Source organism: Cheilinus undulatus, linkage group 22, assembly GCF_018320785.1.
Source record: "Cheilinus undulatus linkage group 22, ASM1832078v1, whole genome shotgun sequence".
NCBI classification, from domain to species: Eukaryota; Metazoa; Chordata; class Actinopteri; order Labriformes; family Labridae; genus Cheilinus; species Cheilinus undulatus.
This window is the reverse complement of record NC_054886.1, coordinates 21,843,071-22,915,940: the sequence shown is the minus strand read 5'-3', so window position 1 is coordinate 22,915,940 and position 1,072,870 is coordinate 21,843,071. Positions and strand designations below refer to the sequence as shown.

Sequence of the window (1,072,870 nt, the reverse complement as noted above, 5' to 3'; positions counted from 1 at the left end):
GAGATTGGAATTACACTATCTATACCCTGAACAAACCATTAGAGGGCAACTTAACTACAACAGGAAGACATTTAAATGACTTTTTATTAAAAAAAAAATTAACAAAGCTAACTATAAGTGCAGAAAAAACTTAACCAAGAGCATTTATGACAATAAAAACTAAACTGAAAAAAGTAAACTGACATTTGAAAACTAAAAGCCTCAAAGGTGAAGGACATTCACTTGATTCTCCTTACTCAAACACTTTTCCTCTGATTTTTTGGTCCTTACCAATAAACAAGAGTCAGTTAGTGCCAGTCTGTCTCCAGCTATCCCCTTCTTGATTGTGTGATATAAAAGTGAGAGACAAGGTGCATTGAAACTCAACAACATAATAGTATGTAGAGTACTTATCCATGTGTTACTTATGGAGGCTGGGTTGAAGTGGTTTATGTTGACAGTGGGGCAGGGGTAGAAAGTAACTCATTACATTTACTTAAATTACTGTAAGTGAGTAGCTTTTTTGTGTACTTTTACTTTTTGTCTAGTTTTTAAAATATTGAGTGAAGTGTTTTCTTAATTACATTTTAAAAAGCATCAAGTACTGAGTGAGAAAATAAACACTAAAAGCCCAAAAGAGGTGCAAGCTTTCAGTCAACACATTATGGTCAGTACATGCACATAGCGAGAGAATGATTTCATATTTCTTCCCTAAACAGCTGCTGCATTGAACTTTTGGTTAGGTCAAACATTAAATCAAATAACCTGGTTGGAGGTCCATATTTTCTTATTATTGCACATTAAGGACAGGGCATATTTCACTGTGAAAGCTCCTTGGGCATCAAAAGTAGCTACTCAGTACTTTGAGTAAATCTTAAATGATTGACTTTTTACTGTTACTGGAATAGATTTATAGACCAGTACTTTTACTTCCACTTAAGTAAAGTTTAACCAGAGTGACTGTACTTTTACTTGGGTACAATAGTGTGGTACTTGTACAGTGTGATATCACACTGCTGCTCTGTATGGCTTCATGAGGCCGTTCAGCCAGTTGCTCTCTTGTTTTGCCCTGGGTGCCATCATCATTTCTGCTGTGAGGCCTCTCGCTATCCACCACATCTGGATCATCTTCAATCTAAGTAACAGATTGGTATTGTTAATCATGCTAATTAATCAGTGCAACAACACTATCAGTAAACATTAATAGGTTAGTTTAATATCAGTATGTACACGAGATGAGGTAAGAATATAACACTTTACTGAGCCTGGCACATACACACCAAAGCAGGACAAATCATTTATTTTATTTATCTTTTTTTGATATTTGTTCATCATCCAAATATTAACTCGCCAAGAAAGCCTGAACCAAGATAAATTAGAAAGTTAATTAAAACGTGGTAACAAATCATATCTTGTTATGCCTTAATGACTTAAATTTTAATTGAACAGGGTTACCGCATATTGTAGTTTTTCTTCATTTCAAACAGGCCTAATACACAGTGGTGAATTTCAAAGAGACAGTAACATTATCTATTGGCACATTGACAAATACAGGAAACACTGAATAGTACTAATTTTGGACTCTGTTAAAGCTAATATTAGGTTAGCCATCACTGCCTCATTAAGGTCATTAAAAAGCAGGGGTAGGAATCACTAGTGGCCCCACGATACCATATTACCACGATACTTGAGTCACAATTCAATACGATTTTAAACATTTTGCAATACAGTGAGTATTGCAATACCATATATTGCGATGTTTACCATTTTTTCAACAGTTTAGCTGATTTAGCATTAGACTTGCCCTCATGTTTGTCGTATTTCTGCATTATTTTATTTTCATGTAGCACTTCTTGCAAACCTCATGTTTTATGTCCATCTCATTCGTGCCCTGCTTGCAATCCTAATGTCTCTTACCTGGTGCTGCCAAATTGGTTGTACTAATTGCTAATTTTGGTTAACTGATTTTTCTTTGATGTAATGTGAACTGCTTATATTGTGTGTTTCTAATGACATCACTCATATTCTCGTACTGTATCATTGTTGTTATGACTACTGGCTCATGTGTTGATTTCACAATCATCATTTTAATTCTCTGTAATTACTTTCTATGTAAAGCACTTTGTGACTGCTGTCTGTGAAAAGTGCTATACAAATAAACTTTACTTACTTATTGGCGGTCCCAGACAACTTTAAGATGAGTACCGCCACCTACTGTACAAGAGTGTGCAACATCATGTCGCTTACCTCAGGTTACATTACAGGTGCATCTCAAAATATTACAATATCATGAAGCCCAATTCATCACTGACTGTGGAAACTTCTCACTGGACTTCAAGCAATGTGGGTTCTTTGCCTCTCCACTCCTCCTCCAGAATCTGGGACCTTGAAAAGTGGAGAGGCACAAAGTCCACGTTGCTCGAAATCCAGTATGAAATTTCCACAGTCAGTGATGATTTAAGCTGCCATGGCATCTGCTGGTGTTGGTCCACTGTGATTTCTGGACATTTTAGAGCATGTTGTTTGAATGAATGTTTTAGAGTTGTTGCTCAATCAGTGCACACCACACCTTGGTCTGGCCGGACCTCCTCCACCCACTGCAACAATGACTGCCACCAACTCTGGAATAAATACACCAATACCCACGCATTCTTGTCAATTTTAGAGCCATCAGTGAATATTTTAGATAACTGTAATATTGTTGTCTTTAGCCCTTTCCATCACTTTTTTCTGCCTGTTTTTGCCACTTTAAACATTTCTTTCCACTCTTGCCTATCACTGCCGCTGTTGCACCATTGTTGCTGATTGGCTCCCCCAAATCCTGAAAAAGTCTGTTTGCCTCATCAGCCATTAACAAGCATTTAGGTGTATTCAATCACTAAGTGTGTATTAACTTACATTGCATTGGTCTTACTAACTTAAATATCCTCAAGGCAAGAAATATGAAAGTGGCCCCACCAGTTTTAAATATTGTTGTATGTGACCGTCAGTGGAAAAAACTTTGGATACCCCAGTAGAAAAGGAAGCATTAGTAACTAGAAAAACAGACCTCCGCCATTAGCCCTATCTCCCAATAGGGAAGAATCCTTTAAAAAATTCCTGGATCCAGACGATGATCCGGATCACTCCCAAGATCTAATCAGTTCTTCCTTATGCCATTTCTGACATGTCTTGAAAATTTCATAAAAATCTGTCCATAACTTTTTAAGTTATGTCGCTAACCTTCAAACCCTGCCGATCACACAATCTCCTTGGCAGATGTAATAAATCTATGATAACAAATTTTCCCTTCCTTTGCTTGGAATTAAAAATAGCATAATAATGAATCAATGTCTGTTTTTTGTGTAACTATTTTAATGTGATAAAAAACACACCAAAACAGAATGGGAATATATGATACTACTAAGAAATGACAAATATTAAATGGTAATCCATTTTTAACATGTTGATAAAATATAAATCTTTAACTATGTGCTTGAAAGAAAACTGACCCTGCTAAAAAATCAGGTTATCTTCAAACAACTAGTACAGTATTTAACTGATCTGAAGCAGTCCACTCAAACAAAACGCCCTCAAAGACTTCATAAAGAACAGACAGCAGAATAACTCGCCATTAGAGAACTCACAATACTTTAATGTTACATGTAGTTAACACGATAGTTCTGAAATTCAAGCATTTGTTTCACGATTCTAAATAAAAGTCATACATTCGTGTAAAAATACATACAAATGCAAATTCTCAAAGCACATGCACAGTTTCTGTTTCTCTCCAACTTGTCAGCACATAGCTGTGTACCAGCCAAAGGTGAACATTCATTGCGTCCCAAATTATCATGCAAATTGGATTTGAGTGTCATAAACATTCATCTTTTTGTTTTTCAAAAAACTCATGGATGGGATTGTATCTCAGGGCTCTGTGACCAACAAAATATTTTTTATACTTTTTCCACAGGTGTTACAGGAGTAAAGATTATCCCATGTGTGAGTTGTCATGTGGACTGTCAATGAACTTCCATGTCTAAAACATCCGTTGCACGCTGTGCAGGTAAATGGTGTTTTACTTGTATGGATATTTATGTGCCTATCCAAACTACATTTCTTTGTGAATATTTCCCACAGGTACCACAGGTGCAGAGGTGTCAAGTAACAAAGTACAAATACTTTGTTACCTTACTTAAAGAGAAATTTAGGGTATCTGTACTTTTAGTACTGGAGTACTTATTTTTCAGCTGACTTTTTACTTCTACTCCTTACATTTTAAAAATAGCCTTGTTACTCCTACTTTATTTCAGCTTGTTTTCATTCCAGTTTGTCATTGCTAAAAAAAACACACACACACACAAAAAAAGCCAAAAACCTATCCAGATAAATCATGCCATCTGGATAGAGTGAATTTAGTTGTGGTTGGATGAGTAGTATAAACATAATACCATTCTGACACCCTATTGGTTTGTACACAATCCATCGCACCTGAGCACGTCACAAATCAGGTCACACTCCAGCAAGGAAATAGCAGACGAATGTAGCCTAGTACAAAGATGTCCATGGCAGAGACTCAAGAGAACTCGAGGGAAATGTCCCAGCCAAGCACCAGCGAGGAGGTTGGTAGCCAGGACGACCAATACTTATAGGCAACTAGTCATCATATCTTCCGCTCCATGAAACACAAGGTAATGCTCAGTAGTACACATATATGGTTCTTTAATGTATTTGCATTGTACTAAAATGCGTTCATTTTCAATGGGCATTAATGTGGCTGAAACAGGTGCATCCCAAATTTTTCAACATTAACATTTTAATATGACATTATAGTCATTATGGCCTTTAGAAAGGCCCTTGTGGCGCAGCCTAAGCTTTAGTCCATAATGGCATTTTTCCCCTCACATGACTTTTACTTTTATACTTTTAGTAGTTTTGAAATCAGTACACTTTTACTTGAGTAAAAAGCTTGAGTTGATACTTCAACTTTTACAGAAGTCTTTTTAAACACTAGTATCTATACTTCTACCTGAGTAATGAATGTGAATACTGTTGACACCTCTGCACAGGTATACGGCTTTGTACCTGTGTGAATAAGAATGTGCTGATTCAAATTCTCACCTGTGTGTTTTCTTTCGGTCTGTTGTCTTGGTTTGGATTTTAAAGTCATCTCGGAGTCTTTCTGCTTGTTCTCTTTGGGATCTTGATTCTCAGCAACATGAGAGTTGTGAGAAAGGAGTTCGTGTTCATTTTGTCCATCTGCTTCACTCTGCTCACCTTCCTCCTGAGTAGGAGTCAACATCAACGTGTCAGTCTCCTCCTGTTTGAGCTGCTCTACCTCCTGCTCCTCTTTAATCTGTGGAGGCTCTGGATCCTCCTGGTCCAGACTGGACTTCCTCTCCTGGTGGCAGAGCTGCTGCTCAGGTTCAACCTCCTCCTCCTTACACACATGTTGCTGCAGAACATCTGGAGAGACAAAAACAAGACAATGACCAATCAAAGTGAAGGTACAGGAAAAACACAGTGCCAGTATGTATTGTAAAACTGATTGTTGGACCCTAAGGGTCTTAAAGTCTCCCAGACTGTGTGTAAAAGTATGTGTAGTTTTTGTCACCGACTACAATATTTGTGCTGGACTCTTAAATGGACTTGACCTTTTATATCACCTTTATAGTCATCTGACTGCTCAAAACACTTTAAGAGGGCATTCAAGCTACATCAGAGTTTTTTCTGTATATTTTAAAGTTAAAAAAATCTTAAATCAGACATTAATATGAGTGTTTATGGTATTATTCATTTTGCATTATGGATAATGAAAATAGTTAGAAGAAAATAACTGTTTTTTTTTAAGTAAATACTAAAATGTAAAGACTTCTTAATGACCAAGACTGAACTAAAATGTTTGTGGGCTTTCATAGCTAAAAATATAAGGAATTAAAATGACTATGAAGTGACTACAACAAAAAGACTTTGTTCGACTAAGACTAAGATCTTGATTCTCACTAACATGAGAGTTGTGAGAAAGGAGCTGGTGTTCATTTTGTCCATCTGCTTCACTCTGCTCACCTTCCTCCTTAGTAGGAGTCACCATCAACGTGTCAGTCTCCTCCTGTTTGAGCTGCTCTTCCTCCTGCTCCTCTTTAATCTGTGGAGGCTCTGGATCCTCCTGGTCCTGAGTGGACTTCCTCTCTTGGTGGCAGAGCTGCTGCTCAGGTTCAACCTCCTCCTTCTTCCACACATGTTGCTGCGGGACGTCTGGAGAGACAAAAACAAAACAAAGTCAGGGGGAGGAAACATGTCATTAGTGTCAGTATAGAAATGTTTGTTCAACCAAAATCTTTTAGACCGAGGCAAATCATCTGCCTCAAGGCTTCACTTAAATCAGTCCTGTATCCATATACGACCATGCTGTGGCCTGGACATCGCTTCTCTGATTGACCCGACAGTTTTACAGAACACCATCAGGCTTCACGATTCAAGTCCTGTTTTGGTGCTTTGCCCCCTCTCTCTCTCCCTTGCTATTTTCCGCATGCACGCCTTATACATTGAGTTATAAATTATTTAAAATAAAGCGCACTGACGTCTTGATTGCAGCTTATTTTTCAAAATGTTTAGCATCCCGAATGATTTGATAAGACTTACATTGATAATGAATTGACACCAATTAAATAGAAACACCTTATTGCCACAGACAGTGACAGAGACTAAGTAGGTTAAAGTTCATCATCATACAGTCAGGATTCAACAGGTCATAGAAGCAGCTTTATCCCTTAAAATGTGTTCTCCATGTCAGTTGATTGTCTTAAAAGGTCATATTTTTTATTTTATGGTGGATGAACTCACTAAAAATGTGCAAAAATTGAAAGTGAACACCCTTTGAAAAAGAGACCATATTCCTGTAATCTGAAGGTTCACCTTTCAGACATCATCAGACCACTCTGTGAATGATAAAACTTTATTCTTGCTATAATGTGAAATATTATATTCATGCATAAGACAGAGGATGTTAAAATGATTAAGTGTACCTTTACTTTAATGACAACTTAGAGATTAGAAATAAACTACAATGAAAGAAATAAAGTGTTAGCACCAAACAATTTCTGGTAAAGGATCCCTAAAACCCCAAATATGGCATAATCTAATGTCATTATTTAACTTCCTTTCCTTGTAACTTTAAGAAATGTGAACTGTCAGCAGAACTTCATGGCACTTTGTAAAATATATTTTCTTTAGAGAACCTGTTAATACAAATTTTTAACATAGAAATGGTTCATTTAAGGGACCCAGCTTCTTTTCTCATTTGTCTTCTCTTGAAAAAAGCAAAAGTGACTGATAAAAAAAATGCAATATTTCTCATTAGAGTACTTGATTAATCATCAGAAGAATCGATAGAATAGTCGACTGCAAAAAGAATCTATTACTGCAGCCCTAGACCTATGTGATACCACATGATATAAACAGCATATTCTTTGTTATTTTTAAGACTGATCATCATGATCATACACTTCCAAGAGCATGACAGTCTTCCCACTTTCAGGTTGAACAGATGTCCAATGATCCCACTCAGCTGGTCTGAGCAGGACCTGAAGAGCCTGGAACTGAGGCTGTCTGGTCCTGCAGCACTCCCGGTCTACCTGGAGAGGTGTGAGGGACAGGCTGGAGGAGGGGGGCTGTGTGTCTTGTTGGGGTTCTGTGTAAGTGGATGTGAGGTTTCAAATGATATCCAGCTTTCTGCGCTGACGGTCGATTTCTGCCTCGTCCTCGACGTCAGTTTTTGTAAAATCGTCACATATTTCCTCAGCTGCAGCAGTTAGCTGCTCGTTGACAACATCTCTAAACTTATCGAGTGAAAACATTCTTGTTCTTTCTTCACCAGTAAAGTTCATCAGTGTCTCCAGCTCCTTCTTTTGAATTCCCTACGGACAAGACACAACCAATGCTCTCCACCACGATAGTCTTCTTCCTCTTTCACAATTTCCCCCAGTTCAGACGCATCTTGGCGTTTTACTGACACCCACAGGTGAACGATACTATATCAGTCTATATTAGAAACTTCCTCATATTCATGACTATATTCCCGTGGCACGCAAAAATTGAATAAGTGCTTTTGTAATCAGTTGGTGCTTCTCACATTGGCCAAGCAAAACTTTACCTGAGTGACGTTATACTTTTATGTACTTCAACATTTGGTTAAAACTGTGTCTAAAACACTGCAGTCAGACATGAACCATAGAGAATAAAGAATGATATAAAAGAGGGAAGATCAAACTTCTACTCATGATTAAGTCTGGGTCGACTCTTTACTGTGTCACTGCTTAAGTGTGAGCTGACTGTAGACTGGAGAGGTTAAAATCAGATTGAAAACATTAACTTTTTTATTCTTTAAAATATTGGCTATTATGAAAGTCTGACAGGACTTGATTTTTAATTAACCTTCCTACTCCCCTAGCGCAATTTTTAATGTTTAGAGGCTTTTTTAAATTGTGGATAATTTTGGTTATGTTGATGCAATTGGCATAAAACCTTCCCAATATGTATGTTTTCGGCTGAAAATTAAGATTTAATGATTAAAAAAAAACTTTCATTCAATACACAAAACTAAATTGTCACACCAGGTCTCTTTAGTCACATTTTTGTGCCATCCGCTTCCATATCAAACATATTTTTTCTTTGCACTGTATTTGCAGCATGATTTTGTTTTATTTTTCAGGTTTTTCATGGATCCATGTTAGAAAGGGACTGGAATTTTAGTTTTTATTGTTTTCCACTAGGTGGCGCTATTTTTCCATATATGGTAGGTGGCTCTTAAACATGAGCCAGAAAACCATGCATGGTTGTTTATATTTTCGCGTCTGCAAGGCCAGTTCAATAAATATTCAGAAGGAAAACTATTTGGGTTATTTTAGGGATATCATAGTGTGATTTGCATATACGTGCTGAGAAATATGTGTGTGTGTTTGTGTTTTGGGGCCCATCCAAAATGCTGTCCTTAGCGAGAAACGCATGTCAGTGCAGCATAGAAAGTGTGTGGGTGTTTGTGTGTCTGTGCTGATGGGGGTGGGGGTGTAGGGCTGGTGTCGGTTGGTGCGTGCACATGTGTGTATGCGAGCGTGCATGAGTACAAAGCTCTTCCTGATACTTCGGATGAAACACGTTTGTTTGTGCCGGGTTTGTGCGTATGTGTTGGGTGCTAGGATGCCACAAACATACTGTTGCCTAAAGTTAATTTCATAAGAACTGATTGATGTTCAAGAAGTTAAGAGCTCCTACATCGATCAAAGCGAGTATCTTGCAAAATCTCGAAGATTTAGCAACAGTTGTTCTAAAACAAAAGACGCACGTCTGGCTTAGTTAACACAGGTGTTAGGCAGGCTCTTCAGGGCAACCACGTGCGTAAAGCCGCATGATCTGGTTCAATGACCGGCAGACCGGGCAAGCTAGCCCCCTTCCAGGACATTTAGGGCTGGTGGGTGTGCCGACTCCCTCCAGCATTCAACCCCGGGAGAGCATGTATCAACCTGGTCGCATTTCGGGAGCGCTGTGGCTTCAAACACCCCTGCAAGAGCAACCAAAGACAGGGTGAAGCTGTGGGCTCCGTGAGAGGTCTCCACGGCATGGGGTGTGCAGCACTTCCTGGGTAAGCCGGCCAGAGAAGCAGCAGAGGGGTGTGCTGGAGCTGACGGAGTGCCATATACAGTGCTTAACAAATTTATTAGACCACCCTAACCCTAACCAAAGTAAGGTTTATGCCACAGCTGCCCTAAATTAACAGCATTGGTAATTACAAAATCATTTTTTATGTTTCTGCAATGGTTAATACACCAATATGTAGAAGCTCTTTAACCCAAATGATATTTTCAATGCTAAAATAGAATTATTATTGTTATCCATGAATTTTCAAGTTTACTGATTTACACACATCAAAAAAAAAAAAAAAAAAAACGAAAAAATAGTAAAATATTTCTTGATTAATATGTCAAATTATAGGTATTCACTTGCATTCTTGAAGAGAAAAAATAGTTTTAGTACTTGAATGTTATGCTTGATTAATTTCTGACTTCTCAGAGAAGCCCAGTGAGCCGGCTCAAATTTGGATGAATTCAGTTTGAAATTCCTCATTCTTGTTCAAAATGGTAAAACGTGGAGAGCTCACTGAAAATGAAAGACTCTGCATTAAAGCACTTCATGATGCGGGATGGTCTTTGAGACAAATATGACAGGTGGTCTAATAAATTTGTTAAGCACTGTATTTGTTTTGTTTTTTTTGAACAATAGTTATTGTTGTTTGTATAATGTGTGAGGTTACATGAGGCTGTAGTAAACCACACAGCTCCTCTAATTAAAAAGCAAAAGAAATACAAAAGTGAATTGAATTGTTTTCCAAACAAATTTATTTGAACTACTACTTAAAAATAAATATCAGTATTATCCAAAAAACAACAACTGAGTGTAAGTTATAAATCCCTTAATGCTCTTTAATAAACCCCCCGACACTAGAGACTGCTGTAGCTTCAGTTATTGGCCGCAGCCTTCCTCTCTGACCCTTCACAGGATGTAAACAATGAGAAGGACAGGGGTGGCTAACGGCTACCCTGGTAGCATCTTGTAGGAAGACCGCGGTGTGACAGTTTTCCAAAGTAGTAAATGGAAATAAAGTGGTATGTGGGCTGTCGAGGGTTAAGCTCACATATGACTACTCACCCGAAGTAAAAAGAGGCCAAATATCAAAGCACCATATTAATCTGGAAAGAGGAACAAAGGCAGGCGGCGCTAGCTTTCAATGCTAGCGCAGCTCGTTATCAGGCTAACGTAACTCCCACTCTTCTTTGTGTACTCTCATCTTTAGACTAGTTTTGACCCTTCTAAATATAGATTTACGTTTAATCGATTAGGTAATTACACCGCTAAGAACATCCTAACTAATACTAGCTCAGTTACACACAGAGTGTCTCCTGTTAGACTGACGTGCGTTCATGGTCTACCGCAAACTGTAGGATGGATTTGGTTCGGCGCCTTCAGTCAGGTATCCGATCTATTCATTACGTCCATATCGGACCTGATACCAACACTGGATCAGATCGGTCCCATCCCTACTGGCTATTGTTGCCTACTTAAAAAATCCATGCAGCCCACCCTCATTTTAACAGGTTTTACCTTACAAGAAAAAAAAAGAATAAAAACATTCCACTTTTTAAGAACTCAACTGTTTTGAATCAGATCAGCACACCTGAGAAAAGGTCTTATGATAAAAACCAGTGTACAGCATGTTTATGGAATAGAGGTGGTTATTGTGCAATAAATCATCAAATTTGGGTATGAACGGACAAAAAAATTGTTTGTCTGATACCATGTGACATTCATAAATATCTAAGGGCATTTGGGGGTAATCTAAAGAGTTTATTTGACTTTCACCCCCCAAAAAAGTTTAATGAATGAAGACATCTAAAGAAACGCTCGAGTGTCCACACAGGGGAGAAACCATTTAATTGTTCCATTTGTGGTAAAAGATTTTCTGAATGAGAAAGACTTGAGTGACATTCGAGAGTGCAGATAGGGGAGAAACTATTTAGCTGTTCAGTCTGTGGTAAAAGATTTTTTTGAACAAGGACATCTAAAGAAACACTCAAGATTCCACATAGGGGAGAAACCATTCAGCTGTTAAGTTTGAAGAAAAAGATTTTCACAGCAAGAAAGTCTAAAGAGACACTAGAGTCCACGAAAGGGAGAAACCATTTAGCTGTTCAGTCTGTGGTAAAAGATTTTTTTTTTTGAACAAGGATATCTAAAGAAACACTCATAGGTCCACACAGGGGAGAAACCATTCAGCTGTTCAGTCCGTGGTAAAACATTTTCACAACAAGAAAGTCAAAAGAGACAATTGAGTGTCCACACATGGGAGAAACCATTTAGCTGTTCAGTTTATTGTAAAAGATTTTCTGAATGAGAAAGACTTAAGTGACATTCGAGAGTGCAGACAGGGGAGAAAGTATTTAGCTGTTCAGTCTTTGGTAAAAGTTTTTTTTGAACAAGGATATCTAAAGAAACACTCAGAGGTCCACACAGGGGAGAAACCATTCAGCTGTTCAGCCCGTGGTAAAACAATTTCACAACAAGAATGTCTAAAGAGACACTAGAGAATCCACATAGGGGAGAAACCATTTAGTTGTTCAGTCTGTGGTAAAAGATTTTCTAAATGAGAAAGACTAAAGAGACACTCCAGAGTGCAGACAGGGGGGAAACCATTTAGCTGTTCAGTCTTTGGTAAAAGATTTTTTTTTTTAATTTAACAACGATATCTAAAGAAACACTCAAGAGTCCACGCAAGGAGGAAACCATTTAGCTGTTCAGTTTGTGGTAAAAGATTTTCTGAATAAGAAAGACTAAAGAGACACTCTTGAGCGCAGACAGGGGAGAAACCATTTAGCCTTTCAGTTTATGGTAAAAGATTTTCTGAATGAGAAAGACTTAAGAGACACTTGAGAGTCCACGCAGGAGAGAAACCGTTTAGCTGTTCAGTCTGTGGTAAAACATTTTCACAACAAGAAAGTCTAAAGAGACACTCTTGAGTGCAGATGGGAGAAACCATTTAGCTGTTCAGTTTGTGGTACAAAAAAATGTTTTTGAACAAGGATATCTAAAGAAACACTGGAGTGTCCACACAGAGGAGAAACCATTTAGCTGTTCAGTTTGTGGTAAAAGATTTTTACAACAAGAAAGTCTAAGGGCGCACTCACACTTGGCCATCCCTACCGTGCTGTAGTCTAACCGTGCTGAAGCCTATTTCACCCTCTCCCCTGTCCCCCTTTTGGCCTGCACTCACACTGTTCAACGAATCCAGGCCTGGGCACCGATACGTCACGCACCGACGTCATCACACGAAGCGTCCACTGCTGATGAATGTATATGTGTTGATGACTCAAGATATATAAGTGTTGTTTTTTAGGCTGTAAAATAGCAACAGATTTATACAACATCTGATCTAAAAAAGGAGTTATTTCAGCTGACCTAGGATAGACATAGGAGAGAGAGAGAGAGCGAGAAAGCGGTTCATAGCAGAGAGTTATCACTCACAGCATATAATCTGGAGGCACTTCTGATGAATGAAACCCGGACTGTTTAACTCGTATGAGCCCCTAGAGCTACTCTTCTGCGTGTAAATATACTATCTGAATCCCCATTGAATTCTTTTACGTGCCATGAACTGAGCCTTTTCTCTGTGTTTGGATCAGTTTTTCAGTGCTGCACCAAACAAGCTCTCATGTCACAAGACAGCATGTGTCCAGAGCAGGATTACATGGTCAGATAAAAGATTTTTTTAATGGTGACGAGAGCAATTTTAATCATCTGATGAGAGCTGGAGGTGAATGCGCCTCAGGATTAATAAATGACGTTGTCGGAGCTATTTCACCAGGTTATTGGTGAATGATGAATTTGTTTGTTTGTTTTTCTTTTTGTTAAACACCAGGAGGCAATAGGCACTGTGCCAGGCAGTGATTTGACAGGATTCCCATATAGGTAGAGGGTGTGTCATTGGGGTTCATGTACCTGGAAGGGGATACAGGTTTTTTTTACCAGGTCAATGAGACGTGGCATGAAATGTTCCTAACGGAATCACTTCACTTGGCCAGAGCAGCTGGTCAGTCCTCAGTTCTCTTACTGCTGGATCTGTCTGCTGCCTTTGACACAGTAAACCACCAAATCCTCCTCTCCACACTCTCTTCACTTGGTATCTCAGGATCTGCCCTACAGTGGTTTAAGTCCTACCTCACAGGGAGATCTTTTAGAGTATCATGGAAGGGAGGAGTGTCTAAACTGCATGGCTTATCAACAGGGGTGCCTCAAGGGTCTGTGCTTGGTCCCCTACTTTTCTCAATATACACCACCTCACTTGGTGCAATCATCCGCTCCCATGGCTTTTCTTATCACTGCTATGCAGACGACACACAGCTATTCCTGTCCTTTCCACCAGATGACACAACTGTCTCAGCTCGGATCTCATCCTGCCTTGCTGATATTTCTAAATGGATGAGGGAACGTCACCTTCAGCTCAACCTGCCCAAAACTGAGCTCATTATCATCCCAGCCAGTCCCACTATGGAACCGCAGATCAGTATCCAGCTTGGATCAAATAATCTCTTGCCCACTAAGTCAGCCCGGAATCTGGGTGTCATGATTGATGACCAGCTAACCTTCAAGCTCCATGTGGCCTCGATTGCTCGGTCCTGCCGTTTCGCCCTCTACAACATCAAGAGGATCAGACCCTACTTGACAGAGCATGCTACACAACTCCTGGTACAGGCTCTTATAATATCACGTATTGACTACTGTAACTCATTACTGGCAGGCCTACCTGCATGCACAGTTATACCTCTGCAGTTGATCCAGAACGCAGCAGCACGTCTGGTCTTCAACCAACCCAAGAGAGCTCATGTCACGCCTCTTTTAATCTCTCTACACTGGCTTCCAGTTGCAGCTCGCATTAAATTCAAAACTCTAATCATTGCTTACAAAGCAGTAACTAAAACTGCTCCTGTTTACCTGGAGTCCCTCATCCAGGTCTACACCCCTTCTCGCCCACTACGCTCAGCCAGCGAAAGGCGCCTGGTACTTCCAGCACATCATGCTCCTAAGTCACTAGCTCGACTCTTCTCCTCTGTTGTCCCTAAATGGTGGAATGAATTACCCAACTCCATTCGATCTACAGACTCCCTGTCTACTTTCAAGAGAAGGCTAAAGACCCAGCTCTTCAGAGAACACTTTGCACTTAGCTAGGCAATTCTCTACTGTTGTCCCCAGTAGTAGATTGAGTCTCAGCCAGACTATTCTCCACTGCTGCCCCCAGTGGTTGAATGAGTTTCCCAACTATAGTTAGCTCGCACTGTCCTGCTCTACTTCTGGGATTTCTTTGCCAAGCTCTTTGGGAATGATCCAGCACTTGGTACTTGGTAAATAGTTGTTGTGAAGCCTAATGAATGGCAATTAGTGATCCCACATTTTCCTTGATTCATTGTTGCTGTCTAAAAACAAAAAACAAAAAAAAAAAAAAACATAAAAACAAAAAAACAAACAAAACAAAAAAAAAAAAAAAAAAAAAAAAAAGAAAAAAAAAAAACAACGTATATTTTAGGTACTCTGCCTTAAACTCTACACGGCAGCACTTGCGTCCAATTGAACCTGAAGCACTTGATGGCACTTACTGATGTTGTTTCTTCTTGTCTAGATCATTGCTTGTGTTGTTCTTGCTCTCAAATGTACGTCGCTTTGGAGAAAAGCGTCTGCTAAATGACATTGTAACATTGTAACATTGTAACCTTTGTTTGATCTGAGTAAATGACAAAACGAGTCGAATCCTGAGTGGAAATTGAACTTTCTTATTGCCTGCGTACAACCCAACTGGACAGGTGCATGGTGGCCGTTTGCTAAAGTTAGTCTCTTTAGTTGAAACCTTTTATGATGATAAATAGCCACCACAGATGTTCTGCCCAAACGTCAGCGATCAAGCACCCAATTTCACTTCTTGGTGACATGAAATAGAATTAGAGGTAAGTTATTTCAGTGGATGGTAGTTTGGCATTATAGTTTTATAGTCAGAGAGGTTAAATCAGCCGTGTAGTAAACTACAGCACACACTTGTCGCCAAAGCACGGAACGATTGCACTCACTCTGGCCAAACATACCAGACTTTAGGCTGAAACAGGCCCAGGCACGGTGCGGATGGCCTCGTGTGAGTGCACTCTAAAGAGACACTTGAGAGCCCATACGGGGGAGAAACCATTTAGCTGTTCAGTTTTTGGTAAAATTTTCTGAATGAGGAAATCCAAAGAAACACTTAAGTGTCCACACAGGGGAGGAATAATTCAGTGGTTCCTTTTAGTTAAAATGTTTGTATTCAAAGTGTCATAAATCTAGTGCATCCCAAAAATCACAAGTGTGTTACCATGAGCAGTGGAAATCCAGAATAAGATGTTTGTCATTTCATCTTTCTAGCTAAGAAGAAGCATCTCAGTGATTGAAATTCTGCTTTTATTCCTGTATGTAATTTTTGTTTCCACCTTGGCTCTCGGTGCAGGAGAGGAGCCTACTACTACAATACAGTGAAGGAGGGGTCCAGCCAGACCCCATGGACGTTTTCCCTGCCATTCACCTGAGCCCTCAGTTTAATGACTGTGATGGACCCCTCCTGAGAGGGAGAACAGCAGAAAAACTGACCCTGCACAGCAAGGATAAAAAGGCCCTTTACATGAACATCATAAAAACAATCCACAAAACAAAACTGAACAACAGAGCTGCATGTGTGTGGACCAACAGACTCTGAGGACAGACCCCACAGTGGAGGACCCTGTATGAGCCTCCTTTAAAAAAAACAAACTGGTGACCTTCAGTGGAGAATTTTACATGGTGCTATTACCACAAATGCTTTTATATTTGTTATAAATCCCACTGTTTTAAATAAGTGTCCTTTCTGTGGTCTGTGTGAGAATGTTTTTCACGTTTTTACCGAGTGCAACAGACTAACCAATTTTTTTTAGATTTTTAACAGGGGTTTTTAATCTTTTTAGTCTTGTTTTTACCAGTTCTGTCTTTATCTGTGGGGTATGGTACAACAGAAGGAACAAATTTAAGTCCCAACTTTTAAACTTTTTAATTGGAGAGGCCAAAATGTCAATCTCAGTGTTTCCCACAGGACCAGAATCTATTTGGGCTTATTTAAAGAAAGAAATAAAAATACATAACTAAGAAATTAGGTTGAATAAATAAAGTAGGTAACTCAAATCAAAAGGAGTAACAATTTTGTTAAATTTTGTTCCTGCAGAGTTTGCACCCTTTCTCAAGGCATTTTATTTTATTGGGCTTCCTAAAAAAATATGGCCCGACTGATAGGCCCGATTGATATCCCAACATATTTTTGCTATATCCTGATACACAATATATATCGCGATATTTTGAAATGGCCTATCAGCAGTTGTATTCATTTCGGCCCCAAATGACACTAGTTTGGTGATTAAAATAGACTGTTCTATTGGATTTTTAATAAAATTGTATGCAGAAAGTAAAAATCAATATAAAGTCAAATTTAGCAGTTTTATTTTGAAAAGGACTTCATTCAATCTTTTACTAATAAATCAAAAATACATAAATCATGAAATACTCTGTCTTTTACAGTGTATGGAAAGTCCTGAAATGTTTTCTGTGTTATGTTTACTATTTCTGGTTATAAAATGATTTTTTTCCCTCATTAAGGGTGAAGCAAACCTACACAGAACTCACCAGTCCTGCATGCAGCCAGAGGCCAAAATCCTGCAGTCTAGTCCTCCACACAGGCACAGCTGTGATTAGTCCGTTATCAGTGCTGATGGACGCTGGACCAGTTTCTGACAAGTTCATTAAATGAGAGTGTCTTTAGACCTTATTCAATAAACTCTCCTGTGTGATCATAGAGGGAAAAGCTTGTCTGAAGGCGGGAACAATTTTACTACTTGTTGTCAGTGTTTTTAACTGTTAGACTGAGTCTCCGTTGTTGTGGAGAAGTAGATCACATTTGTCTGCTGCAGCTGTCTTCTCTCTGAAGTGTACGACTCTGGCTGGGAGTTCTCAGCAAAATGTTCATAAACTACCAAAGTACCTTTCAATGTGAATAATTTCCCACAGGTACCACAGGTGTACGGCTTTGTACCTGTGTGAGTACGAATGTGTTGATTCAGATGAGTAGAATGACAGAATCTTTTTCCACAGGTGTTACAGGAGAAAGGCTTCTCACCTGTGTGAGTTCTCATGTGGACTGTCAATGAACTTTTTTGTGTAAAACAACTGTTGTGCGCTGTGCAGGTAAATGGTTTTTCACCTGAATGGATTTTTAAGTGCATGTCAAAACTACCTTTATGTGTGAATAATTTCCCACAGGTACCACAGGTGTATGGATTTATACCTGCGTGGGTTCTCATGTGGACTGTCAAACTACCTTTTCGCCTGAAAGATTTGTTGCATGCTGTGCAGGTATGTGGTTTTTCACCTGTATGGCTATGTGCCTATCCAAATGATATTTCCTTGTGAATGATTTCCCACAAGTACCACAGGTGTACGGCTTTGTACCTGTGTGAGTGAGAATGTGCTCATTCAAATGAATATGATGACGGAATCTTTTTCCACAGGTTTCACAGGAGAAAGGTTTCTCACCTGTGTGAGTTCTCATGTGGACTGTCAGTGCACCTCTTTGTCTAAAACATTTGTTGCATGTTGTGCACATAAATGGTTTTTCACCTGTATGGATTTTTAAGTGATCGCCCAAAGTACCTTTCCGTAAGAATGATTTCCCACAGGTACCACAGGTGTACTGCTTTTTACCTGTGTGAGTAAGAATGTGCTTATTCAGATCTGACCTCTGAGAGAATATTTTTCCACAGGTACTGCAGGAAAAAGGCTTCTCACCTGTGTGAACCATAATGTGGTTTTTCAACTGAGATCTATAAAAGAATCCTTTTTCACAGGTTTCACAAGAGTGACGCTTCTCACCTGTGTGTTTTACCATGTGTTGTTTCAACATATAACTATATTTGAAGCTTTTTCCACATACTTCACATGAGTACACTCTTTCAGCTGTGTGTATTATCATGTGTTGTTTTAAGGTACGACTATATTTGAAGCTTTTTCCACATACTTCACATGAGTACACCCTTTCAGCTGTGTGCATTAGCATGTGTTGTTTTAAGGTATGACTATATTTTAAGCTTTTCCCACATACTTCACATGAGTACACCCTCTCACCTGTGTGTTTTCTTTCTGTCTCTTGTCTTGGTTTGGATTTTACAGTTATCTTTGAGTCTTTCTGCTTGTTCTCTTTGGGATCTTGATTCTCAGCAACATGAGAGTTGTGAGAAAGGAGCTGGTGTTCATTTTGTCCATCTGCTTCACTCTGCTCACTTTCCTCCTGAGTAGGAGTCAACATCAACGTGTCAGTCTCCTCCTGTTTGAGCTGCTCTTCCTCCTGCTCCTCTTTAATCTGTGGAGGCTCTGGATCCTCCTGGTCCAGACTGGACTTCCTCTCCTGGTGGCAGAGCTGCTGCTCAGGTTCAACCTCCTCCTCCTTATACACATGTTGCTGCCCGATGTCTGGAGAGACAAAAACAAAACAATGACAAAACAAAGTGAAAGTACAGGACCAATGGGGCTCTTTCACTACGGCTTTTGGCCGTGCCGAGTCAAACCAAGCCATAATGATTTGCATTTCCATCACCAGTTTGGCCGCGCTGGGCTCAAATGACTCTGCTCATGAGTAGGGCCAAAGCAGGCCAGCCCCACCTTCAAGTGCGCCATGCTGATGTTGAAGCGTTTAGTGGGGTATGATTTGCCAGGGGGATTTACCCCCTCTGCTACTGATAACCCCTCCATGATAACTTTTCTCCCCACGGGGGAGTTTCTTTTTAACCCTGCCTCTGCTCCAGCTGTCCATAACTCTGTTACAGCGGTGTCAGCATTCACTGTATGACTTAAATATTTATGGCACAAGACCAAAACTTGAGATTTTTGTGCATACTACAGTCTGACAGCTTCTCACATTTATGAGTGAAATCAGGAAAGACCAGGAATACACAATTTCTGCACCTACTTATAACCAAAGTTTGACCCTTTCCCCTTCTTATAGACGATACTATACTTCAAAAATCAAATGCTGGAGATGTTCATAACATTTTGCCCATGACAGAGTCCATCTTTATTTCATTAACTGGCGCTAGTAAAGCATGTCGTTCTCACTGCCCAATCCAAAAATATGATTGCGTGCATTTTCTTCTCTTTAGAGACCCACAAATCAATAATAGTGATACTGTTCTTTAACTTACATGCAGGAAAATCCTCACATTTTGATGGTAAGTGTGAATTATTGTTTGTTTACTGACCGCGAGAGATGGGGAGAGAGAGAAAGTAAAAAGAGCAGCTTGCACCGCTGTCGGTCTACAGTTTGATTTTTCCTTTAAAAAGACGTAAAGTCGTTCAGATCAGCGAGTGTAGAGAGATTGAAGAGGGCTCAAAGCACTTTGTCATCAGCTCTAGACACACCCTCAAATGGGTAGCTCAGTTGTGGTGGAAAAGCAAACCCCCTGCTGCGCTGGGCTGCTGTGCCGAGTCAAACCAAGTTGAGCCAAGTCGCACCATCTAATGGAAAAGTCCAAGACCACTGTGCCAGTATGTATTGTAAAACTGATTGCTGGAGTCTAAGGGTCTTAAAATCTCCCAGACTGTGTGTAAAAGTACGTGTAGTTTTTGTCACATACACTAAAATGTTTGTGCTGGACTCTTAAATGGATTTGACCTTTTATATCACCTTTATAGTCATCTAACTGCTCGAAACACTTTAAGAGGGCATTCAAGCTACATCAGAGTTTTCTTCAGTATATTTTAAAGTAATAAAATCTTAAATAGGGTATCAATATGAGTGTTTATGTAATTCATTTTACAATATGGATAATGAAAATAGTTAAAAGAAATTAACTCATGCCATTTTCATGACTAAAACTACACTGCTTTCCACATTATTAAGCAAATGACATTTTTCCTCTTATTTTCCAAAATATTATTGCAAATGACAAGAGTATTTTCAAGTCATCAGCCATTAGAGCATTATTCAAATGTTTTGGAACAAACTTCATAATGATAACCATTATTTAAAAAAAAACAAAAACAAAAAAAAAAAAAAAAAATGCACTTTTCCACTTTATTCTTTTTTTTTTTTTTTTTTTTTTTCTGTTTTTTATTTCTTTGAAATGGGTGGCACAGTGGCGCAGGGGTTAACGCTGTTGCCTCACAGCAAGAAGGTTGCTGGTTCCTATCCCGATCAGGGCCAGGGTCTTTCTGTGCAGAGTTTGCATATTCTCCCCTGAACGGAATAAGCGGTATAGAAAATGGATGTATGGAGTTTTAAAACACTGGTTGTAAAGAACTGAAAATGGTTATTTGTTGGATTTGCAGCATTAGGAGGTCATATTAACTGAAATCAAAAGCTATTTCAATCAAAAACATCTTAACAGGTCAAGTTCCATGTTAACATAGGAGCCCTTCTTTGATATCACCTTCACAATTCCTCCATCCATTGAACTTGTGAGTTTTTGGAGTTTCTGCATGAATTTCTTTGCAGGATGTCAGAATATCCTCCCAGAGCTTCTGTTTTGATGTGAACTGCATCCCACCCTCATAGATCTTTAGCTTGAGGATGCTCCAAAGGTTCTCAGTAGGGTTGAGGTCGGGGAGGATGGAGCTACACCATGAGTTTCTCTCCTTTAATGCCCGTAGCAGCCAATGACACAGAGGTATTCTTTGCAGCATGAGATGGTGCATTGTCATGCATGAAGAAAATTTTGCTACAGAGTGCACAGCACTCATCAGTCAACAAGACTGTTTGAAAATGAGTCTTCATGTATTTCTGGGCCCACTTCAACAGTTTCTGCTTGTGAGCATTGGATAGGGCGGCTGAATAGTAGGTTTATACACGACTGCAAACCTCTGGAGGATCCTACACCTTGAGGTTGGTGAGACTCCAGACGCACCAGCAGCTTCAAATACCTGTTTGCTACTTTTTATGGTATTTTAGCATCTGCTCTCTTAATCTGATGAATGTGTCTGGCAGAAACCTTCCTCATTATGCCTTTATCTGCACGAACCCATCTGTGCTCTGAATCAGCCACACAGTATCACAGTAAGCTGATCAGGATTAATTTTTCACGAAATATCTAATGTATTCATTCCTTGTCCAAGGCATTACACTATTTGACACTTTTCGGCAGCAGAGAGATCCTTTTTCTTTCCCGTATTGCTGAAACCTGTGGCCTGCTTAATAATGTGGAAAAATGCATTTTGAGGTTTTTATTTTTTTTTAAATAATGGTTATCATTATGATGATTGTTCAAAAACATTTGAATTATGCTGTGATGGCTGATGACTTGAAAAACACTCTGGTGCCATTTGCATTAATATTTTGGAAAAAAAGAGAAAAATGTCATTTGCTTAATAATGTGGAAAGCGGTGTATAAGGAATTAAAATGACTCAAACAAAAAGACCTTTTCCATCTAAGATTTAGGTCTTGATTCTCAGCAACCTGAGAGTTGTGAGAAAGGAGCTGGTGTTCATTTTGTCCATCTGCTTCACTCTGCTCACCTTCCTCCTGAGTAGGAGTCAACATCAACGTGTCAGTCTCCTGTTTGAGCTGCTCTTCCTCCTGCTCCTCTTTAATCTGTGGAGGCTCTGGATCCTCCTGGTCCAGACTGGACTTCCTCTCCTGGTGGCAGAGCTGCTGCTCAGGTTCAACCTCCTCCTCCTTACACACATGTTGCTGCAGGACATCTGGAGAGACAAAAACAAAACAAAGTCAGGGGAGGAAACAAGTCATTTGTGCCAATATATAACTGTTTGTTCAGCCAAAATCTTTTAGACCTATGCGATACCACATGATATAAAAAGCATATTCTTTGTTATTTTTAAGACTGATCATCATGATCATACACTTCCAGAGGCATAGCAGTCTTCCCAGTTTCAGGCTCAGGTTGAACAGAATGACCAATGGCCTCACTCAGCTGGCCTGAACCTGAAGACCTGAGGCCGCCTGGTCCTGCAGCACTCCTGGGGCCTCATGTACAAAGACTTCCGTGGATTTCTGACTGAAATCCAGAAAACATTGTATGCATAAAAATATACAGATGTATGAATCTGTGCGCAGGCATGAACCCAAGCACATTTCCTTTATACAACCCAATCAACTAAGAATTTAGCGCACATGTTGGAGTACCCGACTCCCCCCTGTCCACACCCCCATTTAAATACACACATCATAATCAAATCATATTTAAATGAGCCCTGCGCCTGACGGAAAAAAAAGAACTTCAAAGAAAGCGAATGGGCTCTCTATGTATGAACTGCTTCCGCATTTGGCATTAGACGGCTCCCACACTTCCAGTCGGAAGAAGAGAAAGGCGTTTGATGGCAAATTTGTTGCGGTTTACCCGCTGTTTGCATGAGTTACCTGAGCTGACTGTCAATGACGAGTTAAATTTAGCTGAAGATGTACATTGCAGCACACAGCAACGATGTCCAGAAGTGCTTTTAACCTGTTTTTGAAACATCATTTTAGCATGTTTGGACGCCAAGCGATGATGATAGAGTAAACAAAAATAACAAACAAAACAAAAAAAAAAACAATGAAAGGGACAAATTAGGGCAGTATAGGAGCATTTAGATTCCTAAATGCTCCGAGCCTAGCACGTATAGTTAGGCGGAAGTTGTGAAGCGGCCTTATTTTCCACCGGAAAAACGCCCCCCCCTGCCCTGCATAAAGCCTATTGGAGATGCTTGTAACTGAAGTGGGAGTGCGCAAAAATGTCCTCTTTAGCACGCTGTCGGCATGAACTGTAAACGCAACAGAAGTGAGTGGGAGAGTGTGTGTGAGGCTGTCAGTGCTGTGGGGTCAGAAAAGCGCACACATGCTTAATTGAAGAAGTAGTCTGACATCAAGGTAGATGTGAAGCGCCAAAGTTTGGCCAAAACAGGCAGGGGGCTAGGAGAAGAGGGGCTCACCCCGTTTGAACATAGAGTCGCCGCAAAGCAGACAAAGTAAACTGGATTTACAGATTCCAACTATTAATTGTATACACTACTTACATGGATCACACACTATTGTTGCAAATTAATGCAGAAGTGCGCCAGAGGAAAGGTGAGGCTGATTAAGACATTTCACACTTTTCACACGGATTTCATACTTTACGCACGGATTTCACACTTAATGCACGGGGTTATTAACATGAGTATTTTGCACACAGAGACAATCAGGGGCTTGTTGAAAAGATCTTAAGCTGTAATTTAACCAGTAAAAAAACAAACAAAAAAAAACAAAAAAACGCGCTTTTATAGCAATGTGTGTGCAGTCGATAGCTCCGATTACAGTAGCAAAACCTGCTTTCACTGCAAATTGTGCTTTAATGTTGACCTGTTCAGCTGCATTGTATGGGAATTTGATGTACCTGGCGGACGTGTGGATAATTCCACCCCACAATGATGGCATGGCTCGGCTCAGGGTTGACTGGCACAGTCCCTATCGGTCGGCCAGCGCCCTCTGGAACGCCTCAGTTGCTAAGAACTCCAGTGTGGTCAGCACCTGGATGGATACAGCAGCGTATCGCTGTATCGCGATCCCGGCCGCAGCTCTGCGCACAGTTCCAGGATTGCCCTTGGGAACCTAAAGCGGCCGATGAGCCAGTTGTCATCACTAGAGCTGCATCTAATGATTTCTTATGTCGACTAAGCTATCAATAAATTTCATGTAGTCGATCAATCACGATTATTTTGCATGCTATTTTGGATCACCATTTTACGTGAATGGTAGCAGTTTAAATAGAAGCAATTCACCTGCCTTGCAGGTTACAAATAACTAAAGGATGGCTGTCTTTAAAGTGACTGGTATGTCCATAAAAATAAATAAAGCAAATTGCCCATCCAAAGTCCAAAAGTACAAATAAAGCTTAATGTAAACAAATCAAACTTCCAGCCAAAGTGACTGAACAATAGATTACAATTTCTTTAAATTGCAGTGCAAGGACATGTCAACATGATCTGGTGTGAGGCTGGCTGCAAGTACAGATGAGTTTTTACTGGCCGGTATTTGATTTTACCAATACCAAAAACAATAATACGATTAGTTGACACTTGAATGTCCTTGTAGACTTAATTTTTATAGTCGACATAGTCGATTATGCCAACCAATCGTTGCAGCCCTAGTCATCATGCGCCAGTAAATCCTGTTTCTAAACACACGCTCTCTTCATATTGCACCATTTTTACAATGTCTTCTATTACTGCTAAAGCAGCCATTGTTGTTAACGGTAAGTATTTTCACCACTTAGTGCATGCTTTTATATCCAGACATGTAATTGCAGTGATGTGTGTGTGTGTGTGTGTGTGTGTGTGTGTTAATTGTTCATCAGTGTTAATTGCTCATGTGTCTCTGATGTGCAGATCAAACGCTGTCCCTGAGACGTCCCTGAGGCACCACACATTTCCACGGTCATTTCACTCTTGATACATCTGAACTTAGCCGTGAAAAAAAACGTACGCCACGTTGTGTATCCTACGCCTGTTTCCATTTATAAATCACAATCAACACTAAAGTTATCGCACGTGAGGAAACGCTTTGCCCCGCCCATATGGTGCCTATAAAAGGTTAGGTGAACGCCCATGATGAATATTCAATGATACCCATTTGACAATGGAACAAGAGGGAAAACAAGCGAAATAAAGAAATTCCACTCAATGTGAGGTCGCGATATTAATAGGAGAGGTGAACACACGCAGGGTCTTATTTGGTGGGCACAGTTTGGGCATCACTAACGCCAGAAAGGCAAAAGAGTGAAAGCATGTGGCTGATGTTGTAAATAACGTTGCCTCAGAGGGTCGGACTGTGGCTGAAGTAAAAAGAAATGGTCCGACATAAAAGTGGAGGCGAAAAGGCGCATCGCTCTCCATAGGAAGAGTGTCTGTGTGACAGGTAGGGGAAAGGGCACATCGGAGCTCATCCCCACAGACGACAAGCTGGCGGGGATCGTTGGGGAGTCCCTCCTGAGCGGTGTGGTGACGGAGGCGGAGGGGGACACGGATGCACCAAATGCGCCAGAAGCGATCATGTCATTGATCATGTCATTTTAATTACAATGATTATAAATGTAAATCTGTATTTGTATGGCACATTTTGGGAGCACGGTTACTGTCCGCCTTACTGTTTATGTGAATGGATATCATAATAACATGTAGGGTTTGTTTCACAATGACAGAACATGATTGATTCAATAATAAAGGCTATGTGTGTGGGCACGCGCACGTGCGTGCGTTCACGCACTCCCTCGGGCATCAATGTAAATTTGTCTTCTTTTTTTTCCGTTTTTGCAAATATATCCTTCATATATGTGTAATGTTTGATTATTCCACACAAATGTATCAATTTCACATTAGTCTTTAATTTCATCCTTCTACTGTTGAGGTCAGTTTCCCGTTTATCCAGATTTTGTGCGTATGGCAGGGTCAGAGATGCCGTGGAGGTGCGCACATTTTCCCGTCAAGTTTTTTTTTTTTTTTTTTAAATCCCAAACGTTACTTACTAGTGATGTACGCTTTCTTTTGTGGGTACCAGAGTTTATAAACGAGGCCCCTGGGGGGTACGGTGTTCACCACACAAATGTTTATATAATTAAAAGATGCTGTCAATGCCGTCAATGTTCAAGCAAGAAGCACTGCAACCTTACATTAGGTAAAGAGTTTGGTATAAGAACTTGGGTTTTTTAGTGGGTCAAATATCCTGAGTGTAATATCCTGTGTGTCGCTGCCTTCATTGGCTGAGCGTGTCTGTTGACAGCTGCACAAACTTGAACTAAAAACCTTTATGAAGGTAAACACTGTCATCAGTAAAGATTCATGGAAGTTCACACCAATAAATCTGTTACCCATATAAAGAAGACGGGCTTTAAATTCCAAATTTTAAACGTTTATTATTTTAAAACCGTATTTTATTACCGTCGGATGCACTCGATGGAGGAGTGTGTGTCAGAGAAGAAAGCAGAGGAAGTCCGCCGGTGCTGCGTCTCTACAGTTTGCTCATTCATTGAGGTGTGCTGTCTTGTTTATTCTGAAGCTTCCCATTTCCTCATTTTAACTTTTTCTCCAGCCACTTCCTGCCGATGCTCTCTCACACCCAGATCTTCTGACAATTGTGCCAATGTGCGTCATCAATGAGCGTTACACATGGATCACACATGGAGATAACGTCATATCTAGAGAAATTTGTCCAAACGTGGGTGTTTTATTTGATCTTTAATGCACTAATGATCATAAATACTGTCAAAAGAGCGGAAATATAAAACCAAAGCTCCAAAATGAGGCAGGGTGAAACGTTGTGTCTGGAGAGCTGCAGGTGAGAGGCAGGGCTGGTTTTAGTCATCTGAAGGTGCAGGGCAAAGACTGGTAGTGGCACTGCTGACTGAGCTGCTTTGTGAATAACTGAAGTAAGGGACTTTTTCCAACTATCTACAGAACCCTCACTGTCAACTTCACATATCAAATATAGAGTCGTTTCCTGGAACTCATCCCACCTTGCCTTGGAGAAGTTGTACCTGTTAGGTCTCTCCTCTGCTTCTATTCTCATTTCTTAGTGACTCTTGAACTAATGTGTCCACAATCTCTTTACCATTCAACCCCTCATGTGCTGGTACCCAACAGAACTGTACATCCACACCACCCCTGTGAAGTCTTAGCAGGCTATGTTGTAGCTCTACGAGAGAGTCTTCTCTGCTTGATTTTGCTGATTGAATGCTTTCTAGAGTTGCTGCTGAATCAGTGCACACCAACACCCACTGCAAACCAACGATGACTGCCACCAACTCTGGAATAAATACACCAATACCCACGCATTCTTATTCATTTTTAGAGCTATCTGTGAATATTTTTAGATAACCGTAGTCTTGTTGTCTTAAGCCCTTTCCATCACTGTTTTTCTGCCTGTTTTTGCCACTTTAAACTATTTCTTTCCACCCTTGCCTATCACTGCCTCTGCCCTCTGTTAAACCATTGTTGCTGATTGGCTCCCCCAAATCCTGAAAAAGTCTATTTGCCTCATCAGCCATTAACAAGCCATTTAGGTGTATTCAATCACTAAGTGTGTATTAACTTACATTGCATTTGTCTTACTAAATTAAATATCCTCAAAGTGAGAAATATGAAAGTGGCCCCACCAGTCTGAAATATTTCTGTATGTGTCCCTCAGTGGAAAAAAATTTGGACACTCCTGTAGTAAAGGAAGCATTGGTAATAAATCTATGATGACAAACTTTCACTTCCTTTGCTTGTTATTAAAAATAGTATAATAATGAATCATTGTCTGTTTTTTGTTTGACTATTTTAATGTGATAAAAAACACACCAAAACAGAATAGGAATATGTGATACTAAACAAGAGATGACAAATATTGAGTGGTATTCCATTTTCAACATGTGAATAATATAAACATCTTTAACTATGTGATTCAAAGAAAACTGGCCCTCCTACAAAATCAGGTTATCTTCAAATAACCAGTACAGTATTTAACTGATCTGAAGCAGACCACTCGATCAAAACACCCTCAAAGACTTCATAAAGAACAGACAGCAGAATACCTCGCCTCAAGTGAAGCCATTAGAAAACTCACAGTACTGTAATGTTACATGTAGTTAACACGTTAGTTCTGAAATTCAAGCATTCGTTAAACTATTCTAAATAAAATACATTTGTGTAAAAACACGTTTCTCATTTTCATTGCCATCAAAAATGCAAATCCTCAAAGCTCATGCAGTTTCTGTTTCTCTCTTCAACTTGTCAGCACATAGCTGTGTACCAGCCAAAGGTGAACATTCACTGTGTTCCAAATTATACAAATTGGATTTGAGTGTCATTAATATTCACCTTTTTGTTTTTCAAATAAACTCATGGATGGGATTGTATCTCAGGGCTCTTTGGATCACTGAAATCAATCTGTGACCAACAAAATAATCTTTTTCCACAGGTGTTACAGGAGAAAGGATTCTCACCTGCGTGTGTTCTCATGTGTACTGTCGAATCACATTTTAGTCCAAAAAAATTGTTGTAATTATGCAGGTATATGATTTTTCACCTGTATGGATATTTCTGTGTAATGATTTCCCACAGGTGTACAGCTTTGTACCTTTGTGAGTAAGAATGTGCTGATTCAAATGTGTAGACTGACAGAATCTTTATGCACAGCTGTTAATGGGAAAATGTTTCTCATCTGTGTGAGTTCTCATGTGGACTGTCAAATGACTTTTGTGCCTGAAAGATTTGCTGCACACCGTGCAGGTAAATGGTTTTTCACCTGTTTGGATTTTTAAGTGCTGGTCTAAATTAACTTTATGTGTGAATGATTTCCTACAGGTACCACAGGTGTATGGATTTATACCTGTGTGTATCCTCATGTGGACCGTCAAATGACTTTTGTGCCTAAAAGATTTGCTGCATGCTGTGCAGGTAAATGGTTTTTCACCTGTATGGATTTTTAAGTGATCTTCCAAAGTACCTTTCTGTGTGAATGATTTCCCACAGGTACCACATTCATATGGCTTCTCACCTGTGTGAGTATGAATGTGAAGATCCAAATGTGTTCTCTGACTGAATGTTTTTCCACAGGTTGTACAGAAGAAAGGCTTCTCACCTGTGTGAATTCTCATGTGGACTGTCAATGAACTTTTAAGTCTAAAATATTTGTTGCACACTATGCAGGTATATGGTTTTTCACCTGTATGAATTTTTAAGTGGTTGTCCAAACTACCTTTCTGTGTGAATGATTTTCCACAGGTACCACAGGTGTACGGCTTTTTAACTGCATGCACAAGAATGTGCCGATTGAAATAACTTCTATGACGGAATTTTTGCCCACAGGTGCTGCAGGAGAAAGGCTTCTCACCTGTGTGTATTCTCAAGTGTTCTGTCAGATTAACTTTTTGTCTGAAAGACTTGTTGCATGTTGTGCAGGTAAATGGTTTTTCACCTGTATGGATTTTTAAGTGCTGGTCTAAATTATATTTCTGTGTGAATGATTTCCCACAGGCATCACAGGTATGCTGCTTTGTACTTGTGTGAATACGAACATGCTTCTTTAAACATGTGTTCATACGGAATCTTTTTCCACAGATGTCACAGGAGAAAGGATACTGACCTGTGTGTGTGCAGGGATATAGTTTTTCAGAAAGGAGCTGGTGTTCATTTTGTCCATCTGCTTCACTCTGTTCACCTTCCTCCTGAGTAGGAGTCAACATCAACATGTCAGTCTCCTCCTGTTTGAGCTGCTCTTCCTCCTGCCCCTCTTTCATCTGTGGAGGCTCTGGATCCTCCTGGTCCAGACTGAACTTCCTCTCCTGGTGGCAGAGCTGCTGCTCAGGTTCAACCTCCTCCTCCTTACACACATGTTGCTGCGGGACGTCTGGAGATACAAAAACAAAACAATGACCAAACAAAGTGAAGGTACAGGACAAACACAGCACCAGTATGTATTGTAAAACTGACTGTTGGAGCCTAAGGGTCTTAAAATCTCCCAGACTGTGTGTAAAAGTATGTGCAGTTTTTGTCACATACACTACAATGTCACATACCTGTTAAGTGACTTGTCATGTCCGGTGGCACGTGAGACATGGTGGAATGCGGAGGATGCCAAAACTCCAAGATACTAGGGTTAAATCTCAAGTTTGGTGAGGCGTATTTCTCTTGAAATTCCTGAATCCTAATATAATCGTGGACTTTATTACATCCGAACTGAAGCAGAGTGGTCTTGAAGTCTAATGACCAGAAGAAAACAGGGAGAAAAGCAGGCGCCAATCTCAGCTCCACCTGGCAGTGATTCACCTGACTTAGCTGCAGCACAGATACCAGTAAAAGAGATGGATAAAAAGGAACTGTCTGAATTAATCTGCTTGATTATATGAGAGGAGCTGAAAGTACATATGGATGATCTGCAGCCGCAGCTTAATTCTATAAAACTTGATGTGAAGTCATGTGCTGAAAAGGTGACTGGAATAGAGATGCTGCTGTCTAGTCAGTCGGATCAAATAAACAAAATGGAGAGAGAATGTGGTGCGTTTCGTAAAGCATGCAGTACACTTCATCAAGAAAACAAAAAGCTGAGTGAAAAAATTGACAGAATGGAGGGTTACAGTTGGAGATTTAATTTAAGAGTCTTTGGCCTGGACAGAGGTGTTGAAGGTGATAATGCTACTGAATACATGTCTATGCTCCTGAAAGAAGTTTTTCAGGGACAAAAGAAGCTCCCAGGCCCTCCCGACATAGAGATTGCGCACAGAATTGCCAGCAAAGGCCCTGGTCCAAGGCCTATGATTGTAAGAATGCAACGACTCGAGACGAAGGAAGCTATTTTGAAAATAGCAAAACAAGAAAAAGTGCTGGAGTACAAAAACGTGAAACTGAAAACATTCCCTGATCTGACCACAGAAACTGCAAAGAGGAGAGCGCTGTTTAACAATGTCAGGGGAAAGCTGCTTCAGGCTGGCATTCAATGTGGTCTGATTTATCCGGCCACTCTTCTTCTAACTTTCAACAGAGAAAAAAAGATCTTCCAGAAAGATCTCGGCGGAGAAATTCTTTGAAGAAAAGATTAAACCGTCGCTGCATTTGTCAGTAAACATCGAGGCGGACTAAAGCTGAAGGAGCTACTTAATTGCTGTGCGTAATTGGAGATGGAAGCAATGGACCTTTGGACAGTGACTGGAACTTGACCCACGCTTCGGATTTTGGATTAGGTCTACAGAATGACATTTGAACTCAGAAATAATCTTAAGAAGATGCGCAAGCTGTGAGGAGGTGAGGGAGTGAGGTGAACAGCGAGAGCGCGGACTGCTCATGTGGTGACGGATCAAACATAATTTACCCTGACAGGGAAAGTTAGAGGACTTATGGTAAACCTGTGTGGTAAGCATACTGAATACAGACTGAATGTATGGAAGATTAATTGTTTACATCTAAATTTGACTTAACTATGAGTGAGTATTAAAGAAAAAGCATTTCATGTTGTAATCTAATGTTATCATGTAATCTGATTTAATGGTGATAATGTAACCGTTAGCTCAATCTAGGTTTCAGGAGGATTAAATAGAATTGACATTAGTTACATGCCAATATGGGAGGTTGGCTGATTCTCATGGATAGACGAGTGGCACAATGTCTGCAACAATGCAAAGTGTTAAAATATTACTATTATTATTTTATATGTTTTTGGGTTATATAATGTTAAGTGTATTTTTTGTTGCTCTGAACTGGAATTAATCCAAATAAGACCAGATAGAATGTACACTCTATTTGATGTCACATAAATTACCAAAGTAAAGCCTAAGAATGGCCCATATTAATATATGTAGCATTAGGAATAAATTAAATGAAGTGGAGAGTATAATCTTGTCAAATAAATTTCATATTCTAGCAGTATCTGAAACACATTTAGATTCTACGTTTGAGGACACATCATTGATGATTGAGGGGTTTAATATCTATAGGAAAGATAGAAATGCCTATGAAGGTGGGATTTGCATTTATGTGCAGCTCAACCTACCTGTAACAATAAGGCAGGATTTAATGCAATCGAATATTGAAGCTCTCTGGTTGCAAGTACATTTAAAGTATCTCAAGCCTATACTTATAGGATGTGGCTACAGACCCCCAGTGCTAATTATGAATATCTAGATAAAATATGTGAAATGCTGGACTCTGCTTGTAGTAGCAATTTTGAACGATATTTTATGGCAGATATGAATGTAGACTGGAAGTCTTTCTCCTGTCCAATGAGGAGGAAGTTATCAGATATATGTGCAGCTTCAGGATTAACTCAAGCAATAGATAAATATACAAGAATCAGCTTTAATAATGATGGCAGGAGGGTAGCAACTTGTATTGATCATCTCTATTTAAACACACCTGAGATCTGCTCCAAAACTGTATTATGCCTATAGGTTGTAGCGATCATAACTTGATTGCAATAGTTAGGAAAACAAAGGTGCCAAAGGAGGGTTTTAGAATAATTAAAAGAAGATCACTCAAAACATTTGATGCAAGAAAATATGTGAGAGATGTTTAAAATGCTAAGCTATCAAATATTTTGTTGCTGGACGATCCTGAAGATGCCTTTAAGGTTTTCAATGACACATTAATAAGTGTCATAGATAAGCACGCACCTGTGAGAAAATCCACAGTGAAAACTATAAATTCACCATGGTTGGACAGAGAAATAAAAGAATACATGATAGAAAGAGATCAGGCAAAACAAAACGCCTTATCATCTGGTATTAAATCTGACTGGCAAGTTTATTGTAAATTGAGGAATTTTGTTACGAAATTAAATAGGAGAAAGATAAAAGAATATTATGGCAACATAGTTCAGGATATCAAACAAGACAGTAAAAGATTACGGAGCACATTAAATCTTTTAGTGAAGGGCCACACAGTCTTCACCATCTTACTTAAAAACTGGAGGTGTGTTTTTAACGAAACCTAAGGACATTGCAAATCATTTTAATAATTATTTCATAAATAAAATTGATAAGCTAAAAAGTACTGTACAGCATAACAACACTGATCTCGCAGTAAGATCAATCAACCAAATCATGAAGAGCAGAGAATGTAATTTTGAGTTCAAGAATGTTTCAGTCTCAAAAGTTGAAGTAATGCTAATGACTTGTTAGAATACGTCACCTGGGTTGATTTTCTTGATGGATGGTTATTGAAACCTATTGTTGCTGTTGTGGCCCCAGTGATTACACATATAATTAATTTATGTTTGACCAAAAATATATGGCTGCAGGATGGAAAATTGCAAAAATTATACCAATACTAAAAAACAAAAAGATGCAGTTTTCTGAAGAAAACAGTTGACCTATAAGTTTATTGCCAGTTCTGAGCAAAATAATGGAAAGAATTGAGTATGAGCAAATTCAATTATATTTTTTCCAATAATAACCTTTTCACTGATTTTCAACATGCTAATAGGGATAAATATTCCACAGCAACAGCTATGACCCAAATGCTAGACGATTGGTGTAATGATATTGAGCAAAAGAAACTGATTGGAGCTGTTTTTCTTGATTTTTCTGCAGCATTTGATATTCTTGATCATGAATTATTATTAGCAAAATTAAAATGTTATGGGTTTTCATCCTCTGCTCTGTTTACAATCAAAATGGCAAATGGTTTATTTTAATGGAAGTGAGTCAGATCTAAAACAGGTTAAACATGGGGTGCCTCAAGGAAGTTGTCTTGGACCTCTTTTGTATTCTATTTTCACCAATGATTTCCCTTTGGCATTAAAGACGGCTAATATGATGATGTATGCAGATGATACAACAGTCTATTTTGCCGGAAGAACTAAAGCCATGTAGAAACAGAAAGCTTCATAAATAGCAGAAGTTTGGGGAACAACTTTATTACACAGACACATTTTAGCTTGTTGTCTTCATCTGGTTCATCAAGAAACAGATTTCAAACATATTCTACTGATGTGGACGTAAAGGTATATATGGCTCTGTATTTATTACTTTCCCTTCTATTTTGACTGATAACCACTCGTGGTGCAAGGAAAAACATAGAAGAGACCACAGATCTTAAAATTCTCTGTGCTTTAGATGTGCAGCCTCTCTGAGATACAGCCCCAACACTGCTGGGCAGTCTGAGACATCGGTCACTGAATAGGAACGGCGAGGAGTGCTCCGGCTAAGTGACGCCACAGTGCCAGTGTGGACCAAAACATGGCAGCCTCCTGGTGAGTTTATAAACTCAAAGTACTCAATATGCAGTCATCCAGTGAGTTTATAGTTCCATATACACTACTGCTAAGTTTGGGATCACTTGGAAATTTTGTTTTCCATTGAAGCGCTTATGAAATTAGTCTGGATAAGAAATATAGCAAATGAACTAGGTACGCTGACATTGTCAGACTTGGAAATACTGATTTTTATGGAAATGATGAATGTGTTCTTCAAATTTTGCCTTCACCAACAACTAAAGACATCTTTTACATCAATTACATCCTGACAGACCTTAGGCATTAAACCTCTCAGTTTCTGATGAGACTTCACCCCATACTTCCTGGAGCATTTCCTACACAATGGATTGTCTTTATGGAGTCTTCCTCCATACCATACAGTTAAGCTGCTCCCACAACAGCTCAATAGGGTTCAGATCTGGAGACTGTGCTGGCCACTCCATTACAGCCAGAATTCTGGCTGACTCCTTAATCTTTAAATATTGCTCAAACATTTTGGGGGTGTGTTTTGGGTCATTGTTCTGTTGTACCATGAATTTGGCCCCAGTCAAGTGCTGTCTATAGGATAAATGGCATGGCATTGCAAAATCTTAGCTGTCCTTCCTCACAGTCCCTTCCACTCTTTAAAAACCTTACATTTTATCCCCTCCAAAGCACCCCAGACCATCATGCTTGACTGACGCTTTTAAGCACTGTTCTTGCATCTTTTCATTTGTTCTGCGTCTTGTAAATGTTTATCTGTTTGATCTGAAGACCTTAAACCCTGGGCTCATCTGTCCCAAAACCCTTCTTCTGGCCTTCCAGTGTCAAATGTCTGTGCTCTTTGCCAATCTCAGTCTTTTCTTTTTATTGGCTGGTCTGAGATATGGCTTTTTCTTGGCAGTTCTGCTATGAAGTCCAGCATCTTGAAGTTGCCTCTTCACTGTTGATGCTGACACTGGTGTTGGGTAGATATTATTTAGTGCAGCTGCCTCTGAGGACCTGTGAGGGGACTTAGTCTTAACTTCACACTCTCAGATATTTATCTTCTTGCACAATTGTGCATAAGGCCTGCCACTCCTTTCTCTGCCCTTGTTAGAGCCAGTTTGAGCTGCTCTCTGAAGGGACTAGTTAACATCACACTAAGAGATTCAAAGTTTCTGCATAATTTCTCGCAATGAATAGTCTTCCTTTCTAAGCAGTCTGACAGGCCTCTAAAGACATTTTTTCTAGCTGTTTTGAGTCTGTAAACAAACAAAACACTGTGGATGCTGCAGATACTACACCAACTCACTTTCCTCCTGAGTAGGAGTCAACATCAACATCTCAGTCTCCTCCTGTTTGAGCTGCTCTTCCTTTATCTGTGGAGGCTCTGGATCCTCCTGGTCCAGACTGGACTTCCTGTCCCTGTGGCAGAGCTGCTGCTCAGGTTCAACCTCCTCCTCCTCCTTACACACATGCTGCTGTGTGACATCTGAAGATGAAAAAAAAAGAAAAAAAACAAAGTCAGGGGGAGGAAACATGTCATCAGTGCCAGTATAGAACTGTTTGTTCAGCCACAATCTTTTAGACCTATGAGACACCACATGATATAAACAGCACATTCTTTGTTATTTTTAAGACTGATCATACACTTCCAGAGGTGTAGCAGTCCTCCCAGGTTCAGGTTGAACAGATGTCCAATGATCCCACTCAGCTGCTCTGAGCAGGACCTGAGGAGCCTGGAACTGAGGCCGTCTGGTCCTGCAGCACTCCTGGTCTTCGTCCTCCTGAGCTGATTCCTCACCTGGAAAGGTGTGAGGGACAGGTTGGAGGAGGGGAGCTGTGTGTCTTGTTGGGGTGTTGATGGGGGCTGGGGCAGAATGTTGGGAGATCAGAGGAGGGGGCTGCTGCAGGACTTGGGGAGGGGGCAGATAGCTCGCTCATCTGCCCACTTTTGATCCCCAGCTGCCTGGAAGTTTGGCTCCTGGAGGCCTGAGATGGTTTTCAGGCCTCTCCAAACTCCCCTGTTGTTGTTCTCCTGTAGTGGTTCCTCCATCTTCTTCTCTTATCAGTCCACCACCTCCCTGATTTTTCTCCTCAGCTTCCTGAACAGTCTTCTGCCCCTTATTGTTTCCTGACTTAAAGGCCCCCTTCTTCTCCTTTAAAAGAGCCTTAATGCCAGGACTAGTCCAGGGTTGGTTGTTTATCAAAAATTGTACAGTCCTGGGAGGTACGGTGTTCTCCACACAAAAGTCTATATAATTGATAGATGCTGTCTATTACACTGTCAATGTTCTATCAAGAAGCACTGCAACCTTACATTAGGTAAAGATTTTGGTATAAGAACTTGGGTTTTTCATTGGCTCAAATATCCTGAATGTTTAAACAAAAGCTTGAAATGGATTTATTCTTCTGAGAGTTACAATGGATCTCCTGCCATCATTGACTTAAACTCGTCATCAGCTGCGACTCCCCATCTTCCAGATGGCGGTCGCATGGCGCATCCTCCCCAATGAAAGCCAGCAGTCCGGGCGGCATCTACGTTTTGATGTCTATAACGACGTCTATTTCAAATTCAGTTATTTCGTGACACTTACCGTAATGTCTTTCTACACGTGCAACACGATAAGTTGTGGTGACTAGCTTGACCACAGTTTGAAAAACCTGGCGGTTGATTCCATTCTCTTTCGACAGAATATTAGCTAACCATAGCCCATTACGACTCAGTCTAGACCAGCGTTGCCAACTTTGGGTTCCTGGCTGGAGTGAGATTTTGTTCATTATACATGTGCGGACTCAATGATGGCGACTTATTCAGACTCATTTCACCATTAGGGTTTAAAAAGTATGTGTCTTACACAGGCCCTAACACACACACACACACACATAATAGCAACAACTACTGAAGGATATGAGTGTGATAAACAATAATTTACTGTGCTTTGTTATTTGCCAGCAGACCTTGAATAAAATAGATATGGACCACAGAGGCCATGCTCACAATGCCATAAATTTAATTGGGGATAAAAACTTGTTAGGTCGGCCACTTATGAAATCTTAGATGGTATTGTGAGCTTAGTTCACCTGCAATGGTCTCATTTCTGAAGACTGTACCTGAGTCTCATCATCTTTATTTCCCTCTCTTCTGACGATGTCCCATTCCTGCTGCCTCTGTCTGCTAGCGCCAGTCCCTTGTCTCTCTCCCTCTCTCTCACCTTCTTAAAGTATTTCAGCATGCTCATCTGCAGTCACACAGTTGGTAAGTCTTTCTTCAAAACATACATGGTGGCTACTTTATCAATTGCACAGAAAAACTTCCCACTACCGTAGCAAAAGAGGATGTTTGGTCACATTAACGTAAGCTAGCTAATGCTAACTGTTAGCCCGTTCAGCTATTATCCTTTGTACCTTACAGAGCATTTATTCCAGCAGTACTCAACCTTCATCTACCCAGGAGCCACACTGTCTTAAAAATACTATTGCAAGAGCCACAACCCAAAACCAGGCCTTTGATCAATCTATCCATAGTTGAAATAAAACAGTGAACTGGTGGATTACTGTGTTGTTCAATGGGATGAAATACAGAAAAATGTCTGTACAGAAGAAAAGATATTTCACTGATAATAAGCAGATGTTTGTATTTATATAAGCTCCACCTGGACTAAAGTCTTTAAAATATCAGAATGTGCTGACTCAGAGCTATAAGGAGCTTTTCAAAGAGCTGATGAATCATGGGAGTCTGTTTGGGTATTTATTTCCATATTGTGACATTTACTGTAGTTCTGTGACTCTGTTAACTTAAAGTTATGCTTTCTATTTTTTCTCCTCTCATTATTATTGCTATTAGCTAAAGGGGGAGGGTCCCCATAGTGGTCTTTGCCCTGGGCCTCCAAATGGCCTAAACCGGCCCTGCCTCACACCTGCAGCCCCCCTCACAGATCCTTCTGTCAGTTTGTTGCTTTCATTTTTCTGTTTCTGCCCTTTTGACAGTATTCATCATTAGTACGTTTAAGATCAAATAAAACACCCACGTTTGGAAAAGTTTTACTCAGTTTTACATTGTTTTAAGATGTGATCCGTGTGTGTTTGGCTCGTTGGTGATGATGCGCATCGCAAAAGTCATCATCAAATACGAGTATGAGAGAGCATTGGCAGGAAGTGACTGAAGAAATGTGTTAAACCGAGGCATTAGAAGCTTCACCCTGAACACAACACAGGACAGCACACCTCTATTAACCGACGGAAGAGACGCGCCACCAGCGGACTTCCTCTGCGCTCTTTTACGCACGGTCCTCCGTCCTGGGCGCACCAGACATAAAACACAAGTTTTCATTTGAATTTGTAAGTTAAAGTCTGTCTTCTGTCTGTGGACTTAGATTTATTGATATGACTTATTGCAATGAGTCTTTACTGCTGACAGTTTTCATATTTAAAGAGGATTTTAGGAGGATTTTCTTAAAGGAAGCCTTAAAAAGCTGCAACTGGTCACTAAAGAGCCATATGCGGCTCGAGAGCCGCGGGTTGAGTATCACTGATTTATTCAAAACAATTATTATATAGTTTGTTAAGCCCTGGGTTCTGTTGTATAATTAAACCATGACATGAGACGCTGACTAATTGTTTACCTTGGTATAATTGCTGCTGCGATCTGCCGTTGCTCTGAAGCGGCTGGACGTCAACTCCCGCCCCACTGTGCTGTGATTGGCTAGTTATTCACAGGCCTAGGGCCGTTACCTTGAGCAGCCATCCAATCAACACGGGGATAAACACAGCACACCAATCGGAGAGTAATGTGAGAGCGCCAAAGCGTTTGATTCTAGTGTGAGAATAGTTTGAGTGGCGTGTGAGCGTGAGACAGGAGGAGAAAGCGTGAGTCACACGCCAGAAGCGTGAGAGTTGGCAACCTTGGTCTAGACATGTCACTTATTGTTTGGTTATTTAACATATGAGCCCCATACTTAGTCTGTATAACAACATCTCTGACCACAAATATAAGCACAGTTTATTTCCTCACCTATTCTGTGTAAGCGGATGTGAGGTTTCCAAATGATGTCCTGTATTCTGCGGTGACGGTTGATTTCTGCCTCATCCTCGACGACAGTTCTTGTAAAATCGTCAAATATTTCCTCAGCTGCAGCAGTTACCTGCTCGTTGACAACATCTCTAAACCTCTCGAGTGAAAACATTCTTGTTCTTTCTTCAGCAGTGAAGTTCCTCAGTGTTTCCAGCTTCTTCTTTTGAATCTCCGACGGACTAGACTCAACCAATGCTATTCGCCCGTAATCGCCAGGGTAGTCTTCTTCTTCGTATCCCACAATTTCCGGCAGTTCAGACACATCTCGGCGTTTTAATGACACCCACAGGTGAGCAATACTATATCAGCCTATGGGTCCGTTTGAAAAGTCAAAAAAATTACCTCCTAAGTCCTTTCCTATTCACTTTTCCTTAACGTCACGAAAAACGTCACAGTGACAAGGAAAGGTGGGAGTAAGAGGATAGGAAAGGAGAACTGTGGTGATTAAGGAATCCGACTGCACTTTTTTTTTATCAATTAAAATTAAATGACATTACATAACATAAAGGCAGACATATATTGACAGACTATAATAATAACTTAAAATAAACCAGAGTAAACAGAGGTACAACAGAGACATATAATACATACACATAACACATAATAATACCTTGAGGCTTACCAAACCAAAAGAAAAAATAAGAATCAAAAACTCATTTATGAAGGACCAAAGAATTTGTTATATATTTTTAAGGTTTTTGCACATTTTCTGTTCCACCCAGTTGAAGATCCAATGTAATTGTTGAGTTCAATTTAAAAAACTTTGAAGAGCGGGCGACTATTTTCAGTAAATTTCATTTTGTGGATGTGGTATTTTCCCAGTATGATAAATAGATTTATGATAAATTCGAGTTGTTTGCTTTTATTATTAAAAATAATTACAATACTTTGATAATTGAGACTGATTCCTTTAGAGGTTAAATAATAAAATAAATTGATTCAGTAGTTTCCAGAAGTTGTAACATGGGCTGCACTCATAAAACAGATGTTCTAATTTTTCTACGTTACTTTGGCAGAAGGTACAATTTGGAGATTTATCTATCATTCTGGAAATTTGTAAGTTGGTAGGATAGATGTTATGTAAAATTTTCCATTGCATTTTTCGAACTTTACTGTCTATACAGTATTTAGAGGTTAGAAGCCAGGCTTTATCCCAGTCTATGTCGGAAAATTGAACGGACCAGTAGGCCTTGCTAGCAGGGTAAGATTGTTCTGGAGTTTTAAGGGTCATCCTGATATGTTTATTGGTGCACTTTTTTATCTTTAATATCAATTCCATTCTGACTGTACTTTCCCTAGGCGGATATTACGGACGTGACGTGCGTTATTTGTATAAGAACTACAATTTAACGTTGATGGACTACAAAATTCGCATCTACCACTCGGTGCGTTCTCGGTGTTGTTATGTGCTGACAATGAAACGCTAAAACGTCAAAGATAAATCTGAGCTCATTAAGATTTTTATATCCTAAAGTCTCTTCAGGAAGAGGAACTGTGACTGTAAACGTCCAGAACAGCAGAAGCGTTTCTCTTAATCTGAACTTTCTGCTAAATCAACACAACTAGATGGATAATGTTCAAGTCCTTTTGTTTCACAACGATATTAGATTGTTTTGCTTTATTCCCTACATATCCATTTTTCCTTTAATTTTCTCGTCTGTGCTGGTTTACTCCGGTTCTGTCTTCCTTTCAGCTCGTTATGTGAAAAGCTCTATAATTCCCTGCGTAATTATGATGATAGATATAATATTCACAATATGTCAACATGCCGCCTTTATCGCTTTAATTGGCTGTGATTTACAAACTTTACTTTAATATTTCAAAATAGCAAAACAAATACAGTTTACTGACTGATCGGTTTACTATTTGGAGAAAATGGAAATGAGAAGAAATAATATCGTTACTAGTTGAATGATAAAGTTATCATGTCTGTAATATTTCTCTGTTCATCCCTACTGCCTCCCGTTTATCACATTTATTATACATTTGACTGAATTTTACGGTTTAAATCGGGACTAGTAAAGTTATAGTCAAGTTATTCACTTGTTCTGATGAGCGGTCAACAGGTGTGTCACTTTAAATGATGTTAACGCATGTTAACATCATTAACATCATGAAAACATGACCCACAACGATGTAACGTTGTGGGTCATGTTTTCATCTCTCCTTTGGGTTTCCTAGGCTAAAGGAGATAATAAAGGAAATAAAGAAGCTCCTTTCCTTTTCAGTTGGAGAATTCCAGCGGCCTTTATCATGGCCGACACTAAAATACTTCCGGGTCGTTTCACTCAGTTAGGAACCTTCCAAAGCAAAATGGACTTTTCGACGGAACCTATATTAGACACTTCCTCATATTCTTAGTAATATCCTGTGGCGTGAAAAATTAAAAAAGTGCTTTTGGAATCAGTTGGATCTTCTCACACTGACCAAGCAAAACTTTCACTGATAAGCGACAAATTCCTATTTCTAAACATTTTTTAAACAACATATTTCTCTCTTTTGTGTAGTTCCTGCACTGAATTAAGGTGTGATGACTGTTTCGGGGCTCCCACAAGCACATAGCCCGCTGGGATGTTTCCCAGTTGTGTGTTATTTAACCCAGTGTCCCAGCCTCAACCTGGTTAACTTTACAACATCAATTCGGTTTCCAGAAACACAACAATTTCCTAACTGAATATCAAAACAATGTTTCCCTGCTTTTTCCTTTTCCCAAGTTTCTTTCCACTCAAGGTCGTCTTTGACTTTACTTCTGTATTCTGTTTTCCCATACAAAACCTTAATGGTTTTAGAAGTTTGCTTTAATCCTAATTTTGCAGTGCTATCAGCTGGACCTGGAACCCACTGTAGTATAACTTCATACTTTATCTTCTCAATTCTAAAGGACAATAAAATTTCTTTAGAAAAAAATCCACCGACATATCGTCTTTTTCTTCACTAGTAAGAGCTTCTACAAGGCTTTCTTTTAAAACAGGAACATTGATCTTTTTATACACCCCTGACATTGTGTGAATAGTTGACCACACACATTTAATTAGGGTCTCAGGACAAAACATCTCTCAAAAATTCCTCAAATGATTTTTCTTTGCTATTGCTCTAAATTTCTTATTTGGTTATTTTGGTATTTGGTACATAGCACAGCATTGGACACTTTCTCAACTTCCTATATGCTTTATTTCTATTTCTTACAGCAACATCACACTCTTTGTTCCAGCAGGGAACAAGTATTGGAGGTTTGGGGTTTTTCTTTAGTGGCACTGTTGACTGAGCTGCTTTGTGAATAACTGAAGTAAGTGACTTATTCCAACTACCTACAGAACCCTCACTGTCAACTTCACATATCAAATATAGTCTTTTCCTGGAACTCATCCCACCTTGCCTTGGAGAAGTTGTACCTGTTAGGTCTCTCCTCTGCTTCTATTCTCATTTCTTAGTGACTCTTGAGCTAATGTGTCCACAATCTCTTTACCATTCAACCCCTCATGTGCTGGTACCCAACAGAACTGTACATCCACACCACCCCTGTGAAGTCTTAGCAGGCTATGTTGTAGCTCTATGAGAGAGCCTCCTCTGCTTGATTGTGTTGATTGAATGCTTTCTAGAGTTGCTGCTAAATCAGTGCACACCACCACCAGGGCTGGCCGGACCTCCTCCACCCACTGCAAACTAACGATGACTGCCACCAACCCTGGAATAAATACACCAATACCCACGCATTCTTGTTTGTTTTTAGAGCCATCTGTGAATATTTTTAGATAACTGTAACATTTTTGTCTTAAGCCCTTTCCATCACTTTTTCTGCCTGTTTTGCCACTTTAAACATTTCTTTCCACCCTTGCCTATCACTGCCTCTGTTAAACCATTGTTGCTGATTGGCTCCCCCAAATCCTGAAAACGTCTATTTGCCTCATCAGCCATTAACAAGCCATTTAGGTGTATTCAATCACTAAACGTGTATTAACTTACATTGCATCAGTCTTACTAACTTAAATATCCTCAAGGCAAGAAATATGAAGGTGGCCCCACCAGTCTGAAATATTTATGTTTGTGACCCTCAGTGGAAAAAACTTTGGACACTCCTGTAGTAAAAGAAGCATTAGTAATAAATCTATGATGACAAATTTTCACTTCCTTTGCTTGTTATTAAAAATAGTATAATAATGAGTCTATGTCTGTTTAGTCTTTGTACCGATGCTTCAAAGAAAACTGACCCTCCTACAAAATCAGGTTATCTTCAAATAACAAGTACAGTATTTAACTGATCTGAAGCAGACCACTCGATTAAAATGCCCTCAAAGACTTCATAAAGAACAGACGGAAGAATAACTCGCCTCAAGTGAAACCATTAGAGAACTCACAATACTTTATTGTTACATGTAGTTAACACAGCAGTTCTGAAATTCAAGCATTTGTTTAACTATTTTCAATAAAAGTAATACAATAGTGTAAAAAGACATGTTTTCCATTTTCATTAAAAATGCAAATCCTCTAAGCGTGTGCAGTTTCTGATTCTCTCCAACTTGTCAGCACAGCCAAAGGGAAACATACAGCTGTGTCAACGTGATCGTGCGGCCAGCTTATTTAACTAGTGAGATTTCAGACTTAACATTTACAGTGTAAACATGTTAATGTTCAATTCTAAACAAAAAGGACAAAAAAAACATCAATATGAAACAAAAATTAAAAAGCTCATGTTTTTTTGCTTTCATTACAGTAATTTAATACTGTATACCTCTCATCCAAGTTTTTTTGTCATATTATTGAAATGAAGAACTTTAAAGGTTATTATTGTCATTAAACTGCAGAGAATGAAGCTGTACATGAAGCTGCATGAGGATGCACAGTGTAGCAAGTCACAAAAACATTGAAATCTTCAGCAATGCAAGAGCACATTAACTCCCAGATCAAACCAAAGATGCAGAACCAGACAAGGTGAAACTGACAACACCGTCACCGGGTCTGACTGGAGCTGTTCTGTCTGGTTGTGTCACAAATCTTTGGTCTCAACTGGGCTCCATGTGTTACTTTTCTCAGTGTGTAATGCAGGAATGTTTTTAATGGCACTAATTTGGGAACATAACAAGTCACTTTAACAGTAACAAGACCTAACACTAGTCATGAAAGTAGAGAAGTCAAAGCATCTTTTCTAGCAGAGCTCAGATATCAAAGCTACAGCTTCTCAGCAGAGTCAGTTCTTCTCTCATGAACCATACAATTCTGAGAGACCTGCCACATGTTTACAAGGTTTACACATTATTGTCTGTATGAATCTTTGCGTGCTTCTCCAAAGATCTTTTCTGTGTGAATGATCTCCCACAGGTACCACAGGTGTATGGCTTTGAATCTGAGTGAGTAAGAAGGTGTGGTGTCATATGTGACCTACAAAAGAATCTTTTTCCACAGGTGCTGCAGGAGAAAGGCATCTGTCCCGTGTGTCTTCTCATGTGGATTGTCAAATGACCTTTCTGTCTAAAAGATTGACTGCACTTTGTACAGGCATATGGTCTTTCACCTGTATGGATTTTTAAGTGCTTGTCCAAATACGCTTTTTGTGAGAATGATGTCCCACAGGTGCCACAGTTATATGGTTTTTTACCTGTGTGAGTACTAATGTGTTCGTCATACTGTGAACTCCAGGAGAATCTTTTTCCACAGGTGCTGCAGGAGAAAGGCTTCTCACCAGTGTGTACTCTCATGTGGACTGTCAAATTACATTTTAGTCGGAAAGATTTGTTGCACTCTGTGCAGGTATGTGGTTTTTCACCTGTATGGATAGTTATGTGCCTATCCAAATCAAATTTCGTTGTGAATGATTTCCCACAGGTATCACAGTTATATGGCTTTATACCTGTGTGGGTACGCATGTGCTGTTTCAAATGTGACCTCTTAAAGAATCCTTTTCCACAGGTTTCACAGGAGTGACGACCCTTACCTGTGTGTTTAATCATGTGTTGTTTCAATGAACTGCTATATTTGAAGCTTTTTTCACATACTTCACATGAGTATGCCCTCTCACCTGTGTGTTTTCTTTCTGTCTGTTGTCTCGGTTTTGATTTTACAGTCATCTCTGAGTCTTTCTGCTTGTTCTCTTTGGGATCTTGATTCTCGGCAACATGAGAGTTGTGAGAAAGGAGCTGGTGTTCATTTGGTCCATCTGCTTCACTCTGCTCACCTTCCTCCTCAGTAGGAGTCAACATCAACGTGTCAGTCTCCTCCTGTTTGAGCTGCTCTTCCTCCTGCTCTTCTTTAATCTGTGGAGGCTCTGGATCCTCCAGGTCCAGACTGGACTTCCTCTCCTGGTGGCAGAGCTGCTGCTCAGGTTCAACCTCCTCCTCCTTACACACATGTTGCCGCGGAGCATCTGTAGAGACAAAAACAAAGTCTAAGTCAGGGGGAGGAAACATGTCATCACTGCCAGTAGTGCCACACCTCTGGAAGACACGGGACATCCTCCAAAGGCAGTCTTCCCACGGCTCAGGTTGAACAGATGTCCAATGATCCCACTCAGCTGGTCTGAGCAGGACCTGGGGAGCCTGGAACCGAGCCTGTCTGGTCCTGCAGCACTCCTGGTGTTTTCTCCATCTATTTCCCCACCCTGATTATTTCTCCTCACCCCACTTTGGACAGTCTTCAACTCCTCTTTGTTCCTGACTTAAAGGCCCTCTTCTTTTCATTTAAAAGAGCCTTAATGTCAGGATTTATCCAGGGTTGGCTGTTTGTGAAAAATCATACAGGCCCTTGAGAAGCCTGGAATCAAAAGGGTTTTTTTCATTTGTTTTTATATTTTTCTAAAAAATTATTGTCATTATCAAACCAAATCCTCTAACTGAATTGGTCAATAGACATAAAATTGAATCAAATACAGTAAAATACATTTCTGAGGGCCCCCTGCTCCTCCCCTCAGAAAAGTCAAAATGGTATAGTCCACTCCTCGCGCTGCAGGGTAGAACGAGCCAGGACGAAAGGAGAAGGGTGACTGTAACCTAGAGGAACTTGGATGTAATATAGGCGATGTTACTGGTGCGTCGGTAATGTTGTGTCAGTATAGAGAATGGTGGAGATGGTGGAGTACGGAGAAAAAAAAAGACTAAAGAACTTTTAGTAGCATCACACAAGTAAAGGAAGAAGGAAATGAGGCAAAGGGATCATCAGTCATGGGCTGCTTGTGCCAAAAGAACAGTTAAGCTCACATTTTATTGTTATTCTCAGCTGTACTGTCAAGTATTATTAATTAATTAGAAGACTGCTGAGTTTAATGGTGAAAAAACAAATTAGAGTGAGCCTACTACATTTATGGGTAGATGCATTGTTGTTAACAGTTTCTGGTTTCTAAATATTTGGGCTGAATGAGTGTAGATGCGGAGCTGTCCTTGGTGCTGAAGACTGAGACTGACAGTGTAGGGTTATTTCATATATCTCATATATGTACTCACATATTAATTTACTGCATCTAACTATTCAACTATTAAACTTTGCTTCTGCTGCTTTGTGGCCTGTTCTCAGAAGATGCTGTTCTCAGAAGAGGCTGAACACATCCTTTACATGATGGATTGGCTCTCAGGTCAGGTAAACAATTGAGAAGGGTCTACAGATGTTTCAGTCTGGTAAGAAGGTTGAGAAACTAGTGAGGAGTTGATTCTCATGACCAAAAAGGATGATTTGGAAAGATCTGATATCACGAGGTTAGGTAAGAGTTGGCTGGGACTAAGGGTACGTGTGAGAAGCAACGTCAAGAGAACAAAAACATGTTTTGGTGGTCCTTCTAGAAGTGTGTATGTGTGTGCTTAACCAAAAAGGATGATTTGGAAAGATCTGATACCACGAGATTAGGTAAGAGTTGGCTGGGACTAAGGGTACGTGTGAGAAGCAACGTCAAGAGAACAAAAACATGTTTTGGTGGTCCTTCTAGAAGTGTGTATGTGTGTGCTTGATTCATGGCTAGGTGCACATCTAGATTAGATGCTATAAAAGGGTCTGTCACTAGCTTTCGGGGCTCTCTCGATCAACTGCTCTGTAACTCTGTATCTTGTACCATGTAATAAATATCGGCTAGGCCTAAACTTATCTTACTGTCTCTAGACTCTTGTTTTCGTGATATGTTTGACGCATTGCAGAGTTTATGTGACTCAACAACAGCTATCAGAGAGAGAGAGAGGCAGGGAGAGGCTCACTGCCTTGCACTGCTGATTCTGCACTTTTCTACTGTGTATTTTGGCTGATTAATGAGTTGGAAATATATTTCTATGGACAGCTTTTGAAAGGTTTTCGGTGGATAACACATTAAAAAAAAGAAAATATGGAGTTTCATTTCTATGTGTAATTTTCAGTGTTGGGAAAGTTACTGAAAAATAGTAACTAGTTACAGTTACTAGTTACTGCTAGCAACAAATAACTGAGTTACTGCTTTGTAAAAGTAACTAGGTTACTTACTTTAAAAAGAAACTCAGGCGTTACTTTTTTGCTTCGATCCTCATTATTGTACACATCACATTCATGTGTGTTGTTGTGGCAGTGTGGGAGGAAAAAACCTCTAAAGTCATTTAACATTGTAGCCATTATCAATATGTTGGAAAGTAGTGAAGCAATAGAACACAGTAGAAATGTCCCTTAACTTTTGATCGTGTTAAAGCATTTTACACTGTTTAAGAAGTCTTAAACAGCTCTATAATGTCTTTCTACATGGCAGTCCTATCTCTCATCTTGAAGGCAGCGGACTCTACAGCTTATATCAGACACATGTCTTCAACAACTTTTGCTATCAGTCTGTTTAGTGCTTCCTTACTGACACTCTGCAGCTGGCGGGGAATTAAATCCAGCCATGGTCGTTTGGTCTGCCCAGCCAACGTGAGCTGTACCTGGGTTAGTGGTGTTTTTAGCATCTGGCTCCCTGGAAACTAGTTTAGCTGAAGCTTAACTTGGTACTTCGTGAAGTTAAAATTACTGTTCTTGGAGGCGGAAAGGTTTAATTCCCTGTTCTTTGTCGCCCTTTATCCTGAGGAGAGAAAAGTAATGCTCTTATTTCAAAGAGAGAGAGCTCACGCTGGATTGCTCAGCCATGATGTGTGTGTGTGTGTGCGCTTCAGTGCCTGTTTGTTTGTGTGTCCGCAGAGGCTCTATCCTCTCACCAGATGCAGATGTGCTTTCGGTTCTGTCACGTCGTCCGCCAAACCGGATGTTTACTAACCTTCATCAAGGAGTTGTTGGCTGTAAATGAATGAAGTAAGGTGTGGTTTAAATTCCAAGTAACTGTAACGGCGTTATTTTTTTAAATGTGTTACCACTAGTTACTATAAAAAGTAATGGAATTACTGTAATGCATTACTTAGTAACGCGTTATTCCCAGCACTGGTAATTTTGCCCTGCTGTAATGCACCGTAGAGATAACATTGTATGTTTATTTGTTCGGTGTTTCTCATTTATCAACCAACTCAGTCTCCAAGATTCCAGGTCAAATCATTGACTTACATTCATCATCAGCTGCGACTCCCCCTCTTGCATATGGCGGTCACGTGGCGCATCCTCCCCCACGAAAGCCAGCAGTCCATGCGATATCTACGTATTGATACCTGTGACGAGGTTTATTTTGATTTCAGTTGTCTCACGACCTTTACTGTAATGTCCTTCCACACGTGCACCACAATAAATAGTGGAGACTACCCTGAAACCACAGTTTTGATAAACAGGCGGTTGGTTCCAGTCCTTTTCAACAGAATATATAAGCTAACCGTAGCACATTACGACTCAGTCTTGACACATCACTTATTTTTGGGGTTATTTAACACACGAGCCCTATACTTAGTTTAAATAACAACATCTCTGGGCACAAGTATAAAGCAAAAAAACGTATTTCCTCACCTATTCTGTGTAAGTGGACGTGAGGTTTCAAAACGATATCCAGCATTCTGCGCTGACGGTCGATCTCCGCCTCGTGCTCGACGACAGCTCTTGCAAAAGTGTCAGATATTTCCTCAGCAGCAGCTGTTAGCCGCTCGTTGACAACATCTCTAAACCTCTGGATCGAAATCATTCTTGTTTTTTGTTCAGTTGTGAGGTTCTTGAGTGTTTTTCAGCTTTTCCTTTCAAACTTCCGGCATACTATCGCCCTATCAGTGACCTGGATCTTCTTCTTCTTTCGTTTTATGGCGGATCGCAAACAACGTTCAGGTGCATACCGCCACCTACTGTACAAGAGTGTGTAGCATCCTCTGAAGCCTCTCTCTCTCTCTGAAGCATACTTTACACAGTGTATATATACATATAAAGACACTGGGAAACAAAAATTTAAATAAACGTATCTAGTGATTCATAAATGTCCAGTTTTCTTTGCTCTTTTGAATTTCATTCATGTAGTGAGCTCACATAGTATTCTATTTCCATTTTAAGTCTTTGTGTCTTTGGTACCTTTTGGCTCCATTCACACTTATGGATATAATATTTCCTAAGCAGTATAAGTAAATTAGAAATATAAATTTTTTTGATGGTTTCCATTTCCATCCACCTAACTTTAGAGCCGGTATGTACATTGCAGAGTTACTCTACATCAAACTAAAATAAGCGACACGAGCTGGAGCAATTCAAACGCGACGAAGCTTGACCTTTCACGCTTTCCGTAGCAGGTTGAGTTTTCCAACATGGCTGCCATCAGGAGAGGGGTGACTCCGTGTTGCCTGGCAAGATGTTTTCTTAAACAGACAGAAAAACCAAGAAGAGGCAGCCAGTCCTTTTCTGGCATTCTGAATCACGTAAGTCTCCTGATGCGCTACCTCTGCTGCTGAAACGGGGACACGAATAGCTTCTTTCCAAAGCTAAGCATGCTAGTCGGCTAGCATCTTCGCTACGCAGATTGGAGTGCGTGTCTTCTATGTGACTTTGACAGAAACAAACGCACCATCAAAGAGAGTCATTCAGTATTTAACACACCTGTCATATCGTCAGTTTTATTAAAGTCTGGATAGTTTACCTGCAGGTATTGAGATACGTGTAATTGTACGCAGCATTTTTACCATTAAAGCTCCTGTGTGTTCAGGCTAGCAGGGTCAGCTAGCTGTCAACAGCTACACTTTATCCTGAAATAAGGTGATGGCTTCTCTGTCTTCACTTACGTGCCATGAGAGAGACAGAGTACGAACTACCTGTACTTATTAACATATTTATTATAGTTTTTCAGGATTTTTTTTTTTAATGAAAATTGTATTAATTCTTGTTGTAAAATGATAAGATGGAATTCTACTTTTATAATCACTGTATGAATGTTTGTTTACATCACTTAGGGATACAATGTCAGCTGTAATTCAGTGTTGTGTGTTTGTGCTTTCTGATAACCATCACCCTCAAACTACATTTCATCTGTGATGTATACTCTGGGATGGATAGACAGTTACCTTGTAAAATACAGTTAAGATGATCACAGTTTTATGTAACACAGCAGCAGCCTCTATGTGGTTATTATATGAAAATGTGCTTTTCTCTGACTCTGTGTTCTCCTGGTTTACAAACAGCGGCTGCTCCAGAAGTCCAATCTGCACACAGTGTTTGACTCTCACAGTCATGACGCCAGGACTCTGCTTGGCCGTAGACAGCACGGGAAGTTCCTCTGGCTGAGCGCCGTGGCGGTCAGACACAACAGCTCGCAGGTAAACTGACACACAGAAGTTTAACTTTAACACTTGTTGAAGCATTTATTTTTCATTAATAATTATAGATTAGAGCAGTGCATGAGAAGAGATGAGTGCCTAATTCTCGTACTAGTACAAACATATGATAAAGACACAGATTTTGGTGGGTTTTTTAGTACCTTTCCACCCTGACACAGTCCCCCGCCATTCAAAAGTGAAGATCCAAAATACATTAAGTAATACAAGTGTAGTCATTTTATTTGTGAATATTTAGTTTGTGATTAAAGTTGAAAGTCTACACTTCAGTTACATATTGATAAGGGATGCACAACATCAGATTTTTGCAGATATCCGATATGCCGATATTTATTGATTAATTTTAGCCGATTGCGATATCGCTACCGATATTTAAAATATGTTTTACATAACTAAAAATTCTGTCCTTTTAACACAATTTTAGGTTTGAGGATGAAAAAAGAAATAAACTTTTCTTTTTAAAAACACACTCTAACCCATTAAAGCCTGAAAACACAAATTATAGCCACAAAAATCCTAATTTGATATGTTGTTATATTTTTTTTGTATCTCATTTGATACATTAGGTGTTTTTGGTTACTGATAATCCGCTTGAGGGCATTTTTATCATTTAACAAATTGAATTCAGAAGTTTTTTTTGTAATTTATGATCATATTTATTAGATAGAGGTATCATAAAAGTATGTATCAAATATGATACAACCGGCTTTAAGGGGTTAAAGTTTAAAGAATGAGAATAAATAAAGAAAAGGATCTCAACTTCCATAGGTCTGTTGGTTCAGCCTAAAACTCCCCTAGATTATTAGAATATATGGCCAGATTTTACAGTTGATATTTGATATGCACAGCCAAAATATCTGCTGTAAATATTGGCAAAAAAATTGATGTCTGCCGTTACCGATATTTGACTTTTTTTCTAATATCTGCCTTCACCGATATCTGGCCGATAATATTGTGCATCCATCATATTGATGGTTTTATATCAGATCCATCGTGGTGGTGAATAAAAGCAGATCAATATAAATGCTGTCACTGTCTAAATTTTAATAGACTCCATGGATAATTAGATTATTTCATCTACTTAATCTTTATTAGAATATTAAAGCAGAATTGATCAGCTAAATCAGTCTCATAGTTTAATCATTCTGATTCTGATATTTGTTTTGATTTTTCCAGATCCCACCTGGAGAAGGAAGCATCACAGCTTCTGTCTTTCTGCCTGCTGACCCCACCCCTATCATCGTACAGCCAATCACAGAGCAGGTGGCTAAGACTTAAATAAACTACTTAAAATCCTGTCTTACGTTTAACTTAATGAAACTTTCATTGTTATTTTTTAGGTTCCAGCTGAAACCCTATCACTACCAGTAGTGGACGTCTCTCCTCCTCCCCCAGTCCTAGCATCCCCCCCTGAGCTGGTGTCTGCAGACCCCTCTCCTGTTTTATCACAGGTGTCCGACGTCGCGCCGACTGCAGTGGAAGTCCTGCAGGCTGCAAGTACAGAGGCCAGTTTAGCAGAGCTTGGACTAGCAGGCCACACACCAGTGGGTCTGATCCAGAACCTTTTAGAGTTCATACATGTGGATCTCGGTTTGCCCTGGTGGGGGGCAATCGTCATAGGTAAGAAAAGATTTAAAATACAAGCAGGCACATTTGTATCTGAGGGTGATATTGTCTTTTGAGATTCACTTAAAGCTGTTCAGGTGACCATGTATTCTTGTCTTCTTTCCTGTTTTTAATCTTGCGCTCTCATAGGAACGGTGTTGGCTCGTCTGGCTGTGTTTCCAGTCATAGTGAAGGGCCAGAGGGAGGCAGCCAAGCTCAACAACGTTCTACCTGAGATGACAAAACTCACAACCAGGATGAACGAGGCCAAGCAGAGTGGAAACAAATTTGATTGTAAATTTCTGTTCACTTTTAAACTTCAGTTTTTCATATCTTTGTATGTATGTTGTTAAGAATCCAGCCTCACAAACTGCCATTTCTCGTTACAGTCGCTAAAGCCTACTCTGACCTGAACTTGTTCCAGAAGAAGCATGATGTCAACCCTCTCCGTGGTTTTCTAGTGCCTATGGTGCAGGTCAGTCAGCCTACTTAGACAGTTCTTTTGATTATACTGTAACATCATTAAATTATCATTTTACTTGAAGTTCATAGTCTCATTTACATGTCTGTTTGTTTACACTGCCTTTGTGTAAAGACTAAGTTTAATGAAATCAGATGAACCAAAAATGTTTAAATGCCTTCAAGGGGCTTTAATCACTGAAGTAATTTAAATCATGTTTTCTCCCATTCTGATATTCTGTGTGAACTTTAGCACATTGTCTTGACCATGTCTGCATACAGTAGCTGACTGATTTTTGTTAATGAGCAGTTAAATTGGTGTACCTAATAAAATGGTCTGTGAGTACATAAACAAAACCTTAGCATAGTCTGGCTGTGGCAAGAAAGATTCTTCAGAATAGATACAACTGTGTGAACCTGGATTTTAACCCTTAAGAGTTCTTCTAATATCCAAACACATTTGTCCTTAATGACAGAAAAACTAAAATAATTTCCATAAAATACATTTCAGATATTATCATTATCATTATTATCCGGGCCTGAGATGGATAAAAGATTGGTAGCAACATTAATTTGGATGCATCATTATTTTTTCTACAGTGACAGATTAAAAAAAAAAAAAAACTCACACTTGAAGTCCTAATGAATAAAAAAGTCTGCTTCCCACAAACTGCTGTAAAAATGTTATATACTAATATTTTTTTACACTTTAAACGAGTCAGTCTTTAAAAACTACTGTAGCTTAAAATAAACATATCAAATATAAATTCTATTTTTGGGATTTTAACTGAATCAAATATAAATTGTGTTTTTTAGAATAAAGAATCCATAAGATACACTTCAAGGAGTATTTATAATAATAATAATTGTTATTATTAGGTCTTGAGATGGGTCAATAATTGGCAGCAAGATTGATTTTGATGCTTTTTTTTTTGGTCTGTTTTTTTGCAGTGTCGAGTTTAAAACAAAACGTACACCTGTGGTCCTAAGGACAAAAACTATCAGCTCCCTGAGATCAGCTGTGAAAATATTATATTTTAATATTTTTTCCCACTTTAAACAAGTCAGTCTTTTAAAACTACTGTAGCCTGAAATATACATATCAAATTTAAATTATTAGATTGGGATTTAAACCCTTTAAAGGCCAGTATGTTTACACAAATACACAGTTTTTAATAGAACAAAATCACAAAAAGTCGAATAAAATACACACACCCTCACACACATTTTTTACACACACTTTTATCCAACATCAATAGACACACACCTATCATGTCATAGGCACTGTTAAAAGTTTGAAATTTTGCAGCATGCTTTGAATAGGGAAAGTAGCGCCATCTGGTGGACAAAAGTGGTAATTGAAAGTTGGCAGTGTAAAATGAAATCGTAACATAATGGAATGCATTTGATTATGTTATGATAAATGTGGGATCAAAAATGGCAGTTTCAATAGTTTCTAATGACCTTAGGAACAAATGTGTCAGGTTTTTGTGTAGCTTAGCCATTTCAGGCTAATTTAAGGAACTGAGTCAGCAATTCTAAAAACAATATCCCAAGGATCTCTTAAGGGTTAAGTCTGTAAAACATCTAAAATATCAAACTTCATCAAGTACCCCCTAAAACAATAAAGTCTCAGATACCAATACCTCTCTCTTTCCTCACAGGCGCCTGTGTTCGTCTCCTTCTTCATCGCTCTGAGGAAGATGGCCTATCTACCAGTGCCCAGCTTGCAGACAGGAGGCATGCTCTGGTTTACAGACCTGACAGCTGCAGATCCTTTTTACATTCTGCCTCTGGCCGTCACTGGAACCATGTTCTTCATCCTGGAGGTAAGGCAGCTCTCACCCAACATTTGACACATTAATAGGGCTGACACCCTCCAGTGGGTCAATGAGGGAGAGCGAGCACTTCAGTTACAAACAGCAGTGATACAGAAGGAAAAAGATGGAATTTTTCAAATGAATTGTTTTTTTCTTATGTTGACTGCAGCCCTAGACATAATAGCATCCATGCTAATGTAGAGTTAAGTCATTTATTTAACTTGGTTAAATGCCACTTTTTCATTTTTGTAGTTGGGTGCAGAGTCTGGAATCGACAACCCAAACCTGCGAGCCATGAAGACCGTGTTCAGAGTCATGCCCTTCGTCATCCTCCCCCTCACTATCAACTTCCCTACGGTCAGTCTGCTGTTCACTCATATCAGTGTTACTCTAGGACCAGGACAATCATCGACATTTGTCTTTTTTATAACCAAACTTGTTCTTGTCAAACTCACCTCAGGCGGTCTTCACCTACTGGCTGACCTCTAACTGCTTCTCCCTCGGTCAAGTGGCTCTGCTCAAACACCCGCTGGTCAGACAGAAGCTGAGGATCCCAGAGAGGATTCAACACCCAGCCTCGGCCATGCCTCAAAATGAGGGCTTCATCGAGAGTATGAAGAAGGGTATGTGTCTAAACTTTAATTCATTTCAGTGACATTAATGCATCAATACTCCAGGCATCAGGAAACAGACACTGATTTACTCGCTGGCTTGTTCTTTAGGCTGGAAAAACGCTCAGCTGGCACAGCAGATGGAAGAGAGAGACAGAAGAATCAAAAATCACCTGGACCTCGCTGCTAAAGGTCAGTCTCACCACAACTTCATGACTTTAATAAAGACACACTTCTTATTTCTGTGTGACACAGAGAATAAGTTAGCTTACATTAAACATGTTTATTTTAAAATGTTATGATTGGGAAAATCTGAGTTTATAAAATTGACTCAGGAAATTAACATTTATCGAGACATTACATACCCTGAGTGCTTTCCCAATTATCCAGTTTTAAAACGAAACTGTTAAAACAATCATTCAATTCCAGCTTGTAGTCAAAAGTATTTAATAAATGTATGCTTTCAGAAGAATAAAATCACCAGAATAAGATAATGATTACGACATCAACGGATTCCTTAATCACCACAGTTCTCCTTTCCTATCCTCTTACTCCCACCTTTCCTTGACCTGTGTTTTTCGTCAGGGTTAAGAAAAAGTGAATAGGAAAGGACTTAAAAGGTAATTTTTTGGACTTTTCAAACAGACCCCCCTCTAAGGTGTTTTGTAGAAATAAAAACAATGCCCCCTTGTGGTCAGAGCCAATTGCTGCACAAATGAAACATGGAAGAAAAGGAATTTCAAAAGTATTGTCAACATTTTCTTAGCTGTCTACTCAGAATTAAACTATAGAGTAAGAAAATAAGCACAAAACCTGCATGTTTAACCTGTTGTCGATGCAAGAATCATGAAATCAGACCAGTTGTTTCTTGTGGATATTTGTTGTGTTCTTGGTTTGGTCAGTTTATTTAAAGGATTTATTTTTCTTTTTACCTTTAATAACAGTAACCCCATGAGTTTTATGCTGCTTATTTGCCAAAATAAACACTTACAGCATTCCTGTTTCCTGTTTTTTTTTTTTTTTTTTTTTTTTTTTTTTTGGAGGCAAAACCAATCGCCAGCAATTCAGGAATATGGTTTATTTAACCTAGGGGATCCGGTGTCCAACATTTTTTTACCTGGGGGCCTCATACACAAAAAGATATAAAGATGATTGTGCCACTTTGATTCACCTCACTTTGAAAAATAAAAGTTTGTAAAACCAATCAAATATAGGTCAAGATATTTTTAGTAAGTTAAAATGCTTATCATATTAAAACGGACATTACAGCTTTACTGTCTGACAACACAAATTGCCAATCAGTGTTAGGGTAGCTAACCAGATTTTAGGGGCCACATCTACCACTAAATGGTCAGGGTGGGAGTGACACTTAGGAGAGGAGACGTTTACAGCTAATCTCCTCATTCAGACACAAAACAAGAGCAACAGCATGAATCTGCAAAACTTAAGAGGTGTGTTGGTACTTGAAGATGATTCGCTTGGTATGCCTTGAACAGAAAAGATGGGAAAGGAAAATAGCATGAGCCGTGCTGCTATTTGCTATTATAATCCTTTTGTTGTTGAAATGTCATTTCATTTTTCTTCTGCAGGTCCACTGAGACAGACTTTTACCCACAATCCTCTCCAGCAAACTGCAGCAGCAGCAAAAAGCAAGCCAGCGGCTGGGAAGGCTCGTCCGTGGAAGGACACGATTGGATAGATCAGACCAGCTGATTGCTCCACATTGAAATAAAAATAATGTAAATATTTATGGATGGATGAGATGACATGGTGGAAGCAGGTTGTTATTATGTATTCTAATTAAAATCTGCTTCTAAACAACCACTTTGCAGTCTATGTCTTCATTTTATTCACACCATACATTACCCAGTGATGTATTTTCTGCTGAATCAAAACAATAAGATGTTAATGTTTCATCAAAGTGATTTTATTATAAATACATATCTTTAGCTTTAAGGTCTCAAACTCTTTTACATTCAACAGCTTGTGTTTGAGCCTGACACTGCAGAAAAAGGGTTAATTTGCATAAAAATAGCCCTTCAATAGACTTCACAATAGAGCAGTATAAAAGTTCATGTATTACCCTCTCTTTAAACTATTTTACTGTTAAATTTTCTGTGTATATATTAATAAAAACTGGGCTGTTCCTACAATCGGCAGTGCTTTTCTGTCCTTGAGAACGATTTAACCACAATAATCATAACTCACCACCTTCCAGGGAAATCATAAAACATATTTCATGTATGTCATTTTATCATTGTATATATTAATTGAATAATTCTACTAACACTTTCAGTTCTTGTATAAAAACTGGTGTCTTTCTTCAGGAAGGAGATTTTACATTCTCTCCAAATTCCCAGTTAGAGGAAAATCTTTGTCAACAAGCACCCAGGCGCCGCCGTCATCCTCACATCCTAACATCATTGGGTGATGACTGACGGGTCGGAGAGCAGGGGTCCAGCTCAGACTCCTTTCATTCATTGGTGATGGTGGCGGCCATCCACGATGAGTTCAGGTCTCTACGTTTGTGCGTCATCAGTCTCTTGCCGGGTGTAAAAATGAATCCTCTACTCTTCCTTGTCGTCCATTTCAGTCAAAACGGAGTAGCAAACCTTCTGTATCAGCACACCGGATTTAGCTGAAAGAGGAGACAGGAGGAAAGTTAGAGGAACATGTTCATGTATGAGAACCAAACCAACAGCTAACTTTGAAACTGATTTGATCTTTACTCAATATGAAGATCACATCAGTCCCTCCGACCATTTGACCTAAACCCAGTGAGGATGCTTTACTCGAACCCAAAGTCTGTCAGTATTTGTTCCAAATTTTGCTCTATTAATAATTATACCATGGTCTAGGTGAATACTCGATTCTGATTGGCTGTGGAAATCCCATTTGTGTCTGCTAACTTCTAATATATGGACAATGTTCGAACTTCACAAGTAGTTCCGGTCAAACAATCTTTACGATATTCCAAATTACTGCGCCACAGCCGTTAGATGACATGAGTAACCATAGCAACCTGAGGCAGTCAAATTTTCGGAGTAGGGAGTAGAGCGTCACCAGCCTCAACCGTCACTTAACTGACATAAAAATAAAGACAAACTCCAGGTCTAAGACCAAGACAGACTTATCTCCTATAGCCGACGTACGACTTATTTCCAGGTGAGTGTTGCAAAAAAAAAACACTTCCCTCCTGTTCTAACTGAAATGCTTCTGATAAACCGGCATGATATCTGATAAACATTGACGTGCCTCTAACAGAGAATCAGCTCCTGCAGGACTTGGACAGCCCCCTCTCAACTCTGTGACCTTGTAGGGCAGACAGGGGTGTTATTCTGTTATTAAAGCTTTTTTATCAGATGACCGTCCATGTTAACTTACAGGGTTATATTCACATTATGGATGACTCTCCGTCTCCCTCGTCTTCATGCCTTTTCATTGATAAATCCATTAAGAAAGTGCACTGACTAGTTTTTTTGTTCCGTTGCGATTTCGTATCTATGGCCTGTCCTATTTACTGGGGTACTGAACTACGTTTTCATCCCCTAAGACGTCTCGTCATGTATCAGAATGACTATTCCAGTCATTAGAATGCTTCCAGTGCTAAAATGAACACACTATAGAAATACTAAAAACAAAATTGTGTTTCTTACACGCTGATATTAAAACCGTATTGAGGCCAGTTGAAATGGATGACAGCAGGCCTTGGACAGACCTATCCCAATAGTCCATCATGTTTCACTAGGATCATTAAACTGGGATCTATTCTGTTATGCCTTCACATCTGCACCAGCCAGGGCCGGTGGCATTGTTTTTCAAGGTTGTCTGCTTGTCTGTCCCTCGGTCCTTATGCTCCTCCGTTTCTTGTGAAAGAGTGATCTCAGTATTGTTTTGAGGGTTTTTTGTCTTTTCACTTTTAAAAAATGTGCACTTTGACTTAAAGATGACTGATAAGATTTGGGAGGAAAGATCAGGGTCACTAAGCCCCATATTCGTCCCTTGCTTGTGCAAAATATCTGAAGAATGCTTGAATGATCTGCCTTCAAACTTGACCCAAACTTTATCTTTTCTGACCAAAAGATTAACTGATTACATGTTGGAGTAGCAAGTTCAGGGTCACTTTGACCTCAAATCCTTCAAAAACAATATTAAAGAATGCAGAGAGGACTTTTTGTTAAATTTGGCATAAACCTGAACTAGGACTTGGGTGTTATCTGATTAGAGTTTGGAGGATAAAGGTCCTCATATTATATTACTGTTATTGTAAATAGTACTGTACCTTCTTGCAAGCATTGTCTTTTGAAGTGCTATATATTTGTCATTTACCTATATGGATTTATATATAAATTTTATTCTCCATACACAAACTAGCTCTGCACCCAAAACATGCATTTTCAACATTAAGTAAGAGGTCTACCAGTCACACTACCACAAAAACCAACCTCGCCCTTCTTCCTGCCTACATCCGTTCACTGTTTACCTTGCAGAGGTTGTAGTTCTTGTTTTCAGTTGGCAATTAACAGCTGCACATGTCTGCAATAATTTAAAATTCCTTGCTTTCATTCATTATTTAAAAAAAACAGCCCACAAAGGACCAAGGCAGGCATCCACAGGTAAATAAAGTTCAACACCTTGTTTTATAAACCTGTAAAGAAAGAATTTATGTTAAAAATGTTGTCAGAGCTCTTACCAATTGCTCTCCGTAGCCACAGCGGCCTCTTCGTGGCTGGAGTGTAGCAACACAGGAAGTAGACTGGCACGCCCGACAGGGCGATGGCGATGCCGATCAGAGAGTTGATGGTGTCGCTGTAGAGCGGCACCACCACCAGGAAGACGGTGAGGAAGCAGAAAATGATGGGGTAGAAGAGGCTGAGCTGTAGGAGGAAGAGAAGAAAACAGGATGAGGTCTAATGTGTAAGAGTGCACCTTATTTCCAACTAAATTATACATTTTTTTAAAGCACATAAGTTTTGAACTAAAACCATGACAGTCTTGAAAGCATTCTGTTATCTGTATTTTTTAATTTTCACACCTTTGAAGTGCTGATGCAAGAACTACACTTACAAACATTGCTCACAACCTTTCATAGCTTTGCAGGCAGTTGTACATGTACTGTATGCTCAATTGCCTCTAATGATGTAACTTGAGTCATTTTAAGCAAAAATATCTGACAATTTGACACTGGAATCAAAACTTTCACTGACTCTAAATCCCACTACTCATCTGTTTTAGCCTAACAGGAAACACTAGCTGCTATTAGCATGGTTGCCTATCTAAATCTCAACTAAACTAGTAAGACTCAAGCTGCATTGTAGGTATTTTGAAATAGAAGAAACTGACTTGAGTTGCAAAGAACGGGTGATATAGCACAGTAAAAGTAAGTTACCTTGAGTGGTCTCTTTCGGTCTGGCTGCTTCCAGCGCAGATACAGTTGCCCCAAAATGGACAGACCAACAAAGAACCAGTAGCTGAAGCTGTAGTAGTTGATGAGCCTGAAGACGTCTTCCACGCACAGATATATCAGAGCCATGATGCCCTGCCAAGAAAGACAACACTTTAAGATCAACCATGAAAATTAAGAGATTCCCTAAAGATGTGTTAAAAACAGATGTAATTTGAGTTTGAGTGTAATAAAAGGAAGAGGGTTGACTAACGTTGAAGAGCAGAGCAGGGACAGGAGTGTAGCGGCTGACATGGATCATGCACAGGTAGTCAGGCAGGTGGCCCTCTCTGGAGCCAACGAAAAACAGCCTTCAAGACAAAAATGCATAAGAGAGACGTGATGAATGTTGACAAAGGATGATGGGATGGCTAAAATATTCCATTCAGATACAATCCCTCACCTAGAGGAGGCAAGGATGGAGGCGTTGAGTCCTCCGAAGCAGGAGAGTGCCACGGCGAGGGGAATAGTCCAGTTCATTACACCAAACACCTGGTCTGCAAAAGTCTAGAGGAAGAAGATAAAATAATGATGCTAAATATGCAGAAAGTTAGATAGATACTGGACAGGATCTGGTACAGGATGTCAGCCTGGTACGGTAATCCCTCTGTTCAGTTAAAATCTTAGCTGGCTTGTCTGGTGCAGACCGCCCTGAACGTTGGAGGGAGGACTGGGAACTTTTCCCTGCAGTCTGTGTATGAACAGTCCATTCTCAGGCAAGCACAATGACCTTTATCTGATCCGTCTCAAACCCTCTACTGAAAGTATGAACTTTTACCATCCGGTAGGTGACACAGAGAACCAGATGTAAACTGAACTGGTTTTGAAAAGTTTGAAAGGTGTTCTTTGAAGCTGAAGGGTTCGTGCAATAACTAAATGGTGACTATATCTTCTACTTTACTTTTTTAATATTAATATCTCTCTCTCTCTCTCTCTATATATATATATATATATATATTTTAAATTGGTTTTATCTTTCCTCATTGTGAGTTTACAGCACTGCTTTTAAAAAATATATTTCTGTCCTGTCTTTTTCCATATGGGTCTGTGCAACTTGTGGATTTTGTGTATAGATGGATTGTTGTGCTTATTTTTCTAATTTATTATAATTATTACTGTGATGGCTGCTGAATGTTCGCAGCATTTGGAGTCCAAGACAAATTTTCCCAAGAAAAGTGTATTGTAAAGAGTATTCATTGTACAAAAAAATCTATAATATTTTGTGGCCTGTTTGGATCGTAGATGGAGAAAAATAATTGAACAATACCAGGAAAAAATACATATTTTTAACAGCAAATCATTGTATATGCCCTGAAATGGCATGCATGCATACATTTAAGTTCACTCTGTTTCCTGCGATAGCATGTACATTTTTTTTAAGAGATCTAAAAAAAATTATGTCTTTATGTAAAAAAACAACTTTGTTGTCTAGTAAAACAAGATAAATACATTGAAATCCTGAGGAACCCCCCAAAAAAGTATAAGTATTTGTCTACTTCAGGCTTCCATATATCATAGACTTTTTCTTTTTTTTTTCCAAGCATACATTTGTGATCCACTAAAAACAGCTCCAGTCCTGAACCTCCAGTTGAGAGCTACTGGTAAGACGACCCAGTGGGTGCATTATCATTACTTTTCTTAATATGTGCAAATCTAGTTTTGACCTCAAAGCAGAAAGAGCTTCAGACTCCTGCTAGATCTCTGGTGAAACATGTTTCTCTGGTATAATGAAGTTTACATGCACTTACCACAGCCACAGCATCACTGTCTAAGATAGCATTCATGGGGAGGATGGTGTAGTAGGCCACATTGGTCAGAATGTAGATCACTGTCACTATGGGCATGGAGATGGCAATGGCCAGTGGTAGATTCCTGCAGTTCACACAAACAACCAGCAGAGGAAAGCAAAGAGATCAGATACAGAGGCTGAAACTATTTCTTCACAGGAGTCTGTGGTCAAGAGCAGATCGACCTCGTGTGAGAGGGAGGATGGGGGTTGTGATAAGGTGTGAGTGTGTGGGGGGGTGGATGTTTGTCACTTAATCTGCCTGGGAACTCTGAGAGAGGCTTGTGATTCAGTCACATGTGAAGTCTTCAAAACAGGAATGTAACTAAGTACATTTAATCAAGTACTCGACTGGAGGATGAGTTGGGAGTTTTTCCTTTTCCTCTTCTAAAAGGAAAAAGTTGGGACTATCATGTCTGCTGGATTTATCTCTTAGTGTTAGATACCTCTGCATAAAGCTGTCAGAATTTCCTGACCTGTGAAGTCCATAAATCTCCAAATATGGTCCTTTTTTGGCAAAGTAATGGACCATAATCATGATGTGTTTAATTAGTTGATTAGCAGTAGCTTGCTGCCAGTTCAGCCTTTAAGAGACTCACAAGCAGTGGTGCTAAAAAAAAAGGACAAATTTTATAAAATAAGATTCACTAGTGTAGATCAAACATCAATTCATTGTACAAATAAGTTAAATTAAAATCAATATTTGCTGTAAAATCAAACATATTCTTTCAGAGTTTGGTAATAATCACCCAGAATTACCATACAAAGAAGAACAAGAGATAATTTTTGTGAACACCTTTGATAGTTAAAATTGATCTAGCATCCATTAAGTATTCTCTGACACTTTTGCTACTTTTAAAGGAAATTAAAAACTTCTTCCACAACATGTGAATAGGGGTAAACAACACAATCAATGTGGCATCCTACAAAATACTGATACTAACAAACTGATTCAGGTCTTTCTTCTGCTCCTTAGTCAGTCAAACTGAGCTGTTTACTTCTTATCACATTGTTTTTTTTACACTGACTGTCAGAAGGTTGATGCTGCAAGAGTTTACCAGAAAACATCAGAGGTGGAAATCCTATATCAGCTGAGATTTCTACCGCTCTTCTCCACAGCACTGAGTCATCCCTTTAACCCTGCCTCCAGACTCATTGATTTTAGATTAAACTCTTATTTGTGATATATCTGAAGCTAAATAAGGAGTTAGTGCAGTCAGGCCAACATTGCCAATCATTTTGTCCTGGTTTTAACAGGACATGTCTTTTCATGATGGCTGACATAACAACACACATTTTTAGCATTGCACTTTCAGCATACACTGATTAAGCAACTTCAGAGACTCCCTGTAGCCACCACTGCTGCTCCCTAATGTCTCATCACAGTTTAAAAAATCTACAGACAGTTCAGCGGACAAAGTAAAAGTCATCTGTACCTTATCATCAAACATTTACCTTTGTATTTTCTATTATTTTCTTTTCAATCCATAGCAAGTTCCTTTTTCAGTTAAGTTCATGTACAAAATTCAAAATTGTAAAAAAAAAAAAAAAAAAAAAAAAAAAAAATTGTATTTGTCCCCGAGGGGGAATTCATAATCTTCGATCTACCCAAAGTTCCTTATTTCTTTCAAAATAAAGTAGGTCTGTATCCATACAGGAAGTCAATTACCCTAAGTTTAGGAAATCAAAATAATCCAAATGTAATAAAAAATAGTTTTAAATGCAAAAAAGTGGAATTTTAAAGTGTGACAAAAAGGTTGATTTATCTTGATTAACTACAGAAATTCTGATATTAACCACAATTAAAACTTTCATCATTACATCAAACTCTCATCATGATGAGGGAGAAAAGCTGACAAAAATGGCCCTATGGCCCAATGCTTTGCAGTATGAACTACAAAGGCCATTTTAAACAGCTGAAATACATCCATGTAACAAAATGGCAGTTTGCTGTTTAGTTAATACACCTTGAAGGGTGCAGTTTTATTCTAAGAGTCCTCAGTTCAAGAGAAAAAATGAAATAAGGTGGTTAGATGCACAATATTGGATTTTTGCAGATATCCAATACGCCAATATTTACAAATTAATTTTAGTTGATACTGTTGGGATATTTAAATGTGATTCAGACCTAAAACTCTGATTTAATACCATTCACAAATAACTTGGAACAGCCTCACTGTATGAAAGTCGTCAGCACCAGTAACAAAGTAGAAATTAGAGGAAATCTTCAGTTTTGTACTATTGGTCTCTTCGGAAATTTGTCAGATGTTAGGCTAAAGTGATTATGTTTAAGGCGTTGTACTGCTGTTGGGATGAAAAAGATAAACAAATCTTTGCATCAATATCTCTTGAATATCTTTTCTTTGCCACAATTTTTCATCTAAACCAGGGGGCTGTTTTTAAAGATATGGGTGCTTCATTATTCTTTTATTATCATATCAGCGGCTATATTTGTGAAAATGAGAAATAAACAATAATTTATCTGTGTGCTGTGAAAAAGAATAGACCATATGGATTCTCTCACCTCTCTGGGTTCTTGATCTCCTCAGTGACAAAGTTGAGGGTGTCCCATCCAGAGTAGGAGAACAGAGCTGAGTACAGAGCCAGAGCAATGTCTCCTGGGTCCTGAGAGGAGCCCTCGAAGAGGCCTTCGAAGTTCTGTGTGTAGCCTGCAAACATCAACACAGTTATTCAAGTAATTTGAAATCACCTTGTCTCTTTATATTATATTAAGACCAAGGAGAGGAGTCTGCACCCTGTCCGATCTTCACCAGGCCCGTGATGATGACTGCGATGAGAGCTATGACTTTGGCGTAGGTGAAGAAGTCTTGGACCCTGGTGCCCCACTTCACATAGGCACAGTTCACAAAGGTAAGCAAACCTGGATAGAAGAGGCAAAAAAACATAAATTTTCATATATCATACACATTAAAGAATTAAACAGTGTCAGCGTGTAACGTTATATCTGGGTGTGGCAGCATGTTTCTGTGTCAGAGTATGACGGCTTGAAGGAAGCGCTGCTGCTGACTTAAGCACACTGGCCTGTTGTTTTTCAGACGAGGAAACAGCTGAGAGCAGCATGTACAACTTCACTACACATGCACACTAACACACTAACAGGAACAATCTCAGCAGCTGGGCACTATTTCAAAAGGCTATGAAATATCCAAAAACCCAGTTTATTTTCCCTCCATGTTGCTAGTTTCAGTTTCCATTGCTACTTATGAAAACATGCCCTGCACAGAGGAAGAAGTGGCTTCTTTTGCTTTTTGCCTTCCTTAATTTGAAGCAGCATTGGTGTTCCTGGCACCATGTTTTTGTGCTTTGTTCTGTGACTTATCTCTCCTTGGCTTCTTGTCAGCGTTTGATCCTTAAGCTCATAAAAGTAGCTCATAATAAAACAAAGGACATCTGCTCATTGAACAATTCAGTTGCCAAGACGTGCTATCTTTCTGAAAGTTGTTGTTGCTAATCTTAGTTGTATCTCTGATTAGCTTTTAGTACCGGCATAAAAGTCTCTAGTATCTGCTGTTAAATTTGCTGCTTTCTTTCTTATCACTTTTTGTGTCTCTTCAGTTATGCAGAACCATCAGTCCAGTCAGTTTGGACCATTTGTCCACCAATCAGTCTGGTTCTGCATGGGGTTTCTGCTAGTTAAAGGCAGTTAAAGCTTGCTTATGATTGGATTAAAGTTGGTTTTCTTTATGATAAAACAAAGAGTATGTTCACTTAATACAACATGACATGAAGCAACAATTGCATTGATTTAGTACTATATAGAACAAACACTGACTCACTTGCTGTTATAAAACATCATTATCACAAAGCAGCAACCTTTTGAATTGAAAAAATATGCCAATGCAAAAAACTGCACTTCCTAAAGTGTCCACTAGAGGCTGGATCCAAAAGTTGAGGAATACACATTTGCTCCATATTATAGTTCTCATTTGACAGCAAATTTAAATGATTTTACATCTGGTTGGAAAAAAGGAATTTAGCCTGAATAGGTCATGTATTTATTGAACCTCACAATACTGGGGTCTGATTTTTCTAGAACATGTGTTTTGTTATGAAGGACACTATGAAGAGTTAGGATGTGTTTTTCTTGGTTAATTGTGTTTTTGAGAACACTTACGGTGGTGAGGTTAGCCAAAAATGCACAGACACATATGTCTGGGGTTTTCACAATGCTGGTCATTAATTTACACATTTTCACAAAGGTTGTACAGCCACTATTTTATCATACATGCGCAAAACAGTAGCCCATGAACTCTTACATTACTGCAAGTTATGAGGCAAAAAGGAAAACAAGAGCTCATTTACGGGACTGAATCCATAGCCAGAGTGCCGTGGTGTTGCTCCCTCTAACTTATCAAAACTGTTTGACTTGAAGGTACATTAACGGTAACATTCGTTACTAAGGTTCTTAAACTTTTGATACTTTTTCAGTATCATGCTTTAAACAATACAGCAACCGTTATTTTAATATTAGTTTAGAAGAAGAAACAGATATACATTAGTTTTTCAACCCAAAGATGCTGTGAGTGGAGAAAACGAAACCATAAAGGGATGGGCAATCAAATGAGAGTGAGAGATCAACGGCTGTGCTGATGTACCCTTCTCTGTTCCACTCTCGTCACAGCCTCATTCCTTGCCTACTGTTTAATTCACCAGTTGGCAAATACGTTTCATTGAGTCTCATCACCGTCTCGTGAAGATGAACGTGTTAACTTTAGTGTCTTTTACAACCAGATAGAGAGCAGAGGAGAGAGACAGAAATGTCTCCTGGCCCCTGAAAGGTTTTGTTTACATCCTGACCCGCAGATAGACGACAGCTTCACAGCCTTGCACAAACACTGACAAGTATGAAATTACCTGAATATGAAAATATTTGAATTAACAGGTGCAGAGCAGAACATGGCATAAAATTTGTCTAGTTATTATTGATAATTCAGAGGAATTAGCTAATTTTGGTACACCTTTTTTTTTATTGTAAAATGAAATTTGTATCTATTTTGCATTTTATTGCCTTTTATTACTATTGAGTGTTTGTCAAACTTTTCTAATGTGCATGCTGGGAAAAGAATTAAACTAAATTAAGAAGTTCTGGGTGTCTAGAAGATCATTTATGGTGCCATGATGTAGAAACAGGTATCAATATCATTTGATTTTATCCGTATCACTGGCTGCCAGTGCTAGATACCCCTTTCCACTAATTCCCTGAGGTAATATGTGTAGTGCACATTTTAAACACCGAAAGTTTAGGAAGCTTGAAATGTGTGCAAATGATTTTAAAAAGTAGGAAACAAAACATTCTCAATAGCTAGATCTCATTTGTAAAAGATGCACTGAAATGGCTAATGCTAATGCTAGCAAATATCAGCATTTAGTCTTTAAACATGGCTCTGGTTACTGGGAGATTATTTTAATGAAACACTCAGTCTTGGTCTGAGTCTTAGTCCGTGTTTCATACAGACTACAGTCCCATCTGAATTTTGAAATAAACTTCATGGGATAAAAGCTTGTTTTTCTGTGTTAAAATCCTCCTGAATCAACAAATATTCAGATTAAAATACTTCTAAAAAATCCCCTGAGTGCACATAGTGTATTTAGTAAAGATTAAGTCCAACAGTTCATGACTAACCTCCACATCCCCTGGACATTTAAGAATGACTCAAAAACAAGGATTACATCACTGCCCTCTCCTCCATGTGGAGGAGACGTTTATCAGTAAGGAGACGAATCATAACACTATCATCTTCCACCTCATTGACAGGTAATGGATCATAACAAGTCTGATCCCAACAGGAGCTTCGGTCAAACACAACAAAAACAAAACACCCCGGGATGGAGGCAACCAGCGCAGAGTGACGAAGAAGACTCCGCCACACAAGAAGCGAAGGCGTGGTGTGTTGACAGTGAAAGGTTAGAAGGGTGGGAGGTGTGAGATCGGGTTCAGGAGGCCAGCCGACTGGAAGTGGAGGTCAAATATGGTTCGAATGTGAAGTGAAATGGAGATCTTCAATAACTCATTCAGGTGCTAACTGGCTGTGAACTCACGTGTGGATGGGAAGTTCGATGCAAGGACTTTGTTTTCTTCTTCTTTGGTTTTTTTCTTCTCTGTTTTTGTTTTTTACAGTGTAACGTAAAGGTGCGTTCTGCATAATTAAGTCACATTTTTATGCTCATAGAGTTCATCTTTTTTTTGTCATATGACTCAGAAACTTTAGCATATGACTCCAGATAGCGGGGCGCCACTTTAGCTCAGTTGGCGGAGGCAAAGTCCTCATTACATCCGACCCTTGGCCATTTGTCTCATGTTATCCTTTTCTCTTTTCCCCTGTGCTTCTGTCTTTCACTCATATCTATAAATGCAAAGGTCAAAAAAATAATCGTAGAAAAGACTGTTCCCTGTTGACAAGGAGGAAACCTCTGATAGCTATTTTTAGTCCTTCAGTAGTCTGAGTCGTGTTCACCACCTTTAATTACACGCAAGAAAAACGTCAACGTTAACTGATAAAAAGAGGCATAAAGATGGTTGGTGTGCCTCCTAGAAACCAGTGAGCTTAGGTTACATCCCAACCACAATCAGCTGAATTGTTATTTCAAACATCGATTTTGGCCTCATTTTCACAATTTTTGCATCTAAAGTATTTGATATTGTTATAAAACACTTAGCTTATGTCTGTCACAAGTGTAAATGTCAGACTCTGAAGTCAAAACTTGAGAATATAAGTGAGAAAAAGTTAACCTTGACATGCCAGATAAACTGTTTCACATATCCAGTGCATGAATATATTTCACATTCATCTGGGAAAGCTCCCATAAAAAGCGCTTGAGAAAGGCAGGACTTTACAAAAAATTCTCAAAAGGTGATTGGACACACTTTCTGGCCAATCAGAGCAACAAGACAATATGAGGTTGTATGCAGGCACTTCTCCTAAACTGACAGGCTACCACTGCCGTTGTTTTTGAACGGCAGAGCTTCTCAGCAAATAAAATTTATGCCGAGACCAGTCGGGAGATGTGCAAAACACCTCTGCCGAGACAAGCTTTCGGTGCTGCCCTCTGCTCTTGTTTCAAAAAAGAAATGGTGTCCAGTTCTGATCAAACTGCCGCTTTCCTGCAGCTACATCCTAGCTAATAACCTACCCTTAACGATCACAAACCCATGCCAAAGCAGGCCAGGAGAAGAGTGTAAACATCTTTTCTGTCATGAAAAGTTTTCAGTGTGGCTTTTTTACCCTTGTTTTAATAAAGAAATGTTGTCCAGCTCTGGCAAAATTGTTGCTGTGGCTAAGTCCGAGCTAAGCAGACATTATACATAACAAACAACGTATGTTTTTTCTGTAGCGTGACTGATGTGGCACTGGAGGGCTTCATTATTTATGCATTAGATGACTTTACCTGCACTGCACTCACAAATTATTCTACTTCTGTATATTTGCTTAAAGTGTGTATCCTATTTCCAACAAATATTTTAGTCTTGTTTTCATCTCCTTGATGAAAACTAAACTTAATTTTCATTAGATACATTTTTAGCTAGTGTTATCTTCCTTATGTAGAAAGTTATTGACAAAATTAATACTGCTGAGACGTGTATCTAAGATTTTTAGCTTGATGCTAACACACAGTAATTTCAGTCATTTTAGTACAGAAACAATCTATCGGCCTTAATAAGAAATAACAAACAAAAAAATATTCAATTTATTGATTAGTTTACTTAGCTAAGATTAGCGTAGATAGTTTATTAACCCCTCCGTTATATCACCGGACAAATGATGGTTAGCCAACAGCTTTAAGATGTGCAACAGTCATTGTCTGGCACTGGTACCACATTACAACCAGGCAATATGTGGAAAATAGAGTTTTGATATGAGATAAATCCATTTCCACTAGTATTTTTGACTGATTATTTTAAAAGGATTGCCCATCCCTTCATTAACATGTTTTTTTCTTGGCAAAAGATGGCTTCCATAGAAGTGGACCAACTTCTTTCAAGTCAAAGCATTTTCATGAGAGGGTCTCATGTAGAAAAATTTAGAAATAAACTTTTGTCATTTACAGCAACACTTTATACAATTATCGTCTAATTTCAACAGTAAATTGGACACAAATGTTCTAAAAATCTGGTCTATAATCATAAATCAGAGCAGTGGAGGTGCAGTTGCCCAGTGTGGGCCTCCTAAAGAGGGAAAGTTTTCACACTGGCAGGATGTGTATTTAGTTTAGTCTTAAGCCTCCTCCTGTGCTGAGCTGTCAGTGGCCTTTTAGCCTCTCAGGGTCAGAGTCTCCCTGCAGGACTTTACCTCGCAGCTATCAGCTTTTGTGCTCTGAACGCTGCTTATCGGTGCATGCCACAAATGTGCATGAACATGGGTTTGAGTGTTCGGTCACACATGCATGCCTTTAAAGTGGTCGTTGTAATATTTATTGCAAAATAGGCAGAACTGATGCGTTGTTTTCTCCTGAACAGTGAAGCATGTCTTTGCCCTTGGCTGCTTGTTTCTTTAACTGGTTGCCTTAGAGTTGGTATTTCTGTTGCCTCGGAGGGCAGTTTTGTGAATTTCATGCTGCGATCTTGTTGGTTTGATTAAATCAGTTTGTCAGCTTTGCTCTTTAGGTGCCTTTACCTTTGTGTTTCAGTTGCCCTGGCAAAATTAGGTGCCTCCTTACCCTGATGTTACCCCTGAATTTATGATTTGCTTCCTGCTTTTCCCACAGATAAAAAAGCCATGACTCAAGTGGGTTCAAAGCATGATGGGATTTCTAGATTGAGCAAATATGTCTTTCTGCTACACTTTTTACTGCTGCACAAATTTTAAAGGTTGCTCAGTTCCTGTTTCACTGGATTGTCTGAGATTTTCTGCCTCAGAACTGCTGACTGAAGCAGTGGTGTCACCAGCTTTCACTTCTCTAGTCTACGACACTCACATGCTTTCCTTCGGGTATGGACAAGTCTGTAGTGACTAAAGACATCACAGTTGTCTCACTCATAAATGACTCGCTCACATGAGCATTGACTCATTCTCCTTATGTATACTTACATATACAAGCAGCTGCAAGAAGCCTGTTGGCCAGGTAGGGGGCTATACAGGTGGGAAAGATGGGCTGCACCATGTAGTTGGAGAACGTGATGGCGATGATGGCCTGGCTAGTCGGCTCAATGATGAGTAGTGACGTCCACAAACGGATGAAGGCAAGGAAGCCCCCGAAGGCCTCCAGGATGTAGGCGTAAGAAGCCCCTGATTTGGTGATAGTGGTCCCCAGCTCAGCGTAGCACAGCGCCCCAAACACGGAAAAAATACCTCCAATTGTCCACACCACCAGGGAGAGGCCGTAGGAGGCGCTGTGGATGAGGACGCCCTTTGGCGAGACGAAGATCCCCGAGCCGATCATGTTTCCCACAATGAGGCAGACACCGTTCAAGAGGGAGATCTCCTTCTTTAACTTCATGGATTCCTCTGAACCTTCCGACTTTGGAGACGATGCACTGCCATTGGTCACCTCTTGCGTTGGGGCGGGGCTGTAGGAAGCCATTGTTTGTGTTGTGGATGGTTAATTTAGTTTTTTTAAAGTTTGAAATGGCTTCTTTAGAGTCACAAATGTGGAGCTTTCCACTTGATGTTCAACAGAAAACTTAAACTTTCCTCTGATCCTGTCCTGCCATCTGTGGAGGGAGCATAGGTCATATCAGTGATGCTGTTACCATAGAAACAGATGTGTCAGAAAATAACCATGTTGCTTCAATAATGTAGTTAAATACGTTTATTTTTACTAAGGACAAACATGCAGCGAAAAAGTCACATAATACCACAGTAAAGTACAAGTCGTTGTGTTTAAGAGCTGTTTCATAGATTGCAGAGCCATTAGTCTGCACTGTTAATGGCCTTTTAAGGTTGAGTGTATTGACAGAGAGGGCGAGCAGCAAACATGCCTGAAAACACCGGCTCTTCATTAGAAACCAAACGTGTAGCCGTGACTGAGACACAGACACACACTTTGACTCTTAGCAGCCAAGAAATCTAACTACACACTCAGTGAGAGTCAGCAGTGGCTCATCACATGTTTTCCAAAGTCCATCATCCTCAGCATGAATGAATGTGATGATTAGACGGACACATTCAGAGGCATGTAATTCACCTTCCTTTTTGTTTCTGCCTTATTGTCACTCTGCTGATTTACATGTCAATTTTAATTAGCCTGACAATTGACATAAAATCAGCCTAACACATAAAAGATGTAATGTTTTCAATTTTGTCAAATAAGTAGCAATTCTCTCTTCTCTCTCGTTATGGTTGGCTTCAACCAGTCAGTATGTTGGCACTCAGTTAAGCTGAGCTATGGTTGTTTAACTGGACTTCTGCCAGAGTTACAAACTGCCCAGTATTTCAAGCTCATTTTGTTTGTCTTAAGCAGGATGCCCCTTGTCATGAATATTGATGTTACTTCTATGTAATCATAAGACAACACTTTACCATTCCTAGATCAGATCCTTTGAACACAGCCTATAGCTCTTCATGCACTGATCGCATCCATCCAGTGACACCTGCTATCCATTTTCACCCCCCCACATATCAACTATACCTACAGCATCAAATCACAAATCCTGTTGAGATACAACCCTGATTCCAAAAAAGTTGAGGCACTGTGCAAAATGTAAATAAAAACAGAATGCAATGATGTGCACATCTCATTAACCCCTATTGTATTCATGATAGAACAAACATATCAGATGTTGAAATGGAGATATTTTACTATTTCAAGAAAATGGCTCATTTTGAATTTGTTGGCAGCAACACTTCCCAAAAAAGTAAGGACAAGACCACATTTACCACTGGCAACATCCCCTTTTCTTAGGAGGGAGAAGTCAGTCGTGCTAATGGAAAAGCAGATTTTGCAACTAATTAGAAACAGTTTGGTAACATGACTGGGTATAAAAGGAGCAAATTCAAGAGGCAGAGTCTCTCAGAAGTAAAGATGGCAGAGGTTCACAAATCTGCAAAGACTGCATATAAAAATTTTGGAAAAGTTGCAGAGAAAATGTCCTCAACATAAAATTGTAAAGAATTTTAATACCCAACTGTCTACAGTCCATAATATCATCAAAAGATTCAGAGAATTTGGAGACATCTCTGTGTACAAGGGACAAGGCTGAAGGTTAATTTGGATGCTCATGATCTTGGGGCTCTCGCACAGCACTGCATTAAAAACAGGCATGATTCTATACTCAACACAGTTTGCCATGCCATCCACATATGTAAATTAAAGCTGTAGCATGCAAGGAAGAAACCATATGCGAACACGATCCCGTTTTCTCTAGGCCAAAGCTAATTTAAAATAGACTCAGGCAAAATGGAAAACTGTTCTGTGATCAGATGAATCAAAAATTGAAATTCTCTGGAAACCACGGATGCTGTGCCCTGTGGACTAAAGAGGAGAGGGATCACCCAGCTTGTCATCAATGCACAGTTAAAAAGCCCACATGTCTGATGGTATGGGGTTGCATTAGTGCCTAAACATATCTGGAAAGGCACTGTCATGCAGAAAAATAGATATGTGCTTTAGAGCGACATATGCTCCCGTGCAGACGTCTCTTCCAGGCCTTGAATGCATCAGCAAGACAATGCTAAACCAAACACTGCAATCATCACAACAGCATGGCTTCACAGTAAAAGGGTTCTGAACTGGCCCATCTGCAGTCTAGACCTTTTATAGAAAACATTTGATGCATCATGAAAACAAAAAAAAATCCAGCAAAGAAAAGCCAGGACTATTGCATAGCTAGAATTGTACATCAGACAAGAATGGGAAAACATTCCTCCCCTAAAGCTCCAGCAATTGATATCTTCACTTTCCATACATTTACATACGGTTGTTAAAAGAAGAGGGGGTGCTACACAATGGCCCTGTCCATACTTTTCTGTAGATGTTACGCTGCCATCAAATTCAGAATGAATAATATACTGGTTTATATTTGCAAATCACTGCATTCTGTTTTTATTTACATTTTACACAGCACCCAAACTTTGTTGGAGTTGGGTTTGGAAGTTTCATTTGTGATTTTCTTCTGTGGTGTAGCAGTGTGGATCAAAAAAATGAATCAGCCTACAAAAACAACCTGGTGAACACGGCATGCAACACTGTTCGAATAAAATTTCTTGCTAATTCACTAAAGTCAAATTCCTTATCTACACCGTTGGCACTGAGCTTAAAACAACGAAAACCGTGTCCCTTATTTGACACAGAAAAAGTGGGCAACCCTAACTACTGCACTTGTCCCAGTATACATACACACCTTCTTCATCTTGACCTTGCTAACGAGTAAACTAGCAGTAAACTGGTTGAATGTCAAACAGTGAAAGCTGCTCTGTACATTTCCTACATACTCTACGCTTCACTTTGCACATATAAAATACATGCTATCCCTGAAGCTGATGGTGAAAACTGAAGCTAGATGACAATGCGACTCCTGCTATGCTGTTTAGCATTTGTGCTCATTGACCTCAGGGTCAAAGCATGGTGTAGAAACTTTGGAACATGCATATGATTTATCCTGCTGCCTTTTGAAAATATGCATTTGTATGATTTCAGTGGGACCGCATGTTTACATGTAAGTGCAAACGATGTTAAGTGTTGGCAGGTGGAACACCGAGTTTTGGATGAGCGAGAGAACGCAACTAAAAGGACAAGATTTCAGTAATAATATGATAAGAATTCGGATTTTTGAACAAAACACATGAATTTAATGCGGGATGATTAAAGAGCAAAATAATCTTTAGCTGAGAAATTATTTGCTTTTAAATGGAGATTTTACATTACCTGTTGCTTCAAGGTTATTTCAAAGACTTTCTGAAAGTTTCCCTGCCAATATACTCATGTTTTAACACACGTGACTTTTCACCCTCAAATCCCTAAACATGCTGTTTCAGGATTTTTTGACTAAACCAAGAATGCTGACTGAGGTTAGAAACACAGACCAAATATTTTAGGTAGAGAGAACAGTAGGAAGTATGGATGTACTCATTGATCTTAAGATAATTAAGACAAAAGAAGTGATTCAGCACAGGAGTCAGACAGAGGGACGATCATTACAGCGTCCAGAACGAGGATCAGAGATTAGAGCAGCATAGGAGGTTAGACAGACTGAAATGCACGGATACCTTCAGGCAGCAGCAGATAAGCAGCATGTGGGTTCACCAAGGAGGGACTCCAAAGAAAGAGGGACAGTAGATTGAATGTTCCTGTGGTTGATCAAACGCCTGCCGGAGACACAGAGAGGCGAGGCTGTGACACAAAGAGAGAGAGAGCAAGGTCCAAAAAGTGCTGATAAGTGGTCCTTCATGTGTTAGGGTTCTCAAGGTTACATCCTGATGATCTGATGATTCACAAAGCATTTATCACTCAACTTTTTTTTTTCTTATCTTGAAGATTATTACTAAGCTTTAAATAAAAGCCCACTACAATTTTAGACCCAGTCCCTTTTATGAGCCTGGTGTTTTGACAGTTGAGCAGGTCTTGAGAGGCCCCCATGATTGTTATGTTGAATAAAAACATAAGGTGACACATCGCTAAAGGGCAGCACAGCACTTGCTAGTAATTATGAAGGCAATCCTTCCCTCTCCCCCTAGATGTGGCAGGTTGGCATAGAAGACTGTCTTACAAAGTAAGATCAATTTTGTTATCGTAAATAGTTTATTCATTAATATGTTAATTTTGTACATAGATATTCTTTCCTGAATTGGTTCAATTTATAGTCATTCCTGTCTTTGCTGTGCATGACTATAGTCCAAAAACAGGCCGATCAAAAGACCATCTTGTACAGTCGCCAATCCAAATAAAGCAGGTTTATTTTGTATAATGAGGTTAATGAAAGCCCAGGCTAATAATTTAGATGTTACAGCAGGGCTACATGTTTATCTAAAGCAGTGGTTCTCAGTGGTTCTTCCTTTTATTTCTAACAAACTTTCCACCACTTAAATTCTAAATGCAGTTTGAAGCTTAGATGAAACAAATGTGACAGAAAAAAAAATGATGTTTCAAAGCACTCAATTACAGAAGCCCTGAAAGGACATACATATAAGCTTACTGAATTTTCTTGTTCTAATGTGTACATTTGATGAATGCCCAGAAATCGTGAGGAGTTACCATGTTTCTAGAGGAAAACAGTTTTTTTATATTGAAGAGAAAGTAGATATATACCTGAGAGAACAACCAAAATGTGCTGAAATATTTGGATGTATGCCCACATTGGGCTTCCATACATCAGACTTTTTTGACACATTTGCACCCAACTGAAAAACAGCTTCACTACCCATTCTGGGACCCTGACCCACCAGTTGAGAAACACTGATTAAAGCGTTATATTGAGGTATCAGGTGAGTAAACGTTTGGTTAAAGGAGACTAGACCCCTATCCTTGTAATAGCAGATTACTATTATACAGTCAGTGCCTTTCTGAAAATACAACCAGCTTTAAGGAAACAGAAGTCACTGCTAGCCTGATAACGCTTGGTTTGATTTGTGTTAAATACAATAACGCACATGTGGACGGATACGGGTTAATAATTGATAGTTAGCGCTGTAAATGTCACTGTTATGGTCTTGTACGAGGAAATCAACCGCGTGAACGTACAGGAAACGCCTTTAAAGTAGACGCAGTTGTTTGAAGGAAAACTCACCTTCTCTTGTCGCCCTTCAGCTTCGTTGGTGTGCACACATGGACCGTTAGACCTACGTGCTTTATGATGTTCACCTTTCCTCCTCAGCTCTCGCTCCGTCTCACCACAGCCAATAAGGAGTGCGCTCGTGCGTCCTCTTCGTCCTCCGTGTGTTTCCGCTTGTTGTTGCTGTCTGTGTCTCTTCAGCCCGTGAACCTGTTGCATTTATGCACTGCTGGTTTCTGACGCTTTACTACTGAGGAAACGAGTCAGAGGAGGGAGGAGGCTTCATTACCTTACACACTCTATTGTGTCTCTGGGGGGAGTTTCGATGTGAAATCAATTAAAGGCGCGTGCTATCATCAAAGGAAGAAACGATTACTTAATCTATGTCGTGTCACTTTGTTATCGTAAAGTTATCAACAAACCAATGACTTAAGGGTTAAAATATCGTGTATTGAATAATGATTTTAAAAATCAATACAAATACAAATAACACATTATTTCTGGAGTATATGGGTCCCTCTGCTTTCATGCATGTTTCTTTAAATCAATTATATTTTGGAATATAAAAACCTATCTCATTTACTGTTGAACCTATTATTTATGTCAAGACAACATTTATAAAGATTGTTAGATTTTAATAGCAGCCATTAAAGTCAGTAGAACATCAACACAGGTAAATAAGACCAGTTAATGTTTTCAACAAAATGATTCAGAGACAACGCTGCGTTTTTCCAACTTTGGTAACTTTGGCACTATGGCATTTTATTAACATAACTGTTATTGTTTAAAATAAAAAAAGAATACACTCTTTTTTATACAATAGCAGAAAATCCTAAATTAGAAAAAACAAATACATTTCACAATTGAAAAAAATTCACTGAACAAGACACAATATTAGGAATAATTAAAGTACACTAAAAATGAAGTTCCTCTGCAAAATCCCAGCCTTTCCATGTGTATGATGAAAGACTATAGCTCCCTCTTGTGGCACTTAAATGAACATCACGTTACGAGATGAAAGTGTGCTTCAATAGTGGACTTCATTCTGACTTGCAGGCCTGCCCACAGAGATGACAGGGCCCCTGAAAAAAACAACAACAACAAAAAAAACAAAACAAAACAGGTAATAGGCCCTCCACAGTTTTGATTTACTGCTTATGTATAGGATCAGTAGCATTGGTGCTAGTGTCCTGCCTAACAATTACTTCATTTTGGAGCTGGAAAGAGTGTCAAGATATTATTAGGTTCTGATGTTAAAACTATAATTTTCTTTTTTTATAATTTAACTTTTTAGCCCCTTTTCATCACATTCTTGCCAAATTTGGCATTATTTTTTTTCACTCTTGACCTTTGTTGCATCTTAACCAATTTTGCCACTTTTTAACCAATTTTCAACATTTCGCCACCAATTTTTGCCCATTCTTTTGCCTTTCTTTAACAATTTTTGCCACTTTTACCCCATTGTGAACTCTTATAACCCATTTTTGCCACTTAATTTCCTTATCTTTCCCTTAAAGTTATTTCAGTTCATTCTACTTGATTCTTGAGCACCCTGACTTTTGTGCAGATCATGTCTTACCAATGAAGTCTGACATAGTTCCCAAATGGTTATTCAGTGTACCCATCCACATTATAATCATTATAAAAACAGTAATTCTGTTTTTGGAAAAGGGATTTTACATTTTGGAAAAAGTCTATATTGTACTACAACATAAATGAATAATAATAACAATAATCTATCAAAGTTTTGAATACAGGGCTGTCATATATTGTTTATAAATGCTACTTTTAAAGTACATCATTTGAGACTTCTTCCCAACACTAAAGTGAAATGTCTGTTAAGCTAAATAGACTAGCTAAACATTATCTCACTAGAAACAATCTATCATCCTTTAAGGTTTTTTTTTTTTTTTGCAAATTACTAGATCCAAAACTGATTCAACTGTTTCTTAAAGTGCTTTACAAGAGAGTGGAAAGAGTGACTGGCCAAAAACAAGATACTAAAAAGGATTTGGAGACTAATGCATGCCAATATCAATTCATGAAAAACAGTGAAACAAAAGCTGAATGATTGGGAAAATAAGAGAAAAAATATTAAAAGCAAAGCAATACAATTATGCAGGGAAATATCCTTCAGAATCTGTCTACCGTTTGTGGCAAGAATTAGTGATCCCATTCAATATCATTACATTCGTGCAGCTTGGAGCTTTCCTTAAAAATATTAAATTTGAGCTACTGTTTAACAAGACAGTAGCAAGTGTAGAAAGTGAGCCCAGCCAGAAAGACTAATCTCTTTAGCTTGTGTTCAAGTATCTATTATATATACAGCAAAAAAAATGGAGTGTTTGATCTCCGTGTTAAACATTTCAGAGTTGATTTTAACTCCCAAAGTGTCATTTTAACACCATTCTGAGTTACATGTCTCTCAGTGTTGGAGGTATTAGACAGTGCTAACCATCAGTGTTAGTCTAAATCTTTAAAGAGAATAGATCTGAAGTCTGCCATTTCAAACCTGGGTGCTGAGTTTTCCCATTATGCTCTTGGGCAGACTGTTTGGATGTGTGTAAGGTGTGTTCAGATGTTGCCTGTTGTACAGTGACCCCTGCTGGGATTACACTGCACTCCTTTCTAATGGTTTATTGATGTTTATAGATATTAGACACTTCTGCACCATGGGTGAAGTTATCCATTGAGTTAGCCAGTTCCCACCTGTGGTAAGGGGTGGTCTGCAGTACAGGGTGGCGCATTGATTTTCAGACACCTGACTTTGCCATCAGTGTTCAGATGAAGGTGGAGATCTTAAAGTATGAAAAGAGCATTTCATTGTGTCAACAATTCAAGTCACAAATACTTAGAATTTGCACCCAATGTGTAAGAAGATGGCACCCTGTAATTAAAAAACAAACCTATTAGTGTTAAAAATGAACACTGCAACACTTTCCAAGGTGTAGATTTTACCCAGAACCCCTGATAATTATATAAACACAGAAAAGTGTTGAATTTAACGCTATAGGAGTTGAATTGAATCTGATGATTTTGCTGTGTATGCTGTAATGTTTAACACCAGCACATTTTCATCGGCTGATGCTCCACTGAATACTTGAGCTTCTTACTACTCCCTGTCCTGACTGTGAACCTTTTGGTTCAATTGTTTAAAGTAAATGCTCAAAATAAAAGTAAGACATATTTACAGTCTGTCAAATTTCTCATGTTATAATTATTTTAGGGGCACTGGGAAGAACACTGGGAATACTTGACCCCCCTAAATAGGGTCGAAAATCACCTATGAACTGCAGTATAAAACAATCAGAATAGGTAGCGCAGGCAAACTTCATCATTTTCATATTAATTTGCTCTTTGAATGAAATTGTGATGAATTTAATTGAGTGTAAAATGATGACATGGGCCCATGCAGGCCAGATCACTGGCACTGGTAGGCCGGACCTCGCCCACAGGCCACTGTTTGGAGATTAGTGCATAAAGTGATGCCTGCAGGAGGCGTTAAAGTTGCTAACATAAAAAACACACACTGATACCTGCTACCTATTGGCTTTGATGTGTGATAATAATATGTACATACTCTCTTACTACATAAGTATATTTGCTTTGGAATGATTTACAAAATGTTTAACTAAAAAAATAAAATTTGAAGTGATCAAACTTCTGTTGATTGTGAGATATAATTACCAAAATCAGCTTACTTTAAGGCCAATAAAAACTTTCTTTGTCTTCCAAATGGCTCTTGATCTTCTTTTATTGTCGGCTTAATGTGCTTATCACATGACGTTTCACACCTCAGAAAGCTTTGAACCATTTAATGAAGATGATTGAGGTCTATAGTGAGTTGATCAATGCTTATTGATTCAGATTAATGTGTTAGATGTGATTAAAGCCTGCAACTGTCACTACAATCCGTGGACTTTTGTATTTATCCCCAAATTCAAATTCTTATTTAAATTAAAAGCTACCACAATGACTTCTTCCTCTTTTCTCTTCTTTATTTCTATTTTTTCTTTTTTGATTGAGACACGTCCCTTGTCGCCTACGAACGCATGTGGACAAACTTCTCACACATGGCTCCTTTCACTCCTTTTGTCCTCCACTCTGCCCTGAGCATTCTCTTCCTTGGTTACCGGTTGTCATGGTTTCGGGAGCCCCATGTAGGCTAAAAAACTGGAGGGATTAAAGGCAGCCATTTTGGGGACAGCTGGGCCAGGTTGGTCCCTGTTGCCCCCTGTCCCGCTCCCAGTCACTTTGGGGGGAAGAGGGGTGGCATTGTGTGAGGATTAGAGCTTCCTGTGTGTCAGCTCATTACATGGGGTGGGGGGGGTGGGTGTACAGGGGTGAGGGGGGGTGAGCAGAAAGAGTGAGGGAGAGAAATGAAAGAGAAAATGAAAGAGCGTATGACACAGAGAGGGGAGGGAGGGAGGGAGGTGGCGGCCTCTACAGCTGCACCCTCAATCACACTCATACAGGCTGTGATTATCCTTTTCACTCATGCACCACACACACATACACAGTAGTGAGAAACTGAAACATATTAAAGACACTGAGGGCAAAAAAGGCAGAATTAGGAGACAGCAAGCCCCAGACAAAGAGAACCCCGATCCAGACACACAGAGAGCTGGAACGAACAGGCCAAAACTGACCAACATGCTCACAGAATACGTAAACAGATAAACGGATTCACAGAGACATCATCAGCCTTTAAAAGAAAAACAAAGGTCTTCAATTCACATTGCTGTTGTTTTATTTATCTTTCAGGAAGCATGGGAACATCGCTACAAAAAAAGGGTTTACAAAGAGTGAAGCAAAGCATACAAATACTAAACTGGGCAGAGCAGGAATGCAGCGAGCGTAGACAATTTCTGCAGGAGCAGAAAACTCTCAAGTGCTTTGAGAGAGGAGGAGAGCTGGGGGAGGAGGGGGAGAGGGGAGCATAAATGAGGGGGGAGTTATAACGGACAGGGTTCATACTTGATGTAGACTTCAACAACAAGGAAGACTGCTTACAATCATCGGTAATTTGCTGCGAGAAAAGTGTACAACTATAAGAACAGGAATGTTTAAAAAATAAATGACAGTCTTACAAACCCCTGCCAAATTATTGTAAAAATGATCAGGGTTATTACCATATTCACACAGTGGCAATTTTTCTCTGATGTCATACACAGGGTGTAAGGCTAAAAATGCTATTAAAGTGTTAATTAGGAGTTTTAATTCGTCACTAGCATAAATGTTGGCTATATGAATCCCTTGTGTTCTTACAGACTTAACTAGCTAATGGTACAAATAGCTACTGAGCTAACAGTAATAACACCAGTTTGAGGGGAAAATTGTGAGCTGTTGTCTTACATGGTTAAGGGCAGGAGGGTCCAAACTGGACCAAATTAGAACATGAAACTTATGCTTGACTGTATATTTTATCTGTGCTGTCTTACTGACAGAGGAGTATAGTTTTTTGTTAGCTTGGGGGCTCATCCGGAAAGGTTACACAAAACTACACTCGTCTGTTGATAACAGAGAAAATAAAAATCGTTAAGATGGTATGAATTTATTTGGATTTGTGTATTTTAGTTTCAGTACCAGGCAGTGTTACTGTGCTAATTCTGTAAAAAAAAAACATTTTGACGGTGCATCTTATTGATATACTTTTTCATGACTTAAAGGTGCAGTGTGTAAAACTGAATATCAACATCTAGAAGTGGGTTCTAGATTGCATTTCTCCGCTGGAAACTGTGGCAACCAGTTTAATTTAATGTGTATCTGTAATGGGAATACAATACAATATAACACAATAACTTTATTTATCCCTTTTTCCTCTATGTTACCATGGAAACATGTAAAACTCCAAGATGGCGGCATCCATGGAGGGGACCCTCCCTCCCTAAAGGTTTATTCTGAGTTGTTTTTTTTTTCAAAATAGCTATTTTTGAATTTAGATGACTGAACACTTATTTAGATAGACCGTCTTAGAAATGTTTTGCTTTATTTTACCAAGTTTGTTCAGCTAAATGCTACTAGGCTAAATATTACACACTGCACACTGAGACAAAACTGTAAATTCTCTGGTACATGGAGCGTCATTCTCATTCTGACCAGGGTGAAGCCAGGGCTGACCAGGGCTGACCAGGGCTACTCTGAAACCTGACAGGCCTCCTTAAAACCCTTGAAATGACTATTTTACTTGTCAGCTATTAATTAGTTATTTCAGCATATCCAATCACTAAACACATCTTTACCTAAACAAGACTGGATTTACTGACTTCAGTATCGTAAAGGTGAGGTGAAAGTGATTCCACAGTCCTTAAAATTTTCTGTATGTGAAAAAGTTTGGACACCCCTGGTCTATGGCTTGTTAAATGTGTTTTAGCTTGACATGTGAGGGAACTAGATGGTTCCAGCATCACTTGCAGTTAAGAGAGTAATTTTACTCAACTTCTTTTGGCTCATGGCCTTCAGATTAGACAGCTTGTGACTTTTACCAGGATCATCCAAAGGCCACAACCTGAAAAGCATCAGAAAGCTATCTTTAAACTCTAAATGTTGCTAGAAGTTTCTATTTTCTTCAAGACTTTTTATCCTCAATGCACCTTGAGTTGGTCAAGTTGGGCCAGAGAAACCAACTTTGGCAGCTTGAAATTTGGCTAATTATTCCTTCATATTTTCACTTTTGCAGAGCAATCCAAATGCGGCCTAGTTTAGGTATTTAACAGCCTGGAAGCAGGTAGTATGATAGTATAACAGCATTTGAGCTTTCCACCTTGAGTTTGATATCAGAGGAAAATGGCGAATATCGCCACTTTCTAACATTTTTCTATAAGTTGATGTCTCGGCAGCACAGGACACAGTGCAACTCACAGTGCAACTCAGTGCATCAGAAATATGCTTTCAGCAGCATGACATTAAAAAAGAAAGAAGAAAGTTACAATTAAAGGCATAAAATGTAATGCAGATTGTATTTACAAATGTTGGCCGTAACTAATTTGGCCTGTTTTGGTATGGAGTTCAACTTGTATAATTCTGGACCATCCTCTTATTCAACTCAGCTTATACTTGTACATGGTATGAGCTGAAAAAGCGCAATAAAATCAATTCTCATTGTGACAATGCTATGAAGTGTGTAAGATAAGGCCTCACAGTGGTTTTTAAAATACAAAAATACATCTCTAAATACTACATTCACATATCTCTTGTAAATTTACTACAGTAGAAACTAGATCTATCTGTCTAATAAAAAAGGTAAACATGAATTACAATTAATGACTCTGAAAAACAAATTTTCTATTAAAAATACATTCCCTTGTCAGGACCCTTTAAATTGCTAACTTTTCTACACAGTAGTGTCCATGGGCTCGTCCGCCACACTGGAAGCAACACTGACTGGTGGAGGATCTGTGCTGTCAACTTTCTGAGGGGATTTAACCAAACCTGGCTCCTCTTCCTGCTGTTCCTGGTTGTTACTGACTGGAAGTGAACTGTGATCCTCCACAATGTTATTGTCATTGGTCTGAGCCTTGGAGGGGGTACTGGTCAGCACTCCAGGGTGAGTTTTCATATGGCCCTGTTGATGACAGACACAACACAATGGGTTTTTTACATTCAAGTGCCAAATTAGGAAGTCATCCCACCAAATAACCAGCCATACGAACAGTCAAAATCAGTAGTATCTATAATTATTACCTTAAGTCCGCTACGGCTTGCGTATGCCTTGCCACACTCAGAGCAGCCATAGGGTTTGTCAGGGCGAGGAAGCTGGGTGTCTATTGCTTGTGCTGTGGCAGAGGACTCTGGGTCCTCTAAGGGCTTTTCTGGCACACTGCTACCCTCCTCCATTTGAATGTCCCTCTCTGGCTCTGGATCCAAAACTGATTTTCTTCGCATTTCAGTCTCAGTCTTGCTTTTGCTTTGGGTAGTCTCAGTCTCTTGTGCGTCCAGAGGTTCACTCCCACAGGCCTCCTCCGCTTCAGAGACAGCTTTAGGGCTGGCAGGTGGGGTGAGTGCAGGTAAGACGCTGGCAGCAGGGGGTTTCGAATCAAGGCTTGTTGTGGGTTTGTTTGTTGAGCAAGCTTCCTCATTATTTACGCCCCTGAGCTGCTTATCATTTTCTACTCCAGGTTTTGAAACACAGAGAGAAAGAGGTGTGTCATCTGCCTCTGCATCTCCATTCACAGCTGAACTAGCTATGGGTGCTTTGAAAGGGCTGGTGTTACCCAGGTCAGCGTGGGTCTCCTCCTCAGAGTACATGGAGCCATTCACAGGACTATCATCAGCTAGGGTGTTGTCTCCCACATGCAAGGGGTCCTCAGCTCCTGCTGAGGGGGGATTATGGGTCAGAGGTGGGCTGACACTGGGTGTTGAGCCCTCTGATTCCTCTGTCTTCACAGAAGTAGCATTAGCAGCCGTGGATTGCTTAGAAGTCGACCCTGAGTTGGGAGTATCTAATGGGGACTTGGAGCTTGTTGTTAAGGCTAGTGGAAGGAGTTGTGATGCTGAACCGTTTGAGTCATTCTCGCCATTGTTAAAGATGGCATTCTGCATTTCTGGGCCATCCTCAGGAAGCATGTCTTCATCAGGAGGTAACTGCCCTCCTAGATGCAGGCGGATATGATGCTGAAGAACAAGGGCGTTCGTGAACTTGCGTGGGCACAAAGGGCAGGAGTTCAAGGCACGGGAATTTGCTGGTCTAGCACGGTGAGTGGCCAGGTGCGCCCTGAGACTACCCTTTGTGGAGAATGAACGGCCACACAGCTTGCAAGGGAATGGACGTTCTCCCAGATGCGTGGCCTGGTGCAGTTGCAGAGCTCTTGGGCAACTGAGGACACGCAGACATACTCCACACTGGTTAGCAGCCTGGGCTTTAGGCAGAGATGGGGTAGTGGTTGTTGTTGTGGTGCCAGAACCTGACACTCCCTGGCTTGTCACCAGTCCAGCAGCATTGGCACTCGGGCTCAGGCCAAGAGCAGCCAACATTTCCCTGCGATAGGCACTAGAGGTGGTGCTCAAGTCATGGCCATGTGTATCGCCATTGGCTTCAGCAGAGGTCGTTGACGAGGTGGAGGAAGAGGAGGCTCCTTCCTGTGGCTGCTTTTCAAGTTTCTGCACCAGACGCTGCAATTTGGAGGTGTCAGATGTTTGGCTAGATGTGGTGGGAGAGGATGAGGAAGGGGAGGAAGTCGATGGTTTTGGGAAGGGGGGAAAGGGAAAAGGTAGCTGATGAGAAGGGAGGTGGGAGGTGGAAGGGTGGCCTGGGGGTCGGAGAAGTGCAAGGTGGTGAGGGGAGGTACCTCCAGGGAAGAGAATCTTGGGTAAGTGGGCCAGTTGGGAGTATGGAGAAGTTGTATGGAGAGTGGAGTGAGGAGGTGTGTTTTCATCAAATCGCTGCTGCTTCGCTCCTTTAAACTGGCTGCCCATGGAGGAGGAGGAGGAGGAAGATGAAGCGGAAGAAGAGGAAGGTAATACAGTGCTTGAAGCGCTGGCAGCAGATGCAGCTGAGGCCCTGTTCAGCTGTAACAGTGAATGGGCAGTAGACAGCAATGCCATGTCCACTGAGGGGGGCAGAGGTAGAGAGGAAGGCGAAGGCCGGGTGGATGCACCAGACAAGAACCCTAAAGCCATGTTATCTGTCACTCCAGGAATACTTCCTTTAACTCCATTGAATGACTCATCATCATCAGCCCGCCGTTTTCTCCTTCTCTGGATGGCACCACCAGAAGAACCACTCTGTGTCTGCTCTGACAGTGCTGGGGGCAGAAGAGAGAGGGACAGCTCGGGGTTCTGCTCTCTATGACGCAGAAAATGAGCTTTGAGGTTCCCTCTGGTTGTAAAACGGCTCAAGCAGACTGGACATTGGTAGGGCCTTTCACCTGTATGAGACCGCAGATGGATCTGGAGTGACGAATCACTGCTTAACACCTTCCCACAAAAACGGCACACATGTTGAGGGCGTCCTGAGGAGGAGGCAGAGCCGAGAGAAGAGCTGGGCTGGTGATCCTGGGAGTGGCTGGTGGTAGGAAGGGGAGGAGTTGGGAAGCTAATACCATTGCTATGACCAAATGAGGAGTTGTTTGATGACTTCTCGTGGAGGTAGCGTGGTGGTAAGCCCAGTGACAAGGAAAGGGGGTGCAGGGAGGCGACAGAGGAGCTGATAGAAGGTGCAAGAGATGAGGAAGATAATGAGGAAGAGGTAGAGGAGGAGGGGGCTCTGCTGCCATTACCATGTGAAGCACCTGATTTGGGAACTGATGACTGAGGAAAGAGGGACGATGGGAGGCTGCTCAGAAGCGATGCTGCTGTGGTTACTGGTGTGGCAGTGGAGGGGTGTGTTGGGGATGATGATGCTGCTCCTGTCGACTTCTGGTTGGTGTCTGCACCACTTGTTGATGTGTTATTATCCTGGCCAAAGACAGCTCCTCCAAGTCTGAGAACATGCCTGCAGATCTCCTCTGTAATTTGCATCTGGTGGATTTGCCTTTGCTGTAAAACCCTCAGCTCTTCAAGAAGTACAGCCAAGGTTGGCGGCACCTGCATCGGTCCTTGCTCTCCATTAGAGCTGGAGTTCTGCTGCTGGCCTGGACTTGAGCTGTCACGGTGAGGTGGCACACACTGAGAAGACGAGGAGGAAGAAGAGGAGGAGGAGGTAGTGGTTGTGGCTGAGCTGCCCATCGGAGGAGAGGTCATGGTGGAGTGAGAGTTTCCTTGGTGGGGCAAGGTGTGGGAACTTGAAGTTTGACCCAGGGGAGGGGGGGAGTGAGTCTGGGATGACAGCGACGGGTGAGGAAAGTCTGGTGAGAGGGAAGAGTGGGTGTTTGGGAGGGAGGTGGTGAAGGGGGCAATGTGGCTGGGCCAGTGGGGAGGAGGCGAGCTCTCGCTGGGCAAGGAGGGCGCGTGGAGCCCACCAGGGGATGGGCGAGGGGCCAGGGGCGGCTGGCAGTCTTGGAGAGAGGTGGGGGAGGAGGAGGAAGATCCTGATGAAGTCACTTCGGAGCCAAGAGACGTGGAAGGTGACTTCATGCCAAGGTGTTCTTCTGAGGATGACAAAGAAAAGTAAAAAGAATTAGACTTAAACTCAAGCCAAGATATCCAGGTAAATTCCTTAAAACTTTTACCTTGTGTCTGATCTATTTCATTGCTTCCAGATTAAGTTTGCAAATTAGTGTGCAAACTAAAGGTTGACTTCAAATCAAAGTCTTAGAAGAAACCCCTTTGAACAAAAAAGATGAGGATCCTCTGCAGTCTATGAGTCTTTGTAATGTCTTGTCTCAATCTGTGCTCTCCGGAGCAAAACTCCTCAAACATCTTGCACACACAAAAAAGCTTACAGACCACCTTGCTGCTATGGTAACACATTTTAGAGGACAATGGGCATCACCAAGACAACCCATAACCCCTCTTAACCCACCCCCTCCTTACTGCAGTTACGTCTTTCATCTCCCTATTCACCCTTCCCCCCTTACGTCACAGTGGAGGTCAAGGGTCAGGCCACGCTAAGGGTTCTGGGCACTGTCCAGACACTCTGATTGGTCAACTAATCTGACCTCTGCAGCTCAGGGGGCAAATTCTTTCAGAATCTTGAGCACAGAGTGAGAAAGAGTAAAAAGAAAAAGAAGGGGGGAGGGTAACAACAATGGAGAGACAAACTAACTATTCCCTCCTGGAGAGATATAGTGATGGAATGAAAGACTGTACCCCTATGAAATTCTCTCTTGTGACTTATAAATAGACCTGAACCTGCAGGAAACTAAAAAGCTGGAGTAAACTTTCATGTGTGCAACTTTACCTGCAAGGGAGATGTTGGTGCATGAGTTTGAAGATAAATCACTTTGCAGAACAAGTGTGAGAGCATTCTCTCTTTCTCCTCTGAATCCTTTTTTCTCATCCATCTGAGCCCCCCTAAAGTGTGTAGGGGTATACAGTCAATAGGACTGGGGGGCGAGAACGAAGAGAAAAAAGGGGGAGGGAAGCAGTGAGAATGTGGAAAATGGGGGAAGAGGGGTGCATAAGAGAGAAAGGCATGGACTAAGAGTAAAAGACGAAGAGAATAGAAGGGTGGAAGATTAATCTTTACCAAAAACACTGCCTTCCCTTCCCCCCACCCATGCACCTTATTGTTAACAAATAAGAGAGTGCTCTATATGAATCAAAGACCTCCAGCAGTCAGCGCTGAGCAGCCTGTTGGTATCCTGAAGGACGAACAGCTCATGAAAATGGCCACAGATGTATGTTGGTTAATCCTACTCTATTCACTTCACAGGGACAAGTTTATTGGCCCCAACCAAAGTGCCTAAGGCCTCCATTTAGTGGGTCCCATTACTGTGAATGACAAAGCAGGAGGGGTTTCTTTGGTTGAAAAACTTTTTGGTCAGATCAGTTAAGTCAGGTGAGTTTGTTGGAATGTCTCCATTTTTTAATAATAAAAAACGTCAGAAATCAACAGGACATGAGTAGCCTATCCCCAAACTTTTGGCTTTTTTTTAAGCCATGTAAAAGATTTTAAAAGTTTAAGAGAATTTACCATGCAGTGATGAGCATCAGTTGGATGCAGGCTGAGTACTCTTTCGATAAAATCAAAACAAAAACGCATGCACACTGATAAAGATGTTTACTCACCGTGAGATAGCAGCCGTGGGCCCCCTGGATCCGCGTTAACGAGATGCTGGGGTCTCTTCTGCTTCCGGCGTGACATGATTCACGGCGAGTCAGACAGAGAGGGGGGCATCCGTCGGTTGAATGGCACTCGGCACGTTTTTTGCGCACTTGGAAGTCGCTCCTAAAACCATCCACGCATCCAAATCTCTCAAGTTTGCAACCTTTTGGATCAGGAGGCAGATACAAACTGATTTTAAATGTAGGAAATTCCCAAAATTGAAAACAAAAGCGTGTTTGGAAATCCGCAGGTCTGTCGCAGCGTGTCATATGAAGCCACAGTGAGTGCGTGTGTGGCTGCTCTAAAGTCTCCTCTCCCCCAAAAAACTTGTCCAAATTTGCGCCCCTCCTCTCCCACTGCTGCCCCGCTGCATGCACATACAGAGAGCACACACACATACAAACACACACCATACACACACAGAACCACTCCTTGTTCTTCAATGATATTTGCATTTCAATGGCGTGTAACACACAGCCTCCCTGGTTCACTCTTTTCTCTTTCTCCCCAGCTTTATTTTTCCTTTACACACTCTCTCAGCAGCTATAAACTTTCAATATGACAATTAAGTGCCAGATCACGGATCATAATAACACGTTTGAGTTGATGATAGAACCAGTCAAGATGAGTTATTCCTAGTGACAGTATAATAAAATATGTCTAAGAAGTCTAACAGGTGACTTCCTATCAATCACGTGAACTTTACGTGAACAACACCTGCTTTCCGAGTCTTAACAAGGTGGGCAATGATGACATCACATCTGAAATAATCGACTGGCAGGTGATTTGCCAAAGGAAAGGTCAAAAATACAATGCTGTTGTAACGGATGAGTTGTGATCCGGCTATTTCCTACCCTTTGATTTGCATAGGGCCAATTATAAACAGAACTGCAGTGAGTGGCTGCTGTGTGCAAGTGGGGCCGCACAACCATTCCCCATGCATGCATGTATTTGGTGTGTTATCACCAAGCGCATAATACCCCCCCCCCACCACCACCCCCGTCAAAAAAGCATCTTACACTGGAGCTCTATTTAAAAAGCAGAGAATAGATGGGAATCTTTGACAATGGCGTGCTGGACACAGTTGAGTGAGCATCTCCCCTCTCTCACTATGAACCCCCGGATCCACTGCTGCACAGCACAATGCCCCTCTTTCACCCCCCGCCTTTACTCCTGTACCACGTGGAGAAATGGATAAAAGAGAGAAAGAGAGAGAGAAAAGTGGGAGGTGGAGGAGAAGGGGGGACATATTTAAGTAGGTGTCTCACATTATACATATAACCACTCAACGGCCGCGCAAGGAAATAGGGCGTTATTTGTTTTGAAGGAGAAATAACTGTCATGTTTATCTTGAGTTACACGTTAAAGTTTATGTCATTACTCAGGCTCATTTATCAAAATACCTTATTTCATAAAGGCCTACTTGATAGGTTGCTAGAATTGCTTCAGAGAAAAATACTACTATGTTATAAGTTGCCTTCTGCGTGTCTATGTTGTAGGATACTTTTTTAACACGTTAGGAAAATAAATGACGCATAACCGTTGACGCAATCAGCATATTAACTAAGCATCACCTGCTGCCACCTGCTGAATAAATGAGTAAACTGGCGCTTTTACCTACCGAAATTCACGAAAAAAATAACAGCACAAAGGCGTTACCACCACCTGAAGGTGAAGTTATCCACGTAAGCTTGGCAAAAATATAATTTTCAGAGTCAAAGTTATTCCTTTATATCGTCGTTTCACTGGAAAAGTGGATAACAGAACAGTTAAGCTAACTGTAACTCCAACGGCTGTTGATAGCATTAAGCTAGCTAGTTAAGTCAGGCTAGCAAATTCCTATGACAAATTTGAGCCTTTTTAATGCCTTTTTAAGATATAAGCAGAGGTGAAAAGTTACTTATTACATTTACTCAAATTATTGAGTAGTTTCTTTACATTTTGAAATCAGTACTTTTACTTCTACTGAACTGGGTTTTACTTGAGTAATTGTACGTTTACTTGAGTACAATACTTTTGTACTTTTTCCACCTCTGTTGACTCCCAAAACAGCGGTACTTAGCAGAAAGTGGAGTATTAAATTTCAGGGTTAAACAGTTCTGAGTTGGTATCAACTCCAAAAGTGTATTTTTAACTTCATTCTGATTGACATGGTCTTTAGATTTGGAGTTATTTGACAACATCAAATACAATTTATCTTAATACTCTGCAGGGTGTTTAGATATGTCTCATATGTTTTTGTTTGGATGTTACCTGTTCTACAGTGATCTTTTTAATGTCTTAAAAACTCAAAAAATATATATTTTCATTGAGGAATGCTCAGTCAATGGCTTACCTGAACTGGTATATTTTTCAGTCAGACATGTCAGTCTGTGATGATACACTCCTGTGCAACTTCCCAAAGTGCCGGACCAAGCTGAGCGGCTTCGCCTGGGTCACAGCCTGCTCACATGCTTTCTGCGATCAGCATGGGTCTGGTGAGTTCAGCCGCTCTCCAGCCATCTGTCCGGCCTGCTCTTCTGCTCTGTCTGGGAAGCTGGACATCATTAGGACTGAACTGTCACCTTCTGAGGAGTACAAAGCCATGGTGCTGGCAGGAATGCGACCAGACATAGTCTTGGACATCAGTGCCCGTGCTCTGGCTTTCTGGAGCTATCAGGTTAAAAGTCATTCTTTCTGTATACTTCACACCTGTTTGCCCTCAAATATATACCATGCCACTGTTCATCATAAGATATCCTGTTTAAGTTTTTTATGTTATAAACAGGTTCATCAGGAGCGTATATATCAGGAGTACAGTTTATCAAGGGCAGAGGCACAGATGAAGCAGTTGGAGAAGGTGTTGAGCCAGCAGAACCAGAGCAGAGAGCTGGAACTCACGGCAATGAAGGGGGAAATTGCCTCCCTGAAGAAGGTAAACAGCAGATTCACATTTGAACCAAGCTTCCAGAACAGTTCTCAAGCAGTGAGGTTTAGAACAAACTAGTTGGCTTTCCTAATCCTGCCAAGTAAAGCCATGGCTAGCTTATGCAATGCGCTTTAGCTGTAGATCAGTGGTCTTCAGACTTTTATTTTCCAAAGCATACCTGAGATCAAGCCAGAATCTCAAGGCGCACCACAGTTATATGTACACGAAATTACTTTTTAACCGTTGTTACTGCCCCAGCAGGGCAGTGCCATGTTCTTTGTCTAGCTGTAGTAACATCATATTGTGGTGCAAATTCCCGCAGCGCACCAAGACTTTCCTCACACCACTTAGGAACTACTGATGTTGATGACAGAGGTATATGTCTGTGGTCATTTTGTTTCCCTTTGCTTCACCGGAGGTTATAGAAAAACATGGGTACCTGCATTAAGTTGTTGAAAACATTCAGAATCCAACCATAAGTTAAATTCTGCCAATTTTCTGTTAAAAAACACTGTTTCATATTTAGACAACACCAAGGGAGTGCCAGTCTGACTTAAATTTTAACTCACAGGTACACCTGTTGATTAATGCAAGAACAGAAATAATTGTATAACATGCTCCTTCTTTCAGGTGATGGAGGAGTATAAAAGGAAATACAGTGAGGTGTCCGAGAGGTTAATGGAGAGGAACCGACAGTACCAGAAACTACAGGGGCTGTATGACTCTCTGAGGCTGCGCAACATGGTTGTGGGTGTTGGAGAGGGAGACACACAGACACAACCAGGACATCAAGACTACAGCACTAGTAAGACATTCTCAGAATAATTAATTTAGAAGTTTAAAGGAACACTCTTTTAAATATCAGAAACCTTTGTGATGGTTTTAGTGTCAGAAATCAATTGTCTTTCAAAGCGGGGAAAGTACATGCAGAATGTTTTTAAAATTTCATTTTTTATTATGACATTTTAGGAAAAGAAGAACAAAACATTAATTTTGTGCCATAACCTCTTATCTCCATTTTTCTTTGTTTTTCATAAATCGGTGCTATATGTCATCCTTTACATCTGTCAGTGGATTTTACACACTTTAAATAAATAAAAAGTGTCAAAAGGAGTCTGTGCCAAAACCCTGTTACTCCACCAGGTACCAAAGCTGTTGACAACACATCTTAGCTCCACCCCCTTTCCACAATGACGCTAATAGTAAAAAAACAGAGGATAGTCATCAGACTTGGCCTGAGCTAAATAACTCATAAAGATTATATTGGCTTTGACTGGTTGTAAACTCGGCCCAGTAGACTAAAGTACTAAGCCAGGTGCTCCCTCGTCTGTAGAACATACCATAAATAATAAGCAGGTCTTTGGACATAGTCTCTCAGTTTTGCACATGCTAAGTTAATGGTGAATACATTGTTCAACTAAGTCCCCTTTTTTCTTTGCACAAAAAACAGACTATAAAGGCTACAGTTTATGGGGAATTACAGTCAGGAGTGGATAAAAGTACAGAGAAATCACAGGAGGTTGAGTCACTTTTAAGTTGTGTAGTTGTAAACTATAGTTTGTTAAATGCTCTGACTATAGTGACAAATCTTTCTAACAACATTTATGACTAGTGATTAACTGGAAACACTGAGGGCACATATGACTAAAAACTAATGATAATGTGTTATAGGGCACATATTGACTGGATTTGGCCATTATAATCAGTAATACCAAAAGCTCATATGTCCTATTTTACTGATCCAAAACCTTGTAACTCAATTTTAGCTAGACTTTGGTGAAATATAAAAAATTTAATCACACATACTGGTAACTGCATATACACACAAGCATAATGCTGGCTATGACAATGCAGTGCTAAATTATTTTTAAAAATACAACAATCTTGATTTCCTGAAAAGAAGTGATTTTGGAGATCAGAGATTATGGCTCATAGGCTGCAAAAGGTGAAAGTAGAATACACAAAAAGTAAAATTACATGCATACAATTTTGTAATCTGACCAAAAGTCAATCAGTTCCCAATATTTTTTTAATAATGCCTTATCATTAAGGAAGGAGATATTTTTAAAAACTGCATCTTGTATATCATTTTATTTCTAATTTCTGTTAAATCATTAAGTATCAGTCATGCAGTGCCACCTTGAGCTCTGCAAAACTGCAATCACAGTGTTTACCACACTAAGAGTATAGAGTAGTATATTTACAGCCACCCAAGTATATTTAGAGAGCATTTTTCTTTTTCAAAGCTTTGTAAACATGTTACAATCCGAAATGTAATTCACTCAATCTTTGTCATGCAGGGGATGAGGGTTTTAACCCTTTTTTTTTTTTAAGATTTATTTGAATTTGGGATTCGAACCCGGGCCGCCTGCATACATGGGGAGCGCCTTTAACCACTAGGCCATCTGCTCCCCAGGTTTTAACCCTTTAACTGCCAGAAGATTTTATTTGGCCTCAATGATCAGTTTCTTTGCAGCTGTGCCAGTCTTTCAGTGTCATCTTGTTTTTGCCATATGGAGTTTTCATATCAAGTCAGCTCTCAGCCTGCAGTAATTGTTGTGAGACAGACTCACAGTCCACTGTTCACTTTACCCTTCTCTGCCTGTCACTTGTTTTCCTTACTGAGGAGTGTTTCAAGTCCACTGAACACCACACGGTTTTTTTACTTAGTGGTATACTCAACATTTTCTTTTAATGCATGTTTATGATCTAATGTTGGAGAAAAGCTGTTAAAAAGTGTATCACACTCAGCAAGGCTTTCACACATTCTGTTCACCTGCTATGATTATGGAGCACTGGCTGAAATATATCATAAGGTGAGTAATGTTATTTGACCATGATTATACCACATACTGCTGATGAACACTGTTGAACGGAAACAAAAACAGGACAGAAACTAAAACTAAAATAATCAAACCTATAGAATGAGACAAGTCAGATGGCTATGCCTGCTGCCCAAGTAAAGTGTTATTCTATAGGGAACACTGAATCAGATTTTTTGCACAATCTTCTGACAGGTTTGATACATTTCTTGACTTATTACTGTAACCACAAGTTACTTCCATGCTAAAAAAGTTTGTTCCAGCCAATAATAAGTCATCCAGAGTAATCAGGAGTAAGCCTTCTATTGAAAACATTCATGCTGACAATATCACTTTAATTCATTGCAAAGAAGACTGACTATTCAGTGTTTCTCTGTTCTGCTTAAGAGTGTAAGGCTTTTGTTGAATCAGTTGTCAAGCTGTGCCCACACTGATTAATGAGAACAGGAAGGGAACACGGAGAGAATAATGTTAAAAAGCTCTAAGGAAAACAAAGCTGTAGGTGTCTGTAAAAGAGAAGTGGTAATTTGGAGGGAACAGTAGGAGTAATGAGCTGATTGTCTATGTAAGGGAATTTATCTGGTATAACAATGAGACACATCTGTCAACCCCCTGTGTGTCACCCAGGGGTGGCTAGGCAGTCAACTCCTCAGAGAAGCCCTCAGTTCCTCTCAGCCGGCCTGGATGGAGATAGCAGATTTTTTTCCTGTTTGGAGGTTGATGGAGGCAAGACCTTCTTCCAGTTCAGCTCCCCAGCCCGGGACCGAGGCTGCCCACTCATCAAGAAGCACTGAGACAGCAACAGGTTTCAAGCCGACTCCAGTACATCCACCTCCTACATTTATCTATTCATTTATTTCATAGTGTTCTGTGGTTGTTGACTCATTAGTCTCGTTCAGCCTGAGTGCTTTTTTTTTCAGCATTTATGGTAACACAAACTCTTTGTTTACACCAAGCACTGCCTTTAAGTCCTCTTGGATAATCTACATATACTGGATCAGATTTGATTTTAAGCTCCTGCCAGGAACTTTCATCTTATGTTGATATTGGAACCCTCTTTGAACAAAGCTCATCAATTTGTCCCTTTTCTATCTGCAAACAGTTTCCAGTATTTACCTTTAAGATTTTGTACATGTCCCAAAATATTTCTGTCTGAAGTTTAATCAATTTGAAAATGGATAAAAGGTGATTAAAGTTGCATGGTAATGTGCGGTATCTGTCATACTTGCCCCTTCATTAGGAAACAGTTCTGACAAACTCGCTTTAGACAGTGAACCCTATTTGAGATTTTATGTTGTATAAGCTCAAGTTCAGCACTAAAGAGGCTTGTGTGGGTTCTTTCAAATAGCCCTCTGCCAACTCTCATCAGTAAATGTTACACCTCGCTCTTGCTCCCAGACCTCTTTTGTCTTAGTTTAAGAAACCCTGTCAATTAACATTAGATGACGGTAGACGTTTGAGATCAGTGACTTCTGTATTGGGTTTGGCTCCAGAAGATCTTCCCAAGATTGTTTAAGAGATGAAGTAGTTAGGACAAAGGAACCTGAACTCTGTTGAGCCTGAAAATACCAAAACTGATGAGTTGATGACAGAGTCCGTATAGCTGTAGAAGACACCATCTCTTTAGATATATCTTTGAAATTGTAACATTAAGTAGAAAAATATTAATATTTACTTTAAGATAGTCTGGATTAAACCTTAAAGATTTGGTATGGCTGTTGACTGTAGGCTGTAGATGAAGAGAGCTGCAGACTTGAATTTTGTGCACAATAGTTTTTCACCAAATAACAAAAGCTGCAGTCAACTTATACAATGTCAACCACAAGTATTAGTGCCTTTTATACAGCCAGTACAGCAATGACTGACCCATAAAGACAGTAAACTATTGCCCAACAGAAGATTTGGAATTGGCACTGAAGGAAAAGCATTGGTGTAAAATACTGAACTTCTGCAACTTTAATTTTAGGGTCCTGGCATTGCAGAACTGGAACCAAGCAAATGCTATAATGTACAAGACTGTAATAATAATAATCACACCACTTTTTAGATAAGTAAAATACCTGCTGTGAGGAATTTAGCCAATTTTCAAAAACCACGCTCACAATGTTTCTGGAAAAAAAAAAAAGATTTTAAGGTAAACTGAAGTCAGAACTGTGACATCATTTTCTTGCAGGTTTGTGTATTTTCCAAGGAACTTCATGTTGTTTGCACAAAGGAATACAAAAACAAAAATTTATAAATATACACATAGTGTTTCTCTACAGGCAAAGTAACAGGGTAAACTCTATTTACATAACAGCAAATAAAACAGGCACAAACTTTGGAAACTTGACACCTCAATTATTCTCCAGACTTATCAAAATTAAAATTTTGGTCCTCTTGCTTGTCGTTGGGTTTATTCACTCTGTGGTTTGTAGCTGACGGAAGCTGCAATCTGACTGTGGACATTCTGCTTCTTGCCGTTGACGATGAGGAGCAGAGGAGAGTCCACTCGTATACTTCTGAAGTCAAATGACTGCCAGGACGAAATAAGAACGTCAGACCATTTAAAAGACACTGCTTTAAATACTTGAACAGATCATTGGAAACACTGACCTCATCTTTATGCGCTATGCTGTGACGTTTGACTTGAGGTTCAGGAATGGCTACGGTATCTCCAATCAGGACGCCCCAGCTGTCTGCTGTGTTGTACACCATCACTACTATACATGTCTCCTCGCTGTCCACCATACCAAACGTGCTGCCAAAAAAAAAAAGTGCCCAATGCCGCAACAGTGCGCCTTAAGTCTAGATATGTTACTCTTACTCGCACAATAACACCAGCAGGTAAAGAATACAAAGTTGTACTCACAAGGCCATGCGACCCTCAGAGGCCAGGCTGAATACCACTTTGCCAAGAGCAGCCACCCCAGGGTGGTGCCCGTGTGTGAGAGAGGAGAGCGTTCGGGGCTCAAGGCTGCCGATGCGGCCTGTTGGGGAACGGAACTGAGGGGAGGAGCAGGGACCTAGCGCGGATGTGTCAAGGGTGGAGAGCATACCCCTTAATCGACGTGCTTTCACCTTCCCCTGGTGGGACAGAGACTGAAGGTTAGAGCTGAACAGGAGTGAGTGCTGCCATCTAGTGGTAAGAAAACAGATCTGTTTTTAGGATTGTATTTTTCAAATGATTCCAAAAAAACTGGAGTTGATAGAAAGTACAAAGAGAAGTTTTTACTCTTCATGTCTCTAAAAAAAAAAAGTTGTACATCCTGAATTTTTGATGTTATCACTCCCTCCAGTTTCTTTTATTTTCCACTTCCTTTTTACAGTATTGCATTTTACTCTATTATGTAGTTTATTTTTCTTGTAGATGTTTGTTTAGAAAAAATCATTTATTTGAAAGAAGTGCTGAGAATTTACCTCCTTATTTATGATTGAAACAGTTAAATAAGTCTTATCTTAGGACACTTTACACAACATATTTTTTAAAACCTTTTAACAGTCTGCACAAAACTAGTTTTGTATCGTGTTTTGCAGTGCGAGTCTTGCTGTAGTAATATTCTTATGGTTATACACAAAAAAAGTGGAATATCATTGCAGTCAATGTGTGGATAAGATCCACCATCTCTCACCTTGTTCTGTATGAGCTCTGTCATTTTCCTTAGATACTCCAGAAGCTGCTTCTCTCTCTCTGGAGGCTCATTCCAGCCCGGGTCGAGTGCAGCGGCTCGGCTGTAGCCACTTAGCGCCGAGCCGAACATCTCTTCATACTGAAACAGAGTGGATCTGTTAAAATGCAGCTCTGGGTAGCAGGAGGCCGCTCTGTCCACTTTCTCCTACAAAACAAGAAGGAAGTATAATATTAGTGCAATGGTGATATTAGTGCTGATGGACTTTCATAAACATGTTTAATGTTGAATACTCACAGACTGTGCATAGGCACTTAAAGCTTGTTGGGACAACTGTGGATTTTGTCCGCAGGAGAAGAATAGGGAGACGTAGGCATTTCCCAGAATGTCTAAAACAAATCAAAAACAACTTCAGGTACACTAATTGTAATAGACTTCAAAGAGCAATAGCATTCACATCACTACTAAAACCACTGTTTCCACTGAAGTTAATGCTGTCCATAATGTTGGTGGTTTTAACAATAGTAGTATTTGTTTACTTTTCAACTGCTCAGTATAATGGATCACATCACAGTAACCCAACCGGCCTACATGTGAAAGAGCTGGATTTCTAAAGTCAGCGTTCAACTCAGGGGTGGGTCTACTTTTTTACTATTTAGAAAGTAAACTTCGGTTTCTATTTCCATAATATTTGTAGTACACCAGGGGGCCCACTGCCATCGGTGTATGTCATGTTATGATGGGATGACTGTTAACAGGATGGCCTTCAGTGGATACCGATGTTAGACAGATGCATTGGTGCATCAGTAGAAGAACCAAACTAGAACGCTTGGTGAAAACACCAGTTTTCTCTGCTTGGCTCCCATACGCTTTACTCACACCAGGACGTCCCGTCCGTGACATCGAGTTGCACTGCCTGTCTAGCCATGTCCACGCTCTCCATCACCTGCCTTCCATGTGCCTCTCTGTACTCTGCTGGCAGCTGTCTCAGCACCATAGACAGGTTACGCAGGGACACTTTGTTCTTACTCTGCAGAGTTGAGCAGTAAAGGCAACAGACAGACATATGATTTAGATATGACATAGTATTTCACAAGTTTTAAGTGCATGTTCAGGTTCTATATCTTTCAGAAACATTCAGTATTTTTAAAACCAAGTCTATAACTCTGTCTTGTCGTTTTTACCTGTTGCAAGGCACCAGTAAAGCAGTTCTTGGCGCCAATCAGATCTCCTTTTTTCCAGTACTGCTCTCCTAATGTGTTCCAGCCGTCCACCAGGCCCGGCTCCAGCTTCACGGCCCGAGAGAGGCACTCCTCTGCTACAGTGCTGAAGTCAGGAGCTACATTCAGACACCTGCCCTTCTGCAACAGGAACTCTGCTTTGTGTTTTAAATCATCTATAAACATAGAGATGGTAGGTATCAATGACATCCTTCAAATTAAAAGCATAGAGTGCTTTTTTCTGAGTGCTGCACTCACCTTCTTTCTCTTCTAGCTTCCTCAGTGTCTTTTCCATCTCCTGTGCGACATCGCTTTGTTTCCTCCCAGCCTCCTCCACACTGTGAGTCTCAAAATAGCAGTCTCTGAAGTTATACAGGTCATCTACCAGCTCCTGCAATGGAAAAGGAGGTTTGATATTTAAAGTATAGATGTTTTTCTCATAGCAAAGTCCACCTTGATTGCAATACTGAATTGGTTTAAAACTGGGACATCAGTCATCAAAATGAGCATTGGCTGCCCTTGGTCTAAAGAAGCCAAGCAATTACAGTCAGATTTGTAGTGACCATTTAACAAGTGCAACAAGTTATTAGTAGATCAAGCCTGCATGTTAGGGGAAAAGCCTTGCAATTGACTGGCGCTCAACGCAGAGTGTACCCTGCCTCTCACCCAGTAGCGTCTGGGATAGGCTTCAGTCCCCCCGTAACCCCAAATGGGAATAGTGGTGTAGAAAAAATTGATGGATGTTAGGAGAAAACTACAAATACCATCTGGTGGTAAGGGGCGTGTGTGAGGTCTACAATGCCGGACGGTGTGAGTACAATGGTGGGTTAAGAGGAAAGACCTTGATCTTTTAACCCCCCATTGTACTTTAAACATCATATTCATAAGCAGGAAATCAGAATGAGGCCCAATGACCTTGACCTTTCACCTACAACCTCCAAAATCTAATCAGATCACCCTTGAGTCAAAGTGGACATTGGTGCAGAATCCTTTAATGTCTCTCAACAAAATTGTTCAGCGATTACTACACAAAGTGGAAAAATTGAGTCAATGAAAATTAAAGACCACCTATAAACTGAACTTTACTGCTTTTTGCCATCTTTTTACATAATCCTAGTTGTGTTTGTAACCAATTTCTGGTTATTTAATATAATTCAAAAGGCCTTTTTAAGCACTGAAATCACCAATTGATATAAGGGTTGCAGAAAGCTTGCTTGAGCTTCATCTGACTGCATTGAAAGATGTAAAAATCAGAACCATAGTATCAAGGCATTCATCTATTGAGTAAAATGCACATATGCTGAGTGATAAAAGCATTGCTTGTCAACATAAAATAAACATTTTTCTTTGGACTATTGCAGTGACTTTAACGCAAATACTTGCCATAATGATGAAATTGCGATTAACTGCACAACCCTTGCTAAATACTTATTCATAACAGAGAATAATGGTGTAAAAGGGTGTATCCCAGCCATGTGAAGAGACTAGCTAACTACTGTGCCCTTTGATTTGTTCCATTAATAAGTAACATTGTTTATGGTTATCAGTAGGGCTGCGATAAGGTGTAAACACAGTCAGATTTCAGAGAAGATGTAAGTGCGTCCATGGTGCCCAGGCTTTATGTATGAAATGTCTAAATTGACAATCTGATGACTCAGCAAGGAGTAGGATGGATAAAACCACAGCATGCTCATGTACAGTCAGTTTACAAGGAGATAAATGTCGTAAAATAAAGAAAATGACGTAGTTTTAACGCAACAGAACAAAAGGGGCTCACAATAATATAAGATAAGACAGAATACCTAGCAGGTGTTAGCGTGACAGTTGTAGCCTGTTGTTATAGTAACACGTTTAAGGACATGCAAAGCAAGAAAACAATGAAAAACACAGCTGTAATCCCGAGGCAGGTCAGTAAAACACGCAGGCTTAAGCATTTTGTATATTACTTCCAGGAGTAAAATAATAAAAGATGACTACCTTTAAAGTTTGAAGTTCGTTTTTGTCTTTCCCAGCCTCACCACTCTTCTCGTCTTCCGCCATCTTTACGTTTACTCACTAAAACAGCCAAAGCCTGATAGAGGAGAGAATCAGCAGCTGTAGAGAAAATAAATACACAAAGCTTGGAAACTAGGGTTAAAACTACGGTTTAGATTTAATGTGGTAGTAGAAAGTATTCATTTCTTTTCTAAAATAGTGCGTTTAACTGCATTATCGCTGACAGGAAACAGGCTTTTAATTTAAGTTACGTCGGAAATTGAAGAAGTCCGTTTCCTAAAGTAGTCCGAGGAAGAACCGCCTCAGTAAACAAATGAGAAACAAATATTCTCTCACTTTTCTTTTCGAAGTAAAGCTTTTATTGCGTGTTATTTCATTTCTAAAGATACATTTATTCATTTGATAAAAAGCGCAAAGTTAATTCGTTTAAACCCGAAAAGAGGCGGAACCGTTCTTTTTTCGATTCGGATGGCTACCCGGGATTTCTTTAGACTGGAACCATACATTTTCGTTCCAAAATAGGCGGACAGAGCACAACTTTTGTCTGAAGGTTTTGCATAGGCACCAGTGTTGGTGTTTTCTTTCCTTTTGAGTTCAGTTCGTCATGTCGGACACATGGAGCAACATCCAGGCGCACAAGAAGCAGCTGGACTCACTGCGGGAGAGGCTGCAGCGGCGGCGGAAAGATCCCGCACAACTGACCGCGGGTACGTCCAGACCACCGAGCACTTACAACCGGTTTGACTCAGAAATCAGTATTGTGAAATTGCCCCAATCACTTAGTTTATTAATCAGTCCATACAAGAAGAATTGACCACTTTGTTCCTGATGCCAGCGAATATGACGACTGGTCGGACCTTGGTTCTCAAGTAGATCAAGTTTATAATGTAAATACTGAACACTGAGTTCCTGGGAAAGTCAGATGATTTCTCGCTGTCCAATAATGAATAAAACTGAGGTTTTTGTATAAAGAAATGTGATCTTAGTTTATGATAGGTAAGGAATGCCTCTTTTTCTTTACCTTAAAGATAATATCTACAGAAAGTTTGGTTATAGTCCAAACCCCAATCAAAGAAGTAGACTTTGAAACCGATGTTTTTCAGTCAATTGACTCATCAGTTGATAGCATCTGTCCCTGATATGATGCTTTGTTACTCTGTAATTTTAAGTGTTTTAAAAAGAGCATTGAAGGTTTGGAACCTATAATTCTTTACATTTGACGAATCTGAAAAAACAAACGGTAAAAAAAAAAAAAAAAAAACAATAGTCTTTTACTTTGATTTTGTTTTTAAGGAGTGCCGGACAATGTTCTGCTTTTTACATTTTGCGAGTGATTTTCATTCATTTAACCTCTTACAATTTGTTGCAAGTTTTGAACTTGTTGAAAACATGATCAAAAACAACAAGAGCGATGTACTTATTTATGTTTTGTACTTGATCATATTGTATGTAGTGTTTTGTGTGTTAAGTATACAGAATTCTACAAACAATGATGATTGAAGGGTCCAGTAAAATCTTTAAATGACAGCGTTGTTGTCTCCTCTTGTTCAGACATCGGAGGAAGCAGCACAGACAGCTCCACAGCCCGGAGTGACAGTCCGGCTCCCTCTGCACCTTTAACCCCTCAGGAAGAGGCGGAAAAACCGCCAGACCCTGAGTTAGAGAAGAAGCTGCTGGGATATCTGTCAGATCTGAGTCTCCCTTTACCAACAGACTCCCTTGCTATAACAAATGATCTTAGTGTGAGTGTTTTTCTTCATAACAGAAATGTTTGTGGTTAAAAGTACACTGTTGTAATGTTGTTATCATAATCTTTCTCCTCTTATAGTCTGAAGCAGCTGTAAGTCACAGCTGCATCCAGAGTCTGCTGCTGAAGTTTTCTGCTCAGGAGCTCATCGAGGTCAGACAGCCCAACTCTTCCTCCTCTTCTTCCTCCACCTCTTCCTCTGTGGTGATATCAGTGGACCACACAAAGCTATGGGCCATGATCGGCACTGGAGCTGGAGCCCAGCGAGCCGGAGTCAAAAGAAAAGCAGAAGACCAAACCCAGAACAAAAGAGCACCCTCACTGAAGAGCCCTGCTTCTCCACCACACTCCTCCTTCTCCTCTCTGACACCGGCCGTATCTTCACAGCTCGCAGGGACTTCAGCATCAGGGAGCGGGGCTGAGAAGAAGGGCAGGAGTAGTAAGAGCCAGTCTTCACATGTGGACATGGAGATAGAAAGTCTCCTGAACCAACAGTCCACCAAAGAGCAGCAGAGCAAAAAGGTATGGAAGTAGGACTGGGTGATGTCTCTGATTTGATTATCATTTATTTTGGAAAGTAGGTAATAAATTCTGGCTCCTGTAAATTTTAAGGCTAATAAACAAATCAGATGAGAAAAATAACTCTATCACACAATCAATCTAATTCTGATTTTTCCCAGGAAGAAATTAGAGGATCAACACCAGCATGGTTCTTTCTTAATTACATAAAAGTGAAGCATGTGAGTTGAATGTGTGATAAAATGAATGTTTTAAACCCAGGTGAGCAGAGAGATCCTGGAGCTGCTCAACGCCAGCACAGCGAAGGAGCAGTCCATCGTGGAGAAGTTCAGATCTCGTGGCCGAGCTCAGGTCCAGGAGTTCTGTGACCACGGGACCAAAGAGGAATGTGTGCGTTCTGGGGACACACCTCAGCCGTGCACCAAACTGCACTTCCGGTCAGCATATACTGAATCTTACAACAATTTTTTGTCTGTATTTCTGTCATTTGTCAAATTATTTTTCAATCACATCTGCTGTTTTTGCCTTTTTTAATAAATCAGATAAATTATACATCTAGGTTGTGATTTAGTGGTTCTGCATGTCTCTCCCCACATTTCTTTTCTCAATCTTTTTACAACCTTCTAGCCAAAGCATCAAATATTAGGTTATGGAACCTAATGTTCTTTCTTTGACCAGAAGAGGTCGCTGTTATAAAGGGCAGGGCTTTCCACAGATTTATGAGGTAGTGTGCCTGTGGAAGAACGTAGCCATCTAAGAGGTCTAAAAGCTTGTCTCCCCAGTTTATTAAGCCTAAATCCTATACCACAAACCTTACATAACAGCTAAACACAGCACATTTAATGAAGGGATTTTACCTCAATAAGGCTGTTGGTTTTTACATTACAAAGAAACATTTTAAAACTAAACTTGACTAAAATTACTCAAGGATGATACACTGTCTAAGTAAATGATAATATCAAGGGTATAACCAGGGGTGTGTAAGAGTATTGAAATGCAGCTTGTTTAATTTTCGTTCTCATTTCCTCCTTCAGTCGAATTATCAACAAGCACACAGATGAAAGCCTCGGTGACTGCTCTTTCCTCAACACCTGTTTCCACATGGACACCTGTAAATACGTCCATTACGAGATCGACAGCCCACCAGAGGCCGAGGGGAGCCTGCTGGGACCCCAAGCGGGTGCCACAGAGCTCGGCCTGTGTGCGGGAGATGCAGACAGCAACGTGGGAAAACTGTTCCCCTCACAGGTGAGGCAAACAACAGAAGATGTTGGATGATTAGATATATTTTAGGTTTATAAAATACTTTTTTGTCCTGCAGTGGATTTGCTGTGATATCCGCTACCTGGATGTGTCCATCCTGGGAAAGTTTGCTGTGGTGATGGCCGATCCTCCTTGGGACATCCACATGGAGCTTCCCTATGGCACACTGACTGACGATGAGATGAGAAAACTCAACATCCCCATCCTGCAGGATGATGGGTTCCTCTTTCTCTGGGTCACTGGCAGGTACGTAAAACAGTCTGGACCAGGGGTCTTCGACTACATTTGTGCCAGCTTTATTCTTAACAGACACTTTCAAATCAACAGAAATGAAATATGTATATTATTTAATTAGTATGTTATTGTGTAAATATTTATATATTCTATTGTTTCCGTGAGAAATAATAAAACAAAATGTCATAAGAGAACCACCAATTTTGACTCATTCTTAGATGTAGACACGATAAAGCACAAAAACTTCACTCTAGAAGAGATTGATTTGTTTCACTTGCAGTTCTTGGCTACAGCTGTTTATTGCTCAACCAGCTAAACAAGCACAGCTTTTTGAGAGTGTTGTCTCCTATTCCCAGTTGAAAGATTGCTGCTAATGGCTGACAGGTAGATTTCTGTAAAACTCCTCAAATATTAAATAAATCCTGATTAAACAGTTTCAGTATTAATTGGTTTAGGGGCTGCTGTAATAACCGTAGGGATCTACAGAAACTATATGCCCTAATACCACAACATATTTTTTCCTTCTCACATTTTCTGAATTAAACAATCTTCCGAGGGCTGGATGGGAAGCTGTAAGGAGCCTGATCTTGCCCTCAGGCCTCCAGTTGATGATCACTTGACCTAAACTGTCTCACAGAGTTCCTATGAAGTATTAAAACTATCAAACAGTTGTATCACACTTTCTCTGCAAAAAAAAAAAATTCAACTTGTTTTTTTTTCTTTATGTGTAAAATATGACCCACACACTTGGTTGATAATATGACTGTAGATAGGTCATTTTCTACTGTTGTGAGCAGCAGGTATTAAAAAAGGAAGCATGTCTAGTTGTCTGCATTGAAGGAGCTGAAACTCCACATCTCCTAAGTATTTTTGTCTGAAGTCTGTCTTAATATCCCCTAATATATGTAACTGTAAACCATAAAAGTATACATGGTTAGTCAAAGTGTCAGGGGTCCTGATTTAAAACTATTATCTGCTTATGTCAAAAATAGTCTCCCCTGGCTCCTCATGCTGAAATTTTTCATCAGAAGCCTTTAACTTTAATGTTTTATTCTGCTGCAGCTTTAAGATTGAACAACTATTTCAAGGAAATGACCAACCAATCAAAGATGTGTATTTGATTGTACAGTGATAAGCTAAGCAGGAAATCTGTGGTCTGTTCTCCCTTCTCCTCCTTAAAAATCCTAGCCTAACCTTGTTAGATAATGTTGTAACTATGTTAGTAATCTTATGCAATGATATTTAGTCAACAACCAATTTATTCAACCTGAACCTGCACTGTAAACATTTCCTAGCAGTAGATATCTTCTCTCACTCTGCTTGTTTCTCTTCCTGCAGGGCTATGGAGCTAGGCAGAGAGTGTCTCAGTCTTTGGGGGTAAGTTTTTCCAGCGCATGGACTTTTATCAATGCATCATTTACTCTGGATACTGATAGTTTCATTAATTTTTTAATGAATGCTACTTTTTTGCTGCATTTTCCTGCCTCAGCTATGAACGTGTCGATGAAATCATTTGGGTGAAAACAAACCAGCTTCAGAGGATCATCCGCACTGGACGGACGGGGCATTGGCTGAACCACGGGAAGGAGCACTGCCTGGTGTGTTCTCCTTCACTCTCATAAATTTGAAACAGTCTGCTGTAAACTGCAACAGTGATTGCACTTCATTGAGGAATCTTGCCTTTAGGACTTTAGCACGCTGGGGCGTGAGAGGCACCGCCCTAAAGCATGAGCATGTTGAGGAGCAAGCTGCTACAGATTCATTGTTAGTAAACATGCACACTAAAGAGTCTACAAAAGAAATGAGCATGCTACATGATTTATTCCTCTTCAGGTGGGTGTGAAGGGAAACCCTCAGGGCTTCAACAGAGGGTTGGACTGTGATGTCATTGTAGCAGAGGTAAATAGTTATGGCTTCTTTACTTGTATTCACCCTGATATGATTCCTGTAAGCCTAAATGTTGCTTTATTTTAAACACTCCCAGGTCCGCTCCACCAGCCATAAACCAGACGAGATCTACGGCATGATTGAGAGACTCTCACCCGGCACCAGGAAGATTGAGCTTTTCGGACGTCCACATAACGTCCAGCCAAACTGGTAACGCACCATAAACCCACCATTATGGTTTAATCTAAAACAACTGTTTTATACGTTAAATTTTTACCATTTCTCTTCTAGGATAACTCTTGGAAACCAGCTTGATGGCATCCATCTTCTGGATCCTGAAGTCGTGGCTCGATTTAAGAAGCGTTATCCAGATGGTGTCATTTCCAAACCCAAAAACATGCAGTGATGGTTTTGTTTGTGGTCACAGGGTTTGAGAAGTTTGTCTATAGACTGTGTTTATTTTTGATATCAGCTGACCCAATTTTCTTAAATAAATGTTTACAAGGTACATCCTCTCTCCTGTCTTGTTTCAATTTAAATTAATACAGATAAGGTAGATGGCTTTATTTAGGGGATTTTCTACTACGTACAGCAGCCCTAAGAGTACTTATATCCAATTTTTATCTTGTTGCATTGATTATAATTAAATTTGGTTGTTTTCTGAAGATTTTGACTTATTCATCTAAATATCTTAGGAATTTGTAAGTCATCTCTTGGAACAACCTAACTTTGCACGTTTTCAACACAAAACAGAGTAAAATAAAGTGAAAACATGCATTCCCTGTAAATATGTGCTTTTTAAAATCACATTTACTTTGCCCTGACTCTTTATTCAGTCATTGTTCCTTCTAAATCGTAAGGTTTTTATTGAACGAATTAGAGTTATTGAGACTTCTATGGGATCCGGTTCATGGTTTCTCACTAAAGGAGGTAACGGTGGGTCCTGAGGACAGAGCAGTTGAGAACCACTGCTCGAAATCTTGAATTTCAGGACACAAATAAATAAAAACACATGAGATTTTTTTTTTAAATCTTTGTTATTTTGTTAGCAGAGAATAAAAGTACTGTAAAACTGAAAAGGTCAATAATTTTGCTTTTAAGTACAAACACTGAAGTTTCAATTTCAGCAGGCTTTCACAGTCATTTAGGATCAGCATTTACATTCATATTAATTCATCACAGGCAAACACAGAACCCTTTTCATCCTAAAAAGCTGCTGTTTGGGTCACTTTATCAAAATGAGTAAATGTATTTTGATATCACAAAATCTGGATTTTGTTTTATTATAAAAATGTACAAATATCAGAATTAGTCAGCATGAGCCAAACACAGCTAAAGAAAATACACAAAAAGAAGTCTTGCTGTGCGGCTGGGTTTCATTCATACTTTTTAAAAAGCTGAATGAAATGGAGGCAAAAAAGACAGCATCCTTAAATTTTGACTCTCAGTTTATCACATCATCTCAAGTAAACTCATATGCGCCTTTTAAATTAGGGTTAATTCTTCTGTTTTCTAGTGTTTCACTGTGAGTGGTGCGTGTTTTGTCAAAGCAGGATTAGACCGTAAACCAAGAAGAAATGTCAGCATCAGGTTTAGGGACATGATTCAATCTAAGTGGTAATGATGAGGATTAGATGGAGATATGCTTGATTATACCTTTGAAGGCTTTATGAAAACACCTACCATTTCCACACTGGAAAATCTGCTTTTTCACACAGGTAGCCAAAAAAGAAGTAGAAAATTAAAAAAAGCTCCCAATAATGCACTTTTTGGCTGTGAATGCTGTAAACAAGTCTCTTTCTTGTTTCTCTCCTGCTACAAAGACATCATATCAAGAACCAAGTCCTCTTCCATCAGTTTTCCTCCGTCCGTCATTGAATTGAAACAATCATTTAGAGCTGTTTTTGATGGCAGCAAGCGATGAAAGGTTGAAACTACTGTTGGTGTTAAGATGCTCAGCTATGAGGTGTCCAGGTCCCGGCATAAACAGGCAACAGGAAACTTTGATGCTAGAGTCCATTTGTCTCCTCCTCAGTAGGTGGCGTCCACCGCGTTGATGTTGCTGTCCAGCTGGTGTCGAAATGACATCCTGGCTTTGGTGGAGAAGTAGATTTGGGAGCCGTGATTCAGGCTTCCTGCTCCGTCGCTGTCGCTGCCCCAGGATGTGGTGGAAGAGAGGCGGGGCTTCATCTCATCGATGGTGACTGATGGGCAGAAGATGGAGAAAATCAGCTTTGAGAAGAAAGTGGCAGGGTGTTTTTGGTCTGTGTATAGGAAGTGGGTGTAACCATCGTGACATCACCTACTGGTTTGAAAAACAGTTTTGAAGCCTCTATTTTGGAATTTCACAAGACCATTTTGATTCTTAGGAACCAGAAGTGGTGACTTTTGTAAAGACGTTAGATATGGATTGCTTTAGACAGACTGGGTGGATACTGTGATGGGGCCTTTATTTAACCACACCCATTTTTCATAATTTGATCTTAAAAGTGTAAAAACACTTAAAACTACTGGTTGAGACCATAAAGTTATCTAAGAAAAATACTTAGGAGGTTAAAAAAAACAGAGAGAGAAGTTTAGGCTCTTTTCTAACAGACTAATATACAATCAAGAGGAGTCTCCCCCTGCTGGCCATGAGTGAGAAAAGCAGGTTAAAGGCCCTGCTCTAGGGCTTGTGCTGCAACATGAAAAGCCAATTTTTACATCCTTTCTGTGGCTACATTCATTGCATTTTCTCTTTTTTTGTACATTGTTAGTAAAGAGTAATCCAAAAACTACTCTTGCAAACTATTCCTGCCTGTCATCTGCCGTATTTGTTTATTCTGACAAAAGATGTTTCTAAGATGTCTAACTTGTACAGTCAAGATTCTGGTTGTTTTTGAATGGAATCTGCTAGTGTGTGTTGAGCTGTTTTGACCATAATGTTCATCTAAATCTATAGGAACCAAAAACATAAATCTATCATTATTTGTCATCATGTCTCTCACATTTTCCCTGCCCGTTTATATCTGAAAAATCTTCAACCCGCCTTCTAGTTTGTGTTGTTGCTCCTCACCTGCTGCTGGGGGGCACTGCCTGCTCTTGCAGCGCTCTTTACAGCGTCTGTAAAAAGGAAAACACTGCAGCATCTTTACTCCCATATCAAAGACGTCTGTGGAGAGAAACATACAAAAATAGGTGAGAGAACGGCTACAAAAATGCAGACTTGATCAGACATGAAAGTCAGATAGGGTGTTGATGACCTAGCAGTTAGCTGCATAGTCCTAAAGCTCAGTCAAATCAAACATGCAACCTATTTCTTGCATGGCAATCCCCAACACTTTCTCCTTGATTTCCTCCTCTATCTACTGTCGTATTTAAGCCTCAGCCCTCCTTTAAAATAAATAAATAAATAAAAACACTTTCCCCCTTAAGGCCCGTTTAGGTCACTGGATATATTTTGAAATATTAAACATGAAAAAAAAAATCTTTTCAGTCATTAACTCGAGTCCTCATCGTGTAAGGCAAATGTGAATTCATTTTCATAATTTTAACCCTCTAAATGCCTGTTTATTTACATAATACCATAAATGCAAAGCAGATTTTTCTGTTTTGGGAAAATCAGTCTGGGATATGTCATTGATTAGCAACAACACTGATTTTGATATACTACTGCTTTTTGTCTTATTACCAAAAATATATATTTTAAAAAATTACACTTTCCCCCCTGCAGCCCTAAAAGGGATTCCATAAATAAACAGCCTTAATAAAAAATAAAAACATGATCTAAGAATATTACGTTCCAATAAGTTGACAAACTTTTTGAGCTCTGAAATTATATTCATTTCAAACATGTAGATATTTTTTTTGTTTAGAGGCAGGTCGAAATGTACAATTCTGTCTATGGCTAAAATTGTATTAGCATAAACAAATGTCCCCTGGCTGCATTATTTACATTCTGCTCTGCAGGGGTTGGCTGCTTCTTGGTTCCCAAACTTTTTTTTATGATGCAGACACATTTGCAAAGGTCAAGAAATACAAAGACACCATTTTCAAACGAATAAGCTTGGCTTATAACCCTCTAAATCTCTATAACCTGGAAAGTAGCATTTTGCACCATACAGTGTAACCTTTTTGAAATACAATGTAATGTCTCTGCAAATCAATCATATAAAAAAATGAGTGAATCAGAAGAAAAACACCAAAAACTACAACTTTGAGGGCATAAGTCCCGGATGCATTCTCAACATAATCAAATTCATGTGTTTCTTTTTGTTGTTGTATTTCCTTAAGATTTATTTAGGGCATTTTTCTGCCTTTATTTGATAGAGGAGGACAGTGGATATAGTCGGAAACAGGGATGAGAGCGAGGGAGAGACATGCAGTAAAGGGCTTCAGGCCAGATTTGAACCAGGGCTGTCCGGGTACGTCGGGCGCGCCTTGAACCACTAGGCCCCCTGCGCCCCATTTTTAAAAAAAAATACAATGGCAATGAGATACAAAAATACAGTTTTTCTAGGTTTAATCAATACATTTTTTTAACACAGATTTCAGTACGAATTCTGGTGACACCTACACACTCACCCCCAGACATACTAATGCCCCTGAATGACAGGGTTACAGAGAAATTAACAGGATTTTAATATTTCTTTCTGTATTGCAATGTCAGAATGAAAATAAAGGGTTTCAATGAAAGTCAGTAGGGCCAAAAAGGACTCCAGGGGCATGACTGTCAGGTTTTTGTCAACACAGTGGAAAATTTTGTCAACACAGTGGAAAATTTTGTCAACACAGTGTAGAAAATACAATCGAAAAGCCCATAGAGGGTTATAGGAGGGCCGAGGGTTAAATAAAGGCAACTCTATGGAGTCATTATTGTTGCAAAAGAAAAAAATCTAAGCACAAGGGGCAGTTTCAGCACAAAAACAGGTTTTAATGGAAAATTTGAAGAAAATCTGAGCTCAAAATCATTGCCATGCTCTCAAAACATTTTAAAACACTTTTGAGTTTTGCAACAATAATGCCTCCATACAGAACTCATGAACTCAATCTTAAAAAAAAAAAAAAAGTAAGTCACATCCCTTTTTAACACACTTGGATGCAAAAAGAACGCCACTTAATCTGCAGCTTTGTCTCTTAAAGGAAACCATGTCAAAAAACCAACAACAGACGCGGCCTTGTCCCACTGACAGCATATCCGAGTGCCAGGGCGTCCTGACAACTCCTTGCGTCTTCACCAGGTCACACTATAATGGAATTATGATCCCGCTCCTCAGCGACTTCGTGGTCTAATTTAAGCTGCCGATTTCACTGAATGGCACCGTCTCAGTACCCAGCTAATCAGCCAGTATTTACTGCGCCACTATCACCGTCCTCCATGCTCACTAATCCCAGAAAAGGACGTCAACTGGCTTGAGGAATCATTAAGCCCCTCTCCTGACAATCACTCACAGATTACATAGAGGTCATTTTATGACTAACAAGCAGAGAGGTGCATAGAACAGGCCAGAGCTACCTTAAATTCACAATATTAGAGAGCCATGTTAAGGACTAGCCAAAAATACTACAAAAGGTACTGTAGATTAGATTAATAAAGCTACAAGCCAGATAATTTCCCTGTGGATCCTGCTTCTATCTGTTGTACCTCCACATGATAAGATAAAGCCGGAGCAACGCCAGGACTGAGCTCTATTTACTTAGACAGAAAAAAGGTATTTATTTTAGTCTAATCAGGTTAAGAAATGGGTCAGGTGAAATAGAACAGAGAGGCAGCTGATGGATTGCCTCTGTTTCCATCATAATGAGATTTTTGGGTAATCAAGCACTGTTAAGCTTGAATGTTTCTCCTGCAAACATTTGTATTAACTCCTACAGTGACACAACAAGTCATTTAAAAGTGAAAGAGCTCTGTTACTGAGTGAACAAAGGGATGACACATTATGTAAACCAATCCAAGTCTTTCCATTCAGACACAAATGCCTTTTTTGTCACTCTGTGACAGAAGGTTGTCAAATGACAGGATAAGTGATTTCAGGAAGTCTTTACCTCTGAGGTGAAGGCTAGCGTTAAAAACGACCCTGTTTGTACAAAAATGAGACCTTAAACGAAAAAGTGAAAAATATGCATACAATGGGTGAGCCAAAGGGTTCAGTGGGGCCGCAAAGACACAAAAACAACCAAAAACAGGCTAAACCTGAAAAGAAAATTCACAAAGGACTTAACAATGCAAAAAACAACAGCAGAGACAAGTGGAGAACAATGAGATTCAAACGGCTTTCAAGCAGATGTTAAACTACAGCAGACAAATGCAAAATGACTGCAACAAGACAAAAATAATACATATCATTTAAAAGGACGACATAAGGAGAAAAGTTCAAAAAGGTGCAATAACACTACAACAAGACAAAGAAAAAATTGCAAAAAAAAGGCAAAGAGATGCATACACAGACAAAATATGGCCACAAAGAGACTCAAAGACTTTAAAGAAATAAGAGACTACTACAGGAGAATCCATTCAACTAAAAAGAGTCACGTACTATAGAGGTCAGGGATGGCAACTGTCTTTACGAACACGTTCATTCATGTTCAAAGGGCAAACTTCTCACAGATTGTTGGATATTCTCAATTTAGACCCTGTGATTACTAATAACTCAATGAAAGGATAAATATACTGCTCTTATGATCATTTATTGCACCAGTAATAAGCTTTTTGAACTCAAGTGCACATAAAGATAGTTAATTCAATGAGTAACAGAATTAAATCAACTTCAATATGTTTTTTGATGTAGTGAATGTGATAGTTACTTATTCTGACAAGTGCATTTAGTTATAATAAAATGGAAAAATAGATTAAAAATAGTTTAAAAAAATAGAAGCAAATAATAAGATCAAAAATGAAATTTAAATAAAATAAAATAAAAGTAAAAAATGAAATAAAATACAAAATAAGTGGAATAAATTAAGAAGTTAGAAATTAATTTCTACTTTTTTCAACAAAAAAAACTCAATAATAAAAAAAACAAAAAAATAAATAAAAATTAATTGAAAACATGGCAGATGTTGTCCTTTTTTTCCTTGGGGTTTATCATTTTAAGTATCTGAAATTGACTTGGGGGGCCAAAATGAGTGAGGTGGAGGGCAGAGTGTGGCCCTGGGCCGTCAGTTGCCCACCCCTGATAGAGATCCAAAACAACTGCAAAGATGTTTGAAAAGAAAAAAGAAACTACAAAGAGAAATAAAAGTCGAGAATGAGTTACAAAATGACCACAAAGGATCCCAGAACAGAGAGAAGATACTAGGCATGTAACGGTACGGAAAAATTTCGGTTTGGTACATACCTCGGTTTTGAAGTCACGTTTTTTCAGTACAGTAATTAAAATGAATAGATAACCTTTTTTGGGTATCAAATTATATTAAAATAAATAGGCTGAATAAATTACCTTTAAATTATAAATAATGCTGCAACCTCCCTCCAAAAGGTCTTCAATGAATGAAAATATCAATAAATATATATTTTTTAATTACTAGGTTATTTTAATTGATATAGACATATTTACACCCATTCTTTAAACGCTAAAATTTCCCAGCCAACTTGAACACATCATCACACAACAGTAACTTAGCTGGTTAAGTATGCTAATTAGCGTCTATCCTGCCGATTTCAGCATGGACTTCAGCACCGGATTACTTTTTATCTTGGCGGATAAAGAGGTTAGAGCCGTGGGAAATCTGAGGATAACTTTTCCTATGACGCAGCTGCAGACATGATGGAGTCCCCTCTCCCCCTCCTCTAGGCTGTCAGTTGAAGGTAGAATTAATTAGATTCACGAAACCAGAGCACTGTTGTTATAATAAAAAGATCTTAAATCATGGGAAATTCCTAACCGGCTGGTGAGACTTTGTTGTTCCTCCTTGTTTATCCTCACAGTGACGTTCTTGTTTGAGTGGTGCATTTCCAAATGCTTTGATTAATCCGCTGGACGACTTGCTGTCAGCGACACACTTGCTGAATAATGTCAGTGCTACTGTTGTCGTCTTTGTCCACTGTGGTATTTACTGGGAAACAAAGTGTTCCTAAACAGGACACTTTTATCAGGGAATATTCAGGCTGTCATTTGCTGTGGTTGTGTGGTTGCCAGGACAGTGTGACAGTGAGTTGCACTCTGGTTTTCTGTCTGTGTATGAGCTTCGTTCAACATGTATCCATTTGGTAAACATCTGTACCGTACTGACAGACCCGTACCTAATCAGTACGGTACGAATACGCGTACCTTCACACCCTTAGAAGATACTACAGTGGTTTGCAAAACTATTGAACCTGATCAGACAGAAACTGCAGGGCTGAATAGCAGTAGATTAGAAAACAGCAGTAGCACTGCAATTAATGGTTTAAATACACACATGAGGGATATGATGTCTGTTTATGACATCTCCAGTCTCATGATGGGTTTGCATGCCCAGTTTGACAGAGTGAGTCTGATCAGATACTCTCATACTCTTATAGTTTTGTAGAATTTACAATGCTTCGATACCAAACCTTGCTCAGAAAAGTCCAAACATATTCAATTCACTGACCATTGGATTTGGCATCTAAAAACATTTTCTTTTCGATTTTAAGCTTTTATTTCACTTAAGACTTAATCTTTCCCATTTTCCACCATTTATTTAGTGGAATGTTTTCATACAGAAAGGGGAAAGTCTGCATCATTAGGGCAGAGTACCCAAATGGATTTTTCTTATCAACAGGAACATATTATCAAGCCTTTAAGCCCGATGTTGTCTGAGAAGATGAGCCACGTCATTCAAAGTTAAATAATTTTTGAACCATAAATCAAAGCCACTTGCTTTTTTTCCTCTGTCAGCCCTCCATTTTGCCTTTTTAATGACACTTTCCACGCCTAGCATAGCTCTTACAGAACATTTTATAGTCTGGAACTTGGATGATTTTCCAGGGTCTTTAAAGATTTAATCCACACAAGTAACTTCAATATTGAATGTCTTTTATCCATTTTTTAATCCATTTTTCAATTGTCCCTGCCACTAGCAGCTAATGCAATGGCAGGCTGTTCCATCGTCACATCATGAGCAGCGCATGTGAACACACTTAGAAACTGGAGAAGAGAGCCTGAATGACTCATGATGGGGAGAAAGTGACACAGAGAGGCCGTGTCACTGCGCACAGGAACTGCTTTGAATAATTGCTCAAATTCCTAAAAGTGCATGGACTTTTTTAAGTGAATATTTTTGAGTAGTTTTTTTCACAAAATGATTTTTTTTTCACTTTTTGGTTTTCAAGAGATAAAGGAACAAATTTGTGCAAAAAAAGTATTTTAATTTCCAAGTTTTAATTTCCATTTAGTTTTTTTCTCTTGTCATTATAGTCCCATACTGTTTTTAAAAATTCAAGTGAAATTGCTGCACACAGAGAAAAAGATGTTAAGAGCTTGACTGTTCACCTTAGGGTTGATATTTTACAAGCTTTTAAGATAAAAATCCAGGCGAGACACAATGGTTCAAAAAATTGCTGAGAGCTCAGAGGGTTAACTACACCTTAAAAACACTGTCGGTGTTAACTGCAAAACTTAACCTTGTATTAGATAGTGTGACATAGTATCGAGCTCAATTTATTTCTTAATTACAGAAAATCAAAGATATTATTATATTTGAGGGCAAAAGGAAAATTGTGATTACAACATACAGGAGGTCAGTGTTTGGCTTACATCTTCTCCTTTTTTCCCGAACTGTTTACTGTCGAGACTTGTGCAGCCTGACTCAGAGAGGGGATTTCATGGAGACGTGACAGCTCACACATGCACACCAAGTCCAAGAGCTGCTCTTACACTCTACAGGCAAACTAAAGTGGAAGAAACTCTGAATCTCTGATTTCACAGACTCTTTTCGAACAAATCTGCACAAAAATAAGGTTCTTTGTCCTTTTTTCTTAACCATCCATGGCACCTCCCTTCTAACTTTCACTTTGGTATGGTTGTGAAATCCTATCCCATTTACAGACAGTGAATCCATTATGTTAAGTTCAATTCAGTCTGTTAAATGAGAACTTGCAGTATAGAACACATTAGAAGGAAAGGGAACCAGGACAGCACCGACTGTTTATTCCCACCTTGTGTCATTGTGCTCTCATAGCGATTTTAAATGCTTTGTGCATTAATGAATTAACTTCTTTTCTATTGAAAACATGTGCAAGATCCACACAAAAACACAATATACTAAGGCCTTGGTCAGTGGTGAGGAATTTGGGCTCAGATCATGATTGGCTGTGGGGGTCTGGCAGCACACAGCAGCCTGCGAGCCTGAAGGAGAAAAACAACCTCCGATGGCAAACACACTCATGCACAAACCTACCCTGGAGCAAAAACAGAGCCTGCAATGACCAGATCATAAGAGGGAAAGAAAAATAAAAGTAAAACAGGAAGAAGAGACAGATGGGAGGGATGGGACATGATAGGAAAAGGAAAAAAGGAGGCACTGTGGTTGATAAAACAAAGCCAAAGATAAGGCAAGAAAAGAGGAAATCTGGTCAGAATTTGTGCATGGACTGCTTTTCCATTGACTATACGCTCCAGTCTGCCAGCGGCTGTACATAGAGCACCTAAATAATGCTGCTCTACTTGTTCAATCACTGGAAGCTCACAGAAAAGTTGCCTAATCCCTACAGAGAAACATCAGGGACTTTTGGCTTTCTCATAATCTGCCATGCATGTCTGTGCATGTGTGTTTACAGGAAAAATCATCAGAGCTACTTAAACGTGTTTGTGCACATTTATCCCTGCATGTTCTCCATTTCTAAGCATAAAGTGGGACTTTTCTCTGTCCGAACGCCCCTCACCACCCTACACTCAGCTGCTTATCTGCTGTGTAAACAATGTTAAAGCAAGCAGCAGGGCACATACGCTTACAGTATCATGATAACAATCTCCCCACTGCTCCACATTTCCTCTGAACTCCCTTTTTCCACCCGGTCTCTAAGGATTTATATAAAATAAAAGTGCAGTCCTGTGTTGCAGCCTCCTGCACAAAGCCTCACACAAGCCTGCCAGGCTGCATGACGCACAACATGCACGTCTCGCACAAGTAGGTATAAGTGTCCATTAATAGCAACATACAATAGGCTTATATTCATATTCATCATAGCTAAAGAGATAGACCACTTCTTTAGGAGTTTCTATTGTGTCTGAATGCAAACACATAATAATGTTTAATATCAGTGAGAGACAGTCAGTAGGTTAATTAATCAATCAATCTGCTGAAATACACCTTTAAAAACATACTTAGTAGTTCCCTTACTCTTCCTAATACTTTTATTTTTTTACTTTCAGAGACACATTCTGTACTTTCACCTCTGGTTCATGTGTTTGAAGGGCCAATTTCTTAAACTAAACCTCCTTTATTATTTTAAAAGCATCTTGCATTCCATATTCATGCATTTGAAAAAATTAAAAACCAACACAATATTTAGACCTGTTAAGTAAGCATTCTGTAAAAGTAGTGCCATGTACTACTGGCTGACTTTTAGGGGCTGTGTAAAAATTATTTGCCTGGTTTAGGAGGCTGAACATAATGTTTCACTTTCAGAAATACAGAGCCCTTTCAATGTTCCTTACCACTAAAGACCTTTTATACAAAAAAAAGGAAAAAACTTCACTAAAAATTTGAAATTTGAAATTTTGTGTCAAAGTGGAACAGCTAGCTTTGTCTTGTTGCTAATTCCTTAATATCTTAATGCACTCTCAAGCAAATCTAGAACTCATGTCTTTTTGTGTAAGAATTGGGCCAAAAAAATCACCCTAGTTTAAAAGTAAAATTGAAACAATCTGGCAAAAACAGCATGGTGCATTAATATGTGTTTACAGTGTAAGACAGGAGGCATCCAGGAATCACAATCTGTACATAAAGCACAACTCCAAACGCATGGCTAGCATTTACATCATTTCCAAAAATGTACCTTTAATTTTGAGTATCATTTATTGCAGAATACAGCTTGAATGGGACAAATTTAGACAAATATAAATAAAGAAAACCCCACCCCATTTTCTTTAAGAGCCAACCTACTATTTATCATGCCTAAAAAAAAAAATATTCCCACTTTCCCTGTTTTTCTTTCTCCGTCAAGTAATTTTTTTATAGTTCCTTACCCATAAACACTAGTTATGCATTTCTGTATCCACTTCAAATCTATCAAGGACACTGACTCTGCGGTTTTAATTAAACTTGTTACTAAATCCAAATTAAATATCTTTATGGAACTTGTACAACATGTTCCTTGTGTGTGCATCAATTAAAGCCTGAAACAGAGAAAGAACTGATGCCTTCTTTATGTAAGCATAGGCACATTTATGATAAATGGTGCAAAATAGCTTGTTTCTAACGCTAGAATAGATATTTAACAACAATATACAAGGGTGGAACCCATTTAATTGAAAACAACAACAACAAAATCTGTATGGAAAAAAATGACATGATGCTAGGTTGTATTTTGAAGTATAAAACATAAAATCATACGCCTTACTGTAGCCAACCCCTAACTTTAACATTTATGAAACTTGAAAAAAATGTTTGTGTAACTTTAACTTTTGAATTGCATGTATTGTAAAACAGCTTTTACAGAATTATCAAAAAGAATGAGCCACTATTTTTGTCCTACAAAGCCAGACGGATAGGCCCCTCCCCTTTTTTGGCTCTTTCTCTGCCCCTCCCTCAAATAATTTTCATACAGTCCCTAACCTAATGGCTGGTAGTAAAACACTGCAGCAGTTACACTAAACGTAATTAAAGACCATTCCTCCCCAAATTATGCAGTCTTCAATGGCATGATAGTTCACCTGTAATTTTATTGCGCGTGCAGACGTTGGTAGCCTCTCTGAGCGCGTGCAGGTGAAAAGGTTGAATGAATCGCTGTGGCAGACGGGATAATCTGAGCTTTCATTAGGATCACTACTCGCCCTCATCTCCTCTGTGTCTCCGTGAATAACCCATTAAAGACGTGCTTGTTTACATAATGACAGCAGGAGAAGAGGAAACACTCGTTGTGTTTATTTAACCGAAAAGCAAAAAGACAGTTACTCTAAATTTTCGACTCAAACCGCCAAAATGGGCCGTTAAAACAACAAATGACGCATTCAAGCGTACAAAATAACGTTTGACAAGTGGCTTTGGCTAAAACTAAGCTAGCTAAAAAGATCCCAGCATACCAAACATGCTTATTTGTGAGCACGAGCCCTCCTGCTGACACACCTCCAACTTAAAAACACCCAAAACAATCTTCAAGTTATAAATTACTCTACTCTCATATCCTTCAAATCCAAAATAACAATCACATAAAAAAACTGCAGTTTAAAATTTGCATTTAAGGTGTTGCGCTTAATTTGGTCACCCACCTGGCGGAATTAACCTGCAGGCTTCAAGTCAGGCACTTGAAGGTGGATCTTCTTGTTGAGCTTCAGGTTGTAAAAACTCTTTCTCATTTAATGCGCGTCTTTCCCTCATTAAAAAGTGGTTCAGCAGACTATCTTGCCAGCTTCTGTGCGTCCTCATGCGTCCTTATTGGCAGCGTGGACGAATCTGTGACTGAACTTTAAATAGCTAAATCCCTGGTGGGGGAGCCTAGAGAGTGGTCACGCCTTCTTTCTCTCACCCTCCCTCCTTGCTTTCCTCCCCACTCCTCCTTTTCCTCATTCGCTGCTTGTCACCCATCCCATCCCACACAAACACAGATCACGTACACATCGCCTCATGCGTGCTTTGCTCTGTTTTGCCTCCACTTCGTTGAAGCTTTTGTTGTCATAGATAACAAAAAGTTGAATCAGAAATAGCCTCAAGTGTATAAATAGCTTCTCCTCTGTGGAGACAGGAGGGATGAAGTAATATGAGCATGAAGAAAGGTCATAAATGCTCTGTGAGATCATGCATAAAACATTTAAATAGTCAAAAAGGTGTAATTATATCTTAAAATAGACTCAGTTTTCTCTATTTCTCATTCAACTACCCGTAAAGACATTTTTATTTTTCTTGGCTTTTGAGGATCAGTCACAATTGCTGGTGTTACCCTTACTGGTGGCATGATTTCTCCTACTTATTTACCTTTTTCTTATCTAAATGCTAACTTTTAAATGCAGTTTCATTCCAACCAACCTCCAACATTGAGCAATGAAGTCGGAGCATAAGGGCAAAAGGCTGCAGTTCTCCAAGTGTCCTCTTGGGGCTGGCTCCAGAAGCCCCAAATGTCACATATACACCAATTCAAAAATTGTTGTTTTAACAGCAGAAATAATCATCTTTACAACCTGGCTAAAAAAAAACAATTTGATCTCAAAAGCTCATTTCTTCATGAGCACACTACAGGAGTTTAATTTTCATCATAGCTCACCTATTTTAATGATATTTAGTCAGATTATATTGTGATTAAAGGCACTGCTGGCATGACTTCCTCTATTTATTTACCTTATTGTTATCTAATTGTTTACTTTTGAATGCATTTTTTAAATTGTGTTTTTTGAGTTTTAAGAAATGTAACAGAGTAAAGTAAACACACAAACAAATAATAATTTTACAAGACAGGATGATCCACGTAATAAAAAGTGTTGTGACATAGATATGAAAATTAAATAAGACACTGTGCTTACAAAGCTCAAATGCATTTTTATATTTTGACCAAGCCACAACTTCCAATGTTAAGCAATGAAGTCAGAGAAGAAGGGCAAACACCTGCAGTTCCGCAAGTGTCCACTCGGGGCTGGCTCCAGAAGTCTCAAATGTCACATAAACACCCATTTAAGAATACCTGTTTTCCCAGCAGAAATAAACATGTGTTTAGCCTGGATTTAGAAAATGTGCACAAGGGCTCATTTCTTCATGGACACACTCTATGGGAGTTGAATTCTTTTTGTTTATAACTCCCCCATTTTAGGCCTCTTTCTTTCTTTGCCTTGATGACCTAAATTAGGTCAAGACATTATTTCCAATGGGTGGCACAGCAGCACAGGGGTTAGCAGTGTTGCCTCCCAGCAAGAAGGTCACTGGTTCGCTTCCCAGTCAGGGCCAGGGCCTTTCTGTGTGGTGTTTGCATGTTCTCCCCATGCATGCATGGGTTCTCTCCAGGTACTCCGGCTTCACCAATTAATGGTGACTCTAAATTGCCCGTAGGTGTGAGTGTGAACATGCCTGGTTGTATGTCTCTATATGTCAACCATGCGATTGACTGGTGACCGGTCCAGGGTGTACCCCGCCTCTCGCCCAATGACAGCGGGGATATGCTCCAGCCGGGACGGAAGCCGGGACGGAAGAAGCGGTATAGAAAATGGATGGATGGCATTATTTCCAACATGGTGACAACCAGTGGCAAACTTCAACAGTCCCAGTCAGTAATCAGTGATCAGTGAGACTTAGTCCACATTTTTACGTAGTCTATAATCAAAACCAAACCTCCCTGTTATGTGAAGCTCTTTCAGTAGAGTAGAGTAGTTAAAACAATTTTTAAAAGTGGGTAATACAAAACAGTTTATGTAGTTTTAAATAATCAAATAAAAGTGTAAAAATAAATGGGTTATATAACCATGAACAGATGTAAAGTTCAGACATTTGTACACAAAAAACCCTTTCTTCAATAAAAATGGTACAGCAAGAGGGGCAAAATCTATCAGGGCCCTTGAAAGATGCGGATTTAAATACCATTTAAATACCTTTATAACCGTTAAACCGTTTTTTCTCACTGACCATGGAACAAATAATACTAACAATCCCAAATATGCTAACAGAAAAAATACCAAGGGTTTCTGCCTTTCTGAAAGCTGAGATAAGACAGTATTCTTGACCAGTGAAGGAAAGGGATTCCCAGCTCAGAGGGAAATCCCATTAGAGTGAGAGGGGTTTTACTCTGAAGGGGGATCACATCTACTGAGAAGATTTAATTTGAGGCCCCTCCAGACCAACCTTTAGTTTGCTTTGAAGAAATGTCCAGTCCATGCTATGGTGCAACCCCTAATTTGCATGTACGATATTCAGCATGTTGGTTTCAGCAGATAATAGCTTACAAAGTTCATTATCCATACCAGCATATACAAACGTTTCTACCTAATTTACAGCTGATATACCAGCCTTACGTATTGCCAGTAAAAGATGTACAACAAAAATTACAAGATTCCAAGAGACGGACCAGGATGTACATCTTCTTTTGCTATTTAATGACTGCTATCAGACAGCTTTTAGATGAACTACAGCCCTACATTGAAATCAGGCACCAATAAAATAACAACCTAACATAAAGAAGTACTCCATATAGTTAAATTGAGATAGTTGCATGAAATCTTAGATCTTTGATTTCTTTTATGAATGTTCTAATATTCAAACATCACTACCCAACCCTTGCTTCCCCTTATGAGTATTAACTTTGTAAAGATATTTAACGCATCAGGTATCAGTGACAACCCAGTATCGTGCATCCCTGTTAGTTGATAGATTAATAAATCGAAACTGCCTTGTTCTTATTTGCTTCTTGATTCATGTCCACAGAATTTTATACGTTCTTTACTTTTGAGATGTCTGACCCAGAACCATGAAAAGTAAAAACAGAGGGAAACTGATGCTGTCTATGAACATAGGTGTGGTGTGTGTGCACCAGTCTGGTACCAATGAGTCATGCAGAGCTGGTTGCAAGCTGCTGGCTGAGGTTGATTTACCCTCATGTGTGCCAGAATAAATACTCATAAACTGTCTCCACTGAACACTTCAACCTATTTTAGAGTCACATTCAAAACTTGGTTGAATACAGCTGATTTCCATCCACCAGAAAAACTTGACTGGAAACATTCACAACTGTGCATTGCTTTGGTGAGGAGATAAAAGTTGGCATATCAATAAAAAGAAAATGTAGTGAATAAATGATAGTGTTTCCGGATTAACCAGTTCAGCAAGCTCCCAGGACTGTTACTAAAGCTCCTTCAAGAGCTCAGTTTGGAAAGAAGTTGTCCAAAATTCAAAGAAAGGATCCTCCTTATTTTGTTCATGTCAGCACTTACCTTCCAAGATATACTCTAATGACAATTCATGCAATACACTGTTAAATCCTTGCCTTTTCTCTCTTCTTATAATGTTCCTGCAGGCTCTTGAGTCCTCTTTTTCTGCACTGTTTTTATTTTTCATGGGCACCGACCTCTCAACTTCTTGACTTAATCCTTGCATTGTGGATGGAAACATGCATGAATTTGCATTTTCCTTTGCTGAATTGCTAAAACAAATCCTTGAAATTTCTCAATACATTGGATAGAAATCCCACATTTGTTTGTGAACTTGACCATGAAATTAAGCAAGAAACACCAAGCACAATTATCACCATAAAGATAGAGACAATGGCAGGAGACCTCAGCTGTTCCTGGCCTGTTACACGGTTTACTGCAGCTAATTAGCGCTCAGGTCGGGGTTTATGGCTTGCAGAGGCCATTTTCACTGGTCGGAGGGATTTGTACGAGTGGAAATTTACCCTGATGAGTTCTCAGACTGAGTCTGCGCCTGCTGCTCAGAAATCACCCAGGAAACAGTCTGTGTCACAGCAGGCACATTCTCCAGAGCTTATTCTGCAGCAGGGACTAACTCTGGAGTTCATCAGCCATTATTATGTTCAGTTTACATAGAAGTTGTCAGATTGTAATCAGGTCAGGCTGGGATGGTAATAAAATGTGTTATCTCTGACTGCTGCATGTTTTTATAGCAGCTTTAAATCGTCTGTGTAGCGGTCCAGAATAACCCACATTGGTGTGCACGTGCTCTAATTCAGCAGTACACGTGCACCCTCACGTATGCAAATTGACATCTATAGATATGGGTGAAGGACAGTCATATTTCAGTAGGACACTGTCTTCAATTCAACCATGTGTGGATGATTAACAGAAGAGCAGCAGGCTAGAAGTAAAGAGGCTGTGGAAAGTTTAGATTTTAATCTAACCTGTGGAAAATGAAGTGTAATGCAATAAAGAGGATAAAGATCTCTAATCACGACTAATTAAGGTTCCTAATCAGTGCATTAATATGTTTAATTTCGATTAATCACGTGCCTTATTGTTCCTTTCGACACACTTTGGTTTGGCAGGTGTTTCCCTGCAGCCACAATGATGTAAAATAAGTCCACCACTGTTCCTTTACATGTCTCATTTCACTTAAAAAAAACTTACAGACAGCTAAGTGAACAAGTCAGAAGTCATGTGCACCTTTTTAATGTTCTTTCCTTTCATTTTCAGTCCATAGCAAGTTCCTTATTCTGTGTTTAAGTCTATGTTTGACCTAAAAAGTAGGTCTGTACCCACAAGAAGTCAACTACCCTTACTTTAAGACAGTAGAAAAATCCCAAGTATGAAGAAATTGCAATACGGCGAGTGTCCACTTGAGGCTGGCTGCAGGAACACCGCAAATCCGGTACACAACACGTGTTTTTTTACACTAGAAATAAACTGGTTTACAGCCTGGTTCAAAAAACAAAATGTGTCTCATTAACTAATGTCTTCATGTCCTCTCACTGTACAGGGGTTGAATTTTTTGTATCACAATGTTTAGATTATATTTAGGAAAAACTTCACTGCACACTGATTGGCACGTCTCATTTGATTGACAGATAGCCTGACAGGCAGAAGCTACCTGCAGAAGGCCGGCTTTAGTGCTAGCTTAGCTGAAAGGAAGTCGAGCTCAGTGGGCGGGCTCTTGTCTGCTGTTAGGTTGATCCAACGTTCAGTTGAGACAGCAATTTCAATACGGAGGCCGACACGGATTGGCTTCTAAAGCTGTTTGAGTCTGCCTTTTGTAATCAAACAGCTGACGTCACACAGGCTTTGTCCAATTCTTTCTACAGTCTATGATTTGTCCCAGAAAGAATCTTGCTGGATGACTGGACAAACACTCTGTTCTTCACATTCATTACAGGCCATACAGAGCATCCAAAGTGGCGTACGCCACCCCAGGGAGTAAACTTATTATATCAGCTTGTGGGCAGCCGTTATCTCATCTACTACCAGTGGATCCAGTTGAAATGTTAAACTTTTACCAAAGTCAGTACAGAGAAGAGCAAAAACATCTTTTTCACCAAGAAAAGCTTTAATTGCATCTTTGGCTCTTATTTTAATAAAGACATTTTGTCCAGTTCTTAAAACTGCTGCTACCACTGTTGTTTACAAGCTTGCAGTACAACTAAACCCTGCCCACAGTGACTGCCTTATTTCCCTTAAATGATGCTGATTGGTTGGGTCATTCTCTTCATTTCCATGGATAAAATCCTCATTATTTCATTTATCGTCGCACTAGCTTCTAAGATATATTCTTATGACCCTATAATGACTGGGAACAAGGGTTTTAACTTGCAGTGTTGCAAGATGGATACGTCTGATGACAGTCAGGGAGTCTGGCCAATCAAGAAGCTTTGCAAGGTTAGGAATCTGTAAATCTGCCTTCGCTTCCGAAAGCACCTTTCACAAACTTTCATTAAATCTTTAAATCGGTTAGAGGATTTAAGATTATTCTTCCTGAATACAACTTTCTCAAATATGTCACAGTTTTTAATATAACCTGCTTTAAACCCCAATCCAGCTTATTTTGGCATTTTTAGAATAGTTCTTGTTCCTCAGTACATTGTTGGCAGGATTATACAAGATTATGAATGCATAATATCTTTAGTTTTGTGATCAAACTTACAAAAAAGAAACTGCTGCTTAAAAGAAGCAAAGCCTCTAAGTTGAAAATCATATTTCAACTTCAAAGTTCATGCAGGTACTGTGTCATGACCTGAATTTACTTTGAGATCTATAGGTCCAAGTTCATGAACACCACTGGAGTGTTTCTAGGAGCCAAGCTTTTCTGATAACTGTTTCAAATGCAGTTTCATGACATCACCAGACTGTGGTCACAATGGATCACATGCTCTGCATGTTTGGATGTTGAGAATCCAAAATTATAATGTCTTTTTTTTTTAAATACAGAAGTTAGTGCATTTACATGCAGTTGGAAAAAAGGTTGTTTTTTTGTGGTAGTTCAACTCAAACTGGACTTCTAAAATACATGTAAACAGGCTTGCCTGACTGACATATGCTAAGTCAGATAAACACAGGTAATGGCGTTGGTTTACTCTTGCATGCATTTGCGACAATCTGACCCAAACTAGACATGGTTTTCTGAGCATGCCCCACAATTCATACGCCAGGCTTTAACCTGGAAGTTGAGCGGTATAAATGCAAAGAATTAAGCTGGAAAGAAAACAAGCCATAGGTGCATGGTGAGTGGCTTAAAAATAGAAAGTAAGTTGGTTAGCCCTATTGCTTTTTTCAGGTATCGCTTTGATTTTGCATTGCAGTTCAGCCACACTTCTTTCAGGCAACACTCATTTCCACCTTTAAAACTGTTTTGTATCATTTTGAAATTAATAGCCCACTAAATGTATCTCTTTTCAGCATTTTCAGAACTTCTTTAAACTTCCTGTTTCAGTGGTAGCTCATGTCATAATCTTTAAACTGGGAATTATGAAAGCGATTAAACAACAGCCTTCTCTATGTCTGTACACCAGACTGTCAACCTGCACTCATAATACTGTCATGCCTGCCCAGGGAACTCAAGTAGTCCCTGTGCAGTGTCACCCGCTTGCGTTCCCTCACTCGTTCCTCTCCTTGTAAGGTGACAAGTGGACCTGCCAGTCTACCAATGGCCTGATTTCGATCACAGTAGCTTCCCGTGAGCCCACGTAGAGGCTTGGTTATATCAGGAACTGAACCACTCCCACTGTCCCATTGGCCTGAAGTGCCACCTTGATATCAGACACTTGTAGTCAGGGGACCAGCAGGGTTGTGAGTGGAAAGTGACTTTGTCACAATGCTGACATCATCCCCTGTGAATTTCTGCTCCGCTGGTAATTGAATCCCTCAGTAGCTCTGCTCCACTGGCCGAGAGACGGGAATAGAAACACCGTGAACGTGCAAAGAGGACAAAGACAGGGACAGACAGAACACGAGGCAAAGACCGGTCAAAAGTAGACCAACCAGGATACAAACCCAATTCCAAAAAAGTTGGGACGCTGTGTAAGATGTGAATAAAAACTAAATACAATGCATTGCACATCAGTTTCATACTATATTAATTTGAATACAACATAAAAGTGAGATGTTTAATGTTGAAACTCTTAAACTTTGTTTTTTAAAGAAATATACACAAATTCTGAATCTGATGCTGTAGCATGTCTCCAAAAAAGTTGGGATAGGAGCATGTTTACCACTCTCTTCTTCTAACGACACTCTGGGAACACTAATTGTTGAAGTTCTGAAAGTTAAATTCTTTCCTTTTCCTGCTTGATGTACATCTGAAGTTTTTTAACAGTGCAAGGTTCCCATTTTCATAATTGCCTTATATTGCACCATTCAATCTGAGTGGAAGACAGGTCCAGACAGCATGCAGGCCAGTTTAGTATCCACAGCCTTTAATAACAGGGCTGCCCCTGAAAAATATGTTTTTGTTGCTTCAAGACCTTTATGTACTATACCTCTCAGTAATAATAGTGCTTTCACGGATGTGCAAGTTACCCTTCACATAGGCACTAATACACCCCTACACCAGATCAAAGCTTTTGAACTGCCTTCATATCAGTCTTAATGGTTAGAGACTTTACATTCACAAGCAAAGAATAAACAGATGGCCCAATGAATTTGAACCTTGGCTATGACCTCGTAAATGTATTCAGGTCATCCTTGAGGCAATGTGAACATTTGTGCAAAGTTTACAAGAGTTTATGGTTTTCAGAAGCTCAAATTTGTTTGTAGTTACACTGATTTAATGACATCTAATCCATGCTAATTTAAGTTTAATTGCTTCCACCGTCTTAAGAGAATATACATAAAATTTCTTGACTTTTAAGTGATTTCAAAACCTCTTTGAAACCTTTGCTGTGAATTTAGAAGTCAGATATCTCCAGTCACCCGTATAGAAAAAAGCATCTGAATGGCAGACAGTATGAATAATTAAAACCAGGTCAGTCTAGTTCACTGTGTGAATGTTTACTGGTCCTCACTGTTTATTACTCCCCGTTTCTTGCCCATCCCTTCTCCCACCATCCTGCAGACATTCCCACACCCAGAATCTGTTGATTTTCTGTTGATGTTGGCGTGTCCCTGTGGAACCGGGACCTGAACTGACCGAAGCTGGCTGAGGTCACGCAAGGCCAAACTCAGCACCCCCTTTATTCTCCCCATTTATCTCATGCTTTGTGTTTTTGATGTCATCAAGAGATATCCTGGCACATGTGCATACTGCACTCTGTGATAACATTCATCCTGAATTGCACACAGGAAGAAGTCTAAACATAGTTGAGGCCTAAATTCAATGTAAATTACCTGATAATGCTGCATGCTGGCTTGTAAAAAGACAACCAGAGGGCAAAGAGCAGGTTGGCTATACTCCTGGTTCGCTACAAAAGCAAATAAAATTACGACCAAAAAAGGTTGTAGCGCCCTCCCATGTTCATATCACTTTTAGAATAGACTAAGTTGTATTTATTTTTTAACAAAAAACACAAAAGCAGCTTAAATGTTATCTAATAATGTGGATAGTACATATTTGTTTTCTTTTTGAATGTCAAAAAACATACATCTCGTTTGGCTAGGTTCCTGTAGGTTTAGGCTATCTCCATAGTTGATATTTGTCAATAAAATCAAAATCAATTTGATACAATAAGTCATAAATTTAATATCAATCAGTTCCACTGAGTAATTTTTGAGTATACAGTTCATGGCACTCGTCAGTAGAATTGAAATGAGTCAAGAGATAACTTCTAGTTATTGATATTTCAGACTGCTCACTGTTAGCTAGCTACCTGGCACAGGGATGAAAGAGTTTTTTCTTCACCTTGTCTGGCACCCCATAAGTTTCCTGTTTCAGTTCAGTACGCTCCTGGAATTGATTTTTGGATCTACAGAAAATTCCAGTAGTTTAAGCTTCAGCTAAGGCTGGCAAGAATTATCGCACATGCTAGCTAGCCACTCACATTGGTAGGTTTCTGCTTGTGCTAGTGAGTTGGCCTTCTGTCTGTAGCACATTAAAACCTTTGCAAAAATTTTGCCTTTGTATAACTGCTTTTTTTCTTTTATTGAATTTGATTGTGCTTATTCAACCTAACCAGCATTACCTCTCAACTTCACATAAAGCAAAGTTAGCAGTTTAGCTAACATGTTTCAGCTAGCATTGAAAGCAACGCTCAAAATAATATAAGTTCTCTCATTTGTCAGTAAAAATCAAAATCAATACAATAAATCTAATTGAGTCATAAATTTACAAGTCAGTACATTTTTAAAAAGTATTTTTTAAGTTTTTCAGTGACACTTGTTAAGAGATAACTTCTTCTTGTTAAGATTTCAGACAGCCAACGTTTTGCAGGTTACTTTTACCTAGCCAGGACTGTGATGCTGTCTCATGTAGCTTTAAGAAATAATTTCTGAATTATCAAGATAGTACCCACCTGGAATTCATTTTTAAATCTAGCTAGTAGAAAATTCAGTAGTTTTAGCCTCAGCTAAGGCTGGCAGAAATGATTAGTTTGTCTCAAATTGCACACTTCTGTTAATATATTGTAATACAGTACATTCAAATGCAGTACCTAGTACATAATCACGGTAGGTCAGTATTCTATCCATTTGTGCGCTGCTGTTTTGGTCTAACAGGAAGTGACAATGGTTTAATTGCCTCTGTTTTCTTCTATAACTTCTTTTTCAACATCAAGTTATAAGTAGACTTTAGGTGATTATAATTTAAATTTGATGACAGTTTTCACTATTAGATTGATGTCATTTGTATTTAATGTTGACAATATTTTCATAAAGAAAACAAGCTTATTTTGCTTTCGATGCCTTTTCCTCGATTGAAATATGCTGCCGTTGCTAGTAACACATTAGCTAGCAAGCGTGCTAACATGCTAACAGTACAACATCCAAACATCACCAGTATGGCAGTGCCGGTAGCAAGCTATACTGCATTTGAGTAACCAATACTATATATGAGTGTGCTTTGGGACCCAGCCAGTGTTGCTAACTTAGCGACTTTGTTGCTATATTTAGCTCCCTCTAGCGACTCTTTCAAAAAAGCAACTAGCGACAAATCTAGCTACTTTCTCTGGTGTTACTAGAGACTTTTGCAGACTCCGACGTTAAAGCATGTTGTTGCTCCTCTCCGTCGGCCCCTCCCCATCCCAAAGCACTCACAGGCAGCACAGTCCTCGCAGCAGTCTGTCTCAGCTGCAGTAGGAGCAGGAGATGCTCACGCCCCCATGTCAGACTGCAAATTAACCGCTTTGTGAAGGTGCCTTAACAGTTTTTTCTGTTGTCTCTTTTTGGTCGATTTAAAGTTGTTAATGAAGACTTTATACAAAAAAATATTTATAAATGTTATGGTTAAAAATGTTAATGTTTCACTGGAATTTGATGTTGGCTTGTAAGTGGACCATAAGGCTTAAAACTAAACCAAAAGTAAGAAAGCTAAACTTCTAAGAAAAATAGAATGATTAATAGAATAATAAACTAAAAATTAAAATTGAAATTACTCTGCCAGAGTATCTCTCAAGTCATTTTTTTGCCAGTCCCAAGCCCAGATAAAGGAGGAAGGTTGGAATTGTGATGTTATAAAAACAAGAATTGACAGGAGCACATTCATTTGTAGTTCTATACGTCTTAAAGATCTTTTACTCACTTTTTGTCTCTCTCGTAACGTTTTCCCTCTCTCCTACAGTGTCCATTACAATTAAATGCATACCCATGATTATGCAAATTAGGTGATGACATCATTTAGCGACTTCTGTCGACTTTGAGGACAGCCAATAGCTACTTTCCATACTGAGGAGTTGTACCGGTTGGCAACCAGCATGTTAGGGTTCCTGCCTAAGCTAGCAAGTTGGCACTCTGCAGTAAATATAATAACCTTAGCTATGTTTTGGCTTCAGATAATTGCTTTTTCATGTTTCCTTATTTTATGCTGATTATATTTATCCTAACCACCATTACCTCTCAGCTTCATACAGAGTTAGCTAGCAGGTTAGCAAACTTAGTGTTGAAGCTAGCAGTGAACAACAATGCTAACAGTGCCTGAAAGAAATGCCCCATCTTGTCGGTATTTTTTATAGATATTTAGAGATATTATTATTTATTCAAACACATTTAACACAACAAAAACAAGATATTTTCATTGGCAGGAGTAAAAGTGAATATTTGAAAAGTTAAGTGAAAAAAAGAACTGCACTTTAAAAAGGAATACATTTTGGACTTGCTGACAGTGTTGTAAATAAACTGCTGAGTGTTTCTGACAGTCCTCTTTGTGGCTACACTCTGGTCATTCATAGTGTGGCTGACATAATCATTGGGTGGTGGACACTGCTGAGCTAACACTTACGTGTGTCTGAATTTGTGCCACCGGTGACAGCATGACTGCTGCTTTAACTTGGGCTGCGGTTTTTCAGTCTACTAAAGGGATTTCAGTTAAAGTACAGATGAGAAATCTAAACAATCAGCACAGCCACAATGTTGTAAAAAAAAAAAAACATCATTAAATGTTTATAATCTTGTACAGGATGTTCTGTACCAGTGGTCTGCTCTGTTAAAATCCTGTTTTCACTGGTCTGGTCCATAGTCCAGTTCTGCTTCATTTCACCCAGTTTTCCGTCTGCTTTCCCCCCTCCACTGAAAAGGTCAAGCAGAGTAGGGAGGTGCAATTTCGGGAAGGGGGAGGCCTACATTGCCAAATAATAGCCCTCACACCAGGATCCAAACAAGTGCACAAGGTGAATTTTGTGCTCCAATGACCGTCTTTTTGACCTATTGTTGCATTCGGTCTGTTTCTTGGTGGACCTCATTCTGTCTTCAAGTCTCCTTTGATGAATGTGAGCACTTACATCATTGTTTATTCACCACACCATTAAAAAGTACTTTCTTTGCCTCTCTGGATTCTTTCAGAGGGGCTTCAATTTGCATGAGAAGTGACCGCGAAGGGCCCCTTTCCCACCATTCTTTTATTCCAAATTCTTCTCGCTTATGCTCTTTCCTCGCTTTGTGCTGTGCGTTATATAAGAGAGCTGCAAAACACCGGCCAAACAGTTTAATGTGGTCACTGCGTAGGACACAGAGTTTATTTATGCAATTGCATAGTTTCCCCCTCTGTGCCCATGAGGCTCGAATAAGGCTGCTCCAGAAATATATAAAGAGTCATTATTAATGAGGCCACTGAAGGTGCGTCCACATGTATTTATCTGTACAGTCAGAGACTTTGGCTTCAGCTTTGATCCACAGCTTTGTGTTGTTTGGCCTCCCTCAAGACACTGAGTCTATATTTACCTGACTGCCGCCCTGCACCAGGCTTTTAACTTGAAAGTTAGGTAACAATTACCAAGAAGAGGCTCCTTGGCAACAAAAGATTATGAGCTTAACCTGCACCTATGCTAATGGGTGCTGCGGATCCAGATTGTGTACTGTTTTTGCAGCTGCAGTGTTGCCAGTTTCCGCAGGGGGCGATCTGACCTTTGACGTTGTCTCCAGTGCACAGTAATCCTGTTAGATCTGGCTGTCTGGACTTTCAAGCACGGCACGAGATGAATAAGTGACAGTGATTCTGCAGAGGCTCGTCAACTGGAAAATCAGTTTGTGTTTCCATGAATACAAACCCCAGTGCCAAAAAAGTTGTGCAAAATGCGAAAAGAAAACCCGGAACATTCCACAGGTAAGAAGACGATTTGCTAACAAGTGAAAGTACCAAGTGTGGGTACAAAGGAGCACTCCTGAAAGGGTCAGCTGTTCACAAACAACCGTGGTCAGGGTTCTCCACTTTTCAAAAGACTTTAGGGGCAAAAGAGAAAAAGTAACATCCAGACTTTAATCAACACTTAGTTCAAAAATGTATGTGGGTGTATTAGTGCCTATGACATGGTCACTTGCACATCTGTGAAGGCACCATTAACACTGAGAGGTATAGGTTTTGGAGAAACTTGTACTTCAAACCAGGTGTCCTTTTCAGGGACCAGGGCTGCCCACAGAATTGGCTGGGCTCCTGACAAACCCAGAGAATTGGCCCTCCCCATTTGTGATTCACTGATATCAATGCACCCTGTTAGCATCCTGGCTAACAGTTGTATCAAACAATTATTGGATTCTATTGTCAGAATAATCAATTTGTGCAACTTTTTAACCAATTTTCACCGTGATTTTTTCTACTTATTTTTGCCACTTTTAACCCATTTGTGCTGTTTGTTGCTCTTCAGTGCCACCTTTAACCCTTTTTACCAGTTTCCTCCCCTTTTTGCTGCATTATGCTACTTTTCACTGACATGGCATGTCAGTGAAAACCACTTATACACAGAGTTTGGGAAAGGGCAGAGCCTTTAAAAAAACTTGGAGTGTGATTGGATGAACGTTGTCTGTCACATCTTTACGGGCCAATCAGAGCAACAAAGCTGATGGCGTAGCTGCTTTTGAGCTGCACCCCTACTGAGGACTAAATTCCTAGGTAACTGCATAACGCGGACCATGGCGTCTGTAGACATGTCAGTACACGACTTTGGTCGTTTCTGAAAAGATAACAACTCATTGCTGTTCTTTGTTCTTCTTTTAACGAAGAAATGTCGTCAATTTCTGATGAAACTGGTGCTTTAGCAGCATCAACACTAATGTAGTCCGCCATAATTGCACCAGTCTCTTGTTACTGCTTGCACATGTAACAACTCTGGCACGCCAGAAAGTACCGCCCCTCGTCACTGATTGGTCTTGTCACTTTCTAACCAGGCCCAAACTGTTCAGACGGGAGCTTTGTAAGATGGATTTGCCAGTGAGAAACACGGAAACGGGCGTATCCATCTGCTTTGCAAGGTTAACTTTTCACTCTTTTTTGCTATCACTTTGCCAAATTGACAAATTTTGTGCAGCTTTTGTCTGTTTTTGCTACTTGTGCTGCTTGCCCCCCATTTTGCCATTTTCCACCCATGTTTGCCACCTGCAAGTTTAAACCCATTTGTGCCACATGTTGGCCATTTTTCTGGTTTTAACCAATTTTTTTTCTTTTTAACCCATTTTTGCCACCTAGCCAATTTTAACACTTTTTTCTACCCATGTGGTTGTTTGATACTCATTAATGCATATTGTTTTGCAAAATTTCACCTTTTTGCTTCATTTGGCCCATTTTTGCCACATTATGTCACTTTAATTACAATTTTGCACCATTTTGCCACTTTAACAAATTTTGGTTGCTTTTGGTCCATTTGTACTACTTGTGCTGCTTTCTCCCATTCTGCCACTTTCCACCCATTTTTGCCTCTTCTTTATGAGTTTTACCCCATTTTTGCCATTTTTAACCAATTTTTCTCAGTTTTAACCAATTTTACCACTTTTTGCCCACATTTGCCTTTTTTTTTCCAGTTTCACCCATCTTTGCCTCTGTTCTCCTAACTTTTTGCTCCTTTTCACAACTATGTAATTATAGTCCATGAAAGTAGCCTCCGTTTTTTTATGCTTTATTTTCTTGCATCCTGATGTTTGTGCACATCATGGTTTTGCTATGAAGTCTGATATTACTTTACTAAACACAAACAAAATAATTGACTTTGTGCTGTATTTAAAAATAGGTTCAAAGGATTTGTAAATCACGGTGTTCTGTTATTATTCGTATTTTACACAACATCCTAAAGCAGGGGAAGCAAAGAAGAAGAAACTGATGTCATATCTCAAATATACTTTGCAAAGCACAAGAAAATAGTCACAAAACACAGGTGAATATCAAAATATGTTTGTGAGTATAGTTTTATTTCTTCATATTTTCTTGTGCTGTCAAATTCCAGTTAAACAAAATGCTAACCTTAGGATATACACTTTAAGAAAACATATTTTATTTACATTAATGCTGTAAAACATAATTCACATGTAGAGTTTGTGAATGAAAATGGCACCAGTGTGACATTTGTGATGTGGAATTTATTTTAGGGAATAAATAAAACAGTCGCATTCCTTGGTGAATAATTTCACACCCAATTAAATGTATATTATTATAGCATTTAGATGACTGGTCTAAAGTCAGGAAAACCCAAAACGGTTGAAAATTCATCACTATTTATTCAACACATTAAAGCAGCACTGGGTAAACATCATGAAGTTAGTTTGCAGAATGCAACAAAAGTTAGCAGTGTTACCAACACCAGCCTTACAGGTTAACTAATTATTGTGCTGAATGTTGTCACTCATTGACAGTCTGTTTTATCTTTATTGGCATTTCCTGGATAAGAATAATGCTGAACTGTCCCAACAGGATGCTAACAGTGTTATCATAGACTGCATTAAGACTTGAATGAAGCCTAAGTTGTTTGGTTACTGAAGGTGGCTTCTGAGTTCACCAGCCACCATGTTAAAAATGCTCTCAACTCCTTAAATCCAAAGAGGTGGAAGTGAGGTGGGTCCTAAGCCTCCTGACATGTAGCTGCGCTGTAACAGTCTGAAGTTTTATCAGCCATGTTGAAATTGGTGTTTTAACATGGGTGTGAATGTGACTTCAAGTACTTCTGAGCAAGCCTCCATTGGACATCAGAGGAAATGCAGGTTAATTGTTCCATTTAAAAAGAGTATACATCGGATTAAAGAGCATTGTGGCAGCGTTGGAGTAGCCAGTACCACAGTTACAGTTGCTAGTCTTGGCGGACAGCTGCTTTACAGTATAGACCGAGTGTTGTACTGGGATTGTGAGCCTGGTCTTATAGAAAATATTAAGAATTAGGTTAATCAACTGCTGAGGGAGCGACTAACTGTTTAGCCTGCTCATCGTGTGCATCCCTTATAATAGCCAACAGCTTGGACAAAAATCATACTGTAATAAGGTAAAACATTTTATTTAAAAAAAATCTAATTAATGAACTTGGAGTCAAAAAAGCATCAAGATTTAGTTTCACAAAGTCATAGCCCTGATTTTAAACAATTTTGAAGCAAATGAAACGCAGAGAAGCTTCCTGGTCCTTTTGAAGGCGATCATCACTTTCACAATCCACTGTCATCCTGCAACAGGACAGAAATCACACATTTACTTTAGAGTTGGAGAGTAACCTGCAAAAAGTGACTGACATGGCTGTAAATGAATGTGAGATTTGTGTTAATGTGTGGAGGGATATGATGCACCTGTACATGTGTCCGTATTTCCTCAGAAATATATAAATTTATATTTTAAAAGGTTGTAGAAACATTCTTAAGCTTCTTCAGTGTTTGTGAATCCTGTATGAAACTATATTCTCCCTATGCCTCATTAGTGTACATATACATAGTGGTTTAAATTAAGTGCAAGCTGGCATGTCAGTTTCTGCATTCATCACTATACGTTCAACCAAGTGCTAAACCTGAGTTTAATGTTCAAGCTGTGGAGATATTTTTGTCCAAAATGGTACATTCTGGCCTTTTCCAGTTCACCTATGGAGTTCAGTCAGTCCCCATATTGAGACAAATGTTCAGTCCTTTTTTCAGTCAAAAAGGAAAATTGAAAGACAGTAGATTATTTGAGGATAGAATTGGTAAATTACATCTTTTGCTTTTAATTCAGTAAAAAAGTATAACTTTTTAATAGTACTTAAATCTATTATTGTTGGGGTTTCAGTGATAAATTTGGGTTTGACACCTCTGTAACAATTCTGGTCTGTAAAGCCCTACTCATACTTGCACAAAACTCCTGAATTTAACTCTAAAAAATTCCAGGATATTTAAAGTTTGCGTATGTAAAGGGAGCTTTAGTATCAGTTTTTCAGAAATGTACTTATTAGATAGCCAGCTGTGAGGTAAAATTATGCTAGCAGCTTAGCTAAAGAAAGGCTGATAGCTTGACTTAATAAGGGATCGTAGAATAATCAAAGTCCTTTGAAGAGAAATGTTCAGTGTTTCATAAACTATAGCCTTTCATGACAGCGAAAGCTGGATATGTTTTCATTAAATTTAAGCTAACTAGCAGCTACTTAGCTCAGAGCAAAGACTGGGCGAATGGTGAGACCTGCTTTGTGATTTCAGAGGCTAACACTTTGAATAGAAGTTAGAATTTCACATTTAAATAGTTTCATTTCCCATGTTGCCAAGGGTTGTATGTTAGCTTCAGCTACAGCATGCAGCTAGCTAGCTTGGATTTACATGTGAGTAAAATGAGAAGAAAGTTGTTGACTTTAATATTCCTTTCTACTTTCTGTTAAATTTGAACTTCACTGGCAACTGGTTAGCACATCTCAAAAATAGTGAAGTGCTAGGCTAACAATATTTAGCTTAGAATTTCATATTCTGTTAGTACTTTGGCATCAAACTCCTCTGTTTGTTGTCTTTCACCAAATTTTAAGCTATAACCAGAGGCGACTTTACGTTGTTTTTCCTCATTTTAAAAAAGATACCCTGCATAATTCACAGAGCTTCTCTAAAGTTCACCAAGTTGTTGATATTTTTTTTAAATCGCTCATTAGGCCCATTTTCCTGTCTGGCTGTGAAAGCTCTGCTAAATCTCTGCTAATCTAACCACTTCCTTTCACACACATGAACATGAGGTCAAAACTACCACGTTTTCCCTTTCCTGTTTTCCAACCGTGGTGGGCCTGATAGAAACTCAGAATTTCAGAAGAGAGCTAAAACAACACTGTTGAAACAAGCTATAAGGCTTCGTTGATCACTATGAGGAACCCAAATAGTGTTGCTTGGTTCAGTTAAATAAAACAGTTAAAATGTGATTACTTCCTTTTTCATATCTGCTCTGGATCCTTCTCAACATTTGAAGTAATTTCAGAGATTTCAGGAGTTGTGACCTACATCTTTGCTGTCCCGACAGTCCCCACAGATGCATCCCATGCAGCCATTGATGACCTGGATGCCACAGAGCACCAGCTGCAGCACCCCCATTGAGAGCAGAATGGAGAACAGAACGACATGCCACATCACTGCGTTCTTTGGAAATGTGCATATTGTCCACAGAGTCTGGTTAACGAGGTAGCTGCCATTACCACTGCACAAAAGAATGATAACAACATTAAACAGTGCTCATGACACACAAAGCAACCTTTATGAAAAAATGTGAAGCAGGCCAAGCATTGGGGATGCAGGAGAAAGTATGATGACTGAGTTTGGAAAAATGTGTCAGTGAGAAGGTGAGTGGAACAAGTGAGGAGTGGACGGAAAAAAGAGAAATGTTTTTTTAAACAAATATTAAGATTTTACAAGACAGTCTGGCTGCAGATCACAGCTCTCAGACAGCCCATCTTGCAAACCACTACTGTGAGATGCTGCCTGTAAGAAACAAAATACATGATAAAACTTTCAAAATAAGCTAGATTAAACTTCTGATTAAGGTTAGGGTAAGGGTTAAGGCTAGGGTGAGCATGCTAAAAGTTAAAAGTCAAAAACCGGACCTACAAACCTGAGTACAAAACAATTAATAAAGTTGATCAGTCTGTTTGGAGGAAAAAGGCTTGTCGTCCTTGAACACACTCTAATGGAGCTAATGTAGCTAAGGCTAAAGCTGACTAAGCTATGTTAGTTACTTAGCAAATGTAGCTCAAGCTTAAGCTAACAAAGCTATGTTAGTTACATTAGCTTATGCTATGTCTGCTAATGTAACTATTTCAGATTCATAGCTACACTGGCTTTAGCTATGTTAGCTACATAGCAAACAGAGCTCAAACCTAAGCTAACAAAGCTATGTTAGTTATGTTAGCTTAAACTATGCCTGCTAATGTAGCTTTGTTAGATTGATAGCTACATTAGCTTTAGCTATGTTAGCTACATAGCAAGCATAGCTCAAGCTTAAGCTAATAAAGCTATGTTAGTTACGTTAGCTTAAGCTATGCCTGCTAATGTAGCTTTTTTAGATTCATAACTACATTAGCTTTAGCTATGTTAGCTACAAAGCAAACATAGCTCAAGCTTGAGCTAACAAAGCTATGTTAGTTACGTTAGCGTATGCTATGTTTGCTAATGTAGCTTTTTTAGATTCATAGCTACATTAGCTTTAGCTATATTAGTTTTGTAGCTACATGGCTAGGAGCTTGATTTTTAAATACCTGTGGCAAAAGGTCTGATTAAAAGAAATGAATCCAATAATTAACAGGTGCGAGCAAATCCTATTATTCATAAGAGTGTGTCAGAAAGATTCTATACCACTGAAAACTAGCTTCCTACCTCCTTTAACATGAAAAGAAATACCTCTTTATGTCTTATTTTTGGTCTTTTATGCCTTTATTGAAGATAGGATGATGGATTGGGTCTGGTACTGGGGTTAGATAGAAAGAATGGGAAAGATCCCACTGGCTGGACTTGAACCAAGGCTGCCAGCATCAGAGACAACAGCCTCCATACATGGGGTGCACAGAAATGTTTCCTCTCTCAAAGTGAAATAGTCTCTTAAAAGGAGGCTGATAAACTATCCCTGCTCTGGAACAAGGCAAACAGAATAAAAAGAGGAAATTGAGGTTTGCAGGAGGAAGAACAACATAAGGTTTACCATTGTTATTCCACACTGGTTCCTTTAATCTGTGGGATCAACATCACAACATTAACAACAGGCTCTTATTCATCAACCTTGTCCCAATCAGCTGATGGGCCTCCATCAGGTGATTCAGTTTTTCCTGCCTAAGCTTAAAAAATGCTTCAGTGGTGCCAATCCTGTTATCCTTTGGGCTCTATCATTCATGTTGTTTAGAGGCCAAGAAGGAGACAGAGAATAATAGAGCAATTGTTCTTTAACTTCAAAAGCCAAGACGGCTAATCTGTAGCTTAGCAAGACCTACGAACGAGCTAATAAAAGAATTTCCCAGGCATCTTTAAAGCTCAAGAGAAGCTGCAAACAGACAGGCAACGGAGCAGCTGGTCCAGTCTGCCACCTAGTGGACTTTAAAAGTAATGCATCAGTAACATAGTGTTTAAAGTACTTTAAAAAGGAGAAAATAAGTAAATGTGGGTGACAGAGAAGTGCAGACATGCCTGAAAGATGAAAAAACCCTGCTGAACTTCATTATAAGGAGAAAAAAGGCAGTTGACCACGCGTAAGTAATAACAGATAAACACTCACGTGCCATAGTGCTCAAAAGGGTATTCCCATTCGCCATCCGCCACCTTACACTGGGGTCCAATGGCCAGACCGGCTGAGGACACACTGATGCAGTAGATCGCGCCAACCACGCCGAAAGCAGAGCAGAACACAGAGTTCAGCATCTGGAAGAGAGACACGAATAAAGTAGAGTCTTATCACAGAGATATTTTGACTTTAAGAAGAAATACAATTCTTCTGTGGCTGTGTTCTGTCTAAAATGTGTCTTTTTTGCTCTTTTAGCCTTTTGATTTCACCTTTTTGCTGTTTATTTCCTTCTGTACTACAAACTCCACCACCAAAAAGGTGGGACATTGTTTATAATGTGATGTGTGTAATTTGCAACTCCCTCTCAAACTATATTCAATTAAACAGTCAAAATACGACTTATGTTGTTTGAACTGGAAAACTTTATTTATGTACTCGTTCATGTATTAGAAATAAACACACATTCTTAATTTTGTGCCCTGCAACATGTTCCAAAAAAGTTGGGAAAGATTAGGATCAGTCATAATCGATAACAGTGGGAAGTTTTCATCTTGTGAAAGACCACCCTGGCACACAGATGGGCAGCTTATGTACAAAAGCAAGATAAGAGATTTTACCATCTACAGTCCATAATATCATCAAAAGACCTTCAATTCTCATGGTGGCACTGCATTAAAAACCAGCATCATTCTATGATGGATATTACAGCCTGGGCTTAGGAGCACTTCAGAAAACGCCTGTCAGTTAACCTGGTGTGTCACTGCATCTGCAAATGTAAGTTAAGACTCTACCATGTAAAGCGAAAGCAATACATCAACAACATCCAGAAGTGCTGCTGCCTTCTCTGAGTTCAAGTGAGATGGACTGACCTAAAATGTCAAAGTCAGTTGGTCTGACTGTCCACATTTTGTGTTGTCAGCCTCAAAACCAGCAGACAACACATATCATTAATACTGAGAGGTGCCTACAAGTTATGGTGCAATTTATACTTCAAACTAGACAATGTTTTTTCAGGGACGCCCCTGCTTATTTCAGCTAGACAGTACAAAACTACATTCTGGTTGAGTTACAACAGCATGGCTTCACAGTAAGTGAGTGAGAGTGCCGGCACTAGAGTGGCCAGACCTGTCTCCCATTAAAAAATGTATGGTGCACTGTGGAGTGCAAAATGTCTAATTGAAACCCTGCACTGTTTGCCAACTAAAAATGTACTTAAAGCAAGAACGGGAAAGATTTTTTTTATATAATCGCCCATTCTTGTGGACTTTATAATTCAATAACACTTCAACAGACTTTCATCAAACTTTGCAAAAACGTTAACTCTGGCCTCAGCATGAACTGGTTTATCTTGGAAGTCATATGTCAAAGGTCAAGGTCACTGGACCTCCTTTTCATCCCCTACTTTCCAAGTCATTCTTTGACAATAATATCTTTATAACTCTCTAAGGGATTTCCTTCAAACTTAGCACAAATCTTCATCTTGACTCAAGTATGAACCAATAGGATTTCAGAGGTCAAAGGTGGAAGGTTAGGGTCATGGGGCTTGTGCATTTCTTGCTTGTGAACTTCTCAAGGATGCATTTAGGATCAGAAAAAAGGAAGGCAGATTAACATATGAGGTAGAGGAGCATTTAAGAAAGACTTATTCAGATCCAGAGAAGAATAGCGAATCAGGCCTTCCACCCGATATGCCAAATTTGGAGAGAAAGAATTTAGTATGGATGTAGGACTACCAAGGTGGAAGGAAGAGCAGGCTGTAGTAATGTGTGCAAAGGCTTCTTCGGTCACAGGGCCAAATGGAGTTCCCTACTGGGTCTATGAAAGCGTGACTGATGTCCCCAGATTTCTTTGGCTATTACTGAGGTTAGTATGGGGAAAACATCTGATCCTAAGAGCCTGGTGTAGCGCAGTGAGAATACTGATTCCCAAGGAGAAGGAGTCAACTGATCTAAACCAGTTTAGAACCATTTCACTCTTATACGTGGAGGAAAAGATTTTCCTTAGTATCGCGGTACATAGGCTAGCTAGTTACTTAGAAATTAATAGTTTAATGGACACAAAAGTGTTGAAAGCAGGGAGTGTTATAAAGATATTATGTTCAAATGTCCACAAAGACTTGAGGATAAACTGACCAGATTTTGGAGGTTAAAGGCAAAGTTAAAGATGATTATGTTTTGTTATAACATTTTTGCCACAGAAAATGTCCCACCCCTTTTCTTTGACCATCCACAGTGCTTTTATTGTCCAGCAGAAAAACATCATGGCAGCACATAACCACCTATCTCAGTTTAAATATTTAATAGTATTGTAAAGCATAATAAATGGGAAATAAAAACTAAAAAGCATGTTTGTAGAGTTCACATGAGGTTTTTCAAATAAAGATGATTCATGTTTGTTCTTTGGTCTTTGGCGTGAATCACGTTGCTTTTACCTTTTACCACCTATCATTATCGGTCCTCTTAAATGACTTTACTCACCCGGCATCTGTTTCCACAGCAACCTGCTCCACAGCAACCCTTGCCCCCGGCCCTGATTGCCGAACAGCTTGGACATAGCATCTGCAAAGTTAGAAATATTCATTTTTATCTTAAATATCAAGAGGATCATAGGGTAAATCTTTACATATGTCAGCTGAATATAGAGTTTCCCTTCAGCATTTTTAAAACGAGCCCACTGGATCAAACATAATGTGTCCATGCGCTTTTGTCCGTTATCTCTTTAACCAAATATTTGTGGATTCTTATTTGAGTTTCACTCTCTTCTTCTCCCAGCAGTCAGTGACGCCAAATATCAGCAAAGTTTGGAGGAGGAGTTTAAAAAACCTGGTTGCTGTTCCAAACGGTAATAAAACAGCGATAACGGCATATGCTGAAAGATTCAAAGGTCCCTGCAGTCGACTAATAAGATAAGTTTTTATGAATTATTTACTGCAGTTGTAAAGCTGTAAAGTTTTAAGATTAAACAACTAGACACTCACAGGCAGATACATAGGGTGTGTGCACCCTTGGTGAGGAATTTTAGGAGCTCAAACAGCTTGAACACACTAATCACATCCAAGATTTATTATATTTCATTTTCTTAAAAAGATATACATTACACATATGGCTGATCTGATGTAATAATGAGGATAATATAGAGCTTCTTTTCTAAAGTACAGTAACAGAACAACTGTGTAAAGGCGTTCCTTTAACTTCTATTATATGGTATATACCCTTTAAAGGAAAAATCAAAATTTTTTCAGACTTATCACAAGTAAAAGCACTAAATGTAGAAAAAGATGTTCAAAAAGGATTATCACTTTAAATGTGTGTATTATTTTTATTTAGAAGCACTCTTCAAGTGTTTGCCAGTTAAATTTTTAACCCTTTAATTTGACTGAATGCATGTCGGATGTTCTTTTTAACACCATAGATTGGACATTTGACATGATATCAAGTAATTTATGTGAAAGAATGATTAGTTTGTGCCAAATTTGCCTTATTTAAGCTTTAGTTTTCAATTTCCTCCTTAGACTTTAATGCACATTTAGTTTTAGTTTTAAATCCAGGCTAGAATTAAAAAAAGAAAGTCTCTTTGCGTTTTGTTTTCCAGCTTAATATTCATTTAAATGTAAACCCTATCTTAGTTAAGGAACCATCTATTGAAAGAAACCAAGTTTTTAGCCATTTTCCTCCAGACAATGTGAAAAGTAAAGATAAACTCTTCTTTCATACGGACATAAAAAAATACTCATGTTGACACACAAACTCAAACAAATAATCTCTCTAAAACAACAAGACAGAGCAAAATCCCACAAATGAGAATGCACAATTTTGTAAAAGGCTGAGATAATGACTCATAAATCCTACTGAAGCACAAATTAAGAATCAAAGATGCACAATTTAATACTCACAAAGAGGCCTCCCCCGATGAGGCCCCCCATGAGCCACACTTGAAAGGAGATCTGACCATTACCCAGCTGCTCCCCATCAGGGAAGAACAGCAGCAGGTTGGAGATCATGCAGACGAACGCAGACGGCAGCAGGATCAAGCCCACCAGGCGGGCACATTTCCCTGTACAGCACATGTTACTTTAATTTTTCTTAATTTCAGTCTCTCCGTGTTTCTTCTCTCGCTACGAGTGTGGACGAAGTCAGTGCAAAAAAGGATGTGTATGAGAAAGGCACCCCCCTCTAATACTGGAGTCAAATAGAAGCAGTCAGAGCAGGACAGAGAGAGAGAGAGAGAGAGAGAGAGAGCAAAGGCTAAGAGGTGGTGTGACTGCACTGTTATCAGACAGAGCTGTTCATCTTTTAGGGTCGCTAATTGAAGGGAAGTCCTGGACTTATCTCTTTTTCTGTTCAAAACTAAAAATGCGTACGTTAAACCTGTCAACTTAAAGAACAGAGAAAAGGGAAGTTATCGTTTGTTTATTAGTGTTTAGGGGCTCTATCATGCAGTCCAGTGCCCTTTGGTTACTGTTCATATCAGTCTGTTTGCTCTATTTATGGCCTTTGAAAACACAGTGAGGGCTTGTCTGACGGTACAGCTTTATAGGAGGAAACATGCATCTACTCATGCTATGGGGTAGAAATTAGAGGGACAGTAAAGCTGGTTTTATTTGGAGTCGTGACTCAGAAAGGTTGGAAACTGGACTACACTACTACACTTTGTAATTGAATTTCAGAAAACAGATATGACAAACTGAAAATGACTGGTTATTTGATTTTTGTTTGGAAACAGAAAAATGTATGATGATTTTCTTTACATGGTAAAAAACAGATGTGTGACAAAACAAAAGAAAAAAGGCTTAGCAATTCAAATAACAAAATGTTCTTATATTAGAAGCCTTTTTCAAACATCAAGATTTGTTTGACACAGGACAATTTCAAAGCAATATTAATCATTAAAAAATGTACATTAGCCCAGTATTCATTAATCAAATATCACATGTGCTTTAGTAATTCACACAAAGCCTTTTAAATTTCACACTTTAAAAAAAAAATAAAATAAAATAATTTAACTGCTCTTTTTTCTTTATAATTTGTGTTTTTGTTTTGGCCTATTTGCCTTACTCTGTGTGTGTGTTCGGGAAATTTGATCTCACCTTTTTGCATTTTAAATCCAGTGGTGTTTAACTTTTGCTCATCTTTAAGCCTTTTAATCCCAACTTTTTTGGAATTGGGGTTATAAATCTATCTATTTTCTTCACATCTTTCAGGTATTTTTTTTGGACTTGAAACTTCTCAGCTTTAAAAACGTGTTACAAAAGAGATCAGAGAGTGTTCTGGTAACTTTTTTAGGGTAAGTAAGGCAGAGTTTCTTTCTTGCTTGTGTTTATCTCAGCATTTTATTGTAGCATAAAGCTGTGTGTATGTATCAAACAACTAGCATAATACAGCTGTGGTTGTTGTTATCGTGCAGGGTTGATTTGGGCTGTAATGCTGGGCATGAGGAGCTTTTCTTTTATAAGGCCCACTGATCCTTGCGACACCCCTGCATCAGGCCATCAATAAATACAAAACTATAGACATAAGACTAAAGAAAAAGTCCAGAGGATAGTCATACAACAATTTGAAAAACTAGTCAGAAAACAAGCAAATGGCAGAAGGGACAGTTAAGATGAAAATTCTTTAAATACACACATTAAAAACACACATAACCTCTTTGTGAAAGTTCGGTTCACCCTCACAAGAAATATTTTGAACCCAGCAAAACATACCTTTTCACAAACAGTTTTACTTTCACTTTCTTTGTTTAGTTTGAAATGTATAAAAGTTATATAACAACATAACAGGCTGGTCCTGTTCAGGAGTCACCTGGTTTTCAAAACATCACCTGGTAGAAATCTCCAACTGTTCCTGTAAATGTTTCAGACTTTAGGTTTGTCTCCAGAGAAATCAGGGAGAAGGAGTTTCAGCTGCAATGGAAGGCAAGTGTTTTCTTTAGCAGATTCTGCACTCACAGATGGTCTGGAATGTGGACATTTGTGGTTTGATGGGAGTATCCTGATTGCTTTATTATCTGTTTGATTGACTTCTTGTTTAGCTGCATCTGTCGGACATTATGGAGAAAGAGTGGGGAATTATCCACAGGCCAGACCTGAAATAGAAATACACAGCCTGCTTGAAGGACTATAGCCTCGCTCCATGGGGCCTCTTCGACATCAGGATATTTGCAACCTAATACTCAGTTATTGCATTATTAGTCCCAGCAGATTGGTCTTGAGATTCTATTTGTGGTGCATCTATAAAAATAAGAAGTAATCGAACCCTGTCAAATAGATAGATAATTCCAGTTTACATGTTTGAACTTTAGACCAAACTACAAGCCGCCCAGTGTTAATAGCTGTTACTACCTTATGGAGACTCCAGGTGAAACCCCCGCCCAGACCCCCACCCAGATCTATGCCCAAACTTTAGCAAAGACCCCCAAAGCTGTCAGGTGAGTATAAAACAGAAAACATTAATGTTTTTTTCAGAGACATGCAGAAAAAAGTGTCTAATAAAGTTAATTTGCAACTAATTTAAACTTTGCCGGACTGACCCTATACCATCAGAGATGCATGCTTTTGATTTATGCACTAATAAACAGCTGGAACGTCCCTTTCCTCTTTGCTTCCTCTGCACGACATGGCATCCATGGTTTCTGAAAAACATCTCAAATTTTTGTTATCCATTTTCGCCTCAGTCCAGTTAGTTGAATTAGCTTTGACTCAGTAAAATGGTGGCAAAAATAACTTCTTTTCTGGATGTGTTTCTGAGGTCATGCAGTGATTTTCCATACAAAATGATGCCTGCTCTTAATACAGTGCCACCTGAGGGCCTTAAGATCACCAGCATCCAATATTGACCTTTGGCCTTGTACCTTGCACACAAAGATTTCTCCAGATTCTTTGAATCTTTTGATTATCTATGGACTAGATGCTTGGATTCTTCCACAATTTCTAGACCCAGTCATGTTACTGGCCTGTTGCCAGTTAACCTAACTAGTTGCAAAATGCTCATCAAACTTGTTTTCATTAGTTCAATTTACTTTTCCAGCCTTTTGTTGCCCCGTCTCTACTTTTTACCTCTGCCAAGGAGGTTATGTGACTGGCAGGGTTTGTTAGTTCATTAGCAACATAACTCAAAAAGTTATGGACAGATTTTGATGAAATTTTCAGGAAATGTCAGAAATGGCATAAGGAAGAACTGATTAGATTTTGGGAGGGATCCGGATCATTGTCTTATAGAATTCTTTACTATTGGGAGATAGGGATAATGGTGGAGGTCTGCGCTCTCTGAGTGCTTTTCTAGTTTGAGATGTGTTGCTGCCATCAAATTCAAAATGAGTACACAGTTCTTATGAAATGGTAAAATGTGTCAGTTTCAACATCTTATATGTTGTTTGTTTTGTTTTTGTGAATGAAATATGGGTTTGTGAAATTTGCAAATAATTGCATTTTGTTTTTTTACATTTTACACAGCATTCCTACTTTTTTGGAATTGGGGTTGTACAATAAGATGTTGCTCTGATGTAAAATGCCTTCCAAGATAGGCTTTTTAACTTATAGTCAGGAGTGTAATGGATGGCTTAAAAAGAGCAATGTTGGTCTTAGTCTCTTTTTGTTTACTTTGATAATATTAGCCACAAACCGATAGATATCGGCATTTCATAAACATTTATCTTTGGGGCCTTTATTGTAGGTAGGACAGTGGGTAGAGTGGGGAAGTGCAAGTAAAAGCATTTCAATTTTGGCATTTTTTTACACTAAAACTTCTTACATTAAAAGATAATAACACCTTTTATTTACATCACTAATTTCAAGTTTGATTTTCTTAAATCTGACCCCTCTAGTTGCAGCCACAGTGTTTTGGACTGTAGTAACTCTGGCACACATCATCATTGGTCAGTATATGTATTTCTGTCAACATTACATTTTCTCTATACAGTCCACAGCTATCTTTTTATTGATTATATGTTTATTGTCAATATCTACATCCACAGGTGTTGCATATTTTGAAGAGTGCCCTCAGCAGCCTTACATCCCTAAATACCTGTTAGGACTGGCTCACTTTCTGGATTGCAGTGTGTGAGACGTTTAAGCTCTTGGTCTTTCTCTGTAAGAGCTTGGTTTGTTGCTTAATCATGTGTCTTACACCACCAAACACAGAACTTTATGATAATGTATGAAGCATGATGGTTAAAGGTTTGAGATTTTCTGTATTTCTGCATCTTGAGGATAAAAGTTTGGGTTTTCATGTTTGTGAAAGTGGGGCATTTTTCCTGTGGCTACAGCTGGCAGTTGGCCTTGTTTACCCACTGTTCTTAAGAGGAAATTTGTGGTTTTTCATTTACTAAAGACATCTAAGATCACTCCAGAGTCCTCCTTAACTTATTTAGGATCTGTTATGAGATGATAAAATAAAGAAATCTGCAATTATCACTAGTCTTATAATGTATTCATTTTAATCAGATTTTACTTCATGTTTACCCATTAAGCACCATGATGTTATTTAATAATGTGCTCAAACACATGACTTAAATATAGTCAATTTTTAATTCAACTATGCTACTTTTGATTTTACCTGCACAATGTAAAAGCTAAATATGGGCATCATATGTGTGCCTCAGTTCATTTTAAATGAGCTTTGGTCCAGAGTAAGACAGCGTTCCTGGATCATGTTCACGTATGGCTTATTTTTTCATGGTACAGCTTTAATTTTCATTCGTCTATGGCATGGTGAACTGTGTTTACAGTGATGTCTAGAAGTTTTTCTGAGCCCATGCAGTGATTTCCAGTACAGAATCATGCCTGATTTTGCCTGAATTTTGATTCATGTGACCACAGAACAGTTTTCCATTTTGCCTCAGTCCATTTAAAGTGAGCTTTGCATGACACAGTTTTAACTTACATTTGTGGATGGCATAGCAAACTGTGTTTACAGACGATGATTTCTCCAGATTCTCTGAAACTTTTTATGATGCTATGTGCTTTACACGGTTGGATAGTCAAAGTTTTTGAACTTATACTTTAAGCAATACTTTCCTAAAATTGTTTCACCATTTTTATACAGTCTTTCCCAGACTGGTGACCCTCTGCTTTACTTCTTAGAGACTCTGCCTCTCTTAAATGCTCCTTTTAGACCCATTCATGTTACTGACCTGTTGCCATTTAACCTAATGAGTTGTAAAATGCTCCTTCAGCTGTTGTGCATAAGTACCACTGAATTTCAAGCCTTGTGTTGCCCTGTCCCAACTTTTTTGAGATACACTGCTTCCATCGAATTCAAAATGAGCTAGTATTTCTTATGAAATTGTAAAATGTCTCAGTTTTAACATCTGATATGTTGTTTATGTTATTTTACTAATAAAATATGAGGGATCTGTAAATCATTGCACTTTGTTTTATTTACTCAGAATCTCAACTTTTTTGGAATTGGGGTTGTAAATCTCTCAATTTCTTTCCACATCTTTCAGGTATTTTTTGGACTCAGCTTTAATAACAAGTTAGAAAAGAGAGCAGAGAGTGTTCTGGTAACTTTTCAGGATTAGTTAGGCAGAGTTTCTTTCTTGCTTGTGTTTATCTCAACATTTTATTGTAGCATTAAGCTGTATGTATGTATAAAACAACTAGCATAATACAGCTGTGGTTACTGTTATCGTGAAGGGTTGATTTGGGCTGTGATGCCTGAAGAGATCTTTCACAGGGCCCATTTATCTTTGCGGCACCCCTGCATCGGGCCATCAATAAATACAAAATTATAGACATAAGAATAGAGAAATGGTACAAAGGATAGTCATACAACAATTTGAAGAACTAGTCAGGAAACAAGCAAATGGCAGTAGGGACAATCAAGATGAAAACAATTCTTTAAATACACACATTAAAACACACTTAACCTCCAGCTAAGTTTTAGCTTCGTCTAGAAAAAAGTGAGCCCCCAGAGGGTGGTAAAAAACAAAAATCACCCAACTGGTGAGCTTGTAAAAGCAGCAAAACATACCCTTACACAAATAGTTTTACTTTCACTTTGTTTGTTTAGTTTGAAATGAATGAACGTTACGTGGCGACACAACAGGCCGGTCCTGTTCAGGATTCACCTGATCTTCAAACATCACCTGGTAGAAATCCCCAGCTGTCCCTGTAAATGTTTCAGACTTTAGTTTTGCCCTCAGATAAAGAACAATCAGGGAGAGGAAGCTTCAGCTGCAATGGCAGGCAAGTATGATGTTCTTTTACTTGCATAAAATCTTATCCAGTCAGAGTAGATTTTATCTGTGCAGCCTGTCTGCTCTTACGGTACCCTTGATCTGAAATACTGCCGTTTGTGGTTGAAAGGAAAAGTTTATGTAATGGTCTGATGGGCTTACTTGAGGTCTTAGGAGATTAATTCATCTGTTTGATAAACTTTAAGCACCAAAAGTTTTCATATATTTATAGGGAAATAGTCAGAAATGCTGGCGCAAGCTGATGCTCGAGGTCAGCATGATAGTAGAATTTCCTAATGTGAGTCTGGTACAGTCTTTATGCTTGAAATGTAACTGTTTCCTTCAAGTTCCTTGCGCTTTTCCACTCATTTGCTGATACTGTGAACACAACGGGCATTGATACAAGGGCAAAAATCTGTTAGACTCTTGCACTATCTTGGTTTTCCAGAGCGTCTTTCTCACAGCATTTTTTTTGCCTTTTGAGACCCCTTATCCATGTGAAAATAAGAGTGGCAGATTACAGGAGGGCCACCCTGATTGCAAGAAATTTTCCTCGGTGCATGTGTGAAAACAGCTCCAGTCATGTAACATTTCATCTTTAAAAGTGAAACCAAACCCAACAAGCTCTGGTGTTATTTTATGGATTTCTTCTTTTCCACTGTGTACTCATTTTTGTGTTGTTTGTCTTTATTGTTAAAATTCTCAACTCTTAATTGACTTTCAGTGGCCATTAATTTAGGCCTTTGGTGTGTCTATGAGTCAAAAATCAGGATGCAAAACGCAACTTCATCATTCCAGTGTACATGTTTGCTCTTTAGCCCCTTCTACAGGCCGTCCCGTGACAGTAACTGTGGCTACTGTATGGAGATTCCAGCTGGACCCCCCAGCCAGACCCCCAAAGTTGTCCTGTAAGTATACTATACGCGTTTAGAAGGATTTCAAAGATGTTTGAAAATCATTTGAAACCCCAAATAAAAACATCTTACAGGAATTAAAATGGGTTGTTTTTGTAAAGTTTTTTTTTTTCTCAACCTTCCAGCTGCAGAAACATTAGGATGGATTGTGTTAACTTTGGCAGAAGCCGTCTTCGGTCGGTATAACATCTTTTTCCAACATATAAACCGCCTGGAGGTTTTTATATTGACTCCCAATCATTATCTACACCCACAGGTGTTGCATATTTTAAAGAGTGCCCTCAGCAGCCTTACATCCCCAACTACCTGTTAGGATTAGCTTTGACTCAGCTGCTGTTGATCCCATTCTTGACTTTCTCATGTGAGAGCGATGCAGCTCATCCACAGGAGCAGCCCAGGGGTGCCAAAGCCTGCCTGCAGTCTTTAGTAGTCTTCTTTCGAATCACATGGGTCCTGGCAGGTGAGAGCTAACAGGTCAAGAATGCTATTTTTTTTAAAATCTCATATAAAAAAAAATACCAATAAAGTCCTTGTTTTTTTCTCTCTGTGCACTTCTTACCTTCCAGGTGACGTGTGGATCCTCTCAGTCTATCAGCCTGACTACAATCCTGCAGCTGCTGATGGTTTGTACTGTAACAAGAGTCTTTACACATTCGCTTTCTGGATTGCACTGTGGGAGACATTTTTGATCTGGGTCATCCTCGCCAAAATCTGCAAAGGTCTGCTGTGTAGTGTGATGATGAATCCTGCACCAACAAACAGAAACTTTTACAATAATGTATGAAGCATGGGAGGAAGTGTTTGTTTGTTGTATGTGCAAAGAAAGGCTTATGGCTTCTTATATGATGTAATGATGACACCACATGTAAGAAAATAAGACAAATTGACATAATTGCACATCTTGTACTGAAACACTACCACTGCATTTGCACAATATGCTAGTTTTAATATCTAAGAACTAGAAATTGTCCAAAATTGTTTTCTGAGGAGCTCCATTTTTATTGCAATGATAATAAATCAGATGTTATTATTTTAACTAGAATCATACTGAAGTTAACATTCTGGTATCATGCCGACTTTAGTGGCACAGGCTACCATATTATAATTCTATTTTGTCATGTTATATTATTTTTAAAGTAAATTTTGTTTCAGATAGAATCACAAAAAGGCCACCTTAGTATATTTCTGGTCAATAAATAGTACAATAATAAGATTTTCATTCAGTAGAGGAGGATTAACTGAAATTGTGCTTATTATATCACTATATGCACTTATTTTCTCTTATATTGACACTACTGACTGCTATTTGGTGAATATTTATGTTTTAAATATGTTTTAAATAATTTCATCCTACCCCCTTTTAAACATGTACTGTAGCCTTACTTAGTCTAGGTATATATACATTTTTTATTGTATCATTCTTTTCTTCCTTGTTAGTTTTTTTTTAAATGAAATGTCTGAAGGAAAAATAATCTGATCTAATATTTAAGTTTTCGAGGTTTTGTCAGAAATATGGCGTCATCAGTGTGCCGTTAGCCACCGTAACCGTTAATTTAAGGCCTTCTTCCTCCTCGTGAGTGACTGAATAAATTAGGCTAAACCTTCATCTTCTCACCATTGATAGTCCAGTCTGAGACTGGTCTATGACGCTCCGTCAACCAGCCAATAACGTAAAGGTAAACAGAGCTGACCCCACTGTCCTCGCGCATGGGATGGTCTTGTGTGACAGAGTCCAAAAGGTGACCACTGAACGCGGCGACCCTCTCCCTCTACGATGGCAGGCAAGTCCTCCACTCTAACCTGTCTGTAAAAGTTTCATGTCTGTAAACATTTTACTTTTAAGCATTAACCTAAATGTTAGCTAATGTTGTTTTTGTTTCTGTCATTTAAAGATAAAGTTCAACAGCTCGTGTCTAAATGCCTACAGGCCCGGGACATGGCATACTGTCCCTACAGCAGGTTCCCGGTCGGTGCCGCCATTTTGACAGCAGATGGCGCCATAATTACAGGTAACAACACAGCAGCTGACATCTACGTCAACCTACGTAACTCTCCACTTGAATTTAATACGACTTAACGTCGAAATATTACAGCTTTGTCTGGAAGCCCATTTCCGTCATTTAAAAAAGAAACACTCTGTAAATTATATGAAAATTATTATTATTGTCATATATTTATATTGTTGTTGGTGTTGTTATTATTATTTTGACAAAGAAGAATCTAAAGTCTAAATTATTACGTAAGAACTCTTCATGAGATAAAAAGTCGTAATGATTAAATATGAAATCTTATTTATGAGCAAGTACTAATATTTATAAGATGAACAGTAATAATTATTGTACAATAAGTCAAAACTATGAGAAAGTAAGGCATATCTATGAAACAAAATGTTGTATTTATGATATAGGGAGTCAATTATGAGAAACAAAGAAATCATAATGAGGTAAAAGGATAAATTAGGAAATAGTAAGTCATAATTATTAGACAAAAATTTATGATTATGGTATAAACAGTCAACATGATAAGTTAGTCATAATGATGAAATAAGTCACAAGTGTATATTTTTTATCTTATAATTTGGACTTATCTCAAAATTATGACCTAATATCTTGTAATTTTGTATTTTTTCTCATAATTGTAACTTTTTAATCTCATTATTATGACATTTATCTTATAATTTGAATTTAAGATTAACTTTGTTTTCTTAAAAAAGAATTACCAAATATTTGTATTGTTTTTTTCTTTTTTAAGTGGCCTTAATGGGCTTCCATACTTTTGACTTAAGCGCATTTGGCCTGTTTTTTATAATTATCATTATAATTAAAGATGTCAACAGTTATCATACAGATACAATTTTTTTAAACTGCCAAAATGTTTTATCCAGAAAAAAACTCCCATTTTGTTTCATAAAGGTGTTTTACAGTAAGACCTAAACACCAGTAAAATATGTCATTCTTAACTCACAGGCCCTTCTCCAAAATAGTTATCATTACATATTAAAGTGTTTTGCTCTCAAAAAAACTCCTTAAACGTTATTTTGTGCAATAGTTGATTAAAGATTAATTGAATTCTGGATTTGGGGTTTTTTTCTGCAGTAAATTCTTTCAGACTACACTGACCTGTCGTTCATAAGCATGAGTTTCAGGTGTGAAATAGTAACTGTACTGCTTATACTGCACTCTACAGAGACACGAGACATGAGAGTTTAAAATAGCAACTCTCTCATAACTTTTTAACAATTCACGTTATAGTAATTATGTAACGTGTGTGTATAAAGCCTGCTATAGTTTATTGTGGGTTTTTATGCTTCATTTTGCTAAAGGTCAGCTCCCACGGTGTTTGTCATTCTTCATTTTACAGTTTCATATACATATAATGTCTTTTCTTTTCATTCTGCCTCTTATCTCATCTTATCTTATCTAATGGTCCGTGGCAAATCACGTTGTATCATAATACAGACACATAAAATAAAGAAAGTGCATAAAATAGAGCCAGCCCTCTACAGCTGTAAAAATGCTATGTACACATTACTCAAACACATCAGCAAAATATGTTTTTATAACACTGTGGTGAATCAGGAAGCTTTAAAACTTAAGGCAACAGTAATAAACTTTATGAAATAAGAGCCATGAAGTTTTTCATGAATGCATAGCTAAAGATGAAGATGCACTGTACATGATGTCAAAGGCTTTAACAGTCCTTTCTCAACAGTTTTAAGTACCGCATAGTCTTTGTATTTGTGTGTTTTCAGGCTGTAATGTGGAAAACGCCTCCTACGGCCTGACGGTGTGTGCTGAGCGTACAGCCATCCAGAGAGCCGTGGTAGAAGGACACAGACAGTTCACCGCCATCGCTGTAACATGGTGAGACTGTCAGAATAACACAGTTAAGGAGAAACAAAGTACATACTGATATGTATCAGTATCTTCTGTTTATATTTGTAGTGACATCAAAGACCGCTTTGTTGGGCCGTGTGGAGCATGTCGGCAGGTTCTTATGGAGGTGAGACATCGCTTTTACGACCAACATGCACTCATTATCCCGTGATTGGCAAGTGATACAGGATGTTCCTGCGTGTTAAGTATTTTCTGTCTATGACTGTACCATAAAGGGTGCTGCAGAAGCAACAACATTGAAAAAATAACATGGCAACTTCACTGATGCAGTTTTTATACAGCAGGAACACTGATTCATCCCTGTCAGACAAATCTGTTTCACTGCATTAGAGGAGTAGGTATTTGTACATCAGGACATGCTGTATTTTACAGCCATGTTAAACACTGATGTTAAAATGAAGCATAGTAAAATGTTGCAACTTCCCCTCAAAGTAGCGCAACTCTGACCCATAAATGCGATAGTAATTTTGGTGCAGTATTTCACAAAGGAAGGGGAGTTTTGGTCCATTTTCTTTATCATGATTAACATATAATGTGGTCAACAAGATGTCATAGCAAATATGATTGTTTTTAACTTGTGTTTTCTGTGTTTGTGTGTTGTAAGTGTCAGGATTAATCCACGGCTTTGTCTTTAGAGCTTATACCACACTATCTTGTTGGATTAAACATAGTAAAAACCCTCACATTGCTTGTAGAACCAGACAATCAACCACTTTTTTCTCTGTTTTTTTAGCAACATAATTTGAGTTATTTTGCTCAACATTATCCTATTTAAAACATTCATAGTTATTCCAAATTCAATATATTTTTTTCAATTTAACATTAACAGATAAAAGCTCAATTGTTCCTTCTTGAGAACTGCTTTCCTAAAAAAAAAAAAAAAAGTGTTGCTTTGTACTCTCTGCAATACTCATCTGTTAGGTGGAGTCAGGGGTAGCTTTCAATACTACTTCACTTAATCTCTTGCAATATTGCTGAATTAGTCCTTGAAAAGTAAACTTTAGATAGGCCTATTAATATTAAATAGGAAAAGTAAAGGCAGGGTACTTACCTGAATGGTTGCATGTAATCTCATTGTTAATACCAATCATGTCTATGAAGCTTTTTATACATTGCATGGTGTATTCTTCTCTTTTTCCCCAGTTTGGGTCAGATTGGATTGTTTACTTGACAAAGCCAGATGGGTCTTACAAAGAAACTAGCCTCAGAGAACTACTGCCTCTAGCCTTTTCACCAGAGCACCTCGCAACAAACTGATGAAGCTGCAACATGAAGAGAACACCTTTTTTCAATTTAATCATTTCATTTACAGAATGTCTTTAATTGTGTTGCATGAACATCAAAATGTCTAAAGAAAAAATAATAAAATTAAAATACATAAAGGCAAAGGGTCCTGGTAGTTCTTCTAATAATATGGGATCATCCATATATTTTTTTTTTTTTACCCTTAAACTTGAGAGATTTCAAAGAAAAAGTGCTCTCTGATGAAAACCGTTTGTTGTTATCGTGGTTGTTATGCAACGGCGCATCTAGTGAGTTCTAAAGATGACGTCAACGTCATGTGATGAAAGTGGGATGGTCAGGAATACGTTTCCGGAAACATGGAGGCTGTGGTGAGCGATGTGGTAGCTCCTGAAGACCTTTTAGTAAGTTTTATAATCAATCAACCTTTTTCTTTCCGTAAACATTCATGTTTGGTAAATTACTAAGACTCTTACCTCTCATTTAAACTTAAAATTTACTGAAGTAAAGACAAAACAGACCGTGTCAGAGAGTATTAGTAGCGTGACGAAGCTAACTGATGCTAACGATGATGTTTATGATCAAAAACGGGTCACGGTGTCAAAGGAATCATACATTTTAGAGTTAAATAACTCATGACGATGTTAGTTTGAGAGAACAAGGTACTTTACTGGCCCCAAAGGTTCAAAAGTTTAAGCTGGGAGTATTTCATACGTGTGTAATTAAGAAAAACAACGCAGCTTGTTGCTACACCTGCTAGAACTGATGTAAAGGGATGTTATGCTGAGAATCGCCTGATCAAGATTACAACATTTTAAACTTGGAGACGTTACTGGGGAAACATTAAATAATAGTAGTACTTTAACGGTAAAAACGGTGACAAAAGTTGATCCCAAGTCAACCGATGTGGCGAAGTTATTGTTTTAAATTCAAAAATTGCTCACAAACATTAGCGCGCTGTTTAAAGACAATTTATGTTGATTCATTCCTCTCCAAAGCATCACTTTCGGAGCTTTCCCATCTTTAAAAAGGCAGATATATTAGCTGTTAAAAACGCATAGTATTAAGAGGTATCAAGGTCTCGAAACTGTTGACAACCTTAGGCAGCAAAGTCAGGTGATAACAAGTCACCACTTTCATTTTAAACAGTTTTTAATCAGCTTTCAGGCGATCAAAAATGTTAATCTGGATTTATTACAGGCTTTGTAATTAAAAGACCTTAATTAATCACGTCACTAAAGTGAGTGGGTTTGAATTACAAATACATCTTTTTCATAAATCTGTTTTTGGATGTTTTTTTCTTTTATTCAGCATTCAAATTCCCTCTATTCTTATATTTAAGAGAAGTTCTTCAAAGAATTCTTGGAATTTTTAATCACTTAATACTCTATCCTGGATTAATTAGCGATGCTCAATGTGGTCATTTAGACTTAATCTGATATGCTCATACTTAAAAATTTATCTAAGCTGAATCCAATATCGATACCAATATTTTGATTTAGTTTAGACCTAAATCTTCAGTCCTTAAAATAAACAATTTATGTTTAAAGCATAGCAAAAAATCAGTCCTAAAAAAACAGACTTTGAAGTGTGAGGAATAGTGATGGATAAAGGAAAAGACTTAAGCTGATGTAGGTCTGTTCAGCCGTAAACTCCACTAACTTATTTTTTTGTACAGTCAATATTTATAGCTAATATAGGCAGATTTTACAGCCAAAATATCAGCTGAAATTTTCTTAACTGCAGTGCCGATAATATCATGCATCTACAGTGTTGATGGCCCTTTTAGACGGATGAAATAGGCTACCACTGAAATAAAAGAGGATTTTTTTTGCAAGTGTTATCACCACAAAAATATTGCCACTTTATGAAAACAATATCTTGTTTTAACAGAAATTTGAGAAGAAATACAACAACGAGCTGGTGAAAGGAGCTGTCTCCAAAGACACAAAGTTTGAATATGCCTGGTGTCTGATCAGAAGTAAATACACAGAGGATATCAAAAAGGGAATTGTTCTCTTGGAAGGTAAGATGGTGAAGATTATTATCAGTGATTATCTAACTAAAGTATAAAAACACCTTATGTATGTCACAGTGTTTTCAAAATGTATTTATTTGATGTTGTCTGTCATTTTTCCGATTAAATTGTTTATCAGTTATTTAAAATTATGTAATATACAAATTTTCTGCTTGATTATGAGAAAATATCAGACTAGGATTGTAGGTTTTCAGTTAATAGCTGATAATATCTGAAACAAATGTTTCAAAAGTCAACACATTTTTCTGCTGATATTTCTGCCATTAGAACTCGTTCAGAAATCCACAAAGGACGACTCCCGGGACTTCTTGTTCTACCTTGGAGTGGCAAACTACAGACTCAAAGTTAGTGTCAATCCTAATGTCCTGGACATATTGATTTTAAAATGAAAGCATTTGATCACACTTGATAATGCAGCTTCTCCCATTAGAGTTAATGCATCATTTGAAATGTGCCATTATCTGAGAGCACTTCCTTTTCCCTCCTCCAGGAATATGAGAAAGCGCTGAAGTACATCCGGACTCTTCTACGGAACGAGCCGGGAAACAAGCAGGCTCTGGATCTGGAGAAACTCATCGACAAGGCTTTAAAGAAAGGTAACAACAAATCTTTAACTTGTCTGTCTCAGGTGTTGGTTGGATTCAAGAGGAAAATGCTAACACCTACGTGTTGCCCTCTAGATGGCCTGGTTGGCATGGCGATTGTCGGGGGGCTCGGCATCGGCGTGGTCGGTTTGGCGGGGCTCATTGGCTTGGCTGTGTCGAAGGGAGCTAAATCCTAACCCGGATAAAAGACGACACGTCTTCATTTTGCTGGACTGACACACTGACCCTTTCCCCACATAAAAGAATTAAAACTGTGGCAAAAGCTTGAAGAATTCTCAAAGGATTTTGGTTTGAGGTTGAGTATCAATAATATAACATAAAGGGTTTGAATAATTGCCTGTTTTCATACTTAAGAGTGTTTTGATTTATACTACATCAAGTACTTAGCTGTCTATTCAAATATAGCATTGCACTTTTATTTGTGTAAATAAATTAGAGTAGTAAAGGTGCTGCTCAACTTTAGATTATTTATAGCTGATGTACACCTCAGCCTAAACTGCCTATGTTGGCATGAACATTTTTGAAAATACATCCATAAAGAGTGCAGTTATGTTTATTTCATGGTGTAATCGTGCTGATGAGGAAAGTGTTAGGGGTGCATAAGGAAGTGTAGCCTGTTATGCCAAAAACCACAGTTTGCTTTATTTCCTGTTGAGGTGGCAGCAACTGCTGAGCCACTGAAATGAAGGTAATGAGGAGATGTTTGCATTTATGTGGGACCTGAGGTTTTCCTTTCATTCGTTCTGAATACTTATTTGAATTAAGGGAGGCTATGCACTTTGAAGAAGCTAACACCTTTTGTTACATAAATTGCATCCTAACATTTGCCTGTGTTGCATCAAATGGGTTGTGTTTTCCATCTTGTTAAATAAAATGATTTTGAGCAAAAATAAGATTCATGTTGTCGGGATATTGTTGTAAAGCAAATATTTGCATCTCTTAGCAAGAGAATGACAGGAACAGCAGCAATTAAAGGAGAAAAAATAAAAATGTCTCCCCAGTGCTACTGCACTAAAAGCATCAGAAACATCCTTGTTTGTTTTGTCTCACAAAAACCTTGAATAAACAACAGTAGAAATAAATTGAGAGAAAACATCACATTTTATCTTAACAAATGCCAAATGTTTTCTTTCATATATATAATAAAAGCTGCGTAAACTATGTTATTGGGAAAAAAACACATATACTAACTATCACTATATGTCTGACACTATATGGTCCATGAAAAAATAATTTGTCCCTAAGAAATATAGGTCCTACATCTTGGTTTAAGTAATGTTCAGTGCTTGGTCTACACCACTGGTTCTCAAGTGGTGGATCGTAGGGGTGCGACAGTTTTTTGTATTTGCCCTGAACTGTCACGGTCAGAGGATCATGGTTGGGTGATCACATGAAAAATAAGTCAGAATTACTTTTAAAAATGTGAAAAATGAAAACAAATGTGCCAAGTTTTTACCTGCCAGTAATTGCGGCAGTAATGTTGTAAGTGCTTATTAATCGCTAGTTAACAGCAAACAAAGAAGAGGACGAAGCCGACGGAACAAAACACATGAAGAAGAAAGGTTTAGTTTATCAGAAGCAGACAGGTGAGGCTTGCCAGTCATTTCTCCCCCTCCTCATCTCTGTGCTGTTTTTAAAGAAGCCTGTGGACGTAAAAGCAGGGGATATTACTGCTGCTAATACATCTTAAAGACTAAACAGGCCAGTAGAAGTGAAAACTAAGCATGTTTTAAGTGCTCTGCTTAGACTCCAATGTAAAGTCCCGTCCTGTGTTTACGTGAGTTACTCTGTGGTCCTTTGCTAAAAAACAGTCAGGATTTGCGCGAGCAACCACTGCACCTGCTTTTTACAAGCATTGGTATTACAGCACACTTCATAAATCATAGGCTATACATTTCTCTTAAATGCATGTATTTAATTTGCATTTTACATTTATTTTTATCATTTCAGATCAGGAGATATTAGACTGTTAATTTCTGTTGATGCTTTTTATTTTGCTTATGTTTTTTTCTATTTTTTAGTCTGATGTTTGAAATACACTATATTGCCAAAAGGATTTGCTCACCTGCCTTGACTCGCACATGATCTTTAGTGACATCCCATTCCTAATCCATAGGGTTTAATATGACGTCGGTCCACTCTTTGCAGCTATAACAGCTTCAACTCTTCTGGGAAGGCTCTCCACAAGGTTTAGGAGTGTGTTTATGGGAATTTTTGACCGTTCTTCCAGAAGTGCATTTGTGAGGTCACACACTGATGTTGGACGAGAAGGCCTGACTCTCAGTCTCCGCTCTAATTCCTCCCAAAGGTGTTCTATCGGGTTGAGGTCAAGACTCTGTGCAGGCCAGTCAAGTTCACAACACCAAACTCTCTCATTCATGTCTTTATGGACCTTGCTTTGTGCACTGGTGCACAGTCATGTTGGAACAGGAAGGGGCCATCCCCAAACTGTTCCCACAAAGTTGGAAGCATGGAATTGTCCAAACTCTCTTGGTATGCTGAAGCATTCAGAGTTCCTTTCACAGGAACTAAGGGGCCAAGCCCAGCTCCTGAAAAACAACCCCACACCATAATCCCCCCTCCACCAAACTTTACATTTGGCACAATGCAGTCAGACAAGCATCGTTCTCCTGGCAACCGCCAAACCCTGACTTGTCCGTCAGATTGCCAGATGTAGAAGCGTGATTGGTCACTCCAGAGAACGCGTCTCCACTGCTCTAGAGTCCAGTAGCGGCGTGCTTTACACCACACACACTTGATAATGCAGCTTCCGATGCTTTGCTTTGCACTTGGTGATGTATGGCTTGGATGCAGCTGCTCGGCCATGGAAACCCAATCTATGAAGCTCTCTATGCACTTTTCTTGAGCTAATCTGAAGGCCACATGAAGTTTGGAGGTCTGCGATTGACTCTGCAGAAAGTTGGCGACCTCTACGCACTATGTGCCTCAGCATCCGCTGACCCCCCTCTGTCATTTTACGTGAGATGCTGTCGTTCCCAATCTCTTCCACTTTGTTATAAAACCACTGACAGGTGACTGTGGAATATTTATGAGCGAGGAAATTTCACGACTGGACTTGTTGCACAGGTGGCATCCTATCACAGTACTACGCTGGAATTCACTGAACTCCTGAGAGTGACCCATTCTTTCACAGATGTTTGTAGAAACACTCTGCATGTCGAGGTGCTTGATGTTATACACCTGTGGCCATGGAAGTCACTGGAACACCTGATTCCAATTATTTTGATGGGTGATTGAATACTTTTGGCAATACAGTGTATAACAGGCTGTACCAACTTTATTACTGATAGTTCTTATTAACACTAGATCAAACAAAGTCTAAGCTGCTCTAATGTTAGATAAAAGAATAGTAATAAAGAGCGATTGATGAGTCAAATCTGTTCTGAACCGTGACCTAAAAATTGAGGTACAAATCAAACCGTACCCTTTATAAACGGTTGAGCCCCTCGTGGGTCGGGAGCAAAAAGGCTGTCATTAAGCTCTTTCTGGTGAGCTGTGAATAAGTGCTAGTAAAATTACTTGTGCCAAAAGTCTATGATGTCTGCATACCCTTAGCAGATGCACATTAATACCTTTAAGTTAAGTTCATTTTGATTGGTTTCTCTCGATTTCAACATATTCACCTACTTTTCTCAGGATAACAAAGCTGGTTTTCCAAGTTAACAAGGCAGTTCCTCGAGAAAGTTTCAATTCCCATGCTATCTCAGCAAACTGAAGTAAAAGTATGTATGCCGTACTGAAACTTTCAAAACATATTTGTGCTGTTCTTTTTTGTCAGATCATGCTTTCCCATCCAACATTTTTCAGTAAATATTTTTAAAGGGGTTACAATTTTTAAAAGAAATTTCTCATAAGGAGGGTGTTGTGGGTCCTGATGCTTAACCTTACATTTGTTATTTATAGTTTTCTGAAAACACGTGAGAATACTTGACTGACACTACAGCTTAATAGAACATAATATCTAAAAAGTAAGGCTGCTCAATTAGGGGAAAATTATATTTATAATCGTTTTGACTTATACTGAGTCCTATATCAATATACGTGCATCTCCTGAACTACTTAATAAAAGGAAGTTAACTTTTAGTTATAGTGGTTAAGTGTTATCACCAGGAACTATTTTCTTGAACACACAACTTGCTTTTGCATCATTAAAATTAACTGCAACTTTATCAAAAGCAGCCTAGAATCTAAACCCATTGGTAGTTAAAAGAGAAGACATTTGTATAAAGTGGTATCATCTGCATACATGCATATTTTGAGCATTTCATGTTTTAAACTGTTAGGAAAGAGCAGGAAACTGGGGTTATTAATCGAATTTTCTTCCGTTCCTTCAAGTCTTTTGTTGATGGAGCAAAGTGCGCTGTTTCATTCTATCCTTATCAATGTAATTTATTGACATTTTTAAATTTACAACTTGGTTTTCTGCACGCCCTGTAAGAGAGCAGAGCAGATTCAGTGAGTCTGCAGTGCTGAGATAAGGCCGTCCATGTCTGAACTGAAACGTGCCTGCCCTATTTCACTGGCAGCCGATCGCGTTCACATCTTGACCTGCGGGAGGATTCATGTCGCCCTTTTACAACAGGAAGGCTCATTGAGGCTATCAGTTGTATGCGCTGTTATCAGCCTCGTGGGGTGCTATTCATTAACTAACCTGACGGGACCGAAACTGCACAGAGGAAGATCAGTGAGAACAATAATCCTCTCTGGCGTGAAAGAATTGATCAAGTGGGTGAAGACAAACAGATAAGTCAGTGGGTATAAATCCCCCCAAAATGTATCAAATACCAAGCAAAATCAGAAAACTGACTTAATAATTAACCAAACATGTCTTCAGAATCATCTCATGTGCAGTTTTAGCAATGTTTACATCAATGATTCCTCGAAGCTGGGGTAAATGAGTTCTGCTTCAGTGAGATTCAGTTACAAAGGCCAATGTTCATTGAGTACCCGCTGATTTAAACACATATGAGAGATATTAATGTGTAACACCATGTAGAAAGGAAGCACTTGAGAGAGCACAGTGTTGGTCAGGTTACACCCTGTTTTCATGTCATCACACTAATTTGAAGTTACTGTATAATCCAGAAGAGCTGTGGTTTATTGTCTGACTTTTGAGTGAGCAAGGCTGTAAATTTTGTCCCAATGTGATGTGTTTGTGTGATTTATCTCCTCAAGGCTTTTATTATTTTCCAGCATCTTTTATCAGCCAAGTGTGTGCTTAGATTTTATTTGCAGGGCACGGGTCCCTGACAAGATGCATAGGAAAAGTCGTATCTACATCTAAGAACTAGATAACAGACATTATCTGTAGATCTTATCTGTGATAGTCACGTTTCAGTAGTTTGTGAGTTTATGGATTTTGTTTTGGATGCAGCAACCTCGGGGAAACAAAGTGTGAAGACTGCATTGTTGAACACAGAGAGGGCAAAACCAATTTTTAATGGTTCAAATGCTTTACAGGATGCAAATTCCTTCAAATATGTGTTTTTCTTAAGTCATGCCTGTCCCCTTTTTTCTATATATGTTCTCTTTCAGTCTGAATCTACAACTTTAAGATGTCTTAGCTATTGTAAAGATTGGAGGAAAACCCTAGAAGCATTTGTGGTTCACATGGTATGAGCCCCATGAGAGCAATCTTCAGTATTATGCTTCCGGAGTCTGCCTTAGCAATTCATGGGTAATATCCATGTTTTTAATGGCCTATGGCTCCAACTGAGTAATCTGTTTGGCCATGAGGCATTCTCTCAATCAGTCAATTTTTATTTGTAATGTGCCAACTCATGACAAATGCTACCTCAAAACAATTCTATATTTACAGAGACCCAACATTAACCCACCATGAGCAAACACTAGGGTACATGAGTGCTGATATCAACTAAATCACTGCAACATTTCCCGATGAGTGTCACTCCCCCTCTGCCACTTATTTATAACACAATTAGTCATCATTAAAGCAGACATTGTTAGGTTTCGTTAATGAATCTGACAGCTTAGAATCCCTCAGGAGTTACTTGGGACAGTCTAGCTTCAGCTAAATTGTGGAAAAAGCTTAGTTGATGAAGCAAAAATAAATTTGTTGTTGATAAAAGTTTTTAAGTGTATTTACCTTTGTAGAATAGTGCTAAACATCAACGCTTCTGGGGTTAAATTCAGCTCTCAGTCTGTCTATGACCCAGTTACAACAGGATAGATCCAAACAGGAAGTGAATTACCCTTGGTTTAAGGCTGAACAAACAAAAAGTTTAAATGCAAAATAGTTTAATTTTATTATGCAACACAAAGGAGATTAACTGCTATTAAATACAGAAATTCTGAGTATTATTTTGAGACAGTCTGGCTGCAGACCCCAGATCTAAGATGCTCCCTCTTATGGACCACAAAGGTGAGACACTACCTATATCAGAACATAAATAAATGCCAGAAGTTTCAAAATAAATCTGTTAACTTCCTGTCAGGGTTTGGGTAAAAATTAAGGTAAGGCTTACGATATCAGAAGTTAAAAGTCAAAAACCTGATTAAAAAAAACAACTGACAAAGAGAAAAGACTTGTCCTCCATAACATATCTAATGTAGCTGAAGCTAACGTAGCTACATAGCTGTAAGCTTTATGAGCTTAAAAGTCAGTTTTAGTTTTAGTGAGGTTACCTACATAGCTACAACACAAACGTAGCTACTTGCACTTTAGCTACATTTGTTAAAGCTCACGCTGCTAAAATTAAACCTTATTAGCTACATTGGCTTAAGTAGTAACGTTAACTCTGCTAGTGTAGCTACATTAGCTTTAGTTAAAGCTAACAAAGCTAATGTCTAAAACAGGTCTTTACATATTTTTTTCCCAGATTAGACCTCTGACCTTTTGCTTGCCGTCATTTATCAAATATTGTTTGGTTTGTAATGTTTGGAGTGTGGTCATTTCATTTCATTTTAATTTTTATTTAGCAAATGTTAGCAAGCTAACAGGCTAAACCTTTGCTGGTGCTTCAGACATGTAGCTGGGGCAGTGTTAAGATGTAGCTGTGCAAATACATTATTAATATAATAACACAGTGCTCTGCCTCTCAGCTTTGCCTGAATAAATATTTGACACTTGTTTCTTATTTGAAACTATGATGCATCCTGGCTATTTCCACCGTTATGCTCGGCTTTTAAGACAAAAACAAGCTCAAACAGCCTAAACTCTGTGGGTGTGGCTTCAGTTTACCATGAAATGCAGAGGGCAACCCACCATCTGAGATGTTGTTTTGATTTTCAATAATGCTACATCCTCATTAGTACACACAAGTATGAGACTCCACCTTTTTTCAATTAAGTCCTGCCCAACTTGGGAACAGTTAGATAAGAAACACAAATACAGGATTCCTGCATGTGAAATAAGCAAAACTGATTTCTTATTGTCAGAAAATTGTGTTTGTCACAGTTGCCCAATATATTTGCAACAATATCACTTTAGCAGTTTTAATTATTTTTAACTTTTTAAGGACAGTTTTCTGATTTAAAAAAAAGAACATATATGACTTGGTCATAAAATAGTAATATTGTATGTGTGTGAATTTTCCAGTCAGTGCCACATTTTAAACTATTGCTTTGGTTGTAACATTTTAATAACAACACATCTACCACAGAGAACTGAGACTGAAGCACAAGACTCTTCTAAATAATCTCTTAATGCATTGTGATCATTTTAACATTTGGGGTCTAATTTCTGTCATATATAGGACAACGCATAAAGCCCCCTTTCAAAATCAGTCTAGCTATTCAGGTCAGCTGTCCTTTTTATGAGTCGCCCACCTCTTTAATGAGTTATTCCAAGAAAGTGAATAAAAAAGTTATAGGCCTTTAAGCTCTTCATTATATCACATAAAGGTTTGTTTTCACTGAGCCTCTGTGATTTTCACATCTAATAACACTAACTCATTAACAGCCCTCACTGAGGCGAAGTGAGCTGTAAAAGTGGGCTTCGCAAACACCTCCATCATAAAATGAGACATTTATGGGAGGCGGGATCCAGATCAGAGCCGCTCAGGTGGAGGTGAAATAGACTGATGGGTTCAGATTCACCTGTTTGTTTGTTTGGTGTGAATTTTAGTGTTAAATAAATAAAGATACTCGTGCGAGGTGCAGAAAATTACCAAAAAGTACAATTTCTAAATTTCTATGACAATGGAAGCTTCTTTTTCTTTATTTGTTTCAAACATTGAGTCGTTCTTTTACTAGAGGGAAGCCTTATAATCATGTTTTAACCGTGTCAGCGTAATTGCAGCTTCAACCTCTTTGACTCGGATCTGAGGTCACTGACAGATGATTGCTTCTTAAAGATCTCTGAGTTAAATATTCTTTAAGAAGAGCAGAGACATATTTCAGCTTAAGGTTATTTGGTGATCTATAAACATGTAGCAGAGCAATATAATCTGTGTTCTTAAGGTAGCATAAAATGTAAAGATCATTCTTATTAGAACTCAAAAAACCTAGAACAATTGAGTGGTGGTTATGTGCCTCTACAAGAAAAACAATTTGCAGACAGTGAAGGTGGGTCAAAAAGAAGAGCTGGGGTGGCTTCTGCTGTAGTGTAATTGGTAGAAATCATATTTCAGGTTCATGTTAAAGTTGTATTACACAGTGTACTGGGACACATTGGTGCAAAATGACCTATGACCTCTGAAATCTAATCAGTTCACCCTCAAGTTCAAGTGTAGGTATGTGCCAAACTTGACAAAAATACCTAAATGTATGATTGAACTGTTAATCTGAGGTCAGAGCGACCTTGACCTATGACATGACACATAAAATGCGATTAGTTTTTCCTTGAGTCAGAGTGGACAGTTGTGTAAAGTTTGAAGAAAACCCCTCCATATAAATGTTTTTGAGAAACTGGATTCACAGCCAAGGTCTGACCATGAGGCTAGCGATCTTCACCTTATATGGAGCTATTATTGTTGCAAAACTATTTGCAAATGCGTACATAAATCTGCAATTGCGTAGATAGAGTTGCCAATGAGTGTACAGATCTGCAAATGCTTGTATGGACTCGTGTGTGCATTTGCAAATACTTTTGCGACAATAATAGCTCCATAACCTTTGACCTCTAAAACTGAATTAGCTAATACTTGAGTCAGAGGGGATGTTTATGCAAAGTTTAAAGAAAATTTCATACAGCATTGTTGAAATATTCCGTACATGAGTGTGACCTGGATGCAAAGGAAGAGCATGAAGATCAACAATGTTGACCAATGACTCTTTGCATTTAAAATCTATTAATCTAATCTGTGAGTCAGAGTGGATAATTTTGCAAAAATTCAAGAAAATCCCGCCAAGCATTCTTGAGCTACTGCATATACAAGGGATGAATATAAGACTGGTGACCTTGATCTTGGACTTACAATCTTCAAAATCTAATGATCTCATACATGCGTCAGAGTGGATGTTAGTGCCAAGTTTGAAGAAAATCCCTTAAAGTGTTCTTAAGATATTGCATTTACTGAAATAGCCGGACGTGCAGATGGACAATCCAAAAATTTGATTCCCTCTAGCAGCTGGCCCAGACACAATAATAACAGTTAAACTAAATAACAATATTACATTAAAATGGATGTTTCACCATTTCAGCATAGGAAAGTGCATGCAGCAGCCAATGTTTGCTCAGAGCTCACTATGACCTCATGCTAAAATATTCAAAGGGGGCAGGTAAGAAAAGATCAAAGTCTTGGCAAAAATGAAGATGTTCACACATGCAGCGCAACCCTAAAACATCAGGACATTGTTAGGATTTTTATGCATATGATGAAAAATCTTAATTGGCTTTGATTTGTTTTTCTTTGTTGTCAAATACAGTACAATGAGCTTCTAAGATCATAAAACTGGATGAACTTTTTTCATCCAGCTGTTTACTTGTTTAAGGAATTCAAAAAATCTTGCAACCCTCCTCCACCCCAGCTCCTCCTTCATTATGCTTCTGACTTAATCAGTGTCATTCTGTTGTCATTGATGCCTGCCCTGTTCTGGGTTTTTTTGCTGCTTCTCTCCCTGCCTTAGGCTTTCTTTATTGGCATAGGAAAAGCAGGAGTATGGGCTGCTCCTGCTTAATGCTTTCCATGTAAGCACGTGGAAGGGCAGGGGGATCCCAGCAGCCACACCGCCAAGCATAAATAATAGCAATAAGTGCTAATTAATAATAATAATGAATATTTATAGCTGAAAATCATGTGTGTTTCTTGACAAAGTGGTCCCGACTGAAATAAGACTGTAGACTATAAGGCGTTTATAAAATAGTACAAAAGGTAAAACAGAGTATCATCTGTATAATAGTAAACATTCATGTTTATCCTGTTTTCACAGCTGTTTAAGATAAAGCCTTCATTCATTTTCTTCTCAGATATCGGCACAACCTTAACTAACAGATTCTACATAAAAGGTGAGAAGATCCTGTAGAATAAAGAAAGAAAGTCTCTGGATTCTCTTTCTCATTTGTAGTGCCCCACAAAAGATCATCATCCTGCAGGCGTTAGAGAAAATTCAAAAAGTTTGAATAATTCCCAAGAATGTAGAAAGAAACAAAAACAAATAATCAGTATTATTCACTATATCTCTAGGAGCTTAACTGAATTTTTAAGATTTTGTTACACTTAATATTAATTTAGTGTTCTGAAAGTGGGGATTTGGCTCATCTTTTGAGTAAAATATCCAAAAGATCAGTTGCACTTTTGAAATGTTATAATAAAAGGAACCGGTAATTTTTCATTCATTTTTCTTTTTAAACATTCACCACATCAAATCTGATGATAGTCCATTAAAATACCTTGAAGAAGAGAAAAAAGACGAACAGTAGAAAAGGTCCTGGTCTGTCTTGGGAACATTGATGCGTTGTATAATCCTTGTGGCTTGAAGAGATATCACTGAGAGTTGTTGTTGTTGTTTTTTATCAGTTGTACAAACTGAACATACTGTGCTTTTATCAGTTTGGAGAAATACTAGAAGATTGTGATGTTGCCCTCCACTGAGAGTGGCAGACATCATCACTAACAAAGTGAGGGAAATTAGAGGAGATTATGTTGGAATAGGTCCCAGAGGCTATCTATTTCAGTAGTGGTTAATTTTGTTTTCCAACAACATCAACTATACAAACATAAGTTTGAGTGTACTGAAAGACGTGAAATAACACGATTCAGGAAAGGCAGAACTTGTTGCTCCGTCCCCACTTTTTTGAGATGTGTTGCTTCCATCAAATTCAAAATGAACTAACATTTGTTATTAATAACATGTCTCATTTCATCATCTGATATGTTGTTTGTGTTCTATTGTGAGTAAAATGATTTTAAGTATTTGTATGTCATAGAATTTAGCTTTTATTTACATTTTACACAGCGCTCTAAGTATTTTTGGAACTGTGGTTTCAGAACAGTTCCCGTCAGACTCAAATGTTGTCACATGTTGTTAAAAGTCCATTTATTGTTGGACAAACACAACAATAAAACTTTTCTAACTGGGCGTAATTGCAACAGCTGTTAGCAAACATGGTAACATGCTAGCAAAGCAGAGAACCAGCAGTTCAGCACCTGCCATGGAAGACACAGGAGACTTGGCATCAACAGGATAAATCTATAAACATGGTCTGGAAAGTTCCACTTCATGCTTCTGCTGAATAAAGGGTCATTATATATTACAACATGTTTCAACCATTTTAGTTATCTTAGCAAAATACTGTAATCTGTGATAGATTAGTTTCATTAGAGATAAGTGCAGTGGTTATCTTATTAGCGTGTGCCCTATTAACACAAGAATATTTCCGGAAACTCTTGTAATCTGTACAAACAGAATGTTATGTTTATATTTCATTCTATGAGGAAGAACATTCTTGAGTTAGTGCTTTAAAACTTTTTTAGGTTTGAAGTTCATTTTATCGTCTCTGTGTTAGTGCAGATGGTTTACAGTTCATTGTTTTGGCTTTTTCTAACATTTCACCTCTCACTTCCCTTTTGAAAACCACCTTGGATGACAGGTGAACAGGAGCGTTTCTATTGTTGCCCCCTCATTCTTGACCTTTAAACAAATGAGTCTGCCCTCTTACAAATCTTCTCGTCTTTAAACCTGACAGCTTTGTCTGAAATGCGGGTTAAGATTATCTAAATATTATCAGCGGGGTGAACTCAGTGTGCCCTGGATTTGGCAACGCTGACCCAGCAGCTATCAGGAGGATAATTAATGAGGACACACAAACACAGACACTACATAACAAACCAGGCAGCTACATATAAAGACCTTTTGTCTTTGCTTTTACCTGTGGCCTTAAAGCAGACAAATTATATGCTGGAAATTCTCCAAAAGATGACAAAAGTCCGGGTGTGACGCTTGCTGCTTCTGACCATGTCCTTGAAATTTTGTAAATAAAACAATAAAACTTACAAGGTGTGTTTGGCTTTGTACAAAAAGTACTTTCACCTGAGCATGAGTCATAGGTAAAGAGATACAAACATACAGAGAGGGGTCTGGCCAATGTAGCTAAATAAGCATCATCCAACATCGTAACACAGCTCATGTAGCTTACCTAGCTCTGTTAGCTGTTTAAGTTTCACATAATAGAGCTACATAGCTAGCATAGCTAAAGATTACAAAGCCCAACATATCTAAACTAATAAAGTTACAGAGATATTGTAGCTATCATTAGCTACGTTGGTTACATAGCTAATGTTAGCTTATACAGCTACCTTAGCTTTAGTTAGGTTAGCTAAAAGCATTCTGACATTGCAAAAGTTGCTTCTCCTATTAGCTGTGTAAGCTATGTAGATAATCTAACTATGTAGTTAACATGGCAATAGTAGCAAAAGCTAAAGCTCACAAAGCTCATGGATATCTGTACTAACGAGGCTAATTGTAGCTATGTAGGTGACATAAACTATGTACCTATGTTATCCATGTAGTTTACACAGCAACACTAGCTTTAGCTATGTTTGCTAAAGCTAATTAAGCTACACTGCCTTACATAGTAATGTTAATTACAGGCATTTGTCTCAAATTGTTTTCACTGATTTGGAAGTTCATTTCGAATGTAAATAAGGACCAAAGAGTTTGCATTTGATATCATGAAACTGGATGTTTATCTGGATTTTTAAGGTGAAAGTGGCTTATTATACTAAGTGTATTGAGATATTTTTGAACAGAAATTATCCAAATATTCTTTTAAGATTTGAGTTTTTGTAGTATTTGAAGAAAAAACACAATCCAATATGTCTAATAAACATTCACACGGCGGTGTCATTAGGAGCGAGTGTGACCATTGGACCCTGAGAGAGAGAGAGCCGATAAACACCTGTTCAGTTTCAGGGGTGTAAAATGCGAAAAGAAAAAAAAGGAGAGAGTTTGTGTGTGAGGGGAGGAGAGAAAGGCAGTCATATAAATCATACATATCTGTGGAGCTTGGCACAGCTCACAGTGGCAGAGGAGACACAACACAAACACTTCCTTCAAAATAAGAGCCTCTGATTTTTTTTAACATTCTAATTATTTGAAATTAAACTAGATCTGGGATTATTTTTTTCTGACTGCCGTGCCGAGGAGGGATCATGGATCCGATTGTGGAAGTAGTGGCTTTTGTTTTAGGGTTCATCGGCTGGGTGATGGTCGGGGTCGCCCTGCCAAACCGTTACTGGAGGACCTCCACCGTGGATGGAAATGTCATCACCACCTCCACCATCTATGAGAACTTGTGGATGTCATGTGCGACGGATTCAACTGGGGTCCATAACTGCAGGGAGTTCCCTTCTCTGCTGGCTTTAAGTGGTATGTAGACTAAAAAATCAGAAAATTTCAATCAAAAAAGAAAATTAAGCCAATTCTTTGCTATGGAAATGGTTATGCAAGAAGAATATTCCTGTTTTATAAGACTTTATGACTCACTGGACACCCTGACCTTTTTTATTGAACTCTCAGAAAATGGCCGGCATCAACCTCACAAAGTTGTTATGATCATATGATAGTTTTTAAGGCAGCTGGCGAGGAATATTATGTGAATTTTTGCCACTTTTGCTGAGTTTGATGCATTTTTCAGGGTACATCCAGGCATCTCGTGCCCTTATGATCACAGCCATAGTCATGGGCACCTTTGGTCTAGTAGCGGCCCTGATAGGAATGCAGTGCTCAAAGGCTGCAGAAGACAACGTTGTGCTCAAAGGGAGGATTGCTGGCACTGCTGGAGTCCTTTTCATTATGCAAGGTAATAAAAAGAGGCCAAACCAATGAGATCAAGGAAATCTTAAAGGTTTCCTATTAAAAATAAAGAAGGTTTTCTAAATTCAAACGATTACCCTCCATGTTTTATTGCACAATCAAATTATCAATCCATAAATTTCCACCTGCTTTTAATGGGCAAGACTTTGGACTGTTGTGTATCTTTCTGGAAGCTGCCAACTTCCATGTATTGATGGCAAAATTGTTTTTCTAACCTTAAGGTTTGTGCACAATGATCTCAGTGTCCTGGTACGCCTTCAACATCACTCAAGACTTCTTTGACCCGTTCTATCCTGGGATAAGGTGAGAAAAGAGTCAAGATTTTAATGCTGAAATACAGTTGGTTTTGCATGACTTGACCCTTTTATTGTGTTTCTCAGGTATGAAATAGGTGAAGGACTTTACATCGGCTGGTGCTCGGCTGTGCTCGCCATTGCCGGAGGAGCCTGTCTCACCTGCTCCTGCAAAATAGGCCAAGAGGAAAAATAGTGAGTCCAAATCTTATAATTGTTTATAAAAAACAACAAATTCATCACAGTAGAATAATCAAACAATTAGAAAGACAAGATAAGAAGCATTGTAGTCTAATCTGTCATATGAAAAAGATGTAAACAGGATCAGATCGCTCTGTTCCCCGACGTGCAGAAAAACAAAATAACAAAGCTAAAACACACGGACAAGGTGGTAAAAAAAGAAGACAATGCTGGTTCTACATTTTTTAAGCTTTTGCCAAATCTTTTTTTCAATGTGATGCACATAAACATGATTCATGCAATGACTAGCTGTCTTTTGAGGACTAAAGCAGCCTGTAAATCTCTGGATGCCTTGTCTTAGATGGACAGTGGAAATACACCTGTGGGATTTAACAGAAGATCTGGTTGGGTTTGCTCATTTGTGTCCAATTGAAGTTCTGGAATTTGTCTGTTATATTTCATCCACATGTGGCTCTATTAAACAGATAGCCAAGGGTTCAAACACAAAAGAAACACCCAGTGGTGGTTTTGTTTTGAGAGGAAGTTGGAGAAAAGGCCACTGTGGGAAGTCACTTGGATTTAGTGCCATCTAGTGGAAGGATTAGAAAAATGCAGCTGTAATTTTTTGATGAGGAAGGTCAAAACAACAAACTGAGGTTCCCATACTTTTCAGTCTATAAACCCCCCAAAATACCAGATCAAGAGAGTGGGGGCCCTGTTCCTAGAGCTGGTTTAAACATGTAATGTTGCACACAGCTGTGCACACTGGCATAAAAACAACACAAACAACCACAATAGCCTAAAAACATGATACTAGTTACACACTAAAACACTAAACACTAAAGTAAAACACTAAAATGATCAAAATATAATCAAATCAAACATTTGGTCATTAAGGTAAGGCTTAGAATACCACAAGTTAAAAGTTAAAAACCTGCAAAGCCTGTTAACAAAACTTTAATACAGCTAAGGAAAAGTCAGCTCACAGGAAAAAGCTTTTCCTCCATGAAAACATTTGAACATAGCAAACATAGCTACATAAACTACATCCATAATGTAGCTACAAAGCTAATGTAGCAAAGATAGCGAAAGTTAAAGGACACAAAGCTAATGAATGTCCATATTAACAAAGCTATGAAGCTAACATTAGCTACGTAGCTACATCAAACATGTAGCTACATAGCTTACACTCCCTTTAGCTATGTTTGAAAAGCCTAAATTTATTGAGGCTTACTTAGCAACACTGGCTAATACAGTAATGTTAACTACGTAGCTAGTGCAGTTATGTTAGCAAAACTTAATGACAAAATGTTTAAAAATGCTGACTGAACGGTCTGCTTTCAGGAAAAAAATCATGTCCTCCATGAAAACACTCTAATGTAGCAAAAGCTATAGATTATGATGTTAAGTTTGTTAAATCAGTTGCACAGATAACCAAGCCTATAGTGTTAAAGCTAAATCTAACAGCTAATGTTAGCTCTGTTGGTTTCATAGCTACATCAGCTTTAGTGTTAGCTATGTTACCTTAACCCTACCCTAATATTTAGATATATCTGCTAAAGCTCACATTGCAAAAGTCAATGTAGCTACATTGGCTTATTTATTAATGCAATGTGGTTATTTCATGAATATAACTGCCAGACTTCTTTAAAAAGGTTGAATTTAAAAAAATAATAAAAATGGAAATACGTTGTGCTGGCAAATTTCTGCACTTTCATTCTGACAGGTGGCGTCTCACAGTAACAGCCTGTGAAGGGGGCGTCTGAGATCTACAGTCTGCAGCCAGACTGTTTGTTTGGATATAGACCTTTCATTTTGAAAGAAAATAAGGAACAGCGATCATGACATGAACTTCACTAAGGAAAAAGGGATTTTTCCATTGAGCTGCTTGTGACTTTTTAACATAAAATGAGACATTAAGGGACAACAGTGTGGCTGCAGGTAGATGTTACAGTGGCCTGACCAATGTGTGCTAAAAGGGACAATAAGGTATGCAATGAATTTTAAGAGTTTACCTTTTTTATGGATGCACTAATTATAGACCTTGATCACATTGTAATAAATTGATCATCTGACAGCCCTAATGAGGTCCTGCATGATTTGGCACATAGAAACAATATCCCAGGTCATCGTCAAATTCGAAAATCGAGGTACTGTGCCCAATAGCACTAGATATTCCTCACCTGGAGCAGTGCCTCTGTCTGTCCAGTCATCTGTTTTTGTGTTGTTTCTTTGAATCATACATTTACGGATAACTTTAATACAAATGTTCCTACTTTGACAAATCAAATGTACACAACTCATGTGGTCAGAAATTGATTTCTATGTCTAATCTGTGTGTTTCACTTCGTTTTGCAGCCCTTTGCCTTATCAGGCCAGAGGAACTGTATATTCTGGACCAGCACAGAGCAGAAGCGTGGCTGCAAGTACTTATGGCCGGAACGCTTACGTTTGAAATTCCAGGCTGGAACTTTTTTATCATCCATTTGTTGATAGGCTGAAGTTTTTTTTTTACATCTCATACTGAGCTTCTTTCCAAGACTTTGGAAGCTTCGTGTCTGTTAAATGTTCAGTGATAGGAGCAACACTTCTGAGCTGTATTTAGTGAAAATATTTAGTATGTATTTTGTAAAATCACAGCATGTAATGATAGTATTAAGGAGCTTGTAAAGTGCAAAGGAACCACAGACAGACAGTACACTTACATTGATTCTATTTATGTTTGCCTCTTACATTTGCATACACTCTTTTCTGAAGGTTTTTAATCACTTTAAAATCTACCTGCACACTTTAAAGACTGTTGTAAACATTTCCATTAACTGTTATAATCCATCTTTTATGTTTGTGTATTTTGTACAGTTTTATAGTTAGTGACAGTGAAAGAGAGAAGTTTTCTTTATTGTTTCTTTTTGTTTTTTATACGATTGTACACAATAAAATGTTTTATGCTAAACGCCTTGTATTGACTCTATATTCCTACATCTTTTTTTTAGTAATTGATTTCAGAATTAATATAGATTAGGCATCTAAACTGCAGCTCATGGACCAACTGCAAACTATAGAGCTTTTTTAATTGGCTGGCAGCAAATTCTAAAAATAAACAAAATATGGCTCACCTTGTGCTTGATTGATTGAAGTTTGTATTTTCTATGCTGGGCAAAGCTACTCTATTAATTATGTAAACAAACATTTTGACAAGCAGAATTCAATGGCATGATTAAATAGGGTGAAGAAATTAATTTAAAACATCTCAAAATACATCCAAAATAGTAACCAGTTTGGCAGCTTTGTGCAATATCTCTTATTTTGTGTCTGGATGAGCAAAAAGCATCTGCCCAGAGCGCCATTCTCATCCTGATCGGTGGCAGATCTAGTGCACCCAAGCCCCCCTTAAAATCTGATTGGACCTCCCAAAACCCTTAATAGTCACTGAGTATTTGCTTTGTCAGCGATTCATGGAAAACTGTGATGTAGATTTCTTTTCCCATTAACAGTATTCAATCAAAAAGCATGTCTTAGTGTACATTGGTTTGCTACAAACTTAAATACACCAAAGGTGAGGTAAATCAAAGTGGCCAGTGCAACATTATATTTGTTATACTTTATGTAAATCTTATCAGTCCGGTCAACAATGCAATATTATTTTCAAATGGGGAATAAAAAGTTATGAAGGAACCATCTAATTGCCTGAAATGTCCCAAAGTGCCGAACAGCATAAAACCTTAACCAAAGCTAATCCCAATTTAAAGTACTTACTGCCAACAGGTGGTTATGGTGCAGCTGATAGGACTGAGATCTGAAACAGAAAGCAGGAGCATAATTTTCATATAGCCAATAGGACTGGATTTAAACAGCCAGTAGGAGTGCAGCTTTTATATAGCCAATAGGAATGCTGCATTCATGTAACCAATAGGGGCACAGATTTTAAGCAGCCAATAGGAGCTGGACTTTTAAACAGATAAAATGACTGTTGCTTTTCAACAGCTAATTGAAACGTGACTTTCCAATAGGAGCATTATTTTTCATATAGCCAATAGAGGCATGGTTGCAAACAGCCAATAGGAGTGCAGCATTTATTAAGCAAAGAGGACTGCATAATTTAAACAGCCAATAGGAGTGTGGCTTTTAAATAGCCAATAAGAGCCTGATTTGAAGAGAGAATATCCATGCATCCATCCACTTATCCTGATAGGTGTTTGGGGTGGATGAAGCCTATCCCATCTGTCATTGAATGAACACCAACAGGCGTGCATTTCATACAGCCAATGGTAGCAATGCTGTTGAACAGCCGATAGGAGTTCTGCATTCATACAGCCAGTAAGAAGGCTGCATTTGTACAGCTAATAGGAGGGTTTCATTAACACTACCATGGTTTTCATATAGCCATACAATACTGACAAGTTGTGGGCTCAGCGTCTCCTGTCCCTTTAAGCACATGTAATGCCCCTGCTTTCAACAAATATTCAATATCAACACAGCACAATGGTTTTTTTGTAGTAGTCATGCACTAATCCGTGCAAATTTGAAAGATATAGTTGGATGGATACGGTTTTCTACAGCACAACACTATACAAAAAAATATGGGGGGAAAATCATTCAACATCATTCAAATCTTAAATGATTGTGGTCCAGGGTTTCCGGGTGTCTTGTAATAATATGATATCCTAATTTGGCGTTTTAACCTCAAAAGGATCAGAATAGGTCATTTTTTTCTCTTTAACACCCAGCCACTGATTAAACATGTCTTAAAGGGGCTATTTTCTTAGGAGGATCTAAATACTTTCACCTTTACTCCTATAAAATCTGATAAACACATTTAAATGTCTGATTAACACATGCCGCCCGTTTTTGTGTACAATTATTTACATGATGAGTGACATGCGCAGTGGAGACAGACATACGTCCTGTCTAACCCATGCAGGGACATGGAGGGGGTTATCTGTGCTGGTTAAAATAGTCTCTCCAATGAGAGCAGCCCACGTTCAGAGAACAACACGGATATATGCTGCGTGGACCAACCACGGAAATGTAGGGCAGAAGGGGAGGGGACGACGGGACCGGGGGGCAGAAAGGCTTCGTGTACGAAGTTTACAAACTGTCAGCTGCTGAACTTTTTATCAGCACGTTACGTGAGGACGGTTTAAGTTCAAGTGAAGATCTTCGATGTGACACCAAGGTGGGAAAAGTGCTGTTGACCCGCTACTGCTTCAGGGGGAACCTTTGAGCTGAGCGGCTTATTTCCACCCGGAGCACTGCTACACCGGGACCGTAAATAGAGACACCGTCGTAGCTGCCTCTGTCGTCCGACCGGTGCAGGGAAACGATGAGGGTTTAAGTAGAAAAACCACCGTTTCAATGACACACTTCGGCGTGTTGACTCTATTGGAAAGCAGAACCGTTAAGCTCTTAGGTTCCGGTGTAAAAAGGTGAATAATTTCCGGGATGGATTCGTGTCGGCAGACAGGACTCAGCGGGGTTCTGTGTTCACTGTCACTGCTGTGTGTCATCCTGGACATCCAGCTGGACGGTAAGGCTGTCTTTACATTCACTAAATAAGCTTTTAAATACCCTTCAAACGAAAGCATTAACCCGTGAAACTTCTAGATCCGTGTATCAGTGAAAAGTTTTATCAAGTGCCGAGGTCTCTCTGTTTACCTTGGTGACGCCCCTCTGAAATAAAAGCCTCTCTGTGGCTGTAATAAAATCCTTATAATCAAAAAGTGTTAAAGGTTAGTATAAGTGTTTCTTGTCTTTTGTAAACTGTGTGTCTTCTAAAGGGCATTTTGTATATTATTTATCTGTTGTAGAGGACAGTGCACAATAATGAACATGGAGATGCAAATGTGCTAGATTGCAGGCATAGGCTAAACATCAAGCCTGTATATAATGAAACATGAAAAATATACATAAAATCAGACAACATGCAGGGACCAAACAATATAAAAATATTATACAAAGACCTTTATAAAACAATACAGAAGGAGGCTTTATGACTTTGCTTAAAACTGACCTGGATTAATGTAATCATTGCAGTTAAAGTGCATAAGGCAGATGGTAGAGTGCTGATGCACATGATTATAAATGTGCTTGTGGAGATTGCACATTAGCCCCTGGCCTGTTTATTTACAGTGCTGATAAGATTGCACATAGCCCCATTGCACGGAATGTGCATCTATCAATATTAACTACTAAGTTTCCCTTTATTATTTATTAGGGTTGTCATTTTAATCACAGTTAATCTCGAGATTTCTGTGGTTAAATGTGATTAATTGCACCCTGTTTGTAGCATGTAAACATTCCACTATTTTACATTTAAAACTGGTTTGTGTCATTTTAGATTGTTGTACTGTCTTAAATTAAGAATAAGAGACTTCCAGTTTGGATTAGGGCTGAACGATTTAGGAAAATAATCTAATTGCGATTTTTTTTTTACCCAATATTGCAATTGTGATTTAATATGCGATTATTTAAGTTTCTCATCTTATGTATTTTACATCAAAAACAAGCAATAATGAATTCCATACCATAACCAACACAATATTAGATTAAACCAGGGCTGGACCATTTTGGAAAAAAAATCTAATTGTGATGATTTTGACTCATTTTGCAAATTGGATATGAGCTGTTGTATTAAAGGGAGTGGTAATTTAAATTACAAATCTCATATTCAACAAAAAAAAAAAAAAAAAGAGGAAAAGGGGATTTTTTTATACACTATTCTAAAAAAATATGCTACTAAAATGATTGCATGATACAGAATGCATAATGTCTTTGCTGCAAAAAAAACCTTTTAATCTGGTATCTTGACACAAATTTAAGGTTAAGGAAATATTGCACTTTTTGCGATTTGAAAATTGCAGCAGGCCATATTGCCATTTAATCTCATTTGCAATTAATTAATTGCCCAGCCCTAGTTTGGATACAGACCTGCTCCTGTAGATAGATTGAAGATTTTAACATTAATTTTACCACAGAAGAAACAACTTGTTAAGGACTAAAAAGGGAAATGAAGGGACAGTAAAAATGTAAATGTTTGACTACAAATGGTTCAGACAACTTTTGACTTGTCCACTGAGCTGTCAGTGAGTTTTTGTAAGTGAAATGAGACAATAAGTAGCATGGACTTCGTTTGCATCACTTCTGCTGCAGGAAGACTCTGACCTGGCTTAACCAAAGATTTTAGAAAGCAGCAATAAAGCATGTATTAATTACGATTTTAAAATAAAAAATTGTGCACTTATTGTGGATCATAGTTATTCACGGTTATTGGATTAATCTGGACAGCCCTATTATTTATATAAACCATTTTCCTCATACATATGACAAATCAATGTATTGAATAAGGCAGAATTATATCCGTCATGTTAGAAATAGGCTGCATTACCCTATTCATAGAAGGTACCATTATTTGTTCAGTTGGCTTTATTCTGAAATTTATTTTAGTGTTTGCTTTCAAACAACTTTAACCTACTCTGCAAGCTGGGCTGGTGCACAAATTATTCATATGGACCACAAAACAAAGTGTTTGATTTTATAACCAGAAAGCCTTTGTGTTTTTGTCACTAGCACGTAACCAGTAGCCAAAGCTTGCATTGCAAAATAGTGACAAAAACACAGAGGCTTTCTGGGTTAAGAAATAAAGTGCTTCAAAAGTTTTAAATAGTGGTTATGTTTGAGCCAACATTGTTTTGTGGCCTTTTTTTTACCAAAATCTCACTCAATTCAGTGGAGAAACTGTACCCATAACTGTAAACATATACAAAGATATTGCACAAAAATTCATCAACCTCGTCCACTCTAATATTTTTTATTGCCTTAAAGAATTGTGGATCAAACCGATAAAATGAATTTCCAGCATGGTCTTATGTTATATTTTTGTCGCCCTCTCTTTGTCAGTGATGTATTTTCCGTCTGATTTAAGCAGCGTCTTGTGTTTCAGGCGTCTTAGGGGCAACTCATGTGGAGATCGAGCACCACTTGGAGATGGGCCGCAAACTTTTGGCTGCTGGGCAGCTGGCTGAGGCCTTATCCCACTACCACTCCGCTGTGGGTAAGGTTACAAGCACACTGACATACATTTATGCTCTGACTGCTGGCGGATATTTTCAGTATATGCTCCATCATGTCTGTCCTTCTCCATGTACTGGTATTTGGTGAAAATAACATGAACGCTTTTTTTTTTAACAGAGGGAGACTCCAAGAATTACCTGACCTACTACAAACGAGCTGCAGTGTTTCTGGCAATGGGGAAATCCAAATCTGCCCTGCCAGACTTGACCAGAGCTATCCAGCTTAAACCTGACTTCCTGGCTGTAAGTTCAATCATATTCAGAAAGACTGTGCTCTTAATATTAATTTCTACCTCCTTGTCATCTCATCTCCTCTTTATATTCCTGCTCCTTCAGGCCCGGTTACAGAGAGGGAATATCTTATTAAAGCAGGGCAACACACAGGAGGCCGTGGACGACTTTGAAGCTGTGGTGAGTTCAAGTGTTTCTCCTTTGTAGTGTTTTAGAGGAAGTTTGAAACAATGCAAGTTTAAAAAATGTACATGCTACATGTTCCTAGCTGCTGCGCTCTCCAGACCACGAGGAAGCTCAGGAGCAGGAGATGAAAGCCAGCGAGCTGGTGGAGCTCCGGGAGGAAGCCCATGCTGCGTACCACCAAGGAGACTACAGCACGACCATCAACGTGCTGGAGAGAGTCATCGAGGTAGGTCATGATGATGAAACTACCATTTAAAGCCATTTTCCTGCACTGCAATACTTGAGAGTCTAAAAAACTCCCTGTAAAAATGCACGACAAGCTGTTAAATTTTGTATAATAATAACATTAAGAGGTAATTGTACATATGATCCTGTTTCAAAGACCAACATTTTGCCCATTTGTTTAAGAAGTTTAACAGGATTCAAGCCCTTTATAAGGAGTATTTTATGCTTACCTTAATTAGTAAATGACTCATTAAATAGTGCTGTTTTTCTCCAGATCTCTCCCTGGGATCCAGAGATGCGGGAGCTTCGTGCAGAATGTTACATCCGAATGGGAGACCCACAGAAAGCCATCCAGGATCTGACGCCGACCACAAGGCTTCGCAACGACAACCGCGCCGCCTTCCTGAAGCTCAGCATGCTGCACTACAGCCTCGGAGAACACCACGAGTCCCTTAAGTGAGCTTCACTTCAATCAAAAGACGCTTCATCAGTCCACAAGATGATTTTCATCTCATTCTGAATCCTAAACTCTTCTTTTTTTCTCTCTCTGTTTCCATGCAGTCACATCAGAGAGTGTCTGAAGCTGGACCAGGACGACAAAGAGTGTTTCAGCCACTACAAGCAGGTGAAGAAGCTCAGCAAGCAGCTGGATGCTGCAGAGGAGCTCATACAAATGGAGAGGTTAGTGCACTTTTCCCTCCAAAATCATGAACCTCCCATTTATTTTTATTTACAAGATGCCTATTTATTAAAGTCTTTTCTTGTCTTAAACACACGTCAAACACTTCTTCCTCGTCTTCTTTAGATAAAATTAGCAGATGCATGTTTTTCTTTTGCAATTTAACAAAGCAGAAACTCGGGCAACTAACCTTATTGAGTGAACAGGGCTGTCGGTGGTAATATTTTAATTGTAATGACTTTCAGGTCTGAAATGAATGCATTGAAATTTACTGTGCTAAAGGGCAGTAGTTTGACATTACTTACCACAGTGTTCTTCTGCTCATATTAGGATGTAAAAAAAGAAAATCACTGTTTCAATTAATATCTAGTTTTACTTAAAAAAAAATACCCGTTCAGGCAGCTAAGTGAACAAGTAAAAAGAAATCTGCACCTTGTGAAATTAAACATTTTACATTAGCTATTTGCATTTACCTTTTGATCTGTCACAGGTGGTCTTTACATAAAAAGCCAGTGCTGTTACCTACTAAAACCTCCTAATGCACTTCAGAATAAAAGCTGTTTTATCAAAACAGGAAAAAAGTAGAAGTAAAAGCATTAAAGAACAATTCTTGAGGAAATATCATAGCTCAGTAGTTCACTGTAACAGACTTACTTATGCAGAGAAAGCAGCTAAACTCCTGAAAAGTGCAGGCTGTCATTTTGTACATGCACTCCTGTAAATATACAGGCGTGTTTAGGGCCAAAAACGGCCGCCCTCCCCTCATCTACAGCCAGGGGTTGTGGGACATCAGGCCTGTGATGAGTCCTTAGCGCCTTACATGCCTTATGCACATGACTGTATATCTTCATGTATTACAGTGTTAAAAATTTATTTGACAGAAGTAGTAGTTTAGCTGTCTTCTACCACCAAGTAATGGTTTCAGATCACACTAGTGTAGCAGTACAGCTCTCATTTAAAAAATAAAGCTAAAAATCAATATTATACATTCTATTTATTTGCACTCAGTTGATTTACAAATCAAGACACATTGTCAGTATGGACTTCAAAGGCTTGTGTTAAAACGCAATTTACTCAAATTGTAAATTTGTGAATTATCATGATTAACTATCAAAATTTCAGGGACTAATTGCAATGAAGATTTTAATGGTAGAACAGCCTTTCAGCATTTTCTCTCACATTCAATTAGGTACGAAGAAGCCATAGAAAAATATGAATCTGTGATGAAGACGGAGCCGAATGTCGCCTTCTACACCAACCTGGCCAAAGAGAGGGTCTGTTTCTGCTATTTGAAGGTGAGACAAAGAAAAATAGCAGTCATGGTTTATTCCCCTCTGATAATGATGGTTAAGTTGGTTTGATGTCTCATTTCACAGCATTATTCAAAGTATTTTTTTTATTTTATCTTTGGTGTTTACTTTTTTTTTTGTTTATTTCTGACACGGCCTTGGTTGAAACCACTTAAATATATGTATTCATTCTGTGATTATCCTCAATGATATTAACTTATGCAGGCATTAATGTATTTGTCATGATGATTTTAGCTCAAGCTGGCTCACGAGGCGATAGACGTGTGTTCAGAGGCTCACCAAAGAGACCCACGCAACGCCAACATCCTCAGAGACCGAGCTGAAGCCTACATCCTCAACCAGGACTATGAGAAAGGTAGCTACCAGAAATGACAAGTTATCCATACTTTTAAGAGCTACAAACCTTTTATTTACACATTGTTACAAAGAAATATATATTTAGGTTCAACCATTTAAAAACACAGATTCAGAGCATTGATTGTAAGATTCTAGCTACTTTCAATAAGCCTTCACAATAAAATCTCCTACAACATTAATATTATTTGTATTGTGGGTTTTTTTCTGCAGCTGTGGAGGATTACCAGGAGGCACAAGAGTTCGACAGCGACAGCCACGAAATCAGAGAAGGGCTGGAGCGAGCTCAGAAACTTCTAAAAATCTCTCGTAAACGAGACTACTACAAGATCCTGGGGGTCGGCAGGTAACCACATCGACTAATTCACGCTCTGAGTTTATTTCTTCTGAATGACTTCAGACACTGAAGAAGAATTTATAAAGCAGATCAATGTCACACGCTTTGTTTTCCTCAGGAGTGCAAACAAGCAGGAGATCATAAAGGCGTACAGGAAGCTGGCACAGCAGTGGCACCCCGACAACTTCCAGTCGGAGACGGAGAAGAAAGAAGCAGAAAAGAGGTTTATCGACATCGCAGCAGCTAAGGAAGTCCTCACAGACCCAGGTCAGGAATCCACATTGCTGTCAACATCTTTTTCCATGTTTTAGCAGACCTGTTAAAATCTCTAAACATTCTAGTAGTAGACTTCTACAGCTGAAGGGAGCACAAGTAAAGTATTTTACATAATATAACCGTTGAGATGTAGATGCCACACAGAAAAGGAGGTCTGGCCTGGAAGTCTGTTAAACACTAACCACGATCTAAAATTTGACAACCATTTATTAAACATGTTTTAGCTTCAAATTTGTCCTAAGTTTTATATTTTTTCCCCATTATTCAACAAACACTGGCATATGACAGCCAGACCTCATGCATCACATTAAATCTCAGTATAGCTTCTATTGTTTTAATTTGTCTTTCTCATCTTGACAGAAATGAGGCAGAAGTTTGACGCTGGTGAGGATCCTCTGGACCCAGAGAACCAGCAGGGTGGCGGAGGTGGAGGGAGAGGAGGTTGGCCGTTCCCCTTTGACCCATTTCAGTCCGGCGGCAGCTTCCACTTCAGGTTCCACCATAACTAGAGATGCTACGGGACTACAGGAACTCGAGCCGAGTAGGTTTATGGAGACGTCTTCCTTGGAACTTTTGCTTTGGCTTGGACATGTTTGTTACTTGAACTCTTGATTTTTAAAGCAGAGGACGTAAAAAAAAATTGGACTTCTTTTCAATGAGGACCCTACTGTGGTGACTGCTGAAGGAAGAATATGAAGTCAACACTTAAGAGCTTTTGAACGGACAGGTTGGTGGTTTTAAACACTCGATGGGGGACATTTGGGGTGTCTGCTCTTATTTTTTCTTTCTTTGTGCCATTTTCTGTAGAAACTTTTTTAATGCAGTTGCTCATACTTTGACATCACACAGGACTGTCAGCAGGCCACAGTATTCTTTAAAAGGAATTATTACACATTTACTGATCTCAGTCTTTGATTTTGACCTCTCTGCATTTAAAGAGTTGAGGTTTTTCTACAAGACGACGGCATTGTTGAGCTTCTGCAGTGACAGTAAGTAAAGTAGGGGGGACTTAAGCTCTATTTAAGGAATCTTGTAGGTGTTAAAGTTTGAAATCCTATGGATCTTACATCAGCGCCGCTCTGTGATTGTTTTAATGTTATTCTGAAGTTTGTTTTCTACAGCTGTCTAAAAGGAATTATGTGTGAATTCTGTGTCTTAAACAGGCTATTTATGCAGCTCCAATCTTCACAGATAATTTAACACATAGTTTGAACTGAAAAAGTATTTTTCAGGTTAAAGGTGTAGCAGCAGCAGATGACGCTACACGAGATGTTAAAATTCTCTTTTTGCTCCTTTCAAAGTGTGTCTTTGAAAACTTGCACTTTTACCCTTTTTTTCTTTGCAGAACCACTCCAAGCACTCTCCACTCCTGAAATGTTACTGCAGGCTTTTAGAAGCCTTTTAAAGACTTCACAAACCAACTGTGTCTTCAGTGGTTATGAGAGCTTCAATAGAAAGAAGTTTTCACAGGAAAGTGGAGTGGTGCATCAGTTACTGATCTAAGTAACTTCTGAAACTTACTGTAAGGAACACAGGACTCATAATGGCTTGATTTGAAACCATTAAGTTGCAGAAAGAAGTGCAACTATGTAAATGAGGACAGGTTAGGCACACAGTTGTTTAACCATAAAACTGATTTCACATCGGGAGCACAAACTAAGTTATAATGTTGATAACATGATACTGCTCTACTGTGTGAGGATAAAATGTGACGGGCTCTTTGTATTTAAACGGTTTGAGTTGAACTTTTTTGTTTTCTGGGTTTTTTTGGAAGTTTTTCTGTTTGTGGCTTCAATTTTACTGTTGCCAAACTGAATCAGCAGATGTGCTAAAGCATATTAAAATACTGAAGCAAGCCAAGTTTGATCTGTTTTCTTGATGTTAGTCATAAAGCTACAAACAGGACAGATGTGTATAAGATGTGACCTCGAGAGTTTTTAGGGATTTTTTTCCCATAAAGCTTCACATTACATTGTGTCAGACATCAGAGGTGGAAAAAAATACACAACTATTCACTCAAGTAAAAGTACAGTTACTCTGGTTAAAACTTACTGGTCTATACTGGTCTACTCAAGCAAAAGTAAAATGTATTTAAAGTTTACTTAAAGTACTGAGTAGCTACTGAGGTGTTGTACAGTAGAATATGGGCTTTCCTTATTGGCAAGAACAAGAGAATAAATCTCGAACCAGGTTTTTCATGTAGCTAATTCCACACTTCTATAATGAAGAAGAAAACACAAGAAACTTAACAGTGGTAATAAAACTCAGAGTTAAATTTAACACTTTAAAAGAGTCTGCACTGGTCTACACAACATAGTTAAACTACACTTTTGGAAGTCTTACATACCTTACAGTAAGGTAGAGCTGCATCAACTGTTGAAAATCTGTGGCAAGAACGAGTCAACCTCATAAAAAGACAATGCATACTGATGAAGAATATGCTCAATGCATCCTTTAGGACAGGGGTGTAAAACTCAAGGCCCGGGGGCCAATCAGGCCTGTACTACTGTCAAACCTGGCCTGCAAGATCAATTCAAATTTTTGTTATAACTGGCCCACCAATGGGAGGTCTGCAGATTTCCTCCAGTATACAAATTAACCTTGATAACTTAAAATATCCTTGTTAAGTCATAAAATGTGAAAAAGCGAAGAGTAAAAATAATTAGATAAAAAGTCAGTAATGTGGGGGTAATAAATTAACTTGTGTTTTCATTTCACATTTTCAATTATGCATCTCACAAATATGACTTAAACCAGTGATTTTGTTTTTTTTTCAGATTTTGACCTTTTCAATTAATAATTTTAACTTTTTATCTCATGTTTCTTACCTTTAGATTCAAAATTTTTATTTTTAAGTCGGAATTTTACCATTAAACTCACAATTTTGAATTTGTATCTTGTGTTTTGCCGTTGTGAACTCCTAACTTTGACTTTTAATCTCATATTAAGTATTTTTAGACTCACAATTTAAAGTTTAAACCCATATTTTGGACTTAAAAACACGTGATTTTGACTTTTACCTCATATTTTGACCTTTAAACTTATGATTTAGAATTTAATCTCAAATGTTGATCCAAACTAAAGATTTTGACTTTTTATCTTATGTATTTGCCTTTTTAGAAAATTTATTTTGACTTTCAAGTTTGAGTTTTGACCTTTTGAATTAACAAGTTGGGACTTTTTTCTCAAAGTTTAAAGCCTATACACTTCCCATTTTTATTTTTTATAAATCTCAAAGTCATTTTTCAGCAGTGTTACATTTCTTTTCTTGTTTTTTTAATAATTCATTACCAGTGAAAAATGAGGTTGACAGTGTATGGCTCAATGTTGACCTTGGTAGGCTCTCAGGTTGGACCTAAATTCAGAATATGGCTGGTGCTGTCGGAGCACGTCTGTTTTGAGCCTCCGTATAATTCCACAGATTTAACAGCTCATTCTTTATGTTGCAGGACAGGATTTTTTTTCCCTCAAAGATGATTTTTTGTTTTTTTTTGCATTTACTTGACAGGACAGCTATAGTGAGACAGGAAATATGGGGAGAGAGAGCTGAAACACCAGTGTGTTGGAGCCTGTGTACATGGGCACCTGCTCTTCTCACTGTGCTAAACTTGAACCCATCAACTGCGCAATAGTAAAGTGATTGAGTCCCCAAGGGAGAAACACTATGAGTACAGAAAACCCTTCAAACTTACTTTAAAGCAGTGATCATCAACTGGTGGCTTTGGGGGGCCATATCTGTCAAATGTCAGACATTTTTAGGAAGCAGAAGTGGAAATTATTGAACTTTGACGTGTTAACTTATTTACAAGTGATAATTACACTTTTAGCGCAATTAGATTGAGAATAAATTATTAACTGCATCACTTTTGCCCAAATGATGCAGATTCTAAAATTGTGTTTCAAATTGTGTTAAAATAGTGCATACAACTGCCCAATAAGCAAAAATGTAAAAAATTCTGGGGGAGCAACCCCCTGGACCGTCCTTTGTTTGGGCTTGGCCCCAGATATCCAAGTCGACTGGCCCTGCCCCTGGCCTTGAATATTATTATGCATTATTTCACAATGCTGTCAATTACAACATACATCCAGTGGCAGCTACAAATGATAAATTCGCAACCCTGATGTGGACTTACAAAAACTGTAATTTACCATTGAAAAGTCCACACCAGTGTCTTCTCTGACTGAATGATTTCACTCTGGGACATTGAGCACAAATACTTCCTAGGAACACACCTCAAAGTCTGTGAGTCCATGGGTGTGGACTTTGGGATTGAGCCCCTTAGTCCTAACACCAACATCACTCACCTTTGGATAAGACGACAGGTAAGAGATTCAGGTTTGTATCAATTTATTTTTGCAGAAAAAAATGTTGTCATACAATATGACATTTCCAAATTATGTTTCTGTTCTTTATTAGTCATGTTTCTAATGTGACCGGTGTTGTATTCTGTTAGTTTTCTTTACTTTTTTTCTTAAATAACAAACACAATTTCTCAGACACAGCATTTTCTGTACATCACACTGAAACGCTTACCCACACATCCACGTAGCTGCTGTTTGAACACACCTTTTCAATCACGCGTACGGCACACCCACGCAGTTTGCACTCATCCCACAGACGTCACTACAGTCATTTCCTCTTCAGCGTAGACGGAGAGGATAAATCCAGAGTACTGACACAAGAGTTCAGGATTTTGTTTGGGACAAAATCCCACAGTGAACATGTCCTCTCTCCTTTAAACTCCGCCTCAGCTGCATTACTGGGAACAGTCCTGCTGTGGTCCAGGTCTTCTTCAACAAGTAGCTCCAAATCCTTGCGTGTCCTCCAGGCTGTCTGCCTCCACCTCGATGGATACTACATGGTGACCGGGGATCATGGCCAGGCCCAGGACTCTTGGTTCGCCTTGGGAGAATGTGTCTGTGGACACATTTAAAATATATATTCTCTATTTAACTATAAAGAAGGTTTTTGCTGTGCACTAAGATAAGAAAAAATGTGTAGATTACAGTCATCTTTTACTAGGAAATAACTCGGAGTGAGGAAATGAGGTCAGTTTTTTTTTTTAACAAGCTATATTGTTTTTAATCCATCAAACAGCAAGTATACTAGGTTTCCACAGTGATAAATTCAAGTTTGGAATTTGGAATAGCCTTACAACACAATTAAAATGCTTAAAGTAAATCATATAGATGTAACTATATAACATGCTAAATGTGACATTCAGAAATTGTGATGTTGCCAGGGGGATTTCTGTATTTATAGTTCAAGAGCATTACACCTAAATTTAGTTTATGAAATCACTGATTTTCCCTGTGGTAAAATAAAGCATGTTTTAGAGCCGCAAAACAATTTTGAAATCGGTTGTTTCTGGCATGGTGAAACAAATTTGTTACTGTTTTAATCCTTTCTTGACCCACCTGTGGATTTGAGGAACTCCTGAGCAGATCCCAGGATGACATTGCAGTCCCGGTCTGTGCAGAGAAAAAGCCCCACCAGGGTCCGTCCGTCTGTCATGCGGATCCTCATGTTCTTGTTCAAGAGAGCCTCGAGTTTCTGCCGAGCCTCAGACGATGAGGACCCTTCAGACTGCTCCTGAGTGGGGACAGAAGGGTAACACAAGCGTTTATCAGTAAAAATAAACGCTAAAAAAATACTTACTCAACTCAAAGGCTTTAGAAATAAAATATGTAGTTATATTGTCACTACCTAGACTCTTAATCCACATTTATCTCTTCCAATCCCTAAAAAAATCCTCTAACATACAACTGTTAGGCTTGGATTGAGCTTAGCCTTTTTGCTGTGATAACATAAGACTGCGAGCCCAGTTATGAAGCAAAAATGCCTTTTCATCCACAAAGATTACTATATGTACTGCTAAAGTTAATATCTTAAAGATAAATGTCATATGATGAGCTTTTAGTTTGTAACTCTTAGGAAACCACTTGGTTTACCATTTAGCTTATCAGTTAGCCACTAGCTAATGCCAAGCTACAACTGAAAAAGTGAACATTATAGAACGCGTTCTGGAAAAAAAACCGTTAACATACGTTATGACTGTTCAAAACAAGCGAACGTTCACGCAGGGTGTTGAAATTATATAGGTATATAAATACATACATGAGTCGACGGACCGTTTTCCTCAATCATTGTTGCCATTGCTAGTTGTCCTATGGTTGTTCTCCACCTACGTTTGACTACGGAGCAATTTCTCTGACGGACCACCTGAACCGGACAGTTTTCTTTTTAAAGGGGAAGTCACCAAAGACGTTCCAAATTATTTTTTATGTGTAGTTTGGGATGGTAAAATTAAGTGAAATGCTTATTTCCAATAATCTGTCATTGGGTCAGACTGTCTCATTTCTTTTTAAAGAATTTGAAACGATGGAGCATGAATTTATGTTTTAACATCTTAAAAAAAAATAGGGTTGGGAGATGGGTTTTGCAATGTTCCTATAATGTTTTACATTGACATTTATAGTCATATTGCCTCTATTCAGGAATGACATCAAAAGTAAAGATTCCAAGCAGCAATTTCACCCCTGTTTATTTTATGTAGCTACACAAATGTGGGCCCATCTTTAATCATCCACATCTCTAAAATCTAAATCACTGGCTTATAAAAGATCTGTCTATTTGAGGAAGAGTCTTATTGACCAAAGCAGAAGGCATTTCCAAACTAGTTTAGTCTTATGTTTCCCCTCAAATAATTAAATTCAGCAGTCTTTAACTTCATTTGGAAAAACAAGTCCCGCTAGCTAAAAATAGTATTAGAAGCTATGACCTTGGTGGCCTGGAAAGTGAGTCTATGAATGGTATCTTCAAACTGAACTGGATAAATAAAAATACTTACCAAAGCCTGGCTCTTTATATTTATGGTTTTATATTCTAAGGTGCTTCTTCCAGAATGTAGGAGGGTCACAATTCTTTATGAGCTGTGACTTCTAGATCTCTAAACTGCCTATTAAGCTATCAAACTCCCACAAACAAATATTACATTATTGGAAAAACTATATTTATTCACAATTTCATGCCACAAAATGCCACCTTGTGGGATATTAGGACCATTACAACCAATAGGAAAACGTTTAAACAAGGATGATACCAGAAAAGGTTTGTTGCTGATTTTATAAATGAAATAATGTTAAATTAATTTATTGAAATGTATAATCTTGATTGCTGCTATAAGGAATGCCATTATGTTTATAAAGCCAATCCAATTCCTTTAATACACCCGAGCTTTATTTGCTTTTCTCTGATGGGATGTAGTTTTCTTTTATGTGTATTATTCAAAAAATGACTAAAGAAGCCCAGATATGCTTATCTTCCTGCTGACATTGTAATAAGAGAAAAACATATCGTCCCTGGGTGGGCTCGAACCACCAACCTTTCGGTTAACAGCCGAACGCGCTAACCGATTGCGCCACAGAGACGATGATGACGCCTAGTGATGTGGATCACAAATAAAAGACGCCATCTGGTGGCGTTTCACGTCCTTTATTTCATTTTCTTGTAGTCTGTCGAAACAGTCTTCCAGAACCTTTGAATCATGGCTCTAGTATCAGCCCCAAGAGTCAGCTGTCATTTGGTGATCTGTGAGGGTGCAGACAGTCTCTTCAGTTTTAGCTTTATTCCAGAGCCAGGTGGAAAGCAGCAAAAAGGCTACAGATCACAACTTCATGGTAAAATAAATATTAACGTGAATATGGGCACTCAAAATCCTTCATAAAACTGCTGTCTGAATCTCTATGGGTGATCCCAATTCTCTCTAGAGTCTAAAACTAAAGCACTTTAATAGACATGAATGAGGTGAATTGCTGCTTTGTGATGGGGGTTTCTTTTTTTTTAAGGTCGACGTTTGCGTGTCTGTTTCAACTTTACAGAAATAACCTCCCTGTCTCAGACTTACAGCCGGACGTTTCTCTCTGCTGTGGTTTAATCTTGATAACTAACCATAGCACACAGTTTACCACCACACTATTCAAACATTAAACCCACCGTTCCTGGGTGGATTCGAACCACCAACCTCCATTACCCGAACAAGCTAACCGATTGAATTTGATCAACTCTGAATGGAACTTCACGATTGGCTGCGTCCATTGTCATCACGAGACCTGATTGGCCAACGTCCATTCTCACGTTGGACAATGTCGATCATGATTGGATTACGTCCAATCTGATATTGGACGCTGATGGCCGTGATTGGACGATGATACTGAAGCTTAGACCTTCTCTCAGAGAAAGAAAAAATGGTAGAGGGATCTTTGATCGGTAATAAATGGACGGAAATTGCGTTATTTCATTTTATTGAAAACATTTATGTTTGGGTCATTATGACATGCATATTTGGAGTCCGAATCCAGTATTTCCTTTTGAAAAAAAATCAGTTCATGGCAGTTTATTCTATGAACCATATTTGTCCAAATACATTTTCAGTAAACTGTAATGATATAATTACTTTCATTTTTTGGCATCTCAAACCCTAAAATGTCAGGTGGCGTGACTTTCCAAGTAAATTAACAAATAACTGACACTATTAAAAATGGCATTTTTATTGTGAGAAATTAAAATTAGAATACTTTGGCATTATTTAATGTTTGAAATCTTTGGGGGAAAAACACTTTTTTAAAATGATCATTTTAAAGTTAGAAGAATCAATAAAAAAAAAACTTTTGTCCTTGAATTTGGAAGTTTTCAAATGTCAGGGTGGCGCAACAGTTGTCATCATGGGACTTTTGTAGTAAAATGAAGCGTTGAAAACAGATTGGGCATTTTTTAAAAGTGGCAAGTCCATCTGTACCTCTGAATGTGCAAGAATATTTACTATCATCTAGGGAGAGGTATAACTTTAGATATTCTGTCTTATCTGTAAGAACACTGAAGCTTGTATTTATACTTGATTGTGTTAAACTTTCATCTGTCAGGTCGATTACAAACTCATCTTTGTCACACCACTTTTCTCTCAATCAGGGGTTTTCTTGTTAGTTGTAATTGTTCTGTTCTTCCACAAGGTGGAGCAGTAGGGGGTAAAATAATGGGAAATATCATTTACCAATAGTACAATACTTGTCTGGGATTCTGACAACTTTAGAGGAAGTTTTGTGATTTCAAAATCACACTTTTACAGAAAGTCCAACCCTCCTACCTTCATATAAATATTTCTAGGATTACGCAACCATATTGATTCAAACTTTGACAGAAAGGCCTTAATACAATTTAATGATATGAGAGAGTGACAGAGGTAGGCCAGCTTTAAATTCCTCAGCTTTGGACAGTAAGTTCCTACCAATAATTGAAAGATCTCTCATCAACCAATGATTTAAAGATTTTTCATGATCTCTTTTAGCTGAGATATTACAATTTCCCTTCTTATCACAGATCTTGCAGCTGAGCCGACTGTCAGCGTCTGCTGAGAGCGTCTGCTCTCCTACACCACCACTACCACATGTGTGCTGTTTGATATTCATCTCACAGAAAGGAACTGTCTTATGTAACAGCTATTATTTCCTTCTTAGAGAAAAGACTGCTGGTTGGAGGAAATGAGGGGAGGCTGAGAGGAGAGAAGTGGGTACAAAAGGAAAGAATAAAAATGTTGTAACAGCTCAGTGACAGGGAGATTAATGCAGACCAGAATAGAGGGCAGCAAAGCAAAGATCATTACAACATGCCTATAATAGAAAAGGCTTATTTTGCAGTTTGCTGTGTATCAGTTAGATGTGTTGATGATGATCATATGTTTCTGTTTCTTTCTGTTTTAGCTGTATTTCCATGGTACAAACGTGCTGATGTGAGGAAGTAATTAGTGTTTCCTTTGTCCATATGGGCTCTCCATTCATGCAAACAAAGAGTGAGAGAGTGAGGCCTTCCTCACCAAACAGTCTGTCCTTTGTGTGTGAGAGAAAACCAGGCCATGCATTGTCATCTGGAGAGAAAGAATGGCACAAAAAAGATATCACATACTTAAAGACAAAACACTAATGGGATAGCAGAGGTAGAAAAGTTTTAACATGTATCACTTCTGCTACCACTAAAACTGGTTTAATGGATGCCTACAATCGTGTTCTTAGTGAAAGGGATTATAAAACAATGAAATTACACAATAAGACAAAGTCCTTTAAGAGTACTACCATAATTACTTAACGAGTCCTCTGGCAACTTTCTCTCTGTTAATGATTCTCTAGATATCAGTGCAAACTAATCAGCGGATTAGAGCTTTTATTCTAACCTCTGTGCACTTTCTACTGCAGTTCCAGGAAAATGCTGTATATGTTGTATTGACTACCGTTTTCAGGAAAAATGATTCAAAAGTGAGCAGAGGAACAACTAAAAATAACTTTTTAGACTAAATGAAAGCTGTGTTTTCCTGAACTCCACACAATGAGATAAAAGCACAAGCACTCAGTCAAACTGGTCTGAACTGGCCCAGGTCTGCTCCGCTCTGCTGTTTTCCTTTTTTCAAAGCTCACGCTGTCTGGCAAAATAAACTCTCCGCAGAGGGATCAGACAAGGATTTATAGGGAGGCTCTGTGTGTGTAACTCCAGCCTTGCATACTTTTAATACAAAACAATGGGGACTCACTGGAGGGGAGCTCTTTGAGGATTTCAGAGGAGGTTATTAGAGATTTCTTAAATAAGATCTACAGAGCTCAAACCTGAAATATTACATTTAGTTCTGCTTTAAAAGTCTAGTCTAGAGACTGCATACAAAAATGGATGGCACGGCTGCTACCTAAAATTAAAACCAAAATAATTGGCACTCACTCCCCTTACGGCGTCCTCCATGTTAACAGATGGGACATGGGTCAAACTAGAAAACAAAAATACATGTCAAACAAAGGTTCTCAAACATGGTCATTCATTATCATGATGATTTATGCCCACTCCTTTTTTCAATGACTGACCTGATGGGATCTTCTCTCTTTGATCAGTAAGTTATATGTGGGCTCATATATATGGGGAAAAGTAGCACCATTCCCCTGACAATTGACACTGAAACACTGTGCTGTAATTTGAAGCCATATGAGCAAGCACAGCTGGTTAGTGAAGCTGCAGAGCTGACACCATGCCCTGTAAGGTAATATAAGCGTACCAAAAAGAATGTCAAATGTCCTCCAGGTCTGTACTAGAAATGGGATTTCACATTCATTACTCGAGTCAGTACTCAAGTCCTTACACAACTTTATGATAGAGCACCCTGGTGCAGACTTTCTCCACATGTTGAACATTGGAACACAACTCTGCACTCTTTCCTCATACCTGTGTTCAACTCCATGGTTGGAAATGAACTTCTTCATATACCTGCCACTTTGGCTGGTGGATTAAAAAATCTACCTGCCACTGACACTTCTTACCTGCCACTTGATCTTTTTTATCTTTACTTTTTCAGGGCTTTTTTGGCTTTATTAGAGAGATAGGAGTGGGGAATAACATGAGGTGAAAGAGCCATAGGTAACCTGGGTATAGTTTAAAAAACAAGAATTCTAGTATTCAAGTTAGGCTAGTTAAAAAAGGGAAGTAATCCAGCTATTTAAGAAAATACTGGCATGTGCTCCGCCTTGTTCATATAATTTTGAGACTGGTTTGAGTCTCCATTGCAGGTATGTCATAAAAACTCAGATTTAACTGCAATTAAGCCTCAACTAAGAGGCGACATAATCAGCTTGTTGTTATAAGGTCACATTGGGAGCGTTTTCACAATCATTGAGGTTATGCCGGGAAGTGTTGGCTCTCATTTTAAACCATGTTTTCGACCAGTTTGTCCTGTACTCAACCATGCAGATGTTTATGTTGTGACATAAAGGGGCTCTGGCAACTCATGCAGCATTTTTCTTCATTCTGAGTGTCAGACTTGCCATATTTTGTGCACAATTCCTGCAATCTCATGCCATGAAATAAAGGCTTTTTATCAACAGTGCCTCAGATCTCCTCAAAACTATAAGGTGGATCTCCACACTGTAGAGCACCAGAGAGACACTACATTTTTTCAAGCATTTTAAACTTCTCTAAACCCATGCAGCACTCAATGCAACTGTTTTCTGAGTGAGTAAAACATTATTTAAAAGATCTTTATCAGGTAGACTGGCTGCAGCACTACTTATATGATACTGAGTCAAATCATTCCAGCACAGTCGACTGCAAACATTTGACAGCAGCTCTTACAAGGGAACAAGGAGGCGGGGTTCATAGGTCCGCTTGGTTCTGATCATAATGCCTGATCATTACCCTAACAAATCCATCTGTTATGTAACTTTTATTTACTTGCCCTGGTGACTGGTAAGTTGAGCAAATTCACCAGACACTGCCCAAAAATACCCTTATTAAGCTGGCCGTGGGTGCCAATTTCCCTCCCTGTTCTGCTCTAGTAGCTGTTGTCAGCCAGAATGGTGGCTTTTACTCCACCTCGACGAATGCCATCAGCTCGCTGAAGCCTTCTCCTTCCACAGAGCTTCATGTGAGGGGTCCTCCAGGAACAGTTCTTACAAGTCTTGTTGCAAAGGGTCAGTGTGATAATTCAGTTTTCATTTTCAATAAATTTGCAAAAAATTCTAAAATTCTGTTTCCACTTTGTCAAGATGGGGTATTGAGTATAGATTAATGAGAATTAAAAATGTTTTTTTTAATAGTAGCATCAAGCTGCAACATAACAAAATTGAAAAACGTGACGGAGGTCTGAATACTTTCCAAACGCACTGTAAATAAATCGGCATGAGAACTATGACAGCAGAACCCAGGTTGGACAGGAAAAGTATCTGAAGTGCATTTTAACCCGTTTCTTGTCTGTTACCATGGGGGAGGTTTATATGTCACAAATACAATTTTTTTTTTCAGCAGATGGGGATGGAAATGTGTCATCCATGATTATACAGAGCTAATGGTTTAATCTTTTTCTGAGGGTAGTGAGAAAAAGACCACTTCCTGTGTCCTGCTTCTTATTTCCTGAGATACAACTCTTATGGCTTGTCTGTACATTCACTCACTTGATGGCAATTAATGGTTCCAGAGTTCATGCATATGACCATCTGTCAGGGTCATTTTTGCTAACATGATGTCTCAAAAATGCTTTGATGCATATTCATAAAAATTTGCACAAATGCCTGACATAAGGATTAACTGATAAGCTTTTTTGGGGTCAAAGGTAAATGGTCAAGGTCACCTGACTCCATGTTCATCCCTTGCTTCCACAATGTCTTTAGAAAGCTTTGAAGGATTTCTGAACTTTGCACAAATGTCCATCCAGATTCAAGGATAACCTCGTTAGATTTTGGAGGTCAACACATAAACCCCCATCTTTCTTCTTGGCACACCGCTGTAGTTCATTGTCCAACAATTTCAAACTAAGCGAAGGTAAATACCTGCCATGCAGTCATTCTAGTTATTAATAGCACAGTTTTATGTTGATTTATGTACTCATGGTAAAGGTCTTTGTCTTGCTGAAACTGCAGCGCTGAACAACAAGCATCACGTGGAGGCTCCACCTCTCCTCTGAGAGAAAACAGTCATCAACTTTGCCCTCCTTTCCTCTCTCAAACTTTCTTTCTCATATCATAATTTGCATAAGTTTGTTTGAAGACAAGCAGAGGATTTTAGCACTATTGTTCCCAAATCTTCAACCAAACACAAGAAAGTGATAATCATCTGTGCAAAAGGAAATCAAGTCTTTGAATAAAATGTTTCATCATTATGTTACATAAACTTTTTGGCTTGTCTGTCATAGTGGCCAAATATAAGAAATGATATTCTGTTGCATAAATTTGTTATTCCAGTTCTTGTAAGAGGAGATGTGGGTACAGGACTGGACTCATGTGGGACAGCATGTGGGAACAGTCTAGAGGAGATACGGTCTTGCCATACCTCAGCACCGTGTTTACATTAAAAGCTAAGGCCATGTTCCACTCCAAATGTTGCCAGCCCTCAACTCATAAACATGTTTACACCCTCCCGTCTCTCCCTTCCTCCTTTTCTGCAGGCTCCTCCTTTCTGAGCCACCCCCCTTACTGTACTCCACTTTCCTAAATGAGCAATTCCCCTGTGTCTCCTTGTTTTTTTTTTCTTCTGCATCTCCTCTTATCTAACATCAGTGTCTCGCCAGACAAGACTGTCCATGTTATTAAAAAAAGCTGGAAATGAATGGAGATGCTTTCCTCGTGGTACAACTTCCTAGCTCTACAGCACAGTGTGTTCAGATCAGCCAGCAGTCAACAGCTCTGTTACAATCTGACCCTGCCAACACCCCCATGCTCAGCAAGGCACGATAAAAACAGAAACAGATGGTGTGTGTTTGAGTTTGTCCAGGAGGATGATAGACTGCATATTCAGGAGAGTCAATGTACCTTTGTGGAGTTTGTTTTAAAGAGACCTCTAAAATACAGCTTCAAAATCTGTGTTTGTACTTACATTTAAAGAGGAAGTTTTATAGTATTTCAGAAGCAGAAACAGCCTCTTCATGTTATGCTTTTACAAACTTGGCCCAATTATGTAGGTTAGATAACAGGGTTTAAACGGGTTGTAATGTCCCTGATCTACAAATAGACACACAGTAGCCCACTAAATAAGTTGTTGACTCAGGCCCAGATATATAGAAAGATGTTACTGTGAATGACTTAATACTTAGTGGTCACTTTGAGGAGGAAGAGTGGATCCTAGGTGGAAAAACTTGCTTTCTCAGCATGAATATTCCAGTGAATTTCCTTAAATAAGAGACAGAACATAGATGCACAAAACAAGCACATGCATGTAAACACTAGAAGTGGGAGAGCGGGTTCCTGAAGTTAACCGTCTGTTTATGAGGATGTTCACCTTTTCCAACATAGTAGGTGTCACAGACACAGGCAGGTCAAAAAAAGAGGCTGCAGATACTGGGATGGGGGTGGGAGTCAGGTTTAGATAGGGAGAAACAAAACAGCAATTTTATCAGTCACAAGATTGAGCAATTATCCAGTCATCAGCATTAATCATCCACAGTTTGATTTCATTCACAGCCAGCCAGGCTATCCAATTGAAAATCGTGTGGACATGCAGGAAAACAAACAAAGACTCCTCTCAGTATCTGCAGAGGATAGACTGCATACAGTGCCTACAGAAAGCGTTCACCCCCTTGGATGTTTTACACTTGAATTGATTAAGCACTCTATCTTTACAAGCCTTCCAGGGCTGGCTGCCAAGAAGCATCCCCACAGAATGATGCTGCCATGGTGATGCCCAGCATTTGGTGTCTCATGGCGTCTTGTCTGATGGTCAGAAAGCTCCATTTTGGACTCATCAGACCAAAGAAATTTCTTCAACTTGACCATGAAGTCTCCCACATGCCTTTTGGTGAACTCTAGTCGAGATTTAATGTGTTTTCTTCAACAGCGGCTTTTTTGCCATTCTCACATAAAGCTTTGGTGAAGAACTGGGCAACAGTTGTTGTATTCAGAGTCTCTCCCATCTCAGCTGCTGAAGCTTGGAACTCCTTCAGAGTAGTTATAGGTGTCTTGCTGGTCTCTCTCACTAGTCTCCTTCTTGCACGGTCACTCAGTCTGTGAGGACGACCTGATCTAGGCAGATGTACACATGTGCCATACTCCTTCATTTAACTGAACTCCGGGGGATGTTCAGTGCCTTGGAATCTTTTTTCTATCCATCCCCTGACTTATACTTTTTATCAACTTTTTCCCTGAGTTGCTCAGAGTGTTCTTTTGCCTTCAAGGTGTAATGGTAGCCAGCAATACTGATTAACTAGTGACTGGACTTTCCAGACACAGGTGTCTTTATACTATAATCACTTGAGACACATTCATTGTTTTCAGGTGATCCCCGTTTCAATAGTTGTTAGACTACTAGCACCAGTTGGCTGGACCTCTGTAGAATTAGGCCAGTCTCGTTAAAGGGGATAAATATCTATGCAGTCACGTAATTTACCTTACATATTTGTATTTAACTGACAATACTTTGTAAAAATCTGTTTTCACTTTGGCATTAAAGAGGGATTTTTGCAATTTTTTTGGTCAGAAAAGTCAAATTATATTGAATATAGTGAATACTTATTGTTGGCACTGTATAATAGCTGCAATAGTAGATCTAAACATATCCTGATTATTACTCAGATAAACAACTACAAAATCCTGATCCTCCTAGTCTGCCTGTAATAATTACATAAGATATATCCTATTGTGCAAACTGTAACATATTGATGTGTACTGAAACATATGACTGTACTTTATATACATGTGACAGAGATTTTATGGGTGCACTTCCTAGAAGCCCTGTAACTCTATAAAGGTCAACAGCAGCTGAGGAAGGCTGCGGAGCACAACACTCAGACAGGAAGACGTGAGATCTTTGGGCAGGCTAATCGCAAATGTTTTTCAGATCATATCACACACTGTGACACTATTACATAATACAATTTATCACCAACGACAACATACTGGGCGCCCAGGACCCCAGGCTGTGGAGGGGTTGGCCGGGGAGACATCAGGAGGGATGGGGCATGAGTCTAGCCCATGCTTGGACAATCACTATCAGGAGGCCAGAGCAGTACAGGGCCAAGGTTGACACAGCAAAGTGCTGAACCATTCTGACTTGAAGGTGTCTCTTCTCACTACTTTTCTTTCCAGAGTCTTTAAAATCTTTCTCTTCCTACCACTGCCAGACTTGTTCTGTACTGTGTGGTTCTCTCTGAATTTTTTGATGATACTTTTCACTCCTTTTGTTAGTACTTGTTAGTGAGTTTTAACCAAAGAAACTGTACTTTTACCTGAGTACAATACTGTTGTTCTTTTGAAAATATAGAATAAAGCCAAAGAATGAAACAGCTATTGTTTTCCATTATGCCCTTGGGCATGTCGTTAAGATGTGTTTTATGTGTTTAGTTGTTTCTGGATGTTGCCTGTTGCTCAGTGATCCCTGCGGAGGTTCATTTGCACGTTTCTGGTGGATTCACGCTGTTTTGTTTTTTTTATGTGAGACACACATTTGCGCCATGAGTGAACTTATCCACTAAGACTTTAAGTGGTCCTAAAGGAAACACATTGCATATTCTTCATCAGTTACTGCAGCTCTGTCAAATTGTAAAATAATTAACACTTTAGTGTGAACCGATAGAGACAATTTTAAAGTTTTAAATTTAACTCATATGAGTTCAAATAACACTGTCAATTTTCTCTGTATTTTACTGTAGCATAGAGCTGAACAACCTGGTTTGAGATCTATTCTTTTGTTTTTTGCCAAGAAGAAAAATCATACAACTTCTCAGTATCTACTTAGTACTTAAAGTAAACTTTAAATTAATGTATTTTACTTGAGTACATTTTCAAACCAGAACTTTTACCTTCACTTCAGCCATTATTAAATAGAGTAACTGTAATTTTACTTAAGCACAATAGTTCACAGTTTTTCTACCTCTGCCACTTGTTTAGTAGAGGAACCCAATAATGCAAATAAAGACTGTGTGATTAATCACACAGAAAGTTTACAGGATGTAAGGGTTAACTAGATCAATAAGAACAGAGCGGCCATCTCAGTTAATCAGAAGATTAGATGGCCTGACCAGGAGTCTACATAGATAGGCAATCCATTCATCAGTCAGTCAGCTTATGCAACTGATTGTATTATCTTAGGGTACTGGTTGCAAAACTAACAGAATTCATAAATAATATACATGACTTTACACGATAGATCTAAATAGCCTATGTTTCTGGAAATATGTCTGTAAGACGTGTTCTTCAGCCCCCATAGTTCAGTCAAAAATAAAAACACTAGCACCTTGAGGAAAACAGCTCTGAAATCCTGTATTTCTTGTTTCCTGCACAAAACTAGGGCAAGGAACAGAACTGTCTACAGCCAGACACAGTCATTAAAAGCTGGACTGTACATGACGAACCAAGCTGTGATTGATTTTTACACTAATGAGCAGTTTTATAAACCACATTTTTTTCAAAGTAGGTCAAATGATCTAATAATAACCTGAATCTGTGGTATTTAAAATCGTTGATTTGGAACATGGGTCTAATGTTGGCCTTGTTTCTTAGAAGGCAGGGGGTAGAGGGGGACCACAGAGAGAGGGGGATGAGAAAGGGAGATTAATGGGCAGTCCCAGAGTAGGCGGGGAAACCAGGGTAACTACAAATACACATCAGCCTCAGTGTAACTAGATTAGCAGACACCAAGGGATAAACCGCTGACAAAGACCAGCACGGACGGACTTTACGTTACATTTGACAGGTAATTTTGGACTTAATTCATCCAGTTTGTAGTTAAAAGGGATATTATACGCTGTTAAAACAAGTCAAACTTCTTAATAGAGTTATGAATGGAAAGTACAGTGTCGCTTACCGCCTCGTGTAGAGGATGACGTAGTATTGAAGGTTGATTTCATCATCTTTATGGAAGAAAGATTAAAAAAAACTATCAATCAGAATTTTAGGCTGCTGATAACTTGTAGTTAATATTAAACTCGGGTTGCCGTTTGAGACAAGTTTGGCGGGTATCTCTTTAGTTAACGGATATTGACATTTTAAACCAGAATAAACCGTTAAGACAACAGACTTCCGGTTTTAATACAGCATCACGCTTGTTCACGTGAAAGCTCGGAAAATGAGTAACGGAAATTTTTACATTTCAGTGGCAAACTCGGCTATATTTCTGTAATAAAATTAGCCCAATAGTTTTACTTCATGACCTATAACTAGCTCGACTCTCACGGAAAATGCTATGTGGCAAAAAGGGGAAACAATGAGCCTAAAATAGCTAGCTCCCCACTACACTCCTTCAAAATAAAACCGTCTTTGGCTTTCTTTGACCTCTTGATGAAACTGACAGATGCTATTTCATCAGACAACTGCTATAGGTATACACAACTTGAAGCAAACATTTTTAGTACTTACTGCCCATGTAAATAGTTTTTTTTAAGGGCAGGAAATGCTACGAATATAAATTTCAACACGTGGCTACTGTTACTTTTAAGGGGCAAACGTGTTTTCGAGCCTCTTCACTTACTTGTCCAAAAAGGTGTCCTGGCTAAAGCTGTTGGCTAGGAAAACTGGTTCAACAACGTTTTATTCGTGCCTTTGTAATTACTAAGCTTTGAGGAGTCTGGCTTTTGTTTCATGTTCTTAAATTGAAGGACTCTGTGCAACAGGTGTTAGTGAACAATGTAAGTGACTGAATGTCACCCTTACCTTTGTGAGTATTTGGCCCTATTTCCTCTTATTGTTTATGTGATTGGTGACTTTTTGTTGCATAGCTTTAGAGTTCAAAGCCCCCACATTTTCTCGAATGAGCCTAACTGGTCCATCTTTTATTCCCCTGTTCCATCATCTCTTCAGAACACAGATTCAACCATGAGTAAGGACACGGAGATAGACATGAAGGAAGTGGAGCTTAATGAGCTGGACCCAGAGAAGCAGCCCATGACAGGCGATGGCCAGGCCGCAGCCGGAGAGAAAAACGGCAGTGTCAAACTAAAGGTTCCCGAGGATGAGGTTACATTCACTGGCCTGTCCAAAGATGAGCTGATGAGGGTCGCTGGCACTCCAGGGTAAGATCTACATGCTGGACAATGTTTGACGGCATCAAAATTCCTCATTCATGGATTCTTTGTAACCCTCTCTTCTGTTTTGTTTAGATGGGTGCGAACCCGCTGGGTGCTTCTTGTCCTGTTTTGGCTCGGCTGGGTTGGCATGTTGGCCGGAGCCATCGTGATCATCGTCCAGGCCCCTCGCTGTAAACCCATCCCTGAGATGAACTGGTGGAACAATGGACCTCTGTACCAGATCTCTGATGTTGAAGCTTTCTCTGAGGGACTTGCAGGTAGGGAGTAAAGCGTATTTTTTAAAAATGGACCACATTTTTTCTTCTTCACACAAAGGGTGATCCCCTTTCTCCTTGCTAATTACCTCCTATTTTTTGCTAATGCTGTTACTCCCCAAAATAGGGATTTAAGATTATCCCTGCTAAGTCTTGATTTTGTAACTCACCCTTATTTCTAAAAGCTAAGTCATGTGATAAGGCCTTGGATTTCCTCAGTTCTGTGTGGCCTATTTCAGCTGCCCAGAGACCGAACTGCTGACTAGACTGACAGCGTGTGACTCAAGGTCTAAGGGCCATAAAAAGCCTCTGACTCATGTCTTTCATATCTGTTCTGTACAGATCTAAGTCAAAGGTTAGGTAACTCGTACATGTTCCTTCAATGTGCTGAAATGTAATTTTTTAAACTCAGATCACAGATGTGACTTTATGAGGCTTTTTCCCCAACACCACCCAACAAGAATAGCATCCTATTTGAATTTATGATTTTTTTTTTTTTCTTAAGAGGTTTAAGAAGTCAGAAAAAAGTAAACAAAGTGCGGCTGTTTTCAAGGGGGTAACCAGGGAGAACTCGGGTTTCAGACAGGCCTTTGGCAGAATTCCAACAACCACACGTGACATGGGGGTGTTTTCACATAAGACTTCTTTGTGCTTAGACTCCACATGGCCAACAGAGGGTGTAGAGGGGGTCATTCACATGCTCCTGCTTTGAGTCTATACCAGGCTAAAAGAGCACTTTTTCCCCTCTTCAGCTGACTCTCTAACTCCTTTACCCTGTGCCCCTGCTACCTTTCACACATCAACTCTCTGTTGTCTCTTCCCTCCATGTGAAACTTGCACCAACATGACATGTAACCTTCCATCTCCTTCCATGTATTTTTCCCCAGGCATTGAAGCAAAGTTGGACGAAATAAACCAGTTGAAGGTTAAAGGCCTTGTTCTCGGACCTTTCCACACTGTCCAGGAAAACCAGCCAGACACCTTGAATCTTGAAGAGATTGAGCCACAACACGGAGGAGAGGCTGACCTGAAAGCTGTGTTGGAGAAAGCCCACAAGAAGGGTGAGTTTTTAATAAAAATCTGCCGTCTTGGTGTACCCATTCACTCTTGTAGGACTGATCAAAGTTTAATATTTCACTCTTTAATCATTTTCTCTCTTAGGTATTTCTGTGGTGCTTGATCTGACTCCTAATTACAAGGGAGCTGCTTCCTGGTTCAGCACTACTAATGCTGAGACTGAAGTGATTGAGAAAGTCAAGGTAGGACTCCTAAACCTAGAGATTCTTTTTTCTGCCTGTCAGATCGATAAAGGTTTCATTCATTGGACTGTTCCTGGACCTAAAGTGTTCATGTTGTCTTCCAGGCTGCTGCAGAGTACTGGCTTGGTCTGGGCGTTGATGGCATCAAGATGTCTGACCTAGCTGTGGCAACAAAGTCTGCTGATTGGAATATGCTCCAGGCTGCCATCCAGGGCAACCGCACTGATGACACCAAGAAAAAGTAATCATAGCCTCCCTTTACTGGCCTATTTTCCTGTGAAATGAAGCTTTGATCAACAGTGAAACAAATTAGATATATGCTTCATTATTTTGCAATTAGGAGTGCACTTTACAAAACCTTGATCAAAAATTCTCATCCCCTTTCTATAGCAAGAGTCTTAAATTTTAAGATTGCAGGGCATATGCCTGAGAATGCTTTTGTGAAGTCTAAGCAGGCAGAGAGGTTAGGATAAAAGCATTCCAGTGCAGCAGGGGACTGTGGGTAGGTGGGAGATGGATCAACAAAGCAGCTCTCACTCACTTGTGCCAAAGCGACACCTTGTGGACAGTTTAGGCAAAGCTATAAAATTTCACACTAAGCAGGTGCACTTAAAGTTGCTGAACTGTCCAGCCAGAACCCTTTACTTTTCTCCCAACAGTTAAGACTCTTACTTTACATATACCTTGTATTGACTATGATTTTACCATATTCTCTTTCTCTCAGGGCTCTCATGGGTGTGGTTAAAGATCTTACGGCTGCAGAGGTGTCTGTGCTTGTCAACACCACTGGTGTAGATCTTGTCCTGACCGACCTGCTGAGCAAAAACGGAGGTAGGGGGTCCTGCAGATCCTTGAAAAGTCTTATTTTTCACAGTGAGAGTTCTTATACTTTAGAAGGTACATTGACTTGTCTTTATCCAATCTTTGTTTTCTAGCCATTATATGGTTCTGATCATTCTTTTTTGCATATGTACTTGTTTTAAGTAACAATTAACTTCATTTACTGCAAGGCAGCCTTTGCATAAAGATAGAATGGAGCTATGAAATGTGCAAGAAATGGTCAAATATAGGCAATTTTGGAAAAAAAACTCTTTACCCTACACCATTTGAAATTTTATGAATCAGCCCTGGTCTAGTGTACCGAGAAATCCCATGTCTCTCATTTTTGACCGTTTGCTGTGCAAAATATTCAGGTTATTGAAGTGTCTTAAATTTGATTTTGAAAAATTGCAGGAACCCTGTGCATATATATAGAGTGTTAATCTTCTGACTGAGGCAGCTTGATATGTTCCAGAGCAAAAATATTTTATCTTACTAGACAAAAGACATCCATTCAAACCATCACTCATTCATAATTTTTTAGAGTTTCCCCTCTCGAGTATATTTTTCCAAATCTCCCATGCTGCTTTTCGCTCTGACACAAATGGTCATTGTTGTGTTTTTAAAAACTGTGCAAAGTTTGTGAACTGCTGGTATTAATTTGCAGGTAAGGAGCGCATCCAGGCCATGGACACCCTCAACTCTCAGCAGAGAAGCGTGGGCTGGGGTCTCGGTGCTGCCCAAAAGGATCAGATCTCAAAAGCTACAGGTCTGATCCATCTTTACCAGCTCTTGTTGTTCACCATGCCTGGAACTCCAGTGTTTACCTACGGCGATGAGATCGGCCTGTCTGCAGCGGTGAGCTTGAATACAGTGTAGATGATTCTGTTTTTCTGTGAACATCAGCGGTGTTTCAGGATGTAAGCATATGTGTTTTCTCCTATCAGGGTGCAGAGTCTCCTAAGATGGTTTGGGGCCTAGAGAAGAAACCCGCTGAAGGTGCTGCTGTTAATGAGACTGCTGAGGTAAGAGAGTGTTCATCGAAAATGTTAAAGAATTTCTAGGATTATTAATTCCTTTATCTCTTAAGGCCCTGCATGCACATTTGAGGATATTGGCATGGCGATAATTCCTGCTATTGGAACTTTTGAGATCAGAATGTCCATTGATGTTTAAGTACTTTGCTTGAAATGTTTTCTGTTCATATATTCAGGGGAATGTGCTAGGAAATTATCACATATTTTCATAAAAATTTAGGGGATTTGCTTTTATATTTTGAGAGTTTAATTAGAAGATAAGATTAAGGGAAAGTTGCTTTGGATTTTTGCTTTTTGCATCTTGATTGGAATTTGGGAAATTAGAATTTTATGGGATTTTTTTTTTTAATTTTTTGGGCATTTTTCAAAGCAAATCTATTTATTTGTAAATTTTGGGGAATTGGATCGAGAATTGGGGGTGGGATTTTCCTATTAAGTTTCAGGAATTGACATGAAAACTCTCAGGGATTTTTTTAAATATGTTCCTGTCCTTTTCACAGAATTTTGAGGAATGCTTTCACCATTTTTGGAGAGTCTGCTTAGAAATTTTAGGGGCAGATTTTCTTTTTGGGGAATTTGCACAAAATTTCCCAAATTTTACATGGCATTTTTGGAGTACTTTTTGTTCTAAATTTTAGGCTTAATATTAAAGTTTCACTGAAAGATATGAGGACTATTTAAAGAAATTTTGGGGTACTTTTTTTTGGGATACTTTAAAATACATCAGAATTTTCACAGAAAATTTTCAGTCATTTCTCTTAAATTTTAAGGATTTGTTTGCCTTTTTAGAAAGTAAAATTCCCCAGAAATTCCTGTTGAAAGACAAGGCTGATATTTTAACTTATCAGGTCCTACTTATCCCAAATAACAGGGAGAAACTAAAAATTCGCTCCAAACAAAAGCTCAGGTTGAGGAGGTTAATAATGTCCTGTTTTCTCACATCAACAGGCTGAGCGTGAGAAGCGACTCGCCATAAAGAAATGGTTCAAATCTCTTAGCGAGCTACGAGGCAAAGAGCGCTCTCTCCTCCATGGTGACTACTACAGTCTCTACTCCTCCAATTCCTCCATTGCTTTCCTGCGTCTGTGGGACCAGAGCGAAAGATACATAACAGGTGCTAACTGGGGAGCGACACCTGAGAAGCTCACACTCACACCTCAAGGTAAGCTCATCTTTGAAAGAAATGTTGTGTAGCGGGAGTTTACGGTTCTTTTCATCTAACGGCGTGATCTTGGTTCTCGCAGAAGGAGTGGAGTTACCAGAAACAGCCGAGGTGAAGATGTCAACTGATGAAAACTTTAAGGCGGACTCCAGTGTGAGCCTAAACGACATCACTCTACAGCCTGGACAAGCCATCCTGCTGAAGTTTCCTTATTCAGGCTAAAGATGGCGCCAAAATATAGACGAGCCACCTAGACATAAGAGTCACTGATAGGTAGCTCCTTAGAAATGTGTAAGCTGTTTTAGTGGAGGAGGTAGGACTTAGTGAGTTTATTTGGTCAGAACTGAATTAGGTCAATGAAAATTTGCCATCAAGAAAAATGGTCAGTAAAAACTAAGTTTTCACTAAGTTAACATTTTTTAATTGGTTGTTTTTTTGTGTGTGCAAATATGCAGTCACAGAGACATGCACTCATCAGTTGAGCCTTTTTTTAATCTTAAATTCTGACTGTCAAATTATTAGACATTCCACTCATTGTTCTGGGCATTCCTTTAGCAGTGTAGGATTTATTTAATTGCATTTTAAGATTTGTTTTTCTTTTTTTTGCCACAAAAGAAATGAACTTTGAATGTATGTGGAGACTTGTTTTTTTAAGAATGCTACATGACAAAATGGTTTTGAATGGCTGTTGAGAAAACTGAGAAGAATAAACAGAGTTCTGTCCTGACTCCTACACATTTGTTCTGTTTTTATTCTTCTTAAAGCGTGAGCAAACTTTTATGTCTAAGATGATATCAGACGAGACGTTCACTATTTTCAGAGAGTACAGGTGTGGGTTAAGTGTGTCACAGATGTTCAGAGAGGAAGCAGCTCTCGTCATCATCAGATAGACTTTGTCAGTGCATCCTCGCTTCTTAATTTACACTGCACGTACCTACAAGTGTCACTTAATGGCTCAGAGATCTACTGATTTAAAGGAGCTACTGTCATCATTTCCAGGGATATGTATTTAAAGTGGCAGAACATTTTTCAACTTCTAAGCAAAAATAATTAAAAATACCTTGAAACACAAATGTATTTCATGCACATAGCACCTTTCAGACACATTCAATTGCAGCTCAAAGTGCTGCACAAGAGAGCAGAAAAAGTGATTTAGCACCCACCACCAGGAGAATGCAGGCATTTGTGAGCAGTGTCGGGTGAATTTGCTCAGCTTACTAGAGCATAAAGTAGACCCCTTTTTTTCTGCTTGTTCCTACTGAATTTATGAAGCCGAGCAGACCTACCCCCTCCTCTCTGTGTCAGAGTTGCAGGCAGCTGTGTGCTGGGATGGTTTGACTCCGTATTACGCAGAGAAGTTCTTCATTGTAACAAGTACATCTGCATAAGGAAGCAATATCTTGCATGTCCCAATTCCAATAAAATATTAAAAAGCCTGAATTTTGCCTGAGACTGCAGAGAATTTGCAAAAAATCTTAAATCCTACTGAGTCTAAAACTTACCATGCAGAAAAAAGCTATCAATATTACAGCGCCTCTGTAGGAAGCACAGCAAACGTTTGCACGGTCAAGTACAGGTAGAAAAATGAGCAACAGTTAGGATATTTCTGCAACAGCTCCCTCTTATTGAATACTATAAGCCTTGATTTTTATATAATACTTAATGGAATGATTTTGCAAAATATTTTTCCAGTAACAGTTAACCCCTTAAAGCCTGAAAACACAAAAAATAGCAAGAAAATTCTCAGTTTTTGGGAGTGAAATGTTTATTTAACGTTCTACTGTAATACAAAAAAGAAAGCATTACATAAAAGTTAATATATCTATTCTTTAAATCACATTTGATACATTAGGCATTTTTGATAACTGATAATCCACTTGAGTGCATTTTTTAAATCATTTATCAGATTGTACTCTAAAGATTTTTAAGTACTTCATTGATCATATTGATTAGATAGAGGTGTCACAAAGGTATGTATCAAATTTGCTACAATATGCTTTAAAGGGTTAAAAAGCACGCATATCCCAAAGAGTTAAGTATCGGGTGCTGGATGAAAAGTCTCAGGCAAGGCAGGAATGAAATTCAGAAATCAGACCTCTGTCTGATGAAGGGCTCGGCCCGAAATGTCACATATGTGTTGATAATCTTAATTAAACATGCTTCAGAGCAGTCCCTGGTGTACAGACTTGATTTTTCTGGGTTGATTTCTTGATTTGATACAATTATAAAAGATGAATGGTTAAAATAATGTGAAACTCAAAGGTAAAGCAAAAAATTATGAATTGATGAAAACAATAAACATTGAAATGTTAAAATATAATGAAACAATGTTTTAAAAAAGTGTGCATCTAGAAATATAAATGAATTAAAGTACTGAATTAATGAAGGTGTTTCGGTGAAATTGTATTGAAGAGATTAAAACCCTAATATTATTTCTTAAAGTTTTTTTTCTTTTGTCCTTTATACAGTGTACCCACAGTGCTAAATTGACAAATATTATTATACATTATATTGATTAAATAGAGGCATCAACTGTGCTACATATCACCAAATTTGGGCAACTATAACCAAAAAAATGTCTTTGTCCTATAACATTGGACATTTCATCAACAGTGCACCAACGGTACTGAAAAGCCTTTCATGCCCTTCATCTTTTACATTTTGCTGCAAAAATTGGTTTTACTTTATCCCAATTTAGGTCTTAAAAGGGACTAAAAGTGTTCATTTTGACAGCTATTTTTAATTTTAATCTCAGTCTTCAGATTACATGCATTTTAGTTTAGTCACATTTTAGTCATTTCTACCCTTTATGGTTTTAATCTATGAAAACTCAAAAACATTTTAGTCTAGTTTTAGTCTTTGCTTTCAGTCCAAGCATTTGTTCTCTTACCTGAATCTGGTACCAAGTCATGGTAGTGTGTTCTCTGCACCCTGCCAACCTGGGGTCCCTGCTTTCTACAGCTGAGAGGCAGAATAGATACAGATGCTTGTATTTGGACAGACGTACCCCCAGAGAAGAAATATCATGGACTGAGAATGTCCAACCAAAACTAAATTACATTTTAGTCTAGTTTCAGTCATCTTATCGAAAACTAAACTTACTTTTAGTCAGTTTTAGTCAGCGGAGATCTCTACAGTCTTAGTCTAGTCTTTCTCATGGGAAAAAGGCAGTCAATGCACATTTTAAATAATAGTTTTAGTCGACAAAATTAACACTGTGAAATAATCTTAAATTAGATTTTCAAGTGTGTATGAAATAGAGGTAAGATGTGCTTTTACACACAGGGACAAAATTGTTGGTACTCTTCCATTAAAGAAAGAGAAATGCGTGTCCATAATGTTCTTTCTAATCTCCTGGGACAACTGTCTCCTTAGCTTTCTGTGGTCCAGTGTGGTAAACACCATGATACCAAACAGCACAGTGACTACTCTCCACCCTTCAAACAGGCAGACTGATTACAAGTTTGAAGACACCTGTAATGCTAATTAGAGGACACAGACACACTTTAGTTCAACATGTCCCTATGGTCAAATTATTTTTTTGATTTACCATCAATTTTGATCATCTGTCTCAAGGCCAGTTTCATTTGTTTAAAAAAAAAAAAAAAAAAAAAAAAAAATATATATATATATATATATATATATATATATATATTCTGTTGAACCACAGTTCAAAAGCAAAGTCTGATTTTCATTACTTAATTTTCTTTTTTTTTTTAATTCTTACTTGTGTCAGTTTCAAGTTATTTTAATAACCATTGTTGGTTTTTCTTTAACGGAAGGGAGCCAACATTTCTATCCACATGTGTAAGTACTATGCTCCTAACACTAGAAATTTGCTTTAAAATTTTGAAGATAGCCCCAAAAATACCACTGAGACAATTTCAAGTTTTAATCTCTAATTTGGTAAACCTAAATGTTTTTGCTTTTAGCTGTTTTTTTCTGTGTCATCAGGGGTTTTATCTCTTGTCCTATCTATTCTGGTTTTGCTGTTTTACCTGTTACATAAATCAATCAGTTAATTGATCTTTATTTATAAGATAATACTTTTTTGATGCCCAGAGGGGGAATTCGGCCATTGCAGCATCACAACAAAGGAGAAAGGTTGTAAAACACAGTAGAAATGAATATGAATAAGCAGCATAAATAAAAACTAACTAAATAAAAGGGACAGTAGGTATAAACAGTTGACATCTTGTGCAGTCAATAGAAAGTCAAGTGACACGCTTTTGTGCAAAGTGACATGGTACACAGACAAGCAGAATTATTACAGAGCAGCAGTATGATGACAAATTGTCCAATAAGATCAGTATGTTATATGTGCAATATGAAGGAGCAAGATCAATACAAAGTTGTACAGATAATAGGGTATCATCCTAGCCTTAATATATGAATATTATTATCATGTATGGATATTAAAGAAATAGAAAAAGCATGTGTGAGTAAAAAGTTAAGGTGTAAAATATAACATCATAACATAATATATGCAGTATTTATGGCATAATGAGTGAGTATATTTTGAGTATAGAATAAATAGATTAAATAAGTACCTATACTTAAAGATCATTGAAGGGGCATCACTCATTTACAATGATGACGAGTCAATTACAAAAAATATTCAAAGACTATAAAATATTTATAAACAGAAGAGAGACTGATGAGAAGAAATTAACCTAAACATAGCAAGAGCAAAAGGTCTGAATGATTAAGATGGATCAAAATACAGTTAGAAAGTAAAAGCAAAAATGGATTAAATGGTTTAAAAGTGCAAAGATCAAAATAGTTTAAAAGAATGTAAAACAGTGCACTGAAATAAAACAACTTCTAATAAAAGGTTACAAATGTTTTCTTTTTTATCTTCAGTCTTGAGAATGGGAGTTCTGTGTTTTCAGAGGATTTGAATAAAATAAATGAAGATAATGATGAGAAGAGGACTGTAACTATAGGAAACTACTGTAACTGTCGTGTTTTCAATGTTTCAGTGACAGGATCTGTTTGCTTTTAAAATGGGAAATTCCTTTTCTGACAGGTTCAGCTGAAAAAGCAGCGAGGGCAGGAGAGAGGCTGCAGTAATCTTCAGCCATCAGTTTTTAATATCTGTTTTGTGATTGTGCTCCATATATAAACCACATTCTTTTTTATTTGTTTCATTATCAGCTTGTTTGTCAGAGAAAATACATAGACACTGTCGGATTTAATTACTGTGCACATTCTTACCTTTTCCTTTAGAAAAACTCAAGGTTATTCAACTCTTTTTAATCCCAAATGAACCAAAACGCAGCCTGAGCTGCTAACCATGTCACCCCTGTTACCGGCTTGACATGAAACAGTTTTCACTTTCATGCAGTGATTTGGAACGTAATGTTCAAATATACAGTATTGTAGTAATCATACACTGATTTAGTGATACATTTGTGCTCTCAGAGAGTCCTGTATCATCTGTCAGCTGGTTTAAATCATAGTTTTACCGCCATCCTTAACAACTACTGTACTGAAATGTACATCAGAACCATTTTTTCCTTTCTTTTTTGTAATTTCATGACCTTTTAGATAGTTTTTTTTATCATTTAAAAGAGTCTGACCATAATGGTTGGGAGCCACAACACAAAACTTCTGTAAGAATGGACATATAAAGAAATTAGCACTAAAATAAAATGCTGCTAACCCACATAGGCATTAAAAATGCAGTCGCTACAGTGATATGCTCTTGTCAAAGAGGACTGCCTGCATTATGAGCCTTTTAGATGGTCTGTCTTTGGACTAGATATGCAACATTTGGGTTTTGTGAAAATTATAAGATCATTCTAACCACAATCCAAGAAGTTTGGGACAGTATTGATAAAAGGCTGGAAAGCTTGTGAAAGAAAACACCTGGTGTAAAGTGGCTATTAATGAGATTAACAGGCAACAGGTTAGAAAAAGACAGAGAGTAAAAATAGCATCCCAGATAATCCTGGCTCGGCTCGTCCTTCGGTTTAAATGGAGAAAGAGCTCAGCGCTAAAAGCGCAGAGTGTCTCAACATTATTGGAAAAAGGGTTGGAAATGATTTCTTCTGATTTTAAAATGTTGTTTCTATCTTTTGAAAGTACAATGCTTGGTTATTAATCGAGTAATTACTGTGTATTTACATCTAAAACAGGGATTATCACTACTCTCCTGCTTCTAACAGGTGTCACTGAATTAAATTCTTCCTCATTTGAAATTTCACATAAAACCACCCTTTTGACAAAAATGTCACTCAGTCACAGATGAAACTAAACTCTCAGTGGAGTTTCAGGGTCTCGTCACAATACCGGGCCGCCGTGTCTCTGTGGTATCACAGGGGAGGTTTGAAGTCGATCATACCGGGAATCAGAGCCCGTCACAGCACATCTCTGCTCACCCCACACCGCTCTGAAACCCGACCACGGTCTCACCCACCGTCATGTAAACTCATGACTGACTCTCAGTCTGACTCTGACTCTGACACACACCTTTTACACCAGTCTGACATGAAAATACATGACCTTTCATTCACTTTCAAGGAGCACTGTAGAGAATGACATGATCTTTTACACTAAATACAGCACTGTTAGCCACGCTCACCTGTCAGCTCAGCATCTGAAGCACTTGAAGTTTACAGCTCAGGCTGAAAAGCTTCTGTCAAAAACAAATAAAGGAGAACAACACTCAATATACAAACTCTGAAGATATAATGTTATATTAAATAAGACTAAATGTATTTTTCTCTGTTAAGAGGAACAAAAATCCCACCAGCACTAAATTTAGAGTGGTTAGATGAAAGCCTCTCCTCAGTGCAAAACTGAGTATAAAGACACCTGTGTCTGGAAGGTCCAGCCACTGGTTAATCAGTATTCCTGGCTACCATTACACCATGAAGGCAAAGGAACACTCCAAAAGGTTATTGAAAAGTAGAAGTCAGGGGATGGGTACAATATTTTTTCCAAGCCACTGTACATCCCCTGGAGTTCAGTTAAATCCATCATCAAGAGGGAGAGACTACTCTGAAGAAGTAACAAGCTTCAGCAGCTGAGATTGGAGAGACTCTGCATACAACAAATGTCGCCTGGGTTCTTCACCAGTCAAAGCTTTATGGGAGAGTAGCAAAAGAAAGCCACTGTTGAAGAAAACTCTGATTAAATCTTTTTTAAAAAGTTGGTCAAAAGTCATGTTGGAGACTCCACAGTCAAGTAGAAGAAAGTTCTCTGGTCTGATGAGAGAAAAATGGTCGGACAAGTCGCTAACCACTGCACATCAACACAAACACACCATCCCCACTGTGAAGCACGACGGTGGCAGCATCATGCCGTGGGGATGCTTTTTAGCAGCCGGCCCTGTAAGGCTTGTAAAGGTAGAAGATAAAATGAATGCAGCAAAATATAGGAAAATCCTGGAGGACAACCTTATTCAGTCTGCAAGAAAACTACCTCTTGGGAAAGGATTTCTTTTCCAGCAAGACAATGACCCAGAGCATACAGCAAAAGCTACACAGAAATGGTTTAAAGACAAGGTGAATGTTCTTGAGTGTTGAGTCAAAGCCCAGACCTCAATCCAATATTGTTTACACCCGATCCCCATGTAACCTGACAGAGCTTCAGCAGTTTTGCAAAGATAAATTTAGTAAAATTACAGTGTCCAGATGTGCAAGCCTGACTGAGACCTATCCACACAGACTCAGCGCTGTGATTGCAGCCAAAGGTGACTCTACTAAACACTGATTTGAAGGGGGTGGAGATTTATTAAGTCACTTATTTTACATTAAATATTTTTATCTAATTGACCTAAATTTACCTTGTAGAAATCTGTTTTCACCTTGACATTACAGATGTTTTTATATATATTTTTAAAGCCAAATTACATTGATCATTGATTCATAAAATCAGTGAAAGGGTAAAACATGCAAGGGAGTGAAAACTTTTTATAGGCACTGTACTTGCCAACAGGAAGGACAGAAACAGTGCAGACGCTTCATGGAGTTTCCTTTTTCTTTCTTTCTTTTTTGTTACAACAGAAGAGAAAGAAAATAATTATGGATTACTATAATGAAAAAGGTAACTAACCATGGATTGATCGAATTGTAAAACTAATGTGTTATGTTACACGTTACAAACAAAAAGAAATCTGAGTACCCCAACATTGGTTTCAACCTTGTCAGCCATTATTAAGCAAGCTATATTAGCATAGTTTGAAATCAGCTAGGGAAAATGATGGGGAAAAATGACTTTCTTGCCTTAAAATAATGTTTTATCTCAATCAAATTCATAAATGCCTGTTTCCAGCCCTGAAAAGCACCATGTGGGATCAGTGAGGAAGTGGGTAAACACTTAAATTATCATATAACTTACCGGATGGGTGGAAGTGATGGCGTTACAGCTCTCTTTGTGTTACAACCATACAGTGCAAGTTAGCTGTGTAGTCCAGCTTAGTCTTTGGCTAAGCTAACATAAAGTCATGACTGCTGTCATACATTTACCAAACAGAAGTGATCGTTCCTACACTCCTAAATCCTTTGCCTTATTTTTCAGGTAGTCTTGATTTTTGCACATTTTTCACACTTAAATGTCTCACATTATCAAACAAATTTTAGTATTAGACAAAGAGTATCTGAATAATTTTTTTTTTAAAAGCAGTCTTTAAGTGATGATTTCAGAACACAGATGGCCTAATGGTTAGGTTGCGTCCCATGCATGTGGTCAGTCCAGGTTCAAGTCTGACCTGTGGCCCTTTTCCTCATATGTCATTCACCACTCTCTTATCCCTGTTTCTTGCTCTATCCACTGTTCTATCTCTCAAATAAAGGCAAAAAATCCCCCAAAATAAAACTCTAAATAATGATATTATTAATTAAGGAAAAAACCAGAGCCTGTCTGGCCCTATGTGAAAAGGTAGTTACCCCCTAAACCCTAATAACTGGTTGTTCCATCCTTGGCAATGACAACTGCGAGCATGCGTTCGCGATAAATGTCAGTAAGTCTATCAATTTGCTGTGGAGGAATTTCAGCCAACTCTTCTTTGCAGAGTTGTTTTAATTCAGCCATAATAGACTTTTGTTTTTGTTTTGTTTTTTTTTAGCATGAACGGCTTGTTTGAGGTCATGCCACAGCATCTCAATCAGATTTAAGTGTGGACTCTGACTAGACCACTCCAGAACCTTCATTTTGTGTTTTAAAGCCATTCTGAGGTGGATTTGCTGCTTTGTTTTGGATTATTACCCTGAGCTTAAGGTCACAAACTGATGGCTGGCTCTCCCTCAGGAGTTTCTGGTAGACAGCAGAATTCATGGCTCCATCAATTACAGCAAGTCAAAGTGGCCCCAGACCATCACACTACCATCACCGTATTTGACTGTTGGTGTGATATTGTTTAAAGTTTTTTTCCATTTGTGGATAATGGCTCTGACACTGACCTTAAGTGAGTCAAGTGAGGCCTACGTGTCTTTAGGTGTTCTCCTAGGTTCTTTTGTGACCTCCTGGATGAATCAATAATGCACTCATAGAGTAATTTTGGTCTGCCGGTCACTCCTGGGAAGGTTCGCCACCATTCAAACTTTTCTCCATTTGTGGATTATGACTCTCACATTGATCTTAAGTGAGTCAAGTGAGGCCTGCAGGTTTTTAGATGTCCTGGGTTACTTCGTTACCTCCTGGATGTGTTGTTGATGCGCTCATGGAGTCATTTTTTGTAGGTCAGCCACTCCTGGGAAGGTCTGCCACCATTCAAAGTTTTCTCCATTTGTAGAAAATGGCTCTCACAATAGAGAGTCATTAGGGAGTCCCAAAGCTGTCCAGACTGATAGATGTCAGCGACTTTGTTTCTCATCTGTTCTAGAGTTTCTTTGATGGCAGGATGATGTGTTGGGCAATTAATCTCACATAGTAAATGTTTTAACTCAGGTTATCTTTGTCCAGGAGGGGGCAAGTACTTTTTCACAGCCCTGTAGGATGATGGGGGGGGGGGGCAGCCACTCAGACTGAAAGCGTGTCTATGTGCATGTATTTGTGCATGAGATTGAAGCCACACATCAAGGTGATTTCTTGTTTCCAGCGTTACTATGACACAGCTTGTAACACACAGAGTCATAATGAAAAGGTGGATGAAAGGCTTCAAGATCAAGACCGAGAGCGGCCGATCATCTTTGACGAAACTACATCTCTCTCTTTCCGTGTCTCTCTCCTCCCCCTTTCGCACATGCACGTCTACCCACCAGCACACCATTGACACATGTGTCTCACTGACACTGGTACATCTGTAATGACAATTCAACAGGTAGGAACATTTTATTTTTATTCTATTCTCCATTCTATCACACAGTGGGGGTTAAGAAGCATCAGTGGCATACTCAGATTAGGACAGAAATCCTCCCCTATTTTGTTACCTTTCTATGGCATCATTGAGCAGCTACTTTCTCTTTTTCATTACAGCCTTTTCTAACCACTCTCAGCATGTAAAATGTTTGATTATAATGTTCACATTTTTGCTGAAAATCAATTATTCTTATTACGAATACGATTTTTTTGCAAGCAGAGAAGAGGCGGTAAAATCAGGAATTTGTTCTGTTCAGGTCAAAAAGGAGCAGATTCATTTGGTTAGTGGTGAGTTTAAGGTGTGCAAAAAATATGAGCTTTAAAGTGCTAAGATATAGTAAATGATGCATTTATGACACTTGGGAAAATGGAGTGAAAGTGTAAAAGAAGTTCAGCTGAAAGACAAGAACACAACAGCGTGAGGATCAGCTTTACTTGTAGCATTTCATTGTTGTTATCAGCAATATGGCACTGTTTACAACCTGTATGAGAAGAGGCCTAAACCTGCAAGCTTAACTGTGCATGCATCATAGAGATACCATCATAAACCTGAATTTCCCCTGACCCTGATGAAACTACAGATATGGAGGTTGTTTTTTTTGCAAAGATCTGTCAAGATGTTTGCCAACATAATTAGCGGTTACAGAAGGAAGACGTTTATTTGCTTGTTGGTACAATTGTTGATGTTTACTCTGCTCAGTTTGAAGAAGAAGGATTAGTTTTTTGGTGCTACTTTTGACCCCTTTTTTTTTGTTTTGTGACCTCCTTTGACATCTGGAGACAGAACGGGGGCAACAACTGTTTTTATGTTGTAAGGAAAATTACAGCCAGCACCACCAAGGCTGAGTTTAAAGGCATTCACAGCGAGATTATTTTGGCAGGTAAGTGTGATCATAAGAGGTTGAGGAGCGAAGAGCAGCATTACAGTAATGTTATTCATAAGCTTCTACAGTCTGTGTGGAAGAAGGGATGAAATAAGGAAACAGAAGAAGATGGTTTTAGGAAATCTAAAGAGGACAATATTTCCAGTTACTGGGCCGCTGTTGTGCGAGGCCTTATAGAAATCATTATGCCCTGGCTGACTGAAACTAAATGAGTGCATAAGAATTCACCCCTTGCTAAAAAGCTGAAGTTGTATCAGTTTGACGCTTTGTCCTATATGTCACACTCTCTCCCTGCTCTCTTTTTGTGGAAGTGCAGGCTGAGAACTATTGCACCTGTGCAAGACGAGCAGTTTAGAGTGATTCCATGTAATCTGGATACTGAAATCCTAACTTTGATTTAAGAGATGCATAATTTTTGTCATTTTTCCTCTCATGGTTATTTCATGATTTACCAGCATTGCAGCTTGAAGCAGTTTCACAACAACTGCCAAAGAAACAGTCTGAAAAACCATGATGGTAAAGCGCTCAGATAAAACAAACTAGTCTTTTTACCTTCCATGTAAGAGGCCATATGATGTGATTTCAATTGTGCTTTTCTGCCACTGATGAAACATCCAGAAAAAAGCTGCTGTATGCACAGAGTCTCTTTTCTCATCCATCCAGCCCTCGTTGTGCCTACATGCCAGCGCTAAGTTTCTGTGGACAGATTATTCAAGGTGTGCTCATGTTTTAATAATCTCCCCCTGTTGTTAAAGTGACTGTAGATTAGTGTGCAATGAGCTTTCATCAGTATGCTGCAGTTCCTGCAAAGTAGGGCAGTGTATATAACCAACACACATGACAGTCCCTGGCTGATGATGGCCTTTCACTGGATGGGTTATGCATTATTTCATTAAAGAGCAGAGGGTGAAAATCTACAGTTTTGTTGCATTTGGTTGTACTTATCTGATCCATTTGTATTGATGATGTGTTTTCTTTTTAAATATTTTTTATGTCTTTATTAAAAGAGGAGGACAGCAGATAAAATTGGAAGCAGAGATGACAGAATGACTTGAACCCAGGCCGCCTGCCTACGTGGGGTGCGCCTTAAAGGCGAGGCTGTCTTCACCCTGATCATATTAATTTCTTTAAATTTGACATTTACGTATTATTTAGCTGTATGAAAATTCTTAGATACATTATGATTAACACAATTCCAAATAAAAAGTTAAAAACTGTCACAATTTGTAATTTTCTGTGTTCCTGCAGACATTAAAGTCATAGTAAATTTTTTAACAGCAACATTAGGGAATATGAGAGTTCACTCTTCATCAATGCAGAGAGAGGTCAGAGGTCCATCGATGAAGCATCATCCATCAGAACTAAAAAAATCTTAACACCAAAATTGCCATCAGTTAAAATTTACCCATGACTGTTCTTCAGCTGTGTGTAATTCCTTTTTGATAAAAAAATTTAATTGTAGCTAAAAAATATTTGTTGTTGTGAGGCATTAGTGAATTTTCTCAATGCTTGGAGTGAAGAATCGGATACTGGGGAAGTTTCAGGAACAAGCAATCAGTCTTAAAGGATTTTGGATGTGCCAGATCATCATTTGACAGTTATCTAGTTCTCTTTCGCTGGTTAATGAGTTGTTTATGTCTGTGGTTAACTTAATTGCTCTTGATCAGTGCTAATAATGACAATCAATGCACTCTAATAATGATGGGTGCTGGGTGTTTTAGGCAAGTAGCTTTCCCTGGCAGTTCCAGTGTTAATGGCAGTCTTGGCAGTCTTTAGTGAAATGTAAATTCACTGATACTACACCCTAATTACTCTACTCCTGAAAAGCTTCTTTTTCAGTGCAAATTTCCAAAGCACTGGATAAACCATGAGGTGGTGTCTTAAACACATTTTTATTTAATTTATCTTTAAGTAGAATGAAGGAGGGGTTTTTTTTGTACTATTTTCAGTTAAAATTTTCAGTTAAATCTGCAGGTTATTCTTGGAAAATGTCATTCAGCACAAAACATAATCAAAATAGTGGTTTAAATGCAAAAAAAAAAAAAAAAGAGATCAGTGCTTCCCACTTTGTGGGCCAGGGCCCACTGGTGGGCCTCAGGGTCTCTGTAGGTGGGCTGCCAGAGGTCATTTTCAATAACTAATAAGAAATAATCTAAAATGGTCATGAAATACTAAATTAGTTTTTAAAGTCTGAAAAGTAATTGTTTTAATTGTCTGATGTATTTCATCAGTGTCATGGTTTACCTGGTGTTGGATTAACTAGTGGCGCGCTGTTAAACATTCTAATATGCCGCAGTTTGCCAATTTCACTAAAACTTGGAAGGAGTCATTGAGACTCAAAGTCCATTAACAAAGAAACAAAATAATTGTTCATAATTAATAGTTGCTCCTTGATTGTACTTAGCGACCTCACAAACACTTTCCGATTATTGTTAATGCATCTGCAAGCAAATAATTCACACTGAAATAATAATCTGATATATAAAAGGGAAATATTTGAGTCATTTCATGGTTGCATACGGGTTTTGGTGGAAGATTTTCAGGTCTCAAATTCCAGTTTTTGCTACCCGTAAAGTTTCCATGGCCACGATCAATAAGCTATGACAGGTTAATGACAACAAAAGGGTGATGATTTTTGTCATCTCCAAACTGTCAACAGTGTTTTTATCATCAGCACAATTAATCGTCACTAATATTTGTAAAAATGCAATTATTGCCCTTTCACTCACCAGAGTGATAGTTTTTATCATTTATCTCACAGGACTTCTGTGGTTGGCTCTTCATTTAAAAATGTTTTAAAAGATTTTTTAGAACCGCAAAATTTTCAGTACTTTTAGCCCGTGGTTCTCAACTGGTCTAGGCTCCTTTATGAGAAATTATGACCAACATTTCTGGAAATGTGAACCACTCAAATTCATTTAATGAAATGTTCCAATTTAACTTTAGATGAAAAAACACAACAACAAATTTTTGAACAAAGAGAGTCAATATCAGATATATATCTGCTCTCAGCAGTTTTTTGTCCTCTGAGGGCCTCCATACATCTTAGACTCTCTGACACATTTTTTTTTTCCAGGCATGCAATTGCAACCCAACAAAACCAGCTCAGTGTGATCCATTTTTGGGTCCCAACCCATCTCTTGAGAACCACTGTTTTATGCAGCCTTGTGGTTCCGTCGCTCCAAGTGCAGACTCTGAGTCGTCGAAGCAGGCGGCTTGTGTTCAGGCCTGTGGCTCTTTTCCTTTATGGCTGGGTTTTAGGATAATTTGCAGCATCCTGACTGTTGAAAAACACACGCAGGACGAAGGTCTTTTGTTTTGATTCTCAGAAAGGGAAAACTTCACTCTCCAAGGGCCTGATGTGGAAAGTTGAAAAGTGCAGATTTATCAGGACTGGACTGATGCGTATCTGTTGATCATGTCTCATATTTAGTAATAATTGTGGACTGGTGGATTTCTGTAAGTACCAGTTCACATGTGAAGTAATTCCTGATAAAACCTTTTCAGTGTTGATTGCTTTGGGGGTTGATTTTATAGCTGTTTGGATTTAAAGACAAAAGATATCCAAAAACACACATTTTTTCCTTATATTCTTTAAATTTAGTCATCTCTCAGTGGGCGGATGGGGAGCTTTAGGGGCCTGATCTGGCCCCCAGACCTCTAGTTGATGGTTTTTGACGTTTTATGACATTCCAATCTCCAGTTTCTAGTCTGCTGCCCAATCTACAATAAATGTCTAAAATTACCTAAAATTGTCTTGAAAAAATCAGTTTGCATCACACCACAATGAAATCTTTGATTAAACTGATTGCCTTGATTATTTACCATTAAAAAAAGGAATTAATTGATTATTATTTAAATATTCTCCAAATTAGAACATGACACTTCACTTCTTAAATTTCCCTCATATGTTGACCCCTGGGACCTCTTTTTGAAAGTTTAAATGCCACAGAGTTAGGTAGTTTTTAATCATATACAACATCAATTGTTGGCCTCTTTCAAACAATTTGATAAAAATCAACAATAAAAATTGTATCAGCAGTATCACACTCATCACTGGAGTCATGTTTCATGGCTTTGTGTGTGATTGTAAATCACTTGCTATTAATTCTATGAAATCCACACATAGTAGAAGGCTTCAAAATTTAACTGAAAGGTGATTTAACACACCTGCCACTTTTATTTTGAAATCCGTAGACATGCACACCAGACATCTGGCATATTTGTATTATTCATATTGATGATCGTATGTCGTTCATTCACTTTCACACTAACCTGGTATCACAATGTCCCTTGAGATCTACAATCGAAACATCTAAAGAAACACCAAGTGAAGGGTTGCAGCATCACAAGCATTATTGATGTGATTTTTTGTGGTGCAGACTGAAAAAGAAAATAATCATCCAGCATGTGTGCAAAAAGGAGTCTGTAAATTTTCATTCTTGTTTCGGAACAAGAGCGCTGGTCAAGCTTGTTTTTCTTTCGTGAGTAAAAATCAGTGTTAATATCGTTGACTAAAACTATGACTAAAAACGTTCATCGACAGCCTTATTTTCCATGACAAAAACTAGACTAAAACTAACAAAAATAGATCTAATAGAAAAAGTAAGTTTAATTTTCATCAAGATGACTGAAACTAGACTAAAATGTAATTTAGTTTTCATCGGATATTCAAATCCATGGTATTTTTCCACTGTGGGTGAATCTATCAGAAAACAATGCATCTGTATCTATTCTGCCTCTCAGCTGTAGAAAGCAGGGACCCCAGGTTTGGCAGGGTGCATAGAACACACTACAATGATTTGGTACCAGATTTAAGCCAGAAAATAAAAGCTTGGACTAAAACTAAAGACTAAATTGTGAGGACTTTTTATGGACTAAAACTAGACTAAAATATTTTTGAGTTTTTGAGCTAAAATGGGACTAAAATTAAAATGCATTTCATCTAAAGACTAAGGCTAACATTAAAAATAGCTACCAAAATTAACACTAATAAGAATAAAAATAAATCTAAATTAAAAAATGCCTTTTCAACCTTTAAAACACAGCTGATAGACTATCTAAACAACCACTTTTTCTGCAACACTATGTCCATTTAAACGAAGATTAAAGAGAAACCTTTCAAACTCAAACTGCTTCTTACGTGATGCAGAGCTTCTACTGTTGGGTGAAGTGTAAACTGGACCTCTTAGGGTGTTGTTGAGTGGACTGTATTTCTGGTCATGTGACCACAGCACCAGCAGGGTATCACCCGCTAATTTACTTCATGTTTGCATGTGTTTGGCAGAGATTTCTGGGAAATTTCTTTTGCATACTTGTTTTTCAGTCCCTGAGTTGTATGTTGTAGTCACCCAATCAAACCTTATGTCACCTTAGTAACCATACTGTTAGCTAAAACAGTGGTTCCCAAAGTGGGGGTCAGGACCTCCAGGGGGGTCTTGAGACAGTGAAAGGGGGTCGCGGGATGCTTTCCATAAAACAAAGAGAAATTTTATATAATTTAAATTCATAAATTGCATATATTTTTTTAAAAATGTTGTTAAAAAGAGTTCAAATTCAAAACAAAACATAGTTATAAAGTAATATTTGTGCTTAAATGCAAGTAAAAGTTACAAAAATGACATAAAATGAAAGTTTTGTACATGATGCTTTTTGCGATATTGTGCGCTTTATCCCTCTTTAGGGAAGATGGGGGTCCCTGATCTCTGATGCAGTTTTTTGGGGGTCACGGGCTGAAAAGTTTGGGAACCTCTGAGCTTAAATATAGCACTGATCTGAAATATGTAACTGCTTCATAGCCAGTGATACACAGGCTAAATAAAAACGCCTTATTTGTAATACTGTCAAAACTTCATTGATGTTGGAATAAGTGAATTAAAAAAAAATTAACAGCATTAAAATTAAATCTTTATAACTTACTCTTATTTCGTACAAACTGATGAAACAATATTGTTCTAAAATGATTATTATAAATAATATATAGAATATTAATCATGCATAATATGCAAAAGACCACATATTAAGATGATAATAATAATAATAAGAAGAAGAAGATGCACATACTTATTTTATCAGTTAAAAGGTCATATCTGTTTGTTTTGATCTTTCCATGCTAGGTGAATGATATGTAAATATACATCTATCACAGATCCACAAACATTATCTACTTAAACTACATCTATGAGATGTTACAACCAAGCCCATTACAGTTAGCCCAGTCTAAGGAGTTAGTTCTAATATTTCACTTCACTCACTTTCAGCGCCATTTTCCAAAAAGGTGGTTTAACATAAAAACAAAATTCCCAAGTTCATTTGTGGCAGAAATGCGTATGTTCGCATTATAGCAATATGACTAATGTAACTCAAATTCTTTTAACTATTGTGACAAATCCAAAAAAGTGTTAGGTTGTGGCCCGCTTCCCTACTATTTAAGGTGATGTTATGTTCTCTAGTGCCGTCAGTGAAAAACAAGCTTTTCCCTTTGTGACCATGAAAATATTGCTTTGACGACTTCAATGATTCATGTTAATTTGGTGGTCACATTCAATCTCTCCCTCAATCAGCGTCTCCGTTCCCGCCACTCACGGAGAGGCGGCTCGGAGTCGAAAAAGTCGAGAGAAAAAGTCCAGACTCGTATCTCTAGTTCCCCCTCCTCTGCTCCCGCTCCTTTTTCAGGTGAATTTGAGAGAAAACTAGAGAAGCGTCTCCCCCGTACGCACTCCTCCGTACTCTACTTCCATCCTCTCACAAACTTTCATTCACACTTTTTTTTTCTTTTTATTCTACGGTTTTCTGCTTACACACTGGAGGCACAAACCGGAAAATCCTGTCAGAACTGCTGGTGTGAAGAAGAAGCAACTTAAGATCTGCTTTTGAAAGCCAAAGTGAAAGCCTTTGTCAGAAACAAATCCAAGCTCTGCAGTGACAGTGAACTAATTCTCATCCTCACCAAAACTCTTAAAATATTTCAGTTCTTCTGTGGTGAAATTGTGAGGAAAAGTAGCTCCCATTTTGAACTACAAAGGTGATTTCGTACACCACATAACTACAACCCCATGGCCTATTAAAAAAAAGAGCCACAAATTTAAGCTGTCCTCATTTCCCCTCCAGTGTCATACTAATGAAAAATGCTGATGTGGCATGTTGTTCGAAGGTAAATGTAAAGATACTTCATATGAAATATGTTGTCTAATACCAATTTATAATTGTGTGGGTAAAAATGGATTATGGGAGCTGAAAACCTGTGTTGGCTGTAAATCCTTAGATCCACATTCTTGAATGAAATGTGAAGTAAAACCAGTGAGCCAAAGCCGTTTTCATAGACCCAAACTAATATTATTTGCGGATATGATGTTATCAAGGTCATCAAACATGCTAATATTGAGGTTAATGTGTCTGACAGGTTGAGTGGTTACCATTTTAATATTTATAGTTCATGTTAATGCTGAGGTTTCCAGCTTTGAGAAATAGTCACTGTATAGGTGACCTCAGCATTAACATGATCACCTACACTTGCTTCAGCACACTTTAGCTCTATTCCTCAATGCCCACTCTTCAGAGCATGATGAAGTCATTTGGAACAACTTCAGGAGGAGTTTTGATGATGATCTGTACTAAGTTGATCAGTTGCACACAGACCTGTTTTTTTATGAAAGTAACCTTTGATCACTGCTTGCATGCATTAGATTTCACAACCAATCACAAACTGCACAGACATTAGTGAGTCCAGCTGGCTCTAACTCACTAATGCATTTGTGTTTTAAGTGTGCTTGTACTGTGTGAACTTTTCCAAAGGAAAATGTTGCAAATCGCTGTGTGCAAATTAAAAGAAATGCACACCGCAACAAAGTTTAACAACTCAAAAGGGAACATTTGCAGGATAGATCATTGCATATTGCAAGTGTTGCAAGTGGTTGTTTGTTGTTGTTATTGTTGTTGTTTTAATCCTAAAAAACAGGGACATGCTTTGCAAATTTAGCGTAGCTAAAAACATCAGAATTTTATGGAAGAAAAATGACACCACAAACTAAAAAAAAAAACCATAGAGGGTTAGGGTTAGGCACTAAGACACTACAGGTTAAGGTTAGATGGTCACAGAGACGCAAGGTTGATCTTAACTAGTAGAGGTTTACGTCCAAACTAACCAAAATATTGCAGCAGATATGACGTATTCTCTTACTTTAACCGATCACTGAAAAGCATTTTTTTAACCTGTTTGCTTCAGATGCTAACGGCTAAAAATAATGTTTGCTAACTGCTGTTAATCAAACATCAACAGCATCCAGCGTGGATGAAAAATATTAAGGCATTTTGCTTATGTGAGTATTGTGAAGCCTACAGCCTAAAGCTGAAGCCTGTATAAAATAATAACACTGACATGGAGTGGTGAAATCCCTAATAACACGAGAAAATTTAACAGTGGATGGCGGAAATGATCTCTGCTCATGGAAAACAACAGTGTTACTGATCATGGAGAATGCAGTGCTGACTCCAAATTTCCGGTAAAATCCTCAACTCCTCATCACCCTCCAGGTTATCATGTCTTTTCAAACTATCACTATGACAGCCGTGTTCTACGGAAGACTTTACACCTAGTAGGGGTTAGGTGTAAGATGTAAGTTAAACTTAAGCCTACGTTGAAACTATTTCAGCTGGTGCAACACCTTAAATGTTAGGAGACTGTAAACTCTGTTGTTAGTAAGAACTTATGTTCAAACTAGGCTACATTTGAACTTACGCACAGCTGGTGCAACCCATAGCTGAACTCTAAAGTTAGACTTAGGGTAAGGGAGATTAAATTTAAAATAACACACCACAAACTAAGGAAAACCCCAAAGTGGGGCCAGGGTTAAGCACCTGAACCCTTAAGGTTAGGCTTAAGTAAAGGGGACAGAATCAAAAATACCATACCACAAAGTAAGGAAAAACCCAACAAGGGTTAGAACGCCTCTTTCTGCCCCACGATCAAGGTCACCATTGTGCAGGTCTGCAACTGATGAGCCCAAAACGCCCACCATAGAGATCTGCAGCCAGATATCTCTCACATTAATTGCCTTTATTTGGAAAGCTAAAGAGTGACAGGAAATATGGGGATCGAGAGTGGGGGAAGACATGCACCCAACAGGCTGATTCATTCAATCTCATGACCACCAAGGACTACGGCCTCTGCAGAGTGCAGGATGCTGTTTTTGATACAATGAGTATATATTGGAAGACCTTCTTTTGAAACGTTGTAGTTGAATTTCTGTAGGTCGGCTTTAAACATTTTCAGTAAACTTTTTTTATCAAGTAGTCCTTACCCTTTATATCAGTTGAGTCTTTTATTCTAAAGTTCAGCTTTTCATTAGTGTCCGATTTCCTCACTTTGTTCATATTCTGCAGATTCTGGAGGTTTTTTTTTACAAGTGATGTTTTCAATTAGAGTTTATAAATCCCTTCACCCACATAGTGTTTTTTAACAACTTTTATTTAGCACTGCGCATTTTTTCAGACGGCGTGTTCTCTGTCTTTTCTGCTCTTGTCTGTACAGGTGTGTATGTTTGTGTCACAGGTTATATAAGTGGTTAACAGGCTTGTTGACCTGCCAGTGGTCGCGTTTGTGGTTGAATGAAAATGTGTGAGTAACTCTAAGGGTTATTATGTGGCATAACAAAGGCAAAAACCAGACCGTTATGAGCTACTAGGTTCAAACTTTACAGAACTGGGGGGTTGCATGTATGATGGGTGAGTGGGTGGGGGAGTAGGTGGGGTGGCTGGGTGTTTGGAGGGTTCCCTGAACCTCAACGTTTGTCACCATCCTGCCTCTGGTTTCTTTCTCTCTCACTTCCTGTCAGCTGACTCAGCCAGAGAATCTTGATCTGGTAAACATGTGCACCATCTGCGTACAAACTCTCTCTCTCTCTCTCTCTCTCTCTCTCTCTCACTAATGGCACTTAAGAGTGACACAACCATATTTGAGCTTCAAGTATATACATTTTAAAACATTAACTGCTTTTCACCATTTTTACCACCCATTGCTGCTTTATCCCTTTTTTAATGCCTCTTTAACCTAATTTTCCCACTTTTAACCAATTTTTCCCACTCTCTCACCTCCCTTGACTACCATTTTCTGCAAATATTTGCAACTTACAACCCGTTTGCCACTTTTTAACTGCTTTTCACTATTTTTACCACCCTTTATTGTCACTTTCAGCCAATTTCCTGCAGTTTTAGGTTGCATTTTTTGCCACTTTTGCTAATTTTTGCTACTCTTTAACCACTTTTCATCACTTATTTCTGCCAGTTTTTTGCCACTTTAACCCACTTTTGCCTTTATTTTGCTCATCATGGTTTGGCTATAAAGTTTCATTACTTTACAAATGGTTCAGTCAATGTGTGTCAGTTATTCTGGTTAAATGTAAAATGTGGTTACCACAGCTTAAGTTTATAATCGACCATGATTTTAAATGAGCTTCTAAAACTATAAATTTCATTCCTTATTTTTGTAGGTGTCAGCACCAGAAAAATACCATTTTGTTCACATCTTTGAAGGGTTTCAAAAATGATACATTTTTTGGCTTAAATTTGGCGACAGGACTGCAGGTCATTACTTTTTGGTCAAATTTTGAGTCGTTTAAAAATTGACTCACAGTTGGCAACAGTTCAACTCATGACTTTCTGTTCAAATTTTACGCAATTCCAAAAATGATAGATTGATCACCATTTTTTCAACAGGTCTGAGGTCAAATTTGGGTAGATTAAAAATTTTTGCGTCAGGTCCTCGGTCATGACGTTTTTTTAATTAAGATTAATTTTTGTTCTTTTTAGTGCCTGTATTTGACAGAGGAGGACAGGGGATAGAGTTGGAAATAGGACAAGAGTGGGGAGAGACATGCGGCAAAGGGCCACAGGCCTGATTCGAACTTGGGCTGCCCGTGTAAATGGGCTTCGCCTTAGACCGCTAGGCCATCTGCACACCCACAAACTAAATTCTTAATGATATTCCAAGTCAGGATGTAGATGAAATCCCTACCCTTCTTTGATAAATGTAAAAAAAAAGAGATTAATAAAGCAAGATAGGACTCATTGGCAATTATACTTAGTAGTAGTAGTAGCCTTCACAATGAGGTGACACGGTGTTAGGAGTGGAAGTCCTGCTTCAAAACGTCATGGTGTTATTTTGAAACAATTTTAGCATTATGTCAAAGTTTGGATTATACTTTGCGGCTGATTGAAGGATGTTCTGGACTAAAAAAAGAGAAGAGCTTTTAAAAGAGATGGGGGATGCCAGAAGAAAACATTTACCATCAGTAACCAGTACCCAACAGACTGATGAAAAGCAAGCAAAAAAAAAGAAGAAAGGCAAAGCAGAATAGAAAGAAAGAATACAGAAAACAAAGTAGGGTGCATGGTGAGACAGAGAGAGCGAGAGATAGGGACGGGCAAAGAGACGGAAAGACAGATGGGGGGGGGGGGGCAGAGAGATAAAGATAGCTGAAAGGAGGGAGATCCGTCAGCGTTTGTTTCCTCAGGATGTGGTTATCACGACGACAAAAAGGCAGAGACGACATCACAACCCGCTGGTCTTTCTGACACCTGCGAGTGTGTGTTTGAGTGTGTGAAAGTCGGAGTGTGTACATGTGTTTCAGTTAGTGACTGAGTGAGTCTGGGACTTTGAGTATCGGTCTCTCTGTGCATGTAAAAGACTATGTAGGCCTATGTGGTTTGTATCATAGTAATATGTGTGTCCACTTTGCTTTAAGTAGCCAGAGTGTGTGACGGTGTGAGTTAGTGTGTGTGTGTGTGCTGCTGAGAGAGAGAGAGAGAGAGAGAGAGAGAGAGAGGGTGAGAAAGAGGCTGAAAATCTTAACAGGGAAATTTTCAGATGAACACGCACGACAGTGAAGGGTGAGAGAGAATAAAATAGAGAGATCATCATGAAGAAAACAAGAAGAACAACCGGGACTTGAAAACATGAAGAACGGAGGACGAACATATGTGAAAAGGAAATTAAGCGCCAAAGACTGGTAACAAAAAACCCTCAAAACAACTACAGCATAATTGTCTCTTCATATCATCTCCGTTCTTTCTTTCTCTTTCTGACTCACTCATTGTCCTATGTAGAGCACCATGTGGTTTCAAGAAGAAGAAAGAACAACCAACCAAGACAAGGCAGCACAATGAATATGTCTATGTAAAATACTTTTCAAAAAAGATGCCTGGAAACTTTGTGGTAGAAAAAAGTTGTGGCTCAGACTCATGTAATTGCAGCCGTAATGCGTGCCATCAAAATTAGCTTCTTGTCAACACCTTTTTGCTTGTAGTGTTACTTTGGCACAAGTGTCAAGTTACTTTTCTTCGAACCCTTAAGGGCACTGAACATGAATGGCATCACTACTGTGTAACGGTGTTAACATAAATGCTACGCAGGGGTTTGGAACATAACTCCAAATGTTTAGTATAAACGTATTTTTCTTCAAACGTCATTGCTGAGTTCAACAAATACAGCTGATATTCTTTAACCTGTTTTAAAAGGCATTCAACATGACTGGTCCCACTAGAATGTGATGGTGTTAGCATAAATGCTACGCAGAAGTCTGAATATCAAAACTGCAACCGGTAACATATTCTCAACAGGATGCCACAAAAATGAGCTTCACATTAGCTTCTTTTTTCTTGTAGCGTCTCTTCACAAGTGTGAACTTGGGATGTGCATTGAACATGAATGGCACCACTACAAGGTAATGGCGTTAGCAAAAATGCTGCACAGGAGTCGTAATGTTGAAACTGCAACCTGGAACGTAATTTTAAATTTTAATATGTTTCCTTAAAATAACCTTCTCATTAGCTTCTTTTTTTCCCTTAAGTATCTCTTTGGCACAAGTGGGGATTTATTTTTATTCTTACCTAATTGTTAAATTGAAAATAGCTGTTATTCTGGCACCTGTTTTAAAGGGTATTTGAAATAAATGGCACCACTACAGTGTAAGTGGCATTAGCACAAAGGAGTTTGAGTATTCAAACTCCAACCTAGAAAATATTTTTACATTTTGAAGATTGTGTAGTGAAAACATAGCTTTTTTAGCTCAATTTTTCCCTGTAGTGTTCCTTAAGCACAAGTTCAAACTTATTTTTCCTCTTACTTATTTGCTAATTTCTGAAATTACAGCTGATGTTCTGTCACCTGTTTATAAGGGAATTTGAAATAAACTGTACCACTACAATGTAAACGGTGTTAGCATGAATGCTACACTGGAATTTGTCTAAACTGAAACATTGAAAAGAATTTTTAATTCGAAAAAAAGTTGCCATCAAATTTTGCTTCTCAATAATTTCTTTCCTTCTGTAGTATCTCTTTAGCACTAGAGTGGACTTTTTTCTTTTCTTACCTTATTCCTTAATGCAACAATCACAGCAGATTTTCAGCCACCTGTTTTTACGGCCATTCAACACAAGTGGCACCAATACCAGGTAATGGTGTTAGCATAAATGCTACACAGGAGTCTTAATGTTAAAACTGCAACCTGGAACGTAATTTCAAATTTTAAAGTCTCCATAAAAATTAACAACACATTTCCTTCCTTCCTGCATTGTCACTTCAGCACAAGCGGGAATTTAATTTTCTTCTTACTTATTTGCTAAGCTTGGAAGTTACAGATGCTATTCTAGCACCTGTTTTTAAGAGGATTGGAAATAAATGGCACCACAAAAAAGTGGCTTGGCATGAATGCTAGACAGGAGTTTGATTGCTAAAACTTTAACCTGGAACATAATTTCAAATATTTTGTAATTTGTCAAAAATAGGCTTCTTATTAGCTTCATTTTTCCTGTTGTGTTACTTTAGCACAAGTGTGAACTTATTTTTCTTCTAACCTCACTGTTAAGTTCGAAAAATTACAGCTGATATTCTGGCACCTGTTTCTAAGGGCATTTGAAATAAGTAGCACCACTAAAATGAAAGTGGCATTAGCATAAATGCTACAAAAGAATCTTAATATTAAAACTGCAACCTGGAAGATAAGTTAAAATTTTTCAGAAAGTTGTCACAAAACTTAGCTTTGCATTAGTTTTACTTGTAGTATCCCTTCGGCACAAGTGTTAGCTTATTTTTTCTTCCTATGTCATTGCTTACTTCAACAATTACAGCTGATGTTCTGTTACCTGTTCTTAAAGGCATTCCACATGATTGACCAAACTACAATGTAATGGCGTTAGCATAAATGCTACACAGAGTTTGATTGTTAAAACTGCAACATGCTTTCAAATATTTTTTTAAAAGTTGCCACAAAATGAGCTTTGCATTAACCTTCTTTTTCCCTTTGTCACAAGTGTGAGCTAATTTCTCTTTAAACGCTATTGTTGAGGATTAAAGAAAGCATAACTGAATCATAATTCCAAATTTTAAAAAGATGCTATTAAGAAATAGCTTCTTGTTACCTTTTTTTCCCAGTAGTGTCTGCCTGGTACAAATGTGGACTTGTTTTCTTGTAACCTAATTACTGGGTTTAACGTTACTGCTGAAATTTCTCACTTGTTTTAAGGGCACTTGACTTGCCCGACTACAATGTAAGTGGTGTTAGCATAAATGCTACACAGGAGTCTTTATATTAAAACTACCTGGGACATTTTCAAATTAAAAAGGCGCCATAAAACATAGCTTGAGTGAATGACTCACGCATTAGCTTAGATGGCAGCATAAATATGAATAAAGAAATTCAACCATATTACCACTGGAAACATTTGATTTTTAAAAAGAATATTAACAGCATTTTTTAAAAGGGTGGGACACGGTGTAAAATGTGAGTAAAAGAATAGAGCGACTTTCAAATCTATTTCAGATAATATTTAATTGAATACAGCAAAAGACAAGATCTATGTTGATTTTTCTAAATTAGCTGTCACGTGTGCTAAATGCCAACATTAAATGAACATGGCATAACTGATGAAATATGCGACTGACAAGCCCACGTTATTTGGTGATGGGCCATTATCAGCCGACGCGTATGTGCATCCCTACTTAACCCTTTAAAGCCCGAAAACACAAATTATAGCCAGAAAATTCTAATTTTTGGAACTGAAATGTTTATTTCACTTTATAATGAAATTTTTAAAAAAATCTAAATTTCCGTAAAATTTAATATATACAGTACTTAACAAATTTATTTGTTAAAATGTATTTATTTACACCCTAACCCTAACCAAAGTAAGGTTTATGCCACAGCTGCCCTAAATTAACAGCATTGGTAATTACCAAAATCATTTTTTATGTTTCTGCAATGGTTAATACACCAGTAGGTAGAAGGTCTTTAACCCAAATATTTTTAATGCTAAAATATAATTATTATTGTTATCCATGAATTTTCAAATTTACTGATTTACCAAAAAACTGAAAAAATAGTAAAGCGCATTATTATCTGTTGATTAATATGGCAAATTATAGTTATTTACTTGCATTCCTGAACAAAAAAAAAGAGTTTTAGTGGTTGAATGTTATGCTTTATTAATTTCTTACTTCTCAGAGAAGCACAGTGAGCTGGCTTAAATTTGGGTGAATTCAGTTTGAAATCCCCCATTCCCGTACAAAATGGTAAAATGTGGGGAGCTCACTGAAAATGACAGAGCCCGCATTAAAGCACTTCATGATGCTGGATGGTCTTAGAGACAATTTGTTAAGCTTTGTTAAGCTAAGTTGTTAAGCACTGTATATATCCGTAACTAAAATTGTTTTGTAATTAATGGCCATTGAGTCCTCTGGGCTAAAGAGGAAAAGGACCATCCAGATTGTTATCAGCAGAAGTTCAAAAGCCACAGTGTGATGATATGGGGTGTATTAGTGCTCATGACATGGGCTACTTGCACTTCTGTGTTGGCATCATTAATACTGAGAGGTATATTGACAACTCAACCAAAAAAAACTTATGTTTGTTCAAAAAATATGGAGTAACTTACTGCTAATGATAAATTTTGTATAGTCATACTCAGAATGTTTTTCTCTATCCCCTGTAGGCATTCTAGCTTCACCTAGCCAGCCATCATGGACAACCACTCCTCCACCCAGTCCTTCCACAACCATCACCACCACCAGTTACCATCCTTCCACTTGGCCTTGCCAAATATCCAGAGTCCTGAAGTAGGATATTCTTCCTCTCAACATGTCCTGGATCATCTGGAGCATGACAGGAGTTTATTAAATGCAAGCAGTGGCAGCTTGGATGGACATGCTGACTTGGGAGGCCACTTTGATGGAGAAAGTGTGCGAGGTGGCCATTTTGGTGACACTTTGTTTGGCATTAGCAAGAAAGAGGAGGTTTGGGAGGATGGGGAAAGTTGTGAGACTGCTTCAAACTATTTTTATGGGAAAGGAAGCCACACCAGTGATAGCTTCTACACTTTGAACTGTGGCAGTGAAGAAAAAGTTAACTATAATAGTTATGTTGATGAAAGTAAACATGAACCACTTCAAAGTAGAGATGCTAGTAATAGCCACTTTATGAAACAAACAGTTCCCTACATTAAAAGTGAAACAGGGAGCTTTAGTGATGGACATGCAAATTATTGTAGGACTGATTCAAGTGTTAGTGATGGATATTTGAAAAGAGAAGAGGATTATGGGTCCGGTGAGGATCAGCAACAGCCTGCAGAGTCTGAGGGACCCTGGCCAAGTGTCTCCCCCTTGAGGCAAAGTGAAGAGGAGCGATGGAGAGGAGCAGTAGACTCTTCTTCAAGGGGCCCATCCCACAGGTCACCTATTGGCATCAGCAGTGGGGTGCACACTCAGAAGCTGGACTCTTTCTCTGAAGCTTTTCTCTCTCAACGAAAGATAAGGTTTCCCATGATTCCCAGCGGGGAATCCACTCAACAGACCTGGGATTTTGGAGAAAGAAGAGGCGAAAGACACAGCTGTGCTTTTGACTCAGACCCCTGCCTTCCTCCCTCCTCTTCTTCGTCACCCACTTGCCCGTCTCTTCCATCTTTCCCCTCTCCTCCTACATCTTCTCACCTCATGTCTTCTGTTCTTAGCCCACCTCCAACACCTCTACCTCCTCCTTCCCATTCCCCATCAAAAATTGACTCTCCCATTGCATTCGGGGGCTATGGACATTCAGGGTCACAAGGGGGAGAACCGGTCAGTGCGCTTCAGTTCTTTACCCCTCGTCTTCAGTGTCTCCCAGCTGTCCATACGTCAGGGAAGATGTGGAAGCTTCCACTTCTTTCAAACTGCTTTTCAAAGTCACCAGGAAACCCCAGCAACATGGAGGGTACCCTGAGATCTCATGGCAGAGACATCAGCCACATCACAGGTGAGCTATCATGTCTTCATTTATGATAGAATCATGGAGAGAATATAATAAATTTGGCGAAAGACAATGAAAGACTTTCTCTTGAACACTTAAATGAACTTTACTCCTTCCTGTGCAGAACCCGTTGTTCAATTACCACAGGTAAACTTATGGGACATGTGGGTTTTTGTAGGCGAGCTTTTGAAATTTGCATTTACCACATGCAAATGACATTTTCACTTTAGTTTCTTTTTTCACAATTTTTCACAATTTTACCTCATGGAAAACTTAGTTACGCACATGAGAACAGCCAGTACTCATGGCATAGGCTGTGCATCAAGGTTTTCACAAGAACTGATCTTATATCTGCAATGTGTGGTGCAACACTTTCCTGTTTGCAAAGATAAGCTATGTTTCAAGTTTATTTTTCTGTGTTTTGTCTGATTATCTACCACACTTTAAAGATTAGACGGCAGTTTTTCATTGATGACATGGCATAACTGACTTCCTGACAATGACTTCCATGACCCTCCTCTGTTTTGCACTTTTTTTGTAGTTCTACCAGCGTCGCACAACATTGTTCAGTCTCTGGAATCATCATTTCACACTGCGTCTGCTGAGAAGTCATCTTTTCACTCTATCGGAGCCCTCTGTCCCGTGAATACTGCATCTCTACCTACTTCCTTACATCTTGCCTCTCATACGTCTCAACTTTCCAATCAACATACCGAGGCCAAAGAAAAGAGAACCCTCCACGTGGTGACGCAGAAAATAAAAAATGGACCAGCCAGTCTGAGCCAATCACAGGTACACTCTTGGGAACAATTGGAGCTGCCATTTTTCCTTTTCCTGCTTTTATAGCTTAAATAATTAACATTTAGTTGCCAGGTTGTAAACCTAAATGCATGAAGTAGTTGTAGTTTTAAAGTTAACATACAAATAATGGGTCAAAGGTAGTTGACATAATAGGTCGGCCTTTAAAGCCACAGTTAGCATTATCAATCCAAGCATATGAACATTAACATATAAGCATAATTATGCTTCAAGTGCAGCCTTACAGAACTGATAGCACATTTTCCCATAAATAATTGGAGCCTTTTCCAAAAAGCTTTTAGGTTAGCGTGACCATACATGCCAATTTGGCCTGGACTGTCCTGTTTTAAAACTCCCTGTCCTGTGTACCAACAGATTTCTATAAAACACCAAGATGTACCAGTTTTTAACAGCCCCTGTCCTGGTGTTAACCAATTGGAGCTCCAAAACAATGCACCATGGATGCCTGAAACATTTTTCTGTATATCAGTTAATGCCATTACCAAGGCTGTTTCAATTCGGAAAAAAAGTCAAACCCTAATTTGCTAATGTGAGTGAAAGTTCAATTGTGTGTCAGTCAGTCTCAGCTTGTGGTTGTTGCCCTCTTACTTCAGCTTCAACATTCATTCTGTTGTCTTTAAACCCTTTCTGTGTAGCTTTCGCTGTATGCTACAGGTCATTGCCTTGCTGGAAGATAAATCTTCTCCCATGTCGTAGTTCTTTTTCTGACTGAATAAGATTGTCCTCTAGCATATTCCTAAATTTTGACGCATTCATTTTACCCTCTACCTTTACAAGCCTTCCAGGGCTGCCTGCCGAGAAGCATCCCCACAGCATGATGCTGCAACCACTGTGTTTCACAGTGGTGACGGTGATGTTTGTGGTGATTTCTTCCACTTGACCGTGGAGTTTCCCACATGCCTTTTGGCAAACTCTTGATGATATTTAATATGAGTTTTGTTTAGTAGTGGCTTTCTCTTTGCTACTCTCCCACAAAGCTTTGACCGGTGAAGAACCTGGGCAACAGTTGTTGTATGCAGTCTCTCTGACCCCGGGTGTTGAAGCTTGTAACTCCTTCAGAGTAGTCATAGGTGTCTTGTCTTGGCCTCTCTTATTGGTCTCCTTCTTACACGGTCAGGATGGCCATATTCCTTCCATTTCTTGGTGATGGGTATAACTGAGCTCCAGGGGATGTTCAGTACCTAGGACTTTTTTTTCTATCCATCCCCTGACTGATACTTTTCAATAACATTTTCTCTGAGATACTTGTAGTGTTCTTTTCTCTTTATGGTGTGACAGCGAGGAATACTGGGGTCCATACTATTCATAGTTGAAACATTTAAGTGAAAATTATCCAATCCAAGTCGAGGCTAAATGATGTTAGCAAAATAAAAAATGTAATAACTTTGAGAGCAAGGCACACTTCTACAGAGGCGTTACAGTGTTTGGACGTTGGCGTCACTTTTCCATCAACAAAACCCAGGAGACTTGAGAGTAAGGAGGCAACACTTGTCACAGCAGGAGATGTGCAGAGGCAGTGGGCGGACACTTACATGGTTGTTTGTCATGAAATGATGTTGGCTCTGACTACATTCCTTCTGAAACCACAGTCTATGTTTGGGTTTTTATTTTTAGACGATGTGAACAGTGGAGATATTGAAACGTGTTTTTCCCCCTCAATAGGCCTAGGCCAATATGTCACTGAACTATATCTGTATTTATGTTAAGAAGTACCGAAAAAAGCAAATGAACTATTTATATTCCTTTGTATATGCTTGCAAACTATCAAAAAAAAGATAGCTTCATATTGTGTTTTCTGGCTTGGTTTTTACTTCTGTTAATCCTTAATTAATAACACAAGACTTAAGAGGCTTTCTTGTGTTCTTACAGCACCAAGCCTCCCAGACCTACACTGGAACTCCATTTCCCAGTATCCTTCAGTCCGCAAGGGGTCAGAAGAAGAGCTGCTACACTCCTCAACCCCTACTAAATCCTGTTCGCAGGGGGAAGGGTCTGTACTCTTGTATCACATCTTTCCATCACAGAGAGGAGGAAGCAGCAGCGGAAGAGGGGAATGAAAGTAATGTGTTACCGTGAGTACAACACTGAAGAAAACAACAGCTTAGGTCTCATTTTAAAAGGACCCAACATGGTTAATTGTAAAACCATGTGCAGTAAAAAAGGCAGCAGGCACTGTACCCCATGGCAGCCTTTTAATGCATTAACAATGACTGTTGTGGAGCAGTCTAATTGTTGCTGATTGTCCTATTTGGCTTTATAGGTCATAAAGAGGCATCAACATTAGTTTTAGACATTTACAAACTGCTCACAGGAGCTTTAAGAGTTTGGAGGTTTCACTTTCCCTCTTATTTGCAGGTTTGTCAACGTGGGTCATGATTTCCAGGCAAAACTTCCCCCATGCTTTGGGGGTGGTGAGAAGTCAGAGGTGTGCTCACCTGGGGAGGAATCATCGAGGGAACAGCTGCTCTGGAAACCATGGGGTGAGCTGCAGCAGAGTTCTCACACACAAGACCAAGGTACATTTTAGTCTTTGCTTTTATACTTAACAGCTTTTTGGAGATCTGCTTGTGAAAATAATTGCACAGAAATGCCATTTATAAAATACTATAGCCTTTATAAAATATTTGTACATGAGACTAAACTGCTCATGTTTTGTGTCTTTGTATGTGCTGTATTTGCATGCACAGTGGAGAAGCTGTTATCCATGTGCAGTTCCAGCTGCTTACCAGGAGGGGGCAGTAATACAGAGCTGGCTCTGCACTGTCTGCACCTCTGCAAGGGGGATGTAAAGGTATACTTGTTATCAGGTCTTTTTTTCATGCACACATTTCATTCACCATTCATCCATCCACCAGGACTTACTTCCATGCACCATGACTCAGCAGTTCTTTCTTTCTTTCCCACTCAATCATTCCTGTCCAGTTTATGGTCTTCAGTACCTTTACATGCCTCATCTGCCTGTTTTCTGCCTCCACCATCCCTCTCTTCTGTGCAGGCCACCCTTGAGATGATGCTCTTCTCTCAACCATTACCAACAGGAGACTACCACTACTCTGGTAAGCTTTTATTTTATGCCTGAATGTGTGTCAGCATATGAGTCAGCAGAGGAGTAAGCATTCCCTCTGCATGCACAATAGAAGCCTTTGTTGAAACATAAACCTCCAGCCACTTTCATCACGTGCTCTTACAACTCCAGTCTAATTTTTCTTCCTGTTTGGCTTTGTGCAAAGTTAAATCCACACAAGACTGTGTAAAGTACAGAGCTGACAACATTGTTTCCACTAAAGTGGATGTATTTATGGCTAATGTCATACTGTTCTTAAGTCTTTGTCCCTGGCATGTACTGGAAACATGTCCTGATCCTCATACCACCTGCCATTGAGTTGCTGCATGACTTTACACATTACATGAAAGTGTTGCATGACTTGGCATTGCAGTAAGTCATGCAGTGCAGGACTCCTGGTGTTGGTTTTCACTGTTTCCCCCATTGTCCTCTTCTTTGTCTCTGTAGGTAGTGATTTGTGGTCAGACAGTGAGAAGAATCACTTCATTGCAGCTCTGGAAACCTATGGCAAGGACTTTGCACTCATACAGAAACTGGTATGACAATTATGCATGTATTGTTTGCAATTTGTGCTGCATTCTTTAGTGAGTAGCCTCTCTGTGTTGTCTTTTTCCCAGCCATTTAGTTTCATCAAATCTATGTACTGGAAATGCATGAATTAAAGCAAGTCACCATATGAACAGCATTGACAACTGTGCCAAATGTCTTAGTTAAAAAAAAAAAGAAAAGTATGTTTGATTTGGATGCCACATTGACTAGAAAATAAAAATCAAGCACTCACATTCAGTTTGTCCACAAGTACACCACTTAATTGTTGTCTGTCTAGTCCTCACGATCAGGTTTATTACCCACCCAGATGAAATTGGCAGGGGGTTATGTAAAGGATTCCGTATCTTTGTTTGTTTGTATGTGCACCAAACTTTCAGGGAATATTGGGATAGTGACAGGGAAGAATGTGATAATCGGCACACCCGTTCAGTTTTTCTTGGACTTCAAATTTTGAACACCATAGTAATCAATGGGAGCGCAAGTTCCTCGGTGGTGCTGCGTAGGCGTGGGTCTGCTGCCTCAGACGGCCATTCTAGTTTATTGATATTTTTCTGTTGGCTGAGAAATCATTCTGTGAAAGCTCAATGACACATCTGACCACAGAAATAAGTGCTATTTCCTCTTGTAAATTTACAGTTTACCACCTGCTATCAACCACTTTAGCTTGCATGAATGTTAGCACTTCACTGAACAGGTTCAATCAAGGCTAGAAAAACCCTCCACTGCCAGGTTGTAGCAGTTTTTGACAGTTGAGAGAGGCTGGTCTTTCTCCACAAGAAGGCGTGGTTCTGGTACATTAGACAACAGGCCCTCAGCATCTCACAGCAGAGAGTGCTACTTGACTTGTTGTGGTTTTTGAAACTTAAAGGCATAGTTCAAGATTTTTGAAGTGGGTTTGTATGAGGTTAATTTCAATCTTAAGTAGCCCATTTAGGGAGAGACTGACCAGAGTGCCAGCAGAAAAGCAAGGCTCTTCGACTACGCAGCACTGGAGCAGTATGTTTGCTCCAGGTAATTTAGCTTTGTTAGACAAAAAATGGTCCTAAAACACTGTAAGTTTAAATAAGTGCATGCTATATTGAGATAATTCTCAGCACCTTACTTTCTAGTCAGCAACCCACTCAGGCACTTGATGGGGTTGAGATCAGGGCCAGTAAAAGTCCTTCCTCATCAAACCAAGTCTTTATAGTCCCTGGGGCACAGTCATGGTGGACTAGGAAAGGGCCCTCTCTAAACTGTTGCCACACAGTTGGAAGCATAGTATTATAAAACAGGTCATGGTATGCTGGAGAATTAAGACTGTCCTACACTGGAGATAAGGGGCCTACCCCAAGGCCTTAAAAAAGCCCCTTACCATTTTCCTTTTTGTACCAAACTCCTCAGTTGGCACAAGAGTCAGGAAGATAACGTTCTCTCTGCATTTGCCAAACCCAGACTCACCCATCTGATGGCTAAATAGAGAAGCATCATTGCACAGAACATGTTTCCACTGTGCCACAGTCCGGTGTGGATGTGGTTTTACACCACCATTCAGCACTTGGCACTGGATTTGGTGGTGTGATAGTAAATTTCCTATGTTGTGATACATTTTGTTTCTAAGTATGATTTTTAAAAACATATATACATCTAGTCTTGACAATGTCTGAGCTACCCCCCTGAGATTTTTGGCTGACCCTAGGTTATGAACCACTGCATTAGAACATACCAGAGCCTATCATTTTGGTATTTGGACAACCATTTCTTATTGCTTTACAGAAAATATATACCAATGTAGTGTATCACCATTCTGCTAACAGATATAGAGATATGTATTTGGTCCTTACTGAGCCTCACCTAAAAGTGACTTTTACTGTAATTAAAAAGAGGAAAACGTTTATTTTAATGAGTAAAAAGTGGAGACAGCCAAGTATTAAAGTGAAAGGAAAAGATCTGACTGGAAAAAAATTGATGTCATCATATTTTTGCCAACTTTTCTCACTGATTCAGCATCTAGGTAATGTGTTCACTATGAATAAGCACCACAAAAATACTACGTTAAAAATACCAAACCATCCCTTTTCCCTGGTGGTAAATAACACCATTGATTGTTCTGTGGAAATCTTAAAAAATGATTTGTTTTGACTTTACACAGACTTTAATTTGAATTGCTAAACTCTACCACATCCCATCGCCACTTTAATCAGAGTTTATGACCAAATAAATATTTCAAACATCAATTAACTGAGGGTGAACAGAGCTAAATATTGGAAAAATACTGGATGATGTATTTGGAATCAAGCTGAAGCAGGCAAAAGTTGCTTTTGATTACTTGGTATTTACAACAGCATGTGTTTGCGTGTTTGTGCATGTGCAGGTGAGGACTAAAACCACATCCCAGTGTGTTGAATTTTACTACCTGAGCAAGAAGCTCTTGGACAAGCAGAAGAAACAGAAGGAGGAGGAGGAGAGCAGAGATGGAGAAATGGGGCAGCGGAAAAGTGTAAGAAACAACTGAAAAAGGAGCTTTTTCACTCTTGTAAAGCTGGCCAAGCTGGAAGTCTGATAACCTGATGATGTTTATTTAAGTTTGCTTTTTACTATCAGACTGTTCTTTTAGTGCTCACCCCCCCCTTTATCGCTCTCTTTCTTCCTGTTGTTGTCATGCTTCAGCAGAGAGTTGTCTTTTCTCATGATGCCCTGTGTGCTCCATTAGATAATAGAAATAAAAATATAATGGAAAAGTTTGCTTTGCTTAGAGGACAACAGAGCACTTGTAGTATTTGTGTCTGTAATCAGTTAAATGTATTAAATGGTTATCTGGTGTGGAATGCAGCTTAACAAGTCAGTCACAGCAAAGAAGCTTACAATTGGTCCTGTTTTCATAGATAACACCCATCTGTCAGCCAGTGGATGGACAGTTTGGACTGGAGGGGGCGGTTCCTCTGTCCTCATTGGCCAGTTTCTTCCCCTGTAAGCTGTGTGGAAAGTGAGTGCAACCAGTCACACAAGAGGAAGCTCCAAAACAAATTGTGTTTGACTTCAGGGCAAACCAACAGATGGTTTAGATTTTCAAGTCCTTTTTACTCACACTAGCCTCTCTCCTTCCTGTTTCCTTGCTCCAGAATGTTCTATAAAATCAAGTCCCGCAATGCTCACATGAAGATCCACCGCCAGCCTCAGGAGGATTGGAGCGACAGGCGGCTGCAGCAACAGATCCTTACCCAGCGGCTGTCTCTCGGTCGCCCAAACAACCTCATTGCCACCCAGGGGAGTGATCTGTTCCACCCTCAGGCTCCAGGTCTGACATTTTCCTCCCAGAGCATTCCTGGAACTTCAAACAGCAACAACAATGCAGACAGTGTCCTCAACTCTGTAACCAATAGCAATGCCATCACTCCCAGCACTGCCGTTGCCCTAGATCCCAGCACTGTAGTGACATATAGCAACATTGCTGCTTCAAACTCACATGTAATCACTAATACTCATGGCAGGGAATCCAACCAAGGAGAGCCCAGCTCAGTCTCACCTTTCCACCAATTATGGGCCTCGTTCGGACCTGGCTCTAACCCTGCGACTTTTTACTACAATGCAGAAGGAAAAGACAATGTGGTAGCCAGTACAGTGGAAGGAAAAGAGCCAATTAACTGGCAGTAGTGTTTAAGTCTGCCATGAGCATTACTAGCACTGAAGTCAAAGGCTTATCAGAACTCTGTGCTATAATTCAAACTAAATTTCAGCTCAAACTCAAGTCCATTTTACAAGCTTATTTTTGAATGTTTCGTTTTGTAATTCTGATGCTGTATATTTTGTTGTAAATGCCAAACAGTACCCCAATGCATATTTAATTGTTTTTTTATACATTTGACTTTTAAAATAAAAGAACTTGTTTTTCATGTTCCTGGCTTCAGTATCATGAACGCTTGAGGAGCGAAGCAGGTAACAGCCAGGCTAGTTGTGTCACACAAGACATCAAAACACGTCAACAGGAGGAGAAACACAGAAAAACAGAGCTTTTAAAAATGTTAAAACAAGAATTTAGTGCTGGCACCTTGGTGTAAGAAGAATCCTGGTTCTCCTGACTCCCAGTCGGACTGGGTTTTATGTGAAGCTTGTACGCTCTCTCCACCTCCCCCCACAGTCCAAAAACCTGCTCATCAGGCTGATTGGTGACTCTTGACTGTCCATTGGTGCGAATGTGAGCATGCATATTTCTCTGTTTCTACATGTCAGCCCTGTGACAGCCAGTGTGTACCCTGCCTCTCACCCACATTTGCCCTACCTCCTTGTGACCTCAACTGGAAGAGAGCAAAACAGTATAGCTGATGCGCTTTTTGACCATCAGACAAGACGCCAAAAAAGTAGCACACATCACCATAAAAACACCATCCCCACTGTGAAGCACACTAGTGGCAGCATCATGCTGTGGAGATACTTCTCAGGAGCCGGCCCTGGAGAGGTAGAGGGTAAAATGAATGCAGCAAAATACAGGAAAATCCTGGAGGACAATCCTAATCTGTCTGCATGAAAACTACAGCTTGGGAGAAGACTTATTTTCCAGAAAGACAATGCCCCGATGCATACAAAGAAAAAATGAGTTGAATTTCAGTTTCCAGATGTGCAAGCCTGATTGAGACCTATCCACACTGTGCTGTGATTGCAGAAGATGTATCTACTAAATACTGACTTGAGTGGGTGAATATTTATGCAGTCACTTATTTTACATATTTGAATTTAATTGACATAACTTTGTAGAAATCTGTTTTCACTTTGACATTACAGACCAAATTATATTGATCATGATTGATTTTAAAAATCAGTGAAAGGATATCCATGCGGTGAATACTTTTTATAGGCACTGTGTGATACTAAAACTAAAAATGTTTTAAACAGGAATTTAATAATATTATTATTTAAAAGGCTTATTATAGGGATTATTATGATACATAGGGTATTGAAACAGAATGCTGCCTTCTGTTGGTTCCCAGCTTTAGCTACATATTCAAAAGATGGACAGAATAGTGATTTTCATTATCTCATATGGGTCAGAATAGGACAAAATGTGTTCTGAAATAAAAGTGGTTCTAAAGAATTGACAGACAAAAACACACGCATACTATTTCCTCAGAAGCAGTTTGTTGGAGGGTTTTGATGTGACAGCATAATGGGCTAATATTGACCTTTGTAGACCAACTCCTCACCTACAGCTGTCTTGGTTTTGTGTGCTGAGTACTGTCCTGTTGATGGTTAACTACAGTGACTGTCTCTGTGCGTGTGCTTGTGACCAGTCTTAAATTTAGTCCAAAAATCAGTCATCATGAATGTGCATGTAAGCTGTGTGAAAAACAATACCCATTAAATGATTGAATGTGCATCACACAAGCAAAAAAGCAACACTTTATACTAAGGTTGCCTATCAGCATTGATAAGTCTCTTTAAGTGTTATTTAAAGCATAAATAATACATTATTTATCGCCTATAAGTAACTTATGGGGACTTATCAGAGACTTGTTAACAGTTAATCTGCATCTCAACATGAATAGGATGTTTATTAATGTTATTTAGACTTTATAAGACTAATTTTAAAAGATTAACACAAAATGTATTCATTGTAAGGCAATAATCTCATAGAAAATGTTGAACATTTATAGATAGCTTATAAAATAAGGTTGATGCAGACATGTGAAAACACAGGAATTTTGGATTTAAACCATTAGAAAGTTTATCACCTCTTTCCTGGCTTGGTTTAATTTGGCCCAGTGAAGTCATGGTCCCCATAAGGCTACGACGATTTAAAATAATCTGTTGTTAGCTGATGTTCCTGTTGAAAGCTAGCTACATACTGTTTTTGTTCATCTACGGTGGCCTACAGGTCATTAAAAATATCATAACAGAGAGATTTGTGCCAGAAAACAGTAAATTAAATTCTGGCACAGAGCAAGGCAGCTGCGCTCTGATCCGAATTCACCATAAGTCAGGGTTCCCCAATTAGTTTTTCCTGGGAGCCAAAATTTTTCAAGGACAGAAAGCCAAGGGCCAGACATGATTTCTTAAATGTTCACATATATATATACACACAGAGTATGGCTTAATTAGCTACACTTTAGACAGAGGATTTATTTGCAAGTAATCTAAACAGGTCAGTCATAAATATACTGTCCTTGTATCAGGTGGGAAGTGTTACACATTTTTCAACGTTTTTAAGACCCACTGGAATATGGAAGACTGGAATATTCATTATAAACATTTATTCAGCATGACTGTTTATGGCTTTAAAATGGCAACCTGTTGTCTGCAATATCTGATCAGACCCTGAGATTATTTCACCCGACCTTGGATCAGTGCAGAGTCCAGAAAGAGTGTAAGTAACCAAATTTAGTGTAAATGTTGAGCCTTGAGCGCCGAATCCCATTTCTCCCCTTAACCCTCAATCTTAACCCTCAGTCTCAAAATGCGCGATCCCGTGAAGTGCGAGGGCTGTCCCAATACTCCCGAGAGTTGAGCTTAAGGGGTGAGATTGAGGGCGTTATCTTGCTCAATTTTGAGCTGTTCCTGGACCTCACTTGGTTTTAAGGGTTATCACTCAAAGAAAGATGGTGGCGAATGTGGGGAAGAAATCAAGCTATAAATGTAAATTTCTGTGTTAATAGAGATCTAAATATTACAAAAACCACTGCAATATCTTAGTTTAATGATATTTTATGGATTATTTGCCTTTTTGCAGCGTAACATTTACTTTTATTTTTACAACCGTAAGCCGGTAACCGTGCTGTCACGGACCTATGAGTGTTCAGAATTTCCGCTCGCTCTCCCTGTACTTGCTGCACAGAAAGTTTCATCGCGTCTTTCCAGTAAATTCACCCGTTATTCTGCGACCTCTCCTGTCTTCTTCTATCATTGTTTAGTCAAACTTCCTCATGCAGATCAGCTGTTTTAAAAATCAGATCGCAGGTGAAAATAAATAAAGACAATGTATATTTAAAGGTTATTTAACAAAAGATGATTACACTGAAGCAGAGGGAGGAGGGGAAAGAAGCTGCTGTGTGTGAGGGAAGGGGAGATGTGCAGGGGTGTGTGTGAGGGGGGTGTAAGGGGGGCAAGATCATCTGGTTTATATTTTTTATTTTGAGGAGAAGACCCCAATAGAGAGCTATTGGGATTAATGTTATGATGAAAATAATTAACACATAGTGACCACTTTTTTAGACAGATGGAAATGATAAATATCCTTATTATTGCAACAAGGAATATGATCATTAAAATCAATGATCGTAAACAAAGAGAGCTACGGTAGAAAGTGAAAACCTAGCACCTCCTGTGCAGGCATTAAGCTCTTATGGTGAATTTTTATGCTTTTGGGACTTCTGCAACTACATTATGTTGACTTTGTCAAGTTAAAATAAACCACGAAAACCATCAGTATGAGAGTCAACCGTCATTCACTCAGGAGGGAGGGATGCTACAAAGAGAGTGAGAGTAGGATCCTGCTGAGATGTTTCTCTGACTGCTGCTCTATTACTGCTCAAGCAGCTATAAACCCTCACCTACTGAGTGAAAATTTGACTTATATGGCTGAGCCACAACAGTCGTTCTTCTGCATGCCCGTTCTCTCTGAGTCCCCCTGACATCTCTGCACGCGTCATGAACTAGCACATCTCCGTGCGTAAATGTTGTGAGCTCTGCACCAAGACCAAAAATGCCAATCTCTCATGTCATAGAACAGCCTGTGTCCAGGTTAGGAATACATCTTCAGGTATAAACAATTTGTTTTATCGTTATGAGTGTAATTTTTACCATTTTTTTGACAAGACCTGGAATTAAATGCACGTAGGATTTATAAACTATGTCCTGTTTAAATGTAAGTGATCAAGACCATAATTGCACGTCTTGTGGACATAAAATTGAATTGTATGTAAATAAATGTTGTTGATATTAGTTTGGCATTACAGATTCTTTGTGAGGGATTAAATCAGGCTGGCATTAAATTTAATCACCAAAGTGAGATACTCTGCGTTTGTGGCTGACGGACTGTTACGCAGGGAAAGTGTTTGCTATCCTGAGAGCAGCTGTTTTAATTCCCCACAGGGATAGAAGTTTAGTTTTACAAGGCAAAAAACGTCGGTAGGCCTGAGATAAAGAAAACTAGTCAGAGGTGCGAGAAGGGCTGGACTCAATGAGAGTCTGTGCAGCTGCGCACGGTGGTTAAATTCTTCATCTTCAACAAAATAATCAATATTAAATTTGACAATAAATCTTTCTCTTATAGTCTTAAAAATCATACAGTCTACATCAGCCCCTTTTTGGGCAGCAGGTTTGCAGAGTTGAGGTGATGAAGTTGCGCTGCTGCCACTCTGCTGTGCGTCTTTTTACAATTCTCCTCCCTGCTCTAAAGAGAGTCCAAGGTACCATATCTAACTCATTTATTGCATGGTATTACCACTTTTCCTTGTTATAATTATAGAAAGATCATGATAAATGAGTGAAAAAAAATATATTTTTAACACCAAAGAGAATAAACATTAAAAATCTATATATTTTTTTAAATTTCCATTTTTCCCCCAAATGTCTCACGGGCCAGATGACACCTGCTGGTGGGCCAGAAGTGGTCCGCGGGCTGCCATTTGGGGATGGCTGCCATAAGGTCAGGGGCAGGCTAATTGCTGAAATACTTGTCTATTTTTCACTTGAACCAGATGCAGCAGGAACAAACACCTGTCTGCTGAAGGAGTGTTTTATTTCACTTGACTTTAGTTCTGAACAAGGTTATATCATTTGTTTTGACTTTTTTTTTATTTCATTTTCACTTTCTGTGTTTAATTTCAGTTTAGTTTGTATTTGTTTTTACTGCTGGTTTGTTAGTTTAGTTTTTGTTTTGTGAAAATGCTTCATTTTAGTTCAGTTTTTATTAGTTTTAGTGTTAGTTTTAGTATTGTTTTTGATAGATGTCAGGGCTGAGTGAACATCATACATTTTCAAACAGACTACTCTTAACTTATCATTTTATTTACTTAAATTTTTATGTTTGAATACAACTCCAGACATAAAACTACCACTGTGTGAAGTCTTAATCAATCAATTCAGGTCATTTTACACTTCCCAGACTTGGGTTTAGGTGCCAGTCAGTATAGTTCAGACTAAAGCTAAGGATATTTGTCTCTTTTTTTTTTTTTTAATTTCATTTTAGTTAGTTTTGTAAGCACTCTACAGTTGTTGTTAGTTTTCATTTTTTTGGTAAAGCTTAGTTTATATTAAGTTTCAGTTGTCTAAAATTAGTTTTGAATTTTAGTTTTAGTTATTTAGTTTTAGTTAACTATAATAACCTTCCTCATGAATCATTAAAAGAAGCGGGCTGTGGCGGTCTCTCTACAAGCAGCCACAGTTCAATCCCTCATGTCTGCGGTGCTTAGATTAGTAAAGTATCAATGACAGACATGTTCTATTCCTGCCAAGTCTATGACAAATAAGGTCTCTATTGCTAATCATCATTGAAGAATTTTATTTTGAAGAACAACACCAGGAAACAATACTACACAGGAAATAATTTAATAAAACTTCTGTCATTATATGAAATGTATGCTGCTACATGTTATTATTGCTTTATAAAAATAATCTCACATGTGGGAAAATATTTCTTCTTCAGGGAAATTACTTATTTAACACTTAACATCCCACAACATCTTATGGAGCTGAGCACCACTGAAGGTCTGCTGCATGCGCATCTGCTGACATACAGTATTTAAGTCCAGTGTGCACAACTTTAATACGTAGAATTTGAATTAATTACACTTTGGCTGCCAAAGACGTAACATTCCCATTTTTACCTTAACTAGAAATGAGTTAATTTTCATTCTGATTTCAGGGAATACCTCAAGTGACCAGATTAATATTTACACACTCTATCTGTCTGGGCTTCAACAGTCGGTGTGCATTCTTTGGTCCCATATCTTCATGAGTGTTATTGCCACCATAATAATGATAACAGTGTTTGTATAGGCTAGTAAATGGTTTATATGTCTCCACATGTTTTTACACTGGATAAATTACCCTTTGAGGTGTCTGTTAAACAGAAAAGCAGGTCAGTGGGCTCCTGTCCATAAATGAGTTTAATGGCATTATTATATGTATCTGTGTAAATGGCATGCATATGAATGCCATGAATGTGGGACCCTGATAAAAGTTTACTATGGCTTTAAATTGGTTCCTCCCTGGGACAAAAGTCCATCCTGTCTAGCACAGATTGTCTGTCCTATTTTCTCACTCTGACAACTGTTTTTCTTCACTTCACTCTTATGTAATATTGAGCACAAGCTGTGTCTAATGGATGAATGTGCTGTAGTGTCAGATATGTCCTCATTATTACTTTTGGGGACATGAGCTATGATGAGCTTCAAAACCATTTACCACCAGCCTTAAATGGTGTCAAATTAGTTATTTCAGCTTTTAGAGAGTTGTAATTTGGCTGCAGGGCAACAGGTAGGTAGTTCTGAACATGGCTGAAGGGTTTGTTGTCTGTCCTGTTGCACTGATCAGGAAGAAATCAGAGCAGCAGGCCTGAAAAGTTCTCCTGTTGCAGAGGGAAAGAGCACAAGCATGTAGAAAATTGGGGACTGGGAGAGTTACTGAGCAGTGGCTATTCACCTATTCATGTGGGGCAGCTCTTTTACAGTTGACTGAGCTCATGTGCCCAACACACCACAAACCCACTTTGACTTGTTTGCCAGGGTGGAAGCAGTATACAAAACCAACAATTTCAGTCATGTGATTGGTTAATGGTGCGTGTAGAATAGAAATAACAATAGCAGCCCAAAGATAAATTTAGAAATACCAAATGATACCATACCATACTGACAGAGGTGTCAGAGTGTTAGCAGCAATTAAAAGTAACAGCTGCAGTCATGTCATGTATTAAAGTAAGATAGGATGTGATGCAGTGTGGTATGCTGCGATGCAATACAACATGACATAACATAAATTGACACAATGTAGTTTGGTAATATATAACACTATGTTAGAATGTAATATGATATGATACAACGCATTATGATCGGGGCCTCCCAGAGACGGCTGATATAGACAACAACATGAAGCCCTTTACAACAATGCAACAACAACATGTCTGGAATCCCCCTAACGGGGCACTCTACCAATGACTAGCCAGTAAGAAAGCTGCCAAATGTGTGCATTTGTGATAGACAGCAATAACTGATGACCGCCATGAAGTGATTCCATCCTTGAGGCCATGCCAAAAGAAAGAAAAAGCAAGACAATGAATAATAAAAAAAAAAAAACGAGAAAGTGTTACATTATAAACCCTCTGAAAACAGTGTTGTGATATACGTGGTATCCAAGGTGCCTGCTGCCTCCAGACTGTCTCGAAACATCCTGATGATGCCATATATTGGGATATGATACGAAGTAATATGAAATGATAGGATAAGACAGAACCTTGATACAGTATTTAATAGGATACAATACAATACAATACAAGACATTAAGTTAAGATACGGTACAGCCTACTATAGCTCATCTCCACTTTGATTTGTTAGCCAGAGTGGTTGCAGTAATCAATATTACATTACTGAAGAGTTAAGTCTGCTTTAAGGGACTCAGGACTTATCAGGCTGATTGAAAAATCACATTCTGAGAGTTGAGAATGAAAATGTAAACAAAACTTCAATGATTATGTTATTTGCTTTTCATAAAGATTATGACTCTAAAATCATCAAAATTCAATAATAAAAACAAAAGTTATTGTGTCAGACTTCCATGAATGGCACTTATGATACTGGACTGGTAGCTAGCAAAAACGTACTACCTTTTCTTATCAGTATATATGTTTTTATTTACCTTATGTTCCATGAAAGCACAAGGCTCGTACTTCCCCACCGGCATCCATGGCTGTCTGAAGTTAGATGTTCAATATTAAACATGACTTGTGCAAAAAAACTATTAAAAAGTATTCAATCTAAATCAAGTTTTCTATTAGTATTCGTTGATTGCATTAATTATTATTTCTTCTGTGAGAGAATATTGAAACAACTAGAAGAAACGATGCAAAGTGGAAGTTGAAAGACAACTTTAGTGGGTTGAGCTGGCAGGGCTACTTCAAATTATATAATAGCAATCTTTTCATTTACAGATTATCTTCATGTTCTCCTGTGGACATATGTTTTTCACATTTTTGTCTTCTCTGATGAGTGCTCATTTGAATTTAGTAGAAGACCGGACAGGATTACCCATGTCAGCAGAAATGACCTTTAGTGCGCTAGCTGAACATCTGCAATTGGACTCATCATGCCAAGAAAACCACATGAACGAGAAAAAAAAAATGAATGAGAGGCTGGTTCCAATAAACCTACACTAGACTGACTTTTGGCCTTTTTGAAGAGGAAGCTGTTAATGCAGCATCAAAACACAAATGATCTCACTTCCTCCAGAAATGTCAAACTAAAGTAATATAAGCCTGAGTGTACAACAGCAGATTTTTTTCCTACTTTATTGTCTACAGATATAACATTATGCAAGGTGTGCTCAAAGTGCAAAAAAATGCTGACTTTATGAAAATGGAAGAGAAAGTAATTCAATGTGATTTCAACAGGTGACTCAATGATTCAATCCCTTTTTGCTTTTATAGAATAGGGCCAGTAGAGCATCTCCTATTTTGTCTACAGAAGAGGAAAGTTACGTTGTTAGAACTTGTTTTGCATGTCTCTAGAGCAGATGATAAAATCTCTGCTTTTATGACTCATGAGATACTGTAAATGGGGGTAGTCTCCTGACTCTGTCACAGTTAGAGGGTGGAATCTGTTATGTAATACCTAGCACAGCCTTTACATTATTATGGTTGAACTGGAGATTGTATTTATTACCTCTCTCCTGCTTAATCTAATCTAAAAGAAATGTAAAATAAGGCTTAATATAAGGTGATCCATTGAAATAAGTAGCTTGTTAAACCTACAGAAGCCCCTGTAGTGATAACATCTACATTCCAAGTAATGCACCGATTGTATCACTGTGGTTTACTCTTTAGAAGTTACTTACACAGAGAGAATGCAAGGTCTTTGCTAAAAAACAGCATCATGAAAGCTCACTGTTACTGCTCTCTGAGAAGGCAAAAGGTCACTTTAAATGATAAATATTGAACCCTGCTAAACACAATGTAATATTTGTGCACCCTTTAGTGAACACAAACTGTCAACAGAACTACAGAGAGTCTATATCACTGAGAAAGAGCCTCATAAAAATTCTTTCAGCTAGTTCCATTTTGGCATAGCTACTCAGCAATGGTGATGTAACACTTTGGCACGCTGTCATTGGCCCACTTGGCATTTCTGAGCAGACTCTCTGTGCTTCAAAGGAAGTGTGAGAACCTATGAGAGTACAGTGTTAATCACAACCTTTTAAAGGCCGCCTGAGGACTAACAGAGGGAGAGACAATAAGTTTAAGACAGATAGAGAGAAAGACAGCATGTTTAAATAAACTAAAATGGAGTGTAACACAACATTAGGTCAAAGTAAGGTAAAATTATTGTGTGCTTTTTAGACTGAATCCTAACCGAGAATAAATAGATATTTTCTAAGTGTCTGATTCCCTTTTAATATCATGATCAATTTTGCTACTGCCTAAAAGTTAGTTGACTTTGACTGCATACTACAGTAAGGCCATTGACACAGACTATGTAATCTTAAACTGATAAGAGTATACACAAGAATTGAAAATCAACCATGAGCCTATCAGTGCCCAGTCCCTGTACATGATTGTGTCTAAGTGAGATACCGAACTACAGTCGTGCTTTGCTGCATGTAGTTTTTTACTTATGGCACAGGGAAGATGGTTGTCCACATTTCCTCTTATCCTAAATGTTGATTTTTATTTAACTATAATAACAACATTGGGTTTCAGCCTGTATTTCCATGTAGATCTGGGTCAGTTCATTAATAAAGATGCAGAATGCGTGTGAATCGCATGGGTTTCAGATAAAAGCACAGTAGTCCATTGTCCACCTTACAAAGCAAGACTACAAAGCACCATTTTAAGAACCTGTAATCAAATCCCTTTGCTTTTCAGCTATTTCCAGCACCAGAGCTTTTTCTTTCCCTCTGCACCACAACTTTCTCCCTTATTTTTTGCCTCATGCTCCACTTCCCAAGTTTTTCAGCTACCTAGAATTTATTGTGGCATTAATTTCCAGGAGGGAAAAACGTACCAGTCATTCTAATATTGATATAGAACATTGGAATAGAACAACACAAGGTGTACAGGTGGTATGTTCTACAATTTTAAAGGTAAAGTTATATTTTTTTACAATATAAAGCAATAATAACTGAATTAAAATCAGAAAAAAAAGAGAATTAAAAAGAAATGGGCCCATCACCATAGCATAATCATTGTCAAATGTGCAATTAATAATAGGAATGAAAAAGGCATAACTTTTTATGACTTTCTCAAATGTATTTTTTTTTATCCTAAATGTTAAACATGTTTAATTTGTCTTGAGCTGTGTGCTTTTTTCCTATGACCATCTCCAGTTGTTTCTACTTACACAGCCTAATTTGTTTGTACAGACCAAAGGACAAACTGTTATTTGAGCATGTGCTAAGCTTTCATTGAAAGTAAATACAAATAAGCAAACTGAACATTTAATACCTTTTGTACTATTAGTAACTTATATTGAAAGAGACATTCTGACTTGTCAGTGGCTAAGAGGACAAAAACAGAGACCTGGAACTGCAATAAAAAGTTACAAAGTCTGAAACCTTTTTACAAAGCTTGAAACAAATTTACATTAACTAAAACTTTTTACATTTCATAAAACTAATTTACATTAGCAAAACGCTTTTACAAATGAAAAAAACAAATTTACATTTTACAAAACAAATGTAGAGAAAGCTGGATAAAAAAAATATTAAGTGTTAAACACTTTCAACAAACTTGAAACAAATTAATAAAGTCAGATAGAAAACTACAGGGCTGGAACACTTTTACAAAACGTGAAACACCTTACAAATTCCAATACAAAATAACAAAACCTGACAAATTTACAAAGTTCAATGCAAAATAAAAAAAAAAAAAACACTTGAAACTAATTTACAAAGTTCAATGCAAAATAAAGTCAGAAACACTTTTACAAAACTTTAAACACATTTACAAAGTTCGATACAAAACAACAAAGTCTGAAAGACTTTCTAAAAGTTTAATACAAAATAAGAAAGTCTTTAACACTTTTACAAAAAAATGAAACTTGGGTCACTTCCAGCATTTGGTATATGTCCTTTCTTGAGAATCTGCTGTTTGCAGATTTGCATCAGAAGTTGTAAAAGTGTCTTACTAGTAAATTTGTCTCAGCTTATATAAAAGTATGTTGTAATTGTTTTTAAATGTAAATTTTAAATGTAGTTTTTATTATTTTTTTATGAAATGTAAAAAAGTTTCTGTTAAAAGCGTTTCAGACTGTTGTTTTCTTTCAAACTTTGTAATTTTTTTCAAAAAATTTTAAAAAGTGTTTCAGACCTTGCAATATTGTATACGACTTTGTCAATTTGTTTCAGGTTTTGTCAAAGTGTTTCACATTTCGTAATTTTGTATTGGACTTTCGAAAATTTGTTTTGTAAAATATACATTTGTTTCATCATTTGTAAAAGCCTTTACATTAGAATAGCAACGTTTTTTTGCTATTGCAAATGTATTTATGAAATCTTGAAATGTTTTGGTTAATGTAAGCTTGTTTCAAGCTTTGCAAAAGTGCTGCAGACTTTGTTATTTAGTTTGACACGTCCAGGCCACTGTAGGACAACCCCAGGTGTTACTAATATAATTAACAAGGGCTTGGCTTATTACTCCGTTATTGACAGAGTTTTATGCCTTTTGGAAGAAGAGGGAAGAAGGAATTACGTTACAAATTCTTGTTGTGTCTTCAGGCAAGTTCAATATTTACCTTTCTCTCAGCTCCATTTTGGCCTCTCTTTTCACCCCCTAGGGATTTATATGGCTCTTTAGCTGCTAAATGTGCTGACTAGCTTAAATCTTTCGTCTGTTTGATGCTATAGAGTTAGCACCTACCTTCATTCTCAATTAAAATACTGGTTGTAGAAGCTTTTATTCACTGATGTCAACTATATTCATGCTAAATGGTGAATGTGGAAATCTTTTTTTTTGAATGGAAAGCCATTGTGTCTGTAATTTACAACATAATTAAAAGTGTTGTGGCAAACCGTTGACGCATGACGCAGTAAAAAAAATAAGCTAGGCTACTGCAGGCCATGTCACTGTCATTTATAACATCTGCGCTCTCCGCTCAAGCATGTCAGTATTTCTGTTGTGAAAATTATCGGATTTTAACTAAAAATATTACATAACTCTTCATGGGACTGTTAACCTTTGCATCAGGGTGATAATTCCCCTGTATTGCTTCACATTGCCCCATTCATATTATGTTAAGTTACACATAACTCGCCATTTGTCTCGAGCTCTTTAAATCCTGCCGCGCGCTGACTTGCCCTCTTCTGTGATTGGCGTACAGCTGAGGAGGCGTGTGTGGTTGCGTCATGTCAAAGAGAGGGATGAAAGCTTACGGAGAGAGAGGGGCGACTGAGAGAGAGAGAGGGAGAGAGAGATTAACAGGGAGTAAGAAGCAGGCGCAGTAGCAGACTCCTATATCCGCCAGACGGAGACGGACGGTGCCAGCTGCTAGCTAAGTTAGCACTAGTAGACAGTTAGCAACTAGCTTCAGAGTCCTAGCGCCTTTGTCACATATGAGGGACTGAGCAAGTGTGTGCTTGTGTATGCGTGCGTCTATGACAGTGTGCGTAACGACGCTTTGAACGCGCCCGCTCGGCCGTCCCGAAGTCACTCCGTGTGTTTGTGTCTATCCTACCTGAGTTTGTGTACATATAAACCCCCTGTCTCCTCTTCCGAGCTGCAGCGTGTCTGTATTTGTTTGTGTGTTAGCGACTAAAGGAGCATAAATACACACTCTGATAGTCGACAGAGTTACACTCGGTGTCCGGTTACTTGACAGCGGATTCACAGCAGTTACTGTCACCGTTACAGCACCAGCATGTGAGTACTGATGGGCACCCCGTGTGCGTATGAATGGTCTGGGTCCTGCGTGGGTGCATGTGGCTGTCATTGAGTGCATTTGACCTATAGCAAACCATTTCCCCGTCCTTCCTGAGATTCTTATTAGCTACGCTTACTTGCATCACGCGTTCTTCAACGTAGCAAGAGCAGATGTCTGGAGTTCATTGAGTCCAGCTGTCAGAGCCTCACAGTTGCTCTAGGAGGAACCAAACTCCTTCCAAAACTTGTTCGGGAAGTAAATACCAACTAAAGCTAGCCACTGAAATGTGCACATGGGAACCTTTCCTGTAGTTGTCATAGTGGTGTCAGGAAGTTGGAGTCTGCAAAGCTCCCTTGTAAAATAGGAAAACCTGGGATTTAAGAGTTTGTGGCAACAAAGTGGGAACGTTTCCCAATGTGCCTGTACATATAGGGGTAAATGCCAGTTTACATGTTGGAACTTGAAGATTGCATAACATGCTTGTTTTACGTGAATAGCACATCAAAGGTGCTCTCAGCACTGTGTGTCATTGCCAAAGTTTTCGTCACTGATTGTCTGTGTTGCAGACATTTGGTCTCTGCACTTCAACCTTTGATCATGCATGTGCGTGGGCAGTGCCAGATTCATTTGAGGGTACAGTTTGTTCATCTTCAGACCAACCTTTACTCAGCTCTGGAGAGTGCCACAGACAGAGCAGCTGTCCTGTCCCAGCATTGGAGGGCTCAGTGGAAGTTGTGGAGTGAGTCTTCATTAGCAGAATTTGCAGTAACTCTGAAAGTAAAAATGTCATCAGAAATACTCTGCACAAGCAGATGGTTGTCTACATTTCGTCTTGACTCACAGCAGTGGTCTTATGTGCTTGAGGGACGCATGCCTTCTCTCATTCAAGTTCATGTTATTACAGCATTAGTGCAGAGATCATATAAAATATTTCAGGTAATGTCTGTTATAGTTTAATGACATGCAACATGTACCTCCCCTCTTATAATCTGCTAACAAGTGTACCTGAATACTAATTTTGTTTATAGAGAAACCATTTCATTGCTTTGTCCTGATGTTGTAATAGTCAGACATGACTTTAGTTTGTTGTTATTGCAACAGAGCAGTAAGATCAAGAGTAGGCAGACAACAAAGTCATATAATCCAGGCTGGATTATGACATACAACTCAGACATTAAGACATGATTGTTTAGATCAGCCTTTCCCAAACTTCAGTATGCTGCAGACCAATCTGAAACCTTCTCTTGGGCCTACCAAACTCTCATACATCCAAAACATGAGCATCATCAAACATCTATTTTCACTGCTGCTTCCTAACTATGATTTACCAGTACTTTCAGTGACATTAACTTTATTAAGAAGGATCTGCAGAGTGACAAAGTAAGATTAATAAGCCACCATTGTTTGCATTTTTGATCAGATATCTGAACAGTCAGCTCTGTTTTGTTTTCTAAAATTCATGTCTTCAGTTGTACTTTGTTGCTCAGTTAAACCTTGACACTGATTGTGTAACAAAAGGTGACATGTGAATTCAATCTTCTGACTCAAATTCTTCTTAGTTCTGTTTTTTTAAACAATTGATGATGTAACAGTAGGACTGGCCCACACTTTGAGAAGCCTTGGGTTAGATGGTTATACTGTATAGCCACTATAAGTAGTGTGTGTTCATGTGTGTCACACATTTTAAAAGCATACCTGTTGGAATGCAGGCCATACATGGAGGATCAAGTTATTTTTCTCGCACAATTAAGGTTAAAATTATATATATATATATATATATATATATATATATATATATATATATTTACATTTTTTTTTTTTTTTAAGCAAGTGAAGTTTTTTTTGCCTTTAGGTTTCAAACCTAGTCTTCAGTTTGAATTTAATTATGAGTCTGAGTCATTAGGCTGTTAGGAAAGAGTGCAAGAAAATAATAATGCACTCCAGTATTTGACCTGGTTTACCTTAGGGTTGCACTTTTGCATAATGCATGCACCATTCACACAGTATACTTCATACAGAAATAGTGGTTTATGAGGAAAGCAGGAAAAAATGATTATGCAGTCTCTTTCAGGGCGACTGTGGCAGAGTAGGTAGAGTTGGTCATCCTGCAATCAGGAGGTTGTGGGTTCAATCCTGCAGTCACATGCCAGTATTTGGGCAAGGTTGATGTTAACACCCAATTTGCTCCCACTGTTGGTGGCATGTGAATGGGGATACCACCAGTGTGTGAATGGAGTAAAAGAGTATGAATGGTAAGGTGTGACCTGTGGTGACTAGAAGAGCACTAGACAAGCCCAAGTCTATTTTCCATTGAGTCCATTTTTTCATTTTGCCAAAAACCCACCAGAGGTTAATTAGCTGAAGTAACTCATAGTGACTATTACTTACAATGACTTGCATACTTTTATAGCTGGTTTCTGACCTTTATTTTGCAGTTTAAATAGTGTCCCAGGTGCTGTTTAAAGGGTCCAAAGGGGTAAAAAAGTTTAAATTATTGTATCTGTTTTTAGACAGGTAATGCAAACATGTCGCCTAGGTTTAGATATAAAATCCTCTGTGAAGCCTCTGAAAGCTATGAATAGGTTTAAAGGTTCTGATTATTAATGCTAAATTACACATGTAAACAATGCAGCAGGTTTAATCCTCCCATCATTACACGATTAATTTCCATCCTTCACAGCTCATAAAGTTGTTTCCTTAATCCTTTACCCGAAAGATCCCTCTGTGGTTTAAATTTTAACAGAGAATACCATGTTAATTTTTAGGGATACAAAAATGTATTGATTTAGCATCTGTAACAGCTAGCATGGGCCCTGTTAAGAAACATGGCCAACCATTCCCAATGTTTATTTGTTGTTTTTTAAGTCGGCAGAAGAAGTCACCTTTTAGAAAAACTGATCTTTTTTTAAAATTTGTTAAATGTATGAAAATGTTGGCACAGTGGGAATCTTACACCAAAAGAAGCATGAACTGAATTAAAAGTTTGAGATTAAGAGTTTGTAAATTTTTTAATTTGGTGCATCTCTATTAATTTTTTGTCTCCTATCACTGAGACTGGTGGAGATAATGGTTCATATAGGTGCACAGGAGAATCATCAAATCCTGCATGAATCTTTAGTGTCTGCATGCTTCTTTGAGTCCCCCCCTCAGGATTGAGTGAGGTCAGAGAGGGTCTAGCAAAGGATGTGTCAGTTCTGGAGGCTTTATGCCTGGCCCTTCACCTATAAGAGGAATAAACTTCACATGTTCAAGTTACACATGGCCTTATATATCAACCTCTGCATGAAATAGCCCAGAGCTTTACAAAAAAAAAACAACAAAAAAAACAACAACATTATTTCGGGTGAAACGTAGGCACAGACACTTTTTGTATGAAGGACCTGCTAAGGAAGTGACTAGCTATGGGATGCACCAGCAAAATACTGTTAATTTACCTCTAGTTATTTACGATTTTACCTCTCTCCTGATGTCACTGTTAAATTTCACTGGCTCAAGTTTTAGGAATCAGGTTTATCTCTTAATTGCAGCTTGACTGATATTGATTTTGACATAGTTTACATCCATTTCTGTCGCTGTTTGTCAATAACATCAGTTAACAGATGTGTTATTATGAAATCTGCTGAGTCAATCTGGCACAAGAGACCACACTGTAACAAACACTATTAATAAAGGCTTTCACAGACAGTCAGATGAAGTAATAACCTCATATTTGCACAAAATATGGTCAGTTTGGATGTGATATGTCTCTGTAATGCGCCCCACCTATGACTCTTAAATTACAACTTCACTCTCAGTAGAGGGTTTATGTGGACTTTGCACCACAACTTACACTTAGCTGATGCAGCAGGCTACAGGGGCTCCTTTCTTTTATAAAACAAAGCAAGGGTTAGTACAAAGTAACCTGCAGGACTTTTTGGTGACTTTAACCTCAGCCTCACAACAGTTTACTGTGTGACTTAAGTCCCTCATAGTTGCTCCTGTTAGTAGCAGATAAAATGAGCAAACTTTCTGCAGGAAGCGAAATTCTTTCTTTTATTAAATGAAGACTCTGAAATGAAAAGCAGAGGAAATGTACATCCTGGTCATGGCTGGCATTAAACACCAAAAGTATCAGGTTGAACCACCTCCTGGCCTTTTTTGAGACAATTTAGTAACATTGGAAAAGAGCCTAGGACATTAAGAAGAGCTCCCAGAATTACTTTAGAATTATGTAATAGATCTTGTTCAGTGCAGCCTGTAGCAGCGGGAAGTGTGAACATGCTGTTGATACAGCTGGGAAAGAAAGTGAGGAACAGGGAAAGTTGAGAGTGAAATGCCACAGTGACATTTTGCTGAAACAATGTCATTTAACACAGGTTAACTTTATTTTATACCATTACAGCTAGTTTTACCTGTTTACTTGTTCAGTGTCCTTTTTGCCAGTGCTAATCAATAAACTGAATTTGAATTTCAGTTCTAGTTTTGGCTTCCTATAATCATGAAAAAGATTAGCATAATGCTGTGTTGCACCTGTGTATAATTTCTATATATTATTTTTAGTGCTACACAATTAATCTATTCACAGTTACAATATTAGGCTAGAACTGCATAAGAGGCTGCAATTATTGCATTAAGTAGTATTTGAAAGCATTGTAAAAATGCCTGCAGAAAGGCCTTTAAGCTAACAACAGCACTACTGTTGCCCTTTGTAGAGGTCAAGGTTATAATAGTTTTGGATTTTTCTTTTTTTAAAATTTCGTTTTCACTTTCTGTGTTCAGTTTCAGTTTAGTTTTATTAGTTTTGACTGCTGGTTTGTTAGTTTAGTTTTTATTAATTTTACTGTTAGTTTCAGTCTTTTTCGGATGTAGGGCTGAGTGAACATCATACATTTTTGGAAAACATATTCAAACAGGCTACTCTTCTCTTATCATTTTATTTATTTAAAGATATTTAAATACAACTCCAGACGTAAAACTACCACTGTGTGAAGTCTTAACCAATCAAATTGGGCCATTTTACTCCTCAGACTTGGGTGTCGGTGCCACTCAGTACGGTTGTGTCAAAGAGTAAAACTACGGATATTTTGTCTCTTTTTAAAATCTTTTTTAGTTAGTTTTCGTTTTCTTGGTAAAGCTTAGTTTTTATTTAGTTTCAGTTAACTAAAATGATTTTCATATTTTAGTTTTAGTAATTTAGTTAGTTTTAGTTAACTGTAATAGCCTTGGTAGAGGTAGGGTAAGTGTACCCATTAGGCCCACCAAAATCTAAGTTCATGTATTTTTCATAGTTAGTTAGATGGTTTATAAACATGATCATTTGTTAAAATAAAGGATTAATTTCTTATTCGAAAATATATTTATTTAATTTTGCATATTTTAAAGAACAAATTAAAGAAATTTTATGAATAAAGTCAAAAGTCTGGCATTGGCTTAATTGGTACCGAGGTACCATTTAAGCCCATCTGTTTTCCAAATAAGCCCACAACCACATTCATTGACAGAAATTTACAAAAGGTATTATATTTTTCAGGTAGTAAACACATATTCATTTAGTAACTTGTTATACATGTTAAACACAATTTATTTTTTGAACTTGGATGTAATGTTTGGCTTGTAACAATGGACCACCACAAACATGACTAAGTAGGCCTAAAACTAATTTTCATTGGTTTGAGTATTTAACATTTCACTGAACATTTTATTTAATATTGACAAAACTTGATTCAATATTGACAAAATAAAAAATGGATTTGTTTTTAAAATATTAAATGACATTACAGTGCATCAACAATATCTTATTGATCTGAGATTTAATGTTTGGCTTATAACAATGATGATTTTAGGACAGTTGCTGTAATTCTTCCTTTCTGTCGGCATTTTTCTCACTGTAAACAAATTATTATGCAAAATTAACTGACATAGCAATTCTTCTGGGCAGTGTGTGATCTGTGATGTACTCATGTTAATGAAGTTAGTGAGGTATAACAGCATCCAACACAGGATTACAGTGAAAAGCTATCAAACCACAAAATTTCATTATTTCTTACTGAAACACATAAGATGGGCTTAAATGGTTTTACAGTGACCAGGGAAATAAAGATAATATGTTCTCACCAAAATGAAACAAATGTATAAAGAAATGCCTGTAGCCTAAATATGCTGTAGAACTTTCCATCACAGTTATCCCTCTTTAGCCAAACTTTCTGAAATATCAAGGAGTTCTTGTTCAAAGTTAGCTTACACTAGCTGTTTTTTGGGTCACCATACCATTTAAGCCCACCTTGAAAAAAAGATATTTTTTGAAAATATTTCACCCACCCAAACCCTTTTTTGTGCCTTAATTTTAAGATTTATGTATGATTGATTCAGAAAACAGTTTGTGTCCTTATCATTTTTAATCCTTCAGCAGTGTATCTATCAGTAGGGCTACATGTATTGACTAGTGAATTGCTTGCTACGCTTCCTAACATGACTCATCTTTTCACATAAAACTAAATAGTAAGAAATGACAAAAAAACTTGTTTATACACAAAAAACAAACCAATAATCTCTCAAATTACATAATATTAATATACTTAACAAGTCAGTGGTTGAAAATAGTTGAAAAGATTTCCTTTCTGAGGGGTTCCAAACCACCAAAGTTTTGAGGCGACTTTATCTGAGCCTCCTTGAGACTGCACGAATGTAGGCAAGCCTTATTCAATATCGACAAATGTAATTGGTGCCAAACAAAAACTGACATATAATTAAGAAATTGTGTGATTGGACAAAATAATGTATAACATCAGACAGGCCCCCCTTTTTTTTTTTTTTAAATTGACTTAAAAGTTGCAAATGGGCTTAAATGGTGCCTGGGTTTCATGGGTATGCTTACCCTACCTCTATTTTCAAAAAAGGAAAAACTTTAAATTTTTTATGGGAAAATACTAAGTTCTTTTGAAAGCAGTATGATAAAAGATTTTTTTAAAAAACAATTCTTAGAATTTTTGGGGGTCTTTTTTGCCTTTATTTGTATGTGACTGCGCAACTGTGAGTGCGCCCTAAACAGTGCCAAGACCGACAATCCCATGACCACGCCCCGATTTTAGTATTTTTGTCTGCTACTTTATATCTGTGTGTTTTGAGTTGAGAAATACAAACTTTAAAAACTAACATTATTCTCTGCTTTTTCCTTAATAAACAAACACGGACACTTATACCATTAAAGTATCATATCCCAATCGCAAATTTTTTCTAGTACAGTCACAATCGCACACCAAATTTTGCTTTAATTGATATTTATAGATCTTGTGGTGGAAAGTAACTAATAACATTTACTCAAATTCTTGTAATTGAATAGTTTTTTTGGGGGTACTTGTACTTTTTAAATACATTTTTAAATTAGTACTTTTACTTCTGCTTAAGTTAGTTTTAACTGTACTTTTACTTAAAACGGTAAAAAACTGGATTGTTGTTTTTAATGCAATACACATTTGCTCCATGGGTGAAGCTGTCCACCAAGTTAGAGCCCCTGCTTGATTAGATGCTCCTAAAAGTCATATGGCTGTCTTTCATTGGTATGCATTGCCTTGCTATGAGGTTGACGCTTTGCTTTGTTCTTGCAAGAGGAGACCCAGCTTACCAAAGACTTGCAAGAGTCACTGCAGCTCTGTCATGCTGTAAAATATATAAGACACTATAGTTTAACAATATTTAGTGTAGGGCTGAACAATTTGACAAAATAGTCTAATTGAGATTTTTTTTACCCAACATTGTGATTATGATTTAATCTTAAGTTCCTTATCTCATGTATTTTCCAACAAAAACAATCAATAATTCATTCTAAACTATAACCAACACAATATTAGATTAAATTAGGGCTGAACAATTTTTAAAAAATATCTAATTGTAATGATTTCGACTCATTTTGCAAACTGGATATGAACTGTTGTATTAAAGGGAATAATAATTGTATGTAATTCTCATATTTAACAAGAAAAACATAAAAAAATGAAGAAAATAGGATTTTTTGTACACTATGTTCAGTAAACTAACCTTTATACTGTCTGAGTGTCTGATTGAGACCCTTTAAGAACTCATCCTTTATGTTTTTGTACTAATCTGACCTAACGTATTCTATCTGAACCAAAACACCCTGCTTTAATCCATGACAGGAATATGATGTAAACAGAGAGAGTTAGACAGCATGGTCTCAGAGAACATGTGCCTTAGCATTGAACTTTTAGAGTTATGTTGGGACACAGCCTGTTTATCTCGTTCTAATTTTATTGGAACCATTGCGAAAACACTCTAAACTTTTGGTGTTTAAACAGCCCTGGTTTGTATCCTCTGGGCTTACCCACACACAGCCATCCACTCTATTACAAGGTTCAGGGCAGGTAGGACAGAGGAGGAGACTGATGATGTGGAAGGAGGGAGTGCGGATGAATGGACAACCACAACAGTAGTTTCCATTCTTTGTTGTCTACTCTCAATATGCGCTGGAGAAAACTATCCAGCAAATCACATCACCAGCAAATGCTAGGTGTCTAAAAGATTTCACTTTATCTGTATTTGAACATAAACTCTTTTGTAACCAGTGTACTTAGCTTATGTGTGTCAGTGTGAGGCAATCTGCTGTTTAAACATGTTGAGGCTAGACCTCCGTGCCTATGGGAGCCTCTTCTGCTTAACCCTGTCTGACCCACTGGTTGGCTCATATTACCCATGCTGCACTGCACTGATAGCCTCTGAAAGTGCAAAATATATCGGAATCGACCAATTGGGAATAAATACGAAGCTCTAAACTGAAAGATGAGAGGCAAGAATCGTTCTTTTATTGAATTAATGTATATTTAATTCTCAAAAGCATTAATATTGAGCACTTGAGTATCCTAGACATCTCTTAAAAGCAGCAAAGAGAAAAAGAATAGTTTCTAGCTATTATTTCTTTAGTTTTACTTCTGTTATTCTTTCTTTTCCAGCCTGAGTTTAATATTTATCTTTATTAAGGAAAGTCAAATTTTTCAAAGAACTACTGTATAGGTATGACTTTTTGTAGGTGTTGTATAGGCATTGTTTTTACTCCAACGGTACGCTTTTAGTTCATGAAATATGGTGCTGCATTGTTCAACACCTGTCACTCTCTCTACTTCACCTGGCTCTCCCTCCCCATCGTATACTGCTGTCTGTCAGTTCATTTCATTTGGGACAACTACGTTAAATGCAGATGCATATTGGCTTGATAACCAAATGACAGCACTCTCAACAAAGAGAAAAATGCATTATTTTACAAATAAATCTTTATTGATTAGAAGTTAGTGCAGAGGCTGACCACTCTGTCATTTCACTGCCTGTAACCTATGAGGGGTTGTACGTAATAATCAACTGGGCAGTCGAGCAAGATTTAGAGAAAGGGGAATTGTGCTGACTGATACTCATCCTTTAAGGCCTTAAAGTCCCTGTGACGTTATCTAAAAATCTGTATTTTGAACTTGTTGTATGACAGGTCACTGTGTTATGAACCACCAGGACAAATTTTAGTCATGAAAAACATCTCCAAGTTTATAAAATTAAGCTTCAGAAATCATGGAAATTAGGCAGTGAAATCGGCTCCTGGATGGTGTGGGCGTGTCTGTTAAATGAGCTGGAGCCACGCCCACTTATGAGAAATACCAAATTTAGTAAATGCGTCTGATCAGAGCAGCTGCCTGGCTCTGTGCCAGAGCAGAGAAGCAGAAGTGAAGGATTAAATTCACTGTTTTCTGGCACACATCTCTTTGTTATGCTGTTTTAATGACCCATAGGCCACCATGGCTGATAGATTTAGGAAATTTACCTTAAAATGAGCAACAACACAGCAGGTAGCTGGCTGTTAACTTTTAATGAAGGCAGGGACATCAGCTAACAACAGACTGTACTGAGATGACCTGTTTTGTGATTTTATATCATTGTAGTGTTAGGGGGCAGGGCTATTCCCCATAGAGACTAGTGATGTCATGGGCTCCTATGTTTGCCCTGCTCAATTGAAACCAAGCCAGGCAGGAGGTGAACAACTTTTTAACGGCCTAAATAAAAAAATTCAGCCACATAGATCTCAGTGTTTTCACATGTTTTTACGTAATTCTGAAAGATTTGCAGTAAAGGTGGATTTTCTGTCATTGCCCAAGCTTGAAAGATATGCAGTAAAGGTAGATTTTCTGTCATTGCCCAAGCTTGAAAGATTTGCAGTAAAGGCAGATTTTCTGTCATTGCCCAAGCTTGGACAGATAGCTACGCATGTACCTCATACTCAGCCAATTAGGGTAAAGTTAATGCTGGTTTTGTGTGTTTGTGTGTCACACTATCTCTGCCTGTGTGCGTCAAAACAAAAAAGACCTTTGATCTCTGTGAAGTTAATGTATGAACCTGAAATCAGCTCTTGTTCTTTTAAGCGGCCAAACACACAGATTATCGTCGGAAGCCTTTGACCCTCCACAGGGAGTGACTGATGTTTGTCATGATTTGACTGATACACACTGGCTGAGGACGTTTGGGTTATTGATAAACTTTAGGTAGGACACTTGTGCTTGTGCTTGTTTGTGCCACTGTGAGGTAGGAATCCTTTTAACAACCGGACAATGGAGAGAGAGAGAGAAAGTGCATTTAGCATAGAAGCTCTTCCTGGACTGGTTCACAGTGCTCTGCCTGTAAGGAAAAACTATAAGCATAGTTCAGTGTTTATGTAGAAATATTCATCCTTGTGATGGATTTGTGAATGATTAAATAATACTCTATAATAAGGTATGAGTAGAGCTCTATAAACGGCTATAACTGGGCACTGAGCTGATCATGAACATTGATCAGGATGCCTATCTCTGCATGAATAATTACTTTCTCTGTGTGAAGCATGGGGAGACCTGCAGTTCTAACACTCTTACTCAGTGGCATGCTTTTAACATGTGTCTGGTGACAGTTTTTAACAGTTCAAACATTTTATGCATTGTAACAGGGGGATCACACTGAGTAATCTGTCTTCTGACCTGTTGTGACTTAGCTTACAGGCCCACTAATCAAAACTGATCCCGCTGTAAGCCTTGTAATCCATCAGGAAGGGAAAGTTGTTTAGCTGACTTGGAATTTTGTCACTGTGGATAAATAGTTTTCCCCTTTTTTCCCCTCTAAAAACAATAATAATAGACACCTTTATAATTTAGCATGGTCAGTTCTGGGAAAAACACCTCCTGTGTTTCAACCATCTTTCCCCCTATCTCAAAATATCAAAATATTGAGAAAAAAATCAAATTTGTAAAGGTTTCCTGAGCCTTCATTCTCTCACTCTAGTTCAGTTCACACAACCACAATCATGGGGAAGACTGCTGACTTGCAAGATGTCCAGAAGTCAATCATTGGAACCCTCCACAAGGAGGGTAAGCCACAGGTCATTGCTCAAAGGATAGACCGTTCTCAGAGGCTGTATCAAAGTATGTTCATGGAAATTTGACTGGAAGGGAAAAGTGTGGTGAGAGAAGGTGCACAAGCAACAGGGATGAGCTCAGCCTTCAGAGGGATGTCAGACAAAGCAGATTCAAGAACTCAGGGGAGCTTCACAAGGAGTGGACTGAGGCTGGAGTCAGGGGATCAAGAGCCACCACACACAGATGGGTGCAGGAAATGGGCTACAAGTGTTGTGTTCTTTGTGTTGAGCCACTCCTTAACCATAGCCGAAGTTATCAGGGCTAAGGAGAAAAAGAACTGGACCATTGCTCGGTGGTCCAAAGTCCTGTTTTCAGATTAAAGTAAATTTTGATTTGGAAATCAGCATCTCAGATTCTGGAGGAAGACCAGAGAGGCACAGAATTCAAAGTCCTGGAAGTCTAGTGTTTTCAGTTTCCATGGGTGCCATGTCATCTGCTGCTGTTGGTCCACTGTGCTTTATCAAGTCCAGAGTCAACCCTACAAAGCAATTTTAGAGCACTTTATGCTTCCATCTGCTGAGAAGCTTTATGGAGATACTGATTTCCTTTTCCAGCAGGACTTGGCCCCCTGCCCACAGTGGAGCCAAAACTACCAGAAACTGGTTTGCTGACCCTGGTATTACTGTGTTTGATTGGCTAGCCAACTGGCCAGACCTGAACCCCGCGGAGAATCTCTGGGAAAATGTGAAGAGGAAGATGAGAGACACCAGACTCAACAATACAGTCGAGCTGAAGGCTGCTATTGGAGCAACCTGGGCTTCATAAGACCACAGCAGTGCCATGGACTGATTGGCTCCATGCCATGTCACTTAGATGCAGTAATTATACCACTTAAGTGAACAGACTCAGAATCTAATATTATCTCCACATTGAAATGCTGAAGTTTTACTGACCATAAATCTGCCAATTGTATTTAATATAAGCTGCAGTATGTCATTTTTGCCTTTTCTGGTGTAGCTTCATTTAACATTCTGCAAATAACAATACAGCTTTTTCTTGATCCAAATACCAGTCAGAGTATGGTGAGAGAAACACTTCTAGCTAGTGAATTAAAGCAAAAAGATAAGATGCCAAAAGCATTACTCAAGTTTCACAAACACTGGATAAAAACATTTTCCTTTATTTCACAGGCCTGATCAACAACAGATTTTCCTCTAAAGAATTCACCAGAGAGAAAAGTAGAAATGCAGTGTGACATTGAGGCCAGAAACCAAAATTGTCCTCAATGACAAGTGTCCCCACCATTTGACATTCCTTTCATACCACCATGTATCCCTGATTGCCTCATTCTGGCAATGCAAGTCAAAGCTCTAGCTAACAGAGGGATAAGAAGACCATATTGAGCAACACTGAGAAGAGGGCTTTAGATGGTGTACGCCTTTACAGAATACAGTGACTCTCACAGTAAATGGCCTGGGTTTAAGTCCCGCCTGTCTCTCCTTTCCCTCTTTCACACCCCTATTCCTACTCTTTCCTCTGTCCAATTGAAACATAGTCACAAATCTCACCATGGCCTTATGTGCCTTTTAATGATGAAAATAGCATTGGTAATATTTCCTTTGATGAAATATTACTGTCAGCCGATATTATTGGCTGATTCAGAAAATAGCTTTTTAAACATCGGTATAAGCATTGGCTCTGTTTTTAAAGTCAGTGCAACTCTAGTTTTTATACCTGTATGTAAATAAAGGACCAGTTCTGAATGTAAATAATATAATTGTCTGTTCAGCCCCACCCCCTAAACCTGTATAACAGACATCCCTGATACAACCGACAGCCAAGCTAGTTGAAGAGTGATTAATGTGAGGAGACATATCCTGAAAAGAATAAATCTAAATTCTTAAAAAACAAAACAAAACAAAACAAAAAACTCTGGTGTTAAGTTTGGATAACTTTTATTTCAGACTCATTCTGGTTCTGACCTGATGTTTTCTGTTTTACAAGCCTGGAAGAATCCACCTCACCATCACACAGGCTTTCTTTTCATGCCTGACCTCTTAGTCAAGCATCAATACCTGTGACTTAAACTCTTTTGCCATCCTGGGCTGGTAGAGCCTTGTTGTGTTTCATTTTGGTGCAGAGTGTCAGTGTTATAGGGGGGCCCCACAGATAAATGTCACGATAGCAAAGAAATTTGAAAACTCATCTGGCGACCCCACAAAAATCTCCCATGACCCATCTATGGGTCCCGACCCAGACTTTGGGAATGAGGCTCTACAGAATGAATGGGCACAAATTCCCACAGAAACGCTCCTTGTGGTTTGCAGAACAATTTCCAAGGAGACTTTCTCTTGAATTTTATTCTATTTTAGTTTTTTAAGCACAGAATTTAGTTTGTTAGTTTTTGTGTCTTTTTTAAAGCTTAGTTTTTATTTAGTTTCAGTTAACTAAAATAATTTTGATATTCTAGTTTTAGTTGTACAGTTAGTTTTAGTCAACTACAATAACCCTGATCGGACATTACTGGATCTGAATGCAGTTAGTTTCTATAGGCCTGAATATGGCAATCCACATTTGAATCTTACAATGATAATTTAAGTGTTTTAGATTGAGTCTATTTATTAGGCTGCAGAATATGAATTATTACATTCACCCAGCATTCAAACATGAAGCCTATCACATGTAGCCCTTACTTCATGAGTCATGCATTCAAATCACTTGTTAAATGATCATGCAGACCCATAATAAAGCTAAAAATAGGACAGATTGTATCACACTTCCAGTACTTGTGCTGAAGACCTTACGTTTTCATCCCACCATGGGAGCTGCATTTGTCCTGCTCCCCTTTTTTGAGCTACTTGAGTTTTGATATAATTAAAAATTTATATAATTACAATTTATTTTATTGTTAAATCTTAGAAAAACAGTCAAATTCCTACCACACTGGAGCAGATTATCCACCACATAAGAGGGAAATGTATTGATAGGGTATTACAGGACGCAGATAAAATTTGGCCATTTATTCTTGTCTGTCTACTTCATTTATCCTGTTTCTCTCGGTCCTGTTGTTTTCTCGGTTGTCTTTGGAAACTGTATCTGTTTCATAGTGGGGCTCTTTTGTGTAGCAACAGTGTACTGTTTCAGCCTGAGCCAACTCTGCAGACAGTCTTCAGTCTCAACACATTCATTGATGGTCTAACTGCATGTCTTTCATATAGGTTCTTCATGTAACTGGTTTTTATGCATTAACTCACTTCCAAGACAATAGGAAACAGTTTCTCAATGTTAAGAGCTTTATAGTGAAAGAATTACATGGCATGTTCTCTGAATGTTTCTCTTTTCTTACTGCATGGGCCTGACTTTTTTGCCTGTGACTCAAATTTCCATTGTTTGCAGTTTATTCTTAATATCGCTGATTATATAAGGTGTCCTCAATGTTTCTGGCTCTAACTGGATGCCAGTTATGCATCTTTAAAGTTAGGCAACAATAAAAAGCATTTATAAAGCATGTAAAGCTAGAATTTAGCTTGTTTTCTTTGTATGCCATCAAGCATGACAACTGTTAGGTAGAGACTTTCTGAACTGAAAAGTAATCTGTAGGTTATTATCTATTTTTATAGAGCATAGTGTTACTCTTGCTTCATCTTACACCAGGGGTGTCCAAACTATGGCCTATGGGCCAAATGTGGCCAATTTATTTGGCCCGCAGCAAATTCTAGAACTAAATGAAATGTGGCCCACATTTGAACATGAAGCTTGTGCCTGACTGTGTTGCACAAGACGGTGCTACCATGCTAGTTCTGTAAATGAACATCTCAACAAGAAGAATTTATTGATATTTTTTTTGATATTTTTTGCAACTAAACTTAGACAACACTGTAGATGGTAGAAATATTGGCAATCAAAATGAAAATATGTTGTTTTCTAACTCCCTGATGAGTTTCAGCAGCAAACAGAAGTACCAGTAATATTCCTGGGCCTGAGCCAGTGGCAGCTAGGGCCAAACATGGCCCCCTGAAATCTGATTAGCATCCCCAAAAGCCAGGAAATGATTGACTATTTCCTTTGTCAGCCATTAGTAGACCAGATCACTTGAAATAATGCAGGCCCTCATCAGCTAACAGCGAGCTGATTTGCTCAAGGCCCGTTATTGGCCAGTCGTTCTAATGCTACCTTACTTAAACTGGTCTAGCCTGGCCACGCTCTGCTGCTCCCTCTGCAAGCTGCTGTTCCAACCCTCCTCCACCCCATCTCCTCCTTTATTATGCTGCTAACTTAATCAGTGTCATTCAGTTGTCATTGCTGCCTGCCCTGCTCTGGAGTTTTTGCTGCTTCTCTCTGTCTCAGGCTTTACCTATTGGCATAGGAAGAGCAGGAATGTGTGCCGCTCGTGCTTGATGTTTTCCATGTAGCCTCATGGAAGGGCAGGGGGATCCCAGAACTCCCACACTGCCAAACATAAATAACAGCGATAAGTGCTAATTAATAACTGCTAATAGGGAAATATTTATAGCTGCATTTAGGCATACTCAGTCACTATAAGCATATATTAATCTACATTATATCGGTTATACAAACCTCATATATCTCACCTTGTGGATGTTAAAGTGGCCCCACCATCCTTATATATTTCTATATGTGGCCCTCAGTGGAAAAAAAGTTTGGACACCCCTGTCTTACACTATGATATTTTTTTTGGAATGAGAAAAAACCCTAACTCCTCCAGTTTTTAATTGTAGTTATCCCAAATCTGTAAATATACATTAACATATGCAGTTGTTTTGCTTCAGTTAATTCTAAGAAAATATTGTGACTTCCAACAAGTTGCACTTTGCAGTCAGGTGATGTTCTCCACTGAGTGCAATGACATTGTTTGACCACAGTGTGGCAGTGAAGGACTGTGACAGAGTTGTAAGCTTGCAGTCAGGCCAGAAGAAGACGTTCTCACCTCTGAGGTTCATGGGCATCTTTACTAATGAGTCCTCTACTGTCTAGTTTAGGTGGTTGCTCTTGATTATTTGTCCCTTTGTGAATTAATTTATTTGTTTACTTGTGTGCTTGTGCCATTAACATTAGATTCTGGGTAAGTTTGTCTGGCTTCATTTGTTTGCTTCTGTTTGCATGTGGTTGTTGAGCTTGAGTGTATTTCCTGAGCCATGCAAGGCACAGAGGAAATGATATTTCAGTGGTTGCCATGTCTGTGGGCTGACTTGGTTTGTAGGAGAAACATGAAAATACCGGCAGATTTTTTTTCTCTTTCACGTCAATTAAACCTATAAATAGTTTTCATGTGGGCAGTTTAAAGGTTTTTTTAAAGGTTTGTACCTGAGAAGTTTCTAGGACAGGGACGTGATGGATGCCTACTTTTAATTGTGATTAAAAACACCACAAACAAACCCAGCAGAAACTCACTGTGATTAATTAGGCACACCTGCGGCTGATTGCTTATAGGAAGAGAGGCAGCTGATTGGCTTTCAAACCGACAGCTTCCTTCTTGAACATTTAATATTGTTAAAAGTTTGCAGGATGGTTCTTTAGTTCACTTAGTCTTTAATTTCTGTGTCTCCTATGTGATAAGAGAACATGCTAAAAAGAGTGATCCAGATGTCAGAGCTTTATAAGCTACCTGGCATGTTTTCATCTGTAGCCTAAGTGTTGCCAGATTTTTAGTCTTTGGCATTAATTTCTAAATTAAATGGCCACAAGTATCAGATTATTCAGACAAATACAGCTGTTAAAATGATCCCAAATCCTTTTTTTAATTTAGGAACAACATCAATACATGATTTCAGAGAAAATCTCATGTTTAAAATGCAGACATAACCCTTGGCAACAATTTAATAAGCCCTGCTGCTGGAGTAAGTATTATCAATTTAAAAAGGGTTCTCATCTCTTGTTTAATAATTTTAAATCATTATCATCCTCTGATCATTTTTTTCTCAAAGTATCTCCTTGATCAGTGAAATTGAGCCTAGCAAGTGCTTACCACAGTGACTATGGAGAAGTTTAAGTGCTTCATTTGGATGGCTCTTTGTGTTGTTAAAGCTAGATGCAACAGAGAAATGATTCACATGCTGGACTAATTTGTGGTTTTGCTTGTTACAAGTGTTATTTCCTAAGGAGAGAGGATATGTGGGATATCATGTCATGAAAATATATGAAATCTTGATATGTAAACTGTTATATGTAAACTGTTGAAAATTATTGTGCACACTGTTTTTGTTCATTTTTTCTTAAATAGTCTGTATTATAGGATTTTTCATTCCTCAATGGTTATATTGTAATCTGGATTTAATTCGACACAATTACCAACGATGACAAAGGCACTACTTTTGCAAAACAACTTAAAATGCAGCATTCCAAATTATCATGCATAAAAGAGTTTCAATACACTCTGTAGTTAATAAAGGATTGATTTGAGAAATCTAATTTTTCTTTAATCAAAGCTTTTTCTGTCAAAATCAAAAATTATAAGTCCATATATAGTTTCTTTTAAAAAGTGAATTATCAGTATCAGCATATATAAGGATTTCTACAAATTTCCAACCAATATTTTAGCTTTAAAAATCTGGTTATATTGGCTGTAAATATTGGCCATATGAGAAAATAAGTTGGTGGAGTTTTACGCTGCTGTCAGCTGATATCTTTTTCTTTATTCCCCATCATTCCTTACACCTTAAGTGTGTCTTTAAAAACTGAAATTTTTTAGTTGGTTTGTCCTCAAACTTCAAACTGTGTTTTAAGGACTGGAATTTAAGGTGAAAACAACATTTAAATATCAATATCTGTATCAGATAAAATTATTTTGTAAATATCAGCATATTGGATTTCGGCAGAAAGTTTCTGCCTGTATCTCCTTTGAGGATTTCAGAATTGCCTCCCAGAGCTGCTGTTCTGAGGTAAACTGCTGTCCACCCTCATAGAGCTTCCTTTTAAGGATGCTCCACAGGTTCTCAATAGGGTTGAGTTCAGGGGATGATGGTTGCCACACAATGATTTTTTTCTCTCTTTATACCCATAGCAGCCAAGGCCTCAGTGGGATGTTTTGCAGCATGAGATGGTGCATTGTCTTGCATGAAAATGATTTTTCTCTGGAAGGCACGGTTCTTCTTTTATACCATGGCAGGAAATGGGCCATTGGGAGCTCCACATATTTTGCTGAGGTCATTTTGACACCTTCAGGCACCTTGAAGGGGCCTACCAACTCATTTCCTATGATTCCAGCCCAAAACGTCACCCCACCATCTCCTTGCTGATGTTGCTGCCTTGTTGGGACATGGTGGTCATCCACCAACCATCCAGAACTCCATCCAGTGCAGCCCAACATTCATCAGTGAATAAAACTGTTTGAAAATGAGTCTTCATGTATTTCTGAGCCACCTGCTATTATTTCTCCTTGTGGGCATTGATTAAGGGTGGCTGCACTCTTTCATGCTTTGCATCTGCAGAGAGACTTTTTTCCCATAATGCATGAAACCTGTGGCTTGATTAATAATGTGAAACAACCTTCTTAAGTAGTTTCCCTTTAATTAGGCTGAAACTTAAAGGGGAAGCAGCACCATGTTTAAATGGTTGATAAGAATCGTGTCTGCATAATAATTGGGTACACGGTGTATAAATATACAGGAACCTGCCAAAAATCACCCATTAACTCAGTGAGTGCCAGCCCTTTTATAAAATGGGAAGTGACTTGTGCCAGTGTTTTTGGCCATTTTGAGTCATCTTTCAAGGCCCACAGAATATTTTGTACTATGATTCTGAAAACACCAAATAGGTCAAATGAAAGAAGAAACTCTCTATTTCATCATGGAAAAACCGTTTGTTTGTAGCTTGTTCCGTTCTTGATTTATCTTAAGTTGAATAGAGGCTAGTTTCACCAAAAAGACCACTTTTTTCTAGAAAGCTGAGAAAAATGCATTTTTGTGAAAGAGAGTCTGTTAAGCAGAACAGTGATTTGAATGTTATAATTTTGCCTTCAATGACATAAAAGACATCTCAAAATTGTATTACAAATGTTATTTTATTGTAAAATAAATAACAAAGCTTCCAGTCACTGCTATGCCATTCACACTCTGGAACTGGACGGCCTCCACGGGACCTCCCTATACGCCCACATCTTCTCCTGCTTGTCGCTTTATGCATCCAGCTGGGGGGAAACCTTGTGCATTCTTTAGCCTCTTTGCAGATCAATAAAAGCGCCGATCCCTGGATTCGCTGTCGTTAAGTTCAGTGTCCGTTTCAGTGAGTAAGTGATTTCTCAGGCTAAAGTTTCTTCCAGCGTCTAAGTTAGAGCTTTTAGCTTAGATTACCTCCGTTACGGTTGCTCTGCTCTTTGACCCCAGGGTGTCCACCTCTGACGTTTGATCTACCGTCACTTCTGACCATAGTATTCTGACTACGTATCCCAGAAGCCCCAAAATTACTCACAGGGAACGTGAGAGCGCCCACTTGTGCCAGCTGCTGAAAAAGCACTTTGACGTATATATACGTCAATGGCACTCAAGCGTTGGTTTTTAAATGATGTATATATACGTCAATGGCACTCAATGAGTTAAGCAATCCATATCTTTGCATCTCTTGCTTGTATTTTTACCTCTTCCTGTAATAAACTGTTTTAAGTTTGTAGAGATGCTGTATGTTGAACTTGTTCCTTCTTTTCCTCTAAGGATGTTGAGGTACGCTGTCGTTCGGGGAGGGCTCGGCCTGTTGGCCCTTAGGAGGACTTGTGTCGTCTCCCGGTTTGCCCACACTTCCCCTCAAAACGAGTATCGACCAATCAAGAAAGTCATGGTGGCCAACAGAGGTAAGCTCAATTCTAGTAATACTATGTCACCACAGAATAAAGGAAAAGAGGGCATCATTAAATCAAATACAGTTTAATGCTGTTTCATTTATATGTAAGAAAAAAAGTTATGACACTTATACTCTCCCTCAGGCAAAGAAGAGACTGTGAATATTTAATGGCCAACATTTAGTTTTCCTAGCTGCACATTTAGATTTAAGCACACATTGCATGTGGGTGATTATACACGCTAGTTTTGTTTACTTTTATCCGAAAGTATAGAAACAGAGTTGGAATGGTGGCTATAGTCCATCCTGTTGAGTAGGAATTGAATGGTAGGAGCATGAAGCAGTAGCCTAGCACAGTGGTTTTCAATCTCAGCACACTATATTCATATAGATACAAAAAACTCTTTATAAAATGTTACAGCCAAGGCTACCTGTGTGTGTGGGGGGGGGGGGGGCTTTCTTGAGTCCAGCCAACTGGGGGATCATGGAGGTCAGAAAACCATGGTCCATTGTTAAGTTAAGCTGGGATAACCAATATATTTAACCTGAATAATAAACACTTTTATTAAAAAAACAATAAATTAGTTTTATTAAGTCATGCTTTGGTATGATATAGCCTTCCTAGAAATGTTATCCCCTTTAAACAGAATTGCCTTTTTAATTGGTAATGTTGAATGGCACACTGAAGTAATTGGTTAGGAAAGTAATGTCAACTTCATAGCTAGGCCATAATGTGCTCAAACATCAGGATGCCAGGAAATGAAGTAGAAGAAATTGAGACAGCTTCAATTGAGAAGACCTGAATAGTGGTGAAAGCGACAACAAATGGGTGAATTTGGGTTGATGTGGCAAAATAGGGCTAAGAGTGGAAAAATAGGTTAAAAAAAATTAACAAATGTGGCAAAATTGGGCAAGAAGTGGCTAAAATTGGTTAAAATGACTTAAAAATGTAGCAAGTTAGGCAAAAAGTGCCTAAAGAATTGCAAAAATGGATGAAAAGTTGCAAAAATGGGTTAAAAGTGAAAAAAATGTTCAAAATGGGAAAAAAGGGGCAAAAAATAGGTTCAAAGTGATGAAAAAAATGTGGCAAAACATGGAAAAAGTGGCAAAAATGTATCAAATATGGATTAAAAGTGATTGAAATGTGTGACTAAATTTGGCAAAAATGGCAATAAAAAGGCAACAATTGGCAAAGGGTGGAAAAATGAGTTAAAAGTGATTTTTAAAATTTAAGTGGCAGAAAGCAGCAAATTGGGCAAGAAGTGGCAAAATTGGGTTTAAAAAAAACACGAAAAATGTGTTAAAACTGGCAAGGAGAAGAGGCAAAAATGGGCCACAATTGGCAAACAAGTGGTAAAAAGGGACAAAAGTGAAAAAATGGGTTCAAAGTAACAAAAAGAGGCATAAATAGCAAAAAGCTGCAAACATGGGGGGTTAGATGTGTCAGAAAAATTGGTGAATTTGGTAGAAAAGTTTAATTGGTTAAAAATTGTGTGAGTTAATAATTTCAACATCAGAACCCAGTAATAGCTCCACTCTTTTCAGCTCCAAAATGAGGTAACTGTTAGCCAGGATGCTAACACCAATGCTTTTGATCCAACACACGTGCACTGATTTATCATCAATAAATCACAACTAGGGCCCATTCTGTTTGTTTTTTGTCAGTGGCCTAGCCAAATCTGTGGGCAGACCTGGTCACAGTACTTGTCATAAAGTTGCAGTAATAACATTAAGGTTGTACAAATTCCCGAAGCACACCTAGACTTGCCTCAAGGCATGCAATTGTTCAGAAGATTTCATAAAAAAACAAAAACTGCCAATTTTTCCGTTTCAAGCTCCTATAAATGACCACAAGTTAGTTTTACGTAGTTGAGATAGAGCTTTGAATGGATATGTAATTACAGAGAAGCTTATTTTCCTAAAGCACCAGTATCCACTTAGATGTTTACTGCAGGATAAACATCCCTGAAATGCCCTGGTAGTACTTTTAATCACTGGACCCCCCCTGTTAGTGCTAATGCTGTCCAGAGAGGCAGTCATTGTGCAATTAGAACGACTCTGTCAGGTGACGCACTGGATTTGAGTGACAAATAAATGTGTTCATGAATATTACCCTAATTGCTTTTAGAGGCTCCTATTATTTTATTCCTGCAGACACATTCAAAGTGCCTCATTTTGATTTAGTGTTTCACGATTTCAGATTGATTGGTGTGTGGGTTTAAAATGCAATCTAATGCTGGACCCATACACGCCCCCCCGGCCCCCGCTGCACATAAAGAGCCTGCACATATGCATGCATACATTCATGGCTAGCCTCGCATAAAGTCTCAATTTAACCACCCTAATCCATCAAATTGATTGAAATAGATTGTGTTTCTCAGCCTCACAATCGCACACAAACACAGCGGGGCTCCGTCAATCTCTTTCCTTCACATTGGCGTGACGTGATCTCAACACCACATTAGACCACATTCATCACACAGGAGCGCACTGGACCATGCTCGGCTGCAGAGTGTGTATGTGATGAAGAAGGAGACTAGACCATCATATCATATCAGCCCAGATTCCACTTCACCAAGCACATCTCCTCTTTGCCAATGCTTTTCTGCTCTATCACTAATATTCGCCTTTCCCTTTCTTTTCTTTCGGCTCTCCTCCACCCCTTCCTACCTTTTCTCCTTCTCTCCTCCCTCGCTCTGTCTTTTCCAGCACTTGTCAGATGTGATTTTCCTCTGAGCCACTTGCTGTCTTCCTTTTTGCCTCACGTGATTGCTCCTTTTTCCCACTCTACTTCCTCTTTCTTGTTTTCCCCCTCCACTGATTTTCATGTCTCTTCCCTCTATTTGTCATGTCGTTAAACCTGCCAAACTACATTTCTTGTGGTACCTCAATTCTGAAATGTCTCTAAAAGTCATCTGTCACATGTATTTTTCTTTTTATTGCTTCGCTCTACCAGACTATTTCCTGATCTGTTATGCTTCAGATTTCTTGCCTTAAATCCATAACATTTAATTTTAACCTCTCTCCTCTGTTCTGCCTTATATTTTTACTTCTTACTTCCCAGCTCTCAGGAATTCAGTGCCATCTTTGCTTGCTATCTCTTTCCTCAAATGTTGAAACACTGTCCTCCCCTTCAAGCACAAACAGCACATCTTGGTAGTTTTAAGTGAAAGTACTTCTTCTCCCCACAAAAAGTGTGTTGCTTGAAAAACAAGTATTTGGCTCCAGTGACAGAAAGATTAAAGCCAGCCAGTTTTGTAGTTGTCTCGATTTTACGCTGTGTTCCCAAACTTGGGAGAAAACAGCAGACTTGTTGCAGCGTCTGCGGATGTTATTCACCAGTCTGATGGTGTAAACCTAATAAATTAATCTTGTTTTCATCTCTGTGTGGCATAAAAAATTAAAGTTTATTTTATTCTCTCAGTGGAGGCATTCGCTGCTAAATTGGGCCAATGCTACAGGATGTTGATAAAGTCATATTAAATGTGTGCTTATGAAAAATAGAACACTACAACCTCCTACCACATGAAATCTGCTCAACCAAGGATACAAAAAACCCCAAATGTAAATAATAGAGTGACTTAAAGTGAGAGAAGAGAAACCGTTCATGAGGATGTGAAATAAAGAAACCTGGCATACAGAATAATACAGAAAAATAAAACTGCTGAGAAGAGTGGAATAACTACCCTTTTTTCCTTACATGTGTTTCCAGGTGAGATCGCCATCCGTGTATTCAGAGCCTGCACAGAGCTGGGGATTCGAACTGTGGCAGTGTACTCTGAGCAAGACACTGGACAAATGCACAGGTATTAATCTCTGCCATGTTAGAGCTCAATAGATCCGTGCATTTTTAAATAACACCCCAATGTCTCAGTAAAGTACCGGGCTGCCACTGGACCATGAAATGCTAACAGCTGATTGCAGCCAACAGCAATTAAAGAAAGCTTGGGAGCTCTTAGCTCTTCAAGACAGCTCTTTGTTTTGCTGTTGGTATTAAGTCAGGACGTAAATGTATTTGTATTGACAGAAAGGAATGCCAATACAATGCAGGTAATCACACTGCCTCTTAATCTGCTTTACTGTGAGTTTTTTTCTTTTCTGCCGCTTACTAGGAGGTAAATCTTGTGCTGCTTCCTGTTTCTGGCCTGAGTGTTAACTTGAGTTGTAAAAATTAGACTTATTTGAGTTAATACTGGCACCAACTCCCTTTAGAGTGAGGCTTTACTGCCACAGTAACATGTACATTGCTTGTGCACGTTTGAGCAGATGCCTGAAGACTGTCCGTCATCTTGACGGAGCGAGGATGACCCTGCATGCCAGCATGTTCAGACAGACGCAAAGACCTTTACTATTCTGTACACAGTCTATCGTGTAGGTTATTAAATGTATTTAAAAGAGATAGCCTGTGGGCTTTATCACTGACTTCTGCACTGTGGTGTTGCTGACTGCATGTGGAGAGACTGCTGGAGGTGTCTGAGTGCGTCAGAAAGAGAGATACAGCAGCCGTTGTCGCCATGCTTTAGACTTTGTGCAGGGTTTTAAACTGTGATTACATTGCACAAACCATCTCATTACTGGTGGTTTTTATTTAGATAGAAGAAATTGTTAAGATTAATTATTTTGCGTGTATCTGTGTGGACACCACAGAGAATGATGGGCACATATTACGCAGCTATTTCTGGAAAATAATGTTCCCTCTGTATTCAATATACCTTATTATGAAGAGAGTGATTGCCTCATGCAGAGAAATATGATGAGATGAGAGGAGGTAGTTGTCAGTGGTCTGGCTCGGTAAATGTTTCTAAGTTAGCCTAAATAAAGTCACTTTTTCATCACTTTTGATTAACTTAAACAAAGTCTGTTATATTACTTTATCATCTCTGTTATTGTCATAGGAGTTAAAAAGGTATAGGTTGTCAGCTGACATGTTTGCAGACGTAGTGTTACGCATTTCTTGTTTCAGTATCATAGTTCAATAAATTAAATACAGTGTTTGTAAGTCTAAATGATAGACTAGAATGGACTAAAGTTGAGCCGGTGGGGACGTCAGACATGTGCTGCTAAAGCACACGATGATAATAATCAGAAATCCTGTAGGGCTCCACAGTGCAAACTTTTTTTTCACTTTTTATTTATAGTTTTTTACATACAATAATTTTGCAAGTACAGTAAAAATAAAAAGAAAGAGAGAGAGAAATAAAAACAAAATTAAGTTTCAAAAGACAAATGGTCATGAGGTCTTGGATTGGACTAAGCTTGAGGGCAACACTAACCTCACAAAGCAGATGGATACACCCATTTCCTTGTTTCTCACTGGCGTATCCATCTTGCAAAGCTCCCGTCTGAATTGTGTGGGCCCGGTTAGAAAGTGACAGGACGACGAGGGGCAGTACTTCCGAGTGCGGCGGAGTCGTGACGTGCAGCATGCAGCAACAAGAGGCCGGTGGAGTAATGGCAAAGTGGATGCTGCTAAAGCGCCAGTTTTATCAGAACTTGACAATTTTTCTTTGTTAAAAGAAGAACAAAGAACAGCAGTGAGTTGTTTTCTTTTCGGAAATGACAAAAGCTGTGCACTGACATGTCTACAGTCACCATGGCTCGCGTTATGCAATTCTGTCTCTATGGAGTTTTCTCCTTAGGTAGGGGCGCAGCTCGGTAGCAGCTACATCACCTGTTTTGTTGCTCTGTTTGGCCCATAAAGATGTGACAGACAGAACTTTCATCCGGTCACCTGTGAGTTTTCTTTTCAAAGCCTCTGCCCTTTCCCAGACGCTGTATATGACAGGTTTTCCAGATGGATGTGTGAATCAAATCCATCTGGCGTGTCAGGTTAGGGCAACACAGTTTCCTCATTCAAATGGGCCGTTACACAAAAGTGTATATTTATCATACATTCATAAACATGCATATGTATGCACATACACCCCTTTACATACACGCTCCTACATACACTCTTATGTAACTGTCATTAAAACATAAATATAGCCTCACACTCTCTGGACCATCTGAAATTAAAATGGGACGAGAACTTTGGTGAGAGGATTTAGGATGAAACCTGGAGAATGGCTGTGGAGGGAGTTCACTCAGCCTCCATATGTGTTAGACATAATGTTATTCAGTTCAAAATACTCCACGGGATCCATATGTCAAGGTCTAGACTTGCAAAACTCTTTCCCAAATTTTATCAAACCTGTCAACGGTGTAGTCAGCCCCCAGCGACTGTTTTCCACTCTTTCTGGGCATGCCCAAGGATAAGACAATTTTGGAGCAGGATCTTTGAGACACTTTCGTACATGTGTGACGATACCATTAAACTGGGGCCACAGTTGGCAATATTTGGTGTGGCTCAGAAAGATCTGGGTCTTTCATGAGCTCAGTCCTGCGCTTTGGCATTCTCATCCCTACTTGCAAGACATCTCATCTTGTTTAACTTGAAGTCTAACCTGCCACCTCTGTGTAGTCGCTGGGTCAATGATGTCATGACTCTTGATGTTTTAAAAACGATAAAAACAACTGAATAATTAAAGCATAGATATAATTTTATTGGCTGAATAAATATTTGATTTTTTCCACCGTTTCTTTCCTAGATCTTTTTAGAGTCGTGTAGAGTTTCTGTTCCAAAAGATACAACTGTTTAACAATGCAAACACAGAGGCCGGTTGGGCAGCTTCTCTGTAACCAGAACTTTGTAATGGCTTTCATGCCAGCTGCTAGCAAGATTTTTAGGAGGCAATTATCAATACTATTGAGACCATCAGGGATATAAGATACAGGGATGTAAATGCTGTACTCATAGTGAAACCCAAGATTTTTGAAATAATAGCTGCCACCTCCTTCCAGAAAGGCTGAATGATGGGACACATGAGCATGGCCAACTACAGTTTCTCCAAAGCACACAGTGCAAATTTTTAAAAACTTGTGAATTGGCAATCCTCAAACTTCAACATCTTGATATTGAAAATATTATCAAAACAGTGAATGAAATCTTAAAGGGCACTGCTCATGTTTGCCGGCTTGAAACTTAAACACTGCTGTTAATGTTTTCTCTCCATACCATTAAAAATGAATAACCTCAAAGATTCTTTGTATAAAACATTTGAAGGGAAAAAGGTTCTTTATTAATTGAATACTTCTAATAAAGTCAGTTTATGCATATTATACATTATATGACATTAAAATTAATAGAGAATGAATTAAAATGATGGATTCAACGGAAATTTTATGGCCCAGCTTCTGTGTTTGTCTCTTTTATTTTATCGTGTTATTTGATTGATCCTTTTGTTTCGTCCCAACAGGCAGAAGGCTGATGAGGCCTACCTGATTGGAAAAGGTCTTCCACCTGTCGCAGCGTACCTGCACATTCCTGACATCATCAAAGTAGCCAAGGTAAAGAGTGTTTCTTACAGTAGGAGTCTCAGTGATACCTCTGAACCACTGAAGATCAGGGATTTTACTCCTCAGGTTTAGTATACTCTTCATGGTTAATCCTACAGTACTCAGTCTGTGAAGTAGTAGTTTTAATGCTTAATGGCGTGTGCTGCACTGAGGAGCTTTCTTAAGTCCCTGGTGATGTCATTAGGGTTTTTTCCCTGTATGGGCTTGATGGCAAATATCTGTGGGACAGCCACTGCTGCAAACTGAGGATGTAGAATTTAAAGCCTGGAGAATAAGAAAGGAAACTGCAAGCCTTGCTCTGTCTAGAGGGGTTAAACACCTACCAACAACTCTGTTTGCTTCAGCTGGTACTTTTATGTCATGCTTTATATAGTTATTAATGTTAGGAGCTTGGACGCTGTCTCTGATTGTTGCTTTTTGACTGCTAAACTAAACGGCTTTCATTAGCATATGATTAGGCTGAAAAGTGATGGACAGATCAACCTTGTATTTTCAATTTTTTCCACCTTAGTCTACATTTAGTGTGATTATAGGGAAGAAAAAGAAAACAGCTTTTCCCCTTCTATCAAACACCTAACCTCCCCACCCTTTTTAGACTGTGCTGTTCTTCTCCCATTGTTCCTTGTGTCTCCCTTTTCCTCCTTTTCCCTCCTTTCTTTTGCTCTTTTTCCCTCCTTCCCTTCCCTCTTCCACCTATCACTGTGTTAGATCAGACCTGTTCCTTGTCACCTCCTTCCCCTTCCTTCCCCTCCACCCATTCAGGATTCACTGCCAGTTGTTCATTATCATTTTTCTGATCAGTCTCTCACGGTTTATAATTTTCTGCGTGGGCCTGTGGTCAGCCGGCCAAGTCTGGGAGCATCCGCCATCCAACTCATTTCTCAAAATCCGTCTGCCTATCTGGGAGTCCAGCCACTCCACGCTAGCAGGGAAATGTGTGTTTTTTTGTGTGTGCTCTCGTTCTTGCACACTTTCAAACCTCTTCTTCACACCGTGTGTCACTCTGTTACTTTGCAACTAGAATAACCAGCCGTCTCCATCCCGGTACCTTCTGTGTGTCTTTCATGCTACTTTTTGTGTGAAAATGTGTGCGAGCTTACAACTGTGAAAGCACGAGTGTGTGATCTGGCTTGTCTGAATCTTATACATCTTCTGATGTCCATGCCTTTTTGTATACATCTACCTGTGTTCACATTCTTGCTACACTTTGTGTGTGTGGCTCGACGCCACCCATGGCCTGCCAGTAACAGCTCCCCGAACAACGGGACAGCCCATAATTATAGTCCGCCTCGTATCCAAGAGCAGATGGCACATACTGATCCAGAGATGGCTCTATCTGTCAAGCTCGGCAGCTACTGTATCTGTCTGCTACCCCGCGTGCAGCTTTGTGCATGTGTGTGCGTGTTGTCAGCACACCCCCTGACCCTCAAATTATGCGTGCCTGTCTGCTCATTCAGCCTCCTACTGGTGTCCATCTCATAGATGATGATTAAAGTGATAGTAACTAAGATGGAATGAGAATAAAATATGCCATCAGCTCACTGTCCCTTTGCTGAAAGTGATATTCATGACACTCCTCTGCTAGCAGATTGTGTGTGTGGTTAAGCATGCAGGTTAGAGTGTGTGAGGGCTCTTTATGTCCCTCACCAATAGTCAGCCAAGTGTTAACTAGAGCCCAGCGGCCGATCCCTATTTAATAGAACTCCTGCTGCTTAGCTGGGCTTCGTTTCCTTTCTCTGGGTTTTACTGGCAGAAACCAAAAAATAAAATGTGAATAAATGGGTCATGTTAAGCAGTAATGGTCATTCAACTGGTTCACAGCACAGAAATCTAATGAATTTAAACAACCCTTGTCCATCTTTCTCTCTCTCTGTTCTCAGGACAATAATGTAGACGCTATCCACCCAGGCTACGGTTTCCTCTCAGAGCGCTCAGACTTTGCACAGGCCTGCGCTGATGCAGATGTAATGTTTATAGGACCAACCCCAGAAACTGTCCGCAAGATGGGAGACAAGGTGGAGGCTCGTTCTTTGGCCATCAGTGCAGGTATGGAATTGGATGAAACACAAGACTGGCAACACACTAGACAATTTTAACCTGGAACATTTTAAAAACTTGAGAGACCACAGACATAAGGACAGTTTCAAACGCTTATTCATCTTAAGCTCCAAACCACTGGAGACCACACACCTGCCGACCTGCATGTGAAGATTTCCCACACACAGGATTTCACAGAATCTCTCATGATCAAACGTGACTTGAGAATATAAATAGACATGGATGACTATCGGTACCCCGGTATGTGTTGCTTTTACAGAAAAAAATTATTAAACAAGGAGAGTATGGATGAAATCCTGCCTGAAATTAAATTACAGTTGTGTTTGTCTTTGAGATTGGTTAAAGGATGCAATGCCTCGCTGGAGATGCTACTCGGTCTGTTCGCTCTCATTTGTTGTTGTTGGTATTCCATCAGAGGCATTACGACCTACAATTGTTTGGTTAAAGTCCTTTATCAAAACTAGAAAAGCACTTGGAGAGCGCAGACCTCCATCATTAGCCCTATCTCCAAATTCTAAAAGAATCTTTTAAAAAATTCCTGGATCCAGACTCCCCGAATCTAATCAGTTCTTCATTATGCCATTTCTGACATTTCCTGAAAATGTCATCAAAATCCGTCCACAACTTTTAGAGTTATGTCGCTAACAAACTAACTAACAAACCCTGCCGATCACATAATCTCGTTGGGGGTCGAGACTGAGACAAGCCAAGACCATAAAATCAATTTTAAAAACCCATGATGAGGTTTAACAGTTAGAGCATTCTGTCTTTCATTTTAGTTTTCTTTTTAATACATTTGACAGATAAAAAGTTTTCTACAACTCTTTTAAAGAATATGCAGAATCTCAAATCTTGACAAATTGGTTCAACTAACTTCTTGTAAAAATAAATCCTTGTGTGTATTTAAAAGCCACTGACAAATCTGGTATTATTTTAAATATCTAAAAATGAGATGTTTGTCTAGATTTGTCAGGTAAATGAGGCCTAAAGTAAGTGTTCAGGGGTATTTCTGACTTGAAATAAGATGGACTCATGTCTGAGTTTTTGCAGGTGTAGCAAAAACTCAAAACTGTTTTAGCAAGTGCTGCTCCTTATTATCACATTAATGAAGTCAAAGAATAGCCACTCAGTGCTGGTCTCTAGGGCTGTAGTAAACCAAAGAAAAACTTGGCTGACCAAACTCGCACCGAGGCACCAATTAATCGATTGGTCGTTCAGGTAAAAAAAAGTCATTCATTCAAAAAAATTAACTCATTGGGGACTAATTCAATCCATCCAGGCTCCTCTCTACACCTGCTTGCTACTCTGAATGATCCTAAAATTAACCTAACAAGCCTTTGGAAGCATTAATATATCTTTTCGGCTCATCACGTCCTACTGTATAATTAATTGAGAGACGATCAGCGTGCACCTGCCTTTGATCCCCATGATCCCGGCGCAGTAACTCTTTAAACTCATACAGCCTACAAAATAACCTCAGATCATCGTTTTTCATTCATTTGTAATGGTAACTAATAACAGGTTCACTTGACCCAGCCCGTGCCATGTCATTTACGAGCATAAAGCAGACAACATGCAGCATTTGTTTACGGAGGTGAGAAGGAAAAAGTCCACTTGTTGGGACTTCATGACCAGCAGACATCGCCTTTTATCATCTCTCCTTTCTGTGTGACTGTAAGGGAAGCTAACGCTAACGTGAACTCTTCAAAGGAGATTATAAAAGGAGATGATACTACGCAGCCTATTTGCCGACAGGTGAATTAAACTGACCGTGGGAGTTGATGCAGTGAGGAGGGCAGAGCAGAGACACTCAGCAGCGCCGCTTCAATACAAACAGCCTGCAACTTTGTGACGAGTTGATGTGTTGTTTCTGAGCGTTAGTGCTGTAAAATATCAGAAAATATCCCACTCTGGTAGCTTTGTGTGCTACTCTACATGTAATTCCTAGAGCTGCATTGCTCCTGTTCCCAGCAGCACGTCTCTCTCTATCAGTCAGGTCAGCTGCTCACATGCTTTTGTCCCCAGACCAGCGTCTTGGGGAAGTGGGGGGGGGGGGGGGTTCGCCGACCAGGGTGATCTTGGTCGAACTAAAGCTTCTTGATCAGTTAATCGACCAATCGATTTGAAGCTGTCAGCCCTACTGGTCTGGACCGGTCTTGATGGAAAATCCAGACTCCGGCCAGTACAAGACTGAGTAAAAATGCTGGAGTCCGAGACAAGACCATGACATTCCAAATGTGGTCCCACTTCCAAAAGTGCTCTCGTGTTTTTACTCATATTCCTAATTTCCTCTGCAACTATAAGGCATGCTCTGTCAGACAGATAAGGAAACTGATCTTCCTGCTTGTTTGTTTTTCTTCTAAAGTCAGGTGTTAGCCCACAAGCCTCCAAGATCTTGTGTGTGTGGAGTGTCCTCTGTGAAATTCTTACCTCACAAGGCCAGTGTGGGGTCTCGTGTGCTGTCTAAATCATGTAGCGTGTGCATTCAGAGAATCATAATGTGAAAAAAATCAGTTGAATTTACCTTTATGTTTGTGGTCTCACATGTTTTTAAACCAGTTAAGACTTGAAAATTGTCTGGTGTGCTGCCAGCATTTCGAGTCGGACCACCTGCCTCAGCTTTTGCAGAATGGATGGTTCTTGACCTTGTGAATCTTAAATGCTGTGCATAGAAGTAGCTGTTTTCTATCTGGGCTGTTTTTAAAATAACATGATATGTAGCTAAATTCAGCATTTACAATCTCCTAAAATGAAACATTTCTTACTTACACTCCCTGTCCAGGTGTCCCTGTGGTCCCAGGAACAGATGCCCCAATCTCCAGCCTGCAGGAGGCACAGTCGTTTGCACAGACATATGGCTTCCCCATCATCTTCAAAGCAGCCTATGGAGGAGGTGGTCGTGGCATGAGGGTGGTCAGAGAGTACGAGGTGAGCACGTCAGCAGTGGCTGTACATGATCACTTTTGTGAGAGATGTAATTTAACAGTGTAGTCTAACAACATAAATCTTGTTCTGACGTTTTTTTTACTAGCAAAGAAAAAACAAACTCAATATGATGGCTGACCAGGCTCATGACAAGTTTCTGTTTTCATATTCATTAATTTTCTGTTTGTGTTGAATCGAGGTGAAATTTCTTGGAAATTGCAGCCTGGTCATTTATCTCCCCAGCTGTCAATCATCCTGTGTGTGTTTTGGTGTGTGTGCTCTGAAATTGCCTCTGTCACCCAGCAAAGCGTGACTGATTACAGTGTGTTGGAGGCCTGCTCTCCTGCATCAGCAAAGGACATTAAGAAAATAATGACTTTCAATATTGTAGCTGTCCCAGACCAAATTTTCAAACAAGCATCTCAATATAAATATGATCATGAAATCCAAACAATTCATGTGTGTCATAACCCCCTTTGGAGTGAATCTTAAATAATACAACACGAAACATACAAAGTACATGACTAAATAATGATAATGTAATCTGGAGGTCGAGGGTAGCACTTTGTTCCCTAATGTATTTGGATGGTTGGGCCTGAACCCTGCCATTAATTGCATGTCCCTCACCATGATTAATTTTCCATCTACTCCTCTTCGCCATGTAAGGGTGCTATCAGCCAGACAGCAGTAGGGAACTGCCAGACTGAACAGTGGAGCATTTCTGGAGTCGATTTAAGTTTGTAGTTCTACTTTAGCAGGTCTTTAAAGCTACAAAACAATTGTGTTTTACTGTTCAATTCACTTCTGTGAAATAGAATCCTGTCCGGTCAATATACTCAGCCTCTTAAAGTTTTCCTTTTTTCATGTTCAAATGTTTTGTTAGTTTTAGTTTGTAAATGTGGGTGTTTGTCCTGATTAGTAAGTGTCTGATTTCTGATGAGTCTTTCTTTTAGAGATATCTATTTTTAAAGCATTTTTAACCTGCAATCTTTAGAGCACTGGCTCACAACGTGGGGCAGGGACCCCATTGGGGGTGCATCAGAGTTTTTAGGGGGGATGTGAGGTTTAGTCTGCTTTGAAATTGTCATAATAAGATTTAGTCATACCCAGTAGAATGATGGTAAAACACTTGAGTAATAGTTAGGAGCTGTCAAGATTAATTGCATAAATCCCAATTAACTACGATCCACAGTTAGTGCACTAAAACGTTTTTTTTAAAATTGTGATTAATTGCATACCTTATCAACCCCTCAACACACTTTGGTGAAGCTGCTGCAATATCTCTCTGCAGCCTCGGTGATGCTTCTTAATGTCTCATTTCCCCTTGTTCCCCTTCTTCCCTTTTTACAATCCTCTTATTTCCTTTTCAATCTGTTACAAGCTCTTTTTCTCTGTAGTTAAGTTTATGTCATAATCATTCTACCAACAAAAACAGACCAGTATTGCACTTTAAAATGCAATATATAAAGTGTGATTAATTGCAATGCAGAAATCTGCAGAGATCCTGAGCTTAATCGTGATTTAAAAATCGTTATCTTTTGACAGTCCTCGTAATGGTTCATTGAAATGTTGTAAGACAGTTGTGACGGACTATTTTGTTTGGATCAGTGTTAATTTTGGCAGTTGTTTTAGATTTAGTCTTAGTCCTTAGACTAAAATGTTTGGTAGTTTTAGTCACGGTTTAGACATTTTCCAACCTTTATAGCTTGGGACTAGTTTTAGTTGACAAAAGAAACCAAAATATTTTAGTCCAGTTTTAAACATTAAAAAGTCCTTACATTTTAGTTCTTTAGTCAAAACATTCCTATAACTTAATATATTATGCCAAACTTTAAGTTTATTCAGATAAAAAACACTCATTTCAATGCTTTAATGATTAAAAATACACTGATGAAAATTTTGACATACCCTTTGTGAGCACAGAAGAGAAATATCATGGATTTTGAACGTCCATCAGTCCAGTCTTGTTTTTGAAAAATCAAACATTAGTTCAGGCGGGCCACAGAGTTGAGTGCTGCCATATAATTTAGATCAGCTGATCTCACACAAGCTCTCATCAGCTGATAGCAAGCTGATCGGCTGAAAACCTTTATTGGCTTATTGCACTCATTCTGCCATATTCAAAATGCTCTGTCCTGGCTATGTTTTGCTGCTTCTTCTTCAAGCTTTTTGCAGCCCTCCTCCACCCCAGCTCCTCCTTTATGCTATATCTGATTTAATCATTGCCATTCTTTTGTCACTGATGCCTGTTCTGCTCTGGGCTAATTTTTGCTTCTTTCTCTGTCTCAAGCTGTCCCTGTAGGCACAGGAAGATCACTAAAGATCTTTTTTTAGTTACTATTACTCCTGCTTTTGGAAAAAAGGTAGATGCTGGACCTTTTTATTTGTAGTTTTGGTCAACAAAAATAACACTGGCTTGAATTTAATTCACATTTTTCACATGGGGGCCATCAGCTCCTCTGAGATACAAGTAGGGGGCCTCAAAGGTAAAACGTTGGGAACTTCTGCTTTAGAGTAAAGGTTTGCTCTGTTTTTCACACAGTAAAACCAAACTATAAGAGCATACTTACAACTTAGAGCAACTTACTTACTTATGTTTACTGGAATTCATACAGTGCATTTACTATTACTTTATAAAATTGAGAAACAAAGAGGCTACTTAACTGTGTTCCTAACTTTTTACTCATGTAATTAGTGTGATGATAATTGGAAATTACTTTTTTTAATAATAAGACAAAGCATGGCCAAACATGCTCCTTATAGACAGTAGAAAAAGTAGAATCATATCGTCTTACTGTTCATAAACTGGACGGGTATGTTGGGAGATGCTAAGGTTAAAAATTCTACAACCACTCTGAATTTTCCACAAGAACAACATCTCTCTCCTCAGCTGATTATTATTGGAGACTTGGCCAAGTGGGACCAGTAATACCATTTCCTTTGTAACGGTTCAGTGGTAGGGCAATAATAACGTTCTTTGTTTATGTTTAAAATTGATGTACATCATTAATAGTAAAGTAAAACCAATAAAATCTAATTAAAGTTTTCTAAGGACACAAATGCACTACAAGGTTTTTTGTTATATAGTAAATAGTTGTATCCAAAACATGTGTCTCAAAGAGGAAGAAAGACCTGTAGGCATCTGAATGGCAAGTTGTCGTTCCTGTTTATTTCAGAAGAGGCCTGGTGGCAGCTTTGTCTTGTGTAGCAGGGCACTGTGTGTGTTTGTGCGTATTTTAGCTTCCCCCATAAACATGCACAGCTCTTCGCTGGTTCTGCCTTTCAAATTTGACCATGTCAAAGTTTTTCAGCAGGCAGCTGGTTGTTGTCCAGTCAGATAGAAGAGGGCAGAGATCAGTGGTGAATCAGAGTTGCAGAGAGAACAAAGAATATATTCTAAATCAAAATAAAAGTACCTCCTTATCCTTTACGGCTGGGGGCATTCACTGTTCTTTATTTGGCTTTGGCTTGGAAAAAAATATTTTAAGTCACAACAAATAAGAGCATATCCATCATTCTTGTAAGTCTCTCCAGCTCTGAACGCTGTATTTGATGAGAAGAGTTTATACATGGGTTAACTTTTGGTTAGTAACCCTACTGTCTACAGCCCTCAGTGACCCTCTGATCCAAATAATGACATGACTTTAAAAGGAAACTGTCTGGGTCAGCTGCAGTCTCAATATAGTGCTCCACTGTAGATAAGTAGTCTTACAAGTCTGTACTCCAGTGAAAATATTGACCTTCTCTGGCTTCTATCGCTGTCTAATTAATTAGTTGTTGACCTTTCTAGTGATGCGGTTGAGTCACAAGAGCTTCAGCATCTCCAGTTGATATGATGTGAGGGAATTATAAAGAGGTTTCCCTTTTCCTCTGGGACCTTGAGCAACAATATGTAGGTTGGCTTCTTACAGCTCCAGGGTCATTTATATGCCCAAGTGAGGCTGGATATTCTCAACATATTGTTGGATAAGATGCATATGTTTACTGATAAGCACAGCAGAATTAAAGAGGCACATTTTGGTCCAGACTTGACGTGATGTGCTTTCCTGAAGAGTAAGAGAAAAGCAGAGGAGCACGTATCAATGCTCCAGTGGCCACGGCTGACAGACGGACTGAACTGATGTGGAAGGAGTACAAATGGAACTCGGCTAACTTCGAGTCTTTCAAACGTCTTTCCTGTCATTTGTAAAAACAGACGCTTGTCAGTGTGGCTGTAGGTGTGCAACTTTAAATTACTTTCAACTTTTTTTCAGAAAAATCCAGAAGTTATTCTTTGTAGCCGTTCCCCTTGTTATTACAGATGACTGTTCTATATGTGTTCTTATATGATGGACTTACTTATCTGGGAGCAGTGAATATTTATTACCCTAAAATTATAATTATTGGCACATTTTTCAGAAATACTGAAATCAAAACTGCAAAGTCATGATTTTTTGATAGCTATAAATATTTTCCTGTAGTGTGAGTTGTGCAGAGAGAGTCTCTCTCCATCCTCTATCTGCTCAGAGCATCATGGGCTGCACTGATTTTAAATTCTGAATAAACAGTGATAGAAAAACAAACTATTATGTCTGTGGTCCACACTATGTAGAGTTAAACTACACTTTTGAAGTATATTTTAGAATATGACAGAGCTGTAGTATCTCTTGAATATCAATGGCAAGGTGGATCTTCTTGGCAAGAACAAAGCAGAGAGTCAACCTCATAGCAAGACGATGCAAACTGATGAAGGATACTGTGTCCTTTAGCAAAACTTAAAGTCAAATTCTAACTCGGTGGATAACTTCACTCATGGTGCAAATGTGTCTCACATCAAAAACAACAACAATCCACCAGAAACATGAGCAAAAGAACCCCAGCAGGGATCACTATACATGTAGATGTATATATATATGTCTGAACGCTCTGCCTCGAACTTCCCTCAGGATTGATAAAGTATCTATCGAACTATCTGATGGGAACTCACACATACCCCAGATTTGAAATTGCTGTGGGCAGAGCTTAGATCAGTCTATTCTCTACAGAGTTGAATTAACAAAGGTGGATCAAATACACTGAAGACCCTTCAACTCACTTTTACACTTTTGGACTTAAAATTCACCTTGTTTGACCCTGAGATATCAACACTCCAGATTGTGCTGTTTACAGTAGCTGTTTTGGGATAAGATGTGGAGTCATTCTCTAGCTATTTGCTACCGTGGAGTTTGAATCATAATTCGGCCATGAATATCTGCAAAATGCACGATTTCACCATCAGTAGTTTGCTTACGGCGCCACACACTCAAGGAAGCCCACTGTGGGTCCTGAATATTTTAAATTTATCATGAGGCATAAAACCACTCCAAACATGTCTAATTCCCAGCTCTCCTCTCAGCTTCACTTGACTCAGCCCGCCTTTGCACCAGACAAAAACCTGTGTATACACTATATTGGTATCAGTTCAGTATTGGAAAAAATGAAATATTGCCATATTGGATATATTGACAGAAATCCAATATCATGCATCCCTAGCTTTTGGCAGTTTTAATGCCTTCAGCATATGAATTTTAAACCTCGAAGATAGTCTCCTGCTTAGTATCATTAATCTCGTCTCAACAGATGCAGGATTTTTTTTCTGATAAGCAGCTTTTGCTCAAAACAATCTATGCTTTTGGATGCCTGCTACCGCTCTTAGCAGCTTGTTGTTTTGGAATCGAGACCATTTTTTCTGGAAGCTGCAAGATGACAGTTGAGTAGCTGGAGTATCCTCTCCTGAGGCAAAGTGAAGAGGGCACAGTCTTTCCCCGGTGGAGGACACTGGATAGGCTGGCAGAATGTGACAAACTGACAAACACAGATTGAACCGAGACCTTAAGTGTGCCGGGTCGTGACCATTTTCAGGCTGGCCTCAGATGTGAACAATCTTGCTCCCTGTGGGCATGTAAGCGCTCTGTATCAAAAACGGGGAGACTTGAAGAACTCTGCAAAATGTTATATATTTATAATGGGAAATGGAGAAAAGGAACATAACTTGAAATAAAAATACTTGACCACATCTTTGACATAAAGTCTTTAGACCACCAAAACTTTATAAAAACCAAACCATTTCTATGCTGTGCTTCTCTTGCTTCATGAATAATAGCTCTGAGTCAGACTTATGGATTTTTCTCATCTGTTTGACAGGAACTTGAGGAGAATTACCAGCGAGCCTACTCTGAAGCCCTGACAGCTTTTGGGAACGGAGCCTTGTTTGTTGAGAAGTTTATTGAAAAGCCGAGACACATTGAAGTACAGATTCTCGGTAAGTGCACTGTACGACCTCCTCTTTGTCGGCCTCTAACTGTGTGTCGGATTTTGTTTATGTGCATTGATCAAAGTTAATTTAAGAAGCATTCAAGTCCTTGGAAGTGATGGAGCAACAGACAGTGAGTGGATGGGATTCATTGGCCAGCAGAGAATTCTCCATCCATTATTTCTTATCACTTTGAATGAAACTTTACCACCACTCAAAGTTATGGAGGGGAAATTCAACACTAACACAGGGAAGTCTTTTGACTCTGACTGCAGCACAGCGAATGTGAACGTGTGCACATGTTAGAGTATTTTATAAGTGCTTTGGCTATGTGACACCATTCTACTGAGTCTGGTTTTGCATGAATGCATTTAATGTCCACATTTGTGTATGTTTATCATTCCCTACTGCATTGTTCAGTGTGATTAATTAGTATCTTTAGGGCTTGTTTTGTGAAAGTTTTGAATTGCCTTCTAAAAGCTATGGAACAACAGGAACCAGGGCCTAAATTTAATTCAGTCAGGACAATTTTGTCAAGAAACAGATGATCTGCAGTTATAATTTTTTCTCTTTATAAGCAGTTATTTTCCCTTATTGCTGTTATTTATATCTGACAGTTAGGCTGTTCTGAGATCCCTCTGCCCTTCCACAAACCTATGTGGAAAGCATCAAGCAGGAACAGCACGCGTTTCTGCTCTACTTCTGCCGACAAGGAAAGCCTGAGGCAGGGAAAGAAGCAGCAAAACCACAGAGCAGAGCAGGCATCACTGACAACAGAATGGCATTGTTTAAGTCAGATATATCATAAAGGAGGAGCTGGGCTGGAGGAGGGTTGCAGAAAGCAGCTTGCAGAGGGAGCAGCAAAGCATGGCCAGGCTAGAGCATTAGCAGCATGAGTGCAACTATCCAGTAGTCTGCTAAGAGTGAATAGGTTGGCCGTTAGCTGTTGAGGACTTGCGTGAGGTCAGCTGATCTCAAATATGTGGCAGTGCTGAACTCTGTGGCCTGCCTGAACTGACACAATACGCTTGATTTCTGGCATTATTCTTCTAACCCTTGAAAAGTCCCTAATCAAGAAGGAACTACATTGTTCTTTGTTTCAATGAAGCTAAAGCTTAATTGTTATTTTTTTGCTAATCACTGCTGTTATTTAAGTGCTGTACAACTACTTGTACACAAGTAATCAACAAGCACTCTTGCTCTTTACAGCTGATCTGCTAAATTGGTTGCTTTTTAATTTTTTTATGAAGAAACTGTTACCACATACTCAGCATTATTATCCAAGCTAATTTGCAATTCCTGTCCTTGGTTGTGCCTTAAAAATACATGAAACTCATCAGTCTATACCCCTCAAGATAGTACTGAAAAAGCTCAGCAATAAAAGGATAAAACACAGTCCACTATACATAATATTACTCAAAAAAATTGTATGATATTTGCCACAATATTGTCTTACACAGACAAATCCGCTCTGTGTTTTCATAATGAATGACGAGACGGTTACTGTTCCCAGTGTTGCTTACTGCAGCTTTCAGTGAGAGCAGTGTGTTTCAAGTATTGGGAGTCCTGCAAATAGGAATCCTACCTAAAAGTGTAGATGCTGCCTCTCTGCTGCCTCCATCTGTCATGTGACAATAGCCTTGCAGGCTGCAGCAGTCCCTGGCGACTCTGCCATCTGTGTATGGGCACCAACAATGTCTGTGTTGACCAGTGCATTATGGGTCATTTCATCCTGTATGCTGATCTGCTGAAAAAAAGAGGGTTGAGAAAGAAGTCAGAATATTGTCCTCAAATTAAAATGCTGATGTTGGCTGATTTTAAGCAGAAAATAAGCGAATAATAGAGTTTTTGAGGATTGAGAAATATGTTTTCTCTTCTTTTGGGTATATTCAACCACTTCTTTTCTTTATATCCCCGATTATCTTTTAATTTTCTTTGTTCCTCTGTCATTATCTCACATAATTCTCGTTCCCTCTTCCCCAGGTGATAAATATGGTAATGTCATCCACCTCTACGAGAGAGACTGCTCCATTCAGCGCAGACACCAAAAGGTGAAGTCCTCTTTTTAAATTAATCTAATCCAACTTCATGTTTGACTTTGTTCTAGATTATCTTCATTGAACCCATGCTGTACAATGTAGATTAGCATGAAGAGAGCGGAAAAGGAAAGGACTGCAGACAAAAGATAACAGTGTTTTTCCTTTTCATTCAAGCAAATAGGCTATTTAAGCAACATATTAACAAATATGGTGTAACAATCCTGATTATTGCAATGATTATCATGGTACTAATGGCCCTGGGTATCAGAAATGCCCTCTGGCTGCAGGAGTAAGAGGATTATCTACCAATAAAATTAGCCATTGCTGATTCAACGTGAAAGGACGTCTTGGCAGCAACTGCAGCAGCATATTCTGCTGTAGATCAATTTGAATTAAAAAAAATGACTGCTTTAAGGGTATGTAGCTTTCAATTGGTACTCATTCATTAGCCAAGGTTAATTTTCTCACATTGTTTAGGCTGGTACTGGAAAGAAAAGGGGTATTTCAGAGCCACCTTAATGTCAGAATAACAAAAATGATTAAACGCTACAGAAATCACATAATATAAATTGTCATGTAATGGTCACAATACAATAATTACAATGCATTCATCAAAAAAGACTTATTAACAAATGTAATATTTCATTATTGTCACCTCAGCGCAGATTCAATCATGTGTTTTTATCACTTTCTTCCTCTCGCTTTAATCAAATTAGAAATTATAATCATATTAGCTGCTCTGTTCATGCCAGAGCTGCTGTTCTTTGATTCAGTGAGACTTAATCTGCCTTCGCCCTTAATCTCAGATCTTTTTGATTCTTAGAAACAAGAATATTTGCTCGCTGGAATAGATTTGGGATGGTGGAGTGCAGACAGGGTATTTTTAGCTCTCTGTGTCTTGGAAATGCTGTTCATATTTGGAGAGCTTTTTTTTCTGTGTGTGTGGGGGGGTAGATAGATTCTTAAAATGAAAATGAGCTCTTGTGGCTTTTATTTCAATCAGACATGCTTCATGTAGTTTTTAACCTGATTTAATTACCTCTTTTGGATTGGTCTACCTGTTTGACACGATGTCTGAGACAGATCAGCGTCCAGCATGGCAAAACCCTACCACACAACAGCTGCTGCAAGACCAAATCAAAGGCTGAATAAAACTCCAAATGATTCTCTCCATCTGCTTTGCTGGAGCTTAAGTGACACTTTTTAAATCAAAGTGGTGGCTACTGAAGGAAAATGAAACACATGTCTGAAGTTACTATGTTCGCAGTGTAGGTCACTAGAACTGGGGTTTCTGGTGTTTTTCCATCGCATAGGTTCTAAATGAAGACTGCTGTAAGGTTAAATGCCTTAAGTGTTTTTAGATACTTTTAACCCTTTCACACACAGTGGTCACTATAGTGGACAGCTCTTCAAAAGCTGTTTTCTTTTAAATGCATGGGTTTTGATGGAATTTTTCAAATCAGTCATTTTAGTGAACTGTAATAAGTCACTCCATACTCTGCCCTGGATTAGCCAGAAAAGTGTGCCAAATTTCCACAAATCATGTGACTTCATTTGCGCCCCCCCCCCCGACCCACAACAATTGAAGTAATCGATTATTGTCAAAAATTGACATCAATTTTAATGTTTCATAGACAAAACCCAAAGAAAATAGGTTTCTATATGTTAATCACACCAAAAGACATTTGTATAAAACTATTTAAGTGAAGTTTTGCCATCATCTTAGTTAATTTATGCCAGTCTACCTTGACAACATTAGAGCAGACAAAGCCTCACCCCCAAAAACAAAAAAACCAGAGGATCAACACTATCAAATAACTCCAATACTGAAGGACATTTCACCCAGAATGGGGCCCAAATTTCTCTTTAGGAATAGCAATCAACTAAGAAAGGCTTAACCCTGAGGTCTTAAAACTTGATTTTTTGCTCTGTACAACAGCTGCTTTGGGATGTGATGTGAAATCACTCCCTCTCTGTGTGCTACTGTGTAAAAACACAGGTGTAAAATTACATGAGAATGGTGCTCAAGTAGAAGTAAAATTACTGATTTAAAAATGTACTCAAAAAAGTCAAAGTACCCCCCAAAAACGACTCAGTTCCAGTAATTTGAGTTAATGTAATTTATTGCATTTCCATAATATTTCCTCCCCACTTTAATGTCTGCTGTTGTGCTGATCTGTCGGCCTCCAAAACAACAAAAACTGTGAGGGTAGTTCCTGTAGATCTCTTAAAGTGTTTTTTTTCCTGTGTAAAGCAGGTTAAAGCTCATACAAGTTAAAAAAATCATAACTTACATCAAGAACTAAAATATGATTTTGTTAACCCCAGTGGGCATGTGAAATCTAAAAATGTGTTTGTCAGAAGATAAGAACACCAGTCAATTTGTTTTTATGCATTAAATAAAAGTAATTCTTATGTTGTAATGTTGTATGTTGCAGTGGACACTTCTGTTACTTACACCAAATAATGAATACCAAAAATAAAAAATAACATCACTTTGCACGTCCGAAGAAGTAAAAAATAACATGAAACAAATCCAGCTCCATATAATGATTTATAACTCTGGGTCCAGTGACTACGCTTAATGTGAGAGGAGTATCTTGTAGTGTTTATCCATAGACATTCATCATACAGCTATGCTGAATTCCCCAGGCTCCCCAAGGTAATTTGCTGTCTTTTGGCCTTTTGTTTTGGTTTTATAGCCCACATCTTGACTGGTATTCTCTTTGTCACTACTTTCATAAACATAGTTTGACCAAAATAAGCTCTGCAAAACCAGCTGTACACTACCTGCCCATCAAACAGAGACATAGACAGACTCAGGAGCATTGTTAGCAATGCAGAAGACATTGCATTAATACGGCGTTTAGTTGCTGATCTTAAATAGCCCTGAAATAATGTCAAATCCATTAATAATGTGTTGCACAATTATAAATACAGTATGTTTCTACAGTGTATATGAATTTTAAATTATGGGTTATATTGATTGTTAATTTTAAAATGCAGAATTTAAAGGTGTAGATAATTGAGTAAAAACTGTTCTGATTGTTGTTTCCTGGCATTAACAGCTTGCTACATTTCTCATCTTGCATTGCTCTTGACACTGTGGCATTATCAATAAAATCCTGTTGTTTTGAAGGTTGTGGAGATTGCACCGGCTTTCCAACTGGACCCTCATCTGAGAGACCGGCTTCATGCTGACGCCGTCAGCCTTGCCAAACAGGTATGTTTCTGCTGAAGCCGTTACCGATCAGCCTCTAAGCTCTTCTGATTTCTCCTGCTCCTATGAGCTATGAACTCGGAGGTTTTTTAACATGAGGAAAATGCCTCTGAATGAACGGAAAGAAAGACAAGTTGAAAAGAGGGCGATTTGCAGGTTGAAGTCACCAGAGAACTAACTTCTGGGCACATTTGCTTTCACTTCTGCATTAAAAACAGACAACCAGATATGACATAACTAAAGGGAGTCCTGCTGATTTTATCTACATTTGAAATTAAAAAACTTGATCTAATCCGTGAGAAGAAAACATTTATTCATATGCATACAGCGGTCCATAGGTATTAATTATGAACCAGCTAGGCATCAAAGAGACCAGAAACAGATTGAAATCAGGAGAAATAACAGCATCAGATGTGAAACTGACCTCTAGTGTGATGCAAACCAGGGGAGAATACTGTCATGGTGAGTGATCTTGTATGGCAAGTGGTATCTGTGTTTATAAAAGTGTTTTATTACATATGAAAGAATTAACAAATAATTAATAGTATTGAGCAAGGCCAAGGGTGTGAGTCCTAAAGAGACTTTACATCAGTCTCACACTGACATCTGACATCAGTCTTTACACCTGAATGTAAAGAAAATTGATCATTTTATAATCCAAACCTAAAGAAATATAACATCATATACAAGTTATAAATCATGGACGTATGAATTAAACATTCTAATATCAGCTGGAGTCGGATTGTCAGCTACAATGCTATTAACTGCACACACATTGTTTCTGATTCCCTTTAATGCCACTTTTCAGGCTGACCTGAATTGAGACCATAAGGAGAGCAGGTTTCTTTGACATATGTTCCTCCATGTTGTAACCCTCGGGGTGAGGCCAGCTGAACCGTGGATATACAGAGGTGTGTTGTTAAAATGGAGATTGTTTTCAGCTACAGTTTGCAATGGCTAGTCAGTTATACACCGTCATTGGCCAGATATGCACATTTCAGGCTGACCTGGAAATTGAGACCACATTAAAGGGAGCAGGTTTCCTTGCTTTGTTACGGTCCTCCATGTCGTGAACTCTGGGGGTGAGGCCAGCTGAACCGTGAATATATAGAGGCGTGATGTTTAAAAAAAAGCTGATTGTTTTCAGCCCCATTTTTCAATGTCTTATCAGTCACACTGTGATTGGCACGATACGCATATTTCATTAAGCTTCCTTATTTTAAGACAATTGCTACACCTAAATCTGTGCTGGTTTCTACACTAGTTTGATAAAGGAGGGCCAGTAACCCCCTTGGACATGCCTACGCTGTGGTGCTAATGTGTGCTTTAAAGATATCTTTAAAGTGGATGCACTTCAATTTCCCTTTGTCATGTCCTTACAGCTTCTTAATTTTTCTGTGTGAACTAAATTGCTGTTTGGAGTAACTCTGAGACTGTTGAGTGGTCTTCAGAGTAACAGAGCTTCGGAGGCTACTGGTGGTGGACAGTTGCTTAACAGTTTAGACAGAGTATTTTACTGGGATTTTGGGTCTTAGAAGGTTATTGAGTAAATGCAGAATTAGGTTGTCTGACTAGTAATTCTGGTGCTGACAGCCAAGGTCCTAGACGGATGGTGTTGCAAAATGACACCTAATTTTGATGGGTGGTGGGTACTAATTTCCAGCCCTGTTAGTGAGATTCACAAATGTTGTCCAGTGTCTGAACTAAACACACAGAGGTACAGAGCTAGCTCTGTTTCTTTTCCTGTTAAACAGTGGACTCTTGAGCTCTTGTTAAGCTTTAATTTGTGCAAAAAACTAATGTTAATATTGAGCCATAACCGGTAAAATGAAGTGTAACACCAGTGAAACACAGTAAACACAATGCAAAATGATCTCTCAGACTCTCTACTACTACCGCACGTTAAGCTAAAACAGACTCGTAGAACATAAAGAAGAGCAGCTTTTTTAAGCTTCCTCTGGTTTTGCACCCTTTAATATTAAGTAGTTGTTAAAAACCACTGCAAGTTGTTCTTTAAATATTCAGAGTTCTAAGTTCATGAAGATATTGTGTTGGCATTTAGCTGTGTCCTGATGCCATGCCAGCATTTCTTCAATGCCACTGCAGGTGTAAGCAGGCTGAATGCACATTGTAACAGAGTTTTGACCTCTTGTTAAAAAAGTTAGCTGACTTGAGGATAAATGGTCCATAGACTGTGAAAAAGCTTTGCTGGCAAGGGAGCTGAAGCATTGAGTTGAAATGAGGAAGTCTGAGCAAATTCCCAGTGCTGTTCATTTTTCTGTCCATAATTGAAACAACTGGATTGTCCCCAGGAATATTAATGCCCTATCTACCTGTTATTCAAATGAGCAGGACATTAGCGTAATGCCAAACAGTGGAAATGAAAATGCAATTTGAAAATGGGTGGAAATGGATGTCAACAGCGCAGATAGCAAATGCAATTCTGGAAATGAATGTTTGAACAATTTCAGAGTGTGTTTCCTGAGAATACTTGTCTGATTACCACAAATTAAATTGTGCACTCTGATTTTAAAAATGCAGAAATGTTCTCTGCAAAGTGCAAACTCGCCTTGTATTCAGCCTTTTACTTTCATTCGTTTCACAGTTGTCTGGCTTTAGTGTTGCAGAAAAAAGTTGGCTGGTCTATGACAGCAGCGCTTAAAAGTCAAGCCTCATCTCTCAGAGGAGATTTCAAGTAATGGCCTTTTCAGGTAATGGCCCTGTTGAGGAATGGTGGGAAGTGAAAGAAAAGAGGAGGAAGGGAGGATGGAGACAAGGTTGGTGATTTGCTTATGAAATGACCTTGATGATACTGATGGAGAAAAGGGTTTTAGGGAAGAGAGAACGTAACTTTAAACAAAGCTCGTGTTGTGACCTTGCTTCTCAAGGTTTTTTTTTCATCTGCAGTAATCAAAATACATCATCCAGCTTGTTGTGTGCAGAAAAGGTACATGTCCACTGAATAATGGCAGCAGAGGTGATCTTTTGTCCATGACTTTTCTCTATTAATTGAAGGAATTCAGTGATTAAGCTTCTCAAACGGCATGTGCGAATGACGGGTACCAACCAGAAGACATCTTGCATTCACACCCTGGTTTTCTATCCTTGAGAGGATCGCAGTCGACTCAGTACAAGGACATGTTTCAACTCCATCACACAGGCCCCATTGCAGTGGGCTGTCAGCTCATGTTGCATGCTGCAAAAAGTTTTTCCACAATCATAATTAAGATTTAGTGTATTATCTTGGTGTCAAGCTCAATTTGTAGTCAGATTTAAGTGTTTACTTTACTAACATAGTGCACAAAACCAGACATACAAACATCTTAACACATACTGTGTGTTAAGTATTCCAGATTTAAGCCTCTTCATAGTTACCTCTACCAAGGAGGTTATATGATCAGCAGGATTTGTTAGTTAGTTTATTTGTTAGTTTGTTAGCAACATAACTCAAAAAGTTATGGATGGATTTTGATGAAATTTTCAGGAAATGTCAGAAATGGCATAAGGAAGAACTGATTAGATTTTGGGAGTGATCTGGATCACCATCTGGATCCAGTAATTTTTTAAAGGATTCTTTAATATTGGGAGATAGGGCTATTGGCGGAGGTCTGCGCTCTCCGAGTGCTTTTCTAGTTTTGATCAGAAGTGGCGTTACATGCAAAAAGAAGAACCTTGGTTTTCAGATACCTGTATTGATGCTGATTACTAGTAAACTGGTTTCTGATTACTGCATCTCACAGGAGACTTTTTACAGCACACACCGCAGCAATTATGTGAAAAAGGAGATCAGCGTGGATTATTGCAGGCTTAGCACTATTAAGTATCAATATTGCTGTGCAGACATCCAACTCGTCTCCAGCAATGGGAGATAAAAGAGAACAAATATAAATCATGTCCTTACTCCTGGCTGTTGTCAGCCTGTCACTTTCACCACAGAGGACAAAAGGAGAAATGGGCAAAGATACTCAGCTGTGATTGGTGATGTCCAGTAGCCTGTTTACCACAGATTGAATAGTTCGGCATTTCAGTGCCTTCTCTTATCTAAACTTCCAGTTTTTTCAACCAAAACACAAAACTGGGTTTCTAAGGGTGCTTTCACACTAGGCCCAGTCGTTTCTACCTTCTACCAGCTACCAAGCTACCATGGCAACCACTCAGGTCATGACCAGAGGGAAGATTGTTTTTGTTTCGACCTGGCAAAAAGTCCTAGCTGCCACCATGGAAATTTTTAAAATCACTTACCCTTGTAAGACAATTTAATATGGTCTCAGAGATCTCCAAAACATGCCTGTGAAGTCTGTTGCTGAAAAAACTCTCCAGTATTGAATTTTTGCATGTCTTCAAACCTCTTTGTTTCAGCCCTGCTCAGAACGAGCTGTTTCTGTGTCTGTAGCTTTAAATTTCACTGAGCTGTCTGACTCAGCCCCTCTTAGGAAATGGATGTTTCTCTCCTGATCTCCCAAGCTGGCAGATGAGAGGAGGATCAGGAGAGGAGGGCAGAACTTTCTTCCAAGTGGGATGGGCCAACCGAAACTGGGGGTAGGGCTAACTCCCCACATGACATCATAAGGGGAAAATCTGAGAACGTCTTGTTTTAGCACACATTTTCTGAAAGGTGGAGAAAGAGAGGGGGTAAGGGATGTGTTTTTCTGACTCTTGTGGACAGGCCAGGGGCGTATATTTCAGTTATAAAAGCATGAAAAGGTGAGAGGCATCTGGCTGCAGCCCTTGAGCAAAACTCTACGCTGGGGCGTTCGGCTGGAGACCTCTATGGTGGGGTGAAACCTCTACGCTGGGGCGTGACATACATTGCCCAAGCCATGGACCTCTACTCTGGGGCGTGGTGTATATTGCCCGAGCCGGTGGACCTCTATGCTGGTGCATGACATATATTACTCATGATGAAATTTCAGCTCTATCCGCTTGCCGACAGGCTGACCCTAAATCTAACCAGTCGGATTTTAATGCCTAAACCTAACCAGTTGGATTTGAATGCCTAAATCTAACCAGTCGGATTTAAACGCCTATACCGAAGCAGTCGGGTTTTAATAGCATAGACCCAGACGCTGGGGCTTTCCCCAGCGTCTGGGTCGGCGTCTGCACAGCCCAGCGTAGGGGTTGGGGTGTGCTGCTCAATGCCCATGATGCTAATGTGTCATAAGCACAGCGGTGTAGTCATGCTAACAACAGCTAACATGCTGCACGCCCCAGCGTAGGCTTGGGCAATGTATGTCACGCCCCAGCGAAGAGGTTTCGCCCCACTGTAGAGGTCTCCAGCCGAATGCCCCAGCGTAGAGGTTTGCTCGAGGGCTGTAGCCAGACCCTCTTGGAAAAAGTGATTATAGCATAATATGGCCCCTCTAAGATGCAAGCAATGCTTCTCTACGTATCAACACATCTACTACAGCTCAGAGCATTAAAGGGGCTTGTGCTGTGTGGATACAGAGGTTTCGAGGTGACAGGAGACTTTAATTGCCTTTGCATCTCATCTTAATGACTCCAACTTGTGTTCATTGTAAGGTGAGTCAGAACAGACTGTTTGATATGATTTCCACCTTTTAATGAGGAAAAATGTGAACAAACTGCTGCGACATGGAAAGAAGTTTAGTTTTTACAATGGCGTCATTAAGCTGATATGACTCTCTGGGCACGGTTGTATTCAAATCTCATCCGAATCGTGCCAACCGCGCTGAGATCACCTTCCCAAGTGGGCCCAGGCCCGGTGCCGTTCATTTGCATTCACACTGACCAAAACAAACTAGATTTTGGGCTCGTAGTGTGAAAGCCAGCTAAATTGCTTTAGAAGTAAGACCCAGTGGACCATAACATTTTAAGAGTCAGGTGTCACTGTTACTTGACTGGTACTCCAGCTACCTGTCAAACAGGAGTTTATCTTTATAGCTGGTCCATATTCATCCAAATGTGCTGCCTTGTCTTGTGGTATGCCTCAAGGCTCTGTCTTTCTGCCTATTTTATTTTCCCTTCACATGCTTTTCTTCAGCAGGGTCATAAGTAAGTTCAAAGGAGTGTCATACCACTTGTATGCTGATAACTTTCATCTGTATAAGACTGAAACTGAAGGACTGGATGAATGATAACTTCAGTTAAATACTGATATAATGGGGTTCGACTGGGTAACATTTGATCATCATAGAAAATGGTGCAACTGAAGAGTATAAGAACAAATAAACCTTTATCGGTACAGTAGCAGTTAACATTGACCTGAGAATAACAAGATTTAATGGTGTATTAAAATGACAGAGTTAAAAAAAGTGTATGTTTAATATCAGCATAGTGGTAAAAGACAAATGTTGACACTTGAGTTAATTGTACAAAATTAGATGGGTTCTGTTGAGTTCTCCATAGTAAAGTAACACAGTCTAAACAAAACCTCTCTCACAGACTCACAAACAGCTGCAGGATCAAACCTGCAGCATCTGCAGATTATCACCAGGGGTCTCACTTCCATTGCTTCATCCTCCCATTTTTCTTCTCCCTGACACCCCCCTCCTCCTCTCCCTCCTGGTGTTGCATTTCTCAGCTATGTGTTGTGATTGTATTTCACATTGTGGCCGTCCCCACAGAGAAGACTTCCACTTCAGAGCTGAGCCAAGCTCTCGCTGCAGGTATTGAAACCCGCTCCCCAAGCAACGCTGAGGCTGAACTTTGCTCCTTAGTCAGGTGTTTTAACTGTGTGTATGTGAGGTGAGGGAAGACGTTTGTTTTTAATGCGTATTGCCTTCCTAACAGAATGCATAATGACAGAGATGGTCCATTTATGCAGCACATGCACGCGGACATAAAACGGCTGTAGTTGTGTGTACACAAACGAGCATTAGCAGGTACATCGGGTTGTCTCAAGTGGCTTTTTCCCATGCTTCTCTGTTCTTATGGAGACAATTGAGCTCCAGTCTAATGGTTTCCACTCAGAAGTGGCCACTCATGCACTATTTATGCAGCCAGTCCAATTTAAAGAGTAATTAGAGCCCTGTCATTTCAGTCCAGGGCTCACTGAAATAGAATGGCATAATGTTCCAGACAGTGGACTATTGTTGTCACACGTGTGTGAGACACTGTGCAGTTTCTCACACTTTTGCCGCTTTTGTACTCCAGAAAGTGTTTTCTTTCAGAAAACAAACAGTACACAGGAAAAGAATCTTTATATAAAAAAGACACTGTTTCCACTTTTGTTCTGGTATGCACACAAACACACCACACACACCTGCTATTTCTTGGCTCTTATCTTGTCTTAATGGTGGCTCTGTAGTGCCAGCGCTCCATCACCCTTCATCTCACCGTCTGTGCGTATCGCCCATCTTCCATTATCTGCAGCCTGCATCTGAGTCTTTCAGAAACAGCGCAGTCTTTGAACTCACCGCAGGCCATAGCATTTCCTGATAGAATGTCCTAGAGAACAAAGTTGCCTGGCAACACCGACGGCTGCAGAAAGTTCCTTCAGCTCTCTGTAAAACGGGTTTGAGCTCAGAGTGGATATCAAGACAGAGCTCACAGGAAAATCAGAGATACTGTCAAATGGCCTTCTTTGCTTTTGTGTTTTTTTTTCTGCAGCTCAAACAGCAGAATTTGTTTCCTTGTTTGTAAATGTTTTGTTTTTCACATCTCGGCTCTTCTGATTGTTCAGCTGCTGTGTCCTTGCTTTGCTGTCTTACGTTTTTGAACTACAGCAGACATTTCATTTTAAAGTCTCTAGTTGTGTGTGGAATAGACAGACATAACTGCGGCCTTTATCTGAGAAACAAGAGGGAAATCAGCCATGAAAATGGTGATTTTGGTGTTTCTAAATGTCTGTTTCAACTGCCACCAGGTCAGAGTCAGATGGGATGCTCCTCAGCACACTGCTTGAACAGCATGCTGATACCATGCCATGCCTTACATTTTATTGTCACGTTAAAGTGAGTGATTTGCTTTACTAAAGCCAGTTGAGCTCAATAAAAGCTGCACTTCTTACCTGGGTTTAGGAAAAAATCAGAAACAAGAAGACTCACCACAGGGGGCACTAAGAACACAAAAAAGAAGTTTTGTCATAGCCGCTGTAAGCAACAAATTCAATATCTCAACCAGTCCTAAATAGTTCTATTAACCCTTAGGACTGGTTGTGCGCATTTTACACACTTTCCATTCTTCATTTTTTGATTATTTTGGCAGGAGTGTGTATTTCTATTTTAACTCATTATTTCCAGCTCAGCTCTGACAAAAAGTCTAAAATACACCATTTACAAGCAAGAGTTACACTCAAGCTGTTAAGTGCAACAAATGCTCCATTCAAACTGCCATTTTTTTTATCTCACTTTCATTAAAGGTCACATATGCCAAATAAACTATTTCTGGCTTAAAAATATGTGCCCCTGGCCTGTCCACAATCCCCCCAAGGATCAGAACCACCCCCCCCCCCCCTTCAGAAAATGTGTGCAGAGTCAAGCTGTCCTCAGATTTTCCTCTCATGATGTCATGTGGGGAGTTAGCCCCACCCCCAGGTTCGGTTGGCCCTCCCTGCTTGGAAGAAATTCCACCCTCCACATCCATTTTCTGAGAGGGGCCGAGTCAGGGGCAGAGTCAGACAGCTCATTAACATTTAAAGCCACAGACACAGAAACAGCTCGTCCTGAGCACGGCTGAAACAGAGAGGTTTTTAGACAAGCAAAAATCCAACTTCACAGGCATGTTTTTGGGACCTCTGAGACAAATATAAACTTGTCTTGAATAGGTAGAATATGTGGCCATTAAAGCATAATGCATGCATTTTATTGTATCATGGTGTCAGTCTGGGCTTTTGCCTTGGAATTAATCATTACTCTTCAGCTGATGGTTTAATTTTGACCATATTTGGCATATGGAGAAAAAACATAAGCATGCAAAAAATAATAATGCATAAAAATCAATGCTGCTGTTTATTATATCCCAGGCTGTAATAATTCAACACAAAAAATACTTTGCATGTATATTGAAAATAATTCATGGTGGCATCATGACAAAAAACAGGCATTCAAAGGGTTAAAATGTTTTAAAAATGGTTTCTATTTGATATCAATAATTAGGTCAGTTGTTGGTGAAAAAATAGCTCAATGAAAGTAGAATAAAATATTACTATAAATTATTTTTTGTAGCTTCCATATGAAAATGTGTATTTTTGCACTTAGCAGCTTGAGTGTGACTAATAGTAAAATGATCCCTAAGGGTTAATGAAGCATTTCACTAAAGCAGTGTTAGCATTTTCAGAATTACAATGATAGGCTCTTTGTGTGCTTCAATGCAAGATCATCTATCCATGTTGCTGCATATTTTTTCCCAGCTCCTTTTATATCTGTGCTTCTGTGCAGAATTTGTATTTGGAAGTTTTTTTAATATCTGCAGTGGGTTGAGAGGGTTTGGATACATCAGTCTGGGATAAGCTGCAGGCAGCAGCAGCTTTGTTTTGCTTTGTGAGCATTAGTGTTTATGACAGGAAGTGAGCTTAAATATAAGCATAAAGCCCTATTTTGAACCATCAACAGGTTCAACATGCAGTTTATGAGGCATGCAGTATCTGTGCGAAAATGTGCTGTTTAACCTCCCAAGATGTATACTGCACTGTTCTATGATAAGTGCACGGATAAACATAACCCGCTGCTGAGGCTGGAGATTAAGACTGACAAATGGTTTTACATTTACATCAAGTTGTATTCACTTCCTCATATGACTCAGGGATGATGCCTTTGCTGACTAGCTGGAGAGCGACTGCATGTTTCCTAAGGAGGACGTATTTACTGTTCCTGACAGCAGATTAGTCACCAGTTTGCTGCTCTGTTTGCTGGTCTGCTCGGTGGCCATGAAATCCTTTAAGCACATAGCAGAATGGTCAGAAGCTACAGCACATATCAGAGTTCCAGCAAACTGCTGTGTAAATGCTGTGGATCAGTAGAAACCAACAACTACCCACGGTGCCACTTTATTGTAGAAGCATTAGTTCTGTGTTGATTACAGCAATCTGTAAAGGTCATTCTCTTATCGTGCTGTTCAGCAGTGTTCAACCGGTCTTTAAAAGGGATGTAGCAATACCTGCCAGCACAACTAAAATGGGAACGACTATTTATCATATATATGTAAATACATACTGATTCTTGATATATTCTAATATTCTAATACTGCTTTTAGTAGCTCTAATTCAATTTAAGTTTTTGTTTTTAGGAAATTATCGGTAATTTTTAAAGAAAAATATGCATTGCTTTAGCAGCATTTATCATACATTGATATCATCAATAAATCTCCACTGAGGAGAGCCCATTCTCTGGGTTTTTGGAGGGGCGCAGCCAGTTCTGTCCTGCTCACAGCATTAACCAAGAAGGGCACTTTTAGCAGCTTTTCTCCCTCATCACGTTGAAGAGAGTCCTAGATTCCAGATGAAAAGTCAACATTGGGTGTGGGTGCAGCTGAGCAACACGTCCCTCTTCCTCTTTTGCTTGTGTCGAGTGTTTTTCAAAGTTTTTTTTCTTTGGCAATATTCATTTGACAAAAGTTTTTTTTTTTTTTGTTTTACAGGCAGTTAAGGGAAAAAGTACAGAAACCATCTCCATCCTTAATATAGTGATCATTTTCAAACCTGGTTATTCTAGAGGTTTTCAGAACTGTTATTTTTTTGTACCATTGTCCAGATTTAGTTTCAAAGCTCTCTGCTTTAGGCCATTTTACAACCATACATTTTGTTCTGTACTATGCAGCAGTCTCCATCCTTACTTGCAGACTCTATCACATATTTTCAGTCAGTATTGGAGTTGTGTTTATTTTGCAGTTTGCCAGCAGGTTTCTGCGCTTTCCTCTAGCCTCTGTCATTACTGGGTTTGGCAGAGATAGCTGCTGTGAGGGAGGATTAGCAAAGGGGAAAATGTGAGGCTGTGATCCAAAATGGTAAAGCTTTTTGAACTGCTGCAATGAATTTTGTTCTTTAAATGTCAACTAATAGTTCAGTTTGAACCTGCTCAAAGCCACAGGGCGTTGTGGAAGTGTAAAGGCCAAACATTTTCACACTGGATGTCACATCGAAATGAAAGTAGCCCTTAACAGTCCTTGGAATAGTTGTCGGCTGCATAATAGGCATACCTCTCTTTAATATGCACATAAGCTCATCTTGGACGTCTGTTGGGGGGAAAAATTATCAGTCTAATTAGCTCAACATTTCCCGCAGTGTGCAGGAGGAAGGTGTGTGTTTGTAGGTGACTTAAATGTCACCGAGGCCTTGCTCTCTGCCATTTAGGTTTCACAGTCTATTATCAGTTTAACCTCTAGACAGCAGGAGGCAGAGTTACTGTCAGATACTTTGTGCAGCTGTAATTAAAGATTCAATTAAAGTACTTGTGTGGGTGATGAGTTTAGACAGTGGACTTTGCTGCCTTTTTTAACTTCATATGACGCCATCTCACCCACTCTTTTATGTTTCCTGATGGCGAGGAGTGATGTGAACTCTAATGGGAGAAATTACCAGACGATGCTGAAACTCTTTCCATTTTCTGTGAAAGGAAAGAAGAAGTAGAGGAGGGCCAAAAATTCTAATTTGCAGCTGTGTTTTAAGTGAGATGGAGATGGAAAAATCTGACTTGAAATCTGTGGGAGATGATTTGAAGGGAAGCATCATTTGTGGCTGGGTGTTTCAGAGAACAGCACAGAAATAATTTGTTGTTTGTGTTCAGGATTTTGCTTGTGTCTGCCTGCTTGTTTTTCCCAACTTTCCCCAAGAGAGCTGCAACTCAAAAGTATGTGTAGGCAACTCATCAACACTCTTTGCAAAGCATTTATGTGTAGGTCTGTGTGTAAGGCTGTTGGCACAGGGCTAAACGTTCATCCTTATACATGAATCAAGCTAAGCAGACTACAGCTTTTTTTTTTTCTGGTAGGGGATCAAAATGTTTGCCCATCTCAGTACTTGTCTAATTCGCTACACTGTGTGGGGCACTCATAGTCAAGTTTCATGATCAGATATAAATCCTTGTGGTTAAAGTCCCTGTAATGTGATTAAAAAACTACATCTTAGGTTTTTGGTATGACAGACCACTGTGTTATTAACCACCAGGCCAAATTTCAGTCATGAAAAACATTTTTAAGTTTATAAAACTAAGCTACAAAACCATGAAAAATGAGGTTGTAATACCTGCCTTTGGCTGGTGTGGGTGTGTCAGTTGAATAAGATGAAGCCATGCCCACTTAGGAGAAATACAATCCTCTCAACTTTTGAAGAAGTGCTACAACTTGAATGGCTTTGAAAGTCACCAGAGAGACAACCAAATTTATGTCATGCCAGACAGTTTAGACCTAAAAGGTGTCAGTTTCATTCTCATCCTGTATTTATCTTTTTATATCTCATTTTCTGAGTTATGTGAAGTTATGTCTTTCTCCCATCTAAGAAATGTTTTTGTTGTTAAGTTGCTGCTGAAAACACTCAATTTTCTGATGTTGCTCTTCAAAGTAAAAGTCTTCAATTATGATTACCATTGGAGGCCTTAATTGTGAGACTTTGCAGGAATAGACAGTGTCTATCACAGTATACCTTACTTAACGTTAGCACTGCAATGCTAACTGACATAAGGAATTGAACTGTTGCTGCTTTGAGAGAGACAAAGCCACAGCCAGCTTCTTTTAATCCTTTAGGTTAAAGGACAAGTGAAATATGGGTTAAAACACACCTTGAGCAGGTAAGATGCTTGTTCCTGCTGCACTGGGTTCAAGTGAAAAATAGACGAACACTCCAGCAATTAGCCACCCCCCTGATCATACAGTGAACTGTGGCCAGAGCAGAGAGACAAAAGTTTGAGTTTAAATTTACTGTTTTCTGGCACAGATATCTCTGTTATAATACTTTAAAAGACTCATAGGCCACAGTGGCCGATAGATTTTGGAAATTTACCTCACAATGAACAAAAACACAGCATGTAGCTAGCTGTTAACTTTCAATGAAGGCAGTGACATCAGCTAACAGACTGTAATGAAGCCAACTGCTATATGGGCTGCTATATTTGACCAAGCCGGGAAAGAGGTAGATCTGTGTTTTCACATGTTTACAGCAATGTTATTCCAACATATCTAATGTGTTAAGACAAAAAGCTTGGATTTCACTTTACGGGGACTTTAAGGTGGCTGCCTTGGCAAAATGCACGGTCTGCCTTTACTAACGTCAGGCCTGTATTACTTTGTCTAAAAGGACTTGAGCACTTCTGCCCTGTACAGAAGACCTGTCCTTGTTTTTTAAATATCGTACAGTCAGTGCACAGCTTGGCCCAAATGTCTCTGTTTAAATATGAATATCAGGTGGAGAGATATGTGATCCAGGTCAGCGCTATGCCCTCTTCTTTGTCCCCTTTTAGTCGGGCCTGAGTGCACATATGTGCATGCCGCTATCAGTGAGAGTTATGTCAGAAAGAAACACAACTCTTCTCCTAATGTTCCATATCAGTAAGACACTAACTCTTCAAACCATGTCTGTAGTCCTATCATCAGACAGATGGACAGCTGCAGATGAGAGAGAAACGGCAGTAGGAGATGATGGAAAAGAGAGAAGAAAGAAAGACAGAGAGACTGGCAGATGATAAGAGGTTGGCTAAACACAACAGATGTACTGATTCATCTTTATACTAAACATTTGTGCGATTGCTTGAGAACTTTTAATAACATATAATAAAGGTAAAATATATGTATTCATTCTAAAACTCCTTAACCTGAAAACCACACAAAGTCGTCACATTCCAGCATCCTTAAGTGAATTTGTGCATTTCTCTGCTCAAGTGTATATTTTTGCAGCCTGAGAGGAAAAACACTGTCTCTCTCATGCACCCACAATTGTACCGCATGCTTGTTTTCTTCATGCTCATATGCAGTTATCTACTTGAGGAAAAACTTATTTTTGTCACCCAGTAGGCAGACACAGTCATGTTGTCTGCCTGAATAATTGGCTACATTGATCCCATCCTCCTCTCATGGTTGGAGATTTAAGGGACATAAGAACAGCTCGAGGGCATTATGAGTGAAATATACTCTATAAACGGCCTTGTATCTATTCAGTACTTTAGTCTAGAGTTACATCTGAAATTCAGCTGTAAAGTAATGACATTTTTATTCCTCATTACCTGAGAAAGCTCACTGTGGGCATTGTCGATCTTCAGTTTAAGGGCTATGTTTTTGGGAACATTTGGAATTGTAAAGTTTGTAATACTACAGAATAAAGCTGTGCAGGTACAAAAAGCATACTCTTATGTACAATGCAGTGAAAACTTTTTTGCCGCTTTCCTAACCATATTCTTTGAAAAAGCTGACTTCAGTTTCACTAGCCACACCCAGGCCTGAGTACTGCCAGACCTGTTTAATCCAGAAATCACTTAAACAGAACCTGTGACAAAATGATGTAGGCCAAAAGATCTCCAATACATCACCACCATCTAAAGAAATTCATGGACATATGAGAAACAGTTGCTGGTATCTATCAGTCTAGAAATGGTTACAAAGGCATTTCTAAGACTTTGGGACTCTAGGGATCCACGATGAGAGCCATTATCCACAAATGGAGAAAACTTGTAACAGTGGTGAACCTTCCCAGTAGTGGCTGGCCTACCAAAATTACTCAAAGAGTACATCAACGACTCAACTGAGAGGTCATGAAAGAACCCAGAACAATATCTAAAAACCTGCAGGCCTCATTTGACTCAGTTAAGGTCAGTGTTCATGATTCAACAATAAGAAAGAGACTGGGCAAAAAACAGCATCCATGGGAGAGTTCCAAGGTAAAAATCACTACTGACCAAACGGTCGTCTCACATTTGCCAAAAACCATCTTAAGGATCCCTAAGATGTTTTGGAAAATATTCAGTGGACTGACTAGACAACAACTGAGTTTTTTGGAAGGTGGCGCCTGGTTACATCTGGGGTAAAACTAACACATTTCATAAAAAGACCATCATAAATACAGTCAAATGTGGTAGTGTGGGCGCGCCGGTAGTCGAGTGGTTGGGGGCGCTCCCTGTGTGCGCGGGCGGCCTGGGTTCGAGTCTGGCCTGTGGCACCATTTCCTGTGTGTCTCTCCCCGCTCTCTTCCCTGTTTCCGAGTCTGTCCACTGTCCTCCTCTATCTAGTGGGGGCACGAAAAGGCCCAAGGATAAATCTTAGAAAAAAAACAAACAAAAAAAAAACATGGTGGTGTCTGTCTTTAAATCTGGACTTAAATCCAATTGAGATGCTGTGGCATGAACTTAAACAGGCCATTCATGCTTAAAACGTGGCTGGAATAAAAACATTCTGCTAAGAAGAGTGAGCCAAAATTCCTCAACAGTGATAGGTTACTTTCTCATATAGAGCCAGGTTGGTTCGAATGGCTTTTCTCCCTTAATAGATGAAATCATTATTTAAAAACTGCATTTTATATTTACTCAGGATATCTTTGTCATCTTTAAAGCAACAGGTGACACGGTGGATTCTCCTCTTGTTGAATTCCTTTCATATAAACATTAATGAATCATAAAATTATGTTCACCTGCCATTTATTGTGCAGGCATCCTTCTTGTTAGGCCTTAAACAGTCCCGAACTGTTGAGACTGGTGTACTCCATCAGACAAAAAACATCCTGTGGTATGGAGAAATTTGATGTTCTAAATCATGTAAGCTGTAGAGTGAGGCCTGCTTGTTTTTTCAGATCCCACAGATACTTGACCGGATGAGATCTGGGGAATTTTTAAGGACAAGTCAAGCTGTCATGTTTCTTTGTGTCACCTTTTCCTCTGAATCTCTTGGGCCTGTTGTAAATGCTTTAAGCGATGGACACTGTCAGCACAAGCGTCCCGACTGGTCTGCAGCTACGCAGCTCCATACACTGAAAAGCACTGTTTGTTCTGACACCTCTCTGTCAAAGCCAGCTTTTCTTTTTTAAGCATTTCGAGCTCCAGTAGCTCTTCTGTTGGCCAGGCCAGCCTTTGCTCCCCACACACATCAAATGAGCCTTGACTGCATCGCTGGTTCACTGTTTTTCTGCTTCCTTTTGGTGTGTACTGACAACTGCAGACTGGGAACGACCAACAAGAGCTGCCTTTTAGAGATGTTATAACCCTGTCATTTAGCCCTCTCAATCTGGCCCTTGTAAAGGTTTCTCACATCCTTACCCTCACATATTTCCTGCTTCTAACATGTCGACTTTGAGGACAAAATGTTCACTTACTGTAGAACATATCCCACCCACTGACAGGTGCCATTTCAGAGATTTCATTGTATTAACTTCACCTGTGATTGGTCATAATGTGAAGGCTGATCAGTGTATAACTCACTTGTGAAATTATTGTTGAATTAAATAAGAAGTTACATAAAAAACCTGATTGTGGCTATACAGATGAATCAGCACTTTTACTTGTTAAAGGTACAGTAGTGTAAAAATGTGAGTTTGACATCACTTTCATGGAAGATAGCACCCCTGTGTATCTGTGAGAGCTGAAAAAACCCTCGTACTGTTGTGTGTTTCTTATGCAGCGTTTCAGGCCTTGCTCCGTGTCCTTCTCGAAGCTGTGTTTGTGTGTACAAACATGTCTGTCAATCCACTGGGGCTGTTAAATGTGGAATTAGTCTTGCTGTCAATCACCACGATGATGGCCAGCAAAGAGACGACATGCTCCCGATCGGACAAGTCATGTCCCTCACCGACGCACGCACACACACACATATAGGTGAAGAGCGGGGGGGAGGTCTCATAAAGTCAGATTGACACTTGGTCCCTTGAGGTGGTCAGTGTACTGTAAACATTATTGCTACTTACAGACTCACAAACTCCCCGCCTGTTTGTGCGTCTCTTTGTGTTTGTGTCTCAGGCTGACAGCAAACACTCGTCGCCCTGAGAGAAGATTCAAATATTGGAGCAGGAGAAGCAGATTTTGGAAATAGGACAGACTCGAATGTTTGTCTTTTCCCCAATGAGAACAAGCCTCAGCCACTTTCCTTCTTCTCTTTTCTCTAATTTACTTTTTCATGTTCTGTCTTGTTATTTTATCTCCCTCCATTTATCTTGACATCTTTTAGGCGTCTTTTTTTTTCCTAGCAGCTTTGTTCAGTCTCTCTCCTCTTTGTGATTAATATTTTGAGTTTCTTAATCAACAAATGAGCTTCTTTCTTCTGTCTTTTAAGATGCTAAATTTATTTGCTCCATTCATTCTAATTTTTCATAACTCCCTTGGTTTATTAAAAAAATTAAGGTCAATAATGCCAGCCTAGATCTTGTTTTTGGTGCACAAATGAAAATCTTCATCTTTCAAGATGAAGGATTTCTGACAAATATCAAATCAAAAAGCATTCTTTGTTAGAGTATGACACAAAGATTTACACACGGTAATTCCACTCACAGACCCAGGGGAGTACTCAAAAGAGGCAGGTTGTTTAACAGCCCAAAGTTTGTCAGTCAATCTGCACTAAATCCAGAGGAGTGGCTTAAAGGTGCTGCTCAAATCTGGCAGAATTCATACACTAGAAAGAAGTAATGAAGAAATCTAGGATGAGGAAACATCCATCCATCCATTTCTACACCGCTTATCCTGTTGGGGGTCCCGTTGGATAGGCTGGGGCTGGATTGGGCGAGAGGCAGGATATAGAGACAGACAACCAGGTGTTCTCACTTAATTAAGAGTCACCAATTAAACTAACAAGTAACCCATGCATTCACAGGGAGAACATGCAAACTCCACACTAAGGGCCCTGACCAGGAAGTGAGCCAGGAACCTCCTTGTTATGAGGCAACAGTGCTAACACCTGCAACCCAAAGAGCAATGAGGGAGGGAAACACTAGGAACTAACAACATGAAGGAGGACACATTTGGACTATATCCAAAATAATATACCATCTTACTACTATATTTAGTGGCATGTCTGGTTGTTTTGATTTACACACCACACCGTTGCTCCAATTGTCCTTGATATCTCTCAGAAGACTTCTTGGGTGTACTGGTTTGAAACTGGTGCCATAAAAAAAATTCAAAAATATGTATAGATTTTCCAGACAATGCAAAATTGTTGCTCTTTTTGCCCCTTCCTAGTTCCATCACCCTCGTGAATCTGATTTTCTTTAACTGAGAGAGAAAGTGACAGAGCTCTCTTACGTCTCTTGAGATCGTTTTTAGTGATGTAAAACTGCAGTTTCGTGTGGATGACAGGCCTAAATGTATAAAAATATATGTAGTTTCCCAGATACAAGACCTTAGAAGCGATGTGCCAGTTAACAGTGACTGAGAATTTTAATTGATGACCCCCGCCCTCTATTGTGAACATATTCCATCCCATATTTCATTGTGAAAAGTCGTGACAGTCGCTATCCAAGCAATGTGTGCCATCTTGAATTGCATGAGCAGAAATTGAGGCTTGACATCTCATACTTGAAAAACTGATATCTTGAATAATGAGCCCATAAATACAGAATAGTTCATATATTGAGGCATTTTTACCCAAAACTATAATTTGTTTTAATAAATTGCTAAGGATTTCCAACAGCCTATTGGTGCTTCCTTATGCTGATAACAGACAGGCGACCATCATCAGGCAAGTGAGATATGGTACAAAAGAATGGCTGATGCTCAGGGTGGGAAAAATGAAGAGCAGGACCTGGAAGATGGAAACAAGAGTAAGACAATAATAAAACAGGAAATGATTTCATACTGATCATGGCTTTCTGTGGAAGCTGTTTTAAAGAAGCAGGAACACAACAGCACATATAATGCAGTCATTTCTGCATGTGTTCTATATGCATGCCGGTGCATTGCCAGCAGACTGCACAGACAGATTGTGCTGTGCTGGGTGTAATGTAGGATGCATGAAGTAGTGCAGGAGTCTTGGATGTCGGGGTGACATTGGCGCTTGTGATCAGTAGGGTGCTATTTTGAGCAGCTGTGGCTAGTGTCCTTGTGTCTGCAGACTCCTCATGCCTGTGTGTGCTTCCTTTATTTGTAAATTCAGACCCTGTAGAGGAGGTGTGATATTGAAATGGACAGTGCTTTTCTTATTGCTGAATATGAATTAAGGGTTGTGTGCATGGAGAGAGTATGTATGTGAATTAAAGATGAGCATATTAGGCTTCATGGGAACAGGATCCCAAAGACAGGAGAAGCAGCGAAGTGAGACTGTCTAGAAGGGAGGAAGAAATGAGGAGTGCAGCTGGAGGAGGGTTAGAAAGTGTCAAATAGTAACACACAAATGCATAGCTGGAGGAGGGAAGGAGAAAGACAACCCTGCTGTTAATGAAAGGGGATACGAGTGAAAAAGAGTTAGCAGAAACCAAGCAAGGTGGTCAGAGGATGCAGGGACCGAGACAAAAGGAAGCGAGGGAAAGACAAAAGAGGGAAGGTATTGATCCTTTCTGCCAGCTGGGGGGAAACTCAAGCCAACTGTGCTCTCTGAAACAAGAGCCAGGGGAAAGGTGGCAGAATGGAGTGGAGGACAGAGGAGAAAACGGTGGGAGAAAGTAGCAAGCAAGCTTTGGCTGTCTTTGTACCATAGTGTGCAGCACGAACACGAAACAACAGTGGATCCTACATTCTTATGAATAATGAATGCTAACAACAGTGATTGGTACAGAGGCAGAACTGTACTTCAAACTGAGAAGCTCTTTGCTTCTCATTCTTCTGCACAGCCGTGCAGCCAAGGAATTTTAAATGGTGATAAAAGAAACAGATGCAGGTAATTTATGCAAGTTGGTTCAAAACATCTCAACAGAAAAACACATTTAGTGCCAAACAGTCACAAATGATTTAGAAAACACTGTCTAAATACTCACCGAGTAACAAGACTAAAAGCTTTAAAGGTGCTGAAGGCAATCATTGGTGACAATTGTGATAACACATTAGAATGTTTTGATGAGCGCTGCAAACTCAAATTCAAACAAACCACATACTTTTGATTGAAAAACATGAAGGTAATCTTGAGCCGCTGTCTTCCTTTCTTATAGCACAATTATGAATGTCAACAGAAATGGCACAAAATAAAAAGTGTCTGCATTTCAGTGTGCCAGCATCCTTAAGTATACTTTCCTGACTAACTGGGACATTAAGGAATACAGAGTCAGTGCCTTTATTATGAGCTTTGCTTTTTTAATGCAAAATCTAGAGGCATTTAAGATAGAGAGGAAATGACAGATCTCTAATTCAGTAAGTCATGCTGACTATATTCTTGTGTTAGTCTCTTGTAGAGAGGGGGAGAGGCTGCATGACTGAATGCAAACACCTCACTGTGAATTTTGCTGGGCTCTGAACCGGTCAAGTGGGGTACACACCACAAGATAATTGTGACAATTTGGGTCAGATTATCTTGACGGATTTTCCTGTGTTGTGGTGTGGTGTCCATTTTCAAGCTCTGGAAGGAGATCAGAATTGTTGGAATGGGAGCAAGCTGACTAAAGGAGGAAGCACAGCAAACACAGCAATCACAACAATGGTAAATGTGAGGCATTAAGATAGATGGGCATAAAAGAACATTAGTATTCATGCAACCTGTCCTTTAAAATGTACTACAATTTAACTGACATGGAGAGGAGCTGGCCTGAATTTGTTTCCACAATGGATGTAGCTAACAGCTAGCCACATTTAGCTTGTTTTCTCTTAGATCGTGTTTCACTGTAAAAGATCTATGGTTTTGAAAGTGGAGACTGGTTGTTAGAGAATGAATCTGTTAGTGTGTGGTCTGCTCTGTTGTCATCTCGTTGCACATCACATACTGTAATAACAAAACAGTTAAACCTATTTGTATTTGTTGTGTGTGGGGTGACAATCATTTAATACTTTAAAAATCTTTTAGTGTGTGCCAAGCTGTAGTCTACATCTGAGTTAAATTGGAACTGTACCTGCCATTTCATGTTTTGCTCTTGTCCAGCTGTGTCACAAGTGTTCATGTGAATATTCTTGCCTGTTCTGGGTTTGTGTTATTGGAGGACACCTCTAGAGAGAATGCCAGAAAGCTCTAGAGAGAATGCCAGTTCACACTGTCACACATTGAGCCAACTCCATAACAAACAACTTGAAAAATCTAATCAGTGAAATAATGGTAATTTTACCCAATTTTCTAATCAGATTAATGACTTCAATAAACTCAAATAACTTTGGTAAATCTAAACTCAAAATTTCTAATTAGATTCTACATCTTTCTGTGTTATGAAAATGAATAATATTGACTCTTTATTGTATTTCATCTTATGCATTTTTTATTCATTCTGCTAAAATGAGGCACAGCCATGGAATTGTTAGAAGCCTGAGACACAGACAAGCAAACTCTGACCTTGGAGGGCTAGCACACTTGTCACGCAAAGGTCACAGCCACTTCCAAAGGCCGAAAGTCACTGAGTGGATAACATCACTCATGGTGCATAAGTGTTTAGCAACGCTAGTCCTTGGAGCGGGGTCAAAATCTTAACAGTGATAACTGAGTAACAGGCAACATCAGAACACAGTCGGTTTCCTCTGACTTTTAGTCTAAAAGCACGATTTTCCAGGGCATGCTGGGAGCCTTAGGCAATGAGCAAGTAATGATGCATGCACGCCTGGCAGTACATACCCGGTGTTTTTGGGTAGCATTCACTAAGTTGTTCTTGCACAATTATTGTTAAAAAAGGTAGAGGTAAATAGAATGCACTCACTATGATAAAGTTATCTCTCTTACTTAATTTATTTTAGTATTATTTAAACAACTTGGTTGGATGTGATTTACTACCCACAAAAATCACATTTTCTAGTGGATAAAGCCATCTTATTTCCTTTTTTCAGGAATAACTTCTAAAACAGTGTCTATAAAACATCAAGATGTAGTCAGTTTGTCTTTAAAGCTTTCTTCTATTGTTTTCACTCCTAGATCTGTCTCTTCTGCCCCTAACACACACGTTTATAAATGTTATGAGAAAAATTCACAGCTGATGTGCTGAACCGACTGGGGGACAGCAGCCATCATGTTTAGTGTTGTTGACAGCAGGTATATCTCTGGCCTTATTTGCTTTTGTGGGTCATGCAGAGGCATCAGTTTAATGTAGGGACCACTTAATCACATTTAAATGCTTCTTAACATCATCAAAGGTTAAGCCATTGACATCTGCTCTCAGAATGACTTATTTTTGTTGTTGCAGGCCAACGCTGGTTCCACAAGAGTAAAGCCACACAAGACTTTAAGCTGCAGGAAGTCTGGCTTGCAGTTATGTTGAAGCTGTTTCTGGTCTGCTCTTCCATTGCTGCACTTTAGCCATTGATGCATTCATAAACATTAATTATGTATGGTTGGAGTCTAAATTAACCTTAGTAAAAACATTAAAAGCACTCGGACTTGGCCCTTAAGCTGCATACTTTCACTGAATACTGAATTTAGTCTGCGACATGAACACATTCAGTGGTTTGCAGTAGCAGAACAGTGACCCACAGTTTGACACTAAACTCCACAGTCAGGAAGTCTAGTTCATTTAGTTAATTACTAATTGGATTAACGAGTAAAAGCTTCTGCCAAAAAGACATTAGTCCCTGAATGGTGACGGGCGTGCTGGGCTACTTTTTGGCAGAAGCTTGTAAATTACACTCAAGCTAGTAATGAAATCATCAGTGTCACATTGGGGTGTTGATTCCCCGTCAGGCCTCATTTTCCAGCACAGACAAGCTTGCGCTGCATTACTGCTTGTTTAGCTTCCTAATGATGTACGGTATATCTAAATGAGACAACTGTAGTGCAAAAGTGTTCACTTCCTGCCAGCTCTGTCCTCTGAAGACTGACAGAAGAAATGAGGGGTGCATTTTCAACACAAACAAATCTTCTGACAGAGGCACAAGAATTGTAGCCATGATGTGCTGCTGCATGCAGAAGATCTCTACTGAGGAGAGAGAGAGGAGACTGTGCCTATGGGGAAATAAAATAGGGAAAAACAGTTTTTTTGAAATCTTTTGATTCATCGAGCCCTACACAGACACACTCCCTCTCTGTTCTGACACACAAAGCAAAGCTAATGAGTGAATTTTCTGTGAACCTTATTGAACATTTGATCACAGCTATGGATGCAGAACAAAGCTGAAAATTGCTGCACTTTTATTGTGTTGAAAAGAAGGAAGAAAAGAACTGTAGACGCCTCCCGAACCCTCACTTACTGTCTCCCCCTCAACCCCTCCTTTTAAGAAGGCAAACGCTGTTAATGAAACCGGAGTGGACACGCACAAATACACACCAGCATGCACTACTAGACTCTCTGGCATCAGCACTTTTTCCTTTTAGTGTAGGTCCCTGATTATGCACCAGGGATAATGTGCACTGACTTCAGTCAACCTACTTCCCCTTCTTCTCTCTCCACTTCCTCCCTTTTTCTTGCACCCCCTCCTCTCTTCACTCTACCTTCCCTTGTCTTAAGCACTCGAGCACTCTGCCTTAAATCTGTCCTCCAGCTATCTTTGATTCCTATTTCTTTTTCTCCTGCTTTTTTTTCTGCTTCTGTCTGTCTGATGTCACTGTCCTTGACAGGTGTGTCTGTTTAAACCCCTTCACTTCACACACGTATGCACACCTTTCATCAGTGGTCCATCTGTCTCATCCAAACAGCTACTTTTATTTTCATCTTGTTTTTTTTTTTTTTGTGGAGAGATAAAGCTTTGCTTCATTTCCCCCTGGAATAATCTTTTGAATTATAAATGAAATCAAGTGTGGATAAACAATCAAATCAGTGTATTATGTACAACTCCAGGGTGTATAAGTCAGGATTAATTTTAGTTATGATTGATATTTTTGTGTAATAAAGCACAGTTTGCTACATTAAAGCAGCAGATATTCTGTTATTCTGTAAGCATATTTTTAATTGAAGAAGTCAATATTTTGTCATACACTCTAGCTCTTTTTCAATTACAAACACCATAAAAAGGTAATAAATCCAAAATATATGTCTTGTGCTGCCTGGTATTCACTCACTTTAAAGCTAAAATATGTAGAATGGTTGTACTATAGATAGTACGGCATTTTTTCTCTTGCAGACTGAATAAGATTGTTCTCCAGGATTTGCCGTTATTTGCCACATTCATTTTAACCTCTACCTTTACGAGCCTTCCAGGACTGGCTGCCGAGAAGCATCCCCACAGCATGATGCTGCCACCACTATGCTTCAAAGTGAGGATGGTGTGTTTGTGGTGATGTGCAGTGTTTGGTTTCCCCCAAACATAGTGTCTTGTCTGATGGCTAAAAAGCTCCATTTTGGTTTCATCAGACCAAAGAGCTTCCTTCCACTTGACTATGGAGTCTCCCACATGCCATCTGGAGAACTCTAGTCGGATTTCACTGAGTTTTCTTCAACAGTGGCTTTCTCTTTGCCACTCTCCCATAAAGCTTCGAACAGCAGAACTGGGCGAAGCTAAACAGTGCTCGTCTCTATTCACAACATTATGACCACCTGCCTGATATTTTGTTGGTCCCCCAACACATGGACATGGACTCCATTAGACCGCCAAAGGTCTGCTGCAGTATCTAGCACAAGATGTCCTTTAAGTTGCAAGTTGGGGCCTCCATGGATTGGACTTGTTTGTTCAGTACACCCCACAGGTGCTCGATTGAGATCTGGTCAATTTGGAGGCCAGGTCAACACCTCAAACTCATTGTTGAGCTCCTCAAACCATTCCTGAACCATTTTGCTTTGTGGCATGGCTGAAAGAGGATACAGCCAACAGGAAATACTTTTTTCCATGAAATGGTGTACATGGTCTGCAACAATGCTAAGCTAGGTGTCAAAGTAACATCCACATGGATGGCAGGGCCCAAGATTTACCAGCAGAATATTGTCCAAAGCATCACACTGCCTCCACTGGCTTGCTTCTTCTCATAGTGCATCCTGGTGCCATGTGTTCCTCAGGTAAGCAGCACACGCAAACCCGGGCATCCACGTGATGTAAAAGAAAACGTGACTTATCAGACCAGACCACCTTCTTCCATTACACCGTGGTCTAACTATGATGCTCTGTGCCCATTGGTGGCAGTTTCAACAGCGGACAGGGGTCAGAATGGGCACCCTTACGACGGATGCACTAGTACATAACTAACTACTAAGCTAGCTGCTTATGTTAGCCATGCTTCATAGAGTATATCAGGCCCGAACATACCTGCTGATACAACAACCTTGCGATGAGTGTGACTGTTTCGAAGTATTTTTTCCACTGTAGACTAGTTGGTTAATTCAGTTACAGTAGCTTGTCTGTTGGATTGGACCACACGGGCCAGACTTCGCTCCCCATTAATGAACCATGGCTGCCAATGAACCTTTTGCTGGGTCCTTCCTTGGACCACATTTGATAGATACTGACCACTGCAGACTGGAAACAACCCACCAGAGCTGCAGTTTTGGAGATGCTCTGACCTAGTGGTCAGTCAAACTCACTCAAATCCTTACGATGGCCCATTTTTCCTGCTTCTAACACATCACCTTTGAGGACAAAATGTTCACTTGTTGCCAAATATATTCCACTTACAGGTGCCATGATGAAGAGATAATCCCTGTCATAGAGTTATGTCTGATTGGTGTATAGCTGTTTTTCAAAGTGGACACCTACTGTGCTCTAAAGCACCTTTATGGCAGTGTTGGAAACGGGGCACTGACCATTTTAAAAAAATTTTTGTGATGCATTAATCATTTAGTCCAACCTCTTTGTGTGTTTGGCCATGATAACACTTTATGACATGAGTCTGGGTCACTGGAAATGGGGTGTAAAATATTCCTGGTCTGTATGGGATTTGTGCTTTTATGGGTTAAAAACAACACAGACATAGGGGATAAGACCAGAGGCAGATTTTAACATGTATTCATGTGAAAAACAGGTATGGAAGCATGTTCGCCTATAGACAGACACCAGCCTGCACTCAATAAAGCAAAAAAGAACTCAAACATACCATACATGTACAAGACACATCAACCTCACAGAAAACCTAAAATAACATATTTTCACACATGGATCCACTTGAGTTACCCATGCATGTCACATATGCATAATTAAGAAAACACACAAAGGCATCCCTCCTCCCTCTGCTTTTTGCCACTCTTGTCATTTTTCTCTCCCGAGTGCCTCCTCTCTCTCTCCCTCTCTCTCTCTCTCTCTCACTCCAGTCCCTCACTCCCTCCGGCTGTGTCAAATGCTGCAGTGTGGGTGTCGTCGCATAAACTACAGCAAAATCTTAGTCTGACATGCACAACGTGCACACACGCGCCGAGCAGTGTGCAGACACATGCACACAACTGCAGCCTTATGAAGGAGAAAACACATCTCTGGTCTGTTTGGAAGCAGCAAGAGTGAGGGACGGGAAGTAATGGTGAGCAAGCGGTGAGGTGGAGGGGGGTGTGCTTAGAGAGAGAAAATGTGTCTAGAGCATATGTGGAAGAAAAATGGGATTTGATTTTGTTTTTAGGGCAAAGTTACAGACAGTGCATCTTCACAAAAACACTGTTTATTGAATATGTGTCTAATCGTGAGTGAAATGAGGGCAGAATGACAAGAAGGCATGGTGGGCTAGGAATAATACCCTATATTAAGACAGATTAAGGCAAAGGGTTGAGCCAAGAATTGGAGATAGAGAATGAGTTGAAAAGACGGATATAAAATCAGGGAGGAGCAGCAGAGAAAGAGAAAGTCTTAATATGTTGAAAGCTGTAAGTTAGATGTGAAGAGAGGGATTTCAGAAAAAAAGTTCAGGCAGAGGGAGGGATAACGGGAATCTTTTAAAAAATAAGACCGGCTTGACATTTTGACCGACACTGTGAGCACGGTTATTTAAGTTCATCACACGCTTATCTCTTTGTACTCAAAGTGTCAGCTTTGCAGCACATCTCAAGGCCTTGCCATATTTCTTTTCTTCACTTAACAGCATGTGGCAACCATTATTAGGAATTAAAAAATGAAGACAGAAATCTGAACGCCTGTTTGTATGGTCTTAGAATAGCAGATTGTGAACACAGTCACTGTTAAAGTTACCAGTTCAGACCTCTTTATCTGTTTATAGGTGCTAGAGCCATGTGCGGGACTCCCCCGCTCCCGCAACAGGTCTGTCCAATCCAAGTAGTAATAGCAATGTCAAAGTTATATTTACTGACTTCATTTAAAAATCATTCATCATCATTTATTTTTAAGTCTTACAGAGGTGGAACTGTTTCCTGATTCACTGGAAAGTTTGTACGACATAAAAACAGCCCCCCCTTTATAAGCCCTTACAGACACTAGACTAGTCTTTGCTGTATTAATGCCATGCTGTTACCACTCTCATCAGTAGGTAGTTGATACAATAAGACAAATTTGCATGGAAAGAGGGTTTTTTTTCCCCTCAAATATCTGCATAATGGCTCAGCATCTCTGCGCACTGGTGTATGTTTGTGCTGATTGCCCCATAACACAGTAAAGAGAGCAATAAAGCTGTGCCTTTTGAATTATTTACAAAAAAATTTTATAGTGCACACTTTATTGCGGAACCAAAGGCACAACAATTTTTGATTTGATAGAAAATCTGTACATATTTAATTTCTGTATGAAACCAGTTTTGAACAAGTACACCCAAGAGGACTCCGAGGACAATTGGTCCAGTGGTTTGATGTGCAAATCAACACACAGACAGACAGACAGACAGGCCACCAATTATAGTAGTAAGATAAAGGTGCATCCCGAAAACCTAAAATATCATGCAAAATTTCTTTTTTTCCCTGTGATTCAATTTATGAAGTGAAGCGTCCAAATAAAGTTGATTCATCATTAAAGAGAAAAACATTTTAAGACATTTTTGTCAAAATGTTGATGACTATAGCTTTCAGCTTACAAAAATCAAAAATGCACTCTCAAAATATCAGAATATCACAAAACATTAGTACAAAAAAGGATGTATGTCGACCTTCTAGAAAGTGATGCTCATTTACGCTCTCAGTTGTTGATTTAAGCTCCTTTTGCATGAATTACTGAATCCATGTGACTTGGCGTGGAGCCAGTCAGTCTGTGGCACTGCTGGGGTGTTATGAAGCCCAGATTGCTCTGATAGCAGACTTCAGCTTGTCTGTATTGTTGGGTCTGGTGTCTCTCATCTTCCTCTTGACATTTTAGCAGAGATTCTCTATGGGTTCAGGTCATACCAGTTGGATGGCCAATCAAGCACAGTAATCAGCTTGTCCATGAGCCCTTGAAAAGTATTAAAAGTTGATGAATCAATTTAGTGAGAAATAAGGCTTTATGAAAGTATTAGTTTTAAATGCAAGACTGAGATCTTGCCTATTTTCCTTTTAAGACCTGCAGAAGAAGAAGACTGCATGTACCTCTAGACTGTGGTATGATAGCTTTTAGGCCGTTTAAGTAGAAAGATCGGACCATCACCTGCTTTCTACGGTATCAAACTAGTGTCTTTTTCTCAGATCATCTCAAAATGCTCTAAGAAAGCTTAGATTGCATACTACAATAAGAAATACTACTACTGGCAGTTTATTTTTTTCTTGCAATCAGCACAAAATATAACTGCTGCTAATGTGATGGGTTTGAAACTAAAGATTCCATAGGGTCCTGAGATGTAATGCATGTTTCTACAGAAGCCCAGACAAACTGAACAAAAACACAAATGCTGGCTCCTAATGCCGTTGCAAAGTGCCACTAAACGTTTGAAATTGTACACGCTGGTCTTTGAAATGACCACTCTCAACATTTTCAGGAACTTTGTTACATTTTCCTGGATATGTGTGTGAATAGACCTGCAGCATAACAGTGAAAGTTTCTATCATTTATACATTTATTTGTAACCTTGCACTGTGGGTTAGCTTTAGCAGCACTTTAGCTTCAGAAAAAATCATTCATATACACTCTAATACTTTCATAAAAGAAAATCCTTTCAAATGGAGAGGGGGCACAGTGAGTGGCCAGGAGAGGAGTGGATTGAGGGAGAAAGGTTAAAGGGGTCAGACGGATGGAGTGAAGGCCTGTGCAGCAGAGGGGCAGAAAATTGGAAATACCCTTATAAAACATTATGGCCTCATATATCCTAACAGTCAGAAGGAAAAGTTGTGAATTAAAAATGAAAGGCAGAGAAAGTTGTAGAAGTTTGAATTTTGAGATTTAGTTTTTTTTTTCTTTTGTATTTTATCAGTTTGGTTTTGACATATTATGCAATTATGGTTGCCAGTATTATCACAATACTGGTTAAATATGCTTAAGATGTTAAAGTCCTATAACATCACACAAAAATCTTTTAACCTAGTTTTACATGAAAACACTGCCATTAATAGTAGCAGTAAAGAGCCTTATGTACTTTGTTTGCATTAACAAAGATAGTCAGATCTTGAAATCTGGAATTCTTTGAAACTTTTTTAACCTCATGATTTATACTACTCAGTCTGTTATTTGGGGTTTTTCATTTACCTTAAAACACTGACGTTATGAAAGAAGAGGGACTAAAAGAGAGAGGTAACACTGGTAGGTACAAAGAGGTGATGTAGAGAAATAAGATCCTTTTATTCTTGGCCCTGAAGAATTTAGAAACACACTGACTCCTCTTCACAAACATGCAGGAAGGCACAGTATTTTGTTAGAATGCTGCTGAAGCTGCACTCCTTCCTGCAACTGTTAGGCTTTTATTAATGCAGGTATTAAAGTTAGTGTCTGTTGCAAACAGAAAAAAAGACTTGCGTCTCCTGGTCCCTAAAAGTTTTCCTTAAGTCCTGATTTGTTGTTTCCTTTTCAATTCACCACAATAAAACAAACCCATGTTGCATGCTGTGCTTGTGAATGGTGGATAGCTAAGTCTGTGGTTGATTCTGGACAGTATTTAAAATATTTACCATGATACCCTCAAAGCACAGTAATCTATAACAGTTTTGACTGTACTTATTTTATTTTCTAATTTTTTTTTATGTGTAATTTACCATGTTTGTCATTAAAAACGGTAACTGTTTCATTCCTATCATACAAACCTCAGAGCTTCACTACTTGGCCAGGCTACACATTATTGTCAGAGGCAGTTTCTTGCTTCTCAGACACACACAAACAAACCCCCTGCTCTCTGCTTGGCAGTGCACACACACCTCTCCTGCTCATATTTTGACAGCCAGATTATAAGAACTGTGTGTTGAGGAAAATATTTTTGAGTGTCTGGCAGCTAACATTTTAGGGTTGTCTAGTCTGGTTATTAAAAACTAAGCATACATTTCATGAGAAGTTTTACCATCATTGGTCTTTTTTAGCTTGTAATTGTCTTGTCTTTATCATGGAAAGAGACTGATGAAAGTTTATATTTTTAATTAAGGAAATTAACAGTTTATTGAGGCACAGACTATGTCTGAGGATATTTCTTGTTTACAGGCGGCTCTCTCTTAACTGAGAGTGTTTGCTGGCAACATTTAAGACTCACTGTTTTGGACAGGTTTGGAGGCAAGAGTGTAGATGAATTAATCTATTAATCCTCAAAGACCCCTCCTCTCACCGGTGAACTGCTCCAGGTCAGAGCAGAATCACCCTTGACTTTAACCCCGGCCTATCCCAGCTGTCTGTTGGCAGGCCGAATAACCGTCCACTATCCACTCCATCCTGGGTTCCCCACACTGGACTTCAGAATATCCTGCAATGCCTGCAGTATTTTTGCTCTTCTCTGCATTTATAGATTTATTTTATGTCACACTGGATGAGATGTTTTCATATGAAATGCACAATAAAACTATTTTTGTGTTTATGGAGTATTGTTGGTTTGTGGGGGCAGTGAGACTGACAAGTCCACTGGTTTTGGTTTGAGATGCTTGTACGTCACTAGAATATTGGTCTGAATCTATGTAGGCATAAGCAAAAAGTGCTTTGTTTAAGAATTATTTGGGGTACTAATACAGGTTATTTAATCAAATGAACACCTAGAATTCATGTAATGTCCCTGTAAATTTAAATCCAAAATTTGTGTCTGAATCTACTAGATATGTTGGAATAAGGTTGCTGTAAACATGCAAAAACACTGATATCTATGTGTGACTGAATCTTTGCTTTAGACTGTGAGAAAGATTTTGACTTCTTTCTTGGCTAGGTTTAATTTGGGCAAGGCAAATATAGCACCCCATGTCAGTGGGTGCTACTACCCTTCCCTCCCAATGCTACAATATAAAATTCTTAGCAGTTGCCACTACCTTTATTGAATATTATCAGCCACCCAAAGGCTGTGTTTTTGTTCATTGTGAGGTAAATTTCAGCCACAGTGGCCTAGAGTAGTTTGTGCCAGAAAACAGTAGATTGAATCCCCGACTTCTGTCTGTCTGCTCTGGCACAGAGCCAGGCAGCTGCACTCTGGTGATAGTTCCCAGTAAGGTCAGGGTGCAGGCTGGTCAGTTCTTCACTTGAACATAGACATAGCAGAAACAAATATCTGAAGGTGTGTATTAATCCATGTTTCATTTGTGTTTAGTATTGATAATTAGATTAAGCAGGCTATGGCTTTGTCTCTCTCAAAGCAGCAACAATTCAATCCCTCCTGTCTGTTAGCGATGTGATGCTAAAGATCAGTGAAGTGTCTCATGATAGAAACATTCTTTTCCTGCCAAGTCTGTCACAACCAAAGTCTCCAGCTCTAATCACCACTCAAGACTTTTATTTTAAAGCCCAACCTCAGGACATGGAGTGTTTTCATCAGCAACTTAAGTGTTAAATACAGAACGAAAAAAAAAAAAAACGTACATTTTAGCTCTGAACAGTTCATCTGTCATGACATGAATATGATTGTTTCCCTGGTGGCTTAAAAAAATAGAACGGTAACTTACACATAGCAGGAAGATGAGTCCTTTATTCCAGTTGTACGTTGTACGTTTTTTTTTTTTAACTTTGAGAGGATCGTATTTCTCGCGAATGGGCGTGGCTTTGGCGCAACACCTCCACAGCATCCTAGAATGGATACAACTGCCTCATTTTTCATGATTTTGAAGCTTAATTTACATCCTTAGAGATGTTTTTCATGACTGAAATTTGGCCTGGTGGTTCCTAACACAGTGGCTTGTCTACAACAAAACCTAAAGTACAGATTTTTAAAAATCTTTTTACAGGGACTTTGAATCCAACACAACATCAAATTGCAGATGTACTATGTAATGTGGGATCATTTATCTTGCTGTGCTCTAAAGCATTTGAACAGAAAGACAATCCTTTGTGTCCCGTCTATCTTTTGAACATTTTGCTTTGAACTTTGCTTTGAACTTGTTGCAGTAGCTGGTCTCTGGAATTTATACAGTTCATCCAAACTCACTCAACAGTCTACACAGCTGAAGAGACACTCACAGGCAGATGAGGCAGGCAGACAGTGCAGAATTGGTCAGAAAGCTTTTTGATATCAGAGTTTAGTAGCTCCATCTTGTTTTAGGCACAGTCAAATGACCCATTCAGCTCTCCTGTACCTGATGACCCTGAGCTTCACTGAAGTGAAGAAATCTTTTCATCTGCTGAACGTTGCCTGCTTGCTTCAGTCTGTCTTTCAACATCGGTTCAAGCTGTTGCAGTGACAAATGAACACACCAAAAAACTGTCGACATTCTTACAGCTTGTACTTCTATCATTTTCCATCCAAATTTTCATCCAATTATAGAGGCATGAGTGATGGTGTCTGACTATTTCTTGGAGCTATGCCCATACTTATTTTAGGAAAAGAAATTCTTTAGTTGAGTTTAAGTTTTTAATAATGTAACTCCTGATTAAATATTCCTGAAACTCATGCCACTTCTTCATTCTATATGCCTTTTTTAGTGGATTAACTCCAATTAGTAGCTGACTTTTTTTTGGGAGCCCTCTAGGTCAAGTGATTCCTGTGAGATTCCCATGGAATGAGAGTAAATTTCACTACCAATCAAGTGATTGGGAGGGAACATTAAAAAGGGAATCATTAAAATGAAGCAGCATGAATTCCTTAATGTGATACATAGTGAAAACCTCCTCGTTCTCACTATCTCCACGTTTCACTTGTATAAAATCAGCTGTCTTTTTATACTCATCTTCTCCTCCTTAAACTGTGTAGTATTTTCTTTACCCTGTTCTGTAGACTTTTTATGTGTCCCACTTTTCCACAGTTGTGAAATTTTTCGGTGGCAAACCTGCAGTCTTTGTCCAGGTGGTTTTCTCCACCGCATTTGTTGCATTTTCTACTGTCCAGCTGTGGCTTTTGTCACGTGTTGCTGACCTTGTTCACCAACCCCGGTGCTCCGTTCCATTTACCAGGTTCTTTCATACCATGCAAATCCACAGTTTGTATGTTTGCCACCTCTGCTTATGCAAACTTTGTTTATGCCACAGATCAAAAGATCTCTCAACATCATTGCCAACTAATCACCAAAGTCACAGTGCTGCGCCAGCTTTCGTAGTTCTGCCACATGATCACCAACACTTGGCATGTTACTCTGGCGCCCTCTGTTGGCACTAAGATGCAATAACATTCCACATTCACCTCATAAGACAGTCCCCGAATAATGACATTTTAAGAATTAACATAAAAATCTGTTTTTTTGTTTTTTTTTATGAAACATTTTTTAAATTGGTACACCAAAGTCTTCTGAGAGGCATCTAGACAATTGGAGCAACGGTATGGGATGCAAATCATAACAGACAGACATGCTGCCAATTATATTAGTAAGATAGAGAAGTTTTATCTGCACATACAGCTCTTATATGAATAAAACCTTTTAATTTCTTTCAGTATTGGTGTTTCTTCACTGGCTATTTGCAGGCCGACGTGCACAAAGAGGGATGATCTTCTGTACATGTGCTCCTTTCCTCCTCTTTCTTTCTCCCTCTCAGCTTGGGGTAAATGAATCATCCTGATAGTGTATTATTGATTTGATATTCACCACCCTGATGTGTTTGGTTTCTTCAAAGTTACATTCTCACTTTAACAAATCAGCATTTTAGTTTGTGATAAGAATAAAAGGCATGGGAATGTCTCCGAATCCCTCAGGAGGAACTGGAAAATGTTGCTGGGGAAAGAGGTTTCTTGACTTCACTGCTGCTGCTGTGACCTGACCTTGGATAAGCAAAAGAAGTTGGATAGATGGATGGAGGCTTTTTTAGCCAGGGTGTTTAACCAGGTCAACATCTTCCATCTTTCTTGCTGTGGTTTGAGAAAAAGAATGCATGTTATTCTTCTCCACTATATGTATGTTCATCTGATAGTCACATGGTAGAATTCAGCCAATGAGCGGCCCTGTTTCACAAAGTTGATGAAATCAGTTTGGCTTTTGTTGTACTTTTTACTTGATAATAGATGCTATGTGAAGTGTAGTCAAATACTATACTTCTCATTCAAAAAAAGTATAAATAAATAAAAGAACTATTTGAATACAGTAATGTGAGTAAATGTAATTTTCTACTTTCCACGTCTGCTTGCACCACACTTGAAGTTCCTGCAGAAGGTTGAGGAAAACTTCAGTGAAAGAGAAAGTAAGAAGAGGTGAAGAGAGGTAAAGGTTACAGGTGCAAGGAAGTAAAGTTAAAGTAGGAAAAATAAAAAATATGCAGCATGAGATGTCAAAACCACATAGGCTCATATACTAACTTTGACTGTAGAGCAGTTTATTTTTCGGTGTCATAAAGTGTGACAGTTTGGGTTGCCTTGCTGACAGCACATCAGCCCACAGAAACTGTATCTGAACTGTGCTGTGTTATTTCAGGATGAGTCTTCCTGTCTGTTTGTCCCTTCAGTACATCTAAAGTTATGGTTCCACTTTACTCTTTGATGTCTTTTTCTTTTTTAATTGATCTCACCATGCTGTGTAGCCACATGTGAACTTTAAATCCCTGCTTGCTGTGTTCTGTGGCTGTATTGATTTGATATCTGTGTTGCCTTTTTCTCTCTCTCCGTCTCATCTCTCTAGTTTCTGTGGGAATTTAATGGCTGCGTGACTACTAGATGTACAATTCCCATTTCACTGCTGGCTGATGGCCCTACTGGCTCTCTCAGGAATGTGGGAAAAAATGGACAATCAATGCATTTTTTTAGTTTCTACATCACTGTTGATGTGTCATGGCTGTGAAACAGTTGGTAGCTGTTCAGCCTCTGATTTGTCAAATGAGATGCTACTTATCAGTACAGAAATATTGCATTTCAAAATACAAGATATGGCAATTAATAAACAAGACTAAGGCTGTAACGCAATTTTATTGAATTAAAATTTTTCAATGTCTTGCTCCTCCAATATATTCTCTTTCTGCATCAACACACTAATGCATTCACGTCTTCCACATATCAAAGCAGTGCATTAGGTCTTTTTCAGACAGTTGTCTCAGAACCTCTGTTGTTCTCTTCTTAATTTCTGGCATGGCTCACCCATCCATCCATTGGATGGGTCGATCTGGGTCGTGATTGATCGCGGTGGCAGCAGGCTAACAAGTCCACCTAGACATCTCTTTCCCCAGCACCATTTTCCAGCTCTTCCTGGGGGATTCCAAAGTGTTCCCAGGCCACATGAGTTATATAATCCTTCCAGTTGGATGTGCCCTGATGACCTCCACAGGGAGGGGACCAGGGAAAAACCACCTCAACTGGCTCCTTTAAAGGCAAAGGAGCAGCAGTCCTACTTTGGGATCCCTCTGGATTTCTGAGCTCCTCATCCTGTCTCTAAGGCTCAAGCTAGACACCCTTCCGAGGAATCTCATTTCAACCGCTTGAACCCGCAATCTTACTCTTTCAGTTATTACCAAGAGTCCATGACCATAGGTGAGGGCTAAGGCGAAGATTGACCCATAAATTGAGAGTTTTGCCTACGGTACAACGTCTGAAATACTGTCAATCTCATGGTCCATTCTACCCTCACTTGTGAACAACACTCTGGGATACTTAAACTCCTTCACTTAGGCCGAAGACACCGTTCCTGCCCGGAGGGAGCAATCCAATGTTTTCTAGCAGAGAACCATGACCCACAACTTGGAAGTGCTGACCCTCATCCTGACCACTTTGCCTGCAGATCCCCGGCTGACAAAGCCAACAGAACCACCTTCTGGAACCCACTCCTCCAAAATTATACCCTTAATGTCAAGGAAATAAATCAACATGGCCTTGAATTTGGACTTAATTTGTCGAGCTTTCTTCATCCTTGGTGATGATGGTGTTTTCCAATGCATTGGCTGCTATTTTGTCTCAGGATTGTATTGGAATATCAAAGTTTTATTTTATGTAATCACTCCTAAAAAAAAATGTGGTTCTTTCAATTTGCTTGCATTTTCCTTTTGAACAGGGGCCAGAAGTTTTAGGACATCTTTGGCACACACTTGCGTCATGTTCACATTTTCAAGCAAAATCTGCCGAACCGTCTCTTATCAATGGAGACCATTTCTGCCATCGTTCTTATACTGAGTCTTTGATTATTTCTAACAATTTGTTCTATTTGTTGAATGCTTGTTAGAAGTTTTTGATGTGCATGGGCACCCAGAACGGTAATCGTCTTGGACATCCTGTCTGCCTGCATAAAAACTTTTGCGCCATTCAAACACATGTGCACGTGACATGCAGTGTTCTACATACACCTCAGTTCAGTCAGTAGTATACTCATCAAACATTTAATCATGTTTTGCAAAATGGATAGATAGTTTTACCTGGTGGAGAAGGCACTGCTCAAAAGATGCTCCCTAGGTTATCCAAGCAGGATGAATTCACTTTCCAGGGAGCGCATGCTAGAAACCCCCCTATGGATCGATACAGTTATGACAATACGTACTGAATACAATAAAATTAGTTCAAAAGCAGTTAATCCATAGTAGCATGGATCTGAATATGAGGGTGCAGCAAGCTTTATGCTATAAAGGAGGAGGCTGGGGTGGAGGAGGTTAAGCTTTGCCAGCAGCAGCATGATGCATCAGCATTATTGCAAGAATTAGTGAGAAGTACGTCATATTTAGATACACCACTGTGTTGAGAGGAAGAGGTGAATCAGTGAACCAAACACGTCACTTATTGGAAACTTAAAGCAGTTGGGTGTGAATACTCAACCTTTTATATATAACACTCTGTGTGTCTGTGAAACATGGGTTTAGTGCAGCCTTAACTGTTTGATAGCCATACCGCCTACATAATATTGTTAATTCCATCGGTGAAACCAAGCTTTAATTTAATGCTCATACCCTTTTTATGTTATGTTTTATAACAGTTATATCTAGATAGGCCATGACTATAATGTAATGCTTTTCACACATCAACAGTCTGAATTGCACTTAAAGGTTAAAGCAGTAACGACACAAAGAAAAACAGAAGCAATAAAATGCATGAATGTTGCCTTAAGGGACTGTATTTGTACTAAAATGATCATATGTGCATGGAGAAAGACATGTCAGACTAGTTTATAAATAGGACAAGAACCTTCTTTCAACACTGATAGCCAACATACAGTCTTAGTCCTCATTAAGATGTTGGCTTTTACCCACACCACCTTCATGGATGACATTAAAATATCTATTTAAATGCTTTGCATACAGCATTTACACAGTAATGCCTTGCATTTCTATGCATGTGCAGTTTTGCCCTTCAAAAGAGGCTGGAATATAAATGAAGACAATGACGGCTGACTTGCAGAGGTGGATACGTTTCATTAATGATGGCTTAAACATGTTTTAGAATCCATTAGTGATGCATCCTCACACATGCTGGGCTAAATACCACAGACTTACTGGCATTGTAAGAGTCTCGCCATCTCTCAGTTAACTTTAACAATCATATGGTGGGTAGGTATTAAAAAAAGGCCTCTTCGATATGAACACAGCTTTGAACCTTAAAATTCTGCAGTGTTAGTGGCCCATCCTTTCATCACTTTAACATCAGATTTCACACATTACTCATCCTCAACCTGTTACCCACCCCCTGACTGACACCCTATCGGGATCTCTTGCTGTAAATCCACAGGTGCTGTGTTTTACTAGATCATGTGTTCATTCATTGGCTATTCTGTCTCCATGCAGTTTTCCTTTGTCTTGTTTGTTTCTAGCCATCTGCTCCATGAACAATACACCTTCCTGCACTTCCTCCATCCCTTTTCCTGTCCTTCTACCCCATCCATGCATCGCTCCTCTGCCATCTGTCCATCTGTGCCTTTCTGCCCTTATCTCTCTTGATACTCTCCATTTTTATTCAATATTTAAATAATTTTCTAGATGACTAATTTTCCAAAGGCTTGTCAAACTTAAAGGGAGAGAAAGAAGAGAGTGAAAATGGAACAAAAGAAAACCAACCACATGAGGAGAGGGTGTTGGAACTTTTTTTGACTTGTAGCCATGAAGAGAAAGAGAAAGGGGAAAGGATGAGGAAAAAAAGTAAAGGCAAAGATCAGAGAGAACTGAGCAGGGGGATTCTAAATTCAGAATGAAGTGCTATATTTATATATTAGATTTTTACCTTTTAATAGTCGCGTAGGGAATAACATTTTTGCACCGCTGAAGAAAGACGGTGGTTAAAACTGTTATGAGCAATGGCACGGTCTTGTAATTAAAGACCTGAGTGTTGACCTTCTTTGTTGACACTAGTCCAAGCTGTGCCCTTGAATAACTGGTAGGCTGCTCAAGTGTTGGTTCCAGTATGTACTGATGAACTACCATCAGAGGTCAGACTCACTAATCAACCCTAAGGACTATATAACCATTCAGTGAGAGGAAGTATCTGGATGAGTTCTAGAAGGCTACATAATTGGTTTTATAACCTATTTCTTTACCTTTCTGTTAGCCACATAACTGTCACCACTCTGATAGCATGTTATTTACTGACACTCCACTTTTTTTTATGTGTCTCAAAAACTATCAGAACAAATGCCTTGAACCTCGGTAAACAACGCTTTGCACTTGACTAATCCTAGTTAAGTTTCATTTCTAGGACCATTTCATATTGTGATGGGAACTATGGCAACCAGTGGAATTAAAGGAAAAAAAAAATGTAATTTTATTGGTCCCTTCTGTGAAAATGTAGGAACATGCTAGATGCAGAAGTCCAAGATGACAGAGACTGTGGAGGGTACTCTCCTTATATATGAATACAAGGCTTATAAAAGTTATTAAAAAGGAAACCAATTTAATATATTCTAATATAAAACACTAACCTGACAGATCGACTGATTCCTGTATCTTCTCCGTGGATATATTTCACAATCATCTGTTAAAGCTTCTAAAGAGAATGTTTGGGAAAGGCAGGACTTTTCAAAAAACTCTTGCAAAGCAGGTTAGCAGAAGAGGGGAAACACTGTTTTTGTCATTTAAAGCTTCAGTGAGGCTCTTTGCTCTTTATTTCATGTAGAAATGTGGTGCACTTCTGATAAAACTACCGCTTATTCTGTTATTATTGCTACACACTAGTGGCAGCCATTGCTATCAGCTTTATGTACAACTAAACCCGGCATATAGCTACTGCCACGTTTTTCTCACATGATGCTAATTGGTCCGAACCAATCAAACTGGTTTGGTGGATTGAATCTTTTCAAGATGGATTTGCCTCATGATGGACTGGCAAATCCAACTGCTCTGCAAAGTTAGTAAAACATCAATCCAGAAAGTTCTCAGGCGTCCACTTCCCTATTTGGCTAAACGGCCATTTAAATGATTTTTAACTGACTTGTCTAAAAAGGAGAAAATACTTAAAAGCAGTCAAATTCTTCACAGGGTCATTGTTGTCTGTAGGTATGATGTGGGTCTGATATACTCTGTTAAGCGTGGCTAACGTTAGCAGCTAGCTCTGCCAGCTTTTGTTCCTTTTTGTTGATTAATGTCATAATATTTGATATGTGGCCTCTTTTCACTTCAGTAGTAATACCCGTGTTCAACCCACGTTAGCCTACATACCACTTTATTTCCATTTTCTTCTTCAAAAAACTTCCATACTGTTTCTACTACACGCTAACTGCGAAGCTTCTCATGTTCACGTCCGACAAAGTGCCAGGGGGAAAGCCCAGACAGGGAGGCAGCGACCATTAATTAAAGCTACAGATGCTTCAAGTGGAAGGAGGTTCATTACAGTTTGAAGGAGCATTCAAGCCCATGTTTATCAAAAGTAGTCCGTTCAACCTCACACATCCCTATAAACTACTAAGAAGATTTATTCCACTAAATGCTACAAGGCTAAATATTACATACACCTTTAAATTAAGACTAACCAGCCAGTTAAATGGAATGCAAGCATTCAGACAACAGTCATAACTGAGACAAAATAATTTAAAACTGGCCAAGGGTTAACAATGTCATCTGATTTCAATCTAAGACTTACCGTAACAGTGGTATCACCACCAGCCTAACACCCCCCACCCAGATTAACACTCACATACCAGACACAGCCTACATACATTTTCATTACTGCCAGACATGCTGCTCCACAAGCTGTGTTCACTGTGCTAGTTTACATCTGGGCAGTAGAAGAGAAAGCCTGTTATAGTTTGGACATAACAGACAACTGACAACATTTAATTGAGTATAGAGATACATCCCTAGTTTATTAGTCCATTATTGCAAAACTGACATTTCAATCCACCTTAACTTTCCTATAGTTATTTATCAGATGTTAGTGTGTTAAAAAGCTGTAATTGGATGGTGAACATTGTAAACATTTCTTTCAAAAAGCATTGACATTTACAACATGCAGATTCTAGCATTTTGCTCAAAGCATGATGGTGGTTAAATGAGGCAAAACAGATGAACTCACTTGGATGCCAACTTAGTTTTATCTCTTGTCAGGGGTTTTTACCTTCTAAAACTTTAAAATATTCTTACCTATAGAATTCATAAGATGTTTAAATAAGGACTCTTTCTGTCAGTCAACAGTGTTTTCTAATTTTTTCTTTATTGGTATATGAGCTGTGTTTAAGGCTGCATGACAGCTGAACCAGCAGGAAGCCGGGCATGTAATTTAAATATCACACAATCTTAGCAGAGCTGGATGATATGTTCAGAGGATTCACTGTGTTACATTAACGACCATGCTTAGAAAACGCTTCAACATAGTGATTTTTGTATCAATTCAGGAGGGATCCTGTCCTGTCCAAACACTCCCCCAGAATTTCTTACATAATAATTAAAATTTCCAATTACAGGACCCTCTAGAGTAAAAACTCTCCCATGAGAATAGTAATAAGTATTAAATTATTGTTGGTTTAGCTCTCATTTGCAATTCTTTGTATCCACCATACTGTTTTCCATATTTGAAAAAGTAAATATGTTGTCCTCTTCATTTTCAGCGAATGATTTGGCCTGAAAATGAACCTTCCAGAGTGGAAAATATGATATGGAAGCTGACCTGAATCTTAATCACAGAGTCAGAGGGGAGCACTGCGAGTATGTACAGACATGATTGAAGGCCAACTGATGGACTTAAATCCTGCAGAAGAGCTGGAATGAAGGGATGAATTCATGTATGCTTGTATGGTTGGAGAGATTCCGGTCAAGCTCCTTTCCATTACAGATGGGATGAATATGAGCGTGTGGGTGCATATGGTGACTGTGTGTATGTTTGCGTGTGTGTGGGCGTACACATGCTTGTGCTCATTATGATTTCGTGTGCCTTTTGATATATATATGTGGTAAGTGTGAATGTGGATGTACGTTTGTGTACTTTCAGGTTGTGTACATTGTGTGCTCGGGTGGGTGAACACCGTGGCTTTGGCAGCTCCAGGCAGCAAAGGGATTAGCGAGGTGGCACCACTGAAATGGAGCTGATCTATTTGCGAGTGAGTGTGTGTTTGTGTTTCTCTGTGGTTGTATCAGCGATGAATCGGATGAGAGTCGTGTTTGTTGCAAGTCTGAAAGGGAATTGGATCAGATTACAGAAAATCTTGGCGTCAGATTATCTCCATTTCTTACTAGAGAGGGAAGAAATTGAAGAAAAGACTAGCAAAATGATCAGTAGTAAAGAGCTGTTCCATAGGTTAGGCTTATGTAATAACTGCAGAGTTGCTTATAAGTCTGTTGGAGCACACTTTGTTTCTTAGCAGTGCAACAATTGTAACATTAAAAGCCACATTTCCCATAAATCCTTTCACTGTCATAAAAACTGTAGCGCTCCTTGTCCTTATTATGACAAAGTGTTTTTTTCAAGGATTTTCTAGAAATTAAGATCTTGTGGTTTCTAACCCTAGATTTTGTTACACTCTTTCCACCCCTTGGCACTGCCAGAAGCTTTGCCTTTGTATTTTTTTTCTTTTTTTAGTGTGCTAACCCAGCAACTTTCCTGAAGGACAAGCTCAGATTTGGTTCTATTAGTCAATTTGCATAGAAGCTCAGAGGAATTGTATAAAAAGCATCAGCCATTCCAGATTGGTTAAAAAAGATGGCTTGTCTTCAGTAGCCTATAAAAACTACACAGCTTCTTTGTTAAAACTGCCGGATGGGCCACTGGTAGAGCTGGGCAATTAATTGCAAATTTGATTAAATCGCAATATGGCCTGCTGCAATTTTCAAATCGTAGAAGTAGAAATTTTCTTTAACTTGATATGTGTCAAAAAAGCAGTTAAATAAATCAATGTTTTGCAACGGCAGAGATTTTATGCACATTATGCAAACATTCAAGTGTCAATTTATTTATAATGGTTTACAAAAATTCCTCCTGTTAGTGTTTTATTTATGTTTTTCTTAATCAAAATGAGTGACATAAAAATGATAATTCCATTAAACAAAGCAAATTGCCATCACATTTGCAATATGAGCAAAAATATTTAGCTCATTCTATCTAAAATTGATGAAGCCTAGCATTACTTTATGAAAGTAATAGCCCAGCTGTGAGGGACACAGGTGGCCGGGTGGTTGGGGCGTGCCCCATTTGTGCAGACAACCCGGGGGTTCGAATCTGGCTTGGGGCCCTTTGCTGCATGTCTCTCCCCTGCTCTCGTCCCGGTTTCCGACTCTATTCACTATCCTCCTCTATCGGGTGAAGGCACAAAAATGCCCAAAAGTAAACCTTAAAAAAAGAAAAAAAACACTTTTTTTTTTTTTTTTTTTTTTTTTTTTTTTGAAGAGTTAATAAAAGTATAATCAACATTATACGTCTTCTGCAAGCCAAAGTTTACATTTAACCTACATTTATAAAGGTTAAAAATCTCTCGGGTGGGCCAAAAACTGAAGAGATTCCTTCTGGAGAGGTTTCTTTGAATCTGCTAAGGGTTATTGAAAGTTCAAGTACTGTTTTGTCTGCTAATCCATGTAAGAACGTTGTACGGAGATGGATTTATCAACAGAGCCGTCACACTCCTTTTAGCACCAAATAATCATTAAAACTTAACTACTCAGAAAAATGAGCACCTGGGCACCAGAGATGCACCAATTCATTTTTTTGCCAACTGTAATTTCAGATTTCAGGTCTGTCTGCAGATGCTGATTTTGGATGAAACCGCGATAAAGTTTTTTTTAATCTCATTCTATGTTTCACAGCTCATAGCTAGCTTTAATGTAAATGGTCAGTGAATCTGAGCTGGTGAAGAACTTTTTTGGTTGCCTGACTATTCAAAGCATTTTTCATAACACAGGTCACACTTGACGGGGACATACAGTATTTTACCCCTTTAAGACAAGTTTATATCATCTCAGAGGTCCCCAAAACATGCCTGTGCAGGGTACGACATTAAGGTTTTTGAGGTGCTTCCCAAATCTACTTGCCCCATCTAAATTCCTACTTGCCCTGTCTAGGAGGTACATTTTCTGGTTGTCAAGTGCATACATTTTGCTCACAACATACTTAGAACCAAAATCCATTGCCTGTCAACTGTGGAAAGCAACACAACACTTCTTTCTTAAGAAAACTGTATTTATTAGCTATGTGTTAGCCCACTGAAAATTATATTTAACTTTGTACAGATCAGTGCAATGTGAAAGCTGCACCAGGCTGTCTTTTCCGTCAAATGAATGGCACTGAGCCTCACTTAAGTCTGATGTCTACACCTCAGCAGACATGCTCAGCCAATGTAGGCATCGACACTGCATCTGCAGGGCTGTTTATTAACTTTTTTAGCCCATAGTACTGTTGCTACAGAGGTTGACAATCTTGTAGCACGGAACACAAAACCTGTAGCACAATACATAAAATGTTTGTTACATCTCTAAAACCAACACGTTATCAAAATATATGCTTAGTAAGTGAATGTACTTGAAAAACAAATACAAAACACCCTAAATTACAGCTCTAAATTAATGTCTAACAAATGAAACAGCCACTCATTGTTAGGTATTTTGGGTTGCAGCAGAGAAGAGAGAGACACTGATGGTTCATCCCCACATCCAGACACAAGACAAGAGCAAACTGCTGGAAGCTTTATAGAAGTGTTGGTGCTTTAAGATGATTAGAACAATATGATTTGGATATCAGACCTTGAGATAGATCAGATAGAGGATCAAATGAGCTCCATTTGGGCTGCTATTTGCTGCTGTAATCCTTTTGTTTGTATTCATCATTATTTTAAACTTTAGGTAGAACCAACTGATGGCTGAAGTGTTTTTCTGTGTTCACCCTCATTACTTAAACTTTAATGTGTTCTAGAGACTGAAGTATGTTTCTTTGTTTGTCCTTAAAATGTGTTTCAAGGACTGAAATGTTCAGTCCATACATTTATATATTGGTATTAATATAAACTAAATTTAATTTTTAAATATCACCATATTGAATAAACCCCAATATTGTTAATCCTGGTCAAACTAAGAAATAGAGTAAAGTACAAGTTTTATTTTCTTATGTGGGCCTTTTTAATGGATTTCTTCTAGGCCAAAAGGACCAAGGGCCCCAGTTGGCCCATGGCCCACAGTTTGGATACCCCTTATATATTTACTGATACTCAGAGTAATAGGAAACTATTTTAAACATTATTAGAAATTCATTAAACACTGTTAGAGTTTGGTCCATATTGCCTAATCACACTGGGTTCTGATTTTTAAAGAGCTAATGAACAGATCCCTATTTTACAAAGTGTTATCATCGTAACATCAGTAACAATGGAGATAAATGGTAAATAAAACAAAAAAAAACTATCACCAAATCATGTCTTTACCCTAACAATAAACATGAAGTTTATACATTTCTGGACATTGATCTACTCCTCCTGCTCCTGTTTCTCTCTCTCTCTCTCTCTCTCATCTGTCTGTCTGTCGGCGTCATTCAGACCTTTATGCTACATTCAGATGCACATTGGCTTGTTAACCAAACCGCAGCAGCTATGATACTAGTGAAGAGAGAATACATCGTTTTATACATTAAACTTTTATCAGAAGTTAGCGCAGACTGAGCACTCTGTCCTCTCACTGACAGTTCACTCACTGTTACCTTCAGTGCATATTTGGAGAGGACAACGAGGATAACGGAGAAGTTAGCTAGCAGATACTCATTTTTAGCATCGTCCAGCCTGCGTGCCTTACTAAAAAAAAACTTTGGATTAAAGCAGCGCTTCTCTTAAACACAACGACCACCTGTGCTGCGTATGCTCTAAGTCTGCCTTCCTAGTTTAACCTGCAGCATCTGCACGCCTGGCACGCACACGTGAGCTGCACAGAAAATAACCCTGTTTAATTTTTCTGTTATCTCTTCAGTAAAAGCCTTCTTAAGTTTTAACACCTGAATGTGTGGATCATTGTTCATTAGATCCGCAACTCTAATCATCTGCTCAAAACAATAGTCAGTATCCAGAATAAATTAAAACCCTTGGTGACAGTGAGTTAATCCTGACTCTGACCCTACAGTACTGACAAGCTGTGATGCACAACACATACACAAAGACACACCAAAGGACACACTAATGTGGCCAGCCACAGCCATTTAACAGGTCAGTACCATCGATAGTACGATTGATTTGTTTTGTTCCCTCTACTCCGTGATCCACACATAAGGCTGATGAGCATGTACCAGATCCATCTGACTGCCCCTGGACATTTCATGACCCAGCATGCACTGCTTTCTGGCTGCTGGATGTGGGGCATTGATGGACATGGCGAGGGAGCGAATTAATCGAAAGGCTGTGTGTGTGTGTGGTGTGCAGTGACTCATCAATATTGCTGATTCTAAAAGGATTTGCATAAAATGACAGCATTTTGGAAGAAAAATGTTGACTGGAAATAGTTTTTAGCTTAAATGCTGACTTGATTATAACTTTGAGTGTACCTACACCTCAGTGTTTTGGAAGAATTTTAAAGCAGCAATAGGACTCAATTTGAAAAAGAAAATACTAAAGGCCCCTCTTTGTGACCTTTCTCTCAAAGCTGGGTTTCTATTTTGTTTCTTTATTCTTCACTTATATTTATGCTAGACACTGACCCTCATCTGCTTAGATTCCTTCCTTGCCTATCCTTAAAGGGTTGAAACCTCAGGTTTAGGACACATTAGATTCCTGCAGTCTAACATCTATACAGACTCATTCAGAGCTAACATGAACCAGTATTTTGCTGGCAAGAACCAGTCTTGAAATTAGTATTTTTCAAAACACTGAGGCTCAGCTTGGAGGTCTAAAATCTACTCATGCACTGTGTTCCAAATTATTATGAAAAAAAAAATCATAGTGTGGCCACCATCATCCCCTGAACTTCAGCCTGTTGAGAACCTGTGGAGCATCCTTAAAAGGAAGCTCTTTGAGGGTGGACAGCAGCTCAGAACAGCAGCTCTGGGAGGCAGAAACTATACATGGACTTACAAGTTCAATGGATGAGAGAGTTAAGGTGATATCAGGGCTCCTCTTCTGATATGAAACTTGATCAGCAAAGATGTTTTTGATTGAAATAGCTTTGATTTGAGGAAATTACCTTCTAAGTCAAAAAAGAAAAAAAAAATACAAAAGATTTCTGTTTTCAGTCTTTTAGAAACTGTTGAGTGTTTTGAAAATCTGTTTTGCAAAATAATTTGGAACACTGTATTTTGAATTATTTTGCAAGAAAAATGCCATTGTCATTGGTAATTTTATCGATAAAATAAAATACAGATCAGATTACAATATAATTATTGAGGAATGAAAAATCCTGTCGACTGCCAATACAGACTATTTAGGAAAAAATGAACCAAAACAATATATCCATAATAATTTGGAACACAGTGTAAAGTATGTTTTTGTCCTTACATTGAGTTTGTTACATCACATAAACATGATCCATCTGATACAGATATGTTAGGAAAACTGTCAGGTATGGCGTGTTTTTATATGACATCTTAATTCTGCTCCACAGCCGTAAAAATAGACACGGCATGCATTATGGACACAGGCTCATCAAGACCTGCTGAATCAATCCTACTAAAGGCTCCAAAAGGCAAACAGGATCACAATGTTAATGTTCAGATACTTACAAGAGCCAGAGCAACTGAAATCCCAGGCATCACTCTGCTTAGGCAAAAGATTAGAGAATGTGCAGCGGCAGCAGAAAACATGACTACGCACACACAAAACGCTCCTGCAAACAAAAGGACAGTGGTCACACTTCTCCAAACTGCCATATGAAATCTTTTCAGGGTTACACAAGACACGTTTAAAGTAGCCCTCAGCAATGAACTTAATGTGCAAACACTTGGAAAACTCAAATGCACTCTGTCTCTTCATTCACACAAATTTATTGTGTGGAGATTATGTTTTCCCATGGACCAAACATTAGAATAACAGCAATGTGACAGTGTTGAAGGGTTAGATTTTGTACTCGCAGTGTAGAGACTAGATTCAGTTGAATCAAGATGGAAAAAAATGAAGTTATAAAGGAGGACTTTAAATGCCAAGGCCAGAGTTGTAGAGAGGAGTCAAGGAAGTCTGCAATGGCAGTTGGTGCATTAAAGAAAGAGGACAAAAAAGTCCCAATCTGCTTTTATCAGGGACAGACAGTTGTATGTTCCTCCTCAGAGGAGCTCCAACTGTGCAGGTCACTGGGGTAAACCAAAGCAGCTGAGTCATCCTGAGACTGTGCTTGCCTTGTGATAATTATTCTCCTGGAAATTATTTGACAAGTGTGCAGCCGTGAAGTACGCATTGGTCAGCAGCAGGGCTTCTGTCCTTGATATACAAAAGCAACCAAAGTGGTTGTCCTGCCACCAGCTTTCTTTTCTGAGAAGCCGTGAGGACACATTGATTCGAGACAGGCAGGTGTAACCTTGCCATCAGCGACTAGAGGAGGATTTGTAAGATCAAGCTTTTCTTTGTTCCTGCCGCAGCCTTGCCATGTAGACAGGAGGCATGAGTGAAGCCTGTTATGTTCTTTTGTGCAGTCACTAAAAACGACATCAGATTGTTTGTCCTGAGATGCTGGTGTTTGATGCGGACCGCCGCTGTACTAACGCGTTCCTGCCACGCCACATCAACAGTCGCTGTCCTCCTCAGACATCTACAGTGTGTTTTAGCCTTCAGGACAACAGGCAGGTTGGCGCACACCTTTGTTGGCTGAAAAAGGAAAGAAAAAAACTTTGCATCTGGGTCTGGGCAGTCTCTTCTGCCACTCCATTGTGTGGATAAATGATTTCACTTAACATTTTCCACCATTGTGGACTCTTGGAGGAATTTTCTGGCACAGTAAGGCTCTGTGGAGCTAAAGTGTTGGGGATTCTTGTTGAATATGAAATTTTGACATCCTATAACCACGCCACATGCAAATGATTCCAGGCTGAAGTGCTTGAAGAGTGAGGGAAAGAGAGACTGTGGAGGCTGCTGTTCACGGTTACTCCATCAAATCATCCATTTATTTTCTTTGTCCCCCTTCTCCACCACTGCTGCACACTTTCATTCAATCTATCAAGCTTTCTTCCTCCAACCATATACTTACCCATTGTCCTGCAATTACTCACAAGTTCCCCTTAATGCATTTTGTTTCACTCTCTTGCTCTTACAGTACCCGCTATCTGTCTCTGTCACTTCTTATTCAGAGCTTTTCACCACTGTGTATTCATCAGGGCTCGGATCGTTTCAGCACACTCCCTCATGCACACGCTTACATGCACAGCGAGAGCTGCATCTACAAAAGCACATTCTGCTTTTCACTTATAAAAAAGCACGCCGGAGTGTTAGTATGCATGCATGCAACACCCCAAGTGACCTCTCCCTGTGCTAGTACAGCCCATTGACTTTGCTGTCAGACCTTATAAAGCAGTGACCACTCAATCTGTTAGACTGGCTACTCCACTCACTGACTCACAGTGTGTGAATGAAAAGTATTGGTGTAAGTGTGAATGTTTTTATGCTTTAAGTCCATGAAGATGTGTCCTTGTATGAAGGCTGGTACAGCTTATTAATGAGGCCTTGGGTGGTCGCTACAAGTATTTTTCATCACTGGCTAAAAAACAGCACATTTATGCACATGCACAGACATGTGGCTGCATTTGGCTGCACAGGGAGAAGGTTAAAAGAAAGGTAACTCAGGCTGATAATTAGCTTCTTGTGTGTGTGCACAGAGGAGTTGTCTAGCTGTTAGCATATACAATTACCATAGTGTATATATGGGGGTTCACTTTGTGCACTTGTGTTTTCAATTTCTGACTAATTTCTCTTGGGGTCATGGGGTTCTGTATTAATCATCCCAACAGCTGGCTAATAGGAGTTCTGCACACACGCTCATACGCTCACATAGACACAGCAAAGCTCTAGAGCTCCACAGCATGTAGGTGTGTTGATTATTTTCTGTGTGAACCCTGTATCAGTATTTTGGTGTGCTTGATTTGGCTCATACAGTTAGCTTTGTGTGCAACATTGTGTGTTTTGTTGTGTGTGCGTGCTCCTCTAATGAGTCTCTGTGGTGTAACCTGTGAGAAGCCTTAAATGGGACTAATTTCTCTCTGCAGAGGAAACTCTTCCGTGTGTGATTTTTTTTTTTTACAGGTGATTTTTCAAACAGAAAATTAATGTGTGTGTCAGTGGGAGTGTGTGCTCGCTGCTCCTGATCTGTGTCTAATTTACTCATGAGGTCAGTCGTCTTCACAACAGACTTAATTATACTAGTTATGAGCTTAATGGGAGGCCAAGGAGCTCAGAGCAGGTGGTTGTCCTAAGTCAAAAAAATGTGATTATATACCTTTGAATCATCAGATGAGCTTCATCTATTTTCTCTCTTCAGCCTGGAGGACATTCCCTTGACACACCAGACTGTTTGACACATCATATATCCATGGTTAAATGTCTCATCTCTGCTAGTATTTATCCACTCATGTTACTCTGCCATACTATTGCAGATTTAATAATTTTGATCATGTCTATTGGCACCCTGTGCACACCTTGCACCCATATCATCATTGCACATGGACTTATATGGATAAATTACCCATCAAAATCCCCCTACTACCTATCATTGAAACAGCTGTGTTTGTTGTGCTTCCTCCTTCACTGAGCTTGCTTTTCTAATAGTCCTCCAAGAAGGTCAGGGAGCGAGATTACTCTTAAGACGCCTCACAAAAGAAAATTTTCCACAATATTTTTTTAACCATTTGATAGCCAGGCCTTTGCCAACTTTGGTCGAAAAAGGGTTGTCTGACCTCAAATCAGCACAATTATTTTGTGTGCCCTGTTCTTTGTTTTTCTGTGGTCTGTTTTTGTGTCGCCTCTTATGCTTGCATTTTTTCTTACGTGTTTGTTTCTGTGTATAAAAACTGCTATAAAAATAAAGCCGTACCTCCTTCCTCCCTTCTCATGAATGATGGATTCTTCACAGAACTTGCCTCTACAGAACAGTTTGAAGATTTTCCTTGTTTCGTGCTTGTTTAGTCATCATATTTTAAAAGCTGCAGTTTTATCCCTGGGCCATCTTTGTTTTCCAACCCTGCCTCTTTTTTTGCCCATTTTATTGTCCTGACATTTAGGCTTGCCAAATGTTTGAAATCAAAGCGATCCTGACGGCACTAAGCCGGTTTCACAATTAAAAACCAAACACACATTTTTCAGTTTAAAGACAGAAGGAAGAGAATCGGTCTGGATCAGCGGCTTCTTCATAGTTTCTTCACTGAAGACAACAAAACAAGGCAGGCCAGAAAACACACAGGAGTAATGAAGTGTTAGCGAATGGCTTTGGATTGCCAGATGTAGGGGGTGCTGTTGTATTTAGTTCCCATCTATGCCTTTGAGGATAATAGATTTGCTTGTGTTGCAGCTTTGATTGCAAACAGTCATCTAATTTCATTCTGATGTTTGGATGTTATTTTCTGCCTTCTCTCAGAATGAGGGTTTATTCCATAATAGCTTTGATTATAGGCATAATCAGTGATGTAGCTGAGTCCGGTCTGAGGAACCTAAATAAGCTGTGATTGGTTAAATTGGAGAAAATGCTTGGAACACCAATCAGATTGCTTTGCTTAAATTATCTGTGTAGTTAGTGTAAATCTGCCTAGCCTCCAAACTATAATAAAGATAAACTTTTTCTGTAACATTTATAAAGCAATTAAACCCTGCTTGCAGCACTAGGGGGAATTAAACTGTTGCTAAAACAGCCCAAAGTGGAGTCTTGAAGGATAAGTATGGATGATTCTGGTGTTGCTAAGCTGACATGCTTATTTTCCTCACAACGATCATATTAGCTCTGAATAGAGGCATGATCAACTTCTGTAGGAAAACCCCAAAACAGAATGTGGATGATACAGATTTAGAGTAATCAGAGTCGATGATTATATGTTGAAATGTCTCTACTTAGTCTAAACAAAAAAGCTATAAACTGCAGCTGCATGCTGTATAAAATTTGAGCTACCATCCCTCCCCTACATTATGGTAAAAGCATGCAAAACTAATGAAAATCAACCTCTAAAAAAAACATAATTAAAAGTTAAAATGGACATTAAGACCTAAATGGAAATGCCCAGTCATCAGTACATGATGAACACGTCTAATTAAATCTAAAAGTGATATACTTGAGATAGAAACCATGTCTGAGGAGATGACCAGAGATTGGATTTAGCTTTTTCATTGTCTTGTAAATGGACTATAAGCAATTAAAGTAGCCTTTTGATTTTTTTTCTTCAGAGGGAATAAAGAGCACTACAATGCCTTTTAAATGGAACATTTACAGACCACAGGGCTGATTAAATATGGAACATTTCTGTTCAAAGAATAGAAGCATCTTTGGGCAGACAAAAATGAAGTCCTTATCAAAGATGTTTTCTTTGTTCCCTTTTAGAAGCTTTCTGTTCCGAAGTGAGGCACATGGCTCATTACTGTTGTTAAAATCATGATATTCAGTCCACAGATGACTCAGGGAGATAATACGGTTCAGGACTTGTTTGCTTTTAGGAACATTTCCACTCCTTTCTATTCAGTTTATTACATCTTTTTCCATTTGTGCCTTGTATGACTCAAGTGAACTCTGCTTAGCCTGATCAGTGAAAGTCATGATCCTTTAATCCCCCTTAGCAAGTATCTAAACAAAACCATAGAGAAGATAGTTTCAATAGAACAACATTAGCAAACAAATCTGGTTTCACCTGCATGTAATCACATTTAAGTAGTTTCATGAATGGTTTGCAGGTCTGAGCATGGAAGGTCACCTTTTCTATGTGATTTCACATGATTTATTATTTATTGCTTGAGGGATTATACATCTCATCTGGCCTGAGATGGCCTCAGTCCCCCAGGAGGACCTGGAAAATGTTGCAGACGAGACGGTTTCTGGGATGACTTGCTTGGATTGCTGCCAGTGTGATTCAGCCCAAGATAAGAAATTAGATGGTTGGATTATATTTAGGGATGTATTGACCAGGATTTTTGCCGATATCTGATTGCCATTATTTCCAAAACGCACAGTAGCTGACCCGATACTGATATATACATGTTTTTTTTTTAATCTCTTATTAAAAAATAACAAGTCTGTCCTGTAAGAGAATTTTTCTGTTCCTCCCATTGTCACTGACTGTCTTAGAAACAGGCATAATAAATGTATATATAACATTTTTTTCGACCTATGTGTTAAAGCTGCTCTGATCTAGGACATATTGTTAAACCAGTGCAGTATCAGGTGGATGTCAGAGTCAAAAGGTTACAAGCGTAACAGTTCCTAACAAGGGCAGCCTACAAACACTGAAAATAGCGATATGTGGGGATGGGTTGATGTTAAAACCTAAACTGATTTGAAGACGGTCTGCCAATAACTAGATAGTTTAGAGCATGACCAAAACATGTATGTCTGATGAGTAAATCTGAAATTCTGTATCAATTTAAGAAGAATCACATCCCTGATTTATTCAGAAAGTGAACATTGTGGTTATAACACTGCTGTTAAAGATGCACATTTACTTTGTCTGATTATTAGTACAACTCCAACAGAGAAACGGGTACCAGAACTTTGACATCTAAGAAAATCTAACTTACAGCTAATTATGTGACCCTGCTTGATGTTGGATTTTAAAAAAAGGAGCAGCATTTGCCAATTTAAAGATGTATTCCTTTCAAAATGACTGCCATTTGTGAAAAGTGGTCTAAAAGTGGTAGTAAAGTGAAATCCAAAATTTATATCTCAACACAATGGATATGTTGGTTGCTGTAAATGTGAAAACACTGAGATCTACAAGTGACTGAATTTTTGATTTAGACCGTTTTTCACCTCTGTCCTGGCTTGGTTTAATTTGGGCAGGGCAAATATAAACCTGTGACATCACCGGTCTTGATGGTGAAATACCCCGCCCCTATAACGCTACAGTGATATAAAAATCACTGTACAGGTAATCTGAATACAGTCTGATGTTAGTCACTGCCTTCATTGAAAGTTAATAGCCTGCCTATACGCTGTTTTTCAGCAGTGTGAGGTAAATTTCCCGAATCTATCAGCCATGGTGGCCTACAGGTCATTAAAAGTATCATCGCAGAGAGATTTGTACCAGAAAACAGTAAATTTAATCCTCAAATTCAGGCAGCTGTGCTCTGATCAGAAGCATTTCTTTTTAAATCTGAGCATATCTATTTCTCGTGAGTGGGCGTGGCTTCAGCTCATTTAAGCAACATGCCCACACCATCATAGTGCAGATGTTACTGTCTAGTTTTCCATGATTTTTGAAGCTTAATTTTATAAACTTAGAGATGTTTTTCATTTCTGAAATTTGGCCTGGTGGTTCATAACACAGTGGTGTGCCATACAACAAACCTAAAATACAATTTTTTTTTATCACTCTATAGGGACTTTAAGGTAGCTATTATGAGAATTGTGTTTTTACTATGTCATTGCCGGACATTACACCCATAATCATATGTTTAGTAGAGCCACCTTGTCATGTTATTCAACCTTTAATACAAATGGGTGATTTTGACCATATTATAAAAAGACCTTGCTGGGGTAATGCTTGAAACAAGTGGATTAAAATGTTATAAGTGGACCTCTGAATTGAGATTGTTCTGCCATGCAGTCAAAATAATCTTTGTCTTATGATGATTAATAAAATATGTATCCTACAACCTCATTTGTATGCAAATTAGTTGTGTGCCAATCTTCCTTTCAGGTGCAGGTCCATTGTCTAATATTGTCTTCCCAGTACCATATTTTCTCTGGGTATTTAGAGAACATATTCACACCTCAGAATCAATGCTGAGACTGACTCCAGTGTATTTATTGTATCTGAATTAAAGTAAAGATCTAGATTTCAGTGTTCTAGCTTAAAGGTAGTGCGTTTTTGGATGAGCTTTCTATAAATCCCTTTGATTAATGATGTTTTTATTGTGTTTCTGGGAAATTATGAGATCCTCCTTAATAAAACACTTTTTATGCTGTTGAATTATTAGAGGGAGAAGGAACAGGTGTTTTTTTGTTCTGTCAGTTCACGCCTCATTAACATGAGTGAGTGCTCCTTGTTTTAGTGTTTACACAACTTGGATGATTATGCACTTCACAGATGTAACATTTCCTTGTCCTCCTGATGCAGGTGGGCTATGAGAACGCCGGCACCGTGGAGTTCCTGGTGGACAAACATGGCAAACATTATTTCATCGAAGTCAACTCTCGACTTCAGGTTGAACACACGGTCACCGAAGAAATCACGGAGTAAGTAGCAGATGATTACATGTCAGGCAGGTGTGCAGCTGGATGCCTGTTGTAGTTGCCATTCTGTGTGTGCATGTTTATCAGCTGTCCTCAAACAGGTGTGCAGCTCTGAGGTGAGAGGCTTTCTGCAGAGCTGCTGGTGTAGAAAGAGTGAAAGTTTGAGGCCGCATTGAAGGCAACTTCAGAGTCCGTGAGACACAGGGAAAAATGGACTAAAAAAAGAGAAGAAATAGACAGTGTAAGCGAAAAGAATGACAGAGCAGAGGAAGAAGAGAGGAGCCAGAACAGGTGGAATCAGTGAAGAGAGAAGCTGGAAGATGAGGTCAGAGAGAGGCTGAGAGATGATGAAGGAGAGAGAGAAGATAATAAAAGAAATAAATAGCATTCCGCTCTACTGATGACCTGTGAGATTTGCCCGACTGCAACACCACAGATGGGTCTCATAGCAATACGCACTAGAGACAAACACAAACAACACACAGGTACAGGTGTAAAAGGCCTTTCAGTCAAACCCAGATGCATAAATCTCTGTTACACACCGATGTGTGTACACAGGAATCTCCAATTACGCTAATTCATATTGAATTTTCTGCATAATAAGCTCAATTAATGAATCAAGCTGACAAACAAATCAGTGAACACGGGAAGTTGTTGGCAGGTGGGAGATTTGCATGGGAACAAAGTGATACCACCTGTTCCCATGGTAACCAATCATGATTGACAAGGTTGTTAGCTGTACTCTCTCGCTGTCGTGATCAGTCTCCACTCTTGTTTGCCTTCTTTGATCTCTTTTCTTATTTTACACAAAGAAACTCTTTGTTCAACTGGCTTTATTTGCATTACATCACACTGAACTAAAGCGGCTCTGGATCAGTGCATAAAAAATCTCATCAGTAAACACTGAAGAGGAAGCAGCGATTTAATCCAACTACCAGCAGTCCCTATGCAGTCTGTTTAGTTTTCATAAATCATTAAGTTGTTTTATTTCCAGTAGAACTGTGTGGGCTTTGAAGAATATATCTGTCAAAGTCTTGCCTTTTAATTATCCAGATTAATGCTGTCAGCAAAATGTGAGTAATGTGGATGATAATGATTTGGAGGAGCCTAATATTTTCCTTTAATTATAGTTTTAACATTTTATTGTTTTCTAGGAGGACTGTACTGTGGATCTATCTAATTAGCCAAAGTTAAAATCCGCCTTCACCTTGCTTTTTGCTGGGTTGAAGCTGGCATGGTACCTCAGTGTACAGAGGGATGAACACAATGGAGGAGTTATTTCCTAAATATTTGTCGGATTAAATCTTTTGACATTCTTACTTTCTCTTGTTGTGTTTCACAAATTTCCTTTTCATGATTCGATTCAAGTTTCTGAAGCACCTTCATTTCCAGCATGGCTCCACCACACATGAAAACACTTCATGCATGAATATGTTCCAGTGTTTTCTTGTTAACGATTATGTTAGAACATAGAAATGAAAATGGCTCTTTAAATAAAAGCACAAATTGCCTCTTTAAGGCTCATACAGGTGCGATGAACATTTTTTCTTCTCATGCACATGCACGTTTGTAAGACATTACTTTGATAATAATAATAATAATAAATTATAAGCGCCTTTCTCAGCACTCAAGGACACTTTACAGAGATAAAAACAAATACAATAAAACAGATAGAAGCTTCAAACAGTATAAAATGAAAAAGTGCAATTACAGTGAGTGTGCTTTCTTGAGCAGGTGAGTTTTGAGTCTGGATTTAAAAAGAGGAAGAGAGTCAGTGTTTCAGAGTAAGTTTCAGAGTCAAACTCGACTGATGTAGATGCAGTGCTCGTCTAAACTTTAGTCCTCTGCACCTGATTAAACGGAATTAAGTGATTTGCGTGCTCCAGTTTCTTCCTTGGATTTACCTGTTAGATAGATCTATTGAAATAACTTTGATTATCTTTGGCTGTGTGCCGAGAGAAACAGAAATGGTGCAGATCATCAGGGTCGTTTTTCTGTGGCCACAAATGAGAGGAAAGTATGAGAGTTTTTCAGTCAAGGATTACAGTTATTTTAAAGATAACTAATGGATTTCTAGGACTGCAAAACTAATGTGTTATTTTACTCATAAAAAAAGTTAATTGGGTAATTACGGTGGCTGGTAAGGGCCAACAGTCTGCAAAAGCCAGGCGCGCTCTAAATAAAACAAAACAGCTTCAATAAGACAAATGCTTCAACTTTAGAGATGAAATCAAAAGTCAAAACGAACTTCAAAAGGGGAAATGCAATGTAATTGACAAAACACTCCCCAAGAATTAAAAACAAATTCATGAACAACAGACGTGCTTCTAATACAGAAATGATTCCACACTCAAAACAATCCTAATCCAAAACGCGCTTCAAAACCAGAAACGTCAAAAAGGACCTGGCTTCCAGGGGGTGCTCTAGCAGGAAGAGCAAGAGGGAGAGACAGACAGATGGAAGAGAAATCGAGCCAAGGACAGACTTATGATTTATCATTATGCGGTAATAATACTCGTTACTGGTATATAGTTACATCAGGGCAGGAATATTACCCCCTTCTGGCTCTGATACCCCCTCTGATGATACATTTTCATCTCCGGGGGTATATGTTTTATCCCTGCCTCTGCTCAAACTGAACGCCTCCCACTCTGGTCCTCTGTTCTAAGCATTCACTATCTGATTGAATCTTTCATGACACATGACCAAAATTAAAGATTTATGTTTTTATACTGCGGTCCGATTGTCACAAGTGGCCTGTGTTCTCACACTGGTGAGTGAAACTTTGAGTCTAATTACATCTGAAGTTCAAACGAATTCCCCTCCTTATTGTAAATATAATGCTGGAGATGTTTGAAACATTTTACCTATGATAGAGATGCTCTTTTGTTGAGTCATTATTGGCGGTAGTAAATCATACAGTTCTTACCGCCCAATCCATAAACATGATCATGTTCATTTTCTGCTATCCCAAAGACCAGTAAATAAACCATTAGAAGACTATTATTTAACTTCTGTATAGAAAAATGTTCTCTTTTTTTATGACAAGTGTGAATAATTATTGAGTGCATAAACAGAGAGAGAGAGTCAGTGGGAACAGAGCGAAGCTCTGCGTTGTTAGAGTAGCTCAGTTTGATTTTAAGACAATATGACAACTAGAGCAGACAGGAACATTCAACTCTAACTTCTTTCTTCTCTAATGCCAATTTTTTTCGTGTCATAAAGAAATGCTAATCACGTGACTCTCAGTAGGTACAGTATAAGTGACAGGAAAGTCGTGAAGTGGTATGGTAACTAAGTGTTTTCAATATTAATATATACAGTATATTTACATTTTTTTTTACATGTGGGCATACTTTTTATATAATATAAGCTCAAACTTTCAGGTTTTGTCATGAAGGCTAGTTTATGATCATAGCTGATCAGAGCTGCTGCAATGTTTATTAAATCAGACGTGGTCTAACTTATAACGATGTGACTCAGGGTGTGAATTGGTGAAAAACCAGAGTGGGGACATTTTCCTGGCCTTTAATCTATAAACAGGCATACACTGAGCTCTCTCAAGCCAATTCTCACCTGATGCTTCTTTAGTCCTGTAACTGGGCTGTGGTGCGTATTGTGATGACACAACGGCCAACCTTGGCTTAATTAGCTACTCCTGACGTGAATGAATCCCTGACGTAAATACTCCTAGAGCCACGAGTATATTCCCATATGTCAGGGCATTTTTTTCCTGTGTAAACCGTCAGCTGAGTAGCTGATGATCTATGATGGACAGAGAGCAATCTATGCAGATGGGAGAAAAAGTCAGATAAAACTTATACCCCCGGAGATGACAATGTGTCATCAGAGGGGGTAAGTCAGAACCAGAAGGGGGGGAATCTCCCCTATCCCCCGTCAGTTTACACCCTGATGTAACCACTTAACTGGTAATAAGTATTATTACCACGTAATGATAAATCATAGATCTGTCTCGGCTCGATCTCTCTTCCATCTGTCTGTCTCTCCCTCTCGCTCTTCCTGCTAGAGCGCCCCCCCATAAGCCAGGTGCTTTTTGCTGTTTCTGGTTTTGAAGTGTGTTTTGGTTTAGGATAGTTTTGAGCATGGAATTGTTTCTGTATTAGAAATGCATTTGTCATTCATGAATTTGTTTTTGATTCTTGGAGAGCGTTTTGTCAGTTGCATCGCGTTTCTCCTTTTAAAGTTCGTTTGGGCTTTTGATTGTATCTCTAAAGCTGAAGCATTTCTCTTACTGAAGCCGTTTTGTTTCATTTAGAGTGCATCTAGCTTTTGCAGACCGTTTGCCCTTACCGGCCACCGTAGGTAATATAATGCATTACTCTGTATCCTATTACCTGCTACACTGTCTACAACTGTGTTTAGATCAGCAAGCTGGTCTTCTTTGTTTTGTTAGTTTCCTTATGAAAAGTGCTGAGAAATTTTATGTCAAAGCTTTTACATCTAAGAAACACTGACAGACAGAGGCAATATAATAACACTGTTTACAAGTTATAACTCACCTTAAGTCATGCTGTATTGTTTGTGAATCAAAAAAAAAAAAAACGTACTGAGGATCACTAGATGTTTATTTATCCTGATACATGTCGTCTTTACCTCTGCCAACCCTCCGTTTGCTTTCATAAAACTTCATTCCTTCTCATGCACTTTTCTTCATAGTGAGACAGCCTTTCCTCCTGCTTACACATGCACATGAACACATTCACAGGTACACAGTCACCCTGTGGTGCTACAGACCCTTCAGTGAGACTCCCAAGATCATAGAAAGTTACCCCATGTAGCTCAGATTCCCTCCGCTCCAGTCCCACACCAGCTTGTCACATCTTCTTTGTCCTGCAGAGAGAGCCTCATATCACAGAGAGTATTTGACATTTGGGGGAATTGGGGTCATTTGAATTGGCAGGAGTGCTGTAATTACTTGAATCCAGGCAGAGCCCTGCTTGAAATAGCACATGTGGAAAGTTTCAGCTGTCACGAGCAACACTTTTCATTTGCACAGCTTTCATTTCAGGCTGAGGTTTAGCTGTGAGCGGCCACAGCTGGAGGTTTGTGAGAAAACAAGTCGCTCCAACAGAAACTCAATGTGCATCCATCTCTGTTGTAGGGGAAATGCAGGCTTTTCAACTCATTCTTAACTTTGAATAACAAGTGTTATATTTGGATTTAAATTTTATAAAGTGGTAGAGTCGTAACCGAACATTATGTCCATTAGTCTTTTTCGCTCTTCTATTGTACTTTGCTGCACTCTCCGTCCCCCTGAGGTGCGTGAGCACATTCATCCTGTTGTTGTGTGTTTGAAACCCACTGTGTTACTAATAGACTTGTCAGCCAGGTATTTTTCATACTGAGCTGTGAAACTACCACAGCATCTTTCATCACTTTCAACTCTGCTGCCTAATTTTTTTCATCAATCATTCCCTGTATCCCCTATTCAATTTACTGACTTATTCAGGCTGCAGTTGAGCCTCGGCTTATTCATCTCTATCTTGATTCTCTGCGTTAATTTTTATTTCTCCTCATGCTTGTGTAGAACATAGACCAAAAATCATAAAAGGGTTTATGAAGTTGTTCCTGTGGATGCAATGTCAGGAAGCCAAGCATTAGTGTCTGAGTAAGTGGATTTTACCCATCCATTAGAGAATGTGCTGCAGGTTTCCTCCAAACTTAGAAAATCCGCCTTAAGCTTTTGTGCTCCAAACATGTGAAATTATTTACCAGGCACTCTCAAGATTGTTTCTTTTATTTAAGATGACGATATGAAACCAGTCCCTCTGACTGCAATTGTTTTCTCTCAGTAGTGTCCTTATTGGTTTATTTACTGTGCTTCTTTGTGTGTTTCTATGTTGTAAATGAGGGAGACTACAGGGACTGTCAGAGCATAAATGCTGGTTTAAATAAACTACATTCCCCTCATCTTACAGTGAAGCATATAAAACTGTGCACTTCATAAGAAAAGCATTAATCTTGAGATTTGGTCTCTGAGAGCAATGAAAGGTAAAATCCAAGATGGCTATTATTCCCCTAGGTCTAGTGTATAGAGGCTTTCAAATGTTTTCTTCTGAAGCTAGCTAGGTAGCTACATAGTTGGCCAGAAAGAAAGCTAATTCACTTGTGCTATCAAATATCTTATTAAATAAATCACAAAGTATATATTGCCTCAACACAGAGATTTTACATCTCACACTCCCAGAGTTCAAAGCTGATTTCCCTCCACATCAGAAAATAAGCAGAAGCTCCACTCCACTTGAGATATCCTTCAGGTGAATTTTGCGATGGAGCTGCTTCCAGCATGCATTGATCTTAACAGAGCTGATTGATCCAAACAGGAAGTTGGATTGGACATGAAGTATTCAGTCATTTATGCTTATCAACATTGTGTCAACACAAAATGACCTCGCCAACCACCTCGAAAAACCTAGTAGCCTGCTTTTTCAACCTTGCAAAGCAGACAGATTGGCCAGATTCTGTCTATCATCAGGCAAATACAACTTGCAAAGCTCCAGTATGAATTGATCTAAAAACAGACCTGATCAATGAGTGTCATATGAGGAGAAGGAGAGTAAGAATGAGCTATGGGTGGGGTTAAGTCATGCTGGATGCCGATAGTAATGGCTGCTGTTGGTGTAGCATTTAGCTCAGATGTAGATTTAGTATATTATCAGTTTTGTCAGAACTGGACCACATGTTTTTATTAAATAAAGAGAAAGAACAGCAATGCAAGCTTTTCCTGACAGATGAGATGTTTTCTCCCAACCTGCTTCAGCATGAGATTGCTGGCCAGGTTTAGTGGCACTGTAGGCTTGTATATACAGTGCATTCACTGGTGTAGTAATTAGCTTGGATGTAGCTATAGTATAGTAGCAGAACTGGTCTATTTTCTGGTGACACCTAAAGTGGCAACTGATGCACCTAAAAATTAGATTCAGGATTATTCTTTATAGTCTTTCTATAACTATTTCTTTGTAAATATGGACGATGTTTTTTAAATGAAGCCCAGCAGTAGTTCATCCGGGACATGGTAGTCATATGTCCAGCTGCTCCTAATTATCACCCCAAAGCTCCCACAGCCAATCACGACTCGTTCTCTCAACACAGCGATGCATTTAAATATGACATACTTCTCACTAATCCCTGCTTTGCATTAATGCTGATGCACCATGCTGCTGCTGTTGGCAGAGCTTAACCTCCTCCACCCCAGCCTCCTCCTTTACAGCATGAAGCTTGTCGCACCCTCATATTCAGATTCATTCAGCTATTGATTAATTGCTTTTGAATAAATTTTATTGACAATATTTACTATCAGAAATGTATCTATCCATATGGGGGTTTCTAGTCATGTGGTTCCTGGAAAGTTAAAGCATGCTGCTTGACTAACCCAGGGAGCATCTTTTGAGCAGTGCCTTCTTTAAGTAAAACTGTAAATCTGTTTTGCAATTAAATGGTTAAATGTATGACCAGATTGTTCCTGACTGTACTAAAATTTGTGAATTTTGCAGTTTTCCAATTTGGCCACTGACCTGACTGTCACCCCTACATTTCAGGAGACCGCATTCTAAACAATGCAATACTCCCAAAGTTTACTAAGATGAAACAGAGCCCACCACTTGATTTTTATCAGAAACAATGGCTTAAAACACGACTTACCGAGAACTTACTGAGACCCAAAGAAATAAGATTTCAATGCCAAGCCAAGATGTCTTGTCCTGTAAGCTGTTAACAGTACATGTTGGCATTATTATACTGTGTAAGTACTTTGGTGTAGTCAAGCCTGAACAGTATAATATACTGCATGGTAATGTTTCATGCTGCTTTGTAAAATATAACCATACATTTGCTCAAGCTTGCCTACAACATGGTATAGCTTGAGTAATGTATGGTAATATTTCATTCTTTTAAGTGGCAATGTTGGCACACCCAGAATATCAGTGATGCGTACATTATACCGAGTCAGGGATTAATCCCCGCATGCACTGAAGATGCTCTGCACAGTGACAAATAGGTTTTTCAACCACCTCTTGCACCCAAATCTTCCCACAGATCACCAAGTTAAGACATCACAGCAATGCTGTATGTTGTCCTGGGCCAGAGTTGCTGTCCAAGGTGCTGATCCTGCAACTGGAGCAGAAATGCTGCCTCTTTGTCTCCAGCACTCAACACTGGGAGGATCTACGATTAAATCAATGGCCCTGCTTCACCCAATCACTTACTTATTGACCCAGTTCCTGTTTTCTATTAAGTTGTTTTGACCCGTGTATCACTACATCTCCTGGCTGTTGAGAAAATAAATGTAGTCTAGTAGGTTTTTTTTAAAAGGTTAAATGACAATGTTGTAGGTGCATATCAATCTGACCAGATCCAGTATAGAATATAAGCTTTGTCCTACTGCGATATAATGTGATCGCTGTGCAGGGAGGATTAAGAGATGTAAAATGCAAAACACTGGGATCATATTAAATCGGATAAATGTCCAAATACAGACCTCATGCACACCTGTAAATTGGCTCTTAGCCTTGTTTGACCCTCTATTAGCTGCTCTCTGGAAAGCAACCCCTCACTTTGATATTTGTGAGTCTGTGTCTGCTCGCTATGCAGTTTGATCTAAGTGTTACTAATGGGATGCCATCTGTAGTGAGGGTCAAGGTAACAGACACTCTCAGGTATCACATTGAAGTAGCCTCTCTTTTCCTGCTCCTTAATCCATCCACCACTCCTTCCACACCCATCTATCTGATCCTTCATTCGTCCCTCAGGCTCTTCCCTTCATCTGTCTCTTCAGCTTGTTTCCATTCCTCATCCCCCTCTTTCTTTCTCTCTCTCCTCTTCGCACCATCGCCTTCTGTTCTGCCTCCCTCTTTCCCTCCATTGTCCTTTCAGCCCTGTCAGTTTCTCCCTGTGTGTGTCTGCCTCTCACTCTGTCACTCTCGTCACTTCTTCTCTCCCTCTGTCCAGCCCTCCTTCTCCTCCATCTCATCTTTGTCACTCTCTCCTCTCATTCACATTCATCCTATCTTCTCCCCTTTACCCCTCCTTGACATCTGTCTGTACATTTATCTCTCTCTCTGTGTCTCTCTGTCCTTCACCTCACCTTTGCCTCATCCAGTCTGTCTTATCCACTCTCTCTATTTTGTTGTGTTATGAACTCATTCTTCATTCCTCCATCTGCCCTCTCTAAACACTCAGTTTTGCCCCTCTGTACCTCTGCCTGTCGTTTTGCTCCACCCTTTCATGTATCCAACAGGCAGAAGACAAAAAAAATGTGACAGAAGAACTTAGATTTGCAAAGGCAGCATCACAGGCAATCAAAAAGATATGCAAGTTTTAATCAGTGATTCCATAAATATTCACCCCCTTTTTAAAGTGACTGACCTAATTCAACAGTGGTCCAGCCTAACTTGGGAAATATCCCTTTAAAGTGGCTTCTTCTCAGTCTCTCACCCCTGCTTGCGACTCTATCCACTGTTCTCCTCTACCGTTAAAGGCATAAAAAGCCCAAAAATAAATCTTGACATGTGATACATTATGCTTTTAGAACTGTTTGAAACACAAAATGCAACATAGCATCTCACTCACAGCTACTAATGTTTTCTAATCTACTTGAAAGGGATGTTTGACTACTCTAATTAATTTCAGATACCTTTATTTTTAAGACAGCAGCTTTTTTGCATCCAAAGTTTAGCTGAAACAAAAACAACTTCATCTATTTTCCCTTTAAAAATTTTCTTGAACCTCTTCTGCTCTTCTCTCCCTCCCTCTCATTCATCCTCGCCTCCCCTTTCAATGACACGGTTTCTCTTCATCTGCTCCTCCTCTACCCTATCATGATGTTTCTCTGTTGTCATATCCTTCTCTTCTCAGCTGTGCTCCTAGCTTTTTGACTGAGAAGCATCTTCCAACTTTTCTCTGCTTGTTTTGCTCCACTGTCTCAGCTGAGGTAATGGGTGTGAGCACAAGTGTCACTGAGGAGGCGGAAAAGCACAATCTATAATCAGAATGAATGTGCCCACGTACACACACACTCTCATTCACAGATGCACGCTAAAAAACACCCCCGTATTCACAAACGCTTATATCTTAAGGCATCGTCGAAGACATGCACATCTGTAGAAGGAAACAACACAGCAAAGGAACATTATACAAATGTCTATTCATCTGTCTTCCTGCATTACTGAATTCCTGCACAAAAGAGTCTTTTCTGTCTGATGCTTCTGAGTGTTTATGCAACACACAAAATGTGTGAAACATCAGAGATATATATTTTGTCTGGGAGGCATAGCCCGTGTGGAAGAGTGAGCTGCTTGTGTATGAGCCGCTCGTCTGTCTGGAACGCTGAAGCGTTAGTGTTTTGTGCGAGACAGGGAGACCGCCTCTGCATTCAACTGCAGCTCTGCCTTTGAACTTCTCCTCTCTCAAGGTTCAATTTGTCCATAATTTAGCTGTAAACGATCTTTCCTTTGTGCGTCAAGTGTGTGTTTCTCAGAGGCGGCTTGCAATCAGTGTGTGCGGGAATGTTGGCAACAAGGGACATTGCACATTTAGTAAGACTGGTGGACAGGAGTCCTTTAGATCCTAAATTGATGTAATTATACCCCCAGGCTCACACACTGTGATTGTGTGTGCAGCTAAAGCGACAGCGAGGGATTATGTGCCTATTTGGATGACATGGCTCAAGGAGGAAGTGTTTGGCCTTTAATGTGGGACCATCTGTGTGCAAATGTGAGGGACAAATGTCAGCAGGCAAAGAGTTTCAAACTTTGAATGTTTAGTTAGTCCAAACTTTTAAATTTTGACAGGCAGAAAATTACAATGCTGACCACAAATTACATTTTCCAGATTTTTAGCCAGGCTTGTAAGAGGTGTCAGTACTGCTTTAAAAGTCAACATTGTATGTTTACTTTACATCATCCTCTCTCTGAAATCTGCATCCCTCTATGAAGCATCCCCTTTCTAACAAGTAGGGATACAGGATATCCCCTTCTGCCTTGAGAATTGCCTTTACTCTTTGTGGCATAGTTACAACAATTTTGGTCCATATTGACATGAAAGCATCACGCAGTTCTTGCAGATTCGTCGGCTGCACATCCATGATGCAAATCTCCCATTCCACCACGTCCCAGAGGTGTTCTATTGGAGTACAGTGAGAAAGTAGCTATCAGAAAATGGGTACACTGTGAATATAAAGGGATGGACATGATCAGCAACACAACTCAGGCTGTGGCGTTTTAACAATGTTCGATGGGTACTAAAGGGCCCAAAGTGTGCCAAGAAAATAACCCTAACTCAGCCTGAATTGTTGATACAAGGCAGGATGGATCCATGCTTTCATCTTGTTAACACCAAATTCTGACCCTGCCATCTGAATGTCACAGCTGAAATCAAGGCTCATCATCAGGCAACGTTTTTCCATGATTCAATTGTTGATTTTGGTGAGCCTGTGTAAATTATACTGTCTAATTTCTGTTCTTAGCTGACAGGAGCGGCACTCAGTGTGGTCTTCTGCTGCTGTAGCTCATCTGCTTGAAGGTTCAAAGTGTTGTGTGTTCAGAGATGGTCTGCCCATTTTCCTCTGACGCCTAACATCAACAAGGCGTTTTCATCCACACAGCTGCTGTTCACTGGATGTTTTCTATTTTTTTGGACCATTCTCTGTAAACCCTAGAGATGATTGTGTTTGAAAATCCCAGTAGATCAGCAGCTTCTGATATACTCAGACCAGCCCATCTGGCACCAACAAACTTGCCCCTTTCTTCCTCATTCTGATGCCCGGTGTGAGCTTCAGCAAGTCGTCTTGACCACGTCTACATGCCTTGAGTTGCTGCCATGTGATTGGCTGATAAGCTATTTGTGTTTACAAGCAATTGAAGAGGTGTACCTAATGAAGTGACTGGTGAGTGTATATATACGTCTTTTTCATTTGCCAAATTGGCCCAAAATCAACAGCAGGACTTCATTTTTTGGGTTGAAATCATCTTCACGCACTGGCAGTGATGGTGGATACAGACAAGTAATCTTAAGGCCTCTATGATAAACATGCACTCATCATACAGCACCGTCTTCAAGGCGGTAGTTGAAACAATACTGTGGCTAAATTAAACCCCGGATGAGGGTATTACCAGCATACCACACAGTGCTAATATGTAGGCATGTAAACTGCATGATAACTGTTTAATTTTTTTTTTCCTTTGCCTTCACTGTGACTCTAGGGTTAATGATACTTTATTTCTTTTCTCTCAGATCAAAAACATACTGCCATCAATCATTCTAATTTGTATGCTCATGCTTTGTCATCTTTTTCCTTGTTGTCCTTTGTGTCATTTTGAATGATTCATAGACTCTCTGGGAATCACTGACAGTAGACTAAAGGCTCCAAATATTTCTTTAAGTTACTTGCCTACGTACAGATGGTTACCCAACTGTCAACACCGACTCTAAACTGGGTTTATTTCATACCTTATACACTGACTTTTATTCCTGAATGCATAGATTGGTAGTTGCATTAGGTGAAGGCTTTACTCTGAAAGTCAAATTTTAAGCAAAGATTGATCAGAAGGTCCACTATCAAACAAGAAATTGAAAAGCAACATTTCCAACATCCGTTGAGACTCATTACCTGATAAGTTGAAGGATATTCTGGTTACACATAGAGCAGCTATGAAAAAAGAAACAACTGAACTGACACTTTTCCCAAGTGTAGAGGGGAAACTGGCTCGCTGGTGGAGTGGGTGGACAAATTTGACGGTCTCCTGCTAGATCCCCAGCTCCTTCACTCAAAATGTTAAATGCAAATCCTGCCAATCCAAGTATAATGAAAAAGGGTGAATGTGGCATAAATTGCAAAAGCACATTTAGCTATAATACCAGAAAATTCTTTTCAAGTGCAGCCCATTTACCATTATTATGCATCTGAATATTTTCTATATCTTCCATTTTCTTTTTTTGCACATACTCAAAAGAGGAGAGAAAAACGTCCTGAATGTTTCAATGCTCTGATTCAGTTTGGTTGCTAGGCTGCATATTGAAATATTTCAACAGAAGCTTTTAAGGAAAACTTCTTCAAAACATGTCTGACAAAAGGAACTCAACTAAAAAGTTCACTTACTTCCCTTTTCAAATCCCAGCATCCATCAATGAACTGCCAAATACACTTTTAGAGAGTGTAACCTTGGTCGACTGGCATGTGTTGGTAACCGTGCAGATATTTCTTTTAAGAGCCTCCTTTAGTGTAGCAGGGCTGGTTTAATTTCAGGACATGTATGACCTTGATGCACACATCAGCGGTTATAGACGGTGTGTATTATTGTCTCTCAAAAAAGCTTTTTACTGTCAAAACGGCAGAAAGAACTCCTCTGGTCCAACAGTCAGGCAATAAATTCTTAAAGTTTCCCACAATTTATAAAGACCAAACTGAGTCAATTTAGCTGCATTAAGCCTCAGCAGCACTGTAGGACTCCACTTGTTCTGATAACAGACCGTTTTAATGCTTTAACAAAGCCTCTCAACTGCCCATTCCAACAGTTTGATTTGATTATGGTTTCGATCAGCATTAAAACCTTCCAGCAAACCAGAAAGTGTGGATTAGTTGGCACCTATAAAGCTTAAACTAGTGCATAATTCCTCTGCTCTCTTCCATAGGATAGCACATACTGACATTTGATTGCAGGTAGCCTTCGTCTTATGTTTAACATCAGAATGAAGCCAGGATGTTGGCTTTTCAAGAGTTTTTACACCTATTATTTTATGCTGAATCTGTGTTTTCTTTCCACTTTGTGTTCATTCTTGGCAGGAAAAGAAATGCTTCTGTTGCAGCTTGTAACCTCCAGGAAATAAACCTATACGACCTCTCCTCAAGCTCAGTAGTGATAGATAACATTGCTCTTTTAAAATCAGTGTAGTATCGACAACAAAATCTCTATGGTTATTAAACACACTGCATCAAATCCATCATAGAGACGCTGGATGTCAGTGACTGGTCGATTCGTCTTGAAAGAAAAAATCCAATTGATAATAGTTATTATATTGACAGACTAATAACAGAGCAAGCTGTGATCTGCATGTGCACCATGGTTATAAGAAGCAGTCCTATTGGAATTTGGTAATAATGAACCTGTTCAGACGGGCTTATGCTTAAATGTCACATGTGTACCATTAAAGCTCAGGGGGGTTTGCATAGACTTTCAGTAATGATTTCTTTTACCCTGTTTTATTGATTGTCTAGTTGGTATTATTGTTTAAAGAACAACGCTATATCCATCATATTCAGGGGTTTTCCTGCATTCAATTTCAATTTGATGGTCCCACCTCCAGACTTTATCAGAGTGGGACATGCTTTCATGAAGACACAATTTTCAAGGGTGGCTGGGATGAATTTGATATCTCTAACTGCAGTATTCTATATGTTTTGATGTCACACATGTTTGTACAATAAAACAGAATGGTCTTCTCTCAGTTACAGTTACTAGAGCCCTGCACGGGACTCTTCTTAATCTCGCTGTATTCTGACAATCCGTGTTAGATGTTCAGAGGAAAAGAAAGTGTGTTTGATTAGAGAAATGGTAATATTATTGTGTCCACTTAAGCAACACCTTGACAATGTTTTCTTCTTGAAAGCATCAATAAGAAGAAAATACTTATTTTTTAATTGTTTGTGGACAGATATTTGTAATGAGCACTATAGCCTCAAAATCCAAATTGTGATCCAAAGGCACGTAATACCTCCTCATCTCCATGAAATGCCCTGAAAAAGACGTGTATGTGGCACAAAACACAAAATATTGTTTTGGCTGTTAAATGATATGCTTGGACTTTGGTTTTTTTTTTATTCCATTTATCTGCCATTTTAGTTGGTGAGTCAAAAAGCATATTTTGGACCCTGAGCTAAGCAATGACTTTTGTCATGTATAAACTGTCCATTATTATGACGGCGTATGAGAGCCACTTCTAAAAAGAGGATCTGGTAACTTTTGAGTTAAGAAGTTGTAAATTTTCTACTTTGGAAGCTGTTTATTTATGTGGACTAAAACTTGGATTTCTAAGATTATAAAGTCGTAAACAGCTGATAGCATGGGAAAAAATCAGATCGTATGACAGGGTTTTCCTGCTGTTAAAAGCCTAACCAAATAATGCTTCATACTGGGAGTGAGCAATTAGAAAATACTGGTGGTATTATCACATCATTGTGATCATCTGGACTAGAAGAGACATTTCTGTAAACTTGGGTTTTTCCAACCTTTGTTTCAATTTGAATTTCTGCTTATGCAAATGTCGCAAATTTATGACTTTCAAAAACTTGAAGTTTTGGGGTTTATAATGTTGATATTTATGACTCTTTCAACTTGGAAATGTAAATGTTGTCTTGTAAATAGACAACTCTATCACCTTTAAGAATTCGTCTTTTCAAATTTGGACTTTTTTTCCCAAAATGATTTTTTTTTTTTTGTATCTTTTAGAGCAGTCTTGTATGCCATTTTGTGTTTCTAATCATGATTTAAAAAAGATGTATGTCTGTATGTATATAGTGAGCTCTCCACGTTTTACCATTTTGAACAGGAATGAGGGATTTCAAACTGAATTCACACAAATTTGAGCCAGCTCACTGGGCTTCAAGCATATCATTCAACCACTAAAACTAATTTTTCTGTTCAGGAATGCAAGTAAATAACTACAATTTGACGTATTAATCAGGAAATATTAATGTCCTTTACTATTTTTTCTTTTTTTTTGTAAATCAGTAAATTTGAAAATTCATGGATAACATAGCCTCTTAGCAGACAGGGCCCTGCAGCCCCCTGAGATCTTTGGTGCCCCCTTAGGGTTGCCCGGACCCCAGGTTTGGAACCACTGCTCTAGAGGGCAATCCAGACAGCTCACGCTCTATGCAACCTCTGGATTTGCAGGAAGTAAACTATCATCACAACCCTAAAGGGAATTAAGTTATGTTGATTCTGAGGCAAGAGTGTTCATAATAGTAGCATCAGCTTTTTCTAAAGATTGTTTTTCAGCCTTTTTGCCTTTCTTGACAGGATGACTGAAAAGAGACAAGAAATATGTGTGAGTGAGAGCAGGGGTAGACATGCAACAAACGCATCAGGATTGCCACTCAATCATACAACCAGCATGTCAAGGACTGTATACAGACACCAGTGGAACTAAACATATGCCCTCAGCTCAGGCGTCTATTGAACATCATCAGCACCAAACCTGTTCTGTTTCTCTGTTTCCTCCATTCATGGACATTAACAATCCAGGACTTAGCCACTGAGTTATCCATTTAGTTTTTGGGGTGTCCATGTCAAATGGAGCTTATCTGCCAGTTATTATGACAGATGTGTTTGCAATGACACACCATGCAGATGTGAATAACTGAGGACTGCAGGGGTCTTAAAATGTTCTGCAGTTATTGTCCCTGCTGCTGGTTTGACTCTCACATCTCCTCTGCCTCACGCTGCCCCTGCTGTTCATGTGCACACATGAAGACGTACACAGCCACATGGCGAACAGATGCAGGCGTCGTGAGATAGCATTACATAGTACGTGCCTTTGCAGGAGACTGGGTACCTCAGAGAGATGGCTTCATTGCATTTAGCTGTAAATACAGCAACTGGATAACTAGATGAAGAGGCTGCGATGAAGTATTCTGTTTCTGGAAGCAATCACATTGTGAGCGTCTTTAAAAGAGAGAACAAGAGCAGAAGCATTGTTTTGCTTTTATTGCTTTTTTGAGACTTTTGCAGATGCTGTGCATGTCTGGAAATACATTTTGATTTGTGTCAGCGGAACAGTATTAGCATCGTGTTGGGCTTTATTGCTTTAGATGTGTGCATACATGTGTGTAACCCCTATTCTCTTACATGTTTAGTGTGGATATACTTATACAAATTAGTACAGCTGTGCCTGAGGCTAAATGTGTGTGCTGCACCTGCTTATTTGTCCGCTTAGGTTAGCTAATTAGTCTTAAACGACCACTCTCCATCTTCATCAAGCTGGGAGAGTGACAGAGAGGGAGCCAGAGCGAGAAAGACGGAAAGAAACAATGCCTCGCATTAATTGACAGAAGGTCTGACAAACGAGGAGAGCAAACGGAGAGAAGGAAGAGACATGAGGTGAATAAAAAGAAGACCGGAGCAACCCTGAGCTGCTGAAAGAATAAAGCGCAGCAGCCTGCTGGACCAAAGTTCCAGGCCTGCGCTGGTTAGATAGGTTTCATTCTGCATTAATACATTTCACAGTGAAACTATTTTACTCCATGCACTGTAATGCCTTCAATTTGTCATAGAGCCTTTTTTCTTTTCTGCTTGTCTGACGGTTTCTATTTCCTTTCTCTCTTTCTTTACCTTTTTATTCTCTCTTTGGCTTCCTCATGTCGAAATGGTGAATATAGCGGCAAGCATCTCCTTTCTCTCTCTCTCTCTCTCTCTCTCTCTCTCTCTCTCTCTCTCTCTCTCTCTCACACGCGTGCTCGTGCTCCTCTTGGCTTTGTTTGAATGTGGGAGTTGGAGGAGTTGGTACAACATCAGCAGTAAACCCCCCCCCCACACACACGCACACACACACACACCCACACCCACACCCACACACACACACACACACACTACTTCTATGGCTCGTTTGTGTTTCTTGGCACTGTAAAATATAAAAAGACATTAAAGAAAAGGTCAAATCCTTATCATTATACACTTTTAACATGCTAGATCTAGTTACATAGTGGCTTGAAAAATAGCTGCTCTCCCTCCTCTTCTCTGTATGCTCTCCTTTCCTCCTCCACCTCTTTGTTTTTATAGTACCTTCATCACTTTCTCCCTCTGCTTATCCTCTCTTGACCCCTATCCCTGCTCTTTCACACGTTTTTTTAACCTCATTTATTATTTATTTATTTTGCTCATGGCTTATTGAATCTGTTATCCCATTCCCCCTCTATCTCTTCCTCCTGTCTCTTTCTTTCTTCCTCAACGCTACAAGAAAAGCAGCCAGGTTCTCCTCCGGCCACACAAAGGGGCCGTTTGTGTGTCCATAAAATATCCATTCAAAGGGAAATATTGCTGAGCTGCATAGCTGACATGCCTGGGCGCTTTGTAATAAGCCTAATAATTGTTAGAATAATTGTAAGTATGTGTTTGAGTAAATTGTGTATGAAGTAGTGATTACCTGACTCAGCCTTTATATGCATTGATGTTGTGAAAAAACTCTGAAGAATATGCATCTATAAGCACTGCAGTGAATCACAGACTCCTGCTTTTGCAGTCTGGTTTGTGTCACAGTGTACAGCCAAGCATCTGCATTTGTGTGTGTGCATGCACTGAGGAGTTTTGTTTGGTTTTGTGAGCACGTCATAAAATAATTTTAAGGTGATTATAATTGTGCAGCGGAGCGTACAGTGAGTGATTGAGAAGTAAGCAGAGGAATAAGAATGAGGGATGTAGCTGCATGTGTGTCCTGACACTGAGGGAGCATCTAATTTATGAGTTTGTGTGTGAAGGGAAGAGAGTGGAGGCCTATTTATGATAATAGGAAGGATGCTTATCATGATTGTAATCACACTCGTCATTGGTTTTGGTCGTATGAAATGTTTGCTACACGCAAGCAGAAGTTGGCACAGTTTTCTACATTAATGTTTACAACTTCATAACAGTAAGATCCTGCAGCGACAAAGATAATACCTCATCATGGTCAAGGTTATTATTGGTAGCAATTAACAAAGTAGCAACGATAAGTTCAAACACCAGGCTTCTACTTCCCCTTATATAAAGACTTCTGTAATCACTACTTCAGGCAGTAAAAGCATCTGAAAAAGTCCTTTTCAGAGAAAAACTTGCTCCTTTCAAAAACTTGGGCTGTATCAAAAGAAAATCAATGGCTACAGTAAAGTAATGCGATAGTTTTTCTCAGAGCTAGCATGGAGGAGGGTGGCTCTAGGACTCTAGAGCCCTCTGGAGGATTAACTGAACAAAACACTGGCAGAGGCGAGTTCACACTGGACAGCCATGGTGAAGTACCAGCTCTTTGCTGCCCATTGGTCTGCACAGTTGGCTGATATAGGTTCTCTTTGTGGGTAACACTTTATTTAAGTATGCCCTAATTACATAGTAAATTTACAGTAATAATCTAGTATTTTCTCAAGAATAATTTATCTTGTAAAAAGTTTGTGTTTATGATAACTTGAAATTATGATTGATTATTATTACTTACCACTTATTCTGTTTTTACCTAGCCTCATAACCTTAAATTTTACTTGAAACTATTCTGTAAGTACTCACTTTTATTATGAATAAAGAAATCAAACAGCTTAAGTATAAAATTCTAAACTTATTTCTAAGAAATTATTTGGTGAAATATTATGTAATTACCAGAGAACTGCCATGATATTTATCAGGGTTAGGGTAAGGGTAAAATACCACCTTATTACAAGATAACTGCCCAAACATTAAGAGCAATAGGGTAAGCATTAGAATAAGGGAGTAGAGTTAGGACAAAATACCACCTTATTAAGAGAGTTAGGGGCTAAGCTCAGGGTAAGAGGGTTGGGGTAAAATACCCAGAGAATTGCCACAGAATTGCAAGGAATTACTTGATGCTTAATATATCATTATTGAGCTATTACTTGGTAAAATGCAAACTTACTATGAGGCTCCTTCCACCTTATTCTTGAGAAATTTCTAGATTTTTACAACCTAATACTATAAAACTACTAGGTTATTCAGGGTCAGAATAATAAAGTGCTGCCGATGTCTGCATAGAGAAACACTACCAAAGTGTTGTGTGGTTTACCACTGTGCCATCCATTCACATAAGAGATGCACAATAAGTATTTTTTGAACCAATAACCAATAATTTCCTACTCCTAATGACCGATAACTGATAAGAACCAAACGTTGTTTTTTTTTCAGTTGTTGATTTAAAAAAATACGTTTATTTGATGTATTTATGCACATCTGGGGGTTAAAAGGGGTTGCTATGAGCAAAGATATTTACAAGTAATTCTAACTGACATCACTCGTGTTTACATAAAAAAACAAAGAACTATTCTGACTTTACAACATTTTTTTTTTTAGTTTTTCTTTTTTTTAACATTTGTGTACCAAACAAAGTACAACATACACAAACAGCTGACTCACGTTTTCCCCCCTTTTCCCTTCAAATGTATTTAAGTATCTTGACAAGTGGTCAAATCTGACATTTCAATCAACTAAACAAGAATTCATCTGACTGATGGCAAATCAGACATAAAAACAAAATGATAACAGGCTGTCATGCTTAACAAATGGAGATGTTTGGAGGTCTGTTTTTTTTTTTTTGGCTGCTTAAGTCAGAATTAACAAGGCCTGATGTTTAACATAAAGATTACAAATATGCACTGACATAAGTCATGAAATAGGTTAAAAATGTTAAGTACACTGTGGTCTAGGGCTAAACTTCTGTTCCTAATGTCGATCAGACTGAATGAAACCACATCAAACAGAGCAGGCAGGGATGTGTCGAGACTGTCAGACTGATTTTGTTATTATTAGCGTTGCCTTTTGGCTCTGGTGAACTTTCTGCAGTTTCAAAGCCTGCTGAATCAGCACTCTGCCTGGCATTAGTCTTCAGCTCAGTCCTAATGCCCGCGGCTAAGGCTAGCAGTTAGCAACTACTGCCACTTCGTTTAATGTCATTAGGATGATGACTTTTAAGTGACTTATAAGATCTGCTTTGTTAAAACTCAAGGACTTTATTCCACTCTTTGGGATCTTTGCGGGGCAGATTTTACAATCAATGTCGTGTGATCCTCCCCATAAATACTGAATAACTCCACCAGTACCGCTGTGTTGTTAGCCTATTAGCATTCTTCTCTGGTGATTATCAGTGGGTCAAGCACCGCAGCGCCACCTACTGTGCATTCTTGTGAGAAAGAAAACAAACTGCTTTATTATAGGTGGATTTTATCGGTTAATATTTCATTATCTGGATAATAAAGATCTATAAAATATATGCCATAGCAACTGATAATTTATCAGTACCGATAATTATCATGTATCCCTAATTCAAATAGCTATAAAATATTGTAAGCTACTATTGTAAGCTGCTTCTTTATCCTAAAAGTCATGACACATTCAGGCAAAAAAAGCTTTAAAAACTCACTGAAAGACTACAGCAGATGTGGGTTCAACATCTGTCTAAATCCTGGACAAATAATGTCAAACAACGCTTCTGTATGGTCTGTTTCTGCAATGCAAGGTTAAACTGAAATGTATATCTTTGGACATGGAGATACGTGAATTTAGCAGAGTGGTCTCTTTGTATGAATATAAGGAGCAGGCACATACTGTAGAATAGGAAACATGTGGCTGGCGCATCTGTCTGCCTTAAAGATGAAAGACGAGCCCTAAACAATATCCAGCCACTGTAGCTCGTTGTGCCTCTAATTCAATGCAGCAGAGAAAAAGCTAACATCAGCAGATTGGTGTCCTTAATGACAATGCAAACATGAGGATGTAAAGCAGGAATCCTTTTTTATCAGGTTCCTCATTTTGTTTCTATCAGGATAAGCTTACACTAAAGAAGCTTTAGAGCTAAGGCTGACTCGGATGTCATAACTTTCATATACTTTATCTTGTGTTTTTAATAACATTAGTACCTTATCACCGTTTTGGGATTGTAGCAATTTATTATATCGGACTAATAAGAAATGTGCCCTGATGATGGCCCAAGATGAAAAGTTTCAGGATCACTGAGGTTAGTGAAGCTTCTTCTGAGAGGGATATGAATTTCTGCAGAATAAAATTCAGTTTTAGATTGTGAGATATTTTATGCAGACATAACAGCTTTGATTGCTGAGTGGAGAATAGTGGATCTCAATTGTTAATATGATGTATTCTCTGAGGTGTACGATTCTGTGCAAAAAAATTCAATACAATGATTCTAATATTGTTGAGATTTTTCTCTTCTGAAGTTATCTGTGGAATACATCAGAGACACTAGAGAGCCTGGAGGGTTTCAGATGAGCGTGCTATGTCTGTGTGTAGGGATGTAACCATTCACTCAGCTGATAATGACATGAATCATGATACTATGTGCAGTTTTTTATTCTCACAGTGAAAATGCTAAATGTATTTCTCCTTTTTCTTTATTTTTGTACTTTAATTTAAAGTTTTCAGGTCCTCAAGTATTTTAAGTTTGCTCTTTATGTTTCGTTTGTGCAAAGGCCGGCTCCATCTGTATAACAGACAGTAAAGGAAGCAGGGTGGTGAGGTAGACCTGCAGGTGAGAAGAAAGGTTTTCAGAAACCACAATTCCCAAATGCACAGCAATCTGCACATCCTGCATCAGCTTTGAAGTCACTACAGAGCATTCAAATATGGCTAGGTTGGAGGTGGGCTGAATATCTTGGGGATAGGCCTTTGAGGAGCAATCAAAACTCTGTGTGTGGTCTGGAGCCATTTAGTGGTTTGGCCTCCTGTTCTCCTAACCTTCTGGGACGCTGAGGATCTTTATCATATTGTGCCCCTTTCTACTCTCTAGATTAGAGGTTTAATAATATAATGGTTCCAGACCTGGGGACCCCTACTGTCTCTGGAGGTTAAAGCATAGTTGGCTCAGCTGTAAACATTCATGAACAGTTGTGTGCAAACTTTTATTTTTTTTTTAATTACTTTGATTTCAGTACAAGTCTCTCCTAATGACTATGGTTTTATTTTAAATTGAATTAACTGTATGCATATAGTTTTACAATAAGGGCTTAAATAGCAGCCTTGCAAAGCAGATGGATACGCCCGTTTCCCTGTTTTTCACTGGCGAATCCATCTTGCAAAGTTCCCATCTGAACCGTTTGGGCCCGGTTAGACAGTGACAGGACCAATCAGCGACGAGGGGCAGTACTTTCAGGCGCAGCAGAGTCGTGACGTAAACTAGCAGGAGCAAGAGCTGGTGCAGATATGGAGGAAGAGATTAGCGTGGATGCTGTTAAAGTGCCAGTTTTATGAGAACTTTGACATTTCTTCGTTAAAAGAAGAACAAAGAACAGCAGTGAGTTTTCTTTTCAAAAATGACAAAAGTCATGTACTTACATGTCTACAGTCGCCAAGTTTGCGTTATCCCTTAGTAGTTGCGCACGTGCAGCTCGATAGCAGTTACGTCACGTGTTTTGTTGTTCTGATTGGCCCGTCGAGATAAGACAGAACGTTCACCCAATCACATTCCGATTTTTTTTTCAAAGCCTCTGCCTTTTCTCAAACGTTTCCTATTGAAGATTTGTTTCACAAATCCATCTGGCGTGTCAGGTTACTTAAATAGACTATTTTAAGCCATATAAAATAGTTTGTGTTTTGGAAAGAATTTTAAGACAGTTCTAATCAAAAACTTCTTTGAGGGGCAAAATGTGGAAATATATGCATTCTTAAGTCTTAAACTATTTATGTGTCCTGAAAGTACTGAAATATTCAGGCAAGAAACACAAACTTTAAAATCTCAGTGACACAGCAGGTGGCAGGAATTAAAAATCCTCCATCTAAAGTGTAACACAGCAGTTGAATATGGTCTGTTTCCAGCTTGGTTCAGTACAGTTTTACCGGGTTTAGCTCATTAAACTCTGATTTTACCTGTATCCACAGCTGATGTCTGTCTCACCAACTTCCAGCCTCTCTTGTTGTGATGGGAAATCCGTCACTATTTAGAGCTCCAGATCATGTGACTCAGCTCAGTAGAGCTGGTTGTTTGGCTCTCAAATGGCTCTTCATTTGGTTCCAGCTTGGCTTTTTATACTCTAAATGGATTAGATAATGACAAAGGAGGAAAGAAAACTGGCACTCAAACTGAAGCTAGCTATTGCAGCTAAGATAAAGGAGCCCTTTTGTAGCCCAGGCTCATTCGTGAATGGCTCATTACCACTCAGTATTTCAAATAACAGCACATTACTGACAAAATTAGGATTTTTTTGGTAATGTACTAAAGGGGCATAGCTAGCATCTTAGATCAGACTCTTGTCTCCTTTCATCTGTCTAGACGACGCTAGGAGGCCTGCAGGACTAAGTATTTGTGATATTCATCACCTCCATGCAAGGTTAAACTGTGGTAAAAATCACTTTTTGTAAAGTTTATAGATTTTTTTCAAAGAATATAGAAATTTTCTGATGATAATTGTGGCATAGGGGTCCATTTCCAGCTGTAAAGTACTAACTTTCCTCCATTCATTCCTGATGGCTGTCCCCCTCTTCCTGATCCCAAACGGACATTCATGATTAGAGGCATTTAGAGTTGAATCATTATAGTTAGCTATGACATGTATTTTAACAACACAGATTCAGTTTCCTCTTTGGCTATTGCACTTTCTTGGTAAATCGGGTTTCAATTCAAGCATTTTGTTATTGATATATTTTAGTGTTTGCACACTGTTTTTGTCTTTGTAATATGCTTATCTTATATCAACACTTTTGCTTTGAAACATGACATTCAGAGACTAAAAGGGTTAAATATCTGATGGCAAACTGCACCTGAGCTCTACATCCTCAGCAGCAGCTAAAACATGTATTTAATGTTATGGATGTAGGTTTTAACCATTTCATTATGCTCAAGGGATTATTAATGTTACTGAAGGTGTTTCTCTGGCTATGACCTTTACTTTTGCAGGTTTATATGAATCACTTTAAAGTTCCCTGTTCCACCACACTGTCCTCCCCGCATGTGATCCTGACAAGACTGCACAGCCCTACCAGAGGCACACCATTTAAACCCAAGGCTGGAATTAATGAAGGCCTAATTTGCATGAATTACCATGACCTAAATGATAAATTAAACTGTAATTTCCATACGTTCCGTCCAGTAATCCCCTTTGGATTCCTCCTGAGCCTTTTCTTCATGCTCCAGGCTTCCAAGCCAAGTCATATCAAAGTCTTGAAGAAAACTGAAGGATTCAGCATGAAAAGGTGGGGGATCACGGGAAAGGCCTTGGGACAGAAGAGCCTTTGGGGAGAGCAGCAGAGGAGGTGGGGGTTCATCAGTCTTCTCTTTAGTTAAAATAGAAGTCTGCTTGTTTATATTTTAAATACTTAGTATATTTCTATGAAGGAAAAAGAAAAAGGTGTCTGGATTTAGCTGAAGACTCCAAATGAAGATGTCAGTTGCATTCCTGACGTGATTGTGCAGCCATAGACCAAGAGGGATTTGTCAAGCACTCATCTACTTTGCATAACATACTGTACATTGGACCCACTGAAGCCTGCAAAAGCTGCTAGAGCATTCTGTTTGAACCGACCAATCGCTCGTCATGTTTGTCAATATTGTTAGGCTGTCACTCCCCACACACCAACTTGCAGCCTGGGTACCAGGCCCCACGGCTTGCATTCAAATGATTCAGCAGCCTTTTAGTCAGAGAGCTGTGAGTGGAATATAATGGGATGAAATGACAGATGAAATCCCTCCCAGCTAGACAAAGAAAGCTTTGCCGCTTCACTGGGTTGTCTTGCACGCACAGAGCTTACCTATTGCCGTATCACGCTGGGATCCCTATCGAGAGGATCATTTTATTTAAAAAGCATGCACATAAATTGTCTCATTCGCCCCCGTCTTCCTGTGTTGAGAGATTTTTCCACATACTAACATGAGTCTGTATACATTCACTCATCAAAGTGTGCTCAGAGCATGGGGTTTAATTAGCATGGTGTCCTGCTGGGCTTTGATATATGAAGAAGACGACGACCCTGTGACTACCCCCCCCCATGTTCATGGTTCATTCTTCCACAACCAGTAAATGAAATTTCCAGCAGGGAGGAAAGCTAAAAATACTAATTATGTGTGTGCATGTGCAATTTCATATATTTCTGCTGATATACAGCTGGATGTACATTGATTTATCCTCTGCTGGCGCTGAGCTACAAAGGACGTAGCTTTAAAGTAGTGGTAATGATTGCAGCTAACCATATAGTGATGTTTAATAATAGCAGCTTACTGCAACAGAATGGGACACTGATGATTTATTTGTTGTTCATATTGATGTCTTCCATAGCTTTACATCTAGCAATCAAAAAATTATAATTGCAGAGTGTTGTTGTGATTTAGAATTTCAGAAAGAAAAAAAATTGGTTTGTGTTTAATTAGTTTGAACAGTGTGTATACCCACATTTCTCACCTATCTTCCATTTTTTTCACCCTTTACATCATTCTTTTTAACCCTAAGTCCTTGAACCTGTTCTTCTCTTACATTTTGCAGGAATTCTTTTCTGTTTGGCTTTCAAAATTATCTATGACTGGGCCATCATGTTCTCCAGTTGTTTGACATCTGTCCATTCCATTCTTGGGAGATTGAAATCTTACGAATGCATGAGGGCAATGTCTGTGAAATTTGTCTCTGAATGCTCGTGTTGACTCAAGGAGCACCAAAGTTGGTGACACAGCCTCTCTAAAGGGTATGAGCCTCCTAGCAGCAGGAGATTAAGAGTATGTAAGCGGGGTATACACTGTGCAGTTTCAAGCCAACTCTACGACAGTCGTGGCTAAATGCCAGCTCATACTGTGTGACATAAACGCTTATGATAGCCTTCACCTTGGGGTGGACCAACCTCTGTCTTAGGGTGTTGGTGGGTTTGAAGTGCACCGGGATGTTGCATCTCTGGAAGATCTTTGAGTTTCACCGATACTCCAGACAGGTTGGGAATAAGAATTCTGTGGCGCTTGCAGTTCTCTACTTCCCGGTTGGGACCCCATTTCTTGGAGGACTTGATAAAGGCCTACTTTGGGTGTCCACATGTTTTAGGGCTTCCCTGAGATTTTGGTGTTCCTTCTTCTTGCCTTCCATCTTTGTCTGTGTTTTCTCAGCTCTATGTAGCAGAGTTCTGATGACACCCAGTGGATGTGGTATGCAGGCCTCTGCCAGAAACACCGGCACTGGAAAGGCTATTATAGTAATCCAAAAAGGGTTGCCATGTCTGATGATATTGTGCAATAGAACCTTTGGTACGGTATCCTAGCTCCTCCAGTTTTAAATGTGTCCTTGCGTCTCTAACCCTCCAGGCATAGGATGGTGGTGCCTTGTCTTTCCATTGAAGAAGAATGAGTCGCCGGGCAAGAAGGGAAGCAAATGCTAAGGAGTTTGATTGAGCTTTTGAAGAGATATCCACTCTGGGACCATGCCAAATAAAGCTCTTATAGGATTAGGTGGTATAGTACAGGAATAGTTTTGTGTGAAAGTTTTAAATACAAGAAGCCAAAGTGGGGCGATTGACTTCTACGCCAAGGCTTCTATCCTCCTCCACCTGGACTGCTCAATCCAGGAGGACAAGACTGTCTTCTTGTACGTCCTCGCATGTGAATTTGGCGTATTCATTTACAGTGTTGATGTGAGTGGTAGAGGCTTCTACTTTGCTTGATGGAATCTTGACCCAGGTCCACATATCTAAACCAGTAGCTTGGGATGTTTCCAGTGAAAGAAGAGTTCTCCCATGTAAAAAGTCACCACTATAGGAGACACTGGTGAGCCCGATGCACATCCATGTTTCTGCCTGAAGTCCCTGTTGTAAAGGTAGTGTTCAGATAAAGGTTCATTATGGTACAGGTTTTGTCCGGGTGAGGGAAGTCCTGTTTTGTAGGCTATCCTCAAGCAGCAGACGATTCTTGATGGCTTTTTCTGCTTTGGTCGTGGGGATGCAAGTGAGCAAGGAAGTGACATTATAGGAAACCACAGTCTTTCCCAGTTGCAGTCCAAGTCCACTGATCATGTCGGCAAAATCCGGGGAGTTTCTTATGTGTTGTGGGATGTTTCCGACCATGGGAGCCAAGACAGTAGTAAGGTACTTTGAGATGTTGTACTTGACAGAGTTAATACTGGGCCTGAGGGGAAATCCATCCTTGTGTATCTCCGGTGGTCCATAAATAAAGAGCGACTTCTGTGGCTTGGTCCTTCTCCAGTTATTACAGGAGATCAATGGCTTTCTTCTTCTGTGAGCTTGTTGGGTCCCTTCTTATCTTTTCATATGTGGCTGTGCTAAGAAGACGGGCCATCTATGAATGGTAATCTTCTGTGTCTAGGACAACCATGCATCTTCCTTTTGTCACACTGTTCCTGTCTGTTACATCATGTGAGAACGCATATCTCTATATTTCATGCTGCATTTATTGCATACTCTTTTTTTCCATCCTTATTGTTGCCTTGATGTTTCTTCTCCGTAGCTCACATGTCATACACTTATCATAAAATCTGTGCTAATCTTTGACTCACAGGCTCATGCTATTATGTCTTTATGAATACGTGTGCACATCTGATAACATGCTGATGCATTTTTGATGACACATGTTCTCATGTGTGGGAATGCTAAAATCTCAGAGTGGGTGATGGCTTATTTATCTGGATTTCTCTCCCCCTCTCTATTTGTGACTTCCACTGTGCAATTTTCCGAGTCAGAGGACTCGGATTGCATTTTATCAAGCTTGTACGAGCTTCTGCTTTTTTGTGTGTGTGTTTATCAGTTTGCATTTGTGTGTTATGTGCTGTTGTTGTACCTTAACCTCCTTGCAGATTTGTGCAACACAAAAACTTTGCATTATGTAAATTAACATCTTGATTTCAGTGATTTGTAGTGAACCTGATAATCAGCCGGTGAATAGCTGCTTATTTTTTCAGAACTTTTACTTCTTGAAATCGAAGAAACATGTTGTTTGTTAGGATTTGCTCTACATACAGTTAACCTACTTGGAAGACACTGATAGGAGTGTAACAGACAGTGAATATTCATGCTGAAGTGTTGCGTAGGAGTGTGTGAGTGCTTATTCATGCTGCATGTTGACTTGTAGAACTCGTGGGCTTCATCTTTAGCCTCCTGGCTGTTTCTTTGACCCAAATTAAACCAAATCTATGATTAGAGAAACCTACTTGGCAATCTCAAAACCATGTTTAAATCTCACAGCAGACCCAGGTCAGATTTCCTCAACACTTTATCAAATGAAAGTATCAAAAATTATTTGTGGGGTTACCGTTTTCTTCTCAGAAAGGTTATAATCAAATGAGTTCAGGGGTGTGTGTGGTCGGGGTTTCATTTCAAATCAGGTGCCTCACCAAGACTGACAAGTCAATATAAACTCTGGAGACAGACATCAGGTCAATATCTAAGTTTAATCAACCAGCATGGTGTCTTCGAACACACCCCTGCACATCAATTTTAAACATCAATCCAAACCTCATGTGGGAGGGCGCTCACTCTCACCGCTCTTAGGGAGGCCTTGATACGAAGGGGTGCACTGCAAAGTCAAAAGTTGAAACTGGGGCTGTATTTGACACTGAATTTTGTAGGTGAAATCAGATTTGGCTGTTCAGTATGAAACTTTGAAAATATGTTCCTCTTTTTAGTTCAGTTTTATGCCTCACTCCTACATCAGCCTTCACGGGGCTCATATTTAAACTCACACTGGTTGCTGAAAGGACATCAAAGCATTTCTTGCTGTTGACTTTCTTGAAGTTTCAAGTCACATATCTTACTCTTTTTACTTTGTTATTTAATAGCATGACGGATTTTAGTTAGCTAGAGAGCTAAAGTTGGCAACAGAGGAAAGGCTCCTAAAGAGTGTTTGAAAAATGTCCATTTCTAGATGGAAGCTCAAAACTTTTACTGACTGGTGTGTTTGCTATGGAGAGGTGGAAACTTGGAGAAGTATTAAACTATTAAACTGAAGGAATATTGATGCTTTTTTGCATGAAGCTGCTTTCTCATGGCTATATTCCCCATTTGAAACTTTGCACCTTTTCCAGGCTGCCATGTGAAAACTCTGACATGTAATCCAGCTGAAAAACACATGTAAAATGTTTGCTAACTCTGAGTTCTCTGACATTTGGGGCAGGTTTGGTTGAAACAAGGGATGAATTGGTTTTACAGTGTCACAATTAACAGTTGTATAAAATGGCAGAAATATGTATCAGATAAATTTAATGGTAAGGAAATTTGTCTTTAGAAGATTATTTCTTTGTTGTAACATTGCTTCTTGGTAGTAAATGTTAAACTGTTAGAAAGCCTTTTTATTTCCCTTTTAAATGGTGCCACATGTGTAAGGAACAGACCTTTGTGGGATGAGCAGCAGAGCTGAGTATTTGGGTTGCCCCATGAAAAATTTGCCAAATCTCTCCCAATGCCAAGCAACTTATTCTGCCATTGACTCGGCCTCAATTGCATGTGGAAGAACCATATTCATTCACAACAGCCTGGCTCCTCCTCCTCATGCTGGTCACCAGTCTGGTCACACACTGCTATAGGATGACATCCCATTCTTCGATCAGCATTTGTTGCAAGTGAGCCAGTGAGGTTGTGTTGGTCACTCTGGCACCAACAGTACAGCTCAGCTGATCCCATGAGTGTTCAATGGAGTTGAGGTCAGGACTGCTGCCAGGCCATTCCACCCTCTCCTCTGCCAAATTCTGGAGGTAGTCTCTGATAAAACCTGTTCTGGGGGAGGAGGGTTGTCATCTTGAGGACAGAGTTCAGTCCCAGACTGTGGAGGTATGGGATTGCCACTGGATGCAGAATCTCGTCTTGATATCTCTCTGCACTGAGATTGCTTCCAATGGTGATAAGCCTCGTTTGTCCAGTGAGGGAGATGCTGCCCCATACCATCACACTACCTCCACCAAAAGATTTTACTCCATCGTTGCAGCAATCAACAATAGTGTTCTCCATGTCTTCTCCACACTTTGACCCCACAATCTAAGTGCCATAGGTAGAATCTGGACTCGTAACCGAACATACCGTCCATCACATGTTCTGGTTCCACTGCAGGTGTTGCCAGCACCAGCGCAAACAGGCCTGATGATGAAGGCCAGTCATGGAACTTGGCCTTCAGTTTGGAGATGGTACTAGGGGCCACTTCAGATAACGTCGCAGCTTGGTTTTGTGGAACACCAGTTTGACGTTGCCGTATCACAAGGGCCCTATCCAGATCAGTCAAATGTGTGATTCGTGCTGATATCGTATTGGCCGTAATCGGTATCGGCAGATACTCAAGGCTGAAATATAGGTATCGTATTGGAAGTGAAAAAATCTGATCAGGACATCCCTATTGATAAACATGCCCCTTTAAGGGGCTCCGAATTAAGGACAGAACCGTACCCTGGTTCTCGAATGAACTGCCAACTTTGTTCATTGATAGAAACAAGGCCTGGAGTCATGCTAGATGTTGAGGAGACCCTCAACACTGGCTCTCCTTCAAACAACTTACAAATAAATGCACTTCGGTTGTAAGAAAAGCAAAATCTGAATATTCATTATCTCTAGTTCCCACTCAAACCCAGCAATGTTCTGGAAAGCAGTGAACTTAGAAAAAAAGAAGACCTCAAATAAACTGCCCACTAGTATTAGAACTGATGACTGTGTGATTTCCAACAGGTCAGACATTTTTCTTGCCTTTAATAAGCACTTTGCAGATGCTGCATATTCATTTGAAAAAGAATATCCTGGGCTCCCACCAGTTGATGTTGGTTGTTTGAATGCTGGGAGCCACAGTCCGTGTTTTTCCTTTAGCCCCTTCTATTATGCTGAGGTACTGAATGCACTGCAAGCCTTAGACCCCAGGAGTTCCACTGGGGAAGACCAATTGGATTCCTCCTTTCTAAAATTGGCTGGCCCAATTATTGCTGAGCCATTAAGGCATATATTTAATTTGTCCCTCACAACAGGACGATTTCCTACTTTATGGAAATCTGCACATGTAATTCCCCTGCATAAAGGAGGCTCAAGAGATGATATGAACAATTATCAACCCATCTCCAAACTGCCCTGTTTAGCAAAAGTGATGGAATCCTTGATAAACACTCAACTAAAGTCATTTCTTTCAGCCTACTCCGTACTTAGCTCACACCAGTCTGGTTTCAGAACAAATCATAGCACAATTTCAGCCATCACATTAGTCACAAATCACATCATATCAGCACGGGACAAGAAGCAACACTGTGCAGCAGTTTTTGTCGATCTGTCCAAAGCCTTTGATACAGTTGATCGTGACACACTGTTAAGTAAACTGCTCATTGTAGGACTGGGCGAAAGTGCATGCGCCTGGTTTTGACTACTTATCTGAGAGGCGTCAGTGTATTAAATCAGGTGACACCAAATCAGATTTGTTGTTTATTAATAGGGGTGTGCCACAATGTTCCATTTTGGGCCCTGTACTCTTTTCTATCTATATTAATGACATTGTGTCCTCTTTAAGCGGTTGCCATGCCCATTTGTACGCGGATAACATCATTGTTTATAGTATTGCTGACTCTGTACTTGCTATCAATAATTTGCAACTTGCTTTTAATGGGCTTCAAGAATCTCTTTTAAACTATTAACTTCTTTTAAATGTAATAAAAACAAAGTGCATGTTTTTCTCCGGAGCCAGAAACATTGACCATGAAACTTTGAAGGTGTTTACTATAAATGGCTCTAGCATTGAAAGAGTCACTGAGTATAAATACCTTGGCATGTGGATTGATGAAGATTTAATGTTCAAATATCATGTAAACACCCTCACTAAAATGTGACAAAAGATCGGTTTTCTTTCTTTATTTTATAGAAAGAGAGTTGTTGAAGCTGTGTTGTTATCTATTATTGATTATGGTGATGTGATTGACAGACATGGTTCAGCTCTAAAGCCTTTGGCCAGTGTGTATCATTCTGCTCTTAGATTTATTACTGCTGATGGATACAGAACTCATCATTGTGTTCTGTATGAGAAGGCTGGTTGGCCTTCCCTAGAAAAGAGGCACAACAAACACTGGTTTTTATATATCTTTAAGGCCCTCATCGGAAAAATGCCACCTTACATCTCAACCTTGTTGGAGTGGGATTCTGGTAGCTACACGACTCACTCTGCTGATTTGTTACTTACTGCCTGTAATCTCAACGGCATTGGAAATGAGGGAAACCTCAATGTCCTTTCGAGAATAAAGGTTTGAATGAATGAATCTGGGACAGCCCAAAATCATACAGTGTATACCAGGCTTAAGGGAAATGGCAGGACAGTTTGGGTTATAGTCAAGGTTGGATTCACACATGAAGCTCACCCTAAACATCTCAGGAAGTTTTCTTTCAGGAGTTTTATGCACGTGTGAAAACACCCAACATCTTTAATGTGCTTGCAGAAATAACCTGGGAAAAACAGCAGCAGCTCTGTTGCTGATTGCTTTTAGAAAATAGAAGTCGTGAAATGCAGTGTGAACGGTCGTAGAGGTTGTGAAACCTTACAGCAATTTTCTTGTTTGTTTATGGCAATTATCTGTGTCCCAGATGAGGTGACAATGACTTCATGATCTGAGAAGCCCATGTGGCTGTGCGTCTTTGCCAGGGACTTGCTGTGATCATTATCTCCTGCTCTTTCCCTGCCAGTAATATGTAGTAGATATGTGCAGTGTGTGTGGTTTGAGTTCACACATAATTGTAAATTTTTTTAGTCTTATTTAATTTCGTTGTCACCCTCCTCCTCTTCTCCCTCTTATCTGCATGCACTGTCTCCTTTCGGCCTCTCTCATCTCCCTCCTTGCTGCCTTCTGGACGCCGGAGTTATTTTGCATTCCTCTCCTCACTCTTCCATCTGCTTCATAACAAGAAGAGCAGGAATTAATTAATAGGCTGATAGGGAGGCCTGAGAAAATAGAGGAGAAAGTGAGCTGAAAAGGAGAGGAAATCTAATCAGATAGGATCCTGTTTTTGTGTGTGTCGTCCATATTTTCTATCCCCTACCTTGTCTTGTCCTTAACTGTTTTCCTGCTCTTGCACATTTTATTATCTCATCTTTCCCCTCTTTCCTCGCCTTTTCATCTCCTCCTCATTCATTCTTTTGATAAACTGATTAATAGTTGCTCTGTCTTCATGCCTTCCTCCTCCTCTCGCCGCATCTCCAGCCATGTTCTGTTTGCATTTGCGTATTGAAACGGCAGCATAGTTTCTTGGCTGCCAGCTAAATTGATGTCAAAATGCCATCCACATGCCACAATGATTCAAATTTCTTATTTCCTCCCCTCTCTCATGCAGACAAGCCGTCTGTCTTTCCATTTCTCACCTCCTCTCGCCAGGCTATCTCGCCCTTTTTTCTTCTGTTTGCTGTCTAAAACCGTCTAATGAAATTCATACAAAACAAGATGGCAGACTCAATGCCTTTTTTCTCCCTGACTTCTGCTTCTTCCTCGTTTGTATTTCACTCATATTCTCTGCTGCTCCATTTACCCATCTCATTGTCCTAGTCATGTGTCCTTCAGTCTTTGTTTTGTCTCTCTGTCCTCTTATTCTCATTACGGTCCTTTACATTATGTTCTCACTAAATGCCTACCGTCTGTGTTTGTATTTATCCATCTATTTACTACGAAACTACGTTCATTAGAAGCAGAAAACTGGCGGAAAGCAATTAGACTGTATTTCTACTCATTAGAGAAGTGTTTGTGTATTACATGTGTGCTCACATTTTGTAGACAAGAGTTTGCATTAGTTTTACCAAAATGAGAAGTACGTTCCTCCACTTTACCCTGGAGCTATCTCGAGAAATATATTTACTGGAGACAAGTTTTGAACGAATATTCAAACCGTGGCACAGTGCACCACACACTGCGCTCAGTAATGAAGTTATAATTTCAGGTGTTAACTTCAAAAGGAGTAAATTTTTGCATTTTCAAGGCTGTGTGTGAAGGTGAGGGAGGGGAAGCTGGAGACAGAGGAAGATGAAAGGCAGGAGGAGAGGAATGGGTAAGAGTAAAATTTATCAGAAAGGATTTATATCAGGCTTTTAATGTTCTGGTTCTCCTCTCTTTCCTGACGAAGCCCACCTACTTCTTTTCACCCTTCACTCCCTTTTTCTTGACCTTTACTCTCATTTGTTATTTCTTGCTCAGGATGGGGATTTCAAGCAAAGTTATGAACTGAAAGCCACTGGGAATTCCTCCAATAATTAGCCTCCCTTCCACCTCTGTTAGCCTCTCAAAACACTAAATAATGACAGCAGACCAGAGTTAATATTGTTAACTAAAACTATGATTAAAAATGTTTGTGGACAGCCTTTTTTCCATGAGAAAAATTAGACTAAGACTTGCCAAAAATAGGTCTTTGATGACTTAAACACTTCTCCACTGTGGGTAAATCTTTCAAAAAGCATCTGTAGCTCTTCTGCCTCTCAGCAGCAGAAAGCAGGGATCCCAGGTTTGGCAGAGTGCAGAGAACACACTACTATGACTTGGTACCAGATTCAGGCAAGGGAACGAATGCTTGGAACCATTGTAAAAAAAAAAAAGAAAAAAAAAAAGCAGATTATTCTTTGCAGATTTTTCAGCCCTAATATTAATGTACAACTATCTCCACTTTGCAAAACCAACAAGCTCTGCTGGGTGAGGAAAATGAACGAAAATCAATGCAATGCTCATGTCAGATACTCCTTTTGCCTTGTCATCTTCCTCTTTTCTCAGTCCTCCACATTAAAGGGGACATATTATACAAAAATCACTTTTTCAGGCTTTTCTAACAAAAATATGTGCCCCTGGCCTGTCCACAATCACCTCAAGTACCAGAAAAATCCATTCCCTCCCCACCTCTCTTTCTCCACCTTTCAGAAAATGTGTGCTGAAACAAGCCGTTCTTAGATTTCCCCTGATGATGTCATGTTGGGAGTTGGCACTGCCCCCGGGTTTGGTTGGCCCACCCTACTTTGAAGTGTGTTCTGAGGATCAGGAGAGCCACATCCATTAAGCCACATCCATTTCCTGAGAGGGGCGGAGTCAGACAGCTCAGTAACATTTAAAACCAGAGACACAAATATAGCTCGTTCTGAGCAGGGCTGAAACAGAGGGGTTTTTAGACATACAAAAATCCAATACTGGAGTGTTTTTTCAGCAACAAACCTAACAGGCATGTTTTGGGGACATCTGAGACCTGTTTAAACTTGTCTTAAAGGGGTAAAATATGTCCCTTTAAAGGTCACATATTATGCTAAATACACTTTTTAGGCTTTTCTAACAAAAATATGTACCTCTGGCCTGTCCACAATTCCCCCCAAAATCAGAAAAATCCACCCCCATATGAATGGATACATTAATGACAATGTGTACTGAAGACAATACTAATAGTTCAAAAGCAGTTAATCCATAGTAGCATGAATCTGAACATGAGGGTGCAGCAAGCTTTATGCTATAAAGGAGGAGTCTGGGGTGGAGGAGGTTAAGCTTTGCCAGCAGCAGCATGGTGCATCAGTATTAATGCAAGCAGGGATTAGTGGGATGTACATCATATTTAATGCACCGCTGTGTTGAGAGAGAATGAGCTGTGATTGGCTGTGGGAGCTGGGAGGCGATAATTGGATCAGCTGGCTGTCAGCTGATGATGGCTGGGCCTATGACTACTGTGTCCTGCATGATCTAACTCTGAGCTTCATTAAATATCGGACTCGGTTCCCAGATCAGATCAGATCTGTCCAAACCTGCTTTAAACTGTATGATTAATTGTACTTACTCTTGGCAGTCAGTGCCAGATTTTTACACATTGGCACTTGATGATGGTCAGATATTACGTCCAAGCCACTAGTTTTGGCTGTTGCTTTTGTTAATATGCCTTCTCTCGGTCTCCTCTCTCTTCCATGTCTTTACAGCCCTAATGTAAAAAAGAACTGTGACCAGAAAGCTTTTTATAAAAGTTGCACATCCGGCAGTATTTGATCCAGAAAACAGAGATCATAATACAAGAAAGAGACTAGCACTGCTAACACTCAGCACACTCTGCAAACTAAATCATGGTTTTCCTGCAGAAAGTTTGACTTTTTCTCTCTTAATTTTTGGCTTTTTCTTGAGTGTTTTCTTACCTTAAGACTAATGGGTTAGTCTGAAACTAATTTTATTTTTGATCAACCTTGAACTGAACATCCTGACTTTCGTACTGAAGATTAAAGCTTCACATTTCTAAATTAAATGTATTAACATGTTAGTTCTTTGCTCCTATTTTCTCAAAGTAAAGATGCACCTTCTTTCTCTAATTACACCTCCTGTCCTCCTTTCTTTCCATCCCTTCTATCTCCTTCACCAGTTTAACATATTCCACCCTTACGTTGAGTCATTCCTTCCTCCTCTCTCCACAATTTAACACAGTCATCCCTCCCTTCTATTATTCCGTCCTCTTTATGATCCGTACTCTCATCCCAGCTCTGCTTCCACCCTTACTCCTCCCACGGCCTCTTTACCATCGCTTCTTTTGTCCTTTCAAGCAACACCAAATCCAATCCCTTCCACACTCCCACTTTTCCCACTCGCTCTTTGAGTGTTGGCACCCAGCCTCTTCTGCTCTTCTGTACTCCCACTCCCTCTGCTTCCCCTCACATCACTGTTTTGTGTCGGGTGGGGGATGTATAGCTGTCACCCTGTCTCTTTCTTTTTTATCTGACTTTCTCCTTTATCTTCTTGGATCTGGAAACTGCAGTAGACTTGCTTCTTCACCTCCCTGCTGTTTGTCATATTTTTTTCAGGGTTTCTTCATCACTTATGGCCAAAACAAGCTGCCTTCCTCTCCTTGCTTTTCTCCTTTTTTCTTTCTTTCTTTCTTTCCATTTTAGTTTTGGGCACTCAGCCACCCCCTTCTACCTCACTAACGAGCTCTGAGAGAAACAACTGAAAATGATATGCAATTAGCACTCAGCCCTCATGGTTTCTATGTGACTGATGGAGACAGGAGTTTGTGTCCTTCACTGCTACATGTGAGCGTATGTGCAATGCTGGGCTTTGACATAGCGTGTGCGCTCATGAGTAATATGTTAATGTACTTTCCATGTAATGTGCTGACATGCATGGAAGTCTTGAATCTCACGGCTACTTTCTTTGGTATTTGTCTATTCATGAATGTTAATACTTTTTAGCATAAGAAAGATTAAATGGAATGGAAAAGAAAGTAGAAGAGCGAGTGTGTGTAGGTGCTCACCCTTCTGTCACAGGTCAGTACATTATACATCCTCCGCTCTGATCCCCTCGACCTGGCAATCCAACTCCGTGCATAACTCAAGGCAGACTAGATAATTCATTTTAATAGAATTATATTTTAATGAAACCTTCATTGCTCTCTTGACTCTGGAGACGACCTGCAGTAATTCTGTGATCATCCATGCTAAAGGTGAATGTTAATTTTTGCTCTTAAATGTTTCCTTTGTTATAAATGTAGCATGTTTTCTTTCTTTTAATCACCATTCGGTGCCTTGAAGAAAGGTTAGACAGAAAATCCATAATACTGAATAACAGATGTTAAACATCAAAGATAAAATGCCCACTTCCCATGTCCAGTCCTTGATTCGTAAAGAGCAGTAGATCCTGAAGTGGATGATGTTATTGAGTGGGTGTCTCAGTGATATGCATCAGAGGGCAAAAGTTTAGCTACTAATAGCAATCATTTTATCCAAAGACATAAACAGCAAGGACAGCAGATGTCTTGTAAAGCAGTAGTTATCAACTTGTCTGGAGCCAGGACCCACCACTGACTCCTTGTTGACCCAGATTTCTGAAATCAATCAATCATTACAAAGTGTGTTTGATGAAAAATGCTACCGTTTGGACCCTGAATGGAAGAAAAAAAATGAATGAACAAAGAGAAAGGGCAAACAAACATGTTTGAAAAGTGCATCATTATAGAAGAACATGCATGCATGTATTCTATTTTACTCATTTTTTCTTAGACAGCATAGAAATTTGGTAATTTTTAAAGAAATTTCTCAATATCTCAGGGAAACCAATTTATCATGGGGGTTAAGAATATAGATAAGTTGAAACCTTAAGAAAAAATTTAAATGTGCTTATTATCACTTGGCTGTGATGGAGCAAGACAGCTCCTGCAGCACCACTACAGCAGCTATATCAAACTAAATCCTGCTCCTCAGCGTGCAATCATGTCAGCGTGTTTCCAAGTTTATCAGAGTGTATCTTCTGTGAAATAATCAGAGAATAACATCTGATTTATCAGGCATCTTCTGCTTCTCCTACCAGTGTTCACTCTGACTTGAATGTCTGACAAACAAGATTTTGGTCAGACCTCATCGATCAGTCAAACAGAGGGTGCCAACCCTGTGTCATAAAATATTTTGTGGCCTGTGGCCTTTCCAAAAAACAAACAGTAAATGGAACTAAAACAACACAGACAAAATTAGAAACATATTCATTGTTTCCCCTTGGTTTCCCCTTGATTGGTCACTTTATGTTTGTGAAATATGCAAACAAATAAACCTTAATGCAAATCCTTAAAGCAGGTCGAGCATTATTACTTCATGTATTTTTTAAGCTCTTGCACTGTCGTGGGGCCTCTGTAGAGTTTAACGACCTTATTATTAATGTATTTTATATTGTGCCTTCATACTTTATATTATATTACTTAATAAACTGTAATAAATTCCCACCAGCTTATTGATGCAGAGTTAACCTTGGGCCAGGTTGTGTTGCAGCTCAGGAGGACTCCTTGGTTTTGGGGCTCTGGACAAAATGTAATTAAAGTGCCAGCTTTTGTCCACTAAATGGTGTCATCATGGCAGGATCCATACCACATTATGGAGAAAGAGGCTTTTTTATAATCCGGTTTATTATAAACAATTATTTTTAATCTTCAGTGTGCAAATGTAGAACCACTGACTATTGCATCAAGATGCAAGGTCCTTATAAATGAAATCAGATTGAATGCACATTTGTACAACTTAGCTTTAAGTGAAATAAACAAAATATTTCCGTACTTGTTGGAGATTCATAATTTAGTATTGTAGACTGTTCAATTAAATAAAACTCAGCCCCATTGTTATGACTTTTTCATTAATTCCTTCTATTAGTCCTAACTAAACTGAATTACTAGAGTGTGTTTGGACGATGATAGTTTACCTTTATTTGTGTCACATTATCGCATCTTTTTACAATTGTTTGACTGGACATGGATCAAACCTGTTCAACCCTTCAAGCACTAACCTCAGCAATTTTTCAGCATTTTGTCTCACCTGGACTTGTAAAAGCTTGTAAAACATCAACCCTGTGGTGCACAGTAAAGCTCTAAGACATATTTACAAACTAGTCCTAGCAGAAACAATCAAAAATGATCTAAAATAGATTAAAAAATGGATAGAAACATCTTCAATATTGGATTAACCCCTGTGTGTTTCATCTTCAAAGATCCCAAAAAGTCACCTGAGTTCAAGGCTGGCTAGAAACACTCTCATTGGGAATTCAGAGTCATAGATAGCGGCATTTGAAAACGGTGAGCTTCATGAGGCAAAAAAAGAGAGGTTACAATGTAAAGCTAAGGATGTAAAGCTCTGTTGTCATGTTTTCATGCAAATTCAGGGTCTGTGATATGAAATAAGATCATACCTAATAAACAGATCATATTTACATTGATATCAGCGGTTCACAATGAATCACAAATTCATGGTAACTGCAATATGAGCCTTAAAACACATCACCAAAGTCTAAATTTATCATAATAAACAATAAAAGATATTTTATTGAAACAATCATTGCTCTCTTAATAAGAATGTTTTTATCCTTACGGATATTTCAGCCTTATTGTATATGTAAGAGAGTCATGGTCCATCATAAAGTTTAGCTATGATAACCATATTTTATTTTCAATCTGAAAAATAACCACTCTTAACAAAGAAACAAAAAATACAATTACATATATATATATATGTGTGTATATATATATATGTGTGTATAATAAATTTAATAATTAAATGTATGTTACAACATTGCCTTTTTCAAAATATAAACATATTTTCTCAAAACAGAAGTCCCTTTTTTTTTGTGATATAAACCACGTGGATGGGCACTCTGAATTAAATGATTAGAAAAGATTTTATATTGAGGCCATAATATGCAGAAACATCAGGATGCTAGAAAGTCAAGTCAAAGAAACAGAAAATTTTTAATGGAAAAGAATTTAATAACTGTGCAAAAAAGTCAAAAGGTGGCAAAAAAATGGGTTAAAGTGGCAAAAGAAGCAGAGAGTGGCAGAAAAAAATGGAAAATTAGTGAAGAGTGGCAAATATGGGTGGTAATTGGCCAAAAGAAGTGTCAAAAGTGGCACAAAAAACGCAAAAATGGGTTTGAAGTGCAAAAAGTGGCAGAAAATGGTTAAATTGGCAAAAATTGACATAAAGCGGCAAAATGTGGAAAAAGGTAGAAAAAATAGCCAAGGAAAGTACTGTAGCAAAAGGTGTGCTAATATTACAAATAAAGTTCCCAAAGTGGCAAAAATGGGTGAAGAGCAGAAAAATGGTTAAAAGTGGCAAAAAAATGACATTAAGCATAAAAAACAGATTAAATTCTCCAGAAGAAGTGGCAAAAATGAATGAAAATTGGCAAAAAAAAAATCATCACATGTGGCTATATTGGTCATAATTGGCAACAAAGGGAAGAAACGTGGCAACAAGGGCAAAATGGGCAAGGTAGTAGCAAAAATTGGTTTAAATGGGAAAAAGAAGTGGCAAAAACGGGAAATGGCCAAATGGGCAAAAAAAAAAAAAAAGGCAAAGGACAAAAAAGGGTTACATTTGGGAAAATGTTCCCAAAAGGTTAAAGAAATGGGTCAAAAGTGGTAAGAAGACTAGTCAAAAACATGCAACAAGCAGCAAAATTTAGTTTAAAGTTGCAGATAAAGTGGCAAACAATGGCATTAAACACAAAAACCAGGTTAACCTGGCCAAAAGAATTGGCTAGAAATAACGAAAAAAGGGCAAAAAATGGATTAACATGTCAAAAAATTGGGTTTTAAGTGGCAAAAAATGACTAAAATTGGCCAGAAGAAGATGCAAAAATGTAACAAAAGTGGCAATAAAGGGCAAAATGGGCAAAGGTTCAGAAGTTGTTTTTAATAATAACCTGTTTTAATAACCTTTGTCATTTCTTGTTGTAAATGACAACACCAGTCAGTCCAGTGCATTACCTGCTGTTCCTGATGTATAGGTAAGAAGCAGTTGAATGATTTCAGGTTGGTTATCTGGTTTAGTTTGTAGGAGTAGGTAATAAACATCACATGAAGTAAAATAAAAACTTTGAATTAATTCTGATATGTTACACGGAAAAAGACAAGTCTTTGGAGGCTTGCTCTTGTAGGAAGCTCCTGCTCCTGAGTTTTTCTCTTCATACTTTAATGTAAATGATGATTGCAGCAGACATCCCTTCATATTTAACTGTACTGACGCTCTTTCCTTTGAATAGCTACAGGACATGACTCAGACAGGAGTGATTTTAGTTCTCCATCATATGTGAATGTTTAAACGGTCTCAGATTATGATTAAACATCATCAGGCCTCGCTCACATTTACAGGTCTTGATGTCTCTAAAAAAGACGAGGTTCTAACGTCTTTGATGGTGATGTCTCACTCTATCTAACATGACATGTGGATAATAGGATGTTTAAGCCGACCCAGTTAGAGCAATGCTTTAAAATGCTGCTACAAAACTCTCTGTCAGGTTCAAGTACGCTCAGACTCCGTTTAGCTCAGATGAAACATTTGCATGCTAGAATAAACAATATGTGCGTGGCGTTGACCAGGGGTTCAGATGAAAGGGTTTTTCCCCCGTCTTTGAAGATACTTGGTGGGAAACCCGCTCAGTTCAATCACAGTTTAGACTTTTGCCAAGACTAAGAGTGCTGATGGGACTTGCTGTCTTTCAAGTGATTAACATTAGGATTTCCACTTCAAACTGGAATAAAAGTTGGGACGCAGAGGTGAAGGCATAAACATATTACCCCTGACAGCTTATTTTCCGATCCCTGCAGTGTCCACTGTGATATTTTATTCATATTTGAAATGTACAGTAAATCGACTGGACAGGGATAGATTTATGCTGCTCATCCCCAGCTGACTTTTTGCTTGTAGCTATAAAAATCAGGCTTACCAAAGTCCTTATGGGTATTCAGTGCTGAGCTGTAAATGATCTGACTCTCCATATGGCATTATAATATGTATCTTTAAGCACTATGCTGATTTATGATTTTATATGGAAGCAAATGATTGATATTTACAAACATATCTTATGCCTTAAGCAAGGTTGATGCATAGAAAGAGGGACTAAATGTATAAAAGTGTACTTTGCTGCGAGGTAGACGTACTGCCAGAAATTCACAAAGCAGACTGGGTGAGAAGACATATGGTGTATGGCACTTGTGGGGGTTTCCACTTTCCTATTAGATTGTCAGAGATCAAATATAAAGTTGGCAGCTCTGGAAGCCCTAAGCAAGGCAGAGACACAACTGGCGAACAGTCAGAGATGCCAGGAAGAAAAACAGACATGCAATATGAGGCTTGACGTCTTGAAAGATTGATGTTTTCTTTAGCAATGCCAAAGATAAGAAATAAGTTCACACCTTTGGCACAACAGAGGTGCAAAACAAGTCTCCAGTAGGAAAGAGCTGAAGCAAAGACTGGGTGCATTGCATCGTTTGACATATTTAGGTTCTATGTCTTTTAGTTTCAGTAGAAGTTTGTAGATGTATTGATTGTGTGAATGTAGGAAATGATTAAAAAAATGTTTAAAAAAGGGAAAGCAGTCAAAGCATTCATAATACATAAAGATGATTTTCATTAAACCTTTTTTTGGTTTGTGGTAGTGATGTTTCTTGGTGTTTAGTTTCCCATCGGATTAAAATAAATTTGTTTAGCCGATTGGTCTAAGTCAAATAAGGAGAGTCTGAAAACCAATATTAATGCTACCACTGCTAACATTAATGCAGCGATTGGGCGTGAGCAGCCTTTTTCAAGTCCAGTCACAAATTCTCTATTGGATTGAAGTGTGGGCTTTGACGTGGCCGCTTCAGAGCATTCATCTTGTTATCTTTAAACCATTTCTGTGGAGCTTTTGCTTTGAAATAAATCTTCCCCCAAGTCATAGTTCTCTTGCCCACTGATGTTCCTTCCTATGTTTTTCTGCATTAATTTCACCCTCTACCTTTACAAGCCTTTCAGGGCAGACTGCTGAGAAGCATACCCACGGCACGATGCTGCCACCACGGTGCTTCTCACTGGGGATGATGTGTTTGTGGTGATGGCCAGTGCTTGGTATCCACCAAACATAGTGTCTCATCAGACCAAAGGACTTTCTTGCACTTGACCATGGAGTCTCCAACATACCTTCTGAGGAACTCTAGTCCAGGGTTTTCTTCAACAGAGGCCTTCTCCTTGTCAGTGTCCCATAAAGCTTTGACTGGTGAAGAACCCAGGCAACAGCTGCTGAAGCTTCTAACTCCTTCAGAATAGTCATAGGTGTCATAGTGACCTCTCTCACAAGTCTCCTGCTTGCATGGTCTCTTGGTTTGTGAGCAGAATCTAAGCAAATGTTCCATATTCCTCCCATTTCTTGATGATAGACTTAACTGGACTCGGGGGATGTCCAGTGCCTTGGAAATTTTTTGGTATCCATCCCCTGACGTATACATTTCAATAACCTTTTCTCTGAGTTGTTCTGATTGTTCTTTTGTCTTCATGGTGTAATGGTAGCCATGAATACTGAGTAACCAGTGACTGGACCTTCCAGACACAGGTCTCTTTATACTACAGTCACTTGAGACACAATCACTGCACTCAGGTGATCCTCATTTCACTAATTTTGAGACTAGTAGCACCAGTTGGCTGGACCTCTGTTGAATTAGGTCATCAGTATGCCCTTGATGAAGGGTACCAGTTGACACACGTCAGTACAAGTTTTCAATAAGGACTTCTTATTTAAATGCTAATGTACAGATATTTTGATATTGCATGTTGATGTAAGGTTACATAGATGTTTCACCTTTGCATATCTGGACAACTATCAGACATGTCTTTCTTTCTCAGAATCTCAGAATCCAACTGTCATGCCTTTCTGTACCTCACTGCAGATGTTTCTGGTCAGACCTCTTCACTCTGTTTTCTCCAGCTGCCTTTTTTTTCTGCAGTACTTATTATCATCATTCTCTTGTTGAGCATGTGAATTCGCTGTAGGGCGTTTTCCAACCCCCTGATTTGCTGAAGGCGTATCACCCTGGTCCTCTTCCTATGAAGTTCAGCCTCATTGTGGAACTTGCTAATGATATAAGGGACTTTTCTTCAGTAACTGGCTGTACTGAGGGACAGATGTTGCTGCAGGCTCTTTAATTTGTCAGAGTCAAATTAGTATACAATGAATTTTATAAACCCTCAAGGGGACTCATTCAATCAGTGTAGCCTTATGTTTTCAAAAGAGAAGAATTATGTGAGCAAGAAGAACTAGGCCAAACATGATTTATATTTATATTTAGAGTCTACTCAGGGATGCCAAGTGTTTGACTCTAGACTTAGGAAATATTCAGATGGTTGTTTGCCATTGAAATGTGTTTATTTGCATAAAAGTACAAGACTTATCATAAGTTGTTTTTTTTACTTGAAGTGTTGTTTTCATTTGCTTTACTTTTCATGAATATGCAGATTCTCTTAGAAGTGATTGGGGAAATAAGTGAACTACTGACACAACAAAATAATGAGCAACGGATTCTATTCTGTAATTCAGCTGTAGTACTCTTCATCATGGCCTCTGATTTAGTCTGAATTTAGGAATTTTAGATGTGAGAAAAAATTAAATGAATCAAGAGAGATGCAGCCATATGTGTGCAGCAGTAAGGGCGTGACAAATTTCCCCACAGGGACCATAATGCACCACACTGTACATCACCACACCGTACTGTATCATATCATCACAATTTATCATGTTTCAAATCATTTGTCAAAGCATTAAATTAGATGTATGATGGAACAAAAGAGATGCACACATTTGTTGATTTATTTTCAAACATCAACTCCTCATCTGTTTTACATTTCACACAAATGAGTAGGAGAGACAGTAGATTCAGATCAGTTCCTAAATAGAGTCCTTAAATGGATAGATTTGACTGGAGCTGGTGTGATTGAGCTTTAATTGTCTTTATCATGCCAGGCCTTGGATTGAGTGGCACATAAATGCATCAGCATCACAGCATCTCTATGGATCAGATTAATGAAAGAAAAAAAAAGTCTACTTTTACCTGGGTGAAAGTTAAGTTGCTCTCCTCTGTTTGCCTTCTATTCAATTAAAAGACCTCTCCGTCCCATGGGTTGTAAGTTTAAAGCAGGGGCAAATCTAGACTTTTGTGTGGGGTGGCCAGGGCCCTATCATGCAGGGGGGACATGCACTCTGTGGGCAACGGATCATCATGTATTATAATCATGTTAAACTCAATGATTGAAGTGTACTGCTAAAAACAAACAGATGAATTAACTTCAAAACAAAGAAGTGAAATTTGCAAGTTCTAGTAGACTGAACCCAGGTTAACCTTTTGCACAATTTGAAGCTCATAGTTGCCTTTTCAATTAAATAAGTACTTTTTAATGTTGTCAACTATTATCTTGTGTTCTTTTTTTTTTCTTTTTTTAATTGATTAAGGCACTGTTTAGGCACTGGTACCATTTTCAAAAGTATTGATTTAGTACCTGTATGCTGAAAGCAGTATTAAAGTTCATTTCACTCAACAGACATTAGACAACCAGTTGTATTCCTAAGTGTCTGTAAACAGCTGTGGTCCATTCAGCTAACAATATGCAGGTCTGACAAAGACTAGCAACTGATCTGAGTCTGGTACCAGACTGGTGTTCTTATCAGAGAATAAAGAACAGGGAAACTGAGGATATTTCCATAACAACTGTTGGGCTCATTGTTCATAAAGTGACTCATTTCATCTCGTCTTTCTTATTGTCAAAACAGGAGCAGAGCTGTGTGATGAAAAAAAAAATAGTGTAACAAACACACGGTAGCGCCTGTCCAAGTTATCAACAGTGGATCTGCTTTTTTTCCACCAACACATTTCACACCAGACTTCAGAATAATTGTCCTTCTGTTTGGCCAGAATGTGGTTACCAGCTAATTGAGACATTACAGAGAAGGAAGCCAAGACGGTGTCCAACAGCTGAGCTTGTTTGCTAATGTGTGTGTTTTTCTCTGGCTCTCTCATTCACCCTTTAGACAGAGAGGCTTTGCAGTTGACTGAGTGTGTTTACGTGTGGCAGTGAACTGGTGGAAAGCAGGGACAAAGCTATTTAAACATAATGTGTCCCTCCACGGCTGCATTTAAATTTTCACTTAAAAAAAGAATAAAGATGCAAGACCTTTATACATTTCGGATATTTGGTGTTAAAATGCAAGGTCATGAAGCTTAACCCAGCCAGTCTCATTTGAGCTTTACATTTAAATAATGAGTGAATGAAAATAACTTCTGTCTTTCTCACATTTAAATTCATCCTATTATTGGGTTATTACTGAATAAAAATTTGCATAATGTACTTCTGTTTGATTGAGAATGTGTGCATTGTTCCTCAGAAAAACTGCTGTTTGAGGTATCTGGGAAAAATGCACAGCACATGCAGAATTTGAGTGTGATAGAGGGAGTATGGCAGATCCGATGGGAATGTAAATACAATTTAGATTTAAATATGTAACAAGAGTTGAAGTCGAGATAGAGATGGTAGAAGATGGAACAGATAATTTTATAGTAAGACTAACAAGCAGCAGACAGACTAATCTGTTTTCAGTCTATTTTATTCAAAGCATTTTATCTCGATCATACAAACCCTAATACCAAAAGAGTTGGAACACTGTGTAGAATGGGAACAAACAAGAACACAGTGAAAATAAAATGAATCGCACCCACAGACAAGACAATGCTCGTGTATGTTCACACTGATTAACTTCATTATTTTTTCAAATGTACCCACATATTAATTTAATGCCTTGTTATTGTAATTTCACCTGTTGCCAATTAACCCAATTACCTGTGGAATGTCCAAGTAGTTTTGTGAGCATTCCACAACTTGTTATTGTAAAGTGGAGAAAAAAATCTCTGTGTGAAGTTTGTTGTATGACAGGCCACCATGTTATGAACCACCAGGCCAAATTTCAGTCATCTCTTACAAAGTCAGTTTCATTTTCTCATCCTGTATTTTACCCTTCGGGTATTCCTTATCTCATTTTTAAAGTTATGTGAAGTTATGTCTCCCTCCCATTTATGAGGCGACACCTGTTGTTAAGTCGCTACCGACTTAAACTTAAACTTCAACTTCCTGATGTTGCTCTTCAAATCAGAATTCCTCAACAATGATTAGCTTTGGACGCTTTTATTGTGACACTTGGCGGGTGTAGAACGTGTCTATCAGATGTTCTACTAAACTTTAACATCGAGGTGCTGACAGACAGAAAGAGACTGAACTGTGGCTGCTTTGAGAGAGACAAAGCCGCAGCCTGCTTCTTTTAATCATCCAGGACTAAAGACAAGTGATTAGATATGGATAAAATATGGATTAAGTCAGGGATTAAACGTTCTGTTTTCTGGCACAAATCTCTCCATTATGATATATTTAATGACCCATAGGTCACTGTGGTGATAGATTTGGGAAATTTGCCTCACAACAAACAAAAACACAGCTTTTAGCTGGCTGTTAATTTTCAATGATGGTGGTGAATCCACTTACAACAGACTGTTTTGAGAAGAACTGCTTGATAATTTTATATCTTTGTAGTGTTAGGGGTATGAGGTAATTTCCCAACGCATCAGGTGATGTCATGGGCTGCCCTGCCAAAATTAAACCAAGCTTTGAAAGTGGTGACAAAAAGACACAAATTTTGGATTTCACTTTAAAGGGACTTAAAATATGTTTCCTTTTTGCTGTATACATTTTAATATAGGTTGAAAAAGATTACAAATCACTGTTTTGTTTTTGTCTTTACATTTTACACAACTGTTTTTGGAATTTGGTTTGCATAATGCAGCACTTTAAGTGATTTTTCCAAATATCAAGACAGGAAAACGGGAAGAAAAAGAGCCTTTTTATTGGGGCTTAATTCATCAATTTAGCCCTCTTTTTCCCCAAATAATCCATCCATGTTAAGTTTTCTTGCTCTAAATAATCCAAATTAATTTCCATTTCCTCAGATGTCTAAAACTGGCCAATCATCATGCTACTTAACAGAAACATTTCTTGCTTCTGTTATTTTCTCTTCTCAAAATCAGGAATTTTAATAAAAAAACAAACAATTTCCTTTTTAAATGCAGATAAAACCTTTGCACCACAGTGTGTTGCTTTGCTGGTTTTCTGTAACAAACTTTATCATGAAACTTTTCAGTAAAACACACCAGCAGGTTGTCTTACCGAATGGCACATTTTTGAGCTGTTGCCTGTATTTGTCATGTCTTCTTTGTACACACAAACTCTGCATTCGGTTTCTTTGCCACACAATGCCTCATATGAAATATGCTTATGTAACTAGATACATACATGATGAACTCGTTAATCTTACAGATGAAAAACACACTCATCTAGCAGTGATTACGAGGAAACCCAAGTAACAATGCTAAGTATGGATCTGTTTTTGTTTGAGAGACTGCCTGTTCCATATCCTTATCATTTCCCCTGGAGCCACAGTTCCAGCTACAGCAAATTAAACTCGAGTTTTTATGGTTATGATCTGATTTATTGTTGCCAATATGAAATTTTCACTCTCGGAGGCCAAGAATTGCTAAATATGTTTAGATTGAATAAACAGCCTATTATGTGGTTTTGGCTTTAAAAACTGTTGTCCAGAGTGGGGCAGAGAGAACTTAAGGGCTATTCAGGCAACAATTGTGGCTTCATCTTAATTTTTCACCTCATCACCTCTCTCTCTCTCTCTCTCTCTCTCTCTCTCTCTCTCTCTCTTGCAGTGTGGACCTGGTGCACGCCCAGATACATGTGTGCGAGGGCCGCAGCCTTCCAGAGCTGAACCTCAAACAGGACAAGATCCGGGTGAATGGCTGTGCCATCCAGTGCAGAGTGACCACTGAAGACCCGGCCAGAGGTTTCCAACCAGACACGGGGAGGATTGAGGTAGGATTCATGTTGAAACAGCTAATGTGAGAGGACCCATAAGGACGTAAAGGAAACTGGCACTCAAACGGGAACTAGCAACCGTGGCTAACATAAAAGAGCAGTTTTGTAGCACATGCTTGTTCATGAGCGCTTCATCACATCTCAGTCACTTACCTCGCAAGGTTTATATGATTAATAGTCCATCCCAGTTTCAATTAAAAGCATATTTGTGACATAAGGAGGTTTTTTTTCAATATGGTAAAGGGGCTCAGCTAGGCTCCTCTAGACTCTTGTCTCCCTGCATCAGGATAGATGATTCTAGAAGGTCTGCAGGACTGAGTATTTGTGATATTGATCGCTTCCATGCCAGGTTAATCTGTCATATTGTGGAAAAAGTCACTTTTTGGTGAAGTGTAAGGATCATATTCAATATATGTTGCCATTTTCTGATAATAATTGCAGAGTCGTGATCCATTTTAAATTAAGTACTGACTTTCCTCTGTTCCCAATTATTTCTAATGACTGTCCTCAACTTCCTGACCCCCACTGGGCATCCAGGGCTCACATGATTGCACATGATTGAATCATGCCATATTGTATTGTAGTTTAGTGTATAGTATCATGACGCATCGTCTTACTGTATCATATTTAAATGCACCAAATCGAATCTAATTTTATTGCGTCATATTGTGCCAAAATGTGAAAAGTTCAAGTGTAGGGATCGTAGCCGATGTATGTAGACGTTTTCTGTTGATAATTGCAGCATATAGGTCCATTTAGAGCTGTAAATTACTAACTTTCCTCCATTCCCATTCATTACTAATGGCTTTCCCCACTTCCTGACCCCCAATGGATAGTCAGAATCACGTGATTGCAAAGAATTGATACTGGTGTGCCAACTTGCAGACTGTTTAAGACTCTTAACGGTCAAAAACTGCAATTTAAATTCTTCACATTGTGTTATGCAGGGACGATGCATTTGAAGAGTGAAGGCAAAGCTAGCTGTCAAACGGCAACCTGTAATATTAGTTTGCTGTTACAAACAATCAAGGGGGAAGAACAGGAGAGCTGAAATGCTCAGTGCCTCTGTACTATTGCAATCAAGCTCTGATTTGGCCCTGTCTTAAAAAAAATAACCTAAAATGACAATAACCATCTAATGGTCTAGATCAACTGTGGATCAGTAGGTAGTTGATTGTCTCGCAACAGGAGGGTCATGGGTTTGATCGTCAGCTGTCCTCTGGCAACACACTTAACCCAAATTTGCTCCCACTGCTTGTTTCCATCTTTTCATGTTGTCATGGCAGCTTTTTTTTTTTTTTTTTTTTAAGCATATATTGTGTGTTTGATGATCAATTTCTGATTTTTTGCTGTGGACTTGAACTGTCCAAATTGAATGTTTTGCATCTAAATGACATTGAGATCATAATTAAGAAAATAGAGATTAATTTTCTTGCCAACATACTTCGTGGTTTCTTACAGTGAGTAACATTGAAAATAAATCTCTGTAGCATTGGTATGATTCATGGATTTCTTTCTTGGCACACTCAAGTCTGAAAAATGTGTCCAGTTTCAGTATTTCTTGGTAAAATGCCAAATCCCAGCTGGTCACATTGAATTGCCTCTTTCTAAAATTAATTTAACAACACAAGTCTTTCTGGTAGCTTATTTATTATGAACACCAGGCAAGTGTGTCAGACATGTGGCCACTCATTGTGAAAGTAACACTTAGAGGAGTGTTCTGCTAATGAGAGATATTACACAGTCTCAGATGAGAGGTGTTTTCATATGTATGCACAACTGTGCAAACATTCACATCTGCAGAGATCCTCCAGTGTTGAAATTTAAACTCTGTCATATTGATCCATACAGTAGCTTTCAGCATTGCATTTATAAATGCACGTTGCAGTATGGACTTTAAGTGGGATGGTCTGTGTACTTTCTGCATGACTGAATGTGAGTTCACGTCTATGTCCTATATTTATTATTTAATGCTTCAATATGTTGTTATGTAGGTCTACCATGCACTGTGTTCCATATTATCATCCATATACTGTTTTTTGTTTTTTTTCCTATATAGTCTAGATAATTGGGATTAAACAGGATTTTTCATTCCTCATTCCATCTGGATTTTATTAAACAGAATTACCAATGATAACAATTGTATTTTTCCAATATTATTTTGCAAAAGAGTTTCAAATCGCTCAATAGTTTCTAAAGGATGGAAAATAGGAATCTGCCATAGATTTTGGCATTAGGAGGTATTTTTTCTCAAACAAAAGCTACTTCAATCAAAAACATCTTTACAGATCAAGTTCCATATAAATATAAGAGCCCTTCTTTGATATCACCTAAACACCTCTCTTATCCATTGAACTTGTAATTCCATGTATAATTTCTGCCTGTATTTCCTTTGAGGATAACAGAATTGCCTCCCAGAGCTGCTGTTTTGTGGTAAACTGCTGTCCGCCCTCATATAGTTAGCTTCTTTTTTAAGGATCCTCCTCAAGTTCTCAAAAGGGTTGAGTTTAGGGGATGATGGTGGCCACACCCTATAAACCCATAGCAGCCAAGGCCCTAGTGGGATTTTTGCAGCATGGGATGGCGCAGTCTTGTATGAAAATGATTTTACTCCGGGGAGCACAGTTTTTCTTTTTATACCATGGCAGGAAATAGGCTGTTAGCCTGATCTGACTGAAAGTCGGCCCAACTTCAAAGTGAGTTGTGCGACTCTAAATTTGTGGCTGAATCACAGAAAAATCGCACAGTGTACACCCAGCTTAACCTGAGAGCCTAACATGGTCAATATGAACTGTCAGCCTCAGTCTTCCCAGGAGGAATTATGGGTAATAAAAAAGTGGCACTGATGATAAGTTATTTTGAGATTTAAAAAAAAGTCAAAATGATAAGTTTAAAGGCTCAAAATATGAGATGAAATAAATCAAAACACAAAATTAGGTCAAAATGTTTTAAAAGGTTAAAATATGAGATAAAATTCAAAATGAATGAGTTTATCTAAAAGGTCAAAATATGAAATTTAAAGTCAAAATCCTAAGTTTAAGTCATAATATAGAGTTGCAAAATTAAAAATAGGAAATGAAAACACAATTTTTTTCTTTTACCACAACCCTATTTAATTATTTTAATGTTTTACTTTTGAAAGTTTTAACAAGGATCAGTTGAATCATCGGCTTTAGCTGATTTGGACCATTCAGGGTAGCATGGCGTTCATCAGCGAATAAAACTGTTTGAGATTAGTCTTCATGCATTTCTGAGCCCACTGCAATCGTTTCTTTATGTGGTCAGTGGTTAAGGGTGGCTGAAATACAGCTTTACGCAAATGTTTAACTGGAGTCGTATTTGCATTATAATTTGAAACACAGTGTATTTGGTAAAACTTTGGCAGGACTGTGCATTCAAAGCGTCTGTCGATATACCTTCCACATGAGACGACCGGTGATATTCTTTGACATTGTTCCCACATGAGCACACACAGAGGTCAATATATGACCGCTCTGTGTTTCCATGTTGTGTACTTCCACACACCATGTGCCATTTCTCATAGTGTCTCTATAAATCTCTCCCCCGCTGATGAGGTCTGATCCCTCAATGCTTTTTGCTGTCAGCTCCTTTTGCCCTTCAACTTGGACTCTACACCCACCCACTCTTCTTCTCTTTCCCTCTTCTTCTCCTCTCTTCTAATGTGTTCCTTTTTGCTGATTCTCCATTAGCTTTTATTGGCCTTAACTGTGTCACAAAGTGCTTTACAAATAATTAAATGGAAATGAACGCCTATTTGAATCAATAAAAATGGCAGACTGGAATTAAAGCAAGGTTTAATAAGAATAAAAGAGCCATTTATCAGAATAAAAACAAATTGAACCTTGTGTTGGAGATAATGATAAGAGATAACGGTGCTTTTGACCTCAGCAGTGTATTGTGCTTACAAAGCCTTGGGGGCTCTGCTGGCTATGGTGTGGATGTTTGGTTTGGAGCCAAGGCTTTCCTGAACGCTGAACAAACGTTTAAGGGAAATCAAAACATCCTTAAACAGGAAAATAAACATCCTCTGCATCCTGCATGAAACCTGCAATCTCCAGCTCATCATCAGACATAGGACGCTGATCAGTGTTATGATATCATTGTGTGGATGTTAGATTTACTGCAGAAGGGAAACTATACATTCTGGGAGACCCTCTGGACTCGTTTCCATAGCATGTCATTGCTGCTGTGAATAAAATACTGATATTGCTGCCTAGCGACTTAACATGGTGATTTTTGACTCCTGGGATGTGATTGAATTCGTGTGCGCTGCTGGCTTTCCAATCAAACAAATCATCTCTCTCTCTCTTGGTTTTGAGGGAGCTGAGCTGAGGTTGAATGGTTGTGTTGTGCACACAGATTTATTCCAATTGAATCTAAGTCCATTAATATATCACCCAGGGGTGGCTGTTTTAAGCAGATTATGTGGCTCAATGATTGGACTATTCTTTTTCAGAGAAACCTTGATAAATCACCACGATGTATGATGTATTTCTCACAAACTGTATGAAATTATCAGATATCAGGAAGTTGTAAGTGTGTGACCTTCTCATTTCAAGGACTTTCTTTCTGTTTCCACTGTATAGTCCCCCCACCACTCCTCTTAAAATAATGCACATATTTCCCCTGCTCCCTCCCTCTCTTCCCTCTTATCCCGTTATCTGCTCCCCATCTCTCTTCCCCTCTGCCCTCTCATTTCTCTGCTTTTCTTCAGCATTTAGCCGCACAGTAGAGCTCTGAAACATGCCAACGGAGCGACAGCCCCCCTCCACCAATAGCATGCAATATAAATGAAGCAAACAATCAGCACAGGAAAGCCTGCATGTAGGAATGCTGCATTTGAGGGACAGATGAATAAATTATTAGTGAAGGGGCTGTGACAGGGTCAGTGACTGAGTGACGTGGGGAAAGGTGGAAAGCAGTAGGGTGAGAATATTGTCACGCTATGGGCTTTTGGTCTCTTGATGCACAGAAAAAAATCTCAGATAATTATCTTTGATGAGATGGAGTCATTTCTGTCGCATTTTAGCTGAAATTTCAGAAAAGTGAATGGTCGGAGTAAGGTTCGAAGGATGCTACGGCGGCATGCCACTTTTAACTTGAACTAGTGCTGATGGCGCTGTTGAAAATGCTGCCTGTCAGTTCCCATCTCATGTAAAAGAGCAGCTGTGTGGCAGCAGGAGGAGGGGGCAGGAGTCAGGCTGCAGTGGAAAGGTTCCTTCTACCTTAAAATAAAGTGCCTATAGAAAGTATTCATCCCCTTGGATGTTTTATTGTTTTTATAAATCAAACAAAGCTTTATTGACAACAAAAAAATCTAAAAAGAGCCTCTCCAATGTCAAAGTGAAAACATATTTCTACAGTGCAATGCCAATTAAATAAAAATATGTCATGTAAAATAAGTGACTGCATAAATATTCACCTCTTTTCAAGTGACAGACTGAATTAAACAGAGTTACGGGGATCACCTGAATGTGTCTCTAGTGATTGTAGTCAAAGTCTCCTGTATCTGGAAGGTCCAGTCACTGGTTAATCAGTATTCCTGGCTACCATTACACCATGAAGACAAAAAAACACATCACAACATCACCACAAACACACCGTCCCCACTGTAAAACATGGTGGCAGCATCATGCTGTGGGGATGCTTTTCACAGCTGCCGCTGGAAGGCTTGTAAAGGTAGTGGGTAAAATGAATGTGGCAAAATCTTGGAACATCCTGGAGGACAATGTTATTATTTGGTCTGCAGGGGAAGTACAGCTTAGGAAAAGACTTATTTACCAGCAAGACAATGGCCCGAAGCATACAGCGAAAGTTGCAAAGAAATGGTTTAAAGATGATGTGAAGGTTCTGAAGAGGCTGAGCCAAGACCCAGACCTTCATCCAACTGAGAATTTGTGGTTGGACTGAAAAGGGATGTTGAGACCCTCGTCTTTTGCAAAGACAAATGGAGTAAAATTTCAGTGTCCAGATGTGCAGACCTGACAGACCTATCCACACAGACTCAGCGCTGTGATTGCAGCCAAAGGTGCATCTACTAAATACCGACTTGAAGGGGGTGAATATTTATGCGGTCACTTCTTTCAAATTACATAATTTCCATAAATAATATTGACCATGGTTGAGTTGTAAAATCAGTTAAAGGGTAAAACATCCAAGGAGGTGAATATTTAATTCTTTAACTTCTTTAGATAGTTTGAATTGTAAAGACTGCAGGAGAGGAGAGACACAAAGTGGGATAAAAGAGATGAAATGAAATAGAAATGTAGAGCTAATAAAAATCCAGACACATTTTATGCCGTACATGTAGAGAGACTGATGGGTGTCCATGACCAAAAACAGTAACAGCGCTCCAACAGGTCAAAGCGGTAATGGTTACATCCCTTGTTTGGCGTACCTTTGACACCAAAAGGAAAAAAAATCCATAAAAGGAGCATACATGTGAGATTTTTATGTAGCTCTTATCTCCTTTTAAAGGAGCTTTCAGAGAAGGTGAAGGGAATAGGTGAGGAGACTGACAGAAAGTGAGAATGCAAGAGAAGTGAGCAATGTAGTGTGAGAGAAACCCAGCCATTGCTCTGCTTTTATTAACAAGTCTGACCCTCAGTTACAGAGTCTGTGAACATCTGGTGCCATTTATTGCTCCGAACAGTGCAGCAACCACTTAATGCTTTTAGTAGGTCTTCACTCTGGCATCGCTTTAAATCTAATGCAGAGATTCTCAACCTGTTTCCTAAGCCCTCCCTACTCACATCTAAGAAAAGCTAAGCCTCCACAGGACCCACCTGGGAATAGTATACATCAGTGTTAATTGTCGTCATTGACAAAATCCAACATTATAATCTATATACACGTTTGTTTTTTTTAACTGTTCCTTATTGTGTTAATAAACAAAACAATTATAAACAACGTTTATTTAAGTTTGTCCTTATACGTAAACACGATTTCCTGATTTTCCACAACATTAAAGAATATAGAAGGGTAAATAAATAACATATTTAAAATATGAGAAACCGATGAAAAAAATATACAAATATACAATTTACAAGAATAATAACAAAAAGAATATGCACAAAATATTTTTAATATGAGATTCCTTCCTTTCATAATTCTCCTTATTCTATACTACATCTAAAGAACTCAGCTAACTGACATTTTTCCTCAAAAGTGAAAAGATTCTTTCTTTCTTAAAAATCTTAATATATTGTAGTACATCATGTTTCTAATCATGACTTTAAAATATATAAATGTGCTTCTAATTTTGACGTCGGAGCAGGCAGTTCCATGGGATTTTTTTTTTTTTCTTTAAGTTCATCTTGGGCTTTTTGTGCCAGGAGGACAGTGGATAGAGTCGTAATCAGGGACAGGAGAGCAGAGAGGAACATGCAGGAAATGGCCACAGGCCGGATTTGAACCTTGGCCACCCCAGAAATTGGGTGCATCTTAAACCGTAGGCCACCTGCGCCCCACAGTTCCAAAAGGAAATCAACAAGGAGGAAAATCTTTATCCCAGATGTTTTTCTGAGCATGTGAATGCTTCAATTACAATGGTTTTGTAGTTGCTTTGGCTCATATTTTACCACAAAACTGGCAGCTTAGATGGATGACGTACACTGATAACGTTTATTTCTTGCGTACCAACGTACGTCAAAGCCTGTGATTCAGCAGCGTTTAGTGGGAGTTGTCATTGTTCAGTCTGCACACATCAAACTTGATGGCATATGAGATTTATGTCGTAAGGTGTGGCATGCCAGAAACTTAAAGGATTGCTAAAAGTGCACAGTCTGTTGGAGGCATTAGGTACCTTGGGAAATCAAAGATTGAAAACAACTGCACTAGGTGTTGTTATGGGACAGTGTAAGACCTGTAGAAAAACTCATGATTAGTTTGTCCTATTAATTGGAAACATGAGCCTTGTAGGATGCATACGCAGACATGGACCTGCTGATTTGGGTGAGAACAAAAAATCAAACACTGCATTCTTCTTGTACAGTTCGTATTGACATAAGCGTTTTCAACACTGCCGTTGATATTAGGATTTAGGGAAAAAGGCCTATAAGACAATTCTGATTATCTAAGACAGGATAGTTAGTTATCTGCATATTCATGATCATACTTGGTTGAATTTAATGCATTTTGAAGGTACCTCAGGGTGCTGCAGCATCCCAGTGGAGAAAGGCTGAGTTATATGATGGAAGAGCAAAGACTGACACATAAGCATTGTTTTTGGACATAGTCCTTGTATGTTCTCTACTCATGTTTGATTTGACTATTGCTTTGGCTTAAAAAGAAAAAGAGAACCCAATAAGAGCATGGAGGAACACCTTGAACTACATTTCCTCAAATGGCAACTTCAGGACTGCCTCTAAAGTGAGACATTTATCGTGACCCACCATAGCAGAAGTAAACTGTCTGACAGCCTGCAACAAAAGCAGTGTTTTTGTCTTAAAGCCTAATTGACATCTTCACAGGGCTTGGTTTTCTAATTGGCTCAAATGGTTGACTTAAATCTTGGCTCCAAATGTAGCGAGTTTATTTCCCAGTTGCTATTGAAAGTGAAAGGGGGTGCTGCTAGCTGTTGACTACTTGTCACTTCAATTAATTGTCTTTTTGCTCAGCTAATTATGGTCCATTTTTGGCCCCAAAGAAAAAACCATGATTACAAAACATCCACATTTCAGGCTTCAAGCCAGTGGATGACCTCACTGTAGCTACTTTTACTTTTGAAGAGTCTTTGTTTTTGGCTTGTTTATGGAAATATTAATGTCCTTCATCCTGACTTTATTCCATCATTATACCACATCAGTACCTAAATCCAACCCTGCCAATTCAGTTGCTTTACCATCTTTATATAATCTGAACCCAGGGTCAGCTAGTATCCCATGTTGCTGATGAAGAATAGATCTTTGGTTTATATTAAACTTTGCATTAGAAAACTGTCCACTAAAGCAGTAGTTCTCAGCTGGTGGGTCGGGAAAACTGGGTCACAAAGCCCTTTTCAGTGGGTCAAGAATGTGTGCCTGGGAGGAAATAAACAACAAATTGTCCATGAGACTCTATAATACATGCATTTTTTTCCCCCCTATTTCATTGTTTTGTTACAGCTTTTGTACCGTCTTAGGCCAAAGCTCTACTATTTTTTATCGAATACATCCGATTGACCAAAACATCTCCAAAATTTGGGTCACAATTCTCCTTGAGGAGTTGGTGGTGGGTCCCATGACTCAACCAGTTGAGAACCACCGCACTAGAGTACCAGTAGGTTAATGTGGATTTCTAGGCTTTACTGGACAGATTTTATTTATATAAATGCAACTTCTGGCATGGGTACTGCTCTAACATGATTTCATGGAACACACATTTTTGGTGTCTTTCACAGGGATTGGTTTTTGGGCCACAAGCTGCTTTACCAAGAGCATATTGTGAGCTAGTGTGTTGTCTTGATGAAGAATGAAACAGTTTTCCAACAATGGTGGTCTCTTTCTTCAGGGTTTTTCTGGAACCTGTTTGTAATGGGGATGAACGATGTTGGCTTATTTGCCGATAACCATTATGGCAATATTTACAGACTAAGTTTGGCCAATACCAATATTCAAATATGTATTAAAACTTCAGTCCTTTAAACATATTTGAACGTATAAGAATGAACAAAGAAACAAACGTCAGTGCTTAAACCAAGGTTTTATAGTTAACTAAAACTAAAACTGTAAAGTGCACTTATTAAACTAACTAAGATTAAATAAAAATAGAGACAAGATATCCTTAGTTTAGTCTTTCACACAACCATACTGAATGGCACCTACACACAAGCCTGGGGCATGTCAAATGGCCTAATTTGATTGGTTAAGACTTCATACAGTGGTAGTTTTAACTCTGGAGTTGTATTCAAACATGATCTCTAAATAAATAAAATGATAAGTCAAAAGTACCCTGTCTGAATATGAATTTAAAAATGTATGATGTTCACTAAGCCCTGACATGTATGCGAAAAAACTAAAACTGAAACTGATAAAAACTAAACTAAAACAAAGCATTTCTGCAAAATTAAAAACTAAACTAAATTAACCAGCAGTAAAAACTAATTAAAACTGAACTGAAATTGAACACAGAAATAAAATAAAAACTATTGAGAACATCCAAAACTATTATAACCTTGCTTAAAACACACTTTGAAGTTAGAAGATCTTGAATGAATAAAAAAAAAAGACCTCAACTGGCACAGGTCTGCTGTTCAAGCCTAAAACTTTACAAACTTAAATAAGTTTAATAATATCCTATGTAAATAAAATTTACATAGGATATCCAAAATATTGGTTTTAAATATCAGCAGAAATTTAGATACCTGCAGAAGCCAATATCAGGCAGATTATATTGTGCATCCCTAGTTTGTAATAGTGTTGATTTACTGTTGACCCTTCTGGATCCCACTCCTCTAAAATAAAACCCTTATTGTCAAAGAAAACAACAAGCAAGGTCTTGAATTTTGACTTGCTTTGTCATGCTTTCTTAACCCTAGGTGCCAATGGGTTTTTCCATTGCAAATGTGGGTTTCTTTCAATCTGTTCCAAAACGTCTCCACAAATTTTCTCCTGTTTTTCCTTTTGATCAGGAGTCAGAATTGTTGGGACGACTTTGGCCCACGCTTTTGTTACGTTCAAATTTTAATGCGAAATTTGCTGAACCACCTCTTTTATCAATGGAGACCATTTCTGCTTTCGTTCTTAGACTGAGCCTTCAATCATTTTTAACAATTTGTTCAATGTGTGGAATATTTTCAGAAGTTTTTGATGTGCATGGGCACCCAGAATGTTCATCGTCTTGGACATCCTCTCCCATAAACCTCAGTGAATGTATGACAAGATTTGGCAGCTCTTTTGTTCAATTTCACCAAAAATTTCAAGCTGATAGCAAAAACATGTGCACTTCAATCGGTAACTAGCAGTGAACTAAAGACGTCTCTTAATGGCAGAGAATACCCAGCCTTTAATATATAACACTCATCCCCATAAGTGCAGTCTCATTATTTGAAAGCCAAACGTCATATATTAAAGTTACAATAAATCATGCATGTCCCTTAAGTGTTTTTCTAGCCTTTTGTGATGATGAATACTAAAAAGCAAAAACGCTCTTTAATTGGTAGCTTTGTGAGTCTGCATTCTAAGGGAAAGATCTACATGTGCTGTAAATGAAGTTAGAATATCTTTATGAAAAATTGACTTGCATGTATCATCTCCCTTCAGTAATGAAAAATAGATGCATAACTAGCTTCACTACAGACCAAACAGAATATAGATTCAGGCAGCAGGATAAGAGGCACATAAAAGGAAAAAATGAGAACTGTAAGGTGTAACTCTTGGGAGGGGGTGTAGAAGTGGCAACGAGGATGAGGAGTGATGGATGTCATAGCACGCGGGTAGCGGCAGCCCGTCGGCACGGTGACAAGGAGGGATGGGCGGGGTGCTTTGAGATCAAGCGAGCAGGGAGGGAAGGAGAGTATTAAAGTAGCACCTTGACATTTTGTATTTTAATCTATTTTTCTCGCGCAGACGCTCGTCACAGTCAATGTATCCGCCAACCTTTGGACACATAAGCTCTGTGATCAGTTTAGCTCAGTGAGATATGAAGCTGATTCCAAGAAGCACGAGTGGAAAAGCCCTTCACTCCAATAGTGAGATAAGTGGATGATGAAGACAATTTACAGAAGCTAGAAATCATGTTAGCCCTGTGAAGTAAAGAGGAGAAAATGGAGCTTTCTCATATATACTGCAGAGAAAAATCGAGGTCTGGTCTTTGTTTATCCTCTACAAATGTAAAAGAGTGCTTGAATGGAGCATATGTATTCTTCATCTATATCTGATCCCATCAATAAGAGAGCAGCCACAGCACTTTTCATTTCTCAGTGTACCCGCTGATCTATCCATCAATCTCTTAACTGAGTCACGCCATCATGGCTGACCGTTTCATCCATCCTCTGTCTTCCTTTTTCCAAATTGCCAACCTGCCATTTTTTTCACATTCCAAATCACTTTATTTTCTTTCTTCTGACAGTTACAGTGCTTAACACATTTATTAGACCACCTGTCATAAAAACTAATATTTTAGAAATCTTTCAAAAACATGTTTAAAACTAAAAACAGCATTTTTTTTCAAATGAAAAACTGAAACAACTAAATACTCCTTTTTCACACATAATAACCAAAAATCTAATATTTTGTTTGGCCTCCTTTGACCTTGATAACAGCTTGCATTCTTTCTGGCATTGTTTTTCTGTACCCTTCAACAGTCTCTTTTGTTATTAATTGGATTTATTTATTGGAAAATCTGAGGCGTTTCCAGGCCTTAGCAATTGCTTCAAAGCAGCTATTCTTCCCTTTAAGCCTTGTTCCATCAGTCATCTGTTTATGGCCATTCTGAAGACTTTCTCAGACTCTGATCTAGAAGCATTCATCTCTGCCTGAAGATCAGCAGTGGTCTTCCTTTTGTCTCTAGTACTTCATATCTTGAGTTGTCCAACATCTGCTTCAGTTATCTTTCATTTCCCACCTCTTCCTTGGTGCATCATGAAGTGCTTTAATGTGGACTCTTTCATTTTTAGTGAGTTCTCGACATTTACGTTTAGGACAGGAATGAGGAATTTCAAAGTTAATTCACCTTTTTGTTCCCAAATTTGAGCTGACTCTCTAGGCTTCACTAAGAACTCACTAATTAATTGAGCATAGCATTCAACCACTATAACATTTTTTCTGCTCAGGAATGCAAGTAAATAACTATAATTTGACATCTTTATCAAGAAATGATAATGTGCTTTAGTATTTTTTACCATTTTTTGTACAACAGTCAGTTTAAGAAAATTAATGGATTATATTTTAGCATTAAAATATCTTTTATTTCAAGGAGTGTCTACATACATGGTGTATTAACCATTACAGATCATTAAAATGATTTGGGTAATTACCAGTGCTGTTGATATGGTGCAGCAGTGGTGTAAAATTTACATTGGATGGTGTTCTAATAGATCTGTAAGGGAATCTATATCTCGTCCTTCTTTTTTCCACTACCTGATTTTGAGATCTCCCACTCTTTTTGTGCCATAGAACCATCTTTTACCCCCCCCCCCCCCGTGTCCTTATTACCCCTCTGGTCCTTTAACTTGGCACCTCATTTCATTTTTTTCCATTTCCCTCACTTTTCCTTTCTTACCGCTGTCATGTGCACTCACAAAATACCAATATCCACATGTAGCTGCAAAGAAACACTAGTATTGTAAGCTCAAATGGAGCTTCAAGACCACACCACTTCCTCCACCTCCCTCCTCTTTTATTCGTCCTTATCAGTCTGGATTTGAATGTCCAAAAAGGATTTAACTGCCATCCCATAATTCCTCCCATAAATCAGGTATCTCCTCTCCTTAGCCAGCATTACTCACATCTGTCTCTCTAGTTCCTTCACCCTCCCCCAGCAAACACTTTCTACCTCTTTGTTTGGTATATTTGCATGTGCAATTCAATGTATACATGTTTACAATGCAGCCTTGCATGTCTGTCTCATTCTATAAAAAAAAGTATGAGTCCTAATTAGAGGAGGTTTTCGTCAAGTGTGCCACTCATCTTCATTTGCACAGCAGAAACATTGAGCATGCCACATCTACTACCTTTTTCACAATGTCACAGTGTGTTACCATTATCTTCCATCTTGTTCCCTGCTGTAAACACACCCATTTAATTGGTCGTGAAAGAGCTCGAGTTGTTTGTGCTTGTTAGTTTAAAATGTACCAGAATCTATAGCTGCTTTCATTTGCTTGATTTTGCAGGTCTGAAAACCATCACATCAACCAGGAGGCAAATTAAACAACATTCACTTTCTAAGTTTGTCAGTTTCTGAGTTTAGCGTCTTCAAGAGCGTGATTAACAAAAAGATTCTTCATCTCTGGCAAGAACTTTTTATTTGTGTTGATCCTGCCTATCCCTGAGGACTAAATGTGTCAAAGTGTGAATGTCTCTCTTTGCTGTTTTTTCTCTACATGTGTAGGTAGTGTGTTCAGATTAGAAAATCGATTCTACTCTCTCGCAACAGCCAGCACATTTAGGCCACTGTGAGTCTTTGAAAATATTTAAAAATCCCATTTTGGCAGGGTGCTACTAATTGCCTCATCTTACACCTACCCACTGCAGTGTTTACAGGCTTTAAATGACTAAAATAATCAATCTTCACTTTGATGGTTTGTTTAACCACTTACAGCCACATAGAAGCATCAGGGTGAATTCAGGACTGTTTTGTAACCAGCTATAGCTCCACAGAGGAGCTATAAGTAGATGAGCTCTCAACAGTTTGGGTTTTTATAATGATAATTCTACCCGTTTTTCCCCATACATAACATATTCAAGATCTTATAGTTGATTGCAGGCTCTTTAACTGTGAAATCAGAGTAAAACATGAAGCTTAAAGAGGTGTGTTTACCTTTGCAGTAAGTGACTGCCTAAATATTTACCTCCTTCAAGTCAGTATTTAATAGATGCACCTTTGGCTGCAATCACATCACTGCTTCTGTGTGGATAGGTCTCAATCAGGCTTGCACATTTGGACTCTGAAATTTTACTCCATTCTTCTTTTAGAAACAGCTGAAGCTCTGATGGGGACCGGGTGTGAACAGCCCTTTTCAAGTCCAGCCACAAATTCTCTATTGGATTGAGGTCTGGGCTTTGGCTTGGCTACTCCAGAACTTTCACCTTGTTGTCTTTAAATAATTTCCGTGTAGGTTTCGCTGTATGCTTGGATCATTGTCTTGCTGGAAATGAAATATCATCCCAAGCCGTATTTCTCTTGAAGACTGAACAAGATTGTCCTTCAGCATTTTTCCTTGACAAGCCTATGGGGGTTTGCTGCCGAGAAGCATCCCCACAGCATGATGCTGCCACCACTGAGCTTTGTAATGGTAGCCAGGAATACTGATTAAGCAGGGACTGGACCCTCCAGAATCATAAGTCTTCATACTACAATCACTTGAGACACATTGACTGCATCCAGGTGATCCCTATTTCACTAATTGTGAGCCTACTAGCATCAGTTGGCTGGACCTCTGTTTAATTAGGTCTGTCACTGTAGGAAACAGAAGTCACCTGAATGAGAGGAGAAAGCTTGAGCATTTTGTTTGATATCCTTACAACGGCCAGTCCATAGATAATGGTTATGCAGAACAAAGCAGAGCAAAATTAAAGGCAACAAGAAAACATTTTGATTGTACTTATTCATAGCTGAATAGACCTGGAACAAACTGTGAAGGTCTGAGACACACACACGTACACACAAACCCAAAGGACGCAGAGAGCATAAGGGACACACCCGCTCTTCACACGCCACCTTGTTAACTCTGGTAACATCCAGGACCCCTGACCAGGTGTTAGAACCCCAGATACACACTCCTGCAGGAGGGCAATCAGCAGCAGCAGCACAGGTACAGACACCCGCGCAGCCGCACAGGGTGTAATTTTCAAAGCAGCCACCTCTGACCTTGAGAAGGTCATGCGTGGAAAGCCTCCAACGTGAGCCGACTTTCTCCTGCAGAGTGTGTGTCTCTGTAGAGATCAATGTGTGTGACAGAGAAAGAATCCAGGGAGGGTTTCTTTATTTGATCAGTGTGTATGGCTTTCACTGTTGTAGTCACATAATCTCTGCTCAGATCTCATCTACAATGTTCGCCCCTCCCTGCTTTATTTCTGCCACTCATCGCCATGGTAATTACGGGCCTAAATTAGCCCACTATTTTATGGAGTGACATTTCTCCCTTCCCTCCATTAGTCCAAACTCAACTCAATTCTCTGCTCATGCATTAGGTGGTATCGCCAAATTACCGTCTCACTTTCTTTTCCCCTCTCTGCCCCCCTCATGCCTCCCCATCCCTTCCATTTTCTCTCTCTGTCGTCCCATCATTTGTAATTTAATTTATCAAAATAGCCAGGCAGAAATCATTACTAATAATATACAACCTGCACCAAAATCATTACTAATAATATGGAGTCAGAGACATTTTAATCACAAACAATTCCAGCGGTTGAAAGGGTTGAGAAAAGCTCAGGGTTGCAGGTTGTGGCCCTTTGATTGCTTTGTCTTTTTTTTAATTGCATCGCACGTACGAGTCGATAGAGTGAGTCTAGCTTTTCAGCTTGTTCCTGCAGCTTGTCCAGGAGAGACTAATAAGCTAAACGCTAAAACCTATTGTCATTCAAAGACCAAAGTGTATTGAAAATTGGGGAAACATGCATCAGCACACACTCTGAAATGCTCTGTCACACTCTCAATTTTCGTGTTAACAGCTTCTGGTTCCACATGCCATGAAGGAAATCCTAACTATTACAGGCAATCAATGGAAAAGATTTTTTCTGGATCATTGCTGTAACTCATACTTCTTTCACTGATATGGAACTCCTCCCAAAGATGAGTGGTAATGAGCACTGCTTTCAATTTGTAGGAGAGAAGTTAAATAATCCCTGCAGATAAATAGAACTGTTGCAGAATGAAACAAATGGATCCATCTCATGAGGAATAACAATGGAGAAAATTACTTTCATGACACCATTTTCTAGCAGAAGCTCAAACACTTACACATCATTAGGAGAGATAATGAATATGAAAACAAAACATAAATTATTTAAATTGATTACCTTTGGCATGATATGGCAGCAGAAAATTTCATGTGTGCAGGTTTTACCCAGTTTCCACAAACCTGAATTTAGCTCGGGGATAAAAACCAGCAAGGTTTGAATGTAACTCAAGAAGCAACATTATTAGAGCCATTTATGACACGTATATGTCAACGACAGTTGATATTTATTAAATACTTAATAGAGGATTATTATGCCAGTTAAGATTGTCATGGGGACACTGATTTGTAGCTTTATATAGCACTATTTCTCTCTATTACATGACTGAGATGAGAACAAAAGTTTCAGTTATACTCTACCTAAGAGTGCACTTTATTACAAACTCTAGAGGGCAAATTCTGATATCGCAACAACACAAGACAAAAAGAAAGGTGGTAACCTAAAGTGATTTAGCATAATCCAGAAGTCCAAATTTCATGCTGATGCTTCTATAAACAATGACTTTGTTTTTCTTTACAACTGAAAAGGTAAAATAACAGAGCTGGACAAAGAAATTAACTTAGTTTTTTTATACGCCCATAGGGAAACATATTTGGCACGCCTGGATGTGATGAAACATTTACTCAACGATAGCTAATTAAAGAAAGCTCTCTTTAGAGCACTTCTCCATGCTCTTATTAAACAAGATAACAGGAGATGTCATGTTGGTATTTGAAATTATGTTTTGTTTTTTGTTTGAATATGTGCCCGTCCCTGTGCAGCCAAACAGTGTGATTCTTTGTTAAAGCCCCACAGAAAATGCACACTCCAAATCTTTAAATCAAATGGCACCACTCCCCTTAATGTGTTGTGGGCCAATCACCACAAATTTGCATCTGCGCGCAGAGAAGCTGAGCCATTTTGCGCTATTTTTTTTTTTGTGAAAAACCATCCCTTTCCATGCAAATTGGCCTTTCTGCAGTAAGCATCTAACAACAAAGACATTATGGCAAAATGGGGTTTGTTGTCACACTTTTTACTCTAGTGTGAATTGCTCATCACCAAAACATCCATCAGCAGTCATTCCTACATTAAACTGAAACTTAAGCCGGCCACACACTAGACAATTTTTTAATCTGAAATGATTTTAAAACCGTGGGAGACCACAGACTTCAGGACAATTTCCAAAGATTTTTCATCTTTAATCCTCTGAACGCACACACTTGACGACTCAGCCAGATTGTCAGATCACTGGAGACCACACACCTGCCGACCTGCCTACGAGCTTGCGTGATAAAGTGACTTCAGAAAAAAAAAAAAACCACGGATGTCTGTCGATACCGTCTTGCCGTCTCTACACAACAAGCTGCCCTGGCAACAGGTGCAGCAACAATCATAAAACAAGGGAATGACTCAGGACAAAATCCTGGCTGGAATTAAGGTACAGTTGTGTTTATGGTTGTGAGTGGTGAAAGTACGTGTGATTCGTCTGGTGATGCTACCCGGTGTGCTCGCTCTCATTGGTTGTTGTGGGTACTCTGTCAGCAGTACTACAACCTAGAATCGTAAATATCAAACATGTTTGATATTTACGATTCCGGGTTTGGGATGCTACGACGCTATTTGGAGCAGTAAATTAATCATGTTGACACCACACATATGCAGACTACACAGACAAATAATCATTTGCGATGAGGCTCCAGTCGGTATACGCCCCTGCGATTTTCGGGGGAGGAAATGTTGCCCTAAATCGGGCTTAAAATCCTGCAGTGTGTGGCTGGCCTTAAGGTGCTGGCTTAAAATCTGTATCCCTCTTATTTTCCAACTCTTCCAAATAAAGAGGATTAACTATCTAAGACACTCTTACATATTGTGAAAAACAACGCCATCACAGGGACAGTGTTCACAGACTATGGGGTTGTTTGTCACAATGCTATTCTAATCGGAAAAAATCTTTTTAAAAGAAGGCAGAGCTAAATTTGAGGCTTTGATTGCATTGACAAGTTGACAAATAGCTTAATGCATCAACACAAAATGAGCAAAGAACATGAACAGGAACAACTTCAGGCCAGCCATAGCAACATAAAGAACAAAACAAAAAGTAGCCTAACAGTAGCCTACTCAACTAGACTACATGCATTCATATCTTAGTCACAGTGATGGAAAATGTTGGGTCCATGCACTCCAACCAAGCAGAGCTTGTGTGCCCACACTTCTCCAATACACCCCAGAACTGCTGTGACAACCAACCCCAGATAGAATGTGACAACCAACCCGAACTGGAATTTCTATCCATCTGCTATCATCATAGCTAACAACTGTCTGACAACAAGTTAGCTACGTTGCAACAATCTAAACTATAGCTTTCCCTTCACACTTTTAAAGGGAAACCGTTGTTTTGTTATAAACCCACTGAGTAAAAGCCTAGAAGAAAATTTGACATTAAAACACAAAAAGTCCTCTCACCTCAAGTTCAGCGGTTCCACTCCAGAGAAGACTATGTAGGTGAGCTTTGGTCCAAATTCTATAAATTTCCACACCAAACTCTGGCAGACATTGTCCTCTGGTGGTGAGATATAATGAGTGTGACAACCAACCTGTGTGACAACCAACCCTATTCCTCCCTAACAGCACAGGGTTTATAGATTAAGGATTAGTCTACTGTCTGTGAGAGCTGATTGAAGTGAGCTGCAGTTTTTATGAAGTACAGACTTTCTAGAGATCAGGAAAAGTGAATGTTGCACGCAGGGCTCTAGTTTTTACTGCTGTTACTGCTTGAAGTTTATGTCTGCAGTAGGTCTTTGTTTTTCTTCAATTCTTCACGTTCACATACAAATTAAACTCTTGGAATTAATCCTTAATATTATGATCTAAATTAAAGATCCCCATCTTTCCCACCTTACCTGTAGGCGCTATTATTTTCTCAGTGGGTATAAATTTTTCACAGTATGAAAGTCTCAGATATAGAGAAAATAGTGACATGTTTTTGTATATATCTCTACAGTAACATACCCCAGTCCATATTTTATTTCCTAGTATTATTCCATATGCAGTAATGGTTGTCCTATTGTCTTCTGTTTCCCTCCACCACGCCGTATCTCTCGCCCTATTATCCATCTCTGCATTTTTTTCTCCAGCTATTTCCATTTGCCCTACTCACTTCCTGCTGTCACCATCAATTTCCTCATGTTGTGTTGTTTGTGTGACTGTATATGTGGACTATACATTATTTACAGATGTCTGCATGCTTACAGGTGAGTGTGTGTGTCTATAATTGAATGTCATCACCATTGACAAGCTTTTTGCAGGACTTGTATTCCTGTTATTTTTCCAGGCGATCCGCTCCCTCCTCCGTTCCTCCTAACTTTGCTCATTTATCATTCCTCCTTTGTTTTCACTTTCTATCTATTCTGTCGCTATCTCTTCCCCTACAATCTTCCTCTCATATTTTCCTCCATGCTAGTTTTCCTTCTAGTTATTATTTGCCTTTTTCTGCCGCCATCGTTTCTCATCTCTCCCTGGTGTACCTTTGTCTCGTTCCATCTCTCTCTCTTCTCTGTCAGTTGATTTGTTTTCACAGCTTCATTTTTCTTTCCTTGTTGTCTTTCACCCCATTTTCACATTGTCCCTTACTCTCTCTCCATCCGTTTTCCACCTCTTGTCTTTTTTTCTTTGCAGGTGTTCCTTCACTTTAGCGTTTGTCTTTATGCTTTTGTTCCATCTTTCTCATTCTGCCCTGTTCTCTTATTCTCCCTGCTTCCATCGCTCTCTATGGAAATCTTTTCCTTATTTGTCACCTCTTAGCTACCTTTTCCTCCATTGTCTATGCCCCTCCCTCACTTGTTTATTTCTAAATCGGATTCCTTCTTCCTTTTCCTCCTCCTTTTTATACACCTGATCCCCCCTTTCCTCTTTTCACAATATACCTTCCTATTTTTATGGCTAACCGTGCCCTATTTGTCATTCTCTCCCTCTGTCTACTTTACATACCTGGATGCCATTTCTTCCAATTTTGCATCCCTCTGCCTTGCTCTATTCTCCCTCACTTCCTCTCAATAGTCTCTCTTTTTATCTGCACTGCCCTTTGTATCTTCAGGGTCCATGTCTGTATTTTTAAATTATGCCACGCACACCCTCACTCTTACTCTGTAATTATTGCCCTGTCTCCAGTCTTTCACTTGTTTGTTTGTCTGTGTTTCAGTAATACATGCCACTATATGTTCAGATAACAGTGCAGCATGCTGTTCGTGAAGTCTCATGTCTGCTCTCAGCGTTGGTTTTAATCAGGTCTGTTTTTACACAAGTGAAGCCTTACCTCTTTGTGAGTCAGTGTTTCTTTTGAGCTCACTGCACAATGTTTTAATTTGGAACAATTCTCAGGTGTTTGTGTTAAAGTGTGCCTATGTGCGTGTGCCCAATTACGTGTGTTTTATTCGACAGGAGTGATAGTCAGAGGCTGGCTGGAGGTTCTAAGAAACACTTTTCTCTGAAATTGTTTTCTTTAGTTCTTGAAATACAAAAAATGAAGGCCCTTAATTTTCCAGTCTCTCAGCATCCCAGCTGTATTAAAGAGAACTTTTGGCTGAGTTTGAATCCTTCCTGACTGATGCGGTTGCATAAAAAGATATCAAGATTTTGAGTCTTTGAAAATTATTTTCTTAAAGGGAATTGCATTTATAAAAAAAATAGCTACTCTGTTCCTGCATCAAAATTTAAGTAAATTCGAATGTCCATTTGTCAGAACCATGGTATCCACCGTATCCCTGGCTGTTCTACTGAAGCCATGAATGTGTCTTTTGAAGTAACAGCAATTGCAAAATGCATTTCTCCCATTAGCTTACTTGAGCAGCGTGTTCACAGGTTCTTAAAAAGTATGACGATTTTGTAAATCAATTTAGTCAAAATTAAGGCTTTCTAAAAGTATTTAAAGACCTCCATGTAAGACTATAAGGTCTTAAATTTTGTTTCTAGGTTTTAGAATAATCTAAAGAAGCTGTTAGCTCCAAAATGCTTTAAAATCAGACTTAAAGAGTATTATAAATATCGTGAAATGGGCCTTTCTACCTTGTGATTTGCTCTTAAAAATCTAAATGATCTACTATTTAGCTTTAACTGCAGTGCAAAACTCGTACATACCCTAGGTACTAGTTTGTGGTACAACTACTTTTAAGCAGTTTATGTTAAAAATGAGACCTTTCATTGTCAACTACCTTGTGGTTTAAGGATTTTTTTATTCTCATAATCTAGTCTAAAACTTAAAAGCATAATTTCCATATAATGATAAGAAATACAGTACTATTGGCATTTTCTTTGTTGTCACATGTTTATCTTGCTATCAGCACAGAACATTTAGCCTACGTAAGTGTGGTGTAAATGTAATAGACTAAAAACTTGAATATTCAGAGGTCTTAAAATGTGTGACAAGGGCCTTAAAAAGTATTAAATGTAATGCCATATTTTCTGTATGTACCTTAAGTGTCTAGCGCCAGCAGCGATTGTTTTTTTTGTTTTTTTTGTTTTTTTTAAGATTTATTTTTGGTCTTTTTGCCTTTATTGGATAGGACAGTGGATAGAGTCAGAAACAGGGAAGAGAGCGGGGAGAGACGTGCAGGAAATAGTGCCACGGGCCGCATTCGAACCCGGGTCGCCTGCGCATATGGTGTGTGCCTTAACCACTCGACTACCGGCATCACATAAAGGTCTTGACACACTGGATCCATTATTTTCAGATGCGTTTTTTAGAATCCAAAGGAAGCTGGACTCTACGGCTATGCAGACAGTCTGTTTGCTTAAGGTACCTAAGCTAATTCAAGGATAAAAGGTAATTCGAACACTTCAGTTTTTCTACGGAGTAGCACGTACTTAAGAGGCCTAGCTGTGGCTGATTGATGCCAACAAATATATCTTACAACTTCTGCTTAAAAATCTAGAAATTGTCCTTTCAATGCCATTTTCCTGATGTTTTGGGCTTCAGCTTGTATGTTGAGAGGGAAAACAGAGAAACTTGGACAAAAGAACACAGTAGAACTTAGAGCAGGCTAACCAGTGAAGGCAAGCCCACATTTAGGAATGGTTTTATGCAATCTAAAGTGTAAAATAGTAAAGGACAGTAGCACATTCTGGTAAATCTGGCACAGTCTTACAGTATCCTATATTTGTTGGGGTCAGTTGCCAAGGCAGCACCGAGAAGAGCCAGGCTAATCGCAACATGAATCTGACCTCATTTTCCCCGGCAAAGTCACAACTTTTAATTGGTATTAGTGACAGCAGCCACACATTTCCTCCGAGAGCGTGGCTACTCAGTTGGACTGGCAGACAAGTCGTTCTCTGCATGTTAATGGAATGCTGAACAAGTGAAGAAGGCCTCCTGGATTATTTTCAGTGGCTCTCATTGTAAAAGACCCCTGTGTCCCCTGGTAGCCCTGCATTAGTATGACAGAAGCCACAGCAAGGCTTTGTCACTCCATTTAGAGATGACCGGCTGCATTATGATGCAGAGATGGTGTCTGAGTGTGCACTGGCTTTCACATCAGTCGGTGGTCTTTATGAAGTCTGAAAAGGAGAATTAGAGTGAATTAAATGAGTCTGTTTGAACTAGTTTAACCAAGATTTTTTATTTTAGGAGAGCTCGACAGAAGTTTGGCTCAGGCTGGCCACCAAGCCAGCTAAGCCCGTCCCCACCAGCATGCCACCCCCAAATTTTCTAGCTTAATTATGGAAATAGAGTATGTTGATAATGTTTGGATAAGTATAAAAATCTAGATAAAGTGGTGTTAATGACCACTCTTCATTGTTCACCAAAGCAGGAGCTTGACCGGAATGGTAGCTATTGTTCTGACAGGATTGTACTTGTTGGAATTAGTTAGAAGTGGCTCGGTTTTGTAATTATTTCCTCAAAAGCTCTTCATCATCTTCCAATGTGCTGACCAACCCTTGTACTTTCTTCTTCACATCTCTCTGCATAATCTTTCCTCTAGGCTTCTTGTGTCAATCCCTCGTGTCCCCCGCCTCTTTCCTCTTCTCTACAACTTCATCACCCACTCTTCTTCGCCGCCTTCTATCTCAACCACATCTTCCACCCTCCCGTCTGACCCCAACATTTCCCCAACTCTCCCTCTGCTCATCTTTATTCCAGCTCTCATCTAGTTAATTTTACACTTTTTTGAATCTCCTTTCATCTCATCATTCCCTCTTTTTTCCTGTCTTTTTCTCCCTCTCGTCATACAGGATCAGTCTAAAAAGGATTCAGTGTACAGTGCTATGAAAAAGCCCCCCCCACCCCGTTACATATTATTTTTGCATATTTGTCACACTTAAATTTTTCAGATAATCAACAGAACTATTTAACATTTATTAATATAGGTCTACGTTCATATGTTGAATCATGAACGCAGACCTTCACTGAGTCAAGTGAGGCCTGCAGGTCTTCAGATGTTATTCTGGGTTATCTTGTGACCTCCTGGATGAGTTGTGGATGTGCTCTTGAAGTTATTTTGGTAGGTTGGCCACTCTTGGGAAGATTCACCATGGTTACAAGTTTTCTCCGTTTGTGGATAATGGCTCTCATTGGGGTTCACTGTGGTCACAAAGCCCAGTATCTTTAAAATGTTGCTCAGGGTTCCTTTGTGACCTCCTCGATGAGTCGTTGATGCACTCATAGAGTAATTTTGGTAGGTCGGCCACTCTTGGAAAAGTTCACCACAGTTAAAAGTTATCTCCATTTGTGTATAATAGCTCTTACTGTGGTTCACTATATTCCCAAAGCCCAGTCTCTTTCTTATGGTTAATTAATGAACACTGACCTTAAAGTTTCAAGTGAGGCTTGAGCTTGAGTCTTCAGGCTGGAAGATGTAGTTCTGGGTTTCTTTGTGACTTCCTCAATGAATTGTCGATACCGCCTGGGAGTAATTTTGGTAATTTTGGTAAGCCTGCCACTCATCATTGTTACAAGTTTTCTCCATTTGTGGATAATGGCTCTCACTGTGGTTCACTATAGTCCCAAACGCTCAGTCCCTTTCTTATTGTTGAATTATGAACTCCGACCTTAACTGAGTCAAGTGAACCTGGGGAAGTACACTATTTTTCATAGTTTTCTCCATTTGTGGATAATGGCTCTCACTGTGGTTCACTATAGTTCAAACGCCTTAGAAATGGCTTTGTAACCTTTTCCAGACAGAGAGATGTCAGTGACTTTATTCCCTCATCTGTCCTTTAATTTTTTTTAGTTGGTGCTGTGATGTGTTGCTTTTTGCTAGCCTACCTCACTTTACTAAACAGGTTCTATTTAAGTGATTTCTACAGGTCTAGCACGACACGATGACGCAATGCTCATACACCCAGCTGTGATCAGCTGACGGCCGGCTGATCCCAATTATTGCCTCCTAGCTCCCACATCCAATCACAGCTCTTTCTTTCAATATTAAAATATGACATACTTCCAATATTGCTGCTGGCAAAGCTTAACCTCCTTCACCCCAGCCTCCTCCTTTATAACATAAAGCTTGTTGCACCCTCATATTCAAATTCATGCTTTTATGGTTTGATTGCTTTTCAACTAATTGTATTGTATCCAGTATGCATTGTCATAAATGTATCTACAGAGGTTTCTGGGCATGCGCTCCCTGGAAAGTCAAAGAAAAAAACAATATCAGTCCCATGTTACCATGTCTGGTTGCAGAAGTAATGCATGTGTTTGTGTGTCTAATGCTGTGATCACACTTTTTCCACCAGTGTGTTTACTGGAATGCATCCGTGGCGCAGCGTGTTCCTGAATTGTGCGTGCGTTTACAGGTTTAGTGATGCATCTGCATCTCTGTCTACGTTTGCCTCCTTGTTTCTGCATCTGTATGTATGTCAGTATCTGTGAGGCTGTGTGTGTATGCCAGTGTGTGTGAGGGTGGTTTTATCAGCTTTTGCAGATGGCCCCAGCCTCTCATCCACCGTTCCAGTGAAATGAAGAGCCCTCTGAAGAGTGAAGGCACAGAAGAAAGGAATGGACAGACAAACATGGAGACAGAGAGAGGGGAAGAGAGAGGGAGAGTGAGGGGGCGATGACGCAGAGAGGGAAGCAAAGGGAGAGGTAGAAAGATGTTGCTCGGTGAGAGGTGGGAAAAAGAGGAGACCATCAAAAGATGTAGGGATTGAGAGGAATGATAGAGGAGAAAGACCACCAGAAGGGTCTGTTTACATGAATCACTGTAGGGTGTGTAAAGTGTTTATCTGTGAGTGTGTGTCGGTATGTGTGGGGGCTGGTTACATGAGCTCTTCAGACCTTTAGGCATCCGCATGAGTTTTTCCGGCAGGTTTTTGATTTTTCACCCCTAAACATATTGGGCTTGTCAGCTTTAAGTGACAGTATGTGCATCTGGGTGTAAGTGCTTTTAGTGAAAGGACATTTTTGAGTGAATATTCTCTGCCCATGTATATTCAGCTGTAAAGATTTGGTCACATAGCTCGAGGTTTGCGTGCAAATTTATGTGTGACAGTTGGCTTGCATTAAAAAGAGGGTTCTGAAATCGCCGCAGTGTTTAGCAGCGGCAGGAGAGGAAAACAAACAGAGGAGAAAGCGTGGGATAAACAGAAGGGACAAAAAGCACCAAGAGACAGGAGGTGAAGGAGGAGATTGTGTGCTCCATTGAGGAAGCAGTTGGAAAGGTGAACAAAGATGCAACTCTGAAAGCAAACGTTAAACAAGTGGACAGAAAAGCAGCACTCTCGGGTGGTGATAGGAGAACCGGGAATCAAAGAGGGAAGGAAGAGAGGAGGAGCAGCTGACAGGTCGAGTGAAGAGAGAGTGGAAGGAGAGAAAGGTGACCAGGGGAGGAGAGAGGTTTGTGTAAAGTGCTTGAGGATGGAACAGAGAAAACAGAGGGAGGAAAACAAGGAGGTTTGTGTTCACATTTTGTCCTTTTTGATTATTTCTCCCTGTTGGGTGGGGAAATGTCACTTCCCAACGGCCCTCTATGGTACTATAATGTTATGCAGGGATGCAGGAAAGGATGTAACCGAAGACAAAAGCTGAACATAATATGGTGTATTCTCTCACCAGCCATTTTATCAGGTACACCTTGCTATTACTGGGTTGGACCCTCTTTTGCCTTCAAGACTGTCTTAATTCTTTGTGGTATAGTTTCAAAAAGGCGTTCGAAACAATCCTCAGAGATTTTGGTCCATATTGTTATGATAGCATCCTGCAGTTGCACACCCATGATGTGAATTTCCTGGTCCACCACATCCCAAAATCTCAAGGCACACCTTCTCTATATTCATGCAAAATTTATTCTTTATTTGATGTATAGTTGTAGTCATAATGCGTGGTTGTTCAAATCCACTGTACACACCTGGACATTCCTGGCCTTCACCTTTTGAGAACAACTGGATTACACTAATACACTCTAAACTTTTAGCTATATCTGCATTATGCACAGCTGTTGCAATCTGCTGCTGCAAATGCAACACTTTTTGAAATAAAAGCAGAGCTAAAAAATACCAGAAATACCCCAGAAAAAATTTATCCTTCTAAGAGGTTGTCCAATTTTTTGACACTTTTATAATATTGCAAGTTTTAAAACGATATTATTGTAGCAATGGTTACCTTAATAAATGATCGGATCAAAAGATATCTGTGCAAACACGTGAAAGTGAGTAAGTTGCTGTACAGTCAAAGTATTCATGTATGGTTGTACAAACTCCAAGGCATACATAGACTTACCTCAAGGCGCACTACTTTGAGAAACTCTGCGCTATTGGATTGTGATCTATTGACTGTGGATGCCATTGGAGTACAGTGATTTGGAGTCATTGTCATGGTTAAGAAACCATTTTAGGATGATCTAAAAAATCTCCCCCACACCATTACACCACCACCAGCGTGAACCATTGATACAAGGCAGGATGGATCCATACTTTTATGTTGTTTACGCCAGACTCTGACCCTACCATCTGAATGTCAAAGCCAACATCAAGAGAACAGAGCGTTACCAAGGTCAAGGAAAGCATTGGAAATATCATGAATAAAGTAATATAAATAAGGGAGTAGTGAACACAAAGGTTTGAGCAGAACCTAGAGTGGGAGTACATTTAAGGTTTCCTGGTAAATGGCCCCTGATATATGCTGCCAAGACTCTAAATGCATCCGTCTGAGTGTCGCTGAGTTTTGGCCCTGTAGGGGACAGTGACTCTTGTGGTCAAGTGGCAAAGACTTCTCCTTTTAGAATTTATAATGAGCATAAAAGCAGTGGCAGAGCACTACAGGGAGTCAAGTGCTACATAAAGATTTTAAAGGTCAGTTTAAGTGTGGGCTTGGCCGTGCTGCGACTTAAAAGCAGTCAAAATGAGCCCTAAAACCAACAATACATCAGGAGATTTATAAACCTGTTCTTATTTTACTTTTATTTTTAATAACCCATCCAGATCAACAAAAAGTGGGATTTATTTAAGAATCAAAATGATCTGTAGCATGAATACTATTTTTTTTGCACTAGAAGAGCTGTATGCATCACTCACATAAATCAATTAACAGAAGGTGCATGAATAAAAGCCTTCTTGGTACCATAGGTTAGAAATCCAGAGAAATGTCTAAAAAATGCTAATTTGACATGGGATGAGAAAAAAATAAACAGATGTGACATCTTGAAGCAAAGGCTCAGCCAAAGTCAGAGACGACTCATATAGTAAAGAAGAGACACATGTGAGTGGAGCAGAGATATTACTCTGTTTGTTTGGACTGGTGAGGGGTTACATTGGAGTGTAGTGGCCCTACAATTCAGCACCAAAATCTTTGTCCTGACTCAGATTAGGTATTGGACGTGTTGACACTGGTGCCACTTTGGTACCTTATACCTACAGTAGTCGAATGACAGCGTCGAACAGCATTAGGATGCCATTCTTGCCCACCAGGGGGCATTTCTAAAATTATGCGACATCACTTAAAAGTTCAGAATAAGGTCCATTCAAAGTTTAAGGGTCCATTAGAGTCTTGAGCAATCTGTTGAAGGTTTCTTGAAGAATAATTTTCTCCTTAGCCAGGGGAGTCCAAACTGTGGCCCAGGGGCCAGATGAGGCCCACGGTCCATTTTTGATTGCTCTGCAGCAAATTCTAAACATTAAATTAAATATGGCCCACATTTGAACCTGAAGCTTGACTTTATTGTACTTCTTGGTTTCAGCACAAGGCAGTGCTACTATGGTAATAATATAAACAACATTTTGACAAAAGAAATGTATTGATTTGAGTTTTTTGTGATTAAATTAAGACAACACTATAAATGGAAAACATATTGGCTACCAAAATAACAACATTTGGATTTATAATGGCCTGATGGATTACAAAGGCTAATAGCAGTACTGATGGTGTTTTAGAGGCAGAACCTGTAGTCGCCAGGGCTGACCAGGGCCCCCTGATATCTGAATGGCCTCCCTAAAATCCTTAAAATGATTGGCTATCTGCCTTGTCAGCCATTCACTAGTCACTTAAGCATACCCAATCATTAAGCATATCTTAACCATCATTAGATTGGTTTTTAATAACTTTACTATCTTCAAGGTGAGGCATATGAAAGTGGCCAAGGCCCTCAGAGGAAAAAGTTTGGACACCCCTGTCCTAAGCCGTTCGTCACTGAAAAACCTTGGACCACTCGTGATCCAGACAAATTATTGTGAGGAGAATAATAAAAAGCCATTCATTCTGAAAAAAAAGCTATCAGAAGAAGGGCAAAGGGAGGAGCCAGTGAAATGATGGATGAGTAAAATGACAGATACAGTTGGAATCAAAGGGAGGAGGAAGAATGAGCAGGGAAAAGCCACCTAATCTAATTCATTTTCCAATCCCATTTAGCTGATCCATAGACATCACCAGTGACCGGATAAATCACTCAGGCGTAATGACCACAATGTGTAGGGGAAATAAAGTCACTTCTGTCATGGATTAGAGCCCATCCTACTGGGTAAACTGATTCTTCAGACATATATGGCTATTAAAATAAAATTAGCAGAATAATAAGCGATTGAGCAAGAATTGGATTTAGACTAACTCTCCTATCTAGTCCATATGCTGTATGTGAAACCAGCCGTATTAATGTAACACGTCATTTAATAAGATGTACTGCAGATTCAGCTAAAGCCGGAGTCTATCATTTTCCTCACTGGCTTGTGTGCTATTTAAATGTGCAGTCATAGATCATATGGCGACCCCTCTTTGAGAGCTACCTTCTGTTTTTGTTTACACCCTGCATTAGCTGTGGATTTCCTCCCTCACATTTGAAATGATGTCTCTTCCTTCTGGGCTTCAATGCAGCCACCGATCCACGTTAAAATGTCAGAGCCATAATGAACTTTACCTGTCGACACCAGATGGGATTCAGCTCGAAAACAATTAGCTTTCCTGTCAACTGTTGACTAAAGAAATGAGTCTCTCCAACAGAAGTTAAAATAGCTACTTCACATACATAATTCATCAATGTTTCCTTGACTTCTCAAAGCTGAAAAATGTAATTCAAAAGTGGAAGTCTTAAAGTTTCAAGTTCCCCCTGCCGAGACAGCAATCCAAGTACCAACAGCACATTCATCTTGAGTAGATAGCTGGAGGATTTGGCTGCAGCCCTACAGCAGCTCCATTTGTTTGCAATCTCCATATTATCCCCATTAGCTCCCATTCACATTCTTGTCTCTACCTTCCCCTCCCTGCTCTGCCTGTATAATGTCCTCGCTTCAGGCCAACAGGTTGCTCACTATCTTTTCCCTGTCAAACAAATGTCTTGCCATTTTCCCGCTTTACTGGCACGGCATGGAGACATTTTGGCATCTTCTCTGATGAAATGTGTGACAGTTTTATAAAATTCCCCTTGGATTCTAACCAAACAAAAACAGTGAAAGATCATCAGCCTGAATTCCTGAAAAGCTGTTTGTTCTTTCCAAGCAACATTTGACTGTTTTGCAGTGCCCTGATGTAAGGTCACACTGGAGCCAGCCGCAGCCTGTGCAGCTGAGCGTTATGGTCCGTGTATAATAATAGCTCAGCTGAATGAGATGTGTGGGTGTAATGTGGTCGACACTGTCTGGGATGAAGTCATTAAACTGACAATATCTTAACTTTCCACACATGACGGATTATCGACTGTTGAGCCAAGAAATGTCACACTAAGCCTAGTGTCCTCATTTAATAACTTATTTTCCACTTTGCCAAATCCAATGAAAAAAAAAGACAACAGAATTTATTGCAGCGGGCTAAATGTCAACCAGCTTTCTGAGGTTATAGTTTGCATTCTTGGCTGTAAACCTTGTAAGCCTTTCCTAGCAAATGTTGAATGAAGCTAGTAGTCGATGTTTTAAATCAGAAATAATTACAAATTTAATTATTGAAAACTTCTTAAGGCGTATTATAAGATTTTGATGAATGAGGATAGAAAAGTGGCAGTAAAAAAGGAGGAAAAGAAATGGAGAGCATAAACTATTTGGGTTATGAGCCAGACTGCAACATTATTGATATAGATGAATTAACAACTTGGTAGTGTCATTTATAAAACCCTTCAAGATTGCACTCTGAAAGACATTTAGAGGCTCTTCTGAAATCTAGCACAAAAGGTGAGAAAATTTGTGTTTGGCACATTATTTCTCTGTTGTAACAATGCTTCTTGGTAATGAATCTTACACCACTGGACACTGTATTTCCCTTTTAATGGTGCCACATTTGTAAGGAACATGCCTTTGTAGGATGAGCAGCAGAGCTGAGTATGTGGGTTGCGCCCATGAAAAATTTGCCAAATTTTCAGTGACAATGCTAAACAGCTTATTCTGCTGTTGCTGTTGACTCTTGTTTTGAACTTCTGACCTGATTGGCCCCTGATTGTCAGCACCTGTGAGCATGTGCCCTGCTACAGTAGTCAGTAGGTGTCTGCTCCAGGAATCGTCATGCTACATTTGACTGATCTGGATAGGGCCCGTGCAATAGGGCAACTTCAAGCTGGTGTTCTGCAAAACCAAGTTGCGGCATTATTTTGAGTGAGCCCTAGCACCATCTCCAAACTGAAGGCCAAGTTCCATGGAGGAAGTCAGACAGGCTGGGAAACAGGTGTCTCAAGAAGACTGTTTCCTCAACCTGTCAGCACTTAGGAACCGTCGGATGTCTTCTGCAGATTTGCTGTCAAGGTTTGCAGGACGATATGGCCAACAGCTCTCTGCCCAGACAATCCAGAACAGACTGAATTCTCACAGGGCTGCCAGGAGGCCTGCCATGACTGCCCTTCACCATCAAGCCCTGGTGTCTGCAACAGGTGCATTGGAGCCTGAACATGTGGAGGAATGTTATGTTAAGTGATGAGTCCAGATTCTGCCTAACTGTGGAGAAGGCACAGAGAACGCTATGCTGATTGTTGAACCAGTAGAGTAACATCTTTTAGTGGAGGCAGTGTGATGGTGTGGGGCGGCATCTCCCTCACTGGAAAAACAAAGACTTATCATCGAAGGCAATCTCAATGCAGAGAGATATCGAGATGAGATTCTGCAACAGTGGCAATCCCATATCTCCACAGTCTGGGACCGAACTCTGTCCTCCAAGATGACAGCTCTCGACCCCACAGAGTGGGTTTATCAGAGACTACCTCCAGAATTTGGGAATGGAGAGGATGGAATGGCCTGCCAGCAGTGCTGACCTCAACTCCATTGAACTCTCATGGGATCAGCTTGGGCATGCTTCTGCTACTGAGGCCCCTGTTTCTTAAATGAATAAGGTGCTAAAATGCTTATATGTCTTGTTTCTACAAACTTCAATCCATCAAACAAGAGCCAATGGCAGAATCAGCTATTTGGCACTGGCAGAGAAGATCTGGCAAATTTTACATGGGCGCAACACACATACTCAGCTCTGCTGCTCATCCCACATAGGCATGTTCCTTACAAATGTGGCACCATTTAAAAGGCAAATAAACAGACTTTACAAAGGTATAAGATACTGCCTAGAAGCATTGTTACAACATTGAAATAGGTTACTTTCTTTTGTGCTAAGAATATTAAAATTTCCTATTTCTGGACTCTGCCATTTGGATTGTTTTTTCTTCAATGATATCAAACATGCGTAGCAGCTTTTTTAAACCTGCTTGGATTGATTTATTAATCCTGAAAAGGTCTGAAAAGGATTTTGGTAACATGTTACAGTCAAGCATTAGTCAGGTGTTAAGTATTCCATGAATCATAGCAAAAGTTTCTCCCCAGGATATGTATTTCCATCCTAAGGGCACGGTCCTGCATGCAGCCAGTGCTGCCCTAACAAGCAGGGTCTCGGTATCACAGTCATTCATGTTCCTTCTCCCTGCTCCTCTTCTCTCTCTATAGCATCTTTGAAAGCAGCTCAGCAGGGTGAGAGGAGCTAGGCAGTGACATTATACTTCAATAAAATTTTTCTCTGACCTTTCATTTTTATAATAAAGCAAAATTTCAAGACACCTTGGTTCACTCAGTGCCATGTTAGCCTGAAGCTAAAGTGAAGCCAGCTGGGTGTCTCTGCGCTGCGCTGTGACACACGATCTCTGGCTTTAGCCGGCCTGAATTGTGGTGATACATCTGACTGTGGAGAAAAGGATTTCCCTTTTATTTCCACACAGCTGAGACAAATCTCCAGCCAGTGTCCAGTTCAATAGAAAATGGGGTTTTGCTTTAATGGGCTGTATTTTCTATTTTAACTGAGAGAAAGCAAATCTGTCGAAGCCTTTAGTCATTGTTTAAACCAAAGGTAGCTGCACTCTGCTTTTTCTAAGACCTGCAGTATAGCTCATGTCTAATTTTATGTTTAAATGGCAACGTTTTGTCTTATTTTATGTCTCAATGACAGAGTGCAGTTGAGGGTGACTCAGCTTTAATGCAATTCATTCTTCCCCTGGGTACTATCACCATCATTATCCTGCCCAGGTTGGACTCTTCAGAGGTGCAGACGGAGCAGCAGGGTTACGCGTACAAGAGAGATTTTTTTAATGTGGTGTCCTTGTTTGATGATTTGTGCATGTTAGAATAAGAGCTGAATTGTCTTTGCACATCAGATTGTTTATGCACTTCATAGAAGACATTTAGAATAGATGGAACGACTGAGCCACATTAAAGCAGGGCATGTTGACATCTTTCCAAGACAGTAAGTCTCTGAAAGCCACTCATAAATCTCGCATACTACAGAGGGAGAGAGCAGTAAGGGTCAACAGAGACCAGTGGGGAGAAGATGGGATAAAAGAGAGGAAAAAAGCTCGATGGATACTGAGAGAGAGAGGGGACAGCTTTCCTCTTCTCCCTTTCCTCTCCCCAGTGTAGCCATCTGCACAGAGTGCGATTAATCATCCTGTATCCCCAGACATAGCAAGGCAATGCTGTGACACTCAAAGCCGGTGCATGCTTGTGTGAATAACACACTTGTGGATGCTTTTTGTGCGGGTGTGCATTTTAATTCTTCAGCCAAGTATTTCCCTTTCTGCTATTTCTACAGCCATGTGTTAGCCTGCCCGTGAGTGTGTTCAGGAAAGACACAAACATGTGTGCGCCAGTGTTGGCATTAATGACACATTCTATTTGTTTACCATTGTGCCGTTGGTAGTTACGGCCAGTCCCCGTGGCAACCAGGCATTGTTGATGGTGTTAATTAGCGACATGTCCCTAACGGTCTGCCTGACTGGTGAGTACAGAGGCAGAGTGACAAAATGGCTGGTGTGTACGGGAGAGTATTTGGGAAGAATGGAGGAAGGAAGAGGCAACCTTATCCCCTGGAAATTGTGTGCATATTCAACTAATTTGCATATGCAATTAAGTTTTGTAGGAAATGCAATACTGCAATTACAATTTTATGAATATAGGGAGACATTTATTTTGAAAGTACTTGCAAACATTCTCTCTGTGTATTTCATTAGTTTTCTGTAGAGTTTCTGCTCCTGGAAACTAAAGCATGATTATGGTGTTGGTTGTATTAAGGCAACTGGTGTTTAACACTTGGTTAAGATTAGGGGAAGATTTTGGTCTTAATTAAATATTGGAAAAAAGTAAAAGCACTTCAAGCTTGGGATAGGAAGCATCGACTTTTTTTTAGTATTTATGAGACTATCATCTCTCTCCTCAACTTAAGCCAAGTGTTGTAGTAGCCTCAGAACAGCAACATTTAAAGAGACTTTTATGTTTAGTCTCTTTGTATCAGAGGATGGGGGTTTGCCTTATTGTAGGACATTCTTATTTACCAGGGCAACAGATTGCTATTTCAGCATACAGCCCGTCTGATAAAACTTGGGGTGGTGGATGTTTTTCTCTGTATACTTGTGAATGAGAGCAGGTCACTACTGTAGATACAATCAGCATCGTGTCAGCGGTGGGGGCAGGGTGTCCAATGGGGCCAGGAATCCTTTCCCCTAGCCCGAAACATGGTGAACACATGGAATTCAGACACCGATACAACAAGCTGTTGTAAACAGACCTGCAAGGAAAAATATTTGGATGGGATGATACACCTGCTCCACAATTCCTGATTAAAGTAAGCTCTCTTTAAAGCACTTCTCCGTGCTCATATTAAACAAGATAATACAGTAGATGTGTCACACGTTGCTGTTAGAATCATTCACTGAGAAATCACGGTGCAATTGCTGTTTTGTCTGTAGTCGCTGGTGCTTTGTAAACATTTTTGAATATGCGTCTGTCTCCACGCAGCCAGCATCGCATGGCAGGTAGGCCATATGATGCTTTGTTAAAGCTCCACAATATTACACACTCTAAAAAGGCCAATCACCTATATACGCACTGAGACGCTGAGCCATTATGCAGTTATTCAGGGAACAACCCCCCCCACACATGCAAACTGGCCTTATTGCATCAATCATCTAATGATGAGGGTGGTAATGAAACAGTGTTAATAAAGTGAAGATTAGCCTACTGTCTGTGACAGCTGATGGAAGGACACTGTGGTTTTTATGGTGCACAAACTTTCCAGAGATCATGAAACAATTCCAGCTCTGTATGACTTTAAAATAAATGATGTTAAATGATGTTAAAATGATGGCTAATATCACTTTGACATTCCTAAGCCATAACCAGGAGAAAAATCAGTCTCAGACTCTCAGCTGCTCTTTTATACATTTGTGTCATCATTGTGCATGGCAAGGGTGTGGTTGTTTTCTTAGGGTTTCCTTCTTTCAGACAGGAAACTGAATTAGTGGGCTGCTTAAGTAAACATATAAATATATCCTTTAATTAAACACACTGTCTGTTATTCTAACTATATTTATAGACTGTCCTGTGCAGGGCTCTAGTTGCTATTAACCCTTAGAGCTCAGGTAGCACAGCTCCGTGTCGCAGGCACACCCCTTTGTAAATTGCTTAGTAACTTTTGAACCGTAAGTTAAAGGCACTAACTTGTTTTTTTTCTATGAAAGCTCTCCATTGTGCCTTTGTAGCTTTTTCCTCCATGCCTTTGTAGCTCTTACAGAACATTTTCTAGTGAGCCCAGGACTTTTCCAGGGTCTATGAGGACGACGTTGTAGTATACAACAAGAAGTGGGGAAGTTTGTAAAAACATTAATAACTTTTGAACTATAAGTCTAAAGTATAACTCTTTATTTCTTCTGAAAGCTGACTTTTTGGTGGTTTGTTTGCTAGGCTCAATGTCTCTGTAGCCCAAAAGGACACCGTTCTAGTGGCCCGCAACTTGGCGACTTTTTGGGGTCTTTATAAGCATCTTTTTATCCATTCAAATCCATTTTCGTTCATTTACTTTGGCTTTCTGCCATGGGCAGTGCCATATTGTTTGCCTGCAATGCATTGTGGGGAGGGGCTGTCGACCAATGGCGAGCTGTTGCGTCTCTGCTGCTCTGAGGAATGGCACAAATGAATCTAACTGAAAAAAAAGTGCTTAGACTTTTTTTTGTATATTTGTAGATATTTTGAAAACTGTTTGTCACAGAATGTTTATTTTTCACTGTTTTATCCCCATGAGGTGGGAGAACAAGTCTTTGCAAAGAGAAGGCTTAGTCACTATTGTTTACTGTGTGTCCTTAAAAAAAGGATGTTTAGAGCTTGGCTCTGCACCACAGGGTTGATGTTTTACAAGCTTTTTAAGACAAAAAGTCCAGATGAGACATGATGGTGAGAAAAAAAAAATGCTGTGAGCTCTAAGGGTTAATTGACATGGGACATGAGGATGATGCATTAATAAAAACCAGAACACAGTTGGATTGTTGTCTATATGTTATAATGGACTGGATGAAAGATCCCACTCAATGGCCCAGAGTATCACTACCAGTTATCTTTTGATGCCTGGTTGAATCACTTGGTAAGAGAAAAAAAAACTCCACTGAAACAGTCTAACACTGTGTGGATAAGGTCAGCATAACACTAGTTTAAACATGATAATGTGCTGAAAACAGACAAACATGTCTGCTCTCCCTCAGCACAGAACTGACTGTGGGTGTTCCCCTTGATGTTGACCATATCTGTAAACCACTTCAGTACTCTATTTCCTGTCATCAAACTGTCCTCTTTTAATCCTACTTAAGCTAAACTTGGAAGTGCTTGTGGTTCTATTTTCTCATGCACAGCTCCAGTACTGTTTCTGCAGCTGCCCCCCGCTAGCATTGCATGCTGGGTTTCCTTTGCCTTAGGCTGAAACCACCTCCTCACTATGGTCCAGAGCTCCTGTGCTAGCAGTATTAACACTAACGCTCCCCTGGTGCTCCAAGCTCCCACTATGGGCTCCAACTGATAAAACTAGCTAAGGGCAACAAGTAAACAATCCATCCATCAGGAAATTCTGTAACTCTCTGATAGTTCTGGCTGACAGTAGACTAGAAATATTTACTCTATAGACGTGATCCTAGTCGACACAGTAGGCTGAGAAAGTGATAAAGTTGCAATCCTGTGAAATAATCAATATATCCCAATCCTCCTAAATTCTCAGATGGCATTCATCATAGTTTGGGCTTTCTCAGCAGCTTCAGTTCTTCATCTTTCAGCGAAAAGGTTCTGTAATTTTTCAAAAAATCCTGTTTATCACCAGTCACCATCCCCTTCCACTGAAAAATATGATAAGCTCAAAAATACCAAGACAGACCAGAGTGTGACTTCAGGACATTGTTTCTTGGTGTCCATTTCTCAAACTCCCATGCATGCCAAACCATTCTTCTGACCTTTTCCCTGGGACTTCTGGGTAGAACAAGTGTGTCTCACTTCCTGGCATTTTTCCTTTCATCCAGCAGAGCAAATTAACAGAATATACAGTGCCTATGAGAAGTATTTACCCCCTTGGAGGTTTTACCCTTTGATTGATTTTATAAATCAATCATGGTCAATATAACTTGGCTTTTTAGATAAAAAAATTACCCCAAAAAAACTCTTAATGTCAAACTTAGAACAGATTTCTACAAAGGCATGAACAGCCACAAATTCTCTATTGTAGTTTTTCCCAACCATTTTTCCTTGGAGCCCCTTCCGGACCCCAGGTTGGGAACCAATGCTCTATTGGAGTGAGGTCTGGTCTTTGACTCGGCCGCTCCAGCGCATTCACTTTATTGTCTTTAAACCATTTCTGTGTAGCTTTCGCTGTACGCTTCAGGTCATTGTCTTGGTGGAAAAAAAATCTTCTCCCAAGCTGTAGTTCTCTTGCAGACAAATAAGATAGCCCTCCAGGATTTTCCAATATTTTGCCGCATTCATTTTACCCTCTACCTTTACAAGCCTTCCAGGGCTTCGACTGTTCTTTTGTCTTCATGGTGTAATGGTGGCTAGGAATACTGATGAACTTATTTTGCTTGATCAAATGCATCCCTAAAGGTATGAGCATGAAATACAAGGTGAGAGTTGAAAGGAAGATGGAGATTAAAGACCGCATGGTGCCATATTTCTTTTAGATGCTTTTCATGATTGAAGAGGAAGAGATGGAACATGAAAATGAGAAAAGAATTGACTGTTATGACAGAAAATAAACATGTGTGGAGGAGAATGGATAAGAAGAGGTATGATGGATGTGGCCTATTGATTTTTAGAATATCAAGTGTCTTGTGGTCAAGACAGGGTTTACTGAAAGCTAATCTTCCTCATTTGAGAGCTTCAAAGTGGCTGACAAATTGCCTGAAACTCAAAATAAACTCTATATCAAACAATATTGAATGGATAAAAGTGGCAAATGATCCCAATTGAAAGCCAGAACCACTCTGCAGTATCACTCTTTTATTTCTCGGTTCTGTCGCTCTATCAAAGTTTTCTGTGATTTCTCATTTCTCCTATTGTTAGAGGAGAAGGAGTGAAGGGCGGCAGATTAGAAGAGAAAATACAGCAAAAGGTCAAGTGAACATCAAGTGTTCAATTTTGGTTCTAAGGCCAGATTCATTCAAAAGTAACTCCCTGTCACAGCAGATACCAGGAATAAGCTGTAAAAGTAATTTTGCTATTCTAAAGACATAATTATTGGACTATTTGGACAGTAAAGATTGAGACATAACCTTTTCTTCTTCAATAGAGAGTTCAACGTCCATATTGGGTGGTTCAGACAGTAATTTCAGACCTAACATTTGGAACTGTGATTTTCGAGATCAAGAAATAGCTTGAAGCTTATATCTTAAATATGTGTGTTAGAAAACCAAAGCTGTGACACATATTAAAAGCTTAAATTTGAAGGTTCAGTGTCAAAGTCATAAACTGTCTTTCTGTGATCATCTTTAAGGGGTGTCTGCTCCCAAATTGAGGGCAGTTACATTAGAAACTGTCTTGACAGCTTTTTCCAAATGGCTCGATTTCATTACTATCTTTCCCGGTAATTAGAGAGAAGTGTCGCCATGCCAGTGAAACTTTTTCATTAAGTGAAACTGAGATTCAGGAGAGATCTGACTGGGATGGGAATTAGGAGAAGAGGTGAGAAGGCGAGAGGGATTAACAGAGGAAAAAAATGATAAGAATAAAAGTAGAGAAAAGATCAAGTGTAGCTTGCCAGAGAGGAACTGAGTTGAGCAAAAGGTGGAACAAAATATTTCTGTGGATGCTTGTAAGTGTAAAACATTTGTGAAGAAGCACAGTAGAGAAGAAAGGTAGAGATGCCATAAAAGAGGAGAGATTTTAGGGTTGAACAGAGAGTGGAAACACAAAGAAAAGGGCGGGTGAAGAGTTTGTCCAAATGTCACAACAACACCATCGGGAGCAGGGAAGAAAGGACAAGAGGATGAAAAGAGCGTTAGAGAAGTGGCGCTGAAGAAAACACACCGGGGTCATAAAATGCTCAGCAGCCATGAAACACATCAGGTCAGTGGAGTTTGGAGCAGAGGAAGGAGGAGAAGAACCTCAGTTAGAGTGGACTGGAATATCAAATTTAAGAGGATGGAGGGAGCAACTTGACAGCAGATGAAGGAGGGAAATGAGTGGGAAAAGCAGAAAATGAGGACGGCTGAGTGATGTTGAGGAGTGGTACCCAGAGTGATGGCAAAGACCTGAGAAATGGGACGGAGATTGGCATCCGATCCGAAGCTTCTTAAGATTATAGCCTTCACATGAAAGCTTAAAGAGTCTGAACCCTCACTGAAGTAAAAATGCCACTATGGGTGTCATGTCTAGTCTCCAGAGGATCAAAGTGACACAGCACTGACAGTGATTGAGTGGAAATGGATGATGGGAATAGATGGATTAGAAATTGCTTAGCAGGTACAAGGATGCTATTTAACACGTGTGGGAGACGGCGTCACGAAGGATGAAGCGCTAACAATGTCAGAACAGACACGTGGCAGAACTGTGACACCATCTTCCCCCGCTGGCAGAGAAAGAGGAGGGATGTGATGGTAATGAGGATGATCTGAGAGCCAAAGAGAATGTTTGTCAGAATGTCTGGCTGATTCACAAGTCAACAAGCGACCGATTCCCCCTGTTGGCACAGAGAGATGAAGGCTGAGGACGGTGAGAAGGGAAACTGAGAGCAGACTTTTTACAAAGAATTCTGGGCATGTTTATGCTGGTGCCCCACATAATAGTACTAATATGTTATAATCAGTCTGAGCCCTGGGGTGTTGGAGAATACATTTACTCAGTTTGGATCCCATATAAGAGGACTACTAATATATTTTAAAGATCTAAAGCCTCAGGGCGTCAAGACTGGGTTGACTTAATTTGGTCCTTAACTCAATACTCATATTTTAGAGGAGACTCCAGACTTTTAATTTAATTAAATGCAGAGCGGAACTTACAATTTTACAAGCATATCCAGGCCCCCCAAAAACCTTGGGACAGTGATACAATAACATACAGTATACTCTGTCAAGAATCAGCTTGACACAGTGAGATATCATCCAGATAATACAGGGTTTATAACTTGAGTTCTTCTCCTCCTAAGCCTGGCTCAATCTGTGGTCTTCTTATGCTTATGAGCCTATTTTTAAAATTTCCCATAAAAAGTACTCCAAGTTTCTTTAAGTATTCCTTAAATGTTTTAACTGAACTTTATCATAAAGCCACATTTGTAATTAAAAATTTACTTTAAAAACCTGAAAATTAAAAAAACACGCCGTCCTATTCTTCTGAAAATTCCATTACGTTCTAGAAATATCAAAGGATATCCCACCTCCCCATTCCCAATCAGATTCCCAAAATTGAATGATAAATTCCTTAAGTTTCTGTGAGCATGCTTTGAAGTTTCGAAGCAAATGGTTCCCAAAAAATACAAAGAAAAAATCCCCCAAAATACAAATACATTTCCCAAATCAATCCCCCAAACATGAAAAAATCCCAAATTGTCATGCAAATACTCAAATATTTTACTGCAGTAAAACTTACAATGAAACTCTCAAAAATATACAGAATAATATATAAAATAAAAAATATACTAAAATTTTCATTGCAAATTCTCCCAGTATTTCAAGTGCATTACTGATACTTCAATGGACAGTCTAGATAATAGTTATGAATTTTTTTTTTTTATTTTGCATCTGAATTAGAGCACAATCAATAAACCACTTCCTAAAAAACATGAGGCCTCTACTGGGCTCATAAGTTAAAGCCTATGAGGTAAATACGTTAAAGCAAGACCATTCAGAGCTTTTAAAGCCAATTCAAGAATTTGAAAATTCAATTATAAAAGACATGTAGCTGATGCAGATACTTAGAAATCAGTGTGCCTTCATTCTGGTCCCTGTTCGCATTCATACAGCTGAGTTTTGGTGCATCGGTAAAATGTTTTTCTGAAGAGGACAAGAAAGGAGAGGAGAGCATTTTAGTAATCAACTCTGCAAGTGATAAAAGCATGAATGATTGTCTGTGCTTTAGTTCTGAGAGAAATGGTAGCATTCTGGGAATATTCTATATGCCCTTTTTGACAAATCCCTGGTATGAGGCTTAAAACTAAAGTCTGAATAGATTTCTAACAGTGATTAAAAGACAGTGCTAGAGTTTATTTGAGTTTCCATGTCTCGATGAATATCTCAGTTGTTTTTCATATTCACGGTCCTCTTATTCTGCCGAGCCAATAAAGCATTTCCAGTTTTGTTCTTTAACATAGCAATGGGCCTTTCCTTACATTTCTCATTGGAAGTATTTCCCATGCGCCAGGATTACACTATTAAACTAGTTTCACGCCAAAGCCCCCACAGGAAGTAAAGTCAGGGGATTTCACATTAATGGTTTTATGACCTGGTTTTCACGTCTCTTTTGGGCTTTTTCCTCATTCATGGCACAATTAGGAATTAAGAGAGACACAAGCGGCAGGATAAATCTCTACCACAGCTTCATTTAGTATAATGTAATTCCAGAATGAAGAAGAGCACAGTCACCCTCCATCAAACATCTGGATATGTTAGATTCTTCTCCATGTTCCAACATTTGTTCCCCCTTGTTCATTTTTGTCCCGTTTTTACCTTTGCCAAGAGCTGTCCCACACTAAATAGTTAATTGGAATAACTTGTATATTTAATGACTTAAATGACTAAACTGGCTGCAGGCGTTGAGACGTGTTCCCACTTTAGATCCCCACACAACAAACCATTTGTGTATTTTTCGAGCCCAGTCGCCTGGTTGAGAGTCAACATTCACCCACATTGGGTGCCCACGTAAAAGCTGAAGCATGTAAAAGAGGCTGGCTCACGGGGATCCAGAAGCACCCTGTGTTTAGTTTGGGTCCCTGTGTAACATGACTATTATATTTTAATGAGTCTGGGCTCCAGGGTGAAAGAAACTCTATTTACTCTGTTTGGCCAGTCAGCTGATCTAAAACATGAAAGCACTAGCAGGGATTTTGAGCTAAAAACAACAGATTTTAGAATTTCAAAGCAACACTCATGGCAACAGCAAGTCACAGGCAGAAGACGGGGAGAGACACGAGAGGGATGGATGAATAATGGATAGCATACGGGGAGGTAAGGGTAATGAGGACACTGTGATCTGCAATTTTAAATCCACACATGATTTCAGAGTTTAATACTCCTGGAAGCCACGGTCTCATCAGTGGAAATAAAGAAATGGAGGGAGTAATGGACTAAGACAAAGATTAAGTAAAAGTCTAGAAGAAGTTAAGAGGCTCTAATAGTGTCAGGGCTCTGCATGAGACACGTCAAGATTCACTGCTAACAAGAGAGAAACTCCAAGAGGATGGAAGAAATGAGAAGATAATGAGGACACTTGTGTACGGAGGAATCAGAGCCAGATTGGTAAAAAATAAGTTAGACTTAAAAATGCACACATCAACAAGCATCTTTTCTAAACTTGTCTTTGCTGGTTTCCTGCAGCACTGTTGTCTATTGATGGTCTGTAGCCGTAGAAAATAAACTTTGCAGAACTCAAACTTAAAAAGCAAACATTTACCTGAATATATATATATTTTATAACACTTGTCAGCCCACTCTACTCAGGGCAGCAGTGGCTCAGTCTGTAAGGGCTGGATACCAGAGGATCAAACCCCCTACCTCTCAGATAGCAGCACACCTCCTTAAGCAGCGGCCCTCTGTTTGACATCTCTCCATCAGTGCACGTCTTTAGATTCTGCATCTGCACGTGCACGTACACCAGTGTAAAACAGCGTTTCCCTTGAGGGGTTCTTCCTCTACAGTACTTCTTCCTCTTCTTACTAAAATTTTGTGAAACATTTTCGCCGTTGAACAAAACATAACAGCTTGACTTGCAGGATCTTTTTAAAGTACTGGCATTTCTAAACTCAGACCTCTGTCCATGCAGCGTAAAGCTCATTTTTGATCAGGATAAGGCAGATTCAGGCTGCTCTTTGATGTGGAAGTGCTCAGCAGACAAACCTGCACCTGTCTGAGTTTACCTAGAGGCTAGAGAACAGGGGGAGATTGAGCTTTTTAAGTACTATGTTGGCTGTATTTCTGAAACTCTTGGCATGTTCGTAGAGAAACTACAGTTTTAGCAAAGATAGTGGAACTTAAATTGCTGTCTCGCATGTTGGATCATTTGTCACATATTTCAGCATACATTATATGCTTTGCTCCATACAAATCTCTGATTGATTTACATTTATGTTTCAACCACTAAAGAGTAAAAATTTGCTATCTGTTTCTCTTGCTGAAGAAAATCTAAAACTGCCAACTTCCCTTTTTCTCCGTTGGTTATATTTGTAGTTATTCTTATCTACAATTCCTTTATTTTTGCTGTAGACTGAAAACATTTGGTTTGACATCAAAAGATGAATGTAAGACAAGAGATCAACATTTCAGCTTCTATTTCCAGGTATTAGCATCTGGATCTGATACACCACTTTTGTTTGAACCCACCAGTTTTTCATGTGAACAAAAGTATTGGAACATGTGACTGACGGGTGTGTTTTGTTAAAAGCTCCCGTCTGAACCATCTGGGCCCGGTTAGAAAGTGACAGGACCAATCAGCAATGAGGGGCAGTACTTTCAGGGGCGGCGGAGTCGTGACGTAAGCAAGCAGCAACAAGAGGCCGGTGCAATTATGGCGAAAGAGATTAGCGTGGATGCTGCTAAAGCGCCAGTTTTATCAGAACTTGATGGAACTCTGTTTGGCCCGTAGAGATGTGACGGACAGAACGTTCATCCAATCACACTCCAAGTTTTTTTCAAATCCTCTACCCTTTCCCAAACGCTTAGTATTGAAGGTATGACAGGTTAAATGTAAATACATACAGCAAAAATAAAGGATTTGACCTCACTGTGCCACTACTTTTGGAGGGAGTATATGTTTCTAAAATAAAATGAAGAGTTTTATGGTAAAATACATTTTTGGCAGTTTTACGTTGGTTGTGCCACCTGACAGTGAAAGTGCATCTGTCCCCCTGTGACTGAAAATAAATGTTATCTCTTCTAGAAACAACTTTACTTGTTCTTTAGTGTCAGTTGGAGTTAAATGGGTGATAAATTATGCTGCAATCTGTTTTAACATCTTTATTTTAAAATGAAGTTCCCATAATTGCATCTATGCCACCCTGACAAATAAGAACTTGCAAATTGCAGGACAATATTTTTTTTTCAATGACTTTCCTAGCTTCATACGGATACATTTTAATAACATTAGTTTATTTTAGAGATTTCAGCCATACAGTCATGCCAAAAATCTCATTTGCTGACATAATTTTTAGGGTTTGAGATCACATAGTATGAAATGAATTATACAATTCACATATACTGAAAATGTATTCAAACAAAGTAGGTTTGGTAAAACAAATTGATATATACCATGGACTGATGATTTTTTCCAAATGGAAATAATAGATTCAGACACAAAAATATGCTCGTCATGTCATTGACCCACTTGTAAATCAAGATTCTGCAGAAAATGAGACGTTGCGCTTTTTTGCTGTTTCTGCGCCACTGATATAAAAAACAAACAAACATGGTTGGCATGACAAAAAGGGTTCAGCACACATCAGAAAGAGACGTCTGGATGGATCTTGCTAGAAAAAGAACAGAAGATGGTGAGACGGTAGAAACAGGCTAAGATGGTGTGAGGGATGTCTGTGATGCATGATACATTACTGCAGTGGTAGATCAAGGCTTCAGCATAATGATCAAAGTGCTTTTGTCCTTGTAAGAAAATAAAGAGACATGCATACACTACTCACGCACAAGGACATCCCCGCTCAGACGGAGGCATTTACATCACTGCGAAGATCTAAGCCTTTGCACATACACACACTCACAAATACACTTATCCATGGCATCATCCATATCCAGTTTCCTATTATCCCTCACAGGCTAATTCATTAGTTTCGCTGATAAAAAATGTAGCTCATTAATTTACCATCTTTGTAGTGTGTGCGCGTATTTGTGAGATCAGGGGAGAGGGACAGAAGGGTCATAAGTAAAATTAGACAGTTTGAAAATTAATTCTGGAGAGAGCCTATGCATGCATATGATGGGGTGCACATTTGTGCACGGGTTCATGGGAAATGTCATCTTTTTTACTGGATACAAAGAGGGAAGTCTTGTTTTGAAAGAATATGGATAACAGAGTTTGCAAGTGTATGAAAATGTTGACAGTTTGTATAGGAAGGTCTGGACAGGCATTTTGTGTTTGTGAAAGAAAATATAATAACACTATGGGCAAAATGCCAGCAGTGAGCTTAGGGCAGAGGGGAAGAGGCTGAATAAAACTTAAAAGTCTCAGAGTGATAGAGATATATAAGAAGGGCAAGTTGGAGGTAAAAATCAAGGCACATATCAAAGAGAATGCAAGAACTCAGCTAAAGGTGGTGAATGAGATACATAGTGAGGAAAGCTTTAGATGAGAGAGGATCAAGGGGGATAAGGTAGTACCTGAGGAGACGGGAGCTGAGCAGAAAAATGGAGAGGAAAAAGGCAGATAAAGGAATGTGGAGGAGGAGGAGGAGGAGGAGGGAGAGACACCGAAGATTATTGCTTAAAGTAAAAATGATCACCCCCCTGCTTCTGTTATTGCTCAGTTTACAGATATGCCATATTATCACTGAAACATCATTGCCCTTGCTAGTCTTTATTATTGTAGCACTCTGGAATCAGTAAGAGCAACATTCACAAGCAAAAGCTGTTTAAAAAATTCTTGTACAAGGCTTTTGACCCAGTCCAGGAGATTTGAGCTCATCAGCCACATTCTTCCTGACCTTCACTGGTAGCCAGATACTTTCAGGATTGATTTTAAAAATTTTGTTGCAAGTTTTTACAGCAGTTACAAGGCCAGGAACTGTTCTACACACAGTGAGGTCAATTCCTTGATTTTTGCTGTAGAATGAAAACATTTGGGTTTGTGATTCCAGGTATTTACATCTGGATCTGATGCACAACTTTTGTTTGAACCCTCCTGTTTTTCATGTGAACAAAAGTATTGGAACATGTGACTGACAGGTGTGGTTAGTTGCCCAGGTGTGTCCTATTGCATTGATTAGATTTGGGTTTTGCCTGTGCAGACTATATTTACATTTAGAGGTGTAACCAACATGTAAACCAGAGAGCTGTCCATGGGTGGAAAAAAAGCAATTGCGAAGCTGAAGGAAGATGGGAAATCAATCAGAGCCACTGCACAAACATTGGCCATAGCCAGTACAACCACCTGGAATGTCCTGAAGAATTAGAAACCGCTGGTGTACTCAGTAACAAACATCCAACGAGTACACAGAGGCAGTTGATGACAAAAACAATGTGAGAGCTGTAAAGAAAGACTCTAAAACAAATGTGACATCAGCATCAACCTCCAGAGGGCAGGAGTGAAGGTATCACCATCTACTGTTCGCAGAAGACTTCATGAACAACAGTACAGAGACTACACTTGAAGATGCAAACTCATTAACAAGAAGAAGGACGGCCAAGCTGGAATTAGCCAAAAAGTACAGAGACGATCCCAAACATTGGGCTCATCTGTGAAACATAGTGGAGGTAATGTCATGGCTTCTTCTGGGACAGGCTCATTATTCTACGTTGATGATGTAACACATGATGGCAGCAGCAAAATGAACTCAGAAGTCTACATAAACATTTTTGTCTACCTGTTTAAAGAAAGATGCAGCCAAACTGATTGGGAGATCCTTCATCATGTAGCAAGATAATGACCCAAAACATACTGGCAGAACAAGAAAGGAGTTCATCAGGGGCAAGAAGGGAAAGGTTTTAGACTGGCCAAGTCAATCTCCATGGTTGTCATGGTTATCCAAATCTTGGTCCGTAAGGGAACAAACTAACCTTGCAAAGCAGATTGATATGCCCATTTCCTTCAATGGCGAATCCATCCTGCAAAGCTCCCGTCTGAACCATCTGGGTCAGGTTAGAAAGTGACAGGGCCAATCAGCGACGACAGGCAGTACTTTCAGGTGCAGTGGAGTCGTGACGTAAGCAAGCAGCAACAAGAGTCCAGTGCAATTATGGTGGAAGAGATTAGTGTGGATGCTACTAAAGCACCAGTTTTATTAGAACTTGACGACAATTCTTCGTTAAAATAAGAACAAAGAACAGCAGTGAGTTGTTCTCTTTTCAAAAACGACAAAAGTCTTGTACTGGCATGTCTAGAGTGGCCATGGTTCGCATTATGCAGTTCTCTATGGAGTTTACTCATCGGTAGCTACGCACACTGATTGGCCCGTAAAGATGTGACAGACGGAACATTAATCCAATCACCCTGTGAGTTTTATTTCAAAGGCTTTGCCCTTTCCCAAACGATGTCTATCAAAGGTTTTCCAGATGGATGTGTTTCACATGTCAGTGGGTCACAGGCTTAATGCAGTAATTACAACAGATTTGAAACTAAATATGAGGAACTGAGGAAAACAAACTTTGTGTATTTGAAGTGTCGCACAGGTTTGTTTTCCTCAGTTATAAAACACACAAGTCTGAATGTAGCTAGTATTGTCATTTCTTTGTCAGCTGTCACCATCTCTCTGCCTCTCTACCAGCTTTCTTTCCACTTTCTATGATATAGAATAGATGAAACCCGAATGTGAGAAAGCAGTCTTGTTTAAAAATAGATCTGGAGGCTCATATTTTAGCTGAAAGCCCCAGATATCTCTTATTGGAGGCAGGATTGAAGCAGTTTCCTGCCTCTGAACTTTGCTCTCTCTTTGCTTTTCCCACTTGCTCCATCCCATTGGGTGCTCTGATTTAATGAAGGGGAGGGAAAGCTTTTACTCTGCTTGTAAGAACATTTCCCCCAAAATCACATTAATGTGCAGAAAACTGTACCAACCCCTCCCATCTCTTACTTCCTTGCTCTTGGAGCTTCTTTCTTCTTCTGTCATGTTTAGTTTATTCTACATCTTTAAGTCCTGACCTTTACTTTTCATACCTGAGTTTTCACTTTCCTTTTTTGTTTCCCTCTAATTTTCTTTTTCCCCATCTTTCACCTCCTGTATTTTCCTCAGCCTCCATGTTACCCCTTCTCTGCTCCCAACGCATTATCATGAACTTATGCCGCTTTAGTTTCCACTACTGTTGTTTGATGAGGCTACAGTGTACTCTGTCTCTGTCTTTATCAATTCCCCTCATACCTGTTTTCCTCCCTCAACTTTGCTCTGTTTTTCTGTCTGGCATGTTTTTTTTAAAGCCTTTGAGACCTGCTAGTCTTTGCCAGTGCTGCTTGCTTTGACAATAAAACAGTTGAACTCTGTATATTTGGGAGAGAGAGAGAAATAGTGATACAAGGGGAAAAAGAGACATGAAGTCTGGCACACACTAAAAGATTTTCCAATTTTAAATGACTTTTTTTTAATGTGAGATACCCTGCATATGACAACATATGAAAGATTTAACCAATTTGTTGTCATTGTGTGTCATCTTCTGTATTTTTTGATGGAAAACCTTCTAGCAGCAGGGTTTCCAAACTGCATTTTAAAGGCAGAATCAACAGTAATAATTTATGTTACTTTGATCATAATAAATTTAACAGTTATTATGTTGTCATTACTTTGCTGTTCCTGCTAACTAAAGGTGTGACAAGATCTTGTGGGAAGAGATCTCGCAAGACTGAAACATCACAAGATTTCTCTTCGAGGTGAAAAATGTCTTGCAAGATTATCAGGCTACATAGAGGCAGAGCAGATGCCCCCATGAAGTAGTCCAGTTAAACAGAAGAGTGCCCACGTAATTGCCTCTGAAGCCCACTAACATTTTGTGGGACAGTTAGTGCATAGCATTTGTTATTAGATAGTATGACACAAATAAAAACAATATAGACATTGCTAATCATATTTGTTGGTTTAATCTACCATAATGGCCACTTTATTAGGTCCACCTTGCTAGTAGTGGGTTGGACCCCCTTTTGCTTTCAGAACTGCCTCAATTCTTCATGTCATGGTTTTAACAAGGTGTTGGAAACATTCCTCAGAGATTTTGGTCTATATTGACATGATAGCATCACACAGTTGCTGCAGATTTATCAGCTCCACATCCATGATGAAAATCTCCCGTTCCACCAGATCTCAAAGGTGCCCAGTTGCATTGAGATCTGGTGGATGTGGAGGCCACTGAAGTACAGTGAACTCATGTCATGTTCAAGAAACCAGTTTGACGTGATTTGAGCTCTGTGACGTGGTGCATTATCCTGCTGGAAGTAGCCATCAGAAGATGGGTAAACTGTGGCTATAAAGCAGGCATGAAAATCACTCATCTTTCGGCAAAATTTGCGGTTTTGAAACCAAAATAGGTGACCTACGTGAATCGTGTAGATCTGATGAGAAAATATTTTTTGGGGGGGGTATGGACCCCCCAATTCAAGGGAGCCTTGAATTCGATAGAAACATTCACTCTAGCGCGAGAGCATGGAAATATTAGCGCGAAGGGCCCCGCATCACCAGTTTTTTCTCCAGGAAGGTAGGGGAATACTGCTACCTGATTGGTTTGTGAAGTGTACAAGCAGTTCACTTATGCAGACCAAAGCATTCAGAAGCTGAAAAGAAGACGCCACAATTTGGAAAGTGGAATATAGCTAACGTTAGTTGCCTGACTGAATTTGGTGAGTGATGGTTTCAATAATTTCAATATTTTCTGGTATATCTAAGTTACCCAGGAACTCTGTTGACGTAGACTTAACGTTAGCAGGTAATATCACAAGAAGAATTAAAGCTTGCTGAAAGAGGCATCATGTCATTGATGCATAACGTTAGCTAACAGCAGGAGAGATACCGTAGCTATCTAAGGGCTTGCTTTTTTCATTCTGCGGTAGATTGCTCAGTGAGCTGTGTATGGAGAGGCTTGGCTGGTTAGCATATACAGCCTGTCATACATAAGTGAGGTCTGAGGTTTGTCATTGTCAGGGTCTGTATGATTAATGATAATACTGATAGGCCATTTGCACATCAGAGCAACTACATTAAAGTTGTGCTGTTGCACATTTCATGAGAAAAGTTGTCAGTCTCATTTCTTATATAGCATAATGTGACCATGTATAGATAGATAATTTATTATACATTTATACTGTCTTGTAATAAAATGTTATACTGTCTTCTGTTTGATTTTTCTCTCAAAATGCATCAGATTGATGCTTGTAAATATGAAACAGTCAAAATTTTCTTACGGGGGAGCATGCCCCCAGACCCCCCTAGAGGGGTCGTATCCTTCTCACCTTTTCCACCCCTGACCCATTTTCATGCCTGATAAAGGGATGGGTTTGGTCAGCAACAGTACTCAGGCTGTGATGTTTTAACGATGCACAATTGGTCCTAAAGGGGCCCAAAGTATGCCAAGTAAATCTCCCTCATACCATTACACCACCACCAGCCTGGACCATTGATACAAGGCAGGATGGGTCCAGGCTTTCATGTTGTATATGCCCAATTCTGACCCTACCATCTGAATGGCACAGCTGAAATCAAGACTCATCAGACCAGGCAACATTCTTCCAATCTTCTATTGTCCAATATTGGAGAGCTTTTACGAAATGTAGCCTCAGTTTCCTGTTCTTAGCTGACAGGAGCGGCATCCAGTGTGGTCTTCTGCTGCTGTAGCCCATCTGCTTCAAGGTTCCACATGGTGTAAGTTCAGAGATGGTGACAGATGTTTCTACTTAACCCTTTTACTCCTAGCGCGTCGTCGTCGACGCGCTGTTGAAGCACACTTTACATGACCATAATTGCATGACCGTTTGTGCTATCAGAAAAATTCAAACAGTTTCTGAAAGCTAGGAAACTGTGCTTTACAGCCAGCATGTGGTTATTTCTGTAATTTCCCCTTTTCCCACTAAGATTCTAGAATAAACTTCCCCCGTTTTTTGTGTTTCTTCATTTTAAACTGTTAAAACACTTAACATGCAGTAATATGTAAATAACTGCCATATATTAAAAGTTCTAAGTATTGTGGAAAAATGGGCAAAAGCACGTACTCACAGGGCATTTTCTGGGCCTTTTATGGTTAAAAAAAGAAAAGAGCCCAGAAACTCAGTTTTAATTTAAACAGTTTAAAAAAAAATACACTTTTTAAACATGCAGTGCATTGTACACAACTGCCTGATATTAAAGTACTCTAGAATAATGGGCAAAAGCACTTACAAGACACGTTCTGTGCCATTTATAGTTGAAATAAGAACGTGTCCAGAGGCTCAGAGTTAAAGGGTTAATAGATTTTTCATGAAATGCAACCATTAATAAATTATTTGCACATTTATATGTCTTTTCAGTATCAAGGATGGCGTTTGTCCTTTCAATCAGAAAGGACTTTTTTTAATTAGCAGTTTTAGCATGTTATTAAATGCTGTTGAAACAGCTAGTTTCTAGAAGGCCAAACAAACCATTCCTTTTTTCTATTTCCTGGCACTGTTAATGATTTACTTTATGTGTTAATAGCACTGAATGCACACAGGGCTTCTAATGGAAGTTGAATAGCTTTTTATTGTTTAGGTAATTAGTTTCATTGACAGTGGTCTTAGAGTTAAAGTCCCTGTAAAGAAAAATCCAGTGTGTCCTAATACACTAGATGTGTTGGAATAAGGTTAAACCTAGCCTGTTTGGTTTTTTACCTCTTTGCTGGCTTTCACGTAGTTCTTCTCAGTTCAGTTAGCTGATGTCACTGCCTTTACTGATGGTTAAAAGCCAGAGACATGCTGTGTTTTTGTTCATTGTGAGGTGAATTTTCCAAATCTATCAGCCACAGTGGTCTACAGGTAATTAAAAGTACCACAATGGGGAGATTTGTGCCAGAAAACAGTAAATTTACCCCCCAAATTCTGTCAGACAGCGGTGCTCTGATCAAAGGCATTTGAGAGGATTGTATTTCTCGCGAGTGGGTGTGGCTTCAGCTCATTCGACTGACACGCCCCCTTAGAGCAAACTTAACTACCTCATTTTTCATGATTTTGAAGCTTAATTGCATAAACTTAGAGATATTTTTCAGGTCAGAAATTTGGCCTGGTGGTTCATGACACAGTGACCTGTCATACAGCAAACCTAAAATACTGATTTTTTCCATCACTTTACAGGGATTTTAAAAGCATTAAGGTAATGCTAAATGTGGAAGGGGTGTTTGTGCTTGTACGGTAACAGTCGTATGGATAATTTTAAGTTTTAATTTGTCCTTTATAATTCTAAAAAAGTAATGGTTCAGACATTCATGCAGAAATAAATACTGCATGATACAAAAACAATAACCAAACACAATGTGAATTCAGGTCATAATAGGATTTCTCTTATCTGTTTGAAATCATCGTGTTTTCTGTATGTGTTCGTTGCTTCATAAAAAGTGATGATAATAATAATAGTGATAATGGATTTCACAATAAGCAGAAATGGAAGAGGGAGGCTGTTAGAGATGTGAAATGAGAATAGGGATGGTGCAACGAAGGAAGGGAAGAGACAAGGAGAGGAGGAGTGGAGGTGTAGTGACCTACTTAGCAGGAGAGGGATGCTGTGCTTCGTATAGACTGTACAGAAGGAGGAGAAGACGCATGGAGAGTGAAGGCAAGATGGTGAGTGGCGGGAGGAGGAACGCAAAGAGCAGGAGTGAGAAAACTGTTTGGCAGACGACCACTTTGTGTTGAGAAGGCCTTCTAGTGTTTTGCTTCTACATGCACACTCATGAACAGAAACACGGACTCCTGCGACTCAAAATCACTGCCACTCTCACTCAGATCTCATTTTCATTCTGCATTTCATTTTCCCGGCTATTTTTGGTCTTCATCTACATTCCATGCTGTCACTCTCTCTTTCAGTTAGCTCCTCAGTAACCCTCCTGTGCCACCTCTTCCCTCCCTCTCTAATTGTATCACATTGACATTACTTCCGCCTGCTTGGGCTAACGACAGCATGAGAGCTGTCCCACAGGCCAAATCTGACAGGTGTGCTTTTCCCTGACCACATGTCACTTCAGCTCTTTGAGTGTTAATGCTTCTGCTTTTACCGTGCGTGAGTGAAGGAGAGAATAAGGACAGGGACTTGGAGAGATGTAGGGTAAGCTTAGGTGAAATAGCGTCATATGTCTAAAAGTTAGCATTTAAATGATTCATGTGCCGAGTGCTCAAACAGATCAGGATGCATCAGCAGTCTCACATCTTCAAACCCACCTGTATGGAAAGAGTTGATACTTTCTTACAAAGACAAACTTATATCTTGGTCATCTGCAAATGCATTCAATTCTGAATTAAAGCTGCAGTAGTGGTTTGTTCTTTCTACACTAGAACTGGGACTTTGTGTGCTAGTAGTGTTTAATTTAATGTGATAAAGATTTAGATTAATCTGCAGTCAGGCACAATATAATCAAAGGAAAAACTGACTGTTTTTCTAGCTGTCGCCATTTTTGAAATGAAATATTTACTGCCGACATTTTCCAAGCAGTTAGTTTTGCATAGAACATATTTAAAAAGTAAATAGAGTTTTATAGCTGAAAAATACACTGCACAGTCCTCAAAACCATTGTTTTCTGCACCAAATATCCTAAGTTATTTTCTTTTTGAACACTTTATTCCAGTTAATTGTTTATTGACATATTTATTGAGCATAATTTCCAACTTTCCAGCTATAAAATGACTTTGTAAATTAATTTTTGCTGCTAAAAACTTTGTTTATGGCAATTAGATGTTGGGGAGTTATGCAAACTTTTTAATGGTGTTATGAAAGTTGGTTGTTAGGGTCAAACTGTTTAGTATTCTGTGTCATAATTAAGGAGATATGGCTTGTAAACAAAATAATACAATCTTTGACCCTTAAGTCCTAGACTGAAATATAATTTGCAGTGAAAATATACAGCATGATGTGGTTATTTTGGTTGTATATTTCTTAGGATAAAGACTTTATTTTTCAAGGCTATATTCTTAACACATTCATGTGTGCTGAAGAGTTATTAGTAGATTATATAATCTATGTAAGGGGGAGGAGATTTTTATTGCATTACAGTTAATTTAAACACGGAGGCTTGGATGTTGATCAAGTGTGGGCTGTTAATTAACCCAGGTTCACTGCAGCACTTCATTACAAAAATTATCTAATAAATGGCATCAGGCTACATGTGTTTTCTTTTTGTCTGTCTTTTATGATAGCACCATGTCAGACTGTGCAACAAAAATCTTGTCCTGTCTGGGCTGACAGACCAGCAACAAGTGTGATCCTGACTAACTGTTGCATGCTGTTGTCTTGATGATGGTCACCAGTGAGGCAGGTCGAGGTGTGTCAATCATGGCTGCAGCTGGAGTTTTTGTTTGTGTTGTTAGTGGTCGTGTGCTCTAAAAGGAAGAAAACAAAGAAAAACTGGTCATGGACTCATAATTTGTTGGCTGAACGTAATTAAACTATGGAAACTTATTCTACCTTTTAAATGCATTCTTTCAGCAAGAAGTAATTGTGCTTAGCCGATGTAAAACAGTTGGGCCAACTTAAAAGAAGTATCTTGGCAGTTGCGTTGGACTAGCGTACTATGTTGGCCAAACACAACTGTTTTACGTTGGTTCAGCATATTTGCTTCTTCCTGAAAGAGCACATTTAAAATAAGGTGGAAAAAGTTTCCATAGTTTAATTGCTTTCAGCTAACAAAACTGTTTTACATTGGACCAACATGAAAGACACATGTTGGCCCGATACAATGGTTTCACGTTGGCTCAGCACAGTTATATCTCATTTAAAGAACACATTTAACTTAGGTGGGTGTAAATCTGAAGTATTTTTGAATTCAATTATATTTTTCCACACATTCACCAGCGTATTAATGACATTTTAAAAGTTGAATCAACTAATTTCACAAGGTTAAAATAAACTGATACATAAGGTGACAAGATGAGGTAGTTTGTCTAGTTTGACAAATTTTTTTTCAATTTTAATTTCAGTTTGATTTATTGGCATGAGTGGATCAGTTACTGCCAATAAAAATAAAAATGCGTTAATTATAAATTCGCATATTAAATGATTCCACAAATAATCAAATTATAATGAAATAAATCAGATTAAATAATAAGACTAAAAAAATAAATCGGAAAAAGAAAAAATTAATAAAATTCAGTGTGTTTGTTGGGAAGAGACTGACTCAACAGATGCTCATATATCTATGTATATATATATAAATATTAAACTTTGTTTGTTCTTTAATTTAAAGATGCCAACCATTACTCTGAAATGTCCTATTTTTATGCTTAACCCGCTAACCATCAAGTTTGGACTCTGAATAATTGTGAAAGCGTACAGTTTTCCTATTATAATGTTTAAATAGAGAATGACCCAAACTTTCACATTAACCTCCATTCATTTTGATTGAACATTTCCTGCCAGAAAGGGGTGGGACCAACATCATTTGGGCAAAGTACCGAGATTGTTTGAAGCTATCAATACTGTATACTGGTGGTTCTCAACATGGGGTCGGAGGTCGTGAGACACTGAAAGAGGGTTACCATATGCTTAAAAAAAACAAAGAATATTTTACAAGTTATTGGTCATTTGGTGAGATTTATGCTGAAATCAAAGTAGTGTTCAAAAAAGATTAAAAAAGTAAGTCTCACACAGATTTGGCTGGACCCCTGACAAACCCAGAGAATGGGCCCTCCTCAGCTGGGCTTTAGTGATGAGAGTGATGCATGTGTGTTTTGTTAGTAGCATTGGTGTTAGCATCCTGTCTTACTGTCACCTCATTTTTTGAGCTGAGAACACCGTCAAACTATTATTGGGTTCTAATAGTGGAAGTATCTAGCTGTGCCTCTTTTTAACCGCTTTTCCCACCCAATTTTGCCACCACTATTTTCCACTTTCCATCATTTTTTGCCCAATTTGGACCATTTTGTGCCACTTTTTACCCACTTTTGCCATTTTTCACCAGTTTTGCCTGTTTTCAACCCGTTTTAATTACTGTCTCTTGCCCATTTTTGCAGATGTTAGCACATTTTTTTTACTTTTTACCACATTTTTTCCCATTTTAAACCCTTTCCACCATTTTTTTCTGCCTGTTTTTGCCACTTCTAAACTAATTCCTACCGCTGTGGACCATTATTGCCACTATTGACCCCTCTTTACAACTTTTCACTCCCATTTTCTGCCTTTTTCTGCCTCAGTTAACTGATTTTTGCTGCTCTTAAATCCTATTTCATTCACTTTTCCACCCATCTTTTTCACTTTAATTCCCTTCTTACCACTTCTATGCCTGTTTTTGCCACCTGAACCCATTTTTGCCATTTTTCCCTAATTTTTTCCACTTTCATCTAAAATTTTCCTCTACTAACAAATCCCTTTTCACCACCTTTTCCACCAAATTTTGCCATTTTTATCCCATTTTAGTAATTTTAACCCATTTTAACTCTTTCTTTCTTTTTTTTTTTTTTAAAGAAAAGGGATTTACATTTTGACTTTCGATGGCTTTGATGGCTATACGACACAAATGAATAAACAAAGGTTTTTGTTGCTATGACAAGAGTGGCTGTTATTCAGGTTAAATATAAAAAATGGTTATTACAGCTTAACATTCCAGGGGACCATGGTTTTGCTGACCTCCATGTGGCTGCAGTCTGACTTGGCCCCAGAAAGCTCTCCCATAACCCCCTCTTTTTGGGCAGCCTTGTCTGCACATGACTGTTCTTCAGTGTTCATGGCTGTGTTCAACCACCTTCAGGTACAGTGGGTGTCGCTGGTCTCTGCTACCTTTCAGGGGTCACAGGCTGAAAAGGTTGAGAGCCACTGCTGTATACCGTGGGAAAATTTTGAGAAGGTTTAACGGTACTGAAAACTGGAGACTACCAAGGATCCTAGAATCCGTAATGACCCTGATTTTCACATTTTGGTGCATCTCTATGTGGAAGTAAAAGATTGAAGGTGATAGAAAAATCCTGATGTGTCAGTCTTGTTGAATCAGGGTCAGGGGCGTCCTGGACACATCATTGATAATATCACACAAAAAGAGTATTTCTTATTCCTGACGTTCATATTTGGGCCGGATGTTTGGCGATGAGCGGCAGCAACACAGTGGGCTCAAAATCCGTCTGAATTTGTGTTGTCTGATCTGGCCCTAAAGTATACAGCAGATTCTCTACTCCATGTGTTGCAATATACATGACACTGATGTAACGGCTAGTTGAAGCAGCTGAGAAGATTTGGTCATTTTAAATTAGCTGGTGGAAATAGGAAGCACTTCTGGAATGCAATGAAGAAAAGGTGTTGCCTCAAGAAATGTTTTGCTTGGTCATGCTGAGGGAGATACTGAGTAACTTGGCAGCACTGATGAAAGTTGAAAGATGGTTTGAACTTTCAGGTTAGCCAGGAGGGAAAGAGGGAGTCTAGACAAGCCGGAGCATGGCCAAGGCATACGCTGCAGGGCAAGAAGTGCCAGGCACAGAAATAAAAAGTAAAAATTGCATTCCCTTAATATTGCACGGACAGTGAAATAGAAAAGCAGACTAATGGGAAATCTGAATGACTTTATTGCATTTGAACAAGACTCACATCAGACAGGAAATTCAAGGGATAAATGCCATAAAGTTGAGTATAAAGTTTGGAAAACATGATATATATTTGACAATCATAGAAAGTGCATACCACATAACGTATCAGCATGTATATCTTTGGATTTGTACATATGTGAGTGAAATTTGATTCAAAAAGCAGAGGCAGAGATTAAAAAAAACATGGAAAAGTTCTGAAGGTCTTGTGTGAAGAATAAAAACATAAAAAAAAACTTTCAGAGTGTTTCATGCTTTGTGAGAACACTCTACAATCGTTTTTCATTTTAATATTTAGAACTAAAATGCAACAGTTTCCCAAAGCTTATTAAAGTTGTATGAGAAATTTTCCTGGATGAGGTGTTGGCAAATTCAAGTAGATTCTCTCGTGACTCTACTAAGGCTGTATTTAGACTGCTGAGACATGGTTGTATTCTGAGCCCTTTAGCTGAGAACGTTTGAAACATGAGTATATTTTTATGTTGTCTGTAATGTTGTAAGAGGATTTTGGTGTACTCATCCATCCATGCCAAGACATCTTGTACAGTCATAGCACGAATGGTTATCATCTTGAGTCAAGCTGAAAGTGACTTTTATTGTGAAAGCAAGTTTTTAAACAATGGCAAAAAGCACCATACAGTCCCAAAATATATTTAAATAATGAACACAGTTGAACTGAATTAAAGCCCTGGATCAGCAGCTTTAAAGCTCAGTAAGCCTTGTATTTGTGGCAGTCAGGTGTTAGAATAAATTAGTGGGAGGCCTGAATATATATTTATTTTATAGGTGGAACAGGAATGCAACAGTTTGTTTAAATTAAAGGGCATTGTCCTCTAGATCTCTTATGTGATTATCAGTGACTAGAATTGAATGTTGTTTAAACTAAAGCCAATAAAGTGATGTAAAGATTGATATAATAGATATAAGCCTGGCTGCGGTGTTTTAACAGGATTGCAGGCAGGACAGTGCTACTTTGGGAAGAGTGTTGCAGTAATTTAAGCATGACAGGAAAACAGCTTGTTTATTAATAATCTCTGGCTAAAGGCTCTTCTTTACTCTATGCTAGACATGCATACAGAGCATTCAGGCTGTACTCTGTGTTCATTTTATTGGTATTTCTGAATATTCTCCAGGACCTTATGGATAATGACCAAATGTTTCAATACCACTTGTAATGTGGGGGAGTGTAGCCAACATTTCAAGATAGACCAGCAAAACACAGAAGAAGCGAAGAAGAGCACTAGTGAAAATGGTGGAACATTTTTATGGAAATTGTGCTTGTTATCTGACTTGTAAACAGGCCTGTTCACAGAGGTGGCTGGCACCTGAAAAACCCAGTGCATGGGCCCTCCCCAGTAATGATTTACTGATAATGTTAATGCATGTGTGTTGGATGAGTAGCGTTGGTGCTAGCATCCTGGCTTAAAGTTACTTTGTTTTGGAGCTGAAAGTGTGTCTAGCCCTTATAGGGTTGTGATGTTCAAATAAGACATTTGTGCCTCTGTTTAACCCCTTTTTAATTAATGTTTCTGACCACTTTGCTCCATTTGTTTCCATGTTTAACCCATTTTGCTGCTTTATAACCACTTTTCATCATTTTTTCCACCCTTTTTTTTCTTTTCTTACCCCATATTTGCTGCTTTATCCCATTTTTGCAACTTTTAACCTGTTTATGCCACTTTGCAACCCATTTTCCCCACTTATTTCTGTCAATTTTTTTTGCCAGTTTTCACCTTTTTTGCAATTATACAGTTATTTTTCCCTTAAAGCTTTCCTGACATTTGTGCATATTATGATTTAGCTATAAAGTCTCACATTACCTTTAAAATGGTTTAGTTCAGTTGGCCCATGACCATTGATAATATCACCAAAAAGGGTAATTCTGTTTTAAAAAACCAATGGGTTTACGTTTTTAAAAAAGGCTATATTTTATTAAAGCATAAATACAGTGCTTAACAGCTTTATTGGACCACCCTAACCAAAGTAAGGTTTATGCCAAAGCTGCCCTAAATTAACAGCATTGGTAATTACCAAAATCATTTTTTATGTTTCTGCAATGGTTAATACACCAATATGTAGAAGCTCTTTAACCCAAATTATATTTTTAATGCTAAAATATCATTATTATTGTTATTGAATTTTCGAATTTATTGATTTTTAAAAAAAGTGAAAAAATAGTAAAGCACATTAATGTTTCTTGATTAATATGTCAAATTATAGTTATTTACTTGCATTCCTGAAGAGAAAAATGAGTTTTAGTACTTGAATGTTATGCATGATTCATTTCTGACTTCTCAGAGAAGCCCAGTGGGCTGGCTCAAATTTGGGTATAAAAAGATGAAATCAGTTTAAAATCCCTCATTCCTGTTCAAAATGGCAGAACGTGGAGAGCTGACTGAAAATGAAAGTGTTCACTTTAAAGCACTTCATGATGCTGGATGGTCTCTGAGACAAATATGACAGGTGGTCTAATAAATTTGTTAAGCACTGTAAATAAATACATGTTGTTTGTTTGCTAAGAGTGGTCAGGTTAAAAGTAAAATATGGTTAACAAAGAGTAACTTTGCAATAGATCTGGATTTTCTTGACCTCCATGAGTCCCAGTTAGTCTGGGCCCCTGAGCCTGTCTGACCTTGAACCGTAACTGTCAAACATGCTTGATAAAGTGTTCTCAAAATTCTGATTAAGTTCTAATCACATGGGTGAAAAATGCATAGCTCTGTAACTTCAGTGGAAACGCTTGCAAAAAGTTCTCTGGGCTCTTAATTGGTATAATTTTATGGATAAAATCCATATTCAGCAGATTAACACCACCCCAGATTAAACAGTAAGTGGACAATCTACCCTTGGTCTCCACTTCTGTCATTTCAAAAGCTAATAAGAAATTTTGATGCCATTCAGAAACATGTCCTTTTAGATTGTTTGGTTACTATTATTTTTATATCTGGGATCTTTCTCCAATTAAATATACATTTATACAAACAGCTCTCAAACCAACATATGCAATTAATTAATTACAACTCCTTTACTTAATCATTTATATTTTGTAATCTACTGACAGCACTAGTTTGATATTGAAGATTTTAGGTCATAATGCCAATGGAGTACCCACAACAACCAATGAGAGCGAGCAGAGCCTCGGATGTTGCTTACCTTTCAGCTGAGAAACAAACATAACCATACAGTCATGTCTGCTGGGAATTCATCCATATTCTTATTTTTGTTGTTGTTATTTTTTTCCATGGCCATAATGCACACCAGGACAGACAGCCGAGGATTTCAGTAGTCCACTATGTTTGTTTTTCTTCTGAAGTCACGTTTGATCATGGGAGATTCTGTGATAAATCGTGAGGTCATTGGCAGGTGGGCAGGCGTGTGGTCTCCTCCCTGCCTGAATTGTCAAGTGTGTGCGATCAGGATTATAAGATGATATACTGTTCAAAACTGTCCTCGTGTCTGTGGTCTCCCACTTTTTAAAAAACATTTAAGATTTGAAAATGGTGAGTGGCAGTGGAGTTGACATGTGCCCTGAGAAAAGCATGGGACTAAACTATGAACCTTGTGGAACTCCAGAGATGAAAGCATCAGTGGAGGAAACATAGTTGAAACTATGATAGACAGAAAGGACAAGTGTAAAATTTGACACAAGAAACTGAAACCCCAACCTAGTTATTTCTACATCCTTGCAAAATAAAGTGATCGCAGCCTGCAGTCCGTCTAAACCTGGGCAGCTCGTGTTTCAGATGTGTGTTTATCTGTGTGTGTGTGTGTGTGTGTGTGTGTGTGTGTGTGTGTGTGTGTGTCCTCCCATCCCACCTCCAGCGCCCCAAACAGCTTGTAGTGCCGTCACGGACATCTGGTTGCCACTGACTCTAATGGTTGCACTGATGTTTAATACTGCATAAGAGATGAGAGTGACTTTGTGTGTATGTGGGTGGTGGGGCAGGCGGCAGGCATCTGTGCGCATGTATTTGTTCCCAGGTGTGTGGTGTTATTCTGGGTGTGCATTTAAGTCTCTGCTTAATGTGTGACACTAAACAGACATTTCAGGCTAACTTCTTTTAGCAGCTGGGCACTTGCAGCTGTTTTTTTCTTACTCTCTCTTAAATTATGGATATAAGGGAGGGGAGAGGAGCAGATATGCAAGAATGAAATTTGAAGGGGTGTGTGTAATGAGAGCAAGAAAACAAGGAAAAAAGAGAGATGTAGCAGGTAAATGAGAGATGGCAGTGAAGGAATGAAGGGAGGAAAGGAAAGAAAATGAAAGGAGATGGTGGGACAGGGTGGATATAAGAGGAGAGGTGAGAAAAATAAAAACAGAGGGGGGAAATTAGAGTGTTCTAAGGAGAAGTGGAGGCATTGCAGAATGTGCGATAATTGATAGAAAACCCAAAGAGCAAGAAACAGGGAGAAAATGAAAAAGAGGAAAAAGCAGAGAGCAGCAGAGATACTCTGTTTCTCATTAGGGTCATTATACTTGTGTCTGAAGCACTGACACACACAGGCTGAGAGGACTGGAAGGAGAAACCGATTTAGCCGGCTCCCAAGAAATGTGCCTTTTCATGAAGGATGGGGCTTCTTGTGTGGCAAATTAGCAAGTTTGTGGTTACAAATATGGTTTTGGTATGACGGATAAACACAAGAAACACTTTTGGCCTTGGCTTGTAATTACCCTACTGGTGGTTAGACGTGCCAACACCGTGATGATCAAGTATACGGAGGACAGAGGGCTGTAAGAAAAGAGAATTAAAGGATAAATAAAGCCAGGGATGCCCCAGGGACTGAGCCACATAGTGAGAGGAAAAGCAGCAGAGAGGTAGATAATGGTTTTGTGAGATGGAAAAAAAATAGAGCCAGTCTAGAGACAGGAAATGAAGGTGAAATTGAAAGGATAGGAGGAAAATTGAAATAGAAAGGAGAGGGATGAAGTGGTTTTATTTTGGGTTGAGATATTTGAGTGACATTTGGTGGTAGATGTGGACTGGCCCATGTCAAGTACTAGCCTGACACGCCAGACTGTTTCACATGGCATGGGATAGAATTCATATCCATTTGTTTCACCACTCCTAGATGGCACTTTGGCCAGGCTGGAAAAGAACAACTTAGTTGGTGTACAAGATGATAAGAGCAACGAAATATGACGTAGACGGCATGCACCACACCAACAGCTAGACAGTCAGCCATTGCTATGATGATAGACGGTTATTCACCATCAGTGGAACCAGGCAGTAAATCAAACTCTCAAAAACATCTTTCAGTCGGGATGCAGCTGCCTCATTTTTGCCCCTTTTAAACCATTCTTGACACTTTTTGACCTATTTCACCAAATTTAACCCCTTTCCACCACTTACTCTGCCCATGTTTGCCCTTTTTATTTCTTGTGAACCCCTTAACTATATATTTAACCCTTTTCACCACTTTTTCTCCTTAATTTATTCTTCTAACCCCTCTTTGTTACTTTTTGACCACTTTGACCAATTTTAACCTTTTTTCCACTTTCCCTGCCTGTTTTTGTCCTTTCTACTTCAAATGACCCATTTTTGCCACTTTAAACCAAATTATCCAAAATTTCTAAAGCATTCTGATCATTTTTTTCTATCTGTATTTGACTCTTTTTGAACCATTTTCTTCAAATGTAACCCATTTTCCTAATTTTCTTGCCCATTTTTGCCCTTTTCTTTTTATCTTTTTTTCTACTTAAAAGCAGATGTTACCAAATTTTTAATCATTTAATTTAAAAAAGTTAGATTAAACTTTGCCATATTTTAATCCATTTTCACCACTTTTTCTCTCAATTTTTACCTTTTTTTTTTTTTACCCATTTTTGCCATATTGTAACTGTTTTTCACCATTTTTAACCCATTTTCTCCACTTTGCCTCCCATTAACCCTTTTGCCCCATATTACCCGTGTTTCACATGGTGAACCAATTTTCCCACATTTAACCCAGTTTTTTGCCTCTCCAAACCAATTTTGAGCCATTTTCACCACTTTCCCTGACCATTTTTGACCTTTTTACTTCTTGTGGCTCCTTTTTTTAACTAAATTTTAACCCCTTTTCACAACTGTTTCTCCCAATTATTCCCTATTTTGACTGATAATAACCCTTTCTACCACTTTTGACCAAATTTTGTCAAATGTAAAACAATTTTCTCCACTTTTTCCCCTCATTTTTGCCTGTTTTAACCTGTTTTCGCCACCTTTTGCCATTATTAAATTTTTTTTTTCCTTAAAGTCATCTCTTCTGCTTTAGTTTTTTGCATTCTGACGTATATGGGCATGATGGCTTAGCGATGAAGTCTTACTTTACTTACCCAAGGGTTTAGTTCATTGTGCCATCCTCTAACACTACCAAAAAAGCAAATTGTTTAAGGAATTGACGTTGACATTAAAATAGATAAGACAGATTAACTTTACGATAGACCATGATTTTGGTGACCTCCATGACCCCCCCTTCGGCATGGGCCTGGAAAGTGCACCCCTTTATAACCCCTTATGGGTGGCCTTGCAACTGCAACTGTGACTTGTGCTTTTGTACTTTTAAAAACAAATGACAAGAACCTAGATTTATTTATCAGCTTTCTACTGTTGAACCAATCTTGTGCTGAGCTGACCCCAACAACAAGTTGTGGCCTAAGCTGTGACCTCTGAGAACATCACACCCCTGCTATCATATTTGAAGATTATTTTAAGTTTAAGGCCCTTTCAGTTTTTTGAACCTGGTTTTATTGTCATCTGACTAAGTTGAAACCTTCTTAGATTTAATGTGTATGACTGGGCTGCTTGTAGGTCTGCAGGCTTGTGTGAATCGGTGCACTATGAATCTTTTGATGTCTTAGCTCATAAAGATTGCACAGGAGGAATCCTTTAGACCGGAAAGAAGGATGCATTTGAAGAAGCCTCCAAACGATGCAAGCTTTAAACTGGGACACAGCTGTGGAATTTTTTTCAGAAGGGTTTTCTTTTCCATAATGAAACCTATAAATGGAAAAGATGAGTCTAAGTAATTTAGCTTAAAAGGCACCAAATTAAGTTCACACTGGTCTCCTTGCATGCATCACTAAGGCAGAGAATCAGCAGCTAACTCTGGGCTAATGAAATAGGATTGATCATGCTCTCTTGTTTTTAGCTTAGGGAATGACATGGGGGACTTGAGAAGGCAGAAAATGACTTTTAATTAAAGTCAGACCAATAGACCGCGCTGTCACCATATTGGTCACCGGTCACAACTACTGGAAAGATTTGTCACCGGGCCACTGCAGTTGTCTATTCATCGGAGAGGTCCCAGTAATGATCCAAAACAAAGGGGAACCTCTTGGGTTTCTGTGCTTTTGTAGGCAGTAGTCAAGGGAGAGAGGGTCTTTGTTGGGATTGAATACAGACATCCATTCTGAAATCTATGCATTGGTTTTCAATAAAAAGCAGATCGATTTATGGCTCCCCTTGCTAACACCCAATAGTACAATCAGGGTGACCTTTAAATGATCTGGTTGGAAGAAACTGGTAGCACGCATGGTGAATTCCTGACATCCAGTCAGATGCTGAAGAGAAAAGACTGTCAACATAAAGGTGGACTGCTTTTATCATGTCTTTACCTGAAAATGAGCCTATATCCATCCTCTTTTCACTCAAGTACTATCTATTTCCACATGTAATATGAGATCAAGATTAATCATAATGTTCAACAAAAGAAAACTCTCCAGTTATTGGCATGTTTTGTGTGTACCACGTGTTGTTTTTCCCATTCCAAAGGCTTTCACTGCAGGGATGTGACATCAAAAGAATTTTTCAGTAAACTTTTACTGAATATTTTCATAGACAAAAATCAAGGTTTTCCTTTCACCATCACAGTGTTAACTTCATCGTGTTTTCTGAAAATGTGTCAGGCTGTTGATTATTTTGTGCTTTTAAGGCATTACCACTTACGCTGGCCATGCACTGTGTCAATTAAAGTCCCTGTAAAGTAAAAACAAAAAACAGTATTTTAGGTTTGTTGTGTGACAGGCCACCATGTTTTGAACCACTGGGCCAAATTTCAGGCATGAAAAACATCTCTAAGTTTATGAAATGAAGCTCCAGAATCTTGAAATATGAGGCTCTAATTCCTTTCCTTAGGATGGTGTGCGCGTGTCTGTTGAATGAGCTGAAGCCATGCCCACTCATGAGAAACTCATTTCCGAGTTAAGTGAAGATAAGTCGTTCGCCTGTTTATGAGATGTCTTTGCTGATGCTACTCTTTTCTAAATAGAAGTCTTCAATCATGGTTAGAATTGGAAGCTTTTATTATGAAAGACTTGGCAGGACTAGAACGTGTCTGTCATCAGATACTTAGGGCTTGAACTGTTACTGCTGCATCTGGTTCAAGTGAACATAGACAAGCTCTCCAGCAACTAGCCTTCCCCCTGATCTTATGGTGCACTACGACCAGAGCAGAGAGACCGAGGTTTACTGTTTTCTGCCACAAATCTCTCAGTTATGATACTTTAAATGGTACGTAGGCCACCGTGGCTGATGGATTTGAAAACACAGCATTTAGTTGGCTGGTAATTTTCAGTGGCGGCAGTGTCATTCGCTAACAACAGACTGTAAAGAGATGAACTGCTTGATGATTTTATATCGCCGTAGCGTAAGGGGAGGCGGGGCGATTCCCCATAGTAATGTGAGGTGGTGGGTCTCTGTATTTGCCCTGCCCAAATTAAACCAAGCCAGAGAAGTTGTGAAAAACATTCTAACGGTCTAAATCCAAATTTAATCACACATAGAGTTTTCACATTTTTACAGCAACCTTATTCCAACATATATAGTGCATTAAGACATACATTATGGATTTCACTTTACAGGGACTGTAAGGCTGTTTCAATCCAGACTTTTGAGCCTATGACCAATTTTGAAGTTGCATGATTAATTTCAGCATGATTGAATACTGTTAATCATGCAGTTTACATGGCCACAATGGACAATCACTGGCTAATTAGTGGTTCCTGAATGGTCAGGGGAATTCTTTTTTACTTTTGGTCAGAGGACTGCAATCTCTCACAATGCCAGACTGCCCCCGTCAATACACACACATTGTCACGCACACACTTTCTCGCTTCATATGCAAATAAACACAGGCCCTCATTCACCTTCATTAGCCTTTAAAAATACTTAATGATTATGCCAGACCATGATGCAGTACAGGGAGAAGGAGAAATGTACTTGTGCAAGAGAGGTCCAGGGTTGTGGATGACTATGAGCTAAACAGAACAGAAAAAAGACCAGATTATCTGTGATTGACAAACGGATCAGTATTATGATACAGTAGTATCTCGAATGTACTGCATGAATGCAGACCAGTGAAGGCTTATTTATGCTTCCTTTACACATGAAGATAAACTGACAGTACAACACAACAAACACTACACATATGCTGGCATGTCTGTTTTGTTGGGGTGGATATCAAGAAGATTCTCCACTTCTCCTTCAATCAATCAATATTTATTAGTGTAGCGCCTATTCATACCCAAAGCTACACTATATTGCCAAAAGCATTCACTCACCCATCTGTATGATTGAAGTCAGGTGTTCTGATGACTTCCTGGGTCGCTCTCAGGAGCTCAGGGAATTCCAGCGTGGTACTGTGATAGGATGCCACCTGTGCAACAAGTCCAGCCATGAAATTCCCTCGCTCCTAAATATTCCGCAGTCAACTGTCAGTGCTATTAATACAAAGTGGAAGCATTTGGGAATGACGGCAACTCAGCCACAAAGTGGTAGGCCACGTAAAATGATGGAGCAGGGTCAGTGGATACTGAGGCGCAGTGCACAGAGGTCACCAACTTTCTGCAGAGTCAGTCGCTGCAGACCTCCAAACTTCATGTGGTCTTCAGATTAGCTCAAGAACAGTGTGTAGAAAGCTTAATGGAATGGGTTTCCATGGCTGAGCAGCTGCATCCAAGCCATACATCACCAAGCGCATTGCAAAGCATCGGATGCATTGGTGTAAAGCACGCTGCCACTGGACTCTAGAGCAGTGGAGACGCGTTCTCTGGAGTGACGAATCATGCTTTTCCATCTGGCAATCTGATGGATGAGTCCGGGTTTGACGGTTGCAAGGAGAACGGTGTTTGTCTGATGGCATTGTGCCAAGTGCAAAGTTTGGTGGAGGGGGGATTATGGTGTGGGGTTGATTTTCAGGAGCTGGGCTTGGCCCCTTAGTTCCAGTGAAAGAAACTCTGAATGCTTCAGCATTTTGGACAATTCCATGCTCCCAACTTTGTGGGAACAGTTTGGGGATGGCCCCTTCCTGTTCCAACATGACTGTGCACCAGTGCACAAAGCAAGGTCCACAAAGTCATGGATGAGAGAGTTTGGTGTTGTGAACTTGACTGGCCTGCACAGAGTCCTGACCTCAACCCGATAGAACACCTTTGGGATGAATTAGAGTGGAGACTGAGAGCCAGGCCTTCTCATCCAACATCAGTGTGTGACCTCACAAATGCGTTTCTGGAATTCCCATAAAATTCCCATAAACACACTCCTAAACCTCGTGAAAAGCCTGCCTGTGAGTCAAGGCAGGTGACTGAATACTTTTGGCCATATAGTGTATCTCATGACATTTTACAGAGAGGGTGGTGTAGACCGTACTCTTTGATGCATCTGCAGCTCTGTCCAGTCTCTGCTAAGCTCTTTTGTTGTAGTTATGTATCATTGTACCCAGACTGAGCTAGCACCATTTCCAGTGCATTTAGAAAGAATTCAGAGAGAGTATTTCTCCAAATAAATTAGAAATTTAAAAAAAAAACTTAAATTTCACATTGACATAAGTATTCAGAGCTTTTGCAAAAACTCTTGAAATTTACCTCAGATGCTGAAAATTTCTCGTATTTGTCGCTGAGATGTTTCTACACCTTAATTGGAGCCCACCTGTGGTACATTAAATTGATTGGACTTGATTTGGAAAAGCACTCACCTCTCTATAGAAGGCCTGATGTTACAATTCACATCAGAGCAAAAACCAAGACCTGAGGTCGAAGGAACTGCCTGCAAAGCTCAGAGGTTGTAGCGAAGCACAGATCTGGGGAAGGCAACAACAAAACTTCTAGCTGGACTCAACGTTCCCAAGAACATAGTGGCCTCCATAAATGTCAAATGAAACAAGTTTGACACAGCCAGGACTCTTCGAAGAGCTTGTTGCCGGCCTGAGCAATCTGTGGAGAAGGGTCTTAGTAATAGAGGCAACTAAGAACCCAATGGTTACTCTAGTTTGAAAAACCATACGTTCTTACTACAACTACAGTGTACATCAACTTGGCTTGATCTCAGGTGTGCCTTAGGCAACAAATGTTTGAAAATCCCTGATGTAGAGCATAAATGAGCCTCGAGTTTATTCATAATTGAAATTTCCATTAATGGGCAAACAGATCTACCATTGGATCAAGCTAATTCTAACCTGAGAAACAATTCCACACAAATAAATCAGTTTAACTGGTAATTTCCTTGACAGTGTTGAGTATAATTACTGAAAGATTGTTTTTATTTTTGTTCAGCTGGCTTGTACACCGCTTTCCACATTATTATGCAAATGACATTTTTCTCTTATTTTCCTAAATACTAATGCAAATGACAGAAAAGTTTTTAAGTCATCAGCTGTCAGAACATAATTCAGACGTTTGTGAACAAACTTCATAATGATAACTGTTATTTGAAAAAAAAAAACTCAAAATGCACTGTTCCACATTATTATGCAAAGCAGAGTTTTAAAAGATTTTATAGGTTGTAAAGAACTGAAAATGGTCATTTATTGAATTTGCAGTATTAGGAGGTCATATTTACTGAAGTCAAAAGCTATTTCAATCAAAAACATCTTAACACGCAAAGTTACATGTTAACATTGGAGCCCTTCTTTGATATCACCTTCACAATTCTTGCATCCATTGAACTTGTGAGTTTTTGGAGAGTTTCTGCTTGAATTTCTTTGCAGGATGTCAGAATATCCTCCCAGAGCTTCTGTTTTGATGTGAACTGCCTCCCACCCTCTTAGATCTTTAGCTTTAGGATGCTCCAAAGGTTCTCAATAGGGCTGAGGTCAGGGGAGGATGGGGTTACTCTATGAGATTCTGTCATTTTATGCCTATAGCAGCCAATGACACAGAGGTATTCTTTGGAGGATCCTACACCTTGAGGTTGGTGGGACTCCAGAGGCACCAGCAACTTCAAATACCAGTTTGCTGCTTTGTAACGGCATTTTATCAGCTGCTCTCTTAATCTGATGAATATGTCCGTCAGAAACCTTCCTCATTATGTCTTTATCTGCACAAACCTGTCTGTGCTCTGAATCAGCCACAGACTTCTTCACAGTACGATGATCACAATTAATTTTTTGTGAAATATCGAATGTTTTCATTCCTTCTCCAAGGCATTACACTATTTGAGGCTTTTCGGCAGCAGAGAGATCCTTTTTCTTTCCAATATTGCTTGAAACCTGTGGTCTGCTTAATAATGTGGACCAGTGCATTTTGAGGTTTTTATTTTTTTTTTTTTAATTATGGTTATCATTATGAAGTTTGTTCAAAAACATTTGAATTATCCTCTAATGGCTGATGACTTGAAAAATATTCTGACTGTCATTTGCATTCATATTTAGGAAAATAAGAGAAAAATGTCATTTGCTTAATAATGTGGATATGTATGTATTGTAATGTAATGTATTTTTTGCTCCAAAATAAGGTTTTACATAAAGTAAAGGTTTTCAGACTTTAAAGGTAAAGTTCTTCTGCCATTAGGATGAGATAAAATTAAAAACTTATATGATTAATGATAATAAATGTCATTCCTATTAGACCCACTGTATCTACAAGTGGTAAAAGTGACCTTTTTAATCTCAGCTGATATAAAGTATGAGATCTTTCCTTATTAAAATTGTGATGAACTTGTTGACTCCAGGGGTTTGCCGACAGCACACTGACTAGATTTAATTTCAGCATATCGCTGTTACATGATCCAGACACACATCCCAGTTAGTCGAGACATTAATGCACCAAGTTTTGAAGGGTACAAGTAATTAGATTCAAGACGCAGCCAATTTTTTCATGGCTTCACATAAACTGTCACAGAATTCCTTGGGAGTCAACCCACTTCTGCATTTAGACATGGAATGAAAAGTAGGAAGACACTTCTAAGGCGAGTGGGTGAAACTGGTGACCAGCGTTTTGAAGTGGGATCTTTTAATCTGTTTGTCTCTGAGGTCACCTACTTCAGTGTTCTTTCCTGAAGTTTTCCAAGAGAAACCTAAAAAGTCACACCAGCAGCACTGACACCAGTTTTGATGCATCAGGTTTTGCTTTCTAGAAAAGTCTTGCTGCAAACAAAATGTATTTTTTAACATCCTCCCTGTCTCCCTTATCTTCCCTCACCTCTCCCCCGCCTCAATTCATCCACACAGCTCAGCCTCAAACATTAACATGGCACTTATCTCCTCTTCTCACCTCATCCCTGTGTGTTATTCTGTCTCTCTGGCTTTATTACTCGCTTTACCTTCCTGCGCCACCGCTCCTCTCCCTCTTTAATTGGTACAATATCAGTCGGAGCTCAGATACTGCTGTCACTTTTTCTTTCTGTGTTCCATACAGGCAGCGCTTGTTGTCTAAGTGCTTTCTCTTCTTATATTAGCTTCAACTGTATGTGTGCAGTCTCTGAGCTTCATACATAAAAACATCTTTCCACAGACAAGGGAATATTAAACTAGGAAGCATCAGGAGTGAGAGTCGGGTGAAAGTCACAAAAAGGTTAGGAAGAGTGAGGGAAGAAAAATAAGGCTTATTTGAGGTGTTTGTAAAGTGGGGATAACAAGCAAAGTGGAAAAGAGAAATTAAGTCAGTGGTAAAAAGCTCAGGGAGACCTGGAGTGTTCGGTAGTAATACAAAGGAAGGCAATTGTGAAATCTTGTCTTGGGCCTACTTAAGGTGCCTGAGGATTTGAGCCATTACCGTGTTACAGCTCTTAAATGGGTTTAGTAAGTAACAAGGATTTTGTTCAGTTGTTAGTGGAACCACCTCAGACCCGTCAGAAAGGTTATTGTCCTCCTCATTTCTCCAAGTCACTTAATGTTGCACTTTTAATAACCAACTTATCACAGCATTTAAAACAGCTTTTTATACCTGCAACCATCTTAACTGTGCAAATCTGAACAAGGCAGGCTGAATCAATGCTCACTTTGTGGATTTATACTTTGCAGTGAAACTGCCTTCTAAAGACGAGTTCCTGCTCTGTGAGACAGTAATTAAAAAGGAGAACTTTCTACACAAAATCTATTAGGAATTCCGTCCACAGTTACCTTTTTTGGTAATGTTTAAAAACTGGACGGACACATTGACTAAATCACTTTGAACGTAATGTCAGACTTAACAAGCTAAGCCATGGTCTGCACAAACATCAGCATACCAGAGAAGAAAGTAGAAGGAACTGAAATAACTTGGAAAATTATAAATGATGTGTGGAAAAAAAGGCTTACCTAGTGGCAAAAATTGGCTGAAAAAATGTTGAAAGTTGTATCAGAGTGACAAAATGTGAAGAAAGTTGCAAAAATGGGATAAAAATGGGTTGAGAAAGGCAACAAGGGTCAAAAATTGGTGGATAAAGGGTGGGAAGTGGTTAAAAAGTGGCAAAAATATGTTAAATATGTCAAAAATGGGAAAAAGTGGCAAATATGGCTGAAAGTGGCAAAATGGGCAGCTAAAGCAGCAAATAGACAGTGAAAAGCAGCAAAAATAGGTCAAGTGTGGGGAAAAAAGTGGTGCAAAGAATGGTGAAAAGTAGATACTCAGTGGAAAGCAGGGTAAAATGTGGTTCATAAAATAAAATAAAAAAAAACAGATAAAATTGGGAAAAAATTTGTTAAAAGGGCAAAAAAGGGCCCAAAATGGGCAAAGAAATTGTGAAAGTGGTTAGAAATTGCAAAGAAGGTGTTAAAATGGCACAATGTATCAAATAGTAGCAACAGTGAGTGAAAATTGCAAAGAATGGGTTACAGAGGAAAAAATGGCAAAAAATATCAGCTGAAGTAGTAAAAAGGCACCAAAAAGCAACAAAAATTGGTTAAAAATTTGTAGAAAAATTGTGAAAGGTGGTAATGGAGTAGCAATAATGTGAAGAAATATGCAAACATGGATTCATTGAGACAAACAGCATCAAAATTGGGCAGAAAATAGTGAAAAGCTCTTAAAAACCACAAAATTGGGTTGAATGTGTCAAAAATAGGCAGTAAATAGCAAAAATGGGTGAGAAGTGGCAACATTGGGTAACAGGAGAATATGGTCAGCCAGATTAGTGAATAGGCGGTAAAAGCAAAAAAAAAAAAAAAAAACAGGCTAAGCATCCAAAAAATCAGTGCAAAAAGTGGTTACACAGTGGCAAAAATGGGATAAAAGGGGCAAAAATAATTAGAAACTTAAAGCCATATTAACTATTAACCCTGACAGCTAACACGGTCACCTGTTAAACCATAACACCCTTCATTGACATGAAACCCAATGAAAGATCTTGTTATTTTTCTTGTCCTTGCTGGTCAGCAGGTGTGGGCTGATATTCACTCCAGGTGAACGTGTATGTGATGTAAATTCAGGCATATGGAGCATTCCTGAAGCAGGCTACATTACTTTAGTTTAGCACAGTAAGCAGATGCGTTCGGTCAAGCTTCCTCATACCTGGGATTGTAGAATCCACAGTGAGTCTTAATACTTTTCTTTTGGGAAATCAGGATGGGCTGAGTAACTCAGGGCTACATAGAGGCAGTACAAAGTGTGTCAGGCACAGCACTGCAAACATTACTAAGAGCTAGCGCTTCTAACGCTAACACCGCAGCTAAAGAGCCCTACACATCCTGCAGCATGTGTTGGCCCTCCCAAAGCTGTGATCCTGGCACCACGCCTGCATGACATGAATGTGTCAAAAATAAAATAGAGATTTTTTTGATTGCTTTGTAGAAAAACGGAGTGTTTAGTTTGTTATAATTGCTTACTAGTCAAAATATCAAAAGTCAAAGTGACAGGAAGTAAAATATAATAGTGAATCAGTTTTATGATTTAAGCCTTTTGGATGTAAACAACCAAAGTCAGTTTTTTTTCCCTTTTGCTAAAGTGAGGCATTTTTCCTTATCATATGAAATTCACATTGTTGGCTGTGATATTTATCTCCATGATGAATAGCAGTTCACTGTGACAAATCCACTCAGACAAACACAAACCCATTTTTCCTCACTACAGTTCACAGGTCAAATTATCTCCCCAGTTGTTGGCTGAAATCCATTTAGTCAAGCCCCTGACGGCAAAGTGTCCAAAATGTGTGAACATCAAAACAGAAGGTGTTTTCTCCCTCCTAAAATAAATGTCCAAATACAACTCTGGGGCTTTAAATTTTTGAACAAATGCTCTCTTGCTGTGTTACACTTGTAGGGCAACTTATCAGTATGCTCAGGTGAAACATATAACCACATTTTTCACACTGCTGACTTTTTTTGTTTTGGTTTCAATTTGTCACAGTCTGCGACACGGTAACTTTTGTAACCGGGGCCCTGAAATCCACCCAAAAGCTATTATGAGGTTCTTAAAAATACATGGGCATCAGTGGGGAAATCTGTTGTCTTTCTGAATGCCTGAAAAGAAAGTTAGCTTTTGAGAAATATGAGATGTCATGCTTTTAAGACAGCAGGATTGGCAGTGAGGGTTTGTAATGTGCCCATTGCAGACCAGCACTCTTTCATGCAATGTCAGAGAAATACACCACTGGCCTATTTTGCAGCTGGAGAGTTTCTGTGTGATATACTTCCAACACTGAGAAATGAAAGGCAATTGTAGACCGTGAAATGGTGACAGAAACATAATAAGCTTGACTGACGACAACTGGCATTATCCTGTTAGAAGCAGGCAGAATGTAGAGAATCTCGACAATAGTTGCTTGGATGCAGGGATGATTTCATAATGAACCTGCATAATTGTAAAAATTGCCAATCATTTGTACAAGTAGCCAAGGGAATGCATATAGATGCCAGTCATTGCATGGAAATGACCGAGTCCATTAAAATGCATTGCCCTTCAATTTTGACTGCAGTGAAAAAATGAAGGTAAAATGGAAAATGACAATGACCTGAAGAGAGGAGAAAGTGGGTTTTTCTTGTTGAACAGCACCCAGGGCTGGAAGCTCTCACCTTGCCTTCAATTATTAACTAAGTACCTGGCTTTATATTCAGTTTTTTCTGTGCAGATTCTCTTTCTCTGTTTGGCTACAGGATCCTTTGTGGCACTGCTTGGGTGCATGTCCTTGTTGAGCGCATGATAAATGCCCTCTCTCATCTCAGCAGGGTGCTCCTGTTGCACTATTCAACTCTTATCTTTATGGCTCAAAGCCTAAAGTCATATATTTAAAATTTAAAAAGGCTCAAACTTATATCCACAGTATAAAGGCGCATTATCACCAATTACCACAAAGTAGCAATCAAACAGTAGACGATGACTAATGAGGAAAAACGCTCACACCATAATGAGTAAAGTCCAGTCAATATTTAGCTTACTTGGATTTATTTTTTTCTTACAGTTTTTATTCAAGTGAAATTCAGTTTCACCACGGACCTTGAGGCCATGCAAGACATGACAGCTGGAAGTATTGTAATTTTTTTCCCCAATTTATTTTCCTCTGCATAACAGCCTCCATCTGAGTGATTCCAATAACCACTGCTGCTTTACTGGGTTCCAGTCCAACTATGTATCCCAGATATATGTCTGTGCAGAAAAGTGTAACGGCAAACATCTGTCTTGCTCAATGTTTGATTAGTCTCCTGACACCTGCAAGACACAATTGTTTACAGTTAGGAATTCAATTTAGAAAAATATTGGTCTCAAAATGTTTTCTGCACAGATGTCTCTGTGGACATGTACTTATTTTTTCCCTCCTGTTCTCTCCCACATGCATTTTAAAATGAATGCACATTTCCATAAATTATCAAAAGTATTGCTGTTTCTTTGTCTGGATTCATTTCCATCAGTAGGTAGAAACCTACTGATGGTCAGTTTCTACGTCTCAAACTCTATATAAAAGGGAGCATGTTACCGCTTCTAACTGACTACCATTCAGAGACCACTCCCATCCTCTCCTGCCTGCACCTGCACTGTCTCGGCTCTGAGAGCTCCAGCGATAGTAACGCTGCTGCTGGAGCCAATGGACCTAACAGGTAGTGATCAGAACCATTACGGTCCACCACGACACTATAGCCTGGGGGCAAAAATTTGTTTAAAGTGTCAATAAAAAGATCAAAAATAAGTGGCGATATTGGGCAAAAAAATAGGTCAACAAGGGCAAATAGTGGCAAAAATGGGTTGAAATCAGCTATACTGGTCACAAGTGGTAAAAGGAACTGGCAAAATATCTCACAAAGTGCAAAAATAGGTTAAATGTTGTGGAAAAAAATAATCAAAAAGCAACAAAAAATAGGTTAAAATGGCTGACACGAATATCAATAGTGTGGATGCTCAACATCCCCGCTAATTACTTGGTTATCTTGCTTGACATGAAATGTCCCAGACACAGAGTACTTTACTAGCAACAAGAAACTGCTTTTTAAAGTGTTAGTGATTAAAGTGTAAGGGTAAAGCATCCAAAGAAGTGAATACTTTTAATAGACACTGCACTTTAAATGATGCTGGTGGCTGAACTGGCTTCATTGGTGAATAGACAAATCTAACTTTTTGGATTAAAAATGATTGATAATGGTGCATCATATCTGCGGCCTCTATCTATGTGTTTTTTCATATACATTAACTGTTTAATGTTGACAAGCTTGATACTCCTTGGACTTGCATTTTCATTAAATATTTACTGTATTGCCTTTAATTTACTCTGTTAGCTTGTAGTATGTAATCACCAAACATGCTGACAGCATCTCAGCCTATTGGGCTTTATAGAAAATGTTTGAAGACCACCAATCAGGTCAGTTTTAATGAGCTTGGGCTTCTACAGATTGGCAGCCCATCAGTTAACATCTCCGGCTGGCATAGACAGCTCCCAGATGTGAAACTGTATACAAGGCTGTGGGAAAATTTAATGGTGTCCAAAAACTTAACTGCAGTGGAACAAAGAAAGGCAAGGATGTCAGGGAGCAGACGTGCCTTTGAGATAGTTACTGATATTTCCTCTTTTATCACTTCAAGTAGCTCAGTGTTAGCCAGAGGCACAGACTGTGAGATTTAAAATGGGATGTTGATGGAAATAGCCTCGATGCTCAGTCAGCTGTAGTGAATGTAGAGCCTGAAAGCTATGAACTCTGTTGGTTTCATTGTGAGCAATGTTTGGCTTTTTTATTGTATACTTCCTTACAATGTGAAAAGAAACACCAGACAACCGTTCAACAGCTAGTAAGTCCCTTTAACACAGCAGGCAACACTCTATCAGTCTTGTGTGTGTGATCGGCCTGCTGTGTTAAAGGTTGAAATGGAACAATCTTAAAAGACGGTTTGTTCGCTGTACAGAAATCTGTAATGAATAGAGGGAAAGTAAACAGAGTGTAGTTTTTCCCAGGGGCATTTGCTCAGAGGAAGGTTGGCAACTGCCTCAAGACTGCTGAGAAAACAAATTGCCCCACAGCTGGCAAAATGTGCCTCCTCTAAAGCACCCATAAATGTTCCTTTCATGAATTTTAGTTTACAAAACACTTTGATGAGCAACAAGAAAAATCCCAGAAAGGAATGAATAGAGTGGTTCTTTGTAAATGCGTTATAACCTTTTTCCAGTTTTCTTACATCAGATTTTTAGTGTGCATTATCTTTCAAAAATGCTAAACTTTATGACTGTCATCAGCAAAAAGCAGCATGTAGATCAGCAATGCATGTCATTTATTAATTATACTACACCTGTTCTTATGGGGAAATCATTTTATCTACTGGTGTAGGTATCTTAAATATTGTAAATAGTTGGAAAAGAAGGAACATATTAATGCAGGGTACTGCAAAATTAAAAGAACCAACATTGAAATGCACATTCAGGTGTTAAACTCTCCTCTCTCCCACTAAAACAAACCTGTGATGGCATACTTAACTCATGTCTGAGCATAAAAAGGATTTTTTTAAGTGTCTCTGTGGTGCAGATGAAACCGGCACCGCCCCCCGAGCCCCTCTCGTGATTTCCGCTTGAGGAAATTGTCTAGTGCTATATGTTACAATGCTAAATGCTTGATTTATCACAGAATCACTGTGCTGTATCTTATTAAATAGAAATATGTTGCAGCATGACTTACCTTGGGATTCCTTTCCCCTTCTTGTTCTATTTTGCCTCTAATTTAGCCTGTAGTAGATGAGTAAGGACCATCATGTACCTTTTTTTTTTTTTTTTTCTTTTACAATCATCCCCACTTCATATGTATCCTTTAGGTTTACTCAATCAGGCCGTCCTTTGAACAATCCTTGCATAATCACAGCAAGTGAAGCATATGAAATGTTAGAGTAACCATAATGTCACAACAGCAGCATTTTAAAACCATGTTGTGCAGATAAAAAAAATCCAATCTGCAATTTGAAAGCATGTAATCCATGCAGAGTAGCTTTCAGAGTCATTCACATGCACATCATTAGTCATGAGATCTCCTTCAGTGACACTTGAAGTGCTGATGACCAGCCTCAAGCCTTTAAAATCAAAGAGCAGTGCTGGGCTTCATGAAAATCACCTGGAAATTGGGGCTTTGAGCCTTGAAACGGCACACTGCACAGGTGGAGAGGACGTGTGCGTGGGCGGCAATACTCATGACAGTTTCCTCTGCCTTTACATCTCATATATTAAACAGCTTTTATGTATGCTTCCTCTTTTAACTCGGCCTCCATTTTATACTGAAAAAGATCAGAACTCTGACTTAATGAGGGATAATTTTGTGAACCTGTGCCAGACTTTGAAAATTAGACCTCAATTAGAAAAAACTTTGATGTCCAGTCATGAAATGAATTTGGCATATAGCTTGATGGTCATTAGATATATTTAATTTTCTCTTTTTTCCATTAAATTTACTTCCTGTAAGTAAATTTATAGCATGGGTGTCCTAACCATTTTGATTGATTTGCAGTTAATTCAAGAAATAGAATGAAACATGGCCAACTTTTGAACATGAAGCTTGTGCCTGACTATATTGCACTTAAAAGTTTCAGCACAAGACGGTGCTACCATGCTACTTCTGTCAATAAATATCTCAACAAGAAGAATTAATTGATGTTTTTTGTGACTAAAATGAGACAACACTGTACATGGCAAAAATATTGGCAATCAAAGTATTATCTTGTTTTCTAACTCCCTGATGGGTTTCGGGTGCAAATAGCAGTTCCAAGAATATTCCAGGAGCTGAACCAGTGGCAGCCAGGCCCCCTTGAAATCTGACTGGCTTTCTCAAAAACCTGGAAATGATTGTCTGTCTCTTCAGCCTCTAGCAGCACAGAGCACTGATCTCATGCAAGCCTTTATCAGCTGATGGCAAGCTGATTTGCTCTCAGCACACTATTGTCCAGTCACTCTCATGCTACCTTATTTAGACTGCTCTTGCCTGGCCACACTCTGCCGCTCTCTCTGCAAAATACTCCACCCCAGCTCCTCCTTCATTCTGCTTCTGAGTCACGCCTCATTTCCAAATATGTATGTCGACAGGAAGTCAATTTATTCCAGTGGGAATCTCCGTTATTTCCGACGTACATCTCTGCAAGCTGCTCTTGCAACCCTCCTCCACCCCAGCTCCTCCTTCATTATGCTTCTGGCATAGTCAATGCCATTCAGTTGTCATTGATGCCTGCTCTGGTCTGGAATTTGTGCTGCTTCTCTCCCTGCTTTAGGCTTTCCTTGTCAGCACAGGAAGAGCAGGAACATGTGCTGTTTCCATGTAGTCTCATGGGAGGGCAGGGGGATCCTCGAACGGCCGCATCGCCAAACATAAATAAAAGCAATAAGTGCTAATTAATAACTGCCGATGAAGAAATACTTACAGCTGCAAATCATGTGTTTTTCCTGACTGAACTAGCCATTTAGGCATACTCAGTCAATTTAAGCATATCTTAACCTACATTATATTGGTTTTACAAACTTATCCCTCACCTTGTGGATATTAAAGTGGCCACAACATCCTTATGTATTTCTGTATGTGGCCCTCAGTGATAAAAGTTTGGACACCCCTGTTTTACAGCAGCTGGTTATGGATGGCCCGTTCTCTTTGACTGCTTAACCATCAACCATTTGTCATAGTACAGTAAAACCGCAGCACATTATGCTAACGTGCTTTATGGAGAGAATTATACAATACTTTGATCATTTTGAGCCATTGGAGATGAATAGCTTTGAAGAATGGGGCGAAATCACCCCGGAAAAAATGGTGGAGCTGTAAAGAGCAAAAGCATAATGAAAAAATACTGTTGGCCATAAACGCTGGCAGCTCTGCACATCTACATTGTCTGAAAATATTACCGGCATATCATCAGTTTAAGAAAACATTGTTATAATTATCATTTCTGCTCATCCTTGTCTCCCAGTCCTCGAGGGTCTCCATATGTTGTGGTGTCGGACGGGCCTCTCTCTCCTCTTCTTCTCTCTCTCTCTGCTCTCTTGTCAAGTGATTTCAGAGTAGTACAGCCTTTCTGTTTCGTACTAATCTCATGCTTGTTTTCTCCCCTCTCATTGCCTTATTCTGCTCTTCTCATTTATCTGACTGCCATCGCCTTCAAGTGCAGGTTAATTGACTGTATAAGCACCTAACAGATGCTTGCATTCCTGCATATTCTTCATTGCAAACTACTAACAAGCCATGCTGTGAGTGATGTTAAGATACACTTAAGAAATGCAAAATCCAGCACAATTATTATCTATTTCTACAAAAGCATGTCAAAAAAAACTGAGATTACCAGCCCACATAAGCAGAGACAACAATAACATCCCTAATGACAAAGCTGAATCCCAAATGAAAAATTGTGTTTTTCTTGCCAACTGCAGCAGAATCCACTTTAATCAAATCCACAGAAAGCTGTATACATCCTCTATTTTTCACTGCTCTGCCTCCAAATTACATTCACTTGGTGTTAATGAACAATTATTCATTGCAATTTGCAGACTCTCTTTTTAGAATGTTAAGTAAGACTGAATGCATTTTGAATATTTATTTGCCTCTGCAGTTCACCATTAATCATTCTTAGCATTTTATACATCAATTGTTGACATTTTTCTGCTACATGAAGTCCTTCATTCTTTCCTCTCTTCCTGCCAGGTCTTCCGCAGCGGTGAAGGCATGGGCATCCGTCTGGACAGCGCCTCCGCCTTCCAGGGTGCTGTCATCTCACCTCACTATGACTCCCTTCTGGTTAAAGTCATCGCCAGCGGGAAGGACCTGCCCACAGCGGCCTCCAAGATGAGCCGAGCCCTGGCCGAATTCAGAGTGCGAGGGGTCAAGGTAAGACATTCTGTCACTGCTGGCGCTGCATCGACAGCATTTTTACTCTGTTCTCATTTATCCCTGCTAATGAAAAGCGGATGACTTCTTGGTGTTCTCTGCTGCAAACAGCTTGAAAATAGTCCTTCTGATGCTGTTGAAGCCAGTCTCTGAATGGTTAATGGAATGGTGCAGTTACAGCTGAAAGTCTCACAGAGGAACAGATTCAGTGGTTTCTGTTTCATTTATCAGCCACAGAAGTGAAAAAAGTAATTGTAGGTTTAAGGGCTGCTCTGTTTTCAGACACTCTCTGCATGACCCATCTGCCTGATTACATGCTCTCTGTTACACTTTATGCTTTAGGAGCTAATCTGCCTGTGTGTACAGTGATGGATACAGAAACAGAGACCTCTAGTATTTAGAGAGATTGTGCTGAACATTATCAGCAGGTGTAAACGTTGTTGACAGAAAGCAGCAGTGTCAGCAGAGCTGGTGCTAACAGACGGCGAAGATGGAGGTAATTAAAAATAATGAGCTGGCTTGTTCATGATCCAGTCATATAACAGAATGATGTCATTAACATCAAAAATCTTCTGCACCTTTGAAGGAGTTTATATAAAATGTTTTGTTTTCAAAATGGCTTTTTTCAAATGAATCCAGGTGTTGATTTGAAGCATTCATATTTGCACCAATAAACCGGCAAACTTAGAGCCGGATTTATACATGGGAGGACTTTACTTGTTCTTTTACTGTCCATTTTCAGTTGTAAAACACCCTCTAAAAATGTTAATTATATGACGCACAGTGAAACAGTAAAGCAAGAGTGGGGAAATTGTAAAATCTGCTGAAATATACGCATAATAAACTCTACAATACAGAGAGAATGGTAGTTCTACCACTCTGAGTTCTGCTTTAAGAGATGGATGATGTTTAAAGGCCTGTTATTGAGGTGTTTGATAAAGCACACAGAAAAGCTTTCTTATTTTTTCTCCTTTTCCTTCACACATCATTTTCATACAAGTTTTTTTCATGTTTCAACCTCTGAGGAAAAACAAGCAGCAGAACAACTGAAGACTTACTTTGGCAGCAGAGTTATTAGATTTTTTTTCAATCCAGACTATGAATGAACTTTTCTCAGTGTCTGCATTGAGATTAGCAACAAGTGCAAAGTTTGATTTCAAGTTTTGTTTGAGTACAAACTAAACACAACAGACTCAGTGTGCAGGGCTGGAGTGCATGACTTTTTATGGGATTAAGGATAAAAAAAAAAAAGCTTATACGAAAAACGGACCTAATGTGTGACCCAGTGTGTTTACACTGTGTGATATAGAGTGAAAACGTCCTCATTTTTACCATCTCCCCCTTCCTCTTTTATGAAATTAGTTCTCTTTTCATACTTATTTTTTTCTCTGTTAAACTGTTTAGTATTTTCTTTACCCTGTTTTGTTTTTGCAGGCTCTTTTTATGTTTTTCACTTTTTTTAAAGTTCTCATTTTTCACTGGCAAACCTGCAGTCTTTGGCCAGGTGGTTTTCTCCACTGCATTTGTAACATTTTCTAATATCCATCTGGGGCTTTGGTTATATAGCATATCGCTGACCTTTTTCACCAACCTGGCCACTCTGTTCCATTTACCAGGCTCCTTCATGCCACAATATCCATGTTTGCTGCCTCCACTGCTTATGCAAACTTGAGCAGCCTCTGCTGCATCCTGTTATTTATGTCACAGATCAAATGATTTGTCAAGGAATCACCAAAGTTACAGTCCTGCGCCAGCTTTCTCAGTTCTGCCACATAATCGCTCACACCTTGCATACTACTCTGGTGCCCTCTATCAGCACTAAGATGCAATAACATTCCGCAGTAGCTTCATAACACAGTGGAAGTCCCAGAATTATGGCTTTTAAGGATTTTTATGAAAAATTTGTACTTTTTTTTTTTTTTTTTTTTTTTATGGCACCATTTTGGAACCGGTAAACCCAATAAGTCTTCTGAAATGTATCAAGGACAATTGGCGCTATGGTTTGGCATGTAAATCAACACAGACACTGCCAAATAGAGTAGTAAGCTTGTTGATTTCACAATATCAGTTATAGATATTACAGTTGTTTTTCTGCTTTCTATAGATTGTGAACTGCATGCAGGAAATCCCTTAGCCTCTCTGTATAGTTTGGATCAGTTATCACCATCATTGCCCTTTTTCATTCAAGGATTTCTACCTGAAGTGAAAACAGCTCTAAAAAGTAGGGGCTTGCTGTTAAATTTGAAACAATAAATTCCATCAGCTTGATCTCACTTATTCCTCAGTCTGTTTTGAATTAGTCATGATGAGATGAAATTGCAAGTCAAATTGGTCTTCTCAAGTCTAATTTCTCATTTAACTTGGAGTGCACTTTACAAACTGTCAGAAGATGTAATAGATTAATTTTCCCTTCTAATGAAGTCAGAAAGTGTTTGGTCGTAGGCTAGATGTGATGAGATTTGGACACTTTCCTTTGTACTTATCACTGTGAATCATGTTAACATACACTTTGAAAAGCACACTGACATGCCTTTGTCAGAGCAGCCGCGATTTGAATTCATTAAGTACAACAACAGCAGTTTAACTGAGGAAAACAAGAGTTTTTCTCCAATAATGCAAATGAGGACAGTGTGAACAGACTGCTGTGAGCAACCTTTAATACATACTCATCAGACTGAGTGAAGTTATTTCTATTCTTTGCAAAGACTTTATACCTGTTGTAAGGTCTTGATTAGACAAGTTTCTCTCTTAAGTGCAGATAGCAGGACAAATCATGGCATTTCTTTTTAAAGATTCTCAAAAGAACCACAGCAAAACTGTCCTGTTTAGAAACAGGGTATAGAACTGTACCCTGATAGCTCTGAATCAAAGTCTCAGAGCTGTTTAGAATGGGCAGCCTAGGTTTAATGTCCCATAGTTAAAAACTAAAAAAAATTCAGGTACCTGTGTCCTTGCCAAAAAATAATCTCATGTACATTCTCTTTAGAGTAAACTCTTTTGTTTCTGAGTATTGATGTAGATTCTGTGCTTCGCTTTATGTCACCAGTTAAGACAAAGTTGATCATCTCCCTGGCATTTTTATGTTCTGAGGATGAAAAGCCCTCAGGTTTTGTCCTTCAAGGAGTCTTTTAGATCCTTTCCCTCTGGATGCTGGAATCACCTCAGGCATACTGTGCAGAATTTTAGGCATGTTTGGGCTAAAAATTAAGGGTGGAGTAAGGCGTAGATGTAGATAGTAAGCTGGCTGAGGCTGGGAAGGAGGATTGACGCGACCCGGGTCGTGCTCTCTTTGCATATTACCAGGGGCATGGAAAATAATCTGTTGAAAAAATAACAAAGGCCACACGTTAAGAGTGGGTGAATGTGGCGAGGTCTGGGGGAGTAGTAGGGTTGCAACGAGTCCCTGGTCATGCTGTGGATGTCCTAAGGCCCAAGAGCCGCCAATGGTTTTTGGGCCTCAGCTTGTAAAGAAACTGTTCTTCTCTGCTCTGTCCTTGTCTATTTCTGTATGAAAATAGCTGTGATCATTATAAGAGATGGCACAACATAGAGAAACACAGAGAGCTCAGGTTTTCTATGTTGCCATTTAGTTTACTACACCCACATGGTGTCATTGTAGATTTGCCCATACTGTTTTTGAGAAAAAGGCTTTGGAATCCAGAGAACCTGGATTATTACTTTAAGACAAGAACTATTCAATATCATTTTGGTTTTCCTCAGCTATATATAAAATAAAAAGTAAGTGTTAAGTTTAAAATTCCTGTTAAGAAGATTTTGTTTGTGTTGATTTTGGTGCCCCTGTAAACAAGGCAGTATCTTTTTTCTTTTTCCTGATGCTGCATGGTATGGGTCTATGCTCAAAAAAATCAATGCATCAATAGATCATCTCATGCACCTTAACAGTGCGCGTCGACACAGATGTACAGAAATTATATTGCCATAAATGCCATGACGGCAGTTTTTAAATATACATCCCTGTGGTGTAGTTAACAATAAAGCCAGAAGATGGCAGCAGTCTTGAAACTGTATGATGCAGTGCATACCCTACTCCGGTACCATAGATCATAGCATCTATCCACTGTCAGCAATATTAAAAGCAAGTACGGAGTTGGACATGAGTCCTGCAAGCAGTGCAATAAACAAGGTAAAACCCTGCAGCAACACCAATCTTCATTGACATATGACAACAGGTTAATAAATGGAACAGTAAGGCTCATTAAATCTAAATAAAGGCTGTTATGGCAGCGTGTTACTGCTTTGTCTGACATCTACTCCGTCTTTTTTAATTCAGGCATCAAAAAACATGGGATAGAAATGGTGAAACTTGTTCCTGATAGTCCCTTTTTTGTAGATGAAAATCATCAGTATTAACTGGTCTTAAAATGTAAAATCAGTATGGAAGTGGACAGGAAGCCAATGAGTACAGGACAGGACTGGAGTCATCTTTTCCTAAACCAGTCATAAGTCTACCTGCAACATTTTGGCCACATTATGGGCGTGAAGGGCAGCCCGTATAGAGGGTATTACAGAAGTCCAAGTGGAGAAAATAAACTTACAAACAGCCCTCTGTTAGTCATTAAAGGATAAAAAGGCCATGAAAGGGCATTTGGAAAATTTCGCCAAAGAAAAGAAAAATTGACAAGAACTGTTGTTCAATACCTCCTTGTTTTTGAGCTGGAGCTTTGGGCAGGGTTGCTTCTGCTGTGTCAGAATGCCGCTAGTAAGACGACAGAGTGTTGGCAACAATTCCAATTCCTGTTAATGCTCTGGTCTGCTCACAGAGATACAGCACTGTAGGCTAGCATACTCATAACTCTAAGTTTTCCTTTTATTCCCTTATGATAGTGTTGATACAGTAAATCTAAAAACAGAAGCACAATACTTTCAGGTCATTCTGTGACTTGGCTGGCACATATAGCTGTTGTAGTTCCCAGAACATTAAAAACAATATAACCTTTACATTCAAGTGAAAACCAACATTTGTCAACCAAACTTTGTGTTACTTGACACTTGACAGCAAACTGTTCTCCTCTGTTGTGTGGAATTATGTTTGGCATTTCAGAAAGCTGTCTTTATCTCCCGCTTCTGTTAGCCTGCATGTGTGTGCATGGTGTGTGTGCGTATTTGTGTGTGCATTTTGGAAGTAAAATGTCAACCCTTCCAGCAGCTTAAATAGAAAGAAAAGGGGAAGAGAGTGATGGACAGGAAGGCGACAGGACATGACGAAGGCAGGTAAAGACGGATAGAAAGAAGGAGCGGGGGGAAAACGGGGAGGAAAGGGCAATCAAGATGGGGAGACGGCAACAAAAAATGACAAGAAAGGTGGTACGTCCATGGAGGTCGGTACACCTGTGGCTGTCGTGTTTTCACTGCAGTGCAATGCCTGAATGAATTTAGACAGTTTGAGGAGTGATGTTATCTCGGTTTTTGAGACATTTTCAATGTGACTACACCAGTTTTGTTGGAGTTGCTTGCAGGAAACTATAGCAATCGCATTTGTTGTTCATATCATTAAGGGGGCTTTCACACCTGGGCAGTTTGGAGAAGTTGTCCCTAAACAAATGGGGCATCTCAATAAATTAGAACACAGTACACACAACTGCAATCATGGGGAAGACTGCTGACTTGACGGTTTCCCAGAAGACTATTTCTGACACCCTTAACAAGGAGGGTATACCACAGAAGGTCACTGCTGAAAGGACAGGCTCTTCTCATAGGCTGTATCAAAGCGTATTCATGGAAAAGTGACTGGAAGGGAAACGTGGAAAGAAAAGGTGCACAAGCAACAAGGATGAGCTAAACCTTTTGAGGATTATCAAACAAAGTAGACTGAAGATCGTAGGGGAGCTGCAAGGAGTGGACTGAGCCACCACAAAGACGGGTCCAGTAGAGGGGACTACAAGTGTCGTGCCACCCCTGAACCACAGATAGCATTACAAGCTTCTCACTTGAGATAAGGAGAAAAGAACTGGCCTGTTGCTCAGTGGTCCATTTTACCTTTAAAAAAATGGTACACCCCCTCTATTGGAACAGTGGGGCTAATTACTTTATTTTGCTGTAGACTGAAAACATTTGGGTTTGACATCAAAAGGTGAATATGAGACAAGAAATCAACATTTCAGCTTTTATTTCAAGGTAATGACATCTGGATCTGATAAATAACTGAGGCGATAACGTTATTTGTAACGAAACACAGTACAAGTTTTGGAACAGATAGACTTTAAATGGATTAACTGAGTTGAATAAAACCCACTGACATCCCCAAACTGCATTCTTCTTGCCCTGATTAACTCCTGTGTTGTTTTAGCAGTGTGTTTTGGGTCATTCTGTTGCTCGGTGATGAAGGATTTCTCACTCAGTTTGGTTGCATCTTTCTCTAAACTGACAAACAAAATGTTTCTGTAGACTTCAGAGTTCATTTTGCTGCTGCTATCATGTGGTACACCGTCAGTGAAGATTAATGAGCTCATCCCAGAAGGAGCCATGACATTACCTTTACTGTGTTTCACAGGGATTGTCTGGCCTTTTTGGCTAATTCCAGCCTGACCTTTCTGTTTTTCTTGCTAATGAGTGGTTTGCATTTTCTGGTGTAGCCTCTGTACTTTAGTTTATGAAGTCGTCTGTAAACAGTAGATGGTGATACCTTCACTCCTGCCCTCTGGAGGTTGATGCTGATGTCACTAACAGTTGTTTCAGGGTCTTTCTTTACAGCTCTCACAATGTTTCTGTTGTTAACTGGTACTGTTTGCTCATTCACAGTCTGTTACTGAGTACACCAGTGGTTTCTTTCTACTTCAGGACATTCCAGATGGTTGTACTGGCTATGGCCAGTGTTTGTGCAATGGCTCTGATAGGTTTTCCATCTTCTCTCAGCTTCAAAGTTGCTTGTTTTTCAGGACACAACAAAACACACCTGTCAGTCACATGTTCTGATACTTTAGTTCACATGAAAAATGGGTGGGTTCAAACGAAAGCCGTTTATCAGATCCAGATGTAAATACCTAGAAATAAAAGCTGAAATGTGGATCTCTTGTCTCATTATCATCTTTTAATGTCAAACCCAAATGTTTTCTGTCTAGAGTAAAAATAAATGAATTGGCCTCACTGTTCCAGTTTGTTTGTATGTTGCCAAGTCTGAAACTGTTCTAAGTATAGAAAACAGCTATCAATCAGTCTTCTTAACCTTTCTTGCTATAAAATCAAGGAGACATCATAAAACAAAAATTAAAGTGTTTAAAGTGTTCAATCTGGCCCACAGGGAAAGCTATCAGATCCTAATTAGACATATTAGTCTTTTGTCTCTTCTCTAAATAACAAACACACTAAACTGTAAGGCGCACCAGTGCTAGTTTAGGACCATCTGTCCTGTGCAAATTGCTCATCTCACAGGTTGATGATCTGTCATGTGAAACCATCTAATGACTGAATAACTAACAGGCTCAAACACAAACTCCCTTAAGAACGTCAGATGCTTTCTAGCCACATTTGAGTTAATTTCCAGACCCCTGTGTATACCATGAAGAGGAGTGTTGTGGTTTAAGTAATTTCTTTGAGGAAGCACTTATAAAAGATCAAATATTACTTTTTTCCCTTAAAGAATAAAGAGGGTGAGTACAAAACGATATGAGAATTTGTCATTATTCTCCACTCCCCATAAATATACCTCAACCGCATTTTTTCCAAATGAGACTTGTTTTGCAGAGACTTTAACAAACTGAGACATTTAGATGTGAGACCCTTTCTAAATGTGTGAGTGTGGCTCTTTTTGTTTTTCAGATGTTATTTTTGTAACACCCAGGGCTTTGCTTTAGGCACTGGTGTCATTGCCTCTAATTTTTACATCATCTGTTCAGGTGGGAGAGTTAGAGGTGACCTGAGGTTGCTGTACCTACCTGCATGTGTGTATTTGCCTGCATGTGTTGTGTGATCGTTCCCGTCAAAAGAGGCTCTTTGAAGAATCGTGGGTATGTGAAGCTTCATCAGAGCTGCCTACATCACAGGCCAGTTTCCATTTGAAGATCATGTCAATGTTGTCCATCTGTTCTGTATTTTAATTTCAGTGAAATAGTTAGATATTGACTTTTTTCTCTTGGTAATACTGATTATTCAAAGAGCATGCTGATCTTTCTATTTTATTAACCAGGCCATCATGCCTCTGACCCTGCAGAGCATATGTTAATCGATAAAATGGTATTTTTGCTCCCGCTGTCCTGCTACATAGATAAGATCCTCATTAAAGATAGTTTCCTACTCCCATCTATTCAGGCTCAAATTAAATATCAAAAGTCTTTTAAACTATTATCCCATGGTTGATACAGCAGGGATTTAGTATATAGAGAATGTTTCAGTTTCCTGGCAATCCTTGGACGAGGTATCCAGGCTGCTTGGAAATTATTTTTCTTTTTGTGCCAATGGAAGCTGGGGCTGCAAGCATCGTGTTTTTAGGTTCTACTAACAGTGCCTATAAAAGTATTCACCCAAGTTGGTTTACCTTTATAAGTGTACTTGTATAATTAGTTAATGGTATACTTTCGATACATTATTTTTATTAATGTATTATAATGACTATGTATGTTTGTTCCTTTTATTAATTTAATTTAATTTATTTAATTCTTAATATCTTTACTATTATCTATTTCCTTTTTCCTCTTAAATGTATTATTTTATTTTATTTTTATTTGATTTATTTATTATTTCTCTATTTATTTTTCTTATTTTTATTTTTTTAATTTATTTTTTTATTTTATCATATTTTTTGAAACATACACAAAACTCTATTTGTCATCAGCTCCTTTTTGTAATTTAATTTATTTATTTAATTCTAATCATAATTATTATTATCATCCATTTCCTTTTTCCTCTTTTATGTAGTTTTTTGTTTTTATTTATTTATATATTTATTATTTTATTGTATGTATTTTTTTTATTTATTTATTATTTTTAAACATGCACACAACTCTATACGTCATTGGTGTGTTTTATTTGTCAATTTTGCAATTGCTAATGATACAATCTTTATTTTTTTTTTATTTTATTGGTGATAAAGTGAAAAAAATAAAGTGAAAATACAAACACGGAACAGTAACAAGTAGCAGCAAACATACACACACACACACACAAAACTAAACAAATAAACAAACAAAATTATAAATAATAAAAAATCTTTAAAAAAAAAACATTCACCCACCTCTACTTAATTAGGTCAGTCACTATAAAGACAGTAGATATTTATGCAGTCACTTATTTTACATTACATATTTTTATTTAATTGACATTACTTTGAAGAGGGTGAACTGTTACAATTTTGGTAGTCAAAGGTCCTTACATTATCCATCAGTTTGACCCTCAGGTGCATGAGCTCTGTAATCCAACGTTTATTACCAAACATATTGAAGTCTTATGTCTTTATTACACTATTAGATTACCAATCACTCTACCACAAAACCATCCCAGCTCCTCTTAGCCCACCACTTCACTTCTACTCTCCTGCTATTGTATGACATGTACTGCTAGGAGGGACTTGTAGTTATAAATACTCTGTTTTGGAGGAGCCGGCCAGACCTCCTTTTTCCTGTCTTTGTAACAGTTGTTGGCTTTTAGTGTACTGACAGCACCCTAGGGTTAAGTATTTTTGCCACATAAATGTTGTTTATTTTGTCTCCAGAGTGTCTGGGAGTAACCTGTGTTTTGGTGGTCTTGTGAATGTCTGTCTGGAAGAGCAACCCATTTCCCACTCCCTGCACTGTCATGTCTAATTCTCTTATCATACACAAGCTCCTTTCATTTCTATCTCTACCTGCCAAGTAAACAACTCTCCTCACCTTCCTTTTTTTCCCTTATCTTCCGTCATGCTCTTCCACTTCTCTACCGGTTTGACCTCTGTCTCCTTTCATGAGGAACGCTGTCCTCTGGTTCTCTCATGTGGATCTCTTGTTTTCACATCTCAAGCTACTCTTAACGGATCAATGATTTTGTTACATGTGTTTTCCCAAGGTCCTCTTATTTTTTGTCATTTTTTTGCCCTTGATTTCTGATTGATTTGTACCTGCAGTCTATTCCTAGTATCCAAAATGAACCCTTAAGTATTTTACATATTGATAAACTAGTAGTCAAGTCAAAAATACTGTACTTTCTTGTTTCTTTTGAAGTGTCACAAAGCCTCATGATGGCAGGTTTTTTTTGTTTGTTTGTTTGTTTTTTTTGGGGGGGGGGCTAGATTTAAGGGGGTCGTTCAGTCAGTAAGAGTTGGTGTCAGTCATTCAGAAACGTACAGTGTAGTCCTTTTTCTAATGATGGACCAACTAAATTTCCACTAAAAGTTAAGAAGATCCTGAAAAATCCCTTTAAAGTAATGAGAGATTGCCAGAACATAAAAATCTCCCTAAATTCCATATTATTTCTAAGACGTTACTGCAGATTTCTGTGAAGATTCATATATCACTTAAAAAAATACCTCAAATATTCTCCAAATGTTTCAGCAAGCTTATCTTAAAAAAAAGCCTTAAAATTTACATACCATTTTCACCAAAAATTCTGTGAAATTCCTGAAAATTTTCACATTTTTAATACTCAAATTCACCTAAAAAGTGTTGAATTAATTTCCCCTAAATTATAAGGAAAATTGTGGGAAATTTCCAAGCATTACCCACCACCCACCCCCCAAAAAGTCCCTGAAAGTTTGATAAAAAATCTGGAAAATTATGAAGGAAATTCCCTAACCAAATGTTCAATCAAATGTACAAATTTTAAAATGAAAATTCCATGAAATTACCCCAAAAACTTTAAACCGGATCGGTAAGGTGAGATAAATTTAAGATGGTCACGCAACCATATGCCCACTTTTGGTGTTTGGTTATTAGCAAAATATTACTGATTAAATTGTATAATTTTAATAAATGAATAAATCAGAATTAATAATGGCATGTCACCCCCCTTGGATGTAGGCAGACATTTTGGTCTGGCAGTTAAATAGTGGCGAAAAAAACAAGATATAAAAGTGATGCAGCATTCTGTAATTTTTAAGTAAAACCACAATCTTATGTCAAACACACTTCCTAAAAAGTGATATTTTGTCAGACAGAAGCCTTTTTACTTAAGATAGTAGGTCAGAGTAAAGGTAGACCTGTTAATGGATCTTCACCGTTTTCAGGCTGCTTCTCCGGCAGATGATGAGAACCTGCCGTTCGACAAGAGCATTGCTCAATCGCTTTTTTTTTTTTTTTTTTTTTGTGGCAGAGAGGTTTTTCTGTCATGTTTGTTTTTGGTTCTGAGAGGCTTTCGTTTGCACTTGTTTTTATCAGATATGTTCAATGACATTTAAGGGAAATGGGAAAGAAAATTATCCATGATGGACCGAGAAGCGGCTTACTGGGCACCTAAAAGTCTTGAAAGGTGATATGAGAGGTGGGGGAGAGACGAGGCCCTCTGATGCATCTGCTGGTCACAGAAAAGCTTTTACAGCCTGGTGCTCCCCCCTCTTATTCCTCCAAGTTAGAGTCCAGGTTATCTCTCACATTCACACATTGAACCACTGATATGCTGGGAACCTGTAAGGTCTTTGTTCTTTTTCCTTGATTTCAACTCAAGTTGAGGCTTCTGCCTAAGGCCTGAAAAGCCTTGGCCTTTGCTGTTTGGAGTCTTTGCTGTCCACATGTGCCAATCCCAACAACACTCAACCTCATCAAATGGCACGCTAATATGTGTCTCTGGGGGCTGCGTTGGTCCCTTCTTCATTTCACAACTCCAAACAACTGCTGCTATGGCACTTAATCACACCAGCTGTCTGCTAATTATTGGTGTGTGTGCACAATCCTTAAACACATTTTTGTAGTTTCTTTATTCACATTTGTGAGTATACTGAGGTAAGAGCACAAGAAAAGCCTCTTTTAGAAAACTAATTGTAATTTCCCAGTGATAACAAAAGTATGATGGTAAAGAAAACAGATTAAATTTGGAACAAACAGGATCAAAAGGAAAAGTTTGTGAAGATATGGGAGGCTTTGGGTTGGAGGAAGTTGGCATTGATTTAAAATTAAAAGGATGAAAAAAAAATGCATTTAGTGTGTGCAGAGAAGCAGCTCTGAAAAACTTCAAGAACCACTAAGTGTGACTTAAATTACATTAAATTTAGGCCTTGAAGGCTTTAAAGTTGCCTAATATTTTTTGCTGACAAGTTTATGCACTGCATGACTACTTTTAGATTAACAAAGAAAAGATGCACTGGAGAACAAATGCAAAAAGCCTTTGCCATCATAAATTTCAACAAGCAGTTCCCTGTCCTTACATAACAAACAACTTGTTTCGCTTTGCTTTACTGCTTTGAACAGCCGTAAACGCTTGACGTTAAGTAGAGCTTGTCTTTTGTATATATTCAAGGTGTTCTTGTTGTGTTTTTGCTCCAGTGGGTTAGCACAGATTAAAAAGAACTCCTTATGCTTACATTTTTTGACAGAGACAATGCACTTTTAAAAAGCCGGTACCTAAGTTGACATTTTGCCTAAACTATGTTGTCCATCTGTCCATCTTTTTCCTCTTATCCTTCTGAGGGATTACGAGGTGTTCCCAGGGCAGAAGAGATATACAATCCATCCAGCGAGTTCTGGGTCTACCCCAAGGTGTCCTCCCAGTTGGACATGCCAGGAGGACCTCCACAGGGAGGCGACCCAACCCTCCTAGGTAATCTAATTTCGACTGCTTAGACCTGCTGTCGTATTCTTTCGGTCATTACCCAAAGCTCATGACCTTAGGTGAGGGTTGGAACATGGATTTGCAGGTAAATCAACAGCTTTGCCATAAGGCTCAGCTCCCTCTTCACCACAACAGTACAGTACAGCTGGACGTGCCTGGGATAAGATAGAAGTACCACCTCACCTGGCTCCTTTGGATGTGAAAGAGCAGCGGCTGTACTTCAAGACCCCTCCAGGGGTCCGATATCATCACCCTTTCTCTAAGGCTGACCCCAGGCACCCTCCAGAGGAATCCCATTTCTCTCAGCGCTTGCAAAACTGCTGATGTTGCACCACTATATGTGTCAATCTCTCGATCTGTTCTACCATCTCTCATAAACAAGACACCGATGTACTTGAACTCCTTCACTTGTGGCACAGACTCACTCCCAACCCAGAGGACGCAATCCACCATTTTCTGGTAAGAAACCATAAGCTATGACTTGGAGGTGCTTATTCCCATACCAGCTGCCATCGTTCCCAGTGCCTGCTGGAGGTCTACAGCCGAGGGAGCCAACAGAATCACATCATCTGCCAACAGCAGTGAAATTCTCAGCTCCCTGAACCAGCATAGTATTAGTAGTATTTCATTAAAACAAAAAATGAAGTAATCAAATGGGAAAAAAAGAAAAAAAGGAACAATTTTCCCAGAAAATACACTGACCCAAACTCTCATGCTCCCCTCAAGAAGCCCTGCAAGAGTAAAGAGCTGGTCCCCTGTCCCATGATCAGGACTGAAGTCACATTGTTCCTCCATTTATGTTTCTAACACCTTATTTTGAATCAAATGGAAATCTGAAATCTCCTTCATCTTGGAGTTAAGACGTTTAAAGTCGACTGCAGCAGATGCTGTTTTATCTTTTTTGAATACATAGCTTGAAACATTTTCTAACCATCAAGCCAGCAGGTGGGTGTTCCCACATGCATTCACCGACTTCTCAAAGGTAGCTTGTTAGCAGAAACATCAACTGACAACTGCCACAGCTAATTAGAGAACTTGATGCACATGTTGATGCTCAGCTCTAGTTATTGTTTCTAAATTTAGCGTTGTTTTCCATTTAAAATGTAAGAGGAGCCCTCAGTTTGGTTTTTATTTCCCTTCAGGCAGTGAAGGCAGCATAGCTCTCCAGTTAGTATCAGTTTTCATAACATCAGCTCCAATTCTTGTGAAGTGTTCAAGGTAAAAGGAACCAGAAGTCAAGGATAAAGTTTTAAAGCTTATCAATCTTTTCAATTATACTGAAAGAAAAATACAGAACTGCAGTGCTCTCAAAAGATGCTACATAGTATAGCTGAGTTTTTCCACCTCAGGTGAGATGACAGAGCAGAGAGCGTGATGCAGAGCTAACAAGCTGTTCATTTCAACACACTTAAAACACAAACAATCACTGAAGAACAGCTGTAGAAAAACAATCCCAACATGTAAGTGTTTCAACACAAACATGACTTAGTTACTTAAACTGCCACTTCATCTTAAGACTCTGCTATCACACAGCACACACTCGCAAAAGAGACAAACACACCGTCTGAGAGCTAATCAAACAGCTGACACAAGACAGATGTGTTTACCGCCACATTCAGCTTCACGCCGCAAAACGCACACATGTACATAGAAAGTTCAAGCTGGATTGTGTCAGCTGGGCTTTGAAGACATAATCAGGATTAAATAGCCCAAAATCAGCTGTGAGAAAGCAGAGGGGGAAGGATTAGAGTGTGAGAAGAGGAAATGCAGAAAAGAAGCCAGCTGATTGATGTTGGAAGACAAATCAGAACAAAATGAAGACAAATGAGGAAATGGGCTGAGATGAATGTTTTGATCTTAATGGATTTTGATGAAAATGTCTGAAAGGCAAAGTAAATCAGCATTACCTGTCCTCTGAAGATGGTAAAAAGATCACATTCACAGTGATTTAAGGTGAGAGTTGCAGGATAATTTAGTTCAGTACCATATGAGATGCAAAGCCATGTGACCAAGGTGACACAATATGAAGTGAGATGTCTATTTTTCCTGTTCCCACCCCAGCCTGGATGGCAAAATGTGCATGTTACTCACCGGTTAGGTTGTGGAAGGTAATGCAAAAACAGAGCTTAATCAATAGCTAACAAAGCTACATTAACTATGCGGGTAATGAAGAAACATAGCTACAACTAAAGCAAAGCTGCATTAACTATGTTGTTAATGTAGAAACATAGCTAAAACTAAAGCTAACAAAGCTACATTGACTACTTAGGTTATTCAAAAACACAGCTAAAACTAAAGCTAACAAAGCAACATTAACTATGTAGGTAATGCAGAATCATAGCTAAATCTGAAGCTAACAAAGCTACATTAACAATGTAGGTAATGCAGAAACATAGCTTAATCTAAAGCTAGTGAAGCTACATTAACTACTTAGGTAATGCAGAAACTTTGCTTAATCTAAGGCTAAGAAAGCCACATTAACCACGTAGGTAATGCATTAACATAGCTAAATCTGAAGCTAACAAAGCTACATTAACTACGTGGCTAATGCAGCTCTCCAGCATCTCTCATCCCTGTTTCAGACTCATTCCAGTTTCCTTACCTCTAAAATTTAGGCATAAAAAGACCCAAATATAGCTTTAAAAAAACTATCAAAACAAAACATGGCAGCCTAAAGTTAAGAGTGTGGTTGTAGTGAGTGATGCAATAATAGTGACTGTATGCAAAAGGTCAATGCTGCGATAACTAGCATACTGCAGCAATCATACAATATATAATTAATCTATCTAACAAGAATGATTTAAAATTCCTCTTAAATGGTTCAGATTAAGAATAAATGCATTTCTCCACTGCAGCTGAGCATCTCTTTTTCCTCTTAACACACTTCATCCTTGAATTTTTCATTTTGTCAGACATTATTTCATTTCATTGTCTTTAATTTCACTGGTAACCCTTTTATAGTAAAAAAAAAAGAGTTAAAGATATTTCTAGCATGATTAAGTGTATTAAAACTACCTGGTTTACACTAAGAGGGAAATAAGGGTAGTATTTATATGCACAAGCAAACAGTGGAATGAAACATTTGGCTGTCTTGATGTTGAGATCAGCCATGTGCTTATTCAAAAACAAATAACAAACACACCCTGAGCCCCTGTGGTGGAGGTCTAGACATCCATTTGAATATTAATTTGTGATCAGAGAGAGATCTGGAAACACAGGAGGTGGGGGGACTCTGCTGAGGAGAAGACAGCGACCTTCCTGAAGATGTGAATTCAGATTAGCTGTTTGAGTAATGTACCTTCCTGGGGGACCAGCTATCTGTCAGAGCGTCCAAGGTCTGGGTCAGCTGCAGTTCGCTTCCTCTTAATTCACAGCTGATTTACTATTATCAGTTTATTTAAATGGGATAAGAGAGAAATACTTCTGAACTTCTGTGTTTGGCTGTAGGCGGGGAGTGAATATTATTCTGGGCGCTGCTGCTGAATAACTTTGAAATATATCACACCTTGAGCAGCTTTTAAAGCAGTCGTGTCTGAGTAGAGATGAGGAACTGCAACAAAGATGTGAAGTGTAAGCGTAGGCAGTAAATACACATAGAAACCAAAGAGAGTAATGGAAGAATTATTGAGAGTAGGTGGCAGAGAAGACGCAAGATATGTAGAATAAGGTGTAGACAGCATACAGAGCATGTTTGCTCCACACATACACTTCAACCCTGGAATTATGTTGGCAGGTATGCAATAATGCAAATCTCCCAAACAGCTGGGACAGACATACAAAACACCTTACCCTTCACGCTACCTGGGACTGAGAAAGTGTATCATCCAGTGAACCTGTGTGAATAACAAGTCCAGGGCAATGGTCCCCAATCTTTTCGAATCACTTCACCACAAACAAAAACAGCTTTAGGATCCCCAACCATGCCTGCGCTGGTGAGCTGTCCATGGTGCTGAAGTGCATAGTTTGGCTGAAATACCAATGTAGCATTCATATAGCTTAACTTTTTAGACTCTTTGCTTTAAATTATTGAAGATATGTTTATTGCTGTTGTAGAATACAGCAGAAAGAGGGGAAACATCACTGAGGTGAAGGTAAGTGAGAGGGAAATGGAGAGAGTGCTGCAGGTCCCTGGTCATGACTTTTCGATCAAATTTCGAGACATTTCTGTCAAATTTAATTTTGTTCAAATTTGGTGACTGGTTTGCAGTCATTACTTTTTGGTCAACTTTTGAGTTGTTTCAAAAATGCTTGTTTTTTTTTCCACTTAAATTTGGCCACACATTTTTGGCCATGACTTTTTGTTGGAACATGGTGGCAGGCTCGTTGTCATGTGTTCCTGATGCAGTTTTGAGTTGTTTCTGCCAAGATTGATTTTTTTGCTCAAATTTTTGAACAAGTCTCTGGTCATGAATTCCTGGTTAAATTTTGAGTCATTTCTGTCGAGGTTGATTTTTTTTAACTCAAATTTGGCGATAGGTCCATGGTAACGACTTTTTGGTCAAATTTTGAGTTGTTTCTGTCGAGGTTGATTTTTTTTACTCAAATTTGGCGATAGGTCCATGGTAACGACTTTTTGGTCAAATTTTGAGTTGTTTCTGCCAAGTGATTTTCACTCAAATTTGGTGACAGGTTTGTAATCATGACTCTCTGGTAGAATTTAGTGACAGGCTTGCTGTCGTGTGTGTTTGGTCAAATTTTGTGTTGTTTATGCCATTTATTTATTTATTTATTTTAGCTCAAATTTTGGATCTGGTCTGTGGTCATGACTTCCTGGTCAAATTTTGAGTCGTTTCCGCTAAAGTGGATTTTTCACTCAAATTTGGTGACAAGTTTTGACTATGTGGTCACAACCCCAGGCTGGCTGTGGCGTTTGCAGCATGTAGCATTTTAGATACGATTGCAATTACCCAAAAAGTAGTGGTACATTTCAGACATTCTCCCCTTGCCTTTCACATGCAGGCTGTGCAAGTTCAGTGAAGCCAAAAAACCTGCAGCAGGGTGTCTCCACCTGGTGGAAAAGTACATTTGACATGACACAAAATCTCCTGGAACACAAACACATGCACAAACACATGCTGTGGACTACAATCTCCCCACAATTTCAATTGCACAGAGACTAGTTTGAAAACTTTTTCACACTTCTTCACACTTCTCTCTCCATTTGAACAGCTGACAAGAGAAGTCAGTGCATTGGACTTGCCAGCTGCTGACATGATCCCCTTTATAAGAGCCACTGATCATGGTATTAAAACAACAAAGACTACTGTGTTAGAGGCTGGAAGCAAAAGATTTAAACAAACAGAGTCTGATTGACTTTTCTGCATTGCTAGCTTGTTAAATCCCCGGTACAAGGACAGCTATTTTGATCAGGACATTAAGCATTGGCCCTAATTTTACAATTGGTGCATCACTATATAAAAAAGTAACTGCGAACTATACAAAAAAATCAATTTACAAATCTCTTCTGCTGTGTTGCCTTAAAGCACATTTTTGATTGAACATTTGCACCATCATAAATTAAGAGAGGTTAATAACCTGTCAAACTTTCTTTTCGAACGTTTTCCACAGGCAACATTTTACTCAATTTTTTAACACAAAGGAGAGAATTTATTAATTAAGCCATACATGAAGTTGGCTGTCAAATTCTAACATTTAGAGGCTCTAGAGAAACAGATTATCACATTTTTCTTAGCACAGCAGGAAATATTGTTAAAAATTAAGAACAAACCACATTTGAAGAGGCTTTGAGCACAAGATGGGGTGTTATTAAGATCTCCCATACACAGTCATGAATATTAAGATTCAGCATGAATGATGTGAATACAAATGCACCCATTCTTCCACTCAAACATTCACCCAGGAGAAGAGTCCAGGGGGGAGTGGGAGTTTTTAATTAAGGGTCGGTACACATTCTGATTAATTGATATGTTCTAATAACCCCACACGCACTCACACTCTCTAAGGTTTGGGCCTTAATCATCTGTTACACACCCAGAAACACACAAACATTAAGACAAGCTTTCTTTAAAACAATTAGGACACTCAAACATGCTGGCCCTCATCCAGAAGGTTAGACAACAAACAGAAAGTAGTGTTCCCTCTAGTGCTCTTGAAATTACTTTTAGTTCTGTTTCTTTATTAGGGAAAAACAATGAGATTTAAAAAATAGCATGCAGATTAGTATTACTGACACCATCTCACAACCATCCACAGTAGCTTTGTAAATCTGATGAAAACACATGCCAACAATTTCCTGTGCTCATAGATGTTGTTTTATCAATCCTGGAGATCAACGCTATCTGAGATCGTTTAATTAATAAGTGAACGATAAGCCCTCAGTCCCTCCTCGTCTCACAGGTCGGCCTCTAGCAAAACACACAGAGAGGTGCTGAGGTTATTCCAAAGCAGTGGTTCTCTTTTCATTTTCTTATTTGGTATGGGCATTTTGGCTGAGGTCACAAATGAATAAACCAATGGAGCATGAGCCCTGCACTTAATGCATAGTTAGCTGGGTGTTGAAAATGTTTGCTCAGAATCAGAGTTGGCTTTATTGGCCGAATATGCTTATGCAAACTGGAATATGACTCTGATTTGCATTGCTCACAGTGTACCAGAATTAAACATTACATACAAAATACTATTATATATAATAAATGAAAAAGCAAAAACAATTAGGATTTGAATATGTACAAGTTCTTGTAGGTATTGTTTCTAGTATATGACAGCCTGTGTGCATTGATAGTTGACCAGACATGATCAGAGTATGAAACATGCATTTTACCAGAGAGCCTTCTTACAACATTCAAGTCACAGTGAGTAGATTTATTGCAGCGTTTTAGTACTGTAAATAGATGAAATTAATTGACAGTATGTTAAGTTCATCAATTAGTGCACATATGCATATGAAGTAAGGTATTTTACCACAGAGAGCCTTACAAGACAGATTTGCAAATGTAAAACTAGATTCTGTGTAATTGTGGTGTGAAACAACAGCGTCATTTTTGTGGGGATGTACTGTATAAACTTAAATCTTACCAAAAATGAATGTTGATGAATTACTTGCAGCATTTGAGTATGGTTAATAGATTAATTGTAGTTAACAGTACAGTAAGTAGGTTAACAGTGCAATTATGCAGATAAAATGAGGCATTTTACTGCAGTGATTTGTTACAGTTGTTTGAAGTCTTTAAATGTTTTTGAGGGAACAGGGATGTTTGGAATAACTGTGAACTTAAACTTTTCACCCCTTTTGACAGGTTTATATTGGAGAGTTCCCCAAAACATGCCTGTGACATTTGCTTATGAAAAAACACTCCAGTATTAGATTTTTGCTTGTCTAGAAAACCCCTCTGTTTCAGCCCTGCTCAGGACGAGCCGTTTCTGTGTCTGTGGCTTTAAATGTTAATGAGCTGTCTGACTCCGCCCTCTGACTCCACCCCTCTCAGGAAATGGTTGTGGCTTAATGGATGTGGATCTTCTTCCGGAGAGGAGGGCGGAACTTTCTTCCAAGCTGGGAGAGCCAACCAAACCTGGGGGCGGGGCTAGATCCCGACATGACATCATGAGGAGAAAATCTGAGAATAGCTTGTTTCAGCATACATTTTCTGAAAGGTGGAGAAAGAGAGGGAGGGAGGGAATGTTTTTTTTCTGATTCTTGGGGGGGATTGTGGACAGGCCAGGGGCACATATTTTATTAGAAAAGCCTGATAAAGTGTATTTTGCATAATATGTGACTTTTAATTCTGAAATAGTAGAGTGTTAATGAAATCCAGCTTGCTGCATAGTTTTCTCACACCTCCAATAGAAGCTTGTTAATCATGTACCTCCCTGTCTGAGACTTAATTGCAGCACAGGAATTGTTGTAGCACGATTTGAACTGTGGTGGTCATGTATCTGTCTTGCAGTCCTTCTCCCAGGGGCTCCTGTTCTCCCCTCAGACATTTTCAAGCCTAATTGAAGGGGCATAATGGGACACAGAACTCGATTTCTCTCGACTGCTGGGTCGCCCGATCATTCAAGTCACACGCTAGGAGACAGAAATGCTTTCCTAACAGTTCATCTCGAGGGCAGCTGTAAATGCAGGGGTAGTTTACTGTTACGTGCAGTAAAATATGACGATCACACCTGGGAATGCATCTGCTTTTGTAAATGTCTTAAAATGCATCAAAGCCTTGGAGGCAATCCAGTCTGTCAGAGCTGCCAATCCTGCTCATTAAACACAGAGCGTTCTTTTTCTACACAGAAAATGCTTGTTTTTTTATTTTTTAGCACTAAACAGCCATCATACACCCTTATGAGTTTTGCTTGTTATTTGACAGCTGGGTTTGCTTGTTTCCGTTGCAACATCTGGCAACCCAGTAGCACTGACAGTTTTAGTGTTGTAGATTTTTTTTCCTCACCAGAGTGAGCCTGAGGTATACCTGCTCTCTCTGTGCTCTCCCTAATAAAAAATTCCATTACAAGGCTGCACTCTCTAGCGTCTAAAAGTGTGTGTTTAGCTGGCCAGGCTAAATGATGTATGCTTTGCTAACTTCTCAGCACAGTTCATCAGTAAGTTCTCTAAAATTTGCTCTCCAAACACAAGTCTCTTTTCTACTGACATTGCCGTGGTACAATTACCTTTCCTCTTGATTACCATGAGTATGCAGAGATTTATTGGGTTGTCCAGCTGGACTGTACTATTACACAAGCACAAAAAAATAGGAGCATAGTGGAGTTGGGGTACACCTGAATGTAATTTTTGAGCCAAAGTAGCTTGTAATGTTCTTGTTGGCTTGTAAAACCAGCCCTGCCCTTAACAGCCCTCCAGTTGAGACATTTACAAAGGCCTTGTTGAGGCACTGCACAGCCAGGAGGTCAGCGGAGGTGACATGTTTACAGCTGTTTTGGACAAAGCCTTTCAGAGTGGCATTTCATCACCAAGTCTAGACTGTGAGCAGATCGATACGGAGAGAGATAGAGAGAAAAATACCTAAAAAGGCTTGGACTGGTTGCTTGATGCTGTATTAGTTATTAAGCTTACAATCTAAAAATGTTGTAGGACACAATGTACATAAATGGCTTGGCACCAACCTGATGCTACCCCCTCAAAAAGGAAATTTCATAGCAGTTCTGTCATTACAGTGGCACAACTTGCACACAAGTAGATATTTTGGTGTTGCTACAGGAAAGGAAATGACTTGCCAGAAGCATCAGGACTCCTCCGTCAGCAAATCAATATCTGCGGTAATGGCTCCTACTGCGTTCATCATACTTGCCGTCGTTTTATGCCTCCCGCTGAGCAAACACGCTGTTTTAAGTAGAAGAAATGAGCACCAGTCTGATCTTCACACAGCAGCGCCTTGATCAAAGAACTTATTTGCTGAAGTGTAATTCCTCCAAGGCTTCAGGAAGCTGCTATGTCAAAGGAAATGTGACACTGTATCACATAGTTTGGCATAGAATTATTTACAACTATGAATTTTTAAGTATTTTTTACAGCAAAAGCCTGTGAGCCACAATGAATCAGCAAAAAAGGTAAAAAGTGTGAATTTGCCACTGGTCAGAGAAGCAGAGCTTATTCCCCATTTGCATTTATGAGCTAAAAACCCATTCCCCCAAAAGTACCTCAAATCAAATCCTCTATGAAATATTTCCTCCCAAACAAATCTTCCACCTCAGCTAACTCGAATTTGCTCTTAAAAACCCTTCTTCCCATCTTCATTTTTGAATTTTTTCCATTTCTGTTGGTGATCCAGGAACTGAAGCTTTTTCTAGCACTGCCTCCCCTCATAAGCGGCTCTGGATAAGAGCATCGGGTAAATCCATTATGTACCAAATGGAAAATGTTCCCTAAAATGCTCAAAGATATCAATTTTTTGGCGGTAGCTGTCATATCTGTCAAAGCACTCAAATCATCCTTAAAGAGATAATTGGGTAAGTACTTGGCTCTTATGTCAGCAGACTGGAAAAAATAATTTAAATAGAGCGATATGATCTAATTAAATCACAGGGAGTCTGCTGGCATTGCAGGACTTAGTATCTGAAATGACTGCGGATTCACATATGAGGCAGTTTGGGAAAGACATAAATATAGGCCTCATGTATGCATGGAAGTGGCCTTTCCACATAACAATATAAGACTTCTTAGTCCAAGACAGATGGTCTGCCTTGGACAAAGAAATCTTTATGTGCACCAGGGTTTTACTCAGAGGAATGTCATTATTTGGGTAGAAATGAGGGTCGTCAGCATTGACACACTGCTACCTACTATCTAATGTCACTCAGACAGCTCAGTGTACAAATTGAAAGTAATCTGTAACCTCTAGTTTTTTACTGTTCCCTTATTTCATTTTCAATCCATAACAAGTTCTTTTTTCAGAGGTTAAGTTTATGTCATAGTTCTTGAGTGAGGGTGGAACGGACGGCGAGATCAACAGGAATGCAAAACTCACCTTACCAGTCGGTCTTCATTCCAACCCGTCAAGCGGGTTCAAGTGGTCGAAATGGGATTCTCAGTAGGGTGTCTGGGCTCAGCCCTAGAGAAAGGGTGAGGAGCACAGACATCCATAGGACGCTTGAAGTAGATCCGCTGCTCCTACACCTTGAAAGGAGCCAGCTGAGCCGGTTCGGGTATCTGATCTAGATGCCTTCTAGTTCCCTCCCTGTGGAGGTTTTCCAGGCATGTTGAACTGGAAGGAGACCCTGGGGTTGACCCCGGAGTCGACCCAGGACTCGCAGGAGGGATTAGATATCTCCTCTGGCAGGGAAATGTTTCTGGGGAGGGCGATATTTGGGGGGACTTGCATGGCCTGCTGCTGCCACGACCCAGCCCTGTAGAAGAAAGTGGATGGATGGATCTTTGTTTTCTTTGGAAATAAACCCAGATCTATATCCCAGAAGCTTTGATGCTTTGGCAAATTCCAGACTCGCTTTTTAATGATCTGCTTTCAACAGTGGAGTATTCTCGGTCATCTTCTGTTAACTCCACTTTGGCGATGAATGGTGCATTCTGACACTGATGCACCTTGAGCTTGGCGTTCACCTATAATCTCTTTGGAAGTTGTTCTGATCTCTTTGGTTACCATTTGTACAATGTGTCTCATCAATTGTCCTGTTGTGGCCAGATCCAGGGAGGTTGGCTCCAGTTCCATTGACCTTAAATATCCTGCTCTCCTTGTGTGTATCTAACACAATTTAGCAGTAGGCCTAACTCCTTTTGAAAACACGTGCAGAGTCAGGATGTAGTGTCCATAGCTCCAATTTATTGCTCCATGAATATGTTTCCAAAAACATCTTTAATCATCAACAAATTTTACATTTCTTATAATCATCCTGCACAAATTAAACATGGATAACATACTGCTAATGTATATAAGGTAAAACTTACAGACGGTGATGTCAAAGGCATGAACAAAAAGGCAGATGGCAGTGGAAGAACTGTGGCTCATGAGAGGAAAAACAAAATGGCTGCCTTCCTGTCACATCTTCCTCTCTAATTGGGCCCTTCAAAATAAAAGATATTAAAAAGTGCTAAATGCAATCTAATACAAAACAATTATACAAAACATATTAAAGGCAGAACATTCAACTTCTAAATAATATGTGCGACTGCAGTCACAGGAACATCACGCTGCTTGTAGATGGTCTTATAGCTGTTACCTTTAACATGCTTGTCCATATTGGGACAACTCTCTCCTTAGCTTTCTGTTGTCGATGTTCAGTATGGTACACACCATGATTCCAAACAGCACAATGACTACTTTTCACCCTTTGAAGACGCCTGCAGGACACACCTTAGCTGAACATGTCCCTATGGTCACATTATTTTACATCTTTTCTAAGGGTACCATCAGTTTTGCAGGGGACAGCTCTTTTAGTTTGTTTTTTGGAATGATTCTGTTGAAACACAACTCAGAAGCAAAGTCTGATTTTCACTGGTTAATTTTCAGTACATTTTTATTTATTTTTACTTTTGTCAGTTTTTGGTTGTTTCAGTGACCGCTGTTGTTTTTTCTTTCTTTTTTTTTTTTTTTAACGGAGAATGAAAGAAGGCTAATGAAAGAGAAAACTAGAAATGGTTAGCTAAAGGTTTTCAAGTGCTAGCAGGAAGGATGGAGAGAGAGAGAAAGAGAAATGACTCTGGGAGATTGCTTCGTGTTTTGGCTGCTTTAATGACTGATTGAGAACAAAAGTCTCTTTTCTAATTCTAATGAGTTTAATTATGGCTTGCCCTCAGCCAGGTGTTTGGATCAGCTAATGTGCAGATTCATTAATTGTCAATTAAAGCTGAATCAGGTGCAGCCTCCTAATCTCAGCCTCCTCTCACTACAAACATTAAAAAGTAGAATAAACGTTTGTTGTGTTCATCCTTTTAATGACAGTCCTTAGAATGAGATAAACCCTGGAGGTAAACTTCTGATAGGAAATAAAGATGGATTAAGGATATGCCTCTCTAAAGGCAGAATGGTATTTTCTTATCTGTGTTTTTCTGTGGAAAGATAGGATTTTCACTTTGCATTTTTATCCTGTTATGCTGCTTCTGTTATTGAAGAATTTGGAGCGAGGGAGGGGCTGAGTGAGAAAAGCAGGAGTGAAAGAAAGGATGCATAAATATCATGCAGATCGATAGAAGAGCGAGGGAGGATTGTTTGGAGAATCCAGACTTTTTATTCTGAGAGATTTAAGTAATAAGGTGTGTGTTTCCCCCCCTTTGTTCCCACGTGTGTGCGTGCAAAAGTGTGTGTTCTTGTGAGAGAATAAAGGGATTTGTCTCATTGTAAGTAGACGATGAATTGGGCTTAATGCTCAGGGCTGCCGCTGAGAAAACAAACGCTTTCAAGTCGGGAGAGCAATAAGGGAGACTGTGGGGGAGGTGACAATGAGGGTGAGGACAGGAGATGAGTGTTAACAACAACCTTCACTTTGATCCATATACTTTTCCTTACGTGTCTCCTTTTCTCTTTCTATATTTCATCTCTGCCTTGACTTAACACACTTTCCTCAAATCCTCTAGGCTTTCTCAGGTGCTGCACATTTCTGCTCTCTAATCTGGAATGGCCTGGAACATTTCTCTAGACAACAGACTAACAAATGTGAGCAAGATGCTGTGTAATTGTGGTATACAGCAGCAGCATAATTTTTGTGTGAATGTCCATATAAACTTTGAATCTTGGCAAAAATTATTGTTGATGATTACCACTTACAGCTCACAAAAATTCTGTAATGTGTTCACACCAGATGTAAATAATGGCCTCTTCTCTCTCATATGGACGTGCAAACATAAGGGAGTTAACCGCTTCATTTTTTTAATACATGTAAATAACTTACTCCACTCATGTGTCAAATTGTGAGTGCTCAAAAGATGTAGAAGGGGAGGGGCTTCCTTTCAGTCAGCTGTCAACAAACATTCAAACGTGTCAAGTAGTGAAGGAAAAAATAGCTTGCCTGATGAAGTCATGCTAACTCAGGCAGTGCTAACCATGGTGCTAAGCGGAGATCCTCCAGTGACATATGTGAAATACGACACCGGAGGATCTCCATGCTGATTGGCCATCACAGCGCAGATAATTTGCTTGAGTTCAGATTTTTCAACTCTTGCAAAAAAGTGAATGCAGCAAATGGCGCATTGAACATGTGCAAATATACCTCATTCACACAGATTACATGCTTAATTTGAGGTATACACGCCACAAATTTTCGGCGTTTGAACCACACATGACATGTGAGATATGTCACCAGAAGATCTCCATGCTGATTGGTTATCACAGCGCAAATAATTTGCTTGAGTTCAGATTTTTCAGCTCTTGCAAATATGCTAATGTCGCATTGAACAAAAGCCAATTTGCCTCATTAGCACAGATTACTTACTAAATTTGCAGTGTTTGCACCACATATGGCACATGTGAAATACGTCACTGGAGCGTCTCTATGCTGTTTGGCCATCATGGTGCAAATGATTCTCTTAAGTTCAAATTTGAACTCCTGCATGCTGATTTGAACGTGTCCAAATGTGCCTCATTTGTGCAAATTACTTACTCAATCCATATAATTCCTGTTGCACATTTGTGGCATTTGCACCTCATGATGCAAACTTGCGTCTACTTGTGTCTTTGCATTGAACCACATGTAATTAACTCATGTAAATGATTTTACCAGTCTGGTGTGAACACAACATTAAATCTCCTGACAAAGAGCTCAGTGTGCCCCTCATTAGTCAGATATCTCCTGCATAGACCCCCCCCCTACTACCATGTGTGCTATATTTGTTACCTATATAAACTAAACTAAAGCTTTTTATCATCAGTGATACCAGATTCAGCATGATGTAGCTCTGCTGTGATTGCTGATATATTGCAAGAAACTAAACTGATAATGTAAGATACATTAAAATATCTGATTAAAGACTTTTGAAATCACCTGGGAAGTTAAAGTTCAGATTTTTAGGCATTTATTCCCTGAAATTTGGCATCAGTTTTACCACTACAATGCTTCATTCTATCCTGTTCTATCCTATCTCACTGCTTTCCATTATTATCAGCTGTCTTCTTCAATGTTTTGGCCCACTCTTAGTGAAACAGCAAATAACAGCATGCCCAGTTTAGGAAATATAATTGAAAAATATTTTTTTCTTGACTTTCATGGCACAACTCTAAGTGAACATCACATTCTTGTTCTCCTATACTGACACCTCAGTAGTTCCCAGCTCCTGTGTATAAGTTTGGACCTAATGGACAGTAGATAATAAGTCAGTGTAGACCACAGTCAGTGCAGCCATGTGGCCCGTAAACTTTTAAAGGAGGCGAGATATTGTAGACACGCTTAAATGTCCTCAGTACAAATGTTCTCTTTCTGTTCGCTCCTCTGAGACTCTTTAAGGGGAAAATTATGTTCAGTCAGGACTTCTCAGGCTACAATGAGCATCCCAGCATAGTGCTGGACTGTGTAATGAAATTGGTCAGGCGGGGATATTTGGGTGGTGTGCAGCACTCTGTTGGTGATACTGTTGGGGGTTTATTCTATTTAAAATACACTTGAACCACCATAATGGTGACTGTGTGTGTTGAGATAAAGGGCTGTGGAGTTAATCTGCCACACTGTTGGTTCTCTTTTCGTCTTTTATTGTTCTGTCACTCAGAGTTCTCAGGTATCTTTTGTTCTCTTCAATCCTTTGTGTCTCTTATTTTCATTTCATACCCAGTTTTATTTTATTCCTTCTTTGCTCTCGTTATTGAATATTCAAAATAAGACTGTTTTTCTTGCCATCAAGGCTTGCTTGTGATATCAAAGTCCACCAACCTCCAATTTTCTGTGAGCATTGGTGTCCAGCAAGGCTGATCATCAGGGGGATTAAAGGGGAGAGCTTTTTGGAACCCAGCCAGAAGGGGGGACAGTGGGGTTCAGGAAAATCACAATCCATTGTAAAGTTAATCTGTGATAACCATATCTTATATTTAACCTGAATATTTACCACTTCAATCAACTCAATTATCAATTAATTGTATTTATTTATGCTGTAGTACAATAAAGCATTTTCAAAATGTAAACCCATTTCTTAAAACAGATTTACCTTTTTATTTGTAATGTTAATAATGTGGATAAAATCATGAGGAAATTAAATTTCAGACTTCAAAGATAAGCCAGGATGTGTACAAATGTCAGGATACCAGAAGTGGCAAAAATGTGTTAAAAATTGCAAAAATTGGCGCTAAGAATGGTGAAAGCTGTTAAAAAATGGCAAATGGGTTAAAATGGCTAAAATTTGGCAGAAATAAGTGGTGAAACATGGTTATGGAGAGGTAAAGGGAGGTTCAAAAAGGGATAAGCACCAACTGTGGGTTGAGAAAGGGAAAAAGTGGAAAAATGGGCTGTAAAAATGGTGAAAAGTGGTTAAAAATCAGTAAAAAAAAAGGGGGTTTAAAGTGGCAGAAATTAGTTAAACGTGGCAAGAAAATTGCTTATTAGTGGCAAAAATGGATGCTAAGACTGATGAAAAGCGGTTAAATTGTGGCAAATGTGTTCAAAGAGGTTAAAAGATGCTAAAATGAGATATACACCAACTATTGGTTGAGAAAGGGAAAAGGTGGCATAAATGGACAGGAAAAAAGGGTGAAAAGCAGCTAAAAATAGCAAGAAAGGGGGAACGCAGATGGTCGAGTGGTTTAAGGCGCTACCCATGTACGTGGGCGGCCTGGGTTCGAATCCATTTACCACATGTCTCTCCCCACTCTCTTCCCTGTTTCCGGATCCATCCACTGTCCTTCTTCTATCAAATAAAGACATGAAAAGGCCCAAAAATAAATCTTAAAAAAAAAAAAAAAAATTGCAAGAAAAGGCTTAAAGTGTCAAAAATGAGTTAAAAGTGTCAAAATGGGCAGAAAGAATGGTGAAAAGCAGTTAAAAGTGGCAAAGGGGTTCAGATTAGCAAAAAAGAGCATAAAGGCCAGCTTAATTAGCAAAATGGTTTAAAGTAGCAAAAATTTGATGAAAGTGTCTAAGTGTCAGCTGTCTAAGTCTCAGATTTAAGTTACTTTTCATAAAATTACATCTTAACATAGGTAGAAACAGTGATGAAAAGCTGTTAAAAAGTGGCATGAACAATTTGAACATCAGAATCCGACAATAGCTTGACACACTTTTTTAGCTCCACAATGAAGTAATTGTTAGCCAGGATGCTAACACCAATGCGGCTGATCCAACACACATGCTTTTACAATATCAGTAAATCACAGCTGAGGGAGGGCCCATTCTCTGGGTTTTTCAGGGGCCTGGCTGATTCTGTGGGCAGGCCTGGGGTCCAGTGGAGGAGTGGGTGGTTGATCTTTGCTAACCTATAACAGCCCTGTGTGTGGCAGATGTGAATTTTGTCACACATGTTGGCATGCAGAGATTCATTGAGCATCTATTTTAGTGGATCTACATTGATCCTCTGCAGCACATCTGCCTCTGAGCTGGTGTGGTTTGAAGGCTCAATGATATTCAGTATGCCTCAGTAATGCTCTTCTTTGAGTCCAGCAGGAGCAAACCCTGCATACACAGGAGGGACAGGGTCAGCGCCTCCGTGGGCGGAAAGCATCCCATGCGAGGTCACAAAGGTGAAGTCTGTGTGTGGACTTTGTTGCTGTCCTTTTGTTGAAGAAAACACCCTGCAGATGTGTGGAAACGTAAGGTTCACTGCAGTTTGTGGGCTTCATCATTAACTATGGAATTACCGGCAGTAAACCTCCAAGCAAGTGGCAGCTGGAGCTGAGTCCTGCTTTACTTTAACCAACAGTCTCATGTGTTGGAGTGTAGCATGTGTAGGTGGCAGAGGCATTGTGGTTGTCTTTTCATGACAATGAAGCACAATAGAGGTGGGATTAAGCCGTTTATATTTGTTGTTTCTTCGGCAGCACATTACTGCTTTGTTTAAGAGTTTTATTCCATCTGGGGCCAGCCATTTGAAATCAGAGTCTTTGAGATGTTTTGGGTAAATATCCACCAACTGTCTTGTGCTTAAGTTAAAAATAAAAACCCTCCTCAAAGGGTGAGAGTCTTATCCTGAAGGGGAAAGCATTGTTTTGTCGATGGAGCCTTGTTACCCATTCCACAGATTGGATCAAGCTGTGGCATCTGCTTCCAGCAAGAGAATAAACATTTTATTATTCATACCTTGCATAAGCAATGACAAACAATAGGGCACTGATTAAAGCTCACCTCTTATTGAACCGTGTAAAGATTCAAGAGAGCAATCAATTATTGTTCATGTAGATGGCTGACCTTAACGCAGGGTGATAAAAATGATGTTGAGGTTTTTCTCACATGCACGTCAGTCTGTTGAAAATAACTAAGAACACTGAAGGTCACTGCAAATTGACTTTATGATTCATTACTTCTTCGCCCGATAACTTGAGCTGAGTCACTGTTGACAAATTGTTGTCAGAGGCTGGTTCCATTTTCTCTAAAATAAAACCAGTGATCTGAAAATGTTCTTTAATAATTTCATGGCACAGTCAAGTGGTGATCAATAACTTCTGAAATCTGATCTCTTTAAAAATGCAGGGCTACCAGGGGACTCTTCAAATATTCAGTGATGGAGGTTGTGTGGGAGTGACACTGTAAACTTTTCTTTCTCCCTCAGTTATGCTGTTTTGTAACCCCTTTATTTTTAAGTTGTATTCAGTAAACACTAAGCATGATGTCAAAGTGAAAATTTGGTTGGAAACAGGCTAAACCAGGCCGCTCAGTCTCAGACCTTTCTCATTTTTCCACCAGTTAAACAACAAACTGACTATTTTGTTGTGTTATATTTATCATTTTAGGGTTGTATTGTGGTGGCATTTCTCCAAAATCACTTTGCAGTTTGGGTTGTAATCCTGTCTCACAAAGGTGTAATTTCAGCACATTTTATTTTTATTTGAAAATCATACTGGTGGCACTTTGTAGGCTCTGTGATGTTAATAAGAGGGTTTGAAGTGTTTCGGAGGCATTAAGGTGAGAGCAGTAAGAAAAAATCCCCACAGAAGAAGAAGAAGGAATAAGACAGCAAATGTGCAGGTACTTTGGTTATGCAGCTCTTTCTTACTACAAGGCAGAAAGACCACACAGTGTTGACATATTTGATTGATATCTGATGGAAATGGTGGGTAAAAGTGGAGAGCAGGTGGCTTGTAGGTAAGAATGAGACTAAATCCACCCAGATGTATGCATCTTTGTGTAAGTGACTGATAAACTGCTCAGAAACTAAGTAATTTAAACACATTATATAAAATGGAGAACGTTTTTTTAAGGGGGTTGCATGATATTTTTTGCATGTAAGGCTGCCCATAAGGAGCGCTTTCTAAGGCCCAGCCAAAGTAGGGGCCAATGGAGGTCTGGAAGGTCATGGTCCATTATAAAGTAAATCTCTGATGACCATATTGTTTTTTAACCTGAATACTAACCACTCTTATCAAAACAACAAATGATTTTCTTATTTATGCTGTAGTATAGGCTTCTTCAAAATGTTAACCCTGTCTCTTCAAAAAGAATTAAAATGGGTTAAAAGTGGCAAAAAGGGGTTAACAGAGACAGAAAAAACAGGGGAAAAGTGGCAAAAATGGGCAGAGCAGGTAGTGAAATGAGACGAAAAGATGGCTAAAATGGGACAAAAGATGTAGAAATGGGTGAACAGAGGCAAAAATGCAGGCAGGAAGTGGCAAAAACTGGCAGAAAAGGTGGCTTACTGTGATAAAAAGTGGAAAAAAAATGAGTAAATGATGAAATAGTAATAAAAAGTGGATCAAAACAGACAAAAATAGGCAGAGATTGGCAGAAATTGGTTTGAAGTGGTGAAAACAGGCAAAAAAAAGTGGTGAAAACAGATTGCAAGTAAGTAAATTGTATTTAAAGTGGCAAAAAGGGCAGAAACTGAGTTGAAATTGGAATTAACGGGGGCAAAAATCCGTCAGTTTTGCCAAATATTGATTTAAAGTGGATGCAAATAGCATTAACAACAGCTGAGAAAAGATGGGCAAGAAAAAAAAATGTGTCGAAAAGAGTTTAAAACTGGCCAAAATTTCTAAAGTCTTTCAAAATCTTTCTATCCACTGTCCTTCCTCTATCAAATACAGGCATGAAAAGGCCCACAAATAAATCTAAAAAAAAAAAAAAAACTTTAAAGGACATTGAAATAGGTAATTGCAGTGAAAACGGCAAAAACGGGCAAAAACAGGTTGACAAAAATGGATTAATAGTGCAAAAAAAAGTGTAAAAAAGTGCGCAAAATAATTTAGAAATATGGCACCACATGTGACTCAAACTGATTTCTGAGTTAAGTCTGACCTAAACATTGATATGAATTCAACTTCTACAAAAAGTCATGAATTAACTTTAATTTTTCAAACCAGTTTTAGCTTTCTCCCAAAAAGTGTCAACAGTAAAATGTTCACTGGGCGGTTGTAGAGTCTGAAGCCAGTGTTTGGTGTGTTTGTTCTTGCAGTGACATTTGGAGAAACAATAATTTTTGTCTTATGGTCAAACTCTCATGGCTCAAAGCTGTGCTGTAGTTTCCACGTATCATTTTTGCAACAAGCACTGTACTTCTGTGGAAAGAACTAATAGTTACATGAGCATTACAGAGCAATGTGTCGAGGCCTGACGTCTTAGTTTGCAGCTGAACTCTGAATTTTTCATGGAAAAATCTTCTTTCCTGGTTCTGCCAAGCTATGGGACATTGTTAGAGCTTCTGTGTTCTCCTTGTAGTCTCGTTGCTGCGGATGTGTGACAGGCCTTAGATCTTAAACAACCACAAGCTAAGCTGCGGTTTAAAATGCAACAGCTGACAATATGCAGCCCACATAGCGGCAGATATTGTGTTTACAGCTCTCACCTCAAGAGATGTCAATGACAGCCTATTGTGTCAACAGATAGGACCCAAAATATGTTTACACAGGCTTTCTTTTGAAGGGTAGGGATATGCAACCATGAATTAGCTTTTTATGACAAGTTTTTCTCAAACATCTGCAAAGTTTTGCTGCTTTGTGATGCCGGGGGGGTTATTTTTGTTTTCCAGGGTACAAGTTATTACAAGACTCAGTTCTCTATGAATGAAAGAGCAGCTGATAAAACATTCAGTCAAACTTTTTGCTAGCTTTCTAAGATGTAGACTTTGCCAATTTTAGTTTTCAGTTGAATAAACCCTATCTCATATTAGGGGTGTTAAAGTATGCATATCAACCGTACTGATTTGGTAACGTGCAGAAGTACATGTATGTGCTGTCAAACTTTTGTAGTAGGTCCCATAGGTTAAAAAAGTAATCCAATGCTGAAATTCATGTTGAAATAGGCAGGATAGATGTTAATAAGCACACTGAACAAGCTAAGTAAAGGTTGGATTATGATGTGTTCAAGGTCAGCTGGGAAATTTGAGGATAAGAGGAAAGGGTATCAGTATATCAATAAATGAGTCAGAATAAATAATTAACCTTGTTTTTGAAAAATTGGTTTTCCTTTTTTGATGCATTGAAGTGGACAGAGGTGGCAGCATTATGCCTGATTTGAATGTAATTTATTTAGCCTATTTATTTTTGATAGATTAACTATTTTTCTCTGAACTGTGGATGCTGCAATTTAAACAATGTGTACAAGGGAAGTTTCCAGGTTCCAAATTAAAAGATGGATATACTTTATTGAAGAAAAACTACACATATAAATGTGTTTCATCTTTCCCTACTTGACAGAGCTGCAGTAACTTGTGGCAAGTTGGATTGCCTCTAGCAAGAACAAAGCTGAGGATCAACTTCATTGCAAGGCAATGCTTATTAATAATGTATATGTACTTTGTGTCCTTCATGAAAAAGGGTTTACTGTGGCAAAAATGGGTTAAAATAGGCAACAATAGGCAGATAGTGGCAAAAATGTGTTAATATTGACAAAAACAGGCAGAAAAAGTGGTGAAAGGGGTTACAAGTAGTGTTGTACTCAAGACCACACTATATGAGACCAAGACTTGCCCGAGACCAGAGTGCACTGAGACCAAGACAAAACCAAGACCATATAAATCAATTTTAAAACCCCTGTTGAGGTTGAACAGTTTAAGAGCATTCTCTCTCTAATTTTACTTTTCTTTTTAATAAATATGACAGATAAAAACAAGGTGTCTGCAACTCTTTCAAAGCACAACATGCAAAAATCCTTGTATGTATTTAAAAGCCACTGACAAGTCTGGAAATATTATATTAAAATGAAGTGTTTATCTAGATTTGTCGGGTATTTGAGGCCTAAAGTAAGTGTTCAGAGGTATTTCTGACTAGAAATAAGATGGACCGATAGCAAGTGCTCCTATCACATTAATGAAGTTGAAGAATAGCAGATCAGTGCTGGTCTTGAACGGTCTTGATGGAAAATCCTGAGTCTGGCAAGTCAAAGAGAGAGACAAGACCAAGACATTCAAAATATGGTCTTGAGACCGGTTTCAAGACTAAGACTACCGAGTACTACACTAGTTACAAGAGACAATAATGTATTTAAAATGGCAAAAATGGGCAGAAAAGGTGGTGAAATTGGATTAAAATTGTCCAAAAGTGACAACAAATGCCAGGAAAGTGATGACAAGGAGTTATAAGAGGTAAACATGGATTAAAGTTGCTAAAATAGCATAAATATTGTTAATTTCTGTAAAAACTGCACAAAATGGGCAAGAAAAGTGGTGAAAAGGGGTTGATAGTGGCAAAAACAGGTTGACAGAGGCAACAGTAGGCGGATAGTGGCAAAATGTAGGAACACCTGAAATCAAACTAACTTAGTAGATAACTTCACCCATGGTGCAAATGTGTCTCACATCGAAAACAGCATTGATCCAACAGAAAAATAAAAAAAAAACCAGCAGGAATCAATGTACAACATCAACTCAACTAAAAACATTTAAACGCGTATCGCTCTGCCCAGGGGCATGCTGGGAAACTCAGACCAGCTGGCTCTTTACGGAGTTAAACTGTCACTGGTGGTTCAACACTGTTAAATAACAATAACACTGAAGACCATTTCACTCAAGATAAAGTTAAAATTGCACTGAGTTACATTCAACTCTTCAGTATTAAAGCCAGAGATGTCAGTACTCCAGTTGCTGCTGTGTTGTGCTGTTTCAGGATGTGGTGTGGAGTCATTCCCTTACTATGTGTTATTCAACAGAAGTGGAGAAAGTTTTAGAATATTATACTAAAGTTAAAGCACAGTAAATCTGACTGAGACTTACTTTAAGTACTGATTTCCAAATGTGCTCAAAAAAAGTGCAAGTACACAAATAAACTATTAATTTACAGTAATTTGAGTAAATGTAATTAGTTACTTTTCTACACCTGGTTTTCACCCAACACAGCCAGAGAGCTCTGACTAAAGTGAAGCAGTCTCTCTCTCTCTCTCTCTCTCTCTAGCTCCTATGAGTCTTTCTGTGTCTGTTCTACTTTTGTCCCAGTTAAACCAAACTTTCAATGCAGTCAGTTTAGCGGCTCTCAGAACCGCACAGAGGTCCAAAATATCCATGGGCAGAAAAACACTCTGAATATTTCATGGTAATATGTCCCCCAGTGTTTGGCCTTTAGGCATGGTTAGGTAAGGAGCAAGGTTAAATTGCTTACCGGCTGATGCCGTCAACTGAAAAGCAAAAGGACCTTTTCTCAGCCGTTAGTCCCAATTATAGCTCCGCTGAGATTTCCAGGCCGTAAAGCAGCGCTCAAACCTGATCTAAAGTCGTCTGTCTTTTTTCTCATTTTAAACATTTCATCTGGGTTCAGATCCTGCTCAAGTGAATGCAGCAAGCTAATCCAGTAGCTTTGTTATAGTTTGTAGGATTTATGGAGTCTGACACTTATTCTGCAGGAAAGTACTGTGCAGCATTGAGAGATTTATTAAAGCATACTGTATATTTGGGTGTTGGTATAACTAATTGGGTGTAGGTATTGCAAATTTGCATACAACTCTCCAAGGTTTGCAGTGATTGTTAATAATGTTGGTTTAGAGATCGGAGTCGATTTTCAGGGTTATAGCCTTCCTAATTGAGCAGCCACATGCATGAACTCTGTTTATTAGCGCATTTCATTGTTATTGTATTTTTATAGCACTAATTTAGCAAGTAGGTTAACATATGGAAACCTTATTATGGCAAATAATGAGAATGCTAAGAGTTTTTGGATTAAATTATTCATAAACATTAAGTATTTATCGAGGCCAATGACAGCTATGAAGTGGAATAAACAGATTTTTCTGCTGGTTTCCCCTCTTTTTTGTCTGTTTTCTTACTCCATATTTTATCCCCATGTTCCTCGCTCTTTAGAAAAAACATCCAGCAAGCCTGAAAATAGACATCCCACCGCATCTGTCCATCTCTTTTTCCGCAACTTTCTCGCGGAAACCAAAATCTCGCACCACCACTCTTCAGAAGTGAAACCCTGGAAGATCACAAGAAGAGAAGAGCTCCGAAATTCCCCCCTCTCCCTCTGATCAGTAGTCTGAAGGGAGCCTGCTGGGGTGATGTGTCGAAGGAGTGGGTGGCAGCGTCGCCACACGGAGGACGGAAAGAGACGGAGGATAGAGAAATGATGAAAAGAGGACAGGAAGGGCTTGCGTCGTTCCTCGTTCCAGGGGAAAAGAGAAGAAGACACGGGCAGTGGGCGGGATGTTGAGAGCGGTAATGATGAGCAGGAGAGGCCCTGCGGTGAAGTGCAGACCAGGACGAAAAAGGCAAAATCACATCAGGGACAAAATGTGAAAAAGCAGGAGATGTCAGAAATAAAATGGGTGAGGAGAAACAAAATGAAGCAAACTGAAGGGAAATTGGGAAAACCACAGCAATGAGTAATGGAAAGTTCGAGGTGTGAATGGAGAAGACATTTGGGAAAGGCAGGGAATAAAAGTTGCTTGGGTCTTTTAAGGGAATCTGTCAGTGAAGTGATGTGCTCCCGAAGCTGCTGCAGAAGACACGAGTTAAACGAGCCAAGTTGGCAGAGGTGAAAGAGATCTAGAAGGAGAGGGAGAGAGCACTCCTGCAAACAATCATACGACCACTAAGAGAGGGAGAGAGAGTGCTGAACGAGCCCCACAGTGAAAGGGACAGAAATTGGATAAACGGCAAAAAGGACAGAGGTTGAATGAGGTCGAGAGCAGCGGAGAAAGGTCAGCAGATAACAGAATAAGGATGCAGAAAAATACCTCTTAACTGATGAGGAGATTTAAACTTGTGTTGTAGATCAAGATGGCCCTTTGGACCCTTCATGTAAGAAGTGTTGTAAGGAAAGGCTGAAATCCAGTTTCTTCTAATATTAACATAGCAACAAAAAAAAAAAACACACTACTTGAATATCCTGTGTCATAATGACTTCCTAAAATGATTGTAAAGCCAAACTTCTTCTGTGTTTTTCAGTATCAGCTCTGATGAATTGGTTGCCATTTTTCTCAGCTCGATGTTCAAACATGTTTCATGCATCCTTTTTCTAACTGTAGCCACACTATGACATGGGACAACATCCCTCCCCCACTCAGGGATGCTTTCATGATCTATAATGACAGTGTTGTCACAAAAGTCTACAAAAGGACAACTAATGGATTTCAGTTAGGACCACAAAAGTTTGTCTAAATATTTCTTTCTTAGCATTGCACTGCTGCTATTTATGTTTGGTGGTGATGCTGTTCTGACATCCCCCTTCCCCTTCACAAGCCTTGGTGGAAAACATCAGGCATGAACAGCACACGTTTCTGATCTTCTTACGCTGATAAGGAATGCAGGGAGGGAAGCAGTGAAACCCCATCAATGACAACAGAATGACATTGATTTAGTCAGAAGAAGAATAAAGGAGGAGCTGGGGTGGAGGAGGGTTGCAAGAGCAGCTTGCAGAGGAAGGGGCAGAGCGTAGCCATGCAAGAGCAGTTTAAATAAAGCAGCATGAGGAGCGCAGATGGTCGAGTGGTTTAAGGCGCTACCCATATACACGGGCGGCCCGGGTTCAAATCCGGCCAGTGGCCCTTTACCGCATGTCTCTCTCCACTCTCTTCCCTGTTTCCGAATCTATCCACTGTCCTTCCTCTGTCAAATAAAGGCATGAAAAAGCCCAAAAATAAATAAAATAAATAAATAAATAAAGCAGCATGAGCGCGATTGGCCAATGGCATGCTGAGAGGAAATCACATCGTCCGGCAAACTGGATGTTTACTAACCTCTATACTCAAATTCTCGATAAGGAAAGCCCAATGCTGGGAGAGAAGCTGCAAAACCCAGACTAGAGCAGGCATCAATGACAACAGAATGACATTGATTTAGTCAGGAGAAGAATATAGGAGGAGCTAGGGTTGAGGAGGGTTGCAAGAGCAGCATGAGAGCGATTAGCCGATAGCATGCATAACATATAACTCAACATAATTCAGCAAATTTTAGGTCAAAATAGGCCCAAAGTCAACACTAGCTTGAAAAATGTTATACAGAAAAAATTCAAAGTATTTTATTTTTCCTCAAGGAAGCCTCAATGTTTTGCACTATAAGGCTTTCAGAAATAAAAATGTACCATGTACTGTTTTACATATTCAGAAGAACTCTCTCGATTCCTGATATCTGAATACAAATGAAAAATTGAATGTTTTACAATACTAAATATTGAGTAATATGTAATACAAGCTATGAATGAAGAAAGATAGCGTAAAAGAAAAAGAGTGGAGGATAGTTGCTAAGGTTACTGTGTTCCTCAGCAAACTTCTGTTTTAGCCTCTGAATAAACAGAATTGGCTTTAGAGGGGAAATGGATAAAAATGTTTGAGGTGGTCAAAGGTGAAGGAGAGAGCTGCTGAATGGAAGAGATCTGATTTTTATTCAATGTGAAAATAGAAATGCTCCTCCTCACAGATGTACTTTCAAATCCTTCTTTCATGCATTGATTCTGAAGTGTTTTTGTCAGGTGTTAATTTGATTCACTGAAATATATCATGTATGCATGCATTCATGTACCTAACTACAGCCACACTCTGGAAACACAGGGATAGACTGTGTTTTTGATGTAGCTGTCAACTGGTAAAAAATTAAATGGTGAAACTAAGTAAGTAGATGCAAATGTAGAAAAGGGAGAAAATGAACCAAAAGAATAAAATGGATTAGGACAAGGACAAAGAGGAAAAGATGAAATGTCAAAATATATCTGTGTGAAATAACAAACAACCTGAGGGGAATTTTAATATGGAAAGTGTGGAGTCAGGAATGAAGTGGGTACTTCCACTGGAACCATAAAGGGAAGTGATACTAGTTATAGAGGACAGTCAGCTAAATGAATGTAAAGACTTACAGAGAATGAAGAAAGGTTATTAATTATCCATTCAGAATGACACTGAAAATAAAAGAGTATTTCCAGTAGGCAGAGCATAAAAAGTGAAATCAGTTAGAGGGTACAAAACCTGAGCGCAGGAGTGAGAAAGAGCGGGTAGGTCAGGGAGACGAGGAGATTAGGAGTCAGAGGCAGTGAACAAAGGATTGAATGAAAAGTCAGTGGAGGTGAAGGAGAGAGCGAATTAGATAGAAGGCTAAATTAAAGATAGTGGAGAGAGAGAGAGGGAGGCAGAGAGGAGCACATGATGCATGAAGGTAAAACCATGCAGGAGACTTAGTCCTCCATCACTTTAGCAGCTCACTGCTTTCAACATTGTGTGGCTCTCTTTGTCTTTATTGTCACCTCTTTCTCTGCCCTTTTCTTTTGTGTAGTTTGCAGTTACCAAAAAAACTCTGCTGTCTTTGCTTCCCAGCAATAACTACAGTGGAATTTAATAATTTACAGCACCTCATTATGTGCCAACAGAGCCAAACTAAACAACTTACATTGATAATACTTTAGTATGTGGAAAAGTAGGTGATCATAGTTTTATGGACTTCTTTTAACTGTACCTAATTTTTTGGGGTCATTGTGCTTCAGCTGATTAAATAAATCCCTATTGCCATGAGAATATAAGAGAAACAACTGTCTTTATTTTGATTAACAATTTTTTTTTTTTTTTATAAAACTTGACTGATCCTTTTTTACCCATTAAGTCAGCATTATGGTGAGAATGAAACATGCAACATGAAAAGACTGTTTTCTTTGAAGAGCAGAGAAATAACACAGTAAAGTAGATTCAAAAGTATTTTTGGGATTATTTGAGAAAAAAATGCACCAAACTGCTTATAAATAACACAAAATAAACATAATAAAGAGATAAAATAAATAACTGCAGGGAAAAAATGAATTTAATGATTCAGTTTAATTGTGGCTTATGTTGCAACAGACACTGATTAAAAGTCCAGGAGTTATTTTCAACATTTCAATTAAAATATTGATAAGCGCCCCCATATAGATAGATTTCAGTTGTCCTTGTTTCATAATCAGGTTTTCAACTATAACAATAGGTGGTTGAATGAGGCTCTTTTGAGTAAATCCTCTAATATTCAACTAGGAATTGTGTGTGAATTTAACTACACATGTACAGTGGCAAGAAAAAGTATGTAAACCCTTTGTAATTATGTATTAGCTATTCCAGTAGAGCTATAGAGACTTATAAAAACACTCAGACTTGGAGACAATACAGTGCCATGGCTACTCTCCCTAGAAGTAGGCACACCGCAGAATGCTCAGAGAGGTTAAAAAAAAAAAAAAAGCCTAGAATAGTTAAGGACTTAAAGGAATCACTGGAACAAGCCAACATCTCTGTTCATGACTCTACTATATGCAAACAATTGAACAGGTGTGGTGGGCATGGCAGTACACATGAGATGAAGCCCCTGCTTACCAAAAAACATCACTGCCATGGAGGAGAAAATGAATTCCCAAGTTTAGAAGTTTAGAAAGGTAGCCCACAGCCTTGGTTCCCAACCTGGGGTCTGGGACCTAAAATTAGGTTCACTCAAAGTACCTAAAATCATGATAAAACCCATATGAATGGTTCCTACCAAGGTGGTTGTGGTTTGGGCTATTGTGTTTGGCTTTAAACGAAGAAAACTATTCAAGTTTATGTGTATTTTTGACAGCAATATGCAACTTTTTTCCATCTGGGTCCTGGGGGAGTGCAGCTCTTCTTAGATATGTGAAGGGAGGGCTCAGTGGAAAAAAGGTTGGGAACCTCTGTCATGCAGGAGTTCAGGGTGGCTGTTCACCAGCTGAAGCTCAGGAGAAGTTTGGGGAAGCAGCAAGGCAATGACCCTAAACATAGAGGTTAATCGACTACAAAATAGCTTTTAGAAAATCCACCTTTTAGAGTGGAATGACCTCAAGAGAGGCATTCACACCAGATAGTCCAAGAATATGGCTGAGCTGAAGCAGTTCTGCCAGGAAGGATGGTCCAAAATTCCTCCTGAATGTTGTGCAGGTCTGATCAAGAGTCTCTGAAAATGCTTGGTTGAGGTTATTGCTGCCAAAGGAGGTTCAAGCAGTTATTAAATCCAGGGTTCACTTACTATTTCCATCAGTACTGTTAATATTTGATGGCTGTGCCCAATAAAGACCATCGTGTTTGTCTCTACTTGCAACTTGGATGCAGATCAGATCACATTTGATGACCGATTAATGTAAAAACTAGATAACTTCAAAGGGTTCCCATGTTTGTTTCTTGCCACTTTATATATCCTATGACATTGTTGATTTAAACTTGTACATCTTCCACATGTTGTTTTGTAATCAGAAATCTCTGCAGTCATTTTTGTGGAATATTTTCTTTGAAAATGTAAAGCAAGGCTTTTATTCCAGTCTGACACTTCCCCCGTGGCAACAGTAGCATTAAGATTACATTATAGAGGTCAGAGTTGCCACTGTTGGTCTGTTTTGCTTCAGTAGGCTGTAAAGAGGCATCAGTATCAATTTAAGTCTTTTACAACCAACTAAAAACTCCTCACTGGGCCTTTAGTATACTAAATGTAGTGGACTGTGATTAGTAGGTTTAAAACACTTAAGCTGATATCACTATAACATGAATTGGACACTTGCTTCCTGTTCTAGGAGCCAATGAGAGTAGATAAAGAGAAGAAGCAGCTTCTCTGTATCATGTATTTAGATAAGGCAAATGATCTTCCTCTCCTGCTGCTGCGGTGCTCCACTTCTCTTCCTCACTTCCTCCATCGATCTCTCCCTCTGCAGCTACTCCCATCTCGCTCCTCTTCACTCTTCTATATCCAATCAATCTTTTTATCTCCCTTCTGCTATCTCTCTACTTCTATCTGCTCATCTTTCAATCCTCTTTCCTGACTCATCTTCTGCGTGCGATGCTGAGTAGTTGAGAATCGACACGTTTGGTTCAGGAGTAACTTATAAAGCGCCGTTAGAAGAGAGAAACTGCTTTTTTTTATCTTTACTTCCAGTCTGAAATGCAGATAAAAGACTGTAAATGCTTTGAGTCAGTACATCAGGTAATATTTCATGCAGACATTGTAACGTGTGCGTGATATGAGCATTGTGCAACAATCAACCTTCATCATTAGCTCCTCTGACAATCAGTAGTCATCATTCATGGCTCATTTCCCTCGAGTCTTGTTAGTCATAATTACAAAGAGAAAAAATATTATTGGACACTAGACTCTAACAGTGATTAGTGCTCCAGAGGTAATGGTTTCTTTATGTTTAATGTTCAAAATATGCATTTAATTTGAAGCATCCTGTCAAAATGGTAATACATTAGCATCATCACTTTGGATATCTAACAAAGGAGGTGATTGATGGCTCATTAACTCATACCGGGAAAGTCTGAGCTGTCAACTCTGTTATTAAAAATGGATGAAAAACATTTTATGGGGAGAAAATGTGAAAATAGAACCTGTGAGTTTTCTGCCAAGGTCCCTGCAGAGTTAAAGAAGAAGAAAAAAGTAGTAAGTTCATGATGTACTCGAACTCAGCATGACATAAGAGCCACCATGTACTATCAGGAGAAATGTCTTCTTTCTTGGTTTTAAGATTTATTTAGAAAGGCATGTTTTAGCCTCTTGAATAAAACATATTTAGTTTATAATTTGTTGCTCTGAATTAATAGGGGCTATCTGAATCCGTCACGCTGTCATTTTCACTAAATCTTGCTGACAACTCTGGTTAAAGCGACTAATTAGATGTGAAGCATGTTGTTATTCCGACTGATGCTTCTGCTTTTGATGGGCTGTATTAATTTCTAAATGTATTACATGTTTGGAGTGGGTGTATCAAGTCAGACCATGATTTAAAACATTATCATGCCACATCATTCACACATGAGTAATGTCAGTAGAAGGGAATTTATGTTCACAGCATGGACACTTCTTCTGTTTGCGTTAAAGCCATGCATCTAAGGTTTAGGACATAAAATATCAGGCTTACAGGAAGCCTATGAGAGGAAAGAAGCTGGGGGTTATTGAGCTTACGACTAATGTGCATCAATACAGTTGAAATGTCAAGATATGAAAAAGGTTTTCTGTCATGAAAGGCTATCAGTGTAGCTCCTTGCTCTTGTTTAATAAATAAATGTTGCTCAGTTCTGATAAACCTGCAGCTATACTAAAGCTACATCCGAGCTAATGGCTCTGTTTCAATTCTGTTCATTGCTCTTTATTATGTAAAGATATTCGGTCCAGTTCTGATAAAAGTGGCACTATACTGAAGCTACATCCAGGTAACTGCTGCACTAAGCAGAAGCCTTTGCTATAGGTCATCTAAACTCCGCCTGTAGCTGCTGCCTCGTTCTCCTCAAGTGACACTGATTGGTCTAAACCATCTTCGGTTAGGCACAAATGTAAATTGGAGCTTTTCCAGATGGATTTGCCTGATGAGAGATGGAGTCTGGCCAGTCTTATTGGCTTTGTAAGGTTAAGTCACGATAGCATCCTCCTACAACCAGTTCTGTAGTGTAAAAGAGTGACAGATGTCCCTTAAATTGCTAGCAATTTCTACTTTTGACACAACTTCAACATTACAGACTGTAGAGATGCTAAAAAACTAACTTATCTCTCTTGAACTCCCTGTAAAATGAAATCCAAACTTTTTGTCTTAACACACTGGCTATATTGGAATAAGGTTGCTGTGAACATGTAAATACACTGAGATCTATGTGTGACTGAATTTTTGATTTAGACCGTTAGAAAGTTTGTCACCTTTTTCCTGGCTTGGTTTAATTTAAGAAGTCTAATGCTATGTGCTTATGTCACTGGCTTCATTGAAAGTTTATGGCCAGCTAAACACTAGGTTTTTGTTAATTGTGAGGTAAATATCCCAAATCTATCAGCCACAATGGCCTACAGGTCATTAAAACTATCATAATGGAGATATTTGTGCCAGAAAACAGTAAATTTAATCCCCAGCTTCTGTCTGTCTGCCTTTGATGGGAGCCAGACAGCTGCACCTGATGAAAAGCATTTTTTTTATTTGAAAGGACTGTTTTTCTTGTGAGTGGGCATCCTAGAGCAGATTTTACTGCCTCATTTTACAGGGTTTTGAAGCTTAATCTTAAAAACTTAAATGTTTTTCAAGACTGAAATTTGGCCTGGTGGTTCATAACACAGTGGCCTGTCACAACAAACCAACAATTAAGTATTTTTTTGTCACTTTACAGGGACTTTAAAAAACTTTACATGGCTGAGTAAAATAGATAATTTCTTGCATTGAAAATAAAATACTGTATTAATTAACTGTATTAGCATGTTAAAGGCCCATCTATGAGAAACTGCAATCCCTAGTGCTGTGTTCATGATATTAATGTTGGGTCTTTGTAAATAATATCTAGACCTGGCCCCTTTTAAAGCATCTCAAAATAACATTTCCTATGAATTGGTGCTGTAAAATTGACATCTGATTGTTGAAGCTTTGAGTAAATGTGAAGCCCTCTGTTTTTGTAGAATATGTTAAATCTCCTGGGAAGAGTTATTAACAGGTTGTGAAATTCATTGAAATTTGCACTGATGGTTCTAATGACCTTCAAAAGCAAACCAGACCTTTAACAAGAGGACCCCAAGTTGCAGACCTCTGTATTGTTTTATAATATTAAAGCCCTTAGCACTAGTACTACCAAGTATGTCAGTTTCTTTATTGTTTTATTTATGTGGTATTTGTGCAGTCTTCTCAGGTTAATCTCTGAGTGGAGGCCTTTACAACTGTTTTGTATTTTTCATCCAGTCTGCTGTTTCAAGGCCTTTATGAAAAAAAAAAAAAACAGAATTAAGTTTTCATGGAGTGGGTTGAACTGATTCCCCTCTGTTGCCATCACAGCAGAGTTGAGCATAAGGCAGAACTGGTACAACTGGTTTCTGGGGCAGAGGGTGCCGAGTGCTGATCCATTCTGAGTCAGCAGTTACTCAGCAGGCTGCAGGGAAACGCATCAAACCTTGATCATAACTGCAAATGTCAGGGGAAGTTTGGCTATAGGCATGCACAGCCTCTTAAAATACTTGCATGTAAACACAAATCATGAGCATGCAGAAACACCCAATCATCACTGCCAAAATGCTACCTCGCAGTCTTCTTATCCGCACACTCGTCTGAGCACGAGTCAAAAGGTGATTTTCCGTGTTTGAGCGTTACTCAGCAGTTTTTTAATTAGTCAAAATGGGCCAGGATTTTGCCTTCGGCAGAGGAAGCGGTGGTGCTCTGTGCTGTGTTTTTCTTACTCAACAAACATGAATGATAACTCTCATGCACATACTACACACTGACTCCATTTCTCAAAGGTGACTGTAGCAAAGGCTCATTCCTGCTTTTAATGTGACCACTTACCAGTTTCAAGTCAAACTGCCCTCCAACCTGATGTTCGGACACACACATTACACACATTTTCCCCTCTACCTCGTCTGTCTTTCCCCTGGCGTCCCTGCTGACGGGCTCAAATTGGAACACTGTCTAGCACTCAGAGGGGTGTCTGATGTCTGGAGCTGGTGAGGCAAGAGAACATATTAACCCTTTTCACACAACAGCAGTGTCCCTGAAGCCATTTGATCTTTTTGTGGCTAAAGGATCCTTTATCTTCCTGTTAATACAGTGGGACAAATGACCTACATTACCAAAGTACCACTACACTTGAGGAATAAGCACATGTAGCCCCAGTCATTCAATGTCACAATGTCATCTTTCATTGTTATGCAGACACAGACACACAAATATACCTGACACCTCTTTTTTCCAGTAAGTCTTTATATGTCGGGCACCTTAAGGAGTTTATTGCTTGGAGGGTGCTCCTTTTTTCGCTTTCTACACAAACATACCTGCCCTTGAGACCTGAGGACCCAAGAATCCTAGCTGCTGTCAAAGACTGTTTAGATGATATTACTAAATTCATCTGAAAGCATTCTATTCAATATCAAAAAGTTCCCTGATACGATCAGAGACAGCCTTGGTCTGTTTTCATTAAATATTAAAGTAGCATCTCTGCATTAGTTTCCCATGTATGATAGAACTCTTTGAGCCCTATGTGCCAGCTAGCAGCCTTAGCTCCTCAGGAGGGGGCCTTATGGTCGTTCTAAAGTCGAGATTTATTCTAAAGGTGATTAAGTATTTTCTTTTAGGCATACTCAACTTTGGAATGACCTACCTGAGGAGATGAGGCATGCAGAATAAGTTGCTGTAGTCCATTTGACAGTTAGAATAAGCATGCTATGTCTTTTTTATGAGGCACTATTTTAAAGTTTTAAACAGATTTCTTCAACATCAACAAAGGATCGCTAATAAAACTAAGACTGAACATCTGGGTCTCTGCTTTGTGCAGCATTTAGCCCCTTTCAGCTATTTTTTTTAGTCTGCCTGTAGAGATTTTTCAGTAAAATCCATTGGAATTAGAGCTCTGCAAGATGGTTGGATTATATTTCCCATTAAGCCTGAAGACCCTTGGGGTCCCCTAGTAAGGGGAGATAAGGTGGTCTTCTATAAATAGAGGATTAATGAGTTATTTTCAGCTGATGTTGATGCTGGTTCATTTTTGCAAAGCTGCTAAATTGATGTGTCAGCTGCAGGTGGCAGTGAAATGATTTTGTAATACAAATTCCTATGATTGATAACAACAAAGCACCAGAATAACAATCCATTCATATGACAGCTACTTTTTTCTCTCTTTTGTTTTCTCTTCAGCTCATTTTCTTCTTTTGTGTATCCCATGAATCTGATCTGTGGAGTCTTTTGATTAGACATATCATTCTATCTTTCTGAATGCATTTCCATCCGGAACTTTTGATGCCTTTGTCCCATCTCTCTTTCATGCCAGCCTTTTTACTCCTCTTCAGTAAACAGCTCAATTTTTGCCACACAGACGCTCAAATATTCAAAGTATTCTTTGACTCACATGTTTGCCATGAGCTCAAAACATTTTCAACACAACTGAGTCATCATCACTCTCTAAATTCACACTACACAGGGAGTCATGCCCCTTTCATCTGCATCCAAAGGGATATTTGATTGATAAGTCATTGATTGCTTATTAATTTAGTATTTTTTTAAATCTGTGAGAGGCATTTAATAAACAACAGTTGAAATCTTTCATGGATTTTTAAGAATCTAAACGGATTCTGAAAATGTGATTTACCGTTTTGTTCTTATAGTGTGGGCCGTGCAACAAGATAACCAACAAAGTGCTCCACACTAACAGATTAATTGCAAAACAACAGGTCACTTACAAAACTCAAAATTTGATAAAAACAAATGTAATGTGATGACAGCATAATTGTGTTATTTTAAATTTAACACATTGTGGTAGTGTCACAGTTGACCTAGTTGCTCTTTCATTTCTGGCATCCATCCAACATTATGCTTCATGTTTACTGTCATGCCATGGCTGTTAGTTGTGCTTCCTCCTTTTGTCAGCTTGCTTCCTGACTGGCTTTTATTCTGTTCCACTTAAAATCCTGCTCTTGCCTGTCTGGCTGTACTCGCTGTTCCTCCCACAAAACCTCTGTGGTGGGGCGCTCAGCTATGGACATCTACAATAGAGCGAGCTCAACTGTGAGAGGGGAAAGTGACGTACATTACCCATGCTGGAATCAGAATGACAGACTGAATGATGTATATTTTCTGCTCACTTTCAGATGTGCACTTTGGATTTAATGAGTAAAAATCGGAAAAATTTACATAGGGGGATAAATTTTGATTTAACTCACCAAAAACCTAGGAAACCCAAAAGAGTATTAAAGTTAGGCACCCCAACCCCAAAGGACATGGTTAGGGTAAGATGGAGGGGGATACAATGAAAAAGAGCACACCACAAACTAAAGAAAAAGCCAGAGAGGGTTAGACACCCAAAACCCCAAAGGTTAGGGTAATGAGTTGGGGTCAAGGGAATAAAATTCAAAATACCTCAAAGGACAGTTAGGGTTAGGCACTAGAACCCTAAAGGTTAGGGTTAGGGTAAGGGTAAGGGGTCAGGGCATAAAATTAATTTTAACACACCAAAAACTAAGGAAAAACCCAAAGAGGGGCTTGGGTTGGGTAATAAAACCCTAAAGGTTAGGTAAAGGGGGGTAAAATAAATGTCAACATACCACAAACTAAAGAAAAAGCCAAAGAGGGTTAGGGATAGGGACTAAAGGTTAGGGGGTGGGGGTAAAATTAATTTGAACACACCACAAAATAAGGAAAACTCCCAAAAGAGGGTTGGGCATAGGCGCTGGGCACTAAAGGTTAGGTTTAGGGGTGGGAGTCAGTGGATAAAATTAAGAATAAGTCACCACAAATAGAGAAAAACCCAAAGAGGGTTAGGCACCTGAACCTTAAAGGTTAGGTTAAGGGGTTAAGATAAATTTCAACATACCCCAAACTAAGGAAAAATCCTAACGGGGGGTTAGGGATAGACCGCCGAGCACTAAAGGTTATGTTTAGGGGGAGCCTAAACCACCACAAATAGGAAAAACCCAAAGAGGGTTTGGCATTGAACTCTAAAGGTCAGGCTTAGGGGTGGAGTTAGGGAGAAGTAAGGAGATGAATTTATTATAAAACACTTCGATCTAAGGAAAAACCCAACAAGTGTTGGTACGTCACTGTAAAGGTCATTCCATTGTAAAGGTCTGCAACTGATGAGCCAAAACGCCCCACCATAGAGGTCTGCAGCCAGATGCCTCTTGGATATCTGATTGTAAATATTGAACATGTTTAACATTTGCAATCTAAATTCAGAGCTGCTCCTCTTTGAAACCATGCAATAACTGGGGCTCTGCTGACTTTGGTTAGTTTGGGGAAATCTGACCCCAAATCAGCTCTACTTCTAATACAAACCATACACAACAGACGTAAATTATATTTGTCAAAAAAAAACACACACAACTTACACCCTTATGTGAAAGAGTTCATCTCTGTTCCATACATGTAATTTTTATTATTTATATCAAGTCCAGAGAACAATATTGACTTTGGCAAATGAACAAAAAAAGAAAGGAAACGACAGTAATGTTAAGTCATTTTTCATGTAATTGGCTCTGTTTTATAGGCATCAGCTTGTGTGTGCTTTTCTGTTTGTGTGATCAGTGCTGTGTGTGCTTTTTTTCTGCTGAGTTGGCATTGATATTTTTCTGCTCTAATCATGATGATCTTTTGTCTAAAACAAAAAATCACACATTTTATATTTTGTGTTTGACCCTAACATCATTCTCCAGAAAACTTTGAAAAACAGTAACACATGGTGCGACAAGTAACATCATTGTATATATATATATACTATATATATGTACTTTCAAGTTTTCTCTTGTAATTTTTTCTCTTTGAAGTTTTGAAGAGTCTCTGGTCGCTGCCAGTGGAACAGTAGTCACATTATCAGTTGTACAAAGTCTTCCATTGAGGAGTTAATAGTGTCAGTGGCTTCCTCTTTTTTTGACTGCTTTTCCTCTTAAAACATTCAACTGTTTGGATTTAATTTGAATCCATGTGGCACAAAAGAAAGTCTGAAATCACAAAGGTTGCTGCTTTCTGAGCATGGAAATGCAGATTTATTCTAAAGTTGTTAAAAATGCCATTAAAATTTGCATTTGCTCCATCCATGTTTTATTATTTTTTTTTTTGAATATTTTTGAATTTCAGCATGTCCAGAAAGCAACCTTATTTAACACAATGGAGTCTGGTTGATGGGTTTGCTCCTCACAAACATTGACATACACACAATCACACACAACCACACATTCGCACACCCTGCCCCTGATCCATCAATACATGCACACTTATGTAGCTATTATTCACTTGTTTGCTGCGTTATCATCCCTCCTCTCAGAAAGTGTGCATGTGTCATCATACGCCACTGTCTCCTCCATTTTGTAATCCATATCGACACCTTTGTAATCCCAATGTCTTTCTTTTAATAATGTCTGTGCTCTGCTCGCTCTTTCCAGCCCGTATCGATTGATCGTGTCCAGTGCACCCGTCTCTGTATTTATGCTCCCATAATCCGCAGGCAGGGGCGAGCCAAAATCATTGTCCAGCCGCAGAGGACACATAAAAGTCACATTCATTGTGTTTTGGAAAAAGAGTTTGGAAATGGACGTCACTGTCCGAGTCAAAGAAGAGGATAACAAAGCAGGACTATTTCATCCCAATCTATTTACCAGTGTGTTTTTTTTCCTCCAGTAATACTGGTTGTGTTGTTGTTTTTGATCCAGTGTAAACCCTTCTGTTGTCGTGGGCGCTGAGGCCCTGGAGAGCTGAAGTGTTAGCAAGAGTCTGGTTCCATTAATGTAAAGGCTTTTCTGAGATCCACGCTGAGCCCACACTATCTCAATCACTGCGCTATATCCTTTGTTCTGTCAGGCTCTTGATGTTTTCCCATTTGATTATCCCTTTCCTTCTTTGACTCTATATATCACTCACATTTCTCTCCATACTACTGTCACTGTGTGTTTTTTGAGTGTTTCTACTTTGTTTCTACCTTGTATCATTCATTTTTAACTGATATGGCTCTGGCTCAGCCTTGAGTATTTAATGACCATCTTAAAACCGCTACCAGTCATGGTTCTCCCTGCTCTTATATTTCGCCCATCACTCTTCAGGTCAGCTATAAAGCGCCTCTTAAAAATCTTAACCTCACGTCCAGGTTCACTTTCTTTTGCTGCATAAGTGAGGCTTGAGACGTTTTTACCTTTCTCTTCTTCTCCTCATCTGCAATCACTTCATCTCGCCCCAGTTTTCCTCCCAATCCACCTCTTTGCCCTTTTCAATTCAAGATCCCACCCTCTCTCAACCCTCTTACTATTCCGTCCTGCTACCTTCTACACAACACTTTCTTCCAGTTCTTCACTACTTTTCCCATCCTTCCCTTTCCCCCTCTCTTTTGCACTGCTAGCTTTCCCATTAATCCCGGTGTTGGAATTGGAGTTGGTGGTGTTATAAGCATGGATGTATCCCCGTTGGAATCCAAAGCCCCCGGCACTTTCTGCCTCGTCGCTGGTATTCGAGGATGCCGTGCTCGTCGTCGAGGCACACTGAACCAGCATCCCATGAAGTGACTGGCTCCGCCTCGTCCAGATCACACTCAACCGCTTGGCGTAACTGACAGCACCGTAGCGTTTGGCAACAGAAGCCGCCGCATCAGTTGCTAGGGCGACGGAGGAGCCCATATCCAGCGAGTGCCGCCGTTTGCTAACAGTCCCACAGGCAGGGCTTAGAGGGGATACAGGGCTCAGATAAGCTTGTGAGGATTTCCATTTGTCCCTGCCGCGGGGAGGGATTCTCCAGTCCAACATCTCTGAGTCTCTCAGGGGGGCAGCCAGAGAGAAACTGGCACGATTGGTCAGTTCTCGCTCCAGACGGGGGTTTTGGCGGGAGTGCGACTGACGTGGCAGGGTGGAGGGAGGGGAAGGGGAGTAGTAGAGGGGAGTTCTGTCACTTTCAAGAGAGTATGGCGGCACCTTGTCTAGCTTCCTTTGCCTCACCACTAGTGCCATCTCACTCCCTCCCCCTGTGGTTGAGGAAACAACGCCCCCTGCTGAAAGAAACTGCTCCAGGTTGACTTTTGGCTTCGGCCTCGGCTTCGGAGGAAGCTTCGGAGGCAAAGAGGAAGCAGAATCAGTCGCTTCTTTCTCCTTCTCCTTGTCCCTCTCCCCTCTTTTAGAGGGCAGACCATTAGGCAGGACCACCATCATCATGTCCCCTGAACCATTCGATTGGTAGCACCCGGTGCCGTTTCCCCCTTTGTCTCCTCCGACACCTCCACCCTGACAGCAGGCGCCACCTCCAGCCTCACTGTTGCCGCTGTGACATATCATATGATCCCCGTGGTTACAAACACGATGGCGAACCATGAGCGCAACGGTAAACACGAGCAAAGTGACAACGACAACACCGCCAACCAATATGGTGAGAGTCCCACCCAGGAAGTGGGCTTGGAGAGAGCGGCATGCTGGGTAGACATCCTTGGTGGAGAAGGTGGTGCATCCCAGGACTTTAGTGGCGGCCAGAGATGTGATTGTGTCATCAAAAATGGCCAAGACGCACAGGTTGTAGTCCACACCAGCGACCAAGTTCTTCAACAGGAAGCGGTCACTGGTTGACGGGAGGATTCTGGAAAAAGAGAAAAGGTAAAGGTCAGTTAGAAAATACATCAAAGCTAAAGCTGAATTTTCTTCCTATTGTGCTACTAGAGAGAAAAGATTGAATATTGGAAAAGAGGCATTGAAAAGGGGGTAAAGGGGAGGCTAGAAACAGCACGAGAGAGGATACTGCAGTGTGGGGAGAGAGGGAAAATGAGGCTATTGATGGAGAGCGCACCCAGGGAACATGAAAAGAGAACTCTGTCTGCTCATTTAGAGTGCAGGGGTGTGTGCGTGCATTCGCATACTCGAATCCCTGAGAGAAGCAAATGCCAAGCCATTTTGCAGGACCTCTTATTTAAAAAAGAGACCATTTTAGGTGCAACAGACAAGGCTAGGATTACAGTAAAGCTTTGATTTGATTATAGCAAATGAATTTGCCCATGCATTGTCATCCTGAGTGAAGGTGTTGTATTTTGATTGCAGATGTGTTCTATAATGGATGAGTGCCTGTGTGGGATAATAATGAGAGAAGAGCTTTGAATGTGTCCTCATTTAAAGTGTTTGAGCCGCTGTTAGAACTAACAAAACAGGGGAGAGGTGAGAAAGAGAGAGAGGGGGGAAACAATGGAGCGAGGAACACAGCTAACACAAGTTTGCTTATTTGCATGTGTTCAGCGTTGTCTCTTTGACATACTGGAATAAAAATCAGTGTGTGTTTCTCATGGCACTGGGTTTGTGTATGTGACATGCCAGGGTAAAGAGTGTGTCTGTGTGGGAGATGAAACACAGCTCAAGTGTCTGTCGCTGATGGGTATGACTTTGCCCTCTGCTGTCCAACCTTGCTGTGTGGGCAGTATGTGTTTGTGTATTTTTGTGTTGATACCATGAATATTTTGCCAGTGATTCCTTTTTTCCCATCCTCCCTTGCATTCACTATCCCTCTCTTTCTCTCTCTCTCACTTTTCTGGCTGCGTCAAAGGGCTTATTTGTATCGTCTGTTGCTAACCATTCCAGCTCCCTTCAGACGTGAGCTACATCCTATAAATGCCATCTAGTGTGACTCAGACACAGGGGGAGCATCTGCAGAAGGCCCCTAACATTAGCCTGTTTAAAATGCATTCAAAATAAAGACACCAAGGACTGCAGCGCCTTAACCCACTTGTTTTACTTTAGACTACAATTGTGGCTGTCGTTGCAGAAACGAGTCACGAATTAAATTAGTCTGAAAATCCATACATTTCATTGTTAGATAATGATGAAAACCATTTAGTCACTCCTGGACTTGTCTTAAAAATCTTGTCAAGCATTAACCCTGTGGTGCATAGTCGAGCTCTAAACATCCTTTTTTCAGGAGTCTGAAGTTTAAAAATAAGTGTGCTACAGTAATGTCAATTGACTTTTTTAAAAAGTTATACCACTATAAAGACAAAATACAAAACACACATTAAACTCAAAGATTTTTATCTGTCACATAGTAAGCACTACATATTTTTTTTGCAAACTTGTTCTCTCACCCCTTTGGGACCAAAACATGAAAAATAATCATTTTGTGACAACAAAAGTCTTTAAAATATTCACCCCATGATGTGAAAAGATATAAAATTCAAAAGTGGGGCACAAAAACGCTCTTGCACTTGTGTTTACCTCAGACCTTATTTCAGGCATTTAGCAAAAAATTCATTAAAAAATCCTATAGACATCAAGACGAGTGAACTGGAAGTAGTAGCTGACTTCACGTTTTAGGACTCATTCCAGCATCTCTCTATACCTAATCATTTTAAGGGTTTTGAGGAGGCCAATCATATTGCAGGGGCCCTGGTCAGGCCTGGCTATCACTGGCTGGGTCCCTGGAACACCATTGGTTCTGCTATTTGGTTCCATAAGCTATCAGGGAATTATAACATAAGATACTGTGAATGTTTTGGTTGTGAGGATGTCTCCATGTCGCCGCCCACATGGAGACGAGTTAAGGAGTATCTGCAAAAGCTTTTTTGTATCGGCGTTTCATCCTAACGGAATAGCCTAGAAACCCTGCTTTCTGGAAGCAGGTCCCAGACTGAACAGATGTATTCCCCACCCCTTGTGTCTGTGTGTATACAACAAAGTGCAAATTGTCATGGAGAATAGCACATGCCACATGTTCTTGGAGTGCAACCAAAGTGAGAAAGTTTTGGGTGCTCCTCCTCCACAGTCTTCTTCTCTGTTTTTGGTGTTTTTAGATAGATTATTTTTGTCTCTGTGCTTTAGTTTTTGCTGCAGGCCAATCAAAACATGTACGACATGCTGTATTTGGCCCCCAGGCCATTATTTGGATGCCTCTATTTAAAAGGTTTTAAAGGTAAGACTGAATGTTGAGCTACTTTTGCAAAGAATGGCTGCTGCAAACTCAGTTACTCAAATCTCCTGCAGTGATTTGACATAGAAACACAAGCACCAGCAGATGCTGTCTATAGACCCGTTTGGCATTCTCAATAACATCTTCATCCAATAGTCAATACGTTGCCATAGATTACTTTCTGACACTGTCACAAATTCACCAATTAACTCATTCGCTGCGCTGGAGCGACTTTGAGGCCAGGTGTGTTACCATGGCAAAGACTCATTATTCGGCTCATGAGTGCGGTTCTGCTAGTGAAAGCATCTCTTCATGCCCACATTAAACACTCCATTTTCACAACCAGCCAATTTCCCTGGCTTCATTTACAACTATACTAGTCATCATTATGTTTTAAAGAGGCAGACAGGGGCATGTTGGATGAAAAGTGAATTTCAAACAGGACTGATGGATGCAAGAAAATGGCTGATGGTTTAATAGATAAAACTTTTGCATATTTGAAAAATCCTTAGGAAATGCTGCTGTTTCTTCTTCAAGTCAATAAAAGATTTTTTCTCCTCAAGATTGAAAGCAGCTCTCTAAAAAGATGCACACTGATTGTCTTCCAGGCCCATTGCAATAACTAAAATTGAGAATCAAAGTGGCAGAATGAAGGTTTTCGGTGAGCATTTTTACATTCCTCAAAGAGAGAGGCATCTTAAGAGGAGCAATCAAACTCAAAAATTATCACCAAATATGATGAAAACCTAAAATGAAAGCCTGTCTTTGGCAATCAGCCACCATGGAGGATCATGAATCATCTGTATAAAAGTAAAGTAAAGACAGTGGGTGCTCAATCACATTCCCACATGAAATATGCAAGAAGCAGCACTCATAATACCGCTGCTGCCTCAGTTTCTGAATAAAAAGCCTTGGTCATATAATAGGCTTATAAAAGGCCTTGAGAAATATTACAGCGGTGTCAGTTCCTCCGTGCGTCTGCGTATAATTGATGGAAGCCTCTGGGCAGAGATTTGACCATCACTGTAGGGAGTCGTGTACTCTGCTGAGGGGCCGCCTCTTTCTTCCAAAGGTTATATTTTAATGGGCTTTCTCTTAACTTTGATATACTGATTCCTTCTTTTTTCCTCTGCCTTGTCTCTGTTTGATTAATATTGCCATTATTCTGTTGCATGCTTTATTGGATTCATTGCAGAAAAACGGGCTTTGTCATCGATAACTTCATCCCTCTTTTCTCTGTTTGGTTGCATTATGAGATTAAATATAGATTTGTGTGTATGTGGGTTAACATAAAATAGCCAGGTGTTTTTTTTTTCAGGCCATACTATGAATAATAACTGGGACACTGCATCAAACCACTCAATTGGTGCTGTGTTGTGTGACCATGACTCACATGCATCCTGCACGCACACCTTGACTGAATCCTTGAATCATCTTTTTTAATCCTGCCATTCAATACACCTTCCTTTATTCTCTCTCCTTCATCCCTCCATCCTCTTCATTCTTTCCCTTTTCTTCTTTTCCTGAACAGATTTCCTCCTTTAAGCTCTCTCTTTATATTCTTTGCCCTTTTCTCCTCCTGAAATCACCCATCCTTCCTTTCCATTTACTTTAATCTACACTCTTCCTCTGACCTCTTTTTACCATTTGACTTACATTTTCAGTTCTGCTGATTCCCCCTGCACACCTCCTCTCTTCCTTTGTCTCTCCGTCTTTTAAATCTTCCTTCCTATTTCTGCAGCCAATCAGCTGTGATCGCCACAAATCCCTCTGCAATCCTCACCAGGCTCCACCTGACCTCCTCGCCTCTCTTCCTTTTTCTCGCAGTCACTGTACTATGTCTCTATTAGCCACAGCTATAACCACGTAGCATTATTTAGCATCCAAGGTCACTTCTTTCCTCTTTCCTCTGTCTGCCTTTGCTCCTCACTGCTCATCCTCTTCCCATCTGCCTTTCCATTCGCACTTATCTTACTGTTTCGAATGTAACATATTGGGATGCAACATCGTCAAAAACCAACACTTTTCTACCACAAAAGCTTACTCCTGGAGAATGTCTGGTGTGTGGGTGAGGGCCTGCCCACAAAATCAGCTGGGCCCCTGAAAAACCCAGAGTATGGGCCCTCCCCAGTTGTGATTTACTGATAGTATCAGTGCATATGGGTTGGATCAGTAGCATTGATGCTAGCATCCTGGCTAACAATTACTTCATTTTGGTGCTTACAAGTGTGCCAAGCTATTATTGGGTTCTGATTATTTATTCATGCTATTTTTTAACCCCTCTTCATCACTGTGTCCATCTATTTTGCCACATATGTTTCCACTTACCCAATTTTTGCTACTATTAACCCTTTTCACTACTTTAGCTGTGTTTTTTGTTCCTTTTTGCAAAATTAGAACTAATTTCTGCTCATTTTTAACAACTTCCCACCATTCTTGATGCCTATTTTTGTCACTGTTCGTCAATTTTTGCCACTTCACAATTTATAACCGCTTTTCACCATTCTTACTGCTCATTTTAGCCACTTTTAGCCAATTTTTACCACTTTTGACCATTTTTTCAGTCACTGTACTATGTCTTTATTATCCACAGCTGTAAACATGTACCATCCCAAGGTCACCCCTTTCCTTTCCTCTTTCCTCGATCTGCCCCTGCTCCCCCTGCTCATCCTCTCCCCTTCTGCCTTTCCATTTGCACTCATCTTATATTTCTCAACCCTCTCTCCTCCCTATATCACCACTCCTCTCCTCCGCCCTTTCTCCGCTTCCTCTCTTATGAGCTCGTGCATCACCTCTTTGGTTGTTTTTGCTATGCTGGCAGTGAAAGAAATGGGCAAGCAAACTCACTGAAATATAAATGCGTGGCCTGGACGTGCACATAAATGCATGCATCTTTGATATGCTGATGCGCTGCGAATCACTGCATTATGCATTTTTAACCATATTTCCATGCCCATTGTTATATGTACATGCAAGCGTGATGCCCTGAGTCATGTGCATAAACATTATGGACACATGAAACCATCTCCTATAAATCCATGGTGCTCTCGAGACAACATACACTCATGAATATAAAGTGTTCCTGACTACAGAGTAAAATAAAGTCGATTGATTGTTGGAGTCAGTTGTGTCCCAGAGCTGGGGGTGGTGTTCTCATTAACTGAACCTGTATTTGCAGACATTTGCATCGCGCCTCATCACCTTAAAAGGAAAACTTCTAATTATGGTTAAAGTCGCATGCACACAGATGCAGGGAGAAAGTAAGAGAAACAAGGGAGTGCTTTGTTCAAGCTGGTGACACAGAAACGAGTAATTATTAGTACCCGGGAGAAGGAAAGAGAGGAGAAGAAAGGAGTGACAGAAAGAGGATAAAGAGTAGTGGAATCCTGTCCTTTCTTCTCTCTTCCTCCTCCTCTTCCTCTTCTATTTCCGTCCATCTGTATTACCAAGTCTGATGGTCTGACACCAGACAAGATTGGGCACAGAGAGACGAGAAGGAACAACAAAGCAATTATCTCCTTCTCTGGCTGACATCTATACTGCCCTTGTTTCCTTTTTACTCTCCTCATGTCACGTCCTTTGTTCCTTTACCCTTTCTTCCATTTTTGGTCTGATTCGTCAGAGTGTTTACTTTCTCATCGGCTGTCTCTCTCGATTTCACCTGATCCCGTCTCCTGTTTTCCTCGATATGTCCGTCTGTCAGTCTCTTTTCTTCTCCTCCCCTTTGGATTTCATTGCATCCCTCCTTTCTTCTTTCTCACTTAACTTAATTTCTCTCTCCGCTCTGCCTCATTTGGCCTAATTTTCCCACAGTTGTTTTTACGCTCATTCCCACTCCTGTGACCTCCTTCTACTCCCAAATTCCCCAGGATTTGTTTTTCTTCATCGTTTCTCTTCATTTCACATTAACCTCTCAATAAAACTATCATGGATAGCACTTGTGGTCCCTTCTTCCTCTGACCCTGCAGTGTAATAAACGTTGACATATGTATTGAATGCTGACCCTCCTCCCTCTGCCTCTGATGTGAGTTGACTCATGTATTGACACAGTGGTTTAACACTTAATTACATCTTCCCCCTCGGGCAAAACTCTATCCCATTTTGACTCTCCCTCTCTCCCCAACATCCCTTTTCCCCCCATAAGCCCTCTATCTATTCCTCACCCTCCCTACTTCTCCATCTTTGTCTCTTCATTCCTCCCCCCTCCTGTATGTTCACATTCCTCTTTAAACCTCTTCTATGGCTGTCTCAGCAGATGCCATTATCTTGTTTCTTGCATGGTTTCTTGTAGTCTCATGATGGCATCCTGGTATATTTTTAGATATAGTTAAAAACCAGCTCAGTATTCCCTGTCAAATATTAGTCAAATATGCAGCGTAGTTAGCGGCAGCAAGTGAGTGCTCTTGTCATGCATCTAATTTTCAGGTCCTATTTGTTTAATCCTTTCATCTTCCTCGCTTTTTGTGACTCATTACCCATGCTCCCGTCTGTCTCTGTCTCAGCATGCTCCTTCCTATGGCTGTCAAGTTCTTACCCTGGCTTATTTTAACTGTTCCTCCCTTTGCTGGAGATCTTAATCTATTTTTTTTTCTTTTAACATAGTTTCTTAAACTATGCTTCCTAACTTCCTCCTTTCTTACCATTTTCATTAAGCTGTATGCCAGACTTGGCCCTTTGAGTGCCTTGAATGAGAGGTACATGGTGTTGAGACAGGAAAGAAATTGTCAGAGTCCTTACAGTCAAAATCAGTCCTTCAGGAAATTGCACTGTTTCGATCAAAACTAGATCACAAATTCATCAAGTCCTCATCAATTCTGCACATCCTTGCTGCAACTTTTTACAAAAAATTGATCCATCACCTTACCGCTCCTTGCTATTGATCTAATAGATGAAAAACCCGGAGAACGGGTCCTCCTCTGCTGTGATTTATTGATATTGTCAGTGCATGTGTGTTAGTTCAGTAGCAGTGATCCTGGCTAACAATTGCTTCTTTATGGAGCTGAAAAGTGTGTCAAGCTATTATTAGCTTCTGATGTTCAAATTATTTATTCATGCCACTTTTTAACCCCTTTTCATCACTGTTTCTACCTATTTTGCCTCATTTCTTTTCACATTAAAGATGTTTTTGCCACTTCTAGCCGTTTTTTCTACTTTTAACCCTTCAATCACTTTTGCTGCCTGTTTTTGACATTTTAACCCATTTTTGCCACTTTTTACCACTTCTTAACTTTCCTACCACCCATTCTTACACACTGTTAGCCAATTTTGACCACTTTTGACCCATTTTTGCCTATTTTTAAACACTTTTCATCTTTTAACAGCTCATTTCAGTCACTTTTTTTCCTTTCTTAACCCATATTTGCTCCTTTGCCTCCTTTAACCTTGTTTTACAACCCTTACACCATTTTATACCATTTTATTTCCCCACCCATCTTTTGCCACTTTTTTTTACTTTCTCAACCCATTTTTGCTGTGTAGCCCTTCATTTAATCTTCCAACTTTTTCTTTGCCTCTTCTAACCTCTTTTTGCAACCCTTAAACTATTTTATTCCACCAATTTCTGCCAATTTTACCACTTTTGACCCGTTTCCCATGCATAACTCATTTTTGCCACTTTTGACTGACCTTTTTCCCACCATTTTTTTGCTGCTTTTTCCTTTCATAACCCATAATTGCTGCTTATCCCTTTTTTGCCTCTTTTAACCTCTTCTGTGCCTTTTTTAACCTCTTTCTGCAACTCTTAAACCATTTTAAACCACTGATTTCTGACAAATTTTGCCACTTTTGGCCCATTGTACCCATGTGTAAATTATTTTTGCCCCTTTTTACCAGCTTTATACTTTTTTCTCCACCCATTTTTTGCCACTTTTTAAACTTTCTTAACCCATATTTACTGCTTATCCATTCTTTACATCTTTCAACCACATTTCACGTCTTATTTTTGAAAATTCTTTTCACTTATAACCTGCTTTTCCACTTTTTAGCTGCCTTTCACCATTTTATGGCCCATTTTTGTCACTATTAGCCTTTTTTTTTTGCCATTTTTTCCCAAATTCAGACCTATTGTTGCCACTCTTCTACCACTTACTTTTATGTTCTTGCCACTTTTAACCCATTTATGGCAATTTTCATCCTTAACAGCAATTTTTAAATTTTTTAATAATTTCAGTTCCTTCCACTTTATTCAATGCTATGATGCTTGTGCACATCATGTCTTAGCTATGATGTCTGATATTACATCCAAATGATTGGAGTGTGCCCAGTGTCCCTTAGAAACATTCTGCATATTACAACCAGTGTTGTTTCACGTAAACTATAAGTATACTAGTAGCTTTAAGAGCAGCCAAGATTGTTTTTAAAAATTCACATGCTTTTTTCATGATGGAAAATAAAGCCTCAGTGCATCTCAATCCTTATCCCATTTTTTTTTTAAAGCTGCTGCCAAGTCGGGCTGCTACGCTGCAAGAATCACAAAAAAAGTATAGCAAAATCCACCCGGGACTGCTAAACATCTCTGACTAATACAGGTGTCATACAACTTCCCCCACTGACATTCCTTACATATCAGTGATTCATAAAGTATTGAAAACTTCTATCCCAACAGATTCCCCTTTTTTCTTTCCTTAAAATAACTCCAGAAGCACAACAGAAAGCCACAGGCTGCCTCTTATATAATTCAGGACTATTGAATAATGCATTTTAGCTTCAGTATACACACAAAGGTTGGACTCAATGACACCTGTACTGAACAATTTAATGCACTTCCTATAAAGTGGTCCTGTGGCGTTGAATAGTAGGAGCATCAAACTGTGAACCAGATTTTCCGCTACTGCAGTTTCAGCTCATCTGCTGTGATTTTACAAAGGGCGGGGGAAACAAATAAGCCCACGTAGGATAGATTTTGCTACCTAATCTTTGACAGATTCAAATGTTTCTGACAAACAAGCAGCTTCCTGGTGATGCAATGCTATGAAATGCCTTTAGACTGTCCACCCATGTTTGCCTTTTAAAGGGTGCTGGTTTACAACTGAACTGTTGTGCTCAGGCCGTCATGCATGCCCTGGTTAAGGAGAAATTGTTGTATAAAGCTACTTTTCCAAACAGATGGTCCCACAGAGGTGTTTTTACAAATTCAGCCTCATTATCACAGAGGGCATTCTTTCAGGACGAAGAATTTGTGTTTTTCGTCCTTCAGGTGGGCTGCACCCGTGTGTTGGCATAAAGATGTGCCAGCTTGGTACATGCTTGCAGTCAACCGGCATCCTCTGTGGACCTTGGCTTTTCTTCTGCTGGTATCCACATTAAACCATCAGGGATGTTTCTTGGGGTTTAAATTGGAATGAGAACTCAAGGTTGGAGGTTCAGTTGATTTTAGAGAAACTAAGGCTGACATGATTTTGGTGTCCAGCTGATGTTTGGATGACACCCCAGCCGGTCCTGTCACTGAAGACATCAGAATAAGACAAGCTTTGGTAAAATGAAGGCAGGTGTTGTCTCAAATTCAACTGACCTTTTGAAGAAGATCAGATCTGACAGCGTGTGTCTTTCTCACTTTAACCCTCCATTTTTGCATTCACAGGACAATAAATGTTTCCACTGCCTCGCCCTCCATTCCTAAATCCTCTTTTTGCCTTTCTCTCCCTGTCCATCTCCTTCACTTTCCCCTCCTGTTTGCCGCTGATGTGTTTGCCAAAGCACAAAAACAGCCAGCCACAACAACAGCAAAATACAAGCACAAATCCAGGATAGAAAGCATGAAATCTCACTCGTCCATTCTTTCCCTTTTGAATTCATGAGCCAGACTCCCTTTGGCTGACTTCTCCCCTCACAGTCTTGCTAGCTGGTGTGATATTGTGCCTGGCACTGGCACACTGATATCATGATAGAAATCCATACTGGAAATCCTTAGATGCATTGTGGTTCATTTCTAAAGCTGCCCCCCTTCCATCCTCTCTTTATCTCTCCTTTGAGACCGATTTCCCTGCTTCCTACCTCTGAGCCCTCAGACTTCATGTCTCCTCTTTGAATTCCTTCCTCCCTTTTCCATTCACTAGAGCTTCTATCTCAATTTCACCTTCAAGATAGCCACTATATCCCTATCTCCCCATGGAGACAGTTATCCCCTGCCCTGTTTTGCTGGCACAGATATTTGTTTAGAGTTTAGTCAAACTTAAGATCACTTGCTCCTTCTTCGCCAAGTTTCGCCATCTCTCCTGCGAGTCTTCGAGCTTATCTCTCCTCTATTTTGCTATGTGCAAGTTGCTTTGAGCCTGTATCGGCATTTTCTTGTCTCAAGCCGCACAGCTGAGCCCTCACCTTACACTGATACTGCTGTTCCATTATTTCTTTGTGTTTGCTGTCAGAGAAGGACATTCTACCTGTACCATCCTTTGTTCAGCTTGAGCATCTGGGAATTGAAGTAATACTATAAGCAACAGTGGAACGTAGCACCATCTAATACCATAAACCCACAGCATGTTCCATCTTTATCAAGCTCAATGTCGTTTTATTCAACCAGTCCAACTCCCCTCCACAAGAGTTAGAACAGCAAGGACAATTCCTTTATTTTTTGCTGTAGACTGAAAACATGGGTTTGATGTCAAAAGATGGCAGGAGATTAACATTTCAGCCTTTATTTCCAGGTATTTATGTCTGGATCTGATACACGACTGAGAAGATAGCACCTTTTGTTTGAACCCACCCATTTTTCATGTGAGCAAATGTATTGGAACATGTGACCGACAAGATTTTTCTTTGTTTCCCAGATGTGTCCTATTATATTGACAGAATAGAGGTGTAATCAACATGAAAACCAGAGAGTCGTATATGGGTGAAAAAAGCTATCAGAGCCATTGCACAAACATTGGCCATGGGAAAACCAAGGAAAACAGTTGATGACTGAAACATTGTGAGAACTGTAATTAAAGACCCTAAAACAACTATTGGTGACATCAGCAACAACCTCTAGAGGGAAGGGGTGATGGTGAAGGTATCACCATCTACCGTTTACAGGAGTGAAGGTATCACCATCTACTGTAACAGGAGTGAAGATATCACCATCTACGTTACACAAGAGTGAAGGTTTTACCATATACGATCCACAGGAGTGAAGGTATCACCATCTACTGTCCACAGGAGTGAAGGTATCACCATCTACTTTTCACAGGAGTGAAGGTATCACCATCTACTGTGCACAGGAGTGAAGGTATCACCATCTACTGTAACAGGAGTGAAGATATCACCATCTACGTTACACAAGAGTGAAGGTTTTACCATCTACCGTTTACAGGAATGAAGGTATCACCGTCTACAGTCCACAGGATTGAAGGTATCACCATCTACTTTTCACAGAAGACTTCATTAACAAAAGTACAGAGGCTACACAGCATCAGTTTATGAGCAAAACATTGTGAGAGCTGTACCGAAAGAGCCTTAAACAACTGTTAGTGATATCAGCAACAACCTCCAGAGGGCAGGAGTGAAGGTATCACCATCTTCTGTTTACACAAGACTTCATGAACAAAAGTACAGATGCACCACCAGATGATGCAAACCACTCATTAGCAAGAAGAACAGGAAGACCAGGCTGGAATTTGCCAAAAAGTACAGAGACAATTCCAAACATACAAACTCATCTGTGAAGCACAGTGGAAGTAAAGTTATGGCTTGGGCTTTCATGGCTTCTTCTGGGACGGCTCATTAATCCTCATTGATGATGTAACACATGATGGCAACAGCAAAATTAACTCGGGAGTGTACAGAAACATTTTGTCTGCCAATTTAAAGAAAGATGCAATCAAACTGATTGGAAGATCCTTCATCATGCGCCAAGATAATGACCCAAAACACACTGCCAAAACAACAAAGGAGTTCATCAGGGGCAAGAAGAATGCAAATGTTTGGAGATGTCAGTAGGTCTTATTCAACTCAGTTAATCTGTTTTAAGACCATCTGTTCCAATACTTCTTCTCACCGAAAAATGTGGTATCCCGTTACAAATAATGCTGTCTTTTAAGCTGTGTATCTGATCTGAAACTGAAATGTTTATCTCTTGTGTCGTATTTACCTTTTGATGTCAAACCCAAATGTTTTCTGTCTACATAAAAAATAAAAGAATTGGCCTCATTGTTTCAATACTTTTGGAGGGGAATGTATTTATAATGAATCCCTGTCTATCTCGCTAAATCCCTTTCCTTTTGGGCTCCCGGGACAATGCACTTTTCATAAGCAACATTAAGCAGCGAGGCGGCTCCCCTATTATAGAAGTCTTTTTGGTAGAGGTATTAACAGATCATCAGCAAGGGAGCTGAGATCTCATTCAGTTCATTCAATTCAATCATGTAATTAGTTCTCCGTGTGTAATTGCCACAGATGTATCTTGGGACTATGCTCAATCTGTGCTCGTCTGTTTTGATGTGGCATTTCAGCGAGGCACCTCTTCGCCTCTGTCCTTTCATAGAACCAAGGCTTTTACAACGCCAACAAATATCCACTTTCAGCTCCCTTCTCTCTTGAGACAGTTGGACTTTTTGTTTGCCATTGAAGTGTCATCTCTTGCTTTCATTCTAATGTAACTTTTTGTCTCTTATCCCACTGTCAGTCCTTCAAACTTCCTTCCTTCTTCTACTAACTTTTTCCCCATAAATCCAAACCCAGTTCTATTGTTTTCTCCCTTACTCTATTTAAGCGACCACTTTAAATACAGCCTCTCTTATCTCCATCTTTGCATCTTTGATTCGTCCTCGACCACCCCTTGGGGCGCCCCTCTATCTCCTCTCCCCCATATACTTTGTCATTCCGTCTTCTTTCACCCATCCTTCTTTCATCTCAATCTCTCCCAGGGTGATTTGGTTAGAGCCCATCTCAAATCCTCCCCCTTCTCCCTCAATCCCTTTGCACCACCTCCTGAAATCTCTAAGGCATCACCCCTATCTTAAAATTCACCCATTCCCTTCTGGCTCTATCCATCACTCAAACCATTCGTTTTTTCTCCTCATCCATCATCTTTTTGACTCACCCTTCCTGACTTTCCCTCAGTTCTTGTGATTATTCCAGCACACAGCTTTTTCAAATCATTTTTGGATCTGTTTTTCTCCCCTCCTATAAGGCTAGCTCCCTGCAAATTGTGTCAGTACCAATTACAGTTTAATACCACCCAAGCGACCCATAATGGGTGGATAAAGGGGAGAGCTTTCTGGGACCCTGCCAAATGTGGGGGTGGGGCAAGAAGGTCAGCAAAATCATGGCCCATTTTAAAGTTAAGCCGTGATAACCATATTTCACTTTTTAGCCAGAATAATTACCACTCTTATCAAAGCAACATTTTTAAAAATCTTTTATTGCCATGGCTTATAGCCATCTTCAAAACATTTTGACCCCCATTTCTTAAAACAGAATTAAAAAGGATTAAACCTGGCAAAAATGGGTTTAAAGTGGCAAAATGGGTGTAACCAAAAGTTAAACACAGTTAACCATGGCAAAAATGGTTTAACAAAGCAACAATGGGCATAAAGTGGCATAAATAGGCAAGGAAAGTAGTGGAAGGGGTTGTAAACGTGGTAAAATGAGTTAAAAAGGAAAAAAAAGTGGCAGAAAAGGCATTGATGTGGGATTAAAATGTGGTGAAATGGGCAGTAAAAAAGGTGCATATCAGTTAAAAATAGGCAAAAATTGGCATTAAGTGGCAAAAAACTGGCAAAAATGGGCCGAAAAGGTAGTGAAATGGGACTTTAAAAGTGTCCAAAATTATTTAGAAATGGCAAAAATGGGTGTGATGGTTGAAAGGTGTTAAAAGATGCAAAAAATGAAAAAAAAAATAAATAAACTGTAGAAAATTGATGAAAAATTGGCAAAAATGGGTGGAAAATTAGGTTACAGTGGAGGCAAATAGATAATTTCAACATCAGATCTCAATAACAGCCTGAAAACTCTCCAGCTCCAAAGTTAGGTAGCTATTAGCCAGGATGATAGCACCAATGCTACTGATCCAACACACATGCATTAATACTATCAATAAATCACAACCGGGGAGGACCCATTCTCTGGGTTGTCACAGAAATCTGTGAAATCTGTGGGCAGGCCTATCTCAGGATGACTTTATTCAGTTCATTCATTTTTAACAAAACCCAAACCATGGCATAATTTTTCTCCTGTAGCTCTTCTCTGTACTGCCTCATGCGTTCTCTCTTTCAGTCAGCTTTCTAGCAGCGACAAGCAAACAATGAGATGTTTTATTAGCCTGTGGTTGTAAACACAATTGAAGATGAGCACGATTAAATGGCATTATAGTTTATACACAAGTAGTTTTCCTTTTGAAGAAACACAATGAATCCAAGCATCCTCGACTTTTTTGAAAGAAAAGACTGAATGTCTTCATAGGTTCAGCTTTTTTGTTCTATTTCTACCATTATTTCTGATGTCTAACTCGGGGATGGCCAACTGGCAGCACATGTGGCCCTTCCTTTCATTGAATTATTAGTAACATAGAGGGTTAATTAGAGAATACCCAGCAATCTGTTGGGTATTCTCTAATTGGTCTATTTGGTCCTTTGACTATGAAAATTAATGTGGTTACTAAAGTTGCCCGTCCCTGGTCTAACTTGTATGTAGATTTAGGAGTAGTTATTAGGATAAAAATGTTGGTGTCACATTCACTTGCCTCAATGATTTCTTCCTTTTTCAGTTCTGTTGGCTCCCTTTGCCTGTTACACGTATCTACAGCAGTACACCTCCACCTCCTTTATTTTTGCTTGGCCCACAGGTACTGCATACAAACTATTTCACAGCGGTGAGCAACAATTGGCAGTTTTGCAAAGTTTTGGCTTGCAAAAACCAATTTTTCAACCCTTTCTTCTTGTTTTCTCTCAAATGTATTCCATACACTATCAAGAAATGGGCTGCCCGTAGTTTCTTAAACATTTCATGATGATAAAGCATTTCACTCCTAAGACACAGTCCCCTTTTCTTTTTTTAACAATCTAGCTATTTCTCTTTCTCTAAGACTCAGGATGGGGAAACAATAGTGTCATAAGGTGGCATGGCTTACTGAAGGTCTTAAGGATGACTTTAGATATCCCCATCTTGAATCATGTATTATGGAATCGCTGGTCCCAAATGGTGGTACCTTGGTCAAAATACACGCTGCTCTAAACACATTTCCCAGCCAGTTTTGATCCAGACTGTTACTACTTCTAGACTCCTCACAGTGGTGTGTATGACATCTGTGATTGTAATTTTAATTCAAGTTCGTTGGCAAACAAAGTGACAGCAGGATAAAGAAGAAATATGAGGAAGACAGTGGGATAGTGTTGGACAATGATGAAAGCTGACAAATTGCTGTGAATGCTCAAATTAATCCTCCTTTTTAGGTGAACTTTCTATCTTGATTTATGTCTTGCATTGTATCAATCAATGCAGAATCCCTATATTGCATCAATATCACAGTTTTGTATGATGAGTGACCCACTCATACTGTCCAATTTTTTCTGGGGCATGCTATTTTATTACACTAAACCTTGTTTTATTTATCTACAAGTGGAATTAATTGGGTTTCAGCTGCACAGATTTACAGATGTTGATGTTAAATTGGTGTGTAATAATGCTTAATATTTGTTATATCAGTATCAGTAAAAAATAATGGAGTCAGAACATATTTTCTGTCACACATATCTGTTAGCTCCTCTCCCTTAAGCTCTTATTTATCCCCTTAACATTCATCCAGGTGTCTTCCCATTCAACTCTCATCTTTATGCACTGACGATCTACCTGTTGGGTTTAAGTGTCATACCGTGATGGAGATGAATTATTAACTACCTTCGCCCCTCTATCCCTTCATCTGTCTCCCCATTCATGCTTCCCTTGAGCTATCCAACCATCCATGTACAAGGTGAGCTGTTGCACTACTAAGGTGTCATGCTGTAATGGATAAATATTTAAGTGGTTTTGCATGAAAACAGGATATCAGAATTTTGAGGGGGTAAGATAGGGAGATAAAAAAATGATTTGTGGCTGCATAAAGAGGAGAAAGTGTTACTGCAGGAATCCAATATGCTATAAAAAAGTAAGCCCCTGCATTTTAGAGTAATAAAGGGTAAAGTTGGACTGACCTGTAGATGAGGGTTTCATCGGCGGTGCAGTTATACTGTATCTGGTACATCCACACAACATAAGCCGCAGACAAACGCCCCAAATCCCATCGGACTTGTGCTGATGTGGAAGTAACTCCTTGTACTCCAACCATCCTCCCTTCATCCTCGTCCCCTTCCTCTTCCTCCATGCTCCCTCCATCAACCCTCTCCCCTTCAGAGGCCCTGCTACCATCGCCCTCCGTATCCTCTCCTCCACCTCTCCTCCCATCCTCCACCTCTCCTCCCCGTCCCGCACCGTTGTTAATCCCTCCATTTTTCCCCGTGCTGATATCCGAGGAACCCGGATCTGTCCGTAAAATCCCATTGGTCACGTTCCTGTTGTTTTTGGTGTTCACGTTGTTATTCCCTGTGTTTCCACCTGTTCCGCCCCGGTGAGGCAAGGGGATTATTTTCAGATCTACAGTGGCAGTCGCTTCACCCGCTGCGTTTATTGCGATACACGTGTAAGCCCCATCATCCCGGGCTACTGTAACTAACATATCCAAGGTCCCATTGCTGAAGGAGCTGATGCGAGATGAATTCGCAATGATTCGGTCATCCGGTGAAACCCAGTGCACCACTGGCTCGGGGTCCCCGATGGCACGGCATTTTAGAGTCGCCCGCTGGCCCTCCAGGACCCACAGCTTGTGAGTGTGACGGGTGATGAGAGGGGGCTCACAAGTAAACTCCTCCTCAGGAATTGACCAGAAATACCTGTCGGGAAAAGAAAGACAGAAGGATGAACCCACTGAGAGAAACAGAGGAGGAGTAGGATCACCTTTTGTGGCTAAGTGCAGGAGTTTGTCTTGTTTTCCCCTGAGATAGATTTAGTAGAATAATGTAGAACATTAACCTAAAGATCTAGGTGCTCTTGTCGATCAATTTAAGGCTAAAGTTCAGCAACGTACAACAGACTGAATAATTTCCCTTTGCTACTCTGCAGAAATCAGGACTAAGCAGGGAGTAATTAGCAGTGACGGCAATGACATATGACAACAACAGATGCTCATTTCCCTCTTAAATCCTTTGTTCTCACTCCATACTTTTGACTTAAGGCGTAGTGGAGATATTTTGCAGGGAGATATCAACAGAACAGAATTCCTTATTGGAGTGGCTATTAAAAAGTCTGTCCCCTGTCCTACCTTTGAGTTCTGTTCTTGCACAACTACTGATGCAACACAGAAACTGAGACATGCAGCTAAAACAGGGTGAGAGAAAGGCTGCGTGGTATCAACATAACTAAACATGTATCTATTCTTAAGCTTCCCTCAACATTGACTTAGGATTCATTAATTATTGATAGTAAGCTTTTTATGACAAAAAACCTCTTTAATGTCAAAGTGAAAACATATTTCTATAAAGTTATGTCAATCAAACAGAAAGATGCAATGTAAAATGAGTGACTGACCTAATTCAACAGAAAGTTGGTGCTAGTAGTCTCCCAGTTAGAGAAATGGGGATCACCTGAGTGCAGTGAATGTGTCTCAAGTGATTGTAGTTGAAAGACATCTGTGTCTGGAAGGTCCAGTCACTGATTAATCAGTATTCCTGGCTACCATTACATCACGAATACAAAAGAACACTCCAAGTAACTCAGAGATTATCGAAAAGTTTAGTTCCCTTTTTTGCAAGGGATGGATATAAACAAACTTCCAAGGCACTGAGCATCGCCCAGAGTTCAGCTAAATTCATCGTGAAGAAATGGAAGGAATATGGCACACGTGTAAATCTGCCTAGATCAGATCAGATGCCATGGTCAAGTGGAAGAAAGTTCTAAGGTCTGATGAGACCAGAATGGTGCTTTTTGGCCATCAAACAAGATGCCAACACCTATGAAACACACCTATGAAGCGTGGTGGTGGCAGCATCATGCTGTGGGGATGCTTCTCAGAAGGCTTGTAATGGTAGAGGATAAAATGAAAGCTGCAAAATATAGGAAAATTCTGGGGGATAATAATATTTAGACTGCAAGAAAACTATGGCTTAGGGGAATATTTAATTTCAAGCAAGAACATGCATACAGTATACAGCCAAAGTTACACAGAAATGGTTAAAAGACAACAAGGGGAATGTTCTGGAGTGGCCGAGTCAAAGCCCAAAACTTCAGTCCAATATAGAATTTGTGGCTGGACTTGAAAAGGGCTGTTCATGAACGATCCTCAGCAACATAGCAGTTTTGCGAAGAATGGAGGAAAATTGCAGGCTCCAGATGCAGTGCTGTGATTGCAACCAAAGGTACTTCTACTAAATACTGACTTGAATGGGGTGAATATTTATGCAATCACTTATTTTGCATTTCATGTTTTTGTTTGATTGACTTTGCTTTGTAGACCTCTGTTTATACTATGACATTTCAGAGGTTAAACCACTGTAAAATTTCATCTCTAAGATGTTGTACCTTCCAGCCAGGTGAGCAGGTGTGGCACAAGTCTCCATGTCATCTCCTCGTATAAGCCGTCGTAACCACAGCAGTTCACAGTTGCAGTGGAGCGGATTCCCTCCAAAATTCAGGCTTATGACAGCGTTGTACGGGGTGGGACTTATTGCACCTGTTTGGGATCTGAAATGGGAAAAAGAAAGACCTTGAGTTACACAATTCAATATGCTTGAGATGAAATTTTCAGTTTTTCTTTTCTTGCCAATAATAAAGTATTCTCAAGTTGAAAGAAACTAACAATTTCTCAGTAAATGCAGTCTTGGCATCAGCAAGATTTCAAGTGTTGGTGCTAAAAATGAGGAAAACAGCTCATTTTGAAAATGATCCAAACAGGCAGTTACACAACTAACCAGGAGGAATACTTAGAGTGCTTTTATAAGCACCTTGCAGCTGGTCTAAACAAATAACAGTCAGGCTGAATTGTCCATGGACTAAGGCTTTGAAACCACATATAAAAATGGGTTACTACAGCAACACAATAACCTTCATACCTATCTTATATCCGTAACAAATACTAAAGTTCTGATGGATGAAAAATTCGTTCCCTTGGCCCTCTTTGCAACACGGGATAGTAAAATAACAAAGATAGTGAATGGAGTGACACTGTCTCCACAAGTTTTAAAGCTTTCATCTAAAAGAAAAACCACACACACTGTGGCGTCTCCATTTTAATGTCTGCCACAGAACATTTCCACTGAGCCGCTTCTTAGAGAAACATAAAAGACGAAGCTTAACAGCTACCTTGCAAAGAGAGGATCAGGAGGCAGGGTTCGCAGCCTGTTGGAGGTCATATCCAGCCTTGCAAGCTTATAAAGCTCTCCAAAGACTCCTTCGGCTATGTGGTCTATCAAGTTATGATCCAGGTTGAGTGTGTGCAGACTGGCCATGTTCTGTATGGACTCCCATGGTACCCTGCAACAATGAAATAGAGACGGATTACTTTGAAATCTCCTTTATTATTAGATCTGATTGATCGTTTTTAAGTGTGTACAAACATCAAAGCAGCTGTGAAGACAGATCGAGCTATCTGATGGTTAACGTCCCCTGAGACAGCACGAGAATTTAACCTGATAAAGAAATAAGAGTGCTGCTCTGCAACAGTCAAAGTTTACTCTTAATGTTCTGAGCATTTTCCTCTTACTCCGCAGAAAACATGAATAAGCAAAGACTAATTAATGGTGACGCCAGTGACAGACAACAACAACAGATGCTCATTTTCCTTCTCAATCAGTCTCCTTTTCTGGGTTTCAACAGTCCCATCTGTGACCCATTGCTGTTGTCATTTAGTATTCATTATGTGCAGACATTCTCTTAAAACTGCTCTGACTGAGTCTGGCTGATGACTGAGAGGATGGAAAATAGAATACATTAAAATATAGAAATAAATAACACAGCACAATGCATCTTCACAATAAAGATGTGACAGACAAGAATTACAGTCATGATTTTGAAAGTTGTGTTTTGGTTTAAAGTAGATTGTCACATCAGGATGCATCTTTGAAATGGTTTAAAATATTGTGTTTGAATAATGTGATTTAATCACTCTATCAGACATGCATTGTTAGATTAGAGAAAACAAGACAAGAGACAGCAACAGCATAAGTTAGGTTTGTTTGGTTTAGACCAGGGATGGGCAACTTTAGGTACCAAGACGGCCACATTAAATACCTTTTCCAATGCCAAAGGGCCTAATAGTCAAGAATAGTTGGATATTCTCAATTGAACCTCTGTGGTTACTAATGATTTAATTAAAGGAAGAATAATATTTACGTTTTTAAGCTCAAGTACAAATGGAAATAGTTAATTTAATGAGATCACACAGAATTAAATCAATTTCAAGCTGTTTTTTTCAATGCAGGGATCATGATACTTACATGGGATTTTACTTGTGTATTTTTTCATAAGTGCTTTGAGTGATGCATATAAGAATTTTCACAGGACAAATTCCAACCAATTCAATCTACTAAAAGGAGAAAAAAATGAAACATCAACAATTAAAAAATAAAGAAAAATATAATAAATTTAGACAAAACAAAAAGTGAAATAAACTATGAAAAGGAAAGAAATTAAGAATAAATAAATTTAAAATGTTTTGATGAAATAAAAAAAAAACTTAAATAAATCAACTTAAAAATAAACTAAAAAGAAATAAAGATAAATACATGTCTGATGATGAAAAATAATAGATAGGAGCTAGATAAAATAACATTTAAAAATTTAACAAAAATTTAAAAAAAGGAAATTACTTAATACATCTCTTATTCTAATGAAATCAGAAAATAAAAAATAAATAATATTGACACCAATTAAAACAAATTGAAAATGATTGCAATAAAAAATGATAAATAAAATACAAGAAAACCAATTAAATCACAAATAAAAGAAGCAAGTAAATGAACTATATATTAAAACTTTTTTAATAAAATCATAAGCATAAAAATAAATCAAATTGGAAAAAATAAAGATAAATTGAGTTACATAAAAATTTGATACAAAACCATAAGAAAAGTAAAACAAAGTCAAATAAATGTTTTAAAATGTATAAATCAATAATAAAAAATAAGAATTTTACAATTCATTGAATACATTTTTTTTTTTTGCAATTTGAAATCAACTTCAGGACACATTTAATGAGGTGGAGGGCTGCTAGTGGCCCAACCATTGTTTAGACTTTAGTGGGCAATTTCCATTCCTTCACACCAGTGCCCCATGTGAGCTAAGCTCAGGTTCCAGGGTTGCTCTGCAAAACTTTGTTAAATGCCACGTTCAAACAAATCAAGCTGCAGGAGGCACCAGGTGTGCTCAGTTTCCTCCCTAATTAAATTACACAGGTGGGCCTCCCCACCTGGATAATCTCTCCCTCTATATGATATTTTTCTGTCTTCCTCATGATCCGTTCTGTGTGTTTATTTATTTATTTTTAATTTCAATGTGAAGATACCAGTAGTACACGCTGGATTTAAACCCCAGTTTGTAAAGATTGCTGTTCATAAAGGCTGCAGCTGTTTACCATATCCATAGGGCAAACAGAAGCTATTAATGCAAGCATCATTAAATGTCTTTGCACTTTTACTATGACTTGCTGGAGGTTGGAAAGAGGCCAGAGAGCTCCTGTTGAGGAGACAAATGAAACATCTGAATCAAAACTGACAGCAAGAAGCTGCTGAATTCATCAACGCTGTGGGACACTAAGAGCAGGAGATTGAAACATATAAAAATACCTCCATTGTTTGGACTTATTTAGAAGAATAATAAAGATAAAGAATGAGACATACAGCTCAAGTCAAGCAAAGTCTTACTGAGGTTCAGATGGGCACTGCTCAAATCCAAAATCAAAGACAACGAAATTAGGAGCTCATCAAAATTGATTCACTTTGACTTCCCTGAGCTTTTAGTCCCCTCCTCCCCGCCTCAGCAGTGTGAGCTGGTTGCTCTCCATTGTGTTTGCTGATGCTTGCATTATAACACAAGACATTCCCTCTGTGCCCTGAAATTTAGGAAGCTGAGCTGAGCCGTGCGTCTGCAGCACACGCTGGAGACAGAGACGTGAGCACAGGGAACTCCTGAGAATTACAGTTTCTCTACTTAACAAAGCGGAACAGATGCTTGTCGGTGATCACAGCAGCGGCAGAAGCTTTACCTCCTGAGGTTATTGTAGGACATGTCGAGGTCTTCCAGTGTGAGTAGAAAGTCGTCGAAGGCCTGGACGGAGACTTTAACAAGCTGGTTGTTGTTGACGATAAGGTGTTGCAGATTGACCAAACCTGAAAGGTCCCTTGGTCCGAGTGTTGTCAACCGATTACCTACAGAAACACATAAAATCACTAAGTGTTGTAGAAATAATGTAGAACTTGATTCATATGACTATTTGAACATGTTGTAACATTGGAAATATAAACTTAGTAAAAGAGTAAGGAGATTTGTGTTTGGTAGACTATTTCTTTGTTGCAATGTTTCTTGGCAGTATATCTTATACTGTTGGAAAGCCTGCCTGCCAAGCTGTTTGTTTTAGCTCTTGGCTCACCATCCAGGTGAAGGGACCGCAAGCTCTCCAAGTCGGCAAAGGCCATCGGTTTGATCAGGTGAATAGTATTCCTGGACAGAGTCAAATCAACCAATCCCGTCATGTTGACAAAGTCAGTCCCCCCGACTTCCGTGATGAAGTTGTCCGCCAGTCGTAGCTCGACAGTGCGCCGGTCAACGTGCGGGGGGACAAACAGGAGGCCCTTGTCGGCGCAGAGTGTGCTGAGTGACTCCGAAAGATTCCGGCACACACAGTGGAAGGGACAGGCCGAGACTACGCCCCACGTCTCCCCTGCTCCAATCAGAGACGGCAACAGGCAGCATGTGACCAAAGTCAGCCAGTGAAACGCTGGGAAAGGACCGGACTCGGGAAGGGTTCTTTTTGTAGCTCTCGGGCAGGCGCAGTGGAAGAGATGGGACGAGGCGAAGGATGAGACGATGAGAGGGGGGAGAAGAGACAGAGAGAGGAAGGATGGAGGGAAGAGGGAAGGGACGGTGGAGCTTTCTGCCCTTTGTTCTGTATGGAGGTGTGAGTGGGGCAGGTGTTTATGTCTGCGGGGATTGAGGGGTGGGGGGACAGGCATGGTAGAACGCCTGGCAATCCACAGACCTAGAGGGAGACAAAAGAAGGGGTTTAGACTTGATCCCTGCTCAGACGCAGTTATAACAGAGTTATGTGAAGTGTGTTTCTGTGTCTGGTTTCCAGTCTTCCACCTACTCTGACGAGACAGAGCTGGATCAAGAGCTCGTTCTACACACATGCACTCTTGTGTGGGCCAAGGCCTTCTCTTAAATGATTACCACTCTGCGCTTTTGCCCGTCCACGCCCATGCAACATCGACTTTGCTGCTGTACCTCATGTGTCCACTTCCACATACAAAACCCTCGTAACTCTTCACCACTACCCCTTATTGCCTAGCAACAACATCCCAAAAGACAGAGCACAGCCAGTCACCATAGAAACAGTTACCTAGGAATCTATAAGAGCAGATTAGTCATGTGTTAAATCACGAGACCCTTTCTTGACACCACAGGTCAGGGGATCACACCGGGCCACGGGCTCATCCGTCTTTATTACAGCAGAACTCAAGTCAGGTAAAAGCATGGACAAGTACAACAGATACACAAGTACAATAGCCGTCTGGGACTATAGCTATGCAACGATGGTATAGAGATGAGTCACTGCCACTGATTGGCATGCATAATAGTTGGCATAGCAACTGTAACCTAGATACAGAGAGAGTGACAGGGAGTGTTGATAACAGTCACAGCCACAGTGACTGCGGAGAGGAGACAAGAGCAGGGGACGATGAGTCAGACAGACACGGAGGCCAACATCATTGGAGGAACACAGTTGTGTTTTCATGCAAAGCAATGTGGGAACTTTCACAGTAGAGTGGTGATTATGGTGATGTATCCTCCTGAGACCTGAGCTTTTGTTTAGTTTCTCACGCTTGTTTGGGATAGGTAGGGCCTGATTCGTTGAAAAGCTCAGCCTTGTCTTTGAACAGGAAGTGGTTTTTACCAAAAATGATGTCTACAAATCTCCTGAAGGTCCTGTGCTGGATTGTCTATGTTTTGGCTGTGTGTCAGCCAGTTGTTGGGTGTCTTCAGTCAGATAGAAGTGGTGTCAGTCATTGAGAGAGGTGTTGTCACTTTTTCTTCTGATTTTTATGATAGACCACAAGGGCATGTTAAGGCCAAGTATGAACATAATTTCCGCTAAGAGTTGAGAATTTCCTTTCCAAGGTCAATACAATGTTTCAGTAAAACTGCAATATTAAAGCTAAACATTCCAACAAAATTTAATGGAAATTCATGAAGATTTTCAAGCAAATTCCCCTTAAAAACTCTATTCAAATTCCCCTGAAGTTACAAATAAATTCCTCAAAATTCTAGAAAAGGTAGAAAATTCCCAGAAACATCCAAACTAGGGATGCACAAAATTATCAGTTTGATATTGGCGTCTCCAGTTATAAAAAATTCTGCCGATATTTACAACCAATATTTGTCCATATAAAATCTGCCTATATCAGCTTTTAATATTGGCTTTACAAACTATTGATTTGGAGGAGTTTAAGGCAGGACCAACAGACCTACTTCAGCTGAAGACACTTTCAAGTGTTTAAGCACTGAAATTTTCTAATTTGTTCATCCTGAAGCTTTAACTTGTGTGTTTTAAGCACTTAAGAGTTATGTCTGAACTACATCTTAATTTTGGTATCAGTTTCAGCAAAAAATGTTTCACAAATTAAGTATAGCAGATATCTCGGGCTCATCTGTTGTAGACCTCTACAATGAAGTCACCTCGACCATGGGCCGGGAGGTGAGGTCACTGTTAGAGGTTCCGATAAGAAGCTATTTTTCACAACAGTAGAATTTTAAGAACAAAAATCCAAAATTTACTGAGGGGGATAAGTTTAACTTCAACTCACCACAAACTAAAAAAAACCCAAAGAGGGTTGGGTTAGGGGAAGGGGAGGGGCATAAAATTAAAAAAAAAACACACCACACACTAAGGAAAATCCCTACAAGGGTTAGAATGTCACTTCACGCCCCACAGTCGAAGTCGCCACTTTGTTGAGGTCTGTAGATCCCAAAACGCCCACCACAGAGGTCTGCAGCCAGATGTCTCTCAAAATTTCCACAAAAATTCTTTAAAGTGTCCATGGAATTTCTCCAAAATATCCAAACTAATTTCCTGAAAGTTCTTGAAAACTTGATAGCACATCCTCTTACCAATTCAAGCAAAGAACTTCAACTTCAATGCACATTTTAGACAATTATCTCAAAATTTCTAATAACAGAAATTCTAACTATGTTGAAGTAAAACTCAAATGTAATGTCCTGCAGGGAGGGTATAATGTATGCAATCTAATACTTTGAGTAACGACCAGACAGAACCGTACATCATGCTGACTTTACAGGTTGACGCAAATTGCCAGCTCAATATTTTCCATTAGGTGCTAGCTTTGCTCTTTCTGAGTGAAACTAGGCGAGGCTTTACCATTTAGCTCAGATCCTGAAGCCACGTCGATATCAAAGCACAAGGGTTGGGGGGTTCCAGCAGCCTTTTTCATTCTCCTCCCTGCTACATGGTTTGCTTTGGTCTACTTCCAAAATGTGAGCTCCATTAGCTCCATTAGACAGGCCTCACTGTGCTATTTTTGAAAGCTTCAGTCTACATCAAAAAGACGATGGAACCTTGTGCTTAATATAATGATTCTTTTATCTCTTCCTTCTAAATGTTCCAAGTGTTAAAACAGAGAAGGAGAGGAGCAGGGGATAGATCACATATGGATTACCTTAGGCTTCTGCGAATGGTATCATTACCTCCTTAATGTCACGCATTTCCTTTTCAAACGGGATGTTAGGGCGGAACATTAAACTGATGGGCAATTAGTTAAGGAGAGAAACGCAGTTAAATTTGAAAGGACAGGTTTGTGCCCATTCATATGACCTTTAATGGGCTACAAAGCCTCAAGTGTTGGAAAACACAGCTTTTGTTGTCGGTTTTTAGTACTCACCACTAAATACCTGAGTGGCTCTTGGCTGCTCTAAGGGACTGTAAGGCCTCTAGTCTCTTTCTCAAGCCAAATCTAAAAATATAACCTTTATACACACTCTAGCTTAGCAACGGATAGTTATTTCCTTATGTCTGGTGTCATCAGTTTCAAAATGAGAAAAAAAAACCTCGCTTGCAGGAAGGAGACGGTTGATGTGTGCGGGGGGGCAGAGTCTCACGAAGGCCTGCAGTGACAGCCCGTCCCAGGGGCTGTTGATGTTGGACTGCTCCTGAGCTCCTGCAGGGGTGTGCATACTAAAAAGTGAGAATGCTCCAGGAAAAAGGGAAATACCACTTAAAGAATGTGCATGCTCCGCGGCGGCCCCTAACGTCGGGTGTTGATGTAAAAACAAGCAGGGGGGCGTCTGCCCTGGCTCGACCAGCTTACCCCATACTTGGCTAATGCTCACTCCGAAAACAGCTCGCTGAATATCAATTCTATCGTGCTCTCCCCTGTTGTGCAGTCTGTCTCTCCACCACTGCATTTGACCTTTATCTTTCCTTCACCCCCTATTTCTTATCTTTTTCTTCCTCCGTTCCCTGCACTTTCTCTGCACTCTAACAACTTCCTCCCCTGCTTCATCTCTCACTTTCTCTCACTCTTTTTTAATTTCACCTCCCCTCCTCGTCTCGTGAAACCCTCACATCTTTCTCCTTGTCATGCCTCCCTCTCCTCTGACTCTATTCTTAGGGATCCTTCTCTGTTTCCTTGCCATCTATCCTCCACTATTTATCTCTCACCACAGTGCTCCTCCTTTCCTTCTCTCTCCCGTCTCTCCATCCTTGCTCACCTCCCAGCTGACTCTGCCTCTGGCTTCTCTGTAAATTTCCACATTTTCTTTCTTTATGTCTCATTCCCGTGCGTTCTTTCTCTCCGTCTTGTCTGTCCTTGAGGCAACCGGAGTACGACAATGTTATCAGTCACAGCTTTACCTTGCCACCTTCGCCCTTTTTTCCCCCACCCTTCCTTCTGTCTCTCTCATCTCTATCTCTCGCCGATTCTGCTGCCCTCCATGTCTCCTTGCTCATACTTCCCAGTCATAAACTGCACACATACCCTGAGATCCACCATTCCCTTCATCTATCTAACTTTCTCACCCATCCTTCCTCCCCATCTGCTCCATCTCTTGATTTTCCCATGCCTCCATTTTTCTCCCTTATGTCTTCCTCACTCTACCTCCCTGACATCTTGCTTCTACCTCCGCGTCTCCCTCTCCCCTCATCTCTGCGTCTATTAGGAGCAGATCTCATTTGCAACTAGAGCAGTGCAGTCTTGGAGCTTTCTGACACTCACACAGAACTATGGGTGTAACCGATCCCTCCACTCTGTGATCGATCTGACCCAGTGAGATGGATAGCACCCTGTCCTATTCGTTTACATTCCTCCACCTGCTCATGGTACCTCTTCTTTTCTTACATTTAAAGCTAAATAATTGAGTTTAACTGTTATGTAGAGCCAGGGGATCATTTTTTACAGAAATGTTTTTCTCCTTTTGTTCACTTGTTTTGACATTTTGCTATGCCGCTCACATAACTCAGTTGTTTCCAATATAATGAAGTGGAAAACGACTAGAACACCACAACATCAGTATTAAAAAATCCCTCCATCAGCTTTAATCAATCTTTTTCAACAACATTCAACTCAAGCTAAGATAATCTTCCAGACAGTATTTCATCTTTCTTCCAATTTCTGACATCTCTGCTCAGGTGCTTTCATGTGCAGGTAGGAGTGCACTATTTGAAATCAAATGGGACTGTTTTTTTCCTCACATGAAACATATTATAAACATTTTGTTCAGTGTGACAGAAACCAGGAAAATACTCCACACCAGGTTTACACAATATCAGAAAAATGTACAAAAACATTCTTTACTATTGCAATATGGAGTGAGATACTGAACCAAAAATAAAAAGTACTTTTACATCTTGACGACAACGTAAATCCAAAAGCCCTTTTTCCCACTAAATCAACACAAACTTAACTAAGGCTGGCCACACTGGACCACTCTGAAATAAAATGAGTTGAGCTAACATTAAAGGTCACGTATTTTACTGTTTTAAAACAAGTATATATTGGTTTTAGAGGTCTCCTTAACATGTCTGTGAAGTTTGTTGCTGAAAAAACACACTAGTACAGGATTTTGGCTTAATGGATGTGGCTCTCCGGATCCTCCACTCAGCTGGATCAGAATAGGAGGGTGGGACTTTCTTCCAAGTGAGGAGGGCCAACTGAACCCGGTGGCGGTGCTAACTCCCCACATGGCATCATGAGGGTAAAATCTGAAAACAGCACACCAATTAAGATAGGCCAAATTAAGTATCTACAAGTGGCATTAACTGAAAGATGCACACTGAACCAGGAAGTCTTCCATCATGTTCACCGTGACATCTATTTTTTATTGTGGATGCTCCCAACAGGCAGGAGTTGTCTAACTGAGTCAGATACTTCACTTATGGTGCAAAAGTGTCCAATGCCTAACGGCATTTTGGGAAAACTCTCTGGGATGATTGTCAAATAATTTGAGTAAATGACAAACAATACCTGGAGAAATCGAGTACTGTTCATTTAAAACTATAAATGTGTTCTATCAACTCAGAAATATAGAGTTGAAATAGCTGTTTTAGATTTTTAAGTTAACCATCTCTAAACAACCTTCAACTGTTCAGTCTTACTTAGCTGAAGTCTCACTAAGTCCGGCATGCCATCTACTCAACATCAACATTGCCCTCCATAGGCGTGACCTCTAACTGAGTCAGTAACTTCACTCTTGGTTAGTTTTGCAAGGGTCTGAATACTTACTGTATGTCAATATATTTCCATTTTTTATTTTTCATGGATTGACAAACATTTTGAAATTCTGATTTCACTTTGTCATTAATTTACTGAGTGTAGAGTAATGAGAATTAGAATGATTTTTTCGACTGTAGCATCATGCTGAACCATTAAAACTTTGAGAAAGTGAAGGTGGTCTGAATAAAGTTAGTAACGTTACCTGGTCTGCTTGCTCTCATTGGTTGTTTTGGTTATTCCATCAGAGGCAGTCCAACCTATAATCATAAATATCAAATATGTTTATGTTTAAGGTTGTGGAGGCTCTGATTTGACAGCGAGCCCTTGAATAACTGTTTTGACATGACACACTTGGGGATTATTTGGTCAAATGATTATCTGTGGTGAGCCTTGAACAAATCTGGTCTAAAGTTGGCCCTAAAATTGTGTACTGTGTGGCCAGGTGAAGTGCAGGTGATTAGTAGCAAAAACTTAATCCTACTCTATCAAGATGACTTCAAAGCTCAGGCCTTCTTCCAAGAAAGCATAGCTTTTCTACATAAAATAATCCCTCTTATCTGTCTTTATAAAGTTAGACATTTGTGATGTGTTTTTCTTGCATCAATGATTAATTTGTATTACTACCAACTCAAAAGTTACACGAATCTTCTCATCACAACAGTATTTATGAACACATGCAGGGTATCATATAGCAAATACTTAAACACTGTAAATGTATTTACTGAACCTTTCTGCTCATCCTTTAACCTCTTTGGCCTGTTTCTGGTCCTACTGAAGCTCTTGAATTTCCTCTCTGGGGATCGATAGTCTTACCTTACACTCTGTTCTGATGTAGCTAGAGTAAAGGGTGTAATTTGTCCTGCCTTAGTGTATATATACAAACGCTTTTTTGGTATTTTCACTCAGTGTATATATTTAAGTTCACTCCAGCAGGCTGCTCCAGTGTGCACTTAGCACGCTTTCCCCTGCTCTTAAGAGTTTGTTGCTGAATTTGCACTAAGAAGGAAACACACAGATGTGAGCATGAGCACACACAACAACCTTTCGCTCTTTTACTCACACACAGAAAGCAGCAGGCCAAGCAGCATAGCGGTAAGGCGGAAAACCCCTTTGCATCAACTCTGCTTGATACTTCATGGGGAAAGCGAGAATAAAGGGAGACGGTCAATAAAAGATGGAGAAGAGGTGGAGTTAAGTAAGAAAGACGAGAAGAAAACTTTGTATACACTCCCTTTAAAAAGTACTGGAACAGTGAGGCCAGTTCCTTTATTTTTTACTGTTGACTGAAAACATTTGGGTTTGACATCAAAAGATGAATATGAGACAAGGGATCAACATTTCAGCTTTTATTTCTAGGTATTTACATCTGGATCTGACACACAAATAAGAAGATAGCATAATTTGTCCCACCTCTACATTTTTAGGTGAGCAAAAATATTGGAACAGATAGACTCGAGCCTCTTTCAGTTGTTTGTTTTTGGGGGGTTAGTCCCTTCAGTCTTCTCACTCACTCCTCAGTCACTAACAGTAGATGGTGATACCTTCACTCCTGTCCTCTGGAGGTTGTTGCTGATGTCACTAACAGTTGTTTTAGGGTCTTTCTTTGCAGCTCTCACAATGTTTCTGTCATCAGCTGCTGCTGCTTTCCTTGGTCTATTGGTTCAACGTCTTTTACTTACGCCAGTGGTTTCTTACTTCATCAGGACATTCCTAATAGTTGCACTTTACAATGTTTGTGCAATAGTTCTGATTGATTTGTACAGGCAAAACCCAAATCTGAAACAGATTGTAGACATTCAGTGCTATTTATTATTTGAATAATGAATGTAATAGGACACACCTTTCATGTCAGACCCAAATGTTTTCAGTCTGCAGTAAAAATAAAGGAATTGGCCCCAGTGTTCCAATATTTTTGGAGAGGAGTGCATTTGAGTAGGGAAGCTTGTCACATTGAATTACACGTGTGTTAAGTAAGTTGTTTTGAGAGTGCATGCTCCAAGGCATTGTAACATATGAACATCCTTAGCTCTCTTTCACGTTCGTTTCTTCTATTTTTGGAAATATCTCACAACACTACCTTCCTTGAACCGTCCACCCTCCAGAGAGCACGGAAACAGTCAGGGTGGATAGAGCAGAAAAGGCTGTATGAGCTAAAAGCGTCAGTGGAAGTAACTCCAAAGTCCCCCTCTTTGTTGGAGCACGACTCAGAGCTGCAAGGCTGAACCTAACCTCACCCTAACGTTGAAAAAAATCCTGTTTAAACACCCACCACGGCCCCAGGAGGGTGCCGCCAAGCCCACATAAATATGAAGCTGCTAATAGCTTTAGAACCAGAAATTTCCATTAACAGCATTTTCCGGTGATACTCCTGAACCCCCGACCCAAACTTCTGCAATTAAGAGAAGCCGGAGGCTTGAATCAAAAGCTCCTAATGTGTCTATTTGGGAGTATTTTTGTTATTTCACATGGACGACCTATTGCACTCAGAGATATTATTATGCATCTTCAATTCTCTGCAGACTAGTTTAAATGTCACACCTTAATACACGAAAGCCATCATTAGAAATGTTGATTTTCTCTTGAGTGTGTGTATTTGCATGTATATTTTCCAAATCTGCCTTATGCCGCATGTGTTTGTGCATCCTCTCTGGCAGGCGCAAATGCCATTAGCCTATAATCGACTTAGGGAATGTTGCAGTGTTTACAAACAAGGGGATTTGTATTAGCTCTCAAAAGCCACTTATCACAAGCACAGTAATCCAGCGATCTGATTGGGGATGTGAATGGGAAGGTTTCAGTCAGAAGCAATGGCAGGCAGTCACTCTTAAAAGGTGGATGTTTGTGTGTAGAAAGCAGCAATGAGAGGAAGTGACATCACATGACGAGGGGGAGTGCTGACGAGCTGTTTGACACTGAGAGATCAGAAAATATACCATGGGCACAGATCCAACTTTGGAATGTAGAGGCAGCCCTTCTCACAAAAATAATTTCAATCACTAAGATTTGCAAGCATGCACTCTTACTCATAATCCAGGCCCTTCATATTAGGTGAGTGCTTGCATGGAGAAACAACCGCTAGCATACCAAAACAGTCTTCCCACACAATCATAATTATAGGGAGGCTGACACACGCACATTCACACACGCACATTCACGTACACTTTCTCTCTAGGCAAGAAACAAAAGAACGCCCACAGAGCCTCTTCGTGCGGCAGTCGTGTGTACTGCAAGCCCACTCATCCTTTTGATACTATCACTCCTCTGTCGCTTCTCTGTCATACTCTGTCCTCTTTAGTCAACCAGAATGTGTAGAAAGCAGGGGGAAACGGGTGTCAATATTGGATGTGGAAATGGAAAAAAACAATCGTGAGATGTGGAGAGAGGCTAACTGTTTCCAATCCAGTGAGGGGGAGAGACAAAGAGAGAAGAAAATGGGAGAGGAACAGAGAAGATGGTGGGAGCAGAGGAGGAAAATGAAACCCACTACAATGAAGAGCTGAGAATGATGCAAGATGGAAAGAAGGAGGGATGAAGAGTCAGTGTGTATGAATGTCTATCGTTAAGCGGATGGGCAGAGAAATATGTAAAGGCGATAAACTGGTGAAGGCCGCCATCCATCTCTGTCAGAGAGAGGAATGAGAGAAGGAAGAGTGGATTTGATTAGAGAAAGAGAGATAGCGGTGTTAAAAATGAGTTTGTGAGGCACCACTGTGATGATGGGAGGAAGAGATAGAGAGCAGAGATTGGGATGAAGGATGAATGAGTGATGAGGTGAAGAGTTAAAGAAGGACAGAGGTTAGTGGTCAAGGTATGCAACATGTAATGATACCCTTTAGCCTTCACAGTGGTCAGAAATGTTTCATTAATTCTCACTTCTGAATATTTTTCCTCTGAAAGGAGATTCATCTCTCAGAAGATTATGTAGCTAAAGGTATGTTTTACTACACAATGGCACCGGTCTTGACCTAAACATTGCCTGAGTTGTGTAAAACCATTACGCTGGTGACATTATGTGGAACTGAGTACAATTAACCCACCAAATTTACAGAAAATTGTCTCCCAGTGGAATTTTATATGTTTTGGTGGAATTGTGCAAGTCCATGATGCAGACAGATACCAAATGCCAGATAGGGGACTGGGTAAGAGCTACTGACATGAAGATCGGTACACTTGTGTGTCATGATTAGATGAGAAAAAAAGTCTTTTGGGGCAACCCTCTAAAATGTACAGGAAGCGTACTACAAACAGCTAAAGGTCAAATTTTGGCATTTTTGGGCGATTCACAAGTTTAATATTTTAACGAACTAGTCCAAGGGATTTCATCTGTTTGGCTGAAGAATTTTTTTGCTCATACTAGATAACCTGGAGATCTAAAGTTGTGCTTACTGTGAGTTTTCACCCTATGATATGGCCGTGACCGGAGCCCAAACTTAAACTACTTTTTGTACATTTTTTGCAGTGAAACATACCAACAATGCCTTATAACTTTTTAATGCTTATGTCAGTCATTACCAGACTTCACAGGGATGATCACACATTGAGCCTGAATACATTCATATATCAATATCATTAATCAGTATCGGTGTTAATTCACCAGTGTGAGTTCAACTCTGTAAAAGGTCAGTTCATCTTAGCTCCATCCACAACCGTTTCAATTCTGGGAGGATGTGTTGGAACCAGAAAACCTTTGTTTCCAAAATTGTGTCTAGTGCTAGAGATTCTGTAGTATTATGTAGGTCTACGTTTGAATTCCATTCCCACTGATCTAACACAAAAATCAGTGACATGTTTTGGATTTAGCACTAAGTGCAAAGTTGAGCTAAAACGAATGTTAGAGTACTTAATTGTGATAAATCCTGTCTGAATTCAACCACTGACTACAACATAAACAGAAAATCCATCTAAAGCTGAGATGTCTGAAATCCTGACTTCTTCTGTCTTGGGTCTGTGGGTGTAGTAGTAATGTTTAAGGAAACCCTCAGGCTATGGTAGCATGTAGTAAAAAAATGTAAACGCCAGACATTAAATGCTTGATGTTCACCTCTTGTTTTTTAATCTGCACAGTCATCTTTTTTTTTTCGCAGCTGTATAGGGAGAGGGTGCACTGTTTGGGGAAAAAGCCCAGAGAACCCCTGAGCTAGAAAAGCGGGATTGAAAGAGAAGAATAAGAAATCGTTGAAAAGAACTGAAGTGTATTCTCCTTAAAATAAAAGGTCTGCAGTCTCTTCACAGTGGGGCTTCAAAATAATACGCTTCTTCTGAAATAACTCACTCAACTAATTCCTCCCAAACCGCTGTGTTGTTTTTGAGAGAAAAAGGAACCGTTTGTGTGAAGATGGCAGTGTCAGTGTGCATACACATCTGCATGCACGACCCTCTCAGTCTTAATCCTGTTGGAATCCATCCTATTTAGAAGATTTTGATAATTGTTTCTATTCCTGGAACACTGAACAGTCAGATTTTAAAAATGTTTTTGTTTTGGATGTTTTTTACACTCTTGGAAAACTTCCATCTCTGCATCAGAGGAATTTAAAAGCTTATATAAAGACCTTGTTTTTGTCTCATTTATTCACATTTCACAGCTCTTGCATGAAAGTCATAAAACTCCAGTTTTTCTTATTTGCTTCAGCAGGCTGAAAATCAAGCGTCTTTCACTCCTTTTACTGACTTTTAGAGACATGACCGTTTCATAGGAGCTGAGTCAAATTGTAGCTCAATGCTTTTGGCTTCTGCACCTTATCTTAAGTCCTTCTTAAAAGTATCTTTAATCTTTTGACATGGCAACACTTCAGAGAAAGCAGGCCACCATGCAGTTAGAAGTAAAAACATAATAATATTGGTGCAAGGCTTTGAAGTTTGGCTTTGTAAAGGCTGTCACACTTAGCATCTAATTCACACTGATAAGCAACCCATTTTTAAATAAACCAAAAACACTTTGCTCACAAAGTGAAGTTTAAAAAGTCAGAAAGAGTTGAGTTACTGATGTAGCCTCCTATTCTGGAGAATGTGTGGAAACGGCGGTGTAGGAGAAGTGAATTAACCCAGCACGCCGATTTACCACAGGCTGTGAAGTGGTCAACTGTGAAGACTTGTGTAATGGTGGACAAAAACCAGCACAGGGAACAGTATGAGCCATGCTCATGAGACTTGTAATGTGTCTAACTGCATGTATTATTCTCACCACTGTTCCAGTGTAGCAACTGCTGTCACATTTTTGTCTGTCACATTTTGTCACGCAACTGGGGGTGGTACAAATATGAAACAAGGAATCAATTTGAAATTCCCCAAACTTCCCAAAGAGGCTTGTGGAGATGATGCAAGGTCCAAGACCCCAAGTCAGGATCACCTTCAGAACAAATACAGCAGAGGACACTTAGAGGATGAACCAGCTGGTGTGGAGTGTTCTCAGATTGACAGTACATATGACAACAGAGGAGGTCAGCCTTAACAGGGAGTCAGTGCAAACATCTTGGTGCAGGAGCTTGGGATGAGGAAAGTGTGGGCTGAATTGGCCCCCAATTTTTTTTTGTTCAACGGCAAGAAGGAGCGCCAGGTCAGTGTTTGCAGAGACTTGCTGGACAAGATCTAGAAAGATCTGGACTTCCTTAGCTGGGTCATCACAGGAGAAGTTTGAAACACTCTGAGAAGAATCAATTTAAAATTCCTGGTTAAGGCGGGGAAGGGCCCAACCGAGTGTCTCAAACCTCTCTTGTGATAATCCGGCCATAGAACTCCAGATCTTCCTTGATTAACAACACTGACCCAGTGTTCCTTCTGGTCATCTGACAAAAAGCTTGTGCACCATCTTTGTACACACCGTCCACCCTCAGATGGGCCCAACACAGTGTTTCAGACTTCTCCTGTATGACCAGCCAAGGAACTACGGATCTTCCTTGATCTTCTCCAGCAAATCTTGACAAACATCGACTTGGGGCTCCTTCTGGTCGTTCAGCAAGCATGGGCACCATCTCCGCGATCACCTTCTGCATCCCCAGCTCCTGCAAGATGGTCCACACTGACTCCCTGTTCAGGCTGAGCTCCTCTGCTGTCAATCTGCTATCACTCCGCACCAGCTTGTTTCACTTTGTCAGTCTTCTTTGTGGAAGATTGGCCTTACTTTGGGTCATCCTCCACCTCCTCGCAGCCACTCTTAGAGGGTTTATGCCACCTGAAAGCTCACGGCCGTGACATCACATCATCTTCATAAGCCTTTTGGAGAAGGTTGAGACACTTGGTTTGGCCCTTCCCCAACTCAACCAGGAATTTCAACTTGATTCCTTGCTTCATATTTTTACCACCTCCAGTTGCTTGAAAAATGTGACAGCAGTTTGCTGTCAGAATGGTGTTGAGAATAATGGTGACATAAGCAGTTCACAAATTGACATTGAGTCATGGGTGTGGCTGCCACAGTCTTGTTTCTTTATTGTCACACCTTGTATATCCCAAGGTTCCCATCTTCGGGTAATCTTGAATGTCTTTGGGACTTTAGGTTACTTTTGTTGAGCTGAGTATCATATAAGTGCGTTTGGAATATTTGTCCATCCATTTTCCACCAAATATTTGCACCACAGGTGGTCAAGGACGTACTAGCCAAATCAAGACATCAGTTTTTATTGTTTTGTTTATGACTTGTTATGAAAATTGGCAGATTTTCATCATGACAGCAAAATCAGGTCTGTATTAAACATGTGCTGAAGTTTAATATCCATCCAGCTATCAAGAAGATAACCAGGTTTTTGCAGCTTGGAAGCCCATTCCACCAGTAATACCACCAAACAGCTCTGAAAGTTTCCTCAGCAATTCAGTAACAGAATTGTGTTATATCTGTGGCAGCCAATCTCCTGCTCCTTGCTGAGCTTTTGTAATTTTGTTTCCTCACTTTGGAAAGCCTGCTCGGCTGCACAGCTTGGGGATTATATTTTCTGGGAGGTAAATTGAATTGGCAAACAACAGGGGTGACAGTGATTTTCTTTGGCACTTCATTGGCACAAATCACGCCAAGAGGCAATCTTTACATGCTCTGTTATGGGGCTATCATTTGAAATGTAAGCGTTATCCTCTATCTAGTGCTCCAGTATCAGTATGGGTCCACTTTTGTGGACAAACAGGCACAGGCCTATTTTGTTTGTGCATTCTATCTCTTGGGGTTGGGTTGTTTTTTTCCTATATTGCTTCAGTGCCACTCTGAGTGCAAAGTGGCATCCCAGCATTATCTATTTGGAAAGTTCCTTTGTAAACTATTGCAGCAGTTTCATTCTATACATCTGTAACAGCGTTACAGGCCGATGCAGTTGAGCAGCCAAAATGACAGGAGCAGCCGAGAAAATGAGAGACATAAAGTGCTGAAAACAGCTCTGGCAGCTCCATTCCAGTGCTATACCAGGGTGCCTTTTTACTTGGAGAGGAATCATTTTTCATTGGTGGATGGCTGTCATATCAGTGCCAGAGAGGCGGCTCAATACTGCTCTGTTTTGATGCTCCCTTATTCCAGATGGCAATAGCACAGTTGCATCTAATTAAATTGCACAGTAATATTGTTTAAGACGAGGGCCAATTAAAGCCTATAATTAATAGCTGACAGTCTTTGTTTATGCCTCATGAAAGCCCTTTGCTGCAGAATCCATGTTGAGCTTAAAATGATGGGAGATATAATCAAACATCTTTTTTTTTTACATGCAATATTGTTTTTAAGTGGCTATAATCAGCAGTTTTAAGATAAATGGGCTGTTTTAATTATGAATATCAGAGAAACTGACCAAGATTTGAAGTTTCCCTTGGCTCTACAGAATGTTTAGTAAGTTTCAGCTCATTGTGTAGCCGACTAACCTATGTTTGTACTATTTTAGTGCCGCAGTAGGGACCCATTAGTTTTGAAAAAGCTTTAAAAAATTACTTGGAAACCAAACAGTGGGCAGTTAATTACTAAAGCAAAGCATTTGATCACTAAAGAGTGATTTATTTCCCTTACCAGTTGGTAGAAGACAGAAGGTTTAAAAACAGAAAAATGATAAAGTCATTATACCGGGAACACTAGTGATGCATTACATAGGCAGACATTTTCCCCCCTTTTTCCCCGGATATTTCTTGTGTTTCATGTGTCATGATGTTGATACGAATAGTAGTCTTATTAAAAAGACTATTAATGTTAAAAAGTATCTTGGGGCTGTCCTCTAAAATGTACAGGGAGTGCAATACAAACAGCTAAGTCTCAAATCTGGGCATTTTTGGGGTGATTCATAAGTTTCATATTTTGATGAACTACTTACAGGGATTTTAACTGATTGCCTCCAGATTTTTTTTGCTTATACTAGATAACCTGGAGATCTTAAGTTGTGCTTTCTGAGTTTTCACCATTGGGAAGGGCCTTGACCAAAGCCTAAACTTAAACTTATTGTTTTGTACATTTTTTGCAGCAAAAATAAACAATAATTCCGTAGAACTTTTAAGTGCTTTTGTCAATTATCATCAGACTTTACAGGGATGATCACGCGTTGATCCTTAATACATTCATTCATTCATTAATATCATGACTTTGTTGAAGCACCCCCTTCTGGCAATCAAACATTTCCACCTCTGATTTTTTTTTAAATTTCGCTTTAAATATTCAGCCTCCGCACACAATAAAGCCTTGGTTTATGATTTTTGGTTTGCATATACTGTAGGTTATCATCATACCTACAAGAAAGCCTTGGAGCCCTGCCTAAATCCCAACAGGGAGTTTACTGGCTTCATCTCAGTTTCAAAATAAGGTGTTTTTGATGGTGCCAAATGTATTCTGCTCTTTCTTGCAAGACAACAGTATCACACTGAACACGCCCACATGCAAACATCCCATCATAGTGCCCCCTACTGACCCAGTTATTCTGCTGCTTGCAGCCCTAGTTGGAGTTGGAGTTGTGGTAGCGTAGGTAAAAGGGGAGCTGGCACCAGTCAGCCTCATCCTAGCTCTACTTCCCCTAGCTTCTTGCTAAGCCTGGGTCTCTTGAAGGTGGTAATGCTGTTTTGGGGAAGGGAAGAAAGAGAATGTCTCTGTGTTGGCATGGTGGGAGGTGAGAGTTAGCATGGAGGGGTTGGCTCTGGGATGCTGGAGATCACTGTTCAGCCTGTCATGGGACTAATTGCACGAAACACAGATGAAGTGGAAGTTTTCACTTGACAACCCCAGCAAAGTGTTGGCTTCTTGCTGCCCACCAGTCACCACAGTTGACTTGTGGAGGAAAATAATAAGACTTTAAGTGGGTTTAGGGATTCATTTGCTGGGCGCTTATCCCATCTGTAGAGCACAAGTATCTTGTGAAGTTTAATCTTATGAACTGAAGTCTCCAAGTCAATTAAGAAGTCTGTATTACTTCAGACATTTGAGGGGAACAGCAATGGACCCGGTCCCATTTTATGGCAGTCCCACCTGAAAGAGTTTGGAGTCCATCCCACCACCTGTTCCAACAACGTCTGATTAGAAAGTTAATGCTTTGCAATCATGTCCCTGTCCTGTTGCATTAGATAGCACAGTCGCCTGCAGTTTGGGACCAAAAAAAATTCTCCATGCTTCTGAGTCCACTCTCATGAAACTGCAGTTGAGAGCTTAAGGATTTTGTGTGAATCTTATATGCTTGTAGGAGGCTGTGTGTGTTGGTGCTTGCAGTCATTGATGGGTCAGCCAAGAGAAGCTCTTCAAATTCACTTTCTAATCCACATTTTCACCATGCCGAAAAATGCACATTCTCACCCTCACACTCACAAACCTACATTTATACAAAAGCTTAAGTGCAGTATGCTTACACCTACAAAAATTTGCCTGCGCAGTGACACTATCACAAGTGTTGCAAAATAACTGACCTGCCCGTCACCCTGAACATTATGTGCTTGCATTTTTCCATCCCACCCCTCCTCTACCTTTTAGCCCCCCCCATCTCCACTTCATCTCACCCTTCTGTGTCTCTAGCTCGGGCTTTTGCCCCCTTATGTCTATCTCTCACTGTGTTTCTTATTGCTCTGTCCTCTTCATCTGTCTCCCTCTTTCAGACAGCATATGTGTGCACCTGTGCTTGTTAAGCTGTTCAACAGAAAATAGCAAACAAACAATTCTTAGCATCATCTCCCGCCTGATCAGAAACCCCTCAGCTGCAGTAATAAGGCCTTGTATTGACTGATTTGCTTAAACAACAGAACCCGACTTGATGAAAAGTGCTTATGCGTGTGTATGTTTATGTCTAGGTGTGTAAAGTATGTGCATGTATTAGTTTGATGATTCAGCAGCTTTTAAGGAGAAATCCATTCTAAGAGGTCAGTTATCCAATCAGCCTTCTGTAGCCCAGTCAGTCAGTGTAAGTCAGACACACAAACATGAACCCATCCCACCATGTTTCCCCATCTTTGTTGTATATTTTATTTTCTCAGAAGTGTGAGTCGTAACAGAACCCTAGAGATAGATGTGGGATCAGAGGAGTGTCACTGATTACTTGTTTGTATGAGGCACGTTTGATCACAGAGGCCACTCTCAAACGTAATGAATCCCACTCTGCACTGTAACTCACCACAAAGAGCTTTTTTCCCCTGATGTGAGGCACTAATGGAGGCGAAACAACATTGCTCTGCAATGAGCCTGCAGGGGAAACCGGTCTCCCTTGAGTTTGTTGATTACATCGTCTCACATTCTAATGCTTAACATTGTTGATACAAGCCCTCAGTGAGACTCAGACTATATGTGCTGCAAACTAAGTACAAGCCAGTTTTCTTCTGACAGTCATCACCCACGCTGGATTCTGCACCATGATTCACTTGAGCATCTACAGCCTACTGCAGTCTGTTGAGCATAGTAAAGTAGACTTAACACCTGGGTTTGTAGTAGGGTTGGTTTAACATGCTGCTTTACAGCTGTTGGATTTGTGCCACCAACATGCGGAGAGGTGCAGGGCATCTGTGGAAGCTGCAAGGCCTTAAAACTTCCAGAAACAAGCTGTGTAACTGCAAAAGAGGGAAAAATAGTATCTACTCTTGGATTTCAGAGCCTTTAAACTATTCAAATCAGTGTTTTTTAAACTTTTTCTGTCATAGTCTGTCTTTGAGGGGGAAAATTTCTGTCCCACCCAAACTGAACAAAGTGGTGACTATCCATCCAACCGTCCATCAATCCATTATCTATGCTGCTTTTCCTGTTTGAGGTCGATGGGGGCTCAGCCAATCCCAGATGTCATTTGGCAAGACAGAGTCTGGGGTACACTCTGGACTGGCTGCCAGTCAATCACAAGGCTGGCATGTAGAGACAATCGAGCAGCACTGGTGCTTGCAATCGGGCTAACTTTTCTTTTATTTTAAAACTGAAAAGTTTGAGAAGCTATTATTGGATTCTGATGTTGAAATAATTTATAAGTGCAACCTTTTAAGCCATTCCACCACTTTTTCCATGCATTTTTTGCCACTTAATTACCAAATTTAACCCTGTTTGCCCTTTACCCCCATTTTCACTACTTTATTTGCTACTTGTGGCTGATTTATGCCTCTTTTTTTTGCCACTTTTGACCCATTTTTCTGGCTTTTTGCCTTTTTTATGCTATTTTTATCCAATTTTTACAGCTTTTTGCCCTTATTTGTTGCCACTTTTTTGCCAATTTCTTTAAGCCATTCAAACACTTTATTACTGCTTTTTGCCCTGATTTGTCAATATTCAACCAATTTTTGCCCCTTTCATCCATTTTTTCTACTCTTTGCCCAATTTTTGCTGCTTGTTGCCCAATTTTGCCACTTTTTACTCATCTTTCCCATTTTTTGCTACTTTTGGCCTATTTTTACCATTTTTTTCCCCACTTAAATCCCATTAAAGTTGCCTCAATTTCTTCCATTTCATTTTCTGGCATCCTGACTTTTGAATACATCCATTTACCGCTGAGGTCTGACTTACCGTTTTTAACAATTGAGTTGTTTTCCTCTTTAACCACTTTTCACTAATTTATATATAATAAACCACTAATTTAAGCCAATTTCTGTCATTTTGAACCCATTTTTGCCATTTATACCCCTTTTTTCCCCTTTTAACTGCTTTCCCACATTTTTACCACTCAGTCTTGCCATTTTTAACCCATTGTTACCACTTACAACCCATTTTAAGACATTTTTGAGTGTTTTTCACCAGTTCTATTTCCCATTTTTGAAAATCCTAGACAAATTTTGCCACTCTAGACCCATTTTTTGCCACTCTTTCACCACTTACTTCTGCCAACTATTGCCACTTTTAACCCATGTATGTCAAGAAAATTATTTTTGAGAAAAGGGGTTTAAATTTTTGAAAAAAGATGTGCTGTACTACAGCAATAAAATTATTTTTTGTTGCTTTAAGAGTAGTTATAATTCAGGTTGGAAAAAATTTGGTTTGCATAGATTAACTTGGATGGACCATGGACCATGATTTACCTGACCTCCATGGACCCCCAATTTCAGTGGGTCCCAGAAAGCTCTCCAGTTTATCCCCTCTTATGAGTATCCTTGTTAATAATACATACTGCTCTTTGCTCTGCATTCAGTAAAGAGTAATTCCAACCTCATATTAGGTAAAGAATTTTGGTAAACCTTTGTTTTTCATTGGATCAGGCATCCTGGATCATAACACGTCTGAGAGCCCTTAATGCAGCATTCATGTATGCATGGGCCGCTCTCACCCTTTGCACCTGCCTTCAGGATTGTATCCACAGTTTGAAAACCCACTTAAAAGTGGCATCAGATTACCAAGTAGTGGAACTTGAAGTCTACAACCTGAATTTGTCTTGTTTTAAGCTGGCATGATCATACTCACTTGGATGAAATTAGCCTTGTCCACTTTTTCCAACCTTTCCAATTTGCTGCTTTTCCGGGTTTTATGTCACTTAAACTAAATAACTTTATGATTTGGCATTTAAGTGATTACACATTAAGTCAGCGTATCAGAAAAACAATCACCAGATTATTAAAGCGGCTCATCAGTAAGCCCTGGTTTGATAAATGCCAACCAACGTGTCTATGAGGATTTGAATAAAGCTGTGAAATGTTGTGATTTCTAACAGGATGGGGTGCGTCACTTTTTTCTGATGGCATTAAAAACATCAAAGTTTAGTGAATGTGTTTAAATCTGTGCTTCTTTTCCTTCTTCTTTATCTCCAGAGGGGGTTTTCACAAAGCAGGATTAGCAAGTTAGCCAGATAACTTCAAGAAGGTACTTTGGTTGAGTCTGCAGGGCTGAATGTGATTACTAAACCTCTTAGTTTAGGTACAATGATAAAGTGAGTAGTTTTATTGATTCATATCACAACTACTAAGATTTCTGGATAAGCTTTCACAGATTTGTTGAGACTTGTGAGATTTATCACTTTCAGGTAAATTGCCCAAACTTTTTCTGAGCTTGTGTGATCTCTTTCAAATTTTCCCTCCCTTCCCCAAACCCTCCTTGTGCCAGTCTCCAGCGGTCGCCTTGGTTACAGTTTGTTCTGCTCATCGGGCGCCTGCTGTGCCTAAACAGACTGTCAACAGTTTAATTACTCATACTCTCATCCCTCCACCCTGCTCACTTCTCTACTACGCTCTCGCTTGCTGCCTCCACCTCTGACTGCGGAGCCTCTTAGTCACTCGGTAACACTCTCTCTTTCCACCCTTTCATCATTTTCTTCCTTTTAACTTTCACTCAGTTTGTTTTTTTTTTCCTTCTGTAGTGCTTTATTAGTGTAGTTTTTCTTTTCCGACATTGTTATTCCTCTATTCCCTTATCCCCACTCCCTCTTATCATCCACCTCTCAAGTGTCATCATTCTCCTTTTCATTCTTCATTACGCTCTCCCGCTCCATCCTGCGAGTGTTCTCCCTATCTAAAACAGTCAGTCTTGTAATTACTGCTCTATCGGTCTCTACCTCTACGTCCATCATCTACCGCTCGGTTCCTTGACTGTTGACAGCGGCCTCCTCCTTTGATCCTCCCTTCTCCTCTTCAACAAGCTTTGTCTCCTCTCCCTCCACCATTTTTCATCCATTCATCCATCAAGTGCCACCATCTGACATTGACATCTCTCTTGTTTCAGGGTTTCAAACTGTTCATGTCTGACTTGACTGAATTCATTCATCATCATCTTTGATGTTTTTATCCGTCTGTCCTTATCTGTTTCAGGTCTTTTTTTGTCAATGAAACAGACGATCGGATTGGTCATTATATTCTAATACTTCTTCCACATTCTACATTCTTGTCAGTCTCATTGTTTTTCTGCTGCTCTACATTCATCAGCCAATCATAGCTCAGCTACTGTAACCAGGCAAGTTTTCTACTTCCTACCTCTATTATGACTAACACCCACTTTTAAGCATTTCAAATGGACTTGATTAGATTTTAACCCCTAAAATGCCACATTCGCTTCGCTACTAATTGCATTATCTCTCAATAGGTGGTCCATTTGCTGCCCCTTTTTCCCTTCACCCACGTGCCAGTCTGTTCTTTTTGGCACGGTTTTGTCTTTGAACAGTGAGCGCCCCATCTGTTCACGCGTCTCCCTTTAACGTAGCCTCACAATGGCACACACCCTCAGAAAACAAAGAGCCACCACCGCTTAGTCTTAACAACGTGATTTAGAAAATCTTCTTGTGAAAAACACAACTCCTACCTGCTCCGTTGTCTTCTGACTGTCATTAGAAAGCGACTAAAGCCAGTAAAAGAGTGAGGATTTGGTTAATGGATATCAAAAGGCCTTCTTTTGTTTCAGTGTTAATAAGATTCATTTTTACAGAATTAGCCCTGCCCCTGTTCAAAGTGGAGCCAAAACGGCTGTAAATGATCAACAGAGCAAATGATGACTCTTTTCACACTTATCAAAAAGCTCATTGTTCGTAAAAATAGCTTCACGTGTGCTGTATTGTTTTCAACCTGGATCTCTTTTGTTTCCATGATAATTAAAGCTCCTCGTAGATAGAATTCTCATAATGAGTATTTTTTACATGAAAAAGCCCCATGGTATCCTATATTCCCCTTGTAGTTTTGTCTCTAAATAGCTCATTACTAGTGGTAGCAGTCTTGTCCAGACATTTTGGGGTCATTTAAGACTAATTGTAGCCATTGGTGGAAGCATAGGACGCCACATTGTGATGGCCATCTGTCATTTCTAATTAATTCTTCCTCACCACTCTTTCTATTTTTATCCTTGAAAATTCATCATTTTAGCCTGGCTGTGCCTCTTTCTAGCATTCTTTTACAACCATATCATGTCATCATATATCATATCTTATTTTCTGATCATATAAGTCTCTTCTCCATGGAATTTCTTGCCCTTACTTAACCCCCTGAGACTGATGTTGTCTTATATGACAAGAAGAGACACAGTTTATTCAAAGTTAAATCACTTCTGACCCATAAATAGTAGCAACTTAAGGCCTTCTCCGTATGACAGGGGCTTCACTAGCAAGCCTGGAACTTGGGTGACTTTCGAGGATCTTTTAAGATCACATCCACCCCAGTAACGCTGATATTGAACGTTTTTTAAATCTGTTTTTTAATCGCATTGTTCGATTGTTTCTGCCTCAAGCAGTTAATGCTGTCTGCCATGTTGTCTGTTTTGTATCCCACCATGCATTGTGACTGGGCTGCGGCAACAAATGGCAGTCGGATGGAAGTGCGTCGTCATGTTATGCTTTGTCAAACTGTGCATATTTATCCAAGAGGAGAAGGCCTGAATAGTTCATAATGGATAGAGAGAGGCACATAGAGGCTGTGATGTGGCCCTCTTTGTCACTGCAGACAGGAGCTGCTTTGAATAGTGACTCAAACAAGGCTAACAAGAAGATATGCAAGGATGTTTTTGTAAAAAATGAAAATATTTTGTTGACTTCTGTTGCAGCTAGCTATTGTGCCATTCTAATGACACTATCCATGCCTTCATAGCCATAACAGAAACTTTTCTAGCAAGTCTGAAACTTAGGTGACTTCCCAGGGTCTTTAAAGATTAAAACTATATCAGCATGTCTGATATTGAGGTTTTTCATCAATTTTTAATCAATTTTTAAGCATTTATGCAGCTAGCATCGCATGCTAACCTCCATGTTGTATTCCACAATGCTTTGTGACCAGAGTTGGAGGTTACACCTTACAAAGTTTTCCATTAGAGTAATCGAATCACTTTTTTGTTGTAACAAGAAATGTAACATGTTAGTTTTACAATTAAAGAAATCTCTTATTAGTTAATTTTTCATAAGTAATCAATCACAGGACGTAAAATCCCCTATTTCCTTTCTCTGGTCTTGAAAAAGAGGGAGCGAAAAGGTAAGGAAGGTAAACACAGCTGTGCCAGTATAGCTAGCTAACTGGGTTTGCGAGATAGCAGAGAGGACAACATTACACTGTGGAATAATCGCCATTATGTGCAACACATTCAAAGGCAGATGTGCCATTGTTAAATGACATTTTGACAACAGACAAGTGGAAGGAGAGGATAAAGGGTTTTTATATTTGTTAACACAGAAGTACTCTAACATGTTACTTTTCTGAGTAGGTAACACCGCAATCTGACAGGTTACATTTGAAAGTAACACTAGCCAACACTGTTTGTGATGGACTGTGACAGTCAAAGGCAGGTTGCTCTGTCGTTGCGTCATGCTTTGTCAAACTGCGCATCTATGACTGCCCAGATCCTGGTGGAGATGGCCTGAGTGGCTCATAATAGAGAACAAGAGAGACGGAGAGCCTGTGATGTGGCCTTTTGTGTCACTGCAGACAGGAACCACTTTAAATAACAGAACAGATACAACCAATACAAAAAAAGCACAAGGACTTTTTCAGTAAGTGTATGAACACTTTGAAGGTTTTTTTTTCTTACAGAATGATTATTTTTCACTTTTTCATCCTCAAGAGATGGGAGAACACGTTTGTGTAAAACAAAGGCTTAGTCAGTTGTTAGCTCTGTGTCACACTTATGTAAATCCTGGTGGAGATGGCCTGTTTAACTTATAACAGAGAGAAAGAGAGACAGGGAGCCCATGATGTGGCCCTCTGTTAGTGCTTTCAGACAGACATGGTTCTGGTTCTGGCTCTGTTCTGGAGTCTCAGAACCTTGGTGCCTTCTTGCAAACAAGCCAGTTTAAATGGATCCAATGTTGGAGGCTCCTCCACGTTACTCGCATAGTAATTAATTATTTAGTCAGGCGTTCGGATGAACCCAGCCTTCACCATCTCTTCTGTGAGTTTGGTGTATAACTTGCTTTTTTGTACTACTCTCCAGCTTCACCTGGAATTCTGTCAACACCAAGATCGCAGCCAAACATTTTGATCCTCAGCAGACCGCTTTTTCTCTATTTTCTGATAGTCTTCACGATAATGTCATCGTTTGTGAGGAGGAACCAACTATTTTTTTGGTTAATGATGAGAACCAACTCTTCAGTTTGCGGGTTACGCGCTGGCCACTTAAAAATTAGGTTCAGGAACCAGAACCAACACAGAGTCCTGCCAGTCTGAAAGGACTGTGTGTCTTTGCAGACAGGAACTGCTATGAATAATGGCACAATAAAACCAATACTAAAAAGTGCAAGGCCTTTTTTGGTTAATATGTGAATATTTTGAAGCTTTGTTCTTATAGAATAATTTTTTTTAACTTTTTTAAAATTGAAGTGACATTACTGCAGCATACATGCTGTTAAAGCCTGAAAAAAATGATACTCAAGGCTTGACTGTGCATTACAGGGTTGATGTTTTTCAAGCTTTTTAAGACAATAAGTTCAGGTGAGACAAGATGGTTGAACTATAGCTTAGTGTATCCCTCCCTCTTGGAAAAAACCCTATATCATTTCACTTTTCATCTAAAATCCATCCTACTTTCCCAGTGTTTCTTCCTATCATCCTTTAAAGAGGTAAATCACTGCTTTTCACTCTTCCTTATATTCCTTCCATCTGACCTCTCTTACCCTGCAATGCCCATCACTTTGTCCTATCCCCCTACCTTCACCTACATCTCTTTACCTTCCCTCATGTGCTCCCTCTCCTCCAGTCTTTCCCATCACCCTCCAATCCTCCCATACTTCCACTCAATCTGTCTGATCTCCTGTGTCAGTGTGCCAAATCTACGCGAACAGAGACTAGATCTGCTGCTGCTGCCACCACCACACTCTCAGCGCTGCATCCACACTCTAATGAAACACACACGACACGCCAGGTGAGATTACATAAAAGCTAGGTGATGAAAGCAAAGCTCAGACGCACCTATGAGTAATCTGATACAGGACAGCTGGCTGACACACGCACACATAAAGTGAGATATAGCAGTGCAGTAATGTAGAGCAAAAGAGGCCTGAGAATAGAAGGCTAAGAAAAGAGAAGCAAACAATTGTGTGCCATGTGGGAGATTTGTGTTTTTCTTCTGTGTGTACTCTGACATTTGCCTCTTGTGTTTTGGTTGTTATGAATGCACATCTGTTCATTATTTATAGGCCTGAGTGAGAGAACACAGAGTTCCCAGTCCGGCATTGATGTGCTCAATGATTCAGCACAAGAGAGCTAACCATGCAAGCGTGGATCCACCTTTATGACAACAATGTGCATGCGTGCTTGTGTTTGCGACTGCATGGACGTTACCTTTTCCGTCTGTGCGGCTCTATAATCCGAATCAGCTCCACATGTTATCCGGGTTTATATGTGTGTGTGTTTGTGTGTGAGTGTTTGGCACTGATCTCGCCCCAGGTGTTTCTCCTTGTGTCGGGGCGAGCAGTAGGGGGAGGAGGGATTGTGTGATTGTGCTGTAACCTGTCCTACTCCCCCCTTACAGAAACCCCCATCGATAGGGAGGAGAGAGAAGTAGAAGAGAGAGTCGCAGAAACTCCCAATCCTGCAATATCCTCTTAGAGTTCTTTAGATGAAGAAAAAGTGGAAAATCCTGAATTACTCGCCCAATCCTGGTGTGATATTCCAAAAGAGACTTCACTTTGAGAAGAAATCCACGCATCCACTTGGCTTGAAATCCTATTTATTGCAGTGTGATATGATTTCCTCATGGCTGTATTCAACTTCACTTAACTAAGAATAAGAATCCTGGAGTTCCCGCCTTCTTTAACCGCTCCCTCCTCAATCATACATCCCAGTCTTCTTGATTATTCATCTGACTCTTCACACCTGCAGTTTCTCCACCTCCTCTCCTCTCATCTTCCTGTAGGGACTTCCAGGGTGTGTCACAGGGCCTCTGTGCAGCGTGATCCACTTCACTGAATTAGACACTTATTCATGACCTTGGAGGGAGGTGCAGACAAAACCTGCAAAAGAGGAGAAACAACTTTACCTCCATCCGTCTCCCCATCTCACCACCCCTTCATTTTTTCGTCCTCCCTCCCTCCCTTCCTCTCACCTGTCAGTCAGGGGGAATCGATAGTTCTGAGACCCTCTTAACGCCTCTCAGCGGGCTCCTTCTTGCACACATACAGTCATGCAGCACACTCAGGCGTGCTTCCACACACTGTCACACTCACCCCACACACAACCACCGAGCAGTCATGCAGTGATACTCTCCGGCGAGCACGCACAGCCTCTGCATCTCTCTCTCCCTCACACACACACAGACACACACAGCGCCTAATGAAACAACACGGCTATTGATCAGCGCCATGAATGTCAGACAGTTCAGAAGTCACCCCCTCCTCCTCGGCCTGTCAATCAAACTCCAAACACCTTTTAAGAAGACAATCTCATTATCTGGCTCCAAAGCTGTGGACTCACTTTGTGTGTTTCTTTGTAAGTGTGTTCCTCAGTGGGTTCATGCACACTAGTGCAGCAGCTTCAGCCTCTCTCTACCTATTTTCTGCCTTCCTGACTGCTATTGAAGCCCTGATTTATTTCTTTTCACTGCTGTTTATCTGAGTCTCCTCCTCTGGTGCTCACTTAGTGACTTCAAAAGCACAGTGTCCCTTTTTTTTTTTCCATTTTCCAAGTCCCTCTCTGCTCCGTTCAACCTTATCATACACGTCTTTTCCTCTTTCTTGCCCCCTGCTAGATGAAAAGCCAGAATTACTAACCTTGTTTTCTGGATCATTCCCCCACGACCCGTGGAAACCGTCACATCCCCACCGTCTCTGCCGCTTGCTCTCTGTCTCAGCTCCGTGGAAAAACACCCATCCCTCCCTCTCTTTCTCTCTCTCTCTCTCTCTCTCTCTCTCTCTCTTTCTATCTCTATCTCTCACTGTCTATCCCCCCCTCTCTCTCTCCTCCCGCTGGTCGTCCCCTCGCTTGGTCTCGACAGCTGCAGCGCTCTGTCTGCCTCCTCTGTCGCTCTTCCGTCAGGCTGTAGGCTGATTGAATTTTAAGTCATGTTAATCCCACAGTACAGGTGCTGAATGAAGGAGTGGACGCAGCAAAAGAGAGGCACGAGAGAGAGGAAGAGAAAGTCACAGAATGCAGGGAGTAAGCTGGATGTCTTTTCTTTTTTTTTCCCCTCCACTTGTGCTGCCTTTACTCAGTCACTTCTTCTCTCCATTTATCTACATCTTTATCCTCTGGCTCTTCCTTGATTCCTTTTCCTTTTTCTCTTTTTTGGCTTACTTTGTCCTTATCTTGTGGTGGTGGAGAAGAGGGAGTGTATGATTCCTGGCGAGGAAGCAAGAGAGACGACTGTGATCCGTCTCTGGCAGCAGCAAGCATCGGTCTGAGTGAGAGTGAGAGAGAGAGAGCGAGCGAGTGAGAGAGAGTGCATAAGAGAGAGGAATGAAGAAGAGCAGGAGGGATTGGGGGGTGTAGAGGGGAGGGAAAGAGGAGAAGAAACATGGAATCCTTTGGGAGTTGGAAGTGGGAAGACAAGAGGGAATAAGAAGAGTGTGGAGAGAAAAGAGGGAAAGATGGTGCTTAGAACACTGAAAGAACATATCAAAGCTTTATGTTTAATTTATTACCTGGATTTAAAGGATACCATCAAAAAGTCAAGAGTGCTGCTAAAGATCCTATAAGGAGTTTTTTACAGGTCATAAAACAGACCAACCAAATAAAATAAGACCATCAGCTTCAACACTAGTACCTTATATGTGCTTAATTTTAACACCTAAAATCACCACCATGGGGTAGGTGCCAACTATAGTTTTGATGCAAGATTCAAAAGAATAAGCGTTCTGTTTTGATTGTTGGTAAAGACACCACACTCACAAGTACAAGACAAGATCGAGGGATACCAAGGGATAAGATGCACTGCTGTCTTCACAAGGGGTACCAAAATCAACACAACAATTTTCAAAGGAGCTCCAAAGTGGCTGTCCACCTGACCACCTTTAGACTAAAAGGTTAACGTGTAAATTTTCACATTTCTTACTTGATAAAGTCTTACAAACCTTTCAAAAGGAAGTCTGTCCTCTTTCTAGTAACATATGCAGTAGGGCTGGGTATTTCCCCAGCCTTATGATATGATACGTATCACAATACAGAAGCAAAGATACCATAAGTATCACGATACAAAGGGCAGGATACAATACATATCATGATAAAGAGGCCACGGTTAAATATGTATCACGATATAGATGATACGATACATATCACAATACAGAGGCCTCAATACGTAGCGCAATATAGCTACGGTACGATACATATTGCAATACAGAGGCCACGATACATATCAAAATACAGAGATCACAATATGATTCATATCACAATACAGAGGAAACCATAGGAAACATATCATGGTGCAGATACCACATTATGTATCAGATACAGTGGCCACAGTACAATAGGCCACGATATGTACCAAGATTCAGGTGCTTTGGCACGTATCTTGATAGACGTTAAGTTAGGGTCATGAACATGACATTATTTACATGTCCTACACTGAATTCACTACAGCATTTTTGTAGTGTAGTTTTGTTTTAAAGTTTCATAGTGAATGGATGGAGGGATGGATGTTCCGATGGATGGATGATCTGAGGGATGGATGGATAGATGTTCCGATGGAAACATGGATGTGCCAATTGATGGATGGATGGATTAATTGATGGATGGCTGGATGGATGTTCTGATGGATTTATGGATGTGGCGATGGATGCATGAATGGATAAATGGATGGATGGATGGATGTCCCGATGGATGGACGTTCTGATGGATCCAGGATTCAATGAATGGATGGATGGATGGATGGATGGATGGATGGATGGATGTTTCAATGAATAGATGGATGAATAGAAATTTCGATGGATAGATGGATGTTCAAATGGATACATGGATGTGCTGATGGATCCAGGATTCAATGAATAGATGTACAGATGGAAATTCCGATGTATAGATGGATGGATGGATGGATGTTTCCATGAATAGGTGGATGGATGGAAATTCCTGATGGATGGATGGATGTTCCTTTATGAGTGCATGTTTATTTTCCAATGCATATTGAACCACATTAAAGTTGTTGTAAACATTTACAGCAGTAATGAGTGAACTGAAATGGACATTGATGTTTTCTTATGAGCTGTGAGAGCAAACCACAATCGTCAGCATCAAGATGGAACATTTCTATGTACTGAGTTATTTTTGATAACTAATGCTGCCACAGGGTCAGTATTAAACAAAGTGATGAGCTGCACGCGGCAGGAAAAGCATTTATTCACATTTTCCTCACCAGAGATTCTCTAAGGGCTAACTTTGTCTTTTATTAGATCGTAGTTTGAGTTTCTCTTTCTGACACAGTTCTTGGTATATGCCGGAGAAAAGAAAATCAACAATTGGCAACACTCCCTACGTTCCTCACAGGAGCTTTAAAAATGATTGTTTATTGGTTGTGCACATAAAAAGAGAAGAAAATATTTATCAGAATAGTTTTATATAAGTGTAAGTCCTGCATATTCTCCTCACTGCACCCTTGGCCTGTCGACTATTTTGTAAGTGTACACATCATTAGACCAAGGTTAAAGAAATCCTCTCTACAATCCATTCTGCATATCAAATACTTTCACTTCTGATTCCTAAAGTACACTTTTGAGGTCAATTCAATTTTACTTGAGTCAAATTTCGATAACGCTCTCTACAGAATATTTTAAACAGTGGGATTACTTATTTTACATAAGGATCTGAGGACTTCTCTCTCTACTGTTGGAGGGTCAGGGGAATAGAAGAAGAAAACGAGGATGGAATGAGAGGGGAGATAAAAGTTGTCCTGCATGACGAGTGGAAGCGAAGCTCTAAGCCCCTCGAGCAGCGCTGGGTCAGACCAGATGACAGGAGGAGCAAAGTAGGATGATTAAGAAGGAGTGAGCGCAGGAGGGGCCACATGTAAGGGGGAGAGGTAGAGAAGAGAGGAGCGGCCAAGGATCTCTGGGGGGCGTCAGGGAGATAAGTGAGGAAGAGAGGGGGTTAGAGGAAGGAGTGATAACATGGCGATAGGAGCAAGTTTAGCTGATACGACTTCAAACGGTGGTCGAGTGCTGAATTTCCACATCGAGCCAATAGCTGCTGGAAATCACCGTTTAATGGAAATACGCTGTGGGTGCGAGCCAATGTCCCACTGCTCTGGAACAACCCATAACGTCTGAGATATTGGATGTTTGAATTAGTTCACTTCCTGACATGAAGATCCATTTTGTCACATGATCACAAGCAAGAGATGAAACATAGAAATATAGGGGTTAAAAAACATTTCACATCACTTATTTATGGATCCACCTTCATTCCCCTCTCCTGCTTATTTATTTCTTCCTCTTCAAGCATTAACCTCTCATTCAATATCCATTCCTCTTTCTTAAAGTTATTTTTACCCCTCTTTATTGTCACTCCATTCATTTACCTGGTGTATTTTCAACCTAGCAATGCCAGACCTCCCTCAAAGCAAGGTCCAGCAAGGAGAGGTTTGATATATCATTTTACCCAATTGTAGCGCATTTGCAGCGCTTTCTGTTATGGCTCGTTGATTCTCAATTAATCAAATCTCGAGTGGTTTGGCACCCGGTCCTCTCGTCAGGCAGAGTGACCTTGCTGAATGAAATAAACTAACATGACCTACTGCTGGGTGATGGATGAAGTGAGTTCACCAGTCAGGGGAAAATCTCATTACCACTTGAGTTTTGGTTTACATATGAGGAACGCATCCAGAACATTAAACTCACAGTCTGTTTATATGCGGATTTAATTAATTCAGTTTCACTGGAATATAAATCCCAATGATCCTGTGTACCCCAAAACATTTCCTTTGACAACAGATCAGTTGCAATAAAGTGGATCAGCCAGGAGAAAGTCTTTCTCTGCAGGACTGAGTGATGCAGAGAGAGTGGAAGGATCCTTTTTAGTTCTTTTTCAGATGTAGCAGTTAATCAGAGCGAGGGCACAGCAGCACTGCTTTGGTCAGGCCAAATTAGCCCTCAAAGTAAAAACAGTTGCAAGGGAGACGGCCCACTGACCCCAGGCCGAAGTCATCTGAAGTGTTTTTTGGTTGCAAATTGGTTCCATGGTCAACTCATACGTGATGTCAACAAACAGGAAACATCTCTGTGTGAAGTATTAAAGGCAGCTGATCATCAACTGATTACTCAGCAGTCATTTAAACAACATGATCAGATATTCTTGATCAGATAAAGGCCATTATTGGACTTTTAAAAAATCAGATTAAGACCAAGCTTTTTGGAAAAAAAAATTGAATCATCCAGAGCATGTAAACAGTTTAATGTGTTTTATGTTCTGTTTTATCTGCATTTATCTGCATACTAGTCTCAAAATTAGTAAAATGGGGATCACCTGAGCGCAGGGAATGTGTCTCAAGTGATTGTAGTATAAAGACAACTGTGTCTGGAAGGTCCAGTCACTGGTTTATCAGTATTCCTGGTTACATTACACCATGCATATAAAAGAACATGCCAAGCAATTCAGAGAAAAGGTCACTGGAAAGTAAAAGTCAGGAGATGGATACAAAAAAAAATTAAGAAATGGATAGAATATGGCATATGTATAAATCTGCCTAGATCAGGCCCTCTTCACAAACTGAGTGACAGTGAAAGTTTTATGTGTCCAACTTTTCCACAGTTGTCACATTTTTCATTGGCAAACCAGCAGTCTTTGGCGGATGGATTTTTCCACCGCATCTGTAGCATTTTCTAATGTCCGGCTGAGGCTTTGTCCGTGTGTCACTGACTTTGTTCACCAACCCCGCCACTCTGTTCCATTCACTCTGTTTTTTCATGCCATGTAAATCCTCAGTGCTCCTAGTTGTCATCTGCATTGCTTACGTAAACTTGAGTGCTTTTTCAAAAGTCGATCCGTCCTCTGACAGCAGCCTCCGTTGCATCCTGTCTTCATTTCTTCCACAGATCAAACGATCTCTCAAAACTATTGTCAACAAATAACTAAAGTTACAGTCCTGCACCGGCTGTCTCAGTTCTGCCACAAAATCACCCACTTTGCATATTACTCTACCGCCCTCTGTTGTCACTAAGATGCAATAACATCCCACAATCACTTGATAACAAAAGTCCCTAAATGATGACATTTTGGGATTTTATTGAAAATCTGTACATTTTTATGACGTTTTCATGGCACCAATTTAGAATGCGTACACCCAAGAAGTCTTCTGAGAGGTACTGGGGACAATTGTAGCAACAGTGTGGGATGCAAATCAACACAGACAGACAGGCATGCCATCAACTATAGTAGTAAGATTTTGGCCCTTTGAAATATGCTCATTTGTTCAAAATTCATTGTAAATCTACGCCTTTAGATCCTCTAGCCTTCAACCATCAGATGATATGTCTTTTAAAATATCTAACAATGTTGTCTTTGTTGATATTTTCTGACCTCAGTGATCTGTAGAAGTTTTAGTAAGTTGAAGTGAATGCAAACTTAGCTCTTTTTTATTTCCATAAGACTCAACAGGGCGCCTGTAACCTTAACAACCTTGCTCATTTTAATCCAGTGTGCAAAAATATATTCTTTAAGCTTTGAATGTATTTTTCTTATTTAAAGAATGCATAACATATTACTTGGCCACATTTCAAACACAAGAGGAAGATATTGAAGGAGTGATTTTCTTCATGTTCTGTTAGCTATAAGAAAAAAAATCAGATAGTAAAATGTGGTGTTTAATCAGAAGACTGAGCTTTGAATGAGTAGAAAACATGTCCAGCAACAATGTAATTTAGTTATTTGTCAGCAGTAGAAGGAAAAAGGCGGCTTAATGAACAAAGAGCACACCTCTCGATCACTTCTGTTTATCCGTCATTTGGCTGCTTTGTCATCAAGTGAGCACAAATTTGTTGTGTGTGTTTGTAAACGAGTCATGATGAGTTTGAGACACAGTGCTAAATATAGGCAACGCTGAAACACATAACAACAAATGCACTCGGTGAACGCCTGTACTCACAAACATGCCACACACGGTCACCAGTGTGTCAAGCGCTTCCTTTAACACGCACCCACGCACGGAGCATACATTCACACAATCTATTTGTAACTAACACACAGCACAAGACAGAGAGCATGATTGAGCACAGACTCACACCGAGATTGGCACGATCGCATGATTGCACACACAAACGCACAATAATGTCACACAAATCAGGACATGACCAGCACAGCCTGCAGTTAGACATAAACCTCTTAAAAGGCTAAATGAACCACGCACACAAACGCTCGCACACTAGGTCGGCCGTGATGTCAGGGGTAAATGGTGTGGAGGTTTAGATCGAAGGGCAGATCCCCCTCTATTTGTCTCAATCTGTGGATAATAAGAGACAAGGGCAGACCCACACAGACCCACACACAACTGCACTTTGTATTTTGCTCTTGGAGCCGTTTACATGTCATTGTGCTTTATTTATTTCCTCTGCATTAGTAATAGTGTTTCCAAATGATTTCCCCGTTACAGCTGCTGGAGCATTTTGCCAGCCATGGGCAGGAGTCAGTGAAGAAAAACATGCTGGGACCCATTTGTCCTTATAGCTTTTAAGCGTAAAACCTTGAAAAATTCACTCTGACTTAAAGGCACAGTGCAGAAATTTCTCCTGGGGAGTGTTATTTCTAGGAAAAACAATCAAGTATGCATGCTAAATGTTTCCAAGAGCTTGTTACTTTAATGCAATATGTGCTGCTGAATTAAGAGAGGAAACGACGTTAATGGCCAGCTAATGAAATACCTTTTGTGTTCCTGGCTTTATAAATAAATAAAATCTATACAGAAGTGAACAAGCTGCTGGAAAAGGTCATAAAGCTGAAATACAAAGGTAACAAGTGCAGATTAGATTTTCTATTGTTAACCTAAAAATGAAGCAGCTCTTTTCTGTATATAAATCTATTAGAGCAATCTGTAACCAGCATTTAGATGTTAACCAGCAAGGCTGGCTGATGACTGGTTAATAGGCAAGGCAAGTCTATTGGTATAGTACATTTAAGCTACCTTCACTCAAGGCCAGTGGTTCTCAACTGGTGGGTTGTAGAGCTGTTTTCAGTGGGTAACTGTTTGTCTAAGGGTCTTTTAAGTGCTTTTGTTCAATGGTTTAAGCTCTGGGCAGCAAAGGATATGATTAAATTTGTGCATTTTTACCCTGAATTATGAAGAAATTTTTTATTGTGAATTTACCCAAATTTAGAGTTTACCTCCATTTTTTGAGGGAGTTCTCTTTGGGCATTTTCCTTGAACTGTTGCTAATCTTTTCTGGGACTTTTCCTCCTAATTTTAAGAAAATTTCGCAAGGAATAAAAGACTTTCAGGACTTTTCCCAGAAAGTTTCAGCACTCTTCTCCTGTAGTATTTCAGGGATTTTCAAAGGGAGATTTCTACAATACTTTGAGGATTCTTTAGTCTTTATGTCTTATTTTCCTGTGCCATTGTCCTGTCACATTTCTATATAGGTTCAAACAGCGCCATCTTTTAAATCCAAATGATTCACAAATTCAGCAGAAATTTTGGTCACCATTTGTAATATGGAACATGTGGTGGTTCTAGAGGCTAGGCCAGGTGGAACCACTGCTCAAGACATCAAAAATACATTGGCAAAGCTGACTCTGTAATTGTTTTTATGTGGTTTTTGAACTTTTGGTCTGAATCCATGACGCACAGATTTCTGGCCTGGTCAGTGTTTTAACTGTAGTGACTGGAGCTGCATACTGAAGTTTAAACCTTCCCCCTTGGCTCCAAAAATAACCACCTCAGTTTTTCTCTGTTTAACTTACAGAAATTATGGCACATCCACTCATAATTTTTTTCAGTGCATTTACCCAGAGCTTCCATGGAGCCATGGCCACCTGGGGGCATTTAGATGTAGAGCTGTGTGTCATCTGCATAGTAATGGTAATTTTACATTGTCTTAATGTTCTGTAAGGATGAAGATGACAAATAGAATAGAGGCTTGGGGGACTCCACATGCATTTTTGTCTGCTTAGATTTAAAGTTACCTATTGTCACCTTTCAGTAGAATGCAAACCAAGCTAATGCTAAAATTCTGTGATGTACAATAAGTGATTGCATAAAAATTCAACCCCTTTAAGTCTGTATTTAGTAGATGCACTTTTAGCTGCCATCACAGTACTGAGTCTCTGCGGATAGGTCTCAATCAGAAAATCTGAATTTAATCAACTTCGAAATTACTAGCCAAGGCTCACCCCCACTCTCTTTGCCCATGTCTTAAATGTTACCCAAAAAAGAGATTTTCTTGTCCAGTGAAGATATTTTAATGTCTGCATGCTAAGCTGTAATATTAATACCAATTTGTGCTCTGCATGCATGCACTGCCTTTCCTGCTGTCACTGTAATTCTATGATTTGCCCTTGTGGCTATCTTTCTTTGAACACTGCAGTAAAAACTCTGCTTTTAGCACAGTTGAGCATGTTCAAAGATGTTTTCCCCAAACAAAGCAATGCCACTTTATAAATTGCACTTGAAGCACACAAAGTTTGTTTTGTAGCCCCGAGAGTGCTCGTCAACACAATGCAGACTCGAGCGTTTCGGCAGCTGACATCTTCGGTATGTGTCATCAGGAAGTCTGAATGCCATGTGCTGCAAAATGCTGTCAGACACCGGTACACAGTCAGAGCTGGATTAAGGTGTTTACATGACTAAAATGCTCTTTAATGATGTCAGTAAAATTACACCTAGCAAGGTGGGATTAAGCTTTTTTTGACTGTGATAGTAATTAGAGTCAGAATTTGTTGTTTACCACGCCTCAATCGCACTATGATTGGCTTATTTGGTGTGCGACTAAACATAAACGTCTGCTCTGCTGTTCAAAAGTGCCAGCACCCCGCTGTTGCTTATGCTGACTCACTGGCTGGACTCTTAGGCCGGACTAAATGGAAGGTTGCCATGTTTCACCTGTTCTGATAAGGTCTATATAAGTCTGAGTGAGTTTCCTCTGCCAAACATCTCTTTCAGCACCATGGACAGCACCCATAAAACAGAACACAGAGAGCGGCAGCAGGAGGATCACAAGCTCTAATCAAACAGCCTTAACTAAAGCAAATGTGAAAACCTATAAATACAAACTAGGAAAAACACAAGCAACCAGAATGGAGCTGTAAAAATATTGACATAAATAATGCATGATGTTCCGTGCCAGGAAAATCTAGACAGTTATAGCACATTGGGTAAATAAGAGGCGGCTATTAGTCATGTAGTGTTCTGGGCTCCCCTGCTCCCTGAAAATAGAGACTATGGTTGTTTTGGGATTAAACGCATCCTGCTGAGCCATAGATGGAATAGAAGGATTAAACATGGTTGTGTTGGTTGAGTCAACATTTCTATTTTGGTGATCTTTTTTAAACATGAGTACGGCTATCTTGGCTCAGTATTTATTACTGCGGGTATATGGATGAATCATCTTTTCACCGCCAATAGTAGCCACTGATACAAAGATGACATCGTGTGAGACTAAGGCCATTATCAAGATGGTGAATCAAAGCAAATGTTTGAAAAGATTTTTTCCACAGACATCTTTATAGTGTGATAAGGAAGACGCCATTTACTTTGATCTGCTTGCAGAGATGTCTGACTAACAGAATCCTGCACAGCAAAGACAGGAGTGTTGAAATCTCAGTGTTTAATATTTCAGACTTGAATTTAACACTTAAAGTGTAATTTTAACTCTACTTAGGTTTAAATGGCCTTTTTTTACAGATCTGTCAGCTTTGATGCGATTCTATAGAGAGAGTTGGTTGCTATAAGCTTTGCCAACTGCCATTTTAAATCTATGGGTGAGTTTGATTTTTCCCATGATGCCCTTGAGCGAAAGTTTTAGATGTATTTACATGTGTTTAAATGCTTTTGGTTGTTGCTTGCTCCACAGTGATCTCTACTGAGGTTTCTTTGCTCATGTTTGTGGTGGATTTTTGCCATTTTTTGTTACACTTCTGAACCATGAGTGAAGTTATCCACTGAGTTACTGACCATAAGCCTGTGGCGAGTGGAGTTGTGCTGATTCTTGTCAAACTGAATTACTCAACCCTGCAGCTGTCTCTTTACTCTATCCTTACAAGGAGCGATCTGGATTTGCCATGGTTGTCCAATACAAAAAAGCCATTTCTATGTTAGGAAAGGTGCATTGCAACGTGTCAAGTATATAAGTATTACACTAATTTTACTCCCTAAGTGTATTTTTTAAATTACACTTTAAGTTAAATGCTGTTGGAGTAAGTTGACAGTGTGTGATGTGGACCAATACAGACACTGTGTCAGTATTAATTCTGATGATGGTAATGTGACTACAGTGATTTTGCTGCTTGGCTCATTTGCCCATGTAAGAAGCTTGAGAAGCCAGTACTTGATCAATACATCTGGTCTCTTTTGACTTTTCCCATGTAATGGAGAAATGAAGCCCACAGAATGTTTTTAAAGAATTATAAAATATCAGGTTGCATTTTTCATTTTTACCCTATTCTAGCCTTCCTTTTTGATAACCCAAGGATTCGTGTCCTTTGTGTGTCTGAATGTTTCTGAATAGTTCTCAGTCAGTACTTGCACATAATCCTGACAATGGGTTATTCTGTGAGCAGTGGACTGTTTCTATACGACTAGACGATATGTGAGTAGAAGGTCATAACTTAACAACTCATTTTTAGTGCCGTGGTTATTTTTTTATTTATTTATTTTTTGCTGTAAAAGCTGATAATTCTTCCTGTTTCTCTCTGCAGCACATTCTTTTTTATGTCCTTCAGCTTGATGTTGAAATACTGGTCTACTGGTCTTTTATAACTCCATTCATTTCTTTTATTATTTTACTACCATTCACACTATTCAAACAGATATATCCAGGGATGAGATTAGGTTTAAGGGGGAGACTGTGGCTCAGTTGGTGGAGTTGGTCGTTTCACAATTGGAAGGTTGTGGGTTTGATCCCAGCTTTTGGAGTCACATGTCGATGTGTCTATGGTCAAGACACCAATTCTGTCAAACTGCTTCACTGGTGGCGTTTGAATGTGTAAGGATGCGCATGAATTGGCAAATAGTGATGGCCTGTCTCTATAGCCAACCTGTGCCATCAGTGTATGAATGTGGGGTGAGTGGGTGTGAATAGGTGTGACAGTCAACTAACTAGAGAAGCGCTATGCAAGCTTGAGTCCATTTACCAAGTCTATTTAGATAGGCCTCCTGTTGCTTTACAATGATTACATTGCTCCTGACCTCTGTAACCTCTCTTATGATCCTTAACAGGGTAAAACAGGTAAAAGTTCATTTTATATAAAAATTTAGTGGTGTATGAATTGAAAAGACGATATTTAGAGTGCAACATTACATCTTAAGATACCAAAATGCAGTGTAATTGTTTTGCTTTTTGTTTAAATGTTAGGTCTAGAACCTATGTGAAATATTCAGAACAAGAGCATTAATTTAGTTGCCAACTTATAGGAGAATGAATGAAACTGGGCGATATGGCATAAAATTTAGATTTTTTTTTACCTTCTGTGGTAAGGTGTTATATTGTAGTATTACAAAATCAAAGGTAGTGAATTAGCATTAAAAAGCAGCAAGAATAGGTTAGGACTGTGAACCATGTGGTTTTATCCTCATAAGCACAGTTTCATTATTTTTCAGCCATACCTCGTATGTGTTTAAGCCGGTGATGACGGTGTTGTAAAAATTCATGGGACTCCCAGCGATGGACTCAAATTAATAACACTCTTATTTTTCTTGAGGTGCTGTGTTTGGCCCCGACAAGAACATATGAGATGATTTATCAGCAGAGTTAATGAATGTAAAAGTGATTAGCTTTACTGCAGATACCAGGAGCTATGTAGTTACCGTAGAGTGAATGCTACAGACTTCCAGGAATCTCACACCAGCGACTCAATTTCAGCTGCCGTCAAATAAAGGTTTATCAGTAAGCTAAAGTACATGAGTTATTAAGAGACAATGCTAGCAGCATGAGGAAGTCATGGATAACAGAGTCGTCACAGCTTCATCTGCTTTGTACTGAGGGAACAGCATGGTTGAGTGATGATATTAAAGTGGTATCCCCTGTATCAGAAGGTCATATATTATACCTTTGAGTTGTCCTCCAACCTCAGATTCTCTGCACGCTAGGAGTTTTCAGTGCAAGACCATGAATTTCATCTTATATTCCTGATTTTCTAAACATTTTCAGAAACTTTAATCTATCCCAGCATGCCCATCCCAGCAAGTTTGTTCATTAAAAATACACAAGAGGACCTTGCTTGAGTTAACATTCATAACACATGGGTGAGAAGCTGCTGCTGTGCTGCTGCTGCTGGAGAAGATATTAAACTACACATCAACCCTTAAATTCCAACACTCTTATTTTTGACAGGTCAACAAGTATCCATTGACATGAGTAAGAGTCGATCAAAAGAGCTGCCATTAGAACTTTCTTTCATCAAATCCCATCGCCTGGAGCTCATCTACTGACAGTAATTTTAAGACTCAAACGATCCAGCATGTATATCCAAATGAACTTCATCACAGCGCCAGGAGATGCAGAGCTGAAACTCTTCTGTAATCTCTACAGCAGGCCTGTTTTGTTGCAGAATATCGTTTTATCCTATGATTTAAGACCAAATGGGTTTCAGTTCTGCTTCTGGTGCGTGTCCATGTGATCGGGGTAGTAATAGGGTTTATTGAGCTGGAATCCCAGAGTGAAGCTATGAATTCCTAATGTTCTCCCCAGGCTTTAAAAGGCTGAAGATCCCCTACTGTTTTATGCTGTCTCAAAATCGTCTGGAGCACCGCTGATTCAGAGGTACGCATTTCTTTGGAGGGCGAGCAAATAGAAACTCAAAAGTGTGGAGTCTGTTACTTTATAGTGGAAAGAAAGCATCCCATATGGTGTCAGTACTGCCTGTGTCTACCAAAAACAAAAATTCTATTTAAATGTAAGGCCTTTTTGTGTCAGACTATGAGACAAGTTTTAATTAGCACAGACGACCAAACAGCTGCTATCAGTCTAAGACGGTACACTCTGTGGGTTTGGAGTACATCACAAGTCATTTAATGCGTCACCAGCCTACTGCTTAAGGATTCCCAAAATACCATTAAGCAGCTATCTGTTTTAATAAGCTCACATCCCAGGGTCTCACAGAGAGTCTGAGAAGGCCTCCTTTTGGCTCGTTCAGAGCCCCATTTGTTGATCACAGATGAGCCTGAGTCACTAGTCGTCCTTCGCGGTGAATGTATCTCCCCTGGGTGTAGAGGAGCAGCATGACTCTTTCAGGAAAATTAAAAATGCAGTAGGTTATTTTGCGTCTTCTCTGGGAATTTACCTTTTATTGTTTCCGCTTTTATCACCTTGCCTTATCATTTTATTCACTGTTTTAGCTGGTCCCCAGGGAACCGTGTGAACTTCAGCAACCCTTGTAAATTGTCTGGGATTGACATGTAAGTGGTTACAGCTATAGCAATATTTCAGAGCATTTGAGGAAAACTGTCAGTCCCTTTAAGTCAAACCACAACAATATTTTGTTGCTGTGAAGCGTTTGCTTTTCAGACCGCTGTTAGAGAAGAAACTGACAGTCTGTTCGTGCTTTCACACTAAATGGGTTTTCTGTAAGTTGTTGAGGCAAATTGGGTTTAGTGAAAAGCATTTTCCCCTGAAAGCAAAAAAAAAAGAATTATTTACTGTTCTACTTAAGGTTTAAAAAAGTCTTTATTTTGAAGACTGTAAGCTGGAGATACAGTCCCCCGCAAAAGTAACGGTGTAGCCCATTCCTTTATTTCCTTTATTTTTGCTGTAGACTAAAAACATTTGAGTTTGACGGAGACCAAAATTTCCGCTTTAATTTCCAGGCATTTACATTTGGATCTGAGACACAACCTAGAAGATAGCATTTGTAACAGAACATCAAATCTTTAGGTGAGCAAAAGTATTGCAACAGAAAGACTTGATATTTACCAATAACTGCATTGAGATTGTGACCACTGACATCACCAAACTTTTGCATTCTTGCTTTTCCAGGCTTTCACCATAAATTTTCTTTCACTTGTTTGTTTTGGGGGTTACTCTATTCAGTCTCCTCTTCAGCAGGTAAAATGCACGCTCTATAGGGTATAAGTCTTTTTTATTGCCTTGGCCATCTAAAATCTTCCACTTCTTGCCCTGGGTGAACTCCTCTGTTGTTCTGGCAGTGTCATTTTCATTATCAATGAAGATTAATGAGCCTGTCACTGAAGAAGCCATGACATAATCTCCACTGTGTTTCACAGATGAGCTTGTATGTTTTGGGTTATGAGCAGATCCTTTCTTTCCCGAGCTTTAGCCTTTCCATCACTTTGGTAAAGGTTAATCGTTGTCTCATCAGTTAATAAAACTTTGTCCCAGAATTTTTTTTAGGCAAATTCCATCATAAATCAAATGTTCAAATACTTATGCTCACATTAAAAATGGTTGAGCTCAAACAAAAGGTGCTCTCTTGTAAGTTTACATCCAGATGGAAATATCTGTAAATAAAAGCTAAAATGTTGATCTCTTGTCTCATATTTGTCTTTCAATGTCAACCCCAAATGTTTTCAGTCGACAGCAAAGATAAAGGAATTAGCCGCATCGTACCAATACTTTTGGAGGGGTGTGTATGTGACAGTGGTTTTCAAATGGTGTGGTAAGGTACACTGGTTTGCCTTGAGGCAAGTCTAGGTGTGCTGTTGGAATTTGTACAGTCATATGTTAGTACTGAAACTATACAACACACCAGGGTTTTTATGGTTAAATGTACTCATGCCGCCATCTTTAAGCTGCTCTGGCTGCCTAGTCTTCCCTGCTCCCTCTTCAAGCTGCTTTTGCATCCCACCTCCACCCCAGCTCCTCCTTTATGCTACATCTGCTGTGTAACTTGACAGTATTGCAATAGCTGTTGCTTTTCTACAGTTGCATCCTTTGTCTTGGAGGGCTGGGGAATTCAGCACCATGGACAGCACCACACTCCACCGCTGAATGGTTCTGAGACAAATAAGCAAAGTCCTCCCTGCACCAAAGAAAAAGCTTTTTTTCATTTATCTTTTCATCTCCATGGCTTTATAAATTGCCCTAGAAATAAGTAAGAAGTTAAAGACTATTTTTGATGAGCTGTGCCTGACAAAACCTCAGGTACACTGATGCATGTAGGGACAGTCCCATGAAAACAGCTTCTCGATGCATTTATTCACCTTTTAAGGATTTTTCCAGACCCTACGAGCCTATTTAAGGTGGAAATATTCCTGAGCCCAGCTCCCCTGATGAAGTGCAAGGTGAAAATTACTTTGCCACAGAGCAGTGATATGAGTTATTACTGGAAAGATCACCAATCACATTTTTTATTTCAGCGAGGAAAAAGCCCTGTGGCAAATGTCAAACGCTGAATCCAGATTTAATTTTTAGGCGCATAGCCATGAAATAGTCATGCCCAGATCAGTTATCTTTATAATGGGGATCCTAGTCAGACAGGAATGAGGTATATGTTGCTTTCTTTTGGGGGTAAAACACTACCAGAGTGTATTTCAAGGCTGTAAAGGCCATTGGAATTGGATGACGGGGGTTTTCATTATGAATAGTTATCGAAGAAAAAAATACATGAGGAATCAAGACAGAAGTAGAAAATGATGAGAGAATTTAAAGGCAGGACCTTGGTGTTGAAGAGGAGTGAATGAAGAAGAAGCACAGGCCAGGGGGCTGTAAACTTTATTTTTCCAGACAGAATATAAAATGATTATCAGTGGTGTCACTTTGACCTCCTCATTCTCCCACTGGACATGTGAACAGATGCATTTAGACCCATGAAATGATAAAGGCACGAAGCCATTCACACATTTGCAGGCTTTCTGACATTGCAAACATTTCTGCTGCACTTAAAAACCAACTGAAGCCAAATAATGTCCACACTCTCCCTGTATCCACATGTGGAACACTCCCAGCCCCATGTTCCTGCGAGTCTCCATCGTAAATATTTGTTTGTGCTCACATGCTAGCTGAGCCTTTGGGCTGCCATAAAAGAAAGATGGCCCTGTGTGTTTGGCGTGCGTGTTTATTTTGGGTACGTCTTGCCTGCTTGAGTAAATTTGTAGCTGATATGAGTGTGGACGTCCCCCACATGTCTGTGCGTGTGGGCGCTCACTCCCTCGGCTGTGTGTGAGTGTGATGATCTTGTTTACGTGTCCGGGCCAGTGGTTAAGGCGTGACGGATGGGGATAGGGGAGACGGAGGAGGAGAGGAGAGAAAAGACGAATGACCTGACAGCTCCCCTATTCAACTCCTAATCACTGAGGGAGCATGGAGGCTGTGTGACAGAGAGAGCCAGTGTTTGTGTTGGGGGAAGACACAGTGTGTGATGTGCATTTGTGCGTAATACTGAGAACTGCGTGACAGGTTTCAAATCCAAACTCGAAATCTCCTCCTGTGCCGTCTCTGATACTGTTTTTGAACCCAGTGTTGGATAAAGTTTGATCCATTTTTGCCGTTCAGAGCCGTGAGAGTCCATGTGTTTGACTAGCTCCATGCACCATGTGTGCTTCATCATTTCTCTGAAGGCAAAAAGGTGTGTATCAAATTAAAGAGGCGTTTTGAATGCTAGTGATCAGCCTCCTGCATGAAAGCCAAAAACAAGGGGAAGTCAAGATGGCACTTGTGCTGCGGTGGGAAAAACACATCTCCTTGTCCTTCCAATTAGCCACACTTGTTCCTTTCCAACCCGATTGTAATGTTACCTGGGAGAGCTCCACTTTGCTGTGATGATGGCCTTTTCTTTTTGGGCTGCCTGTTCTTGTTTTCTCTTGCCTTTGACGTAGTTTGGTTTGCTATTAAACTGACTTGTTTCATATAGATCTGTGCCTGTCTTAGTTTAAAGCTATTGCTGGTATTATTGTGTTAAAATTTTGGTTTAAAGCTGCTGTTTGGAGTTTTTATGTTGTCATGAATTATTTATGTGGATTTGTTTTGTTTTAATCTTGATGATTACGGCTTACAGCTCACAAAAATCAAACATCCATTATCTTAAAATTTTAGAATATCACAAAACATCAGTCCAAAAAAAAAAAAAAACAGATTTAAAATACAGAAAAGTTGACCTTCTCGAAAATTGGTTGGAGCTCCTTCTGCATAAATGACTGCATCTATGCAATGCGGCATGGAGGCGATCAGTCTGTGGCACTGCTGAAGTGTTATAAAGCCCAGATTGCTGTGATAGCAGCCTTCAGTTCAGGATAGGGCAACTGGTGGCTTGAGGGCCACATGCAGCCTTCCACCTTATTAAATATGGCCCCGAAGCCAATTTTAAATTATAGTGAATTATAAAACTTATGAAAACAGTCAAAATCTGCAATTAAAGCATGAAAAAAAGAAACATTTCTCACGATCTTTTGCTACTGGTATATAGTTAATTAGTTCATAAAGTTTTTTTTTTTAAATTTAATTAAAACAATAAAAACTTTCTCAATTTATTTTGATCTTTTCTAATATATGTTTTATTTTTATTAACTTTTATTTCTTAAGTGTTTTTAAATTTGAATAAACTTTATTATAAGTTTTTTGATGTAATTTAATTCTGAATGTATTTTATTTGTGTTTTATTTCACATTCTTGTTTTCTTATTTAATTTTTCTCCAATAAATTTATATTTATTTTGAAGTTCTTTTATTTGTGTTTGAATTTCATTTTTTTATTTAATTAAATTTTGACATTTAATCATTAAATTCTTTTACGTTTACTTTTTCTTTTCAATTTTTTTGTGTTGTTAAAATGTTATTTTCCTTAATTTTTATGTTATTCTTATTCATCAAATTTGATTTATTAAAATTTCTTTTTAATTTTTTACATTTGATCTATGTTTGGCTTTCTGCTTTCCTTTACATATTTTAAATCCATTATTTTTTTTATTTAATTTTGCATTTAATTTGATTCTTTTATATTATTTTTTTTGTGTGTGTGTATTTTACCTAAATGTTTTCTCTTTTGTCTTTTTATTCAGTTCATTCTTTTTAGTTCAGTAGATTCAATAAGCTGCAATTTTTTAAATATACATCACTTAATGCACTTTTAAAAAATATGCAAGTAAAATACAAAGTATTATGTTTGCTTCATTGACAGAGCAGCCTGAAATTGATTCAGTTCTTTTTTTTTATCTTATTAAATAAACAATTTCTATTTACACTTGTGTTTAAAAACATAAATATTGGTATAATAAAACATCAGGAAAACATCAGATTCTTTAATTCCTTGAATTATTCATAATCATGGGAGTTAAATTGAGAATGCCCAACAATCTGTAAAAATGAATACGGCCCTCTAAATCAAAGTTGCTCATCCCTGCTTCACCTCATCTCTTCCAGTCAACTTTTTATACATTTGCTTTGATAAAGCCTCTGAGAACAGCCTGCCCTCTCTGTAATGACCCTCTGCTTACCCTCCTTGTAAAGCCACAGCCATGATTGTCTTCTGAACATGTTCAAGTCAGCAGTCTTCCCCATGATTGCAGCTGTGTGTACCAAACTATAGTAAGAGAAAGAAGACTCAGGAAACCTTTGCAAATTTTCCACAATATTCTAATATTTTGAGATAGTCGATTTTTTGTGAGCTGTAAAATGTAATCAAGATTTAAAAAAAAAAACAAGTCTTAAAATGTTTTACTTTGTATGAGATGAATAAGAACTGGACTATTTTTAGGTTGTAAAGAGAGGGAGGAACATGCAGAAAGGAAAAGGGGGAGATGCACGAAGGGAGAAGAAGAGAAGAGGGAGATTTAGAAAGTGAGAAAACAAGCCGGGCAATATTACTGAAAAAAGATACATTCATGGATGTCCAGGGCATAAATCCATCTTAAACTTACAACTCTGTATAAACTTGCATTACCCCTATTCTTAAAGGCTTAAGTCTTCAGCTTTCTGTCAGTCCCTCTCATATACAGTGATCAGCTTTGAGTCTTTGTCCTCACCGTCCAACCATGCAAGCTGTCTAAAAGAGAAGCTTTGCAATGACAGTGAATTATCTTTCATGTTTGTGGTAACATTAGCAGCATGTTTCAAGGTAGCATGCTTTTTCCATTTGAATGTGCATTATGTGTGGATTTACATGAATTTCCACCAAATCTTCAGCTGCAGAAAATAGCCCAAACTCTTTATTCCATTGTCTCTGTTGAAAGCCATGACCTTGGTGAACTCCTACATGAAGCAGAGTAGAGTTCAGCCACAGCCCTGACCTTGACCTCAACCAGTACCATGTTTTAACTTCAGTATGCTCCACTTGTTTGTGTAAATATGAAAAACAAACACCATAGAACATGGAGGATGTGTGGGAGGAGGATGAGTCTCAAATGATGATTTCAATATTTTTCTCCTCTACCTCAGGTTGTTGTTCTTACAGTAATTTGGTGCACATTACTGCAGTAGAAAAGAGGATTACACAACAGGAAACACTGAGGTCCAGATTAGTGTCAGTACAGAAGCTGACTAAACTCAGGGGAAAATGTGAAACAAAACTGTGGTTTTTAGAAGTGCCTTATTGGAATTTATTGGCAAAACTAAAGCAGATGTTGAAGCATGTGCTTCTTTCAGGAATTTGATCTGATCTTATAAACACCTCTTCATTGCAGTTGGATTCCAGCCAACTTTAAACACAATCCTTCCTGTCTTCACATTACTTGAATAACATTAGACCCATGTACCAAAAATGCTCAGCTCTTACATCCCATAGTGAAGAGGAAAACTGGGAGCGGTCTGTACGGTTGCACCTGCTTGTCTCCCCACCTACTCGCCTGATTTGTTGAGTGAAAAATGACTTCTAACCCTAGCAGTGACAGATTGTAGACAACGAGAATGCATAAAATAGCAGGTGATATTCTGCCCAACAGCCCATCCTAAGAGATATCCAGACTGCATTTTACTGTCTGGTGTAAATTCTCTGTATATTGCCAATATGGAAACTCCTCACAGAGCAAAAAAGGCACAAAATATTCTCTTTTTAGTCTTCTTTGCACAACTTTCATAACTTTTCTCCTTTTCCCAAATCTGCGCAACTCCAACTCTACACCCAAGTTATTATAAGGCAGTGCAAGTTTATTTGTATAGCACATTTCAGCAGCAAGGCAATTCAAAGTGCTTCACTCAAGACATTCAAAACACAGTGACAAAAGGAAATAGAAATATAACAAAAAATTATTCCCACGGGAGTGTGGGAATAATTGGGTGTAAGCAACCTGTGCTTTGTACTGCAGCAGAGCAGAGAAACCATGTAGATCCTCCTGGGACTGGTATTTATCATGTAAATGAGAAGAAAATAGGACTTTTTATGTTAGCATTAGCATTAAGGAAAACATGTAATACACATTAAATGCACTTTAAAAAATGAAAAGGGGCAGACCCTGATCATACATATGAGATTTGATGCAAATCAGAAATTTCGTATGAGTTAGTGACTTCTTGTCAAAAGGTGAGATATCAAAGAAATGGCTGAATTGTGTCACTTCCTGTTGCCAGTAAGGGTGCTACATCAAAATGATTAAATTAACCAGTGAATATTTAGAGGGGCAGACCTTGATTCTGCATGTGAAATCTGAAGGCAATCAGATGTTTGGTTTGAGAGTTGTTTATACTTCCTGTCAAATTGGCGAGATATTGAAATGGTCACCATCGCTAGTGAAGCATCCTTCAAGAAACATATCTGTGTTGTGGCCAATTATTGAGGCCTCTCTGCCAAAATCAGAGCTCAACAGGTTAAGCACAATAAGTGGGATGAAGACAATTTCCTGTTGGCACTAGGGGATGCTATGATGAGATGTTTGCATGTGGGTGTGGTAGGTGTGATGCTGTTGTCTTGTAAGAAAGAGCAGAAGATCACAGTTATACTAAAGTTATGACAGGTTAAAGACATTTGGCACCATCAAAAATACCTTATTTTGAAATTGAGATGAAGCTGGTCAACTTCCTGTTGGGCTTCAAGCAGGGCTCCAAGAGGCTTTTTTGTTGGTCTTATGATGGTCTATATGCAGATGAACAATCAAACCCTAGGCTGAATGGTGTGCAAGGGCTGAATATTTAAAGGGAAAAATGAAAAAATCAGAGGCAGAAATGTTTGATTGCCAGAAGGGGGTGCTCAGACAAAGTCATGATATTGATGTATGAATGTTTTCAGGATCAATGTATGATCATCCCTGTGAAGTTTGGTGGTAATTGAGATGAGCACTAAAAGCTTAAATGGTTGTATTTTCACTGCAGAAAATGTACAAAAACTAGTTTATATGTTGGGCTCTGGTCACAGCCCAATCATATGGTGAAAACTCACAGTTCGCACAACTTTAGATCTCTAGGTTGTCTAGTGTGAGCAAAAAAATTCTGGGGTCAATTAGATGAAATCCCTGGACTGGTTTGTTAAAACATGAAACTTGTGACTCATTCAAAAATGCCAAAATTTAGAGGATGGCCCCATGAGACTTATTTTTCATCTGATCATGATACATATGTGTACTGATTTTCATGCATGTAGCTCCTACCCAGTCCCCAATGTCATGTTTGCTTGATGGACTTTCACAATTCCACCAAAATACCAGTTTCCACTGGAGGACAAATTTCTGTAAAGTTTGGTGGGTTCTGACAAAATAATAACGCCTACATATACAAGAGAGTCTTCTCCAACTGAGGTCTGTGCTCAGGCCCTAATAAAACCCACAAAAGATAAAAACAAAGATTACAACATGACGTCAGTGGTGGATCTCCTCTCTTTACTGCCATCTGGCCCCATCTCAATTTAATGGTTGAGAACTTGTGTGATTCAGTTATTCTTTTCACAGGGACTTGTATTTCTTCGTGGGAAATGAAAGCCTTATTGCAAATTAATGTTAATACTTGACTCTACTAATGACAACAGATAACTGTCCCGAAACTCAATTAACCATAGAATTTCAGCGTTAACACTCAGCCTTGTCAAAAAGTGGCAGATAACTGCCTGTATGGGATCATGGTCACCTGAGGACATTGAAATGTAGATCCATGTGTCATCTGCATAGTAATGGTATTTTTTTTTTATTTATTTTTTTTGTTTTCTATGATCTGAGCCGGTGGAAGAAGGTAGATGGTTAAACAGAGGAAAGAGGCTCCAGGATGAAGCCACATACACTTTTGTCTGCTCAGATTTAAAGTTACCTATTGGCACAAAATAGTCTGTTCTTGAAGTAGGATCCAAACCAATCTAATACTGTGCTAGAAAGTCCCATCCAGTTTTCCAGTTGGTCTAACAATACATTGTGGTCGATTGTGTTGAATGCAGCTCTAGAATCCAATAAAACTAAGACAGAAGTTATGCCACAATCTAAGCGGATGTCGTCAAACACTTTTAGCGCTGAGATGTGGACTGGAAGATGCCAAAGCAGCTGTTAATAGTTAAAAAGGTGTTGTCTTTGTTGGCAGTCATGCTAACAGACCAGGAGATAAATATTTACCTCACTACATTGCCCTGGCAATCACCACTAAAGCTGATTGCAACAAGAGCTAGGCTATAACAACCAGCTGTGAGCAGAGTAGCTATAAATGCACCATTTTGCTGAGAAATAATAGTTTAAAAAGTCAGATCCCAGTCTCATTTCTGGACACATAGAAACAGTTTAAATTGTTTTTTTGTTTTTTTTTGCGCCAAAACGAGGCGATGACTTCTGTTACTGAGCCCTGTGTGTAGAATTGTGCGTAGGTGTGTGTAAATGAGAGCCTGTTCCTGCCCTCATTTACATTCAGATGTGTTTACTTCACTACTCAACAAACACATCTCACAGGTGTTTGTGTTTCTATGTATACATGTTTTTATCCGCAAACTGCAAAGCATCACTGGCAGAGATTGAGAGTGCATGCATGTGTTAGCATGCCGTGTGCATTGCAGTGGGAGCTGTAGCCAAGTGGTTGTTACAGGGCATCCAAATCAGGGGAGAGCCTCTGCTGAATATTTGTGTCTATATCTGTTCATGCTTGTAAAAGAGAGAGAGATTACCAGCAGCATGATCAACGCTGAGAGAATACAAGAGATAGTCAGAAAAAGACTGGGAGGAAGCACAATGTGCACGTGTTTTTTTTCATTAGGGTAAATGAGGAGAAAGAGTAAAGGGTTTATTTGTGTATGCATGTGCATTTGTGTGTTGTAGCCACAGGCATACAGAGCAGCCTGATAATGAACACATTGATCTGATACAGCAAAGAGAAGCTCAAACCTCCATATATAAACGCTATTTATTACTGTTCCCTTCATTAACTGTCTTTTTCCCTGTGTCTGCTTTTCACACGTTGTATTTTTCATGGGCCCTTTGAGTGAATACCTCCCTCTGAGCACTTATTAGAGTGTTTGTTTACCCACATAAATCTTGGATGTTGGTGCAGGTGAAGCATCAAAGTGCCCCAAGGCCAAAACTCAAAAACATGACACTGAGACCAACCAAATAAATAAACTCTTCAAAAGCTAGATGACCAATTCAAATTTGCAGGGGTAAATAAAACTGTTTCCTCTTCAGAATTGTGGAAAAAAAAATGGGTTAGGGTTAGGGCTTGGTCTTTTTTTTACAATTGTACAGACAGCTCTGTACTCATGGTGCCTGTAGCATTGGCCACATCATTGTAAGCTGACATGTCAGATCGACTTCTCATCCATCTGGGTCTGTTTTTTAGGAAGGGCAGAACCTTTGAAATAGTTCTATTTAAATGATTAGACAAATGTTCTGCCTTATCCATTACCGGCCAGTCAGACAAGACAAGACATGACGTAGTGGGCTGGACAGGTGACAGCTATTGTTGTTCACTATCAGTCGAGCCAGTTGGCAAAATAAACACATGCCAAAAGCTACCCACAAGCCTATTTTAGTGGTCTCTAGTTATCTAGTAAATACCTATTAACTTCAGAATAATCCCATAGTAACTAACTGGCTGAGTCATGGGACCATCAACTGCTCAAAGAGAATCGTGACCCAAATTTTGGAGATGTTTTTGGTTAATCACATATTTGCACATAACTGGGCCTATGACAGTAGAAAGTGTGCAGCAAAACAATGAAACGGGACAAAACATGCATGTTTTATGGAGTCTCATAGACAACTTGGCACATTTTTTCCCAGGCACACATCAGTGACTCAGTGAAAGTGTCTCACGACCCACTTTTGGGTCCCAACCCACCAGTTGGAAACCACTAATCTAGTAACTTCTTGAGAATAAGGTGGTAATAACCTTGTAATAACTTGCTTTTTTACAGAGTAAAAACTTGGATAGATGGTAATAAGTTTTAACCTAGTAATAATGTGCTAATTATGAAGTAATTTCTCATAATATTGTGCAGTTATCCAGTAATTAGGTGGTATTTTACCAATTAATTTCCAATAAATAAGGTTTTTCTATATTATGATGATGTATACAAACAGAATAGTTTATTAAAGATGGACCAGTCATTTGTCACCATTAAAACTACTTGTTTTATAGTTGAGATGAAGCTGGTAGACTTCCTGTTGAGATTTGGGTATGGCTCCAAGAGGCTTTTTTGTAGGTCTGATGATCCGTAAGCAGACTGAAAATCAAAGCCTAGTTTGAATGGTTAGCAGGGGCTGAATGCTTCGAGTTGTTTTGGAGGAAAAAAAATCAGAAATCATAGAGGAAATTTCCAGTTGACAGAAGGGAATGCTGTGAAAACTAATGATATTTTTGCATCAATGTATTCAGGATCAATGTGTGATCATCCCTGTGAAGTTTAGAGATGATTCACATAAACACTGTGGAGTTATATGGAATCAAAGCGGCTCACTTTATGAATTAAAGAAAATCAGTTTTCCCAGTTTGGACCCCAAGTACGACTGCGCCCTAAAGTGAAAACTCCTACATAGTACAACGTTAGATACCCATCTTGTCCAGAATAAGCACAAAAAATGTTAAGACAATCCCATGAAATATGTAGGTGGAGTTCTTTCAGACATGACACCAGTGATGGTGCTCCAAAATGGCCAGAATTTGACATTCAACTGTTTGTAGTGCTCTTTCTGTATGTTTTAGAGGATGGGTCCAAGAGACTTTTTTTTCCATCCTGTCATGACATATGGTATATGTGTACCAGTTCTCATACACGTAGCTGTTACCCAGTCCCCTATCTCAGGTTTGGGGTACCCAATGGACTTGCCTAATTTCAATACCAGAACAAAGTTTCCACTGGGGACAATTTTCTGGAAGGTTTTTGGGACTTTTTAGGCGCTGACCCCAAAAACAAGCTGCATACAGCCTAAACAATAAAATAAAAAAGAACGCCTACTATGTTTCAAAGGGAAACATTGGTTTCTGCAATAAAAGATGCATTACATGCATGATGTATTATTTTTCAAAAATAGACATTCAGTGATGTAAAATTTATTTTAAATAGTGACAATAAAACCAAGCTACTTTTGACTTTGAGAGCTAAAACCACATCGTAACTAACCTTTAATCAGACATGAACCTTTAGCTCTTATTTAGTTCAAGAAATAAGGCGACAAAAACATAGTTAGTGATATATAAGCTGGAAATATCAGCAGAAATGTTCCTATTTCTGCCAATAGTGATATTTCACCTATAGTTTAGTGCATCCCTCCTTGTCTATATTAGGCGATCCTTTAGTTCTTGTGTTGCTATGTACAGCGGGACAGATTTAACATGGCTGGCTCAGTATGTTGGCAGATACTCTAAATGTAAGAAATAAGACGTCCACAGGTTTCTGAAGCTGTGCTGCAGCAGTAGCAGGGGGCTGAAATCCCTCTCTGTTTTGCTCCACAGCTTGTAGCCCTGGGCTTGGCAGTGCAGCACAGCTACGTGAATCCCTTGGCTCTCCCTCTTCAGCTCTCCTTCCTGTAGCAGGAGGCTGAGAATACAGTGTCATTTTGTGTGTGTGAAGATGAGATCCTGTCTGCGAACGCCTGAAGAGGCATACATAGTTTTGTCTCTACATTTCAATAGCTTGCTGCACTTTATTGCTTTTTCATTGACCAAGCAGCTCCCTCTATGGAATTCATTGTCCATTGTCATATAAATTATACATATACTGCTGCTGTCCCTTTTTCTCTCTGTTATAAGCCAATAGGAATGCAGTTCCTCCCTGTACTCTGCGTTTCATTATGTGGACATCTCATGTTGGTAGTATTGGTATGACCAACATGCTCTTTATTCGTCTGAGCGCATTGATCTCTCTGCTACATCTCCCCCTCTCTCAGTGCTGGTAATGAGGTGTATGTCTGTGTGGTTTGTTTATTGCTCAGCTCCCTTCGCCTAATTATGGGCTTCCTCAATGATTGTGTGCAGCAATTATTTGAAGTTGCTCTGGGTTTGACTGTCAGCTAAACACCCAAACTGTGGTTGTAAATTTTGGCCATCTGTGTGCAGAGTGTGCATACACTTTAAATACACTTCTTACTTGTCTTTGTGTGTTTTAAAAAAATCTATTTCTGGATCTCGATACTAATACCAATGGTACATTTTCAGGCAGGTTTATTCCCCATATCAGCGCGGTCTCATGGGGCTGTGTTTCAGTCCAAGTTCTCAGGCTGTCTGTGTGCATTTATAAATAAAATTGATACTTGGATGCTTGGTCATGAGTGGCAGGGGTTTTCTTCTTCTTAAATACCACTTATCCAGCCGCCTTTGACATTTAGGGTCTTATGCAATGACACTTTGAGAAATGGGCTTTTCACACTGTTTACATTCCTTCACTTTCTGTCATTCCACTGGGACATTAAGCAGTGATAAACACAACCAAAGCTGCTCCGCGAATACATTAAAACGTCCTCCTTTCTTTCATTCCTTCAGCTAATGCTCCTTCTCCACCAGTCTTTCGTTCTGCTAATCCTTCTTCTGTCAATCTCTTTGCTCTTTTACCCCCTTTATTCATTTTCTATGGCTCTTACAATAATTCAAAGCTGTCTAAGACATTGTTAAGAACAGCTTACAAGGGTGAAAAAAAATCTACAACAAATCAAGCATTGAAATTAACTTCAGCAGTTACATCTTTCCTCTCTGTTCTCTCTCTCTCTCCCTGTCTTTGTTAATTTCCAAAGCTTAATTCATGAGATAATACTTCTGAATCAAACAACAAAACAGAAATAGAAAGTAATTACTCTTAACAGTTGACTTTCTCTCTCTTCTCTGCATGTTTGTCTACTGAAGCTCAGATTATGCGCCCTCTTATTTGTATTTGCAATGACAGTGTTTGTGTTTGGAAACCAGCAGGTAAGCTTTGTGTTCACTTGCACAAAAGACTGTTTAATACCAAGCTCTAAAGTGAAATGTTTTCTGCTAAAGAGCCACTTTCTTTTCTTTCAAGTGACTCACTGGCAGAGTAGGGCTCAAGCTAAGTGATTGCTTTAATCGTTCTTTTGCTTCTTTAATTTTCTTCTGCTTGTGTTTACCCTGTGCTGTTTAAACCTTCTAAAGAAGCAGCAGATTACAAATTTCCTCTGTTTTTCTTCATCTCTAGACCAACATCCCATTCCTCCAGAATGTGTTCTCCAACCACCAGTTCCTCCACTCCACCGTGGACACCCAGTTTATCGACGAGAACCCAGACCTGTTCAACCTCAAGCCAACACAGAACAGAGCCCAGAAGCTACTGCACTACCTAGGTCAGTGTGGAAATGGCACATAAATTCGTATACACACATTCAACCCTCTGAACCTTAAGCTATTTATTAAGCATTGTGTCTCACCTGTTTCTTTGTCATATAAAGCTTGTAAAAGTTCAACACTGTGGTGCACAGTGAAGCTCTAAACATCCGTTCACTTGCCCAAAAAGGACAGCATAAGGAAGGGAGAGAAGCAGAAAAATCCTAGAGCAGAGCAGGCATCAGTGAAAACACAGTGACACTGATTAAGTCAGAAGCATAATGAAGGAGGAGCTGGGGTGGAGGAGGGTTGCAAGAGCAGCTTGCAGAGAGAGCCGCAGAGCACAGCAAGGCAAGTGCAGTGCAAATAATACATGCAATTAGCCAATAGTGTGCTCAGAGCGAAACAACTTGCGGTCAGCTTATAAGGGCTTGTGTGAGATCAGATGATCTCAATGATGGCAGCACCCTATAGCATGATTGAACTAACTCTATTTACTTTATATGATCATTAAAATACTGGTCACATTTTTGTTTGGTGATTTATGTTCTGAGATCCCAGTGCTCTTCCTCAGGGGCAAGAACATCACAAACTCTTCCTATGCCAACAAGGAAATCATAAAGCAGGGAGATAAGTAGCAAAAAAAAAAAAAGAAAAAAAACAAGAGCAGAGCAGGCATCAGTGACAACAGAATGACACTGATTAAGTCAGATATAGCATTAAGGAGAAGCTGGGGTGGAGGAGGGTTGCAGCACTATAAGCTGGATATAAGCATTAAACTTATGCTGTTCTCAATTCTGCCGTTTCCGTACTACCATTGACTGCATCTGATTTTCATTCTCTATTGTGTCCCCAGGTCATGTGATGGTGAATGGACCAACCACACCCATCCCAGTCAAGGCAAAGCCTTCCTCCACAGACCCTGTCATCCCTCCAGTCACCATGGGTATGTCAATCAAATGTGCCTCTGACAATCATTATTCAATGTCTGCAGGCATCACTCACATATTTCTTTCACCAATAATAACTTGGTAAAGATGCTTCATTCAACAGTCTCAATACATTTAATCCAGCTAAAAGCATTCAAGGTTGTTTTACTCATCAGCACTAATGAAAAAAAAGGATTCATTGTGCAGTCCTGCATGTAAGGCAAGGTGTCAACAAGAGCAGCAAGTGATAATCGAATCCAACATTTAACCTATTAAAAAGAATGTCGCATCACTAGAAAATGCAATCGACTTTTGCTGTAATAATTTTATGATCCATCATCCTTACTGCATTTATTACATTTAGACTAATTTAGCAAGGCGCTCCCACTGCAAGGGTTAGCGGTACCACATCCCTTGAGGCAACCATGCTAAAAATGTAAACACTTGTGGATCTGTAGGGCACTTTGGATAAAAGCACCCAGCGAATGACAAATGGGCTGTCGAACAGTCTGATAGCTGTAGGCGGAGAGGCCTTCCTAAATGGCTCAGTTTAGCTATCAGGGAGGAAAAGGGTTTTGGCCCAGAGTGCTCTGCTGAGCTGTGAGTACAGGGAGGAGAGACTACAGCTCATTGTTTGTGAAGGCAGGAGTTCTGTGATGCTCACCCTGCGCTGCACTAGCACCCCTGGAGTCTTGCAGGAAATGCCAGCAGCCAAACTGGGCTCTTTGATGAGCTTGTTGAGCCACTTAGAGTCTCTAGTGTTGAGCTGTCTAGGTTTTTGTCACTCCAAAAGCTAACTAGAGTGTGTTGGTGGATTTTGAAAGGTTAAGATCTGGCTGAAATATTGATTAGATACTCATCTATAAAACTATGATGAGTCTTGCTCAGTTCAACTATTAATAAGGTTGTAATAAAAGCTTAAAAACACGCAGTAAATGCTCTTGTTTGACTTGACATTGCAGCCTGTCCCTGCAGGTTTATGAGGGTAAACTTCTGTCCTATTCCACAGCTCTCTGTTTTTTCTGTAAAGCTTGAATTTATGCAGCTGCTCCTTTTGACAGCAACAAAACAGACAAGGTTGTATCAATCTGACAAGTTTATCAACCACCCGTTCTGCCTCGCTTCATTCCCCTGCGTGCCCGGTAAATATGAATTTATAACAAAATATTGTGAATAATATGAATCATAATCAGGCATTACTAATCAAATCTGACATCTTAAAGTCTCGCAGACTGTGGCAGAGTGAAATACAATAAGAAAGAATAATCTGTGTACGTCAGACTGTGTGTTACCAGCCGCTAAAGTGCTTATGCAAATCTTGTGTGAAAGCTATTGTTGCACACCCCTTGTATCAAGAGATAACAAACACACACTAATGCATTTACACTTTAAAGTCACAGATTTCTGCAAAAACTGGCACAGGAAACCGAGCAGGTACTGCCTTTTGTATACATACCCCAACTTACCTACTGTATGCAGGAGATGAAGTAGTTGTATGCAGCACAGGCACGCACAGAGGCATACCTAAAGCCTGGTAATGAGATTTGTAATGTGCTTATATCCGTTCTCTCATTCAACGGAGGGATTGAGAGAAGAGAGGGATTAGGCCTGTATTATCACACTCTGTGGAGGGAGGGACAGGGCATCGTCGGAGAAAGGGGTCAGGAAAAAGGCACAGAGTTTGGGAGGTGTATTATCTCTAAATGTAGAGGAAACAGTCAGGGTGACACGGTGGCAGGTAGGGAGATATGGGGAGATAAAATTGATGGAGATAGGTGCATGAGGAGGACAGAGAAGGTAGATATTACTGTGGGACGGCAGAGATCACAATGACATTGTCATATCTCAAAATAACCAATCTGCAGATAAGGATAAAGAATTTAGGGGAAAATATTCTGCAGGGGTTCCCTGCTGTAAAGGGAGGAAGTATTCCTAAAAGCCTGCCTGAGATGTGAAGACAGAACCTGTTAAACACTCACAGATCATTATTTTCTAATTAGGATTTGTAGGCTAAAACACTCATCAGTGTAAAAGTACACCTTGTTCCAATTAATGTCAGTGGAGGACGTCTAGAGGTTAATCACCAGATGTCTGAGGAGGGTCGTACAATAAAAATGACAGGCTATTTCCTCCCACAGTTTTGAGCTGTATTTCCATTCCAAGTAATAAAATACAAGGGTAGTTTGGGACACCATATGCAAAAGCTGTGCACATATGCACTTTCTGTCCTAATATTTTCTATTTATATATTCCTTCTCCTCCCATCTGCTTTTGTTTTTTTGATTATTTCATAGCCACCTTCAAACAGAAAGGACTTCTTTTTGCCCCTTTGCATTATTTTATATGTTTGTTTTGGTCCAAAGCTTTATAGAGAGTCGTGAAAATTGACTGCCTGAAACCTGGAGGTGCCTTGGACTTTTTTAAAGTCATTTTTTCCTTCCATGTCTTTGTTCTTTGCTTTAAGAACATTTTTGTCAGTTGTACCTTTCACAGCTCGTATATAACTGGGAAGGAAAACAAATTATGGTCCAAAAAAAGACCTGCCATTCAAATGCTGGCAAGCTGTAGTATAGCAGTTGTGGTAAAAAGAAAGACATAAATAGATTTAATAGAAACTCTGAAACTTTAGCTGCAGTGTAGGAAGGAAATATCTATGGTGTGTCAGAGTTATTGGAACTAGACTGGTTCCTAAGCCTTCCATCCATCCATCTTCCACCGTTTATCTGGGGTCAACCCAGACATACCTCTCCCCAGCAACATTTTCCAGTTCCTCCTGGGGGATTCCAAGGCACTTCCAGGCCAGATGGGATATATAATCCCGCCAGTGAATTTTGGGTCTCTTCCCAGGAGGTGCCCAGGAGGCATCCTGTTCAGAGGCCCGAACCACCTCAACTGGCTCCTTTTGACATGAAGGAGCACTAACACTACTTCAAGATCCTTCCAGATGTCGCAGCTCCTCACCCTACCTCTAAATCTGAGCCCAGACACCCTCCTGAGGAATCCCATTTCGACTTGTATCAACAATCTCACAATCAGTCATTGCCCAGAGTTCATCACCATAGGTGAGGTTTGGAACATAGATCGACCTGTAAATCAAAAGCTTTGCCTTCTGGCTCAGCTCCCTCTTCACCACAATGATGCAAAAGTTCTACCCTCACTTGTTAACAAGACCTCGATACTTGAACTCCTTCACTTGGTGCAAAGACTCTCCAGCTTTTTCCGGCAGAGGACCATGAGCCTTCCGCTACTGTAGCAACGAACATCAGCTTTCATATTCCACTGGAACTATAGTTGTCCTTTATTCTGGAACTTTATGGCCACCATATGTTCCGAGCTTAACCCTGCACTGAGCAAAGCATGAGTGTTTGGCTGTCACATAATAACTTGTAAAATACCCTCCTTGACATTAGCCACAGGCTTGCATTACAAAACAATTTGCCACAGTTCACAAATTTTCCCAGTGAATACAAATAAAACGCAACAGACTTGGTGTGCAAGGTTTGAGAGTGTGAAGTTCTTTGGATTACGGATCTGAAAAAACACACTGGAAAATGATGGACCCTGTGTGTGAAGACCTTCCCTCTTATATGAAATTAGCTCTCTTTCCATACTTTCTTTTCTACCCCTTAAACTCTGAGGTATTTTCTTTACCCCATGTTTTGTTTCTGCAGGCTCTTTCTATGTGTACCACTCTTTCACAGTTGTGACATTTTCCATGAGGAAACCTTCACTCTTTGGCCAGGTGGTGTTCTCCACCGCATCTGTCGCATTTTCTAATGTTTAGCTGGGGCTTTGGTCTTGTGTCGCTGACCTTATTCACCAACCCCGCCACTCTGTTCCATTTACCAGGTTCTGTCATGCCATGTAAATCCACAATGTCTCTGTTTGCTGCCTCCATTGCTTATGCAGACTTGAGTGCTTTTTCAAAAGTCAGTCCGTCCTCTAACAGCAGCCTCTGCTGTATCCTGTTTTCATTTATGCCATGGATCAAACAGTCTCTCATTATCATTGTCAGTGAAATCACCAAAGTCACAGTCCTGCACCAGTTTTTTCAGTTCTGCCATGTAATCACCCACAATTTGCATATAACTTAATGCTTGGCACTAAATGCAATAACTCTCCACAGTCATCTCATAGCACGGGGGAAGTCCCTGAATAATGACAGTTTAGGGTTTTATTGAAAATCTGTATGTAGTTATGATTATTTTATGGCACCAGTTTGGAATCAGAACATCCCAGAAGTCTTCTGAGCGGTATTGGAGCAATAGGAGCAACGGCATTGTGTGCAAATTGACACAGACAAACAGAAGGACAGACACACCACCATTTTTAGTAGTTAGATCTAAGGAGCAATGTGGCACCTGATGCAAAGTCAGCCCCTACATTGGTCTTAAAAGTCAAAGCAACACACTCACCAGTTGGATTGATTTACTGTTCATCACACCTGACTTAAATCAACCACTAATTAGGAGTCCCACTAGGATCTTCCAATTAAATGATTCCCAAAGATCCCAGATGATTAAACGTCGTCTTGGAAAAAAGATGTCAGCTCAGGACAGCGACAAGGCGAGCGGTTATTACTGGAGATTATCGCCTACACAGATTGCAAATAAAGGAAATACCTCTGAGCACTGGCGTTGTCTCAGCTAAGTCATATAATCCGCTGGAGCTGGAGGAGAAGAACTTGAGAGAGGACCAGATGAGTGTAAAATGTCAAGGAAAGAGGTATGAAGAGATATCAGCCTGGGAAAAGCAGGAGAGAAGTGAGTGCAAAGAAGCTGGGGAGTGGGACAGAGGTGCTTTCAGCACAGAGGAGGGTGTGTGTACATTTAAGTGGGTCAATTGTCAAGCACAGCAACTGCTAACCACATGGGACTTCTTTACTACTCTATGTGTCTTCTTTGCACGATACAATGATACACAAATCTATTCAAACTCTGACTACCCTTCTCTAGGAAACTGTCACATGCATAGGCCATTGTTTAGCTGCTGTAGTCCCAATACAAGTGCCCTCATTTTCTCTCTTGCATTGAGACATACGTTTGGAAAACAGCACCACTTGTAAAACAAGTTTGCAGGACTGCATGAAGATGAAAAATTGAAGGAAAACTTTGACTATAAATCATTGCCCTGTATATTTTGCCTGCACTGTATAGTCCCTAGTCAGTAGTATTATACTCACTTCTTGATAAGTTCAGAGTGTCGGTATCTATTTGCTGCCGTGCTGTGATGTGACAGAGCTCATTAAACCTGTGTGAGCTCATTTCGTGCGTGCGCATATGTGGACCAATGTTTCTATATCAGTGTGCGTGGAGTTCATTTTGCCTGTGCCTTGGAGACAATTATAGCAGAGATCATTTGTTTTCAGGGATGTGGCACAACAATAAAAGGTTAAGAGCCAATACTCAACTACACAAAGAGTGAGGAGAGGAAAGAGAGAGGGGGGATAGCAGGACAAGTAAGCAGGCAGATAGTAGCTCATTAACTAGTCTAATTGATTGATGATTGTACACAGTGCTGCAAGAAAAAGTTCCACATCCAGTGTGTTAAATGCCTCTGGTTGTGTTCGGTCGACAGAGGCACTACAGGAGATAAGTGTTTACCTGTTACCATCTGATGATACTAGTGTTTATCTTTGGGATTCAGTAGATTTGGTAGGAGTCATCCCTGTGGAGACTTTTATCACTGACAGTATGTTTTGATTGTGTGTAAGCCATTACATTCTTGTAAGCTAACCAGAAGCATTCATCTTATGCCAGCATGTCCTAGAGTCATCATCCTGAGGGACGGTTTCCTGCCAGGTGTCTGAAACACATTTACTGGATGTTACTCCACTGGATTCTAATAAATTTGTTAGCTTTCATTAGTCTAATTTGGAGCCTTGCTAATGGCATGGGTCCATGAATATGCTGAGTTCCCATCACTTCAGACAAAAATATCTATTTCATTGGATAGATTGCAGTGGATTTATTACATGGGAGGTATTTATAGTCCTATAAATTATATCTATGACTAAGATATCCATTATTTCGATGGTGTAATAGAGACATTTTGAAAAATAGAAAAAATAACAGATCTGTAAAATCTTTCCATATTATAAAGTCAAAAACAGGGGAAAAATCTGACCAGATGAAGCTGTTTTTCTTGCATAAGTCTTTCAGTTGAGAGCATGGCCAAATGATGCTTTTTACTGGGACTGATCAGTAAGGAAATACTTGTAATTTTAGGCCAGACTGATCATCTGGTCTCAGAAGACACATTTCTGTAAACTGGAGATTTCCAGCCACTGCTTTCAGTTTGGTTTCTCATAAATGTAGGACTTTATGATGTCATAAATTTATGACTCTAGAAACTTGAAATTTTGAGTTTATCATGTCAAAACTTTTTAAACATTGAAATTTCTAGTTTTTCCTTGCAAATGTACAACTTTTTGATCTCAGAAATTCTGAGTTTGGTTTATTGTAAATAAACAACAATAAAGTAAAAAAAAGTGTTAACATTTTTCTCAAAAATGAAAGGATTTCCTTTATCATCATTTGGGATAGCCCTAATATGCCTTCGTACATTATGTTTCTGTTCATAGTTTAAATAATATGTATGGACATCTAATTTTGACAGAATCATAGTCGACCCACCCTGAGATCTTTGGGGGAACCAGGTTGGGAACCACTGGTTTAGATAGCTCTTTGAGGTTTTTACCATTATCAACTGCAGATTAAAGATGTACTTGGGGATTTCTATTCAGGCAACCTTCATCTCGAGAAAAGGTCATCCATTCATAAATTACTCCAGGGGTTCCTAGACATTTCAGCCATGACCCCCAAAATAATAAGACTGAGGACCTCCACTGTCCCTGGTGGTGTAGTGAGGAATTCCTCACTGGGTCATAGTATCAGTGGGTGTGACATTAGCCTGGTATATTCTACAGCAAGGCTAACATTACAAGCTAGCACTGCCAGCCTCCGTTCTTCTTTGCAGATTGTCGTGCTTTGATGTGTGGCCTCGTTTTCACTTCAGGTGGAAGTTATACGTGAGTTTAACCCTCGACAGCCACAGCACTTTATTTCCCTTTACCACTTTAAAAAACTATCATACCGCACTGTTCCTGCTACACGCTAACTGCTAATCCACCACTAAGCTTCTCATGTTTACATCTGTGAAGTGCCAGACAGGAAGGCAGTGGCCATTAACTGGAACTGCAGCGGCCTCTAGTGGCGGGAGATTCGTTACAGTTTAAAAGAGTATAGCAGACTCAGATTTCAAGCTTGTGTTTATAAAAATGGTGGGTAGCTCATAAATCGTAAATCCCGTGCTGGCAAAATTGATTAATTAATTTAACCGTTTTAACGATTAACCACACACATCCCTAGCTGTAACAAAGGTCCATTAATGCAACCGTCTTTCATCTTACATCTCTCCAGGCTGATACTTGGATTTTTGACCATATTCGTACAGATTTTATAAAATTTCTGAAAGCCTGGGGTACATTTGTTCCTGACTACACTTTCCACCTTAAGCATGGTTGTTGGCTCCACTTGAGTTTTCAGACAACAATACTTTATTCATCCTTTCCTAGAAACCAGAGTGCAATCCTTGTTTTGGACATGGTCAGTATTAATGTGTGAGTACCAATCCAGTCTTAATTGCACACTCATGGGGCACTTAAAATGTACAGATGTTTATTGATTTGAGTCTGGATGAAGTTGTGAGTACTTCGACAACTCAGTCAGCAGGTTTTCTAGTAGACAATTCAAGCAATTCAGAAATACCATAATCTTTCAGTGCTAAAGAAAGCCAGTGCACTTCTGCCAAGAGATACTTGAACATGAAGAGTACATTTTATCCTGAGCTCTCTCTGAAAGATTGCATTCACCTTTTGTCTACATCATACCTCATTTACACTTTTTAAACCTTAAGCTCTTGATTTTTCCTCATTGCCAATAATAAGCAGAATGTTTCACCATGTCAGGGTCTATTTTGTTCATAGCTACCTCGACATTAGATAAGTATGAGATCACTTTTGCAGTACTGAAATGCATTCCTCCCTCTGGACAAGACATAGAGAACAATCATATACCATTTAGATCTTTTAGTGTTTGCAAGCCTCCTCTCAAATGTGTGGGTTACTTACTTTTAAACTCCTCTTTTCTAAGCCTATTGTCATTTGCTTATTCTTTGGCTTGGGTTATTCAGACATCAGAGTCTAGTTGGTCAGGACTGATATCTGACATGCAAATACTGTATAAAGCATTAATATTATGTAGAATATGAACTTCTAAAGCAAGACTTATAAGTCATTTTGGTCCATCTGTGGATATGGTATTGTAAGACTTTTGGGACCTTAAACCAGAAAAAAGATAATTCTGGGACAAAACGAGGTGCATAAAAAGTGGAATAGCAGCCATTGTAGAATCAGTTTGTCCTCAGGTGTGAACCATAAACACCAAGCTGGTTTTCTTGTTTCACTGAACTGTAGCTACTTACTCCATATAGAAACCATTGCACATATGAGTCACTGTCAGCAGTAGAAATCCATTTCCACAAGTCGGTGGGTGGTGTGTCTAATAAGCCAGCTGCTGCTGAGCTGATTCCTTGCTATAGTTGATCGAGATGAGCTGAGGGCGACGGTAGCAACAATGAGAGGAGATGGCGACCACCTCATTAGCTGAAGTTATGACAAGCCCCGCACTTGTTAACAACACAACTTGAGAGCAAACACTGTGTGAATAACATCAGTTTACCTGCTTGCTTGGCATCTTGTTATACTTGTGGAATTAATTTCTTGCTAGACTCTTTGGCAGAGTCTAAAGTCAATACACACTTCTGATTGGATAAATATAGCCTCCCTCATGTTTTATCCACTGACTAGAACAATTAGAAATCCCTTATTAAAGCTAGATTTAAGGTCATTAATATACCTGCAGTCAAACTTTGGTTTTTAAACTTTCTTCTAGCCTCTAATATTGATTTTATAAACTGCTTTATCCCATATATTACAATGAATCAGCTTTACTTCCCTTAGCTTTTTTGTTTTATTATTCACTACTTGAACCTTTCTTTTAACTCCATTTCTCTCCCCCTCCTTTAGGCGACCCTCCTGTTGGTTTTCGTGATGTGTTGCTGCGTGATGGTCCTGAGGGGTTCGCTAAGGCTATCCGCAGCCACCAAGGCCTGCTGCTAATGGACACCACCTTCAGGGATGCCCATCAGTCACTCTTGGCAACAAGGGTTCGCACCCACGACCTTAAGAAGATCTCACCATTCGTCAGTCACAACTTCAGCAACCTTTTCAGCCTGGAGAACTGGGGAGGTGAGTTTTTAAATTCTGAATGTATTTAATGTCTTAATGAGTTAAAAAAAAAAAAAAATAGTGGATATGATTACTTTTCAGTGTTTTATGCTTCAGCTTTTATACAGAGGAATTCAGGTTGGTGGAGAAGAAATGCTAAGCTAAGCTAACCATCTCCTTCATTTAACTACTGGTTAACTTTGTAGTATTTTTGCATACAAAGCACAGACTGCATTGGGGCTTAAAGTTCCTGTAAAGTGATTAAAAAATCTGTATTTTATGTTTGTTGTATGAAAGGCCACTGTGGTTTGGACCACCAGGACAAATTTCAGACATGAAAAAAATCTCTAAGTTTTTAGAAAATCAAGCTTAAAAATCATGAAAATGGGACAGGAGAATCTGCTCTCGGATCATGTGGGTGTGTCAGTTGAATGAGCTGGAGCCACACCAACTTACAAGAAATATCTAATTTTCTGTGTTATGTGAAGAGATGTCTCTTTTTATAAGACATCTTTGTTGTTAAGTTGCGGCTGAAAAAATACAATTTCCTAAATATGCTCTTCATAAAAAAAAAAAGCCTTTGATGATGATTGGCATTGGAGGCCTTTATTGTGATAAACTTGACAGGAATAGAACATGTCTATCATCAGATGCTTTACTGAACTTTAGCATAGAGACACTAACAGACAGGAAGGATTGGACTGTTGCTGCTTTGAGAGAGACAAAGCCACAGCTCACTTCTTTTAGTCATCCAGGACTAAGACAAGTGAGACATGGATTAAAACACACTTTCAGCAGGTAAGATGTTTGTCTCTGCTCCATCTGGTTCAAGTGAAAAATAGACGAGCACTGCAGAAATTAGCCTTCCCCTTGATCTTAGGGTAAACTATGGCCAGAGCAGAAAGAGAAAAGTTGGGAATTAAATTCACTGTTTTCTGGCACAATTCTCCATCCAAGGAATGATGGTTGGGAAACACTGGCCTAGGGTACCATTTGGGCAGGTAATAGTGTTACTACAAGCCCCTGGTTGTTCTGTGGATGTCCCAAGGGCCTGAAAACTGCCGGTGGTCTCCAGGAGTATAACCAGGAGATTAAAGAGATGTCGTCAAGCTTAACAAGCTTGACTCTGCCCCCACCCCCCCTTCCAGCCCTGATGTGGGGCGCTACTGTGAATCCTTAGCACCTAACATGCCTAACATATATGCAACGGACTGTATATTCAATAAATTAGACACAAATGCTTTCAGTTTTATAGATACCCAATTATCTAAATCTGCTCCCCCATTCTGAACTCCTCAGAATCATGATAACCGTGAACAAACCTCTAATAGGTGATCTCATTAAAGCAGTCATGTTAAAAAGAAATGAATTTCCCCTCTTCTGATGGCTATCACGTTAATTAAACCTTTTGTGTTTTTGCCCCTCTGTTTTAATTTGTCTGTACAGCCATGCCTGTACTTTCTATTCCCTCCCTCACTCTCGCGGTAGATCCGTTTCATGTTTCATTGATGAGAGTGATTGCTTTTCTTTGTTTGCCTCATCCGAGCTGTGAAAATCAGGTGCCATTGAAAACTATATCTCACTCCTGCATCACCTCTCCCTGGAGTCAGCCTTCAGCAACTTCCCTCCAAAGATAATGGCTGTACTTTTTGCCTGCTCTTCAATGAATAGAGAAAATCATGCATTATTGAAACTTGTTGGTGCATGAACGGTCAAATAGTGCCCCTGTATAATATGCAATTACTCCGAAAATTGGCCTGAGAATGAAAATATGTGCCTCATGTTTGAACAGTTGACAACAAGGCCAATTATGAACACTTGTTGATAATGGTGCTATGAAAGGCAATTGTTATGCAGTGGTATCAAAGAATAAATTCATTTAATCCATGTGAACAATCAAACGCTAAACACAAAAACATTTGTGGACGAGATGTGCCCTGTGAATCTGGAGAGGTTGAAACGTTTAATTTAACGCTCAATTATGGTAAACTGCTAGGCTTATATCCGTGCTTTGAGTGGATCATTGGCGTAAACAACCAAAGCCTAAAGTTAAAAGGGTCTCTGTCTCAGACAGGCTTACATGGTTGAACGTCTGGAAAATGTGAAAACAGGAGAAAGAGCATCCAGCGAAACCTCGATGGTGCTGTAAACCCCTCTCTGAGATTAAATTCCTCCCAGTAGTCGACCATTGTGTACCAGTAAGAGGAAAGCATTATATTTCATTACAGGGGAGAGCGCTCTGAGCAGACCTCACGTTAAGCAGCTGATTCCTCATCTCATGTTTGAACAGCTATAAAGGTTAAAGCAAAAGTAAACCAGCAAAGAGGGATTTCAATAGAGAACACTTCCCCTCTTCCACGTATATGGAGACGTGATTATGAGACTGACCAGAAAATGATTCCAGCTAATTCATGTTTGAGGAGTTACATTAAAGGTAAACCTTTGAAGAGCCACTTAAAACTTGCTGTGAACCCTGATTCTTACTATGGAGGAAGCTACTGAATAGGTACCAAGGAATCATTACTGTATGAACCTGTTCTGAGGAGGAAACGTGCTTTGATTAAGTGACACAAATGCTGTAGTGCTATGTGTGAAGAATTAAAGACATTCAAATTAAAATGTTGTTTACCGTCTTGTATAGTCATGCATCACACAACCTTGTGAGTGGCTGTACTTCTGAGAATTCTGCCCCTCTGCTGTTGTGTCTCTTGGGGTTTACACACAGCCTACTGGGAAATGAAGACATGTCTTTATGTGTAAGTGATAAAAGAGTGAACTCTGGGCCTTCTAAATAAGGTTTCCAGACCATTTCTCTTGGCTCTGTCTGCTTGAGAAACTCAGCAAAAAAAGAAAGCATACTTTGAGAGCATTTAATGATTAAACATTACTGAGAGTTTCCTGTTATCTAAGCTGGGACTGAGCATTCTTTTGAAAGTCTAAACCCTCGTTCTATTGAAGTGTTAAAGTTGGGGAGAGAAACTGCATTATGGGTGGGTTGTAATTAGCTCAAGAAGGAAAGATTACAAACATTTTTAGCAAGGATTTGGCTTAAATGGTGATTTTGTCCTGTGAGGAAAAAAAGAAAGGAAAGCCATCACTATATTCCCCCTTTTCCAGCAGAATATTCTCACTATAGGATATATAATTGCACTGAAGTTAAGTCTGTTAAATTGGGTATTTGCTGCAGCTAAATCTCCATGACTGCATACAACAACTGTTGCCCAGGTTCTTCACCTGTCAAAGCTTTATGGGTGAGTGAAATAATCGCATGAGTGCAGTGATCGTAGTAAAAAGACACCTGTGTCTGGAAGGTCCAATCACTGGTTAATCAGTATTCCTGGCTACCATTACACCATGAAGACAAAAGAACACTCCAAGCAACCCAGAGAAAATGTTATTGAAAAGTACAAGTTATGGCAGTGGTTCAATGTCATCGAGATTACAGGCACATTAAAACCACAGCATAATTAAACAAAGTACAGTATATAGAAACAATCACTGTGAACAAAAACATCAACAGTGACAACGGTAGATGAATTGAAATCAGGTAAAGCAGTTGCAATGTGAAACACAGATAGAAATCAAAGTCCTGAACTCAGAAAGAGAGGGAAGAACGTTAATTTTTAGAGTTTGTTGAAGGACGTTCCATGAGCTTGGGGCATCAAAGGAAAAAGCTGTTTTACCAAGTTCAGTACAAGCTCGAGGAACTTTAAAAAGTAACAAATCAGCAGAGCGAGTCGTGTAGCTACCAGCATTCCACTCTAACAAAGTTGAGATGTAAGGTGGTAATTTTCCAACAAGGGCCTTAAAGATATATAAAAACCAGTGTTTGTTGCACCTTTCTTCTAGGGAAGGTCAACCAACCTTCTCATACAGAACACAATGATGAGTTCTGTACCCATCAGCAGTAATAAATCTAAGAGCAGAATGATACACACTGTCCAAAGGCTTTAGAGCTGAAGCTGCAGCATGTCTGTGAATCACATCACCATAATCAATAACAGATAACAACACAGCTTCAACAACTCTCTTTCTACAAAATAAAGAAAAGCTGGATTTGTTTCTGTACAGAAAACCAATCTTTTGTCACATTGTAGTGACAAGGGTGTGTACATGGTATTTGAATGTTCAATCCTCATCAATCCACACGCCAAGGTACTTATACTCAGTGACTCTTTCAATCCTAGAGCCATTTATAGTAAACAACTTCAAAGTTTCATGGTCAATGTTTCTGGCTCTTTACACTGTTGATAATTTCTGATGCAAAAAAACTTATTCATGAGTTTCCAGTGTCAACATTTAGGACTTTTAAACTCTGAAATTTTGAGTTTGTTTTCTTGTAAATATACAACATTGCAATCTCAAATATTAAAATTTTTTACAAAAAAATGTAGGCTTTTTCTTAGAAATTAATGGCTCCTCTTTATTTTTTTGTCTCAAGAGCCCTGACACCATTATATTTCTCCTAATCATTTTTTTTTTATAAATGCACATCCAATTTGGACACATCAGAGCAGATAGTGGGGATGCTTCTTGGGAGCCCTGGAGGGCTTGTAAAGGTAGAGGTTAACATGAATCAGGCAAAATATAAGATTATAATGGAGGACTATCATATTCAGTCTGCAAGAGAACTACAACTTGGGAAAGGATTTATCTTCCTGCAAGACTATGACCCGAAGCTCACAGCGAAAGCTGCACAGAAATGGTTTAAAAACAACAATGTTCTGTGAATGCAAATGTTCTGCAGTGGTAAAAGGAAGCATACTTTGAGAGCACTTAATGATTAAACATTACTGAGAGTTTCCTGTTATTTAAGCTGGGACTGAGCATTTTTTTGACAGCCGAAACCCTCGTTCTATTGAAGTGTTAAAACTGGAGAAAGAAACTGCACTATGGCTGGGTTGTAATTAGCTCAAGAAGGAAAGATTACAAACGCTTTCAGCAAGAATCGGGCTAAAACTGTATATTTGTGTTTTTGAGGAAAAAAGTAAAATCATGGCTATATTCTGCCTTTTCCAGCTGAATATTCTCACTATAGGATATAATTGCACTGAAGTTAAGACTGTTAAATTGGGTATTTGCTGCAGCTAAATCTCCAAGTAAACACTGTAGATTAATCTGGCCTCTGAACTGAATGCATGATAAAACAGCAATAGAAAAGCAGATACATCTTTCTTTGTGTCTTCCCGCTAAACTCCCTCATAAAGCACTGATGTTTGAACTGCAGTGGGAGTCAGCTCTGAAATCTTCTGTCAATGAAAGCCCCTGAAGTTTAAACAGTCTTCTGTCTTCATAGAGTCAGAGAAAGTGAATGTGTTCTCATCTCTCCTCCATTTAAACGGCAGCAGCAAGAGTACATCACTGAAATCAAATGTAAAGCATGAGTCAGGGAAGTTTCAACGTCTCCTGACATAATGCTTCTGTAATGGGGCTGATATTATGAGCTGAGATTGTCCGTCTTAGTTAGGAGAAGTTGTGGAGAGCTTGTGAATCACCAGACAGAAATGGAAGATGCTGGTGGATCCTCTTGAGGCATCAGTAGTTCCTGCATGATTTGATTATGAGTCACAGAAAACAGAATAGTGCTTTCTCATAATTATTTAAACACCTTAAGGCACAATAAATTCTAGACAGAGATATGCCCCTGAAAGCTTCCTGAGACTTTAATAGTTTACTGTATAATAATAATCCCCCTTTGCATATTAATAGCTGGATTTTAATTTGACTATTTATAAGCACCAACAACAAAGCATTTTAAAAACAGTGTTAAACCTTCTAGCAAGCCTTTTGCCACTGTATCTTGTAAACATGACAGTAAAGGTTCATTTCAGTTGGCTGTTTCAACTTTTCTTTCTCATAAAAGGATTCAGTGTTATGACTTTTTATTTTTATAGCGAACACTGTTTGTTCCAAACCCCCCATGGGGATGCTCATGCTTAAGTTCTGTAGCTGAGCACGACCTACAATCTTTGTTAAACACAATTAAAGTGTTTATTTTTAATAAATGTACAGGTTTGGATGGATTTTTCTTTAACAATACAAACTTACAGCAGATAATAAGAAGCAACATCCTGTTTGCAGTGCCTATAAAAATGTGTCACCCCTGCTTTGTTTACTCTTTGATTGATTTTATACATCAATCATGGTTAATATAAATTGGATTTTTGTCAGAAAAAAAGCCCCAAAAAACCCTCTTTAATGTAAAAGTGAAGAAAAAAATTCTACAAAGTAATGTCAATTAAAAACAGTATGTAATGCAAAATAAGTGCTTGCATAAATATTCACCCCCTTTAAATTGCCTAACCTAATTAAACAGAGGTCCAGCCACTTGGTGCTAGAAGTCTCTAAATATGTGAAATCAGGATCACCTGAATACAGTGAAGGAAGGCCCAGTTACTAATGTGTCAGTATTCATTGCTACCATTACACCATGCAGACAAAAGAACACACCAAGCCCCTCAGAGAAAAGGTTACTGAAAAGTGTAAGTCAGATGATGGATACAAAAAAGTTCCAAGGCACTGAACATCCCCCAGAGTTCAGTTAAATTCATCATCAAGAAGTGGAAGGAATATGGCACAAGACACCTGGGACTACTCTGAGGGAGATACGAGCTTCAGCAGCTGAGGTAGAATAGACTCTGCGTACAACAACTGTTGCCCAGGTGGCAAAGTGAAAGCCACTATTAGAGAAACTCAGATTGAATCTCGACTACAGTTAGTCAAAAGTGATGCAAGAGAGTCCATGGTCAAGTGGAAGAAAGCTCTGATTAGACCAAAATGGTGCTTTTTGGCCATCAGACAAGATGCTAAGTTTGGCAGACACTGCACATCACTGAAAACACACCAGTCCCACTATGAAACATGGTGGTGGCAATATCATGCTGTGGGGATGCTTCTCAGCTGCCAGCTCTGGAATGCCTGGAAAGGCAGAGGGTAAAATAAAGCAGCAAAATATAGGAAAATCCTGGTGGACAATCTTATTCAGTCTGCAGGAGAACTACAGCTTGGAAGAAGATTTATTTTTCAGCAAGATATTGACCCGAAGCATACAGGGTAAGCTACACAGAAATGGTTTAAAGACAAGGTGAATGTTCTGGAGTGGCTGAGTCAAAGTCCAGACCTCAATCCATTGGAGAATTTATGGCTGGACTTGAAAAGGGCTGTTCACACCAAACCATGTGCAATCTGACAGAGCACTTATTTTAGATTACCTATTGGTATTTAATCAACATTTCGGTGAAGAAATGTGTTTTCATCTTGACTTTAAAGAGGTTTTTGTAATTTTTTGTCATAAAAGCCAAATTCTGTTGACCATGATTGATTTATAAAATCAATAACAGGGTAAAACATCTAAGCGGGTGAAAACTTGTAATAGGCACTGTATCTCATGCTGAGACACGTAAAAAATGTCATCAGAAGAAAAGCATCGAAGAAGCAATTCTGTAGAAACGACTTGGACACTGCCCAACTATCTCCAGTTTTTATCATAATGAGGCTCACCAGATATAGAAAACATGGATTCAAAGCTCTATTGAACAGTTACAGTCTATAAAAGTCTTTGAAGACTGTGGGAAATCCTGAGTTGAACTCAAACCGTCACTCTTGAGGAAATTGAACAGGTTCCGAACTTGTCCCTGTATGTCTCATTATACTGTTTAAAACAAAGCTGAAAGAAGAAAGTGCTTTAATTAGTGGACATGAATGCCCTTTTAACATTTAACAGTCTTTTTTGAAGACAGCCTCACTGATAGTTCTTCTACTGCTGCAGTCTCTCTGGGTAACGGCTGACTGTCTTCTCTTTCACAAACTGTGATAAATGCCTCTGCAGGACTTTCTCTTTTTTTGCTAAACATAGATGTCATTTCTTTTACTGAGTGTAATTTCTTCTCTTTTTCTTATGCATTTCCCTTTACAGAAGTAGAATCAGAATCAGGAATACTTTATTATCTCTCAAGGGGATCAGTCATTCTTGGATCAGTCAAGTTTACTGTCAAAGTACACTCCAAGAACTTGTAATCTTTCACAATGTCTGCACTGACCCTCTGAAGGGAAACAGGGTTCACTGTCGCCTCCGCCATCCTCAGATCCACATCCAGATCCTTCACCTTTGTCACACTGAACTGGAGATGGCTCGCCCACCACATCCTTGCACTCAGCCTCTTCACCTTTGCTAATACATCCAGCTGCTGCAGTCTTTTTCCCTTTAAGAATTTCTTTGAAGCACTTTACTCGTCAGTGTGGAAGCAGCAGAGGCTGGACGCTGAGATCCATGATGTGGTTTAAGTTAAAAAAAAACAGCTTCTGTCTTTAAATAATGCAACTAAAAGTACTCTTTCACTAAACCAGGGCTTTAAGTAGCAGCAAGAGGACCACACAGGATAACCACTGGGGAGCTCGAAGGCCGTATAGAATATTTTTGCAATTACTTGCTACAAATAGCATCTACATTTACAGTAGAGTATGTACAGATTTCAATTATAATGGAATAAAGTAGCCATGCATTCCCGCTTAAATTATACATTAACTTTAAATGTCGTGGTCAATTGCTTATAGCAGCTGGCAGAGTAAATATTGAATTGGAATGAAAATGTATTAGAGAATGCATAACCCTTTTTTCCAGAAGGTTAGTTTTTATAGCACACTATTATTCCTACTTATCTACAGTGTTTTATTTTTTTCTTACTTTGCTTCAGTTGTCTGCCCCCCACCCACCCATTCGTCTGTCTTCTTAGACCGCAGATAAACTTCCTGTTTCCCCTTGTGTTTGCATATGCATCATGGGTGTAACTGTATATTAACTTGCCTATACCTGGCAGGTGTTACTGGAGGATACCTCTAGTGGACACACCAGATGAAACTCCATCATGACCTTTTGGAGTCTAGACACTGGTGTTGGTGTTGATGAAAGATGCAGGATCAGATGAGGAGCAGACTTCTGAGAAGCTAGACCAGGGACCAATGAGGTGCTTTGGAGGAGGAGGAGGCTGAGATATGCAGGATGAGATGATCAGAAGACCTGTGAGGATCTGGACTGGATGCTGATGATCTGAGTGGAGGTGGCTGGGGTGGAGGTGGGTTGCAGTGTCCACACTGAAAGGACAGGCTGACTGTGAAGGAGAGAAGTACAGATTTAAAATATAACAGGTGTGTGATGATTGGTCAAACGAGGTTGTGGCAGAAGCTGATTTGCTTGTTACTCAAGAGAGAGAACACCCATAATCAGCTGATCACCAGAGCGGGAAGAGAGGGAGAGATATGAACAAGTGGTGAATAATGAATGAGTAGAAACAGCAGTCCTGCCTGAACTTTCTCTGAGCTCCATATTGATAACCAATAGTGACATCAGATGAGCTCAGACTGATGACTGATGGTCAGAAGATACTGTCTGCAGTTTCTTTTTACAACATTTTCTTCTATGCATGGACACAACTTTCCTTGTGTATTGATTTAATTAGAATCTGTATTAACTGGTGACTTTCGGCCGACTGTGTTTGTAAATGTTGTCTTTGCAGGGGTCCTTGTGACTGTCTCTTTGTTTAGTTTTCATTATTATGTGAAAAAATGCTCATTAAATATGTATTTAATAAAAAAAACTGAACTACAACAAACAGCCAGAGGCACACTGAATTGAAAGTCACCAGTTTTGCACAGTCACTGTTTGAACTGAAAAAGCAACATTTTCATTGTTTACAGGTTTAAACATTGGGTTTTAAAACAGAATTTATCTGTTTCAAGCTGGTTTGAAAGACTGTTTGTTTCTGTGCAGTGACAGAGACACATAGTACACATGTGGAGAATGGTTTCCTTCTGAGAACGTTTTAAAAATCGGCATGTACTCAGCTATTTTTGATTTTAGTCTCAGTCTTAGTCTTTAGATTAAAGCCTGTTAGTTTTAGTCACATTTTAGTCATTTGTGCTCTTATAGTTTTAGTGGACAAAAACTCAAAAACCTTTTAGTCTAGTTTTAGTCCATAAAAAGTCCCTACATTTTAGTTTTTTTTTCTTCTAGTCAAAGCATTTATTCTTTTGCCAAAATCTGGTACCAAATCATGATAGTGAATTCTGCCAAACCTGGTGTCCATGCTTTCTACAGCTGAGAGGCAGAAAAGATACAGATGCATTTTCCACAGTGGAAAAAATGTCATGGATTTTTAATGTCTGACAAAAAGTAAATTAAATTTTGGTCAAGTTTTAGTCATCTTGATGAAAACTTAACTTACTTTTTGTCAGTTTCAGTCATCACAGATCTGTTTTTGGTTGGTCTTAGTCTAGTTTTTCTCATGGGAATAAAAAGGTAGTTGACGAACATTTTAGTTAGTTTTAGTCGTCGAAATTAACACTAACCAAGTGTTAACCAAGCATCAATAACTGTGAATTTAGCTCTTTTGCCATCATTAGCTGGTAGAGCCTTGTTTTGTGTTTGATTATGGTGAGTGTTATGGGGTGGAGCTCCCCCATATGGCAGTAATGTGTACTGCACACATGTCCCATTAAAGACTGGCAACGAAATTCTGAAAAGTCATTTGGTAGCCCAGCAAAAATCTCCCACAACCCAACTGTGAATCCCAACCCAGACTTTGAATGTTGTAGACCCTTTTGACTCCGTAAGGCACTTGCCCTACTTTTTCAGATTTTACAATTTCACTTATTCTTACAGCAGGTGAGCTGCAAGGGGATGAAAATGAGTATATTATTTAAAGAGTATGCTGAAGGCGTCTTTCAAAGCATTTTCCCTTCATAAAGACTTTTTTACTTTAAAGTTTCAAGCTGAAACACACAGGATGAGATGTCATCAGGTTATTCCAGAGTAACATAAGGCTGATTGTCTAAAAGGTCTACTCTTGAGGGGTATTCTTCAAGTGAAAATCATTCAAGTGTCTCTCTAATGGCGGGTTCCTGTAGTCTTTGGCTGTGTGTCTTGTAATATTGGTTATTATATGCTTCGTTTCCATCCCCACTGTCACCATCCTTCATTTACTCAGCTTTAAAACCCAAAGTTGTCTTATTTACTACATGGGAGCCATGCTCCTGCCTTGTATTGATTTAAGGTGCAAAACACAAATTAGACTAACATGCTGCAGGAAAAGTTCAACGGTAGCACACACTGTCCCACAGTGTTGGCCTATAACTATACTTTTAAAGAGTCCCTCATAAATCACTTTAAGACCCCAGGAGGAATAACCAGCATGCCTTTTTTGATAACAGGTCCCTATACAATGCTTTTATTGCAAAGTGATTGCAGATAGAGAATTTCACACTTTGCTGGGCTTAAATCACTTAGAACCAAATAAATCACTAAAGGGAGATGACCACATGAGTATTGAGCGATGTTTCACCGACATATTGTCCCTATGCAGGAATCTCTTTTTTACACAGGGGGATCTAAGATAGGGAGTATTGCTTTCACATGTTTCTGCTGCTTAGAGGCAGAATGAATCATTGAAGAGATTAAGCCAGTGAAAGGCCTTTGAGGATTAAGTCCCTTCCTGATATAGCTCTCCTCCCTACACCGTGGAACATACAGTAATTTGAATTGGGTCACATAAAGTATCTATACGGTTCCCTGTATGTGTTTCACAATGGGCACATTTATCAGATGGCAAAGCAGCAGATTGTTAATTACAGGACATGATCGTTGTGGTATGAGCATTTTCTTCAGCCTTGCACTTCTGTAATCAGTGACTCAGAGAACTTTTGCATGTTTGAGGGAAATTGAGCCACAGGCAGTGCACACACAAGCGTGAGAGTTGCAAATCAACCAGTTGAGAGCCATAAAGTGCATCACAGATTACATAAAAATTGATCAGGCAGGATAAACTGTCTGATGCATCTGGGCAATAATTGCACACTTAAGGGAAAAATGCTGATAAGTGCTGAAATATGCATGTGTGTTTCTGTAACTCAGTGATTCAAATTACAGATGTGAATCATTTTTATTTGTCTCAGGCATTCTTTGTAGCAAGGAATGCTGCCCATAAGGGAAGATCAAGGGGAGAGCATTGCCAGGCTGAGCCAAAGGGGACATGGCCCATGGAGGTCTGCAAAATCATGGTCCATTGTAAAATTAAGCTGTGATAACTAGATTTCTTTTTTTTCTACATGTATAACAACCACTCTTATCAAAGCAACAAATAAAGTTATAATAAATGTAATATTGCTGCAGTATGTACCCTTCTTCAAAATGTAAACCCCTCTTCTTAAAACAGATTTACCTTTCTTTTGTAATGTTAATGATGTGGGTAACACACTGAAATAAACCATTTGAAAAGTAAGACTTCATAAGTAGGCCATAATGTGCAAAAATGTCAGGATGCCAGAGAAAAAGAAAACAAAACTGAGAAAACTTTAAGGGAAAAATATTAAATCAATGTGAAAAAATAGCACAAAATGGGCAAAAAGTGGCAAAACTGGGTTAAGAGTGGCAACAACAGAGGGAAAAATTGATTTAGAAAATTGGTTTAAAGTGGAAAACATGGCTTAAAAGAAGAAACAATGGGGAAGTTCAAAAAGTGGATGAAGGTGCCACAAAACAGTAGTTAAAACGGGTGGAAAAGCGGTTCAAAGGGCTCACAAGCGGCAAACATGGGTTTTAAGTGGCAAAAATGGAGGTAACAAGAAGTAAAAAAAAAAGTAGTGGCAAAGACGGGCATGAAAGTGGGTGAAAGGGGTTAAGAGTGGAGAGAATGTGTCAACAGAGTACCAAAAAAGGGGCAGAAAATGTCGTAAATGGTCCTGAAATCTACCTGGAAGGCAGGCGAAGAAGAAGACTGACGTATAATCTATAAAAATAATGATTACAAAAATGAATGATAAACCCTCTCCTCGTCACTGCTGTAAATGATGTCCAGCTCACGATCCTTTTTGGTCTTCACAGGCTCTGTGAGAAAAGGGTTACAATTGGCAAAAAAGGTCTGAAAAAAGTGGTGGAGTTGGATTTTAAAATTGTAAAATTGGGTTAAAGTGGAAAAAAATGGGTTTAAGGAAACACAATCGCCAAAATTGGGAATAAAAATGGTTAAAATGGGTGGAAAGTGGTTAAAAGAAGTCACGAGTAGCACAAATGGGCCCAAAGTGGCAAAACCTAATAGAAACAGATAGTAAAAAATAAAAGTGGTAAGATGGGCATAAAAAGTGGTAAACAGGGGTTAAGAGTTGCAAAAATGTGTCAACAGAGGCAAAAAGAGCCAGAAAGTAAAGAAAATATTAGAATTAGTAAAGAAAAGGGGTTAAAAGTGGCAAAAACGGCTTCAAAGTGTACAAAATTGGTATGAAAGTTGTTGAAATGAGACTAGAAAGTGTCAAAATGGTATGAAAGTGGCAGAAAGGGTCAGAAAAAGTGGTGGAATTGGATTTTAAGTGAAAAGAATGGGTTCAAGGTGGCAACAGAAGTCAAAAAGAGGTGGCAGATATGGACATTAAAGGTAATGAAAAACAAAAATGGCCAAAATGGGCATAAAGAGTGTTGAAACAGGGGTTAAGAATGGCAAAAAAAAAGTGTCAACAGAGGCAAAAAGAGGCAGAAAATGACAGCAGTAGTGATACAAGTTGGCAAAATGGAATCGATTTGGCGATTGGGGCATAAATAGCCAAAAATATCTAAAAGAGTGGGAAAAAATGTGAAATTTGGATTTTAAACTGGAAAAAAAGGTTTTTTTTTAGTGACACAACAGCAAAAAAGCCCCAAAAAAGTGGCAAAAGAGGAAGAAGTGCCAAAAATTAGTGGAAATAGTGATGAAAAGGGGTCAAAAGGCATCAAAAATTGTTTCTAAGTGGCAGAAAAGGCTGTGAAATTAGATTGAACTGTCAAAATGGGTTAAAAGTGGCAAAAGATGGGTTTCAGTTTGCAATTTGGGTTTAAAGGGCTGGATTATAAAATGCAGAATGGATTTAAAGTGGGAAAAATGGGTTAAAAGAGGCAACACGGGCAAAAAGTGTGACAAGTGGACAAAAATTGGCAACTTAAACGTGTCAAAGTGGGTGGAAAAGTGGTTAAAAAGGCTCACAAGTGGCACAAATAAATAGTTTTAACATCTGAACCTAATCATAGCTCAACACTTTCTTCAGCTTTAGAATGATTTAACTGTTAGCCAGGGTGCACACTATAATCAGGGTTACTGATCCAGCACCCTTACATTGATACCATCAAGAAATCATTACTGGGGAGGCCCAGTCTCAGGGGTTTGTCAGGGGCCCAGCCAGTTCTGTGGGCAGGCCTGGTAGCAACAGCATGAAATAGAGATGTATTTCATTTTCCCATGTAAAGAGAATGCCAATACAAGGTCATACAGACTGTTTTCTTGTTGAGTTTTGGCTGAAATGTACTTTTACATCTCATATTTACAGAAGCTGTTTCCTACCCACCTATTCTAGGAGACAGTGAGTCTTTTTTCGCCGTCTCCGTCTTTAAACATTACATGGAGGGTTGAATACAGTGCTGGCAATCGTGGGCGTTGCGTAAAAGGCTTCTTTCCATCTTCTTTTCCTCTGATTTAATTTAGCTCATTTTCATGACAGATTGGAGGCTGCTTTTCTCCCCAAAAAGAAGCAGTGAATCCCGCAGTGTCTGTGTCTAATGTTCTAATATGGGCGACCAGCTGCCAGTCTTCATTCCTGTTATCAAACTATTACAGAGGCAGAGGAATTCATGCGGGATTCTGCCTCCCTCACCATTCTGAGTCACGTGCTTGAAAAAATTAATCCTAATGTGTTTAACATCAGATAACATTGCTTGAAGTCTTTTCCACTCTCACCAGTGAGAAAAAAAGCTGACATGGGCTAAAATAGAAATCAGAAGAGAATAAAATATTGATAAAGAACACAGTTTTTCTGGGGGTTTCCTGCCTCCTCCAAGAGTAGGGAACAAGCAGCTGTGCTTTGTATTCTCCCCGTGTCCAAATGTACGAGTGCTCCCAGAATGAAATTTAATGATGGCACTGTTGGATCAGCAGAAAACCACTGGAGGCTTCAATATTTCTGGCTGATATGATAAACGGGTATGAGATCCGCTAATCTACTCCCCCCAGAAAGGGAAATGAGAGATTGCTATCCCTTTTTTACCGCCTCCACTGAAACATTTCTGAGATTTTAAAGTGACTTTAGAAGAAAACAAAAGTGTTAAAGCAAACAATGAATGTGCAAGTATCATGAGATTTTATTTGAGCATCCATTAGTGTGTGTTACAGTCAATATGGGACATCTGAGTTTGAAATATTGGCTTCTGTGTGTCTATATTGAGATCAAAGTCAGGATGATAGATGAGTCTGGAGATGACAGCTGAAATAAACCACCCTTCTCTTTCTGTGTTTGTGTAGGTGCTACCTTTGATGTGGCCATGCGCTTCCTGTCAGAGTGTCCATGGAAGAGACTTCAGGAGCTCAGAGCTTTGATCCCCAACGTCCCCTTCCAGATGCTGCTGAGAGGGGCCAATGCTGTGGGCTACACAAACTACCCCGATAACGCCGTCTTTAAGTGAGTCAAACACACTCACATACACATACTTCTACACGTTGTACCTATGTGTGAGTTTTTGAATCCTGCTGAGTTTTCTTCTCGATCATATTATCCACAAAATGCCCCCTAACTGGGTGGTCTACATAGGAGCAGCTAGTGATGTTCCTAGGCCAATAATTCCCCCATCAGATTGATGCAAGTATAATTGCATTCAGCCCAGTAGTCTCAAGTAAAAACTTTCTGTAAATCAGCTCTGACTGCAATGATGCAAAGGAGGAGAACAGAACATGGCTAATGTTAGCAGTGCTAACACCACCACCCTTCGATCCAGTTTGCAGGTTGTTATCCGTGCTATAAGTTTGTACAGAGATGGGCAACTTTGGTTACCAAGACGACCTCATTAATTTTATTGTCAATACCAAAGTGTCAAATTCTTAAAGATGGTTGGATGTTCTCAATTTAACCTGTGATCACAAATAATTCAATAAAGGGAAAAATATATCACTTTCCTGATAATTTATTATACCAATGCAATGCAGTGAAGATGATACTTACTAAATGCATATTTTGAGGCATACACATTTTTAACAAAAACAACTACAGCAAATTGAACTGACTTAATAGAAGAAAAAAACAAATTGAGAAATAGATTAAAAATTGGTAAGTATTAAATGATGAATGAAAATAATGATGAATAATTTGATAAATACATAAATTAAAAAAACAAAATAAAATATTTAAAAAAGAAATAAAAAATTGATACACTTCAAATATTTTAATGAAATAAAAAACTAAATGTTTATCAAGTTGAAAATATAAATTAAGAATGTAATGATGAAATTTCAAATTGATCAAATTATCAAACACAAATAAAATAAATTAAACATGAAAAGAAAAAAAAAAAGAATAAATAATAACAAGCAAGAAAATGAAATAAAACCCCCCAAAATTTAGAAGTTAATTATTTCAATTTTTAATTAAATCAAAAAACTAAATATAAAGTATATTGAAAATATATTTAAAAAGAAATGAAAAATGAAAAGGAAATGCAAACAAAATAAAATGTGCAATATTGTTTTTTTCTATCAAAAGATTTTTTTAAGTGTCGATTTTTTTTAAGTAAATGAAAAACTTAATAAAATAAACAATATACCAGCAGCAAAAGATCATATGCTGAGTCATATACTGAGTAAACAATGTGGTTCTAGTGCAATAAAATACAATATAAATATATCAGTGAAAATGTAAACAAATGTATATTAGTGGACTGGGTAGAAAAAGGTATAGTAGTGCAAAAAAAGACAAAGTGACAGCAATGACAGTTAACTGGTCATCAGAATGACTCTGTGACTGAGGTAAAAAAGAAATTTAAAAAATGAATAGAAAAAAAAAAATTAAGAAAATAGAATAAATAATAACAAGCAAGAAAATTAAATAAAAACCCCAAAAATTCAGAAGTTAATTATTTCAATTTTTAATTAAATCAAAAAACTAAATGTAAAGTATATTGAAAATATATTTAAAAAGAAATTGAAAAGGAAAAGGAAATGCAAACAAAATAAATGTGCAATATTGTTTCTATTTTTTTAAACAAAAGACTTTTTTAAGTTTTGAATTTTTTTTAAGTAAATAAAAAACGTAATAAAATAAACAATATACCAGCAGCAAAAGATTATATGGGAATTTTTTTTTTCATGCTTTAATAGTAGATTTTGACTGTTTGCTTGAGGTTTAGAATTTTTTGTAACTGGAAATTGACTTTGGGGCCGCATTTAATGAGGTAGGGGGCTGCACGTGGTCCTCGGGCTGCAAGTTGCCCAACTCTGAGTTAGCGGGTGTTTATATCGCATTAGAGAGCATTGTTATTATCTGGTAACAGAAGAAGAAAAGTGTTGTCTTTGCCAAACTATCCTGTTTCCACAGGGCTTTTTGTAAATGTGAGTTTCTGTTGTTGTACATTAGCAATGTCTTATGCGTGATTGGGTTCACTTTTTATTTGCTCCTCAGTATAACTGCCTTTACTTAAATGTCCAGATCGAGTTTTTAATGAGTAGATTTCTGTTTGGGTTTATTTTATTTTAAAAAAGGCTGTTCAGATAGAATTCACTGCAGTTCTTTGTTAGAGTAATTTGATCTGTTGATTTTCATCCGTAGTTCTTTTTTCAATGTAAACCTCTTGATTTTATTAGAGGCTTCTGACGTTATCTAGCATGCTGAAAGCCCATATGAGGAGAATAGCATGGATAGTAGATTTAAACTGGTTGTGTTTAGATTTTTTCAGCATTATGAATTACAGTAACAAATTTGCCTACATAGTTTAATTTGTTCTGTATTTATGTATAGCCTAAAGTGTTCAGGTGCAGCTGCTTCCTTTCTATTTATACACCTAAATGATCTACTGTACTGCAGCTAGCTACAAACACAGTTGACACGCATGCTTAATCGGGTCAGTTTGGCTGATAGTTTCCTGTTTCTCTCTTCCATACCCAGCGAGTAACACACAGTTGACATAGCACGGATACAGATTCAACCAGTATTTCATTTAGAGCCATAAATACTCCTGTGCCTACACACACATGCATACACACGCCTCAAACACTTTTCCAAATGGCTTCACAAGCTGCTCCAATGATGTGTATGACTCATGGGTTCACAAACACAGAGACACACACATGCAGAGTGTATTTCCCCTTACCTCAGATAAATTACCAGTGGCTTTATGACTAATGCAGCTGTCCCCACCTCCCTCACACAGACCTCCCCTTTCCTCCCCATATTTTCTCCCCCTCTTATATCAAAGAAACATTATTTATCCCCACCCTTATGACTCCCCTTTTTTAGACCTCCATTCATCTCTCTGCATTATGCACTTCTCTTGCTCTTTCTGACTCCCTCTCTCTATCCCGAGTGCTCTTCATCTCCCTCTCCTCCCTCTCACTTTGAGTCCCACTGGGGGAGCACCACCGAACATAACCGTGATTAATGGCTTTGATCTGTTTTCCAGGGTCTCTCTTTCCCTTCACTTCGTCAATCTACCACCCTCAACGTTTCTATCGCTTAAGCCTGAAGCCTGAGCATCTTCATGAATGATATCAAAGTTCATTTCTGTTTAATTAAATAATTTAGAGTGCGAGTCAAAGGCTCAAAGTATAATCTACAGCACGGGCCACATATTTGAGGTGTGCTGCTCTGTTAGCATGTGTTTTTGTTTGTTTTTTGGTGTACTGATGCTAATATGAAGGTGGTGTGTATTCAAGGCACTTAGAGCAGAAGCATAACAAAAAGCAAAGAGCAGAAGTCTAACAAATACAAAACAAACAAAAACGCAATTGCAAATATGGATGTTTGATGAAGAGATCAGTTTCTAATCAATATAAACAGTATATGTATGTCTATATAGAAAAAGAACACTATAAACAGATAATTTCAAATATAGATCTCAGACATTGATAATGCCAGCATTTAGATATATGTAACAAGCTGTACAGTTACAGTTAAAAAAAATGAAAGCTGAGAATGGTTGAAGTACAAAGAGAAAAATATTACAGCTGAAAATGAATATATAAACAGGATAATGTCAAATGGAGCAATGCTCAGTAAACAATGAAGTTCTAGTGCAATGAAATACAATATAACTATATCAATGAAAATATAAACAAAGGTATATTAGTGGACTGGGTAAATAAAGGTGTATTAGTGCTAAAAAAGACAAAGTAACAGCAATGACAGTTAACTGGTCATCAGAATGACTCTGTGACTGTTGAATGGTCATCAGAGTAACTTTGTGACTGTTAAATGGACATGAGAGTAACTCTGTGACTGTTGACTGGTCATCAAAATGACTCTGTGACTGTTGATTTGTCATGAGAGTAACTCTGTGACTGTTGAATGGTCCTCAGAGTGACTCTGTGACTGTTGATTAGTCATCAGAGAAACTCTGACTGTTCACTGGTCATCAGAGTGACTCTGTGACTGTTGAATTGTCATCAAAATTACTCAATGACTGTTGACTGGTCATCAGAGTGACTCTGTGACTGTTGAATGGTCATCAGAATGACTCTGACTGTTGACTGGTCATCAGAGTGACTTTGTGACTGTTGAATGGTCATCAGAGTGACCATGTGACTGTTGAATGGTCATCAGATTGACTTTAACAGTCTTTAACTTGAACCACACTGTGACCTCTGTTGACTGTAAACCCTAATATTATATCATGTGGTACAGTATGGTATTGTTTGCTATGTGTCACGGCCGGCTCTGAGCCACTGACAAAAAAACGGGAGGTAACACGGAGTTACTTTAAAACAAAGCATAAGTTTCTTAACAACAAATTTTTAAATTTGGCAATAATGTTAAAGAAAGTGCAGTGTTACCAAAGCAACCTAACAAAAAATATTACTAAGATGGGGAGCAGGGTCAAACGAGGGGTCTCTCTGTCTTTCCTACTTCCTAGCTCCCACAGACGACACTGACATGCCTGTTCTTATCAGGATGAGAACACCGGACCCAGGTGATTGTTTATATTAGGAAAATAATAAACACTCAATAAATGATTAAATAGGTAAAAAAATAGTAGTTATATTTTACATTTTGGAAATAAAGGTGCCTTTTTTGCTGATATGCTCTAAAAAAAATAAGGTGCAGCTGAATGATATATCATTCTGTATCATGCCTGATCAGATTGTATCTAACAATAATGTTTTAAATTATATCTGCAATGCCTGACAGTTTTGAGAGTAAAAATACAATAACTTGTCACCAGTGTGAGGGCATTTCTCTTTATAGGAAAACTGTTCCTTCTCCTCTTATGAGTGCAGATAACATCAGCTCTGAATCAGATATGTAGGCCAGTAGAGTGTTTTGGATTGGGTGCCAGACATCGTCCACTTGTCAGTCCTTGTGTGCGTTTTAGAGCTAAACAAATAGCGGACCAACAGACATTGGACCGGTAATCCTCTCACAGCACAAACATTAAGTGTGTCTATTTATTTGCCCAAACAAAAGCTCTCAGTGTGTGTAAATATCACATTCACAGTAACACAGCCACGGTAAGCACTCACCCCAGTTCTGAAAAACCTGATTAAGATACAGAGGCCAAGGCAATAATAGGAGGGATTTACCACTACCAGCTTGGATAATGAGTCGGGTATACATTTCTCTGTGGGCTCCTGTGGGCTGTGTAAGCTCACTTTTCATGGAAATAGTGAGAATATTGTATTTGTGCAGGTACACTGATATTTATGACTGGCGATGGGGAGATGGATATAAACAGCTTATCCCAACCTGGATGTGCTGTATTATCCGAGATACACTGTGCATGAAGACGAACTCATTATATTTGTGTGAGTGATTGTGTGATCATCCTGCAGTGCTCAGTACTGCAGTGTAAGCCATGACAGCTTCTAACCTATTTCTGTCTCTGATTTGAATGTGGATTTAAAAAATGTATGCAGAGGAGGGTACATGCCTCAGGCTAACAACATCTCCCTCCCCCAGGTTCTGTGAGGTGGCAAAGGAGAATGGCATGGATATCTTCCGTGTGTTCGATTCCCTGAACTACGTGCCAAACATGCTGCTGGGCATGGAGGCTGCCGGGGCTGCAGGTGGAGTGGTGGAGGCAGCCATCTCGTACACGGGCGACGTCTCCGACCCAATGAGGCAGAAGTACTCTTTGGACTACTATCTGAAACTGGCAGATGAGCTTGTCAAAGCCGGGACACATATCCTTTGTATCAAGGTGATGAAATATGAATAGGATGGAGTGTTTTTAAGTGTTTGCTGCTGGGACTTCCAGAAAAAGCAAACTTTTTTCCTTCTCTGTGGTAATCTGAAGATTCTGGCACGAGTTATTCACCTCCTTGTGCAAATCCCTTCCCATCTGCCATCAAAAAAAGACATAAAGCCAATTGGAAAGAATCTTTGCGAGTATATTTTCACCCAGGCCTGTTTACACACTTTATTACGCACACATAGCCACTTGTTAGCATGCATGTCAGCATAAGAAGGGCCTGCACTAACCACCAGGCAATCTGTATTACTTGGCTGTATAGCTTTAAGAAGTGGTTTATCTTGCACTCATTTGGTTTTATCCCAGATAATTACTATTGGCAGATGAGGCCTGGCTCAGTCTGCAGGAGTTTTGGACCTACTCAGGCACTTCTCTACAATATGGAAAGGATTCTGGTTTAACTGGTAAAATAAAAAGGCTTAAAGATGTGGTCTTAAACCTCTAAGATGACTTTCAAACTCATCTAAGTCATCTTTTTGATATCTAGGATTGAAATGTAGATTTGAAATAAACACATGATGCATGTGCTCTATTCTTAATGGAGAAACCCATCATCCCTCCTTAATGCCCTACTGGAAAGTCCTATAACCTACTACATGGTTTTTAGTTTCCACTGCAACCAAAGCAGCATTGCTACCTTGATTGCTTTTATCTGGGCGAGCCAAGTGTACCACCATACTGCATGGCCCTGATTGGTCTGGCATTCCCAATGATGTAGACTGATGTGCTGCAAAAGCCAGAGCATTCCAACAATGTTTTTTGGTAACCATCATTTCCTCCAAATAGTTCCTCACAACACGGGAAGGTTTTTCATTTAGGCTCAGGCATTTCAGAGTTAATCTCCTTCCATATTAGCACCATACTCAATGGTGTTCTGTGCCTTCAACTTTGCCTGGAAGGCACATCCAGCCCTCCATCTGCCTTCCAATCCCACCCCCATCCAATCACCAGACACCATCGTATCAAACGAGCTAGCTTGCTGCTTCCCCATACAGCTATGCTAGCATGTTTGCTAGCGTTTATATTTGGCATAAATTTGTTAATATTAGCTACCTTAAGTTCAATCTGATAAATAAAAACAAACAGGCAAACAAAATCAACCCAGTTGAATCTCGTTAGCATCTAGATGCCTTCTAGGATGCTTAGTAACTTATGTAGATCCTAGCTGACTTCAAGTCAGCTAAAGACATGGTAGAGACATGTTTCACCTTCTAGGCTGCTTATACTGGCTACCTGCCATGCAGCCCTTTGGCTGTGGATCAGAGTAAGGCAGCTAGGCATTGCTCTTGCCTTCCAGACTACTTATATATACCAGCTCCCTGCCAGGCATCCTGCAATACCCAGATGTATCTCCAAAAATAGACATTTCTTGGAGACTGTGGTTACTCGCAGTTTGGAGGGGGAAGAGACCATTTGATACAATAAATAATTAGAAAACCAAACATGACTTTAAGAAAGAGGAATGCAGACTTTTTGAGGCAAAGATGAAGAAGACAGGTTGGGAACACTTTTTTTTTTGTAAGAGACATGGCTGGCCTAGTGAAAACCCTTTTGCGCATTCAGTCATTGGTGAGGCAATCAATGCTATACTAAGCCGCTCGGCTAAGCTAATGCGACGCATACTTCTCCCTATTAGTTCTGGGTGAGATGCAAAGATTTAAGATTGGGTTGATAATTGAACATGTTTGTGCGGGGTTGCTGTTAACTCTAAGGCAGCTTGGCATAGTAACCACTGGCTATGTATACTGGCTACCTGCTAATCAGCTTTTTGGCTGTGGATAAGTGAAAGGCAGCTAGGCATACTTGGAGCTTTCCTTCTAGCTACTAGCTACTGATAGGCAGCCACTTGACCCCTTTTTGTTATCCAAAACCAACAGGCCGCCTGGCAGGTAGCTATGTATATGCAGCCTTGAAGGCAAGAACTATACCTAGCTGCCTTACAGTTATCCATAACCAACGGGCTTCCTGGTAGGTCGAAGGATAGCTCTCTCTGTGTCTTCTCAACACTTTGGCTACATGCAGTCAGTTCTGGTTTATGTGGGCAGAGAGCCATCAGCCATATCATCTATCAAACCTTGACTTCAAGTCTGTAGAAAATAGCCTACAGTCCCTAGCCCTGATAGGGTGAGGACACAGTCTTCTTTTGGCTTTAGTCTTCTTGGGAAGCCCACTTCACAATCAGGTGCCAATCAGGCACAGCAACAGCAGTTGTTTGGTATTGGTGGAGAAGATTTGGATCATTTTTCAAGGGCACAACCCACATACTTAGCTCTGCTGCTCATCCCACAGACACATATTCCTTACACATCTGGCAACATTTAAAAGGGAAATAAACAGGCTTTCCAGATATATCGCCAAGAAGCATTGTCACAACAAAGAAATAATCAACCAAACAAAATTTCAGTGCAAGATAATCCTAAAGTTACTGTGTATGTAAGCACAAGTAAAGTCCTTTTATACAGAAAAACCTGATTCTGCCATCTTCGCACCATCATAACAGTAAAATTTTGCCATAGAAGAGTATCAAAGTGAAAGAGATTCAAGGCTGTAAGGCTGAGAGTTATTAAACTGACTTTTAACTCCTGTGGCCTTAGCCAAACCTCAAACATTTAAACTAACACATTAAATTCATGATGTAGTCGGCTAAAATTTAAAACAAGGCCAAACAGCAGTGTCTAAGTTTGCCTTGCCTGCATATACTGCACTTCATATTTCTCTGTCTTATACTAAAAAACCATGATGTTAGCAGATATTCAGCTAAAATTAAAATCTTAATCTTGTGTGTCACAGAGCACAAACCTGTCTTTTGATTTGCATGTTAATGAACAGTAAAGTTAAATGTGAACTGATGAACACAACACAAGTTTTTCCTCTCCCTCCCTTTAACACAACTTGTATACTCGAGCCTCTTATCTAAACGAATGGACTGATAATGCTCACATTGAATTAGTTTCTTTATTCAAGCATGACAGAATATTTTCAAACGTGCAATGATAAACTCCCGCTCCACCCCAGAGCGAATCATCACACGCAGCAGTGGCAATCTCATAAAAGACTTACTCAGCTAATGAGGTTAACTTTTAAAAGAGGAAATGAGCATGCATTAGAACTTCCTGCAGTGCAGTGATCACCAAAGGGAGCTTAACTAAACATCTAAGCTCCATCTGTGAATTTCTGTTAATATCTATTAAGACTGATGCATCCTCGAGAGTGGGGGCATTTGAATCCTTTTCTAAAAAATGTCCAGTATTTCATTTAATTTAGACTCTTGTACACTTTATTAGACATATTTCCAGAAAGATCTAAATCATTCCAAGTTGAAACGGCTTCAGTGACATTGGAAAATGCCATTTTTTACTTAACTGCTTTTGATTGAAAGACACATCTATTCATGGACTGACATCAGTAGTCAGAAATTTTATCCAGGCCCTAAATGCTGAAAGGGTTCTGGTTTTGTTTTCATGAACAGGCTTTTTTGGGTCTTTATACTCATTCAATTCCACCAAATAATGAGCACATGGTTGTCTGTTCAGCTTTCATGAGCAGCCTCAGGCCAGTGCTGTGTTCACAAACCTCCTAATGAGAATCAAGACAGGTGGTTGAAATCAGTCTTGTTTAACTTGGTCCAAGACTCTGCTTTCAGATTTCAAAGTGTTGCAGAAACCAACTTAAAACTGGATTAAGAGATAAAGGTCTCCCTCTGTGTTAAATGAACTCTACAAGCATGTCTAGCCAAAGAGAAAATACTTTTTAGGCTCAGTGAGAAATTAAAAATCATGTACCCTCTTATTCCCCAGGACATGGCTGGCCTGCTAAAACCAGAGGCCAGCAAGCTTCTGATTGGCGCTCTGAGAGACCGCTTCCCAGATGTTCCCATCCACGTGCACACTCATGACACAGCTGGAGCTGGAGTCGCTGCCATGCTGGCCTGTGCAGAGGCTGGAGCTGATGTAGTGGATGTGGCTGTAAGTATCTAGTCTTACAATGTTGGCTGATAAGTTTCTCTTTTTCATAGGTCAAAGGGCTTTAAATCTTATTGCTTATTATAAACATGTTTTTCTGTAAAGGTCAAAGCCTACCTCATTCATCAGTAGAAGCACCTTTGTTATTTGTACATGCAAGTGATCCCAACACAGAATTTTTCTACCAGCTGCTTTAGTGAAAACTCTCCTCAAATGTCAGGAATGTTTCCCTGACTGTGTTCACTAGTGCGCGCTGCCAGCATGGGCAGTTTCATTGAAACAATTGGCTGTAAGTTTGTGGTTTTTGGCCTCATCATCTGTTCAGGTCCCCATAATGCTTTAGGAAAGAGACAACAGCCTGTCCTCCAGAAATCCCTGCAAAAAAAAAAGTGTTTTTTGTCTTAATTAAACACATACTGCCAGAAAACTCACATTTTGGACATATGTGCACACAGATTTTCCTCTTAGTTAACTACACATCCATATGCAAATGTAAAAAATCACAGCACACTCCAAAAATGATGAAGTCAAACACTATTCATGATAAATGACACTCTGTAGGTTGACTCCATGGCCGGGATGACCTCTCAGCCCAGCATGGGAGCCATCGTGGCCTGCACCAAAGGGACCAAGCTTGACACTGGTAAGTGACATCAGAGGCAAAGAGCAAAGTGTAGTAAATGCTTACATTATATAATAGAGTAGGGGAGTCAAACTCATATTGGGTAGGGGGTGGGATTGCTCCAATGAGATGTCGTCAACCGACAGATATTCTAATTATCAGTACTGCTATTTAAGTCTGTAACAGCTACCTGTTTTATATCTAATCCAGAGTTTTAGCTAGTCCTCAAGAATTTTAGCCATTCAGAACAACTACTAGACATTTGCTTTAGATGGCCATGTGACCAATAGCCTGCATTTACATCAGCAAAAGACATAAATCAGAAACCCTGTGATACAGCTTGAAGTCTGACCTAAAATGGGACTGAGGACACATTTTTTAAATAGGAACCTGACCCAAGACCAAGAGAGTAGAAACCGAGCTGACAGTCATCCTGAGTAAGGGTTACTCTGTTATTACAGCCTGTTAGTTGCGTATTATACATCACCAGACCTTGGAAATGACTGAGAAAGGCATTCTTTTATTTGTCTTTGTGTACGTAGTTTAAACAAACATAAAGGAAGATATAAGCTTTTCCTTACACACATGCACGATATAGGCCAGTGTTTAACACATTAACGACAACAGCACTTAGCTTTACGTTAGCACCTTTAGCTTAAAGTTAGCCCATTAGCATATTAGCTGCAACCTTGAGTCTGCAAACATGGAGAAAAGCAGTTAAAAAGTGGCAAAAATGCACAGTAATGGCAAAAAAAGGTTAAAGATGCAAAAAAAAGGAATAAGTGGCAAATATGGGTTAAGAAAGGAAAAAAAGTGGCAAAAAATAGCTTAATGTGGCAAAATCTCATTAAATGTGGCCCAAAATTGGCTGAAAATGGCAAAAAAGGGGTATAAGTGGCATAAAGAGGTTCCAATTTGCAAAAAAAAAAGGGTTTAAGATGCAAAAAAAGAGATAAGCAGCAAATGTGGGTTAAGAAAGGAAAAAAATGGTAAAAAAAAAAAAAAGCGCAATATAAAAGGTGGTTTAGAATAGGCTTTAATTAGTTAAAAATGGTGAAAACTGACTGAGAGTGGAAAAAATGGGTTTAAAGTGGCTAAAAGTGGCATAGATAGACAGTAGGAATGATGAAAAGCAATTATAAATTGATTTAAATAGGTTTGCAAAAAAAATGGTTAAAGATACAAAAACGAATATGCAGAAAATATGGGTTAAGAAAGGAAAAAAAGTGGCAAAAATTGGTGATATAAGACGGTAAAGTGGTTTAGAATAGGCTGGATTTGGTTTTAAGTGGTTAAAAATGACTAAAAGTGGCAAAGAATTGGTTCAAAGTCACCAGAAATTGGCTAAAAGTGGAAAAATAGGCAACAAGAATAGTTAAAAGCATTTATAAAGTTGTAACAATGGGTTGCAGTTGGCAAAATGGGTCATAAATGGTTAGCTAAAGTAGTCAAAAGTAGTTAAAAGTGGCAAAAACATGGCTAAAAGTGGCAAAAAGGGTTTGATGTGGAAACAAATGTGGCAAAATAGGTGGAAAAGTTGATGAAAATGGGTTAAAATGCTGGTACTGATCCAACACTTGCACTGATGCTATCAATAAATCAAATCTAGGAGTTGTGAAGTTATCGTCTACAATTAAAGGAGGGGCACAGACATAGTTTTCTACTGTCTTCCATGAGTATTAGGGGTTCAAAAGATTTTACTAAGACCTCCTTGACTTGGCTTCTTGTTATACTGTATATTTGCTTTTTCTACCTTGTAGTCCGTCTTCTCAGGAGGTCCAGCCTTAGGTGGAGGAATGGATTTCAAATGTGTTACTCCCCTTTGAGTTGGCTGTCGTCCTTTAGGTTTTGTTGAAAGTAATTTCAATAGGCTGTGAAAAATCTGCAGCATGTCCCATCTCACATAAGTGACTGGCTCAGTGACCTCTGCCTCCCACAGTGTAAAATATATTAGCGCAGTTGGCAGAAAAGTGCTGTTTAAAATTAAAGTACACGAGACAGGCTAAAGGAATTAAAACTGATGTGAAGTTTGCAGCTTAGTTATGTAGAGAAATACTGTTGAGGGAAAAACCAACTCGGCTCTGCTAACTAGATGTGATGGCTCATTTCCATAACTCAAAACCAGCAAACGGCCTGCTTATTTTGTTTTCACAATATTCACAGTACACAGCTAATGTAGCATTTACTACTTTGGTGCAGGATAACATTAACACTAAAAGCTGCTTATTGCTATATGGTGGATAAATGTTAATGATTTTTTAATGAACAATTTCCTGTGTGCTTGTTAACTGCTCTGAGTAGGTGCAGATAGTTCCCTTTTTCATAACTGTTAAAATACTTAATTATTGATCTTAAAATCTTTATTCCCTATCAGTGATTTAATGTGATCCATAGTGAAATAAAACCTTGATAGCATTCAGTAGACCGCAAAAGTGTGCTGTCTCTTCCTGTGGATGAGTCCTTGGTCAAATGTATTAGAGCCATCCTAGAAAGCCAACAAACTTTATTTTTACAAATGTACAAGTCTGCAAGCAGTTGGACACATTTTACAAACTCGGTTACCATACAACAACAGAAAATCAGTGAGCTTAGAGCCAGATAAGATCAATTACCAGAATCCTGAGTCGATCAAACACTGCCTAACAGCATGTGCCCACGATGTTCCTCAGAGTTGGTAGTTTTGAGTCAGTAGAAAAAAATACTTTTAATGACATACAGTTATGGACGAAAGTATAGGCACCCCTGGAATTTTTCCAGAAAATACACTATTTCTCCCAGGAATTGTTGCAATTACAAATGTTTTTGGTATACACATGTTTATTTCTTTTATGTGCATTGGAACAACAAAAAAATCTGAAGAAAAAAGACAAAATTTACATAATTTTACACAAAACTCAAAAAAATGGGCCGGACAAAATTATTGGCACCTTTTAAAACTGTGGGTAAATCATTTCATTTCAAGCATGTGATGCTCATTTAAACTCACCTGTGGCAGTAACAGGTGCTGGCAATATAAAAATCACACCTGAAGCCAGTTAGAATGTATAAAAGCTGACTCAGCCTTTTTGTTGTGTGCCTGTGTGTGTCACACCAAGCATGGGGAAGAGAAAGAGGGGCCGAGAATTGTCTGAGGACTTAAGAAGCAAAATTGTAGAAAAATATGAACAATCTCAAGGTTACAAGACCACCTCCAGAGATCTTGAAAGTCCTTTGTCCTCTGTGCGTAATATAATCAAGAAGTTTATAACCATGGAACTGTGGCTAATCTCCCTGGATGTGGATGGAAGAGAAAAATTGACAAAAGAATGCAACACAGGATAGTTGGAATGGTGGATAAACATCCTCAGTCAACTACACAAATTCAGGCTGTCCTGCAGACTCAGGGTGTAAAAGTGTCAGCTCAAACCATTCGTTGTATGAGATGAAGCACTATGGCAGGAGACCGAGGAGAACCCCACTGCTGACAAAGAGACATAGAAAAAGCCAGACTAGAGTTTGCAAAAATGTACCTGAGAAAGCCTCAATCTTCTGGGAGAACATTGTGAGGACAGATGAAGGAGCTTCATTATTTCCTTTATTATCTCTTTTAGCCTAGGGAACACTGGACCATCCTTTACCAAAGGAGAGATGAAAAGACGACCCACAATGATTTGCGTAAACTTCATTTAAAGTGACACACCTGTTAACCGCTCATCAGAACAAGTGAATAACTTGAATAACTAGAATAACTTTACTAACCCCGATTTAAACCGTAAAATTCAGTCAAACATATAATACATGTGATAAATGGAAGGCAGTAGGGATGAACAGAGAAATATTACAGACATGAAAACTTTGTCATTCAACTTATGATCACGATTTCGTTTCTTCTCATTTCCATTTTATTTAAATAGTAAACCGATCAGTCAGTATTTTAAACTGTATTTGTCTTGCTATTTTGAGATATTAAAGTAAACGTTTTAAGTTTGTAAATCACAACCAACTAAAGCGATAAAGTCGGCATGTTGCTATACTGTGAATATTATATTTCTCATCATAATTACGCAGGGAAGACACAATTTATAGAGCTTTTCACAGAACAAGCTAAAAGGAAGATGAAACCAGAGTAGAGTCTGTAGTAAATTTAACAGAGACGAGAGAATAAAAAAAAAAATGATTAGGTAGGGAATAAAGCAAAAGTATTTAATATCGTTATGAAACAGAAGGACTTTAACATTATTCATCTCGTTGTATTGACTTAGTAGAAAGTTCAGATTAGGTTAAATAAACATCGGTTCCAAAAAAGGGAATTTTCTGGCTATTATTGGAGTTATCAGGCTTTAAGGGGTTAACCCTAACCATTCACCAAATGAGCACAAAAGCAAAGTTGCAAGTTCCTTGAAGTCCAGTGTGAGGTTGCATCTCAGCAGTGCCACTGGCTGTTTTCCTCCATGATATGCTAAATCTAGAAAATAGGAATATCACTGATTGAATTAAACTATAGTAAAAATTTAACTTTCCTGCAACAGTCTCATTTCTTAGATGAATCTTTGTTTTTATCAATTTGAACTCCCATTTTTAGCGCATGATAGATGAAGCTTTAGTAGCACTGTTCAGATGTATTCCTATGGTGTGTATTAAAGCTGAAATATTCTTTCAACTGCAACATTATCAAGAAGACTTATGGTTCTAATAAAAATGAATGTGAAAAGGATTTAGATGTGCTGGGAGCCAGATTGGCTTAGTTGGAGGAGCAGGCGCCACATACACAGAGGCTGCAGTCCTTGTGGCACTGGTCAGTTGTCTGATCCTGGAGGTGCATATCTCTCATGTTGCCCTCCCTTATTTCCTATCTATCATTGGCTGTCCCATCAAATGAAAGCTTAAAAGGCCCAAAGAACAAGCTTAACTAAAAGTATATATGTGCTTGCTTTTGTATCTCAAGTGGAGTATAAAAAGTACATGGGTTCCATAGTTTTTTAGTGTTGTGTGAATATCACTGAGGAAAATGGTTTAAAAACAAGTGGGGAAGCTAAAGTGTTTTACTGCTCTCTGAGCCCTCCTGCTCTCTCATGACCAACACATAGAGTGCTGAGATCAGGATATATGATCCGTCTGAGGTAGGTGTAATACACGGGTCAATGTCTTATTTGGAAAATGGTGTTTGCTGCCCAAGTTACCATGGTTTTATACCTTGGCTAGATGTGACATATGTCAGGAAACGTGGTGGTAATCATAAAGTTATTTGTCTGACAATAAACTGATCTTTGCGGTACAGGCCTCTGATCCTGTTATAGATTTCACTTTTCAGTGATACAGTCTGGGCAGCTGCACTAAATATAAACAACACTGTACATTCAATGCTCAGAACATTACAGATCCAGATTATGTCAAGCCCTTGTCCAATGATTCAGACTCTTACAAAGAAGCAAAGCAATATCCAACCATCAGGAAAAACAGATACATTTATAAGTGTCTCTCTCTGTCAGCATAGCTCCATCTGGATAGGCTCTCCCTCTGTGGCGGTTCATGAGAGAAGTATTTTACCTCCAACTCGAAAAGTTCTTAGTTTTACTGTCATTGATTTCCTGCACGTGTAGTTTCTTCCATAAATGCTTACCTAAACAGTCTATCTGCAGTGTTTGGCATGCATCAGTTAAGATACTTGCCAAATCTAGTATGTATTTAAACTTTTTCCTTGCTAGTTTTTTAAAGGTTGAGAGTCACAATTTGCTGCAGACCCTTTCAGAGAGTTGTAGAGTAATTAATAAACTGTATTGATGAGCACTAAGTGATCTCCAGCAGGGTTGGAAATTAACATTTTTGCCTTCCTGCCAAATTTGACTGGTGGTTTAAAAAATCTACCAGCCATTACATTTTTTTAAGCAGGAACTTTTTTTTGTGATCAGTCTAATGTATTAGCCTAGGATATAATAATCAAGGCTTACAACAGTTCAAGTTAAAGACTGTTCATCAATTGAAATGTTTTAATGCATTATGAGTGTCAGGATTTCAAAAATTAGATATTTTTTGCATGATTTCTAAGACAATTTGCTGCTGATTGTAGATTACAGATAATTCCTCTTGGAGACCATTAATGTGAGACACCTTCTCTGTTAGAACGGAAAAGCTGTAATTTGCAGGTAAAACATATTTCTGGTTGGGGATTTTGTTTTTGTTAACAGTTATCTTAAACAACGTGACCTTTAGCAAATGTAGCTGAAACTAACATAGCTACATAGCTTATGTAGCTAACGTTCGAGTTGGAGCTTTGTTAGGATAGATATTTATGAGTTTCATGAGCCTGAGTTTTGTCTATGTAAGCTATGTAGCTACATTATCAAGGTAGCATTATCTATGTAGCTTTTGTAGCTTTGTTAGAAGAGATATTCCTGAGCTATATGAACCTGAGCTTTAGCTATGGTTTCTATGTAACTATATTGTCAGGGTAACATTAGCTACATGGCTTTTTTAGCTTATGTAGCAAATGTAAGATATGTAGCTTTGTTAGAATAGATATTTATGAGCTTAATGAGCCTGAGCTTTAGCTATGTCAGCGACATAGCCACATTGCCAAGGTGGCATTATCTGCATAGCTTTTGTAGCTAATGTTAGATTTGTAGGTTTGCTATTGTATATATGTCTGAGCTTTGTTAGCTACATAGCTAAGCTATGTTAGCTACATAGCTAGATTCTCCAGGAAGAATTATCTATGAAGGTAGTATTATTTAGATGGCTTATGCTAGCATTATCTACGTAGCTTATGCAACTAATGGAGCTATGTAAACTGGGTCTGCTACATTAGAATATTTTTGTGGAGGGCAAGCTTTATTCCTTTACGCTGACTGTTTACTCAGCTTTATTAAACATTTTGTTATCAGGTTTTGCAGGTCTGGTTTTTTCTTTTACTTTTTGGTATCCTAAGCCTCACCCTTTACCCTTACCCTAACCGAAGTGAAAGTTGAATCCAATTTTATTTTGAAAATTTTGGCTGTAAAACCGTTCTGACAGATGCAGCATCTCACAGGAATGGTCTGCAAGAGGGGCCGTCTGAGATCTACAGTCAGCTGTAGTACTTATCATATGACACTGAGTCAAACCATGATCATGAAGTTGGTATGAACAAGCAGAAAACAGGGATTCAATTTATGCCTTATACCATCATAAAATTAAGTTATTTTACCTGCCCTGGTAGTTGGTAGGTTGAGCAAATTCACCTGCTACTGCTCAAAAGTAGCAGCATTTGCATGGTTGTTGGCATTAATTTCCCACCCTTGTCCAGACACTCCCAGGAGTACTTCTGTATCACCATAGGGAAGTAAAGCCCAGTGTGACAGTAAAGACAATGTCTTGCTGTCATTCGTCCCTCGAGGCATCTCTTAAAGTGATGGGTTTCTTTTCTGGCCTCATTTTTCCTGCAGCAACTGTTAACAATCACACAGGGAGAAATGGTCATAGATGGGGAAGTAAGTTCTCTAATAACCAATAAAGCAACACAGCATGATGTTTGACTTCCTCCTACATATCGCCGGCTACAAATTTAACTCACAGTGGCATGCAACAGGTTTAGAGTCATTCTTTGGAGATGGGAGAAATTGCTCTGAAAACATGACGCATCAGAGCGATAAAATATCACAGGGTTAGAGACTCATCTAGACAGTCCAGTTCAGTGGCATAATGTCAATAAGAGAGCATACAGTACCCAGAAAAGAAGAGAAACAAAGTCATTACTGAACAGTGAGAGGTTTTCAGTGTCAGTTTATTCACAGAATTTAAATTTTCTTCTCTAAAGACAGTGATTATGATGCAGGATGTCCACCCCACATACACACGCACACACACACCCACACACATGTGCCTGTCCTGATTTGACCCTGCTGCATGCATTATGCATGCACACGCATAAACTCCCCCCTCACTTCCCAATTCTGTTATATCTGTCATCTTGCACTCACCATTTCCTTCCATCTCTGCCTCTCTTTATGATTCCCTCGCTTCCACGTCCATTTACCTTTCTCACTCCTTTTTTACAATCACGCTCCTCTTCTTCCACACCTTCCTGCCCTCACTCTGTTTACTGCTTCCCTCCCCACTGTCTCCCCCATCTTTGTTACATAGCAGTAATCAGTGCTGTGCAGTGTGTCTGCTCTCATTATCTCCCTCTCTCTGCTCTCATGCCTTTCCCATCACCCCTTCTTCTTGTACGTTTTCTCTCCATCCTCCTTCTCCCTACCCTCTCGTTCAGCGACAAAACAATTAACAGCACTTTACATGTCGATTTCAACCCCTTAAAGTCCCTCTCTCTCTTTCTTTTCCTTCCTCTCCTTCAGCACATCCCACATTATCTCTGTGTCCTGGGGAAATGAAGTGGCACCTCTCCGTTTACTCATCCATCTTTAAGCTGTCAATTTATTTATTCAGTCAGCACGTGTGCAGACATATGCATCATGCATATTCCCGTTTAGTCAGGCGGTTGAGTAACGATATGCATTAAAGCAGCCGACATAGCATTTACCACCTTTTCTCGTCCATCATGTGTGGATTTAATGAGGAGTTCTCAGCTGCAGAAAAATGCAGCTGAAGCTTTAACACTCTTCAAAGACACTGAAGCATGGATTTAACAACATGTAGGCATTTGACACACACTGCCGCCAGAGAGACAGGCCGGTAAGCAAACACATTTAGCATCTGTTAACCTCCCTCTCTGTTCCATTTGAGTTAGCTCTTAACAGTCTACAAGTTCTATGAATGTTTGTTTGTCCCTGCATTAGTGAGTTAGTGCTGCTAATGACCAGTATATTGATGGCACTTTGTCACTGCCTGGCAACCATCTAAATGACTGATATATGTGCGGGGGCGCGCCTTGTCTGCCTGCACGTCTGTGATACACAAATATAAATGGTTTAGAGGTGCAGAGATTGATGATTTGGGAGTTCAACCAGCAAACAGGTGCATCTCAAAAAAATAGAATATTTAAAGTTCATTTTTGCCCATGATGTAAGCCAAAATCATCAAGGTTAAAACATAAAAAAAGGAAATATTTCACTTTGTGTGATATGAATCTTGAATGTATGATACGAATGGGTTCATGGTATTCAAATATTTTTACATTTAGATTTCCTCCCCATTCAAAGGCTATGGTGTTAAAGAAACTTACAAATCATAGCTAACAAGTATTGCTGCAGTATTAACCTGCCATGCTAGAAAGACTGTTTCATTTATCCATTGCATGGGATATAATCCTCACTCATCTGGGAAACCTCTCATACAAAGTGTTTAGGATTCCTTTGGAAGGAAGGTGATTGGACGAACCTTCTGTCACATTTATTACAAGCCAGTCAGAACGACAAGACAAAATGAGTTAGTAAGCATGTGCAGTTTGGCACAGGTGGCACTTGTTGGTGGATAAAACTCATGCCGAGGCCGGTAGAGAAAGTGGAAAAATATCTCCACCAAGAAAAGTAAATGCAACGGCAGTAGCCACTGTAAAACAAAATCCCGGCCATAGCTCCCTTCATTCTCCTCAAATGATCCCGATTGGTCAGGTTCGATTTCAGACCTGTAATTGTTGTTTCAGATTGGTGCTTTGCTAGATGAAATTATCTTTTGGCCAGTCCATCTGCTTTGCAGGGTTAAGGCAGTATTTTAGTGCTCATGAAATAAAAGGAACTTTGTTTTTCTTTTCATTATTCCTCATTTAAACCTGTAGTATGCACATCTGCCGCCAGGGGGCTGCAAGTCATAATCAGCAAGTATAAAAAAAAAACAATTTTGTGTCTTTGCAGGTGCGGTGAAAAGAACCCTACATTTATAATGTAAAAATGTAGTGTTTAACTGGCTTTGAAAAAGACATTTAACCTGGCAAAAATCTACATCTTGTTCCTGTAAAGCATGTCTAGAAATATTATTTTATGATGTTGATTTGCAAACTTAGGAAAAACATAGTATCGTTATTCTGGGCTGGTGTATCAACTCTCAAATGTGTGCAAGAGTGCTCCTGAGTGTTCTGAGCTAAGAATGAATCCCAGATAAGAAAACTTTTGTTAATGTCAAAGTCTTCTTAAGAGCTACATCAGTGAGCTTTGAGAACAAATGTCTTCCTAGGAACAGTTGGTGAATTAGGCCCAATGATCCCTCAGGTCGGTGTAGTCTTTAGCAGAACACGTTCCTGTAACAGATACTCGGTTATGTAAAGTCTGTTGACTCCTGTGTTGAGCTTGTTAAGTGTCCTCCCACTGTTCTTTTACTCTGCCGTTCAAATGCACACGGCACCACAGGAGATGCATTTGTCAACAAAGTCAGGATGTTTTTAACTAATTAAAAAGGAAACTTAACAGGTAATCTGATAACTGTCCATCTTCTAAAAGCTAGATTGATGGGTTTATGTTTATTATGATGGAAGCATTCTTTTAATAGGCTTCTCTCTGTTGTATCATTTATTTATGTGAGGCTGGTTACAGTCAGATTTTCCTTGGAGAAAGACAACAAAGAAGCTTAACATTTATCAATGTAATGGAGCCTTGCTTTGCTCTGGTAGTCCATACTGAAACGATTTGCTGTTTTCTGGGGTTATGCTCTTATTTGTAAAAGAACAGCCAGATACATCAACTTTAGAAATACAACAAATTTTTTTTTTTTTTTTTTATTAAAGAAGACTGTGTGTGTGAGCTATTTCTTACAACCAAAGTACCGAAAACAACAGAAAATGTTGTCTTGTGCAGTATTTGATACAATTCCTATAAAAAAAAATCACCCCCTTGGATATTTTGCCCTTTTATTGATTTTATATATCAATTATGGTCAATATAATTAAGCTGTTTTTGCAAAAAAAAAACAAAAAAAAAAAACTTTTATCTCAATTGTTGCTAGAAGTCTCAATTGGTTAATCAGTTTTCCTTGCTACCATTACAGAGTGAAAACAAAAGAACACTCCAAGCAGCTCATAGAAAACGTTACTGAAAAGTATGTCAGGGGATGGATGGAAAAAAAATTTCAAGGCACTGAAAATCTGCCGATGTTTCATTAAATCCATCATCAAGAAATAGACGGAACATGCCAAATGTGTAAATCTGCCTAGATTGGCCTTTCCTTAGAGCTGAGTGAGTGAGCAAGAAGGAGACTAGTGAGAGAGGCCACCAAGACACCTATGACTACTCTGAAGGAGTTCCAAGCTTCAGCAGCTGAGATGGGAGAGACTCTGCATACAACAGCTGTTGCCCAGGTTCTTCACCAGTCAAAGCTTTATGGGAGAGTGGCAAAGAGAAAGCCACTGCTGAATAAAGTTCATTAAATCTTGATTAGCAAATCTCTTCTCAGCAGCCGGCCTTGAAAGTCTTGCAAAGGTACAGGGTAAAATTAATGTGACAAATATAGTAAAATCCTGGAGGACAAATAATCCAGTCTGCTACAGAACTACAGCTTGGGAAAGATTTGTTCAGCAGGAAGACCATAAGCTGAAGCATACAGCGAAAGCTACACAGAAATGGTGTAAAGTTCACATCCAATCATTGTGCAGCCTGACAGAGCTTAAGCAGTGTTGCGAAGAAGTAAAATTGCAGTTACCAGATGTGCAAGCCTGATTGAGACCTATCCACACAGACTCAGTGCTGTGGTTGCAGTCAACGGTCCATCTTCTAAATACTGACTTGAATGGGGTGAATATTTATACAGTCCCTTATTTGACATTATATATTTTAATTTAATTGACATTTCTTTGGAGAAATTTGTTGTCACTTTGACATTAAAGAGGTTTATGTATTTGTTTTGGTCAAAAAGCCAAATGATATTAACTATGACTGATTTCTGAAATCACTAAAAGGGTAAAACATTCATTGGGGTGAATACTTCTTATAGGCATTGCACATTTAAATAAGAATATAAGGAGTATTGCAAAATTTGGGAAGTTTTCCTGTCCTCTTTCTTGGCAAGAGAAGATTTAAATCACTTCTTATTGTGTTAGCTATATTTGAGCCAACAACCAATTATAGCTGATTTGTAAACTAGCTTGCAATTAGAGTAAAATCCATCTCTAAACACAATGACAATTTAGCCTAACGCCTTGTTGTGCCAATTTGATCCATTTTTCTGATTACCATGTCAGGCTTAATTTGGTGTTAAAGTGAGAGAGTTCCAGCACAGCTGTATTAAAGTTAAAGGTTTAAAGTATGCTGATTTTTTTGTACACTCTTCTATACTTTATCTTTGTAAGGTGCTTTAGCTAAGAGTGCAGTGTTTTTACAGAACCCCTAGCTCTAACCCTTTTTATAAAGGGCTTTCCTCATGGTGAATTAAGAAAAAGGAGCATTTTCAATTTCTTCAGATCCACAAGTACAAAGTGTGAAAGTCCGCTGTTACGTTGAACTCAACGGTACTTCTTCCTTTAAACTGAGGCTGTAATTTCACGTTGGAGACATAAGCGAGAGCCACACTGATGATGCTCTCAAACAGACCTAATTACCGACTGGCTTGGCAGGCAGCTGAGTTTGAGGAGCATCCACATGCACATTAATTTCACATTAATTTCACAGTAGCTCACTTTCCCCGCCAAGATCACAGTGGAAACACACAAACACTTTTGGATTTGCTTTAAGTCATAAAAATATACAAGCTTGTCACTGACTTGTTTGGATGTTATGAGCTCAGACCGTCTCATTAAAGTGGTTCACTTTTCTCATCATTAGCCAGAAATTCAGTCTGAAGCTATTTCTATCAAGAAGTAAAAGATATTTCTCCGTTTGCCGTAATCAGTCTGAAAAACACCTGACCTGGTTGTAGCAGAATATCATAAACAGAAAATTTGTGTTTCAAGGGCCAAAAAATATCAGAAATAAAATAAAAATCTGGTGTAGCAAAGGCAGAGTGAATTTCAAGCACACTTACAGGGGGAAATTATTTTACCTACTCTGCAGATTGAGCCTATTCAAGCCTTTCTAGCCTGTAACCCATTTAAAGTCCTAAAATTTGAATGACTTAATGTAATTTGTTAGAGCTTTCAGAAAATGAGACTCTGCTAGATTATATGCAGTAGGAAGAGTATCTGCAAAAATTTAGTTTCTTATGCTTTTATGTCTCCCACATTATTCTCCCAATATTCAGTGCTATATATTCCTAATCTAAAAACAACATATTTCTTATAATACATTGATCCCGTGTTTGAACTCTTCATGGTGCCAGTCGATTTAATGTCGTATTGATCTGCTCTGTTGCAGGCATTGCTCTGGAGAAGGTGTTTGACTACAGTGAATACTGGGAAGTAGCCAGAGGCCTGTATGCGCCGTTCGACTGCACAGCCACCATGAAATCTGGAAACGCTGACGTCTATGAGAACGAGATACCCGGTGGACAGTACACCAACCTTCACTTCCAGGTACACCGAGCTATTTTGGTCTGTGTTTACAGAGCGCTGTGTACCTAATCGATTTCAAAGCTTAACAAGAAAAAAAGCGTCTGAAAGGATCCATCTCTTGGAAATGGTTAAAACAGAATTATCAGGGTGACACAAAATCTGGTGCATTAGTCAGCTTTTAAAACCTATTTTTTCATCTAAAAACCAACATAATACCGAGAATACTGAAATCTGCAGGGGTTAGCACTACTTTTACCATCTTTTCTACCTCATTAGGTCATAATTCTGTATGTAAAGAAAACTGCTGTACACTGATAAGTATATAAACCTTGACTTGAAAGCCCCCTTCATTAAAAACAGCAAGTGACCGGGAGAAGTGGGCAGAGTGACTCATGGACTGGGTCTCTCAGCTTCACAACAATCATTACAGGCTGAAAGCTCAATAACAATGTTCTAGCTAGTAGAGGGGCAAACTCTCCTTGGCCAAAACTGATAGTGCACAGCTGCAAAGATACTTCATGTTTTAGACTTTGCAGAATGCACTAAACATCATCTCATAGGACAGTTCAACCTTTTTTTCTCCTTTGGGAGAAGCCCAAAAACCGACTGCAACTTGAATACCAGTGTGGCCTATATTCCAGATTTTACAGTATATTAAAAGTCTCGGTAAAGCAAGATCCAAATTTTTTGTTTAAAGGGGGGCTGAGTAATTCCCCATAGCAGCTAGTGACATGACAGGTTGCTATATTTTCCCTGCCCAAGTTAAGCCAAGCCAGGAAAGAGGTGAACAACTCTCTAATGGTCTAAATCCAAAATTCAGTCACACACAGGTCTCAGTGTTTTCACATGTTTACAGCAATCTAATTCCAACACATCTAGTGTGTTAAGACACAAAGTTTGGATTACACTTTACAGGGACTTTTAAAGCTGTGGATTTCACTAAATTATAGCCTTAAATCATATGTTGACACTGAATAACCGAGAATGCCTTGTTTTTTTTAGGAAATATGGTAAAAGAATAATTAAGCTCCACTCATTCACACTGTTATTTGTTTTTCCGCGGTTCCTTGCAGGCTCACAGCATGGGACTGGGAAATAAGTTCAAGGAAGTGAAGAAGGCCTACACTGAGGCCAACAAACTGCTGGGAGACCTCATTAAGGTGAGCATGTGCATCCTCAAGAGTGTACCTATGCTGTCTGCATAAGATAACATTAGTTAGTGTTCCAGCAGGCACCACAGACTGCATCTGACATTCGGGAGTATATTCCTCCATTAGCTGTCTGTTTCTGCCGTGCTGCCTCTCTTTCCTTGCTTGAATGAGCCAAACACTCTCAGATTAAGCTTGGTATATCCACTGTATCTGTGCTGTGTGGATTCACTTTCAGCCTCCTGGTCTGGCTGACCTTCCCTGACTTCCTCAGCCTTAGTGGGAGTTTTCATTCTTTTATTGTCATTCACAGGGTTTCTGCAAAAGTCTTAGTCTTCAACTGCACATTTGAGCCTTAAAAAGTCTGATTTTTACTAGTGAGAGGTCATCAATTTTAACAAGCGTTTTGAGTAAGACATGTCCTTTTCCAATCCTCGTTTTCTAGCTAACCTTATATGAGTTTAATCGCCTTTCCCTGCAAATTGTTGCATAAATATTCATAATTCAGAGAATTCAGTGTTGAATTTTCTAAACTTCCTGGAGGAGGACCTCAGACCCTCTCTGATTTTGCCTGACTCACTGTGATTTAATCAAGTCTGTACTGCTGTGAAACACTAGTTGAGTGCTTCAACATCTGGGCAGTCAGGTTGCCTACTTAAAAATCCTTGCAGCCCAGCCTTATTTAAAGAGGTGTCCCCTGACAAAAAAGTATTAGTCTGCTTTTTAATAGTGTAGAAGTCTAGGAACTTAAATGACTTTTCAGGATCCTTAAAAATTAAATCTGTACCAGTAACTCCAATATTGAATTTCTTTTATTCATTATTTAATCAATTTTTTTTTTTTTCCCGGCTGCTAGCAGCTAATGCACTCTACCATATTGCGTTTGTTGCCCAGAACAAATTGTGACGGGCTGTGACAACCAATGGCAGGCTGTTCTGTCATTATGTCTTGCCCTACCAAACAGAGCATGTGCAAACATTATGAAATTGGAGAAGAGAGCCTAAACTCTAAAGAAAGAGACACAGAGAGTCCAGGATGTGTCACTCTGTGTCACTGCAGACAGGAGCTGCTTTGAATAATGACTCAATTCCCAAAATCACAAGGACTTTTTTGTAAAAATGAGAATATTTTGAAGACTTCTTGTCACAGAATGATTATTTTCACTTTTTGGTCCCCAAGAGATGGAGACAAGTTTGTGCTAAAGAAACCCTTTGTCTTCATAGATAACTTTTTTTACAATTCAAGTGACATAACTGCAGCACACTTGAAGCGCTTAAAGAACACTTAAAGTTCTTAAAGCCCAGGTTTTTCCTGAAATTAAAGGATGTTTTTAGCTTGACTGTGACAGGGTTGATGTTTTACAAGCCTTTTAAGACAAAAAGTCCAGGTGAATGGTTAAAAATAGCCGAGGGCTCAGAGGGTTAAATGTGCCAGAAATCATCAAATTTGGGCATTTATGACACAAATTTCAATACCATTTGACATTTTGTAAACAGTTCATTAAATCATAAAATTCAGTCCTTGTCTGGTATACTAAGAAATCTCATGCCTCTCATTTTAGACAATTGATCATGGAAGCAGTGGAGTTGTTATTTTCTCAGTTCAGGTCTTAAAAAGTTTTTTTTTTTCTAGAAGTGTGTAGACTTTTTTTCAATTTGGGAAATTTAACTTTTTCAGCACAAAGCTATTCTTCACGTTAATTAGATTTTACTTCACCTACTTTTCATCGTCCTCTATAGGGTTCCACTTTGACTGAATTTGATTTGAAAATCCCCTGAACTACTTCTGGTTGATTTCATGAAGGGCACATTATTCTTCGGCATGAAGAGGGGGCTCTTTTACAAATTCTTCACCACTTTCATTCTCAAAGTTAACCTCCATTCTGCTTTCTCTTTTTTCCATTATCTTTCATTAATTCCTTTGTTTTCCCCCTTCATTATTTACCATCACAGCTTGGTAATAGATTCATCCCTCTTTCACTTTGTTCACGCTGACTCTGTAATTATTTCGTTCTGTTTTGCATTCTCTTTCTTGATCAAACTGCCCTCTCGCTTTCTGTCACTTTTCTCCTTCCCATTCCAATGTGCTGCTCTGCACACATTTATTCCCCAGACGAGGCTCTTATTTTGCTCTCTCTGTCGTGGTAGGCATGCTCCCATGGATTCCCCATTACTCCACCTGCTACTCCTTTTTTAATCTCTTTTTCTCACTCATGGTTCCCCCCACTCTTATTTCTTTTATTTTCCTCATCAATCCCCCCACCCTCCTCTTCCCAAAATCTCTATCAATTCAATTAAGACTCGGTGGGCTTCAATGCACAAGCCAATGTTAGTTTAATGTGCCTGCAGGTCCTGCTAGGCCCTCTCTTGTATCCTGTTAGCTTGACAATGGCTGAGGCTCTCACACTGATGGCTTGCTGATAAGGTAGAGGGAGTGAGCTAGTCAGATGTAGATATAAAAGTCGACACACCACACACTGAGCTGACAGTTAGTGGAGAAACCAGGGTCTATACACAGACTGTGCCTGTCCACACATACACACAGCAGCACAAAGGCCATATCTTAGCAGCTCACAGCAGTGGGGGAGGGACTGTGCTTTTCAGTTCCAAACCATTCAACAGCAAATGTACAAAACTTTGGAAAATTTACAGAATGGCTTTTATTGAAAACAAATCAAGCCTACCATTTATAGAAAAAAAGACAAATAAATCATTAATCTTAAGCAAAAAAACAAACAAAACATTTTATTTAGTCATCAAAGCTAAGACATTCACATTCAGATGATGACTTACTTTTCTATACTCATTATTTTCATATCTTGTCTTTATGAGCTGTGTCATGAATTAAGAAATCAAGATATTTGTACAAGTCGACACTGATTTGACAGAACTGCTGAATGAGAAATGAAGGAAAAACTCAGACTTACAGGCTCATTAGCTTCCACTTAAATCTAGCTGACATCAAAAGCAACTTGTGAGGCAGCGTGAAATTTATTCCATAAAATGTTCATAAGCCTAACTGTTTTATAGCTCAGTATTACTTTCTAGTGCGCAGTGGAGTGGTGTCATTACACTACCTGTTGAGCAAACAGGGCAAAGATACTAAATCTCCCCAAATCAATACATTTGAATTAAAATTGTATGTCCTTTTGTTCAGAAGAATCAAGAATTTTATCATAAGAACCCATCTGATCTTTTTTTTAATCAAATAACTAATTAAAGGAACACGACAAAGAAACAAGAACACTTGGACATAAACCATTGTCCTACTATCTTTCCCAACAGAGTCAAGGTTTGACAAACATGCATTTGACATTTATTTTGACCTCATATTTTGGCCCATTTCCCATCTGTTAACATGGAAAAGGTGGGGTTTATCCAGGGAGAGCTCTTAAACTTTCCCAGGTGGAGGTTGTTCCATCTGTGTTATCATACATTAGACAAGTTTAAGTGTACAGTGCCTAGAAAAGTATTCGCCTCCTTGGATGTTTTGCACTTTTATTGATTCTGTAAATCAGTCATGGCCAATATAATCTGGCTATTTTGACAAAAAATACTAGAAAACCTCTTTAATGTCAAAGTGAAGACAGATTTCTACAAAGTAATGTTATAAATTAAAAATATGTAATGTAAAACAAGTGACTGGATAAATATTCACCCCCAAAAAACATTACCTTGCTCTTTAAACCCTTCCATGCTTTCGCTGTAGGCTTCAGGTCATTTTCTTACTTAAAAATAAATCTTCTCCCAAGATTGTCCTCTAAGATTTTCCTTTATTTGGACTCATTCATTTTACCCTCTACTTACAAGCTTTCTAGGACCAGCTGTGCTTCACAGTCGGGATGGAGCGTTTGTGGTGATGTGCAGTGTTTGGTGTCTGCTAAACATAGCATCTTGTCTGATGGCCAAAAAGCACCATTTTGGTGTCATCAGACCAAAGAGCTTTCTTCCACTTGACCACAGAGTCTCCCACATGCATGAACTCTAGTCCAGATTTAAAGATTTTTCTTCAACAGTGGCTTTCTCTTTGCCACTCTCCCGTGATGTTTTGACTGGTGAAGAACTTGGACAACAGTTGTTGTTTGCAGAGTCTCTCTGGGGCAACTGCGGGGGCATGTTCAGTGTCTTAAATTTTTGTTGTATCCACTTCCTGACTTCTATTTTTCAGTAATTTACCTCTGAGTTGCTTGGGGTGTTCTTTTGTCTTCATGGTGTAATGGTAACCAAGAATGCTGATAAACCAGTGAGTGGACCTTCCTGACACAGGTGTCTTTATACTGGAATTTTTGGGACATATTCACTGCACTCAGGAGATCCCAGTTTCACTTATTGAGAGACTTTTAGCATCAGTTTTCTGGAGCTCTGTTGAATTAGGTCAGTCACTTTAAAGGACATGAATATAACGCAGTCACTTATTTTACATTACATATTTCATTTAATCAAAATTTCTTTATAAAAATCTGTTTTCACTTTGTAACCGTCTTTTATCAAAAAAGTCAATGATAAATACTTTTTATGGCATTGCATGTGCATCAAAATGAAACTTCCATCAGTGTGATGTCTTCTTGCTTTGATGGCTAATTGAGTGGCCTGCATATTAAAAGTGACATTATTTGTCAGGGGACTCAGACAGCTTCCTCATATTGTGAACAAGTTTTAAAAATTAATTTTCTTTTCATATGCTGTAAATCAAATCTGCCACTTAGATTTTCCTGTACTTTAAATATTAATTATTAACCAACCTATTCTCATCTTCACTATTTTATTGTTATCAAGCTTATGTAGAATTTCCCCATCAGAGATGTCTCTAAAAATTGGATGAGTTAGGGGAAATTTCAGTGCTTCCAGCATCATCCCCCTCCTTACGTAGTCCTGCTCTTCCACAGAGGGCAGCATTGTCTTTAGTATTACTTGGAGGGGCCAACAAAACTCTCATTGCAGGGAGTTAATAGTAATGAGTAATGTCTTTTAGATTTGGAGCTACTGATAATCATTTTCCTTCAGGGCATATTTACTGAAGCAACAGAAAAATCAGACAAAACATACATGAGTAGATGCCTGTGGGCGCTGTTTTAATGATGTTATCATTGAATATGCTACTTTACATTATGGCTAACCTCCGCTTATGTCTGTATGCATGTATTGCCTTTTCAAATCATCAAACATTGTCATCCTTTTGCAAATAGACAGCACGAAAGATTCCCCCAAAGCAGGTAAAAAAGAAAAATTTCTTGGAGTGAAATTTCTGATTATCAGTGTAGATAATTTTTTCATGATGGATGGGTTTTTAAAATGTCAGGAAGGAGAGAATTGTCCATGTGAAGTTCCTGAAGCAGAAGATGATATCTTTAAGGTAAAGTTGTGATTCTTAGCTGTCAGGATGAGATGAGAAGAGTGATACCACTTCATACGTGTCGAAACCAGTGAGGTTTCAAAGCAGCCAGCAGAGGCTCCAGGGACTCAAAACCTAAACCTAGAAATAGACACACTTTAAATCTGACAATTTTTATTCATGTTTTTATACAATTAAATATGCAGGATCTAAAAGGACAATAATTGAGTTTCAGAGGTGCTGGTAGGTAGATTTTGGTATGTTCAGACACTGCCAAGCTGTCGCTGTTTCCTTTTGCTTGAGGGTATCTACCATTCAGTGCTATGTGGGACTGCAGGAATGGCTTTTTTTCCATTTTCTTGATAGAACTCATATTTAATGCAGTGAGCTTTCTTACACTGTTTGAGATATATGAAAGCTGTTAGAGACAGGGCAAGATATTTTAGATTAAGCAGTGCTAAGGTGTTTGTTAAATGACAGTTCTGTTTCCTGACACTGTGTGACTGTTGTACTCATCATAGTAACTCTATGACTGTTAAATGGTCACCATAGTAAATCTGTGACTGTTGAATGGTCACATAGTAATTCTATGACTGTTGAATGGTCACCCTAGTAATTGTGTGACTGTTGAATGGTCATCAGAGTAACTCTGTGACTGTTGAATGGTCATCAGAGTAAATCTGTGACTGTTGAATGATCACTGGAGTAAATCTGTGACTGTTGAATGGTCATCAGAGTAACTCAGTGACTGTTGAATGGTCATCAGAGTAAATCTGTGACTGTTGAATGATCACTAGAGTAAATCTGTGACTGTTGAATGGACATCAGAGTTGCTCTGTGATTGTTGAATAGACATCAGAGTAACTGTGACTGTTGAATGGTCATCAGAGTAACTCTGTGACTGTTGAATGGTCACCTTAGTAATTCTGTGACTGTTTAATAGTCATCAGAGTAACTGTGACTGTTGCATGGTCATCAGAATAACTGTGACTGTTGAATGATCACTACAGTAAATCTGTGACTGTTGAGTGGTCATCATAATTTTTCTTTTCTTTTTTCTTCTGACACTGTGTGACTGTTGTACTCATCAGAGTAACTCTATGACTATGGAATGGTCACGAGAGTAAATCTGTGACTGTTGAATGGTCATCAGAGTGACTCAGTGACTGTTGAATTGTCACTAGAGTAAAAATGTTGTGTTTGTGTTTTTGAAAAGCGCTTTATTAAAAATTTTTTTTTTTCTATTTATGTTTTAAAAATCAATAATAGAACCCATGGGATTTCTGCCATTACCTTCTGACTAATTTCCATGTTCATCTCTATTAGATGACCCAAAAAGGATACATTTGATTTTGTAAAGGTTAGTTTGATTATTTAAAGCCACGAACCTGTTAGTTTGTATCTATCCAATGATTCCAGCTCTCACTTTGACTCTCCAATATGTGTTTTCCTCTCCTCCCCTGCATTTCACTTTCCCTTCTTCTTCGTTTCCTTTCTTTCGCTCTCAGATACATCAGTGTAAACATTAGTCTGTCAGTGTGAGGAGCGGTGTATGTATTTGTTTGCTCTGTCTTTCTCCTTGAGCCAACTTACTCTTTTACTTTCCTCTTGCAATTACAGGCACGTATTCACTCCCTCACACACACACCCTCAAACACACACACACGGAGTGTCTCTTACTTTGAGGTGGAGCACCTCCTTGTATTGCCTGTGGGGCTGCAGATGTCTATTGCACTTGTCTGTCTCGCCTCTGTCTCTCCTCCCCTCGGTTCATTTGTCCATCCCTCCTTTCTCGCTTCCTTACTCCTCCTGTCACTCTCTTCATCACCCCGGCTGCTGTTTTTCCCTTTCCACTTTCATTTCATCGCATCTCTTTCTCCATTGCTCCCCTCCCACCTTTCCTCATTTCGATTACACTTCCTTCATGTATCCCTAATCTTTCTATTGCGTCTCGCTCCTCCTCCTACTCCCCTTCTCCAAGCCTCTCGTTATCGCTCCTCTCTCCTGTCTCCTCCTCTGCTGACAGGTACCATTCTTTACTACGCTCCTGGCTGTGCTGGCCAGCATTACAGAGAGTGTGCATGTGCATTTTCCTCACCTCTTTTTCTCACACAAGTTGATCCTAATGTTGTAATCCTCTGCCTGTTAGAGGAGTTCAGGTTTGGGTAATGTTGCTTATCAAAACAAATTTAGGAAAATCACACGGGTATCTTACATACAAAGGCACACACTTGACTAACCGCAGTGCTTTCACACATGCTCACCCTCCTCTGTACCAGATTGCTGCTGCCTGTAGAGTCATGCAGGACCACTTAGTTAGAGGTGTACATTAGTGAAAGTGAGAAAGATGGACAGAAGGCATTAGAGGAGTAGGGTGAGAGAGAAAATGGCATGCAGCAGAGAGCTCCGGTCAGAAGAGATGGAGGTGTGTGTGTGCTAAGTGTTAATCTGAGCCTGCAAGAGGGACCACATAAGGTTACAGACAAGTTTAAGTGGTGGTGGGAGAGACACGCGAAGATCAGACTGCTGAGTGCTCCTGCATGCTCACTAAATATAGAGAGGTATTAATGCTTCCCTCCATTTATTCGTGTGTATAACAGTTTCATTACTGTCAGATCAAATCAGGAAGGCTGAGCTTGAATATCAGTCTATATGTAAATTTAAGCTCTTTTTATACTGTTTTTCTTTACAGTAATCAGACTTTATTTCCATCAGGGAACACTCTCATCATACATTTAACTGTTTTATTGCAAAATGGATCTACAGTCTTACTTAGCAGGGAAGGCTCTGCTCAAAAGATCCTACCTGGGTTAGTCAAGCAGCATGCTTTGACTTTCCAGGGTTTGCATAGCTAGAAACCCCCATATGGGTAGATGCATTAATGACAATGTGTACTGAATACAACAAAATTAGTTCAAAAGCAATTCATAGATAGAAGCATAAATCTGAATATGAGGATGCGTCAAGCTTTGTGCTATAAGGGAGGAGGCTAGGGTGGAGGAGGTTAAGCTTTACCTGCAGCAGTGTGTATCATCAGCACTAATGCAAGCAGGGATTAGTGAGAAGTACATCATATTTAAATACACCACTGAGTTGAGAGAAGGAGCTGTGATTGGCTGTGAGAGCTGGGAGGCGATAATTGGGCCAGCTGGCCATCAGCTGTTTATGGATTGGCGTATGACTACTGTGTCCTGCATGGACTAACGCTGAGCTTCATTTCTGAGATCGATAATCAAGTTGTATGAATGCATATCCAAAAAGTACATAAATGATTGCTTTGGTTATTACCAATGCTGTTAATTTTGGGGTAGCTGTGGCAGAAACCTTACATTGGGTGGTGGTCTAATAGATTTATTAAGCACTGATTTTTTTTTTTTTTTTAATTTGAACTACCTCACCAACTAAAGCATGATTTGTTATCACTTTTGGTTGAGACATACAGTAGATGCCCAGTATATAATCCCACCAAGTATTTTTTTGCTAGTTATGATGCTGAGCTTGGAGTGCTGATGTTATAACAGGTAGTAGCAAGCAGGTGGCCCGGCTTGAAGTTTGACCTGTGGCTACTTTTCCCTCTTTCCTCCTCTCTGATTTCCTACTCTGTCCACTCTGCCATCTAATAAAGGCTTAAAGCCAAAACAGACACTGTCAAAAATGTTGACCTTTTCTTTTCACCATCTTCACAAAAATATATCAAACAGAAATGGAAAATAGTTCCCTTAGCTAAGAGTTAAAAGAAAAATGCGAGAAAAGCTTCAATGTGACCTTGTAAAGCCGATGGATTGACCAGATTCCATGCCTTTCATCAGGCGGATTGATCTTACAACGCTTCAGTCTGAAACCTTTGTCCTTATTTAGACAATGACTCGACCAATTTTGTTTAGTATTACTGAAGGCCTGTGTACAATGAATGGCTGCTGGTGAAGAGATTAGTATGAAAGCAGCTATCACACCAGTTTATCAGAACTGATGGAAATGACAACACTAATGGCAAACAGTGGTCATATTTCTGTGTGAGGTTTTTACTTCTAACACGATCCCTAGCCTGCTGTGGTCCTTTAAACTGTATGATTTAGTTGTCTTCTTTATTCCAGCTAACTCATTACTCAAGTAGTAATTGTGGTAATAAGGCATTATATAGCTGGAAAAGATGATTCAGTGTGTCAACACAACACACAGCATTTTTCAAGACTTTTTTACTCAAACTTGGGCTAATTTGGGGTACTTCAGCTGACTGCTGGAACTCAGCAACCCATGAAGGGCAGGAGCTTTCTGTTGTTTGTTTTTAGATTTTATTGCTGTTCTTTTGCAACTCAAAGAAAGATGAGACTCAATTTCCATAAAACTTGCCCAGTTGAGTCAAATACAAACTTTACCAACAAATAAAAAACTCTTTCAACTTATTCAGTCTCTTTAGAATTAGTCACCTCTAAAGGGACTTTGATTGTTGTCACACATAAAAGAGAACAGCTGTGAAAGGTTACGCGATCTTTTGGCTCATTATCAGTCGGTTCATAATGGCTGCTATTGATGAACACAAGATCATTTTTATAATAATTCTAGCCCAACTATTTTATCTTTAAAGTGTTTAACCTTAGCTGGCTTTATATTGAATGGCAATTTTTTCCAAGCCTAGTATAAAAAGTAAGAACTTTAGGTAGATTATTTCTTTGTTGTAACAGTACTTCTTGGCATTGTTACAGCAATGTCTGTTTATTTCCCTTTTAAATGGTGCTGTATTTGTAAGGAACATGCATTTGTGGCATGAGCAGCAGCGCTGAGTATGTGGGTTGCACCCATAAAAAATTTGCTGGATCTTCTCTGCTAATGCCAAACAGCTGATTCTGCCATTGACTCTTGTTTGGTGGATTAAAGGCTGAAGAAACAAGACATATTAGCAATTCAACAATTTATTAATTTAACATCAGGAGCCTTAGTGGCGTGAGGAAGAACCATACACAGCGCCAACAGCCTGGCACTTCTTCCTCATGCTGGTCACCAGCCTGGTCTCACACTGCTGTCAGATGGTATCTCATTCTTCAACCAGCATTCATAGCAAGTCAGCCAACGTGGTTGTGATGGTCACTCTGGCACACACAGCACTTCTAAGCTTATCCCACAAGTGCTCAGTGGAGTTAAGTTCTGGCAGGCCCATCCATCCTCTCCACCCTCAAATTCTGGAGGTGGTCTCTGGTAAACCCTGCTCTTTGGGGTGAGCGTTGTCATCTTGAGGATAGAGTTTGGTCCTAGACTGAAGATATGGGATTGCCTCGTTGCGGAATCTCATCTTGACATCTCTCTGCATTGAGATTGTCTCCAACGATGACGAGCTGAGTTTTTCCAGTGAGGGTGATGCCGCCCGACACCATCACACTGCCTCCACCAAAAGATGTAACTCTATCAATACAGCAATCAGCATTGTGTTCTCCACATCTTCACCACACTCTTGACCCTACGATCCAACTGCCGTAGGGTGACTCTGGACATAACGTTCCTCCACATGTTAAGGTTCCAGTACATGTGTTGCCAACACCAGTGCAAATGGTCCTGACAGTGCAGGGTAGTCATGGCAGGCCGCCTGGCAGCATTATGAAACTGGAGATCGGCTAGCTGCAGTCTGTTTTTGATTGTCTGGGTTTTGCAGAATTTAACTGCAGAGACATCCCACAGTTCCTTGTCATCTTCTTGAGATGCTCACCTCACAGTCTGACATCCTCTGTTAAATGGAACTTTGCCTCCAGTTTCCATTTCAAATAATGCCCAACTTGGTTTAGGGAAACACCAGCTTGAAGTTTCCCTATTGCTCAGGCCCTATCCAGATCAGTCAAACTTGGCATGCTGATTGTTGGATCAGACACCTGCTGACCATTACTGGGCCCGTGCTCACAGTGATCAGTTCATTATTACCTGGGGGGGGGGGGGACCAGAAGCCCTAAACAAGACTAAATAGCACCAGCAGAATAAGCTGTTTGGCTCTGGCAGAGAAGATCTGACAAATTTTTCTAGATGCAATCCAAAGACTCAGCTCTGCTGTTCATACAACAATGCATGTTTCTTTCAAATGTGGCACCATTTAAAAGGGTAATAAACAGGCTTTCTAATGGTATAAGATTGTTACAACAAAGAAATAATCTACTAATGACAAATTATATAGTCCAATATTTCCAAACATCGTGGCTGCAAAAAGGAAAGCAAATGCTACTCCAGTATGTAGTTCCATCTGGTTTTATGCTTTGTAAAAGAAAAGAGGAAGACACTTAATGACGCGATCTTATCGGTGAGACCGAGAGGGATCAGCACTGAAGAGTGCTGAGCTGCACTTCACACAGGAACAGAGAAAATCAGATATTTCCAACTCTGCACAACCAGGATGTGATTTTCTTCACTTCTCGTCTAAAAATATAGAAAAGCTCACACATCATATGTAGCTCACACAAAGTTGGAAACGAGATTTCCGTCTCCTCCCTCTCTCCGGCACCCAGAGTGTTGTAGCCGGTCAATTCGTCAGCAGAGACTCATTATGAGAGTAAAAATCTTGATCTACCAATGGATCTAGAAAAAAAAGGTATTTGGAAGAAAGGAGTGAGATTAAAGAGAGAAGATGATTAGTGAGTTTGGAAGACGAGAACTGGAAGGATGGTTTATGAAGATGGATAACAAAGGAAGGAGTTACAACTCTAAATGAGCAGCGAAAGACTAAGAAAAATGGACTGATAACAGAAAGAGCAAACAATATAGAGGGGAAGGCACTGAATGGAGAAGTAAAGTGCACTGGCATGCAGCTTTCTTGTGTTGGAGATGGATTTGGAGTAACTCAGCAGTGAGCTTTTGTTCCACAGCTATACCAGCTTAGTGGTCTCTACAGGGGTTTCAACAACTCATTCAAATCCCTGAAGCTTCTCCGTAAATAGTCTTTCTGTCAGTGCAATGTATCATTATTGCCTCTATTGACAAACATAATCAAACTGAGTTTTAGGTGGTGTAGCAGCAGGAAAGTGCACACTTGTTTCAATCAGCAGGAGGCGTTTCTTTCATGCGTCTTGCTGGGAAGACGCCGATTTGCTCGGAAGGTTGCTTTTAAAATGTGCCGAGTGATTAGGGACTTTGACATGCACCCTTTTAAAAGATGTAGCTTGTCGCTGGGAAATTAATTGCTGTGACACAGTTTTTAAACTAGTGCCATGATAACCACTGACCTGTTTAACTTGGGTCCAAACAGAACTGTACACTAGGAGGAGCACTGTCAAGTATCTCTGAAAGCAATTTATCCGAAAATAATGTACATCTGAATTCAAGGTGCATGGATTCATTAATTTTCGACCATTCCTCAGTATAGCTCTGATTCACCCATAAGGAGCTTCTCCAGCTTAAATAATCTTAACATAGCCTTAATGCGTGACACAATTGTTGCAGTGATCTTAACCTGCTATCAAAAGCTGTTCCATGGGTCTTTTATGTCAATGGGGTCACATCAGAAAAGAAAACAGCAACTACTGCTCTATTTTGGGATCATTATGGGTGTACTATTAAGAATCTGAAAAGTCTGAGAGGTCTACAAGGGAACAAACTGTCTTCAGGTATTAAAATGAAAGAAGGTTTTATTATTAAATCATGCAGACAGCTCTATTCAGCTGCATGCTGAGGGCTTATAAGGCACAAAGAATTAATGAAAACCAGATCAAGGCCGTTATTATTATTAGAATATTTAAAAATTTTAATTTCTGCACACACACGAGTCTTAAGGATCATTTTTGACTGTTCCAGAAAATGGTCATTCTTACATCAACGTATGTACAGTGGAAATGCGTAAGGTGAATCATGGGCAGCATGACTCTGTTTGTTTTGTACCTTTTATCCTTTTCATGCACAGACAGAGGACAGCTATTCAAAAGCTACTCTCTTGCGTAAGCATGGGTTTTAATGGCATAGATGCACATCAGCCACTACAGTAGACTCCCATACACAGACTACTAGTGGCAAGCCATTTTACATCCACATCCTTCTATTGTAGCATATCCTAGCAGGTAAAAAAAAATATTGCAGTATCAAGCAACATCTAAGGAGTCATGCCATTGATACATTTTCCAAGTACTGATTTCAGATTGGGAGGAAATTCCAATTATTTATCCGTCCACTGCATTGGACACCATGCAGTACTAGCAGAGTGAAACAGAGCATTCCCAAAGTCTGGGTCAGGACCAAAAGTTGAGATTTTTTTGGGTCACCAAGTAAGTTTTCATAATGTCTTTGCTATAAAGATATTACGTGATCTTCATAATGGATCACCTTTTGAAATGTACTGTATTTCCTCTAATTTGTGTTCCATAAAGTTGCACTAACTTTGGATCAACCTACAAATATTTTGACTGAGACTGGACTCTGTGCACCAATACTCAAAATTCTAGGTCAAATGTAGTGCAGGGGCTTATCTTTATAAGAGACTTGTAGGGGCGCCACTGAGCCATTAAGCCACACCCACCCAAAAAATTGAATTGAATTTTTCTTAACAGGCTCTGTGCACAGCAGGGTGTGATGTATTTCTGGTGGAAAATTAGGTGGCCTGACATCTTCCGCCCAACGATACGTGCTAAACCAAAACAGAACCTACTGCCATTGTTCTCTAAAAGTAAACTGTCCTAAACTGCATTTATTTGTACAGTTTTTGTTTGTTTGGTTTGTTTTTTTAGATTGTTTCTGTTTACTCTTTTAACATAATGGCATCCGAATGTGCTAAAATGAAGTTTCAAAGACAGGTTGATAACACTTCTGGACATCATTGCTGTGTGCATCTTCAGCTAAATTTAACTCATCATTGACAGTTACCTTGGGTAATCTCCTGACCAGAAGTTTGGGGCTGCCTAATGTCAAATGTGGAAGTGATTGGTTCATAGAGCCCATCATGTTTCCTAGCTCTAATACCATTTTTACCCCCTGACAAAACTACTTCCTGTTTCATGACAAACAAAAAATCGCCCTTGCTGCAGCGTTGGAAAAAAACTCATGGCTTTCATCGTGGTGCCGGGTGAAGGTCTTTTCGATATTTCAGAGCAAATTTGAGTGAGATTTGATCAACCACATAGGAATTGTGGTTAATAGTAAAGAAGAAGTAACTTTCTACTTCCTCTTTCATGCCAGTAATGGGTCACCATGGCAACAGCTTTAGGGTCAGACCTGTGAGCTTGAAAAGACAGCATGGGGACACTTAAAGGATTTTTCACACAAATTTTATGGCAGATTTGGTCAATTTTGCTTGCAATTTTAGGGGGCGCTAGCGAGTCAATACCCATTGCTCTTAACGGAAACCAGTAAGGCATCAACTTTTCACCAGGCCCCATGCATGTGTCAAACTTAAAGGCTTTTGGAATATGTTAAGGCTGCCAAATTTCAAAACTCCAAGGAATAAAATTGTGAATAATCCTAACAATCTCTAGGGTCCCCCAGAAACACATGCAGTGTGGCGCAGATGGCCTAGTGGTTCGGTTGCGCCGGTTCAAGTCCAACTTGTAGCTCATTTCCCAACTCTCTAATCCCTGTTTCCTGTTCTAACTACTGCCAAAGGGTCCAAAATAAATCTTTAAAAACGTGCATACAGTACGGAAAGAGAGTGTGCGATGCTGTGCATTGTGATGCTGTTAGGAGTGTTAACCTTGGCCTATTTTCTACATGTCATTCCTCTACTTTACTTCCTGATTTCCAAACACATCCACTGTTTCACCCTCTTACATAAAGGCATAAAAGCCCAGAAATAAATGTTAATTTAAACACACTCATAACTTAATGTGTTTAAATGTTAATTTAAACACATTTAGTTATGAGTCCCTGCAGATCAATATTGATATTTTAACAAAAGGTGCTCTATTGCTTTTTGAATCTTACGGTGATGATACGATAAATTAACACTAATGCATAAGCTTTGGAGGTATTTCCAATCTCCAGCAGCTTGGAATGAGGCACTCCTGTCATCTCTAGAGATTACCAACACACAGAGCCTGGACTGTGCTTGTTCAAAGACTGTAGAGATCTCAGGAGCTAAGCTAGCCTCACATCCACTGAAGCCCCAGGGGAGTTTGTGGTAATCCCGAAGCAGCGTTTGAGTATGAGCGCATACATGTCTGCTTCATGTCCTCCTTTAGATAACGTGGCATCACAGCTCTTTGAAATAAGTCTCAAGTTCTTAGTTCGGAAATTCATCTGGGAACATCGATTTGATCTGAAGTTCACCCGTCTTGTTTTGTTTTTTTTTTCCCTCTTTTTGTCATGTGATATCAGCTGAGGCTGCTAATTGCCACAAAAATAGGCACCTTGTAGAGACGGGACCCAGTCTTTGTTCTCTTCAGATGCCTGTGGTCAGTCATTGAAGTCTAACCATGGGCTGGAATAAAGAACAAAAGGCTGGACTACTTTAAATCTGGATCTCAGATGTGACTACATTTTTCTGTCCATTCCCTCTATTAAACCTTTACCATTGTCTTTAGTTTAAAAGTGAAACCTGTAAAACTGAGTAGAAGAATATGGCTTTCAAGGTTTTTCTGATGTTTGTGGGTGACATTACTGACCTCTGTTTTTCCATAATGATTAAAACTCCCTAATGGAAGTCAGAAAGCCTTGAATCTGAGCCTCCATTCATTATGACTGAAGACTACTATGAGCCTTTGGTATTTGCATCAGTGTCCTGTTTGCAGTCAAAAAGACTCCACTTATCACCATTATGCAAATAAAGACTGCTATTAGCATAATGATATGCCATTATTAATAATGAAAGAATGAATACATGTGATTTTAATGACTGTTGTCCTGCTCTTTGGTCTTTTCTCTTCATTTTCAGTTCTTTTTTGCTGTGAAGACCTGTACATGTAGATTAAATCACTGCTGCCAGATCAAATGATCAAAGAGACGGTATAGATGTGAACATCTTTTCATTTCTCATTCAGCTCTCCTGGCCTGCTCTCCTCTCTGGGTCACTCAGTGCTTAATCTTCATCGACAGCGTCTTCATTAAAACAAAAACTCCGTCACTGCTTTTCTCTTTCAGTGAAATCAGCATGGATGTGTTTCTACTGCACACCCACTGGCAGGGAAACCAAGCCAGAGCAGAAATTTGCAGATGCTGCAATTTCTTAAACTAACTGCAAGATTACACCTGAATAGATTCTCTGTAAGTTTTTCAGATTATTGTCAGCTTGAAATTCCTGTGGTAACACGCCAGATAAGTAATAGCGTCGCTCCTCATCCTTAGCAAACTGAGATACAATATCGCTTAAATCTTATTCTCTGTCTGTGGTGGGAAAAAAATGCCTGAGTGAAGACTGAACTGAGTTAATACAAGCTCTTTTTTCAACACCAGAACATGAACTTCAGCAAACTGATACTCACACTTGTGTTTTTCTGTCTTAGGTGACTCCCTCGTCTAAGATCGTGGGTGACTTGGCTCAGTTCATGGTGCAGAACAGCCTGACCAGGGCTGAAGTGGAGGAGAGAGCAGACGAGCTGTCCTTCCCTCTGTCTGTGGTTGAGTTCCTGCAGGGATACATTGGGATACCACATGGAGGATTCCCGGAGCCCTTCAGGTCAACGGTATGTACACATACATGTCGTTCCTCACTCGGGAGGGGAAAAATTGACACAATTTGACACAAGTCACTTGAGCCTAATATTGATATTTTTATGTCTTATTTGCATGACTCCTTACAGTGGTGCTCATGACATGAGTATGGCAAATGCCAGGGCCACCCACAGAATTGGCTGGGCCCCTGAAAAACTCAGCTGTGAATCACTGCTGACATCAGTGCATGTGTATTAGATCAGTAGCATTGTTACTAGCCTCCTGGCTAACAGTTACCTCATTTTGGAGCTGAAATTGAGTCAAACTGTTGCTGGGTCCAGTTGTTGGAATCATTAATTCAGGCTACTCATTAAGACCTTTTCAAAATATTGTCTGCCCCTTTTTTCTACTTTTCTACATTTCTTAGCCTTTAGAAGATGTCGGCCGCCGTAACCCAATTTTGGATCCTACTGAAAATGAACATTTTGTCAGTTTTATGCCACTTTTGTCCAGTTTTGCCATTGGTTCACCACTTAATGCCCATTTTTTGGCACCTCTTTTGGGCACTTTTATCCAATTTTGCTGACTTTTGCCATTTTTTGTCTCTTTCTGCCCATTTTTTCCACCTTTAAACCACGTGTGCTGCTTTCACCCCTTTTGGCCACCTCAGCCCATTTTTGACACTTCTTTTTGGCCTTTTTTTTTTGTTCAATTTTGCCACTTTTGGCCCAAAGCTTGTCAATTCTTTTAACCAATTTTAACACATTTTTCCTTTTATTGGCTATTTAGTCCTCTTTTTAGCTCATTTTTGGCTCTTTTTTGCCAGTTTAACCCCTGATTTTGCCACTTTTTTTACCATCCATCCATTTTCTATACCGCTTATCCCGTTCGGGGTTGCGGGGCTGACATATAAAGGCAGACAATTGGGCATGCTCACATTCACACCTACGGCGAAATTTAGAGTCACCAATTAACCTAATGAGCATGTTTTTTGGTAGTGGGGGGAAGCCGGAGTACCCAGAGAGAACCCAGGCATGCACAGGGAGAACATGCAAACTCCTCACAGTAAGGCTCTGAATGGGAAGCGAACCAGGGACCTTCTTGCTGCGAGGCAGCAGCACTAACCCCTGCACTGCCATGCAGCCCCACTTTTTTTTCCAATTTAAACATTTAAACAATTTAAACAACATCATTCCATTTTTTTGCCACTGTTAAGCCAGAGTAACCCAGTTTTTCCACTTTTAACCCATATTTGCCTTTTTTTTTGCCACTTTAACCTTTTTTTTTGCCAACTTGATGCCAATTTAACCAATTTTTGCCGCTTTTTTGGCACTTGTTTTGTTTGTTTTCTCAGTCGTGTCATTTTTACCTATGTTTTCTCAGATTTTTCCGCTCTATTTTCTGGCATCCTGATGTGTGTGCACATCATGGCTTAGGTATGAAGTCTTACATTACTTTCCAAATTGTTTAGTTCACTTTTGAAAAATTTTTTCGACTAGAGTTTGCCGAAAGGCGTGAGAGGAGACCTCATGGTCAAGCAGAATTAAGTTCTTTGGTCTGATGAGCCCAAAATGGTGCTCTGTTTTGCAGACGCCAAACTGTACATGACAACACACAAACCGTCCCCTCTGTGAAGCAACAGTGGCGGCAGCATCATGCTGTGGGGTGTTTCTCAGCAGCCGACCCTGTAAAGCTTGAAAAGGTGGAAGGTAAAATGAATGTGGCAAAATATCAGAAAATCCTGTAGGACTATCTTATTCAGTCTGCAAGAGAACTAAAGCTTGGGATAGATTTATTTTCCAGCAAGACAATGACCTAAAGCATACAGCAAAACCTTCACAGAAATAGTTTAAAGACAATACGGTGAATGTTCTCGAGTGGCTGATTTAAAGCCCAGACCTCAATCCAATAGAGCATTTTTGGCAGGACTTGAAAAAGGCTGTTCACGCCTGATCACAGTGCAACCTGACAAAGATTGAGCAATTTTGCAAAAAAGTTAAAATGCAATGGTCAGATGTGCAAGCCTGACTGAGACCTGTCCACACAGACTCAGAGCTTTGATTGCAGCCAAAGGTGACTCTACCAAATTCTGACTTGGAGGGGGTAAATATTTATGCACTTTCTTATTTCTTTATTTTAATTTCTACTCATTTTTTTTTAATTTCCCCTCAGCAGTTCATTAACAATAAATCCGATTGTAAAGTCTTTGTAGAACCAATCATCTTTGTACCACCCCCAGCAACCACAGTCCTACATAGGATTGTCATTTTAAAACCTTGTGTATGCTGCAGTGTACACACACAAAAATTCCGCCCCATACTTGCTTCCATCTGACAGCTTTTCTTCAAAGGGGAAGAAAAATGTGATGCTGCTCTGAACTCTCATCTCTTTGTTTCTTTACCTCTGTCTACCTCCCTTGTCTCCTCTCCTCACCCCTGCAAACAGAGACTCTCATGCGCATCAGGGGCCAACAGCCTGAAGTCTCCCTGGGAGAGCCGCACGAACACACACGCATGAATAAAGGCGCATTTGTCATATTCTTCCAAAGACCTGCTGACATATTGGCATACTTGACATTTCTCCAAAAAGTCAGACGCTGGTTTTTTGTCTCCAAGGAAGAAAAAATAGTGGATGTTTTATTCCCCAATAAAGTCCGCAGATGTCAAGCCTTTCATAACGTATTACAAGTGAGCTGGCTGGGATCCAGAAATGTGAAATATTTGGTGTGAGACCTTGTCTGGATTTTTACGCAGGACACTCATTATGCCTCCATGTGTTGCTCAGAATGCTCTGGAGTATCTGATAGTTTTGCTGACCCTGATTAGTTTGTGAAAAAGCAAAATCATAACCTGCACGTTGCTGACAGACTGCAAGTTTACCCCTGCTTTTATTTGTGCGTTTCTCGCTGATATGTTGCCTCCTCTGTTTCCCTCCCCCTGTAACTCACACCTGTCCTCCCTCACCTCACCCTTGCCATTAAATTGTCCTCACCCTCCCTGCTCCCCCACCACTGCTGTACCCATGGGAGATTGAATGATCAAACGTTTGGCATTTAGCTTCCCGGGCTTTCCCACCCTCAACAATCACAGTGATTTTTCAGTTTTGACATCCACCATGCAGCCCTGTGTCTGCTACCTCTCTATTACTGTCTCTCAGTCTGTGTTGTGTTCCTCCAAAAAATATGGCACAGTGAGGCAGTCCTATTAGACAAACAAAGATGGTGGACAGATTCTTTATTCATTCAGATCTTCAGTTTTTCCTCTTTTGTATCTCCAGTACGGGAATACTTGCTCACAGAGGCTGCCATACTTCTTTTCTTTCTTCTTCCCTCTGGTACCCTTTGTGTACTGCACAGAGCAATATTTGCATTCCAGTTCTTTGGTGTTTTGTGATGGATTTTCCATGAGGGTCCAGACTGCTCGACCATTCATTAGGCACACAAGCAACATGCCGGAGCTGTAGCTTGCCTCGCAATCTTCTGCACACATGTAGAGCTGCTGCCAACATCTCAGCCAGAGAAGTGTAAATCCCCCACTACAGACACCAACTCTGCTTTCAAGAAAGACCCTCCATATTGAGAGCACAAACACCAAGAGGCTATTTCACACACAGCTGCCTGAAGAACACATTCCCTCCATCCCCTGATGCAGGGGATCCAAAGTTCAGCCTCAGTACCAATTGTACAGTTAGAACCACCACTGCAAAAATGGGAGTTCTCTGGTTCTGCTTTTTATGAGTTTGTGTTTAGATAAAATGTTTTTTTTTGTTTCAATTCCAGTGACACATTTTTTTTTATCATCTTGCCTCCATTTACTACCACAATGGATGTGGAATAATTCAACAAAGCTCCAGTCACTGGTTAATCAGTATACCTGGCTACCATTGCACCATGAAGACATAAGAACACTCCAAGCAAATAAACAAAAAGGTTATTGAAAAGTTTGTCAAGGGATGGATACAAAGAAATTCCAGGGCACTGAACATCCCTCAGAGCTCATTAAAGCCATCGTCAAAAAATGGAAAGAATATGGCCCATGTGTAAATCTGTCTAGTCCAGGCCATTCTAATAAACTGAGTGACTGTACAAGAAGACTAGTGAGAGAGACCACCAAAACACCTATGACTACACTGAAGGAGTTACAACTTCAGCAGCTGAGATGGGAGTGACTCTGTATACAAAAACTGTTGCCTGGGTTCATCACCAGTCAAAGCTTTATGGGAGAGTGGCAAAGAGAAACACATTAGCTGCGTTTCCATTAAAGTTTTTTGCAAAATAAAAGGAATATTTCTGAAATTTCGGCTAAGTGCAATTGCGCTTTGAATGTGTCCATTGAGGGGAGTTTTGGGCATGAGCCTCGCAATTCTTGTAAATTCTCATCTCACGAGACTTTTCTGTGAAGAAGCTGGACGCTCAAAACCTGTTGCGTGTTGGTATGGATATGATTACATCTACAGTGGTTGCACTGACAATTTTGAACAAAAGATAAAGGCAATGGATGATAGTTCAGAAGCAAAGTCCGTATATATGGTAAAAGCCACGTAAGGGTAAAAGTATGAGAAAAGTCTCGGTCTCCTCTTCTGTCCACACGTTCCGCGTCATGTAGTCTCGGAATTAACTGGTAACGTGACACCGTACGTTACGTCCTGTGACTTTTAAATGTGGAAAAAGTGTTTCCATTGCACTTTTGCAATATACTTCTATATCGAAATGAGAGGGTGAAAACTATTTTAATTTTGCACATTTCTATGGGTAATGGAAACGCAGCTACTGTTGAAGAAAACTCATTGAATCTGGACTAGAGTTAACCAAAAGGCATGTAGGAGACTCCATGGTCAAGTGGAAGAAAGATTTTTGGTCTGATGAAATGAAAATGGTGATTTTTGGCCATCAGACAAGACAAATGCCAAATATAGCCTCACAAACACACCATGGCAGCATCGTGCTGTCGGATGCTTCTCAGCAGCCCACCCTAAAAGGCTTGTAAAGGTAGAGGGTAAAATGAATGTGGCAAAGTATCAGAAAATCCTGGAGGACAATCTTAATCAATCTGCAAAACAATGACAATGCACATCACCCCTCTGAAACACGAGGGTGGTGGCAGCATCATGCCGTGGAGATGCTTCTCAGCAGAAGAGGAATACGTTTTATAGGCACTGTATGTACTCAAGAGTAGACTAAGTTAGAAGTGAATGTTGAAGAATAACACCACGTGTTTGAAATGATCATCTGAGAATGTATTTTATGAAATAGTGCTTAATTTTTTTTCGCTTAATATGACAAACAAAATTCCGGTTTCTCAGCAGTTACGACAATAGCTAAACTACAGTGAAAGAAATAAGTCAGTTAATTTTTTTTCCATTCTGATCCTGTTAACGTGGATTCACAAGTGACGTTGTTAAATGTGAGTTTTGTTGTTTGAATGTCTTTACTTATTAATTTTGCCAACAATGCAGTTTCCACATGTGGAGGAAAGGAGAGGAAAGCAGGAGAAGCTGATGTATGAGATGCAGATGGCTGTGTGCATCTGTGATGACTGTGCAGCTTAAAGTTGTATGCAAATAAATATTAACATAAGAGAATATTCACAAAACCTGATATAACCAAACATGGTTTGTATAGAATAATACATTTTTTAGATATATCTTGAATCGGCCACCATACACAGGGTTTTATAAGAGTCAAGCATGTATTAATATGTAAATAATCACAGCAGTCATGTCTCTTTTAATGTGGGAAGGTCAAAATTGTGATTACAATTAAAATTCATTTAATCCTGCAGCTCTACCTATAGGTATATGGGTCAGAAATAATCTGCTTCTTCCCTGACTGTTGCTGAAGTTGGGGGTGACTGAAGCTTTTAATGCATCTTGTAGTGGGATTAGCAAACATGAATAATATTGTTTGCGTATGCATGCATGCAAAGGCATTAACAGTTCATTACAAAGTGGCATGCTAGAGAGGCAGATATCTGCATCTCTTCATGCTGTCGCTGAGGGTTGTTTTTGTACACTGTCAGCATTGAACAAGTGTTGTTCCTTTAATGGAGTTTTGGTGGCATTAATTAGTCAGTGAGCAGTCATTCCAGCATTATATTACTTGCATATGCATGCTTCATTTCAGTCTCACAGATAGTCCCCAATGCACACAAGTTGGTTGCATGCATAGAGGAAACTTTTCCCAACACAAAGTGGTAATTGAGGCATCGTAGTTCGGTCACGCACGGCTCATTTGCAGTGAGGGTGAGCAGAGAAAATGAACAAGGGGGGAAGACGAGGGTAAGATGGAGGAAGTTGGAGGATTAATGTAAATATAAGGGGTATAGGAAGTGAATATGGAGGCCATGGGGAAGAAAATGAATTCAAGGAAGAGGAGTGAAATTCATCATATCCCTCAGAGCAGCACACCAGAAAAGAAGGAAATGGTGACGGTAAAAAAGGCTGGAGTGTGTCGGTAGGTTGTTTTAAGAGAAATGATGAGAAAAAGAAAATAACCTTGAAGGAAGAGTTTGTTTTTCCTTCCTATTGTTCATGCAGAAACACTCCTGTCTCTGTCTCTCTCTCTCTCTCTTACACAGTCACTATGAGTCTGTCTCACACTTAAACAATCAAACAGTTCAGGTGTAAGACATCCTTAGAGGACACGATGTTAATGAGCAGGGACTCCAATGAGACTGCCATCTTTGAAGTGTGTCTCTCTCACACACACAAATGAGTCAGCTATCTTTGAACTGTTAACTATGTGACTAATAGCGTCGCACAGGGGCCTTTGTCTTTAGATTTCTTAAAGGCACATGCATGCACTCGTAAATTTGCAGCTATGTCACGCATACACACAAAGGCTGATGGAAATATGAAGAAAAAACCCCACTGAGAACCACATATTGCATGCACATTACATGGATGTATGCAAATAGGAGTTCCTTGATTAATGAAATGTTTAATGATATGCAGATGATGTTATGCTTTAAATTAGAGAAAAAAGCATACACATAAATGGAAGATAATTAGCATGTTAGCTTATGTGGCACTTATTGTGCACACAGAGGTAGGCAGCACAGGAAAACCTCTTGAAGAATTGCTTTATTCCAGGGGTGACCAAACTATGGCCCGGGGGCCAATTGCCGCTTGTGGGCCAATTTGGATTGGCCTGCAGCATATTCTAAAAATAAAAACGAAATATGGACCACATTTAAACATGAAGCTTGTGCTTGACTGTGATTGTACTTCATAGTTTCAGCACAAGATGGTGCTACCAAGTAAAAATATTGGCGATCAAAATATATTGTTTTCTAACTCCCTGATAAGTTTCAGCAGCAAATAGCAGTACCATAATATTCCAGGGGCTGAGCCAGAGGCAGCTAGGGCCAAACATTACCCCCTAAAATCTGATTGGCATCCCCAAAAACCTGGAAATGATTGTCTATTTGCTTTGTCAGGCATTAAATCGAGCGTTCAGCATTAGTTCAGGCAGGCATCAGGAGTCAAGCCCTGCCCAGATCAGCAGAGCTAATGCAAGCCCTCATCAGCTGGCAGCCATGTAATCTGCACATTATTGGCCAATATCTCTCTTGCTGTCTTATTTAAACTGCTCTTACCTGGCCACACTCTCTGCAAGCTGCTCTTGCAACCCTTCCTCCACCCCAGCTCCTCCTTCATTATGTTTCTGTTTTAATCAGTATCATTCTGTTGTCATTGATGCCTGCTCTGCTCTGGGCTTTTAGCTTTGATTACAGCACGCATTCGCTGCGGCATTGTTTTGATAAGCTTCTGCGATGTCACAAGATTTTTTTCCATCCACTGTTGCATTAATTTTGATATTGATGATAGGAGAGTCTGACCACTGCGCAAAGCCTTCTCCAGCACATCCCAAAGATTCTCAGTGGGGTTAGGGAAGAAAAAAATCCATTGTTTAAGAAATGAGAAGTTACTCATCGCATCAGCTGGGGTTAAATAACTTGTTGCCAGCTGAAAGATAATCGCCCATGCGGTAATTATTCAATAGGATGCTCGTACCTATTTGCTTAGATAAATCCAGGTGGTGACTTTTTTTTTTTGGACAGGCAGTGTATCTTAACCTACATTATACTGGTTTCACAAACGTTCATATACCTCACCTTGTGGATATTAAAGTGGTGCCAACATCCTTAGATATTTCCGGCCCTAAGTGGAAAAGTCTGGACACCCCTGTTCTACGCATACTGTGTTCTCAAGAGCAAACCAAAAATACGGCTGTCTTTGGCCGCAGTACTGTGTACTGACATAATGTCCTTACTGGGTGTTATTAGCAGCTTCAGATCAATTGTCTCTACAAGTTGTGTCAGATATCAGCAACTGCGTGGGAAGATAACAAGTCCAATCATTAGTCTTAGAGCAGCCTCCACTTTCCACAATTATCCCCCTCCTTTCTGTCTCTCATCTGTCTGTTTTCCCTTTTTACTATTTCAAAGAAGCAGCAAGGATGATGTGTCACAAGCGCACCAACAACTGCAGTCGTCTGTGATAGGCTGATGGCACTTGAGTGGAGAGAAAAGGATGAATTGAGAGAGTGGGAGCGATGGAGGCATCTAAAGTGGATTTCATTGCAGATCTTAACACAACACTGGGTGCCAATTTTATGCAAATAAAAACTAAGTTGTATCAAGTGTTATATTTGCTACTATTCAAGTGTTTCTCTCCATCTCTTCCTGCATCCTTCAAAACAGCCCTCCTCTATATCTTCATCTTCCTCCGCCTCTCATCCAGAGTGTTTCAGTCACTTCAGTGTTTTTGTCAGGGTGCAGCTTTTATGAAGACGCGTGGTTGTGAAGTTCAGAGTGAAGGTTTTATCAGCACTTTATACATCCCACATGCTTCACATTCTCATGGGGGTAAAATGAACAAGTAAACACCTAGAAAACAATGCATGCACTGCTAACTTATAATTTCTTTTCCAATTCCAGGTACTCAAGTCCCTTCCCCGTATTGAGGGTCGTCCCGGCGCCTCTCTGCCCCCGATGGACTTCAAGGCCCTGGAGGAGGGGCTTCGAGCTGCACATGGGGATGACATCACCCCAGAAGATGTGATGTCAGCAGCCATGTACCCCAAGGTGTTCCAGGAGTTCAAGGAATTCACTTGTGAGTTGACTGACTTGATATATATTCTTTGTAAAGTTGTATTATTCAGGGGGAAATCAAGGTATTAATTGTGTTTAACTAATAAAATGTTCCTTCCATCAAATCAGATCTGCTATTTCGAACACCTCGGGTTCGTGTAAATTCTGTCACGTTTGCACACTCTCTCTGTTTCATTTGTGTTATCACTTGGGAATAAAATAAGCAGGTGAACTTATGTCAGGGACCTTCATTATGAAGTTCACAGAATTTGGTGGGAAGGTGTTTTTTTTTATGCATTTGGCTTCTAAAGATTATCTCGTCAGATATCCTTCTGTTGAGAGGGGTGGTGATAGAGATTTTAGCCTCCCTGATCTGCTCAGGAGACTATCAGGGCTGCCCCAATTCAAATCGTAAAGATTGAAGTCCCTTTAAAGTGATAAGATATCCATAATTTAGGTTTGCTGTATGACAGGCCACTGTGCTGTGGGCCCAATTTCAGTCATGAAAAACATCTTTACGTTTATAAAATTAAGCTTCAAAATCATGAAAAACGAGGCAGTAAAATCTGCTTGAGGATGGTGTGGGCGTGTCGGTCGACTGAGCCAAAGCCACACCCACTCACAAGAAATACAGTCCTCCAGCTATGCTGCTTGTCTCTTTTTGTAAGCCACCAGAAAAACCTTGACTTTTATGTCATGACAGACAGTTTAAAGCTAAAAAGTCTAATTTTCTAATTTTGTATCCTCAGGTATTCCTTGTATCTCATTTTCTGAATTATGTAAAGTTATGTCTCTCTCCCGTTTATGAGACATCTTTGTTGTTAAGTTGCTGCTGAAAACACTCCATTTACTGATGTTACGCTTCAAAATAAGTCTTGGCAGGAAAAGACTGTGTCTATCATCAGATACTTTACTAAACTTTAGCATTGTAATGGTAAAAAACAGGAAGGATTGGACTGGTGCTGCTTTGAGAGAGACAAAGCCACAGCCCGCTTCAATCATTTAGGACAAAAGACAGGTGAAATATGGATTAAAACACACCTTCAGTATGTAAGATATTTGTTCCTGCGTCTGGTTCAAGTGAAAAATGGTAATTAGCCTGCCCCCTAACCTTGTGGTGAACTCTGGTCAGAGTGCAGTTACCTGGCTCTATGCCAGAGCAGGGAGACGAAGTTTGGAATTCACTGTTTTCTGGCACAAATCTCTGTTATGATACTTGGCAACAATAGTAAACATGAAGTATAAAGTTAGTTGGCATCAGAAATAGGAGGACCAACTTCCTGATTTGTGGCAACATCCCGTGTTTATATAAAGCATCCTGTAAAACATACCACATTCAGACTGGCAAGGAAAGGATGGAAGTTGTTGGATGTAGCAGGTAGCTAACAGATACACAGGTAGCTTGTTATCTCTAAAGATGTGTTTGACTCTGTAAGATTTTGAGGTTTGAGAGGAGACTCTGCCTGTTGCTGAATAAATCTTCAAGTGTGTGCTGTGCTATAATGTTTATCTCGTTGCACACCACACATCATAAAAACAGACCTAAATCTGTCATTGTTTGTCGCCATATGTGAAGCCTTTCATATTTTCAAAATCACTTGAGCTTTAAAAAAAAATCTTTCATTGTGTGCCAGGCTTAAGAGAACAATCCCTGCCTCCAGAGTCAGTGAGAGTCCAACTAAAACCCAAAGAAAAAACAGAATTCCTGGATCCATGGTCATTCTAAGGGGGTATTTACATAAAGCTCAAGTAAGACCAGAACAGCATGGACTGATGCCAGAAGAAGATATCCACATAACCAGTAAGGGCATATTTTAGCAGGTATGAGTTTGAAGTGTATGCAGTGAGCAGCAGCATGAGGCAGCCGGCAGGAGAAGACTGGTGATGGAAATTTAATATGATGCCTTCAAGAGGAGTCAAACTTTAAAACTTGACTGGGAGTTCAACACAGCTACAGAATCACAGAGCTAACTGGATTAACGCAAGCTTAATTGCTGCTTTAAGGGAACTGTAAGGGCTTTTTGTGAGGAGCTATAATTAACATGTTTTTTTCTTCACCTCTACAGCTAAAATTTGAACAGGCCTCTTAACATGGACTGAACTTTTATATTTTACTCTCTGTATTTCTGGTGTAGCTTGGGATTTTTTTGCTCCCAGAAAGAACTGACCCGGGACCCCGCTTAGCCAGCCAAGAAAAAAACATGCACTGTTTGACCAGTATCTGTGCATTTTTATGTATTTTTAACTATAATGTTCCAATTTTATTGAGCCATACTTTTACAGTGGTTACATTGAATTTACTTGTATTAATTCCTTGATATTAGTTTGTTTTAATTAGCCTCCTCTCTGTCCCTGCTATTCTCCTCCATCAGCCTCATTTTGCTTTCTGTCCCTGCTTTCCTCCCCTCCATGAGCCTCAACTTGCTCTCTGTACCTGCTTTCTTCTCCTCCCTTAGCCTCATTTTGCTTGTCTCTGCTTTCTTCTCCTCTATAAGCCTCAACTTCCTGTGTCCCCCCTTTCTTCTCCTCCATTAGCCTTATCTTGCTCTCTGTCCCTTCCCTTTTCTCCTCCATTATTCTAGTCTTGCTCTTTGCCCCTGCTTTCTTTTACACCCATCAGCCGCATCTTGTTCTCTTTCCTTGCTTTCTTTTCCATTCTTCTCATCTTGCTCTCCGTCCCTGCTTTCTTTTCTTCCATCATCCTCATCTTGCTCTCTGTCCCTGCTTTCCTCTCTCAATCATCCTTATCTTGCTCTCTATCCTTGCTTTCTTCATTCTTCTCATCTTGCTCTCTGTCCCTGCTTTCTTCTCCTCCATGATTCTAGTCTTCCCTTCTGTATTCCCTTCCCTTTCTTCTCCTTCATCTCCTTGTCTTCTTGGGTTTATCTTGGGTTCCTTGTCATCAAAAAGTCTCAACTTGTTATCCAAGACATTGTTACTTATGTATAAATAAATAAATACCTCAAGTCTGTTTCCTTCTTTGCAGCCAACTTTGGTCCAGTCGACTGTCTCAGCACCAGACTGTTCCTGGATGGACCCAAGATCGCAGAGGAGTTTGAGGTACACATCTTAACCTGGAATTTCAAAGGAGAACGTGTGTTTCAACATAATTAAAAAAGAAATGAAAGTCACCCCATGCTAGATGAAAGAGAGCGTCTACAAGACAGTGAAAGGACTTTTATTCAATGAAGAATAAATATTAAATTTTTGAGCCCACTTGTTTACATGACCCCATCGCTCATGGATCTAAAAACCAACCAATTATTCCAGGACTGCAAAAATCAAACCAGTATCTTGAATGGCACATGCTAATGAATGGCATAGTGGCTTTTAACAAGCTTTTGGAACAGCATTGGGGGGGGGGGGGGGTCAAGGCAGCGTGTCCCATTTGTCAGTCCTTGAGTGTGATTAAAATTTATGCTTAATTTTTGGTGTTATCTTTGTGCTTGTAATTAATCAAACTTGATGCATTATTTTGACAGCCATAAAAATATATAGACACTCAAGAGTGACAAAAATAGCTTGAAATCTTTGCCTTTTTAGAAAATAATGAATAACTATTCTGATATTGATAAGTCATGCCCCATACTCAGTGCATGTGAAAGAATTCCAGTTTCTAGCTGACATTTTAAATAGGGTCTTATCACAGGGGTCATCAACTATATTTGTACAAGGGCCTGGTTTCTCCTTTATGGATGCTTTGAAGGCTGAAATTTTAAATAATCTTAGATTAAGAGAAATCTAAGTCCAATGAACATATTTTGAAAATATCTATTTTCACATGCATGCCATTTTTAGCCTCCAAAAGTGAGATCAGTCCGTATACCATAGCCAGCAACAAGGGGGTGGTTGAGATATTTTAGCTGAACAATTCTGGTGCTGTTATGTTCTCCATCTCTGAGCTTGATGCTAATATGCTGTCCTGTTTTATGAAAAACAACCAAAAACCACAGTTTTGATTTGATTGAAAAAACACAAAGTAAGTGTTTAAAATGCATCATATTTGCTAATAATGGGTGACGGGTCAATTTCGGTTAAAGGGATACTTCAACATTTTGGCAAATCCATGCCGATCTAAAAACAGCTTGCACCGACAATTGAGGGTAACGAACCTATTACTAAGACTATAGGGATTATGGCAGTGGATGAATTTTCCAAAATGTTGAAGTATCCCTATAAATGGATCAAACATTAAACCAACCCAGATATTTTTTTTATCTCATTTTTTTTTAAATAGCTGTAGGGAATTTAAATAGGATATCCGATATACATCTTTTTTTTTCTCTGTATATTTCTGAATTTAATAATGTTCTGGGGGCCGGATAGGAAGAAGTGGGGGCCTGATGTGGCCTTCGGCCACCTGTTGATGATCACTGGTCTATCAGGTCCATTCAGCAGAGGTATAAAATAAACCTGTGTGTTAGCTTAAACTGAGAAAATGTTCCCATCTCCTCCCTAAGATCCTAATTATGCACACATTATACTCACAGTTTTGTTAAAATAATGAGATCCTGCTTTTTCCAGTATTTCTGGGACCGAAATTTGGAATTCTTTGATTTTGGAGCTCAGATTTTCTAATTTTTAATTAAGCACAACAAAAAGAAAGATTAAATTCAGAACGAAAAATCTAAACACTTAAAAACCACAGCATAATCCTTGATAGGGGTTTGGTTAAATTCACAGAAATGCTATGATAATAGATGTTATCACTCAACTACTCTCACTAATTCTATGATAATTCATTTAATGTTCATTTAAGTAATAACCCACTTTGCTCCTTAATTAATTCAGATGTAATAGCAGTTCCGTGAGGAGCAGACTTTATCAGCAGGGAATGATTTTTCCATCAGCACAGACAGAGAGTTGTGATGCAGTGAGCTGCAGTCACATGAAGTGATGATAAGACATCAGGGAGGACAGAGATATTAACACTTTATCAGGGGGGCAACAGACAGCATTCCTGATCCCTCCGGTCACCACACTGGCTGTCCAGGACAGAAATAACAGATTCATGTTGCTGTACAAAGTTTGGAAAGACACTGACGACCAATTTCTGTAACCAAAATTTATCAGTAAGGGATTTTTAAAGCCCATTTATTGTCCCACAGGGAGGCAGACGAACATGCTGTTCCATGAAGGGATAAACAAATAGGCTGAATTACTTTGTAGGCTGACTCATTAGAGAAGCACTGGTAATCAATGAGGACTTCAAAGACACAAAATCTAAACTTTCCTCTGGAATATTCTTCCATTTCCTGTCAGCTCTAGAGAGTTCCAGAGCAGAATCAGCAGGCTGCCAATAGGTTTTAACATGAGCATCATAACAGTCAGAAAAAATATTTGAAGATGTCTGTCGTTCTGATTGAAAGTTAGTCTCAGAACAGGAGACGGCAGGTTTGAAGACGTTTTTTTTTAATCCAGAAAGTTCAGCACAAACAGAGCGCATTTCAGGCGAATGACAGCGGTAAGCACTTTGATGAACAAAACCCAGCGAAAGTGATTGTTCGAGTCCAGATTGAAGCGCGAATTCCAAAGAGAGCGTGGAGACAACCTACGGTAACCTTGGCGACAGATGTCAGCATCACACAACAGTTCAAAGAGGAAGTTTGCTTTGCTACTCAAGAGGCTGTCACTCAGGATGTCATCACGCAAAGAAATGTTGCTCAGTTTGAGATTCCAAAGTTGAAACTGTTTCTTCATAAGGCTGAGGAAAAATCAACTTTTCTGAACTTTTACATTAAGATACGGAGGGTTTTCTTTACACTCAGACACAAGGAATCAAACACTAAAGGATAAAAATACGTCTCTTTTGAATGAGCAGTTATTTCTGAGCATCAGTTATGACTCTGATGATGCCATCGTCCAGCCCTTTTGGGACACTGCACTTGTGAGCAGATGGCATCAGTATGAGGCAGGTTTACAGGTCAGAGATGATGACTGTGACATGTTTTGACTGCAGCTCTGTTGTGACCTTGTAAGGGATTTAGCATGTGGTTTTGAGAGACAGGAGGTCATGACTTTTGGGAAATGTTCCTCTAAATGACAGGATGTCTGTGACAAGGATATGAGTGGATGAGTCCTGATGTTTGCTGACCTGGTGAATATGGTGACGAGGGGGATTATCAGGTGGAGACTGTTGATTGATCAGTGGAGACTGAAAGGAGACTGGATTTATTGCAAAGTGGATTTACTGTTGCTGGTTCAGGTTTTCTTACTCGACTTCACTCTAAAGTAGAGCCCTGCATGGTTCTCTTTTCTTTAGCCCGCCTGCAGCTCATGCCATCCCATGCCACTCCCACTGGCACCTGCAACAGGTGTGTCCAATCCTGCCGTATCCGGCACGGATTCTGACAATCCGTGTTAAATATTCAGAGTAACAGACAGTGTGTTTGATTAAAGAAACAGCAATATTAATGTGTTCACTTAATCAGCACCTTGACAGCATTCCTCCACAAATGTAGGAGAAAACAATACTCACATCTTCATCATGCAAAAAGGTGCCACACATCTGTAAAAGAGCAGCTGGGGGCAACAGACTGATTTAACTTTTATTTACCACCTAGTAGTAGTAATGGCACAGAAATATTTTTACCTGGAACTTATTTAAGTCATACAAAGGTGAAATTGTTTCTTGGGGTCTGTTGCACAAAACTAGGATAAGGGATTAAGCCGGGATATCATGGTTATTCTGGCTCAATTTATCCATGATCTGGTTGCACGGATATGTTGTGACATAAGTTACCATGGAGATTTATTCTGTGGAGCTAGCCTGCTCCAGACCAGGCTAAGTTCCAGGATCTATTTAATCTCATCCCTTATCTCAGTCAGCAGTCGCCACAAATGGAAACCAATAGTTATTCCACTGCCCACTACACAATGTTATCACATTCAACTAGATCCACTGTCATTATCTAAACATTTCTAAACATTTGTGATATTAAATTTCAATCATTTTAGATGAATGATTATTTTGGATGATTTTACAATCATTAGATAATTTACAGTTTCCCATAGACTATATATGCCATATAAATATAAATACACATCAAAGAGTAACATGAAGTTCCTTTATTGAAGGATAAATCAAAGCAAGTAAACCATCAGGCCCTTTCAAAACTGAAGTCACACAGTGACTCTACAAGATAGAAAGCACGGAATCAAAGCATATTATAGAACATAAGAATAAATACACATTCAAAGGTCTGTTTATAATACATCGCACATGTCTGCACACTGAAATAAATGCAGGACAAATCCATACACAACAAATGAACAGACAAATGAATGGATGCAGTAGCCTCCCTACAAGCTTGTATACACACAGTATACAACACAAAAAAGTTAAGAAGCCAAATCAATTTAAATTGACTAAAAAAAAAACCCACAACTTCCTCTGCCAATGCAGGTCATATTTAACTGAAATTCACAGCATGCGTCTCTGCCACTGTAGGACATATTTAACTTAAATTTAAAGCATGCATGTTAACTGAAATAATTTAAAACATATTGGTCCCTGACCAGCCGACCACTGTCGTCATCAGGGAAGATGGCAGGATTGTCCCAGTCCATGTGTGATGGCACTCTGGGGGCCCTCTGCTTCCTCAGGCAGGCCACATTGTTGAGGACAGCACAGGCCACAGTGATGTCACATGCCCTCAAAGGGCTGACCCTTAGGTCTTGAAGACAGTGAAAGCGTGCCTTCAGGAGGCCAAAGGCCATTTCAATCCTGGCCCTTGTCCTGGCATGGGCATGATTGTAGGCCTGCTGTGCTTCCTGGGGGTCTGTGAATGGTGTCAGGAGAAAAGGCTGGCAGGCATACCCCCTGTCCCCCAGCAACACACCAGAGAATACAAAATCTCATCATCACAACCTCATAATAGAGTGACATTCTTGACACATACATGATGTAAAAAGTAGTTATTAATAGAGGTTGTGTGGCTCACCTTGTGATAGACGCTGATAGATTACAGAGGTCCAAAAGACCTCCAGGCACCACCCGTGCCTTGCTTATGGGTTTTCTTGTTGACTGCTAAAACAGTACAGACAGCTCTCACAGACAGTAGACTAATCTTTTCTCTATAAACCCCATGTTGTAACCAACCTTGTCATTACAAGGTTATTGCAACAAGGCCAATTTGCATGGAAAGGCATGTTTTCTCCAAATAACTACATAATGGCTCAGCGTCTCCATGCACTGGTGCATTAAAGCTGCGTCTTTTGACTTGATTTGTAAAGTTTAAGTGCGTGCACTTCAACTGTATCAAACCGTTCAGCAGCATGGAGACAAACCCTAACATGTTTATGCAGCACCACCAACTCCAATAAAATGCACACAGAGAGGTGCTTTATCAATAAACAGCACTAACTTTAATCGTGGAGCAGGTGTATCATCTCATCTAGGCGTGCCAAATACGTTTCACTGTGGGTGTGTTTCATCAGTGTTCACCTGTTTCCTGGTGCTGTCACTTACTCTTAGGAAAAATTCTTACCATACCAGGACAAGTTTTTGTCCAGCTGCTCCCACCCACAGCGATGTCAAAACTGTCAATTCCTTCGAGACTTGCGTTGGGTCCTGTGGGATCCCACTCCCAGTGCAGCCCTCTACTTTGAAGTGCCTGCTTGTATAGGTTTCAGCACAAAGACATGTATCTTCTTTACAAAGTTGCAGCACTGAAGATGAACTAGCAACTGAAGATCGCTCCCACAACCAAGCACATCTTGCTTCCTGCAAGTGGTGGGTGGTACACCGGTATCTATACCATCACTGGTAAAATTTTACATGTTAGGATTAAGATTTAAGACTTAAGAGGTTAAGATTTTTGCAACACTTTCATCACCAGTTCAAGACAAATGTCACCTGCCTGTATTGGGGGTGGATGATATATCGCGTATACTCGATGTGTCGCGGCTTTTGCCACATGAGATGTGAAGAATAACTCTATCCCGACCATGGAGTATAAACTACGGGAGTTTTGACCTGTCAGTGTGCAATTCTGGCATTAGTTGTGGTTCTCCCATTGTCTCTCAGTGCCTTTTTTCTAACGGTAGAGAGCACACTCCCCTGCCCCCCAAGGTGTCCCAGACATGTTGAGGACTGATGGCCTAAAAAGGTTCATTAATGTAATAAAGAACTGCCAGATAACATGAAAGAGAAAGCAAAAAAACACCTGTCGCCTTTCTGCTTTTTCACAAGCTTCCTCAGCCACGCTGCAGCATTCATGATCATCCTTCTGTTCACATGAATTCTGGTTATAATCTCTGTAAAGCCCTCACATGCATCATTCATTTTACATCATCCTTTCTGTTATCAGCTCTCTCCTTTCAATATTTTCTCTAAATTCTGTCATTATCAGCAACACACACCGATTCAACTGACAGTGATTCAGAGGCAGCCACGTTTAATTACTCTTTCATTTCACGAGAGCAAAATGCTTCCAGGCTGCTGTTAATTGATTTTTATATTACAAGGGACATACAATGCTCTGCTGCTCTATTATTATTATCACAGAATCAGAGGCTGCATTGAATTAGCTGATCTGGTCCTGACCATGAAGATGTTCTGACCCCCTACCCACCTTCCTTGTTAATCACCCGAGGGTGATGCTTTGATGCAATCCTTTGAAATCTGGCAAGAGAGCCACAGTCGGACCACCAAACACTAATTAGAACAAATCCTTACAATATTTCTATTAAGACTTTTGGAAGCCTCAGCAGTTTTTCAGCATAGTTTGGTTTGAGGAGACAGCTTTGCTTGTTCCCTACACCGCCCCTTCTTCATACAAAATACTGAATGGTTGATGGCTTCTCTTGTACAATAGATCTGATAGTCTCTTCTTTGAAATGAGAAGTATTAAATTTAACTTCTCTTGGCTCACATTTACTCCTTATTTTTACTCTACAAGTAACAAACTCGTCAGTCAAACCATTCCCAAATGCAGCTCTGTTGTTTTTTCTCCCTCTACCTGCAGTGTTCACCTTCCCCTGCTGCTGTGTCTCTATTCCCCTGTCCATCACAGCTGTTGTCATTTTCAGAGCTTTCACATACTCTGTTGTGCTCAGCTTCATCCATCATCAAAGAAATAAACTTCTCCCCCTGTTGTCATGATGGAGGGGGCTCCCAGCAGAGCAGGCCCGATTAGCAGTGAATGGCAAGTGAGGGAATGAAAACATGTTAAGTAAAAAAGTGGCCTGTCACGTGCTGTGGGAGGTTTCTGTTTTTTATTTATTTAATTTGATGCTGTTTTGTTTCCTCTGTCTGTGCAGAATTCCTCCAGGGAGAAAAAGGCTTCTGTCGATCTGGCTGTTGTCATTTCTGTTCACATTCATGTTTACTGGTGATGTTTATAATAAAGATCCCTGAGGCAAATGTGCATTTATTACCTTTAACTTCTCGATCCAAGAATAGAAAGATTGTTTTAATGAGCACGTATAGTAGTCAAAAATAGTTCCAATAGTTCCCTCCATGGTATGTACAGTAATAAGCATAATAAATATTTATGTTCCAGCTATGAGAAAACTGCAGTCATGTTCTGATAATGTCTCACCATGGAATGACGTCAGCAGGGAAAGCAGCATTGCCTCTTTTCTTGGCTGAGATAATGTTGGTGCTGTTTTGAGATTCAGGACTCTCTGACGTAACTTTGAAAGCTGAGACAGTGGTGCCTGGCAGGGTTCAGATGTACTGCAAGTTGGTTAACAATGGCAACCGATGTAGCGATTAGCTCAGCTGTAGCTATATCATAGCAGCAGTTTTTAACACAGCTGGAACAACATATTACTATAATTGACAGCGTGTCTGTCTCGATTTGTGTACCACATCGTTGCTTTAAATGTCCTTAAAACCTCTCAGAAGACTTCTTGGGTATACTGGTTTGAAGCTGGTGCTATAAAAAAAATCAGTTTCCCCCTGTCTCCTATTACATCACCTACCCTGTTTAATACACAGGCTGACTGCGCCACAATGCCTGAAGAGGAGACAGCCTTCACTCTCAATAACACACATTAAATTTTAAAATCAACAAATGTAGCTGGGCCAGACATGTTTGGCGCCCAGTAAGCAGCTGGTAATGTCAAATTTTGAACCAATACAGACCAATCTGATGAAAAATTTGCACTTTTTATTCATAGACTCCCTTTTAAATTTGGCAACATGACAAAAGCACATCAAAAGTGCATAAAAACACAACAACAGAGCTGTATTTGAACATAGCCTGAGGTAGTAGAAATGGGTTTTCACTTGAATAAAAACAAAATAAATGGAATGAAAAAATAAAATGAAATTCTGTAAAAAAAATAATTTCGGTCATATTTTACCCTGGCATATCTTCAAGTGCTTAAAAACTAAATTTGCACAGTTGTAGCTACAGTTGAAAAGGACATGTTTTATACTTCATATTTTGGGGCTACTTCTTTCAGCATCACTAGCCACGCTTCAAAACAACACAGTGCATTGTAGGTAGACTGTTGCTAGGCCAGCAATGTGTTGCATTCACGGTGTGAAATACTGTGGGAATTTATGAAAACTTGCATAACAGGTTGCCCTCCACATCTCTGACGTGACCACAGGCTGGGCCACTTGGGGGTTGGTTGTGGGCTACATGTGGTCCCCAGAATGCTAATTGAGAAGGCCTGCTGTAGGCCAATCACTGCAAACATGCACCGGTGCACAGAGACGTTGAACCATAATGCAGTTACCCCTTTTCCATGCAAATTGGGCTTGTTGCATGAAGGTTGGTAACAGCCTGGCATAAGCAGAGTAAAGATTGGACTACTGTCTGTGAGAGATGATGGAGGTATACTGCGGATTTAAGATGCACAAACTTTCCAAAGATCAGGAAACAATTTCACCCCTGTATGACTTAAAAATAAATGATGTGTAAATAAAGTTGGTAAATATTACTTTGACATTGCTAATACTAAGCCATAACCAGGAGTTAAATCAGTCTGAGGATCTCAGGTGTTTTTTTAATCCATATGTGGCACCGTTATGCTTGACGAGGATACAACTGTTGTGGTTGTTTTCTTAGTTTTCCTTCTTTCAGGGAGGAAACTTTGTCAAGATGGCACTTAACTGAACATATTATATTTTACCATTCCTCTTTTTTTAAATGAACTGTCTGTTATTGTGAATGTTTAGCATGGCTTGTCAGGATCTGTGTAGGATGCGGGCGGTATTGGACGGACATGTGGGCAGGAGTGGACGGCACGCGCTGCGGGAGTGGGTGGTAATAGTCAGACATTCAGCAGGAGTGGGATTAAGAAAAGAGTCCCGAGCAGGACTCTAGTATTCCTTTATTACAAGAAGAGCAAAGGCCTGCTCTGAAAGTTTAATTGGAGAAAAATGTGGGTTTTTTTCCTCTTCTCCCAACCAGCTTTGGCAAGAGTGTGTGACTTACCACCTGGCTCCAATAACAGCGGTTACCGTGTCAAGATAACTCCAGAGCTCTAGAACCACTATGTCATATTAACATTGCTCTCTTTGGCCCGTAATGAATGAGACAGACGGACAGAAAGTTTGCATGTCTTCCCTCTAAACTTGTAGAGAGAGAGTTAATGCCAGGGATAGAGAGGGAAAATGGATCTGAAGATATTGAACCAGATGATGTGGCATCTAAAATCGACCATTTGGTATAAAAAAGCCTTTGAGCTAGTGAGCCTTTGAAGGAGTCTGTGGTAAATCCTCAGTGTCAGCGGCAAAGATGGCAACTGTCCATTACTAATGACCTTTTCAGTACAAACAGACTACTACCAGGGTATATTTATAACAAAAGCTGGTTATGAGCTCAGTGAGTATGACGCACAGCAGGAATGGAAGCGGCACATCTTTCAGAGCACTCTGCTTGACCTAAAGCCCTGGGTGTTTGCTGTTGTGGGAAGTAGATCTAAAAACTCTCACAGTAATTAGTGGGTATTGTTTAGCACTTCATAAGGAGCAAGTTTGCAATCCAGAATAAGAGTGTTATCAGGCAACGAGTGAACTGCGAGCCTTCAAGATTTCTCTTTGTGTTTTGAATGCAGTGGGAGGAAGCAACCACTTCAGATGTGTTCCTTCTTATGTTGTATTTTTCCTCTATTCTGCCTAGATTCTGAGTTATACCAATATGTTTCCATAAAGTCACTTCCTTACATTCTTAAATTCTTTTTATACTAACAAAGCTAGATCAAGTCAGAGCCTTTGAAGTTGTTTTTGCAACGCTTAACAGCCAGTTTGTGAAATAGCATCAGACGTCCATTTAAAGTACATTACTGTACACAAATATTCGCCTACACATGGGTGACAGCGCTGTCCATTGCTGTCATTCACCCACACACGCACACGGCAGACCTATCTGACAGGGGCCGATGACTCACATTAGCATTAATCATGTTTGATGGAGATATAAACACTGGTTTTCTCAAACATGGACCCAGTCATACACACCCTGTCAGGGCTAATGCTCATTGGCATATGAAGCTCTGCTAACTGCCGTGATCTCATTCATCTGTCACAGACAACACAAGTCATTCATAAAGTTTGATCAAATACATGATGTCAGGCATGTAGAGATCGTTTCACTCAGAGGTAACATGCAGAAACTGGGGAAATAAAATAGGCCAGTAAAAGCTCTTTGCTTGATGGTAGAGGTAGGTCTGAATAAAATCAGACAGTCTGTGAGGGCTTCATAGAGGAGAACACAGCAGACTCATTAGTGATATGTCAGATATGGAAATAAAATGCACAAGAGATGTTTTTACATGTCTGGGAATAGGAAACCAAATATGCAGTAGAGAGTTTGGTTTGATAGAATTTTACTGACTTCCAATCTGTTTGTGTTGTTTATTTGTTTGTAGGCTTAAGTTGAGAAATCGTGCATTTTTGTCATTGACTTTGTGATGATATTGAGCATATAAAGCGGAGGGATCTCGAAGTAGAGCCACTGCTACTTCACCTTGCTGGTCATCAGGATGCCTTCCGAGTGCATCTGACTGGTACGAGACCCCAGGGTAGACCCAGGACTCGCTGCAGGGAGATATATCGCATCTGGACATGAACGCCTCGAGATCCTAACCTGACATGCCAGATGGATTTGTTTCACACATCCACCTGGAAAACCTCCCACATCTTTGTGGGCCAATCAGAGCAACAAAACATGTGACGTCGTAGTGTGCACCGCTACCGGGGAGTAAACTCCATTGAGAGCTGCATAACGGGAACCATGGCGACTGAAGATATGTCAGTACATGACTTTGTCTTTTTGCAAAGAAAAGAACTCAATGCTGTTCTTTGTTCTTCTTTTAATGAAGAAATGTTATCAAGGTCTGATAGAACTGACACTATAGCAGCATCCAAGCTAATCTCTTCTGCCATAACTGCACCGGTGTCTTGTTGCTGCTTGCTTACGTCACGACTCCACCATGACCGAAGTACTGCCTCCTGCTCCTGATTGGTCCTGTCACTTTCCTACAGGGCCCAATCTGTTCAGATTGGAGCTTTGCAAGATGGATTTGCCAGTAAGAAATACAGAAACAGGTGGAAAATGTTGCTGGGGAGGGAGATGTCCAGGTGGACTTGCTTAGCCTGTGACTTGGCCCTGGATAAGATGAAGAAGATGAAACAGTAAATATCTTAATTATCTAGCACAAATCAGTTTAAGTTTTATTTCTGTAAATGTCGTAGTATCTTGTTGCCGATTCTGTATTCTGCATACATGCTATGCTGCAGAAATTGTGAGTACCATCTTCATATGGATGTGTGCTATTCAGCTTAATGACAGCTGGAATGCTTTAAAGCTGCAGCCTAATGAGTGCTGGCTCCTTACCTGGAAGTAGATCAAGAGTAAGCAGCTAATTGAAGCAAACCAAAAAGGAGATGAGAGATTTGGTGTAAGTAGTACCAGCAGGTAGTAGTAAGTGCTGCGTGTGTGATCCTTTCAGATTAATTCATACAAGTGGACCACTTAACGCTGTGTGATGATTTAGATATAGAAACCATGCTCTGAAGTTGCTTTTCTAGGTCTTTATAAGCTGGCATACATCTCAGACAAATCTTCTTTCAAAGAGTCATAAATCTTGTTCAACTCTTCAAAGAGATACATATTGTATTTTTCATGGGAACAGTTGTGTTGAGATGTAGCAGCGAAGTCTCACAGTTGCAAAAGGGATGGCTCTTTTTTTTCTGAAAGCTGCCAGGAGTCGACAAAACAGACCTAGCTGGAAAAGTTCAGTGTAACACAGGAGGGTGGAGAAAGAGCAGCGAGATAAATATTGAGTGCCACAGAGAAAGAAAAGCATGCAAAGAAAGGTTTTTGTTACCAGGAACAGGAGTGGAAAAAGACAAAGAGTCAGTGCACACTGAGAAAGAAGAGAGAGAGAAATTGAGATCAATACATACCTGCTGCAACGTGTATTTTCGTCTTTGTACTGAGACTAAGTTTGGAATATCAATGGAGGCTCGGCAGCTGAAGTGGAGATGTGAGAAACAAAAAGGAAGGGCGTGAAGGGCCGAGGAAAAGAGGTGGAGGAACTCTGCGGAGGAAAAACCAAAGAGGCAGATGAGTGAAATTAATAACTGCATGAGAGACCAGAAATATGTGGCAAAACAACAACAGAAAATGGAAAGCTGTGACACACAGAGGACTGACACAGAGATTGAAAGCCAGACACTGGAAGTTGGACAAATGGAAAGATGGAAAAAACTCATTTCCGAGCGGTGAGATGAGAGATTGCAGAAGAGGCGTGAGATAAATGAAGAAGTACAGTGGCCTGTGTCGAGGGAGAGAGGAGCCAGACAGAGCACAGGAATGACCAGAATTGATATGAGACAGAAAGCGTCTGTCTGCTGTTGGTACACAAAGAGTAATGTCTGTATGTCAGAAGAACACTTTTACAGGTGTCAGGTAAAGTCACACAGTTTACAGCTCTACTAAAGGCTGGAAATATTTTGATGTGCTCCAGTCTGCCATCATATCACTCTGTCTGTCTCTCTTTTTGTGTCTCAGATTGTCATTCTGTCTTAAACACTTCTCTCTATGTGGTGTCAGAGTTGATGTGTCTGGTGAAAAGCCTGTACAGTCAGTGTTTATCTGGAGACTCTTGTATAACCTCTGTTTTTTATCTCTTTCCTTTAAATCCATCAATAGCCTGTCAAAATGCAGTTCAAATTGTACTATAGATAAACATCGCTGAACTTGCAGCTCTGTCTGCAAAAACCTCAGTTCGCTTTAATTAAAACTCTTGTGAATGTGCTCGTCTGGAAAGGTGGGTGTGTATAGGTTGGCAGTGTCAGTAGAAGCTTGTTGCTGACTAAACCTGACCAAGATGACCTCAAAACAAGGGTCTAAAACACAAATGGCAACCGTCATTGTTGAAAAATGCCTGTAACCATAGCCATAAGAACAAATGCTGAAACCAAAGGGAGACCTGAAGGAGTTCAGAAACATCAGGCTGCCGTCTGTGTGAGAAATATTACAAAGGTAATAAACATCCAGCATTTCCCACACACAGACTTTACCTGGCCTTCACTCCCAGGTGGGCCATGGACAGTCAATTTATTGATTTATTTCTAAAGAAATAGCACAATCCAAGATTGATTAATAACACACACTCTCTGTGACAAACACACAGACGGGGCTGCAGGGCACGTGTTTACTCTTGCATGAGTGAACAGGCTGTTTAATGCCATCTTCTGCTGTTGTTCAGTGACACCAGCTGGTTGTAATCAATGGCATTTAATAATGTTAGAGTTAACCCCTGATTCAACTTTATTTAATTAATTTGTGAGCCAGAGTTATTTATTTTATATTTATTTAAATCAAGTCAAAGCATACAAGCTACCTACCTGTATACTTGGTGTATGTTTTTAAAAACCACAAGAAATGTTTATCGAGTAGAACATTTCCTCACACATAGGGATGGGTACCTTTCACATTTTCGGTACCCATCCCGACTCACACATCACACTTTGTTCACCTGTAACTGCCCCCAAATGAATACAGACCACGAGGACTAAACGCCATCCTACGAGGACTTAACGCTATCATACGAGGACTTAATCTCCTCATATGAGGAACCAACGCCCTTACATGACAACCTAACACACTCATGAGGACTTAAAGACCTTAATTGGGGATTTAACAGGACCTGATGCTATTATATGCGCACTTAATGCCATCATATGATGACTGAAGCCCTTATCTGAAGACTGAATGCCCTCATGTGGACCGAACACCCTTATACGTGGACTGAAGACAATTGTATGAGGACTTGACGCCCTTATATGTGGACCGAACACCCTTATACAAGTACATCTCCAAAATTTTAGAATAGCATGAAAATGTTGAATATTTTTTGTCACTCTTTTCTGAAATTGAAACCCATATATTATATAGACTTGATACACATAGAGTGAAATATTTCAAGCCTTTATTTCTTGAAATGTTGATGATTATAGCTTACAGATACGAAAACCCAAAATTCAGTGTCTCAAAAAATTACAGTATTACATAAGATCAATCCTCCTCCAGACTCTGGGATCTTGAAGAGTGGAGAGGCACAGAATCCACGTTGCTTGAAGTCCAGTGTGAAGTTTCCACAGTCAGCGATGATTTGGGCTGCCATTGCATCTGCTGGTGTTGGTCCACTGTGTTTTCTGAAGTCCACAGTCAACGCAGCCATATACCAGGACATTTTAGAGCACTTCATGCTTCCTTCTGCTGACAAGCTTCATGGAGATGCTAATTTCATTTTCCAGCAGGACTCGGCACCTGCCCACACTGCCAAAGGTACCTAAAGCTGGTTCAATGACCATGGTGTTGATGTGCTTGATTGGCCAGCAAACTGGCCTGACCTGGCCTGTTTTCTTATCCGTAAGTTGTAATCATCAACATTTCAAGAAATAAAGGCTTGAAATATTTCACTCTATGTGTAACAAGTCTATATAATATACGGGTTTCACTTTCAGAAGAGTGACAAAAAATATTGAGCTTTTCATGATATTCTAATTTTTTGGGATGTACCTGTATATGGACTGTACACAATTATATGAGGACTTGTCGCTCTTATATGCGTGCCAAACACCCGAACATGACGACTGAACACCCTTATATGGGGACTGAATGCCCTAAAATGAGGACTTGACGCCCTTATATGTGGACCGAACTCCCTTATATGTGGACTTGATGCTTTTATATGTTGACTGAACACCCTAACATGTGGACTGAACACAATTATATGAGGCCTTAACACCCTTATATGAGGACTAAACACCCTTATATGAAGACTGTATTGAGATGTGTCTACTGGTTATATTGACTTTTGGTAAAAGAGTTCTTGCACTTTATTTAGTAATAAGCAGGTCCATGTTAATATTCTGTTTATTTTTACTGGAGAACTATTTAAAAAAATTCTGCTCTTATTGACTTTGTAATTAATCGTGAATTGCCTCAGACCAAACAAACATGGATGCCACACGCTGTGGTTAATTACAATTCATCCAAATTTGAAGCACATGTTTCATGTTTTCAATGAACAGTTTTTAATCCCTGTACAACCAAGTTCTTATGTATTCAACAGTGTGGAAGAGTGCGCTCTCAATTCGTTGAAATGAGTATCTTCTAACTGAAAGCACCACTGTCTAAGTCTAAATGTCTGCTGTGAAGTAAAAGCTACCATAAAAATATTTCAGATCCTAAAAAGAAACCTACAGGCAGTAAAACATGTACTAACTGCAGATAAGAGCAGACAGTCACCAAATGATGCTATGCAATAACTTCAGATGCTCCATTGTTTGATTGATTTAATAAGCAGCTGAATTGCAGTGAGGCTAAATGAGCATGTCTCGCTGCCCTTCACCATGAGCATGCAGGGAAACATTCCAGCTGAGCCTGAGGGTACAAGAAATAAGGAAGAGAAGGAAACACTGTGTTTGTCTCACTCCACTACCTTTCCTTTTTTAATTTCGCCCAGCTCTGCAGTCTCTCTTTATTGCTTGAGCTGGACTTGTAAGCCAGGCGCCCATGTATTAATTTCAATTTCCTAACAAAATCTAATTTCTTGTCCCTTCCTCCTTCACACTCTCATTCTTCTTCCAATTTCTCTCTCCTGTCCTCCCCACTCGTTCCAAACCTCCCCCTCTGTTTCATCTCAGGTGGAGCTGGAGAGAGGGAAGACGCTGCACATCAAGGCACTGGCCCTGGGTGACCTGAACAAGGCCGGTCAGAGAGAGGTCTTCTTTGAGCTCAACGGACAGCTGAGATCTGTGCTGGTTAAAGACACAGTAGCCATGAAGGTACAGACCATAATAAACTATATTTTCAAGACTGGCAAAGGATTCATTTTTAAAATTGTAATTAATCCCAGAGTTACAGTGAATCATGATAGATCACAGCTTTAATAGCTTTTCTAATTTGATTATTTTGCATTTCAAAGCAATTTCAAAGCCATATTCATTCAATCAAATGAGTGCAAAGAAATGAGCTTTATGATCTTGTGTTTTAGATTTATGATTTAAATTAGTGCTGCACTGTTACACCAGTGAAGTCTAAAACTGTGACTCAGAAGCAGGAGACAGCTGGTGAAGCTTTTTCTGTGAAATAACAGTAAAACTTAAACAGTTATGCATTAAGAAATATGTTCAGTTCAGAGTCAAAATAATGCCACATCATTCAAACTTCTCAGGAGTTCCAGTTGTCCAATAAAAAACTCTTATTTTGAAAGAAAAGAAGGAAATTGGTACTGATGGCCTTATGCGTTTGAGCTAGGGCTACACACTATTGATTTTTTTGCCTATATCTGATTTTCTAATATTTACAAATTAATTTTATATGATATCAATACAATATTTAACTGTAGTTCAGACCTAAAACTTTAGTCCTTAAAAACATACAATTTGTAGTTTTAAAATAAACAAAATAAGAAATTTCAGTCCTTAAAACACACTTTAAATTGTGAGGAATGATGAAGAATAAAGGAAAAGACATCAGCTAACACAGGTTTGTTAATTTAACATAAAAACTCCACATATTTGCTAGTATGGCCAATATTTACAGCTTATATAGGCAGATTTTTACAGCAAAAATATCTACCAATACCAATATCATACCGATAATATTGTGCATTGCTAGTAAGAGGGGCTTCCCTCTCTACAGCTTCTTATCCCTTTCCTAATTTCTTGGCACTGATTTTAAAAAGAAAAAAGTTACAAAAAAACCCTCTACAATGTCGAAGTGAAAACGAATTTCTACAAAGTTATGTCAATTAAATAAAATATGTAATGTAAAATATGTGACTGCATAAATACCACCCCCTTTAAAGTGTCTGACCTGATTCAACAGAGGTCCAGTCAGCTGGTGCTAGTAGTCTCACAATTAGTGACCTGAGTGCATCTGTCTCAAGTAACTGTAGTATAAAAACACCTGTGTCTGGAAGGTCCAGTCACTGGTTGATCAGTACTCCTGGCTACCATTACACCATAAAGACAAAAGAACACTCCAAGCAACTCAGATAAAACGTTATTGAAAAGGATAGGTCAGGGGATGGATACAAAAAAATCCAAGACAATGAACATCCCCTGGAGTTCAGTTAAATCCATCATCAAGAAATGGAAGGAATATGGCACATGTGTAAATCTGCCTAGAACAGGTCGTCCTCATAAACTGGGTGACCGTGCAAGAAGGAGACCAGCCACACATACAGCATCTGTTTTCACTTTGACATTGAAGAGGTTTTTGTTCATCTATTCATTTATGTTGCTTTCTGTTTCATGTGTAATACACCCCCGGGCTGTACCAACAATCACATGTAGTTATAAATAACACTAGACGGAACAAACTGTAGGTTGCACCATAGTCAGTTAAAAGTTATATATTGGGGAAACCTAGAAATACACATCTGGGACTTTGTTTCCCACATGATGAACCAAACTCATACTAAATCATACTCCAAAACAGATATGAACCCCTGTGGACTGTTACACCCCGTTACATAGTATACATTTGTGGGAAGTGCCGATAATTAAGCAAATGGCATTAAGGAGGGGGAAAAAAACATTTCTTCTTCAAACCTTTAGAGAAGACCTAGCACTATGTCTGCTGTGAATGATGCTGGATGGAACTGAGAAGCTGGTCCTGCATATAAGCAGAAGAAAGTGCCCTGATGGTGTACTTGGAAACAAATGGTGTTGAGGGGAAGATTACAGCTCAGCAACGATAAATGTTTCAGAGGGCAGTCAAATGACAACATGGATGGATGGCTGGCAGGTTGAGAGGATAAATGGAGGCAGGAGTGTGTGTGGAGGACTCAGACGGATGAACGTCTGGACAGAGAGATGCATGAAATCTGTGTTTGTCCCTCCCTCCAGGAAATGAAGTTCCATCCCAAGGCTCAGAAGTCTATCAAGGGTCAGGTGGGAGCACCCATGCCTGGAAAAGTCCTAGAGGTCAAAGTGGAAGTGGGATCAAAGGTGAGTGCATTGATACAAGGCCTTTTGGCCAATAATCAGGGATGTATCAGATCTGATTGTTTTTTCTTAAAGGATCTTTTGATGATTCAAGAGAGGGAAAGTTTGAGACACATAGGTGTGATTGTGTATGATCTTGATGATTCAGTCTCAAAAATTAATTTAATCAATTCTGTTAATTTGAAATAAGGGGGTTTATTATAACAAATGTTCTGTTTATACTTCTGAGAGTCAGTGTTTGTAGTCCTGATTATAGTATCACAACTAAAGTACTGATGCTTGCATGAACTTCTCCTTCAAGATTTTTTGTCTGTGCGTTTTTGTAGTTCAGGACTGAGACTTGAGAGCTGTTTGCATTTAACCAAAAAACAATTGCAAAACAGCAGCTAAAGTTAAAAAGCAGTAACCCTCTTTCTACTTTAACTGGCCATTTTTGCATCTTTTTGACCACTTTAACCCAATCTTACACTTTCTTGCCTGTTTATTCCTTTTTGCTTCTCTAGAAAATTCTCTTTGCCACTTTTTAACTGCTTTTCACCATTTTCAACCTGCATTTGCATTTTTGTGATCCGCTGCAGCCTCTTACCTTTTCTGCCACTTTTTGCCAATTGAAAAAAAAATTGCAGCTTTTTAACCGTTTTTCACATTTCCAGCCCCCATTTACTAGTTTATCTCTTCTAACCACTTTTTCTAATTATCTGGCCATCTTTGCATCTTTTTTTTACCACCTTTTACTAGTTTAAGACATTTTCTTTGCCTCCTTTGAATCGCTTTTCGCCATTTTCCACATGTTTTTGCCCTTCTGTGACCCATTTAAACCTCTCTAGCCCCTTCAACAATTTTGGCTGCTTTTTAACCCCCTTTTACTAGTTTGTCACTTTAAACCCCTTTTTTCTACTTTATCTTTTTGCCTACTTTTTGCCTGTTTAACCCCTATTTGCCACTTTAAACCCTTTTTTGCCCTGTTTAACCACCTTTCACCATTATCAATCCATTTCTGCATTGTTGTAACCCATTTTTGTACGTTTAACCCCTTTGCCACTTTAAACCCCTTTTTCCCTCTTTTAACCTCTTTTCAACATTTTTTGCACCAATTTTTGCCTCTTAAACCATTATTGCCTGTTTTACAAGTATTTCTCACTTTTTCAGTTTTTGTGCACACCATGGCTCAGCTTTAAAATCTGACATTACTATCCTAATGGTTGAGTTTAGTGTGCCCATCCAGATTGTTAACTTTACCAATAAACAGCTAATTCTGTTTTAAGAAAAAGGCTTTACATTTTAAAAGGCTATATCACTACAGAATAAATAAGTTAAATCCCTTTTTGTTGCTTGATAAGAGTATTTATTATTCAGGTAAAATATAAAATATAGTTCTTACAGGATATCTTATGACTTTGCTGACTTTCACGGGACCCCAGTTTGACTGGGGCCCAGAAAGCTCTCCCCTTTTTCCCCCCTTTATTGGCAGCCTCGACCCTGCATAAGAAACTACCTGCAGACTGCAGCTTTTTTTGTGCTTTCAGTGAATTGTCCCTTCCAGTTTTGATGTGTATTCACTGTAAATATTGTCCGTCTTCCTCCCTGTCTTGTGCTAGTTTGCTTGCATTAATCACTAATTCAGAACACAAGTGTTTGTTTATGCTTGGAGACATTTCTTGTAGTCACCCCTTGGCTGCGGTGTTTGTGCAGTGATCTGTTCACTCGACTCGTGTTTTAATGCTCCATGACCTCCATGTCTAATCATGACAGGTGGAGAAGGGTCAGCCGCTGTGCGTCCTCTCAGCCATGAAAATGGAGACGGTGGTCAACTCTCCTTTGGCGGGCACTGTCAAGGCGGTCCACGTGTCGATCGACGCCTCCCTGGAGGGAGACGACCTGATCCTGGAAATCGAGGAGTAGAGCGAGAGGGTGGAGGAGGAAGGGAAGGAGGGGTAATGAGGAGAAAGTAGTGACAATCTGATTCTGGACATGTTGAGGTGGAGGAACAGGGAGATTTAAAAGCAGGAATCCTTTTTTCTTCAAGGCTAATCTCAGCTGTGGCAGTACTGTGGGAAATGTTTGCTCCAATTTGTACTCCGGGTGTTCAATTACACCAGGGACACAAGATGAAGAGTGGCTCGGTGTAAAAGTTAAATGATCTATTTGAAATAAGAGATGAATTTGATTGGATTTCCTTCTTGGATTGTTCCGCTAATGAAACTACATTTAAATATTGTGTGAGCAAATGTGTTCTCTAGGTGTCAGTACATCTTAAATGTCCTGTCAAGCTTTGGAAGCGTTAAAGAACATTATATATCTGACTCATGCTTCATTCCATTACTGACTAGCTAGTCTTAATTGTGATGTAATAGAAACTGATCTAACCATGTATGACACTAACAGGGTTCTAACATTACTTGCACTTCAACGCCACACTTTCCATTTCTATGCTGTTGATGTTGCCTAATATATTCAGACTTACATTGATGACTACTTAATGTAGTTGTAATCAGGCAAAGAGGAATAGACTTGAGGATGTTTTACCAAATGCTTTTTTTCATACTATTTTTTATTTCGCGCATTCTCGCCTTAGCAATACATGATCGGTCTGACGTTAGTCACAGGCATTCTCAGAATGTTTTCTTACTGGTTGCATTACCACACTTTTTTAGGTGAAAAAAAAATGTAAAATAGAAACTGTAAACAGGGTTGTAAGAAAGAAGTCACAATATTTTAAGTCTTTATGTAATCCACAATAAAGGAAGCACAAAAAAAGTGAGTAGCACCATTTGGGGTTGATTGGGACACAAGTTTACCTGCCAATTTGCACCTAAGTGAAAAATGTAATGTGTTACTGTATCAGTAATAAGAGTTCTGCACTGGTGTTGAAAAAGTTTCTCTTTTACATATACCTTTAAAATCCCAAATTTGAAGCACACTGTAGTGACATTGTTGAAGCTGGAAACAACTAAACAGGATTAGAGGGGTGGTTTTTACAAAGAGCTGGTGTAAAGCAGCCCTCTTAAAGGGATATTTTAAGTTAAGTTGTATAAGGTGCATAGCAGTAGAAGTGGCATTAGCCTGGTTGCTGGTTTTAGACTACACAGTGTAACAGATGGGTACAGTTTCTCAGTGGAATTTAGTGAGTTTTTAGTAAAAATGGGCCACAAAAAAATATTAAGTCAAATGGCACAGTATTGAAAACTTTCTGGCTATAAAATAAAATACTTCAAAAAAATTTTGAGAGCGCGCACGCTTGAGCCAACATTTTTTTGTGGCCCATTTTTTACCAAAAACTCTTTAAATTCCGGGAAGAAACTGTACCCATCTGTTATAATGTATAGCCTAGCTTCCTAGCTGGGGAGTCCTTCTTAAAAAAGCAATGCTCACTGAAATCACTGGAAGCTAATGCCACTGCTACTGCTAGGTACTTTGTACAACTCAACTACAAAAATACCGAAATATCCCTTTAATCCATGACTTGCTTTTGGTGGCCCTCCTCTATCTGTTGCATCCTTTAACTAAAGCCTTTTTAATGCCACCTTTAATGATGCTGGAAAAGTTGACATCAGAGCAGCTCCACTCTGTCTTTTCAGCACCAGGCGCAGCTTAGGGTGAACGGTCTTCTGTCTGTTCTGGGATTTTCGAGCTAGGTGTAAATGGGATTACATGGTGGTGTAATGGAACCACGTGGTGTTATTTTCTGAGGCTCTGCTGATTAATTTATGAGTTAATTCTCTGTCAAATGATGTGAAATTAGCCGGACTAATAAGAGACTCTGGAGACTTTCAATAGCAGCACTCGGCTTTATAGTTCCAGTGTGTGTTTGCATAAATGAGTCTAAATGTTTGAGGGTGTATGCAAGGAAATTCACCTAGTGCTGCACCCCCACAGCTGAAATAACCTATTCATGCACACGTATGCAGAGATGCAAAATATCCACGCTAACACTCCCAGCCTTTGAGTCAAAGAAAACAAACCTAAGCACATTATCCATAATAACAATATCTGAAACATTTAAAGCATTGTTTTAACTCACTTTAACACTATTAGCCTTTAAATTCCCTGTAGATTTCTGTGGACACCTTTGAATGTTGAGTATCCTGACCACTGAAAGTAGCAGAGAAATATTTCTATTATAATAATAAAGGATGTTTCACGGTCTTAAAAGCTTACCTGTGCATCCTCAGCAAACATCAATACAAACAAAACTGTACAATCAGTTTACTTGGCAGGATTCTTGCCTCCATTCGTGCTCCATTAGCTTTTAAACTATGCATTGATACTGGGTAGTGATGCCATTTTTAAGTGAGCACTGCTAAGTCAACCACTGCCATGCCTCAGTGTACCTGCTGGCTTTATCTTTGTGTATCTGTTGACATGAATGAGAATAATTGACAAGCTGTTGCACAAAAATGTAAAGTTCTGCTTCCCCTGCCTCATTTTTACATCCATCTACCTTTTCATTATTTCTCCCTCTCCATCCCTCTCTCCTTTCTCCAGACTGTAAATTTGCACATGATGACATCTAATCATGCAATAATGTAAAGTGCGTTGCAGTATTTCTCTATGTCTAAGCCGGTGGTGATTTTAACATCAGTGCATATGAAAATATACAACTGTTCCGTGTCTTTGGGGGGGAGGGGGGATAAATTGGAGAAAAGAAAAACACAGCTCAAAATGTTATTTGGTTCAGAAAGGGGGGATGTATTATGTTGACCTATTCTTCAGCTCATGCTATCAAGCGGTGAACTGTCTCAGAGAATGAAAACAGAGTCTGTGACATTTTCTATTTTCTTTCTCCTGCATATCATTTTTGTTTTTACTAAACCAACCAGACTTTATTTGTATGCCTGCAGTTTCTCCATGGAATTTGTATCCAAAATGTTAAGCCCACTTTTCTATTTTCTGACTAACCTGTCTTCTAAATCTGCATTTAATCATCTAAATCTACTGAAACAGTTTACATCGACTCATTAAGGCTTTAATCATGCTTTAGTAGTAGGAGAGATTGTGAGCTCGAGTACACAAAAAGGGAAACAAATAGTTTCTAATAAAGTGATAATTGTTCTTGTTCTATCTGTGCTTTCAAATAAAGTTAACTCTAACTGAATCTTCACTGTGTTGGTGTGAGTGCCTGTTCTACACAAGAGAGAAAGAGCTGAACCCTGACACTGCAGGATAACCGCACAAGAAAAACTCAGTGGAGGACAACTGTTGTAAACTGATCTCAACAGTCATCAATGTTGTGTCAAGCTTGCATGATCCTGTCTGTCAAGGTTTCACTATGAAGACTGATCGACTCAATGCTGCTCAAAGAGAAGTATATTTATAACATCTCTGAAAGCTTGAGCACAACAGTGTCAGCCGCCCAGGGATGTTTCTTAAACTAGTTCGAACAAAAAAACTCAGTTTGTGAAAGCCATTGTTTAAAATAACAATATAGCAAATGTCTTTTTCTAATGCCTACATTGCACCTAGTTATCTTCAACGTCCTTGTCCTAAATGAGCTTCAGCTCTGTTGCATTTTGCATTTGCAGTCCTCTCCAAAAGTATTGGAACAGTGGCCCAATTCCTTGATTTTTACTGTAGACTGAAAACTTTTGGGTTTTACATAAAATGACATCAACATTTCAGCTTTTATTTTCATGTATTTACATCTGGATCTGATGCACAACTTTTGTTTGAACCCACCCATTTTTTCATGTGAGCAAAAGTATTGGAAGATGTGACTGACAGGTGTGTTTTGTTGCCCAGGTGTGTCCAATGACATTGATTATTCAAATTAAATAGCGCTGAATGTCTACACTCAGTTTCAGATTTGGGTTTTGCCTTTGGAGACTGCATTTATAGTTGAGATGTATGACCAACATGAAAACCAGAGAGCTGTCAATTAGTGAAAAATAAGCAACTGTGAAACTGAGAGAAGATTGTAAATCCATCAGAGCCACTGCAAAAACATTGTCCATAGCCAGTACGACCATCTGGAATGTCCTACAGAAGAAAGAAACCACTGGTGTACTCATTAACAGTTGTGAATGGGTAGACCAAGGAAAACAGCAGAAGCTGACAGAAATATTGAGAGAGCTGTAAAGAAACACCTAAAACAACTGTTAGTGACATCAGCAACATCCTCCAGAGGACAGGAGTGAAGGTATCATCTATCGTTGACAGAAGACTTCATGAACAAAAGTACAGAGGCTACACCAGAAGATGTAAACCACTCATTAGCAAGAAGAACAGGAAGGCCAGGCTGGAATTTGCCAAAAAACTACAGAGATCACCTTGAAACATTTTGGGGCAAAATTTTATGGACTGATGAGACAAAAATGAACCTTTACCAAAGTGATGGAAAGGTTTAAAGTGTGGAGAAAGGATCTGTTCATGATCCAAAACATACAAGCTCATCTGTGAAACACAGTGGAGGTAATGTCATGACTTCTTCTGGGACGGGCTCATTAATCTTCATTGTAACACATGATGGCAGCAGCAGAAATGAAGTCAGAAGTCTACAGAAACATTTTTCTGCTAATTTAAAGAAAGATACCGCCAAACTGATCAGGAGATCCTTCATCATGCAGCAAGATAATGACCCAAAACACACTGCCAAAACAACAAAGGAGTTCATCAAGGTCAAGAAGTGGAAGGTTTTCAGTCTGGTCAAGTTAATAAACAGGACTTAAACTCTATAGAGCAGTAACCTTGCAAAGCAGATGGATACGCCCATTCCTTATTTTTCACTGGCGAATCCATCTTGCAAAGCTCCCATCTGAACTGTTTGGGCCCGGTTAGAAAGTAACAGGACCAATCAGCGATGAGGGGCAGTACTGTCAGGCGCTGCGGAGTCGTGTTAGCGTGGATGCTGCTAAAGCACCAGTTTTATCAGAACTTAAAGACATTTCTTCATTAAAAGAAGAACAAAAAACAGCAGTGATTTGTTTTCTTTTCAAAAATGACAAAAGTCGTGTACTAACATGTCTGCAGTCGCCATGTTTCACGTTATTCCTCGGTAGCTGTGCATGCGCACCTTGACAGTGGCTATGTCACGTGTTTTGTTGCTCTGATTGGCCCATAGAGATGTGACAGACAGAACGTTCATCCAATCACACTCCAAGTTTCTTTCAAATCCTCTGCCCTTTCCTAAATGCTAAGTAAGGTTTTCCAGATGGGTGTGAAACAAATCCATCTGGTGTGTCAGGTTAATAGAGCAGCATTTTACCTGCTAAAGAGGAGACTGAAGGGAGTAAAAAAACCAAAACAACTCAATAAAGTATGCCTACAAGTTGATATCTGTCAACAGGGCAAGCATTGGCCAGTACTGATATTCAACCAATGTATCAGTGCATCCCTCGGCTAAATCACAGATGTAATTCATACTATGCAGGATTGTTTGGAGCTACTCAACCAGTCCCTCATTTTACATAAGCACATATATTTTGCTCCCTCAAGCCACCCTCCCTACACATCACAATCCTGTCTCTCTCTGCTTGTTTAGAAGGATTGCATCTGTCTGGCACTTTCCAAACAACTTAAATCCTGTGTGGCTGGATGTGGATCCACCCTGACACCTTGCCGTCTTCAAACCAGCCCTAAAGATCTGATTAAGTACTGATTAACCAGACTAAATCAATCTACCCTGCTGCTCTACTGGCACTATTGATCAGCTGCCACTTCCACTGTTAGCTGTTTGAAGGTTTGGTTGATTGATCTCGCTGGCAGCGGGCAGGTGTTGACATTCTCCAGCTCATGTATGGATTTAGTGAAGCAGCACTAAACCTTGCCGGGCTCAGCTTGTCATCACTTTAGAAAGTGGGTTGAATAAAAGGGAGGGAATGTTGTTTTGACGCAAGGATGAAAGGAAAGCTTGATACATAATTGTCATCAGATGAAATCAGGAGGGAAACGTGTGGCACAGTGGATGTTATGACCTACTTGTTAGGTGGCTTGAGTGACAGCTTTGATTAACAACAACATAATCAGATTTGCATATGTGAGGAGAGGAGCAGAGGATAACAGTGGGCCTGCTATGACCTTGATTGGTTTGTTGATATACCTGTAAAGAAACCATGTCATTAAATGTTTGATTCTACGACCACAGCAGGGCTTTTTTAGCTCAAGAGGAAAACTGAATTGTACAAAAATATGCTTTTCTGACAGGGCATTTCCACAGATCACACACCTGATGTTTTCTTATGTGCTCTGAATACTGAATGTCACAGTAAATGTCACACAGCTCCCTGTCGTGACATAGCTACAAATCTAACTGAACAATTTTATAAAGAGGAGTTTTCTTTTTTATATAGAGCTTTTTCTCTTTTTTTTTTCTAAAAAAAAAAAAAATCAAGTGACGAAATCGACTTTTAGCACACATCTATGACAGGCTACCTGTGGCTTTCACACACTGTCATGCAGAGCACAGGATGCACACTTGAATCAGCTGGTGTGATTTAACACCTTTTCAGCAGCTAGAGTGTGAGCTCTGTCTTAATGGCCCATGGTGGCGTCATGTGATCAGAGACTTTGTTTTCTAGCTTTAGTAATAATCACATTAATGGGAAGTCTGACTGAACTAAAAGCACAGTATTCTGTCCCCATGTGAAACTGATCATGTTGGATTATTGTGAATATGTGGAACAAAATTTAAGTCACTCTCAATTAATATCAAAGACGAACTGGAAGTGGCTTCAGAAACAAGGCTTATAACTATACGGTCCACTCTATGGGCATCAATAATCACCTTTGGTTCCACATAATGGGTTGCTCAGTGGCTTAATGACAGAGGCTGCTCTTGTTAAAGGTACCCCTGTGGAGTTTTAACTGTGAACAAACTGATCATTTATTTCAACATTCCCCACACATTGTGTTTCCTGACGTCTTGCGGCTATTTAACCTTGAAATTAATGGTTATTTCCACTCTGTATTCTTGTATGTGAATGATTCATTATCACAGATAACTAGAGCCCTGAAGGTGACTCTTTTCTGAATCCCACACCCTCAACATGAGTGTCAAATCCTATACCACCCTGGTTTGGAGTTGGGAGTCTCAGACTGATTTAACTCCTGGTTATGGCTTAGTAATAGCAATGTCAAAGTCATATTTATCAACCTATTTATATATCATTTATCATTTATTTTAAAGGCATACAGAGGTGAAATTGGTTGCTGATCTCTGGAAAGCTTGTGCGTCATAAAAACTGTAGCGCTCTTCCATCAGCTCTCACAGACAGTAGGTTACTCTATTAACATCATGCTGTTACTGTCCTCATCATAAGATTCTTAATGCAATAAGGCCAGTTTGCATGAGCATTTTTTAACTGCATAATGGCTCTGCATCTCTGCATGCAATGCAACATTTTTAAATTATCTCATTATATAAAGCACCGCAGGCCAATTCAATAAATGTTTAGAACAAAAAATATTTGGATGTGCTCTAGGGATGTCATTATGTGTTGTGAATGTGTATGTTGAGGAATTGGTGTGTGTATATGTGTGTGTGTGTTTAGTCAAAATGAAGCCACTAAAATCATGGTCAATGTTATGTGAAGCGATGAGCCCTATTTTGCAATGTTTGCATGTTTTTTCAGATGGATGAGGCCTGTGTGTGATTTCTCAGTGAATGATTCTAACAGCTATGTGACACATCTCCTGTTTCCTGATCACTGCAAAGTTTGTGTGCCATAAAAACTGCAGCGAACTTCCATCAGCTCTCGCAGACCGTAGGCTAATCTTTGCTTTATTTATGCTGTGCTATTATCGTCCACATCATAAGATTCTTCATGCCATAAGGCCAGATTTAACCAATTTATAAAGTTTTTGTGCATGCTCTTTTTTGTAGAGCTTTAACAAAGTATCACACCTGCCAAGTGATGCTGGGCTATGTGGAGACGGACTTGTGATCCATGCACGCACTATTTTGTGGAGCTTTTAGAAGCAGCTCTCAGTTTATGAGGACGGTCTGATCTGGGCAGGTTTACACATGTGCCATATTCCTTCCATTTCTTTCATTGATGATGGATTTGGCTGAACTCTGGGGATGTTCAGAGCCTTGGAAATGTTTCTGTATTCAGCCCAAGACTTATACTTTTCAATAACATTTTCTCTGACCTGCTTAGAGTGTTCTTTTGTCTTTATGGTGTAATGGTAGACTGGAATACTGGCTTACCAGTGACTTGGCCTTTAGACAAAGGTGTCTTTATACTTCAATTGTTTGTGATATATGCACTTCATTTCGTTTTACAAAAAAAAGCCAGATTATATTGACCATGATTGAAGCATAACATCAATAAAAGGGGAAAACATCTAAGTGGATGAGTACTTTTTATAGGAACTGTAAATCTGGCATGGTTAGGCTGATTTGTGAGAACCCTGGGGCTGACATCACTGAGATAGCGTCAGTGTTTTTTAAAGTCCAGTTTACAGTCTCCTGTCATCTTACAGCTAAAGCTGAGATGCTTTAGTGTGATTACAGTAAAAGACATGACCGCAGAAAGCATCCAGAGAAAAGCGTCACTGGTTTGAGTTAACATTTGGCTGCGGCCACATATAACCATGACCTCTGTGGAGCTTTTGCTTCTACTAAATGATGCTGTGTCTCAAAATGTGTCAGGGTCTGCACTGATGGGGTCCCCACATCACAGGGAAGCAAACATTTCATTTCCGTGGGTCTTTAGGTCGCAGACTAAATTTCTCATTTGGATCCCACACTGAAACTGTTTAATAACTCCTGCCTCTAATCTTTAAATGAGTACCAAAGTTCACAACCCCTTTGTGACTTTTTCCTTCCTTATCCCTTTGTCCATGTTTCCACTGTACAAATGAGCAGCAAATACCCATTTGGGAGGGAGTCATGACGTCTGGGAAAGAGATACTGCAGGAGCTCTGAGGAACTGTAGCTGAGCTGTACAGCAGCTGTCTGAGAAGCGAACTCTCTAACCCGGACATGAGTCTCTTACACGGGCCACGGGGGTCCACTGCTCTGTTGAGGTGCAACTTTCCCCTCTAATCCCTTTGCTGCTCCCCGATAATCCCTTCAGTGCTTGCTTTGCTGCTTTCTTTGCTGTAATCCTCCTTCCAGAATAAAGAGAGAATAGTGTGGAGGACGGCCTGCACATGTGTCTCAGACGGACGGGACAAACAGATCTGTCAGCCTCTAAGCTTCCTGTCAATCATCACAGTCAGCATCTGATCCGTTCAGACACAGACGCTGCCCATTTGCTGCTTTAGATATCAAACTGAAAGATTTTAATCACTGAAAAGTAGCCAGAGGCATGAGAGGAATCCTAAAAAGCACTGCTGCAATCAGATGTTTTAAAAGCAGAGATGAAACTGATAATTATAGTGTCAAAGCAGGAAAGGAATGTCAGACAGCAGCTTCTAACACTTTCATTAGGGGATTTTGAGCACTCCTCTGGCAGGTGTGGTCTACTGCAGCCTCCGTTCCTTTTCCATTACTTCCTGATCAAAGATTGCTCGTGGGGACAATTTTCCACCTGTCTGACAAGCAGCAGCCAGGGGCTCTGAGAGCAGCGAAACCTCACAGCCCACATGTCCTCACAGAAACTTCCCTGATGGCATGCTGTGTAACACCTACATTTGGCTCTGCTCAATTTCCTGATGTGATGATCTCATAATTGGTTGGGGCAGGTGTCTCCACAGAGAGGAAAGGAAACAAGCTAAACAGCAGAAACTCGGAAACAGGAAACTGACTGACTGATCTCTCTAAGCAGCACAGCGGCACACGTTAAAGCCACGGGCAACCTGAGGAGTAATGACTTAACCATCACACATCAATAAAGCAGACAGATCAATGCTGCGTGAGATCTCACTGACAATTGCATTTCCAATGGGTACATCAATTAACGGCCAGTAGCGATGCACGACATGGATCATTTCCCATCAACCCACCAGTGTCAATCTCTGTCACGTCCTTTTGATGCTGCAGCTTCTGAAAACAGCCCCAGAAATCCAGGGGAACTCTTGTTTTTCCTTTTTTTTTTAGTTTTTGACTAACAAGGGAAAAAAACAGAAATACAAGACTATTTCTTGTTTTGTTTTTGTGGGGGGAAAAAATAGGAAAAACTAAAAACAAGACGGTTCTCATTTTAGATAACAATGGAAAAAACAGGAAAATTAACCATTTTCTTGTTTTTCATTTTTGACAAAAAAATTGAAAAAAACTAAAAAACAAGACATTTTCTTGTTTTTTCATTTTGATAAATAATGGAAAATCAGAAAAACGAGCTGCTTCTTGTTTCATTTTTAACAAAAAGTGAAAAAAAAAAAAACCCTGAAAAGTAGGCGTTTCTTATTGTTTCTGTTTTGGCAAGGAAAAACAGAAAAACAAGCCATTTTCTCATTCTTTTGTTTTGGACAAATAATGGTTAAAAGAAACAAAAAACAAACAAACACAAAACAAAACAAAAAAAACAAGGGAAAAGCAAGCTGTCTTTTGTTTATTTTTCACAAAAAAACGGAAAAAAATGAAAAACAAGCAGTTTTGCGTATTTTTGTTTTTTTGTTTTTTGTTTTCTAGTTTTAATGAAAGACTTGAGGAAAGGGAAAATGACCCAATGGGAAAGGTGAACATTTCAAAATAAAAGCCCTCATGTCAAAATTAAGGCCTACATAGCCATCCACTGTGTTTTACAGTATAATATTAGGTCTATTTGCTCAATGCAATGTATTTGAAAAGATGTCAGTGGCAAAAGCCCTGGTGATTTAATAGGGGTGAGGGAAAAAATCGATACAGCATAGTATTGCGATATTTTGCACAGCGAAATATCGTATCGTATCTTTCACCAAGTATCAATTTTTTTCTAATAAATTTCTAACATGACCTGAAGTCCATGATACTGGATAAATAGCATCAGTTGCTTTTTGGTGCACTTGATGATGTTGTTGCGCCCTTTGTCCAGTGAGGTCAGCAGAGCTGATGGTCATACAGCAGCAGAAAGTTAGTACAACCAATATGGCAGCAGCAGGGGAAGGACATGAGGAATACAAGCAGGGCACGAATAACATGGACATGACACAAAAAATTGTATAGATAGCACTATATCACAATATTTGGTATCACAATACTCTGTGTTATGCAACATGTTTAAAATCGCAATTACATCGAATCGTGGCATAAGTGATTCTCATCCCTGTGATTTAATGGACAATATTAATATTAGGAAGAAAATGGATTTATATGAATAAAGGCTTGAGGTTTTTATCAATTTTTGGATGAAATAAATAAATGAATAGAAGTAAAAACATGAAAACAGCACTGTTTTCTTTATTTTCTAATTTTAGTCAGAAACAAATAATGATAAAACTGTTCCATTTTTCAGTTTTATCCATTTTAATGTGAAAAACAAACAAAAAAAAGTGTTTCTCAGTTTTTAAGTTTTGTATGTTTTATACAAAATGAAAAAAAGATAAAACTGCTCAGATTTTTCATTTTTTTCCAATTTTAGTCAGAAAAAAAATGATAAAACCGTTCCATTTTTCAGTTTTATTCATTTTTTGTTAAAAAAAAAAATAATTAAAAAACTGCTTGGTTTTTCAGTTCTATTTTATTGTGTAATGCAAAATAAAATAAAATAAAATAAAATAAACCTAATCCATTTTTAGTTTTTATTCATTTTATTGTGAAAAATGAGGAAAACTGCTCAGTTTTTCAGTTATATCCTTTTTTGGACAAAAAATGAAAAAGAAATAGAAAACTGAAACTGCTCTGTTTTCCAGTTTTATCCATTTAAGTTGAAAACAAAAAAAAAAAAAAACTAATCTAAGAGTTTCTCTGGATTTCTGAGGCGGGTTTCAAGCAGGAAATGAAAATGCCAGGAAGTACACTGCCCCCACCCCCACCCCCTGCTGTGTGCATGGAAGTATGTTTGATGAAAGACAGAAGTGTAAGGAATAAATAAATAGCGTCCAGTGTTTGTATGGGTGCTGAGAAAGCTCATTAAGTTTTAACTCTGCTCCACAGCTCTGGTTTAGCCCCAGGTGTCAGTAGAGGCACAGACCCACACATATACATGCACAGCTGATGCTCTTGACTTCTCTGAAAACACCTCAGCTCTGCGTTCATATGTGCTTGAGTCTGTGTGAAAGTGTGACCTCTTGTTGCCACTGAGAGCTTGAAGCGCGCTGAATCAAAGCACTGCAGCAAATATAAGAGAGGAAGCTGAAGAGCAGAAACAGAGACACGCACACATACAGAGTCAGACAGAGAGGATTCAATGCGACAGAGGCAGAGCGAGCTCACAGAGAAGAGAGGATAGCGGCTCAGACTGCGACACACAGCCCAGACAGGAATTAAGGAATTAGAAAGCAAAGAGAGCGAGAGGATCAAAGGCAGAGAACGAAGGCGCTCATTTTTTATTCACGTGCGTCACATACACTGTGCCAATCATCACTGTCTTTTTACTGAAAGAACCTTCACCTTGGTTTCAGAATTTTGCTGCGTTACCGTGGCAACAGGCATGTTCAGGGCTGCACACAATGTTGGTCTAAAAGAACAAACAGCCCAGCAGGACTCTCATCTTGACTATTACACACAAACACGCAGGCAACCTTCTGTCTGATAGACGTCCATAGCTGGCAGTCAGAGAGATGAAGTTGTTCGAGCACATTTATGTTTATTCATGCTGAAAAGAGCTTCCCAGTCACACATGGTTATCAGGACTGAGCATGTGAGAACTCACCTGATGACAGGCTGAGAACTCCACACCTGAGGCAGAGATCAACTTAGCTCTTCAACATCACCGAGAGCCGAGAAGCTAAGCCTGAAATCACTTCCACTGTGAGCTCACTGAGCTGCAGTCTAGCCTTTACTGCACAAGTTCAACATACCCAAACTATCTTTTTGTATTCTGGCTTCACAAACCGTGACGAGATATCACAGAGGTGGTTATCAGCCTGATAAATAAACTGAGAGTTTCCATGAGTATGATCACAAAAAATATATGACCAGTTCTGAACACGTCAAGGCATTGATACAATTTTTAAGGCACTGAAGATCCCCTGGAGATCAGTTAAATCTATTTTTAAGAAGTGGAAGGAATATGTCACGTATTTAAATCTGCTTAGATCAGGCTGTCCTCACAAACTGAGTGATCGTGCAAGAAGGAGACTAATGAGAGAGGCCACCAAAACACCTATGACTACTCTGAAGGAGTTACAAGCTTCAGCAGCTGAGATGGGAGAGACTCTGCATTCAACTGCTGCTGAGGTGCTTCACCTGTCAAAGCTTTATGGGAGAACGGCAAAGAGAAACCATCTGTTGAAGAAAACTCCTTAAATCTAGACTAGAGTTCAGCAAAAGGCATGCAGGAGACTCCATGGTCAAGTGGGAGAAAGCTCTTTGGTATGATGAGACCAGAATGTTGCTCTTTGGCCATCAGACCAAAGATGTCTTGCAGACACCAAAACTGCACATCACCCCCACTGTGAAACATAATGTTGGCAGCATCGTGCTGTGGGGATGCTTCTTGTCTGCCGGCCCTGGAAGGCTTGTAAAGGCATAGGGTAAAATGAATGCAGCAAAACATAGGAAAATCCTGGAGCAGATTGGAGGACAATCTTATTGTGTCTGCAAGAGAATTACGGCGGAAGAAATGCACTGTTCAGATGTACAAGCCTGATTTTGAGACTGTAGGGCATGTGCAAACACAGAACACAATAGCAAGACTTTGAAATATCTTGAATGTCCCAAGTCCTCTCCTATGTCTTGGATGTCTGCATGATTCTCCTCCCACTGACAGCACAATACGTCCACAAATTCAGTTCACAGTTTGTTTTTCTTTTCAGTAGTGAAAATAAATGTCAGTGCTTTCACATTAACAGCACAAAGTGCACTTTTCTACTTCCCTCTTCCCATATAGGCATCAACAACTAAAGGCTCGATGTACCAGATTGTAAAGCAGCCACACGACAGGCTGTGTTATAAGTGCTGTGACTTTTTTTTTTCTTATCTGACTGGGAAAACTCTTCAGCTATCACTTTACCATTCATCCTCAGCTGGAACGACAAGTTTCAGACTGCTGCTCTCCCACTGAGAGCTGTCACAAGTCATCTCAGGAAATCAACAGCTTAAGTAGAGGCAGGTGAGGCTGAAGTGCACCCAAAAATAACTGTAAATGACAACACTTCATCACATAGAGCTCAAAGATCATTGCACATGGATTTGACCTTATACTTTAATATAAGAACTCTACATGCAAATAAACACGGCCAACAGGTTGTTCATGATTCAATAAGGTCATATTAAATAAATACATAAATAAATAAACAGAATAGTGTATTTTTTTGCAATGAACTTACTTTTTTTATTGCAGACGTAGTTAGTCATTGATGATGAAGTGGCAGCTTTACGTATTGCTCCCAGTATTTAAGTATGTTCTGGGGTAGAATATTTATCAATAATAAACATGTCCTACACAGAACTGACTACAGTTAGTTGTTTTTCATAACAGCAACGATAAAGTTCTAAGGGTCCAAAACTTTAAAACCCTTAAATTCAGGTACTCAGAAATCCAAGAAGTAAATTAAGTATTCTGTTTCTAGCTCAATAGTTTGGTAAAGGCTGTTTTAAAGTCCCTGTAAGGTGAAAAAAAAAATCTGTACTTTAGGTTTGTTGTATGACAGACCACTGTGTTATAAACCACCAGGCCAAACTTCAGTCATGAAAAACATCTCTAAGTTTATAAAATTAAGCTTCAGCATCATGAAAATGAGGCAGTAAAATCTGCTCTAGGATGCCGTGGGCGAGTGGTTGAATGAGCTGAAGCCACGCCCACTCACAAAAAAAGAAAAAAAGCTTTTTATCAGAGCTCTGCCTGGCTCTTAACAGACAGACAGAAATTGGAGATTAAATTTACTGTTTTCTGGCACAAATCTCTCCATTTTGATACTTTTAATAATCAAGATCTAGATAGATTTAGGGAATTTACCTCACAATGAACAAATGCAGCATGTAGCTGGCTGTTAACTTTCAATGAAGGCAGTGACATCAGCTAACAACAGACTGTATTGTACCTGATCAAATAAAACTAAGTTAGAAAAGAAGTGAACAACTTCCTAACAGTCTAAATCAAAAAAAATTCTTGCTAGTTCCCATTAACAGCTAACCTGACAAGCCAGATAAACTGTTTAATATATCCATTGCATGGTATGCATTCACATTTATCTGGGAAACCTCCCATACAAAGCATTTAGGAGGGGCAGGAGATTTAAAAAAAAAGGTCTGTGAAGGTGATTGGATGGACTCTCTGTCACATTTATATGGGCCAATCAGAGTGACAAGACAAAATGAGGTAGCAGGCATGTGCAGCTCAGCAGCTCCATTAGTCACATGAGCTCGGCAGACAGGCACTATTGTAGGTTATGATCAGCGGAGCCTGTTATTGGATAAAACCCATGCTGAGGACAGTCCATAAAAGTGCAAAAACATCTTTGTGGAGTCAAGTTTTCAGTGTGGCTCTTTGCTCTTGTTAAAGAAATGTGAAGCCGTTCTGATAAGTGTGCCAATATAAACTGCCGGCGTCAGCAATTGTAGATGGCATACGACTGAGACTCACAAGTAGCTAACGCAAACTCATACAGAAGCAGGCCAGGAGAAGAGCGAAAACATCTTTTCCATCAGAAAAGTTTTTGGTGCTGTTTTTTGCTCTTCATCTATTTATTATTAGTATTATTATTGTTATTATTATCTATTTAAGTGGTCTGGTCCTGACAAAACTGCCACTATATTATAGCTATATTTGAGCTAAATGCTAGCCATTGCTATCTGCTATCGGATGTTTTGGAATTTTTGAAGTTGGGTTGTGTGAGGTATTTGGAGACAGAAGTGCCATTAGCCTCCAGAGATTTCAGTGTGCGTTTCCCCTTTAATAACAAATTGCTTTAAGAAGTTAGGCTATATAGCTCTGTTGATGGATTTAATTTCTCTGTGTAATTTATTGAGTTTAGAGTAAAATGGGCCAAAAAACAATGCTGGCTCAACTGTGTGCTATTTCAAGCACTTTTGTAGCGTGTTATTTTTCACTAGAGCTGTGAAAAATATCGATACGGCAATATATTGCGATACTTTGACATCCGATACAATATAGATACTTCAACTATTAATATCAATTTTTTGGTAAAAATAAAAAATTATATTTTAGCTGAGTTGTTAGTAAAATACAGCTTACTCACACATTTGTGTGAGCACAAACAGCGAGTTAAAGAAAGTATATGCCGTTTGCAAGCTGTCATTCTGCCGTGAAATATAGCGGGAACACCACCAACATATTGTGTGATTTACATAAACATCATCTCTATATTTTTCTTAGTTAACTGTGTAGAATATCACAATATATCACAATACTATGATAGCCTGATATATCGTGATACTATCGTATCGTGACCCAAGTATCGTGATGCGTATTGTATCGTGAGGTTCTTGCCAATACTCACCCCTATTTTTCACCCAGAAAGCCACTGTTTTTAGCACTATTTTGCGATGCAAGCTTCAGCCACTGTGCACTTCCTCCTCAGCGGATAAAAGCATAATTTCTTTTGCCCATTTCTACCTTAAACCTGCTAAATTTTAATTTTTATACCTGCGAAACTATTCCCGCCAATGATGCTATGTAGCCTAGCTTCTCAAAGTGATTTCTCACTAGGGGGGAAACTAACGATGAAATCTCTGGAGGCCAGTGGCACTGCTATCGCCAAGTACATCAAACAACCCAACTTCAAAAAATCAGAACTATCCCTTTAAATGACGCTGATTTATCCTATCTGTTTTCAGACCTGACACTGAAGTTTCAGACTGGAGCTTTGCGAGATGGATTTAACTGATTACAGACATGGATTCTTGTCAGTCCATCTGCTTCTTGAGGCTAATTAACAGCTCCAACTTATGAACACATGGAGTGCAAGGAAACAAAGGTATGTGAGATCACACCTCTTGAGCAGAAGTTTTCAGAATTCTTGAAAAGTTTCAGAAACTACTAAATGTCAGTCTCTTAAGCAATTAAAAGACATAACACCTTGCTAGATAAACACATTGGTAACGCTCCAACAACAGTGTGGTACTGTTTAAATCAGGTGTGACTTTAACATGAGGGTAGCCCATGTGGCCTGTAGCACTCATTTGTAGTGTTTGGATTTGTTTATAGAGGCTCATTCCAATAAAATACAAATATGATCATTTTGGACCTGATTTGGACGTTTATACTGATACTAAAGGTTTGTCATTTAAAACAGGCAGGATACAAAGAGTATCTGGTATTTAGAGCGAGCTAGAAAACCTGAGCTTGAACATTTTATTCCTCTCACATATTGACTCCAATGGTCTCAGCCCAAACTTAAATCAGAAGCAAGTCTTTTACCAAAGCGCTCCTGGTGCAGCCTGGCACCAAGGGAGTTTCAAGTTTCGGTAGGAACCAGGGGCCAAACTCGAAAGTATCTTTAGATAAGTTGAAATTTTCTTCTAACCAGTGTGGGGGGACAAAACCTGACACCAGACAGCCTGAGCATCTTCACACTGATCAAAGACATGTTACAGCTTCTCAGTAAGACAGGTCTTTGATTATTGTAGACAGCAGAACTGTGCACACCTTTCAAATAAATGAACAGCTCCAGGCCACAGTGTGCTAGTCAAACTCTGTCTGCAGACTTAATGTTAAATTATAAACAAACACGTTTCTATGGCATTGTTAGCGCTAAACCCATTTTGTTCTCCTTTCCTTGTTCTACCACATCGCAAAGGTTGATAAATCCCTGCTGATAGAAAGCAACAGCATCTCTACCAAAACAAATGTGCCCATCAGCACAGACTACAAGGAAAAGATTTTATTTTTTTGTAATTTCAAAGCACATGTCATTGAAAGTGAAGATAAAACTTATCAAAATCCTCAAAAAAAGTGTATTTTGAACACAACCTTGGATCTATTTTGGGCCCTGGATGATTTTTGTGTAGGCAGGACCAGGGAGCTTTGAGGAGAGGGCTGGGGGCAGGGCTGGAGTTTTTCCATGAAGTCACACAGGATTTTGCTCTCACCTGGAGCAGTATGGGTGGAAGGTGAGATCAAAGTTGATATTTGAAACTTTTGAAGTTCCTGCCTTTGCTGTCCCATACTTTGATCTGCTGAGTGACCTTAATCCATGGAGCAACAATAAAGCTTCTTACATGTCCTGCTTATGGAAGCTACCTAAACATCAACTTTGATCATTTATCTTCATCAAGATGATTTCAATTCAGCAAAACTGCCCTAATTTGAATGTTAATACTTAAATCAGACATCTTGATTTATAAAAACAGTAGAGATCATTATTCAGTCTTTATTTAAAATACATAGGAGGTGGCGGGGGGGGGGGGGGCATTTAAAGCAAAAAGTACTTCCACTTTGATTCCACCTAAAATTCCTGGCTACCATTACACCATGAAGATAAAAGAACATGAACACTCAAAGAAACTCAGAGAAAAGGTTGCTGAAAACAAAAAAGTATTTCTGAGGCCACAAACACTGGTCAAATAGCCGTCAAGAAACTGTCTTTGTAAGATAACATAGTCTGAATGACCTTCTGCTGGGTGCGTATAGCTGGTAAATTACTGTGCATAGATATTGTAGACTTTAAGATGTTTTTTCCTGTAGGAGCTTACACTTATTCTCATTTTCATTTAGCACCTGACTTTACTTCCCCTGTGTTATCTAAAGTGAAAAGCTTTGAGATATACTTCTAAAAACAAGGCGCCTTTTAAAACAATGAAATTTTATTTCTTAAGATGAAACAGAAGTTGCATTAACTTTCCTTCTGAATATTTGAAAAATGATGGCACATCCTTAGAAGGCAGCATTAGCGGATCTAGGAATATGGTTTACAGGGCTTAGGCCATGGCGGCTGTCTCAAAAGCCCTTTTCTTTAAGGGTACTTAACTCCACTGGCTCCCTATCAAGTCCCGTATCAACTACAAAGTCGTCCTCCTCACATACAAATCTCTCCATGCTCTGGCTCCCCAGTACCTTTCTGATTTCCTCCATCCATACACACCATCCCGCAACCTTGGAGACAGAGCCTTCAGTGCTGCAGCCCCCACCCTCTGGAACACTCTTCCTGCAGACATCCGTAGCGCTCCATCTCTGGACATTTTCGAAAAATGTCTCAAGCACCACCTGTTCACCACAGCATACAGTCTTCACTAAACCACCCCTTACACTCATCCTACCCCTCACATAGTTTGTCCATGTCTATGTGTTCCTGTAAAGCATCCTTGGGTTTTTTGAAAGGCGCTATATAAATTCAAGATATTATTATGATTATTATTATTATTATTATTATTATTATTATTATTATTATTATTACTTGTTTAACTAAAACTCCATGCCATTCACTGTCGGTCTCTCCCGGCTCAACAACCTTCATATCAATGGTTACATTCTGGGGTGTCAGAACCTTGGTGCTTTCTGGCAAACCAGCCCACGTTTACACCAGTTTAAGCGGCACCAAAGTGGAAGGACGTTACCTCAAATTACCGAGGCAGTTTTGAGTTTATTTATTATTTGATTTGACGTTCAGGTGAACCCAGCCTTCACCACTTCCGCAAGTTCTGCATATAATTTGCTCTTCCTTGTGCTATTCTCCAGATCACAACCAAACATTCTGTCTACTCAGCAAACTGCTTTTTCTCCTTTTTCCACTTCCACTTCTTCACAACCTAGAATATGACACGCCCACTGATGATGTCATGCTTTGTGAGGAAGAACCAACATTTTTTTTGGTTCCAGCTGAGAACTGACTTTTCAGGACCTTTTTTTTTTTGGTTTGAACGTACGGCCTAACAGAGACTGTTTATCTGAGTCACTGTTTATCTCAGAAAGAACGTGCTGTAATTTTCCCGTACACAGAATTTCCAGTATTGGATTTTTTTCTTTTAAATTCATCTTCATCCATAATCAAAGTCTGGCGGTTACATTCATGACATAACCACGGTACAAACACTGCATACCAAGAAACAGTAATAAAACTAAGAAAAAGATCAGAAGTCTAATCTGGGATTATTTATGTATTAACCCATTTTAGAAGTAGTTACACATATGGTGGCTCACTGTAGCTTTGTTAACTTCAGCTGAAGCTAACTTTGGCTAAAGTAGCTGAGTAGTTAACGTTACTACACTAACCAATGTAACTCAGTTAAGTTAAGCAATGGGAGCTTAAGCAGACAGAGCTAAACCTTACCTAAATACATACATATCGTATCTTCGTAGCTTACATAGCTGTTTTGTGAGCTTAGCTTTAGCTTCATTAGCTATTTTATCTATAGTTAAGTTAGGTTTACCAATTTTAGCTTGGGCAATTTAACCAAAGCTAATTAAGTTATATAGGTAAAGTAGATAAGTAGCTGCTTTGTGAGCTTAGCTCTAGCTACATTAACTACAAAGCTATTGTTATTTTACTCAAATTATACAGCTTGGTTCAAATATTTAAATGTCACTATTGTAAGTAATATGTGAAATTGTCTGTTTATAGTGTTTATATAAATGCATATATATCTATATATATATATATATCTATATATATATATATATATATATATATAGATATATATGCTGATGTTTCGATCGAACTTGAATTTGTAGCTACATTATCTATAGTTTAGTTAGGTTTACCAACATGAGCTTTGGCAAAAGTAGCTAAAGCTAAGTACCTAGCTACTTAAATATGATGCTGTTTTATGATGCTTCATTAGCTAAGTTAGTTTTGTAGCTACATTGGCCTCACGTTTACATGAATGCCCTGACAGTACATTTACATGAAAACCCTGAAACTCAGTATGTTTACATGAATGCCCTCACACTCCATCATTTACATGGAAACCCGTGACAGTCGGCATGTTTACATGAGCACCCTGACACTCAGTACGTTCACAATGCTCTGGCACTCAGTACGTTTACATGGCAGAAAGCATAGCTTAGGTGTATAGTGTCAGCGGTTTGTTTACAACAAATGTGTAGAAGAATTTCAGAAAATGTGTAGAAGAATTTCTTCTTCTATAACACATTTCCAGCAGATTTGACCTGTGGGACGATACTGCCCATATCATGGCAGTTTTATTTAGATTGAATGTGTGATGCATGAGCATGCACATATGAATTGGATAGCATCTTTTAGCATCGATGTGAACAGAGAAGTTTAAATCTCTGTTTAGAATGAATTTAAATGGAGTGTAAAAAAATGCTCATGTAACCGTAGCTACTGTAAATCCATCAACTACAGCACTGTGCAGAAGTTTCAGGCATGTTTGGGCCAAAATTTGAGGCTGAAGTAAGGCGTGTAATGGCGAGTACGCCCACCTAAGGGGCCCATCAGGCAGGAAGGAGGATTGACACAACCCAGGTCATGCTCTGGATGTCTTTGTATATTACCAAGGGCATGGGAAAATAATCTAATGCTTTAGGGCGGAGTTATGGGTAGATGTGGCGCTTAAACATAGCCTAGGGTACTGTTAGGGTGGGTAGGAGGGTTGCCACAACCCCCTGGTTGTCGTTTGTATGTTCTAAGCACCCGAAAACTATTGGTGGTTGCTGGGCGTATTACCAGGGGTGCAAAGGCCCAGACAAAAGAAATGCTGTTGAGCTCAACTTTGGCTGCTGAGCGACACACGTACATGTCAAATGTGTCGACACTGACTCTGGCCGCCCTCCCTCCTCTCTTCAGCCCGGGGTTGTGGAACATCAGGACCTGTAAAGAACCATTAGCGCTCTGAAACTTCTGCACAGTACTGTACGTGTATAACAGGAAAGAGCAAAGTTTCTTTAAATATAAATTTCTTTTTAAAGGCGAGTCGTGCCAAGAGCCTGTTTTACTGTAAATATATTTTTTTGAGATTCTATATGTGTTGGGGCGAAAGGCCCCAGATATTTGGCTGTCTGGCTCTACCCCTGCAAGGCAGTATTTCACAAAGAATAAAAGCAAACCTTGGTCTGTGGGACTTTGTTCTCCTCCCTGGCTCCACTCCTTTAATTATTTGCAAATAGTTGTTGGCTGTTACATCAATAAATCAAAGCAAGTTTTTACTCCAAAGATCATCTGATGCTTTTATCTGTACGTCTAGCATTTTTCTCAGCAAAACATCAGCAGATATGTATCATGTTCAGTAGAGATTTCATTGATAATATTCAATCCAGGCAACATTAGTCTCTTTTCATATGCTCCTTCAGATTCCTCAGCATTTTTTCACTGTAAAATCACTTTGTCCAGACATTCTGACCCATGTCCTCTTAGCCATTAGCTTCTAAAATACTGACACTGTTTAGAGTTCTACATTTATCAGATGCCTTGAAATACTGGATGTTAAAAATGTGTGACCATTAGTAAAGTCTTTTAAATAATATGGAAATAAAAGAAACTTTAGTCAAAGACCTTGGCAAGTGCATTAGTGTTTCATAAGCCATGGCACTGAGACGGTAACAGCTGGAACGCCCTGTTCATTATCCTGCTGAATACGGACGACAGGGTGACTGCTGATGTTCAATATATCTACTGTCCTTCATAAGCCATAGATGTAGCTGACTGCAAACAAATGCCAGGTCTCACTGCTTGCACTTAACTGCTCACACATGTTCAATTACTGGAAACAGCACATAGTAGTCATGTATGACTGTAGGCGAGTATCGACTGGTGAATTAAACGGCCTCATTAGGATCACCACACCATGAGTGTGGGGGTCCAGGCAATAGGGTGTCTGCTTCTGTGTCTCTGTACTTCTGTGTAAGTCTATATACCACCTAAGTCTGAGACAGAAGGTCTCAATCTGACAGAAATTAAAATAGAAAGCTCACTGCAAAAATTAGAGTTTCTATTTTATCAATGAATACAATGCTGAACTTGTGAGGAGTTAAATAGCAAACACTTTATTTATTTGAAGACAGTATTCCTTTGAGGTTTGAGTCTTACCACCCACACATCCACACTTACTCACTGCAGTTCAAAGCAAATTATTTAGAAGTTACTGCTGGTGACAACCACTTTTCTGTGTCAAACACTGTTAGCTTTGTTTTTTAAGGGAAGAACTTAGCTAAAGGGAACAAAAGTTCTACAAATTAAATGACAAACAGCAATTATTTGAAATGTTTAATGTTTTCTCGTCTTTTCAAACATTTATTTTGGATTAAAAAAATGAGTGGGAATTGATGCAGGCCTACGGAAATGGTATTTGAAATAATCAAATGTATTGTAAATTGCAGAATGGCAATGTTTAGATTTGCATATCAAAAAATGTAATAAAGTCTAGCACAGCACAATGGCCTTAATGAGGCACAAATCAGGAGTCTCCGTTGATATGAAACCACCCTAGACTCATTAAACACCACTGCCACTTTAACCAGCTTACATAGAAATGACTCAAAAATACAGACACTGGAAAGAATATAATCAGTCTTAAATGTATAAAAAAATCTATTGGCCAAAAATAAATAAATAACGATTACAATACAGATACATGGATACACATTTTAAAGATAATAGAGAATCAATATAATAATCAATAACAATGTATGTTTACAATCCTCTCATAACCTGCACCAAGCTAATCTAACGCATTATCTGTGACAGCACCAGCATCCATGCAAGTGAGACCCAGACTCAGATGTGTGAAGTCCAGGAGGTAGGGGGATTTATTTCTTGTAAAATCCTGGAAAATTAAAACCTTCTGCAAAAGTATCAACATGTTGGTGCGTTTTATTAATCTTGTTTGACATCCAGTTCTCCAATCAGAGTCCAGCACAGTCACACAGGAGTACTTGCTGCCCCGTTTACCTCTTTGTTCATTATGGAGTCACTCATGACTAGAGCTGGGAATTTCCCACAGCCTAATGATACGTCCCACACAGAACTCATCCTTATTGTACAGCAAGGGTGTCCAAACTATAGCCTGAGGGCCAATTTTGATTGGGCTACAGCAAATTCTAGAAATAAAATGAGATATAACCCACATTTGAATGTGAAGCTGGTGATTTACTGTGAATTTATTTATGTTTTTTGTGACTAAACTGAGACAACACTTTACATGGTAAAAATATTGGCAGTCAAAATAATGATGCATTGTTTTCTAACTCCCTGATGAGTTTCAGCAGCATGCATCAATACCAATAATATTACAGTGGCAGCTGGCTCTGGAAATGATTATCTATTATCTATTTGCAGTGTTGGCCATTAAATCGATCATTTAGATCAATAAATGATAAAAATGATATGTGTAAATGCATATGTATGTATGCATATGTTCCCCCAGATCAGCTGATCTAATGCAAGCCCTCATTAGCTGACAGCCAGCTGATTTGCTCTAAGCACACTATTAGCTAATCGCTCTCATGCTGCCTTATTTAAACTGCTCTTCCCTGGCCACCTTCTCTGCAAGCTTCTCTCACAATGCTCCTCCACCCCAGCTCCTCTTTCATTCTGCTTCTGACTTAATCAATGTCATTCTGTTGTCACTGATGCCTGCTCTGCTCTGGAGTGTTTGCTCTTTCTCGATCTGCCTCAGGCTTTCCTTATGGACATGGGAAGAGCAGGAACATGTGCTGCAACAGCAATAAGTGCTAATTGATAACTTCTAACAAAGAAATATTTAAAGTCACAAATCACCATTATTTTACTTTTTCTAATCTGATATGTCCTCTATGTTGTCTCTCTTGCTGTTGCTTTAAAATATCATTCTGGCTTCACTTTACTGTCCACTTGTATTTGCAAGAATGTCTTTTTCCTTTACATCCCTGTAATACATAGGTACTGCAGTGTCTGTAATGAACAGACGATTGAAGATTTAACAGCATGACTCACACTCTTTAAGCAGCAGCCTGAAGCCTTCATTATAAAAGCATTAAAGGGATATTTCAGTATTTTTGAAGTTGGGTTGTGTCAAGTACTTGGCAAGAGAAGTCACATTAGCCCCCAGAGATTTGAGTGAGCCTTCATGTGGGACATGTTTAGAAAAGAAAAGCTATACACAATACAGACAGGTACCAATGTTGCCTCCACTGTAAAGCAAATTTTGGCAAAAAAGGTTTAGTTTTTCAGAAAGCCTCTGTGTTTGGCATTATTTTGCAATGCAAGCTCTGGCTATGTGCTCTTCCACCTCAGCAAATTTAAGCAGCTGTTTGGTTCTGCAAGCTTTGTCAGGGGAAACAACAAACTTAAACTTTTTATTTCAGCCCGGTTTTCCACTTCAATAGCTGACACATTGTTTTTATAAGGTAAACATATCCTACTGACTATAGCTTGTATTATTATCAGCCATTAGAAGAATAAAGCAACAGCCATGAAGTTACTTGGATGACAAATTTCCATTCAGCTCTTCTGGTTGGAGTCGGATTCTCAATTTATCTTCAGACAGTTGAAGGTCATTAAACCCCAGCATTCAGTCAGGCAGGGAACTCTGGATGGGAGTGATGCAGGCTGCAGGACACTGTGGGGCACTATCCTTGATTAGAAATGTCCTGAAGAAGTCTTTAAACTACCCCATAATTTCCACATACACTGGCACAGGAATCAGTCTATAGCACTGCACAACACAATGTAGTCCAGATCTGCTTGAGACAAGAGGGCAGAGATCATGGGGGTACTGCGAGTCCACGCAGAAATAGTATGACAACAGCGGATTATTTTGCCTTTTTTCAGTTGATTTGGCGTTCATTTCAACATGATTCCATCATTTCATTGCTTCTACCATGAGTAAGTACATTATGAAGTTTAAAGGTTCATGTTTGCTAAAAGAATGTGAATTCTAGAAAGAATTCCTAGGCTTTTTACCTTAAAAATTTTCTCGCCAATGGCATCATTTAGTGTCTGCTGCACCCTTGGGAATATGCACTTAAATCTGCAGACACAGTGATTCTGTAACATCTGTATCGATACATGTACCAGCATGGAGCATGTGACAACATATTGCCATAAGGATATGTCGAGTACAAGCCTATTCAAGACCAGGTGTATATATTAAAACATTTATACATATATTGAAGTGGATGACCCTTATTTCTTAAGTTATATTTGTTGAACATTTTTACTCAGATGGCAATGATAATGATTTAAAACTCTGGCATTCACAAAGCTTTAAGAAGGTCAACCAGCTGTTTAGTTCTTAATTTTCATTAAAAGGGGTTATTCACAGGAGATGGACTGAAAAAAAATGGTAAAAATCAGCAAGTTGAGATCAAGATTTCTATTCTTTGATTCCCTGGAATGTTTTAAGCTCTAAAAATCCTACATTTCCCAAAGAGCAACTCATTATCATCTTTTTGTTCATCCCTACAAAAAGTCAATGTTTTAAAAACTACATCAGTACTCATGTTCACTTAATCACCCGAATTACTTAAGGTCACACTGACCTCTGCTCTTAAAGCTTAAGGAAAAGACTGGATATGTTTCTCCATATAAAAAGCACTTAAAGGACTCATGTAGCCTCCACCTTTAAAGGACTTCCTGGTCTTTGAAATGATACTGCATGAAAACATTTACACAACATTTTTATCAGGGTTCATGGACTGTTCTTGAACCAAAGACTCATCTTAAATGCTCCCGAAATACAAACGTAGAATCCATCCCTGAAACTCAGCAGCTGTAAGAACAAGATGGTCACAGAGTAAGAGGCCATTAAACCTACAGAGCCAAAGTGAGTCATAAACCTGAGACGAATTTCTACTGGAGGCACATGTCCTGGAAAAGGTAGAGGCTGCATTAACAGGTACACATTCACTATACCATGTATTGTAAATACACGTGCATCAGATCAGAGCCGATATAAGCATTTTTTAATCAATCGGAGATTGGCAATTTGATCTGATTAACCCAGCTGATCATTTGCACTCCCTTCCAAAAGTACTCAAACAGTGAAGAAAATTCCTTTGTTTTTGCTGTTGACTGAAAACATTTGGGTTTGACACAAAAAGATGAAAATGAGACACGAAATAAACTTTTTTGCTAACTTTCACCTCTTTTAACCATTATCTAACAACTTTTAAACACTTCTGCCAATTTTTGCCACTTTCAGCAATTGTTGGCACTTTTGTACCATTTTGTCACTTTTAACTCATTTGCAGATTTAGCTTTTTACCTTCCTTATCGCCCATTTTTGCCACTTCTTCACTTTCTTAAACCATATTTGCTGCTTATCCCTTTTTTGCCTCTTTAAACATTTTTTTTGCCACAGTTTAACTACTTTTCAACACTTATTCTGTCAGTCTTCGCCACTTATAACCATTTTTTGCCACTTTTTAACTGCTTTTCACAATTTTTACCACTGTTTTTGCCATTTTTTGTCAAACTTTGCTGCTTTGAACCACAATTTGCCACTTTAGACCAATTTTGCCACTCTTTCACCAGTATTCACCGAGTGTCTCAGCCAGTTTTTGACACTTTTGTGTCAGGAGTCTGTGCAATGTGTTGTGTTTTGAAAGAACCGGATATTCTACGCTTGTGACTTCCTCTTCTGGGGCTTTCTGATTGACAGATATTGACGCAGTTTGGCAGCAGCAGGTGATGAAAATAGACCTGCAGCGTATCTCGAATGAAGCAGAGCGAAGTGTCAGTCCAGGCACGCGCTGCTGCCGGTCTGGAGCGCTGGCTGTGGAAATGCTCTGATAGACTGGAAGCGATTGGTCTGCAGTACGATTCACCGGCGGTTGGCTTTATGTGGAAATTGGAGGTTACAGTACTTTCCTGGTTTAGTTCAGTTTGCCCTTTCACATTCTTAACATTACAAATAAAAAATGTCACTCTAAGAAAATGGGTTTACATTCTGAAAATGCTGCATTGCACTATAACATAAATAAATACAATTCATTGTTTGTTGCTTTGATAAAACTGGCTATTATTCGGGCTAATATAGAATATGGTCATCACAAATTAACGATTAGAATGAACTGGATGAAGGCATTGCCACTAACGACAACTCAGTGGTCTCAGAGATAGAAAAAAATAATATTAAGAAATAAATATGACAACAAAACTGCAGTTCTAGACATGAATTTCCACAGAGATGGACTCCAGTGATTTCTTATTTGAACGTCTGAATGCTCAGATGTATGAGCCATTTTGTCAAGGAAGATTATACAGTGTTCTTTTATTGCCCTTCTTGAAGTTTAAATGAAGTTCTAAAAATAAATAAATAAATTGAACTTGATACTCACACAGACAGAGAATGTCTGCAAGAGCAAATCTTTTCATGCCACATCTCTTGCTATTGAAACAATAATTAGCAGAAATGTAGAGAAAGAAAACTGGCTGAGAGCAGTTTAATGAGTCCATGCAGACTTTTCAGGTCACTGGTTTAAGAATCTGGGTCATGGGCTTAAAACATTTAAGCATCCATGCCAAGGAAAAACCCCATAGTGAGGCTTAAATAGTAGCTTTGGTATCACTTCCACCCCAGTGCCTGACTGGGGTTTCATGCCTGCTTCCATTCAAACTGGATGTATTCTGCATCAGTGGACTCTGAGCATTTATTGCGATACATCCAATATGGCTGCTGTAAGGCTCCAGCCTGGATTTCAGGAGCTTTATCTCTCATCCTCTCTGCTATTCTGGTCTTCGCTCTGCGGTTAAGGGGCTCGTGTTGTGTTTGTTTTCCAGCTGGGCGTAATTCAGCTTCAATAGCACTTATCTGTGCTCTGCTGATCTTTCCTGGCACCAGGAAGCCGACAGAATAACTCGTCTCGTGTGGCACTTCTGGCAGGGTAACCCTCAACAGTGGCTGAGGCTGATCGTAGGCAGGAGTTTGGGAACAGACCAGAAGAGAAGTGGTTGAGGGGAAATGAGTCCCAGTCCCAGTATAAATTCAGCGGAAATGAAGAAAAGTTTTTAGTTTATTCCCATGGCAATGAAACAGTAAGTTTTTCACTCCAGTTTGAGTTAAAGTGCCTGACGAATGACTATGAATGTCTCAGAGCTGTATAATGGAAACCACAAATTCTACCGAACAGTGGCGTCTTATTTGTAGTTTCAGTCAAATGAAGTTTTTGCTGACATTTACAGCAGCTCTGCTTTATGCCTGCTGTTGTTAATGCTTCAAGACAGGTGTGAAAAAATCCATGTTAGCCATAAATTATAATGAAAATAAAACAGTGTCATTGCAGAATTATGCCTGAGGCATAAATCACAGAGTATCTAGCATTATGGTGTTCATGAATAATATTTATTATCTTTAAAAGTCATTTCTTTAAATTAATTTTCACTCCAAAACACAATTACACACAAACAGAGTTTACAGACACATTTCTGTATCTGTGTATTTGTGCTAGCTCTGCCCGTGGTTATTTTTGTTCTATGGACATCTGGCTATAGAAAGGCTTTTCAGGACAGTGTGAGGAGAAGAGTGTTCAGGTACATGTGGTGTGCTAGCATTGGCCTTGCTTTAAAAGAACAGCTGGTAATGAAAAGGCAATTTTAGAGATATCTGTGTGTGTGTTTCATGAATAGTGATGAAATGATTGGTGGCTGAGGTTCTTAAATAAGTGGTGGTTGCTGTGGATGTAAATGTGCACAAAAACACGATTTACTCTGTCTTCCTCATTCTTCCCGTTTCGTCCAGCCTTGACTCTATTCTCCTCTTTCCTAAATTTGCTACCTCTCACACTTTATCTCCTGTTGACTGGCAAAATGCATAAAGGGAGTGGAGCGTCCAAGACACTATTACAAGCTGCAGGAAATAAAAGGATAGAAAACAATAGCTGGATAGAGAGTTACTGAAGTAAAAAAAAAAATCACCAGTGGTGTGTAGATAATTAGAAACAAAGAAGGATCATGTTAATTGAGACAGTAAACTTAAATTAGGCTCAAAGCATTTCAGATAAACCTGTGCAGAGAAATAAGAAGAAGCTTTTTGTTGACAGACTCAAAAAAACACCAGAGGATTGCTAACATGACTACTGCTGCTCCATTCTCTCTGCCCTTTTTGTACGAAATGTACCGTCCTCACTATGAGTAGTCGATGTTCAATGCTTGACAGAGAGGGCGGTCAAACATTGGTGGTAAAAAAGGCAAAATGGGTTAAAATTGGTGAAAAAAGAATGTCTGAAAGTGGACAAAATTGGCAGAAAAAGGGGTGGAAAGTGGTGGGTGGCAAAAGGGTGGTAGAAATAGTGGAAAATGGTCAGAAGTGGTCAAAAGTTGGCAGAAATAAGTACTGAAAGTTGGTTAAAGAGTTGCAAAAAGAGGCATAAAAATATGTTAAAGAACCAAAAAAGGATAAGCAGCAAATATGGCTTAAGAGTGGTAACAATGGGCAATAAAAATGGTGAATATTGGTTAATAAGTGGCAAAAATGCATTGATACCTACAATAAATCACAACTTGGAAGGGCCCATTCGCTTGGTCTTCAGGGGCCCAGCAAACATACTTCTGGTCTCTGTCAGTTACATTTTTTGGTGGTTCTCTGAGTAAAAACACCAAAGGGTTCACATTAATTTTCTAAATTTTCTCCACCTCCTCCACTATCTTGCCAGAAACTACACAGCACTGGACAGTCCTAGGAGATACGTGAATGATCGATCATCCTACATTTCCTCCAGCACAAAGCTGAAGTTGCATCTTTACTAAACCCTGAGACTACCAAAAATCTCATTTTTTGCTTTCAGTGAAAGTCTTCTTAAATCTATTAATATCTTTGTGGCATCTTAAACATATGTCTCTCCAAGTCCTGTCCTCAATAATTATGCTCAATTGCAGCTCCCATTTTTCCTTGAAAAAAAGTGTATTTTCAGCCATATTGGCAGCCAGGGATCCGTATATGTAGGAGTTCTGCTTTTCTTTGGTATATTTGCTCTTCAATAATCTTGATAAAGTATTTCTCATCTTTTTATGGGTCTTTTACAACCATGTCCCAACTTGTTTAAAGCCACAATCACTCAGCATCAGATGGAAAGCTATGTTACTCATGATGGGCATGACTCTTGACAGAGAGCTTGATGCATTTCTAAAAGCAAAATGTCCATCTTAACAGTCACGAACATTAAGCTCTGGTTCAAAGTCTCACTATGGATTGAGTAACTGGTTATACCATAAAATGTTCCTTCCCACCTGCCATCTCTTTTGAGGAAAAACTGAGAGCACCTTTACCCACATGCTGTTATCTTTTATATCAGGGTCTATTTGAACAGTTTGTTCCTGATGTGCAGGTTGTTTGGCAGTCAAGTGCACTGAAAGAAGTCTAAAACAAAACCAGACTGACATGCAGGAATGAAAATGAAGCCCTACAGTGAACAATGAAATATTAATGTTGACAGTTTTTCATGAAGATAAAGTCAAAGGTGAAACTCATCCGTGTTGGAGTTACTCTCCTATTAGATGGATGTGAAAGAGGTGGTCAGAATAAACAAGAGATTTCTTTCTAGATAATACAGTGGTTCAAGGTTGAGGTGCAAAGCAGTTTCATCAGTTCAAATCCTTTCCTTGGAGTTAGACTTTCCACATTTACATACAAATACAGCCCTTATAATAATGAATGAGAACAATTCTAAAGATCACTTCTGATCTGTTCCCTTTGTTTTCACTGACTTTTATGCCGATAGCAGCCAATGACACAGAGGTATTCTTTGCAGCATGAGATGGTGCATTGTCATGCATGAAGATCATTTTGCTACAAAAGGCACGGTTCTTCTTTTTTGTACCATGGAAGAAAGTGGTCAGTCAGAAACTCTATATACTTTGCCGAGGTCACTTTCACACCTTCAGGGACCCTAAAGGGGCCTACCAGCTCTCTCCCCATGATCCCAGCCCAAAGCATGACTCCATCACCTCCTTGCTGATGTCATAGCCTTGCTGGGACATGGTGGCCATCCACCAACCATCCACTACTCCTCTATCTGGACCATTCAGGGTGGCACAGCACTCATCAGTCAACAAGACAGTTTGAAATTTAGTCTTCATGTATTTCTGGGTCCACTGTAACCGTTTCTGCTTGTGAGCATTGGTTAGGGGTGGCTGAATAATAGGTTTATGCATGACTGCAAGCCTGTGGAGGATCCTACACCTTGAGGTTGGTGGGACTCCAGAGGCACCAGCAGCTTCAAACACGTTTGCTGCTTTGTAATGGCATTTTATCAGCTGCTCTCTTAATCTGATGTATTTGTCTGGCAGAAACCTCCCTCATTATGCCTTTATCTGCACGAACCCATTGGAGCTCTGAATCAGCCTCAAATTTCTGCATAGTACAATGATCACGCTTAAGTTTCCTAAAATATCTCATGTTTTTATACCTTGTCCAAGGCATTACACCGTTTGATGCTTTTTAACATGAGAGGGATCCTTTTTCCTCCCATATTGCTGAAACCCGTGGCCTGCTTAATAATGTGGAACGTCTTTCCTAAGTAGTTTTCCTTTAATTGGGCTCACCTGGTAAACTAATAATCACAGGTGTCTGAGATTGATTTCAGTGATCCAGAGAGCCCTGAGACACAATACCATTCATGAGTTTCATTGAAAAACACAAATGATTATGACACTAAAATCCAATTTGCATGATAATATGGAACGTGGTGTGGTCTTAATTTTCCTTCATTACTTCTCATTCAAACTGTTGTCAGTAAAGCTGCTGTCTTTCATGTGATATTATTCATTAAACAAATTAAAAACCAATGATCCTTTGTTTGAGCTCAGCTGCAAATAAGAGGCTGATATATAATATAAAAATCTATTAAAGGCTAACTAACCCCTTAATATCTTACATCTTACTTTTAATAGCCTCTTAATATTTTTATTATTCCACTGTTAATTGTTCTGCACCACACACTAAGTCATTCCTTGTTTGTGAAGCACCATTTTGGTCACATCAGACCAAAGAACCTTCTTCCACTTAATCACTGAGACTCCTACATGCCTTTTGGCAAACTCTAGACAGATTTTTACTTAAACCTCCTGAGACCTGAGCTTTTGTTTGGAAAGCACTTTTAGTTTCTCCCACTTATTTGGGATTAGTAGAGTCTGATAAGTTAAAACATCAGCCTAATCTTTGAACAGGAATTTCTTGGAAAATTTCCTTTTCAAAAATCCCCCAAATTCACTAAAATTTCAAGGAAATTTCCTTAAATTCCTGTGACAATAATTAGACTTTATTTTAAAGTATGCCATAAAAAGTACCCCAAATATTTCTTTAAATGGTCCTCAGAGCTTTCAGTGAAACTTAATCATGAAGCCTTGAAAATTACATGCAATTTTCTGAAAATTTTCAAGCAAATTCCCTAAAAAATTTACAGGTAAATTCCATGAAATGGCAAAAACATCCAACTGCCAAACAATTCCCCAAATTTCCCCAAAAAATCCAAAAAATTTCAAATGACAACCGCTATGCCCAAATTCTCAATCCAATTCCTAAAGATTTACAAAGAAATGTCCCAAATTCCCAATAAAGATGCCAAAAAAGTCCAAAGCAATTTCCCTAAATCTTCCAATGAAACCCTCCAAATTATGCAAAAATATCCCCTAAAAGTCCTTGAAAATACTTGAACATTTCTAAGCAAATTCCCCAAAAATATCCAAAGAGCAAATTCTCCCAGCATTTCAAGCACAGTCCTCAAACTTTGAAGCACATTCTGAACTATTATCTTAAAAATCCTAACAGTAGAATGATTACCATGTTGTAGGAAAGCCAAAATGTTATGTCCTCATACGTGCATGCTGGGACTTTGGAGGTTAAATTTCACCCTTTCAGTTTGAGATTTAGAGACTGAGTCATATGACTGCTGACAATCGACTCATCTCCCTATTTGTCAAGCAATTTCCTTGAGCTCTTCAGCTTTGCTCGACTGCTTTATTTAGTATTTTGTCACCTGTCTTTTTTTTTGCATTCAGTATAGCCTCCTCTGTGTTTACCCTCCTGCTGGACCTGGCAATTTCCAGTCTCAGCATTAAAGGAGAATTCCTCCAGCCCGTCATAAATGAGATGCAGCAGGGTGATTTAAGGCAGCCATAGCTCTCCTGACAGCCTGCTTGTTATAGTTGTCAGCTAGCTGAAGTAGTTTGACACCTGTAATCTTGGTTGCAACGGTTTTTCAGCCAATTTCCGCTGGCAGGGCTCATACTGCCCAGCCAAGCAAGGAGGGAAAAAGTGACAACTGACTTGACCACTGAGTTGTGTAAAAGTGGTATCATCAACTTAATACACACCCTGAAGGAGTTTCAGCGCTTGAAAAAAAACACATCTGTCTGTCAGCTGAAGACAACATTATCTGCATCGGTTGTTAGTGGCGTTTTTAGCTGATTTTATGTTTCTTTTTAGTTTTTCAAGCTAATTCACCTGGATAGATGCTGTTAAAAACCTGACATGTCTATTAAATCCATGTGTAAGATTTCACGGAAGCAATAAGAGCTGACAGCTCAGAATTACAACACACTTCAAATGACTTTACTCAGTTGTCAGTGATGACATTTTCACATACTGCTTCTCAACAACAAATATAATGAAAGTTGTTTGTTTTTTTTTTTTTTTAAATAGAGGTTTCAAAAACAGAAAAAACTCAACTGCCCTTATGTGTGCGTGTTGCAAGGCTGGAGTTTCACTTTTTCACCCACCTGCCACTTTAGCTGGTGGATTCAAAACTTTTCTACCAACCGCTGACATTTTTTACCAGTCACTATATTTTAACAAGCAGCATAGCAGCATAATGGCATGAGGTACACCAGTGGTACCCTGCGCCCCTCTTTAAAAATCAGAAACATAATGTACAACAGTGTATTAAGGCCACCTATAAAAAATTTTTAAAAAATATGAGGATCCATTTATATTCTAAATTTCAATAAAATGTGTTTAAAAAGAGGATCCACTAATTTTTGGGTGAAAAAAAGGGAAAACATTTTGGGGGAAAAAAGTAGAAACTTTTGAGATTAAAAAGTCTATGTTTACAAGAAAAACCCAGAATTTCAGAGTCAAAAAAGTTTTATATTTATGGAGAAATCCTCAAATATCACTTTTCAGAGACTCATGAGAAATATGATCCTCTCAAATAAAAAAAAGCTTTAGCAGAGAGACAGATTGGAGATTAAATTTACTGTTTTCTGGTACAAATCTCTCTGTCTTGATACTTTTAATGACCCCGTAGGCCACCGTGGACAATAGATTTGGGAAATTTGCCTCAAAACGAACAAAAACACAACATGTGACTGGCTGTTAACTTTCAGTGAAGGCGGTGACATCAGCAACTGCTCTGGGATGTAGACCATTGTAGTGTTAAGGGGGTGATTTGGAGCAGTAAAACAATCGTGTTGACACCACACCTCTTGGGATACGCCCCCACGATTGTCAGGGAGACAAATCTTGCCCCATATTGGGCCTAAAATCCTGTAGTGTGTGGCCGGCCTAAGTCAGCAATTTCACTCATGGTGCAAAAGTGTCTAATTCCCATTCTGGGAAAACTCTGCAGATAAAGGGTCTATTGTCATATAATGACAAAAATACTTAAAATGATTTAGTTTTGTACTAAAACTAAAAATGTAGCCAATCAACTTAGTAAAATAGAGCAGAAATAGTTATTTTGGATTTTTAACTGACTGTAAATATTTGATTGCAGCTTTTACAAGGGGATCAGTTCTTTGGACAATTAGTTGGAGTGTGACGAGAACTCGTGCCATGAGATCTCTCGAGACCACAAGATTTCTCACTGCGGCAAAAATCAATCTCGCGAGATCAATATTGTGCAGACACTTGGAGCAGTAGCTCTCCTTACAGAAAACAATACCAAACTGGAAGTAATAAAGATCACAAACATGCCCTGGAAACTTCTAAACTGTTGGTGAGGGAGCAAATGAGGAAATGGAGCTTATGCAGTATCCATTTAGATGCCCCCCCCCCCCCCCCCACGCACCCCCCTCGCGTGCGCTATTTGGGCCGTACACGATCCACCTATGCATCATCATAACGGTGTGAATTGATGAAATGCTGCTGGTGAAAGCCTGTGCAGCCTCCATGAGGAGAATACAGCGTTTATTTAGTTTGTGTATGCACGCAGACTCGCTCGTAGTGCCGCTATCTGTGACTTTATAACTTTGAGTCGCAGCTTTGTCATGTCTCCTTCTCATCTCACCGTCTTTCAGTCAAACATCCATCAGCTGTTGGCTGTGTGTATGATCAGTCAGAAGCTTCACATGTGTAGCGCAACGGGTCTGCATCCTGCAGCGGTAAACTTAGCTAAACTAACTGTTTGAGCGCCATAGAGTCCACTGTTAGCTCCAAAAAGCGAAGTTAAAGCTTCAGATAAAATAAACTATTTCTTTAAATTACAATGTATTGTTGACTTAAAGATTTATTTTGAGTGTTTAAAATATGGATGTCCTTAAAGAGGATGAAAAATAATTTGATTTTACCGATGCAACTCTTTATATTTCAGTCTGTTGTAAACAGTGCTTAAAGTACTGTTAAAATAATCTAAATGTTTTTATTATATACATTTAAGTTTAACATTAAAAAATAGTTATTGTAATTGTAGCGATGAGTGCATAGTGTAGTAAATTAAGGATCTGATAGTCTGTTAAAATGAAAGGTTTGGTTTGAAGAGCATTAAACTGACAGTTTTAGCCAAAGTTAGACAAAACTTACTCTTTGGAAGCATTAACAGCCTGTTCAGTACTTGGTTCAAACATTTTTGAGTAGACCTGAATGTGTTGTAATTATGGCTTTCGGTTGTTTAAAGGACATATTATCCACCCATGTATTTTTTTTTCCAAAATTAAAAAAGTGTAAAATCTTGTCTCATCTTGTGTCTCGTGGGCCCAAATCTTGTCTCGTATCATGAGATAAGTGTCTCGTCACACCCCTAACAATTAGTGATCAAAACAGGACTCAATTTATGTTTACAATTATAAAATTAGTCTGTTATGTTTTATTTACCTGCCTCAGTCCCTGGTTGGTTAAGCAAATTCACCAGAAAATTCACCAGACACTGCTCAAAAATGACTGCATTTAGCTGGTGGTGGCTCAGTTTCTTGGTGTGTTGTCTGCTGGGTTAAGGTGCTTCAGCTCATGACTTGCATGCAGTTGTGCTTAAGGCTCAGTAATGCTTGCCCTGTGCATCATTTTTGAGGCACTAGCCAGGCAGTGAAGTGCACTTAATGTTAAGTTAAAGCAAGTAGTGCGTGTCCTGCATTACGTTTAATGTCAGAAATACTGGAGAAGGAGCTCCAAGTTTAATAAGGGCAGGCAATAATACAACACGTTAATATTCAAAGCTGAAGTCCCAGCATCACTCTTGTTTATTTCTGTGTGCATCTGTGTGTTTGCACAACAAATGATCTATTCTCCTTCTCTGCAAATAACCAAGAAATACGTTTTGTGTGCATGCCTTCACACATATTTTGTTCAACCTATTTTAGTTCAGAGTTTGTGTATATGTGTGCACGCTCATGCGTATATGTGGCATTAATAAGCAGCGTAATGAAATGGGACTGTTCTCTGTTGCTGTGGTAATGAAGCAGCGGAGCGCTGCCATGCACGTCGACAGAGACAGAACATAACTGTATTAGTCTTGGAAACACAAACAGCAGACAGGGAGGCAGACAGAGACAGATGGATGGATAGATAGACAGATCAAAAAAAAAGAGCTACATGATGCGAAAGACAGATACCAAAGACAAGTGGACAGACGCTGCTAAGAACACCTTTGCATGTCAAAACTGAGGTGCGTATGTGTTTGAGAGAGAGAAAGAGACTGATGGATGGTCGTGTCTACGCAGCCAGAGGTGTACAAGGAGGACAGGAGAGAGAGATCTGTGTATTGCAAGGAGGGGGACATGGATGGGGTGATGTGATCGATTTGACTGCACCCATGTCCCCTGAAGAGAGAGACATTCAGATGGATGGATAGAAACAGAGATGCAGCAGAGGAAGAGTCAACTTGACAGATAGATAGATCAAGAGAGAGAGGGATTACAGACAGGAGACAGACAGAGAGAGGCGCTAAGGAGCGATGGAAAGGACGTTTGATTGAACAGGTGAAGGTGGGCCAATGAATCAGAAGCTACGAAGTCTATGGTTTTAATGGAAAAGAAAAATAAGAGCTCCTATGACCTTGACATAGTCCGTCTTACATGTAGTAATGAGTGAATCTCTCCCAAAGCCAGAAATGATTTGCTGAGTCTCTTCTTGACCATGTGATGTTGTTCTGAGCTGTCAGTCACTGACAGTAAAAAGACAGAAGGTCACATTTCAGGGTTCATGTGTTTGCATTTCAGAGAAGGAGAGATCCTTTGGTGTAAACACTCAAAAGGAAAAGGATAGAAGAAGCGCTGCTTTGCCAGAATTCTCACATTATAACACAATACATCTCTGTTGTTCATGTGTAGACCTACCATTTTTCTCACTGTAAAGTAATTCTTAAGTCCCATTGACCTATTCCAAAGTTTCAAGCACTTATTCGTAAGACATAACATTTTTCCTCTGAGATACATGTATGCATCATTGGTTGGTTATTTTATCTAAAAAAAAAAATCAATCCAAACCATTCCCGTTACATAAAAAGCCAGACATTGACTTCCTTCCAGAAACTGTTTAGATGTGCTTTTTCTTTTGTTTTCATCTTCAAAATTTTTGGTATGAGATTACACTTTTAAAGGTCATCATGGCAGCTTGAAAGTTGTGATTTGCCAAACTCTTTCTGACATTAAAAGAACTTAATTAAACAATAAATCCAAAGGAAAGATTGGCAGCTTAATCAAGAGGAGATTGGCGGTCAGACTTGGCTGACTCAAACTTTGTGAGTATGAATTTCAATAAGAGTTTTTGTAGCTGGCTACTTGGTAGTCCACACACCAGCATCTGTGCCAAGAATGGGTACAAGCAAAACAACCTAAAGCTTTTCTGTTAAGATGGGTTAAGAATATCGCCTATGGGCTGACACACTCCAAGTGCTTGGTTATCCAACCAATATGTCACTGTTCAGACAATCACTGAGAGGGAATGTGTGAGAGGGAGAAAGAACTGATGGCCGATTAAATAGAGAGAGCAAGTGTGGGCTGTTACAAACAGAGCAGTGATGCAGAGAAATAAGATTTCTAACCACCACACCTGGTGCTCTAAAACAGTCAAATGCCCTACAAATAAAGCTATGTGGAACTGAAAGAAATGCATTTGTCAAATCTAAAAATATATGTAAATCTATATTCTCCGTCTTAGCTGCCTGAATCTGTAGCCAGTGCATTCTAGTGTGTTCTATGCACCCTGCAAAACCTGGGATCCCTGCTTGATGCATTGTTGTGTGCATTAAACTTTTCCTTTCTCCGTTATTAGTTAGCCCATGTGCTGCGATGCTTAGAAGAATTTTCCCTTTACATTTAACAGTGAAATGGCCCTAACTGTCTCAGATTGGAGGACTCCTTCTCCTTGGGAATCAGGATTCCCACTGCTTTACACCAGCTCTTTGGATGGATTGTTTTTGCCATACCAACCTTAATATGCCTTGTACCACCTCCCTAAGCTCTTTATTGGCCTCTCCCTAACACCTCTTTGTCTACAGAAAACTTCTTCTCCACTATCTTTCCTCTGGATACTGAGATGCTCAGCTTGACCTTCATATTAGCCCACGTGAGATTCTTATTTAGCCTCTCTGGTAGCCTCTTTGTACATGGCACTGTTGTGGTCACCAGTGTCATTCACCATGTAGGCCCTGATCCCATCCTCCTGTCTCTCACCACCACCCACTCTGAAGCTCTAATAATGACTTCCATCACCACTGTGAAAGCTAGAGGGGAAACAGTGCACCCTGCCTATTTCTAGTCCCTGCCAACCTGTAGTGTGTATGACACATCCTAATGTCTCAGAAATATGTTTTCACTAGGCTAACCACCATGCCCTCCAAATGAGGCAATGTGGTCCTAAACGGGACACACTTGCCAAATCTAAAAATACAACATGTAAATCCCTGTTGTCTACCTTCGCTGACTGAATCTTATGCCAGATCATACTTGTGTGTTCTATGCACCCTGCTAAAAAACCTGGGATCCCTGCTTTTTGCATTATTGTGTCAATTGAACTATTCCTTTCTAAGAAACTGTTTAGCTTCTATTTTTCTCTCTAAGTTTAATAGTGAAATGATTCTAAACCAGTATAGATCAGAGGACTCCTTCTCCTTGGGAATCAGGATGCCCACTGCCTTACACCAGGCTCTTGGGATAGTTTGTTTCTCCCATACTAATCTATGTAATCGCCACAGAAGTCTAAGGACACTTAGACACTTCCTTCCACCTTGGTAGTCCTACATCCATACGGAACTCCATCTCTCCAAAAGGTGGCATGTGAGGTGGAAGGCCTAACTTTCTACTCTTCCCTGGATCTGAATGAGTCTTTTTTAAATGCTCCTCTATCTCTAGCTGTGATGCTAAACTATTCTGTAATTGTTTTTGCAGAATATTAGACTAACTCTCCTCTACTTTAGCCTTCTTCTACTGTTTTCTTAACTGTCTCCTCTCCTTAACTAACTTCTCTATCTCTTTCTGGATTTTAGCACCGGTAACTGATACCAGTTTCAGTATTACTGCGTAGTCTATCTGTATGAACCTTAGTCATCTGATTTTTACAAAACATGCATATTAACGTCTTCTTCAAGTATTTCAATTTTTTTTTATTTGTGAATCAAATAATTCAAACTTAAACAAAACTCTTTATCTGCAACAAACAGAGCTGGTTATGTAATTTCCGTTAAAGATTTTTCTTTAAACTTGTCTAAGCTTTATCTGTTGATTTATATACTTACTGCACATCTCCTTAGAAGTGTGGCCTAAATACAAGAGCACCTGTGGAGAAGTTCAAAGGCAATACACAGCTACAGTATTCATCATTTATCCTCACAAGCTGTGTAACCGAGGCTAAGACAGTACTGATTAGATGAAATAAAAGGGTATTCTTCTGAGGAAACAAAGCCTCAAGATATTTTTTCAATATGTGCACCCAAAGATTCTCAATATGTTTCATAGTATAAGACCATCCATGTAGTACTGTGCTGTGAGCTGCAGGGCATGTATGTCAGCGTGCTTTATTGAGTGCATCCACAACCCACTGACTTTTACTGTCTGTGTGTTATGTACGTATTAAACAATTTTCTCTGTAGTCTTCTGCAAGGTTGTGTGTAACATGTTTATGAAATACCGTGAGATGTAATTTCTTGGATAAAAGAAAAGAATATTCCTGCAGATGGTTGTTTTATAGGCCAAGAGCTATGGAACTAAAAATCATTTATCTCCAAAGATAAACAAAAATCAATCTTCTAGGGATGCAACAATTCTCAGTGTAACATTGAACCATTCAGTACGGTGTCCATGGACCAGTAAGCATGTGCAATTTTTCCAGTTTTTGCATATAACAACCTTCCATGTAATACCTGTTTCTTTGAACTGGCTCTATTTGTGAGAGAAATAAACTCAACCCAATGAGTAAGCACTCAGACCAGGGTCTGAAATCAATGTCAGCCTAGTGCCAAATGCAGCCAGAGTCTCTGTTTGTGAGTAAAATTCTGCGCCCCCATGGCAGATGTTTGACGAAAATAGTCATGCATAAGACAACTGTGCCAAGTTCAAATCGCTGGTGCAGCTCTGTGTCATCCTCTTCTGCTGTTGGATCCAGGATAACAGACACACCAACATGACACAAGACACACATATGCGTATGGCTGCAGCCTCTTTTGTCTCTTACATGCTATTAATCAGGTGAAACTGACTGAACCAGGCCTGCTGCTCCTTATACATGGACCACGCGCAGCACGTAGGGCCTCAAGTGCAGTATAGGGGGGGGCTCATGCCAAAGGCTGTTTAGGGCCTAACTTTGGCCTTTTGGACTGAACCAAACTTTAAGAGCTTGTTATTTGTGCCTGGATTAAAAGTATCACTGGGGTGTTAAATAAATTCACTGCTGATAAAATCCTGAGCAGATTTTCAGTGAAATGGAAGTAGCAATAAGCATGCGTATGCGATGTAAACATCCACTTATAATGGCCTTTCCCTCTCCTTGAACCTGCATCTTTCATGGTCGTAACTGATAAAAATCAACAATTTAATGTTTTAATGGTATCCCACAGCCTGGTGTAGACTGATCTTTACAGACTGAAAACTGAAGATAAAGTCTATAAACACACGCTCCTCAATAACTGTTTGTCTAACGCAGCAGGTAACGCAGGGGCAGCCCGTGACACACTGTACATTAAAGGAACAAATTTCCTCCTTAACCCTTTGCTGTTCCAGTAAAATTCACATAAAACACTTGGAAATGGATACAAGAAACCACTCCAACTGCTGGACCATCAGAAACAAACCAAAAGCTGTGACCAAAAAACAGGGTACCTATTGAACCCTGGAAGTAAGGCCCTGTAGATCCCTCCCCCATCACTACCAGCAGACTTTAGATGGCAAAAAAGTTAACATAAAAAGGTAACCTATAGGCTACGTTTACACGGCAGTTGAAAGTGACCTGAATCTGATTTTTTTGCTCACATGTGACTCATATCTGATTTTTTTTCTGACTGTGTGAACAGCGCAGTCACATCAAATCTGACCTTTTCGAATCAGATTCAGGCCATTTTTGTATGTGGTTCTAAATCAGATACGTATCTGATCTTTTGGAGGCTGACTGCAGTGTGAACAGGCAAAAAAAAAAAAAAATCAGATCTGAGAAAAGATCAGAATTGAGCTTTAAGGCCTGTGGTGTGAATGTAGCTACAGATGTCATCAAGAATTGTACCAAAATGCAAAAGCCATAGCTTTCTGTTGACAATTAACCCCTTAAAGCCTGTTGTATCGTATTTGATACATACTTTTGTGATACCTCTATATGATCAACAAAAAACAAAAAACAAATTCTGAATACAATCTGAAAAATGATAAAAACGCCCTCAAGTGGATTATCAGTTACCAAAAACACCTTATGATATATACGTTAAATTTTATGAAAATTTGGATTTTTTTGTATTTCAGTAGAAAGTGAAATAAACATTTCAGTTCAAGAAAAAAGAGAATTTTCTGGCTATAACTTGGGTATTCAGGCTTTAAGGGGTTAAAACACTACTTATAGTTTTTGTTTTGCAACTGTTAGGGGTTTAATGCTAGTTTTTGGTTGTGATCTAAATATTAATAATTGTGATTATAATTATCAATAAATGCACATAAAACTCTTCCTACAGCTAGTTCTGCCCAGATCAAACCCTCTTACATGTGATCACTCAGTGTCATTTAAATCTATCCAACAGATCTAGGAGTGAGCAGAAGTTAGTCCATAAATGTTCCTTACACGGTTCCAGCAAGTTAAAAGTCTTGCATAAAGATTCAGCTTTAGGATGAGTGCAGGGCTCGTATTGTTCGCGGAAGAAGAGTTGTGTGTCCTTCCTCAGATTCAGACAGGCTTTCAGCAGCACTCCTGTCCAGATGGTGTCAAAAGAAAGCAAGAACTCTTGAACTTGACTAGCCAATTGCTGAGTGTGCAAAAATATCAGCTAAAGCTGGAGCACACGGCACACAATGGAAGTCTTCTTAGGTCGCCTCCTATTGGAGAGGAGAATCTGTCCTGCTGCAAGGGCTGGGATAATGAGTCTCCCTGGCGTCCTCGTTCTTTGTTTGAAATTCCCTCCAATAGTACTGCAACTCAGGCTTCAACACTGTGATGAAGGCTGAGTCTTTGTTTCATGGGGTCCCCGGTATGGCTGATTCTGAACATACTGATTCAAACAGCAACATGTAAAAAGGTGCAATGGTCCAAAAAGGTGCTCCAGGGCAGAATGGTGTGCCTAGAGGCATGTCATGGTGTGCTCTGGGAATTTGTGCAACCATATGACATCACAACTGTACATCAACTAAAGATGTTGTAGCATCTGTTAAAAATGCCATCTTGCATAGATATGAATAAGGAGTGTCTTGAGATTTTGGCTTGTCCATAAGTGTGTTTTGGGCAAAAAAGATTAAAAAACAACTGATGTAAACAATCTCCAGCGGCAATTTAGAAACTAGCTGTGTGTTGTCTCTCCTTGTTTAACTACACATAATGCAGCACAGCTATCATACAGCTTGATGCCATAAAAGAGAGGCTTTATCCTTTGAATACCAAAAAGATGATAGCTCTAGCAAACAGTGCTTAATTAAGACGGATTTTGACAGGATCATGGAATAAATCTCCTGCTGCTGCCTGCAGGAGGTCCGTTTTCAGAGGGTTAAAGAAAATGTATAATTTATCAACTCAGAAATCCTAATCTGGCATTCATCCATGTGGCTTCACACCAGCCTCCTCTGGCGATATGAACTGCCTCACACACAAACAAAAAAAAAACATTTTTATACACACTTATCAGGTGCCAGACTTCTCCCACTCTGCCTCTTCTCACCCTCCTCAGCTTTCTGGGACAGACAAGCCAAATATAATGTGAATCAACAGTAAAAACCACTACAAGTTCACACCTCACTGACATTACTACGACTAGGTGTCTGACTCAACTACTCAGCATGCCAAACGGATCACATGACTGGAGCTTCCCCACAGAATCATGGGGAATCATCCGCAAAAGTGGATAAACAGACAGTAAAGAGAAGAAAAATAAATATTGTGCATCATGTCCGCACTCCACAGGCCTCCTGTCAAATTGCTGTGTGTTTTAGTCTGTTTATATTCTTCCTGCGGGTCTTTGCTCCCAGCTCAGTCTCTCACACGCTGGTTTGAAATCAGGATATAACATCACAATGAACAAACCCACACATCCGCCAACTTGGTCATAGTCTCATTTGAAGGGCCTTTCATGCTTTGAACTGTGCCACTGAGGCTGTGCCTGCTTCCGCTGTGATCACCTGCTAAGAAGAAGGGATTTATATAGAACCTGAAAGGTGCTGCTCTCTGAAAGGTGCAGATCATGGGTGCCAAGCCCCAAATCTTTTCATCAAGCCTGCTGTGAGACTGACCAAAGCACCTTTAAAGCAGAGGACTGGAGATCATTCGGTCATCATTTCTGTCACTCCAAAAGTTCTCTGCCTTTGGCAGCTTGTGTTATTTATTTACCTCTGAGTTAAATGCACTGATTTCTATGAATTTTCTCCACACAGTAGAATTAAAATCAGAACAGAGAAGTATGTAAGCATGAATCATATCAAAATGGGTAGACTGTCATCACCAGTTGAGCACAGATGGTAAATATATCAACTAACAGCCTTCTATCAACATTATTCAGGACAATTAGCCTGACTAATGGCAGATGGATTTTTCTTCACCGAGTTTAGGAGGATTTAAGTGTCAGTGCTTGATGATTTGGAATATTTTTACCTCTCCAAATGTCCCAGTTTATCACATAACTTAACAGATATCACTGCTGGCAGTCCACACAGTAGCTGCCTCACAGAGAAACACTCAGACACATGTGGGAGCGCTGCATATTCTCACAGGAGAGAACAGGTGGTTGTGATTGTCTGAATCATAACCCGTATCCCACTCTTTGGCACATACTGTCCCAGCCTGGCACACATTAGATAAGCATTTGCAAACTGTTGCTTTCACTGACAACAAAATGCCAGCAGTTCTTTTTCTCCTTCAACCAACTAACTTCATGTTTCTTGGCCAGTTGGGGGCAGCGGTAGCAAGCAACAATGACAATAGAAGAATTTTAAGTAATAGTGGTCACCTGTGGTCTAATAGTGATGAGTATTTACATCAGTTAGTCGGAGAAAAATATAAAAACTATGTCAATGGATGAGTCCAAGTTCAAGACTAATTGCTAACTGAACTAAGGCGTTTATAGGTATTTCTAGTTTTCTGACTATTTACAGTGCTGAACACTGAACAGGGTTCAGACAAATCAGCGACATTTGCGGAAAACAAGGTGGTAACTAAAGTTTAGTTGTTGTAACCTATTGCAATAGCTTCTGCAAGTGTGTGGTAGTCAGCTTGGATGTGGCAGTTTTATCAGAACTGCACCACATTTCATCATGACATAAAGGGCAAAGAACAACACTGAAAGCTTTTTATGACACTGTCCCCTGACCAGCCTTAGCATAAGTTTGATCCACATCATACTCCACTGGCAGCCATAAAAAACCCAACACCCCACCCTAAACATCTGGAGTATCAGCTGTCAGATTAACAAGTCCCATGAGCACATCGCTGCGGGATACTGGCTTCTGCTGAAAGCTGGTCAGGCCTTGACTGAGCCGCTGTAGAATATTCCCCTTGTTGTCTTTAAACCATTTCTGATGCTTTTGCTGCTTCAGGTCATTGTCTTGCTGGAAAATAAATCTCCAAGATGTACTTCCCTTGCAGACTGAATAAGATTGTCCTCCAGGATTTTCCTACATTTTGCCACATTCATTTTACCCTCTAACTTTACAAGCCTTCCAGGGCCAGCTGCTGAGAAGCATCCCCACAGCATGATGCTGCCACTACCATGCTTCACAGGAGGGATGGTGCGTTTGTGGTGATGTGCAGTATTTGGTGGCTATCAAACATAGTCTCATGGTTTCATCAGACCAAAGAACTTTCTTCCTATTGACCATGGAGTCTCCCACGTCTTTTGGTGAACTCTAGTTGAGGTTTTTATGAGTTTTCTTGAACTGTGGCTTTCTCTTTGCCACCCCCATAAAGCTTTGAATGGTGAAGAACCTGGTCATAGATGTCTTAGTGGCCTCTCTCACTAGGCTCATTCTTGCATGGTCACTCAGTTTGTGAGGACGGCCTGATCTAAGCAGATTTACATGTGTGCCATATTCTTTCCATTACTTGATGATGAATTTACTGAAGTCCGGGGGATGTTCAGTGCCTAAATTTTTTTTGTATCCATTTTCCCGACTTGTACTTTTCAATGACCTTTTCTCTGAGTGGCCTGGAATGCTCTTTTATCTGCATGATGTAATGGTAGCCAGGAAAACTGATTAACCAGTGACTGGACCTACCATGAACAGGTGTCTTTAAACAATCACTTCGGACACGTTCACTGTTTTGTTTGTTTTTGTAAAAAAGCCAAATAATATTGACCATGATTAATTTATAAAACCAATAAAAGAGTAAAACATCCAAGGGGGTGAATACTTTTATAGACACTGTATTAATCAAACAGCTTACAATCATCATTACGGATACATCAACAAATCCAAGTCAACAATCACTTCTGGATCACCAGCCTGAGTCGTGTATCTACAGCTCCATATTTAAGACTTGAATCTCTAAATATATGAAGAAGTAGTCATTATTACCCACATTCTGAAGCTCAATTATACACTTATGCCTCATCCTGCACATGACAAACCATTACAGTATCATCTGAGAAATATGATAGCTTGTTTCATACTGCTTAACAATTTAAGAAAACCATTTTGAAGAGTTAGTACTGAAGCATGTAGGACGGTGAGTGGGAGGTTTAAAATAATGAGCTCAATTATTACTTCTGTCTTACTTTAACTAAGCAAAAGAGTATCTTTCCTGGATTTTTGGCATTATTCATGTCTCCATTAATCTGCTTCACTAGCCCTTGGTTCCCCCTAAAAGGTTTAGACTGATGGGATTAAGAAGAGAGAACGATATAATGACTACTGCCTCTGTTCATTTTTAATACACTCAGTGTTTATACTGAAAATCCCAAATGATCACACTGATGCATCGCTTCCCCAAGCATTTAATAATACCAAGGAAGATACAGACAATTGAGACACTTACATTTCCCTGTAGAAACTATATAATCTAAGGATTTCTTGGACATATTTTAATTTGAATTTAAGGATCGTTTTGATTAGCTGGTGATAGCAATCTGCTTCTGTGGAGTTAAGGTCCAACAGCAAGGTGAGGTAATCTCTTCCGCTTCATTGTTACACCGTGTTGCACCATCGTGATTAAATATTGCTGCAAGGTCAATGATTCATTAAGGGCTTTTGTTATTTTCCTCTCTTGCTGCACCCCTATTTCACAAAGCAAGCTTAATCTCTAATGTATCAGCAACAAAGATAAGTAGAAGTTAAATTAAAGCTGCAGAAGCTGTTCATTCAACTCTGGAGATTTACAATGCAACCTGAAGCAAAGAAGCATATGGTGTGTAGGAATGGACACAGAATTCCTTTAATTTTACACATTTTATTTGTTGAAATCCTATGCAAAGACCTTTTTTAGCACTATGAGATATTTTCCTGTAAAAGCAAGCACATTTCTTGTTCTTTGTGTTTAAAAAAATCTTCAAAACTTATAATAATCATCTGTGTGGGATAAGAAAGGTTTTTAATCTCAACTGTATCAGCAGTGCAGCTCATCAAAAGGAATGAAAGTGCTGAACTTTCAACACTGGCCTTTGAAGCAGCATGGTGTAACCTGAATGCAGAGGGGGGCCTGTCTGCTGGATTTAGCATGAAAAAGAAACGCAAGTGGCACCCCAGCACTGCTATCTCCACTTGAATACATAGACTGCCATGTCAGGAAAAGTGAAAATTACAGGGATTATTTTTCATTTGGCAAGTTTTTCTCTTTTTCTAGTTCACTAAAAGCAGTATTACATTTAGGTTTCATGAATGACTGAGATCAGAGTCTGAGCTCAGGTCTACAACAGACCAGTCAGCCACAGGAGGGCTGACTGCATTTTTTAGTTATGGGTCATGAGGGCCTTTATCTCCTCCCTTTGTGGTTCTGAATGGCAGGGAGAGACAGACAGGAGGGGGAACATGATCACAAATCATCATTAAATCAATCAAAGATGTTCCGATATCATTTTGTTACTTCCCGATACTGATTCTGATACCAGAGCTTTGGATATCAGCCGATACAGAGCACCAATCCAACTCTTAACTTTCTGGACCAACTGTGCCGTGGAAAACTGGCACTTCGTTTTCCATTCTTCTTTGCAACACTGCTCAAGCTCTGTCAGGTTGCACACGGATCAGACGTGACAGCCCTTTCCAATTCCGGCCACAAAATCTCTACAGGATTGAGGTCTAGGCTTTGACATGGCCACTCCAGACATTCACCAGGCTGTCTTGTGTAGTTTTAGCTGCATGCTTCAGGTCATCATCTGCCTGAAAAATAAATCTTCTCCTAAACGGTAGTTCTCTTGCAGGCTGAGTAAAATTGTTCTCCAGTATTTTCCAATGTTTTGCCACATTCATGTTATCATATTCCTTTGCAAGCCACCTGGGGTGGACTGCTGAGAAGCATCCCCATGTCATGATGCTGCCACCATTGTGCATCACAGTGGGGATGGAGTGTTTGTGGTGATGTGCAGTGTTTGGTGTCTATCAAACAGCGTCTTGTCTGAACTCTAGTTGAGACTCAATGAGTTTTCTTTAACAGTGGCTTTGGTGGTTTGGGAGGAAATTCTGATCCAGGCAGATTCACACATGATTCACACAAAATAGACCTTGAATGAAACGGAGCAAAGTGGCACTTCAGGCACACACTGCTGTCGGACTGGAGAAAATACTCTGATAGGCTAGAGAGGAAGTGATGTGCACCGCAGTACAATTCGCCGGCGGACCACAGTGCAGTCGCTGTATGTGGAAATTGGAGGTTAGTGTTCTTTTGTCTCCATGGTGTAACGGTAGCCAGGAAGACTGAATAAGCAGGGACTGGACCTTCCAGACACAGGTGTCTTTATGCTACAATCACTTGAGACAAATTCACAGCATTCAGGTGATACCCATTTTGCCACTTTGTAGAAATCTTCATTCATTTCGACACTAGTTTTTTCTGATTTTTCTGTCAAAAGGCCATATTATATTGCCCATGATTGATTTATACAACCAAAAGGGGGTAAAAATCCAAGGGGGTGAATACTTTTTATATGCACTGTATGAGAATGTTCAGTCTTTTATTGTACATGGTTTGTTTTTGGTTGGTGTGACACTCTAACTTTCTTGGAGCTTAGAGATTAATGGAAGTTTTTGGTCAATAATATAACAAACAGTACAGTCTAGGCCTGCTCTTTTTGGAGAGTGTCTTGAGATAAAATTTGTTAGGAATTGGCACTACAGATAAAGATTAAGTGACTGACTGATATTTATCGCTGCTGGTGTAACTGTTTTAGTAAAAGCTTGACAAAATTGGTTTCACCCCACCTCCGTATCTTAGTCTGCCTGTTTCTTCAGTTTTCTTTGAAATCGGTCCCTCTCATACCACTCTTCTCTTTGCACATCTTTTCACCTCCTTTTCTGCATATGCACCCTCAAGTTTTATCTCTCTCTCCATTTCTCTCCCCCCTCAGGTGCAGATGTAGCTCATTTAGTTAATTACTGTCATTTCCGCTTGGATAGTGCTCACAGAGCTCGTGTAAACACGCTGTACACACACACAGAGTCAATGTCTAGCTTCATGCACCACCTACGCTACTACAGAAAAAGCTCACAATCACACAAAGAAACATATCATTTATACTTTTGCTCACACAAAATGAAACGTGCATTTGCAGTTATAATAGACTATAATGAAAACACAAGTGTTGCTTTGAGTTATATGCATGCACAGAGAAATAAAGTGCACATATTTTTCATCCAGTTTCTGTATCCCTCAGTGTTAAGGTCGAATTTTTCAGAGCCTGGGATGATGAAATTAAATGTTGAAAAGATCTGCAACAAAAGTTACACAAAAGTACAGACAAATAGTAGCTGATGTTCCTCCTTTTAGTTGATCTACTGCTCACAAATATTAAATGGTCCTGTTTTGATTTCACTCTGTTAGGACACAATAGTCGAGCTTTGTAAAAAGGCAAGTCTTTTTCAAGAAGCTCAAATAAATTTCAAGCTGTTAAAATCCTTTGTTATAAAGTTCAAACGTGAGCACTGATGTGTGAAGCAATTTATATAAAACACTCTTTCTATGTGACTTTGAGAGAAAATCAAATACAGAATTGTTCAAATAATGGATGATGTCTTATTTTCCCTTCACATTTTTGTGTAAAAGGAATAAAGGCACCGAATGTTCATTCCACCTTGCATAAAGTATGTGAATTTCTCCACTGGGCATAAGCAAGGTATTTCAAATGCAAATACAGGGTGTGTGGGAGGGTCAGTATTGTTGAGAGAGGAAAATGGGGAGAGAAGGAGGTGAAGCTGTAGCAAACAGGGTGAATGGAGATCAAGTGGATAAGGAGCAGGATGGACGCCAGCGCAGGCCAGGGCATGTATGATTTAAACTCAGATCCAAGGGCTCGAATCCAAACCACCCACACTCATTTCCCTCTTTTGCACTCAGCATCTCAAGATGAACCATGAAACCCAGCAGTCACATTATCTGCAGATGACGCAATAACAGAAGAAAGAGATCCTATGCATCTGATAGGTATATGATTGGCCACTTTTGACACCATTGCACATACACTGCAGCTGTATCACTTGAAAAGACAGCTTCCCATTACTCTGGCCCCAAACACTGTCAATTTTGATTACTTCTGGCATCTGCTCCAGGCGTAGACGGGAATGATGCAAGAAAGACAGAATTTGGAACCACTGATCTGCTCTGAACATGTCTTTATATGAGGCACAGATGAAGACTTCAAGAAGCAGGGCTGCCCACAGATCTGGCTGGGCCTCTGAAAAACCAAGTGAGTGGGCCCGTCCCAGTTGTGATCAGCAGCATTGGCGCTCGTGTCCTTGCTAAAACGTATCTCATATTAGACCTGAAAAGTGTGTTTAACTATTACTTGTTGATGGAATTATTTATTCCATTCCATCCAGCCAATAGCTACTTTCCGTATTGAGGAGTTGGCAACACTGCGTGACAGTGTGCATATCTATCTGTGCTGTTTTTTGCATGTGGACATATGAATTACCTTTGGAATTCTCTTTTAGGGGATAAATTCAAGGGTTGCTGTCAGAAATGCACAATAATAGAAAACCCAGAGCCCACAAAGCAGTTAAATTTAACACTATGCAAGTTTAATTAACACTGATGATTTTTCAGTGTAGAGTCAATAAACTATCAACACTAAAGAGTATTTTTACACTCTAGCCTGTAGTGTAGGTGAGTTTTACATTTTTACTGTGCTTAAAGTTAATTTAACTATGAAATTTTAACACGAGGGTAAGAGTTAATTCAACACCAGTTCAGAATGGGACCATATACATTCGGATAAAGTGTTAAATTGAACTCTTTGTTATTTAATCACTGCAAAATTTACTGTTTGTTGCTGTGTTTGTTCTACTTTTCCTCTAAAAATCACATCAGACAAAGATTGAGATTCATTGCCTGCTATGGAGGATTTCTGGATCAGAGGATTGAGTCAAATTGGATTAAATATTCACCCCAAAGATGACTCAGATTTGTTAGCTATCATTATTATCATTATAATTATAAACAGTATTGGTGAGGAATAGGCTACCCTTGTACTTTTTTAGGCCCTTTGTTACTGTCAGTCTGCATCTACACTCAGCAACTCAAACCTTCACAGGGACTTATGATTTAGAGCCATGTTGGTGAACTAAAACTAAACTATACATCCACATGTTTAAGAGGAGGTTTTGCAAGAAAAGACTGGTGAAAATCACTGATCTAGAGTATCTCCTGACCCACAAAATGTGAAATAAGCTGAAGCAGTTAATGGTCAGCCTATGACTGAAAACATTAAATTGGACAGTTCAAATTCTAATCTCCCTGTGACATCATCCCTGCCCTTCACCTAGCATCTCAACCCACACCCATGGAAGCAAACGGCAGTACTAAGATAGCCCAGCCTGGAAAGAGAGGAGAGGGAACTTACTTAGTTTTAAAGAGACATGCAGGCACGGTTTATGCAGTGTCAAAAACAGTCTCAATATTGTATTGTGACCAAAGCCCAGAGATTTCATTTAGACTACAGAGAACTGTGGTAAATGGTGGAAAAACTGTTCGATATGGCACCTCTAATATGATTTGAATGCTGTATGAATCAAACAGCTGAAGAACGAATTGATCCAAATGAAATCTGGAGTCTGAAACATAAGAAAATGAAAATTTACAACCAAAGAACACAGCAGCAGTAAAATCACCATGTGAGCCATACTGATTTGCATCTGCAAGTGATGCAATCTTGCCGGCACCTGCACATTTGTGGTATTTCACCTCGTAAGGAACAGATCAGGTTGTTTAAATACTCTAGTTTAACTTCAGTCATTATGTATTTAAAGTGTCAAATTACATCAAAATGTACCTAATGATACTCATTCCAGAGAGCAGATCCAGACCGTGCTCTAATGTTTACAGACATCCAATATGAATCCTGCGTAAGTGAGCTCCAGGGTTATGTTGTTTCCCAAAGAAAAAAGGAACAATATGGTGTTTCTGTTTCACCAATGCTTGGCTATACTTCAACAGTTTTTGTTAAGCATGAACACTGATGCATTCAGTGTGAATTGCAACTCATCACACAAACATCAGCAAACAGCAGAAAGACTGCAGTGATCATTTTATAATTTTGCCAGCACTAAAGACACTCCAACCATCATTAGTAAAAAACTGAGTGCCAGTCTTAATTTCATTTCTTCATTTACTAAGGCCCTAAGGTCTAGAAACAGCTATATTTCATTACAACATGCTGTACCTAATCAGAATATTCATCAGCATTAAGAGAAGGTAAGTTTTCATATTCAGGCTTAGGCAGACATAATAGAACCTTTCCAATTTATTTCTTCTTTGGCCTTCCAGCTCAGGCATTAAAGCTAATAAAAGGATTGATGGATGTGTCATTCACTTTTTATCATTTAAACCCTATGCTGTATTAAAAAATTCAAAAACTATTATTTTTCCCTACTCACCTTCATTATTGAAGTGTCAAAAAGTCTGAGCAAACCCATGTAGATAATCAGTAATCCTGCATATAAATGGAACATCATAACTAAAGCTATTTTAAAAAGCAAAGCCACAATATTTCCTCTATAATATTGGCTCTACTTTAACTCCACTCTTCATTTTTACTGTTTTTTCCCAATATCATTCCCTTCTACTGGCACCCTTAGGGGACTCAATCCCTGCTGGCTTATTATGCCAGCAGGAGAACTGCAGAGCTCTGACAGCTGTCTCACAACAACACTTACACTTAAAGACATGTTTGCTTCTCTTCAGGTAAATTCAAAGGGTTTCTGTCGGGTGCAAACATGCATCTTTTGGCAGCATTCTGTGTTATACTAAATGTGAGTTAAAAGATGCATAAAATATGCAATATGTTCCAAAAAAAGAGATGACACTGTTGGTTGCAGTTTGAACAGCTTGTGGTGCAAATCATGCAGATTTAGAACAAAGGAACAGCTTAATGAAGCTTAGCGTAAGTTCAAGCTGGAAGACTCACACACGCGTCTCGCTTTTCCCGATCTGTTTTCTGCTTTGGTATGTGCGTCTGCTCACTTAAATTCTGAGCCAATCATTTTCCGCCACAACCTATCTCAATCCAATCATATGTCATACTTCAAAATCTGTCTCCTCTCCTCTGCAGTCAGTAGTTCAGTGCGACCCTCCTCCACCTCAACTACCTCCAAGCTATCTCACAAGAGCCCAGGTCCCTGAGTCCCTTAATCGCTCCTTTCAGGTTATCTCATCAGTGTCTGGGTCAAGCTCGTCAAAAGTCATTCCTCATCTTATCCTGCTCCTTCCATCGCCACCACAAGTGTCTAGACTCCATAGGGGGGTATCCTATCCTGCTTTTGGCCTCACCTCCCCTTCATGTTTATAAAGACATCACAATGGAGTCTGATCACGAAAAACAACTCACAATCTCAAACAGGTCAAATAATTGATTGTTAAAGTTGTATTAAGTCCCTCCTGTGCATTGTCCTGAGATATTGTGAAAACATCGCTTTAATTGTCGAGAAAGCACCCACACTGGTGAAGCCTCTAAGATCAGCTGCAGAATGTTACAGGATTTTATCTGAGTCACTTTCAGCCCTTGTGATCTCACAGCTGTCCCTGATGAGGGTATCTTAGCCGTTACAGCATGGCATTATCTTGCAATCTTAGTTTTTCAAGCTAGAAAAACATTAAGCAAACTCTATCCTTGAGAGAATGACAAAGCTGTTTGAAAGGTGCAGGGAACTCAGCCTCCTCCCTCTGGCTTCTATGAAAATTATGGCCATTTCAGAGTACTTTTATGTGCTTATTATTGTCAGCCCTTGTGGCTTGAAATTCAGTAAGAAAGTGAATGAACCCAAAGATAATTGGGTATCAAACAGCAGTGCAAACACTGCAGAGACAAAGAAGTGTTTAATCTGTCTACTTTCCAATTAGGCATTCATTCTGAGTTGAATCAATACTTTGTAGTCTCACGCTGTCTGGCTCAAAGATGTCTTGTTTGTCAGACTGCAAAAGGAGAAACAAGCTGTAAGTGTGCTTGTCTAAATTTCCTTTTTACCATCTTTGCATGATTTACAGAAGCATTTCAATTCCATGGCCTTTCTAAAAAATAGAAATACAAGTTTCAAACTTTCCACCAGTAATAAAGTAAAAGGGGGCATCAACTACATTTGTACAAGGGCCAGGTTTTACCTTGATGAACGCTTTGGGGGCTAAGAGAAATTTTGGTCCAATTAACATATTTTTTAAAAAATATATTATTTTCTGCCAAATGTATGCCATTTTTAGTCTCCAAAAGTAAGATCAGTGCCTATTCCATAGCCAGCCACAAGGGGGCAATTGAGATATTTTAGCCGTAAAATATGTAAAGATAAAAATGCTATATTTTAGCTCTAGTAGCCCTCATACAATATGCAATAGTGGGCGGTGACTAACAAGTTCCACCAACTGTCCAGCACTGGGCACTACCCACTTTAAGCTGTCATCCAATCAGACGTTTGGTATACGTCATTACATCATCATCACCCATTGATCAATGTCATCATGTCTGCTTTCAAGAAACAGGAAGTAAACGACTACGAAAATGATTCCGAAAGGAAATGACTTGTTTAAATAAAATATTTGGAAGTACATTTTTTTTAGATAAATGGATATAATTCATGTTTTTAGTTTCCATCATCACCACATACGGCATTCACGTTTCACCTTCATGCATTTTATTTGTTTCTAATCAGTGTATTCACTTCAGGTTTCATAGGAAGGGTAAGGCAGTGCTGAGTGAGCATCGTCCACACTGGGCTCTGCCCACTATTGCACACTGCATTGAGGGACTTCTCAATAATTCTGGGGCTGTTATGTTCTCTATCTCTGAATATGATGCAATTATGCTGTCCTGTTTGTTGAAAAACAAGAATTAGGTCTTTAGTTTTGATTCTCAGGCAGGACAAGGCCTGAAGTTGAAAGAAACCAGTTTTAATTTAATTAAACAAACTAAAAGCAGGTGTTTATCATGCATGATATTTGCTAATAATGTGTAACAGATGTATGTCTGTAAAATGGATCAAACATTAAACCAACCCAGACATTTTTTTTCAGTCTCGATTGTTTTTGGGTTAATAGTAAAGGGAATTTTTTTAAAAAAGGGATAACTGATATACATCCGTTTTTTTTTCCTGTGTATATTTCTAAATTTAATAATGTTCTGGGGGCCAGATGGAAAGATGTGGAGGGCCTGATGTGGCCTTCCAGCTGCCAGTTGATGATCATTGCTCTTTAGATTTAGGGAAGAATATGATTTTTTTTTTAATGCAAAGTCTTCAGAATTTAGTATCAGAAAGACCCGGTGTACATGAGGAGCCATGAAATTAAAGACTTGCAAATAAATGCCCTAAATTCTGCTTTTCAGGCACCTTCTGTCTATTTTCAAAGGAATTGACAAGTTCAGTGCATGTGTAGGAATGTGTAATATTTCAGAGATTTGTTTATATAGCTCCATACATGTTTACATGTGCTGCTCCTGCCTGTAAATACACTCAGTAATCACTGGTTGTCTATGGCCTCAGCAGCTGCTAAAATATTGATAAAATGCAAATACATTATCAGCACCTCTCCATGTGTCTGAAACCGAGCGAATGCAATTCTAACAAAGGTAAACAGTAAACAGATTTAGTGATGGACTGTGAATGTATCAGTGTATGTCTATCACACGGCGAGATGTCGTTGGGCTAGCCTGAAATCTTCAACCAAATGTTGGTCAACAAAATACCTCACACACAACCCATGAGCTCAATCATTGCCTGAATTCTAATTCTCTAAGACCTATGTGTCGTGCTACCATCTCAGCCTTCTCTTCTCAGATCTTCAGAAAAATTAAAGGTATAAATAAGAAATGACAGCTTTTCTGGCCTTTCATCCACTCAAAGTACTTCAGGCTATACTGCCATATTCAATAATTTATCCAGTCATGGTAGAGGCTTTAATCAAAAGTGCCAGGCTGCTCATCAGCAAAAACCAAAACACATTTACATTTTCATACCGTGATAGCCACAGTGCCCCTCGAAACACAGGATACAACTGAGGAAGAACCCTAACCTCTAATCTCTGTTATCAGGCAAATCTTAAAGTTCTTAAAAAGCTCCAATCCAGAACATTTGTGCTGAACTGAACACTCTTCGGGCCAGTCAGCGTCATTTGAGGAGAATGAGGTGAAGCTGATGTAATGACTTAAACCATCATGATTCTTATTATAGCTATGTGAAAACAGTGAACAACATTGAGCATCGACTATTAGTATCAATTTATTAAAAATCTGTGACTATATCTGAACCATGAGACTCAAATCTTTATTAACCCCTAAGTACTCCACATTCAGAGTCAAGTTAAATAATAGTTTTGCCATTGGCATGTGGATGCTTATTAAATGCACATGAAAGCCTATTTCATCACTTTTTTAATGCTCTGGTAAAAATGATGTAAAGCATTCTTTATTAAGCCCTGGAGCTCAGACCAATTTCTGACTATCAAAAAGTACATTTGGATTATTAAACTCATATAATCAACATGCAACAAGAAAAGCAGCCTCAGTATAACCTTTTTTGGTGTATAACCTACCCATTTACTGAAACGTTTATTTATCCCTCAGTCATCTCAGTAATTTTGCTCTCCAGGCAGCAAGCATGCCCTCTGCCAGATTCTAATATTATCCTGATTCCGCTTAGATACCCTGCAATATTTATTTCTCCCCATGCCTTAGTGCTGGATGACTCTGCCTTTGCACCCTAGCTGCTGCTTGATCTGATTGATAGGCTGTTGTAGAATAACACTGATTACTGAAGGCGTGAAGGACTATTTTACCACTGTGTCTGGCTCTCAGACCTGTTCATATATTTGTACAAAAGTGTAGCACTACAGCAGGTTGAAAAAAAAATCTATTTAAGCATTAGACGAATGTGGACATCTAGAACAATGCTTATTCCCCCAAAACATCTTAAACTATGTCATACAGTGCAAAAAGTGGCAAAAACAAACTTTAGTGAACCAAATGGTTGAATCTCGGCAGCCTCCAGGATTTTCCTATATTTTACTGGTTATTTTAACATCTGTCTTTTCAAGCCTTTCAGGGTCAGCTGCTGAGAAGCATCCCTACGGCATGATGCTACCACTACCATGCTTCAAAATGGGGGTGGTTTGTTTGTGGTGATGTGCAGTGTTTGGTGTCTGCCAAACATCTTATCTGATTTCCAACAAGCACCATTTCGGTCTCATCAGATCAAAGAATTTTCTTCCACTTGACCTCTGGTACGCCCACATGCCTTTTGGCGAACTCTTGTCCGAATTCAACAGCAGCTTTCCCTTTGCCACTCAAATATACTTTGACACATGCCTTAATGCTAAAATCCATTGAGACACATTCACTGCACTCAAGTGATCCTTTTTTCACTAACTGTGAGACCACTAGCACCAGTTGGCGGGACCATCTTGGATTCTTTGAGCTGGATCATGCCGGTACGATTTCATCATCCACTATTTTTGTCACATAGAAACAAAGCTACATTTTGCATAGCAATCACTTAGTGTGGAAAGTGTGATTTTTAAGCTTTCTTTCAGTCTTTGTTTGATGTTAGTGGGCCAAGAAAAACAGGAAGTATGATTATTTGAATTTGATATAAATATGATTTTACACAAAGGGTACAGTGGACCAGATGGTACAGGACTGGCACTGGTATTTTTCCATAATTTCATTTTTTTTTTCTTTTAAAAGATGTCAATATATTATTTAACTATCAATTTCTAAAATCTATCTTTTGGGAGAACTTGTGTTTTTTGGTCCTATATCTAATACAATAAGTTAAACTTTAAAAAAGTTTTAATTTCATAAAGTTTAAGAAAAAAATGATACCAAACATGAGCATGGTATACATTTTTGAGTGGTTTATTTTGTCAAAAGTATTGACAAAATGGCTAAATTGTCTTGGACCTCTAAGGGTTAAAGGTGGTTAATATTTATGCAATCACTTATTTTACATTACAGAGTTGGCATTACAGAAATCTGTTTCCACTTTGACATTAAAGAGTTTTTTGTGACTTTTTGGTCAAAAAAGCCAAATTAAATTGGCCGTGATTGATTTATAAAGATCAATAAAAGGCTACAGCTTCAAATGGTGGTGAATTTTTTCATAGACATACTGACTGTATCACTGCTTAAGATTGTTGAGGACTGGGTTACCTCCAGACAACCAGGATGCATTTATAACTCACTAACTTGATCATAAAACAGCCTTCACATCAACACACTAATTAACTGAGTAATGCCAACCAATTAACAACGATACAGTCTTGCTGAACACGGCTCAAGTAAACAAACTGTTTACATCTGCTCAGTGCATTGCAAACATACACAAATAAACACCCTACATCATGTTTATTAATGCATAAAAACAGAGGGAAAGAGCTCATTCTTGTCTATTCTGACCTCATCACTCCCTGCAGGAACACGTTGCACAGCCAGGCAAAGAGTGACAATAATACCCTGTCCCCTCAGGGAAACTCGAACTACATCCTGCAGGAAGATGCTCGGCGTCACAGACCTTGGCCTGCAAAGATTTAAAATGAGCTGTGCAGTAGTGAGTATTCCGGAAAAAGAATAAGAACATCACTGAGGACTTAAATACGCTTGCCTAAGGGGCTCATATGTTAGTAAAAGCATATGCTGTCTGAACGAACCACGTCAAAGTATGTCATGCAGAAAATACTCTTATATCATTACTAATTTAACCACTTGAACACAGTTTGAACGTGTAACTCCTCTCAGAGACACACCAGATTCAGCATAGCTCAGTGACAATAACACACATCTCTGAAATCTACTTGATATGCTGACATATCAACCAGATACATGGAGATGGACATACGGATTTATATGGAGAAATGTAAATAATCTCAACTCTTTAAGTGTTGTCCTGCAGAAATGGCCTGATCAGACACCAGACAAACTGAAAGGGCAGAAAATTACCCAGACATCTTTTCTGATTTTCATTTTGAAGCATCTGAAATTGTCCATCAAAAAACACTGACTGGTTTCGAGAAGAGTAGCCCTCCTTGTGTGATTATTTGTAGCAGTGAGAGACTTCTTTTCTTTGTCCACACTCCTCCACAAGACATCAGCACAGGAAAAAATTCACAAAGACGGATTCCACAAAGTTGTCAAGAACCAACTTAAGAAACGATTAGAGCTCTACAGAATGTGTTCAAAAGACAAGACACAAACTATGTAGTGAGTCTTAAAGAGGTTTCGGAGTCCGTCAAGCGCATTGAGAAGAAGCCACTGTTGAATAAATTCAGATTCAATCTTGACTAGAGTTCGCCAAAAGTCATGTGGGAGACTCCATGGTCAAGTAGAAGAAAGCTCTTGGTCTGATGAGACCACATGGGTGCTTATTGCCATCAGACAAGATGCTATGTTTGGCAAACGTAGCTAGAGATTTAGGCCCCCCAAAAGAATATTACACAGGCCCCCCTTAACCAGCTAGCCAAATAACAAATGCTGCATCATTTTTACAGATATCTATAGATTTAAATATATTTTTGAACCATACTTTCCAGATTTATGAGCAATATTTCCACAATAAAATGAAATTATCATTTCACTTTGAACAAATTTCAATCTGTTGACCATTAATTTGGTTGCTTTTGGTTTAATAATGACTCTAATTACTAAGAAAAATAAATAAAAACACACTTTTCAATGCAGGCTTCCCACTGGCCCTTCCCTACTAGGGCTGGGCAATTTATTGAAAATTGGATTAAATCGCAATATGGCCTGCTGCAATTTTCAAATTGCAGAAGGTGCAGTATTTCTTTAACCTGAAATTTGTGTCAAAATACCAGTTTTGCAGTAGAGATGTTATGCATTACATTTCATGCAATCATCAACAGGCAATTTTATAGAAAAGTTCACAAAAATCCTAACCTGGCACGCCAGATGGCTTTGTTTTACACCTCCATCTGGTAAACCACTCATAGACAGCATCTGGAAAAGGGCAGACTTTGAAAGAAAACTCAGAGGGTGATTGGATGAATGTTCTGTCTTCTTTACAGGCCAGTGAGAGCAACAAAACACATGACGTAGCCCCTACGGAGGAGTAAACTCCATAGAGAATTACATAACGCGAACCATGGTGACTGTAGACATGTCAGTACATGACTTTGTCATTTTTGAAAAGAAAACAACTCACTGCTGATCTTTGTTCTTCTTTCAACGAAGAAATGTCATCAAGTTCTGATAAAACTGGCGCTTTAGCAGCATCCATGCTAATCTCTTCCACCACACTTGCACCGGCCTCTTGTCGCTGCTTGCTTACGTCACGAGTCTGCCAAGCCTGAAAGTACTGCCCCTCGTCGCTGATTAGTCCTGTCACTTTCTAACCGGGCTCAAATGTTTCAGACAGGAGCTTTGCAAGATGGATTTGTCGGTGAGAGTGTATCCATCTGTTTTGCAAGGTGACAAAAATCCTCCTTTTTTGTACGTTTTTCTTATTTAATATGAGGATGACAAAAAAATCATAACTTCCTTCAATACATCAATTCCTATCCAGTTTGCAGTATGAGTCAAAATCATCACAATTAGATATTTTTAAAAATTGTTCAGCTCTAGTTTTATCTAATATTATTACGTATCAAAATCGCATTTTCCCCAATCATTAGGCACTACTCCCTACTGTGTGCTCAGGTAATCAGAACCCCCCCCGCTTAACTACTGTCTAGTTTCATGTAAGTGACAGAAAGCTTTGATATCACTGTTTTGACTTGTAGTTTTAGGTTTTTTTTTTTTTACTCAGAAAAGGATACTATGAAATTAACCAATCAGACATTTCCTCGTAGACTGTGTTCTGATACAGCTTTAGAAATGTGTGCCTCTTTCCCAAACAAAGCAAGTTTGATTGAATTCGCAATTAAAAAGCGTTGCATGGAAAACTCTGATTTTTTAAATCAAGGTCGTCTAAATCGTGCTTATCCATATTCAGCATAAATTTTGGGTTGTTGGCAGGAATTGTGGTTTAATTAGAGATTTATTTGGCATCTCCTTTTCCTACTAATTTCAAAGGTTAATACAAGTTCAGTTGTGTTTATTTAAAAAAAATCTGCAGTCTGGTGTTTGAGCTGCTTCTTTAAAATGTTACGAGGTAGTCTAACATTGCTGAGACATGAATCATGCATTCATACACAGAAGCTCCCATTCTTTGTCAGATTTTAGGCTTTGTGGTTTTGAAGAGGTTTTCAAGGTGTGTGCGGTGAGAGACAGAGAGAGAGAGAGGGCTCATCTGTCTGCCCTGTTTTCCTAATTGTGTGAAAAAGGATGACATCTAGCCTCTCTTCCCGTTGCTCTGATCCTGCTCTGTTCTTTCATATTCTACCAGTGTGCAATAATGAGGTTCACGCAGTAACACTGAGAATTTAACCAGAAAATGTCTCTGCTTTCATCTGTGTGCCTTTCTGACTCTATGTGTGTCTCTGTCTGTGTGAGCACAGGAGGCAGCAGAAGTAGCCGGTTACAGGTAAAAAGAACAAAGAGAGATTTCTGCCCTGGGCGTTTATACTTAGTCATACTGACTTGTGTGCACCTATGTGTGCAAGTGTTGGTGTGTTTATGGGCTATCATTGTTGTGTAACAGAAGAAATGGGTGCAATGTAAAGCTGACATTTCAGATCCAAACAGCAGGAATTAAGAACTAACAAGGTGAATGCACACATGCTTTCTATATGGATCCACACAACAGCAGCTCATCTAGAAATGTAATGAGACAGGCTTGCACAGTTTGATAAGGAGGAAGAGAAACAGCAAGAACAATGGAGGAAGACATGGAAAAAAACAAGACAGGCATGGTGCACACTCCTGCAGAAAAGCACAAAAGGAAAGGCAGGAGGAGAGATGCACGCAGAGCGGACGTGCATGTATGTGTGCCATAAATGACAAGGAGAGAAAAAGAGTGGTAAGAATAGGTGGAGAGTTGAGGACCACATACTTGCATGCCCATAAGCCAGCCTACGTAAACAGAAGCACAAACAGAAGAAGACGTGAAAGTGGTGAAGAGAGACGGGACGCCAAAGAGTGGGAGGGGTAAAGAACGGGCAACATGCTCATGCAGAGAAAAAGAAGAGAAGGAGGATAAAGAATGGAAAAGAAGGGAAAGAGGATGAGATGACACAGACAGCTGAGACAAAGATCATATGGGAAGACAAGGGGGAAGGAGAGACGTGAGAAGGGGAGGTGAGAAAGACAGCATAGTAGCTGCAGGAGGGGAAATGTGAAAGGGAAAGAGAGAGGGGATGGAGAGGGGGAGTGCGGAGCTGCTGCAAGGGAAGCAGACTGCATACTCATAACACATTATGGCTATTATTAGACAGAGAGGAGAGGTAGACCGGGGGGGCCTGCAGGAGGAACGGAGGAAGGAGGAGGGAGGGAGGTTGGAGGGAAGTGTGGATGGGAGTGGGGGGCACCAAAATCCAAGACAGAGGGTGACAAGAAATGTCTGCATTGGTGGATGACAACTACTATTTATTGAACTGAGGTAAAGAAAAGGAAGAAATTAAGTTAAAATAAAAGACATTGGAAGGGAAAGGAAAGGAAGGTTAAGGAAAGGAGAAGATTAGGGAAAAGAAAGGAACAGAAAGGAAAGTTCAGGAAAGGAAAAGTTAATGAAAGAAAAGAAAGAAGGGGGAAAGGTTAAAGACAAAAAAAGATTAAGGAAAGGAAAGTTAAGGAAAGGAAATGAAGGAAAGGAAGGGAATGGTGAAAGGAAAGGAAAGGAAAGGAAAGGAAAAGGAAGGGAACCATTAAAGACAAAGGAAAGGAAAGGAAGGGAATGGTGAAAGGAAAGGGGAAAGGAAGGAAAGGAAGGGAATGGGGAAAGGAAAGGAATGGTGAAAGGAAAGGGGAAAGGAAGGAAAAGAAGGGAATGGGGAAAGGAAAGGAAAGAAAAGAAAGAAAAAGGAAGGGTACCATTAAAGACAAAGGAAAGGAAAGGAAGGGAATGGTGAAAGGAAAGGGGAAAGGAAGGAAAGGAAGGGAACGAGGAAAGGAAAGGAAAGGAAAGGAAAGGAAAGAAAGAAAAAGGAAGGGAACCATTAAAGACAAAGGAAAGGAAGAAAAGGAAGGGAATGGTGAAAGGAAAGAAACAGAAGGGACAGTTCAGGAAGGAAATGTTAAAAAAAAGGGAAAGGGTTAAGGAAAAATGTTAGGGAAAGAAAGGTTCAGGAAGGGAAAGGTTAAGGAAAAGATAGTTAAGGGAAGGAAAAGTTAAGGAAAGGAAAGAGGGGAAAGGAAAGGAAGGAAAAGGTTAAAGTCAAAAGAAAGGGTTAAGGACAGGAAAAGGAAGCTTAAGGAAAGGTTAAAGACAAGGGAAAGGGTTAAGAAAAGGAGGATTATGAAAAGGAAAGGGTTAAGGAAATGATGGGAAATGAAAGGAAAGTTAAGGAAAAGTAAAGAAAGGAAACTCAAAATGGAGGACAGGACAAGGAATTGTAAAGGAATGAAGGAAAGAAAGGAAATGGAACAAAAAGAAAAGACAAGGGAGGAGAAAAAACAGAACTGAAGGGAATAAAGATGGTAGGGGACAGGAAGGTTAGGGAAATAAAAGAAAATGAATGGAAAAAAGAAGGACAGGAAAAGGAATGTTAAGATTCATGGAAAGAAAGGAAAATATAATGGATGTGAAAGAGAAAGGAAGGGTAAAAAGGAAAGGAAGGTAAAAGAAGGATGGAAATTACACAGACTGATGAGGAGAGGAGAGAAAACAAAGGAAAGGGGGAATGAAAGGAAAAGGAAGGAGAAAAAAGGAAGGGAACCTAAAGGAAGAGGAAGAAAGGAAAAGAGAGGAGAGGTAGTGGGGGGAGCTTTCAGATTTAAAAAACGTCTGTAAACAAACCAGAGGGGCAAATATAGCATCAAACAGATTGGATAAAAAGGAGAGAGATCAGTGCGTTATTTCAGGCTGAGCCAAAGAATGGTCAGTTATGTCACTTCAGATTTGTTACGTATTCTTCACTTTTTCACTCCCTCTCTTCTCCTCCTCCGCCTGTCCCTCTTTCCTTTCTTCCACCAGCCTCATCCTTCGCTCCACTGACTTCAGCCCCACTCAGCAAGAGGCTCCACAGCGGGCTGCTGCTGCTGCAGACAGTCTGTTTGTGTGTGGGGTTGTATTTGTGCACGTGTTTGTCTTTGAAGTTGAAAGTGCGATTCTCCAACAGCTCCTTTTTTTCCTCTCCATTGGCCCCCCTCCCTCTCTTTTCTCTCTCTTGCTTTTTCAGAACATACTGCTGTTTGTGCATCCTCCTTACTAATTTAACTGCCACACTGTGAAATGATTCAGTGCTGTTTTATGAGGGAAGATAGAGGAAAAAAAATAGGTGCAGTCAATCCCTAAAACAGATTCGGATGTGTCAGGAAAAGTAGATAAAGGCCAGTTTCAATATTAAAGTATGTCACCCCTTCTGGAACTTAAAGATCACTCCAAACCCCTGAGTCTTCAACTTAACATTCATCGCAGAGACATTTAATACAATTAAATTTTTTTTCATTGAAATGCTTTACCCTCTGAGCCTCTGGGGCACACATATATTTCACACATTTTTTCTAATCCCTGCTTCAAACTCTGTAAATCACTTCATTCAAAGAGGAAACAGCAGGTAAGATTAACATGCTTGCACATTTTCAAACACTTCTGTTTTTCATACTAAGTACAGTTATGGAGCCAGGCCTGCACAACCAGACTTAATTTTGGCCAATTAGAGGAGAGCTTTTTTCCTTTCAAATAAACTTCTTCCAATGTCTGTTAATCCATTCAGTCTTTTGGGCATTTCTGAGAAATCGAGAGCTGCTGGCTTGATGTGAAGCTTTTCTGTTCCTGTTTTTATGTTTGATTTAAATAACATGGGTTTTGTTTAAAGATGTGGAACTACTGCACCCCCAAGTGGTCAGAGGAGAGACCCTCTTGCAAAAGGCTGCTCTGTCCCTTAACACAGGAAATCTATCTCTGTATCAGTGCCAATTATAATGTAAATGTATGCCCATAGCTCATGTTTTATGTAAAATTAGACAGATTTCTGTAAATTATCGCAATTATCTTGCCATCAGTATGATTTCTGAGAATGATGCTGCTCCTCCCATAATCTCTCTATTTCCATAAAACTCTTTATCTCCACCTGTCTCAGACAGACATGTTTCCTGCATCTCTACCTTCACACATCCGTCGTTCCTCGGTCCAGGCGAAGATTGCTGGGCAAACAGCCGCAGGTGCAGCCAAGAGCTCTGTGAAACACAGACAACAAAGGCAGATCTGTGGAGAAACATCAAGCATCAGGAAGACTGTCAACACGGGCAGCTGGTGGGAGGGGGCAAACAGACGCCTGTAAACAGACACAGACATTTCCAGCGCAGCGAGGGGAAGAGTTGAAGCACATGAGGCTGTTTGTGTGGCTGCCATGTTGTGTGGCAGAGAGACACTTCGGGTGCTGTTAACCAATCAGAGAGCCTGCTGTGGGGGTAATCGGCACAAATTAATCAAGTCATACTTATTTAACAGTTTAGCCAAGGATCAGTACCAACCATAATATGTTATATCATATACCAAACTATACCATACCATGCCATACCATTCCAAACCAGACCAGACCAGATTATTATAGTTTACTAAAACTAACTAAATAGCTTAAAATAAAATGTAAAAACCTAACTAAAACTGTATATTGTGCTTCAAAACTAAACAAAAAAGATTAAATCTCTTAAGTTTTAGTCTTTGATAGCAGCAGACTGATTGACATGAATGCCCAAGCCTGGACAGAGTAAAGTGGCCTGATTTAGTGCTAATTTTAGGTCTTTAGTTAGATTCAAACATCAACTTTAAATAAATAAAAGGAAGATGCTGATATGCAGACGTGATCAAGGCAGGACTAGAACACATCATGTAAGAGGTGCTACTTGCATTTTAAAGTAAGGTGGCACAACAGTGTAACCATTAAATTAATATTTAAATGTGTAGAGGGGCAGACCCTGTCGAATTTGAAGCAAGTCAGATGTGTAATTTTAGCATGAGGCCAACTTCCTGTGCCACGTGGCGAGACCTCAAAATGGTCACCATTGGCAGTAAGACCTCTAATAAGATATGTCAGAGTGGTGGACAACTTCTGAGGCCTTTCTAACAAAATCTGAGCTTGATTGGTTCAAGTCAAAGATAGGAATACAGGAATGGCCCAATTGTGTCACTTCCTGTCGCCAGTAATGGCTGCTAGAGCAAAACAATAAAATAAGCATTTGAATGTGTAGAGGGGCAGACCTTTTGTGAAATTCGAAGCAAATCAGATTTGTGTAATTTAAGCGTGAGGCCAACTTCCTGTGCCACGTGGCGAGATCTCAAAATGGTCGCCATTGGCAGTAAGACCTTCAATAAGACATGTCAGAGTGGTGGACAACTACTGAGGCCTTTCTAACAAAATCTAAGCTTGATTGGTTCAAGTCAGAGATAGGAATAAAGAAATGGCCCAATAATGTAACTTCCTGTTGCTAGTAGGGTTGCTAGAGCAAAAAAATCAAATAAACATTTAAATGTGTAGGGGGCAGACCTTGATCATACATATGGAATTTGAATTAAATCAGATTTGTTTCATATGAGAGTTACACCTAAACTTGCAAAGCAGATGGATATGCCCGTTTCCTTGTTTTTCACTGGCGAATCCATCTTGCAAAGCTCCCTTCTGAACCGTTTGTGCCCGGTTAGAAAGTGACAGGACCAATCAGTGACGAGGGGCATTACTTTCAGGCGCAGCAGAGTCGTGACGTAAGCAAGCAGCAGCAACAGTTGGTGCAGTTATGGAGGACGAGATTAGCGTGGATGCTGCTAAAGTGCCGGTTTTAACAGAACTTGACAACATTTCTTTGTTAAAGAAGAACAAAGAACAGCAGTGAGTTATTTTCTTTTCAAAAACGAAAAAAATCGAGTACTTACATGTCTATAGTTGCCATGTTTTGCATTATTCCTCAGCAGCTGCGCACACGCAGCCTGATAGCGGCTACGTCACGTATTTTGTTGCTCTTATTGGCTGGTAAAGATGACAGACAGAAAGTTCATCCAATCACACTCCAAGTTTTTTTCAAAGTCTCTGCCTTTTCGCAAACGTTTCCTATTGAAGCTGTCCCAGATAGATGTGTGAAACACATCCATCTGGCGTGTCAGGTTAGGTTACACCAACCTCCTGTCTGAAATGGCAAGAAAAAGAAACGACCTCCATGGCCTGAGGGATCATCTAATGAAAAATGTGAATGCTGGGACAGATATTGAGGACTTCAGGTCAAAATTTGTGCATAATAGGTTCAGCATAGTAAGAGGAATACACAAATGACCGATTTGCATCACTTCCTGTTGACAGTAGAGGGCGCTATGATGAGATGTTTGCATGTGGATGTGCTCATACTTTTCGCTTTTTTTGCCATAAAATGTTAAAGAACATAGAATAATGTTCCCCAAAGTTACATTAATGTTCAGTGAATAAGTTCCCAGAGAGAGGCATTATTTTTAAAACTAAGAGGAAACTGACTTTTTTTTCTTTCTCAAAGATACAGGATGAGATCATAAAATGCACACGTTTTATTTTGACTTATCTATTTCCATTTACTTTTGTTTACATTCATTGAAATTTATTTTATTCTATTTTACATGTTTCTATTTATAGAATGTTACCTAAACTACATGTCACCCTATGTTAAAACACTCCTGTACAGTAGGTGGTGGTATGCATCTTTACATGTTGGTTTGCAATCTTCAACTAAACTGGAGAAGAAGACAACTTCCTGATTTGGGGCAGTTTTCTCTGGAACAAGCTCACTTGAATGCACCATGTTCCAGTACACTGTACCAAGTGGCACTCTGACATGGGAGAGAATGCAGTACTTAAAGTTTGTAAATTCTTACCAAATGTATTAAGATTCACTCTCTGTTCTAAAAGTGTGTTAAACAGTTCCTGAGTGTTTTGTTTTTGTTTGTCATTAATATTTTCATCTTCTCTTGGTGCCATAGTGAATGCAGACTGTAAAGTATTTAAAAGCTCATGTTTGGGACATGCAGACTCTGGAGATGAAGGCCTCATCAGCTGCTTTCTGTGGTGAAACAGTGACCCTACTTTGGTGAGTTTAAATTGTTTTCCATAAATGACTTTTTAACATGTTTTTGCTGATTTAGAGCTTCAAAATAGTTCCTGTACTTGTGTTTTTCCATTTTGAAAATCTGATGTTTTGGGGCTGGCATTCACAAAAACCCATACAGTGTGTATGTAATACTTTGAGTGTTGGATGTGTCTTTGAACACAGATAACATTACTTAGCTTTTTCAGTGAGCGCACTGTTTAAACAAACTGGAGGCAAGATCACCTCCCAGACGCCTCCTCTGCAGACCACTGCTGTCTGACATTACATCTGTCAAGACAGAAACACACAAAAACTTCAGAACTGAAATCTGATGAAACTTCTGGTAATAGGTTTTTTTGTAGGTGTCATGCGGAATAAGCACGGTGAAGATCATAGGTCTGGCAGAGTGGGGGCTGAATGTTTTAATGTTTTACATGGAGAAAAATTAAGAATGTAATTCATTTTACAACACGGGGAAACTGTGAAAAAAAAGAGGAATCAGACATGAATGTATTCAGCTTAAATTTGGAATTTTCTCAGTGATGTTTGGCGATGCCTGACCAAAGCACTGAAAAGCTGTGAGCGACCTGTGAAGAATGCTGTAGCCCAGCAGAGGGAGAATATATTCAGGGCTTTTATCTATCCTTTAAAATCAAGATTAAGACATTATGTGTAGTCAATGGTGTTAAATCAAACCCATGAAATTTACATAATTTAGAATTTTTTGTTAACAAAGCAGCAACATCAGGTACATTAACAACCATTAGGGATGCACAGTTTTGGATTTTTGCCGATATCCGATACGCTGATATTTACAAATACGACATTTAAATATGCTCTACATAACTAAAGCCTAAAACTCCACTGATTTATTATTATATATATGGCCAAATTTTACCATTAATATATGCTGATATTCACGGCCAATATATCAGATGTAAATATCAGCAGAAATTTTGATATCAGGGGTGCAGATGGTTGAGTGGTTAGGGCCACTACCCATGTACATAGGCGGCCCAGGTTCGAATCTGGCCCGTGGCCCTTTTACTGCATGTGTCCCCATTCTCTTCCCTGTTTCTGAGTCTATCCACTGTCCTTCCTCTATCTAATAAAGGCATGAAAAGGCCCAAAAATAAATCTTAAAAAAAGAAAGAAAGAAAGAAATTTTGATATCTGCCGATACTGACATCAGGCCGATAATATCATGCATCCCTAAAAACCATCAAACATTTTTTAAAAAGTTTAAACTTAAGTTAACCTCCTTTTATAAGCTATGTAGACAAAGCTGACAGATAGTTGTTGGTTGTTTTAGCCGCTCAAGTAGCCTGTCATTTTTTTAAGCGTCCTGTACAGCGAAGCTGGCTTGATGGCCTGCTATAGCTGTGCAAAGCAACAAATGAATAATATCTAAGGCTGATCTTTATCTTTTTAAAGTAGAGGAAACTTTCCCTCATACTTTGTGGATCTTGTCTTGTAAAAGTTTTAGATTATTTCTCATGTAGAGCGTATATGTGCCATTGAACACAGAGAGGAAAATTTAGTCAAAATTTCATCTGATCTTGTGTCTTGATGTAACTCAGTTTACCTATAAAATCTGCTTGAGAAAAAATACTACTAGGAACCCAGAAAATGACAAATTTAAGTCTTTTGTTACATAAATTAAAACTTCAGAATTTCCTATTAAATTTACAATATGGGTCCAAGAGGCTTATTGTAGAATCTCAGCCCAAGCTGCATCTCTCCACAGAATTTCATGAATCTAAAGTCTTTAACTTTGAAAACTGTTAGGGGCAATTCTGAGTAGCCCCATTAGAGTTAAAAGTTATCAAATTGTTTTGCAGGAGTGAATGCACCTTCAAAGTATCCTACAAATTGGAATATGTTTAAGGTGTCAAAAGTCCATACCAAGACATCAAATGTGTCATTATAATAATCCTTAGATTATAATTCTGTGCTTTGGATCAAAACTTGTTCCACATTGCAAAGCTAAACAAACTACTTAGATAGTAAACGTGAAAAAGTTCTCCCTGTGTATTTAAAAGTTCCTAAAATATATGAAAATAAAAATGCAATGCAAATGTGTCAAACAAGACTTCAGATCAAATCTAAAAGCAGCAAAGTAGAATTTGTTCTGTGGTTGTTTCAACTTCCCACATCCAAATAGAGCATATTTTGGCTTCATAAAGTGGTTTGGGGATAATAAAATCCTTTCCCATATACATCCACTGAGTGTACATATAGAGGAACTTTACCTCCACTGCAGAAAATTATTACACTCTGCAAAGGCCCAAATATTCAAGTGAAGTAACAAAATTTTTTTTGAATGGCTGTGGACTTTAAAGTTCTGCCTTTATGCAGAGTATCTAGACAAGGAAGCCAGCAGTAGTATGCTTCTCTGCTGCCCCCTAGTGTCTGAACCTGTCACACCAGGTACAGCATTTAACCTCTAGTTTTCATGCAACAGTCCCATGTGGCAGCAGAAACTTTTGCCTTCAGTGAATATGAAACAAAGGGGGTTTACTGTTTGAGAAGCAGATGAAAAACAACGTGTAGCTTGTAGCTTGTCCCATGGGATGAGCTAAATCTGCCTCCTGACTCCCCACAGAGCGGAGCTGACATACGCTTCTGTTTGAACCACTGTGTTGTCAGATTCTATACAATGCAAATCGAATCAAGTTCATGACAAAAAGAGCTGGATGTTCACAACTGCATATACACAGAAATTTTAAACGCATCGGGATCCTGCTTTGAACTCCTAACCCTCCTGAGCTATGGATTTCTGTAGTGTGAGCGTTTCTATGATGATGATAAAAGGGGACAAACAAGTACAGAGAAGCCTTTGTGAGTGAGTACGCGTTTCACGTCAAACCAGTTTAACATGATGAAAGTGCTCCCAAAACACATATATACAAGACAAAGCTAATATGGAGAAAGTCAAACAGACATGCTGCTTCATAAACATGAATAATGTAGATTATATATCTCATAGGATGCCACAGCCAGGCTGTGAATAACAGAAAATGTAGTAACCTTTATGAATACTGGATGTGCGGTAACACCATTCTGAAACGGATGCATGAAAATAAATGAGACATCAGAAGTAAGCAACACAAGGACACACTGATGTCTCTGAGGATGGCTCATCCATGGTGTGAATTCCTGGACATGTCATCTCCCATAATGCAAATCTTTGCTGTCCTTAGAATAACATATATGACCATTACTTAAACAAAAATGTCAAATCTGGCTTAGTAATATTTTTCAGTTCAATAGAAAAATTATCCACCCATCCATTATAATCCTCCACATTGTTTATACCAATGGGGGTTGCAGGGGGGCTGGAGCCAATCCCAGCTGTCATTGGTGAGAGGAAGGATACGCCCTGGCCTGGTTGCCACAGTGGCTGACACAGAGACAAACAGTGAGGCAAACTCGCACTTACCCCTACAGGCAATTTAGAGTCACCAATTAGCCTAATGAGCATGTCTTTGTACTGTGGGTGGAAGCCAGAGTACCCAGAGAGAACCCACGCATGCCTGGGGAGGACATGCAAACTCCACACAGGAAGACCCTGTCTCACTAAGAAGGGAACCTTGTTGCTGTGAGGCAATAGCGCTAACAACTGCACTGCTGTGCAGGACACTGAAATATTAACTGTGGATATAAGGGATTTGTGGCAAATTTTTTAATCGACACTGAAGAGCTTAAAGCTCCTGTGAAGACTCTGTTGGTTTGGGTTAATTTTGCACCCTTTGTGCTGATCTTGTCCTGTACATGTGGTGATGGACTAGCCATCTGAAATTTAAGCAAATGGTCAAATATGGTGCTCATTTAGGCTTTAGAATGGTTCATCATTCCACTGATTTGAAAAATGTATGACAAATATATATAAAAATGCTGATAATACAATTTTTCAGAATAATCTTTTATATATAATTTTTTGTTTTATTAAGCCAAAAATGTACAAGTATCACTTTGTCGTCAGATATTTATTTCTAAAACAGATTTTTTAAAAATGTAAGACAAACAGCTAGATGATGCCTGTATGCAACCACAGGTGGGAGGTTTCCCTGCCTATTTTGGAGATCTAAGCCCTAAATCAAGCATATACTAGTGCATCTCAAAAATTAGAATATCATGAAAAAGTTCAATATTTTTTGTCACTCTTTTCTGAAAGTGAAACCCATATATTATATAGACTTGTACACATAGAGTGAAATATTTCAAGCCTTTATTTCTTGAAATATTGACTGACTGTGGACTTCAGAAAACACAGTGGACCAACACCAGCAGATGCCATGGCAGCCCAAATCATCACTGACTGTGGAAACTTCACTCTGGACTTCAAGCAACATGGATTCTGTGCCTCTCCACTCTTCCTCCAGACTCTGGGACATTCTAGGTCCCAGAGTCTGGAGGAAACTTTAAGTTCAATGGCAAAATTGTGTTGTTATGCTATGCTGTTGTGATCAGTTTGAGTTTGTAGAAAATGGATGCAGAAACACACATAAAGCTCTTTATGAGCTGCTGAAAGCAATGGGAATGGAAAGAGAGCAAAGGCTTTATAAAAATTACTGTAATTATTATTATCATTATTATTTAACCACCTCAAACCAGCATGCAGAACTAGAGACTGGGTGGGGCTTTCTGTAGGGGTCTGGTACACACAGGTCATTTGGCCTCAGTCTGATTTCTGCACTGGGCACTCATCACATCTCTCTGTGCTTGTGTGATTGAGAGACGCTCCTGTGAGGCTCACACTTGGAAAAGAACAGCATAACAATCGGGCCGTTCCTGATAACAATCCCCAGTTGAGAAAACAAATAGATACGTTTGTTTTTTGTTTTTAGTTATCTGTTAAGTATCTCACAGCATAAATCGCTACTACGCAAGGAATGAGTTTAACATTGGGGGGGACACATATTGGAAACCTGACGGATCTGTAAATAGTTTGAGCAGAAATATATTTTAAATTAACTACACTGCAAAACATTCACAAAATGCTATGTGATCTTTCACTCTTTCTTCTTTTTTCAAATGTTTCTTGGAAAATCAGTGCTGTGCACACCTATATAAATGCATGTATAAAATCTGTATGTATATGTTTGATGATCTTAAGATGTGGGCAAACCACCCAGAAAAATCACTTCTCCCTCTTCCTCTTGAACAAAATGGCTTGAGTCTTTAATCAAAGCATAATGACTATGAGCTGTCAAGGTACAGCTCCTGGGCACCAAGGTGGCTCATTTTAAACTAAACAGGAAAAAAATCCACTTATGTGTCACTATGGAGTAGATTTTCACCATATAAATGTGCAGAACACTAGTGGGGTGTTCTAGTGCAGCTGATAACCTAATCACAACCTAACCCAAACCTTACAGTACTGTGGAAATAATGAAATAATCAGTCCTCACCTGTTCTCCTTTCTGAATCTATTATTATCAATAATGTGATTTTTAACCCTTACCTCACACAGCTGGTGCACAGGGTTTAACTTCAGTCATAACTTCTAACTCTCCTCAGAAATAACCCTAAAATCAGCTGCTGTGCTCGGCTCAGGACAGGATGAGATTATGAGTCAACCAACACATTTCCTCTGTTTGGATTCAATACTACGGACACACCCTGCGCCAACACACACGCAAATGGGCCCACAAACACACACAACTAAATGATGTAGACTGCTTCCACAGTTCACAGCACACAGGCCCACGTTAGTAGCTGTGGGACAGCTCACATGACAGAATTAACCTACTTCAGGCGTCACTGAATGATCTGCTGACAGCTTGTTTTTATCTCAAAATAAAGCTATAAATGCATCCAAACATAATTACGGGGAGCGGAAATAAAGAGCTCATGTTAAGGCACGGCGGCCAAATTTATAATAAAACATGGTCTTACCTTAATAGTGTGAACCGCTGTCTGTTTCTCTCAGGTCTGTCCTGTTAGTCCTAATTCAGGTACCCAGTGATAGCAGCCTGCTAGCGGATATTGCTATCTCTTATCCAGACGGTAACTCACTGTCGGCATGCAGGTGCATCAGCTGTTGTTCCAGTGTCGCGACTGCTGCTGATGACTCCGGAGTCACAGCTGTTTCTATCTTTTGCCTTCACAAATGTCCGTTTGTCCATTTCGTTAGCTGAAATTAACTCTTGCTGCTAACGATAACTTTGAAAACAGCGCTTGATTATCCGTGATTGGTGGGGTGTTTACCGATATGATGCTTTTGCGCACAAGTCCGAATGTGATAGGCTATTTGGAAATGACAATTTTTTTTGTTTAGTCTGCTACTACCTACTCCTGCCCAGGCTCATTTGCATATTAAACGGTGATTGGGTGTTTCCTGGGGGGAGGGTCTATGCTGACTGCAGACACACATAGCCGCCCGGCACACAGCAGGGAGCAGAGGGGAGAGCACGTGGAGGAAGCTTGTGTCCTTTTCTGCGGATTTGATTTGAGGGGGCAAGGCATTTACTGAGGGGGCGTTGCCCCCTTTTGCCCCTGCGTATAGCCGGCCCCGCTTGTGAAGCTCCCATAAGTTCATGAATCAGCATTGTTTGACCATCCTCTTAAGGTTGCGCTCATACCTGTTGGTTGTGCATCTTTTCTTACCATACTTTCCCTTCCAGTCACCTTTTAGAGAATATGCTTTTATACAGCCTCTGAGAACCACCTGCCTTTTGAGCGGTGACCTTCTGTAGCTTACCCTCTTTGTAAAGGGTGTCAGAGATTGTCCTCTGGACAACAGTCAAGTCAGCAGTCTTCCCAATGATTGCAGTTGTGTGTACTGAACCAGAATGAGAGAATAGAGGCTCAGGAAACCTTCGCAAATAAGACTTTTCCACAGTATTCTATTTGGAGATTTGTATTTTAGGTTTTTGTGAGCTGTAAGCTGTAATCATTAAGATTCAGACAAAAAAAGGCTTGCAATGTTTCAGCTTGTATGGGATATAAAAGTTGAAATTTTACATTATATTCTATTTTTTTAGATGCATCTATATATATTGTTTAGCAAAAATATTAGCAAGAATAATTTACTGCTCCAGCAGGTTACAAATGTCACAAGTCAACTACAGTAAAACAAGAGCTAGAGAGGTATGATAAACAAAGAAACTCTATTATAAAAATAATACAAGCATATCTGTACAATTGTTAATGCATCATTATGTAAAGGAATCCCAGCAAACCAGACAGTGGTATACCAAGCAGATTGACTTTATTTGTATCTTCCACAATAATTAATTGTCATCATCATCGCCAGGATCGCATCAGTTAACATTGTTATTGCCACAAGCTCCATTACCTTCACTGTCACCCTCCATTCAAATGAAATAATTACATTATCTTAAAGAGGCCAGTGACAACAGCTAGAAATCTGGTGTGATATTGACAATCTCATTATCAGTTACATATTAATTAGCTTAAATACTGAGGACATTTTGCTTAACGGTGCTTGAACAGAAAGCCCATTCCCGGCTGTACACATCACTGTGTAAGACAATAATGCATTGTATGTGACATTATTGTTTGAGCGCCATAAAGGCTGCATGTACATAACAACTACATTGCGTTAACAATTCATTTGTTTGACAGCTTACAGGTAATCCAGCAGCATGAAATATTCAGCGGGAAAGAAAAGGTGTCTGAGGTTGGAAAAGGCAGAGCGAAGGCTCAGGCTTTTATAGCTGTACTGTCATATGGTGATCCTCGACTAACAATCAGCTCAGAATGCATGTTTTAGTAAGGATTCAGCCATTTATTCTGATCACTTTAGTCATCATTTTGGTACTATAATTTTTTCAGTCCAAAAGGTGATGGTCTACAAAACACAGCTGCTCATTACTGCAGTGGGAAAAGGCTGCACTACATAAATACTTAAATATAAAAACAGTGTGTGCCCCCCCCCCAAAAACAATTCTACAACATTAATAAAAATGAAAGGGGACTATTTAATGCACGCTAATTCACATTAAAGTGTCTGAGGTCAGATGTCATTTGTGTTTTTGTTTAATTTTACTCAATAGATATTCATCTATGGAAACTTTTTGACTTTATTTTGAATGTGAAATGCCAAAATGGCTCATATGCTGTGTCTGAAACATATTTACAAGTTCTATTATTAGTTAGTTGGAGGTATTCACACCAGACTTTACAAATTCTTCTGGGAAATCAAAAATGCAGCTGGAGTTCCTGCAATTTTAAGTCAAACCAAATCTGATCATGTTTTTTTACAGTGTTGTACAAACTCGGTATGACGACTCGACTCCTCCCATGACCACAAGAGAAACAGCAACAGTATTGACAACAATACATCGGTCATAATTGCAAGAGCATTTATAAGATAGTCAAGTGATGATGTCGATAAAAATGTGGAAACAGGAGCGAGATTTCTGTGCTCACACAAAACAGACAAACTGTATGTTGGCAAACTTTGGGCACAAGAGAAATGTGTATTTAAGAGTGGTCTTTTCAAAATAAGATGTTGATCAAAACCATCTTCCTCTCTGTTAGTTTATTAAAGCCAGACAGTGGAAATGGGGGCTCAGCTCATTTCTAGAACTGAGGCTCCTGTCGCTTATGTGGATATAAGTTCAGAAAGCTGCAAAGCAACAAAAACAAGTCCAGCAAGGATGAGCAATATTGCTTTGCAACACATTCAGTCGGAAAATAACAAGAGCAGTGGAGGCTTAGAGGGTAAATGCACAATCACTTTACAATGCACTGCACTCTGCAGGTTTCAGCTTGCAGGTCCGCCAGGTGCTTGATCAGCGATGTGACATCACAGCATGTGTGACGTCGCTGATTCAGGTGGGTGCACATGTGAAACATGCTCAGGTTTCAACCCACGGAGAGCGTCTAAGCAGCTTTTGTCTTACCCTGTCTGATTCACATCTCAGAGCCACACAGCTCTGTGTTGTTTCAATGTATAAGGCCTTGCTGCCACCTAGTGGACAAAAACAAAACCTGTCCACATTAACCAAACGGAACTTTTGACACATTCTGGATGGAGTTGCACCTCAGCAATTCAGATAAAGTACAAATTACATATAAACCTGTGCATTGTTAGATCATGTGTTTACGTATCATTTGACAGATGTATGCTTTTGCTCCCATGTAACCCCCCCCCCCCCTTTCACCAACACCTTGTGTGCATTCGCCTGTATCAGCTGCTACCGTCTATGTGCAATAGTGTAAGCACAGGCATCGCTCTGTGATCTTTTTTTATTTTTTAATACATATATTTTTTTTGCTTTGGCATGTAAATGGGATCTTATGAAAGAGCTTGTGTTGACACAGGAATGCAGCATTCACTGAAATCCTGAGCTAAAGACTTGGCAACGTCGGACACAAAAGGCAACATAGCAGGTCTGCATCATGCTTTCGGTTTGTGAGTGTGCATGTTTGTGTGAAGACCCTGCGTTTGTGGAGCTATGATGGGTATTGGATTAATGTCACTACAGTCTATAATAAGCTGTTATAATGGCTGCTTTACTGCTGTGGCTTAACATGCAAGCAAGCATGAGTGTTTGTGTAAGACATCATGGGCACAGAGTTCTCCTTGTACACCTGAAGTGGCTTAGGATACACTTCTGACTCACTCTGAGATCATTAAACATCGTGTAAATATCCAGTCACTTACACATATGATTAAAACACACTTGTCTGTTAGAAATAAAATGACCTAAACCTGCAAATAAATACAAGTGAGTCCAGGCACCTAAGCTTGAAGATAAGGCTCCTAGACCCAAAGCAAAGTCTTTACAAAAGTTAAACAAAACAAGGTTGAGTTTAAAAAGGCATTTGGATATTAGACATCACTTAAAAATCCTGAAATAATGTCTACTCAAGAATTCAGATGATAGAAGAGTAGTGTTTTGTTGTTCTGGTGGCATTTATAGATGTAGAAGTTTCAGATTCTAATAGGAGCCCAACACTCTTGATTCCACTTGAAGTGACTGGCTGAGTATATGAGAAAACAACACACTTAACAGAAACTTCAAAAACTTTTTTTGTACAATTGCACAAGTAACAAATCGAGTGATTGTACATTAGTGAAAGCAACACTTTGCAATGCAAACAAACAGAAGTGTGGTCAGTGCTTTTTAGTGCTTCTTTTGTTAAGGGACAATTAATGGAGACACTTTTATCCACAAGTCCACAAAGAGACTGAGATAATGATAAAGAGCTGTAAAAATAATTGTCTTTAATCTCACATTTTCACCCTTTTTCCTTCCAATCAAGTCCACTTCTCCAGTCACATAGAAACACCCGTTCTTGTTACTGTTTATTTTCCTCCATGAGTTACTTTGTCCATTAGCTTCCATGTGCCCAGTTCAGCTGGATGTCCCCCAAAGCTACAGAAGACTCTTGAGCTGGAATCAGTGTATGTGAATGTGTGTCAGTGCATTTGTCTCTTGCACCAAACCAGGTCAGCACTCGTGCTCTACTTTATCTCCCAGAAAGTCTCATTGAAAAAGGTTCCCTGCTGTCTCTGCTGAATCCAGGTTTAAGTGTTCGTACTTTTGTGTGCATACGTCCATTTATTCCATCACTGATGAGGTGTGACAAGCATGGTAGTTTCTCTGTTTAAGGAGAACCTCCTTAAGAAAGAGAAGTCTGTTCTTTGTCGTGTGCTTTTCAGTGTCATGTCCGATATAAGCAGATAGAGAACGAGGGAGACCTTCCAACATCACAAAGTGGCTGAAGTGACCTTTAAAGGGCACTATGTGAGGAAGGGTTCATCTAACTACTCTAACTGTAGCAGGTTTAGTGTGCTATGTTTAAATATATGTACCAAAGCACTCATGGTTGGGTTGGCTGTTCCTCTCCTTGGACTCAGAAAGCAGGACAAAGTCGATCCTTGTCCATGATCGTACACATTTAAATTGTCAAAATATTTCCCATCATGGATCACTGCCTTTTGGCACTGCATTTTGCAATGGCAGACATATTGGCTACATAGCTATTAGATGTTCCTGCACATTAGCTGTTATAAGGTGACATGCATCTTTATGCCGGGGATCTGTTTTACATAAAAGCCCTTTTTACACAAACACTGCACTCCTGAAAATTTCTAGATGTTTTCTGGGTGCATGTGTGAAAGCAGCTTTTTCCTGCCAATGCCTTTGTAAATTTCTTAGAATTAGGGGTAAGCCCCCTGCGGCGTATAGACTGCCAGTATAATGTTATGCATCGTCTGAAATGTGTAAACACACAGAGGCAGAGTGGTGGAGGAAAGTATTTGTGGCCACGAGGTGCCAGTGAGTTGCAATTTGTCACTCCCACTGTGTGGTCACACACTTTACTTCTCTTGCCTCTGCATCCCTGTAAGCTAATGTGAATTCACACATTAGGGTTCCAATATTATTCTGTTGCAGATATAATTTAAAGCCCAGTTCAAACAAAAGTTTGTGACACAATGAGACCGATGTAGAATGTCACTGATGACGACTGCAGCTGAATAAGAAACCGAGAAAGGAAATCTTGTTTTGATGGGCTATGAATGCCAACAAATGTTCAAAACAGAATTTGCATTTCTACAATCACGTTTCAAATTTAGAAAATTAGTGCATCCATCTATTTTTCAACTTTTCAAAAGAAAACTTCAGCCTGATAAACACTCCAGTCCCTTCCATCAGCTGCACAAGTTAAAGTCCCTGTAAAGTGATTTAAAAAATGTATTTTACATTTGTTGTACAACAGGCACCTGTGTTATGAACCACCAGGCCAAATTTCAGTCATGAAAACATCTCTAAGTTTATAAAATAAAGCTTTAAAATCATGAAAAAAGAGGCACTTTCTCTGCTCTAGGATGCTGTGAGCATGTCAGTTGAATGTGTCGAAGCCACACAGAATTTCAAGAAAGAAAATCCCCTACATTTTTAAAAAAAGCTACAACCTGAATGAAGGTCTTCTCTGTCTGCTGTGTGGATTGTAGCTCTCTTTGAGCCACCAGAGAATCAATTACATTTATGTCATAACAGACAAATAGTTTGGTAACTAAAAGGATTTCATTTTTCATCCTGCATTCCACCTCAGGAATTCCTAGTAATTCATTTGAAGTGAAGTTATGTCTCTCTCCCATTTATGAGACATCAAGTTGCGGCTAAAAACACTCCATTTCCTGTTGCTTTCCAAAATAAAAATCTCCAATGTTGATTAGAATGGGAGGCTTTGATTGTGACAGACTTGACCGCACATAAGGCCATGTCTAGAATCCGATACTTACCGATCTTTGGCACTGCAACGATATGAGGGATTTAACTGTTGCTGCTTTGAGAGAGACAAAGCTCCAGCCCTCGTTTAATCATCCAGGACTAAAGACAAGTGAAATATGGATTAAAACACATGTTTAGCAGGTAAGATGTTTGCTCCTACTGCATCTGATTCAAACAAAAATAGATGAGCACTCCAGCAATTAGCCTGTCACAAATCTCTCTGTTAGAATGCTTTTACTGGCCCATAGACCCATGGAGCTGGGAAACTTGGCAAATTTCAACTAACAACAGACTGTATTGAGATGAACTGTTTGATGATTTTATATTGTTGTAGCATTAGGGGGCAGGGTCCTGTGACATCATGGGGCGCTATCTTTGCCCTGCCCAAATTAAACCTCGCTACGAAAGTGATCTGATGGTCTAAAAATTAGCCACACATAGATCCCAGCATTTTATGTTTTAAAGCAACCTTATTCTAACATTTCTAGCATGTTTAGACACAAATTTTGAATTTCACATAACAGAGACTTTAAAAGGAACCCTGCAAGAACTGACAAGTTCATCTTGTTGGATAGATATTTGTATCACATTCCCTATGAGCGTTTCTCTCCATTCCTACGCAGTAACTGCTGTTTCAGACAGTTTTTCTGCTTGCAGCTGTTGCTGCCATAACAGCTTTCACACCAGCCATAAGTTTGCTGCGTGTTAGCTTTGTCTCCCTGCTGTCAAAGCCCTGTCATTCCTTCTAAGTGTACCTCAATAAACCACAAGTGACTGGATTCAGCGTATAGTGGAAGCGTGCCAGAAGCCTTTCAAAATAAATGCAGTATGTACGAAGGGAATTTCTCCAAAGAAATGCTAAAATGGACTTTTACTTTGAAAAGCATAACCTGGAAGTGTTTTCGTACTGTGTTTACCTTTACCTGAACCGTGTGGAAACAGAGAGCTTCATAAAGAGTAGACGTTTAGGGAACAACTTTATTAAACAGACACATTTTAGCTCGTGGCCTTCATCTGGGTTATCAAGAAACGGATTTCAAACATTCTGCAGATGTGGACATAAATATTTACTAGATGTAGATGTAATATGGCTCTCTATCATTTTCCTGTTTAGATGGAAAGATAACCGCTCATGGTGCAAATAAAAAAAACAGGAGACCTCATATTCTCCAAGTGAGACGTGCAGCCTCTCTGAGATGCAGCCCTAACACTGGCTGCCAGTCTGAAACAGCGGTTACCGCATAGGAACAGCGAGGAGCACTGCTGAACTGTGACTTCACACTGCCAGCGCAGACCAAAACATGGCAGCGTCCTGGTGAGTTTATAAACTCAAATTTACTCAAAATGCAGATATCTAATGAGTTTTTTAGTTCCATACACATAAAAGAGATACATAAACCTATACACGATAACCTTGTCTGATCATGCAGTGTTCCTTTTAACAAGAGTACTATAATTCATCAGAAATTAAAGATTGTGGTAGCTAATTGTGTCCTTGGGGAAAAACCCCAAAGATATCTTAATTATAACAAGACTGAGCTAACAAAGCATTTCTGTGTTTATATGTGCTGTGAAATCTTGCTTGCTCTAACTTAATAAATAAATCACTCCAAGTTGAGTGACTGTGAGAGTCTTTGCTATGAAAACGATGCATCATCTCCTCCGGTTACAGCGGTGTGAACTCACAATATAGCAGAGCAGAAAAAGCTGTTTTATTTTGATTCATCTTGTCGCAAATCTTTAGTCTGAACTGAGCTTCAGGTGTTATGATGTCAGAGCTTTGTTAGGGTGCTGTTGAGGAATTGCACTCTATAGGGGGCTAATGTGATTACACAACTGAAAACTGTCAAGTGGATGAAGGTGATGATGTTTACAAATTTCAACCTGTGATATTAGTGTAATCTTGCTGCACGTATTTGGGCTTATTTATACTCTTTCTACTTCGCTGATACTGTGGAAACGTCCAAAAGATGCAACATTAATGGGAACACAAAAGACTCAGTGCTTTGTCACATTGTAAACATTGCAGCGTGGCTTCCACAGCATCCTTTTTATGTAATGCCCTGCTGCCTGAGAGCCCCCTTACTCCTGTCCGAAAGGGGGAATCTCCTGCAGCAGGGGCATGTGTGAGGCGTGTGACTCCGACAAATGTCACAGAAAACTGCCCCAAATTTAACTGGAAATTTTCAGGAGTGCATGTGTGAATGGAGCTAGTGAGGCTTCTGCTTTTCAGACAGCATAGGTAGTACTTATGCGAGTAATTCTTCAAGAGGAGGAGGTAGCAGCGTGGCATATTCTGGCCAAATGTATCTGTCACAGGGCGGGCATTTTTTAAAATCATTATGATCACACTGATGGTTTTGATATTGTAAATTCATGTCAGCACTAAGGATACACAGCAAACATTTGGTTTCTTCTTGTATTTTGCGGGCTGATAATGGCAGATCAAGTTTTTCTTCCCATGCAGTCTGTTGTTGTGGACATCGACTAGATAAAGAGATTTTTCATGCCTTAACACATACAGCAGTGTGATATATATAGTTTACCGTAGGTAGGTTTACCGTTATTATTTTATCATATTGCACTAAAGGTTTAAATCTAGGGCATTTTTCACAGGCATAACTGGTGGAAACAAGCTAACATTTTCCCTAACTGTGAGGGATAATCACATGTGGTGTTAGCAACCTTTGCTATCTCTAAAGGCCAACAATGTTGAGATCTTTATCCCCTCAACACATTACGCGTCCAATTCTTGTTCTCTATCTTTGAGACATTAAATGGCTCCACAGAAGTGGGGAAATATCTGGTTTATAAAATCTGACCCTATGGCAGGAGGAAAGCTGATATGTGGAGTTAGCCGAGATGAAATCTGACCCGAGCACTTCCAGGAGCAGAGTGAGGTGTATCACACAACCAGGGCACTTTAAAATGAAGGAAAGGGAGGAGCAGGGGAGAGAAGACAGCAGACGATAAAAAGAGGAGGGGAAGTTAATGATGGATGCTGTGAGTCTATTTTGGTACGGCACCCTCTCGCTTCACTTCCAACACAACATGTGCTAATTGCATTAAAAAGAGATGTTGCACCTAAAAGAGGAGCACAACAGATGTGTTGCTCTGAAGTGCGTTTCTTCACAGAGCAGAGGAGGAATGAATAGAGAGTAGAGAAGGAGGGATGTTGAGCTGGGAAGTGGAGGATGTGTTTATAGAGTTCAGCTCCATACCAGTAATGGCTAGAGAGTGGTGGGGAGGCTAATGGGGAGGTGAGGAGCAAGACAGGATGAAGACACAGGGAGGAAATCAATGGTTCACTCTAATCTACTGTTAGATTTCCAGGCAGATGCTGTGTGAGGTTGAATAGTCAAAATCAAGAGCCCGTACATGGGGAATCAATCAATTTTTGTTTAGATTTTCTGGATGGATTTTGGCAAGAACTGCTGCTTAGATGGTGTTTAGTAGTTTTTCTCCTCCTCTTGAGTTTTGAACAATTCAGTGGTAAAGTCAGTTCTGTATTTTATATTTCTATGCTGCACTCCAACCCTCCAACGTGTTTTACCTTGCAGAAAGCATGTCATATTTCCCCTCCTTTAACTCCTCCGCGCTGCATTGTGATCTCATGTGTCTTCTCCATCTAAAATATTTAGGGATTCTTTCTTTTTTACCAAATTTCTGTCTTTAATTGAGCTGTATTTTTAGTTTCCTTCTATGTATTCTGATTCAAGCTTTTCCGAACTCCTCCACTTGTTTCTTTTATATATATAAAAAAAAGATCCTACCCACCACCACTCAGCTGGTTTCGGAGTCTCTGCACTCACTCTTCAACCTGCTATTTTTAGACTTGGAACTCCTCCCACTCCTGTTCTTGCATAGATATATCTGGAAATAGACATTCCTAAGTTTTCATCCTTGCAATCTCTTCCTCTTGCGCTGTCTCTGTCGCTCAATCTCTGTGCAGAAAAGTCGACCACGGCAAGGATTTTCTGCCCTCACTTTAGCTCCTGACGCCATTTTCTCGCCTATTAGCTTTTCTCTTTTTCTTTGTGATTCTTTCCACCTCTTTCTTTCTTTTTCACCTCTAATATTTAGTTGTGACTTTCCTTTCTTTCAGTGACTGCTTTGCCTTCAGCATTCTCTCATATCTTATTTCCCTTTGTTCCTTTCTGTCTTTCCACTCATACTGCTTTGCTCTAACTGCGTTTTATTTTTTTCAGATCGTCACATGTCGTCTCCGGCATGGCAGCTCTCCTCTCCGTGAATAATGAGGACAGGGAAGAAGAATGCTTCCTGGTAGGATGGAGGACGTTCCCTCCCTCCCGCCTCCCCCTCCCTACCTTCGCCTCCCCCTCCGCTGTCTCGCTCTGCGTCCTGGTCCCTCTCTCTTCCCCCGTCTTCTGTTATCCTGACTTCCTCCTCCTGCTCTTCCTCCTCCTCCTCATCATCCCCTTCACCCTCTAGCACTCCTCTTGTCTCTTCATTGTCCTGCCTTGAACCTAACCCGAGGAATCCTCCACCTCCTCCTCCCCCTCCTCCGCTATTTCCCCCACCTCCTCCTCCTCCATCCTCCCTACTTCCTCCCAGGCCTCCTCCCATGCTTCGTGAGTGAAATAAGCTGTTCTGGCGACCTCCTCCGAGTCTCCCTAATGAGAAACCGCTCCGACTGAGCACCAACCTTCCTCCTATGCCTCCGCCTCCATGCCCCGCGTTCCTGATTCCTGCCACTGTAGCGTTCAGCAGGGCCGTCGTTCCCATGGGGGCTCTTAGCCTGGAGGGAAGACTGGAACTCGACGTGGTCCTCCTGCATCGGGGGCAGCTCTGGAGGAGGTACGCTGAGTTGAACACCACAGGCAGAGCTAGAGGAGGTGGGTTGTTTCCCTGGTTGGGGGTGGTGCAGGGAGGCCCAGAGATGGGCGTAGAGGCGGTATTGTTTGTCCCCCCACTTGTGTCCAAGTCCATAAGGAGAGCTTCCGAGTAGCTCGGGACCATCTGTTGGTTACAGCGGATGTGCCACTCCAGCTCTGTCATGTCCACTGTGTTGACTCGAGAGATGGCTCGGTAACTCGTCCCATTTAGGCCGATTCCAATCCCAATCCCTCCTGGGTGGATCCCATTCTCAGTCATTCCTTGAACCCCATCCCCTCTCCCACCTCCACCTGGCCCTCCGCCAACACCACCACCACCTCCTCCTCCTCCTCCACTGTCCTCATCCTCCCCAAACAGCTTCTCCACATGATAGTGGACGTATGCTGTACGGTACTCTGACACGACCCGCAGAGGCCATGACAGGAGGAAAGCAGAAGCAAGCCAGAAGACCCTGTGGCGAGAAAACCACGGCTGGTGAGCAGGATCTGGGAAGGCTAGGATGTGCTCTCGGAAATCCACATTCTTCAGGTGCATTCCTTCCCTGGCCTCCATGTAGTCATCAAGACCCTCGTTCTCTCCAAAGAAGCGTGCTCGCTTGGAACAAGAGAGAGAACATCAGAACCAATTAGCTGTGCATAACTGAGAGAGGACACATGGAGTCATGGATTTTTTCTGTTTTCCTATTAAAGGTCACATATTATACAAAAAACACTTTTTCAGGTTTTTCTAGCAAAAATGTTGTCCGCTTGGAAGAAATTTAAGCCACAGACACAGAAACAGAAACTGCTCATTCTGAGCAACAGAGGGTTTTAAGACATGCAAAAATCCAATACTGGAGTGTTTTTTCAGCAAAAAACTTCACAGGCATGTTTTGGGGACCTCTGAGACCAGTATAAACTTGTCTTAAAGGGGTAAAATATGTCCCCTTTAAAGTTTTTTACTACCTTTTCCACTCTTAACTTCCTCTAGTTATCTTTAAAGGAGTCGCATGTTGTAGCTGTGAGACTGCTGGAAATCAGCAGTCAAGACATGTCAAGGTAATATTAAACTTTACTAGTTTGCTGATTAGAAAACACTGATTTTTTTTGTGGAGACAGAACCTTTTATGGACAATAAGGAAGCATGGAGTCCGTCCTAGCTCGATTTTGCTCAGTCAAACTCAACAGTGGTCATGAGAAACCTGCTTTTGTATATCTCAGCCTAATTTTAACAAGATAACTGCCTTTTTATTATTGGAGATTACAAAGTTAAAGGAGACATATTATACCCTTTTAAGACAAACTTAAATTGTTCTCAGAGGTCCCCAAAACATGCCTGTGAAGTTTGTTGCTGAAAAAAACAATCCAGTATAGGAATTTTGTATGTTTAAAGCCCCCTCTATTTCAGCCCTTCTCAGAATGAGCCATTTCTGTGGCTTTAAATGGTAATTAGCTGTCTGACTCTGCCCCTGACCACACCCCTTTCAGGAAATGGATGCAGTACTACAGACACTTTTATCCAAAGTTTAGAACTAGACTGGGATTTGAACTATCAACCTCCCAGACTGTAGTCAGCAGGATAACCCACTGAGCTATCCAGCATCTCAGCTGGTAATTAGGAGGATCACTCGAGGAGGGCAGAACTTTCCTCCAAATGGGGGAGGGCCAGCCAAACCTGGGGGCGGGTGCTCACGCTCCTGGTGAGGTCACCTGGAGCTAAATCTGAGAACAGCTTGTTTCAGCACACATTTTCTGAAAGGTGGAGAAAGAGAGGGGGAGAGGGAATGGATTTTTCTGGTATTTGAGGGGATTGTGGACAGGCCAGGGGCACATATTTTAGTTAGAAAAGACTGAAAAAGTGATTTTTGCATAATATGTCTCCTTTAATGCAACTGGTAAGCTTTCGGGCCTGTGTCCACTAACAGCATATACTTTCGGTGCCAGTTGCACCCACAATTTTTGTTTCAGAGCTTTCAGCAGTGCTTTTACTATTTCCCGAAGTGACCACTTAGTTTATTCAGAGTTGCTCTCTCAAGCCCTTTTTTTTTTACCATTTTTGTGACTGACCTCGGTCTCTTTGGTTGGATCTCTTTAGTTCCAGACTCACACTTTTAGCCTTCTTACCAAGGTTTGGTATCACTGCATGCTGCAGTGAAGCTGCTGACAATGCAACTGAACTGGGGCTAACTAGCCAAGAGCTGAGAAGCCCATTTTAAAGGTACAGTGTGTAATATTTAGCCTAGTGGCATTTAGCAAAACAAGCTTGGTTAAAATGAAACATAACATTTATAAGTAGACTGATCTAAATTAGTGTTAACATCTGATAACACATTTTTTAAATTTATGTTTTAAATTAACTCAGCATAAGCCTTTTATTCATACATAGGGAGGGTCCCCTCCAAGGACGCTGCCATCTTGGATTTTTGCATTTTGCCTGTTTCTATGGCACCATAGAAGGAACCAAATAACAGTTAAGCATGTATTGATTTTTAAACTTCACTGGTTCCCACAGTTATCACCAGAGAAATGAGCATCACACTCCAGAATTGACTGTTAGATGTTGATAGTCCCAATTTTACACACTGTACCTTTAACAGCTTTTCACCCTCATTTTTTCATAAACAAGCCATTAAAGCAGTAGTTCTCAACTGATGAGGCATCAAGACCAATCATAGCCTCCTAAAGAGAAACTGCAACCTAATTAAAAAAAAAAAAAAAAAATCAACAACTCAAATTTATTTCAAGAAAATGTTACAGTTTGGACCCTAAAGCATATTGAACAAGAGGACCGGACAAAACAAAAATGTTTAAAAGCAGATTATTACAGAGGGACATGCATGCATCCATCATATTTTACTCAATTTTCCAGTGACAGCATGGAAATTTGGAAATATCTCTGGGAATTTCTTTGGAAAACCAACTTTTCATCTAAAGAAAAGGAGATAAGTAGAAATCATGAGACAGATACTAAAATTTACCCATCATCACAGTGAAAATACAACATGAATTTACTGTATGTCCACTTGGGGCTTCTGTAAATATATTTTTTGCCATATTTTTTTCCTTGGCACACTGCAGTGACCCACTGGAAAGAGGTTTGTGGCCCAATTTTGGGACCTGACCCACCAGTAAAGAACCAGTGTTTAAAGGACACAGTATGTACTAATTGGCAAATAAGTCCTATGAAGCACTGATAAAATTGGAATGAAACTCAAGTCAAGATGACATGGTATGAACCATTTGTGGTTCCCATCTACCGTTTCAGAGCTGGTTTCCTTTTATTCCCCATTTTTGTTGTTTGAGCAAACATTGAATCTCAAAAAAAGGGCTGCAACGTCCATCACTGCAAGTGGGGCTGGACAGACATAAATAAAGCAATCACGGCAGTATGACATCATCATGCTGTATGTTTGTCACGTGATAGCATGTAAACAAAGCCACATGTTGCATCGTGATTACTTTGTATGGAAAGTTTTGTCTTTAAGCTCCTTTTCACTTTTCTTTGATGTCAATGGGTCAAATAGAACAGAAAATGTGATCATTTGAGTTTAAGATAAAAAAAAGTTTTACACATAGAGAACAGGAGTTTATACTGTGCAGGACTGGCGCTGGTAATTTTCATAATTTCTGCATTTTGTGTCATTACAAAAAAAATAAAGCAAAAAATTCCTTATATTTTGTACTATCTGCTTATCATTCGCTCTGTAAAAATGCATTTCATGTAATTTGATTCTCCTGGTAATTATGTTCATAAGATATTTTACAGTGGCAAAAAAGCAAAAAAAAAGGAGCACCCTCCAAGCACAAAAACTTTTTCAAAAACTCTTTTAAAAGATGCCAGACAAAAGACTTACTAAAGTTAGAGAAGTGTCAGCACTCAAAATGTCCTTTATAGTGGTTTTTATTCAAGGCAGCAAGGCACAACGGACACGTTACGTACCACAATGCAAACTAACTGAAGACAGGCTTGGATCGAGTAATTAAAGTAAGTAAACACTGATTGTTCGTCAGCTCCACTCTTTGCACATTTTATTTTGTAATTGATAAGTTTTAGAAGTCCATTCCCTCTCCCCCTCTCTTTTTTAACAGCTACGTTTGGGGTCCAATATGCATAACGTAAGCTGCCAGATGAATGAATGGACTCGATCAATTTGATTTAGATAGTTGTTTACATACATATTAAATTGTACAGGAGGTTACAGTTATTAAAAATCACGAAAAACACACTACAAATTACATACTGGGTGTGCAGAAATTATTTTGAGTAGCGGTGTTGCACGTAATTTTATTGCCAACGGAGCCGTTAGCAGGTCCGTCCCTATTAACAGCCCCACTTCTGTTGTGTTGTGACTTTTCATTTGCATCTGCTGTGCCAAGTTGTTGTATTTTTGTGCTGTTGTGGAATGTTTGCCTCCGCGCTGTGCCGAGTTTATGTATCCATGCAGAGTGCTGAGTGTTTGTATTTATGCGCTGCAGCAAGTTTTTGTATTTGTGTTGTGAACTTCTGTTTTTGGTTTTCTCAAATGTTGTCGTGTTTTATCTTTTTGCAAAGCGTTTTGAATTTGCATTTGTGTGAGATCTCTCGGCCATCATAGATTTTGGCTCACTTATACATATTTTATGTTTAATTTGCACTATTTGGTACAGTCTGTGTCTGTCTTGTCTGTGTTTTTTGGAGGTGCTATATCTAAAACACTCAGTTAAAGAAAAAAAAACATTTGTCATTTCAGAGCACCAGAGTGCATTTAAATCCCTGCTAATTCACTGTCTAAACAAGGCCTCTAATACATAAATGGTTTTCCACCACATCTTACCTGGGTGAGGTAGGCAGCTTCAGCACGTGCACTGGAGAAGCTGTAGAGCAGAAAATGTGTTAACAGCTTATTTAAACCCTGAATAATAATCACATATTCCACCGTGCCCTCTGATTGAATGGTAGGTGTTTGGCATCTAACCTGAAACATTTGGTGAAACGGAGGCGGACAGCAGGGTGCAGCTGCAGGTCCAGCAGCTCCTTTGATACATCTTTGACTCCGTAGCGGGCATAGTCAAACTCTGAACTTGAGGCATGAGTGTTGACCCGCTCATGGTAGACCTAAGGGAGGGTTGATGCAGGACAAATATGAAGGGAAGAGATTGATGGAGGAGGGAGGAAGAAGAACAGATAGAGAGAAAGGCTTGTGCTAGAGATTTAAACCTTTAAATATGTCTCAACTATGTCTCAGTTTACTAGGGTGCTCTCTGTGCAATTCACAATAGAAGTTAAGATTTGCATAGCACTTAAAAAATCCCATCTTAATGTTATAGGAGTTGTTCCCTTACTTGTGTGGTAGTATATGCATCTCCATTGCGATATCTCGTCACCTGCCTGGTCCTCCTCACATAGTGATAACTGATGGCCTTCCACCAAATGCAGGGAGTGGCCTGCTGAAGTCTCTGCACACGCTCATACACCTCCTGAGTCAAACAAGGAAAAAATATTCAAATCACTGAGCTAATGTTGCAGTTTTTCTCTTGACCAACGATTAAGTCCCAGTTGTTGCATGCAAGGTAGTTCAGTCTGGGCAATCTGGAACAAATTATGGCTGTTTAAATCATATAAAATGCATCTCCTGCCAGTCTTCAATAATGTAAAACGTGTTTTGTGCTTGGCAGTGGCAGATAGTTGGGATGATCGGTGAGCAATGTGCTCCTGGAGCTCCTGATAATAGACGGAGCAGACCAGAATAGACAAAAGACAGACTGATGCCCCCAGGTCAGCTCATTTCCATGTGAGTGGGTGAGTATTCATCTTCCCCTCACTCAAGTAGAAAATTGAGAGTTAAATATTGCTCTCTTCTTGTAAAATGTGACAATTTCTGACCAGACTGCATTATATAATGGATTATTTAGGTTTGTAATTATCCTGTAGTTCTCCACAGCAGCAACTGCCTAAGCATACATTTACTACAGCATCATTAAGACCATTTTTTTGCTGACACCAACTGAGTGAACAGGATTTAGTGAGTAAACAGATTCTGCTGTGTAGCTCAAGGTCACAGACTTCTGTAGCAGCATTACAGTCTACAGCCAGTGAGGTTTAGGAGATTTTCAGCCTTGTACAACCCACTGGTTATGGCTTTAAGCTGAACTTAAACTATTTTTGACAGACCTGGAACTCAGCGTGAGCCAACATTGCGGTCTTAGAGAAGCAGTGCCAGCACTCCACCAGGTAAACCACATACAGCATAGCCAGGAAGGCCAGAGGGATGTAGACATAGCCACTTGAACATGGACTCTCCAAGTGTGGAATGTCGTGATAGTAGGCGGCGGCTGGCGATATGGCCTTGTCGTCACTGCTGATTGGTATGGAGGAGGAGCCGAGGACAGGTACACGACAGACAGCGCACCAGGCAAGCGTGGCGAAGCACCCGTACATGAGGAGGGTCAGGAGGAGGCACTTCCAATGGGACTCCCGACAAAGGGAGGAGGCCAGAGACTGCTGGACTGGCCGTTGCTGTAAAGATAGAGTGAGAAAAATATAGGCCAAAATCATGCACTGCATTGAAACAGTTACAAACATAATTTCTCTGAGAATTAGGACAGAGAGATTCTTAAAAGGAAGCCACTTAGCTGCATTACTGGAATCATAGGATCAGTTACTTTACTCATACTTCTAAAGGTCCAAGTATCTCGGCTACACAAATTTCACCATTTTACTTTGTAGATAGTGGTTTGGCTTTAGGGGTGGCAATGTGGGTCATCCACCACTTTAGATGAGACTAAAATATCTCAGAAAGCATTAGGTGGATTGACATTATTCTTTTTATACCTACATTCATCGTCCTAATGGCTTTGACGGATCCCTGCCTTTAACTTTAGCCTTTTGTATTCTACTGAAATAAATCTGCACACTGACATTATTGACATTTCCCTACAAGAAATTAGGCACAGATAATCCTGCATATGATGTTGTTGATAATGTTGACTCTAAAAAAGTGGAAAAAATGGGCAAAAAGCAGCAAAAATGGCTTAAATGCAGCAAAACTGACAAAACGAGAAGGCAAAGTGGCCCAAAACAATGCAAAAAAATGGTGAAAAGGGGCAAGATGGTTTAAAAGTTGCAAAGATGGTCAAAAAAGTTGCATGAATGAGAAAAATGGGCTCAAAGTGACAAAGATGGGCTCAGGGTGGCAAAGAAGTTGACAGAAAGTGGCAAGAAATGGTCAGAAAATGGCAAAAAAGGGCAAAAAGCAGCAAAAATGGATTAAGTGCAGCAAAAACTAGCAAAAATGGGATAAAAGTTGCAAAAATTGTTTAAAAGGTGGCAAGAAATGGGTGAAAAGTTGCACAGTTGGTAAGATGCTGTAAAAACTGGCAAAAATAAATAAAAAGTGTCAAAAAGCAGCCAATGTAGGCAAAAAGATTTAAAACGATGTTGCAGATATGGGCAAAAAGGGGCAAAAAGTGGATAAAAGTGATAGAAAGAGGTTAAAGGGGCAAAAAATGGCAAAGTGTGGCTAAATTAGGCAAAAAGTGGCAAAAAAATAGGGGGAAACATTGCAAATATGGGCAACATTGGTTAGAAAAAGTGACAGAAATGGGTGGAAGTGGAAAAATTGGTTAAAAGTGTCAAAAAGCTGTGGCAAAAATGGATGGAAAAAAGTGGTGAATGTAAATTTATCATTCCAACATCAGAACCCGATAATTTCTTGACACAATTTTTAGCTCCAAGATAGTAAGAAGTAACTGTTAGCCAGGATGCTAGCACCAATGCTACTGATCCAACACACATACACTGAAACCCCCAATAAATCAAAACTAGGACAGACCCTTTCTCTGGGTTTGTCAGGGGCCCAGACAATTCTGTGGTGCAGATACCTGATATATTTTTGTTATTAGGGAATGTATTATCCTGGTATGTTCATCAGAGGGAGGACTCTGGTTAAAAATGATGAATGTCTGACTGTCTGAAATAATTATGGGCATACAGTTGTCTAGAAAACAAAGCTGTGTAACAACCTGGTGTACTTAAAGAGCTGAATTCTTGTGTGTGGTAAACTCTGTGTTTCAGATCTGCTTTGTAGATCAAGGTCTTGAGCAAAGACGAGCACCACACCAACCCTAACCCATCATAGGATAAGTGCTTCATATTAGACACAGTCTCTAAGTGCTCTCTTTGACACGGCCTTACTTGCACTGTGGAGACATCATATTACAGTGCACTCAAACGCACACATATACATTAGACTCACAGACATAGACGGTCTAATGTGCCCCTCCTCTCCCTCCACATCTCTCTCTCTATCCACGCACATGCCGCCATGCACGATCTCAAATTGTAATGTAGCCAGCAGAGGCTGTGTGAATAATTTAGACTAGAACGATGCTTCTAGACTGTTCTCTAGCTAGCTGACTCCGCTCCGACATCTTTGCTGCTTCGATTTGTGAGTGAATGAGGGAGGAAGAGAGAGTGTTTTATGTATGTTGTGTGTCAAAGAAACATGGAAAGAGAGAGAAAAGCACAGCAAACACATATGTGCTGCTTATTTTTGTCTTTCCTTACGTGCCCTTTCCGTGTTATCGTCTGCCTCATGCTGCATGCGACAAAAACGCAACAACACAGATGAGAGGAAAAAAAAGGAATGACACCATTGTCCTCTCCTGCTCTCAGCCAAGTCTCCCTGTCCTGTCAGCACACTCCCCCCTCTCTCTTTATCTCTCACTCCTTCATTGCAGCCTCAATTTGCTATCCACTAGCATATTTGGCTTGCTGCAACAGACACACACACTGCCGCTCTCCTTTTTTTATGACTGTACGTCAAGGGCAAGTAGTGAAAGGCAGAGTAGAGGGCACCTACACTCTACCAATCCATCATCTCTCTGCAGAAGACCCTGAATAAACTCCATTTAGGGATCCAAAAATAGGCCACAACTTTAAAAAAAGGCATGTCCGTTTTCTTTAATGGCAACTTAGAATCATTGTTGACTTTCTGTCTGCCTTTTTCATCATTTTATCCTTCCTCTTTTACGTTTTGTATTTATTCTCCTGCCTGAATTGCTCAAGCATTCACTCTTCCACCTCTAATCTCTCCCTGTCATCCTCCCAATCCCCGCCTTCTCTGTTGCATCCTTGAAAGTCTGTAAGTGCATTGATTGGGTTAAATGTGTAGAGTAGAAGGAGAGAGGATGAGAGACATGGAAATGGTCATGAACTTTTCATGAATGCAAGTATGAACAGATGCAAATAAGATGCAGAGGAGGGAATGAGCAGATAGCAGCGGTGTTGGTGGCAGAATATGCTGCTCTCCAGGGATCCCTGCTGCCAAAATCCATCTTTCTCTTTCTCCTCATGCCCTTCTCTCTCAGTCTACTTCATGTTGTCAATTCTTCTTCGTCCCGCTCCTCTCACCTTCAGGTGAATGTTGCCAAAATAAGAGAAAATTTAAGCAATAAAAATGAAAACCAGCATGGGCCTTGACAGTTTCATCAAGTCACTGCAGCTGGTGAAAGCCCAGTGAGAGGAAATAAGCCCCGAGACAGGAGTCAAATTATTCCTGTATGCACTTGTGCCAATCACTATTAGTCAGCATGAGCAGGTCTATTTCCTACAGAGCGTGGAGATGCTTTTTCACAACTAATGGGGATTAAGCAGCATGGACTTTTCAAGACTGATAACAGTATCAATTTTTAGAGGGGAAAATATCCTCCAATTAGAGATACGGCAGCCAATATGGAGCGTCAGCTGATTGTAGACCTGTTATGTATGCATAGATTCAGCTGTCATATGACTATATGGGGTTGTTAGAGGGCTGATTTCCAGAACAGAAAACCCCTAATTAAAATATACTCTCTTTGGATATCTGCAAAAATGTCACGCATCCCTAGAAATTGTAAACATCAGTATTGTATTGGCCCTAGTTTTCATAATGCATGCATCTTTCATGTGAACCCCTCCTCCCTATACCCTCCCTGCCACCATGCACAGGAGAAGAGCTACAGCACCTGTGCTCTAAATGAGGCTGTATGCAGGAACACAATCTTAACCCTGAGTCAAAAGTAGGATTCAAGGAGAACCAAAAGACTGCCCTAACTGGAGAAAAGACTGTTCAACCTAAAAGACTTTAAAAAAATGTATTTGTGATTCTTATCTGGGTCACTGATGGGCAGTGGTGGTAAGCACTGTTTTGACAGGCTGGTGCTAAATTGCAACATCTGGTGCAGTGGATACCAACTACGGATGTTCCCAGGTTTTCTAGTTGTGTTTAAGTGACTAGTCAAAGGAGGAGAAAATACTTAGAAAACAGTCAAATTCATCACAGGGTCACCATGTCAGAGTTTATGATATGAGCCTGATGCTGCGTTCCATTTACCTGGGAAGTCGGATGTTGGAACTGGGAATGATGACACATCTAATTTGATTGCATGTTATTTGCTACGAGCTCATAACTGTTGAGTCAGAATTACAAGTTCAGGGCGTACTTTTGATGACATCAACTCGGAATTTCTGAGTTACAAGTGCAAATGGGATGCACCATAATGTGAAGCATGGCTAACATTAGCAGCTAGCTCCAAACAAGAGTTCATTCCTCTTTGGAGATTAATATCATGTTTTGATATGTGGCCTCCTTACACTTTGGTTTAATAGTTACACATGAGTACCACCCTCAACAGCCAACATACCACTTATTTCTTTTTCTATTTAAAAAAAAAACTACCATGCTGCCCTGTTCCTACTACATGCTACCTGCTAAGCCTCTCAGATTTACATTCACTTACGTTAAGTGCCAGGGAAAGCTCAGTCAGGACTTCAGCAGCCATTAACTGAAGCTACAGTGGCTTCTACTGGTGGGAAGCGTCATTACAGTTTAAAAGAGCATTAGACCAAGACTTCAAGCCTGTGTTTATAAAAAACAAGAGTGAGAGTTATAAAGAGAACCGCTGTCCTGCTTGAACCACGTTAAGTTTGGACAGCTTATATTTTCATTAAAGATCTAATGTGAGACAGTGAAATAAAATTAGCATGTCAAAGGAGACATGCAGCAGCTGACTTTTTCCCCTCTGTTTATCTGGAGTCTGCAGCAGCAGACCTCAACCATAGCGAGTTGAGTGTGTTTTATCTGTGAACGATCTCATACGGCAGTTGTACACGGATAGAGATGTAGACATAATTGACAAACTAAAGGGAGAGACCCGACATGCAGTAGTGTCTGTCTGAAATATGTCCACACAGCCGAGAGAGGAGAGGCTATCCTCTTTAACTCAGCTGCAAAACTTTAAGCCACTGCCACTAGTTGGCTAGCTTGCAGCTAGCTTGTTGAGGACTCTGGCTAGGGCAGAAACTTTTATCAGGCATACGGGGGCAATTTCAAAATAAAAGCGTAGCTTGAAACATTGATTTAGATCGTTGTTTCAGCTTTCATCGATCTGATTAGATCATTAATCAACCAATCGATGTGTCGATAAACATCGAAGAACTGTTACACCTATCGTTGTTAACTATATACGTGTGGACACACAATGGCTATAAAGCAGTAGTGATTAGAAGTACAAAGAGAAAAAATGTAACTGTAGCTTGATCGACACGCAGCCAAAGACAAAAACAGCAACTTCACAAAGAGGAAGTGACGCAATATGTTCACCGTATGTCAGCACATCAGCCGTATTGGTGGATGGAGAGCAAACTGAAGCGGAAATACCATAAAATACAAAATAATAGCCAGGTTCCCTTTAATTGCCGGGTCACAATTAAACCGCTGGGTGTAGCAGTACATTTTGATAAATACCCGCCTGTTCCAAATAAACGCGGGGTGTAATTTATTTAAAGCTCAGGTATGTAACTTTTGATGAGAACCGTATAGAACCAACTCTCAACTCCCCCTCTATTCCTGTTCTTCTCTGTGTTTGACTCATGGTTTGACTGTTTGAGCTCTGTAGCGCCGCCCCTCTCCTTACACGCCTCCTCGTGGATGAGAATGTCCGCTGAATTGAATACTGACGGTGGCAAAGTGCTCGTGGAGTGATTTTGCACTGAAATCAATGGCCAAATCACAGGCAAGAAAAAACTTCATCTCATCGTGAACAAATTCTACACAGGACCGAACACCGCTATAATTCCGCCATTGAATCAACTTCTCACTGAGCTGACATACGGTAGCTACAGCGGCCAATAGGAACGCTGACCTGAGCCTGATTGGCTGCGAGTACTAGCCTCCTCATTGGCTGGGGCACCCCCGTCCCTTGCTGGTTTTCTTAAGTGAGATAGCAGCGCCATGGCCCCGGTGCAGTGGAAAAATAAAAAGTACACCATTAACTCTAAAGTGTCTGTCGTCAAATATGCTGAAGAACACTTGGGAGAAGCAGCAGCTGACTATTGGAGCAACAGGGAGGTTTGCAAGTCGAGACATACATATATCCAGACAGAGAGAGAGACAGCTCTCCAATTATAGTTGTAAGATGAGAGATAATTAGTTTAACCAACTTGTTAATCTTGTGCCAACTAATTTGATACACAAATTTAACCAATTAACCGTATGGACCTCTATTCCCAACCTCTCAAGAAAAGCAGAGTCCATTTAGCCCCCTTTTTACATGAAAAAATAATCATCAATTGTTTTCGATGATAAAATCTCAACAGAATAGACCTATGCAGATGTGCAAATCCAATTTGACAACCTTGGAGCGAATGGAGCCTTTACACTCCCCAAAATAAGACTTTCTACACCTTTAAAATGTTTATAAACTTGGCACTACTAGGAAATTGTCTGCTGACATACATAATCTGTGAAAAGTCTAGCTTGATATTATATAGCCAGTATCTAATGAGATTCATACTTTTGCCATTTACGCTTGCATTAACAAATAAATATCCATTTTTGTCAAGTGTTAGGTGGACACACCTCACTGAGAATTTGATATCTAGTGGCTCACTAAAACTGAAGATATGACCTTTAGATTACTTTATTATTAGGCAAGGCAGCATACAGACCACAAATAATGAGTTTTGACATGCAGTCTTGAACCTGTAGAGGTCCAGTTGTTTAAGTGTGCTCTTTCTCTGCTTTTGTTGATATCTAGTAGCTAAAATTGCATATTGGGAGATCTGGGATGCCCTCATCTGGACTGATATGGTAGTGTGGCACACATTAAAGACTGCCAGTAAACTTTTGTGATCTGTGGTAATCAGCCTGTGGACAAAAAGCATGACTTCATGTATGCCCTGCCTCACTTGCCTTCTCTTTTTTAGATCTGAATCATTTGGCTCAGCTTAGTTGTGAAAGCTGGTTCTTCAGCTCCAAAACAGCTTTTCATTTGGTAGCATTTTGGCTTTTTTGTCTATAAAACAACAACAAAAATTGAAAAAAAAAAAAAAAGGGAGCTGGCACCTACATTGGAACTGGCTTGTTCATAAATGACACATCACTACGGCTCCTAACTTGTCATCTTGAATTAAAAACATTAACCACACAAGATCTATTTGCTGAATAGTAGTTCACTTTTTTCTTTAAATGTTTAAGAGGTGCCACTAGCCTCTTGACCGTGGCTAATTCACACGCTTTCATTTGTATTGCCAGCTTCACTGAACAAGGCATGAAAGAATAACCAGCCATGGTAAACCAGACAGTCACAGACATGATTTATGGACTGCTGTTTGCACAAGAGGCAGCCAAGTAAGTTCCTATTTCAGTTGTTTATGTATAGTGTGAATGTACACATTAAGAGCAGTCAACTTGGTATTTGAATGCTCAAAATGATCGTACACATGGCCTGGGTTTACGGACTACCACACAAAATCTTGTGTAAACAGTTGTTCTGTTGAAGTACCCTCTAAAAACAAAACCATCTCCATTTTCAATAGTAAATGTTTACAATCATGATCTTTTCTAAGACATATAAGAGGACAATTTCAGTAATGACATAGCATTAGTAGCCAGTAACTCCTGTCCACTAACAAAGGACACAGAAAATCCACAAATGATCTGGTAAACAGCACTCTGAGCTCTGTTTTGTTTGTCTGAATTGAAGCTCTATAACTGAGAGGCAACTTGGAAATATAAAAAGCTCCTACCAACACCTCCTACACCCATGTAATTATTATTTTTAGGGATGTGATGGTCCAGTGTCAATTCTGATTTCTCCTCTCAGCTGATCCTTCAATATCATGAACAGACCAGATAATTTTGCTGTTATTTCCTACCAAAAAAGATATCAACTGTGTAGGGCTGCAAACCTATGATTAAATCTACTATGGTAGAGTCACATCATGGCCAGTGTCTTACGTCAGCTCAGTTTGGAACTTAAAGGGATGATCTTATGTCATGATGTCAGCATGACATGAGCAGTGACTACAAGACAAGCTTAAACTGACCATAATACATCTCGTGACCACAACACAATACATGGGGACTGAACTTAAAAATGATGGGGGTGCAATTTAGGTCCAATAAGAGGTTTCTGATGAGCAGGATGCCTCCTGGTACATGAACTCTGCAGCTTCTTTGGCTATGTCATGATCTTTTTTCAGTTGGAGCTGCCTCTGGTGAGCCTTGGTTCTTGTGTCAGCCTGTAACAGATCAAAGCCAAAGCTCACTCTCCTTGAAATCATTCTGAAAAGGATATAGCCTAGACTGAAAGAGTGTCAGCTTTCATTTTTTTCATTCTGAAAGCTTGGACCACCCTCCTTAAAACTGCTTTGAAGTCAGCTGGCGCAGGGTGGTTAAAAACAAGTCAAATAGTTCATACATTTTTTATAGATCATGTAATTTAAGGGTCTTCATTTGCATAAAAGAAACTGCATAATCTTACAAAAAGATGGTTGGCTGATGTGATTTTCTGATATTCTGACAGAGGCGGTTCGTTGCATCGAGTGATGCAACAGATACAGGCAGTGTCGCATCATAGCTGAGGCGGGGTGTCCTGCAGGGGAAGGAATCCTTTTATCCACCTTGTAATAGTGTGAACCTGCAGATTTTAAACTGATGCAAAGCTAAGCTGTCATGCCCTATATTTAGTCATTACTGTCAATTGAAAAGGAATGATATGTTAAATAACTTAACAAAACATTACCAGATTAATGTCAATATGGTAAAAAGTCTAGATAAATGATCCCACTCAGTGGTCCAAAGTGGCATTCCAAGATATCTGTTGCTGCCTGGTTGAATCTGAATCTAGGTATTGTCAAATAATCTTAAAATACTATACATAAAGCCAACATTCATATTACCCTTGAAACAATCTAACACTGTTTGGATGGGGACCAGCATGAAGAGTTTTTTTGTACTAGATTTACATAATGCAAGCTCAACAAGGAGGTATTATCATTGTTAACTATTAGTGGAGCCAGTTTGTGAATTAAACTCTTGGGGGTTAAGTAGTGATCTTTATATAGAGAAAGCTGTTTTGACTTTCAAGCTTTCGAAGTATAAAAATTAAAACATTCTTAATTGTTATGCTACTTTTGTATCCTGAGAGCAGTGAAATACTCTGGCAAAAAAATATATATATAATATGTTTTAAAAACTCAGAGAAACAGAAGCAGGCAGGACTTAAAAAAGCCTGGACGCTAGCTAAAGGCTAGCTAGCCTTTAAGCTCAGTTTAAGACTCCTCAAGACTCTTGTCTCCCTTTATCTGGCTAGATGATGCTAGGAGGTCTGCAGGACTGAGTATTTGTGCTATTGATCACCTCCACACCAGGTTCATAGGTTAAACTGTGGTAAAAATCACTTTTTTGTAAAGTGTAGGGATTTATTTTATATATGTGGAAAATTTCTGATGATAATTGCAGTATAGGGGTCCATTTAGAGCTGTAAAGTACTAACTTTCTAAATGGCTGCCCCCCTCTTCCTGTCCCCCTCTGAACGAACATTTGGCGTTACATGATTGCAAACAACCTACTATTAAAGAAATGCCATCCAGTTCTGATAAAATTGCCATTATCTCTTGACCGGCAGCCATTGTTTTTAGGCTTTCAGCCACTTCAACTACTAGTGGCTATCACCTCTTTCTCCTCAAATGACAATGCTTAGTCCAGTCATTCTCTGAGTGGGAACAAGTGTTTTAGACTGAGGCTTTGCAAGATGTATCTACTTGATGGCACACATACAATCTAGCCAATCCATCTGCTTTGCAAGGTTGCCATATGACTATAATCTAAAAATTGAAACTGATATTTTAAGAGACAAATAATGCTGCCAAGCACAAGTGTATCTTAATCATATTTTTGTAAAACACCATAGGAAAATCATATTAGTTTAATGTTTTACCAGAACCCTTTCCTAAAAGTTTGTAGCGTCAAGCAGAGTCCCATTAAATATGTATCATATCAGAAGCAGCACTGAGTTGCACCAGCTATGCAGAAATCCAAATGTAGCTTAGTTTGAACAAATTTTCTGATCTATAAGTTTAGGCAATATGTTGCACCAGCCAAGAAAGTTCCAGTGAATGCACACTGTATTTTACACTATATACACTTGAATGTAAAGTTGTGATTGTAAAGGAACGTCATTTTGTAAGATTGCTTGGAAGAATACAGGGTTTTACCGGCTATTTTGGCATCCAGCACTGCATTCACTGTGATTGATAGCACCCCTGTGATGACTTCGCTTTGTACTTCCACTTCCATTTAAAGGAGGGGAGATAATTTTATCAGCCCAGGATAGATAACTGTTCAATTACCTTATGTTTTGGTTGGCGATTTTCACCCTCACTGACACTGTTGTTATGTTTACACTGGCTGTGGATTAAGGGCATCGGCTGTCATTTTAAAAATTAAACCTTTATGTTGCTGTTTTGGGATCAGTGGCAGTTAATGAAAGTTATTTTCAGCCCTTAGCCTAGTAAGAGTCAGTCTGGTATGAAAGACAACACTGTAACAAACACTACAAAGTTAACATGAAGTAAAAAAAAAATCATTTCTTTAACACTACTGTGAATAGTTTTGACCTTCCACTTCACTATAAGGTAACTTTTTCGTCTCCATGGTAACCGAATATTGACGACTTAAGTTGCAAACTTACTAGCTCTGTTAATGGGTGAGCACAACTTAAGGCAGAACTTAAACACAGCTGGTGCCACAGGTCCATAAAGACATGCTCAGAGGGTCTGAATCGGCCTTCACAGAGCACTGACCTTAACCTCTATAAACGCCTTTGGGAAGGTTAACAACGCCTATCGGGAGCGTGGCATCTCATCTAACACGAGTGCCTGACCTCACAAATGCTCTTTCAGCTGAGTGGGCACAAGCTGCAACAGGCACTCTTAAAATCTGGAGGAAAGCCTTCCCAGGAGAGTGGTGACTTACAGCAATGGGAGTCAAACTGCAAATTAGGGCCCATGGCTGGGGAATGAGATGTCCAGAAATGTCAAGAGGTCAGATGCTAGAGTCTGCTAACTTTTGGAAAGAGTTTCCTTAAGCATTCACAGCCACCAGAGACTGTCTTCTGAAGAAGAGCCCAGATTGCTGACGTGAAACCTGGAGCACAAGCTGTTAGTGTTGTTTTCTGGACCGTTATCACACACCTTTGCTTTCAAAGATAAATTCAGAGCATTGCTGGGGTTTTGAAGATCCTGAGCATACTGTACCGTGTTATTTCTTGCCTCTACTGGAACTGCACTTGACAGGGCTTTTTCATTAATACGATTTGCTGCAGCCAGTAAATGACTCCAAATTCAATCCTTCTGTAATCTGGTCTTGTAATATGGTGCAGTAACTGCATTTCTGTCACATATTTAGTTACAGGATCTTTGTTCTTATGTTTGCACAGGTCAAACTTGAATCTCTCCTCAGCGTCTTAGAATTACTTCACTCAACAAAAGGTCAAAAACATTTTGCTTCAAAGTGGAGCTTGATGGGGCTGTGTATTGTCTGCAGCAGTGGTTCTCAATTGGTGGGTCAGGACCTGAAAGTGGCTTGTGGAGCTGTTTTCAGTGGGCCACAATGTGTAACAAAAAGTCTCTGCAGGAGCCCTGAGTGGTGCTGCTGTGCATGAGCTGCCTCTGTGCTGGTACTTCAGTTCATCCATTTAGAATTTTCTTCCATTATCTATTATTTTTAAATGTTTTATTTTAAATGTGAATGGAGTTAAATGTTGTCTTTTTATGGCTGCAGCATGGGTGAAAAGGCCAAATTTTCTCACCTTGTGTAATAATAACATTAACCCTGATCTTGATCAATGCTACTTTTACCATGAAACTGAGCTTATCACTCAAGATCGCTATAAAACAACAAAAATTGAACATGCTTTCACAGGAAACAATAAAATAAAATATATCCATGCATATTCTCCCATAGCCTCTACAATGATGCAGTTTTTGAAAATTTCAGTTTTGTCCAACACGTTTTTCCTTAAGGACAAAAAAAATCCCCAAAACTGCTGTAAAAATAATATATCGTTAGTTTTTCTGCTTTAAACGAGTCAGTCTTTTAAAATTACTTCAGCCTGAAATTTAAATATTGGCTAAGAATTATATTTTGTTTTTTAAACCCCTTGAAGGCCAGTATGTTTACATAACCCCACAGTTGTTGTTTTTTTTTTTTTTTCAATTTAAAAAAAAAAAAATCTCCATAAAATACATTTCCAGGAGTATTTGCTTAATATTTTTATCAGGACCTGAGATGGGTCAATGACTGGCAGCAACACTGATTTTGATGCATCATTATTTTTTTTTCTATAATGTCGGTTTTTAAAAAAAACCTCGCACTCGAAGTTCTAAGGACAAAAAATGTTCGCTTCCCAAAAACTGCTGTAAAAACAGCATATATTCATATTTTTTTCCACTTTAAGTGTCTTATAAAATACCTTCAGCCTGAAATATACATATCAAATATAAATTATATTTTTGGCATTTTAACCCTTTACAGGCCAGCAACATTGATTTTGGTGCATCTTCAATTAATCTGCAGTGTCAGATGAAAAAAAAAAAAACATTCACGGTACTAAGGACAAAAAATGTCTGCTTCCTAAAATCAGCTGTAAAATATAATACAGTAATATATTTCACATAAAACAAGTCAATCTTTTAAAACTACTTCAGCCTGAAGTATACGTATCAAATATTAATTTTTTGGGGGGGGATTTTAACCCTGTAAAGGACGGTATGTTTTTTCAACTCCACTGTTTTTAATAATACAAAATCAGAAAAAATACACACACAAATATACCCACACACACTTTGTTTTTACAGAAAACCATTATCCAACATTGATGAGCTCTATTCACACATCACTTCCACATTTGATATGAGGTCGTTCCCAAACTTCCGGTCAGGAGATTGAACGCAGAAGAGAACGGTGTATGATAGCTGATTTGTTGTGGTTTACCCGCTGTTTGCAGGAGTTACCCAAGGTGACTGTCAGTGATGACTGAAATTTAGCTGAGGATGTACATTGCGGCACGCAGCAATGATGTCCAGAAGTGTGAACACAAACAATGACCGTAAAAAACAAACAATAAAAAAACAGACGAATAAACGCAGTATAGGACGGTAAACTTTTCAAGAACAACGACAGTAGGTTACATTTTCGCTTAGCATGTATGGTTGGGCAGAAGTTGTCAGGTCGCCTTATTTTCCAACGGAAATACGTCACACCCTGCCTTCTGTAGTGCCCATAGCAACACACATTATCATGTCAGTAGCAAGGCACCCTTGTAGAAAACAGTAAAAAATGGGAAATTTTGCGATGTGCTTTGACTGGAAAAAAGTAGCACCATCTGGTGGACAAGAAAAAAATAAATTTAAAAAAATTGAAAGCTAGTAGTCCAAAATTAAATCTTAACATTAAGGAATGTATTTGTTTATGTTAAGATAAATGTGAGCTCAAAAAATGGCATTTTCAGTGGTTTTCAATGGGACACTTTTTGTCGTTAAGAACAAATGTGTCAGTTTTTGTATTGTTTCGCCATTTAGGCCAATTTCAGGAACTGAGATGATGTCCCTAGGATCTCTTAAGGGCTCATAATTTTTATTCTATCAAAGGTCTAAACAGTAACATTTTAATGGATAGTTAAGAGGGTTTTTTTGTCGTTATTTGATTCATTCCTGAAGCCAGTTTGTCAAGCCTGTGGCCTCCAGGACCCCAGCTAAACCAGCTCAGCTAAAACTGCAACATTTCTCATGAAAGAAATGTAAGTGGTTTACAATTTTTGGAAATATGGGTCATTAAAGCGGTTGTGGTGGGTCCTGACAATATAACAGCTTTGTTGAGAAAGTGGTCAGTTTGATGTTCTGGTGCATTACTGGGATGCATTACTCTAAAAGTGAGGGGCTGAGTAAGTGAGATTTAGTTCTCTCTGATCTCTTTTAACTCTTTTTGGAGACCTGTGTAAAAGCTATGCAGAAGTCTTTTAAAACATCAGCATCAACCATTAGAATATCAGGGTCAAACCAAAAGCACACACTGATAAAATTCTGGCTGTGCACTGATTGGATAAGTTTTGTTTTCTCCTCTTGTACTAAGATGAAAGTAGCAAACCTGTGTTGCTCTCTCTCCCTCTCTGTCTCTTTCAGTCTGATTCAGCTGGTTAGGTGTGACTGAAGCAGCTATAATTAGCAATCCTAGCAAGTGGGTGGCAAGTGAGGAAGTGAGGACAAGAAAAAGTGCTGTTGATGCGCGCAGTTAAAAAATGATCTGTCTTTTCAACAGCATCAGGAGTTGTCCTTTAGGATGTAAGCTTTCTAGAACCAAGGTTTAATTCAATAAATTTGCTGTTGCTCTGTTTGGAATTTTTAACATACACTTACAATACTGAAAATATTAGTTCTCTATAACAAATGCTTTGTTTCCGAGTGTGTTTAGTGGAGCTATATTACCCATAAACAACAGGGAGGTAAGATGTAGGTCAACTATTTATAAATGATATATCAGTAAGCGGCAGCATTCAGCCTACACATCAGCTTCACTTGTGCCACTTACATTACTGTAGATGTAAAAGGGGTGTTTCAACAGTGGAATAAAACACAAAAACATACATATATATATATTGCAATAGTCAGCTCATAGGTAAACATTTCAAATCAAAAACACATACATGAGTATCATGAAGCTATTTTCAAAAGAACATTAAAATAAACTGCTTTTAACTAGATGTTATAAAGTCCTCTGAAGTGTCTATTTAGCACAGTAGCACGCTGTAATCTCTAACCTTATTTGTGGTTGAAATGAGGTGTGAAGAGAAAGTCATTTCCCATTAGTCCTGTTTTAGTTTAATGATAAATATATTATTGCAATGTCAAAGAGTTTGCCCAGAATATCCACTCTTGTGAACTATCTGCTGTGCAGATACTGCTTTGCATTGTAAAGATGGCAGAGAAAAAGTGAGTGTTAATTTTAGATCAAGTGTTTTAATAATGAATGATTATTTTCTGAAATATCCTCCTTGGGAAACCTGGGGTTTATATAACACCCCTGCTTTTCCTTTAATGACTTGTTTCATTTTATGCACTGAAGAAAATTCACTATTATATTTCCCACTGATTCATTTTCTTACAGGAGATCTTCTAGTTCCTCTCCATATTTTAAAGAGTAACTAAATGAGACCTATTCAGATTTAGTAGTACTGGTGGTCAGTAAGGGTCCAAATCTTGATAATTCAGCACAAAGTATTTAAATTCTGCATTTTGTGTCTAAAATGTGCATAGGAACTATCTTCTACAGGCTGAAACCATCTACTAAAACTGAATTATTTGAAAAAGAATTCTACTGGCTTATCTGGTGCCAGGTGACGTGCTGCTGTCTGTCGTTTTGACTCTGTGTGTGAAGCGGTCGGGATAAGGCTCAGCATCTTCAAGTTAAAGGCCATGGTTCTCTACTGGAAAACTGGAAATTGCCCCTTCCGGGTGGGGAGTGAGTCTTTGCCTCAAGTGAGGGAGTTCAAGTATCTCGGGGTCTTGTTCGCACATAAGCCAATGTAGCTATGTTGGGTTTGGCGACGTGAACTTTAGCAAACGTAGCTAAAGCTAACATAGCTACATAGATAACGAATCTACCTTTCTTACACGGCTGCTTTATAAGCTTAGCTTGAGCTACATAGCTCTGTTATCTCTAACTAAGTTAGCTTAGGCAACGTGACCTTCAGCAAACAGCCAATGCTAACGTAGCTATGTAAGCTACGTAGATAATATAGCCATGCAACTTAAAAAGCTAAAATTTGCTTTGTAACTTTCTTAGTATAGATATCCGTGAGTTTTGTGAGATTTAGCTACGTTAGCTATGAAAACTACGTTGTCTAGGTAGCGCAGGCAGCTAATGGAGCTACATTACAATGTTTTCATGGAGGACAAGCTTTCTCCTATAAGCAGACTGTCTACTGGGCTTTATTAAAGGTTTTGTTATCAGGTTTTGTGGGTCAGACTTTTAACTTTTGGTATCCTAACCGTTACCATAACCATTACTCTAACCCTAAACAGCAGTTTAATTTGATTGTATTTCAAAAGTTTAGCCTGTATTTCCATTCTGGGATTCAAGGTGCTCATTTGACTGTGAGATGGGCAGCATTACCCCATCACGCGTCCAGCAATTCCAAAGTGTCTTACATGCCTTTACAGGTTCTCTATAAGGAGTTATTTGTCCATCTGTAACACTCCTAACCCTACCCCACACCTTTAGTTTGTCACATATGGACCTCAGTATTGTCAGTTGCTGAAGCTTGAGAGATAAAAGCATCTTTTAAGTTTAAAAAGACTTTTCCACTTATGCAAACATACTTTAATCCTTTTCTTGTTATAATTAGACTGTATAGTGCATGGGAATCTAAGACCTAGGTGCACTATAAATGTTGCTGGTCAGCTTAATTTATGATAATGCTTGTGTGAAACATCAAATAGAGTGACTAAAGCTAAGTAATGTTCGAGGGAAATGAGGGAATGAGGATCCATACTGCACAACAGGCAGGTCTAAAACAGGAAGGAGACAGGGAGGGGAAGACGAGAGAAAGAGAGTAATGGAGGCAGAGAACAGATGGAGAGTGAATTCATTGCTGTACATCTGCACATGCCTGCAGACAAAGACAGAGGAGAGCAGCTGAATAAAGTGAAAGGCATCATTTAACAAGCATGATTAAGGTAGGCTTTAAATTACAGCAAGGAAATTGTTGATGCTCAGTCTGACATTTTTATCGTCAGTTTTACATTTTTTTTTTCTCAGTTATGTCAGTCCTTTGTGTTAAAAAAGTTGTTCAACAATTAAGAGAAAAAAAAACTCCTCATATCTGTTATAATGCAACAATGGTAAGGTTTTTAAAGCTCAATCAAGCTAGACCACCAGGATAAAATGTAAGATTTGCTGGCTGTGAATTTACAAATGTGAGGATTTGCTGCTTTCATTAAATTAGCCGGTTTTGGACAAGTATAAAATAGTTTCTACGTCAATGATTACATACACACCTCTTCTCTTCCTCTGACATCATGTTTTGTAGTTGCTGCTGGTAATAGTGGTGAGAATAAAGCCTGCCCACATCATTAGTTAACCATCGTTGTTCATTCCTGGCATCTGACTTACATCATCCTTTTGGTCTCTTTATTTATTTTGTAAATTATGCTGTTTCCTGACTATCGCAGGAGTTATGGAACTCACATGCTACATGTGAGTTAATGTAATGGCAGTTCAACAAAAAAAATTGGACTCAGATTTATAGCTTCATACTGTAAGGTCTTTTCCCCAAGGCTTTAAGAAACAAAGATGGACGAGGTGTAGTCGTGTTTTTCTAAGTGGAGGTCTTGACTCCCTTGGGTCCCTAATCGCTGCTCAGGTGTGGCACATATTTGGAGAAAAGATGGGGGAAATGCACATAATTCATGATTCAAAAATCATGTTTTGACAATAGAGTGAGTTTTTAGATGTAACTCATCAATGCATTGCAACATATGCACTCACCGTGCTGCCTTGCAATTTGACTCTGGTCTGGGTTTTTGCAACCATCATTATGTCAAGAATTGACCGGTCCTCCATATACAGCAGAAGGATTGAACACTTGTACATCTTTCTTTATAAGGTCACACTACATGAACTACCATCTTATTCTTTATTTATTTAAAAAGGACAGCGCACATTAATCAAACTTTTAAATCAAACGTAAACATTTTTATTCCCTGGCTTTGTGACTTGTCCTTGTATCCCGCTAGTTTACACTGACCCTTTTACATCCTTTTGCTTTTACATTAGGCCTGTGATTTTTGTGTTTTTGTTTTTCATTTTCACTGCACTTTGGTCAACTTTTTGTTGTTTTAAAATGTGACTTATAAGTAAAATTAGTATTGGACTGGATTGAATTAAATGAGTAATCTGCAATACATGACAATATGAATATGCAGGAATCAGCACAATAGCTAAATTTAATCTGTTGTCCTAAGGAAGGTAATTACAAGTTTTCAGATTCATTATAGTTGATAGTAAATCTGAAAACTGGTGGTAGCTGTACCTTTGGAGTCTTTGTGTATGAAACTCCTCAGACTTACTCTGTCTTTTCAGCTTTTTATGATTTACTCTGTCCCCTTGGTCTGAGCCACAGGGTCACCTTAAATTGGTATTAATTTGTAGATTTTTAATCGATTGATGTAACCTTTATTATGGTCTGTTGTTTGTCATTTGGGTCAAATTTCTCATGCTGCTATCTTGGCCAGACTCCCTTGTAAACGAGATTTTTGTTTCTAGCTCTAAAATTAAAAAAAAAAGAAAGAAATTATAGCAGGCCATCTACAAAGAGACACAGAAGAAAATGAGTGAATAACATGATTGTTCATAATCACAAAAATAAACATATGAGGAAGTTTTCAGTTTGATTTTTGATATCAATTTGCCATCATAATGCACAATACATTTATGAAATTTTCCAAGATGGGGGTCCCAAGGCCAATGCTTGGGATCCCCTGGTTCGGGGCACCCTGATATAAGTAGAGGTTTACAGCATATATTCCCCAAAACAGGCAAAAACATGTATATCCCAGAGGCACAGCGTTTGGAGAACATATCTATGAATAATGTTTGTAGGTGTTTTCCTGCCTCCTCACTGTGTCACAGTGTTTTGGCAGACAGCTGGGTGTGTGGCTTAGCTGTGATGTCACCCTCTAGTGTATTTTAGAGGTGTCAGCTGTAGATGGACACCCTCTACTACAGTGAAAAAGCCTAATCTATCCCTCCCAGGAGCAACACCACACAACGCTGTCAGACGTATCACACCAATAGTATGGCTTTCTCTGTAGAAAGGAATTCAGAGTTCTCTGCTCTCTGTTCACCTACACCACAGACTCATACCCGTTCAAATTAAAGCCAAGGTCCTGCATCGTGCCCTTGCTCTTTTGCAGGGCATGACAGACTCGAAACGTGACTTTTTCTCGATAAACACATTTTGTCAATGAATGACAGTCTAGCCTTCCTGCCCTACATTGTGTATTAGCCTACATGATGGAGAAATGAGGGGTTGTATGGGAACGAGCAATGACATACAAACACAAGGTGTTTGTTGTGGGAAGGAGCTAAATATGCGCAACTTTACGCTAACTAGCCCCCCTGTCTCTGCATTAACAGTCGCGTGCTCGTTAAGAAAGACTGATTCAAAAGGATGTAAGAAATGTCCTTTCTCACCTGCTCTCGTCCTGACCCTTCCTCCAAAATGGGCTCTTCTGCGGTAGCCGTCTCCTCCTCCGTCTGCATTTTCCCTCTTGCCACTCCTTCCTGTCTTAGAACCGGGCACAGGCAGCTCCCACCCCGGTACCGTCCGAAGGCTGGGACCTCCCCGGCGGAGCAGCGAGCTCGGTCACCCCATCCGCCGCAAGTCGGTATCCAATTTCGCGATAGAGGGGCCTGCGGCAAACAAGCATCGTCTACTCCGGATGTCGGTAACCCCCTGCTCTCCTCCGGTGCCTTCTCCCGACGACCCGCTCAGTGTTTATCCTCCACCTGCTCCATCCTTTGCCCTTCGGTCAAAGCATATTGTGACTAAGCACCCAAAGTCAAAGCCCGTCGCCCTCCCTTTCAGACTGTTTTCTCTGCCGCTGCTTCTCTCTCTCTCGTGACGCTCAACTGCGAGTGTGCGTATGTGCACGTGTGCGCGCGTGACCGACAGCGAAGGAGAACCAACCGGAGCCAAGGATTTCACAGGCTGCAGAAGCACAAATGAAAGAAGACGCTCGACAACGCATGAATTAGGTTTGAGCGGTAATCAGGGAGTAAAAATACGACGCCTTACAATAGAAAAATGCCAGCAAGGATGGTTGTCATTATTCAACTTTGTTCAGGAACGGTAGCACCTTGCATTGGGTCCCCGTTGACGTCATATTCCAAAATCCCCACCCCCATCTTTTCACCTGTGCGTGCAAGCCTCCCCTGTAGAGGTAGGCACGTGCACTGTGCACACACTCAGAAGCAAGCTCGAGCTTCTGCCAAATAGGACGAATAAAACAGACAAAACTAAAATGTGTGAAGATATTCTAATATAGAAAACATACAACATACATGAAAACACATAAAGGGGAGAGTCTAGTTGCCACACTCATTTTGTGTTTATTTGAATTTATTTGAAACAGACAAAAAATATAAAAGCTTCATCAATATTTCATTTCATTTTAATATGTTGGAGAGTAGTTTGATTATGATTGGCGGGATATCACACTGGAGATCATTTTCTCACAGGCTAGCTGTTTCCTGAAATTTACACACAAAAATATTGTGAGTTCTTTATATATATAAGACATATTTTGATTTTTTTCATCAGGGCAATGTACTTACCTGTCTTTGCCGGTGGCCTGGGCCACAGCTGACGGACCTTTGAGCTTTTCTTGCCGTGTTCCTTGAGCCAAATGTCATACAATCTCTCAGGAAGGATCGGTGAAATTTTGTAAGGAACAATTTCACTGTATGATTTCTTTAGTCATACCTAAGCTGGGCCATTAAGACTTGTTTAATCTGTGGATATCTAATGAAAGACTGCATTTTATCTTTGACATGTGGGTCAGTAAACTGCACATGTTCTAAGAATTTTTTTAATCTCTAGAATTGTAAGCATGTTCATATCGGTGATCTCCACATATCTGCTGGTGCTGTGACAACGCAAAAACTATGAAAACGAGGGACAAAAATGAGCAAGACTTTGATTTAAAACAGCACATGGACCTGAATTTAAAAAAAAGACAACTGTGAATACTATTTAATTTGACTCTTACGCAAAGAACTAAGGATCAGGCTCATTTTCAACATGAAAATCAAGATCGAAAACTTTCTTGAGTCGTTAAGAGTGCAAAGGATATTAGCAGTGACAGGCAGGTAGAGGATGTCTGTCTCAGTATGGATGACGATGTCATAGGAAAAGTACTTCTTCGGCTCTACCTCACCTGCATGGACTGCACACATGGCAAACAGCTGAACATGCAGCTCAACTTGCAAACCTGCTGCCACCTAAAAAAACCGTACAATTCATGAATTTTTTCATTTTTATTCCTACTTCATGCGAAACACATTTCAGCATCAACCTGAAAACGTACAGGACCAGGATTGTAGAGGACTCGCAGGCCGGTAGCAGGAGGAGGTTGTTTCACATGAAATCTGGAAGAGAGAAAGACCAAAACAATCCACAAATAGCTACAGATCAAAGTTTTCTCTCAGGACTTGGAGGTGACCCACAAATTGTCCTCATCCACAGAACCTGATTCTTTCTTTTATACCTTCTACATACTCACCTGCAGGTGTCAATCCCCACATTCTTCATCACTACGGTGATGGCAGAGGAGGTGCCCTCCCGTAGCGTACCAAAGTTGACACTGGAGGGAAGGAGCTGGAATCCCCTCACGATGACATTAGGATCAGTCAAGGAAATAGTCCGACACTTCCTCCTCACGGGCTCTTCCACTGAGAGAAACTGGAGTAGGAGACAATGATACATATTTCAGATTTTTCCTTCAAATCTACAGAGTTTATTCACAAATTTTATCTTATCTCTGATAGATTTATTTCGTTTTTCCAGCCTCCTTGGACTTTATATTGATAGCTCCAGTCAAACAGCTACCAAATGCTAATTCAACACTTGAAATCATCTCCAGACCTTTTATCTGCAGCATCTGTCTTTAAATAAGAAGTGAACTGAGCACACCTGGCAATGAAACTGGTCCTCAGTCAGTTGTTCAAATACTTTTGAACTCCTGATGATGGAGATACTCTGTTTTAAATGGCTGCAATTCTTAAATGGTAAATTAGTGAAATCCCTTCAAGTAAAGCAGAAAATCTACACTTCAGTCACATTTAATTTCAAACCCATTGAGGTGGTAAATAGAAGCATAAAAAAAAATCAAAATCATTAAAAAATATGTCACTGTCCCAATTTGTACAGCCCTACCCCAACTGTATATAACAACTTCTAATGGCAACTTTTAGGAGTCTGTAGTATATAAATATTAAAATTACAGATAGCATTAAAATTTTTTAACACAGCATCTAATTACTTCATTGTTGCCATTGTTGACAAAAGACTGTTTTGGCAATAAAGCAAATTTAAAAGTAGCTGTAAGGTGATTTCAATAATACGGAAGAGTATTGGGGCCACTGAAAAAAAACAATTTTGAGACGAAACTTTTTTTTTCACTTGTGAGAAAAAAGTCAGAATTCTGAGATTAAAGTCAGAATTCTGAGAAAAAAGTCAAAATTCTGAGATTAAAGTCAGAATTCTGAGATTAAAGTCAGAATTCTGACTTTATTCTTCAAATGAAAAAAAAGTCTCAATTTTTTTTTTCAGAATTCTGACTTTAATCTCAGAATTCTGACTTTAATCTCAGAATTCTGACTTTTTTCTCACAAGTGAAAAAAAATAATTCGTCTCAATTTTTTTTTTTTCAGTGGCCCTAATACTCTTCCGTACAATAATAACTGATACTTACAAGTAGCAGCTATGATCATTGTTTAATCATTTCAGTTGGAAACATTATAAATATGCTAAAGATATCAAATATTCTTAATCCATTAAGGTTACATAAAATAGGCCTGGTGCCATGAACAGCATTTTTATAGATAAATTTGTTTAGTCAGAATGCATGATACATGGCAGGATAAATGTTGTGATGTGAAAGGGTTGTTACCTGTTGATTTGGCACACTGCAAGGTTTAGAGCCGAGGATAGAAGTTGGTAGCCTGACTTTAGTCCTCCTAGGTGTTCCAGTCACATCCAACTGGATTGACCTACTGTGCCCTGGTGATTCCCTCTGAGTTATTTCCCCTGGAAAATGTAAAAACAAAGAATTCATGGCCATTCGAGTAATTATATATACAATTAAAGCAGGGAGTGCTTGTGCTTAATGTCTTCCTACTATAACACCAAAAAGCACGGCTTTACTGTATTTCATTTCCTGTTGGCACAATGTTTAGAATTCAAACTTTGTACTCTCTGCAAAATTCAGTGCAAGTTTTGGTTTATTGTAACCGTCTACGAACCGGTGCTTCTTGCTTTCTCTAAACAAAAGTCTTGAGGCTAAACCTGACATTTGACATACTATTGGGGCGGTTTCTAATCTGATAATTTATTCAAATGTAAAACAGCAGAAGAACAATGGGGACAAACTTGTAGTCTCAGGCTCTGGGTCAGGGGATTTTTTTTTGTGCATCCTACTGCTTCCTGCAGCATGACTGAGGAAAAAAAGAAAAAAAAGGTTAGGTTATATCACAAATGTAAATGTAAACACAGCTGATAATTCGAGATGCGCCACAAAAAAACTGAAATAACATCCACTTTATTACCTTGCAGACTTAGAGGGTGTTGGGTTTAAGGGTCTTGGGGCTGCAGTTATAAAAACAAAAACAGAATATTGACCATTATCTAAATTAAATAATCACTATGCATCTCTAGTGTTGCTTTAAATAGCTTCTGTTTTAGTTCAATTAACCTCAGAATCTAAACAGAACAAACTTAAGAATGTATTTTAATAGCAGATCACCAATAGAATACAGATAACGTACTGGTTTCTTGTGGGACATCTTTCAGACTGGCCTCAGCGCTGTCTGACCTAGGCATTGGAGGGAGAGCCATGGATAGACTCCTCATGTCTGGTTGTTGGAGCTGCAGCAAAAAAATAACAACTCTGTGCATTGTGGTTTTTCAGTGTAAAGTGATATAAAAGATGTATTCTCACACTCACTGCTGAAGCAGGTAGAAACAGTTCTTGGTATACGGGATGATTTTCTGGGTGGAAAAAAGGAACAATGCTCTTCTTCCTCAGAGCCTCTCTGTATGCCTGCTCTTCAGACATCTCCTGTCTGACATGTATGTGCAGCAGAGAAAATTACTAATGGGTTAATGGGTACCAGTGTAATCACAATGTTCTTGTAGCCATGGGAGCACCATCATTATCCATGATTGTCTGTTATCTTTCATGCACTGTATGTTGTACTGCAGTCACTGCTGTTGATGCAGGCAAGTGTGCTGATAGTGTTGAATACTTCTTTATCCTAAAATACTGTAGGCAATAAAAAAAACATACCTGTGCTGTGCAAGTCTCACAGCCCATTTGGACTCCTTCCCACTAGTAAAACTAAATAGAAGAGAAGGTTACAGAGGGCATCATTGTTATGGTTAAAAACTTGATAAAATAAACAGGTTAGCAGTGTAACTTATACATTTTAACATTGTGTTTTCATGGATTCAATACAATACTACTCAACCTGTCACTTGATATTGTGTCTGTGTCCTCAGAAACATCCAACTCTGTTGGGGCCTCCACTCCTTGCTTATACAGATTGGCTATTTCCACTGTGAATACACATAAAGACAAAGTAGATTTAATGCATCCTGCATGTTACAGTCTTTTCTTAAATTTTAGGGGTTCTTTTTTAAGTTGTGTTGAATAAGGTACTTCGTAATAGTAACTTTTTAGCCTCCAGGGATTTCAGTGTGCATTAAGGAGAGCACACTGAGGGCACTAGCAAGGAAGCTAGACTATACTGTGCTACAGACCAGTACAACAGCATGGTGTCACTTAGCCAATTTAGGTCAAAACAGGTCAAAAATCAATTTTGGCTTTAATGTACCCTATACAGAAACATTTTGAACAACCTGTTTTGAACCTCTGTGTTTGGCGTTATTTTACAATGTATCAAATAGGCTACATGTTATTTTTCTTAGCACTGATTTGCTGTCTGAATCTGTGGCCTTCGAAAGACATAGCAACAGCAAACATAGCTAAAAATTAGTGTTATTAACTCAAGTGACGATGACAAGTCATGTGCTATGGATATGATTGCATACTTAATGACCCTAAGTACACAGAGAGGAGAACTGTCAGTGGAAACTTGTGAGCAGGAGAGATGTCAAGTTACTTGTATGGTTTGTGAACTATGAGTCAATGCCTACAAACCCCGTAGAGCTACTGCTGTCAGGAGTGGGACTTAGTTGCAGCCTTACTTCAGGATGTTTTTAATCAGAGGATAGCAGCTTTCAAGATCTAACAGCTTATGATGCATTAAAAAAATCAGTGTAAAAGTTGATTTAAAAAAAAAAATCAATGTAGGCTCCTGTGGCTAGTTTCTTAACCAGCTGCAGTTCTGTGGCCCAAACAGTAGGTCAGAGAATAATGATACAGTGATGCAGCCTATTGTGACCTAAACTTGATAAACTACACAAAGCTGCTGTATTGTCCAGCTTCCTTGTTGGTGCCCTCAGTGTGCTCTCCTTAAAGGGCCAAAGTACACTGAAAACACTGGAGGCTAATATATTTAGTCTTACCAAATACCAACACAGCCTGAAAAAATACTGAAATTTTCTTTTAAAATGGTCGTACTTGAAAGTCTTTTAATGCACCACCTTTGCTTTGCTAATTAGAGCTTATTTTAATTACAATATTCACTAAAAAGTGAGTGAAACATTCTCACAGTCTACTTAACTATTTAAGATTTATTTCATTCTCACAATACAATTAATTAATAGAAAAAACTTCAATTTAAACAAAGTTTACACAACTTGAAAAATGTAATTTACCTGATGTCCTCTTGTCAAAGGTTTGAACAGCATTCTCATCCTCTGCAAAAGACTATCAAACAATGTATTAATAATAACCATTTATAAATTACCTTTTAATTTTAGAATGTAGTCATAAGTATATATGTTACAGTACAATGCAGACTCTTATGAATGCCTTACAACTTAAGACGAGTAAATATTCTGATTGTGAAGTGTACAAAAATCTGAGAATCAGAACCAGTACCAGCACTAGGTTGAACAGTTCACTGGCCTTAGCACTCTCCTCCTCAGAGCGAGGCTCTTTAATTTTCATCGCCTCTGATCGCTGATGCCTCCTCATCAAAGTCTCGATGTATTCCTGAAGTCAAGGCACATTACAGCATTTTAAAGGATCTTGTTAAAAAATCCCCACTTTGATCAGATAACAGTGATACATCAGTTCTACCAAATTATGTTAACATATTTTAACTGTTGGCCTAAGATAGTCTGTTTTACCTTCAGCCCAGTATCTATAGTATTTCTGCGTGGGCTGGTGATTGGTCTGTGCTCATGAAATTCCCTCATCTCCAGTATTTTAGGGCAGCTTCTGACAGGGTGATGTTGAGCTGTCCTCTCTCTCAGAGTCAAACCTTGTCCCAGGTCAGTACCAATTGGAGGCCCTGGGACCCTTTTCTTGGTTAGAAAGAAAGACAAGGAGGAGGGAAATATTACTCTCTGGACCTCAGTGTGTTGTTAGTCTGTGGGTGGATATACAATATGTGTGTACCTCTGTTCTAGGGAAGTCATGCCAGGTGCGATTTCTGAGGTTGGGAGGGGTGATATCAGGGTTCTGTTTCCCTAGCAACCACTGGGACCACACGCTCTGTTGGCTGGGCTTCAGTACGGTAATGCCAAGCTCCTCTGAAACAGTAGCAAACAAAGGCCTCATATTATTTCCCTCACTCTATTAGAAAAAGCGCTTTTAAATAAAAAGCCACTTCATTTACACCATTATAAAAAGGGAAAACATAATATGGTTTTAAAAAGGGTGGCTCAGATGATTAAGCTACTGTAGGTAGAGTTGTTTCTTGATGTTATATATAACAGTGCACCTTGTGTATCTGGCAGAGGTTCCTTCAGCAGCGCTACAGTGGAGTCAGAGTACGCCTCCTGGAGCAGTTCCTCTACAGTTTGGGAGCTCAGCAGTTCAGTACCTGAGCCGTCTTCATGCACCATAAACAGCCTGGAACACAGTATGTGTTGTCAGAGCTCTGTGTCGTTGCCAACGACAGCGATTAAATGTTAAAATACTGTTTAAAGTTACGTTGAGGAACTCTGGGGTTGTGTTGATTTTGATACCCCCATAGACAAAGTGGGACTACTTATTACCTGCCGATCTTGTCCTTGACTTGTGTAGGTAAGACTTTCTGACAAAAAAATGCATTATACAGTATATCTTTTAAATATGTAATGAGTACAATGAATCTTTGGAGCAGTGGTAATACAGTCAACTACCAGTAGTGGGTTGGATACCATTACTTTTAAAAATAACTTGTTACATTATCGTGTTACATGCTGAGAAAAGTAACTCGTTAAGTTTTTATTAACATAAAACATAACAAATTGCTTGTTATATATGTAAAAGTTAAGCACGTATGCAAAAGTACTCCTCTGCAATGAAATACATAAGAGTACATTCGAGTTACCAGCTGTAAAAGCAGCACATAGGCAGCTGAATGTCTGCCTATGTATGTTTGGACTCTACCATCACGCCAGAGTCTAATATAGGGCCCGTAATTTGTCCGTGCAGGCTAATAATAGAATATGACGACCTTAATCAGCAATTTAATATGCTCACTATCTGCCACCAAACAGGGTAGAGGCATAATTCTGCATGCCTCTATGAAAGGTCTCTGAGGGCCAGCTGACAATACAAGAGCTTTTGAATTTAGACTTTATGATGATAATCTTGTCCCTTTCATCCAAAAATTTAGCATAATGGGAGTAATTCCACTATGCTGTCCTCTCTGCCACCTCACTAGCTCAGTCAGTAGCCATATGCGCACACTGAGACAGCTGTGTCTACCTTCTGCTAGCATGCAGCTACATGCCAACAGAAAGGAGAGAGACAGAAACTGTGCAGATGCTTCAGGGATTTTTTTAATTTCACTTTTGGGCAACAAAAGGGCAAAGGGAATTGGGCAGTTTTCTTTCAGTAGCAATACTCTTGTGAAATAGTTACTAATAGATTATTTGAAGTGAAAAACCAACATGTTACATCACTCATTACAACAGCAATTGAGTACTCTAGTTGATTACTTTGTAGCATGTTACCCCCAACAGTGGTATCATTGAAATAACAAATGCTCTTTCTGACAGTCATGTTTGTTTGACCGAATTTTACAGAGGCACTGTTAAATTCAGTCTGTTTCATTACCTTCTAAAACTCCTCACCTGGGCTTTAATTTTTCTGGCTTTTTTCATCTGTATGGACCATATCATGTTTTTGCACCTAAAACTAACATCTTAGAATAGCTAAGAAATACTAGCTAAATACTTGCAGTTCATAATCTCTTTTTTCTGCATCTAAAAAATATATAGGCAAATATCTCAGAAACTTGTAGCATTGCTACAAGCTGAATGTATGTAAACCTGTTATAAATGGAGGGGAAGGAGAGCATATTCATATATTCCCACCTGGGACAGTGCTGTCTGTGTTTTACTGGAATCCCCACTATTTTGTCCTCTGGCTCCTCCTCGTTGTGTTTCAGTGTGCTGGGAGCAGGGCTGAAGTTCAACACTGATAACTGCCCATCTTCCAACACCTGCAACATACACCCGAAGCTTTCTTTAATGTTTCTTTTAAAAATGTATCCCAAATTGACAAAATTGGACAGTCTCAACATATCCTTGTGCAGGTCTGTTAGCTGTTTCTCTCTGTTTGGTTCATTCCAATGATTTATTGATTGAGACATTTCTTATTCAAGTGAAGGGCTGGCTGTTTCTGTTTTCCAGTGACTACATAACTACTTATCTTCAAATCCCTATAACTGACCTGGAAGTGGTTCCCATCGGGGTCTGTAATGTCACAGGCTACTCTGTCTGTGTGACTCATGGTGTAGCTTCCTGGTTGGTTTGTGGCACTGTGATTGTTAGGACTGGGTGTAACGAGTGGGTCAGAGGAGTAGACGTACTTCCCATCACTTTGGATCTGCAGGAGCCCCACACTAGATGGGAAGACCTTAAATATAAGAATAGACAAAAACGTGAAGGTTAACAGTAGTAGACTGATTTGTGGGATAATCAGTAAGTTATTTTTAGTAAATCAGCCACCTGATAGGCTCCTTGGTTAGTCCCAGTTATGACAGTTCCATCAGCTAAAAAGACGTGGGCCATTTGTCGTTCCGGGTACATCAACACTGTGGCACAGCCCTCCTTCTCCACCAACACCACCCACTCTTTGGTAGACAAACTCCTCTTATCGCTCTCACAAGCACTCCTCTTACCATTCTCTTCTGCAAACATGCTTTCCTCCTCCTTATAAACATTCTTCTCTCCATCATCACGCACATGCTCAGTGCAGTCACATGCACAAACAGATGTTGATCTGAGGGTCACACTCTCAGACCGCTTCCCTGAAAAGTTAACAGCAGGAGCTTGGGTCAGACAGATGCACTCAACTGAAACTGAATAAGCACATTTGTGAGAGCTGTTATTTTTTGCCTTAGAGTGCAGAGCCAAGTTTTTAGAGAGGCTTTTACCTGTGTGTAAGAGTAAATGTTGTGATGTGTTTGGTGGCTGGTCTTGGTAGATACTTGTGATTCTGGTTCCATCTGCATGTTCAACACTTTGAGATCCATCAGGGCTCGTAACAGAGACCACCAGATCCTCTCGGCTCAGCATCACCTGACATAAAAGAAAATAGTTCATCAAGCTTTCTCAGGAAAGGATAGCACTATCACTCTCTAAACTCTGAGCTGTTCAGAAAATGTCCAAATATCAAAAACCCCAACCTCATGGGTGATTGGGTCTGTAGCCTTGAAGACAAGAATAGGTGGGGTTGATATGTGTCTGTGTGTCGTCCCCACGGTGTGTATGCGAGTTCCAGATGGAGTTGTAGTTAACCAACATCCTTTCTCAGAATCATTCTCCTTCTCAGAGCACTCATCTGTGAAATTACACAAAGACAGTATCACAATATGAATTTACTCTCACAACAGCACAACTGTCACTTTTATTAAAAGGTGGAGGTAACCTTTCTCACACTGTTTTGTGGTTGCACCATACCTTTCTTTTCATCCTTAGTTCCCTGAGAGGTGTTGTCATCTTCAAGATTGGAGTCAGGAACCCACACTGGACCAGAGTCTTGTCCATTGCTGACTGAGCCATCTGCAAACAGAACCTGCAGTGCAGAAGTGATCAGTCTGATTGTGTGAGTCAAGCCTTGACTGGTTAGCTTTGCCTGACAAAGCAGTAATAAATCTTCCTTCCTTCTATGATTATGTGTGTACAGTATAACCTGAGTAGAACCATCTCTCATGTATCGGATCACAGCTCCCTGGCTGGTGACAAGGCGGGACAGTTCTTTGGAGAGGGAATGGTCCTGAAGCTGGCCTGCTTGCCCACTACCATGAAGAGGAAATCCCTGCTTCACCAAAATACCCATCCTCTCAGAGGACTCACCTAAATGCGCAAACGCACATGTTAAATAACAAATATTTGACAGGAGTATTAAAGGGTTATACAATATGAATAAAAAGTATGCTTCACATTTTACAGAAACTAATTTTGTAGAGATCAACAGAAGGCTAAAAGAATGTGAATTACTGACCTTGTACATCCTCTCTTAGAAACTGCAGCAGGAGTCCATTAGGAAGAGACAAGTTCAGACTGTTGAATGGAGTTGATGCCAGTGTTGGCTGGCCTTCAGACTGCACCACACCACACACAAATGAGAACAGCACAAACAAGACATCATTAAATGTGATAACAGTGGCCTAGCAGTCTACACTCAAATATCCAATTCAGTGAGTATTGAGGAAGGAGAGATGCCCGCCCACATGAAACAAAACTTAGATGCATTAATATTATCAATCAATACGATTATAACAACTGAGGGGATGTTCCTTAAGTTTGAGAACACTGGTTAGACATGAGCAGTACGTAAGAAAAAAAAATGTATCATTTGGTTATGAGGTTACCATAACTAATTTAAAACTAAAGCTTCTGATAGTAGCTTTTATTTTTGGTATAACTACAGTAAAGTTCAAAGGAAATTTTTCAACTTTCAATTTTCAAAACCTCAACTTCCAAAAAACCCAATTTGTGGATAGAACCGATTTTTTGCCCAGCCTGTGCAAAAAACTGTACGCAAAAAAAAGGACCTAATCAACAAACAGTAAATGTTGTTATAAAGTGCAATGATATTCTCATCTACTTAGCATGCTTGGGAGATTCGTGGGACTTGTTTTTGGTTTATTTCCACTATACCCAATAATGAATGTTTAATTTTTGCTATAGCATTCATTTGATAGATTACTCTAAGATGCTTCAATGAAAAATGACAAAAAAAATTTCAAGTAATGACAATGACCTAAAGATGGTTTCAATTGTTATATTTTTAGCTTTGAGAGCAATTTTACAGCATGTTTACTCATAAAAGAAATTGGACAGAGTAGGAACTGGGAAGATAGGGTGGGAAAGACGTGTTTGAAAGGAGCTGCAGGTCAAACTTGAATATGTGCAATTGCTTGGAGGATTAAAGTCTCTGTAAACAAGACACAACCTCACTAAATGGCTGTATGCACCCCAGGTCCTAGGCTTTATGCATACATGTTTATATTTATGTATACATTTGCATATGGTGAGCTTACAGCCCTGCATGCATGGTGTTGATGTATAGGTTGTGTCTTCAAAGGAACTGAAATCAGGTCAGTCACCTTTGTTTCACGGGAAGGAGAGGAGGGAGGATTCGGGAGGAAGGTGGATGTCTCTGGGGGCCCTCCTGCTGTTTCCACAGCCCTCACTGAAATATAACCAAACAGGGACAAAGGTTATACTGCCTAAAAAAATTTCAATCACACTTACTGCAAAGTGCCACAAATGCTTATAGAACTGTAACTTAAAACACTAAATAAGCATACTTAACCTGGTTTTAAGTTTAAATCTAAAAATTGGACAAAGATGTTTTTATCTCATTTTAATTTAAACATTAGGAGCCCACAAAATCTTATAGAGTATTACCTCTGTATTCTCCTGTGGGACCATAGAAACTGTATGAGAGGCTGATTCCATTGTCCAGTACAGCTGAGAGGGAGCCCTGCTTTGTTCTTTTCTTTTCCATGGGTTCTGACTCTGACACAAACACACAACATATTAACGATATAATCTACCAAAATCCATATCATTTATTCAAAAATGGACAAAATGATTCCTCAAAGTCCGAAAAGGTATTGTGCTGCTAACTATCTATGGCAGGGGTGTCAAACTCAATCACAGCAAGAGCTAGATTCTGAATTTAGATCCAACCTGAGAGCCTAACAGGGTCTACATTTAACCACAAACTGTCAACCTCATTTTCAACAGTGGAAAATTATGATGGGGGGGCTTAGTACTGAGTACTTAGTACTCTACCTTTACAATTGTTCACAGTGGACTCTTTGTCTTTGGGCTGAGAAGTCGGTCTTGCTTGATCAACAACAACTTGGTTGATGTGTGTGCAGAAACGATGTCCATCCTTCTTCACAGTCACTTTCATCAGGCTGGAACCTAATAATTAAAATAGTTACTAGAATAGCCATTTGTGCAAAAGCACCTGTCACCATCACTAGATTATTGTGAAGAACAGCTGAATTGCATTTTGCTTTTTACTAACATTCACACATAAAATATTAGACATATCCAATTACAATAGACAGGGAATAAACATCTCAGAAATTCCTTGTAAGGCAGTTTTCAGTGGTGATGTCAGAGCATCTATAGGAGATGTTTATTGGAGATGTGGAGGACTTCATGTAAGCTGCAAGTCCATATCTGAAGCATTTTCTACCTCCTCAGTTTTGTCTTAATACCTTCAACAAAGCGGATCTTCTCCACACTGATGTGTCCTCCATCTGAAGGGAAAAGGTACTGAAGATGACCAGACACATGGACCAACTTTCCTTCCATGCCATAGCCTATGAAACCCTGCCGAAATCAAAGTAATACAGCTAATCATATAATTACAAACATAATTTATCATCTACTCTAAATGTTCTGCTAAGGGATTATTGCAATCTTATAACTGATACTGAGTGTGATCTGACATTAAACAATTCCTCTGTTGGATGCTGCTCTTTTCTCTCCTCCTGCGGGGGCACTGTGGCACTCAAGTACCCTCCTGGAGTCTTGGCAGTGCTGTTTGCTGTCTCTGCTCGGCTTTTCTTTCCACTTTTTTTGTTGTCTGCAGACTTAACTTCCTCCTTCTGCTGCTTGGATTTCTGCGCACTGTCCTTTTTTGATTTTTTGGTCGTCTCCTCCTCCTTCAGTCGCTCCTGCTCCAACTTCCAGGCCTTGACATCAGAAAAACAAAATTTGGAAGGGGCACCTAAGTATTTGCATGTTTTTTATGACATTATCATGATTAAAAACTATTCACTGTTGCTTAACTGTCTTAAATACTTTACTGTCTGTTCAACAGAAAACAGACTCAATTCAATGCATTTAGCATTTTTCTCTAAATAAAGACAGAAACAGAATCATGTCATTACAAGTAATTTGCATATCAATCTGCACAGAAAGAACAAAATCCCAAGGTGAGAAGGAATTGCTCCTTCATTTAGCTGGGTAAGGAGATTTCAGCAAAAAGATACTGCAATAGTGATGAAATAGAATGAAAATGAAAGCATTTGTTCTGACTTTTAAGGAGTCTTTTCTGATAACTGGCTCTGGAGTGTTTTCCTCGTCTACTTCGGGAGGGACTTCAGTCTTTTCATCTTGTCCAGGAACAAAAAACAAAACAAACAATATTTATGAGAATGACTGTAAATATTAACTCACCAGAGATGTACATTAACAAACTACAGTACCTTTTGGAGATTCAGCAGGCTTTTTATTTCTGAGCTGCATCTCTTCTCTCTTTAGTTCCTCCTCTTTTGTCCAATCTGACACAGTTTGTGCAACATATTCCAAGTACTTCCTATCAAAATAGAATAAAGGTTTTCAAGTCTAGTCCACACATCTTATCAGGTTATATAAGCTTCAGACTGACATAAGCCTGGGGCAACCCCAGTTTACTGCCACTACGAGGAATTGTGTTTTCTTGCTTTCTAAAAGAATATAAAAATATGACTGTCTATGTCAACCCTGCTCAGAGAGCCAAAATTGCTGAAAAATACCTTTGCAAGAGCCACAATCTAAGTGATGAAAATTGGCAATAGAAACACGTTAAAGGTGGCAAAAGTGTCCGAAAAGCACCAAAAAAGTGGCAAAACTGGGTGAAAAGTGGCAAAACACAGCAGAAAGTGGAAGAAATTGGTGAGGAGAGAAAAAATTAGTTATAGGTGGGTGGCAAAAATGGTCAAAAAGCTGCAAAAACGTAGCAAAAACTTTGTGTAAAGTGACTACAAATGGGCAAAAGCAGCAAAAAGGTAGGGAAAATAGGCAAACAGTGGCAAAAATGTGGAAAAAAAAATGTGGGGAAAAAACGTATTAATGTGACTAATTTCTGAGGTCAAAGTTTCCCTTTTGTAAGTTTTTCTGGGGTAATATTTCAAATTTAGATATAAAAGAGCCACAAATCATTACAGTAGAGCCACGCCTTGAGTAACACTAGTCTATGTCTTTGTTTTGTAACACCTCTGAAAATGTAAACAGCCTCACCTGAACTTGACATCAGTGTGAAGAGTAACATCCCAGGATTCTTTGCACTGGCGATATGGGCTCATTGGATTGTGACAAAAGATGTACAGGATGTTGTTTATAGTTCCTCTAAAGGTGTCCAGGCATCGGTATTCCTCTGAGGCTGACTGAAGTACCTACACATGAGGAATATCAGACTCATTTATGTTATCAGTCATTACCCTTTACATTGATGTGAAGTTTTAAAAAAACCTGGTTAGGCTAATTTTGCATAACAATTTTTATCAAAATTTTCCCACATTTTTTAGAGTATTACATTTTTCTTAAATCCTGAAAAAACTACTGCTGTAAATAGGCAGCAGATTTTTTCAGTGTATGTTTGTAATTAAGTCCCACATGTAGCTTGCCTCCCACTACTTCTTATGTATCAAGCCTCTATGCGATGAGAGCTAAGCTTTTAATGTGAAGTGACTGCTGTATGCATTATCCCACAGCTCTAGTGGTTTAGCATTTATTGGATTATACTTAAACACAACTCATCCACAGCAGGTATAACTGTTGCCTCATACTGACACTGAATAAAAACCCTGAAAAAAAATTTAACAAAGTTTACCTGGGCGAAAACAGAGGCGTTGTGGTGTTCAGCATAGTGCCAGTCAAATAGAGATCTCAGCCTACAGTTTTGGATGTCTGATAAGTCCAGCTGGCTACAAACTCTCCCACGGTTCTGATGGAGACAAAAAGAATTAAAACATTTATTTACAGGAAAAACTAAAAAATAGTCATCTAATGATTGTTTGCACTTTTTAAATGCAAGCAGCCACAATTTCAAAAATCACAGAAACAGTACCTCTGTATCGGCAGAATTTTCTGTAAGAAATGTTGGACCTATATGGGAATGAGTAACAGAAAATGATGCTCATTATTCATATTGGTCCACAAGCATCAGCTGTTTCTGCACTGACTAAATTCACCAAACAGACCTTTAGTTAGTAGATTTTTTAGTTGCTGTTTGGCGTAGGATGGCGGGTTGTCCCATGGAATAATAACAGGTGTCTGCTGCTGTGCTGGTTCCATCGCTCCTAGTGGTCCAGAGCCATGTAGCAGCACACCGCTTTGATCCAGTTTGGTCAGCGGCATACTTTCAAACACACTCTGATGGAGGAAACGCTCAACCTCTAGCCATGATACAACATCTGTAAGACATGAAAACATCTGAGTCCTTATCATATTGTTGAATGAAGAGCTTCATATCCCAACAGTTAACAACCCCCATGATCTGTCTGCTGAGCAAAGCCTGGTGCCACTGATGGGTAACTGATGTCTGACCATCTGTGCAGTAGTGCTGTAGCTGCTGTTTGACTGCCATCCAACAGGAGCTCTTGTTCCTCTTCTGAGCAACAGAACGGATCAGATCTGACACAGGAGAAAGTCTCATGATGGATGACTCCACCTCTGCTGGATCAAAACCCTCAACAGCCTGAAAAGGATATACAGGCACGCTTTAGCCAAAACACTGTTTATGTACACAACTATGTTTTAAAGTTCAGATTTAGGACTGGAGAAAGACTAAGCAGCAGCAGATGTAAAGAGATTCTACTTGCATTAATATCCCTAAGGCGCAGTGCCCTCTCATCATGGTGTCTGATTACCAACGGATGTTCAGTCTTATTAGGAGGCTCCTCTGTTCCAAATTTCTCCAGTAGCTTCTAAAAAAGAAAAACAGACAAAAAAGAGGAAAATTAGTGAACATTATCAGGGCAGATTTTGTGTTAATACACTCAACAGAAGTGATTGTATTAAGTGAGTGTATGAAGTGAGTGCTTCCTATTCACTAAAGTTAAGTTTAAAGAAAAATGCAGTAGTAGTATTTGTAACACTTGACTCAAGAGTATGCACTCTCTGTCTCTGTGATTATAGCACCATCTGCTGGACATGCATTGACATTTTTGTAGCTCAGCTGTGTCCTTCCATTTGCAGTTTTACCCCATAATACAGGAATGTTTTCCACAGTAAAAGAAGTCTTAAAAAAGAGAGAGACCTGCATAAATGATGAAAAGTCCCTGGTCATTTTGGGGTGATTTTTTTAAGCAACCAGAGGTGGGGATTTTTTGTCCTCTCACATGCTGCCTCTCACCGTTGCTCTGCTAAAGACAACAAGGAAGTACACCCTCCCCCCACTATGTCACAACTAAACCCCACGCTGCTCCGTGTGCTGCAGCGACAGCATTCTAAGCACCACAATGGAGCTGAGGATTGGTTATTAAGCACGAAGTGCCTGTGAATCACCCAGCATGCAGAAATACGAGCCCTTCGTGTGTTCAAAGAGTTCTACAGATCCCCCCACCCCCCCGAGGAAAAAAGGGTAGCTGCATTGGCCGGGAATCGAACCCGGGCCTCCCGCGTGGCAGGCGAGAATTCTACCACTGAACCACCAATGCTGCAGATAGTGGCACCTCACCAAACACAGATTTTCTAATTCTTGAAGGAACGAAGCTATACTGCTGTAAAAGGCACGTGTTTATAGTTACTATACCTTCTTGTCCTCCTCATTCTGTGCTTGAGCCAGCAAGCTGTTTAGGAGTTTGCTTTTCTCCTCTTGAGTGTGTAACAGAGGCAGGAAACACTCAAACATGAAGCTGAGCTGCTGGTGATCCAATCCAGAACCACGGTGAAGTTTGGGACCCTCAGCCACATGGGACAAGGTGGCCTCCTCGGCTGAAATCACAACCTAAATACACAGATCCAAAAGTACTGACACAACAAACTATTCTACACATGACTTTAAATTCAAATTCATCTATACTGTGAAACTAAATACTAACTAATAAAATATGTTCTTTATCTTTGTTGTTATTCAGCTCTGTGAAACAGTTCATAAGTCACAGAAATACTACACCACTTTAAGCACACAGACCTGTTCCAGCATACAATGTAAGACCAGAGGCACAGAGCAGGCTTCAGGAGGAACCAGGTCAAGAAGGTTTTTATAGTAACGCATATCCACGTCTATAGACAGAAGAGGCAGCTCTTTGTCTGTCCACCAAGACACAAGGACAAAGAAGAGGGGCATGTTTGTCATCTGAGTTAGTATTTAAAAGAAACACATGGAACATGAGGCAGAAGGTGATTACAAATAACAGATTCACCTTGTACTTTGGAGTTTTCCTCCTGTGCTGATGTCTAAACAAGTAAACACAACCGGTTACAAAAGCATTCTTTTTATTTATCTTATGCAGACACATAAACAGTGTTTACCAGGCACGTTTTTCTCTGGTATTAGAGCATGTTGTTGCTAGTGTTACTGACTGTCCTTCACTGGTCTGGAGACATGCGGCTGCTACAAGCTACAAAAGGGGGATGGGATCCACAGTGGAATGTGCAGCAGAGTGGCGCAGCGGAAGCGTGCTGGGCCCATAACCCAGAGGTCGATGGATCGAAACCATCCTCTGCTAAGCCTTTTCTCTTCTTACAGGGAGGCTTCCTTTTAGATTGCCGCTATGTTTTAAGTATGATTTAAAGAAATCACACCAGAATGTGGTGAGTAAGGTTAAAAGAACCAGCTAGCAAATACTTAAGAGGAAAAATACATAGTTACAGACAACAAAAGTAAGGTTTAATTTCTTAATATGTGACTTGGTATTTACCAGAGGTGGAAAAAGCACCAGACTATTGTACTCAAGTAAAATTACAGTTACTTTGGTTAAAATTTACTTACGTAGAAGTAAAGGTACTGATATGTAAAACTACACAAGTGAAAGAAAAAAGAAATTCATCTTAAGTTTACTCAAAGCACTGAGTAGCTACTTTTGCTACTCAAGAGGCTTTCACAGGGAAGTATGATGGTTCCTTAATGTGCACCAACAGCAAAAGGAATGGATCTCCAATTGTGTTGGTTATTACAAGGTGCAACTTAACCTAAAGCAAAATTCAGGAACTGTTCTGGGATAAAATGAGCTGTTAGAAAGCCTGTTAGTATGTGATGCTATTTAAAATGTAATGAAGTACACTTCCCTCTGTATATACTTATATAAAAGTAAAACTGGTGATTTTAAAAAGTACTAAAAAATGCAAGTACACAAAAGAAGTCACTCGATTACAGTAAAATGAGTAAATGTCATTCGTTAGTTTACGCCCCTGGTGTTTACCTCTACAGCCGGTGGTTCCAAACCAACAACAGCGGGCACACTGATGAGTTTGATGTTGTCCAGGTAGTGCTGATGTTGCCTGCGCCAGTCAAGGCAGTCATAGATAAGATTGGCCACGCCCTCAAAAATGTGGCTTCCTATTTCTGGCTGGACACACAGATAAGAAGTGTTTAAGTGTAACACATAAAATAATAAGGACTTGAAAGAAGTGGAAAAGTAAAAGGTGAGAAAAATATGCAAACAGCAGAGAACTAAAAATACAGCATCCTTGAATAAGGACCAACTCACCTCAGCCTCAGATTCTTGTTTGTCAAAGGGAGACATGAGATCTGGGACAGTGTAGCTGAGCTGAACAACATCATAGAGCTTGGACTCAGGCAGCCCACTGTCCAAAACTGGTCCCAGACTTGACCAGAATCCATCCATCTTCCTGGCCTGTGCATCCAGCTCTCCACCCACATAAACCTCTCCTTCAGCAACACACAGATGAGATACTCATGTTACAGTATACAGACAACAATTGATATAAAAGCAGTTTTTCATTGTTTTAACCAAAGGCCCTATACCTGTATCCAAACTTGGAGATGGGATCATGGTTTGTTCATTGTCATCACATGTAGGTTGCTCCTGCAGCTCCTCAGAAGATTGAGTGTGCTCCTGACACAATTTGATAACATTGGCTACATGTATATCTATGGCATCAAGAGCCTTAATCAGCTGGGGCTGGTAGAAACCAAGTACCAGAATGTAATGCTGAGGACCATCTTCTGGTTCATCATCTATACCCAGAAATAAATACTTTTATATTATCATTACATTACAAGAAAAAAAAACAAGTGGTTAAACCAATTACTTCTTTTTATCTTACACAAATGCATAAACACAACTGTTTACACACATAGAGGCAGGGGCAAAAGATGTCTTTATGTCTTCAGCCTACCTTCATGAACTCAATAATCAGAGCATGTGTTTTTTACCAATAAATGTAGGTGGTTCCACATCATCCCTGCGTTTAAGCTTGGTTTTCTTGTCCTTAGAAGATCCTGCACGTGAGGGCGCACTCTTTCCCTTTTTGTCAGAAGCTTTGGCCTCTCCCTTGTCCTTCGCAGAGGGAGGTTCAGCCTTTAACTTTTCCTCCTCTGCCTTACAGAGATGAAGACAAAAATCACAGAAAATAAAAAAGTGAGAAAAATCTGTTTCTCTGTCAAAATTTAAAACATTTCATAGTTTGTTTTACATGAGTTACAGATATTTTCTAAACATGACTTATAGCATACATAATTCAACACTAGTTCAACACTTTTACATCACTGTAATAATTATCACATAGAATCACATGTACAAAGAAACAACTACCTTTTCTGCTTCCCTCCTTTTCAGATCCAAGGCTTTGATCTGTAACAGCTGGAACTTCAATATTTTTGCCATCAGCTCACAGGGAATCTCCTCTCCTGCGTCCAGCAGCAGCTTAGCCGGCTCAGTAACCTAAAAAAGACACATCAGTGACGTAAGGCAGCGTGATCCCCTTTGGAATCACTTGGTATCCATGGTGTAAAATGTGTTAACGCCCAAAGCCTTGACAATAATCTACTGATCAGTTAATACAAATTTGCAGTTGTGGTTGCCAACCTTTAAAATGACATTAAATACATTAAGTAAACTGTCGGGCTATAAATCCACGCCAATGAAGGATGATCTCCCTGCCATTTAAACTAGTTACCGCCTATAATAATAACTCTTAGTCTCAGGATTTCCAGAATTCCCAAATTTTTACTAAAACAGAATTTCTTCTACATGACAGAAAGACCTAAGTTAATATTATAAAGAGGAAGTTTCTTACAGTCTTTATGATTGGCGGCCCCAATTCAGTAGAGCTGGTTACACCATGGACCAACCAGTCAATGTTGCTAATGTAAAACACCCTAAACCTACCTCATAAAACATGGGGACATCATCAGTCTTTTTGGCTTTGGGATTTCCCAGTTCCTGGATCTGTAAAAAAAAAAAAAAAAAAAAAAAAAATTACATTTTAATATCTTTTGGCTTTAGATTTAGTACAGAGGTTTTTGGGTTTTTTTTTTTTTTTTTTTTTTCAAATTTTACAAGATTTATATTTGTGTAAGCTACAAACAACCTGTTTTGTTATATCAGGTCAATCATAGTGTCAAGTTCTTTATGATTTTAGGTACTACAATGAACCAAAGTAAAATTCACAACAAGAAGGAGGACAGGAAAAAACATTAAAAAGAACTGGAAAAAGCTAAGATTACCAGTGCAAGGGTATTGTCCCAGGTCAACAGATTGAAAAGCTTGCGTAGAGGTTTTTGTACAGCCAAAGCCAAAGCCTGGATCAGGTCATCCTCCTCCGGACTTTTTGCAACCACATAAGATACACAAGCCCGCCACGACTCCTGGAAAGGACATCAAAACATTTCATGCTAATAAAACCATAAAGTGCTCCAGCTTACCAGGGTGGGAATTTAGCCCCCACCATTGGGCAAATGCAGGCATTTTTGAGCAGTGTTAAGGCTCATTTATGCTTTATGCAGGCATGAAAATAGATCCATACGTTTGGTGTTGCAATGTTTGGTTCATATTTGTAAGCTTCGAGAGAACGGGCGGAAAATATACAGGGAGTACAGACAGAAAAGTCCTTCTGTAGCTGTTTCTGAATTTCTATTGTGAAACAGAGGTCTGTAGATGACTGCAGCAGGGAGGTATTAGCTGGAAAACTAAACTGAATTAAAGCACAAGGTCTTAGCTAGTTTAGGTTAAAAGTTGATAACAATAGAACAAACATGAGGATTTTATATCTATTTTTATGAGGAAAAGTTCAGTTGTTTCAAACTGGAGACTCCAAAAAGTATCAAGGTTGGCAGACATTTATCTATTCAACATGGTCAATAATTGTCTGAGAACAACATATGCAAATTTGAAATGATAAAAAAAAACAGTTCATGGATCTTTATGGATGTAACCACAGTTTTTGAATATATTTGACTGGATTTAAATTGTGGGGACTCTTTCTGTTTTAGATGGAATATTATGATCAGGAGAGTACAATAGAGCTTCTAATTGTACACTGTGTTGCTTTTAATTTTTGTTAGTTTGTAGCCAAAAGCTTTAATTATGGCTGCTGTGGTGGTTTTATCCTGAAATGGTTAACATGGTCAGAATCCTGAGAATAAGAGCTTCATGGTTGTGCATAGTATGTTATATTTACATTTTGAATTAACTGAATAATTACACAAAACAATTTACTGGCTCTCGGATTTTAAGGGGTTCGATAATGAAAGAAATCTTTAAAACAGCAGTACAATAAAGTTTTACTGCTGATACATGCATCAAGTTGAAGAACGTTAACGAAACAGAAATGACTTCCGTTTAACGCATTCCCTTCAAAATAAAAGTGAAACGTTCAGTGAAAAATTTCTCAAACTTCTTTCAAACTTAATTACGTCGACAACAGTCCCCGTCAGAGGACAGCGCATTTTTTAAGCAAATTATATAGTTGATACTGTTTTGGGCTCAGTTATTTGTCAAATTCCGTCAAACAACAACTGCTCTCGGTGCACATAATTTCACAAAACCGTTGCTAGCTAAACTTACCACCGTTAGCTCTTCAAAGTTGCATTTTAGCGACCATTGATAGCTACTAAATGACACTCTACACGCTTCATTTTAGTTTGACAACAAAGGTTTTGACAGCGCCAGTTTCCTTAAACTAAATAAAGTGATAAATAAAAGACAAACCTCATCAAACTTTGCTTTGGTCAGACCAGTCTCCCAGTTCGTGTCTGTAACCGCGGCTCCAGCTCTGGACTTCTTCCCTGAACCCTTTTTTGCCTTCGGTGGCATTTTCTCTCACTTAAGAGTATCTACATAAAGAGAGAACAGTACATCTAAAATGGCCTCAAAGATGTCAAAGCACAAACATTAATTTAAACGTGTTGGAAACTCCAAGTTATTAATGACCATGCCTGCCAGCGTCGGCTGAGTACTTGTGTTGTCCCTGGCAACCGCAGTGACACCAACGCCGTCGATGTGATCATGGCGCTTCCGGTACACTTTTCCTTTCAGAACAAGAGCATGAAAGAGGGCAACATTTGGATCAATTGATGTTATTTGTTTCCTCCACAAGATGGCAGCAGATTCTTTGGGCTGTGGAGCTTCAAAACTCACTGGCCAAAAGCTTACTCCAAAAATGTTAATGATAAACAGTGATGGGCCTGGGGTCTGGGCACCCCCAGAACAGGGCCCTGTCTGCTCTGATGTTGTAAGATTAGATGTGTTCATTTTATTAAAATCATTATCAGAAATCAAATCTGTTAGATGTGTTCATTTCTTGAAGTAAAGTGAATTTCTTTAGAAAATAAGACCCAATTTTATAAAAGAACAAAATCAGAATTTTGGACTTCACAAAGTCCTAACCGTTGACTCCAGAAAACAAAATCTCAAAAAGTTTTTCTCAGTTTTTTTTTTTTTTTTTTTTTTAGAGTGGCCCTAATAAAAACTGAATTCATGGAGTTCATGTTCTTGCTCTAATCACTCCACATCAGCACTAAAATCATACTTGGCACATGTTTCCAATCAATCCCATGGGAGCAGTTGTATTAATGTAGGGCATTGTCTTGAAACTGATTTCACCCTAGCAACAACCTACTTCCAGCAGCTTCCCATAGAAGGTCAAAAATGAGACAACACCCACTTGTTGGATGCCAGAGAAATCCACGGTTGAAGCTGGAGCCAGCAGTGCATTCATTAGTTGTGGAGGAGTTGTCAGCTGCAGACCTCCCAGAGACAGAGCTCTATACTAAGGTCACTCACCAGTCAGATAAACACTGTAGTGAACCTCAAGTAACACTCCACTGCTCTGAATAGTACAGCAACATCTCAAAATATCCTGTGTTTTTAAAGGACTATGCTGTTGTTGACGCATCATTTAGAGCAGTTAAAATAGTTGACTTAAGCTCTGCACTTTCGGCAGTCAGTATATGTGTTTCATTTATATGTCATCATCAACAACAACCAGGTGGTCATCAACATCATACATAACAGAGAAACAGGAAGTTATAAAACACTTTAGCATCTAAATGGCAAATAAAATTAGACACCAAGTTCTTAGAAGTGCACTGCTTGTACTTTACACCGTGTTATGCACAGGAGGCTAAGGTATCCATGACATCACACAGCATTAAATTTTAGATCATGTGCTCACACGCATTTAATTCTGTATTTAGATAGTGAATAGGCATGCTGCTTTTAAATAAGGTAATGAACAGCTCAGAAAGCATAACTTAAATCATTAAATTAACATGCATTGGCAACAAAAGTAAACTAGGGCTGCAAACAGCACTGAGGGGCCCTTGCACCCTGATGCCTGTCAGGGTGTGTTGCAACTGCAGGTGTAAAGCAACTCCTAGTTGTTGGTAAACCATACAGTGCTGCAGCACAGCTGGAAGGCTAAGTACATTCAAAGGGATCAGGCATTATTGATACTGAGAGATTCAAAGAAGATGGGACATTTTATGTTGGGGGTGTTACTCGCTTTGGCTAGTAGGTGGTCTTACACAAAATGATGACATTAACATTTAAATGTGAAGAGGTGCAGACCCTGATACACGTGAAATTTGACCAATAGGGCATTTTAAAACACAAAATTAAGCTTTTAAATATCACATTTGTGTTACTTCTTTCATCGAATGAGTAGTTTAAATGTCGGATTTGCATAAAATAAGAAAAAAATGAAAAATGATAATTTTGAAGAAAACAACTTTGTATCCATTTTTCTCAACCACCGGAATGCTGACTTGCAGGAACTTTATCTGGCTTCGGTCACAAAGGACTTGCATGATCCCACCATTTGATGACTATTTCCAATGGGGGACAAATTTTCTAGAAACTTTTGGTACATGATAAGGCCCCCAAAACAAGCCACACAGGGCTAAAAAGTAAAAAACAATTCCTTCAGTTTCAGTTGGGTCCTTGTCGATCCAAGTTTGGTGCTCAGGCCCTGACAAAGGCTGCAAGCAGTACTGAACAGGCCCTAATGCTATTACAAACTACTTATTGCATTTGTATTTACTCTGTGACTAACACTAAACTATCAAATCCATCAGTTTGCATGCTCGCAATCCTAGCAACTTTGAATTAAAGCTAATTAGCATGCTAAAATTCCTGTAGCAATGCTAACATGCCGATCTCTAGCATAATTGGCAAAATTCAGATGTTCAGCTGAATTGTTTATTTTATTATTAAATTTTTTAAAAAATCTAAAAACTAAACTTTACTAAAATACCACAATTAGCTTGGTTCCTGTCCTGTCTTGGTTTAATGAACTACTTGATGATAACATTAGAAAAGTTATACATGTTTTAAGGCTACAAAAGAATGCTAATAAAATCAACACTGAGAGTGAAAATAAGTTTGGATTAAAGGAAAAAGCGTATCCGTTTGCATGCTAGCAATCCTAGCAGCTTTGAATTAAAGCTAATTAGCATGCTCAAATTCCCATGACAACATGCTAACATGCTGATCTCTGGCATGATTGGCAAAACTGAAGTGTTCAGCTAAATTGTTTGGTTTGTTACTTTGTCTGATATTTCAATGATTGAGAATACAAATCAAATTTTATGAAATATCACAATAAGCTGGGTTTCCGTGTTACTGTTTAACACATAACTGTCTTATTATATGCATCTCTATGCATGCTGGCAGTCCTGCTATTGACAAAAGCACTTGAAGCTGCTAGTGCTAGCATTAGCATGCTAGCATAATGTGACACACGCTAACAAGCTGATTTTTAGCTTTTTATGCTGAAATGCATGGCTCAACAAAACTGTGTAGTTCCTAAACATCTTAAAGATACAATTAAAAAAAAAAGTTTACTCAAATTAGACCATATCTTGAGCTCTGCTTCTGTTTCTGTGTTGGGTAACTTTAAAACAATGCCCATGTAAGAACCCTTGGTGCTAAAGTGTTTCAAGTGTTTATTGGCAATGCAAAGCAGATTTAAAATTCCACTCACCAACACTGGATGTTGCCAGCTCCAAAAGCAGCCAGAGAGAAGTGTTTGAAAGATTTGAATTTCAATACCCAGAAATCATGTGATAAAGCCCCAGTGCAGAGCTATTAACAAGCTCTTGTTTACCTTTAAAGAGTCCAACTTTTATTGGATGGTGACCAGCCTCTCTGCTGTTTAGGTTTTAGAGTGTTTTAGAGGTCACAGTGTCTCTAAAGCCTCTAGAGGTGAAAGAGCATTACATAAGCATGGGGAAGTAAAGTTAGTGTATAATATCTAAAACAAGCATTTTGATTCAAGTAATGATACAGATAAGATTGTGACATGTATCAGGCTGAAATTTATTTATCTGTATTGGTTTTTATTTTGCTTATGGTGTCAATTGTACTTTTTTTTTTTTTTTTTTTACCAGTCTTTAGCAGGATACATGTATATGAGGTACATCTACACACAAAAACATCTATGTCTGACAGACTTTATTGTGAATATTACCATAGCATGATATAACTTTGTCAGTATATTTGCTGTTTACATAAATTGCACTTAAGCAATCAAGAGACTAATAAACACTTCTGGATTATCACATAACCCCAGTGTGACACACTTGAGCCCTAATGCATGTTCATCAGATTTCCATCTTCCAAGAAAAAGGTGGTGTTGAGGATCAGGAGGAAAAGTGAAGTCTAGAGCAGAGGAGCTTATGCAGGGAATCTGACACCCTGATGGGATAGAGATGTGACTCAAAGCTGGTAAACATCTGCAGGCTGTCGATATGTGCGGTGTATGTTGTGTGCTTCAGTCAAAACATTGTGATTGACTCTGCAGCTGTAGTAGAGAGGAGCCCATTTCAAAACATGGCACTGTCACTGATACCTTCAATGTGCACACTAAGTAAATCATGTCACTGCTGAGAATCTTGAGTACCACCAGTGGTTTCATGAGCTTCAGTGAAAGAGCTGCCAAGACTGCAGAGTGCACATCAGAGGCCTCCAGTACTTTTCCATGAGGCTAGAGGCGAGATTTATGGTGCTAGTGTGTCTCTTGATAGCAACATTTGATTCCTCTCAACTTCTTTGTGCATACAGCTTAAACCAAGGATGTAAATGATGCATTTTAAGACACGTATTAAGATCCTCACTGAGCAAGTATGATAATAAAATTTAGCAGTTTACAGGAGGCTTATGTCTCTTCTGTAATATCTGCTCAACTGGTCTCAACTGTAGTTTTTTATTCCATTAGGGAATAAAATTAGGGATATTAGGAATACTTTTTGGTGCCTCTTTTTTAGCAAGGTTCCAAACATGTTAAACCAGTCCTAAATGGGACATCAAGACACTGCCAACCACTGAGTGGTCAGAGAGTATTGATACAAAGAGCATCACCAGTGGGATGATGTTGTTGTCGGCTTGGCACTGCTGTATTGCTTCCCAAACTCTCCTGTACCTTTCATGAGTGTTTTGTCTACACCTGCAACTGTCTTTGTAGCAAAACTGGTCTCTTAACTGTGACAAAGTGCAGCAGAGAGGGACACTATCGCCTCTATGCACTCCATTGTTATGCAGAGGTCACAGCAACTATAATCTATAGCAATCCTACCTAAGATGAGAAGATGCATGGCAAAAAACTACAAAAAGTGACAGTGGAAAAACTGGGTCAAAAGGGCAAAGTTGTACAAAATGAGCAGAATACAGCAAAAAATGGTTTAAGGGGTAAAAAGGGCAGAAAGCGGCTAAAATTGGTAAAAATTACAAAAACGGGCTGAAAGCAGCAAAAAAGATTAATAAGTGGCAATAAAACAAAAAGGGGCAGCAACTCAAAGTGGCAAAAATGGGTAAAAACTGCAAAGTTGTACAAGATGAGCAAAAAAAGAAATTCAGCAAAAAAAAGAGCTAAAGAGGTAAATACAAAACATAATGCAGCAAAAATGGGCTTTACGCAGCAAAAAAAGTTTAAAAGTGGCAAAAAAAAGCACAAAAAGTGGCAGGGGGAAAATGGGTCAAAATGGCAGTTGTACAAAAAAAAAAGGTCAAAAATTGGTACAAAGGAGTAAAAATGGCAGTTGTACAAAATGAGCAAAAAGCAGAAAATACAGGATTTAAGAGGCAAAACAGTGGCAAAAAAAGGTCAAAAATTGGTACAAAGGAGTAAAAATTGGCTGACAGTTGCATAAAAGGTTTATAGGTGGAAAAGTGTCAATAAAATTACAAAAAGTAGCAGAAATGGGTCAAAATGGCAAGGTTATATAAAGAAGGAGAATGCAGCAATTAAAAGTTAGAGAGGCAAAAAAGGGCAGAAACTTGACAAAAAGAAACAAAAGTGAGTATAAAGTGGCAGAAATGTGGAAAACAATGACAAAAAAGCACAAAATGTGGCAGTGGCAGAAATTGGTAAAAATGGCAAAGTTGTACAAAATGAGCAGAATGCAGCAAAAAGGGGTTAAAGTGGCAAAACAGTGGCAAAAAAATGATTTAAAAGTGGCAAAAATGGGAAGAAAGCAACAGAAAAGGTGTAAAAGGGGTAAAACAGCTGCAAAAATGGCAAAAGAGGTCAAAATGGCAAGGTTGTACAAATAAACAAATAAGGGTTTAAGTGGCAAAAAAGTTGCTAAATAGGTAAAAAGGACAGAAATGGGCAGAAAGGGGCAATAAGGGTTAAAGAGGCAAAAAGGTTTATAGGTGGCAAACAGTGACAAAAAAACTGCAAAAGGGGCAGAAATGGGTCAAAATGGCAAGGTTGTATAAAATATGCAGAATGCAGCAAATAAGGGTTATAGTGGCAAAAAAGGGCAAAAAAAATTAAAAAGAAGCAAAAATAGGAACAAAATGGCAAAAAATGGCAGTAACATAAAGTAGCAAAATGGGTCAAAATGGCAAGGTGGTATAAAATAAGCAGAATAAAGGAAATAAGGTTTAAAGTGGCAAAAATGGGCAGAAAGCATCAAAAAAGGGTTAGAGTGGCATAACAGTGGCAAAAAGGTGCAAAAATGGGTTAAAATTGTAAATGATAATTGTAAATGGTAAAAACAGAAAAAAATATCAGTAGTAGCAAAAATGGGCAAAATCTGGCACAAATGAAGTGGTTAAAATGGGCTGTAAATGAAAAAAACAGTTGCCAAAATTGGCAAAATGGGTTTAAAAGTGGCATAAACATCAACAATAAACCACAGCCGGGGAGTGCCCTTCTCTGAGTCTTCAGGGGCCGAGCCCTGTGCTTAGCCCCGACTATTAGTCTAGGTTTAACTTAATCTACATAATTGTATCATCAGGTTGCAGGTACTGTCAAAGTCTATCTGTAGGAATTGATTTGCAGTGTTAAGATAGAAGACTGATGTGATACGGCTAATTTTACTTTGCTTGACCTTAACTAAAACAGCAGTACTCTGTTCATCAGTCAGACTGTAGCTATGCCTGCCAACACCTCAAAAGCTCATTTATATTCTATATTGGGTACAAATGTAAGTGTATGTGTTGGACAATTGCTTGGCTTGAAGTTAGATATTTACAAAGTTAATTTTGGCATATAAGCTACTGTAGAGTTGTAGCTTGTTTTTACACTTAGGTTTCAGGCTCACTCAGACTTTTACAGCCAGCTTTCAGTCTCAACATTCAGTTTATTTCAGCTACATTTCATATTCAAACACAGATAACATTAGAATTGACATCATCTTAACCTGATGAAGATTTGTGAATCCTTTTCTACTGCAAAACATCATTGATAAAATTATATTTACAGTAAGGAGAAACTATGTAGAAAGTTCTAGATATTTAGCATAGGCTTGTAGAAGTCTACAGTATATTTACTAGAGAATCTCTACAGACAGATGTTAACAGCATCACTTTTCTAGACTCAACAATGCTAACTTGTGTGCTGACCCAGAAAGGGTTTAGGCGTGTGACAGAGTAAATGATCATTGGTGCTTTGTCCCTTTACAATGTCAATGATGCATCTTTCACTAGATCATGTGCTTCTGTCATTAACCTACTGTAACCACATCCCCTTTGTTTGTGCATGAATGATGTTACTGTATAATTGGTCAAACTGTTATGCAATCTCAATAAAGTAGTACACCATGAGGTCAATAGCTCACCTTATTTAGCCTTACTCTGTGCACTTAGAAAGACGAGGCTGAGCTTACGAAAAGCGGTCAACAGAACAAATACTATCACTACAAATATCCCACAAAAGTGTTACAATCTTTAGCTCATTTGAATCACATTTGTGTAGCTCACAGAGGCCCTCAAAAGTCCAGTAGGACACCTCGCTTAAAGACCGCAAGAGAAATGTCACACAAAGCCTGCAGGTTCACACAACAAGCAGCTGTTGTGCTTATATAAACAGCAACAGCAAAGAATGTCGAGGCCTGACCTGGCAGGATATCATAACTTTAAAACAAATAACTAAAGAAATGAAAAAGACTGCATGCTGGGGAAAAGGCACAGAATAAAGACAAGAACTGGGTACTTCAGTTTAAACTTTTAATTGTCTAACAGACAAGGTTTAGTTTCCTTCAACAGGAAGTTCAAAGGCATTTTAAAAAATTGCAGGGAATTCATCAAAGGAAGAAAAAAAAAAGAAAATTACCAGTTGGACCTCTAGTAATTTCTTTTATCCCAAATAACACTTAAAACAAATTAACTTTTACATTTGAGTGAACCATCCTTTTAAATATCTATTAAGGCTCTGAGTTTAACAAGTCTGGGGATGGGAGTTTTAAGAATTATTACACATTAAAAACATTCACACTAGACAAACAGTGATCCAAGTGAAAAAAGCACATTTCCACAACATTTAAGGCATCCACATCGTCACAGCAAGAGAGCCCACACCGTGACAGCAGCATCATCACAAGACATTCACTCCTAAAAACATCCACAGCTCTGAAAACATTGCAAACTAGCTACATATGGCCCCCAAAGACTAGATTACAGTCTCCTATACAAGCTGAACACATTCAATGCATCTGGAAACACACAGATGCATCAACAAAGTGGCGAGTGTCTTTAACAAAGTGTACCCACAGTATGTCCCCTCAAACACGGTTTTACATTCATCTGCAAATTGTACAGTTTCAATTGTGTCTGAGCTACAAATGCTCCAATTAGAAAAAAAACACCCCAAATATAACAATTTTGCTGATAAAAAAAGCACTTTAGAAACACTGAAGGCAAACCCAGAACTATCAGGCTCATATATGCAAAAGCCTTTAACATTTGAATATCCCACTTCCCAAACTGAACTTGCTGGCTACTAAGAGTTGAACTGACAAACTATTGTACAAAAACACTGTAGAAAATTAGACACCACTTAAGTGTCATTTACATTAGGGCAGAAGTGCATGTACCCACAGGAAACCAGATATCCTGCTCTAATCCCTCCCATAGTTCAGCACTCCTCTACAACGGTGCCAGCCGAGGAGGAGTACAGTTTTTTCTTAACAAGCCGGAAACCTGGACTTAGTTTAAGTACATGCCTGAAAGTCGGAGCAAAGCATGTTCCCATAAAAAGGAAGTCCCGTAGGCTAGGCCAGGCTGTGCCATCCTGCTTGAAGACAAGAGTCAGCTCAAATGTTGGCACCACGGTGGCATCATACACGATGCGCTCCAGCCGCTTGCAGCCCTTTTCCAGCTCCAGGTGGACGTAGAGGACGCAGCCTCGCAGGCCGCAGGGCTCGCAGGATGAGAGCCGTAGGACTTCACGAGCTATCTTTCGTGTGAGCTTCTCTGGTACCAGAACAGAGGAGCAGTGCAGGGTCGTCTTCTTAGCTCGTGACAGGCAGTTTTCGAACATCTTGGCTAGCTGCTGGCAGGTTCTGTCCTCGGCGATATCTGCATTCCTCTGGGGTTCGGCTAGGCAGTGATCCCAGAAGTCCAGTTCTAGAAAAGCAATGCAAGTTAAAGATGTTGAGACCAAAGCCAGATTCAAGTCCTCAAATAAACATGCTAGCTCAACATTGCAACATCCATTAATCTCATTTAGGATTTCCTAATTTTGATCAGTGATTAAGGGAGTACCATCTTATTATTTTGTTGCATACTGTAGATTTGGTTAAGATCCTACATAACAGATGGATTAAAATTACAGGTAGATTGATAACTTTCCAAGTATTAGTGACATGATTAAGACATCGTTAAGCTTTGGGCAAAAATGATTTCTAATGCAATACACCCAGTGTGCTGTTTTGCAGACAAGTTAAAAGGATGACTTCATCCTCTGTTGACTTGCCTCCCCGCCCCCTCCCATCCTCTCTCCTGCTGCAGCCATGCACCACACCGGGATAAACAAGCACACAATTGGAAGTACCCAGCAACTAGCGGTTTAACCACACAGACAAAAACACAGAGAAAACCCCAGTACAGTTACCCTTTTCGATGCAAGCCTGGTCATATCTTCTGTCAACCAAGTCTGTGATGCATTCGCTGCTTTTGGTCTTTAAAGTGCTTGTAGCAACCATGTTGGCAGTCTTGATTTCAGGAGTGGGCTGTTTTTCCTGTGGTTAGCAGAGCTGCCTGAAATTAAAACGACACACCAGCGTCAGAGAAACGGTCGAGGCATGTTATTTAGGCTAAATAAGAGACAGGTGGCTGACTGAGGTAGCGTTACATGCCGTGAACCTTTTTTAAAAAAATTGCCACCAACAACACAGCCCGGTTCGAAACAAAATAGAAGTTAAATCGAGCTAGTCATTGCAAGCGAAGTCATCTAATAAATGTGAAATGACTTACCTTGAATATTAAAGTGCAAAATGTTTTAATTTAGACGGTTTCTCATAAATAAATTCACGCGCATACCGTTTTTCTCCCACACTGACACACACACACAGACATACAGACACACTGCAGCGACAAGCAAAACTTCTGTGGAATATTTATACATTCCTCCTTCTCAGCTGACCCCAACGTTTGACCAATCAGCGCTGGCTACGCGACGGAAAACGCAGCCCTTCTCTGATTGGCTGGGAAATGGTGTTCAAAATAAATAACTGACCAATAGTTACGGAGATGGGCTGTGTTGCTACATAGGGGAGGTAAAATGCTAGGGAAGCTTTGAGAGTGATGTTTAGGGGTTTCTGTAAAAATGTGATACTCTGGGGATTCATTTTGGATTAACGTGTTTATGCATGCACACTAAGGGAACAGTCGTGCATCTGTTTGGCAGGATGTGCGTCATATTGCACATTTAGCTAATATTGACACCAAGTCGACAAAAACTTAATTAAGAATGGTAAACAGTTCATATCAGATACATTCAGCTTTGTTAGTCCAGATAATATTGAAAGGCAACCTCATATGTGACTTTTAAACCACTTACTCAGAGTCTGTATTTAATTCAATTATCACGCTGTCCTTTTTAATGACACATCAGTTTTAATTCAGTGTAAGTTATTCCAGTGATATTATTAGCTTTTTAGAGTGACAACTAAACAGTGTTAATTTTGCCAACTAAAACAATGCCCTTTCAAAATGAAATCGGATTAAACTTCTGTTTAGTTTTAGGGATAGGGCTAAGTTAACAGATAGGATGCCAGACGTTAAAAACCTGACCTGCGAAACCTAATAAAACATTTAATAAAGCAGACTAAACAGTTTGCTTACAGGGAAAACCTTGTCCTCTATTAAAGCATTCCATCACTGCAAGCGCATGTAGCTAAAGCTAAGCTCACAAAGCAGCTACATTCCCTATCTAGCTACATTAGCTTTAGATACTCCGGCTAATGCTCACATTGCCAAAGCTAACTTATGAAGTAATGTTAACTACATAACTAGCATAGCTTTGTTAGCTTTAGCTCATCTAACTACGTCTGAAACAGGTCTATGCATAATTTAATCCTGAATTAGACCAAGTGGCAACCTCTAGTCCTGAAAAATGAAGCCAATGCAGAATGTCCATTTGAGGATGCCTGCAAAATCCCTGGAAGTCACGTACACAACACAACCTTAGGGCTTTTAATCAGAAGAGTTATGTTTATTTGATCACATTTTTAAGTGCTGGATAATGCATGAGGGAATGCTTTCATTTGCAAAAATCAACAATATGGCCTTTGAGGATTGCCAGGGTTTATAGCCACCTTTTAAACCATAAGGAAAAAAAATAACTTCCATATCTCTGTTAAATGAAAGTTTTTTCTTTTTATAAATTTTAGACATCATAAATACCCAACCCTCTTAGCGACAAAATAAAGTTTATATTAAATTAAATTGAATTACACCTATACAGTATTTCCCTTGTGCTGATAGAGAGCTGCAGTGATGACACATTTAAGTAGGCCAACCCACAAGTTACATTACACAGGTTCCACCAAAAGACTGTGGGGTTTTTATTTCAGTTAGATTTTGGGTTATTGCTGAAAATAAGCACTGTGGTGGAAAAAAACATTTGTAAAATCCATTCAGTGCACATATTGTTGGAAATTTGAACATAGTCTCCTTGTTTGTTGGCATTTTGTCAGTTTATGTGGGAGAAAAAAGCTGGCAAGAAGCATGGTTAATGTTTGTTTAAGGATAAATGTAAGTTCTTGGCCTTTTGGCTTTGGTTAATAATGCTGACAGGAAATCAGAGAGAATGTTGTTGATGCTGCAAGAAAGATGTCCGATGTTATTGGAATAACAGGAGAGGAAGTGCAGGGGCCTCTGAGAGAGAGGAGCCTTCTTGAAGCCTTGACTGAAGTAGGCCAGACTTTCATGAAAAAGAAGAGGACTAATGTGTTTAGGCTTCATTCCTTTCACCCCCCTATTGTATTTCATTTTATTTTAATTTTAAGTGAAGTGTAGCTGTATTTCAAATCCAGCAGCAGGCAGTTGGCTAATACGTCATTTTTTTTATGTCAATGACCTCTGAAAGACTGTCTAAAAATATTGCAAAGTTTGAGTCAGAGTAGTTTTTGTTACAAATTTAGTTGCAAATTTCTGCACGTTAAAATGTGTCAAACTATGAGATATAAGCAGAATACTGAGACGTAGAGGTTGCAGTGATGAAAGTTGCATCCAGAAATGCAACTCAATGAATTTAAGTCATTTTCACCACATGCAGGACTACACTGTGCAAAATAAACACTATTTGCTGAAATTCACATCTAAAAGAGAATCAAAATGGAAAACTGTGGCCTAATCCCTGCTGGGGATCCTTTAAAAGTGGACATATTCACTGAGCCAAAGCGTCTCATCTTACTGTATTTGTATATGTATGTGCATGTGCTTTTGGCAGGTAAAACACCGAGCACAGTTGTTCAGCTGCTCGGCCGTTTATCCCTCATCATACTCTGTCTCAACAGGATTTTTCTCCCAGTAACTGGATCTTCACCCCCTTCCACCCCCAGCAGCCCTGCTGGCGAAAGGGTAATGGAATCCAGTGGACGAGAGAGAGGAGGGAGAGCGCTTTCGTCTAAAGTCACATGCAGAGAACTAGATATACTTCAGCAAAAAGTCACACGCTTTAGCTAGTATTACTTCCTTTGTGGATACAGGTATGCAAACAGTGTAAACTGCTGGATAAGCAAGATGTTTGTTTCAGTTATGTGTGCTAGATTTTCATGAACTAAAGCTTGCAGGGAGTGTTTTATTTCTAAGTAGGTCAGGGTAATGTTAAAAGGTTTTATTAATATGCATTATTTGCTGTCACTTAAGTGTCCATGTGTTTGATTTACATTTTCTTTACCTCAAATGTGTGTTGAAGTTGCCACTGCATGTGGAGACAAACATGAACTCCAGCCTTTCAAATCCAGCCACAAATTCTCTACTGAGGTCTGGGCTTTGACTTGGGCACTCCAGAACATTCACCTTGTTGTCTTCAAACCATTTCTGTGTGGCCTTCCCTGTATGCTTCGGGTCATTGTCTCACTGGAAAATAGATCTTCTCCCACGCCTTAGTTCCTTTGAAGACTAAATAAGATTGATTTCCAAATATTTTGCTGCATTCATTTTACCCTCTACCTTTACAAGCCTTCCAGGGCTGGCTGCTTAGAAGCATCCCCACAGCAGGATGCTGCCACCACCACGCTTCACAGTGGGGGTGGTGTGTTTGCGGTGATGTGGCGTGGTTAGCGTCTCGTCTGATGGCCATAAAGCACAATTTTGGTCTCATCAGAACAAAGAACTTTCCTCCACTTGACTGTGAAGTCTCCCACATGCCTTTTGGTGAACTCTAGTCCAGATTTAATGAGTTTTCTTGGACAGTGGCTTTTCTCTTTGCCATCTCCTTGATGATGGGTCTAACTGAAGTCTGTTCAGTGCCTTGGATTGTTTTGTATCCATCCCCTGACTTATACTTTTCAATAACCTTTACTCTGACTTGCTTTGAGTGTTCTTTTGTCTTCATGGTGTAATGGTAGCCAAGGATACTTGACTGGACTTTCCAGACACAGTTGTCTTTATACTACAATCACTGAACTCAGGTAATACCTGTTTTATTAATTGTGAGTCTACCAGCATCAGTTGGCTGGACCTGAAGGGATAACCATGCAGGCATATTGAATAGGATCAAACCAGGTCAAGGTTCAAAACGTGGACAGTAATGAGCATGTAAAACATTGTTTGACTATTTGGATTTTAACTAGGCTTGACCTGAATACATGTTGAACATTTAAGGTCAGTGCATTTGCTGAGAAGGCAACAGTCAGACCCAGTAGCTCACATTTTACCCTGTAAAATAAAAACTTAACAAGGAGGGACTGATTTTTAAGATGTAGGTTGACCAACTGGTTGAAAATAAAATGAGATTAAATTTTTTAAACACAGCTCTATAAAAGCCTGGGTTTTGCTGACACATTCATTTGATTTAAGTAGCCACAACATGTCCATGGTTTTATATGCAGATGCTGTCAATGTGGGTTAACTGTGCAGCCTGGGTGAAATGCGTTGTGCAAGGTCTAGACTGTCCTTGCATTAAATCATAAAGCAGTAAAATTGGCAATAAAGTGACCACAATTAGCCCAGCGAGTTTATCACTCTGTGTAGGTTTAACAGTAAAAGAGTGCTGCATTCATGCGACTGAAAATCATTTGGGAACCAATTGCCATGCTATCTTGAGACAAAGGCAAACAAAGAGACTTTTATCTGCACAGATGTGAGGCCTTTCTGGGATGCAATCATCCCAACACAAAAGGAAACAGACTATATACACAAGATAATGTAGAGATCTGTTTGGCTCATTATAGTTTGAGGTCAAAAATTGCTTTTTCTGATTAATCGTTCAGCACACACAGAGCTAAAAAAGAAAGATCACTGAATTCATGCATGCAGTAAAACTCTGCAGCTTAAAGCTTGAAGCTCCTCTCGTGTGCTTTGCAGCTGTCAGGTCTCTGCTCAGTCAATCAGTTTGTTGCTGCCAGGGTTTAAATGCTTCTTCTGTGTTTGTTTTAAATTCTGCCTCATTAAAAACTTTTCTTTTTGATTTTTGTCAGCAGCTTTTTGTGCATTTGTGACACCATTTTAATTCAATGAAGCAAAATAAATCTCTGTCTCTCAGGCTTGTAATACTAAACACCTCTAAGTTTGACCTTCACACCCTGCTGCCAAGGCAAGTCAGCTGAAATCTGTAGCTGAATGTGCCATGTGCCAACTCTTCTTTCCCTGAAAGAGGCAAAAGATAAAAGGTGTGGTGTTTCAGGTCACTAAGCCATCACATTTCATATGAACCCTCTGTTAAAGCGCGTGGTATGTTGGCTCTGGCAGCGCTCTCTGCTCGGTGAAACGTGCCTGTGGTCGCTCCCTCTTCTCCCCTCCCTGACATGATATTTAACAGCAGGAGCCTTTTCTGCTGAGTTGCATTTCTCTATCTCAGCTGGAGATAACCGGTTGCATGTGCAGGAGTCTTCCTCCAGCATGCCAGAGATTTACTGCTCTTGTGCACAGCTGATATGTGAGTCAAGTAAGGAAGTAAATCAACTCAAGTAAAAGATAAAAGCAATGTCATTGAATAGGCCAGCAGAAAAAAAGCTCCTTAATCGTCATTTAGATTTATCTTACCCCCATGTTAGCGTAACTCCCTTAAAATGCCTCCTCTTTTGCTTTTTATATCTTAAACAGTACATTATAACATTCATCAGGGCACCAAGTGTTGCACTATACTTCAATTGTAGCCATCATTTAGGCAATTCTAAAAAAAAAAAAAAGGGACATAAGTGAAAAGTCAATATTACTTAAAAAAAATCAATTTTTAATTTTGGCAGCTATTTTTAGTTCTAGTCTAGTTTTAGTCCATAAAAGTCCTCACATTTTAGTCTTTACTTTTAGTCCAAGCATTTATTCTCCTGCCTAAATCTGGTACCAAATCATGGTAGTGTGTTCTATGCACCCTGCCAAACCTGGGGTCCCTGCTTTCTACAGCTGAGGGACAAAAGAGATACAGCTGCATTGTTTTTTGACAGATTTACCCACAGTGGAGAAATATTACAGATGTTTAATGTCCAATGAAGGCTAAATAACATTCTAGTCTAGTTTTAGTCATCTTGACAAAAACTAAACTTAGTTTTTGTCAGTTTTAGTCGTCACAGATCTATTTTTGTTAGTCTTAGTCTAGTTTTTGTAGTGGAGAAAAAGGCTGTTGACGAACATTTTTAGTCATAGTTTTAGTCGACAAAATTAACACTGTAACTATGAGATGGCTTTTTATCTCATAATTTTCAATTTTTCATATAAAAATTATGCCTTTTAAATCTCTTAATTATGACTTTTTATTCTGATAATTTCAAATTTAAATCTCATAATTTCGACTCCTTATCTCATAATTAAGTCTTTTTTGTCTCAAAATTTTGAATTTTATCTCTTGATTATGACTTTTTATTTTATGGTTATTGCTTTTAAATCTCATAATTTCAACATTTTATGTCATAATTATAACTTTTTAATGTCATAATTCTGACCCTTTATTTTTAAATTCTGACTATTCAATCTCATAATTTTGGCTTTGTAACTCTTAATTATGACTTTTGTCTCATAATTTTGACTTTTAATCTCATAATTTTGACTTTCTATCTATTCATTATGAATCTGGATCCTTTGCTTATGACTTTTTTAATCTCATAATTTCATCTTTATAACTTTTAATTATGACTTTTTGTCTCATAATTATGACTTTTTATCTCATTATTTGACTTTTTAATGTCATTATTTCAACTTTTTATCTCTTAATTTTGCATTTTTGTCTCATAATTTTGACTTTTGTATTTCATAATCTTTACTTGTTGTTAGTAAGTTGTTAAGTGGTGGAAATGGACTACCACAGATATGAGTTACACTGTATGTATGTTACATTTTCGGAAGAAAATCAGAGGCCAAGAGTGAATAAAATTGCATGGAAATAGATTGATTATTTCTAGGTCCAGCTCCCTAAAAAGCCTCATATTTATATCAGGCTAATTAGTTAGGTAGATGCTTATATGCATACCTGGGCATTTATCTGTGTGGTTAAATGTCATTCACTAAATAACTCTTTATAGTTGATAGCAGAGGAATGGATACCACAGCATTAGTAAACATATTTTTATATGTTTAAGTGTCACCTTAGAGACAAAATAAATTATTCACATGTGGTGAATTTAAGTTATGATGTTCTTCTGTGAGATGAGGAGTAGGGTAGAGCTGTTGGGTATGGCGAGAAAAAGCATGTGAACCTTTAAAATCATCTAGATTTCTGCACTAATTGGCCATGAAATGTGGTCTTACCTGCATTTAAGTCACAAGTAAATTAAGTGAACCCTGGATTTAATAACTGCTTAAACCTCCTTTGGCAGCAACAACCTCAACCAAGTGTTTCCAGTCACTGCTGATCAGACCTGCATAAAGTTCAGGTGGAATTTTGGACCATTCTTCCTTACAGCCAGCCTGACATTATCCTGCGGGATACCTTGATAAACTTGGGAGTATATTTTCCCCTCAATGACTGTAGGCAGTCTGGGCCCTGAGGCAGCAAGTCCTGATGCTCCCTTTACCGTACTTCACTGTTGGGGTAATGTTCTCATGCTGGTAGGCCTTTTTATTCCATTCATAGTGCTGCGTGTTCTTCCCAAACACTTCAACCTTAGTTTCATCACTCCACAGAACATTTTCCCAGTAGTGTTGTGGAGTGTCTACATCCTCCTTGGCAAACTGCATGCATTTATGTTTATTTAAAGCAGCAGCTTCCTCTGTGGTGTCCTGCCATGTACACCATGCCTGTTCAATCTTTAGCATAGGGTAGACTCTTGAACAGAGATGTTGACCTGTTCCAGTGATTTCTCTAAGCCTTTAGCTGTGACTCTAGGGTTCTTTTTTACCTCTCTGTGCCCTTAGAGTCAACCTGGCTGGGCACCTACTTCTAGGGAGAGTAGCCACGGTACTGTATTGTCTCCATTTGTGGATGATTTGTCTAACTGTGTCACTCTTCCCAGTCTTGTGGAGTTCAGCACTTCTTGACTGAAGGTCTTCTGAGATCTTTTTGTGAGGCATAGTTCACATCAGTAGATGTGTGTTGTGTAGAGCAAACTCAAGAAGTTGGAGTGTTTTTATAAGTCACAGTAGCTCTACATCTGGCCCAAATCTCCGTTGGACTTCATGTGTGCTATCTCCTGCCTCCAATAAGCTCTTTTTGGAGTCATTAACCTGAGGGTTCCCATACTTTTCCTTGCCACTATTTATTTATATTTCAGATATGGGTATGTGGTCTTGTTACCTGAAAAGACATGCTTCAAAATATCTCACTGCATGCCATGATTGCTTTAAGCTATACGAGGAATGGTGTCATGTTGCCTGGGGCCTCAGAACTATACATTAAAACCTGCTTTGCCTTCATGTGGAGTTTTTTTTTTGCAAACTTGAAGCAGGTTTTTATATGTTTTACACCAGAGGTGTCAAACTCAATCACAGCAGGGGCTGGATTCTGAATTCAGGACTAACCTGAGGGCCTGACAGGGTCACCTTTTTAACCATAAACTGTCAACCTTGTTTCACTGGTAATAAAATATGAAAAAAGTAGCACTTAAGATAAAAGATTTTGACATTTAAAAAGTTTAAAAGATACGTTTAAAGGCTCAATCTTAGAAAAGTACATTTAATTGTTCAAAAAGGTCAAAACATGAAACTGAAATTGAAAAATAATGTTTGTTTTCATGGCAAATATGTTACAAAGAAGATAAAATCATGAGTTTAAAAGGTCAAAATATGTAATAAAATTTGTAATCATGAAATTAAAAGTCAAAATATGATTCAAATTTTTTAACTGTGAGTCTAAAAGGTCAAACTATGGGATTATGAAGTCAAAGTCTGGAGTTAAAAAATATGAGATAGAACACAAAATAATTGGTTAAAAAGGTCAAAATATCATTTAAAAATTAGAATTATGAATCTTAAAGCTCGAAATATTACATGAGAAGTCAAGATTCTGAGTTGAAATGCTCAAAGTATGAAATAAAAATCAAAATCCTAAGTTTGAGTCCTAATTGTGAGATGCTAAATTGAAAATGTGAAATTAAAAAACTATTTATTTCTTTTCCCACATTCCTGACTTCTCATCTAAATATTTTTACTCCTTACTTTTTCAGATTTTGTGATTTAACAAGGATATCTTAAATCATCAAGGATAATTTCACATTTTTATACTTTAGGTAATCTGCAGACCTTATATTGATGGGCCAGTTATAACAGAAATATGAGATCATAATGTGGGCCGGATTTAACTGTTCCACAGGCCGGATTTGGCCCCTGGGTCTTGAGTTTGACACCTGTTTTACACTGAGGAGAGGCTTCTACCTGGTCACCTCTCTTGCTAAGACACATCACCCCAATGGCTCAGTTTGGCTGGGCTCTTAGGAACCTTCGGTGCAGCTGAAATTTTGTTTGTAGCCTTCCCCAGTTCAGTGCTTTGCAACAATCCTGTCTCTGAGCTCTGCAGGCAGCTCCTTGGACCTCCTGGCTTGGTTTTTGCTCTGATATGCATTGCATTGTGAGGCCTTCTCTAGGGAGGTGCGTGCCTTTCCAAATCATGTCCAATCAATTCAGTTTACCACAGGTGGACTCCAATCAAGGTGTAGAAACATCTAAGCAAAGATCAGGAGGAATCGGAGGAACGTGAGGTAAAGGACCTCCATCAGTTCAGCTTTTCACCAACGCAACAGCTGCACTGTAAAAGAAATGTGAGAAATCAATCCCTCAGGGTAACACTTGCATTGATTTTTAGGCTAAGACATATTAAACTTGAGAGTGAAAATACTGCACAGAGGAAGGTTGTTGAGTGAAGTGAAAAAAACACCTGGCAGTACACCCTGGATGTAACTCAGCCCGTGCCACAGCTGCTGGGGCATTATAGTGCTGTGTGATGGGCCCTCTGCCAATCTGCTCACTGCCTCCGGGAGCAAAATGTGCCCACAGAGGAAGCTGTCACCCTGCAGTCTCGTCTTACAAAGACTGCAGATAGCAGCAGACTTTATGAACCTGTGTGTGAATCCATTAAAATGAAGGTCAAGGCAACAAAACAGCCATAGTCATTTGAAGTTAAACCATGAAATTTAACTGGACCCATAAAACCCCTGTGGAAAGACGTGGTGGGATGGTTACATTAGTATCTCACAGACACTCAATGGACGCTGTGATATGTAGATCAGGCACTGATACTGAGAGTTTCTCACACATGTTGTATAAATCACACTCCTCTGACAACAACTTCATGAAACCTCTCTGTAATAATCACCTCTTTATTAAGTAGGGGAAGAAACATGGCCGCTTCCTTTGTCTTGGGTTAATTATCAGCTCCCTCTAGTGGCAAAACATGGAACAGAAACTGTTAGTGATGCATGCATCTATTACTAGTATTTATACTCCTCATCCTGTTTGTGTTTGTAGTGGCAAATCCCAGCTCTTGTGCAGAGACAACAATATTCATATTGAAAACATAAGGTGATTCAGAGCCACCAATGAACCTAAAGAGCATCTACTGAGGCCCTGAGAGGAAGCTGGACCACCCAGAGAGATTTTAAAAATATGAGAATATTAAGAAAACATGCTGGGTTTTCACACTTTACACTGTGTATAAATCATTATGAATATACTGTTTTCGTTAATTTTTTTAATGGGCAGTTAGGAACTCCACATATTTTGCTGAGGTCACTTTGACACTTTCAGGCACCTTAAAGAGGCCTAACATCTCCCCTCCTCTGATTCCTTCACAAAACATCACTCCATCACCTCCTTACTGACGTTGCAGCCTTGTTGGGACATGGTGGCCATCCACCAACTATCCAGAACTCCATCCATTTTCTGGACCTGGGGCGTCAAACTCAATCACAGCAGGGGCCAGATTCTGAATTAAGGTCTCCCACCTGAGGGCCTAACAGGGTCAACATTTAATGATAAACAGTCAACCTAATTTTTACCAGTTATGAATTATCTTTTTAAAAAGCACTGATGATATATATCCAGCTAGTGAAACCATGACATACAAAATGAATGATTCAAAACTGACATGGAAGTTGAATTTTCTGTCTGTTTCTTGATTGTGGGAATTGAAGTTATTTATTTTGATTAAAAAAAAAAAGTTTCAATTTTTAAAATTAGGTTTATGGTTTTTACATTTTTTGCAAATTATCTCATTGCCCACCTGCAGTACCTCTGGGGCCCACCAGAGGGCCCCAATACACAATTGTGGAAGCTAATCATGATGCATTTAGGTTCTGGAAAACATCGCTGTAAATGTGTCTGTGGTCCTTTAGATGAATGCTAGATGTAAGGCCCTAACTATGGTGCTGACTTTTATATATCTATATAATTTATTTTTCATATTCATATATCTATTTTTCAAAATCTAGTTCTATTTCCAGGTACATTTTCAAATACATGGAATTTGACAAAAAGAAATAACATAGAAGAAGAAGAAAAACAGTAAAAGGCTGTTAATAAACAGCAGCATTTCTGCTGACAGGGAACTTAAACCTAATTGCAATATAAAATTGTGTATAAAGACAAAAAAGTATGTGCAGATGCAGTGGAGGAGCTACACTGTACACATGTGCAGGTCTGTTAATGATTTTCTTGTAATGCATTTAACTGAAGGAGAGTACTGAAAGGTAAGGTCCAGTGTGTGTTAATGCATAAAGTCTGTGTAAACATGCATTAAAGGGATATTTCAGAATATTTGATGTTGGGTTGTATAAGATACTTTGCAATCATAGTGCCATTAGCCTCCAGAGATTTCACTTAGTGTTGCCCCTAGGAGCAGAAACTGTTCTTGTGCAAAAGGTTTTTGTCCCAGTGGACTGCAGCCTAAATATCACCAAAGTTAATTAAATGTGGTGCCCTTTTTTTTTTTTTTTTTTTTTTTTTTTTTACCAATTTTTCCTTTCGTGTCCAGGCTGAGTGTCAATGGAAAACTGGATAACACATTTAAACTAGAGGCATTAGGAGAGCGCAGACCTCCACTTAGCCCTATCTCCCAGTAGTAAAGAATCCTTTAGAAAATTCCTGGATCCAGACGCTGATCCAGATCACTCCCAAAATCTTATCAGTTCTTCCTTATGCCATTTCTGACATTTCCTGAAAATGTCATCAAAATCCGTCCATAACTTTTTCAGTAATGTTGCTAACAAACTAACAAACCCTGCTGATCACATAACCTCCTTGGTGGAGGTAAAAAGTCATTTTCTGCAAATACATTTCAGAGAAAGAAGTGAAAAGTCACCAAAGATTGTTGTAAGATTAATTTTGATGGACCCAGATTGAACACAGACAGAAAAATAAAATTTAAAGTGGTTTATTGAGTAAATTGAGGTGCAGAGCAACAAATTCAAGCCATTAAGTTGTTCCAGTGTCTTTTAAAACAATTCTTTGTATCTGCTTATTCTATGTGCCTGGATGCTACATTAAAGCTCCTGTGAAGAGTTTTTATTTTGCAATGAAATTACCTTTAATTATTGACAGTACTTTAATTTGGCCTACAAAAGCACACAAGATTATAAGGCAGTAGATTTATACATTTTAATGCCTGAAACCAATCCAGCAGGGTAAGCGCAAATCAGTTTCCATAACCCTAAAGAGACATGAATACTGACAATTAGGGTCTTAGTTGGGATACAACCTGTTCTCAGATTCACAACTACGGACAATTTAGAGTGACTAATTAACCAAACAGGCATGTTTTCAGTGGGAGGAAGCAAAAGCACCCAGAGAGAATCTATGCATACATGCCATACAGAAAGACCTGTCCGACCACGATTCAAACCAGATAGATGACGGCGTCAACTACCACCACTGTGATGCCGCCTTGAAAAAAACAGCCTTCTTTGAGATGATCATTAAAGCAAGTATTAAAAACGAGTTCTACATCTGAATGTGCAATGACAGCAGGATGGAGGCCTCTTTTGCATGTACACATTCATTAGTCCAGGGGGGGCGCCAAAGTAAACACAATCTAAAAGTTCCTCACAGGAGCTTTACCTAAAAAGAATAATCTTTACCAGTGCAGTCTTCCTTCTTTTTGAGTAACTTTAAGTATCTACAGAAAACCCATTGTGAATTTGCAGTCAAACAAAAGATCATCGGTTTCAAAATGTTTCCAATGGAATCCTGTAAAAATGCACAACTATGCTCTTCCAAGGATTTCTTTGAAGAATGAAAACTGGAGTCGACCTCAACAAAGCCTGTCATTACATCATCTTTGGTGACAATTAATTAGATGCAAATATAAAAAAACATCAAAACCCACACACAGTTCACAACAAATAAATGAAGGTTTACAACAGAACCTAAAAGTAATTATAATAGCTTGAAATGAAGAGTAATTAATTACAACAGAAATGTAATGAATCTGAGGTCAGTGCACTGTACAGAAAACCTGTTTTGTAGCCAAACACACAAATTATCCACAAAGCTGTGTTTCAATTTGCATTATTAACACAGAATATTAACTATATTCCACAGGTCACTGTGTATCCGCAACAATATTAAGAATGTACAGAAGGTGAAATAAGTTTACAAGCTCCGACATTTATGATCACAGCCAAAAACCCTGCTTTGTAAAACTTCATGACACCTTCCTAATCATAAATCAAAACAACTATTGAACACTTCTCTGCTTCACAAAGTAAAATCAAAAACATCCAACTGTTCCTCCAGACTGCTAGTGCGTGGGCGACTGGTGTGACTCATCCACTGGCCGTTCTTGATGTTGCTGCCCTTCTTTTTATCTCGCAGCAGCTGGAACAACAGAGGAAACCACAGTAAGATAAAACCAAAATCTATGATTAAAAAATAAGTCCTTTATCCAAACCTAAAAATGATCAGATTAGTGCAGTAAGCATCACCATACTGTTGAGGAAATCTTTTAAAACTAACCTCTTAAGATTAAGCCAAAAGAAGTCTGAAATATCTATTGATTTAAAAGTTGACCATCTTATTAAGCACCCATTTAGATCAGAGTAAGATTCGTTTTCAAAACTTGTAGAGATAAGGCTGTATAAAACATGGACATAGTGTTAGTGATGTCCCCCTTTGGTTTCTGAAGTGGACTTTTGAAGCCGATCCATGCCCTTCTCCAGGTTTTGACATCTGGCGCATCCAGATTTGTAAATATTTCGGAGATGTGCGTGGCAGAAATGTGATGATTTTACATCACATTTGATGCATGGACACTACTGTGGCTTGAACTGCTGGCTACATTGCTTAACACTAACCCAACAGTTACCAGTGGTATTGCAATATGTCCATAAGCTTCAAGAGGGTATTCAGATATCTGACGGTCCACGAAACTCCTCCCCTCTGAATTACTTTCATCCAGAATATGTCAAAAGTTTGTTAAATACACTGGCACGTGGTTTCCACTTTTAAATGACTGATGTCTGTATATCTGTACACAAACAGATGATTCATCTGATCATCCAGTGCAAGGAAGTGCACTTCTTTGGACAAACAGCAGCCTGATAGAAACTACCTGTAGTCATGGGGACAGAATATATTGATCTGTTTTTCACCATTCAGTAGTTTGGAATATGTGTTCAGGGAATCAGAGATAGAAAAAAGACTGATATTGCATATCAAGAAATAGATGTTGGCTTGCCAGGAACGTCAAATTTTGTAGAAAAAATATTGAAAAGAAAGAACCACCAAATGAGCTTAGTTTAGCTTAGTTTAGTTAGTTAGCTTAGCTAACTCATTTAGCCAGTAAAATGTTCGTCTGTATGTTAACTAACCTGTTTTTATTTAACAATGCCCTTCAACTTCATATTAGTGACATGCTATACACCTTATTCCTGGGGCCGCTACTGTAAATCTGAATATGGGTGAAACTTAGCTAGTTAGCTAGTGTAGCTAGTTAGGAACTCGTAAGGTAGCAGACTGTAAACAGTCTCTCTGAAATCCACAGCAAAGATTTCATTTTTTAATGTACTTGTGGCACATTCTTGACATAATCTTATAAAGTGGAAGAGTTTTGCAGGCATGTCCAATATTACAGCCATACCTGCCAACACTTTCCTGTTTTATTCTCGTGTTTTTGGGCCACCTCCCGTTTTGTCATTTCTCCCAGGAAACTCCCATAATTACAGAGTCAGCAGGAATTCCACTGATTCCTTGCATCTCTTTACTCTTGAACTTTGCAGTGGATTTCGGAAAGACTGTATGAAAGTGTGTAAGCTTAGCAAACAAGCTAGTTGACTAGCTATAGGCTACAACAAGTCATCAACCAGCTTGATATGAAATACTGTCAGATTAATCAGTTTGATATGAAATATAGCATGACCAACAGTCAATATGAAATTCTGCCCATTCATGCCAAGAAGATCAAAAATTTGGTAAGTTACCATACAAACATACAATTCAGTGGCTAAACAAGCTAGCTTAGCTCATTCAGCTGTTCATACATTGCTTTGATAATATTTTTCAACCCAGGGAATGCAATTTTGTCACCAATACTTCATATCACTAATATCTTCTTCTCTAATATTGCCTCTTCCTATGGCTACAGATATTTATCAGGATATTCTATCCATCCACAAAATCTACATTTCCTTGCGTTTGACACTAGGAGACATCAACCGTATATTTACGGATATACAGACTTCAGTCGCATTCCTAGTGGAAAAGAGAGAGGTAAGTAGAAACGAGGGTCTAACCCTTGCATTGGAATTCAGAGACTGTTTTACAAGATTCTGGCTTAGCGAAAGAGCTGCTAACTAGCTAACAAGCTAGGAGTCAAACATGTGTCCAAAATCATATACTTCTGTAATAAATACTGCAACTTTTGAGTATATAGGTGCGCAAAGTGCATTCACTCTGAGAGGGTTACTCAACAGCAGTGTCCTACTCAATGAATGCCATTGGTGAGGTAGCTGCTAGCTAGCTAGCCTGTTGTTAGCAATGGCAGCACATTTTGAGCAAGAAAGGGACATTTAAGTCAAAATATGTTCATTTTCTTTACAGAGAATTATGTAAACCTAAAATAGAAGTTACATGTCAAATTTAGATTATAATCGCCTGATGTCTGTTAAAATCTTGCTGTAAAATGTAAGTTAAAGAAAACAGCGGTGGTCACTTCCTGTAAGTGCAAAACAGTAGTGTGTGATTCAGGACAATACCAACACACTGTGATTAAATGATCTCTATTGTATTTTAAGCGTACTGTTAGTATACTAACAGAAATATGCAATTAGAGACACTTAGCAGTTTGATATAAATGAGGCTATGCTCAGATTAACCAGTTTGAATACAGCATGATCTGTCAGTTAATATAAAGTGCTGTCAGATCATCTTGGCTGTTTAAACGATACAATATTTACACGTTTAAGTAAAAAGTTACATGGCATAATAAGTAACAGGTTAGTTACACTAACCTGGAAATGAGGGCATCTGTATGAGTTTCAAACATGAGCTGTAGTCATTTGATTGTGAATCACAGGAGCAAGAAGAGGCAGGAATATATAAATATAAATTCAATTAAAATGCTCACTGATTGTTGTTTTCCAAATTGCTTCATTATGCATGTGATGGTGAAACGCCACCATAAGCATTCACACGTAGCGTGTGCATTCATCTCATCCAATACATCTATAGCTTTCAGTACACTAATTGCTCTCAAAGTTATAAATGCAGTGAGAGGAGCTGTGTATCATTAGCTATACTAGAAAATGATCATTAGAAGCAAGCTTAACTTCTGCTTTTAAAAATAGATAACCGTGGTCCACATGCAACGCCTGCAGCTGCTAATTATCACCTACTGCTGTCAGTTATTGTCCCTATAGAGACACTGCTAATGTAGGTTATAAACAGATGCAGAGCTACTCAAAGGCTTTTCACATGATTGGACTGTAGAAATAACTCTTATAGTTAGAAATTTAGACAATACTTCATAGATATCTAAATTAGCTTTATTTTTTGTTAACTATTATACACAATGAAGGGATTTGGGTTTCTGGTTTGCTCATAAAAGTCCTCAACAGAAGATTTGGTTTGTTAGAGTGGGATTAAAAGGTTTGATCTAGGTAGAGGGCAACATGTGTAACCTGGTTCACACTCAGGTAAGAATTTATAACACTCAAATCTAAAGAAATCCAGCAGTCTATAACAGCATAAACATGGTCTTCCTCAGCAGAATTCCTAAAGCATGACTCCATTTCCCTTCAGTTCTTACAGCCAAGTCATCCAGACCAGATTACATGAGGGAAGGAAGGTAGGACATTTACTGCTCAGATTTTCTTTCCTTCATGGGAGGTGTCAAGGGGTATAGAGTCTGTGTTCAAACCACGTATGACACATGCACACCCAGGGATGTGCACATACATTAAACCCAGCGTAAACATGCACACGCCTACAAAGTCTGGGCCGCACTGACATTTACCCACTGCACAATAGCTCCCGTTCAAAATAATCTGTGTTTATGTTAGGAAGTCCCTATCTCTCAAGCCCGGCTGCTTGTTTGAGGGCGGGGGCGCGAAATCACAGGAAACACCTTCTGTTGCCCAGCGAAGCCCCACAAGCTCGTGCAGCACAATGAGATATTAAAAGCCTGTTAACTTCCCTGGAATAATTGCAGAACTGTGTCTGGAGAAACAGCCTGACCAAGTGATGGAAGAATGCACAAACAGAAGGAACTTGGAAGGAACTCTCGCAGGAAAAAGATGGAAGGCTGCTCACCGTTTTCCTCTCCGCCTGATGACTTCACTCCAAGGAGCATGACACCGTCTTTGGTGCTCTCGGGTCTGCTCTGGAAAGATGCGCTGTGGAGAGAAAAAGAGACAAAAATGAGTGCTTCATTTGTTTACACGTTTTTAAATCTAGCAGAGAGTGGACTTACTTCTCGGTCCCAGTATCTATGGTTTCTGGGGAGCAGAAAACAAGAGAAACATTAGCATCTAACATTAGCATCCAGAAATAAGTATGTTCTTATTTAAGTGATAAAGCAAAACTAAATCATCCTTTAAATGTTACACATAAAAACATTTCACTTTGCAGTTGATCCAAGAAATCTTGATTGCATGTTTTATATTCGTGCATCCTGTTTGTACCTGTGTGATCATGAACCTTCTTGCATTTGAATTTGAGCACCATAGCGGCAGCAGCTGCAACCAGGAGGGCCGGCAACAGAATCCACCACAGCCTCTTGTCTAATATGACAGGTGGAAAAAGGAGTAGTCAGCTTTATACTTGCTTGCCTTAACCTAGCAAGATTGTCCTCCAAAAGCCTAAAATGATTAATTTAGAGTTTCAAAATCAAGCCTTATAACTTAAAAACCCACAAACTGTAGCGCTTTTTCCATCATTTGTACAGGAAGATGTTTTTTTTAGAATACTGGCATCTGTCAGTGATCCAGCCGTTATGCTTGGCGACTTATATCCGTCTTTAAAAGATTAAATAGCACTTGTCGATCAAATGTGCTATTTTTTTCTTTTTGCCAGGATTTGCTATTCTGTGCTTTGTATTATTTATGCCTTGCTTAATGTAAAAGCACTTGGAAAACCTTTGTTTGTAAAAGTGCTTTACAAAAAAAGTTTATCATTATGATTACCTATCAAAAATGTATGATGCCTTCCTCTCACTGAGATCATTTCAACTGTCCAACAACAAAAGTACAGTTATTTACAATTTCGCCACTGGATGTCACTGTTGTTAAATTACACCGGCTGTAGGTTTCTGTTATAGGCTTTAGTTATCACCTAATCACAATGCTTTGACCAATTTTACTTCCATTTCCTTCAGTTTGCTGATTCATGGCAGTTAATAGAGGCTACTCAGAAACCATCAGGCATAAGAGGCAGCACTGTAACAAACTATTGCAAATGATTTTCACTGAGTGGATGAAGAAAGTAAAATGTCATATATTAAATATTATTTTGTCATGGAGGACTCAGGATGTTTGATGAGCAGGGGCAAAAGAATAAAAAGGGCCCTAACAGTATTTGAAGAAGCACGGAGGCAAAGAAAACGTTTCATGATTTGCCCCATAAGAGGGCCTGGAGGGTACTTTATCATGTTTTGTCCAATTAGAGTGCCTTAAAGGCAGTTTATTATAACTTATCCAGTTTAAGTGCACTTTAGCATGTTTTATCCAATGTAAGGCAATCCTAAATGGATTTTTTCCATGTTTAGTCCAGTAAAAGGGCACCTAAAAGGTGCTTTACCATGTTTTGTTTAATTTAAGGAAACCCTAATGTATACTTTACCATGTTTTGTCCAATGTAAGGAAACCCTAAAGGGCACTTTAACATGTTTTATCCAGTTGAAGAGCACCTAAAAGGCTCTTTACCATGTTTTGTCCAATTTGAGAAAACCCTAAAGGAAACTTTATCATGTTTTGTCCAGTGTAAGTGCAATTTGGCATGTTTTGTCCAATGTAAGGAAACCCTTAAGGGATTTCTCATGTGTTGTCCAGTGGAAGGTCACCTAAAGGGCACTTTACCATGTTTTGCCTGATTCAGAGCATCCTTAAGGGCACTGGATCATATTGTATACTCACAGAGTCTGCACTAATATGCAGAATCTGTTAAAAGAAAAAGAAAAAGAGGCAAGAAAGAAAAGAAAAAAGAAATGAAAGGGTAAATGTGGTTTCATGGTGCAAAGATAGCATCTTTTAGCACCTTACCTGATTTGGGGGGAACTTTTTCATCAGTGCCAGTTTCAGAACCTTTAAAAACAATATTTCATAATGTTTAAATGATCATTTATATATTAATTGCATATAAAATTTTGCATTTTTCATTCAAGCTTTCATACACTTCAAAACTATTTGCAGATATACGTACTGTATGTAGCATAACTCACCGAGTCCTTCTTTTGTTTCTTTCTCAGTTTGCATCATCACTGGAGGTGGAACAGTTTGATATGAGGCTATAACATGAGAAAAAAATGCACACCATTTAATACATGAAAAGTCCATGAGAATTTTAGAGTTCAGAATTTGGATGAAATAAAAGCACTTTAACTAAATAGACTTTACAAAAAATTATTTGCATCAGTTTTTAAGAGTTCATAAAAAAGGGAGATATAATTCGCCTTGAGACCTACTTGTTCCTGTGTTTTGTTTTTCAGTGGGCTCTGCAAGAACTGAAAAAAAAAAAAAAAAAAGTTTAAATAATGGCATAGAAATAGTAATGGATAAGTGAAACACATGTTGATTTGACATATTTGATATCTGTCTTTGCCTTACTTTGAGTGATATTTATCTCTGAGTGGTTTCCTGGAAAGAAGCCAGGAATTTGTGGAGATCTTGGCTGCACGGTCTCATTTTTCACAGCTAAGAATATAAAGAAATAAAATAATTTGAACACAATAAATTTCAGGGAAATCTTGTCTCCTGTTTTTTAAAACTTTATTATGTTGTCATTCATTCATATGAAAATAGAATTTCTGGGGTAATTATGAGATAATTGATGGTACATGGCTTACTGAATATAAAAACAGTCTTTATACCACCATATAAGCGTACAATTTATTCATCCTAATAAGTCAAATAAAGCTAAAGCCAAATGAATAAAGGAAATCTTACTTTCATTGTCCCGAGGAGCAACAACTGCAGGTGTGACAGGTACAGTTTTGTGGTTTGTTGGTGCTGTTGTGGGTGAGGCAGTCTTCTCAGCTGGTGAGGTTTTGGGCTTGTTTGTGTCTACAGGGAAAATGAGAGATAATAGACAGTTCAACTATTTTTATAAGGGCTTTGGCTGGTTTGCAACTTTCAGACAAGCTTTAAGTTAACAAAAACTATCTCACTGCTGTCGATGGGTTTGCTGGTGGAACCCTGAGGAGGAGCAGGAGTTGGTAGGGCTGTTGCAGGAATTTGTGGGGCCGTCGCAGGAGCTGCTGTGGCGTCTTTGTGTGGCTGGACTACTTGTGACACTGTTGGGTTTGGTGCTGTTGGTGCTGCTTCTGGACAAAGAAGGTGGAAAATAACATGAACTTTTTGTTTACCTGTTATTAGTTAAATAATGTATGATGACATTTTCAGATAGTTGAACCCATGGTTTCAGGTTTTAGCCATGGCCAAAAAGAGCAACGGCAATCTTGATTTTTACCTATGTTATCTTGATTTTTGTTCCTATGTGGTTCTTCAACATTAAAGTGATGTACTGTTAGTATCTTCATAAACCAGGAGAACAAGCAATCTTTGGCATCTATACTGCTATTTCCTTGCAGGTCCTGTTACTACTTGAAGTTAAAGCCTTTCCTACACATGATTAAATGAAACAACCTCATGATTTTGAGTTCAAAAAGAAGGCAGCTAAGTTAAGCTAAGCATTGCCAAGTTTAGCTTAGCACAAAGACTTGAAAGAAACAGCCTCATCAAAAGATAAGCGCTATCTACATATTTAACAATCAAACAAGTTACATTTCAGTTGTTAATCTTTTCAAAATCACTTCAAACTTATGTAAAAACATTTATGTCCTTTTTGAAGAGTACAGCACACAGATGTGATAAGCTATGCTGAGGTTTAGCTCAGGTTAGCTTAGTGCAGATACATGAAAGATAAAAACAGCTAACCCAGTTTTATCAAAACTTACTCCAAACTAAACTTTACTATCAGATAAGTTATAACCATTGCTAACTTAGGTTAAAATGTACAATTATTACAACTTAAACTGAAAATACAGGCCAGCAGTTTTGCTGTTTTTTTGGGGGGGGGTTGGGTTCCAGTAAAGTGCTGAAGGTTAGCAAATAACTGGCTAGAAATAATAATGTGCTTTACTATTTTTTCAGTTTTTTTGTTAATTAGTAAATTTGAAAATTCATGGATAACAATAATAATTATATTTTAGCATCAAAACTATCATTTCAGTTAAAGAGCGTCTACATATTGGTGTATTAACCATTGCAGAAACATAAAAAATGATTTTGGTAATTACCAATGCTGTTAATTTAGGGCAGCTGTGACATATATATATATATATATAATATATTAAATTATATATTTATGTAGCATTATTATAAAACTATTTGAAATATTAATATGAATACATGTTTTTTTTCTTTCTTTTTTAAAATTTGTTTTATCATAAATGAGCAAGGAACCACCACGTTCACTTTGTTGGCCTTGAATTTCACCATAATAATGGACAAAATATATATAAATGCCAAAAGTAAAAAGTTTTGGGATGTCCATCAATAATATAATTTTGAATTTCTTAGTATTTCTATGAATGCCCTATAAAGGGGCTAAAGCTCTACTGACTTACCTGTTGACACATTTGTTTGTGGTGTTTTTTGTGGCTTTGAGGCATCATCTGTGTCTTCTGATGAAACTGTAAAACAGAAACACGGCATCAACACTGATGAAATCGGCAACATCTAAAAATGTTTCAGAGAATTGTGTTAAGCGTTATCTTCCACCTGCTACATCATGAGATCTGCTGCATGAGTTTGTCTGTGTCCAACATTTCCTCTGACAGATTTTCTATTTTAGGTTCACAGTTGTGAACTATTCCTGTTTGGCACAGCTTTAAAGCCCAGAGTCTGAGACAAAGACGTGCCCCGGCCGGCCCTGAGTATCAGACTGGGGATGAGAGTGTAAGATAGTTGAGGTGGATTTCCTCTGTTCCAAGTGCTGCAGTAGTGTGAAGCTGCATCCTGTCCCAGACGCACTATTGTTATCCCCTGACCTGAGCAGCCGAGCTTCCTGTCTTCACTGCTGTCAGCCATGATGCTGTTGGACATATTTCACACCAACGGAGTCTCTGAATGGATGAAGTGCACGCTTCAGGAAAGACCCCTTGCAGCTCTGTCTGGTTTCATTAGTCACAACATGAGGAAAACACAGGATTTAAGACTTACGAGGCCATAAATTACAAATGAGGACTTCAGTATTTAACAGCAATGCCAAATCTCTAAAGACATTCCAACTAAGGTCTTAGTGATGTCAAAAATTTTCAAATGAATCAAAGTAAACCTTGAATGTTTTGGATGTGACCAAATATCAAGTCCACAAGGTAACCTTAAAGAGAAATATTTCAAAGGAGTTCCAGTCTCCAGACCAGGTCGTCAACTTTCAAGTCAGATCTCTTGTGCTTGAATTGATTCAAGGTAAAACTAGTTTGAAGCTCATATTTCTAGTCCTTCAAGCAACACAAGGTTGCTCATATCAAAACCAAGTCGTGGTTCTATCAGAGCAAGTCATGAGTCCATCAACTTCCTGTTGTTCTTTTGAGATGAGTCCTAGGCAAACCCAGAATTCTGTTTAACAAGACTCGACTAAAGTCTCTGTTCATTAAAATCATTCACAACAGATCAAGTCCTGTAAATCAAGTCCTGGACAGGTACTAGTCAATTTACTATTTTTTTTTTAACACAAAATCAAAAGTCAAGTGTTGAGTACTCTGAGTCTTTCCAGAAATGTCAAAGTCTTGCATATTTTGGGAGCGCAGATGGTCGAGTGGTTTAAGGCGTCACCCATGTACACGGGCGGCCCGGGTTCGAATCCGGCCTGTGGCTCTTCACCGCATGTCTCTCCCCACTCTCTTCCCTGTTTCCAAATCTATCCACTGTCCTTCCTCTGTCAAATAAAGGCATGAAAAAGCCCAAAAATAATTCTTAAAAAAAAAAAGTCTTGCATATTTTGAGCATGTCACAAATGAAGTCTGAGGTTTGGTCAATTATACAAGTCCAAATCAGCTCTCACAGATTTTAAGGAAGTCACTAGTCCGAATAACCTTGCGAAGCAGATGGATACGCCCGTTTCCTTGTTTCTCACTGGTGAATCCATCTTTCAAAGCTCCTGTCTGAACCGTTCGGGCCCGGATAGAAAGTGACAGGATCAATCAGCGATTAGGGGCAGTACTTTCAGGTGCAGCGGAGTTGTGACGTATGCAAGCAGCAACAAGAGGCCAGTGCAATTATGGGGGAAGACAATAGCATGAATGCTGCTAAAGTTTTAAAAGCCAGTTTTATCAGAACTTTTTGACATTTCTTTGTTAAAAGAAGAACAAAGAACAGCAGTGAATTGTTTTCTTTTCAAAAACGACAAAAGTCATGTACTGACATGTCTACAGCCACCATGGTTTGCGTTATTCCTCCGTAGCTGCGCACCTCGATAGCTGCTACGTCATGTGTTTTTTTTGCTCTGATTGTCCCTTGAAGATGTGACAGACAGAACGTCCATCCAATCACACTCTTGAGTTTTTTTCAAATCCTCTCCCTCTCTCAAACACTTAGTATTGAAGTTTTTCCAGATGTATGTGTGAAACACATCCATCTGACGTGTCAGGTTAAAGTCCTAACAGGTCACTTGACATCCTCACAAGACACGCTTCAGGTATTTGCCTTTGACTCTTTGGTGACTTGAAACATGTCCAAATCAAGTCTCAATGACTTCTGTTGAGTTCAAGTCAAGTTTCAAGGCAAGGGACGAGTCGAGTCCTCAGGGGTTGGTAATATCATAATAGTCATAGGCAAGTCTTAACTTTTTTACAAGACACTGAAATTCTTTCAAGCCATGTACAAGTCTGGAGTCAAATCTCAAGATCCTCAAGCCTACAACGCTGACCCAGGACAAGTCCAAGGCAAACCCAAAACACTGTTAAACAAGACTTTACTCAAGTCATTGTTCATTTAAATCCTTCGAAACAGATCAAGACTAAGGTATGCCAGAATGAGTCCAAAGTCAAGTCACAAGTCCTGCAAATCAGGACAGGTACTAGTCAAACCACGTTTTTTTTTTTTTACACAAAATTCTAGATCAAGTGTTGAGTACTTTGAGTCATTGACAAAAGTCAAAGTCAAGTCTTGTATGTTAAAGAGCAAGGAAAAAATCAATTCTGAGGTTTTGTCAATTATGTAAGTCAAAGTTCAAGTCAAACCTTGAGTCAGTCTCCTTAATGTGAATGATCTCTAAGAACCATTCATGCCACATATTGGCCGTACAATACTATGTAGGATTTTTCTCTGTAAAACACTTTGGCCAAATTTGGTTGTTTTAAATTGGCTATAAATGAAGCTGACTTGGCTCGACTTGAGACCTGATAGTTTTAATCTTTTGCATACCTATGAATCTTTACATTTAAAGTTTATTTTCTGAAGTCTCATTATCCTCTCAGGATTGGTTTTGAAGGGGGGGCTTATACAATGAAGATCAGACAAACAATGGAAAAACTTCCATGTGTGTTTTTGTGCCATGGGGAAATGAGGCCCATAAAGTTAAGTCCAAGCCGCCTTGGTCGTGCGAGCTGCGCTCAGGGCGAGGGTGTTTCCTCCAGATGTTTACTGCTGAACGCTGGGAGCAGATTTGTTGCCAGTCGGGACGTTCATGTCTCAGGACAATGACCTGTTGTCTCTGTGAGAGAAGGGGCAGCTTGGTTCCCACCGGCTATCTCCTGTGAGATCACCTATCTGCCTGACGCAGGACGGTTAAAAGTTCTTTTGGCTCGGAGCAAGGAAAACAAACAAACGAGAGCCACCCTCTTTTTCCTTTCCTTCAACCAGGAGACTCCTCCGCCTGCTTATCACATGGACTTTTTCATTCTTGGCTTTAGGAGTTCAGTTTGATATGTATTCATGAGAAAACCTAGATTCACTTTGACTTATGATGGGGGTAAAAAAACAAATTAGTGGTGATCTTGTCTGCAGAAACCGACAGCCTTATCTGAATGAGCGGAAATACACTCATGGAGATGATGTCTCTGAGGTACCGTTCAAAGTGTGAGTGTCTTTGGAACAACACTGATTTTATCTTTGCACATACCAAAACTAAACTAAACAACACAGGAAAACAAAAGTCAACGTACGTCAGAAATAACACAAAAAAGCTTAAATTATCTTACAACAATCAGAGCAGTATGCTGTCCTTTCACTTGATTGGAAGCCTTAGTTAGGACCAAAATATTTTAACACAGCTATAGAGGACATTTTTCTCTAGAAATACTTTAGTTTGCACCTTGTTGATTCTCCATATTATAAAAAATGCATAAAATCAGAGAGAAGCAAACTGATTTTAATCAAAGACAGGTCAGGACTTGGTGAGGGCCTCACCTGTAACTTTTTTATACTTCTTATAAATGAATTATAAGTAAAATAAGTGTTTTTCCTACCTGGTGTTAGATAGTGGACAGATGCAAGCAGCAGCAGCAGGACAACAACCCTGACAGTCTTCATGGCGACTCCTCAGTCCTGAACTCAACCGTCTTCTTCCTCACCCTCCAGCAGACTGCTCAGTGGAAAAGGTGTCCCAACTCAGGGTCTGCGCTGCCGCTGCTTATTCTGGCACTTCCTTTAGATAAAGAACGGGAGGAAATACACTGGCTTCCCTTCCTGACGTAAAGTGGGTGGCTGCGGGGACCAGCACAAGGCGGTCGTTGGGTGCAGACCTGTGTCCATGTCAAAGGAATCTCGGTTTTACGTGTTCGAATGCTTCGCCAACTCCCTCCGCTTATTTTTTCCTGTTCTGACACTACTTGACCAGCCAGGAGGAGACGGAGTGAGCCATTCCAACCTTTGGTCGAAACAATTTCATTTGTTGTCATTCAAATAAAGGAAATTAACTCAGGTTTAAATAAACAATATCAGAGAACTTTATAGAAATTATGATATAAGATAAACAAAGATGTACAGCAATAGAATAAATGGCTATGGCTCTGATTCTGAAGGCTCATCCATGGAAAAGAACAGAAAACAACATGTGTAAGGTTTATACTAACATGTATTCATCAAAACAAACAAAAGAAATAGGATAGAGTGGAATTACACGTTTTGTTCAGTAAAGGCTGGAACAAATGACAGGAGCCAAGAGGTGATTACTCAAGGGAGCTGCCCAGATTCCAGCCATTACATCGAACTATTCTTTATTGTTCATGTAGCCGAGCTTCACAAAGCTTAGACGTGACCTTAGATAGGTGACCATGCAGACCACTGAGGCTGTGTTAAACCCAAACAGCAGGGTTGAAAAATGTAACCAATGTGAACGTGTAAAAACTGAGGTTCCTTGAGTGAAGCAGCAGAGGTCACGTTTGTCAGAAAGCTTAAGATCTGATTCAGCTCCACCTCTTTGTTTGTTACTGGGTTGACTTGAGGCGCTGTTCTCATACCACACCCTACACTCTCTCCATGAGCACTTCCACTTCGTCTGCACGCTCTCAGGGAGGGTCCGCCACATTGAGCACATTTGAGAACAGGTGTAACAGTTTCACTGGTCTTCATGGAAGATGCCCAATTCATTAAATCTGGACTAGAGCTCACCCAAAGGCATGTGGAGGACTCCAAGGTCAAGTGGATGAAAGCTCTTTGGTGCTTTTTGGCCATAAGACAAGACGCTTTGTTTGACAGACACCAACCACTGCACTTCACCACAAACACAACATCCCCACTGTGAAGCCCGGTGATGGCAGCATCATGTTGTGGGGATGCTTCTCACTGGCTACCCCTGCCCAAAACCAGATAGAAATAGTTTAAAGACAACAAGGTGAATGTTCTGGAGCGGCTGAGTCAAAGCCCAGACCTCAATCCCTGTGCAACCTGACAGAGCTTGAGCAGTTTTGCAAAGACAAGCTCAGTAATTGCAGTGTCCAGATGTGCAAACCAGATTGAGACCTATCCACACAGACTCAGAGGTGTGATTGCTGCACAAGGTGACTTGAAGGAGTGAATATTTTACAATTATCCTTGGATTATCTGCAGTTAATTGTGACGAAATTCCCACTTTTATATTCCACTATTTTTGAAAGCTCCTTTAAGAAAACAACATTTTTAGTAGCTTTTTTAAAACGATTCACAACCCCGGACTTAAGTTGGGATGTTGCTATGCAGTACTTACAAGGCAAATTATTAACTGAAATTTAAAAGACAACTTATCAAATGCTGAAATTGAGAAACTATTTTTGAAAAACTTAAAGAGTCCACAGACCACATAACAGAATAATTAGGACATCCTGTTTATATTCACATTTTACACAATATCCCAGCTTTTTGAGTTTTGGGATGAACGCTTACATCAGAAACAACAGAAGATGTTTCAGCTGTCAGCATCATCTGAACACTGTAACTCCAGTTATTTCTTCTCCTATGTCACATCCATCTGACATGGTCTTCATGTCGTCCCTCTGAGGCCACAAATCAAGCTCCTGTGTTTTTGGCTCTGCTAAAAAACAGGATGTGAGAGTTTACTTCCTTTGGTTGGACCATTGTGTTTGATTTGGGCTTCAGAAACCAGTGAGAATAAAATGTAGCCTTCTCAGTTAAATTTGGGTAGTTAAATTTGAGTCTTTTATTTATTTGGAGAACTACTTAAATAAAAGAGGTTTATCAAGAATTGTGTCTCTTAAAGAATGAAAAAAACAAGACTTATAAGTCGGCCTCAATCTTGAAGGTTTAACTTGTCAAGGAGGCAGAGCTGCTTTTTAGCCAATCACATCAAAGCTAGAAAAAAAAAAAATCAACTCAACCCTTTGTCATTGTATGAAGGAGGAAGCCTGCAGATCTTTTCTGTGAGGTACGCCAAAGTCTTGGCTTTGTCTCTGTGGTTTAATCAAAGAAGTTCATAAAGAGGAAACACCTTTGCAGCAAAATCAAGGCATGATTTCCTATCAACATACTGACCAATCAATGCCAAAGCCTCACGCACAGGAGAGAAAAACACGAACACTGAACCGACACAGGCTGAGGAGGACAGCTCCTCTTTACCTCTGAGGTCAAATGAATTATTGTCCCCTTATCTTTGATTTTCCTGCAGCTTTGAATTATGGGGGATGTGGCTCTTCCTCTCTATTATCTCATTTCCAAAAAAGTTAGGGCGCTGTGTAAAATGCAAATCAAAACAAGATCATTTTTTATTCATGATAGAACATAACATTCACTTCACAGCATAATTGCCTGACTCATATGTTTAGGTTTTCAGAAAAAAGGCACAATAAACAAGCAGTGTTAGACAAGTATTTGGCCAAATAATGGCTTAAGCAATTATGCTACAAGGCTAATTAGAACTGAGACATTTTTTTCATTTCAATTTAAATTTGATGGCAATGCATTTCAAAAAAAGGCTGGACAAGTAAGTGGTACTAATGAAGAACTGCCTGAGGAGCATTTTGCAACTAATTAGGTTGATTGGAAACAGGTTGGTAACATGCTATAAAAGGAGCATTTTAGAAAGGCATTGTCTTTCAGGAGTAAAAGTCGGCAGAGGTTCACAACCTGGGAAAAAACTGCGACTAAAAATGTGGAACAATTTCAGAAAAATGTTCCTCAGTGTAAAATTGCGAAGTCTTTGAATATCCCACCATCTACAGAACATAACATCATCAGATGATTCAGAGAAATCTGTGAGCAACAAGGCTGAGCGTCAATACTGGATGGGTGGGTGACGGGGGGTGATCTTCGGGTGTCAGTGTCAATGGACTTGGACAGAATGGATAACTGTGGTTTAACCCAGATTAGTCAAAATGGGATTTTTGTTGTTGTTGTTGTTGTTAATAAAAAAACGACAGGGTGTCCTGTGAGGAGCGGGACCATCCAGCTTGTTATCAGTGCTCAGTATGAGGCTGCATCAGTCCCTATGATGTGGGCAGCCATGAATGCTGAAAAGTACATAGAGATTTTAAAGGAACATGTGCTCCCATCCAGACGTCTCTTTCAAAGAAGGCCTAGCAAAATGGAGCAAGACAGGGCTAAACCACATACCACATTCACCACAACATCATGGCTTCACAATACCAGAGTCCAGGTGCTGAACTGGCCTGCCTGCAGCCCAGACCCTTCACCAATAGAAAACTTCTGAAAAATCTGGCAAAGAAGACCCAGGACTGTTGAGCAGGTAAAATTCTACATCAGACAAAACCCCTCTCCCAAAACCCCTACAACTGTTGAGTGCTACACAATGATAAAACATGACTCTGTCCCTACTTTTCCTAGATGTGTTGGTGCCATCAAATTCAAAATGAACTAATAAATACTTTAATGAAATGGTAAAATGTCTTAGTTTCAACGTCTGACATGTTGTTTATTTTCTATTATGAGATCATTCGGTTTTTGTCCCAACTTTTTTGGAATCTGCTCTCTGGTGCAGCTTTATAACTCCAAATGCAAAAAACTCCCAAAGGACTATGTGTATGATGTATTCCATTTTATTTTACATGGTTGCATATTCATTGGCGGAGGACTGCGGGACAGCCTGAGTCACACACGCAAAGACACATACAGGAGAAGCGGCTTCATTTCAAGTTGAAATTCATGCACATTTTTATTGAACAGTTATATAAAATACTTTTCATAGTTGCAAGTGCATGCCTCATCTGCCAACAGTTTTGAAGTTAAATTACAAAAGCAAGGCTTCATGTCGTGTAGTGAATTACTTGGGCACTTAAGCAGTTCTTAAAAAAGATCGAAGTATTTTTTTCGGTTTCATCTTAAAGTATTGAGCAGTATCAAACCTGTAACTGATATACAAAGCAGAGTTCCAAATAATAATAGTAATAAGAATCAAATTACACTTTTCTGTGGCACATTTACAAAACAGAACAAAACTGATTTTACCTCTTATATGACACAAACAGCTAATCATGCATTTTGGAGTTACACATGTAACCACACACCTCACAAGAATTGTCAAACATGCTTAATTGGACTGTGTGCACTTACAAGCGCAGGTTAAAAATATCATTTCTCATCCATCTTTAAATGCTTCAATTACAAAAGAAGTTGAAGGCATAGAGCATCATGGTGTTAATTGAAAGTATGCAGGTATATCCAGTATATGTTCACTAAAGCGCAATATATTTCAAAACAGGCCTCCACAGCCAAGGTATTCAGATGTTCTATTTCCTTTGTTTGATTTTTATAAAACATGCATAGGCAGACACTTTAAGTTTATTGTATTCCTTTTTTTTACACAATATAGGTTCTCTATTTTTACTTTGTTCGCAATACTTAGAAAGAGAAAAAATTAACACTCAATTCCAGCAAGCCACGATAAATCTACCCCCTCCCTTTCCAAAGAGACAAAAAATAAACATATTTGCAAATGATAGATAGGTAAATGTAAATTCCAGTTATGAAACTCAAGAAAATAGGTATTCATTACCGAGTTATTTAGCCATTATACAGAAAAATCAGGTCAAAGCACACACCAAAAGAACCTGAGGTAAGCATAATATGTACAAAACCATAAAACGTTCCATTATTTGGCATTTCGACAACATTGCAACATTCTTTTTAAGACTGCCTAATTAAATTTCAGAGCTATTTTAAAAGAGTAGCAAAAAAAAGTTATCAATAAATAGTCCTTATTTAGTTTGTACACCCTTATATGTTAAAAACATGATCTCATGTTCTGTCCTTTTTAGTGCTGTATTTTTGTAAACGTACAATAGTTAGTAAGAAGTTACACGACTTTCCGTTCAGGTGTAAATGAGCAAGGGTCTTTCAAGAAATTAAAGAAAATAAATCAGCTGTAAGATCTCTCTCTCTCTCTCTCTCTCTCTCTCACTCTCTCTCTGACATACCGCGGTGTGGTGGACAATCAAGCACAACAAAGGCCTGACCAATCAGAAATGTGAACCGGCAATAACTTAGCAGATTAGACTATGAACTAATATTTTGAAGGCATATCCAAAGACTAGCAAGTGAGATGTCCCCCCAGTGTGAGCCGTACATGCCTACCCCCCACCCCTCCGCTCTCTTAACACTCCTTCACCCTTTGCCCCGTTTCTGTGTTGGCGGGCCGCGACGAGGCTGGGTGCGGGGCGGCCCCGTCGGCCAAGCTGGCGCCCTGCTGCGGACCTTCACTGGATGTTGCTGCCGCTGCTGGTGCTTCCCTTGGCGTCCGTGCCGTTGGTCTCCGAGGACAGGGCCTTGTTGAGCGAGTTCAGGCTGGCGTCGGAGGGCAGGGCGTCTCGCCGCGGCGGCATCCTCTCATTGATGCGGTCCAGGCCTTTGGCCTCCTCGAAGCTGGTGATCTTGTGCTGGGGCGAGAAGCCTTTGATGGCTGTTGGGATGCAAGAAAACAAAAGGAGAGGAGGGGGAGAGATCAGGTTTGATATGAGAGTGGAGGGATTCAGTTATAAAAAGGATGGGGTCACACTTGCTCACATTCACTCACACATCACCAGGCTGAGTTATCTTTGGGCGTGGTTCATATGAAACACAAATTGACTTTACTGACAAATCAACACTGCATCTGCAGTGTTTTTGGCTAAAACAACAACAGTGCTTTCATGAAAACAGTAACTAATCTGCCTGGTTAGATCACTTTTGAAACACTTTTACTTGCTTTATATGTTCTGGTTGAAATCCTAGCTTGCTTACAAAAACAAAGACAACAATATGTGCTATAAGGTGTTAATAAAGTGTTGTGGTCTATTTCTAGGAAAGTCATTTTCACACATAAGCTGAGTTATGTTAACAAAGCTTATGTTGAAAGGTGATCAATGAGAGCAGTATCAGCCTTTTCAGACATGCAGGAAACTCCTGAAAATTTCCCAGAAATGCTGAGTCAGCTGCATATGTGAACACAAACAGCTGAATATTTCAACCCAACATTATTCAGACTTTAACTGTTGGTCTATAACATTTTTTTTCCAAGTCAGGCTTAGCCAATGTGTGAACGCAGCAAGAAACCAGTCTGGACCACCCTGTAGGGGTGATGACTGTTCTTTAGTCTATACTATGAATACATCCAACCACATATAGTGCTGACAGAATAACAAGAAGCATCTAAAGGCTGGCTCAGACTATGCATTATTTTGGTCTTTCACAACGGCACCATGTCAGACTATTCAACAAAAATCTTGTCCAGTCTTGGCTGATGGCCCGGCCACACTACAAGTGTGATTCAGACTCATCGCATGCTGACGACGCCACTGTCTCCGCCATTGTGCGAGTTCACAGCTTGTCAGGCAGGGGGTCAAAGAGTGTCAATCATAGATACAACACAGCCGCTCCCTGTGATGCTAGCGGTCTTTTACTCTGAGAAGAAGAAAAGAATGACTTGTCCTGATGTATCAAGAGGAGTACAATATGAACTAGCTCTCCTTCAGATAGATCTTGATGTATGAATGGGATAAGAGAAAGAAAATAAGCCCAATTAGTCTAGCTAATACATACAGGTTCACTGTATGTTGGCACAGAAGATTCCTGGGTGAGGAAAAAAAAGGTAGGGACTCACTGTTAAATAATGATGCTAAAATGAGGAGTAAATGCTCTCCTATTGGTCAGCATCAGGATACATGACGTTAAGAAAAATTCTGAAATGCCAGTCTTGTTGAGTCGTGGTCCGGGCTGTCTGGATGTGCACACTACTAGGACTGTAGTCAACCAAAGAAAAACTTGGTCGACTAAAATCTCACCAGATCCTCAATTAATCGATTGGTTGTGGGACGGACCAAAATCATCCGTTTTAACAATATGTTGCCGCACCGGTGATTTTCTCGACATGTTGTCAATTAACGGGAACAGAGTATAAACGTGCTTCATGGGCTTTGCCCGGTGGGAGGGTCCTAGTGACATTGTTTTGACTTTCTGGGTATTTAACCTTTAATTAATTACCCTCAAAGGCACGAGTAAATCATATTTGAATGATTATATTCATAGTTTCTTTTTGTAAATTATATTTTGTAACACCAGATAATTGAAAAAATAAAAACACATGACGTCTCCCTTCTCACCCCTGCAAAAAATGGATTCTTCCAATTAAAGTAGCACGTGCGATTGTTCCACCAATTGGATTTTGGTCGGACATGAGGTCATCGACCAATTAATCGACCAATTGACATGAGGCTGTCAGGCCTACACACTACCAGAGTGTTTGTCAGTCTTGATGCTCATAATCTCGTCCAACGTTTGATGATGAGCTGCGATGATAACCTTAAACGCCACTGCTTCATCATGCCATTTACACATGACTTTCTACTCTGCGTGATATACACAGTACAGTCAAGCTGTGATTATAGCTCTGTTAGGCTGGGTCAATGTCTTTGTACCTGTATACATGCACCATGGGACAATCAATTTAGTGACAGGACTTTGTAGATGGGGATACGCACCATCAGCTAGTTATTGTGGACCAGTCTTAATTTTATCGACTACAACCATGACTAAAAATGTTTATCAACAGCCTTTTTTTCCCATGAGAAAGACTAAGAATAGCCAATAATAGATCTTTGATGACTAAAACAGGACTAAAATGTAATTCCGTTCTTGTCGGACATTCAAAATCCATGATATTTCTGTACCGTGGGTAAATCTGTTAAAATACAATGCATTATATCGCTTATCTGCCTCTCAGCTGTAGAAAGCAGGTTTGGCAGGGTGCAGAGAACACACTACTATGACTTGTACCAGATTCAGGCAAGAAAATAAATGCTTAAACTAGACTAAAATGTTTTTGAGTTTTTGACTAAAAGTCCACAAACTATAAAGGGTAGAAATGACTAAAATGTGGCTGAAACTAAAAGGCATTTATTATTAAGACTAAGAATGAGACTAAAATTAACACCGTTGTGCACATTTTTCCTGTTGGCTGCGCTTATACCAGTAGTTAACCAGTGTCAGATTCTGTACATAATTTAGTACCCGTAGTACTAATAGTTCTGCTTAGTTATTAATCGATCTCCCTGACTGCTTTCTCTCAGTGTGTCTGAGAAATTTGATTTCGTACAATTTTGATTGGACTAACATGTTTAAACGGAATTTAAAAGTCCAGTTTTAGTCAGACTAACACAATGATTTGACTTTTTCTTGCTGCATGTAAACATACTGACTGTGACTCTGTCCTTTTACATCATGTCCCACCAAGCTGGCAGGGAGAATCTGTCCACTGTTGGGGATGAGTGAAAAGAGAACTTTTGCAGTAATTTTCAGGAGTTCATGTTTGAAAAGGTCCTAGAAAATAAAATAAAGAAAACCTAATTTTCATCATTAAATGATCCATGTTATTACAAATAAACTAAGCTTAATATCAATCCATACTGCTGACTAAGTCTTGAACCTGTTTTCTTTCATGGACAACAGCACATATTTGACAGTGTAGTTGCATATTGAGCATTTTGGAGTTAAGTCATACAGAAACAGATAAATAGATATGAAAGAGTATAGCTTATTCTCATGAAAAGACAACACAGTAACACCATTTATCAAGTTTTAAAACTATAAAACTGCACAGACAAAAGGATTAAATAATCCTTCTATATCTAAAGTGGGAACATGTGGCAACAGGGTCGACAGGTTTTCATTGTGCCATCAATTCCAAAGTAATATCTAAAAACTGGACCATCTTTGCAGTGTTTAACAGCTCTACCATAAATCTTAACTCGTGTATGTGCTCAATGTAAAATACAGCATGTACTTTTCTAATTGGGCACATTCAAGACCACCTGAAGACCCGATAACCCACATCGTCCCGTCACTTCACAGATTAAAATAAACGACAAAAGGGGGAGGAGGAGGAGAATGGTCAAAGAGACAAAAAAAGAAACAAGGGGAAGAAAAAAAAACACTGGAGTGGAGCCCACTGAGACATTCACTTCCACAAAATAGAACCACGTGGAGACTGAGCTCACGTACAAAGACACTACAGAGGTACTTGGGGTGCTAACGACTTGTTTGGTCTGCTTGGAGCATGCAGCAATAGAAGGGTTCACTGGAGGTTATGAGGGGTGGAGGTCACAACCACATTCGGACCAGAGGGAATAAGAGGAAAAGAGAGTTTATCAAAAGAGCACTGAAATGGATAAAATCAGGCTAAGCTGATGCAATAGCAACATAATTGTCAAACTGTTCAAGTTAACTGAAAGGTATGGTGTTATTAGTCCAGCACCAAGCCTGATTTCTATTCATTTCAGTTCATTTTTATAAAAAAAAGTAGAAATTTGTCACCTCCACCTTTCATAAAGGCTGGGGGTGTCTAGATGGGGATTAAACTATGATTGTACAGATTTCTAGAATGAAGGAAAGGGGCATCATCATTTTTGAGGACAAATTGGGGAAAGTGAACAGGGGCATGATGGGTAGCGTAGTTGTCTTTGCTGCATAGCACAGGTCAGACACAGGTTATTAGCAGCTCACAGGAAAGAACACGACACAGCAGGGCCACAGAGGATCCACATGGAGAGAGAAGCAGAGAAGTGTCTTGACACTACAACGGACTGTCCTCTGTGGGGCTAGAGAGGAAGTTCTGCACAATTCCAACGTAAATAGCAGCTGGCAGACTACTATTTAGCTCGCAGTTGAGGTTGTTCTTGCGCCAAAGGCGATATGAATAAAAGAGAGGTTTTAGGGAGGCTCGATTTGGATTTCAAAGCCTCCTGTGGAGCATTTGTCTCTTCTAATTTGAATTCAACTCTAGGAAAACGGTTATTGTTTCATTTATACAACAGCAACAACAATGCACAACTGCTTCAGCCGTTTCAAAGGGGAAATACCATTTTTATCTTTCATAGCAAGATTTCAGTGGATTGTGTGAGGGCAGAGCAAGGGGAACCCTATCTCAAGTAGAAAGAGATAAACCTCACAACCCGACAATGGAGAACTTGAAATGATACACAGCTTTGATTTAGTTTAACCTTCCTTAAACTCACTGATGTTATCAATGAGAGGATAATTTCCAAGCTCTGTCTGATCTAGAGATACTGTAGCTGGAGCCAAACCTGATTTATGAGGCCAAAAACAGGCATGTCACTTTATAAACTCAGAAAAAGAAACAGTACTGTGAAAAGTTTGAGGTCACTCCTGGATGACTGTCTTGACAAATATTATAGAACTCATCGTGCCGTTTTTGCTGAAAGATCTCAGCACAGTGCTGCTGCAGTGAAGTCATGTATGGAGAGAAAAACAGAAGCTATTACAGAGGCGGTGTGGGATCACCTGGACAGAGAAAGCCTTAAAACAGAGCTGGAACCTAACGAAAACCTGTTTCTTATTGGTGGAACTATTTTGTTGTAAATTATCATCTTATTTTTAAACAACTGCATATTTCTGTCACCTTGTAAAGCAGATGGATTGGTCAGATTCTGTGTCTGTTATCAGGTAACTCCATCTTTAAAAGCTCCAATCTGAAGCCACTGTGCCCAGTCTTAATGCATACTGGTCCGACCAGTCCGAGCAATCAGCATCACTTGAGAAGAATGAAACAGTAGTCATGAGTGGGGTTTAGTTGAACTGGAAGTGGACAGCAGTGGCTGCTGGTGTAGCGATTAGCTCAGATGTTGCTACAGTACAGTGGCAGTTTTAACAGATCTGGACCACATTTTTTATTACGTAAAGAGCAAAGAACAGCACTGAAGCTTTTCATGACGAAAAAGATGTTTTCCCTTTCCTCCTGACCTGCTTTGGCATGAGTCTGCATGAGTTACACGCAGGGTGTAATTGTACAGTAAACTGGTATATACAATGGCTGCCACCAGTATGGCAATTAGCATAGATGTAGCTTTAGTATAAGGGCAGATTTATCAGAAGTGGGCATTTGATTATTAAAAGAAGAGCACAGAGCTACACTGAAAGCTTCTCTTGTCAGAGAAGATATTTATACATTTCTCCCGACAGGCCATAGCCTGAGTTTTATCCACAAACAAACTCCACCATTCATAAACTACAGCAGCACCTGTCTGGTGAGCTCAGGTTACTACAGGAGCTGAGCATGTCTACTACCTCATTTTGTCTTGTTGCTCTGGCCTGTAATGAATGTGACAGGCAGAACATTCGTCCAATCACCTTCTGTAATTTTTGCAAGAGTGTTTCCCTTTCCAAACACTTCCTATGGGAGGTTTCCCATATCAATGTATAGTAGAGCAAAGATATTCTATGCAATTGGTATATAAACAGTCCACATGGCATGTCAGTTTAGTAGGGCTGTCAAACTCTAATGTTTTTATTAGAAATTAATCTCAGAATTTCTGTAGTTAATCGTGATGAATCTCAATAATTCCTTAAATTTTGACATGTCAATGTTTTACATTTAAAAATGGTTTTGTTTCATTTAAGATTTTTGTACTGTCTTAAAATCAAGGTACTGGCATAGTGGAGTCAAGTGCTGCCATAATTGAGATCAGCTGATCTCAAGCAAGCCCTCATCACTACTGGCCAATTGCTTTCATGCTGCCTTATTTAAACTACTTTTGCCCGCCTACCCTCTGCCGCTTGCTCTGCAAGCTGCTCTTGCAACCCTCCTCCACCCCTGCTCGAGGCAGGCAGCCTGTGATCAAATCCAGCCTGTGGCTCCTTTTCTGCACATCAGTCCCTAGTTCTCTTTCTCCAGTTTCTGACTCTCGACATTGTCCTATTTGAATAAAGGCATAAAAGTCCAAACATAAAGAAATCCTTTAAGGGAAAAAAACAAGACTGATGGTGGCCTTAGATTTTTCACAGTACTGTACACATGCCAATGCTTCTAAAATGTACAAAACAAATATTTCTGCTTGTTTCTCTAAATATTTTTTGTCGGTGAGACACACCAGGGCCATGTTCTAGTGGCCTAGCTCTACAGGGTACATTATGTTTTCTAAGATGGTGACTTGGGTATCTCATAAGGCTCACTGTAGGTGTGAGATGACCCAGTGATAACCTTGTATTTACACCTCCTACATTGTAAGAGTGTATTTTTTTCCAATTTCTAAGCGCAAACTCCATCTTAAACATGATTTTCCTGAAATAAGTACACATAGTGATTTCCCAAGATCTAAAATTCACTAAAACAAGCTCCTTATAACCTGCAGTCTTCCATGAGATTTACCTTAAGTAAATGCTTTGCACTCACTCAAAATCACAGTATGGTCTCTGTGATTTTGAAATCTGTGCTATGAAATCCATTCCCCTTTAAAACACGTGTGACCACAGGATTACCTAATTACTTACTTCTTTTTTCTCTGTTAATACTATGACACATTTTGTTAGCCCAAACACCCAACACACTCTATTCAAGCACCAGCGAGATGGATGAAAACCCAGCGGACCCCCCTGTCTATTGCCATGAAAAGCAACAGAAGAGGGCAGCCAGACCCATTTACCTTCGTCAGCCTCAATAGCTTCAATAGTAGCTGAAGAGAAGAAAGAGGGGGGTTGCAAAACGAATGAGAGAAGTGAGCAGAGGAGTTCATTTTGTCCCAGGAACAAGTCAATGAGCAGCAAAGACAGCCAATGCCGACAACAAAGGTTAACTTTAACTCAACAGTTTATGAGAGAGGACACATGGATGTTAGCAAAGAGGGGAGAGAAAGAGAAGGAGGAGAGTTCCAGATCTGTAAAGGGAAGGTGGCAAATGTTTGTGGCAGGGAACAACCTAATGGAGAGGATCGCATCTATGAGGTACTTAAGTTTGACAAGGTTTGACAAAGGAAGCAATGTAATGACAAAAGAAATGGGTACAGCGATATTAATAGAAATAAAGCCGGAAATATATTATCCTTATAATTACATGAATAACACTCAAACATGGAGAGAGGAGCTGATTGAATGGAGACAGGAATAAGGTTTAAGTGTGACTGTGACCTTTCTAAAATCAAAGCGTTTTCGACATATGGAGCAGCGCTAAAGTTGTGTTGTGTACAGCCTGAAGCAGCATCAGGAACTGCAGTTAGTTTACACCTTTTGATATCAAATATCAAAAGTGCAGCTTACATTTGTGAAGTGTGGGGGGAGGGTGAGAAAACCTTTAGTATTAGGACCACTTACCAATTCTGTACAGACATCTTTGAATACAAATATCAACATACAGCACAAGTGTGTAAATCAGCTCTACACAAAGACAAGGATGAGGCAAAGGATGATGGCTAAACAATACTACAGACTACGCAGCACACCGTCATGATGGAGTGGAAAGATTACAAAAAGGCACAAGAGTACTGAACTTTAAAACAAGATGGTTGATGGAATCAACATTGCAGTAGAAGCACAGTGTCGTCTGCATAAAGGCGGAGCACAGTGTGATTCTACCAATGCTGCTACAGAAATCTCTGAACATCACTCTACTTTCACAGAGGTTCTCTTTAGTATCAGCTGCTTTCAACGCAACACTCTTATACTTCCATTTTTATTAATCCTTTGTGTCATGCAGGCCATCAGCTGGAAAAAAAAAGCTTAACCAATGAAACTCAACAAATACAGTTAAGGTTGAACATTATGAAAAATTCTGCTCCTACTTTTTATTGGATACGATTCATTCTATGAACTAAATCTGTGGAGTTTCGACTGAATGCATATCTAAGTGTAAAAATAATGCAAAGTAGCCCCATTTTCAGAGTTTCCCATTGTTCACAATTACAACAAACGCCCTTTAAACATGTATACTTATACGACCACATGAGGTCAGAACTTAAACAAGCTAAGCAGAAAGTCATCGCAAATAAGACCAAAAAGTTTGTTAAATTGCTAAATAATCTGTTTAATTGTACCGGGTCCTTTCATCCTTAGTAAGTAAAACCCAACTGTTGAAAACTAATCAATAAAAATCTTCATAAATAATGAAAATAAACTCCTGCTTGTTTCCATTGACTGTATATTACAATGGATGGAGCAACCGCTCCCTGGAGTTAAAGCCAACATGTTTAGAGTTCCCCCAGCTGACTGGTTGCAAACTCCTCCATGATTATAAACAGGATATGGGGCAAACTAAAACGTTAAAATAAAGTTAAATAAATTTCATTCTGCTGTGATAGTTATTACGATGATTTAGATCAAAAGTGTTTATTTTTGGAGTAGTTTTGTTTCAGTATTAGTGTTTAGTGCTGAGCACAAAGTTGACCAGTGTAGGGTCATTCTTTAAAATAATCAAACAAAGGGCACAATCTAGACCTGTCTCACTGTCTTGAGATAACTTTGATTATGAGTTAGTCTTACACGAATAAAGATTGACAGATTGTAATTTGATACCATAAAAAAGGGTGGATGTAACTTCATTATTGAGAGCTCTGTTGACTGCAGACTAATCTTGCTTAGCCAAAGGACTGGCCAAATTCCAGTTCATTTTATCAACTGGCTCAACGTGCCAGTGCCACGAGTGATAAACAATAATAGGTATGGAAACAGTCTATCTGGAGTCATTAGGGTTTTTCTGAAACTGAAACAGTCTTCAGTTTGGCATCAGTATTATGGTTTAATCAGCCAGGCCTCTAGGCTAATGTCTTGGTGCCACATGATGTCACATGTGCGATTTGTTAGCACCTGTCAAGGGTTTTTTGGCTTTGCTTTGGTACCACAGAAGAAGATGGAGACACTTTGTCTATATCAATATACAGTCAATGCTTACTTCCTTTTTTGCTGCTGCTTCAGCCATAATCGGTCTGATATGACCACAAGCTTTAGCAGCTAGATGATTAAATGTGACAGTCTGCTGGCTTGATGACATGACTTGTGATGCCACTGAATGCTAGAGCACAATTTCAGTCTCTTATTTTAGATCAGACATTAAATCTTTCTTTGGAGAGAAAAAGTATTTATTGCTAGAAAGAAAATCAATCCTGTCTTGTGTTTAACGTAAGAGCGTTGGCTTCTTGAGACTGTTCCGTGTGAAGCATAGCACTGACATATTTAGTTGGTGCCAGCTAATATTGTGAGAGAACTTGTGAAGGCAGAGTGAAGTTGTCTGGATTTCTGCTTTATCTTGTGAATAAAAGGGCGGACAGCAGCGGTAGCCCTTTCATTCACATGTGGTTGTGTCAATTCCAATTCATCCTTGAATCACAGAGGACCCCGTCTCGATCCTGACAGAGCACTGCTGACATCCAAAGCCGGCGCTCAAAAATGGACGACACAGCGACCATTTCTGTCAGGAGTCCAAGTAAATTTCAAGTGTTTGTAAAGGCGTTTCCAGAAAGTCTTAACATCCTCGCTGAAACAGCTTGTCAGACTTATTTATAGGGAGTGTTTGGAATTCAACAGAGGAGAGTGAACTGAACTCTAAACTTGTCTCACAAAAAAAAAGGAAGAAAAAAAATAACACAACAGAATACTTGCACAACCGATTATACCTGCAGTTTCTAGGGAGAAAGGAGAAAGAAAAAGATACAGGTAATATTTGAGATAAAACCAGTGGAATACAGAAAGAGACGGGGATTGGGAGACGGGGTATTAATGTGAGACATCAGGAGGGAGACATTAGAAAGACAACGGACAAAGAAAATATAGCATTGTCTAGAAAGAGGGGACTATGTGTAGGGAATACAACGGTCTTTTATCCTGGTCAAATTACAACACTGAAACGTGAAAGAGAAGCTAAATGAAGAAGCTGCTATTCTTTGGTAATATCTATCCAAAAGGGTAATGAACATTTAACTGATTTACTCTGAAGTAGCAATTTCAAATTCCAGGACCATCACTGAGGGAGGCAGGAAAGAGTCTACAGTGTCTCCTAAACACTGAGCTAGCACTTTCGTTAGGGTATTGCTGTGTAAGGGGATTTTATGTGTGTGGGAATCCGTTCTGGGGGGTGTAGCAGGGGTCTCGGGGTACTCTGTGACAATCTTACCATTCTGCAGCTTCTCTTTGCCACCGGAAAGCACTCCACTTGGTAGCATGCCTGTCGGGGTCAGCCCCTTCAGCGTCAACACGCTCTCACTCTCCTCTCTGAAATAAAAACAGAGAAAAGGCTCATTATTCAAAACATTTACTCAATGTCTGTTATGGAAATGTAGTACCTATTTAACACTAAAATATATGCACCTATTATCTATGGAATAATTCTAGAGATAATTTAAGCTTATACAACACAGTCAGTACAGTAAGTGTGTTTTATTAAAGGAGAAAAAAATGTTCTGTGGCCACTTGAGGCAGTAGAACATACTCAATACATGACTTTTTCTTGTTATCACTTTCTAATATAAAAAAATATAAAAGTAGGTAAATGTTAAAAGTAAATGTTTTGACCACCCTTTGAGCTCAGTTTTGATTTCCACCAGCACACGAGAAAAATGGGCTCTTAAGCCTGTAAACACTCATCGGCTAGGTGTTTGATTTCCCACCCTATGTTTATGAGCTTAAAGAGAAAGAATATCTTTGTTGTTAAATTTAATTCTGAAGTACAGTTTCATAACTTCATTGATACAAGACATTTTGTAGAGACAGTCAAGATCTGCCATTTATAATAAACTCAGTCTTTATTCTCAAAATTTTAACTTTTTTTCTTGAAATTGTATTTTTAGAAATACAATTTCACTTTCAACCTTACTTTCAAAATGCAGCCTTTATCTCCTTTAACCCTAGCCCTAAATCCTCCATACATTTTAACCTAGGTACATCTTAAAAAAAAAAAAAAATCCATAAAATAAAGTCTGGCAGTTACATTTATAAAATGACCTCACTGCAAACATTACAGACTAAGCAATATTTCAGAAAAATAAAACAGATAAAAAATCAGTGGTTTTACACCGAATAAATAACATGCAGACCTGTTTCAGATGTAGATACAGAAACGGGGGCTTGCTTTTGCTTCGTTAGCTACATATACATAAATAGCTGTATATTCAAAACAATTCAGTTCAGTTTTTTGGTGTGCAAATCAAGTCAAAATGATTTCACCCTACCTTTAGTGGAAACTCCACTAAAGGTAGGGTGTGTGCTGTCATTTCAAAAGAAAACAAAAGAATAGAACTGTTTGAGTTCAGTCAATCAAATCTGTTGGGATAGACAAACAGTAAAGGCTATGCTAACACACAGAAGTGAAATTCAATGAAGACAGCCGTATCGGTTTAGCTGATCCTTGAGAAACAGTGCAACATCCAATCTTTCTAAAGATCCTCGAGTTTTCCACACAGTTAAAATATCTTTTACAGAAGTGGAATATAAGAGCCTCTATAATAAAATATAAAAAGTAAAGAGGGTAGCAGGATCAGAACCTTGTTGTTTCCATACCTCAGCACAGAAAATACCCTGGCCATCTTGCCAATGGCACGGATCTTGTTGCGGATGACCTCCTTACGGGCAGAAGCTGTGGCACCTAAAGGGTGGAAGGTTGGACACAGTCATACAAACAGTAACAATAGAAGCTTAACCTTGTCCTGTCAGTGTTAAGTATATTGCATTGTCTGCGTGTTGTGTTTGGTACATGCCTTCATTCTTTGAGTCTCATAAACTTTATCGAAAGACTGCAAAAGTCTTTGGGACTATTAGTTTTATCAGAAAGTGCATCAGATCAACACAATGCAAACACAATGTGATTATTGAAGTCTGAATTCCAGATCAAACAAAATAATTTAAATCCACCCACACGTCACGACAACTGAGTAACTCTGAGCATTCAGTGCATTCATGCTGCCTCTCTGTATTTTACCAATAGTAGAGTGACTCCTACATACTTTTCCCCACATGTAGCACTTTTAAAACCCTGTTACATCATCTGTACGTGGCCTGGTCTTTGTCCAAACATGTCTTTTCAGCATGTTCAATATGCACAGTATTTTCCATCTCCATGTTTTGGTTGCAGGAGTTTTCCAGGACTGGAAAACAGAACTATAGTATGTTTGACGAGACTCTTGTGCAGGATAACACTTTCAGGGCCCGAGGGAGCCGGCTTGGAAAATGCGTGAGAATGAAGGATGGAAATAAAGCTGATGTGTGGTGAAAAGCTGGGGAGAAAGAGGAGCTGATAGTCTGATGTCTGGATTGAGACATTTCTTTCTTTGAAGACACCATTTTGCCTTCTGACAAAAATTTTTCTACTGACACAGAAATTCTTATTTTACTGTGTGCAGGGACATAAAAGACATATTCTTTGATATGTCAGATTTGGCCCTAGCTGCAGCAGAAGCATGTTACTTTAACACTACTGTCAGATCTCTCTGAAAACATAAAGACTCATTAGTGTTGTTAAAAAGTGTGTTAAACAGTGACATTAGTCAAAAATCCAGAGTGCAAGCAAAAGTCTACCTCTGCACACACCCGTGCGGCTATTATTTGTACCTTTTTTGGGGGGATATATTAGCTGTCCTTCTCATGTAACACCCCCAGAAGAGAAGAGAAAAGAAAAGGAAAGAGATGAGTGGATGGCTGCAGAATGAAACAGGAGATGGCAGAAAGGGGGGGCGGGCAGTGAAGTAAGAAGCAAGACAAGCACAACAAGTGAAAAGAAAAGCGATGCCTTCAACACAAAAGTCTGGAAAACAGAAAAAAAGAAATTAGATGGAGTAAATCAAAGTAGTGACAACGGCACAGCATGAGTGAGAGGACGAAAACTGTGAATTTGAGGTTTGAAATATCACAGAAAATGAAAACCATGGAAACAACAGCAGATAAAGAGAAAGGCAACAAAAAGGATTATAAATAATGAGATCATGAGTGAGAAAGATGAGCTGTGAATATTAGAAAGATATAAAAAAACGACAGAAATGAGCTTATTACAAAACAGAAAAGTGACAGTGATAGCAAAGAAATGTGAATGATCAAAGTTGCAGGATGAAGAGATGTTAGAGGACGACTGATTATTTGAGGAAAAGTGAAGTGACTGACAAGAAATTTATTCTAATCATACATTTCTTAAAAGTTGCATAGATAGCAATCAAGGTCTGAAATAAATAAAAATTTTCAGATTTCAGTTTGTCAAATAAAAGCCATGGGCATGGCAGGTTGGACTAATTTATAGTAATGTAATTAAAAAACAAATGATGCTGGGTTTTTACCACATTTTGGTGCAGCTGCAGCTTCTTTATTACGCTCCTTTGCTACCTGCATGTCTGAGCTTTGTGTGCTAAACTGACACATAAGCCTTTTTTAACAGTACCACTGAGAAGCTTCCCTATCATCAATACGTAGACGTTGAGGTGTGCAGAAGAAATAGGCAAGGCTTCTGTTAAGATTCTATGAAACTATGGCACCAGTTTAGCTCAGTTGATAGAATGGTCACCCATTTACACTCACCAACCACTTTATTAGGTACACCTTGCTAGTAGCCGGTTGGACCCCTTTTGCCTTTAGAACTGCCTTAATTCTTCATGGCATAGTTTCAATAAGGTAGGAAGGAAACAGTATTCAGAGATTTCGGTCCATACTGACATGATGGCATCCTGCAGTTGCTGCAGATTTGTCAGCTGCACATCCATCTCCCGTTCCGCCACATCCCAAAGGTGGTCTGTTGGATTGAGATCTGGTAACTGTGGAGGCCGCTGGAGTACAGTGAACTCATTGTCATGTCCAAGAAACCAGTTTGAGATGATTTGAGCTTTGTGACATGGTGCATTATCCTGCTGGACATAGCTATCAGAAGATGGCAGCAATCCTCAGGAAGGCTGTGGCCTTTAAACAATTCTAAATCGGTACTAAGGGGCCCAAAGTGTGCCAAGAAAATATCCCTCACACCATTACACCACCAGCCTGAACCGTTGATACAAGGCAGGTATCAAGCTTCATGTTGCTTTCATGTTGTTCACGTCAAATTCTGACCCTGCCATCTGACCGACACAGCTGAAATTGTGACTCATCAGACCCGGTGACGTTTTTCCAATCTTCTATCGAGATGGCTGTGCATGAAAAACCAAGCAGATCAGCAGTTTCTGAAATACTCAGATGCTCGGTTTGAACTTAACAAGTCCACGTCTACATGCCTAAATGCACTGAGTTGCTGCCATGTGATTTGCCAATTAGCTACTTGTGTTAACGAGCAATTGAACAGGTGTACCTCATAAAGTGACTGGTGAGTGTATAGGTTAGGCTATAATGAGGCTATAATCCTCAATGTAATAGTTGCAGGATTGATTCACGGTCTAGCCGCTGTTTGTAGCTTGTCTTTCCACATTCTCTCTCCTCATATTTTCCTGTCTCTTTCTCTAAGTAACCAATCAGAAGAAAGGCAAAAATACAAAAAGTAAATGTAAAAAAAAAAACAAAAAACTTCAGACACGGTGCTCACGCAGGCAGTCTGAAAGTCCTGACTTGTCAATATTAAATCCAAAATGAAAATTAAAGTGTGACAATGCCAAAATGTAGATCTCCTTGTGCCCAGTCAGAAACAGACTTTAGCTGGATTATTTCATCTTTCTGTTGTCAGTATGTTTAGTGAGTCAAAGAGTTGATCCTGATTGCTGTTTTAAATACATCTGCCAGTCCTTCATGTTTAGATCCCCCAGCAGGAATGTAAGGTCATTTTACAATGACATATTGAGAAGTTTAACAACAGCTTCCTGCAATGGCACACATTTAAGTAGTTACTGTTATGAAACTGGAAAGTTATCTTGAACCCAGTTCCAAATATTTGCACTGAAAGTCTGACTTGTTCTTTAAAATCTACCCAAATCAAGATACAAATTGTGCGACTGGCACATCATGTATTTGGAGTCTAATTTCCCCTTTTCTTGTCCTTTATAAACACAGTTTCTCTCTGTATTTATTCCTCTATCAGTAGCCTTTACATGCTTTAAAAAGAATAATGGTTAAAAGCTGGTAATATCCTCATACTCCACCCTTTGGTGCTGTTTACAGATTAAAAATATGTGCGTCAGTAAACACAAAAAGAAAGAAGCAGGCGAGGGAACTGGTGAGATCATTTCCTGTTTGGCAGTAAAGGGTGTGGCAGGCAGAGGAGAAACTATTCATCTCATCGTTGATAAGCTGTGACCCAGGATCAGCAGATATCTTGAACTTGCTGCTTTTAAATGATGATAACAGAGGAAATCATGTATGACTAACAGATGTTTAAACAAATGGCATTCACTACAATGATGCCTAGTAACAAAACATCTCAGACAATTGTTTCAACAGAATTGCTGCAATCAGGACCTCCACTAAGAATTCACTGAACCCCTGGGTATCTAAATTAAGTTTTTTCATGCCTTTAAAGGAATTAAAAGGTTATTTATTGGTGAAACTTTGTCAAGTGTAAATAGATTCTTGGTGGTCTCTCAAAAAATCATTTTGATAAATCTTTTAATTGTGAAAAGTGCTGGAAAACAGGATGTAACAGCCCTTGCGTTGTGGAAAAAAACACAAGTCGGCACGAGTTAGTATCTGTTACTCCCATTAGCAGCGGACTCCCTCTAGTGGACAAAAGTAAAAATGCACCGAGAGATGTTCTGGTTGCATTACTTACCGTCCAGCTCCTCGTCAGTCGTCAGCTCATCATTGGAGCAGATGCTCAAAACATTAACAAGCATCTCAGTCACTGTAAAGAAATATGGGAAATATATTAAACAACTTTGCTTTTCCTTTTAAACAAATCACTTTGTCATATCTTTGCAAGAATCTAACTAGGTCAGTGTGTCCTGTCAAAAAGTTGTGCTAGTTAGGCAAACAAAAATGCACCCTTGACCTCTCTACACACCCTGTGAGCTGTGTCCATCATTAACCTTGCAGCACTGCGATTTTTTGCCCTGTGCAGAGGGGTCACACCCAAAAAGAGCTCCCTGGACTAAGTGCGTCAGTCATAGTTATGTGTGATTAACTGGCACACATGTGCCACAGTTATAACAGGAGGGGGTCACTGAACTCAACACAACTACATGCCTGGATAATCTTGAAGGTAGTGAGAGAATGCAGCACTTGGAACCAGCATGTACAAGTGATTAAGTATATTTGAAGGTTATTGGCTAATACATTCTGTGCAATGAGTAATGAGCACTTGAATTACAACAGGCTACTTCTTATGTGTGTATGACTGTGCTACATTTCATAAAGCAGAGCCATTTTCATCACTGACTTAGGAAACTAAGTGTTCATTACAACCTTTAGGAACACAAAATCTGGTTTGCACTCGATGTTCACACTGTTTTCTTTTTTATGGTATGTACACATTCTCACCCTTCTCTCCAACGAAGGGCAGGGACCAGGTGAAAACGTCCATAAAGTTAGGCAGCCAGTAAGGGTGAGGTGAGCAGTTGAACTGTCGGATGTTCATCACGTTGTTCTCGTACTTCAGCACTGCCGCTGGGGAAAGGAGAGACGAGACAGGGAGGCAGGTAGTTGTTAAAATGTGTCCAAATGTGTGAGGTTTGAAGTGATGAATTTGTTCCCTCTCTGGTCTACTGACATGCACAATGAATAATGGTCCAAACATCTTGTAAACAACTTATGTATCACTTCGTTGTCTGTCAACATCCAAAACTCCCTCGAAGAGACACTGAGTAACAAAGTAATCCGCTTCTGCTGCTTTACTGTCAACAAATGCCTTTGTATTACAGCTTTAAAATGTGAACCAGTGTCTCAGTAACATTTCTTTTTTTAGTTCAGACTGTACACAGTAGGCCTGTGTTCTAAAAAAATCAATACAGCAATATATTGCCAAATGCTCCTAGCTGATACATGTATCAATACGGATGTTACAGAATCACTATGGCCATAAAAGCTGTGACAGCAGTTTTAAAATATACAACCCCTATGGTGCAGTTCATAAACAAGCCAGAAGATGGCAGCAGACGCTAGACTGCATGATGTAGAGCATGTCTCATGGCTGCACACCGTTCTTTTCTGACAGCCACTGTCGCAGACTGTGAGATGCTGTATATTTCAGGACAGAAATACATGCAAAAACTTTCAAAATAAAATCAGATTAAACTTCCATTAAGGGTTAGGGTAAGTGTTAAGTAAAGTTTAGGATACCAAAAGTTAAAAGTCAAAAACATGACCTGCAAAACCTGATTACAAACCATTTAATAGAGTCAGGTAAACAATCTGCTTCCAGGAAAAAAGCTTGCCCTCCATGAAAACATTCAAACACAGCCAGCATAGCTTACATAGCTGTGTTAGCTGCATATGTAGCTAACACAGCTATGTAGCTTAACTGAAGCTCACAAAGCAGTTACATAAGCTATGTAGCTGTGTTCTCTATGTAGCTAAATTAGCTTCAGCGACATCTGATAAAGCTAATGCAGCAATGCTGGCTTATGAATGTTTTCTATATAGCTGGTTTAGCTATATTAGCTAATGCTAACAAAGCTAAAGCAAGCCACTGTTTGTGCAATTACTTTAAAACGTGTCTATACATAATTAAATCCCAAATGAGACCTTTGACCTTTACTATGTTTTCTTTATTAAAGGTTTCTTAGTTTGTAATGTTTGCAATGTGGTCATTTCACGAATGTTAATTCGTGTTTCTGAATAAAGTTGAATTACAAAAAACATCTAAAACTGGAAACACATTCTACGGGCAAATTGTGGCACTTCCTTTGTGAGATATATGGCGTCTCAGAAAAACTGTCTGTGAGAGTGGCTGTCAAAAATGTATGGTCTGCAGCCAGACTCCTCTCAGAAAGTCAGGAGTTGGATATGAGTCATTTAAGCTGTGTGATAAACAAAGTAAAACACTGCAGCAACACCAATCACACCAGGCTAATTAACTAGCTAACAATAACATCTAAGCTCACTGGGCTAGTCTGTGATAGCCCAACCAGTACTGAATGATGCTGTTAAGTCAAAATTTCCCTCAACTTCTAAAGGGGATCAGGAAATCACAGGTAGCTCTTCTTTCTTTAATTTGTGCAGACCACGGCTTCAGGCAGCTGCTTCAATTAGAGTTATGCTGTTAAATCCCCACCCATCAGTTCATCACAAAAACAGTGCTGCTCTTTTATGCAAAAGAAGAGCGAAAAGTCAGTTTTCAATTAATTTAACACTGGATGGTCATAACATATTTTGCTTTAAAATGTGTTAAAACCCACTGACAGATGTAAAAGGTGACCAACAGCACCAATTCATGAAAAAAGCGGATTAAAATAATGAAAAATGGTGATACAAGGTTTTGTCCCTATGCCAGCAAAATGCAAGTGAGCTTATGACAAAGGGAAACTAGAATATTATAACATGAAAAGTATAAAAACAACAAGAGACAACAGAGAGGGATAGTTCTCTTGTGGGCAGATGTTACTACATAAATCTGACATCTAGCTTCTCCTAGGTGTCAAATTCTCCGTAAAATATGGTGAAAAGGTTGGATTACTTGGCAGATAAGGGAGAGCAGAGGGTTTTATCAGCTGTTGGGTGTTGGCACTAGAGCCAATTAGGCACAACAAGCAACCTTAACAAAATTGATTGGTAACATGAAGAAAAAAAGTAATTTCTGCAACTATATTTTGGATAATTTGAGATAAACCTTGCATTTCAATGATGAAACCAAGTAATGGCATGGCTTCAATGACAAACTAACAAGTTTCAGCCTAAATTTATCTATGAACTTTAGACCATAACTCAAGACAGAACTTATACAGAGCTGATGCAACAGGCAACAGATAAAAAAATCCAATTTGATTAAGGTCCAGGTCCATTACCGGCCTCCATCCTGTTCCCAACCACCACTCAGAAATATGATGTGGCTTTAGCAGCACTCCAACAAGCCATCAGTCTGAGGAGAGCTACCACAAAGTACTCAGCCTAAAGTACCAAGAAACAAGGATGAATGATGGGCAGTACCACAAAGGAGATGACACATTTTATATACATATTTAAGAAAAATATCTAAAGACTGGTCAGAGGAACTGTTCAGGAAACAAAACATAAAGACAATTTTACTAATGGTTTAATAAATGCTTTATCTTTTCTTTCTAAACAGAACAATTCCCAGGTTTGTTGTTTACCTTTCATAATTAATGATTCATTAGCTGCAGGTGTTGTGCAGATGTGTTAAAAAATTTCCTGTCGCTTCAGATTTTCATTTGGCTGAAGAACAGTCGAGAAAAGAAAAGTGTCCAAAACACTTAAAAAAAACACCAGACTGAACTGTACCTTTGATGTAACACTAGACGTTGTCAGATGCTGTCAGTCAACCTCTGTTTTATTACCGTAAGTACAAGAATCTGGCAAACTACCTCCACAAGGTGATGTCTTACCATCAGAATCTGTCAATCTCTCCTTCTGACAGTCGGGCTCATAAATACGCAGATTTGTAAACTGCTCTGAAAGCTGCACAAGCATCTAAATGAAGGTAGTTAGGGTTTGAGGGGGAGAAGAAAAAGGAAAATCGATGCCCCTTTTCCCCTCTCTGGAACATTTCCTCTGTGTATTGATTACCGCCCCCACAGGGTGAAACATGTCTGTCATCACAGAAACACATGGCTCAGCATTTGGGCTCCATGCGGCGGGGCAATTTTCATTAGTTAACAGAAAACCATCAATTTCTGGAGAGGAGGGAAATGGAGAGGAGCCAGAGACAGGAAGCTAAGGTAATAACAGCAATGAACACTGGATGAGGATCATTTTGTGGTGGACAGACAGTAAGAAGCACGACTTATTATCAAAATGTTCTTTTTGTGTAGATTCAAATGCATGAACAGATGAATTCAGGTCCAGCTGTCAGCATTGATATGAGGTGAGGCATTTTACCACAGTGAGCTTCATTACAGTATTTGGGCTACAGCAAAGCAATAACAGACAGTGCAGGATATTTCCCATTAAGCACTGGCACTGTGACTGTTGAGTAATCATCAGAGTGACTCTGTGACTGTTGAGTGGTCATCAGAGTGACTCTGTGACTGTTGAGTGGTCATCAGAGTAACTCTGTGGCTGTTGAGTGGTCATCAGAGTGACTCTGTGGCTGCTGAGTGGTCATCAGAGTGACTCTGTGGCTGTTGAGTGGTCATCAGAGTGACTCTGTGGCTGTTGAGTCGTCATCAGAGTGACTCTGTGGCTGTTGAGTCGTCATCAGAGTAACTCTCTGGCTGTTGAGTGGTCACTGAGTGACTCTGTGACTGTTGAGTGGTCTTCAGAGTAACATTGTGACTGTCGAGTGGACATCAGAGTAACTCTCTGACTATGAGTTGCCATCAAAGTGACTCTGTGACTGTTGAGTGGTTGTCAGAGTAACTCTGTGACTGTTGAGTGGTCAGCAGAGTAACTTTGTGACTGCTGAGTGGACATCAGAGTAACTCTCTGACTATGAGTGACCACCAGAGTGACTCTGTGACTGTTGAGTGGTCAGCAGAGCAATTTAGCTAAATCAAGGATCTTTTTGTTTTGAGGTGGCAGCGCTACTGATTCACTGTGCAGCCTTACTAGCCGTTGTACTATGTACAGTCATGTGTCCACTTACAGTGGGTTAAGTGACATGTTTTTAATCAATTTAAGCCCACAGGAGGCTTACACTGCATTTTCTTTGTACTTTGGTACATTTTTAATTCAAATGTCTTATCATAATCATACTACCTCTGTGTACCACTGACATAGAAACCACCTCCCAAACACTGACCAGAGCTCCTATCATGTGACCTCTCCCATGATTAAGAGACAGTGTGGGTGCTGAAGAAAACATGAGAGCTGCCAAACATAAATATATCCCTGCTGTATATAGACTCCCTAGCCTTGCTTTCAGACTGGTGGCCCAGATTTGGTGAAAGCTGACACCAGGGCTAGGTCACCATGGGGGGACTTTCCTGCATCGGCCTCTCTTTGGGGTCGGGAATAGCAAGTCATCAAACCTGGCATCCTAAGCAGCTGTAACCCTGGTCACAACACAAATGCGATCAGCAAGCATCCTGCTAGGCTGGGGTTTGCCTTAGTGTGAGTGTGTGGAACCAGTGAGGCATGGTTGTGCATATAGTGCAGTAACTATAAAATCAAGTGGTCCCCAAAGCATAACAATCCTCGAATGGCACCGAGGTTATAATAGTTTTGAATTTTTCATTTGCTTTTATTTTGTTTTCACTTTTGTTTTCAATTTCAGATTGATTTTTATTAGTTTTTATTGCTTTATCAGTTTACAGATCAGGATAAAATTATTGGTCCCCTAAGAGGGCTGTTTTGCTGTATGCTTCTGGTCATTGTCTTGCTGGAAAATGAATCCTTTCTCAAACCATAATTTTCTTGCAGAGTGACTAAGACTGTTCTCCAGGATTTTCCTATATTTTGCCACATTCATTTTACCCTTTACCTTATAAGCCTTCCAGGGTCAGCTGCTGAGAAGCATCCCCACAGCATGATGCTGCCACCACTCTGCTCCACTGCACTCAGGTGATCCCCATTTCCCCAGCTGTGAGGCTATTAGCACCAATTGGCTGAACCTCTGTTGAATTAGGTCAGTCATTTTAAAAGAGGTGAATATTTATGCAATCACTTATTTTACCTTGCATATATTTTTTTAATTGACATTACTTTGTAGGAATTGGTTTTCCCTTTGACATCCAAAAAATAATAAAATATATATTAGTCAGTTTGCTTGTGTCAAAACCTAAAAATAAGGAATAAGGATATAAGCACATAAAACTGTTTAAGCTCATTCTTGTTTTGTTTTATTTTGCAAAATATTTTTTTTGTTACCATTGATTGACGATTTTTTGATTTTAGTTTCAGTTAACTATAACAACTTTAATTGGCATTTCTGTATCCCAGGCTGTTCTGACCCTACCTTCACACCAGCAGAAGAGAATCCATGTAGTAGACAGTATAATAACTGTAGCATTATTACTGATATCAGCAAAACACTGCTACTCAGTCCAGTAAAAGCACTGTGTTGCTGTGACACACTCCTCTCAGACAGGGCGGTGGGTGTTTATGTGTGTGTGTGGGTGTGCATGAAAGCAGTCACACGCGTGGGCAGCCTTTGCATAAACATCACATACTGCATAAACATGGTCCAGGCACTTGATTGAATGCAGCCACGGAGGCCTGCAGGGAGAAAAGGCGGAGCGGGGGAGAAGGTCAGCTCCCCTGCTGTCGCTCCTTCAAATCTGATTCCCTTTAAAGGAACAGAGACACCCGACAACCTCCCTCTGTGATAAACAAAACAAAACGTCATGCTCTGGGTACGCGCAGGTCAAGGCAAACTTCTTTTTTTTAATCTTTTGGATCTTACATTTAACCTGCAGATAATGGGTTACAGGAGCAGCATTTTGCTTCTCTAATAAGAGAACACACATTACTTCTGTATGAATGTGCAATTATATGCAAAGTTATTCCTCATACAGCAGGAGGGCACAGCTCTTGTGGTGACCAGCTGTGAGAGAAGTGTGTTAAATCTAATGCCACATGACAGCCACTAGATGTCTCTGCAGCTCTGGCATTGCCTAATAGGGTAGCTGAGGCCAAGCCTGCTGCCACGGTAACACATATATTGTGAGACAACGCCCGCTCATTAATTATTCATAAGGGAGTGCCTTGAGCCGGTTTCCCCGGTAACGAGGACTGTTAAATGTGCTCTGAGATCAGGAGGGGGAGATTCCCACTGTCCTGCCCTGTTGCTTAACACTGACTGCATATCTGTCTCTGAGGCCTCTTGTATCAAGTTCCTCTGGATTAGTATTCCATTTCAAACGTTTAGACCTCCTCAGCCCATTACATGCAGCCCACCACTTCCATTAGATGTCAGACTTGTGGATGGCTGGGACTGTATGTACCCATACAGTGGAACAATGCATGAATGGTTTCTCATTCATTCTCCGTTAATAAATTAATGAGATGATTTGCAGAAGAACAGAATAGTCTTAAATGTCTGCCGTGATCACCCAAGGATAAGGTTTGGACAAAGTGCCTGCTCATGTGTGACAAATGACTGTTCAGGGGACCCAGGCTCTATTTGGTCAGAAATTATAACAGTATGAATAAAATCTACACCTCAAGCTTACATTCACATCTCAGGGTCAAGCCAAAAAACTGAAGTGCTTTTTGCTCTTCCAATTATTGTGCATGGGGTGAAAATGACACACTCAAGCTTCATTTATCTTTTTTGTAATACTTGAACTATAGATGCTGAAAGAAAAATTGATCCAAGTTAGGGGTGGAGGATATATATCAAGTAAATCATACAAAAGATGCACACTGTGTCTACATCAGAGTCAAACAGTAGTTGTGTCAACCCTGATTGGTTGCTTGGAGTTAGAGGTTAGTGAACCAATACTGTGATGGCACTCATATCTAGGCCTCTAATCCAATCACAAATGTGTGCTCTGACAGATCCTGCCTCCTTGTCAAAACTCAGCACTCCTCAATGACCTCAACGCCCTGATCATTCACATAGTTCTCTGCCATTGCTGGTCAAATCAAACATGCCATTATCAAACACCAGCATTTTTACAAATTGATCTGGCCAAAAAAAACCATTTGCAAACAACCTCCCCTCATCTCCTCTAGGAGAGCCCACCCCTTAGAGACAGACTGGTTCATTCTCCACCCCCTCAGAAAACCAACCGGCTCACCAACAAAGACATCATCATTGCATAAAAAAATAATGTGTAAAAATGAGTTTTAAGAAGTGATTTAAAGGATGTAACTGTTTCTGCATGCCTTATCTCCTCGGGGAGGTTGTTCCAAAGTTAAGGGGCCCTGATGGAAATAGCCCTATCACCTTTAGTTTTAGGTCTCAACTTCGGAATGACCCGGATGCCTCACCTGATGATCTAAGGCTGTTAGCCGGCACATAGGAGGGTTAGGAGCTCTGAAATATAGATATTTTGGTCACCAACAAAGACATCACATAAAAGAAAGTCTGTAAAAATGAGTTTTAAGAGGGGATTTTAAAGTTGTGACTGTTTCTGCATGCCGCATCTCCTCAAGCAGGTTGTTGATAAGATTTTATTGATATCAATGCCTTTATTAATTCTTCTTATCGATTCAATTCTTTACCGATTCCCTCACTGTTTTTTTCCTTTCAAATTTCTTTTTGGAAAAAGTAGACTCAAATTTGATTGAATTTCTCTCTGAACACTGAACATGATGTATGTCACCTTCAGTGAGTCAACGACAAGCACACTTCAACAACCGGCTATAGTAACTTAACTTGAAATACAACACAAAACTTCTGCTCATTTTCTTTAAATGATAAAACCTTAAAATAAACATAAAGCTAGTCTCTTGATCCTAGATCTCAGGGCATATAAAAATGAATTAAAATCTTCCACAAAATTAACAGTTCATGTGCAAAAAGACGCATGCCTTGCATGAAATCACTGTTTGACAGACACTGCATGTCGCGCTGTCGGCGTCATTTTTGAGAAATGAAGTCACACTTTCGACCACTTTAGCCTGTTTTTGTGACTGTCCGCCATGTTTACTTCCTCAACTTTTCTGTTGTTGCTCACTTTGCTGACTGACATGTGGAAGTAAGGCATTAATAAGGTAATCGTTAAGATTAAATGTAAATGATATTGATAAGAGAAAATCACAGTAGTCAAGACAGGATAAGATGAGAGCGTGGATTACCCTTTCCACATCTGACTGGAGGAGAATTGGTTTTATTTTAGCAATTCTGCATAAATGAAAGAAGCCTGACTGTATGACTTTATTGATGAGGCTGGAATCGTATTCTACTCATAAATTTCTGGCTGTTAATTTAAAATTTGAAAACGCCAACCAAGGCTGTTTGGGATTATATTGGAGGAGATTTTCAGTGTTGAACAGAATGACTTCAGATTTGGAATCACTGGATTGTAAGAAGTTCTGTGCAATCCTGTCCGTTAATGTCATCTAAAAAGTCTTTGACAACAGCTAGGTTTCTAGGGTCCTCGGGTCTCAAGGGAAGGTATATCTGTGTGTCGTCAGCATAGCAGTGAAAAATTACTTTGTGATTCTGAGTGATTTGGCCAAGAGGCAGCATATAAATACAAAAAAAAATCACATCTAAACTGAAAACTTGCGGTTTCACTACAGGTAATGCTGGAGGTAGAGGAGTGATTACTTATGGTGACTGCAAAGGTTTATCCTTAGTAGTTTGCAACATGATGGCTATTTTCAAATATATTTTTCCATGTAAAATAAAAACACTTTAATTCTGCAAAAACCCTACAGTGTGCCTTTGATTTCTTTTTGGAGGTTAGTTATAGTTAGAATTTTTGGATTCAGATTTTTAGACTGGACTCTCTTGTGATTGACTCATACAATCACCAATCACAAGATGAATGAGAGTCAAGGAGGCTTCAATTTAAAAAAATTATTAGAAGACAAAAAGTTCTTCAGCGATTCTTTTTCCAATTTGAAGTTGTTATGGTCTGAGAAAGAGACCTACTCGAGGTCCATTTAGCCATTTCTGGACCTTACCACTTCATCTTCTGGTCTTATTTAGAGTAGAGATTTCTCAGTCGTTACATCTCTATATAAATACTAGGAAAAACCTGATGAGAAAAGGGAACCTTAATTGCAATCAATAAAAAGAAATGAATCAGAATGAATAAAATCTAAACAAACCCAACCATCTCACTAGTATTCAGTTACAAGGTTAAGCTTCAAGCTGGCATGAATAAGAAGAGTCTTCCCAGAACATCTTTATACACAAAACATTTTTCTTGTTTGATGCAGCCTCAAAAGTTCTTTAGTTGAATCATGTTTACAGGAAAGTGAAGGGAAGCCCAATAATGCCCAAGTGATAACAGATGGGTGGGCATCTGCAGCCAGGGGAACGCTTCTTGCAGGCACTCATGACAAGAGGAGGGGGGCACGATGAATTCCCCGCTGTGCTGGCGTCATCACTGCCCCAGCTTCCATCCTGCTATTTATTCCAGTGGCAGGGCCAGGAGCCAATCATACCACTGCATTCCCCTATTCTTCAAATCGCTCATCTCTGCTTCCCACCGACTGGCACATGACTGAGGAAGGAAATGGCACAAAAAGCACTACCTGGGAGGCTAGCTTGACCGGAAAATGAACCACAGTGATTTTCTGCTCTTTTTTTTTTATAAGTAATTTAAGTTTCCACTCCATTAGTCCACTCCTGTTTCCACGTTGTCATCAAACAGGAACACAAGAGAGGAGACATTTATATGGTTATATAAGGCTTTACAGGTGTGAGATGGATCTAACCACTCTGATCCTTCACTGTCTCGGGGGTGTAATAAAAAAATCAGCGTCAAAAGCGTTGGCAGTTACCTGTCACTTAGCTTTTATTCCATCCAAGCGCCTCAACCATTAAGATTCAGTCACTGGCTTTCGTGACCAGTCGATAATGATGCAGCAGAAAACATTCCATTAAGACGGACCACAAGCAATCTTCAAAGTGTACGACTGCCAGCTACACCTCCATCCCTCTTCATCTTCATCTCCATCTCTCCAAAAGTGCTAAATCACCGCCGCTGTGTTTTCATTTAACGCAGCTCCACTGTCAGCTCAGGGGTGCAGGGGTCAGAGCGTTGATGGACAGCTGGTCAGTGCCTGACACTTATTGCAAAGCCAACAGTTTGAGTTGTGAGGAAAAGGAGTGATGGATGGTATCTAAGGGCTGGATTTTTATCTTTTTAGAAGCACATCCTGAGCATCATTCTTGTTGATCATCCTGACTCAGCTACAAGTCCAATTTACTTTTGGTGGGGGTGTTTTTCCTCCTCGTGTCTCTGGTACCTCATAGATATCCTCCGCCTCCTCCTCTGTGACGGGAAGTACGCTTCTCTCTACATATTTTCCCCCCACATGGAGAGGTCTCATTGGTTAAATCTGGCCGACTCCCAGCGCTGTATTGATGGGACCTGCTGATGCCTCCTCCCACCCCCCTTTTTAAGATTTATGTGCCCACTCGATTGGCCATCAATCATGGAACATGCTCAGTGGGCTCCCAGCTCCAGCAAGAAAGCAAAGAGCAGACCAATTCATTACAGAGGCTCTGGTTCTCCCAGTGAACCCCACCCACATGACTGATTAGAGTAGCATCAACAGGACTGATAGGGCCGTATTGGTGAGCTGTGCATGGTTCATGGGGAAAATACATCAGGTAGAGTTAAGCCAAAGATTGATAAAGTGAGCTTACAACTACACAGTTACATAACCACAACTTGTGAAGCTTTAACAGCTTTAACATAAATGCTCTGGATGTTTAGAGCTCTTGTTCTTCATATATATTAAGCAAAAGATTTGTGTTCAAATAGATTTGGCCAAAGAAAAAAGTGTGCTTCATTTTCAAGCAGACAGTGAATGATGGGAGAAATAAAGAACACGTTGTCCCCTAGGGTAAGATCTATCTGTGAGCCCTAAATGAAGTCTAAAAACAAACAGAGCAATCTTTCTTTCTGATAACCACACTTGCTCTCAGAGGCATTTTATCAACAGAAGGTCAGCCAGTTTTAGCAAAGACCAGGGTGTGGACTGAATCATTTTTGATACTTCTACCATGCTGTATTGTGCTTGAGAAGTGCAAACGATTTGCCAAACCATTGGTTGCCAAAACCAAAAAACAGGTGCTTGACATCACTTTGTTTGCATGTTTGTTTGTATTGTGTTGACTGTGAGCCTTGGGAAGATTAGTTGGCATGGAACAAATGGGGTCCTAATAATAAACAACACACCAGACATGCAAACTGGCACGTTGTTTTTTAGCTGCCTTTACTTTGCAGGAAGGAAGCACCTCATGGGGGAAAGAGTAAAGCAACCTAATATCTAAGATCAAGGCAATGCACCTGAAAAAAAAGACAGCCATAACTCCCTGGTGTAATACACTCACACCAGCAGCACTGCAGTACAAAGCTCTGTTATGGCATTTCATCATGAGAGGAATTACAAAACAGCGTGGACCAGCACCATCGGTCTTTCCTTCCCATTTCCATTTCCTGTGGTTTGCCCACCGCCACCCCCATCCACAACATGCCCCCTCAGCCAAGTCAGATACTGTCTGTTCTCCGGGGAAAAAGTGCTGACTCACAGCACAAAGGCAAGCCTATCTTGCTGCGTGGGCACCGTAGCGCTGCAAAGGGCGGCACTAAGTGCCAAGTGAACCGGCACTGGGCCATTTCATATCACACAAGCTACATCCCTCAACTGACCCAACTAAACGAGTAACACAGAGATTTTTGTCATGAACCAAGTAAAACAATAAAAGATGTTATGTACTATACATGTGAGGTGAAAAGGCTCTCCAACAGCTGTGTCTGAGACTCCTGAATAGCTTTTAAGTGCCATATCAAGTCAGAAAAAACATTTATTAAAAGGGAAATAAATAAAAAGCATTGTCAGTCATTCTGATAGTTTCGAAAAGTATTGATTTAAATTTTTTTATTTAACCCATACAATGCTCTTTGAGATCAATGACCTCTTTTAAAACAGCAATAGCACTAGTGCATTAACATATCTGGTATGAACGTATCAATAAAATTCAAGTGCTATTATTAACAGGGTTATCACTGCTAAAACTGCTCATATTGTAGCCATTACTACTGCCATATAAAAGAAAATCAGCTCAAGACTAGTTCAGGACCAGGGCAGCCAAAATTCTGTTCTGTCTCTCCCTCTATGAATCTCCCTCTCCTCCCTTAAATTCCCATCACAGCTTCAGCAGATAGCTGTTCAACATGACTCTGGATCTGCTCTAGGTTTCTGCCTAGTAAAAGTGAATTTTTCCTTGCAACTGCAACTTTGCTTTTTTATTTTGAAATTAAACTAAAGACATTTGGTGAGATTTATACTGAAATTAAAGTAATGTTTTAGAAGTCCTTAACATTTAAGTCCGCACATGACTATTCTTAAACTATTCCTTATGTACATATCTCCAGAGATAGAGGGGGTCCCAGGTTTGGCACTGTTATTTGGGGGGTCATGGGCTGGTCTAGATCAGTGGTTTTTGCCCAAGGCACACTTAACCCTCTGAGCCCTATGCTATTTTTTTAACCACTGTGTCTCGCCTGGAACTTTTGTATTAAAAAGCTTTAAAAAAAAAACATAAACCTTGTGGTGCACAAGCAAGCTCTATCATCCTTTTCAAGACAACCTGGGCTTTAAGAATATGTGTGCTGCAGCATTGTCACTAAAAATTAAAAAAAGTTATGGGACTCTCAAAACGAAGTTAAAAAACTTAACAGAAATTAAAACTCAAAGATTTTTATGTATTAAAAAGAGTAAAAATTAATGACTATGTTTTTTTTAATATGCACTTGTTCTCCCATCTATTTGGGACCAAAAAGTTAAAAAACAGTCATTCTGTAACAAAAAGTCCTCAGAATATTTGCATCTTTAAAAAAAAAAAAATATCCTTGGGCTTTTGGGAAATTGAGTCATTATCTAAAGCAGTTCCTGTCTGCAGAGACTCTGAGGGACACATCACAGCTTCTCTGTGTCTCTTTCTCTCTATTATGAATCATTCAAGTGCTCTTCTCCGGTTTTACATGATTGTGTGTGCACATGGGCTGTTTGGCAAAGCATGACATGAGACCAGCCTGCCATTGGTTGTCACAGCCCAGTCACAATGGGATACAAAAAGGCAATATGGGGATGGGCTATGCCACTAGCTGCAAGTATGATCAAAAAGTGGATTGTACATGGATTGTACATGGGTAAAAAAGATGTTCCTGGCTCAAGGCTCACTAGAAAACATTTTGTATGAGCTACAAAGGCGTGGATAGCATCATTAGAACGGCACAACAGAGGCTTTTTGGCGTAAAAAACAAGTGGATATGATTCATGATTCAGAAGTTATTTAACACTGAATAACACGTGCCCTTCTTGTCATATATGGCAACACTGGGCTCAGAGTGTTAAGATTAAGCCAAAATGTCAAGGTACACCAAATCCATATCCATATCCATAAAAAATAGCCTCTTAAGCATGTGTTATGGTAACTTTAGTTGTTGTTGGTAATAACCAATGTTTGCACAAATCACATCAAATTCTTATGGCATCCCCAGAAAATCACTTGGAAACCACTGGTCTAGCTAGATCTGCCATCTTTGTAATTGACTGACGGTATGCTGAGCATCCTTCAAATAGAGCACAGCAATGAGGGGTTTGGGGCATTTTGATACCAAATGACTGCACTTTCACACTACGTCTTTTGTGATGACCTGGCACCGGCTGTTGTGCAAAAAAAAAAAAACAGCCCATACATCATTTCTGTGGCTCTTTTACTGTGGCTTGGTGTCTGTGTGTGCTGTGCAGTGAAACCACAGGCAATAAAAATAAATGGGGGCAAAGTAGTCACAAGGTAAGAGGCTAGCAGGGCCTTTTTAACCACTTTTCTCCTTCATTTTGTCAACATGCTTTCACAGGACACAGTGATATACTTCTTACCAATTGAATCCCGTGGGGTACTTGTTAAACTGAATCTAAAAACTAAACTAAATAATTTCTGCTGCCGTTATACCTCTATGCACTTGCATTACATCCAAAAAAGCGTGATACTGGTGTTTCATTCCTGCTTAACCTCTGTTAAAACCTCCAATGGTGGTTCAGGGGGCAGAACAACATCACTCCCCTAATCGTGCCTCCATGTGTTGCACATCACAAATAAGGTATAACAGGGCAGTGAATGTCCAATCTTGAAGTGCCGAAGTACTTGATTACCTATTAAAGCATCCAACTCTTCAACATTAACAACTATTTGTAAGATTATTGATTACATTTGAAGTTTATAAGGACATGAAGAGATCATTTTGACACGTCTCATTGCTTCCTTAATTTATAAATCTCCTTACCTTTGTTATTGTAGACATCTAGGTAGTTGGGTGCAGAGAAGATGGTAATAAGAGATGGGAAGCCAGTGGTCTGACTCTTTCTGTACATGCGGTATCTAGTAAATATCAAAAAGAGAAACGTAAGCATTAGTAAACAATACAGCATTTCATTCCTGCATTAATCATCAGAATGGGCCCTGGGGATATGATTAGCAGGGACAGTTTTTTATGGCCTCATGTTTTTACTATGGCTGTGTGTTTGTCTTGTTGATTCATCAGAGGGCGACTCGGTACAGCCTCAGGAGAGTAAATTCCCGTGCTACAGGTGAAACATGCCCTCAAGAGTCGTTTCACTGAACCGACTCGGCATTCAAATTAAACCACAGTGATCTCCCGGCGAGTGGCTGTGCTGTATTTGGTGGTTTGGATGCTCGGAATGAAATAGAGCTTTCGGTAAACAGTACTGACTCAGATGATTTATTTGCTGCACCACACCTTACAGCAACTATTTGCAGAGATTAGAAAAAAAGGGAAAGGAAACATAGAGGAAAGTCTGTAACATTTATACATGTGTGGTTCAAGGAGGTTTGGGGTAGCGGTCTCATCTGAGATGTAGCGAGGAGTCCCATGTGACTGTGCTGTGGGAGTGTAATGATAAACAACTGTGTGCTATGCATCCCCCTGCCTCGTCCTCCCTTAGCGAGTGATCAGTCTGACAAATCCACCCACCTGCCTGTTTGAAAAAATAACTTTCCAAAGAAGCTTTGTTAAAATCCAGAAATCACTGTCTGTTCCAGATGAATACCAGATGAGGTAGAGCACTGAATGTGCTTTAATGTCCAGTAAACAATATCAAATGAAAAAAAAAACCCTCCCAATCAAAAAAAAACATTTCAACGGTTATTCTTACCATGTCTGCACAAATCAAATCCGTCACATCACACCTGGCCGACCAGCCTCCAATGATTGATTCATTTTTCAGATTAACCTGACTCTTCTGAGAGTCAACACCACACCGAACCTGCTCACTGCAAAGTCCAGTGTGCACCTGGAGGAGGGCTTTTCATTGCAGAGTGACAGTGTGAGGGAAGAAGATGAAATGCCACAATACTCACCCAGCATCCTGCGCTTCATGGGCCCGGATGATAGATAATAAGTTATTGTGTTGTAGAAAGTCACAGACTGCGGGGTAGCTGTCGAATGAAAAGAGATAAACATTTAGCTTAGTGATACATCAAGAAAAACCCTCGGTAAAATCAAGAAAAGCAATCAATAGAAATAAGTAAATAAGTCATGGCTGTTATTGACTGTGTTCAGAGAGACAGAGGATATACAACACCGACTTCAGCACAAATCTGCCCTGCTTTATGAAGAAAGTTTGACTGCAACAGGAAGCTCTAACATCCATTTCAGTCAAGGCTGAAATGTAAAACCAGCCCTTTAATGACAAAAAAGCCAGCGTCTTTGTCAGCAAAGGTATAATGACTCATTCTCCAAATAATAACCCATAATATGCTCAGCTTTTTAACAAGCTTTCATGCCATAAGAAGAGTAGGTGTGATCCTTTTCAAGTGGTGGATTTTTATTTTAGAATGAAACTCAAAAAACTGTCAAGTATGACACATGATTCACAGCAGACTGTTTCTTCAAGAAAAAAGCGATCACTCGGGAGCGTTCAAGTACGTTTTATGCTCATGCTGATCTATTCAGTCTGTGAGCAAAGAAACCAAAAACCTCACTGCCAACTATCAAACTGCAGTACGGTGTCAAATTTTTACAGGCTAAGCTTTCAACTCTGCAGCATGGGCTTGAAACAGAAAATTTATCTGCTTTCAGTGAGAAAAAGAAGAAAGCCATGCACTTCATATAACACTTGTGATCTCAAAAGAGTAATACTACATTTCTTTTGATTTTTGTCGCTAATAAAGATAATTAAAACCTCCATGCATGCCAGGATTTGTGAATTTTGTTATGCTAATGTACAAAAAGTGTGACGGCCAACAATGAATAAATGGTATTTCTGCATTTCATAGGAAACATTTGGTGGACGTGGGAGGGTTTCCCAACAATTTTAGGGGCTGAGATTAAGTTTTTTTTTCCAGATCTGATATTTTACTGAATAACATAAAAGTCTACAGGTTCACCAGCCATGAGGATAGAATGCTAGGATACTTTACAGCCTCCAATAAGACAGATTGCATGCAAAACCACCTATTAACGCACTGCTTACTACATCTTCATCTTAAATGAACTGCAATCTAGCCTGAGTAGCAATATTGTGAGCATGATTCCATCAATCATGTTTCTCCAGTTGAAACTATTTTTTTGCCCCAAAATACTCACTGATTACAACAATAATAAATGTGAAGTCTTTGCAATTCTTAATTTAGCCTGAGACAGTGAGATATAAAACGCCCAGATACAGTTTATGTTTGGCCAACACATCGTCATCTTGATCAGGTTTATCATGCGAACACTAGCCTGATGTGCAGAGAGGGAGGGGAAAAAAACATCCAAAGTGAGGCCCACAGTGAGGCTCCCCACGTGCTGTGCGTGGTCTACATATAGGGAGGAGCTGGCCTGGATAGCTGTATGGCTATATAGAGAATGATAAACAGAAATTCCTTAACATTAAATAGATAAATAAATACATTATTGCGATATCTATAGAAACCTGGGGTGGGGGGATGGAGTCATAACTGCACTTCAAATCTGCATTAAAAGAACAAAAAGACACAGAATGAGTGGTAAGACGGTAACCAGATGAACTAATAAACACCAGTCCAATATTTGCCATCAATATGCCAACTAAAGAAAAATCACAAGCTGGTGCGAGCTAAAATTGTCCCTTTCATAATGAAGTCTGCTGAAAATGGAAGCAAACATTGGTGAACGGGTTGGCAGTATATGTTGGCAGTGCAGGTATAGTTCTTTGCTTTCATCCGTCATCTCTCGTGACATGATTTGTGCTGCAGCTGTAGTAAAGTTTAGCTATAGGTCTTCTTTGGCTGCTCCTTTTTCATCTTCCCCCCATTTTATGGTGTAGAAGACCAGGGTACCATGGTTCTACCTACCATGAGCTAATTAGCCATGAGGTATGACTGTATGTTTTTTAAAGATGTATTTTGGGCTTTTTTGCCATTTTTTTTTTAAGAGGACAGGACAGTGGATAGCATAAGCAGAGTGAGAGGGTAGCTTACAGGGTTTAAGTCCTTAAAGTTTTCTTAAAAGCCTTGAACTTTCATGTCAGTCAAAAGTATGTTGCTTTTGACACTTTTAGTGGAGTTGGATTAAGAAAAAATGACGTAAGCAATTAATTTTTTGTTTAAAATTGTGTAAAAATAGTTCGTACAACAGTCCAAGAAGCTGCCCCCCTGGACTGTCTTTTGTTTGGGCTTAGCCCCAAATACTTAACACATCTAGCTCCGCCTCTGGTGATGGCATGTGGGAAAGGGGCTGCAGGTTGGACTTTAGCCTGTGCTACCTATTTGGAAAGCTATCTTCTATATATGGGCACTGTCTAGTCTATTGCTTTTACTATATGCCTATTTTAAGGTCAATATAAATATCACAGGAAAAAAATGTTATTATCACTGCTAGCATAGTTTAAGAATCTTAGTATGAATAATCTGCAAGTTTGCTGTTTTGGACATAGCTGCAATTATTTGATTAAGAGAAGGTATCTCTGTACTGCAGTGCTTCTCTGGTGGGTGGATCATCAATATGTGCCAGGGGGGAAAAATGTGGCAAGGTCCATGCACAGTGGCCTTACATTGATGTATTGCAAATTCATACATGTATGTTTTAGGTTTCCTATAGTGATGGGCAAAATTTCAGTATTTGTCTCAAGATTTCTTCTTATGAATAGAATTTTCTTGGGGAAAAAAAGCAGGTTTTCCCAAGATATTGAGGAAATTCAGTTAGAAATTACCTTGTTTCTATGCCATCTTGGGAAAATTGAGCAAAATGCAGGTCATTGTTTTGTCACGTCTCTGTGATCAACTACATTTTACACCTTTTAGGATCCAAACTGCAATATTTTTTCGTTGAAATTAAGTTTGAGTGGTTGGAAGTTTTTCCAACAGGACTGCAATTTTTCATGAGATGGTGGGAGAAGGTCCTGATGCCTGACCAGTTCAGGCAAAAGGGATGTCCTAAATTAGCCGCCTAAAGTGTTTAAAGTTGTCATCCTCTCTAGTCAATACAAGAATTTCTGACCGGTTAAATGAAATATTAATACATTTTTAAATACTGGCTAACAATGCAGTTAAATTTCATGTCTAAGCTGTAATGCAGTCACTTTTTTTGTTGTTTTCTTACGTTTAAGCTACTAAAGTAGTCAGAAAGTCGCTTCCCGAATCCCTATTCTTCATTACAACTGAGCTAATGAAACTTTTGTTGTAGCATTTAGTTCAATCAGTGGAAATATCTTCCGTGATAATATCTGGTATACATGAAAATACAGCGCAATCAGAGTCTATAAACAGACCCCAAAATAAAACAAAAAATATGAAAACCCCCTGTGAGAAATGAGAGGGGTATACTGAGCTTGTGCAAAGTCCAGGTTATGATATAGATTTAGGTTCTCTAATGTGTGCTCAGTGCCCTGCAGGAATCAAAGCACAACAACAAAACAACACCCACATGCTACAATCAAAAACAATCTTGCATTTTGGCTTCTGATATATCAGGAGTTTTTTCCTGCTAATGCTGCATAACAAAACCATCTGTTTAGACAAAATTTAACACGTGATTCTTTCTCTATACTAAACACAAAAATCTGTGGAGGTCTCAGGACGACTGGGACAAGCTGATGGAGTTGGGGTCAAGATTGATGCCCTGAACACTCCTATGGCGGCTTTATTGCTTCTCTAAATGTAAAGCACTTCAGGGCAGGCTTGTAATAAAGTGTTATATAAGCAAATTAACTTGGCTTGTTTTTGTATGCAGGCTTATCAGAGACCATGCTTGGTGCAGAGCAATCTTAAATTCAAAGCTGTGTGAAAACCCATCATGGGAGAGGGAAATTGAAGAAGCAGGGATTGGCTCATTAACAATCCTGGTTGGTGCAGACATGAGAACATGTGCACAGTGACAGTCACAACAAACATCTGCTGGGATGGATGTGAAAAGGAGGGAGAAGAAATTAAAATGCAATGAGTATTTTTTTTTTTCCTTTGGAAGGGAGTATAAATGAGGAGTAGATGTTTTATTTCTCACTTGATTCCCTGCAGCAGATGCAGACACATGCCATATGGAGCCTGAGATATATTTCGGCCTAGTTTGTTTTTCAAGCAATTTTGCATTTGGAGTTTAGTGCATCGCCCATCTGTCCAACCAGAGGGCAGAGATGTTAATGAGCTCCTCGGACAACCAGACAAGTGGTGCAAGAAATGAGTTCATCTAGTGTAATCTAAGCAGCATTTTACATGTAAAAAGTACGCTGTTAAAGCTCCTGTGAAGAATTTGGGGGTGGTGTTGATTTTGGCACCCCCTGTGGAGAAAGTGGGACCATTTATCTCTTTTCTGCCTTTTCCTCTACATACTGAAGTTTCTGACAAGAAATCACTTTATTCTCAAACTACCCTCCCTGTATCTGAGCCTTGTTGTTTGTTTTCCTTCTTGAATTGCTCTAAGCGCTGTGAAATACTCTCTATTTAATATCATATCTGTGGACTCATATGTATCAAATATGTCACCAAATCAATCACTACGAAAAAGACATAACAGCTGTTAGCCAAGAGAATAAAGCAGGTTGTTGACGATCTGATAATCAAAAACTTCTCTGAGTTTGGATAGAGAGAAGTGTTTATTTTTGGGTCTGTTTGTGCTATGAGCTAAAGTTAGCATCTTAGCCAAACTTAAGCTCCGCTGTCTTAACAGGTGAGATTTATGTGCTGCTGTTGAACTTTTCTTTAAAGCATACAGAGGGGAAGACAGTTTGAGAATGATCCTCCCTTCACATTAAGTCCAAATGACTTGATTTATTAGGGAAAGAAGAGTAACTTTGAGACATTTTGGCGATGCACCTACTGCTAAAAAAACTCTTGTGGAAAGGTAAAAGGTCAATGCAAATGTGAGATTAACGGGGACATATTATGCAAAAAATCACCTTTTCAGGCTTTTCTAACAAAATAATGTGCCCCTGGCCTGTTCACAATCCCCTCAAGTACCAGAACCCCCCCCCCCCCACCCCTCCACCTTTCAGAAAATATATGCTAAAATAAGCCATTCTGAGATTTTCCACTCATGATGTCATGTGGGGAGTTAGCACCGCCCCCAGGTTTGGTTGGTTGGCTCTCCCTGCCTGGAAGAACATTCCACCCTCCTCTCCTGATCCAGCATCAGAAGAGTCTCATCCATTAAGCCACATCCCTTTCCTGAGAGGGGCGGAGTCAGACAGTTTAGTAACATTTAAAGCCACAGACACAGAAACAGCTTGTTCTGAGTAGGGCTGAAACAGAGTGTTTTTTTTAGACATGTAGAAATCCAATACTGGAATGTTATTTCAGCAACAAACTTCACAGCCATGTTTTGGGGACCTCTGGGTAAAAACGGTAAAATATGTCCCCTTTAAAGATGCTGAGCCAAAGCATGGTGGAACAAGCTAGGATAATAAACAGAAGAACATCTCGAACATAAATGGTGGTGCACTGACTGATTCATATTATATTTTTACCGGTCCAGGGCTACATGGACTGATGGGCTCAGATCTTTGACGTACAGATTGGATAACCGATTTAGACTGGTTTATCATTACACTACTAGCTATTAAGTAATTGCACAGCATGACAATGTTGCTCAGCTTTGCTCACCTTAGTAGTTACTGCTTGCTTTTAATTAAAGACTGCTCTTTAAACCTGCACTCCATAAGGTAAACTAACTAAATAGTCAAGTGATGTTTTTGTTTCATGGATGAATTTCATATTAAAAGCGAGAAAAGCTGTGAAAAGAGGCCTCTATTGAGATTACACAGTTAACAATCTCAGATTGCTCAGGGCAAACCAGACAGGCAATTTTTATTTTTTTTTTTTAAGATTTATTTTTGGCCTTTTTTGCCTTTATTAGATAGGACAGTGGATAGAATCGGAAACGGGGAGGAGAGCGGGGAGAGACATGCAGGAAATAGTGCCACGGGCCGGATTCGAACCCGGGTCGCCTGCGTATATGGTGTGCGCCTTAACCACTCGACTACCAGCGCGCCCAGACAGGCAATTTTTAACAGCTTTTCTTCCTCATTATGTCAAATTCATCCATGAGATGAAAACATTGGTTAACTGGTTAGTAAATGACCTCATGTGGTGCAGATGTATTAGATAGTCTTCATTTCAAAATAACAAGTATGCAGTGGAGGTAGGTGAAGCTTAGGCGCTCGTCCCTACTCAGCTTTGGTTAGTGTTTTGACTGAGAGCCCCCTGGTGGTGGAATTTACACACAGTGCGTTTAAGTCGATGAAAGAAAGATGTAAAGAAAATCACTCCAGGCAGATTCATCCAGGCAGCTGAGTAGGGGTGAAAAGAAAGCAGCTATATTCAAAACATATGCAATTTCATGCCTGACTTGTGTCTGTAAAAGTGTTACAAGCGTGCCCATGGCGCTGGGGGAAATTATTGGTTGCTGTAAGAACAGAAGCAACAAAGAAGCTGATGTTTTTTAAAGGGAGGGGTGTTGAGGAATGGCTCTCTCTCAGTCTGGCTTAAACCATCTCATAAATCCTGAGTGCCAGTGTGATGCCAATTAGTGAGCATCCCCCGGGCAGACAAAGTGGAGGACACTGATGAAAACAGGACTCTGGAGGAATTTGGACCAAATGACAGAAGGTTAAGCAAGATGCTGGTGCGGTTCAAACATGTGACAGTCAAATCGGTCATTTGAGGTAGTTGTGAGAACACATTTTTTGTTTCTGTTCAGTAAAAAGGCAACATTACAAAGACTTCTATAATGTGGATCTGATAGCTGATCTTCAGTGTAATGGATCACAGACATTAGCAGCATACGTAAAGACAATCATAAGTCTGCACAACAGCAGTGCTCCTTTCAAAGCACAGCCATTAAAACACTATTAAGTCTGCAGTTATGAAACACCTGTTATTAAAGAAAGAAAATGCACATCAGGAGACTCTGGACATTTCTGACTTTTTCTGTCGGCTCGCCCGAGGCACGGCGGGGCCAAGCAAGCATCGCTTAGGTTGTAATGAGCGGAGGGAGCGCCGAACGCTCTTGCAGACAGGACTGTGCCTCGCGGTAATGTGCCACTTCATTACATTCTGTGACAGTGTGAGCTGCCTGCTCCGAGCACTTCCTCCGTTTGTTCAGTTACTCAGCTCAATCGAAGGCAATGAGGGTTACATAAATACTGGCGACGGGCTAAGGAGGAGACTTTTGGAGTACTTTAATGCACGCTATGTTCTTACAACTCTTGATCTCCTACTCACAGCAGAGGAATTGAAGTGCTGAGCAAACAAAGAGATGGAAATTTGGCAGCAGGGTTTCTTAATTTATCAACAATTTGACAGGATGATGGTTGTTTTGTTCCGTTATTCTTTTAAAACATTTGTTTATGATTAGAGAGGGACTACCAGGCTCCATATCTTTTACAACGAGAGCAGCCAAACTAATCAGTGCGCGATTTATTTTTCCTTAAAGTAGTCAGAGCACAAAATAGGAGGCACGCTTTTGAAATAAAGCTACTTTTAATTTTTCTATTCCATACTTTCATATAAAATATACCTCTCACATCACCTTACTCTACATTTAAGAGACATAACACTCACCTGTAGAAGTAGGAACAGCCTCGCACTGTGTTGTGTGTGAAATGCTCTTGGCTCTTCTCGTTTCCAAAGTCCTCCAGGGGGTCAGACCACAGAAGATCGCACATCGGTCCGTATGCTGGAGGCTCTTTGAATCTGTCTAGCTGTGGAAAGGAAAAGTAGGACTCGTGTCAGCCTCTTTGAGTGGAAAAAATGCACTTGCAGCTTGCATGCTATTGCAGAGGAAATATGTTTGTCTTCTTTTAGAGCAACATCAGTGGCTGCTTCTGACATGATGATAATTAAACTGCTTTATTCAAGTGGAAAAGATTACAGTTGGATGACGTGTCAAAAGTAAGCACTCATCTTTCAGAAAGCTTTTTATAGATACCTAAAAACTCTGCTTTACTTTAAATTTACTCTGCTTTCAGCTGAGTATAGCTCCTTCTTGAACAAAAGCTTGTGGATTACTGGACGGGTAGCATGATGGACACTTCAATGGAGGAAATTCTATTATGCATGCCCTCTGATTGCAGCCACAAAATCCATTTGGAAGTTATTGAATTAGTTTGAAAGCAGGATCCAACTCTTCAACATTTTTAATCAGAGTGAGGACCAGGCCCGCTGCTTTGATATCCCTCACTCCTGAGCAGTATTTTGAGACAGATCTAGGAGAACTGCTTCATGCATTTGCAACTCAGGTTTTAATCCTGCAGCACATCAGGGTAGAACGAACAGTCCTGTCCTCAATCCTCGACAAATGCTCTGTGTTTTTATAGCCATCATCGGGCACCTGCTGTTACATAAACACACATACACGAGCTGTAGCTGTATGAAATTATAGAGAAAAGGGTCTCAAATCAGACACATACTTTCCTGATGTCGTCAAGATTTGTGATTTCTGGAGACAGTCCTCCGTGTACACACAGGAACTGCTGGTTCATAAGTGCAGCCAGGGGAAGGCAGTCGAAAGCGTCCATACATGCGTCATACACCCTCTCTGAATACTTAATTCTACCTGTCATGGGGGGGAAACAGGGCAAGGAAAAGGAGAACACGCCAAGTTAAACACCACAGCTTTCATACACTGGGGCAGTGTGCTAGACTGGGATGGAAAAGGCTCTAAAAAGTGCCAAAAAAATCCCAAACACACTTTAAAAGCAGCACAATTTCACAGAGCTTTTGTGTTTTTCTCCTCTACCCCGAATGAGTTCAACAAAAATAGTTTTGACATGTGTAAATATCAAGAATAAAATCAGAACGAATCCTGTTCCAAGCTAGAGAGAACTTTCAAGTGAGCTTTTTGAGGTTGGCATAATAAACAGCTTCTAGAAAGAATAACTGGCTCTGTGCAAACCAGACTGCTTAGACTCAACTTAGATCAAAGGTAAGGAAATGAAGTGCAAAAGCGGTACTTACATTCCTGCTTAAATGTGAAATACTCTGTTAAATGTCTACATTCATGATTCCCACGCAGCAAAAACAGTGTTTTGGGGTAAAGGATCTTTAAGGCCCACAAGTACAGCACACACTGAAACAAAAAAGAAAAAAACAGCATAGGAGACAGTTAGCGAGTCATCATAAAATAACACTCCAAACACAAACCATCAATGCAGACTTTGTCAAATTCACTGAGTGGAATAATATGAGCAGTTCTGCTCATAATGAAACATTTATACTCTACATTTTGTGGCACATTTCAGGCTCGCTGGAAGAGATGACAAACCTTTATGAGGAGCCATCAGAAGACAGGCACAGTACACTCCATTAAAATATGTTTTATTAATAAAAGTATAATGTACCAGACGATGAGATGGCAGCAAATATAAATCTAAGTAAATTCCAACCAGTGCCCTAGATTAAAAAACATATTTTGCTTCATATTAAAAATCTTTCTCTACATAACCCTAAGCTACAGCGTGACATTTGCTATCCAGGCTACATTTGAAGTTATTACAAAAGCCTATTACCACTCCGATATCAGCAGCCTGATTTGATCTACGCTCAAAGAAAGCTATTAATAAACACGGCTTCTGTTTGGCACATGGTGTGTGTCACACTTGATTAGGCCCTTGTGAGGACAAAGTGAATAAATAAATACTCAGACTTACTTCAATACTGAAATACCCTCTGTCAACGTAGTCCCCCAGGAAAAGGTAGCGCGTGGATGCTGGTGATCCTCCTACTTCAAACAGCTTCATCAGGTCAAAGAACTGCCCATGGATGTCTCCACACACTGCAGCAAAGGCAGAGAGACGAACAAAAACACATCAGGAAAAAGAGCTATTTTTATAGCTGAGAAACATCAGATGAAATCCTGTAGAAAACATCGAGAGGATGTTTGTTTGTTTCCATCCTTTCCACCAGGTGTAAAGAGCTCCAACTGATGTTTGATTAACCAGTAAATCTTTACATAGGATTACAGAGAATGAAGCATATATAAGCATATGTAAGCATATATAATTATATTTATATATATATTACACATATTCCACAAGCATATATGTATTCAGCATAGTCCGTTTCAGCATCATTTCCTTTTTCCAACTTTGTAACTGCTTTTCACAATTTTACACCCATTTTGCCTCTTTGATGCCTTTTCACAACTTTTTTCCTATAAATTTTGCCAATTTAAAACCATTTATGCTACTTTTAACCCATTTTGCCCAATTTCAACTGCTTTTCACTATTTTTATTCCATCAATTTATGCATTTTTTTTGCAAATATTCTGCCACTTTTAACCAATTTTTCGAAATAATTAAATTTCTTCCCCTTAAAGTGGTCTCAGTTCCTTCTATTTTATTTGTGGCATCCTTACGTTTGTGCACATCATGGCTTAGCCAGGAAGTCTGACTACATTCCTAATCCTTTAGTTCAGTTCCCCCATCCACATTGTTAGCATTACCATTATAACTATATTTCTGTTTAAAGAAAAAAAACTAATTACATTTCCAAAAAAAAAAAAAAAAAAAGCTGTTGTACTACAGCATAAATAGATGAAATTAATTTGTATTGCTTTAATAAGAGAGGTTATTACACAGGCTAAACATTAAATATCATTATCATGGATTAACTTCCCAATGGCCTATGATTTTCCTGACCCCCATGTCCCCCCCTTTGGCTTGAGGAAAAAGGTAGATGACCAGGAATCAGGAGTGTCAGCCAGGAAAATTTTCTTTTACTTTCCTCACTCAACGGAGCTTGTTAACAAGCTTTATAAAGTTGAGATAGTTGTGTATTAATCAAGGATATCCTGATCCCAGTAGCATGTATCAGATCGAAGCTGACATAAGTGTTCTTTTAATTGATTGGAGATTGGCAATTTGATCTGATCAGCCAAGTTGAATTTACATCAGCAGTTGTAAACAGAGCACAATGCAAGTTAGACAACAGTAGTAGTAGCAGCAGTAGTAGCAATCCTGTGGCTAAAATGTCAGTACGGACATACTTAAAGCTTAAGAGTGAAAAAAGTCCAACAGCCACTTGCAGCATCTGTAACACAACCGTTTGGCAAGGCAGTTGCTCCATGCTGTTTGGACATGGTGTCAAGCTTTACAGAGCACTCGAGTGAGAAAATAAACACTTAAATGCACATAACATCAAATCAATTTCTGAGTAAACACACAGTATAGACTGCCAGTCCTTTATTATGTCACTATTTCAACATTTCATCAAAACAGGAGACTAATGGACAGAAAATTAATTTAATACACACAAAGAAACATTCTGTTTGTCTGCTATTTTGCTTTATTGCTGTGTGAACTTTTAATCTCACAATCTAGCTGCTCTGAGCTGCACTGTGCCCAGCTTAAAAAAACAGACCCAGTGTCGGTGAGGATGCTGGAGGAATGGATGTTATTTCATGTGTTTGTGCACTATTTGTTAAAGATGTGCATGGAGTCTATGCATAGTTCACATGTAGACATCACCTAACTAAGAAGTAGTTTTTTATGAGCTCATGGAAGAAAGGCAAAAAAAGAGAAAATATAAGCATAACCCCAGCTATGATAAACAGCAAATGTTGTGTAATAAGGAAGAGAACTCATTTCTTTTTTAGTGGACAAAAACATCTTGTAACCATAGCAATGACAAAAACATAACTAATATTTTGTATCTGATTGTATTAAACCTCTCAAACTAATTTACTTAAGATGCTCATTTGTGGCTGGAAAAGGCCGATTGTTGTGGATGGACCACTGCTCCCTGTCAGCTCTACAGCCCACACTTAATTAGGCAAACAAATGAACAAAAACACCAGTAAAACTATGACATTTTATACCTAACAAAGACAAAACACAAGCTTTTCTTACAGAAAATTTTAACTAATAGGGTGAGAGAATGGGGAAGAAAATGGGAGCATTTACTAAGCTTTAAACTCATAATACTTCTGTACATTATTCCTGTACAAAGCAGATGTACAACATGGAAAGGGATAACAGAAACTGGCATGAGCATGCATTTTCATGCCTTTCTTTTCCATCACATCCTCTTTCAGCCTCTTTATAACCTTGAGGTGTTTCAACTGGCTAGTAAGACATAATCTGAACACACCTCTCCCTGCCAAATACACTAAAAGTTCATTGGCTGAAACCACTAAACAGCTCTCGGCTGTATCCTTCTCTGAACATGCCCTGTTAACCATGATGCAAATCTGGCTTGCTGTAGCAATTACAAACAGATAATTGCTAAGAGCATGTTCACTTCATCCTAATAGAACTGACAGTCTGTTTCTCTACTTGAGTTCCCAGGATTCCCAGCACTGTCAGCACAGTTCAGTCTACTACATCACTTGACTCCTTTCAGTCTAGTGTCATATCAACTCTGTGCGGATACTAACAACACAGCAGCCAGCTGTTAAACGGTGTCAAGGGAGAATTCTGGGATGAAAGCCCCATTTCATCAGAAATCAAGAACTGCAAATCACTCAACATGGATTGGTTTCCCGTCACCCAATGTGACCCTTTACTATATTAGACTCTAGGGAGATGAGGAGAGCAAAGGCCAAAAGAGATTTGCTGCTCAGCCACCATTGGCTGACAGGGTGCATGTAGGGGGTGTTGGATTTGAAAGCCTTGAGTCACTTTTGTAGTCACTCCAAAGGTTAGTTCAAAGGGTCGCTTACACCTGAACTTTTCATTTAATATTGATAAACCTCCCCATTGGTTTTCCCCTACTGGTGGATCCATTTTGGGACTACAAAGCAACTCAGGGAGCTTTCATCATAAGTTGAATTGGTTTTGATTTATCACAAAATATTTGTTTAAAGCAATAAATGATAGAATAATCATTTAAATATTTCCACATAAACCCGTTTATATAGAAGGATCCACACAGAAGACAGACTCTAGGTTATCAATGAATTCACTGTTAACTTTAGACAAACACTTATCAGAGAGGTCCAGAGAGGAAAGGCATATACCTGTTTAACAGAGTTAAATATTTTCAAATGGCAGCATCAGTTAAGTTTAAAGAAAGTCTGTTAATTTCTACACAGTTTTAAGTACACATACAATGCATAGTGGACTGGCCAGACTCAATGTCTATCATCAGTCAAATCCACCCTGCAAAGCTCCAATCTGAAACGACTGTGCCAGGTCTAATGACGGATTGGACCAAACCGCGGCAGGTTTTTTCTTTTCCTTTTTTAAAGATTACTTTTTGGGCTTTTTGCATTGATTTGAAAGGACACCCAAAGAGGATAGAGGAAATATAGGGAAAGAGAGTATGGGAAAACATGCACAAAACATGCGCCGAAACCAGGAGTCTATCCTGTAACTAGTGCATCAGGGACTATAGCCTTTGCATATGGGTGCCTGCTCCTTCAACTGTTCTTCTGGTCTTTTATAAATAAAGAGCAAAGAACTGCATGGATAGCTTTTCATGACAGAATAGAGGCTTTGGCATGAGTTTGCAATAGTTACAGGAGGAGTTCAGTTGCACTGTGAGTTACTACCGGAGCTGCACATGCCAAGTACCTCGTCTTGTCTTGTTGCTCTGATTAGTGATGAATGTGATGGTTCGTTCATCTAATCACCCTTCTGAGAATATTTTTGAAAAGTCCTGCCCTTCCTGAAGACTTTCATATCAGTGTGGATGCTGCAACCCTCCTCCACCTCAGCCACCTCCATTCAGTTCATCGGCATCTAGTCCAGCTCATCTCATCCTGCATATCTCAGTCTCAAGCCAAGCCACCTCATTGGTTCCTGGTCCAGCTTCCCAGAAGTCTAGTCCTCATCTGATCCTGCATCCCTCATCAACACCACCACCAGTGTCTAGACTCCATAGGGGGGTATGTTATTCCTGCCGTTTGCCTCTCTACCCCTTCAAATACATGACGTAATCATGTACTTGAAGTTTGTAAAATAAAATGTTGTTAAACCCATATTAAGTCCCTCCTGGTTGAAATGCACTTATATACCAAGTGGTGCAGAGTAGGGAATGATTCTGGACTGAAGGAAGGAGTTTAACAGCCTAGGTTACCTTATTATTAACACAGTAAACAGCATAGATGGTGGCAGGAAAAAACTAGAAAAAAATATACTTTAAGATGAGCTAAAAGTAAATACTTTTCCCCAAATGAATTAATGACTATTTGAATACTTTGAATGTCATGTCCTATCTTTGTTATAATTTTCAATGGGCAAGATGTGTATTAGCACTTTCTTTTTATCTTTATCAAGTCAATTTAAACTCTGTCAAAACTGTTCGGAAACCCAAATAAGCCAGATCAAGTTATTACTGCTATTGTAATGCTATAATGCTAGTGATTTTATTTCTTTAATATGTTGCTGTATTTGAGCTAGAGTGGTACCAGTTAATGGCTATATTTTAGTTTTTGTTTTGTCAATTAAAATGGAAAACCCTGGAGGTTAAAACTGTTTTTCTACAGAGCAGAAAAGCCCTGAAATAAAAAAAAGGAATGTTATGTTAGCGTTGGTTGGTCAGTCAGGTATCAAAATACTAATCTTAATTATATGGAAAACACAGAACATTTAAGGTGGATTTATCAACACTTTACTAATAAACAGCTTGTTTCCTTTCCATTTTAGTGTATTTAAAATGTCATGAGGAAGCTTTAAAGAAATCAATAACACAATAATCAATGAGGACTATTCTATAAAAACTATGACGTTATGATAGGCATGGCACCCGTTTCAGGTGTCAAATTAGGCATTTCATCCATTATTCAAGCAGCTAATTAAGTTATTAACAGGGTGAATAGATTGAAATCTAATTTACGCAGGACAAAGACTTTCTTTTCATAGGAATGTTTGTTGGTTTATGAAGTGTATCTAGTGAAGAGAATTACAATAAGAGCCTGTGAAAAAGTCTTTCTGAGAGATACCCAATTAGCGGGTGCTGGAGGACAGCGTTGGAGAGCAATTATCTCAAGTTACGAGCCTCGTGAGACAGCTCGGAAAATCAGCTCTCCTTGACTGTATCGTAAACCTTCCCTTTACCATTTGTCTTTTATTAAACCCACACTGTGTAACTGTTTAAACCCACAGTAGGGACTAACTTCAAAAAGAAAAGCCTGCTATTTGTGTCCAATTTCCAAAGATGTCCTTACTCCCCTGATGCAATCAAGCAAACACTACAAACATGGACTGATGGTTTGTTTTAGACTGGTTGTGAGGTTTCTAAAAATGATTCACTGGAGCAAAAATGGCTGAATTACAATCTTTTTAATAACATTTTTATTTATAATGAAGAAAATACTGTCTATGTTAATGTACTGGGCATTTTATCAACATGTTTCTTGTAGCCATTGCTCCTGTATTAGACCCATTATTGCAAACATAATTCTCCAATTTTTGTCATTTGTCTTTTTTGGTGAGTCATGATGAGATCAGTTTGGTTTTGAAGGCTTGACTGCTCTGACTAAATCATGTTTAATGAAAAGCCTCCTTTTTGTTCAGAAATACCTTTATCTTTTGTCTTGATGTGGTAATTTGATAGAAATAGTCATTTTTTAATTTAACATGATACATGTTCTGTAATATATTAATAAAAAAGATGTGGCTATTTCAATACTGCATCAGTGACATTGTTTATTCTCGCTACAGAAAAAGCCCAAGTACCAAACCCAACGCACACATATTCTGAACTCATATTTTGGCCTGTATCCCATCTGTTAACGTGGAGGTGGGCTTTATGACCTACAACACCTGAGCAGTGCCACAGACTGCCATGCCATCTTGCATGAATGCAGTAATTTGTGCAAAAGGAGCTCCAACCAATTACTGAGTGCAAAAATTAGCAGCTGTATGTCTGTGTAAAGCCCTTAGTGCCAGGTTGGGACAGAAGGAAGGCCAAATTAACACCCAGACTCTTGTACTACAGAGTCATATTGTTGTAAAACATGCAGGATGAGGTTTAGCACTGCTTTGAGAAAATAAGCAAGGCCTTTCCTGAGAAATACAATCATAAAATTCTGTTTATCCTTTCTTTTTGTATTATATTCACTCATTGTCCCAACTCCTTGGAAAATTGTGTTTTAACTTTTAAAAATCGTTTGTAATGTCACACATCGACATCTTCTCGGGAGGCAGCCATTAAGGCTTGACATTTATGGTTAATGCACTATCCAATATGGAGATCCAGAAAAATGTGAAATTATTTCTAAAAGGCACAACACAACTGGGCAATCCAAGTGATTCATTTTGTTTTATCCAGCAGGGTGCATGATACTAAGCCTTGTCATTGCTATGGAAACATCTTTCAACAAAGGCTTCTATCAGGGAGAGAAAAAAAAAAAACAAGCTGCTGCTGACCTGATAAAGGACCTTTTGGGAGTATCACCAATGGCAACAATGCAATGTATCTTTTGTGTAGAAACAGATTGATGCAACAAGCAGGCGTCTCCTTTGTAAGGCAGTTTTTCTACAAGCACTGACATTAAACTGTGAAATACAATACCATCTAACAGGATGACCACCAGGAGAGCAATTATTGTAAAAATCTATGCAGAGGCTGTATTGGTACCAGCACATTGAGCTTTTTTTTACCTCACTTTGTTCGCAGGGGAATTAACAATACTTTTATGTTTTCAGAAGCCAGCTCTGCAGGAGGGGGAGTCCAGCAAGCGAGTAAGTGGCTGCGATTTCACCTGAAGCGCCCGTCAAACACAGTGTGCGTGGGTGGACTGCACCTCCAGCTGACCTTTTGGAAAGCTGTCACTTGTTGGCAGAGAAAACAGCAGGGGGACACAGCGACAGTGAGAGTTTAATCTCTGGCCGATGCCACGGTCACCAGAAATGGTATATTTTTCTGTGTGAGCTGACGTTGCCCATCGATTCATATTAAATGCAAATGGAACGGAACAGCCCACTCCTCCAGCTCGGGGGGTTCTGCTTCATCTCAGTGAGAGCACAATCCACCCATCACTCAGCTCCAGCACACCTACAGACATGCTTTGCTTCCCTCCCTCTTGTCACACAACACACAAAAACGAGGTGAGAAGCAGAGCCCACATAAGAAGAGCAGGTGGGAGTACATTATCTGGAGTGAGAAACAATTCGTTTTGGCCATCTCCTGCCTGGGCGCTAAAGTGATCTCCCTGAGTAGCAGCATATCAGCGGGCAGCAGCTATCGAGTGGGTGGTGGGCATTACACAACCTGGCTTCAGAACCTACACAGGCCACTCCAAAGGCCGGGCTCATTGAGCGAGAGAAATGCACGGTGGGACAGACTGTGCCAGATCATGTTTTGATTGAGACTGCTTGATACCCCCCCCCCCACCCATGTTTTATGATGGCAATGACTGACTCTCCAAAAGCGTACATCATGCAGAGCGCGCATTTATGCAAAGGCGGAGGAGGAGCTTGCAATCTGTCATGACCATCAAGCTGTTTGTGATGTTTTAAAAGCTGCTACAGCTAGAGCAGCAGCAATAAATGTCACACTCTCTGACTTAGATCTAACTTCAAATTACTGTGCTGGTGTAAGTCAGTTTTTGAACTCTGACTCTTTATAGCAAAACAAGGGTTATTGATGAGTCATTCACAAGCTTTTAAGCTTCTCATCTATGAGTTCAGCGCAGTTCCTCAGTTAGATTGTTTCATCTTGAGGGCAATAAAGGATGCCTATAATAATAATTTATCGTATCTCACTTGAAAACTAACCAAAGAAGAAGACAAAAGCACACGCTGAATGATTTTTGTTCTATTTAAAGCTCCTGTATAGAACTTTAGATAATTATGAAACAGGCTGAAATCAATAGTAGCACCTCTATATGAGCTACAAAGGCAAACTGGACCATCAGGACAGAGATTCTTTATTTCCATTTAATTACTTTTAAATGCCTGAAACTACTGCTGGTGGGGGGTAGGTGTCAGACAATGTGTTAAACAGCACATTGCAGAAATAGCCTTAAAACAACAGCAAAAAGCTGCTGGAAAGAGCATGCTTCTGAAACAGCTACATAGATTCATATTAAACACAAATGACTGCATACCAGTAGATGTATGATGTTGATGTAGTTTCAATTAACTTTATCGCCTATCTGCACAGGTGTATGTGTAATGGTGTGTGTGTGTGTGTGTGTGTGTACATGTGTGAATCTTGCTAGAGGCAGACAGGAGGAGGAGGAGGAAGGGTGGATTGTTCCCTTGCCAATCGGTCTTGATCTTTGAGGCATGTTTTCATCAGATTCTTAAAGCTTCTATGGATGTTTATGTGACAGCGTCGGATTGAAGAAAAAGGTAAGACATATTGCTTTGTAGGCCGGGGCCAACAAAGTGGAAACAAAGTGTCTTACAGGGCTTTTAATTACAGTAACTCATCAGGGGATCTCACCATCAGGCTGGAAAAAAATCCTTTACTTTGCCAAGTAATCCCAAATGTAATTCACACACTGAAGGCATACTAGCGGAAAAAAGTTCCAGTGCATTCAGCAAAGTCCAGAGCAACCTACGTTAACATTGATACTTGTGAAGTATAGAGCAACAGCCCAAGTGCTGCACTGCTCACTAATGTCTGCCTATCTCTAGTTTTCTTTAACTGAAGGGTAAATGAGGAAAATACTTTAGAAATACGTTAGAAATACATTCAGGATGTAATAATGTACATAAAAAATATCGATTCATGGACATTTTGAATTGATTTGGAATCTTAGACATTCATATATGCGATTTTGATATGGATCGATTTTTCTGACACCTCTAACTGGTATCACCAAATGTTATTAAGAAAGTTAATCATCATATTTATTAAAATGAATTTGTAAATTCCAGTTTATTGAAAATAAATCTGCACAGGTCAGGAGCCACTGGTGATGGTGTGGTTGTGCCTGCAGTCATAACAGTGTTTGTTTGTGATGAAGCCTTAGATACAGCATGCCAAGAAATACCTCTCCCAGCATTTTATATATTGATTGCACTGGTCTATGGGATGCAGCCAACTCCTTAGATAACAAACGCAGTTTTAAAATGCATCTTAAACAACAAATTTCACTGGCTAATCTAAGTATTATCTGTATCAATTCTGGTTTTGTTTGGTGCAAAAGGAGTGATATCTGCAGAGGGAAAAAATGATGACAATCTTTTTTATTCTGATATTGCTGTGTCCAATTCACCTGCCCACTCATTTTAAGACTGTTGCATAACAACCTAGTGAAAAGGTTTAATGGCCTTGAATGCTGCACAGAGCAAATACTCTTCACGTCAAACTTATTAAACTGCCACTCAAATCAGGGTCCTGGTGCGACCTTTTTAAGATTTACTCTGGAAATTCCACTTTCAAGGTCTGATTATTTCCTGACAAAGAACACAGCACTTTTTCATCTCAAAGCATCAAATATTTGAAATGCAACAGCACAAAAGACTTAATCATGGAGGTATTATAGATTCTAAAGGTTCACTGAAAATGCTCTATTGTATTTGGGTATGTCAAAGTTCAAAGAGCATCAAGGTTGAGCCCCTGCGCTGCATGTACAGATGTATGAACAGTGTAAAATCTTGCTGTTGCCTGGTGATGTGGCCAACGGAGCTTTATCGATGGGAGACTTGTGCGAAGGCCATGGGAGCAGCTTGTACTCTGTAGCCTAAGCCTGCTCTATTCCTCCAACACACAAACATACAATCACCCCTCCCTCCCTCCACAACAACCCCACCTGCCATCTGGTCCAACCAGGAAGTGACTGTGTGACTGTGAGAAGAAGAAAGAAGGAGAGAGACAAAGCTGACACGTCATGGCGCTTTACATCTATGATAAATATTTACTTACTAATTTGCTGACTAGGTGCCATGTTGGAAATCGAAGGTGTGCTAACAGGGGGAGATAAAGAGAGGGATGACACAGATGGACAAGCAGACAGAAGGGGAGAGGACGGAGACAAAGGCATGCTTCAGAAAAACTGTGCAAGTTTAGGGGCATGCATGCGAGGCAGACGCAGCAGGATCACGGGTACGCGCGACGGAGAAATCCTTGTTGAAAAGGGCTTGTGAGTGGGAGATGGGTTGAGACAGGGGTGTTGAGTGGGAGGGAAAGATGTGCATCATTGCCACGCGGACACACAAACACGGCTCCTCAGGGTCTACCGCTTGCAATCAAAAACGGAGCTGCTCACTGTTTCCATGTAGCCCAAAGAAACTGGATGATTTATTAATTGAAATGTTATAAAATCCAAAATATAGCCATGTTAGCTGTGAGGGAGCTTTGCAAAATTTCAACAACAATCTAGCTGTAGCAAAACATCAGTGTTTCAAGCATTTTAACACACATGAAACCAGACTGTGATGAGTTGAGGGTGGAAATCATAAACCTGTCTAATTTCATTTTAAATCATTTTGAGATATTATATCCCTCTCTACAACCAGTGTGGGTGTGTTTTTGGGGCGTTATTAATAGCATCTTATAAAATAAACACTGTGGATTTATAGGACAGCCTCTGAGAAGGATAAGAGCTTTTCTTCATCGTATATTTAGGGGCCAAGCCCCGACCTTTGTCAGTGATGTGTCTGTATGAGTCACTAATTACAAGGCTTTAACCTGCTCAAAAACTCACCAGATTTTACGGAAAATTTTCCCCTGGTGGACATTTTTGTGTTTTTGTGGAAATGTACAAGTCCACCAAGCAGGGGCCCCACAGAAGCCCCACAGGTGAGAAAGGGGACTGGGTAAGAGCTACATGCATGAAAAGTGGTACACATAAGTAACATGATTGGACAAAAAAAAAGTCTCTCAGGGCCATTCTCTAAAATGTACATAAAATTCACTAAAACAGCTAAGTGTCAGGTTTTGTAGTTCTTTGGAGATTCACAAGTTTCATATTTTAATGAACTAGTCTGAGGGATTTCATCAGGTTGACTCCAGAATTGTTGTGCTCATAGTAGACAACCTGGAGATCTAAAGTGGTGCAAACTGTGAGTTTTCACTATAGGGTGGGAACATGACTGATTCCTGAACCTAAACTTTTTTTTATTTACATTTTTTGCAGTGAAAATTCACCAATAATGCCATTTAACTTTTAAATAGAGGTGTCTTCGACTAAAGATTTTCATAGTCAAATCTGATTCGTCAGATTTTGCCTTTAGTCGACTAATAGTCGAACAGCGTTTCCGCTACACTTTTTTGTCCCTGGTCAAAATGACCGGCAGTCCTCAAGAATTCCGTCCATTTAGAACTACTACCGGACATTTGCTTTAACATTATTTTGCTGCATTAACAGCAGCAAAATGCATAAATCTCTCTCTTATTTTTTTGTGTAAGGGGTTTAAAGTATCAAAATGAAAGCTGTGTGCTTTTCCTTACACACGCAGTCAGTTACACAATACACACCCACATTAAACTAATAAATAACAACAGTTAGCTTCACATCAGCACTGTTAGCCTGTTAGCACTTTGGCCGCTATCATAACTTTGCAGCTTACAACAGCCAAATACCATCCACCACCGACAACAACAAAGCCTCCAAACACATAACAAAAGTGCTCTCTTAGCTGGACACTGCGTTAGACTCTACATTTCAAATGAAAAATTAGTCTTACTGTCAGCTGCTAATATCAGTCCTCATCATGATGATATAACTGTAACCTCTGCTAAAGCTGGAAATCCAACCATCCTGGTTCATTTAGACTAGTCCCGAAAAGACACGAGCTCCACAGCAGATAGTACAGTCCAGTCCTTCTCTCATTAACAGCTTATCCAAGACTACTTCTGCTAATTAGCCAGGACATCCCAAGCATTAACAAACAGCTACGTTGAAGAGAGACAGAGCCTTCGTTATAAGCTCCAAGCAGTCCATGCCGTTCTGCACAACGTGATCCTGTGTTGACTTCAATCCAACTTTACATGAGGATTGGTCATAGGTAGTTTATCAAAGTCCACTACAACTCTGCTCGGCGTAAGCCTCTCTCTCTCTGCTGCTGCATTGGTGTTCTCGACCCTAAGCTGTACAGTTCCCTTTGTTTCAGCCTCTCCATTACTCGCAGTGATGACATAAAATCCCTCCATACCGCTGATGATATTAAGCCTTTGGTTAACCAGGAAAACCTCACTTAGATTAAAATTCAGCTTTATGAGAAAGCTCTGTTCAAACTTTCCCACTTTCCCTGCATAGCCCCCAGCAATACTGAGCACGCGCAGAGAGATAGATTTACTTTGACGTAATCGTGCATACATAATAGGCCATGTGCTTGCCGTCTGGGGAGATAAACAACCCCAGCACTGCAGGACAGTGGGTGTAGTAAGATTAGGCAACTTTAGTTTATATTAACACATTCTCGCAACATATCTTCTAGGTTACACAAAATATAATATGCAAGTATTCAGCATTTACTTATCTGGTCATTTGCATGTTTTCCGACGGACATTTTGACCAGTCATATTTTTATCTGCTGCCCTTTTTTGCCGGCCAATGACCGGCAAATGCCGGCAGATGGAAACTCAGGCTTAGCAGCCCCATGTAGTCAGAATGGTACGATCTTGGTTACATAACAACATTCAGCTATGAGGTTCATAGTCAAATCAGACTCCTGCGAATGGAATCATCGACTGTTTCAGGTCACCTCTACTTTTAAATGCTTAGGTCAATCATCACCAGACTTCGGAGGGATGATCGCACAATGATCATGAATACATTTATACATCAATATCATTACTTTGTCACAGTACCCGCTTCTGGCAATTGAACTTTTCTGTCTCTGATTTTTAAAAATTTTCCCTTAAATATTCAGCCCCCGCAAACCATTCAGCCTAGGCTTGTGATTTTTGGTCTGCATATGGGTCATTGTAAGACCTATAAAAAGCCTCTTGGAGCCATGCCCAAATCCCAATTTCAAAATAAGGCATTTTTTGATGATGCCCAATGACTTTAACCTATTATAACTTTAGTAAATAATATTCTGTGATCTTCTGCTCTTTTTTGCAAGATAACAGTATCACACTGAATGTGCCCAATTGCAAAAATCTCATCACTAGGGCTGTAGCCAACCAAAGAAAAACCTGGTCGACTAAAATTGCACCAGATCATCATCATTTAATCGATTGGTTGTGGGATGGGCCAAAATCATCCTGTTTAACAAAATGTTGCCACACCGCTGACTCTTTCGACATGTTGTCAATTAACGGGAAACGGAGTATAAACGTGCTTCATGGGCTTCGCTCGGTGGGAAGGTCCTAGTGACGTTGTTTGACTTTCTGGGTATTTAAACTGTAATTAATTACCCTTAAAGGCACAAGTAAATTATATTTGAATAGTTATATTCACAGGTTTTTTTTCGGTAGCTCATATTTTGTAACACCAGATAACTGAAAAAATAAAAACACATGACGTCTCCCTTCTCACCCCGCAAGAAATGGATTCTTCCAATTAAAGTAGCACGTGCGATTGTTTGACCGATTGGATTTTGGTCGGACATGAGGTCATCAACCCATTAATCGACCAATCGACTTGAGGCTGTCAGCCCTACTCTTCACAGAGCCCCCTACTGGCAACAGGAAGTGACAGTAATGGGTCACATCTTCATTCCTCTTATTGTGCTTAACCTCTTGAGCTCAGGAACTGAAAGAAAGGCCTCAATAATTGGCCACAACACAGATATGTTTAATTGAAGCATGTCTCACTGGCAATGGCATTTCTAGCATTTCAATATCTCGCAAATTTGACAGGAAGTATGTGCAACTCTCATACCAGACATCTGATGTCTTCAGATTTCACATGTAGGATCAAGGTCTGCTCCTCGTCACATTCAACTGCTGATTTCATAGTTTGATGTAGCACCCCATTCGACACATTCCGACATGTGCAGCCCTTCAGTACTGCTTGCAGCCCCAGTTATGCTTAAGTTTGGCTGACAAATTACTGTGTCTCTGTGGATTGAACTTTTTTCTTGTAATGTCTTAGGTGTTGATTTCTTTGATTCTTCCATCTATAGTGCATTCATATTGGTACTTTCTTTTAAATAATTCAGCACAGTGTAAACATGGTTAAATAAGCAAAAATCCACTTATGTTTAACAGGATTATCTTAATCTACTGGTTATATGTCTGCAAACACAATGATAAATACTGCAAATATAGCTCATGGTTGTCCAACCTGTTTGCATCTTTTTGTAACACTTCAGTCTCTCAACAATAAAAATGGCCTCATTAGGCATATGAGAACCACTGTTTTGTTTTTAAAAAAGCATGGTGCATTCATGAATTTAAGGAACTACAGCCATTCAAGCAGCATAATATGAGAATGATCTCGTATCAGTAAAAATGATGGGTTGCCATAGATCCTTTGAGTGGGCCTCTGCGTCTGATTACACAAACATCAAAGACGCCTCATCAGAAAGTCTAATGGAGGAACAGGGCACTTGACCAGGAAGAAAGACAACAATGGGTGCTCTGGATTTGTGCATATGCATCAGTGAGCCTCCTACTACTGATTGTTCCTTCACAGACGCAGCCATGAATGAGCTCGACTTCAGCTCCAGGGTGCTTTTCATGAAGAATAAGTGCTCAACTGTAAAAATTAACATCCATAAACTGTAGACAGAAAATGCAACAGCTTTAAATGCTTTTTACTCCAATGGTTAATAGGTGTAATAAAAAACAGGAACTGGTATTGGAGGCTTTACTTTTTACCAGCAGATGAGCATTAAAACAGCATGAAGTAGCCAAACGAGTGCCATTAAGCTTGTTAATATTTGCAAATTGGATCAACTAAACCTGTTTATCAAAAATTAAAACACGCTGCAATGGCAAGCTGCAGAGCCAACACGCAACTTGGGGACATGATGACTCACTCAATTAAGAAAATTTATTTGTCACATGGCTGAAACATTGCACGCTTGTTATAAAAGACAGTGGAGAGTGTGTTTCAAATCCAACTCTAAATCTAACACCTTCATGTTTCTGCAAATTGTCAAATCTAGTTGCAGTCCTGGTGATGACTGACCACGACCAGTTAGAGAATTTTTCAGGTTTGCACGCAAGAACAGTTTTTCCCTTTAAATGCATCCTCACCAAAGTTATGAAACTATAAAAACAAGTCAATCATCATTCTGCATCAGAATCCCATAAGCAGTACACATACTTAACAGTTTAAACTAATATGATCAGTCTTTTTCATTACTCATTACTTTGGTCCTGCTAAAACTACATATAATTTAATCATTATTATTAGCACTGTAGGCTTCAGTCTGTATTAGCTGCTCCCTTGTTTGTTTGTGTGCATTCATCTCTTTCTTTCTGCATCACCTTCCATCCCACTCTCCAAGTCTAGTTGCATCTTGGTAGATGGCTGTTCAACATGAAACAAATTCTGCTCAAAGGTTTGGCTGTTAAATTTCACATTTCCTTGCCAGTAAATCAGTGTAAAATTCTGAAAGACATGCTGACGTTACCACAATTGCAGCTGCCACCATCACCCACTTCACACAATTTAATACAATTTAAAATTGGCCTCCATTCATTGTGTTTTACAAACAGTCCCTCTGCTGCAGAAAATGTGCTGAATTATATAAGGATGCTGACTACACTGGCAATGCCACTTTTTAACAGCTTTTCTCCTTCATGGGGTCATGACTATGCATTTAAAGAAATAGGTGGTACACTGTTAAGTAAATAAACCTTTTTGAGCTCTGGTTGGTTGAAAAGACTCGATCAAAGTCAAAACATGAGGAGAGGGTTAGAGGTAGTGTGACTCATAGGCTGTGGGTTTGTACTTCACAACTTTCACCATATGCTGAGATCAACTTGCATATCATTAGCAAGAAGGTTTGCAATCTGCTCATGTGGAAAAATATGGCAATATAATAAGACATGGCTGAGCATAAACTAAACATTGTGGTCTTTGCAGAACCCTATGGAATTTGTCAGTTCTAACCTTATTTCCCTCTGTGAGACCCCCAAAGCACTGACTGTGTCTTATATACCAGTGCAATTTATATAACAGATTTTATGCTAGCATTTTTGGTTGGAGATAGAAAATACATCAGTGGTTCCCAATCTTTTTTTCCTTTATTGGTCATACCTAAGAAAAGCTAACCCACCTCATGACCCACTTGGGAAAAATTAAACATCCATTTTAACTGATATCATTGACAAAATTACAACATAATAGGCCTACATACACTTGTTATTGACAAAAGATATACATATGAACTATCTATGACTACAACGGTGCACTGCATCCAACCACTTTTTTAAATGGTTTCTTTGAAATGTTGTACTTTTGCACTGATAAAAGTTTTTGATTTTAAAATATTGATATTTCGGAGTTCTGGTGTCAAAATGTAATACTATTTAAACTTGGAAATTTCAAGATTTTTCTTGTAAAGTTCCCATGTTTTAAACTCTAAAATTACCCCCCCCCCCCAATTAACTTATTTTGCACAAAAATGAACAGATTCTCTTCAAATTTTCTTCTTTTAGCTTGGCCCTAATACGTTATGTTTTAATCTAATTTTAACAGCATCAGGGCATCTTTGGCGCCCCCCTCCAAGGGTGCCCAGACCTCTGTTTTGAAACCACTGAAAAAGATGTTATTAAAACCAGTTGTTTAAATTGATTTCCTATCAACCAGCTCTACAGTTCTACTATGAAAAAAGGCATGGGTCATGTTAGACTTCTAACCTGTCACAGGGGCCTCGATGTCCAGCAGGTTCTTCTCTGAACGCAGGATAGCAGCGCCCTCTCCTATGAGCCTCAGTGCCACAGTTTCCTCCACCCGGCCCTCCTTGGTTAGGTGAGCTTTCAGCACGTCCACTTTGGGCTTCCCATCACTGTCGAACACCTCTTTAGCCGTCAGCCGGTGACTTGGGGGGAACGGGACAGCTGCAATGGTAAAATAAACATCATTATAGCTTTTAATATCACATTATATATATATTTTAGAGAGCTATGATTCACCATTCATTGATAAAAAGGCTTATGAGGATTCACAGATAATTCCACATCGCTGAGCAAATGGCATTTAAACAGTGAGTAGCAGCTACTTTGTACCTTCCAGGGGACCAACTCCCGCAGGAGAAGGAGTAACTGTTCAATCCCATTCTCAGAGCCCACCCTCTGAGACAATTTACCAGATTGCTGCTATGATCTGTGAGTCATTCAATTTTAAGTATTTATAACAGAAGCACAGTTTTCACAGCAAAAGTGATTATACTCTGAAAATGGAGAACAAAACTGAGATAAATCTGTCATGTTTCTAAACATAAAAGGCTGTTAATAAGAGATCAAAGTTTAAATAATGTGAGGCTGAGTTTATCCTGCAGTGATTCATGTTTAAACAACATTGGATAATTTAGATTTAAACAGGCATCACCTCAACTCTGGCATATGCTTATTTGTCCGTCACAATCAGAGCTGAATGATGTCTTGAAGGCATCATGGAAATTAGACTAACCAAATCCACGACAAATCTCTGTTACTGTCAATTTCCATAATTAGCGGTTTAATAAGGGCAGCTTTTCACAGCAATTCAATGCATCATTTTGGATACAACAGATGCATTCAGAAGCTTGAATCCTGTTTGCATGCATTTTCATTTAAAACAGTGAACTTTGCAGCCTTATTAGTGCCTTTATAAAAGATGGATCACGTTTTCTATGCACGGCAAAATGAGTCCTTAGACTTTTAATGAAAATCCTACTGTGGTGACAAAGGGACAGAAACCCTTACACAGTAATACTACATTTCAGCTGGTGACATCAAACAAGTGGGCCATAACTTTGTGTTTTAAAATGAAAATGTTATTAAAAGGTACTTTTAGTGGTCTCTGCCTAAACAAAAGCCCAGCATGTTAATATCTCCTCTTTACAACCCCCTGATGAACAAGTTAATACTGACAGAAAGGCAACAAAAAAAAAAAAAGAATAATCAAAGACGACATCCTGTGGACTTTCTGATTCAGCAGCTCTCCACTCTTTTAAATATAAAAGCTCTTAATTAACATCCACTTGCCGACTTCACAAATAGCATACAAGTGTGAGTTTCGTACTAAGCTGAAAGCAAATCCTGATGAGGTGGTGGCTTCATGTGTGTGTATGTGTGAGAGTTAACATCCTTACTTCCCAAAGGTGACATCAGTGGTAATCAGACCTGCGCTGTATCTGTGTCACTCTGCTGTAGTTACAGGCAATGTTTGTGATCTCAGTATTTAAAGCTTTCAAACAGGCGAGCAGTGAATTACAGATTTAATGAACTCAAGAGTTTCAACCTGAATATTTCCTGCATTTATTACAGATGTAATCACCCAGGTGCAAGATGCCTCCAAGCAACAACTTAATGAAATACAGTGATCAGTCTAATTAGAAAGCAGAGTACAGTGTTTCCCCTAGGTCTGACATTCGTTTTTTAAAAATACATATTTTGATAGTCCTGTCTTAAGGTTGATATAATTAGTAGGGACAGAGGGTAAATAAACAATGATCCTTTACACCCTGCTTAAGTCTGGGCCCTAGTTGGGCAGCCCAGTCCCAAAGTCTGGATCTGGTCACTGCTCACTTGTGTTGATGGGAGAGAGGGATGTAATTCTCACCCAGGTAAAAGTCACACAATTTCTTATGGATGTATGGCCATCATTCCTTCATCCATGAGAAAAGCTGCAAGACAGAAATGTGTACCTACCACTCTCTTTCTTATTCTATTGATCCTCCCTCTGCTATTAAAAAAAACAGTAGAGTTTAGAAATGGATGCATTAGTCTATCATCAAGTATTTTGCACCATAAGAGCAGGATGCTCTACACACATGTATATTAAATGTCAGCATTAAATAAAAACTGTCGTATCGTAAATGTTTCAGAGACTTAGCTTTAAAATAATCAAATAGAAAATAGGCTCTAACTGCTTTAGCTGGTGGCTCAGCCAAAATTGACATCCTGACACTAGCTGCAGTTACATGAGCAATTTTTTTTTAAACAATCCGATTAAATTCATTCTTATCAGAGATTTAAACTTCTCTGTTCCCATGGATGCTACATGACGCAAATGATTCAGATGTGCATGCTCATGCATCACACATCTAATCTAAATAAATCTGCTCCGACATGCTCAGTATCATCCCAACATCAAATCTACTGAAAATTCGCCATAGCAGAAGAAATTTATCTTCTTCACCTATGCTGTAAACAAACCGCTGTCACTATACACCGTCAGATCTCTCGTTTTCATGTGCTGCTCATGTTCTGCTGTTCCCGGTGCTCTCCTTTTCTACGCAGTGAGCTCAGAAGGCCATACTGTGGTAGTCAATTCAGAGGGGAAGGTTTAAGGCAGACCCTTAGATCCCACCTGGCCCGCACTAGAAGATGCCAAACTGGTAAGAGACCTACCGCATGACAACAAATAATGACAGATTCAGCAGGTTGTTTTTCCTGTAGTGTCCATCCATGAAAACTGATCTACATCTTGCTCCCCTATTGTCTGAGACCAACTGTCTCTTTACATAAATTCTGCCTCAACAAAGTAAAGCAAGTGATCTGCTTTACACAATTTATGAGAAAAAATCTCAGAGTCATTTCTCCACTAAAGGATGTGGGACATTCAGAAATACCCATCAGAGGTAGTATTACACAGGAGCCCCAGGTTGGCCTCCTCTGAGCACCTGCTGTGCAACTCTAGCCCCAGGCCAGAGCCTTGGGGCTTTTTTACTTGAACCAAATTGCAACTCTGAACCCTGTGAGGTTGGACACATACAGTGAGAACATTCATGTGAACTACTATGAGCTTGTTTTAAGGGCATTTACCACCTGAGCAAAGAGCCAGGTCGGCACTTCAGACATGACAGCGGGGTCAAAAGTCTGAAACGTGGTAATGCCACAATGGATTCAATAAAGATAAGAGCATGAACAACTTAATATAAGATGTATTTATCTAATTAAATTGCTTCAGATACAGCAGACGATATTGTAGGCTACAGTGTTTTCCTATACTAACTCTGTTAGCCAATTAAGCATTACTGCTCTGACAAGTAAAGTCCCTAGGCAGTCTATACCACAACCAAGCCATTCTTTAATTCAGACTTTATCAGACTATACAGAGTTTTTTCAACTTTGTCTGCTAAAACATATTCTTATAATTAGTTAGGAAAGAAAGTCATCCAAAAGTCCTGTGGTTTTCTAACTTCTCTTTAATAATGTACTCCCTTGGATATAACTTTGCAGCCAAGTACCTTCATCCCAAGATAGAAATGTAAAAGAAAAGTCTGTGCAAACAAGTATAATACAGCTGTACCACCAATGTCCCAGAGGCTTTTTTTGTTAATATAGAAAAAGCACTTAATAAGGTGAACAAACAAATCCTGGCAGTATTTCACAGTTCTATGTTTCTCACTTCTTTCTCCAGATTTTTGCAGTTTTTCTCAACCATTAACCTTCTAATGGTTCTTCAAATCCTCTTCATTTTTATCCCAGAGTCAGTATAAAAACTGGCTTCAAGCTAAACACTCAAACATGAATTTATTTGTTACACCTGCTGAGGCTTTAAGGCATGCACTGAAATATAAATATTGATATAATTTATAACACCTGTAAGTTGTTTGCAGTCACCTGATTTAGAATGTCTGTTGAGGGTCAGGAAGTAGTGGGAGAGCCATTAGGGATGGATGGGAATGGAGGAAAGTTAGGTCTAAACAGTTATAAATTACCTTTACGCTACACTTAAAAGAAAATGTCTACACACATTTAGTATGATCTCTACACTTAACAAAACAGTGATTTTTTAAACCACAATTTAACTGCTCTACCTGCAGTGGATACGATCAATATCACAAATATTCAGTCCTGCAGACCTCCTAGTGTGTTGTCTAGCTAGATAAAGGGAAACAAATCTAGAGGTGTCTTTTGCTGAGGCTAGCTGCACCCCTTCAACTTAAAAAAACCCCTCATTTTATTCTAAACATGCTTTTACAGTGATATATGATCAACCAAATAAATCTTGTGGAGTAAGAGATCACATGATGATGTGATGTTTACTAACAAGCTTGTGCTATGAAACAGCTCTTTCATGTTAGCCGCTGTAGCTAACTCCTGTTTGATAGCCAGTTTTCTTTCCTCTATTCTTTGTCGTTACTTGATCCGCATAGGGGAAGGGTGGAGGGAATAGTTTCGGAAAAGCTCTTATTTCTGGGGTAATTTATGCACTTCCTGAAAAGTCCCTGCTAAGGCGGTAGTACTTGTACTTGCCCCTGATCACTGTTATTTTACCGCTGTAAACAGGCTAGTGACAAGCATTCTTGTTGTTGTTTTATAACTACTTAAGCTTAGCTTAGCTTAGCAGTTGGCTTCTCTCACTACGGCTTCTAGACCTTATTCTCCCCATCCTGCTCTCTCCTGTCCAGTGTGCCAAACACACCACCAATCATGCCACAGTTACAGTAGAATTTAACCAGAGCTCTATAGACCGTGCCAACCTAGTGCAGCTTCTCCCTTGGCTTCTCTTGAGCAGCTGTGAGGCAATGGCCAGGTTACAGAAGCCCACGGTACTTCACGACCTCTTCACATTTTCAATAAATTTTATTCCAAACAGTGACATGCCCCAATTCTAATAACTGACAACTCTATAGTCAGAAAGGTGAAGTTAGAGGTGTCAGCAGGCATATAAGGTGGATCTCTGGGGCCAGAGCAGACGACATCCAATCAAATTTGAAGTTGCTCGCAAAGAATAAACAAAGATTTGATAAGATTATGAGAATGCTTGACAAATTTTAGATACTGTGTCTGTCCTCTGATCCAGACCCTTTACTACAATAGATAAAAATGTGATAAAACTACAAATACAGTTCTGCCAAAAAAAGCGATATACATTTGGTTAGACATTACATTCTCGGCTTCAAAATCCGTCTCTTGTTGTTAGCTGAGGTCACTTAATTTCCTAAATCTACCCGCCACAGTGGTCTACGGGTCATTACAAGTATCATAACAGGAAGCTTTGTGCCAGAAAACAGTAAATTTGATCCCTAACTTATGTCTCTCTGCTCTGGCCATAGTTTACCGTCAGGTCAGGGCTTAGGCGAATTGCTGCAGCGCTTGTGCATTTTTCACTTTAACCAGGTGCAGCAGGATCAAACATCTTACCTGCTGAAGGTGTGTTTTAATCCATATTTTACTTGTTTTTAGTCCCGGATGATTAAAAGAAGCAGATTGTGACTGTGTCTATACAAGCAGCAACAGCTCAATCCCTCATTTCTGTTAGTATGGCAATTCCATAGTTTAATAAGAAACCGATAATAGACGTATTCTGTTCCTGTCAAGTCTGTCGCAAGCCTCCAAAGGAAATCACCATTGAAGACTTTAATTTCTAAGAGTAACATCAGGAAATAGAGTGTTTTCACTTGCAACTTAACAACAAAGCAGACTTTTGCAGACTTTTTACTCATTTTACAGGGACTTTAAAGACCTAAAAATGCATTTCTTTTTAATATATTATTTTTGAGAGGTATTGCTTTTATTTTGACAGGGCAGCTAAAGAGAGACAGGAAATATGGAGGACTCTCTGTACCAGCTGAGCTATACACACACCCCTAAATTGTTTATTTGAGTTATGTCTGAAGCATTTTTCAGAAATAAATGCTTCCGCTATCGTACAGCAGTTGGCCCCGTCAGAGTGGCAGTGGATTTGACTGAGCCACATCTGTTCCACTAAAGTGACAAAACATTACACATCCTAAAATTCAAACATTAAAGAATAACATTATTTTTAAAAGCTGTGGTTGTTGGCAGACTGGAAACCTTTTCAACACATCACCCTTTTATTTCCTGTGTCATGACAATGGAAACACTGTGAACTTTCCCTTTATGGAATTTCTAACAGGCCGCTTATTAACAGGAGTACCAACCAGTCCTGCCTAAAAATAACATGGTACACCGAATAAGAAGGTTTGACACAATTAAAAAAAAAAAAAAAAACTTGACTTAAAAAAGTTTTGAGCTGAGGAAAGACTGTGGATCGACACCTCAGTAAGGAGAGAAAAATCAATTTTGTATTTTAACAAGGAATTAAACGCAGAGGTCAAATAGTGTCATCGTTGCAGAAATTAAATATTGGCTGCAGACTGTTGAAGCATTAAAAAAACCTGAAAAATCTCCACCCTTTTCCTGCCAAGCAACAGTACGAGAGCATTCCCACACAGTAATGGCGGATCGCTGCGCATAACCCTGTGCACCCATCCTTTCATACACAGCTTCATAACTGTGAAAGCACAGAATGACCCGAGGCGATCTGCCTGAAACCCAAGTGTGACTCAGAAAAACGCTCTCCATTAGCCGCTTGCTTTTTGCCTTCATTAGTTTTACCATTTCTCTGTTCCCTTCTGTTACGTAACGACAAAAATTGCACTGCAGCCTCGAACCAAGCATGAGAGAGAAATGATGAGAGGGAGAGTGAGAGAGAGGGGAGGAAAAGAGGCTGGAGTCTGATTTAACTTTGCTTGGTGATTTGTCTCAGATTAGCATTGTAATTTCCAACATACAAATTAAAGCCATCCATCAGCCATTAGGTTTAAAGACTAAGAGGTAGCTAATCCTCTGGATGTCTGGAGGGTGTGCTAAATAAAGTTTAAAGTTTATTTAATACTGTCTCGTGCCGGTCAGCGAGGTTTATAGTGACATTTAACAGTTTCCCTCTTTGGTGGATGATCCTTGAACTCGCAAAGCTTTAGATCATCAGCTCCTGCTGTCCCTTTTGTTCATGCAGTATTTGTTGGAAGAAAAATTACTCCAAAATACAGCAGACTTTCAGGTGTTCTTGATAAATCTGCACCGCCGTGCACAGTGCATCTGCAACCGCTGAGAAGCAGTGGGGGGAGAACAGGCAGCTTGAAATGTTCAGGTTGGTGTAGTTCAGAGCTCTCAGAGGAACGAGACAGCGGGAGGTGTGCAGTCATATGGTGCTGGACAGATCAGCTTAATTGGAGAAAGTGAGACAGACTGTTGCAGTGTTCACTGAGCGAACCTCTGGCTTCGTTTAGCGGAGAACATAGAGTGCAAGCCCGCTTCTTCTGATCTGGCAGCAAAGATGTCTATAAATGCCACAAAACACCTTCCTACTTGGCTTGATCAGCTGTCGGAAAGTAGTGTGAGCAACATTTTAGAATGTAAATACAAAAAAACACAACTGTTCACTCTCACTGAGTAAAACTGAGATTTTTGTCATTTAATTCATACATACTGCTCTGTTCCATTTTGTTAAAAATTGTTTTTTTATTAAAATATATTTAAAAACCAGTCAGGATGGCATTGCTAGGTAAAATGTGTCTCATTGTGTTGCATGGGTAAATGAGTCGTCTGAAATCAGTCACAAGCCCATGAAAGGAAAATTTAAAAACATCAAAATCATATTGAGCCATGCTTTGTATTACACAGGGTTCCTACACACTTTTCAGAATCAAATTCAAGATTTCTTAAAGACCTGAGCTAAACCATAATATGCAAACAGCAAACAGTCAAAAACTAAAGGCATGTGAGATTTCTCTGTATGCTGGAAAAAGCCGAATTATCTGATTAAAATCACTGTTAAATGAAATTTCAACTGATACAGGACAAAGAGATTATTTGGTCATAAAATTCCCAAATTAGATAATTAGCAGTGCATTAAACACCTCTTTCTATCAATGTACAATATTAATTATATTAATTATAACATACACTCTAAAAAGATTGATTGAAATTGCCACTCACTAGTAAAGATAAGACTGTTTGTGGCCTTAAATCTATAAAGTCCAGTTCAAGACTTAAGTTGTTTTAAGGATCTGTAGGGTCCCTGAGTGCAGGCAAATACTGTATCATTTAGAGCAGTGGTTTCCAGCCTGCAGTCCCGGAGCCCCTAAAGGGGACACCAAAGATCTCAGGGGGTGTTCAGGACCTTGTCTGCTCTGACATTGTCAAAATTAGATGTGCGTATATTTAAAAAAAAAAAAAAAAAAAAAATCATGATTAGAAACGAAATGTACGACATAATAAAATAAAGAATAAAAAGAATCCATTAACTTTTGAGAAAAAAAGTCCAAATTTTGGGGGATTTTTTTAAGATTATGAAATTGTTAATTTACAAGAAAACAAAGAAATTGAGAGTTTAGAAAGTTGGAAAATTACAAAAAAGTTTAAAATTTCCAGGTCAAATTTTGAGTGTTGTAAATGTTGTAAAGTAAAAAATGAACAAGAAACCAAACTGAAATCAGTTGCTTTATTTTTTACTTTTCCACTTTATTATATCAAAAATTCAAAGTTTTGGTTGATGCACATTTACGACTTTTAGATTTATAAAAATGAAAGCTTTTTCTTGTAAATGTACAACTTTTTAAACCTGAGAATTTTTTTCTTGAAAATGAACAGAACCTTTATTATTTTCTTTCCAAGAGTGGCCCTAAAACACCAGTGTGATAATGGGTAGTCTGTACACAGAGCTTTTGTTAAGAACAAGTGTATGTACTGTAGGCCTATTATGCTGGGATTTTGTCGATGTAAACAATTAAAATTGATGTTTATTTTTCCAAGTGGGTCCTGGGGGGCTTAGAATTTTTAGATACAAATAGGGGGGCCAAAGGAAAAAGGTTGGGAACCACTGATTTAGAGAAACCATAGAATGTTGTGTTGTGATGAAGCTGGTTATTTATACCACAAGTAATAATACTACACAAACTAAAAGGGGGATTACTCTGCGTATTTTCAGCAACAATGTCTAAAAAATACTCTCTGAATCTGAATCATACTTAAAACATGTTACAAATAAGTAAGTTGCGCTTTAATTGATGTTAAAAAGCCCAACTCTCACTATATGGACATCAAGTCTACTGAGAGCCTCGGTAGACTGTTGTTCTAGAACATTTTACTCCATTGCACGACACCAAAAGAAAGCGATGGCTGCCCTGGTTGCTTATTGAAAGTAAGCTCTCAAATTCCTTCCAAATATTATAAAGTGTACTGCCTAGACATGCTATATCTATGAAAAGTGCCCTGGGATGACTTTTGTTATGAATTGGCACTTTATAAATGAAAGTGATTTGAATTGACTCAGTTTTAAGTCAGCATAGCCTGAGTTGGTTTGGGACGGTGGCCAATGAGTGGGCATTGATGAATCGAATGGATTCCTTGAAATGCACACAGGTACTGCAGGCTGTTTGGCAGGAAAAGCAACAACTTGTGATCAATTCTTTCAATTCCACAGCCAGAGACCGAAATCCTTCAATGTAAAGCCTCATGCCGAATGAATCGCAAAGAAAGCAGCGACAGCGCATGATGCAAGATGCTTGCTGTCACTGTCTACATCCACCAGTGCAGCAATTTTCCTTCCTTAAGACTCAGCATGACCAGTGGAAACCTCAGCATGACCAACGGCAAGCTGAGGCAGAACAAAGACTTCACAACTATGTGCGAGTGCAACAGAGGTCGCTTCACACAAAGCATAGAATACCAGAAGTAATTTGACTGCATGTTCTGATGTTTTAATGCAGTGGCAGTGCATGATACTGATCTTAAACGCTGCTTCCTTTGTCTCTCAGAACAGCATCACTGCAGCCAATCCATTTGCTGCTGCTGCTGCTGTGCTTTTTTATCCTCAGGCAAGGTGAGTGGCTGGCAGCGACAGCAAGATGTTTGTGTAATTAATCAGATGAAAACTCACTCTCTGGTTACATGGTACATGAAAAAAGAGCAAGGTAAGATTGTAGCAACAGAAGGGAGCCCTTTGCATAGGCCTTTGAAAAGCCCCTACTCCAACTGTAATACTTAGCACTAAAAAGCACAAAAACAGGGAATTCTTCTGTTATTTCACACCTTTGTTGCACTGGATGCAGTCTCATTTTAATGCCAATAAACCTGTAATATGATAAGACCAGAAAACTAAGTGTGAGCAGTATTTCTCTGGAAAAAAAACACCTAAAAAGACTACATGAAATTAGAGAAAATGCCTTACTATAATGGTATTATGTGGTTTTATTATATGCATGAGATAAATCTACTATTGACCATGCAGAACAGGGGAAAATTTTCAAAATCACACTTAAGACTTTTTCCCAGTTGGAAGCCTTTTAGTGGGGATGCATCAACTGTGTGCATGCACAGAGGATGACTGCCAAGTGTTGAATAGAGCACCAAGAGTGTGCAAGTTACTCCACTGATAGCCAGGGTTTGTTAATTAAATTACATAACAACATTCAATTAGAAGGGGATATGTTTAGGAGTCCAAGACGAACAGAATGCATGAGCTTCTGTAGGCGGGAGGAAACAAAGAACACACTGTACATCCGAAAGCACCTCAACTTCAAATGTCATCTAGCAGCAGCTCCATCGCTTCATTATTACACTACCACAGAGTCCATTCGAATCTGATTACCTGACATGCATAATGCAAGAGATGTGGCCATCTTTGCTGACAACAAAGAGCTGCAGCCGAACTATACAATGCATTATATTCACAAGGCGATAATTGCAGTATGGCCTGCCACACACACACACACACATTGGATACATCAACAAGATGTCTATATGTCCGGACTGAAATTGGTGTCTCAGTGTTTCCACAGCCCCGCCTCTATCTCCATGCCATCCAGAAAGCCTATAATGCTGTCAATCAATAATTCATAAGCCAGCTCTTCATTGAAATAATGCATTCCTTACATACAATTAACACAATATGAGTTCTAGCTGCACAATGACGCCCACAGTCAACGGTACAATGCTATATTATATCATCTAAAGGATTGAAACTATATTTAAGAAGGGAAATATGTCTGCAAACTAGGTTTAAAGATGGCACGATAATATTATCACTGATCATTTAATAAGAAACTAGTGTAAACAAGAAGTTCTGAGTCAGCATCATTGTTAATATACAGCATTTCGTTTGAATGAAATAAATCGGTTTAACATTGGTATCAGCCAATATTGGCCATGTTTACAATCATCAGCCATCAGCAAAATGATGATTCAATATCAGCTGCTGAAGCTTGTAACTCCTTCAGAATAGTCACAGGTGTGTTGTTGGCCTCTCTCACTAGTCTCCTTGCACAATCACTCAGTTTGTGAGGACGGCCTGATCCAAACAGATTTACACGTGTGCCATACTCCTCCTATTTCTTGATGATGGATTTGACTGAACTTTAGGGGATGTTCAGTGCCTTGGATGTTTCTTGGATCCATCCCCTAACCGATACTTTTTAATAACCTTTCTCTGAGTTGCTTAGAGTGTTCTTTTGCCTTCATAGTGTAATGGTTGCCAGGAATACTGATTAACTAGTGAATGAACCTTCCAGACACAGGTCTCTTTATACTAAAATCACTTAAGCCACATCCATTGCTCTTAGGTGATCCTCATTTCACTAACAGTGAAACTGCTAGCACCAGTTAGCTTGACCTCTGTTGAATTAGGTCAGTCACTTTAAAAGGGGTGAATATTTATGCAATCACCTATTTTACGTTATGTTCTCTACATTGTAGAAACTGGTTTTCACTTTGACATTAAAGAGGGTTTTTGTAATTATTTTGTCAAAAAGCCAAATTATGTTGACCATGGTTGATTTATAAACTCAATAACAGGGGATGAGCACTATTTATAGGAACTGTGTTCTTCTTGTCACTAATAGAATCAGCTGCTACTCTTAGTTCTAGAGATCCACCTGTAATAAAGACCAGGGCTAGTGCTGATACAGATGTTTTTCATCAAATCTTTAGGTGCAAAAATCTCACAATGGCAACATTTTCTCTCATGATCAAGAAAAGAGAACAGCATTTGTCATATAAGTTGCATCTTCCGTCCGACAATAAATCTCTGAATCTACTGCTAGGTGTGCAAGATGCCAGCATTAAACTCACTGAACACAACAGATAAACACCTGCAATAGACAGAGGGGAGACCTTAGCACTGGCAGCTCCTTTCCTACCTTTATGCATCTATGCACCCCTACTAAGTTCCACCATCATTTCAAGCAATATTTTGTAAACAATTTCAAAATTATTCTCAATTTTATTGTACAAGAAAGGGAGGGCTTAGCCAGACAAGTCCGCTCATACCAGCAGTCCCTGTCATGGAGTGGTTGTTTGGCAAGTTGGTAACAATATATTGAAAGGACTTTACAAACAGGATACTCAACACTTCTATCTGTATTTAGTGCAAATTTCAAACTACTGAGAGTCATGAGATCAAATAGATGGAGGCATTTACTGTATTTTAGTAGTTGTTGTAGTAGAATATTTATCAGTGCATCATGCAACAAAGAGAACTTCAGCAAAAAAAAAAAAACCCTCAGCACTTGTTAAGCAGTGGCTATAGCTACATCATCCTCTTTTTTAAATAATAAAGTGCAAAGTTTTCTTAAATCAAATTTAGTGCATTTTTGAAATTGTGTTCATTAACATCAAAAACAGGTACTTTAACATATTCTGTATAAATGACAAAACTCATCAATTTTAAAGAGAAAATTTAAAAGGAAAATGGGGATGTGGAGAATATAAAAACAGATTTCATCAGGCCCAAAGGCTGGATTCAACCTTGGCTCCAGTACAGCTGCACAGCTTAACTGGCACATCTGTTATCCACAGCAAAAGAGGAAAAGTACTCGTTTTCCAATATTATGACATACTTCATGAAAATGTATTTAAATGGAAATCATCCTATAGAACATATACAGTAATGCCTGCCATCTGGCCAATGAGTATGGACCAGAGATTCAAAAAGTGCCCAGCTTTAGGGCTAACGGTGAAAAGGTCACTTGGAAATTGGCGTGAACCTCTTTACCATGCATTAGCAGGGATGGACGCCGGCCCCGAAAGGAAAACGCTTAGCGGAGCTTAGCTTTGAAGCTCAGTGCTTCTGAGTCCGCCTGGTATATGTGTGCAGTATGGAAATAGAGTAGTTACCTCTGTGGAAGATGAGCGGAGAAAACAACACTCACCTTCCCGGAGACAGACAGACAAAAAGACGAGAGAAAAAGAGACTGAGGAGAACTGTCAACAAGGGCTCAGGAGACCTGTATCAAAGACATTCTGCTATGAAGACAAGTAACGCTGCAGAGCCCAGTGGGTATAGAAAAACATGTTTAATCATTTGTGCACACAAATGCTGCTTATCTTGAATTAGTCATTTCTCATACAATAGCTTGCGCCATGATTAATAACGATTCTTTAAACTGCTCCTTTATATTAATTTACAGATTATTTATTACATCGTTCTTCTGTTGAATCATCACTGTCATGTCTGTGTGTAGATAAAAACTTTGATTGAATGCTACTGGTTGAGTATTCCTCTGCTCTTAAGAATCGCTGACCATCATCATCTGCAGCAGTGATATAAGCTTTAACATTGCATCAACAAACAGGAGAGATATTAGATAAAAGTGAGTAAAAGGCGTTGCCAGGGAAACAGAGCTGTAGAGTCTCAGTCTTAATCTCTCATCCATCAAAATATTGGCTTTAAAAATGAGTTGCCAGCAGCATGTTACATTCGGCACCGATTTGATCCAAGGCTGGAAAATACGAGCAGAAGCCTTATCGTGCACATCTCAGCAGTACAAAATAATGTACAGGAGGAATGCAAACAAAAGAGTGTGATGTGCATCCGACAGCTGTTCACTGCAATAACATGCGTGCCTGTCTGCACAGATGCACCCGACATTGACAGCTATCTAGGGGTTCTCATTATTAAGATAGACAGGTCGTACACTAAACAAGCCAACAATACACCCAAGACCTGCGTTCATGCTGCCATGGCTGTCAGGGTTATCAAAGAGCATCGAGTGCTGACAGAAAATAGCCCATAGCGGTGTTTCAGAGGTCCTGGCGACAGCAGAGTGAGAGTGAGTGACAGGCAAACGTTAATCCTGCTGCTGGCTCAACAGATCCAAGATGAGAAATGTGGAAAGCGTTAGCAGCAGCAGGTGATCAAATTGCACCGCTGCTCAGACGGCACTCTGACTAAGTCTCTGATTAATTAGTGAGGTGAGGGCGGTAGCGTGGGAGGCTGGCGTGGGTGAACACAGGGATGGATGGATGTAAGGACTGATGGACGGTAGTAGGCGGACGATGCTGTGATTTTAGGGGAGTGGATGGGCATTTTTCCTAAGGGATGTCCCTGTATTTTTCGTTTGAGTTTGGGCATGTGGCAAGTCATCAATGGAGAAAATCAATGACAGAGTGAGAGGTCGCCAGGGACCTGAATCACAAATGGCTATAGTGGATTTGGAGCTGGAGTGGGGGAGGTGCATGAGCCAGGAAAAAGGGAAGATCAGTCAATAAAAAATATTGCATCAAGAGTTAAGATGGAAAAAAGTATACTGGGGAAAGAGAACCTTTCAGTCTCACTCAAAAATTCTATTTAGAATTGACTCCTGGTGCCCCACAGATCATCATCCTTACACAACTTCGTCTCAGGTGAGTTTGGCCATGAAACTAGACAGTCACATCATTTCTAAAGCCCTTTTTGGAAGTCACACTATTAAATGTTGTCATTTCTTCAGAAAGACTAAGACTAAACCTATGTGTCTACTTAAACACATCTACCTTTATTTTCCTCTCCTATAAAGTATGGATTATTTGAGAAAATGGGTGTTTGAGGGTGCGTGTAGAGCTGATGACTCTGCGTTTTGAGTTGATGACATTAAATAGCTGCACTTCAGTAAGTACTGTTTTGTTCAAGTGTTGGCCATTGCTTCTACTTTAAAGTTTCTCCTTCTTCTATTGGTAATCCAGCAAGTATCTCAAAGTTTGGTGCAGCGGGTGTTACTTAGATATGTCTGTGAGGCATTGCCAAGTGATGACGAAATACTGTGACATCACCGCGCTGCACTTGGGCTCTGCGCAAGGGCAGGACCATTTTGGGTATCGCTTGGCGTAACCCGGCGCGGTCAAACTGGTGATGGAAAATTAAATGATTAAAAAATATATATATATGTAAATAAGCTTATCAGCTATGTATCTAGATCTATGTTCTTGGCTTTTATAATGTGTCTGCAGGGGTATTGTGATGTTAGGGTTCATTGTTGGCTGAATTATTATTGTGAAAGTTGTATGAAACTGAATACAGACAAGACAACAACTTGCCTCTTGTTATCTTCTGTCTGTTAGCATCAAACAATTTTAACTCCTGGCCGCTCTAGGCTATTTTTAGAGAAATGGATATGGCATTACAATTATCAATCCCTGGAAAAATGTACACATTTTAAAATCGTCGATTAAAAAAATCCTGATACTTAAGTGAATGGATTTTTTCCTGCTCCTGCAATATACTACACCTTATTGCTTATTCAGAGAAGATTTCTTTTTAATCGAGCAAGAGAAAAACTGATTTCTCTCATGGTCGACAGCATGGGAGGAGTACAGCATCTCTGGGAAGGAACAAGGAACTGGTGCATCTCTAGTTTTATAATACTCTAGTCTCTTTCTCGGTTAGTGATTACTTACAAGTCAAGACATGACAAGACCGGTCTACATGAATCAACATCATAGTTTTCTTGTCAGTCTCGTTATAAAGTACTCAGTGCTTCTGTTCCTTTCATTTTGAGTGATAATAGCCAGCCTTCAATTCCTTATACAAATCTGATATCTGGCTTAATACTGTTAAATACAGTGGTTTAAAATCTATGGGAAAATGTATTTAAATACTACTACACCAACATTTTTACATTGTTTGGACATTCTTAAAAGCAACGACCCTGCTACACTAACTAATTCATACAGAATATATGATTTTGCAAAAACCAACCCAACCAACACTGGTACTAACACTTAAGTAGTTTAGACAAACCAAGTCCAACTACCAAGAGGCTGTGATGAATGTGCTAAATATTATTCAGGAGAATTATTCCCGGCATTAACCGGTTTTGGCCGACATGTGAGTAAGGTTTCAAGGGCCAAAAAGCCACAACCGGAAAACTCAATCTCAGCCCCAAATACCTCGAAGACTTCCAGGTTTGCTGAGATGTTAACACTTTCTGGCATTCCCTCTGAAAGCCACTCTGACAGGCCCTGAAGAAGACATTCCCCTGCTAGATTTGCTGTGCTGAGTCCTGCCCCCCCTCCTCCTCCTCCACAATGCCGTGACACAGGATTAGCTTTCATTAGAGAAGGCGCTGTAATCAGCTTTGGAGCATGGCGGAGACGGAACAATGGAGGAGGCTGAAAGGATCTGGAAGACGGGGTGCTATGGGTGCGTGCTCGGCTGAATGCAAACAGAACCTGTAGCATAAACTAGCCTGACAGTAACATAGCCATATTCTACTGAGTAATCCCCAGCGTTGTAAAGTATGCCAAAATGCAACATGCTAATTGCTTCAGTTTTTATCTTCAGGCCCTGACACATTATGCATGGGAGCAAGAATTTCACAGGGCAAAATTTAAGACTATTATATCATCCTTTTGAAAACAAATGGAGAAAAATGATCCCAATTCATTAATCAAATTCTAAACCAGGCTACCCTAAAGGTCTGCGCTATCATGTGTCTGTTCTTTGACACAATGATGGCATCTTTCCACAGGCCTTCAAAGCTACTATTTCAACATTTTCCTCACATGGTAAACAGAAAAGGTCATGCTGCTAAAGGGGGGATTGGTGGTGCGTGTTTGGACAAAAAAACCTGGCCCTGCACGTGCACAGAACCACCTTTGTGCGAGTCCTCCATCACTCTCCATCATGCTGTCAACTGGCGCTTGTACGGGGAAGGACTGACGACACAGGTCCATCGAGAACATATGTCCCCACTAACCCTGGAGGGCTTCGCCAGTACGCAGGCAGCCACTTAACAAAGCGTGCTTGTTGGTGGCGTGCTCTGAGAGTGAGCAGTGACATGTGGATGAGTGGTTGGAAGCGATAAAGATCCACTCTTTGCAGCTCAGCTGGAGCAGATGTTAGAAAACTTCATTAGCCTCACATCCAGCATATAAAACTCAATCCTTATGTGAGAGTACAACACAAGAATCGCAACATACTACCACATGAAATCAGACAGCTTTTACAGGGATGTTTAAAACATTAATAAGTCATTAATTTGCCCATTCAAATCATGTCACTCTATCAATCAAGCTCTTTGATTGGATAAGAGGCATTCATGACTGCTGCTGAGTTTTAACTGTTTGTGAGTTACTGTAAGAAAGCTAATTGTGGTAAAAGCCTGACTTCATATGCACATTTGCACTCATTACTCTGTTATGTGTAACTTAAATCACTGCAGATAAATGCATTATCTCATATGCATATTTGCACTAATTGATCTAGGCAATTTACTGTAGTCAAATACTGCAAGTAATTCATCTATATACTGTAACACAAATGTTGTAAGAAGGCTCTCTGTGGTAAAATGCCTAACCTCATATACAGATATTTGCAACAATAAATCAACTTAATCTACCTATTACTGATTAAATCTATCTACAATAATCAAAGCTGCTAGTAATTCATCTATTCACTGTAGCTTGACAGTTAAAGGAGGCTCTCTGTGGTAAAATGCCTCACCTCATATGCACTAATTAATCTACTGACCATACTAAATACAAATTTTATCTATTCATTGTAACACAAATTCTGCAAGTAATTAGTCTATTCACTGTACTTAAATGTTGTTCAAAAGCTCACTGTGGTAAAATGCCTTAGCTCATATGCACATTGCACTAATCAATGATCTTAAATTTGTATCTACCTCATGTAAATCTGTCCACATCCTTGCACATTTTATACTCTGAACATGTCTAGTCAGCATTCTTATACCCTTTTGCACACCTTGCAACTATGAATGCACACTGACTTGTATAAAATAATACTTAAAAGTGCTTGTACATATTTGATAGGGCTGGGCAATAAATCAAAATGTAGATTAAATCGCAATATGACCTACTGCAATTTTCAAATTGCAAAAGCTGCAATTTTTTTTTATTTTTTTTTTTTTAGTTTAATACAATTTTTTTTGCAGCAAAAATGCGACACGCTACACATTAGGTAAACATTCAAGTTTCAATTTCTTAAAATAGTTTGCAAAAAAATCCTACTTTCTTTATTTTTGTATTTTTTTTCTCTCTCAAAACGAGAATGGCGTAAAAATGATCATTCCCTTCATTACAAAAATTGAAATCCAATTTGCAATACGAAATAAAACATTCCCAATTAAATATCTTTTCAGAAGCATTTAGCCCTTGTTTAACCTATTCAAAATTGTGTTGGTCATATCACAGAATATCTGATTCTGCGATACTGCAAAAAAAAAAAAAAAAAAAAGATTAGGTGAGGAACCCAGAAAATAATCTCATATTAAATTGGAAAAGAAGTTGCAATTAGATTGCTTTCCTAAATCGTTCAGCCCTAAAATTTAAAACCAATTTTTACATACTTTTTCAGTTTTTTTTTTTAATCTAATGTTTGATTCCTGTACACTGAGAGCAAACTAGCGTCACTCAAGTTGTATAACTGATTGTGTTGGTGTAGCGAAACTATTTATTAAAGGTGTTTTCGACTAAGGATTTTCATAGTCAAATCTGATTCATCAGATTTTGCCTTTAGTCGACTAATAGTCGCTAGTTCCGGTAGACTTTCTTGTCCCTGGTCAAAATGAGCGGCAGTCCTCAAGAATTCTGGCCAACAACTACCGGACATTTGCTTTAACATTATTTTGCTGTATTAACAGAAGCAAAACACATAAATCTCTCTTATTTTTTGTGTAAGTGGTTAAAATTATCAAAATGAAAGCTGCGTGCTTTTCCTTACACACGCAGTCAGTTACACAATATACGCCCACGTTAAACACATAAACAACAACAGTTAGCTTCACATCAGCACCGTTAGCACATTGACCACTATCATAACTTTGCAGCTTACAACAGCCAAATACCATCCTTCAACAACAACAACGAAGCATCCAAACACATAACAAAAGTGCTCTCTTAACTGGACACTGTGTTAGAACTCCACATTTCAAATGAAAAATGAGTCTTACCGTAAGTTGTCTAATATCAGTCCTCATGATGATATAACTGTAACCTCTCTGAAGAGAGACAGAGCCTTCGTTATAAGCTCCAAGCGGTCCATGCCGTTCTGGACGATGTGATCCTGTGTTGACTTCAATCCAACTTTACATGAGGATTGGTCATAGGTAGTTTATCAAAGTCCACTACAACTCTGGTCAACGTAGGCCTTCTCTCTCTGCTGCTGCATTGGTGTTTATGACGCTCAGCTATACAATTCCCTTTGTTTCAGCCTCTCCATTACTCGCAGTGATGACATAAAATCCCTCCATACCGCTGATGATATTAAGCCTTTGGTTAACCAGGAAAACCTCACTTAGATTAAAATTCAGCTTTACGAGAAAGCTCTGGTCAAACTTTCCCACTTTCCCTGCATAGTCCCCAGCAATACCGAGCACGCGCAGAGAGATAGATTTGCTTTGACGTCATCGTGCATACATAATTAGCCATGTGCTTGCCATCTGAGGAGATAAACAACACCAGCACCGCAGGACAGTGGGTGTAGTAAGATTAGGCAACTTTTAGTGTATATTAATGCATTTTCGCAACATATCTTCTAGGTTACACAAAATATAATATGCAAGTTTTCAGTATTTACTTATCTGGTCATTTGCATGTTTTCTGCCGGACATTTTGACCAGTTATAATTTCATCTGCCGGACTTCTGCCCTTTATGCCAGCCAAAGACCAGCAAATGCCGGCTAACGGAAACTCAGGCTTAGCAGCCCCATGTAGTCAGAATGGTGCGATCTTGGTTACATAACAACATTCGACTATGACGTTCATAGTCGAATCAGACTCCTCCGAATCGAATTGTCGAATCCCCAACTATTCCGGGTCACCCCTACTATTTATTAAACAAAAATTACTATCTTGTTTTTATTAATTACAACTACATGCCACTCGTAGAACTGTTGCATAACAGCAATATCACACTCTTGGTCGTGCTGTTGTGCTAATTTTTGCCACGCTTCTGTTACAGCCATGCTGATTACAATACAACAGCACTGCCCTCTGTGTGATAACGCTTAAATGTAGTAACTGGACCTATTGTCTAAATCCTTTTCACTGTCTGCTACAGCAAACTGTCAGGAGGCATACTGTAACAAGCTTTTCCAGCTTTCCCATCCCTTTATAAATATTTTAATCCATACATGAACACTCTCTGAAGAGAACAGGGAAAAGGAATTTCAGCTTCAGAACACATTTGCTCTAAGTATCAAGGCAAATTATATTTTTATAAAACAGAGTTTGAAAAATAATCAAGGGTGGCACCCACACGTGATACCTTGATCATTATAAATATGATGCTGGCTTAATAGGAACACATACTGAAGGAGGTGAAGTCCTGGCTTAAGTTGCAGTACCACACCCTATGTGGCAAAGTGGAAATCTAGGTGAATGATAATTATCTGACTCCTGAGCCACTATCTAATGCATTACAATATGTTAATTTAAACCAAAAGATTATTTTATGTTCCAGAAACTGCGACTGACTTCAGTGTTTCGTGCACTCATTCACAGCTTGCCTCTGAGATAATATGCCTCAACAGGCGTGATCGCACCTCCCAAGGAGGGCTCGTTGGCAGTCGAGATGTTGGCATTTCTAGAATGCAATTACTAGACGCATACAGAGGGGATGAGGCCAGTCTATATTTGCACCTGCAGTTGGTAAACGGAGAACATTAGACTTGACCCAAATAAAACACTGATTGAACTGCAGATAATATTCCTCATCATTAATTCCCACACCATCCATACTGCCATTCCTCTCAGTTGTGGGTTACCTTGTGACTTAAGTACTTGGCTATGAATGCATACACTACCTCGTGTGAGTGCAGCCTCAAAAGAATACCACCCTGTGATATTGCAATAATCTGTGGACTGGATCCTCAGGACGTACAAGAATAGCCTTGTCACATATGTGGAAAAGCATTCTTTCATGCTGTGTTAAAAGGACAGGGGAGAGATAGACATGCAAGTAAAATTTTAAGTAATCGTAACTATAATAAGGCAAAAATATTTTTATATAAGATAGCAAAAAGACAAAGTATTCCAGAAACACCTAATATCACAACAAGCATCTTTCTGGCCTCATGACTTTGTGTCCAAGTGATCCACGGTGGAGTTTTTCTGGCAGCCCTACTGTGATTTTTCTGCAGACAGGTGGTGAGGCAATGGGACAGCGCAGCCAGCCACCTCCTCCTTTCTCTTGCCAAGACAACAAGGCCCCTAAGAGTCCCCTTCCTTTCACCATAGCTTCCTTTTCCCCTTTGCCCACGCCCATCTCTGAAGCCCATGTCTGTATCTAGGCCATGACTGCGTGGGTGTGGTGGGTTCTCCTGCCAGCAGGGACACCTGACTGCCAAGAATGAGAAGCAAAAAAACAAGCACGGTGCTGCGATATGAGAAAGGGAGGGCAACAAAGGAATTACTTCTCTGAAGACCAAAAGAATTCTGAGTCAGCAGAGGATATAACTCCTCACCGACCTCACACGCACATACACGCTTCTCGTCTCGCCATGCCAAGCCCCCTGGAGGAGCTCTATATATCAGGAGAAGCTGTGACGGAACCCCTGAAGTAGCTGCTATTATGCAACCCTTCTGGGCCAAAAGTGACCGTAAGTAAATCATCCTTCTCTGCCGCCAGCCTGACCTCCATATTGCAGTGAAAGCACTTTCAAAAAATTCACTAGCAGAGTATTATGCTGAAGGCACCATCTGTGCAGGCTTTACTAGCAGCCACCAGATTAAAAGGCAGTTAAAGCATCACATACAAAAGCCATCTCTGCCGTCAGCATCCAATCAAAGACAAGAGCGTATGTAAGGGCCAAGGCCTTTAGAGAACCCTAGGTGCTGCTTGGTAGAGCGGGTCATGCCCCTGATTCCGTTGGGTCAAATGGGCCAGTAAAGGTCATGCTTCCTTGAGGATCAGGTCAGTGAGTATGTTCAGGACTCAGAAAAGGACACTTGACAGCTTGACTGCCTGAGGGGAGGCTGCACTCCCACCCAGCCTCTCTTCTGCTGTGGTCAAAGGCCTCCTTCACTGTACATACACATAGGTGTACAGACACTGTGGCTCAGCTTTTCTACATTCTTCAGTGAAAGCTGGTATGTTCCCCTGTAGAGCTAGCCTTAACCTCAGTCTGTGACCTTGATTTATTACCATTACATTAGTAACAGGTACACACACATTTTCTGGAAACTGATAAACCAACATAAGTAGAAAATGCAAAGAGTTGCTGAACATTACTGCCGCTCTTATGGAGACTCTTCTTACCATCTGGTTCAACAATTATTCTATCCAAGGTACAACAAAAAAAACTTTTTTTTGGCAACTTTCTCTTATTGTGCCACTAATTCTTAATCCAGACAAGGATGGCAGCCATATGTAGTGAAGCTAAATTTGCTTCTGTGGGTTATATTTGTCTCTACTGATGATAAATAGCAGTATTTTAAAGTTTTACAGACAAAAACAGATTTCAGTCAGGACCACTTTGCCAAGAAACACATGATTTGTGCCTATAAATATTGCTTTATTAGCTTTTATTAATCACAATTTATTGCTGTTATCTATAGTTGGCAGTGTTGCAGTTCTGGGATCCCCCTACCTTTCCATGAGCCTATGCGGAATGCATTAAGCAGAAACAGCACATGTTTCTGCTGTTCTTATGCAGATAAGGAAAGCATAAGGCAGGAAAAGAAGCAGGAAATAACCCCAGAGCAGAGCAGGCGTCATTGACAACAGAAAGACATTGATTAAGTCAGAAATAGAATGAAGGAGGAGCTGGGGTGGAGGAGAGCAGCTTGCAGAGAGCAGCAGAGCATAGCCAGGCAGCATGAGAGCGATTAGCCAATAGCGTGCTTAGACCAAATCAGCTGGGCGTCAGCTGATAAAGGTTTGCATGAGATGTCAATCATCTCCAGGGCCTGCCTGAACTAACACTACACACTCGATTTGTACTTTCTCATGTCATTAATGATAGCTGGTAGAAATAGACAAGAGAGTAAAGCCCTCTCTTTCTAATACATCAAAGATGATAAAATATTCTTCATTTAACTTCGAACATGTTTGAAATTTGGCTGGAAGCTTATGCAACAACCAGACCTTACACTGTAGTTACAAGAAAAAAAATCCATCTGACATTCAACTGATGGTAAAAGTATAGCACTGCAGATTATAAAGATGCTAAGAAGCTAACTAAGCATCTCTCAAGAAAAAGTCCTTCAAAATTAACACCAACAAGTAACATGCCTAATTGTTTAAATTACTGCACGATTGGTGCTAATTATGTTAGCAAGATAATGGTAAACACTATGTGTTAGCATCACGCTAAAAGCCTTCATTTCCCTCTTCTCCAGCTAACAAACTAAGATGAACATCCGGTTCCATTTGTGAGAGTCTGTGCCACTCTGGAAAATAATGGAGCAGCTGCCCTTGCATGCTTTAGAAAATGGGCAGAAGCAACAATGTTGTTTGGCAGCATGAATGAGCGTTATTGTCTCAACTAGGGGCAAATCAGCTTTCACACTGGAGAGTTACAACTTTGTTTTTCTTTAGAAATTGGTCACTGCCCAGCATGTCAGTTTATAAGATAAGTCAGAGACTTTTTATGTTTGCTTGTTTGTGTATAAAAACAACTTCTGTCCGAGGCCAAGATATCATAACAGAATGGGGACAGTCTTGTGCTAAGCTACAGCAAAAAAGACTGAATGTACATGTTGTTCTAGACAGCTGAAATGTATGTAAAGTCACAAATTTTACAAGCACTCCCTTTACTCTGTGCATACAGAGGCATGAAGCATATGCTGTAATATATAATACATCAGATTTCTGATTCAAAACACACTTTATTTTTTCCAGCAGGGCAAATTGGCTTTATGAAGACATCACATGTAGTGCTCAGTCTTATACTGTGCAGCCACATATCTCTGTACTGTATACACCATCTGTTAGTCTGAGAAGTCCCTGCCCTGCTCACTGCTGGCTACAAAACAAGACAGCAAATGTTTTACACAGCTAACATCCATTGTCTGCCAACTTCACTTTCATAAAGCATCTAAAAGAGAAAAAATATATGAATTTGGGTTGGTGGAGGAGGAATGCTAAATTGATTTCACTCAGCCAAATGCTGCTGGCTTTAAAAAAAAAAAAAAAAAAAAAAAAAAATTCACTTTGAGACACACTATCTGCCTGCAGACTGGCTGATTTGTACCTCGATATGGCCGTCCCCGCGGCCTGCCACATTCCGCCAGGGGATCAGATTACGTTCTATACAGGGAGACGGCCCTGAAGCATTATGGGTGTTTTGGTCTTACGACATGGGTCTGACACAGTTGAGCAGCAGTGTGAGGGAGTGAGTGTGCAAAATGGGAATGAAAAGAAATGCAGAATGAATGGCAGATGGCGGCCTGGAGGATGCGTTGTAGTCGAGGATGGTGGAACCACATTTAGTAGAAGAAGAAGAAGACAAGAAATCTGCTGTTAGAAGCTGGCTGGAATACATAACACACAGACAGAAAACAGTGTGAAAATATTCTGCCTTGTGGAGTATGTCTCACATTTTTACAGGACAGAAAAGAAGGCAGTGCTGACTAAAGTTACTGTGGAGCCTGGGAAGAAAAGCTGTCAAAGAGAGTGTACTCTTTAGTCTCCCTGAGACAGTGTGTCATGGACAGGGCCATACCCAAACTTGTGTTCACACAGCAGTGAGTGTGCGCCAGTGAACGTCTGTGTCACTCATCAACCTGGCCAGTGTCTGCCGGGGATAGGGCCAATATTAAAGGCTTGCATGATATAGCAAAGCAAGGAAGAAGCTGCCAAAGCGCCTGACAGCTAGTGGGGTGTGACATTAGATTTAGTGCCCAACAATGGGCCCACGATTTGGGAACAAGAGTTCAAACAGAGTCAAGATTAGTTTGTTGAAATAGCAGGTCTCACAATTCAGTGTAACACAAACAAAAGTAAAGCAGACAGATGGGGCGCTCCTTTATTTTCTTGACATTCTTCAGTCAGACAAATAGAAAAAATACACAAGTATGAACATGCATAACAATGACAGCCAGCTTAGAAGTGCATACTGAAAAACATGATCTATCCGCATGCAATCAATAAAGTAAAATGCTTAATAAGCAGCAGGCCAGTTGACAGCAAAAGGATACAGTAGGAGTCCTGAAGCCCTCCCTGTACTCCTACTAACAGTGTAGAGAGGGAAGCAGGGCAGCATTAAAGCTCAAATGATTGGTCATTTTAATGTATGGCTCTCTGTTGGTGTTTGGACAGGCGCAAAATCAATCGGGGCCCTGGGACACACTAACCTCTCTGCAATCTGGCTAACGGAGGCACACAGCGAGCTCAGACTGATGGGATATCAGCTTGCATGACTGTATGATCACGCTCCCCTTAGCTGGGCAGTGAGGGGGTTCTGCGCCTGTCTGTCCTGCCTCAGGTTGCTGGACAAACACAGGTGTAAAGTAAATCTTACTTTACAAAGACAAATTGACCTTACAAGCCATTCCCAGAGAAAATTCACTGCAAAGGGCCAACAGGCTGTAATGAAATTCCACCTGGTGGTTCTTTTGGAGTTGATCCTAGAGCCTGATTCAACAGCGAGGGCATGCTAACAAATACACCTCTACAATTTTTCTACCCCCTACTTCCTCACACACACACATATATACACACATACACACCTCAGTCACGACTCTGGCTCTGCTTAGCCTCTGCTCGCAGAGTGTGTTTTGAGTGAGTGGGCCAGTCAGTCGGTCCTCCGCCCTCTTCTCTCCACGTGGGCGGGAGTGACTGAGAGGCCTGCCATCATCAGCTCCAGGGCAAACTTAACCCTTGTTTGCCTGGTTGTCTCGTGACACATTTTTAGAGATGTGTAAGCAGGTTTAAGACCAGGGAGAATTCCAGCAAAATTCACCTTTTAAAAGCCAGTCTAGTCTTGTTTAAGTAGCTTTAGCATCCAAGGTATAATTTAGAAGGTTTCTATAGCAGAGTTAAAAAACTGATGGTAGCCACACAAAGTGAAACTAAGTCTCCTTTTGTGGTGTACACTATGGAAGTCTTAAGGAGACATGCGCCAATACTAGGGCTTGGTGTATTTCCACCAACCTCATGGTGCAATACGCATCATGATACAGAGCCACAGTGTAATACACATCTTTATAACCATTTAATTTAGGAAATAAACATGTCCCACACAGAATTCAATGCAGCAGAAAAAACAGCAGAGGCATAGTTATGCATCCTACACATTAAAACACTTTAAACTCACGTCCTCAGAGATCCAAGAAGTACATTTTCTCTTTACTTCTGCATTAAACATAAGCACAGCAGTTTCTGTAACTGACAGGCAAGCAGGACTCACGCTCAATAAGCAGCTGCCTGAAGCTTTTGCTATCAGCTATGCTGTACGGCTCAAGTCTTTGTAAATCCTGATCCTGTTGAGAAGTTCAGGAAAACTTCTCTTTACAGCATCACTCAGTGCCGGTTGGGATGACACACCGACCTAGCTGTTGTAGCTAACTGCTAATTAGCCTGGTGTCTTATGTGTAGAAGAAGACTGCCCAACTTTCTGGTGTTTGATCTTTTCAGCCTTGCTGGTAGCAGATAGACATGCTCGTCCATATAATTCAAAGTTTGTTTTGCTCTGAAGCATGTGCTGCATCATGCAGTGTAACGTCTACTGCCACCCTCTGGCACTTTTATTAACTTCACCACTAAAGATGTGTATTTCCAAACTATCTTCACACCATTTGAGGCGATACTGATTCTGTAACATCTGCAATGATAGACGTATCAGCAAGGAATTCCTTACAATATATTGCCATAACCATTTATTGAGTACAGGCCCAGCCAATAAATTTAATTTCACTCCAATTTCCCACAATAACAAGCTATTTTCAGTTGTTTCCCAAGATCTTGACATATTTTTCTTGTTAAGATAACAGCACTGGTTCTCCTGTGATTTGGTTTTCTGAAGATCTTGAGAAAACCACTGAATCATCACAGGAGAAAAAAACACTGTTATGCTGACAGAAAGAAAGAAAGAAATAGGTCAAGTTCTTGAGAAAAAAAGAGTTACTCTATAATGGGGAAATGGAGTAAAAAAATGCAAGAAATATGTCTGCTTAGGGCCTCCATACTATTCTTTCAGACACACATACGGGTATTTGAGGTGAGTTTATTAGATGGAGGTGCAACAAACAGAGGTACCCTGTTTACTTTGCATGATGGATATGGATTAGACAGCTGTATCTGTATAAACTGATGAAGCACAGGAACCCATCACAACTACCATTTTGTGGAATATTAAGACAGGAACCCCAAATACTTGTTTTTGAAGTCCCTGAGTTATGGAAAGGAGTCTCAAAGGCTTGTCCAAGGCAAAACCTGCAGCCACGCTGAAAACATGGAAGTGAGGTCAGTCTACATACTATATGCTCTGCCCGTTTTTATAACAGGCAATAAACATGAGACACACAGACATGAGAACATCTTAAATGTAAATAAAACCCCAACTTAGATAAACCTCTGTCCGTCTTCATAAAGTCCATGCTCTAGCCTTAATGTTGCCCATGTTGTTTGAGCTTCGTCATATGTTCCTTTTCATGGCTCAGGAACTTGGAAATGTATATCTGGATGTTCTGTCTTCATTTTTCATAAAATGGTAATTGTCCCAGGTACTTGCATGATGCAGCACACCGCTTCCCTCAGAATTGCATGACATTCCAGTGTGATCCAAATCTCTACAGCTAAGTGAATGGAGGTGCTGCAGTTTGTTTGCACCTCCTTTAAAATGCATGACCAGTGATTAGCGGACTACGTCACTGTAGGCAAAAGAATAGTGATACTACATTTTAGATTATCAGTAAGTCCCAAAAAAAGTACCTTTGATTCTAATTTACAAATGCAAATATATATTTAATCAAAACTCCATATCATGGCTTTAAGATGAAAAAATTTAGGTGAATCCAAATGTTAATAGAAAACAGGCACAAACACAACAGCAACATGCTCTGACAAGCTTCATTCTACTTTTAGTTGCTATTTTAACAACCATTTTCCTCATTAAATGCAAAGAGAGGCACAAAATATATGCTACAAAACAATGCGGCAAATTTTGATCCAAAACCCTCATTTTTTCTTGATTATAAGCAAATAAGCATTACAAACACACCACATGGAGAGCTGCAGTCTAGAACTGAGGAATACTTTTAAACTTGCGAGGGGAAAATTAAATTTTAATGAAGTTCTGATATCTAATAGTGCGCAAAAAGTAATTATAAATAACATGTTGTCAAAGGGGAGTGAGCAAACCTCAGGAAAGACTGTCTTGTCTTGTCACACAACTGCCAATCTCACATAAGACCATCCTGTCAGGTCAATTATAGAACAAGCTGACATCCAGTGATTTTTTTCCTGCGTTAGATTTAGATAAGCAGACGCCAATTTTCGCCACGTGGAATAAGTGGGTTCATTTTCAGCCAGGTGGTCTATAATTAACACGCGTAAATAAACCTTGGGGCCTCGACTCACCTCCAGCTGTATTTGTATAGCTGGAGTTTCTCTCTCGTCCACACTCTGGGTGATTTAGCTAGCCGGATAACAACACCTGAAAGAAAGGAAAAGTCCCCACAGAGCTGTCTTTTCATGCAGGAGTGAATAGAGGAGAATCAACAAGGGAAATAACGCTATTATTTATCCTTCTGTAATAAGGGCTTTCCTCAGTTAAGCTAATTCTGTTCATTTACTTAATGGAGCTGAGAAATAAAACTGTCCTTAGTGTTAAAGGCTCCATGCAGGACCTGGAAGCAGCACTGTTGTCACGCTCTTTCTCTGGCACTCTCTTACTCAAGGCTTTGATAAAGTATTTCCATAACACTTGATTAAAAGTATTGATTGGTGTGTTAATTAAAACGAACTGTGAAGAGAACATGATCTCTCAGACTTGTGTGATAAAATCTACCCGGCAGTAGATCCAGTTCTCAAGCCGTTGTACATAAGAAGGGGAGGGAGTGGGGTTAACTCTCCACTGCATTCTCTCATAGCGCAGCAAACTGCTGGCAAAGCTGAGTAGTGGGTACACATGACATTCACAGTGACTCCCACTCACTTCACTTCAAAAGGTCTCCTGGTTTATAGTCAAGAGCTACCCGTGCTGAAAGTGCCCTGAAAAATGTCAAACTGCATTTGATGGCCCGAAGCCTGCAACTGGCCAGAAACCTGCGGGCGGCTTGACTGAATGTACAGCACAGATGCCATGTTGGCTGATGCTGCTCTGTGTGCCTAATGCTTCAGTAATCAGCCAAACCAAACTCCCGCTAGAATAAACCTGCAGTGGAATGTGGAGTTCCAACCTAAGGACAAGTCTGAATACTGTGAGAAGTCTTGTTCTGCTCTGGCAGCATGAGAAAATTATTAACAGGAATGCATCATGACACTGCAGTTACCATGTATTATGATCAATGGATATTAAGTTAGATTACATACTGTAATTATGAAGAATAAGCTGTCATAGTAAGAGCACACAAGAGGTCGTCAATTCTAAAAAAAAAAGCATCTCTTTTGTGCTGGACCTGTATTAGGGCTGTGCCATTAATCACAACTGCAGTGTTATGGATATGCAGATATTTCTAAACTCGTTTTACACTAATACCAACATTGACACCCAGAGAGTTCAAACACACATTTCAAAGTTTAAGGATGAACAAACTCAGTAACCTCAGTCCTTAAAACAAACTTTAAAAGTTTAAGAAATGAGGATGACCAAGGAAAGAGACTCCAGATGGCATAGGTCTGTTGGTCTTGCCTGAAGCATCACAAATGGCCAACATTTACAGCTGACGTAGTGGTTGCTTACAACTTCACATCTCACAATGAGCTGTGATATACAGCTACACAGACCAGACTGGCTGGGGCTGGTGCCGCTTTTTAGCATCTTTTCACCATCATTTGGTCATGGTTCTCTAAAAGAAACGGGGTATTCCGATGAATATACAAACCATGTGGAGCACTGCTTGAATTGAAAAGGCTTCTCAATTACAGATAAGTGGCAGCATGGACAGCATAACTTGCAGACTGTGAGTCTGTCAACTTCCCAACAATTACTGCAAGCTAGTGATGCACCAATGCATCTGTGGAACATCAGCCGATGGTGGCCTTGTGTACCCTCATCGGCCCAATGGCAGAAAATGCGAAACATGCCGATGACAGTTGCCAATGTATGCTAAATGAGGAAAACAGACAAATCTGAAATGCATGCTTTTGATAGAAAAAATGCTAAAATACCACAATGATGCACAGTGGCCTGACATGTTTTTTCTGCACACACCCTCCAGCTGGGTGCCCAGATCTGCCGAGTTTGAAGCGTGCAGCGTCACTGATGAGACTAAATTTAGCCGAAAAATAGTTGGAGACTTCAAACATTCCTCCGTTGCCTACTCCAGCAGGCTGTGCAGGTGCAGTCTGGAATAAGGACATAAAGACTGCAGCAGGACATCTTGACCTGGCGGAAGAGTGAAAAAAAAAAAACAGTCGCCACATGAGGCGCGGACTATGAGCTTCCTACAACTTTGACTGCAGTTACTGCATTAACTGTGGTTAGTTTGAAAACTTTATCTCACTTCTCTCTCCATTTGAAAAACTAACGAGAGTAGTCAGAGCATCCGATTCATTGGCTGCTGACTTGATCCTCTCAGTAAGAGCCCCAAACGTCTTTATATCTATGTTTGTCAACTCTGATCACAGTGTTTAAACTACACTAAAATATTACTAAAGACTACATTATTACAGTCTGTTTGCAAAAGATTCAATCAAAGAGAATCTGGTCCACTTTTCTGCAACTCTACCTTGCTAGATCCTGGTACAAGGACCTCTATTTTGATTAGGAAGTTAAAAAAATCGCCCAACAGCAGCTTTACATGCAACTGATCGGCATGCACGCCAATGCTGCTTGTAAAATCCTGGATGGCTAGAGAAACGGACTGAGCTGCAATAAGGAAAAGATGCTAATCTTTGTAGAGAAAAACATGCATTTAACTAAGAGGCAGACTTTGAGGCAGGGCTGGGCGATATAACTGAATCTTACCAGTTAACTATGAGGGAGGGCCGAGTATTATACCAGCATCTTACCAATAATTAGAATTTGAGGTAGGGCTAGGCACTTTATAGGCCTCTTGCCAAGAATTGGGCTACAGGAGAGGCTGGGTATTATATAATTTTTTTCCATCACTAGCCTATATATTAAAATGAGATATGGGATGATTAGATGATTGAAACATGATTGTTCATAACAATATGACTTATGCAATGGTTGATTTGAAAAAAGAAATGATTTTTTTTTTTTCAGAAAAATGGGGCCATTTAAAAAAAAAAAATCTTTCATTGTGAAATAAGTTTAAATAAGAAGTTCTACTGTTGATTTCTATAGTTGGATTTTTCCCCTCTATAGGCTAGGATCATTCTGTTGTTCAACATTAAAAAAATCATTTTGGTCCCTGGCCAAAGATGTGGAAATTCACCATCACAAAATCAAACTAGTAACAACAGTTAATGAAAAAACATCGGTATCGGCCCTGATTATCACAACTGGTGCATCACTACTGGAAGCTGAGAGCTCTATGACCATATTGTGTAGACTCTAAGGTAAGTGACTGATTTGGATATTTTATATTAGGAAAAACCGTCATTAACACAAACACAAAGCCAGGCATAAATCAATCAGTATGGATGGATCTGTATTTGTATTTCTCAACCCCTGGTACTTAGAAGATGGTAACAGCTTGAGACAAAAAATAGATGCAGAGAATTCCCAGAATATGCTCTTAGGATAGAGTGGCTTGCAACTGTTTTCTGGACTATCTATGACCCAGCTCCCTTCTGATGTGAAACGGCAAAGCAAGTTCATCATATCAAATGTCCTCACAGCTTTGGTTTGACTTTATCTCTAATGTTGAATAAAGTGTACAGGTTGTATGCTTCTTGCATGCTCCCTGACAAACAAGCTCGAGAACTGAAAATGAAAAAAATCTGCATATTCATCAGTTCTTCATAGGAACAGGTCTCATTTGCATCAGCTTCAGTGTGTGTGTGTGGGTGTCAACAAGTGCCGATGCCTACATGATAGCAGAGAAGAGGCAATCTCGACTAGACTGTTACCATGAGATACTGCACACCCTGTCCATGTCAACTCCCCCCCTCTATACGCACCGAGGCGATGAGCCAACACAAGAGTTACAACATCCCTCCCCCTGCGGTGACTTTTCCTTGCTTACTAATCTGCCGTTTACAGGCAGCCCGCAGATGGCTTTAGTCATTTTACCCATATTTAAATACAAACGACCGCCTGGCACAACACCGGAGAGTGTGTCTGTGTTTGCATCTGTCACACAGCAGCGTGCAGGGGCTTGTCTCAATCCTCCAAGACAAAGCCTCCCATTTAGCATACAGGTATGCTTTCACCGCAAAGATCCTCCCCTCTTTAATAGAGACAAGTACGGCAAGAGAAGTGCAGCCAGAGCACAGTGTGTGTTCAAACAGAAGAGGTTTGTCCTAGATTAAAAACGCTTCTGTGGAGGGCTTTTATTCGGAGGCATAAAACATTATTCAGTGGTGCTAAAACACTTTCTCATTTAGCATGCGGTTTGAGGTGGCTCTGTGTATTTGTGTGCATACCTGTGGGCTGGGGTTGGATAAATATTTAGGCAATTCAAAATATGAACAGGCTGTGATTCTTTGGCTAATGATGAAGCAAAATAGTGCAAGGATTTACGCATTACCTTTCGCTGATACATTGCTTTTAAATTATGCACATTTAACAGCATTTAACTGCCATTATACAACTACTGTTAACGATTTATATAAGCCATCACAGTGGATCCAAGTCTTCCTGAGTGTCTCCACAATGTCACAATTAACCTTTCTAGAACTGACACTGTAATTCAAAAACAAGCACTGTACAAATGATCGGAGCAACGATCTTCACATCAACATCCTGGCCATATCAATGTTAATCACGAATACTACAATCTCTGCAATTACAATCAAATAAGCGCTTCAACCAGACACTTTGTTTTCTATTACAGGATTAGTACCCCCTCAATGTAGGTGGGGTCATCAGAGATAAGTTCATGAAACTGTCCTGACATCCAACGCAACAACAATGGAGGCCTTCAAGGCCATTGTACACTTGGCTCTCCCCCACCAATTCCACATATTGTGTGTCAGTATGTTCTGACCTATGGCAAGCGCCCCTTGCCCGCTTAATGTGTCACTGGATCAATGCGCAGCAGAGTGCAGCACTAAGCAGCTGGAGGCGAGAGATCACAAGTTTGCACAGAGATTGTGAAATCACACAATAAGAATGAGCGTAACATAAGAATAACATATAAACAATGGATAACTTTGTCTTTTTTAAGTTTATTTGCTTTTCAGTTTAAATGTTATTTTTTGTGACTTGTTATTTTGTCTTTACTTCCATGGATAAGTAAATTACTAAATTAAAAGGTTCATGTTTTCTAGAAAGGATCCTGTGGTTTTCAATGGTGTCCTGATACCCCAATGACCCTCTCACTGACTGGTAACCTGTGGTTTTAAGAGAGGATAAGACATAATGTTCATTTAGTGATGAGACTTTCAGTCTGTGCTTTGCATAGTCTTTGAAACTGACAGGATTCTTTATACAATCTCATTCCTGGTTGGGCTGATCTACTCTGCGTGGACTGACATGTTTCGGCAGCTGCCTCTGATGAAAATAGATCTGGTGAGCACAGTAGAGCGGCACTTCGGGCACATGCCAGAGACCAGAGGACCTGCTGTGGAAATGCAGAGAATGACTAGAAAAGGAGAATTTAGCTGCAGAGCGTGCTTTACATGAGAATCGATGCACAGCAAAGTACGTGGAAGTTGAGGGTTTGTCAGCAACTTTTTGTCACAGTAAGGAGACAAGCAGTGTCTTGTCCCAGATTTTCCATTGGCCGGTATTTGCAGGTCTTTGGCCGATTTCACTGGTTGAAAAATATGCCAATAACCATATAAGTAAATAGTGCATAACTACATATTATAAATTGTGCTACCTACAAGATATGTTTTAATAATAATATAACATAAACTTTACCTCAGGTGCTTGGGTTGTTTAATTACTCAGGCAGCAAGCACATGATTATTTTAAACACGTGGATTTTCATGAAATCAATGGATGACGTTAAACAAAGCCTACTTCTGGGGGACTTTAGAGCTACTAAAAACTATGCAGGGAAATTTTGGCCAGGACGATTTTGAAAAAAGACATTTTTAATTTCAGTGATGTTTTCAAAGTTAAATACAGATTAAATAAAATCAGCGGTTTGAAAGGATTTTGAGTAAGTAATCACTGCAGGTAATAAAAAGGTTGAAACTAAAAGGGAAATGAGGATAGCTGAGCTGAGACATTGACAGGCCAACACCAACAGAACTGTAAAGGACTTTGAGGAGTGGTTAAATTTACCAATGGCCAATTCTCAGAGGAATTGTATATAACACAGAGTAGCGTCAAGCAGAATGGCATAAACCATTTGGGGCTGATGGAGAGAGCACCATCTCACATCCCCCATAGCTGGATGTTCATGTGTGGGGCGCTCTGGCTAATCAGCAGATGTTTGGGAAGATCCATCGATGAGAGAGGACTGTGCTGAACTAATCACAGTGGATACTTTTGTCTTTCTCTGGGACCACTCCAAATAAACCAGTTGGATTTACTGTTCTAGCAGAGGTTACAGTTGAGATCATCAGTTTATGAAGACTTTGTAATGGTGAGTTGAAACATGGTCAGTTATTTGTTTGGATGATTCATTTTTTTCAGTAGAAGATGTTATTTAGCTGTTGTAAGCTGCTAAGTTATGGTGGCAGCTAATGTGCTAGCTAGGAGCTAATGATACTACTGAGAATCTAAGTGCTGTTGTGTATGAGTTAAACGTAGGCATATGTTGTGCAACTTGATGGATGTATGCAAGGAAAAGCTCACAATTTTCATTATGTTTGTTTAAAAATCTTAGACAAAACAGTCCTTGCACAATCATTTCCAGGGTCTGGTCATGTGTGGTAAGCAAGCAGTAATAACAAGGTAACATTTACTTGGGTTTACTGTCAGCTCAGTTTCTACCGTCTCAGTCCTGGGTCAGATTCAGACAAAAAATGTATCCTCGGTCCTGTTTTATGCATACTTGAAGCAGGGTGTCTGATTAATGTGTTTTGCAGCTATTTAATCAATGTTATTGGTCACACATTGCTATCTAAAAGCTTCAAAAACTGGAATAAAGATAAGTTGAGCCAGAACCACATAGTGAAAAAGCACCATAAGTAACAACTGGTGCTGCTAATTCTAAAACAAGTGGTACTGCTGCTATGTAATTGCTCTGTTGAGATGAAATCTGTGACAAGGACACTGGGTGGGTTGCATAATTTTGCAAAATGATGTTTTAAAAATATTAAATTTTCTCAGTCTGGAAATTTTACTGAAAAAGTTGAAAAGCAAGTGTTACACAGAATCTCTCAGCCTGTCAGATAAGTAGTCAGATAAGTACATGCTCTGTGTACTGTCAAAATAAATCCCGGCCTACTGTAACAAATCCTTTCTTCCTGCAAAATCAGAACACTTTTGTGCTGTGTTTGTTTAACTCACCTTGCACATGTCTGTAATGGATTTCAGCCAACAATATAAACATCAGACTTTATTTATCATGTTCAAATACACGCTAAATTAGTCCTACATCAAACCTTTCCTCTGAGTTGTTGATTGAATTTTCTCGACGTTAAGCCAGTTATTCGCAGCACATGACAAAGCATCACAATATCTGCTAAACAGCATTTGGCAACAATCTCATGACAGATGGTTTTCTATATCTGAATTCTGAAGACAGCACGCTTTCTCAATTAAATTAATCAAAAGTGACCCACATAGTACATTCTGTGCATGTGTGTATACACGAGTCTGCACACTCTGCTCCCAAAACTCCCATATCTCTGCTGCCCGTTCTCTCTCTACCCTCTGAGCAGGACCTGAGGTGAGAAAGCAGATTTACTACTCTACTGGCCTCTAATGTAACCCAGCAACCCAGTTGCTCCCAGTTCACTGGGTTAGCCTCTCCTCCCCCACGCTCACTAGCCCAATATGTAGCTACATGTGTTGTAGACACTGTATTGATTGATTTGTGAGTGTGCTGCGACCGGCCTCAGAGAGTGATCTGATGACACACAACTCCCGTCTCTGTTCCAAAATGGCTTTTGTGCGCTGCTGTAGCTGACAAAGGGACCATGTGTTTGTGTCTGCCAGCCATGAAATGGGAAACGCTGAGGGCGTGTTTATACTCTGGCTGTTTTTTTTTTTACAAAATACAATAGCCCAACATTATGATCTATGGCTTTTTGTATGTGCAATGTGGATACAAGCAATAAAGGGCGTTATTTTTTTATTTGGACCTTGTAAAATGGCACTTTGGAGGTTGAAAAGAGAAGTGTGATGCACGTCTGACACCTTTAAAAAAGCACAATCGCACAAAGCCACAGCTACACTCATCTAAACTACATAAAGCTCTAAACTATACAGGATCAGATGTATCAAAAGAGGGTTCAAAGGTTCACAAATCCACAATCCGTGCTCATAGGCTTAGCAACAATCTGAAATGGCCAAGATAGGTAAACAGTTTTCTTCTCCTATTGCTTTATCGAGACCCCCCATCCATTTGTTCACATGAATTAGCAAGAGCAGCAGCTAATGCATGGAGTCAGATTACAACCTCTGAGCACAGCCGCCTTTATCCCCCTATATGGAGCTTAATCTGTCCAAATCCGCCGCTTTGCCGTGCCCTAAATCCACAACAGAGCCTAATTCTTCTCTAATCTAATGAGCGGTAAAGGTGCACTTACTCAGGTTCAGGATACCAGATCGTGTATCTGAGCATCACATCACAACAGAGTTAGCACAAGTCTCCCCTACTATGCTCATGATGCAATACGTTGTTATCAAAAAGTGCCAAAAGAATCTGTTATGTCGCAGCAGACACGGTGAGAAGATACATGACAAGCTTTGATCACGTGTTTGGTTTTCGTCTTGACACTTCTAGTTTGTGCTGAAGGCGACATTTTCAGGTCGGGCTGCTACCGTGGTGGACTGCTGTCAAAAGTGAGGAGGAGATGGCTGACCCCTCCAGCCAAGAGGACTTCTTCTGATTTCTTTACATGAAAAAGAGACACGACAGCAGACTGGGCTTAGGCATCCCTGTAAGCTGATGAAACCTCAGTAACAGTGAAAACACAACTAAGTTTGAGAAGTTTAAGCAACAGCCTTTTACACCTAATCCACATCATGAGAGTGCATTATGACAAGGTTAAAATCTATAGTCCATCTGCTAAAAGCTGGACCATTCAGCAAACTGCATAGAGTGCTTTCAATAATGTAATAAGGTTGCACAATTAATAATAGCTGTCATCATGATTTTGCCGAATTATTCAGCTTGATTGGGCATTATATTGACAGTCTGTTCTTCGAGCGCCAACTCTGGTGCAATAGATCAAGAGCTTCCTGCTCACAGGTCAACTGTGTGACCAATCAGAGGCTCAGATTAACTACTGCCGCTCTGCAGCTGCCAGCAGGATTACATCCAAACTTCCACCTGGGGTGTAATTGCAAATGCATGAAGGCTATTTGGCTTAATGATTATAAGCATATTAATGCTGATGAAGTGATGCAACTAATGATTCATTCCTTTATTAATTATGCTGTTGATTATTTAATTAGATATTTAGATAACAGCCATGTCAGACAAAGACATGCATTTAAAGCATAAACTATGCAGTATTTTGTCATTTTTGTTTTTAATGTAACAAATGGATATGAAGGTTCAAAGTTGTACTGAATAATTTTTGATTTTTTTAGCTTTATTTTTATGTTCTAGTAAAAAATAGTCCACAAAGAGGGATTCATAAGTGGGATTTTAACTCTAACCAGAGTAATTACCACACAAAATTGTTTCTCCATAGTCATGCCTAACAGAGGAGGCTTTCCTCACTTTTTCATTCACTCTTTGTAGATAGCAAGTCAAGTGGTGGAAAAACAACCACCCTGAGGAAATTAATTCAGCTGCAATGTAACATATCTTTGCAACGTCACAGAGAAAGCCTAATTCTTTTAGCAGACTGTTTTAAGTATAAAAGTCTGACTCAGAGGATGCAGAGTTAGCAAACAAGCCCGTCAAGGTCAGAGTAGATCAAGAAATGTAGACCTAGAAATAAGGCTTGAGCGATTTAATCGCCCAATTATAGCCTAACACAAATATTCATGTGTGCAGATGTTACCTTTTATATTTTCAAGAATAAAGTTCAGGGAATATGACTTGGTTTGACTTAGACACGATGTCTGTGTTCTCTTATTTTTCCGACTCCTTTCATGTCACACGCTCTGTATTTTTTAGAGTCCAGATCGGCTTGGCTGAGCATCAAATTTGTTGAAGAGAACAGTTTGCCTCAAACAGTAACTCCTGTTACAATTCAACCCACTTGTCCATGAGTCATGCCTGGTTGTGTCGGTCACCCTTATCCGTTTCTGTTAGCATGCAAAGTTAAGATAACCTAGCTTAACATTAGCTAGCTATAAACTGAAGCTAATGAACAAAATGGTGCTGGTTTGATTCATAATGATCTTGCAGATGAAAATAAATTCATCATTTGTAAATACTCTCAAATCATTTCATTAGACATATCTGTGCAATGTAATAAACAAATCTCCATCATTAATTTTACATTAATAAATGTTGACACTGTCAGAAAGATGATTCGTTCTTCTTATTACTAACATTATAGTGAGTGTCACTGTTGCTGTTAGAGAGGTGTTCCTAATATTTTGACCCTCTGGCACATGAGTGGTGTTGGCAAAATATCACAGACTCCTCAATATGAGGCTCCTCACATTAAAAAAAAAAAAAAAAAAATCAATCGGCCAATATATATGTTAGCAAAATTTTGTTTTCCCTAGTATCAGTATCACATCACATTTGTTAGGCCCTACATAGCTATTTTTAAAAAATCATGCAAGCAGTCTGTATGTTGTAAATGGCAGGTACAGATGAAAACAGCTCATTTTGAGATATATGTCACAGCAGCAAGTCAAAGGCTGTCTGAATCCTGGGAGTCTTTCAATTGCAACTGAAAACTGCATCCACGAAGATTCCATCCAGTGCACCGGGCATGGACCAACAAACCCCAAGACTGACTCTCATAATTTTAAACAAGCTTCAAATACACTATTGCATGTAGGATATAGAAGAGCTAGCAGTATTTGTGTTAAAAACTAACAATGGTAGGTCATTTCAACACAGAGCAAGATTTTAAGATGGAAAAATCTAATAACTAGCTTCAAAATCTGATTATCTACAAAAGAATATCAGTCTGTATACAGCTCCATAACTGTATGATCACAGTTATAGAGTTTTCATAACTGGAAGCTAAAATCATAATTTTAACTGAAACTTGATTAACTGCCCAGCCCTACCCTGCAAGGTCTGGGTCCGTCAAAGGATGCTACCCACTGACTTCGGATGCAGCTCAAAACTGGCAGCCTAGAATAAGGCTGCATTGCACTCAACCAAGTGTAAATCAAGCATATAGCATTCAGTGTATAGTGTAACTGAGATCAGCTGATCTCATGCAAGCCCACATCAGCTGACGGCCAGCTGCTCTAATCATGCTATTGGCTAATCACTCTCATGCTGCCTTGTTTAAACTGCTCTAGCCCGGCTATGCTCTGCTGCTCTCTCTGCAAACTGCTATTGCAACCCTCCTCCACCCCAGCTCCTCCTTTGTTCTGCTTCAGACTTAATCAATGTCATTCTGTTGTCAGGTATGCCTGCTCTGCTCTGAGGTTTTGTGCTGCTTCCCTCCCTGCCTTATGCTTTCCTTATTGGCATAGGAAGAGCAGGAACGGGTGCAGTTCCAGCATTAATGCTTTCCTTTAGGCTCATGTTGAATTACGATGTGCTGAACAAGACCTTTCTCCAGTGCTAGCATGGCACTAAAATAAAGAATAGAGACACATCTGACGATACTTGACTTTAAACCTACCAGACCTGAATACGCCCTAGGATGCCAAAGACAAACTTTAGATACATTTACTGCCAATTATAACTAGTAAGATCAAGGACTTCTGACTACACCAAAATATTTCAGACTGGCTCTACTGAGGCGCTAACTTTACAAAGAAAAAGATTAAGATAACAAAAGGAGCCTCAGCAGTCATTATAAATCACTTAAGTTTCCCTTTGTATTCATATTTCCATGCAAAAAAAGCTAATGGTTATTGCATGCTAATGAGGAAATATTACTGAGAATAACAACACCCTGAGGAAAGCTCCTGATAAATGGCCATTTTTATATCTTGATATTACTGTTTGTCCTGATGAGAAAGAAACACCACAGCAGCATACATGTCACACTAAGAACATGAGGCACAAACGTATGCAGGTGCTCACATGTAAGGCAAGGATCAAGTATGTGGCATTACTTAATGTTCTGTTCTATAAATGACTCGGCTATCCAGCTGGGATCAGTGGCTGGCATTGCGCCGCTGTCACCACCGCCATCTCCAACCTACGCATGTCTGAGCACGGGGGCCTCTCCTCAAAAGTCAAATGTCAGATGTTATCCATCCCCACTCATAGAGAAGGACCTGGGCCACATCGGGGCTCGGAGGCCCTGCTTCTGAGCTGGTGACGGAAAAACACCATTACTGGGCTTGTTTTGCTTTGGAGCGTGGTGGTTGTCATGATTGCACCATGACGACCATATTAACAACTGTTTATTTATTTTACATCTGACTGAAGGTTGCTTGAGTACAAGCTATCATTCAGTATACAGCTACAGAGCAAGATTTTACTTCTGCATGTATTTGCAGGAATATTAGTCACATTTTAAAACCTAGAATTTGCAAATGAAATATGCTTATTTAAAATCCAAGTTTGATCAATGATGCACTGTATGATAATGGCTAATTTGATCTGAAAAATGCTAATTAATCAACTAGTTGATATGAAAAGGGAGAACTGTTCCTGATTTTCCTAAAACATTATCACTCTTAATAAAAAAAAACCCTAACTTTAGGATAGGTATTCAGACAAAAAAGCAATGTAAGCATTTGAACTTACACTTTTTAGAATTTCAACTATCTTTATGGACCACAGATCATTCGACAGATTAATCAGTCACATTAATATTCTTTAGATACACCCATCTGGCTAATAAATGTAGCAAAAACATCATAATCTATCAAAATAAACAGTATAATCATTCATATCACAATCTTATCATTATTCAAATGCTGCTAACGCAGGTAGGCGTTAAAAATTAACGCAACACAGCTGCAACAGTAAATCTGTGCACGATACAACAAGAAAAGGCACATCTGAGTAGCATACAACTGATGGAGTTCATTAAAGCTAATGGTTGCATGCTGGAAATTGCTCATTTATTCCAGTTTCTTTCTGCCAGGGCTAAAAACACTATGAAAATTATGCAACTTTTCCTGCCTCAGCTGATTAAACTCCTTTGAGTAATTACTATGCGGCAGCAGCGTTCAGAAGCATTATGATAATGCATTTTGAGAACAGGTGGATGCAAAGCACTTATGATAAGTTGGACTGACACCTTGTAGCGGGGCAAACCAGGCAGCTGAAAACAAATTACTTCACACCTATAGCCTGCAGTTATTTTGGAGAGGTGCTTTGTACACAGCCAGTGTCCATGTTGTCATAATAGTGATGCATTACCAAAACACCGACTTCTTGAAACTTGATGAATGAATAATGAGTTCAATTACTTTGTTGATCTCCACATCAGGTTTAGGAGTGAGCTCTCAGATTCCCTTACACGCAGCCTCTCTAATGACCAATCAATACGTTTTAACCTGATTAAGACCACAGCATAGCGTCACTTAGCAGACGAGGAGGACAGTGGTAAAAAGGCAGAATCGAGACATGCAATATGATGGCTTCTCTAGTTCCTGATCCACAACCAGCCAAGTCTCCTGGTGATATTGTTAAATCTCTTCAAAAAACCATACTTGTCATATCCATTTTTCATTACCCTTCAAGTTGCTGGAGACTGTAGGGGGATGATCTCTTGAAATATTCATCACAAAAGCACCCACGACATGGTGTGACTCTCTTTTAACATTCAACCCCATTTCAGAGCAGAATGTAGACCGAACACAACTGGCTATCACTGTGAAGAAATTGTTGCAGTTATCATTCAGTTGAACATTTTTCAAATGGCAAAAGCTAAGCCTGAGAAAGCACTGAAGGGGAACTATGTTTGTGATAGAGCTTAGCGAGCCAGAGCTCAGGCTCGCCTTTAATACAGTAAATGATTCCAGTCATGGTCCTTTGAACACTGTAGCACTAGCTTTTCCCAGCTAAATCCTAATGTTTAATGGTCACTGATGATCTAATCATTTCAACCAGTTGAACCCCAGCAACTAAGCCTGGACAAAATTACTCAACAATTCCCTCTTGTGTGCTTGTGAGCGCACTGGGATCGCTGCACAAGCCTGCTGGGATGTACTGGAGGTGGAAAGGATAATGGTTGCAACTCGTGCTGGAAGAAAACCAAGCAGGACATATAAATGCAATCTGCTTGTGTTGCTTATGAGGAAAGGCTTAGAACTGGTTTTCCAGCATTAGACATGTATATAGATTTAGTGTTCATGTTCTAAAGCACAAGATAGGTTTTTATGCTGCAAATAAAGCAACAAAAATGTCAACTGACATGAAACCAGGCAGGCTACGTTTGCTCCTTGTTGTTCAAGGGGTAGGTCGTCTAGATTATGATCTTTATTGCATTTTTATGGTAGACTGCAAAGGTGGAATGTCAGACCTGTAAACACAGAAGGCAGGAAGAGCCAGCCCATATGGCATGGAGCACACGATGAACCAAAATGTGAGATTACAAAACATAGGCGACATCAAGTACTATTATGCAATGGTGAAAAAAAGGAGCCTTGGTAAAAGTATGCTTGGTGATGCATGCAATATGAAGGTAAAATCGCCTTCGGGTTGCATTGGTTGTGCAATATCTGCATGCATATTGTAAAGCTGCGTGCACTGTGCATATGAATCGAAATGATCACGCATCTGTCATACTATTCGCTGCTAATGAAAACAGTGCACATACAGACAAGCGGCTATATCACGCCCCACGGGCAGAATGTCAAATATTTAAAGAAAAAAATCTTGCTCTGGTCTTCAAAGTGGAGTTACCCTCACTTCCTAGTTTACAGCTGCTGTCATACCTCGGCTAACACCCTTCTTCCTCCATAGCCAGCAAACAAATTTCGACTACGTTTACTGCTCCCGCTGTTGCTGCTGCTACGACAGGGCTTCCTTCAAGTCTTCTGGTCAGAGGGAGAGCTGTGGTAGCGTCTCGTTTTAGTATGGCATAAAAATAAATACACTTACATTTCACCACCCTGTCCGTCGTAGATAACTTCGGTTCATCATTCGGCTTGTTTTCGGACATTTCCAGTGTGATATAATATTGAGATATAGCAGAAATGAGACTGAAAACGGTCCCTGCGTTGCTCTTGACGAACAACTCTTGAGTCTATCCGAGAAAAGAGACCGCAGTGATCTCACTCGGTCCTATCAGCGGCCAAAAATACTTGCAACAGGGTTACAATTTCACTGCTGGAGCTGTAGGAGCTGCTCTGTCTGATTTACTGTTACTCTGTATCAAGTTGTCTCAGCGCAGTGCGCAGCCTAGCCTGCTAACCTACCAAGACCCGCCTCCAAGTCACAGCGACTCTTCCTATTGGTGGAGACCGACAGACTCTTATTCTCCCTGTATTCACTTTCATCAAAGGGCTGCTTCTGTGTCAATCTGACCTGGTATGAATAACTTATGATACACTTAAAATTCAAAAATGAATGAAAACATCAAATAAAACACATTGCAAATGTAAGTAGACTATATGGTACCATAGAAATATCAATAATTTACATTTTACGTGATTTTAAGATATTTAGAAATTGCACTGAAATTCTGTTTTTAACTGAAAAAAGAGGAAAAAAACAACATCTAACTTCAAAACTTAAAAGATAAAAGGAACCCAGTGAGTCATGTCATTTTGTGATAACCTCCTGAAACCCATGGTTTTGTTTAGAAAGCTTTTTTTTTTAATTTCTCCCTCTAATTTAGCTGAGTGGGACCTGAGAAGTATAAAACCTAAGCCCTGCCTTTGAACAGAAAATAGTTTTCACCAAAAATGGTATCTGCATATGAGAACAAAAGGCTTATTTTACTGTACAAAACAAAACGAAACTATGGTTCTTTATTTACAGTAAGTAAGAATATTTTTTCAAAGTGCTAAACAGCACAACACACCTCCATAAGGCCCTGTTTCTGCAGAAACTACACTCAGTAAGAGACTGTGTCATATATTGACAAGATGTATGGTATATACTACATTTCTGAAACCTCTGGAAGACCTCTTGGAAAATTTCCTTTAAAATTACTAATGATTTCCAAAAAAAAAAAAAGAAAAAATCTTCCTAGACTTCCTGAAATTTTGAGGACATTAGCAAAACTTCTGTGAAAAACTTCAACATTTTCCCAACAAAATACTCCAAGATTTTATTGAAACGTTCTGAAAAAAGCAAGACATTAAGAAAAAAAAAAAAAAAAAAAAAACTCGTCAAAAATTCAAAGAAAATTCCTGGAAAAAATTCAAAGCAAAACTTCAAAGAAAATTCCCCCCTTAAATTTCTAATCCAATTCCTCAAAATTTACAAATTATTTGCAATGGAAATTTGAATTTTTTGGAAAATTTACCAGAATATTTCCCCCAAAATCCAAACAAATTCTGAAAAAAATGCAAAAAAAAAAAAAAAATCCCCCTCTTAAACTTCAAATAAAACTCCAAAATATACAAGCATATCCCCCTAAATTTTCATAAAAGTTCTAAAATATTTAAAAACAAATTACCCCAAATTCCACACTTGAAAGGAATGTGGAAAAAATAGTGGAACTAAGGGGCCGCCCGCACAGAGACAAGTTCAGAGTATCTGCAAAAGTATTTTATTGTATTGGCGGTTGGTTTCATCCACACTGAACCAGCGTTCTGGGAGCCCAAAAACGCTACTTATTGAGCTTTTTGTGTCCAAAAGTGAACAAATCTGCATAGGGCAATTGTTTTGCCTGCATGTGGACAATCAAACACATCTTTCCTGAAATTATTATGTCGTAGCCCACTTAAGCCGTGAGTCCAGCCAACAGCAGCAATAATAGCAGATGATTATGTTCATGTCTTCTGCTCCTCAACAACCACCGTGTGCAAGAAATGGTGCTTGCTTCACAATCTTCAATCTTCACATTTCAGTGGCAGCATTACAGCGCCACTTATATGCCTTATGCGGACATTTCTTGAAATGATTTTGTGTTTACAGAAAAATTTTTCAAAATGAAACAGAAATATATTGTTTTTGTCTCTGTGTGTACAAGGCCTAAATTTCCACTAAACTTCTGGAGGTCTTGGAAAATGTCCTTTCAAGTTATTAATGATTACCAAAATATAACAAATCTCCCAAAACAAAATTTCCAAGGTATTACCAAAAAATTCTGTAAAAAAATCTTTCACATTTTTGCAATAATCACAACAACAATAACTCAAAATGTTCTTGAATATTCCCAAAATGTTTAAGTTAAACTTTCTGAAAAGAGGTAAAGATTCAAATAACCTTTCATCAAAAAATCCAGAAAATTCCAAAGCAAATTGCCCAAAACTTTCAAATATAATTCCTCCCAAAATCTCTGATCAAATTCCCCCAAAATACGAATGAATTTCAATGAAAATTTTTGGGAAATTTTCCAAACAAATTCCCCCAAAATACAAACAAATAGTGAAAAATGTCTGGGGAAATTCAGGAAATTTTTGAAGTAAAGTCCAACCCCCTAATTTCCACTCAAATCCCCCCAAACTTAATTATAAATTCTCCAAATTCCCATGAAACTATTCAAAATTTTCAAAGCAAATCCCCCTAAAACCTCATATCAAACTCTTCAAAACATTCAAACATATTCCCTAAAATTACACCAACATTCTGAGCAAATAACTTTAACATGATGGAAATTCAGGACAATTATCTAAAAAATTCTGATGGCAGAATTTATGACTATGTTGTAGGAAAGCTACATGTAATGTCCTCATAAGTAATTGTTTAGATGCATATTTGCTCTTCAACTTTTCACCTCACCTTCACTTTAATAGCAAAAAATAATGTGCTATAAATATCATTGGAAAGTTTGTTAACACTGATTTAAATAAGATATCAGTTAGTGCTTTGTAATGACTAATGATTAATTAAAATGCCACTTAAAGACATGCTGATAAGAAATAAGGCCATTATGAACATTTGTACTTTAATATACAACCTAAGTGATTTATGATAACTACATCAACCCCATGATTTCTTGACCTGATGTTCTCAAACCAATCAGCATGAATAGTCTTTAGTGTATGAGATGGAAAGCCAAATTTAATGGTTAATTTAAAAAAGAACATTTCATAATGACAGAGGCTGTCACTGATGACGTATTGTTATGAATAGTGTAGTGTGAATGCACCTTCCAAGAGCAGTCAAACTTGGTATCTGAATGTTCCAAACGATCCTTAATGCAAAATGTCAACAGGGCCTTCAATGTTTTTTTTTCTCTTGAGCCACCTACAGGGGAGTTGTAGAAGAGCACACAAGTTATCTTACAGCCTAATGGAATACCTGTCTTCTACATCCGCATAGACTATTCCTGCTCCCATGAAGATAAGCTGTTTTGGTTTCGATTACCCAATGTCCTTTTCCTCTTGTACCAACTTCAGGACAAGGCTAACAGTTTCAGTCTTGTTTGTTTACACTGATGATAACATTATCAAGCTGCCAGCTTACTTGTTTCAACTGTAGTCACAGTAAAGTGGCTGCTTTATATAAAGATCTTTTTCTGTTAGTCACTAGTCATTTCCTGTTCATACAGAAAAGTATCAAGTGAAAGTTTATGCCTCATGCATGGGAACAAAATGATCCTTCTCTGGTGAGTCACCAAATGCATGGCACTGACGATCAGCATGAAGGAGACCTCAGTGTTCACCTGCTCATTTTCTCAACAGTTGAGCTTTTCAGTCACCCCCTGTGCTGCACAAAAGGAATAAATGGTGGCAAACTGCTATTAGCAAGATATTGAAGTGGAATGAGTCAGTTGTTTGGAAGGTGGAGGACATTAATGAAGCCATGAGTGTTTTTTAAAAAATTTCTCTCGATGAGGGATTGTGCTAGTAGGTCAGAACATCCCAGCCTTTTTCATGCCTGCCTGTTGTGGGGACATTCGCACCTCATCATTAGTTTTAACACGCCTCAGGTTCTATTCCTCATCTTTGCACCCACAGCTCTGCAGACTTAATTAAACTCTAGACGAGTCTGTGACTTTGTGAGCACCTGTTGTCTGCTTTCCCATGACCTTTGCATTTATTATTTGCTGCTTTTTGCTCTCATATACATACATCTACTCAGGTTATTTTCTGTTGTTAAAGGCCCTGTGTGGAACTTTTAGTTTGTTTTTGTCCATTTCAAGCTGTGTATATAAAAGTCGTGGTGAAATATCAGCTCACACAGTGCAACTGGATTGTTTAAGACCTGGACCGACGCTCACAATTCAGCTAATCAGATTCTGCCGCAACCTCGTTTGACTAATCATCATGCACCTGTCATTTAAAGCTGTCATTCTTTTTCCCAGTCAGCCTGTCAATTCAGTGTGGACTCTGCAACCCTTCTCCACCCTCGCCACCTCCATTCAGTTTATCACCATGTAGTCCAGATTCTACCCTTAAGTACAACTTTGAAAAATACATTACATATAAGAGGTAAACGAGAAACTGAAATGAATACTGACTTACCAAAGTACAAATAGAATATTTTCATTAGTTTCCAAAGCCAGAAAAATCCCTAACTTTAATTGTACAGTTATAAAGTTAAAAGTCGATAGTTGTAACAGGATGTGTCTTGTGGTAGCCATCAAGACAAAGCTGCTACATCAGAGCTGCCATGCAATCACACAGTATGTTTATCGTTGCTGTGGAAACACTGACTGTTATGCCAAAGAGTGCTACACAAGGAAGCAGGAAACAGCCATGCTCATGATTTATCTCTGTCATGTTTTGTGCTACTTACTGCGCTTGTGATAGACCATGATTAATCTCTGCCACTGGCTGCACACTCTCTTAACAGTGATCCCTGCCTTGACTTAACCTTAACCCCTACCCCCATAGCAGTGTGGCCCCACTAGACATTTCCAAGTCAAGTTAAGACACAATGCTCAGCCCTGCCTGCCTCCACTGCTTGTTTTTTTTTAAATTGAAGTGTGTGTAAAAAAAACCTTCACTCTATAAAGTGCACTTAAAATATAGTAAACCATCATTATTTTTGCATCAAACTTTAAAAACAGCTGTTAAAAGTGGCCTTCCTGGTTTGTACTTACTGCAGGCTACTAACAAAGCACTCTGGAAACAGGTTTTCTCCCTCATTATGTGAAATTCATCCATCATCCATGCAATAAAAATAATGGTTTACTATTAGTAATGAAAACACCTTATGGAGTGCAGGTTTCATTGAACAGACACCACAATTTAAAATAACTAGCACCTGTGAATGTGGGCAGAGTTGGGCAGCACATTTCTTTGGGCCATCTTTTGTTATTGTTTCAACTGAGAGCTCCATGGATGCAGATTTATGAAAATACCGTGTATTTAGTGTTTGATTGCAGAGTTTTTAATCATCATTTGTTTTCTTTGCATTAGAGTCAATTTTATTTTGTTTTCATTTGATATCATTTTGTTGATTATCTTGAGTTAAACATAGATGTATGGGTATTAAGGAAAAATGGAAAAATTGTGTTTATGGGTTTTATGATTTTTATAATTGGATGAAACTGAACTTCAAACAATGATTTTTAAAGTCTTATTAATACCATCTAAAAACTCCACACAGGGGTTTTAAAATGAAGCTAAGCGAACTTCAAGCAGGAAAACTGTTCAATTTCCATTCACTAATAATCACTCATTCACATGTCCCCCTGTCCTTACTCTGCTAATCAGCTGGTATGGGCATCTACTCTCTCAAGTTCTGAGCCAATCCCATTCTGCCACAACCCCTCTCAATCCAATCATCCTGCTGCTGTCATATTTATAATCTGTTCTCCTCACCTCTGCAGTCAGTCTGATGTTTCATTGCAACGGCTGCAACCTTCCTCCACCCCAGCCACCTCCATTACGTCTCATCAGTATTCGGGTGCAGCTCCCCTGTGCCACCCTGATTCCTCCATCGCCACCTCTAAGCCAGAAGTCAGGAGTCCACTCTTCATCTTAACCTTCTCCTTTGATCAGCTCTTTTGGGGATGTCCTATCCTGCAGATTTCTTTGGGCCATTTTTTTGTTACCATTTCAGCTGAGAGCTCCTTGGAAGCGGATTTACAAACATACTGCATATGCAGTTTTTCATTGCTGGGCTTTTATAATCATGTTTTTTCTTTGCTTGATTCAACGTACTCCACTTTAAGCTGGAGTTAAGTTTATTGTATTCTATGGAGGTGGCTGGGGTGGAGGAGGGTTGCAGCAGACACAATAAAACAATGGACTGCTGCTAGCCTCAGACTTCATAATGGAGTCTATGTCTAAGGACACTTCACATTTCCAAACATTTCCAAACTCGAAAATAAGTTACAGATAACTCTTATTAAGTCCCTTCTGATTGAAATCATTTAAAGTTATCTAAATTTTCTGTGGTAGACTGTTAGCTGGTTATTATTCAGTCGAGAAAAAATCTACCAATGCCTCTATATGAAATCAAAAAGCTGATAAACTATGGGGAAGAAGCGGGGCACACAGGTGGTTGAGTGGTTAAGGCGCGCACCATGTACGCAGGCGACCTGGGTTCGAGCCCGGCCCGTGGCACTATTTCCTGCATGTCTCTCCCTGCTCTCTTCCCTGTTTCTGACTCTATCCACTGTCTCTCTCTCTAATAAAAGCCCAAAAATAAATCTTTAAAAAAAAAAACTATGGGGAAGAAGCTTGATAATTTGCATACAGTTATTCTTACGGTCTGTAAAGGGTGCTGTTCAGCAGGTATCCCGGCATGAGTAACAACAAATGGCAGAAACACCTTTTATAATATTTTCTACTGTGATGATTCTCTGTTAGTGATACGTTTGCTGGTTGAGATAAAGAGATATTTTTGCTACAGAAACACGACTTTGCAAAGACTCTGTAATCAGAAAAGCTAAAGAAGTATCACTCTGCCAAAGACAGCACCATATAAAGCCCCACACAAATCCTGACTGGAAGAAATGAGGAATAACTTCAATTTTCCCATCTTTTTTAAACATAATCAACCATGACATCATGAGACAAAGAAAGTGACCCATCATTTTGCCATGCAACCGTTTACAGTGACTAAACATCATGAAGGCATTGGGCTTTAATAATTCAATTTGACATATTTAAACATGAAACCATTCATTTTGGGAACCAGCTTTGGTAGAACTTTTATTAAGGAAATGTCCATTGATGATTTGTTTTGGTTGTCAAAATTTTTAAAAATCTCTTTTGAGAGGTCTGATCCCAACGCTTTAATAGTGCATGACGTACATTTAATTCCACTGGCTGAGTTTCTTGGAACGGTTGTCATTAAACAATTGGTGGTTTAAATTTTACTTTCAAAAATCACTTCCAATCTTGGTTCTTGTAACCACAGCAGAGAGCAAGCTTGACATCCACCCCAAAAATGGTCTCATTTCTTTTTTTCCATCTAAGTGTAGCAGGAAACTCCCTCTTATCTGAGTTCGTCCTAACAATAGCAGCACTGTTTTCCATGTCACTGTGGAGTGAGACCTGCAGACAAACAGCGCTGGAGCCATGAGCCAGACAGGTAAGCTATCCTTATGCATTATTTATTCTTTAATTAATCACTGCTCACATTTCTGCAGGGGTAGGGAACATGATCAATTGTGTTAATAAAAGATTCTGTCTGATTTATGGATCTTTTCAACACTTAGAGAATAAGAACAATTTAAACATTCTCCTCATGTTTTTGTAGGTGTCACTGCTCTCCAAACAGCATGTTTTATTATGCTTCACTAGAAGTAGAAGCCCAGATATGTGATTTTTTTTTCTTACAAGATAGTAAATACTTATATTACAGGCAGTTATTGGAAAAGTTTTCTCATTAAAAACATTTTCTTGTAGCTAAGGAGCTGTTAATCATCTATGAGACAGAGGCAGAGCAATGGGCCACCTACCTGCACTCAGTCTTCACTGGTCCCATCTCAGAGGCCGGAATCTGCTGCTATGACATCGCCACCACGCTGGTGGGACGACGTACTGATGACTTCCTCTGGCTGGCCCAGTACACCTGCAAGCTCCTGATCCTCTCCAAAGGCATGCTGGAGGGTCTGTGTCAGATGCAGCGCTTCTTCCTGTCCCGCGTTTTGAGTCCCTCAGCCCACGTGGTGGTGCTTTTATGTGGCGTGGAGAGTCTGACCCCTCTGCTTGAGCTGGTGCCTCTGAACGGAGATGAGTGCCTGCAGATCTCAAGTGAACAAGATGCTCATGAATACCTGTCGGCTGTCACTGACATTGTGGCAAAAGGTACGGTATTAGTTTATAAACTGTTTTCACTTCTTTTTTTTTTTACTTTCTTGGGTGCCTGAAGAACAAGGACTACCTGTCGACCAAGTTCTGGGGATTTCTTCTTTAGCTGCGATTGACTTCAGAGACGTAATGCTGAAACATCCTCTAATGCTTCTAACAACATCTACAAAACAAGTTAATCGTGAACACACCATGCTTCACAAGGGGCTTCCTAAGATGTCCCCTTAGTGTGCATTCATACTACAGAAACTACTGAGGGGAAAAAAACAATCTTAGCCCCTCCAAAGCTCCAAAATTCTCACATCTTTTTAAATCTAATAAGAGATTTTCTGATTTGAAAAATTCAACATTACCATGAAGAAAGCATTTATGATCAAAAACATGTATTAGTATAGCTGACAATGCTCTAATGCAACAGTCAGTTTTTAAACCTACATTTTGCACTAAATCTTCATCAGACCCTTGCAAAATGTTACAAATTTCAAAACTTTATAACATTATGAGCTGTAAAACAATACAGTCTCAGTTAATTTAATCACTGATTTTTTGGTAAAGTGTTGAATCTGTAAAAACTTCCTGTCTTTAGCCATATTTGAGAGAGAGTCTGGCAGCATATTTGTTTAAGTTAGAGAGTGTGCAGAGTTTTGCCTGCATTTTTGGGACTGCAAAATGAGAAATTGAGCAGTATTGGCAGCTCTGTGCTTGTATTTTTACTACCATGTTACCCTAGCTGGCATCAGCTTTTAAGAGAATCATATCAAAGTTGATGAATCTGGTGTCATGATACCAAAGCATCTGTTTCATAGTTATTTGGCACTAAGAGGTCATTCTATTAAGACAAAATATGGTTCAGTTAAGACATCAGTCTCAGCCTGTTCACCACCAACAAATGTCCAAATGCATGACAGGAAAATAAACCAGAATTTTATCCCAATTTACATTCCATTCCTGCAAACCCAGAGCACCGTGACCCTCTTTAACTAACCATTCCTACAGGAAAAATGTCACATGGCCTTGCTGTTCCTCTGCCATAAGTGTGAGGAGAAAAGAATGCTCATTATTTCAGAGTATGCCTGAGCAGCAGCTTGGAAACCTGTTTACTGACATTTTTTTTTCCTGAGAAATGTGTATGCTGAAGACTGACATCCAATATTTTCTTCAGCCGCAGCTTCAGGGGCATCTTTCTTCAAACTGTTATATATGTTGCATGTCCTCATCTGCCCTGCTAATTATCCCCTACCTGCTTTCCTGTTTCTCCTAATTGCACTATTTGTATAAGATCATAAAGCAGAGGAGGGGGCTTGTGTTTAAACAGGTGTGTGTGCAGGAACATCTGATGCAAATAGCCAGTCTTTCCTCTTTGGTCACCACTGACTACTCATCATGACATGCAAATTCAAGTGCACTCTGCATCACTTCATTGCACTGATACAGTGAAGTGGTTCAGGCTAGGAGCTCACGAACTGTTATATTTAAATCCAGAAGTACACTTCCCTATTCATACAGGATAATGCTGTTTGTTTGTTAGCTCATACAACAGACATGTGGGCGTTTGATGAGGGGAAGAAGGAAAAAATGTACTTCATGACAGAGAGAGCAACCACTAATGCAAAGTAACATAAAACAACTTTTTAATGTTTGTGTTTTATATTTAAATTACAAAGAAGGTTTTTAAAAACAGTTTAAGGGCAGAGATTTTATCGTCAGCAGCTGTCAGGCTACTGAGATACAAGTTCTGCTTAGTTACAGCTTTTACTATTTTGCTAAGTCTTAGGTTACCAGAAGTGTCAACGCTAGCTGTTCTGAAATGCTACTAGTACAAATTTCGATTTGTTTTTATTTCCACAAAGCAGTCCAGTTTGGTACAGTAAACCCTGATTTTGCTTGCTTTTTTTAACCGGAAATTTCCATCCAGCCTTCTTTTGTGATGATGGGAATTCTGTCTCTTTTTAGGAATTTGAATCATTTGGCTCAGCTCAGTCATAAGAGCCGGCCTTTCAGCTGCTAAGCGACTCTTTATTTAGTACCATTTTCACTTTATTATGTTCATGAAGCATCATCAAAAATGGCATGCTACCTTTGCAATAAGATGGTTTATGCTGTTTCATCCCCACTGGATATTCCACCATCGGCTGTAAGTGAAAGTGAAGGCATTTAGGAACAACAGCAAGAACGGAGAACGTTGCCTGCCTGACTGCACTGTGCCAGCTGTGAAGTTTGGTGGAGGAGAGATAATGTTATGGGGCTGTTTGTCAGGTTTAGGATTGGCCCTTTATCGCCTGTGAAGGGCAATCTTAATGCTTCAGCATGCAAAGACATTTTGGACAATGCTATGCTTCTAACTTTGCGGCAACTGTTTGGGGAGGGCCCTTTTCTATTCCAACGTGACTGTGCCCCAGACAGTGCACAAAGCAAGGACTGTAAAGACATGGTTTGAAGAGTTCGGTGTGGGAGAACGTGATTGGCCTGCACAGAGGCCTGACCTTAACCCCTTTGAGCATTTGCAAGGATGCTTTCTGTTTTTCTGTTGAACAGTTGTTATACGAACGACATCTTTGAACGCATTTAGTTTAAACTAATTAAAGCGATATGCAGAGGCTGTTATGTCCATACGTGAAGAAAATGTTGGACAAGCAGGTTACAAACACTGCTGACGGTGTAGTCATGAGTCACCTGATCTGATCTGTTCTCACTGTTGATGGTTATTTTGCTAGTTTTGAGGTACAAATTATCACCATATTCACTGCTGCCATGTTTGTAGTTTGCATCCTACACATCAGGTAGTTGTATAAGGCCTGAGCTCTTTAGTTTGCCCTCTGGAGATGTAAATGCAAATGTAATTCATTAATCAAATTTCCATTTTCTTCTCTTTTTTTTTTTTTTGAGATTTTTCACTCAAAACCAAAGCCAAAGAATCAAAACGTCGGTTTCATTCTTCCTCTGCGGAGCATGCATATTGATGCTGTGCTTCTATCACAGCTCAGCTGGAAAGTTTATGGTGTCTGAAGCGTTTTTTTTGCAGGCATCACTGCTACAAAATTGAGTTTGATGATTTATGTCCCATCCCTTGTAGGCGTGTCAGCTTCAGCAGCAAATGTCAGCCCTTTGACGCGTAAACCATCAAGATCAGAGCAAAATACGGAACAAGAACAGTCGAGTGGAGCCCACAGCCTCAGATCCAGCATGCTGGTGGTACCCTCCAGAGTTACATGCGGGGTGAGACACTCATAAAGTAGTAAGCCATTTCTTTTTCATAAAGCGTCCACAACATTGATTACACTGCAGTTCAATGTACTGAATTCTTGGCAGAGCTCCACAGAAGTGTTCATTCTTTTGAAAAATGAGGTGGCTGGCAGCGACACCGAGGTTGAGTTCACTGGTGAAAATCAGACTCGGAGAGTGAAGCCTGTCCTCTGGAACAAGCACATCCTGTGCATCAATGCACCGGGTAAATCACATATCAAGAAATCGTGTGTGTCGTTGCATTGACACATAAGCATTAAACATACTTTTCAACTATAAGCTTCCTCACTTTTCTCTTCCAGATTTTCCTGCAGGGAAAGTCGGAGTGACCATGTACAGTAATGGAGCACCAATGACTAAGGCACAGATGCAATACTACACCAACATGGAGGAAATAACCTGCCTTCTGGCGAGGGCTGCAGACCCTGTGGATTTTATGTGTCAGGTAAGAAAAATAACCTTGAAAAAGCCTCTTTTACCCTTGGCCGAAAGCCTGCACATTTAAATTTATGATTTTTGGATTTTATACAGAACGCTTTACAATTTGCATATTAATCGCCAATTTGTAGGAAGTACCATACAAATGAATGTGAACTGCCAACCAAGGTGCGATCCTGACCGTCAAGGACACTTAAGCCACAGTCATTCATTTATAACTAGGTTAAAGATCCAGTAAAAATGTAGCTATGGATGGTATGTTTCAGCCAGAGAGGTCTAGCAAAACTCTTAAGCTTCAACATGCACAATATTGGAGTTTTTATTGTATTTTGTTTTGTTCTTTATTTTCTTGCTTCAACAATCACAGACAAAAGGCAGGGAATTTCAGCTATTGCTGTTATGATGTTGAACATTCTTTACGTGGCAATTCATATTGAAAGATTATTTTAAAAAAATGCATAATCTGCAGAGTTTGACGGGGTTTTGTTCACGAGTGAGGGTTGTGAGATTGACAGGCGGATTGGCATTATTGCAGACGTTGTACTGGACTGTTGTGGTGAAGAAGGATCGAGCTGGAAGGCAATACTCGCAATTTACGACCACTCTTCATTCCAACTCTCATCATGAACTCTGGGTAATGACCTGAAGAATAAGATAGCTTGAGCAGCTATTGAACTGATGCCACACCATTTTGACTAACTAAACCATAGTCTTTGTCTCCCCAGTTTCTACTGACCCACTGTCCTGTCTCAAAATAAGCATAATATCCCAAAAATAAATCTTAAAGGAACATCATAGAGCTATCAGTCAGCCACAGACTGCCTCAGAACAGATTTGTGTCAAAACATAAATTATACATTTTTTCGTTTTTGTGTAGAGATAAAGTAATCAAACCTGAGACTTTAGGTGTTCATATTTTTAACTGTATTAATATAACCTTATTCATAATTGATTTAGTAATGTACAAAGCACATTTGATAGCTGAGCTATTCTCTTTCCTCAAGATAAAACCTCATCTGAGGTTCTCTAAATTACCTAGTGACTCATCGTTATGTAACTCAGTTATAGAAATTAGTCAATGGCCGCCAAAAACACTGCCTATAATTGATCTGCTTCAAGTCAATTTAAGGAGGTGGGGAAACAGTAGATAAATTGAGTCAGCATATATCTGATGTTTATATGCGCCACAGTTTACAGTTGCCTCTGCAGCTCAAGAGAGAGCAGCCTTCATTCAGTCATGAACACTTGATTTGATTAGGGCTCTTTTGCTGAAGAAGCAAACTTGAGCAGAGCCAAAAGAGGAGTTTGCCAAGTGAATTTAAACTAAAAGTCTGCAGTAGCTCAATTGTACTTACTGATTTACTGATACTGGCTGCTTAATTTTGCATCTAATGACTGCATCTTAAAACTAAATCCAAAATTTCCACTCTTCTGGCACTTCTGTTGTTAGTTAACCATATTTAGTTTTTACTCGTGTACTCTTTTTTTGCAGGCTTACCTGAAGATATAATCTTAACCTCTGGTTTGCTTGTAAGCAGTCTTTTACACTGGACTTTAGGCTTTTCAGGAGATGTCTGTGGAGAGGCTGGATCAGAAGTTGTCCTCTATGCTGCTGGAAGGAATGCCCACCGGAGGATTTCAGGGACTGAAGTTTGACAACACATATGAAAGAGGTAAAAAGACAGCATTATTCCTCACGCAAAACTTATTATTGTACAGCCCCAATTTTCGAAAAGTTGGGGCACTGTGTAAAATGTAAATGAAAACATAATGCATTAATTTGTGAAGCTCATAAACCAGTACTTTATTCACAATAGAAAATAAACAACATACCAGATGTTAAAACGGGCACATTTTACCATGCCACCATTTTCTCTGGGCCAAAGTTCCTCTAACCCTCGCTCCCTTGTCATTTTTAGGTCCATCTGTCCTTGTTTGTCTAGAAAATGGACATGCAGAAGGGTGTTAATAAAATAATCATTTTCCAACTTATTTTTTTACTTTCACTGCTTCAAATCTCTTCAACAACTTCAACCCTGACCACTAAAAAATAAAAAAATTCAATGTTACACCCTTTTTATGCCAGTTATTGTACACCATGTCACTGATATTTTTTATGGTAAAAAAACACAAAAACACCATATTTCCCATATAAAGTGATCTAGATTTAAAAAAAAAAAAAAAAAAAAAAAAAAACTTTTTTCAATGAATACAGTCTGGGCCATGTCAATGATGAGTTGTAAAACTGAATTTGATGCATTGAATTTGTTTTTTTAGGTTTTTTTGGTAGTGCCAAAATTCCATATTTTAGCTCCATCTATCCTTTTTTGTCCAGAAAACGGACATGCAGAAAGGTGTTAATAAAATAAATTTTTTTTTACTTTCACTGCTTCAATTCCTTCAACAGCTTCAACCCTGACCACTAAAAAAAATAAAAAATAAAAAAAATAAAAAATTATGCCAGTTATTGTGCACTATGCCTATGACTTGGATTCAGTGGGCTTAGTGTCCATGCTAAACAGATGAGTCTATCAGAGCGAAAAACACGCCAGTTTTACCATCCTTTTCTCGAGCCTCGTCCTCTACCAAATCATATGGGGTCAAATGAATTTGTTCATGTTAGGTTTATTTTATGTACAGGCATAAAAAATCAGAGGACACATGTAGGATATGAATCACGAACATGCACATTTCCACCTCTAACCAAAATATGACCACAATTACGCCAATTATGTGCATATATAAATTTACTGCATATTTGAGATATGATATATTCTTACCTATTGATCGAAAGGACCCATGCATCCTCATACATGTCCATCCACTTGCTATGAAGTGAGGGCAAAGTTGAAATTGTCCAAATGTCCCCCTTTCTTAGTTCCAGACTGCAAAACTCAGAAGTAGCATTTCCGACTGTAAACACTCCACTTACGGCATGTCCGGTTGTAAACACAGACGCAGATTTGCACCCGAGGACACACGTAGGAGCATACAAACTTTTCCTTACACATCTAGCCCACTCTCAGACATTCATATCTAGTGGCATGAATTGGTTAATTTAATTCTGATGATGTTTAGTGGGTGAAATAGCGCTTCAGTCTGAGCCCATGGAAGAAACCTTACATGCACGTTGCTGAAGGGGTTAAAATGGTGCGCTGGCACGATCTGCTGGATCACTGTGGAATGGTGAAATTTAGATCCCTGGTGATCGAGTGACTGCAAAGAAACAGTTGCTTTAAGTTGTTTTGGTGCCATAGACAGTCAAAAAACGTGTTTTTAATGGAAGTGTATTTGTCCAATTTTGGACAAGCAAGGATGAATGGAGCTATTTCGTGTCAATCAACACATTTTTTTTTTTTTAATATGAAGAAAAATAATAACTTTGGCCAAATTTGATGCCTCAATCTATAAAAATGTGACTATCAACTCAAAAAAATTATGATAAAAATGATGAATGTCCTCAAAATGGACATAGTAGGATCTGAGGATTAACATTGCAAAATGGAAAACTGTTCTGTGGTCAGATCAATCAAGACATTAAATTCTTTTCTTTTGAAATTCTTTTTGGAAACCATGGATGCAATGTCCAAAAGCCTGCATCTCTGATGGTATGGAGTTGCATTAGTGCCTATGGCGTGGATAGCTCATTCATCTGGCAAGACACTATCGATGCAAAGTATGCAGGAGTTTCAGAGCAGCACATGCTCCCATCCAGACAGCGTCTCTTTCAGAGAAGGCCTAACATACTTCAGCAAGACAATGCTAAACCACATACCGCAACCACCAAAGCAGCATGGCTTCACAGTAGAAGAGTCTGGGTGCTGAACTAACCCGCCTGCAGTCCAGACGTTTCAACAATAGAAAGAAAAACATTTAAAGCAATATAGAACAAAAACATCCAGCAAAGAAGACCCAGGATTGTTGAGCAGCTAGAATCCTACATCAGACAAGAATGGGATAACAGTCCTCTCCCAAAACTTCAGTGACTGGTCTCCTCACTTCCCAGATGTTTACAGAATGTTGTTAAAGGAAGAAAGGATCCTACATGATGGCAAACATGGCCCTGCCCCTAATTTTTTTAGATGAGTTGCTGCCATTTAAAATGAGCTAATATTTTTTTATTAAAAGCTAAAATGTCTCAGTTCATTTTGGTTTAAATTTTGCACAGCACCCCAAGTGTTTTGGAATTAGTGTTGCAGTAGAAAAACTTAAATTTTTGACTTTTTATTTGTTTCTATCCTTTCCCTGGGATAATGTGCATCATGCAACAATGTGTACTGAACAGACTTCTCGCACAGTTTGAAGGCGTTCCTGTGCATGATGCACACTATCCACCATGAAAAGAAAGCCTTTCCATTATAGCTGGGCTCATTATGTGGCAGATTGATGGCTTCATCAGCTCTGAGATTGATCCTTAACTCTGCTAAAAAGGGCACAGGGAAATGTCTCCATGATAAACAAGTCAATAAGCACCTCCGAGGTGCCTTTCTTTCGACTCTCCTGATTGTGTTAGATTGCATCGGGTCAACTTCAAGCTATCACCTGTAGAGGAAGTGATATAAGTGGTGTAATCTTTACTGACAGTGGTCCTGCTGTTCATTTCCTGGCTGAGCCGCACAGTCAATTTCAAAACTATTTGACTCCCTAGGGTTAGCACGACACTGCAGAATATCAAACTTTGATACCATTCAAGTAAAAAAATCAAACAATATTGATCTTTGTTTAGATACCATGGCAAACAAGAAAGTAGTACTTTTTTGTATTTTTTTATTTAAATGACTAAAATTGCGAGCAGTCTTAAGTATTACATGTACCTGGGTACTGTAATTTAAAACACCTTGACATTCAGTGAAAACCCAGATGCTTTGCCTATATCGCCTGGTTGGGCAATCTATCAATAAGAGACAAGAACAGGTTGCAAAACATCATTCAAGTTGCCAGTAAGAAAGATGTGCTTTCTTTAACAACTGAACAGACACACGACAACTAAACATTTTGACATCCAAAATAATATCAGGATTCATATCAGGATGCATGAAGACAAAAGAACATGACAGCAAATAGCAGTAGGGGATGTGCTCCTTTGCTCCACTATCAATCCTGTCTCAATTTCCAATTTATGAAGCATGTCATGTTAATCATATTCAAGCACAAACACTCCTATAAAGATGGCAGATGTGTGCATTTAGCTGTGTTTTGTGCCCAAATGTGGAGATGAGACATACATGTCTCCCCTCTCTGTTGCACAGAGCATCCCCCTAAAACCCTTATGGCCACCAAACTACTGCCTTGTTTTTCATCACTTTGAAGCTTAAAAATGGAAAGCTGACATGGGCGTTTTTCTTTTCCTTGAAGCATATTCAATTACTATCATATCTTAACATACTGTATATTGGATTGGTCATATTAACTTTGGTACAATAAAGGTGAGGTATATCGAGGTATATTTTATTTTTGCATGTGGCCCATGCATCCGTCCTTTCATAACTGATGTGAACCTGATGACCTATTATGGTTTTTATTTTTGATTTTATGTTGGTTTTTAAGACCATTTTATTGATCTCTGTGCCCTGCCTTTGCTTAATGTGCTCCTTTATTTATGTATTTAACACTGATGTCTGTCTCTGTGTGCCTGTATTTTGTGTTTCTTATTTTTACTCGGCTGCAACACAAAGTTCCCCCAGGCAACAATAAAGTTAAATCTGAAATTAAAGTTTTGGTGCAGCGTTATATTACAAATCTCACCTTAGATCTGAAGTTTTTTAAAGTGCTGTACTTTTGGAAGCTATTGATCAATAAAACATTGACATTGTATTGTGTTTAGCACATGATATTCAAAGTATTATAAATTATGACAGCCTTTTACACTAATTGAAACTGTCAATCCTCTTTAGAACTCCACCGTGCAGATGTACCCTCACTCCTCCACTTTGCGTCCCACTATGGACTAAAGAGCGTCTCCAGCCTCCTCCTGCAGTGTCCGGGTGCCGAGCGAGCCCTGCACACAGCAAACCGCCACGGACAGACTCCAGCTGAAATCGCCAAGAGTCAAGGCCATACAGAGCTGCACGTCTTATTGAAGGAAACACTGGTAACTACTTCCTTATGGAAGCTATTTGCAACTCCCACCCAATCCACAGTGTTTTTCCTGTATTGACTGTAGATATTTTGCTCCAGTTGGAATTTTTCGTTGCTAGAGAATTTTCTTTCAGCTTTATTGACCCTCCATGCAATTAACAAATTCTTCAAAATGCCAATATCTGACAACAGCTGCTCATGTGAAGAGATTTGTGAGCTAATTAAACATCTCTGGTGACATTATTTTTTTCTGACTGGATGCTATGTCATCTGAATGAAGTTCTATAGTTTTTCTTGACAGCTGAGAGAAAAAAACACATGCACAGAGATTTTCACAGCCGAGGGAAGCACTGCAGCTCTGTGGAATGCTATAACGAACACCAATACAACATTAGGACTCTGAGAGAGTGGTGCTTTATCAATAATGAACAGAATGGAGAGGATGGAAAGGTGGAGAGCGGCGCCAACGTCCTGCATGCCAGAGATGACCTCACTCCCTCCAAACCAGTGTCTTTTCAACCAGCTCATGTCGCAGCTGGTGGATTGATGCTAACAGCCCCCTCCTCTCCTCTTATCCTGAATATGTTTGGCCTATGAGGTTCCTAATGGAACTCCCCCGCAGTGACTAGAAAGGCTGTGTTTGCCCATGCACGCACAACGACTCACAGCGCAGGGTCGTCTGCATACATTCAGACAATTAAGGCAGCCACTAATGTTGAGGTTTTCTTGCATAATGCCTGCCATTTTCTCATGTTAATATGAAGAACCTCTTCTCTCTCAAGCCCCTGTTTAACTGTGTAGATACAGCAACACGTTTAATCGCTCCCTTGCATGCATGTACATCCATTTATTTGATAACCTGGAGGACACTTGCATCATGATGGGGTTTTTTTTCGATGCTAATTTCATTAGGCAGTGAGAACATTATCATTATGAAAAAGACATGATGCACCCAGTGTTAAAGCCAAACTGTCAGGGTGAAAACACAACACCATTTCTTCTGTACTTGCTAATAACTTATAACTGACTGCCCTTTTTATGAAAGAAAGCAGGTACTGGGGTTTTTAAGAAGTTGCCTGGGTGTATTTTCTCTATGCAAAAAAATGTAAATTAGGCAAATAAGACAGTGTTTACCAGTGTCTCAGAGCATGTTTAGTTTTAGGTGGGTGTTGCTTCTTTCTGTTGTTTTTGCTCTTTACCTCTAAAACAGTCAATATCCTGCTTTGCAATTTGGACTTGGCTATTGTTGCTCATGCTGCTTCTGCAGTGTATTCCAAGGAAACCACTACGGCTGAAACTGTAAACATATCACTTTGTTGGATGATTGCAAATGTAGAAAAACAAATATTATCACCTAGTGTATCTAGCCATGCAAACTGAGTTTCTTCAGAGGTAACAAAACCTACCCAGCATGGTAATCAGCTAGCCTAAATGTTGTTTTGCAGATTTAAATGGCTTTTGACTAAGCCAGGCCAGGTCTTTTCACTTAATTCTTGTATTTCTGCTTAGCAAAGCTAACCAACTACAATTAACAGCTTCAAAATTTCTTTAGAGATCCAAACGTAGTATCTTGTTTTTTATCCAACACTCTGTTTGAGAGCTTGGCAATGGTCCGCCTTTTTTTTGATAGGACAGCTGAAGAGGGACAGGACATATGATGCAAAGGGGTAACTGGCTAAATGGTTAAATTCATACATCAAATTAGCAGGCACAAGGTATGAGCCAGTTAAACTAATAACCCACCATTTTTTATAAGCATGGGCCTACAATTCTGGTCTTTTTAAAACTGTAAGTGAAACATCCTGCCACTAGTAGCCGCTATAGCTTCAGTTAATGGCTGCTACCTTCCTGTTAAGAGTTTTCGCCAGCACTTCACTGGCCACACGACAGGCTTAGAGGTTAGCATGCCATAAGAAAAGTGCAGTATGACAGTGTTTTTTAACTAGAAAATGGAAATTAAGGTTGTTTTCACACCTGATAGTCCAGGGGTCTTGGTTCAGTTCTGGGCTCAAACTGCAACAACATTGCACTTTCCTGAGGTTTGGTTCACTTTCATGCTGCATTCATCAAAATGAACTAAACTGTCTGGATAACAAAGCTGTTTTATGTTACTGGATAACAAAGCTGTTTGATGCTAGTCAATTCAAACAAAGAGTGGTATAGAAGAAAAGGAGAAGTAGAAGAGGACGAAACCGGAAATCCATCTTCTTCTGCCCGTCTTTTTTTTTTTTTTTTTACCTCGTAAACAATGAAACAACACTGAATTTATACTGTCTTGGAATTTCTGCTTTTGGGCATTATGAGCAGACAGCTAAGCAGTGAGTTGTCCAGCATGTCCTTCTTATGAGACGAATGAATCAGTACCATGAGTGTGAAATGACAACATGTTGCATTGGTTACACAGATGCCGAGCGAGGTACAGACATGTATTTATTGTATTAAATGACAAATATATCCGTAAATCATTACATTTTATTCCACTTCCTGCCTTTGGTCCACAAGTTGGTCCGCTTTGCATTCACACCTCAAACAACCTGAACCAGCATTCATTTGGAAGCGAACTGAGACCCCCATTTTTAAGCAGACCAGAGTTCACCCTAAATGGTATGTAGGCTGTCAACAGTTATACTCACGTATAACTACAGGAGAGGCCACATACCCAAGCACAATATTCATCTGCTAAGAGGAGCGAAAGCTAGCAGAGCTTGCTGCTAATGTTATCTAAGCTCAACATAGTATAGTAGGCCCACAGCCACCCTGTAATAAATTTAACTGTTTTCCAAATATTTTCTCCTTTTGAGATCAGTCATTAAGAACCAATTTAAATGGGCATTTCCATAATTCTGGTCTCTTTTTCCTAACTTCTTCTCGTAGTTTATTCCAGAACCTGTTTGTTATAGTGTTGATTCACTATTGACCCCTCTTTATCCCACTCTTCCAAAATTATACCCTTGATTTTAAAGAACACAATCAACATGGCCTTGAGCTTAAACTTGCTTTGTTGTGCTTTTTTCATCCTTGGTGACGTTGGTGTTTTCCAAAGCACTGACAGCAGTAAAAAGGAGAGATGTACCGTGTGTTCTCGTAGTGTGGTAAACTCCAGATTAAAGCCAGGTGCTCTTGAAGAATGACGTGTATAGTCGAAAAAAGGGACAAGCCAACAGGGCAATCTTCAGGCACACTCGCTCGAGTCAAGGATTTGGGTAAAAAACCTTTATTGTTTCGGGGTATATCTAATTAAAAAAAAAAAAAAAATCACTAGGACAAACCGACCAGTTTTGACCACACAGGGTCTTTATCAGGGCGCGAACAAAACACTGACACAGGTGAAGTTCATTTAAAAGCATCATGTGATCTGAAGGCTGAATCCACACCAGCTTGAAGGTACAATGCTAAAAGAATTCTCAGAATGAATATATAACCCTTTATAATAGTGAGAAAAAAGGATAAAGACCATATCAATGAAAAATTATAGGACTGACAGCAGTTTTGTCTCTGTATTTAAAAAAAAAAAAAAAAAAAAGAATGTCAATTCCCTTGTTGGCTGTGGTATGGGAGATTAGGGGTTCGAATCCCAGTCAGAGCTAGAGTGTCCAGTGTGGGCCCGTGGGCAAGGTCCTTAACACCAGGAACACCTGTCTCAGGTGTAAGTCGCTTTGGACAAAAGCATCTGCCAAAATGACATTGTAACACTGTTGAAGCATTGTTCCAAAATGTCTCCGTGAAATGGCTTGCATTTTTCCTTTTGACCAGGATCCAGAAGTGTTGGTGCAACTCCAGCACACACTTTTGTAATGTTCAAATTTTCATGCAAAATTTGCCAAAGTGTCTCTTTATCAATGGAGACCATTTCTGCTATCATTCTTATATTCAGTTGTCAATCTTTTCTAACAATTTGTTCAATCTGTTAAATGTTTTTTTAAGACTAGGTGTGACTGTAAACTACATGGTTTTATCCTCAAAAGCCCAGTCTTATTATTTAATTGCAATACTTCATACACTAATCTTGACACCTGTTGCAACTGTTTCCACACCTCTGGCTATGAATGACGCTGACTTGACCAGTTTATTCTCTGACCTGGAACAAGTGTTTTACATTGAAGCTTTGCAAGATGAATCTGTCTGATGACAGACATGGAATCTGGCCAATCTATCTGCTTTGCAAGGCTACAAAATATCAACATGAAGCCAGAAATGTAATTTTATCTTCTGCAGCTGATGGATTTAGGCTTGTATCAGTAGTTGAAAGCCTTGTGTGTTAAATCAGTTTGAAACAGATAAAACACTGCTCGTTCATTCATGAAGAAAGCTCTGCTCTTATCCTCCTTACAGTACTGACAATTTCTCACTTTCTCTGGTGGCCTGGATCGACATATAGAGAATTCCCCCCTCTGGGGAAATTTAGACACTCCAACAGCTGTTGCAAACGTATTAATCCCTCCCTTAGCAACAGTGCTAATTGAGAGTGACTGCAGATGGAGCAAGGTTTGATCGCATCGCTCTACTGACTCAAAGTGTTCACTGTGAGACTCGGAGCAGACAGAGTAGCAGCCGAGTCAAACAAAGGTCTCCCCGCAGGGACTTCTACAAGCCTACAGTTGTAACACAACAGACAGATCCTGTGTTGACATTTCTTTGCGGTTTTTCTTGAAGGGTAGTTAAAATTCATCTTGACAGCTCAAACTATAGACATACTGCTCTTGTATGGAGAAGTGTAAGAGTCAGTGCTGTGGCATGGGGTTTTGTTCTTGCTCTTTTTTTCTGCAAGGCATTTTCATTAACTCATCTGCAGCATTTCCCCCCCACCTCCAATTAATCAACCCATGATGCATCAGTGATTTGGACGTCAGGGTAGCAGCACTCTGTCAATAAATCCTAGATGGATGGGTCCCTTGCTCCATGCACAGGCTGAATCACTCACAGGGCCTGCGTCAAATCCACTAGTCTGCCCTGGCACCGCACTTCTTTGTTAATTAGCTGTGAACTGCTCCAGAGGGGAAGACTGAATTATTCAGGGAGAGCATAACTAGAATACAAATATAGAAAATGCTCCTCACTTATCTACCATGTTTACGTCCTCACACTACAATATTGTGCCTGCTCAGAGTAATTATCAACACAAACACACATTATTTAATTTTTTCTTCTTATTCTGGGTCACAGATTTGGCTGAGCATCACTTGGCACTTCATGGACTTCTTTGCTACCAAGATTTCTCAGCAGGCTCTCAGATGTAAATACAAATTAGCCTGAAAGTGTATGGTCCTCTGAAGACTACAAAGAGCCATTTATGTGCTGCATCCTGCGTTTGTGTACAGTACACCCTCATCCAAACACAGAAGAACCAAATTAGTGGCATCCTATACTGTAGTCCTGATTCCACTGCCATTGTTTTGCATGCTGTTTGCATGATCTGTGACTAGACAATCATTATCTGCAAGTTCCACTGATTTGATTACTATTTGAATGATACGGTCATGATCTCGGGACAAAGAAACAGTTTTCATCTCTTAGTCTATAAGCTGCATGCAGAAAGATAAGTGTAATTCTATGTTAAACTTACTTATGCGTCAGTGTTGAGGTTGGTAACCAAGAGATGGCAAGGGAGTTTGCTCACCTGTGGACTTGGTGAAGGCTTATGATCTTGTCCCTGGGGGTTCATGTGGAGGGTTGCAGGTCCCTGTACGATCAAAGTGAGAGCTGTGTCCACATCCTCGACACAAAGTCGGACATATTCAAGACATCCCACAGCAAGGCTGAGCAGGGCCGTCACTTGTGACCAATTCTCTTTGTGATTTTTATGAACAGGATCTCAAAAGCGCAGCCAAGGGAGGGAGGGTTTCAGGTTAAGACACCACAAAATTATATCTCCGCTTTTGATGATGATGTGGTGCTTTTGGCTTCCTCGGTTGGGGCTTTGCCGAATATGAAGCAATCCAGATAGGGCAAGCACCTCTATGTTCTCTACTAGGAAAAAGCGGAATGCTCCCTCCGAATGGGGATTGAGTCTCTGTTTGAAGTGAAGGAGTTCAAGTAACTTTGGGTCTTGTTCACTGGTCAGGGTAAAATATATTGTGAGACTCATACATAGATTATGGGTAGTCTGCAGCATTGCAGCTGTTGTGCCAGACTGTTTTGGTAAAACAGGAACTGAGCCAAAAGGCAAAGCTTTCAATTTACTATTCAGCTTATAGTCAAGCCCCCACCTATGGTCCTAAACTTTGGGTAATGACTAAAAGAATGTGATAGAAGCTGCTGAAATGCGTTTTCTCTGGATGGTGTCTGGAAAAAAGAGCTAGGAGTAGAGCAACTGCCTCTTTGCATCAAAAGAAGTCAGTTAAGGCAGTTCGGGCATCTTCTGGGCACCTCCTTTTGGAGGTCTTTCAGGCATATCCTACCTTAGCATACACCAAGAACTTGCTGAGGATTATACTGTATATCCTCTGTGCCCTGGGAATGCCTCTGGAGGAAGTGAATAAATGATGCTGGCGAGAGAGATGTCTGAGTCAACTTGTTTAACCTGCTGCCACCATGACCTGGCCCTAGGTGAGTGGAAGAGAATAGATGGACACAATCAATCATTATCACAAAATGGGAATTAGCATTTAAAGTAAATGTTTGAATTCAACTTATTTTCAAACAATGCTTTCTTACAAAATACGGGCACTTTTTATCTATTGGATAAATACCTGGATGTAAAAATAAACTTGACGTCGTCAGTTAAACAGAAACTTAAATTCAGAATAAGTGATTAGTCTGACAGTAAGAAAACCTTTTAGAAAGCAGTCAAAATTGAAAATCATTTCTTCTAATGTTAGACGTGCTATTAACATCCACTTCTCTCTTCTAAATGTGTTTACACTTTGGTCGATGTTAACCCTGCAAAGCAGATTGCTTGGCACAAGTTGATTCCATATCGGTCATCTGGCAGATCCATCTTGCAAAGCTCAAATTGGAAACAACTGTGCCAGGTCTGACAATGGACTGGACCATCCAGCGTCATTTGATGAAAATGAGGCATTCACTGCGGGTGGGGTTTAGTTACTGGGAGTCATTAGCAATGGTGCCAGCAGGACAGCAGTTAGCACAGATGTAGCTATTGTATAGCGACAGTTCTATCAGAACTGGACCAAATTTCTTTATTAAATAAATAGAAAAGAACCACACTGAAAGCTTTCCTTGGCAGAAAAGATGTCTTTTTCTTTCCTACCAACCCGCTTTGGCGTGAATTTGTGTTAGTTATGGCTAGGGTTTAGTTGTATTACAAGCCAGTAGCAATGACTGCCTCTGGTGAAGCGGTTAGCTTGGATGTAGCTTCAGCAGCAGTTTTTATCAGATCTGGATGGCATTAAATTATTGACAGAGGAGCCAAGAACCACACTGGGAGCATTTCTTGCCAGGGAGGATGTTTTTGTTTTTTTCCCGACCAGCTTCAGTATGAGTTTTATCCACCTACAAGCTCCACTGTGGCTCATGTCTGCATTGCTGTTAGACAAGAGGGCCTGTCTTGCAATCTCTGTTCAGTTAACTCCAAATGGGCTCTTAGGGGGTTGATGCAAGATTTCTGTGCAAGCCAGTCAAGTTCTTTCACATCAAACTTATCAAACCATGTCTTTACAGTCCTTGATTTGTGCATTGAGGCACAGTTATGTTGGAACAGAAAAGGGCTTTCCTAAACAGTTGCAACAAAGTTGGAAGCATAGCATTGTCCAAAATGTTTTAAGTCGAGTTTCTTGACCAATATACTTCCTAACCCAGTTCCTCCCACCAGTTGCGTTGGATGCTGGTTTATATCTGGATAGTAGAGCAAGGGTTGCTGGCCAGTCTACGGCTACAACCCCTGCTGGTGGTGTGTGAATGCGTTGCAGTTTTAGCATAACCTTTAGCTGGCATCAAGGGCTAGCATTTCAAAATATCAATAAGTAATTTAACAGACTAGAGATTCTGAGTCTGGATCAAGAAGCTGCGGCTACTTCTTTTAAATGGTCTCAGCTAACAAGTTAGGATATTATGTTTGCATTGCAACTGTGAGCACACAGAAAAAAAATCTATTAGTTTGAATCTCTAGTGTTGTCATTATCCCTGCTAAACTACCTGCCTAGCTGTAGATTCTTTGACTTGTTCGAAAACCTTTCAATAATACATATTTGGTTTTAAAGAATCTCTAAAGTTCTAACTTTAGAGTTGATAGTTTAACAAAAGTGTGAAGTGTTTCTTTGCCTGCTGAGCCGACCTCCTCTTCTGTCCCCAAGCCAAAAAATAAGTTGGAAAAGTGTTTTTTTTCACTGCACCGCCCTTAAGTGATGGGTTCAGTGTTACCCTTAGCAATCTGCCAGGCATCAAACACTCTCATCCTGAGACCACTATGTCAAAATACAGCCAACATGCTGGCACTGAGAGCTGAGACGAGCCAGCCTGTGGCTTGACCATTTCAGCTGCTGAAAACAGACTTTTGTGCTCCTTATCGCTCACTAGATTTGCTTGAGATGTGTTCTCCCTCTGACATGATCACACCTGCTGTTTAGTCTGAAGCACCGCTGCTCGGATTGCAGCAGTGAAACCAAATTTGTCTGGAACGCCTGAGGCTCCTGCAGTTTCAGACATCTGTAAAAATGATTTAGCCTCCACGATTAGTAAATAAATACCCCTTCCCTGTCCACAAATTACCTCTGAAAATACCACACTGAGCTTAAGCACAGCATCCAACTATTATTTTTCAATGTTCAAGCTGTGACGGCAATTAACCCGTCCTTTCTACCTGTTGGGCCTGTTAGGAACCTCCACTGTTTAGTAATGGATTCATGGCAGCCAATAAGTAATTTGCAGAACCCCGAACAGTGTAGTATTGTAATTGAGTCATGAGTGGCTGTGTTGCTTGGAAACTGCACACAGAGCTTGGTGGGTTATATGGAGGATAGCCTAATCAACCAGAGATGTATTTTATATACTTAAATGTGTCAGACTGGAATTTTTGCAGTTGAAAGAGACTGTATCCTTTTAGCTGATACTGGATTTAAATTGTATACTAACACAATATCATATCATAGATCACATGCACTCACCGACCACTTTAATAGGTACACCTTGCTAGTACTGGGTTGGACCCTCTTTTGTCTTTTGGACCACTCTCTTTAAACCCTAGAGATAGTTGTGTGTGAAAATCGCAGTAGATCAGCAGTTTTTGAAATACTCAGACCAGCCCATCTGGCACCAAAGTCACTGAAATCCTCTTTCTTCTCCAATCTGATGCGCGGCTTGAACTTCATCAAGTCATCTTGACCACGTCTACATGCCTAAATATACTGACTTGCTGCAATGTGATTGGATGATTAGCTACTTGTTAGGGGTGTCACACTGTCCTGGCAACTGTACAACCATAGCAAACAACAGCAATAGCCTGATAAAAGTGTCCTGTCCAGTTTAGGAACATTTTGTTTCCCAGTAAAATACAACAGTGGACAAAGACAACAACAGTAGCACTTGCGTTATTCAGCAGTTGTGTCGCTGACAGGAAGTTGTCCAGCAGACCAAACAAAGCATTTTAAAAAGCTCTACTCACACAAGAACGTCACTGTAATGGGGAGGAACAACAAAGTCTCACCAGCTGGATATGAATTTCCTATTATTTAAGATCGTTTTATTATAAAACTGGTGCTCTGGCTCTGTGAATCAAATTAATTCTACCTTCAACCGTCAGCCTCGGAGGAGGGGGAGAGGGGACTCCATCATGTCTGCAGCTGCGTCATTGGTAAAGTTATCCTTAGATTTCACACGGTTCTTACCTCTTTATCCGCAAAGATGGGCTGTGAAAAGTTCTCCCAAACTTTGTAGTAGGTCCCATTGGGTAAAAAAGTAATCCAGTGCTGAAGTCCGTGTTGAAATCGGCAGGATAGACACTAATTAGCATACTGACCAAGCAAACGCACAGTTGCATGATGATGCATTCAAGTTAACTGGGAAATTTTAGCATTTAAAGAATAGGTATAAATATGTCAATATATAAATTGAAATAACTTAGTAATTCAAAAATGTATTTATCAATATTTTTAATCATTGGAGAACTTTTGGAAGGAGGTTGCTGCATTATTAATAATTTAAATGTAATTTATTCAGCCTATTTTTTAAAATACAATTGATTTTTTTTTTATATTTTATTTATTAGCTTTGATTACCATATCAAAAACATACCAACCATGACTTCAAAATCGAGCTACGCACTGAACTGAAATTTTTCTGTACCGTTACACCCCTACTACTTGTATTAACAAGTAATTGAACAGGTATACCTAATAAAATGGCCAGTCAGTGTATCATAGGCCCTCATTAGAGCTTTAGGTTAAAATACAGTCCAAGCTGCTAATATTTTTATTTGATTTTAAATGCACACTATAGGACATCTGAGCCTAATCTCACATCTAAAGTTAAGTTAAGAGACTTTTTTCTCACCCTGATCAGAAGTTCAACTATGGTTAAAAAAAAAAAAAAAAAAAAAAAAAAATCCTTTCCAGTCTATTTGCATGTGCAGTCTAAATATCAAGCCGAGGGTCTTGAATCACTCTCTAAATGATATGTTTGGACTGAAAGGGGAAGATTGTCTGATTTCATAATTACCCTGATCATACCCCTGTCTGTCCCTCAGCCTGCTATTAGCAAATAGGGTAGACTCCGCAGCAGCTCTGCTGTCAAAGGGAAAACTGCTCTGTGTTCATCAGCAGGCAGGGTTACAGTGCACCTCTCCTAATGCTTGTTATAGCTCTTGTGAAGTCTAAGCAGATGCAGCAAGAAAGCTCAATTAATATTGTGGGCGTTTCTCACATCTGACATGAAAAAAATGAATATTAAAGACACAGCATGCAGGCAGGTATCAGCTTACAGAGAGACAAATCTTGGAGAGCGCTAAGCGGACAGTCAGACCTGCTTTTATGTGTTATTATTGTTTACTGTAAGGAGGATATAGGTGGGAAAATAAGCTGACAGGGAGGATGGGATTCAGGGGCTTGTACTCTCAACCTTCGTGTGTCCCTTTGTACTATTGAAGAACGATTTCATCTTCATCTCAACACCACTGTATGAGTTTTCAAGCCTCAGGCATGAGTTGTGGCAATCCTTTGTATTTTTACGGCGTTCCAAAAAATATGGTCTTAAATCATAACCCATAATGCACTTTGTACATATTGACATTTGTGGCACTAGCGTCCATTTTCAACCAATCTACTTCCGTAATTTGTTTTTTGTTCCTAGAGCCATTAGAACATAAAACATGCATGCAGTATATGCTGTGTATTTTTCATAGTATTTTTGTGAAAGTTGTCATTTTGACTATTTTCCACCAGATGGGGCCATTTTTCCTGTTGTCGTCTCTGGGGGAAAACATTGAGTTTTTAGAACAATGTCTTTTGTTTTTCCCACTAAAACACCTGGATTTGCCGCGGCAGAACCTTGCCAATAAAGGGTTACAAATTTTCAAATTAATACATTTGTATTTTTCATGACAAGAAGAGATGTTGCTTGAAAAAATAACTCAAAAAAGTTAAACAAAAACTGAATTTATGATCATTTTATTGGCTAATAAATGAAATGAGGCACGTCGGGTATTTCTTTACATTCTGAATTGCATAAAAAGTAACAATGCATGAAAAATCAATGTTGCTGAAAATCATTGGCAAACACCTGGCTCTGATAACCAGAAAAAATACTTTGCATGCAGTATATTGAAATAACTTACATTTTCATTTTTCCCAACTATGACACCAGGGTTTTTTCATGACAGAAGCTGGCCAATAAGAAGTTTTTAAACCTATGAAATTAAAATTCTTACTATTAGGGAAGGGGTTGGTTAAAAAATTAACAAAAAAAGTTTGAATATTGATGGATAATATTTGTATAATCTAGGGAAATGAGCCATCTTGGTCCAAAAGGACACAAACAGGTGTAAAATTAAAGAAAATAACAGCAAGATTAGTCAAAAATACATGCATACTTAAACAAAAAGAATGCAGTTTCACAGCAAAGATGAAGTATTTCTCCTCTCAATTCTAAACGGCTCCTTTTCAGTAGATATTTCATGATTTGGATGAGGTATTTAACTTGTCCCGTCATGCTCTCTTGTTGCAGAATATGTACAACTCAAGCGAGGACAATGGCGACGCCAGCGTGTATGAAATGATGTGCACTGCAGGTGAGTGAAAGGACTGATGGGAAGTGGAAGTGGGACAAAAAGAAGCCGGTAATGGAATTGTTTTTATTTTCCACCCACATCATTATGCCAGGGTTGCCATTCATTTCCAACCACTGAATATTTTCCCCCCTTCGCTGATGTGTGCACCATGTGGCGTTCGTTTCCGATAGCAGAAATGATAGAACAGCATGAAGAACATCATGACTTATGTGAAGTAGTGCAGTAAACATTTTGTGCATTAGGGACTCCCTCCATGGCAGATGTGCAGAAAGAGCAAGAAGAGGAGAAGGAAAAGGAGGAGGATGATGTCTACGCACTACTGGGGGTGAATGATGAATATGACACCATACTGAACTCAACAAAAGCTGTTGTTATCACCAATCGCCCACCAGCACCCACTCCTCGGCCTGAGAGCACCCAGGTGAAGGAAGACAGAACCCCATACATTGCTAAAGGTAACACTCTCTTTGTTGCACCCTCAGAATAACAGATTTGATGGAGCTCACTGGGAGTAAAAACACTGAGTTATGCACAGTATGTGAAGGGGAGTTGGGGAGATCATGTGGGAGGGAGGAAGTGCCTGGAATGTGCATTGCCATTGTGGAGTGGAGTGCTGCTGAATAGAGCAGGAGAGGCTTTTTTTCATCTTTGCAATGCAGTTTGTTTTGATCCCATAAACCACAAGAACACGGCTGCTCCGTGCTGCAAAACAAACAAAGGCGAGGGGAGAGAGAGAGGGAGAGAAAAGAGCCATTTGCTTGCATCAAGAGCCCACAGCCCCTAACTGTTCAATTTCAGCAGCGTGAATATTTCATGAAGATGAAACATCCAAAAGTGACTGGTATTATTAAGGCTTATAAATCATTAAAAAAGGGCTGTGACTTCTCTTTTCCACAGCTAATGCAAACATGCATCCACAATATAGCTATTAGCACTTATACTATTATACTTGCACTTTCAAAACACACATTGTGATTAAAATCAATGCAACAGGCTTCCTCTCTCCTCTTACAATGCAGCTAAGGAAAACTCCATCAACAGGACTAACAATGAAAAAAAGAGAAATTGAGTGCACCACTGAACTCTCCGCAGCTCTCCCAACCAGAGAGGGAACTACCGTGCTACCATCTGCAACCAATCTTGGCCAAAACCGAGGCCAAGTCAGCCAGAATAAGTCATTACACATGTTTTCCATCGTCCTTGTCCCCAGAGCGCACGAGAAAAAGAAGCAGAGGGATTTTGAGGTTTCCATCTATTGAGACAGTGCAGCTTCAAACCACACAAGGATCACTTTTCTTTTCTTTTTTTCTTGTTGCTCCTTGCTCCCACTGCCGCAGTGAGAGATGTGAGAGGAGCGATGAGGCTTGCTGGAGGATTAGGAGAGGAGCCAGTTATTGGAGACCACTGCACAAAGTGGAAATAATGAGGAGTTTTCTTTTGTTAGCGGCCACGTCTCGAGCTTGATGAGACTGAAAATGTTGCTGAATGAAATCCAATCCAGCAGAGTGGAATTACCAGGCATGGAGAGAAAATGTACACACTCCAAAGTAATAGCTACAGTCATGTGACACATCTGCAGCAGTACTCCACTCACTATTTCACTCTGAAGAAAGCCTGACTTGTGTTATGAGCAAAGAACAGAAGAGCAAGATTTTGATTGAACATGAAGTGGAAAAGAGAGATGCTGACATGAAGGAGGAAGAAGTTGGAAGCGGGATTATCTTGCAGGGTGTGGATGCTGAATTCTAATCCAGAGTTGGTCACATAGCTGCAAATCCACCGCCTCCGACAGCTACACAGTGTAGCCTTTCATTCTGACAGCTTACATCCAAAATAAAAGCATCATTCAGTGTGGCTAATTAAATCCACAGCTGTGTCTGTGTGAGTCTTTTTCTCAGAAAAATATTCACTAGAATAACACAACTTGACATTTCCCAGATATTACCATTCAATTACATAAGTCTGTCATGCAATATTAATGGGATGTTATTTTGTTTACATTTTAACAGTCAGTTTATTCTTTCTAAGTTTGGGGTGTGGCACCATCTTGTGGAACAACTGTTCAATTACAGCTGTTTGATCCTCTTAAAGGAGCTCTGGCATCAATTTAGCCTGCAAAAAGATGCACAGTTTTTGTAAAACAATGTCATATTTAGGAAATTACATATAAAATAGTTATCATAAATGTTAATATTAGTACTGTGTTTACAGTGTTCCAGAAGAAGACACAACAGGCTGAAGCTGATCTGTATTCACTTCCTACCAAACAAGGTGAGTGTTTACATGACTTTTAAATAGATAAACTGGATTAGGGTTAGAGTTATTCAGAATCTGTGTAAATAACAGAGTTCCTTTATTAGACTAGTGAAACATGACATTTTTGAAAAAACTAAAAACTAAAAACAAAAAAACAAAATCTCCAAGAAATATCCCAGTCTTATCCATGTAATGTAACTAGTAGGCCACCAAGGCACCCTTCTTTTTTTTAGATTTGATGGTTTTCACTTTATAAATACAGTACACAGTGCTATTTCAAGTGTAAGTTGAAGCCCTGGGTAAAACAGGGCATCTTCCTTCATTATTATGCTCTAGAATCCCTGAAACCAACATAAAATTGCAAAATGTAAATGAAGCTTGCTGGTATTTCATGCAGGTGGTCATAAGCCAAGCCGCAATCAGCTGACGGCCAGCTGATTCTAATTATCGTCTCCCAGCTCCCACAGCCAATCACGGCTCTTTCTCTTGACACAGTGGTGTATTAAGAAAGTGATATACTGCTCCACCTCAACCTCCTCCACCCCAGCCTCCTCCTTTATAGCATAAAGCTTTTTAGACCCTCATATTCAGATTTGTGCTACTTTGGATTAATTGGGTTTTAACTCATTTTATTGTTTTCAGTACATATAGTCATAAATGTATCCATCTATATGGAGGTTTCTAGCCATGTGCTCCCTGGAAAGTCAAAGCATGCTGCTTGACTACCCCAGGCAGCAGCTTTTAAGCAGAGCCTTCTCTGCCAAGTAAAACCGTAAATCCATTTTGTAATAAAATGGTTAAATGTATGACGAGAGTGTTATTGACTGAAACATTTTTATTTCCAAAGTTCGCATTACTGTTTTTTTCAAAATGAAAAAGAGAAAAAGCTTCAAGTATAGTCAAAAATATGTTGTATTTATCAAGAAAATGTATAGTTTTCTAAGGGGGTTAAATCAATGTCAGTGTCGTTTGAGCATTTACAAACTGAACCCTGATACATACACTCCACTCCAAAAGAACTGGAACAATGGGCCCAATTCCTTTATTTTTGCTGTAGACTGAAAACATTTGGGTTTGACATTAAATGAGACAAAAGATCAACATTTCAGCTTTTATTTCCAGAAATTTACATCTGGATCTGACACACACTTAGGAGACAGCTTTATTTGTAACTGAACACCAACTTTTTAGGTGAGCAAAAGTATTGGAACAGAGAGACTTAAAACAGATTAAAGTGAATAAGACTTAATATTCAGTTGACAATCCTCTGCTTGCGATAACTGCATCAAGTCTGTAACCCATTGACATCACCAAACTTCAACATTCTTCTCCAGTGATGCTTTTCCAGGCTTTCACTGCAGCCTCTTTCAGTTGTTGTTTGTATTGGGGGGTCACTCCCTTCAGTCTCCTCTTTAGCAGGTAAAATTCATGCTTTATAAGGTTCATGTCTGGAGACTGACTTGACAAGTGTAAAACCTTCCACTTCCTGCCCCTGATGAACTCCGTTGTTGTTTTAGCAGTGTGTTTTGGGTCATTACCTTGCTGCATGATGAAACATCTCCCAATCAGTTTGGTTGCATCTTTCTTGAAACTGGCAGACAAAATGTTCCTGTAGGCTTCTATGTTCATTTTGCTGCTGCCATCATGTGTTACATCATCAATGAAGATTATTGAGTCCCTCCCAGAGGAAGCTATGTGTTTCCACTGTATTACCCAGATGGGCTTGTATGTTTGAGATCATGAGCAGATCCTTTCCTTCTCCAAGCTTTATCCTTTCCATTACTTTGGTAAAGGTTCATCATTGTCTCATCAGTCCATAATACTTTGTCCCAGAATTTTGGAGGCTCATCTCTGTACTTTTTGGCAAATTCCAGCTTGACCTTCCTGTTCTTCTTGCTAATGAGTGGTTTACATCTTCTGGTGTAGCCTCTGAACTTTTGTTCATGAAGTCTTCTAGGAATAGTAGATGGTGATACCTTCACTCCTGCCCTCTGGAGGATGTTGCTGATGTCACTAACAGTTGTTTTAGGGTCTTTCTTTACAGCTCTCACAATGTTTCTGTGATCAGCAGCTGATGGTTTCCTTGGTCTACCCATTCGACATCTATTACTTAGTACACCAGTGGGCTCTTTCTTCTCTGGGACATTCTAAATGGTTGTACTGGCTATGGCCAATGCTTGTGCAGTGGCTCTGATTGATTTCCCAACTTCTCTCAGGTTCATAATTGCTTGTTTTTCACTCATAGACAGCTCTCTAGTTTTCATGTTGGTTACAACTCTAACTATAAATGCAGTCTGCACAGGCAAAACCCAAATCTGAAACTGAGTGTAGACATTCAGCACTATTTATTGTGTGAATGATCAATGTCATTGGACACACCTGGGCAACAAAACACACCTGTCAGTCACATGTTCCAAAACATTTTCACATGAAAAATGGGTGGCAGTCTTCTAAGTGTGTATCAGATCCAGATGTAAACACCTGGAAATAAAAGCTGAAATGTTGATCTATTGTCTCATATTCATCTGTTGATGTCAAACCCAAATGTTTTCAGTCTACATGAAAAATAAAGGAATTGGGCCCACTGTTCCAATACTTTTGGAGGGGACTGTACTTCAAAATCAGCCACCTCAATCATCTGAGTATTTTCTCATGTTCACAGCAGCCATATTCCAAAAGATTTTCTATATAGAGAGACAAAGTTTGGATCTCACTTTAAATTTTTTCGTAAGTGATTCATGCCATGTTCTCACACTGCTCAATTGTTCACACCTGTGTGAAAAAGTTGATGAATGCCAGTTGCTTGTAAGCTTGAAGTGCATGAACATTTCTCCTTCACATAAACGCCCCTTTCATGACCACATAAGGGCATGAAACTGCAAGGCAGTGTACCAACACAGAAGGCTTGCAGGAGTGAGAGGAGAAAAGCAATATATCAGGAACACCCAAACTAAAATGAACGGCAAAAACATGTCCGGAAGCATGTAAGACTGATTGGTGAATGAGACCCATTATGATCAATGGAAAGTAAAGATAATCATACTGATTTTGTCTTTCAACTGTCGACTGTCTGTGGGTGTGATTTGTTAGACAGCGCTCAAACATTTTTTGTCAGAAGTTGAAAAAACAGGAGGCCCCACCTCATAACTTATTCAACATAGAGAATCTTTGAGTCTTTGTGCCAGATACCACATCACACCTTCAGAGGTCTTATGATTATGTTGGCTAATGTCATGGCTGATTGCTTTATGCATGTAAGCTTTAATCCCACACTTTGCCCTAAATGCATGTACAAAAACACAGTTCCAGTCATAAGTTTTAGAGTAAAAATTATCAAAAGACTGATGCAGCAGGAAGCTCCCATTTATATTGGCATTCCCTCCAGAAGCGTGCATTTATTCTTCCTCCTTCACAGCATTACCATTGTCACTGTGAGATCTGCAGATTGTAATAGCTTTACTCATAACAGCAGGACTTTTATTGTGCCAGATATGTTCCTGACTTCTCCCTAACGATTACCTGTTTAAACAACCAACTAGGATGTATCCGTTTATGGGAATTTTAATGGAGGGTTTTGTTCAATTAATTAAAACCGAACTAATCGCCATGGGAGGATAGCAGCAGTAATGGGTACACTGACAGTAAAAGAGAAATAAAAAGAGCAGGTGAGACATTTGAACACATTTGGGTGCCAAGAAAATGAGAAAAATAAATGTGTGAAACAGAAAAAGAGACACTACGTTGATCCAGTACAGAAACACAAAGCCAATTTTTTTCTTTTTGACTGTGTTAAAGGACAAAAGTGACAAATAAGCTCAATCAGTAAGTAGCACATAGCTGGAACTGGGTCTAAAGTATCATACTTGATCCAATGTATGGTATCCAATGTATTGTATCATATCTAATGTATCATATCATATCCTATTGTGCCCAGCCCGTCTTGATCTTTCTTATTCAACAAAGTAGTTACCTTTGTTTTTTGCCATCACAGGTGCAGCCTTTCCTTACATGTGGTGAGCATATGTTTTATTGAGTTGTTTTCCACTGCAGCTCGCAGTCGAGAAGGAAGCGTCTCCTCCACCTATGACACCTTCGTGCCGAACCAGAGGAACGCGCTTCAGCAGCTCATTGAGCTCCAGCAGAGGGTGAAGGCGGGTTCACTCTCTGTGGACGGGAATCTGGAGCGCTCCAGCGACCTGCAGCGGGGCCAGAAGGGGGTGGATAATATGAAGCAGGTAGGACTGCTGCACACTGTGATCACAATCACTCTGAAAGCATCTGTTGAGGATGCTCTGCCAACTCAATAAACATTTTAATCCCATAACATTTTAAAAAGACACCATCTTTGCAGACAGAAAAATACATCTGTTTAAAGCTTCTTTAAACCATCCAAAAGTCATCAGTGATTGGTCAATTGATTGGGCTATTTTTTCCTCTGGTGTCTGTCAAAGTTGATCAAAACAGAAAAGTCTTGGTAGCAACCATTTTCCTTACATTCCAGCTCCATTAAAATTCAACATTTCAACTGAACTCCAGGGGAAGTACAGTGCCTAGGATTTTTTTTGTATCCATCCCGACTTCTACTTTTCAATATCATTTTCTCTGAGTTGCTTGGAGTGTTCTTTTGTCTCCATGGTGTAATGGTAGCCAGAAATACTGATGAGCCAGTGACTGGACTTTCCAGACACAGGTGTCTTTATACTACAATCACTTGAGACACATTCACTGAACTCAGGGGATCCTCATAACGCTAATTGTGAGACTACTAGAAGCAGCTTCCTGGACCTCTGTTGAATTAGGTCAGTCACTTTAAAGGGGGTGAATATTTATGCAGTCACTTATTTTACATCCCATATTTTTTGTTCTATTTGAAATTACTTTATAGGAATCTGTTTTAACTTGGGCACTAAAGAGGTTTTATACTTTTTTGGTCAAAAAAGACAAATTATATTGACCATGATTGGTTTATAAAATCAATTAAAGGGTAAAACATCCAAGGGGGTGAACACTTTTTGCAGGCACATTAAATCTTAAAAGATGTCCACTTAAGTTTTTATTTTCAGGGATGTTTTTATTTTTAGAGAGTCAGATTTTTAAAACTTGGTTGAAGGTGATGGTTGCTCTTATTTCTACCAAATTTTGAGTCATATATTAACATATCGCTACACACTGATGTTTACAGGGAGGGGTCTGCTGAAAATGTCTCCATCTCCTCAAGGGGGGCTGGCTGAAAAAGTTTGGAAACTGATGTTCTAAAGTATTTTTAAGATTTACAAAAAGAGTTGAAACTCAACAAACTGATCTCATTGGACACTTTTAAGAGAAAGTTGAAAGACTTGGAGGCAGACACATCTGGCTGCAGATGCTTTGATTAATTCACAATTACAGCTGATTCAGGTAAAAAGTTGCTGCTTAAGTTGTTGTGCATGTGCGTTTGCTGCATATGGACTACATATCTTGTATTATGTTGTTTGTGTATGACTGTTTTTGTCTGTCTGGAATTCTGTTCACTGCTGCTGTCTTGGCCAGGACACTCTTGAAGAGATTTTTAATCTATATAAATAAAGGTTTAAAAAAAGTATCATCAAATTTATATTGTGATGGCTGAGGACACCTACTGAATAAAATGAGCATTAGAGGGGCTCGCAAACAAACATTTGCCAGACCATAGAAATAAAGGTTAAGAAAAATGAACAAAAACTGTGCTGCTGCAATGACAAAAGACTCATATGAATATTTATTTAGACTGAAGCCCTGAGCTTCCAGCTGTCTTGAGATCCTTTTTTTCATAAAGCATATTTTAAAACATCACAGTAGGTGAAACACAGATGTAAGTCATAAAAATGATGATTTGAATTCCATGTAGCTGCTTCACTGTTAATGTTATTAGTAACACCTGTGCTTTTTAGCTGACTCGTCAAAATTGCAGCTGGGTAGTGCTTTTAAGAGGATGTTAAAAAGTGGTATAAATTAATGTTGAGGAAACAGTGTAACGTCACAGTTTGAACCCAAAAGCACAACACAAAAATCTCTGCTTTTGGAAGACAGTACTGCTCAAAGACAAGACAGTCTGGGAATGGCAGACCAGGGTGGTGGTTTCTATTTTTAAAAAGGGGGACCAAGGGTGTGCTCCAGTTATCAAGGTGTCACACTACTCAGCCTCCCAGGGAAAGTCTACTCTAGGCTGCTGGAAAGGAGACTCCTGCCGATTGTTGAACCTCAGATACAGGAGGAACAATGCAGATTCCACCCTGGTCTTGGGACAGTGGACCTATTCTTTACTCTCACAGAGCTTCTTGAGAGAGCATGGGTGTTTGCTTATCCAGTCTACATGTGTTTAGTAGACCTGAAGAAGGCTTATGAGCGTGTCCCACGAGGGGTCATGTAGGGGGTACTGCTGAAATACGGATCACTGGGCCGCTACAAAAAACAACAAAAGTAAACTGAATTTCCTTTGCAGGTGGAGGTGTCACTAGAACTAACATTTAATTGAAGTCTCTGACAGTAGCTTTCACTTTTGGGGCCATACAGTGAAGTTCAAGAGAAAATCTTGAATTTCAATTTTCAAAATCTCAATTTTCCCAAACCAGATTAATCAATAGTATTGATTTATGAACCAATGAGCCCTTCGTGTTACATTAAAAGCTGCAGATCCCTTTTTACCTGTGAACTCTTATTACATTTGTCACTGCTGCAGTCCCACAAATATAAAAAGGAAAAGCTACACGTAACACACAGGGGACAGAAAGACAAACAATTGTAAAGTTAATAGAACCACATTTTTCACTAAAATTTAGTAGTTTTCTCTGTCAAGTTTAACAAATAATTGATGCAAACTCTATTTTTGCATATAAATCGATGTTTTTGGCATGGTTGTTTATGCTCTGATTTCTGTTCCTGCAGGAGAAGTCCAGTCAGCTGAAAGCCGGTACCATAAACACCAGAAAGGATGAGGATGATGTGTACGGTAAATATTCTGACATCCTGGGTATGCGGATTAAACTCTGCAGTCATCAGTGAGATGCTCCACAGAGCTCTGCTCCCCGTGAACTTTATCATAAAAATATCTCGTGCAGTTTAAGTTACTGGAACAAATGACTGCAACCACCTGTATACTCTAAATCACTGTGAAATTCATCCCTTCCCACAGATAAAATCAACATCGTCCATCAAACGCCAAGTGAGTCTTTAAAAGTTATCCCAGCGTGTGCAGAGGAGACCTGTGTTTGCATGTCTTTGTAGTCCCTGCCCTCCCAGTAGCTGTGCTGGAGAATTATTCCTCAGGGAAAGTGTTGCTCAATCAAATCTCCTCTGCCATGTTTTGATCTAGCCAGTTTCACTTTGCATTAAATGGAGGTCTTTTATTTTCCTTTAATGTACAATCCTGATCATTTCCTCTCAGGTGTCGCAGTGAATGGAGGTCGAAGAGGAAGCCAAGCAGCAGAGTCAGATTTTTACAGCAAACCCCTTAAAGGACAACAAGTGAGTTTCTCATTTAAAGGAAAACTTAGCAGAGCTTTCTGTTCTGTTATAAAGAAAGTGATTCTACTTTAAGAAGTGCCCTAACAAACTAATAACAGGTTTCTTCTGAATTGTTTGCAGTCAGATTTCTTTTCCAAAGCTGACAGCCAATGAAGGTAAGATTAAAGACTATTTGAATATACACCCACCAATCACTTCGTTAGGTATACCTGTTCAAGCAACCAATGTGTGCAGGCATGGTCAACCCGAGCATCAGAGTGGGAAGAAAGGGGATTTAAGTGACCTTGAGCATGCCATGGTTGGTCAAACTATTTCAGAAATGGCTGATCTACTGGGATTTTCATGAAATACCACATTTTTGGTTTAGAGAATGGTTTGAGAAAGAGAAATATCCAGTGAGCAGCAGTTCTCTGGGCCAGAATGTCTTGTTAAAGGCAGATGTCAGAGGAGAATGACCAGAGCAGTTCAAGCTAATAGAAAGGCATCAACAACTCAATTTACTGCTCGTTACAAACGAGGTATTTAGAAGAGAATCTCTGAATGCACAACACATCAAACCTTTAAGAAGATGGGCAACAACTTAAGAAGACAACACCTGGAGCCACTCCTGTCAGGTAGGAACAGGAAACTGAGGCTACAAGTTGTACAGGCTCCTTTAAAATGGACGATGACGTATTAGAAAAATATTGCCTAGTCTGATGAGATGATTTCTACTGCAGCATTCGCAGGTAGGGCCAGAATTTGGTGAAAACAACATATAAGCCTGCCTTACCATCAACTTAAATCACCTTTCTTCATTATTCTGATGCTTGGTTTGAACTTCAGCACATCATCTCAACCATGACTACATGCCTAGATGCATCACTTTCTGCTATCTGACTGGCTGTTTGGATATTTGTGTTAATAAGTAGTTGAATAGGTGTACCTAATAAAGTGATCAGTGAGTGTATGTCATTTATAAATATAACACAATAAAGATCATATTTTAGAATATGTCCTGCTCATCATTCATGACATTTGTTCTATATTCACAGGCCCAGTCACTCAACAAGGATTTTATTCTTCAGTTAATCAAGAAAAATAATTACAGGTTACTGAACTTATATAACAGAGAAAAAATTAGCATTTAAAGAAAAATGTAAATGTGTTATATTTTGCACTTTACTCTGCTATTATTGCTTCTTTATAGATCTATAAAAAGTTGTTTTGGGGTAAGGAAAAAATGTAAACTCTTGTATACTAATTTAATCTTTAAGGTCATACCATAGAAAAATTAATCAATTATGACTGTGATGAGTTTATGTTTATTATATCTTATAAACATTCATCAGTTTTGATTCTGACTGTCCTTATTTAAAGCTTTTTTAAAACCTTGAAAGTTGTGCAATAATTGTGCACCCTTCCCATCCATTCTGCTTTCTTTTCATATTGGAGTCAAATTTTCTTGATCCTCTGCTGTTGCTTTTTCTGTCTGTTGATTCTGAATGTGAACCAGGATGTTGCTCTCTCACTAAAGATGAAACACAAATCCAATGATTTCACCCCAGTGAGCTTACTGGCTGTTGTTTGTTGCAGCATATTCTTGTCTCAGACTGACAGAGTGCTAAACCAGATAATAAAGCCAAATCTGGACTAAAGTGCTGCAATATACAAGATGAAGTGCAATGTGAACAAGCAAATCCAGGAATAGAGAATAACAAAAAGACAGTGTGGTCGATGAAGTATTCAAACATGTGCCACAGTGCAATCTAGAACGTAAGAGCTTTCAAAGTACGAATAAGACTTTCTATGACTTTAATTTTAGGAATCGAGAGACATTTTTTATTTTTAATTAAATTCTGATATAATACTGCAAAAGAAATATGAAACTCTTCCATGTTTCCACTACCTTTTTCAAATAGTTAAAATACAGATCACATGCACTGAAATAAATTTTTGCGTTTCTGATTTTGTATGTACTGTAATTGTACGACACGATTTTAGGGGTCTTTTAACTTTTAAACTCTCATTAATTAATGTAGAGCTGCAGTAGATTTGCATGGGCTGCATTTAATAGAAAAGGAATAATTTTCCCTGTAAATCATTGCCTGAATATCCTTTTATAGATTTGCCACTAGAGGGCGCCCTATCTCTAAATATGTCCCTCACACTGACTGCTCAAAGCAGCCACAGACATCTGGTGAGCCCAGGAGCACCTGCTGACCTCCTGATGGCTGGAAGGCATGGTATGCATAAAAAAAAACTGTTTCCATACATGTTTATGTATGTAAACGAAGTGTAAAAATACTTATGCAGCAGGTGAGAACATCAGTAAAGTGATTCATGCTGAGCTTGGATGCAAACAGGAAATTTTGAGCTTGGTTTGTACTGGCTAAGTCAGGAAAAATTCATCTATAAGTGATGCATCCATAAAAGGATTTAAAAATTGTATTTTTAAAAAATGTTTATAATGAAGAAAAAGGTTGAGATTATGAAGTAAAGCAGCTTAAAAATAAGTACATTAAAAATAAAGCTTTAAGTCATTTTAAAATGATGACTTAATTTCTGAATAAAAAAATAATTCCTTTATATACTTGTCAAAAATGTGAATTTGCTGTGATGTACAAAACTATTCAGGAATTGGCACCGATGCACACTCTCTTTCACATGCATACAGATAGCAGTTTGTTGGTCCAGGCCGGCCTTCGCCTGAATGAATGAATAAGAGCTGCATGGGGAATTCAGTGAATGCACGGCTAAATCCAAGCCCGTTCTTGAAACCCGGGCAGAGACTGAGCCATGTGCCAACAAAGCAGCTGGGTACACGCCGGGCACATTTTTCTGTTCAATCATGCTCTTTGTGAATAATATGTATTAATGCCGTCCCTACTTAGACCTGCCAGTTAGCCTTTGGAGATGATCCGGCTTCAGGACCCCATGGCATTTGAGGCATATGTTTGCCTGTCACCTGCTGAGGATGTTTTCAGTCCGTGCGTCAGGCGTGGCCACAGAGATAGGCCTCGATTCATCGTGTATGCAAATATCTGAGCAGCGCCACGAGGAATGATTCCCCATGCAGTCACAGAGAGACGAGCAAAGAAGAGAGCTTCAGTGGCATGTGTCTCCTGCAATAAACATGCTCTTAAAAAGGGACAAAAGAAAAGAAAAAAAAACATCAGTAATCAAAATCATTATTGCCATTTTCCCTTTTATTATCACTTTTCTTAATAAAGGATATCCCGTCATTTTTCACAAGTTTTTTTTTTTTTTTCTTTTAGGACTAATAAATCTTGGGAGGGTTTTTAAAAAGACTTGATTGATTGTTGACATATGCTGGACTTACATCCTTGCTGTACTATTGTAAGAAAAAGATTTCATACAGTATATGAACCTGCCTGGGTAAACGTGGTTATTGATGAAATATCAAAACTTCTAAAAAGTGTTTAAAACAAGCTGTGTTGATGCTGTATTTCAAAATAAGACATACTACTTTGACCGTAAAAGACATCTTCATGTACACAAGGCTATCCTCTCTTTATTTCTGTGAATATGCAGTCTCTTAATTTGCCTTGTTCGCTGTGTTGGTGAAGATGGATTGCATTAATTTTGTCATAATATTGCTGCTTACTGGAACATTTACTCCAAAACTCAGAACCCAAAACATCAATCTTCTGTTCCAAACTTCCCCATTTTTCATTAAAAACGTTTGGTTCTGGTTGAAGATTTTCAGAAATATGGGCTGTGATTATGAAGGTAGTGATGGGTCCTGACAATTGACCAGTTAAGAGCCAATGCTCTAAAAGGATCACAGCTGCTTCAAGATCTTACAAAATGCAGCAGCTCTGCCATTAACTGAGCCGGAAAAAAAAAAATATATTTTTTTTTCATTTCCAAATATGTATTTTGTCTCTGCTCTTTATATCCTTTTAAACTCATAGCATGTCATTTTAACTACCAATAAACTGTGAAAACAATAGTATGATCTGACATGGATAATGCTGCAAGTGCTAAGAAAGTTGTGGTTTGGTAGATGATCGTTAAAGTTTAGTTTCTGTTGACAGTACTCAGTTTAAAGTAACTCATAAGCTATGGTGGAGCTGAGCAGTGCGAATCTATACTCAACTAAAATGTCTAGTGGGGCCACAATGTTACAGGGGTTGTGTGTGGGGGCTGTGGGGGTAGAATTACATATTATGTGGGAAGTGTGGGTGACAAAAAATGCAGCCGAAGGTGGAGAATCTAGTAAGAGACATGAATGAGGTACAGCAACAGAACGGCAGCTTCACAGTTCAGGCTGTTGGCTGTCTCTGATGTAATGTCTAAGAGTTTCCACAGCAACAATAATCATTGTGTGTCTTTTACAGTGGTTTAGTCAAGGCAGCCACCATGATAAGACACAGACTGTTGCAACAAAAGAAACTTAAAATTACTCAGGGCTTCAATAAAGTTAGAAATATTCAAGGTAAGATCAGAACTCAACTAAAATACATATAAATATAGCACAATAAAGTAAGGAAATTTGTGTTTAGTGGATTATTTCTTGGTAACAAATCTCATACTGTGGAAAAGCCTGTTCTTTTCACTTTTAAATGGTGCCACATTAGTAAGGAACATGCATTTGAGGGGTGAGTTGTGCCCATAAAAAATTTGCCAGATCATCTCTACTAATGGCAAACAGCTTTAATGCCATTGACTCTTGTTTGATGTATTGGATGATAGAAAACTAAAGAAAAAAGACATATTGGCAATTTAACAATGTTTTAATTTAACCTACAGGAGACTCAGCCGCATATGGAAGAACCATAACAGCCTGGCACTTCCTCTTCACTTCCTGGTTACACACTGCTGTGGGATGGCATCCCATTCTCCAACCAGCATTTGTAGCAAATCAGCCAGTGTGGTTGTACTGGTCACTCTTGCACAGACGGCATGCCCAAGCTGATTAAACCAGTATTCAAAGGGTTTGAGGTCAGGATTGCTGGCAGGTCATTCTATCCTCTCAAATCCAAGACTCTGAGGGGGCAGGCATTGTCGTCCTTGAGGACAGAGTTCGGATTGCCACTGATTGCAAAATCTCATCTTGATCTCTCTCTGTAATGAGATTGCCTCCAATGATGGCAAGTCTTGTTTTTCCAGTGAGGTAGATGCCGCCATCGTCATCACACTGCGTCCACCAGAAGATGTCTCTCTATCAGTGCAGCAGTCAGCATAGCGTTCTCTGCATCTTCTCCACACTGTGACCCTACAATCGAACTGTTGTACTCAGCTCTGCTGCTTATCCCTCAAATGCACGTTCCTTACAAATGTTGCACCATTTAAAAGGGAAACAACTGGACTTTCCAACAGTATAAGAAGCATTGTTTGAACAAAGAAATAATCTACCAAACACAAATTTCCTTACTTTTTTCTGCTATGTTTATATGGTTTAGTCTTTTTTTTTTAATCAATATGGACATTTCAGTGCAAAAATTCTGGATTTGTATCTTTAAGGTTCCCTCTCTGTTGACTATTTACAGAATGACTAGTATTTTGTATAAATCCCAGCAGCATCTCCTCTCCCTCTCTATTCCAGCAGAATGCTTGGTCAGATAGCGGAGTGACAGGATTATACAGCCAATGCATCACTGATATTTGTATGACACAGCTCTAAACTAGTCATCTGCTGAACTCCTTCCTGCATCCCTGCCACATTTCTGGTTCCACACTGCTGCAGAAACACTCATGTGAGCACAAACAGTAGGATAACTTATCAGGGATAACTTGTCTGCTGCAGGACCATGCATAAACACAACCATTCACAATTCCACTTTTACGCACCTTGGCATGCGGGCAATACACACTGAGGGAAAAATCACACATACACACACCTCCCCTCCTCTCTCTCTGGTCGCCGGATTAGGGCAGAGGATTGTGCACAGCTGCTCCCCAACATCCCCCGATAAAAATCAGGCAATTTCACAGTCAGTGGCATTCTTTCATCCCCTAATCCACACCCCACATACAGTATAGATGAACCTGACTGCGTCAAGAACACGCTGTTCTGAGCTGACCCCCCCATGAGGTCGATGTGGACACCTTTGATTGGCTATAGAGACATTGAGCAGTTAAACTGTAGGGTGCAGGAGCAGGAATGAAGTGTCCGGTTCAATGCAGCATATTGACCCTCAATTCCTTTTAGCTACTAATTAGCTGATTCAGTATTGAACAGCAGCCATCAGCTATGCAGGAAAGGAATAAAGCTCATAAGTCCATTTTATTTTTTATTATTTCAAATAAAGGCTTGATGCTAAGGTGTCTGTAAGTCAAAATAACTCTCACTTTTACTCCCATTGAGGCTTCAGGTCTGTGCTTTACTAGTATTTATCTTTTAGAGATCTTTTTGCTCCCTGCTTTTAAGCTCCAGTATGGAGTTCTAGCTGGCTATGAAACAGACTGAAATTAATATTGAGGTTTTTATATGACCTACATAAGAAAATAAGTATATTATTTGTGTTATTTAAAGCACTCTTTGGTTTGTCTAGAACCTGACTAACGAACAAATATCTCTAGTCTCTTAAACACAGTAGTGGAAACCTAATAAGGAGGTCAAATTAAAGTTACGTTTAAACCTGATGCCTAAACTTCAACTCCTAAATGTGACTGTCCCTGCTTTATCTCTCAATTATAGCCTGCACTGCTGTCTGACTGCCTCATATGTCAAATATAGACAGGTAATGGCTTGTTAACCGAACAACAAACTTAGATATCAATTAAGAGAAATATGCATGATTTTATACACAACTCTTAACCAGAAGTTAGTGAAGAGGCTCTGTCATTTCACCATGACCTGTGATGGGCTGAGTAAAAGTGACACTGAGCTCAAGAACCAAAATTAAAAAAAACAAAAAACAAAAAACAAAAAAAAAACATGTACACATGTCTCCAGCTTCCAGTCCAAATCGAGTCAAAAGGCACATCTGCAGGCACACTCACACCTCTTTCTCTCTCTCTAACAAAAAAAGATGCTCTCTGTTTCTCTGGTGCAGTGAGGTAAAATAATTTGTAGCACTGATCTTTTTTTTTTTTTTTTAACATGTGGCATGTCTCACTGTAAAGCCTTTTTACTACCAACAGCATACAGAACTGAGAATTTTCAACCAGGTATCCCATTTTGGTTTAATTTGATACAAATACTACCTCTGGCATACACTGAGGAGTTACAGATTTAATCTGTGTACATCTCCTGTTCTTTCTGTCATGCTGCTTCACACAGGAACGTTGACACAGACACACATGCTCCTCCTGCTCCCACCTCAACTCTGCTTGGGTTTTGGGGTCTGTAGCTGCGTTTCCATTACATTTAGAAATGCGCAAAATCTAAATAGCACAATAAAAAACTGGTAATGGAAACACCTGAATTTCAAAAAAACCTCTCAAATAGCGCAAAGAAGTTTTTGCTCTCTCATGAGGAGGCTTTTCAGATGTTTTGATATAAAAATATATTTCAAAAGTGCAATGGAAACACTTTTTCCACATTTACAAGTCACAGGATGTAATGTACGGTGTCACATGACCACTTCACTCTGAGACAACATGGCGCGATGTGTGGACGGAAGAGGAGCCAAGACTTTTCTTAACATTATACTTCTACCCTTACACATGGCTTTTGCCATACATACGGACTTTACCTCTGAACTATCATCCATTGCCTTCATCTTTTGTTCAGAATTGTTGAACAAATTGTTGTTCAAAAAATAATTATCATATAGCGTTTTAAGTGTTTAGTATCTCTTAATTTTAATTTGTTCCTTACCTTTCTTGTAGTTACACCACCTGACAAACTGGCTGCACCACCTCACGTCTGCTGTTTATTTCAAAATAAAAGTCCACATGATTACAGTTGCACCACTCTGACATTTAAGAACTCACAAATTCTGAGTCAAAAGTATTTAAGTCATTCTGTACACCTGTACATCTTCATGGCAGTTTTTATGTATCTATTTTTAGCTTGTTATAATTGTGTCTTCCTCATGGAGAAAATCTCGGTGACTAGCATTTTCAGTCATATTTTAGTCAAAGAAATTAACACTGTTATGGTCACTTATCTGTTCAGTTGACAACTCGCCTCAGACTGTGATGAAAATCAAAGGTGTTAGAAAGCTCCAAACGCTCTAGAAGCAGTCTGTTGTTAGGCAGGCACAGAAAATCACGTCTGATCCAAACCCACATTCTTAATTTTAAGTTTCAGCTTCTATCCTCAGGAAGAAGATACAGGGTCACTTAAATCAGGCTGATGTTAACATTCATCGTGCCTATGTTCCTTGATTTTTTGGAAAGTAGGTAATGTTAGATGTACAAGGCAGTTGTGCAATACATTAGTATGGAAAGGGAAAATTTTAGTCAGAAGGTGTACTTCTTTTATCAGTCTTTGTGCCACTATCTCTACATGTTGTTCAGGAAAAAATTAGAGTCCTTCTGGCATATTCATTTTTTTAAATTTCAATTAAAGTTACAATTTTAGGTGTAATTGCAATCGTTTTAAACAGTATAAAGAATGAGACTAATCCCTACATGCGCTCAAATAAAAGTCCACTCCTTCTCCCAGTCTGGACAGGAGTAGCAATCGTTTACAGACACTTTATTAAATGCATTGCCTTGGTCATTGCATGCCATTATTCTTTATAGCTTTTCCCCAGTTTGAAGTCTTTCACTTCACCCATTCCGTCTGACCCGACCTCCATTTGCAGAGTGATTCTTCACCAAAGTTCAAACAGGGGACAAAAAGGTACTTCACAGCAAAAAAAAAAAAAAAAAAAAAGTATGAATCAAAAGGCAAGGAAATGGAATTCACTGTACAAACGTCGGGGGGAATTTCAATGTCCGCCGAGGCACAGTGGAGCTCTGTTCAGTCCTCGCAAGCTGTGGGGTGAAAAGAGCAGCAGCCGCAGCAGGGTACATCTATTCTGACAAGTTCTTACACACAGTGAAAAGCCTAAGCAAGGTCTGTTTGTTTAAGAGGCAACAGAGCCAGAGGAAGGATGCTGGAGCTTTAACATGATAACTGGATGATTGTATGGTTCTGCATCTAATGGCATTCGAACAAAACAGAAATTTCCTGTTTGCCATTTAGGGAGCAACAGTTCAGAAAGCCTGATTTAAATTTAGATTAAAACACTGACTTTTTGAGGAAACAAACGCAAACTTTTTACCCTATTGTGTTTTTTTTCAGTGGAGATTTCAATGATACGAGGGAGAGGAGCAACCTTTGATTAATATTCTAGGAGTAAAAGATCAAAGCACAAGAAAAGTACAGTTATCTGTTGATAAATTACGTGAGAACACAGTGTTGCAGTCCTCCCCCTCCTTTTAATTCTGATTTATGCAGAAAGTTCATGAATTTTTCTCAAAGAGGGCATCACCTTGCCTATATTTCCGACTTCTTTTTACGCACACCGCTTTGAAATGGTTAATGGATGTAGAGAATATTAACAATAGGACTCCTTTTTGATCTCTGAGGTGAAATTCTGGTTTCCCTAAACCTCCTCCACAAATGTCAGGGTCAGATTGAAAATTCCTCCCTTGGGACACAGACTCTTCGGATAACTCTTCAACTTTTGCCAGCACCAGGAGCTTGAAAATAATCAGGTTACATCGCTGTTGTAATGCCAATGTTTGCACAGAGGTTTATATAAACCCTCTGGATTATGCACTTATTGATATGATTGTGTAAATAGAACCAATAATTAAGCAGAATAAGCAGTAACACAGCTTTAGGTGATTATTTGCTCTCAGTGAATTTGTCCAGATGGTGTTGCTGTGCTTTCAAATTTCAGTGCTGTCACATATTTTGTACATGATTTGCTTTCATAGTACAACTGCCATCTCAAGTTATATTTTTTATCATAGTACACATGATTTAATACACATATTGTTATAATTTAATTTTGTTATTTGAAAAAAACTGTGAAAATACAAAAATCTTAGTGTTAGCCCCAAGTTTACTGGTTCAAAATGAAGGTTTAATCAATATTATTCATTTCTCTTGAGCCAAAAAAAAAATTATAATTTTATAATTATAATTATTATAATAATTATTTCCTACAAACTGAAAACTGTTAGCTAAAGACTAATCTAACCAAAACTGGATTGAAAGGATTTTACGCAAGTTGATATTTTCATTTCGTGTCATTTTTTAATTTTAATTTTAGTTGATTTGCTCTTAGTTTTTCATGCATGTCTGTTAGTTTTGTTTTCAGTTTTAGAAAATGCTTCATTGGTGGTTTTATGCCTTTTTGTATAAAGATTAGAGCCCTGCACAGGGCTCTCTTCTTTATCCCGCTCCCGCTGAACTTCTGACTATTACTGCCAGCTCCAACAGTGCGTGCCATCCACTCCTGCAACACGTGTCAAATCCTTCCTTCATCCTGCACAAATTCTAACAAACCATGTTAAATATTCAGGATAACAGACAGTGCATTTTATTAAAGACAGCACTGATATGTTCACTGAAGCACCACCCTGATTAAGTTTCCTCTCTGAATAAAGGAAACCCAAAGAAAACAACCACATCCTTGTCATATGTAACGGTGCCACATGTGGGTTAAAAAAAACAAAACAAAAAAAAAGCAGCCGGGAGTCTCAGACTGATTAACTCCTGGTTATGGCCTTAACTGACCTTTTTTACATATCTTTTACAGTCATACAGAAGTAAAAATTGTTTCCTGATCTCTGGAAAGTTTGGGCGTCATAAAAACTGCAGCACATTTCCATCAGTTCACACAGACAGTTTGCGAATCTTTACTCTATTCAGGCCGTGATACTACTGTCCTCATCATTATATGTCTAATGCAAAAATTCCACTTGGATGTAAAGGGGTGCTTTTTCCCCCAAATAACTGCATAATGGCTCAGCGTCTCTGCACACCAGTGCATATGTCTAGTGATAGGCCAACACCAATAAGGTGAGTTTTCAAGCTGTGCTTTTTTACTTATTTACCAAGTTTTAGAACATGCATTACTTTGTGGTGCTTTTACAGAGCCTCATACGGCCCACCTGCTGTATAATGCTGGCTCTGGGGTGACAGACCCATATTCAAGCATGTTTACGCAGCACCAGCGACTACAGCCGACAAAACAGCAATTAAACTGTGATTGTGAAGTGAATGATTTTAACAGCAATGTGTCACACATCTCCTCTATTACCTTAATATATGAGCACAGGTCTGCAATCAAGAAAATCCATGTCGTAAAGCTCCATTTTTAAACATTTGTGCCAAGTCTTAAAATAGATCTTACCAATCAGCATCCTTTGAGAACAAGGCGGTTGCTCCAATTGGGGTGAAGTTGTACTTGAAGCATATAGTAATGGCTGATGTAGTGATTAGCACAGATGTAGCTTTAGCAAAGACGCAATTTCATAGAATTGGACATTTCTTTATTACATAAAGAGCAAAGAACAGCACTGAAAGCTTTTCATGATGGAAAAGATGTGTTTGCTTTTCTCCTGCCTTGCTCTGGCATGGGCCTTGTGAGTTATGGGCTGGGTTTAGTTGTACTCTTTGCCAGTAGCAGTCGCCACCGCTGTAGTGGTTCACTCAGATGTAACTTATCACCCAGCCCAACCTTACAGAGGAGTCTTTTTTTAATATTTTTATCTGCCAACCAATATGCAGACTTTAAATTTTCATAATTTTACCCTTAAAACCCAAATCAGTACCTCTGATTGGATGCCAAGAAAGAAAAGCTGTATCAGATTTTGGACAGTAAGACCTTTGAATTGAGTTCATTTTACATAATGGAGATGGACATTATAAAGATTGAAGCGCTACACAGAGAGTGTATAGCTATTAATAATTAAAACTCTGTCCCCTGTCTGGACCTTTGAGATTACAAGGTGAAAAGATTTAGCTATACATTAGCCAAATTTAGATCTTTTAGGCTTCTGATATTTCTATCATACATGTAATAAGACTAGACTAGACTTTTTCCTGCCTGAATCAGTGGGCACTTTAGAGACATTTTAATGAAAGCTTGTTACTGGTGTGTGCTCATAGGGAGGGAGAACAAAACTGCCCAGAGGGCTTTAGTTTTGTTTACTTAATCAAACATTTGTATTTGGAAGTAGAGTTATGCTTGGAAATGATCACTGTCTCCAGCTGAGATCCAATAAAGATTGAAAAACAACTGAAAAACGCCTATTGTGCTTCAATATTTACTCAGAACATATGCAAACAAATTACTAACACCCACAAAGCATTGTGTGGTACTGTCAGGTATTATCGCTGCGTGTATCTAGAGATCAAACTGGTGGTGAAAATATGTCTCTACATGATAATTTGAACAACAAAGACAACAGTCAATGCAGAAGTGGTGCCACAGGTGCTGCTTATTCACTCAAGCTTCATGTTGGGCCTTAAACACCAGAGAGCTTTCAAATTACCTTCAATCCATCTCCTCTTTAATGATGGAGGAACAGCAGCTACATCCTCCTGATTGATGTCGGTGAAGGCCAGCAGCACCAGGATGATCCTCCTCACCTCTCCCTGGAGCACGCCTCAGCCTGGCATCTGCTAAAGGGCACAGGTACGCCGTCCTGTTGCCCTTGTCCCGCCCCCGCCTATTTGATCGGGGTCCAAGAGTGACCCCGCAGAGCCTGCCAAGAACCCCTGTCTGCAGGGCCCCAGGCAGCAGACTCAGGGGCCCACACTGGCTCCTCTGCTTTTTGAGGCTTTGGGAAGATTAATAGGCCTCCTCTGTTGAGCGCCTTTGTGAGGCAGCGCCCAGGCGTGTTCAAGCTGTTGGGTTTGCAGGAGACGAAAAGAGCAGCGGCTAATTCCTCTGCAGGTCAGTTTGTCTGTTGCTACTCTGCATTTTCAATGACTCTGAAAGGTCACATCGGCAGTGCATAAGCCTGTGCAAAACAGCCATTACATAAATAGAGATCATATGACACTTCACTGAAGCTATTTTCACTTATTTTCTCCTGAAAACAGCTTGCACCTGAAATCTTTGAGTTATATACATCCCTTACAGTGTTAATGTTTTTGGGGGATGGAGAGGTTCTCAGGAGGCAAGATTTCATGGCCAATAAGGCGACAGAGTTTAACACTAGTTTTTTTCTTTTTATCAGACATAATCCTGACCAGAAAAGAATTCTAAGCAGCTTCATACATACACAAGATCATGCATTAAGATCGTACGGACTGCTTGATATAAACACCATCCCTGCCCGCTCACTCGCTGGGATTTTTCCTGAATACTTCTTGCAGCTCTTCCTGACTTAACAGGGTATTTTTTAGTTGTTTTTTTTTTGCATGTGTGGAAACCCCATAACAGACCTTGCATCGTCTCTAATTAATCTTTATCAATGCCCAAATCCCGACCCAAAGCTCCTCTTTGCAAAAATTAACCCACCAGATGATCTGCAACCACAGCTGAACAATCAAACACGCATCCACACACTGCTGTTTACGACCAGTTTAATTTGGATTATGGATTAATGGTCAAATGAATGACAACAAACATGCAAATGTACATATCATATTTGCACAGCCGTTTTCAGCAGTGGGTGCTAATCATACGCAAATACCTGGGTCAGCACGGCTTTGTCTCTTTCATACAAACTCGAGCCCTGCAGATTTGAAACGGGGAGATTTTATTTCCTCACAAACCCGCTGCAAATACCAAAACCCGAGCCAAGAATTTCCTTGAGTGTACTTTGAACTTTGAATTTAACACCGGGGAAAAATGTTGTTTTTTTGTGTGTGTGCTAAAAGTTTCTGGATTTTATGCAAAGGCTTTTGGCCTGAAACCATTTTAATGATTTTTCTTCTCACTTGGTTGCAGGTGAGGGCCTTTGATTCTCGTCATGTCACGCCTCCAATAGTGCAGCCACCAATAACACTCTCTCCTACCCGCTCCCTCTCCCTCTCTCTCACCCACACACACACACTTCTGGCTGCTCCAGGTGCCAGGGTGTGAAGGGATCAGCCAATCCCAGCTCTCGTCTGAAGCTGGATGGAGGCCATCGTGTTATTAAAAGCTACGGGTGAGCTTTGCTGCTCGCTTCTCCTCTGCACTCAAAATGCTTTATGAAAAAATAACTTATGAAGAAAAAAACAGCTTGGGTAGTGGGTAAGCTTCCCAGAGGGAAAAAATAAATGCGAGTTTTCTCTGAGTTGTTTAATAAGCCAACGCACTGAATCACTCTCAGCATCCATTTGCACGAGCTGATAAGGAATCAATTTGCGGGTCATCATTGCATGATTGATGTCTCCATCTCGCTGCTCTCTGTGTCCAATGATAATCTTCAGTGATATTATTTCCATAAACATCATTATCAGACAGAGGCGTGCGGTGTCCTCACTCAGGACTACTGGGAGAGCTGAAGTGCCTTTGATGAGATGAGATCACATTTTAGAGGAGCTGGCTGCTCTTTGCCTGTAGCCAAAAACAGCCTAATTGTGTTTTGTCCCATATGTGAATTATTATTAACGACGATTCATTTACTACACTTCCTTTGCCAATTTCCTAAATTAAAAAAATACCATGTTGAGATTTACAGCGCGCACCCCCATTTTCAGCGCCGGCTTACTGCGTCACCATGGCAACTTCCAATCAGCAAGGATGGTGGAGCCTGCCGGCCGTGTGTTTGGCGCGAGGCTCTGAGAGGCGCAGGTGGAGCACATATGGAACAATGGCCCAGTGAAAAAAAAAAGAAACACTCTGCCCGCCTGTATGTGCCAGCAGTGCCCATTTTAATCCCACCGTTACCTTCTAGTGCTCTCTGATGGAGACGTTCTGCGGCAATAACAGCCTCAGACTGCTGCTGGGCCCATGCCAGCCTTCACTTGACAAAGCTGGGCCCAGTGTGTTTTTGTACGTCTCCAAGAGTTGTGGATGCATCATCTAAAAGCACTGATCACTTAGAGTCATTCTTCCTTGCCATCCTCTACCAGAACATCACTCACCTTGATACTGAAAGATTTCTTTCACAAAACCTGGCACGTTTTGGTGGTTAATTTCCACCCATATAGTTGTCTTCATGTATGTTTCAGCATTGTTGCCTATACATACATTGAAATGTTGTTAATGACTTTTGTGCCTCATATGGCTAGTAATTGGGAAAGTAATGTTATGGAAATCACTAGCATGTGCAGTAAATAAATCAATCATCCAAGGGCCTTATCTATCACTGCACATTTAAGCAGTCAGCTCCTATGTAGGTTAATTAAAGCACAATGGCCGAGGAGAGGACCTGGCACCCATCCTGCTTCTGTTTAAGCCTTCTCTAGGCCCGCTGGGCTGCAGCTTCTACAGCCAGATGAAATTTGCCCATTTTATCCACCCCCATCCCCAGCTGAATACATAAATCATCTGTAAGGGTCTCCGCTTCGACCCTAAATTCCATGAACAATGGCGTTTGTCCGCAAATGCCACACATAATTGCTGGATAGTCTTCAAAGCAGAAATTGTTTCTTTGCACTTATCTAGGGGCATATAGCGCAGATTTTTGTGACTCACTTCATCTGGATTTGGAACAAATCAATTAAGATGTTGTGCCACATCCAGCGTGGATGTTGGTAAAGTGTGCCACCACTGATTTGCTTTTATGTTTGGTCTGAGTTGTTAGATAAGACTGGATGGCATCTGTTTGTAGGTGTAGGTTGGTTAGGGAAAGAAATGTCAGAGTTCAAACTGAGAAGTGGAACCCAAAACTTCTAAAAAAAAAAAAACATTGATGTAATGTAGTGCAATTAGTAGTTAGCAAGTAGCAGCATCTGAAGTCAAAAAATGAAGCCAACAGTGAAGAGCAAAACACTGCAGTTCCTCAAGTGTTCATTTGAGGCTGGCTGCAGACGCACCAGAAATCACATATACAGGCCATGTTAAAAATGCCTGTTTACAGCAGAAGTAACATGTTTACAGTCTGGTTAGAGAAGCAGTTTTCTATAGTTCATGTGTTTATGGGCATACATGCTAGAGGGTGATTTTTTTTTTTAAGTTTTAAGATGGAACGTGGACAGCTTGCACGTACGGACCCTGCATCTGTTAAGGGTGGCGCTGCTGTTTGGGCTGTGACAGTAGGGTCAGTAAGGTAGAGGACGTTGGCATGGATCACTGCTGAACAGATCACTGTTCAGCCCTCTGGAGGTGTCTAACTGAACAAAGCACTGGCGAAGGGTGGTTCCCACTTGACGACTGAAGGTGGGCAGTAAACCAGTATCAATACCATCACTGGTAAAATGTTTGCCATGGAATGGATTTCAGCACCACTGTCATCACCGGTTTAAATGCCTACGTTGTGATGTGATGCACACGTGAGGCATTTCTGCTCCCACAGCTGGGGGAGCGAGTGATTTATGACGAACAGCTGAGGCTGAGTCCAGTCAATAACACGTTTAGCTCTGGTATTACGTGTAGCCAGGTAACTAACCGAGCGTCACCCACTCTTGCCGTTGAAACTAAGCACGGTTAGCAGGCAAAACTGCTCTCAGCTTATCGAGAGCCCAGCGCTGCGGGTCTTCCTCTTACAATGGCATAAACAACGGTTTAAAAGTCTATTTCAACTTTTGACTTTCTTTTCTAAGTCCACAGTGAATCAAAGATCCAGGCTGCAATGTTAAATGAGGTCAGAAAAGCTGCTGTAAACTAGCTGCAAAAACTCTCCGGTAATGGCAGCCAAAACTTAGCTAACTTAATGCTAAACACAGTAATTCTTTCAAGCCCTTCACAATAAAAGTCCGTGGCTGTTATTTTTCTGAAACGCTTAAATTGTGAATGCCCTTCACCAGGAAACATGTTCAAGTCATTAGCAGCTTAGCACACCTCATCAGGATAGAGATGAAACGTGAAACTATGAGTGCAGTCATACAGAAGTAAACCTAGAGAGACTTAGGGCGCATTCACACCAGAGCTGTTTGGTCCGCTTTAAACGAACTCTGGTCCGTTTTCCCGGATAGTCCGGTTCATCTGGAGTGGTGTGAAAGCTCACACGAACTCTGGTGCGGACCAAACAAGCAGACTCTCGTCCGCCTGAAAACAGGGGGTCTCGGTCCGCTTCCAAACGAACCCTGGTGTGGTTCGCTGGAGGTGTGAAAGCAAAGCAGACCAACTTGTGAACCAAAGACAGGAAGTGGCATAAAGCATTATGATATAAGGATTTATATACACTCAAATACATGTCAGTACCTCGCTTGGCATCTGTGTAGCCATGGCAACACGTCACAGTCCGTGCTTATTTATTCGTCTTGTGTAAAGAACGACATGTTGGACAGCTCACCGTCTCGCTGACTGCCCTTTATGCCCCAGTGCAAGAGCAGAAACCCCAAGACAGCTTAAATTCTGTTTTTTTCATTGTTCATGTGGAAAAAAGACCGGTGGAAGGAGCTGGATTTCCCCGCTTTGTCTTCTTCTACATCGGCTTTTCTTCTTGGTCGCCGTTTGGTCGGTGTTCAGACGGTCTGTTTAACAAAGAGCAGTATGAATGCAAACCAAACCAAAGGAAAGTGCAACATTTTTGCAATTTCCGTTTCGAAACGAACCAAGTCCCCTGGACTATCAGGTGTGAAAACAACCTTACAAAAAACACAAAAAACAAAAAAACATTTTTTTGTGTTCCTATGTTTAGGCATAAATTGAGTATGCCATCAAAGGCTTGTTTTAAGAGGAGAAGGGGGTTAATAACACTTGAATTTGTGTTAGTTTAGCTTGCTGTTGACTTAAGGTTGAAAGAGGAGAGCTCAAAAAAGAAGGAGTAAGACTTTTACAACCTGAGTAGCTAAAGCTAAAAACAAGACAACACCTCAGTTAGCAGCTAAGGTCATTAATTGCCGGTGGATTAACAAAATTTTGCGGGTTACCCTTCAGTAAAGTTCAAGTATAGGCATGCAGTGGATACTGGATGCATAATCCAACACAAGTTTCAGTTTAAGTGAGCTAATTAATTTTAGATACAATGCAGTTGTGTTTTGATCATGTATTGTAAGGACATTCTAATCTGAAGCCTGTGACAAATTGTAGACTCATAATCTCAAATTTTTACATCTCTGGCTAAAATCACTGAAACTAACAGCTAAATTAAAAGGTTAAAGCAAATAGCAAGCTTCAACTCCATTTAAGCCTAATCACAATCTTCTCTCTCACCTGGGAGGATCAGAATGGAGACACCAGGCCGAAGCACCTCCTTTCAGCCCCTAGCTGTCACTGATAGCAACTGTATCTCATTATCCCTCCTGTTGGGGGCCACTGAGGTAGCAGGGACTGTAAACGCCATCCTCCTATCCTTCCACAATTGTACGTTCAGAGACAAAAGACGCTCAGGAAAGCTTGAACCTCAGCCAACAGCTCTATTCATGTTGCCATGTATGGCAGATGTCTCTATGGGCCTATGGAAGCTTTCACATCTATGTTGCTCATACAGACAACTACACGGCACATCAGTGTCTCAAGGTATCTACAATGTGTGAGGAGCACAGGCCTCTATAATTTGCCACTGATATGGTGGTTAATTTCATCAGCAATATTTTTTTGAATAAGAATAAAACAATTGTTTATTGTGGAAAAATGCTTTTCATTTTATAATAATCAGGCCTTTTTCTTTGAACCTTACTGATATTAAGATAAATGGCCTTATATATTAGTGGTCTAGTCTCAAGCACCCTTGTGTGGCACTCTAGTAACCACCTACACCTCCTGTGGACTGCTGCTGATTAAAGACCTTTAGATAGATAAAGACGGCAGATAATGCAGATAACCTCAGAGGTGAATTTGGGTGTGCCATATGCACATCAGGAGCAACACCATTTTCCAAATGAACTGTAAGTTTGCTGGGAGAGGAGGCTGATTTTTCATTTATTTTGTGTTTTGAATATTATTAATAATAAATTAAAGGCACAGTTGAGGTTCACTGTGAGAAAAACCATTTGGCTCACCTGTTGGACTGGTCAGAGGAGTAATGCTAGCGAGCTTATTAATACAGAGCATTTACTAGCCATACGTATGATGTAAGAGGAAAATGTGTTGTTAAATGTTTTATTGGAGAAAAGTCCTGAAACAGATCCAGCTGTGACCATAGCGCATTTCCGTTCACATGGACACGTCGGGCTGCCTGCTGCTTTTCTCCCTCTCTTACTAAGCTACACAATATCAGGTTAAAGACAAATACAACTTAGCACCGACTACAGATGGATATGAAGAGTAGGAGGACATTTTTGCTCCTCTGCCTTAAAACTCAATTAATGTTTCGATTTGCTTGTCAGAAGCAAAACTTTGGTCAAATTAACCACGGCTGTAGATAACAGCAGATACTGATAACATGCCAATAATTTCCTGGATCCCTACTAACCTGATAGGTCAATCAGTTTATAATGAATAGGTATGCAACAATCAACTCCACTCACAGGATATGTGTCACATTATTGGGTTCATGATACTTTCATTTAAATATCTGACAAAGAAAACACAGAATATCCCTTTTCCTTACCTTTTATGTAAATACAAGTAATATTTCAATCGACAATCCATCTATTTTCCTATTTCTGTCATCTCTAGATTAAACATATTTAATTTTTACTCGTGCCATATTCTCAAGTGTAATATCTTATTGTAATTTCAGTTTAAATTGTCTTAAATATCATATATCATGGTTGCTAGTTGTTGGTCAAAGAAACAAAGAATTGACAGATGGGCTGCAACGATAAGTGTTTGGTATTTTTGGGTGTGTAGTGGGTGGATGGTAGAAAGCTTGATGTCTTTCCAGATCCTAGTTGTTCATATGTTTTTACAGTAATTCTGTTCCTTAGTCATATTACTATTGTTGTTTCTTTCTACTATATGCATGCAATAAAGTTTCTTCTTTTTATCCCCTTACATGTTGACTGGATACGTTTTCTTTAACCTAATCAGCTGTGTAATGTTTCCAAACGATACATATAATCATTTTAAACTTTAATTTTTACACCTAAAGGCACCAAAAGAAAACACGTTTCAAAGAGAACAAGTTTCATGATTAAAAGAAAATGCACAAAAACAAAAACATACATCATGTACCAGTAAGAAATGGATTAAAGAACAAGATTATTTGCTGGCAGTTTTAAAAACTTGACTGTAAACTTTGTATTACTGTTGCTTGACTGACAGGGTTTCTACCCCCCCCCCCAGGGTGTTCATGACTACAAAAATAACAACAAAGCTTTACAACACAGTTGGGACATTCATATTAAGAAGTACCCCAGTATCAAAATTAGAAAACAATGGCTTCATAATCAGCACACAGTGAAACATCTCCATCAACAACCTGAGCCATTATTGAAAGCCGACGAATCAATCATTACTGAGTGTGGCGCTCCTGCTTTCATTAGAAAATCATATAGATTAAATGTTAATCATGGCTAACTCTATACCAGTAGGCTTGTGCCAAGATGACAGATGGACCATTAATGAGAATAACGAGGGGATCTTAGTCTATACACGGATATGGAGATGCAACAACAAGCATAACACCACACTTGGCTTCCAAAAAACTGTTGTTTAGACCAAAATAGAGGAAGGTCTTCAGTATTCACATAAAGAATCACTTCTTTCTCCTGAAGTCAAAGACTAGCTTATGTGCTGAAAATGTGTGAGATCACTACAATGTGGATGCATGCGTGTTTTAGGATGTTTTCATAGTGGGCGCTGCCACAGGAGACTGGGGGAAAATTGGTGGTAACACCTGTCACACACATTCAGCATCAGATATTAGAATCCATCTCTTTTGCTGCTCTGTGAGCGACGAATAATTACTCTTGTTTAAAAATCTGCCTATTAGCGCTAACCAGGTTATATTGGACATCTGTCTCGGAGAGCTGACTGATATAATTGGCTGTCATCATACTCGTTCACTCTATAGCAAAGCACACCGGCATGACAGGCGTTGAGAAGTGTTGCTGCTGTTCATTCTGGCTTCGTGACGTAGCTCCCACATGTCAGTTTCACAGGCGAGTCAAATGAAATTGTACGAGATGAAAGTTACGGCGAAAACAGAACACATATGTCCATGCGTGGCGCTCAGTGGCATGTTATTGGCACAGTGTTTTCATCAGGTCTGATAACATATGTTTAGAACTCAGGAGGCTTTGGGCAGGAGGGAATAGCGCTGCGTTTGAAGTCAACCGCCGCATTAAGCAGAGAAGCGGCACAGTTGTGTGGAGATGCTCTCTTGTTCAAAGGGATGGAAGGAACCGCTCCAGGGAGCGTCCAACATCAAGAGCTGACCCCGGCACTGTTTCCCGCTACCTTCTGCCATGCGTCCCGCCGCCGTATGCTGTGATTCCCAAAGATCGGCAGGCCTGTGCCATCTGGCCTCACTTCGGATTCCCCGGACACATATTGGGAATCCAAACTATGCCACCTCCCCACCTCTCCCTTCCCTCTGCGCTCTCTCCCTCTGGGTCGTCTCTGCGCCTCCACTTCATCCCTGCTTGAGCGTTGGCTCAAGTGGAAGGGGTCTGCACTCCAAGTGATCCCAGTTGCCCTTTTCCTCTTTAATCCCCTTGTGATGGGATCCAGTAGGAGCCCTTTAAATACAGAGGGAAACGGTCGATAGTTTTTAAGATGAAGGAAAATCCCCCAAGGGTTATCCACCGAATAGTAGTCTGTCTCTGTCGTAGGGTGCTTGGTTCCGTACATGGCCTTCGGATTGCTTTTTTCTGACCTACTGCTTTTTAAGGGACCCTAAAATTTCAATCCATTTCTGCCAAAAAGCCAAGACAACTCTTAAGTACAAATCAAATATTTCACATTAGTTTGCAATTACAAATCTTCACCAAACTTCCAGTTTTAAAGTACAACAGAGACACACAAAGACAGAGAGGCCCCCAGGAAGCAAAGCAGAAGTGGGCAGTACAGTATGTTCTTCAGCACTGCCACAGATTTCACACTCTTTTTGTGTGTCTCTTTCCCTTCCTCTCCTCTGGGCACGGCCTCAGTGGGGAATTCGATTCCCTAATAACTGGGGAATCAAAGTTGGACAGCACCACTGCTGAGAATCATAAAGGAGGCAGTGGAGTGGCTGGCCATTCATTCATGCAGGCCCATTACAACGTATACCAGATGGACACTGCACGTCTCCGGGTGACATCTCAAGACAGCCGCGGCCGCCTGCCTGCCCAGCTTGGAAAAGATGAAAGTTATAAGGGAGACGGGAGGCAGGTTGCGTCAAACAGAGACGGATCTGATCAACAACTGCACCGAGATGAAATCAAAGTGGTTGAAGCATGTGGCGTGAGGCATCTGGTATTCTAGCAAACAGAAGCTAGCGTAGCTGCCAATGCTTTTGGGGAGAGTTGCCTCCCCCGCTCAGCGGCCTCAAGCCAGTGGAAATGCTACCGGCTTGTGTTCTAAATCCACAAGAAGTGCATTGTTTTGGCTTGACTGTACCATGATCATTAATTTTCTTTATAAATTTTGGAAGGGGTTGAATTTCTCCAGGTACTAGTGAGACAGTACAGACGTGAACATTTCCTGAGCTGTATTAAAATCAAAACTTGCTGTTGTAATATATTCCAGACCCCCAAAAAACAACCTGTGCAAAGTTCCTAATGCAAAAAACCTCAATAGTAGCTGATTTATTCAAAGTGAAAGTAAAGGTGACATTAAGAATTTGTGCTTTCTGGAAAGACGCCAGTGCATCTGCTCATATCCTGTGCCACTTTTCTTATCGGCAGCAGTTGCTATGATCTGATAAGACATTTTTTTAAATACACTTTTAGACTGTTTTACATCAGCAAATATTGCATTTTCATTTGACACACTGATTTCTTACAAAAAGGTAATGACAAAATCCCAGCCAATTAAAGTGGAGATGATGTAATGTGTGTTTAAGTGCTGTATAACAACATTATGTATGGTGTATCTGTGTATATCTGGACGTGTAAAGAACCTGTCAAGCCCTCCTGGCATCGATTTTACATTTCATACTACTTCCTGCATAGAGCACCGTGAGCATCTGATCCCCTAATCTCAGAATGCCAGCTTTCACTCAATGTCATCTGCCAATGAGCTGCAACCAGGCGCCCATCCTGCCTCTGGCACCAGAACTGCACCCATCCAGCTTGTGTGCGCTAATACCCACCGTTGCTAGGCTACAACGAGAGGAATCAAATTTAGGTGGCTTCCACAGCTGCGCTGTACTGTTGTGCACCGAGGGATATACATGGCAGCGTTCCCAGTATGCACCTGGATGGAATGAAACAGTAGAAGAGGAGAGGTCTAATCTACTAGGTACAGCAGTGGCTGTCTGCTCTGCATTTGTCCCCAAAAGTATGTCCGGAAACAGGAGGAAATCACATTTCACATTATGGATTTTTTTTAAGAACCCTTGTCGTAATGACCAGGTCAGCGTGTGTTACGTGTTTCACTGACAGGGGGAAGGTTAGCAGGGGGACTGAGAGTATTGGGTAAAAAAAACATGCTTTTATCTGGAAACTGTTAGCTTCTGGTCTTATTGCAAACACTTTCTAAAAATGGTGCTATGAGGTGTTTAAACAGGCCAAGTGATAAACAGAAACATATGTGATTTAGGAAAAGTTTGAGGAGCCTTGTGAAAATCTAAAACAGTCCACCTCTCTATTCATAATGCTTCTACTTTTATGCTTTGACTTGTAGAGTATGATTGCTATAATCTGGTCCTTCTTTAATCTGATCATTGCATCACTGAACGCTCTTTGCTCCAATGTGTGAAACTACAGAGTTTGAACAATGGGGTGAAAACAGCCTCTCCAAACAAGCCAAAAAACATAAAGGGCTTCTCCACAGCTGACTTCCTGCATCTTAGTTTCAATGGAATCAGTGAGCCACGCTGCTCACACTTTGTTAATTCACAGGGCTCACACAACTGTAACAACATCTTAACAATCGTGTTAGGAGAGGGTTGTGTGCCAAAGGCTGAATGATCAGATCTTGGAAAACATGCCAGGCTGACGTTAATAAGACACTTAAGAGACAGTCATTAAAATGATTTCTTTGTTAAAAAAGGGACATTAAAATTTTCACAGTAAGGCAGTGATTCCCAGAGTAGAACCTGTGGCCCCCAGGGGGTGCATGAAGGGATAACGGGAGCTCGGCAAGGCTAAAGAAAAACAATGTATGCTGTTTTGCATTGCCAGAAATTATGTGAGAGGACTTCTAGGTAAATGTAGGACTAATAATGAAGCTACATCAGACATCATGACTACTACAACAAAGACAAGAAAATATGGCAAGTCACATCTTGCCCTTGGCTTGACCTATGCAGCAGTGGGTATCAAAGAGAGAGGCACACAAACAGTCTGCTGCTTTTCTACCCTGGAATTTGTTGCTGCTCATCCTTTTTAACACTGAAAATGAAAGTTTAAAATTTGGGGGGTAAAAGTTTGGGCTCTTGCCAAACATGGGCTGAAATTTAGGTGATGCAATAAATGTCATGGTACAGTTTGCAGTTGGCTTCATTAGTTTAAATCAGTGATTTCAAACCAGCTGACAGATTAATGGCTGTGTCTGAAATCATCCACCACCCAATATACAGTGCACTATGATGGGAGTTTGCCATTTTGTAGTGCTGTGTGAGTCATGACTGAGCATCATCCTACCCTCATTGTATTCCCCACAATGCATTTTGAAAATGTTTGTACAACCAATGGTCACATCAGTTTTGACAAGGGGGAAGTGATGTTACCAGAACATGCATCCCGCTGATCCCAGCCTGTGTTACATTTTTCTCTTCTTTATTGTTGAGATTATGCTGAGAGAGACAAAGTGGCACAAAAGACAAAGAGAAAAAGATAATACATGCAAACAAGATATGTAAAAGTAAAGAAGGATGCAAGTTTTATCTTGGGGTTGTGGAAAAAGTTTTGTTATGTTTTGTTTTTTTAAAGTATGCCTTTACTCTGCGAGCCGACGAGGTCAGGAATTAATTTTTTTTGCGTTTGATTTCATACATCCTACAATTTTGATTGAATAAGGATATATGTGCACTTGTTTATTGGACCACCTGTAAAAAATATTTTATTTAGAGTCATACAGCATGAATTAAAATGTTGATTTGATCATTTTAGACAGAAGTGGGCACAATTATTCAAAATGGAACTTAATTAACTGTTAATAATTGACAAATACTTCGATAGCACTAATCTGTTTATCAGCTGTTTACCAAACTAAACCAGAGGGAACATTGTCCATGTTGACAAACCAGCTCCAATCAATGTTTTTCTTATCATTGGTCTCTTAAAAAACAATAGCTGCAGAAAGTACAGCTAATCAACCCTTTAAATCTGAGCCAAAAATTAGCTTGATGCTTTGTATGAAGCCATTCAGTGTTTGTTCCTTCTGTTCCTGAAACATAGAAAAGATTGAATCAAACTCCATTTAACAAACTTGTGACTTAAAAGTCGTCTTCTTTTAAGGACAGACCTAGCAGAGGGGGAATCCTTACTTTTTACAAATCTGTACCTGATAGTGTTATTTCAGGTAGATTTTAATCACCGTAATCGAGTGAAAGTTATTATAATTCTTTCATTTCTGGGCTCATACTACTGTACTGAGTGTGAGTGAGCCTTTACATTGTGGACAAAAACACCTCACAGAAAAGGAAATCTTGTCTGAAAGTTATCTAAAGCTAACCTTTAGATTCACAGAAACTACAGAATAATTCACTTCTGTTCCTACAGGCACATTGTGTCTGTAGTATTCTAAATTAAACTGAAGTTAATGGTAACATTTAATGTTACTATCAAAAAAAAGAAAATATCAGACTTTTGCAATGTCAGCACTAAGACAGGTATGAGTACTTGAGTAATCACAGCATTTTAAGAATAAATATTTGGACTGATTTATTGTTACATGTATACTGAACTCTCCAGATTTACACCACAGTAACCCTCAGGGGACATGTGACATGAAAAACAAAACAAATATTAGCCTCTTGCACTGGTTAGGAAATGCTGGTTGTAATGATGCCAGAGTGGAGAAGATAAACCTGCTAATAACAAAACTGGTGACTAGATTTATATTAAGTTGAGGGAGAAAGTTTCAGTGAGCCGATAGTATTTATCTAGCTGGAGGAAAAGTCACCATCACTGATAACAACAGCTATGAGAGTGGAACTATTTAAATTTAACTGTAATTATGATTTGCAAGTACTTGAGTACTGAAACTAGAGTCAAATTCCAGCCCTCGTCAGCACAATGCCCTGGGACTCTGAAAGTATATATTTCATGTAGTTCAAGCAGCATTTTCCCTGGGGCAGTGATGTGTATATTGACTTCAAACAAATAAAGCTCTCTAGAGTACAGGCAGCTCCTGCTTAGATTTGTCCATGATCCATCTTTCAAGTAAGTCCAGATGAGTAGGGAATTTATGCCTTATTTAACTGAGTAGGATTGTGAATAAAGTCGGAAACAGGAACGAGAGACTGGGGAAGAGATGTGGGAAAGGAGCCACAGGCCAGACTTGCCCCTGCATACATGGGGCACAACCTAGCCGCTAGGCAATCTGCGCTCCCAGTTTATTGATATCTTCAAATAAATGGAGGGTGAGAAAAGTAGAGAAACAAAACAATGAATGGGTAAATTGTCAAGAGGAGAGATGAGGAACATCTTTGAAAATAAAACAAACTTTAAAAATGATTTTAAGAACAGTTATGGTACTTTCAAGTACTCAGGTCTACTCTGTATCGGTGAGCACTTAGATTTAATCTAAGTACCTGTACTTGGTCTAAAAATGTCTTCTTTCTCAGGTAAACAGACAGACAGGGTAAACTTAAACCCCATGTGTGCTCAGTGTTAAACCAAACAAAAATGGCATTAATGGAAACTGATTCAACAGAGGTAAAAGGTCTGAATAATCATCTGTGTTAAAAATGAATTAAAAAATTAACATAGATTTAAAAATGATTTTTTTTAGTGGGCATGTGTCCAGCTCTGGTTTCAGAGGGATTGTAAGGCAACTCTGGTAACTTCTGAACAGCCCCATGCTCACTGTTTCCCCATTTTCACTGATGATTCGAAGATAAGCTTACCAGCCACTGCTGTCAGCCTCAAGTTTACTTTGAAAATATCACAGTAGTATCAATCTCTTCATATTATTTTAAACAGGACAGCAATTAAGTGTACATCTCAAAATGTCAAACTAAATAACCACAAAAACAGTGTGTTGTAAAATGAATGCTCCTAGACGCATGCCTTTCAGTTTTAGAAGTTAAACCTAATTGAATGTTATTAGGATAGATGTTCCCCATATAAGCACATACCTTAAATTAATTTCTATTGAACTCCACTTAAAAAAGACAGCATTACTCAGTTCCCTCATTAAACTTACAGAAAGTTTGAAAGTGAATCCAATCAGTGAGAGTGTATTTTTTGCTCTCACTCAGACTTTGCAAACATTGGTAATCCTTTCACGTGAAACTTCAAAGCTGGATTTTACCAGTGGGTGGAGAGCTGTCGTTTTACACAGGCTGTTAATGAACACTGATAAATGCACAAATACACTTTCATTTGAAAAATGGCCAAGTTTGTGGACTTTTGGATCCACCCACACTTGGACAGGCGTACAGCTCCTCTGCTGCACCCTCAAACTTTAAGAAACCTAAAGTTTTAACCTGATTCTGCACTATGGTACAAAACAGATCTATCTTTGCCTTCATCTCATAAAGTGCACCAGGAACCATCAGAGGCAGTTATTTTGACCAGTATTTTGTACATTCATCCTAAAAGGGCATAATCAATCCTTTCCCTCCTCTGTCTCCTCCTTGCCACCACGAGCCAGAAACAGATGCTGGTGCCACCATGTTGCCAGCTCTCCCAATGGCGGAAAAAAATGACAAGAGCTGCCAAAAAATTCAGTCTCCTTCAGTGGAGGAGGCTCAAGTGCATCCTCTGAAGGAAACTGCAATTGTCTCTTATGTGAACTAGCAAGTACATTAATGCACATCCTGGCATTGTCATCAAATACAGACCTTCATTTAAAAAGGAAACGCATTTAGACTTAATTTCCTGTCCTCTGCTTTGTCCGTTTCTTCTTTTGTTTAACACGGAGAAGAGGGGTAGGTTCTTAGAAGTTAAATAAGAAATTACTAAAGAACCTACATTTGACCTTTCTTCTCGTGTATACTCGTAGGTAGGAGTGTTGGAAGTTTGAACTGAATAGGTGAACTAGGGAGGTGAAGGAGGGATGGAAGAGGGAGGGAGTGGGCTGATTTTTGTGCTATTTAAGTGTAAAAATGCCATTTTCAGTTGCTGTTATGAAATCAGTGACATGGATTTATCCTGAACTTTAATACAAACTAGTGCTGTTAGACTCAAAGTCATAGAGTGATATAAGGACATTTACTGAGGGCAGTTAGTTTAAAAATGCACGTCTTACCAATTTACTGGAAATTACATAAGCAATCAATAAATGAGGAAGTAAAATATTATATTTAAACACCTTATTTTTAAATAAAATAATAAAAAAATTATGCATAACAGCAATAATAATCTAAAATGCATGACGTGCTGTTTAATGAATGCTCTTTCTTCTGATATAAAATCATCAATCCAGGTTTCAAATCATCTGGATACACAGGCTATGCAGCCTGGCAATGAAGACATTTAATTCCTCCAACTTCCCCTTTTTTACATTAAGATATTCCTGTGCTAATATGCTTAAAAATATATATCAAATATAGTGAGGTAAATACTGCCTGTTTTTAAATCACAACAGTGGAGCCTTTTTTCTTTTCCTAAGCCGAAAAATGTAGCGATGGCATTCACCTCAGAAAGTGGTCGCCAAAGAACAGCTTTTGAAATGTTGCTGAAATGTGGTATTAATCTTGATTTGCTGCAAAATCAGAATTGATTACTAGATGCTCAAAATAAATGCACAAAGTCTAATTTGTCCTTTTACTCAGAATAAAGATCTAATAACATCTTGATACCCTTTCAAAATAAACTAGGATGTAAATTTGTTTAAGAAAAAACATACAGACTATGAAATCTGCATCACTGGAATGACTATATCTATAAAAATGAATGTTCCCTGATAAGAATTGACTACATAATGAAGAAATTAAAACATTAAAAGTAAACCAAAATGAATTGAGGAGCCTCTGAAGGATGGAGACGTCTCTCACATACAATGAACACTGATGGAGTGCTTATGAAATCAAATAGCTGCATATTGCCTGTGGGAACTGAAATATCTGAAGACCTACAAGCTTCTTTTTCTCACACACAAACACACATGCATGCACACACGGTGTCGCATGCCCCATGTGAACACTCGTCTTTAACGAGGGGAGAGCTGAAACCATGCGTGATTGTTTTAGAGAGGCTGCCCTAAAGGCACGTTATCGCTCAATGTGGGACTGCTTCTCTCAGCTCCACGTCCTCTCTTGTTGACTGTGCGGCGTGGATCAGCGGCAACAAAGGCATCATTAGTGGGGCTTTGGTCCCCACCAGGCTCGGGCTAATTATGAATGGGGGGCCCGCTAATAATTCAAGGGCCCATCGGTGCAGCTTGAAACTGAAGAGAGAACTTCAGTGATTCAGTGGTGCCATGCTCGGCCCATCTGCCTCCATTTCCCAGCCACCTGCCTGAAGATCTGACCCACGTCAGCCTAGAGGATGGAGCACCATTACACACTAGAGAGAAGCAGGGGAAACATATGGGATTTATGCATCGCTTTAATGAATGATTCGCAGTGGTCGTAAAAATCTCTGGACAATTACCTGGTTAGAGCAGGATGGCCTGCCTGGTAAACTGTCTGACAATTGTTAATTTTGCATTTAGTTACGAGCTAGAAGAGAGATATACTACTCATGTCAGTACTCCATATGTGTTAAAACACATATATATGCTGTTAATATCATAAATAAGGAAAAAATTATGGATGAAAACACAAATAAGTATGCTGTAAGATCTTCAAGTGGAAAAAGCCCTGCTTAAGATTTTAAATCTCTCATTTCATTCTACTGTACACTGCACTTCTCTAATTTCTGTAGTAATGGTATAATTTTCATAGATTCATAAGAAAGTGATCATCGTTTCCACCAGAAGAGGGCAGTATCCATTTTCTTAATCACATCTCAAGTGATTTCCCCCTTGGCCAAAGCAAGCACAAACATTGCTCCAATTCCAAACCACACAAAAGAGGGAATTTGAAAGTAAACAAATGAGCCCGATGGGATGATCAGCATTCTCAGATGCGCAGCATAAACTCTTTTCCCATGGAGCCGGCTCATTATTTCAACACAGGCCTCGGATTTATCTCTCAGCGCTTGATTCATATGGTGACGGAGCTGTGATTCATAACAGCTTTCAGATTTGACATCTTTTTTTAAAAACCCCAAAGAGGCGACAGAGTGGGATTAAAATCAAATTAAGGGAGCGGTTGAAGGGCTGTAGGAGCATCACATCATATCATTTACAGATGCTACAAGTTTATTTTGTATTATTTCATACCAGTGAAAGTGTAGTAGTTCAACTAATTTGAAACGTGAGCCATTTGGAAAAACTGGCACTGTGAATAGTCATGAAATCAAGAGGTGCAGCAAAAAGTGGAGGTGCTGGATGCAAATCACAGGTATGGGTTTCCTTCCAGATGCTAATGAATATCATGTTCAAGCATAGAGTGTATTTAGTGACTGTAACACACTGATATAAGATCTGATTAATCCTAAATGAAGTACACATCTCTTCAAAAAAATAGATGTTGTTTTCTTTGTATAAGTGTTCCACACTAAGCTCATTTTTAACCAATCAAATGTGAATGTTTGGTATGACCAGTGAGTGCGGGTCACTCATTAATATGCAAACTCTAATTTGGGCCTCCATATAGAAGTCTTTTCTGAATGGAGCAGCTAATTTGAAAATAATCCAGAGTGGCACACAGCTTTTGTCCGCAATGACATCATCATGTAGATTATTCACGCAGCTTGCAGCAAGTTTCCCAGCGATGGGTTCACTACTTGTTCTAAGTCCCGCCATGGGGAA

General features: G+C 39.4%; 25 protein-coding genes and 2 non-coding genes across 43 annotated transcripts; 11 read left to right on the top strand and 16 right to left on the bottom strand.

Moving 5' to 3' along the window:
• Positions 1-4,689: 4,689 nt before the first annotated feature.
• LOC121504735 (golgin subfamily A member 6-like protein 22) lies at positions 4,690-39,594 on the bottom strand. Its single transcript, XM_041779783.1, has 7 exons — positions 39,262-39,594; positions 35,560-35,739; positions 29,685-29,948; positions 22,103-22,288; positions 18,721-19,065; positions 6,025-6,213; positions 4,690-5,424 (listed from the first exon to the last, which is right to left on the bottom strand). The coding sequence occupies exons 1-7, from the start codon at positions 39,431-39,433 to the stop codon at positions 4,976-4,978; spliced, it is 1,785 nt and encodes a 594-aa protein (XP_041635717.1). The 5' UTR covers positions 39,434-39,594; the 3' UTR covers positions 4,690-4,975.
• A 4,118-nt stretch (positions 39,595-43,712) lies between these two features.
• Positions 43,713-49,403, bottom strand: LOC121504736 (oocyte zinc finger protein XlCOF6.1-like). Its single transcript, XM_041779784.1, has 2 exons — positions 49,174-49,403; positions 43,713-45,679 (listed from the first exon to the last, which is right to left on the bottom strand). The coding sequence occupies exons 1-2, from the start codon at positions 49,343-49,345 to the stop codon at positions 44,565-44,567; spliced, it is 1,287 nt and encodes a 428-aa protein (XP_041635718.1). The 5' UTR covers positions 49,346-49,403; the 3' UTR covers positions 43,713-44,564.
• Positions 49,404-49,935: 532 nt separating this feature from the next.
• Positions 49,936-57,285, top strand: oxa1l (OXA1L mitochondrial inner membrane protein). Its single transcript, XM_041779802.1, has 11 exons — positions 49,936-50,060; positions 50,817-50,951; positions 52,146-52,232; positions 52,310-52,589; positions 52,725-52,868; positions 52,964-53,049; positions 54,698-54,862; positions 55,106-55,210; positions 55,314-55,476; positions 55,576-55,656; positions 57,054-57,285. The coding sequence occupies exons 1-11, from the start codon at positions 49,950-49,952 to the stop codon at positions 57,161-57,163; spliced, it is 1,467 nt and encodes a 488-aa protein (XP_041635736.1). The 5' UTR covers positions 49,936-49,949; the 3' UTR covers positions 57,164-57,285.
• Positions 57,085-77,538, bottom strand: slc7a7 (solute carrier family 7 member 7). 3 transcript variants are annotated; one of them, XM_041779798.1, is made up of 11 exons: positions 77,374-77,538; positions 75,857-75,980; positions 71,741-72,363; positions 65,449-65,574; positions 65,218-65,362; positions 62,656-62,779; positions 61,311-61,414; positions 61,122-61,218; positions 60,854-61,003; positions 60,158-60,341; positions 57,085-58,102 (listed from the first exon to the last, which is right to left on the bottom strand). In XM_041779798.1, exons 3-11 carry the CDS (start codon positions 72,231-72,233, stop codon positions 58,032-58,034), a joined length of 1,494 nt encoding a protein of 497 aa, XP_041635732.1. In that variant the 5' UTR covers positions 72,234-72,363; positions 75,857-75,980; positions 77,374-77,538; the 3' UTR covers positions 57,085-58,031. The 3 variants fall into 3 exon arrangements, with proteins under 3 accessions (XP_041635732.1, XP_041635734.1, XP_041635735.1); XM_041779800.1 differs by having other exon boundaries at positions 75,857-75,955; XM_041779801.1 differs by lacking the exon at positions 75,857-75,980.
• Positions 77,539-84,691: 7,153 nt separating this feature from the next.
• On the bottom strand, positions 84,692-90,043 carry si:ch211-212k18.5 (sal-like protein 4). Its single transcript, XM_041778999.1, has 3 exons — positions 89,968-90,043; positions 85,042-88,385; positions 84,692-84,922 (listed from the first exon to the last, which is right to left on the bottom strand). The coding sequence occupies exons 1-3, from the start codon at positions 90,041-90,043 to the stop codon at positions 84,692-84,694; spliced, it is 3,651 nt and encodes a 1,216-aa protein (XP_041634933.1).
• Positions 90,044-91,567: 1,524 nt separating this feature from the next.
• Positions 91,568-96,956, top strand: LOC121505068 (E3 ubiquitin-protein ligase CCNB1IP1). 3 transcript variants are annotated; one of them, XM_041780195.1, is made up of 5 exons: positions 91,568-91,689; positions 92,361-92,663; positions 92,772-92,918; positions 93,543-93,717; positions 96,362-96,956. In XM_041780195.1, exons 1-5 carry the CDS (start codon positions 91,600-91,602, stop codon positions 96,526-96,528), a joined length of 882 nt encoding a protein of 293 aa, XP_041636129.1. In that variant the 5' UTR covers positions 91,568-91,599; the 3' UTR covers positions 96,529-96,956. The 3 variants fall into 3 exon arrangements, with proteins under 3 accessions (XP_041636129.1, XP_041636130.1, XP_041636132.1); XM_041780196.1 differs by having other exon boundaries at positions 91,571-91,675; positions 92,365-92,663; XM_041780198.1 differs by having other exon boundaries at positions 91,578-91,675.
• A 937-nt stretch (positions 96,957-97,893) lies between these two features.
• On the bottom strand, positions 97,894-102,823 carry ttc5 (tetratricopeptide repeat domain 5). The gene is made up of 9 exons (XM_041780194.1): positions 102,540-102,823; positions 100,821-100,953; positions 100,527-100,738; positions 100,222-100,372; positions 99,640-99,731; positions 99,346-99,549; positions 98,586-98,800; positions 98,330-98,474; positions 97,894-98,249 (listed from the first exon to the last, which is right to left on the bottom strand). The coding sequence occupies exons 1-9, from the start codon at positions 102,600-102,602 to the stop codon at positions 98,130-98,132; spliced, it is 1,335 nt and encodes a 444-aa protein (XP_041636128.1). The 5' UTR covers positions 102,603-102,823; the 3' UTR covers positions 97,894-98,129.
• A 226-nt stretch (positions 102,824-103,049) lies between these two features.
• Positions 103,050-108,715, top strand: mettl3 (methyltransferase like 3). Its single transcript, XM_041778872.1, has 11 exons — positions 103,050-103,264; positions 104,109-104,299; positions 104,386-104,826; positions 105,085-105,260; positions 105,858-106,071; positions 106,145-106,332; positions 107,659-107,697; positions 107,810-107,918; positions 108,154-108,219; positions 108,305-108,417; positions 108,499-108,715. The coding sequence occupies exons 1-11, from the start codon at positions 103,162-103,164 to the stop codon at positions 108,611-108,613; spliced, it is 1,755 nt and encodes a 584-aa protein (XP_041634806.1). The 5' UTR covers positions 103,050-103,161; the 3' UTR covers positions 108,614-108,715.
• A 518-nt stretch (positions 108,716-109,233) lies between these two features.
• On the bottom strand, positions 109,234-121,798 carry si:ch211-237l4.6 (uncharacterized protein LOC446130 homolog). Its single transcript, XM_041778871.1, has 3 exons — positions 121,581-121,798; positions 111,263-111,358; positions 109,234-110,411 (listed from the first exon to the last, which is right to left on the bottom strand). The coding sequence occupies exons 2-3, from the start codon at positions 111,345-111,347 to the stop codon at positions 110,239-110,241; spliced, it is 258 nt and encodes an 85-aa protein (XP_041634805.1). The 5' UTR covers positions 111,348-111,358; positions 121,581-121,798; the 3' UTR covers positions 109,234-110,238.
• A 16,241-nt stretch (positions 121,799-138,039) lies between these two features.
• tm4sf5 (transmembrane 4 L six family member 5) lies at positions 138,040-146,418 on the bottom strand. Its single transcript, XM_041778944.1, has 5 exons — positions 146,141-146,418; positions 144,726-144,806; positions 142,243-142,385; positions 139,989-140,181; positions 138,040-138,218 (listed from the first exon to the last, which is right to left on the bottom strand). The coding sequence occupies exons 1-5, from the start codon at positions 146,312-146,314 to the stop codon at positions 138,201-138,203; spliced, it is 609 nt and encodes a 202-aa protein (XP_041634878.1). The 5' UTR covers positions 146,315-146,418; the 3' UTR covers positions 138,040-138,200.
• An 8,359-nt stretch (positions 146,419-154,777) lies between these two features.
• Positions 154,778-158,609, top strand: zgc:103586. The gene is made up of 5 exons (XM_041779924.1): positions 154,778-155,116; positions 155,228-155,344; positions 157,087-157,198; positions 157,280-157,337; positions 158,375-158,609. The coding sequence occupies exons 1-5, from the start codon at positions 155,110-155,112 to the stop codon at positions 158,486-158,488; spliced, it is 408 nt and encodes a 135-aa protein (XP_041635858.1). The 5' UTR covers positions 154,778-155,109; the 3' UTR covers positions 158,489-158,609.
• A 200-nt stretch (positions 158,610-158,809) lies between these two features.
• fis1 (fission, mitochondrial 1) lies at positions 158,810-162,009 on the top strand. Its single transcript, XM_041779619.1, has 5 exons — positions 158,810-158,877; positions 160,367-160,499; positions 160,779-160,855; positions 161,002-161,107; positions 161,192-162,009. Exons 1-5 carry the CDS (start codon positions 158,833-158,835, stop codon positions 161,290-161,292), a joined length of 462 nt encoding a protein of 153 aa, XP_041635553.1. The 5' UTR covers positions 158,810-158,832; the 3' UTR covers positions 161,293-162,009.
• A 12,558-nt stretch (positions 162,010-174,567) lies between these two features.
• Positions 174,568-178,758, top strand: LOC121504733 (claudin-15-like). The gene is made up of 5 exons (XM_041779780.1): positions 174,568-174,907; positions 175,176-175,340; positions 175,576-175,657; positions 175,735-175,842; positions 178,186-178,758. Exons 1-5 carry the CDS (start codon positions 174,691-174,693, stop codon positions 178,280-178,282), a joined length of 669 nt encoding a protein of 222 aa, XP_041635714.1. The 5' UTR covers positions 174,568-174,690; the 3' UTR covers positions 178,283-178,758.
• A 2,142-nt stretch (positions 178,759-180,900) lies between these two features.
• dnajc3b (DnaJ (Hsp40) homolog, subfamily C, member 3b) lies at positions 180,901-189,343 on the top strand. Its single transcript, XM_041778732.1, has 12 exons — positions 180,901-181,354; positions 183,767-183,877; positions 184,015-184,139; positions 184,233-184,307; positions 184,396-184,539; positions 184,813-184,994; positions 185,100-185,219; positions 186,407-186,512; positions 186,762-186,882; positions 187,095-187,227; positions 187,337-187,485; positions 187,855-189,343. Exons 1-12 carry the CDS (start codon positions 181,270-181,272, stop codon positions 188,001-188,003), a joined length of 1,500 nt encoding a protein of 499 aa, XP_041634666.1. The 5' UTR covers positions 180,901-181,269; the 3' UTR covers positions 188,004-189,343.
• Positions 189,344-191,825: 2,482 nt separating this feature from the next.
• Positions 191,826-198,295, bottom strand: naa38 (N-alpha-acetyltransferase 38, NatC auxiliary subunit). 2 transcript variants are annotated; one of them, XM_041779766.1, is made up of 3 exons: positions 198,254-198,295; positions 192,913-193,087; positions 191,826-192,412 (listed from the first exon to the last, which is right to left on the bottom strand). In XM_041779766.1, exons 1-3 carry the CDS (start codon positions 198,272-198,274, stop codon positions 192,288-192,290), a joined length of 321 nt encoding a protein of 106 aa, XP_041635700.1. In that variant the 5' UTR covers positions 198,275-198,295; the 3' UTR covers positions 191,826-192,287. The 2 variants fall into 2 exon arrangements, with proteins under 2 accessions (XP_041635700.1, XP_041635698.1); XM_041779764.1 differs by lacking the exon at positions 198,254-198,295 and adding an exon at positions 193,613-193,717.
• trnan-guu lies at positions 194,852-194,925 on the bottom strand. The gene has a single exon. It is a non-coding gene; the product is annotated as a tRNA-Asn (tRNA).
• Positions 198,296-205,540: 7,245 nt separating the features above from the next.
• LOC121504696 (4F2 cell-surface antigen heavy chain-like) lies at positions 205,541-212,290 on the top strand. The gene is made up of 11 exons (XM_041779713.1): positions 205,541-205,696; positions 206,800-207,011; positions 207,099-207,283; positions 208,168-208,341; positions 208,442-208,539; positions 208,644-208,780; positions 209,264-209,370; positions 210,026-210,216; positions 210,306-210,383; positions 211,344-211,557; positions 211,640-212,290. Exons 2-11 carry the CDS (start codon positions 206,815-206,817, stop codon positions 211,777-211,779), a joined length of 1,521 nt encoding a protein of 506 aa, XP_041635647.1. The 5' UTR covers positions 205,541-205,696; positions 206,800-206,814; the 3' UTR covers positions 211,780-212,290.
• A 9,493-nt stretch (positions 212,291-221,783) lies between these two features.
• On the top strand, positions 221,784-248,487 carry si:dkey-19b23.10. 3 transcript variants are annotated; one of them, XM_041779741.1, is made up of 11 exons: positions 221,784-221,824; positions 238,731-240,025; positions 240,561-240,811; positions 242,708-242,910; positions 243,194-243,354; positions 243,526-243,629; positions 243,834-243,894; positions 244,350-244,438; positions 246,805-246,930; positions 247,316-247,416; positions 247,553-248,487. In XM_041779741.1, exons 2-11 carry the CDS (start codon positions 238,759-238,761, stop codon positions 248,082-248,084), a joined length of 2,895 nt encoding a protein of 964 aa, XP_041635675.1. In that variant the 5' UTR covers positions 221,784-221,824; positions 238,731-238,758; the 3' UTR covers positions 248,085-248,487. The 3 variants fall into 3 exon arrangements, with proteins under 3 accessions (XP_041635675.1, XP_041635676.1, XP_041635674.1); XM_041779742.1 differs by lacking the exon at positions 221,784-221,824 and adding an exon at positions 234,376-234,751 and having other exon boundaries at positions 243,194-243,318; XM_041779740.1 differs by lacking the exon at positions 221,784-221,824 and adding an exon at positions 234,377-234,751.
• Positions 248,488-260,259: 11,772 nt separating this feature from the next.
• LOC121504157 (pyruvate carboxylase, mitochondrial-like) lies at positions 260,260-725,691 on the top strand. Of its 5 annotated transcripts, none has more exons than XM_041778797.1 (27): positions 260,260-260,345; positions 281,508-281,644; positions 285,344-285,437; positions 288,927-289,017; positions 290,907-291,072; positions 293,867-294,012; positions 300,172-300,289; positions 302,264-302,331; positions 305,459-305,542; positions 360,251-360,369; positions 410,025-410,187; positions 491,775-491,957; positions 622,563-622,707; positions 623,544-623,633; positions 632,705-632,926; positions 648,217-648,373; positions 653,852-654,092; positions 657,941-658,108; positions 658,667-658,748; positions 671,915-672,072; positions 673,125-673,211; positions 689,924-690,103; positions 699,011-699,185; positions 702,150-702,223; positions 718,287-718,427; positions 720,498-720,599; positions 722,349-725,691. In XM_041778797.1, the coding sequence occupies exons 2-27, from the start codon at positions 281,509-281,511 to the stop codon at positions 722,496-722,498; spliced, it is 3,540 nt and encodes a 1,179-aa protein (XP_041634731.1). In that variant the 5' UTR covers positions 260,260-260,345; position 281,508; the 3' UTR covers positions 722,499-725,691. The 5 variants fall into 5 exon arrangements, with proteins under 5 accessions (XP_041634731.1, XP_041634729.1, XP_041634730.1 ...); XM_041778795.1 differs by lacking the exon at positions 260,260-260,345 and adding an exon at positions 261,030-261,486; XM_041778796.1 differs by lacking the exon at positions 260,260-260,345 and adding an exon at positions 277,785-277,924.
• Positions 541,475-595,272, bottom strand: LOC121504158 (leucine-rich repeat and fibronectin type-III domain-containing protein 4-like). Its single transcript, XM_041778801.1, has 8 exons — positions 594,780-595,272; positions 593,353-594,023; positions 567,438-568,046; positions 567,054-567,216; positions 564,155-564,325; positions 563,375-563,536; positions 560,956-561,690; positions 541,475-544,543 (listed from the first exon to the last, which is right to left on the bottom strand). Exons 3-8 carry the CDS (start codon positions 568,018-568,020, stop codon positions 543,253-543,255), a joined length of 3,105 nt encoding a protein of 1,034 aa, XP_041634735.1. The 5' UTR covers positions 568,021-568,046; positions 593,353-594,023; positions 594,780-595,272; the 3' UTR covers positions 541,475-543,252.
• An 82,680-nt stretch (positions 725,692-808,371) lies between the features above and the next one.
• Positions 808,372-834,942, bottom strand: LOC121504284 (transmembrane protein 151B). The gene is made up of 7 exons (XM_041778998.1): positions 834,551-834,942; positions 815,146-815,490; positions 814,317-814,451; positions 813,950-814,089; positions 813,809-813,848; positions 808,701-809,610; positions 808,372-808,646 (listed from the first exon to the last, which is right to left on the bottom strand). Exons 1-7 carry the CDS (start codon positions 834,617-834,619, stop codon positions 808,372-808,374), a joined length of 1,914 nt encoding a protein of 637 aa, XP_041634932.1. The 5' UTR covers positions 834,620-834,942.
• Positions 834,943-835,457: 515 nt separating this feature from the next.
• spag17 (sperm associated antigen 17) lies at positions 835,458-857,722 on the bottom strand. The gene is made up of 49 exons (XM_041779739.1): positions 857,618-857,722; positions 856,135-856,275; positions 855,797-855,856; positions 855,221-855,349; positions 854,842-855,007; positions 854,431-854,643; positions 854,153-854,331; positions 853,865-854,011; positions 852,866-852,899; positions 852,634-852,752; positions 852,253-852,447; positions 851,321-851,425; positions 851,046-851,196; positions 850,700-850,912; positions 850,567-850,604; positions 850,330-850,443; positions 849,738-849,892; positions 848,945-849,054; positions 848,775-848,851; positions 848,183-848,428; positions 847,949-848,063; positions 847,512-847,646; positions 847,122-847,232; positions 846,818-846,903; positions 845,710-845,809; positions 845,398-845,561; positions 845,166-845,280; positions 844,892-845,046; positions 844,640-844,784; positions 844,212-844,513; positions 843,934-844,119; positions 843,576-843,703; positions 841,991-842,121; positions 841,666-841,799; positions 841,395-841,571; positions 841,144-841,257; positions 840,918-840,969; positions 839,606-839,693; positions 839,425-839,475; positions 839,083-839,200; positions 838,904-839,003; positions 838,685-838,724; positions 838,509-838,573; positions 838,030-838,166; positions 836,641-836,819; positions 836,446-836,506; positions 836,212-836,359; positions 835,694-835,792; positions 835,458-835,609 (listed from the first exon to the last, which is right to left on the bottom strand). The coding sequence occupies exons 1-49, from the start codon at positions 857,720-857,722 to the stop codon at positions 835,599-835,601; spliced, it is 6,144 nt and encodes a 2,047-aa protein (XP_041635673.1). The 3' UTR covers positions 835,458-835,598.
• trnag-gcc lies at positions 852,087-852,157 on the bottom strand. Its single transcript has one exon. It is a non-coding gene; the product is annotated as a tRNA-Gly (tRNA).
• Positions 857,723-865,346: 7,624 nt separating the features above from the next.
• LOC121504114 (DNA damage-inducible transcript 4-like protein) lies at positions 865,347-867,765 on the bottom strand. The gene is made up of 3 exons (XM_041778740.1): positions 867,608-867,765; positions 867,246-867,391; positions 865,347-866,758 (listed from the first exon to the last, which is right to left on the bottom strand). Exons 2-3 carry the CDS (start codon positions 867,334-867,336, stop codon positions 866,268-866,270), a joined length of 582 nt encoding a protein of 193 aa, XP_041634674.1. The 5' UTR covers positions 867,337-867,391; positions 867,608-867,765; the 3' UTR covers positions 865,347-866,267.
• Positions 867,766-879,580: 11,815 nt separating this feature from the next.
• Positions 879,581-893,530, bottom strand: LOC121504652 (microtubule-associated protein RP/EB family member 1-like). The gene is made up of 12 exons (XM_041779637.1): positions 893,343-893,530; positions 889,500-889,565; positions 888,039-888,194; positions 887,818-887,934; positions 887,479-887,565; positions 887,337-887,375; positions 887,094-887,159; positions 886,915-886,956; positions 885,340-885,438; positions 885,129-885,153; positions 884,969-885,051; positions 879,581-881,038 (listed from the first exon to the last, which is right to left on the bottom strand). The coding sequence occupies exons 1-12, from the start codon at positions 893,404-893,406 to the stop codon at positions 881,025-881,027; spliced, it is 858 nt and encodes a 285-aa protein (XP_041635571.1). The 5' UTR covers positions 893,407-893,530; the 3' UTR covers positions 879,581-881,024.
• Positions 893,531-897,346: 3,816 nt separating this feature from the next.
• On the bottom strand, positions 897,347-1,002,294 carry LOC121504175 (serine/threonine-protein phosphatase 2B catalytic subunit alpha isoform). Of its 6 annotated transcripts, XM_041778825.1 has the most exons (16): positions 1,002,018-1,002,294; positions 958,236-958,436; positions 941,281-941,405; positions 940,589-940,700; positions 940,042-940,187; positions 939,194-939,333; positions 931,535-931,612; positions 930,441-930,535; positions 915,943-916,068; positions 915,236-915,307; positions 912,118-912,144; positions 911,071-911,155; positions 909,689-909,786; positions 909,192-909,200; positions 906,234-906,263; positions 897,347-899,221 (listed from the first exon to the last, which is right to left on the bottom strand). In XM_041778825.1, the coding sequence occupies exons 1-16, from the start codon at positions 1,002,076-1,002,078 to the stop codon at positions 899,019-899,021; spliced, it is 1,608 nt and encodes a 535-aa protein (XP_041634759.1). In that variant the 5' UTR covers positions 1,002,079-1,002,294; the 3' UTR covers positions 897,347-899,018. The 6 variants fall into 6 exon arrangements, with proteins under 6 accessions (XP_041634759.1, XP_041634760.1, XP_041634761.1 ...); XM_041778826.1 differs by lacking the exon at positions 909,192-909,200; XM_041778827.1 differs by lacking the exon at positions 912,118-912,144.
• Positions 1,002,295-1,009,468: 7,174 nt separating this feature from the next.
• Positions 1,009,469-1,043,043, top strand: LOC121504871 (B-cell scaffold protein with ankyrin repeats-like). Its single transcript, XM_041779951.1, has 16 exons — positions 1,009,469-1,009,523; positions 1,009,841-1,010,242; positions 1,013,319-1,013,461; positions 1,013,555-1,013,693; positions 1,013,791-1,013,933; positions 1,015,485-1,015,599; positions 1,019,821-1,020,017; positions 1,032,119-1,032,182; positions 1,032,425-1,032,637; positions 1,034,394-1,034,453; positions 1,038,489-1,038,673; positions 1,041,342-1,041,405; positions 1,041,589-1,041,618; positions 1,041,841-1,041,920; positions 1,042,041-1,042,075; positions 1,042,955-1,043,043. Exons 1-15 carry the CDS (start codon positions 1,009,511-1,009,513, stop codon positions 1,042,071-1,042,073), a joined length of 1,881 nt encoding a protein of 626 aa, XP_041635885.1. The 5' UTR covers positions 1,009,469-1,009,510; the 3' UTR covers positions 1,042,074-1,042,075; positions 1,042,955-1,043,043.
• The last annotated feature ends 29,827 nt before the right edge of the window (positions 1,043,044-1,072,870 follow it).

Bases quoted from the DNA above. Each gene is read 5' to 3' on its own strand.
- LOC121504735 (XM_041779783.1), bottom strand. From the start codon at position 39,433: ATGTTTTCACTCGAGAGGTTTAGAGATGTTGTCAACGAGCAGGTAACT. The intron at 29,949-35,559 runs GTGAGTTGGTGT...TTGTATCTCCAG, and splicing joins GACTCCTACTCAGGAGGAAA to ACGTCCCGCAGCAACATGTG. The intron at 5,425-6,024 runs GTGAGCAGAGTG...TTGTCTCTCCAG, and splicing joins GACTCCTACTAAGGAGGAAG to ATGTTCTGCAGCAACATGTG.
- LOC121504736 (XM_041779784.1), bottom strand. From the start codon at position 49,345: ATGATTTCGATCCAGAGGTTTAGAGATGTTGTCAACGAGCGGCTAACA. The intron at 45,680-49,173 runs GTGAGGAAATAC...TTGTCTCTACAG, and splicing joins CGTCCACTTACACAGAATAG to ATGCTCCGCGGCAACATGTG.
- oxa1l (XM_041779802.1), top strand. From the start codon at position 49,950: ATGGCTGCCATCAGGAGAGGGGTGACTCCGTGTTGCCTGGCAAGATGT. The intron at 52,233-52,309 runs GTGGCTAAGACT...GTTATTTTTTAG, and splicing joins TACAGCCAATCACAGAGCAG to GTTCCAGCTGAAACCCTATC. The intron at 55,211-55,313 runs GTCAGTCTGCTG...AACTCACCTCAG, and splicing joins TCACTATCAACTTCCCTACG to GCGGTCTTCACCTACTGGCT.
- slc7a7 (XM_041779798.1), bottom strand. From the start codon at position 72,233: ATGGCTTCCTACAGCCCCGCCCCAACGCAAGAGGTGACCAATGGCAGT. The intron at 61,004-61,121 runs GTTAGTCAACCC...CTTTCTTGGCAG, and splicing joins TCCCTGCTCTGCTCTTCAAC to GGCATCATGGCTCTGATATA. The intron at 60,342-60,853 runs GTAACTTACTTT...TTCCTCCTACAG, and splicing joins ACCGAAAGAGACCACTCAAG to CTCAGCCTCTTCTACCCCAT.
- si:ch211-212k18.5 (XM_041778999.1), bottom strand. From the start codon at position 90,043: ATGTCACGCCGGAAGCAGAAGAGACCCCAGCATCTCGTTAACGCGGAT. The intron at 88,386-89,967 runs GTGAGTAAACAT...TGTCATCCTCAG, and splicing joins CCCACGGCTGCTATCTCACG to AAGAACACCTTGGCATGAAG. The intron at 84,923-85,041 runs GTAATAATTATA...TGTCATCAACAG, and splicing joins CAAGCCGTAGCGGACTTAAG to GGCCATATGAAAACTCACCC.
- LOC121505068 (XM_041780195.1), top strand. From the start codon at position 91,600: ATGAGTAAACTGGCGCTTTTACCTACCGAAATTCACGAAAAAAATAAC. The intron at 91,690-92,360 runs GTAAGCTTGGCA...TATATTTTTCAG, and splicing joins CTGAAGGTGAAGTTATCCAC to TCAGACATGTCAGTCTGTGA. The intron at 92,919-93,542 runs GTAAACAGCAGA...TCCTTCTTTCAG, and splicing joins AAATTGCCTCCCTGAAGAAG to GTGATGGAGGAGTATAAAAG.
- ttc5 (XM_041780194.1), bottom strand. From the start codon at position 102,602: ATGGCGGAAGACGAGAAGAGTGGTGAGGCTGGGAAAGACAAAAACGAA. The intron at 98,801-99,345 runs GTGAGAGATGGT...CTGTCCCACCAG, and splicing joins CAGAGCTCATACAGAACAAG to GGGAAGGTGAAAGCACGTCG. The intron at 98,250-98,329 runs GTCAGTGTTTCC...TCGTCCTGGCAG, and splicing joins GCATAGCGCATAAAGATGAG to TCATTTGACTTCAGAAGTAT.
- mettl3 (XM_041778872.1), top strand. From the start codon at position 103,162: ATGTCGGACACATGGAGCAACATCCAGGCGCACAAGAAGCAGCTGGAC. The intron at 104,827-105,084 runs GTATGGAAGTAG...TTTTAAACCCAG, and splicing joins AAGAGCAGCAGAGCAAAAAG to GTGAGCAGAGAGATCCTGGA. The intron at 105,261-105,857 runs GTCAGCATATAC...TTCCTCCTTCAG, and splicing joins TGCACCAAACTGCACTTCCG to TCGAATTATCAACAAGCACA.
- si:ch211-237l4.6 (XM_041778871.1), bottom strand. From the start codon at position 111,347: ATGGGAGTAAAGATGCTGCAGTGTTTTCCTTTTTACAGACGCTGTAAA. The intron at 110,412-111,262 runs GTGAGGAGCAAC...TCTGCCCATCAG, and splicing joins GCAGTGCCCCCCAGCAGCAG to TCACCATCGATGAGATGAAG.
- tm4sf5 (XM_041778944.1), bottom strand. From the start codon at position 146,314: ATGTGCTGTACAGGGAAATGTGCCCGCCTGGTGGGCTTGATCCTGCTG. The intron at 144,807-146,140 runs GTGAGTATTAAA...CTAACTTTGCAG, and splicing joins TCATCGGGGGAGGCCTCTTT to ATGCTATGTCCAAGCTGTTC. The intron at 140,182-142,242 runs GTGAGTGTTTAT...TCTTTTGTGCAG, and splicing joins CCTTTTGAGCACTATGGCAC to TGGTAATGGCAGCTACCTCG.
- zgc:103586 (XM_041779924.1), top strand. The intron at 155,345-157,086 runs GTAACAACACAG...GTGTGTTTTCAG, and splicing joins AGATGGCGCCATAATTACAG to GCTGTAATGTGGAAAACGCC. The intron at 157,338-158,374 runs GTGAGACATCGC...CTTTTTCCCCAG, and splicing joins GTCGGCAGGTTCTTATGGAG to TTTGGGTCAGATTGGATTGT.
- fis1 (XM_041779619.1), top strand. From the start codon at position 158,833: ATGGAGGCTGTGGTGAGCGATGTGGTAGCTCCTGAAGACCTTTTA. The intron at 160,856-161,001 runs GTTAGTGTCAAT...TCCCTCCTCCAG, and splicing joins TGGCAAACTACAGACTCAAA to GAATATGAGAAAGCGCTGAA. The intron at 161,108-161,191 runs GTAACAACAAAT...GTTGCCCTCTAG, and splicing joins CGACAAGGCTTTAAAGAAAG to ATGGCCTGGTTGGCATGGCG.
- LOC121504733 (XM_041779780.1), top strand. From the start codon at position 174,691: ATGGATCCGATTGTGGAAGTAGTGGCTTTTGTTTTAGGGTTCATCGGC. The intron at 175,341-175,575 runs GTAATAAAAAGA...TCTAACCTTAAG, and splicing joins AGTCCTTTTCATTATGCAAG to GTTTGTGCACAATGATCTCA. The intron at 175,843-178,185 runs GTGAGTCCAAAT...TTCGTTTTGCAG, and splicing joins ATAGGCCAAGAGGAAAAATA to CCCTTTGCCTTATCAGGCCA.
- dnajc3b (XM_041778732.1), top strand. From the start codon at position 181,270: ATGGATTCGTGTCGGCAGACAGGACTCAGCGGGGTTCTGTGTTCACTG. The intron at 183,878-184,014 runs GTAAGGTTACAA...TTTTTTTAACAG, and splicing joins CCACTACCACTCCGCTGTGG to AGGGAGACTCCAAGAATTAC. The intron at 184,995-185,099 runs GTGAGCTTCACT...GTTTCCATGCAG, and splicing joins GAACACCACGAGTCCCTTAA to TCACATCAGAGAGTGTCTGA.
- naa38 (XM_041779764.1), bottom strand. From the start codon at position 193,651: ATGGCAACAATGATTGAGGAAAACGGTCCGTCGACTCAT. The intron at 193,088-193,612 runs GTATGTATTTAT...GTCCCCACTCAG, and splicing joins AAAACGGTCCGTCGACTCAT to GAGCAGTCTGAAGGGTCCTC. The intron at 192,413-192,912 runs GTGGGTCAAGAA...ATGTGTCCACAG, and splicing joins GGAGTTCCTCAAATCCACAG to ACACATTCTCCCAAGGCGAA.
- LOC121504696 (XM_041779713.1), top strand. From the start codon at position 206,815: ATGAGTAAGGACACGGAGATAGACATGAAGGAAGTGGAGCTTAATGAG. The intron at 207,012-207,098 runs GTAAGATCTACA...TGTTTTGTTTAG, and splicing joins AGGGTCGCTGGCACTCCAGG to ATGGGTGCGAACCCGCTGGG. The intron at 208,342-208,441 runs GTGAGTTTTTAA...TTTCTCTCTTAG, and splicing joins GGAGAAAGCCCACAAGAAGG to GTATTTCTGTGGTGCTTGAT.
- si:dkey-19b23.10 (XM_041779741.1), top strand. From the start codon at position 238,759: ATGGACAACCACTCCTCCACCCAGTCCTTCCACAACCATCACCACCAC. The intron at 240,812-242,707 runs GTACACTCTTGG...GTGTTCTTACAG, and splicing joins CCAGTCTGAGCCAATCACAG to CACCAAGCCTCCCAGACCTA. The intron at 243,630-243,833 runs GTATACTTGTTA...TCTTCTGTGCAG, and splicing joins TCTGCAAGGGGGATGTAAAG to GCCACCCTTGAGATGATGCT.
- LOC121504157 (XM_041778795.1), top strand. The intron at 300,290-302,263 runs GTAAGTGCACTG...CCTCTTCCCCAG, and splicing joins CATTGAAGTACAGATTCTCG to GTGATAAATATGGTAATGTC. The intron at 632,927-648,216 runs GTGAGTTTTTAA...GTGTTTGTGTAG, and splicing joins CAGCCTGGAGAACTGGGGAG to GTGCTACCTTTGATGTGGCC.
- LOC121504158 (XM_041778801.1), bottom strand. From the start codon at position 568,020: ATGCCTGTCCCCCCACCCCTCAATCCCCGCAGACATAAACACCTGCCC. The intron at 564,326-567,053 runs GTAAAGCTTCTG...TCATTGTTGCAG, and splicing joins TCCTACAATAACCTCAGGAG to GGTACCATGGGAGTCCATAC. The intron at 544,544-560,955 runs GTCAGTCCAACT...CTCTTTTTCCAG, and splicing joins GATGAAACCCTCATCTACAG to AATCCTCCCGTCAACCAGTG.
- LOC121504284 (XM_041778998.1), bottom strand. From the start codon at position 834,619: ATGCAGACGGAGGAGGAGACGGCTACCGCAGAAGAGCCCATTTTGGAG. The intron at 814,452-815,145 runs GTCTGTCAAAAA...TGTTTGACTCAG, and splicing joins TGGCTCACGCTGAGTTCCAG to GAGGTGTATGAGCGTGTGCA. The intron at 809,611-813,808 runs GTAAGATGTGGT...TCTTGTTCCAAG, and splicing joins AAGCTGCCTACCTCACCCAG to CGAGCACGCTTCTTTGGAGA.
- spag17 (XM_041779739.1), bottom strand. From the start codon at position 857,722: ATGCCACCGAAGGCAAAAAAGGGTTCAGGGAAGAAGTCCAGAGCTGGA. The intron at 854,332-854,430 runs GTATAGGGCCTT...TTGCTGAAGGAG, and splicing joins ATCTCCAAGTTTGGATACAG to AGGTTTATGTGGGTGGAGAG. The intron at 839,476-839,605 runs GTTGAGTAGTAT...TCTTCTATTTAG, and splicing joins GACACAATATCAAGTGACAG to TTTTACTAGTGGGAAGGAGT.
- LOC121504114 (XM_041778740.1), bottom strand. From the start codon at position 867,336: ATGGTTGCTACAAGCACTTTAAAGACCAAAAGCAGCGAATGCATCACA. The intron at 866,759-867,245 runs GTAACTGTACTG...TTGCTTTTCTAG, and splicing joins CCAGGCTTGCATCGAAAAGG to AACTGGACTTCTGGGATCAC.
- LOC121504652 (XM_041779637.1), bottom strand. From the start codon at position 893,406: ATGAAGACTGTCAGGGTTGTTGTCCTGCTGCTGCTGCTTGCATCTGTC. The intron at 888,195-889,499 runs GTAAGTCAGTAG...TTCTTTGTCCAG, and splicing joins ACAAACAAATGTGTCAACAG to AAGCAGCACCAACAGCACCA. The intron at 885,052-885,128 runs GTAAGTCCACTC...TTCTCTCCACAG, and splicing joins ATAGATACTGGGACCGAGAA to CGCATCTTTCCAGAGCAGAC.
- LOC121504175 (XM_041778825.1), bottom strand. From the start codon at position 1,002,078: ATGTCCGAAAACAAGCCGAATGATGAACCGAAGTTATCTACGACGGAC. The intron at 941,406-958,235 runs GTTAGAAGTCTA...CCTTTGCTGCAG, and splicing joins CATCGAGGCCCCTGTGACAG to TGTGTGGAGACATCCATGGG. The intron at 940,188-940,588 runs GTAAGTACCGCT...CCCCCATGACAG, and splicing joins TTTCACATTTAAGCAGGAAT to GTAGAATTAAGTATTCAGAG.
- LOC121504871 (XM_041779951.1), top strand. The intron at 1,015,600-1,019,820 runs GTAAAAAGACAG...AATCCTCTTTAG, and splicing joins TGACAACACATATGAAAGAG to AACTCCACCGTGCAGATGTA. The intron at 1,041,921-1,042,040 runs GTGAGTTTCTCA...AATTGTTTGCAG, and splicing joins AACCCCTTAAAGGACAACAA to TCAGATTTCTTTTCCAAAGC.